Genomic DNA, 950,884 nt, shown 5'->3' on the forward strand with positions numbered 1-950,884 from the left:
TAGCCAAGAATTTGAGCCAGCCTCAGCTACATGACTTCAAGGCTAGCCTGAACAACATAGCGAGAGCCTGTCCCCCAAAAACAACAACAACAAAAAGCCAGGGATTTATCTCAGTGGCACAGTGCTTGCCTGGCAAGTGTGTTTATGCCATGCTTGCAAAACATTGAGTTTGATCCCCGGTACCAAAACAAAACAAAACAAAACAAAAAAGCCCCCCAAAAGAGTAAGGAAAGACTGTGCCTCTAAACTGAAATAGAAACTGGACACAAAGCCACAACCCAATGGAGAAGTCTGTCTTACTTCCTAAGCTTGGCCGCCTTGCTCCGCCAGACACTTTCAGATTTTCCTTCCTTCTCAAAACAGGGCAACTACCATGTCCTATGCTGAAGTGCTCTGTTCTGGTTTCCTGGGCTGATGCTGCTTTCTTTAATGGGTTAGAGCAAAGGCTCTTGCAGACCTGGGCCAGTCCCCTACAGAGTGAACACCAGGACATGGTGAAATGAGAACAACAGGGACAATGTAGGAGTTTTTATAAAGCTAAATTAATTCTGAGATTGCTCTACTTTTTTCTGTGTCAGGCTGCCCTTTCTTTTATGAAACCAGAGTGATAGGAGTTGATGATTTTTATTGTCCTTGCTTGTCACAATCACCTACTTAATTTTCTTTTAAAATTTACTGACTGTGGACAGCAGCTGATCTGGCATGAAAATCTAGGTTTTGTAGTTCCCAGTTAGCACTTTCTCTGCTTCACAGGCCCTCCCTGGAGAGGATAAGATGCAGAGCAGACATCGGAACTGGCTGTAAATTATTGACAGAGTGCCTGCCATGTGGAAGAGGGGACACACTTGTTCTGGTTATAACCAGGGGTCAAAATCGGGGTCACTGGGTAGCAGTTTCAGATAGACACATTTCAACCAGTTTAGCATGAAGTCTCTGTCAGCAATAGAATGGGCTGACTCACCCATGCCAATGCTCAGGCACAGGTGCAGGAATCACAGTCAAGCTGTTGGAGATAATATTTGGACCTGGGATACTGGTTAAGGACCTTGGACTCGATTCAGGCCTAGATTTCATCATCAGCTTCAGTACTTATTATTTGTGTGATATGGGGTAAATCAGTTTCCTGCTATTTAAAATGAGAGTAAGACAAGTATGGTGGTCCACACTTGTGATGCAGCAATCTGGGAGACTAGAGCAAGAGGATTACAAGATTGAGCTTGGCCTGGCAACTTATTGAGACCATATCTCAAAATTAAAAATAAAGGGCTGGGGATAGAGCTCAGTGGCAGAACCTGGGTTCAATCCCCAACACAATCAGTCAATCAATCAATCGGGGTGATGATGCCTCACTCTGGGCCCTGTGAAAATTAAGAGGCAGTGTGTGTGTGTGTGTGTGTGTGTGTGTGTGTGTGTACGCACATGTGAGCACAGTGCCCAGCCTACACACTGGCCATCTGTGAGATGTGAGTCCTCCCAGCAGTCTGGTGGTGAAGAAGAGAGCCACAGAAAAGGACAAAGGACAGCATGAAGCAATTTGTGATCAAGGAAAAGCAAAAGTACACCGGACTTATGTGCTGGGGCATTCTGAGGACTGAGATCAGGCATGGGCTGACTGATCAGAGAGAAATTATTGAAGCAGGCAATACCTCAGATGAGCTCTGAGGCACTGGGAGACTTCCAGTCTCTACTACTGGAACTAGATGCTATTAGTTACTAAGTTTTAAGAACATGGAAATCCCTCTGTCCTTGGGTTCCCACTGTACTATGGGCACATTCTTGGTACATCAGGGGTCTTTGATTTATATTGAATGAACAAGGAAAAGCTTAGCTAGACACAGACTAGAGGGAAATATGATTAGATTAGATCTAAATAGGCTGGGCAAAATGGGAGCATCCAGTCAGCTACACTCCCATCCATCCATCATCCATCCACGTTTTACAGCTATCTATACATTTACACACCTGCCTATCCATACATTAATCCTTTTATACTCGTATGCATGTATGTGTGCATCCAACCATCCATTTGTTTCAAGCAGAGAACAAGACAAAATCACTGCCCTCATGAAGCTTACACCAAGTGGGATAGGGCTTAAAGGTGGAATCAAATAATTATATGAATAAGTATAAAATTATGATTGTGTTAAGTGCTACAGATGACAGGGGCACATGGTACCAGGAGAGCCTGTCACAAGGTGATTTTCCCTATCCATGGGGTCAGGAAATGCTTTCCAAGGAAATGACCATTGAACTGGGAGCCTAAGGTAGGATTACCTAGAAGAATTGAGCAGAGAAGAATGTTCAGACAGAAGGAGAAGAGTATGTGCAAAGAAGAATTTGGGGAAATAGGCCTGGTGACCAAATATGTTCTGGTGACTTCTTGGGGATAGCAAAGATTTTAACTTTTATCCTTAGAAGTTCTAGGCAGGCAGCAGATGACTAGGTAAGATTTGTATTTTTAAGTCTTCTGGCTGTGGTTATGAAAGATAGAAACAAAAGAGTGGATGGGCAAGTGTGATAGCCAAGGGCTTGTGGGAAGCCAATGTAATTGTCCAGAAATTCATCCTGAACCTTGGATTGGGGAAGCAGTGGGTGGGTGGGAGGGGAAGTGGATGGACTTGAGGGCTATTTAGGAGCTAAGTTAGACATGATTGCATGATGGTTTTTTTCAGGTAGGAGGGTGATGAGACAGTTGTCTAGGATGACACCCAGGTTTCTGGATAGAACTGTTGCCAGGCAACAGAGTGAGAGCCCAGAAGGGAGTAGGGAAGGGATGAGACATCCTTTCCCCTGCAGTTGTTATTATGCCATGCTTGCAAAACATAGGGTATTACCTGCCCAAGGGTGAAAGCTGGTTTAAGAAGTTTGCACATTACAGGTTGAAAGGAGATAGGGTTTCTAGTCTTGGCTCTGGATCCAGGTAGGTGTGTGGCTTCAAGAGGGCATCTTCACCCCTCTTGGCCTGAGCTCTAGAATTGATGTCCCTCCAAATCTGGCAAGCCAAGAGCACAAAAGCAGCCTGAGCCTTATTTGTGTCCACTGGCAGTATTTACAGAGCTTCTCCTTGGGAAGTGCTTATTTTTTTCAGTACTGGAGATTTAACTTAGGGGTGCTCTATCACTGTGCTACATCCTCAGCCCTTTTTATTTTGAAACAGGATCTCGCTAAGTGCCCAGGCTGATCTCAAATTTGTAATCCTTCTTCCTCATTTTCCAAGTAGCAAGGCTTGCAGGCATGCATCACCACACTGGGTGGGAAATTATTTCTTGTAGATCCACTTTGTCCAGAGCCTGAAGGTAAACAACGTGAAGCCTAAAATGTGAGATCTAAAAGGAATCACAGGGCCAACTGCTCATTCTTCCAATTTTATAGGATGGGATAGAATATATGTATGACCCTTTTCTCCATTCTCCTGTACTACCCTGTCTACAGGAGAAGGGGTTAAGCAATTTGTCCCAAACTACAAAGCTATAGGACAGAAAAGCACCCATTTGGAGTGAGCCTCATGTTCCTTTTTTTTTACTTTGGAGGTGCAGATTTTTTCTGCAGCCTACAGCCATCTTCTAGGACAGATGGGGCTGGACAGAGCTGTGGGGATGGGCTAAGATCATCCATGCAGGTGATGCTAAGCATCTAGGAGAATTATGAAGGGGCATCTGAAGACTTGCCCTGATAAGCTGGAGTCCTTTCTGACTCTTTGAAGATGGCTCTTGTCATGTGGCCCTGGTGTGACTTCTGAATATCTTCCTGGGGCTGCAAGATGCTCTTTGTGAAAAAAAAGGGGGTGGTGGTGGAGAGGTTGGTGCAAGAAAACCCCAACCTACCCACTGCAAACGAAACATGCAGAGAAAAACATGATTTGAACTTGATGCTGAGGTTCCCATGGTGGCTCCATTCTGTCGTCCTTCCCATTGGCTAAGACATCCTGCTCTGGCTTTAGCAACAGAGGCTCAGATGTGTGTCTCCTTCCTGATTGGTCAGTCTGTGCTGGAGTGCCATGGCAACAGAAGCAGAGGGACCAGTCTCTGCAGAATGACTTGAGTCACCATCTACCTGGGGTGGGCTGAGATCCAGAGGGCTGCTGGTAGGAAATGGAAAGGGGAACAGGTTGCTCCTCCTAAACACACAGGCAGATGGGGAATTTTCCCTGCTTGTTTAGGGGTTTGGGGAGGTTGATGGACTTCTCTGCATCTTGTCTATCCTAACATTGCAGCACCTACCTGCCTTTCTTTTCCTCCAGGGCTCCTATCTCCTGTAGAAGAAAAACCAAACCTCTGGCAATGCCAGAGGTTAACTTATTTGCAAAGTCATGCAAGTTGCAAATCAGAATTTGAACTCATATTTTATTGCCTGGTTTGCAGGCTTTAGAGGGTCCTTGCTAAGGAATCCAGGAGTCCCTTTGTTTTAATATCAACACCCTTTTACTCATCAGGTAGAGAATGTTATTTAAAGCATTCTTCCATCTAAATTATCTAATCATCTCAACAAACCTAACAGCATTATAAATCAGGAATCAGTGACCCATTTTATAGATGAGGACTTAGAGCTCAGAGAGAGGAAGGGATTTTTTCCAGGTCACATAGCATGTTAGTGCCAGAGTTGGGCCTCCAACCCTTCTGAATTCTTGTTAAGGCTCTATTACAAACCATTGACTTATCCATATGAGGGATCCTCCCATCTGTTAGAGAAGCCAATTAAAATAGGGACTTCAGAGCTGCAAGCATAGAATGGTGATAGAGCATTTGCCTAGCTTATGTGAGGCTCTGGATTCAATTCCCAGCACCATAGCAAGCAAGAAAGATGATAACTGGGGGGAAGACTTGGGTGTGGACCAAGAGTTTCACACCATAACCCAAATCCTTAGGCAATCCTAAATGTAGTCCTGGTACCCAGGAAATGTCCATGTGTAACTGCAAAACCTACCCTCTGCCGACTCCATACACCAATAGGTAAAGAAATAAACAAGTTTAATTACAATAGGTCTAACTGTTTATGTATACTTGACACTGTGGTGGGCACACATAATCTTGCTGAATTTTCATCCATAGCTTTTACATGTTAGGTCTTCACTGTCTGTGGGTTTTTTGTTTGTTTGTTTTATTCTGTTTTGTTTGATACAGGGTCTTGTTATGTAGTTCAGGCTGGCCTTGAACTTACTACTAGCCCAAGCAGGCCTCAAACTTGTGGCAATCCATCCACCTGCCTCAGCCTCTGGAGTGCTGGGATTACAGCCGTGTGTCACCATACCCAGCTCATTGTCTATGTTTATAGCTATAGAAACCAGTGCTCAGGAAGGTTAGGCAGCATGCCCAAGGTCACACAGCAGTGAAGCCAGAATTCAAGCGACCTGACTTGAACCACGGTGAGGCTCTCTCTTCTCCATAAGAATGCAGAATGGTAGCTCAAAGAGGCATCTGAGGACTGATCTTTTTGCTCTTTGATGCTCATGTTTTCCTCAATTGAGGCTATGGTTGGAACAATTTCTAGGCATTGAAAACAAAAAGCAGATTCTGAGGACTAGCTTTTTGCTAGGGACCTGGAAATAGCCTTGGGGAATGACTCAATGTCCTTTACACTGTCTCCCATTACCCAGTTTCTCAGCATTAAGATATTGCAGGAGAGTGTGGCTGAGCTGCTTGTTATTGGAGAGAAACTCCAGTGACTTCCTTCATCTGAATCTGAGTCCTTACTGAAAATGATCATTTTGGAAGTATCCTTTTCTTCCTGCTCAACTTGGGGTCCCTGAAGCTCTTGACCCTGAAACACAGCTCGGTCACCTGGCCCACCTTCTTGTCCTCCCAAGGGCATTGGTTTTGGAGAATACCACCTGGCAAGAGCTCACACCTGCCACCTTACTCCCTTAAGCAAGCAAGGGACAGGCACACAATTTCTCCACCAAAAACAGTTCGAGGCACCTTCCCTGTGTGGACACCAAGATGCCTACCAACACATGAGGGAGGTGGTAGGGGGAAAAAATGTTACGGTCCCAGCCTTGTGAAAACAGCTTAGTGGAGGAAGAGAACAATAGACCCATAAGTGAATCAATCATGATTTCAGCTAGCAATAAAAGCCTTGTGACGGGATGAAACAGGATAATGGGATAGACAGAACCTGGTGGTGGGGTGGGGGATGGATGTGGTGTAGAGGTGCTGTTTTAGCCAGGATTGTCAGGAAAGGGCTCTTGGAAGAAATGATGTCTGAGCAGACTCTTGAATGAGGAGGGAATTCTATCAGTTATCTATGCTGTTAACATACCCCTAAACTTAGCGCCTTACAACAACCATGATCATGGCTCATGAGTCTGTGGTTGGCCTGGGCGATTCCTCTGCTTGTTTCTCCTGGTCACACACACAGCTACATTCAGCTGGAGGCACAGTGAAGGTTTAAGAAGGCTTCATTTATATGTTCGGTAGCTGGTTCTGGCTGTAGGCAGGGGTACCTCAGCTCCTGTCATATGGCTTCTAATCTTTCAGTTGTCTATACTGGTTGCCTGATGGAAGGTCTAGAAGCATCATTCCACCTAGATGAAGGCAAAATCCTGAAAGGCCCCTAAAGGCCTAAATCCCAGACTCATAAAGAGTCACTTCTACATTGCTGTTATAACAAATCACAAGGTCAGTTTGGATTCAGTGGGTAGAATAAGAGATGCCCCCTCTGATGAAAGGAGCAACAGGATATTTGTGGCCCTGTTTAATCTGTCACATTATCCATATAAATATCTTTAGGAAGAATGTTCCAGGCAGAGGAATAGCAGGTGAAAAGCTGAGATAAGGTGAAATCCAGAGACCTGAGCCTTGAACAATGAGTTCTTCTACTTCCTTGGTTTCCTATTCTGTAAAGTAGGAAATAAGGATGCTTCCCTACATCCTTTGAAGTCATATAGGATACAAGAGGATTTGTAGGCATAGAGGACACATTAAGATCAGGTTCTAGGGTTTGGGTATTGGCTACTGGGTGGGAAGAGAATCACACATAGAATCTGTTTGTCATTCTACAAGCTCACCAGTGCTTTTTTTTGTTTTGTTTTGTTTTTCTTTTTTTTTTTTGGTGCCAGGGTTCGAACTCGGGTCCTTGCGCTTGCAAAGCAGGCGGCGGAACCACTGAGCTAAATCCCCAGCCCCTCACCATTGTTTTTTGAGCATCATCTGCCAAGAAGGTACAATGCTTAGCACTGAAGGTCACTGGAGGAGAGCCAGAGTTGCTGATCTTATTAGATAAAAAAAATTGCTTGGGCCCTGCATGTTGACCAAGACACACCAGGTATGTCTCAAAAGGAAAGAATGGGGGCCGGGGATTTAGCTCAGTGGTTCTGCTGCCTGCCTCACAAGCACAAGGTCCCAAGTTCAATCCCCGGTACCAAACAAATGAACAAACAAATGGAAAGAATGGGAGGATTTGGGGGTCTAGAGGAGGCCTAGAGGAGATGAGATTCCCCCAGGGCATGGGGAGCACATAGGTTTGACTGAAGGAAGGGAGACTTCATAGAGGAAGTGTCAGAGGCTTTGGAATTAAACAATTCAATATAATGAACATTTGTTGAACCCCTACTCTGCATCAAGTACAAAGGCCAGGCAGATAGACCACCAAAGGTACTTTGGGGATCCAGAAAAGACCTGGAGAGCCATGGAGGCTTCCAGGAATTTATTAGTCAGCTTTCTTGTTCCTGGGGCAAATTACCCAATACCTACTACTTAAAGAGGGAGAGGTTTATCTGGCTCATGGTTTTAGAGAATTCAGCCCATGGTTAGCTGATAGCAAGGCAAGAACATCATGGCAGAAGGGCGTGGAGTAACAAAGGTGCATGGTTCATGGCAGCAGGGAACCAGAGAAGGGAAACAGTGCTAGAGAGGAAAGGGCCAGCGACCATATATAGTGCTCAAGGTCACATTTCTGCGACCCACCCAGACACACCCAGAAGTGTGCTTTACTAATCCTCTAGGCAGCTCCCAAGCCAATCAAACTGACAATTAATCTTAACTGGCACAAGGAAGAAGTGACAATGTTTTGGAGACTTGAACAATGAGTCAGGCCAAGCACTGGGAGGTGTAGAAGGTACCAACCAGGACCGTGTGGAAGGAACAATAACTGCAACAGCCACAGAGGAAAGACAGCTTGAGATTCCCAAGTAAAGGCAGAAACTTTTGCCTGGAGTAGAGATTCCATGTGTAAGAGAGGGGAAGAATGAGCTTGGGGCCAAAATAGGCCTTGTGGGCCTATTGACCAACCTTTTTTCCTCAGAGCAATGTACATAGGACTCCAGATTTAGCAAATAAAAATACAGGGTGTCCTGTTCAATTTGAATTTCAGATAAACAACAAACCTTTTTTTAGCACAAGCATGTGCATGCCATATCTAGGACATTCCTATACTAAGGCTTTGTTCATCATCTATCCGAAATTCAGTTTTGACTGGGCTTCCTGTATTTTTCTCTGGTGATTCTAAATGTGGGATCACAGAAGGGTTTTATGTAGGGAGATGACATTGTCAGAATTTACATTTGGGGAAGCTCCCAGGATTTGTGGCAAAATGGACTAGAAAGAGACCAGAGGGGGGATGAGTTTCCTCCTATTGTCCGGGGCCAGTGAACAAGACAAAGGTCCCTACCAGGACTCATCTGGCTCCGCACCAGGCAGATGGCCTTGGATAAACCCCTCAGCTGATGGAGTCCTAGGGGACTGCTGACCAGGTGAGGTCCCAAGCTCTGCAATGTGAGCCTTTGGGCTTGTCTTCCCCCTCCTGGACCCTCAGTGTGGTCATCTGTCAAAGAAAGGGGTCAGGTGATCACAGAGATGATCCATAAAGGCCTTCTGCTTCTGCTATCCTGGGACTCTCTGTCCATCCTATTCCTGATATTTGGTGTGGATTCACTATGGTGAGAAGTTCCAGTCAAGGTCATTTGACTCCAGGGTCACCTTTCCTGTACCTCCTTGCTCCTTCTTCCCCTCCACCATGTCTCTGACCAGCAATGCACAAAGGGCCTTCATATCTCCTTGCCGGAAATTCTGGTGTCATGCCTGGTTTGGGAGAAAGAACTCAGTATTTGTTGAGGGCCTACTATGTGCTAATAAGTCCTTTATGTCCCTCTTCTCATTTAATCCCTCAGCAGCCCTGCAAGGAAGGTATTATCCCCATTTTACAGATAAGGGAACTGAGGCTCAGTGGTCAAGTTGCTGCCCTGGTCACACAGCTGTGCAGGGCAAACTTGGAGCAAAGTCCAGGTCTGGCTGGCGCCAGTACTCAGCCCTCCCACTGTCTCCAGGAAATGTCCCTGGGAGCCCTAATCCCCCATTTATTTAGGGCTTAGGCTCAGTCAGCAGTCTTCTTGTTCCACTGCAGACACATGCTACTCTGGCTCTTTCTGAGTTAAGCCATGGACTCAAATGGTCATCTGCTGGGGGATTTGCGCTTTAGAAGCCCTTTCACATCTGTGCCCTTCCCATGACCCAGTGGAGACTCAACATAGCCCCTTATAGCTTTTCTTGCCTGCAGCACTGTGGCAGTGAAGGCCACATTAAATATTAAAAGGTCAGCTCCTGGCACCACTGTGATGTCAATTACTGCTTGGTAAGGGCTGCGGCTGCCTCCCCAAGGTGAAGCCGTGACCGGAATTCAGCCTGCTCCAATGGCACCCCAGGAGGCTGGCTGTCAGGGCTCGGAGAAGATGCTGCTAATGTAAGGCGTGGCAAGAGTCCAAAAGCTTTTCTCTGATCCTCCTGGCTCCCTCTGGGCCCCCGGGTGGCATCCTGACGCTGGCATGATGCATTCAGTCTTTTGGCAAGTATTCACTGAGCACCTGCTATAGGTCAAGCACAGTGCTAGGCTCTAGGGATGCAGCTGTGAGAGTGTCAAGGTCTTTACATCATGGAGCCACCCTTTCAGGAGAGGAAAGGGAGAAATTCAGCACTGTAGGCCAGGAAAAGTACGCACCTAAGCCTGACCACCAAGGGATCCTTCCAAAGGAAGCCAGCTTAAACCTGAAGAAGGAGACTGAGTAAGGCCGGAAAAGAAGGAGAACTATTTCAGGCAGACAGGAACAGAATTGGAGCTCAGAGCCTGGTTCCACTTCTTCCTAAGCCATTTATCTGCAAACTGGGTTCTCACCTCACAGGGCTGCTATGAGAACTAAATAAAGCCATGGGTAGTGGTAGCACAGGTTTGCACACAGAGTGAGGTGCACAGTAAAAGCTCAGGGTAGCTGTTATGAAAATAGCTCTTGGCCTTTATATGATTCTTCCCCCTTTCCAGGAATTCTTACTCCCATTTGCTGAACAGAGACATGAGGCTCAGTGGCATGTCCAGAGTTATATTGGAGATTAGACATTAGATGGTAGTTGTATGACCTCAGACTCTGACTTGTGCATTTAGCCACACTCTAGCCACAGGCAACCCAAGCAGTTGTTCCAGCTCAGTGTGAGATAGAATCCCACCTGTGATCCCAGCATGAGTTCTTGCCTGCATTTCTGAGGACAGCCTCTGCCTCTTTAAAGTAAGGTCACAGATGTGAAAGAACAAACTGAGGCCTGGGCTTCTGGAGGCCTGGACACAGACTTGGTTCTGCTCCTAACCTGCTATGTGATTGTGGGTGAATTATTTTCTCTCTCTGAGCCCTGGTACGCCATCCCTACTAGGACAGCTGAATGACCAGCTGTCATTGCCTGGGCCTCTGATCCTCCCAAAAGTGCTAATGGAAGGGAACCACTTTAAATTCCATATTAAAGATGAGGAACCAGTCTTAGAGGAGCAAAAAGTGACATGCATAGTTAGGAAATGGGGGCTCAGATTGTGGAGCCAGGGCCAACTGCTGGCAAAGATGACCAACAGTCTATCACACTGTACTGACTCCTGGAGAAAGAAAGCAAGCTGAATTAGCTCCAAGATATTTATCGTGGCTCTGTGATTTTTTTTTTTTTTTTTTTGGTACTGGGGATCAAACTCCTTGCACTTGCACAGCAGGTGGCAAAACCACTGAGCTAAATCCCTGGCCCCCCGGCTCTGACTCTTTAAGCTCCTTTCTGCCCCCAACTTTAGGGCCCAGTGATTTCATGTGGAGGGCATTTCAGGTCGGGCAGATCCTCCAATGTCCACATTTAAAGGAGTTAGTAGCACTGTTATAGTGCCCAGTAGGCAGCACCCACTCCCTCCCTCAGTTACAGCTTCCATCCTCCTGGCAACAGCCCAGAGAGTCTAGCAAGATCAGTACTGTTACAACATGACCATTTTACACAAGAGGAAACAAGTTCAGAGGGGTGGAGCAACTTGTCCAGGTTTCCTTAGCTACCGTGGAAGAGCTGGGACTGGAGGCCAGGTCGGGTGGCTCCCCATCTTATACTCTGAGTAAGTTCAACCAAATTCAACCCCAGGTCCTCTTACTTTCAGCTCCTCCTAGCTCCTGCAATCTTGCTTTCCCTTCCCCTTCTCTCTTCCTTTTATCTTACACTCAACTGTCAATCAATTAGCTGTCCGTGGTGGAATTAAGGTATTCTCCCTCTTGGGGTAATAAGAAGAAAAAGAAAAGAATGAAATGACTTTGGCCACGCACAAAGAGGGCTCTATGGTGGAATTTCTCCAAAACACAAACAGTATAGTTGCATTCATGGAGTGATGTGTGAGTTCAGGACACTCAGCCAGGCATCCCAGCGGTTCAGATGATGAACGAAACATGAGCCCTATCCTCAGGGGCTTCCATGCTGGAAGGGAGATGGCAACTTCCTAAAGAAGTGGGAAGCAAGTGGTTTAAATAACAAAGAGCATAAGTTGTATAGCGAGAAAGACCTGTGTTCAAATCCTAACTCTTCCTCTACTACCTGCAGGTCCTTGGGTAAGTAGATGCTTCTTTGGGCTTCTCTTTCTCCATCTGTTTAACAGGTACAAAAGGAATAGACATGAGGATTAAATTAGATCATATACTACATTAAATGGCAAAACACAGTGTTTGATGCCTAGTACTTGGCCAATAAATGTCAATCCTACTGATGTCACTCTATACAAATGTCTGACATCAGGTTTCAGGGTGGGAGACAGGTGGATGGTAAGAATACTTGCTGGAGACCTTTGGAAGGCTCTTTTGTGCAAGTAAGATTTCAGCTGGGTATTAAAGGACTTTAGATATGGAGAAAGAATTGAAAGGATGGGAAAAGACACTTAGTTGGTAAAAATTTGTGGGGAGAGTCTGGGAACCTACTGAGCCCAGGATGTTCAGGAAGTGAGTGATGAATTTAGAAAGCTGGATCATGGTCAGGTTATGAAGATCTAGGTACAAGAGCTGCTATCTTCTCACGGGGACCCCAGGAGCAGCTCAATGTTGTGTCTGCAGAGACCAGCCTCTGCAGTCAGCCTTCTCATGTGGCTTCATCCTTTGTTTCCTGAGTCTGGGCCAGCCTGCTGCTGTTGTCTGGAAGAAGCCAGAAGGCTGCAACAATCTGTTTGCCTCCTACTAACATCCTGGGGAGGAAGAGATGTTTTTTTAGCACAGTTGCCTGGCAGGGAACCTTGGTGAAAACTCAGTGACCTGCTCTTTTACTTTCCATGGTATGGTTTAAGCAGCTGTTAATGACAGTTATGATCACAGCTCAACAACCAGAGGAATGTTCTGAGACTCTCAGAAGTCAGGGGCAGCAGCAGAAAGAATGGTGAAGATGGAGTGGGTCTGCAGTTTGGTACCTATTCCTTGTTCTCTGTCCTGTGACTGGGCAAGGCATTTTCCCTCCTTGGGCTTCAGTTTCTTCTTTTGTAAATAGGAATGATATTGACCTTGCCTTTACCAAGTGGGGATATACTGGCAAATTGTTGTCTTATAGCCTGCTATGAAGTAATTTCTTTCTTCACTTCATTGACATGGTCCCAACACTGGTTTTTTGGATTTTTTTTTGTGGTGCTGGGGATGGAACCCAGGGACTTGCACATGATAGGCAAACTCTATCACTGGGCTACAGCCTCAGCCCTAACCTTTGTCTTTTGAAGCATCCCTGTTTCACCTCTTGACTTGTTATTGTATGTTGATCTTCCAATGGTAAATTGTCCTAGCTAGATCTTCAGTGATAGAAAAAGAAAGAACTTTGTCATCTACCAGTGTAGCCTTCCCTCTCACAGATAAGAAACCTAACACTCAGAAGCAAAGTAACAGCTTTCTTGGGCCCTGGCCTCTAGCTTTCTCAGTGGGAACCATGAAGAAGCTGGAAGAAATTATTTTGAAAGTTTAAGCCAAAGGATCTAGAAAATTCTTGCTAAGAAATACAAGTCCCTGATTATTTGCAGAACTGAAGCAACCTCTGCTTTTTTTTTTTTTGGTACCGGGAATAGAACTCTGGTCCTTGCGCTTGCGAAGCAGGCGGCGGAACCACTGAGCTAAATCCCTGACCCCTCTGCTTTTTTTTTTAGACACAATCTTACTATGTAGTTCAGGCTGGCCTTGAAATTCACTATGTAGCCCATGCTGGCCTTGAACTTGGCAGTGATCTGCCTGCCATAGGCTCCAGAGTGCTGAGATTACAGGCCTGAGCCACCATGGCCTGCAGCAAAACGCATTTTTGCCTTCATTTTAACTGTAATTCCACAGGCGACAGTTTTGTCTTTTTCCCCTAGAGCTGAGCTCCTCTGAGGGAGGTGGAGGCTGTGAACAGGGCTCTGAGCTCTATTAGCTCACAGATTGCAGCTACCAGGACATTTTCACACCTCTTAATGCCAAAAGCTGCCTTGGGTGCCCGTCTGCTTCCAAGGCAGGCTTTGAAAGAGTGATAGGAGGCTCTGGATGATCCTGAAATCTGTGTGCTCAGGCCAGTCTTAGACACAGGGGGAGGGATTTGGTATCAACAAAATTTGACTCTGAGGTCAAAGCAAATGGCAGAAAACAGGTGTGAACAGGAGACACTTGAGTGACTACAAATCTCTGACCCTTCTAGGTCTCAGTTTCCTTACCCATATAATGGGAATAACAATTTGTCTCCAAGTGGGGACTTGGAGAGATAATATCTAGGGGTAAAGTCTTTTCCCTCAAGCCAGGAAGAGAGTATGTTATTAATAAACAAAAGCTGCTGTCCATGTTATTGTCAATGGTATTATTATCATTGGTTAGGGAATCAGCGGAGTCATCTTGGCAGCAAGCAGCTTGCCTTGAGGGGGAAAGAAATCCGATCTGGGTGACCTTAATTTGTGTGCAGGTGACCCTTCCAGCTCAAGGTGGTAACCATGCCAACAGTGTAAAAGCCCATCTCTCAAGAACAATATCAGGTCTTCTTTGTAATATGTCCCTTGGTTTTCAGACTTCTCAGGCAGCTCAGCTTGTCCCAGAGTATGTAGGAAGAAAAAAAACCCCCCAAACTGAGGCTGTGTCTTTTCTGGGTCTCATATTCACTGTGCTCCACTGGAGGGTTCTGGCAAGGCTTTGGAAATCTAGTCCTGCCTGATGAGCAGTCATTCCCACTGGCTCACGGTGGGATGCAGCAAGGAATTTTTTTGCTTTTTTTTTTAAACAAGAGTCTTGCTATGTAGTTCAGGCTGGCCTTGAGCTTGTGGTGATCCTCCTGCCTCGGCCTTTGGAGTGCTGGGATTACAGGCATGTGCTACCATGCCTGGCTAAGGAAGGAATTATATAGCTATCTATCATGGCTGATGTTTCTCCTACACTGTTATTGTGCAGCCACTGTACACCCATGCACCTGCCAATCACCACAAAAATCTAAGAAACACATGTGGTAAGACCTGTTTTACAAGTGGCTTCCCCAATGGTACTCAGCTGATAAACTAGCAGAACAGGATTCAAGCCCAAGTCTAGAATCATGTTCTTTTCCGCCCACTGCAGCACACTTACATCTTCCAGAAGCCAGAAGGGTTTTTGCTCAGTTCTCCCCATAAGACCCTCTAACAGGTAAAGATGCATGCCTGGCCCCATTGGGGTGGAGGGAACAACTCTGAGCCCTGGGACAACAGAGTGTGTTTGGTGGTAATCATTGGCCCCTTCATCTTGCTCAGGGCTCTCTTGGGAGTTGTTCCAGACCATGCTTATTGATGAGACTTAGAATCCTGGGAGTAAAAGACCTGTCTCACCTGGCTGTGCTGGTCTTTATTTATAGGCTATGAGGAGTTGGAAGCTCTCTTCCCAGGATATAGAAAATGGGTGCTTGTAAGAGGTAGGAGGCTTGTGTGTGCTTTTTACAACCTAAATGACCCTAAAAAGGAAGCCACACCTTGAGTCCTTCCCTGCTTATACCATGGGGCATGGTGGGGCCATCAGGCTTGGAACTACAATGGACTAGAGTTTGAGGACTGGCTCTGCTGATTCTTGGCTATGCACTTTGTTCAAGCCACTGAACATTTCTGAGCCAGTTTCCACAACTATGAAGTAGAAATGCAAATTATACCTTCCCTCTAGGAGTATCTTGAAGAAAAATATATGCCCATCTCTGCAAAGTCCCTTATCTAGTGCTGGGAACACAGTAGAGGGTAATTTCCCCTAAGAGTAGGTGTGAAGGGGGGCCGGGTACTGGGGAAAGAGCACTTTCTTAGCATTGTTTTTTTTGGTACCAGGGATCAAACTTGGGTCCTTGTGCTTGCGCAGCAGGTGGCGAAACCACTGAGCTAAATCCCCGGCCCTGCTCCTTATTTTTTGAGGCAGGGTCTTGCTGAAATCTTTGCATTAAAGCTTTTTCATTTGAAAATATCAATCAATCAATCAAACTAGGGGAGGGGAAAAGGTTGGGGAAAGGGGTAGAGCTCTTGCCTAGCAGGCACCAAGTCCTGGGTTCAACCACCAGTACTGAAAAAAAGGAGAGAGATAAGGACTATGACATGTCCTCTGCTGCTCTACTGAGCACAGTGAGGACTGTCTATGAGGTGAAGTAAGGCAGGGTCCAAGTACCCTGGCCTAAGGAGTGAATGGGAGGCTGGAGCAGAGATGGGGAAGCTTGACAAGTAGGAAGGAAAAGCTTTGTGTGAGAATCAAAGGGACATTTATGCATGCTGTTTCAGCTATTTTGTGTTGCTGCAGCAGAATTCCACAGACTAATTTATGGAGAGAAGTTTATGTGTCCACAGTTCTGGAGGCTGGGAAGTCCGGGAGGCCTGGCACCTGCCTCTGATGAGTGCCTTCTTGCTGTGCCATTCCATGGCAAAAGGTGGGAGAGCAGAAACCAAAACAATAAAAAGGGCCTGACATATTCCCTCTAACCTTTTTATAACTAGCATCAAACTGTTCATGAAGGTGGAACCTTCATAACCCAAATAGTTTCCATTAGGACCCACTTTAAACATCTAACACATGCTTTCTGAGGCATACATTCAAGTCATAGAGCATGACAAAATCAATTATTCAGAATGCTCTAGCTCTACCCAACTTTCTGTTTGAAAATTAATCTTAGTCTAAAATGGTTTGAAAAGCTGAAAGAGTTATAAGTCCTCCAAGAGCTGGGTGGAACCCAGGAGCTCCCCTTGTCCTCACCAGAGAATAGAAAGAGCCCCATTCTCAAGAAGGCTGAGGTGGGTGATTAGTCTCTACCATACTTTCAAGGCATTCACTGGGGAAAGATCAGCCTCGTTTGTTAACTTCAATCCCACCAGCAAAAGTGACTCTTCAAAGCACAGTGAAACCTTAGATGGAGGCCTTCTCCCAGGCCCTCACTCAAATCGTTTTTAAAAAAATTTTCAAACAGGGTCTTGTTGTGTGGCCCAGGCCAGTCTCCAACACCTAGCCTCACACAATCCTTTTGGCTCAGCCTCTAGTTGCTGCGACTGTAGGGCATGCCACTCTGCCTGTCTCTCACCTCCTGTCTCTTGAGTACAGAAGTCCTCATTTTAGTGTCATAGGTTGAAGGTGGCCTAGGATGCGGAAGACCTGGGATAAGGGCCCCAGTTTTGCTCACTCACTGAACAAATGGGGCTTCACCATAGAGCTGTTTCCTTTTATGCAGGATGAGGGTTGGACAGTGGTCGATCTAAGGGTCCTGTCAGCTCTGTCATTCCAGGATGTGCATGTCTTACAGTCTTTTTGACAGTTCTTTAAATTCATCTCCAGGTGGCAAAACTGAGGTCCAGAAAAGGCATTTTCCAGTTCCTCCCTTCTCCCTTCTAATGCATCTTACTCTCTACAGCATGATTCTTGGCCTGAAATATGGTTTTAGTGGTTCCCAATAACTAAGGATAAAGCCTCAACTCTTCAGTCTTGCATTTAAAATACTCTGCAATCTTCTTTCATCCAATGTCATTCCCACTGTCAGATCTCTCTTGTTTTTGCCCAGATTTTGTTTTTTATCCTCATTGCCAAGGCTTTGTCCATGCTGTACCCATGTGCTCATATCTTTTTTCCATTCCTTGTATGTCCAAATTGTCTGCTCTTTTGTAGTTAGACCTCAGTTCTAAGAGACAAGGGATGTTATTTTACTCAATTTGAAGTTAAGTGCTCAGTAAAACTCTCAGTGAGTCCCAGTCCCCTTCTGTGTTGTCTTTGGCTTATTGTACTTCAGTTGTGCTATTTTTTTTTAAACGGTCTTGCTATGTAGTCCAGGCTGGCCTCCAATTTGTGATGATCCTCCTGCCTCAGCCTCCTGAGTGCTGGGATTACACGAATGAGCCACCATGCCCGCCTCTGGACTATGATTTTTGCTATTTAGATTTTCTAGAAGCCCCAGCCCAGGGACCTTCTGCATCTAGTGCCTGGACCAGGATGGGCTTAGTGACCAGTCACATCCTCCTTTTCACCACATGAGGAAATCCAAGCAGATCAGATCCTCGTCCCTCCACTCAGTGACTGTTTAACCCTCAGCAAGTCATTAACTGTTTTCCATTTTGCTTTGCGAAAATGGGGAGCCCAGCCACCTGTGTACTCCCAATGGACGAGTTGTGAGGATTAGGAGAATGCTTCTAAAGGCCTAGCATTAGGTAGGCTGCTAGTAGGTGTCCTGAGTCCCTGCTGGCCACCCAGTCCCTTCTAATGGAAGACACAGTTGGTCCAAGCCCGCTTCTCAGGGTGGGAGCGCAGCTGTGCAGGCGTGGGCTACTGTATGCGGGGGTGGGGCTCCCAAGGGCCAGACCCGACCTGGCCACTGCAGACCCACGCGCAGTTTGCAGCCTCGAGGAGCCAAAGGATTTTGGCTGGACTGGCCTCTAAGCCGGCGGGAAAGCGGGGCAGGCCTACTACGCCCCTGGGGCTCAGGGCCTCTCGGGCTTATTTGGTTTGGGGGTCCTTCTCAAGGCAGATCTCTAAGGTGTATTCCGTGGTGCTTTCAGGGTGGGGCCGCAGCAATGCGCTGCCTGTGCTGCCACCATCACCACGTTCCTCTCCCTGGGCTCCCTGGGTTCCTCTCCCTGGCTCGCTCTTCTTCCACCTTCACCTCTGCAGCGGTAAAATGCAGCAAGCACTGGGCGCCTGCGCGGCTTCCGGGAGGGGCAGTGGCGACAGCAGTTATTTATAGTAAGTGACGTCACCTTGAAATAGACCCTTAGGGCCGCCCCACCCTCCTCCCCCCCCCCCCCCCGCCACTCCCGCCACTCCCGCCACTCCCGCCACTCACTCCTCCCGCCGCCGGGCCCGGCCCTTCCCACTGCGCAGGCGTCATCTTGTCTTCCCATCCCCCTCGCCCCTTCCGCAGCGCAGCAGCCTCTCCTCCCTCCGCGGCGTCGGCGGCGTGAGCCACAGCGCGCTGGGCGAGTCAGCTAGAGGGCGCGAGCCGCGTTGCTGCCTGGAGTCTGCAGCCTCAGACTGGCCGGAGAGCCAGTGCGCGTGCGCGGCTTCTGCAGTGACCCGGGAGCGGACGGGCGGGCGGGCGAGCGAGCGAGTTGTGTGAGGCGCTAGGCGAGGTCGAACCGCGAGCGACATGGGGGACCGGGAACAGCTGCTGCAGCGGGCGCGGCTGGCCGAGCAGGCGGAGCGCTACGACGACATGGCCTCCGCCATGAAGGCGGTGAGAGCGCCGAGAGCCTGGGCTGCCGGCCGGAGGGCCCGGGATTGGGAGGCATGGGGCGGTGTCTCTCTCTTGGCCCTGGGCGACCGAGCTGGGCGCGGCCACTGGCAGCCCGCGCTTCCGAGCGCCCCGCCATTTCCTGAGGCCGGGCCTGGGGTGGGGTCTCGGGGGAGGCAGCCTTTCAGGGGGTCGCGAATGCAGCCCCCAGGAGACGGGCTGGTGGGCGGGGGTCGCGACGTCCTTGTTCGAGGCTCAGGGCGGGGGATTCCTGAGGAACCGGGAGTGAGCACATTCCTGCTTCTAGACCATTCTGCCAGACCCGGGGGTCTCACCTCCTCGCCTTCCACCGTTCACCAACTTGTAATATAGAATCATCTAGTGAGTGGCACCCCGTCTCTCCTGGCTTTCTCTGCCACTACTTGAAGCCTGTATAATTCTGATCTGTTTTGCTCTGTTTACCCGAATTGTCCTTTTTCCATTTTTCCACGCCCGGGGTCTGGCTTTGTGTGCAAAGACCTTCTTTCTACAGTCTAGGCGTGGACCAGGGCTGGGGGCAGAGGGTGTAGAGCCCATTTTAGCCCCTTATATGAGGCTGCCGTATGCCTGGGGATTAAAATGAGACCTGATTCATAGATAAAACGATAAAATGCATGCCTTTGCATTCTGGAGACCCTCGTAGATGTGTGGATTCTGTGGCTTGATTTCCGGTGAAGGAGTCGTGCCCATCCCCACCCTAGCAAATACCGTGGATTAGACACCACCTGCATTTCTGAGACTGTGTTCTGGTTACCACCCTCACTGTCACTGTCCACATTATCCCAGGTTTTTCTTATAAGTGAAAGTTACTTCTGTGTCAAGGTCACACAGTAACTCGGCCACCAGCTGCAATGTTCCTCTGGTGTACAACCTCCTGAGACCTTGGAGCATCTCCTTGGACTCCACCTTTAGACCTACTAAAGGTTGAGACATTTGGGGGTGAGACTCAAATCTGCATTTTAACCAGCTCGTAAGTGATTTTTACCCCTCTAAAACTTGAGAATTACTGTTCATAAGTCCTTTGGCTGGCCTTTTGAAGAGATAGGTTAAAAACTACACCCAGAGTCTTTCTAAAATTTAAACTTACTCAGAAAACTTATTTTGAGGATTGTGATAATATCAGATGAAATACATAGGGTCAATATTTAGGATTATTCAGCTAAGAAAGATATTTTAGTTATGTTTCCTGTAGTGTCCTTGTTATACATCTGAACTAGGTGTGTTAGGAAGCCAGCAAACACCAAGGTGCATTTGTTGATTCATGGGTGATCCTGATTCCAGCATTATGGTATGTGTTTGTGGTTAGATAGGGGCTTTTTAATTCAAACCAGGGGACACTCTCAGTTTGGAAGCCCTCTTTAAAAAGGTGAATTTAAAATACAGCTTTGCAAATTTTACACAAATGTAACTGGCTGTATGAATACATTTCCTTGGAGCGGCCCTAAAGCTTAATTGTCTTTGGAAAAAGTCACTTCTGTCTACACAGCAAGTCACACATGAACCTCAACAGCTTTAACTGTCATCAGAACTGTATACAACTTGAGGCCTTTCTGGACATTTTGGTGAGGACCTTGCTTATCCTGTGAGTGGGACCTGACAGTGGAAGTGTTAGAAGTCGTTAGGGGAATAAAGATGTTGAAAAGAAAGAGAGGATGGGGTTTGAAGGAAGGTGAATTGAGGTTAAGGATAAATAACTACATGGTACATTCTGGAGCTATCAGAAACATGAGGCAACTTGAGATGGGAAATGAGAAGAGGTGGAAATGATACAACAAAATTGAATTTGGGCAGAAAAAAAATTGGCTTTCTGGTTTTTATAAATAAAATAGGTTTGAAAATGCTTTCCTTCAACTTGGTACTTGTGTCCACAGATTTTCTCTCAGGCATTAAGGTAGCATTTTGTGAAATAATAGACCCTTCAGTTGTTGGGAATTCGTTAACAATCCATATCTGAAATGATTGATGGACTAGGAAAGCCCTTCACATTAAAAATTCTGTCTAAGCTTTAACTGTCATCAGAACTGTATAAACCATTCCCTCAAGTTAACTCCTATGAAAAAGTAAGAACTTTAAAAAATGTCATTACACTTGTCCTATGTTGTTTTTGTCATCTAAATGGAATACATTTATTAGTAGATGGAGAATATTTTCTTATGTTTTACATGTTAAATTGTTCGTACATTAAAATTCTTATTGAATGTTACTGGGATCACTCTGTCTTCATTTTATTGATATCATATACCTTAAAATTAGGGCTTTTAGGAATAGTGAATTCTAGTTAACCGTCTGGGTTTATGTGGACTTTCTTCAGGATGGTGAAAAGTCACGTAAGTAGACTGCTCTTGGGAAGGTGGAACAGGGCACGTGAGTGAGGGAATGATTTGATGCTATGGCTTTGTGACCTTGAAACTTAAATCTTTTGGCTTCAAGTCCTCAAAAGTATAAAATAAGGAATATTATTGTTACTAACAAGTCAGTTTCTTCCTTTAATCTTCTAACTTGTTTTTATTTCCTTTATAATTTGTCACCTAATAATACTGCCTGCCTTTAATGATTGATGTTCCTTAATATGCCAGCGTCACCTGGAGGACAGTGTTGGTAAGCTTTAAGAAAAATTATGCGTATTAGAAATAGTGATGTTGCCTCAAATCAGTAGAAAACTACAATGGCCTGCCTTGACCCATAATTTGAAGAGGCAAGAAACGAATCTCTCTCTGTCTCTCTTTCTCTTTTCTTTTCTTTCTTATACTAGAAATTGAACCCAAACTTTACACTGAGTTATGTCCCCAGCCCATTTTATATATTTTTGAGACAGTGTCTCTAGATTTCTCAGGGTGGGTTCAAACTTGTAGTCCTCCTGCCTCAGCTTCCCGGGATGCTGGGATTACATGTATGAACCACCACACCCTTCTAAGAAATGTCTCTGAAGAGAAAGCTCATACAATAGTAGTACCTTACATGGAATGTAATAATGTGAAGAAACATTGTGAAAGATTTTAGACCAAGTTCTTTCTAGATCAGGCATTGAATGACTTTACGCAATTCATAATGTCTGAAAAATGGATATAATACCATCTTATAAGAACTATGAAATAATATGTAGGCTGGACATGGTGCCATATGCTAGTAATTCCAGCACTTGAGGCAGAAGGATGGAGAGTTTGAGGCCTGTCTCAAAAAAAAAAAAAATTATAGGAGTTAAGTAATTTTAAGAAAGAAAGTAGCCAGATAGATTCCCAGTGACTCAGTGATACACATGGGTGGACAAATGTCACCTCTTCTGCCCTAAGTCATTTATTTTACAGTAAAACATATAGATAGGCAGTAATTGCAAAGTTATAAAATGTAAAAATGATGTGGGATAGCATGGTATGTTTTAGGACTGCTATGCAGATGTAGTGTTGACGATAAGAAATGTTTGAAGGACTTAAAGAATATAGAAATCTTAAGTTCAGGAAACACAACTGTAGTTAAGGAAATGAGTCTGCTAGGAAGAGACACTTGGTTCAAGCAGTGGCAGAAGGTTCTTATTCCAACAGCTGTGAGATTGTGGGAGGTGGGGAAGTGAGCAGGTGGTATATAAAAGAGCACTTGAGTGGCCCAGGGTGAGACAGAATCACACATTCATCCTTGTGAATTTTAAAGATGATTTTGAGGCATAGCAGAGTTGTGGTTAGTGTAAAATCTTAAAGCCACATTGGTGCTATTGCTTGAAATACATAAAAACTAAGGAGCTCTGTTGTTTACTAACTGGTGGTTTAAAATATAACTTGCTGGGTATGGTGCCCATGCTTGTCATCTCAGCCTGTAACCCCAGGACTTGGAAGGCTGAGGCAGAAGGGTCACTGAGAGTTGAAGCCAGCTTTAACTGCATAGCAAGACTGTGTAGAAAAAAAAGAAATGTGATTATCTCTGGTATATATGGGGTAGGGAAGGAAGAAGGCCCTGGATTATTGTAGCAGTCCATCCAAATTAAAAGGTACTCTGGACCTAGAGTTGTAGCTCACTTAGAGTGCTTGCCTGCCATGCCTAGGGCCCTAGGGTTCTATCCCTAGCACTACAGGAAAGAAAAAAAAAAAAGACTTCAGATGGCAACAGACACACAGCTTTGCTGCCCCGAAATGGGAGTTGTGACCTCATCTGAACTATCCTCAGAGGAGCTCCCATAGCCAAAGTCCCCACTACACACTTCCTTAAAGAAACCGAAAAAGATGTATTTTCTTCATCTTGAAATTTTATATTAGTGGTAGACTGTAGTGTTAACACTTTTACAGAAATATGGTTTGAGAGGGGTACCCCCAGTGTTTTCCATGTTACATTTAGCAAATGTATGGGATTTATCATTTTGCTTATTAGACATCTAATGTTAGCTATTACTCCATGTGCACATTTTCATTTAGTCTTTTTTGGAGGGTGCTGGGAATTGAATTTAGTACCTTGTGCATGCTGAGCACATGCTGTACTACTGAGTGACACCCCTGGCTCACTTTAATCTTTATAACAACTCTAGATAGGTACTTTTAGTAGCTCCATTTTACAAATGAGACTTACAGGGGTTGGTTATGTCAAAATCAAACAGTAAGTTGTGAAGCTAAGATCTAAACCCTTGAATTAGAGCTTTCACTTTAATCACTATGTGATCATGTTCCATGAGGCCAAGGGATAATGCTTATAGTTCACATTCTAGTATATAATATTAATTCTTGTTATCATGGATAATTTAATCACAGTTACTTTATGGGAGGGGGCGCTTAAACATTTTTATTTATTGAATATAAGCCACTTTCCTAAGGTTGATTAAAAAACAATCTGAAGCCGAGTGTTGGCACACATCTGTAATTCCAATTACTTAGGAGGCTGAGGCAGGAGATCGTGGCTTTGAGGCCAGCCTGGGCAAAGTAAGACTCAAAAAAGGGCTAAGGGTATAGCTTGGTGGTAGAGCATTCCTGGATTCCATACCGAATACCACAAAACAGATCTAAACCCAGAATCTACCACATGTCTTAGCTGCACTGGAGAAGCATAAGGAGATTCATAGATCTGGATTTTGCTTGTACTGAAGACCAGAAGTATATTTTTAGTTTAACAGCTAAAGTATTAATTGAGTTTGAATTCCTGCTATGAATTAAGTGCAGAACTATTAAATTTTAGTTGTGGTATTTTGTTTCATACCCTTGGCACCAGTTGTTTCTCTGTTTTGGCTTTAGTGTATTTGTTAAGTCTCTGATACCCAAAATTTCAGTCTCTGGGTTTTTGGTAAAATTCCTCTAGTGTCCAGGTGGGGGTAGCTTGCCATTTGCTCTACCATTTTGGTGCTTCTCCCCTTCCTACTCTTTGCTACAGTGGCATTCCACTGTGCAGCAGTGGGTGTTGGCACTTTTCTGTGTACAGAACCTGGTACATCTTCAGAATCTGCCAATTGTGGTACTTTCTGGGAGAGTACCATGTGATAATGCAGGTCAGAGGGGTTTTAATTAATCCTTGCCAGTCCCAATGAAAATGTTAAATGTCCAGTTCAGGGCAAAGACAATTTTTTTTTTCTTGTTATGGGAGATCGAACTCAGGACCTTGTGCTTGCCAGGCAGGTGCAACACCACTGAGCTACATACCCTGCAAGACAGTTTCTTAGTGATACAAGAGTAGCTATTTTATTTCATTAACGTTAAGCTTAGTGTGGCTTGAGCTTGGCTGCTCTGAGCTTGAAGTTTATCCTATCTTGTGAACAAATAGCATTGTAGCCCTGGTAAGGATAAGAGGCTCAGCTTGGCCCTGGCTGATGATGTTTTTGTGCACAGGTCTGTAGTAAGTGCCAGCTTGGGGCAGGCAAGATCCTCACTTTCTGGGCATTAACTTGGAAAAGAATCAGCCAAAAAAGTATCCATTCTCTTACTTTATTTTGTGGTAGTACTGATGACTGAACCTAGAGGTACTCTACTGCTAAGCTATGTCCTCAGCCCTATTTATTTATTTATTTATTTATTTCAAAACGAGATTGAACCCAGTGCTTTTGCACTGAGCTACATCTCCAGCCCTTTTTAAAATTTTTATTTTGAGCCAAGGTCTCACTAAGTTGCTTGGGCTTAGCTCAAACTTGGATCCCCCTGCCTTAGTGTCCTAAGTAGCTGAGATTATAGGTGTGTGCCATCATACCTGGTTTACTTTTTTGTGTGTGTATAAACATGTACAGGGTTCTGCCAAAGAAACTTAGATTTTTATGATGTGGTTATTTTAATTATTCATGATAATTTTCTTCTGTTATAAGGTCATATCAAAAGCCAGTTGAAAGCATGTGTGTGTGGGTAACTATAAAGGATGGGACTGTAGTGTGTGTGGGAGTGTGTAGCTATGAAGGGTAGGAGAGCTATTCAGAACAAGAAATATTACCCCTAGCCGACAGTACAACGTGGCAGCTCTTGTGGCATTTTTCTTTGCTCAATGTTTTGATGTTGGATGTTTCCCAGATAAAGAACTTCAGATTTTCCTAAATAGTCGCTGTTCTATTTTTGCAGTGATTCTATTTTTACTCACATAGTTTATTGCCTTGGAGTAGTGGGAGGAGGCCCCTAGGGATTTGGGAGTAAGCAAATGGTGTCATAGGAAGAAAAATGAATTGGCAGCAGGCTGGGTTATTTGTGACTTTTAGTAATGCTGTGCAGTCCCAGAGCAGAAAAAATGGGTGAAGCAGATACTCTGGGGTTAAAAGTTGATGTAGCCAAAGGCTGTGTGGTAAAGACATTGGTAAAATGGCATACTCCTGAAGACTAGGAGTGTATTTTAGCTTAGTAGCCAGGGGTGTGGTAGCATACATGCCAGTAATCCCAGCACTCTGGGAAGTTGAAGCAGGAGGATTGCAAATTCAATCTCAGCTTGGGCAGCTGTCTCAAAACTTAAAAGAAAAAGCTTTGGGATGTAGCTGAGTATAAAGGGTCTGGATTTAATTTTTAGTATTGCAAAAGGCCAGCAGGGAGTCCAGTCCTTAAAAAAAGTGGGGAGGAAGGTCTTTATAAATGGGAAAGGTTAGTTAAGGTTTTCAAGAATGATAAGGTGTAAGTAGGATTAAATGAGGTGGAAAAATGGGGAGGAAGGCAACAAGCCAGAGGCTGTGAGCAGAAGTGAGGCAGCCACTTAGAAGTGGCTGATAGTAGCCAAAGGAACTGATGTTGGTGAAAATGAATGTTTATCATTGGTATTGAGTGTGAAAAAAAAGGTTGAGTATCATGGTATAGGTCTCTTCTATCTCATATTCTGTATTTGTTTCATATTCCTAATTAGAAACTATTTGTAAATCTATGATTATAGAGGTACCAATCTCATCTCCATAAGTTCTGCAGGTGATCATCCAGCTGATTTGATATGTGGCATAGTTAGGACTAGCCAGTGTATCATGGTTCTCATCATGCTATGTTGCCTTCTATGTCTGCTTCTCAGTATAAAATTGACCTTTAGCTGGGGATTTAGCTCAGTGGTTCTGGCCTGCTTGGCAAGTGCAAGGTCCCAAATTTGATCCCTGGTACTAAAAAAAGAGAGAAAAAAAAAAGCCCCACAAACAAAAACAACAACAAATTGACCTTTTGGTTCTTTTGGCTCTTGTATTTTAGCGCTAACACAAATCAAAATTATTTACAGTAAGTATCACTAATGAAGACCAACCACACGTCTGTTTTGTGGCTTTTGGTGGCTCTTGATTTCTTGGGGGTATACTTTTCCAATCTGGGGAAAATTCAGTCAAGTAATAAACTCTCATTTCATAAGTTTCCTTTTGTTAACTGAGTTACAATCTAGAAATACTAAAAATACTATATCAGATGGCCAATATATGCATGAAAAAATGTTTAACATCACTGGTCATTAGAGAAATGCAAGTTAAAACACTGAGAAGCCGGGGAAGGTAGTGCATGCCTGTAATCCCAGACTAGGGAGGCTAAGACAGGAGGACCACCTTGAGTTCAAGGCCAGCCTAAACTACATAGCGAGACCTTGTCTCAGAAAAACAAAACAACAAAAAACCCCCAACAAACAACACAGATACTATCTTACTCAGGATACCCTTTTTGAGTTTAGTCTGAACTAGTAGTGTGACCTCACATCAAAACTTTTCTAGACATAAGTAAAGTAAAGGTCAACCCAAATGATCCCCAAGGTCTCTAGTCCCAACATTTTTTCCTGAGTACCAATAAAAGGTATGGTAAGGAATGAAGTTGATCCTATTAGGTGTGAGTTTCAGGAATTCCTGTAGGCATATTCTTTCTCCATCTGAAATAAACTGCCAAAAAAGGCCACTGGGCAATATTTATAATAACACCTTCACTAGAAAAATCATTTACAGTTACCAGGAGTATTAGTTTTTATGTCACAATCATCTGGTTGCCAGCCAGTCTGAATGAATCACCGTCAGCATCAGCTGAGGGTGACTAACACAACTAAGCAAGCAAATACTGTTCTTAGAATTCCAGCCAGCGCCTAACTAGGAAATAATTTGGTGCATTTAAATATAGTATTTTTATTATTTGATTTATTGATGATAGCCATTCAGAATAGGCTGATTGGGGCTGGCATTTTTTTTATCTCTAGCTATCAAGGCTGATTATTTTCTAGCTAGGTCTTATTTTAGGGTAACAAGTTAGAGACCACATTGAAGAAAGAAGTGGATTTTGGTTGATTAGGCAAAAGAATAGGAGTCCTATTTTGTCTAGGGTTTGGAGGGAGGAGGGCTGTATAGACATTTGTTTTACCTTGGAAGAACTCGGCACAAGTTTTCTTATTTTTTAAACCACTGATTCTCCAAATAAACCATCATTGTTTAAAATTTCTGATTCTTTTCTGCTCAGTCTTCTCAGTCCATTTTAAGGATGTTATTTGAGTTTGGTGTTGATAATTTTCTCCACTGAAATTGAAAGCCTTTTCTCTTCTTTGTTGGAGATTCCATTCTTATTTCCTAAGTGCTTTGCCCCCCACTGTTTCCTTTTTAAATTATAGACTTTTTCCAATAGGTCAAAGTAAGGAATCTTTCTACTTTGAAGAAGATACAGGCTCTTTTGAGGGCCTGTGAGATGTCCTACATCAGTTATGCAAGATAGCGATTTTGCTGGGCACCAGATCAGGGCTTTCTGATTTTGTCAGTTTTCTAGGGCTGCTGAACAAAGTACCATGAACTGAGGGGCTTAAAACAATAGAAATGTGTTCTCTCACAATTCTGAAATGGAGGTGTTGGCTGGCTGTGCTCCCTCTGGTCATGAAGAGACCCTAGGGAAGAATCCTAACCCTTATTCTCTCTTAGCTTTTGGTGGCTTTTGATCATTCTTGGTGTTGCCTTATAGAGTCATTATCATTTCAGTTTCTGCCTCCATTGTTGCAGGTGGTTCTGTGTGTGAGTGTATCATTGTATCTCAAAATCTTGCTCTCCTTAGAAGTTCACAGTTCAACCTACAACAAAATTTAATGCTCTTTTTTTGTTTTCTTTTTTTTTTTAGTACCAGGGATCAGACTCAGGACCTTGTGCTTGTGAGGCAGGCAGCGGTACCACTGAGCTAAATCCCTGGCCCCAAAATTTAATGCTCTTTATACTAACTGGATAGCATAGTCACTTGGAGTTGGTTTACTTCACTCTTCTATTTATTTTTTTATTTTTTTGGTACTGGAGATCGAACTCAGGACCTTGTGCTTGCGAGGCAGGCGGCAGAACCACTGAGCTAAATCCCCGGCCCTATTTAAAAATTTTTTTCACTCTTTTATTTAAAATAATTAGTGCTACTAAACTCCAAGGGCCAGTCAGGTGTCCCATCAGGTAGGTCAGAGTAAAGATGGCTGTTAAGTAGCTTTGCTTTTTTTTAGCAGAGGCTGGTGGCATTTACGTGCATTGTCCAATTTAACTTGGGGTAGAGCTGGGAGTATTTATGGAGAATAACCACAAAGGGCAAAGGTCTTCCTTACCATCGGGTACCACCTTAGAGTCTTTGGATGATCATCCTTAACCTCATTACTCTACCAAAATGAAAGCAGCATCTTATTTAAGACTTGAATTATGAATATCTCAAGGCTCTCTTGCTTCATATTTTGAGTTCCAATATTTATCCCTCTCTTATACTAGTTTCCTTCACATACAATCCATATCTTCATTGGTTTTGTCCACAGGTGACTTTTATTCTCCAGAATGGCTTGTCCATAATCATCTTGAGAAGGATTGTTGATTATGTTGAGAGTATTTCTGAGGTTTTCAGACTTAGCTCTCAATGTTTATCTCTTTGGGGTTCTGCAGGTAACAGAGCTGAATGAACCTCTTTCCAATGAAGATCGAAACCTCCTCTCTGTGGCCTACAAGAATGTGGTTGGTGCCAGGCGATCTTCCTGGAGGGTCATTAGCAGCATTGAGCAGAAAACCATGGCTGATGGAAATGAAAAAAAATTGGAGAAAGTTAAAGCTTACCGGGAGAAGATTGAGAAGGAGCTGGAGACAGTTTGCAATGATGTCCTGGCTCTGCTTGATAAGTTCCTCATCAAGAACTGCAATGATTTCCAGTATGAGAGCAAGGTGTTTTACCTGAAAATGAAAGGTGATTACTACCGCTACTTGGCAGAGGTAGCTTCTGGAGAGAAGAAAAACAGTGTGGTTGAAGCTTCTGAGGCAGCCTACAAGGAAGCTTTTGAAATCAGCAAAGAGCACATGCAGCCAACACATCCCATTCGGCTGGGCTTGGCCCTCAACTTCTCTGTGTTCTACTATGAGATCCAGAATGCACCTGAGCAGGCCTGCCTGTTAGCCAAACAAGCCTTTGATGATGCCATAGCTGAGCTGGACACATTAAATGAGGATTCCTATAAGGACTCCACACTCATCATGCAGTTGCTGCGAGACAACCTTACCCTCTGGACAAGCGACCAGCAGGATGAAGAAGCAGGAGAAGGCAATTGAAGATCTTTTGAGTCCCTGGCCCTTCCTTCACCCACCACCCCCATCATCACCAATTCTTCCTTGCCACAATCACTAAATATCTAGTGCTAAACCTATCTGTATTGGCAGCACAGCTACTCAGATCTGCTCTCCTGTCCCTTGGGAAGCAGTTTCAGATAAACATTTCATGGGCGTTGCTGGACTGATGGTTACTTTGAGCCCACAAGAGCTCCTTTTCTGAATTGTGCAGAGAAATGTGTTGTAAATGAGGCATTTTGCTATGCCTGTTGATCTATGGCAAATCCAGATGAAAGTTATTGGGGAGTTTAGAAAGGAGAATTAGCCACACAAGCTATGGTTGATACGTACAACGAGCTGATAGTGTTTTATTAGCAGTACATCTTGTGCATGCAAAAATGAATTCAACCCTCCCACCTGTTTCTTCAGCTAATGGAAAACTTAAGGGAAGCTGATGATACAGAGAGACAACTTGTTCCTTTTCATCAGCTTTATAATAAACTGTTTAATGTGAGGTTTCAGTAGCACCTTCTTTTGCCTCTTTAAATTATGACGTGCACAGATCTTCGCAATGCATCTAAAGTTTTGATACATGCAACTTTGTTTTGTTTTGGTTGTGATTAAGAATCATGGATTTTTTTTTTTTTGTAGCTCTTTAGCTATTGTCTTTGTGTATCCTGACAGCACCATGTGTGTCAGCCTATGTCAATCAAGATGGGTGATTATGAAATGCCAGACTTCTAAAATAAATGTTTTTGAATTCAAAGGGTAAATAAATGCTGCTTTGGGGATATTATCTCTGTGTATGGCCTTGATTTTTTCCCTCCCAAGGAACTATTTAGACACCATTTTGAATCCTGGTTGGAGTCTCTCAAACATTAAAGCATTGCTCATATGAGATTCAGGATTTCTTGCCCTTTGATTCCATTACATATTTTGCAGCATACACTTAAAAGTTCATGGGTTTTAGTTTTCTGTGAACCCAGCTCTCATAGCATGTCTTAGCCACTTTTCCTGATAACTGATGTTTTGTTTTTTGGGTTTTTTTGGTTTTTTTGGTACCAGGAATTGAACTCGGGACCTTGCACTTGCAAGGCAAGCAATGGAACCACTGAGCTAAATCCCCAGCCCTGATAACTGATTTTTGTAAAAGCAAAATGCGGCCCTTCACAGTATGGAACCTCTGAAAGGTTGTGGTCTGTGTTCACCCTAGGAGGGTGGTGGTGTTTATTCCACTCTGGTATGTTGTTTGATACTTCACTGAACATAAGTACCAAACTTATACATGTCCCTAACTGTTCCTAATTAGATATAATAAAATGTTAATTAGGGGCAAACCTGGGTTCTCTCACCATGCACTAAGCAAATCAATGGATCAAAGATCTAAATATTAAAAGAAACACTAAACCTGCCTGGAAGAGAGGTTAGGTAGAACGCTTGAGGATATTGGTGTAAGAAAAGACTGAACCAAACCTAGTCATGTGTGAACTAGCACAAAGAACAACTGGGATCTCATTAAAAAGCTGCACAGCAAGAGAAACCACCACCAGAGTGGAGAGACAACCCACAATCTGGGAAAAAATTTTTGGTTCCTGAAATAAATTTTAGTGATTAAGAAAATTTTAAGTATTCATTAAAATGAACAAACTTCAGCTTGATTTAAAAAAATAGTTTAATCCCTTAAACACTTCCAGCTTGCTTCATCCCAAGGAGTCTCTTGAGGCCCAGCCTTACCATTTGAACCTCAAGTGATAGATCCTGGCCCTCACAGTCTTATCATGTCCATTGTGGTAATATAGGATCGAGCATTGTGTGTTCAAGTGGATTGGTTCAGCACACAGAGGTCAAACACCTTACTCTTGGCTAAAGCTTGGCACTAGATTGGTGAAAATGGCCACAGCCCAGTCTCTGCCCTTGAATTTATATGATGGAGCACAGAACTCAGGAATGAAGGAAATTTAGCTTTTTTTAAAAATTGGGAAGTAGAGCTATGACTGCCAGATGCTAGTAAGTGCTCCCTATGAATCATATTTCAAATTGACCTAATGGTAAACTAGAATAGTTATTGAGCTTCACTTCAATTAGTAGTTCAGGTATCTTGAAGCCACAGGTTTTATGTAATTAAGACAGTTGGCTCTGATAAATGAGTAGAAACAGAATTACTCTTAGTTTTGAAATGTCCTTCACAGTTGCTGAAATACTTTGATTTCACAACCATCATAACAGCTAAATCTTAAAGTCACCTATCTGTCCATCAGCAGGTGAATGGATAAAGAAAATGTATCTATACACCATGGACTACTACTCTGCCATAAAAAAGGGTAAGTCCTTTGTAGGAAAATGGATGCACCTAGAGACCATAATGTTAAGTAAATCAGGCACAAGTTTTAATACTGCATATTTTATATGAGAACCCAAAATACACAGAGCAAAATAGAAGATAACCAGAAACAGAAATCTTTTGAAAAAAAGGAAGAGGACCAAGAGATGGAGCAGGGGAGGAGAGAAGAGGATGGGGATGAAGAAAGCATTAAGGTGTTATAAACATACCAATTTCCCACGAGGAATATAATCATGTTCTGCAAACATACTAATAAAAAAGATGCTTTGTCCCCACTTTACAGGTGAGGAAGTTTAGGTGCAAGTTTGTGGACTTTACAATTGGTAAGCCACAGAGGACAGAGTCCTAACTGCCTTGAGCTGGGTCCCAGCACAGCCATGCTGCTAAGGCTGTGGGGTTCTTTGGCAAATCATGCTACTTTAGATGCTCAGGTCTCGTTTCTCAAGTGTAAGATTTGAATTCTATTTTAACTCAGTTCTCAGCATGTGTGAGGCATCTTCTTTGGGAATGGGGGTTAGGAAAGTAAGACAAAATTAGCCTCCTCCATGATGAATGGGGTTCCTTGAGAGCACCTAAGAGGGTACACATTGGCATAAATATGGAAGATTTCTCTATGGCACGATAAAGGTTTCCTTCCAGGATGTTTTTGTTTGTTTGTTTGTTTTTTTGGTACTGGGGATCGAACTCGGGTCCTTGTGCTTGCGCAGCAGGCACTGAAACCACTGAGCTAAATCCCCGGTCCCTGTTTGTTTTTGAGACAGGGTCTCACTATTCAGTTCAGGCTAGCCTATGTAGCCCAGGCTAGTCTTGAACTCAGCAGTGCTCCTGCCTCAGCTTCCCAAGTGTTTAGATTTTGCACTTGGTGTGTGCCTCAACACCAAGGTGGGTTTCCTTCCAGTTCTACACTTAATGATGTCGTTTTTTTTTTGGTACGGGGGATAGAACTCGGGTCCTTGCGCTTGCACAGCAGGCGGTGAAACCACTGAGCTAAATCCCCTGCCCACTTAACGATGTATTAAAGTTCATCCTGTTGAGATAAATTTATGAAAGAGCTAAGAAAGGGTCATCTCAGTGTCAGGGCAGGGGAAACAAGTCCAAGGAAACAAAATAACTTTGAATACCATTCAGATCCCCTAGGTCAGGGTACTTTATAATGTGCCATGCTCTTATTTGAGTTGTGACTAGATAAATAGGATGTCACATATTCTGAGGACACGAACTCTGTGTGTGTGTGTGGTGTTGGGGATCAAACCCAGGACCTTGAACACGCTAGGCCTAGCACTGAACCACATCCCCAGCTTGTTTTCAGTGCTTTTAATGTGTTCAGTTAGAAATGAAATTATATTTGGAAAGGTATGTTTAAATTGATGTTATTGCTTCAGATTTCCAGTAGCTCCTTAAGTCTTGGTCACATCTATTGCTTTGAATTGGGAGAAGGGTTAGAATTCTTGATGATGGCTATCTTAAGTCACTTGGGATCCCTGTACCGAGGATTGCTCTTGGCCCTCTAAGGTAAAGCAGGCTGCATTTGGACTGTCAGTCTCTCCACATATCCCTCCCATATACCCTTAGAGGTTACATGGCACACAGAGACTGAGAAGTTCCTCAGTTCTCAGGAGGCCCTCACAACTATCAGGCAAGCACCAACACTGTATAATTCAAGCATCAAGGGTCAGCACTATGGTGGGATTTAGACCATCCTCTCATAAAGCCCAGCCACTAGGCTACCTAATGAAAACCATCATTTCTCTCTTTCTTGTTTGGTTTATTTAAGAAGGATCTTGCTATGTAATTTAGGCTATCCTTGAACTCAGTATGTAGTAGCCCAGGCAAGCCTTGAACTCGGGGTGATTCTCCTGCTTCAGTCTCCTGAGTGCTGGGGTTACAGGGTTACTTTCTTCTTTATGTTTGCCTCTTCTGCCAGATTGGTTTTTGCACTACCCTAATTCCCAGGCATATCTCCCCCACCTTTTTTTTTTTTTTTTTTTGAGACAGTCTTTCTGTGTAGCTCAGGCTGGTCTTGAACTCACTATGTAGCCCAGGCTGGACTTGAACTCTCAGTGATCCTCTGGCCTCAGCCTCCTGAGTGCTAGGATTACAGGTGTGCACCACTGTACCTGGCTCTCAGGCATATCCTACAATTGGGACCTTAACTGCTTTTCTTTCTCCTAATCCCTGGAGCTCCTGTACTTCAGAAAATGAGGTGCCTGTAGACGCTACAGTGATGATATAAGTGAAGAGATGGGTCAAAGCATCACCAGTTAAAATCTCTCTACAATTGCATCTATCTTGTTCAACTTGCCCTCATTTTTGCTCAAATTCTTACTTCCCTTTTGAAATAGTTTTCTTTTGCCTTATCCAAATTGTGTGAAATCCTATCTTCTCCCTGGCAGCTACAGTGAGCCTTTTTGGAATCAGGTACTGTAGGTGTGTACCACACAATGGCATTTGCCATTTCCTCATTCAATGATCCCAGAGAACAGCTGTTGTGTGGTAGACATTGGGTGAGTGGCTGGAGATACCTTGGGAAATTGACAGACATGAGCTTTGTTCTTATAGGGTTAACACAGTAGTGGGAAAGATACAATACAAAGACAAAGTAACAGTGAAAATGTTTCTCAGTTTCCTCTCCAGGCCTAGCATAGAACTCACTGAATTTATGAATAATTGATTGACTTGAGGCCAGAATTTTAAAAAAGAAATGACTGAAAGGAATCCTTTATTTGCCCATCCAAATCTACTGATAAGCCACATAAGAACCTGAAGGCGTGGCTCTAACATCACTTGTAAACTGATGGTTTGATCTTGAGCAAGTCCTGGCTTCTTAGTCACCTCGGTAAAAATGAGGTTGTTGCTTTTGGTGGTCTCTGAGAAGTTTCCCATTTATGAGATTCTGCATTATTTTCAAATGCTCAGGGTTGGTGCTTATCCTCTTCCTGGCCCTTTTTCCTGAATTTCTCCTCCCCTCCTTTCTTCCTTCTGCTCTTTACATTTGTCCCTTCTTCATCCCCCCTCCACCCTCTCTACTTTCCTGACCACTCCCCTGTTCCACTGAGACGGTTACCATGGGAATCCTTTTCTGGAATTGACATCACTCATATCCTTGGCAACTGTTACCAGGACAATGACATCATTTGATCACCATGGCAACCCTTCAGGAGGACACTTTTGCAGTGAAATGGGCAAATAGAATTCTTGTATATTTCTGGAGTTTGAGGGCAATGCAGGGAAAATATTAAAAGGGAAAAAATCTTAGGAGCAAGAAAAAGCTGTAGCTTTTTTTTTTTTTTTTTGAAAAGTGGAAACCAGTGGGGGGCTGAAAAAGAGCAGAATTTCTGAGGCAAACCTTTTCTCCTTTCCAGTAGCTGGGGTGATATAACATGTCACCAACTTGGGCTACTTGAGAGTGAACAGGGACACCATTATTGTTATACAAGTGAGCATTGGGTCTCCCCAAACAAACTAGGGTGTATGGCTCCCTGCCCATAATCAGTCATGTGCCTGGCCTAATTGCCTCAACCATAGCTATCCAACAAGTATGATTTGGCTCTTCCTGTGTGTAGGTATGAGGGATACCAGGATGAGCAAAACCACCCCTGCTCCCTGTCCTAATGGAGCTCAGAGTCCTTTGTGTAAGTGGTCAGGTGAGGGTAATCCCAGAGTGACCCAAATGCATGCCCTGGTATGCATTGAGTATAGTTTCCCAAAGGGAAGGTACCCAGCATCAGGGGCGTGTCTAACAGAAGGTATCAGAAATACCATGGACAGGAGGGCCCAGAAGCCTTCCCTGTAGAGGGCAGTGAATTAAGAGGTGAGGTGGAGTGGGGAGAAGACCGTCAGAGGAAACAGTATGTGTAGAGGGAGCATGCAGAGTATCAAGAATAGAAAAGAAGGTGGGGAGGCCAGGAAGAGAGGAGGAAGGAGTGGAATTCAAGATGAAGGTTGGGACAGCAGGGCCAAGTCTTGCAAGGCTTGGAAGCTAAAGCTTTGGCCTCCAGTTTCCCAGCACTGGGAGGCTCTGTGGTTGGGGTTTTTTGTTTTTGTTTTTTGTACCCAGGATCTAACTTGGGACCTTGCACTTTCGAGGCAGGTGCCGGGACCACTGAGCTAAATCCCCGGCCCTTGCTTTACATTTATTAATGTGAGTACTGAGGCTTACTATATGCCAGGCACTATGTGACGTGATATCCATGCAGTATCTCAGTTAATCCTCAGAGCATCCTGTGAAGCAAGTATCCTTGTTTCTAATTTTACAGGTAAGAAAACGGCCTTAAAGAGGAAAAAAGCCTGCAATAGTCTGGACACAGGTATGAGTGCATCTGTGTTCTGAACTATCACAACATTTGTCCCTTTCCTCTCAGCCTCTGCTCGCTCTGCCTTGTTTCCTTTTCTCCTGGGGCAGGATTCAAGTCACTTCCTGTTATGGGTTATGGCTTGTGTCTAGATGTCCCCCCAAAGCCTCCTGCGGTCATAGGTGGGGCTTTTTCAGAGGTGGCTGGATCTAGAGTGTGTTAAGCTGGGATTGCTTCATAGTGCAATACTAAGCTCAAGGGCACTAGGATTAAGGGTGTGACTGCTACACACCTTAAGTAGCCTGGAAAAGATATAAGAGATAGAAAGAGCTGTGATCCCTCTTTGTTGCTTTGCTACCTTCTGCCCACCATGAACTGTTTCTTCTCTGTGATGCTACCCTGCCTTGGAGTCACCTGATTATGGATTGAAACCTATACAAACTGTGAGCTAAGTAAATCTTTCCTCTTTTAACTTTGGGTGTCAGGTATTTTGTCTTCACAAGGAGAAAAGTAACTAAGACACTTCCTAATGTCAGGACGTTCCTGCCATCCAGGGCACCAGTTCACTCCTCTCTGAAGTGGATCTGTCTTTTCTGGGTTTGGAGTGGCAGGGGCTAGCTAGTCCCGTACCACTTTCTTCAGGCCTTTGCTGCCCCCTAGGGGCCTTGTATGATCACATAGCAAGATCACACAGCATAGATCAGATTAGCCCTCTGGAAAACAGGCAAATTTGCAAATGAGCTGCTGAGGACCTGCAGCATGGAAGGAAGGAACAAGTGGAGGCGAGAGATAATTCTAGGCCCAGCTGTAGAAACAATGCAAATTCCACCAACTCTAATCCCCATCTGCTCACTCAGGACCCCAGACTTTTGTACTCAAGGATTTCTGAGAAATCCCAGAGGTGCTGGAGTTTTGACCCCTACGGTGCTCTGCCATCTCCCTGGCGCCAAAAGTGTCCTTGGCGCCCTCAGGAATGTCCAGGTGGGCATGGGGATCATAGGGGAAGGCCAGGAACTTCTCTCACTCGACCAGGTCAACAGACAGGTCTGCAGTGCACCTCAGGCTCCCGAAGGGACCTGCCCACTCCAGCAGGGGAGGAGGCCACTAGGGGTCAGCAAAGGAGGCGAGGAAGAGGGCCTGCACCCCCAAAGCCAGTTTATCCGAGCACTGTGCCCAACCCCTTCCAGCCACCCCCGAAGCCAACGCCCACAACAGATTTCTTCCCACAGGCCACGCCCCCCACGGCAAGGGCGTGGCCACGAGGTGGAGCCTTTGAGCCGCTCAGGGGCTCGAAGACCTCTAGGGCAAGCCCAGGCCAGCCCCTCAGGGCCTTTCAGTTCCCAGAACTGTTGACGGTGGGAGAGGTCTCGAGGTCTCGTGATGAGTTGGTGCGATGTGAGCTGCAGGCAGCGACCAAGGCTGAGAGGTTAACCATCCCAGGAACACCTACAGCGGACATCCCGCCAGCCAATCCTGTCAGTCATCCTGTGAGCCAATCTAACCAGAGTGTCTGTCATCCTGTCAGCCGGTCAGCAGGTCAGTCAGTGAAACCAACAGCCTGTTGGTCACACACTTTCTCCATCAGTTCCTTAGGCAGTTATTGAATTTCTTGCTAGGTGGTGAGCTGGCCATAGATACCCTTCCATCTGTGTACTGGTGTGCTGGACGTGCAACCAGTGAGGATAAGAAGGGTCCATGGGAGTTGATGAAGGGGAGGAATATGTGGAACATAAGCCTCCCCACCACCATCTTCTTGGCTCTTGGGGAAGAATGGACAATGCTGCTGACAAGATCCTTGGAACAGAGCTGCAATAGAAATGACAAAACCCATGTCTGAGCTGGAGACGTTTTAAATTAAACTTTTTATCCTGTAGTCAGGAATCTGACCTGGGAGAGAGGCTGTGGATTTGGACTAATCTGGTGCCCTTTCCATGCATCAGTGGGTATAGTGGTGACCCTTTTAGGAGAATTAGACACAATGGGGCCTGAACCTGAGCTATTGGAGACAGGATTCCGGGATCTGGCCTTGGAATTGCTTCTGCTTCTTTGTGTGTCCTTGTACAAGTTACTTAACTGATCTGGACCTCAGTGTTACTATGTATCTGTTTCAAATGGTAGAACAATCTCTATTACCTGATGCTTACTCCCCTGTTCTGCTCCATACCATGGGTTTGAAAGATCATGGAGGCAAAAGGTCAGGTAATGAGGAGGTCCTAACCAGTCTTCTTATGGTTTTCCTGATGTGGAGGAGGGAGAATAGAAGAAAAAAAAGGCAGGGCTTTAGAGGTTCTTTCCTCCTCCCACAGGAGCCTGAGGTTCTGGCTTTTGCTGTATGACCCTGGACAAGGCCTTGCTTGTCTCTGGGCTTCTGTAACAGCAAGGAGCTTGGACTCCATGATCTCTAAGGGATAGGACTCAAGTGGAAAGAAGATTTCTGAGGGAGGATCCCCTCTAAAGATATTGTGGAACTCTGTCCAACCACAGTGTGGAGATGGGGGAACATATTCTTGTTTTCTGATCTGGTTGGTGGGAGAGTTGAAGTGCCTTGTTGTATGCCTAGGCTGGTAGGAGGTGGGAGTAAACACAAGGGAAGATAGTACAGTAGCTGAAACCTTCTCTTAGCTCAACCTGGGTGAGCTTTTGGGAACCTTGTTGGGAGGAGGGCTCTGATGACCCTAGGGGTAGAGAGGGAGGGGAATGAGTGAGGATCAGGCATACCCTGTGAGACAATAGTCCTCCTTTCTACCCCAGTTTCTCTGTTTTCTTTGAAGCTGGGTATCCAGCTCATTTCATGGCCAGGTTACATCAGTGGTGTAGTGAGGCAGGGATTTGTAGCTCCTGAAAGCCTGCTGAAGAGACTAAAGCAAGGCAGGGTTCCTACAGGGGCCTGGTAGGATACTCTCCAGGGGATCATTTAACTGGGCAGGGATGGGAGGTATCAAGAAGAGTTGATTATTCATTCAACAAGTATCTATTGGATATTAACCACATGCCAGGTTTTGTGCTACAGTCTGTTGCTCCTGTTCGTGTAGTGCGGAAGCTAGAAGTGGTGATAAGGGCAGTGGGAGAAGACAAAAGAGAAAGTAAGCAAATTGGCCAAAATTAAGATTGTGGTATGTGCTATGAGGGTAACAGAGGGGGAGGGTGCTGAGAGAGAGTAAAGCTGGGAAGTCTGAGAAGGCTCTCTGAGTAGGTGACACATAACTTAAGGCCTGAAGAAGAAGGAGCCAACCCTGGTGTAGAAAGAGTGTTCCAGACAGAGGAATAATATTCACTCATTTATACGTTACTCTGTGCCTGCCATATGTTCTAGTTAGTTGTAAAACAGAGATGGATAATACAGGGGAATTTCTTTTTCTCATGGAGTTTTGTTCTACTGGAAGGAGACAGAAAGCATCCAACTAACCCAGGAGTGATGAATGCTGTGAATATGAAAACAAGATTGTGGCATAGAAAATGACTAAGGATGAAAGGACTATTGCAGAAAGACTGGTGAGGGAAGATCACTCAGAGACCTAAATACTGAGAAGGAGCCAGTTGTGGAAAGGTCTGGAGGAAGAAAGTTCCAGATAGAGAGAGCAGGAAGTGGGGATAAGTTTAGTAAGTCTGAAGCAAACTTGGCTGGTAGGAGAGTGACGGGCAATGAAATACACGGAGCAGGTAATGAAGGGTGTGGCAAAGCTAGGTGAGGAATTTGGATTTTATCAGAAGACATCAGGAAGCTGGTCTACGGGAATGAGGACCAGGGGGTTAGCTGATCCCTCTGACTGTTCTGTGTGGGTGTGGAGTGAGGGCGTGGGAAGGTAGGAGTGGAAGCAGTGAGAAATCATTCAGTAGACCAGACAAGCTGATGTTGGCCTGGACTGGAGCAATAGTAGTGGGCATGGAGGCAAGTGCACAGGTACAGGTTGAGTGCCCTTAATCTGTAAATTTAAAATCTGAAACATTTTGAGGGCTGACATGACACAAGTTGAAAATTTATACCTGACTTTATGTAGTGGGTCAGAGTCAAAATGTAGTCATACTAAAAATACTGTATATATCATTATCTTCAGGCTGTGTAAATAAGGTGTATATGAAACATAAATGAATTTCAGTTTAGATATGGGTCCCATCCTCAAGATAGCACATTATGAATATGTAAATATTATAAAATCTGAAAAAGATTAAAAATTTGAAACACTTCTGTACTCAAGCATTTTGGATGATGGATAGTCAACCTGTGTATCTATGGACTGAAATGAAAGAAACTGATGACGGTTTGGATGTGGGGCAAGAGTGAAGGAAAAGCATAACTTTTAAAATTTTAGTTCCAGCAACTGGGTGGATTTGATTCCATTGATTGAGTTAGGGTGGGTTGTGGGAAATAGGTTTTTTTTGGATTCTACTGGGGATTGAACCCAGGCTCTTTGGGTGAACTATATTTCCAGCATCCCCCCCTTTATTTTTTATTTTAAGACAGGGTCTCACTAAGTCACTAGATTGTCCAGGCTGGGTTAGAATTTGCAGTCCTTTTGTCTCAGCCTTCCAGAATGCTGGGATCCCAGGTAGGCAGCACTGTGTCTGGCTTGGGTCTTGGAGAGGAAAATGAACCATACCGTTTTGGAGAATTACTGAGATTTCAGGTACACAGGCAAATGGAGATGACAAGCAGGAAGCTGGTTATCTGGAACTGGGACTCAGGGAAGAGGACTAGGGAAAAATGTTTGGCTCAGGACATGGGACAGCACTGGTTAGGCCCTTTGGGCACAAGAACAGTAACAACTAGCCATGTGTGATTGTTGAACATTTGACATGTGGCTTATATAAATGGAGGTGTGCTCCAGGTGTAAAATTATACCAACTTTCAAAGATTTAGCATGAAGAAAAGGATGTAGAGTAGGTTATTAATTTTTTATATTGATTACATGTTAAAATGGTAATATTTTGGATAAATTGGGTTAAATAAAATGAACTATTAAAACCAATTTTGCTTGCTTATTTCTACATTTTAAAATGTTCCTACTAGAAAATTAAAAATTATATTTGTGGCTTGCATTGTATTTCTATTGACCTGGATGGTAGAGCTGGTGGAGTGTGGTAGGGTGTGGCCAGTTAGGGCAGCAGGGGAAAGATTTTTCTGATGAAGTCAATCCTACCAGAAGGACAAAGGGTTGTTGGCCTGAGTCTACCTGCCTCCTTTTCTGGGAATCTTGTTAGAGAACAGGTGTGCTGGGTATCCCAAGTTTTTGGCTGGCACAGTTAGAATTGAGGAAGAAGTAGGAGGGGTCCCAATGAGGTGACACTGTGAACAACTCAGGAAGTTGCTGCCATCTCAGTTGCTGAGTTTTCTCATCCTATTCATATCAGCCCTGGTTGACATCTTCTTGTCAAGGGAACATTTCCACCCCTTGGGCTGAGTAGGGTATGCCAACCAACAGCTGGGTAGTCAAGGTAAACAAGGCAATAAAACTCACAGAGGTTAATTTATATGAAACAAATGTGGCCATAACCCATTTTCAACCATTAGCATTCTAAAGGCTTTGTTTAAACTCCCTGTAGTATTGCTAGTTGGCAGGAAAACTGCCATTAGGGAAAAAGAGCAGTGAAGGGGTTGGGAATGAAATAGAATTCACTCCAGTTGGTATGGTATGACTTTTATGAGCACTGTTGTGTGCCAAACACTGTGCTGGCTGCTTTGGGTTCTTTACTGTGCTGTCTTCAAGGAATATATGCCCAAATACTTTCATACAGGAAGAGATGTGTAGGGTGTAAACAGAGATCCAGAAGAGTCAGAGGCAGTACAATTAATACCCTTGCCTGGGTATGTTTGAATTTGGAAAAGGTGCCAGGTAACAACAAAGTAGAGAGCAAAGATGTTGTATATGCCAGGCACATGATCTACCACTGAACTATAACCCCTCAGCTCTACTTTTCAGTTGCTTGATAGCTTCCTTGGAAGCACAAATTTTAATTAAATTAATTTATTAGTTTTTGTGATGCTGGGCATTGAACTCAGGGTCTCACATGTATTAGGCAAACACTTCACCATTGAGCCATACCCCCAGTCCCAGTTTAAAGATTTTTTTGCTGTTGTTGTTGTTCTTTTTAGAGATAGGGTCTTGCTAAATAGTCCAGGTTGGCCTTGAATGCTTAATCCTTCTGCTTCAGCTTCCTGAATGCTGGGAGTAGAGGCATGCACCACTGTGCCCGGTTTAAGAAAGTTTTGCTGAAGTCTACTTTACCTGTTTCTAATTTAGTTACTTGTGTTTTAGGAGACATATCTAAAAAATACCATATGGTCATGAAGATTTACATGTATATTTTCTCTAAGAGAGTAGCTTTAGCTCTTACACGTAGACCCCAATCCATTTTTAGTTAATTCTTATAAATGATATGAGGTAGGGGTCCAAATTAATTCTTTTCTATGTGGCTATTTGGTTGACCCAGTACCATTTGTTGAGATAATATTCTTTCTTTATTGAGTTGTCTTTACACCCTCATTTAACATCATCAATATTCTCATCTGTGAAATGATGATAATAATATCCAAGGCCAATTTATTCATCAAGCGCAGGAGTCACAATGTGAAGATCCTGTGATACTTTTAGGGGCCTGTGAAACTATACTGGTTGCTTTTCAAATAGGAAGGGAGAAAAATGAACTTTTAGTTCAAAGAAAATTTCTTAATATATAATATTAAGACAATATTAATATTTTTATACCAATATAGTAATAAAGTAGAATTTTTAGTATTTTTTTGTGGAGGAAGGCAATAATACCTAGGACCCACACAAGTCCTACTGTGGCCCTGCTATCTATCTCATAGGGTTATTGTGAGAATTCAATGTGATGATAATGTCTAATACTATGTTCTGTGTTGGCCCATAGTAATCATCAGCAAGTGATTGGTATTTATGAGAAGCAGAGAGGCTCTCCCTACCAGTCTGTGTCCCTTTAGCTGAAGAGCAGTAAGGGGCTTTCAGCCCTACCAGCACGTTGGCAGGCTGGTGAATTATTGACTTTGCAAACTCATGAAGGAACCACTTAGTGGGATCAAGGGAAAGTCACAACTAAGAAGCTGTACCTCTGCCCTGATTTCCTGCTCTGACACCTCTGAGGCCTTTCAGGGGTAGCTGTGGCTTCACTAGGCAGAGAAAGTCACTGAGGTGGAGAGGACGGATGTAATAGAGTGCTCTACCTCAACAGCGGCTGGAGGACTGGTAAAGGTCCCTAGCTATCACTTTCTGACTTTGTTAAGCAGAGGCCTGGTGTCCACCTTGGCGGAGAAGGCAATAAACATGAAGAGTGACTTAAATGGCCCTGATTTTGTTGTTTTTTTTTTTTTTAAATTGAGATGAGATTCACATAACATACTGCTTCCCCCTTTGTGGTGCTAGGGATTGAACCTAAGGCCTTCACACTAGGCTAAATCCCTACCCCTTTTTATTTTAAAATTTTGAGATAGAGTCTCACTAAGTCACTAAGCTGCCTAGGCTGGCCATGAACTTGTCATCCTCCTGTCTTAGCTTCCCAGAATGCTGGGATTACAGGTATGTGCCACCATGCCTGGTTTTAAAATTCATCATTTTAAAGTATATAATTCCATATCATTTAGTACATTTATGATATTGTACAACAATCATTTCCATCTAGTTTCAAAATGTTTATTGTTATTTTTATTTTTTGGGACAGGGTCTTGCTAAGTACTTCAGGCTGGCCTAAAACTCATGTAGCCTGGGCTGGCCTTGAACTCATGACAATTCTCCTGCCTCAGCTTCCTTAGTGCTGGGATTACAGGCATGTGCCGCCATGCCTGGTTCTAAAACATTTTTATCACTCTCAGAAGAAACCCATTAAGTAGTCACACTCCATTCCTTTCTTCCTTAACCTCTGGGAACCACTAATCTGATTTCTGTTTTTATGGATTTAACTATTCTGGACATTTCATGTATGTAGAATTACACAACATGTGACCATTTGTGTCTGTATTTTTTTTTCTTTGTTTTGAGACAAGGTCTTGCTATATATTCCAGGCTGGACTTAAAGTTGCTATGTAGCCCTGGCTGGCCTTGAACTCTTGGTGATTCTCCTGAGTGCTGGGATTACATGTGTACGCCATTATGCCTGGCCTGTGTCTGGATTCTTTTACTAAGTTGTTTTTCAAGGTTAATTCATCTTGTAGCAAATGTCAGTACTGCACTCCTTTTCACAGTTGAATAATATTCCATTGTGTGGATAGACCACATTTTGTTTATTCATTCCTTAGTTGATGGATGGTTGGATTGTTTCCCCCTTTTGGTGATTGTGAATAGTGGTGCTATGACAATTAATTTGCAAGGTTTTGTTTGAGCACCTGTTTATAATTCTTTTGGGTGTATACTTACATACCACTAGAAGTATTGGGTCATATGATAATTCTATTTAACTTTTTGAGAACCACTATTTTATATTGCCACCAACAATGTGTGAGGATTCTAATTTTTTCACATCTTTATTAACAGTAAAAATTGCTTTCTTTTTTGATTATAGGCATCTTAGTGGTCTGAAGTGTTATCTTATTATGATTTTAATTAATTAAGTAATTTTTTGGTTATACTGGGGATCCAACTCAGGAGTGGTTTTGACTTTTATTTTTCTTTTCTTTTTTATTTTTTTTGTACTGGGGATCGAACTCAGTACCTTCCGCTTGGGAGGCAGGTGGTGGAACCACTGAGCTAAATCCCCAGCCTTGACTTTTATTTTTCTAATGAGTAATGTATTTGAACTCACGGAGATCCTCCTCCTGCCTCAACCTCCCGAATGCTGGGATTATAGGCATGTACCATAATGCCCAGCTGTTTTCCTCTTTTCTTGTGCAGAATCAAGCTGCATTCAGAGGCCAGATTAGATAAAACTATGTCATCCAGAGGAATTTCATAGATATGTCTGTGGTGTAATCTGAGATTTCTTTCTTATTCTCACAGGCTCTGGCAAGTTTGTTTGTTTGTTTATTTATTTATTTATTTTGGGGGATTAAACCCCAGGCTTTTATACATCCCCAGCAGCCTTTTTTAACTTTTTGAGACAGGATCTCCCTAAGTTGGTAAATTGCCCAGGCTATGCTTGAACTTGTGATTCTCCTGCCTCAGCTTTCCAGAGTGCTGGGATTACTGCTGTGCACCACTATGCTTGGCTGACAAGTTTTAGTTAAAGAAAATACTTTTGCGGTTTACTTTTCACCATCCTCTCTGGCATGCTTCCGAGGATATCAGAATCACCTGCATCAGTGATAGCCAGTGAGCATACTCTGTTTTATTTTCTGCACACTGTGTTCAATTCAGTATTACAGCCACTGTAGCTTTGATCAACATGGAATAATACTGTAATATTTTATTTTGGATTTCCTCAAAACTGGGCAATTTGTTGGTGAGGATAGCCAATTTCTTTTTGCCTTGTCTGATCATCTTCAGAGACTGCTTGTACCTCAGCATTACTTTCCACTTTTTATCATGAGTTGGATCCCGGAGCGACCAACTCCAGAGACTTTTTCATCTTATTTGTGATCACCGTCTTCCTGCCTCAGGTGCAGGACAATCCCCAGCCAAAAGCAGCTGCTACTAAGATGGTTTTGGAGCAAGAAAATCTCTGAGATTCTTTTGATCTAAGCCTGGTGAATTTTCCCACAAGTACTATACATCAACTGTGCTCTGTGGGAGTCCCCTAAGGATTCTGGGAAATAGATAAACTTAGACATTAAATATGCAATCTAAGTGCCCTTTGTGCCTCATGTGTCCCCAGTGATCCTTTCTCTTCTTGGCCTCATTCCGGCCTTGCCTTAGGTTTTGGACATTTTCCACTGGTCATACAGTTCCCAAGGGCTAATAGTTGTATCTTTGGGAGCTCTTTTCCCTTGCCCTGACAGATTCCTCATTGCTAGTTTATCTGGAGCTTTCTCACTGTAGCCTCTCTCTATTTTGGCTACAGTGAGATCTCTCCACCTACTCATTCCTGGTTATTTTAAATTCCTTGGCCTCCAGGGTTTCCTAGACTCTCCTCCTTGGTCTTGAATTGACGTGATTGGAAAACTTTCTAGCATACAGCCCCGACTGTTCTGGCACAGCCTGAGAGAAGGGCAGAAGATTGACTGAGGTGAGGTGTGTTAGGGTGGCAGATGATTCAGGCTGCAGTTCTCCACAGGAAAGGCAGGGAAGTCTCTGGTGGATCCTAATTGTGGAGAAGGAGACAGTTGTCATGCCAACTCTTGGTGTCAGAAGCATGAAAATCATAATAGCCTGTATGTAATTTGTGAGATACCAATCTCTGATCTGGTTTGAGCTCAAGAGTTTCTTTTTTCTGGAAGATGGCTCTTGCTTTCTTCTATTTCCTATTCACTCACTGACTCACAATATGCGTTTACTAATGCTGATGATGTAAGGCACTGTGGTAGGACCAAAGACTACAAAGCTCAGCATTTGGGGATCTTGTAGGCCAGGGTGACAGAATTAAACAAATGCAATTTGATGTAATGTGTTATGCTTGAGGTATGTGTGAAAGGCAATGGGAACCCAGCTGAAAGAGGAATCATTTAAAAAACTTTTTTATTAGTATATGTTTGCAATACATAATTACATTAATCATGGGGAGTTGGTATATGTACATAACACATCTTAGTTTTTTTTTTTTTTTTTTTGGTAGTGGGGATTGAATTCAGGTCCTTGCGCTTGCGAGGCAGTCGGCGCTACCACTAAGCTAAATTCCCAGCCCAACACACCTTAGTTCTTTTTTCCCCTTCCCCATTTGTTTCTGCCCCCTCCTCTTTTTTTTTTTTTTTTTTTGGTACCAGGGATTGAACTCGGGTCCTTGCGCTTGCGCAGCAGGCGACAAAACCACTGAGCCAAATCCCCGGCCCTCTGCCCCCTCCTCTTAATCTCTTGGTCCCATGAAGTAGGAATAATTCTTTTTTTTTTGGTATGGGGATCAAACTCAGGTCCTTGTGCTTGCGAGGCAGGTGGCTGAACCACTGAGCTAAATCCCCGGCCTCAGGAGGAATAATTCTTGAGAGAAAGAATAGGTAGCTCAAACTCCAGGCACAAAGTGACATTTGAGCAGATCTTGATGGAAGAGAGTCTGATATGGAGGCGAAAGGTGTTCTAGGTTAAGGACTTGGATTTTTAACATGGATTTAGATCACCAGTGACTTTGAGAGACACTCAGAAGCCAGCCACATTCTTTGCAGGTGTCTCCTTTCCCAACTATAGCAGTGATGCCCTCAAGTTGAGAGACCCTCTCTTCCAATGAAATGGCTCAGCGTCTAGACTGTCTCTTTTCCTTCCATGAAATTCACTTGTCTTATGTCCTACCCACTCCAGACGCAGCTGATTGTTGTGCTAAGTGCTATGTATTATTGGGAGTGGATAAATTTATAATTCAATAAATGATTAACTCAGCTTTATTTAGGATCAATTTGTGCAAGGCACAGGAAAGATTATAAATGTAGTGTTTAAGAGGACAAGCCTAAAATCCGAATGATGTTGGTTTGAAATCTATTCATTAGCCTGGAGGTCTCACTCAAAGTACTTAATTCCTAACTTTTCTCCTGTATAAAATAGAAATGACAGTGCTCTATGGTGTTGTGAAGATTGAGAATGCATGAATGAATTCTGAGCATGGTGTCTGGTACAGTAAATGTAAATTAGCTAGTGGTATTTAGGGTATATATGGCATGAATATATATTATACATACATATAAAATATACCCAGTATATACACCTAGTATACATGAATATAGAATAACATTATATGTATATGTATAGCTACTCTTAGGGAGTTTGAAGACTTCAAATGGAAAGGAAAAAGACTCAAACTATCAAATAATAATGAATTTTTCCTAAGTTATGTATTAAAATTTAAAATAGGGACTTCCTAGTGCATTAATCAAAGGACAGCTATTCCCAGGGATTTTTTCTTTTCTTTTCTTTTTTCTCTCTCTCTTTTCTTCCTTCCTTCCTTCCTTCCTTCTGTACCAGGAATTGAACTCAGGGGCTTTATTTATTTATTTACTTTTGAGACAGGGTCTCATTCCAACACTGGGCTTTAATTTGTGATCTTCCTCTCTAGGTCTCCCAGAGTGCTGGGATTACAGGCATGTGTTACTATACCCAGTGACAGTGACAGCACTTTTTTTTTTTTTTTGGAAGGAAAGTAGGATCAATGAATGGACATCGTGTAAAGGAGGTATAGGAGAGTTTGTTTGTTTTTTGTATCAGGCCATTTTTGTATTTTATTTTGAGACAGTGTCTCTCTAAATTGCCCAGACTTACCTCAAACTTGTGATCTTCCTGCCTCAGTTTTCGGAGTAGCTGGAATTACAAGTGAGTGCCACTACAACCAGCAAGGAGAAACTTTTAAGAGGGTATCTTGGAGGTAGAGAGTTACTCATGTCCTGGAAGGTCATCAAGCACAGGCTGGCTGATGATTGATAGAAGGGCTTCCTGAGCCCCTTAGGAGGCACAGAGGGTATGCTGAGCTCCTGGGGAACATTTCCAAAGGACTGTCTTTTCTACTCATGTTCCCAGAAGCCCTTGCTCTCTCCCTATTTGGATGGCTCCTTCTTTGGTAGGACCTGGAATGTTGCAGATAATGCAGTGCCAGAGGCGGCTACCAGGGCAGGTGCCTCCTTGTCTTATCTCCCTTGCCCCCATCTCTCTCCTGCCTTTTCTGGCTTATCTCCTAGAGCAGAAATTACCTAAGGCCAAATATTAACTGTGAAACTATAAAACCACGTGAAACTCAGATGGCTCTCAGTGGCCTGGACTCTTGGTGCTCTGTTATCAGAAAACCCTGCCTCACATCCCTATGGGTGGGGAGGGTAGAGTGATGATGATGATGATGATGATGATGATGATGATGATGAGGGCCTCAGCACTTCAGGCTTCCACCCTAAGAGAAGAACTAAGGAAATCTCTGCTATCTGAGACTTCTGTGAAGACTATTGTTCTTTTTGTGGTAGTGAGGATTGAACCTAGGGCCTTTACACTGAGTTACATCCCCCACCCTTTATTTATTTACTTTTTATTTTGAAGCAGGATCTCACTAAGTTGCCCAGGCTGGGATCAAACTTGTAATCTATGAAGACTGTTGTAATCTGATCCTTGAGGAAAGAACACAGCAGCATTCTTTTTAAAGCATCAACAGAAGATATGTTCTCACTTATACAATTAGGACCTCTCCTAGCTTGATATGGGTGCTGAGGTACACATATATATACAGAGATTTCATAGACACCTATATAGTGCTGAAAAACATGTCCATTATTCATGTGCTTTGGTTTACTCCCATCCAGACATTATGTCTTATTCATGCTTAGAATCTTTACAGTGCTTGCAACATCAATATCTTTTTGTTGAACTAACGAGTGAATAGTGAATAATAAAATATTTATGCCCATTCACATAGGCATCCACACAAATACACACTTGAAGTAAAGTACCTGCAGGTACATATACATGTTTATACAACACACATAGATTTACGCCAAACAATAGCATAAATGCATTCTGTCCATACACAGCTGTACCTAATGGTCATGAGCGTGTATATAAGTATGTAAATTGACAGATTCCTGAATGATCCTGCTAAATGGCATAGGTAGTTCCTATAAAGAGAATATGGTTTTGTGGGTGCTGGATGGGGAAAATATGATATATTGTTTTCTGGTACCAGGGATTGAACTCAGGGTCTTGCACAGATATGATATTTTGATTGGGAAAACTGCCTTTTAGTTGTGTGCTAGGATGCTTGCACACACTCTGTTATGGGCTGATTGTGCCTCCTGCTAAAATTCATATGAAGTCCTAATCCTCAGTACCTTAGATGTAAGTGTATTTAGAGATAGAGCCTTTAAAGAGATAATTAAGGTTACATGAGATTATATGGATTAGCCATAATCTGATATACTGATGTACTCAATAGAAATAGGAATTTGGCTACACAAAGAATGCATGTACACAGAGGAATGGCCACATGAAGACAAACGAGCAAGCCAAGGAGAAACTGAAGGAGAAACTAAACCTGCTAACATCTTGATCTTGGACTTCTAGCCTCTAGAACTGTGAGAAAATAAATTTTTGTTGTTTAAACTATCCAGCCTATGGTATTGTATTATGGTTACCCTAGCAAAATAATATTCCAGAGCTTTCACTCATCTCTTCTCCCTGATAAGTAAGTTGTTGCAGAGTGGGTAGAGGGAAGGTCTGAGGGGAGCTCATGAGAGCAGGTTAGACCCAGTCCAGCATTTCCTAGCTCTTTGCAAAATCTTTGAGAAAATGCACTGTGGCTTGTTGGGAATTGCCTGGGACTATTGTCCCTTAAAGAATGACAGTAATGGAGGAGGAAAACAGCTTTAGATCTGAAAGGGTTAAGCCTCATGCAGGGTACAGCTAATGTGAAGATAATTAGAAAGTGTGTGGCATGTTCCCATATTGGTATGGGGCAGCCTGAAGCTGAAGCTTTTTTAAAAGGAGGGTAAGGCTGTAATTTCATAGTGTGCTCCACACTCCAATGCCCGGGGTAAGAGGGAAGTGCTCTGGTAGATGTTTCTGGCTCTACCACCAATTTGATATGCCCTTAAGCAAATCACTTCACTTCCATGGGCTCTGGATTCTCATTTCTCATTTGTTAAATGGTTAGCCTTTTCCCACAAGGTTTCTGGGAGGTTCCAAGGAACTAAGAGAGCTGAGGGTGCTTTGAAGAATTAAGAACATTTCCTGGTTACCAGGGATTATTTTTTCAGCATAGCATTTTAAATGTTCTGATATTCTCAACAGTAAACCTGTGTCTGGCACAGGTTATAGGACAAAGGGATAAACATGGTTTCTACCCTTAAGGGGAGTAGTAAGCAAGATGAAACCCACAGGCATCAGTCACTATGACAGGCAGTCAACTTTATGCTATAATATAATATAATGTAATGAGGTGATCAGAGGAGGCTGTGATCATGGGGCCTGAGGAGTTAGAAAGGTTTCACAGACAAAGTGAGGATTGAGAGAGTTTAATAGGGGAAGAGGAAGCTGGGGAGGAATGGAGTACTCTCAGTGGAAGGTGAGAGGATGGCACCTGTAGCACAGAGGCAGGAGAGAAACAATGCCTCACTAGAGTTATGCATGGTAAATATTAAAAGAGAAAACAAGTAACTAGGTTACTTTTTGAGTCCTTCCTGGAACAGACCCAACCCAATGGTTAATCTATTTGATCCCTTTAGGAATTATTTGGACCCCTTCCCAGGCAGACATAACACAATTTGGGGATCCAGAGCAACCAAGAGTAGAGCTGAGGGAGTACCAGGAAGGTCATCCTACCTAAGCTTGCCCCTTTTCTAGAGGCAAAACTGTGGTCAGGGGAGAAGAGGGAGATGAAGGTTTCACAGGGAGTTAGGTGGCAAAGCAAAGATTTGAACTCAGGTTTCTAGAGACAGAGTCTAAGACATTTTCTAGATTATCACCTGAATCTGAAAAGTGGACTGGATTTTGAAGGGTTTTACCTAGTGTTGGGTAAGGTTGAAAGTTTGGTCCTGCCTGGGAGATGTAGCTGTGTGTATTTGTTGATTGTTTCTGAATGTAGAGCATAGGATTGCACCTGGCTAGGTTTTTGCAAGTAACTGACATAGGCATTCCTGGGCCCAGGGACTTCAGGAGTGACCATAAGGCCCTCTGTGTTCCTCCCTGTCCAACTGATAGCTACTGTTCCACTTGAAGGGCTTCATACCCACAGCTGTGGGCTTTGATCTGAGGAATATTCCTAGTAAACTGTATTATCAGTTGATGATAACTCAGTATAAATGGGTTGAGCAGATCCTTTTCTGAGAGTCAATTTTGCTAGGGAAAGAAAACATGAGGTATTTAGAATACAAAAAGGAGGTATTAGCTGGGCATGGTGGCACATGCCTGTAATCTCAGCTCTTGGGAGGCTGAGGCAGGAGGATTGCTGTGAGTTGGAGGCCAGCCTGGGCTACATAGTGAATTCAGGGCCAGCCTGAACTACAAAGTGAGATCCTGTCTCAAAAGAAACAAACAAACAAACAAACAAACAAACAAGCAAACAAAGCAAGCAAGCAACCAACCAAAAATCCAACCAATTAACAAACCAAAAGGAGGTATTTAGTGCTACAAAAAATGAAGGTGGCCAGGGAGGTCCAACCCTCATAATATGATCTGGGGATTTAGAATTTAGTTTTAGAATTAGGCAGATAATTTTTCTTTTTCTGTCTGTCTTTCTCTTTTTTTTTCTGAGATAGAATCTTGCTAGGCCAGTCTTGAACTCACAATCCTCCTACCTTAGTCTCCTGAGTGCTAGAATTACAGGCATGTGCCAAAAAGCAGTTGGGAAATAAAAAAGCAGTTTGGGGCTGGGACTATAACTTTGTGATAGAGTTTGCTTGACATGTGCAAGGCTCTGGGTTTGATTTCAGGCGCCAGGAGAAAAAAGGCAGTATCGCCTCATTATAGAAGAATAAGAAAATACGAAGAGCAGTATGAACAGAAGAAATACTCCACCCCTGCAGTCCCATTCTTCCCTTCTGCCTTAGGTGGCTATCATTAATACCTAAGTATTTGTCTCTTCAGTTCATTCTCTATGCATATTTTGTATGTGCTTATATATACATAAATTTATGTACATATAATTCCATGTGTGAATACCTACATATGTGTGTGTATATACATTTAAATAATTTGTATGTATACTACATGTGAAAACATTAAGGATATACCATTCCAAAATATGCATAAATGGTATTTTGACTATTTCAAGCTGAAATCACATGAAGATCTATAATTTCAGATAGGGCCATTTGGCCTGTCTTTTCCTACATGCATCAAGTCACAAATATTCTTTTGTGAGGGCTGTCCTCCTAATACCAGGGCCAACAAATAGCTTTTATTATCAAATACTGGTAATTGGAGCTATAACAAACCAAACCTGGTCACTGTGGTAACCATTATCTTCCATTAACCTCACATTCCCCACATATCTCTTAATGAATTTCCTAGAATCTACTATCTTTAGCCTGGATCCCTTTGTTCTTTCATTTTTTTCACAAATGCATAATTTTTTGTCAAAAAATATAAAAGCATCTTGCTTTGGGCATTTCCTGGACTACACTGTCTTGTGGAGATCCCCTTGGATATGTAAGATTAATACAACTTATACAGTCTCCTCTTGTTAATCTGCTTTGTGTTAATTTGGTTCCTAGTTTCAGTGAAAGCCCATGTGAGAACTAAGTGGTGTGTGTGTGTGTGTGTGTGTGTGTGTGTGTGTGTGTAGAGATTTCTCCCTCCCCTATTTTTTTGTGTGTATTTAAATTTAAAATTATGATCCGAATTTCACTATTGTCTGGAAAACTATCTGAGCTATGAGTTGGCAGCACATGTCTATGGATACCTTGAAGTAGGTTCTGTTTGTGCCAGTCTGTTCTAAAATCCTCTCATTGTCACTCTTTATTACTCACTAGGGCAGGAGTTGGCAAACTTCTATATAGGCAAGCTAGGAAATGTCTTGTTTTGTAGACATATTATAAGGATACCATTTTTTGTTTGGCTTTTTTGGGGCAGGGTCTCCTTTTGTAGTTCAGGCTGAGCCTGAACTCTCTATGTAGCCCAGGCTGGCCTTGAACTTGCGGTGATCTTCCTGCCTCAGCCTCCTGGGTGCTAGGATTACAGGCATGCACCACCACACCCAGCTTGGATACCATTCTTATTGGATGAGAGAGTTACCCCAGTGACTTTATTTCAACTATATTACCTCTGTCAAAACTCTGTTATGGTTTAAATTGAGAATGTCCCCCCAAAGGTCTCATGCACTCCTAGGTGGGGCTTTTGGGTGGTGATTGAATCATGGGGGCATTATAGCTAACTTGCTCTTAGGAGGTGAGGCCCAGTCTGAAGAGGTGGGTCATTGAGGGGGTGACCTGGAAGAGTATATCTCTTTTCCTAGCTCCTTGCTTCTCTGTCTACTTCCAGGCTACCATGATGTGAACAGCTTTTCCTCTGCCATGCCATTTCTGTTTTGGATCCAGCTGACCATGGACTGTAACCATCAACCAAAATAAACCTCTTTTTCTTTAATTTGTGGTGTTACGTATTGTGTCTGAGCCATAGAAAAGTGACTAAGACAATATCCAAATACCATATTCTGATATGTTACCATATTCTATTGGGTGTTAGTATCTGAATTTATGAATGTTTTGAGGGAGAGGGAGGAGGAGTGGAGCAGGCACAATCTAACCCATAGTAGAGTGATTATGCATTTGGCAACCTGAACCAAGGAGTACCTTCTTGGATCCCTTGCATTTTTTTTTTTTTTTTTTTTTTTGGTACCAGGGATTAAATTTGGGTCCTTGTGCTTGCGGAGCAGGCGGGGGAACCACTGAGCTAAATCCCCAGCCCTTGTATACCTGATGACCTTGCTTCTCTTATTTTGAACTTTGGATGGATGCTGGCCTAGATGAGACTTTTCAGGACCAGGAGGCAGGAGTCTTGGCTTCCAGTTCTGCTTTTTTGACACTAGATTGGGAACCTTGTACAAATCTCTTATCTCAAAGACTGCTTGAGTCTTCGGTTAGCTCTGACAATCTGTGATTCCCTGGTGGTAAGACAAGGTTAGTTTTTGCTTGTTTCATGGCCTCCATGCTGTCTTATAGAGCAGTAGTCTCTAATCTTCTTATAAAAGATAAATTTTTCCACAGATGGGGGTGGGAGGTAGGTATGGTTTGAAATGATTCAAAGGAGCTGGAAATCTAGATCCCTTGCATGTACAGTTCATAGTAGAGGTCCTAATCCTATGAGAATCTAATGCTGCTGCTGAACTGACAGGAGGTGGATCTCAGGTGGTAATGTGAGTGATGGGGGAGGAGGTGTAAATATAGATGAAACTTCCCTTGCTGGCCTGCTGCTCACTTGCTGTGTGGTCCAATTCCTAACAGGACAGTTGGGGACTCCTGTTTTAGAGCCTCAGTTTGTGCTAATGAGACTATGGCTGGGAGTTTGGTTCTTCTTGTGCTGGTTGATTTTTTTCCCTTGTGCTTTCTGAATCAATTTTTCATTCATTTATTTGTTCATTCATTCATCCATTTATTCAACAAGCACTTACTCTTGTGTAGTAGATTGTATTTATCAATAGGGTCCTGGGTCTTCTGAGCTCAGTCTGGTGGGGAGATAGAAATATAATCAAATAATCATAAACACATTTGATGAATGTTTAGTTGGTGTTAAAATTTTTTAACTGTGTTTTAGGTGTCCAGTGTCAACAGTAAAACAAAACTAGGACTTCATCAATCAGAAACCAGCAACTAACCTCTAAATAGAGACTTTGCACTCTAACCAATCAAACATGCCTTCTTTGTCTTGCTTTTGAGCACACCTTATAAAAAAGTTTCTCTTACGTGTTCCCTGTCACCAGTGGTATACTAAACCACCTGTCATATGACGCTGGATGATTCATGAATTGATGTCTGCTCAAATGAACTTAAAAAATATTATGTAACTAAGTTTATCTATTAACATTGTGTTGGAGTACCGTGTGCTATGGGAACTAGGAAAGTGTGATTCTGCTTGGGGGTGTCAGAGAAGGCTTCAGGAAGGACATGAGATATATTGTAATGATTACATGGGGTTTCTACAGGGAGAGAGGGTCTGTAGACCATTCTATGTAGAAGGAATAGCTTGCGCTGTACCTGGTGGGTATGAATAAGTAACTAGGTATTTCTGGTGTTCTGAGATACATGGATGACTAGTGGGAGATGAGACTGAAATGTGGTATCAGACATGACAGTGAAGGGTACTATATGCCAGACCAAAGAGTTTAGACTTCATTCTGAGATAGCAAAATAGCTATGAGGGTTTCTACACTGGGGGAATTCATTTGTTTATTTTGAGACTATTTCTGTGGTAGCAGGTAAAGTGACTGGGAGCAAGGAGAGCAGTTAGGGGGTGCAATGGCTCAGGTGACTGATGATGAGGTTCAAACCAAGGAAGGTGTCAGAGCAGAAGGAAAAGTTTAAGATGTTTAGCAGATTTTTATCTTGGGCAACTGGGTATTTATTTGTTTTTGTTTTTTGAGACAGTGTCTCACTATGTAATTCAGACTGACCTTGAACTTACTATGTAGCCCAGGCTGGTCTCAAACTCATGGCTATCCTCTTGCCTCAGCCTCCAAAGTGCTGGGATTACAGGTGTGTGCCACCACGCATGGCCTGGGAAACTAGGTATTTGGCTGTGGCATGGCTAGTCAGGGAATAGAAGAGGGACTTGGCTAGAGCAAATAATATCTCCTATTTTGGACATATTACATTCAAGGGATCTGAGCACCACCTAGGGAAGGGTGTATAGTCAGCTTGTCAGCTGTAGGTCTGAGTTACAGAGAAGGCAGGGGTCATCTCATACCATCTCTTTTCTTGCTCTTGTTCCAGCTACTCTGTCCTTCTGCCCCGTCTTGGATTCTGCCAATCAAGTTCATTCATTCCTATTTTAAGCCCTCTAGTGTCAGTCTTCCTCTGTTTTTTTTCATGGCTTTGTCATCTCATTCTTTAGTTCTCAGCAATGTGAAGGCAAAGATCTCAACTCTTTCTGCAGTATAATCCAGTCCAAGCACAGTGTCTGGTACACAGTAGCTTCTCAATGAATATCTATCTTATAAATATGCGAAAGGTGGTTAAAATCCAGGAGTGAAGCTGGGGCAAAGGAGGCACATGAACATTGGAGGGATCTGAAAGGAATCAGAGGACAAAGCCATTCCTTCCACCATTGGAGGGAGGCATTGGAATCCTTTCTGTATTATGATTGTTGTTGACAATAATGATATTAACAACAATAGTATAACAATCACAGTACTTGGGCTCAAATTTTCCTCTTACTAGGTGTGTGGATTGGGCAAGTGCTTGAGTTTCCTCATCTATAAAATGAGGATAATGGTGATATTTACCACTCCGAGTTGTGAGGATTAAATGAGATGATGTCTGTGCAGACAGGCACAGAGTAAGTGTTCAATTATTATTAATTAAATATTACCTTATGCCAGGCACTATGCAAAAAGACTTTCAATGTAAGTTCTTCGCAATAACCTGGTGAAGTAGGGATTTGATTTTTTTAAACCCATGTTTCATGTTAAGGAATTGGAGGCTCAGAAAGAAGTCACTGAATCACATATTTACTCACTGGGAGGTGGAGGCATTGGGAGTTAAGTCCAAGTTTGCTCGAGTTTAATGCCTTTACTCTTTCTTTCTGTTTGTTTGAGACAGGGTCTCCATATGTAGTTTTAGGCTGGAATGAATTTACTAAGTAGCCCAGGCTGACCTTGAACTCTCAGTGATCCTCCTGCCTCCCAAGTTCTGGGATTACAGACACGTGCCACCACGCCCAGCAGTGCCTGTACTCTTAACCATTGCACCGCACTGCACCCAATTCCACACCTTGGATTCCTGGTGTGATAAAGAGAGGTGGCTGCAGAGGCTGATCAGAACTCAGAGGCCTGCCTCCTAGACCTTAGATTAGCTTCCCGGAGCTTACAGAAGGTCTGTATGGAAGGGCAGCAGAAAGGGAATCCAAAGACAAAGGGTAACCCAAGATCAGTCTTCCTACCTCTGGCTGGGAAGATTGAGCAGGGAACCTGGGAGGCCTTGGCAACATGTATAGTCTGGTGATCTACCCCAACCTATAGACCAGAATTTTTATGTTCAGTCATCAGATTCCTCTCCAATATCTACAACCTTTGGTAGGATAAGAGACTTCAATTAAAACACAACTTATCCCTTTGGGCTATAATTTTTAATTATCTTCTTACTCAGTGACCTTGGTTGATACTGTGACAGGTAAGAGGAAATGACTTTTGAATTATTTCATTGATAATAAATTCTTCTAAGCAAACAGTATGTTATACATCACACAGATAGACATGAACACACCCATTCAGCTGCAAACATGTGCCTCCCATGGCATCTATCTACACTGGTCTGTGTACTCTAGGGGAACACATTAACCTTGTAAGGAGCTGGCCACGTGTGTAAAGGCTCTTATCTAACTAATTGTGCACGCACAGCAAAAAGCAAAACAACTAAATGAACAGAAAAGCAAAAATAAAAACAAAAAAATCAAAAAAACAGGACTTGCTGGACCTCAGATTACTCTTAAATTTGAAAAGACAAGAGACTAAGCAAAAAACCCAAACCAACCCCACCCAAACTAAACCCAAATCAAAACAAAACAAAACAAAGGAATAATAAAAAATGACAACATTAGTTTCCATTCATTAAATGTTCATCAAATGCTCAGAATTGTGTTAAACACTTTACATCATATTGTCTTACCTAATTTCATAACCCTATGAAATAGATATTTCCCATAGGAAGACTGAAGCTGGGACTTCATTAGGGATTACTAAGGCTTCTGGGTAAAATGGTTTCAGGGGAAGACTTGATCATTGGAGAGGCGGGAGGAGTGGAGTTTAGTCCAGGGTCTGTTACCTATTAGTTATGTAACTTGGACAAGTCTCATTTCTGAGAGCATCTGTTTCTTTATAGATCACACAAGGCACTTGAACTTTATGGCCTTCCTCCACACTTTGGCTTCTTGTACCTTCCAGTTTCTCAGATACACCATGATCTCTCTGTTTGAAGCATTTCTCACTGAAACACTCCCTTACCCCATCTATTTCCTCACTCACTTTGCTCACTCCTTCATGGCATGTCCTTCAGGGTCAAGGGTACCTCCTTGTGAGAGAGTATTAGAATGGTGGGGATTATGGAAAACTGGAGAGTGCAAGTTTCACTGAAGCTATTCAAGTACTTGAACAAATTTATTGTTTTTCATTGTGGCAAATGTATATAATGTAAAATTTACCATCTTACCCATTTTTAAGTGTACATCTCAGTGGTGTTAAATATATTCATAATGTTGTACAGTCATCACAATCATCCATCTCCATAACTTTTTTCATCCTTTAAAACTGAAAGTCTGTACTCAACATACAACAGCTCCTCATTTTCTGCAAGCTTCAGCCCTTAGAAACCAGTGTTTCACTTTCTGTCTCTATTATTTTGATTATATCATATCATATAAATGATATAGATATCTACATGATATAAGTGAAGTCATACAGTTTTTTATGACTGGCCTATTTCACATAGCACAATGTCCTCAAGGTTCATCTATGTTGTATTATGTGTCAGAATTTCCTTCCTTCCATTATATGAATACACCACATTTTGCATATTTATTCACCTGTTGACAAACACTTGTGTGCCTTCCACATTTTAGCTATTGTGAATGAGGGTATGAACATAGGGGTATGACTATCTCTCTAAGATCCTGCTTTCGGTTTTTTTCAAGTATATACCCTTGTCTTAGTCTATTTTCTGTTGCTATAACTGGGTACCATAGATTGAGTAATTTATAAAGAACAAAGGTTTATTTGAGTTACAATTCTGAAGATAGAGAAGTTCAAGATCAAACAGCTGGATTTGGTGAGGTCCTTCTTTCTGGTGGGGACTCTGCAGAGTGCTGAGGGAGTGCAAAGTAGTGTGTGGTGAGACTGTCCAAGCTCAGGTCTCTCCTCATATTAATTCACAGTACCTTAAGGTTAAGGTCCCACTATTATGACCTCATTTAACCTTAATTACTTCCTAAATCTTCCACCTCCAAATACCATACTTTGATTAAGTTTCTACCCTGTTAATACCTCACAATGGAGATTAAACTTCAATATAAGCTTAAGTGGGCCCATTAAAACTATAACAACCTATGAGTAGAATTACTGTATTGTATGGTAATTCTATTTTTTTGAGGAACCACTGTACTGTTTTCTATAGTGGCTGCAAAATTTTACATTTTCACTAGCAGTGGACAAACATTGCAAATTCACCTCAATCTCATGGATACTTGATATTTTCTATTATTTTGGTAGTAGCCATCCTAACAGGTGTGAATGATCTATCATTATAGATTTGATTTGCATTATTATAATGATTTCTGATGTTGAGCATCTTTTAATGTGTGTATTGGCAATTTCTTCTTTGGAGAAATGTTTCTTTGTTTTGGTTTTTGGTACCAGGGATCAAACTCTGGACCTTGTGATTGTGCGGAAGGCACTGGAACCACTGAGCTAAATCCCCGGCCCTTCTTTGGAGAAATGTATATTGAAGTCCTTTGCCCATTTTGAGTTGGATTTTTCTTTGTTGCTGGATTTTATTTTTTTTATTTCTTTTTTTGAATTTTAAATTTTATTTTTTGCGTACATTTTAGGTATGCAAAATAATGACATTCATCATTGGAAATTTGCACCTTTACATAATCTCTCTTGGTTCTTATTTTCCTCCTTTCCCCTGTCCTCCCTTCAACCCCTCCATCCCTCCCTATTTACAAAGACTTGTTTCCATTTTTTCATATTAATTCCATTTCCTTCTTTCCTTTCCGCTACCCCTCCCAATTCCCCTTCCCCTTTGCCCCTTTCCTTCCTATTTCACATTATCTATTATACCTTTTAGTCCTTATTTACACTTTCGGTTTCTCACACTAGAGAAACTATTTGGTATTTATACATGTGTGTCCTATTTATTTCACTTAAGAGTATCGCTTCAATGGGCATCCATTTAGCTATAAATGTCTCGAATTTCTCATTTTTTATGGCTGAGTAGTACTCCATTTTATAAAAAAACCACATTTTCTTTATCCAGTCTCCAGTTGATGGGCATTTGGGCTGTTTCCAAGTTTTAGCTATTACAAACTGTGCTGCTATGAACATGGGTGCACATATATCACTGTGGTATGATTCTTTTAAATCTTTGGGGAAGATCCCCAGCAGTGGAATAGCAGGGTCAAATGGGACTTCCAGTCCTAGTTCTTTGAGGTATCTCCATACTGATTTCCACAGTGGTTGCACCAGTCTACACTCCCACCAGCAGTGGAGCAGGGTTCCTCTTTCCCCAGAGCCCCACCAGCATTTGTTATTGGTTGATTTCCTGATAGCAGCCATTCTTTCTGGAGTGAGGTAGAATCTCAGCCTTGTTTTCATTTGCATCTCTCGAATGACCAGTGATGTTGAACATTTTTTCACGTATTTATTTGCTATTTCTACTTCTTTGTCTGAGAAATGTCTGTTCATTTCAGATGCCCATTTTCAGATTGGGTCTTTAAATTTGGGAGGTCTGATCTTTTTAAGTTCTTTGTAGATTCGAGATAGTAGACCTTTGTCTGAGGAAGAGCAGGTGAAGATTTTTTCCCACATTGTGGGTTGTCTCCTCACACTGCTGGTGGTTTCTCTTGCTGTGCAGAAGCCTTTTAATAAGAAGAGATCCCATTTGTTGATTGTTTGTGCTAGTTCACGAGCAACTGAGGTTTTGTTCATAAAATCTTTTCCTACACCGATGTCTTCAAGGGTTCTACCTAACCTCTGTTCCAACTGGTTCAGAGTTTCTATTTTAATATTTAGATCTTTCATCCATTTTGATTTTAGTTTAGTGCATGGTGAGAGATATAGGTCTAGTTTTAATCTTTGGCAAGTTGAAACCCAATTTTTCCAGCACCATTTATTAAAGAGGCTATCTTTCCTCCAGTGAGGGCGTTTGGGTCCTTTGTCGAAGATTAGGTGTGTCTCTAGTTGTTTCTGCATCTTCTAATCTGTTCCACTGGTCGTCAAGTGTGTTTCTTTGCCAGTACCATGCTGTTTTTATCACAGTAGCTTTGTAGTAGAGTTGCAGGTTGGGGATTGTGATACCCCCTGTCTTGTCTCCGTTGCCTAGAGTTGCTTTTGCTATTCTGGGTCTCTTCTTGTTCCAAATGAATTTTTGGAATGTTTTCTCAAGGTCCGTGAAGTATGCTGCTGGGATTTCAATTGAGATTCCATTGAATCTATATAGCAGTTTTGGAAGTATGGCCATTTTCACTATGTTAATCCTTCCTACCCAGGAGCAGGGGATGTCTGTCCATTTTCTGATATCATCTTCAATCTCTCTTTTCAGAGTGCTATAGTTTTGAGAGAAGAGGTCTTTGATTTTTTTGTTAGATTGATTCCTAGGTATTTTAGTTTTTTGGATGCTACTGTGAAAGGAATTGTTTGCCCTATTTCTCTCTCAGTGAGTCTGTCATTGGTGTAGAGGAAAGCTATTGATTTTTGTGTGTTGACCTTGTATCCAACTACTTTACTGAATTTCCTTATTAAGTCTAGAAAACTTATGGTGGAGTTCTTGGGGTCTTCTATATAGAGTATCATGTCATCTGCAAATAATGATAATTTGACTTCTTCATTTCCTATCTTTATTCCTTTTATTTTTTTCTCTTGCCTAGTTGCTGTGGCTAATGTTTCCAAAACTATATTGAACAGGAACGGTGATAGTGGACATCTTTGTCTTGTTCCTGATTTTAGTGTGAATGATTTCAGTTTTTGACCATTTAGTATGATATTGGCTGTTGGTTTTTCATAGATGGCTTTTATCAGATTGAGATAGAGACCATCTATTCCAATTTTTTGTAGGGTTTTATCATAAATGAGTGTTGGATTTTGTCAAATGCTTTTTGTGCATCTATTGAGATGATCACATGGTTTTTGTCCTTGGGTCTATTGATATAGTGTATTACATTTATTGATTTGTGTATGTTGAACCATCCCTGCATCCCTGGGATGAATCCCACTTGATCAGAGTGTATCTGATGATCTTCTGCATTCTATTTGCCAGTATCTTATTGAGGATTTTTGCATCTATGTTCATTAGTGAGATTGGCCTATAGTTGTTTTTTTTGATTGAGTCTTTCTCTGCTTTGGGGTTCAAGGTGATGCTTGCTTCCAGGAATGAATTGGGAGTTTTGCTTCTCTTTTTTATTTTTTGGGTACCACAGATTGAACTGGGGTCCTTGCGCTTGTGAGGGGGGCGGCAGAACCACTGAGCTAAATCCCCAGCCCTGCTTCTCTTTCAATTTTATTGAAGAATTTAAAGAGTAGTGGCAGTAGTTCCTCTCTAAATGCCTTGTAGAATTCAGCAGTGGAGCTATCAGGACCCAGGCTTTTCTTAGTTGGTATGTTTTTTATTACATTTTCAATTTCATTGATTGATACTGGGTTGTTTAGAATTTTTAGGTCTTCTTCATTCAACTTTGGTAATTCACACATATCTAGTAATCTGTCCATTTCTTCTGTGTTTTCCATCTTATAGGCCTATAGGTTCTTGAAGTAGGTATTGATGATCCTGTGGATTTCTGCTGGGTCTGTTGTAATTTCCCCCTTTTCATTTCTAATTGCATGGATTTGGGCCTTTTCTTTCCCTTTTCTGATAAGGTTGGCTAAGGGGTTGTTAATTTTGTTTATTCTTTTGAAGAACCAACTCTTGGCTTCATTAATTTTTTTGTATTGTTCTCTGTCTGCATTGAATTGATTTCTGCTGTGATCTTTATAATTTCTCCCCTTGTATGAGCTTTGGGCTTGTCCTGTTCTTCTTTTTCTAGAAGCTTGAGGTTCAGCATCAGGTTGTTTAATTGGGCTTGCTCTGTTTTCCTAGTATGAGTATTCACTGCTATGAATTTCCCTCGTAAGACTACTTTCATTGTGGCCCATAGATTCTGATATGTTGTGTTGTCATTGTCATTTAATTGAAGGAACTGTCTGATTTCTTCTTCAATTTCCTCTGTGACCCATTGTTTATTCAGAAGTGTGCTGTTCAATTTCCATGTGTTTATGAAATTTTTGCAGTTTCTTTTGCTATTGATCTCCAATTTCATCATACTATGGTCTGGTAATATACAGGGGATAATGTCAATTCCTTTGCGCTTACTTTAAACATGTTCTATGAGCGCGTATGTGATGTATTTTGGAGAATGACCCATGTGCAGCAGAAAAGAATGTGTATTCTAATTTGGTGGGGTGGAACACTCTGTAAACATCTGTTAAGGTCATTTGTTCAAGAGTTCGATTGAGTTCTAGTATTTCATTACTTATTTTTTGTCTAGTTGACCTATTTGTGACAGTGGGGTATTGAGGTCCCCCACTGCTATTGTATTAGTGTATATATGACTTTTCATGTCAGTTAGTATTTGTTTTATATAGTTGGGTGCACTAGTGTTTGGTGCATATTTATGATTGTCATCTCTTCCTCTTGGATTGTTCCCTGTACAAGGATGTAGTGTCCTTCTTTGTCTCTCTTAACCAGTGTTGGTTTGAAATCCACTTAATCTGCCAAGAGGATAGCTACTCCTGCTTTTTTTTTTTTGGTTCCTGTTTCATGGAGTATTGTTTTCCACACTTTAACTTTCAGTCTATGAGTTTCTTTTGAATTTTGTTTCTTGTATGCAGCATATTATTGGATATTGCTTCTTCACCCATTCTGCCAGTCTATTTCTTTTGATTGGTGCTTTGAGACCATTAACACTGATGGTTATAACTGATACATATTGACTTATCATTGTCATGACATTTTCTTTTTGTTGGATTCTCCCCCTTTGCGTTTAATTTCTTGTCGCACCCGACAGATTCATTCTGCTGTGTTTCCTGGGGTTGTTATCCTCATTGTCTTTTCCTAGGATATTGTCTAAAATGTTTTGCAGTGCTGTTTTGGTATTCATGAAGGTCCTAAGGTGCTCTTTGTCATGAAAGTATCTTATTTCTCCATCAATTTTGAAAGATAGTTTTGCAGGGTACATCAGTCTGGGTTGGAGGCTGTTTTCCTTTAGGGCTTGGAATACATCACTCCAAGCTCTTCTTGCCTTGAGGGTTTGCGTTAAGAAGTCTGCTGTGATTCTGATGGGCTTTCCTTTGTATGTGATTTGTTTTTTTTCTCTAACTCCTTGTAGAACTTTGTTCTTTGGTTGGCTTTCTGGAATCTTAACAATTATATGCCTAAGTGTAGATTTCTTTGATCAAGGCTAGTTGGAGTCCTATATGCCTCATTTATCTGTATGTCAAGTTCTTTTCTCCTGCTTGGGAAGTTTTCTGCCATCACTTCTGTGAACAGTTTTTTCATGTCATCTGCACTCTCTTCTGTTTCTTCATTGACTCCAATCAGTCGGATGTTATTCTTCTTTGCATCATCTATAGCTGGTGGATTGATTCCTCATGGTCCCTTACAATTTTAAAGCAGTTTTCCTTTCCTGTTCATTAATTGCCTTCTTATCTTCTAGATCTGAAATTCTGCCCTCACATTGGATCATTCTGCTGTGTAGACTTTCAATGGAGTTTTTCATCTCCTGGAAATCTTTTTGCATTTGTGTTATGGATTCCATTTGTTTCCTATGTTGGGATTCCATCATGTTCCTCAACTCCTCTCTAGATTTATTAATTATGTCTTGCACTATGAGCACAATCTCTGCTGTTATCTGAGAAATTATTTCTGATTTCATTTTTTCCAAATCCTTTTTGTTGCCAGTTCAGGGAGTCCAGGTGGTTGATTATCAGAGTGTTCCATTTTGTTTCCTTTTGGGATTACTTTAGGTGATCTGAAAGTCTGGTTTTGAGACTTATTTACATGCCTTCTCATTTGGATGGTGTGTGTGTGTGTGTGTGTGTGTGTGTGTGTGTGCGCGCGCGCTACTGGTTCCTGTGCAGCTCACCTCCTCTGCACTGGGGAGCAGTGGTCTGGTGGCCTGGAAGCCTCCTCGGTGGTGGGAGTAGTGCTATGGTGGCCCAGAAGTCTCCTCTGCACTGGGAGCAGTGTTCCTGTGGCCTGGAAGCCTCCTCTGCCTGTTGCTGGATTTTAGGAGCTCTTTATGTATTTTAGATATTAATCCCTTATCAGGTATCTGATTTGCAATTATCTACTATCATTCTATGAGTCATCTTTTTTTTACTCTGTTGATAGTGTCTTTTGATGCATAACATTTAAAAAATTTTATGAAGTCTATTTTATGTTTTTCTTTTTTTGGTACTGGGGATCGAACTCAGGTCCTTGCATTTGCAAGCCAGGTGGGGGAACCATTGAACTAAGTCCCCAGCCTGAAGTCTAATTTATGTATTTTTTTCTTTTGTTACTTGTGACTTTGTTGTCACATCTAAGAAAATTTCTGAGAAATTCAATATTGTGAAGCTATTACCCTATATTTTCTTTTGGTTTTTTTTTTTTTTTGGTACCAGAGATTGAACTCGGGTCCTTGCGCTTGCACAGCAGGTGGCGAAACCACTGAGCTAAATCCCCGGCCCACCCTATATTTTCTTCTCAGAATTTTGTAGTTTTACATTTAGATCTTTGATCCATTTTGGATTAATTTTTTTATGTGGCTGGGGATTTAGCTCAGTGGTGCTGCCGCCTGCCTCACAAGCGCAAGGTCCCAAGTTTGATCCCCAGTACAAAAATAAATAAATAAATACGTACATACATACATAAATTTTTCTATGTGGTGTTAGGCAAACTTCATTATTTTACATGTGGATATATAATTTTCAAGAACCATTTGTTGAAAAGATTGTCCTTTCCCCAGTGCATGGTATTGGCACCCCTGTTATAGTCATTTGATGATAATATTTTAAAGGGTTTATTCCTGGGGAGTGTTTATTCCATTGCATTGGTCTGCTTCTATGTTAGCACCACATTGCTTTGGTTACTGTAGCTTTGTAGTAAGTTTTGAAAAAGAGAAGTGTGAGTCTTCCCACTTTGTTCTGTTGCAAGATTTTTTTTTGTATTTAGGGTACCTTGAGATTCCACAGAAGTTTTAGGTTGGGCTCTTAAAATTTTTTGTTAGTACATGCTTGGAGTACATAAGGATTACATTCATTTTAGGGAATTGGTACATGTACCTAACACATCTCAATTCTTTTGTTTCCCTTCTCCTCCAACCCCTTAAACATTTTTTTGGCCAGCATCTGATTTGTTCATTTATTTTATAAGTCCTTATAAAGTTAATTATCACACATACACATTAACAGCCAGAGTAATAGGCCAAAAAACATAAAACGCTTAAAAGAATTATACTAAGCATGCACTTTTAGGTACATTATCCATGCTGGGTTGAAATAACTGTCTTTTATTTTGCATTTTATTTATGTATTGTGTATCTATCTGATTTACTTCACTTAATATTATGATCTCAAGGCACATCCACTTTCCTACAAATGACTCAATTTTATCCTTCTTCCTGGCAGAGTAGTACTGTATTGTGAATAAATAACATATTTTCTTTATCTGTTCATCTGTTGATGGACAAATAGGCTACTTCCAAGATTTAGCTGTTATGAATTGTGCTGCTATAAATATGGGTATGCATACATCACTGTGGTATATCTTTAACTCTTTTGGGAAGATATCTAGAAGGATAATAGCTGGGTCAAATGGAATTATAGTTTTAGCTTTTTGAAGAATCTTCATGCTGATTTCTATAGTGGTTGTACCAGGTTACACTCCCACCAACAATGAAGGGTTATTTTTTCTCCATAACTTCTCCAGTATTTGTTATTATTTAATTTCTTGATGATAGGTCTTCTTTCTGGAGTGAGATGTAATCTTAGCATTGTTTTAATTTGCATTTCTTGAATGGCCAGTGATGTTGAACAATTTTTAATGTACTTATTGACTGTTTGTACTTCTTTATCTGTGAAGTGTGTGTTCATTTTGATGCCCATTTTTTGATTGGGTCTTTAACATTTGGGGAGAATCTTTACATTTGAGTTCTTTTTATATCCTAGATAGTCCTTTGTCTGAGGAGTAGTTAGGAAAAAAATTTTCCCCATTCGGTAGGTTGTGTCTTCACTCTCTTGGTGGTTTCCTTTGTTGTGAAGAAGCTTTTTGATTTGATGTGATCCTGTTTGTTGATTCTTGGTATTATTTCTTGTGCAGTTGGGGTTCTGTTCTGTTTGCCTACATCTATGTCTTCAAGAGTTTTACCTTCTGGCAGATTGTTTCTGTTAGTATTTAGATCTTTGATCCATTTTTATTTTAGTTTAGTGCATGGTGAGATACATGGGTCTAGGTTCAATCTTCAGAATGTGAATATCCAATTTTCCCAGCACCATTTATTAAAGAGTCTATCTTTTCTCCAGAGAAAATATTTGTCCCCTTTGTCAAAGATAAGGTATCTGAATGTGCCTAGAATTGTTTCTTTATCCTCTATTCTGTTTCATGGATCCATAAGTCTGTTGTTTTGCCAATTCCATGCTGTTTTTATCACTGTAGTTTTGTCTGGGATTGTGATTCCCCTGCCATGCCCTCATTGCCAAGATTGCTTTTGCTATTCTAGGTCACTTCTAGTTCCATATGAATTTTAGGATTGCTTTCTCCAGTTCTGTGAGGAATGAGATTGGTATTTGGATTGGTATTTTTAAAAATTTGTGTAACAGTTTTGAAATTATGGCCACTTTGACTATATTGGTTGTGCCTATCCAGGAACAGGATATCTTCCATTTTTTGATGCTCTCTTTGATCTCCTTTTTCAGAGTACTATAGTTTTCTTTGTAGAGGCTTTTTACTTCCTTGGCTAGGTTAATTTCTAAGTATTTCATTTTTCTTGATGCTATTGCAAAAAGTATTGTTTCCCTAGTTTCTCTCTTGGTGAATTTGTTATTCATGTACAGGAATGCTATTGACTTTGTATCTTGCTGTGCTACTAAATTTATTTATTAATTATAGAAGTCTTGTGGTGGAGTCTTTGGGAGCTTCTATGTAAAAGATCATGTCATCTGCAAATGATGATAATTTAACTTCATTTCCTATAAATGTTGCTTTTATTTCTTTTCTTTCCGGATTACTCTGGCTAATGTTTTGAGAACTATATTCAACAGGAGTAGTGATAGCAGACATCCTTGTCTTCTTCTTGATTTTATAGGGAAAACTTTCAGCTTCTCTCTATTTAGTGTGATGTTGGCCATTAGTTTTTTTATTGTTTTTGTTTTTTTTTTGGTACCAGAGATCGAACTCAGGTCCTTGTGCTTGTGCAGCAGGCGACAAAACCACTGAGCTAAATCCCTGGCCCTAGCCATTGGTTTTTTTCATAGATGGTTTTTATCAGATTGAGATAAAGACCTTCTATACCTATTTTCTTCAGGGTTTTAAAAAATCATGAATGGATGTTATATTTTGTCAAATGCCTTTTCTTTGTCTATTAAGATGATCATAGGGTTTTTGTCCTTGGCTCTGTTAAGATGGTATACTATATTTATTGATTTGCATATATTGAACCATCCCTGCATCCCTGGAAGGCATCTTATTTGGTCATGATGTATGATCTTCTTGATGATTTGCTGCATTCTGTTTGCTAGTATCTCATTGAGGATTTTTGCAACTATGTTCATTAAGGAGGTTAGCCTGTAGTTTCTCTCCCTCTCCCTCCTCTCCTCTCTCTCTCTCTCTCTCTCTCTCTCTCTCTCTCTCTCTCTCTCTCTCTCTCATTGGATCCTTTTCTGGTTTAGGATCAGGGTAATGCTTGCTTCTGGGAATGAATTGGGGCATACCATCTCCTTTTTGATTTCATTAAAGTTTCAGGAATGTAGGGATTAGATCTTCTCTAAAGTTCTTGTAGAATTTGGCAGTAAATCCATTGGAACCTGGGGTTTTCTTGGTAGTTTTAAAATTACTTCTTCAATTTTACTGACTGATATTAGATTACCAAGGATTTTTGTATATTATTGGTTCAGCTTTAGTAGTTCATATGTATCTAGTAATTTATCCATTTCTTTCAAATTTTCCATTTTATTAGAGTACAGGTTCTCAAAGTAGTGACTGAGGATCTGGATTTTGGCAGAATCTGTTGTGATTTTACCTTTTTCATTTCTAATTGAATTTGGGTCTTTTCTTTCCTTTCTTATTTTGGTAAGATTGTCTAAGGATTTGTCTATTTTGTTTATTATTTCAAAGAACCACCTCTTCAATTTATTTATTGTAATAATTTTTTAGTCTCATTTTCATTAATTTATGTTATGATCTTTATAATTTCCCTCCTCTTGCTAGATTTGGGTTTGGCATATTCTTGTTTTTCTAGGACCTTGAGGTGCATCATTAGGTCATTTATTCAAGCTTGGTCTGTTTTTCTGATATGTAAATTTACTGCTCTAAACTTACCTCTTAGGACTGCTTTCATTATGTCCTATAGGCTCTGGTATGTTGTACTGGCATTGTAATTTGACTGTAGGAACTGTCTAATTTCTTCTTTAATTTCATCTGTGACTCATTGATTTTTCAAAAGGGTATTATTTAATTTCCATGTGTGTGCATAGTTTCTGTGGTGTCTTTTGCCACTAATTTCTAATTTCATTGCTTTATGATCTGATAATATGGATGGGATAATTTTGATTGTTTTGCATTTACTTAAGTATGCTTTATGGGCTAGTATATGGTCTATTTTTGAGAAAGCCCCATATGCTGCTGAGAAGAATGTGTATTCTGTTGTTGTTGGATGCATCACTCTGTAGATATCTATTAAATCTATTTGTTCAAAAGTTTGGTTCAACTCTGATATTTCTTTTTTGTTTTTTTATCTAGTTAATCTATTCATTTGCAACAGTAGGGTATTGAGGTCTTCTATTACAACTGTATTGGTGTTTATCTGATTTTTCATGACCATTAGTATTTATTTTATGAAGTTGGATGTGCTGGTATTTGGTATATGCATATTTATAATTGTTATTTCTTCCTGCTGAATTGTTCCCTTTACCAATATGTAATGACCTTCCTTGTCTTTTCTGATCAGTCTTGAGTTGAAATCCACTATGTTTGAAATTAGGATAACTACTTCTGCTTTTTCCTGGATTCTCATTGCATGGGATATTGTTTCTGTGAGTTTCTTTTTGAATTGAATGTGGTTCTTGTGTACTGCCTATTGTTGGATTTTGTTTGTTGCTTTTTCCTTTCTTTCTTTCTTTTTTTTTTTTTTTGCAGTACTGGGGATTGAACTCAGGACCTTGAGCTTGTGAGGCAGACATGGCACCAGTGAGCTAAAACCCTGGCCCACTTTTTGTTTCTTGTTCCAGTCTGCCAATCTGTCTTTTGTTTAGGGAATTGAGACCATTCACATTGAGAATTATCACTGAAAAGTATTAACTTATTCCTGTCATTGCATTTTCTTGTTACTGATTCCCTTGTTTTTTCCCTGTTCCTTAGCTGCTCATCCTACCATGTGTATTTATTCTTTCTGACTAAATAGCATTCTTGACTTCATTGTCTCTTTCTAGGATAAAAATTCTCTCAGTATTTTTTGTAATTCTGGTTTGGTGGTCATGAAATTCTTGAGGTGCTCCTTGTCATGGAAATAACTTATTTCTTTGTCAATTTTGAAGGAAAGTTTTGCAGTATACATATCATGTTTCCCCCCAAATAAGACCTAAATGGAAATTAATTAGCCTTGAAAACCAGAGATAAAAAATTCCAGCCCTAATCAGCCTATCCTTGCCTTTCCTGGCAGAACAGAGTAGCCACTGAGCAAGAGAATAGTGAGGTATAATCTTCTGCGTGACACGGGTCATCACCATGGTATCAACCAGGTAGGGCTTTTTATTTTTCTGACTAGGTCTTATTTTCAGGGAAACATAGTAAATTGAGGTTGGAAGTTGTTATCTTTTAGGGCTTGAAACACTTCACTCAAAGCCCTCCTGTCATTTAAGGTTTGTTTAGAAAATCTGTTGTGATTCTAATGGGTTTACCTTTATGTGTGATCATTACCTTTCTTGACTATCTTTTAAGATTTTGTTCCTGTGATGGACTTCTGGTACTTTGAGTAGAATGTGGTAGGGAGAACATCATTTTGGTCATGGCTATTGGGGTTCTATATGGCTCACCTATCTATATGTTTATTTCTTTCCCTGTATTTGGGAATTTTTCTGTCATTAATTCTGTGAACAGGTTTTTTATGCCATTTGTTCTATCTTTTGATTTTTCACTTATTCCAATTATTCTTAGGTTAGCCTTCCTTGCATCATCTATCAGCTGTTGCATTAATTTTTCATGTTCTCTCTTGGTTTTTTAAATTTTTTTTATATATGGGGGTCAAACTTGAGACCTTGTGCTTGCAAGGCAGGTGGCGGAACCACTGAGCTAAATCCCCAGCCCATCTCTTGTTTTTAAGGTGTCTTTGAGTGGTTTGTCTTTGAAGGCACCATTATCTTCTAGTTCTGAAATTCTGTTCTCATATTTTTCACTTCTGCTGCCCATACTTTCAATGTAAATTTTAGCCTCCTGAATTTCTGATTGAAACCTTTTCATGGACTCTAATTCTTTGGTAAACTGGTCATTCATATTTTGTATCATTTTGTTTAGCTCACCTAACTTTTTAATAGTGTTCTGAAAGCTCCTACATTTTGGTTATTACTTCCATTATCTGTTTAGTTATATCTTCTTTGATTCTACTCAGTACCTCTTTGATTTGTTTTCTAGCCTCTGTTGTTTTTGAGTAATTCAGGTGTGTGACTTTTGCTATTCTGCCTCTTGCTGCCCCTGGCTTTGGGGGAGTTTGGAATTTTGGGAGGCTTTTTGTTGCCTTGTCTTCTCATGTTTCTATTGTTTTTTTTTTTTTTTTTAGTGCTAATGTTTATGGCTGCTCCTGGTATAAGGACTTGTTGGTAGTTAGTAGAGATCTCGTTAGTTGCTTTTCAGTGATGTACACTGGGCATGGCTAGCTATAATCCCTTGTAACAACACCAAGATCCGACCACCTTGGTTAAGTTGGGATGGAAGAGTGCAGTGTTATTAGTCCAACAGCCAAGTTCTCTGGGAATGTACTCTAGTATTGTTAATGTCACAAAGGCAATCTGAGTATTGGCTTACAGAGAAATAGTGACAGTTACTATTTGTTGATGTCAAGCAAATCAGTTACAGAAGTATCATCTAAGAAAAACTGGATATTACATACTTAAGAATCAACTAGGTACTACCCTTAACCCTAGAGAAAAAAACTGCAATTATGGTATAAACATTAAGACAACCGAGGTATTGATTTACAGTTAATATGTATTGTGACAGCTATATCTCTGCTAATATTAGAAAAGAATTCAACAGTAATTTTACAGAGTTAACTATGAAAAAATTTACAAAGCTTTATGGATACCTTGGTTGTCAAACTCAATTCATTTCAAATTCGTGTTGAAACACGAAAAAGTTTGAGAACTGAACATGTTTTTTTCCCAGAAGAAGTAATGGAAAACCACATAATTGGTTCTGAGGCCCAAAAATTATAAATTCATTTTCCAGGGCTTTAACACGTTTTTAAAAATTTTTAAAATTTTTTATTAAATTCTTTTATTGGTACATTGTAGGTATACAACACAATTACATTTCTCATTGGGAACTGTACCTTTATGTAATGCATCTTGGTTCTTATTTTTTCCCCATTCCTAGCCCTCCCTTCACGCCCTCCACCCTTCCCTATTTACAAAGACTTTATTTCCATTTTTTCCATTTCTCATCATTTTTCCTTTCCCTTCTTTCCTTTCCCCTGCCCCTCCCACTACCCCTACCGCTTTGGACCTTTTCTTCCTATTTTACATTATTGATTATTCATTCTAATCATTGGTACATTTTAGGTATACAATATCATGACATTCATCATTGGAAATTTGCACCTTTACATAATCTCGCTTGGTTCTTATTTTTCACCCTTGCCCAGCCCTCCCTTCAACCCCTCCAATCCTCCCTATTTACAAAGATTTTGTTCCTATTTTTCCATTTTCTCATATTAATCCCATTCCCTTCTATCCTTTCCCCTAGCCCTCCCACTTCCTTTCCCTTTGCTGCTTTTCTTCCTATTTCACATTACCTGTTATACATTTAGTCCTTATTTACACTTTCAGTTTCTCACACCGGAGAAACTATTTGGTATTTACACATGTGTGTCCTATTTATTTCACTTAAGAGTATTGCCTCAATGTGCATCCACTTAGCTATAAATGTCTCTAATTTCTCATTTTTTATGGCTGAGTAGTACTCCATTTTATAAAAAAACCACATTTTCTTTATCCAGTCTCCAGTTGATGGGCATTTGGGCTGTTTCCAAGTTTTAGCTATCACATACTGTGCTGCTATGAACATGGGTGCACATATATCACTGTGGTATGATTCTTTTAATTCTTTGGGGAAGATCCTCAGCAGTGGAATAGCTGGGTCAAATGTGACTTCCAGTCCTAGTTCTTTGAGGTATCTCCATACTGATTTCCACAGTGGTTGCACCAGTCTACACTCCCACCAGCAGTGGAGCAGGGTTCTTCTTTCCCCACAGCCCCGCCAGCATTTGTTATTGGTTGATTTCATGATAGCAGCCATTCTTTCTGGAGTGAAGTGGAATCTCAGCCTTGTTTTCATTTGCATCTCTCGAATGACCAGTGATGTTGAACATTTTTTTCATGTATTTATTTGCTATTTCTACTTCTTTGTCTGAGAAATGTCTGTTCATTTCAGATGCCCATTTTCAGATTGGGTCTTTAAATTTGGGAGGTCTGATCTTTTTAAGTTCTTTGTAGATTCGAGATAGTAGACCTTTGTCTGAGGAAGAGCAGGTGAAGATTTTTTCCCACATTGTGGGCTGTCTCCTCACACTGCTGGTGGTTTCTCTTGCTGTGCAGAAGCCTTTTAATAAGAAGAGATCCCATTTGTTGATTGTTTGTGCTAGTTCACGGGCAACTGAGGTTTTGTTCATAAAATCTTTTCCTACACCGATGTCTTCAAGGGTTCTACCAAACCTCTGTTCCAACTGGTTCAGAGTTTCTATTTTAATATTTAGATCTTTCATCCATTTTGATTTTAGTTTAGTGCATGGTGAGAGATATAGGTCTAGTTTTAATCTTTGGTAAGTTGAAACCCAATTTTTCCAGCACCATTTATTAAAGAGGCTATCTTTCCTCCAGTGAGACTGTTTGCTTCTTTATTGAAGATGAGATTGCTGAGTGTGTCTGACGTTGTTTCTGCATCTTCTAATCTGCTCCACTGGTCCTCAAGTGTGTTCCTTTGCCAGTACCATGCTGTTTTTATCACAGTAGCTTTGTAGTAGAGTTGCAGGTTGGGGATTGTGATACCCCCAGCCATGTCTCTGTTACCTAGAATTGCTTTTGCTATTCTGGGCCTCTTCTTGTTCCAAATGAATTTTTGGATTGTTTTCTCAAGGTCCATGAAATATGCTGCTGGGATCTCAATTGGAATTGCATTAAATCTATATAGCAGTTTTGGAAGTATGGCCATTTTCACTATATTAATCCTTCCTACCCAGGAGCAGGGGATGTCTGTCCATTTTCTGATATCATCTTCAATCTCTCTTTTCAGAGTGCCATAGTTTTCAGAGAAGAGGTCTTTGATTTCTTTCATTAGGATGATTCCTAGGTATTTCAGTTTTTTGGATGCTATTGTGAAAGGAATTATTTGCCCTATTTCTCTCTCAGTGAGTCTGTCATTGGTGTAGAGGAAAGCTCTTGATTTTTGTGTGTTTACCTTGTAACCAGCTACTTGACTGAATTTGGTTATTAAGTCTAGAAGACTTTTGGTGGAGTTCTTGGGGTCTTCTATACAGAGTATCATGTCATCTGCAAATAATGACAATTTGACTTCTTCATTACCTATCTTTATTCCTTTTATTTCTTTCTCTTGTCTGATTGCTGTGGCTAATGTTTCCAGAACTGTATTGAACAAGAGTGGTGATAGTGGACATCCTTGTCTTGTTCCTGATTTTAGTGTGAAGGATTTCAGTTTTTGACCATTTAGTATGATATTGGCTGTTGGCTTTTCATAGATGGCTTTTATCAGTTTGAGGTAGAGACCATCTATTCCAATTTTTTGTAGGGTTTTTATCATAAATGCATGTTGGATTTTGTCAAATGCTTTTTCTGCTTCTATGGAGATAATCATATGGTTTTTGTCCTTGGCTCTATTGATATAATGTATTACATTGATTGATTTTCGTATATTGAACCATCCCTGCATCCCTGGGATGAATCCCACTTGATCAGGGTGTATGATCTTCTTGATGATCTTCTGCATTCTGTTTGCCAGTATCTTATTAAGGAATTTTGCATCTATGTTCATTAGTGAGATTGGCTTATAGTTCTCTTTTTTGATTGGGTCTTTCTCTGCTTTGGGGATCAAGGTGATGCTTGCTTCCAGGAATGAATTTGGGAGTATTGCTTCCCTTTCAATTTCATTGAAGAGTTTAAACAGTAGTGGCAGCAGTTCCTCTCTAAATGTCTTGTAGAATTCAGCAGTGAAGCCATAAGGGCCTGGGCTTTTCTTAGTTGATAAGTTTTTAATTACATTTTCAATTTCATTGGTTGATATTGGGTTGTTCAGAATTTTTAGGTCTTCTTCATTCAACTTTGGTAATTCATATGTATCTAAGAATCTGTCCATTTCTTCTGTGTTGTCCATCTTATTGGCATATAGATTCTTGAAGTAGGTATTGATGATCCTCTGGATTTCTGCTGGGTCTGTTGTAATTTCATCCTTTTCTTTCCTAATTGCATGGATTTGGGCCTTTTCTTTCCTTTTTCTGACAAGGTTGGCTAAAGGTTTGTCAATTTTGTTGATTCTTTCAAAGAAGCAACTCTTGGCTTCATTGATTTTTTGTATCATTCTCTTAGTCTCCATTGCATTGATTTCTCCTCTGATTTTTCTAATTTCCTCCCTTGTATGAGCTTTGGGGTTGTCCTGCTCTTCTTTTTCTAGAAGCTTGAGGTTCAGCATGAGGTTGTTTAATTGGGCTCATTCTGTTTTCCTAATATGAGTATTCACTGCTATGAATTTCCCTCATAAGACTGCTTTCATTGTGTCCCATAGATTCCAATATGTTGTATTGTCCTTGTCATTTAATTGAAGGAACTGTCTGATTTCTTCCTTAATTTTCTCTGTGACCCATTGTTTATTCAGAAGTGTGTTGTTCAATTTCCACGTGTTTATGAAATTTTTGAGTTTCTTTTGCTATGGATCTCCAATTTCATCGCACTACGGTCTGATGATATACAGGGGATAACTTCAATTCCTTTGCACTTACTTAAACATGTTCTATGTGTGAGTATGTGGTCTATTTTGGAGAATGACCCATGTCCAGCTGAGAAGAATGTGTATTCTGATTTTTTGGTATGGAAGATTCTGCAAACATCTGTTAAGTTCATTTGTTCAAGAGTTCGATTGAGTTCTAGTATTTCATTACTTATTTTTTGTCTAGTTGATCTATCATCTATTTGTGACAGTGGGGTTTGAGGTCCCCCACTACAATTGTATTAGTGCATATATGACTTTTCATGTCCATTAGTATTTGTTTTATATAATTGGGCACACTAGTGTTTGGTGCATAGATATTTATGATTGTCATCTCTTCCTCTTGGATTGTTCCCTTTACAGGGATGTAGTGTCCTTCTTCATCTCTTTGCATCAGTGTTGGTTTGAAATCTACTTGATCTGCAAAGAGGATAGCTACTCCTGCTTTTTTTTGGGTTTCCGTCACATGGAGTATTGTTTTTCACCCTTTAACTTTCAGTCTATGAGTTTCCTTTTGAATGAAGTGTGTTTCTTGTATGCAGCATATTGTTGGATTTTGCTTCTTGACCCATTCTGCCAGTCTATTTCTTTTGATTGGTGAATTGAGACCATTAACATTGATGGCTATAACTGAAACGTATTGACTTGTCATTGCCATGACTTTTTCTTTTTGTTGGGTTCTCCCCCTTTACATTTAATTTCTTGTCATGCCAGATGGGTTCATTCTGCTTTGCTTCCTGGGGTTGTGATCCTCAATGTCTGTTCCTAGGATATTGTGTAAAATTCTTTGGAATGCTGGTTTGGTATTCATGAAGTTCCTGAGGTGCTCTTTATCATCAAAGTATCTTATTTCTCCATCAATTTTGAAAGATAGTTTTGCAGGGTACATCAATCTGGGTTGGAGGCTGTTTTCCTTTTGGGCTTGAAATACATCAGTCCAAGCTCTTCTTGCCTTGAGGGTTTGCATTGAGAAGTCTGCTGTGATTCTGATGGGCTTTCCTTTGTATGTGATTTGTTTCTTTTCTCTCACTGCTTGTAGAATTTTGTTCTTCTGTTGGATTTCTGGAATCCTAACTATTATATGCCTATGTGTAGATTTTTTTTGATCAAGGCTAACTGGAGTCCTATGTGCCTCACTTATCTGTATGTCAAGTTCTTTTCTCCTTCTTGGGAAGTTTTCTGCCATTACTTCTGTGAAGAGTTTTTTATGTCATCTGCACTCTCTCCTCTTTCTTCATTGACTCCAATCAGTCTTATGTTATTCTTCTTTGCATCTTCTAGCAGCTGCTGGATTGATTTCTCGTGTTCCCTTACAATTTTAAAGTAACTTTTCTTTTCCTCCTCACTAATTGCAATCTTATCTTCTATATGTGAAATTCTATCCTCACATTGGTTCATTCTGCTGCACAGATTTTCGGTGGAGTTTTTAATCTGTTGGAAATCTGTTTGTATCTGTTTTATGGATTCTATTTGTTTCCTATGTTGGAATTCAATCATGTTCCTCAGATCCTCTATTTTTTTATCTGTGTCCTCTCTAGATTTATTAATCATGTCTTACACCATGAGCAAAATCTTTGCTGTTATCTGAGTAATTATTTCTGATTTCATTTTTCCCAGATCCTCTTTTGTTGCCAGTTGAGAGAGTCCAGGTGGTTGAATATCAGATTGTTCCATCTGGTTTCCCTTTGGGGTTGCTGTAGGTGATCTGGAAGTCTGTTTTTGAGGCTTGTTTATGTGTCTTCTCATTTCCACGAGGGGGTGGTGCTTTTGGTGCCCACGCGGCTCACCTCTGCTCTAGGAGCTTGGGTTGGCAGCAGGGGAGCTTCCTTCCGGGTTCTGGGACTGGCTCAGCTTCTCTGCCCTAGGAGCCTGGGATGGAGGCGGGGAGCTTCCTTCTGGGTGCTGGGACCAGCTCACCTTCTCTGCCCTATTAATTGATATTATTTGATTTCATTTTATTTGATCTGTGGCCTTGAAAAATTGTATCACTGATTTAATTTAATTAATTGAAATTTAATTGAAAAATTGTAGCACTAATGGTTTAACCACTTCAGACTCCAGCTTACAGTTTACTTGACTTGGTGTTATGATATAATTGAACTCCTAACATTGAAAAAAACTATGTACTTTTGCTTCTGCAGTGGAGTTTGGGTTGGGAAAGGCAAATAACATCTGGAGTTATTAGATCTGCTTTCCAACCAGGGAAGTCCATGGAAATGTTCTGTTAGCTACTATCAATTAGTTGAAGTTGACCCTAGGGATGAGAAATATTTGCCATCTGTTGATCCCTGGTTTTGCTTCTGCCATTGGGCAGTTTTATGTTTTGAAAAGGGTTAATTTATTTTCCAAGGAAGTCTGAGGTTCACTGATAATCTTCTATTACTTGAGTACATAACTTCACTGTTATTTTACAGGAATTGAACCCAGAGATACACTGAGCTACATTCCCATTCTTTTTTTTTTTTTTTTTCTTTTGGTTTGTTTTTTGAGACAGGGTCTCACAAAGTCACTACATTGCCCATGGTGGACTCAAACTTGCTATCCTCTTGCCTCAACTTCTCCAAGTGCTGGGATTACACATCCTACCACATCCTGCTGTATATTCTCTTATTTCTTTTATCTTTTAGACTTTCTAATTTTGGCTGACTTGATCTTGTGTGAAGTATATTAGGAAGAAGGGAGGCCAATAATACTTCAGAGGAGGCTCCACCAACAAAGTTTTCTGACTCCTGGTCATGTCTGTTGTTTACTCAATCTCTTAGCTCTTGCTGACAGTTCCTCATCCAAACACTTCACATCCAAACATGGTGGAGTGTGACTGAAGGGCATGGCAGGGAACAAGCTCAGTGTAGTGCTGGGTCTCACCACAAGGTGACGCTGTAGCTTCCTTTGTTTTATTCTCTAACTAGAAAATTTCTAAATTTGCATATTGTCACTTAACAAATAGAACTATGATCAAGAGGCAGCTTTATAATTTAGATGTTTCCTTTTTTATTAGTACATATGTGCAGTACATAATGATTATATTTATAGTGAGGAGTTGGTACATGTACATAATACATCTTAATTCTGTTTTTTCATCTCCTATCCCTCTCCTTTCTTTCTGCTCCTTTAAACTTTTGTTCCTTGTTTCATTTAAAAAAATGTTTAAATTTTATTGGCACATTTTACATATACATAATGATAAAATTCATCATGGGGAATTTGTATCTGTACATGATATATCTTACTCCTTTTTTTTCTGCATTCCCTCCCCTCCCTTCAACCCCTCTTCCCTTCCTTATTTAAAAAAGCTTTTTTTCCATTTTTCCTTCTATTCTCTTTTTTCTTGTCTCTTCCTTTCTTTCTGTCTCCCTCCACCCTTGTTCCCCGGCATTTGAATATTTTCTTTGCATTTCCCAATCAATGTCTATTATACATTTTTATTATTATACATTATTAATTATAATTATAATTACTATACATTATTAATTATAATTATAATTATTAATGTATTATCATACATTATTTACACTTTCAGTTTCTCACACTAGAGAAACAATGCAGTATTTACATATGCGTATCCTACTTATTTCATTTAAGAGGATGGTCTCAAGGTAGATCAGTTTAGCTAGAAATAGCTCAAGCTTATCCTTTATGGCAAATTCGTACTCACCTGTATTAAAAAACCCCCACATGTTCTTTATCTGTTCATTGGTTGATCAGCGTTTGGGGTGTTTCCAAGATTTAGCTGTTACAGACTGTGCTGATATAAATATGGGTGTTTATATATCACTGTGGTATGATTCTTTTAATTCTTTCAGGAAGATACCCAGAAGGGAACAGCTGGGTCAAATGAAACCTCTAGTTTTAGTTTTTTGAGGAACCTCCACACTGATTTCCACAGTGGTTGCACCAGTCAACACTCCCACCAACAATGGAGAAGGGTTCTTTTTTCCCCACAGCCTCACCAGCATTTGTTATTGGTTGATTTCTTGATAATGGCCATCCTTTCTGGAATAAGATGAACTCTCAGTGTTGTCTTAGTTTGCATTTTTTGAATGACCAGTGATGTTGAACATTTTTTAAAATATTTATTTGCTGTTTCTACTTCTTTATTTGAGAAGTATCTATTCATTTCAGATGTCCATTTTTGGATTAGGTCCTTACATTTGAGGAGTTTGATTTTTTTGAGTTCTTTATATATTCTAAATATTAGTCTTTTGTCTGAGGAACAACTGGCTAAAATTTTTCCCACAGAAATTTTTCCCACAGTGTCTCTTCACTCTGTTGGTAGTTTCTTTTGCTGTGCAAAAGCTTTTTAATAAGATGAGATCTCAGCTGTTGATTCTTTGTGATATTTCCTGTGCGATTGGGGTTTAGTTCATAACGTCTTTGCCTACAGCAATATCTTCAAGAGTTCTACTTATTCTATCTTCCAGCAGATTTAGTGTTTCTGTTTTAATATTTAGGTCTTTGCTCCATTTTGATTTTAGGTTAGTGCATGGTGAAAGATAACGGGTCTAGTTTTAATCTTTGCCATGTGGAAAGCCAGTTTTTCAGGCACCATTTATTATTATTTTTAAATTTATTTTTTCATTAAGTTTATTGGTACATTTTAGGTATACAATACAATTACATTCATCGTTGGGATCTTGTACCTTTACATGATGTATCTTGGTTCTTATTTTTTCCCCATTTCCCTGCCCTCCCTTCACCCCCTCCACCCTTCCCTATTTACAAAGACTTTGTTTCCATTTTTTCCTTTTCTCATATTTTTTCTTTTCCCTTCTTTCCTTTCCCCTACCCTTCCCACTTCCCCTATGCTTTAGACCTTTTCTTCTTATTTCACGTTATCAATTATACCATTTGAACCTTATTTACACTTTTAGTTTTTCACACCAGAGGAACTATTTACACATGTGTGTCCTATTTATTTCACTTAAGAGTATGGCCTCAATGTGCATCCATTTAGCTATAAATGTCGCTAGTAGGGCTGGGGATTTAGCTCAGTGGTTCTGCCACCTGCCTTGCAAGCGAAAGGTCTAGAGTTCGATCCCTGGTACCAAAAACAACAACAACAAAATATAAATGTCTCTAGTTTCTCATTCTTTATGGCTGAGTAGTACTCCATTTTATAGGAAAACCACATCTTCTTTATCCAGTCTCCAGTTGATGGGCACTTGGGCTGTTTCCAAATTTTAGCTATTACGAGCTGTAGGCACCATTTATTAAAGAGGCTATCTTTCTTCCAGTGAAGGTGTTTGGCTCTTTTATCTAAGATAAGGTGGCTAAGTATGTTTGGAGTTGTTTCTGTATCTCCTAATCTGTTCCATTGATCCTCAAGACTTTTTTTTTTGGCCAGTGTCATGCTGTTTTTATCACAGTAGCTTTTGTAGTATAATTTCAAGTCAGGGATTGTGATGCTCCCTGTTTTGCCTTTGTTGCCCAGAATTGCTTTTGCTATTCCGGGTCTTTTCTGATTCCATATGAATTTTAGGATTGTTTTCTCTAATTCTGTGAGATATGCTATTGGTATTTTGACTGGAATTGCATTAAATTTGCATAACAATTTTGGTAATATGGCCATTTTCACTATATTGCTTTTTTCTACTCAAAATCAAGGATATCGTTCCATTTTCTGTTATCCTCTTTGGTCTCCTTTTTCAGATTACTGTAGTTTTCAATATAAAGGTTTTTACCTTCCTTTATTAGATTGATTCCTAGATATTTCATTTTTTTTGATGCTGGTGTGAAAGGTGTTGTTTCCCTAATTTGTCTCTCAGTGAATTTGTTGTTTGTGTATAGGAATGTTATTGATTTTTGAGTGTTGAGTTTGTATCCAGCTACTGAATTTGGTTATTGCATCTAGAAGTTTTTGGGGTCTTCTATGTAGAGTATCATGTGACCTATAAATGATAATTTAACTTCTTCCTTTCCTAGCCTTATTCCTTTTATTTCTTTCTCTTGTCTAATTGCACTGGGTAATGTTTCCACACTGTATTGAATAAGAAGGTGAGAGTAGACATCCTTATCTTGTTATGATTTTAGAGTGAAAGCTTTCAGTTTTTGTCCATTTTAGTATGATGTTGGCTGTTGGTTTCTCATAGATGGCTTTTATCAGATTGAGATAAAGACCATCTATTCAAATTTTCTGTAGGTTTTAAAAAATTTTTATCATGAATGGGGTGTTGGACTTTGTCCAATGCTTTCTCTGAAGCTATTGAGATGATCATATGGTTTTTGTCCTTGGCTTTGTTAATAATATGGTATATTATATTTATTAATTTGTGTATGTTGAACCATCCTTGCATCCCTGGGATGAATCCTACTTGTATATAATCCTACTTGTGTATAATCTTCTTGATGATTTGCTGCATTTTTTTTTGCCAGTATCTTATTGAGGATTTTTGCATCTATGTTCATTAGGGAGATTGACCTATAATTGTTTTTTTTTTTGATTGGATCTTTCTCTGATTTTGGTATCAGGGTAATACTTACTTTCAGAAACAAATTTGTGAGTATTTCTTCCCTTTCAATTTCAAAGAGTTTGAGAAGTGGCAGTATTAGGTCCTCTATAAATTTACTGTAGAATTCAGCAGTGACCTCGGCTTTTCTTTGTTGGTTGTTTTTGGGTAGGCTTTTAATTATGTCTTCAATTTCAATCGCTGATATTGATTTATTTAGAATTTTTATATCTTCTTGATTCAGCTTTGGTAATTCATATGTATCTAGGAAACTGTCCATTTCTTCTGTGTTTTCCATCTTTTTAGAATTCAGTTTCTTGAAGTAGGCATTGATGATTTCTCTGGATTTCTTCAGGATTTGTTGCGATTTCACCCTTTTAATTTCTAATTGCATGGATTTTAGTCTTTTATTTCCTTTTTTGATAAGTTTTACTAAGGGCTTGTCAATTTTATTTAATCTTTCAAAGAACCAACTCTTCAATTCATTGATTCTTTGTATTTTCTTAGTCTCAATTGCATTAATTTCTGCTCTGATATTTATAATTTCCTCCCTCATATGAACTTTGGGCTTGACTTGTTCTTTTTCTAGAAGGTTGAAGTTCAACATTAGGTTGTTTATTTGAGCTCATTCTGTTTTCCTGATGTGAGAATTTACTGCTATAAATTTCTCTCATAGGACTCACTTCAATGTGCCCCAGAAGTTCCAGTATGTTTTATTGGCATTATCATTTAATTGTAGAAACTGTCTAATTTCTTCTTTAATTTCATGTGTGACCCACTGGTTGTTAAAAAGGGTGTTATTTAATTTCCATGTGTTTATGAAGTTTTGGTGGCTTCTTTTGCCATTGATTTCCAAATTCATTGGGTGATGGTCTGATAATATGCATGGGATAATTTTAATTCCTTTGCATTTACTTATGCATGTTCTATGAGCTAGTATGTGGTCTATTTTGGAGAATGTCCCATCTGCAGCTGAGAAGAATGTGTATTCTGATGTTGTGGGATGGAACACTCTGTAGACATCTGCTAAGTCCTTTTGTTCAAAAGTTTGATTCAGTTCTGATATTTCTTTATTGAATTTTTTTCTAGTTGATCTATATGTGACACCATAATATTGAGGTCCCTCATTACAATTGTATTAGTGCTTATTTGATTTTTCATGTCTGTTAATATTTGTTTTATATAGTTGGGTGTGGTGGTATTTGGTGCATATATATTTATGATGTTATCTCTTCTTCTTGGATTGTTCCCTTTACAAAGATGTAGTGACTTTTTTTGTTCCTCTGAATCAGTCTTGGCTTGGAATCCACTTTTTCTGCAAAGAGAATAGCTATCCATGCTTTTTTTTTTGGTACCGGGGATCGAACTCGGGTCCTTGAGCTTGTGCAGCAGGCGGCAAAACCACTGAGCTAAATCCCTGGCCCCTACCCATGCTTTTTTTCTGGGTTCCTGTCACTTGGAGTGTTGTTTTCCATCTTTGGATTTTTAGTCTATGAATTTCTTTGTGAATTAAATATATTTATTGTATGTAGCATATTGTTGGATCTTGCTTCTTGATCCATTCTGCCAGTCTGTTTCTTTTGGTGGATGAATTGAGACCATTTACATTGATGGTTATAACTGAGATGTATTGACTTATCCTTGTCATGTTATTTTGCTGTTGTTGGTGCCCCCGCTTTCCCTTCCTCTGTTTACTTGCCTTGCCTGGTAAATTTATTCTGTTGGGGTAAATGGAGCTGTAGTCCTCATTTGCTCTTTCTAAAATATCCTTCAGAACATTCTGGAGTACTGTTTTTGTTGTCGTGAGTTTCTTCAGGTGTTCTTTACCATGGAAATATTTCTCCATCAATTTTTAAAGGTAGTTTTGTGGGGTAGATCAATCTGGGTTGGAGGTTGTTTTCTTTTAGGGCTTGAGATATTTCACTCTTAGCTCTCCTTGACTTGAGGGCTAGTGTTGAGAAGTTTGCTGTGATTCTGATGGGCTTTCCTTTATAGGTGATGTGTTTTTCTTCTCTAACAGCTTTTAATATTCTGTTCTTGTGTAGTATTTGTGGAATCTTGACTACTATATGCCTTGTTGGTTTTTTTGATCATAGCTAATTGGAGTTCCATATGTCTCACTTATCTATCTGTATGTCAAATTCTTTTTCCATATTTGGAAAGTTTTCTGCTGTTACTTCTTTTTGTTTTCTGCTGTTACTTCTATGAACAGTTTTTTAATGTCATTTGTGCTATCTCCTGCTTTTTTTATTGGTACCAGGGATCAAACTCTGGTCCTTCTGCTTGTGAGGCAGGTGGCAGAACCACTGAGCTAAATCCCTGGCCCTCTCTTGCTTTTCCACCGACTCCAATCAATTTTACGTTATTCTTCTTTGCATCATCTAGCAGCTGTGAATTGATTTTTCATGATCTCTGGCTATTTTTAAGAAATCATTCTTTTCATGATAACTAACCACAGTTCCCCCTTGTATCAGAATCTGATATTCTGTCCTCACATTGGCTCATTCTGCTGCATCTTCTTTGTTTGGAATGTTTAATCTCCTGGATATCTGTTTGAATGTGTTTCATGGGTTCCATCTCTTTCCTATACTTGGTGTTCCTGGTTTCCATCATTTTCCTAATCTCTCTTTTTTTGGATCTGTATCTGCTCTAGAGTTACTAACCTTGTCTTTCATTATGGTCACCATCTCTGTAGTTATTTGATACATTATTTCTGATTTGATTTTTTTCTAGAGCCTTATTCATTTACTTTATTACTTTTGCAGTTACCACTTCAAAGAGTGCATCTGGGTGACTTTCATATTGTTTCACCTCATTCATTGCCCCTGGGTTTCCTTTTGGTGAGCTGGAAGTCTGGAGTTGCATCTTGCTTCCATTTTCTAATTTCAGTTTAATTTCTGGGTTGATGCTTGTACATTGCTTATGATAAGTAACTTTATTGCTAGTATTTAGAAACCTTAGGAAATCACTTCTTCTCTGAGACATCTTCTAGGTGTAACTGGGTCTTGAGTTTTGAGTCTATTTCAAGGTCCTACCTCTTCAATTTACTAGGGATGAGAAGTTGCTGCCTATTTGGCCTAACCCTTTATTCTTTGACACTGTTCTATAGTATTTTTTATGATCCTCAGGCAATCTCAGTCTTGACATACCAGGAAGAACAATTGATTAGAAGAATGATGTAACCTTGGCTAAAGTAGTATAATTGGCAATAACAATAGCATCAAACACAGCCTAGGAAATGACAAACTGTGATGACTATTAATTTTCCACCTTTAACCATGTGAACTATATTAGTGGTTATATAACAAAATCTAAAACAAATCAGAAAATTGTATAAATATGCCCTCAATATTATGATTTTACCCTCAGGGGAGAAAGCTTAAAAGGGGTTATGGGGAAAAAGAGATATAGGGCAGGGGAATGGGGAATGGGGAAAAAATAAGAACCAAGATACATCATGTAAAGGTACAAGATCCCAATGATAAATGTAACTGTATTGTATATCTAAAATGAACCAATAAACTTAATGGAAAAAAATAGAGATATAGAAGAGGAAGAGATTAGAAGCAAGGCTGGAAGACAAAGAAAGATTAAATGAACTTTGGGAAACTAGTGACGAGTACAGGAGGGAAAGAGAGAAGGAAGAAATAAAAACAAGAACAGAACAACAACAATAACAACAAAATTAGAAACAATGTTCACACATATAAAAACAAGAACAAGAAATCAAGAAAAAATAAAACAAAAACAAAAACAAGGAAAAAAAAAGAACAGAAGAAAAAAAGTCCACTTCAGGGTGTGTCTCTGCTGTCACTGGTAGACAGAGTGGCAGAGACCACATCCATGTTGATTAATCCCAGCAAGCCAGTCATAGATTTATGGTGGGGTAGTGCATAATCCCAACAAGCCTGCATCTTTACTTCCACTGAAATTCAGGATAGTTGCTGGCTGAATCAGGTTCCAGCCTGATTATTCAGGCTGATTTCTTCAGCCTGGAACCTGATTTCTTCAGCCTGGAACACTCCAGGTGTCTCTTGCCAGCTTGAACTCAGCTCCCTGACTTCCTACCGATTTGAACTCAGTTCTCACTCTGACACTGGGGCCCACTAGATGGAGCCAGTCTGCAGCTGCTCTGAGTTCCAAGCTCAGTTGGCTCCTCTCCAAGATGGCTACCAGCCAATTGCCCTCTCCTGGGGTACATCTGAACCCAAATAACTCACCAGCCACTGAAGTCTGCTGCATCCACTCCTTCTTTCTATTGGTGTGTTTCTCCATGGAGGCCTCTGGAATCACCTGTAGTCACTGTGTGTCTGCAGGTTCAAGCCACTCTTTGCATGCAGCAAGTTAGGAACCAGGGAGAAAGTGCTGCTTGCCACCTCTTTCTTCTGCATTGATGTCTCTCTCTTCACTCTCCCCATGGGGTTCAATTCTCACTTAAGATTCTTGCTAAGTCCTGGGGACCAATTTCCCTCCTTCTTCTCTTCCTAACATTGCTATATTCCAGCATCTGGACAGTAACTCTCAGGGAGGCTGTTTCTCTGCTGTTCACCACTCTGCCATCTTCCTGGAAGTTGCCTTTGTTCCACTTTCAAAAGCTCTATTTTCATCAATTTTCCTTTCATTTCATTTCCCTTCCCCTTCCTCCATTTCTTGTTCCCCTATCCATTTGAAGTAGATCTCCTTGCTTACTATTTACCTACCTTCTCTCTCTCTCGCTCTCTGTATATATTCTTATATAAGAGAAACCATGTGATATTTAAGCTTGTGTGTCTGAGCTATTTCACTTAATATTATGGCTTTTAAGTTGCATCCATTTACCTATGAATGCCTCAAGTTTATCTTTATGGCAGAGAAGTACTTCATTGTGTATAAATTCCACATTTTCTTTATTCATCTGTTGATGGGCATATAGGCCATTTCCAAGATTTAGCTATTATAAATTGTGATGCTATAAACATAAGAATGCATATATCCCTGTAATATGATGACTTTAACTCTTTTGGGAAGATATCTAGAAGGAGAATAGTTGGGTAAAATGGAATTTCTATTTTTAGTTTTTTTGAGGACTCTCCATAGTGATTTCCATAGTGGGTGTACTAGTTTACACTCCTACCAATAATGAAGAAGAGTTTCTTTTTCTCCACATCCTCACCAGCATTTGTTATTATTTGATTTTTTGATGATAGCCATTCTTTCTGGAGTACAGTGGTATCTCAATGTTGTTTTAATTTGCATTTCTTGAATGGCTAGTGATATTGAACATTTTTTCTTGTGTTTGTTGACCATTTGTACTTTTTCTGAAAAGTGTCTATTCATTTTGGTTGTGCATTTCTTGATTGGGTCTTTTATTTTGAAGGGCCTAAGTTTTTTTGTGTTCTTTATATATTCTACATGTTAGTCCTCTGAGGAATACCTGGCAAAAATTGCACCCCCCTTTTGTAAGTTGTCTCTTCCATCTATTGGTGGTTTCCTTTGGTGTGCTTTTTAATTTAATGTGATCTCATTTGTTGATTCTCCATATTATTTCTTATCCCATTGGTGTTCTGTTCAGAAAGGCCTCTGCTATGCCTATGTCTTCAAGAGTTTTACCTATTTTGTTCTCCATCAGATTAAGTGTTTCTATCTTAATATTTAGATCTTTGATCTATTATTATTTTAGTTTAGTACATGATGAAATATATGGGTTTAGATTCAATCTTCTGCATGTGGATATCCAATATTCCCAGCATCATTTATTTTTATTAAAATTTTTTTGTTTTTCAGTTTTTTGAGACAGGGTCTCACTATGGAGTTCAAGCTGGCCTCAAAATCACTATGTAGCCCAAGCTGGCCTCAAACTCACAGCAATCTTCCTGGCTCATCCTCCCAAGTGCTGGGATTACAGGCATGCCCCACCATGCCTGGCTCCAACACCGTTTATTAAAGAGGCTCCTTCCTCCAATGTATATTTTGGCCCCTTTGTCAAAGATCAAATGGCTGAATGTGCTTGGTGTTGTTTCTGTTTCCTCTGATCTGTTCCACCGATCCACATGCCTGTTTTTGTGCCAGTGCCATGCTGTTTTAATCACAGGAGGTTTGTAGTATAACTTCAAATCTGGAATTGTGATGCCTCCTGATTTGGTTTTATTACCCAGGATTGCTTTTGCTGTTCTGAGTCTTTTCTGCTTCCATATGAATTTTAGGATTTTTTCTCTAGATTTGTGAGAAATACTATTGATATTTTGTTTTGGATTGCATTAAATCTATGTATGAGATTTGGAAGTATGGCCATTTTGATTATATTGGTTCTACCTATCCAGAAACAAGGGATATCTTTTCTGATATCCTCTCAATTTCCTTGTTCAGACTGATGTAATTTTTCTTTGTAGAGGTCTTTCACATTTTTGGTTAGATTAATTCCTGAGTATTTAATTTATATTGATGCTATTGTGGATGGTATTGCTTTCCTAATTTCTTTCTCAGTGAGCTCATTATTAGCATGTAAGTATGCTATTGACTTGTATTTATTTTGTATTCTGCTACATTGCTAAATTTGTTACTTCTAGGAATATTTTGGTGGAACTTTTGGATTCTGTGAGTAGAGTATCAAATCATCTGCAAATAATAATACTTTGATTTCATCCTTTCTTTTCTTTTTCTTGCCTGATTTCTCTGCCTAGTGTTTTGAGGACTATGTTGAACAGAAGTGGTGATAGTGGACATCCTTGATTTTTTCATGATTTTAGATAAAAAGCTTTCAGTTTTTCCTCATTTAATATGATGTTGCAGTAAGTTAGTCATAAATGGTTTTTATCAGATTGAGATAAAGTTCTTTCATACTTATTTTCTTCAGGTTTTTTAAAATCACGAGTGGCTGCTGGATTTTGTCAAAGGCCTTTTCTGCATCTACTGAGATGATCATGTGATTTTTGTCCTTGCTTTTATGTGATGAATTTCATTTATTGATTTTCATATGTTGAACCATCCTTGGTTCCTTGGGATAAAACCCACTTGGTTATGGTGTATGATTTATTTTTATGATTTTTTTGCATTCTGTTTGCCAATATTTTGTTGAAGATTTTTTCATTTATATTCATTAGACACTGGACCATAGTTCTCTTTTTTGGCTGGGTCCTTGTCTGGTTTTTGGATCAGGACAATGTTAGCTTCCAAGAATGATTTTGAGAACACTTCTTCCCTCTTGATTTCATTAGAGTTTGAGGAGTATTGGCGTTAGATCCTCCCTGAAGTTTTTGTAGAATTCAGCAGTATATCTATTAGGTCCTGGGATTTTCTTAATTGGTAGGTTTTATTTTTATTTATTTTTTCTTTAAAAAGTTTAATGCTTGATAAAATAAAACAAACTTTTAGTACCATAGAAACCTTCTGACATGTACAATGACATATTATAACTATGTACAATTTCAAAAACAAAAACTTCCACCTCCAAGTAAAGTGATTTTGAACATCCTGACTATAGTTAAGCTATAAGAAATTTCCTAGATGGCTAATGTTTTCCTTGACTTGGAAATAAATCAGACAATTAAAAAATATAAATAAGACCTTTAATGAATTGAGAATCATAAAAGTGCTATCTGAAGCTCAGTCATCTGGATCTTGGGAGGTTTGTAGTAGTTGTAAGAGTTCAACAAGCAAAATGAAACCCTGTGAATGTTCAAACTTCAGTCTTCCAGGACAGGTCCTGTAGGTTCACAGTTGGTCTGTTGAAGATAAAAAGCTATCCCTTGTTGTAACAGAACTTGCTATATGGCTCGTATTCCATTTTTGACCAGCTCATGGACTCCATTCTCATCAGTGATTAATGGGGCATGGAATTCTTTATCTGCCACATAACTTTCTAGTCCTTCTCCAGCATAGGAAATAAGAGGAGAGATTTCACACTGGATCGGTACATCACTGGCATCCTTCAAGCAAGGAATTGCTGGAAGGCGAGAACCATTTTCATGTATGAAGTGGCCCCCTGCATTGAGGACCCAGCAATGATGAAGGGACATCAAAGTATGCCTTGCAGTTGTAGGGTTGTCCTTCCCATTCGGACTGTCTGCATTCTTTAGTGGGGAAAACTCATCTTCCTGTAATACTTCATACACCACAAACTTCTTTGGAAACTGGAAGATGTCAAAGACAAATTTTCCCATCTTTATTCTGTTTGCCTTTTCTGCTTAATTAACTCCCCCTGGGAATCCACATATGGAATCTTCTTTTGAGCCACGTGGTGCTGCAGCTGAGGTTCATAAACATTGACAACATCTCTCAGAAATGGTACAGTGAAGAAATGATTAGCCATGTTGCCCACGTTGAACAACAGTCATCCATCTCAGCTTCGTTTTTGAGCTGTTGCCAGGGAAATTTCACTATATTCTACCACCTGGTACACACCGTCCACTTGGCAAACCACTCCATCTGGTTCAGTAGGGTTCATCTTCTCTATCACCTTTGCCCCACAGTCTTCTCCTTTCTGAATGCAAAATCCAATAAATCTTGGGTCTGCCACTTTTACGAATATATTGTCCACACAATAGACATGAATGCACCAAATGCCTCTTTGTTCCATATCCTCTACAATATTCTGGGCTGCAAGAGCCTGATAAAGACTCCCATTTCCATCACGGAATGAAGTGTTTGTTGACATAATATTTTTCAGCTAACAGTTGTAGCTTCAGCATATGCTCTGCTCAAATCTGAAAAAGTGTCTTATGGGATGGTAAACCAACATCGTACATTCCCTTGGCATAAGAAACTCCCAGTCTTTTTTTTTTTTTAATTCTTTTATTGGTACATTTTGGGTATACAACACAATTACATTTCTCATTGGGAATTGTACCTTTACATGATGCATCTTGGTTCTTATTTTTTCCCCATTCCTAGCCCTCCCTTCACCCTCTCCACCCTTCCCTATTTACAAAGACTTTATTTCCATTTTTTTCCATTTCTCATCATTTGTCCTTTCCCTTCTTTCCTTTCCCCTGCCCTCCCCACTACCCCTACCCCTTTGGACATTTTCTTCCTAGTTTGCATTATCGATTATTCATTCTAATCATTGGTACATTTTAGGTATACAATATAATGACATTAATTATTGGAAATTTGCACCTTTACATAATCTCGCTTGGTTCTTATTTTTCACCCTTGCCCAGCCCTCCCTTCAACCCCTCCAATCCTCCCTATTTACAAAGATTTTGTTCCTATTTTTCCATTTTCTCATATTAATCCCATTCCCTTCTATCCTTTCCCCTAGCCCTCCCACTTCCTTCCCCTTTGCCCCTTTTCTTCCTATTTCACATTACCTATTATACATTTTAGTCCTTATTTACACTTTCAGTTTCTCACACCAGAGAAACTATTTGGTATTTACACATGTGTGTCCTATTTATTTCACTTAAGAATATCGCCTCAATTTGCATCCATTTAGCTATAAATGTCTCCAATTTCTCATTTTTTATGGCTGAGTAGTACTCTATTTTATTTAAAAACCACATTTTCTTTATCCAGTCTCCAGTTGATGGGCATTTGGGCTGTTTCCAAGTTTTAGCTATCACAAACTGTGCTGCTATGAACATGGGTGCACATATATCACTGTGGTATGATTCTTTTAATTCTTTGGGGAAGATCCCCAGCAGTGGAATAGCAGGGTCAAATGGGACTTCCAGTCCTAGTTCTTTGAGGTATCTCCATACTGATTTCCACAGTGGTTGCACCAGTCTACACTCCCTCCAGCAGTGGAGCAGGGTTCCTCTTTCCCCACAGCCCCGCCAGCATTTGTTATTGGTTGATTTCATGATAGCAGCCATTCTTTCTGGGGTGGCAACTCCAAGTCTTGTCCCCTGCCCACCAGGTAGAAGGAGAACTGCTACTTTGTTCTGAGAAATCTGGAGAAGTTCTCGCTTGGTGTGGCTCCCCCCAGCTCCGGCTCCAGATCCCTTGGTTAGGCCACACATTGGGTCCCTGAGCCCACCCAGAATATATATTCTAATCCGGGGGGCCGGGGCAGCGGGGTGGGCCAGGAGGGGGGCCGAGGGCAGCACCAGTCCCGGCTCCCTGCCCCTCTCACCTCACTGAGTCGGTAGGTTTTATTTTTATTACTGCTTCATTTTCATTGCCTGCTATTGGAACAAAGACCAGTTTTAATAGAAAAATTATATGACTTCACTGCAGAAGTTTTATTTTTATTTGTTTGTGTTTTGTGATAGGATTTTACTATATAGTTCAGGTTGGCCATGAAGTCACTATGTATCCCAGGCTGGCCTTAAACTCCTCTGTCCTTGTTTTAGACCTCTGCTATTTTGGCTCTGATGTGGCATGGAAAAATTCTTTTCTGATCATGCCTATTGGAGTTCTATATTCTTCATTTATCTGCATGTTAAATCCTTTTCCCATATTTTAAAAGTTTTCTGCTATTACTTCAGTAAGCAAGTGTTTTATGGCATTTTTCTAACTTCTGTTTTATCACTAATTCAAACTAATCTTAGGTTAGTCTTCTTTGTGTCACCCAGCAGCTGTTGGATTCATGTTTCATGTTCTTTTGTTGTTTTTTAAAATTCATTACATTTATTGGTACGTTTTAGGTATACATTTTAGGTATACATCAACATTTATCATTGGAAATTTATACCTTTACGTGATATATTTTTTTAAAAAACTTTTATTTGTACATTTTAGGTATACAGTATAATGACATTCACCATTGGAGATTTGTATCTTTACATAATGTATCTTGGTTCTTATTTTTCTTCATATTCTGCCCTTCCTTCAACCCCTCCACCCTTCCCTATTTACAAAGTCTTTGTTTCCATTTTTTAATTTTCTCATGTTTTTTTTCCCCATTAAGTTTATTGGTACATTTTTGGTATAAAATACAGTTACATTCATCATTGGGATCTTGTACCTTTACATGAGTATCTTGGTTCTTACTTCTTTCCCCTTCCTTTACCCTCCCTTCACCTCCTCCACCCTTCCCTATTTGCAAAGACTTTGTTTCCATTTTTTTTCCTCTTTTCATATTTTTCCCTTTCCCTTATTTCCCTTCCCCTACCCCTCCCAACTCCCCTGCTCTTTTAGACCTTTTCTTCCTGTTACACAATATCAGTTATACATTTTTAAAATTACAATATTAAGATCTAGGAGACATTACACAGATTTTACAGAATTTAAAAGGATATAGAAAGCATATTACAAAAATCTGTTTTGAAATAAATTTGACAACTTCTAAGAAGTACCTTGGAAGATAAATTAATGAAACTAACTCTGGAGGAAATATAAAATTTGAATAGCACCTATTAAAGAAAGTATATTCCTAGCTTGAAAACCTACCTATATGACAACAGCAGGCTCATATACATTTTAACTGATAAATTATATCAAACAATTAAAGCATAAAAAAGAAGGAACACTTCTTCCCTCATTTGAGGAACTCAACATTGTGCTAATCCTAAAACTGGATAAAGATAATAGAAGAAAGAAGTATGAACATAGATAGAAATTTGTTTAACAAAACAAACTATTAGAAGTCAGATCTGGCAGGATGTAGAAAGTCTTTTTGTTATAGGGATGGCAGTGTTGGTCCAGCACTGGAAGATCCACCCCCAAAAGTCATCCTTTTAACAGAGGAAAGGAAAAAGCCATATGATCCTGTCACTAGTCAGAGAAAAAGCACTGGACTAAATTCCACAGCTGTTCATGGCAAAAGCTATCAGGAGTCTAGAAGTAGAACAGAACCTTCTCAACAGATTAAAGACATGTACTCCACACCTCCAGCGAGAATGCCTTATATAAATGGAGAAGATGCAATGCTTTCTCCTTAAGGTGGGGAACAAGGGCAGATATGCTTACTCTTTATCTGTCCATTAAACTTTGAAACCCAGTCCCCACCAAAATAGTCTGGCAATAAAATGACACAACTAGGATAGGATTGGCATGGCAGAAGCAAAATCTTTATATGCAGATGAAATGATCATCTACAGAGAAAATACTAAGAAATCTCTAGGAGCCCCTAGAACCCGTACTTGAATTTAGCAGGATTAGAAAACACAAGGTATATATAAAAATTCAGGTCTGTGTATACTTGGTATAAGTGAAGAATTGGATATTGAAATTTAAAAGTTATGTAGGAGTACAAAGGACCTAGAAAAGCCAAAAACAAAAACAAAAACAAAAACGGTGTTGTAAGACGTTCAGTACCTAATTTTAAGACCTCCTCTAAAGCTACAGTAATCAAGGCAGCATTGGTGTAAGGAAAGACATACAGATCATTTGAATAAAACAGAGAATCTAGAAATAGAACCATACATATATGGTCCACTGAGTTTTGAAAGATTATTTAACCTTAGCATTTTATAGAATATAAACTCAATTCAAGAGCCGAGGAAGAGAGTGTTTGCAGCAAATGGCACTAGAATACCTGGTATCCGTATATAAAAAATTAACCTCAACCCTTTTTTTCCATACATGAAAATATCTTGAAGGGCTCTATGAACCTAAATAAGAAAGCCTAAAAGTATAAAACTTTAAGAAGAAATTATAAGGGAAAATATTTATGAATTCAGGGTAGGCAAGAACTACCTAGGATACAAAAAACATGATGTATAAAAGAAAAAAATTGATTAATGGGATTCCATTAAAATTTAGAACTTCAAATGACATCATTAAAATGAAAAGTAGTCCTTAAACAGACCATATTTACAATGGATATAACCTATGACCAGAATATATAAAGAATTCTTAGAGCTCATTAATAGACAACCCAATTAAAATGTAGACCTAAGAAGATGATAAATAGCCAGTATAGCTCAAGGAATGGTGTGCAACTCTAGAATCAGAAAAATACTAATCAGTACAATAATAAGATTGAATTATACACTCATTGGGGAGATGAAGTCAAAAGTTTTAAAAGTCTTTTCATGACTTTTTCTTTTTGTTGGATTCTCCCTCTTTGCGTTTAATTTGTCACTCCCAATGGATTCATTCTGCTGGGTTTCCTGGGGTTGTGATCCTCATTGTCTTTTCCTAGGGTATTGTCTAAAATGTTTTGGAGTGCTGGTTTGGTATTCATGAAGTTTCTAAGGTGCTCTTTGTCATGAAAGTATCTTATTTCTCCATCAGTTTTGAAAGATAGTTTTGCAGGGTACATCAATCTGGGTTGGAGGCTGTTTTCTTTTAGGGCTTGAAATACATCACTCCAAGCTCTTCTTGCCTTGAGGGTTTGCATTGAGAAGTCTGCTGTGATTCTGATGGGCTTTCCTTTTATGTGATTTGTTTCTTTTCTCTCACTGCTTGTAGAATTTTGTTCTTCTGTTGGATTTCTGGAATCCTAACTATTATATGCCTATGTGTAGATTTTTTTTGATCAAGGCTAGCTGGAGTCCTATATGCCTCACTTATCTCTATGTCAAGTTCTTTTCCCCTCCTTGGGAAGTTTTCTGCCATCACTTCTGTGAAGAGTTTTTTATGTCATCTGCACTCTCTCCTCTTTCTTCATTGACTCCAATCAGTCTTATGTTATTCTTCTTTGCATTGTCTAGCAGCTGCTGGATTGATTTCTCGTGTTCCCTTACAATTTTAAAGCAACTTTTCTTTTCCTCCTCACTAATTGCAATCTTATCTTCTATATGTGAAATTCTATCCTCACATTGGTTCATTCTGCTGCACAGATTTTCGGTGGAGTTTTTAATCTGTTGGAAATCTGTTTGTATCTGTTTTATGGATTCTATTTGTTTCCTATGTTGGAATTCCATCATGTTCCTCAGATCCTCTATTTTTTTTATCTGTGTCCTCTCTAGATTTATTAATCATGTCTTGCACCATGAGCAAAATCTTTGCTGTTATCTGAGTAATTATTTCTGATTTCATTTTTCTCAGATCCTCTTTTGTTGCCAGTTGAGAGAGTCCAGGTGGTTGAGTATCAGATTGTTCCATCTTGTTTTCCTTTGGGGTTGCTCTAGGTGATCCAGATGTCTGTTTTTGAGACTTGTTTATGTGTCTTCTCATTTCCACAGGAGGGTGTGCTTCTGGCGCCCACAAGGCTCACCTTCTCTGCCCTAGGAGCTTGGGATGGCAGCAGGGGAGATTCTTTCCGGGTTCTGGGTCCGGCTCAGCTTCTCTGCCCTGGGAGCTTGGGATGGCGGTGGGGGAGCTTCCTTCTGGGTGCTGAGACTGGCTCACCTTCTCTGCCCTAGGAGCCTGGGATGGAGGTGGGGAGCTTCCTTCCAGGTTCTGGGACTGGCTGAGCTTCTCTGCCCTCCAATTTTCTCATGTTAATTCCATTCCTTTTTCCTTTCCCCTACCCCTCCCACTTACCCTTCCCTTTGGACCTTTTCTTCCTATTTTATATTATCTATTATATATTTTGATCCTTATTTACACTTTCAGTTTCTCACACCAGAGAAACTATTTGGTATTTACACATGTGTGTTCTATTTATTTCACTTAAAAGCATGACCTCAATTATTTAGCTATAAATGCCTCTAATTTCTCATTCTATATGGCTGAGTAGCACTCCATTTTATAAAAAAACCCACATCTTCTTTATCCAGTCTCCAGTTGATGGGCAATAGGCTGTTTCCATGTTTTAGCTATTACAAACTGTGCCGCTATAAACATGGGTGAATGGTGAACATATATCGCTATGGTATGATTCTTTTAATTCTTTTGGGAAGATATACTGTAGGGGAATAGCTTGGTCAAATGGGACATCTAGTCCTAGTTCTTTGAGATATCTCTGTACTGATTTCCACAGTGGCTGCAACAGTGGACACTCCTACCAACAGTGGAGAAGTGTTCCTTTTTCTCCAAAGCCACGGCAGCAGTTGTTATTGGTTGATTTCATGATAGCAGCCATTCTTTCTGGGGTGAAGTGGAATCTCAGCACTGTTTTCATTTGCATCTCTCGAATGACTAGTGATGTTGAACATTTTTTTCATTTGTTTATTTGCTGTTTCTACTTCTTTGTCTGAGAAATGTCTGTTCATTTCAGATTTCATTTTTTTGGATGCTATTGGGAAGGGAGTTGTTTCTCCAGTTCCTTTTTCAGTGAGTCTGTTGTTTGTGTATAGGAAAGCTCTTAACTTTTCTGTGTTGACCTTGTATCCAGCTACTCTACTAAATTGGTTATTAAGTCTAGAAGACTTTTGGTGGAGTTCTTGGGGTCTTCTATGTAGAGCATCATGTCAACTGCAAATAATGACAGTTTAACTTGTTCCTTTCCTATCTTTATCCCTCTTATTTCTTTCTCTTGTCTAATTGCTGTGGCTAATGTTTCCAAAACTACACAGAACAGGAGTGGTGATAGTGGACATCATTGTCTTGTTCCTGATTTTAGAGTGAAGGATTTCAGTTTTTGACCATTTAGTATGATATTGGCTGTTGGGCTTTCATAGATGGCTTGTATCAGGTTGAGATAAAGCCTTGCCTATTCCAATTTTTTGTAGGGTTTTTAATCATGAATGAGTGTTGGATTTTGTTGAATGCTTTTTCTGCAACTACTGAGATGATCATATGGTTTTTGCCCTTGGCTCTATTGATATAGTGTATAACATTTATTGATTTGTGTATGGCAAACCATTCCTGCCTCTCTGGGATGAATTCCACTTGATCAGAGTGTATGATCTTCTTTTTTTTCTTTGGTTTTTTTTTGGAACCGGAGATTGAACTTGGGTCCTCGTGCTTGTGCAGCAGGCAGTGAAACCACTGAGCTAAATCCCCGGCCCTGTATGATCTTCTTGATGATCTTCTGCATTCTATTTGCCAATATCTTATTAAGGATTTTTGCATCTATGTTCATTAGGGAGATTGGCTTATAGTTCTCTTTTTCGGTTGGGTCTTTCTCTGCTTTGGGGATCAAGGTGATGCTTGTTTCCAGGAATGAATTTGGGAGTATTGCTTTCCTTTCAATTTCATTGTAGAGTTTAAATAGTAGTGGCAGTAGTTCCTCTCTAAATATCTTGTAGAATTCAGCAGTGAAGCCATCAGGGCCTGGGCTTTTCTTAGTTGATAAGTTTTTAATTATGTTTTCAATTTCATTGGTTGATATTGGGTTGTTTAGAATTTTTAGGTCTTCTTCATTCAAATGTGGTAATTCATATGTATCTAAGAATCTGTCCATTTCTTCTGTGTTGTCCATTTTATTTGTGTATAGCTTCTGGAAGTAGGTATTGATGATCCTCTGGATTTCTGCTGGGTCTGTTGTAATTTCACCCCTTTTATTCCTAATTGCATGGATTTGGGCCTTTTCCTTTCTTTTTCTGACAAGGTTGGCTAAGGGTTTGTCAATTTTGTTGATTCTTTCGAAGAACCAAGTCTTGGGTTCATTGATTTTTTGTATTGTTTTCTTAGTCTCCATTGCTTGATGTCTGCCCTGATCTTTATAATTTCCCCCCTTGTATGAGCTTTGGGCTCGTCCTGCTCTTCTCTTTCTAGAAGCTTGAGGTGCAGCATCAGGTTTTTAATTGGGCTCATTCTGTTTTCCTAATATGCGTATTCACTGCTATGAATTTCCCTCGTAAGACTGCTTTCATTGTGTCCCATAGATTCCGATATGTTGTATTGTCATTGTCATTTAATTGAAGGAACTGTCTGATTTCTTCTTTAATTTCCTCTGTGACCCATTGTTTATTCAGGAGTGTGTTGTTCAATTTCCACCTGTTTATGAAATTTTTTGAGTTTCTTTTGCTATGGATCTCCAATTTCATCACACTATGGTCTGATAATATGCAGGGGATAACTTCAATTCCTTTGCACTTACTTAAACATGTTCTATGTGTGAGTATGTGGTCTATTTTGGAGAATGATCCATGTGCAGCTGAGAAGAATGTGTATTCTGATTTTGTGGGATGGAAGATTCTGTAAACATCTGTTAAGTTCATTTGTTCAAGAGTTCGATTGAGTTCTAGTATTTCATTACTTATTTTTTGTCTAGTTGATCTATCATCTATTTGTGACAGTGGGGTGTTGAGGTCCCCCACTACAATTGTATTAGTGCATATATGACTTTTCATGTCCATTAGTATTTGTTTTATATAGTTGGGTGCACTAGTGTTTGGTGCATAGATATTTATGATTGTCATCTCTTCCTCTTGGATTCTTCCCTTTACAAGGATGTAGTGTCCTTCTTCATCTCTCTGCATCAGTGTTGGTTTGAAATCTACTTGATCTGCAAAGAGGATAGCTACTCCTGCTTTTTTTGGGTTCCTGTCACATGGAGTATTGTTTTCCACCCTTTAACTTTCAGTCTATGAGTTTCCTTTTGAATGAAGTGTGTTTCTTGTATGCAGCATATTGTTGGATTTTGCTTCTTGACCCATTCTGCCAGTCTATTTCTTTTGATTGGTGAATTGAGACCATTAACATTGATGGTTATAACTGAAACGTATTGACTTGTCATTGCCATGACTTTTTCTTTTTGTTGGGTTCTCCCCCTTTACATTTAATTTCTTGTCATGCCAGATGGATTCATTCTGCTTTGCTTCCTGGGGTTGTGATCCTCAATGTCTGCTTCTAGGATATTGTGTAAAATTCTTTGAAGTGCTGGTTTGGTATTCACCAAGTTCCTAAGGTGCTCTTTGTTATGAAAGTATCTTAATTCTCCATCCATTTTGAAAGATATTTTTGCAGGGCACATCAATCTGGGTTGGAGGCTGTTTTCTTTTAGGGCTTGGAATATGTCACTCCAAGTTCTTCTTGCCTTGATGGTTTGTGTTGAGAAGTCTGCTGTGATTCTGATGGGCTTTCCTTTGTATGTGATTTGTTTCTTTTCTCTGACTGCTTGGAGAACTTTGTTCTTCTGTTGTGTTTCTGGAATCTTAATAATTATATGCCTATGTGTAGATTTTTTTTGATCAAGGCTATCTGGTGTCCTGTATACCTCACTTATCTGTATGTCAAGTTCTTTCCCCCTGCTTGGGAAGTTTTCTGCCATTACTTCTGTGAAGAGTTTTTTTTATGTCATCTGCACTCTCTCCTGTGTCTTCATTGACTCCAGTCAGTCTTATGTTTTTCTTCTTTGCATCATCTAGCAGCTGCTGGATTGATTTCTCATGTTCCCTTATAATTTTAAAGCCATTTTTCTTTTCCTGGTCATTAATTGCAATCTTATCTTTTATATCTGAAATTCTGTCCTCACACTGGCTCATTCTGCTGTGTAGACTTTCAATGGAGTTTTTCATGTCCTGGAAATCTATTTGGATCTGTTTTATGGATTCCATTTGTTTCCTATGTTGGGATTCCATCGTGTTCCTGAGCTCCTCTCCAGATTTATTAATCATGTCTTGCACTAGGAGCACAATTTCTCCTGTTATCTGAGAAATTATTTCTGATTTCATTTTTTCCAGATCCCCTTTTGTTGCCAGTTCAGTGGGTCCAGGTGGTTGAGTATCAGAATGTTCCATCTCATTTCCTTTTGAGGTTGCTGTAGGTGATCTAGAAGTCTGGTTTTGAGACTTATTTACATGTTTTCTCATTTCAACTTGGGGGGCAGGGGGGTGCTGTTGGTGCCAGCGCGGCTCACCTCCTCTGAGCTGGGAGAGGTGGGACAGGGGCTGGGAGTGGCAGTAGGGATGGTGGCCTGGAAGCCCCTTCCTCTGGGCTGGGAGCAGCGGGACAGAAGGCAACCCAAAAGCCCTTTCCTCTGGGGTGGGAGCAGTGGGAGGGATGGGGGCCAGGAAGCCCCTTCCTCTGGACCAGGAGCAGTGGGATGGTGGCTCAGAAGCCCCTACCTCTGGGCTGGGAGCAACAGGAGGGATGGTGGCTGGGATGCCCCTTCCTCTGGACCAGGAGCAGTGGGACGGCAGCTCAGAAGCCCCCTACCTCTGGGCTGGGAGTGCTGGGATGAATCCCTCAATGACAGATTCTTGTTGTTACATTTTTTTGGTAGGGGAGGTTTCAGTGAAGTTTACAAGGCATTTGATCTAACAGAGCAAAGATATGAGGCTGTGAAAATTCATTAGTTAAATAAAAAGTGGAGAGATGAGAAGGAGAATTACCACAAGCATGCATGTAGGGAATACCGTATTCACAAAGAATTAGATCATCCCAGAATATTTAAGCTGTATGATTACTTTTCATTGGACACGGACTTGTTTTGTACAGTATTAGGGTACTGTGAGGGAAATGATCTGGACTTCAACCTGAAACAGCACAAATTAATGTTGGAGAAAGAAGCCCAATCCATTATCATGCAGATTGTGAATGCTTTACTCTAAAGTACTTAAATGAAATTAAACCTCCCATCATACACTATGACCTCAAACCAGGTCATATTCTTTCAGTAAATGGTACAGCGTGTGGAGAAATAAAAATTACAAATTTTGGTCTTTCCAGGATCATGGATGATGATAGCTGCAATTCAGTGGATGGCATGGAGTTAACATCACAATATGCTGGTACTTATTGGTACTTACCACCAGAGTGTTTTGTGGTTGGGAAAGAACCACTAAAGATCTCAAATAAAGTGGATGTCTGGTCAGTGGGTGTAATCTTCTATCAGTGTCTTTATGGAAGAAAGCCTTTTGGCCACAACCAGTCCCATCAGGCCATTCTACAAGAATGCTACTGAAGTGCAGTTTCCGCCGAAGCCAGTTGTAACACCAGTTGAAGCAAAGGCATTTATCCAGCGATGCTTGGCCTACTGAAAGGAGGACTGCATTGATGTCCAGCAGTTGGCCTGTGACCCCTACTTGCTGCCTCACATTTAAAAGTCAGTCTCCACAAGTAGCCGTGCTGGAGCTGCTATTGCATCAACCTCTGGGGCATCCAGTAACAGTTCTTCAAATTGAGACCTATTCCAAGGCCACAGACTGTTCAACACATGAAGTAGACAAGTGGCATTCAGCAGTGGGTTTGGAACATAGCGAATCTGAATGGATCTCATGAAACCTGTACCAAGTGCTTTTATTTTCTTGCTTTTTTTCCATCCATAGAGCATGACAGCATTGATTCTCAATGAGGAGGAACCTTGGGCAGCTCTGGCCAGGCCTCATAGGAAAAGGCCCCTACCAAGGTTCCAGCATCAGTGGCCACTGTGTGTGGCTGCTCTGAGTGAGGAAAAAAATTAAAAGGAAAAACTGGTTCAATGTACTGTGAATTTGAAAACTTACAGACTCAGGGAGGTCCCTGATGCAATGCTTCAGATGAAGAATGTGGACTTGAAAATACAGACTGGGATAGTCCAGTGTCTGTATTTAAACTTGTTCTTTTCTTTTAATAAAATTTAGGAAACATCTCCTGAAAAGCTTGTAGCACAAAGACTCAGCTGGGCATGGTGTTTGACTTCTGAGGGAAAAAGTTGCTATTGCCCGTTAAAGGCACTAGAGTTAGTGTTTTATCCCTAAATAATTTCAATTTTTAAAGATATGCGGCTTTCCTCTCCCTTTTTTTTATTTTTGAAGGAATACATTTGGTCATAAAAAAAAAGAAAGTGGAATGATGGTTTCCAGGGGCAACTGGGGATAGGTAGAAGTGGAAGGATCCTTGTTTTGTAGGTTTTAATAATAATTGCTTAAGGGGTAAAGAATTTTAATTTTGTGAGATGAACAGAGTTCTGTGGCTGGGTGTGGTGGCACATGCCTGTAATCCCAGCACTCAGGAAGCTGAGATAGGAGGATCGCAGCAAGTTCAAGGGCAGTCTGGGCTACATAGTGAGTTCAAGGATAGCTCAGACTACATAGTGAGACCGTGCCTGAAAAACCAAAAAGAAAAAAAGAAAAAAAAAAAGAAAGGAAAGAGTTCTGTGTATGGATGGTGCTGCTGATGGTAGCCCACAACATGTATGTATTTAATGTCGCTGAAGTGTACACTTAAAATTGTTAAGATAATATGTTTATTTACCACAATGAAAAATATCTTCAATAAGATTTATTTAGTGAACAAGTACTCTTTGAGCTTTAATAAATTCCAGGCCATGTGTGCTAGACACTGGAGATAGAACAGTGAATAAGAAAGACAAGGTCCCTGACCTCACAGAGATTGTCTTCTGGTGGGCAAGACAAGGAAAAAACAAATATTATAAGTATTATGAGTATTATAAAACTCATGAATTGGGGTGGGGAATCTGATGGAAGCCATGGGCCCTCTGTCCAAGAAAACCCAAATCTGACTGCACCTGTGCATATAGTTTTAGGAAATTAATGGACAACTGAAACCCACCTGAGTGTCCATGAATCTAAGGTTAGGAACCCATGCTTCCTGGCCCCCCAGTGCTTTATGGGAGGAATTCTAGCATATTGAGCTTGTTGTACAAGGTTCTCTGATACAGTTTGTGCCCATATCTTTGGCCTTACCTCCTGCTTTCTGCCCAGCCATGAAGACCATAAGCACTTCCAGTTCCCTGAATTTTCATTCTGTGTGCTCTCATATCTCCCTATCTTTTCCCAGATGCATTGCCTTAGGGACTCCTATTTATCCCTTAAGACTCAGTATGAATATCCTCTTTTAATGATTACCTCTTTTGCCCCTCTTTTTATGTCCCTTATAGAGACAAAGTCAGACATGTTCTGCCACACAGAGTACCTAACACACTAAAATTGGTTTTTTTTTTTTTTTTCGGTACTGGGGATCGAACTCAGGCCCTTACACTTGTGCAGCAGGAGACGAAACCACTGAGCTAAATCCCCGGCCCCTTACTAAAATTGTTTGTGCTCATTATTTTATTCATTTATTAATGCAGCTCATATTTATTGAGCATCTAGTATTGCAGCCCCACTCCTAGGCTATCCTCACGATGCTTACAACTTAGTGAAAATAACATATATTAAAAACACAGTTATGCAAATAAATGTAAATTAAAAATTGAAATAAATATAGGAAGGTTGAGAATAGGACGAGAGTATTGAGGCTAGTGATGGGACGCAGGTCAGGAAGTCTCTTGGAAGAAATTTACATCGAGAGTAAAGGATTATGAGAGTTAGCCTGGTGAAGTGTGTGTGTGTGTGTGTGTGTGTGTGTGTGTGTGTGTGTGTGTAGCATTCCTGCATAGGGAAGAGCAAGCTTATATCATGCGTAAACTTTCCTTGATGGACCAGGAAGGCCCAAGTCAGAGAAGGAGTGTTATTTAAGTTTGTAACCCTGTGTTAGGGATAGAGTGGATATTCTGAATGAATGTTGCTCAGTGTAGAATTATCAAAAACAGCTATTAGATGAGGTAAAGTATTGTTTTTGATAGTGAAATAAATTTGCCTCTTCATTTTATTTAAATGCCGTGTTAAAGGAATTAAATATACAAAACTTTTAGAACCAGTGAACAAGTTGGGTAGAAATTTTCTGGGTGGGGAATTAAAAATTTTTTTTGAGATGGGATCTTAGTATGTGGTCTAGGCTGGCCTTTAACTCTTGGGCCCAACCCCACCTCAGACTTTTGGATGCTGGGACTATAGGTATGTAATACTTTGCCTGGCCAAAGCAATATCTTACTACTAATTTATTTATTTTTATAGTTGTAAAGATTGAACTCAGGGCTTCATGAATGATAGACAATTACTCTACCATTTAGCTATACTCCTAGGCCCCCTAATTTTTGTTTTTAGGCCAGATGCCTTGTGCATATTTATTTATTTAAATAAGGTGAAATTCATATAACATAAAGTTAACCCTTGTAAAGTGAACAATTCAGTGGTGTTTAGCACATTCAAAATGTATCTGCTTACAAAACATTTCATTATCTCCAAAGAGACTCCCCCCACCCCTGTGCCCATTAAGCATGTGGATAGGATTTAAGCTTCTGAAGCACAGGGACCATTTGTCTTGTTCACCCTATACCCTTAGTGCTTAGCCTAATGTTAAACTGGTGTTTGTTGAATACACAAATAACCTCCCAATCCTACAGTTATCTCAGTGGGTCTTTCAGTTGACCAGGGCTTTTTTCGGGTATGTTATTTGTTACATATATACAATATTAAAATTTATTTTTCTGAGCCTAGCATGGTAATCACAGTTATTGAGGAGGCTTAGGTGGGAGGATCACTTGAGTCAAGGAATTAGAGACCAGCCTAGGGAGCATAGTGAAATTCCATTGCAAAAAATTTTTATTTCTAAATATGGTATAATAGATATAAATGTTAAATTTACCATCATAGGTATTTTTAAGTATATAGTGCAGATGTATTAAATACATTAGTAGTGTTGTGCAACCATCACCATCATCCATCTCCACAATGTTTCAACATGTAGAACTGAAATTCAGTATCTATTAAACAAAAACTTCCAGGCTGGGCATATAGGTTGAGTACTTGGTTAGCCTGGTCTAGTTCTTAGCACTACAGGAAAAACCCCATTAACAACAACTTTCCATTTTCATCTTCTGACTCTTGGCTCCCACAATTTTACTTTCTGTCTCTGTGATTTTGACTCCTTAAACTACCTCATAGAAGTAGAATCGCCCAGGGATTTTTGAGCCTGGGTTTTGTGTTTCTGGAATTCCAACTCAGTGGCAGGTTGAGTGATGGATGACAGATTGGCAGTGTGTGGTGTGTGTGTGCTCATGGGCATGGGTGCTTTCTGAGATGGAAGCTTTGGCAAATTCCTCTGAGCCACCTTGTGCCAGGAGCTGCTACTGTGTTTCATCTCACAGAGGGATATAGGACAAGGGGTACAAGTCACACTGAGGTGTGGCTCTCAAGAGAGCTGACTTCTCCAGCACCAAAGTGGCAGGTAACTCTCCTAGTGCACCTGCTCTCATCCTTTCACCTAACCAAGGTATTTGGCAGAAGATGATGCTTAGAACAGTGTTGACTTTTGTCTGCATTTGTTATAATTTGTTATAAATTCCTCACATCTACAGGGAGCTAGGGCCAAGTGCCAAACTGGGGGATGATGAGGGAGGGATAGAGGACAGCTGGCCCAAGAGGGGCCTCAGAATCAGGACTCAGACTTTACTTCTTGTTTTGTTCTATCCACTCCCTCCTTTCTACACTATTGGTTAAAATCCAATAGAGGTACATGAGGTTGAGCAATAGTTGAGGGACCCTGAAGCAAACTACTTAACCCTTTTACATTTTAGTGACTTGTCTATAAAATGGAGAAAGCAACAGGGTCATTGTGAAAATTAAAATTGTACTACTTGTCATAACACATACGTCATATATTCTTTTCTGTGTCTTGCCTTCTGCTCTGTGAGGTCTTGGGCCCAGTTGAGAATGGTTCATCTTTGAGTTCAGATAAGGTGACTGTGATAAAGAAGATAAAAGTTAACTATTTTATTGAGTACTAAAATAGGTGCTTGGCAGATGCGGAGATGTCCTCACATTTATCTTAGATATTATCTCCATGTTGCAAATGAGGGCAAAGTTAGATAATCTGTTCTGAGGTTACCGCAATAATGAGGGGGCGAGGCAGAATTCTACCCAGGTGCCCCTGACTAAGTAGCCACTGTCCACTCATTGGGTGAGAAGTGTCCAGGGAAGAGTGCATTAGTTTATGAGCATGATCATGTTCCCCTTTTCTGCTTTTAAGAATGATGGTTAGAAGTAGAAAATTTCATCTCTGCAGAGAGCAGATATAGAGGGGATGAAATTTAGGATAAAATGTGGTTGATATGATTCTTTTCAGGGCTCTTGTCCCCAGTGGATAGAGGAGAGATTGAGGCCCAGGAGTTTTAGAAGCCTGACTAGAGTCAGAGTTGGCTCCAGCGTCCTTCTAAAGAGAACAGCAGGTCAAATTCTGCCAATTTGACATGTAAGGAAACTGTTTTAGAGGGAAGAGTTACTTGCCCAGGGTCACTTGGCAGAGGAGCCAGTGCCTGAACTCAGGCTCCTAACGCCCAGCCATTTACTCTTCCTGGTGCCCCAGGCTGATGACCAGGTAGAGACGAAGACCTATGAAAATCTCTGGGGAAAGTTGGCTGGGTGTCTTGCAACTTTTTATCCCCGTGGTTCCACTCCAAAGCTAGTCTGGGATTTTGTATCTAGAAGAAAGAGTGACAGCCAATTGCCAAGAAACCTGGGTTCTGGTCCTAGCCTGAAGCTGGCATGCGTGGTGGGCACTTAGCAAACCTCTGTTAGAGCAAATTGTGTCTCCATTGTAGAGGTGATACTCAGAGAATGTATGAGACTTACCCAGAGTAACAAAGTATGTTAGAGTTGGAGTCATCCTTGGAAGGAGCCCACCATGAATCAAGCTGTTATTGACTTTTGTTTTAGAGGGAGAATCAGGAACACATTATCTTTTTTGCTTTCCATCTTTTCCATTTCCTTATGTTCATATGCTGGGGGTAGCATAAGATCAGCTCAGGAGTTCCTTTTCCTGGCACTTTCTGCTCCTTCTCACCTTCTCTTTCCCTGGCAACTTTTGGACTTTTATACTTAAGCCTGGAATCATTCTCTCCATCAGCACCTTTCTCCTACCCCACCCTCCCAAAGAATCTCCAATCTTGCTTCCTTCAGCAAATATTTCCATATCCAGACTCTTTTATCATCACTGATTATAGTAGCTTAAATAATGGCCACTCAGTGATGGAAGAGGGAAGACACAGGGCAGGAAATGACTGCCAGTAGAACCCTTCTCCTAGTTCCAGATCCTTAATAAAAGAGAAAGATATCAGGTTCTAATCCCTGGAAGCTGTAAATGCTACTTTATTTGAAAAACAAAACCGATTTTGCAGCTGTGATTAAGTTAAAATTTTGAGTGGGATTAGGTCATTTTGGATTATCTAGGTGGGTCCTAAATTCCATCAAAACTAGCCTTTTAAGGGTGAAGAAGACATACAGAGAAGGTGAGGTGAAGACAGAGGCAGATTATTTAATTTCACTCACATGAAGTGCCTGCCATGTGTTGGAATAGTCAAAATTCATAGAGTTGGAAAGCAGAATAGTGGTTTCCAGGTGTCGGGAGGAGTGGGCATGGGGAGTTACAGTTTAATGGATACAGAGTTTCAGTTTGGGGTGATCAAAAAGTTGAGGTAGATGGTTGTGATGGTTGTACAACAATATGAAGGTACTTAATGCTACTGAATTGCACAATAAAAATGATTATGATGGTAAATTTAATGTTATGTGAATTTTAATACACACACACACACACACACATACACACAGGCACAGGGTTATAGCATTGTGACATAAGACAAAGAATGCCAACAGTCACTAGTAGCTGGAAGAGGTAAGGAAGGGTCCTCTTCTTGAATCTCAGGCATGTGGCCCTGCTGACACCTTGATTTCAGCCCAGAGAAACTGATTTCAGATTTAGCCTTCTACCTTCTAGGACTATGAGAAAATAAATCTCTGTTGTTTTAAGTCACTGAGTTTATGGTAATGTGTTACAGGAGCCAAGAAATAAATACACTGATCATCAGCCTGTTTTTCTGGGCTTTCTGTACCTGAGTCACAATGAGAAAAAAGCATGGGACAAGAATGTTACAGTGTCTTTCTAGATCCTTTACTTTTGCCAGGGCCTCACAGTGAGGATCCCTTATACCCATCATTCAAAACAGTCCTTGCTCCCTACACAGATGTTCAAAGAGAGGGTCATAGATTTCAAGTGAGCTGTCCATGGTCTGTCTTGGCTGGTGGCTGAGCTGAGATTCAAACTAGCCATGTGAGTCCCTTTCTCAGCTCCTACTTCCCCAAACCTAGTGTCTTTTGATTTCATTACGTGATGAGTGCATTGTTTCATGGCCATTCCATCATGGGATCTCTTTCCAGGGGCACAGTTCAGCCAATGAGAAGTAGACACTGTATATTTTGGGCCTGCTGAGGAGGAGCTTTTAGGCTGTGAGGAAAGGGTAGAGACTGCCTGACATAGATCCAAGTGAAAAAGGTTTGATGAATGAGTGAATGAAAATAGATGAAAGGCAAGTTGCTCTACAGTGCAGTTGACAGCTTAGCTCTGACTTGGAAAGCATCTACAGCAGAAGGTCTCTGCTTCATCTTCCCCTGAAGCTCTTTTTGGGTGAGCATTATGCTGGGCTTTGGACACAGACTTACGTAGCTTGCAGTCCTGGGGAACAGATGGGGGAAGTGGAGGGAGTTACATAGATGCTGTCTAAATAATGATTCTCTGACTGCAGCCTCAGTGGAAAGAAGAAGTGCTGTTGAGGGAGAATGGAAAGCAGACCTCTGAGGTAGAGAGGGGCAAAGGAATAGCCCGCTCACATTTGGGAGTGGATGGTTATTATCTGGGGGACAAGAAGGGCTCTGTGAAGAACAGAGTGCTGACAGGATTTATATGGTTCTTCTCCTCCTTTCATTTCCTCATTAGAGCAAGACTGTCCTCTCCCAAAGAGCTAAGTGGCCTTTGGGGCCAGCCCCTGAGAACATCTTCCTAACCCTCCCTCTGAACTAGTCCTGCCCTAGCCTGAGTGGTAGGGCCTGAGTTGCCACTGGCTCACTGTGTGACCCTGGAACATCACATCTCCTCTCTCTTGGACATCTCCCTTCTGAACCTGGGCTTGTGGCTTAGACTTTTGTTTCCAGATGGGCAGACTAAGTCCTAAGGAAGGGCTATGGTTAGACAGGTTTCTTGCAAGGGGTTCTCTAGTGTCTTCCCTTCTATGTGCTTTAGAAGGGCCCCAAAGCACATTACAGTTGTCCCTCAGTATCTGAGGGGAATTAGTTCCAAGATCCCCTTCGGGTACCAAAATCTGCAGATGTTCAAATCCTTTATTAAAAAATGGCATAGCATCTGCAAATAACTTATGCACACCCTCCTGTATACTTTAAATCATCTCTACATTGCTTATAATACCTGTAGTACTTCGGTTCATGAACTTAATTCTTTCCTTGATTCTGGTCACAGAATTCATTCCACAATTCTGTTTGTAACCAAATTGCAAGTGTAATAGTGGAAAGAATTAAGTTCATGAACTGAGGTACCACTGTATAAATAAATGCTATGTATTATGTAATAATATGCAAATACTATGTAAATAATTATATCATTTTAGGGAATGATGATAAGAAAAATGTCTACACGTTTAGTGTAGCTGCAATTTTTATTCCTCCCAAAATTTTCCAGCTGTTGTTGGTTGAATCCTCTGAATGCAGAACCCACAGAAACTGAAGAGGGAGGACAGGTCAGGAGATGACTCCCAGCAGGACCCTTCTCCTCGTCTCAGTTTCTTTCTCTTCTGGTGTGATAGCAGAGCGCCTGGGGGCTGTGGGCAGTGGAGAAGTCAGGAATACAGGAAAGCGAATGGCCATGCCTGTGGCAAACAGATTATGATTGCGCCGGATTTTTCCCAGCAACATCCAGCAGCTTCCATCTAAGGACGTTCTCTGCGGAAAACAACTTGGCTGGTTTCTCAGAAAAGTCTTACACCCATTTCATGCAGGGAGAAGTCAGACCCACAGGGTCGGTGGGACTGGCACAAGGTCAGGTGGCCGGTGACCTGCAGCCTCCCGGCTCCTGGCCCCAGGAGACCTCATGCCTTTGCCGAGTTACTGCTGCTCTGCCTCGGTGGAGGCCCATGGCCCTGCAGGCGTGGCAGCCAGGCAGGTGCCCGCTGCGGGAGCACAGAGGGCCTTTGTGCCAAACGGGCACCACCCCTGGCCGGCCCCTCCCCGCTCCCAGGACAGACTACCTGCGCGGCGTGCCACCACCAGCGCAGTTCCCCGCGCTCGCTCGCCCTTCAGAGCTACGAGCCCAGCGGCGCTCCCCGACGGTGCGGCGCAGGACAGCGCAGCGCAGGGACCCGGTGCAACTGCCCCGCTGCCCCACCGTTGCGGGTCAACCTCCCTCAGGGAGGGCTAGGGTTTGATTATTAACCCGGAGAGTGCATAAGGAGTGAGCGGCCTCGGGGACAGGACGGACTCAACGCCTTCGCCATGGACAGTACCACCTGGAGCCCGCCAGCCACCTCCGCTGCACCTCTCCCGTCCTACGAGCGCATCAACAATGCCGCTGACATCTCCGTCATTGTTATTTACTTTGTGGTGGTGATGGCCGTTGGAGTGTGGGTATGTGAAGGCGCTGGGAAGTGGGCTGAAGGGGCAGGGGCCATCGAATGGGGTGAGAGAGGGCACACAGAGAATCGATGGCTGAGCTGCAAGGGGGAAGTGGGCTCGCAGATGTGTGGAGGGGAGAGGAAATGCCTGGAAACGCTTTAGAGGAATTCAGAGGCATGGTGTGAGGTGGGGGCAAGCGAGGGTGAGCAGACGTTAGAGGGGAGCCCCGGGGAGCTGGCCAGGAAGGCCCAAGGAGGATCCTGGAGCCGTGAGCAGAGAAGGAAGGCAGAGGATGGCAGACTAGGGGAGAGCGCAAGGGACAGGAAGGCGGCAACTTGGAGCCTACAGGGAGGGTCTTCTGGGAGGTGACTACTGTCCTGCCTCTTAGTTATCGGTTTCCAATGGGAACATTGTCGAGTGGGAAAGCTACAGCTTCTGCCCGCAGGCGGAGTTGCGGGCGGGGGGGGGGGGGGCGCTGGCTGACCTGGTTTTCCCAGGGACTGGAGGGAGTTAGAGGTGGAAAGCTGGGTAGAGCAGGAGGAGGAGGAAGACCAGAGGGTGGCCTGGTGTCCGGGAGAAGGAAGTGCATGTGTCTTTCCTTGGGACTCTGGGTACACACCAAACCAGAGAAACTTGTTCTCTGCAGCCTGGAACTTGGAAAGGTCATTTAAAACAGACTCAGGCACACCCACCAACTAGAAGAGGTGTATTAAAAGTGTGCAAATAGTCCAGCCATTTTTAAGTGACAGGCAGAAAGAGTCTGGCATGCTGGCAGGTGGTGGTGACACTCTTGAGTTAGAGGAGAGGTGCATGGCTGTGAATGCTTCCACGGGTGCTCAGTTTTTTCAGGGATTTAAGAAAATGTAAATTAGGAAAGAAAGAAGTTGTGGAAACCAGATGTGGCAGGAAGATTCCCCAAGTGTCACATAGGGTCAGCATTGCCGACTCTTCCTCAATAGTCTCAGCTTCCCCAAAAATGTCCACCTAGGAGCCAGAATACTCAAGTTTAGTATTGGCTTTCACATGGTTCGAACTAAAAGATGTAGGATAACTTCCCACAGCTTCAGTTTACCCAAGTATAAAAATAGGTACAGCTGTATCTATTCTTATGACTCTGCAAGGATATTGTGAGGTTCTGCACAGATGAATGTGAAAGCTGTTTACGGACTCTAAGAATTAAAAAAAAAAAAAAGATGTACTATCATCATTTTTCCTATAGGGTATGATCCAGGTCCTCAATAATTTTACTTAAAGTGGAATGTGTAAAATGATGGGTAGTTCTTCTTCACAAAAGCCACAACACCAGGAAGACAGGAATACCGCGCCCCATTTTGCAGAAGAGGAAATCAAAGCCCTGTGAAGTTGTGATTTGCCTAGGGTTTTGCAATATATAGGATTGTTCCTGAAACGCAGGTGTCTTAACTCTGGGCTTTCCTTAGTACTAGGGACTCTGCCACTGTACCTGCCTTCTTTGCTCCCACCCTGTCTCGCTTTTTATGTTCTGGAGCCAAGATGTGAGTCGATCATTCTGCTAGCCCTCCTCTACTGCTCAATTTTCTGGATGATCACTGATTATCTTGGTTTTCTTAACCAATCTCACTTTATTCCTACCAGTCCTGAAGATATTTACACTTAAAAAAAAAAGATGTTTGTGCTTTTGAAATGGCTGTGAATCAGAACCACTTGTCCTGTTAAACAGTACTTAATGATCCTGCTAGTGTTTGTCTACATTTAATCTTCCCCCATTAGTCAGTGCCTCTGGACTCTTTAACATGCTGGATTCCTTCCAGTCAATGACTCTTTTAGCTATTGAAGTGTCAAGAGTGGCTTGATTTAGAGATGGACATTCTGACTCTTACATGATTTCTGGGCCGAATAGATGGAAGGGTCCAGGACCATTGCATTTCCTCAACTTAGAAAGACTGCCCATAGCCAATGTCCCTCTGTCACCATTCCCATCTCTTCCAGTATCAATTGGTTCTGTATTATATTCTTCCAGCTTGATCTCATTCAATCATATTAGGGCTTTGAATTATAACTTCTTTGGTATTTGTTTTCATTTTTCTTTCACCATCTCTCAGTTTGGAATCTCTCTTTGGGAGATTTTATATCCTTTTAAATTGAATCTTTGAACTTATTCTTGGTGGGAGATTTCATTAAACTATCCTGTAATCCCTTTAAGCCAAGGATTGTTAAAAATTATGGCCTGTGGGCCAAATCTGACCAGAGCATGTTTTGGACAGCCCACAAGTGAGGAATGGTTTTTACACCTTTAAAGGGTTGTGAAAATAAAACAGGACAAAACAAAATAAAAGAACATGTGTCAGAGACTGTATGTATCCCACAAAACCTAAACTGTTTATCATCAGGCCCTTGTTCTTTAAAAATATAACTGTATCTTCTGCAATTATTAAGACCCTTATCTTATGCAGTCATTTGAACCAGTGGCATAACTGATCTAAATTGGAATGGGCTCTGGTGAGCTCAACCTTCCTATTTTACAGAGGAGGATCAGAGAGGGTGACCAGAAATCATTCAGTGCCAGAACTACAATTATTTATTTATTTATTTATTTATTCATTTATTTATTTATTTTCCCATTAAGTTTATTGGTACATTTTGGTATACAATACAGTTACATTCATCATTGGGATTTTTTTTGTATTAAATTCTTTTATTGGTACATTGTAGGTATACAACACAATTACATTTCTCATTGGGAATTGTACCTTTATATAATGCATCTTGGTTCTTATTTTTTCCCCATTCCTAGCCCTCCCTTCACGCCCTCCACCCTTCCCTATTTACAAAGACTTTATTTCCATTTTTTCCATTTCTCATCATTTTTTCCTTTCCCTTTTTTCCTTTCCCCTGCCCCTCCCACTACCCCTACCCCTTTGGACCTTTTCTTCCTATTTTACATTATCGATTATTCATTCTAATCATTGGTACATTTTAGGTATACAATATAATGACATTCATCATCGGAAATTTGCACCTTTACATAGTCTCTCTTGGTTCTTATTTTTCACCCTTGCCCAGCCCTCCCTTCAACCCCTCCATTCCTCCCTATTTACAAAGATTTTGTTCCTATTTTTCCATTTTCTCATATTAATCCCATTCCCTTCTATCCTTTCCCCTAGCCCTCCCACTTTCTTCCCCTTTGCCCCTTTTCTTCCTATTTCACATTACCTATTATACATTTAGTCCTTATTTACACTTTCAGTTTCTCACACTAGAGAAACTATTTGGTATTTACACATGTGTGTCCTATTTATTTCACTTAAGAGTATTGCCTCAATGTGCATCCACTTAGCTATAAATGTCTCTGATTTCTCATTTTTTATGGCTGAGTAGTACTCCATTTTATAAAAAAACCACATTTTCTTTATCCAGTCTCCAGTTGATGGGCATTTGGGCTGTTTCCAAGTTTTAGCTATCACAAACTGTGCTGCTATGAACATGGGTGCACATATATCACTGTGGTATGATTCTTTTAATTCTTTGGGGAAGATCCCCAGCAGTGGAATAGCAGGGTCAAATGGGACTTCCAGTCCTACTTCTTTGAGGTATCTCCATACTGATTTCCACAGTGGTTGCACCAGTCTACACTCCCACCAGCAGTGGAGCAGGGTTCCTCTTTCCCCACAGCCCCGCCAGCATTTGTTATTGGTTGATTTCATGATAGCAGCCATTCTTTCTGGAGTGAAGTGGAATCTCAGCGTTGTTTTCATTTGGATCTCTCGAATGATCAGTGATGTTGAACATTTTTTCATGTATTTATTTGCTATTTCTACTTCTTTGTCTGAGAAATGTCTGTTCATTTCAGATGCCCATTTTTGGATTGGGTCTTTAAATTTGGGAGGTCTGATCTTTTTAAGTTCTTTGTAGATTCGAGATAGTAGACCTTTGTCTGAGGAAGAGCAGGTGAAGACTTTTTTCCACATTGTGGGTTGTCTCTTCACACTGCTGGTGGTTTCTCTTGCTGTACAGAAGCCTTTTAATAAGAAGAGATCCCATTTGTTGATTGTTTGTGCTAGTTCATGGGAAACTGAGGTTTTGTTCATAAAATCTTTTCCTACACCGATGTCTTCAAGGGTTCTACCTAACCTCTATTCCAACTGGTTCAGAGTTTCTATTTTAATATTTAGATCTTTAATCCATTTTGATTTTAGTTTAGTACATGGTGAGAGATATAGGTCTAGTTTTAATCTTTGGTAAGTTGAAACCCAATTTTTCCAGCACCATTTATTAAAGAGGCTATCTTTCCTCCAGTGAGGGTTTTGTCGAAGATGAGATGGCTGAGTGTGTCTGGCATTATTTCTGCATCTTCTAATCTGTTCCACTGGTCTTCAAGTCTGTTTCTTTGCCAGTACCATGCTGTTATTATCACAGTAGCTTTGTAGTATAGTTGCAGGTTGGGGATTGTGATACCCCCTGCCATGTCTCTGTTACCTAGAATTGCTTTTGCTATTCTGGGTCTCTTCTTGCTCCAAATGAATTTTTGGATGGTTTTCTCAAGGTCCATGAAATATGCTGCTGGGATCTCAATTGGAATTGCATTAAATCTATATAGCAGTTTTGGAAGTATGGCCATTTTCACTATATTAATCCTTCCTACCCAGGAGCAGGGGATGTCTGTCCATTTTCTGATATCATCTTCAATCTCTCTTTTCAGAGTGCCATAGTTTTCAGAGAAGTCTTTGATTTCTTTCGTTAGGATGATTCCTAGGTATTTCAGGTTTTTGGATGCTATTGTGAAAGGAATTATTTGCCCTATTTCTCTCTCAGTGAGTCTGTCATTTGTGTAGAGGAAAGCTATTGATTTTTGTGTGTTGACCTTGTAACCAGCTACTTGACTGAATTTGGTTATTAAGTCTAGAAGACTTTTGGTGCAGTTCTTGGGGTCTTCTATACAGAGTATCATGTCATCTGCAAATAATGACAATTTGACTTCTTCATTACCTATCTTTATTCCTTTTATTTCTTTCTCTTGTCTAATTGCCATGGCTAATGTTTCCAGAACTATGTTGAACAAGAGTGGTGATAGTGGACATCCTTGTCTTGTTCCTGATTTTAGTGTGAATGATTTCAGTTTTTGACCATTTAGTATGATATTGGCTGTTGGTTTTTCATAGATGGCTTCTATCAGTTTGAGGTAGAGACCATCTATTCCAATTTTTTGTAGGGTTTTATCATAAATGCATGTTGGATTTTGTCAAATGCTTTTTGTGCATCTATTGAGATGATCACATGGTTTTTGTCCTTGGGTCTATTGATATAGTGTATTACATTTATTGATTTGTGTATGCTGAACCATCCCTGCTTCCCTGGGATGAATCCCACTTGATCAGGGTGTATGATCTTCTTGATGATCTTCTGCATTCTGTTTGCCAGTATCTTATTAAGGAATTTTGCACCTATGTTCATTAGTGAGATTGGCCTATAGTTCTCTTTTTTGATTGGGTCTTTCTCTGCTTTGGGGATCAAGGTGATGCTTGCTTCCAGGAATGAATTTGGGAGTATTGCTTCCCTTTCAATTTCATTGAAGAGTTTAAACAGTAGTGGCAGCAGTTCCTCTCTAAATGTCTTGTAGAATTCAGCAGTGAAGCCATAAGGGCCTGGGCTTTTCTTAGTTGATAAGTTTTTAATTATGTTTTCAATTTCATTGGTTGATATTGGGTTGTTCAGAATTTTTAGGTCTTCTTCATTCAACTTTGGTAATTCATATGTATCTAGGAATCTGTCCATTTCTTCTGTGTTGTCCATCTTATTGGCGTATAGGTTCTGGAAGTAGGTATTGATGATCCTCTGGATTTCTGCTGGGTCTGTTGTAATTTCATCCTTTTCTTTCCTAATTGCATGGATTTGGGCCTTTTCTTTCCTTTTTCTGACAAGGTTGGCTAAAGGTTTGTCAATTTTGTTGATTCTTTCGAAGAAGCAACTCTTGGCTTCATTGATTCTTTGTATCATTCTCTTAGTCTCCATTGCATTGATTTCTCCTCTGATCTTTCTAATTTCCTCCCTTGTATGAGCTTTGGGGTTGTCCTGCTCTTCTTTTTCTAGAAGCTTGAGGTTCAGCATCAGGTTGTTTAATTGGGCTCGTTCTGTTTTCCTAATATGCGTATTCACTGCTATGAATTTCCCTCGTAAGACTGCTTTCATTGTGTCCCATAGATTCCGATATGTTGTATTGTCCTTGTCATTTAATTGAAGGAACTGTCTGATTTCTTCCTTAATTTTCTCTGTGACCCATTGTTTATTCAGAAGTGTGTTGTTCAATTTCCACGTGTTTATGAAATTTTTTGAGTTTCTTTTGCTATGGATCTCCAATGTCATTGCATTATGGTCTGATGATATACAGGGGATAACTTCAATTCCTTTGCACTTACTTAAACATGCGGTCTATTTTGGAGAATGATCCATGTGCAGCTGAGAAGAATGTTTATTCTGATTTTGTGGGGTGGAAGACTCTGTAAACATCTGTTAAGTTCATTTGCTCAAGAGTTCGATTGAGTTCTAGTATTTCATTACTTATTTTTAGTCTAGTTGATCTATCTATTTGTGACAGTGGGGTATTGAGGTCCCCCACTACAATTGTATTAGTGCATATATGACTTTTCCTGTCCGTTAGTATTTGTTTCATATAGTTGGGTGCACTAGTGTTTGGTGCATAGATATTTATGATTGTCATCTCTTCCTCTTGGATTCTTCCCCTTACAAGGATGTAGTGTCCTTCTTCATCTCTCTTAATCAGTGTTGGTTTGAAATCTACTTGATCTGCAAAGAGGATAGCTACTCCTGCTTTTTTTCGGGGTCCTGTTGCATGCAGTATTGTTTTCCATCCTTTCACTTTCAGTCTATGAGTTTCCTTTTGAATGAAGTGTGTTTCTTGTATGCAGCATATTGTTGGATTTTGCTTCTTGACCCATTCTGCCAGTCTATTTCTTTTGATTGGTGAATTGAGACCATTAATGTTGATGGTTATAACTGAAACGTATTGACTTGTCATTGCCATGACTTTTTCTTTTTGTTGGGTTCTCCCCTTTTACATTTAATTTCTTGTCATGCCAGATGGGTTCATTCTGCTTTGCTTCCTGGGGTTGTGATCCTCAATGTCTGTTCCTAGGATATTGTGTAAAATTCTTTGGAGTGCTGGTTTGGTATTCACGAAGTTCCTAAGGTGCTCTTTGTCATGAAAGTATCTTATTTCTCCATCCATTTTGAAAGATAGTTTTGCAGGGTACATCCATCTGGGTTGGAGGCTGTTTTCTTTTAGGGCTTGGAATATGTCACTCCAAGCTCTTCTTGCCTTGATGGTTTGTGTTGAGAAGTCTGCTGTGATTCTGATGGGCTTTCCTTTGTATGTGATTTGTTTCTTTTCTCTCACTGCTTGAAGAACTTTGTTCTTCTGTTGTGTTTCTGGAATCTTAACAATTATATCCCTATGTGTAGATATTTTTTGATCAAGGCTCTTTGGAGTCCTATATGCCTCACTGATCTGTATGTCAAGCTCTTTTCCCCTGCTTGGGAAGTTTTCTGCCATTATTTCTTTGAAGAGATTTTTTATGTCATCTGCACTCTCTCCTGTTTCTACATTGAGCCCAATCAGTCTTATGTTTTTCTTCTTTGCATCATCTAGCAGCTGCTGGATTGATTTCTCATGTTCCCTTATAATTTTGAAGCAATTTTTCTTTTCCTGGTCACTAATTGCAATCTTATCTTCTATATCTGAAATTCTGTCCTAACATTGGCTCATTCTGCTGTGTAGACTTTCAATGGAGTTTTTCATGTCCTGGAAATCTATTTGCATCTGTTTTATGGATTCCATTTCTTTCCTATGTTGGGATTCCATCATGTTCCTCAGCTCCTCTCTAGATTTATTAATCATGTCTTGCACTAGGGGCACAATTTCTCCTGTTATCTGAGAAATTATTTCTGATTTCATTTTTTCCTGATCCCCTTTTGTTGCTAGTTCAGTGGGTCCAGGTGGTTGAGTATCAGAGTGTTCCATCTCATTTCCCTTTGGGGCTGCTGTAGGTGATCTGGAAGTCTGGTTTTGAGACTTATTTATGTGTTTTCTCACTTTGACTGGGACAGGGGGCTGTTAGTGCCTGCACGGATTACCTCCTCTGAGCTGGGTGAGGTGGGACAGGGGCTGGGAGCAGCGGTAGGGATGGTGGTCCAAAAGCCCTTTCCTGTGGCCTGGGAGTAGCAGGAGGGATGGTGGCTGGGAAACCCCTTCCTCTGGACCAGGAGCAGTGGGATGGTGGCTCAGAAGCCCCTCCCTCTGGGCTGGGAACGGTGGGAGGGATGGTGGTCCGGAAGTCCCTTCCTCTGGGCCAGGAGCAGCGGGACAGAAGGTGGCCCAAAAGCCCTTTCCTCTGGGCTGGGAGCAGCGGGAGGGATGGTGATTGGGAAGCCCCTTCCTCTGGACTAGGAACGGTGGGACGATGACTCAGAAGCCCCTACCTCTGGGCCGGGAACAGCGGGACTCAGTACCTTGGTCTGGTGGTCTGGTGTCCTCTGCGTCTTTGTAGTGTGGAATCAGGTGGCTGCCTGTCTGCAGCGGGGTGATTCGGTGTCTTCCACGTGACGCAGGACCTCAGTAGGGCATGCACAGACCTGCCTGTCTGCAGTGGGCTGATTTGGCGTGTGTTCCGTGTGACTGGGGCCCTCGGTAGGGTGTGGGCAGACCTGCCTGTCTGCTTCGGGCTGATTCAGCGTGTTCTGTGAGACTCAGGACCTGTCTGTCTGCCTGGTCAATTTCTTGATAGCAGCCGTTCTTTCTGGGGTGAGGTGGAATCTCAGTGTTGTTTTCATGTGCATCTCTCAAATGACCAGTGGTGTTGAACATTTTTTCATATGTTTATTTGCTGCTTTTACTTCTTTGTCTGAGAAATGTCTGTTCATTTCAGCTGCTCATTTTTGAATTGGGTCTTTGAATTTGAGGGGTCTGATTTTTTTTAGTTCTTTATATATTCTAGATAGTAGACCTTTGTCTGAGGAACAGTTGATAAAAATTTTTTTCCCACATTGTAGGTTGTCTCTTGGCTCTGTTGGTGGTTTCTCTTGCAGTGCAGAAGCTTTTTAATAAGAAGAGATCCCAGTTGTTGATTCTTTGTGCTAGTTCCTGTGGTACTGGCGATTTGTTCGTAAGGTCTTTTCCTATGCCAAAGTCTTTGAGAGTTCTATTTAACCTATCTTCCAGCAAGTTTAGTGTTTCTGTTTTAATATTTAGATCTTTAATCCACTTTGATTTTAGTTTAGTGCATGGTGAAAGATAGGGGTCTAGTTTTAATCTTTGACAAATTGAAATCTAGTTTTTCCAACACCATTTATTGAAGCAGCTATCTTTCCTCCAATGAGGGTGGTTGGCTCTTTTGTCAAAGATGTGGTAGTGGAGTATGTCTGGAGTTGTTTCTGTATCTTCTAATCTATTCCACTGATCCTCAGGTCTGTTTCTTTGCCAGTACCATGCTGTTTTTATCATAGTGGCTTTGTAATATAGTTTCAAGTTGGGGATTGTGATACCTCCTCCCAGATCTCTGTTTCCTAGAATTGCTTTTGCTATTCTAGGTCTCTTCTGGACCTACAATTGAAATCGAGATTTTTATGATGCTAAAGCCAATACTCTTTCTACTATTCTTCCTTTCAACTTACCTAAGATGAGATCCTTTCTGGAAATACTCTCTCCACTGGCCTTTCTACCATTGCATTGCTGTGACAGTGTTCAAGTGAAGCCAAATTCCTTCTTTCATCACATATTGTCATAAAGATGGAGACTAATGTTTATTGACTTCAACCTTCATTCTATGCTCACATTTCTTTAGATCATTTGACAAAATCATTTTGGCAAGTTTTCAACAACTTTCACTTGCATACTTCCAATGGAAACTCTCCCCAGTGACCCCATTCCCATTTCTGGACAGCTCTGACAAAGAGGAAATCCTCCCTGATACTCAGCCCAGCTCTGACATCCTGGAACTTCTCTCATTTTGTTTGGTTGGTCCCTGTGTAGACTATGCTGAATGACTGTTCCACTTTACATATCAGAGGACAATAGGTCACACCTGAGTCTTCTTTCCATCCCCAGTTTACTAATCTTTCTCATCTAAACAGAGCCATTGAGTTCCTTCCTTTTGCTCAATAACATTGTTATTTCATTGAGAAAAGAACAGAAGTACAGACAACAATGTTGTGTGGCAGTAACTGTCCTTCTTTTTCCTCTGAAATTTACCATTATGGATCACTGTTATCTAGTTGTAGAATGGGCAGATGAGTTTAATGGCATGGTTTAAAAAGTGGGATTGGGTACCTTGGAGTTTTCTTCATGCATCCCTTGATCATGAGACAATGCTTTTCCATGCAGGAGATATTGAATAAGCTTTATGGGAGATTGAAAATTTGAAATATGAAGGCAGGGTAATGAGGGGATTGATATCAAAACACCTATACATTGAAACTCAATATTTTGTAAAATTAATAGATACTAATAAAAGTAAAAAATGCAAAAAACTTGTAATATGGTAACACAAAGTGAAAAAAAAATAAGGACTTTGAACAAGATGTAAATGGAATTCTCTAGATGTTTAGAGTAGGGAGAAGGTATTTTTGCTTGGGTAAGAGAGGCAGTAGTAGGGGAAGTTTCACAGGGCATGTGGCATTGGAGGGGCCTTGAAAGATGGGTAGGTAGGGTCTGGGCTTGCAGAGAAGCAAGGATGAGCACTTTCTTCTTACCTTTTGTCCATAGTAAACACCTTTCCTGAATTATTCTAGCTTCCTATTTTATTTTTTTGGTACCAGGGATTGAACTCAGGTCCTTGTGCTTGTGCAGCAGGCGGAGAAACCACTGAGCTAAATCCCTGGCCCCTAGCTCCCTATTTTAGAACCTGCCCTCACATTCTTCCTCTAAGCTCCTTGTTTCCGAGATCAACTAGGAAATGATTGTGTCTGAGCCCCAAACCACCTTTTCTTGTCCCTCCAACCATGCCTGGAGGGTATCAACCTTCTTTGACTCTGAATGACCTTCAGAATGGCCTTTTCCCAGATGACTACTAGAGCCTGAATCCTTGGGATTTATTTGTTTCTGGTCATTTGTTTCTTTGTGAAGTGTTTCTTGTCATCCTTGCCCAAAGAACCCTTCCCCATATTTACTGTACTTGTCACAATATATTGTAAAGAAATGATTCCAGCAATCTCCTATCTACATCCTCAGGTCGGAAAGATTTGAACTGAGTTTGAATGTGTGTGTGTGTGTGTGTGTGTGTGTGCGTGTGTGTGTGTAATGTTTCCTATGAATGCTTTGCATTTTTAGAGCATTTTTCATTTTTTTTGAAACAGCTTTATTGAGATATAATTAACATACCATATCATACATTTAAAAAGTTTATTGCTTCATTAGATACTTGATATGCTTGTAAGAAAGACCTGAAAGTTCCATTTCCCCCTGTTTAACACATAAATGAGCAATCTAGGTGGAGTGACTTGCTTGAAGTCATGCAGTAAACTAGTACCATTGCAGAGCTAGTACCAGGGCAAGGTGTTTAAACTTTCTTAGCCTCAATTTCCTTGTCTGTCAAATGTAGGTCCCTGCTTCCTTCATCTGAGTGCAATGAGGCTTCAGGGGAAAAGTATGTGATAGTATTTCAGAAAGAGGATAGAGTTTCCACTGCCTGCCTCGAAAGCAGAAGGACCTGAGCTCAATCCCCAGTACCAAAACAAACAAACAAACCCAGAAAGAGGCTAGGGTAAAAGAAAGTTCCAGTGTGTGGAGAGGCTAGCAAGGTCACTCATCTAGTTTTCTATTAATTTATTGACCCTTTCTTCCTCAGGCTATGTTTTCCACTAATCGTGGAACTGTTGGAGGCTTCTTCTTAGCAGGCCGAAGTATGGTATGGTGGCCGGTAAGTTTTCTCTGAAATACTATTTGTTTATATATTTTTAAAGAATCTACTTTCTTTTTAACTTTGGTTGGTGGCAATTGTTTCTTCTCATCTAGATTTTTGATAATGGGTTTCATGTTCACCAGGTATCCTGGGTATCCTTAAGCTTTTGTGTTAAGGGAATAGCCTTTAGATAATTAAAGCTCAGAATCCTTCAAGGAACAGAGGAAAAGACTGTACAGGAGGGCAATGTGGAGAAACAAAAAGAACACATAGATCAAAGTAATCTTGGATAAATCTCAGCTACCATTTCTTTAGATATACAATGGAATTGATAATATTTACCTTCCAGAAAGGTAATGAGAAGTGGAGACCTCTTATAAGGTGGAAAATCAGTAACTAATAGCTCTTTTGCTAGCTCTTTCCTACTTCAAGTATCATAGGAGAGAGATTTTATCTGTCCTACATTCTCCAGAGTCTTATGCAGTGTCTGATACATAGGAGGTCCTTGCTAAATATTCAATGAATAGATGGAGACTCAGCCTTTTAAAAAAATTTCCAATTGCAGTTTTTCTCTAGATGAGGTTTTTCATCTCTTGATAGACTTTATATTTTGTTTATTTAAGAAGCGTTTTATGTAACATTTGTACATGAGCAGAACTAACCCAATGAAAGGACATGTGCATGAGTGGGAGAGAAAGCAAGACGTTTCTTCCTTCATATCAACACAGAGTTACTGGCTGGCTTATCAGTTCAGTCCAATGACCACTTTGATCTGGAGTTCTCACTGAAGCTTTTGGTTGAATAATTTGGCCAAAGTATGTAGTTCCTTGGGCCTAAGATACAAGTAAGTTTAGCTGGTCAAAGACAGGGGTAATGAAGCATACATACTATGAGTTGAATGGAGGAAGAGAAAAGCAAGAAATAAAGACAGTCACTGATGTGATATGCACAGCCCACAGAGAACTTATCAGGAAGTCATACCACATCTTTACTTGGCCTTTGATCAACTATTTTGGATGATATTTAATGACTAGCATTTTAACAGTTGCTTGGGTTATACCTAAAGTCATTTAAATATTAAAAATGTTTGACAAGTAAAAATTGTATGTTATAGCATGATGTTTTGATATAAGGGAACATTATAAGATGGTTAAATCAAATTAATATATCCATCACCTCACATACTTTTTAAATTTTATTTTTTATTTTTATTAGTAATGTTTGCAATACATAATGATTACATTTATCATGGGGAGTTGGGATATAACACATCTTAATTCTTTTCACTTTAGTTTTTGTGGTAAGAACATTTAAAGTTTAATATTTTAGCAATTTTCAAGTACACATTATTTTTTTATTGTAGAATTATTTTCTTTATTTAATAGAATAAAGCATGTAAAAATCTATGTTAATTATTTTCCATTGCTAGAAAAGACATAATTTTAAAAATTAAGGTAAAAAGTGTAGTATTTCACTGAAATAGCCAGGAATCAATGTTGTTGAAGCACTAAAGAGCTCAGTAACTACACATTTTTCTTCTTTAATGTCTTCTACTAAAAGAAACAAGATTTACATGGAGAAACATCTCATTTTAGATATGACTCTTGTGTCATTTCTCTGTCAAAGTGGACCCCTTGCTCCAAATTTCATTTTGGTCTTCCGTTGTCAACTTCTAAGACTAAGTGAATTTTTTGTTACTAATATTTTGCTCTGTTTTGTCAGCCCAGTTTTAGCGTTTTACCAGCTCTGGAACTTGCCCAGGTGTTGAACTATCTAGAGTAGCAGATTGTTTGTTCTCTTCTTAGCCTTGGAAAGACAGCTTCTCTGCATTCAGGTTTCCAGTGGAAAATACTGGACTGTTTTTTAACCTTAAGATTTAAAAATTTTAGTTGATTAGTACATGAGTATAGTACATGTTTACATTTCTTGTGGGAAGTTGATTCACATATATAATGCATCTCAATTCCTTTATTCACTCCTTTTCCCTTCTCTCTCTCCCTTCTCTATCCCATCCCTTGATCTCATGATTTTTTCGTTTGTTTGATTTTTGTTTGTACATGTTTGCAGTATATAATGACCGCATTCCTCATGAGAAGTTGGTACATGTACATAACATATCTTAATTGTTTTTCTTCCCCTTCTCCTCACTCCCCTCCCCTCTCCTTCCATCTCTTGATCCTTTTCCCATTTGAAAAAGATCTATCTCCCTGTTTCCATCATTAACATTTGAGAGCACTTTATCACTCCCACTGCTTACCATTCAGGGGAGGTAAGAGGTAGAAAATTTGTGAATTTTATCCCTAGACCATACACTGGTCATGCACATAGAGTTTCTCAGAAGATTATGATTAGAGATTATGCAAACGGAAGCTTTATCAGAAAAACAGAAAATGCTAATCTTTACCTGAGGTTTGAGGAAAACAAAGTCAGCCACTATTGGTGGCATACACATATATCTGGGAGGCTGAGACAGGAGGATTGTTTGAGCCCAAGAATTTCAGCTCAACATAGATAGCATAGTAAGACTCTGTCCTGTAAGCCTCACACCTTGAGTGTCAGCCACAGATCAATCCAAAGGAAAATAGCAGGTTGTTGTCTAGGTTGCTAAATTAACTTCTTCTCTCTGCTTTTGGTGTCTGTCCAGGGACTTCCTGAAACACTTGGGCCACATCTCTTCATATTGCTCAAAGCTCTGTTCCTCAGGGGAATTTCTCCACAGTGCATTATGTAGCACAGCAATTTATTTTGACTTTCTCTCTCATGTTAAGCTGATCCATCTCTGAAGTAACTCAGTCTTGGCATCCCGTTCTCTCAGTGAGATCTAAAGAAATTTCCAATTAACTTTCAAGTAGTAGAAGCTAAAGGCGATTTTAGAAGCTAAAATGGCATACAATACATTATTATTAACTAGGGTCACTGTGCTGTATGATAGATCACCAGAATTCATTCAACCTAACTTTGTAATTCTTTTTTTCCCTTAGATTCTTTTCTTTTTTCCCATTAAGTTTATTGGTACATTTTTGGTATAAAATACAGTTACATTCATCATTGGGATCTTGTACCATTACATGAATATCTTGGTACTTATTTTTTTTCCCCATTCCCCTGCCCTCCCTTTACCCCCTCCACCTTGCCTATTTGCAAAGACTTTGTTTCCATTTTTTTCCTTTTCTCATATTTTTTCTTTTCCCTTTTTTCCTTTCCCCTACCCTTCCCACTTCCCCTGCTCCTTTAGACCTTTCTTCCTATTACACAATATCAGTTATACCTTTTTAAAATTACAATATCAATTATCAAGGAGACATTACTACAGATTTTATAGAATTTAAAAGGATATAGAAAGCATATTACAAAAATCTGTTTTGAAATAAATTTGACAACTTCTAAGAAGTACCTTGGAAGACAAATTAATGAAACTAACTCTGGAGGAAATATAAAATTTTAATAGCATCTATTAAAGAAAGTATATTCCTAGCTTGAAAAACTACCTATATGACAACAGCAGGCTCATATAGATTTTAACTGATAAATTATATCAAACAATTAAAGCAGAAAAAAGAAGGAACACTTCTCCCCTCATTTTAGGAACTCAACATTGTGCTAATCCTAAAACTGTAAAGATAATAGAAGGAAAAAGTATGAACATAGATAGAAATTTGTTTAACAAAACAAACTATTAGAAGTCAGATCTGGCAGGATGTAGAAAGTGGTTTTATTATAGGGGTGGCAGTGTTGGTTCAGCATTGGAAGATCCACCTCCAAAAGTCATCATTTTAACAGAGGAAAGGAAAAAGCCATATGATACTGTCACTAGTTAGAGGAAAAAGTATTGGACTAAATTCCACAGCTGTTCATGGTAAAAGCTATCAGGAGACTAGAAGTAGAACAGAACCTTCTCAACAGATTAAAGACATGTACTCCATACGTCCAGTGAAAACACCTTATATGAACAGAGAAGATACAATGCTTTCTCCTTAAGGTGGGGAACAAGGGCAGATATGTTTACTCTTTATCTGTCCATTAAACTTTGAAACCTAGGCCCAACCAAAATGGTCTGGCAATAAAATGACATAACTAGGATAGGATTGGCAAGGTAGAAGCAAAATCTTTATATGTAGATGAAATGATCATCTACAGAGAAAATACTAAGAAATCTCTAGGAGCCTCTAGGACTTGTATTTGAATTTAGCAGGATTAGAAAACACATGGTATATATATAAATTCAGGTCTATGTATACTTGCTATAAATAAAGAATTGATATTGAAATTTAAAAGTTATGTAGAAGTACAAAGGACCTAGAAAAGTTAAAAAACAAAAAACAGCAAACAAACAAACAAACAAAAAAGTGTCGGAAGACGTTTAGTACCTAATTTTAAGACCTCTTCTAAAGCTATAGTAATCAAGGCAGTGTTGGTGTAAGGAAAGACATATAGATCATTTGAATAAAACAGAATCTAGAAATAGAACCACACATATATGGTCCACTGAGTTTTGAAAGATTATTTAACATTAGCATTTTATAGAATATAAACTCAATTCAAGAGCTGAGGAAAAGATAGTTTTCAGCAAACAGTACTAGAACATCTGGTATCCATATATAAAAAATTAACCTCAACCCTTTATTTCCATACATGAAAATAACTTGAAGGGATCTATGAACCTAAATATGAAGGCCTAAAAGTATAAAACTTTAAGAAGAAATATAAGGGAAAATGTTTATGAATTTAGGGTAGGCAAGAACTACCTAGGATACAAAAAACATGATGTATAAAAGAAAAAAATTGATAAATGAGATTCCATCAAAATTTAGAACTTTAAATGACATCATTAAAATGAGAAGTAGTCCTTAAACAGGTCATATTTCCAATGCATATAACCTATGACCAGAATATATAAAGAACTCTCACAGCTCATTAATAGACAACCCAATTAAAAAGTAGACCCAAGAAGATGATAAATAGCCAGTATAGCACAAGGAAAGGTGTGCAACTCTAGAATCAGAAAAATACTAATCAGTACAATAACAAGATTGAATTATACACTCATTAGGGAGATGAAGTTAAAAGTTTTAAATGCCTTGTCATGACTTTTTCTTTTTGTTGGATTCTCCCCCTTTGCGTTTAATTTGTCACACCCAATGGATTCATTCTGCTGGGTTTCCTGGGGTTGTGATCCCCATTGTCTTTTCCTAGGGTATTGTCTAAAATGTTTTGGAGTGCTGGTTTGGTATTCATGAAGTTCCTAAGGTGCTCTTTATCATGAAAGTATCTCATTTCTCCATCAATTTTGAAAGATAGTTTTGCAGGGTACATCCATCTGGGTTGGAGGCTGTTTTCCTTTAGGGCTTGAAATACATCACTCCAAGCTCTTCTTGCCTTGAGGGTTTGCCTTGAGAAGTGTGCTGTGATTCTGATGGGCTTTCCTTTGTATGTGATTTGTTTCTTTTCTCTCACTGCTTGTAGAACTTTGTTCTTCTGTTGGATTTCTGGAATCCTAACTATTATATGCCTATGTGTAGATTTTTTTTGATCAAGGCTAGCTGGAGTCCTATATGTCTCACTTATCTGTATTTCAAGTTCTTTTCTCCTCCTTGGGAAGTTTTCTGCCATCACTTCTGTGAAGAGTTTTTTTATGTCATCTGCACTCTCTCCTCTTTCTTCATTGACTCCAATCAGTCTTATGTTATTCTTCTTTGCATTGTCTAGCAGCTGCTGGATTGATTTCTCATGTTCCCTTACAATTTTAAAGCAATTTTTCTTTTCCTGGTCACTAATTGCAATCTTATCTTCTATATGTGAAATTTTATCCTCACATTGGTTCATTCTGCTGTGCAGACTTTCGATGGAGTTTTTAATCTCCTGGAAATCTGTTTGCATCTGTTTTATGGATTCCATTTGCTTCCTATGTTGGAATTCCATCATGTTCCTCAGATCCTCTATTGTTTTTATCTGTGTCCTCTCTAGATTTATTAATCATGTCTTGCACCATGAGCACAATCTTTGCTGTTATCTGAGTAGTTATTTCTGATTTCATTTTTCCCAGACCCTCTTTTGTTGCCAGTTGAGAGAGTCCAGGTGGTTGAGTATCAGATTGTTCCATCTTGTTTCCCTTTGGGGTTGCTGTAGGTGATCTGGAAGTCTGTTTCTGAGACTTGTTTACATGTCTTCTCATTTCCACAGGGCGGGGGTGTGCTTCTGGCACCCGTGGGGCTCAGCTTCTCTGCCCTAGGAGCATGGGATGGGGGTAGAGGAGCTTCCTTCCAGGTGCTGGGACTGGCCCACCTTCTCTGCCCTAGGAGCATGGGATGGCAGCGGGGGAGCATCCTTCTGGGTGCTGGGACCGGCCCACCTTCTGTGCCCCAGGAGTGTGGGATGCCGGTGGGGGGGCTTCCTTCCAGGTGCTGGGACCGGCTCAGCTTCTCTGCCCTAGGAGCTTGGGATGACGGCAGGGGAGCTTCCTTCCAGGTGCTGGGACTGGCTCAGCTTCTCTGCCCTAGGAGCCTCCCTTAGATTCTTTTATTGGTACCTTTTAGGTATGCAATACATTTACATTTATCACTGGGTACTTGTACCTTTACATGATATATCTTGGTTCTTATTTTTTCCCCATTTCTTGTCCTCCCTTCACCAAAAGACTTTGTTTCCAGGTTTTCCTTTTCTCATAATTTTTCCTTTCCCTTCTTTCCTTTCCCCTACCTTTCCCACTTTAACTTTGTAATCTTTAACCAACATCTTCCCATTCCCTCCCCACATCCAGCCTCTGACAACCACCATTTTATTGTTTCTATTATTTACACCTTTTAAGATTCTATATTAAAGTGGAACCATGAAGTCATATTCTTAAGGTGGCCAAAAATGCTGGTTAGATGCTGATCTTTGTGCTTAGTCTTTCATGTGATCTCTTTTTATAACTTCTACAGTTAAAAGGGTATATAGGCTTGAAGCATATACATTTGGATTTTTCTGTACAGTTCTGTGTCAGGCCTTTTTGTGTTCTCATGGTCTGCACTTTGGTATTTTCTTAAAAGCAGACCTTAAAGACCCAGCTCTGAACTCAAAGTTGAAGACAAGGTTGAAGTTGTCCTTTTAGAGTTGTATTGTCCAATATGGTAGCCACAACCTCATTGACTATTTAAAATTAAAATGAGATAAAATTAAAAATTGCAACTGGGTGTGGTGGCACTTGCCTGTAATCCTAGCACTTAGGAGGCTGAGGCAGGAGGATTGCTAGGAATTTGAGGCCAGCCTGGGCTACATAGTGAGTTCAAGGCCAGCCTGAGCTATATAGCGAGACCCTGCCTCAAAAAACCAAACAAAAATTAAAAATTGCTTGCTGTATTCACATATCCATATTTCAAGTGCTAAAGCCATTTGTGAATAGTGCCTACCACCCTCAGTTTGCACCCACAATTACATGACAATAAACACACTACTTTCAAGATAAATCATTGTACTTTTAGATAGCCATTTTTTCCTTCTATTGATTGCAATCAAGATTAAATTGTATTTCTTTTTCTTTACTTCTTTATGTAAAAATTTTAGGGCTGATCTATTGGAGGTGTAATCTTAATTTCTAATCTCTGGGTCTTGGAGAAGCCAATGAGAAAGGAGGCATGGGGCAGAATCATTCTTAGGAGATTTGCATGTTGGACTAGGTCCGGGAATGCATCACATTTTAACCAGAAACGATGTCTTTCTTCCTGGTAGTCCTTGAGTTTGGGGCTAGGATTGGTTGATGAGAAGGACTAACCCCACCCAAAGTAGGTAAGATTCAGTGGTTTATGTGGGGTTTCCAGTGGGTGTTGTTTTCCTTATGCATGTCTCAAGATTGGATTATCCTAACTAAACACGGTCTCATTTTTTTTTAAAAAATGAAGAAGTCACTGCTTCCTTGATGAGAATGGCATTAAACTCTCCTTCCTCCATCCACAGTTTCCATCTAAGCCTTGTTAAGATTTTGTAAATGGTTTCTACACTTGTCTATGTATCAGAATCATGAGATAAAAGAGGTACAGCATTTAGCACTCTACTTGGACAGTGATTAATAAATGGGAACATTAAGAAGTGGAAGGAAGGCCAGGAGTGCTGAGGGAACTCCCCCATTTAGCATCTATCTGGTGCATAGTACTTATTAATGCTCAGTAAATGGAAACTAGCATTTACCTGAAACCACTGTGGGTGATTCCCTTAAAGTTTTCAGATTGACTGTATGAATAAATTAACATGATTTATATGTATATTAGAATTGATGATCCATAATAGTGTAAATAAATAAATATTCATATAAATCATGTTAATTTACTTAAGTGGGTTGCATCTTATAACCGATTTGTGGCATGCCATAGGTTAAGTGGCAATATTTTTTCTTTGTGGTACATGGTATGTCTTGTGCTAGTTGGTGTTTTAGATGTAATAAAATATGGTAATATTGTAAGGTACTTTTTTTTTACTCTGCTAACCACAACACCTGGGCTCTGCAAAAATACTTCAGGGGCTGTTCTCTCTACCTCCTAGCAACTCAACTTTTATTTTATATAAGGCAAATCTGTTAACATTTTATTTGAGAGCAAGGTTCTGCTGACTTAAGGTTTAAAAACCGATAACTTAGAAGAAAAATAAGATAGTGATTTCCATTTTAAAATTTAAAAATAGTTTTTAAACACTACCGTAATATACACTTGTAAGAAGGAATTAAAGAAAACATAGCATGTAAGAAAATACACATCTAAGTACTTTCCCTCTAAAATTGGAAAATATTTTAAACAGCATCAAAACTGTACTTATAAATTTTCATTTGAAATAAAATACGAAGTCAGCTAAAGCTGTTATTGGTCAGTAAGTCCATAACTAGAATATCAGTTTGTTTTTTTTTTTGGTCAGTCATTTGCTTTTTAAAAAAAATTTTATTTTATTGGTACATTTTAGGTATACAATATAATGACATTCATCATTGGAAATTTGCACCTTTACATAATCTCTCTTGGTTCTTATTTTTTTCCCCTTCCCCTGCCCTCTCTTCAACCCCTCCATCCCTCCCTATTTACAAAGACTTTGTTTCCATTTTTTCATTTTCTCATATTAATTCCATTCCCTTCTTTTCTTTCCCCTACCCCTCCCACTTCCCCTTCCCCTTTGCCCCTTTTCTTCCTATTTCACATTGTCTATTATACCTTTTAGTCCTTATTTACACTTTCAGTTTCTCACACTAGAGAAACTATTTGGTATTTACACATGTGTGTCCTGTTTATTTCACTTAAGAGTATCACCTCAATGTGGATCCATTTAGCAATAAATGTCTCTAATTTCTCATTTTTAATGGCTGAGTAGTACTCCATTTTATTAAAAAACCACATTTTCTTTATCCGGTCTCCAGTTGATGGGCATTTGGGCTGTTTCCAAGTTTTAGCTATTACAAGCTGTGCTGCTATGAACATGGGTGCACATATATCACTGTGGTATGATTCTTTTAATTCTTTGGGGAAGATCCCCAGCAGTGGAATAGCGGGGTCAAATGGGACTTCCAGTTCTAGTTCTTTGAGGTATCTCCATACCGATTTCCACAGTGGTTGCACCAGTCTACACTCCCACCACAGAATATCAGTTCTTAAGTGTCCTGGTCCAAGAAGCTTGTCACAGAGGCTACAGGCTCTTCAGAGCTAACATCTCTTGGCCTGCAATGACAAAAACCTTCCAGTGGGGTGCTTTTCCCCCCTTTTTTCCTTTAGCCCAGTTTCTTTGTGCTGTAGGAGGAGTAGGCAGCCAGAGAAGCTCCTGAAAGAGTCCTAGGGGATTTCAGGAAGGGAGGACTTATGTTGGCCCTGGTTAGATACCTGAGGCAGGGAAGGCTAGGGAGTCACCCAAGAAAAAAGTAGAGAAAAATCAGAGCTCATAAAGTCTGAAGGGAAATTGGACAGGGGAGAGCTTGGTCTGCATACTCCTGGGCTTCAGGTAGATTTGATAAGAGTGCTTTTGATGAATAACAGTGAAAATCCAGACGCTCTAGGAAAATGACAGGATCCTAAGAAATTAGTGAGTTTCAGAGAGGAAAACAGACTGTACTTTGACCTGAAGATAGAAATGAAGGACAATTGAAGGGGCAGGGCAAGGACTCCAGGGCTGAAATTACAAGAAGAGTCAGCTTACTCAGAGATCCAGGAAGGGAGGTTCTCAGGAGCCTCAGTCACCTTAAAGCAAGCCAAGCCAAGCTAACTCAGCTGAGTAACATGAAACCATGAAGGCAGACTTATGTAACTGTGGACTGGTTGGTAACTCAGGATTCCCTTTTTCTGTGGCATTGTGGTTTGGCAGCTCTAACAGCTGCTTGTGTATGGTATTGTGATGATTACTTAAGGAATGTGGGAGACATGAGAGTAGAAAGGCTAGGAAGCTCAGCAGTTAACCTTTGAAGGGGAATTCCTGACTTCCTGGCTCAAGGCAACAGAAATTACTCAGAGAAGGGAGGTCCCAGATACACAGTCCAAGAAAGATTTTTGTTTTTGGGAGGAGAATTTGGTCTTACCTGTACATTGGCAGAGCCAGCTTCATGAAAACAGCAGGTATATCAGAGCCCACACCTTGACAATCCAGTTCTACTCAGACAAAAGCATTCCAAAGGGCAGGGAGGAGTGGGAACTGCATAAGGAGCCAAAAGACTTGGTGTACTCCACTTTGTGACATCGGGCAATTCATTAACCTTCCTGAATCCCAGAGAGTATCTTCCGTAATGTGAGACAGTCAGATGAGGGCTCTCAAGGGATCTTCTAGGACTAAAATTTTAAGGCTCTATACCACAGAGAAGGGAATAAGCACAGGAAACGGGTAGGTCCCTACTAGAACCTTGAAGATGTAATGGCTGTCTCTCAACAGCCAGAATTTCTTTCCTTCCTTTGTTAAAAAAGTATCAGAAAGCAGTATATCACAATGCTTTAGGGCAAGTGTTGACAAACTTTTCCTGTAAAGGACCAGATAGTAACTATTTTCATCTTTGCAGCTATGTTACTCAGTTGTGCTGTTGTAGCACAAAAGCATCTATGGCTGTGGCTTGTTCTTATAAGATGTTATTTACAGAAACACATGGAGGGCTGGCTTTGTTGGTTTGAGGACACATGCACAGTCTGAGAATAGTGCCCAGTAGCAAACTCTCATTTTAAGCTCTTATTATTCTTTTTTTTTTTTTGAATTGGAATCCTTTGAAAGACTGTCACATCACTTATCTGATTGGATTCTCAGTGATCTAGCTTGTTAGCTACAGTGTGGATGATGATTAACTCCTTGGTTTGCCCACGTTCATGCAAAGATAAGAACTTCTTTTGTTCTTCTGGTTATTCAGGTCTCTTTCTCTTTGTCCTTTGAGATGGAAATTTATGAGGCTTATAGATGTAGTCTAAAGGTTAATTTGAAAACCAAGAAATTCTTTTATTTAGGGCTGACCAGAGACCCTGATAAAAAGTATACCTGACGAAAGAGGATAGATTCTCAAACTTTAAAAACCCTCTTGAGGAAAATATACCAGATTTTATCTTTAAGTCTCTAAAAATTAATGATTATATCAAAGTGCAGCCACTTTTAATGCCACCAGAGAGCACAAACAGTGTCTTAGAGAAACCTGATAGGCCTAAGACATAGGTGGGAGCTCATAAGTCAGAAAGGAAGAGAGGAAACCAGGCAAATGGACACTCAAGAGGTAGAGAGCATGCCAAGGGAGAAAGCCCCAGAAAGATGTAAGAAGGAAGGATAAGTATTTGGCCCTTCAAAAGTCTGGGAGAGATGACTCCTGCCTTTCCTGACTCCTGCCTTTCCTGACTCCCAAGTCCATTTAGCCCTTTCTTCTTTTTTGGATTGCTTTCCACCTGCAAGCTGTCTGTGCCCTTATTTATCCCACTGCTCTGTGATGCAGGCCAGTCCTATACTTTTCATACATATATATATTTTTTATCTATTACAACACCTGTTCTGAAGCTTTGGACTGCAAGTAAACACTTAACAAATATGCGCTGAATTAAAGAAAAGGCAGGGAGAAGGACACATCTTCAGACCCCCATGCTGGTCCTCCTTAGTAGTCTCACCTGCGACTGCAGTCTATGCTCTGCTCTCTGGTACAGTGGTCACATGGTGTAGGTAATGATAAGAACTTAGGAAGTTAGGAGGATGTGGGGTCTAAGTCAAAGCTTTTCTCTAGCCTTGTTCCAAATTTCTGTACCTTTGCCCAGAGAAAAAATTTTTCTTGCTGCTTTTTTAAGGCTCATGATAGTAATGAAAAAGCCTAGCCTTAAGCAGAGAACCAAATTACAGCCCATATCAGACCTCTTGGTTAATTTTGGTGTCACCATGCTTTCTTACTCTCTCAGGCCATTTGATTTTCCTCAGTTTGAATCAAGTTTTTACCAAATGTGGCGCTTTCCATAATAATTACCTCTATCCTCTTTGGTGAAAGGTGTTTTTCTTTCTCATTATGCCAGTTCCAGCCTTGCTCTTGAATAACCCAGTTCCTTTCTTCTCTTCCTCCTTCTCTTCTTCCTTTTCCTCCTCTTTTTGCTTCATTTCATTTTCGTCTCCTTTTCCTTCTCTTCTTCACTTCTTCCTCTCTTCCTCTTTCTCCTCTTCCTCATCCTTTTCCAATTTTTTCTTTGTGTAGCTGTTTTCCTCCTATCCCTTTTGTCATCATCCCTCTGAGGAGCTTCTTTGATTCATGCATAGTGTATTTCATGTATTCTTTGTGTTTCTAGGCATCGATTGACTGGTGTGTAGCAAAGTTCTTGTCACCTGGTTAGTACATAAGCCTGTGGCTTCTCTTTTCCTATTGGCTGCCCTCTCAGTATTTTCTAACAGATTTGCACTTCCGTAGTCAGAGACAGGAAAATATAAATTATATTCAATGTTTTTACTTAGCTGAAATAAGAAGAGTGTTGAAATTATTGACTAAGATGATGTCTTGGCAGCCACATTAGAAATATATCAGGGCTTTCCTTATCTATCACTTGGATGTGGTATACTGCAAAGTGAGTCAACTGCAGCTGTGTGTATCTTTTGGATAAGTTTTATATTAAGGAGATGATTTAGAGTTAGAGTTAAGAGCATAGACTCTGGAGCCAAGGTGCCTTGGTTTGAACCCCAGCTCCATGAATTCATACCTGTGTAGCTAGGTAAGTTATCCTCTCTCTGGCTCAGTTTTCTCAGTTGCAAAATAGAGATCATTACACTTAAAATTGTTTTGAGGGTTAGTTAGTACATATAAATATCTCAGAGAATTATGGAGTTAGTACTAGCACTTGGCTGTCATCATCATCATCATCATCATCATCATCATCATCATCATCGTGTTTCATCTCCAGTTCTTCTGCAAGCTGTGAATTTAATAATTTATCCATTTATTCATTCTTCTAGTTCTGCATTGTTATTCTTTTATTCCACAACTACATTTTTTTAAAAAAATATTTTTATTAGTACATATTTGCAGTGCATAACGATTACATTCATTGTGGGGATTTGGTACATAAAACTTCTTAATTCTTTTTATGTTCCCTTCCTCTCCCTCCCTTTTCCTTCCTTCCGTCTCTTGGTCCTTTTTCCATTTGCACAAGATCTGTCTTTTTGTTTTCTATTATCTATCTTTTGTTTTGCTCTTTGTTTATACTTTAGATTTCTCATTTAAGAGAAACCATGAAATATTTAAGCTTGTGTGTCAGATTCATTTCACTTACTTAACATTATGGTCTCAAGGTGAATCCACTGTACTACAGATAACTCAAATTTATCCTTTATAGCAGAGTAGCAGTCCATTGAGTATAAATACCAAATTTTCTTTATCTATTCATCTGCACAACTATATATTGACTACCTACTATATGCCAGGTTCTGGTAGGTGCTTGTATATATATCCATATTCAGAGTCTGCCAAGAAATGCATACACACTTCAGAAAAAGAAAAACTTGTATAAATATTTTAATACTAAATTTATTGAGACATCATGAGATTAATACAAGTTTCCTTTGGCCTCTACAATTAGAAGAGGTGCTTGAAGTGGTGGCCATGAGCTTCCAGACATTTATTAGTACAGTGAACTGCTGCTTGGGTAACCTTGTTCCATTGAGAAGGCCTTCCTTTAATTTATGTAGGAGGGTCAAGGAGAACCTTTCTGAGGATTGGGAATTTAGGCTAAGACCTGAATATTAGAAGCAGCCAGCCAGAAATGACAAATGTTAGAGGCTATGGGAGTACCAATTACCCCGATCTTAAGGTATATTATGTACACATTTTGAAATACCACATTATATCCCATACATATCTAATTATTATGTGTGAATTTAAAAAATAGAACCAAAGAACCAGCTGTGTAAAGATTAGGGGATGAGCAACCCAAGTGAAAAAACAGACATGCAATATAAAAGACCTAAAGTATAAAGAACTTGGAATACATGTAGAATTGAAAGGGAAGCAGCATGGGAGAAATATAGACATTTAGATCAGTGAAGGACATTGAATTGTTGATGATTCCAAGATGGGGCCATCTAGTTTGGTGGGTGGCTTGGTCCCCAGCTTCCTTGACCTCTAAATAGCACCAGAAGGCCTCACCTGCATTTTGTACCAAAACTGGTGGGAAAACACCAGATTTGGGGGTGGTTTCCTGATTTCCTGTTTCTTTGGTATTTTGGTTAGAGAGGGATTTGCAATACAGGTAATGAGTCAAAGGCAACCATTGTCTGTGGGGACATGAGGTGATGTAACCAAAGATTATGATAGACTGTGAAGCAAAGCTTGTGTCTAAATATTTACCAGAGTTTTACAAATAAAATATTCTGAATATAAGAGCACCGCTTTATTTCTGTCCCAATCTAGGAACTGTAAACCCTGAGAGATGGCAAGGGTCAAAGCTTTCCAAACTTCCCCTGTTGAAGAAGGTTAAATATCAATGGTTTCTCTTATATGAGAAACACAAAATATAAATAGTTTAAAGAGCAAAATAAAAGATAGATGATAGAAAACAAGCAGGTAGACCTTTTGCAGAGGAGTAATGGATCTAGGGATGTAGGGAGAAGGGGGAAGGAGAGGGGAAGGTGAAGTATAAAAGGATTAAAATGAGATATGTATATACATCTATATACTAACTCCCCAAGATGAATGTATTCATTATATATTTCACTAATAACATGTTTTTATGTACTAATAAAGACATAAAAATAAACTTTACCTGTTGAAAATACATCTTACTAAGGGGAAAGAGATGCTGATCAAGATTAAACTTCCTAAGAGGGTGAGGAAGGAACTGGAAAGAAATCATGATACAGATGAGCACATGCTGTTCCTGAGTTTACAGTGAGATGAGTGGGTAGGAGCATTTCACCTCACCGTGCCCTGCCCAGGGAAGTTTAGAAGAGAGTATCCGGGGAGAAGAAAGAAGTCACTTGGGTGTTGGAGACTCTCCCTAGTCCCCCTGGACTTAGTTACCTTTGGCTGGGGGACCTTGCGCAAGTCCCTCTACTCTTCTGCTCCTTAATTGTCTCATCTGTAAAATAGGATTAAACTTTTTTTTTTTTTGGTACCGGGGATCGAACTCGGGTCCTTGAGCTTGCGAGGCAGGCGACGGAACCACTGAGCTAAATCCCTGGCCCTCATCTGTAAAATAAAGATGACAATAATACCAATTTTACAGAATTTTTGTGTGCATTAAGTAAGATAATATGAATAAACCACATGTTCTAGCACTTAGAGGCACTGTAAAAATTAATGATTCTCTTTTTCTTTCTTATTCTCCAAGGGCGAGTCTCTCAAAGTGAGGTAGTCAGACCAGCAATATCAGCAAAATGCGAGTCTTTGTTAGAAACACAATTTTTTATATCCCTAACCTAAGCCTACTGAATTAGAAGAAGATGGGACCCAGAAATTGGTTTTAAGAAGTCTCCCAGGTGATTCTTATTAAGGTTTTCAGACTTAGCAAATAAAAATAAAGGATGTTCAGCTAAATTAAAATTTCAGACAAAGAATACACTTGTAGTAAGCACATCCCAAATATTCCATGGGATGTACTTACACTAAAAAACTATTCATTACTTATCTGAAATGCAGATTTAACTGGGTATCTTATATTTTGATGTATGCTAAAATTTGAGAATCACTGTTGGGAGGGTATTCCAACAGAAAGGTCCAGCACAGCCTAGAGAGGAGATGGAGGGAAAGCCCTGGCATCTCCTGATGTCACTTAAAGGGAAGGACAGAAGCAGGGAGCAGAGAGCTGTCTCCAGAGTTCTGGAGCATTATGTGGTCCATTAACAAGGAAACAAGCTTCCTGAAATTAGCTGAGTGCATTTTCCTTTTGAGCTGTTGTGCTCCCTTGAAGAGAAAATGACAACTCTATCTCTTGAAGGAAGTTCAGGGCCCTCCATAAAAACATAGGGTGCATAAAAACATTTATCAATATTCTTCAGCATATTCTTGCCTTTGTGGAACAAACTTTCCTAAAGGTTTCTTACACTTGTCATCTCATTTGAACTTATTGACATCCTTCTGGGGAAGGGTAAAGAATTCTTATCCCTAAGCTTATAGTGGAGGAAACTGAAGCTTTAAGGAGTAAAGAGACTGGTTCAAGATTGTATAGTTTGTTATGGCACAGCCAAGATTAGAACCAGGTCAGAAGGCTCCCAGTGTGCTTAGAAGGAGTGGGAAAAAGAGGGGTCTATATCATTTAATTTTGCTTTCAAGCATTATCATTTACACAAAGGGGTCCATGTTATTAATTTTGCTTTCAAGTATTATCATTTACACAGAGTACTTTAAAATCTTCTATAATATTTAATTGAGATGGAATAATTGAACACACAGAGTACAGTGTAATATTTAATATATGTATACAATATGTAATGATCAAGTCAGGGTAACTGAAATACCTATGGCCTCAAATATGTATCATTTTTCCATTATCTATTTTAAAAACCCTTGATTGTGAAGCTAGGACTATACACTTGTGACCTTTTCTAAATTTTTGAAATTCTTGACCTCTGGGTTAGTAGTCCTGTGTGTGTACAGCCTGTCTTACTTTCCATAGAGTGTGAAAAGAAAAATATAATTGCTTTGTGGGAACCAGGCATGGGGGCCCATGCCCATAATCCTAGCACTCTGGGATGCTGAGGCAGGAAGATTGCAAGTTTGAGCCCAGCTTGGGCAACTTAGCAACTTAGGGAGACTCTGTCTAAAAATTTAAAAAAAGGACTGGGGATGTGTGAAGGCCCTGTGTTCAATCCTGACTACTGAAAATAAAAAAAGTGAGCTTGAGACACCATTCCTGGGCTCAGCTGCGATGGATCTGTTGTGAGCACTCTGTCCACAGCTGATTGCTCCAAGAAGTTCATCCCTTTGTGGGGGTGAAAAATAAAAGGATTATCTTTTGACTAAAACTACATCCATAGTGCTGAAAACTTGAAGAGCTTTCTCTCTTTGCCTCATAACCATGTCTACCAATGAGAAAGCTAATTCACCAGCTTCCCGCCTGAACAGATTCAAGAACAAGGGAAAAGACAGTAAAGAAATGAGGGGGCCAAGAATAGAAGTTAATGTGGAGCTAAGGAAAGCTAAGAAGGATGATCAGATGCCGAAAAGGAGGAATGTCAGCTCATTTCCTGATGATGCTATTTCACCACTGCAGGAAAACCACAAAAACCAGGGCACTGTGAATTGGATTGTTGATGACATTGTCAAAGACATAAATAGCAATAATCTGGAAAGCCAGCTCCAAGCTACTCAAGCTGCCAGGAAACTGCTTTCTCAGGAAAAACATCCCCACCTTGACCACATAATCCGGGCTGGTTTGATTCCAAAATTTGTGTCCTTCTTGGGCAGAGGTGATTTAGTCCCATTCAGTTTGAGTCTGCTTGGGCACTCACTAACATTGCTTCCGGGTCATCAGAACAAACCCAGGCTGTGGTGGATGGAGGTGCTATCCCAGCACTCATTTCTTTCTTGACATCTCCCTATGCTCACATCAGTGAACAAGCTGTAAGGGCTCTAGGAAACATTGCAGGTGATGGATCAGTTTTCTGACCCTTGGTTATCAAATATGGTGCAACTGACCCACTCTTGGCTCTTCTTGCAGTTCCTGATATGTCATCTTTAGCAGGTGGTTACTTACATAACCTTACCTGGACACTTTCAAACTTCTGCCACAACAAGAATCCTGCACCCCCATTAGATGCTGTTGAGCAAATTCTTCTTACTTTGGTTCATCTCCTGCATCACAATGATCTGAAAGTATTAGCAGAAACCTGCTGGGTTATTTCTTACCTTATGGATGGTCCAAATGAATGCACTGAAATGGTTGTAAAAATGGGCGTCATCTGGTGAAGCCTGTAGGATCAAATGAATTGCCAATTATGACTCCTGAGCTAAGAGCCATAGGGAATATTGTCACTGGAACAGATGAACAGACTCAGGTTGTGATAGATGCAGGAACACCTGCTGTCTTTCCCAACCTGCTCACCCACCCTAAACCTAATATTCAGAAGGAAGCTACGTGGACAACGTCAAACATCACAGCTGGCCGTCAGGACCAGATACAGCAAGTTGTAAATCCTGGATTAGTCCCATTCATCGTCAGTGTCCTCTCTAAGGCAAACTTTAAGACACAAAAGGAAGCTGTGTGGGCTGTGACCAACTACACAAGTTGTGGGACAGTTGAATGGATTGTCTATCTCGTTCACTGTGGTATAATAGAACAACTGGTGAACCTCTTAACTGTGAAAGATACAAAAATTATCCTGGTTATTCTGGATGCCATTTCAAATACCTTCCAGGCTGCTGAGAAACTAGGTGAAACTGAGAAGCTTAGTATAATGATTGAAGAACATGGCGGCTTGGACAAAATTGAAGCTCTACAGAACCATGAAAATGAGTCTGTGTACAAGGCCTCATTAAACTTGATTGAGAAGTATTTCTCAGTAGAGGGAGAAGAAGATCAAAATGTTGTGCCAGAAACTACCTCTGAAGGCTATACCTTACAAGTTCAGGATGGGGCTTCTGGTACCTTTAACTTATGTAGCTGAGGAAGGCATCAAGTTTTTGTTGTGTACTATGTTTGGTATAAGTTTGTCTTCTGTTTTACTACTAGGAACTCTTTTTTTAAAATCTGGTTTGTTATTGTAGCACTTTGTACAATGAAACTACACTTGAACAGTTCCAAACTGTACATACTGTATGAAGCTTATCCTCGGAAGGGGTTTCTTATTTCTATGTGGAATTTCACATTTTGCCCTGTCCTCTAAATAAAGATTAAATCCCCCCCCCAAGTAAACTTGAATCACTTTCTTCCTCTGGGCTATAATTTGTTTTCATCTGCAAAAAAAAGGTCGACTTTAATAATTTCCAAGGTAATACCAGCTTTAACATCAGATGAGCTGAATTAAGGTACCCATTTTCTATTTTCTGTTATGCCAAACAAAATTGTAGTTAGTATTCAGCAGCATTTTAGGACATTTTAATGTCTCTTTACATCTTCCAGAACAAATACAAACTTACCTGCTTACTTTGTTTCCAGTCTGGTGGTCCGGTGTCCTCTGCGTCTTTGTAGTGTGGAACCAGGTGGCTGTACAGAGGAGCAGGGGGTGGCGGGTCCAGTGGATTGTTGCTGGGGCGAGGGCTGATTTGGCGTCTTCCGCGCGACTCCGGACCTGGGCAGGGCGTGCACCAGCATCACTACTCTTACACTTTGGGGCCATTAGTACGTAAAAATGAGTGTTATTTGAACATAAGCCCTGAGATATCATAACAGGCAATTTGATAGCCAAGATGGCTACTACATGCTTAATGGGTGGGTAGCATATACAATGACAGAATACATCTAAGAGGTTGAGTTCATATGATTTCTCTAGAGAGGACATGGTAGAGCACGAACGGGCTTCTAGGGTTGGAGAAAGTAGGACTGGCAAGATTGCAAAAAGTTTTCAGTGCCTGTAATTTCTCTTAGGAATTTCATGCCATGACAGAGGGGCAGATGAATTCTCAGTTCAACAATCTTTGTCTTTGGTGGTTGGGATCACCATCTAGCAACTCTTTTTTTTTTTTTTTTTTTTGGTACCAGGGATCGAATTCAGGACCTTTCACTTGAGAGGCAGGTCTGGTGCCACTGAGCTAAATCCCTGGTACCTTAGCAACTCTTATAATCTGTCTCTTGAGAAGTTAAATTGTTGGTGGAAGGATCTCCCACAAAGTCTTTGAGTGACTTCAATAGATTTCCATTTGAGATGTCTCAATAACTTTATTGCTACATGGGGATAGCTTGTAAATCTTTAGTTGACTGGGCCTGCCAGTTCCAAAGTTTTAGAGGTAAGATGGTCAAAGCTTCTTTAAGTCCATGGGCATATATGTTGACATAAGACTGGGAAGAGTGAGTATCATGGTAACAGACCTTTACAACCCTGGAGATAAAGTAGTGGATTTTGGAGAGAGCCTCTTTCACCCTAAACTTTTTTTCCTCCAGGTCTTAGCATTCTAATTGTATATAAATCTAGGGATTGTACTTCTGTTTCCAAAGAAAGTTGAAAACAAGGTTAAGTAGGAAATGGCTTAACCAGTGGTTTTCAATACAGTCTAGGGCAGGCTTCTCAAGCTTTATTGTGTGTAAAAGTCACCTGGAGAGCTTATTACTCTGATTCAGTAGGTTTGGATGGTAACAGAGGCTTTGCATTTTTCATAAAGTCCTAGATGAAACTGATGTTCTTGGTTCACAGAGTACTCTGTGAGGAACACTGGTTCTGAGAGCGCATTTGAGGGCTGAGCTAAGCCCTGGAGGAGCACTCATTAAATAGATTGATGTCTGCTTTTGTTTCAAAAGTTAGATGCAACCCCCACTATCTTCTGACTTCTAACATCAATAGTTTGTAGGGAGAAAATATTCAGCTAGATGTTTCCTTTGTGGTTTAAGCAACTTTCCCTTAGAAAAGTATAACAGAAAACCATATAGGGTTGTGCCAAACTCTGAAGAGACTGAAATGAAAAAAAAGTGGTAGTGTCACTGTACTAAGGCAAACAAAACTGATCTTATCTGGAATCTAAATTGCAATAAAAAGAGAGCTATTCTTGTTAAATGATCCAAATAATTTAGAGTCAGATCCTTTGGTAGTGATGAGAATTAGATGGTCTGGCCCAGGTCATTATTATTGCCTAAGAACCCATAGATAAGCGGGAGTTTTAAAACAAGATTTGAAGCTACCAGTAGAAGATATTAAAACCAAGTGGGAAATCAAGAAGGGCAGCCTACTTCACTCTGGGCACTTGTTTCTGGAACAATCTATTTGGGTCTGAGGCCCGTATGGGGACAGGAAAGGAGCTGAGGGAATCAGAGAGCAACAAGGTTGATGATATTCAAGTCTATGGCCAGTGAGGAGCAGACATATGAGAAGAGGAAGCTTAAACTGAAGAATAATTCAGAGGGTTGAGTACTCTCCCTGTCCTTAGACAGTGGAAGAGCTTGTGGAAGAGATATCTGACTTGTTCTGTATCATGAGAGTGAAACTATGACATGGGTAGATCTCAGCTCAAGGTAAAGAACTTTTTAACAATTCAGCTGCCTTGTAAGTAGGGAGTTCTTTGTCAACAGAAGTATGCTTGTATACACTGACCATCACTTGGGAGGTGTTGTAGAAAAGAGTCAAGCAGTGATGTCTATGGACCCATTAAACTTTGGGAGGAGAGTCTATAATTTCTCTCCCTGTCTCCCTTTCTACCAGCTTAGTAAGACAGGACAGGTAGGCAGTCAAATGTGATCCTGAATTCCCTTAAGTCAAAAGAAGAGGCATACTCTTTATTACCTTTTGTGATAAAGATATTATTTTCCCAATTACCATGCCATCAATCCTACTGGTTTATTTTTGTATATCCTTTTATTGGTACATTTTTGGTGTACAATATAATGACATTCATCATTGGAAATATGCACCTTTACATACTCTCTTGGTTCTTATTTTTTCCCCCTCCCCTGCCCTCCCTTCAACCCCTCCATCCCTCCCTATTTACAAAGACTTGGTTTTCTTTTTTTCATTTTTTCATATTAATTCCATTCCCTTTTTTTCTTTCCTCTACCCTTCCCACTTCCCCTTCCCCTTTGCCCCTTTTCTTCCAATTTCACATTATCTATTATACCTTTTAGTCCTTATTTACACTTTCAGTTTCTCACACTAGAGAAACTATTTGGTATTTACACATGTGTGTCCTATTTATTTCACTTAAGAGTATCACCTCAGTGTGCATCCATTTAATCCTACTGGGTTTGTTCTGACCTCATCCTTCTTACATGGTGGTAGAATAACTTGTACTTTTTTGAATCCTATTTGGGGATGAGAAAGAAGGCTTGAAAAGAAGTTAGAAGCCAGGTCAAGTTAGGAATTTTAGATAAAGTCTGAAATTCTGAATTCAGAAGGAAAGAGAGAGGAAATTACAGAGAAGAACATGATGATTCATGTCACAGGGCCACTCTCTAAATGGAGTATGATTTCAAAATGGGCGGAGTGTGGGTGAGGAGTGGAGAGAAAATGTTTAGGAAATCAGAATCATGACAGTGTCATTAATGAGCTTCAATGAGAGGAGAAGCAGCATGAAAACCTGGCAGAGGGGCATAAGACATAAAACAATGGTCTTTGTCTTAGTCAGCTCAGGCTGCCACCATAACATACCACAGGTTGGGTGGTTTAACAGAAATTATTTTCTCTGACTTTTGGTTTGAAGTCCAAGATCAAGGTTATGTTAGCGCTGGTTTCTAGTGAGGCCTCTCTTCCTTGCTTGTAGAGAGCTGTCTTCCTGGTGTGTCCTCATATGACCTCTTCTCTGTGTGCATGCATAGAGAGAGGGATTGAGGGATGGAGGGGAGGAAAAGAGAAAGAGAGAAGAGGGAGAGAAGAGAGAGAAGAGAGAGGGATCTGGTATGTCTTTTTCCTCTTATAAGGCACTAACACTATGATATTGTAAAGGTTCATGCTTATGACTTCATTTAACTTTATTTTTTTAATGGCCTTATTTCCATATATAGTCATATTGCAGTTTAGGGCTTCAGTATATGAAATTTGTGGGAAGGACTCAATTCAGATGATTACAGTGTCCATTGTAGCTCTTGTGAATTGTCTTTAAGGGTGAATTGTCCTTTTCGGAGGGCATGAGATGAAGGGCCACTGGTTAGGGCCATCTGAGTTCCAGGCATTACTGATTCATCATCTTGTTTGACTCCAGCACAACCCTGTCGTAAGAGAAGATGGAAGGCTCACAGATGTTGTGAGCACTCAGATGGTAAGGGGTCAAGGAAACATTCCAGTTGAAAATTTTAAGCTTATTCTGCCTTTGTACTGGAGGAAGCTTTGCTCTGAAATCTTGTCAATTTTCTAGGACTATATCTTGAAGCCTTGAGCTGTCAGGAAGACTGCTTAGCAGGCCCATGAGGGACGAGATCCAGGAAGATCTCTGAATGGAGTAATGACATGATTAAAGTTGTAAAGTTGCACTTTGCGGAGGTAGATATGTAAGTGTGTGGGAGTGACTGATAGGAGAAAGAAACTTGAGGTCAAGTAAAAGAATGTTTCATAGTCCTGTTGAGAGATAATGATAGGCAGCCAAGGGTGATATAGAAAGTGCTAGATGCCAATGGTACTGTGAAAGCAGAGTGAGGGTTTTGATAAATGATTGAATGGAGGTCAGGGGGTAAAGGGAAGAAGTCCAGAATGAGGCCGAGGTGGTAACCCTGACAAATGAATCTAATATCCCCAAAACTTTGCTGACCCCATTCCATCCCCTTCTCAGGTGGTGGGGGAGGGCCTCAGGACTGCCTGATATGTCTTAAAGTCCAGTGTCCCCCTTTAGGAAAGGGATAGTGGAGAGGATTTCTTAAATTTAAGATTAACCTAATTCAGTTAATCATTTTTGATAATTATGTCCTTAATAATACAGCATTAGGCTTAATAATTTGTCAAATGAGGTGATGAGGGAGAAGCTAATGGCTTAGGACAGGTCGGCTGGTAGAGTTAAGACAGCTTTTTTGAGTAATCTGTATTTTAGGAAGTAAATATTTAGTTTCAGATTTAGACAATTTTAGGGACGTTTTGATTAAAAGTGGACTGTTAGCTCCATCAGACTTTGAACAGAAAGAAGTAAGTCTGTAAACAACCTGTTTTTTCCGGTTTCCTCTTCTTAATGAATGGCATCCACCCAGCTACTCAAGTCCCAAATCTAGGAGTTATCCTTGATTACCCTCTGTCTTATTTCCCTCATTAAATCCATCAACAAATCTTGTCTATCTTGTTTGAAAAACTTACCTCCAATATCTACACTTGCCTTTGTCTCACCTACTACCACCCTAAACCAAGCCACTGTCCTGTCTTACCTGGCTGTGGAGATAGCTCCCACTTGGTTTCTCTGTTTTATTTTCTGCCCCAACAGTTCACTTTCTGAACAATTTAGAGCAACAGTTAACAGCAAATTAGATCCTATTCCTCTCTGCTGAAAACCCTTAATGGCCTCCCATCACCCTGAGAATAAAATCTACTCTTCCTATCCTGGCTTACGATCATTTCCCTGACACAGCTCCTCCTGACTTTTCAGCCTCTCCTCACACTGTCCTCCTCCTTGCCTGCCATACTCCAGCCACCTTGGCCTTTCTGCTTCTCAACCATGGATGCTTTTCCCATTTGGGGAAGTGGGATCTTTGCTCTGTTGAAATATTTTTGGTCTGACATTCATGGGTGACTTGTATCATTTAGATCTCAATTTAAAGGTCACCTCTACCAAGAGACCTTATCTGACTCTTTCACCTAAAAACTGTATTATAACCTCTTTGTTTTATTCTCTTCACAGCACTTATCCCTCTCTGGTCTTCCTTTTTGTGGTTGTTTATTTATGTTTACTGCACTTCAATATAAGCTTCCTGTAAGTAGAGATTTTGTCTGTGTTATTCATAGCTGAATCTCCCATATCTAGGATGCTATTTGACACTTTTAGTAGATAGAGTACCAAGTTAATATTAATTGTGTGAATGATTGAATGCACTTACACCACCGTCTCCTTTTCATCATTCCTAGACCTCTTTTTTTTTTTTGGTACCAGGGATCGAACTTGGGACCTTCCGCTTGTGAGGCAGGCAGTGGAACCACTGAGCTAACTCCCGAGCCCTAGACCTCTTTTTGATTGGGCCTTCAGGGATCTCTCTCTGCTTTGACTTGGCATTTGATACTGAGCACCACATGCCTTATATTTGGGAGAGCAGCTGATATAGTTAGGAAAATTTCTTGGAGTAATTTGTCTTTTGGTAAATATATATTTTGTTTCAGATTTGGACCATCTAGGAACAATTAAAAAAAAAAGCCTCATACCATCTGCTTAGCAAAAAGTAAAATAATTATACAAATGGCCCCCAGCCTAGTAGGATTCAACTTAACAATATTTTAACCTTATGATGGCATGAAAGCTTATTGATGCAATCATTTTGTTTTCACTTTCAGTGTGGTATTCAATAAATTATATGATATATTTAATACTTTACTATAAAATGAGCTTTATGTTACGTGATTTTTTCCAACTGTAGGCTAATGTAAGTGCTCTGAGCACTTTTAAGTTAGGTAGGCTGAGATATGGTGCTCAGTATGTTAGGGGTATTAATGCATTTTTGATTTATGATATTTTGTGTTAACTATGCATTTATGGGGGCACAACCATATTGGAAGTTGAGGAGCATCTGTACTTGTTTCTCACTTATCAAATGCTGTTGTAGTTTCTCCTCCTGGATATAGGAGGACTCGAACTCTCTGGAGTTCTTTTGGACCTCAGATGTAATTGAGTTGTTGGCACAGTATACAATTGGCCAATGTGAGGTCCCCTCTTATTTCATTGGATATTTTCTTCTGACTCTTAGTACCATTCTCCTTTCCCTTTCTGGGCTTCTACTCTTGGTTATTTAATCTATGACCTTCCACTGTGTCTTTTAACATGTATTTAGAAGTATGTATATCCTTGAAAAATGCAGTGTTTTGTACATATTTCTGTACAATCTCTAGGTCCTTTGTAAAAACAAATGCTAGTGTTTTCTCAAAAATAAGACCTAACTAGAAGTAAAAAACACTAGCCCCAGTTGGCCTATCTTTCCTTTACCTGCTGTTATAGATTAGCCACCAAGCAAGAGAACAGTAAGTTATAATCTTCTGCACCACACTTGCCATCACCATGGTAATGACCAGCTATTAATTACAGCTGATGTTTATTTTCTGGTACGGGCTTATTTTCAGGGAAACATGGTGTATGGATTAAAAGAACTATTCTTATTATCATCTCTTGTTACTAAGGAGTACAAGGAATCACATAATTTAACAGCTAGAAATTACTCAGAAATTATCAGTTTCATGCCCCCTTTATTTGACAAGGTGATAGAGCCTCAGAGGCTTCTTTTAAATGATTTGTTTAAAAATATTGATTATATTTATTAAAAGCCCCTATAGGACAAGGCCTTAAGCTACCAGGCATGCTGAGGATATGGAGGTTAACGGCACAGGCCCTGCCTCCGAGTAGACAGCCTTAGGGGAGTCCTAGTAGGCTATAGGGCTTTCATATCTTTTTCACTATTTGACATTGGCCTCACAAAAGACCCACGGATGATTTGATTTTTGATTAGTCACGTTCCCAGCTGGGCTCTCCTCTCTCCTGTCCTTATTCTGGCTAACCTGTCTTTCTTGCTTTGCCCTAACCTGAGTGTCCTGGTCAAGTATAGAGTCATCACCTGACTTCATCCTTCTGTTTCCAGATTGGAGCCTCTCTCTTCGCCAGTAACATTGGAAGTGGTCATTTTGTGGGGCTAGCTGGGACAGGAGCAGCTGCAGGCATTGCTACTGGAGGCTTTGAATGGAACGTGAGTAACATAAGCACCACTGTGTCTTAGGGGTGGAAGAGTTTTTACTAGTTTGTTTTTTGTTACTGTAATGATATACCTGAGGCAAGCTAACTTTATAAAGAAAGCAGGCTATTTAGCTCATAGTTTTGGAGGCTATAAGTCCAAATAGCATGGTGAGGTCTATTGTGAGCCCCTCTTGGCTGTATCACCTCCTGGCAGATAGCAATGGCAGGAGCATGTGTGAGAGGAAGAGATCACATTGCCCCAAACAGGAAAAGCCAGAAAAGATGGGTGAGGCCGGGCTCAGGCTGCAAAAAACAATTTAAATTAGTACATGTTTGCAGAACATAATGATCACATTCATCATGGGAAATTTGTTCATGTACATAATACATCTTAATTCTTTTTTTGTGTGTGTTTTTTGAGACAGGGTCTCACTATGTAGTTCAGGCTGGCCTTAAACTCACTATGTAGCCCAGGTTGGCCTCAAACTCATGGCAGTCCTCCTGCCTCAGCCTCACTAGTGGTGGGATCACAAATGCTGGTAGGGACTTGGTGCATGTACACAGCATTTCACCCCCCTTTAATCTCTTTTCCCTCCTCGTTACCCTTTATGCTGCTCTCCCTCCCTCCATGGCTCAGGATTTTATAACAACCTTTGCTCCGAATGACCCAAGGGTTTCACTGAACTACCTTAATCTCTTCCCTGAGCAGTAGCCTCAAGGGCTCAAGGACTTCCCATTATTCCCCACCTCCTAAAGGTCTCACTATCTCCCATTACATTAAAGACTAAGCCTCCAATGCATGACAGATCCACTGACATGGTAATAATATTTTTTTTCCTCCCCCTTGGTATTAAACAGACAAGGCCTTAGTACTCTCCTAACCATGTTATTGCTGTTATTATTATTATTCTCAAAATGATATTTTACTCCTTGTAAATCAGGGAAGATGCAAAGGAAAACTCATAGCTCTGGCTGGGGCCCCAGGGTTGTGATGTTAGTGAGCAGACTCGTGTAGGGAACAGGGAAAGGGGACGTTACTAAGAACTTGGCAGTAAGTCCTAGTCTCCTTCGAGCCAGGGCAGCACAAGGCGAATTAATTTATTATACAGGAAAGGTAGAAAAAATGAGACTTTGAGAAGAAGCTGAGCTTTGGGTCTGATCAGTGCTGCTCTGGGCAGCAAAGACGAAAGCCCCCAGTTTACCACACCTTTTATTCAGTACTCAGTACATCGGGAGAAACAAATGTAACAAATGACTTGCAGAGAGTTCAGTACATCCAGCATAAACAACGTGTAACAATCCAAGAACAATGAAGAACTGAGTAGATGAAGATTTTGTTCCTCTCAGGATGTCTTTAGCTGGTGTAATCTTGTCCTGGAGCATCACAGCATCACCGGATCATTGAGGTCTCAGTTGTGACCAGGGGCCAAAATGGAATTATGTCTCAAAATGCCATAGCTGGCCTGTAGGCAGGAGAACTAGGTCTAATCGAATGATTTTTCCCTAAAATTATGCAGCATTGCTTCGACACTCATGGGCTAGGCCATTTGGGCAGTAAAAACTTCCTTTAATCTCTAATTCCCACTTAGGTAGTTGGGAACAACAGAGTGACAGCAACCACCACAAAAAAGTATTGGGTGATTTTCTGGGCTAAAGTTTCTCCTGATTTAAATCTATCTCTTGTTTTGATTTCAGGCACTGGTTTTGGTGGTTGTGCTGGGTTGGCTGTTTGTCCCTATTTACATTAAAGCTGGGGTAAGTATCTGCTCTGTTATTCCATTTCTCACTGGTAAATACAAATATGGGCTTGATCATTCTGGAAGTTAGAGGAAACTTTATGGGATAAATGACAGGGACCTGTGAGTTGCCTTTCACTCCTATGTTGTAAAATAGTTTCTGACTGCATACAGGGGAATTAAATAATTCCCCTGATTCTTTTCAGTCCAGGCTCATGACTCATCCCTCTGAGAAGGTCCCCTAAGAAATCTCACACTATTCAGATTCCTCTGAAGCATCTCATCCCATTACTTTGGGTGTGTCCTTGTGCTGCACTCCTATGAGTTTGCTCTTGCCATACCAATGATCTCCAGCCTCTGCCCCTTTATTTATGTACTTCAGCAGCTCTTGTTTGCTCAGCATGCAGCTAGTACTCAGCTATCAATTGCTCTCATGACTATGTCTCTCTGAGGTTTTACATAGGGTAACTTTACTATCACCTGTTCAATGAGACATAATGAGGACCTCCTATTTGTAAATTTATACATTGGGGACTAAAAGCAGCATGGGAGAAGCATAAGGCAGATTCTACATCTTTTGGAGGGTCACAGATTACTGGTGACATGTGTATAAGGACAATGGACTCAGGCTGGAGGGAGCAAGACAGGAAGTATGGTTGAAATTTGCAAAAAGAAACTGGGAGAATGTTTAAGCAGGCCTGCAACTACAGTCCTTGGCACTGCCTGTGTATAGACCATAGCAGAAGTCACATTCAGTCTGACCAACTTGTTTGGTGCCTTGGAAAGATGCTACCATTTCCTTGATGTCTCTAGGTGCTCTGTATAGGAATTTATCACTAGAATATCTATCTATCTATCTATCTATCTATCTATCTATCTATCTATCTATCTATCATTATCTATCTATCATCTATCTATCTATCTATCATCTATCTATCCATCTGTCCCCTCCTCCTCCAGGGCAAGAATCTACCTTTTTAGTTATGTCCAGTCATATGTACATTAAAAAGCATGTGTTTACTGGGCACCTTCTACGTACTGGAATAACATCCAGCTACACCTATAGTGCTAGGGCATGTGAGATTAGAATGAGCAGGTGGCTGAAGATCAGTGATCATGGGGGTTACTTTGTGACTTCCCAGATCAATAAAGGTTATGAATCCTTGGTCACACTTCTGTGGTTCTGACATCAGGATATATCCAATTTTTCTGCCAGCTCTGGGCCCTGTCACTCTGACTGTTGGTGACCTCTCTTTCATCCCATACAGGTAGTGACAATGCCAGAGTATCTGCGGAAGAGGTTTGGAGGCAAGCGGATCCAAGTCTACCTTTCTGTTCTGTCCCTGTTGCTCTACATTTTTACCAAGATCTCGGTGGGTACACTACTCTGGGGGCTGGGCACTGGCTGTTTGAGAAGCCACCCACTCTCTTTCTCCAGCACATGTTGGTCCAACAAGAGGCAGTTCTGTGCATCACTATGAACTTGGTCCTTTAAGCCTTCTTGCTCCTTAGGGTAAAGTCCCCTTTCATGCATCAAGGAGTCAGTGTGGTACAGTGGAATTTCTTGTTCTTGGTGGTGCAGGCTGAAAACATAATAGGTTTATGAAGATTCAGGGAAAACTGTTTTTAGGAGAAAATTAAAAAGGAGTTAGGATATCATCTGATACAGTAACCCACTACTGGGTATATATGCAAAAGAAATGAAGTTAGTATGTCAAAGAAATAGTTGCATTCCTGTGTTTATTGCAGATGATTCACAATAGTCAAGATATGGAATCAACTTAAAGGCCTATAATTGAGTGAATAAAGAAAATGTGATACACTCACAGTGGAATACTATTCAGACTTTAAAAAAGTAGAAAGTTATTATTTGTGACAACATGGATGAACTGGAGGACATTATATTAAGTGGAATAAGACAGATGCAAAAAGACACAAATACCATCTGGTCTCATACATGGTATTCAAAAAAGTTGAATTTATATAAGTAGGAAATAGAGTTGTAGTTACTAAAGCTTGGGGTGAAAGTGTAGGTTGGGGAAATTTGGTTAAAAGGTAGAAAATCTTAGATAAGTAGGAGAAATTAGTTCAAGAGGTCTATTGTACAACATAGTGATTACAGTTACTACCAATGGATTGCAATTTGAAAATTGCTGAGAGATTTGTTCTCACCACAAAAAAGTATGTAAGGTAATGCATATGTCAGTTAGCTCAACTGAGGCATTCTACAATACATACATATTTCAAAACATCAAGCTATGTACAATAAATAAATACAATTTTTATTTGGCAATTTTAGGGATACCTAAGGGCTGGTCACAACCCTAAAGCAGTCATGGGCCTTTGTCCTCTGTCAGGTCAAAAATCTGAATCTTTGTGATATTTATGATGCCTTTAAACATGGACAATAAGTGCCAACTCTAGGAAGGACCTCTGAGACTTCTTTTATGAACAGTGTCTTAGTCTGGTTCATGTTACTATAGCTTAATACCATAGACTGGATAATTTATAAAGAATAGAAGTTTATTTAGCTTGTGTTTCCAGAGGCTGGAAAACCTAATAAGTTCAAAGGGCTTGCATCTGGTGGAAGCCTTCTTGCTATATCATGACATAGAAGGAGGCCTCACATGGCAAGAGAGAGCAAGTATCAGCTCAGGTCCCTCTTCCTCTTCTTACAAAGAAGCCAGTCCCATGATGCCTTTATCTAACCCCAATTATCTCCCAAAGGCCCCACCTCCAAATACCATCAACATATGAATTTGAGTATTAAATTTCCACTTGAATTTTGAAGGGGACATTGAAGCTATAACAACAGGGAAATAAAAACCTTGGGAGAGGAAAGTACTCCCCAAAATCCTAAATCAGGACTAGAACCCGGCCTCTGTCTCTTAGTTTGCTGTCCTTTTATCACTGCATGAGCCACTTTGTATTATCTGAGAATCACTTCCCTGGGCCTTTAGTTGCTAACTCTTTGAGGGGTATTTGTTCTCTATAAACCCAACCACTGGGGCTGTCCCTCTGCAGTTTAGTGTGCTGTCTCTGCTAACTTGGACCTACAGGCTCCAACTTGCAGAGCTGAGATTTCTTAGGCATTGGCTGACCACTAGGGTGCTTTTGAGAGCTGGGAAGAGCTCTTGACTGGTCCATAGTCCTTGTATTCCGTCTTCACTTTTTCTTCCAGGCAATGTTCAAGTTAGTTCTTCATGACAGTAAAACAAAACAAAGTAAATAAACAAACCACAAAACCAATCAACCAACCAACCAACCAACCAACCAACAAAAAACCCCAGCCTCCCCAAAATCCAGGAAACCACTCAAGTTCTAAGATACTTCCTTGACAGTCCAAAGGATGGTGGGAAGAGAAAACTTGCTTATAAGGTTTTGTTGAGATGCTTTTTTATCCCCAAAATTATTGTCATCCTGATTTAAAGCAAGTGGGAAAAAAAAGAAAAGAAATGTGAATGATAAGGTATAAGAAAGAAAATAGGACTTTGGCAAGAAAACTATTGAGGAGAACAATTGGAAGAAGCTGAGCCTCTGAACTGTTCTGTCGCTCTCTAGCAGGTGACCTGGAGCAAATGGTATAAGCTCTTTAGAGCTCCCTCTTTCATAAATAAGCTGGGATCTATAATTCCTGCCTGGTTTAACTTGCTGGGTGGTGGAAAGGATCAAGCGAATTTATCATAAAGTGTTATTGAAATGTAAGAGGTGATGAAGATGAACATGGCTGATTGAAAGTCCTCCACTCTTTCTAAAGTTGTCTGGGTTACTGTAGGGCAGAGATAGAAGTGGCATTTTTTGATATCACATAAGGAGGAGCTCCAGCTATTCCCCTTTCCAGCCTTTATACAGTACTCATTGCTCTGTCAAAAGGAGTATCACTGGCTGTGGTCAGTTTTCTTCCTTGTCCTTCCCTATTCAGCACCAAAGGTGAGGTCAGGCCATTCTCAGCACTTTGCAAAAGATCTATCCTTATATCTGAGTTGGGTTGGATCTGAAATGAGCATTCTACTCTAGTTAGGTACAGTGCTGAAGAAACAGTTGCTAGTGCTTTTATTTTCCTAAATATTTAAAGTTCAGACAACAATATTAACTAATAGTTTGAATTTTTATCATGAAAAATTTCAAACATAATCAGAGATAGAATAGGATAAGTAGAACTTGCAGACCTAATACTGATCTTTTGGCTTTAAGATTTGTCAAGGTGTAGGGGCTGGGGTTTTAGCTCAGTGGTTCCGATGCCTGCCTGGCAAGCACAAGGTCCCGAGTTTGATCCCCAGTGCCAAAAAAACCAAACCAAAACCAAACCAAAACAAAAAGATTTGTCAAGGTTTTCCCATTCTTTTTTTTTTTTTTTGGTACCAGGGATTGAACTCGGGACCTTGCGCTCGCGAGGCAGGCATCGGAACCACTGAGCTAAATCCCTGGCCCCTGGTGACTTCTTTTTAAAATTAAAAAAATTTGTTATTACATGTTTGGAATATATAATGGTTACATTGTGGAGAGTTGGTAAATGTATGTAACACATCTTAATAGTGATTTCTTAATTTAGGTAATTTAATACTTGATCCATATACAAAATTTCCTGATTATTTCAGAATTATTTTCTTGTTGTTTGAATCAGGACCCCAAAAATGATGTTTATACTTTGTATTTGGTTATTCTTTCTTTTTTAAAAATTTTTTTGTACTGGGAATCGAACTCAGGGCCTCGGACTTGACAGGCAGGCACTGTGTGGCTGAGCTACATCCCTGGCCTTGTTTTTCTTTCTTAAAGGAAATATATCTGTACAAATCTTCAGCTTACCACAGTTATTTTTCTCTTTTATATTATTACCTTTCTGTCCTGGTCTACATGTAGTAACTTAAAAAAAAAATAGGATGTTTGTCTTTTTCTTTTTTGATTATAAAAGTTTTCTATGTATTCTGGATCTTAATCTTATCAGATATATAATTACAAATATTTTCTCTCATTCTATAATTTGTCTTTTTACTTTCCCGATAGTATCCTTTGATGCACAAAGTCTTTATACCTTGGTGAAATTCAATTTATCCATTTTGCCTTTTGTTGCTCATACTTTGGTTGTCATAAGAATCCATTTCAAATTCAAGGTCATAAGGTTTTATTTTATGTTTTCTCCAAAAAGTTTTATAGTTTTATCTTTTACCTTTAGGGTGTTAATTCATTTTGAATTAATTTTTGTATATGGTGTGAGGTAGGGGGTCCAAATCCACTCTTTTGCCTTTGAACATCCAGTTCTCTTACAACATCATTTGTTGAAGAGACTTTGGTTTTCCCATAAAGGGTCTTGAATATACTCTCATCAATAAGGCTGATAGGCCTTTGTCTTAGGAGCTGAGACTGACAACCAGGAATTAATCTCTCTCCTTGCAGCTTCCTGACAGGTATTGCTACTGCCCTTCATCAGTACCTTTGTGCTTTCTCATGCTAGAATGTATTAGGATGATTCTGATGCCTCATAATTCTTTGTTCTTTTAGAGTTTGTTTTTGGTTACAAAATGAAAACTATGGGCTTTCCAGTCTTATTTCATGAAAGAAAAAGTGTGCAGAGTCTACACTGAGAAGTGCTGGGAGGGCTGAAGAAATCTTCTAAGGGAGATAAAGACATTGCTCTAAGAAGAAGAAAAAGAATTATGAGCGGGAGAGTGGGGTGGTTACACTGGAAAGAACAGGACACTAGTGAGAGAACTGCTCTTGAGCTCAGCTTGTGAGCTGGTACCTGTCTAATGAGCATGTAAAGAAGGGTGCTGAGCTTAGTGGCAAACCTATAAGTCCACAGTTCAAGCTGGTGAAAGTCTATTGACTTGTTGCCAGGGAAAGGATACTCTTTGCCCTCGGAGCTGGTATAGAGGTTGTCATATAAATAAGCTAAGTGCCCAACCTCTTTTCCTGCTTTCTCTATCATCTCACCTATTTTTCAGGTTACTGATTAAACCTTCTTGGACTTGACACCCCCCTGCCACCCTCCCCTCAGGTGGTCATGGGGCAGCCTCCATTAGTATAGATCCTGATGGGGCACATTCCCTAGCAGTCAGCTTTTTCTAAATTTTGCTTTTGAATTATACATAGTATAGGCTGCTCCCTCTCAGCATGATTTTGGGGGCTCCTTAGTAGAGGCCCTAACATCATACTTGTTCTATCCATGGTCCAAACAACTATCATTTGACTACTGCATAAGAAGGATGACAGCTGCCCTTCACTTAGTGCCAGCCTCTTCATTTAGTCTCCAATGGGGGCTTTACTTATACCATCTCCAGTTCTCAAAGGGATTGCACAAATGAGGATTTCCATTTTATTTCTCACTTCATGGAAGAGAAAACCAAGTCAGAGAAGTTAGGGAATTTGCCCCAAATTGCACTGCTAATATATAACAAAACTGGGATTGGAACCTGGGCCTTTCTAGTCCCACAGTCTGAGGTTTAATAATTCTGTAGTACACTTGCTTATATAAGATGAAAGCATAGAATGATGGGAGGGGGATATATCATCCAGTTCTATATCCTACACTCTCATTTTACAGATGAGTGAGCTGAGGTCAACAGAGGGAAAAGAACTTAGGTGTAACAGGAACAGAACTGGGATAAGAAGCAAGTTTCCTGATATCAAATACAAATGGTTTGATCTAATGTCCCTCTTGTCTTCTAAGTCTTTCATTTTTCCCAGACAGAATAGGTTAAAATTCAAGACCCAGGAAAAATCCAGAGAGCCAGTCAAACAAACCCCACAGTATTCTGTAAATGAGTTTCTGAGAGAAGAATCCAATGGCACTGTGAAGAGAGAACATTGGATGCACAATGGACATATGGAGGACCTGGGGAAGGATGTCTAGCAGAAAGGAAAAGCTTTATCTTGTAAATTTGACTGGGTTTAGGTTCATCATGGATCACAGAACATAACGTTTTAAAAATTTTTAGACTAATGTCAACTGTACCTACTAGGAGCCTGACACAGTAGCACAGGGCTCAGAGATAAAAGACAACTGTTAGTTAACAAAGTACAGTAATGAGGTATTTATATTGTACACAAAGATTAAGAGTTTTTTTGGGTGTGCACATGGATAGTTTGTGATAGGTAAGAAGAGCAAATAGATGGGCTTCTGAGATCCATGTTCAGATAGGGAACAACCAGGGATCTGATAGGAAGGTTTGGGGAGAATGTAGGGATTCAGTAGGTATGTAACTAATGGGAGAGAGAAAGCAAAGTGCATTGCAGATTTAGGGACTGGATTTGGCTTAGGCCATTGGGCAGCAGTGGTGTGGAACCTTGGCTGCGGCTGGTGTCTTGTGGTCACATTATTTTGGGCTCTGAGACCCAGAATTGACTGTCCCTCCCCACCATGAACTCCCTAATTTTCTTGGCTCCCATGAACATCTGCCTTATCAATCTCTGAGAAGCATTTTGTTCTGTAAGATTTCCTGGCATGGTGTATCTTATTCTAATATGTACAATATACTTGAGATAAAGCCTTAGATTTCATGAATTACATGTCATAACTGAATGTCCTTGTTTGTATTTCATGCAGCTGTTATCACAGATCATGACTGCAATAAACTTTTACAGTAATTCCACTGTGCATTTTGGATCCTTGGGTAAAGATAAAAGCTTTTGCTTTTGCTTAAGGTTTGAATGCTTATTGCCTAGGCTATTCACTTTAACAAATGGAAAGAAATTTGAGTAATGAGGCTTTTCCATCTGAAACCTCATTGCCAGGTAGTATTTATGAGATGCTCAGGTACGTATCGGTTAGGGTCAGAATGGACAGTAGACATACAAATATAAAATCACAGGGTCTCACAACATTACAGCTGTGGCAGAGTGATTTGCCAAAGTTCACAGAGACTTGGTTACTCCCAGAGAGCAACTGGTGTTTGTATTTTTGTTGTTGCCCATGAACTCTAGGGATGTTGTTCAGCCAAACTTTCAAAGTAATTGGAGCAGAGACCTTGTGCTAGATCCAATCCACTTTCTTCTTGTATGAATAAAATTTATTGGGACACAGCCAAGTCCATTTGTTTATGTTATCTATGGCTGCTTTCATGCTTCAGAGGTAGTTTGACAGAGATAATATGGCTTGTAAAGCCTAAAACATTTTCTAGCCTACCTTTTATAGAAAAAGTTTGCCAATCCCTGGCCTAAAGAGCCATATTTTTTTTTTTTTGGTGCACTTCAAGTTGGTTTTGCTTAGCAGCACTTGGGGAAATTTTCCTCTCTTTGTTCATCTTTCCAGCTTCCATCCCTCTTTCTACCTTCGTCCTTCCTCTCATCTTCTCTCTTCTCTGTCCTTTCCTTCCCTCCTTCCTTTCTGCTTCCTTCTTTTCTCTCCTTCCCCATCCCTCCCTTTCTTCCTTTTTTCTCTTCTCTCTCCTTTTTCTTTAGGGCCAGCAGTTGTTTAGGAAAGGGGTAATATGGGATGATTTGTGAAACAAATAGCTTCATAGGATTAAAAGACAGTTCTTTTATATCAAAGCTGGTGGTCTATTTCCTATCCAATTCCCTATTTTCATAAATGAAAAAATTTAATGAGATATTTCAAACATAAAGAAAAGCACAAAGAATAACAATATAGCAAATGCCTTTATTTGTACCACTCAAATTTTATAGCTCTAAACAATTTATTGCTTTAAAAAAGAAATAAAATATAACTTATTTGCCCCCTCTCTTGATTCCAGTTCTCTTCTAAAAGTGAAAGGCGGCCTTGAAGTTGATATGCATTCTTCTATTTTATATTTTTATATTTTTACTATATATATAAAATGTATGAGAAGCAAGTTTCTGACACCAAATCCAAATCATTTGTCTTTATGTCTCTCTTGTCATCGAAGTCTTTCATCTGTCCAGTACAGATCTCTGTACATCCAGTACAGAATAGATTAAAAGCCAAGATGGATATATACATATATATCTCCACCCACTTATATATCTGTATAGAATATGTTTTAAAATTTCTGCCACACCTTTGAAACTGCAAGGAAAATAACAATGGTTTTTAAGAGAATCTTGTGGGTGGGAAAGGTACCCATAATCCTATAACTCTAATATAAATACTTGCATATTTTGACTTTGCTCATATTATGTGTAACATCACAGTCACAGTGTACACATCAGCTGGAGGTTTAGCTCAGGTAGAGTGCTTGTCTAGCATGTGCAGAGCCCTTGGTTAAATCCCCAGCACTATAAACATACACAGAAGATATACTTTTTTTTTTTGTCTTTCCCCTTCTCTTAGTATCAAGTTGAAACATTTTTTTTAGTTTCCATATTCATAATTATTACATATTGTTGATATCCAATTTTCAACAAGCCCTTTAATAATCGTTGGTGAGCAAAAGACTCTCAAAAGTGGTCACTTTTGGGCAGAGTGATGACTTCTCATTGTGTAACTTTTTACTTTTCAATGTATAAATTTCTGTGCTGTTTTTAAACCACTCATACAAGTTATTTTATTTCTAAAGTTTTATTTGAACAGCAAAAAACCTTTTTTGTTAAAAGATTCTGTTCTCTGAAGAAAATATTCCATGAAAGGTTTCCTTAATTTTCAATGTTGTTTTGAGGATTAAAATAATAAGTGCACTGGAAGCCCTTTGAAAACTGTAAAATTCCCTGGAATTGAAGGGGGGAAAAACCTCTAGTGAATCAGGAAAAAATTGGGGCAGCTGAGAGAACCAAAGACTAATATCAGAGCCCCTGGCTAAAGTGGTTTGCTCAGCTGCAGTCAACTATATAAACTCAGCTATGGTTCTCCTAGGCATTCCTGCTGACTTTTGGGGTTCATAGGGCAGAATTTATCTCTGAAGTTAGTAATAAATCATGGGAGGAAGAATTTGTCCTAGGGTTCATTAATTCACCAGGGAGGTTTTCTTAGAATACTTTATCTGTACTAGACAGAATTAAATAATATGAAAACAAGTTTTTATTAGTGCCACACTACCAAGAAATCTTTATAGATGTAGTTCATAGCATTATCTAGAGGCTGAATATTACTTATTTGTGACCAATGACTGCAAGGCAAATATTAGTGAAGGTATCACAGTGTACCATGCACGTTGTCAAGAAACACTAAAAATTACTCTGGAAATTAAACCAACTGAGAACATTTGTAAGGCAGTAGCCTTACAAATATTGAAATATTTTTCTAGCTCACTTATGCCTATTAGCTAATCTACCAAAAGTGTGTGTGTGTGTTTAATAGCATTCTACTATAATTATTGAACAGGGTCCCTTTAATTTAGATAACTTTGTGCAACTATGTGGAGGCATGGGAGGGAAGGCTGCAACCAGGATTATGAATATTCATCACTATTCCAATTGGTCCCGTGTGCAGAGTCAGGAGGAAGTGGCCATTTAGCAAGACTGGTGTACAGCAGGACCTCTTTCCTCCTCTTGGGCTGCAGCAGAGGGCAGGGTGGAAACCATTGAGGACCAGGGAAGGGAGTGTTTCCTTGACTGCAAGCCTTTCTCACTTTCAGCCACTGAGACTCACAAGCCCCGGGAGTCAAGGAATCCTGCTTTAAATGAGAGGCAAAAAGTTTTGTCCAAGGTTGCTCAGGCAAATACCTAAAATTCAGGTCCTCTGGCCATCAGCCCCGGGGTGGGGGTGGGGTGTCTCTTTCTACCACCTCTTAGCTCTGCCTGTCTTTCTTCACTGGAAATGATGATGATACTATGTCTCCTGGGGTGACAGAATCTGTAGAAGTCTGAGACAACTGGAGCTAAGGAATGGGATTCTCAGAAGGCCCATCTTGGGGAGGATGCCAATTTACTATCTAGAGCAAGTTGATATTAAACCAAATAACAGATTCAGGGGATAGGAAATTCTACTGGGAAGGGTGACTTAGTCCATTTTATGTTTCTATAACAGAATACCTGAGATTGGGTAATTTATAAAGAACAGCGATTTATTTCTTACAGTCTTGGAAACTGGGAAGGCCAAGGGCATAGCACTGGCTTTTTGAGGGCTTTCTTGTGTCATTCCATGGTGAAGGGCATAATTCAGTGAGAGGGAGCTTAAAAACTTGGATCTCTCTGATTCTTTTTAGAAAGCCAGAAATGCCATTACGTGGGCCATGGCCTCATGATTTTATTTAACTGTGTACCTCTCAAAGGCCTCAACTCTAAATACCATCAACATTTGGATTTGAGGATTTCCAACACGCGAAAACTTGAAGGATACATTCAAACCATAGCAGAGGGACAGAAGGGTGTGGTGGGAGATGAGCCCTTGGAGAGCTCTGAGGAGCTGCAATGGGGTGGCAGTGGGGAGGAGACCAGAATAGAGATGAGATGCAAGATTTTAAGTCCAACCTAGTTAGCTTATTCCCCAGGGCTCTGACTGGGCACATTTTGCATGCACTGAAATAGATTTTGTGCAATAAAAAGCTCATGCATTCCATATAGGGGAAGTCTAGTTTCTTCTGCACCTGAAGATTTGAAAAGATTCATCACGATCATCCTTTAATACTTACTACCCTTCCTGGTAGTGCGAATTTTGAAGATGACACGAACCTTTATGTTGGGGTCATCCTGGCGCCCTCTGCTGGTGCATATCTGCAACGGCACCGTCTCCCCGGTAGAAGTTCTTTATGAGGCAGCGAAATGAGACGGGGAGGCGATGGAAGAACCCCATCAAGAACATAATTAGTGAGTTCAGGAATGAAGAGGGAATAATTCCCCTAAAAATTATGTGAGGTAATTTAGATAAAAGTCTGCTACATAAAAGGCGCTTGGTTTTCTGGCTGTGTTTGAGCCAAGGTGAACTAGTCCTACTGGGCCGGGGAGATAAAGTTATAACCTTGGTAAAGCTTTTCTCCATTCTGGGTAGGAGTCGAGTTTCTCACTCATGCATCCTCCAGTGCTCAGACATGCTTTTGGGAATTAATCTGATAAACTTGTGTATACTGAGATATAAATGATGGATAATAGCCAAAAGCAATAGTCTACACGTGGATTGAGAGGAAACTCAAGGTGTTAATAGTTGCTCCTTGGCAAAAGAGTTTCATACTTAAAAAGTTTGTGAAGCATCGTGTACCATGTTTGCCTTCTAGGGATTCACAGCACCTGTGTATATTAAAGGTTCAGAAAAGTTGTGTGGCAAAGAAGCTGCCTTATCTTTGTTTATTCCAGCATTTCACAGACCTTTTGGTTAGGAAAGAGGGAGATAGACTTTGTGGAAAGGATCTGGAGATGGGGAGAATGGGAGGAAGGGGAGAGAAGAGGAAGTGAAAAGGATCAGGATGTGATGTGTATACACACCAATTCACCGTGATGAATATATTTATTGTGTATCACAAACATATACCAATAAAAAGGGAAGGACCTTTGGATCCTTTTTATCACGGAAATCAGATTATCATCTTGATAATCTGCTTGGAAACTCAGGAATAGAGCATGAATACTGTGGCTAACTGGCTTCTTTTGCTTCTGATTCTGTCTCTCCTTTCCTTCCAGGCGGACATCTTCTCCGGGGCCATATTCATCAATCTGGCCCTGGGCCTGAACATATACTTGGCCATCATCCTTTTGTTGGCAATCACTGCCCTTTACACAATCACAGGTGCGTCCATTCAAATGAGCTAGCAACTGAACCCCAGCTCAGGGTTAGGCATTTGTGAAGGATAAAAGGAAGTAAAATATATGGTTTCTCCTTTTACAGAAGAGAGATACACCCAGGAAAGTTTGAGAGTAGGCATTTACTTGATCTCTACTACAGGTTATATGAGTAATCTCTGAATGCTCCAGTGTTGGCTGGAATTGGCAGGGTGCTTTCTCAAAGGAGCTAGGTAGAGCTTGGTGCTGTGGGTTGTGGAAATAGCATGGCTAAGCTAGGAGAATCAGAGGAATACTGGCTGTGAAGATAAGTGAGAGCAGGGAATGTAAATATGAAGGGGCATAGCATGGGGTTGAAGAAGGGTGAGCAAGCAGACGCATTTGGCTAGAGGAGGATGGTCACTGGGAAGTAGTGTGGGTAAGTTTAGGGTATAAAGCGTGATAATTCAAGTGAAGTAGAAGGACCTTGGAAACCAGAGAGAGGCCTTAGATTTGATGTGTTTGAAACTGGGAGCCAATGTAGGAAGTAGCGGGGGGGGGGAGTGAGAGAGAGAAAGAGAGAGAGAATTTTTAGAGAAGACTTAAGAGGTGGCCAGAGAAACTAGTGCATGAATAAAAATTGGGGGTTGCTTTGTAGAAGTATTACTTTGCCTACTTTGAAAGGGGCAGGATTAGCAATGGAACCTGATACTCAACTGGAGCCCCACATCTTTGAGGACAAGAAAATACTTAGATGGCTTATGAGATAGTGGACATAGAAGGGGCCCTCTGAAATGTGCTAATTTGGTAATGTTCCCAGGCACCTCTCCAGTCAGTTCTGCTTTTCTTTGCCTTCATTTGGAAGATGCCCCCTCTTAGCCATAGAAGAGCCATCTCTTTTGTGCCAGCTACTGGCTTAAAAGGTCACACCAGGTTCTTCCCACGTGGATATAGAGAAACATTCTCCCAAGGACTTGAAAACATTTCTGTGAGAAGTGGAAGCTGGGAACATGGTGAACATCAGATTACTGTAAAAGAATAAGAGAAGGAGGAAAGGAAAGGCAGGTGGGTGACTGAGGGGTGGGAGTGGTTTTCAAAAGGTGTAAGAAAGGCAGGAGGGGACCAGGTTACCTTCCACACGAGGTCAGATATGTTGTCTTTTTGCCTGCTTAGGGGGTCTGGCCGCTGTGATATACACAGACACCTTGCAGACGGCGATCATGCTGGTGGGGTCTTTGATCCTGACTGGGTTTGGTAAGTAGGGCTAGGGCAGACTGAGGAGGTGGGGGGCAGATGTTCAGGGCCCCAGGAAGAGAAAAGCAAGTCCAGCCTCTCCGTGCACCACTAGCCCAGGCAGTGAGCTTAGGCTCACCCCACCCTCCCAAGGCAGAGATCCAGCCCAGATGGGCCATCACTGTGGATGTGAAGGGGCAGCTTCCTCATCCCTAGAGGACTTAGATTGGGGCTGGGTCATACAACACCTGGACTCCCTGCTGTCCTTTCTCTACATCCAGATCACTGGTTCCAGTGTAGGTCTGTGACACCATGCATTCTCTCTTTCAGAGAAACTGGGCAAAAAAAGGATAAGGCTAAATATCCATCAATCAAAATATACTCAAATGTTGTATTTTCAGTCTTTTAAAAAAATTCATTAAATTTATTGGTACATGTAGGTATACACTATGGTGACATTCAGCACTGGGAACTTGTACTTTTACATGATGTATCTTGGTTCTTATTTTTTTCCCCATTCCCCTGCCCTCCCTTCAACCTCTCCACCCCTCCGTATTTACAAAGACTTTGTTTTGGCTTTTTCCTTTTCTCATATTTATTCCTTTCCCTTCTTTCCTTTCCCCTGTATAGCTAAATGGATGCACATCGAGGAGATACTCTTAAGTGAAATAAGTAGGACACACATGTTATATACCCAATAGCTTCTCTGGTGTGAGAAACTGAAAGAGTAAATAAGGATCGAAATGTATAATAGATAATGTGTATATAGTCTTAGAGTATATCTTGATTAGACTATGTCTAGATATAGACTATATCTATATTTGATGTTGTGTCCATTCTTTTATAAATTGTTGATAGGTGATAATTTTCATTTCAGTGCTCTTACTTGACAAAATTTAAAGATAGGCCACTCAGTATTGGGACCTCCTGCCTCCCTATTTTTTGAAATTTTTCTTATCTATGAAATTCTAAAGATAACATTGAAAATCCTAAGTCTTTGGGTTGCTTGTTATGAGATAATATAAAGTGCATTTTATATTTAGGTGCACAAGGCTCTCTGTGTGTCCTGTAAAGATTGTTATCTACTCTCTAGTGCTCATTTTTCCAGGATCTTTCATTTGGTTTTTTCAGTAGGCCTTGGGGCAAGGCGGTGGCTAGAATGACTTATTCAAGGACGTACAGTTGAGAGGTGGCAGGGTTCCAGATTCCTCACCCCTTCTTGGTCATCACATTACGCTGCTAGGAGCAGGGGTGGTAGATCTGTGTCCAGGCTCCCAAAGGCCACTGTGTATCTCTCAGCTTGTGTTCTGAGTTCCAAGGACGATGGCTATCAGGAGGGGGTAAAGGAAAAAGTAGAGCCTTTGGATGTGGTCCAAAGCCAAGGTTTTCATTGAAATAATTAAAATACCTTCCCTTTTGTGAAGAAGTGTGTGGTTGGAGCACTTTCACAAGCTATTGCTTTCAATTCTCACAATAAACCCAAGGAGGCTGGGCGGAGTTAATAATCCCATTCTATGAATAAGAAACCTGAGGCCTGGAATGGGAGCATAACTTGTCCAAGACCACACAACATAGGCTTTCTTTGATTGTGGAAACCCCTCAGTTTTTTCAGGCACCCACAGAAGGAACCATTATAAAGAGTTTAAAGTTTTAAAATGTTCATTTTTGTACCAATGTTTTGCAGCTTTTCATGAAGTGGGAGGGTATGAAAGCTTCATGGAAAAGTACATGAAAGCTATTCCAACCATGATTTCTGTTGGAAATGGCACTGCCAAGGAAGAATGCTACACCCCAAGGGCTGACTCCTTCCACATCTTCCGAGATCCCCTCACAGGAGACCTTCCATGGCCTGGGCTTATCTTTGGGATGAGCATTCTTGCCCTGTGGTACTGGTGCACAGATCAGGTAACCAAGCTGTATATGTAGGGTGGGTCTTCTCCATGGCATTACAGGGATTCCTGCCTGTATATGGCTTGTGGAATTGGGGAAGGTCAGGAGGAGTCACACGATCTGTGGGTTGCTGAGTCCTGGGAGTCCCAAGCCAAGGACTGGGGAAGCAGGGATAATAGGAGATGTCATAGGATCTCTAGCCTGCACTGCTCCCACACTGGGCTTCCCCTGGCAGGTCATCGTACAGCGCTGCCTCTCAGCCAAGAACATGTCTCATGTGAAAGCTGGCTGTATCTTGTGTGGATACCTGAAGCTGCTGCCCATGTTCCTCATGGTGATGCCAGGGATGATCAGCCGCATTCTGTACACGGGTAATTTCTTCAGTTGCCCTCATAGGCCACGCTTATTTTTTGTTTGTTTGTTTGAGTCTGAGTCATTTCCAAAGTTGTGGTGTGTATGATGTCCTTTATAACTTAATGTCAGAGGATGGCAGCCAGTCTCGAATTGCCCCCTGCTCTGAGCCCTGTTTCCTGGACCATTTCCTTGAAAGTGCCCTGAGCCTTGCACTTTGCTGTCTAAGGTGATGCATTCTTCCTTGATCTTTTTGTGGCCTCTTCAGTATCACCAAGAATCTAAACTGTTTCCTGGAAGGTGAAATAGTGGAGAAGGAGGGAGGGGGGGAGTGGAGAAAGTAAGGAAGGAGGGAAGGAGAGAGCGAGAGAGGCTGCAGGCCCCTAATAAAGATACAGTCATTGGCATACTCCTATAATGGCTCACCTGACATGAGAAAAATATAGCCAGCCCTCTGTATTTATTATTTGCATACCTTTAGATTCACCCAACTGTAGATTAAAAATATTTGAAAAAAATTGTACATATACAGAGGTTGTATGGATGTTTTTCTTATCATTTGTTCCTAAACAATATAGTATGACAACTATTTATATAACATTTATATTGTATTAAGTAATATAAGTACTATAAAGATGATTTAAATTATACAGGAATACAATGCATATGGTATATGCAAGTATTAGGCTATTTTATATAAAGGACTGGAGCGTCTGCAGATTTCAGAATCCACTGGAGGGGGTTTCCTGAAACCAATCCCCCATGGACACCAGGGGTCAACCAAAGACCTAACTGACTAGTTCATACTATAATGATGACTATACACATTTATTTATAAAATAGTGCTATAATAATTCAGTGCTAAGTGATATATACTTGTAGTAAGTACTTAATGAACGTTTGTTGATTTGAATTCTATGCAAGTTTCTAGAATTCTAAGATTCATCTTATTTCTTTCTCCTCCAAGGCTGTTTCCTTTTTGTTTTTTTAATCTCAACCAAGTTTTCTCACATCTTGGAAGTAGTACCTAACAGTCCTACTACTGGGGAATTTCCTCAGTTATCTAGGCATTTAATTACTTATAAGGGCGGCTTAAAATAAACCTCAAAACTAGGAGCCATTAATCACTGTGATTTTCATAGAAAGCAATACAATCATCACTGCTGAGCTATAGGGTAATTAGCCAAAGATTAATGATTGTTCCTCCTCCTTTTCCACCATTATACTTTCTTTGTTTCCTTTCCTCCTTTGCCCAGGAACTTTCCTTTCTTCCTAGTCAGAAGTTGGGACTGTATCAGGATCAGAAGGGCAGTGGCATGGCACACAAAGGCTCATCTGGGAGCTAGGCTGTTTGTGGTATCATTTCAGGACCTTGGGCAGGAATGACTTGTTTAAAGTCTTGTTTTAAGAAAGTGAACTTTGGAGCTATTTCTCCAATGTGTGCTTACTAACATGGCTGTTCATCTCTTCCCCAGAAAAAATTGCCTGTGTCATCCCCTCAGAATGTGAGAAATATTGCGGCACTCCAGTTGGCTGTACCAACATCGCCTACCCAACCTTGGTGGTGGAACTCATGCCTGATGGTGAGAGTCTTTTCTGGGAGGCTGGAGGGATTTTCTTTCAGGAGGCTGATTGGATTTAGGCTCTTTCTGAATTTCTGGGTGCCTTCTGAAATTAAGCTCGCTCCTTCCTTCCTTCCTTCCTTCTTTCTTTTTTGGAGACAAGGTCTCTCTATGTAGCCCAGGCTGGCCTTGAACTAACCCATGGCAATCCTTCTGCCTCGGCCTCCCGAGTGCTGGGATTACAGACGTGCAGCACCACAGCAGGCTAGCTAAGCCATTTCTAAGCCTAAGCATTCCGTCAGGAAATCCTTGTTCTTGTGTTTTCAGGTTTTGAGCATGACTTCAAAATATATGGCTTGGTTGCAGTCTGAGTTCTGGGACTTGCCCATCAGTCAGGCTTGGAAAGGAGATGATCTAAAAACTTATTGGGGAAGAACACGACATTTTTCTGCCCATTTAGAAGATCTTTCAAAGCTCTTCAACAGAGGGAATATAAATTAGTACAGCATGTATGGAAAAGCAGTATGTAGTTTCCTGAAAAAAAAGACCCCTAGCAATCTCACTACTGAGTATATATCCAAAAGAAATGAATCAGTATATTGATGCAGTCCCATATTCATTGCAGCATTATTCACAATACTTGAGATATAAAATCAACCTAAGCTGCTCATCAACAATTGAATAAAGGGACTATTATATATATGTATATATATTTATATGTATATGAATAGTATTCATTTTATAAAAGAAGAAAATCCTATCATTTATGACAGCATGGATGAACCTGGAGGACAATGTGTTAAGTGAAATGAGCAAGAGAGAGAAAGATAAATACTTCATGATCTCACCTAAATGTAAAATCTAAACAAGTCAAATTCATAGAAGCACACAGTAAAATAGTGGTTAGTAGGGGTTGGGACAAAGGGAAATCTGAATTTTGGAGGTCTTTGTTGAAGGATGCAAAATTTCAGTTAGGAGGAATAAGTTCAAGGGATCTATTGTACAACATGGTGACTTATAGTCAGTAACAGTGTGTTGTATATACTTGAATATTGCTGAGTAGATTTTAAATGTTCTTTACCACAAAATAATAAGTATGTGAGGCAATAGATATGTTAATTATCCATTTTGCTAAATGTATGCATATTTCAAAATATCACATTATACATAATAAATACATGCAATTTCTGTCAATTAAAATAAGCTGTATAAAGCTGTCCAACATATATTAATATAAAAGCTAATGAACGTTGGTCCAAGGGAGTTTTACTTGGAAAACGAATTAGTGCTAGACTGTTCCAAGGAAATTCATGAAGTAAAAGGTAAGCTTTTTGTTCTAGAAGGAAGAAGTTAGAAGCTGTGGATTGATAAAATTCAAAGGGGCTTCACACCATAAAGAATATGTTGTCCTTGGAAATTGGATACTTAACTCTGAGTCTGGAATAGCTAGAGTTTGGGGTTGACTGCTGGGTTTGGAGTTCGTGTTTTACACTGCAGGGAAAAAAAATCTCTTAATTCTAGTTTAAGGGCTGCAAACCAGCAAAACTTAGGTGGAAGATCTCAAGAGATAAAAAATTCACAAATATTAACCACATCATCGGGTCAAACCCCCTCATTTTACAAAGGCCTAAAAGGGGAAGTGACTTTTTCAAGGTCACACAGCAACCCATTCTGCCATCTGGCTTGCTTAACTCTCTTGAAGGTGGGGATTGAGGAATTTGGGAGAGTCTATTTATCCCACAGACTTCATACATGATGTTGTGCAAACCATTTGCATTCAAATTATACAAAATGGGAGTAATAGTTAACTATTCTGAGCTGGGCTGCTTATTAATTAAGGTTGTGGTTAGCAAGAGTCACAGTGGCTTTTCTAGAGTTCTGACATGGATTATACTAGTCTCTGTAGAGGTGTTTATATTATATCTTTCGGTTGGTACAACAGTGAGGACAATAGTAGCATACTAGACTATAGTGGCACTTTGTACCAAAGATGGATGCAGCATGCAGAAAACCAAATGCTGTGTTTGAATGTGCCATCTCCATTTTCTTTCCTTTGGGTGTACTCTGGTTTCTGTAATTCTGAACAGAATGACCTCCCTGTAGCTGGACTGAATAGTTTCCATTCATCATCATGAAATCTCAGTAGCGTTCAGCATTATTGATCACTCTTCTTTCCTTTGGTTCATAATATTTTACTCTCCTATTTTCTTCCCTTTTTCCATCTTCTTTTTGTACCATTTGCAGATTCAGCCTTCTCATCCAGTAAATGCTCTCTCACTAATCCACATTAAATTCTATCTTCTAAATAGCTCTTACACTCATCTTCCTATCTCTGTTTATTCTTCTGTTACCCTAGTCTGATACACCATTATTTCTTGCCTGGGCTGCTATAAAATTAGGTTCAATGAATATTTGTTGAGTAAATAAGTGAGAGAGGGCTTGATAAGAGTGTAGAAAAGTGGTGGTGGTGCTGGGTTTCTATTCCAATTCTATTTCAGCAATGAAATGAATTGAAGGCCCTATGTACTATTTCAAATGGACTTTTTTATCAACTAAAAATCAGAAAGTTAGACTAGATGATCTTTATAACTTCTTCCGTAGCTCCAGTAGTCTGTGATCTACATTAAACAAACTCAAGAGGAGCTGTCACTAGGTGAGTTCCAAGGAGGTTCTCTGAAAAGAGATGGGGACCTCAATTCACCCTGGGTAGGTTTGCAATTCTTGTCACAGAAAACCATTTTGGGGTGTGTCAGTGATGGGCACAGCAGATTTATTAGGCAGAGTTAGAAAGTAAGAGAAAATAGGGAATGGTCTTCAATGGAGGAGCTTCAGTGAGGAGCTGAAAAGGGCACAACTCTGACAGAGAGGATCGGCCCATTAACAAAAGAGTGAGACCAGCCTTTGTGGATTAACTGAGGTGGGCAAGGATCCCTTTGATTATTATCTTGTTCTGGTTTGGTAAAATGGCTTTGGGAGAAATCCTTATTGTATGAGGGGACGATTTGTTCTCTATGATCGTTTCTTCAGGGGGCAGTCTCCATCTTGTGGAGGATCTGCTGGAATCCAAGGTGACTATAGCTGCTCATTGGTAGTTGAATGTTCCTGTAAATCTCTTATTTTAGTGTCCTCAATCTTGAAGAGAGATGAGATAGATTATACAAATTCAGGGCTAATCAACCTTGTTTTGTCAAATTAGATACTCAAAAATGATTAATATGCTTATATGGAGAGGTAAGAAGGAAATGGACACAAAGTTTTAAGGTAATACAGGATATAAAATGAAGGTCAAGCTTTTGTGCTGATTTTAGTTACTGGACATCTATCGGCCCAAATAAAGAGTAATTTTTTTAAAAGCCAAACTGCTTTAAAATTCTGTCTGTTTCAGAAGGAAACACAAATCATGCTTCTAATGAATAACAGGTTAAGGGTCTAGGAATTGGAGCTTGTTTGTCCTCTGTTCCTATAGTGGTTTCTGTGTCAGAACCATTTCAAAAACCCCAATAAATGGCAAGATAATTGGATAGGCAGCATATGGTAGATGAATACATAAAATTATTTGTAGATACAAACCCGAAGGAGTGACAGAATTATGTTCCAAAATGATTTTAAGAGCCATGACTCTTGATTCATATCTAATAAGCTGAAGTTTAATAGAGATATGCATCAAGCATATCTTAACATATTTGGGTCCCCCAAACCCAATTATATAGGAATATTGGAAGAAACTGAGGATATTTAGCTTAAAGAAGAAAGACTTAAAGAGGACATGAGTTGTCTTTGAATATATTCAAGATAGTAAGGTACATGAAGGATAGGACTTCTCCCATTGAATAGTAGAGAGGCAGATATCAGCCTGGTTAGAACAGTTTAAGAGGGTGCGGGCTTTCTGTGGGATAGCAGATCTCCTATTGCTGGAGGGTTTGGGCAGAAGAAGTCTTGTGAAAGGGGTTCATATGATGATAGGCCTACATAATCTGTAAGGTTTTTACTTGTGAGATTGTAAATCTGTAATCTGATGGTGGGTCCTCACTTTGAGCTGGCCTTCCAAACCTTAGCAAGTACAACCTTATGCCTTTCTTGCCTTCCTTAGAAAGAATAACAGAGATTACAGCCAATCATCCTTGCTATGACTTGGAAAACTAAAAATAACAATTCCTTATTTTGATTTGGGCAGGTGTATTATCTCTATTGAGCATGTTAAGAAGTGAGGCCTTGAAGTTGGAATAACTTGATTAGGGCCAGAGCTTTGTCTTCTTTTAATAAGTTGTTGGACTGTAATCCACATATCATACACTTCACCCTTTTAGGGTATATAATTCCGTGGCTTTTAGTATATTCATAGAGTTATATGATCACCACACAATCAATTTTAGAAAATATTCATCACTCCATAAAGAAATCCTATACTTGCTAAAGAAATGAACAGTCACTCTGTTTTACCCTAACCTCTTGGCCCTAGGCAACCACTAATATATTTTCTGTTTATAAATTTGCTTATTTGGGACATCTCACACAAAAAGAATCATAATAATAAATAATTCTTTGTGACTTCTTTCACTTAGCATAGTATTTTCAAAATTCATCTGAATTGTATCATGTATTTGTATCACATTTCTTTTGGTTAATGAATATATTCCATTGTATGATAATCTCTTCAATAGCTTTTATTCATTTTGTTCATCCATTGATCAGTTGTAATGCTGCCATGAACAATGACTGTGTAGAAATATATTTTTATTTCTCTTGGTTAGATACCTAGAGTGGAACTGATGGGTCATGTGGTAACTCTGTACTTAATTGTTTGAAGAATAGCTAGACATTTTTCCAGAGTGGCTTACCATTTTGCATTTCTTCCAGAAATGTGAGAGGTCCCTATTTCTCTACTTATGCTTTATTATCTGTTTAAAAAAAATTATAACCATCATAGCTGGTTTGAAATATTGATCACTGTGATTTTCTTTAGAATTTCCTCAATGTCAAGCATCTTTTCATATCATTATTGACCATTTCCATATCTTTGGAGAAATGGCTATTCAGATCCTTTGTGATTTTTCATCAGGTTGTTTGACTTCTTATTACTGAGTTATAGGAGTTCCTTGTATGATCTGTGTATTATAGGCTTACCAGATTATATAATTTGTACATATTTTCTCCCATTCTATGACTGTCATTTCACTTTCTTCAGAATCTCGTATTTTGGATCCTAGTTTAAATATCTTTCAACTGTACCATGAATATTTTGGTGAGTGTTCTTATAAAAATCTCCTCAAATGGAGACATACACTACCACCATCACCACCATCATCATTCAAATTATTTACTTCATAGGTGTTTTGTCTCTACTACTTTGTTGTCTTCTGTGGGATTACAATATAATTTAAGGCCACAATCCATTTCTCAAAACAGCCACTCTTTCTGGAGAGATAAGTTGGAGAACATGGCATGGTTTCAGAAAGCCAACAAACCTTGAGCTCTTCCACAAAAGAATCCAGGCGTTGGATGTGCCACTCAGAAACTCCTTTTTTTCCAGGGCTTCGAGGCCTGATGCTGTCAGTCATGATGGCCTCTCTCATGAGCTCCCTGACCTCCATCTTCAACAGCGCCAGCACCCTCTTCACCATGGATATCTACACCAAGATTCGGAAGAGAGCATCTGAGAAAGAGCTCATGATTGCAGGAAGGTAAATGCAGCTTTTCAGTGCTATGTACTATTGAAGCTTGAATGATTAGGGAGATTCCATTCCCACAAGCCAGGGAAGATTTGGTAGATGGCTGGTTGGTATAATTGGAATAATCTCTTTGTCTAGTTACATTTGCCTCTCAGTGACATTAAACTTTTTTGTGTGTTGTACTTGGGACTGAGCCCAGGGCCTTTGCACTGAGCTACATACCCAGCCCTTTTATGTTTTTTAAAATTTTGAGACAGGGTCTTACTAAGTTGCCAAGGCTGGGCTTGAACTTGAACTTGAAGTCCTCCAGCATCACTCTCCCAGACATTTAGGCTTAAATTGGAGATCATTAAATAATGCCCGACTGTAGTTAGAAGGAACTAACATCATCTGATATAACTTGCAGGCTACCAGCAAGCTAAAATGAGGCTCATCCTCCCTAAACCCAGACAGTCTGTGCAGTGGCAGAGCCAGGACTAGAGTCTGTGGCTTATTAACTCATTGTCCACGACCCTTTAGACTCCCTTCTGTTGCCTTCTTAGCCCTCCACACTGTACTTCTCCACACTGGCTGTCATCGAGGCCCAAATGCCTCTGATTTCCCAACCTCTTGATGAGACATTTTTACACTGTCCATTGTGAAGCATAAATGAGATTTCAATTGTGAATATGCAAGGCTTTGGGTACATTTTGGATTGTCAAATGGGTTAATAAACACAACAGCATATTGAATATATTAGTGTTGACAGATGGATCAGGTGTGCTCAGGATTGCAATTATCCACTGAGCAGGTGCTCTGGATGATGGATTAACAAAAATTCTGCTATGTCTCTCCATGGGACAAAGGCAAGTCAACCTTCTCAGGGCAGGTAGAATGTTATTGGAGGCTGATCAGACCTCCAATCACCTGACCAAGGGTGTGGTGGATGGATCAAAAAAGACAAGATAAGATCTTAACGCATAAATGGGGGGCCGAGGACAGTCAAAGCTTGTATCTGGCTAAGACACCATCTCCTGGAGTTTGCCACTATTTATTGATCATGCAGCTTCTAGAAGGGGTAAGGGGCAGTGTAGGGAACTATGAAGTGGAGAGCACTGATGTGAGCAGGGTCCTAGCAACAAGGAAACAAGATATTCTAGTAGGAAAAGATCATTGATAAATGGAAATTTGTTTCTTCCCATGGATTAATTTTTGCCTCTATAGGAGTTTTCTGTACGAGTCATGCTGCCCTTAGCTGCACTATTGTCTTGCCATCCAAGATGTCACGGCGTCATGGATCATTGAGACGTTTGCTGTAACCAGTGGTGTGGGGAGTTGTTCCTTTCCCACACACCAACTGCTGGCTCTTCAGGCGAGCCATTGTGGGCTAATAGGCAGACTCAGACTTTGAATATGAAAAGCCAGTTTATAAATTTGTAGCTTGCTTAGGGTGGTCTCCATCAAAATGTGTCCCTGGGAAGCTAGTCAAAGGAAAGATTCCCAGTGATTGGAGGAGGGATGTGGGCTGTCACCTCATGGATGACAAGATTAGGGAGAAGCAAGGAAAGAAATATGGCAGGTTACTTTCAGGTGACAAGACATTTGGTACCCAGGGAAGATCTGACCATCTGAGAATCAAGTACTGTGTACCAGCAGAAGCACAGGACTGTTGCCTTAACTAGTTTTTCCCTTGAAAGTTACTTACTGGCTTTACCTGTTATTTGTAAGGCTTAGGTATGAAATAAGAAAGAAAAGCATTTTGTTGCTTTTCACAGATCTGCATCCCTTGGCTCTAAGACTATGTTGGGTTGTCTCAGACTTTTGTCCTGGGAACTATCTTAGCCCTAGACAAGCACACAGGGATATGAAACACTTTCAGACTCTACTGTATGGACTGTAAGTGCAATTGGGGATTTAGATATGGGAGAGGTGAGCATGGTATGGCATAATTGAGAAGGGCCCTGGGGGAGGGAGAATCTGAACTGAGTTCAAAATAATGGGTAGGATTTGGGTAAATAGGGGCCAATTGGAAGGGCACTGTAGAGGGAGAAGTATATAAAAATACTGCTCTGTGAAGGGCAGTTTAAGACTCATTTGTCTGAAATACACGAGGCATGGGAATCACAGCTTTTTTGTAATTAAATCAAGAACACAAGTAGTAAGAGAATCTCTAGTCTTTTTAGGCCATAACAAGAGCCAGAAATATCTGGTAGTGCCCCTTCCTATTTAGACTGTTCCCTTATAAAGTATTCTTATCTGGTTCTTTTAACTTTATTATGAGGAAGAAGGAGGAGAAAAAGATAATAATAGTTTTTGTTATTTTTATTGAGTACCTACTATTTGTGAGGTGTTTTACTCTCACTATGCCTATTCCAATTTTGCAAGGTCAGTCATGTCATATTATTCTCAGTTTACAACTGGAAAACTTGAGCTCCAGAGAGAGGTGAAGCAATGTGCTCCATATCACACAGAGATAATAAGAATTTGAATTCAGGACTGTCATGCTCCAAAGTCTATGCCCTTGTTCCTATACTCTACTGCTTCTTGAAGTGGGATTTTGCATGATAGTGACAGTACTGAGGTGACTATTGAAAGTCAAGTGTGTTTCCCTTTTGTGACAAAGTTGTACTCCATTGTGTGTAAATACCACATATTCTTTATCCATTCATCCATTGATGGACATTTTAAGTGAAATAAATAAGACATATACGATTAAATATCACATGGTTTCTCTTATATGAGAAACCCAAAATGTAAATAAGGAGGAAAATAAAAGATAGGTAATGGGGAGTGGGGAGACGGAGCTTTTGCAAAAGGGAAGGGGACCAAGAGATGGAGGGAGCAGGAAAGGGAAGGAAAGAGGGGTATAAAAGGGTTAAGATGCGTTATGCACCTGTACCAGCTCCCCACAAGGAAAGTGATCATTATGAAGTACAGACATGTACCAGTAGAGATAGAAATTTAACAGCAGCAACAGCAGGAACAACACAAAGAAAGCGACGAGATAAGTGTCTGGGGTGGGGGAAGGAGCCGGTCAAGTGTGTACCCATAGGCATAGACAGAAAAGGGAGGAAAAAAGTCTCAAGACTCAGTTTGTTTGGAGTTTTTCCTTGCTGTTCACATATTACATATGTATATATTTGTATAGAAACATAAATGTGTCTGTATATTTGCTAATGATGTGTTTGGTTTCAGGTTGTTCATCCTGTTGCTGATTGGCATCAGCATCGCCTGGGTGCCCATCGTGCAGTCAGCGCAAAGTGGGCAGCTCTTTGATTACATCCAGTCCATCACCAGTTACTTGGGACCCCCCATTGCAGCAGTCTTCCTGCTTGGTATTTTCTGCAAGAGAGTCAATGAGCCAGTAGGTATCATTCTGGCATGTTCAGCAAAGCCAGGCTGACACAGAGGTTTCTATGAGATTGCAAAGTGATCCTCAGGATTAGTCAGGCCCTGTGTTCGCTGAGGGACAACTCAAAGTCTTGAAGAAAATGTCAAATGCTATGAATTTTTCAAGAGCCTCTTGAGGATAAAGAATAAAGAGCAGAAAGAGGTTAATTGTCAAAACAGAAATAAAGCCTTAGCAAATTCTATCAGTGTCATACCTACCAACTAAAATCAAGAAATATTTTTTTGAAGGAATAAATGTATGGAGGCTGTATGGGGAACTTATTTTCCTTTTATTTTATCACTTATTCATCTAATAAATATTTCCAGATGCCAGTCATCGGGCTAGAACTAGAAACACAAAATGAGTGAAAATTGGTTCTTTCCTTGGACAAGCTCTCAGTTCAGATGGGAATACAGAAAGTAAATGTGTAATTACATAGTAGTGAGTTGGTACTGATATGGAGTTGTGTCCACATTGCTGTGGCCAAAGAAAGCAGGCCTACCTATTCAGTGTTTTCTAGCTTGCTTCACTTGAAGTTAGAAAAAAGTTTTCAGGAAGGAAAGAGTCAGTATTCTCCTGTACAGAGAGAATGACTTGGACAAAGACCCTGGATCACAAACATACATGACGTGTCTAAAGAATACCTGGTAACTTAGCACACTTGGAATAAAAGTATAGGAATAGTAATGGCTAGTAAAGAGGCAGACAAACACTTATCATGGAGACTCTTTTTGACCATTTTTCTTAGTGCACAGTCTAATTTGTCACCGACCTAAATGTGGCCTTTAGAAGTAGACATGGTCCTTTAGGTGCAGACTAACCAAAAGGAAAGAAAGCAAACAAAGGACAGGAAAGGAAGAGGAGGGAAATAATAAGAGAAGGAAGGGAGAAAAGGAAGGAGAGAAGAAAGATGGGAAGGAAGAAGGGAAGAAAGAAAAGTATTAAAAATTCTTGAAAAATAGTCCCCTAATATTTCTATTCTCTTAAAGACTTCTGTGTTTCTCATATATAAATCCAAAATTTAATGTCAAAACACATGGTATAATTTTATGCTCCCAAACCAAGCAAGATGACTTTGGATCTAGATAGAGGGGAGAAGAAGGAAGTGTTTGTTGTGTATATTTTTATGGGAAAGTTCCTTTTTCTTTTATCCCCCAATGACTTAATTTCTTATTCCATGTCTTCATGGAAGGCAAATTATTTTACAAGTAATTATTTTATATCTGAATATGCCTAAATCGAGTTTGGTAGTGGTAGCAGCTTCAAGGGGAGAGATTCAAATTGTTTTTTAAGTTAAAAGGAATTGTTAAAATTAAGGCTTAGGGCCAACATGCTATACCAGTTATTAGATACATATTATATTCTGAAACCTTGATTTATAATCCAGTACCCAAAGCTTGACTTAGTCCTGAACTCCAGTGTTCTGGCTTAAGAAGCCTGGGGCTACCATTTTTCTTACTTGTAATCCTTTCCCTCTGTTCACCCCCTCGAATGTTAGAGTGCCCAGCTGTTTAGGGAATTCTGCATTTGTTAACCCAGAATTTTCTTTCACAGGGAGCCTTTTGGGGACTGATCCTAGGATTTCTAATTGGGCTTTCCCGTATGATTACTGAGTTTGCCTATGGAACTGGGAGCTGCATGGAGCCCAGCAATTGTCCCCCAATTATCTGTGGGGTACACTATTTATATTTTGCCATCATCCTCTTTGTTATTTCTATCATCACCATCCTGGTCATCTCCTTCCTCACCAAGCCCATTCCAGATGTGCACGTGAGTATCTGTTTGGAAGGCCTTTCCTGTCCTTATGTCCCATTCATACTGTAATACTCTTGGTTGGCCTTGGCTCCTTTAGACATTTCATACTTATATGACTAACATAGGGCATGCTTGCCATTGGCTTCATACAGTTGGATACAGGACAGGAAACACAGTACACAAACGAGGCAGTAAGAAGCGTGTGTCTTCAACAGGAGTCCTCAAAGCCCATTCTTTAATATAAAGATTCTTCTCTGCATCCCTAGTGACAGCTTAGGTGCAAGGGAAATGAAATCACATGACCAGACACAGGGCTACCTTGGCTTAGAAACCCATGTTCAAAATAGGAGCTAGTATTTATTATAACAGTCCCAGGGTCAAAGCTTCTGGAGCTCCCAGTAAGGGACATACCTACCTATAAAAAGCATGGCACTCAGGGAAACCTGGTGTGTGGTTTGCGTCTTAATTTTTTCCACTTAAGCCACCAAATAGTTGTTTTTAGGATTTAAGATATTTCTAACAATATGTTTTGGTCTTTTTTCTGCTTCTGTAATGCAATACAATACAACACAATGGAACACTATACAATACATTACAATATAATACAATACAATATAGTACCACAGAGTGAATAAATTATAAATAATAAGAGTTGATTTGGCTCAAGTTCTGGAGTCTGGGAAGCCCAAGATTGAGGAGCTGCATTTTGTGACAGGCTTCTCACAAAATGATAGCACGGTAAAAAGTATTGTATGGTAAGAAAGAATGAGGGAGAGAGGGAGGGAGACACACACACACACACACACACACACACACACACACACACAGAAGGAAAGGAGAGGAAAGGGATGGGGAGAGAGACCAAATTTCACCCTTTTATCAGAAAAATGCTACCATGATAATGGTATTAATCTATTCATGAGGGCTGACAATCTAATTATCTCAATACTGTCACAATAGCAATTAAATTTCAACATGAGTTTTGAAGGAGGCATTTTACCTGTAGTACAATATCAATGTCCAATTGATTTAATACTTCAAAAATTGCAAGTAAACTTCTTTAGCTCTAGATGTCCCCAGTTGGTTTAGGTATTTTTATAGCCTTACCAATCTAGTTAAAGATTATCAGTTATGTGCCTATTTTACCTTAAGCAGTATAGTCTTGTAACTCAACACAGATGACATTTCCCTTTTTTCAGATTTCCAAGGAAACAGCTATAAAATTAACTCAAGGTCATATTTATCCATAGAGAAAGAGAAAAAGGTTTCGGTTAACACTTTATTCATGCAAACACAAATACAAAGAGCCTATGAAATCCTTAAGAGATATTCAACTTCACTATCAAATTTTCAAGACCTGTGACAAATCTTAATGTCAAATAAAACTGCCTTTGTAGCTACAGAATCACTATCACGTCAGCTGAATGGACCTGTCACTGTCTGTGTTGTATCAGCTTCCTCACATCTCAGTCTTTGAAAGTATTAGAGCTCCAAACACACTGAGCTCTATGCTTCCTCTTGAAGCAGAGTAAGCAAGGTGGTCACTGAAGGGCACGACTGTTATGAACAGATTTCACTGATTTTCAGACTTCAAGCTTCTGGTTTATACTGTACATTATGTCAATAGAAACTGTGCCTCCTACTCTACCCTTTTCTAATATGACTCATGATTCTATTTTTTACTTTTAAAAAAAGTTACATTTTTTATTATTAGTATATTGTTTATTTTTATTTTTTATTATTAGTATATGTTTGTAATACATATTAATTACCTTCATCTTGGGGAATTGGCACATATACATATTGTAACTTAATCATTTTTACTCTCTCTCCTTCCTCCCCTCCCCTCTCTTCTCTTTCCCAGATCCCCTTCCCACCTCCACAAAGTTTAATTCCCTGTCTTGTACCATCTCTCTTTTATTTTACTCTTTAAATTGTTTATAGTTTGAGTTTCTCATATAAGATAAATCATGCAACATTTAACCTTTTTTGTCTGATTTATTTCACTTTGCATTATGCTCTCGATTCATCCATTAAAGTACAAATGACACAAATTTATCTTTCTTTATAACTGAGTAGTACTGTACTGTATATACAGACCATATATCTTTAGTCATTCATCTGTTAGTGGACATATAGGCCACTTCTATAATTTAGCTATTGTGAATTGTGCTGCTAAAACCATGGGTTTGCCTACATCATTGTAATATAATGACTAATACTTTGGAGAAGATGCCCAGAAGAGGAATAGCTGGAGCAAATGGAATTTCTAATTTTAATTTTCTGAGGAGTCTTCATACTGATTCAATAGTGGTTGCACTAGTTTACATTCCCACCAACAATGTAGAAGAGTTCTTTTTTCCTCACAACATCCTCAGCATTTGTTGTGTTTTGAGTCCTTGATTCTTACTGGGATAAAATGGAACATCAGTGTTGTTTTGCTTTACATTTCTCTAATGGCCAAAGATTTTGGATATTTTTTTCATGTACTTACTGGCCCTTTGTACTTCTTCTTTTGAGAAATATCTATTTATTTCAATTGCCTATATTTTGATTGAGTCTTATTGGGGGGGCTTTTTTGGATGGATATATATATATATATATATATATATATATATATATATATAAGTTATTGATTTTCTGTTTGAGGAGTAGCTGGTAAAACAATCTTTCCATTCTGTAGGTGGTCTCTTCACTCTGTTGGCTGTTTCTTTTGCTATGCAGAAGCCTCTTAATTTGATATAATTCCATTTGATCCTTGATATTATATCTTGTGCAACTGAGATTCTGTTTAGGAAGTCCTTGCCTATGCCTATGTCTTCAAGATTTTTAACAATATTTTATTCCAGCATATCCAGTGTTTCTATTTTCATACTTAGGATTTTGATTAGTTTTGATTTGATTTTAGTACAGGGCGAGAGACATGGGGCTTGATTCATTCTTGTGCATGTGGATAACCAGTTTTCCTAGCACAGTTTGTTAAAAGAGGTTATCTTTTCTCTACTGTATGTTTTTGCCCTTTTGTCAAAAATTAATGGCTGAGGGTCCTTGGATTGTTTCTGCATCCTCAGTTCTATTCCACTGTTCAATATGTCCATTTTTGTGCTAGTATCATGTTGTTTTTATTACTGTAACCTTGTATAACTTGGAGTTTAGAATTATAATGCTTCTTGCTTTTCTCTTATTGATCAAAATTGCTTTAGCTATTCTGGGTCTCTTCTAGTTTCATATAAATTTTGGGATTGTTTTTTCTACTTCTGTGAAAAGTGTTTATGGTATTTTGATTGAAATTGCATCAAATCTGTATATCGTTTTTGTTAATATGGCTATTTTGATCATATTGATTCTGCCTACCCAGGAATAGCAGATGTTTTTCCACTTTCTAATGTCCTCTTCAACCTCTTTTTTTTTTTCAGAGTGCTATAGTTTTAGTTATAGACGTCTTTCACTTCTTCATTAACTTAATTCCTAGGTATCTAATGTTTTTTAAGATACCATGAATGGTGTTATGGGTTGTGTCTAGATGTACCCCCAAAGCCTCATGTAGTCATGGGGGGTGGTTTAAGAGGTGGCTGGATCTAGAGTGTGTGATGCTGGCATTAAGTGTTTCATGCTAGGATTAAGAGCTGTGTGATTATTAAATTAGTCTACTGATTGGTTTGGTCTAGTTCTGAGTGTGGATAATGGGAAGACCCATCCTGGGTGTGAGTGCTACCTGCCCTAAGGGCGTGCAGCCTGTATTCTATGCTGCCACTTGTTGCTTTGCTGCCTCTTCACAACTTTGCTGCTTTGCTGCTTTCTGCCACCATGAACTGTTTCTCCTCTGTGGTGCTCCTTAGTTGTGCAACCCTGTCTTTGAGCCAGCCTACTATAAATGGAAACCTCTACAAACCGTGAGCCAAAATAAACCTTTTCTTCTTTAACTTTGGGTGTCAGGTATTTTGTCTTAGCAATGAGAAAAGTAACTAAGACAAATGGGATTGTTTTCCAGATTCCTTCTTGTGGGTTTATTTTTTTGTGTACAGGATTGTTGTGTATTTATTTGTATGTTGCCACTTTGATGAATTTGTTTATTAGCTCTGACAATCTTCTGGTGGAGTTTATTAGGTTTTCCATGTAAAGGGTCATGTCATGTGCAAATATGGACAGCTTGACTTCTTCCTTTCCATCTATTTCTCTTGCCTGATTGCTCTAAGGTTTGAGTGCTGTATTGAACAGGAGTGGTGAGAATGAACACTGTTGTCTTGTTCCTGATTTTAGAGGAAATGGTTTCAGGTTTTCCCTATGCAGTATAATGTTGGCAGTGGGTTTGTTGTAAATGGCTTTTACCTGTTTGAGGTAAGGTCTTTTTATATCTGTTTTTGTTAGGATTTTATCAAAGGCTTTTTCTGCATCTATTGAAATGACCATGTGATTTTTATCTTTACATTTATTTATTTACCTATGTTGAACCATCTTTGCATCACTGAAATGAAGCTGACTTGGTCAGAATGTGTGACCTTTTAATGATTTGATGCATTCTGTTTGTAAGTATCTTGTGAGGATTTCTGTATCTATATTCATTAAAGAAATTGGCTTCTAGTTTTCTTTGTCTGATTTTGTATCAGGGTAATGCTAGCTTCAAGGAATGAGTTTGGAAGTTTTCCCTCCCTTCAATTTTATGGAAGAGTTTGAGATGTATTGACATTAGTTCTTCCTTGAAATTCTGGTAAAACTTAGCAGCGAATCCTTCAGGTCCTGGGCTTTTTTTAGTTGGTAGGTTTTTAAAAAAAAATTACTGCCTCTATTTTCATTCCCTGTTATTGGTCTCCTCAGAATTTTTATATTGGTTCAGTTTTGATAATTCATATGTGTCTAGGAATTTATCCATTTCTTTGAGAGTCTCCAATTTACTGGAATATAAAATTTCAAAATAGTTTCTTTTAATTCTCTGAATGTCAATATTATCTGTTGTGATTTTGCTATTTTAATTTCTAATTGCTTTGATACTAGTTTTCTTTCCTTTTGGCAAATTTGGCTAAGGGTTTATTAATCTTGTTTATGCTTTCAGAAAACCAACTTCTTTTTAAAAATTATTATTATTATTTTTTTGGTACTGGGGATCGAACTCAGGACCTTGTGCTTGCGAGGCTGGTGGTGGAACCACTGAGCTAAATCCCCGGTCCCGAAAACCAACTTCTTGATTCATTGATCCATTGTATTTTTTAAATCTCCATTTCATTAATTTCTACTCTGATCTTTTTTTTCTACAAGTTTTGGATTTGAATTGCTCTTGGTTTTCTAAGACCTTGACATGCATTATTAGGTTATTTATTTGGGATTACTCTATTGTTTTTTATGTGGGCATTCACTGGTGTAAACGTCCCTCTTCAAACTGCTTTCATTTTGTCCCACCCTGTATGACATAGTACTGGAAAAATGGCTGTATAGTCTTTTGTCCTAGTATCAATGCTAAAAGAAACAAATTCATTTATCGTATGTAAAGAGATTTCATTTATTCAACAAACCTTTCTTTTTCTTTCTGGTTTCTCTTTCTTTCTTCCTTTTCTGGTACTGAGGATTAAACCTAGGACCTTTTCACTGAGCTACATCCCCAGCCCTTTAAAGTTTTTTCTGAGACAGGGTCATGGCAAGTTGCTTAGGCTGGGTTCCAACTTGTGACCCTGTTGCCTCAGCCATCCAGAGTGCTGGGATTACATCTGTGCAGCACCATGTTTGGCTTCAACAATTATTCCTATATTTTATACAGTTAGCCTGTAGAATATATATACATCTAATATATATATTATATATATATATGAGCTGGAGTGTGTATGTATCTGAATACATCCAAGTTCCCAACATATTTAGAGACAATGCTATAGGTAGGAACTCCTATGTGAGTTCTTGTGGGTACTGAGAGGCCACATTCTTTTTCCTTTCTTGATGCATTATCATTTTGTTCTCCTTGCTTCTTGGACCAAGGCACTATTTAGATCTTTCTGTTAACTTGTTCTACTTTCTTCACAGCTCTATCGTCTGTGTTGGAGCCTGCGCAATAGCAAAGAAGAGCGTGTTGACTTGGATGCAGGAGAGGAGGTCATCCAAGAAGATACAAAGGAGACCATTGAAATAGGTGATTGATGACTCAGGCCGTAAAAAGTTACTGCATAACAGCAACTTCAATGAAACCTACATCAAATATCTCATCAAAGCTCAAATCTCTCTCATGTAGGACGAAAGGAGTAGGGTGGGGCTGAGAGGAATAAATAGTTTTGGGAAGTTCACTATGAAGCCTGGTCAGGGTAGGGGAGGGAGATGCAGTCATCTAAGCTGCCTTATCCCTCATGTTGTATAATGCTCAGTGACTCAGTGTATGGGGTATTTGCCACCTTGCCCTGATTTAGGGCAAAGTCATGAATAGAAGAGTCAGAGATTTTGACACCACCTGTGCACTGAGAACAGATGGAACCAAAGCTATTCTCAGTTCTAGTGATGTCAGGGGTATGATATAGAGGCTTGTGGGATCTTACGTTTTACCATGTAAGACTTAGAAAATCAAATTTCTCTGGAAGCCTGAGATGTTGCTTAATCAGTGTCCAGAGGTTTAGCCCTTAAATTACTGCTTTCTTCAGATTCAGTGTTGCAACTTTTCTTCCCCACAAGGGAGAAGTGCATGCATGTAGAATGGATGTGTGTGGCTTGCAGAAGTATGGGAGCTGAAGGTCATATGCTTTACCCGGTGTTAGGCTGGAGGGTCACCACTCCCTCTGAAGGATGGCACCGATGAAGTAGAACAAGTTCTGTATCTGATCAGGAATGTCACTGAATCCTAGGTCTGGAAAAGGTCCTACAGTAATTTATCTTATTACCTCATTTTATAGACACACAAATGGGGGCCCAGAGAGGGAGAGACTTTGTCAGTGGTCCTGGTTCTGATACAGTCTGCTCTTAAATCTCTAAGGACTTTTTCAGTTCTGAAACTCTGACTGTGAGTACTGGCGGAACATGGAGCCACAGCCAGTCGGCCATGGTGCTGAAAACAGGCAGCTCCTTCATGCTTCCCTGGCGCAGGCAGGCTTGAACCTGCCCCTACCTCTCCTACCTCTAAAGATGTCTCCATATTAAGTGAGAGTATTACAGATTTTAAAAGGACACGGATAAGAAGTATTTTGAGTGGTGGGAGATGTTAACGTGGAAGAGGAGGTTATTTTTTGTATTAGGGAACAGACTTAAAATAGATAGATCAAAATAACCCATGCAATTTTGACTCAGAGTGAGGAGGTAGGATAATGCAGAGATAGATTGTGGAATCTAGAATCAGGTGGAATTGGGACTGAATCTGGAATTATTTTCTTATTACTTCGGACAAGTGAATACATTTTTCTAAAGCTTAGGCTCCTCATGTAAAAATATTCTACATAATGCTCCGTACCTCATAGCACTGTTGGAAATAAGATAATGCTTGACTATAAGGATTGGCTGTAATTATCACCATCTTGATTGATTTTAAGGAAGAGTTTTTTTAAAAAAAATTGCATCTCTATTTCCTCAATATTTAAAAAAATTAATTTTATGCGATGGGAATTTATTTCAGTGGCACTGAGCCTGTCTTGCAAGAGCTTGGTCCTGAGTTCAATCCCTGGTACCCCCCAAAATTAATTTTATTGGTACATTTTAGGTATACAGTATAATGACATTCATCATTGGAAATTTGCACCTTTACATCTCTCTTGGTTCTTTTTTTTTCCCCATTCCCCTGCCCTCCCTTCAACCCCTCCATCCCTCCCTATTTACAAAGGCTTTGTTTCCAATATTTCCTTTCCTCACATTAATTCCATTCCCTTCTTTCCTTTTTCCAGTTCCTCCCACTTCCCCTTCCCCTTTGGGCCTTTTCTTCCTATTTCTTTTTTTTTTTTTGGTACCGGGGATTGAACTCGGGACCTCGAGCTTGCAAGGCAGGTGCTGGAACCACTGAGCTAAATCCCCGGCGCTTTTCTTCCTATTTCACAGTTAAGGAAGAGTTTTCTAATTGAATTGGTCTGGAAAGGGATGAGTGGCATCAGGGATGCTATAGAGGGGACTCCCACACTGGCTATAGAATTGGTGACATCTTAGGTTCAGCGTAACACTTGAATTCTCTTGGTTCTTGATGAGATCATGGTGAAATAAAATTGAACACCCTTCTGTACCGAAGCACAATAAGCTAAGCTCTCTTGAGGAACCATGAGTGTCACAATCACCATTTTCGGAGAAACAGCACCACAAGGAAGTCTTGCAGCTGCATTATCATCTCTGTATTCTCACCATCACCACCACCATCATTGTGTAATTGACAATGATAACATCATAACATATTTTAATTATAAATATCTTAATCTAGTGATTCATTTTTGTACCAAGTCATCATTTTAAGGCAGATAATGCCAGTATAATTTTTCTACTTTTACAGATGAGAAATAGAGACTTTTCCAAAGCCTGGTTATTGATGCAGATAACCATATATTTCTCACTTGGCCTGAGGAGGAGCCCAACTCCTTTTCCCCTTTTCCCACTTTCCCATTTCCCCCATTTCCCATTCCCAACTCATTTCCTCCTTTTCCATGATTTGGTGGAGTGAGTCAAAAGGGAGAGGTACATGGAGGCTTGTCTCTCTTATGTGTGAGAGAAAAGAGAGAGAGAGGCAAAGGGAAGGGTTAGTGTCAGAGATCCCTGCAGTCAGGTTCCAGCACCCACCTGCCCAGTGTGTGATGCAGGCCTGAGAAAAAGAATACACTAAGAGACAGGACCAAGAGAGTGCAAGTGGGTTGCCAGGATGACCAATGCCCATGCAACCGACAAAGGTGCTGGACAGTCCCAGGCACCGACTTTTATTGGCAATCAATTGGGGTAAAGATGATGTGTGGTTTCTACGGAAATTAATGTAAACAAGGCTCAGAAAGGACAAGACAAAGCATTCTCAAATTAGGAACAGATTATACAAGATATATGATTGTAAGTAGAACGTTGTCCTTCTAGTCTGAAGGTTTGAGTTGTGGGAATGGAATTTGGGTGTGAGTTACTCTGACCTCGGCATGTAGGCTTTAGCTAGACTCACTTCTGTAAACAAGCCAACTCTTTACAGGCTGCCTTGGGCATAATCAATATTACAGTCCTCTGGCCAGGGATTTAGCTCAGTAGTTCCACCTCCTGCCTCGAAAGCGCAAAGTCCTGAGTTGGATCCCCAGTACCAAACAAACAAAGAAACAAACAATGAAAACCAAAAGCAAAACAGTCCTCTGCAAGTTAGCCTACTGTAAACCATTAGAATTGACAGATGTAGCCAGTTCACTCCTTAGTCATGCCATCCTCACTGATTTCCAGTGATGAAGAAAACAAGCATGAGCTTATGTATTTCAGATGTGGGTTTTCCATGTGCTTCGTACGTCAGTTCCCCAGCCCATTGCCAACACTTCTCTTTCATACACTATTACTTGATCTGACTGTTCTAAATAGAAATGAATGTATATTGATACTTGGTTGGTCATGGTGGCACACGCCTGTAATCCCAGCATTTGGGAGGCTGGGGCAGAAGGATTACCACCAGTTTGAGGCCTGCCTGGGCTATGTAGTGAGTTCAAGGTCAGCTTGAACTAAATAGGGAGATCCTGTCTCAAAAAAAAAATGTATCTTGATTCCGATAGAGGTAAAATTTAGGCTAATTGATCATGAGGATGTAGAATCCTCCTATTAACCTTGTTTTAAATGTAATTAAGTTAATTTGTATATGTTGTACTATTCCTATTCCTGAAAATGAGAAAATTGGGCAGTTACTACCAAATAGTAGACTAGATGCTCTATGGTGTGGCACCTCCCCTTGAAGTCTTTTCTATTTCCTCTTGGCTCTGTATGTGATAATCCTTTATGTCTCACTCTCAACACAGAAGTTCCTGAGGAGAAAAAAGGATGCTTCAGGCGGGCCTATGACCTATTTTGTGGGCTGGACCAGAAAGGACCCAAGATGACCAAAGAGGAGGAGGAGGCCATGAAGAAGAAGTTGACAGACACCTCTGAGAAGCCTTTGTGGAGGACAGTAGTGAACATCAATGGCATCATCTTGCTGACTGTGGCTGTCTTTTGCCATGCATACTTTGCATAAGTCCTGCCTTCTGCCATAGACTTTCCAAACTGGCATCTTTACTGCCTCCCTTTAGTCCCATTCTGAAGGGAAACTGGTCTGTTGTAAACTTTGCCCAGATGGATAAACATGTACATGTGTAATTATAGGCAAGCTGGAGAAAAATCATTATTTTTCTGTTAACTTATGTATTTGAAGCCAATGTAATACAGTCCTATGTACCTAGTAGAGCTGCAGAAGGAAAGTTCAGTCATATCCAGGAAAAATCAAACTAAGAACAGAAGCCCTGTGATATCTGATGCAAGTCTGGTAATTCCACATGACAACCTTATTTATAATCCTTAAATATTACTTTTGGAGTTTGGTCTCCCTGGTTCCTTCCTTTCTGACCTTTTATCATTAAAAAAAAAAAAAGAAATTCCTTTCCTGACATCATATCCCTGTATATTTTTCTCAGTGTAAAAAAAAATTAATCTGCTAGACTGATGAATGTGTGAAAGCTGAGGATGGGGACTTGACAGGCCCCTGTCCTAGGCATTTGTTCTTTGAGGGGGTGGAGGCCTCAGGAATGTAAAACTTACCCAAAAGGGAGGGTCCCAGGCCTCAGTCTCAGGCAAGTGGAGGAGCAGATAATCTTGAATCCAGAGAATTTTCTGTTCTTAAGTGTCCATTGTGCATTCCATGTGTTTGGGATTCACTCATTTTGACATTCACTCTGCTTGGCATATTTTAACCACTCCACGACATTTGTTGACTAAATAAATGATTTGGACATTTATTTATAGATACCTGTCTGGCCCTTGGTGTATGTGCTTTTTGTCTGCACAAAGTACATGGTATGGTGACCAATTTGGAATGTACTTGCCAGAGACTCTGCCTTAATGGTGCTGGTGTTGACATGTGGACTTAGAAGGTGACACTACATCACATGACAGAACAAATACATTTGCTGTGTGTCTTAGTTACTTTTCTCACTGCTGAGACAAAATACCCAAAATCTAAAGTTAAAGGAGGAAGGGTTTATTTAGCTCACAGTTTGTAGAGGTTTCCATCCATAACTGGCTGGCTCCAAGGCAGGGTGACATGGCAGACAGACACTGTAGAGGAGAAACAGTTCAAGGTGGGCAGAAGGCAGCAAGGCAACAAGGGATGACCACAGTTCTTTCTATTCCTTATAGCTTATCCAGGGTACTTAGGGCAGGTAGACTCACACCTTTAATCCTAGTGTCCTTGAACCTAGCATTGTGCCATGAATCAAATATAGCATCACACACTCTAGATCCAGCCACCTCTGAAAAAGCACCACCTATGACTGCATAGGGCTTTAGGGGCACACAAGCCATAATGCTGAGGCATCTGTCATCTCAAGAAGGCTGCCCTCTGCCAAGAAATACTGAAACAATTACTGAATCCTGTGATTCTCTTGTGAGTTCATGTGAGTTCACATGACCACAGCTATTTCTTTTTTAGGCGCTCAAAGCTTCTAGCTGGAAGGAGTGTGTTTCTTGTTGTAGTTTCCTAGGGGAAATTCTTTTAATGTAAATTAAATTAATCAATTGAAAAAGGTCTACGTGTGAAATCTCAGTTATGTGATCCCACTGAAGTTAAAGTCAACATGTTAGCTTTGACTGGTTTCAGGTTAGCTTAGAAAAGTGCTGAGTGTGGTTCCTCAGTATAGAAATTGCTCAACAGGTAAAAAAAAAAATGACTTGTTCTTATGGAAGGAAGGAAATCCAGAGAGCATTATTTGAAGTACCTTCTCATTCCCATTAAACTAGGCAGAAAAGAGGGAAAAGTAGAGTTTGACATGGTCAGAATTACTCAGAGGACTCAGTGTTGTGTGGAATTTGTGGTATGTTTTGAGTGGATAAAGGGAGAAGATTGAAAACCGGTGGGTGGAGTAGGCAATGTAAACTAGATTATCCCGGATGCCATTTCTGGCTTTGGTAATGATTACTGTATATATTGTAAATTATTTTGTCTCAACTATGTACTACATTTTTTCTCTTTGAAAGATGGAGAACTTGGTGCTTATAGCATGTGCTTGCTTCCTTAGGTGTGACAAGGACACTTTGAAAAGGGGATGAGAGATACATACATGAAAGAGGCTATACAGATACTATATTAAACTACATGATATTTCCATCAATTAAAATGTATTACTTTGAAAGCACAAGGTCCTGAGTTTGATTCCTGGTACCGAAAAAAATGTATTATTTTGATAAAATAAAAACCTTAAAAACTCTGATGTTTAGAGAGTGAACATAACATTTATAAATAGTGAACATAACTTTGGTTAGCACAAAACATGGATTAGGAAGCAGGATGTCAGAATAGTTGAGAATAGAATCCAGAAACTTGAACAATTAAAAAATTTAAGCTAAAGCTAGGCATAGTGTGCACCCTATAGTCTCAGCCACTGGAAAGGAAAAGGTAGGAGGATCACTTAAGTCCAGGAGTTCAAGATCAGTCTGGGCAACATAGCAAAACCCATCTCAAAGACGTGTAAGTTTGAAGATGATTTTCAGCTTCAAAACTTCTAGTAAGCATGAAGCCAGTAACTTTACCTCTGTAATATCCTTTTAGAATAGACTGAGCCAAAATGGATGCATATTGAGGCCATACTCTTAAGTGAAGTAAATAGGACACACATGTGTAAATACCGAATAGTTTCACTAGTGTGAGAAACTGAAAGTGTAAACAAGGGTTAAAATGATTAAAATGAATAATTGATAATTTGAAATAGGAAAAAAGGTCCAAAGAGGAAGAATTGAAGGGAGGGGAAGGGGAAAGGAAAAACTATGAGAAAAGAGAAAAAAAGAGAAATGAAATCTATGTAAATAGGGAAGGATGGAGGGGGTGAAGGAGGCACAGGTAATGGGGAAAAAAAATAAGCACCAAGATACATCATGTACAGGTACAAGCACCCAATGATAAATGTAAACGAATTGTATACCTAAAATGTACCAATAAAAGAACTTAAAAAAAAAAAGAATAGACAGCCATTTGGGTAACTAGGGACCAGTAAATTATAAATTGTACTAGAATACTTTCTGGGGTAAGGGGAATTTCTAATTTTTTTGTTATCGGGGGTTGAACTCAGGACCTTGTGCTTGCGAGACAGGTGCAGCACCACTGAGGTAAATCCCTGGCCCAGAATTTCTAATCTTTTCTTCAAATTGAAGGTGGTGTTATACATGGGGCAGAATGACTGCTTATTATGCTGAGTTTATAGATCTGAAAACCCAGGACTTACTGGGCCAAAAAGCTTCTTTAAATTCAGGTAACTTTAAAAGGAATTTCTCAAAATGAAAAGACAAATTTCCTTCCCTGCAAAGGGAAGCCCTTGACTGACGTGGGAATGTTACTTACTTCTTTGTAGCTGAGTCAGGCATTGATGTTCACTTAGAAACATTTCTAACTTTGGAACTCACTAAAGCTCATTCTTTCCTAGGGTCAAAACCATCTCCTAAATGATGCAAAGCGGCTTGATTATTTTCTCCCAAGCAAACCTTGAGAGAAAACTGCATGTGTGCTTGGTTGGAAGAGAGCAGTTTTGTATCATTTCCTCCCATTGCACTCCAAGAAAAATCTCACTTACCCTGTAGACTGTAATATGGTGTGCGAGGTTGAGTGAGCTGCCCTTATTTTAGTAGATTGGTGGGAATAGGATTAATGAGGTGTAAATTAAGTCAAGGGGTTTGGCTCTGTTTCAATGGCTATAAGTGATGCTGATGAATTTCCTGTCATTCCAGAGACACACGCTGCTTCCTTAACCCAACCAGCTTTTGTAATTCTAACAGCAATTCAATAAAAAACAGGTAATTTAATGCAGTTCATCCCATACTTGGAAAAGTGATAGCAAATATATATCCATCTGATAAACGACCTTCTTTAAACATGACTGCTGGCAGCTCACACATACACATTTCAGAATTAGACAAAGGGCTTCTTAGAGTAGCGGTTCTCAAATTATAGTTTGCATGAGAATCCCTTGGAGGGATTGTTTATGGACAGATTACTGAGTCCTGTCCCCAGAGTTCCTCATTCAGTAGATCTGGGATGGAGCTTGAGAATATGCACTTCTCATAACTTCATAGATAATTTTGCTGCTCTGGTCTGTAGATCACACTTTGAAATCCAAAATTTAGAGCTAACTTCTAAATGGGTTTCATTTTTATCACCAAGGTAAACAGAACTGGAGGGACATTTCTCTCCCTCCCCACCAGGCTAGGTTCTCCTTTGAGATTTTTACTGAATCTTAGAACCAAAGTCTTTTCAAACCAAGATGTAGGTATGGCTGAGGTACATTACAATGCTAAGGAATAGAAAAATCCAACCTCATTAATTTTTAGGGTCCATTTGCTTAATCCTGGTCCCCTTTAGATGTACAAGAGCCAGAATACTTTCTTGAAATTTCTTTTTCAAATAGATAAAATTGTAATATTTGTGGTATATAGCATGATATTTGATATATGTGTACATTATGGAATGATTAAATCAAGTTAATTAGTATATTCCCTCCTACACTTATTTTCTGTAGCGAGAACATTTAAAATTTACTTAGCTATTTTAAGCACATGATTTATTACTATTGACTATAATCAGAATATTATATAGTAAAGCTCCTGAACTTTTTAAACCTGGATAAGTGAATTTTTTTGCATCCTTTGACAAATATCTCTCTCCTTAATTCCTTCCTTTCCCAGACCCTGGTAACTAACCATTCTACACTCTGCTTCCATCTGTAGGTTCCATCTACAAGTGAGTGGGATCATTTGGTATTTGTATTTCTGTAGCAAGTCTTGACATCTAGCTTGACTTTCATGCTTGGTACTAATTCTGTATTCTCTATATAGTATATTCTGGTCCTTAAAGTCAGTCTCATGGATGGAAATATTTTTGCAAGTGGGGATGGGGCTGAGAGGAGAAAGCACTAACATTGATTGGGCATCTTCTGTGGGTCTGCCCTTTAAGCAATATCAAATGACCTCAACTAATCTTTACAACAATTCCATGAAGTCTGCACTATATACATGGAGGAGATAGAGGTTCACAGAGATTCAAAGAGCTTACTAATCATGGCCTAGGAGGGGTTGACAGTCCCTCCTCTCTGGCATAGAGTATCCCGGGGCAGCCTTGTAACAGTAATATAACATCTCTTCTCCAACCCAAAACCCTGGAATAGCAGTGGGATGTGGACAAGCAAGGAGACCAGCAGCTACTGAGCACTGATTTATTTATATTAAAAAATGTCATATGAATAAATTTATCAATTTTATTTTATTGATATATGTTTGTACTATATAATTACATTCATTTTGGGGAATATATATATTCATATCTTGTATTATATTTTGATAATTTTCAATCCCCTTTCTCCCACCCTTCTCTCCTCTTCCCCCTCTCCAAAAAGTCTACCTCTGTTTCCTGCCATCTCTCTTTTATTTTACTCTTTAATTTATTCACATTTTGAGTTTCTCATATACCATCAACTTATTTAAATCAGTGAGCCAGGTATTCCTATTTCCATTTGCAGATGAAGAATGAATGTGATTGCATTGTTCCAGGTGGGCCTGCATCTAGAGCCTTTACTCCTAGTGCTGGTCTAGGTAGCTAGCTCCTCCTGACCAAAGAGATAGGAACCAATTTTCTTTGTCAAAGCAGTCTACTCTTCCATGAAGTCTTTCCCCAGACTCTTGGGTTGTAAATAATGATGTTTTATGGTTTCTACTTCACCCACAGCATGAAGAAAGATGATAGTTGAATGGACCCACACTCCAAGATCATACTCAAAGACCAAATCATCATTATGAACACCAGATATTTCAGACTGGCAAAATGCAAATCAGAGTGCTGGGGCTCTGCACCTATTTTCTGATATACTATAGTCTGGAAATCAAGGCGCCTTAGTCTTTAAAAATTTTTTTATTAGTACATGTTTGCCATACATAATGATCACATTCATCATAGGGAATTTATACTGTACATAATATGTCTTAATTTTTTTTTCTCCCATTCCCTTTCCCTCCCTTCAACCCTTTCTCTCCCCATTTACAAAAGCTTTGTTTCCATTTTCCCTTCCATTCTCTCTTTTTTTCTTCCCCTTTCCCTTTCCCTTTCTTTTCTTCCCCCTCCCTCCTCCCTTGTTCCCTTTTCCATTTGAACATGTTCTTCCTACTTCCCAATATCTATCCTCCATTTTGCTCCTTATTTTCTCTTTGGGTTTCTCACACAAGAGAAACAATGTGATATTTAAATTTGTATGTCTGATTTATTTCACTTAACATCGTGCTCAGAGGTGCATCCATTTACCTAAAAATCACTCTTTTATCCTTCTCTACTTCATTGTATATAAATACCACATTTTCTTTATCCATTCATCTATTAATGGACTGTTTCCAAAACTTAGCTATTATAAATTATGCTGCTATAAACATGGATATACATGTATCATGGTAGGATGCTTTTAACTCTTTTGGGAAGACACCTAGAAGGACAACCTCTAGTTTTGGTTTTTTGAGGAATCTCCATACTAATTGCCATAGTGGTTGTACCAATTTACACTCCCACCAACAATGGAAAAGGGTTCCTTTTTCCCCACAGCCCTGCCAGTGTTTGTTATTGGTTGATTTCTTGATGATAGCAATTCTTTATGGAGTGAGATGGTGTCTCAGTGTTGTTTTAATTTGCATTTCTTGAATGACCAGTGATGTTGAACATTTTTCATATATTTATTTGCCTTTTCTACTTCTTCATCTGAGAAGTGTCTATTCATTTCATATGCCCATTTTTGGATTGATTCTTTAAATTTAAGGGGGTCTGACTTTGAAAAATTTTCTATATTAGTCCTTTGAGGAGTAGCTAGTAAAATTTTTTTCCCACTTTGTGGTTTGTCTCTTCATTCTGTTGGTGGTTTCGTTTGTTGTAAAAAAGCCTTTTAATTTGATGTGATCCCAATTGTTGATTCTTTGTGGTATTTTCTGTGTGACTGGGATTTTGTTCAAAAAGTCTTTGCCTACACCTATGTCTTTCAGAGTTTTACCTATTCTGTCTTCCAGTTTCTGTTTTTATATTTAGATTGTTGGTCCATTTTTATTTTAGTTTAGTGCATGTTTAGAGATATGGATCTAGATTAGGTCTTCTGCATGTGGAAAGCCAGTTTTCCCAGCACTGTTTATTAAAGAGGGTGTCTTTTTTCCAGTGAAGGTGTTTGGCCCCTTTATCAAAGATAAGGTAGCTGAGTGTGCTTCGTGTTATTTCTGCATCTTCTATTCTGTTCCATTGATCCTTGCATCTATTTATTTGCCAGTACTATGCTGTTTTTATCATGGTAGCTTTGTAGTATAACTTTAAATTGGGGATTGTGATGCTCTTTGCTTTGCCCTTGTGGCCCAGAATTGCTTTTGGTGTTCTAGGTCTCTTCTGGTTCCATATGAATTTTAGGATTGTTTTCTCTAGTTCTTTGAAGTATACTATTGGTATTTTGGTTGGGATTGCATTAAATTTGTATAACAGTTTTGGAAATATGGTCATTTTACTATATTGGTTCTGCTTACCCAAGAACAGGGGATGTCTTTCCATTTTCTGATATCTTCTTTTCTTCCCTTTTTTCAGAGTACTGTAGTTTTCAATCTTAAGGTCTTTTACTTCTTTCAGTTTAGTGATTCCTAACTATTTCATTTGTCTTGATGCTATTTTGAAAGGTAATATTTCTCTTATTTTTCTCTCAGTGAATTTGTTGTTTATGTACAGGAATGCTATTGACTTTTGACTGTTGACTTTGTATCCTGCTAAGCAACCAAATTTGATTATTAATTCTAGGAGTTTTTGGTGGAGTTTTGGGAGTCTTCTATGTAGAGTATCATGTCATCAGCAAATAATTATAATTTAACTTTTTCTTTCCTATTCTTATTTCTTTTATTTCTTATTACTTTTATTTCTTTCTCTTGCCTAATTTTTCTGGTTAATGTGTCCAGAACTATATTGAATAGGAGTAGTGATAGTGGGCATTCTTGTCTTGTTCCTGATTTTAGAGTGAAAACTTTCAGTTTTTGACCATTTAATATGATGTTGGACCATTTAGTATGATGTTTACAATTAGTATGATGTTGGTTCATTATAGATGGTTTTATCATATTGAGATAAAGACCATCTATTCCAATTTTCTTTTTAGTTTTTATCATGAATGGGTGTTGGACTTGGTCAAATGCTTTTTCTGCATCTATTGAGATGATCATGTGGTTTTTGTCTTTGGATCCGTTAATATGGTGCATTATTTAATTAATTAATTAATTTCAATTAATTTTATTGGTACATTTTAGGTATACAATATAATGACATTCATCATTGGAGATTTGCACCTTTACATAATATATCTTGATTCTTATTTTTTATCCATCCCCCTTCCATCCCTTCAACCCCTCTACCCTTCCCTATTTACAAAGACTTTGTTTCCATTTTTTCATTTCCTCATATTAATTCCATTCCTTCTTTCCTTTCCCCTACCCCTCCCATTTCCCATTCTGCTTTGCACCTTTTCTTCCTATTTCACATTACCAATTATACATTTTGATCCTTATTTACATTTTCAGCTTCTCACACCAGAGAAACTATTCAATATTTACACATGTGAGTCTTATTTATTTCACTTGAGTATCACATCAATGTGCATCCATTTGGCTATAAATGCCTCTAATTTCTCATTCTTTATGGCTAAGTAGTACTCCACCTTATAAAAAAACCCCAATATCATCTTTATCCAGTCTCCAGTTGATGGGCAATTGGGCTGTTTCCATGTTTTACCTCTTACAAACTGTACCACTATGAACATGGGTGCACATATATCGCTGTGGTATGATTCTTTAAATTCTTTGGGGAAGATACTCAGTAGGGGAATAGCTGGGTCAAATGGGACCTCTAGTCCTAGTTCTTTGAAGTATCTCCATACTGATTTCCACAGTGGTTGCACCAGTCTACACTCCCATCAACAGTGGAGAATGGTTCCTTTCCCCCCCAGCCTCACCAGCATGTTATTGGTTCATGACAGCAGCCATTCTTTATAGGGTGAGGTGGAATCTCAGCATTGTTTTCATTTGCATCTCTCGAATGATCAGTGATGTTGAACATTTTTTCATGTTTATTTGCTATTTCTACTTCTTCATCTGAGAAATGTCTGTTCATTTCAGGTGTCCATTTTTTGGTTAGATCTTTAAATTTGGGAGGTCTGATTTTTTAAAGTTCTTTATATATTCTAGATAGTAGACCTTTGTCTGAGGAACAGCTGGTAAAATTTTGTTCCCCACATTGTGGGTTGTCTCTTTAACTCTGTTGGTGGTTTCTCTTGCTGTGCAGAAGCTTTTTAATAAGAAGAGATCCCACTTGTTGATTGTTTGTGCTAGTTCATGGGCAACTGAGGTATTGATCATGAAATCTTTTCCTATGCTAATATCTTCAAGAGTTCTACTTAACCTATCTTCCAGCAAGTTTAGTGTTTCTGTTTTAATATTTAGATCATTAATCCATTTCGATTTTAGTGTAGTGCATGGTGAGAGATATAGGTCTAGTTTTAATCTTTGGCAAATTGAAATCCAATTTTTCCAGCACCATTTATTAAAAGTGACTATCTTTCCTCCATTGAGGGTGTTTGGCTCATTTGTTGAAGATGAGGTGGCTGAGAGTGTCTGGAATTTTTTCTGCATCTTCTAATCTGTTCCAGTGGTCCTTGGGTCTGTTTCTTTGCCAGTACCATGCTGTTTTTATCACAGTAGTTTTGTAGTATAGTTTAAAGTTGGAGATTGTGATACCCCCTACCTTGTCTTTGTTGCCTAGAATTGCTTTTGCTTTTCTTGGTCTCTTCTTGTTCTAAATGAATGTTTGCATTGTTTTCTCAAGTTCAATGAAGTATGCTGCTAGAATTTCAATTGGGATCACATTGAATCTATATAGCAGTTGGGGAAGTATGACCATTTTTACTATATTGGTTGTTCTTTCTACCCAGTAACAAGGGATGTCTTTCCATTTTCTAATATCCTCTTTGATCTCTTTTTTCAGAGCACTATAGTTTTCAGAGTAGAGGTATTTGATTTCTTTCATTAGGTTGATTCCTAGGTATTTTATTTTTTTGGATGCTATTGTATAAGGAGTTGTTTCTCCAGTTCCTCTCTCAGTGAGTCTGTTGTTTATGTAAAGGAAAGCTATTGATTTTTTTGTATTGATCTTGTATCCAGCTACTCTGCTAAATTTTGTTATTAAGTGTGGAAGACTTTTGGTGGAGTTCTTGGGGTCTTCTTCTATTCCCATTAAGTTTATTGGTAGATTTGAGGTATAAAATACAGTTACATTCATCATTAGGATCTTGTACTTTACATAATGTATCTTGGTTCTCAATTTTTCCCCTTCCCCTGCCCTCCCTTCACCCCCTCCACCCTTCCCTATTTGGAAAGACTTTGTTTCCATTTTTTTCTTTTTCTCATAATTTTCTTTTCCCTTCTTTCCTTCCCCCCCTTCTCTACTCCATTAGATCTTTTTTCCTATTACACAATATCAATTATATATTGTTTTAATTGCAATATCAAAATTTAGAGGAGGTTACCACAGATTTTACAGAATTTAAAAGGATATAGAAAGCATATTACAAAAATCTGTTTTGAAATAAATTTGACAACTTCTAAGAAGTACCTTGGAAGACAAATTAATGAAACTAACTCTGGAGGAAATAAAAAATTTGAATAGCACCTATTAAAGAAAGCATATTCCTAGCTTGAAAACCTACCTATATGACAACAACAGGCTCATATACATTTTAACTGATAAATTATATCAAACATTTAAGGCAGAGAAAAGAAGGAACACTTCTCCCCTCATTTTAGAAAATCAACATTTTGCTAATACTAAAACAGGATAAAGATAATAGAAGAAAAAGTATGAACATAGATAAAAATTTGTTTAACAAGACAAACCATTAGAAGTCAGATCTGGCAGGATGTAGAAAGTGGTTTTATTATAGGGATGGCAGTGTTGGTTCAGCATTGGAAGACCCACCCCTATAAGTCATCCTTTTAACAGAGGAAAGGAAAAAGCCATATGATCCTGTCAGTAGTTGGAGAAAAAGTATTGGACTAAATTCTACAGCTGTTCATGGTAAAAGTTATCAGGAGACTAGAAGTAGAACAGAACCTTCTCAACAGATCAAAGACATGTACTCCATACTTCCAGCAAAAATGCCTTATGTGAATGGAAAAGATACAATGCTTTCTCCCTAAGGTGGGGAACAAGGGCAGATATGCCTACTCTTCACCTGTCCATTAAACTTTGAAACATAGGCCCAAACCAAAATAGTCTGGCAATAAAAAGAAGCAATTAGCATAGGATTGGCAATGTAGAAATAAAATCTTTATATGTAGATGAAATGATCATCTACAGAGAAAATACTAAGGAATCTGAAGGAGCCCCTAGAACTTGTATTTGAATTTAGCAGGATTAGAACACACAAGGTATATATAAAAATGCAGGTCTATCTATACTTGCTATAAATGAAGAATTGGATATTGAAATTTGAAAGTTATGTAGGAGTACAAAGGACCTAGAAAAGTAAAAGGAAAAAAAATGTGGGAGGACATTTATTACTTGATTTTAAGACTTCTTCTAAAGCTACAGTAATCAAGGCAGTGTTGGCTTAAGGCAAGACATATGGATCACTGGAATAAAACAGAGAATCTACAAATAGAACCACACATATAGGGTCCACTGAGTTTTGCAACATTATTTAACATTAAGGTTTTATAGAATATAAACTCAATTCAAGAGCAGAGGAAAAGATAGTGTTTTCAGCAAATGGTACTAGAACACCTGTTATCCATATATATAAAAATTAACTTCAACCCTTTATTTCCATACATAAAAATAACTTGAAAGGATCTATGAACCTAAATATGAAAGCCTAAAAGTATAAAACTTTAAGAAGAAATTATAAGGGAAAATGTTCATGAATTTAAGTTGACAAGAATTTCCTAGGATACAAAAAACATGACGTATAAAAGAAAAAAATTGATAAATGAGATTCTATCAAAATTTAGAACTTTAAATGACATTGTTAAGAAAGTGAAAAGTAGTCCTTAAACAGACTATATTTATAATACATATAACCTATGACCAGAATATATAAAGAACACTTACAGCTCATTAATAGACAACTCAATTAACAAATAGACACAAGAAGATGATAAATAGCCAGTACAGCACAAGGAAAGGTGTGCAACACTAGAATCAGAAAAATACCAATCAGTACAATAACAAGATCATATTATACACTCATTAGGGAGATGAAGTTAAAAGTTTTAAAAGGATAAATGTCAGCTTAGGTGTGAACCAATTAGAACTTTCAAATATTGCTAATGTGAATGTAGAATGATAAAACCATTTTGGAAAACAATTTAGAAATTACTTGTATCACTGTTAAGAACCAACAGTTCTGTTCTTAAGTTTTACTTAAGAGGAATGAAAACACATATTCACAATAGATTTGTACATACAAGTTGAGTATCCCTTATCTGAAATTCTTGGGAACAGAAGTGTTTCAGATTTTGGTTTGAAATCCGCTTGATCTGCAAAGAGGATAGGTACTCCTGCTTTTTTTCAGGTTCCTGTCACATGGAGTATTGTTTTCCACCCTTTAACTTTCAGTCTATGAGTTTCTTTTTGAAGTAAGTGTGGTTCTCGTATGCAGCATATTATTGGATCTTGCTTCTTGACCCATTCTGCCAGTCTATTTCTTTTGATTGGTGAATTGAGACCATTAACATTGATGGTTATAACTCATACATATTGACTTTTCCTTGTCATGACTTTTTCTTTTTGTTGGATTGTCCCCCTGGGCATTTAATTTCTTGTTGCACTCAATGGATTAATTCTGTTGGGCTTCCTGGGGTTGTGATCCTCATTGTCTTTTCCTAGGATATTGTCTAAAATGTTTTGGAGTGCTGGTTTGGTATTCATGAAGTTCCTAGGGTGCTCTTTGTCATGAAAGTATCTTATTTCTCCATCAATTTTGAAAGATAGTTTTGCAGGGTACATCAATTTGGGTTGGAGCTTGTTTTCCTTTAGGGGTTGAAATACGTCACTCTAAGCTCTTATTGCCTTGAGGGTTTGCATTGAGAAGTCTGCTGTGATCCTGATAGGCTTTCCTTTGTATGTGATTTGTTTCTTTTCTCTAACTGCTTGTAGAATTTTGTTCTTCTGTTGAGTTTCTGGAATCTTAACAATTATATGCCTATGTGTAGATTTTTTTTGATCAAGGCTAGTTGGAGTACTATATGCCTCACTATGAGTCCTATATGCCTCATACTTGACTCTGTATGTCAAGTTCTTTTCCCCTGCTTGGGAAGTTTTCTGCCATCACTTCTGTGAACACTTCTTTATGTCTTATGCAGTCTCTCCTGCTTCTTCATTGACTCTGATCAGTCTTATGTTTTTCTTCTTTGCATCACCTAGCAGCTGGTGGAATGATTTCTCATGGTCCCTTACATTTTTAAAGCAATTTTTCTTTTCCTAGTCACTATTTGCAATCCTGTCTTCTATATCTAAAATTCTGTTCTCACATTGGCTTATTCTGCTGCATAAGCTTTCAATGGAGTTTTTAATCTCCTGGAAATCTGTTTGTATCTGTTTTATGCATTCCATTTGTTTCCTATTTTGAGATTCTACCATGTTCCTCAGCTCCTCTAGTTTTTCATCTGTGTCTGCTCTAGATTTATTCATCATGTCTTGCACTATGGGCACAATCTCTGCTGTTATCTGAGAAATTATTTCTGATTTTATTTTTTCCAGATTCTCTTTGTTGGCAGTTCAGGGAGTCCAGGTGGTTGAGTATCAGAGTATTCCATCTCGTTTCCCTTTGGGGTTGTTTATGTGATCTGGAAGTCTGGTTTTGAGACTTGTTTACGTGTTTTCTCGTTTTGACAGGGGCAGGGTGGGGTTGCTGGTGCCTATGCAGCTCACCTCCTCTGCGCTGAGGGAGTTGCTACAGTGGCCCAGAAGCCTCCTTCTGGGTGCTAGGAGTGGCTAACCTCCTCTGCGCTGAGGGTGTGGTCTTTTGGGGTCTTTTATATAGAGTATCATGTTTTCTGCAAATAATGACACTTTGACTTCTTCATTTCGTATCTTTATTTCTTTTATTTCTTTCTTTTGTCTAATTGCTGTGGCTAATGTTTCCAAAACTATACTGAACAGGAGTAGTGATAGTAGACATCCTTGTTCCTGATTTTAGTATGAAGGATTTCAGTTCTTGACCATTTAGTATGATATTGGCTGTTGGTTTTTCACAGATGGCTTTTATCAGGTTGAAATAGATACCATCTATTCCATTTTTTTGTAGGGTTTTTATCATGAATGTGTGTTGGATTTTGTCAAATGCTTTTTCTGCAACTATTGAGATGATCATATGGTTTTTGTTCTTGGCTCTATTAATATAGTGTATTATGTTTATTGATTTGCATATGTTGAACCATCCCTGCATCACTGAGATGAATCCCACTTGGTCATGGTGTATGATCTTCTTAATGATCTTCTACATTCTATTTGCCTATATCTTATTAAGGATTTTTGCATCTATGTCCGTTACAGAGATTGGCCTATCATTCTCTTTCTTGGTTGGGTTTTTCCTCTACTTTTGGGATCAAGGTAATGCTTGCTTCCAGGAATGAATTTTGGAGTATTGCTTCCCTTTCAATTTCATTGAAGAGTTTAAACAGTAGTGGCAATAGTTCTTCTCTAAATGTCTTGTAGAATTCAGCAGTGAAACCATCAGGACCCGGGCTTTTCTTAGTTGGTAAGTTTTTAATTATATTTTCAATTTTGTTGTTTGATATTTAGAATTTTTAGGTCTTCTTTGTTCAACTTTGGTAGTTCATACAGATCTAAGAATCTGTCCTTTTCTTCTGTGTTTTCCATCTTATTGGTATATAGTAGGTATATTGATGATCCTCTGGATTTCTTCTGGGTTCCTTGTAATTTCACCCTTTTCACTCCAATTGCATGGATTTGGGTCTTTTATTTCCTTTTATCGATAAGGTTGTATAAGGGTTTGTCAATATTTTTTATTCTGTCAAAGAACCAAATCTTTGCTTCATTGATTTTTTTGTGTCATTCTCTTAGTCTCCATTGCATTGATTTCTGCCCTGAACTTTATAATTTTCTCTCTTGTATGAGCTTTGGGTTTGTCCTGCTCTTCTTTTTCTAGAAGTTTGAGGTCCAGCATCAGATTCTTTAATTGGGCTCACTCTGTTTTCCTAATATGCATATTCACTGCTATGAATTTCCCTTGTAAGACTGCTTTCATTGTGTCCCACAGATTTTGATATGTTGTATTGGCATTTTCATTTAATTGTAGAAAGTCTCAGATTTCTTCTTTAATTTTCTCTGTGACCTATTGGTTATTCAGGAATGTGTTGTTAAATTTCTATATGGTTATGAAATTTTTGTTGTCTCTTTTGCTATTGATCTCTGATTTCTTCACACTATGGTCTGATAATATACAGGGGATAACTTCAATTCCTTTGCACTTACTTAAACATGTTCTATGAGTGAGTATGTGGTCTATTTTGGAGAATGACCCTTGTTTAGCTGAAAAGAATGTGTATTCTGATTTTGTGGGGTGGAACATTCTGTAAACATCTGTTAAGCTCATTTGTTGAAGAGTTTGATTGAGTTCTAGTATTTTGTTGTTCATTTTCTGTCTTGTTGATCTATCTATTTGTGATACTGGGTCATTGACATCCCCCGCTACTACTGTATTAGTGCTTATTTCATTTTCCATGTCTGTTAATATTTGTTTTATATAGTTGGGTGCACTAGAGTTTGGTGCATATATATTTATGATTGTCATTTCTTCCTCTTGGATTGTTCCCTTTACACTGTTGTAGTGTCTTTTTTCATGCCCCTTAATCAGTGTTGGTTTGAAATCCATTTGATCTGCAAATAGGATCATTACTCCTGCTTTTTTTCGGGTTTCTGTTACATAGAATATTGTTTTCTACCCCTTAACTTTCAGTCTATGAGTTTCTTTTTGAATTAAGTGTGTTTCTTGTATGCAGCATATTGTTGGATCTTGCTTCTTGTCCCATTCTGCCAGTCTATTTCTTTTGATTTGTGAAATGAGACCATTAATATTGATAATTATACCTGATGTATTGACTTATCCTTGTCATGACTTTTTCTTTTTGTTGTATTCTCCTCTTTGAATTTAATTTCTTGTTGTGCCTGATGGATTCATTCTGCTGGGCTTCCTGGGTTTGTGATCCATATTGTCTTTGCCTAGAATATTGTTTAAATTTTTTTGCAGTGCTGGTTTGGTATTCATGGAGTTCCTAAGGTGCTCTTTGACATGAAAGTATCTTATTTCTCCATCAATTTTGAAAGATAGTTTTTCAGGGTACATCAAACTGGGTTGGAGGCTGTTTTCTTTTAAGTCTTGAAATACTTCACTGCAGGCTATTCTTGCCTTGAGGGTCTGCTTTGAGAAGTCTGCTGTGATTGTGATGGGCTTCCCTTTGTATGTGATTTGTTTCTTTTCTCTAACACTTGTAGAATTGTGTTCTTCAGTTGGGTTTCTGGAATCTTTCTATTATATGTCTAGGTGCAGATTTTTTTGATCAATGCTAGTTGGAGTCCTACGTGCCTCAATTATCTGTATGTTAAGTTCTTTTCCCTTGCTTGGGGAGTTTTCTGCCATTACTTCTGTGAACAGATATTTTTATGTCATTTGCACTTCTCCTGTTTCTTCATTGATTTTGATAAGTCTTATGTCATTCTTCTTTGCATCATCTAGCAGCTGTTGGATTGATTTCTCATAGAACCTTGCTATTTTTAAGAAATTTTTCTTTTCTTGGTCACTATTTGCAATCCTGTCTTCTATATCTGAAATTCTGTCCTCACATTGGTTCATTCTGCTGTGTAAACTTTCAGTGAAGTTTTTAATCTCCTCAATATCTGTTTGCATCTGTTTTATGGATTCCATGTGTTTCCTATTTTGGGATTCCATCATGTTCCTCAGCTCTATTTTTTTTTATCTGTGTCTGCTCTTGATTTATTAATCTTATCTTGCACTATGGAAACAATCTCTGTTCATATCTGAGAAATTATTTCTGATTTCATTTTTTTCCAGATCCTCTTCCATCGCCAGTCCATGGAGTCCTGGTTGTTGAGTATCAGATTGTTCCTTCTTGTTGCCCTTTGGGGTTGCCTTAGGTGATCTGGAAGTCTAGTTTTGAGACCTGTTTACATGTATTTTTATTTCAACAGATGTACCCTGCTGTGCCATTGTCAAGGCTACTTTTTGCTTGCCCAGTGGTCTTCAATTCTCAGCAAGCCACCGAATGGCCTTTTCTCTGCTGCTCACCACTGCACCAATTCCTGGGTTCAGAATCCTGGAGTTCTGGATTCCTCTGCTGCCCTGTTGTCTGGGTGGGTTCTGGCTGTGTCCTATGCACACTTGGGATGGTATCTGGGTGTGCCTCTGGCCAGGCCCTACCCCCACATGTCACTGTTGTGTGGTATGGCATTTGGCTGGGTGCCATGGACCCCAGTCACTGGTGTCTCAGCAGGCTTCAGGCTGGTGTCTGCATAGACTTACTAATTGTATCTGGTTGGGCCTCTGGTTGTTGCTTGTGTACCTGTGCAGCTCTTTTTCAGGTGGACCTTTGGGGCTGTGGGTCCAAGCTGCTGGGACCAGGGTGGGGCTCTGGCTGGGACCTGCCCACAAGTGCTCTGCTCTGGTCCACACAGGCTTCTCAATGGGATCTGTGAGCACTTTTGGATCTTATATTTATTGATTTGTATATGTTGAACCATCCCTGCGTTCTCCGGATGAATCCTACTTGGTCACAATATATTATCTTCCTGACTTGTTGCATTTTGTTTGCCAATATCTCATTGAGGATTTTTGGATCTATGTTTATTAGGGAGATTGGCCTGTAGTTCTCTTTTTTGGTTAGGTCCTTCTCTAGTTTCAGTGTATCAGGGTAATGCTTGCTTCCAGGAATGACTTTGGGAGTATTGCCTCCCTGAATGAGTCCTGAGAGCCACAAACACTGTGATTTATTGTTGGAAAGCCTTATGATTTAGCTGTCTTGTCACAAGGGTCTTTCTTTATTCTGACTTATTTTACCAATGCATCTGTTAGTGTAGCTTGTAAGTCTATTTACTTTTGTTGCGTACCATCCAATTTGAATTATCTTTTCCACAGGAACCTCTGGTTTGCAAAGAGGGTGCATTGTAACTCTATTCATGTTGTGGGTTTAATAAAGTTTCCTTAAAATTCATTATTGAAGTCCTAATCCTCTGTATCTCAGATTATGATTATATGTGGAGATAGGGTCTTCATAGGTGATTAAGTTAAAATGAAGTCATTAGGGTGAGTTCTAATCCATAATGATTGGTGCTCTTATAATAAGATTGAATACAGACAGACGGACAATGCAAAGACACAAGGGAGGTGGACATCTACAAGAAAAGAAGAGAGTCCTCAGAAGCAATCAACCATGCTGATACTTTGATCTCTTCTATCCTCTGGAACTGTGAAAAAATAAATTCCCATTGTTTGATCCACCCAGTGTTTGTACTTTGTTAAGGTAGCATTAGCAAACAGATACAGTGTGTATGGAACAGTTACTGTTCTTTACTTTTTCATGTTTTGTATTTGTGTATGTGGCATCCATTCATCACAGGGCTGATAATACTAACTAGATATTTCTTATTTTCTGTATTCTTGATGCTCTGTTTTTTTGGGGTGGGGGTGGCTTACAGATTTGGAGAAAAATCACCCCTCCCAGTGACAGCCCTTTCCTAGAACTAGCAAAAGACTTGGCTGGAGGCATATTTTTCACATACAAACCAACCAATCTCATCTATAGTCCCAATCACTTCCTTATCTAAGTTTCTCAAGATAATATTTCCTCTGCCCTAAATCATCCCAGGGCCAAGTCCCAGGTAACTAGAAACCACTATGATAGCCTAAAGTCCACTAGTATTATTCAAACTAGCCATCCCTAAACTGTGTAGTCTGCTCTGCCTTGTTTTTCCTCTGGAAATCCCAATAAAGTATCTGGCTTGTGCCTTTCCTTCCTTTCTTCCTTCTGACCTGTTCTGATGCTTCCCTATCTCCCTGTGTGACATGTAGGGACGCATTAGAATCTGTGAGTATAATAAACTTTTCCCTTTCAAGTCCAATTCTTTCCTGTAGTTACTATGATTTTACCATGTCTTATCCAACATTTACATTCTTAGAAAAAAAATCCCTTCCATTTCTCATAGCTATAGCTCAAAGCTCAGAGAGCCAGCTGATCAGAACTGCACTATCAACTGCACTTATAAGTCCATTTGTCTCTTTTTCAACCTTTCTTCTGGTCTCTTCACCCTCTCTTTGTGTCTTTGCCCTCATTCTCCTCTCCTCAGTATTCACCTTTTTGGTCAAGTTATCTTATGGACGTCATTGAATTTATACCACCAGTCTCTCCTTTCATTTTTCTTTCCTTCATAACTCTCTTGAAATGCATCATCAACTGGACCCTACCAGGAACATATCTGTGGTCACACAAAGATAGGTTGCTACAAGAGTGTTTGCATTTCCATATGAATTTCAGGATTTATTTCCTAGTTGTGTAAAGAACATCATTGATATTTTGATGGTGATTGCATTGAATCTATAGATTACTTTTGATAATATAGCCCTTTTGAAAATATTAATTATGTGCTACAGGGCTGCAGGGAAAGTGGAACATTGCTGTACTGCTGATAGGAGTGTAGACTGGTGAAACCACTGTGGAAATCAGTACGGAGATACCTCAGAGAACTAGGACTGGAAGTCCTATTTGACCCAGCTATTCCCTTGCTGGGTATTATCCCCAAAGAATTAAAAGAATTATCCCACAGTGATATATGTGCACCTATGTTCATAGCCTCACAATTTGTAATAGCTAAAACTTGGAAACAGCCCAAATACCCATCAACTAGAGACTGGATAAAGAAAATGTGTTTTTAAAAGAAAATAAAATGGAGTACTACTCAGTCATAAAACATGAGAAATTAGAGACATTTATAGCTAAATGGATGCACATTGAGGCAATACTCGAGTGAAATAAATAGGACACGTGTAAATACCAAATGGTTTCTCTAGTGTGATAAAATGAAAGTGCAAATAAGGACTAAAGGTATAATAGATAATGTGAAATAGGAAGAAAAGGGGCAAATGGGAAGGGGAAGTGGGAGGGGTAGGGGAAAGGAAAGAAGAGAATGGAATAAATATCAGAAAATGAAAAAATGGAAACAAAGTCTTTGTAAATAGGGAGGAATGGAGGGGTTGAAGGGAGGGCAGGGGCAGGGGAAAAACAACCAAGACAGATCATGTAAAGATGCAAATTTTCAATGATGAATGTCATTATATTGTATACTGAAAATGTACCAATAATATCAATTAAAAAAAAGAAAATATTAATTCTGCCAACCTATGAACATGGGAGGACCTTCCATCTTCCAGTGTCTTGTTAAATTTCTTTCTTCAATGTTCTGAAATTTTCATTGCAGAGGCTTTTCACCTCTTTTGTTAGATTGATCCCTAGGGATTTTTATTTGAGGCTATTGTGAATAGAATTATTTTCCTGAATTCTTTCTCAGATAGTTCTTAGTGATTATAATAAAGCTATTGACTTTTCAATGTTGATTTTATATCCTGATCCTTTGCTGAATTTATTTTTCAACTCTACAAGTCTTACGGTAGAGTCTTTAGGATCTTCTGAGTATAGGACCATACAAATTGTCACACTGCCCACCTTAAATGTGTTTTTTATAAATTTTTATAAATTTTTATTTATACCTCAGTAAAACTGGGAAAAAGATTTTGGACTTACTTAGTTTAAACACTTATAGGGAGCCATTTTACTAGTTTTATAAATTTTAAACTCTCTGTTTTGTTGACACAAAAGAATAAAAACAAAAGTCTAGTCTATCATCACCTCATTAGACACAATTACCAATTTGCTAATCTCCCTTTGCACATGTCAGGGAAAAGGTTAAAAGTGATTCAGCAAAAACCGTAAGTGCTCGCTGAAATGACCGTGGCTTCTGCCTTTCTGCAGAGAAACGACTATTTTCCCTGGGAAGGAAATGTTATGTACAGATAGCCTTGAGCACGCTAAGAGTGTCCTTGATTTTAGCCAGATCCAAGACACTCAGCTTTAAGACATCCAGGCCTGTTGGCACCAAGCCACTTTTGTCTAAAAACAGTACTTAAGAAACTAACAAACTGGGTATAGTGTTTGCGTTTTCTCTCTCGCCCGCTGAAGGCTCCATCTCATACAAGATCCTTCTCCATCATCTTTGGTACTGTCCCTTGCCTTGTCGTATGATAATGTATCATTGGACTATGCTCAGATCTGCTGTACTTTTATAATAAATTTACTTTCATCTATATAAAATCATGATGGGGCTATTCTCTGTTGGTGTGGATCCGAACCTCAGCTTTCTATGGCAGCTACATATATGTGGCTCTTTGCTGTTACAATACAATAAACTGTAAAATGCAAATTGATAAAATTATCCCTTGATTAATCAATGGCTTATAATGGCTCAAAGCTCAGGCAAAGTAGCCATAGAAAAAAACTGTCACAGCCAGGAGGGTGATGGCATTGATGTTCACTATCGTTTTCCACAAGGGCTTCTCTGATGTGTCTGTGAGCTTCTTGTTAAGGGCTTCTTCCTCTTCTTTGGTCAACTTGGGCCCTGTCTTCTGCAAACCGCAGAATAACTCGTAAGTCTTCCTGATACACCCACGAGATTTCTCGGGATGATCTGAAAGAAATAAAAATAAGTTATCACAAAAGATGGGAAATAGAAGTCCTTGCCAATGTAGTACAAGTGACTCTAAAAAGTGACGAGAAATATTTACGAGTGTCAGAGAAATTCTTTACAAAACATTGACAAATTTGATGATATAAATATCACATGGTTTCTGTTATGTGAGAAATGTAAAATATAAATAAATGAATGAAATAAAGGAAATAACAGGAAACAAGACAGGACTCTTAAAGATGGGGAAGAGGATCAGGGGATAGGGGAAGGGGTATAAAGGGATTGAAAATGATCAAGATATGTTGTATACATGTACCAATTCCCCAAAATAAACATCACTCTTCTGTATTGCAAACATACACTAATAAAATAAAGGATTTGTTTTCATGTAGAGTCCAATAAAGTAAGTGAAAACAAGTGACAAAAATGAAAGAAAATTTGTATGCTATATTACAGAGGTTTAAAGTCCTTAATATGTAATGGATTTCAAAAAAAAAGGAAAGAAAAGACTATCAACAGTCTCACTTAAACATACTAGAGAGATGATAAAAAACTTATAGAAAATAGACAAATGGTTCTTATGCTTCCTCAAAAAAGAAATTTAAATTAAAACTACACTGAGATATCATTATTATCAATTAGTGGCAAAAATTTCAGAAGTTTTCCAGTGTACTATATTAAAGAATTTGCTTGGAAATGGGCACTGTCATACATTGTTACTAGGACAGCATGATTTAATTTTATAGAAGGAAGTTTAGATTCTATAGCAAAACTGCATAGGCATTCACCCGTTAACTTCACAATAAATCTTTTTGAAATCTATTCCATTGATATACTGGCAAAATACTCCTCCCCCCAAATCCAAATAATGTACAAGGAAGTTTATTGCAGTGTTGGAAAATTTAAAACATACTTATGTAGCCTTAGTTACTTACATTAGAAAAGAAGAGAGCCTGGGTATTAATGAAGTAATATAGAACTTAACTTGAAAAAACCTCCAACAAAATAGACTCAAATAATGCAAATGGAAGTGTATAAAAATGTGAACAAAAAGTAATGAAATAGAAAAGAATCATAATTGAAATAATAGAAAGCCAAAAATTTGTTCTTCATGAAAAATAAACTAGACAAACCTTTAGCAAGATTTATCAAGACAAAAGGGAAACCACAAGAATTTATAACAAAAACAAACTATAGGAGTAGGAGAGATAAAAAGATAATATATAGATACAATGAATAGGTTAATGCCAATATATTTAAAGGTGTAATAAATGAACATAACCCTAAAATACATAGCTCCTAAAAACTAATAAATGAAGAAATTGAAACTCTAAATAATAGAAATTTGTAGTTATATAGCCAATATATAAATCACCCCTTTCCCCTCACACACACATTACACTAATGACATTATTGGCACAATACCAAAACACAGTGGAGATATTATTCCAGTCTTATTGAGATAATTCTGATTATATTATTGAGATATTTCTGATTCATTTTCTAAGAACATTATGATCATTTTATTTTATGAAACAATAAAACAAAATTTCATAACAAAATAGTGAGAGAAAAATGGTAGTTAATACCCTGTGTATCATTATCTTCAAAGTAGATGATGGAAGTGTGATTAAAACTTTTTTTCTCTTGGGAAGGAGGTAGAAATATCCTAGGGCTCTTGGTGTATTTGGAGAAAAGTAAAGAAATTTGGCTGCCTGGAATGAAGGGTGAATTGGAGAGAATAGAGACAAATAATTTGAAGAGAAAGTGACTAGGTGCTTAATCATATAAATCAAGGCCAAAAAGTTCCTATGTAACTAGGCAAGATGAGTTTGTAATTGATTGTGATCTCAGTAGCTGGCACACATTTTCATGTACGTATGATAGTGGACAGACAGACAAGACAGGCCAATGAATGGGTGGATTTCTTGTATAGTAAGTTATCTTGGTTATTGGGAAAGGAAGATTTAAAAATTTCAGTTTGCCATAAACTTAACAGCTCTTTTTTCCCCAGAAGCTGAAGTTAGTGGCATTTAAAACATTTTAATAAATCAAGGTATAAAAACAAAAATATAAGTTAGATATTACCTTCTTCAACAGCATCTTCGGTTTCTTCTGGCCTTTTCTCATCTGCATCTAAATCAATTCGTTCCTCTTCACTGTTCCGAAGAGCCCAGCACAGGCGATACAGCTGATCAGAGACCACACACAAGCACATTAGTAAGGGACAAATGTTTATAACTATCGAAAGTTGACTTTGCTTGTTGTGTAGTTTAAAAAATCAAAGTGCACAAAGAATATAGTTCATAAATAAAAGTCTCTTACCACAGTCACTCATCAATATATACAAGCCATTTTAAATTATTTGTTTTAATTTCTTCTGGAAGTATTCAAAACTCTCACAATCCCAAACTCTTACCTCTGGATTTATGATTTTAGAAATGTCAAATTCTAAGCAAACCTACATTATATCCTGGCTTCACTCATTGTCTGCATTACCCAGTTATAAGTAGTCACATCATTATTACTTCCAGTTTGTTTAATGATTATAATGTTTTGCATAATTTTAATTGCATAATTATACATATTTACAGGGTACAGAATTATAATTCTGTACATCTATACAATGTATAATAATCAAGTCAGGATAATTAGCATTTCCAACTCCATAAGCATATACCATTTCTTTGTGTTGGAAGCCTTCAAACTCCTCTCCACTACTTCTGATGGGTATCACACCTGAAAGAATCAGTGAAAAATCCCCTGGCCATGACCTTGACTCTGAGGCACATAGCCTAAGAAGATTTGGAGAGAAGATTTAATTGGCATTGGCTGTTATGTATCTGAATGTCCCCCAAAGCCCTATGCATTCAAAGGCAGAGCTTTTGAAAGGTGATTGGATCATGCGCACATTATACTCATTAGTGGATCAGTCCGCTGATGAGTTTATAGCTACATGTGCTATTAGGAGGTGGGGACTGGTTGGAAGAGGTGGGTCCAGTGGATGTGACCTGGAGGTTATGCCTCCCTTCCTGGCTCCTCCCTTGACTTTCTCTGCTTCCCTACTGCCATGAGGTGAGCACCTTTGCCCTCAACCATGCCCTTCTATTGCCGTCCTGCCTTGATGTTAGCCAATTAAGGTCTGAGACCTCTACAAACTGTGAGCCAAAATAAACCTTTCTCTTAGTAAATTGTGGGTATTGGATATTTTGTCCCCAACATGAGGAAAATGACTAGGACATAGACCATAATCATCCATTCTCATTAATCCTCTGAATATCTTGGCTGGGAGAAATTTTTCTTTCCATTTCTCTTTTCTCTTTTCCCTTTCTACTATTATTATTTGTTGTTATTACTTTTGCAGTGTTGGAGATTGAGTCCAAGTCCTCATGCACATTGAAAAACTGCAAATTGAAATTCCATTTGATCCAGCTAAATCTCTTCTTGGTATCTTCTCAAAGAGTTAAGGACATCATATTACAGTGGTACATGCATACCTATGCTTATAGCAACATAACTTATAATAGCTAAATCTTGGAAATGGTCTAAATGTCCATCGACAGATGAATGGATGAAGAAAATGTGGTATTTATACACAATGGAGTACTACTCTGCTATAAAGAAGAATACATTTGAGTTATTTATTTGAAAATGGATGCACCGTGAAACCATAATATTAAATGAAATAAATCAGACACATAGATTTAAATATCACATGATTTCTTTTATATAAGAAATCCAAAATATAAATCATTTAAAGGGCAAAATAAATAATAGATAATAGGAAATAGAGAAATAGATGTTTTACAATCATGAATGGAACCCAGAGATAGAGAGAGAGTGCGGGTGGGGAGGGAAAGGGAAAGTAAAAAGAATTAAGATGTATTATGTACATGCACCAATTCTCCACTACAAATGCAATCATCATTTACTGCAAATATGCACTAATAAAAATTAAAAATTAATAAACTGAGAAAGAAATCTTGAAAGCAATATACCATTTACAATAACCACAAAAAAATTACCTAGAAATAAGCCTAATGATGTGAATGACCTCTCAATAAAACTTATAAAACATCAGAGAAAGCAATCTAAAGAGACATTGGTAGATGGAAATACCTCTCATGTTTATAGTGGGAGAATTAATGTTAAAATGGTCATATTGCTCAAAGTAATTGACAGAGTCAATGAACTCATCAATATATCAATGACATTCTTCACAGAACTAGAAAAACATCCTAAAATTTATATGAATGCACAATGACCCCAAACAGCCAAAGCAATATTGAGCAAAAAAAGCAAAGCTGGAGGCATCACAATGTCTTATTTCAAGACATAATACAGGGCCATAGTAACAAAAGAGAATGGCATTGGATAAGAAAAGACATGTATATCAATGTAATGGAAACTAGGAATAAATCCATGCATCTATAGTCAGTTGATTCGTGCCAAATATGCCAAAAACATACATTAGAGAAAGGATAGCATCTTTGAGAAATGATGCTGGGAAAACTGGATATCCACATGCAGAAGATTGAAACTTGACCCCTATCTGTTACCCTGCACAGAAATTGACTTAAAATGGGCCAAACACCTTAATGTAAGACCTGAAACTCTGAAACTCATATAAGAAACACTTCAAGATACTGGCACAGGTAATAATTTCCTGGATAGAATACAAAAGGACAGGAAATAAAAGCATAAATTGACAAATCAGATTATATACAATTAAAAAAATTCTCTACAGCAAAAGAGACAATTAACAAAATGAAGAGACAACATACAGAACGGGAAAAAACCTTTGCCAGCTTTTTATCTGACAAAGATTAATCATAACCTGAATATTTAAAGAACTTAAAAATTTAACAAAAACCTCACATATCTTGATTAAAAATGAGCAAATGAGCAAATCATCTGGCCAACAAATACATGAAAAAATGGTTAAGGTCATTAGCTATCAGGGAAATGGAAATCAAAACTACAATGAGATACCATATCACCCCATTCAGAAACATTAAAAATGACAAAATCTGGTAAGGATGTAGGGAAAAAGGAACACTTACATACTGTTGGTGGGAATGTAAATTAGTATAACCACTACAGAGAGCAATATGGAGGCTTTTCAACAAACAAACAACAACTAAAAATAGAAATATCATAGGATCCAGCTAGCCCACTCCTGGGTACATATCCAAATGAAATAAAGTAAACATAATTTATAAGCATAAGTTAAGAAATTGTCTTCCCAGTTCTCTAGAAAAAATACTTTCTAAAACTTGATAATAAATTGTGGTTATTTCTATTGGCAAAAGCACTTAAACTTTATATAGAAAGCATGATAAATTTCGTAGTTTTCATTTTTCAACATCTGATATTTAATGCAAATATTTAATTGTGAATTCTGGTGTCATGTCTTTTGGAAAGTAATTTGAACCATCACTATGCTTCAGTTTCCCATCCATACATCATTTACTGGAAATCACTTAAAGAAATGTGCAAATGAGCACTTCTTCAAAAATTATGATAAATACAAAAATACATAAAAGCTATACTTGTTAGTAATAAACTCAAATAATATTTTTATATACACAGTATTTATATTTAAAAAGTTAACATTTGTTGGGCCTTTATAGTGTCTCCCATTGCCATAGATACTCTTGTTGAGGAAATACATATAAATATATTTCCCACTTTTACAAGTATTTTCACAAAGCCCCCTAAAAATGGGATTAGTGATTCATAAAGTAGAAGACTTTAAAAATTGATAAATACTGCCCCATTGCCCTCTCATAAACTGTACAATTCTCACATGCACCAAAATGCTGTTCTGTGGGCAAATCCAAACTAACATTACACATTATTCATATGAAGCATTTTTTGTCAATTTGAAAGATAAAAATGTACCTCACAATTCTATTCAATTCTTCCCTTTCCTGAAACCTGCTACCAGGTGCCTTAAACAATCTCTGCATTAGTATTCAGACGGGATATGAAATTCTATTCATCCCCAAACAGGCCCAGGGCATGTGATAGCTCTGTTGTAAAGTCCTTCTTGGTCTCTTGGGCAACTGTATTTTCCCTGGTATCCCATAACAGTGGTATAAATTTACCTCCCAAGTGCTCTGTTAAATTTTAAAAGAAGGATGCCCATTTCCTAATCCTATACTCTTAATTATCTGGTGCTTTGAACATAGAAGGTGCATATTGTTTAATGAATAGAGAATAATTTCTCAGGGTTATTCTAATTTTAATGATGTGATGATTCTTTTGGCCTGAAACTTGTACACTAGCTGCAACTTTAGATGGCAAAGAACTCTTATTTTAAAATGAGCATATATCAATTACACATCACTTACATTTACATCAGGAATGGGTTTTGTTAGAAAGGAAATTCCCAGGACAACTATTGCAGACACACAAAAGAGAATGATGGCAAAGTACAGATAGTGCACTCCACAAATAATTTGAGGACAGTTTGTGGGAGCCAGACAAGTTCCTGTTCCATAGACCAACTCTGGAATCATGCGAATAAGGCCCATTATAAGTCCAATCATCAGACCCCAGAATGCTCCCTGAAAAAGAAACAAGAGAAAACTCGAGTGCTTAGAAAAGATACAAAAATCATTCACGTACTCATAATTATCATCTTATCTGCTTTCTCAACAAACAGCTAATCTTGAACAAAGGTTAGCCAAACAGTGAAAATTGCAAATATATGGGTTAGTAGTGAGTTGTAGGGCTCCATAGTCCTGAAAAACCACTGCATTGTTGATTCTCCACTTACAGGACTCTTCTGTCTTTAATGACTCAAGCTAAAGTTTCCCTGGTTTGTGTTTTACAGATATATTAAAAACTTGGGATTTATTTTGTAGAATAATTAGAAACATGATTTTTGCTAAACAATTTGAAGAACCGGTATTAAGCAGTTTTGAGAGTTCTATTAAGTGCTTGACAACTGAAAGCACTTATTTTCTCTGAGAAATTTATAGTGGTTGGAAACATGTGCCACTTGTTCCCCTGTTCAAGATGTTATGTTTTAGGAGAATGATATTGCATAGAGATTAAGAATGTAATCTTTGGGTGGAGAATTATTCAATTTGAATCATAACACTGCACTTACTAAGATGAAGTAACGTGTGAAAAGCACATAAATATTAACTACTCTGCACCTGTTCCTCATCTGACAGTCATAATAATAAGGTTAATATCCAGGAACAATTGAGGGATTATATGCACTTGGGCAACAATGATCAATCAACTTTTTATATCACAATAGCAAGGAACATATTTTGAATCTTTACTAGTTGTTTAGATTTTCTCCTAATACCTCATTTAACCCTCACAGAAATCCCATTAGGTAGGTACTATCATTTTACAGACAGTGAAGTGATTTGCTTTAGATCACAATATTATTAGATGGGAGAGCCATGATTAGACCCTGGCCATCTATCTCCCAAACTTGTGTTTTTCAGCACATACCATGTAATATTCTGTAAGGAGTATAAAGATTGTACTATGAATATAGAGTATAAATATTAAGTATCTGCATACTTTAGTAAGTATCAAGAATTGTGGCTGATCACAACTGAAATTGAGATGGGCCTTGAGTTGTATAAATAGGGTAGAAAGAATGAATTTTGTTATCATAGTGAAATAAATATTTTTTGTTCTCACTCTATCACGGAAACAGTTTCCCAGGTTTCACTTACTTGTTCATTAACTCGTTTACAGAAAATGGCAAGCAGGAAGACAGCTGCAATTGGAGGTCCAAGGTAGCTGGCAATTGCTTCTGTGTAATGGATCAGTTGTCCACCTTGAGACACCTCTACTAATGGGACCCATAGAATGCTGAGGACAATTAACACAATAACAAATAGCCTGGTAAGAAAACAAAATGATTTAAATATTAAACAAAAGTAAGAGAAGTCTCTCCACTGTGTCTTAGTTCTTGAATTTATTCTTGTACCATTCATTGGCTTTCAAAACAAAATCAAGCTCCTTGACCTGACATTTACCCATGCTATGCCAAATGATTATCTGATGGTACAATGACAGTAAAGTACTTTATCTATAATTAGTCACAATATTTCACCTATGAGGTTAAATGCACACTCATTAAAAGAGTTCATATATTAGCTATTGATTAATAATTCTCTAACACAGTGTACACATAGCAAAAATAAATACTCCATGAGTTCTATTAATCAGTAATTATTTATATGATAAAGAAATTAGACATCTCTTTTTGTCTTTCTCCAGCTTTACTGGAACTAAATCAGTTTGCATAGGCAAGATTTAAAACAAGCCTCTATTTATTCCAGAATGCTGGGTGAATGACAAAGAATACTAATTTTTGTATTTTACTATTTGAACAGTGCAGGAGATAGAAAGAATTGGTTAAAATATATTTACTAGTGGTGAAAACTTGTTAAATAATCCTAGAGCCCAGGGGGCATGACTTTCACACTTTTCTAAACTGCAAGATCTTCCTTCTGTGCTTGTGTGAATGAATGAACAAATATAATTTACTAGGCTATATAAAATATCCGTAAGTGGTAAGAACCCATTAGAGATTCCTGGGGTCCAGTGCTTAGGTTTGAAAAGATGGGGACTGACAGGAGGTTCTGGGATGGTAACTTCCATTTATTGATGTGATCAGTGGTTACATGTGTGCTCATCTTGTGATGTTATCACTGAACTGTACAATTATGTTTTAAAGGCCTTTTATATGTGTATTATACTTCAAATTTTAAATCACTTTACAAAATGCTATGACAATCTAGGATCTACTTGAAAAGTATGAAAAGGAAAAGGGAGTATTTTAAAATCCATTTTTTTTTTTGGTACAGGGGATCAAACTTAGGACCTTGCACTTTCGAGGAAGGCAGTGGCACCACTGAACTAAATCCCTAGCCCTAAAATCCATTCTTTCTGCTTATTTCATTCCATCTCACTCCCTTCAAGTTCCTCAGGGTCCCCTGTGTTGATATAACTCTCTAAGCAATCTCTTCACTTAGTTCCTTTCCTGAGTCTGTCCTTTGCATGGGAGAGGACATGGCCCAATCCTTAATGAACACATTTGATAAACTAATCTGTATTAGTATGTGGATGATGATTTTTTATGTCCTTTATGTAATATACATAGAAATGTCTAGAGACAATACATTAACCTGTCAGAGTAGGAGGAATTGTATAATTTGTGAAGATGTCATTGGAGGGGATTGTGTGAGGAAAGGTCTAAATAAGAAACAATCAGAGGCATTTGAAGATCTGAAAAATAAACCATTTCATTTGAAAGTATGGCCTTACTTTTTGTATCTGGAAAGAGAGAACTTTATGGTTACTTTCAATATGTGCCAAATATTTGGGAGGTCTGGTTTGCCTTTAGGCCTACCATTTGCCACTGGAATTCTAGGTAGAAACTCAGATCTCCTCACCGTCCAGCTATCAGGAGCTCTTTCTCTGATGCCTGCTTCCGCACCTTGGTATAGAGGTCTATGCTGAAGAGGGTGCTGGCGCTGTTGAAGATGGAGGTCATGGAGCTCAGGAGAGAGGCCACCATGACTGACAGCATCAGGCCTCGCAGTCCTGGGGCCAGGAGAGGGTGAACACACTGGTTAGTGGCTAAATGCTGTGATGGATGAGAGCTGGGCTAAATCAGAAAGTTGTTCATAGATAAAAGTGTCATCTGGAACATTAGATAACTGATATGCCTATCAACACACTCTGAAGCATTTCTCCGTGATCTGAGAATAGTACAGAATTTAAATCTCAAATATAAATTTAGAGGACATCTGATGGAACCTAGTTTCAGAAGAGAGGAAACAGTGTCATATCTTTCTTTTTCTTTTTAAATTTTTTTCTTTTTTCTTTTTTGGTACTGGGGATCAAACTCAGGACCTTGTGATTGCGAGGCAGGTTGCAGAACCACTGAGCTAAATCCTTGGTCCATATCTTTCTTTTTAGATGCTCTCTTGTTTGAGGATTGTGTTTCCTTCACCTAGAAAATGTTCATGTGTGTCAGGGAAGAGAAAGGGCCACAGAAGTATTAGCTGATCTTTCCACCTGCTTAACTCCAAGCTGTACCTGCTTAGCTCTGTACAGCACCTTTCTCTGTTTCAGTTTGACAGCAATGATCATCTTCTGTCATTCTAATAACTTACTTATTTCATATGTGTGGTTTATTTTCTGTCTCATGATACTGAAGTGTGAATTTCAAGGAGCAGGAGTATTTTTTTTGCCTACTTCACTTATGTTTTATAAATACCCTAGCAGTGGCTGGGATATAGTATAAATAGCTGTAAATTAAATCAATTGAAATCTATTATTTGAAATAGACTTGGTCTAGAGAAAACAGGATAGTTAACTTCTAGTCCTCTGAATGTGTAAGTTTGTGGCTATACAATACTTTTACTCACAAACAGGCCATTTGAGTGTTCTTGATTGACTTAGAAGACAGTCTTGAACCTGAAGGAGTAAGAATACTTCTGACAGAAACTACATTTGTTTCACTCTGAAATCTCCAGGCCCATTATATGGCTGGTAGCCTGTGGAAGGTACTCAAGAAATGTATATGAATAGAATTAAGTTAATGAAAGTAAGAATTACTAATGATTATAACATAACCTTCTTCATGGCCCATCTATATATAGACAAAGCATCTGAGGTTATACAAGTACGGATGTTCACTTACCAGCAGGCATCAGGTCCAGCACCATTGTTGGGTAGGCATAGTTAGTGCAGCCAATATCGACACCACAGTGTTTTACACACTCCGAAGGTACAACACAGGCCACCATATCTGAGGAGACATGTGAAGGAGAGTTCGATGTGAAGGGCTCAACCAGGTACAACCCATAACAATTGGAAAAAGAGATAAAATGTAAGATCATGGGTAGGTGGAAAGACATCTGCTTGAAAATTGGGGATTAAACTTTGAATTTGACATAACAGTTTTATCCCTTTTTGCCCAGAACGTAACCTAAATTTCTCATTAAAATAGGTACCCATTCATTGATCCATGGAGCAGAACTCTTCCTTGGGATACAACCCAGCTAGAGCTTTAAAGCAAACAGAGAAAGCTGATCCCATCCTCCCAAAATATGGCAAAAGCATAAATTCTGAAGCATATACCTTCAGAGATAAAATAGCAGCAGCAACAGCATCATCATCATCATCATCACCATCATCATCATCATTATCATCATCATCAACAACAACAACAACAATAATGGCAACAACAGAAAGTTAAGTCCTATGGGCAGGCACAGTTAGCCCACTATTTTTCACCTAAGTGAACAAAGAGGTGTCGCTTGTGGTGATCAATTGGTGTGATTGTCTCATAAGAAACAATGCCACATCCCTGGGGCAGTTGCAGAATATCTTGGTAATTTTTCTTTTTCTTTTTTTCTTAGACAATATTAGGACAAGAGACAATGAAAATTGATAATCACCCAGAATAATAACATCTTAACATGTTAGCTTCTTTTTAATATTTTTTCCAATTGTTTTCAATGGAGTAATGTCTTTTTTTACACAACTATGATAATCATTGAGATATTATTTTGTAGTCTGCCATTGACATTTAACATAATAATCTCAGCATTCTTCAAGTTCTGAGATAGTTTTCAGTCTCTTATGTGCATTTTTCCCATAAAGATAACATACACAATAATTTCTTTGGCTATTCCCTACTTGTTGGATATTTATGCATTCTTTACTCTTATAGACAACACTGCAAAGCAACAATATGGGTTGATGACAGTGATTTTGAAATTCATGTTAACAAGATTTTAGTGAAATAAGCTGACATCCAGTTGAGAAAACATAGAATGGATTCAGTGTTACTTGATGGATTGCTGCAATAAAAATAAATTTGATTAGACAAGAAAGACTCATAATAATAATAGTTTCACTTTTCATACCAAAAAAAAGTACACTTTAAGGAAGCTTTTCAACACTAATAGTTACTCTCAGATGACTCAGAAATTAGTGTGCTCCCCAAAAATCTGATTCTAAAGCAGTAAAAATTGATTCAGTTCTCCAGCTGTCTCATTAAACCCTAGAAGTCAATGTATCTCAAACACTTTCTCAGTCAAAATGTCACCACACTCAACCATTACAGCTCACTCAACTCACATTTGACAAATTGTACTGCATTCTCTAGTGCTTTTCTACCATATTCTCTAGACTTCATAAAATTAAAGTCACTCATTGAATGAGTCTCAAAGGCCTACCATGAGAAGGGCAGACAGTATGAAAGGGATAAAGGAACAGTGTTAAATATGCCAAATTTTCCACTGTTTGATCCTCTAAACAGGCTGTTCCCTCAACCTAGAATTCTGCTTTTATTTCCATCAAAAGTGGGTTTTCTAATTTATCAAGGTTTTACTGTATCTTTAAAAACACTTTTCAGAATTCAGGGATAAAAAAGAGAAGATATGGATGTATAGCTTGCCTGTATACAGAATACGGCTGATCATTCCTGGCATCACCATTAAGAACAGGGGCAGCAGCTTTAAATAACCACACATGATGCAGGCCGCCTTTACATGAGACATGTCCTTGCCAGATAAGCAACGCTGTACAATGACCTGGTGGGATAATATGACATATTAGTGAAACGACCAGAGCATAGTATCAGGATTAATGTTATAATAAGAAATAATGTCTTGGTTAGGGGGAAACAATGTGCTTTGGAGTAATATCAGGATTTGAATTACTATTTCTTTTGCATAGTATTTGACCTCTATGAGTCTCAGGTTTCTCATCTTCAGAGCATTTATCTCTTGCAGGGCATTATGAATATTTGGTAATGTATGTAGGATTTTTAGTATACAGAAGTCAACACATATAGTTACAATTAAAATATGTTTACAGCTCCAAGGCTGCAATGCAGCAATGACAATGTTCCTCCAGGGACAATCCTGTTCCAATTGCCTCACTGGATAATCAGACCAGTTGCTTTGAAAATACCACAGTCAGGATGACATCAGAACAGATATATCACTGAGATATATCACTTCAAAATGTTCTGAGAATTTCATCTATAATTTTATAACTCCTACTTAAATTATGAAATCTCTTTTTTTTCTTAAATTCTTTTCTTGGTACATTTTAGGTATACAATACATTTACATTTATCATTGGGTACTTGTACCTGTACATGATGTATCTTGGTTCTTATTTTCTCCCCATTCCCTGTCCTCCCTTCACCCATGAAATCTCTTAAATAATAATTTTCTTGGCAGAGCAGCAAGCTACACTGCAGGGATAGCTGGAATGAGTTTCTCAACGTGATGTCTTTCCTTTGCCCCTACTTATAGGGTTTCTGCTGTTGCTAAGACTACAGGCATTTGTCACTGTGTCCAGCCTTTAGCTTATATGATGGATGAAATTGGCATCTTTGCTTAAACAGTTTATAGCCAGAAAGCCAGATTTCCTGAAAGACTGAGCCCCAACCCACCAGAGTGGCCAGGACTCTCAAACAAAATCCTCATAGCTTCTGCACAGGAAAAGGAACAATCAAAAGAGTTACCAAGGATCTATAGAATGATTACAACTTTTGCCAGTTACATTTATGACAGAAGATCAATATCCAGAATATATAAAGAACTCAAACTCTGTATCAAAGGCATATAACTCAATAAATAAATGGGTAAATGAACAGAATACACACTTCTCAAAAGGTTAAATAGGAACTGCAATACAATCAAGAGCAAATGACATCCAAGATCAAAAGCTGAGAAAATCTACTTGAGAGCTAGTTTGGAACATTCAATATTAATGAGAAACTAACAATGGGAAATTTATTCTAAAGGTCAGGAGTACCTGGCAGTCAAATAGAAAAATAATCCAAATTTGTATCTACTTTTCTCATATAAATTATAAATGATATTATTTATCTAGTACTTTTTGAACCAATATATCTTGAATGTTATTGGTAATGATATTTTTTACCACTATTCCTTTGTGAAAAATTTCCTCTGTATCCTAGCATAGATTGTCCATTTCATAGTAGTATTTAGATGTTTTTTTGTAGCAAATGTTAATGATTCCTATTATTAAAGAAGTGCCCTAAAAAGAATTTTCTTGCAAAGTAGAATTTCTAGTACAATGCCATAAATTTTTGATATTTTTATTCTCAAGAATTGTCAGAAAATAGGGAGGTATTCCTTTGCTTTTTTAGACAGAGGGATAGAAGGAGACATTTGGAAGGACAACACAGATCACAGATGAAGGAGGGAGTCCAGTCACTAGATAAGCAAAGCTATGTATCAGATCTAAAGGTGGATGTAAGGGCAATTATGTGAGGCAGGTCAAGGAGTCAGAAATGAAATAATAGATGATAAATATAGTTCCATAATGGTGAAATGATGCACTCTTTGGTAGGTATATTGAGAAAACCAGTTTATTATCCACAGAAAAATAAAACTGTGTCCAGTGATTTAAGATGTAATTTAAAGTGATTTTAAAAATGTGAAATTATTAGCTTGAAGTTGATGGAAACTGTTTAGGCAGAAGAAATATTCAAATGACACAAAATAGTCTAGATGCTATAAAAAGGAATATACAGAAAACAAAAAAGGTCATAGAAGATATATATACATATATGTATATATGTATATGTACATACACACACACACACACACAAAGGCAAAAATTGTAAGAGAAAGTTCAGGAAGTCTACAGAAAGTAGAGCAAAGCGATAATGAGTTGGGAAATGGGGAGAAAAGATAAAAAATAAGAGAACCAGGGGCCAGGGATTTAGCTTAGTGGTGCCGCCTGCCTCGCAAGCGCAAGGTCCCGCATTCCATCCCTGGTTCCAGAAAAAAAAAAAGAGAACCAGTTGCAGAAAACCAATACCCCAAAATACAAGGTTCCCACAGGACAAAAAACAAAAAACAACTCCCCCCCCAAAAAAAACCCTGGAAGCAATCAAAGAAAGAATCCCCTCAAATTACTCAAAACATCAATTTCCAAATTATACAGGCTCATAGTTGCCATTATAATGAACAAAAACAGATCCACACAATACTACATTGTGATGAAATTTCAAAATCCCAAGGACAAAGAAAATATAAGCTGCCAGGGAGAAAAAGGAGTCATATCTCTCAGATCAACGATAATTTTGGAGTTTCTCAAGCTTAGTAGTAATACAGAAGACAATGAGTCTATGACTTTGGGAAAATAAATTCTTTTTTTAAAAAATTCTTTTATTGGTACATTTTAGATATACAATACATTTACATTTATCACTAGGTGCTTGTACCTGTACATGATGTATCTTGGTTCTTATTTTTTCCTCATTACCTGTGCACCCTTCACCCCCTCCACCCTTGCCTATTTACATACTTCGTTTCCATTTTTATTTTCTTTTGTCATAATTTTTCCTTTCCATTCTTTCCTTTCCCCATCTCCTCTCACCACCCCTAACCCTTTGGACCTTTTCCTATTTCAAAGTATCAATTATTAGTTATTAATCATTTTAATCCTTATTTACACTCTCAGTTTCTCACACTAGAGAAACTATTTGGTATTTACACATGTGTGTCCTATTTATTTTACTTGAGAGTATGGCCTCAATATGCATCCATTTAGCTATAAATGACTCTAGTTTCTCGTTCTTTATGGCTGAGTAGTACTCCATTTTATGAAAAAAACCACACCTTCTTTATCCAGTTTCCAGTTGATGGGCTCTTGGGCTGTTTCCAAGCTTTAGCTATTACAAACTGTGCCGCTATGAACATGGGTGCACATATATCACTGTGGTATGATTCTTTCAATTCTTTTGGGAAGATACCCAGCAGGGGAATAGCTGGGTCAAATGGGACCTTCAGCCCTAGTTCTTTGAGGTATCTCCATACTGATTTCCATAGTGGTTACACCAGTCTGCACTCCCACCAACAATGGAGAAGGGTTCCTTTCTCTCCACACCCCCGCCAGCATTTGTTATTGGTTGATTTCTTGTTAGCAGCCACTCTTTCTGGGGTGAGGTGGAATCTCAGTGTTGTTTTCATCTGCATCTCTTGAATGACCAGTGATGTTGAACATTTTTTCATATGTTTATTTGCTGCTTTTACTTCTTTGTCTGAGAAATGTCTGTTCATTTCAGATGCCCATTTTTGAATTGCATCTTTGAATTTGGGGTGTCTGATTTTTTTCAGTTCTTTGTATATTCTAGATAGTAGTCCTTTGTCTGAGTTACAGCTGCTAAAAATTTTTTCCCACATTGTAGGTTGTCTCTTAGCTCTGTTGGTGGTTTCTTTTGGAGTGCAGAAGCTTTTTAATAAGCTGAGATCCCAGTTGTTGATTCTTTCTGCTAATTCCTGTGCTACTGAGGTTTTGTTCATAAAGTCTTTTCCTATGCCAATATCTTCAAGAGTTCTACCTAACTTATCTTCCAGCAAGTTTAGTGTTTCTGTCTTAATATTTAGATCTTTAATCCACTTTGATCTTAGTTTAGTGCATGGTGATAGATATGGGGAAAATAAATTCTGAGAAGAGTAATAATGGCCAAAATAACAATTAAGGAAAGGTAAGAATAAGGACATTTTCAAACATGGAGATTCACAATAAATTTATCTCCTGGCTCTATCAGAAAGCTATGGAAGATTTAATTGTTTTTAACAAAGAAATAAAATGACATGAGACACTAGATAAAAGGAGATATAACTCCGGAATGAGGCAAAAAGAATGCCAAAGTCAGAGGTCTTGGATGAAGAGTGAGAAGCCGAAGGCCCTATAAGTAAATGACGAATGGCAGTTGGTAGAATACGTGGTGTGTTTGTAAGAATTGAGAGATTTTGACAATTTTCAGAGTTATTGGAGCTTAGTGAGAAATAATCACCGATCAATATTAAAATGAAGAATTATTAATTTCATGTAAAAGAGAAAGTTAAAGAAAAATCAACCCTAAATGTAATACAGCTCATCAGTGAATTACATTCATGTAGGCATGAAAATGGTACCAAATACTGTCCTCTCCAAAATGATGATTGCATTAGGGTGGAGGAACAGGAAGTGTACTTGTGTGAGATTGAGGATTGGAAATTGAAAGAGCTAAACTCTCATCTCTCATCATAAAAAAATCTTAATTTGGAAAACCATGAGGGAGCTGTACCATGAGTTATTTGAATCACCTTGGGATCAAGCTAATAAGCAAATTCTGATCTGAGAGTGTTTGTTCTAGTGAGGTCCATATGATGGTTTCCAGATCACACTTTGAGGACTGTATTTGGATTCAGAGAATATAAATAAATACCAAAACACTTGAAGGAGCTGAAAGTATTTGCCTCTGATGGCCCAGAAATTATGTAGTGTGTCAGTAGGTGTTATTTTTCATAAGAAGCTTTAGAGAATTGTTTGAATCTTTAAATGATGTTTGTGTAGAAAATAGAAACTAGATGCTTTCCTGGTCTAATAGTAAGAACAACATAAATTCCCCTTCCTTCCCTCCCTCTCAGCCCCTCACCTGATCTGTGCACCAGAACCACACAGCCGTAATGGTCATTCCAAATACTGTCCCTGGCCATGGAATATCCCCAGTGACAGCATCTCGGAATATGTGGAAGGAGTCTGCCTGCGGAGTGTAGCACCTGGGGTTGATGGTCAGATTGTCCCCCTCAATTACAGATGGGATGGCATTCATGTACTTCTCTGTAAAGCTCTCATAGCCTCCAACTTCAACAAAGGCTGAAAAGGCATCAGGTAAAATGAAACATCTTACAGAAATCTAAACATCTGATGTTTATGATTACTTCCTTTTGATGAAGGCGCACACCACCTCCCAGGAGCCTGTTCTAATCCTCAGTACTGCCTGCCCAATCCATGTCTTTCTAGTTCCTTCACTGGCTCCAGCATGCTACCAGATTAAGTTTCACAAAGTACATAAGGGCAACATCTGTAACTTTTCTTTTTATGGCGCTCTTTAAAATTTTGATTCAGTGTTTAGTCTTATGATAAAAATAAAACTGGTAGCCAATAGACTGATATTGATGTCTCACAGACATGCTGAGCAGGAAAAACCTCTGATGCTGAGCTAACAGAGTGGGTCTATTGGAATTTGCTGTCAGAAATCCTAATCCTCTGAGGAAAAATGGCCTCTCCTCCTGACTCAGAGCCTGGGTGTTCTGACCTTGCTTGGAATCTGATTTCCTGGAGCTGTATTGTATCTTAACAATATTACAGCAAAAAATTGGAAAATTAAGGATAAGAAATTGGAGGTAGCATGTTAGATCTAATGAGGGAAAATAATGGCACTGTATCCACTGGGGGTCTGGAATGGTTAGTTATGTGTAGAAAAAATTATAGTTGATCTTAGAAAAACAAGCCTAGGTATCTGAGACCACTTAGTATAGGTTCAAATGATGAAAACCTCATCAGAATATTATAAAATTACAGAGTTTAATTGACATTCCTTTTTTTTTATTAATCGAGTGCCTACTATATGCCAAGCATTATGCCAGGACAGTGTGCAAAATGAACGTGCAAAGCAGGAATTCAGGCCAGTGGAGGATACAGACAATACAAGGAAATTGTTTTTATTAGGTAAATATAGTTTAATAACAGAAATACATGGAAAGCTAGGCATGTTGGTGCATTCCTGTAATCCCAGTACTCACGAGACTGAGGCAGGAGGACTGCTGCAGGTTAGAGGCCAGCCTGGACTACATAGTGTGTTTGATCAGCCTGAACTAAATAGGGAGACCCTGTCTCAGAAACAAAACAAAACAAAACAAAAACATGGAAGACCTTAGGAGACAAGAGGGTCTTCCTTCTCATTCTAAAGATAAGAGAAGTGAGACTTACAGAAACCACTGAAAAAGTGCGTCCCTGAGGTCAGAAACCAAAAACCAATGAACAAAAATAGCAGATTGTTCTGGATAACTAAATATAATGTACACAAGGAGTTGATTTTAGCAATGGCCTCCAGAGTTAGCAACATGAAATAGAAAATTTTTGCAATGATGAGACTGTTTGAATTTGAGCTGTCAAATATAGAAGTCTCTACCCTTCTACTGGATACTTGAGAATGCGTAGGCAAATGAATTTAATTCAATATCCACTTGTAGCTAACTGCATCCCCACTGTGCTGAGATACCAAACTATCATGGTATATTTGCAGTTTCTTTAGTTTTTTTACCTCATGTATCTTCAAGCTTTGTGATCAGATGAATGCATGTTTAGGATTGTTTTATTTAGTGCAGTTCAAATGGATGGAGCATGGTAGTTACAGGACAGGGGAGAGACATTTATTTTTACCTTGTATCCTTTTCACTGTGTGCATGGATTATCTATGCAAAGGTAAAAAAACAGCATACTAAAGGAAAATGAAAATTTGCAAGCTGTTAACTAGATTCATCAAATGTTGGCTTGCTGACATGACTTAAGAGAATGAACTTGATAATACAAATAAGTAAGAGTCACTAAGAAAAACTGAACCTATGTTTATGTATTCTAATAGTGGATTAAATAATATATTTTAATAGGTTTCTGTCCCATTAAATTAATATTTAGTTATCTAAAGTTTTCCTATTATTTAATCCTTCATTTCATGAAGGTTCTGTATGAATGAAAGGATTTTGTGTTTTGGATCCAATACACTAATATTTCTGTAAAATTATTAACTGAATGGTATTCATTTTGCCCATTCTGAACACAAGAAAATTAAGGTAAACAAGATAATCTACCTAAGAAGTAATTTCTCATCTTTATAAAAAAGCTAATAAACTTCATGTTCTTAAAGAAAAGTTTTAGATCACAGAATAACTGAATGGAAAATACAGAAATTTCCATGTATGCCATCTCCAAACACACACAGTAGCTGTCTGTCATCATCCCACAACAGAGCGGACATTTGTTATAATCAGTGAAGTAATTTTGATACTTTGTTATCAAGTAAGTTTACATTAGCTTCACTCCTTGTGTTATGCCACTATTTAATGATTTTTTAAAGGAAATAAAATTATTTCCTATTTCCTCAAGCAAGAAAGTAACCAGGCAGACATTTTGATGGTAGGAATTATATAACTGATAGGAAAATGTGACCCAACAGAATGGAAAGGCAGCAGAGAGCAGCCAAATAGAAGCAAGTCCCCAGGGATCTGTGTGCGATATCATCACTTACCAAACACCATGAGAATACAAGAGCCAAGCAACATGATGCCAGCTTGGAGAGTGTCTGTGTAAATCACTGCGGTCAAGCCCCCTGCAGAGAGAAAGAAAAGAATCAGGGCATTTTATCCACGTGTACACATTTATTTGTCTTCAGCTCTGGGTTCTCCTACACTCAAACCATCTAAAAGACTCAAAAGAAGGCTGGGGATTTAGCTCAGTGGCACCGTGCCTGCCTTGCAAAGGCAAGGTCTGGGAGTTTGATCTGAGGTACAAAAAAAAAAAAAAAGACTCAAAAGAAAGTGTATATATCTACTGGTTGAACCACAAACTTGTTTTGTCATATTTATCTCCTTTGTACCTGTGCCTTGCACTGGCACTCCTATTTCCCTCACCTTGTCCTGAGTCTCTTGCAATGAAATTTTATCTGTGTGCGAATGTTAGAATATTAAGTAGAAGAAAGGGTGAAATTTTAATATCATAAAAATTTTCTCAGTCCCCCTTGTTTAGTATAGTTACATGTGCTAAATAATTAATTATGTAGCAAACCCATTTTTGTTTGGAAAATAGCATCTTCATCATTAATTGAATATAAAAAATACTCATTGACTTGTATTTGCTGCAGTGCCATATGTAGAAATATGTATACATAAAATATATGTACATATGAAATATGTGTATATATGAAATATGTGTATATATGAAATATGTATGCATATGAAATATGTATATATGTATGAAAAATATATAAGGATGGGATCAGCAGAGTTCAGCACAACTGAATAAAACATGCAGTGGACTCACCAGTGATGGTATAAACAGCAGTGATAGCCAAGAGGATGAATATCGCCAGGTAGAGGTCCAGTCCCAAAGCTAACTTTATAAATATGGCCCCAGAAAATATGTCTGCCTGAAAAGGGAACAGTTAGGGTGGGAAAGAAACATGTACTTCAGGCCTCTGTTTTCTCTGTTCCAGTATCCACACTCTGCACACCCTTTATTTTCCTAATAGATTCCTACTTATTCTGGAAGACTCTATGTAAATGTTCCCCAAACAAGATCTTCCATAAAGGCTTAAACAGTGATTTTCTCTTTCCTTTCCGTATTCTTTTTTTTTGGTACTGGGGATCGAACTCAGGACTTTGCGCTTTCAAGGAAGGTGATGGAACCACTGAGTTAAATCCCTGGCCCTCCTTTCTGTATTCTTAACAGTTTATTGCTCAATTGCAGCACTTATTAACTGGGGTGATATATCCTGAAAACCTTTTCTATACAATGAGGCTTAGAGAGTCTGAACAATTTTTCATGGGAACAGTTTTGATTGTGGTGGAATGAAAATATATTCATAAAATTAATATTCTTGTTTGCCAATTAGCATTTTTATGATTATATGTGCTTATTTTTATTTTGATATGATTATATACAAGACTGGGTCTCCTGCAATGGGTGAATGGGATAATTTTTTCCCTCTATTCTGGAAAAGCTTAAGCTACCAAGAATTATTTCTACCTTGAAATCTTCAGTGAGCTCACCTTCACCCTTCTCTACTTTCCCAAACTCTCTGTAAGATAGGTGTTGCTTTATAATCTTTTTGAGTCTCATGAAACTGAGGCTCAGGCAATTTGTCCAAGATAACTGAGATACCAAGTGGTAAGCTCAAGATTTGGAATTGTGCAGCGTGACTCCAAAGCTCACACTGTTAAAACATTTTGTTTTACTTCTGTCATGGGATTTTATTTGATAAAATATACCAGGAGCATTTAGAAGTATGGAGAACCGCATAATTTTGGGAAGAGGGTGGTGGTGGTGGTAGCATAGTTTGTGAACCTCCATAAATCTGTACATTAGACAAAAATAAATAACCAACATATCCATGAAATCCATAGGCAAGACATGGGATGTACATTTTATCAAGACCTGAGAAGAAATAGAAAAAATGTATCTGAAAGACCTCAGAATTAGACATAATCAAATATTAAATAAATAGACACTGAGAGGAAGACTGGGCCACTTTTAGATCTTCAGCTGAAACTGGAAGAAGTTTTGCTCTAATGAATAGTGGGTGAGCGTAAAGGGTTCTCTGTAAATTCTTTTTTGTTTTGAAGACAAGAATTTGCTATGGTTCTCAGGCTGACTTTGAATTCATGGGCTCAAGTGATCCTCCTGCCTTAGCCTCTCAAGTAGTCGATGGGACTATGGGCATGTAAAGCTGCACAGGGTTCTTGGTAAGTTCTGAAAGGAGCCAGAATAATGGAGGTCAAATGAACTCTCAAAAATAACTTGCAAAATTCTCTTTCAGAACATGACTCTACACTGAGGAGAAATGTCTAGAAATAGAATCAAAGTTTAGCAAAATTAAAAGCATAATACTTGAATGTACATACATTAGTCTCATGGTGAGGAGGAAAAGAATAATTCACAAATAAGTCCTGATGTTTTGGTTTATTTTTTGTAGCAGTGTGGGTGAGACAATTTTGAAACTATTTTAGATGTATTATAGACTAAACAAAATACACATGTTGATGGCACGGGAATCCACAGTTCTCAACTGTGGAATAAAGAACATATGAATATAGAATTTGGGAAGGCATAAAGTATCCTATAAAGATTAATTGTACTTGGAGGTACAGTGTGATCTCCATTTCTAAAATTTATGTATGTGTATAATTGCAACAGAATACATATATATGCATATATATATATTTCATATTCTTTCCAATTCTATCTGCTGAAAGAGCCAAGAAACAAAGACAACCCAATGAGCACACTTAGGATCCAGATTCTGAACTCTAACAGCCTTCCCCACTTAAAATAGCCAGAACTCCCCTGCCCCCCAAAATGGGTGATTCTAGACATGGGGCATGGTTGGTACAAGATGAGTCTGAAACATTTTGTTTTTCTAGAATTTAAGGAAGTGGTCAACAAAATGATGGAGACATATCACATTATTTATACAGGGGCCAGTCAGAGAACCTTCCATTGAACCCGTCTGATATAACATGAGCATCAAAATAATTGCATAAAATAATGTTATGTAAAACAATGATAAATAGGAATTTATGAGTCCATGTTAATCATTGATAGAGGAGAAGGGAGGATTTTGCCTTCAGTAGCATGCTGAATGATGTCTGGTAACATGGAGTGACTTCAAGAGTTGAAAATTAATTTGGCAGCCATGACAGTAAAGATTAGATTAAGTAAGAATAATCTAGAAATGCTAAATGTAGTGGGAGACTTTGAAGAGGAACAGGATATTGGAGTAAAGTATCTCACCACAGATAGATTATTAGTTACTAGGAAAAATAATTACATAGTGGAGAATTTTCAGAAATACAACTACTATGCAAATTGAAAAGATTGTACTTTAAAAATGTTCACTATTGCCAAAAAAGAATATCACCTATGAAAGTATCACTCATACTCATGCATCTAACTGCATTTATTGTCTCATTCATACTGATTTACATAGAAATGATTATTTAGTCAAAGGATTTTAATTTCTTTTGTTGTCCTACTCAATCATTTACATGTTAAAACACACATCTTCTTATTACAAATTACTTGGCTTTGTGTCTTTTATATAGTAAAATTAAGGGATCATTGATGGTTTTAAAATTATACATAAGTAGCTTATATATTATCAATAACCTTTTTATGGTGGTAAAATACATATGGCACAGAATTTGCCACTGTAACCATTTTAAGTTTATGATTCACCGGCATTAATTAGATTTCTGAAGATGATGCAGTATTTATAATAAAGAGGAATTGCTATGATCTAGGACTTTCTGCAATAGGGACTGTATTGGAACAGTCCTCAATATCTTGATAAGTGCTGTGGACAGGATAGTGTTTTCATCAACATTAATTTCCAGACTTTTAAAGTGCAAAAAACAACAAAAAAAACAACCCCCACAATACCAAAAAAACCAAAACAACAAAAAAAACCACACAAAAAAACAAACAAAAACAAAACAAAACAAAATTTCCAGATTTTAATACTTGCAATATGGTTTTCTAAAAGAATATTAATGTTTTGAAGAAATACAAACCAAATATTTAGGGATTAATGGGTATCATGCCTACAACTTCAATATATGTTATTGAAGGTTGAGAATCTATGTGCAAGATGATCTCTTTCCAATCAGGGTGGAGAAGAATTCTGAAAACTCTTCCATTTTAACTTCTTAGAATTATCTGTTTAATAAATAACTATTGAAGAATCAGAATACACAAACATTCATGTCTAGGATTAATCATTATTAATAGCAATTAAGACATAGCCTTGCATATAAGAATGGACTTTTGCTGTGGCATCTTTCCAGCTGACCAGAGAGCCTGCATGAGAGCTCACATATGGTCTTGGCTTTCTTGCACTATTTTTTCCCTTCTCTCTCAACCAGGAATCCCAACTCTAGAAGGCTTAATTCTGCATGAGGCCTCTTTAACTGCTGCCATTCTGCTTGAGTATGTGTGAATTCTTTTTTATTTTTTTAGTACATGTTTGTGATACATAATGATCACATCCATTGTGGGGAGTTGGTATATGTACATGATACATCTTGATTCTTTTTACTTCCTCTTCCCCTGTCCCCCATCTCTTGGCCCCATTCCCATTTGCAAAAATCCTTCTTCTTTTTACCTATTATTTATCTTTTATTTTACTCTTTCATTTATTTACACTTTAGTTTTCTCATATAAGAAAAACCATACAATATTTAAGCTTGTGTGTCTATTAAATTTGAGTCATTTGTAGGAAAATGGTGCATGTTCTTTAGAACCACAAAAGTGTAGAAGTCAGAGCCAGAGAAGAAGTGGGAGTTTAGCAAGTCCAATCCATTTGTGAAACATGTCAGCACAAAGCCCCCCGACACCAGGAGCTCCTTTGCTTCTTCTAACTTTCCTATCTTGAGGACTGTTTAAGTTATCCCTCTGTGATCACTTCCAATTTCACTTGGCAGGTACCAGACCCTTTTCTCCATCTATATGTACATGTACATGTACTCTATTTGTCCATAAAACACTTCAGCTTGTAAATATATTTGTATATATTATCATAAGTGGCTAACTATTTCATGTATAGGATTTTTATCTCGTTTACATGGTGGACTCCATGTGCTCAGTAATCTTTGTTAGCCTAGCACAAACCATAAGATGCAGTCAGTGCTCATTTGCTTTAGGAAGGTTCACGGACATATCTAAAAACCTGGTTTATTTGCAATAATTTTTCAGTTACACTGTGGAGCAATAGTGAGAGTCAGCTTTTTCTCTCATGAACTTTGAGATATCTGTCTGGACTCTAAACTTGAGGAGATTATTTTATTAGTCACTGATGCATGAGGATAAATGAATTGCTCTTTGTCTTCATGTGCTGCTGAAACTTCAAATTCTTATCTTGTTTCATCACTGAATATCTCCAAGGAATAATTATCTTAACACTTATTTGGGTCACTTGTTTTATAAGGGCAGTTTGATATAGGGTGACCTTGAGAACAGTTAGCATAATAATTGAAACTACTTTCCTTTTGATTCACAGGTATGATAATGAAAAGTGAATGAAAATATAAACCTGGACTGGCTCTATGAAAGAAGACAAAAGTAATCGTAGAGTAGAAAAGGCTGAGGACAAGAGAAATGTTTCTTTACTACTAAGTAGCTATTTCTTGAATGATGGACATTTTGTTCTTTCAGTGCATCTGCTTTTACATGTCCTTAATGCTCTTAGAAGGAGAATTTTAAGTATGGAGGCTCTCATGACTTGGAAGTCTACTACTCTATGAATGGAACATCAATGAAACTCCATTTCTCCCATGGAGTCATTCTGGAGAGACTTTATGGAGTTTAAGACAACCATGTAGTTTGACCTGTTAATTCTGTCAACAGTCAACACATGCCACTCTGATCTTAGCATGCTTATCCCATCATGCAAACTGTTGAAGTTACTCTTCTAGGAGGCACTTAACTCACAGAAGTTCTCAAAACTACACACATGAAGAGGGAGAGGACGGAGAGGTAGACCTGTAGTCGATTCCCACCAAACCTCTTCTTGAGGTATTCTGGCATGGTTACCACCTGCAGAGAAAAATGCCAAGATATGCTTTACCTGAGGGAGTGAGTTAGATCTCCTAGGACTATGTTCTTGCCCTTGCAAGACTGGATTAGTTATGAGGAGAGTGATCTCTCTCTACCTTCCATTTTCACTGCTGGGGCCAAAACGCAAGGTCTTACATGTGCTGGGCAAGTACTGCATGACTGAGCTACATCTTCAGCTTGACAGTGGGCTGTTATAAAGCAAATTTGGTTTCCTCTCTTGCCATGTGACTTCTCTCTTCTGCACATGCCCATGTCACGTGATCCCAGCTGCCACCAGGCCCTCACCAAGCTGGGCAAATGCTGATACTGTACTCTTGAATCTCCAGAACAGTGAGATAAATAGATTTCTTTTCTTAATAAAGTACCCAGAATCAGTTATAGCAACACAAAATGAATTAAGAGCCACTGAGAATTTTCCAGATTCCAGAAAAATATAAGACTTCAGCTTGAGGGGAACATGAGTAAATCCCCAACACTTCACTGTCTGGCTCCTTGGTTTCTGTTTTTTTAAAATTAATTTTATTGATACATTTTAGGTATACAATATATGACATTCATCATTGGAAATTTGCACCTATGCATAATCTCTTATGGTTCTTATTTTTTTACCCATTCCCCTGTCCTTCCTTCAACCCCTCGATTCCTCCCTACTTACAAAGATTTTGTTTCCATTTTTTCATTTTCTCATATTAATTCCATTTCCTTCTTTCCTTTCCTCTAACCCTCCCACTTCCCCTTCCCCTTTGCCCATTTCCTTCCTATTTCACATTGTCTATTATACCTTTTAGTCCGTATTTACACTTTCAGTTTCTCACACCAGAGAAACTATTCGGTATTTACACATGTGTGTCCTATTTATTTAATCTAACAGTATCCCTCAGTGTGCATCCATTTAGCTACAAATGTCTCTAATTTCTCATTTTTTATGGCTGAGTAGTACTCCATTTTATAAAAAACCCCACATTTTCTTTATCCAGTCTCCAGTTGATGGGCATTTGGGCTGTTTCCAAGTTTTAGTTATTACAAATTGTGTTGCTATGAACATAGGTGCACATATATCACTGTGGTATGATTCTTTTAATTCTTTGGGGAAGATCCCCAGCAGGGGAATAGCTGGGTCAAATGGGACTTCCAGTTCTAGTCCTCTCAGATATCTCCATACTGATTTCTACAGTGGTTGCACCAGTCTACACTCCCACCAGTAGGGGAGCAGTGTTCCTCTTTCCCTAAAGCCCCGCCAGCACTTGTTATTGGTTGATTTCATGATAGCAGCCATTCTTTCTGGGGTGAGGTGGAATCTCAGCATTGTTTTCATTTGCATCTCTCGAATGACCAATGATGTTGAACAATTTTTCACATGTTTATTTGCTATTTCTACTTCTTTGTCTGAGAAATGTCTCTTCATTTCAGATGCCCATTTTTGGATTGGGACTTTAAATTTGGGAGGTCTGATTTTTGCAAGTTCTTTATAGATTCTAGAGAGAAGACCTTTGTCTAGGGAACAGCAAGTGAAAATTTTTTCCCACATTGTGAGTTGCCTCTTCACACTGCTGGTGGTTTATTGTGCTGTGCAGAAGCTTTTTAATAAAAACAGATCCCACTTGTTGATTGTTTGTGCTAGTTCACAGGCAACTGAGGTTTTGTTCTTAAAATCTTTTCCTACACCAATGCCTTCAAGACTTCTACCTAGCCTCTCTTCCAGCCAGTTCAGCGTTTCTGTTTTAATATTTAGATCTTTCATCCATTTTGATTTTAGTTTAGTGCATGTTGAGAGATATAGGTCTAGTTTTAATCTTTGGCAAGTTGAAACCCAATTTTTCCAGCACCATTTATTAAAGAGGCTATCTTTCCTCCAGTGAGGGTGTTTGGCTCCTTTGTCAAAGATGAGGTGGCTGAGTGTGTCTGGCGTTGTTTCTGCATCTTCTAATCTGTTCCACTGGTCCTCAGGTCTGTTTCTTTGCTAGTACCATGCTGTTTTTATCACAGTAGTTTTGTAGTATAGTTTCAAGTTGGGGATTGTGATACCCTCTGCCATGTCTCTGTTGTATAGAATTGCTTTTGCTATTCTAGGTCTCTTCTTGTTCCAAATGAATTTTTGGATTGTTTTCTCCAGGTCCATGCGGTATGCTGCTGGGATTTCAATTGGGATTCCATTGAATCTATATAGCAGTTTTGGAAGTATGGCCATTTTCACTATATTAATCCTTCCTACCCAGGAGCAGGGGATGTCTGTCCATTTTCTGATATCATCTTCAATCTCTCTTTTCAGAGTGCCATAGTTTTCAGAGAAGTCTTTGATTTCTTTCGTTAGGATGATTCCTAGGTATTTCAGTTTTTTGGATTCTATTGTGAAAGGAATTGTTTGCCCTATTTCTCTCTCCGTGAGTCTGTTGTTTGTATATAAGAAAGCTATTGAATTTTGTATGTTGACCTTGTATCCAGCTACTCTACTGAATTTTGTTATTAAGTCTAGACGACTTTTCGTGGCGATCTTGGGGTCTTGTATATAGAGTATCATGTCATCTGTAAATAATAACAATTTGACTCCTTCATTTCCTATCTTTACTCATTTTATTTCTTTCTCTTGTCTAATTGCTGTGGCTAATATTTCCAAAACTATATTGAACAGGAGTGGTGATAGTAGACATACTTGTCCTGCTCCTGATTTTAGTGTGAAGGATTTCAGTTTTTGACCATTTAGTATGATATTGGCTGTTGGTTTTTCATAGATGGCTTTTATCAGTTTGAGGTAGAGACCATCTATTCCAATTTTTTGTAGAGTTTTTATCATAAATGCATGTTTGATTTTGTTGAATGCTTTTTCTGCATCAATTGAGATGATCATATGGTTTCTGTCCTTGGCTCTATTGATAGAGTGTAATACACTTATTGATTTGCGTATGTTGAACCATTCCTGTATCCCTGGTTTTGAGTCTGGTTTTGAGAATTGTTTCCATGTCTTCTCATTTCAATGGGTGGGAGGAGAGGGCTGTGTGCTCCTGGCACTTGTGTAGCTCACCTCCTTGTTGCTGGGGGCAGCTCTGCTACTCGGCACTGGTGGCAGTGTTACAGCAGCCAGGAAGGCTCCTCCTCGTCACTGAGGGTGGCTTTGTTCCTCATCGGTGGGGGCAGTGGTACAGCAGCCCAGAAGGCTGGTTCCTTGGTTTCTTGTGAATCTCTCCAACCCCATGTGTGTTGAAAATCTCTGGCCCTAATCTCTACCCTTGTGCTTCAGTCACATTGAACCACTGCAGACAGGTGCTCACAGAGTGCCACAGTCTCTCACCCTGGGCTTTGCATACAGTATTCCCTGTGCTCAGTCACTCATCTCACCTATTTTTCTTGGCTAATACTTGCTCATTTCCTAAGTCTTCACCAGATGACCCTTCCTGAGGGTCACTTACCTGAATGCTCACATTGGATCAAGAGTCCTTCCACTGTCACCTGCATTGGTTCAAGACAGGACTTCCAAATGAGATGACAAATTTTCTGTTCCCTTTCTTCTTGGTGAGGAGGCCATGGCCTTCCATTCACAGAGGCATTCCTGACACTATGCACAGTGATTAGCAATAAGTTGGGTGCTCAAACAATATTTTTGAAGAAAAGAATGCCCCTCTTGATAACTTCAGTGCAGATCTCTCTGCTGACAAACCTGTATATCTCCCTCCCACTGCTTGCTGAACATGTCCACTTTGGTGTCCTACAGGTACCAAATTTTCGGCCAGTTCCAATGTTAACTCACTCACAAGAGTGCTACCTCCTTGTCATACATCATCTGGCTTCCCTCTGCAATCCCAACTAAATAATGGAGGCCTTATGCATCAGGCCTCTGAAATTCAAATCTCATATTTGGTCATAATACTTCTCTTTCCACTGTCATCATGTCTAATTTGCCAGTAAAGTAGTCACCAATAACCAAAAAGCAGCTGTCCTTTCTTTCTGTTTCCTTCCTAGAGCTTCTCACAGGATCACGTGAACTTCTCCTCAAGTCCATTATGCACTATGTTGTCTGAATGCAACTTCCTGAAACATGAATCCAGGTGCGACCTTTGAGTGCCTAAAATACTATATTTCCCATTTCCAGGAGGATATAGGATATACTTTTAAAAGGTAGGATACACAGAAGCCTATCACTATTGAACCTTACATGCACCTGTACGTCCACCTCTACTTTTCACCACTCTTCCCCCATATACTCTCTGTTTTAGCCTTAATATTATTTGACCTCAGATTCAAAGGAAGGAGGATTTTCAGCTTCTATAGATTGAAGATTCAAGTTTTCTATCCACAGAAGTAAGCCTTATCTGTCAAAACTTATATAAGATAATTTGGGGGAGCTTTTTTTGCAACACACAAATGACCTCATTTTCAGGGCTCCTACACCAGGGTTAACTCTGTGATGGTAAGATCACCATTGACTTCTCACCTAGCCACAGCCACATTCTACACTAGGAGATGCTATGGACGAGGACTTTGATTTTTGTCACCTGTAGATTTTTAACAGTAGGTCTGGTAATAGCCAGTTATCCAGGTTTCATGATTGAATTGAAAGAATAAGTGAATATATAAGTGCTTGACATATATACAAAGACTGATAAAAATGTACAGTTAATGTTTAATTTTGAAAATTTATTGCACTAAAAGAAACATTGCATTAACTCCCTCAAAATACTCTCTCTTGCTTTGAATATACTCATCTCACTGTTATTGTCACTTTATGAAGCAGTTCTGGAAGTCCTCTTTCATGAGGGTCTTTACAAAGTATGATAAAAAATATAGTGAATGTTCTCACTGAGTGGCATCCATGGGGAGGCAGGCTTGTGCAAACATTATGGTGTGTCCTCATTTATCTTATTTAACAGATTTGGCACCATGCAGCTTTTGGCTGTTCCCCAAAGTCAGAATGACTATGAAAGGTAAATGTTTTGAATTGATTCAGGACACTGAGGCAGCCATGAAAGCATAACTAAAGACACTCATGGAAGAGGACTTCTTGAATTGCTTTTGAAAGTGGCAGTAACAGATAATTTTGTTTGAAGTGAAGAGGGGAGTTTTCAGGGGGATTAATGCCAATCTGTCTTTTAATGCAATAATATTTTTGGTAATTTAAACATTCATCACATTTTGTATTGGAAAGGTTTTTAAAGAACACCTGTGCATACTCACCCCTGCCTTGATGTAGATGGGGACAAAGAACCACCCTAGAACCAGCAATAGTGGTGAGGCCTACAAGAAAATAAGAACAGAAAGTTAAAGAGGCTTGGCTTGAGGACCTCATTATTTCATGACCTCTGAGTATGAAAAGAAAAAAAAATATACAAAATTTTATTTAGAGCTAGCCCAATTTAGTAATTATGATTCCCTGAAAACTTTATGTTCCTTTCCCCTATTCCTATGATTCAGAATTGACCATTTTCTGGGGCTTAGAATGTGATGAAAGATGTGTGGTAGAAATGATTAAAGCAATCTGAATCTAGAAGGGCTACTGGAAGATCGTAAAAACTTTGCCAAAAGAAGTATATGGATTGAAAGCCATGAGAAAGAAATTTGGAAACAGAAGAATATTCTTTGTGTCATCTAAGTTTTACCAAATATAAAAATAATAACAATGAAATATAGCATTAAAATATAAGTTTTACAAAGGTAGATTACTTATATTATTGAAATGACCACTGAGGTAAGTAAAATAAGCACAGTAATTATTGCTCATATAGGTGGAACATGAGCCTCACAGAAATTGAAGAAGCACACGATCAGAAGTACAAGAGGTACAGCAGCAGAGTTATCTGAAGCCCGATAATCTCACTCATTAGACTATAGGGCATTCTGTCCATGCCTCTGGAGGCTGGCTTCATTTTAGAGTCCATGGTCCTGCCAAACAAATCTCTAGCAGTAAGGCTTGTCTGGAGGCTGAATGTATACTGGCACTACTGAAATAAAAGCAAAGAATGAACTTCAACACAGAAAGGCCAAAGACCTCCAACACTAGGATAGGCAAAGACATTTGTGCATGAAAGTCACTTCTGGAGACCATCCAGAAATAGTTTGTTTAAAACTTCATGATGAACCAACTTTCTTTCACGTAAGCTTCTTCCTCTCACCAACTTGCCCATACCACATATACATGAAACACTAGAAAGGATAAGAGAAAGGAACAGAAAATCTCAGACTATTCAAGAACTATGGCATGTTCATCACATGCCTACTCATGTGCTAGATACAAGGTAGTATGAGTAAAAGAGAGGATGTGGGGCCTGTCCTTAAAGTATTTAGGGTCTGATTAAGTGAACACAAGTTCTACTGGTGAAATAATAAAACAATTATAAGTCCCATCGCAGGCTTGTAAATTCTAGTTACTATAAAATAATTTACTCCTCATTCTTCTGCCACTTCTCTCATCAGGTCTCACTTGGGTAATTTCTATTCATTCACTTGGGATCAGCACCAGGAATCTTCCTTGACATATGCTAGGCCTGACCCATCATCTCTGATGGAGTCCCCCATGAAATCCCTCAATACCCAGTGAGTGCCTTTTGCACTTTCTTAGCCTGCAGAGAGTGTCTGTTGTCTACCAACTAGAATCTGAGCTTCTCAAAAAAAGAAGCCTGGCTTTTTCTTTTTAAAAATTATTCACGGGCCGGGGATTTAGCTGAGTGGTTTCGCCACCTGCTGTGCAAGCGCAAGGACACAAGTTTGATCCCCGGTACCAAAAAAAAAAAAAAAAAAAAGAAAAGAGAAAGAAACATATAAAAATTCTTCACTTCTAGTTCAGGGCTGGGTAAAATGTTGCACCTCAGAGAAGAGACAAAAGCGAGGGCCCCAATGGTCAAAGAGGTCAAGTGAAAGTAGAGATCGAATCAAATGACATTCCCAGTAGGAATAACTACACGAGAAAAAGCTCAGGTGTGAGTCATAATATGACTGAAATGGCCCAGGCAGAATGGGTCTGCAGAGGTGCTGATGGTCAAAGAGTGGATGAGGAGAAAGGAAAATAAAAATCAAACCAAAGAGGACTCTAAGAAATACAGACTCTAAGAAAAACATGGGGTATGGTTTCATTAAACTGTTTGGATATGGGTTTGATTTACTTACATGAGATTCAAATGCTACAACAGCAATTCCTGAAGCTGCTCCTGTTCCAGCCAGTCCCACAAAGTGACCACTGCCAATATTACTGGCAAAGAGGGATGCACCCATCTGGAATGCAGGAGGAAAGACTATGGTTAGAGTGAAGAGATGCAAATCAGAATTCAGCAAATAGATATTGCAGTTATCTAATCAGTACTTGTTAGAGCAGGAACCAGCAAACTGTGGTTCATGGATTAAATTTATCCTGTCACCAGTTTTTGAGTGGCACATAAGCCAAGGATATATGTTTGTTTTTGAATGGTTAAAAAAATCTAAAGAATGACAATATTTTGGAAAACATAAAAGTAAGAAATGAAATAAATGAAATGTAAATGTTAGAGTCCATAAATAGTTACAGTTTTATTGGAATACAGCCATGCTCTTGGTTTAATATGCTGACTGTGTGTAGTTTTGTGTTACAGTAGGAGGATTTTGTGGTTCCGATAACCTCAACAGTCCGTAAACTGTAAAATACTTACATATTTGCCTTTTACAGAAAAAGTTTTGCTGTACCTTGCATTGGTATACATATTTTCCTACAAGCTTCGAGTTGAGCCCATCTTTGGCTCCAAACTCCTAGACTTCCTATCAACCCTTCCTTCCTTTTTTTTTTTTTTTTTTTGGTACCAGGGATCAAACTCACGATCTTGCACTTGCAAGGCAGGTGTGGTGCTACTGAGCTAAATCCTCAGCCAGCCCTTCCCTCTTGAATCAGCAACAAAGAACCCAAAGCTGGGTAGGAGGGAATTCTTCTCTATGTACCTAGTGATGGGACCCTGTTCCTATTAATCTTCCTTTTTACCACCTTGTCTGCTATTCTTAAGACTCTAAGAGAAAGAAAGTTCTCTTGAATACACACAGTTCTGACAGAATAGAATTGGTATTAGACCTTGAAGTGTTTCTTCTATCTTTTTTAGCCTTCTGTAAAATCACTTTCTATTCAAATATTTGAGGCCAGAGAGGGGATTGAGTTTGTGGCTTTGAGTGTGGCTGAGGCTTGTTTGTTTCACAAAACAGCACTTAGAGGGAAATTTCTGAATTGTTGCTTCAAATCAAATTCCATTTTTTGAGCTTGCAGTCGGTCTGTTCCAATCACCCTGGCCAGGTCATTTCTCAACCCCCATTTCTTTTCATACCATTTAGATGAACTAGAAAATCTGAATAAAGCATTTACTGAGGGCCCTCTGTACACCCAACTCAATTCTAACACTCTCTCGAGGTTCATAGAGGAAGATGGAGTCTAAACTGCAATGGAAATCTGGCCAAAGAGGCCACATATCAAAATTCAGAAAAGAGAATACCCACTAGTCAACTGATTTTTCATGTATTCACTCAAGTTGTTTTAAAAATAAATAGTGTATATTTACAAAATAAAAAGAGTCAAAGAGGCATCACTATTAACATTACACAGGTAGGCTGGGATTTAGCTCAGTGGTGCTGGGCCTGCCTCACAAGCTCAAGGTTTTGAGTTCGATCTCCAGTATTGGAAAAAAAATTACAGGGAACATGACTCACTATCTGTAAGTGCACAGAGAATAAGAACTAGACAGACATTCAGAGTGGGCTGGTGTGATCCTGGAGCAGGTGGGGCATTGAAGAAGGAGAGTAGAGAGGGTGGGTAACCCAGACTAAAGGAGCAGCATTAGCACAGGGTTGGGAGCAAAGATGGAACGTGTGTATCTAGTAAGAAGCCATGCAGAAGATTCTTGATGATGATCAAGGGAAAAGAATGCAAGTAGAGCTGAACTGAGGGTCCTCAAATGGAAGACGAACCCTGTTCTCAATTGATAACATTATAATTTTTCTGAATTATAGGTCATGAAGTCATGAAGTTGGGGATTTAGGAAAAGAGCTACCAGAAAGTGAGTATTCACACGTAAAATCACACACGCAGGAAATTTATCTATAGGAAATGTCCTACTTACTGCCCACCAGGCCATTTCTCGACCAGCCAGGAAGAAACCTCCAATTGTGCCTCGGTTGGTCCTCAGCATTGCCTGAGCAAAAAGAAAGACATATGAAACTCAAATAACAGCTTCATTCAAGATTTCCAAGATTCCTCAGCAGCCCTGGCCAAACGTTGAATTTTTGGCTTTTTTTTGGCTACTCCTATAGAGAGACATGTTTTCCTAGAAACTGTGGTACAGCATCAAATTTTAATGGACTTGGAAATCATAGTTTTATAAAAATTCAGAGCTGGAAGGACTTCAAGAAATCCTACAACATAAATAATTTAAATGTCCAAATCACCGAGTCAGAAAGTAAGCAAATGGTAAAGGAAAATAAATGAAATGTGATAATAAAAATAAGATCAGTGTTGTTCATTATGTTCAGTGCTAAAGATGAGAAAAAGAACTTTTTCTTTTCAAACGATGGGGTTGTTAGGAGAACAAATTCACTCATAACAAGCATTATTTATGTAACACAGAAGGAAATGATTCATAAAGAAAGACAATGATATCCGTGAAAGCTGTTAATGTTAAGTTTGTCAGGCCACACCTCCCACCCTAAGATACTTTCCCCCAGCCATGATCCCCTCCCTGAAAGCCAACTGGGTTCTCACATACCCACAGCCCAACAGCTGTCACCACCACAAAATAGATGACAATGACAGAGATGTCAGCAGGATTTTGGATGCGCTCTGACAGTGCAGGCAGCTCTGGGGTTCCAGCTGTGGTGCTGGGGCGTACTGTGCTGGCCATGGCTGCAGGTGGTGCAGACTCTATCCCAAGGATAGCCCTATTTTTATGTAAGTGCTGGGTTAATGATCAGCCTCTGGTAGGTGGGGAGAGATAGCAGAGCTACCTTCTATGCATAGGGACCTTTAAACCTCTTCTCTTAATCCAGGCTCTGAAACCCTGGCCTCCCAGTGTTCAGCATTGGCCTTAGTAGAGTGTGTGAATGAGAGAGAGAGAGAGAGAGAGAGAGAGAGAGAGAGAGAGAGAGAGAGAGAGAGAGAGAGAGAGAGAACCGACCAGAGATGGTGCGAGAATTAGAGGTAGAAAGTGGAGGAAAGAGAAGATATTTGAGATTTGACAAAGCCAGGGAGAGATAAAGGGAAACAAGCTGGGGAAATGTAGGACTGAGTATGGATCTCAGGGCTAGAAAGCTTGACTAACATGTACAAGACACTGGGCTCAATTCCCAGTACCATAAAAACAGATAAAGAAGAGGAGAAGTACAAAGATGAAGGGGCTGGGTGACAGTGTTAGGTGAGACAGAAAGAGGTAGTTCATTATAAGACAGCAAAGATTCTCTGCCCAAAATTATGTCTCTTGAGAGAAAAGTTAATTATACATTTCATGAGCTCCAAATACCCACAGTTCTTTAGCACAAATAATCTGAGTGGATTTACACCACATCTCAGGACTCGGACAGCTCTAGCAAGAAACAAAAGCAGCTCTCTAAGTGCTGACCATGGAGAGATGATGGCAGGGCTATAGAGAGGACTGGGCCAGAGATTTTTTTAAATGTAGTATAAGTAGATATTAATAAAGAAAATATAAAAATCCCTCATTACTTCTATTAAAAAATAAGAACTTCAGAACAAAATAATTAGAGAAAACAGTTAATACACTGTGTATTGTGATCTTTAAAAAATGATCAAAAAGGGGCCGCCATTCCACTGCTCCCAGGGCAGAGGAGGTGAGCCAATCCCAGCACTAAGGAGGAGGGTCCCCAGCCACCATTCCACTGCTACCAGGGCAGAGGAGGTGAGCTAATCCCAGCACCCAGGAGGCTCCCTGGCTGCCATTCCACCACTCCCAGGGCAGAGGAGGTGAGCTGCATGGGCACCAGCAGCACCCCCCACACCCCATGGAAATGAGAAGACATGTAAACAAGTCTCAAAAACAGACTTCCAGATCACCTACAGCAACCCCAAAGGGAAACAAGATGGAACAATCTGATACTCAACCACCTGGACTCCTTGAACTGTCAACAAAAGAGGATCTGGGAAAAATGAAATCAGAAATAATTTCTCAGATAACAGCAGAGATTTTGCCCATAGTGCAAGACATGATTAATGAATCTAGAGAGGACACAGATAAAAAAATAGAGGATCTGAGGAACATGATAGAACCCCAACATAGGAAACAAATTGAATCCATAAAACAGGTACAAACAGATTTCCAGGAGATTAAAAACTCCATTGAAAGTCTACACAGGAGAATGAACCAATGTGAGGACAGAATTTCAGATATAGAAGATAAGATTGCAGTGGCCCTGCCCCCAAGTGCCTGGGTCATGTGACAGGCGCGCACTTCCCCGTTGGCTGCAGACTGCGAGGCCGAGGAGAAAAGGCTGCGCTGCCCACTGCTGAGGCTGAGCACAGAGAATGAACCAGCAGTGGAAGAAAAATGCTGCCAGCTAGCTGCTATTAAAGAAGATGCTTTCTCTTTGTGGGGAGCACGTGTGAGATCTGCAACACAAATGATAGCTGGCTGTGGTGAAATCGATCACTAAATAAACATGCTTCCTATGAACAGGAAAGCAAACGAGTTCTGTTCTAATGCCGTACCTTCTCTGACCTTTCCTGAATGTGCCATTTGTCTGCAAACATGTGTTCACCAAGTCAGTCTGCCCTGTAAACATGTTTCCTGCTATCTGTGTGTAAAGGGAGATTCATGGCTTGGAAAGTGATGTGCCTTTTGTCATCAAGAAGCTCCTGAGAATTTCCTTGACAAGCCAACCTTGTTGCCAGAACTCAAGGCTGCATGTAGAGGGAATGGCGAATACGCATGGTATTATGAAGGGAGAAATGGGTGGTGGCAGTCTGATGAGTGCACTAGTAGAGAGCTGAAAGACGCTTTTTCCAAAGGTAAAAAGAACACTGAAATGTTAATTGCTGGGTTTCTGTATGTTGCTGCTCTTGAAGATATGGTTCAATATAGGAGAAACGAACATGGATGTCACAGGAAGATTAAGCGAGATATAATAGATATACCAAAGAAGGGAGTAGCTGGACTTAGGCTGGACTGTGATGCAAATTCTGTAAACCTAGCAAGAGAGAGCTCTGCTGATGGTGTGGACAGCATGTCAGCACAGAGCGGAATGTCTGTCCAGCCTCCAGTGTCGTCTGCTGTGAGGCCCCTGACATCAGTGGATGGGCAGTTGACCACCCCTGCCACACCATCCCCTGATGCAGGCACTTCTCTGGAAGACTCTTTCACTCATTTGCAACTGAGTGGAGACAGCACAAATGAGAGGAGTCACAGGGGAGAAGGAGAAGAAGACCATGAATCCCTGTCTTCAGGCAGGGCACCAGACACCTCCATTGAAGAAACTGAGTCAGATCCCAGTAGTGATAGTGATGATGTATCTGCAGTCATTGCACAGCATTCCTTGATCCAACAGAGACTACTGGTGTCCAATGCAAACCAGACAGTAGCTGATTGATCAGGAACTGACCGGTCAGCAGCAGGGGGTGGAACAGTGAGCATCAGATCCAGAAAACCTGATGGGCAGTGCATAGTAACAGAAGTTTAAGCTCCATGCGCAAGGTTGGATGGTTATCTGTAAATTTCTGCCCACATAACATTATACTCATGCCTAGTAGTTCATTTTGGGAGATGAGTGGGAATGGGTCTGGGAAGGATAAATCTGAAAAACTAAATGCCTAACATGCCTCTGTTGAAAAATAATTATTAAATGTAAGAAACTTGGTTAATAGTTGAGAACTGTTTAGTAATAACCCAGTTTTCTTGACATCTGCTCTCTTTACAGTTTTTTAAAAAAAATTCTTTAGTTCTTTTGGCCAGTGTGTGTATATTATCTGTGCATTAATGGTCCTCACTTGACTGGCATTGTCATTTTTCTGCATGGATTGGCATAAAAGTATTACTAAAATTTGGCACCTGTGAGATGTTGGTATCATTATGAGCAGGAAGCTTAATGTAACGTGGAGATAGATGTGAATTTAGTTTAAAAATAGATGAGTAAGACCAATTTTATAGTAAAGTTATTGAAATGGAAATGTAAAGAAAACAGCTAATAACTTTTGATTCAGAATCTTTGTAACACACTTCATGGTGTTCCTTCCCACACGCTTTGCTGTCCAGCCCTTGTAGTTTGAGGTTTCTCTTGTTTGCATTTTTCTTTTGGATTAAAAAATTTATAATTTAATAAATAATAGTTTCTTAAAAAAGAATGTAAGACTGCAATTAGTGACCAGGAAGAGAAAAATTGCTGTAAAATTGTAAAGGGCCATGAGAAATCAATCCAGCAGCTGCTAGATGATGCAAAGAAGAATAACATCAGACTGATTGGAGTCAATGAGGAAGCACGAGAGAGTGCAGATGACATAAAAAACTGTTCACAGAAGGGACAGCAGAAAACTTCCCCAGCAGGGGAAAAGAATTTGACATACAGATAAGTGAGGTATATAGAACTCCAGCTAGCCTTGATCAAAAAAAATCTACACATAGGCATATAATAGGATTCCAGAAACCCAACAGAAGAACAAAATTCTACAAGCAGTGAGAGAAAAGAAACAAATCACATACAAAGGAAAGCCCGTCAGAATCACAGCAGACCTCTCAACACAAACCCTCAAGGCAAGAAGAGCTTGGAGTGATGTATTCAAAGCCCTAAAGGAAAACAGCCTCCAACCCAGATGGATGTACCCTGCAAAACTATCTTTCAAAATTGATGGAAAAATAAGATACTTTCACGATAAAGAGCACCTTAGGAACTTCATGAATACCAAACCGGCACTCCAAAAAATTTTAGACAATATCCTAGGAAAAGACAATGAAGATCACAACGACAGGAAGCCCAGCAGAATGAATCCATTGGGTGTGACAAATTAAACGCAAAGGGGGAGAATCCAGCAAAAAGAAAAAGTCATGACAAGGCTTTTAAAACTTTTAACTTCATCTCCCTAATGAGTGTACAATTCAATCTTGTTATTGTACTGATTAGCATTTTTCTGATTCTAGTGTTGCACACCTTTCCTTGTGCTATACTGGCTATTTATCATCTTCTTGTGTCTATTATTTTAATTGGATTGTCTATTAATGAGCTGTAAGAGTTCTTTATATATTCTGGTCATAGGTTATATGCATTGTAAATATGGTCTGTTTAAGGACTATTTTTTCATTTTAATGATGTCATTTAAAATTCTAAATTTTAATGGAATCTCATTTATCAATTTTTTCTTTTATACATCATGTTTTTTGTATCCTAGGAAGTTCTTGCCTACCCTAAATTCACAAACATTTTCCCTTATAATTTCTTCTCAAAGATTTATAGTTTTAGTCTTTCATATTTAGGTTTATAGATCCTTTCAAGTTATTTTTACGTATGGAAATAAAGGGTTGAGGTTAATTTTTTATATACACATACCAGGTGTTCTAGTGCCACTTGCTGAAACACTGTCTTTTCCTCTGCTCTTGAACTGAGTTTATATTCTATAAAATGTTAATGTTAAATAATCTTTCAGAACTCAGTGGACCATATATGTGTGGTTCTATTTGTAGATTCTGTTTTATTCCAATGATCTATATGTCTTTCCTTACTCCAACACTGCCTTGATTACTGTAGCTTTAGAGGAATTCTTAAAATTAGGTACTAGACGTCTTCCAACACTGTTTATTTTCTTTTTCTTTTTTCTTTTCTAGGTCCCTTGTACTCCTACATAACTTTTAAATTTCAATATCCAATTTTTCATTTATAGCAAGTATACACAGACCTGAATTTTCACATATACCTTGTGTTTTCTAATCCTGCTAAATTCACATACAAGTTCTAGGGGCTTCTAGAGAGTTCTTAGATGGTCATTTCATCTACATATAAAGATTTTATTTCTACATTGCCAATCCTATGTTATTTGTTTCTTTTTATTGCCAGACTATTTTGGTTTGGGCCTATGTTTCAAAGTTTAATGGACAGGTGAAGAGTAGGCATAGTTGCCCTTGTTCCTCACCTTGGGGAGAAAGCATTGTATGTTCTCCATTCATATAAGGGATTTTTGTTGGAAGTATGGAGTACATGTCTTTAATCTGTTGAGAAGGTTCTGTTCTACTTCTAGTCTCTTGATAGCTTTTACCATGAACAGCTGAAGAATTTAGTCCATTACTTTCTCTGCCCCTACTGACAGGATCATATGGCTTTTTCCTTTCCTCTGTTAAAATGATGACTGTTGGGGTGGATCTTCCAATGCTGAACCAACACTGCCATCCCTATAATAAAACCACTTTCTACATCCTGCCAGATCTGACTTCTAATAGTTTGTTTTGTTAAACAAATTTCTATCTATGTTCATACTTTTTTCTTCTATTATCTTTATCCTGTTTTAGTATTAGCACAATGTTGATTTCCTAAAATGAGGGGAGAAGTGTTCCTTCTTTTTTCTGCTTTAAATGTTTGATATAATTTATCAGTTAAAATGTATATGAGCCTGTTGTTTTCATATAGGTAGGTTTTCAAGGTAGAAATATACTTTCTTTCATAGTTGCTGTTGAAATTTTTTATTTCCTCTAGAGTTAGTTTCATTAATTTGTCTTCCAAGGTACTTCTTAGAAGTTGTCAAATTTATTTCAAAACAGATTTTTGAAGTATGCTTTCTATATCCTTTTAAATTCTGTAAAATCTGTGGTAATGTCTCCTAGATCTTGATATTATAATTTAAAAATGTATAATTGATATTGTGTAATAGGAAGAAAAGATCTAAAGGTGCAGGGGAAGTGGGAGGGGTAGGGGAAAGGAAAGAAGGGAAAAGAAAAAATATGAGAAAAGGAAGAAAATGGAAACAAAGTCTTTGCAAATAGGGGAGGGTGGAGGGGGTGAAGGGAGGGCCAGGGAAGGGGAAAAAAAATAAAAGAACCAATATACTCATGTAATGGTACCAGATCCCAATGATGAATGTAACTGTATTTTATACTTAAAATGTACCAATAAACTTAATCAGAAAAAAATTGATCAAAATGGTACTCAAAACAGAAGTCATAGAAAAAAGACTCTTAGAAAAAAGAAACAATCAAAAGGACAAATTTCTCTTCAATGAACAAAAAGAAATGAGTGGCATAAATGAAACTTTTTTGCATATATCCTAAAATATTTTTGAAACAATAGCATAGATAATTTGGTGAATTATTTGAACTTCTCCCTAATTCCTATTTATTTATTATATATATATTTCTCATATATAAGTATATATATTCTCACATAAGAGAAACCATGCAATATTTAAACTTGTGTTTCTGACTTATTTCACTTAACATTATGTTCTCAAGTTGCATCCATTTGCCTACAGATGTCTTAAGTTTATCTTTTTCTTTATGGCAGAGTAGTACTCCAATGTGTATAAATAGCACATTTTCTTTATCTATTTATCTGTTAATGAGTATATATGCTATTTCCAAGATCTAGCTATTATAAGTTGCACTGCTAAAAATGTGGTAAGCATATAATCCTACAATATGATGACTTTAACTCTCTTGGGAAAATACCTAGACAGGGGATTGCTGGGTCAAATGGAATTTCTATTTTTAGTTTTTTGAGGAATCTCTACACTGATTTCCACAGTGGCTGTACTAGTTCACATTCCCACTAACAATGTAGAAGAGTTCCTTTTTCCTCACATCCTCACCAGCCTTTGTTACTATGTGATTTTTTGATGATAGCCATTCTTTCTGGGGCAAATGGTATCACAATATAGTTTTAATTTGCATATCATTAATAGGCGGTGATGAACATTTTTTCATGTATTAATCTGCCATTTGTATTTCTTCTGAGAAGTATCTATTCATTTTGGTTGCCCATTTTTTGATTGGGTCTTTCATTTTTTGAGGTCAGGGTCTATGTTTTTTAGTGCTTTATATATTCTAGATGTTAGTCCTCTGAGGAAGAGCTGGTAAAAAATTTTCCCATTCTCTAGGTCATTTCTTCACTCTGTTGGCTATCTCTCTCTTTTTTTCTGGTACTGGGGATCAAACTCATAACCTTAGATGATGATCAGGACCTGTACTTGGGAGACAGGCATGGCACCACTCAGCTAAATTCCTAGCCTGGCTATCTCTTGATATGTGGAAGCTTTTTAATTTAGTATGATCCCATTTGTTGATTCTTGGTAGTACTTCTTGGGCCACTGGGGTTCTCTTCAGAAAGTCCTTCCCTATGTCTATGTCTTTAAGAATTGTACCTATTTTATCTTCCAGCAGATTAAATGTTTCTTTTTTTCCCATTAAGTTTATTGGTACATTTTAGGTATACAATACAATTACATTCATCATTGGGATCTTGTACCTTTACAGGATGTGTCTTGGTTCTTATTTTTTCCCCATTCCCTACCCTCCCTTCACCCCCTCCACTCTTCCCTATTTACAAAGACTTTGTTTCCATTTCTTTCCTTTTCTCATATTTTTTCCTTTCCCTTCTTTCCTTTCCCCTACCCTCCCACTTCCCTTACTCCTTTAGACCTTTTCTTACTATTATGCAATATCAATTATACATTTTGATCCATATTTACACTTTTAGTTTTTCATACCAGAGAAATGATTCAGTATTTACACATGTGTGTCCTATTTATTTCACTTAAGAGTATGGCCTCAATGTGCATCCACTTAGCTATAAATGTCTCTAGTTTCTCTTTCTTTATGGCTGAATAGTACTCCATTGTATTAAAAAAACCCCCACATCTTCTTTGTCCAGGCTCCAGTTGATGGGCAGTTGGGCTGTTTCCAAGTTTAAACTATTGCAAACTTTGTTGCTATAAACATGGATGAGTGTATATCACTGAGGTATGATTCTTTTCATTCTTTGTTTGTTTTTTGTTTTTTTTTGTTTTTGGTACCAGGGATTGAACTCAGGTCCTTATGCTTGCACAGCAGGTGACAAAACCACTGAGCTAAATCCCTGACCTAAGACTCTTTTAATTCTTGGGGAAGATACCCAGCAGAGGAATAGTGGGTCAAATGGAACTTCTGATCCTAGTTGTTTGAGGTACCTTCATATGGATTTCCACAGTGGTTGCACCAGTCTGCACTCCCAGCAACAATGAAGAAGTGTTCCTTTCTCCCCACAACCTAGCCAGCATTTGTTATTGGTTGATTTCTTAATAGCAGCCATTTTTTCTGGGGTGAGGTGGAATCTCAGTGTTGTTTTCATCTACATCTCTCAAATGACCAGTGATGTTGAACATTTTTTCATATGTTTATTCACTTCTTTGTCTAAGAAATGTCTGTTCATTTCAGATGCCCATTTTTGAATTGGGTCTTTATATTTGGGAGGGGTCTAATTTTTTTGAGTTCTTTATATATTCTAGGTAGTAGGACCTTTTTCTGAGGAACAGCTGGTAAAATTTTTTTCCCATATTGTAAGTTATCTCTTAGCTCTGTTGGTGGTTTCTCTTGCAATGCAGAAGATTTTTAATAAAATGAGATCCCAGTTTTTGATTCTTTGTGCTAGTTCCCGTGCTACTGAGGATTTGTTCATAAAGTCTTTTCCTATGCCAATGTCTTCAAGAGTTCTACCTAACTTATCTTCCAGCAAGTTTAGTGTTTCTGTCTTAATATTTAGATCTTTAATCTACTTTGATCTTAGTTTAGTGCACGGTGATAGGTATGGGTCTAGTTTTAATCTTTGGCAGGTTGAAATCCAGTTTTTCCAACACCATTTATTAAAGAGGCTATCTTTCCTCCAATGAGGATGGTTGGCTCCTTTGTCAAAGATGAGGTGACTGAGTATGTCTGGAGTTGTTTCTGCATCTTCTAATCTATTCCACTGATCCTTGGGTCTGTTTCTTAAGGCTATTGATTTTTGAGTATTGACCTTTTATCCAGCTACTCTACCAAATCTGCCAATTAAGTCTAGAAGTCTTTTGGCAGAGTTTTTTGGGCCTTCTATGTAGGGGATCATATCATCAGCAAATAATGACAGTTTAACTTCTTCCTTTCCTATCTTGATTCCTTTTATTTCTTTCTCTGGTCTAACTGCTGTGGGGCTAATGTTTCCAAAACTATATGAAATAGGAGTGGAGATAGTGGACATCCTTTTCTTATTCCTGATTTTAGAGTGAAGGTTTTCAGTTTTTGACCATTTAGTATGATGTTGGCTGTTGGTTTTTCATAGATAGCCTTGATCAAGTTGAGATAAGGCCATCTATTTCAATTTTCTCTAGGGTTTTTATCATGAATAGGTGTTGGATTTTGTCAAATGCTTTTTCTGCATCTATTGAGATGATCATATGATTTTTATCCTTGGCTGTTAATATAGTGTGTTACATTTATTGATTTATTTATGTTGAACCATCCTTGCATTCCTGGAATAAATCCAACTTGCTCAGGGTGTATGCTTTTCTTTTAAAAAATTTTTTTAATTAAAAAATTTTTTTCCCATTAAGTTTATTGGTACATTTTAGGTGTAAAATAGTTACAAACATCACTGGTATCTTGTACCATTACATGAGTATCTTGGTTCTTTTATTTTTCCCCTTCCCCTGCCTTCCTTTTACCCCCTCCACCCTTCCCTATTTGCAAAGACTTTGTTTCCATTTTTTTCCTTTTCTCCTATTTTTTCTTTTCCCTTTTTTTCTTTCCCCTACACCTCCCACTTCCCCTGCACCTTTAGACCTTTTCTTCCTGTTATACAATATCAATTATACATTTTTAAAATTACAATATCAAGATCTAGGAGACATTACCACAGATTTTACAGAATTTAAAAGGATATAGAAAGCATATTTCAAAAATCTGTTTTGAAATAAATTTGACAACTTCTAAGAAGTACCTTGGAAGACAAATTAATGAAACTAACTCTGGAGGAAATATATAATTTGAATAGCACCTATTAAAGAAAGTATATTTCTACCTTGAAAACCTACCTATATGATAACAACAGGCTCATATACATTTTAACTGATAAATTATATCAAACAATTAAAGCAGAAAAAAGAAGGAACACTTCTCCCCTCATTTTAGGAACTCAACATTGTGCTAATCCTAAAACTGGATAAAGATAATAGAAGAAAGAAGTATGAACATAGATAGAAATTTGTTTAACAAAACAAACTATTAGAAGTCAGATCTGGCAGGATGTAGAAAGTGGTTTTATTATAGGGATGGCAGTGTTGGTTCAGCATTGGAAGATCCACCCCAACAGTCATCATTTAAACAGAGGAAAGGAAAAAGCCATATGATCCTGTCACTAGTTGGAGAAAAAGTATTGGACTAAATTCTTCAGCTGTTCATGGTAAAAGCTATCAGGAGACTAGAAGTAGAACAGAATCTTCTCAACAGATTAAAGACATGTACTCCATACTTCCAGTGAGAACGCCTTATATACATGGAGAAGATACAATGCTTTCTCCTTAAGGTGGAGAACAAGGGCAGTATGGTCTTCTTGATGACCCTCTATATTCTGTTTACGAGTATTTTATTGAGGATTTTTGCATCTATGTTCATTAGGGAGATTGGCCTGTAGGTCTCTTTTTGCTTGGGTCTTTCCCTGGGTTTGGAATCAAAGTAACACTTGCTTCCAAGAATGATTTTGGAAGTTTTGCATTCCTTTCAATTTCATTGAAAAGTTGAAACAGTAGTGGCAATAGTTCTCTAAATGTCTTGTAGAATTCAGCAGTGAAGCCATCTGGACCTGTGCTTTTCTTTGTTGGTAAATTTTTAATTACATTTTCAATTTCACTGATTGTAATTGTGGTATTCACAATTTTTATCTCTTCTTTGTTCAACTTTGGTAATTCATATGTATCTAGGACTCTGTCCATTTCTTCTATTTTCCATTTTATTAGAGTACTGGTTCTCAAAGTATTGATGATGCTCTTGATTTCTGCTGGATCTGTTGTGACTTCACCTTTTTCATTCCTAATTGCATGGATTTGAGCCTTTTCTTTCCTTTTTTGATAAGGTTGGCTAAGGATTTATCTGTTTTATTTATTGTTTCTAAAAACCAACTCTTCAATTCATTGATTTTTTTGTATCATTCTCTTAGTCTTCATTGAATTGATTTCTGCTCTGCTCTTTACAATTTCCTCACTTGTATCAGCTTTGGGTATGTCTTGCTCTTCTTTTTCTGAGAGCTTAAGATTCAGCATTTGGTTGTTTATCGGAGCTCACTCTTTTTTCCTAGTATGGGCATTCACTGCTATGAATTTTCCTCATAGAACTGCTCTCATTGTGTCCCATAAATTCCTGTATATTGTACTGGCTTTGTCATTAAATTGTGAACACTGTCTAATTTCTTCTTCAATTTCCTCTGTGACCCATTGGTTGTTCAGGACAGTGTTATTCAGTTTCCATGCGTTTGTGAAGTTCTTGCAGTTTCTTATGCTATTGATCTCCAGTTAGTTGTACCGTGGTGTGATAATATACATGGGATAACTTCAATTCCTGTGCATTTACTTAAACATGTTTTATAAACCAGTAGGTGGTCTATTTTGGAGAATGACCCACGTACAGCCAAAAAGAATGTATATTCTGATATTGTGGGGTGGAATACTCTGTAAACATCTGTTAAGTCCATTTGTTCAAAAGCTTGGTTCAGTTCTAGTATTTCGTTGTTGACTTTTTGTCTAGATGATCTGTCTATTTGTGACAGTGGGGTATTAAGGCCCCCCACTACAACTGTATTAATGCTTATTTGGTTTTTCATGTCCATTAATATTTGTTTTGTATAGATGGGGATGTTTGTATTTGGTGCATATATATTTAGGATTGTCATCTCTTCCTCTTGGATTGTTCCCTTCATAAGGATGTAGTGACCATATTTGTCTCTTAATTAGTTTTGGTTTGAAATCTACTTTGTCTGCAAGTAAGATTGCTATCCTACTTTTGTCCAGGTTCCTGTCATGTGGAGAACTGTTTTCCATCATATTACTTTCAGTCTATGAGTTTCTTTTTGAACTACATACATTTCTTGTATACAGCATATTGTTGGATTTTGTTTCTTAATCCATTCTGCCAGTCTGTTTCTTTTGATTGGTGAATTGAGACCATTAACATTGATGGTTATAAGTGATATGTATTGACTTATTATTGTCATGTTATTTTCCTGTTGTTGGCTCTTTCTTATATTTCCCCCTCTCCCTTTAATTTTTTTTCTTAAATTCTTTTATTGGTACATTTTAGTATACAACACAATTACATTTCTCATTGGGAATTGTACCTTTACATAATGCATCTTGTTCTTATTTTTTACCCATTCCTAGCCCTCCCTTCACCCCCTCCATCCTTCCCTATATACAAAGACTTTATTTCCACTTTTTCCATTTCTCATCATTTTTCCTTTCCCTTCTTTCCTTTCCCCTGCCCCTCCCACTACCTCTACCCCCTTTGGACTGTTTCTTCCTATTTTGCATTATCAATTATTCATTCTAATCATTGGTACATTTTAGGTATACAATATAATAACATTCATCTTTGGAAATTTGCACCCTTACATAATCTCTCTTCGTTCTTATTTTTCACCCTTGCCCAGCCCTCCCTTCAACCCCTCCATTCCTCCCTATTTACAAAGACTTTGCTTCTATTTTTCCATTTTCTCATATTAATTCCATTCCCTTCTTTCCTTTCCCCTACCCCTCCCACCTCCTTCCCCTTTGCCCCTTTTCTTCCTATTTCACATTACCTATTATACATTTTAGGCCTTATTTAGACTTTCAGTTTCTCACACCAGAGAAGCTATTCAGTATTTATTCATGTGTGTCCTATTTATTTCACTTAAGAGTATCGCTTCAATGTGCATCCGTTTAGCTATAAATGACTCTAATTTCTCATTTTTTATGGCTGAGTGGTACTCCATTTTATAAAAAACAACACATTTTCTTTATCCAGTCTCCAGTTGATGGGCATTTGGGCTGTTTCCAAGTTTTAGCTATCACAAACTGTGCTGCTATGAACATGGGCACACATATATCACTGTGGCATGATACTTTTAAATCTTTGGGGAAGATCCCCAGCAGGGGAATAGTGGAGTCAAATGGGACTTCCAGTCCTAGTTCTTTGAGATATCTCCATACTGATTTCCACAGTGCTTGCACCAGTCTACACTCCCATCAACAGTGGAGCAGTGTGCCTCTTTCCCCACAGCCCTGCCAGCATTTGTTATTGGTTGATTTCATGATAGCAGCCATTCTTTCTGGAGTGAGATGGAATCACAGCATTGTTTTCATTTGCATCTCTCAAATGACCAGTGATGTTGAACATTTTTTCATCTATTTATTTGCTATTTGTACTTCCTTGTCCGAGAGATATCTGTTCATTTCAGATGCCCATTTTCAGATTGGGTCTTTAAATTTGGGAAGTCTAACCTTTTTAAGTTCTTTATAGATTTGAGATAGTAGACCTTTGTCTGAGGAAGAGCAGGTGAAGATTTTTTCCCACATTGTGGGTTGTCTCTTCACACTGCTGGTGGTTTCTCTTGCTCTGCAGAAGCTTTTTAATAAGAAGAGATCCCACTTGTTGATTGTTTGTGCTACTTCACGGGCAACTGAGGTTTTGTTCATAAAATCTTTTCCTACACTGATGTCTTCAAGAGTTCTACCTAACCTCTGTTCCAACTGGTTCAGAGTTTCTATTTTAATATTTAGATCTTTAATGCATTTCAATTTTAGTTTAGTGCATGTTGAGAAATATAGGTCTAGTTTTAATCTTTGGCAAGTTGAAACCCAATTTTTTCAGCACTATTTATTAATGAGCCTATCTTTCCTCCAGTGAGGGTGTTTGGCTCCTTTATTGAAGATGAGATGGCTGAGTGTGTCTGGCATTGTTTCTGCATCTTCTAATCTGTTCCACTGGTCCTCAAGTCTGTTTCTTTGCCAGTATCATGCTTTTTTTTTTTTTTATCACAGTAGCTTTGTAGTATAGTTGCAGGTTGGGGATTGTGATACCCCCTGCCATGTCTCTGTTGCCTAGAACTGCTTTTGCTATTCTGGGTCTCTTCTTGTTCCAAATGAATTTTTGGATTGTTTCCTCAAGGTCCATGAAGTATCCTGCTGGGATCTCAATTGGAATTCCATTAAATCTGTAAGCAGTTTTGGAAGTATGGCCATTTTCACTATATTAATCCTTCCTACCCAGGAGCAGGGGATGTCTGTCCATTTTCTGATATCATCTTCAATCTCTCTTTTCAGAGTGCCAAAGTTTTCAGAGAAGAGGTCTTTGATTTCTTTCATTAGGTTGATTCCTAGGTATTTCAGTTTTTTGGATGCTATTGTGAAAGGAATTGTTTGCCCTATTTCTCTCTCAGTGAGTCTGTCTTTCATGTAGAGGAAAGCTATTGATTTTTGTATGTTGACCTTGTAACCAGCTACTTGACTGAATTTGGTTATTAAGTCTAGAAGACTTTTGGTGCAGTTCTTGGGGTCTTCTATATAGAGTATCCTGTCATCTGCAAATAATGACAATTTGACTTCTTCATTTCCTATCTTTATTCCTTTTATTTCTTTCCCTTGTCTAATTGGCATGGCTAGTTTTTTCAAAACTATATGGAACAAGAGTGGTGATAGTGGACATCCTTGTCTTGTTCCTGATTTTAGTGTGAAGGACTTCAGTTTTTGACCATTTAGTATGATATTGGCTGTTGGCTTTTCATAGATGGCTTCTATCAGTTTGAGGTAGAGACCATCTATTCCAATTTTTTGTAGGGTTTTTATCATAAATGCATGTTGGATTTTGTCAAATGCTTTTTCTGCTTCTATGGAGATAATCATATGGTTTTTGTCCTTGGCTCTATTGATATAGTGTATTACATTGATTGATTTGTGTATGTTGAACCATGCCTGCATCCCTGGGATGAATCCCACTTGATCAGGGTGTATGATCTTCTTGATGATCTTCTGCATTCTATTTGCCATTATCTTATTAAGGATTTTTGCATCTATGTTCATTAGTGAGATTGGCCTATGGTTCTCCTTTTTGGTTGGGTCTTTCTCTGCTTTGGGGATCAAGGTAATGCTTGTTTCCAGGAATGAATGTGGGGGTATTGCTTCCCTTTCAATTTCCTTGAAGAGTTTAAACACTAATGGCAGTAGTTCCTCTGTAAATGTCTTGTAGAACTCAGTATTGAAGCCATCAGTGCCTGGGCTTTTCTTAGTTGCTAAGTTTTTAATTACATTTTCAATTTCATTGGTTGATATTGGGTTGTTTAGAATTTTTAGGTCTCCTTCATTCAAGTTTGGTAATTCATATGTATCTAGGAATTTGTCCATTTCTTCTGTATTTCCCATCTAATTGGCATATAGGTTCTGGAAGTAGGTATTGATGATCCTCTGGATTTCTGCTGGGTCTGTTGTCATTTCACCCTTTTCATTCTTAATTGCATGGATTTGGGCCTTTTCTTTCCTTTTTCTGATAAGGTTGGCTAAGGGTTTGTCAATTTTGTTGATTCTTTCGAAGAACAAACTCTTGGCTTCATTGATGTTTTGCATCATTCTATTAGTCTCCACTGCATTGATTTCTCCTCTGATCTTTATAATTTCCTCCCTTGCATGAGCTCTGGGGTTGTCCTGCTCTTCTTTTTCTAGAAGCTTGAGGTTCAGCATCAGGTTGGTTAATTGGGCTCGTTCTGTTTTCCTAATAATGCATATTCACTGCTATGAATTTCCCTCGTTAAGACTGCTTTCATTGTGTCCCATAGATACCGATATGTTGTATTGTCATTGTCATTTAATTGGAGGAACTGTCTGATTACTTCTTTAATTTCCTCTGTGACCCATTGGTTATTCAGAAGTGTGTTGTTCAATTTCCACATGTTTATGAAGTTTTTCCAGTTTCTTTTGCTATGGATCTCCAATTTCATCACACTATGGTCTGATAATATACAGGGGATAACTTCAATTCCTTTGCACTTACTTAAACATGTTCTATGTGTGAGTATGTGGTCTATTTTGGAGAATGACCCATGTGCAGCTGAGAAGAATGTGTATTCTGATTTTGTGTTGTGGAAGACTCTGTAAACATCTGTTGAGTTTGTTTGTTCAAGAGTTCAATTGAGTTCTAGTATTTCATTACTTATTTTTTGTCTAGTTGATCTATCTATTTGTGACAGTGGGGTGTTGAGGTCCCCCACTACAATTGTATTAGTGCATATATGACTTTTCCTGTCCGTTAGTATTTGTTTTATATAGTTGGGTGCACTAGTGTTTGGTGCATAGATATTTATGATTGTCATCTCTTCCTCTTGGATTCTTCCCTTTATAAGGATGCAGTATCCTTCTTCACCTCTCTTAATCAGTGCTGGTTTGAAATCTACTTGATCTGCAAAGAGGATAGCTACTCCTGCTCTTTTTCAGGTTCCTGTCACATGGAGTATTGTTTTCCACCCTTTAACTTTCAGTCTATGAGTTTCCTTTTGAATAAAGTGTGTTTCTTGTATGCAGCATATTGTTGGATTTTGCTTCTTGACCCATTCTTCCAGTCTGTTTCTTTTGATTGGTGAATTGAGACCATTAACATTGATGGTTATAACTGAAACATACTGACTTGTCATTGCCATGACTTTTTCTTTTTGTTGGGTTCTCCCCCTTTACATTTAATTTCTTGTCATGCTAGATGGGTTCATTCTGCTTTGCTTCCTGGGGTTGTGATCCTCAATGTCTATTCCTAGGATATTGTGTAAAATTCTCTGGAGTGCTGGTTTGGTATTCACGAAGTTCCTAAGGTGCTCTTTGTCATGAAAGTATCTTATTTCTCCATCAATTTTGAAAGATAGTTTTGCAGGGTACATCAATCTTTGTTGGAGGCTGTTTTCTTTTAGGGCTTGGAATATGTCACTCCAAGCTCTTCTTGCCTTGATGATTTGTGTTGAGAAGTCTGCTGTGATTCTGATGGGCTTTCCTTTGTATGTGATTTGTTTCTTTTCTCTGACTGCTTGGAGAACTTTGTTCTTCTGTTGTGTTTCTGGAATCTTAACAGTTATATGCCTATGTGTAGATTTTTTTTGATCAAGGCTATTTGGAGTCCTATATGCCTCACTTATCTGTATGTCAAGCTCTTTTCCCCTGCTTGGAAAGTTTTCTGCCATTATTTCTGTGAAGAGATTTTTTTATGTCATCTGCACTCTCTCCTGTTCTCATTGAGCCCAATCAGTCTTATGTTATTCTTCTTTGCATCATCTAGCAGCTGCTGGATTGATTTGTCATGTTCCCTTATCATTTTGGAGCAATTTTTCTTTTCCTGGTCACTAATTGAAATCTTATCTTCTATATCTGAAATTCTGTCCTCACATTGGCTCATTCTGCTGTGTAGACTTTCAATGGAGTTTTTCATGTCCTGGAAATCTATTTGCATCTGTTTTATGGATTCCATTTGTATTCTATGTTGGGATTCAATCATGTTCCTGAGCTCCTCTCTCGATTTATTAATCATGTCTTGCACTAGGGGAACAATTTCTCCTGTTATCTGAGAAATTATTTCTGATTTCATTTTTTCCAGATCCCCTTTTGTTGCCAGTCCAGTGGGTCCAGGTGGTCGAGTATCAGACTGTTCCATCTCATTTCCCTTTGGAGTTGCTGTAGGTGATCTGGAAGTCTGGTTTTGAGACTTATTTACATATTTTCTCATTTTGTCGGGGGGGGGGGCTGTTGGCACCTGCACAGGTTACCTCCTCTGAGCTGGGTGAGGTGGGACAGGGGCTGGGAGCAGCGGTAGGTATGTTGGCCCAAATGCCCTTTCCTGTGGGCTGGGAGCAACGGGAGGGATGGTGGTCAGGAAGCCCCTTCCTCTGGTCCAGGAGCAGTGGGATGGCAGCTCAGTAGCCCCTACCTCTGGGCCGGGAGTGTTGGGAGGGATGGTGGCCTGGAAGCCCCTACCTCTGGGCCAGGAGCGGCAGGACAGAAGGTGGCCAGGAAGCCCCTTCCTCTGGACCAGCAGCAGCAGTGGGATGGCGGCTCAGAAACCCCTACCTCATGGTCTGGTGGTCCGGTGTCCTCTGGGTCTTTGTTGTGTGGAACCAGGTGGCTGTACAGAGGAGTGGGTGTCAGGGTCCAGTGGATTGTTGCCGGGGTGTGGGATGATTCGGTGTGTTCCATGCGATTCAGGACCTCGGTAGGGTGTCCACACACCTGCCTGTCTGCAACAGGCTGATTCAGCATGTTCTGCAGGACTGGCAACCTTGGTAGGGCGTGGGCAGACCTGCTTGTCGCTGATTCCTGGATTTCTTAAACATGTCTTGCACTATGGGCATAATCTCTGCTGTTATCTGAGAAATTATTTCTGATTCCATTTTTTACATATGTGTTGCCTGTTCTGAGAGACCAGGTGGTTGAGTATCAGATTGTTCCATGTTGTTGCCTTTTGGTGTTGCTTTAAGTGATCTGGGGTTTGGTTTTGAAACTTGTTTAGGTGTCTTTTCTTTTCAACAGATTCAGCCTGCTGTGCCTTTGTTGAGATAACTTTTTTGTGGACCCAGTGGTCTTTAATTATGAGCAAGCCACCAAGTGGCCGTTTCTCTACTGCTCACCACTGCACCAATTCCTGGTTTCAGACTGGTGGCCTTCCAGATCTCTGCACTGTCCTGTAGTCCAAGTGGGATTCTGGCTGGGGCCTGTGTGTATTTGAGGTGGTATCTAGCCATGCCTCTGGCTAGGGTCTGCCCTCCTATGTAGCTGTTGTCTGGGAGGGCCTTTCGCCGGGGGCTGTGTACTCCAGTCACTGGTGTCTGGACAGGCTTCTGGCTAGGGTCTGTGTGCACTTACCAGTGCTATTAGGGTGGGCCTCTGGATGTTGCTTGTGTACTTGTGCATCTCTTTTCAGGCAGATCTTTGGCTGGGGCATGTAGGTCCAAGAGGCCGGGGGTGGGGCAGGGCTCTGGCTGGACCCACCTGTTGCCATATTGCTCTGATCCACACCAGCTTCTCACTGGAATCTTCATTCACTTACTGATGGTATAGGGGAGGCCCTCTGGCTGTTGCTTGTGTGCCTGTGCAGCTCTTTCCCAGGTGGGTCTTTGGCTGGGGTGTGTGGGCCCAAGTGGTTGGGGTTGGGGTGGGGCCCTGAATGAATCTGCCTGCTTGCTACACTTTCTTGAGGCCTGTTCTCAGGTGCAACCATTTTCCAGAACCGCTAGCCTGCCCATGAACAGGCCACATGTGCTCCAAAGGCCAGAAGCATGTCTTGCAAGGTAAGGCTCAGTGAGTTCTGAGGACATCCAGATGAAGCATTGACAGTCTTGATATAGTCTACCCTTTACATTGCTCATAGCCACTCATGTTCCATGTTAAATTCAGTCTGTCCTCTCATGAATTCTTCAAAGTAGTGTTGGTTCACTCCATATCCACCTGGTTTTCTTTTTTTCCTAAAAAAACCCCTCTGACAACAGATGTGGTGGGACAAGAAACAGTCCGATGTTACCCTGAATCCATGTTTCATCTTTCCAGAGGCAGTTTTTATAGTCTTGGTTGCTTCTTCAGTGGAATAACCCTAGTATTCATCCCCAAGGATCTGAGATTCTGGTCACTATGTTTTTGTTAGGCTCTATTGTCTCTCGTGGTTGTGCCTAAAATTTATAGAACAAGGAGAAACAAATCCCCAAAGCGGGTTACTGGGAGTAATGATAAAAGAAGTCACTCCTCCTATGTAATCAAGGTGCTTAAAGTATACTGTACATCTTGAGTGCTAACTTTGCCCTTAACCTGGTACTTTAGATGAGCCTTTTAGAGGTTTTTCCACTGCTGTTAAGCCAGCAGCATCCTCACTGTTCTATGTATGAAAAGTATTGTGGATCTTGTAGTGATAGGTCATTGTTATGTCTCTTTTGCCTTAAAGTGGTTTTGAGGTCTGAAGTGATGTTATGTGTGATGTCTGAAATTCAGATGCTCTGGAAGCTCTCTTATGGTGTGTGGGTCTAGCCAAAGCATTTTGGGTAGGAAGGCACACCCTCACCTGGAACATATACTCATCTGTATCAGTAAGGCGAAATTCTCAACCTAGGGTGAAAGGAACAGATATAATCAACTTGCACTATGTGACTGCTTTGTCTTCTCAAACAGTGGCATCACAAGAAGCTCTGGGGACTGGTTTCTGCTGCTAACAGATAAGATATCCACAGTAGGAGCAGCTAGATTATGAACAGTGGTTGATCTTTCTACCTTCCTCCAGTTAATTTCTTTCTCTTCAATCTTTCAGGTACCTCAGGGGGCCATATAGGTTCTGCAGGTTCTGGAAGGTTCTGCAGGTTGTGGAACTTCTGCATCATGGTACCACAGCTTCTCATGGAATTGACACAGAATGAAGAAACCCAGCAGAAGTCAACTGATTTGACTGCTTTGAGATCTAGACCTAAAATTAAATGGAACTTAATCCTATATTTTTGAAACATCTGGTTGTAACTTTTCCTGAGCCCACTACCTCTTTTTCACCCAGGATAGGAAGAATGGGTGTAAATGGCCCACTCCTCATGTCACCTCTGGCTTCCAGGGGGCTGCCTTTGCAGTGAGATATCTTATGGTAGGTTTGACCTTTTTCTGAGATAGCAAAACATATTGGGCATATTTTCATATGTCCATTATTCATTCACATTTCTTCTTTTGAGACATATCTCTTCAGATCATTTTCCTATTTTTAAATTGGATTATTTTTGTCAGGTTTTTAACTATCTAAATACTGTGGCTCTTACTTGTCTGTCAGATGAATAGCTGGAAAAGATTTTCTCCCATTCTGTATTTTTTCAATCTGTCAAATGCTTCCCTTGGTCTCAGATTTGTAGTTGATATAATTCCACTTGTCAACTTTTGCTTTTGTTTCCTGTGTTTCTGTTTCTGGTGAGACTCCAAAGTCTTACTAGAAAACCACTTATTATGCCAGTATGTTGAAGTGTTTCACTTATGTTTTTCTCTTGTCTTCCACCAAAGTTTTTGTCTTGTCATTTCAGAGATTTGGTTCTTATATTAAGATCTTTGACCCATTTTGAGTTGATCTTTGTATAATGTAAAAAATAAGGTTTGTAGATATCTAGTTTTCTGGGGGCCATTTATTACAGAGCCTGTAATTTTTCTAGTGTATGTTTTCATCAACTTTGTCAACAACCAGTTGGCTGAAAATGTATGGATGCAATTTTGAATTCTCTATCCTATTTCTCTGGTTCATGAGTCTGTTTTCATGTCAAGACTATGCTGTTTTGTTGTTATAGCTCTGTGTTATGTCTTGAAATCAGTATTGGGATATCTCCAGTTTTATTCGTTTTGCTCAAGATTGGTTTGTATATATGGGGTCTTCTGTGCATCCTTGTGAATTTTAATTTTTTTCTAGTTCTATGAAGAATGTTGTTGGTATTTTGATGCAGATTGCATTGAATCTGTATATCACTCAGAAGTATAGAAATTTTAATATTATTCTCCCAACTCATGAATATTGGAAACATTATCACCTTTTAGAGTTACTCAATTTTATTAATCAGTTTTTAAAATTTTTCATTGTAGAGATCTTTCATTTATTTATTTAAATTTATTCCTAGTTATTTCATTTTTGCTGTTTTGAATGAAATTGTTTTGTTGATTCTTTGTCAGCAAATTCACTGTTGCCAATATAGAGAAGCTATTGATTTTTGAAAGTTGACTTTGTATCTTGCTACTTTCTAAATTCATTTATTAACTCTAATAAACTTTTGATGGGGTCTTTAGGTTTCTCTATGCAGAGAATCCTATTATCTGTAAATGGGGATAAATTTACTTTCTTGTTTCCTATTTGTATACCTTCTTTTCTTTCTCTTGTCTAACTGACCTGGAAAAAAATGTCTAGTACTATATTTAATAAGAGTAGTGAATGTCTTCTTCCTGATCTTAGGGAAAATACTTTTAGTTTATCTACAATCAGTATGATGTTGGCTGTGGTTTGTCATATCCAGCTTTTATTATGTCAAGTATAATCTTTTTATATCTAATTTGTTCGGAAATTTCATTATGCAAGGATGTATAATTTTTCAAGTTCTTTTTCTTTATGTGATATATTATGTTTATTTATTTCCGTATGTTGAACTTTTCTTACATCCCTGAAACTAAAGGGAGCATAGTATATTGTCTTTTTGATATGCTGTTGAATAAGGTTTTCTAGTATTTTGTTGAGGATTCCCTGTCTATGTTCATTAGGGATATTGGTCTATACTCTGTTGTTCTGGTTGCTATAGTTGTGTTCTTATCCAAGTTTGATGACTTGGTAATGCTGGTCTAATAGATAAATTTGATAGGTTCCTCTCTACTTCAAATATATGCAATAGTTTGAGGAATACTGGTGCCAGTTCTTTAAAGGTTGGCAAAATTTAGTAGTAAATCCATCTGGTTCTGAGTTTTTCCTTCTTGGGAAACATAATTACAGACTTAATCCATTACTTCTTAATGGTTTATTTAAGTATATTATAGCCTCTTGGTTCAATTTTGACAGGTCACATGTGTCCAGAAACTTTGTTTCCATTTCTTCCAGATTTCCCAATTTTCTAGCATGTAGTATTCAAAGTAATCTGCAATACTCCTTTGAATATTTGTAGTGCCAGTTGTAGCATCTCCTTTCTACCTCTAATTTTATTCTTTTTATTCCTCTCCTCTCTGTCTCTCTCATCTATTACGCACAGTTACTTACCTCACTATGTTGTAGTGGAGAAGCATGTAAGTACTAGGTACCTGTATTCAGCCACCTTGCCCACCCTTGGAGATATATTCATTTTCTTTGTACTGGGAAACACTCCATATTATAGCTTATAGGGTACAGAATCCAATACTAGACCCTTAGAACAATGCTATAGAAAGTCAAGGACATTCTAGGAATAAATTTATCCAATAAAGTGAAAGATCTACAATGAGAACTGTGGAACACTGTTGAAAGAAATGGGAATACACAATAAAATGGTAATACACTATATGTTCATGGATTTGTAGAAGTAAAATTGGTAAAATGTCCATGCTATCCAAAGTGATCTGCAGATTCAATACATTCCATATTAAAGCAGCAATGACATTCTCCACAGAAATAGAAAAAAGACATAAATGTTATGTGTATCATATAAGACCCTGTATAGCCAAAGCAACCCTGAGAAAAAGAACAAAGCTAGATACATAACAATATCTGACTTTAAAATATTGTACAATGTTATAGTAACTCAAACAGTTTTGTACTACCATAAAACAGAAACAGACCAATGGAATGGAATAGGAAATTCAGAAATGTACCCATACATTTACAGAGAACTGATTTTTTAAAATAAACTAACAATATACATAAGAGGAAGAACTGTCACTTCAATAAATGGTGGAGGGAAAACTGGACGCATGCACCCACAAACATACACACACACACACACAAATGAAACTAAACCCATATATTTCACCATCACAAAAATGAACCTCAAATGGATGAAGGACTTAAGTGTAAGTCTCCAAATTTTGAAACTATGAAATAAAATGGTTCATAACATTTTCTTAGGCAAAGATTTTTGAATAAGATTTAAAATAACAGTACAAAAAAACCCAAATGAGATTATATAAAAATAAAAAGCTTCTGGATAGGAAAGGAAACAAATTCATACATGAAAAGACAACTTGCAGAATAAGAAAAATATTCACAAGGTACTTATCAACAAAGGATAAAGAATATATGTGGTATGCAGAACAATCAAGAGCAAAATACACAAATGAACTGATTAAAAAGTGAGCAAACATTGCCTTCCTTGCAAGCACAAGGACCCGAGTTTGATCCCCAGTACCAAAAACAAACAAATAAACAAAAATGAGCAAACAATCTGATTAAACATTTCTCAAAAGAAAACATACAAATGTATCACAAGTATATGAAAGATGCTCAACATCAGTAATCTTGGGGGGGTAATGTGTGTCAAAACCACAGTTAGATACTATCTCACCCAAGTTATATTAGTGACAAAAATAGTACAAGCTGATGAAATGCATAGTTGGGGAATTCTTGTACCCTGTTCATCTCAATGTAAAGGAGTGCAGACACTGTGGAAAATAGGGTGGCAATTTCTGAAAAAAGTAAATCTAGAACTACTATGTGATACAGAAATCTAAGACAAAAAGATCCTGTCTTACAGAGAAGAAACAGATAATAGAATTTTTTAATGTGAGTCTTGTGGTGATGAGTTAGCTCCCTCACTTTTTGTTTGCCTTAGAATGTCATTATGTCTTATTTCTGAAAAAGTATACTGAATATAATTTGATGGACTGGCAGTTTTTACCTTTCAGCTCTTTGAGTATATCATTCTCTTTCACTCTGGTGTGCACAGTTGCTGTTGTGAAATTTATTGATAAGCCTATCAGAGTCCCTGCATAGTGATGAGTCTCTTGTCTTCAGCTGCTTTCAATATTCTCTTTTCATCTTTGACTTTCATCAATTTGATTATAATATTCCTGGCAGCAATATCCTTTGGATTGATATAGCTTAGGATTTTTGAATTTCTATGATGGTAGATGTTCACTACACTCTCAGATTTTGAGAAGTTTTCAAATAGCATTTATTTAAACAAACTTTTTATTATTTTCTATTTTTCTTCTTCTGAGACTTTCCTTATTCATACATTTGTATGCTTCATGACACCCCATAGGTCTCATATGTTTTCTTTCATTTCTTTTTCTTGCATCTCATTGAATTTCTTCAAAATGATAATTTTGAATTATTATTCAGAATATTCATAGATCTTCATGTCTAGGTTTCCTCATTGGAGATATAACGATTTTCCTTTGTGGTGTAATTTGTCTGATTCTTGTTATCTGTATCGTCTTGTCTTAGTGTCTGTAATTTGAATTAGTAAACACTCCATTCTCTATGGACTGGTTAAAGAATGTTCAGAGCTTCTCTTTTTAAACTGTCAGGCTGATGGAATTGCTGCTGGGATCGCATTAGGCAGGGAGCCATGTCACATGACTGCTGCTGGGTACATAGCAGGGACTATTGTTAATGAGCCTGTTTCCAGAGCTATTGATTGGCATGAGTCTTCTCTATTTACTGAATGGACTGGACTGTCTTCTGGAACTTGGTCCATAGTGCTAGTACCTACTTCAGAATCTGCAGATATAACATTTTTTTGCCAAGTATATGGAATAGTTTGGCCTCTTCTGAGTTTCTCAGAAGTTTTACCCTGAATCACTGGGTAGATCTGTGAGCAGCCAGTATTTCCTAAGCCTGTTGGTGAGTAACTGGAAATAAGTGACACTGAAGTTTTTAGACCTTTCTCTGGATTCATAAATGGTTATATCTCTTGGTGGGTTTATAGACTGGCAAGTCTGCTATCACTGCACAGTAGAAAGACATCAAAGCTGATTTATGGAGCTGTTTCAAGATCTACCATTAAAGTGAGATCCATAGGTCAACCTGAAGGAACACTTATTGTCATGTCTCCCTCTGGGCCTCTGTGTAGGTCAGACATCTTTCCAGCTTCAGCCAAGAGATTTTGCAGCCAACCTTATAGGCTACTTCAGGAATTGCTGTAGTAGGTTTGTTGACAGTCATAAAGGAGTACTGCCTGGGGTGCTTGCCTCTTCATGCTTTGGAGTGGTTGGTGCTAGTGTTAAGAACTGCTCCAGGATTTGTGGGAGAACCCATTTCTGGCACAGCTCAACATTAGAGGAATAAAGGGGAGGGACAGTGAAAGTACAGTCAGAGAGGAAAAGTTGTTTAGGCCTCCCACAAAATGAGACTGTGAGCCCAAATGCCCATCAACTGGTGACTAGATAAAGAAGATGTGAGGTTTTTTAAAAAAATAAAATGGAGTACTAATTAGCCATGAAGAATGATAAACTAGCTAAATGGATGCATATTGAGGTGATACTCTTAAGTGAAATAAATAGGACACACGTGTAAATACTGAATAGTTTATCTAGTGTGAGAAACTGAAAGTGTAAGAGGATCAAAATGTATAATAAATAATGTGAAATAAGAAGAAAAGGTCCAAAGGGGAAGGGGAAGTAGGGAGGAGGGATAGGGTAAGGAAAGAAAGGTGAGAAAATATATGAGAAAAGAAGGAAAAAATGGAAACAATTGTTTTTTTAAAAATAGAGAGGGGTATAGGGGTGGAAGAGAGGGAAGGGGAATGGGGAAAAAAGAAGAACCAAAATATATTATGTACAGGTACAAATTCCCAATGATGAATATGATCATAATGTAAACCTAAAATGTACCAATAAACTTAACTTAAAAAATGAGGCTGTGGATGGTCCTTAGACCCTTTGTCCTTAGGCATATTTGGATGAAGTACAAATCATCCATCAAGGTTCAGTTTTCAGGGCCTTTGCTTGCAACTGACACAAACGAATGAGAGTCAGTGAGTGGGTGCCGTCACTAGGAAAGCTACTCTATGCAAGTGGTGAGAGACCTCTCCCTTTGTGAAGGAGAACTACAGAAAAGGCAATGGACTTGTCTGGCCAGCCCTTTGCACAGACACAGCATTGTGATTCCTTTCAGACATGGTGTAGAGTGGGACACGGCCACCAGGGAGCACTGTGGGGCTGTGTGTGAGTCACAAGTGGGAGCCACAGCTCTGACTATCACCACTTGCATCTTGGCTGGTTTTCTCAGTTCAGTGTTCCCTTGGGAACAGCAAAACTTTCCTCCCAGGTCCCTGGGGATTCCATATCAGAAGGTCCTCAGCCCAACACCATCAAAAATACACTTCTAATGTAGAGGGGTTTGAATTGTATCTCAGAGAGAGGCTGGGACAAAGGGAAGGGGGAAAAATTGACTGAAGGGCTGCTGTTCCAATCATAGGGAGGAAAGTGATAAGAGATTTAGACATTTATTTGGTCAGTAGAGAAGCCCGGGGGCAAAGTTCTGGACATTTTCACCATCATCTGCACCCTTCAATATCCTTTCTCAATGCATAGTTGACTGGATTCGGGGCTAGGGGAGCTTTGTATGGACCTTACTTTACATTCTTGGTGCCTAGCCTGACTTGCATGTTAGGCCCCAAATGCTCCATTCCTGTGACACCACACCCTTTATTTTAGAATCCTACATATAGTCATCCAAATGTATCCATCCTTGGTGTTAGGATGTCTAGACCAAGAAGTCACAATCTTTGATTTGAATGTAGCAGCAATGCTAGATATTCCAACATATGTGGGTATGAGCACTTACCAGATGCTGTCTCTGAAATTCTGACTTTTGGAAATCCTAGATTATCAGGTATTTCAGATAGATTCTCTGGCACCAAATCAGGCACTGTGTCCTTATTGTTCCCCTCTGGGTTCCAGCCTTAGGAAATGGCTGATGATTACTGTCACCTACAAAACAGACATCTCAGTGTATGCACACAGAGGTGTGTTGATGTCTAAGTGAGATATACACACCACCCTTTGGGGACCCTGGGCAGACAGACCACCAAATTTCTGTGACGGTGGTTATTTCTTTCACCAGCACCTGAAAGTCTGAGTTCCTTCTATGTCTCTATTGATCCAAGAGCAACCCCTCCTCATATACCATCCAGGTGTTATGATGAACCATTGCTAATGATGTGTGACCTACCTGGTCATACCTACCCAGGGAGAAAATCCTTCTCCAAGACACAGGCTCTCCACTTAAAGACAACATGGGGACAATGTATTCTGGTTATGTATTCTGGTTATGTATTCTGGTTATGTCAGAAAACAAGAAGGACCTTGAGAAACCACTTGAACACACTAGCTTCAGTTCTCCTACATTTCTCACTCTGGCTACTATAAAAATGACTCAGACTCATCCAAGTCTCTTTGCTTACCTATCACTCTCCTTTTCATTGCTCTGTCCTGAAGCTCCAGCAGAAGCCCATGGGAACATAGCCAGGAGATGAAAACCTTCCTAAGCTTATTCTTATAGATTGAAAAATATACCCCAGATCATGTATATTTTTTCTTTTTTTATTAATGTACCAGATAATGTATATTAACCAAAAATTCATAATATGTATGTAAATAGTGTGGCAAGGTCTGTATAAAGCTGTATCAGAAAATAAAGCCCACACATAATATTAATAGATAGAAAAGAAAAATGCAAAAAGAGAGATATACCACATTTATGGACTGTATGAATTGACACTGTAAAGATGATGGTACCTTATGATGAATCTATAAATTTACTGCAAGTGTAATTAAAATGACAGTAATGGTGTAGGAACTTGTTTAAATTATTTCAGTTTTATATGGAAAACTCAAATTCAAAAACAGCTGAGACAATTTGCAAACAATTATAATAAATGTAGTGATATCAGATACTACATATTTTACAAAGCAATACTAATTAAACCATGCTTAAATGGACTTCTAACAGTTTATATGCTTCTTTTAAAAATTAGGTAGGATCACTTATTTTTTATAAGATCGTGGAACCATAGCTCACTCTGTTGACATAAATTCAATGAGAATATGTGTTGGAGGAGCTCCCTGGGCCCAGCAAACAGAGAAGAGCTTCTGGGGCAGGAGCAAAATGAGTGTAGTTGAGAAGCAGCACATTTTCTTGTATAGAACAGGAGAAAAAAGTTTGTGGTGTAGCGCTCTCTGGGAGAGGAGAGTAAGTAGAAAATGTGAATCCTGTGGGCCCTTTGCTACCTAGGGACTGACTTTGTGTGAGGCATGAAGCCTTTGAGAGTGTGGAGAATTAAAGTGATGTTTAGAACAAATAGCTAAATAAATAAAATTCCAGCAAAGTCGGGGAATGACAAACTCTCACAGCTGGGGAAGTAAGTGCAACCATCTGCAAGAAAGTCCCTCAGTACACTGAGAAATTAAGTTCTACAATGAGCTCGAACACAAATAATCGTGTATGAAAAAGTTCTTACCGGGAGTTGAGACATGACAGCAACCTAAATACTCAACATATGAGATATTTGCAATTAAATTATAATGAAAGGAATGGTAACCAGTCATAAGTAATAAAATAGTTTCATGAATTAAATATGATTAAAATTAAAAGTATAATTATGAGTTAAACATATCAAAAGTTTTATTGTTAGTTATAAAACATACAATAAATTTTAATAAAGAAAGGGGCAAAGAAAAGGACCTAAGGCAAAAGTTACTTAGAACATATATATATATAGTATGATTTCTGACACACATGTACACTATGATTTTGTCAATGATGAATAATGGATAGCAGACTGGAGGAGCATTATCAGGAAAACGTAAAGATACAGGTAAAGCTTAAGGAGCTTAAGGTAGAAGCCTGGCGTGGTGGTGCACAACTACAATCCCAGCACAGGGGAACTGAGGCAAGAGGATCCCTAGTGTGAGGCCAGCCTGAGCTACATAGTGAGTTCATGGCCAATCTGGACACATAGCAAGACTTTGTCTCAAAAAACAACTACAAAAAAAATTAAAAGTGAGATAAAACCAAGAGTTCCTATTTTTTTATACTTCATCTTAAAAAGTATTATACATTTATTTATTTATTGGTACTGGGGATCGAACTTGGGTCCTTGCACTTTTGAGACAGGCGGCATAACCACTGAGCTAAATCCCCAGACCTTATACATATATTTAAATTCTTCATATATAGGTTCCATACAAAAATGAAAAATAAAATATTATTTTTGGAAATGTCAAAAAGAATCTAAGTAAGCAATGGCCTATACTATTCTGATAAAATTGAAAGGTGAGTTCACTGGAGCCACAGAAAGGCTTCCCTTAATTGATATCTCCTTTGCCAGCTATTTTAATGCCTTGACACCATGGGAAGCATCAGAAAAGCGGATCAGAACCTGTGACCATCTACCTGAAGGGTTTATGTGTTTCCAAGAGGGCAGGTGTGCTCTGTGGTCTGAGGACTGTGGGGGGGAGTATAGGACAATTTTGAGATGACTCCCCAAGCTGGGAGAGCACTCAGCCATTACTGTGTTCAGTGAGCTATGGTTGAGTTGTAACACTGATCTTCCAAGACCCAGAAATTGTGATAAGCCAGGCCACCTTCCCTTACTGGGTCAGCTTATATCCTTCTCATTCTCTTTCTGACTTGTGAGCAGCTAGGGCAGGGAACCCAGGAACAGGCAGTAAGGTCTTATTTGAATGTAGTGACCTCCCCACCCACCCACGGAAGGTCTGGGATATATAAAGAGATGTAGCAGAGCTTACTGTCTTTAAAACAGAGCTGTAGAAAAGTCAGCACTATGGATTGGGCTCCTTTGCTCCTTACCTTCCTCAGTCTCTACACAGGTGAGTATGGACCTTAAATGGACAGTGGGAGATTCGCATCTAGCTCTGCTCTAGGCCCACACTCTCTGGCTCAGTTGCAGTCTTCCTGTACTCACAGACTTCTCTGTGCCTCTTACAGGGTCCATGGCTCAGGCGGTGCTGACCCAGCCACCCTCATTATCCAAGGTCTCAGGAGAGACGGCCATACTTACCTGCACTGGAAACAGCAACAATGTTGGCTATGAAGGAGCAGGCTGGGTGCAGCTGCAGCAGCAGGGCCAATCCCCCAAAACCCTGGTCAACAGGAATAACAACCGACTCTCAGGGATCCCAGAGAGATTCTCTGGCACCAGATCAGGCAACTCAGCCTCCCTGACCATCACAGGGATCCAGCCTGAGGATGAGGCTGATTATTACTGTGCAGCATGGGACAAAAGCCAGAGTGCTTCCACAACATGTCAGGTCAATGGAGAAGTGAGACAAAAACCCAGGAGCTCCCATGACACACAAATACATGAGAAGTGAGACAAAATGCATGAGAACATGGGGACCTTAAAGCATGTTTTAAACTGAACCCAGAAACAGACAGAGACCATGTTTCAAGTGACCATAGTATGTAGTACTCAGAAATATAAAAAATAATGTAAGTTAAAATGATTTGCCCAACATTATGAATGCATATAGGTAATGTCAGTGTATTTTGATGCAGTCTGGAACCAAGACCTCCCATCCAGAATCACTGTGAATGTGATGGCTTCATCTTGTGCTCTGTAGTCTTAGCAGGAGGCTGAATATTATAGACTCAAGATAACATCCAAGGGCTTGGATTGTGTCCTTAGCCCTGGGGGTAGTGATCTAACACCTCACCAAGACAGTCACTTCTGTCACCAATTACTTGAATAGTTGAGGTCACAGCATTCACTTGAGTCTTTAGTATCTATTCCTTTTCAGTCAAGGCTTTTCCTTAATCTTTGCTATTTAAAAAAAAATATTTGCATAGCAATGCTGCATAGTATTAAAGATAATGGATAAGTTTCACTTTTCCCAATCTTACTGAAAATGCTCCCCTTTAAGTCACATTCTGCTTGTGGTGTGTGTGTGTGTGTGTGTGTGAAAAATCACATCATAGATAAGTCTGCATGTTTCTAAATCCTGGCCTATCTTTTGTTAGGAATGGTTATTAAACTTGGCCAAAGACTTTCTCAGAATTTATTGAGATAATATGAAGTCAACTTCTGATCTGTTAATATGGTGTATTATGTTTAAAATATTTCACAATACTGGACAAAACTTTAATAGCTCCCACACATGGTACTGTGTTCTAAATCTCCTACATCTTTGATGGGAAGGGATAGGCATATGTTGTTCTCCATATTCTTTGCCAAGTATGTATAAAAGAAAAAGGGATAAATAGAAAAAATGCAGATGTCAATTTGAAATTCAGCTGTTCTCCATTGCCACACAACACCGCAGATTAAAATAAATTAAGAATCAATTGACTAGAACTCCAGGATTTTTGTTTGGTTTTGATAAGTGAGATTGAAATTTTTCTTTCAGCTTGTTGTTATTTTTTTTGTTTTGGTTTGGTTTTTTGCTATAATGGGTGCATGTTTAGAACAAAATTTTTGAATTATATTTTCAATTTTAAACAGTCTTAACTGCAACAGCTTTTGAGTTTGAATCAGATTTTTTTCTTTCAATTTCTCTTTGGAAGGGTTGATCCTAACATCTACAACTATAATATCAGGCTCATATGGGGCTAGGCACTGTTTTAACACATTGATTCCTGGAAGGTAGGGACTGTCATTTTACTCTTAAGTAACTTTCTGTAAATAATGTAACTTGGAAGGTCTCTCTACAGACATGTGCTGTGTCCAGGAGAAGAGATTACTACAAATTATGGGCTGGTGAAGGTATAGGAATGACTGTCATAGACAAGTCTGTAGAAATATTGACAGATCATAAAGATGTACCTGTGTGACACTTGTAGGAAGGCACAGTCAGTTTATTCCCAATAATCTGACTGTTCCAAGAAGAAGAAGAGCTCCCTTTTTACTCAGTGTCATGGGGGACACACAGAGGAAGGAGAGCTCTGGGGATGAGGGAGAAACCACATCAGAGGAAAGAAACAGGTTTCCTGTGTAGCTGGGGACATATCTGTGGGTCTGGCCACTGTGATATGCTCTTGATCTAAGAAGTTGTGTGGATACCATCTCAGTCCTGTCAATGAATAGTTCAGGGAGGTATGGACATATTTACCCTTGAAGGGTCCAATAGAACAACAACAACAACACCCCCTCCCAACAAAAATACAACAACCTGCCCTCAACTAGAAGTAGGCCCACCTAGCTGGAACCTGAGGCAGGGGAAGTGTACAGAGATGTAGAGGCTCAGGGCTGTCTCTGAGGGGACACCATGCCTCGAAATGGTGTGTCTGGGCTTAGATATCAGAGATTGCTTAGGACCTGTTCTTGAGAGATCTGGGGATGGCAGAGCTGAGACAAATCCTCAGGCTCTGCCTGCTGCCTCTGCTCATGGCTTATAGCTGTGAACTTCCCCAGCCCTTAGTCCCCCTGGACCCACTCTTGCCCACCTGCTGACATCCTCAGGCAGAGGAGCTTAGACCAGAACTGAGGGTGGAATCAGAAACCTGGTGTGGACCACATTTGCCTGAGTGGACTCTCCCCCACTAGTGTATTAAGAAGGCATTGTAAACACTAGGAGAAAGCTCTGCTTAGCTGTGGGGCATAGAAAGAAGGCCTTTGGAATGATCACCATGGCCTTGTCCCCTGCCTGGGTGACTAGATAGAGGGAAGAAAAAGAGTCTCAGAAGATAATGGGGGCCTGCTTTCTCTTTTAGCCTCTAGACCCAGAATTTCTCACTATGCTTCTCTTACTTCCAGGGCCTGGGTCTAGACTGTGCTGACTCAGCCACCCTTGGTGGCTGGGGCTATAGGACAGAAGGTTGCCATTTCCTGCCCAGAAAGCAGCACCAGTATTGGGGAGGGCTGTGCTGTAAACTGGTACCAACAGCTCCCTGGAAAGTCTCTCAAAGCCCTCATCTATGACAATGGTGTTTTTCCCTAGAAGTTCCTGATCCCTTCTCCAGCATCAAATCTGGTAGCTCAGTCTCCAAGACTATTATGGGTTCTAGTCTGAGGATGAAGCTGATTATCAGTGTCAATCCCGTGATAATAGCTGTGATGACCTCAGTGTGCTCCAGGTCCATGGGAAAGTGAGATGCAAAACCTTTTCTCATCTGCCAGGAGGGTGGATTCCGGACAGCACCTATTCAGGCCTGGCCTCTGGCTTCTACTGCTGCCACCACTGTGAATCCAACCCATTTAGGTGAGAATAGTTACAGTTCATTGTTTTAATGTACAAGAGTTTTGGAATATTAAAAGTTATGTTTATAATTACCCACACAAAGAGCTATAATGTTTTGGATTTGTTTTAATATTATTTGGGAAGGGAGTTAGGTAAGGGGTAAAGAGGAATAAATGGAAAAATTAAATAATAAGAGCCACATTCATGATGATTGAAGCCGAAAGATTGATGCAGAGCATTTATTGGGCTCTTCCCTATGGGTTTTGTAACGTAAATTCCACAATGACAAATGTATAAAAATAAAAGAAAAAGACTATCTCTTATGAGGAGTAAATGTCTTGCTGTAAGCAGATGATCAAATTTCTAAAATGGTATCTGTCACCATGGCCACACATGAAGACTATCTCTTCCAAAGGGAAGTTACCTTTGAGACCATGCAAGTAACAGGAGCTCAGGATCTCCAGGACAGAGAAGTGGGTGAGGTTGGAACTCCCAGGCAAAGACAGGGGCTGGGAGGGGGCCAATGTTCTGAGACCTACCTGCAGAGTTTGGGTTTTATGTAAAAAATAGTGAGGCATCACTGAAGGATTTAATCACTGAGATTAAATCAATCACTGAGTCTGAATGAGAGGAGTCTCTCTGGGTGCCTTTAGAAGAGAAGCAAGGGGATTCTGAATTATTTCCAGAAAGACCATGTGAGTTGAAGCATTTGGGGAGCATTTGCGCAGTAAAAGCAGATTTGGATATATAGACAATATGGAAATAATAATCTCTGCATCTGTCTACTGAGGCACTCAAATCATGCACACACACAAAGAAAAATCAGTCATATGTCACACCAGCTTCCTACTAAACCAGAAGTGTGAATAAGAAAACACAGCTTTGGAAACCTCCAGTTACAATAAAAACAAAATTGGCAACAACTGGCAAAATCCTAGGAAAATTTGTAATGTAAATATGCAGAAGGCTACAAACTAAGAAGCCAAATCTCATTTCATAAAAGAATTATGCTATACCCCATAAATATGTACAATTTTATGTACCATTATCTATCTATCTAAAATAAGATCTAACTAAAGTGTTTGCTCTAGCTTTGGGTAAGATTTTTTTGTTGTTAAATTCTTTTATTGGTACGTTTTAGGTATACAACATAATTACATTTCTCATTGGGAATTGTACCTTTACATAATGCATCTTGGTTCTTATTTTTTCCCCATTCCTAGCCCTCCCTTCACCCCCTCCACCTTTCCCTATTTACAAAGACTATTTCCATTTTTTCCATTTCCCATCATTTTTCATTTCCCTTCTTTCCTTTCCCCTGCCCCTCCCATGCATACATGCACCATATAATGTTCAAATCAGGCTAAGCATAACTATCTCCTCAAATATTTATCATTTATTTGTGATAAAAACATGCAAAATCTTTTCTATTAGCTATTTTGAAAAATACAGTACCTTACTGTCACCTACAGTCACCTTGCTGTGCAAACTGTTTAGTTAGAACTTCTGTCAAGAGGTTGAGATTGCATAAACACAACTCATTATGCAACTGGAAATAGAGCAAAAGTAAATAACTAAACAAATATATTTATCTGAATTTTGTAAACTTTATAGTAATTTTCTGCTTTTTTAAAGTTTGTAATTTTTTGCAATTCTAATGAAATTTCCATTGTTGCTGAAGGACCCTTGTTAGCAAGACAGACTCCATATTGCTGCTTGACCCACCTGCCTGCCCTTTAGATGAACTCAGAAAGAGGAAGCTTAGAAATCTCCTCCCCTTAGAGAGTCTCTTAGAAACAACAATTAATCAACTATTGTTTTACAAATGTTCTAACAGCAGGATGTCCTGCTTCTGTACCTTTTGTTTGCTTTACTCGTTCTATCCCATAGGGGGGCCTAGGAACTATTGGCCTCAAAGGTGTATAAAACATGTTTGTCCACCCTCAGTCGAGGCTCAAGTCTGATGCTTGGCTCAGGTCCTGCCTGGTAATAAACTCCTGTATGGATTTAATATTGGTCTCTGGTTGGTTCTCTCTCACTGGGTACAACATTCTTGGAGGCCCCAGCGAGATAGCCAGCTGCTCTAAAGCTTATTATCTTTTAGCCTTTGTTTCTTTTTAGGAGAGACCAGGATTGGACATAGGCAGTGTTTGGCCCCTCTGGACACTGGTCTGTGGAAGGAGAGGCCACCCTGATGGTATTCTGGGGCTCTGGGTAGGCCGGTCCCAGTTGGGCCCTATCGCTGATCAACTGACCCACAGGAGTTTATCAGGAAAGCCTCTAGAGGTAAAAATTGAATGATTCTTAGTGCACTGTGGGTAGGTAAGAGGAAGCCAGAAGTGGCACAAGTTCCCTTACCTACAGTCTCTTTGTGATGGCAAGCAGACTCAACTGGGTCAGAGTCCTCAGAAGAGCAACTCCCTGGGTGGGGTCCAAATCCATTCGGCCCCAGAGATTTTACTTGGCCAAAGTTTGTCTTTGTCTGTTTATTGTTGTCTGTCTGCTTGCTCTGTGTGCCTTTTGTGTTTTCACAAGTTAAAATTGTGGGTTCCTCACAGTCTACAGAAGGAACTCCACTTGGTTGTGTTTCGAATAACTTCAAAAAATTTTATTCCACAGACAGAGAAGATAAATATAGCATGAAATTTTCCAAAGTCAAATTGCAAACTCTGTGTCAATCAGAATGGTCAAGTTTTGGAGTCAGTTGGCCCCCAGAGGGAATTTATTCTGTGCACATTGCTCGCAAGGTTTGAAATGTGGTCACGGGAGTCGGGGCCCACAGGTCCTGATTAACCTTTGGCACTTGATTGGGACAGGACTATGGTCCATCAGCCCTGTCTTCCTCCTCCCTTTTTCCTTTAAAACAGAGCCCGGGGGAGAATTGATTTATGACCCTTTTACAACTAGTGATCTTTACAATTGGAAACATCAAAATCCCCCCTTCTCTGAAAAACCTCAGGCATTAATCTCTTCTTGAGTCTGTTTTTCATGCCCATCAGCCAACCTGGGATGATTGCCAGCAGCTTTTACAGATCCTGTTCACCACTGAGGAACGGGACCGCATTTATCAACAGAGAGTCAAAAACCCCGGAGTCACTTCCGGAACTCCGGGGCATTCAGCCAAGGCTGAAACAGTAGTTCCATTGTGACACCCTGAATGGGACCCCAATGATGATGATGGTAAGAGGAGGCTGGGGACCTACCGCCAGCACTTATTAGGGGGACTCTGGACCAGAAAGCCCACTAATTTGAGTAAGGTAAGTGAGGTTTGCCAGGGAAAAAAGGAGTCTCCAGCTGCATTTTTGGAGAAACTCTTGGAAGCCTATAGAGTTTTCACTCCTATTGACCCAGAGGCACCGAAAAATGCAGCAGCTTTAAATCTGGCCTTTGTTTCCCAGTCGGCCCCAGGCATTAAAAAAATTACAGAAATTAGAGGGATTTGAGGGAAAGAATAAGAGTGAACTCCTGAGCATAGCCCAGAAAGTTTATAATACCTGTGATCCCCCCCCCGCCCCGCCCCACCACCAAGGAAGTCCTAGCCAAGAAACTGGGGAAAGTCACTATTGCTGCACTCCAGACACAAGAGACAGTCCCTCCGGACAGAAAATGAGAAAGCTACCTTTTTGGCTTTAAAGAAAGCCTTAGTGTCAGCACCAGCCCTGGCCCTACCTGATATCACCAAGCCCTTTTGGTTGTCTGTGGCTGAACGAGGGGGCATAGCCAAAGGAGTGCGAGCTCAGGCATTAGGGCCTTGAAACAGACCTGTGTCCTACTGTCTAAGACTTGATCCTGTGGCAAGTGGATAGTCTACCTGTTTGAGGGCAGTTGCAGCCACCACCCTCCTGGTCAAGGAGGCAGATAAACTCAGCCTGGGACAGGACCTGGTCATCACCGCACCCCATGTGGTGGAAACATTGCTGAGAGGAGCCCCAGAATGATGGCTCTCCAATGCCTGCCTGACTCAGTATCAGGCCCTGTTGCTGGATGCTCCATGCATCAAATTTGCCCAAGCAATGACCCTCAATCTGGCCACCTTACTCCCAGACTCTGACTCATATGCATGCCCCTCCGTAACTGTCTGGACACTCTGACAACTTCCACCACCAACTGCCCAGATCTGACTGATGTTCCCCTGCAAAGCCCAGATGAAACCTTCTTCACCGATGGAAAGGCATAGAAAAGAAGGAAGAAAGAAGCTCAGCCTTGGCAGCTCAGGTGGAACTGTCCTGTCCAAGGACTTGGTTGTTTATAATGTATGCTCCTTGAAAAGACATCTCTAGGAAAGCTCAGTTAGCAGAATGTTGCAAACTGTACTGCACAGTACATGGCCTGTGGAGGAGGTCAGAGGACAGCCATGAAATCAGAGGTGCTTGTTTCTGTGAAGGACTCCTCCTTAACACCAGCTGCTGAAAGGAAGAAGACAGACTTGAGGATGCTAAGTCCAGATGAAAGTCTTGAAGATTCAGAACTATGGGGTCTCTACCATGGTTTAGGATCCTGTAGTTCTCACCCTTATTTACTGCAGAAGTGGCTAGAAATTGGGTCTCCTGTCTGGAGAAGAAAGAATAGGGAGCTCGGGATATGTCCCTGTACAGTGACCTGCCATTTTTATCCCTTTTTTGATCTGACATTCGGGGTCCTGGGCCCAATCTGTGTCAACTCAGCTGTCTACAGTGTCCAAGTCTGTGAGACAGATGCTCATCACCTTCTACATGGGAAGTGGCATTAACATTAGATATAGGTGGCTCCTGATATCAACAGCTCCCTGGTGGCACCTCCACATTTCTCAAGTATGGCAACAATACTAAGCCCTAAGGAATCCCACTGTGTATCACCCAATCCCTTGACCTGCCAGTTGATTAACCATATTTGTTTGGCCCAAATGACAATTTCAGACTCACTTTAGAGAACATGGCCTATAGAATGTGTTCCTATCCTCTAAAAATCTTCCCTGAAATTCAATCCTTGGTAGGAACACATTGTCATGTTGTTTCGAAGTGATCACAAATACCTTGATGAGTCCAATTTTTCTTAGAACCAAGTCCATGACGGTTTTGGAAAGAACTAAAGACACAGTGTCCACTGTTTCCAAATCAGGTTACTCAACGGTCCACAAATCTGCCCATTTACACCATTTACTGATAACTTACTAAGTGCTAGGCCCTGGTGCAAGAGATCAGGGTATAGCATGAACAAGACAGGACTTACCCTTCCTAATGGAGCTGAACTCTGCCTGGTGGGAGGGAAAAGACAGTCAAGTGAAAATATTAACACAAAATTGATGTTACCACAGAGTGGGGAGAGAAGGGAATGTTATAGTGGTGTGGGATACTTCAGAGGGTTGGGAAGGAAGGTAGATGATTTTATTTAAATTTATGAAGAGAAGGCGGGGGGTTTAGCTCAGTGGTTTTGCCGCCTGCTGCACAAGAGCAAAGACCCGAGTTTGATCTCTGGTACCCAAAAATAAATAAATACATAAATAAAAAATAAATCTATGAAGAGAAATTTAAATGCTACAGAAAAGATAAAGAAGGAGCAAGGAAGAATAAAGGAGGTGGAATCAGTTGACTTAGTGGAAGGGGTCAGATTCAACAAGTTTTTGTGAGGATGAGGCACTGAAATATGTCTCAGAAAAGGGCTTCAAAAATAGTCTTAGGAATGGCACTGCATGGGATTCAGTTGCATTGTTGGGAGAGGAATTCATGGGCAAATGTGGGGTTAAGTGCCCCTCACCCCTGCCCACAAGGAGCTCATTACCATGTAGAAATGTTGGCAATAGTTTCAAGTTTGTTCAATAGTTCCATAAAAAATTACCATCTCTAAATGGAAAGTAAAGAATATGTCTCAAGATGTGCTTGAAGTATCCCTTCTCCATGAGTTATCCCTACTTTTCCTCTAGAATAAATTATATCAGCTGTCATCTTTGACCATGGATCTGAAGTTCAGCAGTCTCAAGAGAGGTTACAAAAAGAAGAAGAAGAAGAAAGAGAATACAAATAATGTTCATGAAAGTTTCCTCTTCCCAGAAAAAAGGGTTACAGACTGCAGAAATCAAACCACTGGCTTCCTACCTTCACCTGTGCCCCTTCACATGTGAGAACAAAACACAGGAGCTCAGGACAAGCACCTTTCCTCTGACCACACTCTCTATGTGGGGCCTCCTGTTCCCCATTCTAACACAACTTCTCTCCAGGCCACCTCCAAGTCACTGCTGATATTCTCTACCTCATGGGGACTTGGTCACAGAGATGTGTCTGAGTTACTTCCTCTGTGTGCTGGGACCTAGAATCAGAGTGAGCCTGACTCTGGGTCAGCTGTGAGTTGACTCTATTAGGACAAAACCCTAGCTACTGAGAGCCTGACTAAACTCTCCTCCCCAACTTGGAGCCCCTTTTGAGCTTTCTACTTGGAGTGCTCTGTCATTGCAGCAATGTGTAATATACTCAGTCCTGGACCACTTTGCTTTTCAAATGACCTACTCCCTTCATCTCTGGTCCCTTTCTCCAGCTCTTATTTACTGAGAACCCCGTTATTCAGCTAGAGCACATCATCTCTTAAAGGCATAGATCCCTGGGGAAATACAGAATATACCAAAGTTAATATGTTGTGCTTCTTAGAAATGACTCCAGGATCCTAGGAAAGAAATATCTGAGCTTAAAGAGCGTTAACTCTCTGTCTAAGAGATATGGCAGATGAATCTCTCTGGGGCACCTCAAGGGACAACCTATAAAGAGGGTGAAGTAAACACGTAACTCATAAAATACAGAAATAGCGTATAGCAAATATTTTACTCAACTGGTATATTGCAAGGAGAACAATAAAATGTTAAAATGAGATTTAAGGTTATTTCAAAATTACAATTTTTTTAGCCCAGTTAGGGAAAAACTCTTTGATACAAACTTTCCTTTGAGGGAGGAATAAACTGGATAATATTCTGCATCTTAATAAAACAAGAAGTTTTATAATCATCATCTTGATCCTGATCTATGAGTAATTTATGTCAGAGATACCACCTTAGTCCTGACCAATGAGCAGTCAGACTCACTTCTAAGGAGTCTGAGTAAAATAGAAGCCTCCTCTGAGGCAATGGGGAGGCCACCTAGTGGGTCCCTGGACTAGCTTGAGGCAGGGAAGGTAGGGTGGCAGAATTATCTCTGAGGGGCTCTGGTCCCCATGTTCCAAGATGGTGTACTTGGGCTTGTACACAGGAGGCACTTGAGGTCCGTTCTTGAAGGGTGCAGTGGTGATCAGAGCTGGCAGCAGCCACATGGCCAGTTTGGAGAACTCTTCTTAAGGGTCACAGCTGTGACCTCCCAGACAGTGAAGCCTTTTACCATAGTCCCACACCTAAGTGTCCCCCTGACATTCCTGGACATACAGGGCTGAGCTAGGTGTGATCAGAAAGGTGCAAGGAATGTAAGTCACATAAACAGATCGTCTCCCTCATAGAGTATGAAAAGAGGAAGGAATAGACTGGAAGAAAGCACTGCTCAGCTGCAGGGCCAGAATGCAGGGCTCGGGGATGACCTCCATGGTAACCCAGTCCGCTCTCCTCATCCTCTTCATTCACATTCACTGCACAGGTGCACAGGTGATGAGATATGGAATAAGGAAAAGGCCTGGGGAAAATATGGGGTTTTGCTTTTTGCTTTTGTATCTAGACATAAAATCACCATTTCATGTTTCTCCCATTTTAATTTCCTGGACCCATTCTGTGCTGACTCAGCTGCCTCCAGTTTCCAAAGCCCCAAAACAGAGGGTCACCATCTCCCATGTGGGTAGCAGCACTAACATTGGGAAGAACTATGATGTAAGCTAGTATCAACAGCTCCAGGAATAAAAAACTCCTCAAATATAGTGATAACATTTGAGACCCAGGGGACCCTGATCAATTTTCTGGCTCCATGTCTGGCAACTCAGTTTCTCTGATCATCACTGAGCTCAGTCTGAGGATGAGACTGATGATCACAGTCATTCCTATGACAGCTGTCATGGTACCTCACAGGGCTTCAGACCCATTGGAAAGGGAGATAAAAACCATTTTCTCCTCTGCTAAAATGGTGGAAACCTAGCAGCTCCTGCTTAGCCTTGGGCCGAGGCTTCTACTGGGACCACAACAATGGACCCAGGTGCATCCATGGGCACTTGTATGGGAGAGAAGTTCCTCTTTCCTCAGTCCTTAGTCACGCACAGCTTCTCATTCCTAGGACAAGGTCTACATGAAAAAGAAAGACCTGATTCCCATCACCTGGACACATAGGCTGAGGGGGTCAGTCCAGCTGTGATCATCTCAAACCCCAACTCCAACTGGGGAGTCTTTCATCTAAATCATCCATGATTTCCCTATTTCTAGTATTTTCCACAATAGTGTTATCCTGTCATTAGTCCTTAGTGTCCCATTTTCTGTGTTTTGTGATATTTATATGCCTTTGTGAAAATTATTATGATCATATTAGTCATCCCATCTTTGACACCAAAAGCCTTATACTCCTTGGAAATCTTCCCTTCATCACTGTACATTACCAGCCAATCATAGAAACAATCTCAAGGACCATTGATCAATTTTCCTGAGATTTACAAAGGGAATCACAGAGAACATATTTCTTCTTGTCTGGCTTCTTTCAATCTGGCATATCCTTTGAGACCTTTCCATGCTGTGTTGAATTACATTTAATTCTATAGAAGACACATCATGACATCCATAACCGATGGGTACTTATGCTTTTAGGGGTTCTGTAATACATGTGGGTTAAAATTATATTTTATAACTACATCAAATGAGAGACAAATATAATCTATCTGAGATTACATTCATTTCATTCCTGATTCTAAAAAGAATTGATATATTTTCTCATGGCCCTAAAAGTACCTGGTCTTCTTGGGATGGGACCTTCAGTCTCCAAATGATATTCAACCCTGAGCACTGGTTGATCTTATGTTATTATTTGCTCATCTTTAGGTAGTACTGGACCTTTCTTGAACCTGAAAAATGGTTTTGAGTGAGTAACAAGATGATAAATATAGGTTAGTAAAAGTACCTGCAATTCCTGCATTCTCTTTTCTGATCCTTTGGTTTCCTGTATGGCCAAGACCACCTACTTTTAGCAGCTTTCCAAGAGCCCAGATGACAATAAGAAAAATCCTAGTGAGAGTGGTGGCAGCTCTGTATTCTGACACCAGCTGACACGGCAGAGTGGGGTTTCATGTAGGACAGGTGGGGAGGGTGTAGTGTTATAGATTGAATCTAAGACTGTGGCTCATCCCCCATGAATAGACCTGAGGAGATATTTGAAGATTGTCTTGTCTACCACCATGTCCTACCCTGGGAAGTAGCTTTTCTGCAGTTTTCACACTTACTAAAAGGAATTCAAGTAATATTAAGAAGACAACCTGGTCCCTTTGAGTTAGGGACTCAGCAGACTGATGGGTGATCAATTTAAAAGAAAAAGGGGTCTCAGCAGCATGTGGCCAAAATGAGAAGAGAATGGGCTACATACAGAACCTACTCTGCCTGACCTCCCGCTGTGGGGCAAGGTTATGTGCACATATTTTCCTCCAATGCCTGTTGTCCTCCAATACCTGAGAGACCCTGGACAAACATTATCTCCTGCTTCCTATGATATTCACCTGAGTGTGATTCTGTGACCTCAAAGGGAACTACATTTATATGAATGGCCAATGTCTCCATTAATTATGCTCTAGAGATAAATATTGTTTCTGATTATTAGTGGTTACAAACATTGCTGTTGTAAATAATCTTGAAAGTGTCCTGGAGTGTGCTGACATAGTCTTCTGCACTAAGATTATGTCATTGTTCCCCAATATCTAGGTCCTTTTCAGTGCCAGATATTAACTTCTGCCTCTATCAACTGCGTCTTGGCTCTACTGGCTTGCCTTGTTAAAAGAAAGAGATTAGACAACTCCTGTGTTACTTATTCACGATAGGAGCAAGTCCAGGTGCTCCCATAATCTTCTCCCCTGTCTTTCTGCCATCTTCATGAGAATTAGTCCAAGAAGTGACTCTCTACTGACTTGGATAAGGCACTAAAAATGACCAAGAGTTAAATCATCACCCATCAGATGCAGTGAACAAGCTATGTGAACAAGAATTTAGTCTGTATGATTTTACATCTCAGATTTGAGATTGTCACCCAGGGTCACATAGATTAGGTGGCCTGACACAAAGTAGAATTGCAAAGATTATGCATCTCCAACCCTAGCAGATAACACCAAAATATATTCTCCAGCAGGAGGACAATTCAGTGGAAGGGTCCTGCTGGCTCTGCAACAGGTGGTTCTGCAGGACTGGTTCAGAGAGGTGGGTGCATGCAAGTCTGACTGCTGGGAAACTGCTTGTCCTGCTTTGTTGTGTGGACAAACAGCACCCTCACTGATGTGCCACTCTTCTCACACTGTCAGCCACCTTACTCACATGAGCCTAAGAACATTCTTCTCAATTGGACATGGGTTATTTTCCTGCATAGATCTTATGTTAAGTCATAAAACAAGTCTACACATTTAAGAGGAGGAAATTCTTCCAAACTCATTTTGAAAGGCCAGTTTGTTTTAGCTGGTGGAGTTGTAGACAATGCTAACCTGTTCTGGCAACAGTGTGGGCAACTATTGTGTATAAAGTATTTTCAACCTAAAAAGCTCACTCAAGCTTGCTGTCCAGGATGTTTTGCGCTTGTTTGTCATGCAGAGTGGGTTGAGCAGCTGCATGGCTGACTTTACTTTAAACCCAACCGACAATAAGAAGTTTAGTCTTCAGTCTTTGAATATTTTCTTTTCTCAAATTCTATAGAATAATAAAATAATTCTCACATAAGCCAGATACACATTTAGATTTAGTGTAAGGCTCAAATTAATAACTTCACCAGTTAGTCTCCAAAAAGAATTCCTATATTCATTGAAAACACACAGGTAAGTTTAAGAACATGTAACACTAGGGCCAGGGATGTAGCTCAGTGGCACCTCTCCTACCTGGCAAGTGCAAGGTCCTGAGTTCAATCCTCAGTACTGAAAACAAAACAAAACATAACATTAAAATTGAAGTATAGACACCTGGGGAGTATCTCAACACAAAATAGAGGAATGCATATAAACAGCAATTTGCAAAGAAAAGACAAACAATGAATGTAAGTGTGGGAAATACACTGGAATGTTATAAATATAAATAAATAGTTATTTGTTAAGTGAATGAGATGAGCTCTGGCACATTCAAACCAAGAGGCCTCAAGGGGGTGCTGTGGATCTTTTCAAAGGAAGCCTAAGTGTTCAGAATGCTGTTTTGGACCCAGTTGCTCACTGGTCCATGTACACTGTTAGAGCAGCTGCTTGTTCACACAGGGAAAGTCCACAGCACACAGCAACAACAGGTGTACCTCAGACAGTATACGTGATCTCAGGCTTGAGGATCAGGTGGTGGAAGGGGATGGTGAAGGGCTTATATTTGTGTAAAGCAGATACCCACTCTCCCCTTCAAGCAGGCAGCTCCGTAGAAAATAAAAGGTCACCGTAAAGCAGAGCACTAGCTCTGGGGCCAGGAGATTCTCCCAACATCCACACCATGGCCTTGATTCCTCTCCTTGTCCTTTCCTCACTCACTGTTCAGATATTAGAGATCTCAAATTCTCCATTGTGCTTATCCTCTGTTTTTCTTCTTCACTCCTAATGTGTGTCTGATATTTATATCCACATTCAATTCATGGGCTGTGGTGACTCAGAAGCCCTTATTGACCATATCCATGGGAAATGGACCTATAGTACAAACAATGACACTGAGCAAAGGTGCCCTGACCCTCTCAGAGGCCAAGTGTGATGATAAGGCTGAGTAATAACCCATGATGTATATATATATATATATATTTGGGGGGGGGCTACCGGGGCTCGAACTCATGTCCTTGTGCTTGTGCAGCAGGCGGCAAAACCACTGAGCTAAATCCCTGGCCCCTAGGCCATGATATATTAGAGAGATGCTCAGGAAAGTGAGAGGTCAAGATGGGGATCTAGGGCATATGACTGAGGCTGGATTCAAACGTGATTACATGACATTGTTATGGATGAGTGAGTTCAAACAATAGAGATGGAGCACACTGTGTGGCAGATTGGAGCCCATTTATTGTATCAAGTGGGTGTGGGGGACTAGTGCCCAGAAAGTTTCCCTGGCAATGGGAAGCAGTTTGATTTCTCCTTTTAAATCATGCTTTCAGTTGGGGAGGGCTCAGGGGAGAGCAAGAGGAATCTTACAGAGGCAGAACCATGCCAGGTTAGTGGGGGGTACAAGGAAGTTTCACACATACTAGGTGAGCTACAAAACATCCTTCAACTGCAGCGAGTTTGCTGCCAAGCAGGATGTGGGGGTTTTAGGTCTTTGTTCAAGCACAAGTACAAAATGGCATTGAGCCACAAGATGGAGTTGGGTTGGCGATCACAATATAAAGCTCCCATTACCAGCTCTCAGGAAACATATTAATTATCCATAAAAAGATGAGAGAAAGGTCTGAATTGATGCCTATCCTTATTTGACTCCCAAAGCGGCAGACATGCATGAATTACGTGAGTGGTGGTATTCCACCAAGATGCCCCTACAGGATGCTGTTATGAAGAATTAATATGGAAAGATATATTAGACAAAATGAAATAGAAAGATAAAGACCAAAGGGGAAGGGGAAGTGGAAGGGGTAGGGGTAGGGGAAGAGAAAGGACTAAATATGAGAAGAGGAAAAAATGGAAACAAAATCTTTATAAATAGGGTTGGAGGGGTTGAACGGAGGGGTGGGGAATGGGGAAAAATATAAGAACCAAGATATATTGTGTAAAGGAACAAATTCTCAATGATGAATGCCATCATATTGTATACCTAAAATGTACCAATAAACTTAATGAATAAAAAAAAGATTTCTACTATCCCTGGTACCAAAAAATAAAAAGATTTCTAGATATTTAAATTAATATTTTATTTCTTTGCTGAATTTCACATCATCCTCCTTATCTCCATAGCTCACGTACTTTAGTTTAACTGCTGGACTTTGAGTGTTTTTCTCTCTCTGCCTTTTTATAGGAATGACATTAGCCAAGTAATACTTATTTTTGAGCTAGATCTTATTAAATCAATGTCTATTAAATCCATGTTAAAATTAATTTAACTGTATCAGGCTCCAGTGAGTATGGGTGACAGGTCACGAGGCCTCCTTAGGTCAGGATTAGGGGAAAGATCTCTAAAAAGGGACAGAGATTTCATTTGTAACAATTTTTTATGTTTTCATATTGAGAAAAACTAAAAACTAGATCAAATGTCTTAATTATATCAGATAGTGAAGAGAAAATAAATCTTTCCAGGATAATATTCAATGGCCAGTTTGAAGCTAAAGAAACAAAAATGGGCGGGGAATTTAGCTCAGTGGTTTCGCTGCTTGCTGTGCAAGCGCAAGGACCCAAGTTCGATCCCTGGTACGAAAAAAAAAAAAAAAAGAAAGAAAAAAGAAACAAAACTGATCAGAGGACAGTTTTTCTCTGAGAGCATTATATTTTCGTGTACAAGATGGAAGTAAAAATCCAACTGTTACATAGTAGGGGCTATGAGAAACTAGCAGGAGGCTTTAACAATAGCAAAATATTAGGTGAACACACAGTAGTCACCCTTATGTAATTATTACCAGGTCAGATTTACCTGGGGACTTTCAGTCTTGACCTCGATACAAGATGACAGAGGTCTGGAAATGACTCTGGGCCCATGGTGTAAGTAACTTACTTGGCAGGCAGTCATAAAATATGTAGTGATGTAAGCATTGTGAAATATATTCTATATTTAGATGACTAAAAGTCATTATTGATCTTGAAAAAAATGACCTCTAATGTGAAATATATCTATTCATTCAACTCTCCTTTGAATTAATATCAGAAAGATCTAGTTGCAATAATTAGGGCTCCCTACCAGGAGCACTGAACTGTGTGAATGACTGGATGACTAGAGGTCTGAGAGCAGCAGGGTGCACTGTTGCACTGTTGCTGAGAGGGTAGGGCCCTAGAGGAGGCCACACAGGAAAAAGCTCTACTGATTCTCAAATACAAGGGGCTTCCTGAAGTGACTTTCCTGAATCTGGGTCCTAGAAACCAATGATCGAGGGACCTGACTTAGACCTATGCTTCATATTTAATAAATGTACAGTCACAGCACAGAAAAAAATTTGGATAAATAAACTTGACTGAGAAAACTGAGAATAAGAGGCCCTTGGAAAAGAGTTTCAATCTGAAAAAGAGGCCTCACCAATCACAGCATTAGGGCCACCTCCATCGTGGCTTGGATTCTTCTGTCCTCCTTCTTCAGTCATCAGACCAAAGAGATTTTATCAGGGTAATTAAAGGATACCAGAGCCCATTTACAATTTTTCCTCCTAGTAGTGGCGGTGGATTCAGTCACTATCCTAACTCCATTTCTCTCTCTAACATGTTCTTTCTAAGTCATTTTTCCTTCCTAGATTATCTAAAATTTCAGGGACACTGAAACTTACAAGCAGATCACCCCATGATAGAAACTGAAATTATAACCTCAAGCAAAACTGACTTCCTTGGTTCTAGCTGACCCAACAGAAGTAGATCTGAGATTAGGACAAATCAGATCACAGCTTGACCAGGACTGTTTGACTGTGCCTACTTCTGCACATGCCTGAGTTCTTCTTTGATATAATTTTGGAGATTTTGCTACTGTAGCTTATTTGCTTATCTTATGAATAAGCTAGTGGAAGGACCTGGGATAGAGTGGGGTGACCAACCATACTGTTAAAAATTATGAACAGAGAGAAAAGGTGATCTGGTCCCAGCACCCAGAAGGAAGCTTCCCCATCACCATACCAAGCTCCTAGGGCAGAGAAGGTGAGACCCGTGGGTGCCAAAAACACCCCCCGCCCTGCCGTGGAAATGAGAAGATATGTAAACAAGCCTCAGAAACAGACTTCTGGATCACCTGCAGCAACCCCAAAGGGAAACAAGATGGAACACTCTGATACTCAACCACCTGGACTCTCTGAACTGGCAACAAAAGAGGATCTGGGAAAAATGAAATCAGAAATAATTACTCAGATAACAGCAAAGATTGTGCTCATGGTGCAAGACATGATTAATAAATCTAGAGAGGACACAGATAAAAAAATAGAGGATCTGAGGAACATGATGGAATCCCAACAGAGGAAACAAATGGAATCCATAAAACAGATACAAACAGATTTCCAAGAGATTAAAAACTCCATTGAAAGTCTGCACAGCAGAATGAACCAATGTGAGGATAGAATTTCAGATATAGAAGAAAAGATTGCAATTAATGACCAGGAAAAGAAAAATTGCTTTAAAATTGTAAAGGAACATGAGAAATCAATCCAGCAGCTACTAGATGATGCAAAGAATAACATAAGACTGATTGGAGTCAATGAAGAAAGAGGAGAGAGTGCAGATGACATAAAAAAACTGCTCACAGAAGTGATGGCAGAAAATTTCCAAGCAGGGGAAAAGAACTTGACATACAGATGAGTGAGGCACATAGGACTCCAGTTAGCCTTGATCAAAAAAAATCTACACATAGGCATATAATAGTTAGGATTCCAGAAAGCCAACAGAAGAACAAAATTCTACAAGCAGTGAGAGAAAAGAAACAAATCACATGCAAAGGAAAGCCCATCAGAATCACAGCAGACTTCTCAATGCAAACCCTCAAGGCAAGAAGAGCTTGGACTGATATATTTCAAGCCCTAAAGGAAAACAGCCTCCAACCCAGATTGATGTACCCTGCAAAACTATCTTTCAAAACTGATGGAGAAATAAGATGCTTTCATGATAAACAGCACCTCATGAACTTTATGAATATCAAACCAGCACTCCAAAAAATTTTAGACAATACCCTAGGAAAAGATAATGAGGATCACAACCCCAGAAAACCCAGCTGAATGAATCCATTGGTCATGACAAATTAAATGCAAAGGGGGAGAATCCAACAAAAAGAAAAAGTCATGACAAGCCTTTTAAAACTTTTAACTTCTGCAAGCACAAGGACCCGATTTCGATCCCCGGTACCAAAAAAACCCCCCAAAAAACCACACACACAAAAAACTTTTAACTTCATCTCTCTAATGAGTGTATAATTCAATCTTGTTACTGTACTGATTAGTATTTTTCTGATTCTAGAGTTGCACACCTTTCCTTGTGCTATACTGGCTATTTATCATCTTCTTATGTCTACTTTTTAATTGGGTTGTCTATTAATGAGCTCTAAGAATTCTTTATATATTCTGCTTATAGGTTATATGCATTGTAAATATGGTCTGTTTAAGGACTACTTTTCGTTTTAATGATGTCATTTAAAGTTCTAAATTTTGATGGAATCTCATTTATTAATTTTTTTCTTTTATACATCATGTCTTTTGTATCCTAGGTAGTTCTTGCCTACCCTGAATTCATAAACATTTTCCCTTATAATTTCTTCTTAAAGTTTTATACTTTTAGGCTTTCTTATTTAGGTTCATAGATCCCTTCAAGTTATTTTCATGTATGGAAAAAAAGGGTTGAGGTTAATTTTTTATATACGGATACCAGGTGTTCTAGTGCCGTTTGCTGAAAATACTGTCTTTTCCTTGGCTCTTGAATTGAGTTTATATTCTATAAAATGCTAATGTTAAATAATTTTTCAAAACTCAGTGGACCATATATGTGTGGTTCTATTTCTACATTCTCTGTTTTATTCAAATGATCTATATGTCTTTCCTTACACCAACACTGCCTTGATTACTGTAGCTTTAGAAGGTCTTAAAATTAGGTACAAAACATCTTCCAACACTGTTTTTTTTTTTTAACTTTTCTAGGTCCTTTGTACTCCTACAAAACTTTTAAATTTCAGTATCCAATTCTTCATTTATAGCAAGTATACATAAAACTGAATTTTTATACATACCTTGTGTTTTCTAATCCTGCTAAATTCAAATACAAGTTCTAGGGGGCTCCTAGAGATTTCTTAGTATTTTCTCTGTAGATGATCATTTCATCTACATAAAAAGATTTTGCTTCTACCTTGCCAATCCTATCCTAATTGTGTCATTTTATTTCCAGACTATTTTGGTTGGGCCTAGGTTTCAAAGTTTAATGGACAGATAAAGAGTAAGCATATCTGCCCTCATTCCCCACATCAAGGAGAAAGCATTGTATCTTCTCCATGTATATAAGGTGTTCTAGCTGGAAGTATGGAGTACATGTCTTTGATCTGTTGAGAAGGTTCTGTTCTACTTCTAGTCGCCTGATAGCTTTTACCATGAACAGCTGTAGAATTTGGTCCAATACTTTTTCTCCAACTAGTGACAGGATCATATGGCTTTTTCCTTTCCTCTGTTAAAATCATGACTTTTGGAGGTGGATCTTCCAATGCTGAACCAACACTGCCATCCCTATAATAAAACCACTTTCTACATACTGCCAGATCTGACTTCTAATAGTTTGCTTTGTTAAACAAATTTCTATCTATGTTCATACTTTTTTCTTCTATTATCTTTATCCAATTTTAGGATCAGCACAATGTTGAGTTCCTAAAACGAGGGGAGAAGTGTTCCTTCTTTTTTCTGCTTTAATTGTTTAATATCATTTATCAGTTAAAATGTATATGAGCCTGCTGTTATCATATAGGTAGGTTTTCAAGCTAGGAATATACTTTCTTTAATAGGTGCTATTCAAATTTTATATGTCCTCCAGAGTTAGTTTCATTAATTTATCTTCCAAGGTGCTTCTTAGAAGTTGTCAAATTTATTTCAAAAAAGATTTTTGCAATATGTTTTCTATATCCTTTTAAATTCTGTAAAATCTGTGGTAATGTCTCCTAGATCTTGGATATTATAATTTAAAAAATGTATAATTGATATTGTGTAACAGGAAGAAAGGGTCTAAAGTAGCAGGGAAAGTGGGAGGGGTAGGGGAAAGGAAAAAAGGGAAAGGGAAAAATATGAGAAAAGGAAAAAAATGGAAACAAAGTCTTTGCAAATAGGGAAGGGTGGAGGGGGTGAAGGGAGGGCAAGGGAAGGGGAAAAAAATAAGAACCAAGATACTCATGTAATGGTACAAGATCCCAATGATGAAGGAAACTGTATTTTATACCTTAAATGTGCCAATAAACTTAATGGGAAAGAAATTATGAACAGATAGTGAACTAGGACTTTAGACAAAAAATAAATTTTCTCAAGGAGCATAGAATGTAGTCCACTCCTTACTAAAGGGAGACTCAGGCATTCCCTTCCAAGTTCTCAAATTTGGAGGAAATTATAATGAATATCAATCAGTTTCTTCTAAGATCTCAGTTTCCTATAAACCCTACATGTTAGCAAACTGGGTTAAAAGCCTGAGTCTCAATTGCTCATTTTAAATCCACAGAGCCACCTGTGATAGGTTATCACTAAACAGCTGAGCAAATCTTGTGCTTTGTTTATAATTGGCTGGGGGGGGGAGGGGTGTGGTCACCCATTTGGGACCCCTCCTGGAAATCCAGGAGCTATACTCCTTTTCCTTATTTCCAATAAAAAACATCCTCCTTTGGTTTGCAACATCATTTCCTGGCCTATGCAGAACCACGAGCCCGGTACACATGGTATCACTAGGACCTCCCAGATAGTTCTTAGGATGCTGCTAGACCTACTGCCTTTTCTACTTCACCAGTGGCTTACTGTGGTGAGTGGCCAGACTTAGTTTGTTGGGCCTTTGGAGTCAGTCCTCTCCAACTCAGACCTGTGTCCTAGGACTCCAGTAGCAGTACCAGCACAGAGATATTTAATCCTTCCTTTTTTGTAAATATCTCTCATTATTTCCAGGAATTGTGTTGCCTCCTTGTTTTATAGTACAAATAATGTTTAAAATCTGTGTATAAATATTTAAATAAGATTATCAGTGCGGATAACTTCTCTGACTCTTGGTGTCTTGAGAATGTCTGAGATATCTGCAGAAGTACCTCAGAGATTCATGCAGAATCACAATTACTTCCAGGTCACTATAAATATATTACAAAATAAGTGATAAATGCTTTAGGCCTTTCTTTGTCCTGTTTTAAAGAGTATATCTTACTAATTTGTTATTTGTCATTTTATTTTAGAATATTTTATAGTGAATGGCAGAAACTTATAATTAAGATTTTTTCAGATATTTAACACTTGTATTTATTAAATTTCAGATCCTCTTCCTTCTTTCTATATTACACAAATATACACATACACAAATCTGTTTGCATATACTGTGTCAGACATATTATTGGCCAAAACATACACTGAAATTAGTATTCATGTCTAATATGAGTTGATCCCTTCCAATATAAATGACTGAGAAGGAAATGAAAATTATCAAAAGTTTTAATAAATACATATGAGGATTTTACAAATAAATATCAAATTATGTTTTAGTTTTTACTGTAATGAGCACCATTTTTAAAAGTTCTGTCTCATAAAGAAAGTAGACAATTTTACCTCCCTGACACCCTTCTAAATGTCCCCAAAGCCTCACCCATCACTCTGATCATCTTCCTCCCCTGGACACATCAGTGAAAGGGCATTTTAAGATCCCCAGGATGTCCATACTAACTTGTCAGAGACAGTATCAGACTTATTTCTCATTTCGAGGCACGTATTTTTCTATACTGTTATTTTTCTTGCCAGTAGGAACATCATAATTTAATGGTAATATTGTTAACTTTCTTCGAAAAAATTTAGTTTCACTAAAGTTACTTAATAAAATAAATGCCTTCTCAGTGGTAAGACAATGTAAAATTTAACATTTTAATACTGTTGTACAGGTTTACTTAACACTTTGGGGGAGGGTAACTGGCTTGATATCAACTCAAGACACTTTTGTTGCTAATGTAATCAGTTTTTGTAATGGCAGTCAGCAGATAAAGGGGTAATTAAAAAGAAAACAAAACAGTGGCTTCATACTGCAAATGGAGGCATCATCCCAAGCCTCATGGTGCTGCTCCTTGTGGCTTGATCCTAGCCCTGCACCCCAGGTGCAGCTGCTATAAATGATTTTGAGGACCAAGACAATGGGTGACCTCTGTCCCTGGAGGTCGTAAGGGAGTCCCAAGTGACAGAGCTCTGTGGTGTCCAAATGGGCCCTCTGCTAGGGAAGGAGGGCCTTGGAATCATCTTCAAGAAGGATCAACACTCATTTCCCTGGAAAGGGAAGGAATCCTCACAGGAAAGAGTTTAGTTTTGCTACAAACCAGATAAACACAGTAGGAGAAAAGGAGTTCACCTTTCTCATTACTCAGTACTTAGGCTTTCCAGAGATTAGATTGTTAACTCAGGTCCCTAAGGGTGTGGGGAAGCTGCTCTGATGAAAGGCATCAAGCCTCACCCCTCAGTGTCAGTCCCCCTGTAGGCGTTGGCCTAGATGGAGTCCCAGCACCAGTCTCTTAAGAACTCCCTCAAGAGATATCAGGGTGAACACTGGGCCAGGGATAAAGAGGAAGCTGATTTGCATGGAAAATTTGCCCTTTTTAATGCTTTTGGAGAGGCATGAAAAGGCCCAGGGGAGACCAAACTCTAGCTGAGGAGCCTGGAGGACATTCAGTCCTTGTGAGAATCCCAACCATGGCCTGGACAATGGTGCTTCTTGGAATCTTCACTTTCAGCTCAGGTCAGGGAAATGGACTCTGCATCCTTAGGGAGACCACATAAACATGGGGTCTGAGGGTGACACTTATCTCCTTAATAATAACTGTCTGTCTTATCGGTTTTAGGAGTAGTTTCTCAGACTGTGGTCACCCAGGAGCCATCAATGTCTGTGTCTTCAGGAGAGACAGTCAGTCTCAACTGTGGCCTTAGCTCTGGGTCAGTTTCTACTGGTAACTACCCTAGCTGGTACCAGCAGAACCCAGGCCAGGCTCCACATCTATTTATCTACCAAACGGACAAGCGTCCCTCTGGGGTCCCTGATCGCTTCTCTGGATCCATCGCTGGGAACAAAGCTGCCCTTACCATCACGGGGGCTCAGCCAGAGGATGAGGCTGATTATTACTGCTTACTGTACATGGGAAGTGGTAATTTGCACAGTGAGCTGAACCCATGGGGAAGTGCAACCAAAACTTTTTCGCATGCTCAAAATGGCCTCACTCTTACTCTTACAGTCGGGAGAAAAGAAGAAAGGGTGAAAAGTGTCAACAGCATGATAGCTAAAATGAGGCTACACGATCCCTTGTCCTAACCAGTGGCTTTTGGTCAGGTACCTCATTCTTTTTTTCCCAGGGTGCATCTATCTCTCAGTGTGGCTCCTCCCAAATTGTGCTTCCTCTCTTCCTCTCTGGCTGATAATGAAGGGAGCGAGCTCTCTTTCACAATACGTAAACTAACAGTGAGACTCGGAATTCATCACCTACTTTTCAGATTCTTCTTATTCAGAAAGAACTAATGGATGAATCCTTATTTATTAATTTAGTTATGGAGATCAAATTGGTAATTAATTTCTTATTAAAATGGAAGTATTACCTGAGAACTAGTTAGAAATGCAATTCCTCATCCTACCTTCTGAACCAGAAATCTTTGTTGGTGTGAAAGAATGGGTACTAACAAGGTGCACCAATGATTTTTATGAACCTTATTGTTTGGGAAGCAACTTTACTTTTAGTATCGTGACATAATCCCTGCAGATTTGTATTTAAAATGCAGTTAGGATAAAACTCCATGACTCTCTCCCAAAGTCCAATGAAAATCCCCAAAACATCAGAATAGAATTTCAAAAATTTAAGCAAATTCAAGAACAATGACTTGATTTCAACTGCAGCCAAAGTCTACGAGGAATTTTTAAGTACGTGTGTTTTTAATATCTCTGTTACTAGAAACCATCTCATGTATGACCACCTTCCAGACACACTCCTACTGAGGTGACCACCCAAGGCGGGACACAAAGGGCAGAGTGGAGGTTACACTGGAGAAGTACAGATCCTACTGCCTTCAGCGCTGGGCTGAGTGATGAAAGAGAAACAATGTACGAAAAAATAAAAAGAAGGGGATGAGAAAGATGGAGGAGGTAGTGGGAAAGGGGATGGAAAAAGGAATTAACTTGTATTATATACATATACCGTTCCCCACAAGGAATGTAAACGTTATGTACACTAACATGTTCTGGTTAAAAACAAACGAAGAAATAAAACCTTGACTGTCGGAAATAGTGCTGCAATAACCATAAGCGGTGTGAAAAAATGAAAATAGGAAAGTTGAAAATTGTTTTAAAAAAGAAATTTGAGGTTGATTTATTTTCCTGCTATATCCATAGAAAAGAACACTATAAAGATTTATGCTGAAGTAATGGACAACAGGAAGGAAATGTCATCATATATTATTGATATATGTATATGATTGAAATGGTATGTTACTCTTATCTACCTTTTAAAATTCCTAGTTTATATTTTGGTTGTTTATACAGGTAGTGCAATTGACAGTAAAAATATTCCCACTAGTGTAGGTTGAAAATAACTCATCCTCAATGTCAAAACACAAATGTTCCAGTGTTTTTGCTTTTATGAAAAAGGTAATTTAATTGTGGTCCTTGCCAGGCTCCGAAGCAGAGTCTCCTGACAAAGCTGAAGGAAGAGTTTCTCTCATTGCCCAAAGAAGAATTCTAGAACCTGTGACCTCCCAATTGAAGGCCAGAACAGGCTGACATGCACAATCCATTCAGGGGAAATAGACCAGAGGGACAATAATTTCCCAGTAGAGGCTGATACATTGTCTGGCCACGTGCTACAAAACTGACCATTTACTGCTTTCAGCAATCTACTTGGACAGATCCACTCTGTCTCTGCTCCAGGCATCTTGCCCTTAGCTCCAGAGTTATTCATGGAGTCTCCTGATTCCACATGTGCTCCCGCACTAGACCACAGTCCCCAGAAAATGGCGTCAGTGGAGGCCACACAGGAACCACACTCCACTGTCCTTGGTAGGGATTCCTTTCACCTAACTGAAATATGGGAGTACAGGAAGGAAGTGAAGGTGAGTTAGAGTATTGTGAAAGAAGTGATTTGCTCTTAGATTAGCAGGGGGTCCAATTAGACCACATCGAGGCGTTTCCTCAGGCTAGAACTCACAGTTCAGTGACTCACTTGACACAAGGTCCCAGGGCTGAGCCTTTTGCTTCATGTGGGGACTTGAACAACTCTGTTTTTGAACCCAGCAAAGGCCTCTGCACATTGACCTGGGCGTGGTCTCAGAAGCTATGTTCTTATGCAAATTAATGCATGAGGCCAGCCTCTGTCTCAGAGGTTCAAACCTGTGAGAGCACAGGGGGAGAGAGTATGATGGTGGGGATACAATTCTCTGAGCAGCCTGTCCTTTGTGAGGCCAGTGGGGCTTCAAGAGAGACCAGGTACAGGCCAGCATGAGTGTGTGGCTTAAGAAGGTGCTGTGTCCACTATGGCCTGGACACCTGTTCTCCTCTCTCACTGGACAAGTAAGGACAGACCTCAGAACTAGAGGCCAGATCCCTACCCTATATCAGTCCCCTCTAGAACAAATCTTAAGCAGATGCTCCCCAAACCTCCCTTTCATGGTGATATTTCTGAGACTCATATCATTACTAGGGTTTAATGGAAACACAAAAAATGAGGTCCTGCACTTCCTGAACAGTCCTCAGGTTCCAGGAATGAAGAAAAATCAACCGTAGCTGAGAATGGCTCAAAAATAATCTATCCCGGATAACAATGGGCTTGGTGGCATACGAACCATCACAACAGTGTGGAAAGAGGTGGAGAAGTAACATAGAGGAATTGAGATAAGCCCCAGTCCTTTATTCTGAACCAAATGTCTTCTTCGGAACCTGACTTCTGGCCAATCACAGGATTTCTTCTCTGGGCCTCAGAGTGATGAAAAGCACTTATTTTTTTGGTACTGGGGATTGAACTTGGAACCTTGAGCTTTTGAGGCAGGTGGCAGAACCACTGAGCTAAATCCCCGGCCCGAAAAGCACTTTCAATATCAGTCTTGGTGGTCAATTCTGACCTGCATTCTCCTTTCTAAAGTCATAATTAACACTAAGGCACATTTGGCCAACTTCTAAGAAAAATGGTAAGATAGTGCAAGAGAGACGTGTGGCCTCTGGAGTCTTTCAGCAGATGGAGAGCAAACAGCAGTTGACTCATGCCTGCCAAAACATGACATTGAAATAACTGAAACTATGCGTTTCCTGAAGGAAGGGTGTCCCGTTTTTCCTTAGAAAGCAAAACTGAAAATTAATACTGAAAACCACGGCACACAAAACAGGTACTATCTCAAAACCAAGGCTCTCAAACAGGCTCTTATTCCAGATCTCTTGACTTTCCTGCATGGAATTCCCCAAAATAATGTTACAAATAGCTAAGAAACAAGTCTAAAAAATCACTTTGATTAGACACTAAGAAAATCCCAACTTAGATAGGCATTGATAGGCATTGATAATTCATAGCCACTTACACTTAAGTTACATATGTGCTGAAATTGTGTGGCAGAATTTTTATGTAATTATTTTTGTTTGTAGTACATGATGTTCACATTCCTTGCAGGTGCTGGGCACATGAAGGTAACACATCATAATTCCTTTCCTCCTCCCTCCTTCCTCTTTCTTCCTTCCCTCCGTTGGTTGGTTCCCATAACATTTGGGAAAGGTCTACCTCCCTACTTATTATTATCTGTCTCTTATATTGCTCTTTATTTGTATTTTGGGTTTCTAATATGAGACAAACTATGTGATATTTAAGCTTGTGTGTCTGATTTTTTTCAAAGCAATCACTGAATTTTATTGATAAGCAATTTCAAATATCATTGAAACAAATGAGAAAGGAACAAATTTCAGAAAAGAAACAGAAGCCATAATAGAAAACCAAAAATAAATTATAGAATTAAAAGTGTAATAAATAAAATTAAAATGAAACTTTTAGATGAAGTACTTCTAAAACTGGTGGTAAATTTTTTTAAAGGGACAATCATTGAATTCCATTGATTAGCAATTTCAGATATTCTTGAAGCAAATGAAAGAGGAGCAAATCTCAGAAAAGAAATAGAAATGTTAAAAGCTAAGCAAATACATATTACAGAGCTGGATATTTATTTATTATATACTTATTTATTTATTATAATAAATAAAAGTACAGTGAAACTCTGTGGGGCCCAATAATAGGAAACTGTGAAACTAACACTCAAATATTAGAGAAGATATTTAACACTGGAGAAAGAGGTAAAATTATTATCTCAGCACAGCAGGGGGCGCTGTGGTTCTTTTCAGAGATTGACAAGGCGTGAAACAGACTGACATGGCTCACAGTTCATGGCTTGGGCTGTGCTCACTGGCCTGAGTTAGAGGTTACAGCAGGTGCTTCCTCCCATGAGGCAAATTCAGAGCTCACACTCTTCCCTGATGGAGGATTTGTACCCTGGAGTGACCACAACAGAAAATTGATGCTGTTTGTGTTTGTCAATGGCTCATATTTTCATAATGTAGAACCCAAGAACACACTCTACACAAAAGGCTGAAGAGGAGACAAAGGCAGGCTATAGCCAGAAGCAGCTATGGATCCTGAGAATCCTTGGAAAGTCCACAGAATGGCCTGGACAGCTCTTTTCTTTTTTTCTTACTCTCTGGCTAGGTAATGGAGATTTCAGAGGTCAGCCTTGAAGTGACCCTTGTGTCCTTTCTTATCCCTAATGTGTTTGTTTTCATTTCAGGGTTCACTTCTCTGGCTGTAGAGACCCTAGATCTCTCACTGACACTATCTGCAGGAGGGACAGTCACTCTTATCTGGAGCTGTTGCTTTTTTATGCTTCCTTTCCATACTAGTGCTAGCAGAAGCCTGGTCAATCTCAGGACACTGGTTTATGATATAGGCAGCAAGCCTTCCTGGTAACCTGTTAGGTATTCAGGATTCTACTTTAGAGAAGAAGTTGACCTGTCCATCTCAGCAGACCAGCCTGAGGCTGTGGCTGAATACTACTGCATGAGATAATGGAGTGATGATCAACTCAGTGAGATCCAGATGGAGAAACAAGATGTAAAATACTTTTCAGTGTGGCTGGATACAAATTGGATCGTGTGATATTGAAAATGTATGATCAGGCCCTGAGCTCTTGGGCAGCCAGTGACCATCCTTAGAGAGAAAGCCAAAGAGAACTGTCTTGATACCTGTTCCTGTTTGAGTGCTAAAGTTGAATAAATTTGGGGATTCTTTGAAGTATTCCACAAAAAATATAATTTTGCCAAAAAATGGCAACAGTACAGAATAGTACCAGTAACCAGAAGTGAGGAATAAGGTCAATACATGTCCTCAAGGGTAAAGCATCTTTAGGGATGTTTAAAAGCATTGTTAACAAAACTTTTACTGTTACTACTGATAAAGTATATTTCATTAAATTTAATTATATTGCATATAACCTCTTTGTATACCAATTATAAAATATTTTAAAACTATTATTTTGGGAAGAACTCTTCTTTTCTAATGTCATATTAATTTGGTGATTCCTCAGTCCACAGACTGTGACCTTATTAAAAATAGTGTCATTTCAGATATCATTAAATGAGTACTGGAGTAAGATAGTCTCCTCATTCATTGCACTGAGTGTCCACATAAAGAAGCACCCATGAGACCATAATACCAAGTGAAATAAACCATACACATAAAGTTGTATTGTATTGTATTTCCCTTACATGAAAAACCCAAAGTATAAATAATTTAAAGAATAAAATAAAAGACAGATGATATTAAACAGGGAGGTAAACATTTTGGAGAAGGCAAAGGCATCTAAGGATGGAGGGAGAAAGAAGAGACATGAAGACAAAGGGAAGTAAAAAGATTTAGATGTGATATGTATATGCACCAATTCCTCATAGTGAATATATTCATTATATGTTGCAAACATGTACTAATAAACAGGAAGAAAATACTTCCAAAACAGAAGGAAGGTCAAGTGAAATTGGAGGCATAACCTGGAATTATAAAGCACAAGGCCAAAGATCACCAAAGGATGGTCCACCAGCACCTGGGACCCAGAAAGAAGAAGGAAACATTTTCTTAGAGGTGTTGTAGGGAATATAGCACTGTGTGTAGATTTTGGTAGATACTTTCCACGCCTGGGAATGGAACATTAAATTTCTGTTATAATTCATCACATAGTTTGTGGCACATTTTATGATAGTTTCGGGAAACCAATACCCCAAGGACTCAGGAATTTGCATGGATTTCTTATCTTGACCTATAATTTATTTAAGTGTATGATCCTAAGTTAAAATAAGAAACTGTTGTTTTTAAGAATTCAAATATATAATTACTCCTTTAATATTACTAAGATTATTTCTTTTATTGCAAAATCATAGCTTTTACATAATTCCAATATCTGACTGGAATCTAGAGGTAAACAGGTGAATATGTGAAGATCCTGTTGCTTTAAAAAAAAACAATTCTGGACTATTTTGTAAATTTTGTGAACTTTGTGGAAGATACTTATCATTTGGAATACGAACACGTGTGTACCTTAGCCAGGGTTCTAATGTGCAAAATGGGCATCAAGATGTTTGTTTGCTGCATAGTTCGGTAGGGTATAAAGTACATAGACAAATGAGGAATTATACTTCATCCTCACTTGACATTCCTTCTGTTTTGTATGGATTTTCTTCCTGTTTTATTAGTGCATGTATGGAACATAATGAATATATTCACTATGAGGACTTGGTACATGTACATATCTCTTCTAAACCATGTCGCTAAAACCACAGCGGAATCCCTGTGCCTACATCAAACTAGTGCTTCTCTGAGATTAAGATGCATTTCCTCTTACTATCTTGTAAAATATGGATTTTGAATCAGTATTCTGGGATGAGGCTTGAGATTCTGCATTTCTAAATGTTCCCTTTCCCAAATATTGCAAATCCACACCTTAGTATCACCAAATTCCAGAGAATAGCTTAAAATAAATCAGAAGTCATTATCAGACAGAAGCCAGGGTCAACTGTTAAAGAGATAGATAAGATTTCTAATTTTTAAAAAATCCATGATTTCATGCAGGGACCACCAAAAGGGACATGTGAGAAAAGCTGGAAGTGGCTCCATTGTTTTTAAAAAGCACAAACAGAAAGGAACACACACACACACACACCAAATTTCATTTTCACCTGAATTCCTGGATAGCACTCATATAAACTCCCTAATGGTTTCTCCTACATCTGAAAGGCTGATGTCCCTTCTCTGGTTCTTGGGTCTCTCTTTGCCTTATCACCCTTCTTCCATATCTCCTCCTCACTATGTCTTTTACCTTAGAGAAACCAGGGAAAGTTTTTGAGATTTTTTTCCTTCGTTCTTAAAACCATATATCTCCTCTTCTATTTGAAACTTCTCCAATGGCTTACTTCAGAAGACACCCCAGGTCCAGTGTTTTCTTTTATAATTCCAATTGTACCTCTGCTTTTTTTCCTAGGATTTTCTCATTTTTAATATATACAATTATTCATAGAATCTTCTCACTTGCTCTCTGAAACACTCACTACTAATATGCCTCCTCTAGTCCAATATTATGAGAAGTCAGGTAGAAAACGAGAAACCTGGCTTGAAGAACAATTTAGGTTATGGGTCCATGGCTGACCTGTCCATGAGCTCCAGTAATGTACTCTTTACTTCATGTTAAGTTTGTACATGGGAAGAACCTGCCCTCCTTATAAGGTGGGATGAATTGTGTGCTTTGTTCTAACCAAGGAATCTCAAACAGGAAATTAAAGACTGAGACAAGATAGCAGATTTCCCCTGGAGGTGGCTGTGGTTTGCTCTTGTGCATAGAGGAGGCAGTGGAGAAGATCTTGGTGGAGGCAGCTGTATGACTACTGATCATCTACTGTAGACCCAATGGGCTTGTGCCTGGGAGACACTGCACAATGTTGGGACACAGCCATGAGATCCGAAAGGCACCAAACACCTGCCTCCTGGTGTCTGCCCAGGGCTCACTGGGTCTAGAAGCCTCTTTGTGCCTCTGTGAAGCCTCAGAGTAGGCTCCGCCCAGGTCCACCCCTCCCAAATTGACAGCAGATGTCAGTGTCAACACAGGACCATGGATGAAATTGATTGGTTAGGAGAAGAAGGGAAAATTTGCATGTAGGGCATCCTTGCTCTTCTGGGACTTGAGGGTAGGATAAGAGACCCTGCAGCAGTTTGGATTCCTCACCAGAACTCTGGTGGCCTGGAACCATGGCCTGGACCCCTCTTTTCTTCCTTACTCTCCTCCTTTACTGTACAGGTCAGCAAGGTCCTCATCACTCTGGTCCCCAGCTCAGTGGCACTGCCTCTTAAATTAGTACCAGAATTGTTTCCTCTGCTTCTTTTTCCAGGTCATAATGTGTGTCTGTATTTTCAGGGTCTTTCTGCCAGCCTGTGCTGACACAGTCACCCTCTGCTTCTGCTTCTCTGGGAGCCTCAGTCAAGCTCACCTGCACTCTGAGCAATGAGCACAGCAGCTACACCATTGCATGGTTTCAGCAGCATCCAGGGCAATCCCCTGTTTATGTGATGTATGTTGGCAGTGGTGGAAACTACAACAAGGGGGATAGGATCCCTGATCGATTCTCAGGCTCCAGCTCAGGGGCTGACCGCTACTTAACCATCTCCAACCTCCAGTCTGAGGATGAAGCTGACTATATCTGTGGTGTAAGTCATAGCACTGGGTAAAGCACGATGAACCGGATAAATGGGGAAATGAGACAAAAACTCTTTTTTCTCATCTACTGTCAAGACTGTCACATAGCTCCTAGAAAGTTTGTGGTGTCCCAAACAGGAAGAAAATATTAATTTAACAAAAAATTAAAAGTACAGACCCATGTACATTCTGAATCCTGCTAAGAACTCACTGAAGAACAGGTTGCCTGGCCAGTTTCCTATAGAAGGTAGAGGTGGAATGATGCAAATACTACCATAGTTCATGTAGTCCCATGCTAATCTGTGGAATTGTCATTATTAGTGTTGCAGATTCATTCTCCTTTCCAGGTTCTAACTGTGGGACTCAAGACACTTCTCATTATGTCACATGGAATTTGTTTTCAGTGAACAACCTTAGAATATTGCTTTACTTTTGACTTGAGAAATCTTCAAATTCAAGAAATGCGTTAGAAAAAACACTGTAATTAGAGAGAAATAATTTAAAATTAAAGAGGAGATAAAACCTTTTATGAATTTGACTGTTTGTGAAGGTTTTCTCAGATGTCCAGTGCCCACATTTTAGGGATGGGGATCAGAAAGAAAAATTACTACAACCAAAGAAAAGATGACAAGTGATTAGCAATAATCTACCAAAAGGGAGTTGAAAGAAACAGCCATTAAGGTGACTGGGATAGCTCTGACCTTAAATGCCAAGATTTTATTTTATCATTGTCTTAAAAGAGTAACAAGAAAGAGGAATCTCTGTAAAAATAAGATTTGTTTGTTTTTGTGTGTGTTTTAACTTCCTTATCCCCAGTTTACTGCCCAGATACACTGCAACCTTGAAACTCCACAGCCTAAAAACAGCTCTAGTTGTGAGAGCCAGCGCAGTAGCTTTCACTGAATCTGACACAAAACAGGTTTGGAATTCTCCTAGGAAGTCTTCTACCCACCCAACTGATGTTATGTGAGCTTTCTGACAGCCATGGAGCCGCCTCACTCTCACCGCATGTCTTAATTTTAATTGACTAAGTTCTTGGTTGGTTTAGGCAGCTCTACTGTCACAGTGTTCTTCAAATCAATCAGCGAGATTTGTGCACATTGCATATTGCTGAACCAATGATACAAGTGGGATAAACAAGAGCATGGCCAAACATTGAAAAGTAAAAACTGGTGTGTGGCATTTGCATAGATGATTTTGATACTTTCTGAAATATCCCTGTGAACTTAGAAGGAAACAACATTTCAACAGGTGGCACAGGAAGATCTGAAGACTCAAAGAAAATCCTGTGGTTCAGGTATGCATCCTCTTCGCAAACCAAAACTGAAGCTAGAAAAATATAGAGGCTATTCCAAAAGTGTAGAAATCAAAATTTTTTCTTAACCCTGATGAAAAGATGTGCATTTGTCAGACACATCGACGTGGAAGATAGTGTGAATATGGACATAGAAATGCAACAAAGTGAGGTTCAATGGTGCAAAAGATGTGCCAAAGAACTCCCTGCTGCTCTCAGACACAGAGGGCAGGACAGTGAGGGGTACAGATTGAGGAGAGGCTAAGGACAGAGCATGGAGACATTTACTTTGAGGTACTGTGAGAGGTGAGTAGGCTTCAGATGCTTAGGGTAAATAGGATCAATCAAGATGATGTGGGCCAAATGAAGATATTTCTCTGTAGCTCTATTCACTGTTTTCCCTTAGTGTAATCTACTTTGCTTGAGAATAGGGACCTTTTTCTGTGTTCTTGGTGAGCCCAGCAGTTTATTTGTGTGAAGTCCTCTCAGTGGCCTGGGTTAGGTAGCATGGAAGTCAGTTTCATCAGATGCAAGTGGAAAGTTTGAGGGTTTAGATATGTATTCTATTTCTTTATATCTTCAGAGAAAAATGGACAGTTTGAATTTTGTCTCCCATAGATTCTGCATTAAATGAGGGAGAAGATAGCAATGCTTGCACTCTGTTCAGAGAGCACACTATGAACTTGAGAGGCTCATTTGAGTCCATTTTATGTCATTTAGCTGTATTTAAAGTTAGATGTGTCATTTCTCCATTCTTATACTTTTTCATTTGTTATATGAAAGAATAACACATAACTCAAATGATTGTTTTAATAAATGAATGATATTCAAGCACCATGAGGTCAGAGAACCTGTTCCCCAATCACAGTGAATCTCCCATTCAGAAGGCTCAGTATGACTTTTGGCCTGACAAAGTGTATAAGTTGGTTCTTAGTCTTTATGTAAGCTCATGAAAATAAAATATATGCATCTTTATTTATCACTTGGGGAGATTTTTTACATGTGGGATACAAAGATTAAAAATATGACAAAGTCCTATACACTTACAGTTTATATTTTGAAAGGGTCCTATGACAACAAGAAGAGTAGCATAACCATGTGGACAGTACTGTCCTTTCTTTAGGCGCAGTGTCTGAGTTCAGATTTTGCCTCTCTCTGTTTGCATATCCTTTACCTCCACTGGATGACAATGTTGTTTCTATTAAGGATTTGCATATTTATAGTTAAATTTAAATTCTTTTTTCTTCTTTTTTTTTTGGTACCGGGGATCGAACTAGGGACTTTGCACTTGCAAGGCAGGAGCCGGAACCACTAAGCTAAATCCCCGGCCCCTAAATTTAAATTCTATAAAATTAAATCTTTGTCTTTTCATCACTCTAGTTAAACTTCCACTGCTCTACTGTCTGACTGTCTACTGTACAGGTATTATATTTGAAAAGGCAAATATATGTCTATCACAGCAGAAAGGCAAATAAATGTCTATCACAGCAGAAAATTCTACTGAATGGTCTTGATGTAGAAAATTCACTTTTAATTTTTTTATTAGAACTTGTTTGCAGAACATAATATTTCCATTTCTTCTGTGGAGCTAGTACATGTACATAACACACCTCAATTCCTTTTTTCATCTCCTTTCTCTCCCTCCACTCATCACTCCATGTCTTATTACCCTTTCCATTTGTGAAAGATCTCCCTATTTCTTATAATCTTTCTTTTATTTTGCTCTTTTTTATTTTATTTGTACATTTTAGGTATGCAATATATTGACATTCATCATGGAAATTTGTACCTTTACATAATCTATCTCGGTTCTTATTTTTCCCCCATTCTCCTGCCCTCCCTTCAACCCCTCCTCCCCTCCCTATTTACAAAGACTTTGTTTCCATTTTTTAACTTTCTCATATTAATTCCATTCCCTTCTTTCCTTTCCCCTATCCCTCCCAATTCCCCAATGCACCTTTTCTTCCTATTTCACATTATCTATTATACCTTTTGATCCTTATCTACACTTTCAGTTTCTCACAACAGAGAAACTAGTCAGTATTTACAAGTGTGTCCTATTTATTTCACTGAGAAGTATGGCCTCAATGTGCATCCACTTAGCTATAAATGTCTCTAATTTCTCATTTTTATAGCTGAGTAGTATTCCATTTTATTAAAAAAAACATATTTTCTTTATCTGGGTTCCAGTCGATGGTCAATTGGGCTGCTTCCAAATTTCACCTATTGCAAACTGTGCCACTATGAACATGGGTTCACATATATTGCTGTGGTATGATTCTTTCTTTTGGGAAGATACCCAGCAGGGGAATAGCTGGGTCAAATGGGACCTCCAATTCTAGTTTTTTTAGGTATCTCCAAATTGATTTCCACAGTGGTTACACCGGTATACACTCCTACAAACAGTGGAAAAGGTTTCCTTTTTCCCCACAGCCCCACCAGCATTTGTTATTGATTTCATGATAGCAGCCATTCTTTATGGGGTGAGGTGGAATCTCAGCGTTGTTATCATTTGCATCTCTAGAATGAGCAGTGACGTTGAGCATTTTTTCATATGTTTATTTGCTATTTCCACTTCTTTGTCTGAGAAATGTCTGTTCATTTCAGATTTACTCTGGGTTTCTCATATAAGAGAAACAATGCCATTCCTATTATGTATCTTTTATTCTGCTTTTTCTTTTTACTCTGGCTTTCTCATATAAGAGAAACAATGTGAAACTTTAACTTGTGTGTCTGATGTATTTCATAATATTAATTATATCTCAAGGTGCATGCTTTTTCCTACAAATGACTCAGTCTATCCTCCTTTATGGCAGAGTAGCACTCCATCATGTATAAATATCATATTTTTTAAACTTTGTTTTCTCATCTGTAATGAAGACATTGAAAACTTATAATATCTAATCTATTTCACAATATCCATATCCACACTTCCCTGTGGGAATATGACAATGGAGCACTCCATTCTTCTGAACTCAGCCATGCTTACAGGTTTGGCCAGTGAGATGAACAGAAATGAAATATGCAATTTCTGAGCAGCAGAAATAAGACTAGTAAGACTAATGTGTGCTTTGTTAAGTTCTCTGTTTCTATTATGAGGTCAGTAATGTTGCTGATAAGATGTTTTTCTCTGCCCAGAAGCTTTCTGGAATGCAGATGCAGTGATCCATATGCACAGCCTCTTAGGAGAGCAATGGTGTGTAAATGAGAAATAAACTTTTATTTTGCTGTGCTACCGAGATATTGCAATCTTTTATACAACCTATCCATCCCATCATGAGTGCTATAGCAATTAAAACTGAAAGTGAGAGAAAGAAGCTGCAGTAACAAAAACAACAAATATATATGTATATATATATATATCTTTGTATATATGCATGCATACAACACATTTGTAACATATATATGTACGCATATATGTATATGTGTGTATACATATAACAGATTTTTAACATATATAACACATTTATACAGATAATTTAATTATATATAATATATTATATATAGGAAGACCTGGAATAGAAAAATAGTTCTTAACTTCAATACCCACTTACAGGAATAGAAATATCATCCAGACAGAAAGTGAAAAAATATACTTCAGATTTAAATTGGACTCTAGATCAAATGAACCTCATATATATTTGTAGAAATTCCTTAGAATAGATGCAAGATAATTGCACTTATCAGTGGCAAAAAGAATATTCTCTGGGTTAGATCATAGGTGAGGCTACAAAAAATCTCTACACATTGAAAACTAGGGTTTTTTTTTTCTCTGAACTCCTTGTATGAGGTCAGGTATCTGGGCAGCAATGTGTAATTCTGTGCATGGAGTTTCATAGAACAGGGAACCTTTCTCAAGCTTGGAATCCAGAGTTTCTTTGGTATGGCTATGAAGACCTAGCTGACTATCTGAACAGTAGAGTTCAGTTTTCACTAAACTGGCAGTGAAAGTATGTATCCTCAGTCCTTATAATTTTACATTTAAATTTTTTTTTCAGTTATGAAAAGCATTCTCACATAATGGAACTACTTAAACAATGTGAGCCCCACAACAAATAATCTTGAATCATTTGGTCCTAAAACAGTTCCTTTATTCTTAAAAAAAACCCCTCAGATAACATTGACATTATGCAAAAGTAAAATTTAATTACAGACATTTAGGAAGGATTTAAACAGCAAGTCAAGAGATAACAACAAACACGAAGAAGCAAGAAGATAACAACAATGACTATAGATCTGCCTGGAACATCAGTGTGGATGTCAGATACACAAATCCGTATTTCAGTTAATTGTTCAACAGCAAGGGGAGATCACACACCCACAGCTAAGGAATCCTCCAGGGGGCACTGTGACTCTTGTAAGAGGAGGTGAAAGAAAAGAAGACCCACAAACGGTTCAAATTCATTGGACCTTGGACAGTTGTTCACTCGTCTGTGTACAGCATTAGAGCAGCTGTTTCAGGCACACAGCGTACAACTACCCTGGGTCCATTTCTGACTTTGTAACTGCTATCAAGACTGAGGACCAGGTGGTGGAAAGAGTTGGTCAAAGGCTCACGTTTGTATAATTCACCATTTATACATTGAGCTAAGTAGAAAATAAAAAGCCACCAGAAATTCTAGCCCATCTTGTTGTCAAAGTGTCCTTTAAAAATCCACACCAAGGCCTGAACACTTCTACTCTTCTTTCTCTTTATTTCCTGCCCAGGTCACTGTAGACTTCAGATATCAACATTTGGAGTGATCCCCATGTTTTCAGAGTGATGCCTTGGAATCCTAACATGTTTCTGGTCTTGGTTTCAGGGTGTAGACTCAGAAGCCCTCACTAACTGTGCTCCCCAGAGTTACAGTCGCTCTCACCCATAGCTGCAGCACAGGAGTGGTCATGAACAATTATCCATACTGATTCGCACCTGGCTAAAGTAACAAGACATTGATTTATAACACAAATAACAGACATTTTTAGACATCCACTTTATTCTCAACTCCCTTTTTGGAGACAATGCTCCCCTGTTCCTCCCAGAGGCCCCAGCGTGAAGACAAGGCTAAAGTAGTGCTGCTGGCTGGTACACATTGATGTTCAACATAGTGACAGAGTTAAATTAGATACTCTAACATTATCAAGTGTAACAGCACACTCATTATGGAAGCCTCAAAATGGTGGCAGGAAGGGACATAAAAATGGATTTGAAAAATGACCACAAGCTTTCCAAATTTGTTGAAAAAACCTGCATGAAAACAAAACTTAGCAAACATTATAAGGAATTGATCATAATTCATAATTATACAATTCATGCAAAGAATTATCGAGGAAGAAAATTTAACAAATCCTTAAAAAGTTAAAGGAACAAAGACATTTATGATAAAAGCACAACAATGTCTATCTCTGATTATAATGCAGTGATTGTCAACAGGTCCATTCCTCACACCATGAGCATCTAGAAGACGGGATCAAATACAGGAAATGACTGTCTCTAGACACTGAACACTGGTCAATAGGCAGACTCATATGATAAGTACTCAGTGAAGGAAAGCACATGTGTTCACACACACAGACACAGATTTAAAAAATAGGCGAGATAGCCATACTGACACACATGCAAATGTATGATAAACACAATCAAATGAATATTTACACATATACACATGCACTTACATACACATATATATACACATATGCATACAAAACACACACATGCACATGTACCCTTCAGTGGCCACACCTAACTTGCTGGAGGCAAATGTTGGCCCAGAAAGAAGAGAAGAGACAAAGGCACAGGAGTCACCTGGAGTTGGCAGCAGTCTCAAAAAGATACATGTGTCAGAGTGACAAACCAATATTGTAATAGCTATGATTATGGAATGTACCATCCTTAGTTTCTTTGCCTAAATCTTGGGTGATCGTAGGCACTAGGGACCAGCAAAAGGAATATAATATTTAGACACAAAGTAGGACTTCATATTGGATTTTGACTTCTGGTATGGTTTAGATCTAGAATATCCCGTGTTCAGTGGTTGGGCTTACAGGAGCTTATTTGATCACAGGAGTTCTACATTCATGAGTGGATTACTTATAAGCTTGGGACTGAATATGTTGTTAGGAGGTAGGGTCTGGTTTGAAGATATGGTTCACGGGTGACATGACCTGGAAGTGTACAACTCTCTCCTATCTCCTCCCTCAGTATTTGCTTCCTGCCCACCATTACATGAACAACTTTTCATTTGCTAGTCCTTTATGCCAATCCTGGGAGCTGGCCAATCACGAACTAAAACTGTAAGCCAAAATAAACTCTTTCTTTAAGGTGTGGGAGTTGGATATTGAGTCCAGAGATAAAACAAAAAAGTGATTAAGACAATTTTGCCCAGACCTGTCAGGCATACAGAGGCATGAAATGTCCCAGCCTGCCTTGTGCACAAGGCCTAAGAGCATTGAGAGTCTAGTTTCTCTATAGAGATTAGAAGGACAGAACTCTGGCTGCTGTTCTATGGTCTGTCACCTCTTCCCCTTTTCACCCTCTCATAGGTAGGGGGTGGGAGGAAGCCGCTACCCTGAACAAGCATCCAGAAAATCAGCCCTATCCTTGCTACTCCAATAGCAACTCTTCACTTTCCTCACATTTAGAACCCAACAAGGGCTTGGCACTTCCAGAGTCTACCTCCGAAACTGTTGGTATAGCCACCCGCTGCATCTGCCTCTCTGGAACAAATAGTCAAACTCACACACCTGCCCGAAGCTACAGCGTCTGCAGAATACAAATATTATTCCTCACTTAACTACTGAGTTACATTCCTGCAATTATATAAATGAATCGCTAAATGAAGAACTGTATATAGTATGTATTTTACAATATTCAGAACAAAGAAATAGTCAAAGGAAACTGCAACTTGATTATTTTGCTTTTATTTGCATAACTCTTGCATACAGTACTGTAATGTATAACAGAACATAAAACTACAGTACTATACTGTACAGTATAATCAGCAAAAATTACCATACTGTATAAACAAGGTGCACTGTACAAAAGCAGACATTGAGGCCTACAAACAAGATGTACAGAACTGTACAAATAAAAAAGATGGGTCATAAGACTGTGGAGGGTCCTAAGGCCAAAGAGTGTGCCTCTGTCATAAGTCAGAAGGTTGTTAAGCAGATGGGTCATTACATGAGGAATATCTGTAGAGTGGCAATGCTAGAACCCAAGCACACTGCTTTTTAATGTACATGGGAAAGCCCAGATACCAGCCTGACTTGGCTTCTGATCATTCAGGACATTTGGAAGAGGAGGATGTTGACTACCACTACAGAGCAGACCCTGGCACTGGGAGCAGCTTGATGTAACACATATGAACAGAAGCAGAAAAGGGGAAGGCAAAACCACCGCACTTATCTGTCCTGAGCCCACTTCTTTTCCGTTATCCACATTCACAGTTCAGAAGGATACACTTGACCCTGACTTGAAATATTTCATCTTCCCATCTATGTAACAAAATCATGTCTTTGCCTCATGTACATAATCTTTGTACCCATAACCAATCATTCCTTTTTAGCCACATTGTTCTTTTTAGGTACTTCTTGAAGTATGGTAGTTTGTACACAGATATGTGTGACTGTCATTTATCTGAAGGGGTTCTGGTTTCCAAGTTGGAACACCTTTCTTAGGTACTCCTAATGCTGCAAATACCTCTAGTGGTCCTTGGTTACCTTTATCCAAATTTAATATTGATGAGCTGTCCACACAAAGAAGACGAATGAACATTTCCTAACAGATACAACACCTTGATGATGCTGCACAGGATCACAAGTGCAGTACTGATCCACATGTACTTCATCTCCCATGACCTCCATATGCACAGCAGACACTGGGAATAACAATGTGTTCACACAGAAGCACAGAGGTAGATGTACTCATTCTAATCCTGAGGCTTTCAAAGGGAACCCTAGTGCCTTCCACAAATGTAAGAAATTGAAATATTATCCTGTAGCACAAATGAAATTAAATAGGACCAAAATAGTGACAGGCCTTACCAAGAGATTCTACATGGCCCAGGTAAGCAGCATGAGAACAGGCTCTCAGGCACCTAGATTAATACAGAAAAGGGTGCAAGCTGAGGGAAGGTCATGAACAGAGCACGGGAATGTTCAGTGTCTACATTCTGTGGGAGGCAACTGACTCTCAGCAATCAGGAATGGCCTCCAGATGCCCAGAATGTATATAGGCAGGGTAGTGTCCACCATGTGAACACATTACCTTGTGTTTTCAATGAGTTTTTTTTCCTGCTAAGAACTCAGTTCCTTGAGAACAGGAATTTGTGTGTGTGTGTGTGTGCATGTGTGCATGCATGTGTGTGGGTGAACATGCTGTTAATGCTGTACACACTCAAAGCTTTGAATGCAGTGCCAAAGGACAAATTCAGCATGAATATTTACTTGACAGGAATCCCAGGATGAAGAAAAGAATCTGAAACAAAGGCCATGACTACTAATATTCAAATAAAAATGGGGAAAGGATTTGAATAGACCTTTCTCAAACCAAGATGGACAAACAACAAAGAAATACAAGAAAAGGTGCCCAACACCATTAGTCATTAGGGAAATATAAATGAAAAACCTAATGGTATACAATTTCTGACCCACTAGGTAAAGGAACATAATAAATGTCAGCAAAGGTGTGGAGAAACTGGAGCCTCAAATAGTGCTGTTGGCAATGTAAAATGCATAGCAAACTTATGATATAAATGGCAGCCTTCAAAAAGAGTAATATAGAATTATCATATGAACCAGCGATTTCACTCTAGCTAACATCGCACAAGAATTGGGAAAAAAGCATTAAAATAAAACTTGTAAAGCATGTATTCATAAGAGTACTGTGATTACCAAAATGAATCAAGTACCCAACAAATTATCAAAAAGTTAATGGTTAAGCAATAGGTAATAAAAGGATACAATGAAATTTTATTCAATCACAAATTCCTATAATGTGGATAAATATGTATTAAATTTTGCTGAATATGAAGAATAGGTAAATCTATAGAGACAGAGATATTGGTAATTTTCAGGGCTGTGGAGAGGATGGAATGGAGAGATAATACTCAGTTGGCATTAACTTTTCCTTTGGGGGAAATTAAAATGCTTTTGAACTGTGAAGAGGTGGTAGTTGCTTAACACTATGGATATACTAAACACCTTTGAATGACATGCTTCCAAATGGTTAGCTCCATGTAATGTTAATTTCAACTCATTAGGAAACAATTCTGGTATTGAAATCTACGCTGTGGGACAGAATTATCTTACAGGTCTTAATGATATAGTCTTGAGGGTGACATAAAATATCCATTAGTCTTTCTATGCAGTCAAATTTAACCTTACTGCACACACAGGGTAGAAGTGCATTGCATCTGGAGTACTTTCTAGATACACCTGTGTCATAATTCTGCTTGCCTAAGTGTCCCCAAAGCCTATAGATCAGCGGACTTTGGCCCCATCTCTGCCCAAATTCCTAGGCTTTGTGCAGGTAAGGCTGGGTTCTCCCAGATTCCTCAGAGCTGAACACCCACAAGATAATTGAGCTCTTTCACTATCAGTGAGGTTCTTACCTTGAATATATCTCTCTGTCATTCTTTATGCAGTAGGGAGATAACAGATGCTTACAAGGAAGAGAAGTCACCTGCCATGGTAGAAAGTGGGTGGAAGAGAGAGGAAAGCCAGGAATCTAGGCCTTTTCTTTGATAGTTCCTGGCTATTCTGACATTCTCCTTCTTTCTCTGGTGTGCTTTCTCTGGTGTGCTCCGGAAATAATGCACAGTGGCAGAAAAATGCACTCTATCACTAAAATTGGGGGCTCAACTACAGTCATGAGACTATTATAGTTTATGGAGGAAGTTACTGGATAGTGAAGAGATCCTCTCTCTGAGAAAGAGGTGGGGAAGAGGGAAGCAGAGGAGAAAACAACATTTTATGCATGTTCCTATTCTGTGCACCTCAGACTGAGTGATCTGTACCTAGGCAGCAGGGGACACTGTGGTCCCGCCCAGCTAGACACCAGCTCCCAGCTCCCTGTGCGTGGCCTGGTGCTCAGGAGACCTGGGACAAACCAGCTGCTGAACCTCACCCCTGGGAGGTTCAGATCAGTTCTGGCCAGCCCCAATCTGAGATGACATTGTGCAGGGGGTGGAAGGCTTTTGAGGAGAATGGTACTATTTGCATATGAGGCCCTTCTGTCCTCTTCAGTGGGGAAGTAGGTACAAGAGACCTTGCACAGCTCCAATGCAGCTTTAGATCCTAAGGAATCAGAGCTTTGTGGAAACCTCCACCATGGCGTGGACTCCTCTCCTCCTTACGCTTGTCACTCTCTGCTCAGGTGATTGGCTGTGGAAAGCAGAATGGATACATGAAAGGCTTAGGGTTTATTTTCTCTTTTATTTGGGGAACATGATATGGGAAATAAGTCAGGCTCACTTCTCTACCATTTCTGTTCCAGAGACCTGGGCACAGTCTGGGCTAAGACAGGAAGCTTCATTGTCACAGTCTGTGGGACAGACGATTTCCTTCTCCTGTACTGGAAGCAGCAACAATATTGGAACTTATGCTGCAGGCTGGTACCAACAGATTCCTGGTGCTGCCCCCAAAACTGTGATGATTGGAAGTTCTCGCCCTTCAGGAATCCCTGATCGCTTCTCTGGCTCCAAGTCAGGCAACACAGCCTCCCTGAGAATCTCAAATGTCCAGGCTGAGGATGAGGCTGATTACTATTGCTCATCATGGGACTACAGTCAAAATGCTATCACAGTGCTCCAGCCTCATGGGGAACTGAGACATAAACCTTCCCCTGACTGCCCATGACTGTTTGTGACAACCCAAGTAGGTGACTGTGGCAGATCCAACAGTGCTCATGTCTGAACTGATACAGAGACTAGCTTTATATGTCCAGCAATAGTTGATCTCTGTCATCATCATTACTTTTAACAGCTTCATTAAACTACAGTGTGCTTGCTATCATTGCATTCACTTCATGTATAAAATACAATGTTCTTTTTCATATTTATGGAACTGTGGATCCATCACATAATATACATTTATCATTTTTCATCACCCTATAAAGAAATAATTATTACTATAAAAGCTCTATCATGATATAGCTTCTATAATTGGTATTTTGTTTGTAACTAACATTATTGTTTGCTGCATAAGTTCAGAGATGAATATTTAAAAATGATTAGATTTTTTGGCATTTAACACAATGATAAAAATTTTGTGATGTCACTTCTTCATTCATTTTCCCTTTTATCTGGGGAACATGATGTGGGAAATAAGTCAGGCTCACCTCTTTACCACTTCTGTTCTAGAGTCCTAAGCCAGTTTGTGCTAAGCCAGGAAGCCTCACTGTTATAGTCTGTGGGACCCTGAAATAAAATGCTAAATAATATGCCTTTGTGAGCATGGATATACTACAGCTTCCTTTCCCATTCATCAGTTGCTGGACATATGGGTGGTTAAAATTTTTTGTCATTTATGAGTAATTCAAATACAGATTGGTTTGCAATCTTCAAGTTTTTCTGTGAATATAATTTCATCTCTTTTGGGCGAATACTTAGGAAAGGAACTCCTGGGTCATATGGTAACTCTTTGAGAAAATTCCTCAGTGCTTGTCAGTTGCTGTAGCAGTGCACTTTTCCATCAGCAATGCATGGAAGTTCCTTTTCTCCACATTTTCACTAACACTTGTTTTTGTCTGTCAGTTGTCTATCACCACCCTAGTGGGATGGAAATTGAATCTCATTATAGATTTGATTGAATTTTAGTGACTAATGTCACAGAGAATCTCTATATTTACTGTACTGTTTCTATTCATATTATGAGCATATTATCTAGTCATAGTCTAAGCATATTATGTTGAAAGCATGAGGCTTTTCAACAAATCATGGGCTTCACACTTTAGACTTAGATATTGCTATTCTCAGAGTCCTCAGTTTCACACAGCAAAAAAGTATTTGCTCAAGAACAAATCTCCTCTTGAGACAATAGGATTGGCAGAATGAGGCAGTCCATGCTTGCCAGGATCAGAAAGTAATATCACCTTGCAGAATCAACTTGTACCTGACACTGATGCTTCAGGCTGACACAAGCTCTAGACCTGACTGTAATTCAGTCAGTGACCGAGGAAACAAACACCAGGCCCATCTATGTCTCAGCACCTGCTGCTTCACTGAGCAGATAGCCTTGGATGGAGAGTTGATGCCAGATCTTTCTCCTGTATTCACAGAGCTGTCTGTAAAAACACCACAGCCCAAAGAGCATGTGGACAGCAACTGGACAAGGAATTATAGGGACATTCTATGAATAATGAAAAGTTCTTCAAAGGGAATGAAATACAATCTAAATACATATAGACATATACCATATTGATGGCTAAGATTCTCTTATATTAGGAATATTATGCTGATATATCAATGCAATAAATGTCAAAAATAATTTTCACAGATCTTGACCTTCTTAAATTACATAGGAAAAAGAGCTGGGAATTTAGCTCAGTGGCACTATGCCTGCCTTGGAAGCACAAAGTCCTGAGTTTGATCCTCAGTACCACCAAAAAAAAAAAAAAAATCAAGTATTAATTTACATCAGAAAAGGTAAATTCAGGAATAGCCTAGAATATTTCAGAAAAAAAAGAAAAAGCAGTGGAACACATACTTTTAGATATTAAAAAATTAAACAATAAAGTTTAGTGTTTGTTGGTAGAACAGCAATCTCTCAGAAAACCCATTAATAGTCTAGAATACATGTTTGCAATGGGTTTTGGGTAGATTTCAATTACTGTGAGGCAGTAAATGCACATGTCCCATCTGGTGATGATAGATCATATCTAAGCCTCATAATTATATAAATGAAGAATTAGAGATATAGGTTTAGGAGGAAAAACAAAATCACTTTATTGGAAAGAGGAGAGAAGTAAGGAGACAGACGGCTACCTTGCCGGGGTAAAGTAGGGAGCCCAGAGCCAGTGCTCAAGGGCCTTTGTTTTTAGCCTCTTTGATTATATGGCAAGTAAGTGACTCTCCTCCTTGAGAACTGTCTTAACTTGAATGGCTATTTTAGGGTCTGAGACCCCTGATTCAGCCACTGTCCCTTTCCATAGCCTATGTGCACATTTTTGGATAAGCTTTCTTTGGTCTCTTTGTTTTTGTCAAGGCGATATCTGAGAATTATAGCGGAGCTTCACATTTAAGGCTGTTGGCAAAAAAAGGATACATGTGCATGTTAGTGTATTAATATAGTGAGAGAATAATTATATATATTTTCATATATGAGCGTATGAGTGTCTAGCTGTATGCTTTATATAGTAAGTGAGTTTTTCTATAATATACTTCCCTCCCCACTTTGTCTTTTTTTGTACTTAACTGGAGAGGAGGGAATTGGGGGGCCCTGGCTGCAAAGCCAGCAGGACTGCTTATCAGTTCTCCCTGTTTTATTCTAACTGCTCGCTCTATCAGAGGCCTGACTCTTTCCAGTCAGGATTTGCCAGAAAACTCACTGAGACCCCTCACTTTCCCTGCCTGTCCTCCAACTTTCCCTACACAAGCAACTCTGTTCTCAAAAAGAAGCATAGATTATCATGAAATGTTTATTTCTGCAGTTTAAAAAGTGAGATTCAGAATGAAACCTATGGAAACTGTCATTTATAAGAATTTAAAATTAGAAACAGTCCCAAATTTGGAGGAGACACCGATTAAATTTAACCACTTATTATGGTTCATAAACTTGTGTTTAGATGTCCCTCCCAAAGCCTCATGCAGTGGGTGGGGCTTTTTCAGAGGTGGTTGAATCTAGAAGTGTGTGATGCTGGGATTAAGGGCATGTGATTACTAAACCAGTCCAGTGACTGGTTTGGCATCAACTTAATCCTGGTAGCCTAGACAGAATATAAAAAGGGGCAGAAAGAAGCTGCTAAGGTCACTTGTTGGTTCCTTTGTTGCTCTGATACCTTCTGCCTGCCTTGTTGTTTTTCCTCTGTGCTGCCTGTCTGCCATCCACCCTGCCTTGGAGCGAGTCAATTATGGACTGAAACCTCTACAAACTGTGAGCTAAATAAACATTTCCCCTCTTAACTTTGGGTGTCAGATATTTTGTCTCAGCAGCGAAAAAAAGTAAATAAGACAATACTCCACTAGAAAACTGGATAATGTTATTTAAAATATGCCTTTCAAAATTGAGGCAACCACTTGATTACTGTAGCTTTAGAAGAAGTCTTAAAATTAGGTACAAAACATCTTCCAACACTGTTGTTTTTTTTTTTTAACTTTTCTAGGTCCTTTGTACTCCTACATAACTTTTAAATTTCAATATTCAATTCTTCATTTATAGCAAGTATACCAGACCTGAATTTTTATATATACCTTGTGTTTTCTAATCCTGCTAAATTCAAATACAAGTTCTAGGGGCTCCTAGAGATTTCTTACTATTTTCTCTGTAAATGATCATTTCATCTACATATAAACATTTTGCTTCTACCTTGCCAATCCTATCCTAATTGTGTCATTTTATTTCCAGACTATTTTGTATATCCAGTTTTAGTATTAGCATAATGTTGTGTTCCTAAAATGAGGGGAGAAGTGTTCCTTCTTTTTTCTGCTTTAATTGTTTGATATAATTTATCAGTTAAAATGTATATGAGCCTGCTGTTATCATATAGGTAGGTTTTCAAGCTAGGAATATACTTTTTTTAATAGGTGCTATTCAAATTTTATATTTCCTCCAGAGTTAGTTTCATTAATTTGTCTTCCAAGGTACTTCTTAGAAGTTGTCAAATTTATTTCAAAAAAGATTTTTGCAATATGCTTTCTATATCCTTTTAAATTCTGTAAAATCTGTGGTAATGTCTCCTAGATCTTAATATTGTAATTTAAGAAATGTATAACTGATATTGTGTAACAGGAAGAAAAGGTCTAAAAGAGCAGGGGAATTGGGAGGGGTGGGGAAGGGAAAAAAGGGAAAGGGAAAAATATGAAAAGTAGAAAAATAATGGAAACAAGGTCTTTGCAAATAGGGAAGGGTGGAGGGGGTGAAGGGAGGGCAAGGGAAGGGGAAAAAAATAAGAACCAAGATACTCATGTAAAGGTACAAGATCCCAATGATGAATGTAACTGTATTTTATACCAAAAATGTGCCAATAAACTTAATGGGGAAAAAAATTGAGGCAAACAGTAGTACGAAGCTGAGATTGAGAGAAAACAGAACAATTAGGTCGCCCTGGGATTAAAATGATCAGTGAAATCAGTGAAGAGATAAGTAAGCAGCTGATGAATCAATTATTAAAATTATCAGTGAGCTCAAAGAAGAAACAAATAAGCACTTGATGTAATTAAAGAAAATAATGCAGAATATGAAAGACCACTCCAGTAAAGGAATAGAAGATCTGAAAAAGAATCAATCTAAAGTCCTGCTAATGAAAATCTCAAATCACATAAAAATTCAGTTGAAACTCAATAGCAAGATAGAAGTTCTAGAAAAGGACCAACCAGAAATCCTGGAAAAATAACTTCAATAAATTAAATAAAAATTAAATTAAAAGTCTACACAAAAGATTAGATCACTCAGAAGAGAGAATATCAGTACTTGAAGATAGGATAGAAGTCCTAAATACTCATTCAAGATCAGAGGAAAAAGAATAAGCAGCAATGAACAGACTGCACAATTGTTTCTGGATACTCTTTTAATTCTGTCAGTGTAACATAAGGAAAGGGAAAAAGAAGTAAAAAGTTTCTTTTAGTGAGGAAAAGTAAGAAATCAGTTCATGGAGAAGAAATTGGCAAGACCTAGATGAGTGAATTCAGATGGTATTTTGTCCTTGGGGATTTCCTGGGAGACTTTCTCTTTAATTTTTTCTCCCTTGGGTCAATATTAGACTAGAAATACTTCTTTTTCCTCACCTGTATTGAGTTGCTTGGATGACAATAAAATTTTGATGAAAGTTCACTTCAACCAATGTGGGACTTTGTCAAATAGGGGTCAATGAGGGTATAAAATAGCAAAGAGCAAAAGGAACTTTACCAGAAGACTTCACTGGGAAAGGAAGAAGGTAGCATGTGAAAGAGATGCCAAGAGCTCAAAATGTTGGTCTCATATTACAGGTTTTTTTCATTCCCCACCTCTTTAAGACACCTGCTGTCCCAAGTCACTGCAGCTGGACCTTTGATGCTGTGTCCTCACACACACTTCATAGCACCTGGCCTATCTTCAGGATTGTAAGGACCGGAATTCTCACAGCCAAAGTCATCTTTAGTGTCTTCAGTCTCCCTATGACATGTTTGGGGGTCACCCGGACATACTAATATCTCCTAAACCTACAAACACCTACATCTGGCACTGAGAGCTGAAAATATGTGTGAATTGATCAATATGCTATATGAATGACTAAAAGGAAAAAATAGAAACATAAAAGACAGCTGACCTTAAGTAATAAAATATGTTTTTCAGGACTTTCTCTTCCCTTTTTAGTACTGAGAATTGGACCTAGTACCTCACACTGAGCTACATTCCCAGCCCAGCCATTTTAAAAGCTTTTCTTTTACTTCTCTCTCTTGCCATAACCTCCTAGGACTTTAGGCATGTCTGCCATTGTGCTTAGCTTCAGTAAGCTTTACCCTTTATCCATTGTATAATTTAGTTTACCCAGGGTTCTGTCTTAATTTCTTGTCCTTTTCAAGCAACCATATCCCCCATTAGTGACTGTTCCCATTGCCAGGACACCTCCTTCAACTCCAGGTAGATAAGGTCAAAGCTGATTATGTCTGAACTTGGAAGTCAGTATTTCCAACTCCTCAGATTTTCAGCTATTACAGTAATAGAGAAAACATCCAATTACCTTTTTCCTATCATACTAAACAGCATTATCATTTACCTTTTAATTCAAACTAGAAATGCACAAGTCATATTATATTCTCTTTTCTTACTTCACGGGTATTTTTGGTCTATAGTTCTGGAGATTCTACCTTAGAACAGAGCTCCGATGTGCCTCCTCATTCTCTTTTCACTTCTACCTGCTTCTTTCTGGACACACTGGTTTCTTAAGGACTTTTTTAACTTTCTATGACTTTATTTTTCAGTCTACTGTGGACATCGTTGGTTTTCTGGTCTGTAGAAATGTTCATGTTTACTTGCCTTTTGAGTACACTCTGTTTTCTTTACATTTCCTCTTATTTCATTTTAGGCCCACACCTCTCTCATCTTCTCTGACCCTAAAAAGGATGGATTCTCTAAAATCCTATCTTAATGTCCAAGATCATGAGGGAGGCCCATGCACTTTTATCGTTTATATTTTGAAATATCATGGTGTTGTCTGTTTTGTGACAACTTTCTTCCATTTTTCACGGCACTAAAATGATAGCATAATAACCCTTTTGGAATTATACCAAAGTGAGATGCTTCACACTGACATCTCAGGGTTTGTTGAATCCTAGCAGCAAAATCTGTGGCATTCAGCTTCAGGACACCTGAACATGCTGAACATGAACCTATGGTAAGAGCAGGTCATTGTGGGGTTATCTATTACCCTGTATGGTATTTTTCACAGCTGGTTAAGCCACATCTTGCAGAGTGAGCTTAGTGTGTACAGAGAGGAAACTCCACAGCCTGGGCCTCTCAGGGCCTCTCAGAGGGTTCTCGGCAGCATCCTATTCATGTTCCCAGTAGTTGCTCCCTCCATCGCTCTCCTGTGATAACATTCAGTGCAGACTCCTCCCATAGACTCTGAGTGTTCAAACTCTTTCTCAGGTTCCGGAACTGTGATCAGGTAGGGTTTGAGGGAGGCAGGAAGACAGGAAGACCATTTGGGTGAACAATTCCCTACGTTTCCCTGGGGACAGCAGGGAGTATATAACAAGGCTGAGGCAGCCAGCCCCACAGTGTGGATCAGGGAGCTGTGGCCACCATGACCTGGACTCCTAATCTCCTCCTCTTATCTTCCTCCTCCTCTTTCTCCGCCTTTTAAAAAAAATTAATTTTATTGGTACATTTCAGGTATACAATATAATGACATTTAGCATTGCAAATTTGCACCTTTACATAATCTCTCTTGGTTGTTTTTCCCCTTCCCCTGCTCTCTGTTCAACCCCTCCATGCCTCCCTATTTACAAAAACTATGTTTCCTTTTTTTCATATTTTCATATTAATTCCATTCCCTTCTTTCCTTTCCCCTACCCCTGCCACTTTCCCTTTCCCTTTGCCCCTTTTCTTCCTATTTCACTTTATCTACTATACCTTTTAGTCCTTATTTACACTTTCAGTTTCTCACACTAGAGAAACTATTTGGTATTTACACATGCGTGTCCAATTTATTTCACTTAAGAGTATTGCCTCAATAAGCATCTATTTAGCTATAAATGTCTCTAATTTCTCATTTTTTATGGCTGAGTAGTATTCTATTTTCTAAAAAAAACCCCCACATTTTCTTTATCCAGTCTCCAGTTGATGGGCATTTGGGCTGCTTCCAAGTTTTAGCTATTACAAACTGTGCTGCTATGAACATGAGTGCACATATATCGCTGTGGTGTGATTCTTTTAATTCTTTTGGGAAGATACCAGGTGGGGAAATAGCTGGGTCAAATGGGACCTCTAATCCTAGTTCTTTGAGCTATCTCCATATTGATTTCCACAGTGGTTGCACCAGTCTACACTCCCACCAGCAGTGGAGCAGGGTTCCTCTTTCCCCACAGCCCCACCAGCATTTGTTATTGGTTGATTTCATGATAGCAGCCATTCTTTCTGGAGTGAGATGGAATGTCAGCGTTGTTTTCATTTGCATTTCTCGAATGACCAGTGATGTTGAACATTTTTTCATGTATTTATTTGCCATGTCTACTTCCTTGTGTGAGATATGTCTGTTCATTTCAGATGCCCATTTTTGGATTGGGTCTTTACATTTGGGAGGTCTGATTTTTTTAAGTTCTTTATAGATTTGAGATAATAGCCCTTTGTCTGAGGGACGGCTGGTGAAAACTTTTTCCCACATTGTTGGTTGTCTCTTCACACTGCTGGTGGTTTCTCTTGCTGGGCAGAAGCTTTTTAATAAGAAGAGATCCCACTTGTTGATTGTTTGTGCTAGTTCACGGGCAACTGAGGTTTTGTTCGTAAAGTCTTTTCCTACCCCAATGTCTTCAAGAGTTCTACCTAACCTCTGTTCCAGCCAGTTCAGTGTTTCTGTTTTTATATTTAGATCTTTAATCCATTTCAATTTTAGATTACTGCATGGTGAGAGATATAGGTCTAGTTTTAATCTTTGGCAAGTTGAAACCCAATTTCTCCAGCACCATTTATTAAAGAGGCTATCTTTCCTCCAGCGGGGCGGGGGGGGGGAGGGTTGGCTCCTTTGTCAAAGATGAGATGGCTGAGTGTGTCTGGAGTTGTTTCTGCATCTTCTAATCTATTCCACTGGTCCCCAGGTCTGTTTCTTTGCCAGTACCATGCTGTTTTTATCACAGTAGCTTTGTAGTATAATTTCAAGTTGGGGGTTCTAATACCCCCTGCCATGTCTCTGTTACCTAGAACTGCTTTTGCTATTATAGGTCTCTTCTTGTTCCAAATGAATTTTTGGATTGTTTTCTCAAGGTCTATGAAGTATGCTGCTGGGATTTCAATTGGTATTGCATTGAATCTATATAGCAGTTTTGGAAGTATAGCCATTTTCATTATGTTGATCCTTCCTACCTGGGAGCAAGGGATGTCTTTCCATTTTCTGATATCCCCTTCAATCTCTTTTTTCAAAGTGCTATAGTTTTCAGAGAAGAGGTCTTTGATTTCTTTTGTTAGGTTGATTCCTAGGTATTTCAGTTTTTTGGATGCTATTGTGAAAGGAATTGTTTGCTCTATTTCTCTCTCAGTGAGTCTGTTGTTCATGTACAGGAAAGCTATTGATTGTTGCTTGTTGACTTTGTATTCAGCTACTCTACCGAATTTGGTTATTAAGTCTAGATAACTTTTCATGGCATTCTTGGGGTATTCTATATAGAGCATCATGTCATCTGCAAATAATGAGAATTTGACTTCTTCATTTCCTATCTTTATTTCTTTTATTTCTTTCTCATGTCTAATTGCCGTGGCTAATGATCTCAACATTATATTGAACAGGAGTTGTGATGGTGGACATCCTTCTCTTGCTCCTGATTTTAGTGTGAAGGATTTCAATTTCTGACCATTTAGTATGATATTGGCTGTTGGTTTTTCATAGATGGCTTTTATCAGATTGAGGTAGAGACTGTCTATTCCAATTTTTTGTAGGGGTTTATCATAAATGCGTGTTGGATTTTGTCAAATGCTTTTTCTGCATCTATGGAGATGATCATATGGTTTTTGTCCTTGGCTCTACTGATATAGTGTATTACATTGATTGATTTGCATATGGTGAACCATCTCTGCATCCCTGGGATGAATCCCATTTGGTCAGGGTGTATGATCTTCTTGATGATTTTCTGCATTCTATTTGCCATTATCTTATTAAGGATTTTTGCATCTATGTTCACTAGTGAGATTGGTCTATGGTTCTCCTTTTTGGTTGGGTCTTTCTCTGCTTTGGGGATCATGGTGATGCTTGCTTCCAGGAATGAATTCAGGAGTATTGCTTCCCTTTCAATTTCATTGAAGAGTTTAAACAGTAGTGGCAATAGTTCTTCTCTAAATGTCTTGTAGAATTCAGCAGTGAAGCCATCAGGACTGGGCTTTTCTTAGTTGACAAGTTTTTAATTACATTTTCAATTTCATTGGTTGATATTGGGTTGTTTAGAATTTTAAGGTCTTCTTCATTCAACTTGGGTAATTCATATGCATCTAGGAATCTGTCTATTTCTTATGTCTTCCATCTTATTGGCATATAGGTTCTCAAAATAGATATTGATGATCCTCTGGATTTCTACTGGGTCTGTTTTAATTTCACCCTTTTCATTCCTAATTGCATGGATTTGGGCTTTTTCTTTCATTTTTTTGATAAGTTTGGATAAGGGTTTGCCAATTTTGTTTATTCTTTTAAAGAACCAACTCTTGGCTTCAATTGATTTTTTTTTTTTTTGTATCGGTCTCTTAGTCTCCATTGTATTGATTTCTGCTTTGATCTTTATAATTTCCTCCCTTGTATGAGCTTTGGGTGTGTCCTGCTCTTCTCTTTCTAGAAGCTTGAGGTTCAGCATCAGGTTGTTTAATTGGGCTCATTCTGTTTTCCTAATATGAGTATTCACTGCTATGAATTTCCCTCGTAAGACTGCTTTCATTGTGTCCCATAGATTCCGATATGTTGTATTGTCATTTTCATTTAATTGAAAGAATGGTCTGATTTCTTCTTTAATTTTCTCTGTGACACATTGGTTTTTCAGAAGTGTGTGGTTCCATTTCCATGTGTTTGTGACGTTTTTGCAGTTTGTTTTGCTATTGATCTCCAATTTCATCACATTATGGTCTGATAATATACAGGGGATCGCTTCAATTTCTTTGCACTTACCTAAATATGTTCTATGTGTGAGTATGTGGTCTATTTTGGAGAATGATGCGTGTGCAGCTGAAAAGAATGTGTATTCTGATTTTGTGGGGTGAGACACGTGTAAACATCTGTTAAGTTCATTTGTTCAAGAGTTTGATTTAGTTCTAGCATTTTGTTGCTTGTTTTTTGTCTAGTTGATCTATCTGTGACAGTGGGGTATTGAGGTCCCCCACTACTGTTGTATTATTGCTTATATGATTTTTCATGTCTGTTAGTATTTGTTTTATATAGTTGGGCACACTAGTGTTTGGTGCATATATATTCATGACTGTCATCTCTTCCCCTTGCATTGTTCCCTTTATAAGGATGTAGTGTCCTTCTTTGTCTCTCTTAATCAGTGTCGGTTTGAAATCCACTTGGTCTGCAAAGAGGATAGCTACTCCTTCTTTTTTGGGGGTTCCTGTGACCTGGAGTATTGTTTTCCACCCTTTAACTTTCAGTCTATGAGTTTCTTTTTTATTTAAGTGTGTTTTTTGTATGCAGCATATTGTTGGATCTTGATTCTTGACCTATTCTTCCAGTCTATTTCTTTTGATTGGTGAGTTGAGATGATCAACATTGATGGTTATAACTGATACGTATGGACTTATCATTGTCATAACTTTTTCTTTTTGTTGGATTCTCCCTCTTTGCTTTCAATTTCTTGTTGTGCCTGATGGATTCATTCTGTTGGGCTTCCTGGGGTTGTGATCCTCATTGTTGTTTCCAAGGATTTTGTCTTAAATTTTTTGGAGTGCTGGTTTGGTATTCATGAAGTTCCTAAGGTGCTCTTTGTTATGAAAGTATCTTATTTCTCCATCAATTTTGAAAGATAGTTTTGCAGGGTACATCAATCTGGGTTTAGCCTGTTTTCCTTTAGAGCTTGCAATTTGTCACTCCAAGCTCTTCTTGCCTTGAGGTTTTGCGTTGAGGAGTCTGCTGTGCTTTCCTTTGTATGTGATTTGTTTCTTTTCTCTAACTACTTGTAGAAGTTTGTTCTTCTGTAGTGTTTCTGGAATCTTAACAATTATTTGTCTATGTGTACTTTTTTTGAACAAGGTTAGTTGGAGTCCTATATGCCTCATTTATCTGTATGTCAAGTTCTTTCCCCCTGCTTGGGAAGTTTTCTGCCATCACTTCTGTGAACAGTTTTTTATGTCATCTGCACTCTCTCCTGTTTCTTCATTGACTCCAATCAGTCTTATGTTATTTTTCTTTGCATCGTCTACCAGCTGCTGGTTTGATTTCTCATGGTTCCTTACAATTTTGAAGCAATTTTTCTTTTCCTGGTCACTAATTGCAATCTTATCTTCTATATCTGAAATTCTGTCCTCATATTGGCTCCTTCTGTTTCATAGACTTTCAATGGAGATTTTAATCTCCTGGAAATCTGTTTCCATCTGTTTTCTGAATTCCATTTGTTTCCTATGTTGGGATTCCATCATGTTCCTCAGCTCCTCTACTTTTTTTTTAATCTGTGTCCTCTCTAGTTTTATTAATCATGTCTTGCATTATGGGCACAATCTCTGCTGTTATGTGAGAAATTATTTCTGATTTCATTTTTTCCAGATCCTCTTTTGTTGCTAGTTCATGGAGTCCAGGTGGTTGAGTATCATAGTGTTCCATCTCGTTTCCCTTTGGGGTTGCTGCAGGTGATCTGGAAGTCTGGTTCTGAGGCTTGTTTACATGTCTTCTCATTTCAATGGGATGGGGGGTTGCTGCTGCCACCTGTGGGGCTCACCTCATCTGTGCTGGGAGCAGTGATAGGTTGGCCCAGAAGCCTCCTACTCTACACTGGGAGCTGTGGCATGTTGACCTGAAAGCCTCCTACTCTGCACTGGGATCTGTGGCACCTTGACCCAGAAGCCTCCTCTGTGCTGGGAGAGGTGGTAGGTTGGTCTGGAAGCCTCTTACTCTGCACTGGAAGCTGTGGCATGTTGACCCAGAAGCCTCCTCTGACTAAAGATCTAAATATTAAAACAGAAACCCTGAACCAGCTGGAACAGAGGTTACGTCGAACTCTTGAAGACATTTGTGTAGGAAAATATTTTATGAACAAAACCTCAGTTGCCTGTGAACTAGCACAAACAATCCACAAGTGGGATCCCTTCTTATTAAAAAGCTCCTCATTCTATCTCATTGCACAAAATAAGTATAGTCCTCTAATATTTGGCCAGCTTTTCTAACAGAGCTTATTCCCTAGGGCTGAGACGCACTACAGTTAAAATATGGTCTCTATTCAAGGACACCCTGTGTGTCTGTGTTTGCAGTTATCCTCTCCCAGTCTTGCCATTTCAGCCTCTATCCCCCTTTGCATCTCCTAGAGCATTGGTGGGGAACTTTTTGGTGACTAAGTGCCCAAACTGCAATCCAAAATTAAGTTATTTATCACAAAATGCCAATATTAAAATTAAACCTAAATCTGCTGCTCACCTGCGGGGCAACTTGGCTCACGTGCAGACAGAGAGGGCTCTGCATGCCCACTGCAGCACTTGTGCCATAGGTTCACTACCAATGTCCTAAAGCAACAGTGAGATTCGGCTTCAGTTGTTAATGACTACTCAATATGCTAGTACCAGCAAAAGCTCCACAGCAATTGTACAATCCCATACCTCCCAGAGCCCTTGTCACTTGTGATTGTTCTTTGTGCATTTTTCTTTATTCTGTCACCAGAACTAAGTCATTGCCAAATCAAGGAGCATATTTAAATAGATACTAAAATTCCATCATGGTAGCTGAATAGGAAAATAAATTCAAGGGATGAACAAAGCCAAAGAAGTTATATTCTGTGTAATTTAATTTGAGACATTTGTACTGGGGACATTGCCATAAGGGCATTTCCTGTATGAATGCAAAACAATTGAATATTGAATACTAACTCTTTCTGAATCCTTAAAATTCAATGTGAAAATATTTTATTGAATCTATGAGCCTCATCAATTTTAAAGGACTTTCAAATTATCTCATTAAATACTTTAATAATTTAAACTCTATTTACCTATTTAATATATTTGTTTTTGAATGACTTACATTTTCTTACCAAAATAATTATTGTTATATAAATAATGATTGGAATCTTATATGTTAAGGTTTTATAAGTATGGAACAAATGAATAGCTCACATAACCCAGCTATGATTTGATTTTAAAACTCTCTTAAATTACTCAATTACACAATTTAAAATGGTATTTTCAAACCTGTATCTAGATTATAATTCATATTAGAATGAAAGATACTACAGTAGGACCCCAACTTTAGAACCAATTCCATTCTGGAAACATGGTCATAAGTTAGATTGGGGGTGAGGTACCAGGGATCAAACTCAGGACCTTGTGCTTGCAAGGCAGGCAATGGCACCACTGAGCTAAATCCCTAGCCCTGTTACATTTGTTCCTAAGTCTGACAAAGTGAGTCTTATACACTTTTGACACAAATAAACAATGTAAAAATTTAAAAAACCCTCCATATCACCACTAGTTTTCTTCTTACTTCAAATATCCTGGGCTTTGACTAAGCACTATAGTACTGTACATTATCACACTGTACAGTAAGCACATGGCAGCACAACTGTGACAATATCCAGAAGACATATAAGCTACTTCTGTGATTTCTTCACATCTATGTAATGTGAGGTCCATTTATATCTGTGAAAGTTCACAACTCAAATGTTTCTAAGCTGGGACTTACTGTATTAGGTTTCAAAATGCACATGATACCCCTCGTCACAAAAGTATTAATATAAGTGTTTGATTTTTTTTAATTTTAGGACTTTTTATTTTAAAGGTATACGTGCTTGTTATGATCAAAACTAAAGGAATTCACAAGGGCACAAAACAAAAGCACTCACCTTCTCTCCTCAGTACCCCTCTAGCTTCACCCTAACAAGTAAACACTGTTAATTGTATACCCCTTCTAAATTGTACTATACACTTGTAGGAATATATTACATGTGAATACTTTTATGCAAGAGAGAGACTATATATACTGTTTTGTTACTTGTTTCTTCCTCTTAAAAGCATGTTTTGAACTCATTTCTATAAAAATACAGAAAGACATAACATTCTTTTTAGCAGCTATGCAGGATATCATTATATCAATGCACCATTATTTTTTAAATTATTCCCCACCTAATGGATACTTAGGTTCTTTCCAATTTTTGTTATTACAGTATAAATAATATTGAACTAAGCCTTTATTTAAATGTGTGTGGAGATATATGTGTACAGATATACACAAGAGTATTAAGATAAACGATTAGACACAACATTTCTAAGTCAAAGGAAAGGTCCATTTTGAATTTGGATAGATACCACCAAGCTAATTTTTTAAAAAATGGTATCAATTTACATGTCCATAAACACTGAATTTTACTTAAAGTGTTTGATATTTTAATCCTTTCTCTATATAAATTTACATTGCTATAGTAGATAAGTACATACCTATTGTGAAGTAAGTTCTGTTACTAAATACTGAAGTTCCCAGATATTAGTCCTGAATTTGTTTGCTACAATGGGACCTGAAACTATCATGGTCCAAAATGTTATTTCCTTCCTCAGCTGGAGTCCTGGGACACTTGTGAAACTGAGTGAATCTTATTCCTCAATATGCTAACAAAAGGCTGACTTTCACACCATGACCCCCTGAATCCCTGCCAGTCCCTAAGGGTCCATTGTGCATTTTAATCCACATATAAAGACATTTCCAGGTACTGCAATCTGAAGTCTCTTCAGTGCCTCCAGCCCCTGTGGCACTCCATTTAGTCAAAGGCCAATGTGCACATAGCCCGTGACTGACTCACAGTCACTATCCTTGATTGCCCTTGCTGGAAATAAGGGTTAAAATTATGTGGGCTGAGGATGTTTTTAAACACACAGTTACAAGGTCCTAAATTGTAGCAAATGGCAACAGCAACTCATAATTTTTCCACCGACCTCCTTTCCAAATCCAAAGTTTCTGTGTCTGGGAAAAACTCTCTGATGCGTTATTACAGTAAAAGTTAATAAAACCAGAAACTTTATGTTCATCTTATTTCTAAGAGGAATTTATATCACAGACACCACCTTAGTCCTGATCAAAGAACAGTCAAGGAGGCTATGGATAGACTCACCACTGAGGAGTCTGGTAGAGCATGAAGCCTGCCCTGAGGCAATGGAGGAGACACACAAGGACACCCTGAAGTGACCCTGAGGTGAGCACAGTGGGAAGGCAGGGCTGTTCTGAAGAACTCTGTTCTCCATGTCACAAGATGGTGTGTTTGGGCCTGGACAACAGAAGCATTTGAGGCACATTCTTCAGGGATCAAGAGGTAATCAGAGCTAGGCTGAGCCACCTATCCCTGCCTTGTGTCCTCAGCTCAAGACTCACAGCTGTGACTTCTTCCACCCATGGGGCCCACCTAACCATGTCCCACCCCATCCCAGTCATTGGGCATGGGGAACTGATACAGGCCCTAGAGTGTGGTCAGAAACCTGGGAGTAACTTCATTTATATGAATTGATATTCCTCCTCTCAGAATATGAGGAGGGCGAGGGAGAGACTTGGGGGAAGACCTGCTCAGCTGTGGGGCAGAGAAGGTAGGACTTGGGATGACCTCCACCATGTCCTGGTCCCTCTCTTCCTCATTCTCTTCATTTACTTGTGACCACATACAGGTCAAGGGAAGGGCTTGGGAAAACCACTGAACCCTGCTTTTGTCCCTCATTTAGACCCAAAATTAACCTGTTTCTCTGACATCTAGGTCCTAGCTGTGCTGACTCAGACATCCTCAATGACTAAAGGGCTTGGACAGAGGGTCACAACTTCTTATACTAAAAGCAGCACCAATATCTGAAATGGCTATTACATATACTGGTACCAACAGTTTCTTGGAACAGTTCTTGTACTCCTCATCTATAATAACAGCAGCTGACTCTTGGGGTTCCGGATGGATTCTCTGACTCCAAGTCTGGCAGCTTGGCTCCCTGACCATGACTGGGCTCCAGTCTGAGAATGAGGTTTATTAGCACTGTCAGTCTATGACAGCAGCCTCAGGGTTCACATCAGGACCATGGGGAAGTGAGACAAGAACCCCTTCCTCTTGTTCTAGAAGGATAAACACCCACCAGCTCTTTCCAAAGGCCTGATCTGTGGCTTCTATTGCTACCACAACTGCAGGCCCAGGTGCATCCAAGGCTATTGTCTTGGAATAAGGCTTGTCTTATCCTAGGTCCTAAAAGTCATTCATAGTAGCCCATTTCTTGAAAGAGGATCTCCATAGAAACAGAAATTTCTGGTCTCTATCAGGTTAGGGCACAGAATATTTCTGCTCTGAGTGATGTGGCAGGTGCAGCTGTGATGTTCTCACAATCAACTCTTACTGAGGAATTCTGTACCATTATCATTTGCCTTTTCCCTATGGCTAGGATTTCTAGAGTTCTGTCTTTCTGTCATTTGTCCTCAGTTTGAAAGTTGTGCTTTATTTTTCCAGGTTATTTTTAATATAACTCTATAAATTTCAGATCACCAAAAAGTCATCAAGATTTGAAGTGAGCCACTCCCTATGTTTTGAGATGTTACACCTTTGAGAACATGACCATAGTCACTCAGTAAACCCATTATCCAACCCACAGTAACCTCTCTGACATACCAAAACGGATTAAGGCTGATGTAGCTAAGAGAAAATATATTTTGTGGGAAAATATTGAGTATTCTGAGTAACACAGCAGCTCCACTTGGCAGAAGTTTTCCCTCACCCTAAAACCCACTAAAGGGAAATGTAGAGAAACTCAGTTGAACTGGCATTCTGCAAACTGGGGCACCATGGACAGAGGCCTGACCTTTGAGCAGGAAGTGGCCACAATTAGGAGGGAACTGTCTGCACAGAAAGCGCCTTCTGCACTACCACCAGCTGTGGCACAGGGTCAGGTGATTTTATCCAGGGCTCATGTGGCCCATGGATGAGAGAGCCAGCCTGGAAAGTACTGAATTCTACTCAGGAGAATCACCTGAGGGTAGCTGTGTGACCCTAATAAAAAGCTTCAATTATATAAAAGAAAAACACATAATCCTGCATAAAGTTGTCTCTGCAAATTTTAACTGTTTCTAACTATTGGTATTTATATATACTGTGTTACCCTGGTGAACAACTTGACAATATCTTTGTGTGTGTTGACACAGGCTCCGTACCAGGTATGTGCAGATTGTTTCACTCTTTCCCAGTACCCAGTCCCTTTTTGATGGCAGATATAATTTCCTGACTGGGTAAAATGTGCCTTGGCTCAGTAGCCTGCTTTGAGCAATAAATGTAATCAAAGAATCCCTGGGCTAATTTTGGATAATGGGTAAAGAGTAGCTATTCACAATGTCCCCTTCACCTTTCTTTTCTGTTACCTGGATGACAGTTATCCCGAGGAGTGATCATTTATTGACTTTAGAAAGGGAATGACCACCAGGTGCAGTAGACAGACCATTTGAGCAATTATTTAGTGTGGTAGTCTTAATCCACTGATTTGTCATTATTTTTTAGCCAGAACCAGAGATTATCTGGCCTGAAACAGGGTAGAATTTCTAAGACTATGAATCTACAACCCTAAATTTGCCAAAATTTGCCTTTGCTGGACTGACAATTTAATTCAGAGGCCTCACTAGACTGAATCAGGTGCTTTGACAGGGTTGATTCTGAGAAGTAGATGCAATTCACAAGAATCATTCAAATAAATGTAAGTCGAGTTATACTGTCCAAGGAAATGAACTAAATATATATGAAAAAATCTAAACCTGAGTGATGTGTGACACCTTCAGATGAACCAACCTACATACATACTATGTAAATCTAAGCTGGACAGGATTGGAGGAGGTAAAAGTGTTTGGAAAAGGATGACAAAAATCTATCCAAATTTGATGAAACAAAATGAATACATCTATGAAACTAAGAAATTTCTAAAAGGCACTGATTCAAATTCCTATCAATTGGGGAAGGGGATAAAAATATGAAATTCTAAAAACTCATTTGTACAAACAGCCTCTCCTCTGGCATGGGCGGGTAACGAAAAGGAGGCCTGGGGCAGCCCATCCCACTGTGAGAATGATAATTTGTGTCTACCATGGCCTGACTCCTCTTCTCCTCCTGCTGTCTCACTGAACATGTGAAAACAGTTTTCAGCAAGTCTTGATTCCTAGTCTATATCAACCACTGAAGTTCAGAACCCACAAGAAATTTTGCTCTGATGTCTACCAGGATTTCTTCTCTGGGCTGCCCATAGGATGATCACAGGTACTTTTTCCTCTAAACTCTAATAATCTCTTCAGATCAGACATGCATTTCCCTTCAAATAATCAGCAACACTATAGCATAGTTGTCCAAATTCAAAGAGAAAGATTATGATAGAGGGCCCAAGAGATAGGAGACCTTAGGGCTATTTCAGCAGATAGAAAAGAGACACCAGGTAACTCATATCTAACAGAATTTCACTGATACCAAAATGTAAAATCAAATGCTTCCAAATGGACATGTGCTCTATTTCTCTTGAGAAAGAAAAACAAATAAAAATTGATACAGAAAATCACTAAATCATAAGCAGCTGTTATCTCACATCCATTGACAAACCTCTACAAAATCCCATAATATAATATCTCAAAGGGCTTGGAAACAAGTAACAGACTACCACTTCTGTCAAGCACCAGAAAACCAACTTTAATGAGTAAAAAAAAAATCTACAGACACCACCAATGAGGTCACTCAGGTAGTGAAATGTTGTGGTAGAGATTTTAAAGCAGTAATCACAAAGTCTCCTTGACAAGCAATTACATATATTCTTAAAACAAATGAAAAAGGGGCAAATATCAGAAAAAATAGAAATCATAAAACCATATGTGAATTATAAAACTAAAAAAGTAATGAATAAATTAAAAGCTAAACTCTGAGAATTCAAGAACAGAAAACAATGAAACTAAAATTCAGGAATTAGAGACAATACTTAACGTAACTGTAGAAGGAAGTACAAATAATTGTCACAGCACAGCAGAGGCACTCTGGGTCCTGTCAGGTCTGCAAGTTCTTAGACTCACAGTGCTCACTGTCTTGAGTCAGAGGTGACAGCAAGTGCCTCTCCCCATGGTGCAAACTCAGAGCTCACATCAGCCTCCCTGATAGCCCAACTGCCCCCAGGGCTGAGGACCCAGCATATGATGGTGCTTCTGTTGTTGGTACAAGGCTCACATTTGTTTAATGCACCAAATAAACATACACCCTTTACCCAGAATGCATAGAAAGACATGAAAGGACTATCCCACAGCCCAGTAGTAGCTATGGTTCCTGAAAATCCACACCAAGGGTTTTACTCCTCTCCTCCTTGTTCCCTCTCTCCTAACTCGCGTCCAGGTTCCTGGAGACTTCAGAGACCTGTCCTTTGAGTGACCCCTCTGTCCTCCTTCCTCATTCTTGATTTACATTTGCTTGTACTTTGTTGTTCACTTTTAGGGCTGGGCTGACTTGTGAGCCCTCCCTGGTACGGTCTACAAAGTGGACAGTCACTGTCACCTGTGCACCTGTGGCTGCTGCTTTCTAATGATCACCTATGTTTGTTTTCCAGATTGGTTCCAGAAGAAGCCTGCCAAATCCTCTAAGACACTAACTTATGATGCAAACAACAAGCACTCCTGGTCACTTGTAAGATTCTCAGTCTCCCTCCTCAGGGACAATGATGCTCAGCTCTTCTTGGGAGCCCAGCCTGAGATAGACTTGAATTATACAGTACTTTCATTATAGCAAGTTGAGAATGAAGAAATATGTATGTGACTAATCCTGCATGCAAACTTGATCGTGTGCTATGGGGGTCATATGACCAGACACCGAGCAGACTAACGTTTACTATCTGTGATAGTTAACTGACTGTGTCAACTTGAGTAAGAAACACCCAACTAAATTGGGTCAGAATAGTCCTGGTTGTAGCTGAGGGGATTTACTGAAGATTTGCTGTGATTTACTGGGTTTGAGTGACAGCAAACAATAGGCTTGCTGCCTAAATGGTGTATAAAAGAGAAATGAAGAAAGGTTGAATTCTGTTTCTTCTGAAGAGCTTTCATCTTCACCTTCACCTTGCACATCATCTCCTGGATTCCAGCACAGACCCTTCAGCCTTCCATCACAGACCTTTTGGCCTCCTGATAAGGACTCCCATAGAACAATACAGTGAGCTCCAGGCCTTGGGCTGGACCCTTCAGTCCTCCAGCGTGCAGACAGCCTCTTTGCACTCTTCCACACCTGACTCTGTGGGCAGCCATTGTAAGCCAGTCCTGTAAATTCCTATTTATTTGTTTATCTTGCATTAAGTCTGTTTCTCTAGTAAGCACTGACTGATACACTAGCCATAGGGACAAAGATGAAGAGAAGAGTCTGATTCTTGCTCCTGTTTGAGTCCTAAAATGAAGGGTATTTCTGCATTATTTGACCAGAACTAGCTCACACATCACAGAATTAAATTATTTTATGTTAAACAAAGTAACTGCTGGATCAGATATTAAGATTGAGGTCAAAACATTTCTACCAGAGAGAAAAATGTCCAGTGATTTTTTTGTTGTTGTTTTGTATTTGGTTTTTGTGAAGACCAAAGCAAAGAAATCCTCCTTCCTAGGTTAATGAAGTTCATTTTATTATGTTTAATTTTAATATAATGCAAGTGCATTGCCTAACACTTTAAAAAAATTAAAAGTGATGTAATTTTTGGAAACTATTCTTCCTATCTAACATTATGTGTTTAAATATTTCCCTTAAGAACATATATTAAGCCACTTGCTCCTAGGATTACAAAATATGTTCTTATTGAAAACACAATCTCATTGCAGATGTCAATATTTAAGGTGAGGCCATAAATAGTAGGATGGCCTCCTGATGCAATATGCTCAGTGTCACCTTAAGAAGATAGCCCTGGAAGACAGGAAGATGCAGTGGGAATGTTGGGGAACATTGTGTGAAGATGGAAACATAAATTGTACCATGCAACTGCAGGCCAAGGGGCATTAAAGATTGTCAACCAAAAGAAGATGAAGGAAGGATCCCCCTCAAAGTGTGGTGAGGTACATGGCTCTGCCTTGGTGAAGGGACCATATTTTTTTATTAAATTCTTTTATTGGTACATTGTAGGTATACAACACAATTACATTTCTCATTGGGAACTTGTACCTTTACATAATGCATCTTGGTTCTTATTTTTTCCCCATTCCTAGCCCTCCCTTCACACCCTCCACCCTTCCCTATTTACAAAGACTTTATTTCCATTTTTTCCATTTCTCAGCATTTTTTCCTTTCCCTTCTTTCCTTTCCCCTGCCCCTCCCACTACCCCTACCCCTTTGGACCTTTTCTTCCTATTTTACATTATCGATTATTCCTTCTAATCATTGGTACATTTTAGGTATACAATATAATGACATTCATCGTTGGAAATTTGCACCTTTACATAGTCCCTCATGGTTCCTATTTTTCACCCTTGCCCAGCCCTCCCTTCAACCCCTCCATTCCTCCCTATTTACAAAGATTTTGTTCCTATTTTTCCATTTTCTCATATTAATCCCATTCCCTTCTATCCTTTCCCCTAGCCCTCCCACTTCCTTCCCCTTTGCCCCTTTTCTTCCTATTTCACATTACCTATTATACATTTAGTCCTTATTTACACTTTCAGTCTCTCACACCAGAGAAACTATTCGGTATTTATACATGTGTGTCCTATTTATTTCACTTAAAAGTATTGCCTCAATGTGCATCCAATTAGCTATAAATGTCTCTAATTTCTCATTTTTGATGGCTGAGTAGTACTCCATTTTATAAAAAAACCACATTTTCTTTATTCAGTCTCCAGTTGATGGGCATTTGGGCTGTTTCCAAGTTTTAGCTATCACAAACTGTGCTGCTATGAACATGGGTGCACATATATCACTGTGGTATGATTCTTTTAATTCTTTGGGGAGGATTCCCAGCAGTGGAATAGCTGGGTCAAATGGGACTTCCAGTCCTAGTTCTTTGAGGTATCTCCATACTGATTTCCACAGTGGTTGCACCAGTCTACACTCCCACCAGCAGTGGAGCAGGGTTCCTCTTTCCCCACAGCCCCACCAGCATTTGTTATTGGTTGATTTCATGATAGCAGCCATTCTTTCTGGAGTGAGGTGGAATCTCAGCATTGTTTTCATTTGCATCTCTTGAATGACCAGTGATGTTGAACATTTTTTCATGTATTTATTTGCTATTTCTACTTTGTCTGAGAAATGTCTCTTCATTTCAGATGCCCATTTTCAGATTGGGTCTTTAAATTTGGGAGGTCTGATCTTTTTAATTTCTTTATAGATTCCAGATAGTAGACCTTTGTCTGAGGAAGAGCAGGTGAAGATTTTTTCCGACATTGTGGGTTGTCTCTTCACACTGCTGGTGGTTTCTCTTGCTCTGCAGAAGCATTATAATAAGAAGAGATCCCATTTGTTGATTGTTTGTGCTAGTTCATGGGCAACTGAGGTTTTGTTCATAAAATCTTTTCCTATACAGATGTCTTCAAGGGTTCTACCTAACCTCTGTTCCAACTGGTTCAGAGTTTCTATTTTAATATTTAGATCTTTAATCCATTTCAATTTTAGTTTAGTGCATGGTGAGAGATATAGGTCTAGTTTTAATCTTTGGCAAATTGAAACCCAGTTTTTTCAGCACTATTTATTAAAGAGGCTATCTTTCCTCCAGTGAGGGTGTTTGGCTCCTTTACTGAAGATGAGATGGCTGAGTGTGTCTGGAGTTGTTTCTGCATCTTCTAATCTGTTCCACAGGTCCTCAGATCTGTTTCTTTGCCAGTACCATGCTGTTTTTATCACAGTAGCTTTGTAGTAGAGTTGCAAGTTGGGGATTGTGATACCCCCTGCCATGTCTCTGTTACCTAGAATTGCTTTTGCTATTCTGGGTCTCTTCTTGTTCCAAAGGAATTTTTGGATTGTTTTCTCAAGGTCTGTGAAGTATGCTGCTGGGATCTCAATTGGAATTGCATTAAATCTATATAGCAGTTTTGGAAGTATGGCCATTTTCACTATATTAATCCTTCCTACCCAGGAGCAGGGGATGTCTGTCCATTTTCTGATATCATCTTCAATCTCTCTTTTCAGAGTGCCATAGTTTTCAGAGAAGAGGTCTTTGATTTCTTTTGTTAGGTTGATTCCTGGGTATTTCAGTTTTCTGGATGCTATTGTGAAAGGAATTATTTGCCCTATTTCTCTCTCAGTGAGTCTGTCATTTGTGTAGAGGAAAGCTATTGATTTTTGTGTGTTGACCTTGTAACCAGCTACTTGACTGAATTTGGTTATTAAGTCTAGAAGACTTTTGGTGGAGTTCTTGAGGTCTTCTATATAGAGTATCATGTCATCTGCAAATAATGACTATTTGACTTCTTCATTTCCTATCTTTATTCCTTTTATTTCTTTCTCTTGTCTAATTGCTGTGGCTAATGTTTCCAGAACTATATTGAACAAGAGTGGTGATAGTGGACATCCTTGCCTTGTTCCTGATTTTAGTGTGAAGGATTTCAGTTTTTGACCATTTAGTATGATATTGGCTGTTGGTTTTTCATAGATGGTTTCTATCAGTTTGAGGTAGAGACCATCTATTCCAATTTTTTGTAGGGTTTTTATCATAAATGCATGTTGGATTTTGTCAAATGCTTTTTCTGCATCTATGGAGATAATCATATGGGTTTTGTCCTTGGCTCTATTGATATAGTGTATTACATCGATTGATTTGTGTATATTGAACCATCCCTGCATCCCTGGAATGAATCCCACTTGATCAGGGTGTATGATCTTCTTGATGATCTTCTGCATTTTGTTTGCCAGTATCTTATTAAGGATTTTTGCATCTATGTTCATTAGTGAGATTGGCCTATATTTCTCCTTTCCAGTTGGGTCTTTCTTTGCTTTGGGGATCAAGGTGATGCTTGCTTCCAGGAATGAATTTGGGAGTATTGCTTCCCTTTCAATTTCATTGAAGAGTTTAAACAGTACTGGCAGCAGTTCCTCTCTAAATGTTCTGTAGAATTCAGCAATGAAGCCATCAGGGCCCAGGCTTTTCTTAGTTGATAAGTTTTTAATTACATTTTCAATTTTCATTGGTTGATATTGGGTTGTTCAGAATTTTTAGGTCTTCTTCGTTCAACTTTGGTAATTCATAGGTATCCAGGAATCTGTGCATTTCTTCTGTGTTTTCCATCTTATTGGCCTATAGGTTCTGGAAGTAGGTATTGATGATCCTCTGGATTTCTGCTGGGTCTGTTGTCATTTCACCCTTTTCATTCTTAATTGCATGGATTTGGGCCTTTTCTTTCTTTTTTCTGATAAGGTTGGCTAAGGATTTGTCAATTTTGTTGATTCTTTCGAAGAACCAACTCTTGGCTTCATTGATTTTTTGTATCATTCTCTTAGTCTCCATTGCATTGATTTCTCCTCTTATCTTTATAATTTCCTCCCTTGTATGAGCTCTGGGGTTGTCCTGTTCTTCTTTTTCTAGAAGCTTGAGGTTCAGCATGAGGCTGTTTAATTGGGCTCGTTCTGTTTTCCTAATATGCATATTCACTGCTATGAATTTCCCTCTTCAGACTGCTTTCATTGTGTCCCATAGATTCCGATATGTTATATTGTCATTGTCATTTAATTGAAGGAACTGTCTGATTTCTTTTTAAATTTCCTCTGTGACCTACTGGTTATTCAGAAGTGTTTTCTTCAATTTCCACGTGTTTATGAAATTTTTTGAGTTTCTTTTGCTATGGATCTCCAATTTCATCACACTATGGTCTGATAATATACAGGGGATAACTTCAATTCCTTTGCACTTACTTAAACATGTTCTATGTGTGAGTATGTGGTCTATTTTGGAGAATGACCCATGTGCAGCTGAGAAGAATGTGTATTCTGATTTTGTGGGGTGGAAGACTCTGTAAACATCTGTTAGGTTCATTTGTTCAAGAGTTCGATTGAGTTCTAGTATTTCATTACTTATTTTTTGTCTAGTTGATCTATCTATTTGTGACAGTGGGGTGTTGAGGTCCCCCACTACAATTGTATTAGTGCATATATGACTTTTCATGTCTGTTAGTGTTTGTTTTATATAGTTGGGTGGACTAGTGTTTGGTGCATAGATATTTATGATTGTCATCTCTTCCTCTTGGATTCTTCCCCTTACAAGGATGTAGTGTCCTTCTTCATCTCTCTTAATCAGTGTTGGTTTGAAATCTACTTGATCTGCAAAGAGGATAGCTACTCCTGTTTTTTTTTCAGGTTTCTGTCACATGGAGTATTGTTTTCCACCCTTTAACTTTCAGTCTATGAGTTTCCTTTTGAATTAAGTGTGTTTCTTGTATGCAGCATATTGTTGGATTTTGCTTCTTGACCCATTCTTCCAGTCTGTTTCTTTTGATTGGTGAATTGAGACCATTAACATTGATGGTTATAACTGAAATGTATTGACTTGTCATTGTCATGACTTTTTCTTTTTGTTGGGTTCTCCCCCTTTACATTTAATTTCTTGTCATGCCAGATGGGTTCATTCTGCTTTGCTTCCTGGGGTTGTGATCCTCAATATCTGTTCCTAGGATATTGTGTAAAATTCTTTGGAGTGCTGGTTTGGTATTCAGCAAGTTCCTAAGATGCTCTTTGTCATGAAAGTATCTTATTTCTCCATCAATTTTGAAAGATAGCTTTGCAGGGTACATCAATCTGGGTTGGAGGCTGTTTTCTTTCAGGGCTTGGAATATGTCACTCCAAGCTCTTCTTGCCTTGATGGTTTGTATTGAGAAGTCTGCTGTGATTCTGATGGACTTTCCTTTGTATGTGATTTGTTTCTTTTCTCTGACTGCTTGGAGAACTTTGTTCTTCTGTTGTGTTTCTGGAATCTTAACAATTATATGCCTATGTGTTGATTTTTTTTGATCAAGGCTATTTGGAATCCTATATGCCTCACTTATCTGTATGTCAAGCTCTTTTCCCCTGCTTGGGAAGTTTTCTGCCATTACTTCTGTGAAGAGATTTTTTTTATGTCATCTCCACTCTCTCCTCTTTCTTCATTGAGCCCAATCAGTCTTATGCTATTCTTCTTTGCATCATCTAGCAGCTGCTGGGTTGATTTCTCATGTTCCCTTATAATTTCACAGCAATTTTTCTTTTCCTGGTCATTAACTGCAATCTTATCTTCTATATCTGAAAATCTGTCCTCACATTCGCTCATTCTGCTGTGTAGACTTTCAATGGAGTTTTTCATGTCCTGGAAATCTATTTGCATCTGTTTTATGGATTCCATTTGTTTCTTATGTTGGGATTCCATCATGTTCCTGAGTTGCTCTCTAGATTTATTAATCATGTCTTGCACTAGGAGCACAATTTCTCCTGTTATCTGAGAAATGATTTCTGATTTCATTTTTTCCAGATCCCCTTTTGTTGCCAGTTCAGTGGGTCCAGGTGGTTGAGTATCAGAGTGTTCCATCTCATTTCCCTTTGGGGTTGCTGTAGGTGATTTGGAAGTCTGGTTTTGAGACTTATTTATGTGTTTTCTCATTTCAACTTGGGCAGGGGTCTGTTAGCACCTGCATGGATTACCTCCTTTGAGCTGGGAGTGGTGCTACAGGAGCCAGGAGCAGCGGTAGGGATGGTGACCCAAAAGCCCTTTCCTGTGGGCTGGGAGCAGCAGGAGGGATGGTGGCCAGGAAGCCCCTTTCTCTGGACCAGGAGCAGTGGGATGGTGGCTCAGAAGCCCCTACCTCTGGGCAGGGAGCAGTGGGAGGGATGGTGGCCCAGAAGCCCCTTCCTCTGGGCCAGGAGCAGCGGGACAGAAGGTGGCCCAAAAGCCCTTTCCTTTGGGCTGGGAGAACCGGGAAGGATGGTGACTGGGAAGCCCCTTTCTCTGGACCAGAAGCAGTGGGATGGCTGCTCAGAAGCCCCTACCGGTGGGCTGGGAGCAGCAGGACTCAGTACCTTGGTCTGGTGGTCTGGTGTCCTCTGTGTCTTTGTAGTGTGTAACCAGGTGGCTGCCTGTCTGCAGCAGGGTGATTTGGTGTGTTCTGTGTGACTCAGGACCTCAGTAGGGCATGGGCAGACCTGCCTGTCTGCAGTGGGGAAGTTAGTTTAATCTTTATGTGGAAGACTGAGACACTCCCCATGCTTATGGAGCACCTCCACAGAGACACTTGGGACCTTGGGTGTTTGTTGAAGTTTTTGTGCTTTTGTCAGCTTAAAAAAATAAAAGGCATTCATATTTTTTAACAGAGTAATGGGTTTTAATAACATCTCATCCTATAGAGTGTGTTGCTTACAACTGTTATAAAGGCAGAAAAAATGGATCACCTGGGCAGAGGGTCAGCTAGTGGTTCAGCCTGGAAAATGGCAACTTCAGGAGAGAGCAGGCTTTGGGGCAGCACAGACAGCACTGAGGAAGCACTTCTGATCTTCTACCATCAGGTAAAACAATAGAGAAAAGAGATTCGGTTCTAACATCCAAAGATTGGATTGAAAGATTAACCAGTCTTGGTTCCTCTTACTTCAATTTCAAGCCATTTGAAGTTCTTCATATAGATTCTGAAGCAACAGATAAAGAAATGAAAAAGACATTTCAGCAGTTGTCCATATTGGTGCATCCTAACAAAAACCAAGATGATGTTGATGGAGCACAAAAGGATTTTGGAACTGTGAACAAAGCTTACAAGTTATTATTGAATCAGGAATAAAGGAAGTGGATCCTTGATATAATTCAGGCAAAAAAAATAAAACAAAAGAAAAAGAGAAATAAAGAATTCATAGAACAAACTGTGAAAGAACAAAATAAAACAATTAAAGAAGGAAGGAAAACCTACAAATGTAGAGGAAGATCTTGAGCTGTTCAAACAACTAGGATATAAGCAGATTGTGAAACTCTGCTGAGATGGAAATTTAAAGGAAAGAAAGGAGCCAAATATATGCATGAAGGAAACAACAAAGGCAAACAACAAAGGTGAAAAGAGATTGAAGCTCAAGAAAAAGTCAAATGAGACAGAATGTAGTAGCAGAAAAACTTTGAGGAAAGTTGAAATGGTTGAGTGGAAAGCTGGCAAAACTTCTAAGCAAATACAAAGACGAAGAAAGAAAGAAAGAAAGAAAGAAAGAAAGAAAGAAAGAAAGAAAGAAAGAAAGAAAGAAAGAAAGAAACGAATGAGACCTTCCTGGGACCACCAAAAGCGAAAATGGAACAGTGTGAGTGACCATTTGGGTGACAGCCACAGAACCCTCCAGAATTACCTCCTTCTCACTTAGAAGGCTTCATTCTTCCCTCACATCTCCACCCAAACACAGAAGTATTTACTTTTTAGTCCATTTTTGTTTTCAATAAAATTTAATATTCAGCAGAGCAATTCTGGCTTGGTTTAGAAAAAGACCTTTCCTCACTCCTTACCCTTACAATAGGATTGGAAGATGCCACCATTGATTCTGCCTTCTCTTCCCACAGCCTGTAACTTAAAGTTTTGTACTTCACTGAATTACGATGTTTAGAAACTTCATGTACAGTTCCTGGAAATAATCCAAGTAAGCATACCACTTACAAAAAATAAAATGCTAAATGCAGTGTCTTAGTTTAATTTCTTTTGCCTTTTCTTTTAAGTTGTGTGATATTTACATAACAAAAATAATGTTCATGATTACAAACTTATCACTACATTAAATATCACATCCATTTTCCTCAACAGAAAATGGGACCAACTTTTAACTTTCTAAACTGAAAAATTCACACAATACAGAAAATACAAATAGGAAATTCTCCCAGAACAAATCTTTCTTATCATTCCTAAGACACTTTTTTTTATCTGAAAAGAACTATGCAGATATCTTTATTGTCAATAGTACCTAAAAAGTACAGTGTAATTGCTGGGGATCTTCCCCAAAGAATTAAAAGGATCATACCACAGTGATATATGTGCACCCATGTTCATAGCAGCGCAGTTTGTAATAGCTAAAACTTGGAAACAGCCCAAATGCCCATCAACTGGAGACTGGATAAAGAAAATGTGGTTTTTTATAAAATGGAGTACTACTCAGCCATCAAAAATGAGAAATTAGAGACATTTATAGCTAAGTGGATGCACATTGAGGCAATACTCTTAAGTGAAATAAATAGGACACACATGTGTAAATACCGAATAGTTTCTCTGGTGTGAGAAACTGAAAGTGTAAATAAGGACTAAATGTATAATAGGTAATGTGAAATAGGAAGAAAAGGGGCAAAGGGGAAGGAAGTGGGAGGGCTAGGGGAAAGGATAGAAGGGAATGGGATTAATATGAGAAAATGGAAAAATAGGAACAAAATCTTTGTAAATAGGGAGGAATGGAGGGGTTGAAGGGAGGGCTGGGCAAGGGTGAAAAATAGGAACCATGAGGGACTATGTAAGGTGCAAATTTCCAATGATGAATGTCATTATATTGTATACCTAAAATGTACCAATGATTAGAAGGAATAATCGATAATGTAAAATAGGAAGAAAAGGTCCAAAGGGGTAGGGGTAGTGGGAGGGGCAGGGGAAAGGAAAGAAGGGAAAGGAAAAAATGCTGAGAAATGGAAAAAATGGAAATAAAGTCTTTGTAAATAGGGAAGGGTGGAGGGTGTGAAGGGAGGGCTAGGAATGAGGAAAAAATAAGAACCAAGATGCATTATATAAAGGTACAATTCCCAATGAGAAATGTAATTGTGTTGTATACCTACAATGTACCAATAAAAGAATTTAATACAAAAAAAAAGTAGAGTGTAACAACTATTTACATAGCACCTACATTTTATTAGGTAACATAAATAATCTGGAGGTAATTTAAAGCACACAAGAAGATGTACATAGATTATGAACAAATGCTATCCCACATCATATAAAAGATTTGAGCATCTGTGGATTTGTGGTTTGAAGTTTCAGTCTTTTAAATCACAGTGCTCCTAGGGATATGTACTAATGTCTCATTCTGACTTTTACTTGAAATTTAAATTAATCAATGTCTTCCTCTTCCCCCAAGTAAATCAACCACTTCAGCAAACTATTTTTGATTCTTCTTTTTTTAACTTTCATTTCTACTGATATGTATTTGCAGTTTACATATAAAACCACTATGGAAATTCCTAAAACTAGAAACTTTATTCAACCTATAAATTCTCCTTGTAGGTGTCTCCCCAAAAGAAGTAAAGACATCATATCACAGTGGTACGTGCACACTCATATTTATAGCAGCAGAATTAATAACAATTAAATCTAGGAAGTGCCCTGCATGTCCATCAACAGATGAGTGGATAAAGAAAATGTGCTATTTATACACAGTGGAGTATTACTCTGCCATACAGAAGGATAATCTTGGTTCATTTGTAGGAAAATGGATGCACCTTGAGATATTAAGGTTCAGTGAAATAAACTGCACATGCAAGCTTATATATTGCATGGTTTCTTTAATATGAGATACTGAAAGTATAAAGAAAAAGCAGTGGAAAAAAATAGTAGATAACAAAGAAACATATTCTTGCAAAAGGGAAGGGACCAATACATGTAAGGAGATGAAAGAGGAAAGAAAGAGGGAAATGAAGAAAAAAATATGTTATGTACTTAAACTCCATAAAAACAATGTAGTCATTATGTACTGCAAATGTGTACTCAAAAATAAAAATAATTCCATTTAGTTCATCTAAATGTTGGTATTTAATTTTCCTGAAAAACATGCTACTTTTTGTTCACTGAAACTCTCATTATTACATAAGGACACCTGGACATAATTGCTGAATCTCTTCTTACCTTCCTCAAAATTCTATGATATGTTGTATATTGAAATGCTTTTTTGAAGGTGAGCCGGTCCCAGCACCCGGAAGGAAGCTCCCCACCTCCATCCCAGGCTCCTAGGGCAGTGAAGCTCAGCCAGTCCCAGCACCCAGAAGGAAGCTCCCCTGATGCCATCCCAAGCTCCTAGGGAAGAGAAGGTGAGCCGAGTGGGCACCAGAAGCACCCCACCCCGTGGAAATGAGAAGACACATAAACAAGCCTCAAAAACAGACTTCCAGATCACCTACAGCAACCCCAAAGGGAAACGAGATGGAACAATCTAATACTCAACCACCTGGACTCTCTCAACTGGCAACAAAAGGGGATCTGGGAAAAATGAAATCAGAAATAATTACTCAGATAACAGCAAAGATTTTGCTCATGGTGTAAGACATGATTAATAAATCTAGAGAGGACACAGATAAAAAAAATAGAGGATCTGAGGAACATGATGGAATCCCAACATAGGAAACAAATGGAATCCATAAAACAGATACAGATTTCCAAGGGATTAAAAACTTCATGGAAAGTCTGCGCAGCAGAATGAACCAATGTGAGGATAGAATTTCACATATAGAAGATAAGATTGCAAGTAGTAACCAGGAAAAGAAAAATTGCTTCAAAATTGTAAGGGAACATGAGAAATCAATCCAGCAGCTGCTAGACGATGCAAAGAAGAATAACATAGGACTGATCAGAGTCAATGAAGAAAGAGGAGAGAGTGCAGATGACATAAAAAAAAACCTCTTCACAGAAGTGATGGCAGAAAACTTCCCAAGGAGGGGAAAAGAACTTGACATACAGATAAGTGAGGCATATAGGACTCCAGCTAGCCTTAATTTAAAAAAAAAATCTACACATAGGCATATAATAGTGAGGATTCCAGAAATCCAACAGAAGAATAAAATTCTACAAGCAGTGAGAGAAAAGAAACAAATCACATACAAAGGAAAGCCCATCAGAATCACAGCAGACTTCTCAATGCAAACCTTCAAGGCAAGAAGAGCTTGGACTGATGTATTTCAAGCCCTAAAGGAAAACAGCCTCCAACTCAGATTGATGTACCCTGCAAAACTATCTTTCAAAATTGATGGAGAAATAAGATACTTTCATAATAAACAGCACCTCAGGAACTTCATGAATACCAAACCAGCACTCCAAAAAATTTTAGACATTATCCTAGGAAAAGACAATGAGGATCACAACCCCAGGAAACCCAACAGAATGAATCCATTGGTTGTGACAAATTAAATGCAAAGGGGGAGAATCCAAAAAAAAGAAAATGTCATCACAAGGCTTTTAAAACTTTTGACTTCATCTCCCTAATGAGTGTATAATTCAACCTTATTATTGTAGTGATTAGTATTTTTCTGATTCTAGAATTGCACACCATTCCTTGTGCTATACTGGCTATTTATCATCTTCTTATGTCCACATTTTAATTGGGTTGTCTATTAATTAGCTGTAAGAATTCTTTATATATTCTGCTCATAGGTTATATGCATTGCAAATACGGTCTGTTTAAGGACTGCTTTTCATTTTAATGATGTCATTTAAAGTTCTAAATTTTGATGGAATCTCATCAATTTTTTTTCTTTTATACATCATGGTTTTTGTATCCTAGGTAGTTCTTGCCTACCTTGAATTCATAAATACTTTCCCTTATAATTTCTTCTTAAAGTTTTATATTTTTAGGCTTTCTTATTTAGGTTCATAGATCCCTTCATGTTATTTTCATGTATGGAAAAAAACGGTTGAGATTAATTTTTTATATACAGATACTAGGTGTTCTAGTGCCATTTGCTGAAGACACTATATCTTCCTCGGCTCTTGAATCGAGTTTATATCCTATAAAATGCTAATGTTAAATAATCTTTCAAAACTCAGTGGACCATATATGTGTGGTTCTATTTCTAGATTCTCTGTTTTATTCAAATGATCTATATGTCTTTCTTTACACCAGCACTGCCTTGATTACTGTAGCTTTAGAAGAAGTCTTAAAATTGGGTGCTGAACATCTTCCAACACTGTTTTTGTTTTTGTTTTTGGCTTTTCTGGGTCCTTTGTACTCCTACATAACTTAAAAATTTCAATATCCAGTTCTTCATTTATAGCAAGTATACACAGACCTGAATTTTTATATATACCTTGTGTTTTCTAATCTTGCTAAATTCAAGTACAAGTTCTAGGGGCTCCTAGAGATTTCTTAGTATTTTCTCTGTAGATGATCATTTCATCTACATATAAAGATTTTGCTTCTGCCGTGCCAATCCTATCCTAGTTGTGTCATTTTATTGCCAGACTATTTTGGTTTAGACCTATGTTTCAAAGTCTAATGGACAGATGAAGAGTAGGCATATATGCCCTTGTTCCCCACTTTAGGGAGAAAGCATTGTATCATCTCCATTCATAGAAGGAGTTTTTGTTGGAAGTATGGAGTACATGTCTTTGATCTGTTGAGAGGGTTCTGTTCTACTTCTAGTCTCCTGATAGCCTTTACCATGAACAGCTGTAGAATTTAGTCCAATACTCTTTCTCCAACTAGTGACAGGATCATATGGCTTTTTCCTTTCCTCTGTTAAAATGATAACTTTTGGGGGTGGATCTTCCAGTGCTGAACCAACACTGCCATCCCTATAATAAAACCACTTTCTACATACTGCCAGATCTGATTTCTAAGAGTTTGTTTTGTTAAACAAATTTCTATCTATGTTCATACTTTTTTCTTCTATTATCTTTATCCAGTTTTAGGATTAGCACAATGTTGATTTCCTAAAATGAGGGGAAAAGTGTTCCTTCTGTTTTCTGCTTTAATTGTTTGATATAATTTATCAGTTAAAATGTTTATGAGCCTGCTGTTGTCATATAGATAGGTTTTCAAGCTAGGAATATACTTTCTTTAATAGGTGCTATTCAAATTTTATATTTCCTCCAGAGTTAGTTTCATTTATTTGTCTTCTAAGTTACTTCTTAGAAGTTGTCAAATTTATTTCAAAACAGATTTTTGAAATATGCTTTCTATATCCTTTTAAATTCTGTAAAATCTGTGGTAACATCTCCTAGTTCTTAATATTGTAATTTTAAAAAATGTATAACTTATATTGTGTAACAGGAAGAAAAGGTCTAAAAGTGCAGGGGAATTGGGAGGGGTAGGGGAAGGGAATAAAGGGAAAGGAAAAAATATGAGAAGAGAAAAAAATGGAAACAAGGTCTTTGCAAATAGGGAAGGGTGGAGGGGGTGGAGGGAGGGCAAGGGAAGGGGAAAAAAATAACCAAGAGACTCATGTAATGGTACAAGATCCCAATGATAAATGTAACTGTATTGTATACCTAAAATCTACCAATAAAGTTAATGGGGAAAAAAATTAAAAAATATTAAAAAAAAGAAATGCTTTTTTAACTGCATTATTTAGTCAGTACAGTAAGTCTCCAACTTATGAAACAAATTCCATTCAGAGAGACTGTTCAGAAATCAGATTTGTTCTAATCCAACAAAGTGAGTCTTATACCGTACATGTGTGGATCTCGTACAGTATAACTGTGAAAGTTTGCAACTGGAATGTTCATAAGTCAGGACTTACTGTATGTTCCAAAAAATAATGTTCCCTAATTAGAAGAGGACCTTGTGGGCCCTAGAATTTTACCACATTCCCTTCTCATTTGTTTTTTTTTTTTTATCTAGTTACAATCTGTCTCCACTGGTAATTGTGACCCTCTCACAAGTCTGTACCTGATAACATACTGTTACTTCTGCCAATGGCCATCTCAGGGTTCCCTGAGATGTGTAGCTGTTTTCTCTGTCCATTTATGGCTCACTTTACAGACTTGGGGCCCTGTGACGAGTCCTCACTTTGGCCCTGTTAAAAGGAACAGGACTCCTGAAACTACGGATCAGCAGTGCATTAGCTGACAGTGCCTTATTGAGCCAAGCAGAAGCCTCTGGAAAATCTTCACTTCCCTAACACAAATACAGAAGTTCAAAGAACCTCAAGGATGTGGAGGGCTCAGCCCCACCCCTGGTGATTTCTCCTCCTCCATGGGAACAAAACCATCCACCAGCCTGGCACCAACCCTCCTTTAGGAGGAGTGGATGAAACACATAGGACATTGCCAGGAGCTCTCATTTCCTAATATCATTCTTTCATAAATCCTGTCTGTGCCTAACCACTCCTTGCACTCAGGGAAAGTAGCCAGAAAGATCTTCCTCTAGTGATCTGGTGTACATATTATTGTCACACCCAGTTCTGTCTTTCAACACCATGCCTATCCTTCCTCCAGCTGTCAGGAGTGTTGGATGCTGATAGATATCGGTTGATGTGCTCTTTGGAAATTCCTCTATGATTAAAAGATTTGACCACTCCATAGTCACACTCTTTACCTTGGAGGACCCACATAAAGGTTTTGCTTGTTACATGAGTACAACACACACCTTGCCAAAATCTGCAAAGTAAGGGATGCTCCCATCGCATCTCCATTACCACACTGGGCCACCTGAAATCTTCATTGTAACTCCATTACAGGTCAATTTCACCCTTTTCAACATCCTCTTGCTTCCCTTCTTCATAGATCATTACCAATAAAACTCCTGCAGGAAAATCTTCAATTCAGAGACTGTTTTCTAAGGAGCTCAACACAGGATACTTACATGGAAAGTAAATAGCTATTGACTTGGCAGATGTATACTTTCTCATTCAAAACAAGAAAGAGAATCAAAAGTAATTTATAGGGCTGGGGATTTAGCTCAGTGGTTCCGGCGCCTGCCTCGAAAGCAGAAGGTCCCGAGTTCGATCCCCGGTGCCAAAAAAAAAAAAAAAGTAATTTATAATCATAGAATGGATAAAGAATACTTTAAAGGTTTTGCTCCAGGGCTACACTGACTTCCATTTTAATTATCTTAAGTCTAGGGCTGGGGGTTTAGCTCAGTGGTTCTGCCACCTGCTTCACAAGTGCAAGGTCCCGAGTTCGATCCCTGGTACCAAAAAAGATAAAGAAGTCTAAACATTCTGGACATTCCATTGACAATATCATATTAAGCAGATCATATAGGCAAGAGGTGATAAGTTCCACAAATGATCTAGATAGGAGACAAGCACTGAAGTTTCAGGAGCCCATCATATCAGTGAGGTTCCAAGGGGTTTTTTGGTGTGTAAAGACAGAACAAAACATTCCTCTCACAGGAAGTGAAATTACTGCACCTCACAATGCCCACCCTCAAGAGAGAAACACACTTAATTCACCTCTTCAGCTTCTGGAAATCCATAGCCTACGATTGTGAATATTGCTCCACCAGATTACCAGGTGACACAGAGGCTATTAAGTCTAAGTGACCCAGGGAAGACAAATGCTCTGAAGCTATGATGTACACAGTTCTGCTTTGGAACCATATGATCAAGCAAACACAGATACACACACACACACACACACACACACACACACATACAGTAGTACAATATTTGAGAAGTCTTCAGAGAAAACCACAGTGTAGTCCTCTAATCTTCTGAAGCAACAGAGAAATATGAGGTATAATTGAAAAATACAATCAATGTTTCAATATTTATTACAGTAAAAGATATGTTTCCATTAATCTCCCTCAAAGCACTCTCCTTTGCTTCAAATACACTATGCCATCATTCATGACACTTTCTGATGTATTTCTGGAAGTTCTCATTCGTGGTTTGACTTGTGCTATCACGGCCACCTCAACGTCCTGAATCAGTGAAAATATTTGCCTTTTCTGGTCAATTTGAGTTTGGGGAACAGCCAAAAGTCTCATGGTGCAAGCTCCTATCAATAAGGTGGATCACACACCACAGTGTTTTTTCTGGGCTTGCATTTCTGTCAGATGTCACACAGAGACAGCATTCACTGTTTCTGATCATAACTTTCAAAGACACTAACAAAAGATGATTTTCAGAACTAGTTCAGAAAGTGGCAAAAGTGATGAGTTAAGTGTGTTTGAAGGGAGGGGGACTATTTTGGGGAGGATTTAGGGCAATATGTCTTTTATTGTACTAATTTTTTAATTAATATATTCATCATGTAATTCAATCATATGCCATAAACACTACTCAGAAATAAATTCTGAAATGCTACTCGGCCTGGTAGAAAGAACATCGGCTCATGTGGCAATAATCTGACTAAGTGGCTCATTATTCGGTGAGTTTCCAAGAAACCTAAATGCAGAGAGGAAAAGAATCCAAGGTCTCAGCACCTCTACTCAAGATATCTGATGTTTATGACTTGGCAGTAATTTATTCAGGTCTCCACTGCCAAAATTTCTCCCTCCAGTTTCCTCCTGAAGAATTACAGGCACTAAACGTGATGTTCTGAGAAAACTAAAACTTTCAGACCTAAATAGAGGAGTTATGAAAAAGAAAACACCTGCAGGAATGCATCATTCCATCAGTGGTATTTTCACTGCTGACACTAGAGGGGGCTGTGGGCCACATACTCACTGTGGGTTACCTCAGTGGGTGTGACCTGGCCAAGCTGCTGAACTCCTTGGGAGGGCAATCTCATTTGCATGAAAACCCTGCCTCCCACCAGGGTATTAAGAGTTATAATGAGAGCTGAAGGGCTGTTTGTGTGATAAGCAGTCTGGAAAAGCACAATCTGCACCATGGCCTGGGCTCCTCTCCTGCTCACACTTGTGGCTCACATCACAGGTCAGGAGGGACTTTCTGGCTGGGGGTGTGGAAGGCAGCAGTGTTGCCTCTATCTCCTCTGCTGACCATCAGTTCTCTCTTATTTTCAGGGGCTGCATCACAGGCCGTGGTGACTCAGGAATCTTCCCTGTCCACAACTCCTGGAGGGACGGTCACACTCACCTGTGGCTCCAGTACTGGAACTGTCACAACCAGTAACTATGCTGCTTGGGTACAACAGAAGCCCTACCAAGCACCCCAGGGTCTAATAGATGATACCAGCAACCGGCTGCCCGGGATCCCTGCCCGATTCTCAGGCTCCCTCCTTGGAGACAAGGCTGCCCTCACCATCGCAGGAGCCCAGCCTGAAGATGAGGCCAGCTATTACTGTGCCCTGTGGTACAGCAACCATTTCCACAGTGACAGAGGCATATGGGGAAGTGAGACAAGAACACCCTTGTTCAGACTCACCCTGTGCCTCTCATTATGTGCTTGTGTTCAAAGACAAACACAAGTCTAGGAATTATTCCTGGTGCCTGAGAGAGATGTGAATCTTTGGGGACTAGAGAGGGGTTCATGGTAGGCAACCACTGAAACAGCCCCAGTGAACTCCACCTTCACCAATTTTTGCCCTTCTCCAATCCTTTCCCCTGAGTGTGGGCTGTATTCAGTGACTGGTATAGTGATTTTGAGGACTTAGAAACTAGTTAAGGTGTCTACGGCCATATCACCCTGAATGCACCCGATCTCCTCTGATCTGGGAAGCTAAGTAGAGTCGGACCTGGTTAGTACTTGGATGGGAGAAACTAGTTAAGGAAAAGATATGACAGGAAATTTCAGTAGCTCCATTTGGTCTCTCCTTGGACCCATTGAGGAGAGAAGTTTCTTCCAGCAAGAGACTTTTCAGTCAGTAGCACAGAACACTACCCCAAGGGGGAGGAGAGAACTCCCAGGCGAGGATTAGAGAAGGGCTTATGTATCTAAGACATGTCACTCATAAATGCAGCCAGAAATCCATGCATCACAGAGCTAGGAAAGGCAGTAGCAGTTTGGAAATTTTCTTATCTATGACTACCAAATGTTAAGTGTTCTTTCATGGTACATGGAAACCAGGCAGGCTCTAAATAGCTAAAACTATTCTTTTAGTCTCTAGACTAACCGATGTGAAAAATTTTGATTTTGACTCTGGTGATGGTTCCAGACTGCTCTGAGGAAGTAAACAGAGACCAATCTACAGAAGTAATATTCAACCCTTTTGCATACTGGGTTCTAGCAATACAATACTAAACTTAATGGGATAGCACTACTGAGACTAGGTTATAAAGACTGTTGCACCCAGTGAAAGAACCAACCAGAGACCAATATTAAATCCACACAGGAGTTTATTATCAGCCGGGACCCGAGCCGAGCATCAGACTCAAGCTTTGACTGGGGGTTGACAAATATGTTTTATACACCTTTGAGGCCAACAGTTTCTAGGTCCCCCTATGGGATAGAACTAGCAAAGCAAGCAAAAGGTACAGAAGCAGAACGTCCTGCTCTTAGAACATTTGTAAAACAATAGTTGATTAATTGTTATTTCTAAAAAGACTTTCTAAGGGGAGGAGGTTTTTAAGCTTCCTCCTTCTGAGTTCATCTAAAGGGCAGGCAGGTAGGTCAAGCAGCAATATGGAGCCTGTCTTGCTAACTAGGGTCCTTCATTCCCCACTGGTTCTTGTAACTTAATCAAATCTTTGATTCCTGTATTTACTCTTTGAATGTTTTAAAAAATGTCTTTTAAAATCTCATACTTTTGTCTCAATACCATCAGTTTAACTGCATCAACCCTCTGTCTAACATATTTACTCAAGAGCATTTATAATGCAAGGTCTCATGAGCAAAAGCAGAAGTAAGATAACTAGGGGCCTATTACAGCAGAAACTAGGGTAGTTAACCATTAGCATAGAAGCAACAGGTTTTTTTCTAGGGCTACACATAACCTTCCTTGTTTTATGAACAGGAGGTCAAGTCTCCTTTGATTTTGCAGGACCATCTCAGCTAGGGAATCAACCTGGTTTTTTAAATCTGAAGATCAAGTCTTTCAGGTGACCCAAATCTCTGGCTACTTTGTGGCTTAGGGCTTTAAAATTTGTGTCCTGAAGGATCAGGGAGGAAGTTCCAGTAGCCACTGACCTGGCTATTCCTAATCCCACCAGAATGGGCACTAAAACAAGGGGAGCCCGTTTACTCCTATAGTATTCAGTGGTTAATCCCAGAGTCTGCGGCCCCCTTTTTTATTATAATACAAGACTTGTGGAACAACATACATGGTGACATAAAATAAAGTGGCAGATTGGGTAGCCAAGACTGATTTGGGAATGTATTTAGTCAAGTCCTCAGTGCAAGCAAACCAAGCATATCAGGACCAGGTCTCCTGGCTTGAAACCATGGGGCTGGAACGTCGCAAAGGGTTTTTCTTGAGCCTGTTGTTTTGTAGCCTGGATCTCACTCTGAAGAATCTGTAAGGCTTGAAGAGACTGAAGTAAAGAGACACAAGAACTCTCTGTTATCTGTTCAAGGTTTAACTTAGGGAGGAGTGGCGGTGGCCTCCCATACAGGATTTCAAAAGGGGTAAACTTGTCACATATGGGGTACATCTAACTCTTAACAAGGCTAGAGGAAGCAGATCGGGCCACCTACTGCCAGTTTCTAGAACATATTTAGTCAAGGTTTCTTTCAGGGTCCTATCTATCTTTTCCACTTGCCCTGAACTTTGTGAGCAATAGGCACAGTGTAACTTTTAATTGATATGTAGTGCATTCACCAACAATTTGGATATCCGTCCTGTGAAGGCAGGCCCATTGTCAGACCCCAGGTAATGAGGGATGTCAAATTGGGGAATTATATCCTGGAGCAAAACCTTGGTTACTATGTTGGCTGATTTTTCATGAGTGGGGAAAGCTTTTACCCAACCTGAGTAGGTGTCAACCAATACTAGTAGATATTTGAGCCTATTGTTGGATTTTATTTCACTGAAATCAAGTTCCCAACGTTCCCCTGGCTCTCTTCCCATAGTCAATTACCTTTGTTCCTTGGTCTTGCCTTGGAGTTTACCTGTGTACACACCTGACACCTGGAACTGGTGTTCTGGACCATAGAGCTCATTAGTCTTTTTAACTTTGATTTTCCCGGGTGAGTTAAGTGATGTAACTGATGAACAAGTTGTCACCCCAGGGCTCGGGGGAGACAAATTTGTTCATTTGTCTCTTTCCACCAGCCTGAGTCCAGTTTTGTACCCCCTCGCTTTTGGGTTTTTTTTTCTCTTTTGGAGTATATGTGGGTCTTTCTGGCAGGTAGCCAAAGGGTCGGATGGGCAGAATGTCCCTTGGCCCCACTGGTTCTCTGGCCACTCGTCGGGCTGCATCATCGGCCTCATGGTTACTGCGGTCCTCGAAGCTGTTTCCTTTTTGGTGGCCTTTGTAATGAATAATGGCCAATGCCCTGGGTTCTCAAATTGTCTCCAATAAGGCCAAATTTCTTTTTATTTTTGATAGTTTTCCCTTCTGATGTCAATAGCCCTCTCTGTCTGTAGATGTCGCCATGCACATGGGCAGTGGTGAATGCATACCGGCTGTCAGTGTAGATGTTTACAGCCTTGTCTCAACCTAACAGGGCTTGATTAAGGCTATTAGTTCAGCCCTCTGCATTGAAGCCCCCTGGCTTAATGCCTGTGTCCAGTGCACCTGTCCTCCTGGACTGACTACGGCCATCCCCACATACCGACTCAATCTTCCACAAAGCTATTTCCATCGGTGAAGAAAGTTTCATCTGGGCTTTGCAAGGGAACATCAGTCAGGCCTGGGCTGTTGGTGGTGGAAGTTGTCAGAGTGTCCGGACAGTCATGTAGGGGCATGCATATGAGTCAGAGTCTGGGAGTAAGGTGGCCAGATTGAGCAGTTTCTTGGGCATATTTGATGCGTGGAGTATCCAGCAATAGGGCCTGGTACTGAGTCAGGCAGGCATTGGAGAGCCATCATTCTGGGGCTCCTCTCAGCAATGTTTCCACCACATGGGGTGCGGTGATGACCAGGTCCTGTCCCAGGCTGAGTTTATCTGCCTCCTTGACCAGGAGGGTGGTGGCTGCAACTGCCCTCAAACAGGTAGACCATCCACTTGCCACAGGATCAAGTCTTTTAGACAGTAGGACACAGGTCTGTTTCAAGGCCCTAATGCCTGAGCTAGCACTCCTTTGGCTATGCCCCCTCATTCAGCCACAGACAACCAAAAGGGCTTGGTGATATCAGGTAGGGCCAGGGCTGGTGCTGACACTAAGGCTTTCTTTAAAGCCAAAAAGGCAGCTTTCTCATTTTCTGTCCGGAGGGACTGTCTCTTGTGTTTGGAGTGCAGCAATAGTGACTTTCCCCAGTTTCTTGGCTAGGACTTCCTCAGGGGCATCACAGTTATCATAAACTTTCTGGGCTATGTAGTCCTATTCTTTCCCTCAAATCCCTCTAATTTCTGTAATTTTTTTTTCTAATATCTGGGGCTGACTGGAAAACAAAGGCCAAATTTAAAGCTGCTGCATTTTTGGGAGCCTCTGGGTCAATAGGAGTGAAAACTCTATAGGCTTCCAAGAGTCTCTCTAAAAATGCAGCCAGAGACTCCATTTTTCCCTGGTGAACCTCACTTACCTTACTCAAATTAGTGGGCTTTCTGGTCCAGAGTTCCCCTAATAAGTGCTGGCGGTAGGTGCCCCAGCCTCCTCTTACTGTCATCATCATTGGGGTCCCATTCAGGGTGTCACAATGGAACTACTGTTTCAGCGTTGGCTGAATGCCCCAGAGTTCCGGAAGTGACTCCAGGGTTTGGCCCCAGGGCCTCTTTGACTGTTGATAAATGTGGTCCCATTCCTCAGAGGTGAACAGGATCTGTAAAAGCTGCAGGCAATCATCCCAGGTTGGCTTATGGGCATGAAAAACAGACTCAAGAAGAGATTAATGCCTGAGGTTTTTCAGAGAAGGGGCAATTTTGATGTTTCCAATTGTAAAGATCACTAGTTGTAAAAGGGACATAAATCAACCCTCCCCCAGGCTCTGTCTGTTTTAAAGGAAAAAGGGAGAAGGAAGATGGGGCTGATGGACCATAGTCCTGTCCCAATCAAGTGCCAAAGGTCAATCGGGACCTGTGGGCCCTGACTCCAGTGACCACATTCCAAACCTTGTGAGCAATGTGCACAGAATAAGTTCCCACCGGGGGCCAACTGACTCTGAAACTTGGCCATTCTGATTGACACAGAGTTCACAATTTGCCTTTAGAAAATTTCATGCCATATTCATCTTCTCTGTCTGTGGAATAAATTTTTTTGAAGTTATTCAAAACACAATCAAGTGGAGTTCCTTCCGTGGCTGTGAGGAACCCATAATTTTAGCCTGTGAAAATGCAAAAGGCACACAAAGCAAGCAGACAGACCGACAACAATAAACAGACAAAAAAACAGACTTTGGCCACATAAACCCCTGGGGCTGAGTGGATTTGGACCCCACCCAGGGAGTCACTCTTCTGAGGACTCTGACCTAGTTGAGTCTGCTTGCTGTCATGAAGAGACTCTAGATAGGGGAACCTGTGCCATGTCTGGCTTCCTCCTACCTACCCATAGTGCACTAAGAATCATTCAATTTTTACCTCTAGGGGCTTTCCCAGTAAACTCCTGTGGGTTGGTTGATCGGTGATAGGGCTCAACTGGGACCTGTCTACCCGGAGCCCCCGAATACCATCAAGGTGGCCTCTCCTTCCACAGACCAGTGTCCAGAGGGGCTAAACACTGCTGATATCTGATCCTGGTCTCTCCTAAAAAGAAACAATGGCTCCAAGATAATAAGCTCCAGAGCAGCTGGCTATCTCACTGGGGCCTCCAAGAATGTTGCACCCAGTGAGAAAGAATCAACCAGAGACCAATATTAAATCCACACAGGAGTTTATTACCAGCCAGGACCTGAGCCAAGCATCGGCCTCAAGCCTTGACTGGGGGTTGACAAATATGTTTTATACACCTTTGAGGCCAACAGTTTCTAGGTCCCCCTATGGGATAGAACTAGTAAAGCAAGCAAAAGGTACAGAAGTGGAACATCCTGCTGTTAGAACATTTGTAAAACAATAGTTGATTAATTGTTATTTCTAAAAAGATTTTCTAAGGGGAGGAGGTTTTTAAGCTTCCTCCTTCTGAGTTCATCTAAAGGGCAGGCAGGTGGGTCAAGCAGCAATATGGAGTCTGTCTTGCTAAGTAGGGTCCTCCAAAGACTATGGCTTGTCTTAATTGCACTCTTTTGGACTGGATGGCATGGGGCAACTCTATGCAAAAGGCCACACAATGAAAAAGTAAACAGAGCTCCCAAAAACCAGTGTAAATAGGATTAGAAGTATATCCTACCACTCTCACCAAGCCTTCAGACATATGCAGACACTCATGACAGTTTGCTTCCACCTAAACAAGTATCTGAAATCAGAGCCACATACCACCATACTATACCTTAATCTCTAACAAATGGAAACTATATTATAATATTATAATGTGATAAGTTATATTATAATGTTGTAATAATATAAGTCACTAAATTGTGGAATCATTTGCTCAGAGTAATAGGCTAGAGTTTGATTAAGACCTACAAAGTTAATCTTGGAGTGGGAGACTGAGATACTTCATATGCTTATGGAACACCTCCAGAGAGACACTGCGGCCTTGGCTCAGGTGTTTTTTGAAGTCTTCCTTCAAACTTTTCAATGAAATTAAAAGGGAAGAAATACTCCCAAAATCATTCCTGGAAGCAAGCATTACCTTGATACCAAAACCAGAGAAACATTCAACCAAAAAAGTGAACTACAGGCCAATCCCCTTAATGAACATTAATGCAAAATTTCTCAATAAGATACTGGCAAACAGAATGCAGCAAATCATTGAAAAAATTATATACCATGACCAAGTAGGTCAGGCCAGGGATGCAGGGATGGTTCAACATACATGAATCAATAAATGTAGTCCACTATTAAAACAGAGCCAAAGACAAAAATCACATGATCATCTCATACATGCAGAAAAATCATTTGACAAATCCAACACTAATTCATGATTAAAAACTTTACAGAAAGTTGGAATAGATGGTCTTTATCTCAATGTGATAAAAGCCATCTATGACAAACCAACAGCCAACATCATAGGAAATGGTCAAAATCTGAAAGCTTTCTTTGTAAAATCAGGACTAAGGCAAGAATGTCCTCTATCATCACTTCTATTCAATACAGCTCAGGAAACATTAGCCAGAGCAATTAGAGAAGAAAAGGAAATAAAAGGAATAAGGATAAGAAAGGAAGAAGTTAAATTATCATTATTTGTGGATGACATGATATTGTACATAGAAGACCCCCAAAATTTCCACCAAAAGACTTCTAGCTTTAATAACCAAATTCAGTAGCATAGCTGGATACAAAGTCAACATTCAAAAATCAATAGCATTCCTGTACACAGCAAACACACAGAGAGAAATTAATGAAACAATATCTTTCACAATAGCATTGAAAAAAATGAAATACTTAGGAATAAATATCACAAAGGAAGTAAAAGATATTTATATTGAAAATTACAGTGCTCTGAAAAAGGAGATTGAAAACAAAATCAGAAAATGGAAAGATATTCCTTGCTTATGGGTGAGAAGAACCAACATAGTGAAAATGGCCATACTTCCAAAATTGTTATATAGATTTAATGCAATCACAATCAAAATGCCATTAGCATACTGAACAGAAGTAGAGAAATCATTCCTAAAATTCATTTAGAATCAGAAGAGACCTAGGATACCAAAAGCAAAGGCAAGGTAGGGCCAGGGATTTAGCTCAGTGGTTCTGTTGCCTGCCTCACAAGCACAAGGTCTTGAGTTCGATCCCCAGTACCAAAAAAAAAAAAGGGCTGAGGATAGAGTTCAGTGTGAAAGCCCTGGATTCAGTCCCAGAAAAGGGCTGAGGCTTTAGCTCAGTGGCACCGCACCTGCCTCACAAGTGCAAGGTCCTGAGTTCGATCCCTAGTACCAAAAAAAAAAAAAAAAAAAAGGGCAAGGTAGGATCACATTCCCTGACTTGAAATTCTTCTAGAGAGCTTCTGCGAAAAAACAAGATGGTGCTGAAAACAAAACAGATCTGAAGATCAATGGAACAGACTTCAAGATGCAGAAAGAACCCCAAACACCACCTCAGCCACCTCATCTTCGACAACAGGACCAAACATGTTCACTGGAAGAAAGCCTCTTTAGTAAGTGATGCTGGAAAAACTGGCTTTCTACATGCTGAAGACTAAAACTTGACCCATGTCTTTCACCATGCACTAAACTAAAATTAAAATGGATCAAAGATCTAAATATCAGAACAGAAACACTAAATCTGCTGGAAGAGAGAATAGGTAGAACATTTGAAGACACAGGAGTAGGCAAAGAATTCATGAACAACCCAGACCACCTGGGAAATACTACAAAGAATCAACAACTGGGACCCCATCTTATTAAAAATCTTTTGCACAGCAAAAGAAACCACCAACAGATGAAAGACAACCCAGAGTGGGAAAAAATTTTAGCCAGCAGTTCCTCAGAAACAGGAGTAATATCTAGAACATATAAAGAATTGAAAAAAAATCAATCCACTCATATTTAAAGACCAAATTCAAAAATGGCCATCTGAGATGAATACACACTTCTCAGATGAAGAAGTAGAAACAGCAAATAAATACATAAAACAATATTCAACATCACTGGTCATTTGAGAGATGTGAATTAAAACAACACTGAGATTCCTTCCCACTCCAGAAAGAATGGCTGCTATCATGAAATCAACCAATAACAAATGCTGGCGGGGCTGTGGGGAAAAGGAACCCTTCTCCACTGTTGGTGGGAGTGCAGACTGGTGCAACCACAATCAGTGTGCAATCAGTGTGAAGATTCCTTAAAAAACTAGGATTAAACATCCCATTTGACTCAGCTTTTCCTTTTCTGGGTTTCTTCCCAAAAGAATTAAAATCATCAGACCACAGCAATAAATGAGCACCCATGTTTATAGCATCGCAGTTTGCAATAGCTAAATCTTGGAAACAATCCAAATGCCCATCAACTGATGAATGGATAAAAAAAGATGAGGTCATTTTGTGTAATGGAGTAGCAGTCTGACATAAATAAGGGTACACTTAAGACATTTCTAGGTAAATGGATGCACCTTGAGAACATACTCTTAAGTGAAATAAATTGAACACATGTGTAAATATAACATTGTGAGAGCCGGGGATTTAGCTCAGTGGTTTCACTGCCTGCTGCGCAAGCGCAAGGACCCGAGTTCGATCCCCGGTACCAAAAAAACAACAAACAAATATTGTATCTCTGGTGTGAGAAGCTGAAAGTGTAAATAAGGACCAAAAAGAATAATAGATATGAAGTAGGAAGAAATTTTTCAAAATTGTATCGTGTGAGATACTTTGTTAATAATTAAAATGTTTTATACAAAAAAAAGAAGGTATAGTATTAGGAAATGAGATGAGAGATTAGCAAATGAAAATATCTTTTAAGATGATGATACAGTATATTTACCATTGTTATTCTCTAATAATTTTTGTTATGAAAAATTATTTTTCATAGAACTGCTTTTATATTTTCTTTATTAATACCTACTTCTATTACATTAAATTTTAAAAATAGAAGAAGAAAATGTGGTAAGGTGCTATTCTAGGATAAACATGAGTAATGTGTAGGAAAATGGATGAATCATGAGACCATAAGTCTCAGTACAATAAATCAGACACACAGGCTTAAGTATTACATAGTTTCTTTTATGGGAGAAACCCAAAGCATAAATAAAATGCAGTGTAAAAGATAGGTAATTGGAAATGGGAAAATAAATATTTGCAAAAAGGGAGGGGACCAAGAGATAGAGGGGAGTAAGGAGTATATGAATACCACCGCCCCACAATGAATGTAATTATTATGTAAGCAAACACATACAAAAAATTAAAAATACTCTTCAATGCATATAAATTTTGTTATTTAATTTTTCCTAAAAACATGTGCTACCATTTATTTTTCTGAAATACGCATTCTTATATGAGGACATCTGGATAAACTGCTAAATCTCTTCTCACCTTTCTCTGATTATATTTATATTTTATGTTTTGAAATGCTTATTTAACTGAATTATTTGGGTTCCAGTTAATACACATTCCAAATATGTTCCTAAAAGTAATGTTCCTTAATTATAAGAGGATCTTTTGTGACCTAGAACTTTACTCTATTCCATTCTCATTTGTTATCTAGTTACAATCTGTCCGACCTGGTGATTCTGACACTCTGCCTCATCTCTTCTCTGAACCATATGGTTTCCTTCTGCCAGTGGCCACAGGGTCCCCTGAGATGTGACGCTGTTTTCTAGTACAATTATGGCCCACTTTACATGCTTGGGGCTCCATGACTAGTGCTGATTTTCAGGATGGGAAAAAGTACAGGTTTGCTAAAACTAAGGATCAGCAGTGAATTAGCTGACAGAACTTCAGTTCCTTAATGAGCCAGGCAGAAAGAAGCCCCTGGACAGTCTTTGCTTCTCTAACACAAATAGGGGCATTAAAAGAACCTCAAGAATGTGGAGGGCTCAGCCCCACCCCTGGTGATTTCTCCCACTCCATGGGAACAAAACCACCTACCAGCCTGGCACAAACCCTTCTTTTGGAGGAGCAGATGAAACACATAAGACTTTGCCAGGAGCTGTCACTTTCTAATATAATTCTTTCATAAATGCTGCCTGTCTCCAACCTCTCCTTGTACTCAGAAGGAAAGCAGACCTCTTATGATCTTCCTCTGGGAAACTGGTATACAGATTATTATCATACCTGATTCTCTTCTTTAAGACCATGACTCTCCTCCAGCTGTCAGGCATGTTCATCGCTGATAGATTACAACTGATATGCTCTCTGCACACTCCTCTACAAGTGAAAGATTTGAGTTGTCCATAACCACACTCTACCTTGGAAGGCACACATGAAAAATATAGTTGTTGAACACATACAACAGATACCTTGCCAAAATTTGCAAAGTATCTGAAGGACCAGCCCTGCCCCATCCCGGTTCTATAAATCTGCATGGAGTCAGCTGAGATCTTTATTGTGACTCCATTACAGTTCAATTTTTACCCTCCTTGACATCCTCTTGCCTCCCTTCTTCATAGCTCATTGCACATAAAACCCCTGCAGGAAAATCTTCAACTCAGAGACTGTTTTCTAAGGCGCTCAACACAGGATACTTACATTTAATGTAAATAGCTGTTGACTTGGCAGATGTATACTTTCTCATTCATATCAAGAAAGAGAATCAAAAGTAATTTATAATCATAGAATGGATAAAGGGTACTTTAAAGGTTTTGTTCCAGGGCACACTGATTTCCACCTCAATTATCTTAAGAAGTCTAAACATTCTGGGGCTGGGGATTTAGCTCAGTGGTTCCAATGCCTGACTCACAAGTGCAAGGACCTGAGCTTGATCCCTGGTACCAAAAAAACCCAAAACATTCTGGACATTCCATTGATGATATCATATTAAGCAAATCATATAGGCAAGAGGTGATAAGTTCCACAAATGATTTAGATAAGAGACAAGCACTGAAGTTTCAGGAGCCCATCATTTCAGTGAGGTTCCAAGGGGTCTTTTGGTGTGTGAAAAGACAAAACAAAACATTCCTCTCATAGGAAGTGAAATTATTGCACCTCACAATGCCCACCCTCAAGAGAGAAACACACTTAATTGGCCTCTTTAGCTTCTGGAAATCCATAGTCTACAATTGTGAATATTGCTCCACCAGATTACCAGGTGACACAGAGGCTATTAAGTTTAAGAGACCCAGAGAAGACAAATGCTCTGAAGCTATGATGTACACAGTTCTGCTTTGGAACCATATGATCAAGCAAACACACATGCATACACACACGTACATGTAAAATATCATCAGGCCTTCACAGAAAATCAATGTAGTCTTCTAATATTCTAAAGAAACAAAAAATGAGGTATGATTGAAAAATATAGTCAATGTTTAAATTTTTTATTACATTAAATGACATGCTGCCAATAATCTCCCTCAAAATATTCTTTTGCTACGAATATACTTATCCTATCATCCTTACCACTTTCTGAAGTAGTTCTGGAAGTTCTCTGTTGTGTTTTTAGTTATTCTGTTATGGCTTCTCAATGTCCTGAATAAATTAAAACCTTCAACTTTTATGGTCATTTTGACCAGAAATCACATGGTGCCAGATCTAGTGAAGAGGTGGATTGAGGACACAATGTTTTCATGGGGCTGCATTTCTGCAGCAATCACCATATATTTTATCATATTTTGATTTGTAAACAGTCATAGAAGATTTTCAGAAATGGCAAGAATGATAGAATAAATGTGTTTGAAGCAAGGACACATATTTTGAGGGGGATAAAGTGTGTCTTTAACTGCATTAAGTTTTTAAATATTCACCATGTATTTCAATAACACCCCATAAACACGATTCAGAAATAAATTCTGAAATGCTACAGGGCCTGGTAAAATGAACATCTACTCATGTCACAGTGATCTGACTAAGTGGCTCATTAATGGATGAGTTTCCAAGAAACCTAAATTTACAGATCAAAAGAATTCAAGGTCTGGCTCCTCTACTCAAGATACCTGATGTTTATGAAAGTGGTCATTTACTCAGGTCTCCACTGCCCAAAATATCTCCATTCAGTTTCCTCCTGAAGAATTACAGGCACTAAATTTGATGTACTGAGAAAATTAAAACCTCCAGATCTAAGGAAAAGGGGTTATAAATAGGAAAACACCTACAGGAATGCATCATTCCATCAGTGACATTTTCACTGTTGACACTAGAGGGAGCTGTGGGCTAAGCCCCTAGAGAGCAAGCAACAACTCTGAAAAGTTTTGCAGATGTAGGTTCCATTATCACTAATTCCCTGTGGTTTTATCTCAGTGGGTGTGACCTGGCCAAGCTGCTGAACTCCTTGGGAGGGCAATCTCATTTGCATGAAAACCCTGCCTCCCACCAGGGTATTAAGAGTTATAATGAGAGCTGAAGGGCTGTTTGTGTGATAAGCAGTCTGGAAAAGCACAATCTGCACCATGGCCTGGGCTCCTCTCCTGCTCACACTTGTGGCTCACATCACAGGTCAGGAGGGACTTTCTGGCTGGGGGTATGGAAGGCAGCAGTGTTGCCTCTATCTCCTCTGCTGACCATCAGTTCTCTCTTATTTTCAGGGGCTGCATCACAGGCTGTGGTGACTCAGGAATCTTCCCTGTCCACAACTCCTGGAGGGACGGTCACACTCACCTGTGGCTCCAGTACTGGAGCTGTCACAACCAGTAACTATGCTGCTTGGGTACAACAGAAGCCCTACCAAGCACCCCAGGGTCTAATAGGTGACACCAGCAACCGGGTGCCTGGGATCCCTGCCCGATTCTCAGGCTCCCTCCTTGGAAACAAGGCTGCCCTCACCATCACAGGAGCCCAGCCTGAAGATGAGGCCAGCTATTACTGTGCCCTGTGGTACAGCAGCCATTTCCACAGTGACACAGGCATATGGGGAAGTGAGACAAGAACACCCTTGTTCAGACTCATCCTCTGCTTCTCAGCACCTCCTTGCATACAAATACAAGACAAGGAATTATGTCTAGAATCTGAAAGAGATGTGAATCTTTGGGGACTAGAGAAGGGACCATGGTAGGCAACCACTGCAAAAAGTCCCAGTGAACTTCACCTTCATTCACCCTTTTATCCCCCTCTGTAATCCCTTCCTGAGTGTGGACTGTACTGAGTGACTAATACAGAGATTCTGAGGACTCAGAAATTAGTTTAGTAAAAGATCTGATTTAAGAGATGGCAGTAGCTCTATTTGTTCTGTACTTGCACCAATTGATAAGAGAAGCTTCCTCTGGCCTGAGACCTTCCAGATTCAGTTGCACAGGCCACCACCCTGAGGGGGAAGAGAGAAATCCCAGGGGAGACTGGAGAAGGGTTTCTGTGTCTAAGACATGTCACTCAGCAACACATCCAGAAATCTCTGGGTCACATAGCTAGGAAAAGCAGCAGCCATTTGGAGTTTCATAGTCCCAGGATTTTTCTTATGTATGACTAGTAAAAGTTAAGTGCACTTTCACTATGTAAGCAAAGCAGTAAGGCTCTAAATGGCTAAAATTGTGCTTTTAGTCTTCCTTTAAAGCAATTGATGTGTAAAAATTGATTTTGACTCTGGCAGGCTTGAGTTAATGGTTCCAGCCTACTGTGAAGAAGAAAACAACATAGTGGCCAATATACAGAATTAATTTTTAACCCTTTTCTATAAATGATTTCTAACAATAAACTACGAAAGTGATGGGATGCCATTCCTGAGGTTAGGTTATTAGGTTATAAAGATTATGGCTTATCTTTGCTGATTTCTTTTGGACTGTCTGTCCAACCCTGTGGAATAGGACATACAATGCTTAAGGAAGCTAATGCTGCCAGAAACCATTGGGAATGAGATTGGAAGTGGATCCTACCACTCTAGCCAAGCCTTCAGATAAATGCAGGCCCTGATGACATTTTTGCCTCCAACTAAATCAAGTATCTTGAGCCAGAGCCACTCAGCCTTATGCAATTTCTTGATGCATAACTCAGGGCAACTAAGATACTCCATGTTTTAAGTTACTAAATTTGGGACCTTTGCTTACACAGTATAGCCAGCGACATTGGCTAGCGCTTGCTCTACTCTCTCTTAATGGGAAAGCAGCGGACTATAAGAGACTGAACTGTATCTGCCTGTATTTCCAAACAGACTCATGTTTAACTTTTGCTCAAACAAAAAAGGCAGGAAATTTTTATTAATCCTTTTTTTAAAAAAACCTTAATATAAAATTATAGCAAAAAAGGGAACCTGAACTTTATAGCAACACAGCTGGAACAATCCGCAGTGGCAGAAACAGTGGGAGAAGAGATTTAATTTAGTTGATTTTCTGTAGCTGTTGTTTGTTCACTAGTATCACGGTGATGGAAGCTGCACATTTTTTTGAAGGGACCGAGAGGCTGCTGGAGATTTGGTTCTCCTGTCAGCAACCTGACGCCAACCAGGGATCTGGGGATCTTTGCACTAACCCAAGATCTGAGTGGGATGTACTTTTGAAGGATGTGCAATGTTCAATCATAAGTGTGACAAAAACTGACAAGCAGGAAGCTTATGTTCTTAGTGAGAATAGCATGTTTGTCTCCAAGAGATGTTTCATTTTGAAGGCAGTGGTTCCACTCTCTTACTGAAAGCACTGATCCCCCTGTTGAAGCTTGCTAGGGATTACAGTGGGTTTGACTTGATTCAAAGCTTCTTTCATTCTCCTAAGAATTTCATGAAGCCTTCTCACCAAGGGTACTCACACCAGAATTTCCAGGAAAAAACGGAGTTTCTTAATGCAATTTTCCCAAATGGAGCAGCATATTGTATGGGACGTAGGAACTCTGACTGTTGGTACTTATATACTCTGGATTTCCCAGAGACATGAGTAATCAGTCAGCCAGATCAGACCCTGGAAATTCTGATGAGTGAGCCTGACCCAGGAGTTATGGACCAGTTCTACATGAAAGATGGTGTTACTGCAAAGGATGTCACTCCTGAGAATGGAGTTCGTGACCTGATACCAGCTTCTGACATTGGTGCCACACTGTTCAATCCTTGTGGATTGAAATGAATGGAATGAAATCGGATGGAACTTATTGGACTATTAACATCACTCCAGAAGCAGAGTTTTCTTATGTCAGCTTTGAAACAAACTTAAGTCAGACCTCCTATGATGACCTGATCAGGAAAGTTGTGGAAGTCTTCAAGCCAGGAAAATTTGTGACCACCTTGTTAGTTAGAGTTCTAAGTCGTACAGTGCTTTCTTCACCCCAGAAGATTGAAAGTTTTAAACATTTTGATTGCCAGAGTGCTATGTTCAGTGATTACAATTTTGTTTTCACCAGTTTTTCTAAGAAGCAGCAACAACAGCAGAGTTGATTAAGAAAAATGAAGAAAAAATGTAAAAGGAGAACACACATAGAAGGTGATGGCTGCTTTCTAGATGTTGTTACCAGGGGCTATGGTTTCCATTACTACCACCTTATAGTTGCAGAAAGCCCAGATATAATGATAGTGTAATCATTTTGAAGTGTATGCATTATTCTATCAAGAAATTAGACATCTTGCATGAATGATGTCTTCTGTGTTTAGGTATTCTATGCCACCCTTGCTGTGAAATTGAAGTGCATGTAGAAAAAAACTTTAACTGTATGAAATTTTACAACACTTGTGAAAATAATTTAATTTGTTTCACGCACAGTGTAATATTTCTGCAGGTATTGTTCAAGATTCCCCCCAGACAAGGTTTTTGTCCTCATTAGGTTTTGGCCTCAGCCTAATAATCTGGGACTCTTCTATTACATCGCTGCCAGAATTTTACATCCAGTTGCTTCCACTTTCTAGAACATATTCTCTAGTAATATTATTGAAACAAATTTCTATTTGTTTTTGCAACAGCAATTAAAGTTTTTCTTCCATGAGTCAAGTCCTCCTAAGAAAATGATTCCAGTTACTCATTTTGTATATTACTGTTTTAATAATTGCTCCTGCATTTATAGTCCTTGATTTCTTCCCTCACCATGGTGTCTTTACCTCACCTCCAGGCCCCCAAATAAAAGCAATACACTGTTTAAAAATAAATAAATAAATAAATAAATTCGGGGATCATTTGTTCCAGAGAAATGGACTACAGATGATTGAGGTCTACAAAGTTAGTTTAGTCTTGGGTGGGAGACTGAGACACTTCCTGTGCTTATGGGGCATCTTCACAGAGATACACTGGGATCTTGGCTAGGGTGTGTCAAAGGAGTGGTTCAGGATCATGTTCACACCTCCCATGCATAAGGTGAAGTTTTTCTGGCCTTTTCATCTCAAAAAAATAAAAAGTATTCATCTTTTTTACACAGAGCAATGGTTTTAAGCAAAAGATCATCCTATAGTGTGGCTTGCAGCTTTTATAAAAACAGAAAAAAATGGGGAGATCAGTGAATGCTTCTGAGTTCCTTAGTTGCCAGCCTATAAAAGAGTCCCCTTGATGGGGCACAGAATATTAAGTAAAAACAGATAAAGACATGAGCCAAAATAAATATCTACTCCTTTAAAAAGAGAGAGAGAGAGATGGAATTAGCATGACACATCCACAGGTTCCACATTTGTAGATTCAACTACTGCGGATGAAAGATATTTTCAAATACTTTTTACTTTTTTCTTTATATTAAGTAAATTATGTTATTTTAACTTAATGGATTTATAATGCAACTACTTAGAAAACTGGTTATGACAACTATATAGCAACTTTGGAATATAAAACTATATATATTATTAAAACTAAATCTTAAAACATAAAATGCTAAATGTAGTTTCTTAGGTTAATTTTTTAGCCTTTTTATTTTATTTTTATTTTTTTACTACCAGGGATTGAACTTGGCACTTTGTGCTTGTGAGGTAGGCACCAGAACCATGGAGCTAACTCCCTGGCTTTAGCCTTTTTAAAATGATATATTTTTTATATATATATTTAAAATGATATATTATTTACATGGCAAAAACGATTTCCATAGTTACAAATTTATCAGTAAATTTCCCTTCTGTGTATCTTTCCAAAAGAGTTAATATCACAGTGATACATGCTTACTCATGTTTGTAGCAGCACAGTTCACAATAGCTAAATATTAGAAATGGCTTTTAAATCCATCAGTGGATGAATAGATGAAAATGTGGCATTTATTACAATGGGGTACTAATCCACCATAAAGAAGGATAAACTTGAGCCATTTGTTGGAAAATAGAAGAACCTTGAAAACACAGTATTATATTAAATAAATCAGACATGAAAGCTGAACAATCACATGGTTTCTCTCATATGAGAACCCAAAATACAAAGAATAAAATACTCTCAGCTCTATTCCCAATGCCCAACCATACAGTTTCCTGCCTCCATATATAACCTTTGTTTTTTTAGGCCCAGATTTATATGGACTTGTTTTCTATTTTCTTCATGCTTCCATTTTTTCCTCTCTTCCTTTTCCCTAACTCTCATTGCTATGTTCCTTCATTTTTACTTTCTGCTCCTGCTGAATTAAATAATAAATCTATAAGTTAATTCCTTAATTCCTACATCTCTTTACCATTCTCATTCATTTTGTCAATTCATTCAGTTTAAATACTTATTCAAGACCCACTATGAGTTAAGTGACATTCTAGGTACTGAGAATGAGACAAACACTGACAAATACCTTATGAAGAGTATATTCTATTGGACTTCTGTCTATGAGGCTGGAACTGGATTTGTGGAGCCTGCAATAGTCTATGTGCCTCCTGCTGACTTGAACTCAGCTCCCTAACCTCCTGCCAACTTGAACTCGGCACCCTCACTGCCACATGAGGAGCCACTAGATAGAGTCAGCCTGTAGCTGTTCTGAGTTCCAAGTTCAGGTGGTCCCTCTCCAAACTGGCTACCAGCCAACTGGCCCCTCCTGGGTGATGTCTGAACCCAAATAACTCACCAGCCACTGCAGTCTGCTATATCTACTGCTCTGCTCCACTGGTGCATTTCTCCATGGAGGCCTCTGGGGTCACCAGTAGTCATTGTGCATCTGCAGGTTCAACTCTCCCTTCCTACACTGTGAGTCCAAACTCTGGGACAAAGTGCTGACTGCCATCTGTCTCCTTTTCATTGGAGTCTCTTCACTCTCTTCATGGACATCAATTCTCACTTCAGATCCCTCCTTGGTCCAGGGATCCACTTCCCTCCTTCTCCTTCTCCTTCTCATGCTGCTATATTCCAGTGTCAGGATTCCAAATCTCAGAGAGGTTCTTTCTCTGCTGCTCACCACTCTGCCATCTTCAAGGAAGTCCCCAAATATATTCTAATGGGGAGAAACATAAATTATGTAGTATTCTAAAAGTCCATAGGTACTACAGACAAAAAATAAAGCATAAACTAGGACTAGGTAATGGCACAGGAGTAGAATTTTAAATGACTTAGATTTGATCAAAGATTTGAAGATATGAAAAGGGGGAAAGAAAGTGTACACAAAGGTGCAGTAAAGCTGGCAGCAAAATATAGCTTAATGGGACCTGGAATAGAAACACTAGAAAAACAATTTAGAGAAGAAATAAAGGAGTAGAACAGAGCACCCAGAAGGAGGTTCCCCTGCCGCCATTCCATGCTCCTAGGGCAGAGAAGGTGAGCCAGTTCCAGCACCTGGAAGGAGGCTCCCCCACTGCCATTCCACACTCCTAGGGCAGAGAAGGTGAGCCATATGGGTGCCAGAAGCAGCCACCCACCTCCCAGTGGAAATGAGAAGACACATAAACAAGCCTCAAAAACAGACTTCTGGATCACCTACAGCAACCCCAAAGGGAAACGAGATGGAACAACCTGATACTCAAACACCTGGACTCTCTGAACTGGCAACAAAAGAGGATCTGGGAAAAATGAAATCAGAAATAATTTCTCAGATAACAGCAAAGATTGGGCTCATAGTGCAAGACATGATTAATAAATCTAGAGAGGACACAGATAAAAAAATAGAGGATATGAGGAACATGATGGAATCCTAACATAGGAAACAAATGGAATCCATAAAGCAGATGCAAACAGATTTCCAGGAGATTAAAAACTCCACTGAAAGTCTATGCAGCAAAATGAACCAATGTGAGGATAGACTTTCAGATATAGAAGATAAGATTGCAATTACTGACCAGGAAAAGAAAAATTGCTTTGAAATTGTAAGGGAACATGAGAAATCAATCCAGCAGCTGCTAGACAATGCAAAGAAGAATAACATAAGACTGATTGGAGTCAATGAAGAAACAGGAGAGAATGCAGATGACATAAAAAAACTGTTCACAGAAGTGATGGCAGAAAACTTCCCAAGCAAGGGGAAAGAACATGACATACAGATAAGTGAGGCATATAGGACTCCAGCTAGCCTTGATCAAAATACTCTACACATAGGCATATAATAGTTAGGATTCCAGAAACCAAACAGAACAACAAAATTCTACAAGCAGTGAGAGAAAAGAAACAAATCACATACAAAGGAAAGCCCATCAGAATCACAGCAGACTTCTCAATGCAAACCCTCAAGACAAGAAGAGCTTGGAGTCATGTATCTCAAGCTCTAAAGGAACACAGCCTCCAACACAGATTGATGTACCCTGCAAAACTATCTTTCAAAATTGATGGAGAAATAAGATACTTTCATCATAAACAGCACCTCAGGAACTTCATGAATACCAAACCAGCACTCCAAAAAATTTTAGACAATATCCTAGGAAAAGACAATGAGGATCACAACCCCAGGAAGCCCAGCCAAATGAATCCACTGGGCGTGACAAATTAAACACAAAGGGGGAGAATCCAAGAAAAAGAAAATGTCATGACAAGGCTTTTAAAACTTTTGACTTCATCTCCCTAATGAGTGTATAATTCAGTCTTGTTATTGTACTCATTAGTATTTTTCTGATTCTAGAGTTGCACACCTTTCCTTGTGCTATACTGGCTATTTATCATCTTCTTATGTCTACTTTTTAATTGAGTTGTCTATTAGTAAGCTGTAAGAGTTGTTTATATATTCTGGTTATAGGTTATATGCGTTGTAAATATGGTCTGTTTAAGGACTACTTTTCATTTTAATGATGTCATTTAAAGTTCTAAATTTTGATGGAATCTCATTTATCAATTTTTTTCTTTTATATGTAATATTTTTTGAATCCTAGGTAGATATTGCCTACCCTAAATTCATAAACATTTTCCCTTATAATTTCTTCTTAAAGTTTTATACTTTTAGGCTTTCATATTTAGGTTCATAGATCCTTTCAAGTTATTTTTATGTATGGAAATAGAGGGTTGAGGTTAATTTTTTATATACAGATACCAGGTGTCCTAGTGCTGTTTGCTGAAAACACTATCTTTTCTTTGGCTCTTGAATTTAGTTTATATTCTATAAAATATTAATGTTAAATAATCTTTTAAAACTCAGTGGACCATATATGTGTGGTTCTATTTCTAGATTCTCTGTTTTATTCCAATGATCTATATGTCTTTCCTTACACCAACACTGCCTTGATTAGTGTAGTGTTAGAAGAAGTCTTAAAATTAGGTACTAAGCGTCTTCCAACACTGGTTTTTTTTGTTGTTGTTGTTGTTTTGTTTTGTTTTTTACTTTTCTAGGTCCTTTGTACTCCTACATAACTTTTAAATTTCAATATCCAATTCTTCATTTATAGCAAGTATACATAGACCTCAATTTTTATATATACCTTGTGTTTTCTAATCCTGCTAAATTCAAATACAAGTTCTAGGGGCTCCTAGAGATTTCTTAGTATTTTCTCTGTAGATGATCATTTCATCTACATATAAAGATTTTGCTTCTACCTTGCCAATCCTATCCTAATTGTGTCATTTTATTGCCATACTATTTTGGTTTGGTTGGGCCTAGGTTTCAAAGTTTAATGGACAGATAAAGACTAGGCATATCTGCCCTTGTTCCCCACCTTAAGGAGAAAGTATTGCATCTTCTCCATTCATATATGATGTTCTCGCTGGAAGGATGGAGTACGTGTCTTTAATCTGTTGAGAAGGTTCTGTTCTATTTCTAGTCTCCTGACAGTTTTTACCATGAACAGCTGTGGAATTTAGTCTGATACTTTTTCTCCAACTAGTGACTGGATCATATGGCTTTTTCCTTTCCTCTGTTAAAATGATGACTTTTGGGGGTGGATCTTCCAATGCTGAACCAACACTGTCATCCCTATAATAAAACCACTTTGTACATACTGCCAGATCTGACTTCTAATAGTTTGTTTTGTTAAACAAATTTCTATCTATGTTCATACACTTTCCTTCTATTATCTTTATCCAGTTTTAGGATTAGCACAATGTTGAGTTCCTAAAATGAGGGGAGAAGTGTTCCTTTTTTTTTCTGCTTTAATTGTTTGATATAATTTATCAGTTAAAATGTATATGAGCCTATTGTTGTCATACAGGTAGGTTTTCAAGCTAGGAATATACTTTCTTTAATAGGTGCTATTCAAATTTTTATATTTCCTTTAGAGTTAGTTTCATTAATTTTTCTTCCAAGGTACTTCTTAGAAGTTGTCAAATTTATTTCAAAACAGGTTTTTGAAATATGCTTTCTATATCCTTTTAAATTCTGTAAAATCTGTGGTAATGTCTCCTAAGTCTTGATATTTTAATTTTAAAAATGTATAATTGATATTGTGTAATAGGCAGTAAAGGTCTAAAGAGCAGGGGAAGTGGGAGGGGTAGGGGAAAGGAAAAAAGGGAAAAGAAAAAAATATGAGAAAAGGAAAAAAATGGAAACAAAGTGTTTGCAAATAGGGAAGGGTGGAGGGGGTGAAGGGAGGGCAGGGGAAGGGGAAAAAAAATAAGAACTAAGATACTCATGTAATGGTACAAGATCCCAATGATGTATGTAAATGTATTTTATACTTAAAATGTACCAATAAACTTAATGGGGGGGAGGGGGAAGGAGTAGGGAATCAAAAAGAGCTGACAGAAAAATTACAAAACACAGAGAAAAAAGAGAAATTTTTCTCACAATGTGGATAAAAGAAAGAAAGAGTCTGGAATTCTAACCCTGGCTCCTAGGGAGGAGTAGACCCAGTGAAACAATGAGCAAGCAGTGCTAGCACTAAGAAAAACCCAGAGTTACTGCATTGTTCACTCCAAATAGAGTACAGAGTTTTACTGGTTGTTTTTCTTTTTGGTATGTTGTTTTTTTTTAAAATTTTCATTTTTCTTAGTACATGTTTGCAATACATACTTATTACATTCATATATGTACACAAAAGAATTTAAATCTTCTTTCAACTCCTTCCCCTCAACTCCATCCCCCTTCTCACCGTCTTAGTTCCTTTCCCTTTTGCAAAAGATGTATCTCCCTGTTTCCTATTACTTATCTTTTAGTTGGCTCTTTATTTATACTTTAGGGTTCTCAAATAAGAGAGACCATGCAATATTTAAGCTGTGTCTGATTTATTTCATTTAACATTATGGTTTCAAGGTGCATTTATTTTCCTGTAAATGACTCAAATTATTCCTCCTTTATGGCAGAGTAGTACTACATCTGTATAAATACCATATTTTCTTTATCCATTCATTTGTTAATAGACATACAAGCCACTTACAAGATTTAGCTACTATGAATTGTACTGCAATAAAAATAGTTATGTATGTATCACTATAATATATCTTTAACTTGGAAAGATTCCTAGAAGGAGAATAACTGAGTCAAACAGAATTTCTATTTTTAGTTTTTTGAGAAAACTCCGTACTTATTTCCATAGTGTTTGTGCTAATTTACATTCTCACTACAATGTAGAAGATTCTTTTTCTGCTGCCACCTCATCTGTATTTGTTATTTCATTTCTTAATGACAGCCATTCTTTTTGGAATAAGGTATAATCTCACTGTTGTTCTAATTTACATTGCTCTAATGACTAGAGTTATTGAACGCTTGTTTCATGTATTTATAGTGACTTGTAGTACTTTTCAGAAGTGCCTATTCATAACAGTTCCCAATGTTTTGATTGGACCTTTTATTGGATCTTTTATTTTTAAGTTTTTCCTATATTCTAGATCTCAGTCCTCTATCCCAGGGATATCTGGAAAAAGTTTATTCCCATTCTATAGGTTGTCTCTTCACTCTGTTGATGGTTTCCTTTGTGGTGCAGAAGCTGTTTAATTTGATATAGTCCCATTTGTTGACTCTTGATGTTACTTCATGTGCAATTGTGGTTCTGTTCAGAAAGTCCTTGCCTACACTCATGTCTTCAAGAATTTTAGCTATTTTATCTTCCACCAGATTACATATTTATGTTTTAATATTTATATCTTTGTTCCATTTTGATTTTAGTTTAGTACATGGTAAGAGACATGGCCTTAAATTCAGTCTTCTGCAGGTGGATAGCCAGTTTTCCAGTGCCATTTGTTAAAGAGGCTCTCTCTTCCAGCATATGTTTTTGGCCCTTTTGTCAAAGATCAAATGGCTGGGTGTTCCTGGGGATGTGTCTGAAAACTCTATTTTGTTCCACTGACCTGCATGTCTGTTTCTAGGCTACTACCATGCTTTTTTTTATCACTATAGTTTTACAATATAGGTTGAAGTGATGCCTTCTGCTTTGCTCTTGTTGCCCAGGATTGCTTTTGCTACTCTAGGTCTCTTCCAATTCCATCTGAATTTCAGGATTGTTTTTTCTAGTTATGCCAGTAATGCTGTTGGTATTCTGACTGGGATTGCATTAAATCTATATATCAGTTTTGGAAGTATGGCCATTATGGCAATATTGTTTCTGTCTCTCCAGGAACACTGCATCCTTCCATTATTGATAGTGGACATCCTTGTCTTACTCCTAAATGTGGAGGGAAAGTTTTCAGTTTTTCCCTGTTTAATATGTTAGCAGTACATCTGTCATAAAGGGTTTTTATCAAAATGAAATAAGGTCTTTCTATATTTATTTTCTTCAGGTTTTTTTTTTATCATAAATGGATGTTGGATTTTTCCAAAGGCTGTCTCTGTGTCTGTTATGATGATCACATGATTTTTATATTTGCTTCTGTTTATGTGGGGTATTACATTTATTAATATGCATATATTCTTGAATCTCGTGCATTTTTGAACACCAAGCTGAAGTCTACTTGGACACAGTGTATGATCATTTTATATCATTTATTTCACTCTGTTTGCCTTTAACATGAGAATCTTTGCATCTGTGTTCATTACATAGATTGGAATATAGCTTTTGTTTTTAGTTGACCTGTTGTATGGTTTTGGAATCAAGGTATGCAAGCTTCCAGGAATGAGTTTAGCTGTATACCTTTCCTTTCAATTTCATTAGAGTTTGAGGCATTGTCATTAGATGTTCCCTGAAGTTCTTATAGAATTCAGGTGTGAATCCATCAGTACTGGGCTTTTTTTACTTGGTAGTTTTATTATTATTACTTCAATTTAATTATTTGTTATTGGATTATTCAGGGTTTTTATATCTTTTGGTTCACTTTTAGTAATTCATGTATCAAGGAATTTATCCATTTATTCTGGATTTTCCAATTTATTGGAGTGCAGGTTTTTGAAGTAATTATTGTTTTTGATTACAATGATGTTTATTATAATTTCACCTTTTTAAATTTCTGAAGGCATTGATATAGGTTTTCTCTTTCCTTCTTTTGGTAAGATTGGCTAAGGGGTTGTCTATTTTATTTATTCTTTTGAAGAACCAGGTATTCTAATCATTCATTGTGTTGTTTCTTAATTAACTTCATTAATTTCTGCTGTGATATTTATAATTGCCTTCCTGCTACAAGCTTTGGATTTGGATTGTGCATCATTATGTTATTTATTTGGGCTCACTCTGTTTTTCTAATGTGGACATTCACAGGTATAAACTTTCCTCCTAGGACTGTTTTCTTTGTGCCCATAGTTTCTGATATGTTGTGCTGGTATTATCTGATTCTATGAACTAACTTCTTCCTCAACTTCTTCTGTGGTCCGTTAATTATTCATGACTACATTATTTAATTTCCATGTGATTCCTTAATTCGGGTCATTTCTTTTGACATGACTGGTTTCACTGCGCTATGATATGATAGTAGGCATTGGCTTTATGGGGTACTATGTGTTCTATTTTGAAAAAAGTTCCATGTGCTGCTGAGAAGAATATGTATTCTGTCACTGCTGGGTGGAATACTCTGTAGATATCTATTAGCTCCATTTGTTGAAAGGTGTGGTTCAACTCTGGTATTTCACTGGTACCAAAAAAAAAAAAAAAGAAAGAAAAACCTTATTTCTCAATCAATTTTGAAAGCTATTTTTGCCAGATCTCTGTTGGAAGTTGTTATCTTTCAGGGCTTGAAATACTTTGCTTCTGGATCTTGTGGCCTTTAAGGTTTGTGTTGAAAAGTCTGCTGCTATTCTAATCATTTTACCCATATAAGTGATTCATTGCTTTTTTTTAACAGCTTTTAAGATGTCCTTGTGTAAGACTTGTGAGATTTTGACTATGATGTGCTACAGTGAAGTTATTTGATTATTATGACTATTTGGGGTTCTATATGACTTATTTATCTACAAGTTAAATTCTCTCCCCATTTGGAATGTTCATTATTTGTTTTAACAGATTTTCTATGGCATTCATGCTGACTTCTGATTTCTCACTAAGCATAAGCCCTATCTTCTAGTTTTGACACTTTCTCACATTGGTCACTTCTATCACCCATACTTTTAATAGAGTTGGATCACAGAAGAAATTAGGGGAGAAATAAAAGAGTTCTTAAAATAAAATTAAAATGGAAGCACAACATACTAAAACCTATGGGATACAGTGAAAGCAGTTCTAACAGGGAAGTTTATAGCTGTGAATACACACACAACAAGAATAGAGTGATCCTAAATAAATAACATAATGCATCTGAAGGTCCTAGAAAAACAAGAACAATCCAAATTTGAAAATAACAGAGGAAAAGAAATTATAACGGTAAGAGTGGAAATTAGGGCTATAAAACACAATACAAAGAATCAATGAATCAAAGAGTTGGTTCTTTGAAAGGTTGGGAAGGAGATCTAAGAATAGAAGGAAATGAGAGGGAGAGGAGGAGAAGTAAAAATGATAAAGATTTATATGTACCAATTCCCGATGAAGATGAATGCATTTACTGTATATCAAAAACATATACTAATACAATGGGGGAAAAAGATATGAACGGATGGAAGTTTTACAGGGCAAAAAACACTATGTTTTTTGATTCAAGAAACAATACTTCATATCATTATTCTTTCTTACATCTTTGGGAATATTACACTTACTTTAAAATCTTGATATTCTATTTCATTATTTGTGATTCATGAGGACTGGGGATATATCTCAGTGGTAGAGAGCTTTTCTAACATGCATGAAGCCTTGGGTTAGCTCCCCAGCACTGTAATTCTGATTAAACTGTTAAAAGTGTTCAGTTGATGATGCTTTTTCTACAGTCTATGTGTTTCCCTAAGGGGCTGTATACTTTTATGCCTAATCGAGGGGATATTGGCTATTAACATTAGAAAGGTATAAGGAGAAGGCACTGAAGCCCAAGACCTGTGTTACTCCTGGCACATTTAAGCAGGGGAAGATGATCTACCTAGGAACAGAACTTAGGTTTTATAATAGTATCTACCCTCTCCTGTTGCTCTGTGCCTTCTGAGTGAATGTAAGACCCATCAAAATCTCCCTTTATCTCCTTGTGTGATTTTTACTAGTCTCAAGCTCAACCTGTCTTGAGCTTCCTTCCTGTTATTATTGTTCAATCTCTCCGTTTTGGGAAATGACTGAATCTAGGGTGTGGGATACTGGGAAAGAGTGGGTATGGATAATGGAACCCCTACTCTGGGTGTGGATGGCACCAATCAACAGGCTTGAAGCCTGGATGAAATGTAAAGGGACAGATCAAAGGCGGGCTTGCTGCTGCTTGCCACATCGCTGCATCCTGCTTGCTCTTCCATGAACTCTTTCTCCTCCGTGTTGCCCTGCTGCCAGGCCAACCTGCCCTGGAGCCATCTGACTAGGGACTGAAACCTCTATAAACTGTGAGCTGAAATAAATCTGTCCTCCTTTAGCTTGTGGGGGTCAGGTAGTTTGTCTCAGCAAGAAGAAAAGTAACTAAAACAGACAGACAATAGGAAAAAAGAAAAAAAAGGTATTGAAATGGTGTGGACAATGTATCTGAAAGTGTACCTTGATTTAGTACAATTGTTTTATATGTTTTATATGTTCTTGGCCCTATTATTAGTCTGGTTTTCAATCTGTATATATGATAATTAACTTTATAAAACCTTATAAGATAAATTAATCTGATGCTGGAAAAAGAAGAAGAAAAAAAAGAATTGAAATGTATTATGTACACATACAAATTCCCTGTAGTTAATGTAATCATTATGTACTGCAAACATTTACTAATAAAAGTCAAACAAACATCATACACCAACAAATAGGAAAACCTTGAAGAAATGGACTGATTCCTAGACTTATACAAATTATCAAAGCTAACCCAGGAAGACACAAAAATATTGAACAACCCAATAAAAAGCAATGAAATTGAGGCAATAATAAAAAACCTACCAACTAATGGATTCACTGATGAATACTATAAAACCTTGTAGAATGTTATACTACCAAATGCCCCTCAAACTCTTACAAGAAATTGATAGGGATAGAGTGTTTTCAAATTCATTTCTGGAAGCCAGCATCACTCTGATCCCAAAACCAAAGATTCAACTAAAAGAAAACTACAAGTGAATCTCCTTAATGACCATGCAAAAAGAAATAAGAAAACGAATACTATTCATAAAAGCAACAACAAAAATTAAATACCAAGAAAAGAACTTAACCCAGGAAGTGAAAGACCTCCGCAACAAAAACTATAGTACTCGGAAAAAGGAGATTGAAGAAGATATCAGAAAATGGAAAGATGTCCTCTGCTCCTGGATAAGCAGAACCAATATTGTCAAAATGCCTATACTTTCAGAACTGATATACAGATTTAATGCAATATCAGTGAAAATACCAACAACATTCATCACATAACTAAAAGAAAAATCTTTAAATTCATATGGAATCAAAAGAGACCCAAAATAGCAAAAGCAATCCTGTATAACAAGAGCAAAGCAGGAGGCATTACAATCTCAGACTTCAAGTTATACTACAAAGCAAAAGTGATAAAAAATGGCATGGTACTGGCACAAAAACAGACTTGTGGATCAATGGGACAGAGCAGAGGATCCAGAAACATCCCCAGACACATTCAGCTATTTGATCTTTGACAAAGAGGCTGAAAACTTATGTTAGAAGAAAGATAGCCTATTCAACAAAGGGTGCTAGGAAAATCATCTACTTGCAGAAGATTAAAGACCCATACCTCTCACCATGTACTACACTAAAATCAAAATGTATGAAAGATCTAAACATTAAAACATAAACAGTGAATCTACTGGAAAATAAGACACATAAAATACTTGAAGTCATAGGTGGAGGTGAGGACTTTCTAAACAGTACTCCAACTGCACAAGAAATAACATAAATCAACAAATGGAATTATATCAAATTAAAAAGCTTCTGCACAGCAAAAGAAACAATTAGTAGAATTAAGAGACAACCTCCAAAAAGGGGGAAATTTTTGCCAGCTATTCCTCAGAGGCCTACTATTTAGAATATATAACAAACTAGAAAAAGTTAGACAACTCAAAATAAAAGACCCAATCAAGACATGGGCAAGTGAAATGAATAGACACCTATCAGAAGAAGTACAAATAGCCAACATATGAAAAAATGTTTAGCATCTCTGGCTATTAGAGAAATGCAAATTAAAACCATTCTAAGATTTCATCTTACACCAGAAAGAATGGCAACCATCAAGAAGTCAAAGAATAACAAATGTTAGCATGGCTTTAGTAAAAAAGGAACCCTCCTGCAAATGGAAGGAATGTGAACTAGTACAACCACCATGGAAATCAGTATGGAGATTTCTCAGAGAACTAAAATTAGAAATTCCATTTGAGCCAGGTATTCCCCTTCTAATTATCTTCCCAAAAGAGCAAAAGACATCATATTACAGCATACCAATGCTTATAAAGGCACAATTAATAACAGCTAAATCCTGGAAGCACCCTGTATGACCATCAACAGGTAAATGGAGGCTGGGGATTTAGCTCAGTGGCATCGAGCCTGTCTTGCAAGCACAAGGTCCTGAGTTCGATCCCTGGTACCAAAAAACCCAAACAAACAGATAAATGGATAAAGAAAATGTGTTATCTGTACATAATGGAGTGCTATTTAGCTATAAATAAGGATACACTTGAGACATTTGTAAGAAAATGGATATACCTGGAAAATATAATGTTGAATAAAATAAATCAGACACTCAATGTTAAATACCATATGGTTTCTCTCATTTGAGAGATTGAAAAGTACAATAAAAAGTAAGATAAAGGATGGACAGAGAGCAAATCCTAGCAAGGATATAGAGAAAAGGCAACCTTGCACACTGTTGGTAAAGATACAAATTAGTGCAGTCATTATGGAAAATAGTATATAGATTCCTTAAAAACTTAAAAGTAGAGTTATGATATGATTGAGCAGACCCCACCACTGCGTATATATCCAAAGGAAATGAAAGCAGTATGTTGATGAAACATCTGCGCTCCCATGTTCACTGCAGCACTATGCACAATAGCCAAGAAACAGAAAAAAACTGAAGTACCATCTGGTGATGAAAAGAGAAGGAAAATGTGGTGCATATATACATGATAGAATACCACATACAAGATCTCACTTATATGTGGAATCCAAAAAACAAACCAAATATGTTCTCATGGAAGTTGAGAGCAGAATGGTGGGTTACCCAAGGCTGGAGAGAATAGGGAAGATGAAGGGATCTGGAAAAGTTTACCAATTGGTGCTAAGTTACAGTTCAAGAGAAATAAGAAGTTCTGGAATGCTACTGCCCACTAGGTAACAACAGATAACAACATATTTATACTTGAAAAAGCTAGAAGAGAGGACTTTGAATGTCTTCATTATAAAGAAATGAAAACTGCTTAAGGCAGATGTGTTTAATCTGATTTAAATATTATTAACATGTATAAATGCATGAAAATGCCACATTAAAATGCACATTTTTATATTATGTCTGAGTTAAAAATAAAATTTTAAAAAACAGAAGATCACTCGCCCTTGATTTCTCATATTACCATTCACCATGTCATGAGAAAGTCACCAGTAGGCACAGTTCATTCCTTCAAAGAGGATCAGTCTGAAATTCAGGGTTTCAAATTTAAGGAACTCTGATAGGGCCTGGGATGTAGCTGAGTGTTGCCATACCTGTCTGGCAAGCACAAGGTCCTGAGTTTGATTTTCAGTACCCCCCCAACAAAGAAAGGAAGAAAAGAAAAAAATCTGTGGCAAATTTAAGGAACTCTACTGTGTAGAGCAGCCTGTGTGAAAGGCTGCTTCTTAGACAAACTCAGAGGTTACAAATTGCCCAACTTGTCTCCTGGTAATGGCATTACTTTCTGAGTTGAGGACACAGGAGAGAAGTAGAAAGGGGCACAGGTTTGCACCACACATGTACCTCTCATCCTGGGCTCTCAGGAAGCAATACAAGAGCCAATAGAGACCCCAGCATCAACTATGGTGCCAGTAGCTCCTTTCGTCATGGTATGATGATCTGGAATCTTTTCCTTCTCCTCTTCTTCCCCTTCATACTATGCATTCACTGCCCAGGTTCATGGAGATTTCAGAGACTGGCCTTTGGCGTAACCTCTGCCACACTTTCTCATTTCTAAAATGTATCTGGTTTTGTTTCAGGATAGAGTTCTCAGATTTTGGTGACTTAAATGTTATAGTTTGGCTCTAGAGTGTACTCCAAAGTCATATGTGTTAAAGGACTAGTTACCAGCTTGTGGACTATTGGGAAGTGGTAGAAACATTAGCAGGTAACGTAAAGCAGAAAGAAGTTATGTCACTTTGAAGGGTATATTGGGGCCCTAGCCCCTTCCTCTCACTTTGCTTCCCAGCTGCCATGAGCTAACCTGCTTTGCTTTACCATGTGCTCTCTGTCATAATGTTATGCCTCACATCAGGCCCAAAACCAACAGAGCCAACTGGCCATGGATGTAAGTCTCTGAAACTATGAGCCAAAATAAGTATTTCCTCTGTATGTGTTATCTCAGGTATAGTAAGTCCCCAACTTATAAATGAGTTCCATTCAGGGACAATGTTCATAAGTCAGACTCATTCATAATCTGGCAAAGTGAGTCCTACACAGTATGCCTGTGAATCCTACAGTATATCTGTGAAAATTTGCAACTTGAATGATTGTAAGTTGGGTACTTACTGTATTTTGTCAGTGACAAAAGCTAACATAGGAACCCTTGTTGATTATGTCATTAGGAGGTCACTATCTGTGCTATTTCCAGCAGAAAGGTGAATGAGTCCCCATGACAAGGATTTGTGAAACAACAAAACTAAAGGTCCTTCTTCCAGGTCTCAGGCTCATCCACAAGGACCAGGTGCACTAACCACATTAGGGGCCTAGCCTAAGGATGAAGCTGAATCTACTACAGACTGTACTACTTAGGTTTATTTGTAAGTGGATCCTCGAGTTGTGACCAGCCTCAGTTTTAGCTTAATGATCAAAGTTTTATGACCTGAAAGGTTGTAAACAAAGACTAGTGATGCCAGAAAAACATATGCAAGTGTATGTAAATGTCAGTTAGAGCCCAGATGCAAATGTGTACATGTTGGTTTACGTGATTCCAGTCAGTGTTTTATATAATCTCTATGATTACTGCTATCAAAAAGGCCCCCAAAAAGTCAGAAAAGAAGATAAGAAAGGAAGAAAAGGTAAAGAATGTAATCACAATTGAAAAGAAGGAAACTGGAGAAATATTTTTGTGGGAAAGCAGAGCAGCTCAGTGGTATAGCCGAGTGTTACAACTCAGCGTCACAGCCAAGTGCCACAGCTCTGAGTCACAGCCAAGTGTTACAGCTTTGGGTCACAGCTACCACAATTTGAAGACTTGAGAATCCAAAAATCACTTGAAGAGTTGGAGAAACACCTTTTATTATGCGGGCAGGCTTAAAGGAGTTCGTACTCAGAAATCTGAGTGCTTTGACCAGAAATGGGAGCCTCCTTACATAGGGAACTATGGGGTAGGCGAGCATTCTCACTGAAGCAGGGGGGTGGAGTTACAGAACATTCCAGAAACATGTACCGGGTGAGCATGCTCACAGAAGCGGGGGGGGGGGAGTTAACAGAACATTACTATAAGGGAAGGGGCTTACGGAACATTCTTGAAAGGTCATGCAGTTCAAACAGTCACAAAACATTTTGATACACTGGGCAGGAACGCTGGACCACAAACTGTTACATTTCTTGGACAAAACATTTTGTGGAAAAAAGCATAGAAGCAAGGCAAGGGCAAGGCAAGGGCCATCTTATTGTGTATTATTGCTCTATCAATATGAGAGTGGCATTCATGTGACTGATCTCGATAATACGTACAGCATGTTGAATTCACCATCTTGACAATCTTACAGAGAAAAGATTTGTATAAGGAAGCTAGTGTTGCCAAAGGTGTTACTCAAATTAGTAAGTCATGATCAAAAGTGTTAGATGAGGTAGAAAGGCTATTATTAGTGTGGATAAATGAAAGGCAGATGGCAGGTTATAGCCTGAGTCTATAATTTGTATAAAAGCTGGGGTACAAATGCAAACCTCATAAAGGACAATCCATCAATGAGTGATAATGGTGGAACATTTGGTGCTAGTAAGGGGTGATTTCACAATTTTAAAGTGAGAACTGGAGTTCATAGTGTGACTAGGCATGGTGAAGCAGCCACTGCTGGTAAAAGTGCTGCTGAAAATTACGTACAACACTTCAAAATGATAACACAGAGAAATGGATTTTGCTCTCATAAAGTTTTTGACTGTGATGAAACTGGCTTTTTCTGGAAGTACTCAGGAGAACATACACTACCCAGAAAGAGAAGTGCCAGGCCACCAGCCTATGAAGGATATGCTAACCTTATTGCTATGTGCCAGTGCCAGTGGTGACCTTAAGATAAAGCCTCTCTGGGTTTATCACTCTGAGACCCCCTAGAGTGCTCAGAAAACATAAAGTCATGAGGAATAGGCTAGGGGTCATGTGGAGATCTAATGCAAAAGCCTGGGTAGCAAGAGTACTTTTTCTTGAGTGGATCAGGGAGGCTTTCTGTCCTACTGTTGAGAAATATCTAGAAGACAGTTTACCACTCAAAGCTCTCCTCATCATGGACAATGCTCCTGCTCATCCACAAGATTTGGAAGAAGAATTGGCTGAAGAATTCCCACAGCTGTACCAAGTACCTCCCACATAATATAATTCCTCTACTGCAGCTTATGAACCAGCAGGTTATAGCTAACCTTAAGAAGATATATACCAAGGAACTGTTCCTGAAGTGCTTCCAGATGGTCTCAGATACAAATTTAACCCTTAAAGAGTTCTGGAAGGAACATTACAATATCCTTTCCTGTGTGTGGTTAATTGAGAAATCCTGGGCCAATGTCTCTCTAAGGACACTGAGATCTGCCTGGAAGAAAGTGTGGCATAAAATTATACAGGAGAGAGACTTTGAAGGCTATGTAGAGGTCCCCAAGCCTTCAATTGCCCCTGTGGTTGATGACATTGTCACTATAGCAGAGTCCATAGGCTTACAGGTAGATAGAGGTGAAGTTGAAGAACTAGTAGAGGAACATTCAGAGGAATTGTCTACAGAGGAACTTCAGAAACTTCTGGCTGAGCAATAGAGAATGGCAGCTGAGGAGCTTTCTGAAGAGGAAGGGGAGTATCAACAATCAGTGCAGCGAAGTTCTTCTTCTGAAATAAAGAAAATCCTGAGAAAATGGACAGAGCTACAAACATTTGTAGAGAAGACCCAACCAGACAGAGAAAAAGCCAATCACTGGGCTAGGGATTTAGCTCAGTGGTTCCAGCACCTGCCTCACAAGTGCAAAGTCCCACGTTCAATCCCCAGTACCAAAAAAAAACCCCACAAAGCCAATCACTGCATTCATTTGTTTAATGACAATATCATGTCATATACTACAGAACAGTTTTAAAGAAAAGATAGAAACAGACAATTTTAGACTAGTTTTAGTTCTGAAAAGGTCGAGACTAGTGACCCAGAAGCAGGTCTAGTGGGCTACAGTCTCTCACAAGGAGAGAAAGGACATCAGAGAGCCAGATTCTTGATATTCTTATGGAAGGGGACTCTGTTTCCAGACAATAACCACCTTCCCTTCCTGAAAGCCAAAGATGTCAACTTGAATGGTGAGTACAGTATGAATTTGTCGTTTCTAGTAAACTAGGCACATTTTATATTTTTTTGGTGGATGCACGAGGAAAGTTACTGTTCTTTCTGGTAAATTACACACATTATACAACCCTTTTTTGTTATGAAAAGGTTAGTAAAGGTGTGCTTTTGTAGGTTCAGAACACATTATGGGAATTTCCATTATTTCTTATGGGAAAAATAGTTTTGACTTACAACCAACTTGAGTGACAACGAGCCCTCGTGAATGAATTGAGTTTGTAAGTCAAGGGTCCACTGTACAAGCAATGATGAAACTATGTAATGTGCTTTCTAGAATTCAGTGAATAAGAAATGCATTATGGATAATGGGAGCTAATTTCATGAACTGAAGAAAATGAATATGTAGTACAGAAAACTAGAAAGAATCTGGGTGTTTTGAAATTAAAAAGAGGATCACTATAACTCCCTTCAATAGATATAGGAACACTACATACATAGAATATATGAGAACCCAATGAGGGAGTTCTTTTAAAGGAGTATAAAAATTTATGCCTATGTCATTACTATCAAGAAATAAATGAAGATACTAAGACACAGAAGGAGAGTTTCATCACTTCTCTTGAGCATGTTGACTATTCCAAGTAAAGGAAACTCTAGGTACAGACCTATCCTGAGACCAAAACACCAAGCAAGTTCTGTCTCAGCCCTCCAGGAAGATTATGAATATATAGTAGTATCATGCTATACCTAACCAAAACAGCTATCACAATGTTTTTTGCTATTATGGGGTGGTGTGTGTGTGTGTGCATGTGTGTGCATGTTTGTGCGTTTGTGCATTATTGAGGATAGAACATCAGGCCTTATGCATGCTAGATAAACACTCTACAACTAAGCCACATTCCTATTCCTAACACAGCACACTTTGATGGCCTATAACCCATTTAGACATAGCTATATTCCCCGAGAATAGCATAATGGCCATTTAGAAGACTAAATTATTGGCTCCAAACATTAATACTACCAATGTAACAGGAGTGTTCAGGAAGGTTAATCTGTAACTCCCACCATTGTATGTTGGGTGGGGAGTGTGGGTGGGCAGATAAATTGTTTCTTTAGTTCATAGGACTTCTAGTTTTAAGAAATAGTGCTTTGTCCCATCCCGCGGGTAAGTCAACGGAGACCCTAGAGGGGGAGTGAGAATGACAAAGGACAGGGGACACGAGAGATGGAGACAAGACAGGTTTCTGATCAAGTCTCGTTTATTGCGGAAGCTGCTACAGCATATATACCGTAGGGCTAGAGGGAGGGAGCAAGGGGAGGGTACTGGGGCTACTTCCTTGTTGCCGGGTAGACTTGCAGCAGGCTTAGACATGCCCGTAAAAGGCACTCAAGAGTTCTAGCGGGGGGGGGGGGAGGCCCCCCACAGTGCTTGAGATATTACACATAAGGAATACTACCTGGGGAGCCTGACCAACATTCAGATCTGATTTAGATGAGACTGGAGACTTAAAGTTAATACTGTAATGAATAGAATTTTGAGAGGTTTTAGCAGAGGGTGAATATATTTTGCACATGGGAGTTATGTATTTTGTGGACACAGGATGTCCTAATGGCTTTCAATTATGTTCACAGAATTCTTTGATATTTTTTCCTTCAAAGGTGGAGTTTAATCCCCCTCTCCTACACAATGAGGTTAGACTAGTACCTCATTTCTAATGAACAGAATACTGTAAACATGAGTGTAACTGAGGCCTGCGGATGCGGTCCTGAGGTTGTGAGTCACGCAGAAAACACCAAATCAGCCCGTGGCAGATAGGCAGGTCTGCGGACGTGGTCCCGAAGTTGCCAGTCGCACTGAAAACACCGAATCAGCCTGCATGCCAGGAGCAATCCACTGGACACCCCCACCCTGCTCCTTTGGCCTCTTCTCTGTACAGCCACCTGGTTCTACACTACAAAGACACAGAGGACACTGGACCACCAGACCACCGTACTGGAGCTAATCAACTTCTCACCTTTTAAAGAATTCCTGCCCAGAGGTAGGGGCTTCTGAGCCACCTGCCCAATGCTCCTGGTCCAGAGGAAGGGGCTGCCCAGCCACTATCCCTCCCACCACTCCCAGCCCAGAAGAAAGGGCTTTTGGGCTGCCATCTGACCCACCTCTCCTGGTCCAGAGGAAGGGACTTCTGGGCCACCAAATGTCCCACTGCTCCCGGCCCAGAGGAAGGGGCTTTTGGGCCACCATCCCTACTGCCACTCCTGGCCTCTGGCCCACCTCTACCAGCTCAGAGGAGGTGAGCCACACAGATGCCAACAGCACCCCCCTGCTCCCCCAGTCAAAATGAGAAAACACATAAATAAGTCTCAAAACCAGACTTCAAGATCACCTACAGCAACCCCAAAGGGAAATGAGATGGAACACTCTGATACTCAACCACCTGGACCCACTGAACTGGCAACAAAAGAGGATCTGGAAAAAATGAAATCAGAAATCATTTCTCAGATAACAGGAGAAATTGTGCTCCTAGTGCAAGACATGATTAATAAATCTAGAGAGGAGCTGAGGAACACGATGGAATTCCAACATAGGAAACAAATGGAATCCATAAAACACATGCGAATAGATTTCCAGGAGATGAAAAATTCCACTGAAAGTCTACACAGCAGAATGAGCCAATGTGAGGACAGAATTTCAGATATAGAAGATAAGATTGCAATTAATGACCAGGAAAAGAAAAATTGCTTCAAAATTATAAGGGAACACAAGAAATCGATCCAGCAGCTGCTCTGCTAGATGATGCAAAGAAGAATAACCTAAGACTGATTGGAGTCAATGAAGAAACAGGAGAGAGTGCAGATGACATTAAAAAACTCTTCACAGAAGTAATGGCAGAAAACTTCCCAAGCAGGGGAAAAGAGCTTGACATACAGATAAGTGAGGGATATAGGATTCCAAATAGCCTTGATCAAAAAAAATCTACACATAGGCATATAATTGTTAAGATTCCAGAAACTCAACAGAAGAACAAAGTTCTCCAAGCAGTCAGAGAAAAGAAACAAATCACATACAAAGGAAAGCCCATCAGAATCACAGCAGACTTCTCAATACAAACCATCAAGGCAAGAAGAGCTTGGAGTGACATATTCCAAGCCCTAAAAGAAAACAGCCTCCAACCCAGATTGATGTACCCTGCAACGCTATCTTTCAAAGTGGATGGAGAAATAAGATACTTTCATGACAAAGAGCACCTTAGGACCTTTGTGAATACCAAACCATCACTCCAAAGAATTTTACACAATATCCTAGGAACAGACATTGAGGATCACAACCCCAGGAAGCAAAGCAGAATGAACCCATCTGGCATGACAAGAAATTAAATGTAAAGAGGGAGAACCCAACAAAAAGAAAAAGTCATGGCAATGATAAGTCAATATGTTTCCGTTGTAACCATCAATGTTAATGGTCTCAATTCACCAATCAAAAGAAATAGACTGGAAGAATGGGTCAAGAAGCAAAATCCAACAATATGCTGCATACAAGAAACACACTTAATTCAAAAGGAAACTCATAGACTGAAAGTTAAAGGGTGGAAAACAATACTCCATGTGACAGGAACCCGAAAAAAAGCAGGAGTAGCTATCCTCTTTGCAGATCAAGTGGATTTCAAACCAACAATAATTAAGAGAGATGGAGAAGGACACTACATCCTTGTAAAGGGAAGAATCCAAGAGGAAGAGATGACAATCATAAATATCTATGTACCAAACACTAGTGCACCCAACTATATAAAACAAATACTAACAGACATGAAAAGTCATATATGCACTAATACAATTGTAGTGGGGGACCTCAACACCCCACTGTCACAAATAGATCAACTAGAAAAAAAATAAGTAATGAAATACTAGAACTCAATCGAACTCTTGAACAAATGAGCTTAACAGATGTTTACAGAGTCTTCTACCCCACAAAATCAGAATACACATTCTTCTCAGCTGCACATGGGTCATTTTCCAAAATAGACCACATACTCACACATAGAACATGTTTAAGTAAATGCAAAGGAATTAAAGTTATCCCCTGTATATTATTAGATCATAGTGCGATGAAATTGGAGATCCACAGCAAAAGAAACTTGACCAATTTGATAAACACGTGGAAATTGAACAACACACTTCTGAGTAACCAATGGGTCATAGAGGAAATTAAAGAAGAAATCAGACAGTTCCTTCAATTAAATGACAATGACAATATAACATATCGGAATCTATGGGACACAATGAAAGCAGTCTGAAGAGGGAAATTCATAGCAGTGAATAGGCATATTAGGAAAACAGAATGAGCCCAATTAAACAACCTGATGCTGAACCTCAAGCTTCTAGAAAAAGAAGAGCAGGACAAACCCAAAGCTCATAGAAGGGAGGAAATTAGAAAGATCAGAGGAGAAATCAATGCAATGGAGACTGAGAATGATACAAAAACTCAATGAAGCCAAGAGTTGGTTCTTCGAAAGAATCAACAAAATTGACAAACCCTTAGCCAACCTTATCCAAAGAAAGGAAAGAAAAGGCCCAAATCCATGCAATTAGGAATGAAAAGGGTGAAATGACAACAGACTCAGCAGAAATCCAGAGGATCTTCAATACCTACTTCAAGAACTTATACGCTAATAAGATGGAAAACACAGAAGAAATGGACAGATTCCTAGATACATATGAATTAACAAAGTTGAATGAAGAACACCTAAAAATTCTAAACAACCCAATATCAACCAATGAAATTGAAAATATAATTAAAAACTTAACAACTAAGAAAAGCCCGGGTCCTGATGGCTTCACTGCTGAATTCTACAAGACATTTAGAGAGGAACTACTGCCACTACTGTTTAAACTCTTCAATGAAATTGAAAGGGAATCAATACTCCCAAATTCATTCCTGGAAGCAAGCATCACCTTGATCCCCAAAGGAGAGAAAGACCCAACCAAAAAGGAGAACTATAGGCCAACCTCACTAATGAACATCGATGCAAAAATCCTTAATGAGATACTGGCAGATAGAATGGAGAAGATCATCAAGAAGATCATACACAAAAGCGGTGGCAAACGGCGACCAGCAACTGGCCCCTGTGAGACAAGGCCAGCAGCTTGGGGTTCCTGCAGCCGTCCCGGGCCACCCCCACGGCACAGTGAGGTCACAGAGGCGTCTTGCAGCCCCACCCCCACCCGACGCTCTCAAAGCCGGGGCGACCAGCGACTGGCCCTGGTGAGACAAGGCAAGCAGCTCGGGGTTCCTGCAGCCGTCCCGGGCCACGCCCATGGTACAGTGAGGTCCGCTTAGCTACACGGGCGCCTCCAACGCTCAGTCCCATCCGTGCCCCCCCCCCCCCCCGTAGCATCGCCTACCTTCTGGCTTTTTTCCTACCTCGTCCCACACTACAGAGGCACAGGAGAATATAAAGACCCTTGTCCTGAGTGCCACAAGATAGAGCAGAAGTTAGTAACAGAAAGAGGGCTTCTCAGGCTTCTGGAAGAAAACTGAAGCTCAGCAGAAAAGTAAAGAGAATCTCTACAATAAAGGCACATCAGACCACTGTACTTGGTCTGCTGCTGGCTTGCTGAGACTCATTGACTTGTGTATGCACAGAGATTCCTACATTGCCTACTGTGACAACAGAGACATACCCTGAAGGAGGCCCATAATTTCTATTGCTATTTGCAAAAAAGAAAAAAAATTTTTTTTTATTTTTAACTCTTAATTTTTACTTTTTTTTCTACTCTTCAAAGTTTTATTTTTCTTTCTTTTGTCTTTTCTTTCTCTCTCTCTCATTCTCTCACTGTCTGTCCCCCATTGCCCCTCATCTCCCCATTTGTTCCTTTCTGCACTGAAGTCGGATTTCTCCCTTACTGTTCTTTCCTTCTCTTGGTTATCATTAGGTTTAAAGGAAAGGAAATCCGGTATCCAGCCTCCCTGTTGCTGTTAGGTGGTTCTAGTCACATCTTTGCTCTTTCATTCTGCCATTTTCTCTCGCCTTTAACAACTTCTTAGAGTTTGTGTGATCTTTCTGTGTCTTCTGGCCTCACTGCTCATCTTACCTGTTCTTTCTACCTGTCCCTCCCTCCCCAACTCCATTTAGCTCCCCACCCCGAAGGGGAAAGATCCTATATTGAAGAGCTTATTCATTATAAACTTACATTGGGTTGGTCCTTGGTTTTAATTTAACTCACATAGTTAAAAGTGATAGATGAGGCAGAGTCGTTCGCCGCTGGCCCAGCCGGGGCCCTGTTGCCAGGGAACGAGCTCCCGGCTGCCCCTGCGGCCCCGCCTCCATCCCCGCCTCCCGGGCCGGCGGGGCGGACGAGTCTGGAGGGGCTGCGTGGGAGCCCCAGCTTTCTCTGGATGAGGAGCACGCACCCCCTTTCCTGCTGGAAGACTATGTGCGGAAACCGTGGCCATGGCGTCGATGCCAGACCCCGTGACCTTCCGAGAGTTCTGTCCACTGTACCGTCTCCTCAGTGCCATCCCCGCCAAGGTGCAGAAGGGCTTCCGCTCCCTGGTGGTCTACCTCACGGTGCTCGATGCCAATGGGGACTACATCGCGGTGGGCAGCAGCATCGGCATGCTCTACCTGTACTGCTGCCGCCTCAGCCACATGAGGAAGTACAACTTCGAGGGGAAGACGGAACCCATCACCGTGGTGAAGCTGCTGAGCTGCTTTGATGACCTGGTGGCAGCCGGCCCTGCCTCTGGGAGGGTCGAAGTGTTCCAACTCGTGTCCGCACTGCCAGGGAGGAACAAGCAGGCAGCACTTTTGTTCCCGTGTGGACCTTCGGCATAAAGCACTTGAGGCCTGGGGACACCCTGGGTGTCCTCTCTGTGGGTCCCAAGCGGGCAGATGGAGCGGTCGCCCCACAGCCCGAGCCCCAGCGGTCACACTTGCCTCGCCTTTGTTTCATCGCCTGCTGGTAGCTTTGGAGATTTGACGTCACCGGGGTGCACAGAAACAGCATCACGGCACTGGCCTGGAGCCCCAATGGGATGAAACTGTTCTCGGGAGATGACCGAGGGAAGATTGTGTATTCCTTTCTGGATCTGGACCAGGGGCTCTGCAACTCACTCCTGGTGCTGGAGGAGCCGTCGTCCATCATGCAGCTGGATTACAGCCAGAAGGTGCTGCTTGTGTCCACCCTGCAGAGGACTCTGCTCTTCTACACCGAGGAGAGGTCTGTCCAACAGATCAGGATGCAAGCAAGGAAGAGTACTGGAAAATTTGGTGCTTGTTTTATACCAGGACTGTGCAAGCAGAGCGACCTCACCCTGTATGCGTCCAGGCCTGGGCTGTGGCTGTGGAAGGCTGACAAGCATGGCACTGTGCAAGCCATCTTCATCCTGAAGGATGTCTTTGTGGGTGGGGTCACGCCCTTCGAGCTGTACCCACGTGTGGAGCCCAAGGACAGGGGGTGCTGCGGCTCTCCCAAGAAGCACCTGGGGCTGGTGTCCTGCTTCTTCTGGGAGGGCTGGGTGCTGAGCTGGAACGAGTACAGCATCTACCTTCTGGACACCATGAGCCAGGCCACCATTGCTGGTTTGGAAGGATCTGGTGATATTGTGTCTGTCTCCTGCACAGAAAATGAAATCTTCTTCTTGAAGGGAGATAGGAACAGCATTAGAATTTTGAGCAGGCCTGAAGGACTAGCATCAGTAGCAAAGGATGGTCTGGAGGTGGTGAGACGTCTCGAACATGTCCATGCGCAGTGTCTGGAGAAGCCCCTGGGGGTGGCCACCTTGGAGACCAGGCTCAGAGGCTCCTCCCTGGCCAGCTCAGCAGCCAGCGAGCCCCGGAGCAGCTCGCTCACCTCCACTGACAGTGGCTCCAGCCTGTTGCCACCTGAGCCCCCAGCCGCCCCGGAACCTGGCAAGGGTGGCCAACCCACCCCACAGAGATTCAGCGCCATCAGCTTGGAGGACTTCGAGCAGGAGCTGGTTGTGAAGCCCATCAGGGTGAAGAGGAGGAGGAGGAACAAGCCAGAAGGCGGCGGCAGTGATGCTGTTCCCAGCTCCCTGGAGCTGACACCCTGCTCCAAGCTCCCCAGTGGCAGCCCAAGGTCCCTGAGCATAGACCAGCTGTCAGTGGCCTCAAGTATCCTGGGCAGCAGTGTGGACCAGCTGAGCACAAAGTCACCCGACCGGAAAAGCAGCCTTGGGGGCAGCGAGGTGAATGGTGTCTTGCTGGAAAATAATGATGCTGAAACGTTTAGTGTCCTGGAGGTGCCCGAATCTGTCCCCGATGTACTGGATAAAGACAACGTTGCCACTGAACTTCCACAGTGTCACCTCTCATGCAAGCTGGCACTGCTCCCTGGGGTGTTGACATTGCCCTTGCTCCCGAGGGATGGTGTGGAAGGCGGAAGTGACCAAGGACACGAAGAACAGCCTGTTCCTGTGAACACTGAGCCCAGCCCCGGACAGGTGCTCTGCCCAGGCCAGGCCAGCTCTGCCCAGACCCCCAAAGGGGAGGACATGGAGGCCAAGGGCCCCCAGAGCCCCTCTCCAGAACCCTCACTCCTGGACTTGCTCACGGCGACTCCCAGCTCCAGCTGCGCCCCGGGGCAGCACAGTGGCTGTCAGGGATCCTGACTATAGAGGGCATGGAGCGGGCCAGCAAAGAACAGGACGGCCCCGGCCACCTCAGCGCAGACCCCTGGCCTGCTGTCTCTGATGATGACACAGGGGAGCAGGAAATGGCCACTTCCAAAGGTGACAGGGGTGGTGAGGGGACCCTGGTGGCTCCTCTGATGACCTCCTTGGCGGCCAGCACCCACAAGCCTTGGCTCGAGCTGCCTTCCCAGGACCCAGGCCTGACATCCAGTGATGAGGAGGACATCTACGCCCACGGGCTGCCATCTTCCTCCTCAGAGACTAGTGTGACAGAGCTCAGAGCGGGTCGCTCCCTGCAGGACCTGAGCCAGCCAGGGGCAGATGACCCCACCCTGCTCAAGTCGGATCAGGAGCCCTGCTCTGGAAGATCGAGCAGGAGTCCAACCATGCTTTCGTGTGTGGGAAAGTTACCATCAAGGGCAAGTGGCACTGGTACAAAGTGCTGCCCCAGGCCGTGTTCGTGTCCCTGAGCGATGACACGGCCTGGATCATCAGGACTAACGGTGACGTGTACCTGCAGACAGGGCTCAGCGTGGATCGCCCCTGCACCTGCACTGGGAAGGTGGACTGTCCTTACCCGCTGGCCCAGATCGCCGCCCAGAACTTCGTGGTGTGGGCACTGACAGAGCAGAGGGCCCTGCTCTACCGTGAGGGCGTGAGCAGCTTCTGCCCCGAGGGGGAGCAGTGGACGTGTGACATCGTCAGTGAAAAGCAAGCCCTGGAGCCCGTCTGCATCACTCTCGGGGACCAGCACACCCTCTGGGCGCTGGACATCTGGGGAAAGCTGTGGTTCAGGACCGGCATGGTGCCCAAGAAGCCGCAAGGAGACGACAACCACTGGCAGCAGGTGAGCATCATCGACTATGTGGTGTTTGACCAGTGCAGCTTATTCCAGACCATCATCCATGACACGCACTCAGTGGCCACGGTGGCCCAAGTGCCCGTGGAGAAGGTGGCGGACAAACTGCGCATGGCATTCTGGTCCCAGCAGCTTCAGTGCCAGCCCAGTCTGCTGGGGGTGAACAGCAGTGACGTCTGGATCTCCTCAGGCAAGAACGAGTTCCATGTCCCCAAGGGAAGTCTTATAGGCACCTACTGGAGTAATGTCGTTCCCCAGGGGACAGCGTCTGCGACAGAATGGGCCTTTGTGCTGGCTTCTGCGGCTCCCACCAAGGAAGGGAGCTCCCTGTGGCTGTGCTAGAGCAGCAAAGACCTGTGCAGCATCAGGGCCCAGAGCGTGCAGTGCCGGCCATCCACAGTGCAGCTGCCGCCCGACACTGAGGCGTGCGCCTACGCCGCCTGCCAGGATGCTCTGTGGGCCCTGGACAGCCTCGGGCAGGTGTTCATCCGCACGCTGTCCAAGAGTTGCCCCACCGGCATGCACTGGACAAAGCTGGACCTCTCCCAGCTAGGAGCCGTAAAGCTGACCAGCTTGGCGTGTGGGAACCAGCACATCTGGGCCTGTGATTCCAGGGGCGGAGTTTACTTCCGGGTCAGGACCCAGCCTCTGAATCCCAGCCTGATCCTCCCGGCATCATCGAGCCTCCCGTCCAGCCCACCGGAGTCACCTTGGTCAGCGTCCACGCCAGTCCCAACGACCAGATGCTGTGGGCACTTGACAGCAGGTGGAAAGTGCATGTCCGCACCGGGATCACCGAGGAGATGCCCTTGGGCACTGACTGGGAACATGTACCAGGGTTGCAGGCCTACCAGCTGGCACTGAGCACCAGGACCGTGTGGGCCCGCTGTCCCAACAGCGACATTGCCCGCCACTATGGCGTCACAGACAAAAACCCTGCTGGCGACTACTGGAAGAAAACCCCTGGAAACGCATTGTTTCACAGTGACCTCGTCAGATGAGCTGTGGGCAGTGGGGCCCCCCAGCTGCCTCCTCCAGCGGCTCACGAGGACATTCATCCACGCACCTGGCACCCTGAGGAGCAGCCAGGCGGCCGCCCCTCACCCTGAGGACCTGGAGGACGAGTGGGAGGTCATCTGAGGGGCCACACCTGGCCAGGAGAGGCCCCAGTGCTGGGCCCCACAGTGGTGTGGGAGCTGGCCTGGTGACACATGTCCACACCCAGCCACACCAGCACCCACTCTTGTCATCCATCTTGTTCCTGTCTTGTTCGAGAACCCACAGCCTCAGCTGGGTGTCCAGAGCTGTCACTGCAGCGGCAGCACCTGTGGCCTCTTGCAAGGTCGCTTCCAAGTGGGGACAGGGCTGCTGCCCAGTTGCATGCATAGCTCCTCCTGTGCAGTCAGGCTCTGGTCACACCTGAGGCTGAGTGTGGGAGACGAGGGAGCCTCCCAGGCAGGAGGAGCCAGGGCTGTTGGCAGGGACACTGTGACAGCAGTGCCAGGTGACGGGGGTGCAGGTCAGCGCTCCCGGCATCGTCGTCACATGTCCCTGTCCCTCCCTGAGATGCGGCACCTTGGCACATTCCACGCTGGGCCAGGCAGGACCAGGTCACCCACATTTGTGGCACTGGGCTGTGTGCAACAACATAGTGCCACACACCTCTGTCACCTGCCGCCCCACCACCAGGGCCGTGTGTGCCAGGGACAGGAGCCACACACCCCTGCCGGGCTGGCAGCGAGCTGTGAAACACTGTGGGAGTGAGGCTGAACTGGTGCGGTGTGGCCGTCATAAAGCCAGACATCCTCTGAGCGGGACTGCTGACTATAGCCTTTGTGTTTGTTGTAGTACAAACCCATGTGAGATACCTCATCTGAAACTGAATCTTACATGGAGAAACACATCTTCTGGAAGTAAGGAGGCCTCTGGTCTCTCCCCATGCTCTGTCCTGCACCTGTCTAGCCTGCCATCCTTGGGGCCTCGGTCTGCACCTGGCACTGCCCTCTGGCACCCAAGCCCCAGCCTGGGGCTGGGCCAGTCCTGGCTGCCAAGGCTGCTTTTTTTAGCCACCTCTGCCTGGCGACACTCGATGCTTCTGCTGGGTGAGCCATCAGAGCCCCAGCCATGGGCAATGGCAACAACACAGCCTGTGACAGGGCCACCAGCCACGCAGGGGAGGGCGAGAGGCGGTGGCCAGCTCAGGCCATCCTGCACCTCCACAGAGCCCTCCCGGGAGTCATCAGCACTCTGCCCTCCCAGGCCCAGGGACGTTAGTGCAATTAAGCCAAGTCTGTGGATTCTTTAAACTCCTTTTACCTTAAGTGCGGTGTGCAGTTTTCTTCAGTTGTGCTTTGAGATGTGCAATAAACTTGACTTTTCCCAGACCTGGGTGAATCTGGCCCAGAGCTGGGAAGAAGCCCCCTCTGAGGGCCCAGCTGGGGACCTTGACCTGACCAGTGCTGCACCCCTCGGCGGGCACAGGCTGTCTCCCCACAGCCAAGGGCAGCTCTGCAGGTGCAGTAGGCAAAACCTATACCGGAAGTGCATTATGGGAACCAGCGTTTGAAGTGCCACATCCAAGGCCCTGCACAGCAACTTGAGTGAGAAACATCAGACCTTGTCAAGAGATGGTGAGGCTGACAGGACGTAAAGCCTGAGGGGTCAGTTGTGGTGTGCACACCTGCAATCCCAGCGCTCTGGGAGGCTGAGGCAAGATCACACATCTTACCCCAGCTTGGGCAAAGTAATATCAAACAGATTAAAAAAATTTAAAATTAGAGGAAGAGACAATCTCTGAGTCATTGATGGCAAGAGCTTCCTAAACTCACAGTTTAAAAAAGGGCTGGGGATACTGTTCAGTACGAAGGCCGTGGGTTTAATCCTCAGTACTGAAAATGAAAGAGAGAAAACCTGATTAAAATGGGACTCATTCACACTCCGGAACAGAGTAAGCACATGGCAGCAAGACACAGTCTTCGGCCAGGGGCTGAAGGCATAGCTTTCTGTGCTCTGCGTCCACACCTGGATGTTCTCCTGTGCAGCAGAGGTAGGAGGGCCCCAGACTGGGTGAATGTGTGGCCAGCGCCTCGCAGCTGCATGCACCTCCCTGGGCTGAGCCTGACTCAAAAGTGGTGTCACTTGCCTGGGGACACAGGTGGCGCTGGACCTGAAGCTCAGCTTCGCAGAACTGCAGGCCTGTGCTGCTGGGTGACACCACAGCAGGTGAGCACTGCAGGACCAGTGACAGGAGCCCCAGGTGGGCGAGGGCCACACTGCATGGCTGGGGTCCACAGGAGTCTCGCCAGACAGCAGGGAGCACAGTGCACAGAGTGGCAACTTCACAGCTACTGCCATCACTGCTTAGTTCTGGGGGCAAAGGAATAGAAATGGATTCAAGAAAGTTAAAACTGGGGGCATGCCGCCTCTGACTTACTGATGGCAGAAGCTTTCTGAACTCAAAATTGATGGGGCCAGGCATGGTAGCACGGGCCTGTCATCCCAGCACTTGGGAGGCTGAGGCAGGAGGATCACCATGAGTTCAAGGCCAGCCTGAACTACTATACAGCAAGACCTTGTCTCAGAACAAAAAACTGGAGAAAGCAATTGAAAATCCATATAGATTTGATCAGAGGTCCTGTGGAGGCGGTTCAGCGGCAGAACACCTGCCTAGTGTGCACAAGCCCCAGATTTGATCCACTGCACTGTGTGCAAGTGTGGCATTCATGTTCACCTCAGAATCACCCAGACCTGCAGGGGGCAGGTTCTAGGCCTGGCGTGGTTAAAATGTTCACCTCCAGGGTTCCAGGGAGGGGGCACATCTGGCACTGGCACAGGGGCATTTTAGGGCACCGAGACGCAAGTGTGAACAAAGGTGAAAACACTGCACAACCATCACAGATACCTGGCACCCACATGGGGACCACAGAGTGGGAGGGGACCCACTCATGCAGCCCGCTGGGGAAGCCACAAGCCCCACCCTGGAAGTCTGTCCCCAGGAAGTCTCGGCAGGGGACACAGGCACTACTGAGTGCCAGAGCCATTGTGCGCAGGACCTGGGAAGGTGTTCATCCTGCCTTGTGGCAGGTTTGAAACTTCTCATGGTTCCAGGGGCCATGGAAACAGGTCCTCCACTCGGGACAAGAAGCTGGTGTCATGGTGTTTGCTTGTAAGCATACACCTTTTCATATCTGTCGAATTTTGAGCCACGTAAATAATTTATTTATTCCAAAAATAAATTTACATTTAAAAAAAAGTGATAGATGAATAACTACCACAAAGTGTCATTTTCTAAGCTGTGCTTGATGCTATGGTATTGCTGACTATATCATTTGTGCTAACATGTTGTGATTGATCTAATTAGTTTTCCTTCCTGGTATAAGAAAAATATAATAGCTTCAGAGTCATTAGAGTCTCAAAACCCAAACACAAGCCATATCTAGAAGACATCTCTGAAAAGCAATCATTCCACAAGGAGTTTTTAAACACAAGCAACAAAGATACCTACATTAAGCGATCTTGAAATACCAACCCAGGAATTAAATCAAGGACACTACCAAAAACAAAAATGAGAAGACACTTAAGCAAGGCACAAATGCAGGCTTCCATGCCACAAAAAGGAAATTCTGGGGGAAATGAGGTGGAAAACTCTGATAAGCAACCACTTGGACACCCTAAACTGATAGCACAGGAAGTAACAAAGCAGATGCATGAGGCTCTAGAAAAATTCAAAACAGAAATAATCTCCCAGATAAATACAGACATGGTGAGCAGAGTGAAAGACATGATTAGAAGCTCTAGAGCAGAAACAGATAAGAAAATAGATGAGATCAGAAACATGCTGGAAGCTATGAATGCCCAGCATAAAAAAGAAATGGAAAACATGATCGCTCAACATAAGAAAGAAATGGAATCCATGAAACAGATTCAAGCAGATATTCAGGAGATTAAAAACTCCATTGAAAGCATGCAGAGCAGACTAAGAGAATCTGAAGACAGAATATCAGGTATAGAAGACAGGTTTGTGGTTAAGGACCATGAAAACAGAGACTTCTTAAAGATAGTAAGGGACCATGAGAAATCAATCCAATAGCTGCTAGATGATGCAAAGAAGAATAACATAAGACTCATAGGAGTCCATGAAAAGAACAGGAGAAAGCACAACAGACATAAAAAATCTGTTCACAGAAATAATAGTAAATAACTTCCCAGACAGAGGTAAAGAGTTGAACGTACAGATAAGTAAGGCATATAGAACTCCATCCAGCCATGACCAAAAAAAAATCTACACCTAGACATATAATGGTCAAGATCCCAGAAACCCAACAGAAGAACAAAATTCTACAGGCAGTTAGAGAAAAGAAACAAATCACCTACAAAGGAAAGCCCATCAGAATCACGGCAGATTTCTCAACACAAACCCTCAAATCAAGGAGAGCCTGGAGTGAAGTATTTCAAGCCCTAAAAGAAAAAAACTTCCAACCTAGACTGTTGTATCTGGCAAAATTATCTTTCAAAATCGATGGGGAAATTAGATACTTCCATGACAAAGAACACCTGAGAAATTTCATGAACACCAAACCAGCACTACAAACAATTTTAAGCAATATCCTAGAAAAAGACAATGAAGGTCACAACTCCATGAGGCCCAACAGAGAGAAGACACCATGCAAGGTAAGACACTAAAGGGAAAGGGGGGAAAATAAGAAATAAAAGAGCCAACAACAGTAAAACATCATGACAAGGATGAGTCAATATCTGTCAATTATAACTATCAATGTTAATGGCCTCAATTCACCAATCAAAAGAAATAGACTAGCAGAATGGATTAAGAAGCAAAACCCAGAAATATGCTGTATACAAGAAACACACCTAACTCAAAAGGAAATCCATAGACTGAAAGTAAAAGGATGGAAAACAGTTCTCCACGCAACAGGAACCCAGAAAAAAGCAGGCATAGCAATCTTATTTGCAGACAAAGTAGATTTCAAACCAAAACTAATTAAGAGAGACAAAGATGGTCACTACATCCTTGTGAAAGGAACAATCCAAAGAGGAAGAGATGACAATCCTAAATACATATGCACCAAATACAAATGCCCCAACTATACAAAACAAATATTGCTGGGGATTTAGCTCAGTGGTTTCGCTGCCTGCTTCACAAGCACAAGGACCCGAGTTCGATCCCCGGTACCAAAAGAAAAAAAAAAAATTCTCCATAGTTGATTTTTTGGGCCAGGAATTTAGTTCAGTGGTTCCGCTGCCTGCCTCTCAAGTGCAAGGTCCTGAGTTCAATCCCAGTACCAAAAAAAAAAAAAAAAAGTTAAAAAAAATATTAATGGCCATGAAAAACCAAATAAGCACTAATACAATTGTAGTGGGGGACCTCAACACCCTCTATCACAAATAGACAGATCAACTAGGAAAAAAATTAACAATGAAATTCTAGAACTAAATGAAGCTATTGAACAAATGGACTTAATAGATGTTTACAGAGTGTTCCACCCCACAAAATCAGAATACACATTCTTTTCAGCTGCACACTGGTCATTCTCCAAAATAGATCACATGCTAGCTCATAGTACATATCTAAGTAAATTTAAAAGAATTGAAGTTATCCCCTGTATATTATCAGACCATAGTGCAATACAATTGGAGATCAATAACATAAGAAACCGCAAAACACCCACAAACACATGGAAATTGAACAAAACCCTCCTGAACAACCAAGGGGTCACAGAGGAAATTAAAGAAGAAATTAGACAGTTTCTCCAAGTAAATGAAAATGCCAGTACAACATAGAGGAACCTGTGGGACACAATGAAAGCAGTTCTATGTGGGAAATTCATAGCAGTGAATGCCCATATTAGGACAACAGGGAGAACTCAGTTAAATAACTTAATGCAGAACCTCAAGCTCCTAGAAAAAGAAGAGCATAACAAACCCAAAGCTTGTACAAGAAAGGAAATGATAAAGATCTGAGCAGAAATCAATGCAATGGAGACTAAGAGAACGATACAAAAAAATCAATGAATCAAAGAGTTGGTTTTTTGAAAGAATAAATAAAATCGATAAACCTTTAGCCAACCTTATCAAAAAAAGGAAAGAAAAGGATCAAATACATGCAATTAAGAATGAAAAAGGTGAAGCCATAACAAATTCAGCAGAAATCCAGAGAATCATCAATACCTACTTTGAGAACCTATACTCTAATAAAATGGAAAACACAGAAGAAATGGACAGATTCCTAGATACATATGAATTCCCAAAATTAAATGAAGAAGATATAGAAATTCTAAACACCCCAATTACAATGAGTGAAATTGAAAATGTAATTAAAAACTTACCAACAAAAAAAAGTCCAGGTCCTGATGGCTTCACTGCTGAATTCTACAAGACATTTAAAGAAGAACTATCACCACTACTATTTAAACTCATCAAGGAAATTGAAAGGGAAGCAAGGCTTCCAAATTCATTCCTGGAAGCAAGTGTTACTTTGATTCCAAAACCAGGGAAAGACCCAACCCAAAAAGAGAACTACAGCCCAATCTCCCTAATGAAAATATATGCAAAAATCCTCAACAAGATACTGGCAAATAGAATACAGAGTGTCATCAAGAAGATCATACACCCTGACCAAGTTAGATTTATCCCAGGGATGCAAGGATGGTTCAACATCCGTAAATCAATAAATGTAATACACTATATTAATAGAGTCAAGGACAAAAATCACATGATCATCTCAACAGATGCAGAAAAAGCATTTGACAAAATCCAACACCCATTCATGATAAAAACACTACAGAAAATTGGAATAGAAGCTCTATATCTCAACCTGATTAAGGCTATCTAGGAAAAACAACAGCCAACATCATGCTAAATGGTCAAAAACTGAAAACTTTCACACTAAAATCAGGAACAACACAAGACTCCTGTTCAATATTGTTCTGGAAAATTAGCCATAGCAATTAGACAAGAGAAAGAAATAAAAGGAATAAAGATAGGAAAGGAAGAAGCGAACCTGTCATTATTTGCTGATGATATGATACTTTACATAGAAGACACAAAAAACTCAGTCAAAAGTCTTCTAGACCTAATCAACAGATTCAGTGGAGTAGCTGGATACAAGGTTAACACTCAAAAAACAATAGCCTTTTTATATGCAAATAGCAGACCCATTGAGAGAGAAATTCAGGAAGTAATTCCTTTTACAATAGTGTCTAAAAAAATGAAATATCTAGGAATCAGCCTAACAAAGGAAGCAAAAGACCTCTACACTGAAAACTACAGCACTCTGAAGAAGGAGATTAAGGAGGATATAAGAAAATGGAAAAATATCCCTTGTTCCTGGGTAGGAAGAACCAATATAGTGAAAATGGCCATACTTCCAAAACTACTATATAGACTCGAAGGGCCGGGGATTTAGCTCAGTGGTTTTGCCACCTGCTGCGCAAGCGCAAGGACCCAAGTTCGATCCCTAGTACCAAAAAACAAAACCAAAACTACTATATAGACTCAATGCAATGCCAATTGAAATTCCAACAATATACTTCAGAGAACTAGAGAAAACAATCCACAACTTCATTTGCAAATAGAAGAAACATAGAATAGCAAAAGCAATTCTAGGCAACAGAGACATGGCTAGGGGCTTCACAATCCCCAACTTGAAACTATACTACAAAGTAACTGTGATAAAAACAGCATGGTAGAGGCAAAGAAACAGACCCAAAGATCAGTGGAATCAATTAGAAGATGCAGAAACAACTCCAGACCTACTCAGTCACCTCATCTTTGACAAAGGAGCCAACCACCCTCATTGGAGGAAAGATAGCCTATTTAATAAATGGTGTTGGAAAAACTGGATTTCAACCTGGCAGAAATTAAAACTAGACCCATACCTATCACTCCACACTAAACTAAGGTTGAAGTGGATTGAAGATCTACATATTAAGTCAGAAACACTAAAATTGCTGGAAGATAAGTTAGGTAGAACTCTTGATGACATTGGCATAGGAAAAGACTTTATGAACAAATCTTCAGTAGCATGGGAGCTAGCAAAAAGAATCAACAACTGGGATCTCATCATATTAAAAAGCTTCTGCACTGCAAGAGAGACTACCAACAGAGCTAAGAGACAACCTACAATGTGGGAAGAAATATTTAGCACCTGTAACTCAAACAAAGGTCTACTATCAAGAAAATATAAAGACCTGAAAAAAATCAGACCTCCCAAATTCAAAGACCCAATTCAAAATTGGGCAACCAAAATGAACAGACATTTCTCAGACAAAGAAGTAAAAACAGCAAGTAAATATATGAAAAAATGTTCCACATCACTGGTCATTCGAGAGATGCAGATGAAAACAACACTGAGAATCCACCTCACCCCACAAAGAATGGCTGCTATCAAGAAATCAACCAATAACAAATGCTGGTGGGGCTGTGGAGAGAAAGGAACCCTTCTCCATTGTTGGTGGGAAAGTAGATTGGTGCAACCACTGTGGAAATCAGTATGGTGATACCTCAAAGAACTAGGACTACAGGTCCCATTTGATCCAGTTATTCTCCTACTGGGAATCTTCCTGAAAGAATTAAAAGAATCATACCACAGCGATATATGTGCACCTATGTTTATAGTGGCACAATTTGTAATAGCTAAAGCTTGTAAACAGCCCAAATGCCCATTGACTGGAAACTGGATAAAGAAGATGTGGTTTTTTAATAAAATGGAGTACTACTCAGCCATAAAGAATGAGATACTAGAGACATTTATAGCTAAATGGAAGCATATTGAGGCCGTACTCTTAAGTGAAATAAATAAGACACACATGTGTAAATACCGAATAGTTTCTCTAGTGTGAGAAATTGAAAGTGCAAATAAGGATGAAAATGATTAAAATGAAAAATTGATAATTTGAAATAAGAAAAGGTCCAAGGGTTTGGGGATGGTGGAAGGGAAAGGGGAAAGGGAAGAAGGGAAAGAAAAAAATTATGAGAAAAAAAATGGAATCAAACTCTGTATAGATAAGGAAGGGTGGGGAGGGGGGGAGAGGTGCACAGGTAATGGGAGAAAAAAATAAAAACTAAGATGCATCATATTCTGGTACAAACACCCAATGATAAATGTAAATGTATTTTATACCTAAAATGTACCAATAAATATATATATTTCTAAAAATTTTAAAAAACTAAAAAAAAAAGAAGAAGATCATACACCCTGATCAAGTGGGATTCATCCCAGGGATGCAGGGATGGTTCAACATACACAAATCAATCAATGTAATACACTATATCAATAGAGCCAAGGACAAAAACCATATGATTATCTCCATAGAGGCAGAAAAAGCATTTGAGAAAATCCAACATGCATTTATGGTAAAAACCCTACAAAAAATTGGAATAGATAGTCTCTACCTCAAACTGATAAAAGCCATCTATGAAAAACCAACAGCCAATATCATACTAAATGGTCAAAAACTGAAATCCTTCACACTAAAATCAGGAACAAGACAAGGATGTCCACTATCACCACTCTTGTTCAACATAGTTTTGGAAACATTAGCCACAGCAATTAGACAAGAGAAAGAAATAAAAGGAATAAAGATAGGTAATGAAGAAGTCAAATTGTCATTCTTTGCAGATGACATGTTACTGTATATAGAAGACTCCAAGAACTACACCAAAAGTCTTCTAGACTTAATAACCAAATTCAGTCAAGTAGCTGGTTACAAGGTCAACACACAAAAATCAACAGCTTTCCTCTACACGAATGACAGACTCACTGAGAGAGAACTAAAGCAAACAATTTCTTTCACAATAGCATCCAGAAAACTGAAATACCAAGGAATCAACCTAATGAAAGAAATCAAAGACCTCTTCTCTGAAAACTATAGGACTCTGAAAAGAGAGATTGAAGATGTTATCAGAAAATGGACAGGCATCCCCTGCTCTTGGGTAGGAAGGATTAATATAGTGAAAATGGCCATACTTCCAAAACTGCTATATAGATTCAATGCAATTCCAATTGAGATCCCAGCAGCATACTTCATAGACCTTGAGAAAACAATCCAAAAATTCCTTTGGAACAAGAAGAGACCCAGAATAGCAAAAGCAATTCTAGGTAACAGAGACATGGCAGGGGGTATCACAATCCCCAACCTGCAACTATACTACAAAGCTACTGTGATAAAAACAGCATGGTACTGGCAAAGAAACAGACTTGAAGACCAGTGGAACAGATTAGAAGATGCAGAAACAACACCAGACACACTCAGCCATCTCATCTTCAGTAAAGGAGCCAAACACCCTCACTGGAGGAAAGATAGCCTCTTTAATAAATGGTGCTGGAAAAATTGGGTTTCACCTTGCCAAAGATTAAAACTAGACCTATATCTCTCACCATGCACTAAACTAAAATTGAAATGGATTAAAGATCTAAAATTAAAATAGAAACTCTGAACCAGTTGGAACAGAGGTTAGGTAGAACTCTTGAAGACATTGGTGTAGGAAAAGACTTTATGAACAAAACCTCAGTTGCCCGTGAACTAGAAAAAACAATCAACAAGTGGGATCTCTTCTTTTTAAAAGGCTTCTGCACAGCAAGAGAAACCACCAGCAGTGTGAAGAGACAACCCACAATGTGGGAAAAAATCTTCACCTGCTTTTCCTCAGACAAAGGTCTACTATCTCGAATCTATAAAGAACTTAAAAAGATCAGACCTCCCAAATTTAAAGACCCAATCCAAAAATGGACATCTGAAATGAACAGACATTTCTCAGACAAAGAAGTAGAAATAGCAAATAAATACATGAAAAAATGTTCAACATCACTGGTCATTGGAGAGATGCAAATGAAAACAACGCTGAGATTCCACCTCACTGCAGAAAGAATGGCTGCTATCATGAAATCAACCAATAACAAATGCTGGCCGGGCTGTGGGGAAAGAGGAACCCTGCTGCACTGCTGGTGGGAATACAGACTGGTGCAAGCATTGTGGAAATCAGTATGGAGATACCGCAAAGAACTAGGACTGGAAGCCCCATTTGACCCTGCTATTCCCCTGCTGGGGATCTTCCCCAAAGAATTAAAAGAATCATACCATAGTGATATATGTGCGCCCATGTTCATAGCAGCACAGTTTGTAATAGCTAAAACTTGGAAACAGCCCAAATGCCCATCAACTGGAGACTGGAGAAAGAAAATGTGGTTTTTTTAAATAAAATGGAGTACTACTCAGCCATAAAAAATGAGAAATTAGAGACATTTATAGCTAAGTGGATGCACATTGAGGCAATACTCTTAAGTGAAATAAATAGGACACACATGTGTAAATACCAAATAGTTTCTCTGGTGTGAGAATCTGAAAGTGTAAATAAGGTCTAAAATGTATACTAGGTAATGTGAAATAGGAAGAAAAGGGGCAAAGGGGAAGGAAGTGGGAGGGCTAGGGGAAAGGATAGAAGAGTATGGAATTAATATGAGAAAATGGAAAAATAGGAACAAAATCTTTGTAAATAGGAAGGAATGGAGGGGTTGAAGGGAGGGCTGGGCAAGGGTGAAAAATAAGAACCAAGAGAGATTACGTAAAGGTCCAAATTTCCAACAATGAATGTCATTATACTGTATACCTAAAATGTACCAATGATTAGAATGAATAATCAATAATGCAAAATAGCAAGAAAATGTCCAAAGGGGTAGGGGTAGTGGGTGGGGCAGGGGAAAGGAAAGAAGGGAAAGGAAAAATGCTGAGAAATGGAAAAAATGGAAATAAAGTCTTTGTAAATAGGGAAGGGTGGAGGGCGTGAAGGGAGGGCTAGGAATGGGGAAAATATACGAACCAAGATGCATCATGTAAAGGTACAATTCCCAATGAGAAATGTAATTGTGTTGTATACCTACAATGTACCAATAAAAGAATTTTTTAAAAAATGAGTGTAACTTCTGAGGGAATAGGTCATAAATGGGACTGCAGCCCAGTGCACACTCTGTTGGATCACTTACTCTAGCCAGATGTTATGACTTGTGTTGAGATGTCACCCCAAAGCCTCATGCAATGTTAGGTGTGGCTTTTTCAGAGGTGGCTTAAACTAAAGTGTGTGATTAATTCATGGTGCAATGCTAGGCTCAAGGGCACTAGGATTGAGGGTGTGAGTGTTACCCCCCCACAAATAGTCTGAATAAGATAAAAGGGGCAGAAAGATGCTGTTGAGGTCCCTTGTTGCTTTGCTACCATCTGGCAGCCGTAAACTGTTTCTCCTCTGCCAAGCTACTCTGCCTTGGAGCCAGCCAATTATGGACTGAAACCTCTATGAACTGTAAACCAAATAAACTTTTCATCCTTTAATTTTGGGTGTCAGGTATTTTGTCCCAGCAGTGAGAAAAGTAAGACAAAATTGGTGCCAGGAGTGCAGTCAATGTCATGACTCTATCTGACTATGTGGTTCAGGAGCCTTTGGGACTGGCTTGTGGGAAGAGTTTGGAAAGGTTTGAAGGTGCCAGCTGAAAAAGCAGAGCTGGAACGCCTAACACTGTACTGTACGGGAGATTCATGTCAGCACTCAGAAGATCAGAAACCTGGTGAAGACCAGAAACCTGGTAAAGACCAGGCCCAGGAGGTTTCTGCTGGGAAGGAGGACTGCACTGGCTGCTGGACTCCAGATGATGTGTGTTATGTCTTGGCAGAAAGTTTGTCTGCATTTTGCTCATGTCCAGAGCCTTTGCCTGAGGTTTGAGATTAAGGCCAGTGGACTAATTAATATTGCAGAAGAAATTTCAAGCCTGTCTAATGCTGGGGCAGTAGCATAGCTACTGTTGGGGGCTTTTAGCCAGAATTATTGAGAATCTAGAACAAGGAGCACAGCAGAATGATTTAAAACATTTTGAGTTTGGCCAAAAAGGAAGCTCCAGTAAGTTTGTGGCCTGCAAAGATAGAGCAGAGGAATCTTGATTGCTGAAAAAGAAAAGGAGAATGGAAAAGATGGCTTGAGGGCATCACAGGAAGCAACAGGACTCCACCCTTTGAAGCCTCAAAATTGAAAAAGTGAAAGACTTTGCTTTGAGAAGAGAGCCCCAGGGCACCATGTTCTAGAATGGCAGTGACCTACAGAATTTATTCACCAGGATTGGGTTCAGAGTATTCAGCGATCTGAAAACTCTGCGAACTGTAAACAAATAAACTTTTCCTCTTTTAACTTTGGGTGTCAGATATTTTGTCTCAGCAATGAGAAAAGTAACTAAGACACCGGATAACCATATTTTGAGAACACTTAACCCAGAAGCGGCACACATAGATGAACTCCAGCCTACTACTACTATCTAGGAACTAGTCAATTAATTAGCCATCTTGGAATCACATCCTCCAGCCCCACCCAAGCCTTTTGGTGACTACAACTTACTAAGATCCTGAGTTAGAATAACCCAAACAAGCTGCTCCTGGATTCCTGATGCTTAGAAACCGTGAGATGATGTTTAAAATGTTCATTTAGCTGGGCATGGTGGTGCATGCCTTTATTCCCAGAACTCAGGAGGTAAGGCAGGAGGAGGAACACCCCAAGTTCTAGGTCAGCCTGGGCTACATAGTTAAGTTCAAGGTCAGCCTGAACTAAATAGTGAGACTGCGTCTCAGAAAAAAAAATGTTAATTTGGTAGTAATTTGTTATAAAGCAGTAGATAAATAATATACTTCCTTTCCTGATATTTTTAAGAAACACAATACATTTTTAAAAATCATGGAAAAATGGAGCTCAGAGCAGTGGTGTATCACTAATCTAAACTACATGGGAGGCTATAGCTGAAGGATCAGACCCTGTCTCAAAAGTGTGGGGGAGCACAGAAAAAAGGATATCAAGGCTTTGTCATGTATGTAATGTACACATATATACATACACACAGCCTTAATACCTATCCTGTTTTGTCATTTTCTGGATATTTATATCTTTCCACTGCTTTGGACTATTTACCACTGAATAGGATCAAGGAAGTATAAAGCTTTATCATGTATACATTCAAAGCTCTTTTAAGCCACTAAAACACATGCAGAAATATGCAGGAATGTATGAGTCTAAATAATAACCCATAATCTGTAACAAGGGTCAACCAACTTTTCTCTGTGAAGTATTAAGTACTTTAGGCCTTGCAGGGTACATATTGGTCTTTGGCACTCTGACATTCTGCTGTCTTTCTCTAACAAAACTATCATTTAAATTCTTAACCTCCAGAAAGATAGCCTCTTTAATAAATGGTGCTGGAAAAATTGGGTTTTAACTTGTCAAAGATTAAAACAACCTGTATCTCTCATCATGCACTAAACTAAAATCAAAATGGATTAAAGATCCAAATATTAAAATAGAAACGCTGACTCAGCTGAAACAGAGGTCAGGTACAATTCTTGAAGACATTGGTATAGGAAAAGATTTTATGAACAAAACCTCAGTTGCCTGTTAACTAGCACAAATAATCAACAAGTAGGATCTCTTATTTAAAAGCTTCTGCATAGCAAGAGAAACCACCAGCAGAGTGAAGAGACAACCCATAATGTGGGAAAAAACTTCACCTGCTGTTCCTCAGACAAAGGTCTACTATCTCGACTCTATAAAGAACTTGTAAAAATCAGAACCCCCAAATTTAAAGACCCAATTCAAAAATGGGCATCTGCAATGAAAAGACATTTCTCAGACAAAGAAGTAGAAATAGCAAATAAATACATGAAAAAATGTTCAACATCACTGGTCATTCAAGAGATGCAAAGAAAAATAATGCTGAGATTCCACCTCCCTCCAGAAAGAATGGCTGCTATCATGAAATCAGCAACAAATGCTGGCGGGGCTGTGGGGAAAGAGGAACCCTGCTCCACTGCTGGTGGGAGTGCAGACTGGTGAACCACTATGGGAATCAGTGTGAAGATACCTCAAAGAACTAGGAGTGGAAGTTCCACTTGACCCAGCTTTTCCCCTGCTGGGTATATTCCACAAAGAATTAAAAGAATCATACCACAGTGATATATGTGTGCCCATGTTCACAGCAGCACAATTTGTAATAGCTAAAACTTGGAAACAGCCCAATTGCCATCAACTGGCGACTGGATAAAGAAAATGTGGCTTTTTTCATAAAACGGAGTACTGCTCAGCCATACAAAACGAGAAATTAGAGACATTTATAGCTAAAGGGATGTACTCTGAGGTGATACTCTTAAGTGAAATAAATAGGACACACGTGTAAATACCGAATAGTTTCTCTAGTGTGAGAAACTGAAAGTGTAAATAAGGACTAAATGTATAATAGGTAATGTGAAATAGGAAGAAAAGGGGCAAAGGGGAAGGGGAAGTGAGAGGGGTAGGGGAAAGGAAAGAAGGGAATGGAATTAAAAAGAGAAAATGAAAAAATGGAAACAAAGTCTTTGTAAATAGGGAGGGATGGAGGGGTTGAAGGGAGGACAGGGGAAGGGGTAAAAATATGAACCAAGAGAGATTATGTAAAGGTGCAAATTTCCAATGATGAATGTCATATTATATACCTAAAATGAACCAATAAAATAAAATTAAAAAAAAATTCTTAACCTCCAGATCATAGGTTGCCAATATTTGCCTTAAGAGACTCACATGCTTGGGAGCAACCTTATCATATACACTAGCCATTGTTTTCATTCCAATCTATAACAAACAAAGGACCACCATTCCATGCTCCTAGGACAGAGAAGATGAGCCATTCCCAGCACCCAGAAGGAAACTCCACCACCGCCATTCCATGGTCCTAGGGCAGAGAATGTGAGCTGTGTGGGTGCCAGAAGCAGCCACCCACCGCGTGGAAATGAGAAGACATGTAAACAAGGCTCAAAAACGGACTTCTGGATCACCTACAGCAACCCCAAAGGGAAACGAGATGGAACAATCTTATACTCAAACACCTGGACTCTGAACTGGCAACAAAAGAGGATCTGGGAAAAATGAAATCAGAAATAATTTCACAGATAACAGCAAAGATTGGGCTCATAGTGCAAGACATGATTAATAAATCTACAGAGGACACAGATAAAAAAAATAGAGGATCTGAGGAACACGATGGAATTCCAACATAGGAAACAAATGGAATCCATAAAGCAGATGAAAACAGATTTCCAGGAGATTAAAAATTCCATCAAAAGTCTGTGCAGCAGAATGAACCAATGTGAGGATAGAATTTCAGATAGAAAAGATAAGATTGCAATTACTGACCAGGAAAAGAAAAATTGCTTCAAAATTGTAAGGGAACATGAGAAATCAATCCAGCAGCTACTAGATGATGCAAAGAAGAATAACATAAGACTGATTGGAGTCAATGAAGAAAGAGGAGAGAGTGCAGATGACATAAAAAAAAAACTGTTCACAGAAGTGATGGCAGAAAACTTCCCAAGCAGGGGGAAAGAACCTGACAAACAGCTAAGTGAGGCACATAGGACTCCAGTTAGCCTTGATCAAAAAAACTCTACACATAGGCATATAATTGTTAGGATTCCAGAAACCCAACAGAAGAACAAAATTCTACAAACAGTGAGAGAAAAGAAACAAATCATATACAAAGGAAAGCCTATCAGAATCACAGCAGACTTCTCAATGCAAACCCTCAAGGCAAGAAGAGCTTGGAGTGATGTATTTCAAGCCCTAAAGGAAAACAGCCTCTAACCCAGACTGATGTATCCTGCAAAACTATCTTTCAAAATTGATGGAGAAATAAGATACTTTCATCATAAACAGCACCTCAGGAACTTCATGAATACCAAACCAGCACTCCAAAAAATTTTAGACAATATCCTAGGAAAAGACAATGAGGATCACAACCCCAGGAAGTCCAGCAGAATGAATCCATTGGGCGTAACAAATTAAATGCGAAGGGGGAGAATCCAACAAAAAGAAAAAGTCATGACAAGGTTTTTAAAACTTTTGACTTCATCTCCCTAATGAGTGTATAATTCAATCTTGTTATTGTACTGATTAGTATTTTTCTGATTCTAGAGTTGCACACCTTTCCTTGTGCTATACTGGCTATTTGTCATCTTCTTATGTCTACTTTTGAATTGGGTTGTCTATTAATTAGCTGTAAGAGTTCTTTATATTTTCTGATCATAGGTTATATGCATTGTAAATATGGTCTGTTTAAGGACTACTTTTCATTTAAATGATGTCATTTAAAGTTCTAAATTTTGATGGAATCTCTTATCAATTTTTTTCTTTTATACATCATGTTTTTTGTATCCTAGGTAGTTCTTGCCTACCTGAATTCATAAACATTTTCCCTTATAATTTGTTCTTAAAGTTTTATACTTTTAGGCTTTCATATTTAGGTTCATAGATCCCTTCAAGTTGTTTTCATGTATAGAAATAAAGGGTTGAGGTTGATTTTTTATATACAGATACCAGGTGTTCTAGTGCCATTTGCTGAAAACACTATCTCTTCCTTGGCTCTTGAATTGAGTTTACATTCTATAAAACACTAATGTTAAATAATCTTTCAAAACTCAGTGGACCATATATGTGTGGTTCTATTTCTAGATTCTCTGTTTTATTCAAATGATCTATATGTCTTTCCTTACACCAACACTGCCTTGATTACTATAGCGTTAGAAGTCTTAAAATTAGGTACTAAACGTCTTCCAACACTGTTTTTTTGTTTTTTACCTTTTCTAGGTCCTTTGTACTCCTACATAACTTTTAAATTTCAATATCCAATTCTTCATTTATAGCAAGTATACATAGACCTGAATTTTTATATATACCTTGTGTTTTCTAATCCTGCTATATTCAAATACAAGTTCTAGGGACTCCTAGAGATTTCTTAGTATTTTCTCTGTAGATGATCATTTCATCTACATAAAAAGAATTTGCTTCTACCTTGCCAATCCTATCCTGTGTCATTTTATTGCCAGACCATTTTAGTGGGGCCTAGGTTTCAAAGTGTAATGAACAGATAAAGAGTAAGCATATCTGCCCTTGTTCCCCACCTTAAGGAGAAAGCATTGCATCTTCTCCATTCATATACGGTGTTCTCGCTGGAAGTATGGAGTACTTGTCTTTAATCTGTTGAGAAGGTTCTGTTCTACTTCTAGTCTCCTGATAGCTTTTACCATGAACAGCTGTAGAATTTGGTCCAACACTTTTTCTCCAACTAGTGACAGGATCATATGGCTTTTTCCTTTCCTCTGTTAAAATGATGACTTTTGGGGGTGGATCTTCCAATGCTGAACCAACACTGCCATCCCTATAATAAAACCACTTTCTACATCCTGCCAGATCTGACTTCTAATAGTTTGTTTTGTTAAATAATTTTCTATCTATGTTCATACTTTTTTCTTCTATTATCTTTATCCAGTTTTAGGATTAGCATAACGTTGATTTCCTAAAATGAGGGGAGAAGTGTTCCTTCTTTTTTCTGCTTTAAATGTTAGATATAATTTATCAGTTAAAATGTATACAAGCCTGTTGTTGTCATACAGGTAGGTTTTGAAGCTAGGAATATACTTTCTTTAATAGGTGCTATTCAAATTTTATATTTCTTCCAGAGTTAGTTTCATTAGTCTTCCAAAGTACTTCTTAGAAGTTGTCAAATTTATTTCAAAACAGATTTTCAAAATATGCTCTCTATATCCTTTTAAATTCTGTAAAATCTGTGATAATTTCTCCTAGGTCTTGATATTTTAATTTTAAAATGTGTAATTCATATTGTGTAGTAGGAAATAAAGCTCTAGGGCAGCGGGGGAGGTGGGCGGAGGGGAAAGAGGGGAAAAATATTAGAAAGGGAAAAAAATGGAAACGGAATCTTTGCAAGTGGGGAGGGTTGGAGGGGGTGAGGGGAGGGCAGGGGAAGGGGGAAAAAAATAAGAACCAAGATACTCATGTAATGGTACAAGGTCCCAGTGATGTATGTAAATGTATTTTATACTTAAAATGTGCCAATAAACTTAATGGTGGAAAAAAAATAGAAAAATATAACCAAGAAGGAAAGAGTAACCCTGTTACTCACTGAAATAGAATCAATTTACCCACTTTCTTCTCTTCATATAATGAATACATTTTAAAGGCAAAATAATATTTGGATGGTAAAAGCAATAATCACTATACAATCAAGTAAATTCTTGTTTCTTTTGCTGTAGAGAATTGAACCCAGGACCTTGCACATTCTAGGGAAGTATCTACCAGAGCTCCATCCCCAGCCCAGGCCCATGGTTTTTTACTCCCCCTTTGTATTTTTGAGTATGAATTTTTTTTTTGGTACCGGGGATTGAACTTGGGTCCTTGCAGTTGCAAGGCAGGCAGTGGAAACACTGAGCTAAATCCCCAGCACCCCCTTTGTATTGAGACAAGTCTCGCTATTAGTTCAGGTTAGCCTTGAACTCGCAGCAACCCTCCTGCCTCAGCCTCCTGAATGCATGTTCTTTTTTTAATAGCTATTACTATGTGTAATTAATACAACTTTCAGCTGAGTGTGGTGGTGACGCACACCTGTAACCACAGCATTGGGGGGAGAGGGGGTTTAAACAAAACAAGCTGTAATATGTACATGTAACCACTCCCCATGATGATTAGAAACTGCATGCTTGCAAATGTGTAGTAACAAAATAAAAAATATATAGAATTTCTTATGTCGTTTTCTCATTCTACATTATAATCAAGATTTGGTACTGCCATAGAGCCTACATTACGTTTGATAACTCAATATAGTTAACATTGAGTATAACAACTTTGACACTCAGTTTGGTTTCAAAGTTTTATAACTAGGAATTACCATACCTTTATCTTTTATACTACATTAACTGAAGGGGGGTCCTGTAATTAAAATTTACCTTTACCACAGAAATTTAAAATTTTTAATAACCCATGTAATTTGAAAAGGGTATTTTTAGATACGCCACTGTATACACATACTCATACACACTTAAAACACATATCCTCAAAGCTCCAAAGGAAATTCTTGGTAAAATTATAAATTAAACTGCTTAGGAGGTAGGAGTGCAATTCAGTGATAGGGCCCTTGCCTAACCATGTGTGAGCCCCTGTGCTGATCTCTAGCATGGCATAAGCCACTTAAGACTACAAAATTTTAAATCTTTTAAATTAATTTACCCTCCAAAAAGTAATGAGAATAAAAAATTTAAATTAAAATATGCATCAAAATATTTGGGATTAAGCAAAAATTGTAAACAGAATTAGGTAATGTCTTAAATTCTTTCCTTATTGAAAAAATAAAGCTTGCAAACTATCCAATAAAATAAAGCAATCCTCTTTAAAGATGCTAAAAGTGGAAATTGAGAAATTCTTTAAGAAATACACTCATTAATTTTGTTTTCTTTGTGGTGCTGGGGATTGAACCTAGGACCTTAGCATATACTAGGCAAGTGCTCTACCACTAAGCTACATCCCCAGCCCACATTAACTTTAATAGTAAGTCATTTCTCATTAAGAACAAAAACTCCATTATCCATCATATGTATCACTGTCTAGAAGTCCTGAGCAATGAAGACTAAACAATAAAACCAGCAGGAGGTAACAAAACTAAAAGCATATCATGTTACTGGCAAAAAGACAATACAGCAAAAATATTTTTTCATAAAACATTTTATTAATATAATTGCTATTTTACTTAGCTTTTGGCAACATTAATAAAATAATAAATTTTATCTGAGGGAACAAGCAAGCAAAATAGACAAGGAAATTCACAAAATATAACAAAATAGTAATCTGGACAGATATTCAATATATTTGTAAACAAAACAAAGTGACATTGCCTTAAAAAAATATAGAGCTATCAATAGAAAAACAGAAAGCTCCTGACTCATTTCACTATATTTTCTTTTAGCTGCAGGCACAGAAATTGACTCAAGCTAGCTCAATTCTAAGAAAGAAGCAAAGCCCTTGAGGATGATTCCCAGCTTTTTTGTGAAAATCTAGAAATTTAACTAGGTTGGAGAGGGAAGAAAGGATTGTGGGGAGGTAAAGTGCCTTTAGGGAGGAGGAATACATTTTTTTTTAAATCAGGGGAGATTTCTAGTCATTCTAAGAACCTTTGTGAAGCTCAATGAACCAAAGAAAGTGTCAAGCAAATAAGTGAGGTAGTAAGCCATGCAGGCCTAGGGGAAGGCATTCTAAAGAAAAGAATAGCATGTGCAGCCTTTGGATCAGGAAAAATGTGATTTACTTGACGAATAACACGGTCAGTATGGCAAAACAGTGCACTGATGAAGAAAATGGTACAGAAGCACGGCAGAAAATTGGAGAGAGAGGAGGTAGCAGGGGCCAGATCACTGGAACTTGTAGTTGGCAATAACAAACATTGCACTCCTTAGGAGCATGCTTTAGTGAAACAACAGTAACAGTGCTGATAATACTAAGCAATTAAGCAATCACTAAAACATGGAATTAAAACATTTCATTTTTACCATTAGAACGGAGTACACTGAAATGTGTAGATTTATACATGGGAGTTTTCACCAGTAAAACTGAAGACATATACACACTCACACAAACTAAAACCAACCACTTCCTACACCTAGAAGGATTCAGTGTAAAATTTTAGCAATGTGCCTTGGCCTAAATAATCAAACTGAAAAGGCCTAGCAAAATGTTCAAGGTGCAAGTCAATTAACCAACCACAGAGCAAATATGTACATGCAACAGAATCTACTTCCACCTTATCTGTAGTGCCACATTCCTCCATTCTAAAGGGGATGCTGTTACAGTCTTTTTTATTATTATTTTTTTTTGTGTTTTGAGAAAGGATCTCACTATGTAGTTCAGGCTAGCCTTGAACTTACTATATAGCCCAAGCTGGCCTCAAACTTCTGGCAATCCTCCTGCCTCAGCCTCCCAAGTGCTGGGATTACAGGAACGAACAACCGCACCTGGCTATATCTCTTATCAGCTTTTTGTGAAAGATTAGAAAATTGAACCAGATGAACAGAAGAGAGGATAGAGAATAAGGTACATTTAAGAAAAAAGGAATAAAAAAGTTTCTCCAGCCCTGTGTCTACAGCCAGGATACCAGAATCTTGACTGGTGGGCATCTAGGTTGAAGGCAGAAGAACAAAGAACAGCACTAGAGCAGACCCAAGTAGACAATCCTAAGAATTCACAGAAGCAGCCGAAGTTCACCAATGTTTAGGAACCAATATTCACAGGGCATGCCACAGTTCTGTGGAAAAGCTCCTGGGGAAGGCAAGGAAAAAAGGTTCCTCTATGATATAGTGACAGGATAAATAATAGGATATATTACATAAAGGTATTAACTGTAAAACTTATTAAGTCTTAAAGTTAACAATAGATAGAATATTTCTTGCACACTAAAGTGCTTCAAGTAAGACCCAAACAGTATCAGTGTGATCACTTGGGAAGTTATACATACACAAAAGAAAAACTATTAAACTATTAACTGTACACTCATGTCCAGGGCAAGATACAAAACTCCATACATTTTGTGTTCAACTAGGGTAAGATGCACATGTACTAAAAAATAGAAGTAAAAGTTCTGCAATGGACTTAATTTTAACCAGTATTCTGGGCTATTTTTGTCTACTGTACCCTGTTCTTGGACAAGCCCCCACTCTAGCTTAACAGTGGGAGAACTAAATTTAGCCCAGTCCATTAACCAGAAGATACCATTTGTTTGGCCCTTTTCAGTTAAAATTATGAGTCCAGTACAATTTAAACTCTGGATACCAGAGCTTCCTTCTTTTGGGAAATGTAACATGCTTTGCTGGTATATGTATAGCCACTTCATACCCAGCTATCTGCTAATGGCTAGCCAGAAGGGAAAGGAGAGAGAATGAGTCCAATTTCCCTTTAGACCACTCAACAGAATTGCTGCTGCTTCTTCATATGAAGCCAAGGAAACACAGTAGCTGTTTAAGTCTGCAGGAGTACTTTTAACAAATCCAGGCATTTTGTTAGAATCGTTTTGCTTCCCTGGTTGTACTTTTGTTAAGCAAAAATACTCTAAGGCAGTTTTCTTTCTACCTTGGCCCCAACATTGGAGTAAATGTGTTCTTATCATTAAGTGGGACAAGGAACCACTGTTCTTCCTTCCTTAACCTCTGCCCTCCTGGTTTCCATTCATGCCATAGCTTCTTCAAGTCCACATACAAGATTTTGGAACGGAGTTATTTTATGGCAGCACCACAGAGGCACTTCTGGGAGTTCAAGGGCCAGGACATAACAAAGCCATTCTGAATTTATTTTTTTAAAAACTCTAATAGAAGGAAAACAATGAAAAATAAAATTAAACATTTTAAAAATTACAAATTCTGTATATAAAAGTTTTCAAGGTTAAGAGTAATACGAATACCCAATAATAAATAATTTTCCCCTTTTGTTTTCTCTCAAACATACACACAAACATCTTTCATGTATTCAATCAGACAGTTAATATGAAAACCAGGTAATATATTTTAAGTAACAAATACCACAAAATTCATATTGAACAATACTGTAGTAGCCAAGAATGTGGCTCAGTAGCAGAGCACTTCTCAAACATGTGAAGTCCTGGGTTTATCCCCAACACCAAAGAAAAAAAAAACCACAAAACAAAACTGCATTATCCTCCTTGGCAGGCTGTGCCAGAAGGATCACTGTGAGTTCAAGGGCAACCTGGGCTACACAGTGAGTTCACAGTAAGACCCTGTCTCAAAAAACCAAAAACTAAATTTTTCTAAAAATCTCATTTGTTTCGTTATTTTTGGTGCTACTGAATAATGGATGATTTATATTTTTGTTTTTACAGGGGTTTTTGCTTTGGATCGAAACCTGTTTTTGTTTAACAGAACTAAAATTAATGGGGTTTTTTTGGAATTCTGCTTTTAGACTTGCGGGGAGATGGTTCAGGCTCAATTGTGCTCACAGTAATAGATGCTACTTTCACTGAGTCTGGTTGACTAGGTCCCAGTGACACCTGAATAACAATTTTCGTTTCAGGAGGCAATCCTTCTAGTTGCTCAGGCTTCTTAAACATCTGATGACACCGGGTCTTATGTTCCATTTTCTCCTTAAAAGTTAAAAACTGAAGCCGACATTTAGAACACTGGTGAATACTCTTTGCCCAGTGTCGCCTATAATGACATACATATGGTGCTGCAGTTTTGAAAATTTTGAGACAAAACAGACACAGTAAATTCTTAGTGTTTTCATGGCATATTCTAAAATGTGTTTCCACATCACCAAAGGCCGATGATCTATAATTGCAAAGCTGGCACACATAGGGCATTTCTCCAGGTTTATGATTGTCCTTCATGTGTTGTAAGAGAACCTGATCTGTTTCAAATGACAACTCACAGATTTTACAGATAGCAAAAGGCTCCTCCTGAGTAGTGTGTACACTTGCAATGTGACGTTGCAGCTGGAAGGGAGTAGGAAACTGCCGATAGCAGTGCTGGCAGGTGGTGTGGTTTTCCCAGCTGTCACCTCTCTGCTTCTCAAGTTCGAAATGGTGCTTCATGTGATTCATAAACTTAACATTTTTCAGAACTTTCAAGCAGCTGAGGCATTTAAAGGTTGAGTGAGTCTTCTGTTCTGGCTGCTCATCTCCTTTATGCTGTCCATAGTAAAAGTCACTAAGTAACAGGATCAGAGTTCCTGTCTTGGGATCAAAGGTCTTGTTTTGACTTGTTGGACTTGCAATTTTTGCCAGTCCATTTTCCATATCAGGATTTACATTTGTAGGCCTGAAATGGACACTGTCCTTTGGAAAAGCTGCTGGAAAAGGTGCTATATTCTGAACATGGCTTAATGAGGTATGAACATCATTTGAGGGTATACTTTGCTGAAGATTCACTGTACGAGAAATATCTGAAGCAGACAAAGCTGAAGAAATTCCTCCTACTATTCCATTACTGAGTTTAGGACTTTTAGAATTTATGATATTTACTTCAGAAGTAGAACATCGCTTTGATACACACTGACTTTCATTCATTTCTCCTACTGAAAGTGCTGTTTTTACTGGATGATGCAATGAACTTGTTAATGCAACCAAAGGAGAACCTAACTGTGAAGAGCTACTAGGCACAACTTGTGAAGAACTATTTTTACAATCAGGTTCAGGCAAAGGTTCAATAATAATAGGACTATCTGTTGATCTTGATTCAGATGGAGAATCTGACAAGACAGTCACTGTTTCTGATGGAGAGGCCACATGACTCGTAGGTTGCAATCTATGAGCAGTATTTTTTCTGAGACGACCACACTTTTTTCTCCTTGAACCCGAACCTGGGGTGACTCTGTTTAAAATGTTTGAAACAACTGGTTTTGCATTTGATGTCACTCCAACAAAGATCAGCTCAGCATCTTTATTTACATGTTCCACCCCAACAAAGATGAGTTCGGTATCTTCATCATCCATTTGTTTGGTTTCTTTTGCGCTTTTTTGTGGTTCTGGTTCTGGGTCTAGTTCTTCACGTAACAAACATGGTTGTTCCATTTTCTAATTTTTCTATTCTTGAATGGTGTGGCCACAAGTCCAGTGCTTCCTTTATATCATCTGCCACCTAAGTACAAACACACTACATATCAGTAAATATACAAAAATACATTATCTTATTTAATTTTCCAAAACTCTGAGGTAATTATAAACATCCTTAATTTACAAACAAAGACGCTAAGACTCAAGGAGAATAAATAGCAACTTAAAATTTATGCTAAAAAAATAGTTTCTGTGATCCAGAATGAGTTTCACAGCTTTGCCCTAAACTGATTATAATCTCTTGCACTCGAAAAAAATCCTCTAGCAATTAATCAAGGTCAAATCATATGGAAAGGACAAGTATTTTTACAAAGACAGCACAGTGCAGTGTTTAAAAACATGGGCTTTGAAGTTGGAGATTAAACGGGAATCCTCAGTCTGCCACAGACTATATCTTCTTTAGCAAGATTTTTACTTTTAAGTGTATTTCAGTTTTGTTTCTTTGTTTTGATTTTTGGTTTTTTGAGACAGTCTGACTATTGTAGTTCAGGCTAGCCTTGAACTCACTATGTAGCCCAGGGTGGCCTTGAACTTGCAGCAATCCTCCTGCCTCAACCTCACAAATGCTGGGATTACAAGCATGCAGCACCATGCCCGATTCCCTCGCTATTTTATGAGCACACTAAAACCCTTTACCTTGCTTAGGACCCTTGTATTTGCTGTTTCTACCTATATGCCCAGATACCTACATGGCCGGCTCCTCACCACTTTCAGGACTCTGTTGTTCCAAGCACCCTTCTCAGGGTTATCCTCAAATATTTCAGCCAACCTCTAATTTGTATTATCAATCTCATTCCTCTTTCTTTCACCTTCAAGTCATATAACCATTTATCACATTATAAACTTAACTCATTTATCTTGATTCTTTCTTGTCCATTCAGTACAAGATAAATTCCAAGGGGCAAGGACTATATCTTTTATTGACAAAGAATAGTGCCTGCACAACACAGATGCTCGCCAAATATAGAATTTGTTGAATAATCTAATAAATTACAACTTTCACTAGTAAGAGCCTGTATTTATAAAACTGATTATACTTCAATATTTCTATGGTTTCTATTATTTACTCTTACCAGAAATTCTGTAGGCTATTAGAAGATTTAAGGTTGCTAGCTTTTTTCACAAACAGTTTTGACCAGGCTTGGCATAGTGGTGCATGCCCATAATTCCAACACTCTGGGAGGCTAAACCAGGAGGATCACAAGTTTAAGCCCAGCCTTCTCAATTTCGTGAGTCTTAGCAAGATTCCATCTCAAATTTAAAAACAAGATTGGGAATGTAGCCCAGTATGAAGACCCCGGGTTCAATTCCCAGTATCAAAAAGGGGAAAAAAAAATCAAACTATGCCAGACATTATATATAAATAACAACTGCCTTTGCTACATTTGATAAATTCTAGTATTTTCTACTTCATTTTTCTTAAATTGACCGTGATCCACAAAATCAAGACTCATTAATGAGTCACTACAAGTGGTCTGAAAAACACTGGTCTGAAGTGAACAAAATGTAAGCACTTTGAACCATGGTCCATAACTCACTGATTTCTGAAAACATGTCAATAATCATTGTAGCCCAACTGGACTCTTCTAACCAGATAACCCAATCTATAAAGATTAAATTCATTTTAATTAGAATATCAGTATTACATTTTAGAACATACAGATATTATTTATTCTTATATCACTTTAGAAGTCAACTAAAAATATTAAACAATAAAATTATTATTTTCCTCACTTACTATATATTTTGTTTGTTAACACTGGTCAGGTACTATGTAGAGAGTAAGTAGAGTAAGGTCAGGTACTAAGTAGAGAGTGGGGAATGCATGAAGCTTACAGTCTGGTATGTAAAAAAACAGTATGATTTAAAACTTCAAAATTCAGATCAGCCAGGCATGGTGGCACACCCCTGTAATCCCAGCACTCAGAAGGCTGAGAGAGGAAGATCACTGTGAGTTTGAGGCCAGTCTGGCCTACATAGTGATTTCTAGACCAACCTGAACTACACAGCAAGACTGTCTCGAAAAAACAAAAAAATAACAACAAAAATAAGATCAAAGCCAGCCCACTGTGGTACACACCTATAAACCTAGCATTCTGGGAGGCTGAGGAAGGAAGACTACAAGTTCGAGCAGTCTGGACAATTTAGCAATTTAGTGAGACCTTGTCTCAAAATGAAAAAGACTTGACAATGTAGCTCAGTGCATAGGCCCTGGGTTCAATTTCCAGTACCAGTAAAGGGGGTGGGGGGGGAGATCAAGTAAATGGTCTATATGCAATGTCTGAAAAAAGTGAAGCAAATCTGAAAACACTGGTCTTTGGAGTCAACTAACATAGGTTTAATCTGTCTATATTCAATTGCCAAACCCCAAGATAATAAATATCACACTAGCCAAGTGTTTCTCAACTTAAGCACTTCCGACATTTTAAACCAGGTAGTTTTTTATGTGGGTAGCTTTCAGGTACATAGCAGGATGCTTAGGGGTATCTTGACGTCTTTCCTTTACACTGGATTCACTTTATCACCAGTTGCAATCCCCCAGTTGTGACAACCAAAAATGCCTCCAGGCTTTACCAGGTGTCCCAAGGAAGAACCTTTATTATGGCTTGTGTCTAGATGTCCCCCTAAAGACTCATAGTCATAGTCGGGCTTTTTCAGAGGTGGCTAAATCCAGAGTGTGTGATGCTGGGATTAAGGGCGTGTGATTACTAAATCAGTCCGGTGACTGGTCTGGCACCATCCTAATCCTGGTAGCTTAGATACAACATAAAAGGGGCAGAAAGATGCTGTTAAGATCCCTTGCTGCTTTGCTACCTTCTGCTCGACACAAACTGTTTCTCCTCTGCAATGCCATCCTTCCTTGGAACCAGCCAATTATGGACAAATCTCTACAAACTGTGAGCTACATAAACCTTTCCTCCCTTAACTTTGATCATCGGGTAAAACGTAACTAAGACAAACCTCTACCCAAATCAAACCTTCCTAAACCAATTCCATGTTTTAGTAATGACATTCTAGGTATTCTATTATGTATGCCTTCTCTCTAAAGAAGAAATTCTAAATTAAAATTGTTAATATTCTCTGATACCATAAAGTCAAAAGATAACGTTAAGAATATGGCCATCAGATATATCTGAGGATATATTTTAAAGCCCCAAAAGTTTTATACTACTGGAAGTTTTGCAGATAACCCTAAAATGCATGATTCCTAAATTCTAGTTCTATTATCTCTCCAACAGAACTGTGACTTAATGCATCTCTGTTTCTGATAAAGGTGCTATTGCTTAGACCCTAAAAATGCATTAAAGTGGCTCATTGGATTCACTTTTTCTTCACTTTTCTTTATTTATTTTTGGTACCAGGGATTGAACTCTGGTCCTCCTGCTTGCAAGGCAGGTGGCGGAACCACTGAGCTAAATCCCCTGCATTCATTTTTCTTTTTTAAAAAACTTGTTCAAGTCTCTTCCACTTATCAAATTAAGTCACAGTCCCTTGTAAGTAATTCTAAATAAATTATAAAGTATTGCTCATTCTAACCATCTTTTATTTCTACTCCTACTAAGCCCCTACCTCTACATCAGCACCACCTTCTAGGATCAGGTCCATTTTATACCTATACATCTGTACTAAACTCCAAATTGTTCTCACTTTTCTGTTCTCCAAATTACTACCACATCATCATGAAATGAATCTTAAAATACCAATGTAATCATATTGTTCCACTATTTCCAGATGATGTTAAATGATTCTTCTAACTCTAGAAAATATATTTTAGATAATAGTATGGAATGAACTGTGTCCTGCCCTCAAAATTTGTATGTTGAAGCCATAAACCTCCAAGATGATGGCATTTGGAGATGTGGCCTTTGGGAGGTAATCAGGTTCAGATGCGGTCTCGAGGGTGAGGCCCTCGTGATTAAATTAGTGTGCTTATAAAAAGAGATGACAGACCTTGCTTCCCCTCTGGCCCACCCCAGCCTACATGAAGACACAGAGAGAGGTCAGCTGACTACCAGCCAGAAGAGAATTCTCACTCGTTAACAAATTGATGGTAGACTCTCAGCCTCCAACAATAAGTTGAATTCCTATCGCTTATTTTTTTTTTTTTAAAAAAAAACTGGATTCCAATAACATTGCTGAACTTTCATCCAGCTGATCTTGGTTGGATTTTTGGCTGCTGTCCATACTCTTAATGCAACCAGTTATTCAAGATGAGTAACGAAAAGTAGAATAACAGCTGGCTGTGGTGGTGCACACCTGCATTCTCAGCACTTGGGAAACTGAGGCAGGCAGACTGCCATGAGCATGAGGGCAGCCTGAGCAACATAGTGAGTTCAAAGCCAGCCCAAACTACATAGAAAGACCCTGTCTCAAAATCAATCAATCAATCAGGAATAAAGCTAGTAAACTGTATAAATAAATTCACTCAGCAGAATATCATTTGAAGCTGGGCGTGGCGGCACACACCTGTAATACTAGCACTCAGGAGGCTGAGGCAGGAGGATTATCCTGAGTTCAAGGCCAGCCTGAACTGAGCTATAGAGTAAGACCCTATCTCAAAAAATAAAATTAAAAAAAAATAAATCATTTGACCAAGGATTTTTTCATTACTTCTCTAGATATCCAAAGCCTCTTCTCCAAAATGTCCATCAATGGATGAATCAACTCTTAATGTCAAATTAACCAGAATCTTGAGATAATGGGGTAAAGAGGTAGGACACACAAAAATTTACTAGATCAAAATCAATTTATACCCCTACCAAGGAAGTCATTAAGGGCCATAAGAAGAGTCAATGAGAAGGTTTTATTTCAAAGACAGCTGTGCAGTCAGTGGATGACGATCGACCTCCCAGGTTATTCCTGTGCATTCAAACAATGACCACTCTAAGTGGAACTCTGTGATAGCCACAAACCAGCTTTTTTCAGGCATCAGTCTTTCTTGAGTAACTTCTGAGGTTAGATCTCAGGCCAACAGCAGGCCTCTGGTTTCTCTTGCCTATCACTCACTTAGTCCCACTGCCACTCCTTCAAATTCCTGCCCTACTTCCTCATTCACTCTCTCTCCACAACACTTTAGTCCTTCCTCACCAGTAGTGATATGTATGTGCTGCCTTAATTTAATGCCCATCAAACACAGGCCATTGGGGAAAATGGTAGCTCCATAGAAATCACGGAAACATTTGCATTCCAACCCAGGGGAACTAAGTAAAACAAAAATATTTTTCAGGAGAGGACATAGCCCATTAGTAGAACATGTGCATAGTATACTTAAGGAAGCTAGGTTTATGGGCCAGGAATTTAGCTCAGTGGTTCCATCTCCTGCCTCTCAAGCACAAGGTCCCAAGTTCAATCCCCGGTACTAAAAAATGGGGAAGCTAGGTTTAACCCCCAGCACTGCAAAAATAAATAAATAAACTAACAAATAAATATTTTTCATAAATATTTCTAATACTTTTTCATAAATAAGCTCAAGGTGTAGAACAGCATAAAACAGTCAATACTAGCCTAAGAGGTTATGAAGGGAGCAACTATTAAACCAAGGGATGACCATTTCTATACATTGCATCAAGAATTTATAGATCCTTACCATGCTACCCATTTTTATTCTCTCTCACCTCTTCTCCCACTATTCTAGCCTTCACTGACTCCATCCCAGCCACTGTGGCATTCTTCCTTCCTGCTCCTTCAGAGTCTGTCTGACATTCTTGTCCCATGGCTAATACAGGGACAATTTATCTCCTTCAGGGCCACCTCCAAATTTTCCTTCTCCATGAGACTTACCCTGACTACCCTATCTAAAATTACAACTAATTGGGTCAGGGATTTAGCTCTGTGGTTCCGCTGCCTGCCTCGCAAGTACAAGGTCCCAAGTTCGATCCCCCGTACCAATAAATAAATAAATAAGTACAACTAATTTATAATTTTACAAATTTGTAATTTTTACAATTCGTAATTTAAGGTTTTAAAGTATCCAAGACCTTGTTAAATGTGATAGTGGGCTTTTCTGCTCAAAAGACTAGGCTTCTTGAGTAAGAAGTTGTACTAACCCTGAAAGACACAGCCACCTGAACAAATATTTGATAATAAATTTTTTTCTCCTCAAACAAAAACCATAAAATTACAACTATCTCCCCAACTTCCACTTTCAATCCCATAACTGTTCCATTTTTCTCCATTTCATAGTATCACCTTATATTTCACCACAAGATTTATGTATTTATTATATTTACTATCTTTCTTCCTCTAATGGACTGTTTCTTCTATTATAGTTTGATTTTCGTTTTGTTTTTCCCATCTTTGTCTATTTTGTTCATTGATCTCTCAAGCATACAGAGCAGTACCTAGTACACGATAAGCACTCAAACATTCATAAGAGGAAAATTATCTAGAAAGAATTAGAAATAAATTCAACAAACAAAGATGGACTGAAGGAAGGGTTAAGAAATGTTCAAACCTGTAAGTATACAACTTTCTTCAAACCTTGGCACCACTGAGGTATACTGTTACACAAGATGTGAGAGCTCTGTAATCCTGGGATTCAGAACAAGAATAAGTGCCCTTAGCCAGGATCACATCCAAGGAATCAATAGTTTGGGGGAGGCTTTTCTAACAACAATACGCTTAGAGTCCTTCACTGATTGTCTCCCAAGCAACACAAAGAATCAGCTTCTTTTTTCTTTTCCTTCTCCTCAAGAGCAAAATCTCGGTCAAAGGATATCTACAAAGGAGGTATGAGCAGCGTGGCAATTTAACTAAAAAAACAAAGGCAAGTTTTTTCACTAAAGTTGAGTGTTTAGAAAGGGTTTAGAAAGGGTTTGGAATTATCAGGCAAGTGATAATGACCTAAACAGAGGTTGTTACAGAAGACTACAAAAAAAAAAGACAACCAAATAACACAGTCAATTTCTTAAATGCACAGCAACAGGGTAAGACCAGTGGGAATAGTGGAATAAGGACCTAGAAGTAGCTGTTCTTTCATTGAAAAGAGAACCAAAGCAAAAATTGTCAAAATCAAGTTTTTCAGATCCTGGAAATTAAACAGTCTTTCAAAGATCAGAATATTACTGTGGAAAATTGTTTGGTAGTTCCTAAAAAAAACATAAATATAAAGGAAAAATCAAAAGAGGAGGAGGAGAGGGAAAAGGATGAGAAAGAAGAAAAAATAAATTAAAATGTAGAAGAAAGAACAGAGAATTACCATATGACTTTGCAAATCCATTTCCAGACATATTTAAAAAATACAAAACACGTACTCAAACAAGTATAGGCACACACATGTATACAGCACCTATTCATAACAACCAATAATACAAATGTCCATCGATGAATGAATACATAAATTATGTTATATACATACAATAAAAAATTATTCATCCATAAAAGGAATAAAGTACTAATATGTGCTACAACATGGATGAACCCTGAAAACATAAAATTAAAGGAGGCACACATTATACAATTTCATTTATAGGAAATATCTAAAATATATAAATCCATAGAGGCTAAACAAAGATTGATGGTTGCCAGGTGAAAAAGGAGCGAAAATGGAGAAAATCTGCTTAATAATGGATTTTACCTTGGAATAATAGAAATGTGTTGAGACTATATGCAACAGATACATAATACAATGAATATACTGAATTGTTCACTTTAAAATGAATGGTTTTGTGACACTGACCTCAATAAATTATTTTTTTAAAAATAAAAATGAGATACTATACCACACTATCATGGAAAAATTAAAATTGTGAAAGAATACTATAAACAATTCTATGTCAACAAATTAGATAACCTAGATGAAACAGACAAATTCTAGAAGAAACAAATTACAGGACTCAAAAAAGAAAACAGAAAATATGAACATGCCTAAAACAAAGAGATCAAATTACTAATTAAAAACTTTCTCAGGGCCAGGGATGTAGTTCAGTGATACCGTGCCAGCCTGGCAAGTGCAAGGTCCTGAGTTCGATCCCTGGTACTGTAAAACAAACAAACAAAAAACTTTCCCAAATAAAAGTCCAAGATCAAATGGCCCTAGTGGATTCTATTAAATGTTTCTTGTTGTTTTGCTTACTTTTGTTTCAGGTGCTAAGTATGGAATTCAGGGCCCTCTGCATGCCAGGCAAGCATTCCACCACTGGGCGTATGTCCCTATCAAATGCTTAAAAAAGAATGAAAATCAACCCTCCGTAAACTTCTCCAAAAATCATTACAGAAAACTTTCCAACTTACTCTATGAGGTAGTGCTACACTTTGATACAAAAAGCAGACAAATCTCAAAAATATGCTATAGACCCTACAAATACAGAGGCAGGCAGGGCAGAGTGTGGTGGCACACACCTGTAATCCCTGCACTCAGCAGACTGAGGCAGGAGGATAGCAGGGAATTCTAAGCCAGTCTGGGCTATACAGTGAGTTCAAGCTAAGCCTGAACTACATAGTGAGACCCTGTCTCAAAATAAATAAATACATACATACATAGGCAAAAATCTACCCCCCAAAAATGCTAACAGAATCCAGAAATATATTGTAAGCATTCTTCAGTGTGACCAAGTGGGATTTATGTAAGAAATGCAAGATTAGTTCATTTTTATGAAAGTAAATCATTATAGCCAGGAATGGTGGTATATACTTATAATCCCAGCACTCTAGTAGGCTGAGGCAGGAGGACCACAATTTCAAACCCAGCATGGTAACTTAGTGACACAGCAAGACCCTGTCTCAAAATTAAAAATAAGTCAGGCACAGTGGTGCATGCCTATAATCCCAGTACTCAAGACACTGAGGTAGGAGTATTGCCACAGGCTTGAGGCCAGCCTGGGCTACACAGTGAGTTCAAGGCCAGGCTGAACTACATTGGAAGACCCTGACTCAAAAAAAGAAAAAGAAAAAGGAAATAAATAAATAAATAAATAAATAAGGCTATGGATGTAACTCAGTGCAAAGGCCCCACGTTCAATTTCTAGTAGCACATTACACACACACACACACGCGCGCGCACAAATAACTGGTATAGAAGGAAAAAAATAGAAACAAAGCTTTTGTAAATGGGGAGGGGAAGAAGGGTTGAAGTGGAGTGGAGAGGAATAGGAAAAAAAGAATCAAGATACATCATGTACAGGTACAAATTCCCTACGATGAATGTGATAAATATGTATGACAAACATGTACTAATGAAAAATATAAAGTAAAAAAATGTAACTTTTGACAAAGAACTGGAGAAATTAAAATCCCCAGGCACTGTTTTTGGACTGTAAAATGGTGTAACTACTATGAAAGACAGTATGAAAGATCCCCCCCCAAATAAAACTATCATATGATATAGCAATCTCACTTCTAAGTATAAATTCTAAACAACTGAAAAGAAGGTCTAGAAGAGATAGTAACAAACTCATGTTCACAGCAGGACTCTTCACAATAGCCAAGAGGTGGAAGTAACCCAAATACCCATCAACAGATGACTGAAAAAACATGGTAAATACACACAATGGAATATTATTCAACCTAACAAAAGAAGGACATCCTGTCATGTGCTACAACATGGGGTATTATGCTAAATGAAATAAGCCAGTCATAAAAAGACAAATACTATATGACTATACTTACATGCGGTAAATAGCCAAATTCACAGGAACAGAAAGAACAGAGGTTACCAAAGGTTAGGGAAAAGGGTGAAAGGGAATTTTGCTGTTTTAGGGACACAGTTTCAGTCCTGCAAGATGAAAAAGTTCTAGAGATCTGTTTCATATTTGTGTAAATAATTAAAATTACTGAACTATACACTTGAAAATGGCTAAGGCATGCAGAGGATTTAGCTCAGTGGTTCCACCACCTGCTGCACAAGCGCAAGGTCCCAAGTTCGATCCTTGGTACCAAAAAAAAAAGAAAAAAGAAAATGGCTAAGGCTATCATGCATGACTTTCACGATAGCCCACACCACATTTCTCAGATGGAGTGTACACTTCAATGTTTGCTTTCACCCTCTTTTTCTCTTTACTCGGCCAAGCTCACTCTGCAGAGCCAGATTCTCCCCCACTCTTCACTTTTGCTTTCTTAAATAAATTTTGCCACTACAAAAATGAAAAAAAAAAAGAGCTAAAAAAGCCAGTGTGGTGGCACACGCCTGTAATCGCAACATTCTGGGAGGCTGACGCAAAAGGATTGCAAATTCAAGCCCAGCCTAGACAACTTAGTAATAGCAAGACTCTGGCTCAAAATTTTAAAATTTTTATAGAAGTGGGAGGCTGAGGCTGGGGATGAAGCTCAGTATGGAAAGGCCCAGGTTCAATCCTCATTACTGAAAAAAGAAGGGGAGGAGGCTAAAACTAATTTTGTGTAGTAAGTTTTTTTCACTATGTTTTTAAAAAATGGACAGTAGACATTTCTCTAAATATCTACGAATGACCAATCAGCACACGAAATATTTCTTAACATGATTAATCATTATGAAAATGCAGGGCCGGGGATTTAGCTCAGTGGTTCCACCGCCTGCCTAGCAAGCGCAAGGTCCCATGTTTGATCCTCAGTACCAAAAACAAAAACAAACAAACAAACAAACAGAATGAAAATGAAAATCAAAATCACAATGGGATATTACTTCACATCAGCAGGTTGGCTACAATTGAGAAGAAGAATAATAACAAGTGTTGCAGAAGATATGAAGAAACTGGAACCCTCATATATTGCTGGTACTGCAATATAAAATGGTGAGCTACTCTGAAGAACAATTCAGCAGTTGCTCAAAAATTAAATAGTTACTATATAAACTACCAATTTCTTTCCTTGGTATACCCCAGAGAACTGAAAACATTAACATGAAAACTTGCACATGAACACACACAGCAACATTACATGTAACATCCACAAAGTGCAAACAATCCAATGTACAATAACTGATGAATGGAATAACTGGTATATACACACAATGAATATTATTCAATCCTAAAAACAAATGAACTGTAAATATATGTACTACATGAATGTACCCTGAAAATATAAGTGTATAAAGCCAGACACAAAAGACCTTCTATTGTATATGACTCCATTTCAATAAAATGGCCAGAATAAGCAAATCCAGAGATAGAAATATACTAGTGATTACCTTGAGTGGAGTAAATTAATGAGTACAGGAAGTTGAAAAATGGCCCCTAAAACATCAGGTCCTAATTCCCAAAACCTATATAATATTACTTTATTTGAAAAGGGGTCTTGGCCACGTGCGGTGTGGTACATGCCTGTAATCCCAGTAATGAGGGAAGCTGAGGCAGGAGGATCACAAGTTCAAGTCCCCCCTGGGTAACTTAGCAAGACCCTATCTCAAAATTTAAAAATAAAGGAGAAGGGGCAGGCTAGGAATTATAGCTCAGTGGCAAAGCACCCCTGGGTTTGATTTCCAAAACCAAGAAGAGTGCTTCATCTTGGGTGCAAGCTCTCTCAAATCACTCAGAGGAAAGCCAATTGCTATGACATGGGCCACCCCATGGCAAGGCCCACAAAGTGGGCAACTGGGGCCTGTTACCAACTAAAAGCAAGTCATCCAACCCACCATGCCTTCAGAAACTACCAATCCAGCCAAAACCTTGACTGTAAGTAACCTCATGGGAGATCCTAAGCTGGAACCAGTCAGCTAAACCATTTTTGGATTCCACATCTTCGCAAAATATAAGGTAATCAAGATTTTTATTTTAAGCCACTAAATACTGACAGTTTGCTGCAATAGATAATACAATGGGTCTTACTGAGCTGTATTCAAAACTGCTGGTATAGAATTTACCTACAGTCTCACCTACTGACATGGAATGAATTCAGATGTCTAGTAAAATTCTCCTCTGTCTAGTCAAATTCAATTACCCCATGAAATAGTCTTTTAGAAAAAAGGTACAAGAAGCCAGGCCTGATGACACATACCTATAAACTCAGAACTCTGAGAGGTTGAGATAGAAGGATCACAAGTTTGAGCACAACCTCGACAATTTAATAGACTCAGCAAGACCTGTCTCAAATTTTAAAAAGATCTGGGAATGCAGCTGAGTGCAAAAGCCCTAGGTTCAATCTCCAGTACTACAAGGGGTGGGGTGGGGGGTTTGAACAAACTAAACTTAGTTTAAAAAACACTTTTCCCTAAATGAACCACCTTAATGCATTAGCTGAAATCTTAGCTTATGTGTATCAAGTCACTTTAGTCTGAAGTCAGCTTCAATTAACATCCATGATGCTTTTTGTCCCCCAAGATATTAGGTGAAAGAATCCCACCACCACCTCATTTTCCTTTGTAGCAGAAAGCAATTTAAACAGCTCAAGAATTATTTAAATGGCGGGACATGGTGGCACACAACTGTAACCCCGGTACTCTGGGAGGCTGATGCAGGAGGATCCTAAAGACAATTTAGGGACCTGGTAAACGCCTGTCTCAAAAGAAAAAAACAACAAAAGGGTTGGTGATATAGCTCAATGAGAAAACCTTAGGTTTAATCTTCAAAACTGAAGGGGGAGGCATTATTTAAACAAATGGCCTGAATTTATCATACACATTGAAATTCCCTCAGGGAATGCTAAACAGTAATGTTTTAGCACAAGACAAAAAAAAAAAGCTGAAGGGGAAAAGATCCACTTGATCCCTATTATAGAGACCCCTCTTCTTACCTTGGCCTTATACTGAAAATTTGATCTTGAGATATTCCCACCAGGAGGTCACATCCTTGAGGTAAGCAGAGAGAAAAGGATTCGGGTTATTTACATGTTAAAAGAATAAAACTCTATCCTGCACCCTAACACTGCCATTTGGATGTTTATTAACTACCTCACACTTAACCAAAAGAGAGAACTGAGTCCCTTTCTTCCAAAACCATCCCTCCAACTTACCCTACCTCAGTAAAGGCCCCAGCTGCGCATTACCCAAATCAAAAATGGCCCGGGGCGGGGAGGGGGGGGGACACGACACGTCACTAGGGTCCAAGAAAGCTCACAAATAAGGAAAATAAGGTGCTGCGATATGAGAAACCAATACGTAAATCCTGAAGTGCTTTAAACGCCTTAAGGGTTAGGAGCCTGCAAGCTATCCAGAATGGAGTAGGGGTGTTGCAGTTACAAAACTGCTCTAAGGGTTTTTTTGTTTTGTTTTGTTTTTAACTACTGAGCGCCACCAGAGACCATGCGGGGGCGGGGGGTTTGGGGGACCAGGGCTGGGCCCTTTCCCAGGCCCACGGCTCCGGGTGCTGGGGGACGGGAGTCCGGTAGGGGAGGAACGTAAAGTGGCGCTGAGATCAGGGACGCGGATGAGAGGGGCGCGGGGCTCGCGCCCTTGCTAGGACAGCAGCGCCCGAGGCCGCCAGGGCCGGCAGAGGGGCTGTCCGAGCGCTGGGTGCTGCGGCCGCGGACTCCCGCCTCCGCTGAGAGAATCAGGGTCACGCCACGCCCCCGCTCTTACCTGTCCGACCCGCGGCTTTGGCGAACTGCCGGCGACGCACTGGCCGGGAGGCGCTCCCGGGGCAGAGCCCGCGGCCACGCCGCCTCCTCAGGTCCCAAGCGCAGCAGGCAACCCCCGGGCCTCCGCACGCGCGTCCAGGACGGTCTGATTGGCTGCCAGGTGCGGGTGCTTGGTCCGCGGGTTGGCGCATGCGCGCGCATTGTCGCCCCTTGTGGCAATTGCTGGGGCAGGTGTCAGGCTGAGGGGCAAGCGCAGCGGAGATACCCCTAGGACCCTAGAAGGAGTTTGAGCCATCATAGGTCTAGAGCCTTAGCCAGGCCTAGTGGTGCAGGCTTGTAACCCTAGCACTCTGGAGGCTGAGGCAGGAGGAACACCAGGAGTTCCCGAGAGGCCAGTCTAGGTTACGTAATGACTAGTGAGTTCAAGGCCAGCTTCTTACATAGGGAGATTCTATCTCAAAAAATTTTTTTAAAAAATAAATAAAAACAACAAAACTAGAGAGATCATGTGCGATGGTGCATGCACTGTGGGAGGCTGAGACAGGAGGATCTCAAATTAAAGCCCAGCCCGGCCAACTGTGTGAAGGCCCTGCGTTCAATCTCCAATCCCCAGTACCAGAAAACAAAACAAGATTTTACTTTTACTTTTCTTTCTTTTTCCCCACCCCCACCCCACCCCTAGAGTGCTGAGGGTTGAACCCAGGGAGCAACAAGCTACATCCCCCTCCCTTTTTTTTGTCTTTTTAAAATTTTGAGACAAGGCCTCACTAAGTCACTGAGTTGCAAAGCTGAGCTCCAACTCGTGATTCTTCTGCATCAGCCTCCCAGAGTGCTGGAATAGTTTTTGGTTGTTTTTTCAATTGTTTGGAAAAAAATCAAAAGGAGAATATCATTTTGTGGCATATGAAATATATGAAATTCATGGTTATATGTTCATGAAGTTTTATTGGAATACAACATGCCCATTCCTTTAGGGATTATATCTTGTTTTTTACCACGACTGAAAAATTTATTAATTGCCAGAGACCATGTACAATATTTACTACTTTGCCCTTTACAGAAAATTTGCTCCCTGGCTTTATTTGCAATTTTTGATGTTTTCTTTTCTTTTTAATACCGGAGATCTAACTTGCGACCTTGCGCTTGCAAGGCAGATGGAAGAACCACTGAGCTAAATCCTCAGCCCTTTTAATGTTTTCTTAAATGACTAATTCTGTTAGAATTTTAACAATCTTTTTTTTTTAAAAAAAGGTTTTTATCAGGTTAATATGTAGTGCTATTTTCTCTTCTGGTTTTTTCTTACTTTTTTTTACTATCTTCTACTATCCTGTGTCTCTAAGGTTTGCTCAGTTGCTCCTCTCTAAAACGTTTTTTAGATAATGCCTAACTCATTTGTTTGAAAACTTATTTTTCTTGTATTTAATGCTGTAAATTTTCTGTAACTGTCAATTTAACTGTGTCCCACAACTTTTGCTTGGTAATGTGTTCATTCTCTTTCAATTCCAAGTACATCCTAATTGCCCTAATAATTCTCTTTTTAAACACAAGGGTTTATTACTTATTTTTGGTTTTTGTTTGTTTGGGGATTTTGTTTTGTTTTGTTTTTGAGACAAGGTCTTGCTGTGTAGTTGAGGCTGGCCTTGAATTCATTATGTAGCCCAGGCTGGTCTCAAACTTGATCCTCCTGCCTCAGCCTCCTGAGTGCTGGGATTACAGGCATGTGCCAACATACTCCGTTGTTATTTATTTTTAAAATCTGAGATTTTTAAAGATTAGTCCTTTTTTTTTTTGTACTAGGGACCAAACTCAGGACCTTGCGTTTTTGAGGCAGGCGGTAAAGACTGGTCTTTTGTCAATTACTAATTTGATTGTATGGTTAGATTACACATTCTAAATATTACCCATTGAGATGAAGGTTTCTGTTCAGTAAAGTATGCCATAGTTAAAAATGAAGGGATCATAGATGTAGAGATTTACAATGTTTATTATGTGTGGGAAATGATCTCCTTTTGGCTGCACAATAATTCCAATATCAAAAAATAATAATTCCAATATCCACTAATAAATACTATAACTTAGCCTCAGGCTGTTTTCAAATTTCACTAGTTTTTCCGCTAACATTCTTCTTCTAATTCAGATTCCTATCAAGGATATACTGAACTGCTCTTGATCATTGTTTCCTCAGCCTTCTCAAGTATGTAACAGTTTCTTAAACTTTCCTTGCTTTTTGTGACCTTGACAGTTATAAGAAATAAGGGTCAGGTATTTTGCAGAACGTCCTAATGATTATACTGGGATACTTAGAAAAGCATCACAGATGTGACATGTTCTTAACATCAAACATCAAGGATAACTGCTATCGATATGACTTACTACTGCTTTCTTCATGATAAATTTACTTGTCTCCCTTCTGGTAGTCTATTCTTTGGAAGCAAGTCACTACCTCCCTGCTCTACTCTGGAGGGGTCATGAGGTCTCACTGAGGGAAGAGTATACAAATAACTTGAAATTCTTTGTAAAGATTTGTTTCTTTTAAACTAATGACAAATAACAAAATTTAAAATTCAGTACCTCAGTTTTAGTAGCCACATTTCAGTAGCTCAGAGGCCACAAGTACCAAATGGGCCTGAGCAGATGCAGAACATTGCCATCATTGCAGTCTGTACACAGTGCTGATTTCACTCTTTAAAAAAATTTTTTTGGTCCTGGGGATTGAACTCTGGACCTTTTGCTTTTGAGGCAGGCAGTGGAACCACGGAGCTAAATCCCTGGCCCTCTTTTTTAAAATTTTTTCTTCTGACTTAACTTTTTAATCTTTCTTTTTAAATATAGTCATCATCCTTCAGTGTCCATAGGGGATTGGTTCCAGAATCCCATGCAGATACCAAAATCTGGAGATGCTCAAGTCCCTCATGTAAAATGATTCAATATGTGCATATAACCTATGACATCCTCCTGTAGTTTACATTATCTTTAGACTACTAGTTTTACCTAATACAATAGAAAGGCTTTATAGGGTCTGGGATTTAGCTGAGTAGTTCTGCTGCCTGCCCCACAAGTGCAAGGACCCCTGAGTTCAATCCCTGATACCAAAACAAACAAACAAAAATTTCTTTCTTGGGCCAGGGATTTAGCTCAGTGGTTACACTGCCTGCCTCGGAAGCTCAAGGACCTGAGTTTGATCCCCTGTACTAAAAAAAAAAATGCTGTATAAATAGTTGTTATGCTATATCATTTAGGAAATAAGGGCAAAAAAGGGCCAGGGATGTAGCTCAGTGGTGCCTCACCTGTCTGGCAAGCACAAGGTCCTGAGTTCAGTTTCGGGTACTAAGGCCCAGGGATTTAGCTCAGTGGTTCCCCCACCTGCCTTGCAAGTGCAAGGTCCCGAGTTTGATCCCCAGCACCAAAAAAAAAGATAGAATCAATTTCGGGTACTGGAAAAAAATAATAATGGCAGAAAAGAAAATGTTTGTACATGTTCAATACTGACACATTTTTTACAAATATTTTCAATCCATTGTTGATTGAATCCATGGATCTGGAACCCACAGAAACAGAGGCCAACTGTACATGCATTGAGAGTTATAAAGTTCCACGAATTGCTTGACCCCCATCTCATAAATTTTTGTGATTATTTTCAATATCACTCATCAGTCAGTGCTTATTAGAGAAATACATTTAACACAAGATATACAAACATACAAGAAATTACAAGCTTACAGAGGCTGCACACAGAGTCGGGGTGGAAGAGTACAAAAGGTCTGTCTGTGTGCTGGAGAACCGAGGTATCCAGTGAAGGCCTGGAGCTCAGTGCAGTGTCCTGTTTGAGTCCATATCAGGAGGCTGAAGGGTCTGTGCTGGAGGCTGAACAGTCTGCTCTGGAAGCCAGGAGACTAAGTCCAAGGTGAAGGTGAAGGTTGGAGCTCCTTGGAAGAAACAGAAGCGAACCTTCCTTTTTAATTTCTCTTCTATACCTTTCAAGCAACAAGCCCACCCAGCACAGGTCTTCTATCTTCAGTAAATCCCCTCAGCCACACCCAGAACTATGCTGATCCAATTTAGTTGGATGTTTCTTATTCAACTTGACATAATCAGTTAACTATCACAATCATTGAGTTCAACATTTTCCTTTTTCCACTGAGAGTTTTAGATTTTTAGAGGATCTCTGGACTATTTAGAATAAGAACCATGGGCCTGGGATTTAGCTCAGTGGTTTCGCTGCCTGCTGTGCAAGCGCAAGGACCCGAGTTCGATCCCCAGTACCAAAAAAAAAAGAACCAGGACCAGGGTGAAGTAAGTGAGGGTACAACATTAAGGAGGCACTCTCTCCTCTCAGTTCCTGGAATAACAGAAATGGCACTTTTGTACCTTAGGCTCCTCGCTAGCCTCCACCCTAGACTCAGGCCTGTTTAGCTGTATTGCCTAATTTCCAAATTTGGGGGCCTGATCTTTGTTTTGGGAGTTTTGTGGTTTTGTTTTGTGTTTGTTTTGAGGGGGTTGAGACAGGGTCTTGCTATGTAGTTCAACCTGGCCTTGAACTCACTATGTAGCACAGGCTGACCTCAAACTCATGGCAGTCCTCCTGCCTAACCCTCCCAAATGCTAGGATAACAGGCATGCACCACCACGCCTGGCCAACGTTTTCTTTCTGTCATTAATTTTTACCTCAATCTCTGGATAGTCAGTGAATAGATACAAAAAGCCCCATTGTTAACATCAAAATTAATGGTGAACTATTGTATCTAAGTTGGAGAGTAAGACAAGTAAGACAAGTATTGTGTATGCACAATAACCACTTCAACTCATCAAAGCTCCTAGAACAGCCAAGGCAATTTGGAACTCCATTGCTAAAAAAATAAACTACCAGATATATAAACTTGGGAGAGGCTACAGTAATTAAGACACGGTGACACTAGCATAAAGAAAGAGAACTGGACCAATGAAATAGAATAGGCTTCAGAAATACATATGCAGTCATACCTGATATACACAAAGTTTCCACTAAAGTACATTGAGGTCAGAGTGGTCTTTAGTAAATGGTCCTGGTTAATTTAGATATGCATATGAAAAATTAACTATTGCCTTGGTTTATCACACCATAAGCAAATAATCAATTTGAGATGGCTTATATAACTTCATATGAAAGATTAAATATTGTAGATGAAAACACATGGGGAATATCTATGTATTCTATAGACAGCAATTTCTTAAATAATACATGAGCCCAAACTTAATGTATATATGTACATATGTTTATGTATATGAAACAATCATACAGATCAAGAATGTAATGTTTTGTTCTAGTAATTTGCTGATACCCTTTCCACTTGACAGCCCTTTTTTTATGATACCGGGGATGGAACTTGGGACCTTGCGCTTGTGAGTCAGGTGGCAAAACCACTGAGCTAAATCCCAGCCCTTGACAGTCCATTTTAAAACATGGGAGGTAACAAGACTTTAATAAAACTTCAGTAAAGAAGATATGGAAGTGGTGAATAACCATGTAAAAATATTTTCAAAATCATTACTCATCAGAGAAATGCAAATTAAAGCCATAATATGATACCACTACAACTCTAAGAAAAAGGCACTAATTGAAAGGACTGATAGTACCATGTGTTAGATCTGTAGCAATGAAATTCTCAATATCAGTTGTGTGAATGTAAATTATTTTAATCATTTCTGAAAAGTTTTTGGCAGAATCTACACTAAAAAAGCCGAATATATGGAATTCCAGCACTTCTTACAACTGCTATCCAAATGACTAAGTATGTCTATCAGAAGACATATGCAAGCTCATAATATTATAGACAGCTAAGTTAGAAATTAATATGCAGTCAGAGAGGGATTGGGCCCTCAAGGAAGTCAGCACACTAGAAGAGACACACGAAGATTGTGACAGGAAGGAAATCTGAAGAGATCCAGGCCTCAAGATGGAGATGCATTAGCCAGATATACAAGCCTCCTTAGAGATAAACAGCAATTTGAGATTATACAGTAACTAGCACCACCTGGTCCAGTGGGCCTAGATAGGCATCTGACACATAGGCAGATGACCAGAACATCTGGACCCATCCCTTTCCAAACAATGACTGTTCTTTCCATATACCCTACCCATGTGACTCATTTCCCTATTGGATCAATGTTAGCTAAGTGACCATACTTTTAATCCTACAGGTTGTAGTTTGACCTGGGTTGTACCTATGTTGTGATTTTGCTGTATAAATTACCCCTAAGAAAGAGCCTTACTAGACACCTACTCATGACCCCTCCTGGAAATCCAGGAGCTATTCTTACTTCCAATACAATGCTCCTAATTTCCTCTTTTGGTTTGCGACTTCATTCCTTGATGGTATTAGACTATGAACTCGGCACATCTGACATCTAACAGGTTGGGAGTTATTTTCCCTCTATCAATAGTATCTTTATTCTAAATAGGCAAAAAATCAGCCCCAAAGTCCATCAATGGGAAAGTGAGACATAAAACTGTGTCATATTCTTTCAGTGCAATTCTATCCAACAATGAAAAAGTATGCACTACTGCAACATACAGCAAGAATGCACCTCACAAGCTGGGCATGGTGGCTCACATCTGTAATCCTAGCACTCTGGGAGAGTGAGGCAGGAGGATCAAAACCTTGAACTCAGTTTGGGCAACTTAGTAAGACCTGTCTCAAAAACTAAAAGGGGGGTCCAGGATTTAGCTCAGGGGTTCTGCCACCTACCTTGCAAGTGGAAGGTCCCGAGTTCAAAGCCCAGTACCAAAAAAAACCCCCCAAAAACCCTAAAACTAAAAGGGCTGGGAATGTAGCTCAATGTGAAAGCCCTGGGTTTGATCCTCAGTGTGGGTGGTGGTGGCTCTTATTTATAGTAAAGTCAAAGACAAGAATTTATTGTTTGATTCCATTTAAAGCAATTTAACACATTTATTTAAAGTTCAAAAACAATAAAAATTAATCTCTGATGATAAAGATCAGAGTCATGTTTACTTTTGTACAGGGGTTTGAGTGAAGAAAGGGCATGAAGATTTCTGAAATGCTTCTTTAAAGAAGGGAGCTAGAGATGTCACTGTAAAATGTCTGACACTGGATGCTAGCATCAGTCATGATATACAGATGACCTAGTCTCATATCTGCCTTTCAGAATCCATGAAAGTGGGTAAAACATATATTTAGCCAGAACCCTGGCTGCAAAGGAGTCCAGAATATCTAGAGTTCTTCCTCTTTTTAGTTTTTACAGGTGACAGGCAAAAGTCAATGTCACTCACAATAATAGATTCTGTATCTCTTGATGGGTGAACTGAAGTTTGAATAATAACCTTCATTCTGGGAGGCAACCCTTCCAGTGGCTCTGGCTTTTTAAATGTTTGATGATCTTTGCTTTTGTGCTCTGTTTCCTCCTTCAAACTCAAAAACTGTAGCCGGCACTTGGAACATGGAAAGACTCTCTTCTTGCTCCAGTGTCTCCAACAATGATTCATGTATGAATTTGCAGTTTTGAAAATTTTAAGACAAAACAGACAAAGCAAATTCTTAGTGTTTTCATGGCACATTCTAAAATGTGTTTCCACATCAGCAAAGGCTGACGATCTATAATTGCAATGCTGGCACACATAGGGCATTTCCCCAGGCTTATGATTGTCCTTCATGTGTTGTAAGAGAACCTGATCTGTTTCAAATGACAACTCACAGATTTTACAGATAGGAGAGGGCTCTTGGTTAGTGTGCACCCTGTCGATGTGACACTGCAGCTGGAAGGGAGTAGGAAACTGCCGATAGCAGTGCTGGCAGGTGGTGTGGTTTTCCCAGCTATCACCTCTCTGTTTCTCAAATTCCAAATGGTGCTTCATGTGATTCATAAACTTAACATTTTTCAGAACTTTCAAGCAGCTGTGGCATTTAAAAGTTGAATGAGTCTTCTGTTCTGGCTGCCCATCTCCTTTAAGTTCTCCATAGTAAAAGTCACTAAGTAACAGGATCAGAGTTCCTGTCTTGGGATCAAAGGTCTTATTTTGACCTGTTAGACCTGATAAGCCTGTTTTTACCAAACCTTCAGACCTATTTTCTGGGTCTGGAACCCTGAGAACAAAAGGTGCCTTTCCATTAGCACGAGTCCACGGAAAAGATGTTCCATTCTGAACACTGCTTGACAAGCAGATCCTTTCTGATGGTGTACATGTGTCCATTATAGGAGAGATACCAGGAGGGGTCATAGTAGAAGAATGTACACTTGGGATTTCATTCCTGAGTTTAGATCTTTTGGGATTTCTACTGATTTTATTGGCAGTGAAAAGTTGGTTTGAATCATGAGGAGGGATGACTTCTGGTGAGCTCATTTTATAAGCAAGTTTCGATGAAGATTCAGTAGTAACGGGACTATCTGTTGATCTCCATTCAGACTGAGAATTTGGCATGGCAGCCATTGCTTTGGCTATTGGGGTCACATGAATTCCAGGTTGAGACACATGAGCAGGGTCTTGACTGAGATGGCCTTTCTTTCTTTTCGAATATGAGCCTGGGGTGACTCTGTTCAAAATGTTTGAAATAACTGGTTTTGAATTTGAAATCACCTTGACAAAGAGAATTTCGGAATCTTCTTTCACATGTTCCATCCCAACAAAGATCAGCTCATCATCTTCATCATGCTTGTCCCTCTGATTGGATTCTCTCTCATGCTTCTTCAGTAGTTCTGTTTTTTGTTCTTCTTCACTCAAGGAGAAGTGACCTGCCATTTTAAAATTACTTTTGATTGAAGCAGTGGTCCCTTCAACTTCCAGTTTTCTTTTCATAAATTGGCATCTAAGTGCAACCATGCAAAAACATTATTTATTTCAAAAGATATTACATTTCCTTGTTTTACACCTTAAAATAAGCTAGAACTTTCTTTTTTTTCCAGGGCTGGATATTGAACCTAGAGCTTTGTGGTTGCTAGGCAAGTGCTCTACCACTGAGCTGAACCTCCCAGAAGACTTGAACTATTTTTTGTTTTTGTTGTTGTTGTCTTTTGTTTTTTGGTTTATTTTGAGACAAAGTCTCACTATGTAGTTCAGACTGGCCTTGAACTCATTATGTAGTCTAGGCTGGCCTCAAACTTGCAGTGATCCTCCTGCCTCAGCCTCCCGAGTGCTGGGATTACAGGCGTGCGACACCACACCCAGTCAGACTTGAACTATTTAAGGGACATCATAATTCAAAATTTATCTCTCTATCTTCCCCCAAGTCTTCTGCAATTGTGATGTTAATGAAGCACTGGCATAAGATTCAGAGAGGCACAAGTTGAACATCTTGGACTACCCATCTCCTTACATTTTACATCCTTGGTACCTCACTTGCCTCCTGGTTCCAGAAGTACCCTCTTGGAAATCTAAGCTTTCTAATTAAGTTTTACAAAATTCAGTTCTCAAACACCAGCTACTCCTGTAATATTAATGTTACTTTTCTCCCCACATCATCCCTGGGTATCATCAGGGGATTAGTTCATGGACCATCACCACATTCCCTACCCTGGATACCAAAATCTTTAGTTCCTTAGCATGAAATGGCATAGTGTTTGCACAGAACCTAGCACATCCTACTATGTAGTTTACATAATCTCTAGGACTTAAAATACCCAACACAATATAAATGCTATTGGTTTTTTTGTTTGTTTTTGAGACAGGGTCTCACTACTATGTAGTTCAGGCTAGTCTTGAACTCAAGGCAATCCTCTTGCCTTGGCCTCTCAAATGATTGGATTACAGGCTTGTACCACCATACCCATTGCTATATAAAGTTATTTTAATGTATCATTTAAGGAATAATGACAAAAAGTCTGAACATGTTCAGGGTGTATTCAATTTTTTCTAATATGTATTTTTGTTTAGTTGTTGAATCCAAGAATGCAGAACCCACAGATAGGGAGGGCTGACTACAAAACCAGTTGCTCAATCCACAAATTTTGGAGTCATCCTTTGCCACACTTTCCTTCACATCCTACAACCAATCAATCAGAAAGCCCTGTTTGCCCACTCTCTAAAAGTATCCAGAGTCTGACTACTCCCTTCTACCTCCACTGTCACCTCCCTATGGAAAACACCATGTTCTCTCCATGGATCATTGCAGAATTTCTAGTGTTAACCTTTTTTGTTAATGTTAGAGCATTTCCCTAAAGCTCTGTGTTCTATCCACAGTATTGAAACAAAAAAAACTATTGTCAGATCTCCCCATGGTCATCCCAATGCTGAAATGAGATGATAAATACTGAATACTAATTGCTGACTTGGTCATTCCACAGTGTATACAGGTTTCAAAATATTGCTCTTTACACCATAAATCAAACTGAGCATTGTTAATCCCAAAGTCCAAAATCTAAAATGCTCTAAAATCAGAAACTTAAGCACTGATATGATGCCACAAGTGGAAAATTCCATAACTGGCTTCACATGAAAGATCAGAATGCAGGTGCACTGAAAATACTATATAAAAATTTGCCTTTGGGATATTTATATAAGATATATGTTAAATATAAGTGAATTTCATGTTTAGATGTGCATTCCATCTAAGATATCTTATTAGTATATGCACATATTCCACAAAAATATCACCCCAAACTCCAAAATATTTCTGGTTCCAAGCATTTTGATAGAGATCCTCAATCTGTATTATTTGTCAATTAAAATTTTTTAATAAAACCTAAAAAACAAAGGTACTAAATATATATATAGAAAAAAAAGACAATGTATATTACATATATATGTACACACAAACACATAAAGGAGCTGACATTTGCTCTTTTGCCTATAAATCACCCGTGACTTTCCATCTCATTCATAGGAAATCCCAGTCATTTGAAAATGTCCAATAGAGCCCAGGACCATGTAGTTTGTCTGTTGTGGTCCTCATCTTTTCTGCTTCTCACTCACTCCATTGTTGCCACTGTCTCAGTGAGTATGAAATACACCAGGCCCTTGCTCCCCCTGCCTTGGATGTTCTCTGTCCATATTATCCCCAGTCAGGCTTCCAGCCTGCCTCAGGTCCCAGTTTCCTTTTCACCAAGTCTTTCCTGACCACACTATCTAAACTCACAAGCTTCCCTATTTTCCCCATGATGCTTCTTCTTAAACTTAGCATTTATTACTGCCTACCATGCAACATATAAAATAGAGCCTACTGCTTTTCTGTCTCTCTAGACTGTACACTTGTATTAGTTACTTTTCTCTTGTTGCTGAGACAAAAATACCTGACACCCAAAGTTAAAAGGGAAAGGTTTATTTAGCTCACAGTTTGTAGAGGTTTCAGTCCATTATTGCCTGGCTCCAAGGCAGGGTGGCACACAGCAGAGGGGCATCAGAGGAGAAACAGTTCATGGCACCCACAAAATAGCAAAAGCAACAAGGGGCCTAAGAGCATCTTTCTGCCCCTTTTATCTTATTCAGACTACGTAGTGTGGGTATCACTCACATCCTTAGTCCTAGTGCCCTCAAGCCTAGGCCTCCCCTGCCCCATGACTCAATGGCACACTCTAGATTCAGCCACCCCCAAAGTAGCCCTACTTCATTTGGAATGAGGCTTTTTATCTTATTTAGGCTACTTAGGATGGGTAGCACTCACAGCCTTAATCCTAGTACCCTCAAGACTAGCCGCCCTCCCATGAATCAATGGCACACTCTAGATTCAGCAACTCCCAAAGTAGTCCTACTTCATTCACATGAGGCTTTAGGGGGAACATCTAAACATAAGCCATAAGAACACTACATGAGGGCAGGCAATGTGTTTTGTTTACTACTGCTTCCAGAGCAGTATCTGCTATAGTGTAGATGCTATATCTTTGTTAAATAAATAGTAGCTAATATTAACAGGATGACTTACATGTACAACAGACTCTACTCTATTAATTCTAGGTTTTCTAAACATTTAATGAATCCAGATCCAAATGATTTAACACTATCCTGCCCTGGAGAAAAAAAAGTCTGTGTATATGTACAAATTAAAACAAAAGTTTTGTAAAATAATATCCTCACTTCACTATCAAGGGTATTCTAATACCATCTATGCCATTAATATATTTCATTGACTCTAAGGAACATGCTTATATTTTCATTTTAACATCTTTGAAATTAAGCTGCATCTCATCTATGTATCATTGGGATACTTAGTACCAATATAAACATTTTCATAATTTGTACCATATATATTGTTTGTATTTTATAGGACCACCAAAAATAACATACACTTGATGGCAACTTAGAATCAGTGAAAATCTCTTGTTTCTTTTTGTGTTATAGCCCACTTTTTTTTTCCAGTACCAAGAATTGAGCTCAGAACCTGAGCTTGCCAGACAAGCAACCAGCACCACTGAACTATACTAAATTTATTTCTACATTCCCAGCCCTTTTAAAAAAATTTGAGACAGATTCTTGTTAAATTACCCAGATTAGACTTGCATTTGCAATCTTCCTGTTTTAGCTTCCTGAATAGTTAGGATTATAGGCATTTACCACCAAACCCAGCCAATTGTTTCTTTTTTGTTTTTGTTTCTCTGTTTTTTTACTTCTACATTTTTACACTTAATCTTAGCCAAAAGGCTGAGAAGCAATAACTTCTACATTTTTAAACTTGAGGAAATAAAAATACCACAGGAGTATTTTGTGACACGTGACAATTATATAAAATTCAAGATTTCAGCATCCACAATAAGTTTCGTTGGACCACAGCCATGATTATTTGTAAGTACTGTTGTCCATCACTGTTTCCTTCTGGTATGACTGAGTACAATGGTAGCAACAGAGACTAAGTAAGGGGCCTGCAATGCCTAAGTTTGTCAATCCTGGTTGTAAAGAAGAAAAATGAAGAATACCAAATTTTTTAGCTCACCAGTTCCTTAAATTAAGTCTCCAGATGTTTCAGAGCCGCTCAGTATGCTCAGTAGTTCCTACTCGGGGCCACAAGGGATATCACAGCTGTAGCGTTTGTGCTTCTAGCTCCCGGAAAAATCAGTCCAAAGCTCAACAGCCCGGCCTCCAGTGGTCTTATATCTTGCAGTTTCCTCTCCCAAATTCTTTCTGAGGGCAGGTCAGAAGAGCCTAATTGTTTAAAACCCATTGTTATCTAATCTATAACATCTAAATTGGCTCAAGTCATGTGCCTAAAGCAGTTCCTTCTGATAGGATTTTTAGCTGTTGTCCAGAGTGATACCAAAACCTTTCCGGCAAGTTTCTACTCAAAGGTAAGAATGAGCTTTGGCCTCAGGGCCAGAAAAGGAGCTGCCTCCAGCTTTGTCTCCCATAGTGGTGGGAGTTCTTCCTCCTTTCTTTGCTCTTCAGAGTCCAACGATCTTCTCTCAGGTTTATATGGGTAAACTGAAATCCCCTGCCTGCCCTTGTGCAGGGAGGCCTCACTCCTACCTTGTCTGGATGGTCTGCAGCACTAGTGGATTTCTGGTTGCTCAGTGTAGGTCTGCAGGTTTCTCGAAGTAGCAGCTCACACTTTTCTTGATCCATTAACAGGGTGGAAGATTACATCCTGGTGTTCCCTTCCCTTCAACTACCCTTCCCCCTTCACCAGCCCCTCCTTTAGAACCTTCTTGATTTAATCTCAAGCCTTCCCTCCCTCTTCTTGTTTCCCTTGCAGTATAAACCCAGAGGGGCGGGGAGGCTTCAGGAGCCTTCTTGAAAGGCAAGAAATATTTGTATTTCCACTTATTCCAGTGACACCAAGTCACCAAATTAAAATTAAATTCCAGTTTAGCCAGGCATGGTGGTGTATGCCTATAATCCGAGCACTCAGTAGGCAGAGACAGGAGAATTGCCACGAGTTTGAGGCCAGCCTAGGCTACATAGTTTGGTTTGTTTGGGGGGTTTTTTTGTACCAGGGATCGAACTCGGGACCTTGTGCTTTCGTGGCAGGCGCTGGAACCACTGAGCTAAATCTCCAGCCTATCCTGGGCTACATAGTGAGTTCCATGGCCAGCCTGAACTACAAAGGGAGACCCTGCCTCAAAAAAATAAAAACAAAAAATTAAATTCCAGTTTACAAATTAAAATTCTAAATTGCCAGCACCTGATACAACTTTCAAAGTACTAATCTCAGCACTCTGGGAGGCTGAGGTAGGAGGATTGCTAATTTGAGCCCAGCCTGGGCAATTTAGAGAGACTCTATCTCAAAATTTTAAAAGGGAGGAAAGGGCTGGGGACGTAGTCCAATGCAAATGCCCTTGCTAAGGGAGGCTGAGGCCATATATATGCATCTTTACTTGGTAAACATGACAAATGAAGCCCAAGATGGTATAAATGTATCACAGAGGGTCTTTAATTTCATCTGGCTGCTGGAGAAAGCCTCACTGAGAGCATTTCAAGTAGCCAAGGGTATTTCCTATAGAACAGCAGGGTGAAGTGAAATGAGAGGTTTACAAAATAGCAGGAATTACAGGTAGGGATCTCTTTCTTTTCTTTTCTTTTCTTTTTTGAGACAGGGTCTCACTATGTAGTCCAGGCTGCCCTCAAACTCACAGCGATCCCTCTGCCTCAGACTGCCCAGTGCTGGAATGATAGGCACGCACCACCATGCCCAGCACAGGCAAGATCTTCCAGGCCCAATCTACAGACCACAGATCTCCTGAACCCTTACTTTGCCCTTTTCTTTCTTTACTTTGTTAAACTTTGCCCTATTTGTTCCAACCGCACTGACATTTTCCCACCCTTGCAAGGACCACTGCACAAGTCTCTTATTTCTGAAACATTCTTTATCCAGACATCTCATCTTTTCCTTCAAATTTTCCAAATCTTGTGCAAAGCTGCTTCTCAGTGAAGCCCACCTTTCCTGACCATGCTATGTAAAATGGCTAATTTCTCCTACCTTGAATCCCCAGTGCCCCTTGCCCTGCTGTATCTATTGGGGTTGGGGGCATTTTTCTACAGTTCCTGTCCTTTTCTCATAGAGCAGGTACTTGCTAGTTTGATACACTTATTGCTTGCCTCTTTGGATGAAGTTTTCTGTTTGTTTATTTTGAGACAGTCTCACCATGGAGTTCAGGCTGGCCTTGCCATGTAGCCCAGACTGGCTGTTCATGAACTGAAGATCCTCCTACCTCAGCTTCCCAAATGCTGAGTTTATAGGAGTGTGCCACCGTGGCTGGCATCGGCTGATGTTTAAATCCCTTGAAGAGAGTAACTTTTGCCTGTGTCATTCACTAACATATGTCACATACCTAGAACTTAGTAGCCATTCAAGAACACTTGTTGAGAAAAATGAGATGCACGTGGATGGATTTAGAAACAGACTCAGCCAAGTAAACATAAAATAATAAACAGAAGGAGGGTGAGGAAAGATTGGTCAATAGGTACTAAGTTTTACTAGTTAGGAGAAATAACTTTTGGCATATATTGCACAGTGGAGGGACTATAGATAACAATAATGTACCATATATTTCCAAAAAACTAGTAGAAAAGATTTTTAATGTTTCACCACCAAGAAATGATAAATGCTTAAAAAGATAAATATTCTTACTATAATTTGATCTTTAGGCAATGTGTACATGTATCACAACAGCAAATGGTGCCCTATGAATATATACAATTTTTACATCCTCAATTAAAAGTATAATAAATAGTTTAAACAGAAAAAAACATGTAAAGAATGAATAAAATTTTATTTTAAAAAGTTAAAGACAGATTCAGCAAAGATTTTTAAGGAAGATAGTGAGGCCAGAGTGTTGAAACTAGGAAATCAACCAGCTCCTTCTGTCATTTGCAATTCACCAAGGTGTATGGCATAAGAATCCCAGGAGCTTGAACAATAGATTAAGGGGAGGTTTCCCATCTGATCTCCTCACACTTCCCAGGGCCCAGTGATTGGGAGAAAGATCAACCACCAAAACCCTTCACTAGGCTGCCCCTCTGGCAGCAGACAGGTTCATCTATTCTCCAAGACTGAACTTCACTCCTTCTTTCCAGAAGCAGATTCCCAGTGGAAGGATTCCAGACATGTCAAGTAGGGTCAGGGTCTGGCTCAGGTACAAAGCCAGCTCTTCGCTTGAGATACAAGGTACTGGAAACCATGATTTTGGGAAGTGGTAAAATTGACGGACAGTGTCAATTATCTAGAAAAAAGCCCAAGTTGCTCCTTCATCTTAATTCTTTTTTCTCAAACTTAAAAGTCCCCAAATCAGACCTCATCTAGTGTATTCTTACCAACTAATTTAGTTATCATAACATCAGATGATCTGAAAGAAAAAAAACTGCAACAGGAGGCATACTTTTTCTGGTAAGTGAAATTTTTATGTTGCCTTGCAAATTTAATCTTTTTTTTTTTTTGGTACTAGGTACCATGAAGAACAGATTAGTCACAATATATCTAAAGATTATGGATTGGGATGAACCATCCTCATAGTTGATTCTCCATCTATCTTTTTGGAGATGTCTCTGCTTTCAGGAAGTCCCACTGGAAAATGCTCTAAGGACTCCTTCAGACCGTCTCTGCTTTTCAAATTCTAGTGATTAGATTAAAACTCATATTATTATATGTTTAAATGACTGAATTCTTGGATCATTTATTCATCCAAGGAACAAAATAAGAAATAAATTGAGGTCCAGCATGCTGGTACATTGCCTGTAATCCCAGCACTTGGGAGGCTGGGGCAGGAGCATCACTGCATGTTTGAGTCCAGCCTGGACTACATAGTGAGACCCTGCCTCAAAAAAAAAGAAAAGAAAAAAGAAATAGATTGAGGGTCAGAAATGGGGACAGATTGATTATTTATATCAATTTAGTATATTTTTGGAAAAACTAGAAAGCTGAGTGTTAATTTGGGAGATGAGCAGAGGTACCCAATTAACTGGACTCAGAGTAGGAATTGCTACTTGTGGGGGGGGCAGGGTCTGGCTTTTATAGTTCAGACTGGCCTTGAACTCATTATGTAACCCAGGCTAGCCTCAAATTTGCAGCAATCCTCCTGCTTCAGCCTGCTAAGTGGTAAGATTTACAGGTGTGTACCACCACACCCAGCTGGAATTGCTGTTTTTGAGATAGTCCCAGCAAAGGAAGAAAGAAAGGAGAAAAGAAGGATATATATTTTTTTTTCTTTTTTTTTTAGAGACGGGGTCTTACAGTGTAGTTCAGGCTGGCCTTGACCTCAAGGTGATCCTCCTGCCTCAGCTTCCAGAGTACTGGGATTATAGGTGTGCACCACCACACCCAACTCAAGAAAAAGGTATGTCGACAGAATTTTTCAGCCAGAGGAAAAGCTTAGAGGCACAGCTATATCTTGTCCTGTAACAGGAAATGAAGGGAGATAGGAGGGGCTCTAACTAAAAGATTAAAGAACTGGGAAAAATGGGGTCAGTGACAGGGAAGGCATATTGCAGATTAAGATGAGATTTTGAGATTTATGCTGAATGAGATTTGAGGCAACAGGACATTTTTTTAAATCTAGAAATGACAATGTGATTTTAGTTTTTTAGTCAAATTTAGAAACTCTTCTTCCCTTACATCTGTAACTTTTTTTTTCTGTTATCCCTGCTATAATTTGAATGTGTCCATGAAATTTTGTGTTGGAAACTTAATCTTCAGTCATGCTAATTTTATTTGAAAAGATAGGCTTTAGGTGGTGATTGGATCATGAATGGAATGGATTAATCTAGCCCTGGATCTGTGGGTGTCTGGGAAACAGTGTGGACTATCATGAAAAGCTACAATAGCCTTCTTTTTCTTTTTTACAGCATCAATAAAAGCTATTTTTCAAAAAAGATTTTGTGTCTAGAAATTACCCATAAAAATTTACAATGTAACTATATAGTTTGAGAAAGGAGTTAGTGAGACAAGAATTAGGATTCTATTAGACAGTATGTGTTACCATGAGGTGGAGCCAACAGATTCCAAACTCTTATGTGTGGCAAGCAAAGAACTCCAAAGTGTACACTTGATGGTGAAGGACATACAGCTAAGTTTATAGAAGGTCACAGAGAAATGGTGCTGGGTTGACAAAAAGGTGCACTGCACATGGTACAGATAAATCAGGGCTCAAGAGCAAGATAAGAAAAAAGAGAGAGACCATGTATATACTTTGGTCTGGGATTTTACAGAATACAGTGTACTCCTAAGGAGAAGTCTGAGCTCAAGTGGGTGGAGGGAAGTGATTAGGGAGGGATGGGCTTAGGGTATTGCTTGATCTCAACTGGGTGGAGGAGAGTGAATTCCTCAGTCCCCAAGATCCTCTCTGTACTTTAAGATGGAGGCCTTAAAATGGAGCCTGAAGCCCAACATGGAGTCTGCTAACTTAAAAAAATATGTGCCAGATGTCCTGTGCCTGTCACAGATCTCCCCATATTGTAGACAGCTAAGTTAGATATAGGCAGTTAAGACAGGGCTGGGCACTTGAGGGAGTCAATACAGAAGACATTTGAGACACATTTACTAAAGGCCAGAATTCAAAAAAGAGGAACTACTACGCTTACATACTTCCCCTAGGGATGAACAGCAGGGATTGATATTCTAAATAGACATCAAAACCTCACTAGTCCATTCCTTCCTGGAAATCCTTGTTCATTCCATGTATGCTTAATATGAGACATGCTTCCCTATTTGATCCCCATTTAAACAATAGTATTACCTAAATGACTATACTTGTAATCTTACTGGTTGACCCTAATTTTATATCACCTCATACCCACCTTGTGATTTCCCATTGTATCAATATTATCTAAGCAACTATACTTTTTTTTTTTTTTTTTTTTTTTTTTTTTTGAGGCAGGGTCTTGCTTTGTAGTTCAGGCTGGCCCAAACTCACTATGTGGCCCTGGCTAGCCTCGAACTCATGGTGATCCTCCTGTCTCTGCCTCCTGTGTGGTGGGATCACAGGTGTGTGCCACCACTCCTGGCTCTGAGCTCCCTTCTAAACCCTTAAAAACCCCTAGACAAAGAGACTTCATGGGTATCCTGCTCCCCCCCACCCCAGCTAGTGGGAGTTCTACTTCTTTGCTTTGTATCTTTTACTTCCTTGCCTTTATGTCTTTTAAATAAATTTGCTTGCACTGTACCTTCTTCTATTTGGTTTCATTCTTTGTCGCCATGGGAAGTAGGCCCAATGTTCTGGGCATTATATATTATTAATAATTGTAATGATAACTCAATCCAAAAAATGACATTTGAACTTTATTCTTCCACAAAATTATTAAAATTTTAATTTATTTATGTATTTTGGTGCAGAGAAAGGTGAAACCGTAACCAATGAAAGACTATCATAAAATAGATTGAATTATCATAAAATCCTATGGGGAGGTCAATGAAAAGGAAAATTAAGAAAAAGAAATAGTGGGGCCAGGGATTTAGCTCAGTGGTTCCGGCACCTGCCTCCAAAGAGCAAGGTCCCGAGTTCAATCCTCAGTACCAAAAGAAAAACAACTGAAAAGAAATAGTGCCATGACATTCATGGTAGCACATCCCTATAATCCTAGCACTTGGGAGGCTGAGACAGGAGAATTGCAACAAGTTTGAAGCCAGCCCGGGCTACATAATGAGTTCAAGGCTAGCTTGCACTATGAGCCAAGACTTTGTTTCAAAAGCCCAAACAAATTAATTAATAAAATAATCATTATCTATAATTTTCTTGTGTGTTGTATGCTTATTTGTCTGTGTTTAATTTAATTTAATAAATGATTCAAGTATCTACAAAAAATAAAATTAAATTTAAAAAATAAAATAATCATTATCTAAAGGAAAAGAAATACTGTAAAAGTTCCAGCTCTTCAGAAGAGCTCATGTGTGTACTTTTTGAAATGAATAATGATAGATATCAAAGTCTTAATGCTATTTACATTTTTTTTGGTACATTTAAGAGTGATGTTCAGTAAGGAGTAAGGAAAAAGGAAAGGGATGTAAATAATTATATGTTATGTACATGTACCAACCCCCCATGATGAATGTAAACATTATGTACTGCAAACATGTACTAATAAAAATAAAAATTTTAAAACTAAAGAAATCACTAATCAGTGAAAGAGAGAGGTTTATATTTTATTTGAAGTGCCCTTTTCTGTAGAACACTGCAAATTACATCCTTTATAGTGTTTGATTTTAGGGAAAATTTTCAACTTAAAAAAGTTTGAGGAATGTAGCTTGCAAAAATGATTTAGGAGCAAGGTGTGGTGGTGTTATTTGGTAGCTCCTTCTAAAAGTGGCTTGCCAGTTAAATGTTACAGGGTGTTAGTTGCTCACTTCTCCTTCTGGAGCTGGATTCTAGGTTCTTGTCATCTCCAACAAAGAACTGAATGAAATGAGCAAAAAACAGTGGCAAAGTTTATTTGAAAAAGGGAAAGTGAAGAGTGAAGGAGAAACTGGCTCTGCAGAGTGAGCTTGGGCAGAGTAAAAGAGGAAAAAGCAAGATAAAAGTATACCCTGGAGGACCCAGGGAGGGTTCTTGTGAACAAAGCCATGATAGCAAGCGTCTGTGTTTTTTGTGTTTGGCATCTGTGTTTTTTATGCTGTCCAAATGTCAAGGAAATCCAGGAGAACTTCTACATATAAGTTCTGAGAGGCGATGCTGGGATCCCACCCCTCAGGCAACATCAGGTCTAGGCCATCCTATTGAAAACCTGCTCAAGTTCTCATGAGAAGTCCACGTGCAGGGATTTGTGAACTGTTCTGCATGTGTGTTCCAGGATCTTGTGATTGACAAGTCACACTTACTACCCCAGCCAGTTTTGCCACATTCTAATCTCCTATCTCAGTGGTACATGACTGTAATCCCAACACTCAGGAGGCTGAGGCAGGAGGATCCCTGTGAGTTCAAGGCCATCCTGAACTACATGGTGAGACCCTGTCTCAAAAAACAAAAACAAAACAAACAAGAAAAAAAAAAACTTGTCACATCTGGTTCCGAGTCAGGGAACCAAAGATGTCAAGTCTGAGGGATGAACACCACTGCTGTGCTATCCAAGCAGCCCATCATTGTAAACTCAGCCCCAATAAAAAAATCAGAGGAACAAAGTTTAACAGAAGGAAAACACTTTATTTGTAAAGAGGAAAACAAGGGAGAGGAAAGGGGAAGATAGATACCCTGATGAGAAAGTATCACGGTAGGGGTCTCCAGAAAGATGGAGGACCCTATGGTCCTGCTTTGGAACAAATATGACCAGGGTGTGGAGCTCAAGGTGGAAGTGTCCATTTCTCAGTTTCCAATACTACTTCCCTCCTTTGCAGAGGCTTCTGGAAGCCTTGCTCCTTTGAGAGAGGTTGGGATGTGTAAGCAAAAACCAGAGATCTGGATTCAAACTTCCTGATTCCTGCAGAACTCTTGAATCACCTGGATCATACTGAAGTTTCAACTTATTAAAGCAATTGCCTGTGGGTCTTAGGAAACTGCAGATCCTAGTTCAGTACTAGGATGAATTACCAACAGCTTCCCTGGAGACACCAGTGCCACTTGGTCATGAACCAAATCTTAGCAATAAAGACAAGAGAATTTTTATATCTTGGCCTTACCCCCACTTGATGAAATCAGTATTTTCAGCATTTACTAGGTGAGGCTTTCTGTGTGATGAAGCTCTCACCATCACTATTACAGGTGAAACCTTGCTCCTGAAAATTCACATGTTGAAATCCTAATCCCCAGTAGCTCAGAAAGTAACCATACTCAGCAATAAGACCTTTAAAGAGAAGTTCAGTTAAAATGAGGTCATTTTTGGGGGGGATTTAGCTCAATGGTGCCGCCACTTGCCTCACAAGCACAGGGTCCCAAGTTTGATCCCTGGTACCAAAAAAAAAAAAAAAATGAGGTCATTTTGGGTGGACCCTCATCCAATATAACTGTCCCCTTTGAAGCAAAGGAAATTTGGACAAATAAGGATACAGGAGTGCAAATACATAAAGGAAAGACTGTCTTCTAGCTAAAGGAGAGAAGGCTCAGGAAAAACTAAATCTACAAACACCTTGGGCTTGGACTTTTATCCTCCAGATTAGTGAGAAAATAAATTTCTACTGTTTAAGCTTTGTAGTGTTCTGTAATGGCAGCCCAAGCAAACTACTGTACAGTCTCTGAAATAAGAATTGATGGAGAGGGCTCACATCTGGGTTAGGTAACTTGTGGCCATAAACAAATGCCTTCAGGAGGATGTCTATTATACCCATGCACCCTGATTTTCAAGGAAAGAGCTTTTTCCCTTTTGAATTATTTCTTAGTGATTATTTCTTGTGGGGACTTCCCCAGCCCAGTTCTCTTTCTGGTTCCAATTCCCTTGATTTATCTCCTAGACTATAAAGAATAGAACCTGAAAGACAGAAAAAGCTTAATTTTCATAGTACTCTTGAGATGAGAAAAAAATGTGTTCTATCTCTGTATTGTAGCTAAGAAAGGGAAAAATAATAAACTCTCACTCTACATTAGAATGCCTGAAAGCTAATTGCCTGGCATACAAAAACCTTTACCTGAGGGAGGGGATAAGTTAAACTGGTGTGCAGATGATGAGGAGTTTACTGGGAAGAAGATGGGGGAGTTGTTACTTACCCAAGGTAGTTTCCATCATGAAAAACAGGATGCTTTCTGCAACTGGGTTGAAAGAAGATATCTTTATGGGGAAGATTTTGCATCTGCAGCCAGTGAAGAAATCAGAAGAAGGGCTAAACAGGGGTCATATATTATTTCTTAGATATCCTCATCTCCAGGAGCCTTTGTAATACAAAGGCTTTTGTTTTATTTTGGGTTTTTTTGGTACCAGGGATCGAACTCAGGACCTTTTGCTTGTGTGGCAGGAGCCAGAACCACTGAGCTAAATCCCCAGCCCTGTAATACAAGTTTAAGCACATGAGCTCCCTGAAGCCAGAGAGAGGAGTGTATAGCCTGACTTCAACAAAGCTAAAAGTTGATTGGTCATAGATCTGCCTCGCACTAGCCAAGATGGAAATACTACTAGTTAGCAGGTCAGGATCAGGAAAACTGTTTCCTTCCTACCTACCCTGGGCGTTCCATGGCCAATGGAAACATACAATATGGTCAGGCAGATGCTTTTTGACCTCGATGTTGTGTCTGGGATCCATGCCTGTGATGGTGAGGATACAAGAAAGCCAGGCAGATTATCTAGCAAAAAGGCTGTATGTGACAGTCCCTCTCAGTTTAAGGTCTTGGTACCGAGGAAGAAATCAGGTCTGCTGTGTCCTCACATGAAGACCAAAACTACATGAAAAATGGACCCAACTTGTTGGCATGAGTCTGAGAGGTACACACACGCCTGAGGCCCCTAATCAAGGAGGCCAGCCTATGTTCCTTCCTCCACCTCCAGGGGAAATCATGGCTTTTGTATTGTTCTCACAAACTTTTCCTCTTCCTCTCTTACTGGGAGAGCTTTTGATTTCTTCCTACATGTGCTCTCACCTCTGCTAAAAACCTAGAGTAAGAAATCAGGAGGGAAATGATCTCCTTCCTTAAATGTAAAACTAGAGTAGAGAAAAATCAGAAACTTTTCTAGGTTATTCTCAGATAACTAAGTCTAGTGGCCCAGGTTTTAAAAATACAAACATGTTAAGAAACTTGCCTAAAGTTGCACAGTAAATAGCATCACGAATTTGAATCTAGGTAATGAGATCATAGATCCTGAGTTCTTTATCTGTCAGGTGCTGAGCTCTTCCAAAGAAAATCTCAAGTGCCTCCTATTTGCCAGATATGACAAGATCTGAGGTACAGAGATAAATGGTAACTACTTCTTTGGATTGTTGTGACTGGTAAATTGAATAGTACACACAAAAGGTTTTGAGCCCCACCCTCCCAATGTTCCCTGCCTTCTGGAATTCATATCCTTGTATAGCGAGCACCCTCTCAATTTCCAGGACACAATTTCCAGGACTAGGTCATATAAGACATTCTGCTCTCTTGAATGGCCTGCTGTGATGGAAACCAGCCACCAGCTGCCATATCATGTGAAACTCAAGGGCCTCTAGGAGAGAGCTTTGTGATGAGAATTGAGGCCTTCTATCAACAGCATCAAGGAACTGAGGCTCCTACCAACAGCCAAATGGAAAGACTGTCTTAGAAAGGATCCTCCAGCCCTCACCAAGTGTCTGGATGAATAATCCATTTTGAATGTAAACTCATTGAGAGTCTAAGTTAGAATCACTTAGGGGCCGAGGATGTAGCTGAGTGGTGCCATGCCTGCCTGACAAGCGCAAGGTCCTGAGTTCGATCCCTGGTGGGGTTGGGGGGTGGGGCTGGGAGGAACATGTTCTAAATTAGAATCATTTAGCCAAGCCTAAAATTGTGAAATAATAATTTATTGTTGTTTTAAGGTTTGGGATAATTTGTTATGCAATAATAGATAACTAATTATAGTACTCAATCATTATTATTTCCATCAGTGCTTTGTTGTAGAAACAGCAAGACTGCTTTGTTATATAAAACAAATTTAGTGTGTTAAATTCTATTGTGTGTGTATGTGTGTGAGCACGTGGGCGTGTGTGTGTGTGTGTGTGTGTGGTGTGTTTTACTGAGGATTGAACCCAGGGCCTTCATACTGAGCCGCATACATTTCAGACCTTTTTTTATTTTTATTTTGAGACAGGGTCTTGCTAAATTGTCCAGGCTGGGCTTGAATTGCAATCCTCTTACCTCAGCCTCCCAGAGTGTTGAGATTACAGGCATACACCACCATCCCCACAAATTCTATGCTTTTCCCCCTTTGATGTTAAGCTAGCTATCAAAGCTAGCTAACCCACCAGAGTTTTTTAATGATATGAATGATACCAATAAACAACATGCATTAGTTTTCAAGGACTGCTATAACAAAATATCATACACTGGGTGCCTTAAAGAACAGAAATATATATTCTCACAATTCTAAAGAATAGAAATCCAAATCAAGGTGTTTGTATGTTGGTTTCTTCCAAGAAGAAGAAATTCTCTTTTTAAGCCAATTTAGCTTTCAGATATCAATCTTTCTGCTGTATTCACACATGATATTTCTTCTCTGCATGTCTGTGTTCTAATTTCCTCTTACAAGAATATCAGTTAGTGGCTGGGGATTTAGCTCAGTGGTTCCAGCACCTGCCTCACAAGCACAAGGGCCAGAGTTCAATCCCTGGTACCAAAAAAAAAAAAAAAAAAAAAAAAAAGAATATCAGTTATATTGGATTAGAGCCACCCATTTTGATATAGAGCACCAAGTAATCCAAATAAGCAAAATAATCCAAACAAGGGAAATATTATAACTTCCAACCTGGTAGATATCCAAAACATGAGTTCATGTTCTTTAAAGTAGAAGAATGAATTCTAGGAACAACAGAAGTTATGAGTAGGAAAATTTTTATTGAGAGGAAGATAGCTTCTGTCTAAGAGAGACAGAAAGGGGACCAGAAAGTGGATTGCCCATCCACCCACTTTTCAAAGGTATTTTATTGAGCAAAGCCATGAGGTGAGGTGGGTACAAGGTGGGACAAAAATATAGTCAACTGGGCTGGGGATTTAGCTCAGTGGCACCACACCTGCCTCACAAATAGAAGGTACTGAGTTTGATCCCTGTACCAAAAAAAAAGTACAGTCAACTAAGATTACAAGTATCATTGATAGGTCTCCCACCACCTCAGCAGCTATTATGTATAGTAGCTGCCCTCTTCCTATCGTGCCTTGCCCCCTCCCCTGTGTGACATCATGCCAAGATGGTTGCTCCCACCAAAGAATAAACCCTTCTTCCCAGTATGCCCCTGTTCCCGCCTAGAAAGTAACCTAATACTTGCTCACCTCCTACCACCTAGTGACATCACCGGCTCCTCCATTCCTTGGTCACTACCTCACTCAACCCCACCTCAGCTCCTATAAACCCCACCTCAGTCTCTATAAAAGACTCTCCCTGCCCCGGCCATATTGCTTTTGTCTCTCCTTTGTTCAGAGACAGCCCGGCAGATCTGTTCCCCTAATAAAGGCTTCTTGTGGCCTGGTCTGGTCTTGGTCTTCAGCCCTTTTACCTGACAATCATCACTTAGGTAATATTGATCCAATGAGAAATCATGAGGTGGGGCAAAGCTACGATCAACCAATAAACCTGCAACAAGTATAGTCACTTAGGTAATATTGAATAAATAAGAATGAAATGGGGAAGCTAGTCACATAGCAAGCACATATGGACTGAACAAGCCCCCCCCCCATAGGTTATCGAGATTTTAGTCCCCTTTAAGGTGATTGATGCCTATTTAGAATATCAATCACTGCTATTCATCTCTAGGGGAAGTATGTAAGTGTAGTACTTTTTCCTTTTTTATAATGCTGACTGACTGCCCCTCAGGAAGCCCAAGTTGTGTAGCATCTTGTTGAAACTCCAGTGCCTCTTATAAAGCTGATCTTCAGTGAATCCATCTCATTTGTCTTTCCTATTGATTCCCCCAGGGCTGGCCCTGTCTAACTGCCTACAAAATATCTAATTAACTTAGCTCTCTACAATATTCCCCCCTCTGAAGAAGTGTCCCTAACTAAAGTTTGGGGAGAAAGGGTGTAGTTTCTATCTAACTGCTTCGAGCTGAGAAAGGTTGATGTCGGGGAGACAGCAGTCAGGAGCCCTCCCTAGAGAGCTACTCTAATGGGCTTCAGCTAGAAGTCACATCATAGTTTAGCAGTTATGAACTTTTGATGTAAGGTCTATCTGGTGGATCCCATTAAAAGTCTAGTGCGTTTGTTGTTGGTTCCATCTGTATGATCACTTGGAGTTTGGCAGCCTCTAGGCAAGAATAAACAAAATTTTTATGAAATTAGAGCATGCATAATCTAAGCATGAACACTAGAATGGAAAGGCAGGTTGGGGAAAGAGCCAACATTTAGAAATTGAAATAGTGCTTGTAACCTGCTGGCTCTTAGACTCTTTTACTGATGGAGGTTATCTATAAGTCAGATATTTTGTCATTAATCTCTCTAGTTTTAGCTGTAAGAAGATAGAGACAATTTGAAGGACAATTTTAGCTAAGAAATTTAAGAACTCTTGAGCTCTTATACATTTTACCATATTTTCTTTTTTGGTACCAGGGATCGAACTCAGGACCTTGCACTTTTGAGGAAGACACAGTGCTGCCAAGCTAAATCCCTGGCCCTGTCATTTTTTGTTTGTTTTTTTGATGATCCATAACAGTGATCAGCTACCAGTATAGCTGGAAACTGCCAGAAGGGGTCAGTGATTGGAGCACTTTTTTATATCTAGCTTTATTATTATGGTCTTAACTTAATATCTTTATACATTTCTACTGGGTGTTTAAGACCAAGTTAAAGTGAGACCTGTGTCAATCAAATTCACCTCTTGCTATCTATCAAGGTCAGTTAAGTCTCCTCAGGCATTACTTTGGAACCATGTACAGAGGCTCTCAGCTCTTGTCAGTGTGAGCTGTCAGCATGGGTCATGGCCTTGCTTGACCATGCTGCTTGAAGTGAAAGCATAGGAGACTTTTCCCTCCTGGTGACCCTCCTTTAGCACACTGTACATTTGTTAATTTTTGTTCTCTGCATCTAGCAATCTCCCTCCTCAGAAGGTTGGGTGACTCACCAAAGATATAAGATCCTGTAGAAAAGGTTCTCTCATGTCCTGGGTTCCCATTGACCTTGGAGGGACAGTGACAAAATATTGGCTGTCCTTTTAGCCCAGTTACCTTTCTAGTTTTGGTCTCTAAACTTTAGTTGTTGAAGACCCAGGAGAGAAAATCAGTGACTTTAGCATTTTGGTGGGAGCAGTGAGCTTAACTATTATAATTTTACTTGGATATTAAGCACTTTGAAATATAAATTATAAGTTAGAAGACTGTTATTTTTTATTAACCATGGTTGTCCTAGGAGTTGAATCCCTGCAGAATGTTAACAGACAACAATTATATAGTTTTATAGAGAAAACTTGAGATCAAAAGTGACACATAGTATTTTTGCATGACAATTATATTATCTTTGTAACACACTTAAATGTCTACCTTAGTATAGAATAGTCTTTTAGTCAAACACCTCCATCTGATCACAAGACATTAAATGACACAAAGAAATCTCTCACCTAATTTGTTATTTTTTAATAGGATGCCATCTAAAGAGAACATATCAGCCTATAAATGTACCTTAGAATTTTATAATGTCTAGCCTCTAATTTTAGTGTGTGACATTGTTTGGACTGTGATACCTGAGTATCCCTAAGTGTGGTGACACATATAACATACGTATCATATAAAAACTATTATTTAACTGGTGATTTCATGATGGTTTGACATGTGTCTCTTATCACAAGTAGCTAGAGTACAAGAGAAAGGCAGATACCTGAGTCAAAAAAGGTTATTATCATAAACAATATCTTAAAAGACCTATACACCGAGAAGGCATGAATACATTTAATACACCATGAAATTAGCAATAACGAGTATCAAAATTATATGAAAGCTTTTGTCCCTTAATTTAATTTTGTATCAAGAGAATATTTTAATAAAACCTTATTGTTTTCCCACAGAAAACTTAGCCTTTTGATGATGAACAATGGAAGCATATCACAACAATATGTTTAGAAATGTTTATTGGGCTGTATTTCCCATAAGACTATGGAAATTATTGGGGTCCCTTTTGTGAACAAAGGCTGGAGAAATATTTCCAGGTAGCTGCTCCCTCATTCACCAAGGGGAGTTTTGTCCAGCAGTTTTCCTAAGCCTAAGGGTCCCCATTGAATTACTTTAACAAATTTTAGATAATCTATGCAAACCAGATCATAACAACACATTATTTTTTACCAATGAAAGATTCTTGAGTTATTATACACATACAACAATAAAAGCAGTCTTGACATAATTTTGATTAGCTGGTAATCTGGGGGGAGGATGTCCTTAACTCTAATGACATTTGTCTATAAGCCAACTTGTTATTGGCAAATATTTTAAAAATCCAAAAAGGCAAAAAAGAAAAAAATATTGAGCTCAAACCAAACAGATGTATGTATTGTAACAAACTGAACAGACAGATGGACAAACACACTTAAGATGATTTGTTTATTAACCAGAGTTCACTCAGATGTATTTGGCCAAGTTGAATCATAATAATCCTTTTATAATTTTTAGATTTATAATTATAAATAAGACTAGTCAGAACATTTGTAGGTCATTTAACAGATATCTCTTGTAACAAGAATTAGAAAAAAAAAAAAACCTTTTACATCTGTGAAAGCAAAGGCAGTTTTTAAGATGGGTCCTAGACTGACAGTTCATCCAATTAGAATATCTATCTACATAGGCTTTTTATTGTTGCTTTGATAGCCATAGTTGTTGAATAGTCACAGCTGATAGCCAGAACTTTTGCTTGATATCCCCATGTAACTATTCCCTCTAGAGGTGCAGACTGTTAAAAGGTAATTTTAACTACTTCTAGGGGTGGGTGTGTAGGCCAGGTCTGGGTGTAGAAAGAGACTAGGTCAGCACCTGTTGGAGCTAAGTATGTATTTTAAACAGTGGAGGAAGAAGGCCTTTTGGGGTTTTAATCTGTCCCACTGTAGATGTCTACCTATGACAGTTTTAAAAATTTTTTCCTGTGAACTTTGAACCATATTTATCTATAGACCTTTCTTTTTTGGGGGGGAGTGGGTACCAGGGATCCAACTCAGGACCTTGTACTTGCAAGGCAGGCACCAGAACCACTGAGCTAAACCCCCAGCCCAATCAGTCTTTCTTTTTTACAGCCTCAGTTAGCATATCTCTGATAATAATGGCTGGCCTGGAAAGAGGTATTAGAGAGAAATCATAAGAAGAGAGGCAGTCCTCTGGGAACTGGGGCTGTGTTTATTCTTTAATACCTGTTTTTGTTTTTGTTGTTGTTGTTGTTTAAAGCTATTGTTAAACTTATAAATTTCCCTAAAATTGTCTTTTTCTATCAATGAACTAATCTGTGTTATAAAAATCAGTCTGTCCTATGCTATAAAAACCAATCAGCAATTTTTTTTCTTTTGGTACCGGGGATCAAACTCAGGTCCTTGAGCTTGTGAGGCAGGTGGTGGAACCACTGAGCTAAATCCCTGGCCTCACATCATTTTTGAGGGGTGAGAGAAGTAAGAGGAATTAAACTCTCCTTCTGCCTATGGACTGAAAGGCAGATAAACTTGGACTAAACTTTTATCTATATTTTCTAAGAGTTTTAAGATTAAATCTAGACCAGTATTTTAATATGGTCCAGAGATAAGTGAAAGTCAGCTCTACTCTGGGAGGGTCCCAGGAAGGGGAAACTCATCATTTTGGAAGCTTGGTCTTGAAATCCAGCAGCCACAAAGGAGCGAATTGTCTTGAACCAACACTGTTGAAACTGCATTATTTTTTAGGGGCAGGGCAGTGAAGAAAGGACAGAAGAGTGACTGTAAGTATGCCACAAGAACTAAATCTTAACCATCTCAGATACAGAAAGACAATTAAGATCAAGAGCTTTTCCCAGAGTGGATCTCTAATCTTTAGCAAAACATTCTCCAGATACAAGAGCTACAGTTGACTCTGATGGTGTTGTCAAGCAGAAAATCAAACCAATAATCAAAGAACCTGAATGGCTGAGTTTTAGCCTCTTGAAAGGAAGAGAGAGAGAAAATAAGTGTTAATAAGGTTCCCAGGTTAAAATATGTGTATCTATCTTTTGAGTTTCTTTATAAGCTGAGAGAGGGATGATGCAATCTCACTATACCCTGCTATCTAAAGGTGACAAAATCCTGTAATTCCTAGGAATTCTCTTAGCTATTTTAGAGTCTTGGGCTGTGGGAGGGAAATAATTGGTTTAATTCTTTCTTCCCCTGGACTTCAAGTTCTTCTACATATGATAAGATGCAAATATTTTGCCTCAAGGTTGTAAATTTGTTCTTTAGATCTAGAAACTTTATTGAAGGACCTTTGTTAGCAAGACAGACTCCATATTGCTGCTTGACCCACCTGCCTACCCTTTAGATGAACTCAGAAGGAGGAACCTTAGAAACTTCCTCCCCTTAGAGAGTCTCTTAAAAACAACAATTAATCAACTATTGTTTTACAAATGTTCTAACAGCAGGACATCCCACTTCTGTACTTTTAGCTTGCTTTACTAGTTCTATCCCACAGTGGGGGCTTAGGAACTGTTGGTCTCAAAGGTGTATAAAACATGTTTGTCAACCCCCAGTCGAGGCTCAAGTCTGATGCTTGGCTCGGGTCCTGGCCAGTAATAAACTCCTGTATGGATTTAATATTGGTCTCTGTTTGGTTCTCTCTTACTGGGTACAACATTCTTGGAGGCCCCAGTGAGATAGCCAGCTGCTCTAAAGCTTATTATCTTGGAGCCTTTGTTTCTTTTTAGGAGAGACCAGGATCGGACATCGGCAGTGTTTGGCCCCTCTGGCCACTGGTCTGCAGAAGGAGAGGCCACTCTGATGGTATTCTGGGGTTCCAGGTAGGCCAGTCCCAGTTGGGCCCTATTGCTGATCAACTGACCCACAGGAGTTTATCGGGAAAGCCTCTAGAGGTAAGAATCAAATGATTCTTAGTGCACTGTGGGTAGGTAAGAGGATGCCGGACAAGGCACAGGTTCTCTTACCTAGAGTCTCTTTGCAATGGCAAGCAGACTCAACTGGGTCTGAGTCCTCAGAAGAGCGACTCCCTGGGTGGGGTCCAAATCCATTCAGCCTCAGAGGTTTTACTTGGCCAAAGTTTGTCTTTGTCTGTTTATTGTTGTCTGTCTGCTTGCTCTGTGTGCCTTTTGTGTTTTCACAAGCTAAAATTGTGGGTTCCTCACAGTCTACAGAAGGAACTCCACTTGATTGTGTTTCGAATAACTTCAAAAAAATTTATTCCACAGACAGAGAAGATGAATATGGCATGAAATTTTCCAAAGGCAAATTGCAAACTCTGTGTCAATCAGAATGGCCAAGTTTTGGAGTCAGTTGGCCCCCAGAGGGAATTTATTCTGTGCACATTGCTCGCAAGGTTTGAAATGTGGTCACGGGAGTCGGGGCCCACAGGTCCTGATTAACCTTTGGCACTCGATTGGGACAGGACTATGGTCCATCAGCCCTGTCTTCCTCCTCCCTTTTTCCTTTAAAACAGAGCCCGGGGAAGGATTGATTTATGACCCTTTTACAACTAGTGATCTTTACAATTGGAAACATCAAAATTGCCCCTTCTCTGAAAAACCTCAGGCATTAATCTCTTCTTGAGTCTGTTTTTCATGCCCATAAGCCAACCTGGGATGATTGCCAGCAGCTTTTACAGATCCTGTTCACCACTGAGGAACGGGACCACATTTATCAACAGAGAGTCAAAGAGGCCCTGGGGCCAAACCCTGGAGTCACTTCCGGAACTCCGGGGCATTCAGCCAAGGCTGAAACAGTAGTTCCATTGTGACACCCTGAATGGGACCCCAATGATGATGATGGTAAGAGGAAGCTGGGGACCTACCGCCAGCACTTATTAGGGGGACTCTGGACCAGAAAGCCCACTAATTTGGGTAAGGTAAGTGAGGTTCGCCAGGGAAAAATGGAGTCTCCAGCTGCATTTTTGGAGAGACTCTTGGGAGCCTATAGAGTTTTCACTCCTATTGACCCAGAGGCACCGAAAAATGCAGCAGCTTTAAATCTGGCCTTTGTTTCCTAGTCGGCCCCAGGTATTAAAAAAAATTACAGAAATTAGAGGGATTTGAGGGAAAGAATAAGAGTGAACGCCTGAGCATAGCCCAGAAAGTTTATAATAACTGTGATGCCCCCCCGAGGAAATTCTAGCCAAGAAACTGGGGAAAGTCACTATTGCTGCACTCCAGACACAAGAGACAGTCCCTCCGGACAGAAAAAGAGAAAGCTGCCTTTTTGGCTTTAAAGAAAGCCTTAGTGTCAGCACCAGCCCTGGCCCTACCTGATGTCACCAAGCCCTTTTGGTTGTCTGTGGCTGAACGAGGGGACATAGCCAAAAGAGTGCTAGCTCAGGCATTAGGGCCTTGAAACAGACCTGTGGCCTACTGTCTAAAAGACTTGATCCTGTGGCAAGTGGATGGTCTACCTGTTTGAGGGCAGTTGCAGCCACCACCCTCCTGGTCAAGGAGGCAGATAAGCTCAGCCTAGGATGGGACCTGGTCATCACCACACCCCATGCAGTGGAAACATTGCTGAGAGGAGCCCCAGACTATGGCTCTCCAACGCCTGCCTGACTCAGTACCAGGCCCTGTTGCTGGATGCTCCATGCATCAAATTCGCCTGAGAAATGACCCTCAATCTGGCCACCTTACTCCTGGACTCTGACTCATATGCATGCCCCTCCATAACTGTCTGGACACTCTGACAACTTCCACCACCAACTGCCCAGATCTGACTGATGTTCCCCTGCAAAGCCCAGATGAGACCTTCTTCACCAATGGAAACAGCTTAGTGGAAGACTGAGTCAGGTATGTGGGGGTGGCCATAGTCTGTCTAGAAAAACAGGTACACTGGACACAGGCATTGTTGTGGAAATCTCGGAAAGAAATACACAGAGACACAGAATTCAGATAAAATAATAAAATTTCTTCTCGCGAGTGGACAGGAATGCCAGAAACCAGTCTGGTCAATATCTGCACCCGCTTTGTTCAGCATTTCCCTTTTTATATCCTTTTTAGCCATTATCTCATCCCTAGTGGTCTTTGATATGTAAATACAATTCCAATTCCTATTTACAAGTCACAGACACAAGATATGCCATATACATTGTAAATTCACCCTGGCCTGGTAACTTTGTTAGGTTAATGAAGTTACTGGTTAGAGTCAGATAATCTTCACCTTAAACAAGGAGTTACAGGAAAAGCAAGTCTTAAAAGAACACATTACTTATTTTGCTTCTACAACTACCTTAATATTCAATCTATTAAGTTATCTAAAACTTTCCCATATCAGCATTAAGCCAAAAGACTTCAACGAAGAGGGCTGAACTAATAGCCTTAACCAAGTCCTGTTAGGTCAAGACAAGGCTGTAAACATCTACACTGACAGCTGGTATGCATTCACCACTGCCCATGTGCATGGCGACATCTACAGACAGAGAGGGCTATTGACATCAGAAGGGAAAACTATATATAAAAAAAAATTTTGGCCTTATTTGAGGCAATTTGGAAACCCAGGGCATTGGCCATTATTCATTACAAAAGCCACCAAAAAAAGAGACAGCTTTGAAGCCCGTGGTAACTGAGAAGCTGATGATGTGGCCTGACAAGTGGCCAGAGAACCAGTGGGGCCAATAAACATTCTGCCCATCTGACCTTTTGGCTACCTGCCAGAAAGACCCACATGTACCCCCCCCGCCCCCCCAAAAAGAAAAAAAAAAAAACCAAAAGCAAGAGGGTACAAAACTGGACTCAGGCTGGTGGAAAGAGACAAACAAATGAATTTGTCTCCCCCGAGCCCTGGGGTGACTTGTTCATCAGTTACATCACTTAACTCACCCGGGAAAATCAAAGTTAGAAAGACTAATGAGCTCTAAGTTTTCAATCCCAGGACTGACCTCTATGGTCCAGGACATCAGTTCCAGGTGTCAGGTGTGTACACAGTTAAACTCCAAGGCAAGACCAAGGAACAAAGGTAATTGACTATGGGGAAGAGAGCCAGGGGAACATTGGGAACTTGATTTCACTGAAATAAGATCCAGCAATCGGTTCAAATATTTACTGGTATTGGTTGACACCTACTCAGGTTGGGTAAAAGCTTTCCCCACTCCTGGAAAATCAGCCAACATAGTAACTAAGGTTTTGCTCCGGGAGATAGTTCCCCAATTTGGCATTCCTCGTTAACTGGGGTCCGACAATGGGCCTGCCTTCATGACACAGATATCCAAATTGTTGGCAAGGGCACTACATATCAATTGGAAGTTACACTCTGCCTATCACCCACAAAGTTCAGGGCACGTAAAAAGGATAGATAGGACCCTGAAAGAAACCTTGACTAAATATGTTCTAAAAACTGGCAGTAGGTGGCCCGATCTGCTTCCTCTAGCCTTGTTAAGAGTTAGATGTACCCCATATGTGACAAGTTTACCCCTTTTGAAATCCTGTATGGGAGGCCACCGCCACTCCTCCCTAAGTTAAACCTTGAACAGATAACAGAGAGTTCTTGTGTCTCTTTACTTCAGTCTCTTCAAGCCTTACAGATTCTTCAGAGTGAGATCCAGGCTACAAAACAACAGGCTCGAGAAAAAAAACCCTTGGTGATGTTCCAGCCCCATAGTTTCAAGCCAGGAGACCTGGTCCTGATATGCTTGGTTTGCTTGCACCGAGGACTTGACTAAATACATTCCCAAATCAGTCTTGGCTACCCAATCTGCCACTTTATTTTGTGTCACCATGTATGGTGTTCCACAAGTCTTGTATTATAATAAAAAAGGGGGCTGTAAACATCTGGAATTAACCACTGAACACTAAAGGAGTAAACGGGATGCCCCCATTTTAGTGCCCATTCTGGTGGGATTAGGAATAGCCAGGTCAGTGGCTACTGGAACTTCCTCCCTGATCCTTCAGGACACAAATTTTAAAAGCCCTAAGCCACCAAGTAGTCAGAGATTTGGGTCACCTGAAAGGCTCGATCTCCAGACTAAAAAACCAGGTTGATTCCCTAGCTAAGATGGTCCTGTAAAATCAAAGGGGACTTGACCTCCTGTTCATAAAACAAGGAAGGTTATGTGTAGCCCTAGAAAAAAAAAACCTGTTGCTTCTATGCTAATCAGTCTGGTGTCATTAGAGATACCTTAGCTATGGTCAGGGAAAAATTAAAGACTAAATATGCTCAACAAAATGATCAAAGTTGGTTTCAAAATCTATTTGACTGGTCCCCATGGTTAACTACCCTACTTTCTGCTGTAGCAGGCCCCTTAGTTATCTTACTTCTGTTTTTGCTCCTGGGACCTTACATTATAACTGCTCTGACTAAATATGTTAGACAGAGGGTTGATACAGTTAAACTGATGGTGTTGAGACAAAATTATGAGGTTTTAAAAGATGTTGTAAAAAAATTTAAAGAGTAAATACAGGAATCAAAGGTTTGATTAAGTTACAAGAACCAGTGGGGAATGAAGGACCCTTGTTAGCAAGACAGACTCCATTTTGCTGCTTGACCCACCTGCCTGCCCTTTAGATGAACTCAGAGGGAGGACACTTAGAAACCTCCTCCCCTTAGAGAGTCTCTTAGAAACAACAATTAATCAACTATTGTTTTACAAATGTTCTAACAGCAGGATGTTCCAGTTCTGTACCTTTTGCTTACTTTACTAGTTCTATCCCATAGGGAGCCTAGGAACTGTTGGCCTCAAAGGTGTATAAAACATGTTTGTCAATCCCCAGTGAAGGCTCAAGTCTGATGCTCAGCTTGGGTCCGGCTGGTAATAAACTACTGTGTGGATTTAATATCGGTCTCTGGTTGGTTCTCTCTCACTGGGTACAACACTTATAACCCCTGTGTTTAGAAAATTCCATAGAATACAGATGCCTTGGCTAGAGAGCATATGACAGTATACCATGTACATATTGCAAGACTGTGAATTGGGAAAAACTATAGTATTTCCTTCTATTGAATCAGGAGCTAGGGATGTCCTTATATTTTTCCTCATAAATAGTTGACAATTTAAAATAACTGAAGGGCTTGGTTGTCATCTTTCTTAGACATTTCAGAATATATGTCTGAAAATGCCTTCTATTCTAATCTCCCATCTGGTTGGTAGGCCAGTGGAGGTCTTGTACAGGGACTGCTTGGTCTCTAGTAAAAATCAGTTGTTCCTGTGGCTGTCTTCTGACTTTCTAAAACTAAGATAACATTTATCTCTAAATGTGGTAGCAGCCAGGCCTGGTGACACACATCTGTAAGCACTTGGGAGGCTGAGGCAAGAGGATCACCATGAGTTCAAGGCTAGTCTGGGCTACAAAGTGAGACCCTGTCTCAAAAAACAAAAATAAATAAAATAAAAATAAATGTAGTAGCAGCTTGTAATACTGCTTATCGCTCACTGGAAGTCAATATTTGATTTAAGAGTAACATTACATATTTTTAATCTAGTTCATAGGTCTGAGTAAGTCCTCTAAAGACCTCAGTGTACTCATTAGGGTTGTCTAAAAAACGTTTTTAGGTCTCATTTGTTTAATGTGGCTTAGGCCATTGTGAGGAAAGGACATATAAACTCCAGTAGTTCTGTATTTGCCATTTACTTCCTGTACTGGATACTGTCTTTGAGGGGCTTGAACAAATTAGCTAAGGATGGATATAGCCTTCAACATATGGAAACAGGTTTAAACTATAGCTGGCCTAGAAACCCCACCCTCAGCATTTCCCCAGCAGGAAAGGACTAGTAGGGGAAGCCTTGGACTCAGTAACAGAGGTCAAGGTGTTGTGCCCAGATCGTGAAGTCCCCAAAGACCATCAAGGAGCCGATTCTGATGTAAACACATGAGGGTGGTTTATTCAAGCTCGAGCAGGGGCACTCAATCGTCACTGACGCAGCGGATCAGGATTGAGAGCCCCGAATTCCAAATCAGCAGGGTTTTTATTGTGGCTACGGCAAGGTTTGGGGATGTTCCATTTAGCAGTTACATGATTGGTTGATATTTAACAAGCATGGGGGATTGAGGGGTGGCTGCATGTAGAGTTTATGAAAAAAAGAACAATCAGCACATTGACAGAATGTTCTATAGATAATGGTCCTGGGAGCATCTGTTTTCTGGGCAGACAGAGGATTGAGTTAGGAGCTGTGTCTTTTTATCTGTTGTCCCACAGCAAGGACATTTTATCATTATTTTATGGGCACAAAGGAGACTAGGGAAATAGTTGACTTCAGTGAAGTGGAATTTATGTCAAGGCCACCTCACTGTCTTATTTTAAGATGGAGTCAAACTTTAAAATAGAGTTAGTTAGGTCTCACATTGACTTTGAGTAAAGTTGTCTTAGAAATCTTGTCTTCAGGTTCTAAAGGGCCAGGAGTAGCCTCAGGCTCAGTGGTACTGAATGCCTTAAGGTTGAAGCCTCTGATTTTCTTGTGGCTTACATTTACATTTTGTAACCTAAACAAAGGTTACTTCTTAATGCAAAGAAAGTCTGAACATAAGGTGATTTTGACCTCTTTCTTTCTTTCTTTCTTTCTTTCTTTCTTTCTTTCTTTCTTTCTTTCTTTCTGTATGATTCTAGCTGTGAAATAGCATCATAATCAACATTTCCCTCTGTATGTTATTTTGGCTCTAGGAGGTAGGCACATCTTGCAACTTTGACATTGAGTTCCCTAGAAGAAATCCAAGAGAAAGTATGGTTCTCCTATACTGTCTACTCAATTTCTATGCCCTTGAGACATACCCCAGTGGTGAGTGGCTGCTGGGTACAGAAGATAAAATCAGACTGGGCTGTCCATTCTTTTACCAGCACATGATCTTATCTACCTAAGGAATTCCTGTTCCTATACCCATAGGTACTCTTAAAGCACAAGTTATAATTGATTTTAGCCATAACTATCATGTTTAGAGAAGGAAACATTGCTAATAAAATCAATAACCAAGAGATCTAAACCACTACTTACTAGTTTTTTTTAAAAGACTGAGGAAAATAGGTGAATGGTCAAATTATAGCACTTTTTTGCCTGCAAAAGAGATCACATCTAGAGACAGAGTCAAGTATATGGCTCAGAGAGATTCTGCCCTGGGCCCTAGGGCAGAGAAGCCTCTGAGACATTCCTGTCATCTTTCTAGTCACCTAGGCAACCTATCTTTGCAGCAAGACAAGGCTACAAATTGTTAAAGTCCATTTTTAAAATCCTGTGTAAGATGAAACAGTTGTTGCCAATTGCTTCAGCCTGACTTCCTGGAAAGAGGGGTAGTCTACTAGAGATTCTAAAGTCAGCAAGTTGGAGAAAAGTTTAAAGGGGATTTCTAACTCACTAGCAGAGAGAAAAAGTCCTAATAAAAGTTTAAGCCATTTAAACACCAAAAAAAGCACCACACAGCATAGTAGTCAAAGTTTTAAAGTCCACAACCTAGTAGTGAAGGGATTTTCCTCCCATATACATATAAATAATGACGAACAGGCCTAGGAGGGGAGAGGGAGAAGGTTGGGGTAGTTTTAGGAATCCTTTCTTTTTCTAATTTTACATGTCTCTATAAGGAAAGTGTAAAGTGCCAGGAAAAGATCAGAAATGAGACCAGGAAAGAAGGGCTTTTTTCTCATGCTCAGGGTAAGTTGCTGAAACAACTTGCTCCTGAGTCACCACTCAGGCTGGAAAGGTGAGAATGGGGGATCTCCAGAGCTAAGATTGCCTCCTTACCAGTGGAAGATCAGACCAGAAAGGAAATTGAGACAAAACAGGGTCTACATTTTCTCTAGCTTGTAGAGAGGGATTGGGCCAGAAAGTCTCAGTGAAACCTGTCCCCCAAGTTTTAAGAATGGCTTCTGGCCTATTGCCTTTATTAATTGGCAGATGGGATCCCATGCTTTGTTAATAGGCGTGTATATTTCTTAAATATAAACTAGATTTCATAAAAAGACCCACTTTACAGCATTTTCTAAATTTATTTGTAGTTACCACTAAAGTCTGCTAGGCAGCGGTCTAATACTACCTTTTTTCCCTAGCCTGTTACCTAACAAAACAAGGAATGCAACTCCAGCAACTAAGCCCAAATGTAACATACACAAAATGCAGATATAATGTAATTTTAACAAAGGACAATTCATCATGATAGAAACAAGCAATTCAAAAAAATTTAAAATATACAACCTAAAGTTTAAGACAATTTTGAAACAAAGGCCAGAATTTATGAGACTTAAAAGACAAGAACCAGAATTTATGAAACAAAGTTACAATCTATGAAGCAAAAACCCCAGAAAATTAGAACCTGTGAAACAAAAGCAAACTCTTATCTCTATCCAGTCATCTCAGTGTAAGGCCTCCAAATGACATAGGCCACCAAGTAATACAAATAAGCAGAGTAATCCAAACAAGGGAAATATTATAACTCCCAACCTGTTAGATGTCCGAAATGCAAGTTTGTGTTCTCTAAAATCAAAGAATGAATTCTAGGAACAATGGAGGGTTAAGAGTGGGAAAATCTGGGGGGCCAGGGATTTAGCTCAGTGGTTCTGTCACCTGCCTCACAAGCACAAGGTCCAAATTTTGATCCCAGATACCAAAAAGAAAAAAAAAGAGCATTGTTGGGAGCAATGCTACATAATTCTAGGGAAAAATCATTTGAGTAGGCCTAGTTCTTCTGCCTACAGCCCAGCTAGGACATTCCAGACATAACTGCATTTTGGCCTCGGGTCACAACTGAGACCTCAGTGATCCCCCCCCCCCCATGCCACAATGCTCCAGGACAAGACCACACCTGTGGGAGGCTCCAGGGAGGAACCAAATCTTCATCTACATAGTTCCTCATTGTTCTTAGATTTCCACTGCCCCCCAGCCTTTTGTTACACCTTGTTTATCCCAATGTGAAGTACTGAACTCTATATTTCACTTGTTACATTTGTTTCCCCATGTACTGAATAAAAAGGTGCTGCAAGCTAGGGGTCTTTCATCTTTGCTGCCCAGAGCAGCACTGATCAGACCCAAGGCTCAGCTTCTTCTCAGTCTCATTTTTCTACCTTTCCTGTAATTCGCCATGTGCTGCCCTGGCTCACAGGAGACCAGGACTGACTGCAGAGGTTCTGGTAACATCCCCTTCCCCTGTCCCCTACAGAGCAGGAAAATTTTTATTCAGAGAAAGATAGCTTCTATGTAAGACAGACAGAAGGGGGACCAGAAAGTGAGGTGCCCACTCACCCACTTTTCAAACATGTTTTATTGAGCAAAGCCATGAGGGGAGATGGGTACAAGATGGGACAAAAGTACAGTCAACGAATAAGATTAAAAGTATCATCACTTAGGTAATGTTGACCTAACGGGAAATCATGAGGTGGGACAAAGAAGGTGAGAAGTATAGTCACTTAGGTAATATTGATTCAATGAGGATCAAATGGGGGAGCTAGTCACATAGCAAGTGTCTATGGAAAGGACAGGGATTTCCCCAGAAGGAATGGGCTAGGGAGATTTCAGTGCCCCTCAAGGCGACTGATGCTATTTAGAATGTCAATCACTGCTATTTATTGCTAGGGGAAGTATGTGAAGGTAGTACTTCTTCCTTTTTTATAGTGCTGACCTTCAGTGAATGTGTCTCACTTGTCTTTCCTATTGACTCCTCCAGGGCTGGCTCTGAATAACCACCTACAAGATATCAAATTAACTTAGCTGTCTACACTAATTTTTTTCCTTAAATTCTTTTATTGGTACATTTTAGGTATACAACACAATTACATTTCTCATTGAGACCTTGTACATTTACATAATGCATCTTCGTTCTTAGTTTTTCCCCATTCCTTGCCCTCCCTTCACCCCCTCCACCCTTCCCTATTTACAAAGACTTTATTTCCACTTTTTCCATTTCTCATAATTTTTCCTTTCCCTTCTTTCCTTTCCCCTACCTCGCCCACTACCCCTACCCCTTTGGACATTTTCTTCCTATTTTGTATTATTGATTATTCATTCTAATCATTGGTACATTTTAGGTATACAATATAATGACATTCATCATTGGAAATTTGCACCTTTACATAATCACTCTTGGTTCTTATTTTTCACCCTTGCCCAGCTCTCCCTTCAACCCATCCATTCCTCCCTATTTACAAAGATTTTGTTCCTATTTTTCCATTTTATCATATTATTTCCATACCCTTCTTTCCTTTCCCGTACCCCTCCCACTTCCTTCCCCTTTTCCCCTTTTCTTCCTATTTCACATTACCTAGTATACATTTTAGACCTTATTTATGATAGGTCTCCCACCACCTCAGCAGCTATTAAATATAGTAGCTGCCCTCTTCCTATGGTGCCTTGCCCCCTCCCCTGTGTGACATCATGCCAAGATGGTTGCTCCCACCAAAGAACAAACCCTTCTTCCCAGCATGCCCCTGTTCCCACCTAGACAGTAACCTAATACTCGCTCACCTCCTACCACCTAGTGACATCACCGGCTCCTCCATTCCCTAGTCACTACCTCATTCAACCCTGCCTCAGCCCCTACAAGCCCCACCCCAGTCTCTATAAAAGACTCTCCCTGTCCCGGCCATATTGCTTTTGTCTCTCCTTTGTTCAGAGACAGCCCGGCAGATCTATTCCCCTAATAAAGGCTTGTTGTGGCCTGGTCTGGTCTTGGTCTTCGGCCCTTTTACCTGACATTTCTGGTGCCGTGACTCGGATGGTAGATGGTCCATTAAGGGACGATCCCCCGCAGGACGGGGTTGATTGACCTTTTGGCCATCTCCAACGGACCTATCTGCCGTTGCCAGGACCCTCCGGGGCTTTCTACCTTTGCCATTGCTGACGCTACACATCACACCGGTCACCAATGTCTGGGTGAGTAGGGAGTTCAGCCTCCCTCTCGTCGGGTTCTCTGTCTCGTTCTCTCTCCCTCCGGGGACTTCTCAGAAATCCAAGCGCTTGGTCAGAGAAACCCCCACGGCCTCTGGGCCCAGGACCGTGCCCCTGGGAGACGTCCCATCGGCCCGCCTCCTCTCGTTCTCTCCCTCTGGGAGACTCACTGGGAGATTGTCAAAGGAGACAAGGACTCTTCTCCCCTTTGTCTTTCTCCCCAGGGGCTGCCTCCTCCTCACCCGCTCTAATCAGGGGGCCCAACAATCCAAACCCCGCCCCTCAACGCCTCTGGGCTGCCTTCTGGCACAACTCAAACCCCTCGGATTGTTGGGACCAGACTTTAGGCCAAAAAGATTTGTTTTCTATTGTAATCAGGTTTGGCCTCAGTATAAATTAGATAATGGGTTTCCACGCCCCAAAAATGGCACTTTCAATTTTAACATACTGTGTGATTTACACAACTTCTGTCAGTGCAATGACAAATGGTCAGAAATCCCCTACATACAAGCCTTTTCTACCTATGCTCTTAACCCTCCCTCTGTCAAACCTGTTCTTCTCAAGTACTCCTAGCCTGAGCCGATCACTCACCGCTCATACCTCCCCCACTTTATAACTCTGTTGATAAGAAAAAGTTTTAAAGCTTAATAGATTAGCTATTAAAGTAGTTGTGGAAGCAAACTAAGTAGTGTATCCCTTTAAAAACTTGCATTAGCCCATTGCTTCTGCTGTTCAAAGTGAAGGTTATATAGCTTCTTTGATTTGTAGCTCCACTATAGATAACATCCTAACTAAAGAATGAAGCGAAAATCCTTGAACAAACTTGTGATATATGTGCCTTAACTGTCATGTGTTTAGGGCTGTAATCAGTGACAGAAACCACCTGTGTCTAACCATTAAACAGGAATTAGAACTTTATTTACTTAACAAAGACCACTAGGGATGAGATAATGATGGACAAAAGTATAAAATGTTTATAGTGAGTCGGAGACAAAATATTTAAAAAGCTATAAGTAAAAGATATATTTTTGATATAAAAAGATTTTATATGTTTGTCTTATTAGCAGGACAAGACCAAAAGGCCTAAGTACATCAAGAAGGTGTGCGAAAGTGATTTATAAAGGAAATATATGTTTACTTGTTGGTTTCAAGTTTGTTATAAAAGGTTTACAGAAATAGAGGTTTCATTGCTTCTGATTTTAATTCTACAAGAGATCTCTGTTAATTGACTTACAAAAAGTTTTAAATAGTCTTATTTATAATTATAAACCTAAAATTATAAAGAGATTATAATTCCATTGGGCTAAATATATTTGAGTGCACTCTAGTTTTAGAAATTGTCTTATATCTTTGTTTTTGTCCAATCATACAGCTGTTTTGTTTATAGATAAAGGTTATTAAGTTCAAGGCATGCTCCCCTTGGTGAACAAAGGAGCGGCCGCATGGAAATATTTTCCAGTCTTTGTTCACTAGGGGGACCTCAACAGTTTTCATCTTACAACAGACTGACCTGATGGTTTTCATAGCCTTATAAAAGACTTACAGGAATAAATATTATTTAAATATATTATTATACTGTTTATATCAATTGTCATCAAAGGGATAAATTCTAAATATGTTATTATGGTGTGCTTACATTGGTCATTTTCAAAGGACTAAATATCCTGTAAAAAACAACAATAACAAGGTTTTATTTTTTCTAGTGTACTAAATGTATTTATACTTTCTGACTGTACAGGTTTTCTAATATTTGTTTATGATAATAACCTCTTTTTGATTCAGGTATTTGCCTTTTCATACACTCTAGCTATTTATGATAACAGATACATATATGGGGTATTTTCTTTAGATGGTATCCTATCAAAAGATTATTTATTTATTTTTTAAAAGATAATTTAGGTAAAAACTTTTGGTGTTTTAAAAAAATGAGTACATTTAATGATGGCTATTTTATATCAAGGTGGACATTTAAATGTGTTACAAAGGTAAAGTCATCATAATTGTCATGTTAAAATATTATTTGTGGCTCTTTTTCTGTTAATATTCTACAGGAATTCAACTACTAAAACACAACCATGACTGATGACAGTAACAGTTCTCTATATTTTAAATTCCAAAATGTTTGTTATTCAGGTAAAACTATAATAGTTAAGTTCATTATTCTTGTTACAATGCTAACGCTATTGACCTTCTCTTCTGGGTGTTCAACAACTAAAGTTTGGAGACCAAAACTAAAAGGTAACTGGGCTATGAGGACAGCCAATATTTTGGCCCTGGCCCCTCAAGGTCAACAAAGTTCCAGGACATGAGGGAACCTTCTCTACAGGGTCCTACATCTTTGGTAAGTCACTCAACCTCCTAAACTGGGAGATTGCTGGACACCAGAGGACAATGTACTGTGTGCCAAAGGAGGGTCACCAAGAAAAAACTCTCCACTGCTTTCACTGAAAGCAACTTGGTCAAACAAGGCCATAACCCATCCAGATGGCTGACACTGACAGAGAAGCAGAGAGGCACTATGCATGGTTCCAAAGTAATGGCCTGGGGAGACTTAACTGACCTTAATAGATAACAAGAGGTTCATATTGATTGACACAGGTCTCACTTTAACTTGGTCTTAAACACCCAGCAGAAAAAATAACCAAAAGAGGCACAAAACAATGACATAATAATAAAGCTAGACTTCAGAAAAATTAAGACATAGCCCACCCATTAAAATCTTTTGGTTCACTCATGACACAGCCATTTCAAAAAGACAAAACTTTGGGTACTAAATAGAAGCAAAAATCATTAATTAGCTACAAGTGTGTACAGATTCTTTTCAAAAAAAAATTTTAAAAAATTCTTTACAGATAACCAATCCTAGAAATCACTGGTCTCCAGATCTCTCCTTTTAGATAAGTGTTTTTCTGATTCTGTGATAACTAATTAACTATCATGTAATGATCAAAAAAACCCAAACAAACCATAAAGTAAGAGTATTGAGAAGAAATCACGTGCTTGTCAGCCACAGTCAGGATAAGTTCTATACCAAGCAGCTACAAGATTTATTCCTTTTAAAATAATGTACATCCTTGTTCTCTGTTTATGATGCCTCTTCTCATTGTGCTCATATTTCCTGGATACCTACCCTTGCCTAAAAAGATCAAGCCTTTTATGTTACACTTGATCACCTTAAGTCGTCCAGTGTCCTTGTTGAGGTTATCAGTTCTCTTTATTTTTAAATATATCTAGGAGGCCTCCAAAAACTGAGAGATACAGGAATAAAACTTTCCTGGCCTTGAATTTAAAGAAGAAGTCAGGTTCATAGTAACACTACACTCATCGGTATGTTGGCCTCCAAAAGACATTTGCTCAGTTACATACACCTTTTATATTCCCCCCCCCCAAAAAAAGGATTATAAAGATTATATAAATTGTGTTTATCACCTTTCCACTCATTCTCTAAGAGCAAGGACATGACACATGGGCCCTTAGATCAGGAGCTATGATCTCTTCCATAACAGTCTCTTACTTCTATAACAAATGAGCCCCTAAACATCCAGCTGTCTCTGTAAAACCTATGTAAATAATAAATAAAAAATTACATGTCAAATGAAAAAAATTAAAACTCAATGGGCCAGATAGATATGCCCCCCAAGGTACTAATCAATAGTGGGGTACGTTTGGTTCCTGGAGCTCATGGCTCACCTGGCTATTACTACTCTTGGGACCCCTCAGTATTATCTGTTTAATTCTCTGTTTTGGACCATGCCTGGTTCGCTGTTTTCAAAATTTCTTGCAGAAACGATTGAGGGCATTCACCAGCCAGACAGTCACAGAGTTCATCATGGCAGGGAACCAGCCAGTACGGCAAAAGGAAGAGGTCCCCACTTGCCACTGACCTCATCAGATCCAGGTCTAGCCCCGATCTTCGCCCCTTGTCAGCAGGAAGCAGCTCCAGAAGAAGAGACCTTCGCCCAACTATCATAAAACAAAAGCCTGGAATGATAGGTCTCCCACCACCTCAGCAGCTATTAAATATAGTAGCTGCCCTCTTCCTATGGTGCCTTGCCCCCTCCCCTGTGTGACATCATGCCAAGATGGTTGCTCCCACCAAAGAACAAACCCTTCTTCCCAGCATGCCCCTGTTCCCACCTAGACAGTAACCTAATACTCGCTCACCTCCTACCACCTAGTGACATCACCGGCTCCTCCATTCCCTAGTCACTACCTCATTCAACCCTGCCTCAGCCCCTACAAGCCCCACCCCAGTCTCTATAAAAGACTCTCCCTGTCCTGGCCATATTGCTTTTGTCTCTCCTTTGTTCAGAGACAGCCCGGCAGATCTATTCCCCTAATAAAGGCTTGTTGTGGCCTGGTCTGGTCTTGGTCTTCGGCCCTTTTACCTGACAATTTACACTTTCAGTTTCTCACACCAGAGAAACTATTTGGTATTTATACATGTGTGTCCTATTTATTTCACTTAAGGGTATCGCTTCAATGTGCATCTATTTAGCTATAACTGTCTCTAATTTCTCATTTTTTATGGTTGAGTAGTACTACATTTTATTTAAAAAACCACATTTTCTTTCTCCAGTCTCCAGTTGATGGGCATTGGGCTGTTTCTAAGTTTTAGGTATCACAAACTGTGCGGCTAAGAACATGGGTGCACATATATCACTGTGGTATGATTCTTTTAATTCTTTGGGGAAGATCCCCAGCAGGGGAATAGCAAGGTCAAATGGGACTTCCAGTCCTAGGTTTGGAGGTATCTCCATACTGATTTAAACAGTGGTTGCACCAGTTGACACTCCCACCAGTAGGGGAGCAGGGTTCCTCTTTCCCCACAGCCCGGCCAGCATTTGTTATTGGTTGATTTCATGATAGCAGCCATTCTTTCTGGAGGGAGGTGGAATCTCAGCGTTGTTTTCATTTGCATCTCTCCAATGACCAGTGATGTTGAACATTTTCTCATGTATTTATTTGAGATTTCTACTTCTTTGTCTGAGAAATGTCTGTTCATTTCAGATGCCCAATTTTGGATTGGGTCTTTAAATTTGGGAGGTCTGATCTTTTTAAGTTCTTCATAGATTCAAGATAGTAGACCTTTGTCTGAGGAAGAGCAGGTGAAGATTTTTTCCCACATTGTGGGTTGTCTCTTCACACTGCTGGTGGTTTCTCTTGCTCTGCAGAAGCATTATAATAAGAAGAGATCCCACTTGTTGATTGTTTGTGCTAGTTCAAGGGCAACTGAGGTTTTATTCATAAAATCTTTCCTACACCAATGTCTTCAAGAGTTCTACCTAACCTCTGTTCCAACTGGTTCAGAGTTTCTATTTTAATATTTAGATCTTTAATCCATTTCAATTTTAGTTTAGTGCATGGTGAGAGATATAGGTCTAGTTTTAATCTTTGGCAAGTTGAAACCCAATTTTTCCAGCACCATTTATTAAAGAGGCTATCTTTCCTCCAGTGAGGGTGTTTGGCTCCTTTGTCAAAGATAAGGTGGCAGAGTGTGTCTGGAGTTGTTTCTGCATCTTCTAATCTGTTCCACTGGTCCTCAGGTCTGTTTCTTTGCCAGTACCATGCTGTTTTTATCACAGTAGCTTTGTAGTAGAGTTGCAGGTTGGGGATTGTGATACCCCCTGCCATGTCTCTGTTACCTAGAATTGCTTTTGCTATTCTGGGTCTCTTCTTGTTCCAAATGAATTTTTGGATTGTTTTCTCAAGGTCTGTGAAGTATGCTGCTGGGATTTCAACTGGAATTGCATTGAATCTATATAGCAGTTTTGGAAGTATGGCCATTTTCACTATATTAATCCTTCCTACCCAAGAGCAGGGGATTCCTGTCCATTTTCTGATAACATCTTCAATCTCTCTTTTCAGAGTCCTATAGTTTTCAGAGAAGAGGTCTTTGATTTCTTTCATTAGGTTGATTCCTAGGTATTTCAGTTTTTTGGATGCTATTGTGAAAGGAATTGTTTGCCCTATTTCTCTCTCAGTGAGTCTGTCATTAGTGTAGAGGAAAGCTATTGATTTTTGTGTGTTGACCTTGTAACCAGCTACTTGACTGAATTTGGTTATTAAGTCTAGAAGACTTTTGGTGGAGTTCTTGGGGTCTTCTATATAGAGTACCATGTCATCTGCAAATAATGACAATTTGACTTCTTCATTTCCGATCTTTATGCCTTTTATTTTTTTCTCTTGTCTAATTGCCAAGGCTAGTGTTTCCAGAACTATATTGAACAAGAGTGGTGATAGTGGACATCCTTGTCTTGTTCCTGATTTTAGTGTGAAAGACTTCAGTTTTTGACCATTTAGTATGATATTGGCTGTTGGTTTTTCATAGATGGCTTTTATCAGTTTGAGGTAGAGACCATCTATTCCAATTTTTTGTAGGATTTTTACCATAAATACATGTTGGATTTTGTCAAATGCTTTTTCTGCATCTATGGAGATAATCATATGGTTTTTGTCCTTGGCTCTATTGATATAGTGTATTACATTGATTGATTTGTGGATGTTGAACCATCCCTGCATCCCTGGGAAGAATCCCACTTGATCAGGGTGTATGATCTTCTGGATGATCTTCTGCATTCTATTTGCCAGTATCTTATTAAGGATTTTTGCATCGATGTTCATTAGTGAGATTAGCCTGTAGTTCTTCTTTTCCATTGGGTCTTTCTCTGGTTTGGGGATCAAGGTGATGCTTGCTTCCAGGAATGAATTTGGGAGTATTGATTCCCTTCCAATTTCACTGAAGAGTTAAACAGTAGTGGCAGCAGTTCCTCTCTAAATGTCTTGTAGAATTCAGCAGTGAAGTCATCAGGACCTGGCCTTTTCTTTGTTGATAAGTTTTTAATTATGTTTTCAATTTCATTGGTTGATATTGGCTTGTTTAGAATTTTTAGGTCTTCTTCATTCAACTTTGTTAATTCATATGTATCTAGGAATCTGTCCATTTCTTCTGTGTTGTCTATCTTATTGGCGTATAGGTTTTGGAAGTAGGTATTGATGATCCTCTGGATTTCTGCTGGGTCTGTTGTAATTTCACCCTTTTCATTCTTATTTGCATGGATTTGGGCCTTTGCTTTCCTTTTTCTGATAAGTTTGGTGAAGGGTTTGTCAATTTTGTTGATTCTTTTGAAGAACCAACTCTTGGCTTCATTGATTTTTTGTACCTTTCTCTTAGTCTCCATTGCATTGATTTCTCCTCTGATCTTTATAATTTCCTCCCTTGTATGAGTTTTGGGTTTGTCCTGCTCTTCATTTTCTAGAGGCTTGAGGTTCAGCATCAGGTTAATTGGGCTCATTCTGTTTTCCTAATATGCATATTCACTGCTATGAATTTAACTCATAAGAATACTTTCATTGTGTCCCATAAATTTCAATATGCTGTATTGTCCTTGTCATTTAATTGAAGGAACTGTCTGATTTCTTCTTTAATTTCCTCTATGACCCAGTGGTTATTCACAAGTGTGTTGTTCAATTTCTACGTGTTTATGAAATTTTTTTGAGTTTCTTTTGCTATGGATCTCCAATTTTATCACACTATGGTCTGAAAATATACAGGGGATAACTTCAATTCCTTTGCACTTACTTAAACATGTTCTATGTGTGAGTATGTGGTCTATTTTAGAGAATGACCCATGTGCAGCTGAGAAGAATGTGTATTCTGATTTTGTGGGGTGGAAGACTCTGTAAACATCTAAGTTCATTTGTTCAAGAGTTTGATTGAGTTCTAGTATTTCATTACTTAATTTTTGTCTAGTTGATCTATCTATTTGTGACAGTGGGGTGTTAAGGTCCCCACTACAATTGCATTAGTGCATATATGACCTTTCATGTCTGTTAGTATTTGTTTTATATAGTTGGGTGGACTAGTGTTTGGTGCATAGATATTTATGATTGTCATCTCTTCCTCTTGGATTCTTCCCTTTACAAGGATGTAGTGTCCTTCTTCACCTCTCTTAATCAATGTTGGTTTGAAATCTGCTTGTTCTGCCAAGAGGATAGCTACTCCTGCTTTTTTTGGGTTCCCGTTGCATGGAGTATTGTTTTCCACCCTTTCACTTTCAGTCCATGAGTTTCATTTTGAATTAAGTGTGTTTCTTGAATACAGCATATTGTTGGAAGTTGTTCTGGACCTATTCTGTCAGTCTGTTTCTTTTGAGTGGTGAATTGAGACCATTAACATTGATGGTTATAACTGAAACGTATTGATTTATCATTGCCATGACTTTGTCTTTTTGTTGGGTTCTCCCGCTTTACATTTAATTTCTTGTCATGCTAGGTGGATTCATTCTGCTTTGCTTCCTGGGGTTGTGATCCTCAATGTCTGTTCCTAAGATATTGTGTAAAATTCTTTGGAGTGCTGGTTTGCTATTCACGAAGTTCCAAAGATGCTCTTTGTCATGAAAGTATCTTATTTCTCCATCAATTTTGAAAGATAGTTTTGCAGAGTACATCAATCTGGGTTGGAGGCTGTTTTCTTTTAGGGCTTGGAATATGTCACTCCAAGCTCTTCTTGCCTTGATGGTTTGTATTGATAAGGCTGCTGTGATTCTGATGGGCTTTCCTTTGTATGTGATTTGTTTCTTTTCTCTGACTGCTTGGAGAACTTTGTTCTTCTGTTGAGTTTCTGGAATCTTAACAATTATATGCCTATGTGTAGATTTTTTTGATCAAGGCTATTTGGAGTCCTATATGCCTCACTTATCTGAATGTCAAGTTCTTTTCCCCTGCTTGGGAAGTTTTCTGCCATCACTTCTGTGAACAGGTTTTTTTTATGTCATCTGCACTCTCTCCTCTTTCTTCATTGACTCCAATCAGTCTTATGTTATTCTTCTTTGCATCATTTAGCAGCTGCTGGATTGATTTCTTATGTTCCCTTATCATTTTGAAGCAATTTTTCTTTTCCTGGTCATCAATTGCAATCTTATCTTCTATATCTGAAATTCTGTCCTCACATTGGCTCATTCTGCTGTGTAGACTTTCAATGGAATTTTTTATCTCCTAGAAATCTATTTGCATCTGTTTTATGGATTCCATTTGTTTCCTATGTTGGAATTCCATCATGTTCCTCAGCTCCTCTCTAGATTTATTAATCATGTCTTGCACTAGGAGCACAATTTCTCCTGTTATCTGAGAAATTATTTCTGATTTCATTTTTTCCAGATCCCCTTTTGTTGCCAGTTCAGTGAGTCCAGGTGGTTGAGTATCAGAGTGTTCCATCTCATTTCCCTTTGGGGTTGCTGTAGGTGATCTTGAAGTCTGGTTTTGAGACTTATTTACATGTTTTCTCATTTTCACTGGGGGAGCGGGGTGGGGGATGCTTTTGGTATCTGTGCAGCTCACCTCCTCTGATCTGGGAGAGGTGGGCCAGAGGCTGGGAGTGGTGGTAGGGATGGTGGCCTGAAATCCCCTTCCTCTGGGATGGGAGTGGTGGGACTTTTGATGGCCTGGAAGCCCTTTCTTCTGGACCAGGAGCAGTGAGGTGGCGGCTCAGAAGCCCCTACCTCTGGACCAGGAGCGGTGGGTCACATGGCAGCCCAAAAGCCCTTTCTTCTGGGCTGTGAGTGGTGGGAGGGATGGTGGCCGGGCAGCCCCTTCCTCTGGACCAGGAGCAGTGGGACAGTGGCTCAGAAGCCCCTACCTCTGGGCAGGACTTCTTTAAGTGTTGAGAACTTGATTAGCTCCAGTATAGTGGTCTGGTGGTCCAGTGTCCTCTGTGTCTTTGTAGTGTGGAACCAGGTGGCTGTACAGAGAAGAGGCCAAAGGAGTGTGGGAGAGTCCAGTGGATTGCTGCCGGGGTGTGGGCCGATTCGGTGTTCTCAGTGCTACTGTTTACCTCGGGACCGCATCTGCAGACCTGCCCATCTGCAGCTGGCTGATTCGGTGTTTTCTGCATGAGTGGCTACTCCGGGACCACATCCGCAGACCTGCCTGTCTGCAGTGGGTTCACTTGGCATTTTCTGTGCAACTCTGTCTACAATAATTTGACCTTAATATACCTCATGTTAACTTAGTCACCTCTAGGCTTTACCTAGAAAGTCAAATTCTAAGGGTACTTAGACTTAGGATTTCACCATCCAAATTTTGAGGGGATATAATTTACCCCATAACACATCATCACCAGTATTTTACAATCTTTATTGTCAATTTGATTGGCTTGAGAAACCCTTAGGAAATTAATGAAGCCTCGTGAGATAGAGGAAGTGATCTTGGGGACTATACCTGGTCCCTGGACACTTACTCTTTGGCTCTCTCATTCTCTGTCTCTGCTTCCAGACTGCTCCGAGGTGAAAAGTTTTGTTGCATTGCGCCTTTCTGCCCTGGTTGTTTTTGAAGCAAAACATTTATTGGTACATTTTAGATATACATAACAACATTCGCCGTAGGGAATTTGTACTTGTATATGATAAATCTTGCTTCTTTTTTCCCATTTCCCCTACCCTCCACCCCACTTTTCCCTTCCTTATTTATAAAAGCATTATTTCCTTTTTTGTTTTGTTTTTGGTACTGGAGATTGAACTCAGGACCTTGTGCTTGCGAGGCAGGCACCAGAACCACTGAACTAAATCCCTGGCCCACCTTTTTTTTTTTTTTTTTTTTTGAGCCAGGGTCTCACCTTGTAGCTCAGGCTGGCCTCAAACTTGAAGCGATCCTCCTGCCTCAGCCTCCGGAGTGCTGGGACTACATGTGTGCGCCACCATGCCCAGCAATTTCCATTTTTTCCTTTTATGCTTTTTTCTTGGCACTTCTTTCCTTTCCTCTTCCATTTTTCCTTTTTCCCCTTCTTATTTGAACATTTGCTTCCCATTTCTTTTTTTTTTAATTTTAAAAATTTTGTAAATACACTTATAAGCCTTAATTGAATTGTTTTGGAAGGTTCATTTGTAATGCTTACAGCCACTCCTTAATTTGCTTTGGTAATGTTGACACTTGCATCCTAGATTTTCTTAAAGCATGAAATACCTCCATCTGCAAACCACGCCAGGAGTGCTTAGATTGAAGATGACTGAAGCCAAGCAAATGTGGTTTCCCAATTAAACAAAAAACCAAGGAAACCAAACACTCTTCAGAGGGGCAGAGCAAGATTTCCTGGCATCTGAGAAGGCCAGAGAGAAGACATTGTGGAGAATGGGTACACTTTATTTGTCTTACTTCCTCTTTCTTTCATTTTTCTTTTTTTGTTCTTTTTGAGACAAGGTCTTGCTGTATAGCCCAGGCTAGACTTGAACTATGTGGTACAGGCTGCCATCTCAGGAGATCTTCCTGCCTCAGCCTCCTGAGTGCTAAGATTATAGGAGTATGCTGTCACACCCAGCTTGGGTCCCAATTTTGATTACACATAGATGCATCCACACCAGGCCCTTTGCTGGTCTATGATTCAGTCATCTGGGAGGCACTGAGATAGGAGATTAGGGCATGGCAAAACTGCCCAGGAAAATAGACTTGACCTGTTAATTACAAGATCCTGGACACATGCAGAGCAGTACCCAGAGTGCTGCAGGTGGACTTCTTGCAAGATTCTAGCAGGTTTTCAACAGAATGGCCTGTATCTGACCTCAGCCTCAGGCATGGGATCCCAGCACTGCCTCTCAGGACCCACGTGTACAAGTTCTCCTGGGTTTCCTTGAGATTGGCACAGCATAAAAGGATATAGATACAAAGAAGAACTTGCTATTTTCACGGTAGCCCACCCTTCTTACTCTGTCCTTTCACTGCTTTTTCTCCTTTTACTGGGCCTAAGCTTGCTCTGCATAGCCAGTTACTCCCTCACCCTTCACTTTTACTTTGACAACTCTTCCCCTCCTTATTTACAACAGCTTTGTTTCCACTTTTCCGTCTATTTTTTTTTTTTTTTTGCAATATGTAGAAAGTGGTTTTATTATAGGGATAGCAGCGTTGGTTCAGCATTGGAAGATCCACCCCCAAAAGTAATCATTTTAACAGAGGAAAGGAGAAAGCCATATGATCCTGTCACTAGTTGGAGAAAGAGTATTGGACTAAATTCTACAGCTGTTCATGGTAAAAGCTATCAGGAGACTAGAAGTAGAACAGAACCTTCTCAACAGATCAAAGACATGTGCTCCATATTTCCAACAAAAACTTCTATGAATGGAGACGATACAATGCTTTCTCCCTAAAGTGGGGAACAAGGGCATATATGCCTACTCTTCATCTGTCCATTAGACTTTGAAACATAGGTCTAAACCAAAATAGTCTGGCAATAAAATGACACAACTAGGATAGGATTGGCACGGCAGAAGCAAAATCTTTATATGTAGATGAAATGATCATCTACAGAGAAAATACTAAGAAATCTCTAGGAGCCCCTTAGAACTTGTACTTGAATTTAGCAGGATTAGAAAACACAAGGTATATATACAAATTCAGGTCTGTGCATACTTGCTATAAATGAAGAACTGTGTATTGAAATTTAAAAGTTATGTAGGAGTACAAAGGACCCAGAAAAGCCAAAAACAAAAACAAAAACAAAAACAGTGTTGGAAGAAGTTTAGCACCCAATTTTAAGACTTCTTCTAAAGCTACAGTCAATAAAGCAGTGTTGGTGTAAGGAAAGACATATAGATCATTTGAATAAAACAGAGAATCTAGAAATAGAACCACACATATATGGTCCACTGAATTTTGAAAGATTATTTAACATTAGCATTTTATAGAATATAAACTTGGTTCAAGAGCCGAGGAAGAGATAGTGTCTTCAGCAAACTGCACTAGAACACCTAGTATCCGTATATAAAAAATTAACCTCAACCCTTTTTTTCCATACATGAAAATAACTTGAAGGGATCTATGAACCTAAATAAGGAAGCCTAAAAGTATAAAACTTTAAGAAGAAATTATAGGGAAAATATTTATGAATTCAGGTTAGGCAAGAACTACCTAGGATACAAAAAACATGATGTATAAAAGAAAAAAAATGATAAATGGGATTCCATCAAAATTTAGAACTTTAAATGACATCATTAAAATGAAAAGTAGTCCTTAAACAGACCATATTTACATTGCATCTAACCTATGAGCAGAATATATAAAGAATTCTTAGAGCTCATTAATAGACAACCCAATTAAAATGTAGACATAAGAAGATGATAAATAGCCAGTATAGCACAAGGAATGGTGTGCAATTCTAGAATCAGAAAAATACTAATCAGTACAATAATAAGATTGAATTATACACTCATTAGGGAGATGAAGTCAAAAGTTTTAAAAGTCTTGTCATGACTTTTTCTTTTTGTTGGATTCTCCCCCTTTGCATTTAATTTGTTACGCCCAATGGATTCATTCTGCTGGGTTTCCTGGGATTGTGATCCTCACTGTCTTTTCTTAGTGTATTGTCTAAAATTTTTTGGAGTGCTGGTTTGGTATTCATGAAGTTCCTGAGGTGCTCTTTATCATGAAAGTATCTTATTTCTCCATCAATTTTGAAAGACAGTTTTGCAGGGTACATCAATCTGAGTTGGAGGCTGTTTTCCTTTAGGGCTTGAAATACATCAGTCCAAGCTCTTCTTGCCTTGAGGGTTTGCATTGAGAAGTCTGCTGTGATTCTGATGGGCTTTCCTTTGTATGTGATTTGTTTGTTTTCTCTCACTGCTTGTAGAATTTTATTCTTCAGTTGGATTTCTGGAATCCTCACTATTATATGCCTATGTGTAGATTTTTTTGGTTAAGGCTAGCTGGAGTCCTATATGCCTCACTCATCTGTATGTCAAGTTCTTTTCCCCTCCTTGAGAAGTTTTCTGCCATCACTTCTGTGAACAGCTTTTGTATGTCATCTGCACTCTCTCCTCTTTCTTCATTGACTCCAATCATTCCTATGTTATTCTTCTTTGCATGGTCTAGCAGCTGCTGGATTGATTTCTCATGTTCCCTTACAATTTCAAAGCAATTTTTCTTTTCCTGGTCACTAATTGCAATCTTATCTTCTATACGTGAAATTCTAGCCTCACATTGGTTCATTCTGCTGTGCAGACTTTCCATTGAGTTTTTAATCTCTTGGAAATCTGTTTGTATCTGTTTTATGGATTCCATTTGTTTCCTGTGTTGGGATTCCATCATGTTCCTCAGATCCTCTATTTTTTTATCTGCGTCCTCTCTAGATTTATTAATCATGTCTTACACCATGAGCAAAATCTTTGCTGTTATCTGAGTAATTATTTCTGATTTCATTTTTCCCAGATCCTCTTTTGTTGTCAGTTCAGAGAGTCCAGGTGGTTGAGTATCAAAGTGTTCCATCTCGTTTCCCTTTGGGGTTGCTGTAGGTGATCTGGAAGTCTGTTTCTGAGGCTTGTTTGTGTGTCTTCTCATTTCCACGGTGGGGTGGGGGGATGCTTCTGGCACCCACGCGGCTCACCTTCTCTGCCCTAGGAGCTTGGGATGGCAGCAGGGGAGCTTCCTTCCAGGTTCTGGGACCAGCTGAGCTTCTCTGCCCTAGGAGCCTGGGATGGAGGCGGGGACCTTCCTTCTGGGTGCTGGGACCAGCTGAGCTTCACTGCCCTAGGAGCCTGGGATGAAGGTGGGGGAGCTTCCGTCTGGGTGCTGGGACCAGCTCACCTCTTGGCCCTAGGCGCCTGGGATGGCAGCAGGGGAGCTTCCTTCTGGGTGCTGGGACTGGCTGAGCTTCACTGCCCTAGGAGACTGGGATGGAGACAGGGAGCTTCCTTCCAGGTGCTGGGACTGGCTGAGCTTCACTCCCTTCTATTCTTTTTTCCTTGTCCCTTCTTGCCTTTTCTCCTTCCCCCTCCCTTGTTGTCCTTCTAATTTAAACATTTTCTTTCCATTTCTCTTTCATTTTTTCCATTCTCTTTCCATTTTGGTTCTTACTTCCACTTTAGGTTTCTGACACCAGAAAAATAATGCAGTATTTAAACATGTGTGTTAGATTTATCTCACTTAAGAGTTTGGTCTCAAGGTACATGCATTTAGCTCAAACTTATCCTTCTTCATGGCCGAGTAGTACTCCATTGTATAAGAAAACAACATCTTCTTTATCCATTCATCACGTGATGGACATTTGGGCTGTTTCCAAGATTTGGCTATTACAAACTGTGCTGCTATAAGCATGGGTGTGCATATATTGCTGTGGTATGATGCTTTTAATTCTTTTGGGAAGATGCCAAGAGGAATAGCTAGGTTGAACAGAACCTCTAGTTTTAGGTTTTTGAGGAAGCTCTGCACTGATTTCCACAGTCTACCCTCCTACCAACAGTGGAGAAGGATTTCTTTTACCCCATAAACCCACCACTATTTGTTATTGCTTGATTTCTTGATAAGTCATTCTTTCTGGAGATGGAATCTCAGCATTGTTTTAATTTGCATCTCTCAGATGACCAGTGATGCTGAACATTTTTTGATATATTTATTTGGTATTTCTTTTTTTTTTTGGTACCGGGAATTGTGAATCAAACTTGGGACCTTGCACTTTCAAGGCAGGTGGTGGAACCACTGAGCCAAATCCCTGGTATATCTACTTTTCTATCTGAGAAGTGTTAATTCATTTCAGATGCTCAATTTTGGACTGGCTTTTTAAATTTGGAGGTCTATTTTTTTGAGTTCTTTATATATACTAGATATTAATCCTTTGTCTGAGGAATAGCTGGCAAAATTTTTTCCCACTCTGTGGGGTCTCTTCACTCTGCTGGTGATTTCTTCTTCTCCTGTGTAAAAGCTTTTTAATAAAATGAGATTCCAGTTGTTGATTCTTTGTGATATTTCTCATGCTGTCAGGGTTTTGTTCATAAAGTCTTTGCCTACACTGATGTCTTCAAGAATTCTACCTATTCATGTTGGGAAATGGGAAGAAAGTGTTCAAGTAGGAAGGGGAACAAGGGAGGAAGAAAGGAAGGAAGGGTCAAGAAAAAAAGTGAAAATAGAAGGAAAAATGGAAACAAAGCTTTTGTACATAGGGAGGGGAGGGAGCTTGAGGAAGGGAATGGGATAAAATAAAATTTATTTTTTAAAAATGAATTCTATGGGGCCAGGGATTTAGCTCAGTGGTGCCGCCACGTGCCTCGCAAGTGCAAGGTCCCAAATTCGATCCCGAGTACCAAAAATAAAAAAGAATTCTATCTATTCTCTCTTTCAGCAGATTTAGTGTTTCTGTTTTAATATTTAGATCTTTGGCCTACCGCCAGACCTTTACTGGCAAAACCCAGGCTTCTGTAGGTGTGAGGAGCTAATCCCTATGCCACAGAGTCGGCCCCAGTCAAGTCAGATGAGAAAACTAAGGTCCTAAGACATGCAATAAATTGCACAAGGTTACATCAACTGGAAAGTGATGGAGGCAAGATTTGAACCTGGGCATTCTGGCTTCAAAGGCTGTGCACTTAAACACAGTGCTGTTCTGTTGCTCTGGACCTCAGTTCTATTTATGAAAAGAACTTTTCTCATGATGCTGACATGAAGGAAAAGCCCCACCCACCAAGGCCAAGGAGGTGGAGGCCATGGAGGCCGGGTCCCCAGGCCCTGGGTACAAGCGCTGTGGCTGCCAGCTATAAGTGCCTGTCCTGTACCAAGACATTTTCCAACGCTGCCACTTATGTGCCTGCTGACCTGTGCAGAGGAGGTGGCAGAATTGAAGCCAAAGTAGGACACTGAAGCCAAGGAAGAAGAAGCCAGTGGGGACAAAGGGTCAGGCTCAGCAGCGCAGCCTTGGCCCTACAAGTGCCCGCTGTGCCCCAAGGCCTACAAGATGGCACCTGAGCTCCGCAGCCACGAGCAAGAAGCCCTTCCCATGTCCAGAGTGTGGTCGCTGCTTCATGCACCCTGTGTGCCTGCGTGCTCTCCAAGCTCAAGATCCACCAGCGTGGCCACACCGGGGAGCAGCTCTACGCCTGCACTGACTGCGGCAAGAGCTTCCCAGATCCCTAGGTGTTTCGCAAGCACCGGCACACGCACGTGGGACTGCGGCCCTACGGCTGCGAGCGCGCGGCAAGGTGTATGCGGAGCTCAAGGGCCTGCAGAACCACGAGCAGTCCCACACTGGGGAGCGCCCCTTCCTCTGCTCCGAGCGCAGGAAGAGCTTCTCCAGCCAGTCTCTCACCTGCCACCAGCGCATCCACGCGGCGCAGAAAGCCCTGCCGCTGCGCGGCATGCGGCAAGGGCTTCACACAGTTCAGCTCTACCAGAGCCACGAGCGCACGCCCTCTGGGGAGAAGCCCTTCCTGTGCCGCGCTGCGGCCGGCCGCCTGCTCTCAAACTGTCCAGCTTCCGGCGCCAGCAGCGCCAGCACGAGGGCGCGAAGCCGCACCGCTGCGACAAGTGGGGGAAGGACTTCCGGCATCCGGCCGACCTGGCCTTGCACCGACATGTGCGCACGGGCGACGGGTCCTTCAAGTGCCTGCAGTGCTACAAGACGTTCGTGGCGTCCTGGGACCTCAAGCGGCATGCATTGGTGCACTCCGGCCGGCGGCCTTTCCGTAGCGAGGAGTGCGGGCGCGCCTTCCCTGAGCCGGCCAGCCTGACCAAGCACAACCGCGTGTACTTGGGCGAGCGCCCCTTCCACTGTGGCGCCTGCGGGAAGTCCTTCATGGTGTCCTGCAGCCTCCGGAAGCACGAGCAGAACCACCGCAGCAGTGAGGCAGCCTCGCCAGAACTGGTGGTCGGGTTGGCCCTGCTGGTTGATGTGACAGGCAAGGGCCCCGCCATCCCCGGTGCAGCCACAAGCCTCAGGGACCCTCCGGCGGGTTTGCTAAGGTTGCCCCCTGAGTCCAGAACGGTAATGGCGACGCAGTGGCAAGTGGTGGGCATGACGGTGGAGCATGTGGAGTGCCAGGGTCCAGGCGTTGGGGAGGCTCCGGGCCCCTTAGGATTGGCAGGGGTTGAAGAGGACGATGAGAAGCCACCACAGTTTACTTGTCGCGAGTGCAGAGACCTTCCCCACGCTGACCTTGCTGAGTCGCCAAGAGCGGTCACACCCTAAGCTCCAGCCCTTCCCCTGTTCGCAGTATGACAAGTTTCTCAGATACGGCGGCGGGGCTGCCCAAGCACAGCTGCACTCACAGCTCGGTGAGACCCCACGCTTATTCCCACTGCCCCAAGGCTTTCTTAAGTGCCGGTGACCTGCACAAGAGTGAACGCACTTACCTGTGCCCGTAGGGACCCCCATACCGCTGGAGCCGCTCTTCGCTTTGCTAGGAATGCTTAAAGAGGGGCCGTCCTGAGGCCTGGTCGTCGCCTTCACCACAGTCCCTCTTGAAGGGCCCTGCCGCCACGGGGAACTCTTGAACTGCTTTGTGCCCCTCCAGCTCTTTAGACTCCAGAACCCTGCCCCTTGGGCAACTAGCTCACCTGCCACAAAATTGAGAGCTGGGTACAGTAGAGGCTGGCAGCAGCTGAGAGACAGGCTTCTCTGTGGACACTCACTAAAGCATCCACTTTGACCCTTGGCTACCTTCTGTGTCTGGCTGAGGGTGAGTGGATGGACCCAGACAAGAGAAGAGATTCTGTGGAGATCCCCAGACTGACGAGTCCTTAGATGTATTGTTTCCCAAGGTGCTTTGGGATCTCTTGTGACAAAGGACAATGGCCAAGTAAGTAGAAAGTTCCCCGTCCTCTTCTTGGAAAATTAGGTATTAATTTTTTATTAAATTTATTAAAGGCATCAAACCAGGTATGGTGCACACGCCTGTAATCCCAGCTACTTGGGAGGTTGAGGCGCGAGGGTCACAAGGTTGAGCCCAGACTGGGCAATTTAGCAAGATCCTGTCTCACAATACAAAAAAAAAAGGGCTAGGGATGTAACTTGGTGCCCTCTGGGTTTGATCCTCAGTTCCAAAGAAAAGCCGGATGTGGTGGTGCATGTCCATAATCCCAGCACTCTGAGGCTGAGGCAGCAGGATTGCTGTGAGTTCAACCCTGGGCTACATAGTGAGCTCAAGGCCAGCTGAATTACATAATGAGACCCTGTCTCCAAAAAAATGTCCTGCAGTGAACAAATCTATGTAGCTTTGTTTAGTTCATACTTATATGACCATAGAAACCTTTTACTGAGTAGATTTTGTTTTGTTTTTGTTTTGAGAGAGGGTCTTGCTATGTAGTTCAGGCTGGCCTTGAACTCACAGCGATGTTATGTAATTAGTATGCTCCTCTTTGGGCCAAATTACACATAAGTGCTCAAGTTCTCAGAATATTTCTAGGATACTCAAGAACTGATTCCAGGTTATAAATTCTAGCCAGTAGGGCCTTCTGCATTACCAAGACAGAGCCAAAGGTCAGCTTGAAGACGAACTTCCTTCCTGTGGTTTTATCTCAAGATTTGGGTTCTACCCTGTTGCAGTGTCAGGAAGTGACATTTCCAGGCCTGGGTGCCGGTCAGGACATTGTAGCAGTTGACTGTGCTTGGGACAGGTACACAGGTGGTAAGGATGAGGAGCAGAATAGCCAGTGCCCCTCTGATGGCTAGGGCCCCCATGTCAGGCCCAGACCCTCAGACACCAGGTTTCAAAGGGCCTTCAAGTGTGGGGCAGAGCTCAAGGATAGAGTGCTGGCCTAGCATGCTCAGGGGCCTAGGTTGATCCTCAGCACTGCAAAACAAATAATAACATTTTTTAAAATTGATAAAGAGATGCTGTATGTATGCTGGTCCACAGGTAGCCTTGGGTCCCCATCAACAGTGAGGGATGAAATGAGGTCCATGAATGTTCTTGATCACTAGGCCTTTCTTGGCCAGAAACCCCTCCCTTGGCCTCCGCCCTTCTGACACTCCATGTGTTTGATGCCTTGGCCTGAGTCCCCTGAGGGCACACATATGTGACTTAAAATGTAGTTCACATACCATAAAATTAACCTGTTTGAAGTGTACAACTCTGGTCTTCAGTTTATTCACAGGGTTTTGCGGTCATTACAGTATAATTCTAGAGTATTTTTATACCCCTAAAAAACGTCTGCAGACCAATTGTCACACTCCTCATTCCTCACTGCCACAAGCCTTCATCCCTAATGAATCCCTGATCCAGTTTCTGTCTATGAATTTGTCTATTCTGGACATTTCCAGTAAATGGAATCATACAATAAAAAAAATTTAGATATTTGATCCATTTTGATTTGAGTTTAGTGCATGGTGAAAGATATGGGTCTAGTTTTAATCTTTGGCATGTGGAAAGCCATTTTTCAGTGCCATTTATTAAAGAGGCTGTCTTTCTTCCAGTGAAGGTGTTTGGCTCCTTTGTCAAAGATAAGGGGGCAGAGCATGTTTGGAGTTATTTCTGCATCTTCTAAACTGTTCCACTGATCCTCAGGTCTGTTTTTTTGCCATTACCATGCTGTTTTTATCATAGTAGCTTTGTAGTGTAATTTCGAGTCAGGAATTGTGATGCCCCTGCCTTGCCTTTGTTGCCCAGAATTGCTTTTGCTATTCTAGCTCTCTTCTGGTTCCAAGTGAATTTTAGGATTGTTTTCTCTAATTCTATGAGATAAGCTATTGGAATCTTTATTAAGATTGCATTAAATCTGTATAACAATTTTGAAGGTATGGCCATTTTCACTATATTGCTTCTTCCAACCAAAGAACAAGGGATGACTTTCCATTTTCTGATATCTCTTTGATCACCTTTTTCAAAGCACTGTAGTTTTCCATGTAAAGTTCCTTTACTTCCTTTGTTAGATTGATTCCTAGGTATTTCATTTATTTTGGATGCTATTGTGAATGGTGTTGTTTCCCTAATTTCTCTCTCAGTGAGTTTGTTGTTTGTTATTTGTTTGTTATTTGGAATGCTATTAATTTTCAAGTGCTGACTTTGTATCCAGGTATACTACTGAATTTGGTTATTAAATCTATAAGTCTTTTGTGGAGATTTTGTTTTCTTCTATGTAAAGTATCATGTCATACACAAATAATTATAATTTAACTTCTTCCTTTTCTATCCCTATTTTATTTCTTTCTCTTGTCTAATTTCACTGGCTAATGTTTCCAGAGCTATACTGAATAAAAATGGAGACAGTGGACATCCTTATCTTGTTCCTAATTTTAGAGTGAAAACTCAGTTTTTGTCCATTTAGTATGATGTTGGTTTGTTATAGATGGCTTTTCTCAGATTGAGATAAAGCCTATCTATTCCATTTTTCTTTAGGGTTTTTATCATGAATGGGCATTGGACTTTGTCAGATGCTTTTTTGCATCTATTAAGAGGATCATACATTTTTTGTCCTTGGCTCTGTTAATGTAGTGTATTACATTTATTGACTTGCATATGTTGAACCAGCCCTGTATCTGAAATGAATCCTACTTGGTTATGGTGTATAATCTTCTTGACAATTTGCTGCATTCCATTTCCCAGTATTTTATTGAGGATATTTGCATCCATGTTCATTAGAGAAATTAGCCTGTAGTTCTCTTTTATGGTTGGATGTTTCTCTGGTTTTGTTATCAAGGTAATGGTTGCTTCTAGGAATGATTTTTTTTTCTGGTACCAGGGATCGAACTCAGGACCTTGTGCTTGCGAGGCAGTGAGCCTAATTGCCACTGAGCCTAATCCCTTGCCCCTACCCCTGCTTTTTTCATGATTCCTGTCATATGACATATTGTTTTCCATCCTCTGACTTTTGGTCTATAATTTTTTTTTGAATTAAATGTGTTTGTTGTGTGGAGCATATTGTTGAATCTTGCTTCTTGATCCATTCTGCCAGTCTGTTTCTTTTGACTGGTGAATTTAGACCTCTTACATTGTGGTTATAATTGATATATATTGACTTATCCTTGTCATGTTATTTTTCTATTGTTGGTCTCCACTTTTTCCCCTCTTTTTAATTGCTTGCCTTGCATGGTGAATTCATTCTGTTAGGATTCTCCATTAATTTTGAATGACAGTTTTGTGGGGTACATCCATGTGGGTTGGAAATTGTTTTCCTTTAGGGCTTGAAATACTTCACTTCAAGCTTTCCTTAACTTGAGGTTTTTATTGAGAAGTCTGCTGTAATTCTGACGGGCTTTCCTTTATAGATTTGTTTTTCTCTCTTTCTTCCTTTTTTTCTTCCTTTCTTTCTTTCTTTCTTTCTTTCTTTCTTTCTTTCTTTCTTTCTTTCTTTCTTTCCTTCCTTCCTTCCTTCCTTCCTTCCTCCCTCCCTCCCTCCCTTCCTTTCATTCTTTCTTTCTTTCTTTTTTTTTTTCAGTACCAGGAATCAAATTCAAGACCTTACACTTCCCAGACAGGTGAGGTGCCATGAGCTAAATCCCCAGCCCTTTTTCTTTTTTCTAACAGCTTTTAATATTCTGAATCTTGACTATCCTGTCTTGGTGTAGATTTTTTTCTGATCATGGCTAATACAGCACTATATGCCTCACTTATCTGTATGTCAAATTCTTTTTCCCTGCTTGGGAACTTTTCTGCCATTACTTTTGTGAACAGTTTTTTTTTTTATGTCATTTGTGATATCTCCTGCCTTTTTTTTTTTTTTTTGGTACTGCGGATCAAACTCAGGACCTTGTGCTTGTGAGGCAGATGGCGGCACCACTGAGCTAAATCCCCAGCCCCTCCTGCTTTTTTATTGACTCTGATCAAACTTACGTTATTCTTTGCAGTATCAAGCAGCCATTGGATTGATTTTTAGTGGTCCCTTGCTATTTTTAAGAAATCATTCTTTTCATGGTCACTAACCACAATCCTGTCTTTTATATCTGATATTCTGTCCTCACATTGGTTCATTCTTCTGTAAATACTTTCAATGGAATTTTTAATCTCCTAGATAATCTGTTTGAATTTGTTTCATAGATTCCATTTCCTTCCTATGTTGGGCATTTATAGTTTCCATCATTTTCCTAAGCGCCTCTGTTTTTTTTTAAATCTATATCTGCTTTAGAGTCACTTACTATGTCTTTCATTATGATCACCATCTCCGTAGTTATCTGATTTTTTTCAGCACTAACAATCGAATTCAGGACCTGGGGCTTGCCAGGCAGGTGCAGTACTGCTGAGCTAAATCCTGAGCCCTTTGTAGTTATCTGAGAAACTATTTCTGCTATGATTTTTTTTCAGAGCCTCGTTCATCTGCTTTGTTTCTTCCACTGTTACCACTTCAGAGAGTCCAGGTGGGTAGGTTTTGAATTGTTCCACCTTATTGCCCCCTGGGTTTACCTTTGGTGAGCTGTAAGTTTGGGGTTGCATGTTGCTTAAGTTTCTTCTCATTTTCTATTTTTTTTTTAGTTTAATTTCTGGGTTGATGCTTATAAATTGCTTACGGCAAGTAGCTTTATTGCTAGTATTTAGAACCCTTAGGAAATGAGTACTTCTCAGAGATGTCTTCCAGGTGTGGCTAGCTTTTGGGTTTTGAATCTGTTGCAAGATCCTACCTATTCAATTTATTGAAAATGAGAAGTTGCTGCCTATTTGGCCTAACCCCTGGTTCTGTGAAACTGGCCTACAGTATTGTTTATGACCCTAAGACAATCTCAGTCTTGGCACACCAGGAAAAACAACTGATTAGAACAACTATGTCACCTTGGCTAAAGTAGTACAGTCAGCAACAATAATAGCATCAAATACAGCCAGCCACTGCAATTTGCTGTGTCCACTGCTCTGTTCCACTGATGTGTTTCTCTGTGGAGGTCTCTGGGGTCACCAGTAGTCACCGTGCATCTGCTGGTTCAAGTTCCCCTTCTCACACAGTGAGTCAAGGCTCAAGAAGAAAGTGCTGCTTGCTACCTCCTTCTTTGTTGAAGTCTCTCTCTTTGCTCTCCCTGTGAGCTTCAATTCTTGCTTCAGATCCTTGCTAGTCCCAGGGACTCATTTCTCTCCTTCTCTTCCTCATGTTGCTATATTCCAACGTCTGAACACCAAATCTCGGAGAAGCTGTTTCCCTGCTGTTCACCACTCTGTCATCTTCCCAGAAGTCCTGCCATGATGTTTCTGTGTCACCATCAGCCTAAATCAATGGAGCCATTTAACCATGAACAAAAACTTCTGAAACATTGAGCCAAAATAAACATTTTCTCTTTTAAGCTGTGTGTGTCAGGTATTTGATCACAGTTATAAAAATCTGACCAGTATACCTATTTTTCACTTAAAGATCTAAACACTTTGATCATAATTAGAAATTTTAAAGAGTTTTCTAAAAAGGGTGAATTCTTATCCATCTGGCTGATCTGTAGGAGTTCTGCTTCTTCCAATAATTCAGTTTCTTCAGCTTGATTTTCTTCATTTTCAGAGAATTAACAGTGAATGATTGCAAATATTCTATTCCAAACCTTAATGTTGCAATGACTAAGAAAAAATACTTTCTAGTGCTGAATGTAGCTGAAGCATGAACTATAAGCCATTATTGTCTAATAAGAATTTTTTTTTTGAGACAGGATCTGGCCATGTAGCCAGTACTTCAAATGTTGAGTGTCACACTTGTACAATAATGATCCTACCAGGCATGGTGACACACAGCTGTAATCCCAGCACTTGGGAGTCTGAAGCAGGAGGACTGCTATGAGTTTGAGGCCAGCCTGGGCTACGTGGCCTTGAGCATGCATTGGATCCCACTCTGTCTCTTTTCAATTCAGATCCTTCTGTCTAATATCTGTGTGCCACATTTGCTGTAAGTCCAAGCCTACCTGTTAAACAGTTTGGGGACCTCCAGGGTGAATTGTTAATACCAAGCAATCATGTGTGCTATACTTCCCTTGCTTGCATCTTAATGACTTAGAGATGAACTGTCTAAGGAGCCTTCAAATATATGGTCCCCTGCCATGGATAGTCACCACTTTTCCCTCTTTTGGATGGCTATCCTTACCAACAAGATCTCTCTCCAGCCAAACTCAACTTTTCAAAAACTCATTGCATTGATGCTAAAGACTAAATTCTGCATAAAGAATGTTGCCAGAAGGGCCAGGGATTTAGCTAAGTGGTTCCACTACCTGCCTCCCAAGCACAAGGTCTTGAGTTTGATCCCTGGTACCAAAACAAACAAACAAAGAATGTTGCCAGATTCACCCTCAAATGAGGCCTCCATTGGCAGGTGTGGGTGGGCAAGGCCCTAGGAACTCCAAAAGTTCCGGCCTATCTGTAGTTCACCTCATTTTGATCCAAGGCATTCTGTTTTAGAAGCAAGCTCTAACACTACAGTTCAAATATATGTGTTCTCCTGAAATTAATTTGTTGGAAACTAATACCAAATATGATAATAGTTTAAGAGGTGATGAAGTCATGAGTATTGCAAGTTCATGAATGTGATTAATGTTTTTAACAAAAAAATTGAAGAAAGCACCCAATCCCTTCTATCCCTTCTGGCCTTCCACCATGTGAGGACACAATGTTCATCCTCTTCAGAGGATGCAGCACAAGATGCTGTTTTGGAAGCAGAGATAAGCCCTCACAAGACATCAAAGCTGAGGCCTTGATCTTGGAAGTTCCTAGTTTTCTGTACTTTGAAAAATAAATTTCTTTTACTTCTAAATGACTCAGTCTGTGCTATTTTCTTACAGCGGTTAGAAAAGACAAAAGCATACAGTGTCTATTTTTCTTTCTTTCCATTAGGCAGTGAATAATTACATTGGACCATCCATGTCTGGGCATGGCCCCAGTGACCCTCACAGTGACCTCAGGTGGTGTATATTAATCTTCTCTATTTTTCTGCTAATGAACCTAAAGCAATGCCTTTCCTTTGCTCTTCTTCCCTGGAGAATTTGCCCATTGGGTACATAGCCCTGAAATCCCAAAGGTGCTAGTTTCCCTTTTTGGGGAATATTCCCTGTAACTTGGGTCTGTGCCAGATGATGCTGGGAGAGGGTGTATTTCAGGAAAAATAGGACATTTTCCCTCCCTTCTCCCCTTATCTTTCTTCCATTCCTTCCCTTTTGTGTGGTACTGGGGGTTGAACCCAGGGCCTTCCCACTGAGCTACATTTTGAGACAAGGACTTGAGGCAGGACTCAAAATTGTAATTCTCTTGCTTCAGCTTCCCAAGTGCTGGAATTATAGGCATGGACCATCATGCCTGGCTGAGACACTCTTCTTAACTGCATTTTTCAAGCACACCATTGGATATAAGGGTTTCTGCATTTTCTTTTCTTTCAGAATGACAGTATGCTCCCTGAGCTGATGCACTGTTATTTATGAGGCTTAGGATAGGAGCCTAGAAGGGGATGACAGCAAAAAATGATAACTATTGTGGGGGAAGAGAATAGAGGACCTGCTCTGTCATGATTGGAAGTTGCCAACTGTGTTGTCACTGCTGTTACCACCAGTGGTGGCAACATACATGTAAATGGCTAGCACCAAGAAAGAGGCCTCCAAAGCAGGACTGGGCTTGTTCATACTCAGAGCAATGTAGAGCTAGAGCTCTATCCCTGGATCTTAGTGTGTAACCTTTTTTCAGGTGCTTCTCTGGGAGATTATATCAGCAGGAAGGTACAACAGCCTAGGGGCAGGATGCAGCGGCACAGTTAAGGTAGGGGCTGGAAGGTGACAGCATTTTATCCCCTAAGCAGTCAGGTCAACTGTTCAAGTATGGAGTCCAGTCCCACAATATGACATCTTTATTTTTTAATAGATTGTCCTACAGAGTGGCCTCAACCTACCTCCAAGCTGGACATTCATCTTCATTCACCTCAAAGAATATTTCCTAGGACCTGGCATGTGTTTGTTCATTATTTCGACCCAGAATCCAAGGCATCTCACTGGATCTGAGGTGGCTTACTATTTCCTTAACAGAGATCATATGGCACAGTCACTGTCTCACTGATAGGACCACCTAAGGATAATGTGTGATACAAATATCACATATGATCAAAGCATTTTACTAAAATAAATTTAGTTTTTAGCTGGTAATGGGGACTGAATCCATGGTCTCATGTGCTAAGCAAGTGCTCGACTACTGAGCAGCATCCCCAGTCCTAAATTTAGATACTAATTGGTCACTAATTAAATTCAAGCAGGAGCTGGACCAGGGAACATGACATGATAGGCATGGGTGAGACCCAAGGAAGTCTAGAGGCTCCTGCTCATCTCTAGGATGACATCACCTTCCAGTACTGGGTGCTGGTTTGTGCACAGTGAAGCCCTACACTGGCACAGACGAAAGCCAGAGACTGAGGCTTGTGCATCCAGAGAACAGGGAAGAGTGGGTACAGGGTCTTAGTTGGGTTAGAAGTGATGACCTCTCTAAAGAACTCTTTACTCCAGTAGTTCTATTAAGCACTTAATGTGATTCAAGCCTTGAAGACAAAACTTCTGTGCACTGACTCACAGAAATAAGTATCCACAGAAATAAGTAAGGAGGCAACCAATGCCCCAGAGAACCAAATAAAAGGAAATGATAAATGGTGTCATGAGATCCTGGGGTAGAACACTGTGAAGCCTAGAGTGTAAGCATTACAGACATTCACTGCCTCCCCATTTTATCAGTAATCAGGCATTCCTGAGGTCTCAACTGGGGAAGGTGATTTATATACCACAGAATAAATAAACAAGTTACACTAAATAGGAACAAAATCTTTGTAAATAGGGAGGAATGGAGGGGTTGAAGGGAGGGCTGGGCAAGGGTGAAAAATAAGAACCAAGAGAGACTATGTAAAGGTGCAAATGTCCAATGATGAATGTCATTATATTGTATACCTAAAATGTACCAATGATTAGAATGAATAATCGATAATGCAAAATAGGAAGAAAAGGTCCAAAGGGGTAGGGGTAGTGGGAGGGGCAGGGGAAAGGAAAGAAGGGAAAGAAAAAATGCTGAGAAATGGAAAAAATGGAAATAAAGTCTTTGTAAACAGGGAAGGGTGGAAGGGGTGAAGGGAGGGCTAGGAATGGGGAAAAAATAAGAACTAAGATGTATTATGTAAAGGTACAATTCCAATTGAGAAATGTAATTGTGTTGTATACCTACAATGTACCAATAAAAGAATTTAAAAAAATAAAATAAAATTTAAAAAGCCCGGGCCGGGGATTTAGCTTGGTGGTTTCACCACCTGCTGTGCAAGCGCAAGGACCCGAGTTCGATCCCTGGTACCAACAAAAAGAAAAAAGCCCAAATGTTATCAAGTAGTTCCTTTAGAAATGGCTCGCCAATCAAAAAATAAAAATAAAAAACAAAAAAACCAATTTACACTAAAGTTCTCTTTATTTCTGGCCATTTGTTCACAACTATACACACAAAGATAACTCCCACATGTACCTCCCAAGCCCAAATCCTTTCTCCAGAAATTCAAATGTGTATTTCTAACTATATAGGATGTATCTCCCCAAATCAACATTTGACTCCCAACCATAACAACTTCCCTTTTTCCACTTATATGAGAAGTTATCTGAAACTAAGACTTCTCTTTTTCTCCTAGAAGGACTTACATTCTGAGCTTTAGTGTTCATAGGCCCAGAATAAAGCTATGAATATGTGCACCCAGCTAAAGAGGGATGTAACAGGAGCAAAGGATGGGTTCTGGGTCATACAAAGTTTTGTCACCACAGTGAGGACAGAGGTTGGCGCTGAACCAGACCACGGCTTGCCTCCCTGCATCATGCAGCATCTGCTTTAGCTTGGCATGCAGGTGGGCAAGTTTTCCCAGGTGGAGGATGCCTGGGTTGTCTTCATAAGTCTCTAAGGGAGCAGGATACAGCACGTGGTTTAGCTTGCTCAGCCCAATGGTGTGTAGCAGGAGATTCTGCAGCACACCCATGGAGATGGAATTCCCACAGAAGGTGAAGGTTGTGAGTTGGGAACACTTGCTCAGGCCAGGCAAAATGGCAATAAATTGAGGGTCCATGATCCCACACTCATCTAAATCCAGGTCTTCAAGAGTGGAGGAGGCTCTCTCTAGCAGAGCTCGGAGGGGCTCAGGACTCATAGTGGTCAGATTGACCCCACTCAGGCTCAGGTCCTTTAGCTGACTCATGTTGGGGCACTGGGATAGGTGCATCAAGTCTGACTCTGAAAGTAGGCAGTTAGTTATTGAGAGTATCTCCAAGGAGCTCTTCAGGCACCTGGGGAAAGACAGAGCAGTTAGTGCTTGAGAATAGAGGTGGTGGTGGGTGGGGCAGGGTGGGGATGATCCAGGCCTTGAGGGTGGAGGGGAGGACAAACCCAAAGTCTTTCTTCTTCTTCTTTTTTTTTTTTTTGGTACCGGGAATCAAATTTAGGACCTTGCCCTTGTGGCTTGTGACGCAGGCAGGCGGCGGAACCACTGAGCTAAATCCCCGGTCCAAAGTCTTTCTGATTATAGTCAACTCCCAGGACGGAACAGTGTAAAGGGGCATTCAGGCAAGTTCAGGGTTAAGTGGAGTCCTTTCTCCGCCACTAATTTTGCTGTGTAACTAGGTCAAGTGATAGAAATCTCAAAATCTTCCTTTGCTCTTCTGTCCAGCAGAGAACATACACCTCTTAGGTGCTGTGAACATGAATTAAGATGGTAACAGGACATGCTCAAGTAGAGCCTGACCCCATGTCTCAAGCAAGGAAAGATATCATTGAATTTTGGTTTCAGAGATACAACTGAAAATGCTTTTTAATTAACAAAAATGGAAAAAATTTAATTTCAAAAAAGAGACCAAAAAAAGGAAAATGCTTTCAACTTAAGCTTCCTTTTGGCTACCTGCCTGGGCTCCAGTCACCTGTATCTCTGTGCTGGATGAGGCCAGCAGGAAACATGCACAAAGAAAACATTTAGCCAAGATCAGCAACATCCAAAGGTGGTACCAGCCAACTTAAAATGTATTATCAGTAAACCACCTATCACTGTTTACCATTCCTCATTCCCACTCTTCTCTCATCTCCATAATCATGCATTTACTACATATCTCTCCTACAGTTCAAAACAACCCTTTACAGGGAGAAAATCTGAGATAGGGTTGGAGGGAGAGACTCACTGTTAAGTAAGTTTGTGAGTGCAGGGATGACAATCTGAAGTCTAATGTCAGATGGACTTTCCATTCTTCAATGTTCTCCTCCCTTAGTTTGTTATCCTAGACATCACTTCCCAAGAAATAATTTCTAAACCCAATCTCCCCCAGACTGAAATCCCCCATTAGTTCCTAGGGATCACTGTTAATAGCATCTCTCCTAGTTTATGACTCTATCGTTTGTCCCTTCCAAAATTCATGTTGAAATTTAATCTCCATTATGAGATACTAAGAGGTGGAACCAGGTACAACCTTTAAGAGGTGATCAGCCGAGGGTTGCATGCCTGTAATCCCAGCACTCTAGGAGGCTGAAGCAGGACCAATTTGAATTCAGCCTAGGCACTTAGCAAGACCCTGCCTCAAAATAAAAATAAAAAAAGAGCTGGGGATATAATTCAGTGTAAAGATCATGGGTCCAATCCCCAGTACCAGGGGAAGGGGACAATAAAAGAGGTGATTAGGGCTTTGCTTTCATGAATGGATTGATGATAATAGGCTATCTCAAGAGTGGGTTTGCCATAAGAGCTTCTTTGGCTGGATCCTTGAGCACTTCATGTCTCTAGCCTTAATGCCCTGTACCATTTTGGGATACCACCATTAAGAATCCCATCACCAGATGTTACCCTTCAACCCTGGACCACAACTGTGAGCCAAAATAAAACTTTTTATAACTGATCCAGTCTGTGCTACTGCATTATTAGTAACAGAAAACCAATTAAAACAACCTCTAACCTTTATTTGGGCAGTTATATTATAACATACTTGGGAAGAAGATAAATGTGTTGACTTCTAGTGACTTTTTCACTCTTGCATTGCTTGTGGCTGGCACACAGTAGATGCCCATTATTGTTACTGAAATGGATAAAGGCCTGCTGCGGTCTACAGAGAAACCTAACCAAATTCTCACCTGAGCACCTTGTTAAAGTGGCCTTTAAGGAAGGAGACAGAGTCTAAATATAGTTTCTGGAGGGGATGAAAACTGAGGAACTGAGAGGTAAACTGGCTGACATACTGTTCTTCCTTCTCCAGGTAAGTACAGGAAGTAAGGATGTGGGAGAGAAGGAGTCTTTGAATATTACTCATCTGGCCCAGGTAAGGAGCAAACATCCCAAAGGTAGACATCTTCCACGTACAATTAATTTCCAAATCCTGGACAGAGTCCAGCTGCACCATTTTAAGGATCATCTTGATATTTTGGATGGGCATCGCAAAAATCTTCAGCTTCTTACAGCACAAGTGTAGTAAACATTTTTTCTTCTTGACCTTCTTCATGAGGGAGGTGAGCAGTTTATTTTTCCTGCCTTGCTTGAGACACAAGTCTAACAGGACCTTCACAGGACCCAAGGACTGCTCTGCTTGTGTCTCAAAACTACCCACTTTTTGCTTTTTCTTCATGGGCTGTGCAGCCTCTAGTTCAATCAACGACCATACATCCATCCTGGTTCCAGACCACACAGTCCAGAAGTCCTGATGTACGTTTGTGCGTAAATCCAACACTTGCAGGTTCCACCTCCTAGAGGGAAAACAGGTAAGTAATTCAGAATTAAAAGCAGGAGTCTCAGAATCAGGTGGGGAACAAACATCTGACTTCAACTGTTACTCTAAACCCAATATCAAATTCTCCCTTCACCACTGAGATCCTTACTTGTCCCTGCTCTCATATTTTTACATGACACTGAGTAGAAGTGGGTACATGTTCCTTCAGTCACCTGTGTAACTTCATCAATCATGAACATCCAGATGCTCATTCTCTAAGTGACACCAGCAATGACCCTCAGACCTCCCTTAGCTTCCTCACGGGCACCAACAGAACCCCCTGGCCCACCCTTTGACTCTCTATGCCCTGACCCCAACTATGTCTTGCTCAGATTCCCAAGGCCCTCCCCAGACTAGTAGATAACTCTCACCTGGGTCGAACCTCCTGAGAAAGCAGCGCATCAAGCCCACTGAGTGCTGCTTGAAAGTTCTCCTGGTGAAGTTCCTGTTCTGTCATCAGGGGCCCCAGTGGGAGGCAAGGAAAGGGCCAGGCCTGCACCATTGCCTTGAGGGTCTTGCTGTATCTCCTAGCATAGGCTGCCATGAAGAGAGGTGGGAAGAGCTCTATGGGCAGCTCCTCCAGGGAACCAATGACCAAGGCCTCATCTCTCAGCAGGCTCTGCTTAGCCAGGTCCAGGAGTGTTGGTGGAGTCAACATGGTCATCCTGATGAATCTTTTTCAAAAGGAATCCTGAGGAAATGTGGGGAACAAAGCATCCTTCTCAGGCTAAGTGTGAGCAAATCTATCTTCTCTCCACCCTTCAGAGGGACCAACCCCATGCCAAAGTCCCTGCTCTGACAACAGCAAGGAAGTCCTCAGTTTACTCAAATTCTATAGTCAGTGGCTACTAAGCCATAACTGTGTCTCTGCCAGTCTCAAGACAAGCATCTGGCCAAGTGCCAGAAAGGTGGCTTGAGGACCACTTGCCCCACCCCATATCCACCCAGTGCTCCATTTAATTCTAGACTCCTGGGAAGTGAGTACTGAGGAGTACTGAAAGCTGACTCTGCCCTCTTTTAGAAAAACATTTGATATTACAGATTGATTATCCCATATCAGAAATGCTTGGGACCAGAAATGTTAGGGATTTCAGATCTTTTTCAGATGTTAGAACATCTAAATATACAGAATGAGATACCTGGGGATGGGACCCAAGTCAACACAAAACTCATTTATGTTTTATATATACTTTATAAATATAGCCTTCAGGCAATTTTATACATAACATTTGTAATAATTATGTACATGAAACAAAACTTTATGATGTGGAAGCTTCCACTTGTGGCATCATCTTGGCTATGAAAAAGTTTCAAATTTTAAAGCATTTTAGATTGTTAGATTGTTAGATTCGGGATGCTCACCTGTTTACCCAAGGACAATGGAAATGAGAATGCCACATGGCCCAGCAGTCTCCTCCTCCACTTGAACAAATAATAACCCAAGTGAGAAACATAAGAAATGTATGGACAATAGGTGTCATAATATTTCCTTTTTTTTGAGGCAGGGTCTCACTATGTAGCCTAGGCTGGCCTCAAACTCATGGCAATCCTCCTGCCTCAGCCTCCTTAGTGCTGGAATTGCAGGTGTGTGCCATCACACCTGGCTTCAAAAGAGTATTTTTAACTGACAAATATTGTATACATCCATGGTGTATCACATGTTTTAAAACACGTAGACTTTGTGGGCTGGGGATTTACGTCAGTGGTGCCTGCCACTGCCTGCCTTGGTAGCGCAAGGTCCTGAGTTTGATCTCCGATACAAAAAAAATATATACACATTGTAGAATGGCTAACTCAAACTAACATATACATTACCCCATATACTTACTAATTTGTGGTCTACTCTCCCAGCAATTTTCAAGTGTACAATACATTGTAACTAAAGTTACATGTTGTATCCTAGATATCTTGAATAAACCTTTATTCCTTCCCCGTGTAAAAGAAAAAAATCTTAAAACTATTTTGTAACCATTTACTTAAGAAAGAGCACCTAACAAAGTCACAAAATCACAAATGATATGAACAATAACTGCTGGTCACACATTATATAAAATGTCATTCAGTAAAATTCCAATAAGCAGATGTCTTTCATTCAAATAAAATCTGTTGAACTAATTATTTTAAATATCTATAAAATTACATAAATCAAAATAAATAAAAACGTTTGAAATTAAGAGAAAATTACATAAATCAAAATAAATAAAAATGTTTGAAATTAAGACAAAACTACACTGAAAGCCAGAAGAAAAACCTGCTCTCTTATAGAGAAAGAAAAAGGAAAAACCTGCCTGGCCTAGAGACCTTGGTTGAGGTTCCCAACTGACCAGACTTAGGTGTCATGCAGGAAGCTGTCTGCCTAGACCTCAGAGAGGATACAGCATTGACTCCAATGCTCCAGGACTCTGCCTTGCTCCCCTGACCCCTCAGAAGCTGTAACAGGACTTTGTGGTATGCCTTCCATTTACAGCTCAAAGCTTCCAACGAGAGCAAAATCTTACCACATTACTGGATCTCCATCCAGTGAATCCTGATTGGTTTTTTAATATTCTGTAGATTCAACTGATCAAATCGCATATGCATTCATGAAACAGACAGAACAAGAAAACCAACTGAAAGTGTAATTGTCGGGGAAAATTTTAGGCACATAAAAATTACTCAAATGTTTAAGTCAGCTTTATGAAGAAGATGGTATCATCCCCAAAGTGGGAAAAACCCAAATTAAAAATCCCCACATATCACAGTGTCACTTACAATTTATGTTCCATAACACAACAAATAAAATGTCTATTCAGGGAGAACCAAGGGGTGGTTGGTCTTCCAGACTTTGAAGATCAAGGCTGCCTGTATCAGTCAATATTCACTACAGAAACAGATATAACATAAGATATACAAATATGTAAGAATGTACAAGATTGGCTTACAATGACCACACCCAGAGTCAGAAGAGGAAGACTCCAGAGGGTCTGTCTGTCTCCACACTGGAGACCACAGGATTTAGTCAAAGGTCTGGAGCTTACTGTGAGTCCATATCAGGAGGCCAATGGATCTGTGCCAGAAGCTGAAGAGTCTGTGCTGGAAGCCAGGAGATGACATCAAAGGCGAAGACGGGGACTCCTCCAAAGGAACAGAAGCAGGCACATCCTTCCTCATTTTGCCTTTATAACATCCAGGAGAAGAGCTGCACTTGGGTGGATCCCATAGGATTTCATCCCTAGGATGGATCCCCTGGGGTTGCTGCTAGAATTGCTGAGCCAAATTTAGCTAAGTTTCTCTTAGCCAAACTTCTCAAGCTGACACAATCAACCTTCACACTGCCCTAAATGAAGTTTAGTCAAAACTACAACTAGGAATTGGCCAGGGGTAAGGGTGGGCCTGGGGAGGGTAGGGCTGGGCATTTGTTATGGTATATAGTAGATTATACCTAACAAGATAAAATGTTTTGTTTGGAGAAGTTGAAAGACTTTGAATGGCACTGAGGAATTAGAAGGGGAGGCTAAACATCATCCATATACCTTTAGTCCCAGACTTAGAAGGCTGAGGCAGGAAGATCACTTAATCTCAGAAGTTTCTGACTAGTCTACACCACACAGTGAGTTACCATCTCAAAACCAAACCAAACGAAAACTGTGGGCTGCAGTACAGTGTGGGTATTGGCTAAAGAAAAGTCCAGAGACCTGGTAAATTCAAGGTGATCACTGAGACCCAAGGGAGATTCAATCTTCCTTCCTCCCTGGAGGTAGTGTTTCTTGTCAGTGTCTGGGTCCACTCATCAAAATGGCTTGAGAGGATTAAATCTAGAATGAGGGTGGAAGAAGGGCCAGGAGGTAGTATTAGTGTGCAACCTTTCAAGTCTGAAAGCAACTGAGATGTGAGAGCTGTAGGTTCTGTGGGACCTTGGGGCCAGGAAGTGAAATGGGTATGGGCGAAATGCATCTATCCTTGTCATCCAAGAAGCTACCGGAAGACCTTCTGTTTAGAACCTAGTGTCCTCTTCCACATCTGAATGGTTCACAGACAGCAGAGGAGGCCCAGGCACCATTCAGGGATCTTTATGATTTCCAAAGCCATCTTTCCAAGATGTTGAAGGCTGATGATTCCTCAATCCTAAGAGACAACTAATGTAAACAGCATCAAAAAGCACCTTTCTCCCTCCCCATGCTTCTTAGGTACAGAGATTTTGATCAGAGAGATGCTATGAGACACAACAATTCAGCTCAATTTTTCTCTCTCTGTTTTAAGCATGAAACACAAATGACAATACATTTTTGACAGGTCTCCCACCACCTCAGCAGCTATTATGTATAGTAGCTGCCCTATTCCTATCGTGCCTTGGCCCCTCCCCTTTGTGACATCATGCCAAGATGGTTGCTCCGACCAAAGAACAAACCCTTCTTCCCAGTCTGCCCCTGTTCCCGCCTAGAGAGTAACCCAATACTTGCTCACCTCCTACCACCTAGTGACATCACCGGCTCCTCCATTCCCTAGTCACTACCTCACTCAACTCCACCTCAGCCCCTACAAACCCCACCCCAGTCTCTATAAAAGACTCTCCCTGCCCCGGCCATATTGCTTTTGTCTCTCCTTTGTTCAGAGACAGCCCGGCAGATCTGTTCCCCTAATAAAGGCTTCTTGTGGCCTGGTCTGGTCTTGGTCTTCGGCCCTTTTGCCTGACAATTTTCACCTCACAGAATTTGAAGACATATTTCTCATTTAGTAATCTGCCAATTTTAGGGATGATTCACACATTGGTCTGGCTTTCACATTGGTGCTTTTGAAGTTTGAGAACACTAAGACAGTCTCTCAACTCCAAGAATTCTCCAGGCCTTTCTTGGCTCCATGTATAGTGACGCCCGTACAATTCACACATCCAGCTTGAGGTTGCTGGGATTCATTGAAGAACATTTTCCATTTTGATACCTTTCTGGAGGCAGCTTTTTCTCCAAATTTCTACTCTCAATGTCAATGGCCTTTGCAAAAATGTAATTAGATTGGAATATGCCTTAGACATACACTTTAACTGCCTGGCAAGCATCTTTACTAATTGGTGAGATAAAAATGATATCAATAACAAAGATAACTGTCAATGTCCCTAATTACTGGGCACCCATCAGGTACAAAAAAAGGTAGGGCTACTTCAGCTAGCACTTCAGTTAACCTCCACAGAAAGTCTACTTACATTTTCCTCTAGACACAGAATCCCAAGAAGGATCCTAAAGCATCTACCCTTTGGTCTTTGTTTTGGTCTTTAAAGTATTTTTGTGCTTCTGGTTTCTCCCAACCTATATTATCTCTTTCTGTATCCCAGGAATGTGAGTTCACCTCTCCTGGAGCCTGAGATGTGGCCAAAATACTGAAAAGCAACCTTCCACTGGTATCAACAAAATTCAAGGAATTCTCCAAATTCTTGTGAGCTATTTTGAGGAACTCAGTAAAACATAGAGTGTAGGAAGATAAAAGGTCCAGCACAGGCCCACCTATTTTTCTGGATTCAAGAAAGTACCAACAATGCTGGAAGATAACTTTTTCTGGGGAAGACTCAGGATTCTCTGGGCTTCAGAGGAACCAGGCTGATCACAGGCTCAATTACCAGACCTATCGCCAGTGGCTTTTCCCTCTCAAGCTCTTTACTTTGTCTAAGAGAAGAATCTACCTGTGATCCAGTAACTCTTTTTTTTCTTCACAGTCAGATATTTTTGGTATTTTTATTTTGATTTTTATTGGTACATGTTTGCAATTCATAATGTTTACACTCCTTATGTAGTTTTGGTACATGTACATACCATTGTTAGAGGGCTTGTGGAAGGATTCTTTGGTCCTTGTGGGGTTTTTTTTCATTTCTTTTATTTTTTTACTTTTTATTAACACATTTATTACACTAGTACAATGTACTAATAATGTTTACATTCCTTGTAGAAATCGGTACATGTATATAATACATCTTAATTCCTTTTTTTTTTTTTTTTTGGTAACAGGGATCGAATTTGGGACCCTGTGCCTGCAAGGCAGGGGGCAGAACCATTGAGCTAAATCCCCGGCCCCTTAATTCCTTATTTATTTATTTTATTTATTTATTTATTTATTTTTTGGTATCGGGGATTGAACTCAGGTCCTTGCGCTTGCGCAGCAGGTGGCGAAACCACTGAGCTAAATCCCCGGCCCCTTAATTCCTTTTTAAAAAAATCCTTCTTTTTTGTTCCTCCAACTCTTGATCCCATTACTTTTTTTAGTATCAGGTATGACACAGGTTATAATGTTTACATTCCTTGTATAGAGATAGTACATAACATCTAAATTCCTTTTTCATCTGCTTTCCCTCCTCTTTCTCCATCTCTTGATTGACTTCCTCTTTGAGTAAGATCTATCTCCCTACTTCCTATTATCTTTTACTTTGCTCTTTATTTATACTTCAGGTTTCTCAATTTTGTGTGTGATTTATTTCACTTAATATTATGGTCTCAAGGTGCAAACCATTTTCTTACAAATGACTCAAGTGTATCTTTCTTTATGGCAGAATAGTACTCCATCATATGCAAATACATTTTATTTATCCAGGCATCTGCTGGTGGACATATAGGGCATGTGTTGTTAGTTACTTTTCTCTTGTTGCTGAGACAAAATACCCAACACCCAAAATTAAAGGGGGAAAGGTTTATTTGTCTTACAGTTCATAGAAATTTCAGTTTATAATTGGCTGGCTTCAAGGGATGGTGGAAGAAGGACAACAGTTCATGGCAGAATACAGCAAAGAAACAAGGGACCTTAACAGCATCTTTCTGCCCCTTTTATTCCATCCAGACTACCATAGATAGGATGGTGCCAAACCACTCACTCACATGTAGTGGTTTACTAATCACATGCCCTTAATCCCAGCATCACATACTGTAGATTCAGCCACCTCCAAGAAAGTAAGCCCCACTTCATCTGCATGAGGCTTTGAGGGGACATCTAAATACAGGCCACAACAGGCCACTTATTTATTTATTTAACTATTATGAATTGTGCTGCCACAAACATGGGTATTCATGTATCATTGTAACGTGAAATCTTTAACTCTTTTAGTACACTATCCAAATTCAGTAATGTAGCAGGATACAAAATCAACACACATGCCACCTGCTGCACAAGCGCAAGGACCTGAATTCGATCCCTAGTACCCCCCCCCAAAATCAACACACAAAAATTAGTAGCATTCCTGTATAATAATAAACCCATGGAGAAAGAAATTAGGAAAACATTACCATTCACAATAGCATCAATAAAAATTAAATACTTAGGAATTAACCTAAGGAAATGAAAGACTTCTACAACAAAGCAGTGCACTCTGAAAAAGCAGATCAGTGAAGACATCAGAAAATGGAAAGATACCCTGTTTCTGGATAGTTGGAACCAATACTGACAAAATGGCTACACTTCCAGAACTGCAATCCAAGTCAAAATACCAATAGCATTCCTCACAGAAATCGAGATAACAATCCCAAAATTCATAGGAATCTGGAAATGACCCAGAAGAGCAAAAGCAATCCTGGGCAACAAAAGCAAAGCAGCAGGCACCACAATCCTGGACTTCAAGTTATATTACAAAGGTACAGTTATAAAAACAGCATGGTTGGGCCAGGGATTTAGCTCAGTGGTTCCGCTGCCTGCCTTGTAAGCACAAGGTCCAGAGTTTGATTCCCGGTACCAAAAAAAAAAAGAAAAAAAAAGCAGCATGGTAATGTCACAAAAATAGACAATGAGGACCAATGGCACAGCATAGAGCATGAACAACTCCAGGCAATCCAGCTATTTCATATTTGGTAAAGGTATCAAAAACATACACTGGAGGAAAGATAGCTTCTTTAATAAATGATACAGTGAAAATTGGCTTCCACATGTAGAAAACTGAATCTAGACTCCTATCTCCCACCATGTTCTAAACTAAAATCAAAATGGATCACAGATCTAAATATTAAAGCAGAAACAATCTGCTGGAAGACAAAATAGGTAAAACTCTTGAAATCTTACATATGGGCAAAGACTTTGTGAGCAGAAACCCAGTTGCATAGGAAATAGTTCTGAGAATCAACAAATGGAATCATATTAAATTAAAAAGCTTCTGCACAGCAAAAGAAACAACCAATAGAGTTAAAAAAGCAACCTACAGAATGGGACAAAAAAATTTTTCCAGTGGTTCCTTAGACACGAGCACTCATATCTATAATAAATAAAGAACTAAAAAAAATTAGAAACCCTTCTTAAAAAAATAAAATATTCAATCCAAAAAAATGAGCAAGCAGAGTAAATAGGCCCTTCACAGAAATAACAATGACCAATAAATACACAAAGAAATGGTCAACATTGCTGACCATTACAGAAATGTAAATAAAAACAACACTGAGATTCCATCTCACTCCAAAGGGACTCCTGGGAGGAAATGCTTTCTCACCCTCCACATCCTTGCTAAAGACAAGGAATCAAACTCACTGATAGGGCCTCACCCACAAGATCTGGGAAGCAGAAGTGCACAGAGGCCCCTTTGTCGCCTGAGTCAGAGATTGAGAAGGCTGAGTCATCACCACTGCAGCCTGTGACCTGCACTCTGCTCGGTTCATCCTCCTTGCTCTCTGCTCAGGAGAGATACTAAGAAAGGAACTCTGGAGCCAGGACCCTGACTTTATGTCTCCACATGCCCCCCTCCTCTCAAGGTTTTGGGTTCAGTCAACCCTGGCCCAACTACCTTTAGAGTTTGGAGCTTTGAACATTAGGCCATCATCTCTTGCCTTGGAGGCATCAGTTACATTGAGGGTAATAATCAAGTATACTGATAGCTACAATATGAGCACACTGCTTTGCCCTGCCAGGTACACGGTCATTCTTGAGGTCTCAGTCCCAGCTCAGTTCCTGAGATTCAAGTAAGACCACGGGCCTACCTGGCCTCCTCATGTGGCACCCGAGGCCTAAGTTGTACAACCATGTTCAGTTTCCAAGAGTGACTCTTACCCTGATAGTTCATGGCCACAGGAAGTGAAATCAAACCTCCCTGAGCTCATGCACTCTACCTACTTGACATCCTATACTTGGTGTTTGATTACCCTGAAGAGAGGTTAGAATGTAACTCTGACTTTGGAAATACCAACACAATGACACTGCTTCTTTTTTTTTTGTACCAGGAATTGAACTCAGGACCTTGTGCTTGCGAGGCAGGCAGTGGAACCACTGAGCTAAATCCCTGGCTCTAAATTTTTTTTTCTTTTTCTTTTTTTTTGCTACCAGGGATCGAATTTGGGTCCTTGCACTTGCTTGCTAGGCAGGTGGCAGAACCACTGAGCTAAATCCCCAGTCCGACACTGTTTCTTACAAAAGGCAGCAGGACAAATCAAATGCTCTATGGGGAAAATGATTTGAAAAAATAAAGGCTATTTCTGCTTCTGCCCTCCTTGGGAGGATACTTAAGATGCAGACTCTCTCTTACTCCTCAGTGACAAGGACAGAGAGGACAGGCTTCTCTGGGCACCCAAGATGATTCAAGGGACCATCTTACCTGATGATGTCTTCTGAACAGGCTGGCCCAACTCAGAAGAGCCTCTAGTCCCCCAATAATTTGTCTTCTATATGTCCTATGGTGTCAGTCACTGGTCTCCACCCGAGTATGAGAGTAATGCCAAAATGCTCCAAAAGCAAGAAGTCTGTATTTCAACACATGTAGTTATGAAACAATAGCCCCCGCAAATACTGTTGAGAAAATAAACACTAGATCCTGCCCTATCTGTAGGAGTCTTACTCCAAACCTCAAAACCAGTTTGTCCTCAGCTGAACCTGAGGACAAGCTGAATGACAGACCTTGTGCTCAGTCACAAGTGACTCTTCACCCATGGACAATGGCTATCATTCTGCCACCAAATCTCTGCCGCTCCTTTGCTCCTTTGCTCCTTCTGGGATTTTGGCTGAACTGCCTACTCCTCTTCGCAACACCTCCAGAGGGACCCATTTCCAATGCACCAGCAAATGAGAGCAACAGAAAGCCCAGGCATCCCTACTGGTTATGTCCAAAACTCTCACGGGGGCATCCTGGTAGTCCAGACTGATATCCACCTTGCCCCATATTCGCTTGCTTTCAACGCTACCCAGGGGAGGGGTTGGTGACCTAAGGTCATTCTGTGAGAAAACAAAGCTTTATTTTTTTTTTTGTTGCGGTACCCGGGATCGAACTCAGGACCTTGCACTTGCGAGCCAGGCGCGGTCCCACTGAGCTAAACCCCCCCCCCCCCACTTACATTTTCTACCACAACGTTGCTCACTAAGACGCTGACTGGAGCTCAGCAGTCACTCACGAGGCAACTCCCCGCCCCTGCCCTTCACAAACCGAGGAATCGACCAATCCTAGCTTCTCGTGTGAAATCTTGCGAGATTCACTGGAGTCAAGGAAGAAATCCGGAACATTCTCAAGGCGTGGAAGGGGGAGGGAGTTGGGGGAAGGGCGGGAGGCGGGATGAGTGGCGCCTGTGGCCACTCCCAGAAGAGAGCTGTGGGCAGGGAATGGAAGTAGAGGTGGGAGAGGATGTGAGGGAGTGAAGAGACAGTTTAGTGGGGTAGATGTTGGAGGGAGGGGAGCAATTAGGGATAGTAGGATGAAGGGGAATGTTGGGTAGGTCTAGGAGGCGCCACGGGGGATGCAACTTTGAGGGTTAGGCAAAGAGGGGGCAGGGTTCTTATGAGTGGGTGGGAGAGTGAAGGCAGTGGGGGTGGGGAAACGGAGTAGTATGCAGGTTGGATAAAGGCAAAGGGTGATGTGGAGGCAGGGGTGGAGTGGGAGGAGGTGAGTGAGGGAAGCGGCTGGCATGAAGGTAGGAGGTTGAGGGCAGTGGGTGGGGTGGAGTAGGTGGGGCCAGAGGTGGGGTCAGAAGAGGAGGGTGAAGGGCAGGTGGGCTCATGGGTGGGCGAGTAGGAGAAGTTCTGGGAGTTGGAGGTAGGAGAATGAATGCCTGGCATGTGCTGGGTGTAGGAGGCTGGGAGTAGCTGGGAGAAGGGTGCAGGTAGGATGAGGGCTCTCTGGGACAAGGAGAGGTGCAGGCTTGGACCAACCCCGAGGCCTGTGTTTGGGGAGAAATCGCATTTATCTCATGGTGTTAGAGGTGCAGGGGCATGTCCTTGCCTTGAGCTGGGGTCCTAGCTCTACCCTACTTTCTTTGTCTACACAGACACCACTGCCCTTGGTAAGTCCCATGCCCACTCCACTCTAGACCCATTTACATAATCTTGAGGTGAAGAAATTCCTTCCTGTGTTCAATTCACTTGCCCTCCCTCCAGATGGTGTGTTCTTCAGTCTTCGAGTCAGGTTTAGGTTTCCAGAGTCTTTCCAGAAGAACCATATTCCTGTATTAGCTCTATTCCCTTCCATACCTCTACCTTCTACTGAGTCCGTCAGAGGACTTCTTGCTTTTCTTAATTCAGAGGTTCTTGCCCACCCCAACAAATCCTGGTTGACAATTGGTGAATGGGGAGCCAGTCAAGGAGGCAGAAGGATATGGAGGCCCGGAATGCTATTACTGAGCCTTGACCATCATGGGAATTTGTATTTGGGGCCGGCAAGGGGACAGAGTTCTGTGGTCTCTGGTATGGTTTGCAAGGGAGGTGCCAGTTTTGACACTTTCTTTCACCCAGTCCCTTTTGGAGGTGGGGAAGGCAGAATCATACTGCTGGAAAGGTAAAGAGCAATCTTCCCTGGTGAAGCGATGGGGAAGGGGTTCCCCAAAAGGAGGCCCCATTCAAGGTGGGACCCCAGATCTCTTTGGGTGTTTTGAATTTATCTTGCTCACTCATGCCTGGGAAGTAGTCACCCTCTACAAACTTTTTTCTGAAAGGGATAAAGTGGGGTCTAGGACTATGTTCCTGTCATCCCAGTGACCCCAAATCTTCAACTATGTCATGGTGACCTTGGTGGCTAAGAGAAATGGGCAGCATGGTAGGTAGTTGTTTATTCCTGGATTTGTTCTGCTATTGTCCAGCCATCCTCATGCCAAGGGGAGCTTCAGGGTCCCAGCTACATAGGTGAATGGATGAATGGAGGAATGACAGAAGGGTTGGAATGTACATAGCTACATTTCAATGAGATCATTGCATTGATCCCCATTGGAACTGAGACTGACACATAGATCAGGTTGATAAAAACTACCATTTTTGCACTTTGGAACTGGAGCCTTTCCCCTCCTTTGGTTTACTGAACAGTGGTTTGTCTTTGAAGAGCTGCAGATACAGTGGCTCAAGGAGATTTAAGAAACTCAGGATAACCATTGTTTTCAAGTATCAAGTTATAAGAACTTTCTAAAAAAAACCTCAACAGGCTCAGGTGGAAAGTTACAAAGGCAGGTGGATCGTGACAGGTTTGCTTGGTATTTTAATTATTTGGTGGCATGGGATGGGTTTTTTTAAATTATGGCTATTTAGGGCTCTATAAGATTCACTTATTTGTGTGTTACATTCTTTTTTTCATGTTAGAAAATTTTCTGCCATTACTTGTGTAAACAATTATTATGCCCTTTGTGCTATCTTCTGATATTTTACTAATTCCAGTTAGTCTTGTGTTAGTCCTCTTTGATTCATCTAGGAGCTGTTGGATCCATTTTTCCTGTTCCCTTACTGTTTTAAAGGTATTTCTCATTAATTGATCATTATTGACCTGACAGCCCTGTCCTCCAGGCCTGATACTGTCGTCACATTGGTCACTTCTACTGCCCATACTTTCAATCTTGTGTTTAATCTCCTGGATTTCTGTTTGGAACTCTCTTATGGACTCCTGTTGTTTTCTACGCTGGACATTCACGTTTTGCATCTCTTTCTTTAGCTGCACAAGCTGGTGTCTTCTCTAGACCCACTGATCATTTGTTTCTTTGCAGTCATATGTTATTAGTTATATCTTTAAATTCACTAACACTTTATAGGACTATTTTACCTCCATGTACCTTTCAGACCTATCTGCTGTGTAGCTTATGATTTCTTTCCCCTCAAAGACCCCTGTACTGATTTTGAGGGAGTTGGGAGTTTTTGGAGGCATTCTGTTGCCTTGTCTTTTCAAAATATGTTTTTTGTTTTGTTTTTGTTTTTTGTGCTTGGGCTTGTAAATTCTTTGGCTCAATGCCTTGTTCTTTGGGAGCAAGCCACAGTTTTGCTTATGATACTCCAGGCAGTCTAGGTATTGGTATAGAGAGAAAACCAATTGCTGGCCAGTACCATGTTACTTTGTCTGTGGTAGTAAAGTTAGTGATAATAATAGCATCGTATGTCAACTAGATATTGACAAACTCTAAAACCACTCATGAACAGCCCTTTACCAAAACAATAAGGACTCTAATTTTCTTTGGGGGGCAAGGTCTCACTTTATCAAGGACTCAGATTTTAATAAAGACAACTAGGCTACCCCTTAGATTGACCTATAGTAATCCAGACTACTGATTTCTGCTGGATGTTGGCAGCAGTACCAGAGCTCAAACATATCACTAGACCATATACCTTCTTCAATATCATCCCCTCTGATGAGTACTCCCACAAAACCTGGTCTCTCACTACAGAATAAAGGCCCTGTAAGCTTCCCTGGGCTTCCCAGGGTATCCCAGGAGATCATTATTAGCTCTCATCCCCTCCAAGGCTCTCTCTCACCCAATCTCTGTAGAAGGGTATGGCTTAAGTCCTGAAGCAAAACTCTCCACCTAGGCATTGGTCTCTTCTTTGGTCAGGTCAGTCTGTTGGTTATCAACTCTGTTGCCCTGGGTTGTGGATGAAGAGACTGAAGGTCACATGTCAAAGACCTCCCCAGGCTAGGTGAGGGCAATTTTTTGAAAGCTGCCAGATATGGTGGAGCATGCCTATTTTCCCAGTGCTCAGAAGGCTGAGGCAGGGGGAGCTCTGTGAGTTTGAGACCAGCCTGGGCTACTTGATGAGTTCAAAACCAGCCTGACATAGATCCTGTATCAAAAAATGTTTTTGAAAACATAAAATATATATTTACATGTAAATGGTTTAGTAATATATACACTTAATAAGTATTTTAAGCATTGTTCAGTTTTAATTTGGTAAATATTGAAATATATTATCAACTTAATCAAATCCTCTTTGTAATTCTCAATATGCAAATCACCTATACAACCTCACTGTGTACTTTAAATTTTCTCTAGATTTAGATCAATTATAATATCTGTCTTAGTTACTTTTCTCATTGCTGGTACAAAATACTCAACATCCACAAGTTAAAGGAGGAAAGGTTTTTTTCAGCTCATAGTTTGTAGAGGTTTCTGTCCATAGTCAGCTGGTTCCAAGGCAGGCAGCATGGTAGAGGGACATCACAGAGAAGAAACAGACCTCTTGCCATGCTTGCCATGGTGTGGCGAGCAGAAGGCAGTGAGCCTGCCTTCTTTGTGTCCCTTATATTCCATCCAGGCTGTAAGTCTTTTGGGGGGGGGTGCCACCCACACCCAAGGTGAGACATCTGTCTTTAGTAAATCCACTCAGCCACACCCCAAACAATGCTGATTCCAACCAGTGGGCTTAATTTAGTACCACACACCCTTAATCCCACCATCATACACCTTAGGTCCAGCAAACTCTGAAAAGTCTCACCTATGAGCACCTGAGGCTTTGGGGGGGGACATCTAGATACAAACCATAACAATATTTAATAGAGTGGGTACACATCATTTCACTTGCATGGACACAGCATACTATTCAGTGTGCAGCAAATTCAAGATTTATTTGCTGGACTCTTCTAATTTTTTTGTTTTTTGTTTTTTTTGTTGCTTATTTTTGACAGGATCTCACTATGTAGTTGAAGCTGGCCTTAAACTCACTATGCAGCTAAGGCTGGCCTTGAACTCATGGCAATTCTCCTGCCTCAGCCTCCCAAATGCTGGAATTGCAGGTGTGTGGCATCATGCCAGGCTGAAATTTTAAAATATATTTTCTATGTGCAGTTGGTTGAATTTGAGTGTACAGAGCCCATAGATACAGAAAGTGGACTAAGGTACAGGTAATATTAAAGCGTGTTTTTGCTAGCTTGGGCCAAACCCAGACAGAGAACTTGGGGCCAGGCAAGGAATGAAGAAGGCTAGGGTAGAGTTTTCCCAGAAGGCTTCTTCAGAGTATAGAACAAGAGACATAGCACTGTCCAAAGGCTACAAACTCAGGCATGCATCCCCATCTCATAGCATCTAAATTGTCATCAGCTTTGTCATTTAAAATTATAGTTTATTCTTGGAAGATCTGCTTTCAAGAACACTACTACAAACAGTGAATAAAATAATAGTGTCTTGAAAAGTAAAATATGTCCTCTTAACTTCAGTAAATAATGTACAAGTATCCTGTCTCTATAATTAGAATTTCCTCTCTAGTCTTTACTGAACACAATTATGGAAGTAACCTAAGAGCTCTTCATACTTGTGTTCAAGATCTTGAAAAAATGGACATGTCATTTGGGCAGTGACCCTGAAAGACTGTCCTCAAGAAGTTCTAACTTGCCAAAAACTACGTATCCCCATGCTATGTTCCAAATGTGTATGGACCCCCTCATTCATATGTGGAAATCCTCACCCCCAGAATGATGGTTCAATGAGGTGGGGGCCTTGGGAAATGATTAGATCAGGAGAGTGAAGGCTCATGAATGGGATTAGTGTCTTTAGAGACTTGAGACACCCCTTATACCACTTTCCATGTGTAATCCCACAGTACAGCCAAGGGACAGCTCTCTGTGAACTACGAAGCAGGCTCTCACCAGACACTGAGACTGCTGGTACCTTGATTTTAGACTGTGAAACATGAATTTCTGTTGTTTAGAAGTCACCCTTTCTATGGTGCTTTGTTACAGCAGCTCAAATGCATGAAGACATTCCTCCCATTCTCATCAGAGTTGGAGAGGTGTGTACTTTCCTATTCCCTGAACCATTCAAGGTTTCTGGTTACTATTTGGATAGCACATCTACTCCTCGCAGATCCCTCAGACCAAATCTTTGTGTTGGGATTAAAGGTGGAGTGCACAGCTCCTGGTTCTTCAGGCTTTGGTGATCACTGACCCAGAGGGCAAGCCTGGTGTCCTCTTTTGTGCAGATAAGAATGCCAGTCTGAGGAAAGGCCCTGGAGAGGGAGCCTCAGGACATTCTTGATGCCAGTTGCTCTGTGCTCTTTAACTCTATTTACATGAGCTCGGGAACAGAGGCCATCCCAGCTAGGATTCCACTAGGATTTCTCTTCTTCAGAAGGCACACTCCTTAGTCTCTTCCTAAGGTTTTACTTCCTAAGGCCTCTCAAAGCCCAGAGTTCCTGGTCATGACGCTTCTTACGAGTTGTCAAGCTGCAAAAGGCACCTTGTTCCTCAGACCACCAGGGGGCACTGTGGGCCCAGAATGGCCTGCTGTTGTGGAGCCACGGAAAGAAGATGGCCTGGGCAGCCAGTGGAATGCTCAACTAAGGGGCGAGGAGGCTGGAGAGGTGAAATGCAAGAGCCAGGGTAGAGGATTGCTAAGGGAAAATTACAGCAATTTGTAAGCAGATTGTGACAAAACCTGAAATATGTTTTCTTTTTTCCCTAATTTTTATTTTTATTGGTACACGTTGGCAGTACATGATGATTATATTCCTCATGGAGAACTGGCGTTGTACGTAATGCATCTTATTCTTTTTTCCACCCTCCCTCCACCTCTTGCCCCTTTTCCTTATTACCAAAGATCTGTCTCCCTCTTTCCTATTATTTAAACTTTATTTTGCTCTTTCATTTATTTATACTTTGGATTTCTCGTATAAGAGAGACCATGTGATATTTAAGCTTGTGTGTCTTATTTATTTCATCTTTAAATCTTTTGGAAACATACCTGGAAAGGAATAGCTGGGTTGAATGGAATTTCTATTTTTAATTTTTTGAGGAACCCCCTATTGATTTCCTTAGTGGTTGTACTAGTTTACTTTTCCACCAGCAATGTAGAAGGGATCCATTTCCCCCGTAGCCTTGCCAGCATTTGTTATTATTTGATTTCTTGATGACAGTGATTTTGACTGGAGTAAGGTGAAACATCAGTGTTATTATAATTTGAATTTCTTTTTAAATTTAATTTTTATTTTAGCTTAGTTTATTAGAACATGTGTGTGGTACATAATGTTTACATTCTCTGTGGAATTTGGTACAGGTACGTAACATCTTTCTTTTTTTTTTCTTAAATTCTTTTATTGGTACATTTTAGGTATACAACACAATTAGATTTCTCATTGGGAACTTGTACCTTTACATGATGCATCTCAGTTCTTATTTTTTCCCCATTCCTAGCCCTCCCTTCACCCCCTCCACCCTTTCCTATATAAGACTTTATTTCCATTTCTCTTCATTTTTCCTTTCCTTTCTTTACTTTCCCTTGCCCCTCCCACTACCCCTACCTCTTCGGACCTTTTCTTCCTATTCTGCATTATCAATTATTCATTCTAATCATTGGTATGTTTTAGATATAGAATATAATGACATTCATCATTGGAAATTTGCACCTTTACATAACCTCTCTTGGTTCTTGTTTTTCACCCTTGCCAAGCCCTCCCTTCAACCCCTCCATTCCTATTTACAAAAATTTTGTTCCTATTTTCACATTTTCTTATATTATATTAATCCCATTCCCTTCTTTCCTTTCCCCTACCTCTCCCACTTACTTCCCCTTTGCTCCTTTTCTTCCTATTTCACATTACTTATTATATGTTTTTTTTCCCCATTAACTTTATTGGTACATTTTAGGTATACAATACAGTTACATTCATCATTGGGATCTTATACCATTACATGAGTCTCTTGGTTTTTATTATTTTCCCCTTCCCTTGCCCTCCCTTCACCCCCTCCACCCTTCTCTCTTTGCAAAGACCTTGTTTCCATTTTTTTCCTCTTCTCATATTTTTTCTTTTCCCTTTTTTCCCTTCCCCTACCCCTCCCAATTCCCCTGCACTTTTAGACCTTTTCTTCCTGTTACACAATATCAGTTATACATTTTTAAAATTACAATATTAAGAACTAGGAGACATTACCACAGATTTTATAGAATTTAAAAGGATATAGAAAGCATATTACAAAAATCTGTTTTGAAATAAATTTGACAACTTCTAAGAAGTAACTTAGAAGACAAATAAATGAAACTAACTCTGGAGGAAATATAAAATATGAATAGCACCTATTAAAGAAAGTATATTCCTAGCTTGAAAACCTACCTATATGACAACAGCAGGCTCATAAACATTTTAACTGATAAATTATATCAAACAATTAAAGCAGAAAAAAGAAGGAACACTTCTCCCTTCATTTTAGGAACTCAACATTGTGCTAATCCTAAAATTGGATAAAGATAATAGAAGAAAAAAGTATGAACAAAGATAGAAATTTGTTTAACAAAACAAACTCTTAGAAGTCAGATCTGGCAGGATGTAGAAAGTGGTTTTGTTATAGGGATGGCAGTGTTGGTTCAGCATTGGAAGATCCACCCCCAAAAGTCATCATTTTAACAGAGGAAAGGAAAAAGCCATATGATCCAGTCACTAGTTGGAGAAAAAGTATTGGACTAAATTCTACAGCTGTTCATGGTAAAAGCTATCAGGAGACTTGAAGTAGAACAGAAACTTCTCAACAAATTAAAGACATGTACTCCATACTTCCAGCGAAAACACCTTATATGAATGGAGAAGATACAATGCGTTCTCCTTAAGGTGGGGAACAAGGGCAGATATGCTTACTCTTTATCTGTCCATTAAACTTTGAAACCTAGTCCCCACCAAAACAGTCTGGCAAAAAATGACACAACTAGGATAGGATTGGCACAGCAGAAGCAAAATCTTTATATGTAGATGAAATGGTCATCTACAGAGAAAATACTAAGAAATCCCTAGGAGCCCCAAGAACTTGTACTTGAATTTAGCAGGATTAGAAAACACAAGGTATATATACAAATTCAAGTCTGTGTATACTTGCTATAAATGAAGAACTGGATATTGAAATTTAAAAGTTATGTAGGAGTACAAAGGACCCAGAAAAGCCAAAAACAAAAACAAAAACAAAAACAGTGTTGGAAGACGTTTAGCACCCAATTTTAAGACTTCTTCTAAAGCTACAGTCATCAAGGCAGTGTTGGTGTAAGGAAAGACATATAGATCATTGGAATAAAACAGAGAATCTAGAAATAGAACCACACATATATGGTCCACTGAGTTTTGAAAGATTACTTAACATTAGCATTTTATAGAATATAAACTTGGTTCAAGAGCCGAGGAAGAGATAGTGTCTTCAGCAAATGGCACTAGAACACCTGGTATCTATATATAAAAAATTAACCTCAACCCTTTTCTTCCATACATGGAAATAACTTGAAGGGATCTATGAACCTAAATAAGGAAGCCTAAAAGTATAAAACTTTAAGAAGAAATTATAAGGGAAAATATTTATGAATTCAGGTTAGGCAAGAACTACCTAGGATACAAAAAACATGATGTATAAAAGAAAAAAATTGATAAATGAGATTCCATCAAAATTTAGAACTTTAAATGACATCATTAAAATGAAAAGCAGTCCTTAAACAGACCATATTTACAATGCACATAACCTATGACCAGAATATATAAAGAATTCCTAGAGCTCATTAATAGAAAACCCAATTAAAATGTAGACATAAGAGGATAAATAGCCAGTATAGCACAAGGAATGGTGTGCAACTCTAGAATCAGAAAAATACTAATCAGTACAATAATAAGACTGAATTATACACTCATTAGGGAGATGAAGTCAAAAGTTTTGAAAGCCTTGTCATGACTTTTTCTTTTTGTTGTATTCTCCCCCTTTGCATTTAATTTGTCACTCCCAATGGATTCATTCTGTTGGGTTTCCTGGGGTGTGATCCTCATTGTCTTTTCCTAGGGTATTGTCTAAAATTTTTTTGTGTGCCGGGTGGTATTCATGAAGTTCCTGAGGTGCTCTTTATCATGAAAGCATCTTATTTCTCCATCAATTTTGAAAGATAGTTTTGCAGTCAATAGTTTACATCAATCTGGGTTGGAGGCTGTTTTCCTTTAGGCCTTGAAATACATCACTCCAAGATTTTCTTGCCTTGAGGGTTTGCATTGAGAAGTCTGCTGTGATTCTGATGGGCTTTCCTTTGTATGTGATTTGTTTCTTTTCTGTCACTGGTTGTAGAATTTTGTTCTTCTGTTGGATTTCTGGAATCCTAACTATTATATGCCTATGTGTCGATTTTTTTTGGTTAAGTCTTGCTGGAGTCCTATATGCCTCACTTATCTGTATGTCAAGTTCTTTTCCCCTCCTTGGGAAGTTTTCTGCCATCACTTCTGTGAACAGCTTTTTTATGTCATCTGCACTCTCTCCTCTTTCATCATTGACTCCAATCAGTCTTATGTTATTCTTCTTTGCATCGTCTAGGCAGCTGCTGGATTGATTTCTCGTGTCCCCTTACAATTTTAAAGCAATTTTTCTTTTCCTCCTCACTAATTGCAATCTTATCTTCTATATGTGAAATTCTATCCTCACATTGGTTCATTCTGCTGTGCAGACTTTCCGTGGAGTTTTTAATCTCTTGGAAATCTGTTTGTATCTGTTTTATGGATTCCATTTGTTTCCTATGTTAGGATTCCATCATGTTCCTCAGATCCTCTATTTTTTATCTGTGTCTTCTGTAGATTTATTAATCATGTCTTCCACCATGAGTAAAATCTTTGCTGTTATCTGAGTAATTATTTCTGATTTCATTTTTTCCAGATCCTCTTTTGTTGCCAGTTCAGAGAGTCCAGGTGGTTGAGTATCAGAGTGTTCCATCTCGTTTCCCTTTGGGGTTGCTGTAGGTGATCCAGAAGTCTGTCTTTGAGGCTTGATTATGTGTTTTCTCATTTCCACGGGGGAGGGGGTGCTGCTTCTGGTGCCCATGTGGCTCACCTTCTCTGCCCTAGGAGCCTGGGATGGCAGTGGGGGAGCTTCCTTCTGGGTGCTGGGACTGGCTCACTCTCTCTGCCCCAGGAGCCTGGGGTGGAGGTGGGGAGCTTCCTTCCGGGTACTGGGACCGGCTGAGCTTCACTGCTCTAGGATCCTGGGATGGTGGTGGGGGAGCTTCCTTCTGTGTGCTGGGCTACATAACACATCTTAATTCCTTTTTCCATCACCTTTCCCTTCTCTCCCTCCTCCCTCCACCCACCTCTTGATTTTCTTCCTTTTTTTTTTCTTTGATTAAGTTTATTGGTACGTTTTAGGTATACAATTACAGTTTCATTCATCATTGGGATCTTGTACCTTTACATGATGTATCTTGGTTGATTTTTCTTCCTTTTAAATTTGTTTTTACTTTGCATATTTGTAATGGCCAGAGATATTGAACATTTTTTGGCCATTTATACTTCTTCTTCTAAGAAATATCTGTTCATTTTAGTTGCCTATTTTTTGGATTAGGTCTTTTATTTTAGGGAATATAATTGTTTGTGTTATTTGTGTAGTCTAGATAATAGTCTTATGTCCAAGTAACAGCTGACACATTATTTTCCAATCCTGTAGGTTGTTTCTTCACTCTGCTGGTTGTTTCCTCTGCTGTGCAGAAACTTTTTAATTTGATAATGGTCCCCTTTGTTGACTCTTGGTGCTATTTGTTATACAACTGTGATTCTGTTCAGAAAGTACTTCCCTACATCCATGTCTTCAAGAGTTTTAACCTATTTTACCTCCCAGCAGATTGTCTCTGTTTCAACATTTGATCCATTTTGATTTTAGTTTTATAAGTGGTAAGAGATATGGGTCTAGATTTAATCCTCTGCATCTATTCTATATGAATTTTAAGAATGTTTTCTATGTTTTGTGAAGAATGCCATTTGCATTTTGATTGGGACTGGTTTAAACCTGTCTATCAATTTTAGAAGTATGGCCATTTTGGCAATATTGGTTCTGTCTATCCAGGAATAGGGAATATCTCCATTTTCTGAAGTCTTCTTCAATCTTCTTTTTCAGAGTACTGCATTTTTTATTGTAGAGGTCTTTCATTTCCTTAATTTTTCTTGATGCTATCATGAATGGTATTGTTTTCCTAGTTTCTTTCCTGGTGATTTCATTATTAGTGTACAAGAATGCTATTGATATTTTGTGCTAATTTTGTATCCTACTACATTACTGATTTGGTTATTAATTCTGGGAGTCTTTTGGTGGAATGTTTTATGTCTTCTATAGAGAGTATCATATCATCTCCAAATAATGATAACTTTTTTTGAGGCAGGGTCTTCCTCTGTAGTTCAAGCTGGCCCTGAACTCACTTTGTGGCCCAGGCTGGCCTTGAACTTGTGGCAGTTCTCCTGCCTCGTCCTCCAAGTGCTGGGATTATAGGTGTGCACCATCATGCCTGCTAAATGATGATAATTTAACTTCTTCTTTTTCTACACATATCCTTTTATTTATTTCTCTTACCTCATTGCTCTGGTTAATATTTCAAGTGTTATATTGAACAGGAATGGTGATAATTGTCATCTTTGTCTTGTTCTTGATTTTAGAATGAAAGGTTTGAGCTTTTCCCCATTTAATATGATAGTGGCAGAGGATTTTCATAAATTGCTTTCATCAGATTGAGATAAGGTGCTTCTATGCCTATTTATTTTAACTTTTATTTTAAAGTAATACAAGTAGATATTAATAAAGAAAATGTATTTTTTAAAAAACAATCTTCTATGAAAAATAAAACAAAATTTCATAAAATAATTAAAGAATAACATTAATTACACTATGTAGCATAATCTTAAAAGATTGGTCAAAATGTTAAAGTACAAGTCATAGACAAAAAAGACTCTTACAAAAAAGAAACAAATAAATAATAGCACAACATTTTCTTTTCAACGAACCAAGAGGACCTAGCAGTATAAATGAAACAAATTTGCATATATATTGAAATATTTTTGAAACCACGGAATATATAATTTGGAGACTTATTAGAACTTCTCCCTACTCTTTTTCTTTCTTTCTTTCTTTTTTTTAGTACCAGGGATCAAACTCGGGTCCTTGCCCTTGCAAGGCAGGCGGCGGAACCACTGAGCTAAACCCCTGGCCCATTATTTCTTTATTTTTTAAATGTTTTTTTAAACATTTAATGGAAACTATGTATAATAAATTTTACTGTATTTTACATAGGCTAGCCACCACAGAAATTTACATACATTAGAAGGAAGATTGATGTTTAAGGAGGGCCCAGTCCTGTGGGACATTTGTTGGGGAAACAGGTTCAGACTGTCACATTAAGTGGATGTTAAAAAGAAAAAAAAAGCTAAAATGCAGGCCTTTGGGTAGATAACCAGATGCTGGGACCACCAACATTTCAAAGGCACCATTCTTTTTTTTTTTTTTTTTTAAGAAAAAAGTGAAATAATCATCTCAATTTATTTAAGTTTTTTTACAAGTTTTGAAACTGTTTTCAATATAAAAGCCAGTGCATCTTCTTTTATAAAATAACCATTTGACACATGATAATACAAAAATGGTTTAAAAACTGACTCATTGCCTTATGACCATATCTATTTCAATTGTGACTAATTTTCTTATATTTAATCATGAAGTTTCCAGAAGATGGGTTAAATGATGAAAAAATGGAGGGCCATGAACAAATCCTTTAATTTCATTTCCAAAGTGGTGCTTCATTCTATAGATAAGATCTTAAACACAGCTCCTATCTAGACACCTATGTGAATTCCTGCCTGTAACTTAGGAAATACCATTCCAAAGATGTCTTTCCCATTAGGCAAAGTCTCAAACATTCATTCAATCCCAGACATAGGGATGGCCTCTCCTCCTTGCCTGGAATAGGAAGAAACCCACCACTTTTGAACACAATAGTCCCAATCTCCCCAATTTTAGTCCTTATTTCTACTTATGGTTTCTCACACCAGAGAAACACTGCAGCACTCATAAATGTGTGTCTGATTTATTTCACTTAAAAGTATGGTCTCAAGGTCCATCCATTTAGCTATAAATGTCTGAAGTTCATCCTTCTTCATGGCAGAGTAGTATTCCATTGTATTAAAAACCCACATCTTGGCTGGGGATTTAGCTCAGTGGTTCCAGGACCTGCCATGCAAGCGCAAGGTCCTGAGTTCAATTCCTGGTACCACACACACACACAAAAACCCCACATCTTCTTTATCCACTCATTGGTTGATGGGCATTTGGGCTGTTTCCAACAACACTGAGAGATTCCATCTCACTCCAGAAAAAATGGCTGCTACCAAGAAATCAACCAATAACAAATGTTGACAAGGCTGTGAGGAAAAGGAACTCTTGGTATGAGTGTCCACTGGTGCAACCACTGTGGAAATTAGTGTGGAGATTTCTCAAAAAATTAAAACTAGAGGTTCCATTTGACCCAGCCATTCCTCTTCTTTTTTTTTTGTTTTTTCATACCGGGGATCGAACTCAGGACCTTGTGCTTATGAGGCCGGTGGCGGAACCACTGAGCTAAATCACCAGCCCTCTTCTTCTTGATATCTTCCCAAAATAATTAAAAACATCATACCACAGCAATATATGCTTATGAATGTTTATAGCAGCACAGTTTGTAATAGCTAAATCTTGAAAATAACCCCAATGACCTTATTTCCCTTATATCATTTGGAGGTCCTGTTTGTCCTTGGCTCTATTGATATAGTGTATTACATTATTGACTTGCCTATGTTGAACCATCTTTGCATCCCTGGGATGAATCCTACTTGGTCAGACTGTATGGTCTTCCTGATGATCTTCTGTATTTTATTTGTTAGTATCTTGTTGAGGATTTTTGCATCATGTGTTCATTAGGGAGATTGACTTATAGTTCTCTTTTTCGGTTGGGTCTTTTTCTGCTTTTGGAATTAAGGTGATATTTGGTTCCAGGAATGAATTTGGAAGTATTGCTTCCCTTTCAATTTCACTGAAGAGTTAAAACATTAATGGCAATAGCTTTTCTCTAAATGTCTTGTAGAATTCAGCAGTGAATGCATCAGGACCTGTGCTTTTCTTTGTTGGTGTTTGTTTGTTTGTTTGTTTGTTTTTTGAGGCAGGGTCTCCTTTTGTAGTTCAAGCTGGCCCTGAACTCACTATGTAGCCCAGGCTGGCCGCAAAGTTTCAGTGAACCTCCTGCCCCAGCCTCCTGAGTGCTGAAATTACTGGTGTGCACCACCACACCTGGTTCCTTCGTTTGTAGGTTTTTAATTACGTTTTCAATTTCGTTCATTGATATTGGGTTATTTAGAATTTTTAGATTTTCTTTGTTCAAATTTGGTAGTTTATATTTATTGAGAAATTTGTCTGTTTCTTCTGTGCTTTCCATGTTATTGGCATATAGGTTCTCAAAGTAGGTATTGACGATCCTCTGAAGTTCTGCTGAGTCTGTTGTAATTTCACCTTTTTCATTCCTAATTGCATGGATTTGGGCCTTTTCTTTCATTTTTTTGATAAGGTTGGCAAGGGTTTGTCAATTTTGTTTGTTTGTTTGTTTATTTATTTATTTATTGGTACTGGGGAGCAAACTCAGGACCTTGCACTTGTGAGGCAGGTGGCAGAATCACTAAGCTAAATCCCTGGCCTTGTTTATTCTTTTGAAGAACCAACTCTTCGTTTCATTAATTTTTTTTATCATTTTCTTAATCTCCATTGCACTGATTTCTGCTCTGATCTTTATAATTTCCTCCTTTGTGTGGGCTTTGAGTTTGTCTTGCTCTTCTTTTTCTAGGAGCTTGAGGTTCAGCATTAGACTGTTTTTGAGCTTGCTCTGTTTTCCTAATAATTCACTGCTATGAATTTCCCTCATAAGACTGCTTTCCTTGTGTCCCATAAATTTGGGTATATTGTATTGACTTTGCTGTTTAATTGTAGGAACTGTCTAATTTCTTCTTTAATTTCCTCTGTGACTCACTGGTTGTTGAGGAGGGTGTTATTCAATTTCCATGTGTTTATGAAGTTCTTGTGGTTTCTTTTGCTATTGATCTCCAATTTCATTGCAGATCTGATAATATACAGGGAGTAACTTCAGTTCCTTTGCACTTAACTTTTAAGCATGTTCAATGAGCTAGTATATAGTCTGTTTTGGAGAATGACCTGTGTGCAGCTGAAAAGAATGTGTATTCTGATTTTGTGGGGTGGAACACTCTGTAAACATCTGTTAAGTCCATTTGTTCAAGAGTTTGATTCACTTCTATTATTTTGTTGTTAATTTTTTGTCTAGTTGTTCTGTCTATTTGTGACAGTGGGGTATTGAGGTCCCCCGCTACTATTGTATTAGCGTTTGATTTTTAATGTCCATTAATATTTCTTTTATATAGTTGGATGCATTAGTGTTTGGTGCATATATATTTGTGATTGTCATTTCTTCCTCTTTGATATTCCCTTTACAAGGATGTAGTGACCTTCTTTGTCTCTCTTAATTAGTCTTGGTTTGAAATCCACTTTTTCTGCAAATAGGAGAGCCACCCCTGCTTTTTTTTGGGGGGGGGTCCTGTCACATGGAATAGTATTTTCTACCCTTTGACTTTCAGTCTATGAATTTCTTTTTGAATTAAGTATGTTTCTTGTATGCAGCATATTGTTCAATCTTGCCTCTTGATCCATTCTGTCAGTCTATTTCTTTTGAGTGGTGAATTGAGACCATTGACATTGATGGTTATAACCATCAGTGATATGTATTGACTTATCCTTGTCATGATCTTTTCCTGTTGTTGGATTTCCTCTCCCCTTTCCATTTCATTTCTTGCCTTGCCTGACTGATTTAGAATTTTTTGGAGCTCTGGTTTGGTGTTCATAAAGTTTCTCAGGGTCTTTGTTGTGAAAGTATCTTATTTCTCCATTGATTTTGAAAGAGTTTTGCAGGGTACATCAATCTGGGTTGGAGGTTGTTTTCTTTCAGGGCTTGAAATACTTCACTCCAGGCTCTTCTTGACTTGAGAGTTTTTATTGAGAATTCTGCTGTGATTCTGGTGGACTTTCCTTTGTATGTGATTTGTTTTTCTTTTCTAAGAGCTTTTAATATTTTGTTCTTTAGTTGGGTTTCTGGAATCTTGACTATTATATGCCTAGGTGTAGATATTTTTTTGATCATGGCTAGTTGGAGTCTTATATGCCTCACTTATCTGTATGTCAAATTCTTTTCCCCTGCTTAGGAAATTTTCTGCCATTACTTCTGTGAACAGTTTTTTATGTCATTTGCACTACCTCTTGCTTTTTCATTGACTCTGATCTGTCTTATGTTATTCTTCTTTGCACCATCTAACAGCTACTGGATTGATTTCTCATGGTCCCATGCTATTTTTAAGAAATCTTCCTTCTCCTGGTCACTAACCACAATCCTGTCTTCTATATCTGATATTCTGTCCTCACATTGGCTCATTCTGCTGCATATACTTTCAAAGGAGTTTTTAATCTCCTGGATGTCTGTTTGAATCTGTTTTATGGATTCCATTTCTTTCCTATGCTGGGCATTTATAGATTCCATCATGTTTGTTTGGGCTTTTTTTCAAAATAATAAGAGAATTTATTATCCTAAAACTAGAAACCCCAAGGCAGGAAGAGCCCTGAGATGGGTGCTTTAAGGCTCCTCTCCAATGATCCTCTTGGCTCTGCCCTCCTTGGTGTGCATGTCCATTTCAACTTCCCACTGGTTCCAAAAACGACCACCACAGTTCCAGGAATCACAGGCAGACATACAACCTCTGGTAACAAAGAACTGGCCCTCTCAGCCATGGATGATGTTCAAAACATTCAACAACAGGTACAGCAGGGAGTTGATGAGTAAGAAAAGACTCCAGCATTCCTGGGTAAGGCTGCTGTTATATAGTAAGTCCCTGACTTACAAACGTTCAAACTGCAAATGTTCACAGATGCAAACTGACTTCACATTACAAACATTGATAGATGCAAAGAAATCACAGAAGTGGCTCACGTGTCTGCCAGACACTGTCACAGTTGTGCTGCTGTTTGCTCCCTGTACAGTGCTCAGTCAGAGCCCAGGATGTCCGGAATCAAGAAGAAAAGCAGTGGTGATGTGGCCAGCAATGCTAGGAAGCACAAAGCAATAACCATGATGAAAACAAAAGTGAAAATACAGTATAAGATGCACTTTGCTGGACTTACCAATAAGTTCACCTTACAAACATTCTCCCAGAACAGGACTCATTCATCAGTGGGGGACTTATTGTAGTGTGGGTCTTAAATGTCCCCCTATGTCCCATATGCTAAGGCTTGGTTGCCAGTCTGTGGTGTTACTGGGAGGTGGGGGAACGTTTCAAAGGTGGGGCCCAGGGAAAGGAAGTCGGGCCTTTGAGGGCTGCCATTGAAGGGGATATGGGGCCCTGGCTCCTTCCTCTCTCTTTTTCCTTCCTGGATGCCATGAGGGCAGCAACCACCTTTATCACATGCTCCCTGCCACAGGGTGCTGCCTCACCACAGGCCAGAAGACAACAGCCAATCAGCTATGGACTGAAACCATGAGCCAAAATAAACCTTTTCTGCCTTTCACTCTGTTTCTCTTGGGCATTGTTGCAGTGACAGAAAGCTGGCTAACACACATGCTGATATCATGGGGGCCTCCAGGGTCGCCTTTCCCAGGAAGAGCAGTAGATTCCCTTGGACATGATGAGCTCCTGGGGTGACGCTGGTCCTGTGACCCTACCCCTCCTCCTGCCAGGGCTGGGGTTACCTTTACTTAGATTAGGATGGTGAGTATCTGCTTCTGACCTGGGGGTGGCATCCCCTTTTCCCTGAGGGCCATCTGAATTCGATTCAGGTTCTGTTAGCAGGTTGAGGGAAGCCATCGATCGGACCTGCTTCACAGGTTCTCAGGGCCAGCTGCCCCTCCAAATAGATTCCATCATGTTATTGAGCTCCTCTATTTTTTTATATGTGTCTGTTCTCGAGTTATTAATCATGTCTTTTACTATGGTGACCATCTGTGGTGTTATCTGAGAAATTATTTCTGATTTCATTTTTTCTAGATCCTCTTTCATTACCAGTTTAGGGAGCCCAGGTGGTTGAGTTTCAGACTGTTCCATCTCACTTCCTGAGAGTTTCCCTTTGGTAATATGGAAGTCAGGATTTGTGTCTTGTTTAGGTGTCTTCTCATTTATATGCTTTTGTTATTATTGAAGTTTTTGGTTTAATTCCTGGGTTGCTGCTTGTAAATTGTTTATTACAAGTATCTTTATTGCTAGTATTTAGAGCCCTTAGGGAATGGCTACTTCTTGGATTGTCTTTGAGGTATAGTTGGCCTTTGGGTTTTAAGTCTGTAATAGTCCTTAAGCAATCTTAGTCTTGATATACCAGGAAGGACAATTGACTAGAACAATCACATCACCTTGGCCAAAGTAATACAATCGTCATCAACAATAGCATAAAACACAGCTTAGAAAATGACAAATTGTGGTAGCTATTATTTTAACACCTTTAACTGCATGACCTATACTTGTGGTTATATATCAAAATCAAGGACCAATCAGAAATATGTTATAAGTTGATAACCCCTTCAATATAGCAGCTTTACCTTCTGGGAAGAAGACTTAGAAAGAGTTGGGGGATAGAGAAATAGAAGGATAAGGAAAGGTTAAAAATAGGGCTAGAGGACACAGGAGGATCACACAAACTTTGGGAAATTGGTGAAGATAGGAGGAAAAGAGAGAAGGAAGAAACAAAAACAAGAACAGAACAAACTAACAGCAACAGGAAAACTAGGAACTGTATTCACATTTGTATAACAATAAGAGCAGTAAAGAAAAATCCAGAATAGGACAAAAACAGAAACAAGAAAGAAGGAAAATGAAGGAGAAAAGAGACTAAAAGAAAAGAAAAAAAAAGAAGGAAAAAGAAAAAAAGGCCCCTTTGAGGTGTGTCTCTCCTATTGTTGGTATACAACGTGGGCAGCAGTGTGCAGAACCAAGTGGATTAATCTCTGTGAGACAGCCTTAATCCACTGAGATTCAGGGTGTTTTCTGGCTCTGAGGCTGGAACTGAGCTCCCTGACCTCCTGTTTGTTAGAACTTTACAGGGTCCTACTGCAAGTTTGAGCCACCCTTTCCCTATAGCAAGTCTGGGTTCAGTAGTAGGTGCTGGTCCCAACAACTCACCAGCTGCTACAGTCTGCTCCGTCTTCACTCTCCCAGTGGTCTTCAATATTGAGAGGCCCTGTCTCTGCTGCTCACCACAGCACCATCTTCCTGAGCTCATAGAAATGGCCTCTCTGGCCCCAGGTGCCTCTGCCACATGGATCCATATCCCTGAGTAGGGGCGTGGGAGATGCATGTCTCCTAGTGACTGGGATGGGAAGCACATGTCTCTCCAGCGCTATACTTTTGTACAACTGGCAGCACAGTAGGTTTGTTCACATCAGTATCATCATAAACACATTAGTAATGCATATTGTTGTGATATTATGATGGCTATGATGTCACAAGGTGATAGTTTCTCAGCTCCATTGTAATTTTTTTTTTTTTTTTTTTGGTACCGGGGATCAAACTCGGGTCCTTGCACTTGCGCAGCAGGTGGCGAAACCACTGAGCTAAATCCCCGGCCCCTCCATTGTAATCTTATGAGACCACAGTCACATTTTTGGTCTGTGATTAACAAAAGTTATTTGACACATGATTGCAGAAGGGAAAATTAGGAAATTTTGGGGGGAGATAATCTTTTTTTATTAATACATATTTGCAATACATAATGATCACATTCATTACAAGGAACTTGTACCTGTACATAATATATCTTAATTCTTTTTTCCCATTCCCTCCCTTCAATCATTTTCCCCTGGGCCCGGGATTTAGCTCAGTGGTTCCACCACTTGCTTCACAAGCACAAGGTCCTGAGTTCGATCCCCAGTACCAAAAAAACCCCCAATCATTTTCTCCTTCCATTCTCTTTATTTTCAATTTTGCTTCCTTCCCTCCCCTCCTCACCCTTCTTTGCTCCCTTTCCTATTTGAACATGTTCTTCCCACTTCCCAGTATCTATCCACCATTCTGTGCCTTGGGAAAATGAAGAAATTAATATAGCCACACACATCTTGGACATTTGTTCAGATACTTTTGGAATGTGTGAATGAACCCTTCTAGAGTCCTGTCTTCTTTGAGTAGTCTGTATTCAGTGGCTCTGTCTTCCTGGGGAGCTCCTCAGACCTGTTTCAGAGGTAAATATACCTCTCAGTCATGCCCTGGGGGCCAGAAGACAGAGTCTCACCCATAGTGCTTAGAGCCAGAGGAGCCAGTGAAGATGGTTAGCCTCAAGGCTTGTTGAATAGATTTACATGAAGGCCACACCTTTCCCTGCCTTCCACAATATAGGGCACCTTGGTGGGATAAACTGCCCTTCCCTGGCCTGCTTTGCCCAGCTTCAGGCTCAGGAGGCAGAGTTTAAGCACCTGGTAACTTCCAACTTTCTATGGGCCTCTCCCTCATGAACCTGAGGCAATGGGGGCTATCCCCTAATCCAAATGCATAGCTTCTGTCGAACACAGTTATTTACTCATAGATTTTTTTTGTTCTCAAAATAAATATTCATTCACAAATTTCCTCTATGATTAGTTTATTTCTACTTCCTTGATTAGAGATTTTTTTTTGCTTTCATTTCCTAGTATTTTCTTTAATAGATTAGAATAATTGTTATATCTACCACCTCAAACATTTATCACATTGGTATATCTACTACCACAAACATTTCATTGACTCACAGGGATTTTATTGCTGTTTTTGATCCTCTGATGATATGCTGATTTTGAAGTATGTCTAAAACCAAAGACACATACTCTTTGAAGTTCCTTCCTGGAGTTCCTAAGGCTTTCCCCTAACTGACCAGAGACTCACTTGCTTAAAGTTTTTAAATTCATCATGTTGGAAATGTTTTATGTAATCATCCTGCATATGACTTCTCATTCCCAGCCCACTGGCTGAAGAAGGTGAAATTTCCCATTTGTTGAGGGGCCAATGACATGAAGGCTGTTATGTTTGACCTAGATTTGCCTTCAGGACTGAAGGGCATGTGGACTCACAGCCAGCAGACAGCCCCTCTCTGCTGGGATCTTCCCACAGCACTGACTTCCTCCCCATGTCACACCCTCCTTCCTAGAGCAAGCTGCTTCCAATAATCACCAAATATACAGATATACAGGCCAAGTTACCTCATTGTAATGTGGAAGCTCCCGGTAAAATGTCTCAGCTGTAGACTTGGTGGAGGTGGCTATTCCCTTGGCTGAGGTGGAACCACAGTGCAATGGGAAGGGTGGGGCTATTATGGACAGCTAAATTAGATAATAATATTATAGGCAGTCGGATAGGGCTAGGCCCTGGAGAGAGTCAATACAAAAGATAAGAACATATTACGATTGAGGCTGGAGGTGCATCTGTTAGAGGCCAGGCCTCAAGATAAAGACAGAATAACCAGGTCTACGTACCTCTCCAAGAGATAAGTTAAGTGGTAATACCTGGTCCAATAATGTCTAAATAGACATCAGTCACCCGGGTGGGTGACCAAGACCTCCTTACTTATCTCTTTAAAATGGTCTTTGTTCTTTCCATATACACTGGCTATGTGACCTGCTTCCCATTTAGATCAACATTACCTAAGCCATACTTACAATCTCATTGGTTGATCATAGTTTTGTCCCACATTGTACATACCTCATGATTTTGTACCCACCTCATGATTTTGCTTTATAAAACTTCCTTTAAAAAGTGGGCTGGCTGATTGACAACCCACTCGGGTCCCCTCCTGTCTCCCTCAAGAGCTGTCTGTATCTCAATAAAATTTCCTACTCTTATCCTTCATTGTTCCTTAAAATTCACTTTTCAATTTTAGAAAACACACATTCAGCATATCAAACATCTAACGGTTGACAGTTACATTTATTTGCCCTATATAATCAAAAGGTCCTATATCAGGGCTACTACAGGATGAGCCTCTATGATCTTCTTATCTGAGGAAACTTGCCACAGAAATGCAGAAATGTCATGGGCATCAGGCAACAGCCTCCAGACACTGGTGTCCTAATGATCTGTCTCAGCCATCCAGCTGAAGGTGGATATTTTATTTCATTAGCAGAGACTGAATGTATCCCTGGTGCATGAGTTTGCTGATCCTGAAGAACTGGTTCTCTCTCTCTCTCTCTCTCTCTCTCTCTCTCTCTCGGATGAACCAAGCTTCACGCTGAACTACATCCACACCCTTTTTTATTGTTCTCCTTTCTCATTTTTACTTTTATTAGTACATCTTTGTTGTACATAATGATTCATCATAGGGAGTTGGTACATGTACATAACACATCTTAGTTGTCTTACATCCTCTTCTCCTCTATATCTCTTGGCTCCTTTCCCATTTGCCAAAGTTCTTTCTTTTATTTTTAATTTTGAAACAGGTTCTCTCTAAGTTGCCCAGGCTGGGCTCCAACTTGTTATCCTCCTACCTCAGCCTCCAAAGGAGCTGGGATTACAGGAGTGTGATGCCCCAACTGGTGCCAGGAATCCTTTACTTCAGAGCTGCCTGTGGGGCAGGCTGAGACTGTTTCCACTGCTACTCTGCATTCAGAGGCTGTTATTCACCAATTCCCACTTTTCTCCTTGTGGCCTACACGGGTCAGAGCTCCTCTTCTACCTGAGTGTCCTCCCAGCATCCTCTTATTCTCTCATCCCTTAATCCCTATTTCCCTCAGCCCTCACATGCCCCCACTGACTTGCTGACTTCTCACGGAGCCTGAAGTGTCACACCAAGGGGCCTCTTTCCCTGATCCTGATCCTCTTTCTTGTCCCTTGACACCACAAGCACTCTCCTCTGTGGGTTCACCTCCACCTTGGCCTCTGTTTCCAGGAGACCAATTAAGTTGGTAACCAAGAGGGTGACCAACCATCCCTGTTTGTTCTCTACTAAGAGATCTCCCAGCACATGGATCTTTCAGTGCTAAAATAAGGACAGTGCTGGATTATCCAAGGACCAGGAGTGTCTCAGAAGGGAGACACTGAGATAGGGTTCTGGAGCAATGAAACCCAAACGTGGATACCAAGGTGAGTGGAAGCACAGATGGTCCCTGCGGCAATGGAGTGATACAGTTGTATAAACTTTCACCAGTGTTGAACAGGGGTGATTTGCATGTAGGAGGAAATGAAAAAACAAGGCCATAAGTCCGACATTTGAGAAATAGAACAGTATTTTTAGGAAACATGGAACCAATTCCACTGGTTTCACGTTGGAACAATGGTGTAGCACTGTGGCTAAGCTCAAGTGATGATTTGCAAAAGAAAATGCCATGGTGATTAATCTGCAATGACAATCTAAACGTTGCAGGAGTGACAAAACTTTCCCTCCATTCTCTTAGGCTCCTGGCTGGACCTGAGAATTAAACTGCTGTTAAAACAGATTAGCAGGGGAAAATATCCATTTATTTAACACAAATTGTGCATGGCAGGGGAGCTATCATGAGAAAATGACGACTCCCCAAGAAGTAGAGTCAGTTACTTATGTAATTGGTCAAAAATACTATATTGTGAAGAGCAGCTAAAGTATGTGAAGAGTCTTAAAAATGTGATTTATTTTAACAAGATCAAAATCTATCCAGAATTCTTTTGGTTTTGACTTCTCACTTTGAAAACAAGGATATTGATTTTCCTTCTAGTATAAGGAGGGTGTCTTTTACATGAGAATTTCATCTTCTTTTAAGAAACAAAAAGGAAAATAATCATTTTGCAGCTGTTGCTTTTCAAGTGCCTCTAATTTGTAGTCAATATGTCTGAATAGTATATTTGTAACTCTTTCAGAGTGAAAGCCAGAAGCTTGTTTATCTGTACGGACAGAGGGCAGGAAAATCTGAGGCTTGGAACACAATTTTGAGAGGTAGCAGAGTTTAGGAGAACCACGACCTCTCCACAAAGCAGTTTTTCAGTGCCACAGTCAAAGCCCTGACTGGGTAATAGTGGAATCCCAAGTCAAGGGACGAGACCACCTGGATTCAAGTGCTTGAAACTTTGACTCAGCAATTCCCTTGAATTATCTGAGTCTGCAGAAGTGATCCTCTCTTGAAGATGACATGGAAGCCTTTGGCTTGTTGTAGGGAAAGTTGGGACACAGGCAGGGAAAGTTAAAGGGCCTCAGTGAAGTTTCTGGCAAATAAAGAGTTTAAACCCTTGGTAGAGAGAGTGGCTAAGGAAAACAGAGATGAGAAGGCCCCTTGGCCTGGCTCACATCAGTGCCAGGGCCCCAATACCTTCCTCTTGCCATCTCCTATAAGCACAAAAGAAACAAAGTGAGGAGGGGGCTATATTATAAAAAATAGTATATGAAATATATACTGACATCTAGACACACATCTATAAATATATATAAGTGCATATATATTTTATTATTCTTTCACCATATTAATACAATAAAAGCACATGTATCCTTTTTACTAATTCTGCCTTGAATATGAGGCTGTGCTGTAAATCTCACAAGATAAGCACCTGGACAGGACAAAGAGACAAAGAGACCAAAAAAACTGCTTATTCAAGAATGTACACATGCCCGATAGATGGGACAATGGGCAAGTCAGGGATATCAGAGCCTAGAATAGCCAATCAAATTATAATGACTCTCACAAGATGTAACATTGTGAGATAATACCACTGTAAGCACCCCTAGAGAACTGCCCTCTCCTCCCATAAAGCCAATAGACCAAAAATTAGGATCAAGTTGCAAGGAAACCCCCACAGGAGGTACGGGGCCTGCTATGGAAGGAGCTGTGAAAACAGAGTCATGAATGGTGGGCTCCAGAACAGTGTGTGTGAGACTTGATTCTGAGAGTGCAAGACCAAGGTATAGAACCTAAAATTGGCCAGGATATCCAATACTTAGAGGGTTATAGAGTCAGTCAGTATAACAGTACCAATAGGTCATGACATGTAAGTTACTGAGAAAGTACAGTAAGCTTAATCTGTGTATTCAGAGAGAAGCCAGGAAGGCCATAAGGCTGGGAGCCAAACTCCATTGCCAAGTTTCCTAAAGACCCCAACCTGCTGCTTATATATATTCTTGGGTAGAGTATTACCCCAAGTACTTACTGTGTGTTATGGTTTGGGTCTAGATATCCCCCCAAAGCCTCATGTGGTCATAGGTGGCTGAATCTAGAGTGTGTGGTGCTAGGATTAAGGGTGTGCGATCACTAAACCACTACACGTGAGTGATTGGTTTGGCACTGCCCTAATTCTGGTAGTCTGAGTAAGATAAAAGGAGCAGAAAGCCACTGTTAAACTCTCTTGTTGCTTTTGCTGTCTTCTGTCATTATGAACTGTTGCCCCTCTGCCACTATGCCTTGGAGCCAGCTAGCTGATTATGGACTGAAACCTCTATGAACTGTAAGCCAAATAAATCCTTTCCCCCTTTAACTTTTGGTGTTGGGTATTTTGTCTCAGCAATGAGAGAAAAGTAACTAATACAGAAATTTGGTACCAGAGAAGTGGGTTTGTTGTTGTGACATCACCTGGTTATGTGGCTCAAGAGCCTTTGCCACTGGCTTGTGAGAAGGGGAAGAGCTAAGAAAGGTTCAGAGATGCTGGCTGAAGTAGCTGGAGCACCTTAGGGTGTTCTGTATCGAAAGTTCTGCTCAGTGCTCCGAAGACCAGAAGGCCTGTTGTTGTGCCCAGATCGCGATGTCTCAAAGACCACCAGGAGACCGTTTCCGATGTAAGCACACGAGGGTCGTTTATTCAAGCTTAAGCAGGGACTCTCAATTGTCACCGACGCAGCGGATCGAGATTGAGAGCCCCGAGCCTCGAAACTAGCAGGGTTTTTATTGAGTATACAACAAGCTTTGGTTGTTAGTAGCCAGGTGATTGGTTAATACTAAATACATATGAAGTGTAGGGTTTTGATTGGTTAGGCTTAGGGGGGGTTAAGGGGGTTACGTATAGATTTTTGCAAGGGAGAAGGGGGCAAAGGTTAGTGGTCGACTGTCATAAGCTGATGGTTAGCAGATCCACTGACTAATGGTCACATCTATCTTTTGTGGGCAGTTAGCCATTAACTGCTTACCCTATAGATAGTGTGTCCGGAATGTCCTTCCTGAGTACACAGATGGCTGGGTAATAAACTTAGGAATTTTGAGTGGATAAGCACAAATTTGAGAGAACAAAGGAGACAGCTCCAAAATGGAGTCACTCTGGCTCCACATTCCCCCCTTCTCATGGTGCTATAGAGGGCCAATCATGGGCCTCTGGGGGTTAATTCTGTCAAATCAATAGGTATTGGCTGGTATTGGGACCTGAGTACCATTAACTGAACAGCGTTAATTCGCTTTTTAATGAACGAAACTAGTCTATTAAGTATACAAGGTCCAAAGGTTAATAGTAGCAACACGATAAGCAAGGGGCCCAACAGGGTAGAAATTAGGGTGGTGAGCCAAGGGGAAGAATTAAACCAAGATTCGAACCAGGTTTGAGATTGTTCTCTTTCTCGTTTACGTTTGGCGATGCCTTTTCTAACTTTAGCCATGGATTTTTTGACTACTCCTGAATGATCTATATAGAAACAGCATTTTTCACCTAGTGCAACACAGAGTCCTCTTTGTTGAAGGAAAATTAAGTCCAGCCCCCTTCGGTTTTGGAGGACCACCTCTGCTAGTGAAGTTAAAGACTCTTGGAGGTGGGAGATGGAGCCTTCTAGCCTTTCAATATCTATATCTATGGCTGTCCTTAAGTCATTATAATATTTATTGTGTATTAGTAGCGATGAAACTCCCGTTCCTGTCCCAGCTAGTCCTAATCCTAAGAGAACGGTCAAAGTAATGGCCGTTACAGGTTCTCGCTTAACTCTGACCTGGGTTTCAGCCAGGCGGCTGGGGATGTCTTTTTCTGAGTGATATAACAACCGGGGGACTAATTGTACAAGTACACAGAAATCTCCTGTTTGTTTTAACACTAGCCCATGTACACAAGGGGTAAGTCCAGAGGAACAGGCCCACCACCCGTCATAAGGGGGAATGAGATATTTAGGCCTAGGTCTAAGGATGGTTTTGTTACAAAGGTGTTGGTGGGAGGCCGGGACACTGCCGACACAAGTTCTTTGCCCAGTTACCGATTGTAGGGTCAGCCTAGCTGTCCCTTTTTGTTGCCATCTACATTGAGTCGGGCTGTCTGACTTAGTGAAATTGTCTAGATAAGCTACTGCTTCATAGTATGGGGGCTTAGTATCATAACATAGCCAGCAGGACTGAGTGAGGTCTGGCCTAGATGCATTTAGGGCTTTAAAGGTGTGAACCATCAGTTCCCAAAGGGGGTCCTGGTCCCGGTTATGATCGACTTTATCAATCTGGGTGATCATTTGAATCAAGGGCGGGGATGTGGAAGCGGAGGTTAAGTCTGATGGCCGTACGGAGGCGTTTGGTTTTGGTGACATAGGTGAGCTTTTTGGGGGAGGGGGCTTAATAGGTCTGAAAGGGGCTATTGGAGCTAGCGCCAAGTTTGGCCCTATCAATTGGGGAGACCCTATGGTGAGCGGCTCTGCCTTCAGTTTTATAGTGAATAACAACCCGGTATCATAACCATCTTGATATAGACGGAGTCCCCAAGTCTGGCCTGTTTCCCATTTAGTGTACCTTTTACCTGAATCCGTGAATGAAAGTCTGACCGGGTTACAGAGGAACCCGGTACAGGGGCCACTAAGAACTAAGAAATTACCACCCTTTTGATTTGTCTGCAGGCCAGGGGGCCCAGGGACTCTTTTTAAAGAAATAAAATCGTCCTTGACAGGCGGGGCCCAGGAGACGGTGCCCGTGGACTCACATCCCCATTTGGCACAATAGAACTGGTCAGGTCCCCCGCACTTGTTTATCTGAGACTGTGTGCGCCTTTCTCCCGGACAAACATAAAAGGGGGTGCTTTGTAGGATGTTTCTATCAAGAGAATGGCTACACCCAGGGTCAAGTCTAGGAGGGGCCATGGGTACTGGAGCCATGGGCAGGGATGTTTTATTAGTATTACATTGGCCTATGCCTTTTTTACATATTGGCTCTCCTCTAGGCCCGATTTTCCAGTTTCCAGTGTTCCAAGTCCCTGTGGCGAGCGAACACAGGTCAAAGTCTAGGTCTGGCCACCAGGTAAGTGGTGGAGCCACTTCGGATGAACTGTTAACAATGTTGCCCGTAGACGTACTAATGATCATCCAGGTTAAATTTAAGGGAGCATATGGGTTTTGTCCTCCTAGTGTCGGTGTCAAAAGTACAGTTACCATAATCACGATCGTCGACGACGTAGCTTGAGTTTGAGGGGATTGTCTTGGTCTCTGGACACCTGCCATGATGGAACGAAGTCTTCTAGGACAGTGTGAGGATCTGCAGGGCGAACGTGGGTGTAGTGTACCCACGAAGCAATCCCGTCGACCTTGAGAGCAGTGGGCGTGGTCAGGACTGTGACGTAGGGTCCTTTTCAACGGGGCTCAAGGTCTTTCTGCCGGTGTCTCCGAACGAAGACCCAGTCTCCAGGTCGGTAGCGATGGGGCTCAGGAGGTGGTCCGGTCTGGTATAAGGCTTTTAACTTAGGCCAGATGTCTTCATGTACACTTTGGAGGCTTTTTAAAGAAAGTAACAACTTTTGGTCATCAAATTCAACAAGTACATTTGAGTGAAGGTTGGGGATAATGGGAGGGGGAATTCCAAACATGATTTCAAAGGGGGTCAACCCCATTTTATAGGGTGAATTGCGCACCCTATAAAGGGCGAAGGGAAGGAGAGTCACCCAGTCACCGCCAGTCTCTAAGGTTAATTTAGTTAAGGTCTCTTTTAAGGTTTTATTCATCCTTTCTACCTGTCTTGAGCTTTGGGGTCTGTATGCACAATGTAATTTCCAATCTGTCCCCAACACCTGTGCTAAGGTTTGACTCACCTTGGAAATGAAGGCGGGTCCATTATCTGATCCTAGCATTACTGGAAAACCGTACCTTGGCAGGATGTCTTCTAGCAGCTTTTTAGTCACACTTTGCGCTGTCTCATGTTTGGTAGGAAACGCTTCTGTCCATCCTGAAAAAGTATCTATGAAAACTAACAAGTATTTATAACCGTACTTCCCAGGTTTTACCTCGGTGAAGTCCAATTCCCAATAGGCTCCAGGTCGGTTTCCCCTCAGCCTATTTCCTGGGTTGGCCCTATTGTGGGTGGCATTTGTCAATTGACAGGCTTTGCAGGTAGCAACAATATGTTCAATTGTAGAATTAGCATCACGGATCTTAATTTCAGCATGTCTCAGGAGATCTTGCATTTTCCGAGTGTCCATGTGGGTGGTCCGGTGTATCTTGGAGAGAACTTGTTCTCCCAGTGTTTTAGGCAGGATGACTTTACAATCAGAAGATTTTCACCACCCATTGAGGCACTGGGGCGTAGGTAATTGTTTTATCCAATTTAAGTCCTTTTCAGTGTACTGGGGTTTTTCTGGTAGGGCTGCACTTCCCGGATCGGGCAGCTGAGTGGCCAGTGTCAGATCAACCTTTAAAGCTATTTTTCGGGCCGTCTGGTCAGCTAGATTATTTCCTCTGGCAATTGGAGTGTCGCCCTTCTGGTGTCCTGGGCAATGGATAATGGCTAATTTTTTCGGTAGCCAGAGGGCTGTTAAGAGGGCAAGGATCTCTTCTTTGTTTTTAATAGTCTTTCCTTCAGCTGTCAAGAGTCCCCTTTCTTTGTAGATGGCCCCATGGACGTGCGCAGTGGCAAAGGCATACCGGCTATCTGTGTATACATTTAACTTTAGGCCCCGTCCTAAAGTCAATGCCTTGGTCAGGGCTACGAGCTCTGCCCGTTGTGCTGAGGTCCCGGTGGGCAATGGTTCTGCCCAAATGACCTCAGTTTCTGTCACCACAGCTGCCCCAGCATACCTGTGGCCCTCACGAACAAAGCTGCTCCCATCAGTGTACCAGGTGTTGTCTGCGTCTGGCCATGGTTGGTCACTCAGATCTGCTCGAATTCCGTGTACCTGGGCCAGGATGTCTGTGCAGTCGTGAAGCGGAGCCTCTAAGTTCGGGTCTGGCAACAGTGTGGCTGGGTTTAAAGCAGCCGGGGCCTGAAAGACAACTCGGGTTGGATTTAGGAGTAAGCTCTGGTAGTGGGTCAGGCGAGCATTACTGAGCCATCGATCCGGAGGCTGTTTTAGGACTCCCTCAATGGCGTGAGGGGTGGTCACGCATAGTTCTTGGCCTAATGTCAACTTGTCAGCGTCTTTGACCATTAGAGCTACTGCTGCAATCATTCTTAGGCACAGGGGCCATCCTGACGCAACTGGATCAAGTCTTTTTGATAAGTACGCCACTGGGCGGCGCCATGGCCCTAGATACTGGATCGGGACGCCCTTAGCGACTCCTTTGTTTTCATCAATGTAAAGGTGGAATGGCTTAGTAATATCAGGCAAGCCCAAGGCTGGTGCCGTCAGCAAGGCTGTTTTAATTTGATCGAAAGATTTTTGTAGCTTTTCTGTCCATTGAAAAGCCTGACTGTCTCTAGTTGCCTCGTAGAGGGGCTTTGCGAGCTCTGCGAACCCTGGTATCCATAGGCGGCAGAAGCCCGCCGATCCCAAGAATTCTCTGACTTTTCGAGGGGAATCTGGTGTGGGTATCTTAAGAACTGTCTCTTTTCTAGCATCCGACAGCCATCTCTGCCCTTCTCTAAGCACGTACCCCAGGTAGCTTACCTCGGGTTTGCAGATCTGGGCCTTTTTAGCGGACACCCGATACCCCAGCTCTCCTATGACCATCAAGAGTCTCTTGGTTCCATTTAAGCAGTCTTCCTGTGTCTCAGCTGCCACAAGAAGGTCATCTACATATTGTAACAGAGTTAGTTGGGGGTTCTGGAGGCGAAACTCACCCAGGTCTTCATGTAAGGCCTCGTCGAAGATGGTGGGAGAGTTTTTGAATCCTTGAGGTAATCGGGTCCACGTCAGCTGTCCGTTGATGCCTTGCTCTGGATCACTCCATTCAAACGTAAAGATGTGTTGGCTTTTAGGTGCCAGTGGAAGGCTAAAAAAAGCATCTTTGAGATCTAAGACCGTGTACCAGCGATGGCTCGGGGGAAGAGAACTCAATAGGGTGTATGGATTAGGCACTGTGGGGTGGATGTCTATAACCCTCTTGTTTACCTCCCGGAGGTCCTGCACTGGCCGATAGTCATTAGAATGAGGTTTTCGTACTGGCAACAAGGGGGTGTTCCAGGCCGATTGGCAGGGTCTGAGAATCCCCTGAGCAAGCAACCTCCTGATGTGTGGAGTTATTTCTTTCTGGGCCTCCAGGGGCATAGGATATTGGCGAACTCGTACCGGATCTGCTCTAGGTTTTATTTCTATAAACACCGGTGCCCTGTGTATAGCTAGCCCCATGCCTCCAGTTTCCGCCCATGCTTGTGGGAACATGGAGAGCCATTGTTCCATATCAGGATCAGGAGGGGCCCTCTTTTGATGTAGTAGATATTCATCTTCCAGGTTTATGGTTAGTACCTGAATGGGCCTTCCCTCTTGATTAAGGACTCTTGTGCCCCCGGGTTGGAAATGAATTTGAGCCCCTAATTTAGTAAGTAAGTCCCTTCTCAATAAGGGGTAGGGGCAGTCTGGTATAACCATAAATGAGTGGGTTACTTGGCCCACTCCCAAGTCTACTGTTCTTTGGGTTGTCCATGAATACTTTTTTATGCCTGTAGCTCCTTGGACCCAGGATGTTTTATCAGAAATATGGCCACACGGTTTGAGTAGGACTGAATGTTGAGCCCCTGTATCCACCAGGAACTCAATAGGTCTCCCCTCCACTTTTAGGGTTATCCTGGGCTCGGGGAGGGGTGCCGAACCCCGTCCCCCCTAATCATTTGATTCATCCGCAGCCAGAATAGGGGTCTTGGGGCGTCCTTCTCGCTGTTTCTTTTTAGGACAGTCCCTGGCCCAGTGTCCGTATTCTTTGCAATAAGCACATTGATTTTTCCCCAACTGGGGGCGCTCTCTGCGTCTCTCTTTGTTTTCTCCTTCCATCACAATCTTTTTTAGTCTACGTTCACATTCTTTCTGCTCTCCCGCAGTGGCAGCCAGAAGGATCCGAGCTAAGTTTCGGGTCTGGCGGTCATCAGCTTTTTTTCGTTTCTCCTCTGCGGTTTCTCTATTGTTATACACTTTCTCTGCCACTGCCACTAAGTCCTGAATACTCTTTTCTCCTAACCTATCTACTTTCTGTAACTTTCTCTTAATGTCTGGCGCCGCCTGGTTGACAAAATGTATTATTACAGCTGCCTTTGTCTCAACTGCTTCTGGGTCCATAGGAGTGTACCTACGAAAAGCTTCCTGAATTCTTTCTAGGAAAGCAGCAGGGCTTTCATCTAACTTTTGTTGTACATCTCCTACCTTAGCCAAATTGGTGGGCTTTCTCGCCGCTGCTCTGAGACCTCTTAATAAAGTCTGGCGATAGACTCGGAGTCTCTCCTTACCTTCTGCCGTGTTGAAGTCCCAGTTAGGTCGGGACAGAGGAAAAGAAGTGTTGATGGTGTCTGCATTGGTGGTGGGCTGACCACTGTCACCAGGAACCAATTTTCTGGCCTCATTCTGGATTTTCTCTCGTTCCTCAGTGGTGAACAGGACCTGCAGAAGCTGTTGACAGTCATCCCAAGTGGGCTGATGGGTAAACAAAACAGTTTCTAACAGGTTAATTAAATCTCTAGGGTTATCAGAAAAATTGGCGTGTTGTCGGCGCCAATTATAAAGATCACTGGTAGCAAAGGGCCAGTAATGATGAGGCTGGTTTCCATGTTCATCAGGGGGCCCTATTGCTCGCAGCGGGCAGACAGTAGAGTCTGCTGGTCCTGCCGGCGAGGCGGCGCGCCGGTGACGAGCATTTTGGGCGGGACCATCACGGTTGTTGGCGGCGCCCGGGGCGGGCTCCCCAGCCCCGGCTGGGACTGGGTCACCTCCTCCAGCCTGCTGTGGCGGAAGAAAGGGGAGGGAATAGGGGGGAGGAAATATAAGATCTTCCTCGGTCCCTCCCTGGAGGACAGGGTAAAGTGGCGCGGTTGGCTTGGTTTCGGTTTGTTTTTCATCCGCGCGCTTTTTAGGAGCCTTTTCTTTGGCCATCAGGATTAACTCCGGTTGCTGCTGCTGTGAAGGCAAAAAGAGCTTAACCCATGGGGGCGGGTTAGAGATCAGAAATTCCCAAACGGCGATGTAGGGTATCTGATCGGGGGGGAGGATGGCTTTACGAACTCTGCGAATTATCTGCAAATCAAAAGTTCCCTCGGGGGGCCATCCTACCCCGAGGGAGGGCCACTCTGAGCCACAGAGGGTGATGAACTTAGTCTTCTTAATTTCTAAACTTAAGTCATGAGCGCTCTCCCTAACTTCTTTGAAATGGTCTGTTACAAGGGAAAGAGGGGTAGTCACAGTCTGTCCCATCGTCTCGGTCCAAGTCAGCACAAACAGACACACAAACGCAACAGAGAAGCACAAGGTGAGACAAAACCGTCCTCCGCGCGATCGGAGGCAATGCAAATGGGACGACGGCCTCCTGCCGTGCCGCGGGAGCGACCCGCACCGTCCCTCCAGGAGTCTCACTGACCCGTACTCTTGGGGCACTCCGTCCCCACCAGTGGAATCCGGAACGTCTTCCAGGATCCCGGGTCGGCGGCCCTTGCAGCGCGTCCGCCTAGACCGTCTGCCGACCTTCCCAGAAAATAGGCCCAGACTTTACAAGCACAAAAAACACTCACCAGCCGGCGTTGACCCTCCGGTACGGGAGTCCTGAAGGTCTTGGGATCCCGGACGAGCCCCCAAATGTTGTGCCCAGATCGCGATGTCCCAAAGACCACCAGGAGACCGTTTCCGATGTAAGCACACGAGGGTCGTTTATTCAAGCTTAAGCAGGGACTCTCAATTGTCACCGACGCAGCGGATCGAGATTGAGAGCCCCGAGCCTCGAAACTAGCAGGGTTTTTATTGAGTATACAACAAGCTTTGGTTGTTAGTAGCCAGGTGATTGGTTAATACTAAATACATATGAAGTGTAGGGTTTTGATTGGTTAGGCTTAGGGGGGGTTAAGGGGGTTACGTATAGATTTTTGCAAGGGAGAAGGGGGCAAAGGTTAGTGGTCGACTGTCATAAGCTGATGGTTAGCAGATCCACTGACTAATGGTCACATCTATCTTTTGTGGGCAGTTAGCCATTAACTGCTTACCCTATAGATAGTGTGTCCGGAATGTCCTTCCTGAGTACACAGATGGCTGGGTAATAAACTTAGGAATTTTGAGTGGATAAGCACAAATTTGAGAGAACAAAGGAGACAGCTCCAAAATGGAGTCACTCTGGCTCCACACTGTAAAGACCAGGCTGTAGGGGGCCTCTGGCAGATGTGTCAAAGCCCAGGCATCTGAGGGCTCTTGAGGGCCCCTGAGGACACAACTCTATCTTTTAGTGCAGGCGCATGACAGACTTTGTTATAATAATAATAGTAAATCAGTATGAATGACCACACATATGCCACATGACTGTACAAAGCTGCACAGCTGTTTTGTCTTACTGTGTCTCAAAAAAGCTGATAAAGACATGCAGCTCTTGAGCTCTGGAGCTGCAGCTCCAACTCTCATGCTCTGACCCTGGAAATTAAACTTGGTTTCCTGCTTTCTGGTGATATCTGCTCCACTTGGGTTCTTTTTGGGAACCTCGCCTGACCAGGCCTCCCTTCAGCCCACTGGCCTGGACAGATGAGTTCTCCCATCTAAGCTTCAAGAGGGCAATACAGGCCTACATTTTAGGACTGCAGTGACCCAAAAGCATTACTGGAGTTTATTTATCCTAGCCTAGAGGTTGTCCCAAGAACTTTGCTCTCCCCAGTGTCTCCAAACTAGATAAACTCACAAGCTTGAGGCCCTCTGCATAGGGGAGTAAACATCCCCAGGCCTCAGTCTCAGGCTGGGAACAGTGAGATGTATATCTGCCTTTGAAGCATTTGCCCTTTGGAGGGGTTAAGAAAGAGGCATTCTCAGCCCTGCCTTCAGTCCCTGGGAGGAGAGCTATTGAGTATTTCCCAGCTAAGCTGGAAATCTCTCCTCACCCTGTCAATCAGCAGTGTGGTGTTCACTAGGGGGTATATCTAGGAGGTTAAAAGTTAAGATTTTGTTGTAAAATAAGTTGTTTCTCCAGCTTCCTCATGCTAAGACTGGGAACTGACACCCCCCCCCCCCATCCCAGCCCTCAAGAAGAATTAAACATTTCCTGGGTGCCTGGCTACACTGAGGTATACATATTTTCTGGCTTTCATTCTACCCCCTTCTATAAATTGGAGTATGTCTGTGTACTTGGGGGGGGGGTAGACTGATTACCCACCTAATTTGGCCAAATTGTAAATAAACTCATATTTCCATTTTTATGTGCTTTTCTTTCAGGCCTTTCTCTGAGCCCCTCACCCCTCAACAGAAGGACATATGAAGAAATTACATCCAAATCTAATTCTAATTGGGATCCTCTAACAGACCTGCCTGGGAATTGCCTGAATGTGGCCTGGAGACTCTGATTAAGGTTCGCAGCTTAGCCTCCCACTTCTGCTTTCATCTTCATTCATTCAGCAAACAGGATATTGTATGGTTTATTTGGTACATTTGTGTGTCCTTCCTGGGATCCACCATACAAAGTGTAAAGGTATGGTAATTCCAGCCAGAGGAATGGCCTGTGCAAGTGCACTGAGGTGGAGGGAACCAGGTCAATTGAAGGAATAGAAAGGTACCCACCCAGTGGGGCTGGGAAGTGGTTATGTGGGGAGAGACAGGGCAGAGATGGGTGGGAAGTTGTGGGCAATAGACAGATCACATGGACACAGATCACTTGAAAATGAAGGTAAAATGTTGCCTGTTTTGGAAAATTAAAAGATAATGTATTTGAATATCTCCCATAATTTTGTGTGAGGTAATTGATGTGTTAAAGACACTGCAGTAGTTTGTGAATGAAATTTATGGAAGGAAAATGGAAGCAGACCCAGCAGTTTGATATCGAAGCTCTCATCTTGGTAATATAGGGAAACTGGTGTCTAGTAGAGAAGGGAGAGGAGCCGGAGAACTTAGAGAGTTGACAGATTGGCTGTTGGACTGGGTGTGGGCATGAGGGAAAGAAAGAGTTGCTAATGACTTCTAGAAGTCTGACTCGGTCAAGAGCAGAGCTAATACTTCTTTTCTTCTTTACTGAGTGAGGACAGATGGGAGTGCAACAGGACTGAGGAAAAAAGGTAAGTCTTTTTATGAATTCATGAGGATTATTTGGAGAAAACAAACAAGATACAAATAACAGTGTTGGGGTGGTGTCATGCCTGTAATCCCAGTACTTGGAGGGCTGAGGCAGGAGGATTTCTGTGAATTCAAGGTCAACCTGGGATACATAGTGAGTTCAAGGCCAACCTGCACTACAAGATGAGACTTTATCTAAAAAAAACCCAAAAAACCAAAAGACAAATAACAAAATAATGATATCTGCAATATTTGAGCTAAAGATGCCATTCATAAACTTGGATCTATATGACTCTATTCATATAAAATTATATACTTACTTAACTTTTATTCAATTTATATATCATTCATTGTTTCAAGTAATATTGTCTATAATATTTCAAGTAATCCTGTTATGATAGGAAATACAATAGTGAGTAAACCTTACTATGTATCCTATCTATCCTTGTGGCAGATATATAAATCACATTTGTAAGCCACATATTTCAGCATGGCTGGATAGAGCAGGGATAGTCACTAAAATGAAGCACTGGTTATCATAAGGCTGGTGAGAACTTAGGTGATATTCCACCCAATTTTTCTATACATTTAAATTTTTTCTATGATCAATTTTAGGAGACCAAAAAAGCAAGATTTCAGTTTGGAAAAGCAAGACCTCAATTTGTATCGAATTAGAGTAGTGTTGAGAGAGTTTATAAATCTTCGATGAGAGGAAGAAAAACAAAGGGGGATACATTTACCACTTTAATATCTATAGGGTTTGTGGTGTTGTCACACCCTTTTTCATTCTTTAAGTAGTAATTTATGTATCTTCTTCGTCAGTCTGGCTAGAAATTTAATAATTTTATTGATATTTTCAATAAACTTAATATTTATTTCAATAAAATTTGGTTCCCTCTAGTATGATATTGTGAGCTATCATAACCCCTTGTTTATATGGAGATTCAAACTGGAGAAATGTCTGCATGCATATGCTGAAAAAATAAAATTGTGTGTGTGTGTGTTTGTGTGTGTGTATTTTAAAACATGATAGAATGGTCACTTTTGGTAGGGGGTTGTATGAAATCATTTTGGGTCCGCATTGTGAAAATTTCTGCCAGTCTTCACTCTTCAGTGCATCTATCTTCAGTGCATTGTATCTGTAGGATTTCAGGGGTAGATGTTTCAATATTCTGTAGCACTTTTTCTTGCTACTTTTAACATTTTACAGAATTTAATTAAGCACATAAAACTATACTACTTAATATATTTCTCCATGAACTTTTTGTGAAATTCAGACCGCAGTGTGTCATTTATAAATCTTTCATCTTTCTTCTGATCATCCACACCTTTTGCAATGTTCTTAAAGACATCATCCTCCCATCTTTTATGCACTTTGAAGTTGGCCTGAGGCGGGGGTGGGCCAGTGAGATTAAGGAGAGGGTTTCCACTCAGAACGTTTTCCATACATATTCTTTCTTCCACAGCTTTTTGTTCTTGTTCCTTCCTGACCTACTCTTCAGCTCTTTGTTTTTTAATTTTTTCCAGTTCTGAAAAGCAGAGCTGTAGTATCATCGTCATCACTCTCTTCTTCAGAGTCTTCATCTTCCTCATCTGTTAGAGGATCATCTGCATGAAGGCTGGCAGCAGGACTCTGGTCTAACTGAGGCTTCCTTGACACTGAAGAGGAGTTGTGTGTTCTCGTGTTGGATGATCCCTATTATTTTCTCTTGCAGCTGCTCTCTCTCTCTTCCAATTCTCTCCTAAAGTCATGACTACAAACCTCTTCAGGACCATCCTGAGTAGTTTGTATTTTAGCTTTGTATGAGAAAGGAGGTCGCTCCTTGAATAAGGCTTTGAGAGTTGTGTCAAATCACCTTCTCCTTTTCCTCTTGCATGTTCAAAAGTTGGCCTACCTGCTATTGTCATTTCTTATGCTCTGAAAAAAGTTGTTCTTTTCAATAAACTCTCATTTCATAAATTACTCATCAATGTCTACCCTTGCAAAAAAACTTCCGAAACTCATTCCACAGAAATTCTCAATCTTCTTCAAAAATTCTCAAGGAAACAAAGTATGAGGCTCACAGTGTACACGGAATATGGCTTCTCAGGTATATTTTGGCATAAAGACCTGAGTTGGTGTTTCTTCTGGGGTTGTGTTGCCTTGTCCCCTATCTTGCTCTGTCACCTGTGAAATAGGACTAGACAACGTTATGAAATTTATGAGACATGACATGTCAAAGTGCATATAAAATACACAACTGCCATGTCTTAAGTCTTAAAAATTCTCAACTGCATTCTACAAAATTCTCTAAGATTTGCATTTCATCTAAACTTAAAGAGCAAATAGACTAATAAAACCAAAATAATTTTCTCAGTGTTTTGGAGATAAGTGCTATAATTCAATGAGAGTTACATGAGCAAAATTCTCCAGCAAGTTGCTCCCAACTGTGACTAAGGTTCTAGAACCCCATCTCAGGGAGAAGAGATCGAGTGGAGGGTGAACACCAGCTACAGTCTTGCTTTCCTATACAGACATATCATTGTCAATTTAGAAATGTAAGGAAAAATAGAATTAAGAAAATAATTTATCTTTGTGATGAGCTGAAATGTTATCACGGGTTTATCATCACCTTATACTATTTCTTCTTTTTGATATTTAGCATGAAATATTCAGGGTCTAATGAAATAAATAAAAACTGTCCGCTGTGGACTGAATTGTGTCTCCCCAGATTCCTATGTTGAAGCCCTAACATCTCTCCCCTCCACCACGTAATGACAGTGAGAAGATGGTTGCCCCCAAGCAAGAGAGATCTTACCAGAAATCAACCATGCTGTGCCTTCCAGCCACCAGAACCAAGAGTAACAAATTTCTGTAGTTTAAGCCACCTAGTCTGTTGTACTTGGTGATATTGATCTTATACACACACCCTATCAATCTCATTCTGTTTAAAGCTCTTCTACTAAAGTAAAAGAAATAACTGACATTTTTATTGGCCTAGTTTTTCTTTTTTCCTCCAAATTTTTTATTGTGGCAAAATGCACATAATATAAAATATATAAATGGTGCAGTCAGTGGTATTAAATACTTTCATAATATTATGCAACCATTATCATCACTCATTTTCTCAAGTCTTTTTGTCTTATAAAACAGAAGCTCTATACTCATTAAACAATAATTCTCCCATTCCTCTTCCCCCTCAGCTCCTGGCAACTACCACCCTCTTTCTGTCTCTGTGATTTTGACTACTCTTAAGTACCTTGTATAAAGAGAATCATACAGTATCTGTCTTTTTCTGACTGGTTTATTTCACTTAGTATAATAGCCTCAAAGTTATGCATGTGGTAGCCTATGTCAGAATTCCTTCCTATTTAAGTCTGGGTATAAGCCAGATTTTGTCTGTCCATTTATCCATTGATAAATACTTAGGATGCTTCCATGTTTTAGGTATTGTGAATAATGCTGCTATGAACACGAGTATACAAATATTTCTTTGAGATATTTCTTTCAATTCTTTTGGAAATATACCCAGAACTAGAATTACTGGGTCATACAATTATTCTGTTTTTAATATTTTGAGGAACCACTCTACTGTTTTCTACAATGGCTACCTATTATTGTCAAGTAAAGTGTTCTGTGTACATCTGATAAATCTACTTAATTTACTATGTTAAGTCTTCTGTTTTCTTACTTTGCTTACTTCTGTGTGTTCAATTCATGGTTGACAGTGGGGTTTTGAAGTCTTAACTGTTCTTGAGTAACTGTCCATTTATCCTTTTAATTGTCAGTTTTTTCTTCATATAATTTGATAAATGTATAAATGTTTATAATTGCTCTATCTTCTTGCTGTATTGAACCTTTTAAATATATATATTGCCCTTCTTTTTCTGTTGTCCTTCTCTTATTTTGTTCTAAAGTCTTTTTTTTTTTTTTTTTTTTGGTACCGGGGATCGAACTCAGGTCCTTGCTCTTGCGCAGCAGGCAGTGAAATCACTGAGCCAAATCCCCAGCCCTCTTTTTTTTTTTTTTGGTATCAGGGATTGAACTCAGGACCTTGTGCTTAAGCTTGCGCTTAAATTTTTGTTTTCTTATTTTAGTTAACTTTGGTTACATGGCCATGGAATATCCTTTTTCATCTGTTCACTTTTCAATCTATTCGTGAAGTCCATGCAATTGTTGTCTAGATGGGAGACAGACTCTTGGTACTTCCCATTCTTTCCAGAATCCTCTCAGCAATGATATTTTGGAAGAAACTAAGCATTACCTAAAACATCTAGAGGTCTGTTATGGTTTGTGTCTGGATGTCCCCTCCAAGCCTCATGCAGACTTAGAAGGGGATTTTTCAGAGATGGCCGGATCTAGAGTGTGTAATGCTGGGATTAAGGATGTATGATTACTAAACTAGTACACTGATTGATTTGGCACTGCTCTAATCCCAGTAGTCTGGATAAGGAAAAGGGGTAGAAAGCTGCTATTAAGGTTTCCTTTTGCTTTTGCTACCACGTGGACACCATGAACTGTTTCTCCTCTGCGATGCCCTTCTTCCATGTGCCACTCTGCCTAGCAGCCAGCTGACTATGGACTGAAACCTCTATAAACTGTGAACTAAATAAATCTTCTCCCTTTAACTTTGGGTGTTGGGTATTTTGTCTCAGCAACAAGAGAAAAGTAATTAGAACAAGGTCCTATAACATAGGACTAAGAAAAGCTCCTTTGGTATTTCTAAGATAATATTCTCTCTTCTTTGCTTCATTACCAGGAAAGACGGTACAGAATATCACATCTTTTTTAAAGAACACCTAAAAACTAACCATTCACAATCCTGATTACAATAAGAGTCATTCAAAAATGATGTTTTGTTTTGTTTAAGACAGTTTTTCTGGATTTGAGGAATGAGAACCAGTAGGGGGTGAGGATATAGATAGTCCCCAAGTGATTCTAATTCAGATCTGAATTTACTACCAGTGACAGAATTCTAGGACAGAGGTCTCTAGCCTCTATGAAAGGGAAAGGCAGAGAATGGAAGAGTTGCCTTGTAACAATCTGGAAATTGAGAAAAGACCAGATAAGTCTGTCCCTTAAGTCTCTTAACTTAAATAAGTTCTGACAGATGTTTTGATGGGAAGCCAAACAGTGCTACTCAGTGAGCCTCCATGATTCTAAAGCTGATGAAGCTTTTCCCAGACTAGTTTTGTCCCTTTAAAAGCTTCTATCATCTCTCACCCTGTACAAAAATCAACTCAAGATAGATAAGAGACCTAAATGTAAAACATGAAACTCTGAAATGACTAGAAAAGACATAGGGGGACACTTTAAGACATTGATACATGCAAACATTTTTCTGGATAGGATTCCAAAAGTACAGGAAACAAAGTAAAGATTGACATCTGGGATTACATTAAAAAGAATGCTTGTACACAGTAAAGGAAACAACAGAGTAAAGAGACAGTTTATAGAACAGAAGAAAAATATTTGGTCAAATAATTGTTTGACAGGGTGTTAATATGCAGAATAAACAAGAACCTCAGAAAACAGAAATAAAAAAAATAAGTTATCCAACTTAAAAATGGGCAAATGATCTGGATGGCTCCAAAAAGAAGAAATACAAATGTGGCTGACAAATATGTGAAAAAATAGTGGTCAAAATCTTCAAACATCAAGGAAATGAAAATCAAAACTCCTGGGAGATAACCTCCAGTTAAAATGGATCTCACTCCAGTTAAAATGGCTACTATTAAAAAAATCATGCTGTTTAAAATATGGAGAAAAAGAAACCCTCATACCCTATTGGTGGGAAGGTAAATTAATACATCTATGATGGAGGACAGTAGGGAGGTTCCTCAGAAACCTAAATGTAGGTCTACTATATGCTCTAAACCTATGACCTCTGGGTCCATAACCAAAGGAAATGAAATCAGCATACCAAAGAGGTGCTTGAATGTCCATGCTTATTGCAGCACTATTCACATAGCCCAGATATGAAATCAACCTAGGTGCTCATTGATACAAAATATGTGGTATACACAGTGGAGTGTTATTCAGCCATAAAAAAAATGAAATCTTGTCATTTTCTGCAAAATAAATAGAACTGGAGGACATTAAATGAAATGAGCCACATTCAGAAAGACAAGTAGCACATGTTCTTGCTCATAAGTGGAAGCTAAAATAAGTCAACCTGAAGAAAAATAATGATTATTACAGAATGGAAAGGGTGAGTAGGAGGAGAAAGAGGTTGTAGGGCATGTTGTAGGCATGTATGGAAATAACAGACTGAGCCCAACTAATATTTATAATTAATATGCATTAATAAAATATGAAAGCTGCAGGAAGTGTCAGGAGACTATAGTCTCTATGTCATCTCTATACTGGTTTGTTTTAATATGTGAGGCTTTAACAGTATCTAAAAGGACTAATGGTACTTGCATTTATGGCCCCTACCCACCTGTTCAGGTTTATTTTGTTTTCTGTACTTTTGTCAGTGTTTCCAACCAGCGAACTCCTTTGTGACTCTGAAGCATCATATATTCACATTCTGTGTCCCCTTCATGGAACAATGAAACATCTCCCTTAACATACTCTCCTGCTGTCCCTTTCTCCCTTTCCTTCTCTCCCTATCTAGTTAACTCCAAATTATTCTTCAAAGCTCATTTCAAATGAATTAAGGAAGCCTTCCTTGCCTCCCCTCTCCAAAATCTGTAATGAATTAGATCACCCTTTATTCTCTGAATTTTCTCTTGTTTTCCTTTGCGATGTCCATCAGAATCTGGGATTACACAGTCAATTTCAGTCCCTCCCATTCAAATAAGTTTTGTGAGAGCAAGCCTGGGCCCCTTTTATTTCTTCTGCCCAAACCAATCCAAGTGCCTTTTCGCTACAGCAGGTTTGAACACTGTTGGTTAAGTGAGCAAAGTAGATGAAAGAGAGACCGAAAACATCTTTTTTCTTTTCCTATAGATTCCAGAAAACTTTTTATTCATTTATTCAATAAAGTTTTAAACATTTTTTTCAATGTGCCAAGGTCTGTGAAAAATGATAAATCAGATACAAGTTCTTTTCTTGAAGTCTAGTGGGCAATAAAATATATGTATTCAAATAATATTAAAGGAAACTATAAGGGAAGCCATAAACCCTTTTAGTAAGGTCAAATTTCAGTCCTCCCTGGGAAAGAGACCTTTTCAGAGAAACGAGACCATCCATAGAGGTCAGATTAGTGGTTGCTTGGTATTAAAAAGGTGGTGGATGTTGGAAGAGAGTTGATGTAAAAGGGTACTCTAAAAGATCTTTGTACTATCAGATATGTCCTGTCTCTTGGCTGCATCAATATTACTGTCCTGGTGCTATGGCTTAGGTATGATTTGTCCCCCAAGATTTCACAGGTTAGAAGCTTGATATCCAGTGTAGCAATGTTTAAGGGATGGTTGGACCTTTAAGAGGTGGGGTCCACTGGAAAGGTAATTAGCTCAAGAGTGCTGCCCTTTGAAGAAATTTACTTCTCCTAGGGCTCTGGGTAGTTCTTGTAAGAGAACTGTAAAAGAGCAAGATTGACCCCTCTCTTCTCTGACTGACTTCCTGTCTCACTATTTGAGCTCTCGTGTTCTCCTGCCATAATGCCATCCACACAACAAAGAGGGTCCTCTACCAGGGCCACATCAAGGCGATTGCCTGATATTGAAGTTTTAGCCTCCCACACTGTGAGCTAAATAATCCTCTTTTCTTAAAAAAAAAAAAAAAGTACCCATTCTCTGATGTTTGGTTATGACAATAAAAGAAAGATTAACACATCTGGTTGTGATAACACACTATAGTTTGGGGATGTATCACTATGTGGGAAACTATAAGAGACTAATGGCATCTCTCTGTGTTATTTCTTACAACTGCATGTGAACCTTCAATTATCTCAAAAAGATAACTTAAAAAATTTAAATGATGAAGGCAAATGAGGGAACTGCGTGTAGTGCTTGTCAGTTACGTCATCATCTCTGTATGTATGATGTCACAATGGTGAGTGGCCTTAAGTACTGGAGAATTCTCACAACTGAGGAATTAGTGGACAGTGCTCTGCTAAGTGCTATAGACAGGACCGGTTTCAAGTGCCAAGAAATGAAGGAAAAAGGATGCCCATGTTCGTCACTGAACTCTTCATTCAAGGCTTTACTACATGAGGTAGTCTTACACTATTTTTGATAAGCAGAACAGACTAGTGTTCACAGGAAGTGTTCAGTGTTGTTTCCTCTAAAATAGATGAACAAATTCTCAGCTTCAGCACTGGTTTCATGGAAACTCATTCACGTTCATGGTGTTTAGTGCCATTGGGCTCAAGAGAGCAGGCTTTGTATTCTCAGGAGAGACACTCTCTGGGATTCATGGGGGATAATTTCCACAGCTCTATGAAAATGTCTTCCTTAGTTATGAGAGAGGGTTTTTGTTCTGTTCAGTCTAGTTAGTTTTACTTTGTGTTACTACAGAGCCCTCTTGAGCAGGCTTTGTATTCTCAGGAGAGACACTCTCTGGGATTCATGGCGGATAATTTCCACAGCTCTATGAAAATGTCTTCCTTAGTTATGAGAGAGGGTTTATGTTCTGTTCAGTCTAGTTAGTTTTACTTTGTGTTACTTCAGAGCCCTAATGGAAAGTGATTGTAGCTCTAAGCACTTCTTTGTGGAAAACTTTTTGAAGTTTCCAATATTATTTGGTATTTTTGGCCCCTTTCCTAAAATTTGATATTGATTTAGATAAGATGGGAATTAATTTTTCAGGAGCCTTCATTATCTAAACTTCCATGCTAACTTGAAACCAAATTGTAATAACTACTTCACAGATCTTAATGTGTTTTTTAATATATGTTGGGGCACAAAATATCTTATTTTCTTTTTGTCTTTGTTTTTTAAATCAGATTTTAAATGTTTGGTTAGTAAAAACTTTTATATGTACCTGTGACTTCTTTGAAGAGTGTAGTCTGATGGCTTAGGTAGAATATTAATTACATTGAGATACATTTTTAAAGACATAAATTAGTTAAAAATATTAAGGAAATGTGAGTTTACTTTTAAAATATACTGGAAGGTTTTCATGATGGGTATATCTATTACTGTTAGTAAGAATTATTTAGTAGCAAATATTTATGGAGAACTATATAAGAATTATTATAATGACTTAACATTATAAATTTCATTATAGCTCTATTAATAGGTACTATGTTTTTCTAGATTACATGCTCCACTAGCATCATCAATAATTTTTCCATGTGACGGACATAGGTAGTCTCAATTTTAAATAGTCTTTGTTGTCTCTGGGTATATGCGAGGTGTACTGCATATTGTATCATCAGGTTTAATAGAGTATCATAAGGTACCTCAGGAACAGTCCTTTGCATCTCTTGGGTCCCCCTCCTGACTGTTGGCACTGCTTTCTTTGCCAATTTTACATTTTCATAAAAAGTAGTGTGTGCTTGCATCTCTGAATAGTTTTATCAGTGTGTTTTCTGCCAGAAGGATTTGGGGGTCTGTCTGCCTCCTTTTATTTTTTCCCTGCTTTCTGTGCCATTTTTACATTGTCATAAAAAATAGTGTGTGGGGGCCAGGGATTTAGCTCAGCGGTTCTGCTGCCTGTCTCACAAGTGCAAGGTCCAGAGTTGGATCCCTGGTACCAAAAAAAACCAACAACAAAAAAAACAGTGTGTGCTTGCAACTCTGAATAGTTTTATCAGTGTGTTTTCTGCCAGGATTTGGGGGTCTGTCTGCCTCCTTTTATTTTTTTCCTTTCAGTCCAAGCTGGCAATGTCTGTGCTGATACAGAATATTCAGGAATATTGTAGGTCTCCCATGGTTGTCCCTGGTCCTCACTCTACCAGATGGAAGTCAGGTCCACCAAATCCTTTTATTTTTTTAAGGAAGCCAAGGGAAAAAAGCTTTTAATTAATAATAGACAATGAAGGGAGCCTTCTCTTGTTAAAAAAACAAAACAAAACATAAGCCCATAATTTACAAAAGGTATCAAAAGTCTGATTCAAGGAACTGTGTAAAACTCAGGAAAATAACAGATTTATAACTAAATTAACATATGCAACCTTTCTCTCTTGGCCATAATTTGGCTTCTTGGACATCTTAACAAATTTCTCATGTATTTAAGACAATTAGTAGCCATATGTAGATAACTCTACATTTTAGCAGGAGACATGCGAAAACTTCTATTAAAAAGTATAATCAGAGCCTGGGGATGTATCAGTGTTGGAGCTTGGCCTTAACATGTGCAAGGCTGTGAATTCAATTACCAGCGCCAGAGAAAAGGATTAACTAGTAGAGCTGTACAATGGCACAAGATTATTCCTCTACTCTACTTCTGTGTTGCTTTAAATCTCAACAGTTACAAGTCAAATACTTATGCTTTTTAAAACGTACACTTAGGCCAATTAGAGGGAAGAAAAAAGAGAAAACACGTATGAGCCTCCTTTGTTGGGTCATACAGACGTCGGAGTCCAACCGGGGAACTCTCCTCTAGTCTGTTCTTTTCATGCTCTTTGCAGATCCTTACGTGCATCCATTGGAAGACCAATGGGAAGAACCAGCTTGCGCAAGTAGAATGGTGCTGTTTGAACTCCTCGTCCACGCAGATATCGATGAGGTCCACTCCTTCTGACATGGCTCAGGAAGGACGATCTCGCACCCGGAGAAGGGACAAAGTAAGAGACGCACCACGAGAATATGGCGGTGGCGCCGAGTCCGGACTAGGCCCGCAAGTCCACCAATATTAATGAGGTAATTCCATCTGTGTTTCAGTTTTCTGTGTCGTGGCTGAGGGCAATATGGGCCCTTGAGCTTTTTAAGAGGCTTGGTAGTTAGATTCAGGATTATCTGTGAAACATTCCTTTACTCTCTTTAAAGAGCTCTTTGTGTGTCTGAATACTCTCATCTCTTCACCTTTCTGAAGTTTTAGTAACAAATTACACCACCACACAGCCTTTTCTTTGCGCCACACTTTTCTGAATCGCCCTCTTAATTTTAGCATCTCTTGCATCTAGGCAGGCTGAAAATCTCCCAGATCATCAAGATCTGGTTCTCTTTTAACAACTCTTGTCAATTTATCTATCTTGCTTCCCGTTTAACTATGAGAAAAAAAACAACAAATATAAAAAGCCACCCTTCCAGTACTTTAGTTAGAAATCTCTTCACATATTTATCAAAGTTCACCATTAAAAAGGTTTGTTTTCCACATAACTACAGGACACAGTTTTGCCCACTTATAATAGGAATTTCCCTCTCTCTGGTTTTCACATGTTTCTTCTGAGTCTTCATCAGCAGTGACTTTGGAATCCATATTTCTTCCAACAGTTAGTTTGTGGAGATTTAGGTCTCCTCTAAAGTATGGTAGATTTTTTCTGTAATGCTCCATTGGGCTTTGGAGCTGTCGCTAGCTGAGTTTTTAATGTCCATATTTCTGCTAGAAGTTTGTTGAAGACAAGTTAGGCTTTTTCCCTGTCATGTTCCTCAAAATTCTTGCAGTTTTCCTGTACTGCTGGCTGATTCCAAAGCTGCTTCCACATTGTTAGGTGTTTATTGTAGCAGCACCTACTTTCAGGAAGCAAAATCTGTATTCATTTTTTTATACACAGCTAAAACAAATCTTCATAAATGTAGTGGCTTAAAACAACATGAATTTTTTTATATTGTTCCTCTGTAGGTCAGAATCCAGGATGTGCTTTTCTGGGTCCTCTGCTTAGGGTCTTAGAAGACTGACCAACATGTCAGCCAGGTAGCATTCCCTGCTGGAGACTGAGAAAACCTCCTTGGGAACTCATTCAAATTTTTTACTGAATTCATTTACTTGAGATTGTAGTATTGAGGTCCTATCACCTGGGAGCTGGTTTTTCTCCTAGGGTCGAGCTGTATTCCTGCTCATGCTTTCTATGTGGCTCCTGCCAGCAATAGGTTGAGTCTAACGCTTTCTATCTAATTTTTTCTTCTACAGAATCTCTCTGGCTCAATCTGAAAATATTCTCTAATATTAATGTCTCATGTGATTAGCGTAAGTCCTCTAGGTTTTGAAATTTATAACATTAATCACATCTGCAAACTCTCTTTTGCTACATGACATATTCATGGGTTGCAGGGATTAGGGTGTGAGGATCTTGATGTGAAGGGATGGCTGTTGTGCTACCATAATCTTCAAAACTAGCATTCCTCCGAGCATCATTGCACAACCATTACTAAACCCAATGATCAGTTCTCAGTAGTCATCTGTCTTTGGCCTGGTAGATTTCTCCCTTTGTGATACTCTCAACTTTTGGCATTTTTGTTTCCTCTGACAGCTCCTGATGTGCTTTGCTGCTTTCTTTTCTTCCCCATCTCTGGGACTTGGCATGCCCCAGGGCTCTGTTCTTGAATCCAGCTTCTTACATGACCTAATGTCTTCTTCCACCTCTTACAACTGTAAACCAACGATTTAAGTGATGGAGCCTTGTTTGGAAAATTGAAACTATAATTTTTAGCATTGTGTCACCTAGCTGTTTCATGGTATTTGATGTGGAGCAGGTAAAAGCTTTACTTCCAGATGGAAAACACATCCCCAGAGGGGATGCTAGTTGAACTCTGCTGATCTGTAGCCTCATGAAACTTAGAGGCTGAAGAAGACAGAAATGGCACCTCTTCTGGTTCAGTGACATTTTGTTGGTGTTGAGGCCCCAGTACATATGCACTACACACTCTCCTGAGTATCATAAAATGCATTATATATATTTTTTCTTTTTTGTGTTGTTTTTGCAAATGTTTTGAATCTTCACTTGTTTAATAGTAATTCATGGGTATCCTGTTCTATGCTGGGTCCCTGTACAGAATACAATCAAGAATGTGACATGCAGGGACCCTTTTACCTGGGGCTTAAAGATAGCATAAAATAAGAGGGAAAATTTCATATAATTAGTGCTTTTGATAAGCTAGGTGCCATGTAGATGGAAGATGGGTCAGTGTTTGAGAGAGGTCATCTAACAGCACCCTTCTGAGGTAAGACATTAAAACCTGGCCTGTGTCATGAGAAGCAGCCACCATTCCTAGACTAGGCCAAGGGGACAGGAGGCCTGAGGTGGGAACAGTGTGGCCTTTGGAGGGAAGGGCTGATAAGAAGCTGGAGAATTTGTCAGGGATCTGATAACACAGCTTCTTGATAGAGGTTGGGATATTTATTATTCTGTAGGGTTTTTACCTAGAGAAGTGACCATATCAATGTATTATGTACTGTTCTTGCTATTTTTAGATAATGGATTGGAGGGCAGGCAATAGTAGAAGTAGGATTACTAGCTAAGCGAGGCAGTATTCCTGATAACCAGTGAATACTATTTCTGGTTATCCATCTTGGAAGGAGCTGTGAAAATGAAAGATGGAGGAGAAAGATTTGGAATATATGTTGGTTACAAAACCCACTTGGTACACTTTCCTCTCAGCTTTGAGTGCAAATACAACTAGTACTCAGCTTAAAAAATGGTGATTGGAGTCTGAAGACATGGAGATGGAAAGAATTTACTGGCCTGGCTATTTATTTGTTCCACCTCTGTTTTCATTATTTCTGAAATATCATGAAAGACAAAGAATATTTCAGCCAATAAAATCTCATCCAGAAAGTTTTTAGTCACTAGAGAAAAATAAAACTGTTATCCTCCCTCTGTCTCTGAGCTATTCTGTGTCATAGATGACATGCAAGACAAAGCACTGATTTTACAAAATTGTGTATTTAATGTGAGTGACAATGATAACAGGTATGATTTATCAGGGACATATTACCTGTGAGGAATTATGCTAAACCTTGTTTATACCTCGTCTTGTCCATCCCTTACATCTGCCCTACTTTCTTTGTTTTAGACAGAGCCTTGGTATTCAGAGGTCTAATGGCTTCCTCCATCTAGTCACTGCACTAATAGTTAATGGAGTCCACATTCAAAACTAGATCTGTTTATATTAAAGTACAAGCATTTATCCGACATGTGGTGCTGCTGCCTCTATCATTTCTTTCCTTTTGGATTTCACTGAGGATTTCATAGCCATTTTGATTCTATCTCATCACTGAAACTGACTTTTTCTTTGTGCTAAGTAAATGACTTAACTCCCATCTGCTTGGAATCCAGTGAAAAATGAAATACACTTTTTAGTGAATGGAGAAATTAACGAGAACTCCATCCATCCAAAAAAGTAGAGGCAAAGATACGATAATAAAATGTTTAGTGGAGAACTTGCCTGCAGATATAGCTGTAGCAGAGAAGATATTCCAGGGAGGACAGAGAGAAAGATTGTCAAAGCATTGCATGCAGTCTACATGAAGTGCTCTGCCATAGTCACTGTCCAAGGACAAGTCGTGGTTTTAAAAACTTTAGATTCTATACCATTCTCTGTATTTAACCAAAGAAAGTATAGGAAATTGAAATTTATTGGAGGGGTTCTTAGGACCATACTAGGAGCATCATAGGTGTCTCATGTAACTTTCCCAGCACCCGTCCAAGGCTGGTATTATTACCCTCTCCAGGTTTTATATATGAAACAGAAGCTGAAAAAGGCTAAAAAAAAGTGGCACAAGTGGATCTCCTGGGAAATTGCAGGGAGGACCTCAAGTCCAGGCCAGCCTGACCCCAACACTACAGTACATCGCACCTCTCAGGGTTCAGCCTGAGAGATACATGACAGTGCACCCTCCAGTCTTAGGGGAACTGTGTTTTCCTTCTCTTTGTTTTTTTTAACCTTTGTAATTATAATATTTAGGGACAGTAGACCTTTGTTTTCTTGCCAGAAGCCACATATTATCCCCAATACTGTTAACAACTTGAATTTTATAGAAACTACAATGTTCTGCTTAAAATATTTTATATAAAGATTTTCCTTTTGCTATGTTCAATCTATTCAAGAACTGAATTTCTATTTTGATTGGCCCATTATTCTAAAAGGTGTGCAAAAGTTTAATTTTTCACATACTACTTTCAAGATAATTGCTGAAAAGGTTTTTTTTTGTTTGTTTATTTTTCAGTTTTGGGGATTGAACTCAGGGATTTGGCACTGAGCTACATTCCAAGCCCTTCTTTGTATTTTGAGACAGGGTCTCACTAATTCACTAAATTGTCTAAGTGGAACTCAGATTTATGATCCTCCTGCCTCAGGCTCCCAGAATGCTGAGATTACAGATGTGCACCACAGTGCCCAGCTAGAGGTTTTTATGCTACAAATTTTATATCAGTTTATTTAATAATGTTCTTATTTCAGAAAATCAGTTCCCAAAAGTGTGTTTTGATATACTTTCTATATCCATTGGGAATATTAGAAAGTGAATTTTGCTTAGGTCAAGAGATGAAGATGTTAGTGAATTTACAAACAAATATTTATGGAATCTACCATGACACTTACTCTGGAGCATCTAAGGGAAGTCACTTTAAAATCTTATAAATTTCCAAGGGTCACTGAACTTTTCATGTGAAATAAAGCCTGAGGTAGATGATCTTCCTCCTCTTTCCCTTTCCCTCCTTTCTCCTCTACTTTTCCCTCCTCATCTTCCCTCTTTTCTTCTTTCTCCTCTTCCTCCTCCTTTGAGACAGTTTAGACTCACACTTTCTCATACTTACTGAAGTAATCAAACAGAGCCAGTGATGGAAAGCGAGGAAACACAGTGGGGATCCTAAGACAAGCCATTTGAGTACAGAGGTATGTTGCAGTACATTTGAAGTATTTCCGAGGCAGTATCTGGCTTTGTCAATACAATCCATGAGATTCATCCCTACATTTCCAAAGTTGAAGAATAATCCCATCAGAAAAGTCAATGGCTCAGGGAGGAGAAAGGAGGCTATGGGTGGGGAGATGAGGGGTCCTGTCATGGAGCTGTTCTCCCGGGCAGGAGCTTGAGCAGGTAAGTCAGTGCCCGTGGCTGCCCAGTGGTTCTGAGCCAAGGCTGGTTGTCAGGCTGCCTGGGTTCAAACCCACTCTCTGTTGTGTTCAGCAGTTACTTGTCCTTTCTCTGTGAGTATCTTTACCTATAAGAAAGGGACATTAGCGATTACTTGATGTAGTTATTTGATGATGAAGTGAAATAATGTCCCTAAAATATTTAGATGATTGCTTAGTATAAGGCAGGTGCCCAATGTTCTATAAACAGTATAGAATGGAAAGCGTGCCTTTAGCTTTTATATAATTTCCTTGGTTTGATTTTAAGATTGTAGATAACCTTAACACTTTATTGAACTAAATGGATAATTATTGAAATGACTTTCAGTGTGACAGTTTCCACGCGGTTTCATAAATGTTGATACATATAGATACTTAATTAGAAAAATTAAAAAAATCTCTAAAATCAGATGTGTGTCTGTATTTCTAATTGACAGTGTATTTTTAGTTTGGTAGAATCTTTAGAGTTGCTATCTAGAAAAATGTTTTTATCTGATAATTGCTTGTGTCTCATAAACATCTCCCAAATACAAAGTCATGAGGTCAAAAGAAAATTAAAATACAGAGATGGCACTTTATATCACAGGCACTTTTTTGTTATTCTTATATCCAATGTGCCATTCACTATGAATCCAGATTATCTTTCACATGTAGTTCCTGCAAAATTATCTTCATTTCATAAATCTTGTTGAAGAGTTTAGCCTTGTTTTCCCCATGAATTGGGTATTTTCCTATTTCCACGTGAGGTCTGCTGGGTGGCATTTAGCTGTAGTGGTACAGAATCATAGAGGATTCCAGGATTCTGTGTCCATGTTCCCTTGATATCCTTTAAAGGACTTAGAATGTTATAAATCTCAGGTCAACTTGAGCATTCAGTTTGTAAATTAAGCCAAGAGATGTGGCAATTTCTACATCCAAGAAATGTAGGGCCTTCTAGGTCTAAGGTAGAATAAGCAGAAACTGTCACTGCTGACAAAATTGATCACCCTCCAATTTGACAGAGAGAACTGGGCACTGAACACACCCTAAAAAGCCTATCTGGTGTAGGATACAGTTTTTAAGTTTAACCAGAATCCATGGGAATATGTTATGAACAAAATCCTAAAAAAGGAAATTTAACCTGCTTTCTAATGATGATAAAAATCTTATAAAACTAAAGTTGAAATGTACTTTATATCTTTCTAATTTAAGGTTATGTATTTTTATCCGTGTGAAAAAAAACTATGCTTACATAAATCATGCACTTTTAAATCTTTGTTCAGCCCCTTATATATATAGTTAAGTAGTCAAGACACAGGGAATAAATGAATTAATATTTCTTTAAAAAAGAAGTATCTTTAAAATACAGAGTATGGTCCATATTGAATATTCAACATTTAGAGAAGTAGCCCAGACAGTCTCCAGCTGTTTGTTGCCATTGATAAATTGAGCCCACGCCTTTCTAGCTGGCTTCATTTAGTGCACCCTTTGCTAAGACCCATCTAGCTCTATACTGAGCTGTGCCACCAAGGTGACAGAGATCAGCGAGGCATGCTCTGCTCTGGACTGGAAGAACTGGTGTTCTAGCATCAGCACAGCTGTTCTCAAAGTTAAGAAACAAACTAACTGAGATCTTGCTTAATTATCTTTCTAGGTATACCAAATCCAGTACAACAAATATACTGCACAGCCTGTGGATGGCTGACCCTGTGGACAATGAGTAGGAAGGCCACACTCATGCTGGGAAGTCCTTTCTCTTGAGCTGGCCCATGGAGAACTTCGTGATGACCTTCAGGTAAGCTCCACAGTTTGGTCATAAAGGCTAGCTGTGGAAGGACATAGTCAATTTTATATTGTCTGGGAAAGATAGGAAAATGTAATTAAATTTTACCCGGAACTATTTATAAAAAGAAAAACATTTAAAACTGTATATTAAGCCTCTAATACACTTTCAGACCTCTCGTAATGACAACTGTTTGGCTTGTACTTTCCTCAGAAGTTTTGTGTGCAAGTGTGTAAAATGGATCAACAGTGGGAACTACTGGTGAAATTTTTTCAGGTTGTTGTCTTAGTTATTTCCCTGGTTGCTGGGACAACCCACAACTTAAAAAAGGGGAGGTTTATTTTGGTTCATGTTTCATCCATAGTTGGCTGCCTCCAAGGTAGCCCAGCCTCCAGTGATGGAGGGGAACTGCTCACGGCATGGTGACAGGAAGCATATGGAGAGGAAAGGCTCTGTGGAGAGAGATAAACCCTTCCAGGCCAGGTGCCCAGTGACCATCTCCTCTAACCAGACCCCACCTTCCAACAGTAAGCCAGCTATACTACTCTTATCTCCAGTCACCTTTGAAACACATAAGACTGTGGGGGCCATTTTAGATCTAAAACGTAACAGTTTTGATCAGTGGATTTTCAGCAGTGCTCCAGGAGCTACTTGGAGGTATTGAGTGTGCTGGGCTGTGCAAAGAAGCTAAAGGAGTAAGACTCTAGCCACCCCTCAGCTTCCTCCCCCATAATGCCCCGGTATTTTCAGGATTTTAAAAATACAAGAATAAGTTTTTCTTCAGCAAATTCTATTCAATAGTCCAATTGTTTGTAAATTTCCTTTTATACTCCCAAGTTAATTCCCTAAAGAAATAATATTTAATTATGCAAACAAAAATAATTATATCATCAAATCCTGAGACGTATGAATTTCTGTGTAGCAGATTATTATATCTAGTGTCTATAGACAATAGGTATCATATCTGGTATCTTTTAGACAACCTAAAACACGATTGATTTGTAGACTGCAGGTTGGACTTTCACTCCACATACTTAGGCTGGCATGCATATGGGTGGATGGGTCCTTACCCTGAACACCTTGAGTTGATATTCTTGAATCTGCTTTTCTAAATAACTACACATGAAGTTTTATATTTGTTTCATAAGTAGAAGTTTCATCATATGCACTCAAGACTCTTTGTTCCTCTCTGCCAAAACCTCAAGCATCTCCACAAATTTGAGACAGATAACTGTTTCCAACTTTTTACAATACTATGATACAGCTGTTGACTTAAAAAAATATCCAAAACTTATCGAGAAGAAGTACATGTGTGTACCTTTCTCTATATGTCATCTTTTCCACTGCAGATTTCGCTAAAGCTTATCTTTTTATTGTTCAATGTGTTTTCTCCATGTTGGAGGTAAAGGGAAGTGGTTTAAGTTGGAAGTATATGAAGTCTTTGATGAGGGAGTATGTGACTATATATTGGGCATTTACAACAATGCCCAGCACATAGTGTTTTTGCTATTTACTATTATTACTCTTTTGCAAGTTAGCATAAATAATTACTAATCTATATGCAGGTTGGAGGTTAAGTGTATGGCCCACTCTCTTTCTAAAACACATCCTAAGATGTAGAGAATTAATGGAGCTGTTACTGATAGTAATATAAAATGTGGCAGCTCCTACAGAAAAGCTTGATGGTTCCAAAATAAAATTGCCCTAAAACTCAGTAGAGACTCATGAGACATGAAACATACATCCATGTAAAATGTGCACATTTTCATAGTAGCATTGTTCAGATCATCCAAACATTGGAAACAAGCCAAATGTCCATCAACTAATGAATGGGTAAACAAAATATGGTATAGTGGCTGAGGAAAAGGAGAGAGAAAGACTACTTAATGAGTATAGGGTTGTTTGAGATAATGAAAATGTTTTGCAACAAGATAATGTGTATGATTACACAATATTGTGAAAGTACTAGATGTCACTCTTGATCAATTTTATGTCATATGTAATTTACCATAATTTTTTAAAAGGTATTGATAAATCCATAAATAATGTTTCTTAAAATATTTTAAATTTGCTTATGCTATGGTGAATTGAAAAAAATATTAATCATTGGTAATTTAGAAGCAGGTGGATTGATCTTGATGAGAGTATAAGTAAATTTTCTAGGAACCCATTTAACATATCACAATTCTGAAAGTTGTATTAAAAATAATTGTTATGGTTTTTTTCTCTCTAAAAAGATATTCTTGTTTCTGGGGCAGGGGTATTCCATTCAAATGCTGAATTTCCTAAGTCTGATTTAATCCAAATAATAGTATTTTTAAAATTTGCGTGGTACTTTTAAGCTACAAGGATACTCTGAGCTTCAATCAACCCCTTCAGTTGTGGACAATGAATCTTAGAGCAGGTAAGTGACTTGCCCATGATGGCTTAGCTTGGCATCACATTGTTGCAGTCAAGTGCTGAAATTTCCAAACCAAGTTCTCTTCCATTCCAAGGTCTTCTTCCCCTCACTTTTAAGGCCACCTGTGGAAGGCAGGGTCTATCAAAAGCCCAGCTAAAGGAGAATGCCACTTATATCTACATCCATATTGGTAAAGTAAGCTGCAGATATTTTCATCTGGAATGATGGTTTTAAAATGTTAGTATAAGAATTTTAAGCTTAACTTTTTCTTCCATTTTTAAAGTTGCAGTTCTTCAAAACTTAAGGAAGAATGGGGTTCTCTTCTTCAAAGGTATTTGTCAGTGTATATATTTTATGTCTTTAATCTGTGGTAAAAGAATGAAAATCTCTGTAAACCAGTGCCCCCACACTATTCCCCCTTTTTTTTCTTTTTTTTTGTTCTTTTATTGGTACATTTTAGGTATACAATTTGTTTACATTTATCATTGGGTGTTTGTACCTGTACATGATGTATCTTGGTTCTTTTTTTTTCCCCCCATTACCTGTGCTCCCTTCACCCCCTCCACCCTTTCCTATTTACATACATTTCATTTCCATTTCTTTTTCTTTTCTCATAGTTTTTCCTTTCCCTCTTTTCCTTTCCCCTTCCCCTCCCTTCACTCCTTCATCTTTGGACCTTTTTTCCTATTTCAAATTATCAATTATTCATTTTAATCATTTTAACCCTTGTTTACACTATCAGTTTCTCACACTGGTGAAACTATTCGGTATTTACACATATGTGTCCTATTTATTTCACTTAAGAGTATGGCCTCGATATGCATCCATTTAGCTATAAATGACTCTAGTTTTTTGTTCTTTATGGCTGAGTAGTACTCCATTTTATTAAAAAAACACATTTTCTTTATCCAGTTTCCAGTTGATGGGCACTTGGGCTGCTTCCAAGCTTTAGCTATTACAAACTGTGCCGCTATGAACACAGGTGCACATATATCACTGTGGTATGATTCTTTTAATTCTTTTGGGAAGATACCCAGCAGGGGAATAGCTGGGTCAAATGGGACCTGTAGTCCTAGTTCTTTGAGGTATCTCTGTACTGACTTCCATAGTGGTTGCACCAGTCTGCACTCCCACCAGCAATGGAGAAGGGTTCCTTTCTCCCCACAACCCCGCCAGCATTTGTTATTTATTGATTTCTTGACAGCAGCCATTCTTTCTGGGGTGAGGTGGAATCTCAGTGTTGTTTTCATCTGCATCTCTCAAATGATGAGTGATGTTGAACACTTTTACATATATTTGTTTGCTGCTTTTACTTCCTTGTCTGAGAAATGTCTCTTCATTTCAGATGCCTATTTTTGAATTGGGTCTTTGAATTTGGGGTGTCTGATTTTTTTCAGTTCTTTATATATTCTAGATAGTAGTGTTCAATATAGTTCTGGAAACATTAGCCACAGCAATTAGAAAAGAGAAAGAAATAAAAGGAATAAAGATAGGAAAAGAAGAAGTTAAACTGTCATTATTTGCTGATGATATGATACTTTACATAGAAGATCCAAAAAACTCCGCCAAAAGACTTCTAGACTTAATTGACAGATTCAGTAGAGCAGCTGGATTCAAGATCAACACTCAAAAAACAATAGCCTTTTTGTACACAAATAACAGACTCACTGAGAGAGAAATTAGGGAAACAATTCCTTTTACAATAGCATCCAAAAAAATGAAATATCTAGGACTCAATCTAATGAAGCAAAAGACCTCTACACTGAAAACTACAGCACTCTGAAAAAAGAGATCGAAGAGGATACAAGAAAATGGAAAGACATCCCTTGCTCCAGGGTAGGAAGAACCAATATAGTGAAAATGGCCATACTTCCCAAAACTACTATATAGATTTGATGCAATGCCAATTGAAATTCCAACAATATACTTCACAGAACTAGAGAAAACAATCCAAAAATTCATTTGGAACCATAAGAGACCTAGACTAGCAAAAGCAATTCTGAGCAACAGAGACATGGCTGGGGGTATCACAATCCCCAACTTGAAACTATACTACAAAGCTACTATGATAAAATCAGCATGGTACTGGCAAAGGAACAGACCTGAGGATCAGTGGAATAGATTAGAAGATGCAGAAACAACTTCAGACATGCTCAACCACCTCATCTTTGACAAAGGAGCCAAACACCATCATTGGAGGAAAGATAGCATATTTAATAAATGGTATTGGAAAAACTGAATTTCAACCTGGCAAAAATTGAAGCTAGACCCATACCTATCACCATGCACTAAGCTAAGATCGAAGTGGATTAAAGATCTAAATATTAAGACAGAAACACTAAACTTGCTGGAAGATAAGTTAGGTAGAACTCTTGAAGACATTGGCATAGGAAAAGACTTCATGAACAAAACCTCAGCAGCACGGGAACTAGCAGAAAGAATCAACATCTGAGATCTCATCTTATTAAAAAGCTTCTGCACTGCAAAAGAAACCACCAACAGAGCTAACAACCTACAATATGGGAAAAAAATTTTAGCAGCTGTACCTATTCCCCTTTTTCTTAATAGAAATAGACTATTTTCATATAACTTTTTGCTCAGATTTACCCTGGCTGCTATCATATGTTTTCTAATTTGCAATCAAGTTTTTATTACTTTTTCAGAAGTTCTAGTTTCCACTGCCATCTTTCCCTTCTTTCCAACCTATAGATTGGAGCTAATGGTATTCTTTAAACTCATATGAAGTTCCTTTAAATGTAGGTTACTAAGCAAGCTGAAAGCAACTGCTTCTCCCCACCCTCAAGCCTTAGAAATTGCTAGGCCTAGCTGTCCAGACAAGAATACTTTGAGGATTAAATGTGCTACACAGTTAGTACATGGTAGAACAACCTATTATCACCTGGGCCATGTCTTCTTTTCTTGAAATATTTTTGCTTATTTTTAGCTCATAATTTATCTAGCTGAGTCTATCCATATGGTTTTATAAGCCACATAACATGTATTGAAAATATTAACAACATAGATTCATTTGAAAATAATCTACAAGCTAACTTATTTTATTATATTTTGGGTTATTGAATTTGATCAGGTACATCAATATAGCCAAAGAGAAAGACCACCAAAAAAGCATTTCTCTAAATCTTCACCAAGGATATTTTGAACTGTGCCTCTGCGTGTGTGTGTTTGTGTGCGTGTGTGTGTGTTAGAGAGAGAAGCAGAGAGGATTTATGTGTACATGTATATATTTGCATATGTAAAAATTAAATGGTAGGTAATATACAGGAAGACTAATTCATATTAGCTACAGGACTTAAGCTTACAGGAAATATTGCATGTTAAAATCTCCATAAAATATAGTAGTTTATTGTAATAAGTAGTTTTCCCAAGTAGGTATTTCTTATTAGAATTAAGTTATTTTTTAAATTGTCATGGCTTTCAAACAGAGTGGTGTTTTCAGATATTACCATAGTTTAAAAAAATATTATTGTAAATATTTTTGTTTATGTAGAGATAAATCTAAACATACAGAAAACTACAAAATTGTACAAAGAATACAAAATTCCCTTTTATCTAAATTCACCTATTTGGTATTCTTTTTTTCCATTTGCTTTATTATTTATTTACTTTTTCTGCCTGTGTCTCTTTCTGTATATGTGTAGACATACACCTGTTTTTGAAGGTCAGTTACATATCCCTGTCCCTTTACCCCTTTGCATAAGTACTATATCCTTAAATACTTTTGTATTTCCTAAAGATAAGTATATAATTTTATATAACCACCATTCCATTATCAACTTCAGCACATTTAACATTGGTATAATATTTTAATCTATCAATTTTATCAGATGATCCTAATGTTCCCTTCTCAGTAGAGAATCCACTCTGGGGTCAGGCATTGTATTTAGCTATTAGGTCAAATACAAAGGAATTCTGAAGTGTCTTTCACTCTGAAGAATGTCAGGTTTGAACTGAGTGGAGAGGGATGACATTTTAAGAAAGTAGCATTTTTTATGCTATTGGAGAAAAAAATCAAAATGTTAGCTTCAATATTGATTTCTGAAGACGAGATGTTCATAAGATTTTCTAGATATTTTTATGACACTTTGTTCTTTGCAGCAGTTCAGTACTACACAAAATAGTATTGAAGTCAGAATACAGAGTAGTACAAAAAAATTATTTCCTGATCAATGACAAAAGCCATGAGAATGTTCTGGCTTGTTTCCAAGTACCAGATGTGTTGCTAGAGAGAGACGAGTCTTCTAGACTGTTCTCCTGTATGGAAGTATGCCCTTGTCTCTGCCTACTTGATTTCAGTTGTGGCAAATAGTGACGTTCGGTGTTTTTCATGGAAGATCACCTTTATGTTTTTTTTTTTTTATTAGTAGTAATGCTTGTAGTACATAATGTTTACATTCCTTGTAGGGAATTGGTACATGTACATAATACGTCTTAATTTCTTTGCCTTCCTCCTCTTTCCCCTTCCATCCAAGGAAGATCTTTACATTTTAAATGTCAATCTTAGGTTTAATGTAGATAAACATTTATAATGCTTTGCATTCATTCATAAAGATCCAAAGTTCTATTGTTTTTTAAAATTTACTGCAGAAACTTTCCTTATTATTTCTTATAGTATAAGTCTGTTGTCAACAGATTTTGCTTTCTTTTATCTGAAAATGTCTTTATTTCTCTCAACATTTATCCTCTGTATGTGATTTTTTTTCATATTACTTTGACTGCTTTCAAAGTAAAATGATTTTTGGCTCTTAGTGTTTAGACTACAATGTCTCAAAGAATAATGTTCTTTGAATCTATTTTGTTTCACATTTTTCTGAACTTGAATTTGTAAATTTTTGTCTTTTCCCAAATTTAAGACATTTTTGACCATTATTATTCCAAATATTTTTTCTCTTCTTTCATTAAACCTTTTAATATTGTACACAGTCTCCCTTGAGCTTTGTTAATGTTTTCAATTTTCTCTCCTCCTTCAGACTAGATACTTTCTACAGATGTATTTGCAAATTCACTGACTTTACAAATTGTCTTATTTTTTGTGGAGCAGTTTCTCACCGTGAGTACTGCAGAGAGGTATTACAGAAGCTTTATTCACTGGCATAGTTAGGAATGGAAATTACTAAAATTTCATCCTTGAGCCCTATTTTTATCAACTAAATCAATTTCAACAAGGAAAATATAAATAATCACAATCCTGATACAGATAAAGTGTTCATTACATAGTGCTTCTTTAAATATATCTTTGGTAGCCAGTTCTTCTGAATTTACTACAACTAAATATATGAGATGAAAAGAAATAAAAGCATAGTATAAAAATACAACTTGGTAAGAGACAAAGACCCACTTCCTCCTTTTAAAACTCTCCCCTCCCCTTATGTAAACGTCCTCTGGTGCTAAGGACCAGCCTCTGGATCCTTTCTGAATTATCAGTCTTTCTCTTTCTTGTCTAAGTTGTTGTATTTTAAGTACTACAGTTCTTTGTTGAAACAGCAAGATATTTAATAAAAGTTTATTACTGGCTTTATATGATATGAATGCATGAAAAAACAATTATAATCAAGGGTTTGTGTTCTACATATGCTTTATCCTGTCGTGACATAAAAACGATCTTTGCTTGTAGAATATGGATATTAACTTGAAAATAACTATGTATCTATATGTTTTCAAATTCTTAACTTATAGAATTTTTTCATTTCTATTTATAGCCTTTAACTATAAAAGCAGCAAATTTAAACACAGTGGATGACATTATCAATAAAAGTCACTAGCAGTGCTGGGAAAAACTGTTATTTGCAAGGTATTTTTCATTAAAAATCAACTTTGATTTCTGAGATTCATATAGATTTAAGTATATATATGTGTGTGTATGTATGTTTATATAAAACACCTTTCATCATAATATATCTGATTATTATTATTATTTTTGGTCCTGGGGATCAAACTTGGGACCTTGTGCTTGTAAGGCAGGTGGCGGAACCACTGAACTAAATCCCCAGCCCTATAGCTGATTATTATAGATGTCAAAGTATTTGGGACCCTCTCACTTTTAGGAATTAAAGGCAATTAAGATATAATGTTAGTCTATGTATCGTAACTGTCCTTGCCAACTCATATTAAATTTCATGTAAACAAAAAGCCTTTTAGAAACACAAAAATACTAAGGAAATATGTTCTTCAAGTATCAATTGTGAGATAGTGCTTTGTGATGCTCAGTTCTCTTTGTCTCCTAGGGTGTTGAGACAAATATCAGCTGGATGTCAGTTCTGGCAAGGAAGAAACCCATTCATTCACAAGTGTCTGGGAAATCAAAAATGGATTGACTAGGATCAACGTTATCTCTGAAGTCTCAAAACATTTATTGATTTTTAGTTTACCTACTCCTAAAAGTAAAAAAAATCTCATACAGCATTCAGTCATTTATACATTTAATAAATAATTAACAATATTCTATCCCTGGTAGCTAATAAAATTTCTCCATTGAACAAGTTATAGTCTGGTTGAGCAGAAAAATATGAAGTTTTGGGGGAAAGTACTACTTTTTTGTTATGAAGTACAAAAAGAAACTGGAACTTCTTTTTCCCCATATATTGTTCATCTTATAGTGAAAGTTCTCTTTTTCATTTTCTAATTACTAGGTAATCTCCATTTTGTACAGATCTTCTAAATTCCATCCATGCCTCTGAATTAAAATAATGCTCTATACCCAGACCTTTTATCACATTAAAAAAATGAGATTGTCACATTAAGACTCCTAAAAATTTCTTGGATTGACCAATTTGCACCGTATCATTTTCTGGGTTACATTTTCTAGCATTTGTTCCAGGGTTATTGAGAAATAGATTATACTTCTTCTGAAATAGTTATTAGAATAATTTGGTAGAAAAAAATTTGTATCAGCAAATTTGTTCAGTGTGGTCAACAGTAACAAAGCCATCAAAACAAAAGAAGGGACAGGGACAGAGCCTGAAGCAGACCCACATGGTAATGATTTCTGCTCAGAATCATAGAGCATTTTCTCTCACCAACATTGTCTTGGATAATTTTTTAGCATCCTTTCAGCAATCCCATGAGGATATCACTATATAATTCAGAATGTTCTCAAGTGATCAGAAAAATCTTAACTACTAAGATATTTTTGCTCTGTAAATTCGCTCTTAGAATTCAGGGAGTCAACAAGTATAGAGCTGAGGACAAAAATCTACCCACCCATTTTATATTTTACCTTTTATAATGTGAATATCTTTGTAAAAAGACAACAATAAAATTATAGACTAAAGCAGACATATTAGAAATATGTTTAATAAAATTGCTTTGTGTCAAGGTATACAGCATTTTAAAGACTATTATTAAAATTCAGTAATGGAATACATTTTGATAGTTTTAGAAATGAGAATATCAGATTAAAAACAGAGAAACTAGGTTTCATGTGGCAATTGAATTTGTATATTTAGATGTATATTAACCAGTATTTCCACATGTTGGCATACAAGAATACCCAACTGGATTTAAGGATGTATGTATTTTCTTCTTTCTTCCCTCTTTAAACTGGTAGGGGTATGAATGCTGAGTTGAGAGGTGGCACTCCAGCTGAGGGCTGGATATAATTATTTTTTATCAAGGTTACTATAAAACATGACTTGTGCTGAATAGTGTATTTGTCCAATGAGATGTAGGTAGCGTCATTCATGGTAAAATCCAGCAAATTGAAGTTCAGTGAGTTTTGAGTAACCATGAGTGCAGTTGCCATTTCTATATATGATGGTGCACTCCAAACCCTAGAAAATTCATGTGAATTGGTATTTAAGGCTATTTGGAAAATGATAACACATCCTTTACATGTTTAAATATTTTGTATAAGTTATTTTTGCAAAAACTAAGGTACCATGTCAGAAAACCATCCATGGCTCTGCTGCAGAAACTTTGAAATCTCTTTTTCTTTCCTGGCCAGCTTTTCTTTGAAAAGCTCTTTCTCTTCAGCATTCCTTTGGCAGACACTGATGGGGAATTAAAAATCATTTTTAGGGAAACTGGCAGGGAATCACATGGAACAAACCCAATTGGAGTCTTACCACACAACCAAGGCACAGGCAGGAGAAATGGGGATCAGTTATGTACAGAGCTGCCCTAAGGGTGCAGCCCTAGAGAGGGAAGAGCCAGAAGCTGGCTGAGAGTGGGATCCAGTGAGCTGTATCAAAAAGGCGGATTTCAGGGCTGGGGATTTAGTTCAGTGGTGCCATTGCCTGCCTTGCAAGTGCAAGGTCCTGAGTTTGATCCCCAGTACCGCAAAAAGAAAAAAAAAAGGCAGATTCCCATCATCAGAGAATGTGGAGAATGGTTGAACACTCGGAAGACAAATAGAAAACCAAAGAGTGGCTGGACATTTACTTTGAAAAGAGATGATTATAAAAGTCACATGATTTGAATACCAAATATTTTCAGTTTTTAAAATGAGATTTGACATCTGACTCTTTGGATCATTCCTAACATCAGGAAACTTGAACAACTGGCTTCAAGAGAAACTAAATACTTTAGAATTAACAACAGAAGTGAAAGATGTGTATAATGAAAACCACAGTATTCTGAAAAAGAAGATCAAAGAGGACATTAGAAAATGGAAAGAAATCTCCTGTTTCTAGATAAGCAGAACCAATATTGTTAAAATATCCATACTTCCAAAACTAATACAGAGTTTTAATGCAATCATAATCAAAACACCCACAGCATTCCTCACAGAACTAGAGAAAACAATCCTAAAATTCATATGGAACAAGAAGAGACCCAGAATAGCAAAAGCAACCCTGGGCAACAAGAGCAGAGGTAGACATCACAATTCCAGTTTTCAAGAGGTATTACAAAGGTACAGTGATTAAAAACAGCATGTTACTGACACAAAAAGAGACATGTGGATCAATGGAATGGAACAGAGGATTCAGAAACATCCAGGCACCTTCAACCATTTGATCTTTGACAAAGGGGCCAAAAACATACATCAGAGGAAAGATAACCTCTTTAACAATGGTGCTGGGAAAACTAGCTATTTATATGCAAAAGATTGAATCTAGACCCATCTCACTAGGAACTTAAAAGAAACAGATCGAAGATCTAAATATTTTTTTAAAAATTATTTTATTAGTAAATGTCTGCAGTACACAATGATTACATTCCAAGTGTGGAGTTGGCACACACACAAAACACTCCTTAATTCTTTTGTGCATCCCCTTTCCTTCCCCTCCTTCCCCTCCCTCCATTTCTTGATCCTCTTCCCCTTTGACAAAGATCTCTCTCCCTCTTATGATCTTTTATTTTGCTATTTTCTTTTTTATAATTTGAGTTTCTCCTATAAGAGAAATCATGCGATATTTAAGCTTGTGTGTCTGATTTGTTTCACTTCATATTATGGTCTCTGGGTACATCCATCTTCCTTCAGATGACTCATTTATCCTTCTGTATGGCATAGTAGTAGTACTCCATTATGCATAAATACCATATTTTCTTTATCCATACATCTGGTGATGGACATATAGTTGCTTCCAAGATTTAGCTATGATGAGTTGTGCTGGTAGAAATATGGATATGAATGATACCATGTCTTCTTTTTCCTTTCTTTTTTTTTGGTGTTTTGAGACAGGGTCTCACTATGTAGTTCAGGCTGGCCTTGAAGTCACTATGTAGCCCAGGCTGACCTGGAACTCACGGTGATCCTCCTGCCTCAGCCTCCTAAGTGGTTGGATTACAGGCCTGCACCACCATACCAGGCTGATACTAATATAGTGGGAATAGATGTAACTCCAAAACCTGCTAGATATCTGAAATGTGAATTTGTGTTCTCTAAAATCAAGGAATGAATTCTAGGAACAATGAAGATTAAGAGTAGGAAAAATTTATTGAGAGAAAGATAGCTTCTGTCTAAGAGAGACAGAGGGGGACTGGAAAGTGGGTTGCCCCCAGGATCTAAATATTAAAACAAATACTTAATCTGCTAGAAGATAAAATAGGTAAAACTAAAGACAGGCATAGGTAAAGAATAACATCGAGAACCAAATGGGATCACATCAAATTAAAAAGCTTCTGCACAGCAAAGGAAACAACAGAGTTGTTTATTCCCTACAGAATAGGGAAAACATTGCCAGCCACTCCTCAAACGGAGGACTTCTAGAATATATAAAGAACTAAAAAATAATTTAGCATTCCCAAAATAAAAGACCCAATAAGAATGGAAAATTAAAGTAAATAGATAATTCTCGAAAGAAAAGTATAAATGGTCAATAGGTATATGAAAAGATGTGGAGTATCTTTGGCCATTAGAGAAGTGCAAATCAACAATACTGGGATACCATCTTACTCCAGAAAGAATGGCCATCATCAAGAAATCAAAAACAACAAACGCTGGTGAAGTTATGGGAAAAAAGGAATTCTATGTTGTTGGTGGGAATGTAAAGTAGTAAAACTACAATGGAAGAATGTATGGAGAGCCCTCAAAAAACTGCAACTAGAAATTCCTTTTGATGCAGCTGTTCCCCTCTAGGTATCTTCCCCAAAGAAAGACATATTACAGTGACGTATGCATATCCATGTTTATAGCAGCACAACTCCTAATAGCTAAATCTTGGAAGTGGCCTATATGCCCATCAACAGATGAATGAAGAAAATGTATACACAAGAAAGGTAAATTGCATCACTTTTATTAAAATGGATGCACCTTGAGACCATAATGCTAAGTGAAGTGAACTAGACACCAAAGATTAATTGTGGCATGGTTTCTTTTATGTGAGAAACTCAAAATATGAATATTGAAAGAGCAAAATAAGAGATAGAGGATAGGAAAGAGCGGGGAGGTAAGGTGGGGAGGAAAGGGAGGTAAAAACTATCAAGATGTGATATGTATTTGCATCAGATCCCCATGATGAGTGTTTTTATTATATATTCCAAACATATACTAATAAAAACGTTATGCAAAGAAATAAGTTGCCTTTCTTAGGAGATATTGTGCTTAAGTACCTTTGGTAAAAACTAAAATTTATTAACCATTTCCATGCCAAGAATTTCCACTATGAGTCAAAATTCACAAATCAGTTGAATGTCAGCTTTTCTTTACTTCTTATTATTTCCATCTCTCTTCAAATTTGAGAAACTTCTGCAAATCTTCCTGCCTGGCTCAAAATCTGACAGATGTATTGTCAGGGCATATTTTGTGTCTCCTTCTTTCCCCAATTGTTGATATTTAAAATAATTTTCAAACAAACATGCAATTATCCTCAAATATATTATATCAACATCCTATTTTCTACATTATGAAAAAGTAGTTTGTATATCCCAGAACCTGTAAACAAGTAAAAGCTCTGAAGTCATATGTAAAAGATGTATTAGTCAAACTAATATCTTGTTTCCAAGTCTGAAATTATTCTCCTTCTTCTGTTTTAAAATGTGGACATAATCTACGTAAAATTCCTAAATTCTTAGAAAAGTATACTTATTCACTATACATGTACAGTTATTCCTCTGCAGATAACAAAAGTGCAGATGCTCAGGTTCCTTACATAAAATGGCACAGTATTTGCATATAGTCCCCTGTACATCCTCCCATATACTTGAGATCATGTCTGGATTAATCATAATACCTAATACAATGCAAATGCTATATAAGTAGTTGTTATACTATGTTGATTAGGAAATAGTGACAAGAAAAATGTCTGTACACTCCCACCAGCAGTGGAGCAGGGTTCCTCTTTCCCCACAGCCCCACCAGCATTTGTTATTGGTTGATTTCATGGTAGCAGCCATTCTTTCTGGAGTGAGGTGAAACCTCAGCATTGTTTTCCTTTGCATCTTTCGAATGACCAGTGATGTTGAACATTTTTTCATGTATTTATTTGCTATTTCTACTTCTTTGTCTGAGAAATGTCTGTTCATTTCAGATGCCCATTTTCAGATTGGGTCTTTAAATTTGGGAGGTCTGATCTTTTTAAGTTCTTTATAGATTTGACGTAGTAGCCCTTTGTCTGAGGAAAAGCAGGTGAAGATTTTTTTTCCCACATTGTGGGTTGTCTCTTCACACTGCTGGTGGTTTCTCTTGCTGTGCAGAAACTTTTTAATAAGAAGAGATCCCACTTGTTGATTGTTTGGGCTAGTTCACGGGCAACTGAGGTTTTGTTCATAAAATCTTTTCCTACACCATTGTCTTCAAGAGTTCTACCTAACCTCTGTTCCAATTGGTTCAGCATTTCTATTTTAATATTTAGATCTTTAATCCATTTTGATTTTAGTTTGGTGCATGGCAAGAGATATAGGACTAGTTTTAATCTTTGGCAAGTTGAAACCCAATTTTTCCAGCACCATTTATTAAAGAGGCTACCTTTCCTCCAGTAAGGGTGTTTGGCTCCTTTATCGAAGATAAGATGGCTGAGTGTGTCTGGAGTTGTTTCTGCATCTTCTAATGTTCCATTGGCCCTCAGGTCTGTGTCTTTGCCAGTACCATGCTGTTTTTATCACAGTATCTTTGTAGTAGAGTTGCAGGTTGGGGATCGTGATACCCCCTGCCATGTCTCTGTTACCTAGAATTGCTTTTGCTATTCTGGGTCTCTTCTTCCAAATGAATTTTTGGATTGTTTTCTCAAGGTCCGAGAAGTATGCTGCTGGGAATCTCAATTGGAATTGCATTGAATCTATATAGCAGTTTTGGAAGTATGGCCATTTTCACTATATTTATCCTTCCTACCCAGGAGCAGGGGATGTCTGTCCATTTTCTGATATCATCTTCAATCTCTCTTTTCAGAGTCCTATAGTTTTCAGAGAAGAGGTTTTTGATTTCTTTTGTTAGGTTGATTCCTAGGTATTTGCTTTGGATGCTATTGTGAAAGGAACTGTTTGCTCTATTTCTCTCTCAGTGAGTCTGCCATTCGTGTAGAGGAAAGCTATTAATTTTTGTGTGTTGACCTTGTAATCAGCTACTTGACTGAATTTGGTTATTAAGTCTAGAAGACTTTTGGTGGAGTTCTTGGGGTCTTCTATACAGAGTATCGTGTCATCTGCAAATAATGACAGTTTGACTTCTTCATTTCCTATCTTTATTCCTTTTATTTCTTTCTCTTGTCTAAGTGCCATGGCTAATGTTTTCAAAACTATTTTGAACAAGAGTGGTAATAGTGGACGTCCTTGTCTTGTTCCTGATTTTAGTGTGAAGGATTTCAGTTTTTGACCATTTAGTATGATGTTGGCTGTTGGTTTTTCATAGATGGCTTTTATCAGTATGAGGTAGAGACCATCTATTCCAATTTTTTGTAGGGTTTTTATCATAAATGCATGTTGGATTTTGTCAAATGCTTTTTCTGCGTCTATGGAGATAATCATATAGTTTTTGTCCTTGGCTCTATTGATGTAGTGTATTACATTGATTGATTTGCATATGTTGAACCATGCCTGCATCCCTGGGATGAATCCCACTTGATCAGGGTATATGATCTTCTTGATGATCTTCTGCATTCTGTTTGCCAGTATCTTATTAAGGATTTTTGCATCTATGTTCATTAGTAAGATTGGCCTATAGTTCTCCTTTTCAATTGGGTCTTTCTCTGCTTTGGGGATCAAGGTGATGCTTGCTTCCAGGAATGAATTTGGGAGTATTGCTTCCCTTTAATTTCATTGAAGAGTTTAAACAGTAGTGGCAGTAGTTCCTCTCTAAATGTCTTGTAGAATTCAGTGATGAAGCCATCAGGGCCTGGGCTTTTCTTAGTTGTTAAGATTTAATTACGTTTTCAATTTCATTAGTTGATACTGGGTTGTTTAGAATTTTTAGGTCTTCTTCATTCAACTTTGGTAATTCATATGTATCTAGGAATCTGTCCATTTCTTCTGTGTTGTCCATCTTATTGGTGTATAGGTTCTGGAAGTAGGTATTGATGATCATCTGGATTTCTGCTGGGTCTGTTGTAATTTCACCCTTTTCATTCCTAATTGCATGGATTTGGGCCTTTTCTTTCCTTTTTCTGATAAGGTTGGCTAAGGGTTTGTCAATTTTGTTGATTCTTTAGAAGAACCAACTCTTGGCTTCATTGATTTTTTGTATCATTCTCAGTCTCCATTGCATTGATTTCTTCTCTGATCTGTATAATTTCCTCCTTTGTATGACCTTTGGGTTTGTCCTGCTCTTCTTTTTCTAGAAGCTTGAGGTTCAGCATCAGGTTGTTTAATTGGGCTCCTTCTGTTTTCCTAATATGCATATTCACTGCTATGAATTTCCCTCGTAAGACTGCTTTCATTGTGTCCCATAGATTCCGATATGTTGTATTGTCATTGTCATTTAATTGGAGGAACTGTTTGATTTCTTCTTTAATTTTCTCTACAACCCAGTAGTTATTCAGAAGTGTGTTGTTCAATTTCCACGTGTTTATGAAATTTTTTTGAGTTTCTTTTGCTATGGATATCCAATTTCATCGCACTATGGTCTGATGATATACAGGGGATAACTTCAATTCCTTTGCACTTACTTAAACATGTTCAATGCATGAGTATGTGGTCTATTTTGGAGAATGACCCATGTGCAGCTGAGAAGAATGTGTATTCTGATTTTGTGGGGTGGAAGACTCTGTAAACATCTGTTAAGTTCATTTGTTCAAGAGTTCGATTGAGTTCTAGTATTTCATTACTTATTTTTTGTCTAGTTGATCTGTCTATTTGTGCCAGTGGGGTATTGAGGTCCCCCACTACAATTGTATTAGTGCATATATGGTTTTTCATGTCCATTAGTATTTGTTTTATATAGTTGGGTGGACTAGTGTTTGGTGCATAGATATTTATGATTGTCATCTCTTCCTCTTGGATTCTTCCCTTTACAAGGGTATAGTGTCCTTCTTCATCTCTCTTAATCAATGTTGGTTTGAAATCTACTTGATCTGCAAAGAGGATAGCTACTCCTGCTTTTATTGGGTTCCTGTCGCATGGAGTATTGTTTTCCACTCTTTAACTTTCAGAGTACAAGTTTCTTTCTGAATTAAGTGTGTTTCTTCTATGCAGCATATTGTTGGATCTTGCTTCTTGACCCATTCTGCCAGTCTGTTTCTTTTGATTGGTGAATTGAGACCATTAACATTGATGGTTGTTATAACTGGTATGTATTGACTTGTCCTTGTCATAACTTTTTCTTTTTGTTGAATTCTCCCCCTTTGCATTTAGTTTGTCTTGCCCAATGGATTCATTCTGCTATGCTTCCTGGGGTTGTGATCCTCATTGTCTTTTCCTAGGATATGGTTTAAAATTTTTTGGAGTGCTGGTTTGGTGTTCATGAAGCTCCTAAGGTGCTCTTTGTCATGAAAGTGTCTTATTTCTCCATCAATTTTGAAAGATAGTCTTGGAGCATACAACCATCTGGGTTGGAGGCTGTTTTCTTTTAGGGCTTGAAATATATCACTCCAGTCTCTTCTTACCTTTAGGGTTTGTGTTGAGAAGTATGCTGTCATTCTGATGGGCTTTCCTTTGTATTTGATTTGTTTATTTTCTCTCAGTGCTTGTAGAATTTTGTTCTTTTGGGGGGGGTTTCTGGAGTCTTAACTATTATGTGCCTAGGTGTTGATTTGTTTTGATCATGGCAGGTTGGAGTCCTGTATGCCTCACTTATCTGTATGTCAATTTCTTTTCTCCTCCTTGGAAAGTTCCCTGCTATTACTTCTGTGAGCAAGTTTTTTATGTCATTTGTACACTCTCTTCTTTCTTCATTAACTCGAATCAGTCTTATATTATTCTTTTGCATCATCTAGCAGCTGCTGGATTGATTTCTCTGATGGTCTCTATTATTTTTAAGAAAGTTTTGTTTTCCTGGTCACTAATTGCAATCCTGTCTTCCATATCTGAAATTCTGTCCTCACATTGGCTCATTCTGCTATATAGACTTTCAATGGAGTTTTTAATCTTCCGGAAATGTGTTTGCATCTTTTTTATGGATTCTATTTGTTCCTGTGTTGGGATTCCATCATGTTCCCCAGCTCCTCTATTTTTTTAAATCTGTGTCTGCCCTAGATTTATTAATCACATGTTTTATTATGGACCCAATCTCTGTTGTCATCTGAGAAATTATTTCATCCATATTGTAGCATTTATCAAAATATTCTGTTTTATGCCTGGCAATGAGTCCACTGTATGGATGCACTATATTTTGTTTATTCATCTATCTCTTAGTGGACACTTAACTTATTCCCATCTGTTGAGAATATAGTAGTATTCTCCCTGACTAATGAATGAATTATTTTCTAGGACAACGTTTGTAAGTTGGGTTCATTCATAAATCTGACAAAGTGAATCTTTTACAACTTTGACACAAATATAGTGTAAAGCACAAAAAACCATACATGAATACTGTACATTATCACAGTAAGCACACAACGGCACAACTGTGACAATGTCTGGAACACACATGAGCTACTTCCTCAATTCGTTTGCATCTACAAATGTTCCTAAGGTGAAGCCTGTTCATATTCTGTGAAACTTTGCAACACGAATGTTTATAAGCCAGGAACTTACTTTAATACTGACATGAATGTTACTGTACAAATATCTGTTTGAGTCCCTGTATTCACTTCTTATAGATATATACCAAAGAATGAATGATGAGATAAGATGGTTCTTCCATGTTCACCTTCTTGAGGAACTGCTTAACTTTTCCACAGAAGTGGCACCATTTTTACATTCCCATAAGAAGGCAAGTGGATTGCAATTCCTCTGCATCCTTGTGAAAATTTATTATTTTCCTTTTATTATAATAATCATAGTATAAATAATCATAGAATAAAACAAAATTTCATATCAAATAATAAGAATAACAATAGTTATTACATTGTGTATCATTAAGACATAAACCAAAAAGATTCTTGCAAAAAAAGCAAATAATAATACAAATCTTTCTTTTCAATGAACTAAGGTAAACTAGTAGTAAAAGTGCAACCAATTAGCATATATATTGAAATATTTTTAAAACAATGGAATTTGTAGTTTGGGGAAGTATTTGAACTTCTCCCTATTTCCTATTTATCTTTCTTCTATTTTGTTCTTTGGGTTTCTTGTGTAAGAGAAACCATTCAATATTTGAGCTCGTATATCTGACTTCTCTCACATAACATTATGATCTCAAGTTCCATCCATTTACTTACAAATGCCTCAAATTTATCTTTTTATGGCAGAGTTGCATTCCATTGTGTATAAATACCACATTTTCCTTATCTACTTTTCTGTTGATGGACATACAAATTGTTCCCAAGACCTAGCTATTATAAATCATGTTGCTATAAACATGGGTATGCATGTGTCCCTGTAATATGATGATTTTCGCTCTTGTGGGGAGATAGCTGAATCAAATGGAATTTCTATAGTTTTTTGTGGAAACCTCACACTGATTTCCATAGTGGCTGTACTAGTTCACATTTCTACCAACAATATAGTAGAATTCCTTTTTCTCTACATCCTCACCAGGATTTGTTATTAGATTTTTTGATGTTAGCTGCTCTTTCTGGGGTAAGATGGTATCTCAGTGTAGTTTTATTTTGCATTTCTCTGATGACAGGCAATGATGAGCATTTTAAAATTTATTTATAGGCCATTTGTCTATTCATTCTGATTGCCCATTTTTTGATTGGGTCTGTTATTTGGGGATGTCTAGTTTTTTGAATTCTTTACATATTCTTGATATTATTCCTCTGTCCGAGGAATAGCTGGCAAAAGTTTTTTCCATTCTGTGGATTGTCTCTTCACTCTATTGGTTGTTTCTTTTGCTGTGCAGAAGATTTTTAATTTGATATGATACCATTTGTTGATTCTCTGTATTATTTCTTGTTCCACTGCAGTTCTGTTTAAAAAGCCCTTTTGTTCAAAAAGTCTATGTCTTCAAGTGTTGTACATATTTTATCTTCCAGTAGATTTTTTTCTCTTTTAACATTTAGATCTTTGATCTATTTTATTTTAGTTTAGTACATGGTGAGATATATAGGTCTGTACTCAATTTTTCTGCATGTTTGATAGCCAGTTTTCCCATGAAGTGGTAAATTAAATGTAGAAGATCTTCTTTCTTCATAACAGAGTGCCGTAGCCTTGTTCTAAAGATCAGATGTCAGGATGCCTGGCAGGACATCTTGACATGAACAGAAACTCCTTGTGAGCCTGGCCCACTGTCAAGGACATTCTCCTTCTTACCTATCTAGAAGACACAGATGTTTGCTCCTTCAGGCACTTGACCAGTTCCTGCAGGCTGCAAACTCCCTGTCTCCAGGCATGAATGCAGTTGGGACACTGCCACTTTTATCTCAACTGCTAATTTAGGGTCCTCACTGGTAGGGGGACTTTGAAGTCTTATCCATGGAGAGGATGCTGTGCCCAGCCCCTTCCCAGTCAGAGCCCTGAAAGCTGTATAACAGGTCTCCCCAGCATTGGAATTTCAGGGGCTGGAGCTCTTCTGATCTGGTGATGGAACTTTCTTTCTGTACATTCCTTTCCTTCTGTGTAATCACACGTGTGTTAATCAACTGTTTGTTGAGCTTTGTTTTATTTTTACCTTGCTGTTAGAAGCTTTTGTTGCTTGTGAATCTGGAACTCTAAATTAAGCAGCGGTAACTGTAGTCTACTTATGAGTATATCCCAGCAATATTTATTAAAGAGGCTCTTTTTTTGTCTAGTGTATGTTTTTTGCTCCTTTGTCAATGATCAAATAGCTGTGTTGCCTAGAGTTGTTTCTGTTTCTTCTATTCTGTTGCATTGATCCACATGCCTGTTTTTGTGCCAGTACCATGCTGTTTTAATCCCTGTAGCTTTATAATATAAATTCAAATCTGGGACTGTGGTGTCACCTGCTTTGCTTTTGTTATCCAGGATTGCTTTTGCTATTCTATGTCTCTTATATAAAATTTAAGATAGTTTTTTCTAGCTCTGTGAGAAATGACATTAGTATTTTGAGATTGTTAAATGTGTATACCAGATTGTTACATGTGTTAAATGTATATACCAGTTTTGTAAGTATAAACTTTTTGAATGTTGATTCTGCCTAACCAGGAACAGAGGATTATTTTTCCATTTTTTCATAGCCTCCTTCCTTGATTTTCATTTTTCAGTCTCATGTAATTTTTATTGAAGAGTTTTGTTTTGTTTTTGTTGTTGTTGTTGTTTTTGAGACAGGGCCTTACTATGTTGTTCAGGCTGACCTTGAGCTCAATATGGACTACTATGTAGTCCAGGCTGGCCTCAAACTTGTGGCAATCCTCCTGCTTCAGCCTCTCAAGTGCTAGAATTACAAGCGTGTGCAATCATGCCTGACTTGTATAGGTCTTTCGCTTCCTTAGTTAGGTTAGTGACTAAGTATTTAATTTTTTGATGCTATTGTGAATCGTATTATTTTCCCAATTTCTTTCTCAGTGACTTCATTATTACTGTGTAAGAATGCTATTGACTCTTGTATTTTGTGTCCTGCTATACTGCTGAAATTGGTTATCAATAATATGAGTCTTTTGGTGGTGATTTTTTGGTCTTGTAAGTAAAGGACCATATCACCTGTAAAAAATTATATTGTGACTTCATCCTTTCCTATATGTATCTCTTTTATTTCTCTCTTTTGTCTGATTATTCAGCTAATTTTTGAGGACTATGCTGAACAGGAATGATAGTAATAGATATCCTTGTCTTGTTTCTCATTTTAGAGGGAAAGCTATCGCCTTTTCCACATTTAATATGATGGTGGCTTTAGATAGGTCATAAATGGCTTTTATCAGATTGACATAAGATCTTTCTATATCTGTTTTCTTAGGGTTCTGGATTTTGTCAAAGGCTTTTTTTGTATGTATTGAGATGATCATGTGATTTTTGTTCTTGTTTCTGTTTATGCGATGAATTATATTTTTTGATTTGCATATGTTGAACCATCCTTGCATCCCTGGGATGAAGGTTACTTGGCCATGGTGTATGATCTTTTTGATAATTTCTTACATCCTGTTTAATAATTTCTTACAGTATCTGTTAGATTCTGTTTGCCATTATCTTCCTAAGGATTTTTGCATCTATGTTTATTAGAGAAATTGTCTTATAGTTCTCATTTTTGGTTGGCTCCTTATCTGGTTTTGGTATCAGGATAATGTTAGCTTCTGAGAATTATTTTGGAAGTACTCTTTCCCTTTCAACAATTTAATTTCATTAAAAAGTTTGAGTAGTATTGGTACTTGATCTTCCCTAAAGTTCTTGTATAATTTGGCTGTTAACCCATCAGGTCCTGGGCTTTTCTTATTTGGTACATTATTATTATTATTATTATTACTGCTCCATTCTCATTGCTTATTACTGGATTGCTCAATATTTTTAATTCTTGGTTCAGTTTTTCTAATTCATATGTACCTAAGAATCTCTCCATTTCTTCTGAGTTCTCCAATTATTTAGGGTATATGTTTGTGAAGTAGTTGCTAATTATTTTCTAGATTTCAGAAATATCCATTGTTATTTCACCTTTTTCATTTCTAATTGCATTAATTTATATGTTTTTGTTGTCTTTTTGGTAAGATTAGCTATACATTTGTCTATTTAACTTATACTTTCAAAGAACCAGCTCTTCAATTCATTGATTCTTTGTATTTTTTTAGTCTCTATTTCATTAATTTCTTCCCTGATCTTTATCATTTCCTTCCGTGTACAAGCTCTAGGCTTGGATTGTTCCTGTTTTTCTAAAACCATGAGATGCAAAATTGGGTTATTTGGGCTCATTCTGTTATTCTGATATGGAGATTCACTGCTATAAATTTCTGTTGTAAGACTGCTTTCATTGTGTACCACAAGTTCTGGTACATTATAATGTCATTATCAGTTAATTTTAGGAACTATCTTATTCTATCCTTAATTTCATCTGTGACCCATTGATTATTTAAGAGTGTGTTGTTTAATTGACATACTTTTGCATAGTTTCTGCAATTTCTTTTAGTCTTGATTTCTCGTTTCATCGCACTTTGATTGGTAATATTCATGGTAAAAGTTTCATTCTTTTGCATTTATTTAGGCATGCTCTGTTTTAACAAGTATGTGGCCTGTTACAGAGAAAGTATTATGTAGAGCAGAAAAGAATGTATATGCTGTTGTTGGGTGGGACATTCTGTACATATCTACTAAGTTGATTTGTTTGAATATTTGGTTCAACTCTGATCTTTCTTTGTTGATTTTATGTTAGTTGATCTGTCTATTTTGGTAGTAGGGTGTTGAGACCCCCAGTATAATTGTACTGATGTTTATCTGATCTTTTATTAGAGTCTGTTTTATGAAGTATATATGTTTGTAATTGTTATCTCTTCCTGTTGAATAGTTTCATTAACCAATATGTAATATTCTTCTTTGTCTCTTTTAATCAGTTTTGGCTTGAAATCTACTTTGTCAGAACATAGGATAGTTACTCCTGCTTGTTTTCTGGTTCCTGTTGAGTGGAATATAGATTTCCACCCTTTGATTTTTTTTTTAGCCTATGAATTTCTTTTTATGTTGAAGGTGTTTCTTTTATATAGCATACCACTGAATTTTGTTTCTTGTTACATGCTGCTAACCTGTGTCTTTTGATTGGTGAGTTAAACTGATTTACGTTCATAGTTATAACTGAAAGGTATTAACTTATATCTGTCATTGTATTAATATCCTGTTGCTGTTTTGCTTTTTTCCTGTTCACTTAGTTACCACCCCTACCTGATATATTCATTTTATTGAATCTTTTGACATTGTTAGCTTCACAGCCTCCTTCTGAGATATCTTAGAAAAGTTTTTGGAGTGTTGGTTTGGAGGTCATGAATTTCTTTAGGTTTTTTTTTATCATGGAAGTTTCTTAGTTCTCCATAAATTTTGAAGGATATAACAATCTGGGTTGGAAATTGTTTGCTTTAAGAGCTTGAAACACTTCATTCTGTGTTCTCTTTGCCTTTAATATAGTTCATGTTGAGAAATCTTTTGTAATATGGATAGGTTTTCTTTTACAGATGATTTGTTGCTTTTCTCTAGCAGTCTTTAATATTCTGTTCTTGTGTTGTATTTCTGGTATGTTAATTATTATGTGGCATGGAATTTTTTTTCTGATCATGGTTATTCATGGTTCTATATGGTTCACTGTTAAATTCTTTTTCGTGTCTGAAAAGAATTCTCCTATTACTTGTGTAAATAGGGTTTTGTTATGCCCTTTGTCCTGTCCTCTGATTTCCCACTAATTCTAATTACTCTTTATTGAACCACTTTGAGTGATTTAGGAGCTGTTAGGTCCATTTTTCATGCTCCCTTGTTTTAAGGTATCGCTTTTAAATTGGTATTGATCACAACCCTATCCTCTAGGTCTGTCTTTACATTGGTTACTTGTACTCCCCATACTTTCTCAGTCATGTTTTAATCTCCTGGATTTCTGTTTGGATCTTTCCTATGGACTCCCCTTTTTTTCCCTATGCTGGGCACTCACGTTTGAATCTCCTTCTTTAGCTCCACTAAATTATTAGTGTCTTCTGAAGACTTGCTGATCGTTGGTTTCATTACAGTTATTATGTGATTAGTTGTATCTTCCTCAAATTCACGAAACACATTATGGAACTCTTTTACCTCCATTGCTATCCTTTCAGACATATCTGCTATGAAGCTTATGATTTCCTTCCCCTCATTACCTCCTAATGATGTTGGAGGAGTTCGGAGTTTGGGGGGATGCATTTTTGTTTGCTTCCTTTTTCATGTTTCTATGTTTTCTCTCTCTCTTCTCTTTTATTTTTCTCTTGTGCTGGGGTTTCCAAATTCTTTGGTCCAGTGCCCTCTTCTTCAGGAGCAAGCCACAGTGTTATTTATGACCCTATCCCAGGCACTCCAGGTATTGATATATAGAAAAAAACAATTTCCAGCCACTTCTGTGTTACCTTCTCTATGGTAGTAAATTCAGCAACAACAGTGGTATCAAATGTCAACTGGATATTGACAAATCCTAGGAACCACTCATGACCAGCCCTTCACCAAAACAAAGAGGACTCTTGATTTTAGTGAAGACAATTCCTACATTTACCTATAGTAATTCAGAGCACTGATTTTTGCTGGATTTTGGCAGCAGTGCCTGAGCTCAAACATACCACTAATCTGTCTTCTTCAGGACTGCCCCATCTGATGATTACTCCCACAAATCTTGGCCTCCTACAACACAGTACAGGCCCTGTGATCTTCCTGGTCTGAGCCTGGGCCTCCAAAGAGACCACAGGAGATCTCTATTTAGCTCTAACCATCTTCAGATCTGTCTCCCAAGGTGTCTCTGTGGATAGGTATCACTTCAGTCCTGAAGTGAGACTCCCCACCTCGGGTCTTGTTCTCTTCTTCAATCAGGTCAGTCTGTTGGCTGTCAATTCTGTTGCCCTGTGCTGTGGTAATCAATTTTAGAGCCTTCTGGGCTTTGGTGTGGGTCCCCAGAAGTGGGATGTGGGATCAGCTCCCTTTCTTTCTTTGTCAGTTTGCTAACAAACCCCTCTAGTCCTGTGGAGATCACTTTTTATGGTAATTTCTTGGCTTGAGATTTTCTCACAAGTAACTCATACTTAAGATCCATACTTGTGTGGTCCCTGATCCATGTTAACAAATCCCAGAGCATATGACATTTTTCATTTAAAGCCCAGGCCTGTACCAGCAAGTTTCATGTCACCTGTTTGTCCCAGTGAGTTGACTTTTGTCAGCCACCATTTCACTGAGGTATAGATTTCCAAGGGTCCCAGATTGGTGTGTGTTTTGATTCCATATCCCCATCACAAACATATACCTATATGGATATTAATAAAGCACAATCTACCATCTAATTCTCCCCTTTTTTCTTTTTTCCAGGGCTACAACAGAATCTGGTAATAGGGTTTCTGCCTACAAATTCTACCTCTCAAACTCTGTTGCTATGGAAAATTTATTCTATTTTCCTTACTTTATTGTAATTTCAGTTGTGCTCTTAATATATATTTATTTTATTTCCCCTTTTTAGCTGTTTATTTTGGAGGGTTTTCCAGGTATCTGATCCACCCATTATCTAATTATCTTCCAAAAAATTATTTTCAATCTTCTGCCTTCATTTTTAGAAACCAATCATACTGTGTGATTGACAAATAATATATGTAGTTGTGTGGTTTCACTTGTTCACCTTCTAAAGATGTAGTCAATTATTTTACCAAAATACAGATCCATACAGAAGTAGTTTGGAAGTTATTTCATAATAAAAGCTTGAAGCATTGGCATGTTAAAATTTTTCAGATTGAGTTCAGTAGAACAGTTTCCAAAATACAATAACATTTTAATTATGAAAATACTTGTTTCATGATCAAATTAGTAAAATATTTTATTAAATTTTGTTATTTTAATCTCTGATACATATTTTATATATCAATAATCATAATAAGGTGCAAAATTGAAATATATATTTTGGTGTGTAAGATTCTGGGAGTGTGGAAAAAGAATTAGAGATCTCAATACAGAAAGGAATATGGAATAAATTTTCCATAGCAACAGAGTCATAGTTGTTCCATGGTGATTGTACCAAAATAACTTACCTGAAAACCCTGGACACTTTAAATTAATGGAAAAATTGAAAAGAACATTAAAGTCTCATTACCCTAGATAGTGATTTATGGGATATATTTAATAGCCTAAATATTTTCCCATCTGCTTAGAAATATATCTTCAGAGATCTGAAATTAATTTTAATAATTCTAATTTTGAATGGAGCTTTTCATAAACAGAACTTATTTTTAAAATAATTTGCATCACTTCTATGGGAAAATATCTAACATTTCATTAAAACTGTTCATAAATATAAAAACAAAGAATAAACATAATAAACATGGCTGTCAATGAAATAGAAAAGACTATAAAAGTTATAAGTTCCCTTGTTATTAAAAGACTGATTTTCCAATTTGTGAATTATAGTGCTTCCTGCATTCTTCTGACTTTTTTTTCTACTAAGTAGTCATATCCCTGTTAATTAGTAACTGTCTCTAAATGTGGTCAAACCTGAAAGTTTTTTAAAAGTCTCCAAGTAGTTGAGTAAGAAAAGTACTCAGAGGAGAATCCATTAAAACTATTTACTATACAAATGGGAAAAATGGCAAGTGAGTGCAAAGATTTGCCTAAGGATATGTCCACTTAGTGAGTGTGTCCCTTCCCTTGTAATTATTGTTAATTTCCTTTATGGAACTAACTTTATGTCAATACAAATATGTGTATACCAATGATCCTCCAAAATTTGAAATCTAAAATTACCTGAATATCAGAAATTATGCTATATGACCCATTGTTCCTACTAAAATAAATTGTTCTCTTTCTTGCCATCTGTATTTTTTTACTCATTAGTTTTTGCTTTGTTTAAATTTTAATAAATTCCTTTTTCATAAATGGCTAAAACTCAAAATAAAAATGACCTTGTAAGAAATTTCATTTCATGGTAATAGGAAAGAATCACTGCCTCTGTCTAAAAGAATTCCATAGTTGCACAACATATAACTATAATTGGTCACAGTCCTTTAAGCAAGGAGGCAGCACTCTAAGAATATCACATTGTGCTTCAGATTTCTGATTTATTTTTGCTTTAAATCTTAAAATAGTGATTATTGTACCTCCCTGTCATCTCTGTCATGAGAATCAAATAAGATAATGGATCCAGGGGTCTAGTTCAGAGCCTAGGGGATATTTGATGGTCAAAATAAATACCACTTTACTTCCTTCTCTGTTTTGTCATTGCATAATTATTTCAATTCCATGAAAAGAAGAAAAACCTGTTTGGTGAAAATGTAATAAAAAGTATGAAATAAATGGAAAATTTTGTGATCCATTTTAAATAACTTTCTCTAAACTACTCAGGGGTCAAACATGGACTGATGAAACATAAATGGAAAAGAAAAAGAAACAAAGAAGTTCCCCACCTCAGTAGTACTCATTTGGAAGAGGCTCCAGGGTGTGTCTTGGGGAGCTTAGGCTGCCTGCTTGTCTTGCATAGGACAAGAAAATCATCTGAGGGACTATAGACTTTCAGAAACCACTTAGGTGCTGTTTGTTTTCAGTAGTTCTGGGTTTAACGAGGTATTGAACTAATGTACATTATTGAATACATTGTGTATATTAGTCATTGGAATTTTTCTTACTGGATATTACAAATTAATGGTAAACTGTCTTTGTTCTCAGAAAACTGACAAATCTATAACAGTAATTAAGCTCTAGTGGCCAAAAAAATGAAAAGCAGGAACAGCCTACAGCAAAACATCACGGTCTAAAAGTAGAAGAAATTAAATCTAATCTTAGTCTCTTAGGGGGAAGAATTTTCCAATTCAAGGTCGGCAGTAAGGAGGACAGTCTATTTAGAGGCATTCTGAGAGGAGAGCAGGTGTTGTGAAATTGGTGAGAAGGCGTGACCAGTGCAAGCCTGGAAGACCTTGGGGTGGACACCAGGCTGTTATAATGGAGGCTTGCTGGTACTCCTTACTTTCAGTGATTTTTCTTTTAGATGGAAGCGTGAGGTATTCACAGAAGGACTTCATTATATGTTAAATTTTAAACACAAATGATTAAATACAATTTTCAACACAGCATGTTAGGTAACAAAGTGCAATGATTGATAAACTGTCAGTCATGCTTCATAAAGTTCAAAAGAGAAAAGACTAGAGATGGAGGAAGTTATGGAAATGAAAAGACCTTGAGGTAGGAAAGCAATTGGAAGGAGGCTGGAGTAGCCACAGAAAGGTAGAAAAGGGTAAGATAGACTAGGATGAAGTTGAAGAGGTTACTAACGTTCTATAGGACTCTATGTTATGGGAAGAAATGCAAAAGGAAATTTGTCTGTTTTTTGTGGCAATAAGGATCAAACCCAGGGCCTTGCACACAGGCTACACCCTCAGCCCAGAAGGTTGATTTTTTTGAACATACTAATATTAATTGTACACATGATCATGGTGTGAGGAGAACTAGGAATGAAAATCAACTGTCCTAATCCCAGGTCGGGGACAGCAGTTACACAGCTACCTCAAATTCCCTAGTTCATTTAAAGCGTATGTTTTCCAAAGAACAATTAATTTGGATCACTGACCACTTCGAAATATTTGAAGTATTTTACTACCATCAATTTACTCGCCAAAATAATAGGAATTGCAAATTACCTAAAACATATAAAAGAGTAGCCAAAACAGACATTTTTATACTTCTATCTATGTCAACCTTCTTATTCTTGGAATAAAGTTAACTGCTGTAATATTTAAAAAATCTATTGCCATAGTATTGTTTCATGTGACAAGTAACACAATCTCATTTGAAACTCTGCGAGAGAAATCCAATATTTTTTTAGCGTGACTGTGTATGCCAGGTCTTCTTATTCATAGCAGTTAAATTCCTAGGAATGTGAAAACATAATAATAATCAAAATTATTGTCCAATTACAAAATAAATATGTTTGTCTGAAGTTTGTGGTTCTAAATAAACGATATATACATGAAGTTCCACTTTTCTCAAAGTGAATCATATTTTAAATATTCTAGGAAGAAACAGCACTACTTCACTTTTAAATCTATTCTACTTCATCTACTATATGTGCATTGCAGTATATACATTTTAAGTATGTGAAAATATTTATGTATTTAACTATAAAGATCACAGCAGACCAAATAATAGTCTTAGGAAGAGAGAATACTGCAAAAAACAGTAGGTCAACATATTTCTTTAAAGTTCTGTTGTAAAAATTAATCATTACTTTCAATATGACCTCTTTTCCTTGAGTTAAAATATTATTATGATCTTCAAGTCATGGTACACTAAATAATTAGGATAAGATCCAAAAGAAGAAATAAATGCAGAGAAGTGAGCCAGACATTATAATGTCTCCTATTCCATTGTCAGTGGTGGAGAAGTTATATTTCTCCAACCCCTCAGGGCCATTGTGGTAATTCAAGAAGCCAGGGAAATGGGCTGTTTGGAAATAGAAAAGAGTGGGTATTAAGAAGAGACATAATCTATTTATTGACTTTGGTAGTGGTTGTATAGCCATTCGTTTGGCAATAATTCACCAAGCTATTGCACACTGGTATTCTGTACATTTCTCTGTATGTGTGTTATATTTCAGAGTAAAAAAAGTGAAAAATATAATAAGAATTGTCAACTCATACATCCTTAATTCACTTCAACCAACACTTGGGGCATCTGCTCCACGCCAACCACTGTGGTAAGAGCTAGCATGACAACTTAAATAAGAGACATATGCCCTGCCCTCAGCAAGCATACACTCTAGGGAAAATGTTGCTGTGAACGCCATGGTAGGAAATCCAAGAATTTGACACTTAATGCTGAATGGCACTAACTAACTTTAGTGGAGAAAGATGATGTTAGCTCTTAGTGGCAAGCAGAAATCAAATTTCTAAATTTACTGTTTTGGTTTTCTATGGTCATGCTTTTATTGTAATTTTTAAATATACTACCTAGACTATAAGCTCTTTTGAGGTTAGAGGACATGTTTTATTCCTCTTTTAATCTACTGTTCTTAGCAAAAAGTCTAGCTAAAGAACATAAGTAAACAGACAGGATGAAGACTTAGATTGCTTGGTTGTCTAATAATCTGCTTGCCTATTTCTGACTTTTTAAATATAAAATAGTTCAAGATACAGAATCAGTTCTTTGTATGAGAAAACATTACATGGCATGCATAAATTCAGTGCTTAGTGGTTATTTAATCATTATTAGAGATATGTTTTTCAACCTTTGACTTTTAATACAGAGGGCTTTGTGACAATCAAATGTAACTATGTTTCAGCTCTGGAAAGATTTGTAATTTAGCCTAAGTTTCTCACTTTATAGATGAGATAAAGATCTAAGAAGTTTAATGACTTGCCTAAATTTCATACACTAATATATAATGCAGAGTTCTCTGACCTGAAAATTCTCTCTTCATAGTCAAAGAAAAAATTTAGACAGATCAATTTATTTGCCTCCAATTCTGTACTGCTTGACAGTTAAATTATCTCATTAGAAGAGCTGGAAAAGGGAAAATAGTTCATAATCAATGTAAGAAAAGCACTTTGCTTTAAACAGGAAAGAAAAATGGGGCAGGCTATAAAACATTTAAATGAGAAAATAAAGATCTGTGAAGTGTGTGTATTTAGTACCAAAAAATAGTTTTAAAAGTCAAGGCTATTTTCTGGGAATGGGCAGTTGCAATTATTCTTTCATTAAAAAAAATCTATTCCTATAAAATTTGAAAAATAATCTACTTTAAAATAATCTGCTTTCTCAATCATTTTCCATCTGCAATAAAAATAATCTACCTAGCACACAGATTTCATAGTATTTGTAATTCTTTTTTTTTAATGCTAGTCCATCAGTTTTTTTTAATGCTAGTGCATCAGTTTGAGAAAGTCCAGCCTAAGTACAATTCTCTGCCTTGAGCTGTCAAGTATTTAGTAGGAAAAGTCAAATAAATACACAACCAGATATTTAAATAAGACTTTTGAAATATGTGAGTACTTTCTAAAATAAAAACAATATCACATTCACAAAGTAGAGAAAGGATTTAGCTAAAAGGGACTTTTCATGAGTCAAGGCTAAGAACTGATAGTAAGGGCCATGAGAGACACCTCACTAATTAATCTCTTGGTATCTGAAGGTTCGGGTCTCCCCTGGTACCTGTTCATATGACTTCTTCATATTTCCCTGTTCAGAGAAATAATCCTGAAGGTGACTTCATTTCCAACTTTTGCAGTGCTAAACAATAAAACTCATTATGATTGACCATGTTTAATTTGCTAAGAAACTACTTAAGAGATTTGAGATGATAGGTGAATGATATATAAGAGATTTAAGAATTATGACAATTTATTGAATTATGGATTTAACTGTGTATATATGAAAGAAAAGTATTTTATGATTAAAAGATTACCTAAAGTTACAGATTATAAAATATATTGGGCAGTTGATCTTTTTAATAAAATTCAATTAATCAAAACTTAATAGTGAATGATTTAAAATAGAATTTTTACCCCAAAGAAATTTGAGTATAAATGTTATGAAGCAAAATGGGTTATAAATTTGAGTAAAATCTTATTTTGTGAAAACACTTGGTAATCTGGAAATTAAAATAAAAACAAATAGATGGGATTTTTTAAAATAAAAAGTTACAACAGAATTTCTACTACTTTCTTGTGCACTATATTCACCCCCAAATTTTCTCAAAGTCACATTATTCTCCCTACATGACTATTTTTGGTGTCTTATATTTAGAAAAATAAGATAACATCATATTTTTCAGAGATAATATTCAGTTAAGGAAATTGGCAGTTTCACAATTAAAACTCTTGCTTTAGATGTATATGAAACAATGTTTCTCTGGATCAAAATAATATTTCTGAAAGGAAAAATTTAAGTCTTAGAGATCATCACTAGCTGAAAAGGCTGCATGTGGACAATTCTTCTAGACTGTTTTGCTACTTTAAAAATAACCTAAATCTTATACGACTCCTTTTGTCATAATATACGACTCCTTTTGTCATAAAAGAATTCCCTTACTGTAGGGGGTGAAGGGAGGGCTAGGAATGGGGAAAAAATAAGAACCAAGATGCATCATGTAAAGCTACAAGTTCCCAATGAGAAATGCAATTGTGTTGTATATCTAAAATATACCAATAAAATAACTTTAAAAAAAGAATTCCTTAACTTGAAGATTTAAATAACTGAATGAATAAATGTTCAGACCTTGAAATGTATCTCATTGATGAGTTACACATAAAAATACCTTCTATTATTTTACTTTAAAGTTAATTCCTCTTTTAAAAAGAAGTGTTATGTTCACTGTCTAACACAGAAAAGACCAAACCAATCTTTCAGCTCTCGTACTTGCTTTTATCCTGGTCCTTCTGCATGGGCCCAGGCATGAGACCATCTGCATGACTGCAACTCACTCCACAGCATTACACCTTTGGCACTGAGGCATCTCATGTGCACTGGTCTAGTCTAGAGATGGAAGACGGCCTTCTCTAAGGAAAGGACAGGTGAACTGAGGTCTAAAAGTTAAGCCATGGAGGAAATTAGGATGAGATTGGTGTAGGGAGACCATTGCAAGCAGAATGAATAGCCCTAAGAACATAGATGTAGTACCTAGAGTAAGGACAACAGAGACACAGGATGAGTGCTGGTCTCAGGTGCAAAGACCAGTGTAAAGGACATTGTAGACATGTGAGCCTACAAGCAAAAACAGAAAGGGTGTAAGTGATGAGAGGATTGCTGAATTTCTCATCTGCTATTAAGAATTGGCAAAAAGCTTTTTAAAATTTTGAGTTTTGGTAACTATCCATTTGTGAAGACTTTTGAAAAAATTGAGGAAGTGTCCTATATTTTATAATATCAGGGAATTTGTATGAACAATAAGGAAATCAGTGAATATGGAGAGGAATGTACAAATATGGGTAGGCAGTATGACCCTCAAAGGGCCAGAAGTCCCACCTGGAAATGGCAACAGTGAGCAAAGGTAATGGCCTCACTCCTGGGGAAACATTAGGAGCAATTTTGGCAAGAGAACTGCCAGGGAAGTATTGTCCTCAGTCAAGGCAAAATTAAGGCCAGCCAGTAGAGACACTTGAGCAAGAGTTGAGGGCATAGGAGAGGTTATGACCATAGAACAAGATTCCTCAAGTCGCAGTAAAGGGATTTTGAAGGAAAAGGTAAAATACAGGAATAAATGAGGAGTAAGGAAATAGAGCATAAAAGATTTGCCATGCTTTCATGGTTTGATTCCTGTTGCATTGTGGCTACTGTTTTGTTTTGCTTTTATCTTTCCCCTTTTATTTAATAGAATACTGCCTTTGTATAATTTCTCTCATATTTTTCTGGAAAATTCCTTTTTAGTACCAGCAATTTAGAGGAGGGTCAAATTTGTGAACTCCAGAATCATATATTGCCTGGGGTTAAGCCCAGCTTTCTCTCTTACCAGTTTTATGACTTGCCTCTGTTTCTTCATCTAGGAAATAGGGATCTTGACAGTACTAGCCACCTTATACAGTTGCTGCGAATATTGCTATGTCTTCTAAGCTCATAGAATGCTATTTATTATTCCTATTCAACCATTCTGTTGTCTCAAATACCAGTGAAAGAGGAAGCCTGTGCTAACCTTACCCATTGCAGCTGTTTCCAACTGAATATTATTTTCATTATTAACATTATGTCCACCCCACTCTTACATCTACAGTTCTTTAAAAAAATCAGTGACCTTTTCTTTTGGAAAAAACAGGCTATTTTGAAGAACAAAAAAACCACTCTTTTAAAAAAATAATTTAACCCACTATTTATATATAAAATTTAAAAAATCTTTCAAAACACTGAGAAACTCAGGTAACTTGTTACATGTTTTCAGACCTCACAAAGTAGGAGAACTCTTTTTTGGAGTAATTTATTCAAGCTACACAAATTGGGTCTAATAACAAAAGCAAGTTACAGATTGGATTGGATCACACTATTACAACATCATCTATTTTATTTTGGAAATAGTTTTAAATATTTTCTTTGCAATAATTAAGTAGCTCAAAATTCTATTCAATATTGATTCATCTCAAATCTGTTTTCTGAAAATAAAGAGAAAACTATGTGAACACTACAAAGTCAGTCTCCTAACTTTATTTTAGTTTCATTTGTAAAGTCAAAAGCCCTCAAGTTTTAACATTGTATTCCTGTTAGAATTGGTCATGATGCAAATTTAAAACATTCATATTAAGCTGAATTAAAAACAGAAATCATAGGACAGTGTCACAAACATAAACTTATCACTTATCTTTTACCAAGTAAGGTCCAAGGAACATATTAAGAAATGCCAGGCTTCAGGTATCATTTTTAAATAGTTTTGGCACAACAGTTGGAAAACTTGAGGACTCAGAACTATGTCACACATAGTGCTAGTAAGCTCTTATTTTGGTAAGTGCATAGATGATAATCAGATAGATTATTTTAATACGAATTCCATAAAAGAAAACCAAAATATATTCTTTTAAAGTTTTGTGAAATTTTACTAGCTTCAAAACTGACATAGAAGTAGATTCTTTGGATTATCTATCATCGTTAAACTCTGAAAGTACAAGTAATTTAGGACGATGCACTGTTGTCATGAGGCTTTCCCTGTTTTAAATGCAAATGAAATAGAAATAATGCTTTCATCTTTGGACATATGGAGAATACATAAAGCAAATACAATCTTATAGCATTCTAGTTGTGATAAAAATGCATTGTTTCTATGCAGGAAATAATCAGGCAAGAAGATTTGAAAATGTTTAAAAGGAATATGTACAGCATGGATAACATCAGTACTGTGGCTCAATTCTAAATACTTCCTCCTATTCATTAGAATAATTAGAATAATTTATAGTCATCTTTAATAACTTTACTGTCAAAGATAATTTGCTTGTTGCCATGAAAATATTGTTTTCACTAAATAATTAATTTAAATAAATGACAAGGTACATGTTACATTAGTTATATTTAAATTGTACACATGTACATTGTCATTGTTAAGTGTTCTCATCACAGTAAAATGGTAAGACAAGTCTTCACCCATCACCTTCTGAAAGCAAGGAAAAAATTTCTGAGTTAAAAGAGTAGATTCAACAAACATCCAATTTCAGTGTCGCAGAAACCATACAACTGCATGTTTCAGTGATAAGAATTCAAAAGAAAAACAAAAAGGGTGACAATGGTAACAAGCTTTTGGAATCTTAAAAATGGAGTGGGAGTGTTTAATCCAAAATCAACAGCAAACAGTTCTGAGAGCTAATTTACACAGAAGAATGCTTAAAAGTTTCAGGAATTGTAACAACACATTTTTCTTGAATCTGTAGTGAAGAGAGGATATTAAAATGAGAATTTGGTAAAAATGTGTAGTAAATGAGGGTTTCCCAAGACACTCTTTTGGCTTGCCTCAATCCTAGGTGAAGACTATAAAAATTATTTCTTAGAGAAGCAAAGGCTTGACTGACTTCATCTTGACTGTGTACATACTAAATGCTGAGGACTGAGACACATTTTTGTGAGATTTCAAATTGAGATCATGTTGTGCTCTACAATATTATTCATAATAACTCAAAACTGGAAACAATCCAAGTGTCCATTTAGAGGTGAAAGGATAAACAGGATGTGATTCACCTCTAGTACGGAAGACTACTCAGTGTTAAAAGGGAACAAACTATGATAATGCAGCAATTTCATTTCTCAATGAAATTGAGAAATGTTTTGCTAATGAACCAAGACATTTTAAAAGTCTGCATATTATATGATTGCATGTATATGAAATTTTTATAAGATACAAAACTGCGGAGTCAGAAAACAGATCAGTGATTTCCAAATGATGGGAGTAGGAAAAACAAATGACTGCAACTCTACCGAAGGGAACTATAAAGATAGAAGAAGCTAGTCTGAAAGGCTAGATGTATAACTTCTGGAAAAGTCAAAGCTAAAGAGACCATGAAGAGATCGTTGACTTCCAGGGGCTCTGAGGGTAAAGGAGAGGGATGAAGGTGAAGCATGAGGGGGTTTTGGAATAGTAAACTCTTCTGTTTCAAAATGTAATTGTATGTGTATTATGCATTTATGCATTTTTCCAAACTCACAGAACTTTACAATGGAAAGATTAAACCTTAATGTAAACTATGGATTTTGATTAATGACAGTATCCCAATTTTGGCTTATAAATTGTGGCAAATATAACACACTAAATTAAGATGTTAATAGTCAGGGAAATTATGCAGTGTGGAGTGTGAGGTATAGAACTTCCATACCACTACTCTGTACTGTACTTGACTTAATCATTTTTCCATAAATCTCTGCAACTACTAAAATGAATGTTTTAAATGTTCCTAAATTCCTAGCTTTCCAACAATAGCCTTAAATAAAAGAATTTCACATCTTTGAGGTATCTTGTGTCCAAAAGTAAGTATACATATTTCCTTCTTACTAAAACAAACTCATCTTCCTATTCTGCACTGCCAGCCTTCTTGAAAGAATTAACTATATCCTGTGTCCCCATTTCTTCCTTTCTAGGCTCTGTGAACTGACTGTACAGTTGCTGTTTTCAATAAGACATTCAGTAGCCGCCCTCCAATAGATGCTTTTCAGAATTGATCTTATTTTACTCAGCATATGGAGATTTATTGCAATACTTTGAGGAAATCACTAAAATAGAGTAAAATGAAAAAATCTTGTGTGTCCTATCACTAGCTTTTTAAATATATGTAGTCAACTATGTGACAACCACCTCCTTAAAATTTAGAATATTCCTATCACACACAGAAAGTTCCTTCTTTTTTCCCCCATTAAGTTTATTGGTGCATTTTAGGTATAAAATACAGTTACATTTATCATTGGGATCTTGTACCTTTACATGAGTATCTTGGTTCTCATTTTTTCCCCTTCCCTTGCCTTCTCTTCACCCCCTCCACCCTTCCCTATTTGCAAAGACTTTGATTCCATTTTTTTCCTTTTCTCATATTTTTTATTTTCCCTTTTTTCCTTTCCCCTACTCCTCCCACTTCCACTGCTCCTTTAGACCTTTTCTTCCTGTTACACAATACCAATTATACATTTTTTAAATTACAATATCAAGATCTAGGAGACATTACTACAGATTTTACAGAATTTAAAAGGATATAGAAAGCATATTTCAAAAATCTGTTTTGAAATAAATTTGACAACTTCTAAGAAGTACCTTGGAAGACAAATTAATGAAACTAACTCTGGAGGAAATATATAATTTGTATAGCACCTATTAAACAAAGTATATTCCTAGCTTGAAAACCTACCTATATGACAACAGCAGGCTCATACACATTTTAACTGATAAATTATATCAAACAAAGCAGAAGAAAGAAGGAACATTTCTCCCCTCATTTTAGGAACTCAACATTGTGCTAATCCTAAAACTGGATAAAGATAATAGAAGAAATAAGTATGAACATAGATAGAAACCTGTTTAACAAAACAAACTAATAGAAGTCAGATCTGGCAGTATGTAGAAAGTGGTTTTGTTATAGGGATGGTAGTGTTGGTTCAGCATTGGAAGATCCACCCCCAAAAGTCATCATTTTAACAGAGGAAAGGAAAAAGCCATATGATCCTGTCACTAGTTGGAGAAAAAGTATTGGACCAAATTCTACAGCTGTTCATGGTAAAAGCTATCAGGAGACTAGAAGTAGAACAGAACCGTCTCAACAGATTAAAGACATGTACTCCGTACTTGCAGCGAGAATGCCTTATATGAATGGAGAAAATACAATGCTCACTCCTTAAGGTGGGGAACAAGGGCAGATATGTTTACTCTTTATCTGTCCATTAAACTTTGAAACCTAGGCCCAACCAAAATAGTCTGGAAATAAAATGACACAATTAGGATAGGACTGGCAAGGTAGAAGCAAAATCTTTATATGTAGATGAAATGATCATCTACAGAGAAAATACTAAGAAATCTCTAGGAGCCCCTAGAACTTGTACTTGAATTTAGCAGGATTAGAAAACACAAGGTATATATAAAAATTCAAGTCTGTGTATACTTGCTATAAATGAAGAATTGGATATTGAAATTTAAAAGTTATGTAGGAGTACAAAGGACCTAGAAAAGGTAAAAAAAAAAAAAAAAAAACAGTGTTGGAAGACGTTTAGTACCTAATTTTAAGACTTCATCTAAAGCTACAGTAATCAAGGCAGTGTTGGTGTAAGGAAAGACATATAGATCATTTGAATAAAACAGAGAATCTAGAAATAGAACCACACATGTATGGTCCACTGAGTTTTGAAAGATTTTTTAACATTAGCATTTTATAGAATATAAACTCAATTCAAGGGCCAAGGAAGAGATAGTGTTTTCAGCAAATGGCACTGGAGCACCTGGTATCCATATATAAAAAATTAACCTCAACCCTTTTTTTCCATACATGAAAATAATTTGAAGGGATCTATGAACCTAAATATGAAAGCCTAAAAGTATAAAACTTTAAGAAGAAATTATAAGAGAAAATGTTTTTGAATTCAGGGTGGCCAAGGACTACCTAGTATACAATAGACATGATGTATAAAAGAAAAAAATTGATAAATGAGATTCCATCAAAATTTAGAACTTTAAATGACATCATTAAAATGAAAAGTAGTCCTTAAACAGACCATATTTACAATGCATATAACCTATGACCAGAATATATAAAAAATTCTTAGAGCTCATTAATAGACAACCCGATTAAAAAATAGACATAAGATGATAAATAGCCAGTATAGCACAAGGAAAGGTGTGCAACTCTAGAATCAGAAAAATACTAATCAGTACAATAACAAGATTGAATTATATACGCATTAGGGAGATGAAGTTAAAAGTTTTAAAGGCCTTGTCATGACTTTTTCTTTTTGTTGGGTTCTCCCCCTTTGCGTTTAATTTGTCACGCCCAATGGATTCATTCTGCTGGGTTTCCTAGGGTTGTGATCCTCATTAGCTTTTCCTAGGGTATTGTCTAAAATTTTTTGGAGTGCTTGTTTGATATTCATGAAGTTCCTGAGGTGCTCTTTATCATGAAAGTATCTTATTTCTCCATCAATTTTGAAAGATAGTTTTGCAGGGTACATCAGTCTGGGTTGGAGGCTATTTTCCTTTAGGGCTTGAAATACATCACTCCAAGCTTTTCTTGCCTTGAGAGTTTGCATTGAGAAGTCTGCTGTGATTCTGATGGGCTTTCCTTTGTATGTGATTTGTTTCTTTTCTCTCACTGGTTGTAGAATTTTGTTCTTCTGTTGGATTTCTGGAATCCTAACTATTATATGCCTATGTATAGATTGTTTTTGATCAAGGCTATTTGGAGTCGTATATGCCTCACTTACCTGTATGTCAAGTTCTTTTTCCCTCCTTGGGAGCTTCCTTCTGGGTTCTGGGACTGGCTCAGCTTCTCTGCCCTAGGAGCTTGGGATGGCGGCGGGGGTGCTTCCTTCCCGGTGCTGGGACCAAGAAAGTTCCTTCTTATCCTGGTGAAATCAGCCTCTTCCCCAAAACCTGGCTTCCATATCATTGAGTTTTGCCTGCTCTGGAACCTCATTAAATGGAATCATAAAATTGTAGTGTCTTCCAGGAGGGTATATCCAACATGCAGACTGTCTTTTCTATTACCTTCTTTTAAAAAATGCTAACATAAAAATCATTTTAAAACAAGTTTTGTTACTTATGTACATTAACTATATTCATATTTTCATGCAGCCCAAGACAATTTTTCTTCACTGAAAGAAAAAATGCAAATAAATAGATAAATAAATAAAAATGGTGTGCCACCAGTTAAACATGCCATTGTGAAAACACTTATAGTTTATTGCTTTTCACTGCTTGGTAATATTCCATGGCATGAATAAAGTATGATGTGCTTAGAATTATGACTATGTTTGTGGGTAACATATTTCTATGAATATTCTTTTCTTTTAATGACCTCATCCACAAAATTTCTTTACTAATTAACGAGGCTGGTGAGTTAGAACCCTTGCACACAAAGTCAAGTAAAACAGATTTTTACTCTTGGAAAGGCAATAAGAATAAATAGAAGCAGAGCATCCAAAGCAGGCTGGTCCCCAAGGCTCAGGACAACTGTCCAGGATGGATGAAGCCTCAACTGTATGTGTAGCACACAATACTTCAGTGAGACTCTTGAAGTACTCTTGTGTGGATTTACAGACAAGCAATTCTGTTCTGGAAGGAAAAAAGATTTAGCTGGTGTTTTTCCAGACATTTCATCCTGATCTGAAGATTCCCTGCACAGTACACACTGCAGGAGAATTGCAAGCAGGAGAAGGAGCTAGAGTGGGCAAAGTCATCCAAGGTCTGTCCTCATGCAGTTGCCAAGTGTAATACCAGGGTTTTCTGGCCTCACAGAGGTAGTTGGGAAGCACTCTTACACGCTGAAAGACTTTTAGTAGGATTGTATTGGGCCTGCCTTTATTGTTTGGTAGAACTCACTAGGAAAGCTGCCTGGGCCTAGAATTTTCTCTGTGAAAATGTTTTTGAGTCGAAGATTTGACCTAATGCATATGGAGCTCTTCATAATTTCTACTTAATCTTCAATTACTTTCAAAAATATATAGGAAATGTACATTTCTTCTGTTGTGAAATTTATTGGGATAAAATTGTTTATAATATCACCTAATTAATCTTTTTAGTGTCACTCTATAAGATCTGTAGTCATGTCTCCCATTTTATTGCTATTATTGATAATTTGTATTTCTACTCTTTTTAAATTGCCCTTTTTAGGGGATTATAATTTTTAATGATCATTTCAAAGGACTAACTTTGTATTTATTGGCTTTATCTGTTGTTCATCTACTATTTTATTTATTTCTGCTTTCATTATTATTATATTGTTCCTTCTACAATTTTGGGATTTAATTTGCTTTTCTGTAGCTTTCTGAAGTGAAAGATTAGTTTTTTTAATTAAAATTATTTTTCATTCTAATATTTGCATTCAATAGTAAAATTTCTTTTCTTATCAAGGTAAAATTTCTTATAAAGGATTTTAGTACTTCTTTGGTCTAAAATATTTTCTAATTTCCCTTATAACTTTCATGAGTTATTTCTTAATTTTCAAATATTTGAAGATTTCCAGGTTACCATTCAGAATTTGATTTCTAATTTAATTCCATGTAAGTCAGAAAATATATTCTACATGATTTCAGTCCTTTGAAATGTTTTGCAGTTTGATTTATAGCCCAGTTTATGGCCTATTTTTGTGAGTGTTTTGATGCATTAAAAGTAACATGTATTTTACAATTCAGTTAATTTTAGTTCTATAAATTTCAACTAGATCTAGTTGATTAATGGCCCTATTTAAATCCATCACATACTCATTGATATTTTTATCTGGTCCATTTATAAATCTTAAGGAAAGAGTATTAAAATCTGCAATGAAGATTGTGGATTTCTGTATTCTCTCTTTCACTTATGTTGGCTTTTATCTTAAGTATTTTGAATCTATTTTATTATCTGTTACTAGGGATATTTGCATTTAGAATTATTATATTTTCCTGATGAATTGACTCTTTGGTTATGATTAAATGTTTCCCTCATTCCTGACAATAACTATTGACTTGAAGTTTCCTTATTTGATGTTAATGTAGCTGTATTGACTTTTTAAAAACTATTGGTTTTTAAATCTTCTATTTCTACACTCTGTGTCCTTATAATTAAAATCTAGATGATGTCAGTTTGGATTATAAAGCAATTCCTAATTCTTATCCCAACTCATTTTCTTTTGCATTTTAATTGATGTTGTAATTGCAATTTAATTTAATTTTGATGCAGTGAAGCTCACCTTGCTTTTTTTCCTTTGTTCATCTCTTTTTCCTTTGTTCCACATTTCATGGCTTCTTATGTGTTATTTAAATATCTTTTACTATTCCATTTGATTTTTCATTATGTATTACTTCTTAGTGATTACTCAGGGATTGCAATATTCATTCTAAATTTATAACAGTGTACCTTGAATTAATAGTGTACAACCTCACAGACAGTGTAAGAGCCTTACAAATGGCCTCTTTATTCTCTTTATGCTGTTATATTTTTACTCTGAATATTTTCAATTCCACAATGCATTGTTACTGTAGTCTATTTAAATCAGAAAATATACTTGACATGTTTTTTTAAAGAAAAATTTAAAACATGTTTTATATTTATCTTTTTTTGTGCTCTTCATTTGCATGCATCTCCAGCCCTCCATTTGGATTAACTTCTTATCCTTGAAGAAGCTATTTAGATTATTCACATATGCCTGCTAGTGAAAAATAATGTTTTGTTTATCTGAAAAGATTTTTGCTTCACCTTCATATTTACTTTTTTACTTTTGTTTAGCACTTTGAAGATTTCTTTCCAATCTCTTCAGTCTTCTATCACTTTGAAATTAGTCATCCATTCTTGCTATGTAAGGCTGTTTTTCAGGCTTTTCCCTTTATCTTTGGTTATGAATAATTTCATTGTAATATACCCCAAAGCAAGCTTTTCTTTGTATTTATCCTAACTAGTATTCACCAAGTTTCTTTTCTGAGACTTTTAACCAGTTTTTAAAATTTGGATATTTGCTTTTTTTGTTTAGTTCTGTTAAAAAGTCCCACACCAATCATTGACTGCCCTAAACTTCCATTTGAACACGGACACCATTTTAGAAAATGAACTACATTCTCTTGTTTTTGCTTTATGAAACAGCCTATGGTTTAATTTAAGGACTTGTACCATATGACTGGAGAAATTGAGGTCTCTTCCTTTAAAAAGTGCATCTAGTTTTCTATTAAAGTTTTAGAAAAATTATTTTTAAAAAGATCATTTTAAAAGTATCTTTTCTATGTGCTTCAGTTTTGATGATTTCTATGGCCCTGTCACTAATAATTCCTTCTGTTTAATTCACCTTGCTGTTAATTCAATCCAATAAACTCTATATAAGAGAAGTATTTTTAAATTAATATACTTTATGTTTTTAGAGCAGTCATGGTTCATAGCAAATCTGAGCTTAATCTGCAAAATTCCCATGGGAAGAATTAGTGAGAAGGCAGGGAAGACTCTTATGGTTCTTTCAGATTCTCATTCATTGTATCTGTCAGTCCAATTTGTCTGTTTTCCCTTTTTCCAAACAGTTTTCCTTTGTTATCAATGAACTTACTACTGGATCTGTGGATGATCCCCAAAGTACAATCAGAGATGCAAGCGAACTTGACCTGTGGTAACCTAGGAAGAGTTTGCCTATGTTTGGAATTCAGTCTCCTTAGACTTACCTGATTTCATAATTCTTTCTTAACTGAAAATAAAAATACTATTTTCCAGTTTATCTGATGATTTCTCATAGCTACAATGGAATCAGTCTTTTCAACTGAAATCTTTTCAACCTTCTACAACCTAACCAGAAGTGTGTGAGACAGTACTCAATACATTTGGCAATTATTCATCTTTTTCTTTGGCATCCTGGTTGTCATAATATTTAAATTTCCCACCAATTTCTCTCCTACCTTACTGTAAGCTCTTTGTCTTCCTGTATCTAAAAAGTTAGCACCCTAGGGGTGCTTTCTTCTGTCTTGCTTTTTCTTGTATTTTTTCTTTTAGCATGTGTGATTTTACCCACTCTTTTCTGCTAGTGATCTGAAAATCTCTCTTTTTTGCTGAAGTTCAAGAGACCACATAATAGCTCTTAAGCTTTTTTGAAATACTGGATACTTTTGAGATGAGAGATCTTAAAGAACAAAGAACAAATGATTTCAAGTCTAAAGAACAGAAAAGAGTGAAATTTTAGGACCAGAATGTTTATTTGAAAAGTAAGAAAAAATATACTAATTGAAGACTGTATATTAAAAATGTCACTATAATTTTCAGCTTAAGCAAAAATTTAAAAAATTTACACAGATTCTTTCATCATCAGATGATTTACAAATATAACTTTCTTTAAAAGAAAGAATCTTAGTTTTTATATGTGAAAATGTAAAATGTTATAATGGTTAAGGTAGCACTACAAATAGCTTTCAAAAATTCTGTTCAAAAGTTATAAACAGCCCATGAAACTGTATATGTCATGGTGATAGTTTAGTTATTATGTTATACTTTAATTAATTTTCTAGAAAAAATCATGAATGTAAAATTGCAAGTTTTATTAGATCAGAAACTTCTTGGTAAACTTTCCATAGAACTATGTTTAATACACACGAAAGCTTAATGTTTATGATAAAGCTTATCATACAGTTTAGTGCTAAAACAACCTTACTATCATCTGTAGAGCTTACACCAGACTTTGCAATAAATCTTCCCTCCAAGTAATTCTTGCTCTCTTGTAGATTTAGAATCGGAAAATGTTCAGAACTTTTAAAATTTGACATAAATGCCTTATAACAGATGAATTATTAAAAATAAAACATGTTCTCACCACAACATTTTTTTTTGGTACCAGGGGTTGAACTCGGGTCTTTGCGCTTGCAAGGCAGGCAGCGGAACCACTGAGCTAAATCCCCAGCCCTCACCACAACATTTTTAAAAGATATATTGCATAAATTTTCCCAGGGAAAATGCCAAAGTCTTCCACAATCTCACATGTACAACCATTTAAATAAACAGAATCTAAGTAAAAACAATTGTCATGCACAGAGAGTACACATTTCTTAAATTCTCCTTCTAACTGAAGTCAGAAACTCAAGATACCATTCCTTAGTAGTTTTTGCTTCCCTGTAATGATATAAAATTATTTAAATCTCAATATGACTAAAATGAAAGTAATAGAAATGTTGCATCCTAGAATCTCTGAGCCTAATTTTTTGACCATAAATATTATAATCTCTGAAAACTTCAGAATACCAAATTAACATCTTAAACTTACTTTGAAATATGCCAATATAGATAATGTGATGTTATGAATAGTTTATTTAGCTTAAATTATACCCTAGGTTCAACTCATCGTGCTAGTTCACATTCTAAGGATGAATCCACAGCATTATACCCGAAAAGTCAGAATTCAAAGATAACAGCCATAAAGGTTTTAGCTATCTTTATCTTTATTCAATACTAGATTTTTGTTAATTAAAATGATGACTCTAAGAAATGCAGTTTCATTAGTGAAATTCATGCTCAGTTGTCAGCAGTGCAAATAATGAAAATAGATTTCACTGATAATGCGGTGTTGTAGTGCTCACAATATGTGGAGTTGCCTAAAGTTTTAGAAACACCTCCTGTCCTTGCAAAAAAGCCATAATAATCTAGAAAACCCTGTTGCCCACATCTTTGGCTAGAAAGTTTGTGGTTTGTGTCTTACTTAAGCTGGAGGCCAGATGTTGGAGTAGAAAATTGTTTTTTCCTGATGCTAAATACAAGATTAACAAAATCCTGACTCCACAATATTTAGGATTGTTTCAAGTAAGCCTGTTATGGAAAATGATCTTCAGGGAGCTTTAAAAAAGTTTGAAAGTTAGAATGCTATCAAACTTTTAGAAAAGATTTTACCTAGTTTTCTTCATACTTTTTAAAGAAAGTTTTTATTCCATTAAGTTTATTGGTACATTTTAGGTATACATTATGAGCACATTCATTATTGGAAATTTGTACCCGTACATAATATCTTGGTTCTTGTTTTTTTCCCATTCCCCTTCCTTCCTTCCTTTCCACCTCTCCATCCCCCATTTACAAAAACTTTGTTTCATTTTGGGTTTTTTGTTCTTTTCTCAAATTTTTTCCTTACTTCTTTCCTTTCCCCCACCCCACTCCCTACTTCCCCTTCCCTTTTGGAACTTTTCTTCCTATTTTACATTATCTAGTATACATTTTGGTCCTCATTTACTATTGCAGTTTCTCACACTAGAGAAACTATTTGGTATTTACATGTGTGTCTTATTTAGTTCACTTAAAATTATGGGCTCAATGTGCATCCATTTAGCTATAAATGTCTCTAGTTTATCATTCTTTATGTCTGAGTAGGGCTGGGGATGTAGTTCAGTGGTGCTGCACCTCCCTAACAAAAGCAAGGTACTGAGTTCAATCCCTAGTTCCAAAAAAAAAAAAAAAAGTGGAGAGAAAGGAACCCTCAACCACTCTTGGTGGAAGTGTAGAATGGTTCAACCACTGTGGAAATCAGTGTGGACATCCCTCAAAAAACTAGGATTAGGGCTGGGGGTTTGGCTCAGTGGTTCCTCTGCCTGCCTTGCAAGCACAGGGTCCTGAGTTCGATCTCCAGTACCATAAAAACCCCACAAAAACTAGTATTAGAGGTCCTGTTTGACCTCTAATCTTGTTATCTTCCTAGCAGAATTCTGTTATCTTCCTAACAGAATTAAAAGCACCATACCACAATGATATATGCGCACCCGTGTTTATAGTGGCACAGTTTGTAATAGCTAAATCTTGGAAACAGCCCAAATACCTATAAACTGGCTAAACTGGATAAAGATGATTTTTTATATAAAAATGGAGTACTATTCTTCATATTTCTTAATCTGAGTTAATTAATTTGATTTGAGATTGTAGCCATTATAGTTTGATAATGAGATTTTGGAGAAAGAGCTCTACCTGCCCCTCAAATTTTGGTGGCCCTCAGTGCTTTCTAAAGGGGCTTTAATAGCTGAACTTTCTCAAATCCATTTGCATCAGCATGCGTCTATAATATCGAGTCCTGTCCTGAGTTCAGCTCTTCTGAGACTAATTTCTTAAACTGATGTAAGTCTTCTAGGAATTAGCATATGGGGAGATGTCAGCCACTAAGCATATCTTAGGAGTGTAGCAACAATGGAACCGTGTTGAGTGGGAATCCTAGAGGACTCCACATGTCTAATTTTGTTCAGGAACTGTGACTGGAAGCATCATAAAGGAGAGTCTAGCAAAAGAGAACAGATCAGCAGCAGATCTTTGCATTATAGGCTGTTTGGAATCCATCAAATGTCTAAATTCAGGACATAATATCTGAAGAAAAATACTTTTCCTTGAAAAATAGATCATTCATGCCTCATAGAAGTTTAATAACCCATAGGGCCAAGGATTTAGCTCAGTGGTTTTGCTGCCTGCTGCGCAAGCACAAGGACCCAAGTTCTATCCCAGGTTCAAAAAAAAAAAAAGTTTAATAACCCATTAAAGAAACCACACCTTGATTCTACAGACATAAGCAGATTTTTCTTCAAATCACTCACATTATAAAAGGCTTTTGGAAAACCACAAAACCCACATATGTGTGCTTAGTCACATATATTTGCACAGCCTTCACTTGTAGAAGGCCATTAACACACAGCTGACAGCAAATCATCTCCTCCCTGACATGGAGCCTGAGCATTTTCCTCCAAGTTGTAGTGTTTTTTAGTCTCCAGGTTGCAGTTTACCTCTGATCCTCTTCTTTAAGAATTTCTCTTTTAGAATTGTATTAATCAGTTCTCCTCTGCTGACACAAAATACCTAATACACACAGTTTAAAGGCAAAAAGATTTGCTTGGGCTCATGGAGTCAGAGGTCTCAGCTCACGTCATCTGGCTCCATCATGGTGGAAGGGTGTAGTGAGGAAAAGATGCTCACCTTGTGGCAGCCAGAAGCAGATAGCAGAGGAAGGCCCAAGAAGAATGGGGCAGGGAACAGATAGAGTCTCCAAGTTCACACCTTTATGACCCATTCCTCCAGCTAAGCCCCACTTTGCAACAGTCCATTCAGCTATGAACACAGCAGTAGGTTAAGCACTGGTCAGCTTTGTGTCATCACAATCCAATCACTTTTCCAGGAGTCTCATAATCCAGTAAAGCTGGCAATCAAGATTAGCCAACATGGGGCAACCCACTTTCCAGTCCCCCTTCTGTGTCTCTTAGACACAAGCTTTCTTTCTTTCAATAAATTTTTCCTACTCTTAAAAAAAAAGATTAACCAACACAAGAACAATGAGAGTAAAAGCCTTTTCTACTACAGGTTTCTGAACAATTGGCTTAAGCTCACTAGTGGAGGAAAAAGTACAAATAGGGGAAAAGAACACATCTTGTTTTCAAGTATCAAAACAAAGAAAAATTCCAAATATGATATAAGGACCATAACATTTAAAGTAATCAAAAACACTTTTTCTACATCTGTGCTTAGTTGAAAGCAAAAGAAATTAATTCTGATTAACTTGGACTTCAAAATAAATATTCAGGAGGATACTTAGCAATTCTCTGCATTGGATATATAGCTCAAGAGTCAGGCTTCAAGACAAAAAGAAGAGTCCTTCATGGGTGGCTAATGCACTCTATCACAGTCACACTGCCACATATGACTCTGTTCTAATTGCTTTCTTCCATCAGTTGTGTTCAAGATTTAAATTTCTGAGATAATCATTTTGCTATACTGAGATCATTTTCCCACTGCTGTCATCTGAGTGTGGGAATGTTTTATGCTAGGCATAAAGCATATAGCTACCAGATATCTGAGGAAAGAAAGAAGAAGGCAATATTTCTGTGAGATGAACAAATTGAAGTTAAAAAAATGTATGAGTCTAGTATCAAGCCATCTTAGTCAGAAACATCTTATTAACAAAATAACAACTCTGTTGACATTTTGAGTCCTTGGTTATAAACCACCAACATTTGAGATTAATGTGGAGAGACATTTGCCGTTATGAATTCAAGATAAAACTGATTTGTTCATACTTTTGAATTTCAATGGTTCAAGTAAAATATTTATTTTTAAATACTGAAGAAGGATCAAAGCCATGGAAAAAATGCAACTAAGAGCTTTTCATGCTTTTTAGGAATGGATACTGAGTTTTATAATGTCTCTTGAGGAAATTACTATAATGTGGATGAAATGGTGACTCAAAAAGTAAATTTAATTCTGTAAATTCTGGTTAAGTATTTCTAGCCCATGCAAGTCACTTTAAAGTTATACAGATAAGTAAAATCTCTCCCTCCTTCAAGAAGTTTAAAACATATTGAGAAATACAAACCAGAATCTCTAATGGGCTATAAGACAAATAGGCATAGATGTAAACAAAATGACATAGATCATAAAAAAGAAGAGATAGGTTGGAAGTGAATGAAAGGATCCAGAAAGAGTTTAAGAATGAATACTATTTGGGAAAATGACTTCAACAGAGAAACAATATTTTCTGACTAATCTTTTCTAGAGGTTTCACATTAATTTCTTTTAATCCTCAACAACATCCTCTAGAGTAGATGTTATTGTCCCAATAGGCAAATTGGGGCACATAGTGATGACATAACTTGTCCAATGTCCCCCAGTTAGTAAGTGACCTAGTTCTGTCTAATTTCAGACACCTCACTGGTTCGTAGAAATATGCTTTTGAGGTGTTTGATAGAGGAAAAACCGTGCTTTTTTGAAAAACAGGTTCAAAAAAATTCTGACTTATTTTTTCCCCATTAAGTTTATTGGTACATTTTAGGTATAAAATACAGTTACATTCATCATTGGGATCTTGTACCATTACATGAGTATCTTGGTTCTCATTATTTTCCCCTTCCCTTGCCCTCCCTTCACCCCTTCCACCCTTCCCTATTTGCAAAGACTTTGTTTCCATTTTTTCCTTTTCTCATCTTTTTTATTTTCCCGTTTTTCCTTTCCCCTACCCCTCCCACTTCCCCTGCTCCTTTAGACCATTTCTTCCTATTACACAGTATCAATTGTACATTTTCAAAATTACAATATCAAGATCTAGGAGACATTACTACAGATTGTACAGAATTTAAAAGGATATAGAAAGCATATTACAAAAATATATTTTGAAACAAATTTGACAAATTCTAAAAAGAACCTGGGAAGACAAATTAATGAAACTAACTCTGGAGGAAATATAAAATTTGAATAGCTCCTATTAAAGAAAGTATATACCTAGCTTGAAAACCTACTTATATGAAAACAGCAGGCTCATAAACATTTTAACTGATAAATTATATCAAACAAAGCAGAAAAAAGAAGGAACACTTCTCCCCTCATTTTAGGAACTCAACATTGTGCTAATCCTAAAACTGGATAATGATAATAGAAGAAAGAAGTATGAACATAGATAGAAATTTGTTTAACAAAACAAACTCTTAGAAGTCAGATCTGGCAGTATGTAGAAAGTGGTTTTGTTATAGGGATGTCAGTGTTGGTTCAGCATTGGAAGATCCACCCCCAAAAGTCATCATTTTAACAAAGGAAAGGAAAAAGCCATATGATCCTGTCACTAGTTGGAGAAAAAGTATTGGACTAAATTCTACATCTGTTCATGGTAAAAGCTATCAGGAAACTAGAAGTAGAACAGAACCTTCTCAAGAGATTAAAGACATGTACTCCATACTTGCAGCGAGAACACCTTGTATGAATGGAGAAGATGCAATGCTTTCTCCTTAAGGTGGGGAACAAGGGCAGATATGCCTACTCTTCATCTGTCCATTAAACTTTGAAACCTAGGCCCAACCAAAACAGTCTGGCAATAAAATGACACAATTTTATTGATAGGATTGGCAAGGTAGAAGCAAAATCTTTATATGTAGATGAAATGATCATCTACAGAGAAAATATTAAGAAATCTGTAGGAGCCCCTAGAACTTGTATTTGAATTTAGCAGGATTAGAAAACACAAGGTATATATAAAAATTCAGGTCTGTGTATACTTGCTATAAATGAAAAATTGGATATTGAAATTTAAAAGTTATGTAGGAGTACAAAGGACCTAGAAAAGTTAAAAAAAAGTGTTGGAAGATGTTTAGTACCTAATTTTAAGACTTCTTCTAAAGCTACAGTAATCAAAGCAGTGTTGGTGTAAGGAAAGACATATAGATCATTTGAATAAAACAGAGATCTAGAAATAGAACCACACATATATGGTCCACTGAGTTTTGAAAGATTATTTAACATTAGCATTTTATAGAAAATAAACTCAATTCAAGAGCTGAAGAAGAGGTAGTGTTTTCAGCAAAAGACATTAGAACACCTGGTATCTGTATATAAAAAATTAATCTCAACCCTTTATTTCCATACATGAAAATAACTTGAAGGGATCTATGAACCTAAATATGAAAGCCTAAAAGTATAAAACTTTAAGAAGAAATTATAAGAGAAAATGTTTATGAATTCAGGGTAGGCAAGAACTACCTAGGATACAAAAAACATGATGTACTAAAGAAAAAAATTGATAAATGTGATTCTATCAACATTTAGAACTTTAAATGACATTATTAAAATGAAAAGTAGTCCTTAAACAGACCATATTTACAATGCATATAACCTATGACCAGAATATATAAAGAACTCTTATAGCTCATTAATAGACAACCCAATTAAAAAATAGACATAAGAAGATCATAAATAGCGAGTATAGCACAAGGAATGGTGTGCAACTCTAGAATCAGAAAAGTACTAATCAGTACAATAACAAGATTGAATTATACACTCATTAGGGAGATGAAGTTAAAAATTTTAAAAGCCTTGTCATGACTTTTTCTTTGAGTTGGATTCTCCCCCTTTGCATTTAATTTGTCACACCCAATGGATTCATTCTGCTGGGTTTCCTAGGGTTGTGATCCTCATTGTCTTTCCGTAGGGTACTGTCTAAACATTTTTGGATTGTTGATGTGGTATTCATGAAGTTCCTGAGGTGCTCTTTATCATGAAAGTATCTTATTTCTCCATCAATTTTGAAAGATAGTTTTGCAGGGTACATCAGTCTGGGTTGGAGGCCGTTTTCCTTTAGGGCTTGAAATACATTACTCCAAGCTCTTTTTGCCTTGAGGGTTTGCATTGAGAAGTCTGCTGTGATTCTGATAGGATTTCCTTTATATATGATTTGTTTCTTTTCTCTCACTGCTTATAGAATTTTATTCCTTTGTTGGATTTCTGGAATCCTAACTATTATATGCCTATGTGTAGATTTTTTTTGATCAAAGCTATTTGGAGTCCTATATGCCTCATTTACCAGCATGTCTAGTAGTTTTCCCCTCCTTGGGAGCTTCCTTCCGAGTGCTGGGGCCGGATCAGCTTCTCTGCCCTAGGAGATTGGGAAGGTGGCAGGGGAGCATCTTTCCCCGTGCTGGAACCGGCTCAGCTTCTCTGCCCTAGGAGTTTACAATGGAGGCTGGGGAGCTTCCTTCTGGGGGCTGGGACAAGCTCAGCTTCTCTGCCCTATGAGCTTGAGATGGCAGCAAGGGAGCTTCTTTCTGGGTTCTGGGAACTTCTCAGTTTCTCTGCCCTAGGAGCTTGGGATAGCGGTGGGGGAGCTTCTTTCTGGGTGCTGCAATGGGCTAAGCTTCTTTGTCCTAGGAGCTTGGGATGGCAGGAGGGGAGCTTACTTTTGGCTGCTGGGATGGGCTCAGTTTCTCTGCCCAAAGAGCTTGGGAAGGTGGCGGGGCAGCTTCCTTCCAGGTGCTGGGACTGGCTCAGCTTCTCTGCCCTAGGAGCTTGGGATGTTGGTGGGGGAGCTTCCATCCAGGTGCAGGGAATGGCTCAGCTTCTCTGCCATAGGAGCTTGGGATGCCATCGGGGGAGCTTCCGTCCGGGTGCTGGGAACGCCACAGCTTCTCTAGCCTAAGACCTTGGGATTTCAGTGGGGGATCTTCCTTCCAGTTGCTGGGACTGGCTCAGATTCTCTGCCCTAGGAGCTTGGGATGGTGGCGGGTGAACTTCCTTGTGGTTGCTAGGACTGGGTCACCTTCTCTGCCCTAGCAGCTTGAGATGGAGGCAGTGGAGCTTCATTCTGCATGCTGGGACTAACACTGCTTCTCTGCCCTAGAAGCTTGGGTAGGCGGTGGGGGAGCAACTTTCCATGTTCTGGAACAGGCTCAGTTTCTCTGCCCTAGGAGCTTAGGATGGAGGCGGGGGAGCTTCCTTCCTGGTGCTGACACCGGCTCAGCTTCTCTGCCCAAAGAGCTTGGGGTGGTGGCGGGGGAGCTTCATTCCAGGTGCTGGGACCAGCTCAGCCTCTCTGCCCTAGGAGCTTGGGATGGCAGGAGGGGAGCTTCCTTTTGGCTGCTGGGACCGGCTCACTTTCTCTACCCAAAGAGCTTGGGATGGCGGCGTGGGAGCTTCCTTCCAGGTGCTGGGAGCGGCTCATCTTCTCTAACCTAGGACCTTGGGATGCCGCCAGAGGAGCTTTATTCCAGGTGCTGGGACTGACACAACTTCTCTAGCCTAGGAGCTTGGGATTTCGTGGGGGGATATTGCTTCTGAGTGCTGGGACTGGCTCAGATGCTTTGCCCTAGGAATTTGCTATGGAGGCGCGTGAGCTTCCTTCAGGGTGCTGGGCCTGGGTCATGCTCTAGGAGCTTGGGATGGCAGTTGAGCAGCTTCTTTCCCCATGCTGAAACTGCCTCTGCTTCTATGCCCTAGGAGCTTGGGATGGCTGCGAGGCAGCTTCCTTCCATGCGATTGGACCAGCTCAACTTTTCTGCCCTAGGAGCTTCAGATGGTGCCCTGGGAGCTTCCTTCAGGTTACTGGGACCGGGTCACCTTCTCTGTCCTAGGAGCTTGGGATGGCGGCAGTGGAGCTTCCTTCCATGTGCTGGGACTCGCACTGATTCTATGCCCTAGGAACTTGGGATGGCTGTGGGGCAGCTTCCTTCCACGTGCTTGGACCAGCTGAACTTCTCTACCCTAGGAGCTTTGGATGGTGGCCATGGAGCCTTCTTCCGGGTGCTCAGACCAGCTGAGCTTCTCTGCCCTAGGAGCTTAGGATGGCTGCTGGGGAGCATCCTTCTGGGGGCTGGGACCAACTCAGCATCTCTTCCCTAGGAGCTTGGGATGGCAGAAGGGGAGCTTCCTTCCAGGTGTAGGGAATGGCTCAGCTTCTCTGCCATAGGAGCTTGGGAAGGAGGCGGGGGAGCAGATTTCCCCATGCTGGAACCGGCTCAGATTCTCTACCCTAGGAGCTTGGGATGGCGGCGGTGGAGCTTACTTCCAGGTGCTCAGACCAGCTGAGCTTCTCTGCCCTAGGAGCTTAGGATGGCTGCTGGGGAGCATCCTTATGGGGGCTGGGACGAGCACAACTTCTCTTCCCTAGGAGCTTTGGATGGGAGAAGGGGAGCTTCCTTCCAGGTGCAGGGAATTTCTCAGCTTCTCTGCCATAGGAGCTTGGGAAGCAGTGGGGCAGCATCTTTCCTGGTGCTGGAACCGGCTCAGCTTCTCAGCCCTAGGAGCTTGGGATGGCGGTGGGTGAGCTTCCTTCAGGTTGCTGAGACTGGGTCACCTCTACACTAGGAGCTTGGGATGGGGCAGGGGAGCTTCATTCCACATGCTGTTACTTGCCCTGCTTCTATGCCGTAGGAGCTGGGGATGGCGTCGGGGCAGCTTTCTTCCACGTGCTTTGGCCAGCTCAGCTTCTCTGCCCTAGGGATTTTTATTGGAGGTGGGCGAGCTTCCTTCAGGTTCCTGGGACGAGGTCACCTTCTCTGCCCTAGGAGCTTGGGATGGTGGCGAGGCAACTTTCTTCCATGTGCTTTGTCTGGCTTAGCTTCTCTGCCCTAGGAGCTTTTGATGACAGCAGGGGAGGTTCCTTCTGCGTGATGGAACCAGCTCAGCTTCTATGCTCTAGGTGCTTGGGATGGCCAGGGGGTGGGAGCTTTCTTCCCAGTGCTGTTACCAGCTCAGATTCTTTGCCCTAGCAGCTTGTGATGGTGGGGGGGGAGCTTCCTTCCAGGTGCAGGGAATGGCTCAACTTCTCTGCCATAGGATCTTCAGAAGGCAGTGGGGGAGGGTCTTTCCGCATGCTTGGTCCGGCTCAGCATCTCTGCCCTAGGAGCTTGGGATAGCGACGGGGGTCTTCCTTCTGGGTGCAGCAATGGGTTAAGCTTCTTTGCCCTAGGAGCTTGGAAAGGCAGAAGGGGAGCTTCATTTTGGCTGCTGGGACCATCTCAGTTTGTCTAACCAAAGAGCTTGTGATGCTGGCAGGGGAGCTTCCTTCCTGGTGCTGGGATCAGCTCAGCTTCTCTTCCCTAGGAGCTTGGGATGACGCCGGGGGACCTTGCTTCCTGGTGTTGGTGTGATGGTGCCAGCCGTCACTAGTCGAACAGTACCTGAGAGGAGGGGAGAGGATGAAAGAAAAACACAACCTCTGAGGAAAAGAAAAAGGAGAGAGAGGCGGAGGGGGGACCCCTCTTCCCACTTTATTGCCCTTTATATACCTTTTCCACAAGCCCCAACCCCTCCTCTGCACATAATTCAGCGCCTAATTATTTTCCAGGGAAAAGGTCAAATGTATCTTTACAACTCCGGGAATAACATGCCCTTGCACTGCAGACATTCGAACTCTTTCTATTTAACCACTCTCGTTACAAGTAACCATCCTTGTTTTTGTGCCAGCTGCATATCCAGGATTCATTATGTTCTCAAGAGACTCAGAGGTCTCTCAAGGTTATTTCAACCTTTCGCTCTCCACAACTCCCCCTTTTTTATTCATTAGATGACCGTGCCTGTCTTAGGTGAGATCCTAGGACAGAATCCTACCTTACCCGTCATTGGGAAGAGAAACTTCCCTGTCTTAGGTTGGTAAGAGATTCTCCTGGTCTCAAACCCGTCATTGACTAACCGGCCTCTTGCTTAGGGGTGATCAATTTCTTATAATGCAATTGGACAGCCATCATTGAGAACATGGATCGAACACACTGGCCAAATATAATGAAAAGAAGAAACATAAGTAACAAGCCACCTGCCAACAGCCCAAGGCCTATCACTATTTGTTTAGCAAAAAGTGAGGAAGGCACCAAGGTTTTCAAGTAGTCATAAAGGGACTGTGCCATCTGTGCAGGTGACAGGCTTGTTTTTCTTGTTTGTTGAATACTCAATATTTGCTGATGGAGCTTTACTAGGTCGGAGGTTTCATTGCCATGCGACCATGCCCCTTTTAGATGGTCCTGGATCATTTGCCAATTATAATCTGTCACATTATAAGCTAGTGAAGTGACACAAATCCAACGATATTCTGCATGGCACTGTAAACGGTTTCTATGTTTGAGAGCTTCAAGGGAGCGTCCCAAATATATTACCGTGTCAAAAAGAGCATTTAACTTTTCTTCCATTTTTACATCAATATCTTCCTGTAACTCTAAGGCTTGAGACACATTCATTGAAAGATTATCTACAAAAGTTACGGTTTGTACAGACTGAGATAAAGCAACTGCGGCGGTAGATAAGCTAGTCAGAAATGCTATAAAAGTGACAATTCCGGCTACAATCATGCTGGCCACCCTTTTTTTCCTTTCTAACCGACCATTTAGACTTTCCAATAGTTGAAGTCCTTTTTCTGCATACCATGGTTCTGAAAGGTTAACTGGCAACATTACAAAAGAGGGCTGATGAATTATTAAAACATTTTGATACCCAAATTTCACACAATTTGACAATATACAATTATCACATACTACATCAAATTGACGAGTTTCATTTTTATACTCAATCTTAAAGTTTCCTAATAAGAGCAAATATGGTGGGGGCACACAAGCTGTAATATTTCCTTCCAATGCACGCCCTTCTTGGTTGACCCCAACACCTATTCTTTTTATTCCACCCATGGCAACCATCAACTTCCACAACATTGGTTGGAAAGGACCAGGAGGCGATCGCCAGAGTCCCACAGTTAACTGTTGTTCCATAGCAGCACCTTCCTGACAATTATCCAGTTGAGCACTCCAATCTTGTAGGACTTCAGGTCTGTTAGTAAAGTTGTAGATCACAGGCCGCTGTACCACACACTGGTGCCAGGGTATTATTCTATTACTTATTTCAGTCTTATTCATACAGGGGGGATATCCTTGGGGCAGCATGTCAATCGGGACCAAGGGACCACCACAAGAAGGCCAGTGTAGATGAATATTATGTCCATTATTACCATATAAGGAACCTTGAGTCCATGAGTCCCAAGTGACATTTAAACATCTGGAGACAGTTCCATTTAAAGAAAAACATATAGGAACTCCTCTACCTTTCCCTGCAAATGTATAATTAAACTTTTTATCTTCCTTTATGTGATCATTTGCGGGTGGTCCTGTAATACGACTGTTATTTACATACACAGAAATTGGTGGGTCTTCCCAGGTAACAGGATGGAGAAGCGGAGGGTCAGGAACATAAGCCCAGAACATCTCACATCTGGTCATTGTGGCCATCATTATGAGGAGGAAGAGATTCTGTTGAAGAGACATCCACCTGGCGCACGAGCCATTCCAGCAACCATCGCACACTGTCTTCATTCTGTGGAAAAACACAGACATGCCCTCGTCCCCAGATTAGTACAGGATCAGGACCATTCCATTGGCCCGTGAGGGGGTCTTTCCATTTTACTTGTGCATAGGATGTTTTTGTATTTGGATGCCATAATTGATCAGTAGGTGTTAGTTTCTGTGCATCCGAGGTAAGAAAATTTAAAATGAAAAGGGCATGATTTAGAAGATTCTGGGGAGACAAGGGGTATAATTCCCCCTTTTTTATTTTTTGAAGCTGATGTTTAAGAGTATTATGAGCTCGTTCAACAATCCCCTGTCCCTGGGGATTATAGAGTATACCAGTTTTATGTAAAATTTGTAGATGTATGCAGAATTGAGAAAATTGTTTACTGGTATATCCAGAGCCATTATCTGTTTTAATAATTTGAGGTAGACCAACTATGGAAAAACAACGTAAACAGTGGGAGATAACATGTTTTGTAGCTTTACCTTGAAGAGCAGTAGCCATGATGAAGCCTGAAAAAGTATCAACACTGACATGAACATATTTCTGTTTTCCAAACTCAGAAATATGAGTAACGTCCATCTGCCACAATTGATTGGGTTTAAGACCTCAGGGGTTGACTCCATAATGGGGGATGGTAGAAAGAAGTGGACAATGAGTATGCTGTTTAACAATTTGTCTTGCAGCCTCATGCGTAAGGCTGAATTGATAGCGTAGGCTATGACTATTTTGATGATGAGTAGCATGGTGTTGTTGTGCCAATTGTAGTTGTGTAGGGGCGACAATTTTGGTGGCCTGATCCGCAAGGCAATTTCCCACCGAGATGGCACCAGGGAGATTAGAATGAGCGCTCACATGACCGATATAGCATGGCTCTGTGCAAGAACGTAAAAATTGTTGAATCTGTGCAAAAAGAGATTGGATAGGAGTGGCGGCAGAGGCAATAAAAGACACCGTTTCCAATAAGGGAATGGCCCTTGCAATATATTGGCTACCTATATACAAATTAAAAGATTCATTATGAAAAAGATCAAAAACTATAGCAATGGCTAGAAGTTCTATCACTTGTGCAGAAGAGGGAGTGAAGGAAAAAGTATGAACATTGTCTCTCACAACATACACGGCATGTCCGTTGGATGAGCCATCAGTGAAAACTGACTTGGCTTGAGGGATGGGAGATTGATGAATAACTTTTGGGAAAACAAACGAATGAACGTTAGCGAATTGAAGTAATTTATCTGGAGGGAGATGATTACTAATAGAACCTTTAAAGTGAGCAAAAGCGAGAGCCCAAGAATCAACATTATGGAAAAGCCAATTAATTTGTTGTTGTGTAAAAGGAACCCGTATTAAAGAAGGCTGAATGCCAAAATATTTACGTGATTCTTCACATATGAGTTGTACAAGCTGGGCTACTGATTCATAATAAGGAAATAAAACTTTAGCAGGGGAAACAGGCAAATGTAGCCAAAGTAATGGGCCATCCTGCCAAAGAACAGCAGTAGGCATAAGTTGCGTGGCCAGAACATAAGCAGCCCAGGGGTGGCTATAATCAAAGTAGTGGACGGTCCAGTCTTGAATAGCTAACTCAACTTTATGAAGCACTTTTCTGGCTTGTTTAGAAAGCTGTCCAGGCGAAGAGGGGTCAGGATCCCCTTTTAAAACATCAAAAAGGGGTTTTAAATCTCCGGTGGACAATTTTAAATATGAGCGCAGCCAATTTATATCCCCTAACAATTTTTGATAATCATTTAAAGTGCATAAGGCATCTTTTCTTAATTGAAACTTTTGAGGATAAATGACCTTAGGATACAGAACGTGGCCCAGATAGGAGAAAGGGGGTTGAGTTTGGATTTTTTCAGGGGCCACAACTAATCCATTGTTTACTAATGTCTGGCATAAATCAGCAAACGCGCTTAATAAAAGGGGTTCATTACTAGAGGCTAAAAGAATGTCATCCATATAATGAACTAAATATAATGATGGGTAATCTGTCCTGACTACTTGGATCGCTTGAGCTACAAACTTCTGACACAAGGTGGGGCTATTAGCCATACCTTGTGGCAAAACTCTTCACTGAAAACGTACGGGTCCTTTAAAATTAACAGAGGGTACACTAAAGGCAAAACGTCTACAATCTTGCGGGGCAAGAGGAATTGTATAGAAAAAATCTTTTAAATCCACAATTATTTTGAAAGTTTGTGCTGGAATAGCGGACGGTATTGGAAGTCCGGGCTGTAGGGCCCCCATAATTTCCATGGTTTTATTAACTGCTCTTAAATCCTGTAAAAGTCGCCACTTTCCTGATTTTTTCTTAATTACAAAGATAGGGGAATTCCATGGAGAATTAGAAGATTCAATATGCCCAGCGCAGAGCTGTTCCTGTACTAACTGTTCTGCAGTGAGAATTTTTTCTTGGGTTAAAGGCCATTGATCCACCCACACAGGGTCACTGGTTTTCCATGTGATGGGATCTGCGTGGGGCACAGGGAGGTCAATAGCCCCCATTAAAAATACCCTATTCCTGTTCTATCTAATTTTTGTTTAGTCTGCAAAGGGGAAGAGGGACCCTGATTACGCACTCCGAGTCCTTCATAAGGAAGTAGGCCTTGATCAAATAATTGTTGCATGACTTGCAGGTTAGATGAATGTAAATAAACTCCCATATCTTTCATTACATCCCTTCCCCACAAATTAATAGGCAGTCCAGGGACAATGAATGGACAGAAATGTCCCTGATGGCCCTCATGATCCTGCCACTGTAAAAAATCACTGCTCTGTTCACTACTTTTACTTTGTCCAATCCCTTGTAAGTGTGTCATAGTAACCTGTTTGGGCCATTTTGCAGGCCATTGTTCAGCAATTAATACTGAAACATCAGCACCAGTATCAAGGAGACCTGAAGAGAGTTTTCCATTGATTTTTAAATGAATCTCAGGTCGATGTGCTCCTATAGGCTGTACCCAATAGGCATCTGAAGAACCGAATCCCTTTTCACCTCTATAAGCGTTTTTAACTTTTCCTTCCTTTTTTACTAAAGGTATCAAAAGTAGCTGAGCTATGCATTGTCCGGCGGGTATAGTAGATATAGTTGTAGGGGAATGAACCATAATTTTAATTTTTCCCTCATAATCTTGATCTATGACTCCAGGGGTAACAAAAATTCCCTTAAGGGTCGCGCTACTTCGACCCAGGAGTAAACCTAGGGTGCCTTCAGGTAGGGGCCCATAGACTCCCGTGGGGAGGGCCTGGACCCCCATTTCAGGAGTTAGTACTGTGAAGGTGGTGGAACTGAGGTCCAGTCCTGTGCTGCCTGGGGTGGCTCTAAAGAGGTCTTGAATGGATTGTTTTGCTGAGGAATGAAGGGTTGGAGCACCCCATAATATTGTTTCGGGGCCTGAGGCCAGCCCGTCCTGGAGTTTCCCTGCTCCAGTGCATTGCCTAAATAATCCTTTTTTGACTGGCATTCCTTTGCCCAATGATTCCCTCTTTTACATTTTGGGCATAAACCAGGCTCCCTTGGGGAGGACGAAACAGTTTTTATTGGGAACTTTTTCTCTGGACACTGTTTAATTTTATGTCCAACTCTTCCACACCCATAACAGCTTCCTGGGGGCCCAGCAACTCGCATCTGGGACCCTCTATGTACTTGTTGAAAAAGAACCTCTTTTATAGTTTTTCCTTGTAAAGCTGCAGCCATGGCCAGCCCTTGAGTATAGGCAGGTCCAATGTCCGCACATAACCTTATATAATCACCTAGGTCCCCGTTTTATCTGAAAGGATGAATAGCAGCCTGGCAGGGGGAGTTAGCATTTTCATAGGCAAGCTGTTTGACCAGCAGCAGTCCGGCATCAGCATCTCCTAACAGACGTGAAGCAGTCTGCAAAAGACGGGCAACAAATTCTTGAAAAGGCTCGTCGGGACCTTGCCTGATCTTAGGTCCTCAGAAGCTCGTCCTGCCATAGGCAGCTTTTGCCAAGCTCGTTTTACCGCTGTATTAATTTGGGCATATGCACCCCCAGGAAACAACAGTTGATTCGCTATATCAGCATACTGTCCTTCCCCCGCTAACATATCATAAGTAATGTTGTTTCCAGTGGCACGGTTGAGTTCAGCCGTTTTTTGGCACTGTTCCGCAAACTCTGTCTTCCACAATAAATAATTTCCACCTGAGAGGCAGGCTTTAGCTATTTGTTTCCAATCCCCAGGAGGAAGAGCATCCGAGCTTAAAGACTCAAGCATAGCCTGGGTAAAGGGGGCCGTAGGACCGGACTGAGCACAAGCAACATTTAATTCCTTAAGTTGTTTAAAAGGAAGAGGTCTATGAACATGGACCATTTGTCCTTGTTGATCTGGCTCCTCAAAAACAGGACAGACCATTTGAAAACCAGCCAAATCTGGGCAACCTCAGGGAAAGGGTCAAGCCCTGGCAGGACGCTGGGCTGAAGTGACCGTTTTTTCAACAGCACTTGTTCCTTTTGTTTCCATTTCCAATTAAACCATAACATATCTAAGGGATTTGAGGGATGGGTATTTTCAGATTTATCTTTTTTATCTTTTATTTTCATTTTTCCAGTAAGAGCTATTAGAGAGAAGGGAGGCCATTCCTCATAGTTATATTTAGTTGCCTCCTCCTCTAAATCTGTGGCACCAGAGGGGTCGAGGGGTTCATCTAAACCTTCCACAAGAGGGGGGGCTGAAGAAGGGCACTCAACATTTTTATCTATATTTGGAATATCCTCCGGGCTAGAGGCAACCGCATCTGTTTGTGAGTTACCCACTAAAGTCCCTTGACGAGGATCTAAGCTCTCCTTGATAAGACCCCAAAGGCTAAACACATCAACAGGGAATTTAGAAGGCCTTTCCTGATCATAATAATCTTGTAATTGTTTTCCAACTTTTAGCCAAAGTTCCAAATTAATTGATCCCTCCTTGGGAAACTATGGGCAGACTCTCTCCACAAATTCTAAAAATATGACATAACTGCTGTTGCCCTACCTTAGCTCCACGGGACTGAAGCATCTTTTTTAATATCTAAGCAAACAGCATCTGACTACTAGTAGTCCCCATATCTTATAGCATCCGACTACTAGTAGTCCTTATATCTTATATCACCGCCCCCTACTTATCCAAGCTCACAATCCGGCGGCATCCTTCACCTTGTCCTCCATGCTTGGGTCCCTGTTCGGGCGCCACTTGTGATGGTGCCAGCCATCACTAGTCGAACAGTACCTGAGAGGAGGGGAGAGGATGAAAGAAAAACACAACCTCTGAGGAAAAGAAAAAGGAGAGAGAGGCGGAGGGGGGACCCCTCTTCCCACTTTATTGCCCTTTATATACCTTTTCCACAACCCCCAACTCCTCCTCTGCACGTAATTTGGCGACTAATTATTTTCCAGGGAAAAGGTCAAATGTATCTTTACAACTCCAGGAATAACATTCCCTTGCACTGCAGACATTCGAACTCTTTCTATTTAACCACTCTCGTTACAAGTAACCATCCTTGTTTTTGTGCCAGCTGCATATCCAGGATTCATTATGTTCTCAAGAGACTCAGAGGTCTCTCAAGGTTATTTCAACCTTTCACTCTCCACATGTTGGGACCAGCACATCTTCTCTAGCATAGAAGCTTGGGATTTCATGGGATGATATTGCTTCAGGGTGCTGGGAGTGGCTCAGATTCTCTGTCCTAAGAACTTGGTATGGAGGCCGGTGAGCTTCCTTTGGGGTGCTGGGCCCATTTCTCCTTCTCTGCCCTAGGAGATTGGGATGGCAGTTGGGGAGCTTCCTTCCCATTGCTGGGACTGGCTCTGTAGGAGCTTGGGATGGCTGCAGGCCAGCTTCCTTCCACGTGTTGGACCAGCTCAACTTCTCTGCCCTATGAGCTTGGGATGGCGGTGGGTGAGCTTCCTTCAGGTTGCTGAGGCCGGGTCACCTTCTCTGCCCTAGGAGCTTGGGATGGCATCAGTGGAGCTTCCTTCTGCATGCTGGGACTTGCACTGATTCTATGCCCTAGGAGCTTGGGATGGCTGCAGGGCAGCTTCCTTCCAAGTGCTTGGACCAGCTGAACTTCTCTGCCCTAGGAGCTTCGAATAGCACTGGGGGAGCTTCCTTCAGATTTCTGGGACTGGGTCACCTTCTCTGCCCTAGAAGTCTGGGATGGCGGTGGTGGAACATCCTTCCACATGCTGGGACTTGCACTTATTCTATGCCCTAGGAGCTTGGGATGGCTGTGGGGCAGCTTCCTTCCATGTTCTTGAACCAGCTCAGATTCTGTACCCTAGGAGCTTGGGATGGCAGCGGTGGAGCTTACTTCCGGGTGCTCGGATCAGCTGAGCTTCTCTGCACTAGGAGCTTAGGATGGCTGCTGGGGAGCATCCTTCTGGGGGCTGGGACCAGCTCAGCTTCTCTTCCCTAGGAGCTTGGGATAGCTGTGGGGGAGCTTCCTTCTGGGTGCTCGGACCAACTCAGCATCTCTGCCCTAAGAGCTTGGGATGGTGCCCGGGAAGCTTTCTTCTGTGTGCTGGGAATGCCACAGCTTCTCTAGCCTAGAAACTTGGGATTTCAGTGGGGGATCTTCCTTCCATTTGCTGGGGCTGGCTCAGATTCTCTGCCCTAAGAGCTTGGGATGGTGGTGGGTGAGCTTCCTTCAGGTTGGTGGGACCAGGTCACCTTCTCTACACTAGGAGCTTGGGATGGCAGTGGTGGAGCTTCATTCCACATGCTGTTATTTGCCCTGCTTCTCTGCCCTAGGAGCTTAGGATGGCTGCTGGGGAGCATCCTTCTGGGGGCTGGAACCAACTCAGCATCTCTTCCCTAGGAGCTTGGGATGGCAGAAGGGGAGCTTCCTTCCAGGCGTAGGAAATGGCTCAGCTTCTCTGCCATAGGAGCTTGGGAAGGCGGCGGAGGAGCAGATTTCCCCATGCTGGAACCGGCTCAGATTCTCTACCCTAGGAGCTTGGGATGGGGATGGTGGTGCCTACTTCCAGGTGCTCAGACCAGCTGATCTTCTCTGCCCTAGGAGCTTAGGATGGCTGCTGGGGAGCATCCTTATGGGGGCTGGGACCAGCTCAGCTTCTCTTCCCTAGGAGCTTGGGATGGGAGGAGAGCTTCTTTCCAGGTGCAGGGAATTTTTCAGCTTCTCTGCCTTAGGGGCTTGGGAAGGCGGTGGGGGAGCATCTTTCCTGGTGCTGGAACCGGCTCAGCTTCTCTGCCCTAGGAGCTTGGGATAGTGGCAGGAGATCTTTCTTCTGGGTGCTGGGACTGGTTCCGCTTCTCTGCCCTAGGAGCTTGGGCTGACAGAAGGCTAGCTACCTTCCTGGTGCTGGGACCAACTCAGCATCTCTGCCCTAAGAGCTTGGGATGGCACCCGAGGAGCTTCCTTCCAGGTGCTGGGAGCGCCACAGCTTCTCTAGCCTAGAAGCTTGGGATTTCAGTGGGGGATCTTCCTTCCAGTTGCTGGGACTGGCTCAGATTCTCTGCCCTAGGAGCTTGGGATGGTGGTCAGCGAGCTTCCTTCAGGTTGGTGGGACCGGGTCACCTTCTCTACACTAGGAGCTTGGGATGGTGGCGGTGGACCTTCATTCCACGTGCTGTTACTTGCCCTGCTTCTATGCCATAGGAGCTTTGGATGGCGGCGGGGCAGCTTTCTTCCATGTGCTTTGGCCAGCTCAGCTTCTCTGCCCTAGGGATTTTTATTGGAGGTGGGCGAGCTTCCTTCAGTTTGCTGGGACGAGGTCACCTTCTCTTCCCTAGGAGCTTGCAATGGCAGCAGGGGAGCTTCCTTCCTGGTGCAGGGAATGGCTCAGCTTCTCTGCCATAGGAGCTTGGGAAGGCAGCAGGGGAGAATCTACCCATGTGCTGGAACCAGCTCAGCTTCCCTTCCCTAGGATCTTTGAATGTCAGTGGGGGAGCTTCCTTCCAGGTGCTGGGACAAGCACAGATTCTATTCTCTAGGAACTTGGGATGCCGGGGGGTGGGAGCTCTCTTCCAGGTGCTGTGAATGGCTCAGATTCCCTGCCCTACTAGCTTCATAAGGCAGTGAGGGAGCTTCTTTTCATGTGCTGGGGCCGGCTAAGCTTCTCTGCCCTAGGAGCTTGGGAATGCAGCAGGGGAGCTTCCTTCCAGGTGCAGGAACCTGCTCAGATTCTCTGCCTTAGTACCTTGGAATGGAGACGGGTGAGCTTCCTTCTGGGTGCTGTGACCAGCTCACCTTCTCTGCTCTAGGAGTCTGGGATGGCAGCCTGGGAGCTTCCTTCTGGGAGCATGGACCTGCTCAGATTCTCTGCCCTAGGAGCTTAGGATGGCAGTGGGGTTGCTTCTTTCCAGGTGCAGGAACCTGCTCAGATTCTCTGCCCTTGGATTTTGAGATGGCGGCGAGGTAGGTTCCTTTGCGGTGCTGGGACCGGCTCACCTTCTCTGCCCTAGGAGCTTGGGATGGTGTGGAGAGCTTCCATCCAGGTGCAGGGATTGGCTCAGCCTCTCTGCCCTAGGGGCTTGGGATGGTGTTGAGGGAGCTTCCTTCTGGGTACTGTGATGGCCTCAGCTTCTATGCCCTAGGAACTTGGGATGGTGGTGGGGGAGCTTCCTTCTGGGTGCTGCAATGGGCTAAGCTTCTTTGCCCTAAGAGCTTGGGATGATAGGAGCCATGCTGCCTTTTGGCTCCTGGGACCGTCTCAGATTCTCTGCCGTAAGAGCTTGGGATGGCAGAGAGGGAGCTTCCTTCCTGGTGCTGGAACCGCCTCAGCTTCTCTGCCCTAGGAGCTTGGGATGGTGGCAGGGGAGCTTCCTTCCTGGTGCTGGAACCGCCTCAGCTTCTCTGCCCTAGGAGCTTGGGATGGCGGCAGGGCAGCTTCCTTCCTGGTGCTGGGACCATCTCAGCTTCTCTGCTCTACTACTTTGGAATGGAAATGGGGTGCTTCCTTCCCGGTGCTGGGACTGGCTCATCTTCTCTGCCCTAGGATCTTGGGATGGTGGTGGGGGAGCTTCCTTCCAGGTGCAGGGAATGCCTCAGGTTCTCTGCCCTAGGAGCTTGGGAAGGTAACTGGAGATCTGCCTTCCTGTTGCTGGGACTGGCTCAGCTTCTCTGCCCAAGGAGCTATGGATAGCGGCATGGTGCTTCCTTCTGTGTGCTGCTATCTCCTCAGATTCTCTGCCCTAGGAGCTTGGGATGGCAGCAGGGGAGCTTCCTTCTGTGTGCTGGGGCCAGCTCAGCTTCTCTGCCCTAGGAGCTTAGGATGGTGGTGGGGGAGCTTCCTTCTGGGTGCTGCGACAGGCTAAACTTCTTTGCCCTAGGAGCTTGGGATGGCAGGAGCGGTGCTGCCTTTTGGCTCCTGGGACCAGCTCAGTTTCTCTGCCCTAAGAGCTTGGGATAACAGAGAGGGAGCTTCCTGCCTGGTGCTGGAACCGCCTCAGCTTCTCTGCCCTAGGAGCTTGGGATGGCAGCAGGGGAGCTTCCTTCCTGGTGCTGGGACCATCTCAGCTTCTCTGCTCTAGTACCTTGGAAAGGAGACGTGGCAACTTCCTTCCCTGGGCTGGGACCGGCTCATCTTCTCTGCCCTAGGAGCTTGGGATGGCGGTGGGGGAGCTTCCGTCAAGATGCAGGGAATGCCTTAGCTTCTCTGCCCTAAGAGCTTGGGAAGGTGGCTGGAGATCTTCCTTCCTGTTGCTGGGACCAGCACCACTTCTCTGCCCTAGGAGCTTAGGTTGACGCCAGGGGAGCTTCCTTCCAGGTGTTGGGCCATCACAGCTTCTCTAGCCTAGGAGCTTGGCATTTTGGGGGGGATATTGCTTCCGGGTGCTTGGACTGGCTCATATTCTCTGCCCTATGAACTTGCTATAAAGGCGGGGAGCTTCCTTCGGGGTACTGGGCCCGGGTCATCTTCTCTGCCCTAGGAGCTTGGGATGGAGGTGGTGGAGCTTCCTTCCCCATGCTTGGACCAGCTCAGCTTCTCTACCCTAGGAGCTTTGGATGGCTGCAGTGGAGCTTACTTCCGGGTGCTCAGACCAGCTGACCTTCTCTTCCCTAGGAGTTTAGGATGGCTGCCTGAGAGCATCCTTCTGGGGGCTGGGACCAGCTCAGCTTCTCTTCCCTAGGAGCTTGGGATGGCAGCAGGGGAGCTTCCTTCCAGGTGTAGGGAATGGCTCAGCTTCTCTGCCGTAGGAGCTTGGGAAGGCGGTGGGGGAGCAGCTTTCCACGTGCTGGAACTGGCTCAGCTTCTCTGCCCTAGGAGCTTAGGGTGGCTGCTGGGGAGCATCATTCTGGGAGCTGGGACCAGCTCAGCTTCTCTTCCCTAGGAGCTTTTGATGGCAGCAGGGGAGCTTCCTTCCAGGTGCAGGGAATGGCTCAGCTTCTCTGCCATAGGAGCTTGGCAAGGTGGCGGGGGAGCATCTTTCCGCCTGCTGGTAGCAGCTCAGCTTCTCTCCTAGGAGCTTGGGATAGCAGCAGAGTAGCTTCCTTCCAGGTGCTGGGACCGGTTCAGCTTCTCTGCCCTAGGAGCTTGGGCTGACAGAAGGCTAGCTACCTTCCTGGTGCTGGGACCAACTCAGCATCTCTGCCCTAAGAGGTTGGGATGGTGCCCGGGGAGCTTCCTTCCAGGTGCTGGGAATACCACACCTTCTCTAGCCTAGAAGCTTGGGATTTCAGTGGGGGATCTTCCTTCCAGTTGCTGGGACTGGCTCAGAATCTCTACCCTAGGAGTTTGAGATGGTGGTGGGCGAGCTTCCTTCAGGTTGCTGGGACCGGGTCACCTTCTCTACACTAGGAGCTTGGGATGGCGGCAGTGGAGCTTCATTCCATGTGCTGTTACTTGCCCTGCTTCTATGCCATAGGAGCTTGGGATGGCGGTGGGGCAGCTTTCTTCCACATGCTTTGGCAGGCTCAGCTTCTCTGCCCTAGGAGCTTTTGATGGCGGCAGGGGAGCTTCCTTCTGGGTGCTGGGACCGGCACATCTTCTCTTGCATAGGAGCTTGGGATTTCCTGGGGAGATATTGCTTCCGGGTGCTGGGACTGGATCAGATTTTCTGTCCTAATAAACTTGGTTTGGAGGGTGGTGAGCTTCCTTTGGGGTGCTGGGCCTGTGTCACCTTCTCTTCCCTAGATTGGGATGGCAGTTGGGGAGGTTCCTTCCCCGTGCTGAGACTGGCTCTGTTTCTATGCCCTAGGAGTTTGGGAGGGCTGCAGGGCAGCTTCCTTCCAAGTGCTTTGACCAGCTCATCTTCTCTGCCCTAGGAGCTTCGGATAGCACCAGGGGAGCTTCCTTCAGGTTGCTGGGACAGGGTCACCTTCTGTGCCCTAGGAGCTTGGGATCGCAGTGGTGGAGCTTCCTTACATGTTCTGGGACTCACACTGATTCTATGCCCTAAGAGCTTGGGATGACTGCGGGGCAGCTTCCTTCCACCTGCTTGGACCAGCTCAGCTTCTCTACCCTAGGAGCTTCAGATGGCGGTGGTGGATCTTACTTCTGGGTGCTCAGACCAGCTCAGCTTCTCTTCCTTAGGAGCTTGCAATGGCAGCAGGGGAGCTTCCTTCCTGGTGCAGGGAATGGCTCAGCTTCTCTGCCATAGGAGCTTGGGAATGTGGCGGGGGAGAATCTACCCTTGTGCTGGAACCGGCTAGCTTCTCTGCCCTAGGAGCTTGGGATGGCTGCGGGGCAGCTTCCTTCCACGTGGCTGGACCAGCTCAGCTTCTCTGCCCTTGGAGCTTCGGATGGCGTCAGGGGAGCTCCCTTCTGGGTGCTGGGACCCTCTCAGCTTCTCTTCCCTAGGATCTTTGAATGTCGGTGGGGGAGCTTCCTTCCAGGTGCTGGGACAAGCACAGATTCTATGCTCTAGGAACTTGGGATGGCCGGGGGGTGGGAGCTTTCTTCCAGGTGTTGTGACTGGCTCAGATTCCCTGCCCTACTAGCTTCATAAGGCAGTGAGGGAGCTTCTTTTCACGTGCTGGGGTCAGCTAAGCTTCTCTGCCCTAGTAGCTTGGGAATGCGGTGGTGGAGCTTCCGTCCAGGTGCAGGGACCTGCTCAGATTCTCTGCCCTAGTACCTTGGAATAGAGATGGGGGAGCTTCCTTCTGGGTACTGTGACCGGATCAGCTTCTCAGCTCTAGGAGTTTGGGAAGGCATCGGGGGAGCTTCCTTCCTGGAGCATGGGCCTTCTCAGATTCTCTGTCCTAGGAGCTTGGGATGGCAGTGGGGTAGCTTCCTTCTGGGTTCAGGGACCTGCTCAGATTCTCTGTCCTTTTATCTTGAGATGGCGGTGGGGTAGGTTCCTTTGCAGTGCTGGGACCGGCTCATCTTCTCTGCCCTAGGAGCTTGGGATGGTGTTGGGGAGCTTCCGTCCAGGTACAGGGATTGGCTCAGCCTCTCTGCCCTAGGGGCTTGGGATGACATCGAGGGAGCTTCCTTCTGGGTACTGTGATGGCCTCAGCTTCTATGCCCTAGGAACTTGGAATGGTGGTGGGCAAGCTTCCTTCTGGGTGCTGTGACCGGCTCAGCTTCTCTGCTCTAGGAGTTTGGGATGGCAGCCTGGGAGCTTCCTTCTGGGAGCATGGACCTGCTCAGATTCTCTGCCCTAGGAGCTTGGGATGGCAGTGGGGTAGCTTCCTTCTGGGTGCAGGGACCTGCTCAGATTGTCTGCCCTTGGATCTTGAGATGGCGGCAGGGGAGGTTCCTTTGTGGTGCTGGGACCAGGTCATCTTCTCTGCACTAGGAGCTTGGGATGGTGTGGGGAGCTTCCGTCCAGGTGCAGGGAATGGCTCAGCCTCTCTGCCCTAGGGGCTTGGGATGGTGGTGAGGGAGCTTCCTTCTCGATACTGTGATGTCCTCAGCTTCTATGCCCTAGGAACTTGGAATGGTGGTGGGTGAGCTTCCTTTGTGGTGCTGGGTCCGACTCATCTTCTCTTCCCTAGGAACTTCGAATGGTGGTGGGAGAGATTCTTTCCTTGTGCTGAAACCGGCTCAGCTTCTCTGCCCAAAGTGCTATGGATAGCAGTGCGGTGCTTCCTTCTGTGTGCTGCTATCCCCTCAGATTCTCTGCCCTAGGAGCTTGGGATGGCAGCAAGGGAGCTTCCTTCTGTGTGCTGGGACCAGCTCAGCTTCTCTGCCCTAGGAGCTTAGGATTGTGGCAGGGGAGCTTCCTTCTGGGCACTGCGATGGGCTAAGCTTCTTTGCCTTAGGAGCTTGGGATGGCAGGAGTGGTGCTGCCTTTTCACTCCTGGGACCGTCTCAGTTTCTCTGCCCTAAGAGCTTGGGATGGCAGAAAGGGAGCTTCCTTCCTGGTGCTGGAACTGCCTCAGCTTCTCTGCCCTAGGAGCTTGGGATGGCGGCAGGGGAGCTTCCTTCCCGGTGCTGGGATGGGCTCATCTTCTCTGCCCTAAGAGCTTGGGATGGTGGTGGGGGAGCTTCCATCCAGGTGCAGGGAATGCCTCAGCTTCTCTCCCCTAGGACCTAGGGAAGGTGGCTGGAGATCTGCCTTCCTGTTGCTGGGACCAGCTCAGCTTCTCTGCTCAAGGAGCTATGGACAGCAGTGCAGTGCTTCCTTCTGTGTGCTGCTATCTCCTCAGATTCTCTGCCCTAGGAGCTGGGGATGGCAGCAGGGGAGCTTCCTTCTGCATGCTGGGACCAGCTCAGCTTCTCTGCCCTAGGAGCTTAGGATGGTGGTGGGGGAGCTTCCTTCTGGGTACTGCAATGGGCTGAACTTCTTTGCCTTAGGAGCTTGGGATGGCAGGAGTGGTGCTGCCTTTTCACTCCTGGGACCGTCTCAGTTTCTCTGCCCTAAGAGCTTGGGATAACAGAAAGGGAGCTTCCTTCCTGGTGCTGGAACCGCCTCAGCTTCTCTGCCCTAGGAGCTGGGGATGGCAGCAGGGGAGCTTCCTTCTGCATGCTGGGACCAGCTCAGCTTCTCTGCCCTAGGAGCTTAGGATGGTGGTGGGGGAGCTTCCTTCTGGGTACTGCAATGGGCTGAACTTCTTTGCCTTAGGAGCTTGGGATGGCAGGAGTGGTGCTGCCTTTTCACTCCTGGGACCGTCTCAGTTTCTCTGCCCTAAGAGCTTGGGATAACAGAAAGGGAGCTTCCTTCCTGGTGCTGGAACCGCCTCAGCTTCTCTGCCCTAGGAGCTGGGGATGGCAGCAGGGGAGCTTCCTTCTGCATGCTGGGACCAGCTCAGCTTCTCTGCCCTAGGAGCTTAGGATGGTGGTGGGGGAGCTTCCTTCTGGGTGCTGCGATGGGCTGAACTTCTTTGCCCTAGGACCTTGGGATGGCAGGAGCAGTGCTCCCTTTTGGCTCCTGCGACCATCTCAGATTCTCTGCCCTAGTACCTTGGAATGGAGACAGGGGAGCTTCCTTCCAGGTGCTGGGACTGGCTCATCTTCTCTGCCCTAGGAGCTTGGGATGGTGGTAGGGGAGCTTCTGTCCAGGTGCAGGGAATGCCTCAGCTTCTCTGCCCTAGGAGCTTGGGAAGGTGGCTGAAGTTCTTCCTGTTGCTGGGACCAGCTCAGCTTCTCTGCCCTAGGAGCTTGGCTTGACGCCAGGGGAGCTTCCTTCCAGGTGATGGGCCATCACAGCTTCTCTAGCCTAGGAGCTTGGCATTTCGGGGGGGTATTGCTTCCAGGTGCTGGGACTGGCTCAGATTCTCTGCCCTACGAACTTGCTAAAATAGGCGGCAAGCTTCCTTCGGGGTGCTGGGCCCGGGTCACCTTCTCTGCCCTAGGAGCTTGGGATGGCTGTTGGCAGCTTCCTTCCCTGTGCTGGGACTGGCTCTGCTTCTATGCCCTAGGAGCTTGGAATGGCAGCAGGGGAGCTTCCTTCTGGGTTCTGGGAACTTCTCAGTTTCTCTGCCCTAGGAGCTTTGGATGGCGTTGGGGGAGCTTCATCCAGGTGCTGGAAATGGCCCAGCTTCTCTGCCATAGGAGCTTTGGATGGCCGCAGGGGAACATTTTTCCACGGGCTGGGACAGGCTCAGCTTTTCTGCCCTTGGAGCTTGGGATAGCGGTGGGGGAGCTTCCTTCCAGTTGCTCGGACCAGCTGCGCTTCTCTGCCCTAGGAGCTTAGAATGGCACCTGGGGAGATTCCTTCTAGGGGCTGGGACAAGCTCAGGTTCTCTGCCCTAGGAGCTTGGGATGGCTGCAGGGGAGCTTCTTTCTGGGTTCTGGGAAATTCTGTTTCTCTGCCCTAGGACCTTGGGATGGCGGTGGGGGAGCTTCCTTCTGGGTACTGAGACCAGCACAGCTTCTCTAGCATAGGAGCTTGGGATTTTGTGGGGGGTAGTGCTTCCTCGTCCTGGGACTGGCTCAGATTCTATCCTCTAAAAACTTGGGATGGCTGGGGGGGTGGGAGCTTTCTTCTGGGAGCTGTGACTGGCTCAGATTCTCTGCTCTAGGAGCTCAATAAGGTGGCGGGGAGTGTCATTCCGCGTGCTTGGACGGGCTCAGCTTTTCTACCCTAGGTGCTTGGGATAGTGGTGGGGGAGCTTCCTTCCAGGTGCTAGGACCGGCTCAGCTTCTCAGCCCTAGGATCTTGGGATGGTGGCAAGGGAGCTTCCTTCCTGTTCCTGGGACCGGCTCAGCTTCTCTGCCTAGGAGCTTGGGAATGTGGCCGGGGAGCTTCCTTCTGGGTGCAGGGACCTGTTCAGATTCTCTGCCCTGGGATCTTGGAATGGAGGCGGGCTGCTTCCTTCCGAGTGCTGTGATCTGCTCAGCTTCTCTGCCCTAGGAACTTGAGATCGTGGCAGGGTAGCTTCCTTCTGCCTGCTGGGACCAGCTCAGCTTCTCTGCCATAGCACCTTGGAATGGCATTGGGGGAGCTTCCTTCTGAGTGCTGGGACCAGCTCAGCTCCTATGCTGTAGGAGCCTGGGATGGCCAGGGGGTGGGAGCTTTCTTCCAGGTGCTGTGACAGACTCAGATTCTCTGCCCTAGGAGCTTGGTAAGGCAGTGGGGGAGCTTTTTCCACGTGCTGGGGCTGGCTCAGCTTCTCTTCCTTAGGAGCTTGGAAAGAAGGACCAATCAGTGAACCCCAGGCCCTGTTCTCAAGCCCCAGCATCAGAAGAATGCAGAGATACAGGTGAGAATGTGAAAAGAGGATGCATTCTGAGGGGAAACAGGAAGAGGCTGAGGAGGAATGAGAATCCCTCCTCTGCCTTTGGTCCCTGGAGAGGAGACACTGAGTAACTCTCAGCCTTTTACGTACTATTTGTAATCACACCAAACACCCCAGGCGAAGGAAATCCTGATTCCTTGGCCAAGGGTAATTGATTGAAAATCCCATATTAGGAAGGGTACAGACCAAAATGCTGGCTCCATTTATGGACATGTCATGGATTCATTGTACCACAACTCAGAAAATGCATGTCCTAGAATTTTGTGCCAGGCATGGTTGCACACACCTGGAACCACAGCACTCTGGAGGCTGAGGCAGGAGGATTGCCATGTGGTAGTTCAAGGCCATCCTGGGCTACATAGTTCAAGACCAGCCTGGAATATATTACCAAGTCCTGTTTAAAAAAATAAAAAACAAAAAAAGAAAAAAAAGCAAAGCAAGCAAGAAAGGACTTTATGTCAGCTAAGTCCTGCTGTCCAGGGATGCAGAGTGACTAGAGTCCAGGGCAGGTCAGACTAGAATGACAGGCAGGAAGCAGATTTGCATGGAAGCTCCTCCTTCCTCTGAGGCAGAAGCAGAGATAAAAGAGGTCTTGGAGAACCAGGCCCAGTGCTGAGGTGTCAGAAGATAGGACTCTTGGAGCATCTCCACCATGGCCTGGGGGGCTCTGCTTCTCCTCACCATTCTCACTCAGGACACAGGTGAGGCTTCCAGGGAAAGAACCACTGGGGCAGGTGGTGTGAGATTGTTCCTTCTCCACAATCTGAACTGGACTCAGCACTGACTCACCAGAGAATATTTTTCCCTCCTTTAGGGTGCTGGGCCCAATCTGCTCTGACTCAGCCTCCCACAGCCTCTGGGTCTCTTGGAGGGAAGGTCACCATCTCCTGTACTGGAACCAGCAGTGATATTGGGAGCTACAGTTATGTCTCCTGGTACCAGCAGCTGCAAGGAACATCCCCCAAACTTCTGATATATGGTGTCAGTAATCGTCCTTCGGGGATCCCTGATCGCTTCTCTGGCTCCAAGTCTGGCAACACAGCCTCCCTGAGCATTGATAGACTCCAGGCTGATGACGAGGCTGATTATTACTGCTGTTCATATAGGAGTGGTGGCACTAAGCACAGTGGCCCAAATTCATGGAGAAGTGAGACCAAAACCTGCACTGAGCTCACAAGTTCCTCCATGCTCTGAAGATTTTTCCTTAGCCATGTACAGAAGGCGCTCATGCTACATAGGTCAGAATTTTAGTTTCCTCTGGCTGTTGTCCTCTGCCAGCAAATCAATAAAGAAAATACACTTTCTGGTTTATGTCTTGGAAGTATGAAAGCATCCTCTGTTTTGAGTTTTGTGGGCTCAGATTGTGTGCATGTCTCCAACTCTTCACTGGCAGGACCAGAATGTCAAGTCCATACCTCGAGGTCCAGTTTCTTCAGTTGCACAAAGATCCTCACTGTAAACATTTCCATCTCCATTATTGTGCTATCTAGCCTTCTTTTAGTTTTCCATTAATGAATATTATTCTGTTCACATTTACCATGGACCTGAACACCTCAGTAACCCTACATAGATTGTTTTTCTGCTCGGTTTTTGTTGAAGGAGGAGCCACTGAGAGTTTGCTTGATGTCTCAAAGGGAATGTGACAGAGGTAGTTTTGGATCACTGTCTCTCATTTCTTTTTACCTCATGAATAGGAAACTGACCATGTGAGAATGTGAGTGGAATCTCTGTGTTATACACAAAACCTCCTGTCCTCTCACTTACCCTGAGTTCAATGGACTCCTGTCTTGGAAGTAGTACAGCTTGAGAGTATGGTCCCTCAGCTAAAGGGTTTCTTTTTGCCATAGGGGAAGAGATATTTGGTGGATGTTTAATTCCATTCCTTGGGGATTCTTTATTTTGAATGTATATGATTGCCATGCCATGACAACCTAATTACTAGGGGGAATCTCATTTATAATAAATGTAATTACATATATAAATGGTCCTAGACTTACAATGGGGTTACATCCTGACAAAGCCATTATACATTGAAAATATCATGAGGCAAAAGTGCATTTCATACACCTAACCTACTGAACATTACAGCTTAGCAGCACCAGATACTGTGGACCATAGTTTGTGTCCTCTTTGTGATTGTGGGACTGATGGACTGGAAGCTGCATTTTGCTGCAACTCATCTGCATGACAAGAATCTTCCAAACCACATATTGCTTGCCTTGGAAGAAAATCACATTTGAAAACTGGAAATAGGATTTGTAGTGAACCACATTGCTTTCCTACCAGCATAAAATTGAAATAAATCTTTGAATCAGCATTCAGTTGGGACCACAATGTAATAGGTATTGGAAGGATTTAGAGTGAGTGTGTGTGTGTGTGTGTGTGTGTGTGTGTGTGTGTGTGTCTGTTCACATATACCTGCAGGAATTTTTTGAATAACTGAGAGTAGAACCCAGAGGACCTGGGACAGAATATGCCCTTACAAGGTGTCACAGTTTCCTAGGATTTTCAGTGAAATTTGAAAGACTGGATGTCCTACATGATCCCTGAGATACAATATTCCTGGAGCTGCAGTTGGACTTTGGGTCATGCATATGTGGAAACTGCAAATGCACAATCCCTCAGGTGCTTTCTCAAGAAATTAAGTTATACATATTCATGTTTCTGAACAATGTGAGAAAAAGATTATTTTTGATTGAGACAATTGGAAATGTTTGAAGTTTTCACATTTAAAAATGCCTGTCTGTATTTGACTCTTCAGTGCCACTGAGGTCCCAGCACTCAGGGCAGTTCCAGTTCCCTCTGGAGAATTCCTTAGCAGACAGCCAAGGCTACATTCTTGCCTCATTCTGGGAGCCTCCCAAGAATTCTACCCTCAGATGAATTGTTCTTTCTTTTCTACCTCCTGCCTCAGCCTACTGAAGGTGTAAGGAACGGGGTGTCCAGGTCTGCACCTCAACTGCATCAGTGACACCAGTGCTATAGCATTAGGTCTCTCTCTGTGTTCTCTTCATTTTCTCTTTTCATAGATTCTGAGCGACTCTTTCCTACCAGAACCAATACAGGGCACTTCTCTCACTTTATTCTTGCCTTATCTTATTCTCATATAAATTACCTGTACTTTTATTCAGAGTCTCTGCTTTTTGTAGTTAAAGGAAGGAAAATAACTCAGATATATTGGACTTCAATTTTGAAAATTTGTTATTGACTAATGCATCCTACTTAATAAGGATTTTGTGAAAAAATAGTTACACTGTCACAAGTAGAAAAAAAAAATCACAGATACATCCATCTGCTTTTGTATCTTCTCAACCAAAAGTGATGGCATGGGAAAGACAAAACTATTTCTTAGTTTGTTATCTTCACCTGCTGAGTTGTGTGCTATGGAATTCACATCTAGTGAAAAATTGCCTAGAGATCAGGTATCCTATGTTGTGCACCCTTCAGTTTAGCAAAATCTGCATTAGTAGGTCTGTGAATCATTCCCTTGAGGGCAAAAATAGATGATTATTTTGGATGGTGGAGCCTTGGGCACAAAGCAAAAGCTGGAAAATCAGTTCATGATGTATATGAGAATAGCACAAACAGGAAAATACAGACAAGAATTTGGGCTTATCTCAGGATCACAAGGTGTTCACAGTGCCAGCACTCTGGCTAGTGACCTTTTTCAGATGGAAAGGATTGAATGAGGACAATTACTATAGTGTCACACAGTACCAGTTCAGCCTGGTTCCCCTTCCAGACATCGATATTTTACCTTCTACAGAGAATAAACACAGGCTAGGAGGGGATGTTAGGCAGAGCCATGGATAGTGAGAGGTTGGAGACCTGCTTCCCTGCCAGTTCCACTCACTGATATGATTCCTATTGCCTCACGTCCCTTACCCCCTAACCACAGCCACTGAGAAATTGTACAGGCATCTCAGGATGGTTCTCACTGCACAGTGGGGTTTGTCTGTCTCGTGTCTATTAACATCATTTAATCTAATTTCCAGATCCAAAGCTATGCAGCTCTCCATTCTTGTGTTCCTGGCATAGCGGTTAGTTGATAGTCTTCAAAGAGGTTTTTTTTGTTGTTGTTGTTAAATTCTTTTATTGGTACATTTTAGATATACAACACAATTACATTCATCATTGAGAATTGTATCTTTATGTAATGCATCTTGGTTCTTATTTTTTCCCCATTCCTAGCCCTCCCTCCACCCCCTCCACCCTTCCCTATTTACAAAGGCTTTATTTCCATTTTTTCCATTTCTCATCATTTTTCCTTTTCCTTCTTTCCTTGCCCCTGCCCCTCCCACTACCCCTACCCCTTTGGACATTTTCTTCCTATTTTGCATTATCAATTATTCATTCTAATCATTGGTACATTTTAGGTATACAATATAATGACATTCATCATTGGAAATTTGCACCTTTACATAGTCTCTCTTGGTTCTTATTTTTTACCCTTGCCCAGCCCTCCCTTCAACCCCTCCAGTCCTCCCTATTTACAAAGATTTTGTTCCTATTTTTCCATTTTCTCATATTAATTTCATTCCCTTCTATCCTTTCCCGTACCCCTCCAACTTCCTTCCCCTGTGCCCCTTTGCTTCCTATTTCACATTACCTATTGTACATTTTAGTCCTTATTTACACTTTCAGTTTCTCACACCAGAGAAGCTATTTGGTATTTATACATGTGTGTCCTATTTATTTCACTCAAGAGTATCACCTCAATGTGCATCCTCTTAGCTATAAATGTCTCTAATTTCTCATTTTTTTATGGCTGAGTAGTACTGCATTTTATTTAAAAAACCACAATTTCTTTATCCAGTCTCCAGTTGATGGGCATTTGGGCTCTGTCCAAGTTTAAACTATCACAAACTGTGCTGCTATGAAGATGGGTGCACATATATCACTGTGGCATGATTCTTTTAATTCTTTGGGGAAGATCTCCAGCAGTGGAATAGCAGGGTCAAATGGGTCTTCCAGTCCTAGTTCTTTGAGGTATCTCCATACTGATTTCCACAGTGCTTGCACCAGTCTACACTCCCACCAGCAGTGGAGCAGGGTTCCTCCTTCCCCACAGCCCCACTAGCATTTGTTATTGGTTGATTTCTTGATAGCAGCCATTCTTTCTCGAGTGAGTTGGAATCTCAGCGTTGTTTTCATTTGCATCCCTTGAATGACCAGTGATGTTGAACATTTCTTCATATGTTTATTTGCTATTCCTACTTCTTTGTGTGAGAAATGTCTGTTCATTTCCAATGCCCATTTTTGGATTGGGTCTTTAAATTTGGGAGGTCTGATCTTTTTAAGTTCTTTATAGATTCCAGATAGTAGACCTTTGTCTGAGGAAAAGCAGGTGAAGATTTTTTCCCACATTGTGGGTTGTCTCTTCACACTGCTGGTGGTTTCTCTTGCTGTGCAGAAGCTTTTAAATAAGAAGAGATCCCACTTGTTGATTGTTTGTGCTAGTTCACAGGCAACTGAGGTTTTGTTCATAAAATCTTTTCCTACACCCATGTCTTCAAGAGTTCTACCTAACCTCTGTTCCAACTGGTTCAGAGTTTCTATTTTAATATTTAGATCTTTAATCCATTTTGATTTTAGTTCAGTGCATGGTGAGAGATATAGGTCTAGTTTTAATCTCTGGCAAGTTGAAGCCCACTTTTTCCAGCACCATTTATTAAAGAGGCTATCTTTCCTCCAGTGAGGGTGTTTGGTTCCTTTATCAAAGATGCGATGGCTGAGTGTGTCGGGAGTTGCTTCTGCATCTTCTAATCTGTTCCACTGGCCCTCAGGTCTGTTTCTTTGCCAGTACCATGCTGTTTTTATCACAGTAGCTTTGTAGTAGAGTTGCATGTTGGGGATTGTGATACTCCTTGCCATGTCTCTGTTACCTAGAATTGCTTTTGCTATTCTGGGTCTCTTCTTGTTCCAAATGAATTTTTGGATTGTTTTCTCAAGGTCCATGAAGTATGCTGCTGGGATCTCAATTGGAATTGCATGAAATCTATATAGCAGTTTTGGAAGTATGGCCATTTTCACTATATTAATCCTTCGTACCCAGGAGCAGGGGATGTCTGTCCATTTTCTGATATCATCTTCAATCTCTCTTTTCAGAGTGCCATAGTTTTCAGAGAAGAGGTCTTTGATTTCTTTTGTTAGGTTGATTCCTAGATATTTCAGTTTTTTGGATGCTATTGTGAAAGGAATTGTTTGCCCTAATTTCTCTCCCAGTGAATCTGTCATTCGTGTAGAGGAAAGTTATTGATTTTTGTGTGTTGACCTTGTAACCAGCTTCTTGACTGAATTTGGTTATTAAGTCTAGAAGACTTTTGGTGGAATTCTTGGGGTCTTCTATATAGAGTACCATGTCATCTGCAAATAATGACAATTTGACTTCTTCATTACCTATCTTTATTCCTTTTATTTCTTTCTCTTGTCTAATTGCTGTAGCTAATGTTTCCAGAACTATATTGAACAAGAGTGGTGATAGTGGGCATCCTTGCCTTGTTCCTGATTTTAGTGTGAAGGATTTCAGTTTTTGACCATTTAGTGTGATATTGACTGTTGGTTTTTCATAGATGGCTTCTATCAGTTTGAGGTAGAGACCATCTATTCCAATTTTTTGTAGGGTTTTTGTTATAAATGCATGTTGGATTTTGTCAAATGCTTTTTCTGCATCTATAGAGATAATCATATGTTTTTTGTCCTTGGCTCTATTGATATAGTGTATTACATTGATTGATTTGCATATGTTGAACCATCCCTGCATCCCTGGGGTGAATCCCACTTGATCAGGATGTATGACCTCCTTGATGATCTTCTGCATTCTGTTTGTCAGTATCTTATTAAGGATTTTTGCATGTATGTTCATTAATGAAATTGGCCTATAGTTCTCCTTTTCGGTTGGGTCTTTCTCTGCTTTGGGAATCAAGGTGATGCTTGCTTCCAGGAATGAATTTGGGAGTATTGCTTCCCTTTAATTTCATTGAAGAGTTTAAACAGTAGTGGTAGTAGTTCCTTTCTAAATGTCTTGTAGAATTCAGCAGTGAAACCATCAGGGCCCTGGCCTTTTCTTAGTTGTTAAGTTTTTAATTATGTTTTCAATTTCATAGATTGATATTGGGTTGTTTAGAATTTTTAGGTCTTCTTCATTCAACTTTGGTAAACCATATGTGTCTGGATTTGGGCCTTTTCTTTCCTTTTTCTGACAAGGTTGGCAAAGGGTTTGTCAAGTTTGTTGATTCTTTTGAAGAACCAACTCTTGGCTTCATTGATTTTTTTGTATTGTTCTCTTCATCTCCATTGCATTGATTTCTCCTCTGATCTTTATAATATCCTCCCGTGTATGAGCTTTGGGGTTGTCCTGCTCTTCTTTTTCTAGAAGCTTGAGGTTCAGCATCAGGTTGTTTAATGGGGCTCATTCTGTTTTCCTAATATGCACATTCACTGCTATGAATTTCCCTCTTCACACTGCTTTCATTGTTTCCCATAGATTCCGATATGTTGTATTGTCATTGTCATTTAATTGAAGGAACTGTCTGATTTCTTCTTTAATTTCCTCTGTGACCCATTGGTTATTCAGAAGTGTGTTGTTCAATTTCCATGTGTTTATGAAATTTTTTGAGTTTCTTTCACTATGGATCTCCAATTTCATCACACTATGGTCTGATAATATACAGGGGGTAACTTCAATTCCTTTGCACTTACTTAAACATGTTCTATGTGTAAGTATGTGGTCTATTTTGGAGAATAACCCATGTGCAGCTGAGAAGTATGTGTATTCTGATTTTGTGGGGTGGAAGACTCTGTAAACATCTGTTAAGTTCATTTGTTCAAGAGTTCGATTGAGTTCTAGTATTTCATTACTTATTTTTTGTCTAGTTGATCTATCTATTTGTGACAGTGGGGTGTTGAGGTCCCCCACTACAATTGTATTAGTGCATATATGGCTTTTCATGTCCATTAGTATTTGTTTTATATAGTTAGGTGCACTAGTGTTTGGTGCATAGATATTTATGATTGTCATCTCTTCCTCTTGGATTCTTCCCTTTACAAGGGTCTAGTGTCCTTCTTCAACTCTCTGCATCAGTGTTGGTTTGAAATCTACTTGATCTGCTAAGAGGATAGCTACTCCTGCTTTTTTTCAGGTTCCCGTCACATGAGGTATTGTTTTCCACCCTTTAACTTTCAGTCTATGAGTTTCATTTTGAATTAAGTGTATTTCTTGTATGCAGCATATTGTTGGGTTTTGCTTCTTGATCTATTCTGCCAGTCCATTTCTTTTGATTGGTGGATTGAGACCATTAACGTTGATGGTTATAACTGAAATGTATTAACTTGTCGTTGCCATGACTTTTTCTTTTTGTTGGGTTTTCCCCCTTTACATTTAATTTCCTGTCATGCCAGATGGGTTCATTCTGCTTTGCTTCCTGGGGTTGTGATCCTCAATGTCTGTTCCTAGGATATTGTGTAAAATTCTTTGGAGTGCTGGTTTGGTATTCACAAAGTTCCTAAGGTGCTCTTTGTCATGAAAGTATCTTATTTCTCCATAAATTTTGAAAGATAGTTTTGCAGGGTACATCAATCTGGGTTGGAGACTGTTTTCTTTTAGGGCTTGGAATATGTCACTCCAAGCTCTTCTTGCCTTGATGGTTTGTGTTGAGAAGTCTGCTGTGATTCTGATGGGCTTTCCTTTCTATGTGATTTGTTTCTTTTCTCTGACTGCTTGGAGAACTTTGTTCTTCTGTTGTGTTTCTAGAATCTTAACAATTATATGCCTATGTGTAGATTTTTTTTGATCAAGGCTATTTGGAGTCCTATATGCCTCACTTATCTGTATGTCAAGCTCTTTTCCCCTGCTTGGGAAGTTTTCTGCCATTATTTCTGTGAAGAGATTTTTTTATGTCATCTGCACTCTCTCCTGTTTCTTCATTGAGCCCAATCAGTTTCATGTTATTCTTCTTTGCATCATCTAGCAGCTGCTGGATTGATTTCTCATGTTCCCTTATAATTTTGGAGCAATTTTTCTTTTCCTGGTCACTAATTGCAATCTTATCTTGTATATCTGAAATTCTGTCCTCATATTGGCTCATTCTGCTGTGTAGACTTTCAATGGAGTTTCTCATGTTCTGGAAATCTATTTGCATCTGTTTTATGGATTCCATTTGTTTCTTATGTTGGGATTCCATCATGTTCCTCAGCTTCTCTCTAGATTTATTAAACATGTCTTGCACCAGGAGCGCAATTTGTCCTGTTATCTGAGAAATGATTTCTGATTTCATTTTTTCCAGATCCCCTATTGTTGCCAGTTCAGTGGGTCCAAGTGGTTGAGTATCAGAGTGTTCCATCTCATTTCCGTTTGGGGTTGCTGTAGGTGATCTGGAAGTCTGGTTTTGAGACTTATTTACATGTTTTCTCATTTCGACTGGGGGTGGGGTAGGGGGTGCTGTTGGCACCCCCGCGGCTCACCTCCTCTGAGCTGGGAGAGGTGGGCCAGGGGCTAGGAGTTGGGGTAGGGATGGTGGCCCAAAAGCCCCTTCCTCTGGGCCGGGAGCAGCAGGAGGGTTGGTCGCTGGACAGCCCCTTCCTCTGGACCAGGAACAGTTTGACAGCAGCTCAGAAGCCCCTAACTCTGGCCTGGGAGCATTGGGATGCACGGTGGCCCAGAAGCCCCTTCCTCTGCCCCAGGAGTGGTGGGGTGGATGGTGTCCCAGAAGCCCCTTTCTCTGGGCTGGAAGAGGCAGGATGGATAGCAGCCCCAAAGCCCTTTCCTCTGGGCTGGGAGCAGTGGGAGACATCTTCAAAGAGTTTTTTTAGAGCTTCCAGAAGGAGCAAACATAGTTAAGTCCTCACATCTGTTTAGTCTAGAAGATAAATACTCTCAGGAGCATGTGTACCGAAGTATTGTAGGTCATGAAGGAATAATTCATCTCTGAGGCCATGAACAGAATACAGCATCTACACTGGAAGATTCAGAATGTTACCACTTGCTCAGTTCACACCACTCACCACTCTCCAAGAATACAGAGTCAATTATTTGTTAGAAAGGAAGAAAGCATCATTCAAAGCTGGCTCCAAAGGAGAGAGTTCTCCAAATATCTGGTTTTATGTCATAAAACACCAAATTTCCAGCTGAAATCTCATTCACAATGATTGACAATGTTCATATGTACATGAATATCTGCCTAAAAATTCTTTCAACATGCCCCTTAACCCATCATCATTTCCTAGATGATCAACTCTCCCACTTCCCAGAATTTTGCAGTGTTGGCTAATGTTTCCCAGGGTTTCCTAATGTTCTGTGCCCTGGCCCCAACCTCATTTCTGGAAAAGTCGTTATGGAAGAATACTTTACCTGAGAGCTCAGGCTTTGTCATCATGTACTGTTTAATCCCCCACCCTAGCTCTCTTTCTCATTCCGTCTTTCCTTCACAGCAGACAGTCTGCAGCTTCACTCCTTAGTTATCTATGCTGGAACAGAACAAAGCCTGGAGCCCTCAGCAACTAATTCACAGCAGCAGAGGATAGGAGCCTGTGGGATTGGAGACTCAGAATAATGCCCTGAGTTCTGGCTGTGTCTACGTAAAGCTGGTCAGACACTGTACTTTCTCCTAGCATTTGTACTTGTGGCAATAATGAGCAGAAGGTGGAGAAGGTGCTTTGGTGGTGTCCTCTCTGGCATGTGAGATGAGATGTGATCCCTGACTGTGGTAACATCAATGGGGTGCTTTAGTCAATATCTACAGAGGGGATAAGGGCAGGGCAGGAGTCACTAATGCACATTCTAATGTCTCTCCTCTAAAACAGGGGGACCAAAAATTCCTCACGAGAATGTATTAACTGGTTTTAAAATAAGGAGCATTATAAAGTATGTGTGTGCATGTGTGTCATGTGTCTCTTATATATCTGTGCCTGCATGAGTTTGTACAGAGAGAGATCAGAAGAGTGCTGGCAAATGGGAGAGAAAGGGAGAGAGAGAGAGTGAGGGAGAGGGAGACTGAGAGAAAGAGAGAGGGAGAGAGAGAGACACAGAGGGAGAGAGAGACAGCATGAGAGAGAAACTAAAAAATAGAGTCACATCTCTGAATGCTAATATGAGCAAATTAAAAAGAACTAGGGCATATTTTGAGACAATGTGCAGGGGTTGGTGACCCATGCCACAAGTCCCACCAGTCTGGAAGGCTGAGGCAAGAAGACTGTAAGGTGGAACACAACCTGGACAACTTAGTGAATTAGCAAGACACTGTCTTAAAATAAAAATGTAATGGGCTTTTGGGCTTAGTGAAGATGCCCTGGGTTCAACCCCAAATACCTCAACAACCAAACAAAAAAAAGTAACCATCAAGTTGGGGAGGAGCATTTGAAAGGCAGTGAGGACATGGGTTCAGATTCTGATTTGCACAGGACAGTTGGAAGGAATAGAGAACGTTCTTGGTGCTTGTTGAGTGTCCACGGGAAATGGAGAACAAATGAGTAAATATATTCAAAGCTCTTAGAAAACTGTCACAGTGTCAGTGCTATAGGATCACTAAATTAGAAAATCTGGAAGAACACGCAAAGATTTTTTTCCCCCATTAAGTTTATTGGTACATTTTAGGTATACAATACAGTTACATTCATCATTGGGATCTTGTACCATTACATGAGTCTCTTGGTTCTTATTTTTTTCCCCTTTTCTTGCCCACCCTTCCCTATTTGCAAAGACCTTGTTTCCCTTTTTTCCCTCTTCTCATATTTTTTCCTTTCCCTTTTTTTCCTTCCCCTACCCCTCCCAATTCCCCTGCTCTTTTAGACCCTTTCTTCCTGTTACACAATATCAGTTATACATTTTTTTAATTACAATATTAAGATTTAGGAGATATTACCACAGATTTTAAAGAATTTAAAAGGATATAGAAAGCATATTACAAAAATCTTTTTTGAAATAAATTTGACAACTTCTAAGAGGTAACTTAGAAGACAAATTAATGAAACTAACTCTGGAGGAAATATAAAATTTGAATAGCACCTATTAAAGAAAGTATATTCCTAGCTTGAAAACCTACCTATATGACAACAGCAGGCTCATAAACATTTTAACTGATAAATTATATCAAACAATTAAAGCAGAAAAAAGAAGGAACACTTCTCCCCTCATTTGAGGAACTCAACATTGTGCTAATCCTAAAACTGGATAAAGATAATAGAAGAAAAAAGTATGAACAAAGATAGAAATTTGTTTAACAAAACAAACTCTTAGAAGTCAGATATGGCAGTATGTAGAAAGTGGTTTTGTTATACGGATGGCAGTGTTGGTTCAGCATTGGAAGATCCACCCCCAAAAGTCATCATTTTAACAGAGGAAAGGAGAAAGCCATATGATCCTGTCAGTAGGGGCAGAAAAAGTAATGGACTAAATTCTTCAGCTGTTCATGGTAAAAGCTATCAGGAGACTACAAGTAGAACAGGACCTTCTCAACAGATCAAAGACGTACTCCATACTTCCAGTGAGAACGCCTTATATAAATGGAGAAGATACAATGCTTTCTCCTTAAGGTGGAGAACAAGGGCAGATATGCTTACTCTTTATCTGTCCATTAAACTTTGAAACCTAGGCCCAACCAAAATAGTCTGGCACTAAAATGACACAACTAGGATAGGATTGGCATGGCAGAAGCAAACTCTTTATATGTAGATGAAATGATCATCTACAGCAAAAATACTAAGAACTCTCTAGGAGCCCCTTAGAACTTGTACTTGAATTTAGCAAGATTAGAAAACACAAGGTATATATAAAAATTCAGGCCTGTGTATACTTGCTATAAATGAAGAACTGGATATTGAAATTTAAAAGTTATGTAGGAGTACAAAGGACCCAGAAAAGCCAAAAACAAAAACAAAAACAGTGTTGGAAGACGTTTAGCCCCCAATTTTAAGACTTCTTCTAAAGCTACAGTCATCAAGGCAGTGTTGGTGTAAGGAAAGACATATAGATCACTGGAATAAAACAGAGAATCTAGAAATAGAACCACACATATATGGTCCACTGAGTTTTGACAGATTATTTAATATTAGCATTTAATAGAATATAAACTCGATTCAAGAGCCAAGGAAGAGATAGTGTCTTCAGCAAATGGCACTAGAACACCTGGTATCCGTATATAAAAAATTAACCTCAACCCTTTTTTTCCATACATGAAAATAACATGAAGGGATCTATGAACCTAAATAAGAAAGCCTAAAAGTATAAAACTTTAAGAAGAAATTATAAGGGAAAATATTTATGAATTCAGGGTAGGGAAGAACTACCAAGGATACAAAACCATGATGTATAAAAGAAAAAAAATTGATGAGATTCCATCAAAATTTAGAACTTTAAATGACATTGTTAAGAAAGTGAAAAGTAGTCCTTAAACAGACCATATTTACAATACATATAACCTATGAGCAGAATATATAAAGAATTCTTAGAGCTCATTAATAGACAACCTAATTAAAATGTAGACATAAGAAGATGATAAATAGCCAGTATAGCACAAGGAATGGTGTGCAATTCTAGAATCAGAAAAATACTAATCAGTACGATAATAAGATTGAATTATACACTCATTAGGGAGATGAAGTCAAAAGTTTTAAAAGCCTTATCATGACTTTTTCTTTTTGTTGGATTCTCCCCCTTTGCGTTTAATTTGTCATACCCAATGGATTCATTCGACTGGGTTTCCTGGGGTTGTGATCCTCATTGTCTTTTCCTAGGGTATTGTCTAAATATTTTGGAGTGCCAGTTTGGTATTCATGAAGTTCCTGAGGTGCTGTTTATCATGCAAGCATCTTATTTCTCCATCAATTTTGAAAGATAGTTTTGCACGGTACATCAATCTGGGCTGCAGGCTATTTTCCTTTAGGGCTTGAAATACATCACTCCAAGCTCTTCTTGCCTTGAGGGTTTACATTGAGAAGTCTGCTGTGATTCTGATGGGCTTTCCTTTGTATGTGATTTGTTTCTTTTCTCTCACTGCTTGTAGAATTTTATTATTCTGCTGGATTTCTGGAATCCTAACTATTATATGCCTATGTGTCGATTTTTTTTTATTAAGGTTAGCTGGAGTCCTATATGCCTCATTTATCTGTATGTCAAGTTCTTATCCCCTCCTTGAGAAGTTTTCTGCCATCACTTCTGTGAATAGCTTTTTTTTATGTCATCTGCACTCTCTCCTCTTTCTTCATTGACTCCAATCAGTCTCATGTTATTCTTCTTTACATCATCTAGCAGCTGCTGGATTGATTTCTCATGTTCCCTTATAATTTTGAAGCAATTTTTCTTTTCCTCCTCACTAATTGCAATCTTATCATCTATATGTGAAATTCTATCCTCACATTGGTTCATTCTGCTGCACAGACTTTCCATGGAGTTTTTAATCTGTTGGAAATCTGTTTGTATCTGTTTTATGGATCCCATTTGTTTTCTATATTGGGATTCCATCATGTTCCTCAGATCCTCTATGTTCTTATCTGTGTCCTCTCTAGATTTATTAATCATGTCTTGCACCATGAGCAAAATCTTTGCTGTTATCTGAGTAATTATTTCTGATTTCATTTTTCCCAGATCCTCTTTTGTTGCCCGTTCAGAGTCCAGGTGGTTGAGTATCAGATTGTTCCATCTCGTTTCCCTTTGGGGTTGCTGTAGGTGATCTGGAAGTCTGTTTTTGAGGCTTGTTTATGTGTCTTCTCATTTCCACGGGGGGGGGGGATGTTTCTGGCACCCACGCGGCTCACCTTCTGTGCCCTAGCAGCTTGGGATGGCAGGAGGGGAGCTTCCTTCCAGGTACTGGGCCTGACTGAGCTTCACTGCCCTAGGAGCCTGGGATGGAGGCAGGGAGCTTCCTTCCGGGTGGTGGGACTGGCTGAGCTTCACTCTCCTAGGAGCCTGGGATGGAGGCAGGGAGCTTCCTTCTGGGTGCTGGGACTAGCTGAGCTTCACTCGAACATGCAGAGATTTAACCATTGTTACTTCAGAGTTAAACATTGGTCTTGTCTGGGAAAAGAAAGAAAGAAAGCCAGATTTCAAAGTGAACTCTTTTATGCCTTTTCAGTTTTCTACATGGTCTTCTTCTTGTTTTCACTATGGCTTTTTAAAAATAATCCTCCAAAATAGTAGTATAACATGTCCATGCTATTTTGGTCATGGTTGACAGCGAGAGGGATTCCAGTCAGGCAGAGTGAAAATGGTTCTTTCTGCTCGGTGACGACGGGGGACTGTGGAGACTTGAGGACTCACTGCTCGGCTGATTAACATTGAGGTGTTGGAATCATATGGAGGCAGTTTTGCTACCAGGTCTGCGGTGGATGATGAGCTGTATGGGGGACCCAGTAAGGACCCCACATGTTGTCTGGTCCTCCTGGCAGCTGGGCACTGGGGACTTGCCGGGTGCTCACCTGGTGCTGAGGCCTCCACAGGTACATGACCCAGGTGATGCCAGGCAGAGTCCCACAGCCTTTACACCCATAATTTTGAGTTACACGGCATGACTTCTTCAGCATCTGTCTGTGACAAGTGAGCAATATTGTCCTCTCTAATTAACCAGGAGCCAGAGATGGACTCCACCTTTCAGTGGGGAAAATATCAAAGAAATTTTAAACATGCTTAAAACAGCCAGACACATATGCCACTCTCAAACTACAGGTGTTTCTAAAGGGATGCTAGGGTGACTGTCTTTTAAATCTACCACTAATTAAAAATTCTAAGTGGGAAATTCACTATTGAACATCATAATTTACCCTACCCTATTTAAAAAGTCCTCAGAATACTTTCCTCAACATACCACTGGGCAGGCTTCTCTAACACAAATTTAATTTTTTCATTAATTTTATTGGTACATTTTAGGCATATATTATTATCACCTTCATCCTTGAGAATTTGTACCTGTACGTGACATATCTTGGTTCTTTTTTTTTTTTGTATTAAATTCTTTTATTGGTACATTGTAGGTATACAACACAATTACATTTCTCATTGGGAATTGTACCTTTACATAATGCATCTTGGTTTTTTTTCCCCCATTCCTAGCCCTCCCTTCACACCCTCCACCCTTCCCTATTTACAAAGACTTTATTTCCACTTTTTCCATTTCTCAGCATTTTTCCTTTCCCTTCTTTCTTTTCCCCTTCCCCCCCCCCCCACTGCCCCTACCCCTTTGGACCTTTTCTTCCTATTTTATATTATCGATTATTCCTTCTAATCATTGGTACATTTTAGGTATACAATATAATGACATTCATCATTGGAAATTTGCACCTTTACATAGTCTCTCTTGGTTCTTATTTTTCACCCTTGCCCAGCCCTCCCTTCAACCCCTCCAGTCCCCCCTATTTACAAAGATTTTGTTCCTAGTTTTCCATTTTCCCATATTAATCCCATTCCCTTCTATCCTTTCCCTAGCCCTCCCACTTCCTTCCCCTTTGCCCCTTTTCTTCCTATTTCACATTACCTATTATACATTTAGTCCTTATTTACACTTTCAGTTTCTCACACCAGAGAAACTATTCGGTATTTACACATGTGTGTCCTATTTATTTCATTTAAGAGTATTGCCTCAATGTGCATCACTTAGCTATAAATGTCTCTATTTCTCATTTTGTATGGCTGAGTAGTACTCCATTTTATTAAAAAACCCACATTTTCTTTATCCAGTCTCCAGTTGATGGGCAATTGGGCTATTCCCAAGTTTTAGCTATTACAAACTGCACTGCTATGAACATGGGTGCACATATATCACTGTGGTATGATTCTTTTAATTCTTTGGGTAAGATCTCCAGCAGTGGAATGGCAGGGTCAAATGGGACTTCCAGTCCTAGTTCTTTGAGGTATCTGCATACTGATTTCCACAGTGCTTGCACCAGTCTACACTCCGACCAGCAGTGCAGCAGGGTTCCTCTTTCCCCACAGAACCATCAACATTTGTTATTGGTTGATTTCATGATAGCAGCCATTCTTTCTGGAGTGAAGTGGAATCTCAGCATTGTTTTCATTTGCATCTCTCGAATGACCAGTGATGTTAAACATTTTTTCCTGTATTTATTTGCTATTTCTGCTTCTTTGTCTGAGAAATGTCTGTTCATTTCCGATGCCCATTTTTGGATTGGGTCTTTAAATTTGGGAGGTCTGATCTTTTTAAGTTCTTTATAGATTCAAGATAATAGACCTTTGTCAGAGGAACAGCAGGTGAAGATTTTTTCCCACATTGTGGGTTGTCTCTTCACATTGCTGGTGGTTTCTCTTGCTGTGCAGAAGACTTTTAATAAGAAGATATCATATTTGTTGATTGTTCTTACTAGTTCACGGGCAACTGAGGTTTTGTTCATAAAATCCTTTTCTACACCAATGTCTTCAAGGGTTCTACCTAACCTCTGTTTCAACTGGTTCAGAGTTTCTATTTTAATATTTAGATCTTTAATCCATTTTGATTTTAGTTTAGTGCATGGTGAGAGATACAGGTCTAGTTTTAATCTTTGGCAAGTTGAAGCCCAATTTTTCCAGCACCATTTATTAAAGAGGCTATCTTTCCTCCAGTGAGGGTGTTTGGCACCTTTGTCGAAGATGAGATGGCTGAGTGTGTCTGGCATTGTTTCTGCATCTTCTAATCTGTTCCACTGGTCCTCAGGTCTGTGTCTTTGCCAGTACCATGCTGTTTTTATCACAGTACCTTTGTCATAGAGTTGCACATTGGGAATTGTGATACCCCCTGCCATGTCTCTGTTACCTAGAATTGCTTTTGCTATTCTGGGTCTCTTCTTGTTCCAAATGAATTTTTGGATTGTTTTCTCGAGGTCTATGAAGTATGCTGTTGGGATCTCAATTGGAATTGCATTAAATCTATATAGCAGTTTTGGAAGTATGGCCATTTTCACTATATTAATCCTTTGTACCCAGGAGCAGGGGATGTCTGTCCATTTTCTGATATCATCTTCAATCTCTCTTTTCAGAGTCCCATAGTTTTCAGAGAAGAGGTCTTTGATTTCTTTTGTTAGGTTGATTCCTAGGTATTTCAGTTTTGTGGATACTATTGTGAAAGGAATTATTTGCCCTATTTCTCTCTCAGTGAGTCTTTCATTTGTGTAGAGGAAAGCTAATGGTTTTTGTGTGTTGACCTTGTAACCAGCTACTTGACTGGATTTGATTATTAAGTCTAGAAGACTTTTGGTGGAGTTCTTGGGGTCTTCTATATAGAGTACCATGTCATCTGCAAATAATGACAATTTGACTTCTTCATTACCTATCTTTATTCCTTTTATTTCTTTCTCTTGTCTAATTGCCATGGCTCATGTTTCGAGAACTATATTGAACAAGAGTGGTGATAGCGGACATCGTTGTCTTGTTCCTGATTTTAGTGTGAAGGATTTCAGTTTTTGACCATTTAGTATGATATTGGCTGTTAGTTTTTCATAGATGGCTTTTATCAGTTTGAGGTAGAGACCATCTATTCCAATTTTTTGTAGGGTTTTTATCATAAATGCATGTTGGATTTTGTCAAACGCTTTTTCTGGGTCTATGGAGATAATCATATGGTTTTTGTCCTTGGCTCTATTGATATAGTGTATTACATTGATTGATTTGTGTATATTGAACCATCCCTGCATCCCTAGGATGAATTCCACTTGATAAGGGTGTATGATCTGCTTGATGATCTTCTGCATTCTGTTTGCCAGTATCTTATTAAGGAATTTTGCATCTATGTTCATTAGTGAGATTGGCCTATAGTTCTCTTTTTCAGTTGGGTCTTTCTCTGCTTTGGGGATCAAGGTGATGCTTGCTTCCAGGAATGAATTTGGGAGTATTGCTTCCCTTTCAATTTCATTGAAGAGTTTAAACTGTAGTGACCGCAGTTCCTCTCTAAATGTCTTGTAGAATTCAGCAGTGAAGCCATCAGGGCCTGGGCTTTTCTCAGTTGATAATTTTTTAATTACATTTTCAATTTCATTGGTTGATATTGGGTTGTTCAGAATTTTTAGGTCTTCTTCATTCAACTTTGGTAATTCATATGTATCTAGGAATCTGTCCATTTCTTCTGTGTTTTCCATCTTATTGGCATATAAGTTCTGGAAGTAGGTATTGATGATCCTCTGGATTTCTGCTGGGTCTGTTGTCATTTCACCCTTTTCATTCCTAATTGCATGGATTTGGGCCTTTTCTTTCCTTTTTCTGACAAGGTTGGCTAAGGGTTTGTCAATTTTGTTGATTCTTTCGAAGAACCAGCTCTTGGCTTCATTGATATTTTGTATCATTCTCTTAGTCTCCATTGCATTGATTTCTCCTCTGATCTTTCTAATTTCCTCCCTTGTATGAGCTTTGGGGTTGTCCTGCTCTTCTTTTTCTAGAAGCTTGAGGTTCAGCATCAGGTTGTTTAATTGGGCTCATTCTGTTTTCCTAATACGCATATTTAGCGCTATGAATTTCCCTCATAAGACTGCTTTCATTGTTTCCCATAGATTCCGATATGTTGTATTGTCATTGTCATTTAATTGAAGGAAATATCTGATTTCTTCTTTCATTTCCTCTGTGACCCATTGGTTATTCAGAAGTGTGTTGTTCAATTTCCACGTGTTAATGAAAGTTTTTGAGTTTCTTTTGCTATGGATCTCCAATTTCATCACACTATGGTCTGATAATATACAGGGGATAACTTCAATTCCTTTGCACTTACTTAAACGTGTTCTATGTGTGAGTATGTGGTCTATTTTGGAGAATGACCCATGTGCAGCTGAGAAGTATGTGTATTCTGATTTTGTGGGGTGGAAGACTCTGTAAACATCTGTTAAGCTCATTTGTTCAAGAGTTCAATTGAGTTCTAGTATTTAATTACTTATTTTTAGTCTGGTTGATCTATCTATATGTGACAGTGGGGTGTTGAGGTCCCCCACTACAATTGTATTAGTGCATATATGACTTTTCATGTCTGTTAGTATTTGTTTTATATAGTTGGGCACACTAGTGTTTGGTGCATAGATATTTATGATTGTCATCTCTTCCTCTTGGATTCTTCCCTTTAGAAGGATGTAGTGTCCTTCTCCATCTCTCTTAATCATTGTTGGTTTGAAATCAATTGATCTGCAAAGAGGATAGCTACTCCTGCTTTTTGGGGGGTTCCCATCTCATGGAGTATTGTTTTCCACCCTTTAACTTTCAGTCTATGAGTTTCCTTTTGAATTAAGTGTGCTTCTTGTACACAGCATATTGTTAGATTTTGCCTCTTGACCCATTCTTCCAGTCTATTTCTTTTGATTGGTGAATTGAGACCATTAACGTTGATGGTTACAACTGAAACATATTGACTTAACATTGCCATGACTTTTTCTTTTTGTTGGGTTCTCCCCCTTTACATTTAATTTCCTGTCATGCCAGATGGGTTCATTCTGCTTTGCTTCCTGGGGTTGTGATCCTCAATGTCTGTTCCTAGGATATTGTGTAAAATTCTTTGGAGTGCTGGTTTGGTATTCACAAAGTTCCTAAGGTGCTCTTTGTCATGAAAGTATCTTATTTCTCCATAAATTTTGAAAGATAGTTTTGCAGGGTACATCAATCTGGGTTGGAGACTGTTTTCTTTTAGGGCTTGGAATATGTCACTCCAAGCTCTTCTTGCCTTGATGGTTTGTGTTGAGAAGTCTGCTGTGATTCTGATGGGCTTTCCTTTCTATGTGATTTGTTTCTTTTCTCTGACTGCTTGGAGAACTTTGTTCTTCTGTTGTGTTTCTAGAATCTTAACAATTATATGCCTATGTGTAGATTTTTTTTGATCAAGGCTATTTGGAGTCCTATATGCCTCACTTATCTGTATGTCAAGCTCTTTTCCCCTGCTTGGGAAGTTTTCTGCCATTATTTCTGTGAAGAGATTTTTTATGTCATCTGTACTCTCTCCTGTTTCTTCATTGAGCCCAATCAGTCTTATGTTATTCTTCTTTGCATCATCTAGCAGCTGCTGGATTGATTTCTCATGTTCCCTTATCATTTTGGAGCAATTTTTCTTTTCCTGGTCACTAATTGCAATTTTATCTTCTATATCTGAAATTCTGTCCTCACATTGGCTCATTCTGCTGTGTAGACTTTCAATGGAGTTTTTCATGTCCTGGAAATCTATTTGCATCTGTTTTATGGATTCCATTTGTTTCTTATGTTGGGATTCCATCATGTTCCTCAGCTTCTCTCTAGATTTATTAAACATGTCTTGCACCAGGAGCACAATTTGTCCTGTTATCTGAGAAATGATTTCTGATTTCATTTTTTCCAGATCCCCTATTGTTGCCAGTTCAGTGGGTCCAGGTGGTTGAGTATCAGAGTGTTCCATCTCATTTCCGTTTGGGGTTGCTGTAGGTGATCTGGAAGTCTGGTTTTGAGACTTATTTACATGTTTTCTCATTTTGCCTGGGGCAGGGGGCTGTTAGCACCTGCACAGCTTACCGCCTCTGAGCTGCGTGAGGTGGGACAGGGGCCAGGAGCAGCGGTAGGGATGGTGACCCAAAAGCCCTTTCCTGTGGGCTGGGAGCAGCGGGGATGGTTCCCGGGAAGCCCCTTCCTCTGGACCAGGAGCAGAGGGATGGTGGCTCAGAAGCCCCTCCCTCTAGGCCAGGAGTGGTGGGAGGGATGGTGGCCCAGAAGCCCCTTCCTCTGGGCCAGGAGCAGAGGGACAGAAGGTGGCCCAAAAGCCCTTTCCTCTGGGCTGGGAGCAGCGGGAATGATGGTATCCGGGAAGCCCCTTCCTCTGGACCAGGAGCAATGGGACGGCAGCTCAGAAGCCCCTGCCTCTGGGCCAGGAACAGTGGGACTCAGTACCTTGGTCTGGTGGTCTGGTGTCTTCTGCATCTTTGTAGTGTGGAACCAGGTGCCTGCCTGTCTGCAGTGGGCTGATTTGGCATCTTTCGTGCATCTCATATCTTGGTTCTTGTTTTATCCCCATTCTCTTTCGCCCCCTTCCACCCCTGTATCCATGTGAAATAGGGGAAAGAATCCAAAGGGGAAGGGGAAGTAAAGAGGGGGTTAGAGGAAAGGAAAGAGAAAACTTTGAGAAGAGAAGGAAACAATGGACACAAAACTTATTTTATACTGAAGTGTTCAAAACCTCATGTAACTTGTGGGCTATTGTGCTTAAAGTTACCTCAACACTGTAAATTCAAAAATTGTAAAGTGGAACCACTGTAAATCAGGGACATTCTGTACTCTGCAGAAATGCATGATACTGGACCTCTTTCCTTGTGGCCTGGGCCCAGAGTCAGGTAAACACAGGTTCTATTCACACCTTACACACCATAAGTTTATTTACAAGTGAGCACAAACAGGGAAACATGCAAAGGTAAAGGAATAATAAAGCATAATCTTGGCCTACGTCTGGCTCTATCAGCATCTGGTTTACCTCATTTCTACCTCAGGATACCTGGCTTCTATACCTAAGCCTTCCTGCACTTACCTTTCAATGCAAAACCCATATCTCTAGGCGCTAATGAATTTGTGTGAAAGGGGGCTGGTGACCACTTTGCCTCCTAGCCTTGAAGCTCTGAGGAAAGATCTTGTGATTGTTCCCTTGAGAATACTAACAGATGGCATCTGCACAAATCTATGTGGCATAATGTAATCTTTCAATACATTTACACATGGGACAACTATTATATCAAGTAATTAGTATATCTGACACCTCAAATACTTATCGCTTCTCTGTGTGAAATACGCAGATCCTCTCTTCTAGCTATTTGAACTAGACAGAACACTTTTGTTAACTATAGTCTTCCTACTGATTAATAGCACACCAGAATTCATTTTCCTATCTAACTATAGCTTTCAACCTGTGTTGAAACTTTGTCCATGCTCCCTTAACTCCTACACTTCATAACCTTTTCTGACCATTTTTCAAATCTCTAATTTTAAAAAATTAACTTCTTTAGATCCCGTGTATAATTGAGATCATTCAGTATTTGCCTTTGAGTGCCTGACTTATTTTGCATAGCATAATATTCTCTAGGTTCATCCAGATTGTATGAAAGATAAGAGTGTGCATTGTGTCTTGAGTCTGAATATTATTGCTTTGTGTATCTATACGATATTTTCTTTATTCATTCATCCACTGATGAGCATTTAGGTTCATTCTATAACTTATCTATTGGGTATAATGCTGCAATGAACATAACAGTGCTAATGTCCTTTCAATACACTGATTTCATTTCCTTGTGTGTGGGGGGGTCATAGTGCTTTTTTTCCTTAATCAAATTTTACTGAATAGTTAGCAAATAGGAGCAGCTCACACACATTAATTTCTGTTGGTACTTAGAACTACTCTCCATGCATGGAGGAAATTAGAAAGGAGCAGAGGACCTGTTGCTTTCCTGGGAAGGGAAGACTAAGGAGGGAAAGGAGCAGAGCAGAAATTTTCAACTGTTAGTCAGTTTTCCCTATTTAACATCCACCATCCTGAGGCAACCAGGGAGCAGCAAGGGACAGAGTGTGAGGGCAGTTGGTGCCTGGTCTGTCTGAAATTCTAGGAGCTGCTTTGCCTTGAACATCTTCAAAGATACAAGAAGATAGGAACCAAATCAAACATGCAGAAATAAATATTTTTCTGTAAAGGCCAACAAGTGGTCTCAGCCTCAGTTCCAGAGTCCATCCTTAAAGCAGTGCTTAGGGGATGTAGGTGGTAGGGGATGAATGTGTGACTGAGGACCTGTTCCTCAAGAAAAGGAACAGGTCTGATGGTCTGATGCGCCAATGAGAGATCCCCAACTCTGCCTTGGTACCCCAGAAGAAAGACAGATTAGATCTGTCCCAGAAATAATGGGGCCTGCTGCTCACCTTTGTTCCACATAGGAGAGGAGGAGCCATGATTTTCTCAACCTGGAATTCCCACAATAACCAAGTTAGGAATGTTTCTGTGCTGGCCTGATGGCCCCAGCACGTCACAGTTTCAGACTGTCCTGACTCACAGTGTGCCTGCCACTGTTTAATCCTTCTGCTATACTTCTCCTAGTAATTGTAGTTTTATTCCCCCATATTCACTGACTGAGCTGTGGAGAATTGTATTTGAGCTTGTGTGCTAGACAAGAATCACCTCCTGGTTGGCTCCCTGTACCCCTGTTCCCAGATAGTTCTAAGGAACTGCCTTCCCATGAAGATATTTGGAATGGTATCTTTGAATAATTAGTTCTTTGTTCCATGAAAGAAGCATATTTGCTGGGTTTTATTAATCTTTTCATCAGGATACACCCATGCAGTTATGATCAAATCCAGTCAAAAGTTAGAATCCTAGTTAAAATTAATCATTACCACACACACATGCACACACACACACACACACACACACACACACACACACAAATGAATAGATGAGGTTAGGCCCCAGAAGACCTGAGGCAGTGATTAACTCTGCCAAGTTAGCTAGTCTTTCTCTATTTTAGTATTGAAATTGACAACTCCAGCAATATACTCTTTCCCAGGCAAAGCAGAATAGCTGGTCACATTACTTTTTTTTTCTTTAATGTTCTCCTATTCAATTATTTTTCTCAAAATTATTCTTATTTTCTCCATTCTATCAGAAATGACAGTCAGCATCCTCCTGCTGTCAATATCTAGGCTGGACAGCATCACATGTTGGTGCCCTAGTTATCTGATTTCCAGGACCAGAGTGAAGGGGCCTTGGCTATTGGAGACATAGAATTATACTCTGAGCCACAGGCTGTTCAGAGGCTGGCCTGCCTATGAGGTATGTCAGTTTCCAGACAAGCAGCATGGTGCATAGAGGCCTCTGTTCTGGTTTTCATTCTTGGCATCTGTTCTTATATTTGCTGCTTGACTGCTAGAACACAACTGGTATTCCTTATGGATAAACTGGTTTGCTGCATAAGGGCAGGTACTTCCCAGTGCCTATTTCATGTTTTTGCTTTTCAAGGTGGTGCCAACATTTTCCCTTCAGTAGATTATTATTTTTGTAACTGGCATCTATAAATAGGAAACCAGGAGGTAAATTTAGAGTGAATATGATCCCTCCAGTATGCCATTCTGATCTACCATGATCCTTTACATGTTTTTTATGTGGAGAGTCAAGCATGAAGAATAGCCACTTGCATTTGCTAAAATAATTACACTGTGTGTGTATGTGTGTGTGTGTGTGTGTGTGTGTAAAGGAAAACAGAAAGAAAGTTCACTTTTTGTAGAGGTTATTTGAAATGCTTTTGGGTGCAACTCTGAAAATAGCCTTTTTTCACTGTTCAATGTAATAAGAGTCTCAACACCTTAGGACTTTTCCCATTCAGGAAGCTCTAGGATATCTGAGTTAGATGCTGCACATATTCCATAGCAGTTTTCTATGTATTTTATTTGTTTGAAAAATAATTTCATTTGTTCAGGGAAACAACCACTTTAATTGTGTTTGAGGAGGCTGTTGGTATTTGTCATCACATATTTTTAATTAATTTGGTGTGGTTTTATCCATTATTATTTATATTTTGTTCAAAGGACACTTTTATCTTCACATCGGCATCACTTGTGGATTTTACTTCTGTTTCAATCTAATTTTGAGGACACACAAGTGTTGAACAATTTTAAAACAGAATTATCATTTCTGTCACATAAGTTGGAGACCCTAAAGGAAGAAGAACAGAGGACAAGGCAGCTACTTATGAAGACCAGTGGTTTTCTCCTTGAAGAAATCACTGAACACCTGAAATGTTCCCAGGGGAGAATGTTGTAAACTGTTCAGGTAATTATGACTGCAGTTCTGACTCAGAGAGGCAAGCGTTCACCTATGTTGCTCTAATTACTGTTTGATGTGCATAAATGTAACTGAATGACATTTAAAAGGAATTGACAGTGATGGCTAAAAAAACAGGTACCATGTTTTATGTTTTTGAACCAAGTATTTGACACATTGCTTTTAATATATGTAGACTATGAACCATATTCTAATTTTTCAAATACTATGCTGTAGAAAATGTCCTTGATGGTATGAAACTTAATTTTTTTCCATATTTAACACTGTTTTTTTTTTCTTTTTTTTGGTACCAGGGATTGAACTCGGGACCTTGTGCTTTTGGGGCAGGCAGTGGAACCACTGAGCTAAATCCCCGGACCTTTAACACTGTTTTTATTCTTGTGCTTCTTATTTGGATCTTGGATTGATAGCAAAGTGATAATTTATACTACTGACAAACTTCTCTTTCAAACAATTATGAGGAAAAAATATATATCCTGTTGCTTCTCTGAGGAAATGCATAAAGTGTTCAGATCAAAAGGACAAATGCCAGTGCTCATAACATATTCTAATTTTTATTGGAATTTTCCATGGACTGTTACTACTACATTAAAGCCATGTAAGGTGAAGCTTTGACAATTTTTTTACTGTTCAAATTATGGTAAACTCCAATCTAATATTAACATAATTTTGTACTCCTACATGAAAAATAGTAATTTTAATGCAGACATTTAGAAAAATACTGATTGGAGGGGTTGAATTCCTTAAGACTTCTATTTATAGTCTAAAAATACTATACACAATTGACTTGTTTTAAAAATAGTAAACAGAATTTTTTATTGTAAGCCTATCAGTGTTGATCCTTTGTTTTCAATTTCCCATTTTTCTTTCCTATAAATCATATAAAACATGAATTAATCTTTTTAGATGATGCAAGTCTGTTTCTTGAGAAATGAATAAAATATAGTCTTCTTATTACCAGTTATCTTTTGTGCCTGAAATAGGTTTTCTTATAACCAGAAACAAGTTATGTTGAAGTTAACTTTTCTTTGTCAGAATTTGGGACAGTAAGAATCTAAAAATATTAATACTTCAGGATTTAGATTCTCTGCTAATACTTGAGGATTTAGATGGAAGAAATTCAATCAAAATTTCTCTACTAGAGTATAATCTTTTGTGGAAAGAAGATGAACTTGTTGACCAAGAATTCTTATTACTTCTGCATTTTGTGATTTTCTTCCAAACTAGTTTTGAAATTCTAAATGTGTTTTGAGGTATGTGGACATTAATTTTAATGTAAATGATTATACAACTGTCTTTGTCAATTTATAGGCAGGTGAAATTTCTAATACTATTGAATACAAATGAAAATTCACTATGACCACTCAAGCAGCATTAGTAACCTTTTAATGACAAAAGGATAAAACATTCTTCGTGGATGTGAATTTTGAAAATGTAATTAATTTATAAACAACATTTGAAAATGTTTAAATTTTTCCAGGCATCTGAAAAACTCATTTGCTAAATGGCATAAGATTCCCACATATTTCTCTGGGATTCTGAACTCGTTCAAAATGTCACATGTTAAATGATACATATCATTGAGCCATTTTTTCAAAAGGGGAGAGGAAAATATAAGAGAATCTGACTTTTCTAACTGAAAGCCAAGAAAGGAAAAAAAAAATCCCTGTCTTTTTAAAAAAAGACACTGATTAAGTCTTTTCAGAGATGCCTGAATTTTGAGAATTCCTTCAGTTATCTAAATGGTCTAGACATTTTTGTTTTCCCTGTTCACAACCAGTTGTATAACAAAAATACTTGATACTGTTTTCCTGTGTGTGTGTGAAGTAATGAATCATTGATTATGTGACTTGTTATGTGTTCTATTAAACACTAAAGAATAAAACATTCACTCTTTAAAACAAAACAAAAAAACATTCCCAGGGGGCAGTTCTCGGTGATGAGCTTCCCAAGAATCCCTGGCTCTCTCCAGTTATATATATGGAGCTTGGCTGTTTTCTGAGCAAGTCCTTAACCTGTGTCCCTCAGAGCAGACATAGATGATGTGTGTCTCAGATCTGTCAGGCCCCAGTGAGTGCATTTCTAGGATCCTGAACAATGTACCCACAGTGCTACACTCTGGCTCCAGTCTCAGACCATTGGAAAGAGAGAACAGGTGCTGAATGAGGATGAACTCAGTGTGAGGGGAAACCTAAGGGGCTAGGGAAGAATGCGCAACACTTCTCTGCATTTCATCCTTTTGAAAACAGAGTGATTGTGTCTCTCAGTCATGCAGAGACTATCTGCACCTTCATTCACAGGACAGGCAATTAAAGTCCTCAGATTTCTTAGCTAGGAAAAACTGAGAATCTCCTAATCAAACACAAAGGCTGTCTTCATTTCCTGGGCATTGTCATGGACTCATGCCCTGACTGAAATACACATGACAAGGAGTTTTCATCCAAGCTGGGTCCTGCTGCCCAGGTGTACAGAAGTATATAGAGGTCAGGGCTGGTCAGAACAGAATGAGAAGAAGTGGGTGTAGGAAGCACATTTGCATAGAGGCTCCTTCCTCTTTTGAGGCAGCAGAAGGATAAGAGGTGTGGGGACCTCTGCAGACCCAGTGCTGTGGTGTCAGGAGGCAGCACCCTTAGGGCAGCACAACATGACCTGGGCTCCACTCCTGCTCATGATCCTCATTCAGGGCACAGGTGAAGCCTTCTCCGAAGGGACCAGTGGGCCATGTGGCCTGAGGTCATTTCTTTCCTTCAGGGTCAACTGGGCACAGAACTGACTTAGCAAATTGAGTTTCTCTCTTTTCAGGGACCTGGGCCCAGTCTGCTCTGACTCAGCCTCCCTCAGCCTCTGGGTCTCTTGGAGAGGAGGTCACCATCTCCTGTATTGGAACCAGCAGTGATATTGGGAGCTACAGTGATGTCTCCTGGTACCAGCAGCTGCAAGGAACATCCCCCAAACTTCTGATACATTATGTTAACAGTCGGCCTTCAGGGATCCCTATCGCTTCTCCGGCTCCAAGTCTGGCAACACGGCCTCTCTGAGCATCTCTGGACTCCAAGCTGAGGATGAGGCTGATTATTACTGCTCTGCATATAGATCTGGTAGCACTCTGCACAGTGGCCCAAGTTCATGGGGAAGTGAAACCAAAACCTGCACTGAGCTCCTAAGATCCTCCATGTTCTGAAGATGTTTCCTCTGCCCTCTACAGAGGGCGCTCATGACACATAGACCAGAATTTCAGTTTCCTCTAAGCTCCTCATATTGAACATAATGAAAAAATAATGAAAATATGCTCTCTGGTTTATGTCTTGGAGGTATAAAAGCATCCTCTAGTTTGAGTTTTGTGGCCTCAGCTGTTGTGAATGTCTCTGACTCTTCATTGGCAGGACTGGAGTGTCAATTCCATATGTGCTGGTGCAGTTTCTTCAATTCCATGAATATCCACACTGCAAACATTTCCACTTCCCAGGACTGTGCTGCCCATTCTTCATTTCCTTTTCCATTAATGATATCATTCTCTTCATGTGTACCAAGGCCCTGTGTATCCCTTAGTATCTGTAGGTAGATTATTTTTCTGCTTGGCTTTTGTTGAAGGAGCCACTCAGAGTTTGCATGATGTCTCAAAGGGAATGTGACAGAGGTGGTTTTGGATCACTGTCTCTCATTTCTTTTTACCCCATATATAGGAAACTGACCATGTGAGAATGTGAGTGGAATCTGTTGTGATGCACAAAACCTCCTGTCCTCTTTCCAACCCTGAGGTCAACAGACTCCTGTCCTGGAAGTAGTCCAGCTAGAGAGTATGGGCTATTATCTAAATGGTTCCTTTTTTCCTTAAAGAAAAGATATTTGTTGGATATTTAATCCCATTCCTCTCGGATTCTTTATTGTTTTCTCTTTCTTTTCTTTTTTTGGGGGGTACCAGGGATCAAACTCGGAACCTTGCGCTAATGAGGCAGGTGCAATGCCACTGAGCTAAATCCCAGGCCCAATTCTTAATTCTTAATGTGTGTGATTGCCATGACATGACAACCTAATTACTAAGAGGAATCCCATGTATAATAAAAAACTAAATATATATATATAGTCCTTGACTTACAGTGGGATTACATTCTGATAAATCCAACGTAAATTGAAAATATCATGAGTCAAAAGTGCATTTCATACACCTACCCTACTGAATATCACAGCTCAGGAGTGCCAGATACTGTGGAATACAGGTTGTGTCCCCTTTGTGATTGTAGGACTGATGGATTGGAAGCTGCAGTTTGCCGCAACTCATCATCACGAATGGTTTTCAAACCATATATATATTGCTTGCCTTGGAAGAAAATCAAAATTGAGAATTTGAAGTAGGATTTTTAGTGAAGCAGACTGTTGTCCTGCCAGCATAAAATTAAAAAAAAAATCTTTGATTGAATCAAGATTAAATTGGGGGTCATATTGTCATGGGAGGTGGAGGGATTTAGAGTAAGGCTGTGTGTGTGTGTGTGTGTGTGTGTGTGTGTGTGTGTGTGTGCGCGTGCTTGCATATATCTGGAGGAATTCTTTGAGAAGCTGGGAGTAAACCCCAGAAGACATGGGGTAAAATCAGCACTTGCAAGACGTCACAATTTCTCAGATCAGGAGAGAAATTTTCATGACCTGAAATTATCCTTGATCACTGAAATATGACATTCTGGAGGTGCAGTTGAACTTTGTGTCATGTGTATGCATAAACGACCTCTTCTGTGCCTTCCAAATAATTAAACTATACATATTCATACTTTTGAAGAATATGAGAAAATGGTTATTTTTGATTAAGACCATTTGAAGTTTTCATATATCAAATTGCCTGTCCATGTTTGACTCTTCAATGCCACTGAGGACTCAGCACTCAGGGCAGTTCCAGTTCCCTCTGGGGAATTCCTTCACAGACAGCCAAGGCTACATTCTTGCCTCATTCTGGGAGCCTCTCAAGAATTCTACATTCAGGGAATCTTTTCTTTCTTCTCTACCTCCTGCCTGGACCTCATGAAGGTGCAAGGAATGGAGGTCCAGGTTTCCATCTCAACTGCATCAGCGATGCCAATGCCATGGCACTAGGTCTCTCTCTGCTCTCTTCATTTGCTCTTTTTGTAGATTCTGAGTGACTCTACTCCTACCAACACCAATACAGGGCACTTCTCTCACTTTATTCTTCCTTTAGTTTATTCAAATGGAAATTATCTGTACTTTTAATCAGTCCTTTTTTTTTGTAGTTAAAGAAAGGAAAATAATCCAGATACATTGTGCTTCAATTTTTAGAATTTATTATTGAGCAACATATTATACTTAATAAGGATTTTGTAAAAAAAAAGTAGCTACAATGTCATGACTAGTAAAAAATGGCAAAAATATCCATGTATTCTTGTATGTTCTTCCAAAACAGATGTTATGGGGAAAGACGAGAATATTTCTTAGTTCCTTATCTGTCCCTCCTGAGATTTGTGCCAGGGAATTCATATCCAGCAGAAATTTTGCCAAGGGACCAAGTTTCCCTTGTTGTGTGCCCTGTAGTTCATGTAAATCTCCAACGGAAGGTCTGAGAATAATTCCTTTCAGGGCAAGAAGATAAATGATTATTTTGGATGTGGAGCCGTGGGTACAATACAAAAGCAGGGAAATCTGTTCATGATGGATATGAGAATAGCACAAACAGGAAAATACAGACAAGAATCTGGGCCTTTCTAAGATCACAAGATGTTCACAGTGCCAGCACTTTGACAAGTTAACTTCTTCAAAGGGAAAGGACTGAATGAGGGACAATCATTAATGTTGCACAGCACCATCTCTGCATGGACTCGCAGACATCGATATTTTACCTTCTGCAGGGAATAAATGAGGGCAAGGAGGGGTTGGTAGATTGAGCCATGGATGGTGAGAGGTTGGAGACCTGCTTCTCTGCCAGTTCCACTCACTTTTCTAATTCCTATTGCCCCATGCCCCTTACCCCTTACACATAGCCATGAGAAATTGTACAGGAATCTCAGGATGTTTCTCACTGCATAATGGGGTTTGGCTTTCTCAGGTCCATTAACACTAGTCAATCTGATTTCCAGGTCCAAATCGGTTTACTCTCCATTCTTCCGTTCCTGACAGACTTGTTTGTTGATAATTTTCAGACAGTTTTAGTAATGCTTGAGGAAGGAAATCACATAAGTAAGTGCTCAGTCTGCAAGATAAATGGATACTCCCAGGTGCATCTTTACCGAAGTCTTGTAGGTCATGAAGAAAAGACTCATCTGTGGGGCCATGAACAGAATCCAGCACCCACAGTGGAAGATTCAGAACGTTACCAGTTGCTCAGGTTCCCACCACTCACCACTCCCCTAGAATACAGAGATGACATTCATGAGGAAGGAAAAAGGTATTATTCAAAGCTGGCTCCAAAGGAGATAGAAGGCTGTCTTACTGGTTCAAATCACCTTCTGGCTTAGGTGTGCAAAAGATTCTAATAGTAAGAAAGGAGGGGAGGAAAAATACAATGAGACAATAGGTTAGGAATATTTCCAGGTTTGCCCCCTGCCCAATTCTTGGCTTCTTCCCAAAAGCAGACTCTGACCCTGGGCCAGCATTTACATATTCCTTTCAGATGGATCCACTAGTTTTCTGTCCATTCATCTCAAGGGAGAAGAGGTGGGGATGGCAACTTAGGGAGTCGGCCTGAGGAAGTTTGGAGAAGCAGCTCAATTTGTAAAGATCCATTTTATCCTCTCAATTACAGGAACGTGTCTTGTGACTGGAGTTTGTACTGTGAACAGTGCACAAAGTGAGAGAGGAAAGAAAATTTTGTGACCGAAACTCCAGGGAAGAAATTTCTGGGTTATTTTTTTGTATCCCTAGATATTGTGTTTTATTTTTTTTGCCCAATAAAAATATTTTTCTTTTTTAAAAATTAATTTTATTGGTACATTTTAGGTATAAAATATGACATTCATCATTGGAAATTTGCACCTTTACATAATCTCTCTTGGTTCTCATTTTTTTCCTCATTTCCTCCTCCCGTGAACCCCTCCATTCCTCCCTATTTACAAAGACTTTGTTTCCATTTTTTAATTTTCTCATATTAATTCCACTTCCTTATTTCCTTTCCCCTACCCTCCCACTTCCCCTTCTGCTTTGGCCCTTTTCTTCCTATTTCACATTATCTAATATACCTTTTAGTCCTTATTTACACTTTTGGTTTCTCACACTAGAGAAACTATTCGGTATTTACACATGTGTGTCCTGTTTATTTAACTTAAGAGTATCGCCTCAATGGGCATCCATTTAGCTATAAATGTCTCTAATTTCTCAATTTTTAGGGCTGAGTAGCACTCCATTTAATAAAAATCCACATTTTCTTTATCCAGTCTCCAGCTGATGGGCAATTGGGCTGTTTCCAAATTTTAGCTATTACATTGTGCTGCTATGAACAGGGGTACACATATATATCACTGTTATGATTCTTTTAATACTTTGGGGAAGGTACCCAGCAGGAGAATACTGGGTCAAATGGGACTTCCAGTCCTAGTTCTTTGAGATTTCTCCATACTGATTTCCACAGTGGTTGCACCAGTCTACACTCCCACCAGCAGTGGAGTACGGTTCCTCTTTCCCCACAGCCCTGTCAGCATTTGTTATTGGTTGATTTCATGTTAGCAGCCATTCTTTCTAGGGTGAGGTGGAAACTCAGTGTTTTTTTCATTTGCATCTCTCGAATGACCAGTGATGTTGAACATTTTTTCATATGTTTATTTGCTATTCCTACTTCTTTGTGTGAGAAATATCTGTTCATTTCAGATGCCTGTTTTTGGATTGGGTCTTTAAATTTGGGAGGTCTGATTTTTTTCAGTTTTTTTAATAGATTCTAGATAGTAGACCTTTGTCTGAGGAACAGCAGGTGAAAATTTTTTCCCACATTGTGGTTTGTCACTTTACACTATTGGTGGTTTGTCTTACTGTGCAGAAGCTTTTTAATAAGAAGAGATCCTGCTTGTGGATTGTTTGTGCTAGTTTGTGGGCAACTGAGGTTTTGTTCATAAAATCTTTTCCTACACCAATGTCTTCAAGAGTTCTTCCTAAACTCTCTTCCACCCAGTTCAGAGTTTCTGTTTCAGTATTTAGATCTTTAATCCATTTCGATTTTAGTTTAGTGCATGTTTAGTTTAGTTTAGCGAGAGATACAAGTCTAGTTTTAGTCTTTGGCAAGTTGAAACCCAATTTTTCCAGCACTATTTATTAAAGAGGCTATCTTTCCTCCAGTGAGGGTGTTTGGCTCCTTTGTCGAAGATGACGGTGGCTGAGTGTGTCGCGAGTTGTTTCTGCATCTTCTAATCTGTTCCACTGGTCCTCAGGTCTGTTTCTTTGCCAGTGCCATGCTCTTTTTATCACAGTAACTTTGTAGTATAGTTTCAAGATGGGGATTTTGATAACCCCTGCCATGTTTCTGTTGTCTAGAATTGTTTTGATATTCTAGATCTCTCCTTGTTCCAAATGAACTTTTGGATGTTTTTCTCAAGGTCTGTGAAGTATGCTGCTGGAATTTCAATTGGGATTGCATTGAATCTATATAGCAGTTTAGGAAGTATGGCCATTTTCACTATGTTGTTTTTCCTACCCAGGAGCAATGGATGCCTTTCCATTTTCTGATATCATCTTCAATCTCTCTTTTCAGAGTGCTACAGTTTTCAGAGAAGGGGCCTTTGATTTCTTTTGTTAGATTGACTCCTAGGCATTTCAGTTTTTTGGATGCTATTGTGAGAGGAATTTTTTACCCTATTTCTCTTTCAATGAGTCTGTTGTTCATGTAGAGGAAAGCTGTTGATTTTTGTGTGTTGACCTTGTATCAAGCTACTTTACTGAACTTGGTTATTAAGTCTATGAGACTTTTGGTGGAGTTCTTGAAGTCTTCTAAATAGAGTATTATGTCATCTGCAAATAATGACAATTTGACTTCTTCATTTTCTATGTTTATTCCTTTTATTTCTTTCTCTTGTCTAATTGTTGTGGCTAATGTTTCCAAAACTGTATTGAACAGGAGTGGTGATAGTGGACATCCTTGTCTTGTTCCTGGTTTTAATGTGAAGGATTTCAGTTTTTGACCATTTAGTATGATATTGGTTGTGGATTTTTCATAGATAACTTTTATCTGATTGAGGTAGAGACTGTCTATTCCCATTTTTTGTAGGGTTTTTGTTATAAATGCATGTTGGATTTTGTGAAGTGCTTTTTCTGCATTTATTGAGATGATCATATGGTTTTTGTCCTTGGCTCTATTGATAAAGTGTATTACATTGATTGATTTGCATATGTTGAACCATCCCTGCATCTCTGGGATGAATCCCACTTGGTCAGGGTGTATGATCTTCTTGATGATCTTCTGCATTCTATTTGCCAGTATCTTAGTAAGGATTTTTGCATCTATGTTCCTTAGTGAGATTAGCCTATAGTTCTCTTTATCAGTTGGGTCTTTGTCTGCTTTGGGGATGAAGATGATGTTTGCTTCAAGGAATAAATTCAGGAGTATTGCTTTCCTTTCGATTTCATTGAGAATTTAAACAGTAGTGGCAGTAGTTCCTCTCTAAATGTCTTGTAGAATTCAGCAGTGAAGCAATCAGGACCCAGGCTTTTCTTAGTTGGTAAGTTTTTAATTATGTTTCCCATTTTATTGATATTGGGTTGTTTAGAATTTTTAGGTCTTCTTCATTCAACTTTCGTAATTCATAGGTATCTAGTGATATGTCCATTTCTTCTGTGTTTCCCATCTTACTTGCGTATAGATTCTCGAAGTAGGTATTGATGATTCTCTGGATTTCTGATGGGTCCATTTCCATTAAAATTTCATCCTTTTCATTCCTAACTGCATGGATTTGGGTCTTTTCTTTCTTTTTTCTGATAAGGTTGGCTAAGGGTTTGTCAATTTTGTTTATTGTTTCAAAGAACCAACTCTTGTCTTCATTGATTTTTTTGTATCATTCTCTTAGTCTCCATTGCATTGATTTCTGCTCTGATGTTTATAATTTCCTCCCCTGTATGAGCTTCGGGTTTGTCCTGCTCTTCCTTTTCTAGAAGGCTGAGATGAAGCTCAGTGTCAGGTTGCTTAATTGAGCTCACTCTGTTTTCCTAATATGAGTATTCACTGCTATGAATTTCCCTCATAAGGCTGCTTTCATTGTGTCCTATAGATTCCGATATGTTGTATTGTCATTGTCATTTAATTGTAGGAACTGTCTGATTTCTTCTTTAATTTCCTCTGTGACCCACTGGTTATTCAGAAGTGTGTTGTTTAGTTTCCAAGTGTGTATGAAATTCGTGTGGTGTTTTTTGTTATTGATCTCCAATTTCATTCCACTATGGTCTGATAATATACATGGGATAACTTCAATTCTTTGCACTTACTTAAACATGTTCTATGAACAAGTATGTGGTCTATTTTGGAGAATGACCCATACAGAGCTAAAAAGAATGTGCATTCTTATTTTGTGGGGTGGAACTCTCTGTAAACATCTGTTAAATTCATTTGTTCAAGGGTTTGATTGAGTTCTAATATTTTGTTGCTTATTTTTATCTAGTTGATCTATTTGTGACAGTGGGGTATTGATGTCCCCCACTACTATTATATTAGTGATTATTTGGTTTTTCATGTCCAATAGTATTTGTTTTATATAGTTGGGTGCACTAGTGGTTGGTGCATATATATTTATGTTTGTCACACTTTCTCTTGGAGTGTTCCCTTTACAAGGATTAGTATCCTTCTTTGTCTCCCTTAATCCATGTTGCTTTGAAATCCATTTGTTCTGCAAAGAGGATAGCTACTCCTGCTTTTTTCTGGGTTCCTGTCACATGGAGTATTGTTTTCGACCTTTTAACTTTCAGTCTATGAGTTTCTTGTTGAATTCAGTGTGTTTTTTGTATGCAGAATATTGTTGAGTCTCACTTCTTGACCCATTATGCCACTCTATTTCTTTTGATTGGCGAATTGAGACCATTAACATTGATGGTTATAACTGATACGTATTGACTTCTCATTGTCATGACTTTTTCTTTTTGTTGGATTCCCCCCCTTTGCATTTAATTTCTTATTGGGCCCAATGGATTCATTGTGCTGAACTTTCTGTGGTTGTGATCCTTGTTGTCTTTTCCTTGCATATTGTCTAAAAATTTTTGGAGTGCTTGTTTGGTAATCATGAAGTTCCTAAGGTCCTCTTTGTCATGAAAGTATCTTTTTTCTCCATCCATTCGGCAAGAGAGTTTTGCAGGGTACATCAATCTGGGTTGGGGGTCGTTTTCCATTAGGGCTTGAAGTACATCACTCCAAGCTCTTCTTGCCTCGAGGGTTTGAGTTAAGAAGCCTGCTGTGATTCTGATGGGCTTTCTTTTGCATGTGATTTGTTTCTTTTTTCTAACTGCTTGTAGAAATTTTTCTTCTGTTGGGTTTCTGGAATCCTAAGTATTATATGCCTATGTGTAGATTTTTTTTTTTTGTCAAGGCTAGTTGGGGTCCTACATGACTCACTTATCTGTATGTCAATTTCTTTTCCCCTCCTCGTGAAGTTTTCTGCCTTCACTTCAGTGAACAGTTTTTTATGTCACCTGCACTGTCTCCTGTTTCTTTGTTGACTCTGATCAGTTTTGTGTTATTCTTCTTTTCATCGTCTAACAGCTGCTGGGTTGATTTCTCATTGTCCATTACTATTTTAATGAAATTCTTCTTTTCCTGATCACTAATTGCAATCTTGTCTTCTATATCTGAAATTCTGTCCTCTCCTTGGCTCATTCTGCTGTGTAAACTTTCAATGGAGATTTTGGAAATCTGTTTGCATCTGTTTTATGGATTCCATTTGTTTCCTATGTTTGGATTCCATCATGTTCCTCAACTCTTCTATTTTTTTTTTTTTTTTTTTTTGGTACTGGGGATCGAACTCTGGTCCTTCTGCTCGTGAGGCAGGCAGCAGAACCACTGAGCTAAATCCCCACCCAAGCTCCTCTATTTTTATCTGTGCCCTCTCTAGATTTATTAATCATATCTTGTACCATGGGCATAATCTCGGCTGTTATGTGAGAAATTATTTCTGATTTCACTTTTTCCAGATCATCTTTTGTTGCCAGTTCAGGGAGTCCAGGTGGTTGAGTAACAGATTGTTCCATCTTGTTTCATTTTGGAGTTGCTTTAGGTGATGGGGAAGTCTGGTTTTGTGACTTGTTTATACATCTTGTCATTTTAAGGGGGTAGGTGTGCGCTGCTGGTGCCTTCGAGGCTTATCTCCTCAGCACTGGGTGGGGGGCAGTGGTCAGGTGGCCTGGAAGGCTCCTCCTTGGCTCTGGGGTTGGCCCTACCTCTTGGCACTGGGGTGGGAACAAATTTCTATAGTTGACAGTTTACTGTCAAATACTTACTGAATCATGATAGAACTCTGGAAAGTTTTTTTAATCAAAGCAAGGATGTTACATTTAGTGAGCCAATGTGTAGTTTACTCCATGTTTCCATGCTGACCTCTCACCTTCTTGGATCTGTGAATTTAGCTATATTTAAGCAACCACAAATTTATCTATTATTTTTGCTTATGTGTATTCTCCTGTGAGCAAATGCATTACTTATATAATCCGTATGAGAATCCCACAGTTTTGGGCTAATTTTTCCTCTCTTTCAGGAAGACTGGTTTTTTTTCTTGCCTTTCTTCCACTGTGTGTTACCTTGATCATTTTCTATGGCTAGACATTGAGGGTCAGTCACTCAGTTATAATGTCTAATTTTCAAATCCTACCTCCTAAGATATGCCCAAGTGGCCTTGAACACATGGAAATCGTCCTGCCTCAGCCTCCTGAGTGCTGGGATTATAGGTTTGTGGTACCATATTTGGCTTCATTTCTTTTTTTTTTTCAGGTTCATAATTGAGTTTACATATTGAGTATTATATGATGAGTTGTCACGAGCTCCTCCACCCATAGGAACTTAACAGATGAATCACACAGTATCAAATCCTAGCATGCACAAGGCTCTGGGATTGATTCCCAACACCTTTATGTTGCTTTGTCAGTTGGAATTTTTTTAGACCTTATCTTGAAATACAAGATCATCAGAGCAATGCCTCCATATATGGCCAGTATACAATTCATTCTACCCATGACAGTGTAAGTGTTGAAATAATGTTGATGCCAATGAACTGGAACTGGGCATCAGTTTCTGAACCTGCCATGATTTTAATCTTTGCAGAGCCAAAAATTCCACAACTGACCTCCTTCAACTTACACACCTACCTCCATGGCCTGAGAAGAAGAAGCTGCCTCCTCTGCACCTATTTAACTGGGCACTTCAGTTCTCTCCTTTTAAAAAAAAAACATTTTTTTCTTGGAACCAGGGATCAAACTCAGGTCCTTGAGCTTGGAAGGCAGGTGGTGGAACCACTGAGCTAAATCCCCAGCCCCTAAATATTTCTTTTTTTTTTTTTTTTGGTACCGGGGATTGAACTAAGGACCTTGCGCTTCTGAGACAGGAGGCAACATCACTAAGCTACATCCCTGGCCAGTTCTCTCTTTAAAAATTTTTATTTTATTTTATCCCATTTCCCCCTCCTCACCCTATGTACAAAAGCTTTTTTTCAATTTTTTTCAATTTTCACTTTTTTCCTGTCCCTTCCTTCCTTTGCCCCACCCTCCTCTCATGTTCCCCTTCTCAGTTGAACATTTTCTTCCCATTTCACAGTATCTGTTATCAATTTTACTCCTTATTTCCACTTCCAGTTTCTCACACCAGAGAAACAATGTGGTATTTAAATATATGTGTTCAATTTATTTCACTTAAGTGTATGGTTTCAAGGTGCATCCATTTCACTATAAATATCTGAAACTGATCCTTCTTTATGGCTGAGTAGTACTCCATTGTATATAAAAACACATCTCCCTTATCCATTTATCAGTTGATGGGCATTTGGGCTCTTTGAAAGATTTAGTTATTAGAAACTGTGCCACTATAAACATGGGTGTGCATATATCACTGTGCTGTGATGCTTTTAATTCTTTTGGGAAGATACCAAGATGGGAATAGCTGGGTCAAAAGGAACCTGCGGTTTTATTTTTATGCAGAAAGCTCCACACTGATTTCCACAGTGCTTGTAGAAGTCAACACTCCCACCTCAGTAGAGAAGGGTTCCTTTTCCCCCATATCCCAAACAGCATTTATATTTGGTTGATTTCTTCATAGCAGCCATTCTTTCTACAGTGAGATGGAATGTCAGTGTTGTTTTAATTTGCATTTCATGAATGAACAGTGATGTGGAACATTTTTCATATATTTATTTGCTGTTTCTATTCCTTTATCTGAGAAGTGTCTTTTCATTTCAGATGCCAATTTTTGCATTGGGCCTGTAAATTGGGGGGACTGATTATTTATTTCTTTATATAATTTAGATAGTAGTCCTTTATCTGATGACTAACTGGTCACAATTTTTCCCATGCTGTGGGTTGTCTCTTCACTCTGTTGGTGATTTCTCTTGCTGTCCAATAGCTTTTTAGTAAGATGAGGTCCCAGTTGTTGATACTTTGTAGTACTTTGCCAGCAGTCTGGCTTTTTTTGTGAAGTATTTGTGTACTCCTATGTCTTCAAGCCTTCTATCTATTCTTTCTTTCAGCAGGTTTAGTGTATCCACTTCAATATTTAGATCTTTGATCCATTTCAATTTTAGGATAGTGCATGTTGAAAGATATGGGTCTAGTTTTAATTTTTGGTATGTGGAAATCCAGTTTTTCCAGTACCATTTATTAAAGAGGCTATCTTTCTTCCAGTGAAGGTGTTTGGCTCCATTGTCAAAGATTAGGTGGCTGAGTATGTCTGGAGTTGTTTCTGCATCTTCTAGTATGTTCCCCTGATCCTCAGGTCTTTTCTCTTCCAGTTCCATGCTGTTTTTATCAGAATAGCTTTGTAGTAGAATTTAAACTCCAGGATTGTGATACCTTCTGCCTTGCCTTTGTTATTCAGAATTGCCTTTGGTATTCTAGATCTCTTCTGGTTCTAAATGAATTTTGGGTTATTTTCTCTAAGTCTGTGAGGTATACTGTTGGAATTTTGATTGGGATTGCATTAAACCTGTATATCAATTTTGGAAGTATGGCCATTTTCACTACATTGGCACTTCCTATCCAAGAACAAGGGATATCTTTTCATTTTCTGATACCTTCTTTGATTTCCTTTTCTAGCATATTGTCATTTTCAATGTAGATGTCTTTTCATTCCTTCAATAGATTGATTCCTAGGTATTTCAGTTTTTGTGATGCTATTGTGAAAGGGGTTGTTTCTCTCCTATTTCTCCTAGTGAGTTTGTTATTAGTGTATAGGAAAGCTATTGATTTTCGAGTGTTGACTTTGTATCCAGCTATGCCATTGAATTTGGTTATCAAATGTATAAGTCTTTTGGTGGAATTTTTTGGGTCTTCTATGTAGAGTATCATGTCATCTGCACATAATGACAATATAACTTCTTCCTTCCTCATTCTTATTCCTTTTATTTCTTTCTCTTCTCTAATTGCTCTGGCTAGTGATTCCTGACGATATTGAACAACAGTGGTGACAGTGGACATCCTTGTCTTCTTTCTGATTATAGCATCAAAGCTTTTAGTTTTGTCCATTTAGTATTAGGTTGTCTGTTGGTTTATCATAGATGGTTTTTATCAGATTAAGATAAAGACCTTCTATACCAATTTTTGGTGGGGTTTTCATCATGAATGGCTGTTGGACCTTTTCTAATGCTTTTTTTTTTTTTTTTGCGTCTGCTGAGAGGATCATATGGTTTTTGTCCTTGGCTCTGTTAATATAGTGTATAACATTTATTGATTTGCATATGTTGAACCATCCCTGCATCCCTGGGATGCATCCAAGGTGGTCAGGGTGATAACCTTTGCTGCATTCTGTTTGCCAGTAGTATCTTATTGAGGATTTTTACATTTATGCTCATTAATGACATTGGCATATAATTCTCTTTTTTGTGACCCATTTTTTGTTCAGGAGGTTGTTAATTTCCATGTGTTTATGAAGTTTTTGTGGTTTCTTTTGCCATTGCTTTCAAATTTCATCGCACTATAGTCTGATAATATGCTTGGGATCATTTCAATTTCTTTGCATTTACTTCAGCATGTTCTATGAGCTAATATGTGGTCTATTTTGAAGAATGCCCCATGTCCAGCTGAAGAGAATGTGACTTCTGATGTTGTAGGATGGAACACTTTGTAGACATCTACTAAGTCCATTTGTTCATAAGTTTGGTTCAATTCTAATATTTAATTGTTGATTTTTTTCCCTAGTTGATCTATTTTTGACAGTGGGATATTGAGGTCTTCCATTACAACTGTATTAGTCCTTACATGATTTTGGATGTCTGTTAGTATTTGTTTTACATAATTGTGTGTACTGCTTTTTGGTGCACCTATATTTATGATTGTTATCTTTTCCTCTTGGATAGTTTCCTTTATGAGGATGTACCAACCTTCTTTGTCTCTCTTAATCAGTCTTGGCTTTTTTCTGGGTTCCCATTTCATGGAATATTCGTTTCCATCCCTTGACTTTCAGTCTATGAATTCATTTTTGAATTAAATGTCTCTTGTATGCAGCATATTGATGTATCTTGCTTCTTAATACATTCTGCCAGTCTGTTTCTTTCTCTCTCTTAATCAGTCTGTTTCTTTTGGTTGGTGAATTGAGACCATTAACATCGTCTCATCTCTGACATGTTATTTGCCTATTGTGTGCTTCCTTCTTTCCTTTTGTGTTAATTTCTTGCCTTGCCTGTTGGATTCTTTGTTTATTTGTTTTCATGAAGTTGTAATTCTTGTCTCTTTCTAGAATTTCATTCAGAACACTTTGAAGTGCTGGTTTGGAGGTCATGAGTTTCTTCAGATGTTCTTTGTCATGGAGGTGTGTTAGTTCTTGATCAATTTTGAAAGATAGTTTTGCAGGCTACATCAATCTGGGTTGGAGGTTGTTTTCCTTCAGGCCTTGAAATACTTCACTCCAAGCTCTCCTTGATTTGAGAGTTTGTGTTGAGAAGTTTGCTGTGATTCTGATGGGCTTTCCTTCATAGGTGATTTGTTTCTTTTCTCTAACTGCTTGTAGGATTTGTTCTTCTCTTGGGTTTCTGGAATCTTGACTATCATATGCCTAGGTGTAGACTTTTTTTTTGGTCATGGCTAGTTGGATTCCTATATGCCTCAATTATCTGTATGTCAAATTCTTTTTCCCTGTTTGAGAAATTTTCTGCCATTGCTTCTGTGAACAGTTTTTTATGTTGTTTGTGCTATTTCCTGCTTTTTTATTGACTCCAAACAGCCTTATGTTATTCTTTTTGCATCGTCTAGCAGCTGCTGGATTGATTTCTCATGGTCCCTTGCTATTTTTAGGAAATCTCTCTTTTCATGATCAGTAACCACAGTCCTGTCTTCTATATCTGATATTCTGTCCTCACATTGTCTCATTCTGCTGTGTATACATTCATTGGAGTTTTTCATCTCCTGGATATCTGTTTGAATATGTTTGATGCATTCAATTTCTCTCATATGCTGGGTGTTCGTGGTTTCCATTTCTTTCCTATGCTGGACATTCATGGTTTTCACCATGTTCCTGAGCTCCTCTATTACTTTTTTTGTCTTTATCTACTCGAGTTATTTAGCTTGTCTTTCATTCTAGTCGCCATCTCTGTAGTTATCTGAGAAATTATTTCTGATTTGATATTTTTCTAGAGCCTCATACATCTGCTTTTTTACTTCTGCTGTTACCACTTGAGAGAGTCCAGGTGGGTGGCTTCCAGATTGTTTCATCTCATTGCCCTTGGGTTTGCCTTGGTGAGCTGAAAGTTTGGGGGAGTAGCATCTTAAGTGTCTTCTCATCTTCTATTTTTTTGTTAAGTTTGATTCCTCAGTTGATGTTTGTACATTGCTTATGGCAAGTAGCCTTGTTCCCAGTATTTAGTGTTATTGCCATACAAAATGACTACTTCTCTAAAGTGTTTTCTAGGTGTAGCTGGCTTTTGGGTTTTGAGTCTGTTGCAGGATTGATCCTACCTCTTCAATTTACTGGGGATGAGTTTCTGCCTAATGGGCCCAGTTGCCAGTTCTTTGGCACTGGCGTATAGGATTTTTTTAAACCCTTAGGCAATCTCAGTCTTGGTATCCCAGTACGAACAACTGATTAGCACAATTATGTCACCTTGGTTAAAGTAGTACAATCAACAACAACAATACCATCAAATACAGCCTAGAAAATGACCAAGTCTGGTAACTATTAATTTGCTACTTTTATCTGTATGAACTTGATTAGCAATTATATAACAAAATCTAGAATTAATCTAAAAAGTGTAGGTAATAAATAAGCTCTTAATATCGTGATTTTACTCTTAGGGGGAAGATTTAAAAGATGTTAGGGGCAGGGAACAGAAATAGAAGAAGAGGAAGAGATCAGGAGCAAGGCTAGAGGACAAACTTTAGCAAACTGGTGAAGAGGAGAAGTGGGAGAGAGAAAAGGGAAATATAAAAACAAGAAAATTACAGGAAAAAAAAACACCTAGAAGCAGTGTTCAAACAATCAAGAGAAAACAAGAACCAGGAAGAATGAAAAAAAAAAAGAAAATCAGAAAAAGACAGAGAGAAAAAAAGGCAAAGAAAAAAAGTCCAATTCAAATGTCTTGGCTGTCAGTGGTAGGCAATGAGAGCAAACAGTCCACAGCCAAACTGATTAATCCCAGCAAGACGGTCGCTGTTTCATGGTGGGCTAGTTGATAAGCCCAGGAAGCCTGCCCCTTTAGTCGTTTTGCAGTTCAGGCTGTTTTTTGGCTATGAGGCTGGAACCGGATTCCTTGAACCTACAACACTCTATGTATCTCCTGATAGCGTGAACTCCGGTCCCTGGCCTCCTGCTGACTTGAACTCAGCACCCACACTGAGATACAGGGAGGCACTAGATGGGCTTCTCCCACAGCTGTTCTGAGCTGTTCTTAACTCCTCTTCAAGATGGCTACTGGCCAATAACCCTCACCTGGGTGAGGTTTGAACCCAGTAACTTGCCAGCCGCTACCATCCTGTGCATCCACTGCTTCATTCCACTGGTGTGTTTCACCCTGGAGGCCTCTGGGGTTGCCAGTAGTCACTGTGCCTCTGTAGGTTCAACCCACCATTCCTTTGCCAAGAGTCTGGGCTCTGGGAGAGAGCACTGCTTGCTACTTCCCTCCTCTTCTTTAAAGCTTCTCTCTTCGCTCTGCCTATGGACTTCAGTTCTCACCTCAGATCCTTCCTGGGTCCCAGAGAGTCACTCCCCTCATTCTTGTCCTCCTCCCCCATTATACACCAGTGTCAGGACACCAAATTTTGAAGAGGCTCTTTCTCTGCTGCTTACCACTCCGCCATCTTCTGGAAGTCTCTTCAGTTCCCTTTTACACCTCAATTTCCTCCCTATATTTTTCTAACTTTCCATTCACTTCAATACAGTTTACTCTTACTTTTGGGGTGATTTTTTTACTAACTATCTTGAAGCCCTTGTGAGAGATATCCAATACCTCTGTCATGATATATCTTTTGCTTGACAGATAAGATTTTCTGTATCTTTTCTTTGTCAAAATATATGGATTCTATCCTGGATGTATAAAGTATTATTTTGTACAACCCCACATCTTGTTTACATTATATCTAGATGTTTCTGTCTTAGCAGACCATCTGCTCAGTTGAGTTTAGGATACAGACTGTACCCCTCCATGAGTGAATGATGATTTTTATGTCAGTTCAATCTATATGACCTCTGCAATACTACTTCTATTTGTCTTTTGTAGGCACAACCACAACCTGGAAACTGGGTTTTAATCTGTTCCTTAACTATGTTTTCAGTTTTTCTATCTTCTTCAGTATCAGAACCATGTGTGTGAAGTTCAGAGGTGAACTCATAAATACATAAGTAATTCAGATCTACTATTGCTCATTGCAGGCAGCAACACTTAGCACAGTGTCCAAGTTCATGAAGAAGTGAGACCAAAAGCTGCCCTGACCTCACTGGATCCCTCTTGCTCTAAAGATGGAGCCTCAGCCCAGTGCAGAGGGGCTCACTCCACATCAACATGAAATGCACTTCCCTCTCATGTCCACTCCCTCTTAGAATGATTTCTAAAGGAAAACACCATTTCTCCTTTATTGGCTCTTCAAAATGTTGCTCTTTCATTGTATGTTTGACTTCAGGTGCTGTACAATCATCCAGTCTTCAACAGCAGGTTTATAGCTAAAAGAGCAGCACTGTTGCACTAGGTCTAAGGGAAATCCTCACTCTCGCTGACTCCACCACACACACACTGATCATATCCTGTGTTTGGTTCTGCAGATGTCATATTTTCTTCTTGGATTCTGAGTCCTCCATGATTAAGTCACCCTCCTTTCTGGGTTGTTCATTGGCATGGCTATTGGTAAAATATCACAACAGAGAAAATAATCAATGGGCACTGCAGAGGGGATGAAGACAAACGTGAGAATCCTATATTTCTTGGAGAGCCCCAACGTTCATCTTCATATCTAAGGATCATGAACTGAGGAATATTTGTGCTCAGACCCTGTACTTCATCAGACCCTTCCATCAGATCTTTGAACCTTTGACTTCAAAGTGCCCCCCTGCAGGTATACTATCTTTTCCTTAGCATGGGCTAGTCCGAAGATTGACTGTTGTAGAAAGAAGGGATATCTGGTGTCTGTATGCCTTCTTGGACATGGGTTCCCCAAATTATCTGGTTTTCAGTCATAAGGCACCCCAATTTCCAGGTGAAACCTCAGAGGTAACGATTGACAAAGTTAATATGTACGTATTTCTGTTCAAGAATTCTTTCAACACCCCACTGAACCCAGCATTATTTCCCAGATGACCAACTCTCCTTTGTTTGCCACAATTTCCCAGTGTTAGCACCTAATGTTCTGGGTCTCAGTACCAGCCTAATTTGTGGACAAATTAATGGGGAAGAATACTTTTCCTGAGTGCTCAGGTTTTTTCATCATGTTCTGATTAATTCCCCAGTCCCAGATCTCTTCCTCATTACCTCTTTCCTTCCAAGTAAATTGTCTCCAGCTTCTCTCCTTAGTTATCTATGCTGGAACAGAACCAAGGCTGGACCTCTTAGCAACTGGTTCACACCAGCAGTGTGTAGGAGCCTGTGTGATTGAAGACTCTGAATAATGCCCAGAGTTCTGGCTATGTCTATGTAAAACCGGTCAGAGGCGATATTGTAGAATTTTTCTGTGGAAGTAACTAGCAGAGCATTCTTACTGCTTGTTAAGTGAACACAGGATATAGAAACCAAAAGAGTAAATATAGACAAAGCCCTTAGAAAACTGTCACCATGTCAGTGCTACAGGATCACTCAATTAGAAAATCTAGAAAAACATGCAGAGATTTAACAGTTGTTACTTCAGAAGCAGACCTTGGTCTGGTGTGGGAGAGGAAAAGAAAGAAGGTCAGATTTCAGTGTAAACCCTTTTATGCCTTTTGAGTTTGTACATTTCTTCTTCTTGTTTTTACTATGGTTTTTAAAACTAACCCTCCAAAATAGTAGTATAACATTGAAACAGGACTTAAAGAAAAATAAGTCCTTCCCAGCAATGGTCACTTCCCTCCACTCTTGGCACCTCTCTCTCCTGTAGCTCTTATTCCTTGTTGTGGAACAAAGAAAATTAATAACTATGTCCTGTAAATAAAGTTCATGACACCGTGTTCTCATATGATTGATAAGACACTGTTTTCTTTCAACACACAGCTATAAAACTGTCTGCTCTTGTTCTGTTCCAGTGCACTCATAGCTACATCATTACAAAAACTAAGGTGAGCATGGTGGTGCAATCTGTATTCCCTGCACTCAGGAGGCTGAGGCAGGAGGATTACCAGGAGTTCAAGGCCTGCCTGGGCTACATAGTGAATTCAGGGCCAGCCTGAACTACAAAGGGAAACCTTTCCTCCAAAAACAAAAGCAAACAAACAAACATAGAAAAAAGAACTACTCTCTTTGACAAAAATCTATAAAAACTGGAACTTGTCTTAGTCCAGTGCTCAGCCATTTTTTACAGAGTGTCCACTGAGCTTGTATATACACCTCAAATAAATCCTCCTGATTCCTATTAGATCTCCCTTTTCCTTTGGAATATTGACACATTTCTTGTGGCCCTGAAGGGAATGGAGATGTAAGAGGTGCTGTCTCCTTTGCCTGCAGTCCTGAGAGGGCCCTAAACTGTGGAAATCCTGAGATATCTGGTGCCACCAGGTGAGACTACAGTTCAGAGGGTGAATCAGCCTTCACATTCCTGAAAGCCCCCTGCCAATGCAATGGAACTCAGAATGATTCTGGAACAACAGGATGGTGGTAAGGTAATGAGGCCCAGGGGATACCTGTTACATGAGGATAGAAAGGGACACTAATCATCTCCTTGGGTGTACCAAATACTCTGACTCAGGGAGAGTAGGACAAAACTGATAAGCCCAGGTGGAAAGTGGGGTTGGCCTGCCATGGGAATTGCTGTCTAATAACTCATAGCATAGGCCCACAAGCAGAGTGACTTGCAAAGGAGGTGTGGCAAGTAGTCAGACTCAGGGAGAGTCAGATGAACTTGTACCCAGGTGTACTTAGTAGCCAGACTCTGGGGGAGTTAGGCAAAACCTACACCCAGGCTAAAAAACATGAGATAGGATATGTGTATCCGTGTGAATGAACAAAATAAAGTGTGAGTCCAGAGGGTGCGAGAAAAGTATATAATTGTGTGTAAATGAGTGGAGTAAAGGGTGTGAGTCCAAGGTCAGCTGAGCTCAACGAAAGGTCAGATAGCTGGGTTTTATAGTAATTGTAGGGAAATGTCAACTGGGCACTGAATGAAAAGATGTCTGTGGCCTCCCAAACCAGACTACCAGATGCCTGATAAGAGAGTTCCTGGGGCCAGCAGATTCCTGCCTTTTTAAGATCCCTAAATTCTCACTCAGTGCTAAGCCCTTGCATAAAACTACCAAAGAGGGAGAAAAGGAGGCCTCCTCTGGGAAGCTGAACAAGAGAGGACATTTAAACAAATCAAAGAACCTTAACCCAATCTCCAGCCCTGGGGCTGCCAGACATAATCAAGCCTCTCTTCCTGTATGTATACAAACCAAAGGAAATTGCCATAGGAGTCCTGGCACAAGTTGTAGGATCCTGGCATTGCCCAGTGGTGTATTTGTCAAAACACAGAGACTTTGTGGCCTTGATGTGGCCTCCATGCTTTGAAGTGGTTGTTGCCACTGCCTTGCTGATGCAGGAAGTTGATAAGCTGACTCTGTTGATAAGCAACTGTTTATCCAAATGCCACTTTCCAACTGTGACTCAATTTTCCCTATTTAACATGCACAACCCTGAGTTCACCAGGGGGCAGCAAGCAATAGACTGAGAGGGCAGCTGCTGTGGTTTAGCCTGGCCAGTCTGAAATTCTAGGAGCTGCTTTCCCTTGAACATCTTCAAAGATACAAGGAGACAAGACCAAAATCAAATGTACAGCAATAAATATTTTTCTATAAAGGCCAACAAGTGGTCTCAGCCTCAGTTCCAGAACTCATCCTTAAACCAGTGCTTAGGGGATGGTAGGTGGTAGGTCATGAATGTGTGCCTAAGGACCTGTTCCTTACATGGTTTGACGAGGGAATGAGAGATTCACAACTGTGCCTTTGCACATTGGAGGAAAGACAGATTAGATCTCTCCCAGAAATACTGGGGCCTGGTGTTTGCCTCTGTCCCACATAAGAGAGGAGAAACTATGGTTTGCTCAGCCAGGAATTCCCACAAAGGCAGTTAGGAATGTTTCTGGGCTGGCCTGATGGCCTGTGTGCTGTTACTGTCTCAGAACATCCTGACCCAGAATGTCCGTGCCACTGTTTAATCCTTCAGCTATACTTCTTTTAGTAACCTGAGTTTTATTTCCCCATTTGCACTGACTCTTCCCTGTGCAGAATTGTGTTTGAGCTTGTGTGCTAGGTCAGAATCCCCTCCTGCTTGGATCCCTGTACTCCTGTCCCAGAGCCAATCCTTCATAGGATGTATCTTCCCATAAAGACAGTTGAAATGGTATCTTTGCAAAATTATTTCCTCGTTCCATTAAAGCATAATTGGTGTGTTTTTATTTGTCTTTTCATCAGGAGTCACCAGTGTATCTCATTTAAATGATGATTAAACTCAATAGTTGAGATTCCAGTTACAATCACTGTAGCACACATTCACACAGGACGTCCTTGAACAGCTGAGCTTAGGCCCCAGAAGATTTGAGGCAGTGATTAACTCTTTCAAGTTTGCTTGTATTTTCCCAGTTTCAGTAGTGACATTGTCAAATTCAGCAGCAACCTCATTCCAAGGCCAGCTAGTCACACATTAAAGTCAATTTAATTTCAAATCTTATTCAATCACTTTTGTAAAAATTGTTCTGATTTTCTCCATTTTACCACAAAAATCAGTCAATATTGTACTGCTCTTAATGTCTAGGCTGGATAATGACACATGGTGATCCCATGAGTACCTGGTTGCCAGCACCAGAGCGAAGGGGCCTTGACTGTCAGAGGCATAGAATCATGTGCTGAGCCACAGGCTGGTCAGTGGCTGGCCTGCCCATGAGCTGTGTCAGTGTACAGACAAGCAGCATGGTGCAGAGAGGTCTCTTTTCAGGTTTTCATTCTTGGCATCTGCTCTTATACCTGCTGCCTGACTGTTAGAGCACGACCGGGATTCCCTATGGAAAATCTGGTTTGCTGCACAAGGGCAGGTACCTCCCAGCGCCTACTGCATGTTTTTGCATTTCAAGGTGATGCCAACATTTTCCCCTTAGGAGATTTTTTTTTGTAACTGGCAGCTATAAATCAGAAACGAGGAGGTAAATGTAGAACGAACATAATCCCTCCAGTATTCTTGAGTATTCTCATCTACCATAATCCTTTATGTTGTTTATGCAGAGAGTCAAGCTTGAAGAATAGCCACCTTCATTTTCTAAAATAATTAAACTCTGTATGTGTGTGTGTGTGTGCGTGTGTGTGTGTAAAGGAAAAGAAAAAGGAAGTTCACTTTTTATAGAGCTTATTTGAAATGTTTTTTGATGCTATTCTGAAAATATCAGCCGTTGTTTTACTCTTAGTGTAATAAGAGTCTCAACACCTAAGGACAATTCCCATTCACACAACTCTAGGATATCTGAGTTAGACACTGCACATATTCACATAGCACATAGCAGTTTTCTATGTATTTTATTTGTTTGAAAAATAACTGTGTTTGTTCAAGGAAACATCTACTTTAATTGTGTTTGAGGAGGGTGTTGGAATTGGTCATCACATATTTTAAATTAATTTGCTCTGGTTTTACCCGTTATTAGTTATATTTTGCGCAAATGACACTTTTGCCTTCACATCAGCATCACTCGTGGTTTTTATTTCTTTTCAATCTAATTTTGAGGACACACATGTGTAGAACAATTTTTAAACTGAATGATTATTTCAATTACATAAGTTGGGGGCCCTAAAACAACAAGAACAGAGGACAACGCATCTATTTATAAAGGCAAACATTTTTCTTCTTGCAAAAATTGCCTGGATATCTACAGTGTTCCCAGGGGGCAGTTCTCAATGATGAGATTCCCAAGAATCCCTGGCTCTCTCCATGTATACACACTGAGCTTGGCTGTTTTCTGAGAATGACTTTAACCTGTATCCCTAAGAGAGTACTTACATGGTGTGTGTCTCAGATCTGTCAAGCCCAAGTGAGTGCATTTCTAGGATCCTGAACAATGTACCCACAGTGCTATACTCTGGCTCCAGTCTCAGACCAGTGGAAAGAGAGAACAGGTGCTGAATGAGGATGAACTCAGTGTGAGGGGAAACCTAAGGGGCTAGGGAAGAATGCGCAACACTTCTCTGCATTTCATCCTTTTGAAAGAAGAGTGATTTTGTGTCTCTCAGCCACTCAGAGACTATGTCCTCACTCTCATTCCATGTGGTAGGCAAAGGACGTCCTCAGACAATTTAGCTAAGGACAACTGAGAATACACTAATAAAGGTACAGGCACAAAGGTTGTCTTCATTTGCTGGGTGCTGTCATGGACTCATTATGCACTGAGTAAAAATTATGTGACAAGGAAATTTCATCCAGGCTGGGCCTGCTGCCCAGGGATACAGAACTATGCAGAGGTCAGGGCAGGCCAGACTAGATTGAGAAGAGGTGGGTGCAGGAAACATATTTGCATAAACTCCTCCCTCTTTTGAGGCAGCAGAAGGATAAGAGGTCTGGGGATCTCTGCAGACCCAGTGCTGCAGTGTCAGGAGGCAGCACCCTTGGGGCAGCACAACATGACCTGGGCTCTGCTCCTGCTTATGTTCCTCACTGAGGGCACAGGTGAGGACATATGGAAAGGGACCATAGGACATGGGGCCTGAGATCATTTCTTTTCCTCAGGAGTCAACTGGGCACAGATCTGACTTAGCAAATTGAGTTTCTCTCTTTTCAGGGACCTGGGCCCAGTCTGCTCTGACTCAGCCTCCCACAGCCTCTGGGTCTCTTGGAGAGGCGGTCACCATCTCCTGTATTGGAACCAGCAGTGATATTGGGAGCTACAGTGATGTCTCCTGGTACCAGCAGCTGCAAGGAACATCCCCCAAACTTCTGATATATGATGTCAGCAGTCGGCCTTCAGGGATCCCTGATCGCTTCTCTGGCTCCAAGTCTGGCAACACGGCATCCCTGAGCATCGCTAGACTCCAGGCTGAGGACGAGGCTGATTATTACTGCTGTTCATATAGGAGTGGTGGCACTAAGCACAGTGACTCAAGTTCATGGAGAAGTGAGATCAAAACCTGCACTGAGCTTCTAAGTTCCTCCATGCTCTGAAGATGTTTCCTCAGCCCTGTACAGAGGGCGCTCATGCTACGTAGACCAGAATTCGGTTTCTTTGAGTTCTTCTCCTCTGCCACAGTGAAGGAATAAAGAAAATACATTCTCTGGTTTATGTCTTGGAGGTATGAAAGCAGCCTCTGGTTTGAGTTTTGTGGCCTCAGCTGTTGTGAATGTCTCTCATTCTTCACTGGGGCAAGAGGAGGTTCAAGTCCATACCTGTAGGTGCAGTTTCTTCAGTTCGACAAATATCCTCACTGTAAACATTTCCATTTCTGTGACTGCTCTATCCAGTCTTCATTTGCTCTTCCATTAATGATATCTCATTCTATTCACATCTAACATGGCCTTGAACATCTTGCAGGATCCTTAGGTAGATTATTTTTCTGCTAGGCGTTTGTTGAAGGAGGAGCCAATCAGATTTTTCATGAAGTTTCAAAGGGAATGTGACCGAGGTGGTTTTGGATCACTGTCTCTTGTTTTCTTTGTACCCCATGTATAGGAATCTGACCATGTGAGAATGTGAGTGGAATATCTGTGTTATACACAAAATCTCCTGTCCTCTCCCCAACCCTGAGTTCAGTGGACTCTTGTCCTGGAAATAGTCCAGCTGGAGAGTATGGGCTCTTATCTAAATGGTTCCTTTTTTCCATAGGGGAAGAGATAATTGGTGGATGTTTAATCCCATTCCTTGGGGATTTTTTATTTTGAATGCATATGATTGCCATGCCATGACAGCCTAATTACTAGGGGGAATCTTATTTATAATAAATCTAATTACATACATAAATGATCCTTCATTTACAATGGGGTTACATCCTGACAAACCCATCATACAATACACTGAAAATATCATGAGTCAAAAGTGCATTTCATGCACCTAACCTACACAACATCACAGCTTGGCATTACCAGATACTGTCCAGGTTGTGTCCTCTTTATGTTGTTGGACTGACCGACTTCTGCAAAGAAGAGCTGTAGTATCATCTTCATCACTCTCTTCAAAATCTTCATTTCCTCATCTGTTAGAGGATCATCTGCATCAAGGCTGGCAGTAGGACTCTGGTCTAACTGAGGCTTCTTTGATACTGAAGAGGAGTTGTGTGTTCTCTTGTTGGACGATCCCTATTTTTTCTCTTGCAGCTGCTCTCTCTGTCTTCCAATTCTCTCCTAAAGTTGTGACTACAAGCCTCTTCAGGACCATCCTGAGTACTTTGTCCATGTTTTAGCTTTGTATGAGAAGGGAGGTTGCTCCTTGAATAAGGCTTTGAGAGTTGTGTCAACTCACCTTCTCCTTTTCTTCTTGCACCTCTTGCAGGTTCAAAAGTTTGTCTACCTGCTGTTGTCATTTTTTATGATCTGAAAAAAGTTGTTCTTTCCAGTAAACTCTCATTTCATAAATTACTCATCAATGTCTACCCTTAAGGAAAAACTTCCAAAACTCATTTCACAGAAGTTTTCAAACAATCTTCTTCAAAAATTCTCAAGGAAACAAAGTATGAGGCTCACGGTGTACATGGAATATGGTTTCTCAGGTAGCTCTTCTTCAGAACAAAATAGTTTGGCATAAAGACCTGAGTTGGTGTTTCTTCTGGGGTTGTGTTGCCTTGTCCCCTCTGTCACCTGTGAAATAGGACTAGACTACATTATGAAATTTACGAGACATAACATGTCAAAGTCCATATAAAATACACAACTGCCTGGCTTAAGTCTTAAAAACTCTCAACCATATTCTACAAAATTCTCTAAGACTTGCATTTCATCTAAACCTCAAAAAGAGCAAATAGACTAATAAAAACAAAATAATTTTCTCAGTGTTTTGGAGAAAAGTGCTACAATTCAATGAGAGTTACGTGGGCGAAATGCTCCAGCAATCTTTTGTTGATCCACTTTTCCCCTTTAACAGCTAGCATAATAGAAATCAGACCTCATACAGTGTATCAGTTTGTGCTTCCTAGAGAAACAGATTTAATGCAAGATATGCAAAAGGGCTGTCTGTGTGCTGGAGATGGGAAGGGTCCAGTGAGGGCCTGGAGCTCAGTGCAGTGTCCTGTGGGCGTCCACATCAGGAGGCTGAAGGGTCTGTGCTGGAAGCCAGGAAACCCAAATCCAAGGTAAGACTCCAGCTCCTCCAAACAAACAAACCTCAGCCAAGGAGGGAGGGACTTCTATCTTCAGGAAATCCCTTCAGCAACAGCCAAAACTATGCCAATTCAATTTCCTCAGACATTTCTTATTCAAGTTGACACAATCATTTAACTGTCAATATGGGTTTTATTTAATTTCCGTACATTCATATTTATATACACATATATTTCTGTATGTTCAGAAAACAGGAACCTCAAACCCACAGTATACTAAAAATAGGGAACTCATTCTTTATGTGACATTCACGGTTGAGCAACCAAAACAATTTTGCCTGGACTATGTAGCTTCTAAATTCTGTTACTGTCAGGATAAAAAAGTGAATGTAATAGGAGAGAGATGAGAATTTTTTTCTTTTCTTCCCTCTCCTTCCCATTCCCCTCATCTTTCCCTTCATCTTCTTCTCCTCTTTCTTTTGAAATCTTTGTCTCTTAATTATCAGAAAGGGTAACGCCATGTATCCAGGGGGGAAGCAGGGCTTTCTCCTGCTAGGGCACTGTAGTCTCCCATGGCATTACCACTTCTCATTCTGGGAGCTGGTCTACTATCTCGAATCTATAAAGAACATAAAAAAATTAGACCTCCCAAATTTAAAGACCCAATTCAAAAATGGGCATCTGAAATGAACAGACATTTCTCACACAAAGAAGTACACATGGCAAATAAACATATGAAAAAATGTTCAACATCACTGGTCATTCGAGAGATGCAAATGAAAACAATGCTGAGATTCCACCTCACTCCAGAAAGAACGGCTGCTATCATGAAATCAACCAATAACAAATGCTGGCAGGGCTGTGGGGAAAGAGGAACCCTGCTCCACTGCTGGTGGGAGTGTAGAATGGTACAACCACTGTGGAAATCAGTATGGAGATAGCTCAAAGAACTAGGACTGGAAGTCCCATTTGACCCAGCTATTCCCCTGCTGGGGATCTTCCCCAAAGAATTAAAAGAATGATGCCACAGTGATATATGTGCACCCATGTTCATAGCAGCACAGTTTGTAATAGCTAAAACTTGGGAGCAGCCCAAATGCCCATCAACTGGAGACTGGATCAAGAAAATGTGGTTTTGTAATAAATGGAGTACTACTCAGCCATCGAAAATGAGAAATTAGAGACATTTATTGCTAAATGGATGCACATTGAGCTGATACTCTTAAGTGAAATAAACCGGACACACATGTATAAATACCGAATAGTTTCTCTAGTGTGAGAAACTGAAAGTGTAAATAAGGACTAAAAGGTATAACAGATAATGTGAAATAGGAAGAAAAGGGGCAAAGGGGAAGGGGAAGTGGGAAGGGTAGGGCAAAGGAAAGAAGAGAATGGAATTAATATGAAAAAATGAAAACATGGAAACAAAGTCTTTGTAATTAGAGAGGGATGGAGGGGTTGAAGGGAGGGCAGGGGAAGGGGGAAAAAAATAAGAACCAAGAGAGTATGTAAAGGTGCCTATCTCCAAAGATGAATGTCATTATATTGTACGCCTAAAATGTACCAATAAAAGGATATACAAAAAAAAAAAATGAATTTGGGGTGAGAGCGACCCGGCCCCACCCAAGGCAGTAGGCAAAGCTGCCCTCCTGCTGTGTTGTCCAAGGCTGCCCTGAGAGCTCCGGGAGCCCCACCTGCCCACTGGACCCCAGCGGCCCTTTCCTGTCCCACTCGCAGAAGGAGGCTGTATGGCAATTCTCCTGCTGCTCACTTTGGCTCAAGCCTGAAGCAGCAGCCCTGGAACATCAAGACAAACACCAGCAGCCTCCTGGCTCCCAGACTCCTCCCTGGGGTGGCGCTGTACCACTTTCTTCTACAAATAAACTTGCTTTCACTTTGCACCATTTCAGACTCCTCTTCCTCTTTCTTCAGGCTGCAGTGCAGACAGAGACCAGCCCAGGTGAGCCAGAGGGGCCCCTGAAGTTGCAGGGCAGTCCTTACACTTCCACCCACTGGAGCCCCTCTTGCTATTGTTAAAAAGACTGTGTTTGCACAAGGAAACATTGGCTTTGATTTTGCCTGATAATCATGTGGGAATTGGTGTCCATATTTTTAATTTATTTGCTTTGCTTTTACTGGTTGTTAATTATATTTTGTGGGACTTTTTTATTCATTAATTTATTGGTACATTTGAGGTATGCAATATGTTTACATTCATCATTGGGAGTTTGTACCTTTACATGATATATCTTGGTTCCTATTTTTTTCCCCATTCCCCTGCCCTCCCCTTCAACCCCTCCACCCCTCCCTATTTACAAAAACTTTGTTTCCATTTTTTCATTTTCTCATATTCATTCCTTTCCCTTCTTTCCTTTTCCCTAAACCTCCCTCTTCTCTTTCCCCTTTGGACCTTTTCTTCCTGTTTCAAATTATCTATTACACATTAAGATTCTTATTTATACTTTCAGTTTCTCACACCAGAGAAACTATTCAGTATGACTCTTTTTTTGTCTCCTCTTCATTGGTAGCATTTGTATATCTTATTACTTACTCTTCATTTCATATTGTGAGTACACAGGTAGCTAGGTTAATTATTATTATTTTATTATTACTATTTTTTTAATGATGCAAAATATTTTTTCCAAGTTAGATATTTTATGCAGTAGTTTTTTCCCCTCAACAGACTTGTGATGACCACATCTTTTTAAATCTGTAAATAATGTTATCAAAGTAATTTTAATCTTTGAAATTTCACAAAAATTTATATTTTACGATCCACCCTGAATATCAAGGCTGCAAGAATAACACATTTCCTATATCCAAATATTTTAGAGCTTTACCCCAAGAAGGAACACAAAAACAAAAAAAAACAGATGTTTGGTTAAGGGCTGAGTTACTAGAGCAGCCAAAAATAAAATAGAATATCCAAATTATTAGCATTAATTTAATGCAATTATAACTTCAATAGTAACTTTGTCATTGACAATGATTGCTTGAGCACCCAGGTGAGTGCCCCAAGGGCTGGTAGTAGAAGCTGCTGCTGCAGGCCAGCATCCGCTCCTCTCCATCTCTCCACTGCCAGATCCCACCTGTGCATTGCCCCGTACATTCTGTATATGTATTTTAAAAATCTTTCCCACCACACAAACATGTCTATTAAGCAGGTAACAGGAATGAGCAACAACAAAAGCTCAACAAGCCAACTGCTCTCTCTCTGGGATATGATTATTTCCCTTGTGCATGAAGTATTCAACATAAGAAAAGGAAAAGGAAAACAACAATTTCTTTTATATATTCCTGAAATGTACAAGCTGAATTTACTAGGTTTAGATGAAGTGCAAACATTTCTGTGCCTACTTCCAGGCATCGTCATCTGATGTCTCCCTGTGACTTGTTTGCGGTGTCTGAATCCTGAAACTCTGCTTTACAAGTGCTTCTCCATGGGGAGAAGAGGCTCACACTGCAGCTCTACCTGAAGCCACTTTCCAAAGCCGTGTCTCCCAGCTCCTCTGCCTTCACATGGAGCTCCTCGAGCTCATCCTCTGTGAGTGGAGGGCAGTTCTCATCATTTTCAGGGTATTCCTGCCTTCGCATTGCTTTCAATAACCCGTGCTCTGCTTCCAGAGAATGTGAGAGGACCTCCCCTTCTTCCACAATGGGGAGAGGGAGAGACCATTCTGAAGACAGCCTCCTCCCCACTTTCCTTTGGTTCGGGTGTGCTGTGGTCCTCCAAATCCTCCAGCTTGTCACAGTCTCTGTTCTCTGAGAAGTCTTCATTCCCGTCATCCTCCAGAGTCTTCAGGAACTCACTCTTCCTGCGGTGGTTCGGCGGGTCAACTTGGTGAGAAGAGAGGAGCTGATCTCCACTGGAGGGGTAGTGCTGGAGGGACTCTCTTGGGAGAGCTTAGAACGACACCACCAGCCAGTATCACTGGTTTGGTAACAGAGATTGGATTGGTACAAGCAGACTCCTGGCTAGAGGAAAGGGATCCTGATTTGTGTTCCATTCTGTTAGCTTTCCCTGCATTGGGCTTGGAAGGAGGTGGTGCAGGCTTAGGAACCAGGTTCTTATAAACACTTGGAAACATGGTTGAAGATTTATTTCCATTTGCATGGTGAGATCCTGGTGAGGTGAATGCAGCGCAGGAGGCAGCAGCAGGTTGTTCTTTGGAAACTTCTTTGATTACTAGCATCTTGGAAGGTTGTTGGCACTAGGTGGGTTTTCCCACACTCCAGAAGTGGTCCCAAAAGGTCTTCATGGCTGATTGTGTTTGCCAGCTTCTGGATTCAAAGAAGGAAAGGCCTCCTCTTCAAACTGCAAATTTTCTACCTTGTCTTCTTTTTTTTCTTCCCTAAATCTGTAGATGGCTTTCCTGAAAGGCATTGCCTTTCTGGGAGTGGAAGCTGCCATTCCAGTGTTGATGCTTCCCTACACTGTGTCTGCTATGCTGGCTCATGCCCTCCTGACCCTGAGAAGAGCTGTGCCGACCAGATAAATTCCCTGTGATTCCCACATGTGTTACCTTAGAGACACCAGACTGCACCGAATCATAGTGAAACAGGGAGGGTTGATGCCAGGCATCTCCTGTAGTTCATAAAGGTCCATTGTCAAAACATCCATCAGAGGAATTGTGTCAACATTGGCTTACTCCAAATATACCTTCTCCTCGGGGTAGGTGGTCTCTATTTTTCAAAAGTGGTTGTAGGTGACTTAGCTGGCTGTGGTGTTGAGAAATTTAGCCAAGCAAGAACAAAGTCATGCTCTCCCATTAAGGTCCAGTGTCTCTTTTCAGCAAGGTGAGGCATCCAACCTTATGGCCAGGATCACAGTGTAACCTCTCTGGTCCTGTTTTCCGACTCCTTGAGGATACCAGGTGGATCTCCCAAGAGATTTTCTTGTTGAAAGGGAGCATAGGGGCCTGGGATTTAGTTCCGTGCCAGCTTGTCTGCTTTGCAAGCACAAGGACCCGAGTTCGATCTCTGGTACTGAAAAGAAAAGAAAAAGGATTGTAGGTAGCCTGGCCAGCAGCACACCTTGCGATGAAGCACAGAGAAGGCCGGCTCCTTGTGCCTCACTTTCTTAGTCCCTTCAATTGCTCATCCTCAACTCTCTAGTTCCAGGCACGTTTCCAAAAAGGGGAAGGGGAGGGGAAGGGGGAGGGGGAACATAAGAAGTATTTGTTACATTTGAAAAGAGGGGTAAGGGGAAAAAGCTATGCCTATGTTCACCTTGTTCAACTTCCTTGAGTAACAGCACTACAAAGTTGCTTAAATAGGTAACACATAGACATTTGCCTGGTGAGGACAAACACTGTTCATAAATAGGTCATAGTTAGACAGGGAGCTTGACGTGTAGGTAAGTAATGTCATCACAGTGACAGATCAAAAATATAATATTAAAACACAATCAATAATCTTTGGAGCAGTCAACCTCAGTGGTAAACCTGTCACATGACAAAGCCCTCAAAACACAAATCTCATTATTTTTAAACAACTGCTAAAAATAGTCTGCAGATGCATGTATGTAATTGCCTTAACCTTCAAAATCTAAGGACCTAAGAAATCTTGCTTTAAAAAAAGGATCAGACAAGAACTTGATAAACTTTTCCCTCTATAGAATAGCAACTTTCAAGGCAAATTTCTTGGTATACAGCTCTTAAACATATGTTCTATTTCTTTGGTCTTCACTATTTATAAATGTAGCAAAATTAAAACAAGTAGAAAGTAGTAGGAAGTGAGGGGTAGTCAAAGAGAAAGACAGTTCCAAAATGGAGTTTTCTTCACTTCGGTTTTCAGTATTTCACTTGTTCTGCTCCTTTCCAAAAACTGAATTGAGCCACTGGAAGGCGAGGTGAAGAATCTTCTACTGCTTTGGTGGAGAAGGAACTTAATATTTTGGATCCATTTTCATCATTATTCAATTATTAAAAAGGCCACACGAATCTACCAATCAGGCAGTGGCAGGGCTACAATCAAGGGAGAGATGGGGCATCTGGGGACACATTCCCAGCTTCTCTGCCTGGTAGAGGTGACTAGCCCACAACCATAACAAAGCTCTTCCCAAAATGGCTGCCCTGCCCACAAGGCCCAGAAGCATTTTATTATTACCATTATTGCTATTATAAATGTATTTATTTGTTTGTTTTGGTGATAGTGGGTGCTGAATCCAGGGCCTTTGCACTGAGCAACATCCCTGGCCATTTTGTTTTTCATTTTCACACAGGGCCTCACTAAGTTGCACAGATTGGACTTGCATTTGTCATCCTCTTGTCTCAGCCTCTAGAGTGCTGGGATTACAGGCATGCATCACCATGCTCTGCTGATAGATCAGTTTTAAATGAAAATACTGACTTCTGCAGTATGTGATGGAGGCCCTAAGTCTGCTTTTGATATTAACAGAACATGCAAAAGAGGTCAGGGCAGCTCCTCATGAAGAGCAGAGCTTGGCTTCTTGCACAAAGCACATGGATATCTGGAAAGTACCCAGGGAAACTCACTGCAGTGATCCCAAGTGACAAGGATACAGGCCACTGACCTCTAACCTAGGTGCATACACTCAGCCTGCTGGTTTTCTGTCAGATTATAGACACAGATTATAGATTAGTTTAATGAATCAAAATAATGTAACACCTAACATACTTAAAAGACAACCCACAGTCATGAATTAATGACTCATTTTTTGCCAACCACCTGTTCCAATTCCTCCAATTTCATTGGCTGCCATGTAGCTTGTCCTGCCCTTGGCCAAGGCGTGACCTCTCTTGTGCTTTTTAGAAATGTCCCACATGAAATAAACTGGGTCACTAGAATAGTTCCTCATAACATTCACACTCTAAACCTTCTAGCCCATTTCCTGAGCAGACATTTCTCCTTGTATTCTTTCAGTTGCCAGGCTGCCCAAAGAGTTTATATCTGAAAACCATTTCTTCTTGAAAAGCACATTCATCAAGTCCCTCATTGTGAATGAAAGAAAGTTTGCCTCTAAAGGCACAGTTTTTCTGAGTACACAAAGAAGCAAGATGAGAAGAAGCCTGAGTCCTTCTTGACAGGCAGACACACTCAGCACCATGAGAAGCCCTTGGTGCTGGTCCTTAGGCCTGGTCCTCCTGACCCCAGGTCCTTGTCCCACATTCCCCAACAGTAGAATTCAACTCTTGCATTCTTTTAGGTCTCCCTGAGACCTACAAATTTCTCTCTTCCTCATGCAGTATTACTTTTTTCAGCATTAGTTTTTTCAGCATGAGAGTGAATCTATCTTTACTTAACATCACTATTCTCATTCAGCCTTCCTGCTGGAATTGGTTTTACTTCATGCCTTCAATTTTCTCAGCCTTTATTTAGCCTACAGCTTCCTCAGAAGCACTCATCCTGTAACAGCCATTCTAAGACAAGCATAGGGGGAGGGTGGGTGGGTGGGTGGGGTCTGTACTTGTTGAGACAGGAGACACATTCCATGTTGGATGAAGCCAGTCTAGATAGGGTGGTGGAGGACATCAGGATAGAAGGAATCAGAGAGTCTTCCTGAGCTGAGGAAAAAGAAGGGAGGAGAGGAGGAAAGCAGGAAAGTCCAGCTCCTACACAGCTGTCCTTTCTGCGCCTGGGGATCCTCCAAGTGAGGCCACCAGAGGGCAACAAGGGCCTGGATTTGGGGAAGGCCATTGCTATTGCTCACATTGTCCTATATGTAAAGAGCTGTTTTCTCTTGGGCTCCTATAAAGGGAAGCAAATAGAATGTATGTCTCAAATTCATGGAGTCCATTAGTATAGATATACATGGAAAAATCAGTGAACCCCAGGGCCTGTACTCAAGCCCTAGCATCAGAGGAACGCAGAGATACAGGTGAGAATATGAAACGAGGATCCATTCTGAGGGAAAACAGAAAAGCCTGAAGAGGAATAAGAATCCTTTTTCTGCCTTTGGTCTCTAGAGAGGAGTAACTGAGTATCTCTCAGCCTTTTACATACTGTTTGTAATCACATCACACACTTATAGCCAAAGGAAGCCCTCAGATTCCTTGGTCAGGAGTAATTGACTGAAAATCCCATGATAGGAAGGGTACAGGCAACAATGCTGGCTCCATTTATGGACACTGTCATGGAATGATTGTACCATGACTTAGAAAATACAGGTCATAGAATTTTGATCCAGGCATGGTTGCACACACCTGGAGCCCCAACACTCTGGAGGCTGAGGCAGGAGGATTGCCATGAGGTAGTTCAAGGCCAACCTGGGCTACATAGTTCAAGACCAGCCTGGAACATATTACCAAGTCCTGTTTAAAAAAATAAAAAACAAAAAAAGAAAAAAAAGCAAAGCAAGCAAGAAAGGACTTTCTGCCAGCTAAGTCCTGCTGTCCAGGGATGCAGAGTGACTAGAGTCCAGGGCAGGTCAGACTAGAATGACAGGCAGGAAGCAGATTTGCATGGAAGCTCCTCCTTCCTCTGAGGCAGAAGCAGAGATAAAAGAGGTCTTGGAGAACCAGGCCCAGTGCTGAGGTGTCAGAAGATAGGACTCTTGGAGCATCTCCACCATGGCCTGGGGGGCTCTGCTTCTCCTCACCATTCTCACTCAGGACACAGGTGAGGCTTCCAGGGAAAGAACCACTGGGGCAGGTGGTGTGAGATTGTTCCTTCTCCACAATCTGAACTGGACTCAGCACTGACTCACCAGAGAATATTTTTCCCTCCTTTAGGGTGCTGGGCCCAATCTGCTCTGACTCAGCCTCCCACAGCCTCTGGGTCTCTTGGAGGGAAGGTCACCATCTCCTGTACTGGAACCAGCAGTGATATTGGGAGCTACAGTGATGTCTCCTGGTACCAGCAGCTGCAAGGAACATCCCCCAAACTTCTGATATATGGTGTCAGTAATCGTCCTTCGGGGATCCCTGATCGCTTCTCTGGCTCCAAGTCTGGCAACACAGCCTCCCTGAGCATTGATAGACTCCAGGCTGAGGATGAGGCTGATTATTACTGCTCTTCATATACAACTTCTAGCACTTTGCACAGTGGCCCGAGTTCATGGGGAAGTGAGACCAAAACTTGCACTGAGCTCCTAAGTTCCTCCATGCTCTGAAGATTTTTCCTCAGCCATGTACAGAGGGCGCTCATGCTATGTAGACCAGAATTTCAGTTTCCTCTGGCTCTTCTGTTCTTCCAGCAAAGTAATAAAGAAAATACACTTTCTGGTTTATGTCTTGGAAGTATGAAAGCATCCTCTGTTTTGAGTTTTGTGGGCTCAGATTGTGTGCATGTCTCCAACTCTTCACTGGCAGGACCAGAAAGTCAAGTCCATACCTTGAGGTCCAGTTTCTTCAGTTGCACAAAAATCCTCACTGTAAACATTTCCATCTCCATAACTGTGCTATCTAGCCTTCTTTTAGTTTTCCATTAATGAATATTATTCTATTCACATCTACCAAAGACCTGAGTACCCCTCAGTATACCTAGATAGATTGTTTTTTTGCTTGGCTTTTGTTGAAGGAGGAGCCACTCAGAGTTTGCATGATGTCTCAAAGGGAATGTGACAGAGGTGGTTTTGGATCACTGTCTCTCATTTCTTTTTACCCCATGAATAGGAACTGACCATGTGAGAATGTGAGTCGAATCTCTGTGTTATACACAAAACCTCCTGTCCTCTCACTTACCCTGAGTTCAATGGACTCCTGTCTTGGAAGTAGTACAGGTGGAGAGCATGGAATCTTAGCTAAAGGGTTTCTTTTTGCCATAGAGGAAGAGATATTTGGTGGATGTTTAATATTATTCTTCGAGGATTCTTTATTTTGAATGTATATGATTGCCATGACATGACAACCTAAATACTAGGGGCAATCTCATTTATAAAAAATGTAATTACATATATAAATGATCCTAGGCTTACAACGGGGTTACATCCTGACAAGGCCATCACAGATTGAAAATACCATGAGGCAAAAGTGCATTTCATACACCTAACCTACTGAACATTACAGCTTAGCAGCACCAGATACTGTGGACCATAGTTTGTGTCCTCTTTGTGATTGTGGGACTGATGGCCTGGAAGCTGCATTTCACTGCAATTCATCTGCATGACAAGAATCTTCCAAACCACATATTGCTTGCCTTGGAAGAAAATCACATTTGAGAACTTGAAATAGGATCTCTAGTGACGCACACTGCTTTCCCACCGCATAAAATTGAAATAAATCTTTCAATCAGCATTAAGTAAGGGCCATAATGTAATAGGAGGTGGAGGGATTGTGTGTGTGTGTGTGTGTGTGTGTGTGTGTGTGTATTTGCATATACCTGGAGGAATTTTTTGAACAGCTGGGAGTATGCCCTTACAAGATGTCAAAATCCTAGGCAGGATTTTCAGTGAAATTTAAAAGACTGGATGTCCTACATGATCCCTGAGATACAACATTCCTGGTGCTGCAGCTGGACTTTGGGTCATGCATATGTGGAAACTGCAAATGCCCAAACAATCTCTCCTGTGCTTTCTCAAGAAATTAAGTTATATGTATTCATGTTTCTGAACAATGTGAGAAAAAGATTACTTTTGATTGAGACAATTGGAAATGTGTGAAGTTTTCATATTTCAAAGTGCCTGTCCATGTTTGACTCTTCAGTGCCACTGAGGTCCCAGCTCTCAGGGCAGTTCCAGTTCCCTCTGGAGAATTCCTTAGCAGACAGCCAAGGCTACATTCTTGCCTCATTCTGGGAGCCTCCCAAGAATTCTACCCTCAGATGAATTGTTCTTTCTTTTCTACCTCCTGCCTCAGCCTACTGAAGGTGTAAGGAACGGGGTGTCCAGGTCTGCACCTCAGCTGCATCAGTGACACCAGTGCTATAGCATTAGGTCTCTCTCTGTGTTCTCTTCATTTTCTCTTTTCGTAGATTCCGAGAGACTCTTTCCTACCAGCACCAATACAGGGCACTTCTCTCACTTTATTCTTGCCTTATCTTATTCTCATATAAATTACCTGTACTTTTATTCAGAGTCTCTGCTTTTTGTAGTTAAAGGAAGGAAAATAATTCAGATATATTGGACTTCAATTTTGAAAATTTGTTATTGACTAATGCATCCTACTTAATAAGGATTTTGTGAAAAAATAGTTACAATGTCACAAGTAGTAAAAAATCACAGATACATCCATCTGCTTTTGTATCTTCTCAACCAAAAGTGATGGCATGGGAAAGACAAAACTATTTCTTAGTTCATTATCTTCACCTGCTGAGTTGTGTGCTATGGAATTCACATCTAGTAAAAAAATTGCCTAGAGACCAGGTATCCTATGTTGTGCACCCTTTAGTTTAGAAAAATCTGCATCAGTAGGTCTGAGAATCATTCCCTTGAGGGCAAGAAATAGATGATTATTTTGGATTGTGGATCTTTTGGAACAAAACAAAAGCAGGAAAATCTGCTCATGATGTATATGAGAATAGCACAAACAGGAAAATACAGACAAGAATTTGGGCTTATCTCAGGATCGCAAGGTGTTCACAGTGCCAGCACTCTGGCTAGTGACCTTCTTCAGATGGAAAGGATTGAATGAGGACAATTACTATAGTGTCACACAGCACCAGCTCAGCCAGGTTCCCCTTCCAGACATCGATATTTTACCTTCTACAGAGAATAAACACAGGCTAGGAGGGGATGTGAGGCAGAGCCATGGATAGTGAGAGGTTGGAGACCTGCTTCCCTGCCAGTTCCACTCACTGATATGATTCCTATTGCCTCATGTCCCTTACCCCCTAACCATAGCCACTGAGAAATTGTACAGGCATCTCAGGATGGTTCTCACTGCACAACGGGTTTGGCTATCTTGTGAGTATTAACACCATTCAATCTAATTTCCAGATCCAAAACTATATAGCTCTCCATTCTTGTGTTCCTGGCATAGCTGTTTGTTGATAGTCTTCAAAGACTTTTTGTAGAGCTTCAGGAAGGAGCAAACATAGTTAAGTCCTCACATCTGTTTAGTCTAGAAGATAAATAAATACTCTCAGAAGCATGTGTACCGAAGTATTGTAGGTCATGAAGGAATAACTCATCTCTGAGGCCATGAACAGAATCCAGCATCTACACTGGAAGATTCAGAATGTTACCACTTGCTCAGTTCACACCACTCACCACTCCCCAGAAATACAGAGTCAATCATTTGTTAGAAAGGAAGAAAGCATCATTCAAAGCTGGCTCCAAAGGAGAGAGTTCTCCCTTCGTGCTTCAAATCTCCATCTGTGCTGAGGTGTTGAAAAGCTTTTCATAGTAAGAAAGGAGAAGAGGAAAATTGAAATGAGACAATAGACTAGGAAATTTCCAGGCTTGTGCTCCCCCCACAACAATTCTTGCCCTTTTCCCTTCCTTGTGGAAAGAATCCAGACTCTGTCTTGGGGTCAGTATCTACACATTCCTTTCAGAAGGTTCCGCTGTCTTTCTGTCCATTCATCTGGTGGGAGAAGAGGAGGAGATGGCAACTTAGGGAGGCACCCTGAGGAAGTTTGGAGAAGCAGATCAAAGTTTAGAGGTCCATTCTATCCTCTCCGTTACAAGAAGGTGTTTTGAGACTGCAGTTTGTACTGTGAAGAGTATGCAAAGTAAAAGAGGAAAGAAAACTTTGTGAAAGTTCTGAAGGTAACAAATTTCTATGGCTGAGTGTTTACTATCAAGTAATCACTGAAGCATGACAGGACTCTCCAGAGTTTTCATCAAAGGAAGGATGTTACATTTTATAGACAGTGTGTGGCTTCCTCCACGTTCCCATGCTGACTTTTCAACTTCTTGGATCTGTGGATTGAGCTATATTTAAGCAAATATAACTGTTATTTCACAAATTTAGCTGTTACTTCTGCCTATTATTCTTCTCATTTGAGGAAACTCATTACCTATATAATAGGTCATATGATGATCCTGCAGCCTACTGCCAATTTTTCCTCCATTTTTTGGCAAGGTTCTTTTTTTCTTATTTGTCTTTACCCCTGTGTGTCTTACCTCAATTAGTTTCTATTGTTAGACATTAAGGGTCATTTACTCATTTAGAGTGTCTAATCTTCCATTCCTACCTCCTGGGATAATTGGATAGTTTCCACCTACATTCCTCTCTCTGTGTGTGTGTGTGTGTGTGTGTGTGTGTGTGTGTGTGTGTGTGTGTGTGTATCTTGGCTTTTTAACAGGGTCTTGCTATATACTTCAGGCTGGCCTTATAATCACTATATAGCCCAGCTTGGCCTTGAACTCATGGTATATCTCCTGCCTCAGCCTCCTGAATGCTGGGATTATAGGCATATGCTATGAGGCCTGGATTCATTTCTCTCCGTCTGTCTGTCTGTCTGTCTGTCTGTCTCTCTCTCTCTCTCTCTGTCTCTCTCTCACTCTCTCTCTTGTTTAGGTTCATCATTTGTTGTACAAATTGAGTATTACATGATGAGTTGTACATTAGCTTTTCCACTCCTGGGAACTGAAAAGATCAAGCCAGGCAGTGGAAAATCCCAGCACACACAACACCCTGGCTTTGATCCCCAACACCTTTATGTTGTTTTCCCAGCTGCAATTATTTTAAACCTTAATCTGAAATACAGGATTATCAAAGAAATGCCTCCACATGTGGTCAGTACACCATTCATTGTATCCGTGACAGTTAAGAGTTGAAATATTTTTTGATGCCAATGAACTGGAACTGGGCATCAGTATATGGACCTGCTATCATTTAAATTTTGCCAAAGCCACAGATTCCTCAGCTAATCTCCTTCAACTTACACAGCTACCTCCACAGCCCAGCCTGAAGAAGCCGCATCCTCTCTGCACCTGTTCAACTGGCCACTTCAGTTGTCTCTTACACCAGAATTGCCTTTCTGTATTTTTCTACCTTTCTATTAACTTCAACATGGTTTTCTCTTACTTGGGGGATGATTTTTATAATAGAGTTTTGAAGCCTTTGTCAGAGAAATCCAATACCTGTGTCATGACATATCTTTCACATGGCAGTCAAGATTTTCTGGATCTTTGATATGTTGAAATATGTGGATTCCTTTCTGCATGTTTAAAGTATTATTTTGTACAACTGCACATCTTCTTCACAACCCATCTATCTCAGCACAAAAGCTGCCTAGTTGAGTTTAGGACACATGTTCTTACCTTCTGTGAGTGAATGCTGACTTTTAGGTCAGTTCACTCTAAAAATCCTTTGCAATACTATTTGTATTTGTCTTTCATGGGCACCACATGGAAACTAGGTTTTGTTCTGTTCCTTAATTGTGTTTTCAGGTTTCCTGTCTTCTTCAGCATCAGAACCATGTGTGTGAAGTTCAGAGGTGAATTCGTAAGTGTGTAAGTATTCAGGGAGGAAGGTTGCGTTCCCAATCTAATCCCTCTCCACAATTTCTCTGGTTCTTCCAGGTTCCTGGTGTTCTCTTCTTGCTTTCTCTACTCCAAAGAACTGGACCTTGTTCTGTTGTGCTCCTTTTCTTCCTATGCATATGTTCAAGGTAACTACGAGGAAGACAGAGCAACAAAGCCATGGGAGTTCATGCTCTCCTCTTGGGAACATATGTCTACAATTAAAAGATTAGTTCCTTCCAACCTCCCCACTGATGCTGTCATTTCAAGATAATGTCCTGGAGGCAGGAACATTTTTGAATGGACAGCACAAGAAAACAAAAGGAAAGTAAAATATGTTTTTGCCAACTTATTCTGAGTAGGAGGAGTCACCTGTCTATGATGTAACACTGAATAAGAGTTGTTCCTTCTCATGTTCACTCTCAGGGCTACCTAAACTCCAAGCCAGAAGAGAAAAAAGTACAAAGAGAAATCTCACTGGATCAGTGATAATTCCATGTGCCTCTCTTTCTAACCTTCCTTTATATGACTTATATTTCAAGGCTCACGAGGAACATTCTGTTTTTTTTTAAATCTTCATTGAGTGAGAGAGATGGGAGCCAGTGTGGGCTATTAGATCCTAACCAGTAGAAGCCAGAGGACAAAGGGACAGGATCCTGAAGGGGATTAGAAGGGATCAGGTAATCTGTCTTGAGCTGAGGGGAAAGGAGGGAGGAGGGGAGAAGAGCATAGCAGGGATGTTCAGCTCCCATTCACTTTCCCTACCTAGTGCTTCAGGTCTTCCATGTGGGGCTGCCAGAAATCAATGAGAACTTGGATTTGGGGAACCATTTACACATGGGACAACTATTACATTAGGTAATTAGCATATCTGATACCTCAAATACTTGTTACTTATCCCTGTGAAATATGCAGATCCTGTCATACCTATTTGAAATATACCAAACACTTTTGTTATAGTCTTGCTACTGTGAAATAGCACATCAGAATTTATTTTCCTATCTAACTATAGCTTTCTGTGTTTAAACTGTGCCCATGCTCCCTTGCCTCCTGTACTCTTTAACCTCTTCTAACCTCTTTTCTAATCTTTAATTTTTAAAAATCAACTTCTTTGGATCCCATGTACAATTGAGATCACGTGGTATTTGTATTTGCGTGCCTGACTTATTTCACATAGTATAATATTCTCTAGATTCACCGAGATTGTATGAAAGGTAAGTGTTCATCATTTTGTCTTGAGTCTGAATATTATTTCTTTGTGTTTATATACAATATTTTTTCATTCATCCATTGATGAACATTTAGGTTTGTTCTATACCTTCTTTATTGGGTATAATGCTGCAATGAACATAACAGTGCTAATGTCCTTTCAATATACTGATTTCATTTTCTTGGGTTGGGAGTCATAGTGCTCTTGTTCTTTAACAAAACTTTTACTGAAGAGTTAGCAAACAGAAGCAGCTCATACACGTTAATTTCTGTTAGTACTTAGAACAACTCTCCATGCGTGGAGGAAATTAGAAAGGACCAGAGGACCTGGTGTTTTACTGGGAAGGGAAGAGTAAGGAGGGAAAGGAGTAGAGCGGAAGTTTCCAACTGTGACTCAGTTTTCCCTGGTTAACATCCACCACCCTGAGGCCACCAAGGGGCAGAGAGTGATAGACTGAGATTGCAGTTGATGGTTTAGCCTGGCCAGTCTGAAATTCTAGGAGCTGCTTTCCCTTGAACATCTTTAAAAAAAACAAGGAGACAGGAACCAAATCAAATACGCAGAAATAAATATTTTTCTATAAAGGCCAACAAGTGGTCTCAGCCTTAGTTCCAGAGCCTGTCCTTAAACCAGTGCTTAGGGGATGGTAGGTGATAGGGGATGAATGTGTGACTGAGGACCTGTTCCTCATGAAAATACTTAAACGGTCTGATGCACCAATGAGATATCCCATATTCTGCCTTTACACCTTGGAGGAAAGACAAATTAGATCTCTCCCAGAAATACTGGGGCCTGGTGCTCACCTTTGTCCCACATAAGAGAGGAAGATCCATGGTTTGCTCACCCAGGAATTCCCACAATAGCACAGTTAGGGATGTTTCTGGTCTGGCCTGATGGCCTGGGGACTGTCACCATCTCAGACTGTTCTGACTCAGAATAAACCTGCCACTGTTTAATCCTTCAGCTATACTTCTTCTCCTAATCGTAGTTTTATTTGCTCATATGCACTGACTCTTCCCTGTGCAGAATTGTATTTGAGCTTGTGTGCTAGGTCAAAATCGCCTCCTGCTTGGATCCCTGTACCCCTGTCCCCAAACCAATCCTTCAAAGGGCCTGTCTTTGCATTAAGATATTTGGAATAGTATCTATCAAAAATTATTTTTTTCTATAAAAGATGAACATTTGGTGAGGTTTTTGTTTCTCTTTTCATAAGGAATCACCCTGAAGTAATGATCAAATCCCATTAATAGTTGGAATCTCAGTTACAATTAATCCTTAACACACACACACACACACACACACACACACGAAGCCCTTGAACAGATAAGGTTAGGCCCCAGAAGACCTGAGGCAGCAATTAACTCTCCCACATTTTCTAGTATATTTCCAATTTTATCACTGAAATTGTCAAATCCACCAATACTCTCTTTCTAAGGCAAATCAGAATAGCTGGTTACATTACTAGAAGTTTTTTTTCCTTCAAATGTCTTCTTATTTTTGTGAAAATTGTTCTGATTTTCTCCATTCTATCAGAAATGACAGTCAGCATCCTCCCACTGTAAATATCTAGGCTGAACAGTCACACGGGTTCACCGTCTAAGCAAGTGGTTTCCAGCACCAGAGTGAAGGGGCCTTGACTGTCAGAGGCATAGAATCGTGCGCTGAGCCACAGGCTGGTCACAGGCTGGCCTGCCCATGAGCTGTGTCAGTGTACAGACAAGCAGCAGGAAACAAAGAGGCCTCTGTTCTGGTTTTCATTCTCGGCAACTGTTCTTATACTTGCCACCTGACTGTTAGAGGATGAGGAATTACTTATGGATAATTGGTTTGCTGCACAAGGGCAGGTACCTCCCAGTGCCTACTCCATGTTTTTGCATTTGAAGGTGCTACCAACATTTTCCCTTCAGGAGGTTATTATTTTTGTAACTGGCATCTATAAATAGGAAACCAGGAGGTAAATGTTGAGTGAACATGATCTCTCCAGTATAACATTCTCATCTACCATAATCCTTTATGTTTTTTATGTGGAGAGTCAAGCTTGAGAAATAACCACCTGAATTTGCTAAAGTAATTAAACTCTGTGTGTGTGTGTGTGTGTGTGTGTTTAAAGGAAAACAAAGAGAAAGTGCGCTTTTTGTAGAAGTTATTTGAAACGTTTTCAGGTGCTGTTCTGAAAATTTAGGCCATTGTTTCACTGTTCAATGTAATAAAAGTCTCAACACCTTAGGACTTTTCCCATTCACACAGCTCTAGGATTTCTGAGTTAGATAATGCACATATTCCATAGCAGTTTTCTGTGTATTTTACTTGTTTGAAAAATAATTGTGTTTCTTCAAGGAAACATCCACTTTCATTGTTTTTGAGGAGTATATTGGAATTGGTCATCACATACGTTTAATTACTTTGCTTAGATTTTATTAATTATTCACTATATTTTGTGCAAATATCTCTTTTGCCTTCACATTAGCCTCACTTGTAGTTCTTAGTTCTGTTTCAATCTAATTTTGAGGACACATATGTGTGGAACTATTTTATTTTATTTTATTTTATTTTATATTATTTTATTTTTTTGGTACTGGGGATTGAACTCAGGAACTTGCACTTGCGAGGCAGGTGTGGTGCCACTGAGCTAAATTCCCGGCCCATAGAACAATTTTAAAACATAATGATTATTTCTGTCACATAAGTTGGGGGACCTAACACAACAAGAACAGAGGACAAGGCAGATAAGAAGATCAGTGGTTTTCTTCTTGCAAAAATCATCTGGATAGCTAGAAGTTTCCCAACAGGGAGCTCTCTATGATGAAATTCTCAAGAATACCTACCCCTGCTCAGATATACACACTCATCCTGGCTGTTCACTGAGCAAGTCCTTGACCAGTGCCCCCTTAGAGGAGACATAGAAGGTGTGTGTCTCAGATCTCTCATAACCCACTTAGTTTGCATTTATAGAATCCTGAAAAATGTACCCCAAGTGCTTGCTACACTCTGGGTCTCGTCTCAGACCAGTGGAAAGAGAGAACAGGTGCTGAATGAGGACACACTCAGTGTGAGGGGAAACCTAGGGGCTGGGAAGAATGATCAATGCCTCTCTGTATTTCATCCTTTTGAAAGAAGAGTGATTTTGTGTCTCTCAGACACGCAGAGACTATGTCCTCACCCTCATTCCATGTGGCAGGCAAAGGAAGTCCTCAGACAACTCAGCTAGGAACAGCTCAGAATCCACTAATAAAGGTACAGACACAAAGGCTGTCTTCATTTGCCGGGCACTGTCATGGACTCATGGTGCCCCGACTAAAAGGTTTTTCCTCTAAGCTAGGTCCTTCTGTCCAGGGATAAAGAACTATACAGAGGTCAGGGCAGGCCAGACTAGATTGAGAAGAGGTGGGTGCAGGAAGCACATTTGCATAGAGGCTCCTCCCTCTTTTGAGGCAGCAGAAGGATAAGCGGTCTGGGGACCTCTGCAGACGCAGTGCTGCAGTGTCAGGAGGCAGCACCCTTGGGGCAGCACAACATGACCTGGGCTCTGCTCCTGCTCATGGTCCTCATTGGGGGCACAGGTGAGGCCTTCTAGAAAGGACCACAGGACATGTGGCCTAAGGTCATTTCTTTTCCTCACGAGTCAAGTGGGCACAGAACTGACTTACCAATTTGAGCTTCTCTCTTTCCAGGGACCTGGGCGCAGTCTGCTCTGACTCAGCCTCCCTCAGCCTCTGGTTCTCTTGGAGAGAAGGTCACCATCTCTTGTGATGGTACCAGCAATGACATTGGAAGGTATGATGCAGTCTCCTGGTACCAGCACCTGGAAGGAACATCCCCCAAACTTCTGATTTATGATGTCAACAATAGAGCCTCAGGGATCTCTGATCGCTTCTCTGGCTCCAAGTCTGGCAACACAGCCTCTCTGAGTATATCTGGACTCCAGCCTGAAGATGAGTCTGATTATTACTGCTCTTCACTTAGTTTTGATACACTTTGCACAGTGGCCCAAGTTCATAGAGAAATGAGAGCAAAACCTGCACTGAGCTCATAATTTCCTTCTCCCGTGTCCTGAAGATGTTTCTTTAGACTCTTGGAGAGGAAGCCCATGCCACATAGACCAGAATTTCAGTTTTCTCTGAGCTCCTCTCCTCCTCCACAGTGAAAATACACTCTTTGCTTTGTTTTGTTGGTGTATGAAAGCATCTTTGGTCTGAGAGTTTTGGGCTCAGCTGGTGTGAGTGTCTCCAATTCTTCATTGGCAGGACCAGAGGGTCAAGTCCATACCTGGAGGTGCAGTTTCTTCAGTTCCACAAAAATCCTTACTGTAAACATTTCCATCTCCCACAATTGTGCTGCCCAGTCTTCCATCAGTTTTCCATTAATGACATCTTATTCTATTCATGTCTATCATGGCCCTGAGTACCCCTCAGTATCGGTATCCCTAGATAGATTATTTTTCTGCTTAGTTTTGCTGAAGGAAGAGCCACTCAAGTTTGCATAAAGTTTCAAAGAGAATGTAACACTGGGGCTTTTTGGATCAGTCTCTCTCTTTGTACCCCATACATAGGAAACTGACCATGTGAGAATGTGAGTGGAATCTCTCTATGTTATACACAAAACCTCTGTCCCCTCCAGGACTCTTCATTCAGTCGATTCCTGTCCTGGAAGTAGTCCAGCTGGAGAGGATGGGCTCTTAGGTAAATGGTTGCTTTTTTCCATAATGGAAGATATATTTGTTGGATATTTAATCCCATTCCTCAGGTATTCTTTATTCTTAATGTATATGATCGCTGTGATATGACAACCTAATTACTAGGAGAAGTCTCATTTATATTTAAAAAACTAAGTACATACAGAGATGATCCTTGACTTAAAATATAGTTACATCCTGATAAATCCATCAAAAATTGAAAATATCACGAGTCAAAAGTGCATTCATTTCATACACCTAACCTACTCAGTATCACACCTCAGCAGCACCAAATATGGTGGAATACAGGTTGTGTCCTCTTTGTGATTGTGACACTGACAGAGTGATGCTATAGTTTGCTGCAACTCATCAGCATCAGAAGAGTGTTTCAAACCACATACTACTAGCCTTGGGAAAAAAAATCGAAATTAAGAATTTGAAATAGGATTTCTAGAGAAACACACTGCTTTCCCACCAGCATAAAATTATTATTGTTATTATTTTTTTGTATATCCTTTTATTGGTACACTTTAGGTGTACAATATAATGACATTCATCATTGGAGATACACACCTTTACATAACCTCTCTTGGTTCTTACTTTTATCCCCCTTCCGCTGCCTTCCCTTCAACCCCTCTATCCCTCCCTATTTACAAAGACTTTGTTTCCATTTTTTCATTTTCTCATATTAATTCCATTCCCTTCTTTCCTTTCTCCTACCCCTCTTAAGTCCCCCTCCATTTTGCCCCTTTTCTTCCTATTTCACATTATCTATTATACCTTTTAGTCCTTATTTACATTTTCAGTTTCTCACACTAAAGAAACTATTCGGTACTTACACATGTATGTTCTGTTTATTTTACTTAAGAGTATTGCCTCAATGTGCATCTATTTAGCTATAAATGTCTCTAATTTCTCATTTTTGATGGCTGAGTGGTACTCCATTTCACTAAAAAAAACACATTTTCTTTCTCCAGTCTCCAGTTGATGGGTAATTGGGCTGTTTCCAAGTTTTAGCTATTACAAACCGTGCTGCTGTGAACATGGGTGCACATATACTGCTGTGGTATGATTCTTTTAATTCTCTGGGGAGGATACCCAACAGCGGGGTCAAATGGGACTTTCAGTCCTAGTTCTTTGAGGTATCTCCATACTGATTTCCACAGTGCTTGCACCAGTCTACACTCCCACCAGCAGTGGACCAGGGTTCCTCCTTCCCTGCAGCCCGCCAGCATTTGTTGTTGGTTGATTTCATGATAGCAGCCATTCTTTCTGGAGTGAGGTGGAATCTCAGTGTTGTTTTCATTTGCATCTCTCGAATGATCAGTGATGTTGAACATTTTTTCATATGTTTATTTGCCATGTGTACTTTGTGTGAGAAATGTCTGTTCATTTCAGATGCCCATTTTTGGATTGGGTCTTTAAATTTGAGAGGTCTGATTTTTTAAAGTTCTTTATAGATTCGAGATAATAGACCTTTGTCTGAGGGACCACTGGTGAAAATTTTCTCCCACATTGTGGGTTGTCTCTTCACACTGCTGGTGGTTTCTCTTGTTGTGCAGAAGTTTTTAGCAAAAAGAGATCTCACTTGTTGATTTTTTGTGATAGTTCACAGGTACCAGAGGTTTTGTTCATAAAGTCTTTTCCTACCCCAGTGTCTTCAAGAGTTCTACCTAACCTCTGTTCCAGCCAGTTCAGCGTTTCTGTTTTTATATTTAGATCTTTAATTCACTTCAATTTTAGTTTAGTGCATGGTGAGAGATATAGGTCTAGCTTTAATCTTTGACAAGTTGAATCCCAATTTCTCTAGCACCATTTATTAAAAGGACTATCTTTCCACCAGCGAGGGTGTTTGGCTCCTTTGTCAAAGATGAGGTGGCTGAGTGTGTCTGGAGTTGTTTCTGCATCTTCTAATTTGATCCACTGGTCTTCAGGTCTGTTTCTTTGCCAGTATCATGCTGTTTTTATCACAGTAGCTTTGTAGTATAGTTTCAAGTTGAGGGTTGTAGTACCCCCTGCCATGTATCTGTTACCTAGAGTTGCTTTTGCTATTCTGGGTCTCTTCTTGTTCCAAATGAATTTTTGGATTGTTTTCTCAATGCCTATGAAGTATGCTGCTGGGATTTCAAATGTGATTACATTGAATCTATATAGCAGTTTTGGAAGTATAGTCATTTTCTCTATGTTGATCCTTCCTAGCCAGAAGCAAGTGATGTCTTTCCATTTTCTGATATCCCCTTCAATATCTTTTTTAAAGTGCTATAATTTTCAGAGAAGAGGTCTTTGATTTCTTTCACTAGGTTGATTCCTAGGTATTTCAGTTTTTTGGATGCTATTGTGAAAGGAATTGTTTGCCCTATTTCTCTCAGTGAGTCTGTTGTTCGTGTAGAGGAAAGCTATTGATTTTTTTGTGTTGACCTTGTATCCGGCTACTTTATTGAATTTGGTTATTAAGTCTAGAAGACTTTTGCTGGAGTTCTTGGGGTCTTCTATGTAGAGTACCATGTCATCTGCAAATAACAACAATTTGACTTCTTCATTTCCTATCTTTATTCCTTTTATTTCTTCCTCTTGTCTAGTTTCTATGGCTAATGTTTCCAAAACTACATTGAACAGGAGTGTTGACAGTGGACACCCTTGTCTCATTCGTGATTTTAGTGTGAAGGATTTCAGTTTTTGACCATTGAGTATGATATTGGCTGTTGGTTTTTCATAGATGGCTTTTATCAGATTGAGGTACAGACCATCTATTCCGATTTTTGTAGGGTTTTTACCATAAATTCATGTTGGATTTTGTCAAATGCTTTTTCTGCATTTATTGAGATGATCATATGGTTTTTATCCCTGGTATATAGTGTATTATATTGATTGATTTGTGTATGTTGAAACATCTCTGCATCCCTGGGATGAATCCCACTTGGTCAGGGTGTATGATCTTCCTGATGATCTTCTGCATTCTGTTTGCCATTATCTTATTAAGGATTTTTGCATCTATGTTCAATAGTGAGATTGGTCTATCATTCTCTTTTTCGCTTGGGTCTTTCTCTGCTTTGGGGATCAAGGTGATGTTTGCTTCCAGGAATAATTTTGGAAGTATTGCTTCCCTTTCAATTTCATTGAAGAGTTTAAACAGTAGTGGCAGTAATTCAATTCAGTGATGAAGCATCAGGACCCGAGCTTTTCTTGGTTGGTAAGTTTTTAATTCCATTTTCAATTTCATTAATTGATATTGGGTTGTGTAGAATTTTTAGGTCTTCTTCATTCAACTTTGGTAATTCATATGTGTCTAGAAATCTGTCCATTTCTTCTGTGTTTTCCATCTTATTGGAGTATAGGTTCTGGAAGTAAGTATTGATGATCTTCTGGATTTCTGCTGGGTCTCTTGTAATTTCACCCTTTTCATTCCTAATTGCATGGATTTGGGCCTTTTCTTTCCTTTTTCTGATAAGATTGACTAAGGGTTTGTCAACTTTTTTTATTTTTTCAAAGAACCAACTCTTGGCTTCATTGATTTTTTGTTTCATTCTCTCAGTCTCCATTGCATTGATTTCTGCCATGATCTTTATAACTTCCCCCCTTGTATGAGCTTTGGACTTGTCCTGCTCTTCTCTTTCTAGAAACTTGAGCTTCAGCATCAGGTTGTTTAATTGGGCTCACTCTGTTTTCCTAATATGAGTATTCACTGCTATGAATTTCCCTCATAAGACTGCTTTCATTGTGTTCCTTAGATTCTGATATGTTCTATTATCATTGTCATTTATTTGAAGGAACTGTCTAATTTCTTCTTTAATTTCCTCTGTGACCCACTGGTTATTCAGAAGTGTGTTCTTCAATTTTTATGTGTTTATGAAGTTTTTGCAGTTTCTTTTGCTGATGATCTCCAATTTCATTGCTCTATGATCTTATAATATACAGTGCATAACTTCAATTCCTTTGCACTTACCTAAATATGTTTTATGATGGAGTATGTGGTCTATTTTGGAGAATGACTCATGTGCAGTTGAAAAGAATGTGTATTCTGATTTTGTGGTGTGAAACACCCTGTAAACATCTGTTAAGTTCATTTGTTCAAGAGTTTGATTGAGTTCTAGTATTTCATTTATTTTTTTTTGTCTAGTTGATCTATCTATTTGTGACAATGGGGTATTGAGGTCCCCCACTACTATTGTATTAGTGCTTATATGGTTTTTTCATGTCCATCAATATTTGTTTTATATAGTTGGGTGCACTAGTGTTTGGTGCATGTATGTTTATGATTGTCATCTCTTCTTCTTGGATTGTTCCCTTTACAAGGATATAGTGTCCTTCTTTGTCTCTCTTAAATGGTGTGGGTTTGAAATCCACTTGATCTGCAAAGAGGATAGCTACTCCTGCTTTTTGGGGAGTTCCCATCGTATGGAGTATTGTTTTCTACCCTTTAACTTTCAGTCTATGAGTTTTCTTTTGAATTAAGTGTGTTTCTTGTATGCAGCATATTGTTGGATCTTGCTTCTTTACCCATTCTGCTAGTCTATTTCTTTTGATTGGTGAGTTGAGACCATTAATATTGATGGTTATAACTGATACATGTTGAGTCCTCATTGTCATGACTTTTTCTTTTTGTTTGATCCTCCCCCTTTGCTTTTAATTTCTTGTCATGCCCAATGGATTCATTCTGGTGGGCTTCCTGGGGTTGTGATCCTCATTGTCTTTTCTTAAGATATTGTCTAAAATTTTTTGGAGTGCTGGTTTGGTATTCATGAAGTTCCTAAGGTGCTCTTTGTCATGAAAGTATCTTATTTTGCCATCAATTTTGAAAGATAGTTTTGCAGGGTACAACAATCTGGGTTGGAGGTTGTTTTCCTTTAGGACTTGAAACACATCACTCCAAGCTCTTCTAGCCTTGAGGGTTTGCATTGAGAAGTCTGCTCTAATTCTGATGGACTTTCCTTTGTATGTGATTTGCTTTTTTCTTTAACTTCTTGTAGAATTTTGTTCTTCTGTTGGGTTTCTGGAATCTTAACAATTATACGCCTATGTGTAGATTTTTTTTGATCAAAGCTAGTTGGACTTCTATATGCCTTCCTTATCTGTATGTCAAACTCTTTTCCCTGCTTGGGAAGTTTTCTGCCATTATTTCTGTGAATATTTTTTTATGTTGTCTGCACACCCTTCTGTTTCTTCATTGACTCCAATCAGTCATATGTTATTCTTCTTTGGATCATCAAGCAACTGCTGGGTTGATTTCTCATGGTCCTTTAAAATTTTAAAGATTTTTTTTTTCCTGGTCACTAATTGAAATCTTATCTTCTATATCTGAAATTCTGTCTTCATATTGGCTCATTCTGATGCATAGACTTTCAATGGAGTTTTTAATCTCTTGGAAATATGTTTGCATCTGTTTTACGGTTTCAATTTGTTTCCTATGTTGGTACTCCATCATGTTCTTCAGCTCCTCTATTTTTTATCTGTATCCTCTCTAGATTTATTAATCATGTCTTGCACTATGTGAGAAATTATTTCTGATTTCATTTTTTCCAGATCCTCTTTCATTGCTAGTTCAGGTAGTCCAGGTTGTTGAGTATCAGAGTTTTCCTTCTCCTTTCCCTTTGTGGTTGCTGTAGGTGATCTGGAAGTCTGGATCTGAGGCTTGTTTACCTGTCTTCTCATTTTGACCTGTGGTTGGGGGGGGTGTTCCTTGCGCCCACATGGCTCACCTCCTCTGTGCTGGGAGCCATGGCATGCTGACCTGGAAGTCTCATCTGGGCTAGGAGCCGTGGCACACTGGCCTGGAAGTCTCATCTGTGCTGGGATCTGTGACACACCTACCCAGAATCCTCCTCTATGCTCGGAGCCGTGGCACACCTCCGTGGAAGCCTCCTCCTGCCTGGGAGCCTTGGTGCGCTGACCTGGAAGTGTCCTCTAGGCTGGGAGCCATGGCGTGCTGACCTGGAAGACTCCTCTGGGCTGGGAGCTGTGGCACACTGACCTGGAGGCCTCCTCTGTGCTGGGAGTCGTGGCATGCCTGATATTTCCTCACAACAAATATCTTGATTCTGAGGCTCCTCATCCCTTCTGGTGGTCTCAGTGCTGCCACTTCCCTTTTTTTTTTTTCCTTTTGGTACCAGGGATTGAACTTGGGATCTTGCACTTGCGAGGCAGGCGGCAGAACCACTGAGCTAAATTCCCAACTCAAATGTTTATTCTTATTTTTTCCCCTTTCTGTAGTTGGGCTGTATTTGTTTTGTTTTGTGTTTACTGCTCAGTTCTGAGAGTTTATTCTCTACTCTGTACACTGCTGTCTTTTCAACATGTGGTTTGCAAAAATTTCCCCCAATCTATTCCTTGGCTTTTCATCTCATTAACAGGGTCTTTTGCAGAAAAGAAGTTTCATTTTGATGAGGTTAAGCTGATCGGTCTTTCTTTATGTATCCTGTCCTAGTAAAAAGAAAATCCTTGCCAAGCCCTAGATCTTGAAGAATTTTTTTCCTTTGCTTTATAATACAATAAAAGAATTCCATCAGTTCTCCATGATCATTTTCACTCTGTCTAATGGTGGAATTCTGCCCCCTTTACTGCAACATAACCACTGTGCCTGCAAGCTTCTGTTTCAATAGCTATCTAGTCCCACACATGTAAATTTTCTGATCACTACAGGCCATAGACTGCAGAGCACAGAACACTGACCACAGGATACACTCGTGTATTAGAACCAGTGGAGTGCATCTTTCACTCAACACCAGAGATCTAAGAAACATAGGGTTAGACCTTAAGGACAGTGAACAGTTTTACATCTTCCTTTAAACTCAATCGCTCTCTTCTCAGCAGAAATCCACTAACAAAGCCATAAAAAGGAAGAAGTAGCTTTGCATGAAGACCCTCCATTTCTATGATAAAAGAGGATGAAAGTGTTCTAAATAGGCAGAGCTCAGACATCTACACCAATGCTTGGACACTTTTCCTACTTCCTCTCTTCACATTCTGCACAGGTGCTGCCACCAGGGCTCAGCCCCCATAGAACCAGGGATCAGCCTGGTCCTGACCTTCAGCTAAGCACACAGCATGCTGCAGGGCATGGGATGCTCTGAAAATAAGAACCACATGGTCAGATTCACCTCTTCTGTCCTCTCTTGCAAGCTCCCTATCCTCCTCTGAGCTGATACAGCTGCCTGGGGGACAGACCATCAGGATCACCTGCCAAGCAGGTAACTTAAGAAGCTCTTATGCAAACTAGCACCAGGTGCCAGCCCCCTATGGCAGTCATCTATGGAAATAGCTACTGCCCCTCAGGAATCCCTAGCAGATTCTTTGGCTCAAGGTCAGGGGCCACCCTGACCATTACTGAGGCCCAAATTGAAGATGAGGCTATTACTGTCATTCATGGGAAAGCAGTAGCTATCATCTCCCAATGACACAGATGGGAAACTGAGGCAAAAACCTCTTCCCTGTGTATGTCATACTCTTTCACTACTGCAAGGAGTACTGGAGCTAAAGTCATGAGTAGGTCACTCCCAGCTCACCCAGATCTGAGACCCTCTGCTGCCATTTCCTCCCAATCCTCGGGGGCCATCTGAGTTGAAAGCAAGGGTGGATTTGAGATAGAAAAACAAAATTGGCCCTTCCTCTGTCCCTGTGACAGCCAGAGAGGGAACATGGTCTCACTGAAGGCAGTCTGCTTCTCCTCTTGCTGCCACCAAGGCTTGCTAAAGTGACTATGTCCAGGTTCTTCTTGCTATGTCTTTACTTCTCCAGGCAGCTGCCTTCTAGGCCTAGCTCACTCTTGCAACCCTAACAGGTACTGCAGCTGAGGGACATCTTGCCACACCTTTTCTATGCTTCTTGCAGCTCCAGTGCTGCTGCTACCTCCCTGAGGAGCAGGGAAGACCTGAGAGGTCAGAGGTAGGGAAGTAGCTAGGCCCATAGCTGCTATCTCCAAAATTCCAATCCCACTAAGCCATGACCAACATTGCTGCCCCACCAGGAGGCTCCTCCAAAACAGCAACAATTGAGAATTCAGCCCCAACATTTTCATGGAAACATGGGAGTTGTCAACCAAGCAGCCATTTCTCCTGAAGTTTAGTGGAGCTGTCACCATGACAGCTGAAGCTGTCCTAATGCTCCATAGCCACTCTTGGAGATATTTGACTTGGCCACAGCAACCTTGAAGAAGGGACCTATCCCAGACGCCTCTGCCTACCTCCAGGTAACCATTCTCCCTCATTACTCTGATAGCCCCAATAGGTCCACAAAACCCAGGAAACTGCATCTGCAGCCCACTCATCCTCTAAATATACAGTGCTCCCTTATACTCCTCATATCAGTCAGTCTCAGAGTGCTCATTCCAGTACATTTTAGGTGTTGCAGCACTGGATCCAGTAAAAACATCACAGGAGTGTCCTATTGCATACTTGTGATTCTTACCTTGTGTAGAGTGGGCTGTGTGGGTTGCACTAAAAATAAACTGGTAACACTGAGGGCTATTAGCCTTGAAAAGTTCCAGAGAATACTGGAATAGTGAAGGAGAAGGAGAAGAGGAAGAGGAAGGTGGAGATGGAGAAGGAGAAGGAGAAGAAGAAGGAAGAAGAGAGGAGAAGAAAAAGAAGAAGAAGAAGAAGAAGAAGAAGAAGAAGAAGAAGAAGAAGAAGAAGAAGAAGAAGAAGAAGAAGAGGAGGAGGAGGAGGAGGAGGAGGAGGAGGAGGAGGAGGAAGAGCAGGAGGAAGAGGAGGAGGAGCAAGAAGACGGAGATGGAGATGGAGAAGGAGAAGAAGAAGAAGAGGAGGAGGAGGGGGAGGGGGAGGGGGAGAAGGAGCAGGAGAGACTTGTAGAGATCTGCCGTGACCTCTGGTTTGAACTCAATCTGGAGAACTGAACATTCTCAGGCATGTTTTTAGATTGTTGATCAAAACACTAAAACACTGGTTTTCGGGGCCAAAGCAATATGGTCACAAAGGGCTATACAATGATCACGTCCTCACAGAAACATTAATTTTAATAACTATCCACACATAAAAAATATTTTACATTAAAATGCCTTCACAAGAGTTTAGAAAAAGAGATTACAAAATATTACCACAGTATAGTAGTGCAGGAATAATAAAGAATTGAAGAGGACTGGAAAAAATGTTACGCTATTGGCAACACCCCTCCCCAAACTCAGGTAGCAGGATTCAATGTGAAATACTGTCCATCTGGAGCAGAGAAAGGAAATAAGTATAGGACTTGGCTTTGGATTCCAACTAGGTCTGCCACAGTACAACCCAGTACCAGTCAGAACTGCTCACTTGGTCCTGACTCTTAAGTAGATACCTGCAGATGGAGCCTCTAGAACCACTCTGCCACCAGATGGGAACCCATAGCCACTGTGAGATTTTCTCAGATTCTAGCCTGCATCACAGCCAGCCAACTGCAGCATAGTGCCATTGCACTTCAAATAACTCAGAGACTGAAAGGCCTTCCAACCCTTGGGTTGAAGTGTGCCCTGGTACTGTGCCAGTCTAGATGGCCACAGCATTTCAGCCTGGTGCTGAACCAGTCCCAGCTGCCCTAGGTTAACATTCCAGTGCTTGGCCAGGTGTAGTGGCCCAGGTTTAGCCATCTCTAAGCATAGCATAGCAGAGACATAGGCTTAGAGACCACAACAGAAAACCTACCTGAATCTCTGGATAGGCTAACATTGAAAGACATTCCCAGGCAAAACCAGAAAGTGAAAACTTGAATAAGTTCCTGCTTCCAGATTTTCCTATTTTCTTCAAGGTAAATTTTCTTATTCTTGTGTTATAATATTGTGATATATATATCCTTAATCACAGGATTAAAAATAATGAGAGAAACATAATAAGTTAGAATAAAAATATAATGTCAGGGCTGGGGATTTAGCTCAGTGGTTCCAACTCCTGCCTGGCAAGCACAAAGTCCTGAGTTCGATTCCTGGTACCAAAAAAAAAGTGATAAGACAAAATAAGGCATCAGTGACTGTAAAGAGATGGAAAATCATGAAGTGCCTGACAAAGGATTTGAAGTTGCTGTTTTAAGGAAGCTCAATCAATTTCAAGAAAATTCAAAGAAATAATACAATGAAACAGGGAAAATAATTTAACAAAGACACTGGAAGAAGGAAGAGAGGAAAAGAGGCAGAAGAAGAAGAAGAAGGAGAGGGAGAAGAAAAAGAAGAGGAGGAAGAAGAGGAGGAGGAGGAAGAGGAGGAGGAGGAACACCATGGGAGAGGGAGGAACATGTGACATTCCCAGAAGGAAACAGACACATAGGACTCCACATGCAAGGGTGAGAGGTGCTGGGAGCCCACCTAATCCTGCAGGGATCATCCTTTCTGAGATAGAAATGATCATGTGAGGGCCCCCAAGGTGCTACTGGGATGGGGTCCAGATGGAGGTAACAAGAGTCCCTAAGTCCACAATTGCCAGGGTTGGCTGCGGTACAGTAGGCATAGAAACCTGCCCTCCCTACTCAGTTCCTCCCAGCATCATTCCCAGGTTACTCCCTCTTTCTGCAGGACTCTCCGTTTGTCCCCATCTCTTTCCTTGTGTCCTCACCTCCATGGTCTCCCCTCCTTCTGCATATTGAACCAAAGTTTCCCCTATGTACCCTCAGGCCCTCCATCTCCATCACACCAGGCAAAGCAGAGGAGACCAGGCCCAGAGGCATCTTGTATTAGTCACTTTCCTGTCACTGGGACACAATACCCAATACCCACAAATTAAAGGAGGAGAGGTTTAACGAGGCTCATGTTTCAGGGGATTCAGTCCATGTTTATTGCTCCAAGGTGTACGTGGCATAGTAGAAGGGTGCAATGGAGGAAAGCTCTCACCTCATGGCAGCCAGGAAGCACAGAGAGAAGGAAGGAGATAGAGGGAGATTTAGCCTCTGAAGGTATTCTCCAGTGGCACACCTCTACCAACCACGCCCCAACTCCTAATAGCACATTTACATATAAACGTATTGATGGATTAATCCACTGATGAGTATAGCACACCCATGATCCAATCACCTTCCAAAAGTCCCACCTCTGAACACATGACACTTCTGGGGATATCTTAGGCCCAAACATTTATACTCACCTGGGCATTTCCAGCTCCACTCAATGCAGGACAGTCGTAAGGGCACTACATCAAATACCCCCAGATGGTCATCCTACTCCACTGCCAGGTAGATGTCAGGGCCCTGAGTCCCCTGAGTCCCTGAGATTCCCATTTATATTCCTCAGAAGCAACTCATTAGTACCTCCTAGGAGGCCCCAGGACCACCCAACTCATACCTTCTACACGGCTGGGGGTGCTTTGTTACCCAATTGGTTTCAGACTCTAGATCCTACTTCATTAATCATTTTAATATTTGGTTGTAGTTCCGAGAAACATAGAGGCCAATTTTAATGAGAAGAGATTCTTTCATTAATTTATCCATTCATTTCTTCATTCATGGATATTAATGATTATTTTAATCCAGTGCTTGTACAGTTATTTATATTCAGAAGAACTGACTCACTATTTACAATGGAGATAGAAATTAAAGTGAAGAACCTGAAATCTGTGTTTCTTTGCCCACTCTCACTCATGAAAATGTCTCCATGTTATTGCCACATCTTGGAAGGTCTTGCCCTCTGGAGAGTCAGGGAGGAGCTAGAGTCACATTTGGATATCAGCTCCCCCAGGAAATGGGCCCCAGGGATCATTTCATAACCTGCGGTGTCACAGGAAGAGGCCTCTCCCTGCTTCTGAGAGGAAGCAATGGTACCAGAAATGGGGCCTAAGAGCACCACCTCTCCTTCCTTGTCCCTCTAGTCTTGAATCTTCTGGAACCATATACAGCAGCACAGATTTCATTGTAGCTCACTAACCCAGAGCCTCATCCTTCCTGGGAGGATAACAGAGGACAAGCTGCTTGCTAAATTGTGTGGTAAGAAGACAGAGGTCTGGGACATAACCATCATGGGAAGGATCTCTCTGCTGCCTCACTCATGGTCCACATAAGTAACCTGTCCAGGCCATAACTTCAGCCACAACCCCAGTAGGACCTTGAGCTGTCCCTTACCCTAAAACCAACCCAAGGAATGCTAAGAAGAGTGGGACTCAAGAAAATGAGCTCATTCTTCTATACCTAAAAGAACTGGGGACTCCAAAGGATCAGATTATCCCATTAAATTGGCTGAGACACCTGTCACCCACCGGGTCAGGAGGCAGGATAGATTATCTACTTTCACTTCACTGGAACAAAACATCTGACAAGAGAAGAGGTTTATTTGGCCCACAGTTTCCAGGGGGTTCAGTCAAAAGTCAGCTGATTCTAAGGCAAAACTGCATGACAGAGAGGGTTGATAAAAAGAAAACTGCTCACCCAATGGAAGCCAAGAGGCAGAGAGAGAAGGGAGAAGCTGGAAACAAAAATGACTCCTCCAGGTCACACTAACAGTGACTCTCCTCCAATCAGGCCCCACCTCCCTACACCACATCCAGCCTCTGAACTCATGAATGAATCCACTGATGAGCAGTGTTTCCATGAGCTAAGCATCTTCCAAACATAAGGCTTTGGGAGGAAAGCCCGGATCCAAACCGTAAGAGAAGAAATCGGGCAACAACACAGAAAGAAGCAGCAGGAGCTAGGCCAGCCCTGCACAGCACAACAGTCGCCCAACTCCCTACAGGTTCTCTAGCTCTAACCTGGGTGTGATCCCTATGGGCACCACCACCTGCTAAAAGAGTTGGGCTCCTGCTGATAACCAGGCCATTATGAGGACACCTGTGGGCCAAAGGAACACAGGACATGCTCTGCAGCTCAGCCTCAGATTCCTACTCCACTGTGTTCATGTTCTAGACCAAAGAGCCAGGGAGTTGAATTCTGGATGACTAAGTTAACTCCTTACATGACATCAATGTTGTCTGTTCTCCAAGAAAACTGAGAACCTCACTTAAACTTCTGTGAAATTGGAAGGCTTACACTGATCTTTAGTGAAAAGAAAAATCCAGAATATTGATACAAAGGACAAAGTGAGTCCTATTAATTAAAGAGAGACTCAACCTGAGTCTCAATGACTGGTACAGTCCTTGGAGTACTGTCCTTCCTCTGAGACCTCTAGGAGGGCTAAACAAAGAGTGTGTTGTGAGATTCTTAGTTTCAATAGAAGTACACACTAGGCTGATACAGGAGGCTCAACAATGTTTGTGATGAATAAAGATAATAATCATGATTTATGATGAAGATGATGATGAAGATGAGGATGTTTGTGATGGTAATGACATGGATAATGATGTAGACACACAGCTGACATGGGTTGCCAGAAATGTCCAATGGTCCTATGACACTGCAGATGCTATTACAGGGGAGGGATTAGGATCAGTATTAATTCCTACTCATATGCACAAAAGTAAACATCCCTGAAAGCTGTCACAGAGGAGTCTCTGGACATTTTGCAGAATAGCTAAGGATTTGTCTGCCGTCTCTATTCTTTGATGAAAACAGAGAGTCAATAGCAGACATTTTATTCTGTGACTCAGTTACAAGAACTGCACTTTCTCCACACCACGAACACCACAATGGTACTTTTCTATGCTTCAAGGGGGAGGATATGGTGAGAGCTTCTTCCACAGATTGAGACTGGACACTCAATCAACCCCTTTTCTGGTAATGGCATGTTTGCAGTCACCTGGATGGAGGGAGGCTTTTATTTTGAGGCTCCTTCACCAGCAGGGAGCAGCAGAGTTGCAGCCAGAAGGGAGGCCTGGGAGCCCAAAAAGAGGGGAGCCCAAACAGCAAGCCAGCCCTGGGGGCTAACAGGTCTCCAAAGGAAAGTCCTCAACAAGAAGTCAGGAAAGTCCTTTGAATTACAGTGATGGCCTTCTCAGGGTCAGACTCATGCATATCCTCAAGACTGAGAATGGGATGGTAAGTGAGGACTTCTTCTGGAGAAAAGCAGTAGAACAGCCATGTTCCCAGTGTCATCTTCACCAGCTCATGCAAAGGTGACAATCAGTAGAGAGACCACCCTGAAGTCCAAATTCTCTAAGAAGGAGCTTAGTGAGAAAAGTCAAACCTCTAAGGACCTGTGTCTTTAACTCAGGATGGCTGCTTAGGGCTACTAGTCTCCTCATGGGCACCATCCCTCAATGTTTAGCAGTCGAACCAGGGCTTGTCTCTGCTGGACTCAGGCCCACCTTCTCCTGGTATCTTCTCCAGAGTCCCCACAGATCTGCCCTCAGGCAGCAGATCCTGTGTTCAGGTGCAGTCTCTGCTGGAAGACATTCTGAAGAGTGACATGGAGACTCATCTCCCTTAGGTCACAAGTCTGCCCACTGAACTGTCCTTGTTTCAGTGACAGGACCCTCACAGGTGGAGGATCTGACACCCAGTCTGTAGAGCCCAGATCTTTGCAAAGACTGTGACCCAAGACTTTCACAGAGGTCATGGAGATGGAAGTATATTTCTAGGGAAGGTCTGGTTTCTGTCACTTTTAACAACATTATATAAAACAGTGATGCAAAAAATAAAGACAGAAAGGACTAAGTTCCCAAAGCCTGTGGCTACTGTATTGTGTGAAGAAGGATATCACTAAGGGGAGAAATTATCACTTGTGAAATAATTCTAGAAGTTGCTATGAAGTCATAAAATCTGGTTGTGGTTTACCAGATCAAATAGCATATATGAAATGATTTAACTAAAATCCTAATGACACACAACTAACTTGTAATGAAATGACAAGAATGGCACAAAAGTGCACCAGAGGACCCAGGGAGGAGAAAAAGCAAGAAGGCGAGGCATCTATGACCCACCTACTGCTGAGTCAAATGTCAGCAATGGTCTCTCAGCAGGACTCAGTTCAGTCATGGCCAGACTCCTAGAAGAATAGCTGTACTAAGCTGGGCCCTGGACACACTACAGTCCTGATCTGGATTGGGACAGTGATCCCATGGTCAGTCCACAAAATATGATTCTGATCAGGGACTTGGGAACCAAAGCAGGTTTTCTACCAGGAGAAGAAGCCGGAGGAAATGACAGTCCAGCCCTTGCTCCTCCCTCCCTCCCCACACAGGCCTAACAGGTGGTAAGCATGTTCCCCACTTGCCCTCCATCTTGAGCCTCAAGGGAGGAGTAAATTTGCATAATTATCAAACACTCTCTGCCCCAACGATTTCAGACTAATAAGAGGGGCCTGGGAGAACCCAGCTGTGCTGTGCATCTCAGCAGGCAGAGCTCTGGGACGTCACCAACATGAACTGGACCCATCACCTGCTCGCTCTCCTCCTTCTCTGCACAGGTGACCTACCCATCTCTGTGCCTAACTGAAGTACCCACATGACAATGATTGGATTCTGCCCCAAACCCTGAGCTGGGCCCAGGTAAAACCTCTGTGAGGGCCTCTGGGAATAGGTGATTCATCCTCATGTCTTCCTCCCCTCCTCTCTTGCAGGTTCCATGGCCTCCTCCATCCTGACACAGCCGCCCTCAGTGTCAGTGACCCCAGGTCAGACAGCCCTACTCACCTGCTCTGGAGATAAACTCTCTGAAGTGTATGCTCACTGGTATCAGCTGAAGACAGGACAGGCCCCAAAACTGGTCATCTATGAGGATAGTAAACGTCCCTCAGGGATCCCTGACAGATTCTCTGGCTCCAGCTCAGGAAACACAGCCACCCTGTCCATCAGTGGGGCCCAAGCTGGGGACGAAGCTGACTATTACTGTCAAAGTTATGACAGTAGTGAGCTAGCTCACAGTGACACAGACAGGGGGGAAAGGGAAACAAAAACCTGCCACCAGCCTGGCTCCATGGCCCCTCCCTGCCATCTTCACAATGACAGGAGTCAGCCTGTCACAGGGAGTGCAAGTTTCTAGTCTTCTCCCTTCCCTTACATCCCTGAGAGATATATACCTGATTCATAGAACTCTCCAGGTGCAGCTGATCTGATTATAACCTAAGCAGAGAATTTTCACTGACGAACTGCCAGCCCATAAGATGACAGAATGCCTGATACACCAGCATCACTGTGTCTATGATTGTTAAGAAGAGTTTTTCTGGAACACCTTACTTGTCAGAACAAGGCTGTCAGGGAATGGTTGAAATGTTGAGGATCTCATTTGAATATTTCACTGCAGTCTTTCAGGAAAGAACTGCCTAGTTTTGGGCCAAGTCAGTGACATAATACTGTAGTGTTGAGGGAAAAAGAGAGCCATATTATCAAAGTGTTTCAGGTTTGAAACATTTTTTAATTTTCAGGCCCTCCAAGGTAAGAATGTGGAGGAAGCAGCTTCCCCTAATATAAGATTTTCAGAAAAGTACTGAAGAGAAATTGACTTAGGGTTCACACCTATCTTTCTGGGCACAAGTCTCTTATGTACAAAGTGGGGCTGATGCAGGTGGCTCACCAACAGCATTCACCACAGGACGACAGTGACCATGATAGAAAGAGGAGCATGTGACATTTCCAGGAGGAAACAGTCACCGCATCTCCTCATGAAGGGCAGAGATGTAGTAGGTCAACTGAACCACTCCTACACAGATCATCTTCCCTTGGATAGAAATGGCCATGTGAGGGTCCCTAAGGTGCTGCTGGGGTAGGACCCAGACAAGGCTCACAGGACTCCCCAAGTCAATGACTAGGGTTAACTGAGGTACAGCATGGAAGCAATTATGGCCCACCCTGCTCAGTTTCTCCCTCCTTCTGCTGGACCCGCTTTTCCTCTCCATATCCTTTCCTGCATTCTCACCTCCATGGTTTCCCCCCTTCTGCCCAGTGAGGTGAAGCTTTACTTTGGCACACACTGGCCTCTACCACTGCATCGTGCCAGGCAAGGCAGAAGCAGCCAGAAACTTGCATACCCACCAACTGCAGGACAGCCATGGGGCAGCACAGCAAACCCCTCCTGACGTGGCCTTCCTCCTCCACAGCTAGGGAGAAGTCAGGGCACTTTTCTGAGTCCCCTCAAGGCAGCACATCGCTACCTTCCAAGAAGGCCCATTACCACCCTGTCCTCAGATGAGATACTCTGAGATCATTTTGAACTATACTCTATATTCTCATATTTACTTAAAGAAGATCTGGAGTCCTATAATTATTGTAGTTTTGTGTGCCTATAAGTACTTTGGTCTCCTGAGACTTAGATCCTCCAATAAAAGTGCCACTGAGATGCCTGTTATCAACCTGGTCTGGAAGTAGTACATATTATCTACCTCCAGTCGCTGGGACAAAACGCTCGACTCCTGCAACTTAAAGGAAGGGAGGCTTGTTTGGCATATAGTTGCCAAGGGTTTCAGCCCAAAGTCAGCTGGATCCAGGTCAGCTAGAATCCTGAAAACAACTAGACCCTGATCATATCTGCTATTATGGAGAGATGAATGTTTTTATTGCTTAGTTTTCATTGCATATATTTAACCAAATTGTCCTATATATCGGTCACTTCAAATAAATACTAAGTGTACGATCTGGTTACCATGACTTCTTAGATCCCTGGATGTCTTGCTGGATATCCAGTGGTCCAAGCCCACATGGACTATGCCATGACAGGAAAGGGACAGGAAAAAGTGTTGAATGCTGCCCATTAAACATGAATGCATAATGTTTCTGATCCTGCTGTCTGAGGGGAATAGAGAAGAATTCAGCTTCCAAATCAGTGGTGCGATTATTCTGCTCTAGAAAATTTCTCATCTGGTGCAGACATTAAAAAGAGGACTCCAACCTGACTATATCTGTTGAAATCTACATCCACTTTCCAAGATCTATTTAAACTTAGTAGAGGAACGCCAATCAGTCAAATGTACGTGGAACCCAGCCATAGTCCACGAGCCCTGAAGGTCTTTATTTGTGGAACTAATTTATGTCATTTCCCAATGTAGACTGAGCTGTGAATATTATTTACCACAGTGGATGGAGTGTAAATGGGGAGGTCCCAGAATTTCTTATGCATTAATAACTACATAAGATGTAGTTTAGTGTTCCAAGCCATTTAGTGTCAATTGAAACTCCTCCATTCTGCCATTGACAAAATGTAAGTGAATGAATGTGCTATGTACCAAAAAAAATTCATCTAGAACTAAAGTCAATCACGATAGTGGCTGATCCTGAATTGTATTGTTTTTTCAGGAACCTTTGAGTTCTCGTTTTGATGGAATTGGTTCTGGAAAATTCTCTCAGGTTAGAAAATTCAAGAAGTGATAAGTGTTGTAATTGTGTCACTGCCCTCAGCCATTTTTTTTGTTTTGTTTTTTGGTTCCAGGGATTGAACTCCAGACCTTGCGTTTATGAAGCAGGCAGTGGAACCACTGAGCTATATCCCCAGCCCTGCCCTCAGCCATTCTTGATGACTTATTCATGCTTAGATGGAGGATAGATCCGCTTGGCTGCCCATGTACTGGATGCATATGATATCTCGTTCTAGGCACCTTCCTCTCTATGAAGGTCGGACTCCAAGTCAACCACTCTGAACTTGTTTATCCTGTACAGGATGCTGCTGAATTCCACCTCACCTCCAATGTGGCCACAAAACTATCTCAGTCCTTTAGGGCCTGCTCAAGAGTCAGCTTGACCAAGAAACCCTTTAATGTTACTGACTCTGCTGTGGTTGTCCTAGTCCACTCTTGCTACTATGACAAAATACCTTCAGCTGGGTAATTGAGAAAAACATAATTTCATTTCCAACAGTTCTGGAGGCTGTAAAGTTCAAAATCAAGGTTCTTGCCATTTCGGGATCAGATGAGGTCCTTCGTTTTTCATGCTATATAGAAAAAGAAGTCGAAGGACAAACAGTAAATCCAGTATTGTCTGGCCCTTTTATTAGACATTTAGTCTCTTTATAAAGTGGGTAGTTCTCATGGCCTAATCATGTCTTCAAAGTTCAACCTCTTAGTACTGTTGCATTGAGGATTATGTTTCAGCACAATTTGGATGGGACAGAAACATTCAAGCCATAGCACAATCCATCCTGATATTCACCAAAACTACAGAGAAAATACTGACACCATTTTAGATCCTTACTGTGGACTTTCTCCCGGCTTCTTTTTCTCCCACTGTCTTCATCACTGGCAACATTTCAGTCTGATCTGATTGAGTTTGAGTCAAGTTGTATGGAGGTTGGTTTTTCCTATGGGGATCTAGACTGCTTTATGTGGAGCTCACCAAGGAAACCCTCAGTGCCTAGCCCAGGTCCTGCTTGGAGCTGTTTGCGATACAATTGGCCTGTGTTCACTATGTGCAGAAGGGCTGAGTTTATTTTACCTAGGAGGGCCAGGTTCATTCTGCATCACAGGGTGATGTTCGTCAAATATAATAGGATCAGAATCATTCGCTGAGTCTATTTTTGATTTCTGGTCACCATCTGGACAATCATCTTCTCAAAAATCATCTTCTCTTACAGGCACTGAATTTCACAAGGACTAGGTGGTAGCTGATAACAGTGCTGTCCATGAACTAACACAAGTGGATAAGTTCTACTGGACAAATGGGAAGTTGAAGAAACTTGTAACCATAAAGACAGAATTTTCATGCCCTGAATATCATCTGTTCACTACTATCCCATTTCATCAGTGTACACCTTATAGACATAGATTATGTGTGTTAAAAGTGAACAGGAATGGGCTGGGGATTTAGCTCAGTAGCACCGCCCCTGCCTCACAAGTGCAAAGTCCTGAGTTCAATTCTCAGTACCAAAAAAAGTAAATAGGATTGTGAAAATTCTTGCTTTCTCTCTTCTCTCCCTTACTTATTTATTATGCATGGTTACTTTACATTTCATTCACTTCAGCTCTACAATCATGTCCAAAGTCCTAGTAGGTGATTTCTGAAGAAGAGAAGTGAGAAGGTGGCACAGGGGAGATCTGGACGTGCACAACCCTGTGATGAAGAACTGCAGTCCTCTCAATCTATACTCGGCTCTGGTACATGGACAGACACGGACAATTCCAGGATCCAGAGACATTGGCCAATCATAGGGTTGTGTTCCAGCTGGGAGCTCCCTACTGTCTTATCCACTGGAGATCAGGAGTGGATGCCATCTTACAAATGCAGCCAGGGACACATCACAAATACAAATATTCTTAAATGCCAATCACAACCATTTGACCAGTAAAGAGAACAATCATTTTAAATGATTTTGGAGTCTTAAAACAAAAGATAAATGATTACATTTCTAAAGTGACATCAAGGCAAGAAGAGCAGGAGTGACTTTATTAGTGGCAAAGGTTTAACCCTGAACAGGGAGAATCACAGGGTCAGTGAGAACTTAGCAGTGCTGCTCTGGAGAGGGAAGTGTGGCTGGATGAGGAGGAGGATGCAAATGATGAGGTCTACATGCTTCACCATATGATGAGCACACCAGGGACACAGCTCATGTAGGAGAAGGTTTCATGGAAGAAACTTGGCAAACAAATGCTTCTCTACAGAGATGAAAATCTGGAAAGAATTTTGCCAAGATGATGCTATGACACATGTAGATATTTTAAAGGACATTTTATTTTTCTGCTGCCTAGTCAACCAGGATAATTAGAGATCCTAGTTGTGCTGAAATCTTTGTGTTCCTCCAGTACACAATGCCAGGATGAACCAGCTTCAAATCTTGAGAGCTAGTGTCCTGACAATCATTGGCTCCACAAGAAGTTCAATTTCCTGTAAGAAAAGAAAATGAGACTTCATCACAACATACGGATTTCTCACAGAGGTCTGTGTCCAAACTCTGAGAGATGCTCTGAGAAGAGGTCTGGGGAACCGACAGGAAGGCTAACCTTACACACAGTTTCCCAGGACAAGATTTAATGAACAGGGCAGAGACCTGGACGAGGGGCATATAAGTCTCCAGTTTAACAAGCCAGAGGCTTAGCAGGGGAAATGAATTCAACTGGCTTGAGGAGATGGACAGGCAAACACTGGAGCATTTTCCAGGAAACACACAACCTGTGTGTGTTGGGACAGGGACAGTGAGGATGGTGCCGGGGCCTCCTACTTAGCAGGTCTTTCCTATCACAGCAAGCAGTGAGCTCATCTCTCAAAATCCCTGGATTTCAAGGGACTGTGATAGCCAAGTGACAAGATTCTTGGAGTTAAGTGGGAGCTTTCTTGCTAATACTTTGGCTTCTCGGCATCTCTCTGGATAGAGTGGTTGAGCCAGCTATAAATGGTCAGATAGCTCCCGACCGCTTCCATGAACCCTGCCTCAACCATCCTCAAACAGATATACCAACAGGCAAGGGAAAGAAAAAAGCAAATGAAATCCTTGGAAACCAGATGATACAAAAGGGGATCCCGATAGTTTTCCAGGTTACTTAGGGAAGGATTCAGTGAGTATCAACTCAGTGAGTCTCATGCTCGTGAAGTGAAGCCCTCCCAGAATATCTGTATAGGAAAGTAACAGGCTGTTCTTGCCCTCTCAGAAATACCTGGGACAGGTGGGGGCCTGGTCTCTGATCTTTTGCTCTTTGACACCTAGGCATCCAGAGAAGTGGCAGGACTTGTGAGGCAAGGGTAACAGTACCCTAAGGTGAGATATCCTTCTGTTCCAGGAGCCAGGTCATGTCTGAATCTTGGGGAAGAAGCATCTTGTCCCCATAGAGAGCCAGAAAGGAGGAGGGTTGCCCGCCCACGTGAGCAGGACATACTGTACCTCATTCAGGGGGAAGGAAGAGTGCTCATCTCAGTGCTGACCCAGACTGACTAACACACCTGGGCGGACTCACCTGTGATGGCTGTGGCTACGTGGGAACCTTGGCTTGTCACTCTGCAGGAAAAAGACAGAAACCTCCCAAGACTTCCCCAAGACTGTATCATATCCTACACTTTCCTTCGCCTTGCTGGGCCTGATGGTTTTAGAGATTTATTTTGAGACACTTAGGTAAGGTCTAACCTTAAGGGGGTGACTTTATTTAACAGGAGACAAGGAAATTTCCTCCCTGTATTAGCCCTGGCCATGAGGATGAGAGACACAAGAGTGAAATCTGCTCACAAAACCATGGAAAACACGCTCAGACTATTATTTCCATATCTTACTTATCCAGCTAAGGGAACACTAAAACACATAGACTTTTGATTTTGTTTTTCTTTTTGTTGAGATTGGATCTCACCAGGTAGTTCAGGCTGGCTTTGAAATCACTATGTAGCCCAGACTGGCTTCAAACTCAGGGTGATCCTCCTGCCTCAGTCTCTGGAATGCTAGGATTCCAGGCATGTGCCCCCACACCCAGCTACATAGATTATTTTTATGGGGAAATTCCTAACTTGTAAACAGCAACTTAGGGTAACTTGCATGATCAAAGATCATGAAAAGACCACTCAAGTTGATTACAATCTGTACTATTTCAACTCGGCAATTCTGAGCAGCCAAAAGGATATAGAGCTGGGCACCCTCACAGAGGTCTGAGCCACCCAAGGTTGGAGAACAGGAGCACCTCCACAAGCACCAGGAAGAAATGACAGGCAGCAGCTGTCTCCATTCAGGCCCAGAAAATTTGCCTGAGGGTTTTCCCAAATCCACTCCCGATGCCAAGTGAGTTTCCTTACCTGGTCAGTGTAACTATTTCAGTTCGAATCTTCCGAGTCCTGTCCTTTCTGCCTCTCCTTGGGGCCTTGAAAACATGAGTCACCTGCTCAGTCCCTTTCGTTTTGGTCAAGGACCCGTTACAAGTCCTTGGGTGCCGCAAATTTGGGCAACACTTGGGACATCCTGACAGCAAGATTTGCCACACATGTGGAATTCTAGACAGGGTGTCTAGGACTAGAGTCTCAGGCAGAAGCACAAGAGCCTGTCTGGCTGCATGGTGGGTGCCAGGTAGAGGGAAGGGAACAGTAATCACTCTCTCAGTGTCTTCACCGCAGGTATCTTAGAACAGGGCCTAGTAGCAGGGCTGAACTCAGCTCTCTCGTACCTGACCTTGCTCAGCCATAGCATCCTAGAAGCCACCACACAGTGTATTTGCTAAGCTGCTCGCAGATCACCTGGATTGCCTGGAAATTTCCCAGACTTCACATCATTCCTGCCCCTGATTACCACTTGAAAAAAATTTCTGCTGTCTGGATTAAAGTAGTTTGCATCCAGGACCCCATTCAGCTTCAGACCAAATGGAAAGGCCCACTGTCTTTTCACAACCCCACACTACACGGTCTTCTCAGGAGAAGTACGTGTAGCTCCCTCCACACACTCCTGCCATGTCTTCCTTCCATCCCCATGGCACCTTCAGAGGCACCATGTCAGGTAGGGCCTCGACTTCTGATGACAGAACCACGAACGGTCACTCTCTGACCTTTCCACTAATTATCTGCCTATGAACTGGAGTGGTGAGGTTCTTCCCTATGATTTCCCATTAACTGATGTATTTTATCTCTTATCTCACTAATCAGTCAGAAATGCTTTTGCACTGCAAAAACGTTTGTAGCCACTAGAAGCAAAAACAAGCAATAGCCTATTTTTCTCTTACAAATGATATAGCTGGAAATATATGGCTCTTATTTTGTGGAAAGCCACTCTTCATCAAAAATGCCAACTTTTGTTGCTTTCATTTCACTTGCATTGTCTAAAGACTTCAAGATGGCTGCTTCAGTTTCAGCTACCACACCCATATTCAAGAAGAAAAGTGGTACACAAATCTACTCTCCTTCCTTGCTTCATAAGAGCAACATTTCCCCAAGAAGAACCCCAGCCAAAACACTATTATATCCATCTGACCAGCACTAGCCCACATGGTCAATCTCAGTAGGAGAAACCTTGGCAATGGGTCTAGATTTCAGAAACTGCAGGGCATCATCCACAAGTAGAAGATGGTGGAGATCAGCAGTTGATCTATAAACTCAGTGTGACTACTGCACGACTCCTCTGGAAGGATGGGAAACTCAAGAACAGAGGCTGTGTATGGGGGGTCAGGCTGAATTCCCATTGTAGAATTTTGGTCAGACAATAATAGATCTGCATGAGTATCTGGAATACATGTTCTGCTGTCTCTGTCTTTAGTACACTAGCCACCACCAACCACATGCACAATCCCTGAGTATTTGCACAGCCTCTGAGTCCTGGGTCTGCCCGTGTGAAGCAATAGTACCATGCCTCACCACCCACAGTCCCAGAATTACTTGCACAGATGTGCCAAGTGGGCCCTGACCACCACCCCCTCCTCTAAATTAAGGTGTCCAAGTTTTCATGGTAATCTGAGCCTCTTGGGCCTGATCTGGAAGGATGCAGGGGTCACACAGAGAAGAGAAATTTCTGGAGCCCGAAGGCAGTAGATCAGGGAGTCACTGACATGATCAGCAGCTTCTGAATCTACATCTGGATCAAGGAAGCCCCTGAGCCTCCAGCAGCCTGTGTGCAGTGGCCACCAGGAGGCAGCAGAGAGTCCCTTGGCAAAGCCACACCACATCTCTGTCTGAAAGCTCCCTCAGCATAGCTTCTACCTGCTCTATGCCTGTTTCTCTCCTGGGAGCAGCTGCCAGATTTTCTCCTCTGACTTCTCAGTATGAGGCACAAAATACTTGCTCACTAACCTTATTCTGCCTTAATTAAGGCTTTTATTACTTGATATAATTTCTCAGGCAAACTGAATACAGTTTAATTATAATAAACACTTGTAAGAAAGATTCCTGGAGTTTATACCCCTCTGGGACTTTCTTTACAAACACTTCTATCAGCACTTGCCCTGAGCCTGGGTTTCTGTGCATACTGGGTATACTGAGACACAGCACTTATGATCTACCCCAAAGGCTCACAACCAAATGCACTAACTTATAGCACTTCTTAGCAATTTAGGAAATTTTTTTCAGTACTGTGAATTGAATCCACAAGCTTCACAATGAAATATTTCTCCAGTTCTTTTTGATTTTGAGACAGGATCCCTCTAAGTTGAAACATTTCCTGGGCTGGGCTTGAACTTGTGGTACTCTTGGCTCAGCCTCTGAGGATGCTGGGATTATAGGCAGGCATCCCAACACCTGCCTCAGCTTAGGACTTTTGCTGTCTCTCCACTAGGAAGCTGTGTGATCTAGACAACACCTTGTCCCATTCGAATTTTCATGCTGTCATCCATAAGTTGTGTTCAGGAGACTCTCTGCATTGAGCTCAATGATTGAACATCTAAAGTGGAGCTGGGATTCACCTAATACCTGGACTCTGCTGGAAAGCGTTAATGGACAGGATACCCCTCCTGGCTTGAACCAGAAGCACCTGCTTCTGAGCAAGGATTAAACACAGGAAAAGTCCTGGGCTTGGTCAGAGTCGGCTGTGTGTCTTCCCGTCCACCTGCTAGACAGGAGCAGGACCACACACAGGCAGGACTTCAGGCAGCTGGGGAAACATCAACTCCATTTCTCATCTCTGAATGGACAGAAGCCTGTGCAGCAATGCCAGGACCCAGTATAGTGTGGAGGCCTTGGGTCTTCCTATGCACTAAGAGGTGAAGGAGAATCCCCTAGGCTGAGGGTGGGTCTGCAGGGTCACCCCTACTCTTTCTGTGTACTTCAGACTGAGCCCTGCTCTGCACACCAGAAATCTCCTCCAGCAGCAGCCCTGAGCTGGGCTGATTTACATAGTGGGCAGCTCTCTCCAGCAAGGGGATAAGAGAGGCCTGGGAGGAAGCTAACACAGCCTTGGTCTCAGGAAGGAACACGCGGGGCACCGTTACCATGGCCTGGACCACGCTTTTCATTGGACTCCTTGCTCACTGCACAGGTGCGACCCCAGGACCCTCATACGCCCACCCAGCCCAGGGCTCATCCTGGCTATGCCAGGGGTAAGTGTCTGAGGGAAGGATCTCTCATCGTTAGTCCCACATCTGCTTCTCTCTCCTTGCAGGCTCTGTGGCCTCCTATGTGCTGACCCAGCCATCCTCTGTGTCAGTGCCTCTGGGACAGACAGTCAGATTGACCTGTGAGGGAGACAGCATTGGAAGCAAAAATGTACACTGGTACCAACAGAGGCCACCTCAGGCCCCCATGCTGGTCATGTATAATGATAAGCAACTGCCCTCTGGGATTCCTGACCGATTCTCTGGTGCCAACTCGGGCAACACGGCCACGCTGACCATCACTGGCGCCCACGCTGAGGACGAGGCTGACTATTACTGTCAGGTGTGGGATAGTAGCAGCGGTGCTCACAGTGACACAGCCACATGGGGAAGTGAGACACAAACCAGCCACCAGCATTACTCCCATGGCTCCTCCCTACCCTGGCCACAGAGACAGGGGCTGCCACATAGGGAGACAGTTCCTAGTCCATCCAACCCCTGCACTCAGATTCCTGACACATGGGGGGCAGGTTACTTTTCATAAAAGCTTGGAAGCAAAAAAGTAACTTATTCCTGTTTATAGCCTCATCCTCCAGGGCATGAGTGTTCTTGATCTAATACTGAAGGTGACAAATGGATTCAGTCCTCAGCACAAAAATAACTCACTGCAGGATGAGAGTGACCACAAGAAAAAGAGGTGTGTGTGACATTTCCAGAGGGAAACACACACAGGTCTCCACTGTGTCTGAGAGGCCCTTGGTCAGCTCAGTCATAAAAGTCCCAGCTCCCCTGGTATACACATTTCCATGTGAGAGTGGCCTGAAATGATTGCTTAGGTGAGGTACAGATGGGGAAAATTGCCCCCCAAGTCTGAGTCATCCTGGGTTGGGCCAAGCTCAGCAGAGAGTGAGGCCTGGTCTTCTCTCTGTTCCAGCAGCCTCCCTGGGCTCCTCCATCCATCTGCAAGGCCGCTTCTCTCCCATCACACTAACTGCCTCCTTACCTCTGTGATGTCCACTCAGCCTGCCAATGCCCCAAGGCTTCCTTCTGCATACCCAGGCCCTTTTCCCTACTCCATTCCAAGTCCTGAAGAGGAAGTCAGGCCTATGGTCATGGCCAGAAGCTTCTATCCCTACCCAGCTGCAGCGGAGCCATGGGGGCATGATAGTAAACACCCGCTTAGAAGTCAGACTCCTCCACAGCAAAGTAGGTGCCAGGGGATTGGCCTGAGTTCCCCACAAACCCACTCACTTGCCCCAGAAGCAGCCCCATAGGAATTCTTAAGAGGCCCCAGTTCCATGCCAGCCTCAGATAAGAAACTCTGAGGTCATCTTGGATGCCTCCTCCTGCCACATTTGACTCCATCTGCCCAAATGTTCCACATGCTAATGATCCTTTGTTACCCAGTTAGGATTGGCTGGTTCCTCCTCATCACTCATCAGAAGTTTACTATGAATGTGCAAAATGAAAATTGAAACACATACTGATTTGAACTTTGATAGATTAGTTTTATCCATTTTTTATTGCACACAAGTTAAAGCCTCTAAGTTTCACAAGAATTGACTGACCAATTTAAAATGGAGGCAGTAAAGAGGAAAAACCTGATATTTGTGCTGAATCTGCTCATTGTTCTTCATGTGAAATGTGGATCATCCCACTAATTGTTACAGCAGCAATTAAGTCAGGTTCTCTGCAGTGTCAGTGTGGGCCTACAGGCTAATTGGACCTCAGCATCTCCCAGAAACTGAGCTTCAGACATTAACTCCTTAACCACAAGCCATGAAGCTGCAGGACAAGGATGGAGGCCTCTTGCTCTACCTGAGCAGAGCATTGGTGTTGTGAAAGAGACCTAAGTGATGCCCATGTCCTCCCTCTTGCCCTCTAGACTGGGCTCCTCTGGAGTCATCTAGAGCTGCAGTGACTTAGTATAGACCACTAACCCTAGAGTCTAGCCCTTCCTGGGGTGATGACAGAGGACAGGGAGCCCTGCCCAGCTGTGGGTACAGGAGGCAAAGCTCTGGGGCATCTCCACCATGGCCTGAACCTCTCTCCTCTTCCGTTCCTCACAATCAGCATAGGTGTTCTTCCCACACACTCCCCACAGGTTCACCTCTCACAGAACACTATTCTGTCCCTGACCATGAGCTCAACCGAGGTGGTGCTCTTTTGTTGCCAGTTCAGAGAGTCCAGGTGGTTGAGTACCAGATTGTTCCATCTCGTTTCCCTTTGAGGTTGCAGTAGGTGATCTGGAACTCTGTTTTTGCAGCTTGTTTATGTGTTTTCTCATTTCCACAGTAGGGGGGGGGTGCTTCTGGCACCCATGCCGCTCACCTTCTCTGCCCTAGGAGCTTGGGATGGCAGTGGGGGAGTTTCCTTCTGGGTTCTGGGACCAGCTCACCTTCTCTGCCCTAGGAGCCTGGGATGGCGGTGGGGGAGCTTCCTTCTGGGTTCTGGGACCAGCTCACCTTCTCTGCCCTAGGAGCCTGGGATGGTAGTGAGGGAGCTTCCTTCCAGGTGCTGGGACCGGTTCACAATCTCTGCCCTAGGAACCTGGGATGGCAGCAGTGGAGCTTCCTTCTGGGTGCTGGGACTGGCTGAGCTTCTCTGCCCTAGGAGCTTGGGATGTCAGTGGGGCACTTTCCTTCTGGGCTCTGGGACCAGCTCACCTTCTCTGCTCTAGGAACCTGGGATGGCAGTGGGGGAGCTTCCTTCCGGGTGCTGGGACCGGCTCACATTCTCTGCCCTAGAAACCTGGGATGGCAGCAGTGGAGCTTCCTTCTGGGTGCTGGGACTGGTTGAGCTTCTCTGCCCTAAGAGCCTGGGATGGAGACGGAGAGCTTCCTTCTGGGGTCTGGGACCAGCTGAGCTTCTCTGTCCTAGGAACCTGGGATGGAGGCGGGGAGCTTCCTTCTGCGGTCTGGGACCAGCTGAGCTTCTCTGTCCTAGGAGCCTGGGATGGAAGCAGGGAGCTTCCTTCCGGGTGCTGGGACCAGCTCTCTTTCTTTTGAGATAGGGTTTCAGTATGTAGTTCAGATTGGCCTTGAACTGATGGCAATCCACCGCCTCAGCCTCCCGAGTGCTGGGAATACAGGTGTCTGCCACCACACCTGGCCCCCATTGTGAGTAAATATCACATTTTGTTTATCTGTTTTGGAGAAGTAGGGGAGGGGAAGGGGATGAAAATATGTTATGTATATGTACCAACTCCCCACAAGGAATGTAATCATCATATACTATAAATATGTGCTAATATAAACTAAAAAGAAGAGTGCATAAAAGACAATGTGGCTGACTACAGTTCTACTGGGACACATCCTGGTGAGATCTCAGAGGGCAAGGGTAATGACAGGCCTACTAGGCAGAACAGCAGGCCCAGACGAATGTCTCTCCATTGATCTATACACAGAACAAAGTCATCACGGCACCTGTGTGCCCATGCATGTGCATGTGTGTACATGTATGCATATGTGTGTGTGTATATATATACATAGCCTTGGTGCACTTGTATGTATGCTGGCTTGAACTTACAAAAACATCTCATAGGATGTTTGCCAACGTTAAATATCCCAAACTCCAATATTTGCTATGCCTCCTTAACTTTCCCTTTTATCTATCTCTCGTGACTTTGGTCTGTTGTAACAAGAAGAAGAACAGAAATTAGAAGAGGAGAAAACATTCATGTGTTTCATACTTATTAAGCTCCATCCAGCACTTCCCATGTAATAAATAATTTAATGACAATTTTGCTCAGATCCCAGTGTCATTCTTATCACAGGCGGGGAAGCTGAGGCATGGAGAAAGGGAGGAATGTGCCTGAGGACAGAGCTACAAAGTGGCCTCCAGCAGCAGAACTGAAGTCTTCTGGGCCCAGAGTCCTGTTTTTATCCAACATCCCATGGCCTCTCATTGAGCTCTTGCAGCCAGGACATTGGTCTCTCCTCAAGGCTCTAGAGAGTGCTGTCTCCTGTGGCAAAAACAAATGATTCAAATTGTGCGTTTAAATCTAAGTTTCAGTGCTACCGCTGTGTTTACTCTATGGGGAATATATTTTGAAACACACAAATCTTTGTAACCACAGTTCAAAAGGTAAAAAAGAGGCTGAGCAGAAGCAGCTTGTATTCACCCGCTTCTCTACAAGTTGGAATGCAAACAACTAGACAGCAATTGTCAGAAGGACAGATATTTTTGAAAAAACTTTAGTGTCAAAATCCAGATGTGCTGTAATTGTATTCTACATATTTATTACATCTCAAAGATATAGAATGAGGAGAGGATGTATGTTCTATCATAAATAAGTTTTTGTCAATTCTTGTGGAAATGATACTACTTTTGATATAGGTTTATGGCACATATATTATTAAAACACTGATGTCTGTGTCTTTTATTTTTAATGTAGTTATTAAACATTAAAATGTATGTAAGGTTTTCATTCTGTTTGTGGTTTTCTTTTGTTTTGTTTTTTAACAGGGTTTCCCTAAGTCATCCAGGCAGGCTTTGAATTCACTACGTAGTCCAGGCTGGCCTTGCACTCGCAGTGAGCCCCTTGCCTCAACCTCCCAAGTGCTGGAATGACAGGCAGATAGCTGGAATTTCAGGCATGTACCACCATGCCCAGCAGCTCTCATTACATTTTTTTTGGACAGGGCTGGACTGGACCACTTAGATGAAAGATGTTTTAGAGGCACTTGATTGAGAACGCCCCAGAGATAGAAGAGACTCAGAATTTATCATCTGCATAAAGGTCCAGGGTGAAAATGGTTTAGTTTCCCAACCATACAGGATTTTGGAAAGACTTCATTCTCCTTTGCAGCACAATTCACAAGTTTAAAGCTGGTTCAGGTTAAACGATCATGAAAAGACCACTCAAGTTGATTACAATCTGTACTATTTCAACTCGGCAATTCTGAGCAGCCAAAAGGATATAGAGCTGGGCACCCTCACAGAGGTCTGGCCACCCAAGATTGGAGAACAGCAGCACCTCCACAAGCATCAGGAAGAAATGACAGGCAGCAGCTGTCTCCATTCAGGCCCAGAAAATTTTGCCTGAGGGTTTTCCCAAATCCACTCCCCGATGCCAAGTGAGTTTCCTTACCTGGTCAGTGTAACTATTTCAGTTCGAATCTTCCGAGTCCTGTCCTTTCTGCCTCTCCTTGGGGCTTTGAAAACATGAGTCACCTGCTCAGTCCCTTTCGTTTTGGTCAAGGACCCGTTACAAGTCCTTGGGTGCCGCAAATTTGGGCAACACTTGGGACATCCTGACAGCAAGATTTGCCACACATGTGGAATTCTAGACAGGGTGTCTAGGACTAGAGTCTCAGGCAGAAGCACAAGAGCCTGCCTGGCTGCATGGTGGGTGCCAGGTAGAGGGAAGGGAACAGTAATCACTCTCTCAGTGTCTTCACCGCAGGTATCTTAGAACAGGGCCTAGTAGCAGGGCTGAACTCAGCTCTCTCGTACCTGACCTTGCTCAGCCATAGCATCCTAGAAGCCACCACACAGTGTATTTGCTAAGCTGCTCGCAGATCACCTGGATTGCCTGGAAATTTCCCAGACTTCACATCATTCCTGCCCCTGATTACCACTTGAAAAAAATTTCTGCTGTCTGGATTAAAGTAGTTTGCATCCAGGACCCCATTCAGCTTCAGACCAAATGGAAAGGCCCACTGTCTTTTCACAACCCCACACTACATGGTCTTCTCAGGAGAAGTACGTGTAGCTCCCTCCACACACTCCTGCCATGTCTTCCTTCCATCCCCATGGCACCTTCAGAGGCACCATGTCAGGTAGGGCCTCGACTTCTGATGACAGAACCACGAACGGTCACTCTCTGACCTTTCCACTAATTATCTGCCTATGAACTGGAGTGGTGAGGTTCTTCCCTATGATTTCCCATTAACTGATGTATTTTATCTCTTATCTCACTAATCAGTCAGCAATGCTTTTGCACTGCAAAAACAGATGTAGTCACTAGAGACAAAAAGAAGCAATAGCCTATTTTTCTCTTAACAAATGATACAGCTGGAAATATATGGCTCTTATTTTGTGGAAAGCCACTCTTCATCAAAAATGCCAACTTTTGTTGCTTTCATTTCACTTGCATTGTCTAAAGACTTCAAGATGGCTGCTTCAGTTTCAGCTACCACACCCATATTCAAGAAGAAAAGTGGTACACAAATCTACTCTCCTTTCAAGGCCAAGAGAGTAGATGATTCTTCTAGTTGTACTGATATTCAAGAAGTGACTCTTTTCTCATCAGAATCAGATTCCTGCAATGGTTCCAGTTCAGACATCATAAGAGATCTTCTGGAAGAAGAAGAATCCTGGGAAGCATCAACAAAAATGATCTTCAAGATATAGATACAAACCGAAGACAAAATCGCCACATGAGAGCAGCTGAAAGTTCTGAGATTGAACCAAGAAATAAATGTAAGAGGAATTAGGGGCCTTTTCCCAACTTTTTTAATGCCATGATCAGAATATGGTAGTTTTTATTGCTGAATGTAGATTTCATATTTATAAATGGCCAATGAAAGATGCAAAATCCTAAAAACAAAACAAAACTGTTACAAACAAATCTACTCTCCTTCCTTGCTTCATAAGAGCAACATTTCCCCAAGAAGAACCCCAGTCAAAAGACTACTATATCCACCTGCCCAGCACTAGGTCACATGGTCAATCTTAGTGGGAGAAACTTTGGCAATGGGTCTAGATTTCAGAAACTACAGGGCATCATCCACAAGTAGAAGATGTTGGAGATCAGCAGTTGATCCATAAACTCAGTGTGAGTACTGCACAGCTCTTCCTGTAGGATGGGAAACTTGAGAACAGAGGTTGTGTCCTGGTCATGCTGAATTCAAAGGGTAGAATTTTGGTCAGACAATAGTAGATCTGCATCAGTATGTGGAATAGATGTTCTACTGTCTTTGTCTTTGGTACAGTAGCCACCACCAACCACCTGCATGATCCCCAGTATTTGCACAGCCCCTAAATCCTGGGTCTGCCAGTGCAAAGCAATAGTACCACTCCTGACCACCCACAGTCCCAGAATTACATGCACAGATGCAGCAAGTGGGCCCTGACCCCTCCTCCTCTAAATTAAGGTCTTCAAGTGTTTACCATAATCTGAGCCCCTTGGGCCTGATCTGGAAGGATGCAGGGGCCACACAGAGAAGAGAAATTTCTGGGGCCAGAAGGCAATAGATCAGGGAGTCACTGACATGATCAGCAGCTTCTGAATCTACATCTGGATCAAGGAAGCCCCTGAGCCTCCAGCAGCCTGTGTGCAGTGGCCACCAAGCGGCAGCAGAGAGTCCCTTGGCAAAGCCACACCACATCTCTGTCTGAAAGCTCCCTCAGCATAACTTCTACCTGCTCTATGCCTGTTTCTCTCCTGGGAGCAGCTGCCAAATTTTCTCCTCTGACTTCTCAGTATGAGGCACAAAATACTTGCTCACTAACCTTATTCTGCCTTAATTAAGGCTTTTATTACTTGATATAATTTCTCAGGCAAACTGAATACAGTTTAATTATAATAAACACTTGTAAGAAAGATTCCTGGAGTTTATACCCCTCTGGGACTTTCTTTACAAACACTTCTATCAGCACTTGCCCTGAGCCTGGGTTTCTGTGCATACTGGGTATACTGAGACACAGCACTTATGATCTACCCCAAAGGCTCACAACCAAATGCACTAACTTATAGCACTTCTTAGCAATTTAGGAAATTTTTTTCAGTACTGTGAATTGAATCCACAAGCTTCACAATGAAATATTTCTCCAGTTCTTTTTGATTTTGAGACAGGATCCCTCTAAGTTGAAACATTTCCCGGGCTGGGCTTGAACTTGTGGTACTCTTGGCTCAGCCTCTGAGGATGCTGGGATTATAGGCAGGCATCCCAACACCTACCTCAGCTTAGGACTTTTGCTGTCTCTCCACTAGGAAGCTGTGTGATCTAGACAACACCTTGTCCCATTCGAATTTTCATGCTGTCATCCATAAGTTGTGTTCAGGAGACTCTCTGCATTGAGCTCAATGATTGAACATCTAAAGTGGAGCTGGGATTCACCTAATACCTGGACTCTGCTGGAAAGCGTTAATGGACAGGATACCCCTCCTGGCTTGAACCAGAAGCACCTGCTTCTGAGCAAGGATTAAACACAGGAAAAGTCCTGGGCTTGGTCAGAGTCGGCTGTGTGTCTTCCCGTCCACCTGCTAGACAGGAGCAGGACCACACACAGGCAGGACTTCAGGCAGCTGGGGAAACATCAACTCCATTTCTCATCTCTGAATGGACAGAAGCCTGTGCAGCAATGCCAGGACCCAGTATAGTGTGGAGGCCTTGGGTCTTCCTATGCACTAAGAGGTGAAGGAGAATCCCCTAGGCTGAGGGTGGGTCTGCAGGGTCACCCCTACTCTTTCTGTGTACTTCAGACTGAGCCCTGCTCTGCACACCAGAAATCTCCTCCAGCAGCAGCCCTGAGCTGGGCTGATTTACATAGTGGGCAGCTCTCTCCAGCAAGGGGATAAGAGAGGCCTGGGAGGAAGCTAACACAGCCTTGGCCTCAGGAAGGAACACGTGGGGCACCGTTACCATGGCCTGGACCACGCTTTTCATTGGACTCCTTGCTCACTGCACAGGTGCGACCCCAGGACCCTCATACGCCCACCCAGCCCAGGGCTCATCCTGGCTATGCCAGGGGTAAGTGTCTGAGGGAAGGATCTCTCATCGTTAGTCCCACATCTGCTTCTCTCTCCTTGCAGGCTCTGTGGCCTCCTATGTGCTGACCCAGCCATCCTCTGTGTCAGTGCCTCTGGGACAGACAGTCAGATTGACCTGTGAGGGAGACAGCATTGGAAGCAAAAATGTACACTGGTACCAACAGAGGCCACCTCAGGCCCCCATGCTGGTCATATATAATGATAAGCAACTGCCCTCTGGGATTCCTGACCGATTCTCTGGTGCCAACTCGGGCAACACCGCCACCCTGACCATCACTGGCGCCCACGCTGAGGACGAGGCTGACTATTACTGTCAGGTGTGGGATAGTAGCAATGCTCACAGTGACACAGCCACATGGGGAAGTGAGACACAAACCAGCCACCAGCATTACTCCCATGGCTCCTCCCTACCCTGGCCATAGAGACAGGGGCTGCCACATAGGGAGACAGTTCCTAGTCCATCCAACCCCTGCACTCAGATTCCTGACACATGGGGGGCAGGTTACTTTTCATAAAAGCTTGGAAGCAAAAAAGTGACTTATTCCTGTTTATAGCCTCATCCTCCAGGGCATGAGTGTTCTTGATCTAATACTGAAGGTGACAAATGGATTCAGTCCTTAGCACAAAAATAACTCACTGCAGGATGAGAGTGACCACAAGAAAAAGAGGTGTGTGTGACATTTCCAGAGGGAAACACACACAGGTCTCCACTGTGTCTGAGAGGCCCTTGGTCAGCTCAGTCATAAAAGTCCCAGCTCCCCTGGTATACACATTTCCATGTGAGAGTGGCCTGAAATGATTGCTTAGGTGAGGTACAGATGGGGAAAATTGCCCCCCAAGTCTGAGTCATCCTGGGTTGGGCCAAGCTCAGCAGAGAGGGAGGCCTGGTCTTCTCTCTGTTCCAGCAGCCTCCCTGGGCTCCTCCATCCATCTGCAAGGCCGCTTCTCTCCCATCACACTAACTGCCTCCTTACCTCTGTGATGTCCACTCAGCCTGCCAATGCCCCAAGGCTTCCTTCTGCATACCCAGGCCCTTTTCCCTACTCCATTCCAAGTCCTGAAGAGGAAGTCAGGCCTATGGTCATGGCCAGAAGCTTCTATCCCTACCCAGCTGCAGCGGAGCCATGGGGGCATGATAGTAAACACCCGCTTAGAAGTCAGACTCCTCCACAGCAAAGTAGGTGCCAGGGGATTGGCCTGAGTTCCCCACAAACCCACTCACTTGCCCCAGAAGCAGCCCCATAGGAATTCTTAAGAGGCCCCAGTTCCATGCCAGCCTCAGATAAGAAACTCTGAGGTCATCTTGGATGCCTCCTCCTGCCACATTTGACTCCATCTGCCCAAATCTCCTACATGCTAAAGGTCCTTTGTTACCCAGTTAGGATTGGCTGGTTCCTCCTCACTACTCATCAGAAGTTTACTATGAATGTGCAAAATGAAATTTTTTTTTGCTTAAATTCTTTTATTGGTACATTTTCGTTATACAATATGTTTACATTTATCATTGGGTGCTTGTACCTGTGCGTGATGTATCTTGGCTCTCCTTTTTTCCCCATTACCTGTCTACCCTTCACCCCTCCACCCTTCCCTATTTACATACTTCATTTCCATTTTTTTCTCATAATTTTTCCTTTCCATTCTTTCCTTTCCCCATCTCCTCCCACCACCCCTACATCTTTGGAACGTTTCCTATTTCAAAGTGTCAATTATTAGTTATTAATCCTTTTAATCCTTATTTACACTCTTAGTTTATCACGATAGAGAAACTATTTGGTATTTACACATTTGTGTCGTATTTATTTCACTTAAGAGTATGGCCTCAATATGCATCCATTCAGCTATAAATGACTCTAGTTTCTCATTCTTTATGGCTGAGTAATACTCCATTTTATAAAAAAACACCACATCTTCTTTATCCAGTTTCCAGTTGATGGGCACTTGGGCTGCTTCCAAGCTTTAGCTATTACAAACTGTGCTGCAATAAACATGGGTACACATATATCTCTGTGGTATGAGTCTTTTAATTCTTTTGGGTAAATACCCAGCAGGGGAACATCTGGGTCAAATGGGACCTCTAGTCCTAGTTCTTTGAGGTATCTCCACACTGATTTCCATAGTGGTTGCACCACTCTGCACTCCCACCAACAATGGAGAAGGGTTCCTTTCTCTCCACACCCCCGCCAGCATTTGTTATTGGTTGATTTCTTGTTAGCAGCCACTCTTTCTGGGGTGAGGTGGAATCTCAGTGTTGTTTTCATCTGCATCTCTTGAATGACCAGTGATGTTGAACATTTTTTCATATGTTTATTTGGTGCTTTTACTTCTTTGTCTGAGAAATGTCTGTTCATTTCAGATGCCCATTTTTGAATTGGGTCTTTGAATTTGGGGGGTCTGATTTTTTTCAATTCTTTATATATTCTAGATAGTAGCCCTTTGTCTGAGTTACAGCTGCTAAAAATTTTTTCCCACATAGTAGGTTGTCTGTTAGCTCTGTTGGTGGTTTCTCTTGCAATGCAGAAGCTATTTAATAAGATGAAATCCCAGTTGTTGATTCTTTCTGCTAGTTCCCGTGCTACTGAAGGTTTGTTCATAAAGTCTTTTCCTATGCAAATATCTTCAAGTTCTACCTAATTTATCTTCCAGCAAGTTTAGTGTTTCTGTCTTAATATTTAGATCTTTAATCCACTTCGATCTTAGTTTAGTGCATGGTGAAAAATATGGGTCTAGTTTTAATCTCTGACATGTTTAAATCCAGTTTTTCCAACACCATTTATTAAATAGGCTATTTTTCCTCCAATGAGGGTGGTTGGATCCTTTGTCAAAGATGAGGTGGCTGAGTATGTCTGAAGTTGTTTCTGCATCTTCTAATCTATTCCACTGATCCTCAGGTTTGTTTCTTTGCCAGTACCATGCTGGTTGTTTTTTTTTTTTTTTTATCACAGTAGCTTTGTAGTATAGCTTCAAGTTGGGTATTGTGATACCCCCAGCCATGTCTCTGTTGCCCAGAATTGCTTTTGCTATTCTAGGACTCTTCTGGTTCCAAATGAATTTTTGGATTGTTTTCTCTAGTTCTTGAAGTATATTGTTGGAATTTCAATTGGCATTGCATCAAATCTACATAGTAGTTTTGGAAGTATGACCATTTTCACTATATTGATTCTTCCTACCCAGGAACAAAGGATGTCTTTCCATTTTCTTATATCCTCCTCAATCTCCTTTTTCAGGGTCCTGTAGTTTTCAGTATACAGGTCTTTTGCTTCCTTTGTTAGGTTGATTCCTAGATATTTCATTTTTTTGGATACTATTGTAAGAAGAATTATTTCCCTAATTTCTCTCTCAGTGAGTCTATTGTTTGTGTATAAGAAGGCTATTGTTTTGTGAGTGCTGACCTTATATCCAGATATTCTATTGAATCTGTCAATTAAGTCTAGAAGTCTTTTGGCAGAGTTTTTTGCATCTTCTGTGTAAAGTATCATACCATCAGCAAATAATGACAGTTTAACTTCTTCGTTTCCTGTCTTTATTCCTTTTATTTCTTTCTCTTTTCTAATTGCTGTGGCTGTTTCCAGAACTATATTGAACAGGAGTGGTGACAGTGAGCATCCTTGTCTTGTTCCTGATTTTAGCGTGAAAGTTTTCAGTTTTTGTCCATTTAGTATGATGTTGGCTGTTGCTTTTTCATAGCCTTAATCATGTTGAGATAAAGACCTTCTATTCCAATTTTCTGGAGCGTTTTTCTCATGAATGGGTGTTGGATTTTGTCAAATGCTTTTTCTGCATCTATTGAGATGATCATATGGTTTTTGTCCTTGACTCTTTTAATATAGCGCATTACATTTATTGATTTATGAATGTTGAACCATCCTTGCATCCCTGGGATAAATCTAACTTGGTCAGGGTGTATGATCAGGTTTTGGGCTGATGTGTACTGCTCCGGCAGTAAAGACAAAGGGCACAAAGGATGCCCAGCATTTTATTGACTGCAAGTGTGGGAAGATAAGAAAAGTATGCTTTGAAGACATCAAGTGGCATATTGTGAAGTTTTTGGAAGCATCTGGCTGAAAACATCTGGCAATGGCTGATATGCAAGCAAGATATCATCTGATATGCAGGCAGGGATAGCTGATATGCAGGCAAGGATGTAAAGGAGGAAGGCACTGCTTGTCTTGCTTGGAGAAATCAAAGGGTACTCAGATTGGATTTCCACTAACCAGAGTCTGCTACTACTGGGCAGAGATGTGTGCTACAGACACCTCCATCTTGGGCTCTTCCAGATTCACAGTCCACTCTTCCCTGGGCTCTCCTCTACTGTTAGCCAGATCTCCCCTCAGGCTGCAGCTCCTGAGATCAGGTGCAGTTTCAGGTGGAGGAGGGGTCTCTCAGAGTTTCATCCTTGGACAGAGCACCATCCTTGAGGAGACTGTGCAGAAACACAGGGACTCTCACCTTCCTCAGGCTACTGCTCTGATCCTTGCCTTTCCTTGATTTAGGGACAGCACCCTGAACATTAGTTGAACCCTTGACTGCCCAATCTCTGGAGCTCAGCCCTGTGCAACCATGACCATGAGGACCTTCACAGATACCACATACTCTGGGCACGGCACGACATTTCATAAGCAGTCTGTTCAGTACACTTTTTTCAAATACATAAAACAATGAGGTAAATTTTTAAAAGAAAAGAACTTCTGATGACAATTCTAGCCTACTCTAGTAGGAGATATGACTGAACGGAGAAAACACCATATGTGAAATGAGACTAGAAATTGTGATGATTTCACATTAGATACTGGTAGGTTACCAAACTAAATGTCATATATTAAGTGATTTCACAAAATTCCTAATGACACAGACAGAATTCTGAGTAAGTGACAATGTTGGTACAAAAATGCAGCTATGCAAACCAGACAGGAACAGGAAGAGGAAGGTGAGGAGTCAATGATCCATCCTCTGCTGATCAGGTGTCATCATTTGTCTCTTAGCAGGACCCAGCACAGCCTATGATCAGGCTCGTGGAAGGCCCACAGCCCTACTAATCTTTGGTCAGGAGACATCACAGTCGTGGAGGCATGAGATAGTGGTCATGGTGTCAGTACCGGGAAGGTAACTTGATCAGGGGCCTTAGAGTCTAAGGATGATTTTCTGAAAAGAGAAGCAGCTGCAGAAGTTCAGGCTCCACCTCTGCCTCTTCATTCTCCTGTTCTAATCCCACACAGTAGGGGGAAATGTTCTCAATAACCCTCAATGTGAGACCCCAAGTATGGGTTAAATTGGCATAAACACTACTCACCCACTGTCCCAAGGGACCTGAGAGGGACTCAAAGAGGATCGGATGGGCCCAGCTCTGGTGTGAGTAGCAGGAGACTAATTCTGGGGTACCTCCACCATGGTCTGTACTCTTCTCCTCCTTCCTCTCACTCTGCACACAGGTGACCTAGTCAGGCTCTGCTCTCTGGCTCAACTCCCACAGCACACTGAGCTGGCCCTGGCCTAAATCCTGAGTTGAGCCCCTGGGAATGGGTCCTTCTTCCTCAGAACCCCTCTCCTTCACTCTCCTATAGGGTCTATGGCCTCCTGTGTACTTATACAACCTCCTTCAGTGACAGTGGCCCCAGGTCAGATGGCCACAGTCACCTGCTCTGGAGAAAATCCCTCAGAGAGGTATATTCAGTGGTACCAGCAGAAGTCAGGCCAGGCCCCTCTGCTAGTCAGCTGAGCTGATGATACTCAGGCCTCAGGAACCTCTGACCTATTCTCTACCTCCAGCTCAAGGGATATGGCCACTCTGACCATAGCAGGGCCCAGGCTTGGGATGAGGCTGACTCTGTCAAAGGTGAAACACACTGGTAGAGTTCACAGTGACAAGGACAGGTGGGAATGTGAGACACAAACCTCTTCCCTATGTGTCAAACTCCTCCTTCATCCCCAGGAAGACTGGAGACAAGGCCATAAGCAGATCTGGCCATGCTCATCCAGATCTGTGATTCTCCAGGCTGCCCTTTCCTCCCAGCCCTCCAGACAGCCCTGCAAAAGGAAAGTTCGGAGTAGATTTAGGGCTGTGAGGACCAGGTTGTCAGGGTGTTTTCTGAGCCAGAGAGTAAGTAGGAGAATGAGAGAAGGAAAGTCAGAGGAAGACATCTGTCCAATGGTTATGATGCCTGGGCTCCTATTAGGTGGTGATTGTTCACTCCTAGCTGAAGTAAACAGGTCAGAGGACACAAACTGATTATGCTGATCATGATTTCACCTCCTGCAGAGATAAGTACCTCCTCCCTCTCCCAGAGCCAAGATGTCCCAAGCAGCATGAACTCTACTGAGGCAAATGGGAAACTCATCAAATTCATGAGAGTGTGGGAAATTATCTTATTTTCTATTATCTAGCTTTTATTTTGTTCTTTATTTATATTTTGAGTTTCTCATATAACAAAAACCATGTGATGTTTAAATTTGTGTGTCTGATTTGTTTCCCTGACATTATGGTCTCAAGATATATCCATTTTTCTATAAGTGGCTCAAATGTGTCCTTCTTTATGGCAGATTAGTATTCCATTGTTTGTAAATTTTATTTCTTTGTTTTGCGACAGGGTCTCACTATGTAGTTCAGATTGTCCTTGAACTCATGGCAATCCACCTGCCTCTGCCGCCTAAGTGCTGGGATTACAGGTGTGCGCTGCCACCCCTGGCCCCCATTGTGAGTAAATACCATATTTTGTTTATCTGTTCTGGGGAAGTAGGGGAGAGGAGGGGGATGAAAATGTGTATTATGTATATGTACCAACTCCCCACAAGGAATGTAGTCATTATAATCTGTAAACACATACTAATAAAAACATAAAAACTAAAAAAAGTGTGTATATAAGACAATGTAGCTGGCTATATTTCTATTGGGACACATCCTGGGGAGGTCTCTGACAACAATGGCAAAGACAGGCCTACTAGGCAGGACAGCAGGCCAGGAGGAATGTACTTCCATTGATCTATACACAGAACAAAGTCATCCCTGCACCTGTGTGCCCATGTGTGCATGTATGTGTGTGTGCATACATTTGTGTGTGTGTATATATATATATATATACACACACATACATACATACACATAGCCTTGGTGCACTTGTATGTATGCTGGCTTGAACTTACAAAAACATCTCATAGGATGTTTTGCCAATGTTAAATGTCCCAAACTCCAATATTTGCTATGCCTCCTTAACTTTCCCTTTTATCTATCTCCCATGACTTTGGTCTGTTGTACCAAGAAGAAGAACAGAAATTAGAAGAGGAGAAAACATTCATGTATTTCATACATACTAATCTCCATCCAGCACTTCCCATGTAATAAATAATTTCATCATAACTTTACTCAGATGCCAGTGTCATTCTTATCACAGGCGGGGAAGCTGAGGCATGGAGAAAGGGAGGAATGTGCCTGAGGACAGAGCTACAAAGTGGCCTCCAGCAGCAGAACTGAAGTCTTCTGGGCCCAGAGTCCTGTTTTTATCCAACATCCCATGGCCTCTCATTGAGCTCTTGCAGCCAGGACATTGGTCTCTCCTCAAGGCTCTAGAGAGTGCTGTCTCCTGTGGCAAAAACAAATGATTCAAATTGTGCGTTTAAATCTAAGTTTCAGTGCTACAGCTGTGTTTAGTCCATTAGAAATATATTTTGAAACACAATTCATTGTAACCACAGTTAAAAAGGTAAAAGAGAGGCTGAGCATAAGCAGCTTGTATTCACTCGCTTCTCTACATGTTGGAATGAAAATAACTAGATAGCAACTGTCAGAAGGACAGATATTTTTGAAAAAACTTTAGTGTCCAAATTCAGATGTGCTGTAAATGTATTCTACATATTATATCTCAAAGATATAGAATGAGGAGAGGTGTAAGTTCTATCATAAATAAGTTTTCATCAATTGTTGTGGAAATGATACTACTTTTGATATAGGTTTATGTCACATACATTATTAAAACACTGATGCCTGTGTCTTTTTATTTTTAATGTAGTTACTAAACATTAAAATGTATGTAAGGTTTCATTGTGTTTGGGGTTTGGTTTGGTTTTGTTTTGTTTTGCTATGAAATAGGGTTTCACTAACTCATCCAGGCAGGATGAATTCACTACGTAGTCCAGGCTGCCCTTGTACTTGCAGTGAGCCCCTTGCCTCAACCTCCCAAGTGCTGGAATGACAGGCGTGTACCACCCTGCTTGGCAGCTCTCATTACATTTTTTTAGACAGGGAAGGACTGGCCCACTCAGATGACAGATGTTTTAGAGGCACTTTCTCCAGAATGCCCCCATCTCCAATCACAGGACACAAGTGCAAACCGAAAAGACGCAGATGCAGGTGAGATGGAGATGTGGGGTGTGGACCGTCTGCCCACAAAGGCCACTGAGCCTCAGACCTGCTCCTGCTTCATCCTAGAAGCACCATGCATGCTATACAATGATCACTGCTGGGCTTCCTTGAACCCGAGGCTCATGGATCTCACAGTTCTGCATGCCTAGTCACTTAATGTCCCCTGTACCTAACAGGACTTAGGAAGGCAATGAATGCTGTTTTTCAAAAGGCATATACTCTCTACTGCAGAGGACAAGAGCTTGTTCCAAATCCATGTGGTCAATGCTGGGATTCTCTTATGTGGCCTTGACCTAACGTTTCTGTTCCCATCACTAATTCCCTTGTAATCTCACAGTCTGCTGGATAACATTGTCCACACAGCAGAGTGTCTGGTAAAAGTTATGACATGCTACAGAAACTCTCTGCTCTGGAATCCACATGTACTGGGAAAATTTTATTGCTCCTAGTATTTGAATGGTAGCAACAACACCAAATTTGAAATATACTGTTTTCAGAAACCAGAATAGCTTATAGCTTCTGAGATTCTTCTTTATGTAAAGTATAAGATGCAAACAATGTGTTCATTACTTTTATTGAAGAAGTCTAAGAAAGCTCAAAACAACTAAGCCCTAAAATTTGAGCTAATATGGAGTCTCCCCAAAGCTTTCAATATGCTTCCCATTTAATGCGTACCTGATACAATGTGATGGCAAGGTAGAGCTCTGGAAAGTTGCACTGGGTTTTCATAAGGTCCAATAACCTCATAGACTATGGTGTGACAGAGGGAGGGTTAAGGCATCAGAGGGGATTATACCATACATGTGTGTTGTTGTCCATGCCATGTATATATGTATATATATATATATATATATATATATATATATACACTGTTTTCTGTTCCATGCTGTCTTCCCATTTTCAAAAGGAAAATACCTCTTTTTTCCTAATGATTAACTGAATTATTTGTTGTTTGGTGGAAAAATACATGTGTAATAAGCTTTCATGAGTTTTAATAAGTAAGTTTTCTTTAGACTTATAGAAGCTAAAATATCTTGTAACCTACAGATAACAACAGCCTGTTCATCACAACATAGTCCACCTGAAATTGGTAACTACCCTGGGGCTGACCTGTCATGCCTCCCCCAAAAATCCCTGTACAAGCCTTGTGCTTGCACCCCGTAAGCAAGATGACTTTTTCAGGGCAGGAGCCTCTTCTTCAAGCTTGCTGGCATGTTGATAATATAATTGATTCTTTCTCCCATCATTATGTCTTTTCTTTTCTTCTTCAGGGAGCAGTGGAACTGGACCTTTCACAGTTATAGCAGTGTGGCTCCTTGCATCTTGGTAAAAATGATAGGGTACAGTGAATGAGGGAGTGATGCCATTACTACTCTCTCAGATGAATATACTGATCTCTCAGGGGAATAGAAAAATACCTCAGCTTCTGCATCGAGGCTGTGTACCATGCACCTATAGACATGTTATTTTGCTCTACCAGATGATACAGCCTGTGCAAAACAGCCAACTAGATAACTTCCTGTCTGGATATATAGAAACCTACTTCTACCTTTCAAGACCCCTTCCAATGTTATTAAGAGCAAACAGATGAATATTAACGGGATATAAAAATCCAACCTCAACTATACATCTTTCAGGTCTTTAAAGGTGGCACTGGCTTGTCATTCTTTACTCCAAGACATGAAATATGTTATTTGCCATTCTGATGGGGTAGAGATAGAAGAAACTCAGAATTTATCATCTGCATAAAGGCCCAGGGTGAAAATGGTTTAGTTTCCCAGGCATACAGGATTTTGGAAAGACTTCATTCTCCTTTGCAGCACAATTCACAAGTTTAAAGCTGTAGCCATGATTGTGTTCTCTTTAAGTTGATATACACACACAACAACAACCCTAGCTTACTGATCTTTTTACATTGCCTTGTTGTTCTGGGAACATACTTTGTAGTGAATTATAGGGGATAAAATTGGGTAAGGTCTAAAAGTTAGGTTTGAGATTGTTCCTGAGGTAGCTACCTGTCACCCTCCCTCATTACTGACTTTGCACTCAATCAACTCTCTGCTAGTTTCCCATCTACTAGATCCAGGTATGCTGAATCTTCCCATTACTTTCTGCAGGTTACACCTCAGTGCAGTCAGAATACTTCCTTTTAAAATGCATCTGCCTTAAACAGTATGCCATCATGGCTGCTTAGAGAATAAAAGGTTACTTGGAGATGAAGCTTAGTTCAGTCACTGAGAGGACACAGAGGGGATGCTTCTTGGGCAAAAGAGAGCCTCAGGGAAACAGTAGCAAGCTGAGACTTCTGCAGTTATTTCTTTGTAACACAGAGACATGAGAACAAAGATGTAGAAGAAAAACATTTCACAACATATCATATAGGTGTTCTGCTCAGAGGTCATGGAGGGAAAAAGATGACCTGTTATGTGATGTATGTTGACCTAATTTAAGGCTGGGGCTACCCAGACTATGCTCAAGAAGGAAGCCAGCTGCCAGGGTCAACAGTGCTCAAAAGCGAGGTCTCGGGTTGGAGGTCAGGAAAACCCATCCAATGCACTCAAGTTGTAGTGACCTCACACTGAGAGTCAGACTCACAAAGTTATCCCACACGGCCAGAACCCCAGAACAGTATGACTCTTAGCTGAGAAATGTTCTACAGAGGCCAGGTCCCAGGTGTCTACCTGGGTGGCATCCACCAGGATGCAATTCACTGGGGAGACCACTGTACAGTCCAGGTGCTCTAAGAGTTAGCACAGTGTGACAGAATGGAATTTTAGAAACTATCACCTTTGCCCATGTCAGCCACCTGATCTTCCTACCCACTCTTAGGGTATTGACTCTCACTGTCCTGCAGTGGTCCCACTGCTGAATATTCTGCCATAACTACTCCAGAGATCCGTGGCCTCTCCTCCTACCTCCAGGCAGATCTGCATTCAGGCTTCAGGCCCTGTGCTCAGGGGCAGTCTTGGGTAGGGGAGTGGCACTCAGGAGCTCATCCCTGCATATAACATCCACAGCCTCCTGGAGGAGACTCTGCTGAGTGACCTGGACTCTTGCCTAAGTCAGGTCACAGCTCTGACCCTGGCACTGTCCTGGGTTCAATGACAGGATCCCGAATCCTTCAGGCTTATGCAAACATGATCCTGAGGATGTGGTATTCACGGAGACCACACAGTCTGTAGTGGGTTTCTCAGTCAGTTCTTTCTGACACTTTAACAAGATTACATAAGATACCGATGGACAGGGAGAGGGAGAGGGAGAGAGAGATCGAATTTTCATTGTCAGTTGCTAGTCCATTGTAGGAAAGGAAATGTCAATGAGGGAAACAAACACCACATGTAAAATAAGACTACAAAGTATGATGAATCCACAGAAGCAAATGGTGGTTTAACAAGCAGATGTCATAGATGAAATGAATCAATGAAAAATATCATGACCCCATTCCACATTCTTATGAAATGAACATGGTATGACAAAGATGTACCAGGGAAACTCAGTAAGAGGAGGAAGAACCTGAGGCTTTGATGTCCTACCTTCTACTGAGTCAGGTGTCATAGATGATCTCTCAGCAGAGCCCAGCCCAGCCCAAGGCCAGACATCTGGATCATCAGTGGCCTTGATGAGTTGTAATTAGGACATTTTGCCATCCATAAGCTTTGGGAAATAGTTATGGGGTCAGTCTCTGAAAGGTGACTGCTTTGGGCAGTCCTAGAGGCCAGATGATTTTTATAATGAGAGAAGTGATTACAGGAAAATGGGGCCTGTCCCCTCCCCCTCAATCTCCTCATTTTAAAGCTAGTAAAATGTTCTCTACTAATCCTCAATAAAGAACCCAAAGGGAAAAGTATATTTTCATAGTATCCAAATACTCACTGCCCCAAATGACCTGAGACCTGTGGGCTCTGCTGAGGGCTCTGGGACCTTCTCTACCATAGTCTGCACCTCTGTGTTGCTTCTCTGCCTCGGGCTGTACACAAATAAGCTGCCCAGACCCTGTCCTTACATTCAGCCCCCAGAGGATCCTGAGCTGAGTCTGCCGAAACCCTAAGATCAGCACACGCACAGCCTGAGTGGTTGGGGGTGGAACGGTGGGAATGGTCAGTAATACTCAGGATCCTTGTCCTCTCCTCTCTCAGGGGCTCTGTGGTCCCATATGAGCTGACTCAGATGACTTCCCCCACTCAAGCTAGGAGCTCTGGCAGCTTACAGTAGTGCACTCAATGGAAAGTGCTTTTTGTTACAGAAAACATTATCTGCCAGGATCATGTTCCTTCTCAGAAAGACTCCATTTAATAACTGCCCCAGACCCTGAATGCACAGTCCTATCAATTTAAGATGGCCCAAAAGTCCTCAGTTCCAGCTCAAGAACACCCTGTAGTGATCCCATCTCATGCCTAGTGCTGCCTCTCTCATTGCTTTCAGGTTCTCCATCTCCAGATCTGAGTTCAGGAGACACAAAGAACAAAGCCAGCTGTTCCCAACATTGGGGACTGGAGCCCACTCTACCCCCAGAAAGCACTAGCTTCTTTCCTCAATTCCCAATGTAAATCTCCAAATGCCTCATCTAGTCCAAATTTTCCCCTGCATCTTTATAAAATGAACACAGAGCCTGAGATAGGAGATACTCTGGGTTATGAGAGTATCAAAGAATCAGATCCATCCTAGAGGTAAATCCAGGGACAATTGTAACAGTTTGTTTATGTCTATACAGTGCATCTATAGATACACAACTATGGGTATCATTCACTGAATGAAATCTTACTCACTTCTACCTTTGACATCTTCTTTAAAAAACACATTATTTTCACTCCTCTAACCAAAAATGCAAATGCCATCAATTTTAGAAAGTACAACTTACCCCATGGAAGTAGTCACTAAAAAGCTAGGCAGACCCCAATCTCCCAGCCCACAAACCTCGGCAGACCTCGAGTAACTTTCCAGGTGCACAGCCCGTCTGTTGAGTCTGAGTCCTTTCCATGGCACCCTCCAGCCACTGGCAGCTCCTGATCGGAGCACAGGGCTCTGCATTTCCCGAGACACAACAATATGGAAAGTAGGCCAAGTAAAAACCCTACAATGGCTCTAAGTGTTCAAGTGAAGGAAGGGTCATGCATCTCTCACTTTAAATCAAAAGCTAGCAATAATCAATCTTAATGAAGAAGGCAAGGCAAAACCCCAAACAACCTGAAATCTAGATCTCTTATGCCAAGTAGCCAACTTACAACTGCAAGGAAAAGTTCTTAAAATAAATTAAAAGTGCTACTCCAGAGAACACATGAATGATAAAAAAGAAAAACAGATTTACTACTGATAAGGAGAAAGACCTAGTGGTCTGAATGAAGAGCAAACCAGCCACAACATTTCCTTAAGCCAAAGCCTCTTCCAGAGCCACAATTCTGCAAAGACTGAGAGAGGTGAGGAAGCTTCAGAGAAGTTTGAACATAGCAGAGGTCAATCCCTCAGGTTGAAGTAAAAATGACATCTCTGTAGCATGAAAGGTCAGATGAAGCAGCAAGGATCGATGAAGAAACTGCAGCAAGTTATCCAGAAGCTCTGTCTAGAGTAAATAATGAAGATGGCCATGCTCAGCAACAGATTTTCAGTGCAAACGTAACAGCCTTGAAGAAGATTCTGTCTAGAACTTTCATAGCTAGGGAGGAGAAGTCAGTGCCTGGTTCTCTTGTTAGGGGCTAATGGAGCTGGGGACCTTAAAGTAAAGCCAATATTCATTTACCATTCTGAAAATCCTAGGGCCCTTAAGAATTATGTTAAATCTATTCTGCTTGTGCTGTATAAATGGAGCTAAGTTTGGAAGAGAACACATCTGCTTACCGTGTGGCTTACATCTTAAGCCCCATGTTGAGACCGATGCTTGTTTAAAATAGTACAACTCACAGATAATGTGCCTGATTACCTGAGAGTTCTCACAGAGACACACAATGACAGTCATGCTGTGTTCATGCCTGCTCACACAATATCCCCTCTGTAGCCTGTGGATCAAGGAACAATTACGTTTATTGGTACATTTTCAGTATAAAATACAATTACATTCATCATTGGGATCTTGTACCATTACATGAGTCTCTTGGTTCTTTTTTTTCTCTTCCCTTGCCCTCCCTTCACCCCCTCCACCCTTCCCTATTTGCAAACACTTTGTTTCCATTTTTTTCCTTTTCTCATATTTTTTCTTTTCCCTTTTTTCCTTTCCCCTACCTCTCCCACTTCCCCTGCACCTTTAGACCTTTTCTTCCTATTACACAGTATCAATTATACATTTTTTAAATTACAATATCAAGATCTAGGAGACATTACCACAGATTTTACAGAATTTAAAAGGATATAGAAAGCATATTTCAAAAATCTGTTTTGAAATAAATTTGACAACTTCTAAGAAGTACCTTGGAAGACAAATTAATGAAATTAACTCTGAGGGAAATATAAAATTTGAATAGCACCTATTAAAGAAAGTATATTCCTAGCTTGAAAACCTACCTATATGACAACAGCAGGCTCATATACATTTTAACTCTTAAATTATGTCAAACAATTAAAGCAGAAAAAAAGGAACACTTCTCCCCTCATTTTAGGAACTCAACATTGTGCTAATCCTAAAACTGGATAAAGATAATAGAAGAAAAAAGTATGAACATAGATAGAAATTTGTTTAACAAAACAAACTAGTCAGATCTGGCAGGATGTAGAAAGTGGTTTTGTTATAGGGATGGCAGTGTTGGTTCAGCATTGGAAGATCCATCCCCAAAAGTCATCCTTTTAACAGAGGAAAGGAAAAAGCCATATGATCCTCTCACTAGTTGGAGAAAAAGTATTGGACTAAATTCTACAGCTGTTCATGGTAAAAGCTATCAGGAGACTAGAAGTAGAACAGAAACTTCTCAACAGATTAAAGACATGTACTCCATACTTCCAGTGAGAACACTGTATATGAATGGAGAAGATGCAATGCTTTCTCCTTAAGGTGGGGAACAAGGCAGATATGCTTACTCTTTATCTGTTCATTACGCTTTGAAACATAGGCCCCACCAAAATAGTCTGGCAATAAAATGACACAATTAGGATAGGATTGGCAAGGTAGAAGCAAATTCTTTTTATGTAGATGAAATGATCATCTACAGAGAAAATACTAAGAAATCTCTAGGAGCCCCTAGAACTTGTATTTGGATTTAGCAGGATTAGAAAACACAAAGTATATATATATAAATTCAGGTCTGTGTATACTCGCTATAAATGAAGAATTGGATGTTGAAATTTAAAAGTTATGTAGGAGTACAAAGGACCTAGAACAGTTTTTTTTTTTAAAAAAAAAACAGTGTTGGAAGACATTTAGTACCTAATTTTAAGACTTCTTCTAAAGTTACAGTAATCAAGGCAGTGTTGGTGTAAGGAAAGACATATAGATCATTGGAATAAAACAGAGAATCTAGAAATAGAACCACACATATATGGTCCACTGAGTTTTGAAAGATTATTTAACATTAGCATTTTATAGAATATAAACTCAATTCAAGAGCCAAGGAAGAGACAGTGTTTTTAGCAAACGGCACTAGAACACCTGGTATCCATATATAAAAAATTAACCTCGATCCTTTAGTTGCATACATGAAAATAACTTGAAGGACTATATGAACCTAAATAAGAAAGCCTAAAAGTATAAAACTTTAAGAAGAAATTATAAGGGAAAATGTTTATGAATTCAGGGTTGGCAAGAACTACCTAGGATACAAAAGACATGATGTATAAAAGAAAAAAATTGATAAATGAGATTCCATCAAAATTTAAAACTTTAAATGACATCATTAAAATGAAAAGCAGTCCTTAAACAGACCATATTTACAATGCACATAACCTATGACCAGAATATATAAAGAACTCTTACAGTTCATTAATAGACAACCCAATTAAAAAGTAGACAAAAGAAGATGATAAATAGCCAGTACAGCACAAGGAAAGGTGTGCAACTCTAGAATCAGAAAAATACTAATGAGTACAATAACAAGACTGAATTATACACTCATTAGGGAGATGAAGTTAAAAGTTTTAAAAGCCTTGTCATGACATTTTCTTTTTGTTGGATTCTCCCCCTTTGCATTTAATTTGTCACGCCCAATGGATTCATTCTTCTGGGTTTCCTGGGGTTGTGATCCTCATTGTCTCTCCCTAGGGTATTGTCTAAAATTTTTTGGAGTGCCAGTTTGGTATTCATGAAGTTCATGAGGTGCTCTTCATCATGAAAGTATCTTATTTCTCCATCAGTTCTGAAAGATAGTTTTGCAGGGTACATCAATCTGGGTTGGAGGCTGTTTTCCTTTAGGGCTTGAAATACTTCACTCCAAGCTCTTCTTGCCTTGAGGGTTTGCATTGAGAAGTCTGCTGTGATTCTGATGGGCTTTCCTTTGTATGTGATTTGTTTCTTTTCTCTAACTGCTTGTAGAATTTTGTTCTTCTGTTGGATTTCTGGAATCCTAACTATTATATGCCTATGTGTAGATTTTTTTTTTGATCAAGGCTAGCTGGAGTCCTATATGCCTCACTTATCTGTATGTCAAGTTCTTTTCTCCTCCTTGGGAAGTTTTCTGCCATCACTTTTGTGAACAGTTATTTTATGTCGTCTGCACTCTCTCCTCTTTCTTCATTGACTCCAATCAGTCTTATGTTATTCTTCTTTGCCTCGTCTAGCAGCTGCTGGATTGATTTCTTGTGCTCCCTTACAATTTTAAAGCAATTTTTCTTTTCCTCCTCACTAATTGCAATCTTTTCTTCTGTATGTGAAATTCTATCCTCACATTGGTTCATTCTGCTGCACAGACTTTCGATGGAGTTTTTAATCTCTTGGAAATCTGTTTGCATCTGTTTTATGGATTCCATTTGTTTCCTATGTTGGGATCCCATCATGTTCCTCAGATCTTTTATTTTTTATCTGTGTCCTCTCTAGATTTATTAATCATGTCTTGCACCATGAGCACAATCTTTGCTGTTATCTGAGAAAATATTTCTGATTTCATTTTTCCCAGATCCTCTATTGTTGCCAGTTCAGAGAGTCCAGGTGGTTGAGTATCAGATTGTTCCATCTCGTTTCCCTTTGATGTTGCTGTAGGTGATCTGGAAGTCTGTTTTTGAGGCTTGTTTCCATGTCTTCTCATTTCCACGGGGAGGGGGATGCTTCTGGTGCCCTCACAGCAAACCTTCTCTGCCCTTGGAGCATGGGATGGCAGTGGGAGCACTTCCTTCTGGGTACTGGGACTGGCTCTCCAGTCTTATTATTTAAGAAATACATTTTGTAAGGCTGTGGCTGCCAGAGATAGTAATTCTTCTGATGCATTTGGGCAAAGTAAATTAGAAATTTTGGGGAGAGGATCCACTGTTTCTGAAGCCATTAAGAATATTTGTGATCCATGGAAGGAGGTCACAATGTCAACATTAACAGGAGTTTGGAAGAAGCCAGTTCCAACCCTCATGAAAGACTTTGAGGAGTTCAAGTCTTCAGTGGAGAAAGTAATTGTAGATGTGTAGTTACAGTCGAAGTAGCAGAAGTAGCAAGTGAGCTAGAATTAGCAGAAGAGCCTGAAGATTGACTGAATTTCTGCAACCTCATGATAACAATTTAACAGATGAGGAGTTTCTTTTTATGAATGAACAAAGAAAATAGTTTCTTGAGACAAAACCTATTGACTCAAGTTTGAAAGCTAGTCTACTGTGGGTAAAGTGCTATCAATCAGGACTGCATGCTACAGAGAACTCTTTTATGAAGCAAAAAGTCAATAGATGAGACAACTTCCATTGTTCTCTAAAGAAATTTCCACACCTGCCCCAACCTTCAACAACTACCACCATGATTAGACAGCAGCCATCCATCTACAGCAAGGCAGGACCATCCACCTGCGAAAAGATTACAATGTGATGAAGGCTCATATGATTGTTAGTATTTTTTGCAATAAAGTATTTTAGTGTATGTATACACATTTTAGACATAGTGTTATTGCATACTTAATAAACCACACAGCACATTGTGAATATAGCTTTTAGATGCACTGGAAAACCAACAAAACTGTGTGACTCATTTTACTGTGGTACTTGCTTTATTATAGTGGTCTAGAATTTTACCCATTCTGTCTCCAAGGCATGGCTGTGTTTAGTTCTGCCATTTGCAAAGAACTAATAATCCAATTAAGGAGAATCTACTCACAAATACAAATAGATGACTACCGCTAGCAGATGGCATTGGTTAACTAGAAATTTAACTTAAGTGGAGATAATAACTCTTAACTCAGTCTTTTGGGCCATCAGATATTAGGACTAAAAGAAAAGTAAAATACTGAAGGGCTTCAGACAAACTTGAATTTGATTACCTGGTCTGTTATTTCTGAGATAGCCTTGGATGGACGAATTATTTTTATTAATACACAATATCTTCATCTGTAAAAAGGGATAATATTAGTAGTTTCACATGATTGTTGAGAGAAATGAATAGAATGGATATCCTATGTGGAAATGTTTAACACAGTGTCTGTATGTAGTAAGCACTCAGTAAATGTTAGTTATTTCATCATTAAAAAAACTACCAAAGCCCACAATTGAAAACAAGAAGCCCATTCTTGACTCCATGAGTTGCTCTGGCATGACATCTTGACTGAGGGAATCTCACAATCCTGGCTTCATAGTCACTGGATGTCCCATATTATCTTGTATCAACCAGGACTTAGGGCTGCACCAAGACCTGTTTCTCAAAAGTGTGAAATTTAATACTGCAGATGGCATGGACTTGTTTCAAAATTCCATGGTCTACATTCAGGTTCTCTAGGGAGGGTTTGACCTAAATAAAATATTCCTGTTTCCATTATCACTTCACCTACACCTTGTACTGGATACAAATATGGACAGAGGAGGAACTACAGGAACCACCTTGCAACATGCTGCACATCCTTCCTGGTATGGGATCTAAAACCATTGGTCACTTTTTCCCATATTTAAATGGGAAACAATTCCCAAATTTCAATATGCTATTTCATGAAACTACAATAACCCACAGGCTTTGAACTACTTTCTTCATTGAAACTGTAAGATAAAAGGATGTATTATCTTGTAGAAGATGGCAAAGAATGCTCCAAAAACTAAAGCCTGAAAAGAGTAGGTAATGCAGAAGAACGAATCTTCTTATGATTCCTTCTCTGATCTGAAACACATTTGTCCCCCTCAGCCCTTCAATTCGCTTGCCACTTCATGCACATCTGATCCAATCACCCTGATGAAGGAAAGCCCTAGGAAGTACCCCCATAGTTGCAGATAATCTAAGAACTCATACAATATACATGACATGGAAGGTTAAGTTCATGTAGCCGAGAGAGTAAAATATCTTGTTCACTGTTGCACATTCTGCATAAGTTCACACTGCTTCTGACCCTGCCTTCTGAGAGGAATAGAGAAGAACTCGGATTCTGCCTCAGAGATTCTTTCAGTATTCCTGCAGTTATATTGTTCTGCACTAGCACATTCTACAGCAGAAGTAGAAATTTCCAATGACATTAATTCCCCTCCAGATCTATACAAGTATACTTCTGTCTTTCACAATCCATCCAACAGTTATGGGAGCAAAATAATAAATTCAATGGATATAGAAACCAACTTCAACAACAAGTACCTTAGGTCTCTAAAGGTGGCATTATATATGCCATTCCCCATCTCATGGTGTAGCATTTATTATTTACTATTGTGTATAGGGAAGAAATGGGGGAAGACTCCAAATTTATCATCTGCATAAAGGTACAGGTAGGAAATGGATTAGAGTTTCTCAGCAATATGAGTGGTGTTGCAAACATTCCACTCTGCCCTGGCAGTGGAAAAGCACCATTGACAAACTTAAAGGACTGGGCTTTAAGTGACTTTGACCAGTAAAAGTTTACAAACCCATGCAGCAGCCATAGTTTTCTCTAGAGAAGAAAATTGGTTCAAGTAAGGAAATAGGAGTTAACATTGCTATTGGGCCAGCTGTCCTGAAACTTCTCTCATTATTTCTGAGGTTTAGACTCTACAGGACCTATGTTGTCTGCTCATCCATTAGATCCATGGATGGCAAGCCATCCCCACTGCTATCTGTAGGTAAGACCTCAGGAGAGTCACTTGGAATTTTTCTTTAGAAATACACCCACTCTGATTTTGATGGTTATTCTATATTCATATGGTCTGTTATTTCAGACTACTGCTCACTATTACTATCAAGATCCCACTTCTATAAGAGCCTTTGCCATCTGTACCAAGTCACAGAGCCACTCGGGGACATAGGGGTTTCCTTACCTACATGTGTTTCAATCACTTGCTGAGCAAAACGACTTCCAGACCCTCCTGAGAGCAGAGTCATCTATGAGGGTAGTCTCAACTGGAGATGTCTCCTTGGCTATGGGACCAACAAATGAAGAGCATCACCCAGCCTGGGGCCCTGCAGCCCCACACCCACCACACCCAGTGTCTCTGAGGCTGAGCTCTGCTCTGGATACCACAAAGCTCCTCAAGCAGCAAAACTCAGCTTGGGCTGATTTGTATAATGGGCAGCTTTCTGCAGCAAGGGGTAAGAGAGTTGTAGGAAGACTCTAGCCCAGCCTGGAGTCAAGGAAGCAGCATCACAGACAGCTTCACCATGGCCTGGGCCCCCCTCTTCCTCTGGCTTCTAGCTCACTGCATAGGTACTTCCTCAGGACCAAACCCACGCACCAAGCCCAGTGTTCTGGAAACAGCCTGGCCCTCACTCAGAGCCTATGAGTTCCCTGCCTGTGTGGAAAGAATTCTCAGGAATCTATTTCAGGTAGAGGAACTGTAGGTCTAAAATCTTTACAATGTGCTCACTGGCTTCTGTGAATCTTAGAACAGAGGTTACAATTGTCAGGAAACAGCAGCAGGTTGACCATTTCTCAAAGCCTCTATTCTCCAGAAATCTCAAAGACCACTGATTGACATTGATGGGAGGAGGCTCCTAAAGTGCCAGACCTGGCAGAAATGGATGTCCTGGAAGGATCTTTCAGAGACTAACTTTTCCTTTCTTTTTTTTTTTTTTTTTTTTTTTTGCAGACTCTGTGGCCTCTTACATCCTCACTCAGCCACCTTCAGTATCAGTGACTCCAAGACAGACAGCCAGGAATGCATGCTCTGGAGATGAAGTGGGGAATAAATATACACATTGGTATCAGCAGAAGCCAGACCAGGTTCCTGTGCTGGTCATCTACTGGGATAGCAACCGGCCCTCAGGGATTCCTGATCGATTTTATGGTTCCAACTCAGAGAATAAGGCCACCTTGACCATCACAGGAGTAGAAGCTGGGGATGAGGCTATTAGTGTGCTACATATGATGGCAGTGGTAGCACCTATCAGTGACTCACAGTGATGCAGAGAGATGGCAACATGAGACACAAACCTCACCAGGCTTGGGTGTCATTGTTTGCCTCTGAGCCATAACCATGACCTTGTTCTCCACTTCCTGAGACTGTTTCTCTTGCAGCCCAAGCTACAGAGGAAAAGAGTAGAAGCCCATTTGAAATGTGATTCTTTCACAGAATGAATTACACTTTAAATCAAAATCTGTTTACTTTAATCCATGGCCATGCTGAAACTAGTTCACAGTTTCTGGAGTAGAAAATACCTCCAGAGAACCTGGTTTCTGCATGAGACACCTGACATGCTTCCCTCTCTTTCAAAACAGCATATGCAGGAGAAAAACTCATTATGCCACCTATGTCTCTGGGAATTAGCCCTTGAAAAAGGACAAAGGACTATAAGCCTCATGTACCCTGTTTCTACGGGCTATAATGTGCTGATCTGTCCAGACCAATTCTGTGTGTCAGAAAACAAATCATCTTACTGTGTGTGTAACTAAGACATGTGCATATGTCTTCCACCTGTGAGCAATGACACAAATGGTTTTTTATAAGGCATTTCATTTCATTAAAAGTAACTTAGCCCTCTTACAAATCCTACAGATCAAGACTGTGTGGGATGGACATGAACACTAGTTTCTGCCTCTCTCCCACCTTTTTATATTATGAAAGAGTCTTCAGATCCTATAGCCCACAAGGCAGCATCACTGACACCTTTGCTGGACCTGCTGCACAGCCTCCCTGATCAAGGACTCAACACTGCACAACCTTTCCTCCCTCGTGACAGTTGGCTTGGAGCTACAGCAACTTTCAGAACCCAAGTTGACCATCAAGTGTCCCTGTTCTTGTTGTTGAGGAGTGTGGAAGTGTAGGATAATAAGTGTGCATTGTGTGGCAGATTGTCTAGATTGCAACAAACAACCAGATTCTAATCATTTCTCCTAATATGGAAGAATGAATCTTATTTTGGCTTATTTTTTCCTTACCTGATTTTATATGTTTAGCTGAGTGTTCCTATATACTTGTCACTTCAAGTAAACAGTAACTGTATGATCCATTTATCATGACATGGGAGAGCCCTGAAAGTCTCCGTGAGTATCCAGTGGTACAAGCCCCAGTGTTCTATGTTATATCACAGAAGGGAAAGGGAAAGTGTAGATGTACACTGTTGACAATTCAACATAAATGCTCACAGTTTCCTACCCTGAGAGAAATAGAGAACTCAGTTTCCAAATCAATGGTGCACACCATATACCTGCAAAAAAGCTATTCTGCTTTAGAAGATTCCATGTCTGGTACAGATATTGAAAATAGAACTCCAACTGAACAGAATCTGTTGAAATCTATTCCACCTTCCAGGATCCATTTAAACTTTGTAGGGTCAGCCCTGTCAATTAAATGTATATAGAATCCAGCCACAACCCATGAGCCCTACTATGCCATTTGCCTCACCTCAGGATGAACTATGAAAATTATTCATTGCCATGGGTGGGATGTACATGGGGAAACCTAAAATTTATCATGTGCATTAATGACCACACTGGACTCTGCAGTGAGCTCCAGACCTCAGAGCTTCAACTGGATCCTCCAGCTCTCCAGCACTGACTGCCCTGCTGCACTCTTTCACACCTAACTCAGCAGGTGACCATTGAAAGCCTACCTCGCAAATCCTTATATAGAACATATACATTTATATTATATTATATATTTTATTTATTCCTCTAGTGAACCCTGATACAAACTGTCATCAGGTTTCTCTGAACTGTTGTTATGTTTTCACTAAAACAACAAAAAAGGGGGCCTGTAGAGTGTGCAATTTTTTCTAGTAAAAACAAGGGCCATCTATACAGGAACTGCACCTTCCCTGACTCACTCCACACCAAGATGGCACCTCCCTGTCCTACACAGGGAAGGGAAGGGAGGGTGCAGCTCAGGGAGGATGAATCTTACTTCCCTGTCCACCTCCTCTTAGGTGAGGGTTTGGAGGTGACCTAGAGGAAAGCTCCTGCTCTAAGACTCCTCTACCAGCAGGCAGCAGCAGAGCTAAAGTCAGGAGAGAGGTGAGGGACTGAATAGAGGTTGATAAAGGACTTAACAGGGTCAATCGTTGGACTCAAACACGAGACATGACCTATGTCCTATGCCCTGGGCTGCAGTGACCACATTCTGAGAGACAGAATCACACAGTCACAGTGGGACACTAGTGGGAGCCCAGGGAGAGTGGGGTTCTCATCTGGGAAGGCACCAGAGTAGCCTAGTCCCAGTCATCAGCCTAGGAAGCTCCTGCCAGACTGAAATTCCCTGGAGGGACCAGCCCAAGGTCCAGGTGCTATAGGAGGAAGTTCTGTGTGAGAGGATGTGGCTCCCAGGGCCTGTGTTCTCAGCCACAATGGCTGCCTGGGCTTCCTGCCCACTCTCAAGGGATTGTCTCTCACTGTCCTGTGATGGTCCCAGGGTTGGCCCTACTCCAGGGACACCTGCCCACTCTTCCCAGCCTCTGCCTCCACCTACAGGCAGATCTGCCCTCAGGGTACAATTCCTGTGCTTAGCTCAGTCTCTGGTTGGGGAGGGAGTATTCAGGGTTTCATCCTGGATGGAGCATCTACAGCCTCCTGGAGAAGAATCCACAGAGTTATATGGTCTATTACCTGTCTTGAGTCACTGCCCTGACCATGGCATTGTCTTGGTTCAGTGGTAGGACATTCATAGCTGGAGGAGCCCATGATCACCCATCATCTGGACTTCAGTCCTATGAACAGACCATGACCCTGAGGACCTCCACAGATGCCATGGGGCCTAAAGGTGAATTCTCCACCAGATCTGGTTTTTGGCACTTTTTTCATGATTACATAAAACATTGATTAGACAAAAAATGAAGAATTGACTTTCCAATTGGTACTGTATTGTGTAATGGGGGACATCAACTAAGATATGTAAGTGTGACTAGAAAAGGCAATGAATCGAGAAAAGGAGATAGTTGATAAAATTATCAAGATATAACTTGTGATATGGTTAGTAAATATTGCAACAAGCAAGGAAAAACAACACTAGAAGAAATGTTAACAATGACATAAAAGTGCTGCTGAACTAGGAGGAAGAAGATGGGATCTATAATCTAATTGCGGTTGAGTCAGGTGTCATCAATCATCTCTCTATTTCTATTTTAAGTTCTTTTCAATTTTCTTATTAGTACACATTTGCAGTACATACTGTTCACGCTCCAGTGGGGAAATGGTACATAATACACCTTAAGTCTATTTTATCTTCTTGCCCTCTTCTCCCTCTCCCCCTTCCCTGTATCTGGGTCCATTTCCCTTTTGCACAAGATCATCTCTTTATTTCCTATTACCAATCTTTTATTTTGCTCTTTATTTATATAAAATCATGGGAGTAGAGGGTGACAAGGCAAAGCTGCTTGGCTCATGCTGGCCCAGAAGCAAAGCACAAGAGCAGTGCTACAGAGGTAGAGGCCACAAACCACATATAGCACCCCAGGTCATACCTCCTAGACCCACCTTGTTATTCCCAGAAGTGTGTTTTCAAATTCTCTACGTGGGTCCTATTCCAAAAGAGTTAACACAATTAAGCTTAATCACCACACCAATCCCACTGTTTGTCTCCTTTGGGGAGGAGGATGTCGTAAAGGGAAACAAACACATCCTCTTAAATGAGAGAGTATAAATTTGAAAAATTCTGTTTTGAAATTTTTGATGGAACTATAAAAGCATGTTTTTATTCTGTTTTTGTTTTGAGGTAGAGTCTCCCTAAATTCCAAAGCCTGGGCTCAAACTGACAGACCTCCTGTCTCACCCTCCTAGAGTGCTGGAATTACAGAAATATACCATCAGTTACCAAGCACAAATGTCATATATGAAATGATTTTTTTAAAAAACTGTAATGGCACAGGGACAATTTCCAATAAAATGACAAGGATGAGACAAAAAGTGCCTCCAGGGGATCAGAGATGAAAACAAGAGGAAGGAAAGGTGCCTATACTCCACCTTCAGCTGAGACAGGTGTCATGATCCACCTCTCAGAAGGACTTAGCTCAACCCATGGCCAGGCTTCTGGAAGGTAACAGCCCTACTGAGCTTCATCCAACACACACCACAGCCCAGGAGGGTTGAGACAGTGGCCCTGGGGTCAATCCCCGGCAAATAACTGTGAGTAGGGACCTTGGAGACTCTTTTTCTCCCCAAAAAGAAAAAGACTTTTTCTTCCCAAAGAAGTAGCTGGAGGAAATTGAGGCTCCACCTCTCACTCTTCAGTCTGTTGCTCTGACCCCACATCTGAGAAGAATATACCCTGGGAGCCCTCAAAGAACAGTCCCAGGGGAGGAGTAAATTTGCATAAGCACTAAACACTCACTGGCCCCAAAGATCTTCAGGGCAATAAGAAAGGCCTGGGACAGCCCAGCTGGGTGTGCATCTCAGGACACAGAGCTCCGGAATTTCTCCATCATGGCCTGGACTCCTCTCCTGCTCCTCCTCTTTTCTCTGTACACAGGTGACCCGCCCAGTCCTGGTCCCTTAATTCTACCGCCACAGGACCCTGGGCTGGACCTGCCCCAAACTCTGAGCTCAGCCCAGGCATAGTCTTTGGATGAGCCTCCTCACAGTCCCCCTCTCTTCTCTCTTTCAGGTTCCATGGCCTCCTATGTACTGACACAGCCAACCTCAGTGTCAGTGGCCCTGGGACAGACAGCCACAATCACCTGCTCTGGATCTGCACTGCCACAAAAATATGCATATTGGTTCCGGCAAAATCCAGGCCAGACTCCTGTGCAAATAATATATGAAGACAGCAAGCGGCCCTCAGGGATCCCTGAGAGATTTTCTGGCTCCAGCTCAGGGACAACAGCCACACTGACCATCAGTGGGGCCCAGCCCGAGGATGAAGCTGATTATTACTGCTTCTCAGCAGACAGTGATGATAAACATAGCACAGTGACACAGACAAATAGGGAAGTGAGACACATACTCTTCACTGGCTGTGTTAACACTCTTCCTCGATCCCAGGAAGACTGGAGACAAAGCCATGAGCAAGTCTGGTACAGCTCGTCCAGATATGAGAAATCCAGGCTGCCCTTTCTTCCAAGCTCTCCAGGTTAGCTAGCCACTAACCATGGCTCTGCATGGTTAGACCATACTTGGAGGGCTCTGAAGAAGGATAAGTAGATGGAGAAGTCTATCCACCACTATAACTGCTGGATTTCTGTATCATAGTGACTGAGCCACTGCATTACCCAAATATTCTAGATACTTCATAGAAGTGCTCAATTTATCTCAGATCCTAAAGCCACAAATCCCATAACTGCATGGGATCCTGAACAGAACAAAGCAGTGCAGTAGATTTTCTGAGATCTACCCGGATCCCTTCATCAACAGTGAACAACTCACACACCTCTGTCACATCCCAGAAGGGCCCTCACTGTAAAGTGCTGTTGGTACTGACCACTGTCTCCCTAAGTGTCATGTCCCTTTTCAGAACACTTCTCTTTAATGAGCGTCTGTGGCCATGGATACAAGACCCCACCCCAATTTAGGATATCATAAAGGACCTCCAGTTTTAGAGTTCCCTGTACAAATCTTGAGTCCTCGATTGCTATGTCATAAGAGTCATTATGTCTTTCTGCCCAGTTCTTTCAGGATAGCCTACTCATCAATTGTCAATCTCATGGTTTGTTCAGAGAATACCCAAACAAAGATGAGCTGTCCCAACATGAACATCAGGAAATTTGAGGCCACTTGATACCCAAAAACACTGGTTTCTCCCCTGAATTCCCACCATAAATATCTAAATCCAACAGCTAGATCTGACTTTCCCTTGCATTTCCATGAAATAAAATCAGAGACTGACATACTAGGTACACTGGGTTATAAAAGAGAGTTGGAGAAATAGATCCATCCCGGAGGAGAATCCAGGGACAGGTAGACCTTTTGCATCATGTCCATAGGGAAAGACAGCAGATTCGTTCCTATGCAATAATGACAACTGTGCCAACCTAAAATGATTAAATTATGCCAAAAATGTGAAGAACATGCCAACAGTATCTCCACCAGCACATAAAAGATATTTTAATTTTCCAGTATGTTCATTTTCCCCTTCTTGGTAGCCCAAAACTTAAGTCCTGCTGTATAAATGCTCTTCACATCATATCTTAGATGACACTGTGATCAGACAGTTGAACAAAACCAAAATATGGGATTTGTACAACTTCAATGATACTCATATCTAAACAAAGCATAGTTTTTAGCCATAAAAATAGTTTAAAAGCATAGTTTTTAGCCATAAAAATTTCATTTCTGTGTCATACATGCTTCTTTTTTCAGTACTCCATATTCTCTTTGCCATCAGCAAATATTTTTCCTAGTGTTGATCCCATCAGTAGTCATTTCAGGTGGATTGATTTAAAACTTCATTCCAGCAGAGAGTGGCCCATTAACAATCCTGCTGAATTGGATTGTGTTGGTTTCCTCACTTTAATCACAGGCTGGGGTGGGGGAGAGTAAAAATACCTTGCATTTCCTATATACTCCTCCTCACCTCAGTTGTTCTAATGTATCAACACCATTCCCCCTAGAGAGTCAAAATCAACCACCACTCATTATTTCTTATTCTACCTGATGATTTCCTCTCACAGGGACACAAAGGGGACATGGACATTGTTAAGCCCAAGTTCAACATGTCCAAAGGAAGCATTGTCCTTTTGGAACTGAGACCTCTCTACTAGACCAGAATGTCCTAAAGTCTCAGAGGGGAAGCAACCATTGTGCTAGTGCATCACTAGGGATAATGGAGAGTGGAGCCACTCCCACTTCCATATCTTAAATCCTAGACCCATGACACTCACCTTGAGAAAAGCAGCACCATGTATGACACACTGACTCAGAGAATATTTAGTATCACAATCAACAGTGATGGATATCACTGTAAAGTGTAGCCACCCAGCAAGTTTAATCACTACATTCAAAAAGGCCATTCCATCTTTCTATCCTGCTTGGGCTTCAGGATTCAGGGAACAATGGACAAATCAAAGAATGGAAGGAACATGGCTTCATCGCTACCCTTTATTGGACATGGAATGAGTTCTTTGTTCAGAATCCCCACGTGGAATATTATGATAGTGCTTGCTGCATTCTTTTAATTCATGTGTAATAGCTTGGATGTAAGCATTGCAGACAAGGAAAGGAAATCATATCTAGAATGAATATCTGCTTAAGTTTTAAAAAAGGAGCTACACTGTCCTGATGAAGAGGGTCTAATATCATCACATACCACCAGGTACCTGGATGCTTCCCACAATGAAGAGCATTGTACTGGGTACTCAGAATTGAGCTCTGCTCTTGGCCCATCGGGCACAAGCTATAGCCAACTCACCTTAGTGAGTGGAAATTCATGTTGATTGTCCCATAAATAATCTCCATCCTTGAAACTATGGATATTTCATTTCTGAGCCCATTGGGAAGTGACTCCTGGGGCTTCAAGAAGACACTGTCTGAAATATACAGAATTAGATACCATCCACCTGATCATTATAATCCTTTCTTCTGAGGTCACTCTTTAAAGACACAAATATTTTCATAACCTCTGTAAATACGCAGAGAATTTGATCAAAAAATTCTCCACAGTGAAAAAGAAATGACAATAATGATCATCTAAAATCAGGATTATATTTCTAATAACATAAATGTAAGTAATATTTCATTAAAATCTGATATTTAACTTTGAGCGGTTAAAAATGACTTTGATTCTTCCACCAAAAATACATGATTTTTGTATTTAGAAAAGTTACAAAGGTATATTACTTCAATTATGGAGTTTTGTAAGATACTTGGGCAAACGTAGTAGTTGTGAAACTAATATTCTTCTCTTTCAAACTCAAATCACTCATAGAAAACATGATTCGCAAATATTAAAAGAATTATACTTTCATAAACTGTTCAGTGATTAGAAAATTTTAAGAATACTTTGGACAAGTTAGGTATGTATATCTACCCTATCAACTGTACTTGTAATGAAATAAATCAAATCAATTATTTCTGAAAATCTTTAGTGTTCAAATTACATGTGATGTACATTTATAATAGATATGTTTCAAAGACAGTATAAGAAAATGGTGTCAAGTATTTCATAGGTATGTTTTCATCAATGCTGGGTGGAGAGAATACAGTTTCTTGTATTGGGTTAGATGCAATGCATTATTAAAATAATTACACATGCTTCTTATGTTTTTAATATGGAAATTAGACATTAGAACACATTTGAGACATGCACATTGTTATTGCACAGTGCTAGACAGGCCCTTATAAGTGAGAGGTGCTTTAGAGTCACCTGGTGCAAGTAGTCCTGTCTCCACTCATGGAACACATTGTGAACCCAGGGAGGGAGCTGTGCAGAAGAGATAGATAAGTGGGGTTACTGAGCCTTAGTCCTGCTCCATTGTAGAAGCACAACATCCACCATACAATAGTCACGGATGAGACTGCCTGACCTTATGACTGGTGAAACTGTGATTTCCATCAACATGCTTACATGATTTCCCATGTTATCCTGTAACTACCAGCACCTAAGACTAAACTAGGAACTATTTTTCAAAAGCTGCATAATTCTGTACTGCACATAACAAACTTGTTCCAAAAGCCAATGGTCAACACTGGGATTTTCTTATGGGGGCCTTGCCCTAAAGTTGAGGTTCTTTTATACCATCACTAAATCCTCTATCCTTACAGAATCTATTAGAGTCTATACATCAGAATAAATGAGATGCCTGTCCACACAGCAGAATAACTGGTATGCCTGTGTGACACGCTGCAGAGCCTTCCTGCTCTGGCAGTCACACCCATTTTACAACTTTCATTGTTCCTAATGTTTCAAACAACATCCCTAAATTTGAAATATACCATGTCCTAAAACTAGACTGGCCTATAGGCTCAGGGCTTGCTTTTTCTTGGTGAAGAGCATAATAGAAAATAATTTGTCTATTATTTTGTGGAATTTGGCTCAGAAATCTCCAAACAACTAAATTCAAAAAATTTGGACTGTGAGGGAGAAATCAAACATTGATGTTTTCTTTTATACCATCTGCAATGCATGTGTTCCACCAAACATTTCAGTATACTTGTCACATCATGTACATTTGTATTGAATCTCTATAGCAGTTTTGGAAGTATGGCCATTTTCACTAAGTTGATTCTTCCTACCCAGGAGCAAGGGATGTCTTTCCATTTTCTGATATCATCTTCACTCTCTCTTTTCAGAGTGCTATAGTTTTCAGAGTAGATGTCTTTGATTTCTTTTGTTAGGTTGATTGCTGTTTAGTATGTCTAGAAGACTTCTCGTGGAGTTCTTGGGGTCTTCTATATAGACTATCTTGTCATCTGCAAATAATGACAATTTGACTTCTTCATTTCCTATCTTTATTTCTTTTATTTCTTTCTCTTCTCTAATTGCTGTGGCTAATGTTTCCAAAACTATATTGAACAGGAGTGGTGATAGTGGACATCCTTGTCTTGTTCCTGATATTAGTGTGAAGGATTTCAGTTTTTGATCTTTTAGTATGATATTGGCTGTTGGTTTTTCATAGATGGCTTTTATCTGGTTGAGGTAGAGACCATCTATTCCAATTTTTTGTAGGGTTTTTATCATAAATGCATGTTGGAGTTATCTAATGTTTTTTCTGCAACTATTGAGTTGATCATATGATTTTTGTCCTTGGCTCTATTGATATAGTGTATTACATTGATTGATTTGCATATGTTGAACCATCCCTGCATCCCTGGGATGAATCCCACTTGGTCAGAGTGTATGGTCTTTTTGATGATCTTCTGCATTCTATTTGCCAGTATCTTATTAAGGATTTTTGCATGTTCATTAGTGAGATTCACCTATAATTCTCTGTTTCTGTTGGGTCTTTCTCTGCTTTGGTGATCAAGGTAATGCTTGCTTCCAGGAATGAATTTGGAAGTATTGTTTCTCTTTCAAATTTTTCACTGAAGAGTTTAAACAGTAGTGGCAGTAGTTCCTCTCTAAATGTCTTGTAGAATTCAGCAGTGAACCCAACAGGACCCAGGATTTTCTAAGTTGGTAAGTTTTTAATTATGCTCTCAATTTCATTTGATTGGTATTGAATTGTTTAGAATTTTTAGGTCTTCGTTCAACTTTGGTAATTCATACATATCTAGGAATCTGTCCATTTCTTCTATATTTTCCATTTTATTGGCGTATAGGTTCTCGAAGTAGGTATTGATGATCCTCTGGATTTCTGCTTGGTCCACTGTAATTTCATCCTTTTCATTCCTAATTGCATGGATTTGGGCCTTTTCTTTCCTTTTTCTGATAAAGTTGGCTACAGGGTTTGTGAATTGTGTTTATTCTTTTGAAGAACCAATTCTCTGTTTCATTGATTTTTTTGTATCATTCTCTTAGTCTCCATTGCATTGATTTCTGCTGTGATCTTTATAGTTTCCTCCTTTGTATGAGATTTGGGTTTGTCTTGCTGTTCTTATTCTAGAAGCTTGAGGTTCAGCATCAGATTGTTTAATTGGGCTCACTCTGTTTTCCTAATATGAGTATTCACTGCTGTAAACTTCCCTCATAAGACTGCTTTCATTGTGTCCCATAGATTCCAATATGTTGTATTGTCATTGTCATTTAATTGTAGGAACTATTTGATTTCTTCTTTAATTTCCTCTGTGACCCATTGGTTATTCAGCAATGTGTTGTTCAATTGCCATGTGTTTGTGAAATTCTTGCAGTTTCTTTTGCTCTTGACTTCCAGTTTCATCACACTATGGTCTGATAATATACAGGGGATAACTGCAATTCATTTGCACTTACTTAAATATGTTCTATGAGCGATTATGTGGTCTATTTTGGAGAACCACCTGTGTGCAGCTGAAAAGAATATGTATTCTGATTTTGTAGGGTGGAACACTCTGTAAAAATCTGTTAAGTTCATTTGGTCAAGAGTTTGAGTTCTAGTGTTTTGTTGCTTATTTTTTGTGTAGCTGATCTATCTATTTGTGACAGTGGGGTATTGAGGTCCCCTACTACTATTATATTAGTGCTTATTTGATTTTTCATGCCCCTTAATATTTGCTTTATATAGTTGAGTGCACTAGTGTTTGGTGCATATATATTTATGATTGTCATCTCTTCCCCTTGGACTGTTCCCTTTAAAAGGATGTAGTGTCCTTCTTTGTCTCTCTTAATCAGTGTTGGTTTGAAATCCACTTGATCTACAAAGAGGATAGCCACTGCTGTATTTTTTTCAGGTTCCTGAGTCTTGGAGTATTGTTTCCCACCCTTTACCTTTCAGTCTATGAGTTTATTTTTTAATTAAGTGTGTTTCTTGTATGCAGCATATTGTTGGGTCTTGCTTCTTGACCCAGTCTGCCAGTCTATTTCTTTTGATTGGTGAATTGAGACCATTAACATTGATGGTTATAACTGATATGTATTGACTTATCATTGTCATGACCTTTTCTTTTTGTTGGATTCTCCCCCATTGTGTTTAATTTATTGTCATGCCCCATGGATTAATTCTGCTGGGCTTCCTGAGGTTTTGGTCCTTACTTTCTTTTCCTAGGATATTGTTTAAAATTTTTGGAGTGCTGGTTTGGTATTCATGAAGTTCCTGAGGTGCTCTTTGTCATGAAAGAATCTTATTTATCCATCAATTTTGAAAGATAATTTTGCAGGATACATCAATCTGGGTTAGACGCTGTTTTCCTGTAGAGCATGAAATACATCACTCCAAGCTCTTCTTGCCTTGAGGGTTTGTGTTGAGAAGTCTGCTGTGATTCTGTTGGGCTTTCCTTTGTATGTGATTTTTTTCTTTTCTCTCACTGCTTGTAGAACTTTATCCTTCTGTTGGGTTTCTGGAATCTTAACAATTATATGCCTTATGTGTAAATTTTTTTTCATCAAGGCTATTTGGAGTCCTATATGCCTCACTTATCTGTATGTCAAGTTCTTTTCCCCTGCTTGGGAAGTTTTCTGCCATTACTTCTGTGAATTTTTTGTTGTTGTTGTTTGTACTCCCTCCTGTTTCTTCACTGACTCTGATCAGTCTTATGCTATTCTTCTTTGCATTGTCTAGCAGCTGCTGGATTGATTTATTGTGGTCCCTTAGTATTTTAAAGAAATTTTTCTTTTCCTGGTTACTAATTGCAATCTTATCTTCTATATCTGAAATTCTATCTTCACATTGGCTCATTCTGCTGCATAAACTTTTGGTGGAGTTTTTAATCTCTTGGAAATCTGTTTGCATCTGTTTTGTGGATTCCATTTGTTTCCTATGTTGAGATTCCATCATATTCCTTAGCTCCTGTGTGTTTTTTAATCTGTGTCCTCTCTAGATTTATTAATCATGTTTTGCCCTATGGATACAATCTGTGCTGTTATCTGAGAAATTATTTCTGATTTCATTTTTTCCAGATTCTTTTTTGTTGCCAGTTCAGGGAATCCAGGTGGTTGAGTATCAGATTGTTCCATCTCGTTTCCCTTTGGGGTTGCTGTAGGTAATATGGAAGTCTGGTTTTGAGATTTTTTTATGTGTCTTCTCATTTCAATGGGAGGGGGTAGAGGTGTGTGCTGCTGGCGCCTGCCCAGCTCATCTCCTCAGAGCTGGGGGAAGCTCTGCTTCTTGGCCCTGGGAGCAGTATTATGGCTGCCCAGAAGGCTCCTCCTCTCCTTCCCATTTCTATAGAGTCTACATCTGAGTTTCTTAACATGGCTTTTTTTTCCTTTTTATTTATATTTTGGTCTTTCATACTACAGAAACCATGAAATATTTAACCTTCTGTGTCTGACCTATTTCACTTAGCATTATGGTCTTGGTGCATCCATTTTCCTACAAATGACTCAAATTCATCCTTCTTTATGGCTGAATAGTACTCCGTTATGTATATATGGCACATTTTCTTTATTCATTCACCTTTTGGTGAGCATATAGGTCATTTCCAAGATTTAGCTATTGTAACCTGTGTGGCTGTAAACATGGGTAGCATGAATTTCTGTAGTGTGATGACTTTAGCTCTTTCAGGAAGATTTGTACTCAGGAGAGATATAGCTGAGTCCAATGGAATTTCTATGTTTAGTCTTTTGAGGAATTCTCCATACTGATTTTCAAAATGTTTGTACCAGTTTACATTCCCACCAACAATGCAGAAGTATTCCTTTCCCCCTAAAAGCTCAACAGCATTTGTTGTTCTTTGAGTCTTTGGTAGTGGTCATGCTTACAAGAGTGAGATGAAGTCTCATTGTTAATTGGCATTTCTCTAATGGTCAGAAAGGTTGAAAATTTCTTATGTATTTATTGGCTATTTGTACACTCCTAAGAAGTATCTATTCATTTTAATTGCCCATTTTGAATGGGTCTTTTTCTTTGGTGGGGTCTAAAGATTTTTAGTTATTTATATTCTAGATACTAGCCCTTCGTCTGAGGAGTAGCTAGCAAATTTTTTTCCGTTCTGTGCATTGTTCCTTCACTCTGTTTTGTTGTTTCTTTTGCTGTCCAGAAGAGATTTTGCTGTTGTTGTTGTTGTTTTGTTAGTATATGTTTACCATACATGATGATAACATTCATTATGAAGAATTTATACCAGTACATAATATTTCTTAATTCTTTTTTTCTATTCCCCTCACCTCTTCTTTTCCTCCCCATTTACAAAAGCTCTGCTTCCATTTTCCCTTCCATTCTCTCTCTGTTAAATCTCTTTCCCCTTTTTTTCTTACCCCCTCCTCCCTCCCTTGTGCCCCTTCCCATTTGAGCAAGTTCTTTGCAAGATTAATGATTACTGGCCCTACGAGAAGGTTTTTAACTTGATATAATCCCATTTGTTGACTCAATATTATTTCTTGTACAACCGGGATTCTATTCAGGAAGTCCTTGCCTATGTCTTCAAGAGTTTTAACAATTTTTCTTCCAGAAAAATTTAAATTTTCTTCCAGAAAATGTATTGTATCTTTTTCTATATAGATCTTTGACCTATTTTGATTTGACTTTAGTATAGAATGAGAAATATAATTGAGATTCATTTCTCTGCATATGGATAACCAGTTTTCCCAGCACTTTTTGTTTTAAAAAGGATATCTTTTTTCCAGTGTATTGGGTTTGGATTATTCTTGTATTTCTAGAACCTTGAGATGCATTATTAAGTTATGGACAAAACTATATGAAATGATTAAAGAGGAAGTAAAGAAGCTCATTGAGTTAAAAGATAACAGAACCCAAAAGGTAGTGGAGCTATCATACAAAATGATCAGTGTGGTCATGAGAGAAACAAAATATGGAAGAACTAACAAAAATGGATCAAAACATGAATGAAAAATTTGTAAAAGATATAGACTCTGTGAAAAAGTGTTAAACTGACACCCCAAAGATAAAGAATTCTATAGAATTCATAAAGAGCAGAGATAACCAATGTGAAGATATTTTTCTGGAAATTGAGGACAAAATATCATAGTATGTGTTTATTTACTCAAAGAAGCCTCAAGAAAAATTCATCCATCAGCTAATAAATGAAGCTAAAAAGACTAAACTAAGGCTAATTAGAGTTAGAGAGAAACTAGAACACAGAACACATGGACTAAAGAATCTGTCTGCAGAAAACTTTCCAAGTATGAGGAAAGAATTTATTATGCAGGTAAGCCAGGCTTATAGAGTGACAAATGATAAAAAAGAAGCACCCCATGACACATTGCACAAAATTGCACATCTCCAACAAAAACACAGAATCTTAAAAGCAAAAATAATCATAGAAAAGCAAAAAAATTCACTTCTAAAGGTAAACTCATTAGTATTATAGCAAACTTGCCGACATAAACTTTAAAGTCCAAGAGAGCATGAAGTATTTTGAGCAAAACAACAACAAAACCCTTGAAATCCAGACTATTATAACCTTCAAAATTCTCCTTCAGAATTGATGGGGAAATAAGGTTTTTCCATGACAAAGAACACCTTAAGAGATTTTTCAATACCAAACCAGTACTCTATAAAATACTCAATAATATTCTAGACAAAGACAATGAAGTCACATGAAATGTGTACATCAATAAGATGAACTGTTAAGCAAAAAGGGAAAAATAAATGAGTTAACAAGAAAAGAATGCAATGACAGGAATAAATCAATGTGTCTCCATAACAACCCTCAATATAAATGCCATGACACCCAAATTAAGGCACAGATTGGCAGACTGGATCAAAACCCAACAATCTGTCACGATTGAGAGATTCATTTAACATGAAAAGAAATTCATAGTCTAAAAACCACCAGAAGGAAAACAACATTCCATGTAACTGGACCCCAACACAAACAGAAGAAGTAATTTTATCAAAAGTAAACTTTAAGCTAAAACTGATCAGAAGCAGCAAAGATGGTCACTATATATTAATAAAAGGAACAATTTAATGGGAACAGATAACAACTTTTAAAATATATTTATCAAATAGTGCATCTATCTTCAAAAAACAAACATTATTTGATATAAAAGATCAAGTATACACCAACACAAAATCATAGTGGTTGACTTCAATACCCTACCTTCACAAATATGCAGGTGAACTAAACAAAAAATAAACATCAGGGATGAGCCACACCTTAGAAGAAATAGATTTAATATATATCTACAGAGTGTTCTACCTCACTACAACAAAGTACATATTCTTTTCAGTAGTACATAGAACTTTCTCCAAAATAGACCACATGCTAACCCATAAAGCATGCTTAGGTAAGTGCAAAATAATTAAAATATTGCATGCATATGATTAGCTCATAGTACAAGAAACTAGAAAACAATCACAAAAAAACTACAAAATCTTTACAAGCATCTGGATATTAAATACACATTCATGAATACCCACTGGGACACACACACAAAAAAAAAACCTAGAAAGAAATGAAACCAGTCCTAGACTCTAATGATAATGCGACCACAACATACAAAACCCTGTGGGACAAAATGAACACCACCCTAAAAGGCCAGTTCATTGCTGTCAATGCTCACATTACAAAAACAGAGTGAGCTCAAATAAATAACTTAATGATGCACCTCAGGATACTAAAAAATCAAGAACAGTCCAAACCTAGTTTAAGGAGAGAAATCATAAAGATCAGAATGGAAATTAAGGAAATTGAGACTAAAAATACTTTATAATTATCAATACTTGATAATTGACTTCAAAGAGTCAATTAATCAAAGAGCTGGTTCTTTGAAATAATAAACAAAATAGACAAACCCTTAGCCAAATTTACCAAAAGGAGGAGAGAAAAAACTCACATAAATGTAATTAGTAATGAAAAAGATCATCTATGATGATACCATGTGATCCTCAGAGATCTCTGAGAAATGTTTCTGGCTCCAGCTCAGGGACAACTGTCACTCTGATTATCAGTAGAAACCAGGCTGAGGACAAGGCTATTACTACCAGTCAGTAGACAGAATGCTACTGATGGCACAGTGATATTGACAGATAGGAAAGTGAGACACAAACCCCTTACCCATCTGTTATACTCGTCCTCCAGCTCCAAAAGGACTAGAGACAAACGTAAGAGAGTAACACTCCCAGCTCACACAAATCTCAAGAGAGCTGACTGTGGTGTCTTCTAAAGCAGGGAGTGAGGAGAGAAGGAAGATCTAAATGGAAAAACAAATAGATGAAGACGTGTATTCATCATCATTGTTCATGCATTTGCATATAGTAGTGCCTGGGTCTCTGTGTATTAGTCCCTAGAATTGCTAAACTCATCTCAGCTCCTGAAGCCCTTGGCTCCTGTGGCAGCCTCATATCTTTAACAGAACAATCAGTGTAATGGGTCCACCTAGACCCTTCTTCTGGACCAACCCATCCACTGAAGCCCAGAGTTCTGGCAGATCCTTGGTGGTACCCTCATTGGAAACTGCTTTTGTTCAGTAAGCAACCTACCCAGGATTATGTCCCTTCTCAGAGAGGTTCAATTCTTTGACTGTGTGAGACCATAAACTCAAGGCCTTACCTTAATTTAGGATGCCCTGAAAAGCCTCCAGCTAAAGAGTACCCTGTAGAGATGCTGAATCTTCGACTGCCACCTCATGGGGCTCACTGTGCTCCTTTCAAACAGCCTATGCATCAGTTCTTCATCACGGGGTCCATGTCCAGGAAACCCAATCAGTGAAGACCACCTGTCCCTGAGAAGGGACATCAGAGACCTTAGAATCCACCTATACCTATAAACCACTGACTTTTCCTCTAAATTTCCAGTGTAAGCATTCAAGTTTCACATTTAGTTCCAATTTTTTCTGGCATTTTTATAAAATGAAAACAGCCTGACATCCTGGGTACTCTGGGTTATGAGACAGTGGGAGGGTCAGATCTATCCAGGAGGTGAATCCAGGGACAAGAGGAGTAGTTGTCTAATGTCTACACTGTGATGCGACAGATACTACCTAGGGGTGTGAGTTGCAGATGGAATTCCTTTGACTTCTACCCTCTGCATCTTCTACCAACAAAATCATTCTTTTCACCCCTCCAAACAAATATAAAGTTGATCGATTCTGGAAAATACAGTGCAGCCTATGACAGTCGGTAACTGCTATTGTCATGTATAGGCTTATACCAGTAACAAGACTCATAGTGACATAGGTGAAGCAAGACCCAAACCAATCACCCCCCACCACAAATACACCTACAACCTATCACCACCAGTTCATATGTCCCTCCATCCTTCCTGCCCTGATCACTGTGACTGGAAAGAGACTTCTACAGAGTGGACATACATTTATTTCAGATGGATTTACACCATATTTTTCCTCTTTTTAAAATTCTTTGAGACAGGGTCTTGCTATGCAGTTCAGACTGGCCTTGAACTCTCTATGTACCCCAAGCTGGCCTTGAACTCATGGCAATCCTCCTGTCTCAACCTCCCGAGTATTGGAATTACAGGTGTGCACCACCATGCCCAGGTATTTTTCTTATTATTTTCCCCATTAAGTTTATTGGCACATTTTTGGTATAAAATACAGTTACATTCATCATTGGGATCTTGTACCATTACATGAGTATCTTGGTTCTTATTTTTTTCCCCTTCCCTTGCCCTCCCTTCAGCCCCTCCACCCTTCCCTATTTGCAAAGACCTTGTTTCCCTTTTTTTCCTCTTCTCATATTTTTCCCTTTCCCTTTTTTCCCTTCCCCACCCCTCCCAATTCCCCTGCTCTTTTAGACCTTTTCTTCCTGTTACACAATATCAGTTACACATTTTTTAAATTACAATATTAAGATCTAGGAGACATTACCACAGATTTTACAGAATTTAAAAGGATATAGAAAGCATATTACAAAAATCTTTTTTGAAATAAATTTGACAACTTCTAAGAAGTACCTTGGAAGACAAATTAATGAAACTAACTCTGGAGGAAATATAAAATTTGAATAGCACCTATTAAAAAAAGTATATTCCTAACTTGAAAACCTACCTATATGACAATAGCAGGCTCATATACATTTTAACTGATATATTATATCAAACAAAGCAGAAAAAAGAAGGAACACTTCTCCCCTCATTTTAGGAACTCAACATTGTGCTAATCCTAAAACTGGATAAAGATAATAGAAGAAAAAAGTATGAACATAGATAGAAATTTGTTTAACAAAACAAACTATTGGAAGTCAGATCTGGCAGGATGTAGAAAGTGGTTTTGTTATAGGGATGGCAGTGTTGGTTCAGCATTGGAAGATCCACCCCCAAAAGTCATCCTTTTAACAGAGGAAAGGAAAAAGCCATATGATCCTCTCACTAGTTGGAGAAAAAGTATTGGACTAAATTCTACAACTGTTTGTAGTAAAAGCTATCAGGAGACTAGAAGTAGAACAGAAACTTCTCAACAGATTAAAGACATGTACTCCATACTTCCAGCGAGAATGCCTTATATAAATGGAGAAGATACAATGCTTTCTCCTTAAAGTGGGAACAAGGGCAGATATGCTTACTCTTTATCTGTCCATTAAACTTTGAAACCTAGTCCCCACCAAAATAGTCTGGCAATAAAATGATACAACTAGGATAGGATTGGCACTGCAGAAGCAAAATCTTTCTATGTAGATGAAATGATCATCTACAGTGAAAATACTAAGAAATCTCTAGGAGCCCCTAGAACTTATATTTGAATTTAGCAGGATTAAAAAACACAAGGTATATATAAAAATTCAGGTCTGTGTATACTTTCTATAAATGAAGAATTGGATATTGAAATTTAAAAGTTATGTAGGAGTACAAAGGACCTAGAACAGTTTTTAAAAAAAAAACAAAACAGTGTTGGAAGACGTTTAGTACCTAATTTTAAGACTTCCTCTAAAGTTACAGTAATCAAGGCAGTGTTGGTGTAAGGAAAGACATATAGATCATTGGAATGAAACAGAGAATCTAGAAATAGAACCACACATATATGGTCCACTGAGTTTTGAAAGATTATTTAACATTAGCATTTTATAGAATATAAACTAAATTCAAGAGCCGAGGAAGAGATAGTGTTTTCAGCAAATGGCACTAGAACACCTGGTATCCGTATATAAAAAATTAACCTCAACCATTTTTTCCATACATGAAAATAACTTGAAGGGATCTATGAACCTAAATAAGAAAGCCTAAAAGTATAAAACTTTAAGAAGAAATTATAAGGGAAAATATTTATGAATTCAGGGTAGGCAAGAACTACCTAGGACACAAAAAACATGATGTATAAAAGAAAAAAATTGATAAATGAATCAAAATTTAAAACTTTAAATGACATCATTAAAATGAAAAGTAGTCCTTAAACAGACCATATTTACAATACATATAACCTATGACCAGAATATATAAAGAATTCTTAGAGCTCATTAATAGACAACCCAATTAAAATGTAGACCTAAGAAGATGATAAATAGCCAGTATAGCACAAGGAAATGTGTGCAACTCTAGAATCAGAAAAATACTAATCAATACAATAACAAGATTGAATTATACACTCATTAGGGAGATGAAGTTAAAAGTTTTAAAAGCCTTATCATGACTTTTTCTTTTTGTTGGATTCTCCCCCTTTGCGTTTAATTTGTCACACCCAATGGATGCATTCTTCTGGGTTTCCTGGGGTTGTGATCCTCATTGTCTTTTCCTAGGGTGTTGTCTAAAATTTTTTAGAGTGCCGGTTTGGTATTCATGAAGTTCCTGAGGTGCTCTTTATGATGAAAGTATCTTATTTCTCCATCAATTTTGAAAGATAGTTTTGCAGTCAATAGTTTACATCAATCTGAGTTGGAGGCTGTTTTCCTTTAGGGCTTGAAATACATCACTCCAAGCTCTTCTTGCCTTGGGGTTTGCATTGAGAAGTCTGCTGTGATTCTGATGGGCTTTCCTTTGTATGTGATTTGTTTCTTTTCTCTCATTGCTTGTAGAATTTTGTTCTTCTGTCGGATTTCTGGAATCCTAACTATTATATGCCTATGTGTAGATTTTTTTTTTATTAAGGCTAGCTGGAGTCCTATATGCCTCATTTATCTGTATGTCAAGTTCTTTTCCCCTCCTTGGGAAGTTTTCTGCCATCACTTCTGTGAACAGTTTTTTATGTTATCTGCATTCTCTCCTCTTTCTTCATTGACTCCAATCAGTCTTATGTTATTCTTCTTTGCATCATCTAGCAGCTGCTGGATTGATTTCTCATGTTCCCTTACAATTTTAAAGCAATTTTTCTTTTCCTCCTAACTAATTGCATCTTATCTTCTATATCTGAAATTCTATCCTCACATTGGTTCATTCTGCTGCGCAGACTTTCTCTGGAGTTTTTAATCCCTTGGAAATCTGTTTGTATCTGTTGTATGGATTCCATTTGTTTCCTATGTTGGGATTCCATCATGTTCCTCAGATCCTCTATTTTTTTATCTGTGTCCTCTCTAGATTTATTAGTCATGTCTTGCACCATGAGCAAAATCTTTGCTGTTATCTGAGTAACTATTTCTGATTTCATTTCATCATTTCATTTCATTTCAGATCCTCTTTTGTTGCCAGTTCAGAGAGTCCAGGTGGTTGAGTATCAGAGTGTTCTATCTTGTTTCCCTTTGGGGTTGCTGTAGGTGATCCAGAAGTCTGTTTTTGAGACTTGTTTACATGTCTTCTCATTTCCACAGGAGGGGGTGTTTCTGGCTTCCACGAGGCTCATCTTCTCTGCCCTAGGAGCTTGGGATGTCAGTGGGGGAGGTTCCTTCCAGGTTCTGGGACCGGCTCAGCTTCTCTGCTTTAGGAGCCTGGGATGGAGACGGGAGCTTCCTTCCAGGTGCTGGGACCAGCTGACCTTCTCTGCCCTAGGAGCCTGGGATGGAGGCAGGGAGCTTCCTTCTGGGTGCTGGGACCAGCTGAGCTTCTCTCATTTTTCTTATTTTTTATAGGATTAGTAAAGGATATATTTCCACACATCAGGGTCCTGGGCCCTTCTTAACTTTCTCCAGTAAGATCCCACAACTGGCAGAGATTGCATTTACAACCACTACATATCTGAATCTCAGTAGAATCCATTTCTACCTTCCTGGATCCATTTACTTTTGTTAGACTCAAAAGTATGAATTCCATGGCAATAAAACTAAACCACAACTCATGGCCCGTCCAGAACTTCACAGTGGTACTAATTTACACTGTCCTACCTGGCAAAGTACAATATAGTTTTTATTGACTGTCTTGGATGGGTGAAGCCTCCAAAATTATCATGTTCTTTCCCATATAACATTCCTCAGGATGGCCCCGAGGGAAAAAAAAAAGTAAAGTGGGAGTTTTCTAATAAAGCAGATGATCCATTTCAATGACACAATGATAGATGAACAAAATGACAACCAAGCAAGGATGTAAACCCAGTGGACCCCAACTTGTGTTGAGCCTAGATAAGGACTGCACTTATTGTCTTACCTCTGTACCCCCATTTAACAATGAGGACATGAGAGGCTGTGAATCTTTTACTGGCTTTGGGGTGCTGGAGTCTCCTTTTAGAGGTGGTTTCTAGGTTCTTTCTGTCCTGAGCAAGGGATTGGTCAAAACAAGCACAAATGGTAATAAAGTTCACATTTATTAAAGAAAAAAGAGGCTCTGCAGAGTGAATTTGGGCCAAATAAATGTAGTAAAAAAATAACTACACTCTACAAGGCTGGGCTACTGTTAAAGAGACACCATAGCAGGAATACAATGGTACTGTCCTTTTTTTAAGTTTCCCATGCTGGTTTCAGGTCTAGGTCATCATATAGAAAACCTGCTCCAGTTCTCACAAGAAGTCCACTTGCAGGGCTTGAGAACTGTTCTGCGCATGTTTCCTGGGATCTTGTAATTCATAGGTCATGCTTACTTTCCCATCCAGCTTTAGCCACACCCTAGCCTCCTGCCTCAATTCAAGGATTAATACAAGGATCATCTCACTGAGGCCAACAGGCTTTGATGTGTGTCATCTTTCCCCTTCCACTATTCTCCTTGCATTCATCCTTGTTAGTGCCTTTGGGCAAAGAATGAAGAATCCGCTCCTTACACCAGCAGTTGTCTACCTTTGTAAAGGACACAGTGGCAAAGCCTATAGGCTACGGGGCCACAGGGTCTCTGTTCTGTCTACTCAGCTCCACAGCTGGAGTGCTAAAGCAGGCAGGACAGTTGGAAAATGAATGGGCATTGGGTCATCCAGTGAAACTATCTATAAAAAATACAGACAGGATTCATAGACTGCTGACCCTGTCTCTTAAGACCTGTCACCTTGCAGGGACCTGCCTTTGGCCTCTTCCTTCAGTGGTTTCCAGATGCAAAAAAAATGAAACTTGTCATGACTATAAGAACAATTCATTTGTAAGAATTTTATAGGGCATGTGTTGCTTTATTATCTTATTCCATAGATTTATGCAAAACCTCACTAGTATATGCCAAAGTCATTACCAACTATACATCCATGACCCCAGATATCATCTGTAGTCCAGTAGGAGAGCAGAGAGCTGTTTCAGAAGGCAGATCCTATCAAATCATGCCTCTTTGTCTCTCTTAGATGTAATGATCCTGGGGCTGTGCCTTCTCTAGTTTCTTGCATGAGAAGTGACATTAGGAAGTGACACATCCTAATGACTGCTGGAGGGAGGCCTGGTCAGGATTAGTGAACTGGCCTCTAGTGGCCCTAAGGCCCCTTGTTCTTACATTTTACAGAAACTGTGAAGGAAAAACTGGCACCATTTTGTTTCCTTCCTGGGAACTTTCCCTGGTCATAGTGCCTTCCTGCTATTTCAAATTCCAAAGTCCCCATTGCTGTATAATGGACAGATTTTCAGTTTAGGGTGATGAAAAAGCTCTGAAAGTAGATGGTATACTTGCACAACATATTGTAAGAACTTAGTGCCATTGTGCTATACACATAGAAATGATTGTATTAGGATTTTCCAGAAAAATAGAAATCAGTAGTATATAACATGTTTTTAGATTTCCCACTTATGAAGGCTTAAGAGTCTCATAATTTGGGATCTTCAAGCTGAAAAGAGTCAGTGATGTAGTTCAGTCCTGAAGATTTTGAATTTGCTTTCATTTGTGTGGAGTTAAAACCACAGCTCCAGTTATGACACACATATCAAGAGAAAAGAACCAGAACAAATCTTATCTGCTTCCTTCCTTCCTGAGAGCAAAAGTTCCCCCAGAAGAATTCCAGTCAGCTAATTTATATGCCAGGGAGCAGTGCCAGGCCACATAATCAATCCTGGCTGAGAGAATAATCATGGGGGATGATGCACAGGTGGAAGTTGGTGGGGACTGCCCTTTGGATCTGAAAACCAACATGCCACATACGATGCCTCATCCACAGGACAGAAGATTTTTTTGAGAAGGGACAGTGTCAATTCATACCGGATTCCCAGGGTGGATTAGGGGTCAAGCCAAAGTGTGTCTGAATGAATATTTCTTAGATGAATGCTCTCTCATATGTGTTTTGTGCAGTGGCCACCACCAAACAGACATTTACTGTGCATCTAAAGCTGGTACCAGTAAATGCAGGTCCAGTGTCCCCCAGTTTGACTCCCAGTTACCACCATCATGATACCATTCAACACCCAGAAGCCAGGTGCAAGATGACTGAATGGTGCTGCTCCTTCCACAAGTGGGCTTGCCATTTTTCCTACATGTTAGTAGCTCCTGCCTAGTCATGATGAAGTCAGGACAGCATAAAGATGAGAAATTCTTCCCCTGAAGCCAGTAGGACATGGACCAGAGAATCACAGATCTCAGCACATTCTGAATCTATACTTGGACCAGGGATTTCCCTGAGCCTCCAGCAGCCAGTGTGGTGTGACCATCAAAGGGCAGTAGAGTGTCACCTGCCAAAGCCATCTGGGTTTCTGGGGAACTTAGGCATCATGAGGATTCTAACCTGTAAGGAGGATTAGTGATCATGACCTGGGACCTAGAGCAAAAAGTGTTATTTTACCACATTGCCCTTGATCTGATGTACAGATTTTTCTGTCCTGTCTCTCAATCTAGCTCTTGGAAATTGGTGCATATTTCTCTGACACAGGTCCAGGTAGTTCATTCCCAACAGCTTGCTTCATTTCTATTAAAATGCTGTCACTGTTCACAAATACTGTCCTTCCCTGTGGCAAGACATGTCTCAACTCCTTCTTCTTTGCTCTGATATCCCTTGACCTGCCAGACAGATGCTTCCCATGGAAGAACCTCCTCCATTGTCCCCTGTACCTGTTCTCTGCCTGTCTAGCCCCTGGGGTAGCTGCCCAGCTCTGGTCTCACTAAGTTGCTAACTTGCTCAGGCTGGACTTGAATTTGCAATCTCCTTTACCTCAGCCTCCCAGAGTGCTGGGATTATAGGCATGGAGCTTGAATACTTGATATGCTTTCCCCAGTAATGAAGACAACTTCATTATAGTATTCACTTGAGACATTGTTGTTGCTTGCAGCCAGCTGTCTTCTCCTCTGCAGTCAACATTATTTGAGCCCCTGAACTGTACCCAGCCCTCATTGCTCACTGGGGAGACTGAGGCACATCTCCTATGACCTGCTTCAGGAGCCCATAGCCAAGGGCAGAAACTTATAGCACTGGATGGCTATTAAAACATTCTACATCCACTTGACAATGTAAGATTTTTATTTCTGGCTCTAGGAGTGAGGAGCACTGTGATCTTAGGAGCCTGCCCCTGTCTAAAGCACCTACAGTCACATGCAGAGTGGTGGCTGGAGGGTCATTCATTGGTGGCTAGAAGGTCCCTATCACGGCTGGAGCTAGGTCTATACTTGACATTTGCATTCTGCCATAAAATCTGGAGTCCTGGACCAAAATTACCCATGACCCTCCTGGGACGGAATAGAAGGGAGGAAGGGCCTGTGGTCCCAGAAATAAATTCCTGAGATACAGTGGAGATTCTCTGGCAGCCATCAGACAAAGACAGGGAAGACAATCTGGTCAGGATTTGGGTTCTCTGAAAAAAGTAGACAAACTCAGTTGTGAGCTCTGTATGGCCAGCCCAGCCCAGGAATGATGTTAGGACACAGTCTGGAATAAAAATGTCAGTCCAAACTATGGGACTAATAGCTGAAGGCACCTCCTGTGGGCTGAGACTGAGGCTGCAAGGCTGCCCTTCCCCATTTTGTCCCGAGCCCTGTTCTGTACACCACAAAGCCCCTCCAGCACCTGCCCTGGGCAAAGACTTATTTGCATAATGGGCAGCTCTCTCCAGCCAGGGGGTAAGAGAGGCCTGAGAGGAAGCCAATCCAGGCTGTGCCTCAGGAAGTAGCATCAGGCCACCTCCACCATGGCCTGGACTCTCTTCTTCCTTGGTCTCCTTGTTCACTGCACAGGTGTTGCTCCAGGGTCCCTCCACCCTGCCCAGCTCAGGGATCTGGGACCAGCCTGTTCTTGACTCGGCTCACTTGGGCCCTATCTGTATGGCCCAGGTGTTCTGGAACCTGCTGCAACTTGGGGGCTGTAGGGCAAAGGTCCACACACTGTGCTCACTGGCTTTTGTGAGCCTGGGAGGGGTGCAGCTGCCAGGAGAGAAAGGCAGCTTAGCTAATGTGTTCAAATGCTCCATCCTCAAACCAGGGCCATGGACTGGGGTCATCCCAGAGGCTGTCTTGTGGGCCTACACAATCCCTGAAGGTTAACCAGGACAGGTGAGGAGCAGTCTCATGGGGAGGAGCCCTCATCTTCAACCCCAACTCTGCTTTTCTCTCTTTGTAGGTATTGTGGCCTCCTCAAAACTGACTCAGCCTTCATCACCGTCAGAGACCCTGGGACAGACAGCCAGCATCACTTGTCAGGGAGATGATGTACAAAGGTACAGTGTGAACTGGTACCAGCAGGAGCCAGGCCAAGCCCCTGAGCTGATCATCTATTTGGATTCTGTCCGGGCCTCAGGGATCCCTGATTGATTCTCTGGCTCCAAATTAGGGACAACAACACTCTGATCATCAGTAGGGTCCAGGCTGAGGATGAGGCTGCCTATTACTGTCAGGTGTGGGACAGCACTAATGAAGCTCACAGTGACATAGGCAGATGGGGAAGTAAGACAAAAACTGACCTGTTTCCCATCATTCCTTTCTCCCTTGGTTACACTGACAAGAGAGAATTCTCCACATGGAGTGGAATTTTGTAGTCTTCCCCCATCCTTACATTCCTGATAGATGGGGTCAAGTTCCTGAACCTCTCCAGGCCCAGCTGATCCATTGTAACAATGAGTAAGACATGTTGAATAATTTCGCTTGCCAGCTTCTCTAAAACCACAGAAATTCTGTCACTCCAGGCCTTGTCTGCTAGCACTATGGGAGAATAGCCCTCACATAGCATCACCTCAGTGTCTCGGGAAAGGGACGTCAATGGAAGTTATTAATAAGATTTAGAGTCTGCATTTTCATGAGATAAGGCAGGTTGTTTAAGGATAGAAGTTGCTAAAATTTGGTTACCTCCATAGCATTAGAGATATAGTTAGAGGACACAGTGGGAAGGTCTGGAAATTAGTTTTCACTGGTAAACATGTATTTGACAATGGCACACTGTGCCCAAGTGAAAACAGTGTACTCAGTCAGATGCTTACATGGACGATAGGTTTTTAGTAAAGTCCTGAAGCAAAGAGTGACCTTAGTTACTGTTTTTACCCTCATTCTCCTGGGCACAAAGACCCTGGGTCCAGTGGTGAAGCTGACATAGGTGGGCTCAGTCCTTAGCAACAATAATAGTCACTGCATACCCTCAGAGGAAAGAAACACACTTCTCCTTATGGCAGCCCTACACAGCACAGCAGCCTCCCTACTCCCCACAGGATCTCCACCTCTAGCCTGACCACAGCCCTGCAACCACCACAACCTGAACACTGGCTCTTGGTGACAGCCAGGCCATGATGGGAGATGGCAGTGAACTCCTTGGGACACAAACCTTGCTGCCCTGTCTGACACTCACACTTCCCCTTCCCACCTAAGTCACATCTGCCCCACAGAGCCCAGGACCTGAATTCAGGACACCTGGATCAAAGCCCAGACTTGGTAGCACTGGTCTCTGCTAGCAGCATCAGAGTCTCTGGGCTTCAGTCTACCTGCTCTGAGGTGGGGGCAGCCATACTAACCATAAGAAGTTGATTTTTCAAAACTAAATGACACAAACCCAGAGAGGGGACTTACTAACTGAAGACAGATTCAGTGGGGCCTCACAGAGGGTTTCCAGGCCTGAAATCTCTTGTCCTTTCTCTGCAGTAATCCAAGGCAAGGGGCTCATCAAGGAGTGTGTTTTCTCTATAGTAGAAATAGGCACCCCAGGTCTAGGTAAGCAGGCAATGCCAGGTTTTAACAAAAGGGCAGATAGTGCTGAAATCCTCAACTGTGAGCTATGAGGTGTGTGCTGCAGTAATAATGCTAGTAATAGAAATGGTGATGATTGTGATGTAAGAGCACTGCTGAGCCTTAGTTACGAATATCCTGAGCTCCCACAGACTATGGAGTTACTCTCATTGTGGTGGGGGAAGGACCAGTGCTGGCTGTAAATATGCAGGAGCTGGCTCCACAAAGACAGTTATAATTATATCTGTACAATTTACATTGCATAATAGACTATCAGCTGTCAAGAGATGATACTTTATGCACTGGACCCATAAGGCCTAAGTGATAATTCAAGATTTCTTGTAAGGTGAATGTTCACGAAATGACTGCTCCTGTTGCTTCTAACCTGGATGATTTCATCCTTGGTAATTCTGATCAGGCCCAAAGTGTGTGGGAAGTAGCTTTCCTCCAGAAAGCTGTCCACCCAACAAAAGGAGCAGCCACCTCCACACCCTGGGCAAGCAGCTGAAAGACCAGAGAGAGGACCTGTCTGCATCAAGGATGGAAATATTTAGCCTGAGGATTTTCTCCACAGCTCCTCCAGGCCGGGCTGGTCCCAGAACACTCACAGAAGTCATTACTATAGGTCTGGGACTTCCTTGATCCTGTTCTGTCTTCTGTGCTAAGTTGTTGTGGCAAAGCAGAACACCTCAGTGCTATAGCCAAGTGCTACAGCTGGAGGCACAGCCAAGTGTTACAGTGTTACAATTTGAAGACTCAAGAATCCAACGGTCACTAGAAGAGGTGGAGAAAAATCTTTATCATGCCAGTGGGCTCAGAGGAGTTCATACTCAAAGACTGAGCACTCTACCAGAAATGAGAGCCTCCTTATATAGCAATCTACAGGGTAGGTGAGCATGCTCACTGAAGCAGAAAGGTGGAGTTACAGAACATTCCCACAAGGAGGAAGAGCTTAACAGAACATTCTTAAAAGGGGGTGGAGCATAACAGAACATTCTGAGAAGGGCGGAGCTTAACAGAACATTCCTGAAATGTCACACAGTTCAAACAGTCACAAAACATTTTGATACATTGGGCAGGAGTGCTGCCCAGCAGCACAAAAAACTACATTTCTCGAACAAAACATTCTGTGGGGAAAAAAACATGCAGGCAAGGCAATTTATTGTATAGTATGCTCTTATCAAAGTGACCTTAGAACTGTCATTTCCTCTTTCAGCCTTGTCCCTTACCTATGAATTGCACTTCCTACATTCTGTGCTCCCAGGTCAGGGAATCTGTGGAGCTTTTGGGAAAACAGTGATGGGTCACCCACAGGAAACACTAGACTGCTGGCTCAGGACAGGAGGCACAGGTCACAGCCTAAGTCTTCACACTGCTGCATGGTGGGTACAGGGTAGAAGGTAGGGATTAGTAACAATGCCCTGAGTATATTCAGCCCCATGTAACAAAGGAAGGAAGGGGTCTGCTCTGAACCCACCTGTGTCTTACCTGTCTTTGCCCAGCAGTACCATCCTGGAGACTCCTAGACCTGCTAAGCAGCTGCCAAAGAATCCAGTTTATTACAGTGGCACCTCGGTTCAACAACTTAATTCTTTCCATGATTCTGGTCACAAACTGAACTGGATGAGAATTGAATCAAATTTTTCCATAAGGTAAATGTTGAACCTAACCATTGGATTTGATTCAGTTCTTAACCAATTCAGTTTTCAACCAGAATCATAGAAAGAATTAAGTTCGTGAACCAAGGTACCACTGTTCCTAGAAACTCCCCATCTGCACTCCTGACTATACATTTTTCCTGCCCTGGAATCCTTTACTTAGAAGAAAATATGACCTTGGGCCTGAAGCTGGTCCTCACAGGTTCCCACTGCCACACACCCAGACTCTTCCCCCAAGGCACCAAATCAGCTCTCGCCAAACAAGTACTGTGACTTCTTTCTCCTCCCATCCTGATGGCAGCCCAGAGACACCTCTGCAAGGAGATGCTCCAGCCTCAGGTTGTAACCCACCCTGCCTGCCACACTCTGTCCCATCATTCTGCACTCTACTAGTGGTCCCTGTTCACCACATGATCCACTATTTTAGTTAATTGACTCATCTGTGTTCACTATTTCCTTAATGGTTCAGGAATTTTTTCATTAAAGAACATTGCATGAAAAAACACAGACATGAGCAGATGGAGGATAATTTTTCTCCTCCAAAATCAAGTCTGAAGGATGATGGTTGTAGTTTTCTGTATTCACCAATTCCCTATGAGACCTGGGACCTTCTCAGTTTCTCTTTCACCATCCTTACCATCTTAGCCTTGCTTTCTTGTTGACTTAAGACAACAGGATGCATACGTAGTTCCAACCATCTCAACATCATATTCAACAGAAAAACTGTTACAAAAATTAGTGTGTTCCTTTCCTCTCCAAGAGCATAAGTTCCCTGAGAAGAAAACAAGTAGGAGTGTTCCATCCATGGACCGGCACTAATGTCCTGGTTGCCTGGGACCTGGGAAAAGTATCTGGCTTATAACAAATGGAGATAACAGTCCGCAGGTACAAGCTGTTGAGATAGTCTGCTGAGACTGCAAACTGTGTCTAAGCCATGGCCCTACCCACAAGATGAAAACTTGAGAGCTGGGGCTGTGTCTTGGTCATGCTCAGTTTCCAGGAAGGAATGTGGAGCAGACCAGCATGATCTGAGTAAATATGGGTGGTCGATGGTCTCACCTTTCTGTGTCTTTGGTGCCATAGCCCCAAACCTCCCACACATGCACTTTTATCTGCATTTGGCACCAGTCCTGGAGTCCCATGTCAGTCCCTGAGCAAGGGATAACCAGTCCCCGAGTCCTGTGTCACACAGGACAAAGCCCTGGGATGTCTTCCAAGACCACCCTCCACACTAGAGAAAGGTACAGACATGTCTCAGGTGGGCCCTGACCTCTCCTCCTCCAGATAGGTGTGTCCATACTTTTCTGAGTAATCTTAGCCCCTCCTGCCTGGTCTCAAGACAGGTAGGGGACACAGAGAGAAGAGGAACACCTCACTCTGGGGAAAGCAGGCTAAGAATTAAGAAATTCTATATCTGAGCAGCAGGTTCTTAAACTACACCTGGACCACAGACACTCCGGGCCTCCAGCAACCAGTTTGCAGTGGCCACCAGGAGGCAACAGAGAGTCATAGGTAAAGCTGCTTGGGAATGGGATGGGCCTGGGCTTCAGAGAAATTCTAAACTGAAGGGTTAGTGACCTTGCCTTGAGATCTGGAGAAAAGGGTGTCATTTTTCTACAATGCTATCCTTGACACATGTGCAAATTCTTCAATCTCTTCATGTCTCTCAGATCAGCCTCTGGTGCAATGTGCTTATCTGTCTCATACACCTGCTCACCACTACCTTCTTCCTATCTCAGCTCATTCTCATCAGCTAAATTCTGTTCTCTAGACTGCACCTCCGGGATGGGTGATTTTACAAGTAGGAAGGTTGGTGACCTGGAACTGAGACCTTCGGGAGAAGCTGAGCTCAAGTTTTTCAACAGCATTGTCATCCACATTGGTGTAAACATTCTTTGCCTTGTGTGGCTCTCCAATCCAGCCTTTGTAGAATTTGTTACTCTGACAGAGGTCCAAGTTCATCATTTCCCCTTAGACTACCATGTGTGCTCAAGTTCTGCAGCTGTCACACAATACTGAGCACAAAGTACAGAGCCTGCCCAGAGCAGCAAGATATATGGGGCACGGCACCTACAGTCTTTATGAGAACTCACACAAAGGACAGACAGTTACAGCAACTCACTGGATCCCTAAGACTTTCATGTACACCTAACCAGGGAGAAATTTTATTCTTACCATGAAGCAGAGGGCTGAGATCTGAGACAGGATCCCACACTTGGCTAAGTCTCTTATTGTCATCTGTAGAGTAGATTCAGATAACATAGACAGACTCATCATCTCTGGGCTCCCCCTGGCCAGATCAGCCCAGTAATGAGACCAGACACAGTCTGGAGTGGAGCTGTCACCCAAACTATAGGACCAGCAGTTGAAGGAGCACCCCATGGACTGAGGCTGGTTCCTCAAGGCTGCTGCCCTCCCTTCTCTGTGTTCCTGGAGCTTAGTCCTGCTCTGGATACCACAAAGCTCCCCCATCAGCTGCCCTGAGCTCCAGCTGATTTGCATAACAAGCTCTTCAGCAAGGGTATAAGAAAAGCCTGGGAGGAAGCCAGAGGAGCCTGGGCCTCAGCAAGGACAGCATCAGCCTGGATGCCCTCCATCATGGCCCAGATCTCCCTCCTCTTCAGCTTCCTTGCTTACTGCACAGGTGCTGCCCCAGAGCTCCCAACCACTTGCATAGTCCTGGGCTCTGGAACCAGCCTGGCTTTAACTCTGAGCTCAGGAGGGCCCTGCCCATGATGCTCAGGAACCTGACACAGGAGGGGGCCTCTCAGGCTGAGAGGCCCACACTGTGCTCACTGGTTTGTGTGAGCCTGAAGGGCTGCAGCTGCCAGAAGAAAGGGCAGGTTTGCTCTTGGGTTTAAAGTCTCCCTCTTTTCCTGAGGCTCATGGGCCACTGGCACTGAGATTGATGTAAGGGAATCTTGTTGGCCCATAGAATCCCAGAGCTCCTCCAGGCCAGGGAGGACCAAGGTCCTGGAAGGATCTTTCATCATCCTCAGCCCCATCTCTCATTTCTCTCTCCCTGCAGGCTCTGCGGCTTCCTATGTGCTGACACAGCCATCCTCTGTGTCAGCGACTCTGGGACAGACAGCCAGGATGACCTGCGAGGGAAACAGCATTGGAAACAAACTTGTACAATGGTACCAACAGAGGCCACCTCAGGCCCCCATGCTGGTCATCTATGATGATGACACCCAGCCCTCTGGGATTCCTGACCGATTCTCTGGTGCCAACTCAGGCAACACGGCCACACTGACCATCACTGGCGCCCAGGCTGAGGACGAGGCTGACTATTACTGTCAGGTGTGGGATGGTAGCAATGCTCACAGTGACACAGACACATGGGGAAGTGAGGCACAAACCCACCACCGACCTGGCTTCCACAATCCCTCTCTACCCTGGTCACAGCTACAAAAGAAAACCTATCACATGGAAGAGAGGTTTCTAGTTCCACCACCACTGTCACATCCCTGAGAGATGGGAGAACGCTCCTGAACCTCTTCAAGCTCACCTGCCTTCACTGTAACCTCAGAAGCACATATTTACTGACTAGAACTGGTAGCTGCTAAAACCACAAAGAGCCAGTTAATCTTATAACACTAAGTCCCCGTATTAAGGAGAATTTTACTGTGACAGGGTCTTAGGTGTGGCAGCAGAAATATCTGTGATGGTTCTAGGGTTGAAGGATTGCACTTGAGTGGTTTAAGGCTGTCTGTCAAGAAAGGAACTGATTGGAATTGGAGAACATTTGTGACAAAGGGGCGGGGGTGGTGCACACAGCAGGCCAGAGGTCTTGCTTGGGGTTTTAACTAGGAAACTTATTTGATGAGCCACTACTTTAGCTAGGTGAGAATTTTGTGTCAGAGGACCCAACTGTTTACCTAGACAGTAGATTTTCAGGAATGTTCTAAAACAAAGAGGGACTTAGTTACTATTTATGCTGTCATATTACTGGCATGAGAATCCTGGGAAAAATAATGACTCTATTCCTTCCATCCTCAGCATTAACAAAACTCTCTGGAGGATGGCAATAGCTGTTAAAGAAGGTGTGTGTGAAGTTTCAAGAGGGAAACAGACACAAACTTCTCTAAGTGCAAGGCAGAGAAGTGCTGGGTCAGCAGGGCCAGTCTCACAGGTCTCATGCCTCGTGGAACAGAAATGACTATGTGTCATGCAAAAAATTGAGCCTAGACCCGTATCTCTCACCGTGCACAAACCTAAAATTGAAATGGATCAATGATCTAAGTATTAAAACAGAAACATTAAATCTGCTGGAAGATAGAATAGGTAAAACTCTTGAAGACATAGGTGTAGGCAAAGACATTATGAACAAAACCCTGACTACACAAGAAATATTACAAAGAATCAGCAAAAAGGGTCACATCAAATTAAAAATCTTCATACCAAAGAAAATAACAGAGTAGAGAGACAACCAACAGAATGGGGAAAAAAATTGCCAGCTATTCCTCAGACAGGAGACTACTATCTAAAATATATAAAGGGCCATTCCACCTCTCCCAGCCCAGAGATAGGGGCTTCTGGGCTGCCGTTCCACCTGTCCCAGCCCAGAGGAAGGGGCTTCCAGGCCACCGTTCCCGCAGCTCCCAGTCCAGAGGAGGTGAGCCGCACAGATGCCAATAGCAACCCTTCCTCCCACCCCCGTCAAAATGAGAAGACACATAAACAACTCTTGAAACCAAACTTCCAGATCACTTACAGCAACCCCAAAGGGAAATGAGATGGATCGCTCTGATACTCAACCACCTGGACTCCCTGAAGTGACAATAAAAGAGGATCTGGAAAAACTGCAATCAGAAATTATTTCTCAGATAACAGCAGAGATTGTGCTCATAGCGAAAGATGTGATTAATAAATCTAGAGAGGAGATGAGGAACATGATGCATTCCAACGTAGGAAACAAATAGAATCCATAAAACAGATGCAAATAGATTTCCAGGAGATCAAAAACTTCATTGAAAGTCTACAAAACAGAATGAGCCAATGTGAGGAGACAATTGCAGATGTAGAAGTTAAGATGGCAATTAGTGACCAGGAAAAGAAAAATTGCTTCAAAATGGTAAGGGGACACAAGAAATCAATCCAGCAGCTGCTAGATGATGCAAAGAAAAACATAAGACTGATTGGAGTCAACAAATAAACAGGAGAGAGTGCAGACTATATAAACAAACTGTTCACAGAAGTGATGGCAGAAAACTTCCCAAGCAGGGGAAAAGAGCTTGACATACAGATAAGCAAGGCACATAGGACTCCAAATAGCCTTGATCAAAAAAAATCTACACATAGGCATATAATTGTTAAGATTCCAGAAACTCAACAAAAGAACAAAGTTCTACAAGCAGTTAGAGAAAAGAAACAAATCACATACAAAGGAAAGCCCATCAGAATCACAGCAGACTTCTCAATGCAAACCCTCAAGGCAAGAAGAGCTTGGAGTGACCTATTCCAAACCCTAAAGGAAAACAGCCTCCAACCCATACTGATGTACTCTGCAAAACTATCTTTCAAAATTGATGGAGAAATAAGATAATTTCATGACAAAGAGCACCTTAGGAACTTCGTGAATACCAAACCAGCACTCCAAAAAATTTTTGACAATATCCTAGGAGCAGACAATGAGGATCACAACCCCAGGAAGCACAGCAGAATAAACTGATTGGGCACAACAAGAAATTAAATGTAAAGAGGGAGAATAGAACAAAAAAAAAGGCATGACAATGATAACTCAATATGTATCAGTTATAAACATCAATGTTAATGGTCTCAATGCACCAATAAAAAGAAATAGACTGGAAGAATAGGTCAAGAAGCAAGATCCAACAATATGCTGCATACAAGAAACACACTTAATTCAAAAAGAAACTCATAGACTGAAAGTTAAAGGCTGGAAAACAATACTCCATGCAACAGAAACCCAAAAAAAAGCAGGAGTAGCTATCCTCTTTGCAGATCAAGTAGATTTCAAACCAACACTGATTAAGAGAGACAAAGAAGGAAACTACATCCTTTTGAAAGGAACAATGCAACAGGAAGAGATAACAACCATAAATATCTACACACCAAACACTAGTGTGCACAACTATATAAAACAAATACTAACGGACATGAAAAGTCCTATATGCACAAATACTATTGTAATGGGGGACATCAATACCTCACTATCACAAATAGACAGATCAACTAGACAAAAAATAAGTAATGAAGTACTAGAACTCAATCAAACTCTTGAACAAAGGAACTTAACAGATGTTTACAGAGTGTTCCACCCCACAAAATCAGAATGCACATTCTTTCCAGCTGCACACAGGTTGTTCTCCAAAAGAGACCACATACTCGCACTTAGAACATGTTTAAGTAAATGCAAAGCATTTGAAGTTATTCCCTGTATATTATCAGACCATAGTGCAATGAAATTGGAGATCCATAGCATAAGAAACTGCAAAAATTTCATAAACACAAGGTAATTCAACAACACACTTCTGAATAAACAATGGGTCACAGAGGAAATTAAAGAAGAAATCAGACAGTTCCTTCAATTAAATAATAATGACAATACAACAAATCAGAATCTATGGGACACAATGAAAGCAGTCTGAAGAGAGAAATTCATAGCAGTGAATGCACATATTATGAAAACAGAGCAAGCTCAATTAAACAACCTGATGCTGAACCTCAAGCTTCTAGAAAAAGAAGAGCAAGACAAACCCAAAGCTTATACAAGGGAGGAAATTATACAGATCAGAGGAGAAATCAATGCAATGGAGACTAAGAGAATGATACAAAAAAAAAAAATCACTGAAGCCAAGAGTTGATTCTTTAAAAGAATCAACAAAATTGACAAACCCATACCAGCCTTATCAGAAAAAGGAAAGAAAAGGCCCAAATCCATGCAATTAGGAATGAAAAGAATGAAATTACAACAGACCCAGCAAAAATCCAAAGGATCATCAATACCTACTTCCAGAACCTATACGCCAATAAGATGGACAACACAGAAGAAATGGACAGATTCCTAGATACATATGAATTACCAAAGTTGAATGAACAAAGACCTAAAAATTCTACATGACCCAATATCAACCAATGAAATTGAAAACATAATGAAAAACTTACCAACTGAGAAAAGCCCAGGTCCTGATGGCTTCACTACTGAATTCTACAAGACATTTAGAGAGGAACTACTGCCACTACTGTTTAAACTCTTCAATGAAATTGAAAGGCAGGCAATACTCCCAAATTCATTTCTGGAAGCAGGTATCACATTGATCCCCAAAGCAGAGAAAGACCCAACTGAAAAAGAGAACTATAGGCTAATCTCACTAATGAACATAGATGCAAATATTTTCAATAAGATACTGGCAAATAGAATGCAGAAGATCTTCAAGAAGATCAAACACCCTGATCAAGTGGGATTCATCCCAGGGATGCAGGGATGATTCAACATATGCAAATGAATCAATGTAATACCCTATATCAATAGAGCCAAGGACAAAAACCATATGATTATCTCCATAGAGGCAGAAAAAGCATTTGACTAAAACCAACATGCATTTATGATAAAACCCCTAAAAAATTGGAATAGATGGTCTCTACCTCAAACTCATAGAAGCCATCTATGAAAAACCAACAGCCAACATCATACTAAATGGTCAAAAACTGAAATCCTTCACACTAAAATCAGGAACAAGACAACGATGTCCACTATCACCACTCTTGTTCAATATAGTTTTGGAAACATTAGACATGCCAATTAGACAATAGAAAGAAATAAAAGGAATAAAGATAGGAAATGAAGAAGTCCAATAGTCATTATTTGCAGATAACATGATACTCTATATAGAAGATCCCAATAACTCCACCAAAAGTCTTCTAGACTTAATAACCAAATTCAGTAAAGCAGCTAGATATAAGGTCAACACAGAAAAATCAATAGCTTTCCTCTACAGGAACAACAGACTCACTGAGAGAGAAATAGAGCAAATAATTCCTTTCAAAATAGCATCCAAAGAACTGAAATACCTAGGAATCAACCTAACAAAAGAAATCAAAGACCTCTTCTCTGAAAACTATGGCACTCTGAAAAGAGAGATTGAAGACAATATCAGAAAATGGACAGATATTCCCTGATCCTGGGTAGAAAGGATCAACATAGAGAAAATGGCCATACTTCCAAAACTGCTATATAGATTCAATGCAATTCCAATTGAGATCCCAGCAGCATACTTCAAGGACCTTGAGAAAACAATCCAAAAATTCATTTGGAACAAAAAGAGACCCAGAATAGCAAAAGCAATTCTAGGTAACAGAGACATGGCAGGGGGTATCACAATCCCCAACTTGAAACTATACTACAAAGCTGCTGTGATAAAAACAGCATGGTACTGGCAAAGAAGCAGACCTGGGGACCCGTGGAACAGATTAGAAGATGCAGAAACAACTCCAGACACACTCAGCCATCTCATCTTCAATACAGGAGCCAAACACCCTCACTGGAGAAAAGATAGCTTCTTTAATAAATGGTGCTGGACAAATTGGGTTTCAACTTGTCAAAGACTAAAACTAGACCTATAACTCTTGCCATGCACTAAACTAAAAGTGAAATGGATTAAAGCTCTAAATACAAAAATAGAAATGGTGAACTGGCTGAAACAGAGGTTAGGTCGAACTCTTGAAGACATTAGTGTAGGAAAAGATTTTATGAACAAAACCTCAGTTGCCCATGAACTAGCACAATCAACAAGTGGGATCTCTTTTTATTAAAAAGCTCCTGCACAGCAAGAGAAACCACCAGCAGTGTGAAAAGACAACACACAATGTGGGAAAAAATCTTCACCTGCTTTTCCTCAGACAAAGGTCTACTATCTGGAATCTATAAAGAATTTTAAAAGATCAGACCTCCCAAATTTAAAGACCCAATCCAAAAATGGGCATTGGAAATGAACAGACATTTCTCACACAAAGAAGTAGGAATAGCAAATAAACATATGAAGAAATGTTCAACATCACTGGTCATTCAAGGGATGCAAATGAAAACAACGCTGAGATTCCAACTCACTCGAGAAAGAATGGCTGCTATCAAGAAATCAACCAATAACAAATGCTGGTGGGGCTGTGGGGAAAGAGGAACTCTGCTCCACTGCTGGTGGGAGTGTAGACTGGTGCAAGCACTGTGGACATCAGTATGGAGATACCTCAAAGAACTAGGACTGGAAGTCCCATTTGACCCCACTATTCCACTGCTGGGGATCTTCCCCAAAAAATTAAAAGAATCATACCACAGTGATATATGTGCACCCATGTTCATAGCAGCACAGTTTGTGATAGCTAAAACTTGGAAAGAGCCCAAATGCCCATCAACTGGAGACTGGATAAAGAAAATGTGTTTTTTTATACAAAGTGGAGTACTACTCAGCCATAAAAAATGAGAAATTAGAGACATTGATAGCTAATGGATGCACATTGAGGCGATACTCTTAAGTGAAATAAACAGGACACGTGTAAATACCGAATAGTTTCTCTGGTGTGAGAAACTGAAAGTGTAAATAAGGACTAAAAGGTATAATAGATAATGTGAAATAGGAAGAAAAGGGGCAAAGGGGAAGGGGAAGTGGGAGAGGTAAGGGAAAGGAAAGAAGGGAATGAAATTATTATGAGAAAAAGGAAAAATGGAATCAGAGTCTTTGTAAATAGGGAGGGAAGGAGGGGTGGAACGGAGGGCAAGGAAAGGGTGAAAAATAAGATCCAAGAGAAATTATGTGAAGGTGTAAATTTCCAATGATGAATGGCATTATACTGTACACCTAAAATGTACCAATGATTAGAATAAATAATTGATAATGCGAAACAGGAAGAAAAGGTCCAAAGGGGTAGGAGAAGTGGGAGGGGCAGGGGAAAGGAAAGGAAAAACGATGAGAAATGGAAAAATGGAAAAAAGTCTTTGTAAATAGGGAAGGATGGAGGGGGTGAAGGGAGGACTAGGAATGGGAAAAAAATAAGAACCAAGATGCATTATGTAAAGGTACAAGGTCCCAATGAGAATTGTAAATGTACTGTATACCTAAAATGTACCAATAAAAGAATTTAAAAGAGAAAAAAAAAATAAATCCAAAACCTGTCACTTTAATCCAGGGCCTTGTAGAGTCTAGTTTCCAAGTTCCTAGGATGGAAAATGTCTCCAAAAAGCCAAGTCCGTGCATGAGACACAGTCTCATCCCTTCCCATCAATACACACTGTGGCAGGTAAAGGACCCATGCTCAGACCATTTGTCCCTGAGAAATCACCCTTGAAAGAAGATGGTGGAGTCTGACCCTAGTAGCATGATGTCTGTAAGATGCGATGTGCTGGCTGTGGATCAGAAAACAGGATCATGAAAAAGAAGAGCAAACATGGCTCTGAAGTGTGAGCAAGGACAGAAACAAACCTTTTCAAAAGGTACTTTTCATTGAAAATGATATGGCCTCATTACACACTGGAATTCTCTTTGGGGGCTTGAGATGAGCACAGAGTTCTGACCTATCATACCTTTCTGTACCATGATAGAATCTACTGGCTCCTTGGGAACACACAATATCATCACACACCTGTGTTGTACCTTCTGCTCAAACTTTCTGCTCTAGGACTCAACACCAAACCTTTCCTCACTCCTGACACTTGTGTTGGGCAACATTCCCAAGTGCACATATGCTGCTTCCAGAAACAAGCTTAACCATAAGGGCTTCCTGCTGATTCACGATGGGAAAAGTAAGGTATAATAATCCATTCTTTAGTTCACGGAAGATGGCTCAGAATGTTGAAAAAAATTAGACCCTAATAATTTCTGCTAAGATGAAGGGATGAATCTTCTCATGGTCTATTACTACTGCCAGAGTCCAGATGTCTCACAAAATCTTCCCATATACCTGCCATTTCAAAAAAAGAAGAATTGTATGATCCAATCACCATGGCCTGGTAACACCCTGGGATTTTATTTTACTAGGTAGACAGTTGGCCCAAGTCCCAAGTCTATGGAGATTATGTTATGACAAGGAAAAGAAGGAAAAGAGAGTTAATAAAGCTGAAGGAATAAATTGTGGATGCACACAGTTGTTCATTCCATGTGAATGTGCAGTTTGTGATCCTGTTCTCTGAGAGGAATAGAAAACAATTCAATTTCCATATCAATGAAACATACCATGCACCTGAAAGATTCTAAATTTGGTGCAGACATTGAAAATGTTATTCCAACATGACTGGATCTCTTGAAATCTGCTTTCACCTTCTAGGATCAATTCAACTGTGGTAAAGCCAGGTCAATCAATAAGAGCATACAGAAGCTAGCCACAGCCCACAAGCGCTTCAGGTCTTTAATGGTGACATCAGTCTATTGTATTCCCCACTTCAGGATGAACTATGAATATTATTTACCATGATGGATGTGGTGGAGCAGGGGGACTCAGAATTTATCACATGTACAACAGTCACATAATGAATGTTTTAGTGCTGCAAGCCATATAGTGTCAGTTACAACTCCTCCCTTCTACTGCTGTGGTATGAATGCAGCCATCGACAGAAGTTAAATGAAAAGGCATAGGTGGTTTCCATTAAACTTTATCTACAAATCCAGGCAGCAGCCATGGTGGCTAATCCCAAAGTGTACAATTGTCACTACAGAAATCTTCCTTTGAGTTGTCTTCATTTTTCAGTGTTTGGGGGTTAGAGAATTCTCTCAGGTCTAGAAACTGAAGAGACTGATGTTGTCATAGGACCACTCCCCGTGTGTGTGTGTGCATATGTGTGTGTGTGTGTGTGTGTGTGTGTGTGTTAGGGATCAAACACAGGGCCTCACATGTGCTAGGCAAGTGCTCTCTCACTGAGCCACACTCACAGTTTCTGCCCAAATATAATGATCCTTAAGTACCAGTTATAGCCTTTGACAAGTAAAGGTTGTGATTATTTTAAATGGCTCAAAACATAAAGGAATGGTTACATTTAGAAAGTGACCTTGAGGGAAGTGCAACAGACATGAGTTAAGTAATAGCAAAACTTTTCCCACAGCAGGAAGAATCACAGGGTAGGTGAGAACCTGGTGAGGTCACCATGAGTAGAAAGGGAGCCTGGACAAGGAGCAGGATGGAAACAAAAATGTCCACATTATCCAACATGTGAAGAGTCACACATTGAGTATACAGCACATGTGGGGAGAAGGTTTCATAGAAGAGTCTGGCAAACATTTTCTTTTCATTGCAGATTGAAGAGTCACAGAATTCCAACAATATCGTGCTCTCGTACATACAAGTGCTTTAAGTGATGGTGACACTGTTCTGCTGCAAAGACCTGCCCCAACTAGTACAGTTAAACATCCCAGCTATATTAAACTATTTCTTTTCCTCTGGAACATTCTCCCTGGAAGACCTGGGCAGAAGCCTATGCCTCATTATTCACTGGCTCCACAAGAAGTTCCACTTTCTCTAAAGGAGGAAAATCAGACTTTCCCTCAGTACATGGCTTTTCTCATGGAAATGTGTACTCAGACTCTGAGAGATTCAATGAGAAGAGGGCTGGGTAACCTACAAGATGGCTAATCTTACCCACAGGCAGTGTTTTAATGAACAGAGCAATAATCTAGACAAAGGGAACATGATATGAAGCTACACAGGAACAGCAAGGAACTTAGCAGAGGAACTTGTTCACCTGGGTTAGATGAGTGAGATACTGCTGGAGCATTTTCCAGCAACCTGTGTGTGCTGGGCACTGTGAAAGTAAGAACCGAGTAAGGATCTCCTCCTTAGCAAATATTTACCATCATATGAACCAGTGAATTCATTTCTCAACCCCTGGATTTCAACTGACAAGATTCCTGAATTTAGAGGCAAATGAAAGGATAACTCCTCATTATGCATGCTTTTTTCTTGCTGCTACTTCTCATGCTCAGCTCCTCCCTGGATGGAGAGGGTGATCCTACTGTAGATGGTTAGATGAGCCAACTCCTGCCACCAATCTGTGCTTCAACCATCACAGAGCAGATGCAACAGATGGGGGTGATCAAATAAAATCTTTGGGAAAACCATGATGCAAAAGGGAATCTTGTTGTTCCTGCTTCCTGTCATCCCTTGGGCTGAGGTCTGAAGCAATGATGAAGGTCTTAGGTATGCTAGGAGGGCTCTTCATGCTTTTCCAGTTGAAGCATGTTCATGCCAACTTGTCAGCCAGCTGTACCCCAATGTGGCTCATGGTTAGACTGGATCGATGGCCTCTGGTGGATGACCTGCAAATCCAGCCACACGAGCTTACTCTGGGAGATGGCTGCCCAGTCTCCATCATGCTGCCTGAGTTCTTTGACTTCATGTATCCTCTAACTTCATGTGGCATTAGGATCTATGAACAACAATCAGGTATTTTTATTGAAACTGCCATCATATATAATTCCGGGTATTTATATTTTCCTCTGGTCTACCTCCCCGTAGCATGCTTCATTCCAGGAAGGGTGCCAATGAGCTTTATAGTAAGAAACAAAGATCCTAGCATTAAACAAGAGGGAGCAGGACAGATGTTGTTGCTGTCAGGTGAAATGGAATAGCCAGGAAGACTTCTAGCTGCGTTGTCATGGGGCAGTTGTCCCTTGCTGGGCCATAGAAATTTTACTACTTCTTATTATGTGGATGGATTTAAACTCTAACCCTGGGGCCATGAAGTGGTCTTAGCAACCCTGGCTGCTTGAAGTTTTCACTGTCCCTCAGATGTTGGACAAATGTCTAGGGGGATCATCTCTGAGCACTTTCAGTATGACCTTTTAAAATGAAAACTTGGTGTTCCAACCATATTTATGAAGTCTTTGGGGGGAGAGCTCCTCCAGATTTTAAATTTGTGATAAAGGCAATTTTATGGAAATAAACTTTTGCAATTCTCAAAAGGTAATCTTGTTGATTTGTGTCCCTGCTGCTTGGGCTACAATAAAGACAAACTCATGGAGTTTCAGGCTCATGGAAATCATCCCCAGGAGATTTGCATTAGAAAGTGACTATCTTAGAATATCAGATATAGAAGACAGGATTGCAGTGAAGGACCATGAAAACAGAGATTTCTTAAAAATAGTAAGGGACTATGAGAAATCAATCCAGCAGCTGCTAGATGATGCAAAGAAGAACAACATAAGACTGATAGGAGTCCACGAAAAAACAGGAGAAGTACAATTGACATAAAAAAACTGTTCACAGAAGTAATAGTAGAAAACTTCCCAGACAGAGGTGGAGAATTGGACACACAGATAAGTGAGGCATATAGAACTCCAACTAGCCATGATCAAAAAAAATCCACACCTAGACATGTAATAGTCAAGATCCCAGAAACCCAACAGAAGAACAAAATCCTACAGATAGTTAGAGAAAAGACACAAAAGGAAAGCCCATTAGAATCATGGCAGGCTTCTCAACACAAACCCTCAAATCAAGGAGAGCCTGGAGTGAAGGATTTCAAGTCCTAAAAGAAAATAACTTCCAACCTAGACTGTTGTATCCTGCAAAATTATCTTTCAAAATTGATGGGGAAATTAGATACTTCCATGACAAAGAACACCTGAGAATTTCATGAACACCAAACCAGCACTCCAAACAATTCTAAGCAATATCCTAGAAAAGGCTGATGAAGGTCACAACTCCATGAGGCTCAACAGAGGGAAGCCACCAGCAAGGTAAGACACTAAAGGGAAAGGGGGAAAAAACAAGAAATAAAAGAGCCAATAACAGTAAAATACCATGAGAAGGATGAGTCAATATCTATCAATTATAACTATCAATGTTAATGGTATCAATTCACCAATCAAAAGAAACAGACTGGCATAATGGATTAAGAAGCAAAATCCAACAATATGCTGTATACAAGAAACACACCTAACTCAAAAAGAAATTCATAGACTGAAAGTAAAAGAATGGAAAACAGTTCTCCACCTGACAGGAACCAAAAAAAAGCAGGGGTAGCAATCTTATTTGCAGACAAAGCAGATTTCAAACCAAAACTAATTAAGAGAGACAAAGATGGTCACTACATCCTTGTGAAGGGAACAATCCAAGAGGAAGAGATGAAAATCCTAAATATATATGCACCAAATATGAATGTCCCAAACGATATAAAACAAATATTAATGGACATGAAAAACCAAACAAGCACTAATACAATTGTAGTGGGGGATCTCAATACCCCACTATCACAAATAGACAGATCATCTAGACAAAAAATTAACAATGAAATTCTAGAACTGAATCAAACTACTGAACAAATGGACTTAATAGATGGTTACAGAGTGTTCCACCCCACAAAATCAGAATACACATTCTTTTCGGCTGCACATGGGTCATTCTCCAAAATAGGCCACATGCTACCTCATAGGACATGTCTAAGTAAATGTAAAAGAATTGAAGTTACCCTCTGTATATTATCAGACCATAACGCAATAAAATTGAAGATGAATAACATAAGAAACCACAATACCCCCACAAACACATGGAAATTGAATAACACCCTCCTGAACAACCAATGGGTCACAGAGAAAACTAAAGAAGAAATTAGACAGTTTCTACAAGTAAATGATAATGCCAGTACAACATACAGAAATCTATGGGCACAATGAAAGCAGTTCTATGAGGGAAATTCATAGCAGTGAATGCCCATGAAACAGAGAGAACTCAGTTAAATAACCTAACGCAGAACTTCAACCTCCTAGAAAAAGAAGAGCACAACAAACACAAAGCTCTTACAAAAAGGGAAATTATAAGGATCAGAGCAGAAATCAATGCAATGGAGACTAAGAGAACGATAAAAAAATTAATTAATCAAAGAGTTGGTTTTTCAAAGAATAAATAAAATCAATAAACCTTTAGCCAAACTTATCAAAAAAAGGAAAGAAAAGGCTCAAATCTATGCAATTAAGAATGAAAAAGGTGAAGTCACAACAGACCCAGCAGAAATCCAGAGGATCATCAATACCTACTTTGAGAACCTGTACTCTAATAAAATGGAAAACACAGAAGAAATGGACAGATTCCTAGATACATATGAATTGCCAAAGTTAAATGAAGAAGATATAGAAATTCTAAACACCCCAATAACAATGAGTGAAATTGAAAATGTAATAAAAACTTTACCAACAAAGAAAAGCCCAGGTCCTGATGGCTTCACTGCTGAATTCTACAAGACATTTAGAGAAGAACTATCACCATTACTCTTTAAACTCATCAAGGAAATTGAAAGAGAAGCAAGGCTCCCAAATTCATTCCTAGAAGCAAGTGTTTCTTTGATTCCAAAACCAGGAAAAGACCCAACCCAAAAAGAGAACTACAGGCCAATCTCTCTAATGAACATAGATGCAAAAATCCTCAAAAAGATACTGGCAAACATAATACAGAAGGTGATCAAGAAGATGATACACTCTGACCAAGTCAGATTTATCCCAGGGATGCAAGGATTGTTCAACATTCAAAAATCAATAAATGTAATACACTATATTAACAGAGTCAAGGACAAAAACCATGATTATCTCAACAGATGCAGAAAAGACATTCGACAAAATCCAACAGCCAATCATGATAAAAACACTATAGAAAATTGGAATAGAAGCTCTTTATCTCAACCTGGTTAAGGCTATTTATGAAAAACCAACAGCCAACATCATACTAAATGGTCAAAAACTGAAAACTTTCACGCTAAAATCAGGAACAAGACAAGGATGCCCACTGTCACCAATCCTGTTCAATATTGTTCTGGAAACAATAGCTACAGCAATTAGAAAAGAGAAAGAAATCCAAAGAATAAAGATAGGAAAGAAAGAAGTTAAATTGTTATTATTTGCTGATGATATGATACTTTACATAGAAGACCCACAAAACTCAGTCAAAAGTCTTCTAGACCTAATTGACAGATTCAGTAGAGTAGATGGATATAAGGTCAACACTCAAAAAACCATAGCTTTCTTATACACAAATAGCAGACTCTTTGAGAGAGAAATTTGGGAAACAATTCCTTTTAAAATAACATCCCAAAAAATGAAATATCTAGGAATCAACCTAACAAAGGAAGAAGAAGACTTCTATACTGAAAGCTACTGCACACTGAAAAAGGAGATCAGGGAGGATATGAGAAAATGGAAAGACATCCCTTGCTCCTGGGTAGGAAGAACCAATATATTGAAAATGGCCATACTTCCAAAACTACTATATAGATTTAATGCAATGCTGATTGAAATTCCAACAAAATACTTCACAGAACTAGAGAAAACAATCCAAAAATTCATTTGGAACCTAGACCAGAAGAGACCTAGAATAGCAACAGCAATTCTAGGCAACAGAGACTTGGCTGGGGGTATCACAATCCCCAATTTGAAACTATACTACAAAGCTACTGTGATAAAAAAAAAAAAAAAAAAAAAAACAGCACGGTACTGGCAAAGAAACAAACCCAAGAATCAGTGAAATAGATTAGAATATGCAGAAACAATCCAGACATACTCAGCCACCTCATCTTTGACAATGAAGCCAACCACCCTCATTGTAGGAAAGAGAGCCTATTTAATAAATGGTGTTGGAAAAACTGGATTTAAAACTGCCAAAAATTAAAACTAGACCCGTAGCTATCACCATGCACTAAACTAAGATCAAAATGGATTAAAGATCTAAATGTTAAGACAGAAACACTAAACTTGCTGGAAGATAAGTTATGTAGAACTCCTGAAGACATTGGCATAGGAAAAGACTTTATGAACAAAACTTCAGTAGCATGGGAACTAGCACAAAGAATTAACAACTGGGATCTCATCTTATTAAAAAGCTTCTGTACTGCAAAAGGAACCACCAACAGAGCTAACAGACAACCTAAAATGTGGGAAAAAAGTTTTAGCAGCTGTATCTCAGACAAAGGACTACTATCTAGAATATATAAAGAACTGAAAAAAATCAGACCCCCCCAAAATCAAAGAACCTATTCAAAAATGGGCATATGAAATGAACAGACATTTCTCAGACAAAGAAGTAAAAGCAGCAAATAAATATATGAAAAAAATGTTCAACATCACTGGTCATTCAAGAGATGCAGATGAAAACATCATTGAGATTCCACCTCACGCCAGAAGGAATAGCTGCTATAAAGAAATCAACCAATAACAAATGCTGGTGGGGGTGTGGAGAGAAAGGAACCCTTCTCCTTTGCTGGTGGGAGTGCAGACTGGTGCAACCACTGTGGAAATCAGTATGGAGATACCTCAAAGAACTAGGGCTAGAGGTCCCATTTGACCAAGCTATTCCCCTGCTGGGTATCTTCCCTAAAGAATTAAAAGAATCATACGACAGTGATATATGCGCACCCATGTCCATAGCAGCACAATTTGTAATAGCTAAAGCTTGGAAACAGCCCAAATGCCCATCAACTGAAAACTGGATAAAGAAGATGTGGTTTTTCTATAAAATGGAATCTAATCTACTAATCAGCCATAAAGAATGAGAAACTAGAGACATTTATAGCTTAATGGGTGCATATGGAGGTCATGCTCTTAAGTGAAATAAATAGGACACACATGTGTAAATAACGAATAGTTTCTCTAGTGTGAGAAACTGAAACTGTAAATAAGGACTAAAATGATTAAAATGAATAATTGAAAATTTGATATAGGAAAAGGTCCCAAGGTGTACAGGTGGTTGGAAGGGAAGGGGAAAGGGAAAAGGGGAAAGGAAAAATTATGAGAAGAGAAAAAAAATGGAAACGAAATCTGTGTAAATAAGGAAGGGTGGAGGGGGTGAAGGGTGCACAGGTAATGGGGAAAAAAAATAAGAACTAAGATACATCAAGTACAGGTACAAGCACCCAATGATAAATGTAAACGTATTGTATACCTAAAATGTACCAATAAAAGAATTTTTTTAAATAAAAATTAAAAAAATAAAAAGAAGACAGAAAAAGTTCTTCTAGCTCCACTCCTACTAGTATTAGTGCTGGTACCTCATGGGGATAGGGAAACACAGAAAAGAAAATCCACATGTGCCTGGAGCTATGGATTTCCAGGAGAAAGAATGTTCTGTCCCTGTGGACAGCCAGGATAGGGAGGAAAGAGCTTCTCACAAATATGAATGGGACAGGTCTCACCTTGTCCAGTGAGAAGCAAATGTAGTAGTCTCATCTGACACAGTGATGCACAACACACGTACGCAGTCTCACCTGTGATGGCCACGGCCATCTATGACCCTCCTTTATCACTCTCAAAGAGAATATTTTCCAGGAATAAAATTGCATCATAGTCTGCACTTCCCTTCATGGCACCTTGGCTAAGTTTTAGAAATTGACTTTAAGGACACTTATGTAAGGTTGAAACAACAGAGGGTGATTTTATAAGGAGAAAGGAAATTGTCTCTAGTTCCCTTCCTGCTTGTTATCAGCACTGAGATCCATCTCATGAAGATGGAAAGACAGAAGAAAGAATATCATTCTCTGCTTTCAAACGCACTGAATATCATCCTTGGGTTATTATAGCTACCACTTTCTTATCCAGCTAATGGAACATTAAGGCAGAAGGACTATTTTTATGGGAAATCCATAACTTCTTTTGGTTTTTTTGCCCTTTATTAAATTCTTTTATTGGTACATTGTAGGTATACAACACAATTACATTTCTCATTGGGAATTGTACCTTTACATAATGCATCTTGGTTCTTATTTTCTCCCCATTCCTAGCCCTCCCTTCACCCCCTCCACCCTTCCCTATTTACAAAGACTTTATTTCCATTTTTTCCATTTCTCATCATTTTTCCTTTCCCTTCTTTCCTTTCCCCTGCCCCTCAACACTACCCCTACCCCTCTGGACCTTTTCTTCCTATTTTACATTATCGATTATTCATTCTAATCATTGGTACATTTTAGGTATACAATATAATGACATTCATCATTGGAAATTTGCACCTTTACATAGTCTCTCTTGGTTCTTATTTTTCACCCTTGCCAAGCCCTCCCTTCAACCCCTCCATTCCTCCCTATTTACAAAGATTTTGTTCCTATTTTTTTATTTTCTCATATTAATCCCATTCCCTTCTATCCTTTCCCCTAGCTCTCTCACTTCCTTCCCCTTTGCCCCTTTACTTCCTATTTCACATTACCTGTTATACATTTAGTCCTTATTTACACTTTCAGTTTCTCACACCAGAGAAACTATTCAGTTTTATTCATGCGTGTCCTATTTATTTCACTTAAGAGTATTGCCTCAATGTGCATCCACTTAGCTATAAATGTCTCTAAATTCTCATTTTTTATGGCTGAGTAGTACTCCATTTTATTAAAAATCCACATTTTCTTTATCCAGTCTCCAGTTGATGGGCATTTGGGCTGTTTCCAAGTTTTACCTATTACAAACTGTGCTGCTATGAACATGGGGGCACATATATCACTGTGGTATCATTCTTTTAATTCTTTGGGGAAGATCCCCAGCAGTGGAATAGCGGGGTCAAATGGGACTTCCAGTCCTAGTTCTTTGAGGTATCTCCATACTGATGTCCACAGTGCTTGCACCAGTCTACACTCCCACCAGCAGTGGAGCAGGGTTCCTCTTTCCCCACAGCCCCGCCAGCATTTGTTATTGGTTGATTTCATGATAGCAGCCATTCTTTCTGGAGTGAGGTGAAATCTCAGCATTGTTTTCATTTGCATCTCTCGAATGACCAGTGATGTTGAACATTTTTTCATGTATTTATTTGCTGTTTCTACTTCTTTGTCTGAGAAATGTCTGTTCATTTCAGATGCCCATTTTTGGATTGGGTCTTTAAATTTGGGAGGTCTGATCTTTTGAGGTTCTTTATAGATTCGAGATAGTAGACCTTTGTCTGAGGAAGAGCAGGTGAAGATTTTTTCCCACATTGTGGGTTGTCTCTTCACACTGCTGGTGGTTTCTCTTGCTGTGCAGAAGCCTTTTAATAAGAAGAGATCCCACTTGTTGATTGTTTGTTCTAGTTCATGGGCAACTGAGGTTTTGTTCATAAAATCTTTTCCTACACTGATGTCTTCAAGGATTCTACCTAACCTCTGTTCCAACTGGTTCAGAGTTTCTATTTTAATATTTAGATCTTTAATCTGTTTTGATTTTAGTTTAGTGCATGGTGAGAGATACAGGTCTAGTTTTAATCTTTGGCAAGTTGAAGCCCAATTTTTCCAGCACCATTTATTAAAGAGGCTATCTTTCCTCCAGTGAGGGTGTTTGGCTCCTTTATCGCAGATGAGATGGCTGAGTGTGTCTGGTGTTGTTTCTGCATCTTCTAATCTGTTCCACTGGTCCTCAAGTCAGAAACCACATTTTCTTTATCCAGTCTCCAGTTGATGGGCAATTTGGCTGCTTCCAAGTTTTAGCTATCACAAATTGTGCTGCTATCTTATTTGTATTTGTTGCAGTGGCCACCATCAACCCATGTTTACTCTGCACCTGACACCAGTATCTCCCGGTGCCACTCCCAGTGCCACTTACCATCATGACCATTCTACACTCCTGAGAAAGGTGTAGGAATGACTGGATGGTGCTGCCCCTTACACAAGTTGACTTGTCTATATTTTCCTACATAATCTGAGCTCCGCCGGGGATTTAGCTCAGTGGTTCCGCCACCTGCCTCACAAGCTCAAGGACCTGAGTTCGATCCCTGGTACCCCCCTAAAAAAAGTGACAGACTACAGAAAACATAGTCTGAGCCCCTCCTGCCTGGTCATGAGGCGGTCAAGGCCACACACAGAAGATGAATTCCTCCCCTGGGCCAGCAGTCCCATCAGAGAACTACAGACCAGAGCAGCAGGGGGTTTTTATTGGTACTGTGTATCTTTGTTATACATAATAATTGCATTCATCTTAGGGAATTAGTATATATAGATATTACACCTTAATTATTTGTTTCCTCTTTCCTCCCCTCTCCCTCCATCCCTAGATACCCTTCCCATCTCCACAAGGTCTTTCCCTGTTTCCAGTAATTGCCTTTTTTATTTTGCTCTTTAAATTATTTATATTTTGGGTTTCTTATATAAGAAAAACAATGCAATATTTAACTTTCTATGTCTGATTTATTTCACTTAGCATTGTGGTCTCAAGGTGCATCCATTTTCCTGTAAATGACTCAAATCTGTCCTTCTTTTTTAACTGAGATATGTTACATTTTCCTTATTTGTTCATCTGTTGATGGACATATGGGTTCTGGATCTGTACTGGACCAGGGATACCCCTAAGCCTCCAGCAGCCAGTGTGGAAGAGCAACCAGGGAGCTGCAGAGAGTCACTGGCTAAAGTCACCTGGGGGTGTGGTGGACTTGGGGATCGGGGGGACTCTAACATGCAGGGAAGGTTCGTGACCAGAACCTGAGACCTGAAGAAAAGGGTGTCATTTTACTACAACATCACTTTTGACACTGATGTACAAATTCTTTCATCGTATGCCTCTCAATCGAGATCTTGGATTTCTCTGATACAGATCCAGTATTTCATTCCCAACAGCCCCCTCCATTTCTGCTAAAACTCTGTCACTGTTTACAAAAATGGTCCTACGCTGTGGCCACCTATGTCCTGTCTCCTTCCTCTTTGCTCTGACAGCCCCTAGTCTGCCAGACACAGCTGCTTCTCATGGAAGCTCCTCTACTGTCCCTTGCACCTGGTCTCTGCTCATCTCTCTCCTAGAGTGGCTCCCCAACACTACTTTCCTGACTGTGCAGTGGGAGGCACAACACTTTCTTCATTAGCCTTTTCTTCACCTCAGATCTTGTGTATTTGATACACTCCTCACTGCAATGAAGAAAACTATATTATAATAGTGTTCACTCGAGAGATTGTGGAGCTTGTAGCCAGCTCTCATTCTCTTAAGGAGCCAACATTTCTTACAGCACCTGAACTGTCCCATGCCCTAATAAACACTGGGAAGACTGAGGCACATCATCTATGACCAACTCTAGGAACTCACAATGAAGGGTAGAAACATATAGCGCTCGATGGCTATTAAAACACTCCATGTGCACTCTCCAATATAGGAATTTTATTCTGGCTCTGCCACTGAGGAAATCTGCCCAAGCCACCTCTGGTCACTTTTAGTGTGAGGTCTGGAAAGTTGCTCTCATTGGTGCCTGAAATTCCCTGTCACAGCTGAAAGTAGATCTATTATACTTAACGTGTGGAATCTGCCACAATATCCATGGACAAGAAACCCTTGGAATCCCGAACAGAGCTACCCTCCTGGGATGGAGTAAAAAGGAAGAAGGGCCTGTGGTCCAGGAAGATTCCTGAGACACAGTGATGATTTCCTGGCAACCAGCAGGCAGGGACAGAGATGACAGACTGGGACTTGGGTCTCTGAACAAAGCAGACTCAATCATGAGCTCTGTGGACTAGCACCTGAGGGGGCTTCCTGTGGGCTCAGGCTGAGGCTGCAAGGCGGGCCTTCCCCTTTTTGTCCCTTGGAGCTGAGCCCTGCTCTGTTCACCACAGAGCTCCTCCGGCACCTGCCCTGGGCTCGAGATAATTTGCATAATGGGCAGCTCTCTTCAGCAAGGGGATAAGAGAGAACTGGAAGGACGCCAGCCCAGTCTGGATCTCAGGAAGCAGTACTGAGGGAGCCTCTACCATGATGTGGACTCTTCTGGTCCTGAGCCTCCTCACTCACTGCACAGGTGCTGCCTCAAGGCCTCCACCCATCCTCTCAACCCAGGACCTAGAACCAGTTTTGCCCTGACTTAACTCAGCATGATCCTTCCTGGGTGGGCAGAATGCTCAGGAACCTGCTGCACAATGAGGGTTGTGAGTCTGAGATCTTCACACTGTCCTCATTGGTTTGTGTGAGTCTCAAGGGCTTCGGCTTCCAGGAGAGAGGGGTGGGTTTGGCCCTGTGTTCAAAGGCTTCATCCTCCAGCCAGGCTGATGGGCCAATGGAGCCAGGCTGATACCAGGGGTTGCCCTGTGGACCCACAGAATCCTCACAGCTCATTCAGAAAACTGGGGTGGTATTGTACAATAAGAGGGCTGCATCTTCACACTCATATCTCCTTTTCTCTCTTTTCAGGATCCATGGCCTCCTACAAGCTAACTCAGCCATCATCACTGTCAGTGACATGGGGAAAGACAGCCAGGATCACTTGTCAGGGATACAGCATAAGAAGCTATACTGTGAACTGGTACCAGCTGAAGCCAGGCCAGGCCCCTGTGATGATCATCTATTATGATGATAGCAAGCCCTCAGGGATCCCTGACCGATTCTTAGGCTCCAACAAAGGGAACACAGCCACCCTGACCATCAGCAAGGCTCAGTTTGAAGACCAGGCTGACTATTACTGTCAGGTGTGGGACAACAGTGATAAAGCTCACAGTGACACAGGAGGATGAGGAAGTGAGATAAAAACCTGCCACCAATCTGGCCCCATGACTTTTGTCTGCCCTGGATATATTAACAGGACAGAGCCTGCCACATGAAGTGGATATTTCTATTCCCATGTTGCTGTCAAGTTCAGGATTGTTTTTTCTACTTCTATGAACGTATTGATGGTATTTTAGTAGTTGTTGAATTGACTCTATAGATTGCTTTTGGTAGTATGGCCGTTTTACAGTATCAATTCTGCCAATCCAAGAACAAGGGATGTCTTTCCATTTTCTAAGGACCTCTTCCATTTTGGGGGGTTCTGCAATTTTCATTATAGAGTTCTTTCAACTCCTTGGTTAGATTGATTCCTAGGTAATTTTTTCAAAGCTAATGTGAGTGGAATTTTTTCCTGATTTCTTTTTCAGTAGGTTTATTATTGCTGTACATGAAAGTGACTGATTTTTGTGTGTTGATTTTATATCCTGACACTTTGCTGAACTTGTTCATCTAACCTAAAATACTTATGAAAATTCTTTGGGTTTCGTATGTAAAGAATCATATCACCTGGAAATAGGAATAATTCAACTTCTTCCTTTCATGTTTGTACACCTTTTCTTTCTTCTCTTATGTGATTGTGGTGGCTAAAGTTTTGAGTACTACAGTATATTGAAGAGTGGTAAGAATCTACACCATGCCCTGTTCCAGACTTTAGAGGGAATTCTTTAAGTTTTTCCCACTTAATATGATGTTGGCTGTGAGTTGTTATATACAGCTTTTCTCATTTTGAGGTAAGGTTCTTCTGTATCTATTGTCAAAAGGGTTTTTGTCATGAAGTGGTCCTAAATATTGACACAGGCTTTTTTAGCATCTATTAAGGTGATCATGTGATTTTTATTTTTGATTCTGCCTATCTGGGGTATTTCATTTATTAATTTATGTATGTTGAGCCATCCTTGTATCCCTGGGATAAAACCAACTTTGTCACAATGTATGATCTTCTTAGTATTTATGTTGAATTCTGTTAGCAAGGATCTTATTAAGGAGTTTTGCATCTATGTTCATCAAGAATATTGGTTTCTAGCTTTCCTTTTTGTTGAGTACTTACCTGGTTTCAGTATCAGGGTAATGCTGTTTTCATAGAATGAATTTGACATGATACTTTCTCTTTATATTGTGTGGAAAAGTTTGAGGAGCATTGGTGTTTCTCTAAAGGTCTAGCAGAATTCAGCTTTAAATCCATCTGGTTCTGAGTTTTTCCTAGTTGGAAGAGTTTTAATTACTCCTTCAATCTCATTGCTCATTATTGATCTGTTTCACTTTTTTGTATTATCTTGACTCAATTTACATAGGTCATATATGTCTAGGAATTTATACAGTTCTTTCAGATTCTCCAATTTGTTAGAATATAAATTTTGAAGATAATTTCTGATGATCCTTTAGATTTTAGTGGTAACTTGTAATTTTGTCTTCTTCATTTTTAATTTTATTAATTTGCATCTTCTCCTTGTTAAATTTGACTAAGGGCTTATCAGTCATCCTATCTTTTCAAAGAACTCTTTGATTTGCTGACCCTTTGTAATTTTTTTGTTTCAATTTCATTAATTTCTACTCCAATCTTTATCATTTGTTTCCTTCTACTGGTTTGGGGTTTGGTTTGTTCTTTCTTTTCTAGGATGTTTTGATGCTTTGTCAAGCTCAATTGGGATCACTCTTAGAACTGCTTTCACTGTGTCCCACAGATGCTGATTTTTCGCATTTCTAATATCATTTGATTCTAGGAATTTTTAAATTTCTGCCCTGACTTCTTCAGTAACCCACTGATCATGAAAGAGTGTGTTATTCAATCTCTGTGTGTTTGTGTAGTCCTTGTGGCTTCTTTTGCTGTTGTTTTCTAGTTTCCTTCCATTGTGATCACATGGAATCCATGAGATTATTTAAATTTTATTATTTATTGAGTTTTGCTTTATGGCTTAAAATATGATCTATTTTGGAGAAGTTTCTATGGCATGATGAAAAGGAAGTGTATTCTGCTGATGTTGAATGAAATATTGTAGATATAGATTAAGTCCATGTGATCTACAGTGTAGTTCAATTCTGATGTTTCTTTGTCGATTTTTTTGTCTAGTCGACCTATGTATTTGTGATACTGGGGTATTGAAGTCCCTTGTTATAATTGTATTGGTGTCGTCTGTGCTTTTATATCACATAAAGTTTGTTTTATGAAATTGGGTGTGCCAATATCTGGTGTACATATATTTACAATTACAGTGGACCCTCGAGTTACAACCAGCCTGATATACGAACAACTTGAGTTATGACCAGAATTTTAATTTACTATCAAAGTCTTGAGCTATGACCCAAATGCCAGCCACTTGTGCTTTCAGATGGTCTCAACAATCTACAAGGGTTCCTTTTTCCCCACAGCCTCACCAGAATTTGTTATTGCTTGATTTCTTGGAGATAGTCATTCTTTCTGGAGATGGAATCTCAGAGTTGTTTTAATTTGAATTTCTCAAATGACCAGTGATGTTGAACCTTTTTTCATATATTTATTTTATTATTCATATATTTATTTCATATATTTATTTGTACTTCTTTGAGAAGTACCTATTCATTTCAGATACCTATTTTTGGTTTGGGTCTTTAAATTTGAGGGCTCTGAATTTTTTGAGTTCTTTATATGTTCTAGATATTGGTCTTTTGTCTGAGGAGTAGCTGGCAAAAAATTTTTTTCATTCCATGGGTTGTCTCTTCACTCTGTTGATGGTTACTTTTGCTGTGCAAAACCTTTTTCATTTAATGTGATCCCATTTATTGATTTATTGTAATATTTCCTGTGCAATTGGGGTTTCGTTCATAAAGTCTTTGCCTATACCTGTGTCTTCAAGAGTTTTACCTGTTCTATCTTCTGGCAGATTGTTTCTGTTTCTTTATTTATGTCTTTGATCCATTTTAATTTTAGGTTAGTGCATGGTGAAAGATATGGGTCTAGGTTTAATCTTCAGCATGTGGAAGGGGAACAAGAGAGGGGGAAAGAGGGAGGGGAAGGAAGGGAAAAGGGATTTTAAAAGAGAATGTAAAAAAATGGAAATAAAGCTTTCGTAAATGGAGATGGGAACAAGGGTTAAAGGGTGGAAGGAGAATGGAAAAAAATAAGTAAGTTATGTTATGTACAGGTACAAATTCCCTATGATGAATGTGATCATTATGTATGGCAAATATGTACCAATAAAAAATAATAAAAGAATTTCCAAGAGGCTCTCATATTTTTATTGAATAGTACTAAACTAGACTTCTCAAGTGACTGGTGCTTTGAGGTCACCTGGTGCAGAAAGACCTGTCTGCACCCAGATGACATAGGTATAAATCCAGGGAGTTGTTCAGATGCAAGAAAAACAGATACCTGAATTGTATCCAAATATACATAGGAGCATATTTCCCATGCCAGTTCCTGAGCTTCCATTCCAAAACTGCAACATCAATATACAATGGTCATTCCTGGACCTGTCTGACCTCGCAACTGGTGGATCTCACAGTTCTGGTTGTGTGGTCATTTGACGTCCCATGACGTCTTGTATCTATCAGAAACTGGGAATGTACCAGGAACTGTTTTTAAGAAAGTGTGGAATTCTCTACTGCAGATGATATGAACTTGTTCCAAAACCCCATGGTCAATATTGGGTTCTCCTATGGGAGCTTGACATAAATACAATGTTTCCACTCCCGCCACCAATTCCTCCATTATCAGAGAGTCTAATGGATGATTGTTCACTCAGCAGGATGACTGGCACACCTATGTAACAAGCTAAAGATCCTCCCCACTCTGGAATCCAAACCCAACTGTCAACATTCATTGTTCCTAGCATTTGATTTACAGCAACATCACCAGATTTGAAGTACGCTTTTCCTTAACCCAGAGGGGCCTTATAGGCCTTAGTTTTTCAACTTGGCAGGAACTAAATGAAATAATTTATTATTTTGCTGGAGATAGTTCAGAAAACTCCAAACAAGTAAACCATAAAAATTTGCAGTAATGTAGAGGGATAAAACTTCTCAGGATATCTTTACCACTCTCTGGAATGCATATGTCTCCCAAAACCTTTCAATACACTTGTCATTTCATGCACATCTGGTCTAATTACCATGACCTAGTATAACACTGGAGTGTCGACCTGTCCAGATGGTCTAAGCCTCCATTGTCTATGTTATAACATGGAGAGTTAATGAAGCTGGGGGAATAAAATACACATGCACACTGTCATCTGTTCCACAGCCATGGTTTCTGTCCATGAAAAGAATAGAGAAGAGCTTCCACGTTGGTGGTGCATATGGTGCACCTGCAGACATTCTACTCTGCTGTAGAACATTCCACCACTGGTACAGAAGTGGCCAATGAGATGACTTCATGTCTGGATTATGGATCTATTTCTCCCTTCCAGGATTCATCCAAATGTTATGGGGGCAGACCCATAAATTACATGGTATAAAATTAACCTGAACCACAAGTTCCTTAGATATTTAAAGGTGGCAAGAGACTATGCCATTCCCACCCTAAGATGTAATTATTTTATAAATCTGTGTAGGGTAGAGATAGGGGAAGACTCAGAATTTGTCCTCTGTATAAAGGTCTACTTAGGTAATGGCTTAGTATTTCCTACACATATGGTCTGTGTTGCAAACACCACACTCTGTCCTTGTAGGTGAAAAGCACCACTGACAAACTTATAGGAGTGGGTTTAACTTTTGCAAACACAGTCAACAGCCATAATTCACTGATCTTGATATTTATATTGCTCTATTGTTCTGGGAAAATTCTCTATTGGTCTTCTTGCCGTAGATTCTAATTAAGAAATTTGACTTGGTTCTAGTAATTGTTTGAGATGGTATTGGGAGAGCTACCTTCAAACTCCCTTCAATATTTATGATGAAAGAATCAACAGAATCCATGCTGACTTCCTCTCCACTAGATCCAAGGATGCTAAACCCTCCCCGCTGCCCCAGCCAGGTCAGACATCAGGACAGTCAGTCGTTGTTCTTTACAAATGTACCCATGCTACTTCTGATGGCCACATGTATTCACATAGCCTGTCATTTTGGAATGTTGTCCTTCCTATTACTATCAAACGCCCATTTCTGTTAGAGCCTCTTGCCCTCTACACTGGGCCACAGAGCCCTTCAGGGATGTAGGATGTCCTCTCACCTGCATGGGCTTCAACCATTTGCTGAAAAGAATGATTTCCAGGTCTTTCCGAGGACATAGTCATCTGTGAGCAATGGCCTTAACTATGGGACCAATGAATGAAGGAGAACTCCTAGGTCTGCAGGGCTGCTCCTCGCCTCTCTGTGTTCTGAAGACTGAGGCCTTCTCTGGAAACCACAAAACTCCTCCAGCTGCAGCTCTGAGTTCAGGCTGATTTGCATAATGGGCAGCTCTTTCCATCAAGGGGGAAAGAGGCCTAGAAGAAAGCCAGCCCACCCTGGGCTTCAGGAGCACCTCCACCATGGCCTGAATGCTCTAGTCCTTGGTCTCTTCTCTCACTGCAAAGGTTCTGCCCCAGGACCCCCACCTACTCACCCAGCCCAGTGCTCTGGGATGAGCCTGGCCCTGATTCTGAGCTTAACAGAGCCTTGTCTGAGCTTAGCAGGATGCTCAGAAACCTGCTACAGAATTGGAGCTATGGGGCTGAAGTCCTTATGCTGTACTGGCTAACTTGAGTGAGCCTAAGAGCCTGCAGCTGCCAGCAAGAAGGGTTAGATTTGCTCATGCGTTCAGAGGCACCATCCTCCAGCCAGGCTCATGGGCCATTGAGGCTAAGATTGATGGGAGGACCCCCTTTAGAGACAGAGGATTCCTAGAGCTCATCTAGGCTAGAGTTGAGGGAAGTTCCTGGAATGTGCCTTTATTGTCAATTCCACCTCTCTTTTTCTTTCCTTGCAACCTCTGTGGACTCCTACAAGTTGCCACAGTCATCCATAGTATCAGTAGCTCCAATATAGTCATGTCACACGCTTTGAAGATAAACCAGTGACAACTATATACCTTGGTACCAACAGAAGCCAAACCAGGTCCCTGTACTGATCATCTATGATGACAGCAACAGGCTTTCAGGGATTCTTAACCAATATTTTGGTTCTAGCTTGGGAAACAAGAGCACCCTGGCCATCCACAGGGCATGGACCACAGACAAGGCTGACTACTGGTGGCAGCGGGAGTAGCTTTCAGTGACTCACAGTGACCCAGACACATGGTTGTGCGGGAGAGAAACCTCCTTGCCCAGTATTGACTCTCACTCTCACCTGCCCTCTAAGCAAATACCATGTCCTTGGCCTCCACTTACTCTGCTGCTCTCTCCTGCAGCTCAAGCTACAGGACAAGAGTGCAGATATCCACTAGAAACATGGTTCTCTCACAGAATTTGTGGCATTTTTTTAATTCAAGATCTTGTCTTCAATCCCTGTCCTACAGACACTGGTTAACGCGGCGGGGCGGGACGGGGGGGGGGGTCCTCTAGAAAGCTTGGTTCCTGCATCTTCCACACAGGAAAATTAAATAACAATCAACTGACAATTACAATTAGATCTTTAGGTGTGTAATTTACATTTCATGCTAATAAACCACAAGCTGTTAATAGACAATACTTTATGGCCCAGATCCATAAGACCTAAGTGCTAATCCAATGATTCTTCTTTCTAGGGTAGAAAGTTCATGATGTCCCTGCTCTAGTTGCTTCTAATCTAGACTATTTTGCCCTTGGGAATTCTGATCAGCACCAAATGGCACACTCAGCCAGCTTTCTTCCCAGGAGCCCATCAAACCCAGGTAAGGTGCATCAGCGCCGCCTTCAGACACCAGTTCAAACCAAAAGAGAGGAGCTGTCTGCTCCCTGACCCAAATTTTGAGCTAATGATTTTCCGACTCTCCTGCTCAGCCTAGGCTCTTCCCAGTGTACCCAAAGCAGGTGATTATTATGGATCAGGACCTCCCTGGTCCTGATCTTATCTCTTTCTCCCTGAGTGACCTTGGGATTATCACTCCCTCTCAGTCCCTTTCCTTCCCTGTGAAATGTACTCCCCAAATTCTGTCATCCCAGGTCAGGGAAGGTCTAGCACTTTTGGGGGAACAGTGAAAGACCACCCATAGGAGATTAGAGAGCCAGACAGGACCACTGGCTGTAGCTTAAGTTTCTAGCTGCCTGGTGGGTATGGGTACATACCTGTCTTCACTCCCTGGTAAACAAAAGGAAATGCTATGGGACTGGGCTGAACACACTTGTGTCTCATCTGCCCCTGCCCCACAGCACCATCCTGCAGGCTCAGTGGCTGCCAAAGAACCCAATTTATTACCTGGAAAATCTCACCATCCCTGTCTGCACATCTTTTCTACCGTGAGAATACTTCACATAGGAGAAAGTCTGACTTTGGACTTGAACCTGATTTCCAGGGGTTCAGGTTCCCATCCTCACACACCCTCTTCCCTAAGGACATACAGACTTAGCTCTCCCCACACAAGTGCTATGTCAACTTTCTCCTCCAATGCAAAGATAGTTCCAGGGACACCTTTGCAGTGAGCTGCCCCAGCCTCAGGTTATAACCTGACTTGCCTGTCACTCTCTGCCTCATCATTCTACTAATTATCTCCATGTCCCTATCCATTTCATGGTTCTTTCACTAACATTATTTTGCTTAATTGATCCATATATGTTTGTTATTTTCTTAATGGTTTAAGAATTTATTTTTATTCCAAGAACATTTGCATGAAAAAAACAAAAAACAGAGACATGAACAGATGGGGAGGATAATTTTACTCCTTCTTGTATTTAACAATTCCATGCAAGACATGGGAACTTCCTCAGTATCTGTTTCACCATCTTTATCATCTTAGCCTTTCTTTTTTGTTGATTTAAGGCATCAAGATGCCTGTGCAGTTCCAAACATGACATCATATTCAAGATGGAAAATGATACAAAAACCAATATGTTCCTTTCCTCCTCAAGAGCAAAAGTTCCCTTAGAAGAAATGCAGCAGACAAGAGTGTTCCACCCATGGACTTTCACTGGGTCCTGGCTGTCTGGGACCTGGGAAACATGTCTGGCTTATAATAAACAGATAAGAAAATGCGCAGGTACAAGCTGTTGGGACAGTCTGCTGGGACTGCAAACTATGCCATGGCCTCACCCACAAGAGGAAAGCCTGCTGAGTTCATGCTGTATTCACAGGATGGAATGGGGCTCAGACTGCAGTGATCTGAGTAAATATTTGTGGTGAGTGGTCTCTTTTGTGTGTCTTTAGTGCCACCACTAAAAGCTACCACTGTGCAACATGCGCTTGTATCACCTGCATTCATCACCATGGGGACTCAGCCTCTGAGTCCGAGTCACTCAGCACAAAGCTCCCCCAAGGCCATACCCATGCACACCAATAGCCTTACAGAAAGGTTTAGAGACACCTCAGGTGAGCCCTGACCTTTCCTCCAGATGACTACTTTCTTATGTAACAAGAGCCCCTCCTGCCTAATCATGAGGCAGGCAGAAGCCAAAAGAGGAAGAGAAATTCCTCACTTTATGGACAGTAGGCCAGGAATCAAGGAATGATGGAACTGAGCAGCAAATTCTTAATCTACACTTGGGTCATCGATACCCCTGGGGCCTCCAGCAGTGTGAAGTGGCCACCAGGGGCCAGCAGAGAGTCACCTGGGGAAGAGATGGATTTCTAACCTGAGGGAATTCTAACATGCAGGTGAGTTAATGACGGAGACCTGGAGAAAGGTGTCATTTTTCTACAGCATTGTCCTTGACACTTATATACAAATTCTTTAATGTCTATCTCTCAGATCAGCCTCGTACAATTTGCCCTGTTGTCTGCTACATGCAAAGGAAATTCTTCCTACCTACCCACTCTCCCCTTCCTTCCCCAATTCATTCCCATCCCACTAAACTTGGTCTCTGTCAGTCACTTTTCAACCCCCAGATCTCACCTCTACAGGGTGGTTATACATGTAGGAGAGGGTTAGGAACCTTGGCATGTGACCTGGAGAAAAAGCTGGCATTTTTCAACTGTATCTTCTCCACATTGATGTAAATATTCTTTGGTCTGTGTGTCTCTCCAATCTGGCCTTTGTACAATTTGTCTGTTACTCTGGCAGAGGTCCAGGTGCTTCATTTTCCTCTAGACCGGTGATGATGAACCTTTTAGGCATGGTGTGCCAAACTCCAACCCAAAACCCACTTAGTTATCACAAAGTGCCAGCACTAAAATTAAACCTGAATTCTGAGATTTAAGTTTAGAAAAAAACAACTCATACATTAACATTTTTTGTCTTACAAGAAAAACAAATAACAAGCATCCCATAGGTTTGCCACCAGTGGGCCTAGACCACCACGTGTGCTGAAGCTCTGCAGCTTTTACTCTGTATTTGAGCATGAAGTGTAGAACCTGCCAAGAGCTACAGGCTATATGAGACACAGCCCCCCTATGTTGTGCATGTGGAGCTCAAACCAAGGAAAGACAGTTATAGCACCTTACTGGATCTTTAAATGTTTCATTTATACTTAGCTGGGGAAGATTTTATTCCTGCAGTGCAGCCCAAGAGCAGAAATCTGGGGCAAGATCACAAACTTGGCTGAGTCTCTTACTGTCACCTGTAGAGTAGTTTACATACTGCAGTCAAACTCACCTCTGAGCTCCGCATGGCCAGGCAAGCCCAGAAGGGAGACTAACATGCATCCTGGAGTAGGGATATCACCCAGACTTTGGGACCAGCAGGTGAGGAAGCACCTCATGGAATCAGGCTGGGTCTGCTAGGCTTCTCCCTTCCCCTCTCTTCGTCCCTGCTGCTGAGCCCAGCTCTGGAAACCACGAAGTTCACCCAGAAATAGCCCTGAGCTCAAGCTGATTTACATAACAGGCAGCTCTCTCCAGTAAGGAGATAAAAGAGGGCTGGGAGGAAGCTAGTGCTGCCTGGGGCTCAAGAAGCTGCTTCAGGGACACCTCCAACATGACCTGGGTGCCCCTCCACCTCAGCCTCCTTGCTCATGGCACAGGCAGTACCCCAGGGCTCTGGGAACTGCCTTGCCCTGCCTGTATGGGCAGGATGCTTGGAAACTTGTTGCAGGATGGAGGCTGTTGAGCTGATACCACCACACTGTGCTCCCTGCCTATGTGAGCTTTTGGGGCTGCAGATGCCAGGAAAGAAGGGCAGGATTGCTCCTGGACTCAAATGTTCCATCCTCTAGCCAGGGCTATGGGCCACTGGGGCTGGGATTTAGGGAGGGGGAACCCAAGGGACCCCAAGAATCCCAGATGTGCTCCAGGCCACAAAGGGGTGAAGGCCTGGAAGGTCTTCCATTGCCAGTCCCACCTCTCCTTCTCTCTCCTTGCAGGCTCTGTAGTCTCATATGTGCTGAGGCAGCCATCCTCAGTGTTGGTGACCCTGGGACAGACAGCCAGGATGACCTGTTGGGGAAATGGCATTGGAAGCAAAACTGTACAACAGTACCAGTGGAAGCCAGGCCAGGCCCCTCTGCTGGTCATTTCCTATGATGACACCAGGCCCTCAGGATCTCTGATTCTCTGGCTCCAAATCTGGGAATACAGCCATGATGACCATCATCAGCGGGACCCAGGACAATGATGAAGCTATTGCTTGCAGGTGTGGAACAGCACAGATAAAGCTCAGTGACACAGACACGCAGGGAACTGAGACACAAACTTGCCACCACTCTGGCTCCCATAGCCACTCCCAATCTGCTCACACTGACAGGAGAGAGCCTGCTTCAGGGAAGGGAAGTTTCTAGTCTTGTCCCTGCCTTCACATTCCTGAGAGATATGGAAAGTTCCCTGGATCTCTCCAGGCTCAGTTGCCTCCAGTGTAACCCCAGCAGCTCCTAAGAACACAAAAAGCTTGTTAATCACATGACACAAGTTTCCATAGAGAGGAGAATTCCACTGTGACAGAGTCTTCTTTATGACTCAGCAGGAAGAAGACAAGGAATGGTCTTAGGTTGGAGGATACACACTTGAGTGGTTTAAGGCAGGTCTGTCAAGAAAGGAACTGCCTGATCAAGCCTGCGCCAGTCAGGCACATCCCCGGATGCCGCAGAGGGGTCCCTGGTCACAGGGAACCCGCCCCATCCAGCCCATGCCCCCAGCAGCGATCTACTTAGCAGTGCAGATGCCTGCAGGAACCCCCTCCCGCTCCTCTGGCCTCTTGGCTGTACTGCCACCTGGTTCCACACTACAAAGACACAGGGGACACTGGACCACCAGACCACCGTACTGGGTAAGTTGGAGGGATCATCACCTCCCATTGGAACCAGGACTATCTTCAGGGGAAGGGCACCTGGAACCTGCAATAGAACCTTGCAGAGTTCAACCCTGCTGTAGGACAGGGAGCTCAACTTGGGACTTGCAGCCAGAAATCTGCCTGAATCTCACCGGTCTGCGACTGGCTTGCTGAGACTCATTGATTTATATCTGCACACTGCTACCCACATTGTCTACTGTGACAGCAGAGACACACCTTAAAGGAGGCCCTTCATTTTCATTTTTGTGTTTTTATTTCCAAAATTAGTATTATTGGTTTGTTTGGGTTTTTTTCCTCCTCTCCTCTTTAATTTTCTTTCCTACTCTCTGCAAATTTATGTTTTTCCTCTCCTTTTTTTCTTTCCTTTTTCTCTCTTACACTCACTCTCTTGCTATCCCACTTTGTTCATCTCCCTTTTTGTTCCTGTTCTGGCCCTCATTTGGATTTCTTCTTTATTTTTCTATTATTCTCTTTTTACTTCTCTCGACTGTGTCCTCTAGCCTCATAGCTAACCTTTCCCTATCCTTCTACTTAGCTATTCCTCCCTGCCCAACTCCTTCTAACTCCCCATCCGGAAGGGTAAAGTTGTTATATTGAGGAGTTTATTCACTATAATCATATGTTGGGTTTTGAAAATCATGATTTTGATTTAATTTACATGGTTAAAGGTGATAGATTAATAACTACAACAAAATGTAATTTTCTAAGCTGTACTTGTTGCTATGGTGTTGCTGATTGTATCACTTGGGCTAAGGTGTTGTTATTGATCTAGTCAGTGGTCCTTCCTGGTAAAAGGAGATACCCTCAGAGTCATTAGAGACTCAAAACTTAAAGACCAGCTATATCTGGAAGACACCTCTGAGAAGCAATCATTCCATAAGGGTTCTAGTTACAAGCAACAAAGATACTTACAATAAGCAATTTCTAAGTATCAACCCAGGGGTTAAACCAAGGACAGTACCAAAAAACAAAAATGAGAAGACATTTAAGCAAGGCACAAACTCAGACTTCCAACCCACCAACGGTAAACCCTGGGGGAAACGAGATGGAAAAGTATGATAATCAACCACCTGGACACCCTGAACTGATACCACAGGAAGTAAAAAAACAGATAAATGAGGCTCTAGAAAAATTCAAAGCAGAAATAATCTCCCAGACATCTACAGAGACGGTGAACAGAATAAAAGACATGATTAGAGGCTCTAGAACAGAAACAGATTAAAAAAAATAGATGAGCTCAGAAACATGCTGGAAGCCATGAATACCCAGCATAAGAAAGAAATGGAAACCATGATTGCCCAACATAAGAAAGAAATGGAATCCATGAAACAGATTCAAACAGATATTCAGGAGATCAAAAACTCCACTGAAAGTATCCACAGCGGATTAAGGAAATTTGAAGACAGAATATCAGATATAGAAGACAGGATTGTGGTTAAGGACCATGAAAACAAGGATTTTTTAAAAATAGTAAGGGACCACGAGACATCAATCCAGCAGCTGCTAGACGATGCAAAGAAGAATAACATAAAACTGATAGGAGTCCACGAAAAAACCGGAGAAAGTACAATTGACATAAAAAAAAAACTGTTCACAGGAGTAATAGTGGAAAACTTCCCAGACAGCGGTAGAGAATTGGACATACAGATAAGTGAAGCATATAGAATTCCAACAACCCATGATCAAAAAAAATCTACATCTAGACATATAATAGTCAAGATCCCAGAAACCCAACAGAAGAACAAAATCCTACAAGCAGTTAGAGAAAAGAAACAAATCACCTACAAAGGAAAGCTCATTAGAATCACGGCAGATTTCTCAATAACCTCAAGTCAAGGAGAGCCTGGAGTGAAGTATTTCAAGCCTTAAAAGAAAATAACTTCCAATTTGGACTGTTGTATCCTGCAAAATTATCTTTCAAATTGATGGGGAAATAAGATACTTTCATGACAAAGAGCACCTCAGGAACTTCATGAATATCAAACTGGCACTCCAAAAAATTTTAGACAATACCCTAGGAAAAGACAATGAGGATCACAACCCCAGGAAACCCACAGAATGAATCCACTGGGCATGACAAATTAAAAACAAAGGGGGAGAAGCCAACAAAAGAAAAAGTCATGACAAGGCTTTTAAAACTTTTAACTTCATCTCCCTAATGAGTGTATAATTCAATCTTGTTATTGTACTCATTGATATTTTTCTGATTCTAGAGTTGCACACCTTTCCTTGTGCTATACCGGCTATTTATCAACTTCTTATGTCTACTTTTTAATTGGGCTATTAATGAGCTCTAAGAATTCTTTATATATTCTGGTCATAGGTTATGTGCATTGGAAATATGGCCTGTTTAAGGACTACTTCTCATTTTAATGATGTCATTTAAAGTTCTAGATTTTGATGGAATCTCATTTATCAATTTTTTTCTTTTATACATTATGTCTTTTGTATACTAGGTAGTTCTTGCCAACCCTGAATTCATAAACATTTTCCCTTATAATTTCTTCTTAAAGTTTTATACTTTTAGGCTTTCATATTTAGGTTCATAGATCCCTTCAAGTTATTTTCATGTATGGAAATAATGGGTTGAGGCTAATTTTTTATATATGGATACCAGGTGTTCTACTGCCGTTTGCTGAAAACACTGTCTCTTCCTCAGCTCTTGAATTGAGTTTGTATTCTATAAAATGCTAATGTTAAATAATCTTTCAAAACTCAGTGGATCATATATGTGTGGTTCTATTTCTAGATTCTCTGTTTTATTCCAGTGATCTATATGTCTTTCCTTACACCAACACTGCCTTGATTACTGTAGCTTTAGAAGAAGTCTTAAAATTAGGTACTAAACATCTTCCAACACTGTTTTTTTTAACTTTTCTAGGTCCTTTGTACTCCTACATAACTTTTAAATTCCAATATCCAATTCTTCATTTATAGCAAGTATACACAGACATGAATTTTTATATACACCTTGTCTTTTCTAATCCTGCTAAATTCAAATACAAATTCTAGGGGCTCCTAGAGATTTCTTAGTATTTTCTCTGTAGATGATCATTTTATCTACATATAAAGAATTTGCTTCTACCTTGCCAATCCTATCCTAATTGTGTCATTTTATTTCCAGACTGTTTTGGTTGGGCCTAGGTTTCAAAGTTTAATGGACAAATAAAGAGTAAGCATATCTGCCCTTGCTCCCCACCTTAAGGAGAAAGCATTGTATCTTCTCCATTCATATAAGACATTCTCACTGAAACTATGGAGTATATGTCTTTAATCTGTTGAGAAGTTTCTGTTCTACTTCTAGTCTCCTGATAGCTTTTACCATGAACAGCTGTAGAATTTAGTCCAATATTTTTTCTCCAACTAGTGAGAGGATCATATGGCTTTTTCCTTTCCTCTGTTAAAAGGATGACTTTTGGGGATGGATCTTCCAATGCTGAACCAACACTGCCATCCCTATAACAAAACCACTTCCTACATACCAGCAGATCTGACTTCTAATAGTTTGTTTTGTTAAACAAATTTCTATCTATGTTCATACTTTTTTCTTCTATTATCTTTATCCAGTTTTAGGATTAGCACAATGTTGAGTTCCTCAAATGAGGGGAGAAGTGTTCCTTCTTTTTTCTGCTTTAATTGTTTGATATAATTTATCAGTTAAAATGTATATGAGCCTGCTGTTGTCATATAGGTAGGTTTTCAAGCTAGGAATATACTTTCTTTAATAGGTGCTATTCAAATTTTATATTTCCTCCAGAGTTAGTTTCATTAATTTGTCTTCCAAGGTACTTCTTAGAAGTTGTCAAATTTATTTCAAAACAGATTTTTGAAATATGCTTCCTATATCCTTTTAAATTCTTTAAAATCTGTGGTAATGTCTCCTGGATCTTGATATTATAATTTAAAAACTGTACAATTGATATTGTGTAGTAAAAGTCTAAAGGTGCAGGGGAAGTGGGAGGGGTATGGGAAAGGAAAAAAGGGAAAAGAAAAAATTTGAGAAAAGGTAAAAAATGGAAACAAAGTGTTTGCAAATAGGGAAGGGTGGAGGGGGTGCAGGGAGGGCAAGGGAAGGGGAAGAAAAAGAACCAAGATATTCATGTAAAGGTACAAGATCCCAATGATGAATGTAACTGTATCTTATACTGAAAATGTACCAATAAACTTAATGGGAATAAAAGTGGAGGAGCTGAAGAACATGATGGAATCCCAACATAGGAAACAAATGGAATCCATAAAACAGATGCAAACAGATTTCCAGGACATTAAAAACTCCATTGAAACTCTATGCAGCAGAATGAGCCAATGTTAGGGCAGAATTTCAGATATAGAAGATAAGATTGCAGTTAGTGACTAGAAAAAGAAAAATTGCTTTACAATTGTAAGGGACCATAAGAAATCAATCCAGCAGCTGCTAGACAATGCAAAGAAGAATAACATAAGACTGATTGGAGTCAATGAAGAAAGAGGAGAGAGTGCAGATGGCATGAAAAAACTGTTCACAGAAGTGATGGCAGAAAACTTCCCAAGCAGGGGAAAAGAACTTGACATGCAGATAAGTGAGGCATATAGCACTCCAACTAGCCTTGATCAAAAAAATGCACACGTAGGAATATAATTGTTAAGATTCCAGAAACCCAACAGAAGAACAAAGTTCTACAAGCAGTGAGAGAAAAGAAACAAATCGCATACAAAGTAAAGCCCATCAGAATCACAGCAGACTTTTCAACACGAACCTTCAATGCAAGAAGAGCTTGGAGTGACATATTGCAAGCCCTAAAGGAAAACAGCCTCCAACCCAGATTGATGTACCCTGCAAAACTATCTTTCAAGATTGATGGAGAAATAAGATACTTTCATGACAAAGAGCACCTTAGAAACTTCATGAATACAAAACTAGCACTCCAAAACATTTTAGACAAAATCCTAGGAAAAGACAACAAGGATCACAATCCCAGGAAGCACAGCAGAATGAACCCATCAGGCACGACAAGAAATTGAAAGCAAAGGGGGAGAATCCAAAAAAAAGAAAAAGTCATAACAATAAGTCAGTACATATCAGTTATAGCCATCAATGTTAATGGTCTCAACTCACCAATCAAAAGAAATAGACTGGCAGAATGGGTCAAGAAGCAAGATCCAACAGTACACTGCATATAAGAATCACACTAAATTCAAAAAGAAACTCATAGACTGAAATTTAAAGGGTGGAAAACAATAATCCATGAGACAGGAACCCAAAAAAAACCAGGAGTAGCTATCCTCTTTGCAGATCAAGTGGATTTCATGCTAACACTGATTAAGAGAAACAAAGGACACTACATCCTTGTAGAGGGAACAATCCAAGAGGAAGAGATGACAATTATAAATACCTATGCACCAAACACTAGTGCACCCAACTATATAAAACAAATACTAATGGACATAAAAAATCATATAAGCACTAATACAGTAGTAGTGGGGGACCTCAATTACCCCATTGTCACAAATAGATAGATCAACTAGACAAAAAACAAGCAATGAAATACTAGAAAACTCAATCAAACTCTTGAACAAATGAACTTAACAGATGTTTACAGAGTGTTCCACCCCACAAAATCAAAATACATATTCTTCTCAGCTGCACATGGGTTGTTCTCCAAAATAGACCACATACTCGCTCATAGAACATATTTAGGTAAGTGCAAAGGAACTGAAGTTATCACCTGTATGTTATCAGACCATAGGGCAATGAAACTGGAGAGCAATAGCAAAAGAAACCACAAAAATTTCATAAACACATGGAAATTGAACAACACACTTCTGAATAACCAAGGGGTCACAGAGGAAATTAAAGAAGAAATCAGACAGTTCTGTCAACTAAATGACAATGACAATACAACATATTGAAATCTATGGGACACAATGAAAGCAGTCTTATGAGGAAAATTGATAGTGGTGAATACTCATATTAGGAAACCAGAGCAAGCCCAATTACACAACCTGATGCTGAACCTCAAGCTTCTAGAAAAAGAAGAGCAGGACAAACCTGAAGCCCATAGAATGAAGGAAATTATAAAGATCAGGACAGAAATCAATGCAGTGGAGACTAAGAGAACAGTACAAAAAAAATCAATGAAACAAAGAGTTGGTTCTTTGAAAGAATAAACAAAATGGACAAACTCTTAGCCAAACTTATCAGAATAAGGAAAGAAAAGGCCCAAATCCATGCAATTAGGAATGAAAAGGATGAAATTACAACAGACCCAGCAGAAATCCAGAGGACCATCAATACCTACTTTGAGAACCTATACGCCAATAAGATGGAAAACACAGAAGAAATGGACAGATTCCCAGATACGTATGAATTACCAAAGTTGAATGAAGAAGACCTAAAAATTCTACACGACCCAATACCAACTAATGAAATTGAAAACATAATTAAAAACTTACCAACTAAGAAAAGCCCAGGTCCTGATGGCTTCACTGCTGAATTCTACAAGACATTTAGAGAGGAACTACTGCCACTACTGTTTAAACTCTTCAAGGAAATTGAAAGGGAAGCAATACTCCCAAATTCATTCCTGGAAGGAAACATCACCATCACCTTGATCCCCAAAGCAGAGAAAGACCCAACTGAAAAAGAGAACTATAGGCCAATCTCACTAATGAACATAGATGCAAAAATCCTTAATAAGATACTTGCAAATAGAATGCAGAAGATCAAGAAGATCATAAACCCTGACCAAGTGGGATTTATCCCAGGGATGCAGAGTTGCTTCAACATGCTCAAATCAATCAATGTAATACACTATATCAATAGAGCCAAGGACAAAACCCATATGATTATCCCCATAGAGGCAGAAAAAACATTTGACAAAATCCAACATGCATTTATGATAAAAACCCTAAAAAATTGGATTAGACGGTCTCTACCTCAATCTGATAAAAGCCATCTATGAAAAACCAACAGTTGATATCATACTAAATGGTCAAAAACTGAAATCCTTCACACTAATATCAGGAACAAAACAAGGATGTCCACTATCACCACTCTTGTTCAACATAGTTTTGGAAGCATTAGCTACAGCAATTAGACAAGAGAAAGAAATAAAAGATATAAAAATAGGTAATAAAGAAGTCAAATTGTCATTATTTGCAGATGACATGATACTCTGTATAGAAGACCCCAAGAACTCCACCAGAAGTCTTCTAGACTTAATAACCAAATTCTGTAAAGTAGCTGGATACAAGGTCAACACACAAAAATCAATAGCTTTCCTCTACTTGAACAAAAGACTCACTGAGAGAGAAATAGGGCAAACAATTCCTTTCACAATAGCATCCAAAAACCTGAAATACCTAGGAATTAACCTAAAAATAGGAATCAAAGACCTCATCTCTGAAAACTATAGCACTCTGAAAAGAGAGATTGAAGATGATATCAGAAAATGGAAAGACATCCCTTGCTACTGGGCAGGAAGGATCACCATAGTGAAAATGGCCATACTTCCAAAACTGCTATAGAGATTCAATGTGATCCCAACTGAAATCCCAGCAGCATACTTCATGGACCTTGAGAAAATAATGCCAAAATTCATTTGGAACAAGAAGAGACCCAGAATAGCAAAAGCAATTCTAGGTAACAGACACATGCCAAAGGATATTACAACCCCCAACTTGAAACTATACTACAAAGCTACTGTGATAAAAACAGCATGGTACTGGCAAAGAAACAGACCTGAGGAGCAGTGGAACAGATTAGAAGATGCAGAAACAACTCCAGACACACTCAGCCACCTCATCTTTGACAAAGGAGCCAAACACCCTCAGAGGAGCAAACATAGCCTCTTTAATAAATGGTGCTGGAGAAATTGGGTTTCAACTTGTCAAAGATTAAAACTAGACCTGTATCTTTCACCATGCACTAAACTAAAATCGAAATGGATTTAAGATCTAAATATTAAAACAGAAATGCTGAACAGGCTGGAACAGAGGTTGGGCAGAACTCTTGAATACATTGGTGTAGGAAAAGATTTTATGAACAAAACCTCAGTTGCCCATGAACTAGCACAAACAATCAACAACTGGGATCTCTTCTTACTAAAAAGCTTCTGCACAACAAGAGAAACCGCCAGCAGTGTGAAGAGAGAAACCACAATGTGGGAAACAATCTTCACCTGCTCTTCCTCAGACAAAGGTCTACTATCTCGAATCTATAAAGAATTTTTAAAAAGCAGACCTCCCAAATTTAAAGACCCAATCCAAAAATGGGCATCTGAAATGAACAGACATTTCTCAGACAAAGAAGTAGAAATAGCAAATAAATACATGAAAAAATGTTCAACATCACTGGTCATTGGAGAGATGCAAATGAAAACAACGCTGAGATTCCACCTCACTCCAGAAAGAATGGCTACTATCATGAAATCAACCAATAACAAATGCTGGCAGGGCTATAGGGAAAGAGGAACACTGCTCCACTTCTGGTGGGAGTGCAGACTTGTGCAACCACTGTGGAAATCAGTATGGAGATACCTCAAAGAACTAGGACTGGAAGTCCCATTTGACCCCGCTATTCCACTGCTGGGGATCTTCCCCGAAGAATTAAAAGAATCATGCCACAGTGATATATGTGCACCCATGTTCATAGCAGCACAGTTTGTAATAGGTAAAATTTGGAAACAGCCCAAATGCCCATCAAATGGAGACTGGATAAAGAAAAATTTTTTTTTATAAAATGGAGTACTACTCAGACATAAAACATGAGAAATTAGAGACATTTATTGCTAAATGGATGCACATTGAGGTGATACTCTTAAGTGAAATAAATAGGACACACATGTGTAAATACCAACTAGTTTCTCTAGAGTGAGAAACTGAAAGTGTAAATAAAGACTAAAAAGTATAATAGATAATGTGAAATAGGAAGAAAAGGGGCAGAAGGGAAGGGGAAGTGGGAGGGGTAGGGAAAGGAAAGAAGGGAATGGAATTAATGTGAGAAAATGAAAAACTGGAAACAAAGTCTTTGTAAATACGGAGGCATGGAGGGGTTGAAGGGAGGACATGGGAAAGGGGAAAAAATAAGAACCAAAAGAGATTATGTAAAGGGGCAAATTTCCAATGATGTATGTCATTATATTGTGTACCTAAAATGTACCAATAAAAGCCAAAAATAATGTCCAAAAAAGCCTATGAGGAACTTCAGGATGTGACTTGCTTCACTCACCTCTTTCAGGACCCAACTATGCTTCCAGGGTTGAATTAGGTCCTGGTGCATACTATAGCTTGGATCTGGACTGTTCCTCAAAAACCTGTATGTTAAAGGCTTGGTTCCCAGTCCATGGCACTATTTATTGGGCACTGATGGAACATTCAAGAGGTCTGAGCTAGCAGGCAGCCTTCAAGTCATTGAAAGGGATAGCAGAGCCCCAGCCCCTTCCTCTTCTTTCTTTCTTTTGCTTCCCAGCCATGAAATGAACAGCTTTGCTCCACCACATGCTCCTGACCATGATGGTCTGCCGGACAACAGGCCCAAAACAACAATGCCAACTGGTCTTGGACTGAAACTTCCAAAAGTGGGAGCCAAAATAAAATTTTTCTCTATATAAATTGATTATCTTGGGTATTTGTTGTAGTGACAGAAATCTGACCAACACAGCAGCAATGTAGACCAGACTCCAGCTCCTGTCTCCCTTCCTCTCCCACCTCTGCAGTCCACCCCTTGATCTCCAGCCTCCCCTGCTGAAGAGCTCTAGTTTAGACAGTCTGACTCAGACTTCCACTATGGTCTTTACTGCCCCCTACTGGACTTTCCCTCCCTGAGCTGTGTTTCTGGCAGCTGGATGGAAGTTTGAGGTTAAAGAACTGAAATTGTCCTAAATCCCACCCTTTACTTCCAGGCTGGCTTCGACCCATACCTAAGAGAGCTGTTTCTTCCAGGTCTCTCTGGCTAGTACTAGTCAAGTTCCAGGATACAGTCTAGTTGCTGTGTATCTTAGGCAAGAAACCCTCTCTGTACCTCTATTAATTCATCAGTAGAAGGAGCTAGAATATCTCTGCCAGGTCAGCTAGTTTGTGACTGCTACAGAAGGAGTAAGAGTCTCTCCCCATTTCTAGGGAGAGCTGAGGTGGGAACTGCCTACTTAGAATGAAAGGAGCCAGGGTGTTTGGTTTCTACATGACCACTTAGGGCTTAGGATCTAAAGAACCAGTCCCTGGCTCCAAATTCTGAGTTCCCAAATATTTTATCATCCTCTGCTTCAGCCCCCTCAGGGCTCCCTCTAGTGGAAAGATCAGCCTGTTGGTTAAATTAGGAGACAGCGTGGAGCAGTAAGCTGAGGACACCTGGGCGTGGGAGGAAGTAGTGTATAGTGGCCACTGCCACTAGGTACTGTGGGTGAAGGAGAGAAGGTCCAGGCTCTAGGGACACTGAACAGGGGGTCAGCTGGACCAAGACTCCTCTGCCTGGAAGTTGATCCAGCCGTCAGCACATCTCAGTCAGGAACAGGGGAGGGCTTGGGCAGCCAGAGCCAGAGCTACACCATCTGGGGAAGCCCCAGACCCTGGAAGATCCCCAGGGGCCAGTCCAACCCGGATTTCCGACTGCAGCCACCCTGGGAGGATGTGGTCTGCGGTGAGATGTCTGCCCAGAGGCTATGGCAGGTGCAGGGGCTGAAGGAGGTGGGGTGGGAGAGAAGGTGGGGATGCTGTGTCTATAGGGACAGCCCCTGCTTTTCCCCAAGACTTGGGGCTGTCCCTGGGGGAAACCACAGCTTTTGGGTCCTGCATAGTGGGACTATAACACCACAACGTGTGCTGGGGAGAGAGCAAATGCAGCCTAGACTCTCAGGTTGGGCCCTACCCATATCCCCCAAGATATGGAAAGCCCAAGGTCAGAGATAGGAGTGGACCTCACACCCAAAATATGGAGAAGCTAGATTGGATTTAAGGCTTCCCAGGGCCTTCCCCTGAATCCTGCATGACAGTTCTTAGGGTGCCCACACCCCATTACTGTTCAATGCCTTGATCATCTACATGTCCAGGGATGTGTGGGATTTATTAGTATAATCTAGCTCTCAACACCCAAAGTTGTCCTAACAATGTTTCAGAATAGAAAGATCCCACCTGGAGATCCTGGAAAGCTGATCTGATGAAGTGTTTCAAACTATTACGTCATGGTCACCACCTTGACTTATCTCTCTCTCTTCCTCCTTTTCATGATAATCATTATCACAAACTGTGAAGGGTCTGAGACTTTAGCCTCCTTGCAAGCTAAAACATAGCTTGCCACAGTTTCTCAAATGCTAGTGGAAGACAAAACCTTCTGGCTCGGAGACAAAGAGCTGTTTATTGCTCACAGCAATAGCAGTTACCAGAGTTGATGCTTTTTTTGCATCAATCTCATAAGGTTATGCAAAAGAGGGCAAGGTGACATCTGCAACTTGAGTTTAGGGACCCAGCTCTTATATATAGGACAGTAAGCATGCCTGCCCTCTAAAGGGAAATACCATCTCTACCTTCCACAGTTGCTCACTGTACAGACATCCTTGAAAAGGGCCCAGAGGGAAGGAAGTTGGCACCTTTGCTCAAGAGACATGCAGAAAACCTAGAGATCTGCGGACAATTTTTTCCTGGCAACCATAATTTGTATCAATGAAATAAAGTTTAAAGCTATTTGTTCATCACTGCATCCTATGAAAATGGCTGGGCTAATTTCCACCAAATTTAGCAGGAAATTTCAGGAGTATCTGACTCAAAACATGGGCCAAGAAACTCTTAAAGGAAAACCTGAGAGGACCTTTTTAGACCTGCTGCAACAAAAAATCAAAAGACTTAGCAGTGCAGTTCTGAACTTACATTAAAGATCTTGTGGTACAGTAAGATAACTATGGTTGACAATTCACTGTATATTTCAAAATAGGTAACAGTATTTTGGTTGCTTGGTTGGTTTTCTCTTTTCTAAGGGTCCAGATCTTGCTATGTTGCCTAGGCTGGCCTTGAATTCCTGGGATCAAGCCATCCTCCTGCCTCAGCCTCCAGAGTAGCTGGGACTACAGTTGTATCCCACCACACCCAGTTCAATGAACAAAGTTTTGAATGTTTCCAATACAAAAATCTTCATAAATGTTTGAGGTGATAGGTTTGCCAGTTACCCTGCTCTGGTCATTATAAATAGAACATTGCCCCATTAATATGTATATAATTATGTGTCAACTAAAAATTAATATTTTCTAAAGATTTTTGTGGCATAAAAAGCAACCTGAGAGCAAGAGAACAGACCCTCATTGCAGTCTCAGGAGTGGGAGAGTAAGGAAGGGCCTTTCATATCAGGTTTTGGGACCCTGAAGATCTTAGACATTTTTATGCTGGGCTGCCAGGGACATTGGATGGAACAAAAATGGAGGCATCATCAACAAACTATGCCCTGGTGCCATGCAGAGCCAATCCCAGCCCTGGAACTTCTTGGCCCTATGGCATCACAAAACTAGAGAACCTGCCTGTGCATCATTTTCCTTATCTGCAAGTGGAAGAAGGAATAATCTTAGCCCCCCGCCCTCCAAGGATAAAGATTGTAAAACATTCAGCCAATGCTAAAGCCAAAGCATTAGCATTGCCATTGTATTATGTATTATATTCCAGGGCCTCAAAAAACAGACCGCAACCCAAAGGAGATGCCCAGCCCTCCTTCTCCACCTACTCCTAACAGAACTCAAACCTTGGCTCACTTGGGAGCTGGCCATGAGCCTTCAAGGTGGCTTCAAGGCAAAGGGATAGAAATGCAGGGAATGGGCTTACTCCTAGATTCTGGGACTCTCTGCATCCATAGAACCACTGGGGAGTGTGCATTTGTCTTCTCTGGGCCTTAGTTGTCTCACCTGTAAAACAAGGACATTTGCCCCAAGGACATCCCAAGAGTTGCTCTGAAGCCTAAAGTAAAAGGAAAACAAAAAAGGAACCAGCATTCATTCAACACCTGCTAGGAGCTTAGCAAGCTCATGGGCTCATTAATTCTCATACCCTCCCTGCTGCAGAACTGTCTCCCTATTTTACAAAGAAGAAAACTGAGACCCACGGGTGACCTAGGTCTGAACAGACAAAGTCACAATCTTCCCACTACTGCTTGCCTGGCACATACACAGTCACTCCTTGCAGGGTCCTTGCCTCATTCCAGAGTAGGCCAGATGGGAGCTGGCTAAGCCTGACAAACTCAGCCAAGGTAGGGCTGGTCCCAGCTGACCATAGTGCAGTGTGTAGGGCTCCAGCCTGGGAGACTAATCAGAAAAGCCCCATCTAGCCCTGTCCCCCTGAATTCAGGCCCTTGGGGACTCTTGTTCCACTGGGCCACCAGCCCCTCCAGTCCCCTGAGAAACACTCCTTAGACCCAGAGTGTCCTTGGGGAACTGGGGGGAAAGGGTCCCAGGGGTGGGGCCAGGCAGGTGGCTGCCCTAGGAGCAATTGAGCCCTGGATATGAACCACAACAGGTCAGTTGGCAGCTGTATCTCAGGGAGAAACCACTAGAGGTAGTAGCCTTGGCCAGGGCTAGAGCTGCCTGAGAATGGAGACCAGAACCCAGCCAGAGTGAGGAGAGGGCCAGGGCCACATGAACCCCTGTGCACTGGAGCAGCCACTGCTTGTGAGAGTACCAGAAGAACCCCTGCAGGGATTCTACACCGCAGGTGCAGCCAGAGGCACCAGAAGCTGAGAGCAGATGAAGCCCAGGGCAGGCCAAGAGAGTCATGAGACTCCAGGGGTTGAGCCCTGGCCCCAGGCAATGCAGGACCCTCCTGCTGCTGGGCCTGGACATGGGTTTGCAAGCAGCACTCCAGCACCAAGGAGCAGAATCCCCAATACTGGAGCCCAGACAGGAAGTATCTGTTACAGCCTGCAGAGCCTGCGGGACAGGTAAGGGACCTCATCATGGGGAACAAGCAAGGAAGAGAGCAGCGAGAGGAATCAGAAGGAAGGATTAGGCCTAGAAGAGGAACCTGAGATGTTGACTTAAAGTGTGGGTATTGTCTATCATGGCTTTGTTTGAATTGACTTTTATTTTTTAAGGTTGCATTGAAGTATGACTTGTCCCGGTTCCTGAGTTGTCTATGTCAAGGCTAGTGCCTCACTTGATCTCCCCCAAGGATGTGCACTCACTGGCTTGTTTATAAACATTTACTGGCAGCCAGGCCTGGGCATGCTGAGTGTAGTCCTGAACCAAAGGGGCCTGTCCAGCAGTGGGGACAGGCCCATGACCTGTTTAGAAGCAATAAACAGGGAGGGAAAATGTTCCCTCTGTGGGCAGATTCCCAGTCTGCTCTCACAGCTTGGCTGGTGATGGTGGCCTCCAGCAAGAGTAACAGTGCGTGGAGAGCAAAGTGGCAGGAGGCTCCTTGAGCAGAGACAGAGACTTCAAGGGTCTGTGCTCCTGACCTTTGAGCTACAGTTCAGAAGGAGGTGTTGGAGCAATTGCAGTGTTTTGGAAAAATTGATTCCAGATCTCAGCCTGGTATAAAGCCAGATTCAAGACAGAGAAGGAAAGAAGGCAACAGCTACATTCAGGGAGATGGTGAGGGAGGACCACAGGCTGCATGGGGAGGACACGCAGGTCCACATGGTGACTAGGCTCCAAGATTACTATGCAATTGGCAAGTGAATTTAAAGCAAGGATACAGGAGCACTGACCAGGAAGGACTGGGCATTCTCGTGAACTATCTCTAGACATTAAGTATACAGCCTTTTAGCAATAGGCAACAAGTCCTAAAAGAAATTGTGTTTATCTAAAATGTATAATTCCACTTCTAGGGATTTATCCTGGGAATGGGGGGTGAAACCAAAGGTTTACAAACCAGGGTGGTGAGCTCAATATTAATGGAGAGGAGAAAATGGGAAACCCCTGAATAGTCAGAAAAGGGGATATGACAGGTGCAGAATAATGTATCCATCATAAAGAATCTTACACAAACCTTCAAAATTCTGTTTCTGAAAAATAGAATTTGGCATAAAGTTAATATTCAATAAAGGCTTACTATTATCATCAAAATAAAGACATCAGTCTCATAAAAATCTTTCTGAAGCATCTCTAATATGGGAAAATCCAGGTTTTTAAAAGATCAAAAATGCTCCACTGGTTTTCATAAGGTCTATGTGCATTTTTCAAACATAGAAAATTTTCAGTGGTATATCTCTTGCTGGTGGTATTTCACTTAATTTTAATTTTAACTTTATAGTATTCTGGTTTTATTAAAATGTTCACAAGAAAAAAATTTTTTCTTCAAAAGTAATTTTAATACAAGAGTAACATACTTTTTGTAAATATATGTGTTTTTTGCAAATATATGTATGAATACATATATATTTATATATTAAGCACAGAAGTACGTACAGAGTATATAAACATCTCTTAACATCGCCTACTTCTTTCCCCTAAAACCTATTCTCTGGAGATGACCACTATCATGTTGGTCTATATATTTCCAGATTTTTTTCTGTTTGTGTGTCCCTGAAAACACACACATACATAATTGTGTTGAGATTCTACTTTCAAAAATCAAGCCATACTCTGCATTTTACCCTGTAACAAGCTTTTTAAACAACCTCTTACTGACATTTTTCATATTATTCTATATGGATCTACTATCATACTTTCATAAATGGCTTTATAGGCAAAGTTTGGATGAAACAGAATTTTTTTTATTAATTCCCTTGTTAATAGACATTTAAACTGTTTCCACAAAAGTTATACACGTAGTGCCATAATGGACATTCCTGTTTATGCATGTGTGTGTGTGTGTGTGGATAGATAGCATTTATGTGTTCATACAGGATAGATGCCTAAAAGTGGAATTTTCTGATCACAGAGAACAACTTTTCAAATTTTAAAGGTAATTCCCATAACGCCTCCAAAGGCTGTTCCAGTTTACACTTACATAGTGAATGACAGTCCCTTTCTCCTGCATCCTTGCCCAAACTGTGATAGTTTTTCATCTTCTTTTATGTTGCCTGTGTGTTGAGAAAAAGTAGAATGTGTTGTTTTATTATTTATTTGATCATTGATGAAATTTTTTATACTTTCATATGTTTTATTGACTGATTTTATTCCTCCTGTAAATTAATGGGTCATTGAATGGCCTGCTTTTCCATTCAGTTGCTCTTCTCTTCGATATCTATAGAAACTCTTAATCTATCTACTTGAGATAGTAAACCCTTGCTTAGTGTATTTTTTTCAAATATTTTTCCCTGATCTATGTTATGCCTTTTGTTTATGAAGTATTTCACCATAAAGCACCTGGTAATTTTTTATGTGTCATATTGGTTTAATGTTTTCTTTATGTTTTCTGTGATTTGTACCATATATAAGAAAAAGCCATTTTACTTGTATAAGTCATTTTTCTATTATTCTCTGGCACTTTCATTGTTTTGATGCTTTATTTTGTGGGAGTTTTTTTTAACTTTATCTAGAGTTTATTTTTATGTGTAGAAATATAAGCTTGTTTATATTCTACATAGAAAGCCAAACACACATTTTAAATATAAATACATCTTTCATCAACTGCTAAATGACTGATTTATTGCATTCTCTCTGTGATTCTCTTGATCTGTTGATATGCTCCTGCATTGTTCCATCCTATTTTAATTATTTTAGCTTTACAGCATCTTCTGGTATTTGGTAGGGAAAGAACCCATCATTATTACTATTTTTCAAAATATCCATGCCTAGTCTCTATCATTCTTACTAATAAACTTTAGAATCACTTTCCAAATTATGAAAAAAATCATTCTTTTAGTATTGTGCTTATAATTTCATAGAATATATGATTAATTTAAGAATTCATATCTTTACAACACTCAGCATTTTCATCCAAGAATACAACATTCTCTCCATTCATTTACTTTTATGTCTACTAGTAGGGAAGTTTTATATTCTATTCATGAAAATCTTGCCCATCTCGTATTTTTTACTTAGAAGGTATCTTTAACATAACTTTATTGAAGTTGTAAATTTCCCCCCAACTTCATATCCTAAATGGTTGCTGCTTATATAACAGAGAAACCTGTTAACTTTTATATTGAGCAATTTTAATTCTTGTGTGAGTTCTAAAGGTTCTTCAGCTTATTCTCTTGACTTGTTTGTGTTTCAGTAAACTAACACATCCTTTGCAACAAATAATTTTCTCTCTTTTTTCTTAATACTTAGGTCTCTTTTCCCCCTTCATCTCACTTCCTTGGCTGGGATCTGTAGAATATGTTGAATAATAAAAGTGTGCATGACCAAGCTTGCCTCATTTCTAACTCCAATATTTTGCTTTTATGTTTGAAGGCTGCTGTAAATTTTGGAACATACTCTTTAATGAGTTGAAGAAATTTCCTTTAATAACAATAAAATGCTGAATGTTTGCTTTATTGAGAAACAAGTGTTGGATTTATATTGCTATTTTTTATCAACAAAATTTTATTTATAAAGTTGTATTACATTCTATGTCAAGAGTGCTATGTGCCTATTTTTAATACAATAGCCAATGTTCATGCTGCTAAGGTTAAAAAAAAATGCTACCTCCAATGCAATATGTAGTCTTCTAATATAATTAAATGGCCTTAGGAGGTAAAGTCAGATTTGGAAAAGCATGAGGATTTCTGCCATCATAAGCCCTTAGAGTGAGACTTGAGTGTTTTTTCTTCTTCTTTTAGAGTATTTTGATATTGTGTTGTGTTGTGTTAGAATGTCTAGGATAAAGAGGGTAATTCAATGATGGTAATGCATTCTGAAACAACTCCAGGCCTCTGGCTTAGAGAGATATTGTTGAATGAAGACAATACGGCTGATCAAGTTTGTAGGAAAATGAATTTTATTGGGTCTGTTGAATTTGAGATTCCTGTGAGATATTCAAGCAAAGATAGATTCAAAAGGCAAAATAAATGTGAATATAAAGATAAGAATAAAGGTCAGGACTGTAAATAGGGATCTAGGGTCTCTGCATAAATGTAGGAGTGCACATTAAGGGTCAGATGCAGAGACAGTGGGGAAAGTACAGGGAAAACAGATTTGAGTGATGATCATGGGCTGCCAGAAAGGAAAAAGGGAAACTAGGGGGCCAGGGATTTAGCTCAGTGGTTCTGCCACCTGCTCCGCAAACCCAAGGACCCAAGTTTGATCCCCAATACAAAAAAAAGGGAAACTAGGGGGAACACAAGTAGGTGGCCTCAACCACCAAATAGAGGGGTATGACCAGAAAGAGGGGCCTCTTGCAGAAACATCTTGGTAGCCATTGTTGGATGGATGGATGGATGGATAAATGGGTGGATAAATGGAAAAAGAGACAATTGAACAGACAGATGAATGGTTAGATGAATGGGTAGATGAATGGATGATTATGCAAGTGGATGGATGCATGGATAAATGAAAAGATAAATTAATGGAAAGAGTAGTCTGAGAGATCAGAGAAGGCTTCGTGAATAAGGTGGACCTGAGTTACATCTCCATAAGAGAAATGCAAGTGGAGGAGTTTCCATGTAGTAGTACCTTAGTAAGTACCATGTAGTAGTACCTTAGGAAGTACCATGTAGTAGTACCTTAGAAAGTACCATGTAGTAGTACCTTAGGTAGTACCGTGTAGTAGTGCCTTAGGAAGTTGGCATAGTTGGACCACTGGGGCTTGTGGGAAAGAGGCTCAAAATCACTAAAATGAGCCCAAGAGAGATTGAGCAAGTCCAAACCAGCTGAGGACTCTGTGCCAAACCACATACCATCGGATATGTCATCAAGAATTTGCTTAGCACCTACTATGCTTAGGGTTACTGTCAGCACCAACAGCCTCATAAAAGAGGGGCACAAGTGGGGCAGCTCCAAGGCAATGGACATTGCCTGCCTGGAAAAGGAATCAAGTCTCTAGGGGACAGACTACCCACTCAACCACTGCTGAGGGCACAGCCCCACCGTCACGCCTAACAGATGCCCACTCCAGCCTATCCCCCAGGGGGCAGGCCCCAGGTGCCTGCCCATGGGTTTTAGTCTGAGCCTCAGTCACTGTGGTATGTCTTCGGCAGCGGGACCCAACTCACCGTCGTAGGTAAGTGGTTCTCATGATCTTTCCCAGCCTATCCTACTCCTCTTCTGTCTCAGAAAAGCCTGTTTTCTCTCTCTGGGGACTCTTTCCTCTATACTCTCCCAGAGACTGGGGGAGGTGGGTAATCCTAAGGTCAACAGCAGAAAGAGTACCAGGAGTCAGATATGAACTAGTCCTGAGACTTTGAGTGGGAGTTGTTCAAATATGGGGTTTCCTTCCCCTCCTCTAGGAAAGATGCCTAACTAAGGTCAGAGAGCAGGTCTGACAGGGGGCACTGAGTGGCTTTAGAGACAGTCTCTAAAGCCTCTGAGGTCTAGACTGAGAACTGGATGCTTGATCAAGCTAGGAGAGCCATTCAGGAGGCCCAGGGACATGGCTGGAGTTTACCTCAAGAGGAGACAGAGAGCTCTGGCTCTTTCTAGGTTGCAGATCTCCAGTACCCTGCTGTCAATGAGGACACAGGGATACAAAGAGATAGATTAGAGTATGTGAGGTGCCCAGAGCCCAGGATGGTCGTCAAAAGAAGAGAGGTCCCCTAGGCCAGAGAATCAGTGGTTCTGGAGCCTGCCCCTTAATCTTGGGGCTCAGAATCTCACATGCTCATTATCAGTCTCCTGCCTTCTTCAAAGGGCACATTAGGCTCAAGAGATGAGAAATAGGGTAGTGAGATAGGAGTCTCAGAAAACTACCTCACTGCAAGGTAAAAATCAAGATTCTTTAGAAGCTACAGGGATGGATGGAAAGCTGCTCTGTACCACCCTCTGGAGGAGCAGCCCCAAGAACACAGCTTAGGCAATAGTCCTGTGATCAGCTCAGTGAGTACAGAGGAGATGGCCGAGTCTCTGAAGAGTCCAGGCTTCTCTACATGGAACACATCCCTTGTCAGGGAGTAGATTGGGCTAGACCAGAGCCTTAAACACTGGAGGATAGAAGGGGCTAAGAATTCTCTCCTGCACTGAATAGCCTCAGGGCCTCCCTACACACCCCAGGACCATCCTCCAAGGCTGATTAGAGAAATTCTGTCAGAGAGGAGGCACTGAGCATGGGAAAAATGAACGGCAGTGGAGGCCTGGCCTGGGATGAAGCCTTGGGAGTTAAGCACAGGAATCTACACTCAGATTCCAGAGACCAGGGAGGACAGATCACAGCCTGGCCTGGTGAAAAATCAGGAAACTGAAGCTGCAGAAGGGAGGGAGGGGTCCAGGTCACCTAAGCCACTTGGGAAGGACTTCTGGAAAGGTGCAAGGCTGTGTGTTCCTTAGGGACCTCAAGGTGACAAGAGGGGAGGGTGCCAGGACGAACAAGATGGTGACAATAAACCAGGCACAGACACTTTGTGTACATGAATGGAAAACATTCAACTTCGCCTCTGCTGACTCACACCCCCCTTCTATCTGCACAGGTCAGCCCAAGGCCGCCCCCTCAGTCACTCTATTCCCGCCTTCTCCTGAGGAGCTCCAGACCAGCAAGGCCACACTGGTGTGTCTGATAAATGACTTCTACCCGAAAGACGTGACGGTGGCCTGGAAGGCAGATGGCACTGCAGTCACCCAGGGAGTTCAGACCACGCAGCCCTCCAAACAGAGCAACAACAAGTACATGGCCAGCAGCTACCTGACCATGACTCCAGATGAGTGGAGATCTCACAATACATTCACCTGCCACGTCACACATGAATCTGGCAATGTGGAGAAGAGTCTGGCCCCTGCAGAGTGTTCCTAGAACAATGATCTCCATCTTCTTCTCAGAGGGCGAAGCAGAAGGACCCTGAGGAAGAGTCCCCTTTCCTACCCCACCAACCTTTTCCTGCCTTTCTTCTGAACCCGAAAATGCTCAATAAAATAGGCCCTGTCAATCAGAAATTCTGTTTTGCCTCATTTGTTTCCTCCATTATTTCATTTTCAAACTCCTCGGTGTTCTCCAGCAGTTAACAGGTTCCACTTGGAGCATTCCACGGTGCATCACCCTAGAAAGTGCTCAAGTGGACACCTTTTTCCCAAAATCTCTACTCTACCCCTGTGGCACCTGCCATGCAAACTCACCCCAGGCCTGTCTCATATACTCCTTCATTCTTATCTCCTCAAAAAGACCTAATCATCCAACACTTCCACTGTGCCCTTGGGAACTGGTCACTTTTCCATTCTGGAAGGTCATTGCTCAGGGGCAGGGGCAGTTCCACTGTGAGATACCACCTCCCAGCACCCTGTCTGCCCCATTCCTCTGGTAGGTTCCCTTAGCTGGTAGAACTGTGATCCAGCCCGGGAAATTGGCCTTACAGACTGGCCCTTGTCTGGGAAGGGGAAGGGGACCAGAAAGAGGGAAGGTAGCTGGCCAGAGCAGAGAAGTAGAGAGAAATGAAGCGGGGTCTCAGGAGTCTAGTTTCAGGCTAGAGGCAGAAATGTGGAGGGAGGAAGATGTTTGAAACAAAGCAAAGGTTTCTGCAGAAACAGAGGCTTATCTTTCTAGTTTTCTCTGAAGGAACTTGTCAGGAGATCGTTTGTCATGGGAAGGCATGGACAATGGAATCTGCAAGTGCATTTCTCAGGCTTTCACAATGATTGCAAGCTCCATAAAGAGACCAGCGTTTCACAGAGAGACTTAGTGGAACGTGGGCTGACGCAGAGAAACACAGAGGTGATCACTATGTGTTCAGATGGGTGTGGATCAGGGTCAGATTCAAGGTTGCCAAGAGCATGAGGCTGTGATCTCAACCATTAAGGACCAGACCACAAAACTCAGTCTGCTGGATGGAGATAATGTAGGACTCCATTCACAGCTACGGCCAGATGATGATCAGTCTGCATGACAAGGAAGACTTGGATGAATTCTGATAAATGAGAAAAAACACCAACCTAGGCACAGAATGGGCATCCACTGATTTTTTGAGGGAGCCTGGGTGAGGTTCAGGAATGCACACAAGGACTGCACTTGGGCCCAGTTTAGAATAGATCATGGGAGGGTGATGGTGGCAAGAGGGCTACTGAAAGATCTAGCTCTCAGGAAACTGCAGCTCCAGACCTCAATCCCACCAGGACACACTCTCCACAGCTCCCTCAGGTGGCTCAGACACCCCCATGTGCACCTGCAACCTATGGTCAAGACACTCACTCTGGAGTCCTACTTGTGCAGCCCCCAGTAGAAATTCTCAGTCTTCTCGGCTACAAGAGCTCATAGACTGCACTCTCTGTGCATCCAGCTTATGAGCCACCCAGTAGTTGCACTCCCCGGAGCTGCTGAACAGCCAGGCCAAGCTAAGGACAGAACTCTCAATGACAGGGAACTCTTCAGTCACACTGGTGCAGAGAAATGGGTCCCCTTCAAAATTCATGACGGCCTCGAGGTCACAAACCCCAGTGTCTGAATCAGGAAGCACCTGAGGGGTTCTAATGTCCCATAGCACCCATCTGACTCCATTTCAGGGGTTGAAAGCTCACACCATGCAGGACCATACCGCTGCCCCCGTGGGGACAATACCAAGATCCATCCCAAATCAGGTCCTGACCCAAGACACGTTCCCTCTGTATTTCATATTAATTCTTCATATTGGAGAATTTTCAACACAGGAAACAGGGGAATAACAATGACTTCTATGGTGCCATCAACACTGTCAAAATAATGAATTCATGGGTGATTTTAATTCACCCACAATACAATGACTCCTCCTTTGCTTGATACTTGCCAGGAAATTCCAGACATCTCTTCTTTCTCTCTCTCTAAATATTGCACTTCCATCCTGGAAGGTTGAATTGTATAACTATAAGACAATTATCAAACTAAGGACAAATTATCAATAATAACTGAATAGCAAAATAATCCAGGCCTCAGAAAATCCCTCACGAATGTCATGAGTTTCTTTATCTAATTGGATGTGCAGCGTTGTTTCTTTGTGGATGTTTCTTTCTGTGTGAGAAGATGAAATGCGGTCTCCCACTGTATTTGCGGCCCGTGTTCTCAGCCTGATGTCCCCTACTACAATACCCACACTACTTTCTTTCTTGCTTCCCAGGTGGGATCTCCAGAAGCTGAGATGCTGGTCCCGGGAACTTCCAGGGTCACTGCACAGCCTCCAGCCTCACTGAACTGCCACTCAGGGCTTCTCTCTGCTTTTGCTTTTCCTTCAAGGTAGCTTTTCCATAGAGAGGATGAAAAGGGTACAGGGGACTTTCAGGGAGGCCATTCATTGACCAGGACAATGGCTCCTGCCAAGACAGCCACCATGCACTTGGGGCATCTTCCAGTGAGGTTTCCTCACTGTCATGCAGGACGCACAGGTCCAAGAGGGGCTGCACCCAGCACAGCTGCAGCTGGGGTTGGGGGGAGGGTGCGGCCAGGAGATGTTTTTGCACCAGGCTGTATCACAGTGTTGGGTGTTCGGTGGTGGGACCAAGCTGACCGTCCTAGGTAAGTGGCTCCTTCTCCCTCCTTCTTGCTTCTAGTCATGATTTGAGATGATTTTCTGCCTTTTGGGGAGCTGTTTCTGTGTTGAGTTTCAGCCTAGGGTCAAACTTTCTCCCTGGATGTTGGCTGTGAGTGCTGAGCTCGTCTCCTCCTGTTCAGACCTTCATGCTTGCCTTAGCTGGTCATCAGCACTCCCTCACCTCTGACCCCAGAGGCAGAGACCAAACAGGATGACCTACTACAGCTCATCTGCCTGCCTGTGTCTGTTTGTCTCTGTGTCTGTCTGTATCTGTCTGTCTGTCTCAGTGGGTGGGTATCACAGGAATGCACTTTCACCTGTATCTTCTCCATTTGCCTTTTGTCTGTCTGTCTGTCTGTCTCATGAGCTTTGTGGGGGTGTAAACTGAGGGCCTAGCACGTGACAAAAACAGGACACAAGGGGCAGGGAAGTTGTGAAAACTGGTGAGTTTAGAAAGACCTAGAGCACTAAGGACTGAGGCTATGAAACCACAGGTTAGAGGCTCAAGTTAATACCCACTGCTGGCAACTAAGAGTCCAGGATCAGAAACAAGGTGAGAGGTGGAAGTGATCCCCAAGCCTCTATGGAGAGCCAGGAGCAGACCTCTGAGCCAACCGGGAATTGGCAAACTTAGAAGAAGGAAGGGAGAAACTTCTGGACATAAGGTAGCCCAGATGGGGCTGACGAAGCCTACATTGGGAAAGGGAGCTCCTGGGTCTCTGTGAGACACTTCTCAGAAGAACCAGACCCTGCGTTTACAGATGAGTAGGTGCACTATATGAAATCCACAGGTCTGACGTCAGTCAGGGAACCCTAGCCAGACTCTAAGAAGGAGAGAGCCTCTGCCAGAAAGACAGATGCTGGGATGAGCAAGGCCCTGGCCCCACTACAGAGACTCCAGGGGAGACAGACTGCCAGGAAAACAGACTTCTTAGATGAGAACCCAGGCGGGCCAGAGCAGAGGTGGAAAGTTAGAACTGTCCCCAGAGTGGGACACACAGCACTCACAGAGAGCTCAGAGGAAAGACAGGCAGAGACCACACGCAGAACTGACAAGATGTCAGAGGACAGTGGGCTGGGAGGTGAGGTTAGGATGCCTGTGTGGGAGGCCAAGGCCCAGGGAGGTCTCAGAAGATGTGAGGCACGGTTGTCCGGCCCCATGAACCCTAGGGACACGGAGAGTGGTTGAAGGAAATTCCCAATGCTCCCTCTGCATCATGGATGCAGACTTCCTGACATCAGAGATTCCTGGGTGGACACAAGGACTCTGACTTCATCTGCCTGTCCACATTGCAGGTCAGCCCAAGGCCGCCCCCTCGGTCACTCTATTCCCACCTTCTCCTGAGGAGCTCCAGACCAGCAAGGCCACACTGGTGTGTCTGATAAATGACTTCTACCCGAAAGACGTGACGGTGGCCTGGAAGGCAGATGGCACTGCAGTCACCCAGGGAGTTCAGACCACGCAGCCCTCCAAACAGAGCAACAACAAGTACATGGCCAGCAGCTACCTGACCATGACTCCAGATGAGTGGAGATCTCACAATACATTCACCTGCCACGTCACACATGAATCTGGCAATGTGGAGAAGAGTCTGGCCCCTGCAGAGTGTTCCTAGAACAATGATCTCCATCTTCTTCTCAGAGGGCGAAGCAGAAGGACCCTGAGGAAGAGTCCCCTTTCCTACCCCACCAACCTTTTCCTGCCTTTCTTCTGAACCCGAAAATGCTCAATAAAATAGGCCCTGTCAATCAGAAATTCTGTTTTGCCTCATTTGTTTCCTCCATTATTTTATTTTCAAACTCCTCGGTGTTCTCCAGCAGTTAACAGGTTCCACTTGGAGCATTCCACGGTGCATCACCCTAGAAAGTGCTCAAGTGGACACCTTTTTCCCAAAATCTCTACTCTACCCCTGTGGCACCTGCCATGCAAACTCACCCCAGGCCTGTCTCATATACTCCTTCATTCTTATCTCCTCAAAAAGACCTAATCATCCAACACTTCCACTGTGCCCTTGGGAACTGGTCACTTTTCCATTCTGGAAGGTCATTGCTCAGGGGCAGGGGCAGTTCCACTGTGAGATGCCACCTCCCAGCACCCTGTCTGCCCCATTCCTCAGATGAGCAGGTGCAAAGTATGAAATCCAAGGATCTGACTTTTAGACAAGTGTGAGAGACATCCTGTCAGATAGAAGGAGGCACTTGGCCTGGGGAAAATGAACTGCAGTAAAGGCCTGGCCTGTGTTTAAGCCACTGGAGCTAAAGGCAAGTTTCTACACTCAAACTCCAGAGACCAGGGAGGTCAGATCACAGCCTGGCCTGGTGACAACCTGGCAACTGAGGCTGCAGAGGTGTCAGAATAAAGATTATGGGCCAGCTCACCTGAGAGAGGCAACATGGGAAGGGCTTCAGAAAGGACCAGTTGTGTGCTCTCTAGGGATCTCAAGCTGACATCAGAGGAGGGTGCCAAGATAGACAAGATGCTCACAACATGAACAGTCACAGAGCCTCTGAAAAGGTGGATCCCCGTTTAACTTTGCCTCTGCTGATTCACAACCCTCTTGTATCGGCACAGGTCAGCCCAAGGCAGGCCTCTCAGTCACCCTCTTGCCACCTTCCTCTGAAGAGCTCCAGGCCAACAAGGCCACACTGGTGTGTCTGAGAATAGACTTCTCCTTGATTCTTATCTCCTCAACAAAGGCCTAATCATGTATCATGCAACATTTCCAATGTCCCACTGGTGATTGGTCACATCTCTATTCTGAAAGGCCATTGCTCAGGGGCAGGAACAGTTCCACTGTAAGATGTGGCCTCACAAAAACACCCTGATATGTCTGATGAACAGCTTCTGTGCAGACACTGTGACAGTCACCTGGAAGGCAGATAGCACCACTGTCATCTATGGTGTGCAGACCACACAGCCCTCAAAATAGAGCAACAACTAGTACCTGCCCAGCGACTATCTAACTTTGACAGCTGATCAAGGGACATCTCACAGCAGATTCAGCTACCAGATAACACATGAATGTCACCCTGTGGAGTAGGGCATGTCCCTGCAGAATGTTTTTAGGTCCCCAAATCTCTCCCCAACTTTGAGCAACAGGAGTTCAATAACTGGGAGAGGAATCTGCCTTACTACCCAGCCCTTCTCGCTGAACTCAATGAATGCTCAATAAGATATTCATTGTCAAACATAAACATTGCTCCATGTCATTTGTTCAATTTTTATATTTAAATTTCAACCATCTCAAGGTTCTCAGTGTGGGGAAAAAAGGAATTCTGACACCCAGTGATAAAGTAGATGCCACTAGCTGCTGCCTTTGAGCATGATCCCAAACAGGTCACTTCATCAGGCAGTCACCCATTTCTCCAATTCTCTACTGTACCCGTTAACTCTTGGGTTTGCAAGGTGGCAAAAGTGGGTTTCAATACCATCCCCAATGGAATCTTTTCAAGGAGACCTAATCATCTATCTCCCCCGCATTGTAATGTGCCATTGATGTCCAAACATATTTGTAGACTGTGAGGTCACTGCTCTGCGACAGTGGCAGTTCCACTGTGAGCTGCCATCTCCCAGACATCCCATTCTCCCAACCATCCAGGAATGTGCATGAACTCCCTACGCCAGGCAGACTGTGATCCCAAGCAGGAAGTTCTTCCTGCAGAGTAGCTCCTGGGATAAAGACCTTGCCTGGCTAAAAGAAGTGAGAACAACAGCAAAAAAGGAAACACATATGTGGCCAAGATAGAAATCAGAGAGAAATGAAGGGGATCCATGAGATCCAGCATGGGCTGGAGCCAATAGGGGGGGCTAAGGTTATGGTCTGTTAGGAACACAGCTGGAAATTCCCCATTACAACAAGATCCACTAGAGAAAGTATTTGCCACATGTGGTGGGGGGGAGCAAGACTGTGATCACATTAGGAAATTGTGGAAGGTTTAGAGGACGAAACAGGCAGGAGCATTAATCAGGCATTCACAATGCTCAGCAGGCTAGGTAAGACAATGACATGGGCTACAACAGGAAAACAGTTCCCCTAATGTCGCCCAAGAGTGCAGAATCTTGTTGTCTTACCCAGTCAACTCAGGGAGCCCTATAATACTCCTCAGATTAATGCTCACCTGTGCTGAGAGAAGCAGTGATTCTGAGGCACATGAGGTAGTGGGTATATAAGAATGAGGTAAGGGTAGTGTGGGGCTGGGATCTCCGTACTGATGCATTTTGACAACTAAAGTCAGGTGAGAAACACATTATGTTCTTTACTTAAGGCTAAGCATGGTCATGGTTAGCCTTGTTGGGGCTAAGACTCAGCAGAACAGAATAAAATGAGAAATGGCCCAGGGCCAAACACAGAATGGGCACCAAATATTTGCCTCAGGGAAGCTGTGACAAACTCCAATTCAGGACTATAGTCAGGATCAGATCACACAAGGTCCAGGCAGAGTGAATGTGACATGAAAAACATAGTAAAGCCAGATGTTCAGAAAAGAACTAGCTGTGCCATAACCACCTTTGCATGTCTCCACTTTTTCTTGTGCAACTCTCCAGTATGTACCTAAGACTGATATCATCTACTGTCCATAACACCAGGCCAGGTCTACCTTTCAGGAACTGAAAGAAACCCCATCCTACTTTGTTCATATGTAATGCTCAAGGCTAGGAGCCACCACTGTTTCTACCTTAACCTGTCAGCTGCCTTCAAGACAGCTCCTTAGTGCCCCACCCAGACCAGGCACAGAGCCTGCAATCCCAAGGAACTTCCTCAATAATGAGCAGAAGAGTCCCTTGGCCATTGACCCACACTACACCAAACCAAATCAGAGGCTCTAAGCTAGAAGGATCATTTGGGAATTTAGGTACCACAGCATCTGTGTGAGTCCACCTTGTGGAGGAGAAATGTGTGATCCAAAAGGGGACTGGATGATCGTGGTTGCTCTAATCACAATGGCCATGCAGAGTGTCTTGCTACATTCCACCCCACCTCCAACTGCTGCCAAGAGACTAACCCTACTTTATGTAATTCCAAGCTCTTACTACAGATAACTTCTGAACACAAAAATTAGGACAAAGGACTAGTAATAGCCCCATCAACCAGCCACTCAATAATCAATTTACTTTGATTTTAAACTACCCAGAGCAAAGTAACTTTGGTCTTACAAAAAATTTTGAAGCCTATTTCAGTCTCTTATCTATTCATCTGTATGTATTTCACTAAGGTCCCAGAAATACAAGAAATAAAAATTACCTATAAATCATTATCAAACTTATATAGAAAGCAAGGGTAATATCTTTACATCAGAAAATAACCAAAATGTTATCTAATGCCCACAAATGTCATGAGCCTACATACAGTGTCTTGCAGGCCAGTATGGTTTGCAGTTGTATCTTTGTACTAACATGAAATGAGGTTTGAAATCCTATTTGCTGTGTGTTCTCCACCAGCTATTACCTTCAAGGGTCCATAGATTGATTACTTATTCCTTGCCAGCAGGAACTGCAGGAGCTGACCTGCTGGTCCTGGAATTACCATGGTGGCCCTGCAGCCCCCAACCTCCCTGAGCTGACCCTGAGCGCTTCTATCTGCCTCTTCTCTTCCTGCAAAGTGGTTCATCCATAGAGAGAATAAAAAGCAAGAGAGTAATTTTCAGTCCACACCTTTCCCAGGACAGTGGCTCCTTCCAAAATAAAGGCACCATAGACTGGTTATCTTACAGTTAGGTCCTTCATGGGCTGCCTTCAGCACAGCTGCAGCTGGATGGGGGTGGGGTGTAGAGGCAAGTCAGGGAGGAGTTTTGTGGGAAACTGTGTCACACTGTTTTCTTTTCAGAAGAGGAAAATGATTCCCTCCCCCTTTTCCTCTCCTCTTCCCTTGATTTGAGAGAATTGTCTGCTGTGTGTGTGTGTGTGTGTCTGTCTGTCTGTCTGTCTGTCTGACTGTCTGTGTCTGTGTGTGTGCCTTGTATCATCTTGGCATCAGGATTTCTCCAGTCCCTTTGGTCCAAGTGCGCTGATCTTTTCTCTCTCCGTTAATAACCCAGTAAGCTTCAACTAGTCACTGATGATCCTTTACCTTGTAACTCAGGCAAGAGACTGGGCAGGAGAGTCAATTATCTTTTTGTCTCCTCATCTTTCTCTCTTTGGCCTGTTAGTCCCAAAAACATGCTTTGTTCTGTCCATTTCCACTGGGTACTGCCTGTCTGATGAATTTTGTGAAGGGGTAAACTATGACTCTATCTCATAGGGAATAGTAGCTAAAGACTACAAGGCAGGATAATCACGAAATTCAGGATGATCCATGGTTCTCAAATCTATGACTGAAGAACCACAGGTCAGTAGTTCAGGTGGAATCCACTGCACTATTTCAGTAAAGATCCAATACCAAAAACAAGGTAAGTGGTAGAAGATACACCCATGCCTCCATTAGCTGCCAGGAACAAAACTAGAAACAATCTTGGAATTTAGAAACTAACTCAGGAGGGAGAAGGACAGAAAAAACTGCACATAAGGGAGCATGATAAAAGGACATAAAAAGACATGGTAGGAGGTGGGCTACTGGCTCTCTTCACACAATCCTCAAAGCAAGAGTCCTTGAGTTGATAGATTAGCAGGTCTCTGTGCATAAGACCTACAGATTTGATCTACATGCAGATGACCCTAAATAGACTCTGCAGGACAAAGAGCAGACCAAGCAGATACCTGCTGGCTTGGGAATAGGTCATTACCCCACTGCATAAGCACCAGGGTAGACAGAATGAGTTGAAAACAAACCCCTTAGTAAAAGACCAAAACCCCCAAAGCACAGATTTCACAAGGCTCCGTGACTGTACTGATTGATATTTGGATACGTGCACATGTCTGGACAGTGAAACAGGCAGAAGCGCTACTCGTTCACTCACAATGATCAGCAGCCAGGTAAGTCACACACGAGGCTGCAGCAAGAAAACAGTTAACATAATGTCTCTGAAGAAATTAGAAACAGGAGACTCTTTTCTTCCTCTACCTTCACCTCCAATCTTCATCTTCCTCCCATCCCTTCCTGCCTTCCTCCCCCTGACATTCCCAACACCAGCTTGCACAGGCCACTACTGGTTGGAGCTCCCTCAGTAACGGAGCAGAAAGAAAGAGGCCCCTTGGAGCTTGACCCCAGCCACACCAACTGAAATCCTAGCCTCTGAGCTGCAAGGAATATGTGGAAACTTGAATTTCACAGCAACATGTTGAATCCATTTTATGGAGGAGAATTCTGTGACCCAAGATGCGAGTGGAAGATCCTTATTTGTCTTTATCTCAGTGACCCTTTTTGGTACAATGCCAAAGCCTACCAATTCCCAGCTGCTACCTAAAGATTAACCTCCTCTTTATGTTGCCATTTTCACTGTCCAAATGTTGATAAAAATCAGGATACAGAGGAAGAATTTTGCCCAGTGTCCCCATCAACCTGCCCCTAAAATAATAAGTTTATGAGTGATTTTGTGTAACCCCTCTCTAATGCAATATTTTGAAGCAAATTCCAGACATCAGGCCTTTTCTTTTTTTTTTCTTTTTTTTTTTTTTTTTGGTACCAGGGATCGAACTTGGGTCCTTGAGCTTGCTAGGCAGGCAGCGAAACCACTGAGCTAAATCCCCGGCCCGACATCAAGCCTTTTCATCTGCAAATATTCCACTAGGCTCCTGGAAAGATAAGAACTAAAAACTACCTAGAACTCATTATCAGATCTAAACAGAAATTGTCGTTAATTCCTTCATTTCAAAAGATTTCCATTTGCTATCAAATGCCCACAGATATCATGAGGCCATTGTGTTTGCAAGCCAGTGTTATTTTGTGGTTGTTCCTTTGTATGTAGGAAGATGGAATTACTTTTGAAATTGTGCCTTCCGCATATGTCGTGGGCCAGTTGCTACCTGCAAGTGTCCCCAGATCACCCTCCTTGTTCCTTGCCAGGCAGGAGCTTCAGGAACTGAGCTGCTGGCCCTGGGAATTTCAATGGTCACAGTGCACCTCCTGCCTCCCTGACCTGTCACTGAGCACTTCTGTCTCCTTCCACTCTTCCTGCAAAGTAGTTCTTCAATAGAGAGGATAAGAGCAGTGCAGGTGGCTTTCAGTGCAGGTTGTTTTGCAAAACAGTGGCTCCTTTCAAGAAAAGCCCCATGCACTGATCACCTTCAGTCAGGTCACCTTCCTAACACGCAAGATCCATCAAGGGCTGACTCCATGATAGCTGTAGCTGTAGTTGTAGCCATCAGGGAGGAGTTTTTGCACACGCTGTGCCACAGTGTTTTGTGCTCAGAAGAAGGTCCAAGCTGACTGTCCTCGCTAGATGACGCCTTCTCTCTCCTTCCATGCTCTCTACAAGGTTTGAGATTATTTTCTGCTCCTTTTATTCTTTTGCTGTGTCCTGCCTGGTCTAGAGTGGAGCTTCCTCCCTGCACCTTGACCCTGCTGCACTGACTTCTTCCCTCTCTGTTCACACCCCAGCAAAGCCCAGCTGGTCACCAGCAACCCTTTTCCTCTGACTCCAGAGAAGGGAGACTGGACAGGATATGTCTGTCTGTCGGTGGCATATTTGTCCCTCTCTTCTTTCCTCCCCCACTGAACTTCTATCTGCCAAGCTTTGTAAGTGATAAACTGAGGTCCTCTCTCAAGAAGAAGAGGAACTAACGGCTATGAGGAAGTGAAATTTGCTGAATTAAGAAGGACCCAGAATCATCAAGTCTAAAGCAGGGGAACCACAGGTTAGAGGCTCAAGCCAGCTCCCCTCCACGAAGGGATTCAGGGTTCGGGACTAGGAATAAGGTAGGAAAGGGAAGTGATCCCCAAGTATTCATGGAATGTCAGGGATAGAGCCTGGAGCACACCTGGGACTCAAGAAACTTAGGAGAAAGAAGGAGAAGTCTCTGGACATGAGATGGCTAGATTGAAGGACCTGATGTGGGGAGGTGGACTCGGGGGCCTCTGTAGAATACCTCTATCAGAAGAACCAATCCTGAATTTATAGATGAGCAGGTCCAATGCATGAAACCTACAGGTCTGACCCATAGACAGGAACCCTACCCAGACTCTGAGAAGAAGAGAGCCCAGACCATGCAGGCAGATGCTGTGATAAGCAAAGCCCCTTCCCCAACTGAAGAATCTTCAAGGGAGACAAATTGGGATGAAAAGAGACTTCTTAGGTAGCGACCACATTCCCCAGAGAGGAAGTATCAAGCTAAAACTCCCTAGAGAAGAGTCCACACACATACAGAGAGCTCCAAGATAGACAGGACTCAGACAGGACAAGCTGTCAGGAGGACACAGGAGCGGGATGGTGGGAGTGATACTTGTATAGGAGGCCAAGGCCTAAGGAGGTCACAGAAGATGTGATGCACAGGTGTCCAGTTGTATAAATCCTAGGAACACAGGAAGGCGTATAAGGAAATTCCCAATCCACCCTCTACATCATGGTCACTCAAACCCAGAGTCCCTGAACCAGAGAACCTCTCTCACACATTAATGTCAGGGCCCCACAGGGAGACACCAGGACTCTGACTCACTTGCACTGCTCTGCCATGCAGGTCAGTCCAAGGCCACCTCCTCAATCACCTGTTCCCACCATGCCCTGAGGAGCTCCAGGCCAACAGGCCACATTGGTGTTTCTGGTGAGAGATTTGTCCCCCAGGAGCCATGATGGTGATCTGGAAGGCAAATGTCATCACCCAGGGCATAGAGACCACCCAGCCTTCCAAACAAAGCAACAACCAGTACATGCCCAGCAGCAAACTGATCCTGATGCCAGACCAATGGAAATCTCATGACAGTTATACCTGCCAGGCTATGCATGAAGAAAGCACCATGGAGAAGAACATGGCCCCTGCAAAGTGTTCCTAAGTACCTGATTCTCACCCAACCCCAAAAAACAGGAGCTGAAGGACCCTACAGAGAGATCTGCCCTCCCACCACAACCATCCCAGCCCTTCTCCCCAATGACTACTCAATAAAATATCCTTATTTTCAGTCAGAGAACATGATCTTCGTTCATTTTTGTTTACACTTTTACTATCCTAAATTTGACTATCCCCAAATATGAATCGAATTCTTTGAACTTGAGACAAAGCAATCAGGGAAAGACTCCTTATGTTCCCCTGAGGTATACTTTCACTCTCACTCTAACCCTACACAATATTCTAGAACAAGGGAATAGCCCTCAACAGAAACCCAGCCTGCATATATTCCCTCACCTCTCTCTTCCTCCTCGTGCTCTCATGTGGACAAGTCCATTTCTGACCACCCAGTATCTGTCTCTCCTTGGATCCTCATAGCCTTCAGGTGAATGTCTTTGCTCCCTTCCCTGGCACCCTTGACTTTTACAGTTTGGGCAACACCCCTCTCACAAGATGTCCTTCAGTCTCAGGACTAAGACACTTTCCCCCAGCTCATGTCTTATTTGTCTCACTTCCCACACCTGTAAATCCCTGTCCTGACACCTTAGGACCCCCTCTCTTCCCTCAAAGCCTGTCTTACTCCTGCCTCCCTGGGGACGCTGACCTGAGCCCTACAGGACCCCCTTATGGCATTACTGGGAGAACAGTTAGTTGTCTTACCTTCCCAACAACTTGATGTGGAATTCAAGCTATCACACACACACACACACAGACACACACACACAGACACACACACACACATCATCCACACACATGTACATATGCATGCATGTACACACATATCCATGAATAAGCACAAACCTGTACTCATCCACTTATAATCTTGTCATAGTGGTCATCTCTCTGTGAGGATCAGGATGGCCATGGTTGCCATGGACTGCAGTGAGTCCCTCATGGGAGACCCTGGGTGAGCAAAAATCACCCAGGGTCTTAAAATTCTGAGCTGTGAGTATCCAAAGCAGGACAATGACATTGGAGAAGAATGAATGTTTCCTTTTCAGGTGGAGAGTGACATAGGAGATAGGAGGAGACTTTGGAAGGAGATCACTGAGGAAGCATCAGACAGAACTCAGAGCACTAGGGAGGGGCTTGTTGAAGGGACACTGTTGGAGAGTATAGGATGCCATGTATGTGCTCTCCAGATGTGTGCTCTCCAGGTGATATGCCAGGACAAGGATGCCATCAGAGCCCCACTGACAGGAATCTAAATCCCACTGTTTGTCCTTCCAGGCTGGGGTACAGCATGAGTCATTGGGCTATGGGTATACCCTTTGCTAGTGACAATCATGACTACCGGCTGGCTGCTTCACGTGTGCACATAGGAGACAGTGGAACTCATGTGCAAGTGGGTGTATATGTAAGCCAGAAGAAGGTCATGGACCACTTGAGGCTGTCATACTTAGAGCACATGGCAGCAGCTAGCAATCCCTACCACCAACTCCTTGAGGTATTCAAATGTGCCATTCCAGCCGTGGTTTAGCACCATTCACCATGCAAGGAAAGGGCTGATCCACTGGCTCAGAAGGGAAATTGGCATAGTGACACCATCCACTGTACCTTCAGAAGAGATTAGATCCACACAGACCCCCTGGAGCTCAGACCCTTGTGATGGAATCCAGGTCCCTGGTGGATTTCTTCTCACTCACCATCCAATTTTCATTCCTTCATCCCTGAAACCACCTCCTGTGCTCAAGATGTAGGGACAGCAAGGATCCTTCTCAAGAGTCCCAGCTACACAGAGTTCCCAGATCCATCATCTCTGTGTTGGAAACAAATATCTCTCCTCCTTCTCCTCTTCTTCTTGCTTGTCCCCTTCCTCTCTGATATTCCCAACACCAGCTGACTCAGGCCACATGCCTCCCACCAATGCAAAGAGCTGAGAAAACAGATTCCATACACAGATCTCCTCTCTAAACCATCCGTATCTCGGGATGGACATAATTTCACAGAATCCCAATGGGCTAACATTCCAAGCCAAGAAGGGGAAACCTCCTCTCAACCATCCCAGGCCTCCAATGCAGCTATAGATGGGTCTAGGTCGTGATATGAAAAGGGGTTTGTGATTGGGGTTGTGTCACTATGCGATGCCTGATTGTCCTTGGTGAGTGGCTTAGTTATGACACCCAAAGTTAAAGGGGGAAAGATGTATTTGGCTCACAGTTTGTAAAGGTTTCAGTCCATAATTAGCTGGCTCCAAGGCAGGGTGCCACAGCAAACAGGCATCACAGAGGAGAAACAGTTCATGCCAGGCAGAAGGCAGCAAGGCAGAAAAATAGCAAGCAGCAAGCAATGACTCTAGCCCTCTTTCTGTCCCTTATATTCTATCCAGGCTTCCCTCCCTTAGGGCAGGTAGTACTCATAACCAGGGTGGGACCCCCTTAATCCTATCCAGAACTATGCCAAACCAATCAGTGGACTAATTTATAATCACACATCCTTGATCCAGGCACCACACACTTAATCCCAGCATCACACACTCTAGATCCAGCCACCTCTAGAAAGTCCCACCTACGATTGCTTTAGGCTTTGAGGGGACATCTAGACACAAGCCATAACAGTGAGTCTCCTCCTTTTTCTCTTTGGGGTTCAGAGTGATACTTGGGTAGATTTTACTCTCCTTTATGACCTTGTGGAGCTCAGTTCTGACCTTTCCAGGAATCTTTAATCTTTATCTCACTTTGCTGGCCCCTTACCCACTCCAGCCATCCCCTCTTTCCAGTACATACCAGGTCAGGATAGGACAATCCTGGTAATCCCTTCCTGCTCCCTGCTGGAGCCTCACTCTGACCCCAGGCTAGATCTCCAGGAGTTATTTTCTTCCAGAATGTCCAGAATGTCTACTCCTTTTACTTGGGCTATAGGGTCCAGGGGGACAAGGCCCCAGGCTGGGGCCAGAGTCATGAGATATGTTAAGGACACTGAGAAAGTGCTCAGCCTCCTTGGGACTGTCCTCAAGGTTCCTAGTTTGAGGTTGCCTTCAGCTCAGTTAAGAGAGTCATGGGAATGGGGATGTGGAGAGATGGAGGAAGAAATAGGAAAGGGACAAGCATGGTGGAAGGATTTCCTGTGAGAAGGTGAATCCAGCTACTGGGACCTACCACCCACCCCAGGACAGGCAAGACATATTGGACAGAGTCTCAGGATTCAGAGGTCCAAAATTGGGTATTTCCTCATCCTAGAACTAGAATAGAGACCCCCCATATATACCCTGGGAGGGAGTCCTGATAAGAACTGGTGATGGATACTTTAAGAAGGAAGAGGTCCTAGGACTGACAGATTCCCCAAAGAACTTCAAATAATAACAAATGTTGTTGAGGCTGCAGGTGAAATGGAAAACTTCTACATTGTTAGTGGGGATATAAGCTAGTACCACCATTATGGAAATCACCATAGAGATTACTCAAAAAGCTAAAACTAGAAATTCTATTCAACCCATCTGTTCCCTTTCTAAGTATCTTTCCAAAAAAAGTTGAAGGCATCATATTACAGTAATACATGCATATCCATGTTATAGCCATGCAATTTATAATAGTTAAATCTTGGAAGCAACCTGTATGTCCATCAACAGATGAATGGATAAGAAAATGTGGTCTTTCCACACAATGGAATACAACTGTGCCATAAAGAAAGATAAACTTGAGTCATTTGTAGGAAAATGAATGTACCCTGAGACCATTATGCTACATGAAATAAATCAGCCACACAAGCTTAAATATTGCATGATTTCTCTTACATGAGAAATACAAAATATAAATAAAGAGCAAAATAAAAGACAGATTATAGGAAGTAAGGAGATGGATCTTTTGCTCATGAGAAGGAGACAGAGAGGGGAAGGGGATGAAAAAAGAACTGAGATGTGTTATGCACAGGTACCAACTCCCCACCAGGAATGTGATCATTATGTCATAAAAACATGTACTAAAAAATGAAAATTTAACAAAAAATATCTTTCAGATAACAGGGACAGCCCTTAGAAGAGTCAAATCCCAGGAAAAATCCCAGCCCCATGGAAACCCTTAATCTCCTACACTCCCTGGGAACCAGCCCAAAGGACTGAAACCCCACCCCATCAAAGCTGCACAGAGGATCTTTGTGGGGCAAGTGGGACAAGGGCTTCAATAGTACCAAGAAAGCACGTAGCCAAGAAACTCACACCCCCTACCCCTGGAAACAGAACAGGCACCTGCATGAAAGATATAGAGGGCAGGACCCAGGAGGACATGGTCAAAAAGAGGACATATGAGGTCACAGGGGTTATCCCAGGCAATGTTGGGGAAGAATGAGTACATTGGGTAACAAGAACATATGAACCTGTGCCAGAGGCTGAACCCAAGGGTCAGATGTAGCAGACATCCCTGCCCAGTACTAGTGGGCTATAAGTGGCACAGGCTTCTTGCTTTCCATAATTTGGCTATATTGTTATATATCAGGAGTCAGACCAAAACCCACATAACTCAGATGGGCATGTCAGATGGTGGACTGGGTGAGTAGAGCTTCTCCCCCACTGGCTGCCGTGGAGACCTAAGCCCTGATCTATGAAGTGTTACATGCAACTGAGGTCAGTGTGACCCCAATTAAAATCCTTTCCCCTGAATTACAGATTCTCACTGACCCGATCGGTTGCTTGCTAATTGCACCCAGTCCCAGTACTGGTTTGTTCTATCCAACCAAGATAAGTGCTTACTCCTTTACAGCCCTGTCTGGTGCCATCAGGCCAGGTTTTCCACAGTATTTCACAAGATGCCTTCAAATCATACCCTGCTGTATATTCCTTCCCATGCTTGTGTTCAATAAATACTGGATATGCTCGGGGGCTTTTGTCTTTGCTACCCAGAGCAGCACTGATCAACCCCAAGACCCAGCTCACTCTCTAAGTCTTGTTTCTGTCTTTATTCTTATTAGCTTTGTGTTGTAGTGTCTCACAGGAGACCAGGACCCACTGCAGGGTTCTCTGGTAACCTTCCCTTTCCCTATAGTCAGGAACTGAGGGTGTCCTATCAAGTGAGTATCCTCCACCACCTAGGATCTAACATCACTCTAGCAAGGGCCCAGCACAAAGTCCCTGCCCAGAACCTTAGGCCTGTGTATCACATGAATTCTGAGGTCAGGAGCTGAATGACAGATACCAGGCCTCTAATGTGCTATATATCCCTCACCCTGCAGGTCAGCCTAAGGCTGCCCCATTGGTTACCTTTTTCCTGCCCTCCTCTGAGGAGATCAAAGCAACAAGACCACACTGGTATGTCTGGTGAACAATTTATACCCAGGAACCATGATGGAAATCTGGAAGGCAGACAGCACCCAGGGCACAGAGACCACCCAGCCTTCCAAACAGAACAAGTACATGGTCAGCAGCTACCTGACCCTGACACCAGACCAGTGGAGATCTTGAAACTGAGTCAGATGCTGGTTCATGTACGAAGAGAGCATCATGGAGAAGAATGAGGTTGCTACAGAGTGCTCCTAGGACCCTAGGAACCTCACAACCCCTACTCAGGTACAGGAATTTAAAGACCCTGGAAAGGAATCTCCCTGCCCATCCCTATCCACCTAGCTCTTTTCCCTACACCCAAAACAGTCCTCAATATAATATCCTCCTTTTCAATCAGAAAACATGCTCTTTGCTCATTTTCATTCATGTACCTTCCATCCTAAATTTGACCATCTGCACCAATGAAATAATCCATTGACTTTGGGAAAAAGCAATCAGGAAAATACACCTGATGTTCCCCCCAAGGGACCTTTTCACTCTCATCCTAACTCCACACAACATTCCAAAACAAGAAATGACCTGGATAGGAAACCAGCCTGCACATTCCTACCCACCTTTCTACTTTGTTTCCTGCTCTTGTGTAGACCTGTCCACTTTCACCCTCCCAGGGTCAATCTTTCTTTGTATCCTCATGGTCTCCCATGGAATGTCTAGGATGACCCTGGAACCCTCAGCCTTAAGAATGAACATAAACCCTCTCAGAGGATATCCTTCCATCTCAGGACTAAGACCATTTCTCTCACCAAAACTGTAACTTCTTTGTCTTCCTTCCTTCAACAATAAATCCCTTTCCTCACAGCCTAGACTACCCTTCTTCCTTCTAGGCCCACCTACTGTGCCTCCCTGGGAACAGGCACTGCCCTAGACCCCACATGCCATCTCTGTGTCAAACACTGACAGGACCCTGAACCCTGGACCCTGCCACTCTCAACACACTCTCTTCTGGGTGTCCTTGGACCTATATACGACCCTCACTGCTGCAGCTATATTCAAGAACCCTGAGAAACAGGAGTATCTCTGCTCTCTATGACCCCTTAGGAGCCACCCCAGCACTTACTCACCTACAATGCCTAATACCCAACTGTCCACAGTGGTCAGTGAGGGCTCCAGAGTTTTAGGGAAGAATCATATTTGAGCTTTATGCCTTGCTTCTCTCTTGTATCTGACTCCTCTCATTAAGAGTTCTGTATCACATTTATGACATGGGTAACTATTTTCCTGGGGCCAGCTCAGGATGGGAGACCTGAGCTATGAGAATTGTGCACACAGATATGAATTCATGCACAGTCACCCACAAGGGAAAAATGCCATTTACAATCACTATCCCATTGTGTTTCCCTCTAGAGCTTGTGATGGGCACCCACAACCCTCTCAGGGGCCTCAGCTCCACACAGAGCACCAGCTCTACCATTACCGTGGCATAAACAAGCCTTTGCCTTCTTCCCCAGCACATTTCCCCAAATGAGCTGAGCAGGGAACACACCTCCTTCCAGAACAAGACACTAGCAGAGAAACCAGATGTCAGGTATACACACGCCTCTCCTTCCCTAGATGAATGCCGTCCCTTCCCTAGACCCCTTAAATGGATGGATCCTGAACCCCAATACTATGTTGCTCCAATAAGTAGGGGCCGCTCCTTCTCCTTCTCCTTCTCCCATTGGCCAGATCTGCCCAGGTAACTGGGTGGCTAGACTCTGGACCTGTAGGGGGGCTGGGCTGAGGTGAAAGAGGGGTTTTGTTTGTGAGATTATATCACTGCATTACGTGTTCAGTGGAGGCACCCAGCTGACCATTCTTGGTGAGTCACCCTCTTTTCCTCTTCTTTGGGACCTGAAGTGAAACTTTCATGGAGTTTTCTGTCTTTCACATTTGTCTGAGGCTGCAATCTGAGGATGTCCGGAAATCCGTGAAGCTTCAACTTCCTTGTCTGGTCCCTCACCACCACCACCACCACCACCCCCAGCCTGTCCCCTCTTCCCGGGCACCTGGAACCATCCCAGTGATCCCTTTCTGCTCCCTGATTAGGCTTCACTGTGACTCCATCTAGCTCCAGATAACATTCTTCTCTGGATAGATTAATGAATGTCTACTTCCTCCCACAGAGCCTTTTGTCCCTGGAGCCATGGTAATACAGCACTCAGGTGGGCCCTCATGACCATGGGAAGTGGGAAGGAGACTGGGAAGTGCTCGGTTTCCTGGGGTCTGTCCTCTGTGGGTCCCAGCTATGGGGCTTCTTTTAACACTGTGATGGGATCCCTTTGACTGGAGACCTAGAGAGATGGAAGAAGAAATGGGAGGAGACAAGGATAGAGAAAGAATATCTTGTCAGAAGATGGACCTAGCTGCTGGAACCCATCCCTCCCCCAGAACAGGAAGGACACATTGAACAAGGTGGAGCTCAAGACTCACAGGTTGACACCTCCTCATCCTGCCAATGGAGGTCAAAGAGACTCCAAAAAGAATGCCCTTGTCAGGGACTCCTGAAAAAGACAGGCGACAGGTACAGACCTGTGCCGGGCCAGAGGATATCTTAGGATAGAGAGATTCCCCACCATGACTTCGAGTAGTAAAGAGACGACTAAGAACTGACACAGTCCCAGGCTCAGAACAGAAAATTCTCCAAAAACTGAACCCCTTAATTTCTTGGACTCCCTGGAATCCAGACTCTGGAATTGACATCTCCTCTCCATCAAGGCAGCCCTAGAAGGTTCTCTGTGAGGAGGTGAGACAGGGACTTCGGTGATGGTGCCCCTAGGATATGTGAGCAGGAATTCACTCACTGTATGATAACCTGACCTAGGACAAACCAGCACGAAGAGAACAGAGAAGGACCGGATGGGAGGGGCTCAGATAGATGCCTCAGGACAGGCAAATATGCAAGGAGAGACGAGTTCCCAATGTCCATCCATTCCACCCCGGAGGTGGTTGTCAATAGCCTCCACATTTTATGGATAAAGAGGCAGAGGTTCTCAGAGCTGCAACAGCCCACCAAGGTCCCAGAGCTGGTCAGAGCCACACAGGCAGTGGGCAACTGGGTCCCCTGACCCAAGGCCCATCAGAGGTCACCACATCTTCTCCAGTGCCAGACAGGGGGGGCAAGCTAGCTCAGGTGCTATAGGTGTTCAGGGCAACATGTATTGGGTACCCAGGACTGCCAACCCAAGGTCACTCTCCCTCGTGAAAAGACCACACCTGTGCAGAGCCAGAAGCTGGTGAGCACATGGACCCCCTGTGGCTCTGCGGGGCAGGGAGACCTAGGTTACTCAGTCTACACTGGCTCAGAGGCTATAGGAGGCAGGCAGGAGGGGGATTTGTGGGAGGACCCCCTGAGTCACTGAGCAAACTAGGGCAGGTGTTTGCCCAGTTCACAGATGAGAAGAGTGAGACTCCAATGGTGGGGGTGATCTGACCAGAATCAGACTGGGAGTTACGGGGTGACTCACTCCAGGCTTTTTCCCATAGTTCTTCAGTTCTGCAGGCCATGTCATTCTTTCACTTGACCACTCATTCATTCAACAAACCTTTAGTGGACACAGCTGTGGGTCAGAGGCTGGGTTCAAGGAGGCGAGAGCCACCTACTCTGGAAGAGCTCATGAACTGGGGTGGGGAGACCAGCATGGAGCCACCACTGTCCCCACTCTAGTCCTTGAGTCCTCAAGGTCTTCTCCTGGCCCAGGGAGCACTGAATGCAACATAAGAATCTCCTCTCGTGCTTAGGAGGAATTTAATGGAAGAAACATTTGTAGGATGCCCCAGATGCCAGCCCTGGGCCACTCTGGGACATCACAGCACCTCACTGATCCTCCAGTGACCCTGTGACTTTACGATGGCCATTGGCCATCTCACAGAAAAGACAATAACCATGAGGGATGCACAGGAACTACCTAGGCTCCATGCAGCCCGAGGGTGACAAAGGTAGGCCTGAGCCCACCCGTAACTGTACAGACTGCCCTGCCCAGGTCAGCCTGAGGTAGTGACGGCCCCATCACACTGGGCAGATCTATGCAGGTCAACTCCCTCAAGGTATAAGGAAGAGTATTGGGTCTGCGTGCTCACCGTCGACCCTGAGCTGAGACAAGGTGCTCTGAGTCAGATGGGGAGGGGTGTGTGGCTTCCTCTACGGCTTTGAAAGCCACAGACCAGAATAGCAGGGATGGGGGGTGGAGGCACTGTGGGGGAGGGGGAGGGGGAGGGGACTCTGGGGTCTGGGGGAAGGGACAGTAAGGTAGCTGCTCAAGCCTGGAGGAGGGGAAGGAGGAAGCTGTCTGGGGCTCTAGGAGAATGGAGGGACTGGGAACTGTTACTGAGCTGAGCTGAGTGACTGCTCCATCTGGTCCAGACTCACGGTGAGGCCTGAGATGACACAAAGAGAGTATCCTCAACTAGGCTAGAGTAGGGGGCACCTCCCTTCTCCACCCAGGGTATTCATGGACCCAGCCAGTACCTCCCAGCCCCAAGGTCCAAAACCAACTTTTTCAGCCAACTAGAATTCAGACCTTTCAGGACTATGGATGATGTAGTCACTGTCCACTTGTAATGCCCACTGGTTTAGTGACACAACAATGTTGATGAACTCCACCCCCTCCTTCCTAACACATCAACATTTAACCAAGTTCCCTGTTCCCAGGCCAGGCTCCATGTCCCCCACCACATCTCTAGGTCACATCCCCACTGCTGTCTGAATCCTTGAATCCATCTCCCACATCAGGAGAGGGTTTCCATGGCCCTGAAGGAACCACGTGTCACAGCCTTGAATCAGACCTCCTCCCTGTGGCTCCTAAGGGGCCATTCAGGAAGAACAGTTCTAAATCTCCCCAGTCACTTACTCCATAGGAGACTCGGGGATTCCCAAACTAGCACTGACAGAGGCTGGACAGGCTGTGTCTTTTTTAGAAGCACTTCATTGTGGCAAGTCCCAGAGAACCAGGAAATGCTAGTAAGAACCCTGCATGAAGACTCACTCTTTTGGGGTCATCACTTTCCTGTGTGGTCATCTTAAGGAACTGCAGACAGGCCACAGGGGCATAAACACAGTGATGCAACAGAATGAGGTAGGCTCAAGGTCAGGGTCAATCTTAGTCCTGCTTTCCTGAAAAGTTATTTAGTCATCTGAGATCACAAACCTGAGTCTATCCAGCCAGGGAATTCCTTATGAACCTCCTCCAGAATCACCCTAGTCCATGGAGGTTCTAAATGAGATGACTTGTGTCCTGGAATTCCCCAGACATTCCCAGCTTGTGCCTGGGATAATTATTAGTGTACTCCCTCCACTGTCAAAAAGGTCCCAGTGCTGACAATCAATTTTGGTCAGAAAAACTCAGAATCACTACTGAATGACCAAATCATGCTCTTTCTGATGAGTTATAATGGGAAGAGAGGGGACCCAAGACCCAGTCACTGGGCCCTGTGGCCAGTTATGCCAGACACAGTGCTCTGTGGGTCCAATATTACTAGAAACATCACAAAGGGGGCATAACTGGGCAATCACCATGGGCTTTCTAGTCTCATATGGGCCTCACCCACAACCCCTGAAAATGAACTCACACAAGCTCGGTTCAGGAGAGGACAGGGAGTGACACTGACAACGTTCCCCGCTCAATGACATCACAGCCTGTGCTGGGATCAGCAAATGATGGGCCCTCTAGGCAGCTCTGATCACAGAGAAACTGTAGGCATGAGGAATAATATCTTAGCTAAACCAAGACTGGAGGAGGGAGGAGCTGTGTAACTTTTGTGACCAGCACCACTGAACATGAGTCATCAGATGTCCCTGTATCCACTACAGGACGAAATAGCCAATCGTCAGGATGACCACCCTCCGGAGCATCCACCATGCTTCTGTTTCCACGCAGGCTATGCCTTATGGTGATGCCTCTTCCTGCAGCCACGCCAACACTCCATCTCAGCCCCAGAGCTCTCCCCTACTTCTCCTCTCAGGCCAGTGTACACCGTGGGTCCGCTGTGCCAGCTACTTCCCAGCAGTGGAGCCTGGACCTACCTCACATGTTCACTGTAGATGGGCCAACCCTGCCAGCCCACCACCCAGCCTGCATGGGGAGATGTCAGGGCCTTCTTGCCATGGAGACAGTAGAGAAGAGAGGAGCCATTGGCAGGCCACCGGGGTGCTCCTGCCCAAGACCCCCAGACACACCCTCTCCTGACATGTTCAGAGAGTAGGAGTAAATCCAGAAAGGCTGAGTGAGCCCGAGCCAAAGAGAAGAGCCCAGGCCTGCCAAGTGAGACTGTTCTCAGGGGGCCTTGCCCGGACAGGGGCTCCAACTCAGTCCTAGTGTGAACCAAGGTCCAGCATGGATGAGTCCCAGTGTAGACACCGACCAGAGAAAAGTCATGCTCAGAGTTCTTTTCTGAGCACATACTATGTGCCAGGGCCACAGTGGGGGACAAGGCAAATACAACTGGGCTCAGAGCACTCAAGTTTGGGGAGACAGAAATACACCTAAGATAAGTGAATGCTGTGACATAGAAAACAAGGATTTGTTCTGGGAAGAAATGAAGTGGGGCTGGGGGACAAAGAGCTCAGGCTGAGGTCTCATGAGTGGTGACCCTCTAACAGGTAGAGGCAAACAGAGTCTAAGGAGCCCTGACTCAGGGCCAGGCCCTGTCAGCTCAAGTTGGTAACTCTGCTCAGCCTCGGTTTCCCCTCTGTGCAGCTGGGTTGATAATAATGAAACTGTACTCTCCAGAGAGAAGGGAGAAATGATCAAATGAAAAATGAGCAGTTTGCTTATCTCCACAGTTGCTGCTGTTATCATCAGGCTGTTTCAGCACCAACTAGCCACAGGCCAAGCCCTAGCTGGGCTCCTTACAGGCCTGGCACCCTCACCCCAGTGCAGCTGGCCTGGTGAAACCAAGAATCTGTAAAGCCCAAAATAGCTGGGAAACCCCATACAGGTCCAGCCTGGCAGCAGATGCCTCCCTCTCCCAGGATGAGGGTAGAGATAGTGGGGGGCTCTTGTTCCTGAAACTTCTGCCAGCCCAGCTGGACAATAAACCTATATTCCACAGCAAGCCACCTGACCCACTGTCCCCAGGACTGGCCTAGTCAGGGTCTCAAGATTATAGTCAATCAACAGTCAGAAATCTCATCCTATATTCTAGAATCTTCTGTTCATGTATACCCAACTCCCTCCACAGGGCTACCCAAGACTGATTCTGAAGCCTGAGCACACAGCTAAAGCCAACTGTGGATAAAACCAAGCACTCAGAGCTCAGAGAACTTAGCTATGGGACTGGATATGGGACTCTGAGTCATACCGCACTGGGGCCTCCAGACCTCATACTCTTCAGCTCATGGGGCCAAATACAAGAAAGAGGAGAGAACTGTGGATTCTCACAATGGCTTCCCTAGGATTCCCACAACTAGAGTAATAATGGGGACCCCAGAACCATAGCTGCTATGCAAGAGGCCTTGCAGAGCCCCTCATTAGTGGACAGGATCTCAGACTGCACAGTCACTCACCTGTGTCTGTCCATCCGTCTCCATCCATCCATCCATGAACCCTCCCTAAGGTATTTTGGAGGCCTGGCCTATGGAAGACCTCCATTCCTCCCATCCCAGGCCAGCTGAACTGGCTCAGCCAAGGCCAGAGTGTTACCTAGAATGTACCTGCTCATTCTCAGAGGAATGAGGGGCATCTGAGGTGTCCCATTCCCTGCCCAGTCTCCCCCATGTTGAGTATAGATGCTGAGTACAAAGACAGGGTAAGAGGTAGGAGGGACTGACCGAGCGAATGAGAAATGATGCCCCCAACTGGGTGGGTGACCAGAACACCCCACCCTGTCCACTCAGAGGAAAAGTTCCAAGACATTCCAGGGCTCTGGGACTGATGGGAGTGGAGAAGGAGATCAAGTACCCAGACACAGGGCCTCAGTTCGCCCCTGCAGAGGGAAAATGCCTTCCACTGATAAGACTTCACCAGCTCATTCCCAGAGACACTAGTCAATAGATCCTCTGGTGCTGTCCCCTGACCCAGGGAAGAAGCCAGCAGGCACACCTGCTGTCACAGCCACAGAACATGTCAGCTGATGCATGAGCTAGGAAGTGTCAGATGGGCAGGCATGGAACAGATGCCCCTACCCCCATCTTTCACCCGACATGTCCACCCATGAACCTGGCAGAGTGTGACCCTTGGCCTAGCTGCGGTCATTGGCTCATCAACTGCTGTTCACTGGCATACCTTCCCTTCTCCCTCAATGTGAGCATGCAGATGCTCAGCACAAGTCAGATCCTGGGAGTGAAGCCAGCTCAGGGTAGACCTTGGCCAGCACAGAGCTTATGCACCAAGGTCCAATAGAGCCAACAAAGGTGTCCTGGTGGCAGCAGCAACCTGGAATCAGGTCCAAGAACACCCAGGGCTGAAGGGCAAAGGGAAGCATGGCATCCTAGGGAATCAGCATGAGCAAAGGCACAGGAGTGAATATAGCTCCTCTTCTCTCCCCAAGGTCATAATCAATGCACAGATGTCCCTGCTGAAGCATCCTGGTTCTTCTACCTCAAAATCCTCAGGCTCCTATCTTCCTCATCTGCTGTCCTGCTCACCATCCAGAAAGTCCTTAAACTCTGCCATGTGGCTGGGACTTGCTCTAAGCCAAGCCTCCACTGCAGCAGGGACCAAGGAGGGAAGAGGTCTGTACCCTTCCCTGGAGAGGAAGGAGAATCAGACACAGGCTGAAACCACCAGGTAGGGGAGAGGGAATGAGCAGAAGATTCTGCAAGCAGGTCCAGGGTGGAGGCACGGGGTGCATAGGCGTGCTCAGAGAGGATGAGTGGACCATTCCAGGGCCAGGACACAGTAAGGCAAGGCCATGAATGTAGAAGCTGGACCAAGCCAATTGGCCAGAGTGTCCTGTCCCGAACCCCAAACCCTGCAGACAGGCAGGGGCAGGGCTCGGAGTGGGGAAGGCTGGAAGATAGGCCCTGAAGACCTTAGCTCTAACCAGATCTAGTTGTCAAAAGACAACTGTGGAGCTGGGCATGGTAGTACACACGTATAACCCCAGCACTCTATGAGGCTGAGGCAGGCAGGAGGATCACAAGTCCAAGTCCAGCCTGGACAACTTAGTGACTTACTGAGACACTGTCGCGAAATTAAAAAGTCTAGGGAAGTAGCTCAGTGTGAAGGCCTTGGGTTCAATCCTCATTACAGAAAAAAACAAAACAAAAAACAGACAATTGTTAACTGGGTCTTATGTTGAAATGCTATTGATTGTTCCTTATTGCTCCTGTTCCATTTATAAAACGCAAGGACACTAGTTGTGGGACTAAGTACTCACAGATTGTGTGAGGCCGGCAGCTAGGGTCATCATTCCATTCCACAGATAGGAAAACAGGCTCAGACATTTAATCTCACACTGAGGCAGAAGTCCCTGATGTCCTGATTTCCAGTCCAGGGCCTCCCATGGGATGAATGGAGAAACTGAGGCCAGGAGAGGAAGGGACTTGTCCAAGCTCACACCGGGCTGCCCCTGTATGGAATGCTGCCTTCTGCCAGCTGCTGAATGTGTTCACATTGAGGAATCTCCTCCATCATCCCACAGCCTGGCTCCATTTCAGGTATGCAAAACAAAACCCCAAGAGTGGACATCGAGCAGAGGTAAGGCTCTAGACCCAATGGCCATCCCTCCACCCAGTGACCAGCCAAAGAAAAGAAGGGATGTTCACTAAGGCCCTGGGGGAGTTCTGAGTGTGGTTCTTCCCAGGGGAGACTGCAGTACACAGACAGGCTCAGCCCTCATCAGCCCTTGTCCTCAGACAATGCCATTCAATTCCCCTCTACGGCCCTGTTTCCTCCTCTATTCAAGGAATAATAAGGACATCTATCCCACAGGATAGGTTTGGAAATTAACCTATCCTACAGTGCGCCTGGGCCATGGGGACTCACACTAACCCCCAGCCATAGCTGTCATCTCCTGAGCTCTTGCCCAGGCCGACCTCTGATGTGCTGTGAGATCTTGAGCAAGTAACTTCCCCTCTGTGGGCCTCAGCCTTCCCATCTGCCTAAGGAGAAGCTGAGTGAAGGGCCCAGAGGGTCAGCCATTGTGGAAACCATATAGTTCCTGGGTTATGGGGTTGGCTGGGGAGGCCCTGGGCCTGATGGGGAAGTGAGGCCTGAGGTGGGAGTAGGCTGAGGGCCAGTCCAAGGGCAGGGGTGGGGGTTGGGGGGTGAGTGCTTCCTCCAGCTCTGGTGACCCTGCCTGCAGCTGGCCACCCCTGGGAATCCCCAGGCTAAAGTTAACCCCGAGTTGGCTGAAACCAGAACTCAGAGTGACAAAAGCAGAGAAATAAGAGGAAGAGAAACCAAGCCCACAGCCAGCAGGGCGTGGGGTTGGTGACAAACAGGGCCAGGTGTGGCCTAGGAGGGGCAAGGGATGATTTCAGGTCTATGGCCGGATGTTTGTGAAGCTCACAGGTGCAGCAACAGAGTCTTCCCACCACAGCCCGGGATTCCCAACCCCCCTCATAGGGGGGCCTGATGCTGCCCCCTAGCCTCAGGTCCCAAGCTCCATCTTGGGTCCTAGAATCCTGAAAGGCCTGACTTGAAGGGATCTCAGAAGAAGCCAGTGGTGGCCCTGACTGGGTGAGCAAGCAAGTATAGACAACCTCATTTCCCAAGACTCCGTGATTCTCAGGGGCCTCGGGGAGATGCCATCCAGCCTTTCAGGACCTACTGAGTTTGTTTTCCATGTCCACAACCTGGAAATCCATCATGGAGATGTCACAGGACTAGCACATAAGGACATGTGACGAGGGTGCATTTTTATTGGGATATGATACTTAGTGTAATGTCCATGTCCTCAAATGACCTTGGAGAAGGGCCATGGATAGATGTCCATAGCAGGGGCAATGCACAAGGCAGGTGACAAAATAAAGTCCTATCTTTGTTTGAAGGGCATAACCTCATGTAGAGAAAAGTATCTTTCTTGTTCACTCCTCATTTTCTACTCCCACCCAAAAAGAATACAACTTTTTAACCCATTTCTAAAAATTAAGTCTTAAGATCTAAAGCCCAAAATGTCAGGAACTCCACAGCCACCTCTCCATCCTGCCTACTTCCTGCCAGGCCTTCCCCTCCCAATGCCCTCACTGATCAAGGAAAAGGTTCTGCTGCCAAGAGGTGTAGTCCCTTTCCAGGTCCCCAGGTGCTCTCACTCATCCCCAGAAGCCAACCCAGTGCCTATAACTTCAAGGATCCTAATAAACAGTTCAAGGGAGAGAGGAGAGGAAGAAAGATAGGGAGGAAGAGGTTGGCAGGTGGCTGGATGTGTAGATGGGTGAATGATTGATGGATGGGTGGATGGGTGAATGGAAGAATGGGTGGATTGGTGGGTGTAAGGATGGGTGAGTCATTGGATAGGTAAATGGATGAATGAATGGGTGGGTAGGTAAATCTTCATTATGACAAGCACAGAAACTTGGTGCTTAGCAGCTCTGTGTAAAGAGATTTGACCCAATCTTTGGCTTCTAATCCTGCCTCTGACACTAACTTGAGAGTGATCTTGAGGCATTTCCTTAATGTTTCTAAGCCTTGTCCCACACTAGGTGAAAAGGATGTTTGTAATCTGCCTGCCTATCCTGGAAACTGCTGGGAAGGACAGTGAAAGGATGAGATGCATGAAGATGTGGTAGAAGCCCTGGAGAGCTTCTCAAGTGAGTTCTTAGGATTGGAAGGACCCGGGAGGTCATCAGGCTGACTGCCTCGGGGTTGGCTCATAGTTTGTGATAAAATCCTGAGATTAGAGCCCAGACAAACCTGGGTTCAACCACTTGTCCCAGTGGGTGACTTTGGGCAGGTGATTGCCATCTGTATCCTCCACTGTGACACAAAGGTGGGGACAACGGTAACTACTCCTCAGAGTGGTGCAAGTTTTCAGCAGGGTAGTTGTAGAAAGCACTTGGCACAGCCCCTAGCAGAGGTGAAATGACAGAACCAAGGTCTGCCCTCTGGAATCACAAAGAAGAGGCTCAACCTCTGCTCCATAGAGTGGGGTAAAGTGACATCTAACCCAGGGGTTCGAAAAATGAAGCATCTGCATAAATGTGCTTTGTGTGGTGAGGCTCAGGGAATTATACAGAAAGAGGCTATAACCCAAGAAGGTTAACCATAGGAATCCAACCCAGGACCCTCATTTAGGAAGCTGAGGCCCAAAGCCCACTCCAGGGCACTTGGTGAGTCAGGGCACAGCAAAATACAGACCTCTGGATCCAGAATCAGGGCTTGCCTTAGAATGCCAGGCTTGACACGGGATTATTGCCACCTGGAAGCAGCATGCACTGCCAAAGGGTAATGGGGACCACAGAGGCCACTGTTTGGTTCGTGAGAGCATTTCAACTTTCATTTTAAACTTGTCTCTCATGATTGTTATTAAAAGGATTTAATAATAAATTAAAGTGAAGAGAGAAGGAGGTGGTAACTAACTAGTGGCAAAAATATCTCAACCCGCTTCCTCCAGGGACCTGAAGTTCTCTAGGTCATGAGCTCATACGAACAAAAACATATCAAAAAAGGGCTGAAATGAAAGGAAATTAAGTTTATCAAACATGAATGTGACATGGAGACAGCCGGCAGACCCAGAGCAGATATTCCAGGAAAAAAATCACCAGGCCCAGCAGAGATTTGTCTCCTGTCTCCAGGGCCACCCTGGTAAACAGGTTTAGGGGACTGCCAGGGACCCCAAATTCCAGGCTCAGGTGCAAACAACAAAATGTAGATGAGACTGTGAGGGCACAGGTGTCAGCTCAGCATAACAGAATCACCTTGTTTGTGTTGACTTGCTCTTAAAATACAGTTCATTGGTCTTGGTCTTTAGTTTCAAAATAATTTCTTACTGTAAACAAAGTGAAAAGTGCAGGAAAATAAACAAGAAAAACAATTCACACAGAAGAGCCACTGCTGATATTTTTATGTATTGCCTTCTGTTTTAGTTACAAACCGTAACAACCATGAGATAAATAAATAAAATACATTTGTAATTTTTTTTAAATAATTACAATAGTAGTGAAGGTTGTATGACATTGTGAATATACTGTGTTGCTGAAGTGTACACTTTAGAACGCTGATTTCTATGCTATATGAATGTCACCTCCATTAGCCTCCCAGGCTGAGAACATGGCCCAAGACCTCACGAGCCCCTGAATTAACCATCACTTTCCTCTTTTAGGGGCTTTTGCTATTGTTGTTTTGTTTTGTTTTGTCTTGTTTTCTGAGACAGGGTCTATGCAGTCTGGGCTGGCCCTAAAATTGTAGTCCTCCTGCCTCTCAGCTTCCCAAGTGCTGGGGCGTGTGCTCCCATTCTTACAGTTTTACCTGTTCTTTGTGTGCCTTTATATATACAGACCATTTTTCAGCTTTCCCTGCTTCTGAACTTCAATGTAATTAAATTAAGCTGGTATATTTTCCATGATTTGCTTCTTTCTCAACACTGAGTGTTGCATATTCATCCATGTTGATGGATTGCTCATTTTCATCACCAACTACAAGTCCACTATGTGGAGGTGCCACCAGCCAACTCTCCACTCTGCTGCCTGCCAACATGTGCCAGTTGTGTCCAGAAGGAGGGCATGACCGACACTTATCTGGGGTCCAGTGTGAGGACTTCACCAGGGCCCTGTCATTCGGCAACACAACATTTCACTTTATTCAGAGATAGCTGAATTTTTTCCTAATTAGAAAAAAAATAAAGCAGAAAAAAGTATAAAGAAGTTTGCAGCATGGTCTGGTGATCTGCTCTGATTATATGTGATGTATGTTCTTCCAGACTCAATCTTGCACTTCACGGAAGCAGCAGAAATGTCTATGTGACAGTGGACAAGATCTACTCTCTGTAATAAACTATATTTACATGATGATTTCTATATGATGTGAATTTCACCTCCCAATATTAGCCTCTCAGGCAAGGACATGCCCAAGACCTCAGGAGTCCCTGAATAGCAGAGATTTTTACTTGGGTCATTTTAACAACACATCCAAACAGATATGGATAAATCTGGGCTGTCATCACACTTAGGAACATGTAGCTCAACCAGCATTCAACGAGACTTTTCAAGTTGTTCTCTGTCCCAAGCAGGACTCAGCCAACAGCCTCATCTCCATTCCCGTGTGTGGGTCCCATGACTTACTCAGGGTGATCCTCCCCTTACGGGCCAAAGGTCATGCTCTTCTAAGGCTTCGGAAATGTGTTACAGACCAGCTTCTGGAAAGATGAGCATGCTGGCCCCTGCTCAGGGCCCAGGAGGACCCCTGGGTCCTACAGAAGGGCTCCGGGGGCCGTGGGTAGAGTGGAGCCCAGAGCCCTGCTGTCCCACCTTGACCCCAGCTCTGCGATAAGCTGGGGAAAGAGAGGCTCCTAGGGCTACTTCCCAGCTCTCCAGAGCATCCACCAGAGATGGCCAGAAGCAGCAGGACCCAACCCTCACCTCAGGAAGAGGTCAGTGTTGCATGCCTCTCCCTGGCAGCACCAAGCCTCAGCTACACAGGGGAAACTGAGGCCCAGAGTGGCCACACCAGGAGCCCCACCACCAGTCATAAGGTCCAGTGTTCTCCCCACATGGTGCTGTCCCATGCCCCCGACCCTGACAGAGATCCTCTCAGCCAGATTCGAGCCCCATGATCTGTGCACCCCTAGACTCAGCATCAGCCACTCTGATTTGGACGCCCTACCCACCTCATGAAGGCCCAGCCCTGCCTGGCTGGCCCCTCTGGAGTGCACTCAACACTAATTGCCCTGGCTCAGATTGTTGACTGTGACATGCAGCGCGTGATAGGAGCCATCCTGCCAACCCTGCTCTCCAGACCTAGGAAGCAGAGTGTCCCACGCTCCACGCTCAGCCCAGTCCCAGGCCCCACACCCCAGATGCCCCAACTCCACCCTGAGTAAAGGGCTGCCAGGGACTCGTCCTGGAACAGGACAGCTGACTGGTCAAGACCCAGCCATACAGCCATGATGCGTGGCACAGAGGTGTCCCCTGAGCAGAGACGCCACTGCCTCACCCGACTATGCTCAGTGAGCACGATGTACAGGCGGCCCAGCCACATTCTGGCAAACATACCTTACGTCTCCCTGTGCAAGTGCTCCCCTCACACATCCACGCATTCACACACTCATGCACACAGGTGCACACAGCAAAGCCAGAGCCCTCAGCACAATCCACTGGCTGCTGTTGTGTAGTCTCGAAAGGTCTCCAGTATATCAGTAATAATCCCCAGGAGGGATAGATAGCCCTAGAATGCAGCAGTCTGGGAAGATAATTGTCTCCTTCTACATGGGAGGGATATGACTGGCCATGGTCATACAACAGGCAAGTGATGGGGCCCGGGCCCCTCCACTCCCAGGACAGTGTTCTCCCCCTCCCACTTGGCCTGGATGCTTAGATTCCAGGTCCCAAGGCCCTTCCAGAGCCCAAGGATGCAGTTGGGCCAGGGGACCCAGAGGTCTGGTACGCCTACCCCTGCACGCAGGATATATGGCTCCTCGAGAGAAAAGAAGGCAATTTCCAGACCAACAGCCCCAGTACCAGGTGGTCTCCCCTGCATCAGGTGGCCTAAGTTCAGAAAAGGGAAGGGACTTGGCTTTTTAGAAAGTTAAAGATGCTAAGATCATTGACACTAACACTGATACACCCCCACAGAGCAGTAAGAAACACTGTTATCAACTAGAGCAGATGCTCTCACTAAGACAGGAGAACACAAGGGATCAGATTGGATCCATTATGTCCCCTCCCTGGCCCCAGCCTATTCCCTCCTTCCCCAGAAGAACAGGGCACCACTCATTCCACACAGCCACAGATCAGCTGGGCGCCTTGTACTGTGTTAGGCCATGAGGACACTGTAGTGGCCTCGGGGAACCAGTCCTGGAGCACAGTGCCAGTGGGTGCCACAGGCCTAGACAAATGCCACACAGAGCTCTAAAATACAGTACGTGTTCTTTATAAAAAGGAAAGGGCCAGGTGGGGGGACAACTGCTGACACAGCTGGATGGTCAAGAAGGGCTACTCATGAACAAATGAGGAACCAGCCACACAGGTGTCTATGGAAAAGTGCTCCAGGAAGAAGAAACTGCAAGTGCAAAGGCCCTGGGGTGGAAATGTAAGGTGCCTATGGAAAAGTGCTCCAGGTAAAAGAAACTGCAAGTGCAAAGGCCCTGGGAAATCTACCTGACACATGATAGGAACTGCAAGGAACCAGGTGGCTGGATCCAAGGAAAAGCAAGGAGAAGAGAGGTGGGAGGCGGGGCCCTGAGGTCCTTAGGATCTTACGGACTATGTTGAGCACTTTGTATTTTGTTCCAGTAGTCAGAAGTACCTGAAGGACATCATATGGGACATGTCATGCTCCTAACCTTCCTAGGACTGAGAGCTACAACCAAGTTAGAGGCAGCTAGATTGCTCAGCGTGTGAATAGGGGGCCTGACCCAGTGGATGGACATGTGGGCTGTGGTGCCTCTTGCTTCACACACAGTCAGCCCCTAAGCACCCTCTTCCCATGCATGCACCAGGCTCCCGGGGGCACAGCCCAGCCTGGATCAGCACCTGGACACGGCCGCCTGTGTTCAGGTTAACCATGAGCTGTGAGGCTCCTGAAGGCAGCAGAACTAATTTACAGCCCAGCCACACCTGCAGCTCCCATCCCTACCTCTATGCCCTGCCTTGAGACAGGAGACTCTGGGATGTCGCAGTCTCCAGCTGGGCACAGCCCCTCTGGCATTAATGTGAACCCAAGCCCTGAAGTGAGGCCTGGCCCTCAGGGGTCACTCTGAGGTCCCCAAGACCCCACCTTATGTGCCACACACCACCTGCTGTTCCTGTCCCCACTCCTTTGGGTCTGCTAAGACTGGAGTCCCTTCCCTGAGCCTCCAGCTAGGACCCAGAGCCCTCTGGCGGCCGAGGAGGGTGCAGCAGGACCCGGTGGCCCAGGGAAATGAGTACACAGAGCTGCGACCTCTGGAATGCAGAAGGAGCCCCGCCCTTCCCAAGGTCTCCGCCCTGAATCTCACGCCCTTGTCCTGACCTTGAAGCTGCCCATATGACCAGAAAGAAGAATATTCTCCTCCATTAAGAGATCTCTTCATTAGAAATAGCATCTTGACTTCTACTACTCTAAAAAAAAAAAGGCACAGGCATTTTGCACATTGAGTCAGTTGTTTCTCAATTTGGGACATCACTTCTTTGCCACCTTGGTCTTTAAATCCATGAATATTTTCTGTATTTCCCAGAATGCATTTCAATAATTATCAATAAAATTGTACAATTCGACCATAAATATCTTAAACTCTTCTAAATAAGGATAAAAATGTATAATAGATAATGTAAAATAGGAAGAAAGGTCCAAAGAGGAAGGGGAAGTGGGGTAGGGGAAAGGAAAGAAGGGAAAGGAATAAATATGAGAAAATGGAAACAAAGTCTTTGTAAATAGGGAAGGGTGGAGGGGTTGAAGGGAAGTCAGGGGAAAGGGGGAAAAATAAGAACCAAGATACATCATGTAAAGATACAAATTCCCAGTGATGAATGTCATCATGTTGTATACCTAAAATGTACCAATAAACTTAATAAAAAATATCTTAAACACTTCTATAGGTTAATCCCTAGATAACTGATTTTTTTTTTGGTACCAGGGATCAAACTCGGAATAACTGATTTTTAATGCAATGTGCATCGTATCCTCAAAAATTATTTTCCATTCATGTGTGTCGGCATATAGTAAATTTATGTATTCGAAGTTAGATCTGGTAAATTTTCTTTTTAAATAGATTCTACAAGGGTATCTGCACATTCTGTGACATGCGGTAGCTATACACTTAAACACATGCCTAAGAAAAATGACAATCTTGTTGCCATTTGTCAGTTCCTGTACCTTTCCTTTCTTTGCCTCTCCTTACTCCCCCTGCTAGTGATCCAGTATAATGTGAACCTGTGTCCCGGCCCGCGGGTAAGTCAACGGAGACCCTAGAGGGGGAGCGAGGATGAGAGGGGACAGGGGACACGAGAGATGGAGACAAGACAGGTTTCTGATCAAGTCTCGTTTATTGCAGAAGCTGTTACAACATATATACCGTAGGGCTAGAGGGGAGGAGCAAGAGGAGGGTACTGGGGCTACTTCCTTGTTGCCGGGTAGATTTGTAGCAGGCCCGGATATGTCCGTAAAAGGCACTCAAGATTTCCAGCGGGGGGGGGCAGGGCCCCCTACAGGTCCTCCCTTTTAAAATTATTTTTTAGAAAAGCGTCAGGAGAATCAAGCCTGCGGGGGCTGAGCCTGTCTTGGGTCAGAGCAACATACGTGTCTGCACCGTGCACCTTACCCGTCATTGGTTAACCAGAGAATCAAGGCTCTGGCACCTGTCTTAGGCGGCACACGAGGGCTCTCTCATTGCATGGCACGCTTGCTCAGTTGCCCGTCATTGGCTTGCCAGCCCGCTCACCAGGTGGGGCGAGAATTTTACGCCGTGGCAGAGATGGAATCGGCCCATGTAGCGTATGTCCAGCCAACATCCTGACAGTAATTTACCGCTGATTTTGACGTACATCTTTGTCTCCACTATAGCTCCAGGGGAAATCACAACCTTACAAAATCAGAACTATCCGAGGACATTTTAGTTACTAAGATTAACATAGGTTAAAATACAAAGGGGAATACAAGGCTTTTAAATCATATCAGCCTGAACCTTTTATCTAAAAATCAAAGCGATTTCTACGTATAAGCATTGGTATCCATTGTATGCAGCAGCATGACAATAACAGACAAACACATACAATTGCAATGGCAAGAAACAATTGTTTTACCCATTGTAGGTTGGGTAGCCATGAGGTCAACCATTTAAATAGGTCTCCGCCATCCTCATTGTGCACCTTATTAGCCAGGTCTTTCAATTGTTTTATTGTATCATCGATTTTTTCTCCATTGTCAGTCAAATTAAAACAACACATATTTTTTATTTTTTCACAGCCCTGGTGATGAAAAAGCAACAAATAATCTATTGCTGCTCGATTATCCAAAATAGCTTGTCTTTGTTCCTGTAATTCTTGATTAATCAACGCCAGGGCGGTGGAGGTGGCATTCAATCCTTTTACCACTTTACAGGCTAATCTTCGTACTGCCGCTTCCGCGTGCACCCCGATGGACGGCAGAGCAACAAAAGACCCTATCATGACTAACACTTCTGCATCAGTCAATAGACCCACATCATCATTACATCCCGGGGCGGTATACGGCGACCACCGTCTAATTCGATTAGGTACAATCAAATCAGTTCTGTCTGGTAATATCACAGCCAACCGACTCAAGCAACAACGAGTGTCACTCAAGTTGGCCGGAATGTAATTAAAAGTTTCCCTTTCACAAGTGTAAAACCAACCCATTGGCAAAGAGACATGGCAATTACTATACATAATTTCTTGTTCAACACGGCAGGACATGTTTTCCAAACGTTTAACTTGCAGACATTTAGTTGTACAATTTCTGTATACAGCACATTCGGTCTTATTAGACATAATTACCTTAGGTGAATATAATTTGACAGCATTCTTGGGCCTGTGACAAGTAGCAGATCCCCAATTGTAACTATCTGCATATGTGAGATTTTTTCCTGGGATATCTTTAAACAGAGTATAAGGCCGTAATGATTCCAATGGGGTACATACAGGAACGAGGCAACTTCCCAACATATAATGAAAGTTTACATCAGCACTTAGACAAAACTCAGACAAGTTGAGCGAGCCTGCCAACTGAATCCATATATTTTTCATGTGGTCTAACCCTTCTGAAGGCGACACCACCCATACCCTGGTCAGCAACATCAGGGGAACTAGGCATTTCCAGCTCATCCTATTCTTGTTTTCGGATCGTTCATTCAGCCAGATGTCCTTCATGAGTTCCCTCTTCATTGTGCGCCGGAGGTCCAAACTTTAAGTGATGACGATGTTCCCTAAGATCACATGATATAAATTTCACTAAGGAGTCCCTTTGAGGAATTAAGACCAGAACAATATTTTCTGGGTGGCCACTTCTATATTCATCAAAGGGAGTTCCCATCTAAAAATCACTTTAATCTAATAAATTCCAGTGATACCTTGATCCAAGAGAAAAGCATATCTTTAACAAAATAACATCATCAATGTAACAATGGGTGAATATCCCTTAAAGAGAAAAGAACATTTTGAGCTCAATTACATGACCACGAACAACAAACACTAGACAAACATGTAAGACGGTGTAGAACATCAGGGTGCACCCAAACATTACTAGATAAGCTGAATTATATCCTTGCTCATTTTAAATTGAAATTGTGGGCGCCATTGTTAACTGATCAGGATTGGACAACGTCAGGTCATCGGCATCATCAGCACGCCCATCAACTTGTTTTACTAGGCGTTCTGGGAGCCATCTGGCTGACTTCATTTCCTTGGAGTAAATACACACCGATCCTCGGCCCCAGATAAGTACAGGATCGGGCCCGTGCCATGAGTGGTCCAGGGGGTCTTTCCACATCACCGAGGCAAATTGTCGTTGCGTCTCTGGTTGCCAGAAACGATTGGCTGCAGATGAACCTTTGGCATCCAAATTTAAGAAGTTAAGAATAAATAGTGCATGTGATATCAGGTTTCTAGGAGACCCCTTGGTAGGGTACCATTCCCCCTTTTTTATTTTGTCTAAAGTAATTTTGAGTGTGAGATTAGCCCTTTCTATAATGCCTTGTCCTTGAGGATTATATGGGATTCCCGTTATATGTGTTATTTCAAATTGTTTGCAAAAGTTGGAGAAGCCAGAGCTGGTATAGCCGGGACCATTGTCTGTTTTAATTTGTTGTGGACATCCAAGTACTGAGAAGGCAATGAGGAGATGAGCGATGACATGTTTAGTAGCTTCCCCGGACTGCAGGGTGGCAAATATGAATCCACTATAGGTATCAATGTTGACATGTATATATTTAAGATTTCCAAATTCAGGGTAATGCGTGATGTCCATTTGCCAGAGGGCATTTGGAATCAAGCCACGAGGATTAACTCCCAGATGAGGTGTAGGAAGGTGTAGAGTGCACGTAGGGCAGGCCTTAACAATTTGTCTAGCTTGTTCTCTAGTAAGCTTATACATAAGGCGAAGCGTGTGAGCATTAAGATGATGCAGTTGGTGTGCCTTTTGTGCCTGGTCAATTGGCATGGGGGCATCAGTATTTATTGAACAGGCCAAAACTTGAGGTCTTGTAGCTAGGTCTGCTAAGCGGTTGCCCTGTGTGAGTGGGCCAGGTAAGTTAGAGTGGGCACGAAGGTGTCCAATGAAAAAGGATTCGGATCTCTTTCTGATTAAATCTTGTAATTGGAGGAAGAGACCACCAGTCTGAGAAGCAAGTTTGATCAATCCACATGTTTCCAATAAGGGGACAGATTGAGCAATATAAGCACTGTCAGTAAAAAGATTAAAAGCTCGGGCAGGGAATGTAGAAAAGACCGCTATAACTGCCTGCAGCTCGGTTAATTGGGCCGAAGAGTGGGCGGTTTGGAACTGGGCAATGTTATCGTCCCACACATAGGCAGCCATCCCAGTGGAAGAACCATCTGTAAAAACGGATAGGGCTTCTGGCAGAGGAGAACAAGAAGTGACCTTTGGGAAAATGAAGTCATGTCTGTTAGCAAAGTCAATGAGTTTGTTGGGAGGATAGTGATTGTCCAATAATCCTGAATAAGAAGCGAGAGCAATTGGCCAGGAATCGGTAGTCTGCATAAGCCAATCGATTTGATCTTTAAGGTAGGGTTGGATAATGACATCAGGTTCCTTTCCAAAGTACATCTTTCCATGGTCTCTACCTAGAACAATCAGGTCTGCAACTGCAACATAATAAGGGTAAAAGGCCCGCTTAGGGGAAACTGGGAGATGAACCCATAAAAGGGGAGCGGTTTGCCAAAAGACAGCGGTGGGGGAGAGAGAGGTTCTGCAAACGATATATTGTAAAGGAGAGTTATAATCTACAAAGGTAATTGTCTGATTTTGAATGGCTTGTTCTACCGTGCTAATGGCTTTGCGCCCCTCAGCAGTGAGCTCCCGAGGCGAAGTGGGGTGGCTATCACCTTGCAGGGTATCATAGAGAGGCTTCAGGTCATGTTTAGTGAGCTTTAAATAGGGCATAAGCCAATTAATATCTCCGAGCAGTTTTTGGAAGTCATTCAGAGTTTTAAGACCGTCCAGCCGCAAGGTGAGCTTCTGGGAGGAAATATGACGTCCCTTCATCTGAAATCCGAGGTAACTGTAAGGGTCTTTTAGTTGAACCTTATCAGGGGCAATCTGGAGGCCACAAGATTCAAGGGCCCGCCGAAGGTCAGCATAACAAGCCAAAACCTCACTTCCCAATTGTCCCGCCACGAGAATATCATCCATGTAATGGATAATATACATTTGAGGCCAATTGTCTCGGGTGGATTGAAGTGCTGTGGCTACAAATGACTGGCACAGGGTGGGACTATTGGCCATGCCTTGGGGTAGCACTAGCCATTGAAAGCGCTGCATTGGGGCGCAGAAATTGGTCGCCGGGAGGCTAAAAGCGAAGCGTTTTTGTTCTGCAGGATGTAAGGGAATGGTGAAAAAACAATCCTTTAAATCAATAATAACCTTATAATATCCAAGGGGGATGGCTACCGGTGAGGGAAGACCAGGTTGTAAAGCTCCCATGAGTACCATAGTTTTATTAACTGCTCTGAGATCTTGCAAGAGCCTCCATTTTCCCGACCGTTTTTTAATGACAAAAATGGGAGTATTCCAAGGGGAGTGGCTAGGAATGATATGGCCAGCATGAAGCTGCTCCTGCACCAGCTGTTGAGCTGCTAACAACTTCTCCTTGGAGAGGGGCCACTGATCGACCCACACTGGATCATCCGAGAGCCAGGTGATCTTTTCAGCATGGACCGCAGGAGTGTCAGCGACCCCTATGGAAAATGGCCCAACCCTGCTCGAGGGGGCCGAGGGACAGGCTCAATGGGGTGAGTAAGGCTAGTAGGGTGTTTTCCCAGCCCTGTTCCTGGAATGTACCCATTTTTAAACATCTGCATAGTGACAATTTCATTGGGGCTGGAAATAATTATCCCCATTTGTGATAATAGGTCTCTCCCCCATAAATTAATGGGTAGCCCTGAGATGATATAAGGTTGAATGGTGCCCTGATTACCATCTTGGTCCCTCCAGGTCAGATCTTTGGCACTTTGTTTAGGATTTTGACTCTGCCCTATACCCTTGAGATGGGTGAGGGTGTCCTTCAATGGCCACGCCTGAGGCCAATCCTCTCCCTTTATGATAGTTACATCGGCACCAGTGTCGACCAACCCAGAAAACTGTCTCCCATCTAACCACAAGGTCATGAGAGGCTTTTGTGCTGAAAGTACCTCCGACCAGTAGACATCAGATGAGCCGAAACCCTGGCTGCCTCGGGCGTTTTTAAGAGCCTTATTAGAGGTGGAGAGAAGGGGAAGGAGTAACAATTGGGCAAACCTTTGGTCTGATTGAATGGTATTAATAACTTTGGGGGAAGAAACCATAACTTTAATTTCCCCAGAGTAGTCACTATCAATCACTCCTGGGTAAACCAGCAGTCCATTCATGGTACTGCTGCTTCGGCCTATTACGAGGCCAAAGGTCTCCTTAGGTAAGGGTCCAAAGACTCCCGTAGCAAGGGCCTGAACTCCCATTTCTGGGGTTAATACTGTGTGGGTGGTGGCACTGAGGTCCAATCCGGCACTTCCTTTTGTGGCTCTGACGAGGTCCGAAGTGGATTGCTGTTTATTGGAGCAAAATTGAGCGCCCCGTAAATTTGTTTGGAATTGGGGGCCCGGGGCTGGCCCCCTTTCCCGTTTCCCGAATTCAAACCCTGGAGAGGGGGGAGGGGTCGACCCTGGGCATCAGTCTTGGATCGGCACTCACTCGCCCAATGCCTCCCCCGATTGCATCGGGGGCAGGGCCCTGGGGGCGGAGCGTCGGGGCCCTGCATTTTAGCGGTCGGGCATTCTCTAGCAAAATGGCCGATGGCCCCACACCGGAAGCATTTATTGCCGATGTGGCGTTGTAAGAATTGTTTGACTGTGAAGCCCTGCATGGCGGCCGCCATGGCAAGGCCCTGTTGGTAGGCGGCCCCAATCTCAGAACAAAGGCGAATGTAGCCGGAAAGGTCAGTTTTCTTTTTATAGGGGCGGATAGCGGCCTGACAGGCGGCATTGGCGTTCTCAAAAGCAAGCTGTTTAACAAAATCTGTCCCTGTCTCCGCGCTCCCAAAAATCCGGCCTGCCGCCGTGAGAAGGCGGTGGACAAAGTCCGCAAACGGCTCGTCCGGCCCCTGCCGGATATTAGTGAGGGAGGCACTCACGTCTCCTTTGGAAGGGAGTTTCCTCCAGGCCCTAGTGGCTGCGGTCTGAATCTGGGCATACAACCCCACGTCAAATTGCATTTGCTGGTCGTTAGCGGCGTAGGCCCCCTCCCCAAGAAGCATGTCAAGCACCCAACCATTCCCCGCCTGAGCATTGCGTCTAGCGGTCTCTCGACAATTCTCAACATACTCAGATTTCCATAATAAGTAGTCACCTCCTGCAAGGGTGGCACGGGCCAGAGTCTGCCAATCAATTGGGGTGAGCCAATTTTCTGCCACCGATTCTAGAATAGCCATGGTGTAAGGTGCAGTGGCCCCGTACTGAGCCGCAGCCGTTTTAAGCTCTTTAATAACCTTAAAATCAAAGCCGCCATGGTGTCTCCATGCCTGACCCTGTGCGTCAACAGTCTCAGTGACAGGGAAGGCTTCCACGGGCTCAAGTTCTAGGGGTACCCTTGACCCGGGCGGCACCCTGGGGGTCGCCCCTCTAATGGGGGGTCGTGGCTTATGGGTGTCCTCTCTAGGGACATTTCCATGAGCCTTGCCTGTTCTTAAGCCCTCAAGCTGGGTAATAAGTTCTTGATGTTCCTTTTCTAACCTTATCTGTTCTTTTAGAAAGTCTATTTTGTCCCGGAGTTCCTTTTGGGGATCAACAACAGGATAGGCCAAAGCGGGAGTGCTGGGGCCTGGACGGATATAAGGAGGGGGGCACCCAGAGCCGCCCCGCAATGCTTCCCCCGCAGACTCGTCAGTTCCGGAGTCCTTTTGGGGTGGATCTGGTGGCGGAGGCAAGCAGCGATAGGCTTGAAGGGAGGGATATAGGGGCGGAACCTCCCGCGAGGGTGGGGTTGCCTTAGAGGCAGTGATGGAGGAAGAGGAAGCAGGGGTCCGGCAAGGCTTTGCCTTATAGGGCTTGGCAGGGATCGCGGCCGTTTGGGATTGGTCCGAGGGAACGTTATGTCCGTCGGGGGCGGGATCATCATCACTGTCAAAGGACATCAAGTCCTCTTCCTCGTCTGGCGAGGAAGGCGTGGCCTTAACTGGCCTGGGTCCCGGCGCCATATTGGCATCCCGGGGAACTGCGTCAGTGTCACCAGCGGGTGTCAGCTCCTCACCACTACGGAGGGCTACCTCCCCAACCTGTATAGCCTGAGCTACCAGTGGATCCCTTGCTTTTTGGGAAATAATATCATTAATCAAATTCCAATATGAGAACGCCGCAATCGGGACCTTCCCGGGTCCGCAAGTGGCATAATAATCCTGGAGAGCCTCCCCCACCTTTTTCCATCTCTCTTCGTCAATGGTTCCCTCAGCAGGGAACCAGGGACAGAGATGTTTAATAAAATCAAAAAATTTCAGCAATTGTTTGACTGTAACCTTTACCCCTCGTGCCTGTAATGTCTTCTTGAGACCTTGCACAAACAGTTCGTGCTGACTAATGCCCTGTCCCATAATCGCTGCTCAACTTACCGAGGTGCAAAAAGACGGCAGGTCCACGTCAATCGCAAGCCTCTTCTATGTCGAGTATGCTCTTTGTTCCTCAATCTTAATCTTAGGGCCCCTGAGCAGCGTCCTTCACTGGATCCCCCGTTCTCTGGCCCCACGTTGGGCGCCACTTGTCCCGGCCCGCGGGTAAGTCAACGGAGACCCTAGAGGGGGAGCGAGGATGAGAGGGGACAGGGGACACGAGAGATGGAGACAAGACAGGTTTCTGATCAAGTCTCGTTTATTGCAGAAGCTGTTACAACATATATACCGTAGGGCTAGAGGGGAGGAGCAAGAGGAGGGTACTGGGGCTACTTCCTTGTTGCCGGGTAGATTTGTAGCAGGCCCGGATATGTCCGTAAAAGGCACTCAAGATTTCCAGCGGGGGGGGGCAGGGCCCCCTACAAACCTGCAGGGAAGACGACATACTGGCCTTGTCGCAAAGGGGTCTTCCTAAACATTTCACTATGAAATACGATGCTTAATGTAGGTTCCCTTCAAGATTCTCTCACTAGAGTAAGTTCCTTTATCTCTTTCGTATGATAAGCAGAGATTTTATCATTCTTTGGGTCTTATTGAGTGCTTTTTCCATCTTTTTACATGATTTTTCTCTTTTCATATTGCAAGTTATGTAGATTTGTCTAATGTTGAGCCAATCTTAAATGCAATATACAGATTTGTCCAGTATGTGTTATGTTCTGCACAGTTCAGTGTCCTGATATTTTGTTTAAGGTGTTTCCATTTCCATTCCTGAGTGAGTTGGCACTGAAGTCTGTCTGTCTGTCTGTCTTTCTTTCTGTCTGTCTGTCTTTCTTTCTTTCTTTCACTGCCCCTTGTCACATTTTGCAGGCAAGGTCATGTTAGCCTCTTAAAGTGAGGCATTCTCTAGAAAAATCATTCTGTTCACTGGAAGAGTTTGTTTAAGTCTGGAATTTCTTACTAATGAAGTTCTGAGTCAGTTTTGTTTTGCTTGTTGTTTTTTCAGACAGGGTCTCCCTGTGTTTCCCTGGCTGTCCTCTTGCCTCCACCTCCTGAGTACCTGGCACACATGTGTACCATTGCTCCCAGATTTCTGTGGGAAGTTTTTTGACTACTGATTCCATGCCTCAGAAGAACTGAGATTTTCTAGATGGGCATGTGTGTGTGCATGTGTCCTGTGTGTGTGGTGTTGGGGATTAAACCCAGGGCCTCACGTGTGCTAGGCAAGAGCTCTACAACTGAGCTACATCCTTAGCCCTCTGTTTCTTCCTGAGTAATAGACATATAGAGACAAATATAGATTTTTCTAAAACTCTTCTTGTTTCATTTCAAATTATTGGCACAATTCTGTTATAATAGACTCTAATTATCCATTTTAGGTATTCCACACCTGTAAAAATGTCAAGAATGAAAACATTGTTTTCATTCCTGATATGAGTGATTTATGTCTTCTTTTCTTCATTCTTGATAAATTCACCAACTCATTTTCAATTTCAGTAATATCAGGAATCAACTCATCTCCTAATTCCGTTCTTTCTTGTGTTATCCTCACTGGATGTTTGTCATCTATTTCTTTCAGATTTGATCTTTCTCTTCTTCACTCCTTCATTCTAATTTTCTTCAAGATTGCTTTGCTGTTATCTTCTAACTTTCTAAACTATGTGCTTAGCTCATTAATTTTTAGCTCATTTATCTTTTATAGAATTTCTGGGCTATGAATTTCCCTATATATATTACATTAGTTGTATCCCACAAGGTTTTATATAGCGGTTTCACTATTCTTTAGTTCCAAATGTCATCTAATTCCCAATTTGAGAATCTATAAATCATTTGGGGCATATTTATTTATTTCCAAGTATCTGAGTCATATCTTTGTTATAGATTTCTAGTATTTTGCCCCTGGGATGTATAGCAAATGACTTTTTTCATTTAAAATTTGTTTAAGCTTTCTTTATGGCCCAGTATATGATCCATGTCTTGATCTATTTAGTTTGTTATAACAAAATCCCATAGATTTGGTAGCTTATAAACCACTGAAAGTTTATGTCTCACAGGTCTTGAGGTTGTAAAGAACAAGATCAAGGTGCCAGCAGATTTAGCGTCTCACAAGAGCCCATTTTCCTGTTCCTAGATGGTGCCATCATGCTGTGTCCTTACATGATGGAAGGGGCATTAAACCCTTTCATGACATAATCACTTCACAAGGACTCTACTTTCTAACATCATTTTGACATAGGAATTTGGGGAGGATACAAACATTCTGACCATAGCAGTCAATTTTTGTCAATGTTCCTTTTCCACTTGGAGAGAATATACACACTCTGTCCTATATATAAGTCCATTAACTCAAGTCAATTAAGTCTTGTTATCTTCTCCAAGTCATTTTGGGTAACATTTCTTGGCCATGAAATCTTTAAATCTAATATTGGTAAACTATCTGTCACATTACTGGGGGCAGGATATGGCTCAGCACTAGTCACCCCTTCCATTCTTGGATAAGACATAGCAACTGTCCTCTGCTCCAGAGCACTGGAAGCTGATCTATCCTGGTATGTGTGCTGCAGGTCACAGAGAGACAGCCCAGGCCAGTACCCACCATAGGCTGAGCCCAAGGGGATGGAGCCACACATGCAGGGGAAAGGGTCAGAGAAAAGGGAGGGTAGCTTCAGGGCCTGAGGAAGAAGACAAGATACCCACCTCAGGACCAACCATAAAGCCACAGAATTGAATTGAGTCCCTTTATTCCCTAGTTCTGGAGAGCAAGCCTAGACCTCAAGGATATTAGGCAAGTACTCTACTACTGAGCTACACCCCGGCCCAGGGTTGAGTTCTATTGACCACTGGAACCCACATGACCATCTAGGACAGCTGCTATGGCCACATATGTGCAGACTATGAAAGATAAGATGAGCAGCTGCTGCACCCTACACTACCTGCTGTGAACACAAAGTGTGGTTGCCTTTATGGTTAGAGGCAAGATGTGCCACATCACAATGGGCCACATGAGCTCATCCTGAGTTACACACGAGGTGGCCAGTGCTGAGTGAGGACAGACGAGAAGTCTCTACAGTAAGCCCAGGCTACGGAAGGAGGAAACACTTGGCCCTGGCTTCACCATATGCTAGTAGCATCTGCGTGGAGCCACCACAGCACTGCAGCCCCACATAGGGGTGACCCTGAGGGACTGCACTGAAGTACCACTTCCCAGAGGCAGGAGACTGGTAGGTGTATTTCAAATGGTCTGTGTTGACAGATGAAAGAAATACAGATCCACAGTAACTTGTGAGGAGTTGCTGGAATTTTGACTAGATGGTCCGGGACTCAGACAGATCAGTATTTGGAAATGAATGACAGGGAAGTGTGAAAAGAGGTATAGGACTGGGCCTCTCACAACAGACCATGAGAAGGTCATTGTATCTCATGTCAATGTTCACTGAATGGCATATCAGCACTCTCCACAGAGGATACCCCAGTAATAAGGTGGACAGAAAGACCCAGTCCCTGAATATAAGTCAACCTCCTTCCCCAGACATCCCAGTATTTACCCAATGGGCTCATGGACCCTGGGAATTTTCACAGTGGCATTCACAGAGGCTGCGCATGAGCACATCAAAAGTGTCTTTCCCTCACCAAGGCTGACCTGGCCATCAGTGATGCCAAGTGGCTAATTTGCCAAGAGCAGAGATCAGCACTGAGCCTCCTAAAAGCACTGGTACCCCAGGGGCAACACCCAGCCACCTGGTGATCACACCTGGTTGATTCCATTACAGTCTTTCTATCATGTAAGGGGCACAAATTCTGGGTGTGGATTTCCCTTCCCAGAGCCTATACTAGTTCTCTTATCCCAGGATTCTTGAGACACTGTAGCCACCATCATGGCATCCCCCACAGTGATGTCTCTAACCAAGGAACTCATTCCACTGAAAAAGAAGGGTAGCATGGAATTAACTGCTCTTACCACACACCCATCAACCGGAAGCAGCCAGCCTAATTAAAAGTGAAGTGCTTGGGCCAGGGATTTAGCTCAGTGGTTTCATTGCCTGCTGAGCAAGCATAAGGAACCAAGTTTGATCTCCGGTATAAAAAAAAACAAAAAACAAAGTGAAGTGCTTACTGAAGACTCAGTTATAGCATAAGTTGGGGGATATCACCCTACAATATGGGTTCTGACTTATGGGATGCAGTTTATGCTTTGAATCAAAGACCACTGGATGACACCAGGTCTTAAGGGTGCCCAGGATTTGTTTTAATCAGGTATAACAAAGACAGACACAGAAATGACTGGAATAAAGGAAGACATTGGTTTTATTCATAGATCTCAAGGAAAGAGGACCAACATGCCACACAAGGCTGCACAGAGAAGCAATGGGGTAAATCAGAAAGCAGAGAACCGGGAGAATCATGGGTAAGAACCCCAAGGTTTGGAATTCAATAGTTTGAATAACTGCAGTGGGCTGCGGGGCATAGTGACAACTAGGGTACCTGGCCCTGGAGCAATCAGGGCCTGTGTAGAGTGCCCCAGAGTGTGAGAGTCTAATGAAGGAAGTATTTGGGGTACAGGGTATCAATAGTTCATGCTGCATATGAAAGGTAGGCAGCTTTCTATCTATAGACAACCTCTCCAGGGTCAGCAAAGGCCCAGATGTCAAAGCATGGGAAAACATAAAAGTAAAAAGGCTTGGTTAATACCACATGCATTCTTACCAGGAGCCAGAATACAGGGATCTGAGAAACAAGGGATAGGAGTGGGAATGGCTTCTTTCACAATGAAATCTAATCATACAATCAGATAATGTTTGCTTTCTGTCCCAGAAACCCTGAGCTCTGCTATGTCAGAGATCTTAGTTCTCCAGAATAAAATGTTTCTACCAGGGGACACAACAATGGTTCCACTGTGCTGAGCCCAGAGTACTAAGCAACTTAATACTTTTCATACCCAGATCCTTCAAGAATGAAGGTTTAGATCCCCCTCTCCCAAAAAAAAAAAAAAAAACAGGTAAAGATCTATAACCAGATAAGGTACTAGCTGGAAAGTAGGCAAATATAGCTGAAGCAAGAAACCACAGATATGGTTTTTTCCCCTCTGAAACTCATTTGAAATCATATTCCCATTATAAGATATTAAGAGGTGAGACCTTTAAGAGATGATTAGGCCTCTGCCCTCACAAATGGAGTAATCCAATCACTGGATTAATGGATTGGTGTACTAATGCACTATCTGGAAGTTGTGTTGCCATAGTAGCCAGCTTGGCTAGGTCACAGGCACATTCCCTGTCTCTTGCCATGTAATGCTCTACAACATTTCAGAACTCTGATGTGGCCCCTTGACCTCGGACCAGAGCCATGAGCCAAATTAAATCTCTTTTCATTATAACTTACCCAGTCTGTGGTAATGTGTTATTAATGAGGAAATCAAACTAAAGACACAGGATTATCAGATTTTGTAAACAAAAATACAGATGCCCAATGAAACTTGAATTCTGGGTGGACAACAAATAGTCCTCTTAACATAAGTTTGTTCTCTGTAATATTTGGAACATATTTATATTTTTAAAAAATCATTTATTGCTCAAGTGTCCTACATTTTATCTGACAATCTTATTAATGACCAATTAAAACAAGAGGATTGTAGTATCTTTGCACATTTTTCTTTGCTTATCATGCACATGAACCTGTTTGCATTCATTAACCAACCATGCTCTCATTTCTTCTTAGCACTATTATTTTATTTACACATTAAAAGAGTATGCAGTGGAAATATGACCAAATTCGAGGAGAAATAAATATTGTTAGCTGTGGAGACAATGGATCTTGGGATCTTGTGTCTCCTGCTTTTGGGGAGATGGTGAAAATTTCTTTGTATAGAAGATAGCTGTACCTTATTAGATGAAAACACAGAGTTGTTTTTTAGTTTCTAAAAATGCAAATGTGTGTAGAAGGATAAATATAGAAGTTGAGTAGAAAAACAGATGGACTAAACCAATTATCATTTTAGAGCCTCAGCTCCAAATCCACCCTCCCTTCCTTGCCTAGCTCTAGGAACCTGGGGTGAACCGCTCTCCTTTGGCAGCAGGTGCAATGCTAGATTTCCCCAGTAGAGGATGCTAGAAGGACGCTGCAAGATGGGCCTCCCTTGTTTTTCTCCTGTTCTTTCTTTTACACGCATCAGAAGAACCCATACAGCAGTTTGGGTTTTGGATGGCCCAGTCACACCTCAGCATTCCTGACTGACCAGGTCCAGCTTAGCACTCAGGCTCCACTCTGACCACCCACCCCACACACCCATCCACCTCTGCAAATGATCAGCTCCAACTGTCTTCGCCTTCTGGCAAGGAGACCAAATTCTGGCTCGTGTTACTGCTGCTGCCTGGATTACCAGCCTCCTTTCAAAAAAACTTCTTTCCCCTCCTCAACCATTCATTCATTCTTTCTTTCAAAGTATTTACTGATCACTTATTGCATGCCTTACGGTGTCCTGAGAGACATTTGTGGATGAACTTTTGTACAGAAATATGTTGTCTTTTGGGTAAATACCTTGGGGTGGGGTCCTCACTTAGGTGTTTTACTCCAGCCCATTTACAGAGTGACTCCGAAAGCTGCTAGTTTTGAGTGGGACCCAGAACAGAAAAAAGGTATTTGCTGCTACAAATAATGTAGTAGTTAGCAATTAATGCTATTCTAATAATAATACCCACAGGTAGATTGCTGGATCAAAAAGAAAGCTCATTTTCAGCTTTACTGCCCTCTAGTGCAGCAGCACTAATTTATACCGCATCAGCAGTGTATGCATCCAATTTCCCTAAGTCTTTACCAGGCTTAGGTCTTTCCATTGTCACCACCCAGTTCTTACCACACCCCATCCCCCATAGAATATAAATATAAAGCAATCAAAAGCAGAATATATGTGCCAGACACCAAGGTAAACCCTCTACCAAGTCTCCCTCTTTCACATGGGCCAAGGGCAAAGCCTTGACTCTTGTTTTCCCTAATGCAGTCCTTCACACATTTATACTTTTTCAATCATGGGACTAATTCAATAAACTTGCTCCATTTTCTGCTGCTGATAACACAATCCCTGGGCACAACCCCTGTCCCTGAAGGACAGTGGTGAGGAAAATCATCACAGTAAGCAGAACTTCAGGCAGTGCACATGGTAGTATATTTGGCCTGGAAGGAGAAATGGCCAGATGTGAGACTGTATGCTGATTCGTGGGGCTGTAGCCAGTGGTCTTGAACAGGATGGTCAGGAACTTGGAAGGAACGTGACTGAAAAATCGATGACAAAGATATTTGGGGAAGAGGTATGTGGATAGACCCCTCCATATGGGAAAAGAAGGTAAAACTATTGTATCCCATATAAGTGCTCACCAAAAAGTGACCTCAGCAGAAGAGGACTTTAACAATCAAGTGGATAAGATGACCCATTCTGTGGCTGCTATCAAGAAATCAACCAATAACAAATGCTGGCCGGGCTGTAGGAAGAAAGGAACCCTTCTCCATTGTTGGTGGGAGTGCAGACTGGTGCAACCACTGTGGAAGTCAATATGGGGATACCTCAAAGAGCTAGGATTTTACAACCCCATGACCAGCTAGGAAAACAAGGATTATAATTTTAATAGCTCTCTCTTAATGTGATTTTCATGTGATATAATGTTGATAGATATTAGTTTTTAAGTATTATTAAACCTGTGTTATATTAAGAGTCTATGCTTCATTACACAGGTTGGTTCTTCACATTGCTGGTGGTTTCTCTTGCTGTGCAGAAGCTTTTTAATAAGAAGAGATCAACCTTGTTGATTGTTTGTGCTAGTTCACAGGCAACTGAGGTTTTGTTCATAAAATCTTTTCCTACACCAATGTCTTCAAGAGTTCTACCTAACCTCTATTCCAACTGGTTCAGAGTTTCTATTTTAATATTTAGATCTTTAATCCATTTCAATTTTAGTTTAGTACATGGCAAGAGATATAGGTCTAGCTTTAATCTTTGGCAAGTTGAAACCCTAACCCTAAGAACCAACTCTTGGCTTCATTGATTTTTTTTGTATCGTTCTCTTAGTCTCCATTGCATTGATTTCTCCTCTGATCTTTATAATTTCCTCCCTTGTATGAGTTTTGGGGTGGTCCTGCTCTTCTTTTTCTAGAAGCTTGAGGTTCAGCATCAGGTTGTTTAATTGGGCTCGTTCTGTTTTCCTAATATGAGTATTCACTGCTATGAATTTCTCTCATAAGACTGCTTTCATTATGTCCCATAGATTCTGATATCTTGTATTGTCATTGTCATTTAATTGAAGGAACTGTCTGATTTCTTCTTTAATTTCCTCTGTGACCCATTGGTTATTCGGAAGTGTGTTGTTCAATTTCCACGTGTTTATGAAATTTTTCCAGTTTCTTTTGCTATGGATCTCCAATTTCATCGCACTATGGTCTGATAATATACAGGAGATAAACTTCAATTCCTTTGCACTTAATCATGTTCTATGAGAGAGGATGTGATCTATTTTGGAGAACAACCCATTTGCAGCTGAAAAGAATGTGTATTCTGATTTTGTGGGGTGGAAGACCCTGTAAACATCTGTTAAGTTTTTTTGTTCAAGAGTTTGAGGTCTAGTATTTCATTACTTATTTTTTGTCTAGTTGATCTATCTATTTGTGACAGTGGGGTATTGAGGTCCCCCACTACTATTGTATTAGTGCTCATTTGATTTTTCATGTCCATTAGTATTTGTTTTATATAGTTGGGTGCACTAATGTTTGATGCACACATATTTATAATTGTCATCTCTTCCTCTTGGATTGTTCCCTTTACAAGGATGTAGCATCCTTCTTTGCCTCTCTTAATAAGTATTGGTTTGAAATCCACTTGATCTGCAAAGAGGAAAGCTACTCCTGCTTTTTTTCAGGTTCCTGTCACATGGACTATTGTTTTCCACCCTTTAACTTTCAGTCTGAGTTTCTTTTTGAATTAAGTGTGTTTCTTGTATTCAGCATATTGTTAGATCTTGCTTCTTGACCCATTCTGCCAGTCTATTTCTTTTGATTGGTGAATTGAGACCATTAACATTGATGGTTACAACTGATATGTATTGAATTATCGTTGTCATGACTTTTTCTTTTTGTTGGATTCTCCCCCTTTGCATTTAATTTCTTGTTGTGCCTGATGGATTCATTCTGCTGGGCTTCCTGGGATTGTGATCCTCATTGTCTTTTCCTAGGATATTGTTTAAAATTTTTTGAGTGCTGGTTTGCTATTCATGAAGTTCCTAAGGTGCTCTATGTCATGAAAGTATCTTATTTCACCATCAATTTTGAAAGATAGTTTTCCAGGGTAAACCAATCTGGGTTGGAGGCTGTTTTCCTTTAGGGCTTGAAATACTTAACTCCAAGCTCTTCTTGCCTTGAGGATTTTCATTGAGAAGTCTGCTGTGATTCTGATGGGCTTCCTTTGTATGTGATTTGTTCCTTTTCTCTAACTGCTTGCAGAATTTTGTTCTTCTGTTAGGTTTCTGGAAGCTTAACTATTATATGCCTAGGTGTAGATTTTTTTGATCAAGGCTAGATGGAGTCCGATATGCCTCACTTATCTGTATGTCAGTTCTTTTCCCCTGCTTGGGAAGTTTTCTGCCATCACTTCTGTTAACATTTTTTTTATGTTGTCTGTACTCTCTCCTGTTTCTTCATTGACTCCAATCAGTCTTATGTTATTCATCTTTGCATCATCTAGCAGCTGCTGGATTGATTTCTCATGACCCCTTGCTTTTTTCAAGAAATTTTTCTTCTTCTGGTCACTAATTGCAATCCTATCTTCTATATCTGAAATTCTGTCCTCACATTGGTTCATTCTGTTGTGTAAACTTTCAATGGAGTTTTTAATGTCCTGGAAATCCGTTTGCATCTGTTTTATGGATTCCATTTGTTTCCTATGTTGGGATTCCATCATGTTCCTCAGCTCCTCTATTTTTTTTATGTGTCCTCTCTAGAGTTATTAATCATGTCTTGCACTATGGGCACAATCTCTGCTGTTATCTGAGAAATTATTTCTGATTTCATTTTTTCCAGATCCTCTTTAGTTGCAAGTTCAGGGAGTCCAGGTGGTTGAGTATCAGAGTGTTCCATCTCGTTTCCCTTTGGGGTTGCTTTAGGTGATCTGGAAGTCTGGTTTTGAGACTTGTTTACATGTCTTCTCACTTGAAGGGGGGGGTGCTGCTGGTGCCCACGTGGCTCACCTCCTCAGCACTGGGGGGGGGGGGGGTACAGTGGTCCAGAAGGCTACTCCTCGGCACTGGAGGTGGCTCTGCTCCTTGTCTATGGGGCAGTGGTATGGTGGCCCAGAAGCCTCCTCCTCAGCGCTGGGGGTGGCTCTGCTCATCAGCAAGTTGGTAGAGGTTTCAGTCCATAGTCGGCTGGTTCCAAGGCAGGGATGACAAACAGGCCAATTGCTTTCTGGAGGTTTGCTGAGAAGAGCTGGGATCTTCCTGGACTTTTGTTGTTTTCTCAGCTCTCAGTATTTTCAAATACAATATTCCCTATTTCCAAGTTTCATGGAAAAAGCGGAAACCATCTATACTCTTTAGATATCTTAGAGTGGAAAAGTTCTGACTTCAGGGATGGCCTCACTCAGGATAGACAAGGATCCTAATGCTCAAGGGACCTAATGTCATATTTTTCAAACATAACCTTTTTAGGCCTCTTGATTTGGGAAACTTCTGGAAAGTGGAGATGTGGCCTGCACTAATTAAAAACCAACATTTCAGGACAAACTATTCCCAAGGAGGTTGAATTTTTTTTCTAAATGATCCTTCACAAGTAAGATAAAAAAAACTAGAATACTTGGACTGATCACCCAGTTAAGCTAAAGGGACCACAGAACATAGCTCATGAGTCTGAGTTTGTAAGCTTCTAATTGAGCTGAAGGACAATAAACCTCTGAGACATCTGCAATTGGATCAACCCCAATGGACGCCTTGTGCTGGAAGGGCATTGTCCGGTGAGAATAACTGGCTCCAAATCATTAAGGTTATCCCTCACCCCTCATTTAGATGGAGAAAACCCACACTGAGCTAGTAGTAACACCCAAAAGGAGGGATATGGATGATTTATGAACTTTAAAGGTCTAGTTGTAAAACGGTGAGACCAAAACCAGACTCTTCTTGATCTTTTCACTGCTGCTTAGCAAAACTGGGAGAGAAGTATATTAAGATACCCTAGGCATCTTTATAATTACCACCCACGTTTGCTGTGATCAATACATGAATCCAAAACCATGATGTAACTTTGAAGGAATCTGAAGATGAGGGAAGCACATACCTTGAATACTCTCACCTGGAGCCCAAACCTGAGCCACTACTCAGGAAATGGCAGCCAGCAGCAGCCTGTGGTTATCTCTCCAGGGTAATTGTTCTGACCCCTTAGCTAACAAGCTCCCAAGTCTGGTTCTTTGGAAAGAACAATCATACTCATTGGGTCAAAAATCAAAAATGAAACAGCATCAAGCTACCACAAAACCCCCTCCGGAGGGGGCCAGAAGCTACCAAATTTAATCCAAGCTCAAAGTGTCCTACACAAAATTGACCACCAGGGGATGTGTATACAGAAAGAGAGCTCATAGCTTAGTTTGTTTTCTGTATCTCCATGTCTTCTGATGAAGGGAGAAGAATAAATCCAATCCTACAAGAAAACAGACTATTTGTTTGCATTAAGGATCAGCTTGGCTATGAGTGCTAGTTACCCCTAAAGAGCTGAGGAAATTAAAACTCAAGGTAACAAGGGTTGAATTCTATTTTGCTAGGATGGCTAGCAAAAAAAAAAATCGCAAAATTGTTTTAATTTTTTTATTGTTTTGTTTTGTTTTGTTTTGAGACAGGGTCTTGCAATGCTGTTGAGGCTAGCCTTGAACTCACTGTGTAGCCCAGGCTGGCCTCAAACTTGTGACAATCCTCCTGCCTCAGCCTCCCAAGTGCTGGGATAACAGGTGTGCAATATCACACTCGGCTAGTTTATTTCTTTCTTTGAAAATTGTTTTAATTTTAAAAGAAGAAGAGAGGGGAGTTGACTCTCTGGAGCTTCTGTTCTCAGGTCTTCCAGCAATGATAGATAACGTAAGCATCCAGCCTGATAGCCACATCCAAAGTTTCAGAACCTGTTGGGAAGACTAGGAGGAGTTCCATTTCCAGCATGACAATAATGTGTGTGTGTGTGTGTGTGTCAATTTTTAAGATAATATTATTCATTCATTCATTTTATATCTAGAAATGGTCTTAAGGGCATACCACAAATAAATAAACATATATTCAAGAAAACTTACTAAAATTTAGCAGGAATAGGGAGAGTCTGTGGCATTTCAACTACAGTCAGTCTATTCCCTCCTTCCCCGGTTGGGCAGCCCAATGTGACAGAAATTCCACTCCAGTGGGTACAGGGCACTCTCTCCATACAGCTCCAAGCAAGGGCTATGGCATCTTCCCAAGAGGAACAACCCATCAGCATTTTTTTCTCATCCCAGCTACCTGTTACAGAGGCCAAATTCTAGGTGTCTATGATGATAGATTGAGGCTTCTTCTTCCACTCAGCCCCCATTTGTGGGATACAGACTCTGCCTTGGGTACAGCATACTGAGAATCTTAAGACACTCATAAAGCAAAGGTTTCATGCTATGAAAAGCAAGCAGAGAATATCAGAGCCCCCCACCCCAACAAGCATCCATCTCCTAAGGCAGGGATATTACTTGGAAAAGTTGCCACTGTCTCTGCCCCATTCTCAGAATTATAGCTCAGAGATTCTTTTCCAGGAGAACAAGAACAGATAAAATAGCTCTAAAGCCCATCCTAAACAAATTGACTATTGCAGCAGAATATGAAGAAGTTCAAACCTAAAGGCACACACGAATCAATTGAGCTTGTAGCAAAAGGCCATTAAGAGAAGGCTGGTTGCTTCACGAATGATATAAGCTAGTTTTTTCAGAAAGACCCTAGAAAAGGGATAGCTAAGAAGAGCCCTCTTGAAGTCAGAACAAACCTCAAACACTAACTTCAAAGACTAGCCCTACTAGTGAACCTGAAATTAATTGGATCATCATCTCAAAATATTAAAAAAGGCAAATAGAGCTTCTAGCCAGATTAACTTTTCTGCCTGGAACAATTTTTAAACACAATAAAAAGATATGAAAATGTCATTTAAGTCATTGAACATCAGGCAATGAAAGACAGTGGCCCATGGGAGTAGGGGGAAGAGGAGCCCTACAATTGCCCCAGATTACTGCATGGGTCATTTCCAGCCTGGAGCTTAGGGAGTGGAGAATGCAGATACCAGTGCCCTCCCTGGGCTGAAGAAACAAAGCTGTTCAGGATCACAGGCAGCTGCAGGAGGAGCTGAACAGAAAAAAAAAAAAACTGCAAATCTGATTCAAGAATTCTGATGAGTGATCATATATGCCCGTGAAGAAACTACCTGAAGCCAAGGAAAAAACACCCAAAAAGATTAAAGAGAACAATCCCTAGAGGAAAATTCAGGGCTGAGAATAATGCCTAATCTCATCATCAAACATGAAAAACCTCATAATTCGTGGGCCATTGGTTAGAGTGCTCAGAAGAGTTTGAGGGAGTAGTGGAGAAAATTAACCCTTGTCTTAAGGTTCCCCATAATCTCAAGTAAAAAAAAAAAAACATTTTAACAACCTGGAATAGATTAAACTGCTCCCAAATAAATGAACCATGTATCAGAACAAAACTCAAGAATAATCTATAGGAAAATAAAAATACCTTGCCCTCAGCAAAATAAAATTCACACTGTCTGGCATTTAAACACAAATTACCATGCATGCAAAGAAGTGGAAAAATATGATCCATAATAAGGGGAATATCAACCAATCAAAACTGACTCAGAATTGACATAGATTTTTTAAAATGAATAGCAAGGACATTGAAGCAGTTGTTCTAATGCCATTCTGATTGGACAAATACAAAACATATGCAACTCCAAGGAGGAGAGGTTTATTTGGGCTCACAGTATTTAGAGGCTTCAGTCCATAGTCAACTGGCTCCAAGGCAGGAAGGGCACGGTGGAAGAGTTTGTCAGAGGAAAACTGCTCATGCCATGGCATCCAGGAAGCAGAAAGAGAAGACAGGAGGCAGGGAGGGAAATACACCCTTCCAGGTCACACCCCTACTGGCCTGCCTCTTCCAACCAGACTCTGCCTTCTAATGGCACATTTAATCCATGAAGTGAGTACAATGCCTCCCTGACCCAATGGCCTTCCAAAAGCCCCACCTCTGGGTGGGGTCATTTTTGGTCTGGTAATGCTAGAAGATATCCAAAATCAAGAGACAGTTAAAAGACTGGGAAAAAAATCAATGAATAGAACACTAGTGATTCCTATGAGATACATTCAAAATATACATATACATGGAGTCCCTGGGAGAGATGAAGAAAGAATTGAAGAAATTACTGGCAGAAAATTTTAATTTAATGAATACTGTACACCACAGGTCCAAGAAGTTCAAGATACCATACTCACAGAAACATGAAAAATCTATATGAAGGCAAATCATAAAATCAAAAGTGTCATAAAAATCATCAAAAATGTCATAAAATTGAAGACAAAAAATTTTAAAATGGCCAGAAGAAAAAGTCATCTACATACAAACAGTATGGATGGATGCTACAGATTTCTCATAGACACAATGCAAGCTGGACAATGGAGCAACATCTTTTAAGTATTGGGCTTAAAAAAAGATTCATCCCACAGCCAGGGATTTAGCTCAGTGGTTTCAGCGCCTGCCTCACAAGTATAAGGACCAGATTTTGATCCCCAGTACCAAATAAATAAATAAATAAATAAATAAATATTCATCCCAGAATGCTTTACCTAGAAAAACTATCAGAAAAGAAGGCTAAGATTTTTCAGCTTACAATAACACCAAAAAATGCATCACCAGACTTTCACTGCAAAAGATCACAATGGAAGTCATTCAAGCAGGAAGAAAATTACTCAAATGGAAATCTGGATCCATATAAAGGAATAATGAAGATATCTATGTGGGTAAATATAAAGGCTTATTCTTTATTATGTAAATCTCTTTAAAGGACATTAAACTGTTTAAAGAACAAACAATAACATTTTTGAACTAAAATTTAATCATTATAATAAAAGTTGAATACAATGTGTGACCACAGTATTACAAAGGGTAGGAGGAGAGAAATGGAATGATGCCATTGTAAAGTTCTTCTAATATGTAAATGAAACATCACCTGAAGGTAAATTGGACTAAGGTAAAACTGTATACCATAAACGCTAAAGCAACTATTGAAAATAACAGAACTATAGCTAGTAAGCTAAAAAAGGAGATAAAATGAAAGCATCATCCACATATACCAATTAATGCAAAACAAGGAAGAAAAACAAACATAAGGTACAGATAGAAAATAAACAGCACACCAAGATACTCATGTAATGGTACAAGATCCCAATGATGTATATAAATGTATTTTATACCTAAAATGTACCAATAAGCTTAATGGTGGAAAAAAGAAAATAAACAGCATGAGCATATATTTACCCAAATCATATTAATACTCATTTTGAATGTAATAGTCTACATATGCTAATTGAAAAGCAAAACTTACCTGATTATTTTGTAAAGCAAAACCCAACTACATGCTAGCTACCAAAAAACCCACTTTAAATATAAAGATACAAATAAACTAAAAGTAAAAATGGTAGAAAAAAGTATACCATGCTAATGATAATTAAAGAAAGCTGAGGCCAGACACGGTAGCACATGGTGGTAATCCCAGCACTCTGGGAGGCTGAGGCAAGAGGGTTGAAAGTTTGAGCCCAGCCTGCATAACTCAGTGACTTAGTGAGACCCTGTCTCAAACTAAAATATAATGAAATTTTGGGCCAGGGATTTAGCTCAGTGGCACCACTCCTGCCTCACAACTGCAAGGTCCTGAGTTCAATCCCTAGTAACAAAAAAAACCCTGTATATAATGAAATTTAAAAGGGTGAGGGTGTAGCTCAGTGTGAAAGCCCTGGGTTCAAACTCCAATACCAAAAAAAAAAAACCTCCCTCTCTTCCCCACAGCAGTTCTATTAACTTCAAGGGGAAGCTAATGGCTGCTGGATTGTTCATGCAGGTTCTAGAACATGCCCATTGTGATGGAAAGTTCTTTTGGACAGTGCAGGCTTAGAATATTTTAGTGAGCTTTACTTGCATTTAGAGTGAAACCTAAACTTCTTACAGGCTGGAAGGTCCTGTCTCACCTCTGATCTCACCTCCTACTGCCCACACGAGCCTCACATTCTAACCTGGCTGTTCCTCAAACACACCAACAATATGAAGTCTCCTGGTCTTTGCCTATCTGTTCCTTCCCCCATAGCACCAGCCCACATGTCGCCTGCTCAGGGAAGCCTTCCCCAGACCTCTGCCTCCTCCTGGATTCCCTGAGGGCACTCACATCTCTCCTCTGGCCCAGCTCTGGCTCCTTATCATTTACACACACATGTGCATCTCTCCCTGGGCTGTGCTCTCCACTGGCCACACACATATCCTCACCTGAGCACTACTGTGAGCACCTGCTACCTCCTGAGCACTTGGGGACTTGGGGGAATAAGACAAATGGCCTGCGTCTTGCCAGATTTTAGATCTAGTTGGAACAGATACTGAGTGGGGAATTACAGAGTGTGACATACATCCTTCCCCCTAGGAAGGGATGGATGATAGGAAAACTCTGCAGGAAATAAAGGAAGGAAAAAAAGAAAGAAAACCATAGAAAAAGACAAAAAGCTCATGGTAGGAGCACTTTCAGGCAAGTCCCAAGGATAGTGTCCTTGAGGCCAAAGAGTTATCTCTCAGGGGAGAAAGCCATTCTCCGGAAGTATCTTTGTGCCCACGAAACCATTTGCTATGCCAAGAGAGAGGAACCTGCAAACCCAAACAAAACACCTTCAGAGTTTCTGAGGTGAGTTTTTTCATGTGTAAAATATTAAAGCCAGCCACTGTGTGCCTCAAGTTCCATCCACTTGCAAGGCTGAGGCAGGAAGATTCCTTAACTCCAGGAGTTTGAAGCCAGCCTGGGCAACATGAGGAGACCTCATCTCAAGATAAATAAATGAATTAAAAATGTTTAAAAAATATTTAAGATAGAGCTGAGTTGGAACTATGAACCAGAGAAAAGGACAGCTAGCTGATAAATTGAGCCCCTTCCCCCCACCAAGTATCCCTTTCTCTCTTAGGCATTTAATGGCCCCTGATGAGCCCACAATTCCCTTTGGAAACTGAGGGGCCCAATCACCAAGCGCCGCTTCAGAAACCCTGAAGCTGTGTAGTTTGGGTTTGCAAGCTCAGTGCTCTTGGCATAGCAAATGCCTTACACATGCTAGGCAAGTGCTCTACAACAGAGTTACACCCCAGCCCAGGTCAGGATTTATCGCACCCATCTTAAAGGAGAGGCAATTGAGGATGAGAACACTATTTACTATTGCATTGCTGTCATCCCTGACCCTCTTTGTCCCACCAGCCCCAAAGTCAAGTTTCCTCCTCCGCAGATCAGGCTGTTTACAGAGGCCTGGTAGGAGGTGAGCTGCACTAGGAATACGGGAACAAGCAGCGCAGAACATGGAGAGTCCAGCAGAGGGCGGCAGTGAGCCATGCAAAGGCCGTAGAGCCTCCCAGCAGGTCTGTAAGGGTTCTCCAGCAACATCAATGTTAGCAGGCAATCATAAACCCAAGCCCACAGGCCGTATATTCAGACGTGTTTTGTGTAGACCATCTGGGCACTTTACACACTGTGCTCACAACATTTTACAGATGATGACAAAAGTGAGACCCTGACGGAAAGGGAGCTGCCAAGGTCACACAGCCCAGGTTGGGGAGACCTGAATTGGAGCCAGGTGAGCCTGGCTGCTATCCCTGGGCTCAGTTTCTCCAGACCAGATGCCAGGGCATCTGCTTTCAGTACTACTGGAGCTTGGGGGAAGGCATGATGACACCCTCACATCCATGTAAGGGCAACAGCTTCCTATTCTCATTTAAACGCTGAGAAAACTGAGACATCTCAGAGAGGGACTTAGATCCAGGCCTTTAGTTATCAAATCCTGTTTTCTTTTCCCCTCACCCAGGAAGCTGGTTTGGGTGTTTTCATTTTGTACTCCTCAGACTCCCTACAGAGAGTAGCTCTGCTGTGTGTCACCACTCTCTGGACTTCCCTGGGGAACCATCAAAGACTTCCTTGCACTACCTGCTCTGAGCTGTCCCATCCGACACTCAGCCATGCTGGCCAATGTGCCGACTGGTGAGCCTTTTAGAGAAAGACGAATCGGGTAAGTTTTGCATCAGCTAAGCCCAGGGGAACTAACCAAGCCTCAGGAGCTCAGAAAAAGCCAGGGGACAAACAACAAGGCCCAGGACATGCAATACACAGGAAGGGAGATGTGATGTTGAGTGCCCTGGGGGAGCAATTCCTACTTATCATCCAGTGGAAGGTGTCTCTGTTACAGTCCCCTGAGGAAGACGCTGCTTTATCACCCACCTCAGGCCTACAGCACTGGGGGCTGTTGGCACCTGGGCTTGCTGGCATTGGAGACCCAGCCTGGCCCTGGCTACCCGGGTGACCAGTTCTGTGCTGGCCCTTTCTGGATTGGGTTCAGTTGGGCATTCCCTTGAGTGCTCAGCCCTGACACATGTGCGTGGCTGGGCTGTGGAGAAATAAGCCGAGTATTCCTGTTCAGATGTGCAGAATTGGCCAAGGCCTCCACATGGCAGGATGTCTCTGAACCAGTAGGTCCACTGTCCTTTTTGTGGGCTGACACTGGGACATCCAGGTTTGACGCCTTCGAGGCCTCAGTTTTCCCCAAGGTACAAGGAAGGTGATAGGGCAGCGGCTCAGTGAGGGAGCCAGGCACACCAGCTCTGCCATGTCCTCAACACGTGGAGGAGCCCAGGAGTGGCTCCGACAGCCAGATGCCCTCCCCCTCCCACATACCCTACCCCCTTTTTATTGAGCAGCTTGGTTTGCCCTTTAGATTTCAGAGATGTGTCAGTACAAGAATGATCGCTGCTTTGCTTTCCTCTTGGGTAATGGACTAGATGGGCAGCCAGTTTGAGTGATTAATCATGGGTTACTCAAAGGCCACCTAGGCCTCATATTGGCTCCATCATCATCTCTTAGAGCTTTGTGACCACCTCTGGATTGAGTGCAGCTTCCTCTCCATGAACAGAAGCCTAGTGGGCAGATTCATGAGGATGAAAACAAAACCTAGATCAAATTTTATTAGGGTTCTCTGGCTGGGGAAAGCTGACCTATTTGGGGAACAGAACGAAGCATTCTGGAATATTTCACACTTTAATGGGTCCAGGGAATGTGCCTGCTCCTTGACTCCCTTTTGCCTAATTTGTTACTTCTCTCTTGAGGATCCTTGTTCCCCCATTGGTCCCAGGTTCTGTTGCAGGGACAGCCTGTGTATATGACTACTGCTCCCACCAGGAAAGAGTCCAGATGAGCAATATGGTCGATCCCACTTGCAAGAGGCCAACAGTGCCTAAGGCCCTGGCAATCGCGGGCCCTTATGGTTTGAGAGAAATCCACATTCAGCCTGAATGAATAGGCTTCTTGGAAGGATCTCAGGTCACTAAACAAAACTTCCAAATTCTGGCTGAGGCTGCTGTTTTTTGGATCAAGGCTCAGGGAGTGGTGCTACATTAAAATAACCATGAATCTCCCTGGAGTTCTTGACCATGCTTATAGAATTCTGCTCAGGAGACTTAGACCATGGATTTCTGACCAGGATACAAGAATAAGCCCTGTCACAGTCTCGGATTATTTGGTGATTGTTAGAAGTAAATGGGTTCTCATATGTTCCGTGCATAGAAGGGGGATCAGCACCTACCAAGAGCTATATGATAGCTATTTTTATTCTTCATCAGTATTACTGACCAAGATTAACTAAAAGATGGTTTAACAACAACAACAAAATCACCCACAAAGAAAAATAATGCCTCATCTAGATTTAAAATGCACATATCACCAGTTAAAGCAATCTTCAAAAGACTGAGGACCTTCTTTGATCAGTTCTTCCCCAAAAAGAACTGTGACTATGATATAGGTGAGTGAAGCCGTTGGACAAGAGCAGTGTTAGCAGTTTCCTCTGCCCCAGCACCCAGTATGAGTCTGAAAGACACTGTTACTGATCCTGCTAGTCTCACACTATTCCCTCCTTCCGCCAACCTTCTGCTGAGTCTGACAGGATTGCGACTGGCAAGGGCCAGCATTGGGCCCAGCCTAGCCACGAAGTGCTGCTTAACATTTCCTGGCATATCAGACCAACCCCAGGCGGGGTAAGGAGTTCTTTGCAGCCTGGCCACAGGAGCTGCTGAAAACACCCACTTAGCTACCTTCTGGCCCTTCCCAGGATGCACTGGAAACCAGTGCTGGAGCCTTTGCCAGCTAACTGCTAGTGGTGCTTACCCAGCCCAGAAACCTCACTGTGGACCTCCTTGAGAACCATGATCACTTCTGGAACTGGAGCACTACAGGCATTGGTATGTACAGCTCAGTGCACACTGGTGATGACTGTGTACCTCCTGTTGGTTCTGTTGGCCTTCAAGTATGGCCCAGGGTGTGGGCAGCATGTGGCCCAGGACTAGGTTTGACTCCTCCCCACCAGTGCCTGGTCCGTACCTTGCATTCTAGCCCCTTCCTATGTATGCCTCTCAGAGGAAACTACTCCACCCTCTTCCAATCTGACTACCCCCCACTCTTCCAGCTAAGAGTAAGCACATTCCCTCCCCATCAGTGAAGGCATGCTCAATCATTACCCCCTCACATGCTCTGACAACTCTCAAATAAACAAATAGGTCAAATGCTCCTATACTCCCTCCCTGGAACCTAAAACTTAAGCAGTTACAATAACCGTAATGATGATGATGGTAATCCTCACAACCAATGCTATTAATAATATACTCTGCCCTGCCTACCCTGGAGTTCTGCATCTGCAGATTCAATCAATAATATCAAATATATTTTCAATAAATTGTGTCTGGCAAGCTGCATGCAGCAGTGGTGGCTGGGGTTCCATCTCTAGACCGTAAGACTCCTCAGTCCAGAAGGAGCAGTAGGGCAACTGGGCTCAGCACTAGGTGATGCCACAGCACAGTGGGAGCAGTGGGAGCAATGGTGGCTGCCGTAGCAGCAAGATGACACATATACACAGGCTGCCACCACCTCTGCTGCCACCAGTCTGGGTGTCACACACCAAGGTGAGGGCAGTCTTCACCACTGCAACCTCTACTGCCACTGCTGCTGAGGTGACTGAAAGATCCACCTCCTTGCTGCCACTGCCCATTAGAAAGTTACCAGTCTAGCCAGGTATGGTGGCACACACCTGTCATCTCAGCACTTGGGAGGCAGGGCAGGAGGATTGCCACGAGTTCAAGGCTGGTCTGAACTACACGGTGAGACCCTGTCTCAAAAAAATAAAAGTTGCCAGGCTTAATGTATCTATGTATAAAATCCTTTGTATGCACATATGCAATTATAATTATCATGTAATCAGCTAATGTAAGTATAGTTTTCATTGTTAACCATCTTGAACAGGAATTAAAGAGGTCTCCAAGGCTGAGTCCCAGAAGATCCATGGCTAGCACATTATAGTCTTTTTCCAGACCACAGAACTCTATGTAGGGGGTACCAAACACACCTTGAAGAATTTTATAGTTTGGTCTCAAACTGCAACAGTTGATGCCAGGCCTTCTGAGATTCTAGCTTCAATACTACCTATTTCCTTGCTGTTGTTGATGTTTTACTGGATAATGTTCCCAAAGGAGCCAGACCTGATCTTCCATACCAGTTGACATTTCCATCCAACAATGAATGGCCTTGGAGCTGCTGCTGCTTGCCATTCTGAGAGACAAAGATGGAAACTGAGCCCAAGGCCCAACACCTCTGAAAGGAGGATGGAGGCCCTAGGGGCTCATCCATGGGCCAAGAGAGGAGGAGGGTGTGAGGAATGTCAAACATGAGAAAGGACAGAAAAGCTCGTGGGGATAAGAAACAGTGGGGGTGAGGGCACATTCTCAGGGCTCAATCCATGACCTGCTATACACTAAAAGTGCAAACATCGTTTTTCCCTATATTCCCTCAACAATGTATGAAATGCACCCTCCTCTTGTTCACTACTCTTAATTGCAAGGACCACTGTGCTATAATAGCGTGGTTGCGGGGATGGCTCCACCTTTAGTGAAAAGACAGTTTAGGATAAGAACAGCTAATCCGTATCTTACCATAGAAAGAAATCCTCTAAAAATAAGAAAGAAGTCTCAAAAAAATGCTATACTCCTGATCCCCTGGGAAATTACCTGCCCAACCCAACCTCAACAAAGCCATAAAAGTCAGACCCATCTTTTTGTTAACGAGTCCACTTCAGTTCCTCAGACTGCCACCCCTTCCCTATTTCCTCTTACTTTCCTTTGTTAGGGAATTGATCTTTAATGCACAGCTCAGTTTTTTCACTGGTTTGGATTTGTTTGGTTTGGTTTGATTTTGACAGGCTGTAGTTTGTGAGGGAGTCCTAGCAGTTACATAGGCTAAGTCACTTGTTTCTGTGCAGTCACTGCTGCTTTACTTTCGCGGAGATGTCATGAGCAGTGAGTGCAGTGGGTGCAGTGAGTCAGGCCACCCTGCCACTAAATCCAGTCAAAAATCCCTAAATCCCTGGCACTACGCCAATGCTGCCATTTTGTTACTCTTTGGTTTTGTCATTGAGTCAAAGGAAAATGGAATGGAATTTAACTATTTAATTCAGCTACTGGAAGCTGGGTGTGACGGTGCACGCCTATAATCTCAGCACTCAGGAGGCTAACGTAGGAAGAGTCCCATGAGTTTGAGGCCAGCCCAGGCTACCTAGTGAGTTCACTGCCAGCCTGAACTACATAGCAAGACACTGTCTCAAAGAGGAAAAAAAAAAAGAGAGAAAAGAATAATTCAGGTACTGAAAAACTTTTAAATATATTTAGTACAACTTAATATGTACTCTAACTTTTCAATTGTAAATTTTTAAAAAATAAATATAGATCAAGCATTTCTAATGAAAAGTTACTATGAGAATTGAGATGTGTTGTGCACGTAAAATATTCACCAGATTTCAAAGACTGTGTGTGGAAAAACAGTATATAATATTTCTCAACAATTTTTCCTTTAGTTTTGTATTTTAGTTATGTTGGGTAAAACAAAATATATTGTTTAAATTAATTTCACCTCTTTACTTTTTTGTAATAGCTTTACTGTGGAAAAATTGACATACAGTTAAGTACACGTTTAAAGTATCTAACTTCAGAAGTTTTGTCAAGATTATAAAACCATCATTACCATCAAGATAAAGAATATATCTAATACAGTACTCACAAGGATTTCTTATGCCCATTTGTAATCCCTGTCTACATATCTTCTTGGATAAAATTTATATTAAGCCGGGCCAGGGATTTAGCTCGGTGGTGCCACTGCCTGCCTTGCAAGCGCAAGGTCCTCAGTTCGATCCCCTGGACCAAAAAAACAAAAAAATTTATATTAAGCCTTTGTCCATTAAAGAATAGCTGTTGGTTTTCTTAAAATTATATCTGTGATTCACATTATTATTTCTATTGGACAACGTTAAACTAAACTAGGACCATGGAATTCCGCTCAGCAAGTCAACTGAGACTATAGATTTTTGAGTGGGTTACAAGAATGGGCCTCCCCGCCCTCGTCATAGACTCAGACTATTTGGTTATTGTGAAAAATTAAATGGGTTAATATATACAAAGTACATAGAAGGCACTTAGCAAGAGCTATATGTTAGTTACTATTGTCACCAGGCTGCTAATTGTTCTTTTGCTCAACTCAGGTGGAAATTCAAAGAAGTGCGGCTCCATTAGTAGTGGAGGGTGCCAATAGCTCTCAGCCCTTAGGGTTTCAGATCTCACCAGCTCTTAGCTTCCTCCACAACCAAGTTTCTAGCCCCTTCGGCAACTTTCTAGAGCTGCCTCTCTGGGGGTTCTATCCCAGTCAACATTCACCACCAGTCAACACTGCTTGTCTCTGTGGTCTCTGCCACCTGTTGCTGCTGACCCTGGCCTCCAGTCTCCACTGATTTTTGTCAGTTGTTGCTAGTTTCCACTGCCAGTTTTGGAAACTCTTCAGAGCTACTGGTCCCTAATGTTACTGGCTCTTTTAATGAGATCTGCCCTGCTCACACTATACAAAATAAGAATCACAAGTCGAGCCCCACCTGACTGAGGCTTATCTGGACTGTTACAACATGGGGCAAGAGGGGGTGTCAGTATACCAGAGGGAACCCTCCTCCACTAAGCTGCCCATGAATGCAATTTTGTACATTCCTCAGACCTTCTTGAGAACTTTCAAAATAACGATAGTAATGATAAAGAAGGAAGAGCCATCTGGAGGTTATAGAACAGAGTCATCAGGAGTGGCCACATGGCCAAGTCATCTAGGATTGGTGTTTCAAGCCTGCTGCAGCCAAGGCAGGTATCTCCTGGAGTGATTGGGGACATCCAGGACAGCCCTAGCTGTCAGGGAAATAGTTCAGTGGAACTTCAGAAGAAGTAACTGCTTGACTGACAACTCCTGAGTCTCCATGAAAATGGTGGGACTAAAATCATGACGGTTGTTGCTTTTGAGGTGTCTTCAAGAAAGCTGACTCTATTGATTATGAACTTTTGGAATTTAGGGATTTGGGAGATATCAACAGTGGATTCTGGTCCTTCCCTCCCTGGCCCCTCCCTGTCAGAGGGGCAGCAGCATCTGGGAAAGAAGGTGGGGTAGTGGGTAATCTTGGCTGTCATGAAAGCTTTGGCTCCTGTCAGGGAAGCCTGTAGAGAAACATATGAAGTAACACCAGGGGTATTGGGAAGAACCCAGGTCTAGTCACCACAGGCCATCCCTGGGGAGGTGAAAGGGAAGAACATGAAAACTGTCAATTGGATCATGCCCCATTCTGACTGTCAAATAAAAAGGGAAGGCTTGGGCCTTGTTTTTTTTTTTCTAATTTCTCCCCTGAGAGATTTTATCCTCTTTAATCTTAAGAGGAGCTAAAAGGCAAAGGTCTGTATTCTGAGACTGTTTTACAAGTAATCTAGGACAGTTGGCCCTGCCTACTAGAGAACTGAAAATCTCTCATTGACTGCTGTAGTAATTCATATAGGCCCAACTTCTCTGGAGGCACTGGTTTGAAACTTTAGATCATCATCGTAACATGGAACTGATCTGCCTAGAAGATATAAACATTATCACGAAGTTATAAATAACAGGATCCAGATATCAAAAGAAATACAATTACTGAACAATATATTCCCCTCCCAGTAGTCAGTCACCATACCCTTCAATGGGATGTCAGCAAGAAAAGCAGCACTTCAAGAAGAATGGTGCCACTGCTGAGAGTGTCCCACTACGGGAAACATTGAGGCTTTAGGACGCGTGAACACAAAATGAGAACAATACAACACTAATCTTTAACTATCCAAAGGCCAAAATGGAAGACAGCCAGGGTGCTGGAAGCCTTCAGAAGACCATTGTTAAGAGATGAATGTTCCTATGTGAGTAGAGAAGAACCCATAGATTTGTCTGACACAAACTTCCTAGAGAAATGGATCAACATGACTGGGTTCCTTTGTGCCCTCAGGAGAATGTGCCCACAGCAGAGAAGCAGTTCTGCCCTGGAAAACTATAGCTCACCCATGGGCCCAGTCAGTGACCATTAAAGATTCCATAATTGCAGTGATGTCCTCAGAGGAAACACAGATATACCTGTCAGCAGATTTATGGATTACCTGCTATCACTGATAGTTTTATTGACTAATGCTAAAACTCAGTTTGTAGAGCAAATCATAGTTATACTGAAGAATTAACTAAATAATCTTACTGGAGGCAGCTCTGAATATCTGGAATGAGCTAGCATTGAAACAGTGATGTTAAATATGGTCAAATATGTTCATGTGCTTTGGAATGTGGTCCATGCAATTCAAATAAAAACAACATTCTTCAAGAACTAGAAAAAAAATGTCTAAAATTCATATGGAATCAGAAAAGACCAAGAATAGCCAAAGCAATCCTAAGCAGAAAGAGCAAAGCTGGAGGCATCAGAATACTAGATTTCAAGTTATACTATGAAGCCGCAGTAACAAAAACAACATGGTACTGCCACAGAAACAGAAATGTATACCAATGGAAGAACACGGAGTAGAATAGAATAGAATCCACAGAAACAAACACATGCACCTACAGCCATTTGATCTTTGACAAAACAGTCAAAAACATGTTGGAAAAAAGACAACCTCTTTAACAAATGGAGCTGGGAAAACTAGATATCCACATCGATAAGATTTAAATTAGATCCCTATCTCTAACCTGTACTAAAATCAAATTAAAATGGATCAAAGTCCTAGATATAAAACCAGAAACATTGAAACAGCAGGAAGACAATATAGAGAAAACACTTGAAGCCATATGCCCAGGCAGACATCCTGAGTAGGTCGGCAAAAGTACAGGAAATAATATTCATAATCAACAAATGGGACTACATCACATTAAGTGTCTTCACAGCCAGGGAAATGGGAAGAAATCTTCACAGCCACTGAATGGGAGGAAATCTTTGTTAGTATGCTTCTGATAGCAGGATAATATTTAGAATATATAAAGAGCTCAAGAAAATAACTCCCAACAACAACAAAAAATAAAAAGTAGGTAAATGAACTGAATAGTCACTCCTGAGAAATATAAATGCCCAAAAACTACACGAAAAAATGTTCAACATCTATAAGCATCGGAAAGCTGCAAATCAATAGTACTTTCAGGTTCTATCTCACCCCAGTCAGAACAGCTATAAAAAACCCAGAGTAAAAATAAACAGCAAAATAATAGATAATAGGAAGCAGGAAGATACATTGTTCTCAAAGGGCAAGGGGATCAACAGATGGAGGAAAGGAAGGGATAGGGATGGAAATAAAGAAATTGGGTTGTGTTAAGTGTATTTACCAGCTCCACACAAGGAATGTAAACATGATGTACTGCAAATATACCCCCAAAAAGGAAGGGGATCAACAGATGGGTGGAGGTGGGAGGGAAGGGAAAGAGAATGGTAAAAGGAATTCAGATGTGTTATGTACATGTACCAGCTTCCCACAAGGAATATAAACATTATGTGCTACACACGTGTACTAATAAATTAAAATGTTCTAAAGTAGAAAAAAAAATACAAAATAATGCTGACAAGGATGCAAGAAAAAAGAACCCTCCTACATTGTTGGTGGAATGTAAACTAGTACAACCACTATAAAAAATCAGTATGGAGTTTCCTTAAAAAACTGGACATAGAAATACCATTTGATCCATCTATGCCACTCCTGGGTATATTCTCTAAAGAATTAAATAATGTATACTTTAGTGATACATGTATATCCATGTTTATAGCAGCACAATTGACAACAGCTAAGCTGTGAGAACAGCCTAAATGCCCCACAGATTAATGGATAAAGACAATGTGGTATATATATACTCAAAGGAATATTACTTGGCCATAAAGAAAAATGAAATTTTATTATTTCCAGGAAGATGAATGGAACTAGAAACTATCATGGTAAGTGAAATTAACCAGACTCAAAATGTTAAATACTACATGTTATCTCTTATATAAGAAACCAAATAAATAGATAGGAGATGACAGGAAGCTTGAAGGTAGACTTTTGGAGAGAGGGAAAGGGATCAGTGGGAGCAGGTTAATGGGATTGGAAATGATCAAGATATATTAATGTATTTACCAACTTCCCGAAGCAAACCCCACCATTCTGTAATGTTAACATGCATGCACTAAGAAAAAAATATGTCAGTGTCATAGTTACATTTCTCATTACTGGCACAAAATACCCAACACCTACAAGTTAAAGGAGGAAAAGTTTATTTTAGCTAACAGTCTGTAAAGGTTTCAGTCCATAGTCAGCTGGCTCCAAGGCAGGGCAGCATGACAGAGGAGAAACAGCCCATGGCAGGGTAGGCAGGAGGCAGCAAGCAGCTAGCCTCCCTTTCCCTTTATATTCCGTCCAGGTTACAAGCCTATTTGCTGGTGCCACCTATTCCCAGGGTGGGGCTTCTGTCTTCAGAAAATCCATTCAGCCACACCCAGAACTATGCTAAACCAATTGGTAGATTAATCCAGCATCACACCCATGATTCAGCCACCTCCCAAAAGCCCCACTTATGAGTGCATGAGGCTTTAGGAATATCTAGATACAACCCATAACAGATAATGATTGCAAGGACAGATGACCTCTCATTTTGTCAAAAGATGACATTTAGGAATAAAATGGTAGAACACCTGACAGACAGAGTTATGGGAATACTCCAAGTGGATCTTGAGATACCCTTAGTCTGAGCCTCTCTATTCTCCTGATCAGAGTACTAGGGAGGAGATCTCTCCTTCAGAGGTTGTTCAATTATCATGCGAATAACTCTCCTAGCTCCACTTTTTGGGCTCTTCTTTCAGAATTCTCTTCCCTCTCCTGTGTTACCTCTTTGGCCCTGTCATGACAGACAGGCTTACCCAGACATCTCTTCATCCCTTCTGAGATACAAGTTATGAGATGCTCCACCCCTAACCTATGAGCAAAGCTTTTAGGATTTCAGGGGTCTGTAGAGTACACTTTGTCCTCCTTGGGTTTCTGGATACTATGATCCAGGGAATTAGCTCACAGCCCATCAGTTTCTTCAGAATAAGCTACTTCTCATCAGGAATGCAATAATGAGTTAATACTACAATCATATCCCTCCATTTAAGGACAAAAGATAGGCTTGAAGTAGAAGATTAGGGCATGGCAACATGGCTGGAGCAACTGGGCACAAGGGGCCAATTGCAAAGACTTGTTAACCACAGATGAAAAGCAGCAGCTCCTGAGCCTGACATGAGATCAAGCCGAGCCCTGCACCAGTACCAATCTTCTGGCATGAGAACATGCTGAACCTGGCACCTGATATCAATCTTCTGACGTGAGACTAAGCCAAGCCTAGCATCTGATGCCAATCTTCTAGTGTGTGATAAAGTGGGACCACCTGGATCAACTATCAAACAGGATATAAAAAGACAGCAATAATTGACTTCATGACACTGCCCTCTTTTTCTTGCAGTGGTTTACTCTGCTTGCAGGATGTCTCTTTTTCCTTCAAAGCACCCTTTTCTCCTTGAGCACTTCTTTTGGGATTCTTTTCCTTTTTTTTTTTTTTTTTTTTTTCTTATTTCTGGCCTAAAATAAACAGTAACCTTTCACATCCACCACTTGTCCTGACCAATTCATTGAATGGGACAATAAGAACCTAGAAAACACTGCAGGTCCCCACTCCACCCAAATACAGGCTCAGATTAATGAACTCATCCTTAAATCTATCAGGATTCTCTGAAAAACTATCAAATCTTTCTTTACACTGAGCTATGTCTGTCACTGAAAAAGGAACATGTACTTTAATAATCTCATCATCCCTGCTTGACACCTCCTGTAATGGGAACGGAATCTCCTGAGTAAGGTAGGGTGTTAGCTTCCAGATCTTAATCCAGTTGGAGATAGGATTGGTGGAACAGATGACTACCGGAGGGCTAGAGGCAAAGAGGCCTCTGGCTTGGGTGAGAAAGAGGTAATGGAGGAGGAGCTGTCAGATTACTGAAAAGACAGAATGGCCCTGCACCAGGTGCTGTAGGGGAAGTGTGTATTACCACCAGTGGGGTGCCAACTGGAAGCAGGGCTCTGTTTAGATGTCTGTGTCAGGTTCTGTGTGCTTAGGGGATTTAGAGACCATAGCCACACAAACCTGTCCAGAGTTCCCAAATCTAGGGTCTTGGTACAGCTTCGTGGAAGCTATGTAGGGGATTTCTCACCACTTTTCCTCCCTTTTTAGAATAAAAATATCTGGAGAATGGTGTTATAATTCAGAGACCCATTTCTGACTATTGTTCTTGATCCCACAATTTATACTGAAGCCAGACTATATTACAAAAGAAAATTACCTTGCTTTCTTTAAACATTTTTCCATAAACTTGCCCCATTTAGCTAAAAGGTGTCCTAACAGTGAGTCCATTGGAATAGCTATATTATGGTAGGACTTTTATCAGAAAGAGGGATTGCAAAATTTAGCATTAAAAAAGACCCTAGACTTGCTAAGCTTGCTACCTGTCTTTGGCCACTGTCTGTGATAAGAGAATTATAGTAATCAAATACCAAAGAGAAAAGTTTTTCCCCTCAATGCCTTTAGGAAAGACAGTTAACAGACTGAATCAGAAGAATAGCACCCCAAATAAACCTTGGTATCAATATTTTCCCAGACAAGAAATAATCCAAAAAGCTACAGATGCAAATCA

General features: G+C 40.7%; 8 protein-coding genes, 6 long non-coding RNA genes, 10 pseudogenes and 3 gene segments (V, D, J or C); 14 read left to right on the plus strand and 13 right to left on the minus strand.

Moving 5' to 3' along the window:
- The first annotated feature begins 18,581 nt into the window (after positions 1–18,581).
- On the plus strand, positions 18,582–30,628 carry Ywhah (tyrosine 3-monooxygenase/tryptophan 5-monooxygenase activation protein eta). The gene is made up of 2 exons (XM_004843518.4): positions 18,582–18,890; positions 29,182–30,628. Exons 1-2 carry the CDS (start codon positions 18,804–18,806, stop codon positions 29,833–29,835), a joined length of 741 nt encoding a protein of 246 aa, XP_004843575.1. The 5' UTR covers positions 18,582–18,803; the 3' UTR covers positions 29,836–30,628.
- A 5,801-nt stretch (positions 30,629–36,429) lies between these two features.
- Positions 36,430–193,811, plus strand: Slc5a1 (solute carrier family 5 member 1). 5 transcript variants are annotated; one of them, XM_021257262.2, is made up of 15 exons: positions 36,430–36,480; positions 124,460–124,531; positions 151,267–151,371; positions 153,054–153,113; positions 154,363–154,467; positions 165,560–165,665; positions 166,811–166,891; positions 168,555–168,775; positions 168,996–169,131; positions 170,587–170,694; positions 176,204–176,354; positions 179,517–179,685; positions 181,267–181,482; positions 187,477–187,582; positions 191,370–193,730. In XM_021257262.2, the coding sequence occupies exons 2-15, from the start codon at positions 124,463–124,465 to the stop codon at positions 191,582–191,584; spliced, it is 1,848 nt and encodes a 615-aa protein (XP_021112921.1). In that variant the 5' UTR covers positions 36,430–36,480; positions 124,460–124,462; the 3' UTR covers positions 191,585–193,730. The 5 variants fall into 5 exon arrangements, with proteins under 5 accessions (XP_021112921.1, XP_021112920.1, XP_012927138.1 ...); XM_021257261.2 differs by lacking the exon at positions 36,430–36,480 and adding an exon at positions 37,767–38,001; XM_013071684.3 differs by lacking the exon at positions 36,430–36,480 and adding an exon at positions 39,505–39,548.
- Positions 91,509–92,751, minus strand: LOC101708747 (UDP-N-acetylhexosamine pyrophosphorylase pseudogene; annotated as a pseudogene).
- LOC106009300 (importin subunit alpha-1 pseudogene) lies at positions 141,810–143,681 on the plus strand (annotated as a pseudogene).
- An 18,152-nt stretch (positions 193,812–211,963) lies between the features above and the next one.
- Positions 211,964–249,454, minus strand: LOC101711381 (solute carrier family 5 member 4). 3 transcript variants are annotated; one of them, XM_004843524.2, is made up of 15 exons: positions 249,307–249,454; positions 248,665–248,736; positions 246,704–246,808; positions 244,778–244,837; positions 239,486–239,590; positions 234,323–234,428; positions 233,532–233,612; positions 230,877–231,097; positions 225,861–225,996; positions 224,097–224,204; positions 222,841–222,991; positions 221,113–221,281; positions 219,760–219,975; positions 215,492–215,594; positions 211,966–213,403 (listed from the first exon to the last, which is right to left on the minus strand). In XM_004843524.2, exons 1-15 carry the CDS (start codon positions 249,439–249,441, stop codon positions 213,189–213,191), a joined length of 1,983 nt encoding a protein of 660 aa, XP_004843581.1. In that variant the 5' UTR covers positions 249,442–249,454; the 3' UTR covers positions 211,966–213,188. The 3 variants fall into 3 exon arrangements, with proteins under 3 accessions (XP_087054812.1, XP_004843581.1, XP_087054811.1); XM_087198685.1 differs by having other exon boundaries at positions 212,402–213,403; positions 221,113–221,251; XM_087198686.1 differs by lacking the exon at positions 239,486–239,590 and having other exon boundaries at positions 211,964–213,403.
- Positions 249,455–251,170: 1,716 nt separating this feature from the next.
- Positions 251,171–252,226, plus strand: LOC101711754 (E3 ubiquitin-protein ligase RNF146 pseudogene; annotated as a pseudogene).
- Positions 252,227–352,915: 100,689 nt separating this feature from the next.
- On the plus strand, positions 352,916–363,513 carry LOC101710897 (dnaJ homolog subfamily C member 8 pseudogene; annotated as a pseudogene).
- A 12,593-nt stretch (positions 363,514–376,106) lies between these two features.
- On the plus strand, positions 376,107–881,255 carry LOC106009314 (Ig lambda-1 chain V regions MOPC 104E/RPC20/J558/S104-like). The segment is given in 4 exon segments: positions 376,107–376,191; positions 376,281–376,581; positions 879,446–879,483; positions 880,796–881,255. Coding segments are annotated over 4 exon segments (705 nt in total).
- LOC101712122 (S-adenosylmethionine decarboxylase proenzyme pseudogene) lies at positions 377,998–379,282 on the plus strand (annotated as a pseudogene).
- LOC101712464 (tectonin beta-propeller repeat-containing protein 2-like) lies at positions 404,307–410,493 on the plus strand. The gene is given in 6 exon segments (XM_013071686.3): positions 404,307–404,763; positions 404,931–406,530; positions 406,533–406,964; positions 406,967–408,151; positions 408,154–408,451; positions 408,453–410,493. Coding segments are annotated over 6 exon segments (4,029 nt in total). The 5' UTR covers positions 404,307–404,415; the 3' UTR covers positions 408,619–410,493.
- Positions 431,974–447,491, minus strand: Znf280b (zinc finger protein 280B). The gene is made up of 3 exons (XM_004843525.3): positions 447,372–447,491; positions 446,588–446,642; positions 431,974–433,970 (listed from the first exon to the last, which is right to left on the minus strand). The coding sequence occupies exon 3, from the start codon at positions 433,901–433,903 to the stop codon at positions 432,263–432,265; it is 1,641 nt and encodes a 546-aa protein (XP_004843582.2). The 5' UTR covers positions 433,904–433,970; positions 446,588–446,642; positions 447,372–447,491; the 3' UTR covers positions 431,974–432,262.
- LOC101711267 (zinc finger protein 280A) lies at positions 454,049–460,832 on the minus strand. The gene is made up of 2 exons (XM_013071912.3): positions 460,222–460,832; positions 454,049–456,168 (listed from the first exon to the last, which is right to left on the minus strand). Exon 2 carries the CDS (start codon positions 456,156–456,158, stop codon positions 454,542–454,544), a length of 1,617 nt encoding a protein of 538 aa, XP_012927366.3. The 5' UTR covers positions 456,159–456,168; positions 460,222–460,832; the 3' UTR covers positions 454,049–454,541.
- On the plus strand, positions 506,124–508,139 carry LOC101711631 (zinc finger protein 668 pseudogene; annotated as a pseudogene).
- Prame (PRAME nuclear receptor transcriptional regulator) lies at positions 517,583–531,213 on the minus strand. The gene is made up of 4 exons (XM_004844075.4): positions 530,571–531,213; positions 521,422–521,741; positions 520,422–521,027; positions 517,583–518,599 (listed from the first exon to the last, which is right to left on the minus strand). The coding sequence occupies exons 2-4, from the start codon at positions 521,712–521,714 to the stop codon at positions 518,023–518,025; spliced, it is 1,476 nt and encodes a 491-aa protein (XP_004844132.2). The 5' UTR covers positions 521,715–521,741; positions 530,571–531,213; the 3' UTR covers positions 517,583–518,022.
- LOC147821968 (uncharacterized) lies at positions 557,695–565,718 on the minus strand. Its single transcript, XM_087197985.1, is given in 1 exon segment — positions 557,695–565,718. A coding segment is annotated over 1 exon segment (5,166 nt). The 5' UTR covers positions 565,415–565,718; the 3' UTR covers positions 557,695–560,248.
- LOC101713907 (spliceosome-associated protein CWC15 homolog pseudogene) lies at positions 569,468–570,139 on the minus strand (annotated as a pseudogene).
- On the plus strand, positions 576,271–585,878 carry LOC110348811 (uncharacterized). Its single transcript, XR_002394383.2, has 3 exons — positions 576,271–576,374; positions 578,734–578,965; positions 585,750–585,878. It is a non-coding gene; the product is annotated as an uncharacterized LOC110348811 (long non-coding RNA).
- LOC147821969 (uncharacterized) lies at positions 660,206–660,895 on the plus strand. Its single transcript, XR_015446219.1, has 2 exons — positions 660,206–660,682; positions 660,796–660,895. It is a non-coding gene; the product is annotated as an uncharacterized LOC147821969 (long non-coding RNA).
- LOC147821970 (ATP synthase F(0) complex subunit k, mitochondrial pseudogene) lies at positions 698,717–698,892 on the minus strand (annotated as a pseudogene).
- LOC101713556 (vasculin-like protein 1 pseudogene) lies at positions 717,725–719,459 on the minus strand (annotated as a pseudogene).
- Positions 723,084–876,944, plus strand: LOC101712340 (immunoglobulin lambda variable 2-18-like). The segment is given in 4 exon segments: positions 723,084–723,233; positions 723,347–723,653; positions 875,051–875,085; positions 876,485–876,944. Coding segments are annotated over 4 exon segments (711 nt in total).
- Positions 728,157–728,335, minus strand: LOC147821971 (ATP synthase F(0) complex subunit k, mitochondrial pseudogene; annotated as a pseudogene).
- Positions 769,437–818,888, minus strand: LOC110348873 (uncharacterized). The gene is made up of 4 exons (XR_015446317.1): positions 818,600–818,888; positions 783,502–783,577; positions 778,698–778,909; positions 769,437–776,808 (listed from the first exon to the last, which is right to left on the minus strand). It is a non-coding gene; the product is annotated as an uncharacterized LOC110348873 (long non-coding RNA).
- On the plus strand, positions 822,979–833,617 carry LOC110348872 (immunoglobulin lambda variable 3-9-like). The segment is given in 3 exon segments: positions 822,979–823,057; positions 823,442–823,716; positions 832,658–833,617. Coding segments are annotated over 3 exon segments (390 nt in total).
- On the minus strand, positions 851,279–855,690 carry LOC110348875 (uncharacterized). The gene is made up of 3 exons (XR_002394463.2): positions 855,497–855,690; positions 855,103–855,197; positions 851,279–854,383 (listed from the first exon to the last, which is right to left on the minus strand). It is a non-coding gene; the product is annotated as an uncharacterized LOC110348875 (long non-coding RNA).
- A 32,018-nt stretch (positions 881,256–913,273) lies between the features above and the next one.
- LOC147821972 (uncharacterized) lies at positions 913,274–923,532 on the minus strand. Its single transcript, XR_015446340.1, has 2 exons — positions 920,509–923,532; positions 913,274–914,622 (listed from the first exon to the last, which is right to left on the minus strand). It is a non-coding gene; the product is annotated as an uncharacterized LOC147821972 (long non-coding RNA).
- Positions 923,533–923,537: 5 nt separating this feature from the next.
- On the plus strand, positions 923,538–924,908 carry LOC147821973 (uncharacterized). Its single transcript, XR_015446341.1, has 2 exons — positions 923,538–923,723; positions 924,818–924,908. It is a non-coding gene; the product is annotated as an uncharacterized LOC147821973 (long non-coding RNA).
- Positions 924,909–950,884: the final 25,976 nt, after the last annotated feature.

This window comes from Heterocephalus glaber, unplaced genomic scaffold (assembly GCF_053883595.1).
Source record: "Heterocephalus glaber isolate CG9 unplaced genomic scaffold, H.glaber_assembly_v1.0 deba00001687, whole genome shotgun sequence".
In the NCBI taxonomy this organism is placed as follows: Eukaryota; Metazoa; Chordata; class Mammalia; order Rodentia; family Bathyergidae; genus Heterocephalus; species Heterocephalus glaber.

What these genes read in the sequence shown, in the direction of transcription:
- Ywhah (XM_004843518.4), top strand. Translation starts at nt 18,804, where the DNA reads ATGGGGGACCGGGAACAGCTGCTGCAGCGGGCGCGGCTGGCCGAGCAG. An exon ending in TGGCCTCCGCCATGAAGGCG is followed by an intron (nt 18,891 to 29,181) that starts GTGAGAGCGCCG and finishes GGGGTTCTGCAG; the next exon opens with GTAACAGAGCTGAATGAACC.
- Slc5a1 (XM_004843519.3), top strand. Translation starts at nt 112,506, where the DNA reads ATGGACAGTACCACCTGGAGCCCGCCAGCCACCTCCGCTGCACCTCTC. An exon ending in GAAGTATGGTATGGTGGCCG is followed by an intron (nt 124,532 to 151,266) that starts GTAAGTTTTCTC and finishes TTCTGTTTCCAG; the next exon opens with ATTGGAGCCTCTCTCTTCGC. An exon ending in CAGCCGCATTCTGTACACGG is followed by an intron (nt 169,132 to 170,586) that starts GTAATTTCTTCA and finishes TCTCTTCCCCAG; the next exon opens with AAAAAATTGCCTGTGTCATC.
- LOC101711381 (XM_004843524.2), bottom strand. Translation starts at nt 249,441, where the DNA reads ATGGCCAGCACAGTACGCCCCAGCACCACAGCTGGAACCCCAGAGCTG. An exon ending in TGCTGTTTATACCATCACTG is followed by an intron (nt 233,613 to 234,322) that starts GTGAGTCCACTG and finishes TTCTCTCTGCAG; the next exon opens with GGGGCTTGACCGCAGTGATT. An exon ending in CAGCCGTATTCTGTATACAG is followed by an intron (nt 224,205 to 225,860) that starts GCAAGCTATACA and finishes ATGTCTCCTCAG; the next exon opens with ATATGGTGGCCTGTGTTGTA.
- Znf280b (XM_004843525.3), bottom strand. Translation starts at nt 433,903, where the DNA reads ATGGAACAACCATGTTTGTTACGTGAAGAACTAGACCCAGAACCAGAA.
- LOC101711267 (XM_013071912.3), bottom strand. Translation starts at nt 456,158, where the DNA reads ATGAAAAGAAAACTGGAAGTTGAAGGGACCACTGCTTCAATCAAAAGT.
- Prame (XM_004844075.4), bottom strand. Translation starts at nt 521,714, where the DNA reads ATGACCATGTTGACTCCACCAACACTCCTGGACCTGGCTAAGCAGAGC. An exon ending in TCTCAGGAGGTTCGACCCAG is followed by an intron (nt 521,028 to 521,421) that starts GTGAGAGTTATC and finishes TTTTCCCTCTAG; the next exon opens with GAGGTGGAACCTGCAAGTGT. An exon ending in CACTTTAACAAGGTGCTCAG is followed by an intron (nt 518,600 to 520,421) that starts GTGAGAATTTGG and finishes GTCTTTCCCCAG; the next exon opens with GTGCCTGAAGAGCTCCTTGG.